Raw genomic sequence first — 870,944 nt, forward strand, 5'->3', positions numbered from 1 at the left:
ATGCATGGATTTTGGCGTGGACACGGATTTAACGATTACCAATTTGAACCTGCAGTGAATTAAATCACACTAATCATAGGGCAAAGAAAATTGATTGCTGCTCACCCACGCCGGCCAGTTAGTATTTGGTGTGTGACCAGCGAATCTTGCTTAGACGTCAGCGTCGTAAATACTCTGAGTACAATGGCTGCCGGCAATCGAAGTGGACCATGACACGGAACTCCGCACGATACCTCCACCAAAAGTCTAAATTACCATCTTGGCTTCCTTATCGGGTTTAACGTTGATATCGTACATTGTCATCCGTATATCAGTAAAGGTCCGTTCCGATCAGTCTGCTATTATGACGCGACAGCCAGGTCAGGTCGCCATGGACTGAATCCCTCGCTAGATACCTATCTACACCGCAAAGCCATAGGTCATACGAAACGCTCGAGAAATTGCATGTCATGGAAGTGCAGGAGGTGCAATTGATGACCCCGCAAACTCATTGTACATTTCTGGGGCCACATGACGAGAGCTACAGTGGCCCGTTATCGGGGTCTGTGGAAATCATCATTGCCTCGTCTAATATCGACTCTTCCGGCTACCCCAAGCTCAGTATCAAACTTACACGCACGGTTGCATTTGAACGTCGATGTGCCGCTACGGCTCCTCGGCGTAGCAATGGTTTCTTTAAATGCTTGCGACGACGAAGTGCAAACCAAGCTCAGCTTATTCCTATCCGAGGGCAAAGTGCTTCGAGCACCGAGACAATAACCCAGTGTGATCTTTGGCACACGCAACACCACGTGGAGCATCATCAGGACCGGGGGACGACGAGCTTGAAATTCAATTTCGGAATTCCTGTTCCTTTTGATATCCCCCCGACGACGGAAACGGTGCTAGGGACCGTCTCGTATATGATTACGGCGACATCCACGTCCACAATTGGGACGACAGCAACAACGACGCGACCGATTCAAATACTACGGCGTGCTATTCCAGGCCATCCTCGAACTATTCAACACGTGCGAACCTTCCGCGATGATCGAATGAGGATATTTCTAGATATTACACCCAAGGAATCCCCCGGTCCGGGCAGCAAAGCTTCATATACCGCGAGATTATGTGCCAAACAGACTATCACGGAAGGGCCACGGACTGCGCAGCATGTGGTGATTAAAGAGCTGAAGTGGCAAGTTGAAGAAACGGCGAAGGCCTTATCGAAGCCCAGCCATCATGGGACTCACGATGCGATCTACCACAAGGAGCGATGTGTACGTCAACTGTGTCATGGGAGAGTAACAGGTCGGTGGAGCGCGACTGGTGGCCGCCCCAAAACCGAAGCGACAGATGACACGATTCAGATATCCTTTGATGTCAGCATTCCAACAAGCGCAGATGCCGTGGAAGTTCTAGAGATGTCTGCGGTTGACACCAAACAGACATGTCTCCTCCATCAAGGACCATGCGAGTGCCCTGCTCGCACACATATAGATGAAGAAAAAGCTGCCATCATTGCAAGCCACCAACTGAAGCTGGACATCATCGCGGGAGAAGACGTTATCGACCAGGAAACCGGGAAGCTTGTGGATCGAAAGCCCTTATGGAAGTCGTTCGGGGCCTTCTTCCCAATGCCGGTGTATGAGTTCATGACTTCACAGGAAATCCCTAACGCTGCCTTCCCTGCCAACGATACGCCTCCGATGTATGATGATGCATCGAACCCCCCCGATTATGATGTTTTGCGATAGATTCTTCAGCGAATGCAGTTTAAAGTAACTCCATTGTGACAATAGATCATTCGGGGCCACTGGACGATGCCTTCCGGATAAATTGGCCTAATCTGTCTAAATGTATCTTCTCATCCAATATATGTAGTTAGTTCTATGTTTTCAGTATGCACAGAGGGTCGTACAATTTTGTGCGGGCGGCTGGCGAAGTGGACCTCGAGTGGGAAAAAAATTCAACACCCCACCAGAATGTATTGTTTAGTGTTCTTGGCTCGGTCCAATAACGTCCACCTCCACGAACGTCGCTTATTACTGGTGTTATGTAACTTCTTAAGAAGCCCCGCTCGTCCTGCAACGATTAGAATTCATGATCGGGTTTCTTTTTCAAGTATTTCTTTCCATCGCGCCTACCTTTTATTGTGCCCACGGCGACACATGCAGACCATCACAGTACATCTTCCGATTGCGACAACATTATTCCATGAGCAGTACAAGCCCTACCGACAGCGAAAATGGCAGAAAATAAGATGGACAAGCCCCATGCAGATTCCAATCTAGAATCCTTAGGATACCGTCCCGAATTGTCACGCAACCGATCAACATGGCAGGTGGTGTTCATGTGTTTCATCCTGGCCTCCGTACCATATGGCCTATCGACAACCATGTCATATCCGATGGCAGGAGGTGGCCCCGCTAATATGTTCTGGGGCTGGGTGATCATATCTTTCATCATACTGTGTGTAGCGGCGTCTCTGGCTGAAATCACGTCGGTCTATCCCACAGCCGGCGGAGTCTACTATCAGACATTCGTCCTGTCGCCGTCGTGGTGTAGACGTGTTACAGCCTGGATTTGTGGCTGGTCCTATATTGCTGGAAATATCACAATCACCCTTGCTGTTAACTTCGCAACGGCGCTTTTTCTGGTTGAAAGCCTGAATGTATTCAAATCCTCAGAAGGTGTCGGCATCACTGAGGACTTTCAGGCTTATCAGACGTATCTTATCTTTCTTGGAATCACCTTGATATGCCACGCTATCCCTGCATTTGGAAACCGATGGCTGACACACCTAGAGGTATGAAGGAGTTCTTTTTGCTTTGACGTTATATCGTCATCTTTCTAATATGGCCCCAATACTGTCTAGACAATGGCGATCTTCTGGACCCTGATAGGAGTCTCAGCTCTTGTGATCACGGTACTTGTCGTCGCAGCGCATGGCAGGCGATCTGCTGAATGGGCCTTCACAGGGTTTGAACCGCAGTCGGGCTGGCCGGATGGCTGGTCTTTCTGTATCGGTCTGCTACAAGCCGCCTATGGCCTCTCGGCCTCTGGCATGGTCACCTCGTGGGTTTCCTTATCCATCAGAAAAATAAGATAATATAAAAGAAAAAGTAAAAGAAAAAACAGCCTAACCCAATGATTGAAACAAACAACAGAATGTGTGAGGAAGTCCATCAACCAGCAATCCAAGTTCCAAAGGCCCTCGTTGGAGGCGTCATCGCCAACTTTTTCGCAGGGCTCTTCCTTCTCATCCCTCTCAACTTCATCCTCCCCGACATCGCCATGCTTGCAAACCTCGCCAGCGGCCAACCAGTCCCCACGATCATCAAGTCCGCCACAGGAAACTCCGCCGGGGCCTTCTGCCTTCTCATCCCCCTCCTCGCCCTCGGTATTATCTGCGGCGTAGGCTGCGTCACTGCCGCATCTCGATGCACGTGGGCGTTCGCTCGGGACGGCGCTATCCCCGGTTCAAAATGGTTTAGGCAAGTCAATACGCGGCTGGAAGTGCCGCTCAATGCGATGCTACTGGGCATGGTCATCGAGATACTTCTGGGGCTTATATACTTCGGTTCCGCGGCGGCATTTAACGCATTTTCTGGCGCGGGGGTTATATTCCTGACACTTAGCTACGCGATGCCTGTTGCAGTATCCTTGGTCCTGCGACGTCGGAAAGATGTCAAAAATGCCACTTTCAATCTTGGGGTGTTGGGTATATTTTGTAACGTGATCTGCCTTGGTGAGGAACTCCTTCCGCTTATTTGCCATGTATCCAGAGTATCCGATCGAGTCTAACGATATTTGAAATCCCAGCGTGGACCCTCCTTGCTATTCCACTCTTCTCCATGCCGACCTTCAGCGCAGTGACCCTCGAGGATATGAATTATGCGTCAGTTGTCTTTGTCGGATTTGTGGCTGTTTCGGCCGTTTGGTATTGGATATGGGGCCATAGGAACTACGCAGGACCACCGACAGAAACGGTTGAGATGGCTGCTGAGTGTCTGGATGACGTGAATGCAATGGACAAGCCCACGGAATTGCCGTGATACATTTCGTGAAGTAGTTACGCGGGATACAAGTGCCGCAGCTTTCAGATCCGCTTGGTGGTCAGAAAGCAGTACTAAAATGCAAAGTGAAATATGACAATGTCTACCTACCGGCACAATGGTAGATGAGATAGTACATAGACTCTCGACGCGCGCTGTTGCACCCCGATGACCCGAAACAATACGAGACTTAGGAGAGAACCTCAAAATTTGACCATGCAAGTCTGAGATGGGAATATCAACGCTAGAGTCAACCTCCCTGTGAACTGGTCAGTGACACCAGACTATCAGGATACTGACTCCATCACCTCACGTCACAGATGAAGTCCTTCTAGAAGCAATGAGAGGTGGATGATTTTCAAGAAACTGTTGTCTTTTTGTCACATAACTTTGGGCACCACTGGGCGTATATTCTATCTTTTAGCTCTACTCCGTCGAGACGGCGAATTACTAGAAGCGGTATAGCGTGCCTGTTTAGGCTTACTGTATTGTTGCCGCTTGGCATCGCTGTGCGTGCTCTATAAAGTCGCCCTCCATCGCTGCTTCAACGAGGAATGCCCACTCAAAACACTATTTAGTGGCCCATTGGGCTATTCATACACTGTGTTCCGCCAAGCTACCTCACTGTACGAAGAGGAAGTGGGAGATCAACAGTTATCACGGGCTCAGAATATACGCGTGGGAAGCGGGTGGATACTCGGTACTTCTGTCTCGAGCACTTCAATATTCCACCACCATTTGTCTAATTTATCTAGCTTTACTAAGTCAACTGATAAAGGACAGTCCCAAACTATGACAATGAAGGAGCGTTCTTGAAATATTCGATTTTCTATAATGGCAATTATCTGGGTCCTTTTGTTCTCCGGTGTTAGCCGCCGTTGTCTGAAACATAAACCCTCCCCTCAAACGCGGCCAGTGTGGACTGATGAAACCCTTTTGGATCAGAAGTACTCAGTGCAAGATTAGACGGCTTCAGCCCCGGGAACGACTGGGGAAACGCCCACTCTCGTGGCTGGTCGCTGAGGTTTGCGACCGTTAACGAGGTTCTACCACCCGCAGCCTCTTTGAGGAAGATCAGCAAATCTTCATGTTGTTCAATCGCCTGGAATTGTCCATAAATGGCTAGATCTTTGTACTGCTTTCTGAATCGGATCACGGCCTTCCAAAGCTCAAGGACACTTCCTTTTCTACCCAATTGGCTGGTAACATTGATTTCCCGATAGGCATCTAGCACGCGCATCCACGGGGTCACGGAGGCAGCACAGAAACCTGCATTGGCGGAGTCTTCCCATTGCATCGGCACTCGAGCATGGTCACGAGCTACCTTTTGCAGCGCGTGTAATGCTTGGTTTAACGCCACGGGGTCACCACCCGTATGCTGCCAAACTTTGTTGTAATGGTTGATAGAGCGAATACACTTGTATTCTTCTACGGGGTAGGAAGGCGGCGCACTGACCCTACCGATCTCCTGGCCCTGGTATAGGAAGAGGGTACCGGTCATCGTCGGCGTTTTCCTGGCGTAAGGTATGCTCCCGCGTTTTGGCCGCCGAACCCTTTACCTTTGGGGTCTGGCAATTTTGGCGGTGCTCTTGCTGGTGATTGGCAGCCTGGGTGTCGCCAAGTCTGAGCACCAGTCCCAGTCACTAACTCCCAGCAACGTGAGCAGTGAACTAGGTTGGGCCATTGGATCTATGTTACTCGTCTACACATTCTTTTACGACGTCACCGTCGGTCCGAATTCGCTCGTGGCTGAGATTCCTTCTGTGCAGCTGCGTTCGAAATCAATTGTGCAGCACGCATGACCTACAATATTCTCAATATTGTCAGCAACATCATCACGCCCTATATGCTGAATCCGTCAGGCACTGGGGTGCGAAAGCGGGATATTTTTACGGTGGGACATGCGTTTTATCCCTAGTGTATACCTATTTTTGTATTCCCGAACCCAGTGGTCGCACATATGCAGAACTGGGCATCTTGTTCCAGCGTAAGGTCCCAGCGCGACATTTCACCAACACACCCGTTGACCTTCCCGACATGAGGGAGCTGGACACACCCTCCCCCAAGGTCGTGTGAACTGCCGAAAGAGAAAGTCGAGAACAATGTATAGTTAACTTACAGGTTGTGAATTATGTAACTTTGTTAGCACAATTTACCTACCCAGTGGGGTTTTCTTGGTGCTTAAGATTTCTCAACTTTCTGCTCAGTGAGCAAGTTGAAATGGTTTATGGTTACCATGGTAATCTTGGGATGTAGATTTATACGTGACCAAAACATGTGTAGCCCCTGGCAATGGGCGGAGAGCAGCAACCGAGGCCCATGGTCCCTGGGACAACACCTCGCTCGACAATATCCTACCAGCGAACCCATCCGAGGGCTTTGAAAGCACGATATAGGCGACCAGTAACCAGTTCCCAGGTCGAATAGGGATGTTACCAGGTCCAGATGCCGTAGCAGCCGCACAATCGCTCTCTTCTGGACTGGCAATTTGGTCAAACGGCTCAAGATTAGAGAATGGCAGATGTGGAGCAGGAATTGAACCAGGAGGGTCCTGGAAGACCAAGGGTGTTACGACATACAGCGCAGGGTATGTCAGCCTGTCGACTAGATAGGGGAAATAGCTAGAAGGTGAGGTATATTGGATTAACGATGACAGCTGGATTGGCTACAAGACTGATCCTTGAGGAAGGAGAGCTAGATACAACATGTGCGGTCCTCTCAACCCCCTCCGGGTCCACAAGGCCCGGTGCCCTAACCAGGGGTATGCATCCGGCTATCACAACCCGTAATTCCCGTTCGGGAAAGTCTTTAGCCCTTTCGGCGGCGGGACCCGTAACAAAGGGGAGCCCATTAGGTAAGGGGTATGAGGCCTTTGACGCAGAACTTCGTGGAGTCATTCAGGCACTTCAGGTAGCATGGAAAGTGGAAGATCAGAGACCAGTCACTATCCTGCTGGACTCCCAAGCCGCCATTGCGAGGCTGCAACATACCCAGCCAGGGCCAGGTCAAGCATTAGTGATCCAAGCACATGCTATAGCCAAGAGACTACACGCCCAGCGTCGCCAACCCACCATCCAATGGGTTCCGGGACACGCAGGGATAGAAGGTAATGAGAGAGCTGACCAGGCAGCAAAGCAGGCCGCCAGTAAGCCTCCAGGAAGGGGTCCAAGAGAGATCTCTCTGGCCTTTGCCTGTAGAGCTCGAACAGAAGCTGTTACAATACAGAAGCAAAGATGGCTCACTAAGGAGCTTGGTCAGCGATCACAACAAGGTCAACGAATGTACAGGCCACAGAAGAACTGACGGCTTGACCCAACAGCTGCACTAGCTCCCAAGCACCTGGCAAGCCGCTATTTTTAACTGAAGTCAGGACATGCAGCCATTGGAACGTATTTACATCGGATTCATGCCGGGAAGATGCAACTTGTCAGGGATGTGGTTCTCCAAGGGAGACAATACATCATCTTCTCTATGAATGCCGGAAATGGCGATATCAACGAAACAAGCTCTACAGGGATCTGGAGATGGACGGGGTTATGAAACCCACTGCTGCAGAGGAGTACCCGCAATGACGGCTTTTAGGAGAGCCCAGAGCTACTAGGGCGTTGCTACAATTCTTGGCCACACTAGTGTAGCTCTATCCCGGACGCACCTACAGTGGACGGCAGAAAGGGCCCGGAGGAATGAAGAATGGGGACTGGAAGCGTTGGAGGGGGCAAGTAGAACAGGAGAAGGGTAGCAGGGAGGGTAGCCTGAGCTGAATCTCAGCCTAGGCCACCCTCACCCCGTTACGAAAACACAAGGAGAGCACTGGGCTCGGAAGCCCTGCGCATACAGGTGGTTTGGGGCGAGGAATAGGATCGGAAAGATTATAGAAGGGGGGTATTACCTCAAAAACTTATAGGGACAAGAGGCTGAGAATTAGCTACTTACCTCGAGTTCATGGAATATGGTCTGTCATAGCTTTAGGGCTCGATATGGACAATAAACTTGATTAAATGATAATATGACCTGGTAGTGCGACTAAGGCCATTGGTCCAGCGAAACAGACCAAGTGTCCCGGAACTCATTCGCCTTCTCATCTTTCAATCCCCAAGCAGATATAACCTTCTCCCCCATCTTATACTCCCACTCAGTGCTGATCTTCAATGTAGTCTTGTCTGTCGTCATATCTCTCCCGAACTCCAAATATTCGTGACTTCCCCTCTCTCCAATTTCTCCTCGGAATGAGAATTTCAATTCCCGCAAGCGTGGCATCCTTTGCACAGCGAGGCCCATTGACTCATAGAGCCGGTCGACTTCATAGCTCTTGATGACTCCTCGTTGAGCATAATATTCACTGTCGTACTGCCATGGCTCAAAAGAATCTTCTTCCAGATCCCCTTCCCAGTCTTTTTCGGGATCATTGTCGATGATCCATTTCCCTTATCAGGTTAATAACAATATCACACGATGACACCTGAAAGAACATACCATCAGCTGTATACGGAGGGGCCTCTAGAACCTTGACGACCTCCAGGTTTGGCCAATATAGAGACTTCGCGTCGACCTTCTCTTCTGCTACAGGCCAGAATAATGCACTGCTGATTCGGACACCCTCGAGATGCAGTTCCCGGAGTCTCGTGCTGAGAGTTCGAAAGGCAATAGAAAAGTCATCTAGTCCTTCTGAAGAAATATAATTGGCTGCATTGTGAGCGGGATTAATTGATAATTCACGTTGGGCTGAGATTGAATATGTGAATGTGTCTACTGATTCAGGGACCAGTGATAGATGGTCGACAACCTCTGCATCGCATAAATAGTCTGTACAATATCGATAAATGAGAATGGGAAATACCTTGTCGCTGATCAGCCAAAGCCTGTAGAGCTCCTCGTGGAACAACTCGACCCTCCCCGCTAGAAACATGTTGAACATGGGGAAAGTGACTCAGAAAGCGAAAGAAAGCTGATGGTCGAACATTGCTGTCTCTAACTTCGTGTAATCTAAAACATGTAATATACGGCAGAGTGGGCACATTCTGAATAGCATCTGCAGTCAGATGCAGAAGATTAGGGACTTTACCCTTTCTCCACAGCTGGTCGAGATTCAGAGACTCCCATTCCTCCTGCTCGATCTCTTCATCGTCACCAACATCAAGATAATTGTCATCACTCAGCCACAGCGACAATTCCATATTGGTCTGATGATCTTTCCATGCATCTAGTAGTTCAAATAGATCAATAATAGAGCTTTGGCATTGTTGAAGATACCAATCTGGAAGAAGCTGTACACGGACGTCATCATTCCCCTGAGTCTTTGCATGCAGTTCCTGCGTATTGATCTCAGGCGACCAGAGGATGTGTCGAATATAACCCGCTCTCGCGCGTCGGTAAGAGTCACCGGACGTGAGCTCCTTCAGCTGTTCAAGCGAGCCTTTCTTGCTGATGTTGATCTGTTGCCAAATCATGCGCTCCACGATTTCTTGCCATTGTCGCGAAACGATCGTGTATTGGGCGAGTTTTGCGGGCTTTGCACGATTCCCAAATGGACTGCGCGGTTTCTTTGGTGGTGGTGCATCTCTTATAAGAGTAACAATAAGCTGGATCACTTCAGCTGGAAGAGAGACCATCTTCTCCATATATGTTGGAGGGATCTGCCGGGAAGTTGTGGGTGTCGCGTGGTTTTTGAGGGCGGAAGTCGAGGATCGCAAGATGTGCGCTTGATTTTTAGTGCGGGGATCCGATGTTATGCCGAGACAAGCCATTCATTATGAAATCTTTAAAGAGGATGTTATTGATTAATGTCAATAAAGTGGAGGAAGATGGTGATAAAAAAAGGTTAATTATCAGAAGGGTTGAACTGTTTTATCCAGACTTTTGTTGAAGATGTTCTGTAATATATATGTATCGCAGCAGAATATTCCGGTGGCATATCATTGGCAAATGGCTTGGATAACCGACCATGGCAATATGAATTCAAGAAGGCATATGAAAGATAGAGAATGATCTATCCTAGCATTGCTACTTCATGTTAATGGTACCCAACTGTCCCAACATGAGGAGATCAACCTCATCGTAGTAAATGAACAGAACTGTCAGAACAGGCTGTATAACCGCCATCAACTGATTCCCTCGACTCCTTGTTCTTGTGCTCTCTGTCTTGAAGTAGCCTTTAAAGCCCACCTACAATTGTTGGAATGTGTATTACTTATCGCCATAGACTCTCGAGGGAATCGACGTCGAGAGACGTATGACGGTTTCGTGCGACAGGAGCCTATTGGTAGACCGTGTGAACGGGATTCTAACATGGGGAGAGGAAGGAAAGAGGCAGGCCTGCCAGCGAAGAGCTCCTAGTGTGTGCGAGAGGTTTAAGCGATGCTGAGTGAACATCCTACGCCAAACAGGCCACAGCTAGCGAGTGTCCTGTTCCATGACAAGACGTTCGAGACTCGAGAGCCGCGGAAAAATTCACCTTGTTTCGTCTAAGCACCTTGACTACTCGCTGGGGCCTCTTTAATCTTCATAGGTCAAGGAGAAGTTATTAGGATGGAGTTGGCAAAGAGAGTTCTGTTTGGATGGACGGGCCGACGGGGCAGATTCTGGCAGAACATGTCTAGTAAGAATCCAGTCGAAGCACCCCAAAATAAGAAGGCGTCTCGAGCATATTGATCCCTGAGGGCTTGAATATTTAGTTCTTGTCGAGGAAATCGGTCGATTGAGTGTATCCTGATCTCGACAATTTTGTCAGCCGTGTGTGACTGTGATTCGGCCTGAAGCAATCACACGTAGAATGTGATATTGACTTACTCCCATCCCCACAACATAATATTCAAAGTTTCTTCAGCTATTTGAGTGGCTTATTATTGATAATATCTGATCATATATCTTTTCCAGCCAAATGCCGTATCCTTTCTAGGAAACTGTCCCCTCGCTCTCCTTCAGCTTTTGTGATAACTGATAAAAAATATCCTGTAGCTTTTCATACACTGTATAAATCTCATAGTTCCACTATAACCCTTAGAAGCTCCACTGTGAGTATCTTGCTTCAGCTGCTTCAGCTTCTGGGCCCCTTTGTTTGCTATAAGTGGTTCAAAAACCCGCGTCAACAGCCACCGACCCACCGCGCCCCCCAGGTAGGGACTGCATGGAGCAATGGAATTAATATTCCCCATGTATCAAGGCTTGGTATAAATGTAGAGCTGTCACATTAAAATACTATTTAGAGAGTGACGGGCAAGTAAGTGCTGGTGATCCGGGTGGCTGGTAAACGAAATAGCATTTAGGTTATTACATTGCGGCTCAAGGATATGAGAATGATGAGTATTGTTAATAGAAAGATTTTCTATGTTACTGGTTATTTGAGAGAGTGATGTGGATTTCTCTGGCAGTAAGTGTAAATAGTTCTATGTTGGTACCTGAATGAACTGGGCTGAGAGAAACAACCGAGGCCGATGGTCCCTGGGACAACACCTTGCTCGACAACTAGCCAATATTCTACCAGTGGACCCATCTGGGGGCTTTGAGAGCACAACACAGACAACCAGTAGCCAGTTCCCAGGCCAAATAGAGATGCTACCAGGTCCAGAGGCCCTAGTAGCAGCGCAATCTCTCCCTCCAGAGCTAGCAATCTGGTCAGATGGATCAAGATTAGAGAATGGCAAAAGTGGGGCAGGGATTGCTTGGCGAGAACCGGGAGGAACATGGAAGACCCGGGGGTTCCCATTAGGCAAGGGATATGAGGTCTTTGATGCAGAGCTTCTGGGAGTTGTGCGAGCACTCCAGTTAGCAGAGAAAGTGGGGGATCAAAGACCAGTCACTATCCTGTTGGACTCCCAAGCAGCCATTGCAAGGATGCGACACACCCAGCCAGGGCCAGGTCAAGCATTAGTGATCCAAGCACATGCTATAGCCAAGAGACTACATGCCCGAGGTTGCCAAACCACTATCCAATGGGTGCCGGGACATGCAGGAATAGAAGGGAATGAGAGAGCTGACCAGGCAGCAAAACAGGCAGCCAGTAAGCCACCAGGAAGAGGCCCAAGAGAGATATCCCTGGCCTTCACCTGTAGAGCCCGAACAGAAGCCATTATAGCACAAAGGCAGAGATGGCTCAGCAAAGAACTTGGACAGCGATCCCAACAAGGTCAACGAACATACAGGCCACAGAGGAACTGGCGGCTCGACCCAGCAGCTGCAATAGCTCCCAAACACCTAGCAAGCCGTTATTTTCAACTGAAGTCAGGACATGCAGCCATAGGAACATACCTACATCGGATCCAGGTCCGGGAGGATGCAACCTGTGAGGGATGCGGTATATCAAGGGAGACAATACACCATCTTCTCTTTGAATGTCGGGAATGGCGACACCAACGAAACAGGCTCTACAAGGACCTGGAGACAGACGGAGTTATGAGGCCCACTACGGCAGAAGAATACCCACAAGGACGACTCCTAGGAGAGCCCAAAGCTACAAGGGCATTGCTACAACTCCTAGCCAGCGCCAGCATAGCTCTACCCCGGGCGCACCTACAGCAGACGGCAGAAAGGGCCCGAAGAGATGACGAATGGGGACTGGAAGCACTGGAAGAAGCAGTTAGAACAGGAGAGGGGTAGCAGGGAGGGTAGCCCAAGGCTGAGAGTCAGCCTAGGCCACACCCATCTTGCTCCAAAACACAAGGAGAGCACTGTGCTCAAAAGCCCTGCGCATACAGGCGGTCTGGGGCGAGGAAAAGGATCGGAAAGATTATAAAAGGGAGTGTTGTCCCGGCAACTTATAGGGACAAGAGACTGTAGAATAGCTGCTGGCCTCGAGTCCATGAATCATGGTCTATCATAGCTCTAGGGCTCGGTATGGACAATAAACTTGATTAAATAAATAAATAAATACCTGAATGAACTGGCCATAGTCATATTGAATCAGTAGATTCTGAAATTACCCCATTATTATCGCCAGTAATCCTAGATTCTCGTTTCAATGGTCGATGATTTACAACACGCCAACACAGTATGCATACCCGGGCCACAGTCCACTACAGTCGCCATCCAAAGCTGGGTTCCATTCATACAATTGATTCAGCGTGATGCCTTCTTCCGCAGCCATATCATAGCAGTAAACACCTAAAGAATGTTAGAATCAACCGTGGGGTCCAAAGGGCGATAACTCACCGTCAGCCTGCATCAAGTACTTGTTACAAGTACAGGGGATTCCAGTTTGGGTTGGACCTGGGGCTGTCACAGTTGCGCAAGACGAGGCAGCAGATGTGGTGGTCATGCTGGAAGCCGAGATTGTTGTGGTCGCAGATACCGTGGTCGGGACTGTTGTAGAAGATGCTACACCGACGCAGTACGCATAGTTCAGCCATAGACCACTGCAATCGCCGTTGAGAGCTGGATTCCATTTATAAAGTTCATCCAAAGTGATTCCATTTTCAGTCGCAATATCTTGGCAATAGACCCCTGTCACTTGTGAGTTTATCTGGGAGAAAAGAGAATAACAGAGCAAGACTTACCATCTGTGTTGTGCAGGAAATATTTGTTACAGTCGCAAGGAATACCAGTCTGGGTTTCACCAGGTGCAGTAACCGTGGCACTGACACAAGTCAAAGCGGAGGTTGATGTAGCAGTAGCTGCGGGTGTCGAAGAGGAACTGCTGATGTACCGAGAGTCATCATATCCCGTACCTTCAATGCAGTAAGACGTATTAAGCCAGAGATTTGAACAGCGGCTCCCGACACTTGGCTATGGGAGATCCCGAATTAGCTTATTATATCAGAGTAAACTTGGAAAAATCTTACATTCCAAGCGTAGAATGCGTCGATAGTGATGTCCGCGTACGCAAGAATAGTATTGCATGCAGTTCCTGCAAACATGGTATCAGTAATGAGATAGCCTGAAACTAACGTCAAACGAGGAGAACTTACCGTTTCCTGTGTCGTACCACGAATAGCAGGCTGTGGTAGCGTTGGGAGCCGCATTGGATGGAGTGTCTGCATAAGGCTTCGTTTCATTGACTGTAACCTGACCGAGATCATAACCATCTCCAAGCAAAGTACAGTACCGAGTGTTATTGGTCAGCATGCAGTTGTAAAATTCCACAGATGGGTTCCAGTTGGCAAAATCCAAAGTGGATGCGCCACTGGCAAGCCAGTTGCACGGGATTGATCCGTAAGTGTTGTCTTCATACTCCTCGCAATCCAGTCGGGTGCCATTTGCCAAGTGTGCGGTGGTGGGAATGGCAATTGGTGTCCAGGACGTGATGTCCGTGGCATCAGGCAGATCATCCCATGCAGTGGGTGTTCCTGTGATCTGTCCGGTATAACGGGAGATCGCGGTTACGGAGCCAGTAGCTGTAGCAGTTGAATACCCGGAATATGTTTCAATATTTCCTACTGGCTGTATACCTGATGATTCACGTAGATTAGCCTCGAATCTTTGATAAAAAGATATGAAGAACCCATACAGTAGCTATAGTTGAGGTAAAGGTTGCTACAGTTCTTGTTCAACTCGGGGTTGAGAAAGAGGAAATCATCAAGGTTGATTCCTTGGGCCATCGCGATGGCTTGGCAGTAATCATTATCTAACAATCAAATCAGTATGTAGGCTTCACACTCGCAGAGTGCAAAATTACCATGGGTTGAATAGTATTTTCCACAGTAGACATTCGTTCCCGCAACTACATTAGTTGGGATGGGAGCAGCAGTGGTAGCCGTCGCTCCGATGGGACTCATAGCATAAGTGTTGACTTCTGATGTTGCATTTCCAGGATAGCTGACACAAATCTCGTGGCCAACAAGAGTGTCAAAGTTGCTGCATAGTGGGTTCAACACCGGGTTCCAGGTGCGGAGCTGGGTGATCGTGATGTTATACTGTGAGGAAAGGCTCATGCATGTATCGTTCAGGGATGCCGAATGTGTCTGACAATTTCCACTCACACAGAGAGTTCCATTGCTAGGGAAGTTTGCGCAGCCACTCTCGAGGCCATTCTCAATCAATACTTTCCATGTGCTGACATTGTTTGCAGCAGCAAACGTATCGCAGGTGTCTCCTGGCTGAATCGTAGCACTTCGCTCACTGCAGACAGTTGTAGTCGGGATGGCAATTGCTGAACTGAATGCTCAATTAGATTCGTGTCATGAATATAAGACATTGGATGTAAACTTACCTTAGAACAACTGAAGTGGCAGTCGGAACACTCAAAGTCGAAACCCCACAGTTTGAAGTCAAGGAGCTGAATTGCTCTGCCAGGTCATCGTTATAGAAATAGCCGTTGCTTATCTCCGCCTGGAACATTTGCAGACCACATTCATCGCACTCATCTTGACTATCAGTGGACTTCAGGTGCAGGTAGCAGTAATTTCCTTGACTGTCCTTCAAGCACCGCTGGTCATAATTGGTGAAATAGAAGTCCGGTAGCACAATAGGATTGTAGACTCCAGAGCTACCGACATAACTGGTCGAGTTCCCCCGGTCATCGTATTCATCGCTGGCGCATGCCTTTTGAACGGCCTTTCGATAGCTGGCAATGGAGGTCTTGCACTCGTCCGTACACATGGAATCCAAAATGTCGCTTGTCAGATTGACCGTCAACTTGTACATGGTATCACCAGTCTCGATGAACGAGCATGACAAGTTCCCTGATAAAGCGGTGGCACATTCTGAAGATAGCGATGTAAACTCTTCAGGAGTATAAAGCTGCATCTGCGCAGCCGTGAGCGCTGTCCTCGAGGCCAGGATGGCCAAAACGGCGAGCGTAGATGTTGGTCCCATCGCTGTGCCGGTGAGTATGATTGAGGCAAAAGGCTGAGATGATATGACTTTTGAACATTCTCTTCTTTTGCTTTCATCAATCCACAAGGCGCCCAACTCGGACACCTTCCCCTTTCACCGAGATAGCCGACTCATCGATTTCCATATGTCTCGGATTCATTTAATAGAATTCATGCTTGAGATAGTTCCGGCCGAAATCCGCTCAACAATCCTGCATCTGCCAGGGTCTGGAAGTTTGCTCGAGGTGTAGCGTGATTGGCTTGGCAAATTTTTATCTCGGTCAGAGCAAATACGATATTTCGACAGGGACCCGGTTCGCGGTGGCAAATTGAACAGTGCTCCATATTAGCATAGATTGTGCCTGACTAGTGCGACTTCAGCCAATCGGGCGAATCGGTGCTTGTTAGCGACGGGTACTAGAGATCCTAGATTACAGACCATGCGACAAACCGGTGCTACTTGACTTTTTATCCCCCACTTAGAATTGATACTTAGACCTCCTAAAGTTGAGTTTTCTCGTATCGATATTTGAAGGCAACGCTTCCAGAAACATAGCCAATCCCCGTTCAGACCCCTGCGCTTCAAGTTCGGAGGCTCCGAGCGGCATCTTCGGCGACAGAATTATGCACGGCCCTAAGCATTATCTTTTGATAATGTTATTGAATATGAGGGACCATAGGACCCACTAAGTCTGAATATGAATGAAGGGTCTTGCTGTCGCCTAAGGTGATGATTTTGCTATGCGCCGAGTTCCGGTTTGAAGGATCGAGACTAGATTAGTATAGATGAACTGTCTCAAATATGGAGGCATAAAATTAAAAAGTATCTTGAAAATAAAGAAAAAGAAAAAGGTTAGTGAGAAAGCAATTTAGATTCCAGCAATATAATAAAAGCGAAGTCAGCGTAGATGGGAAATTTGAAGAGCGAATCAACAATTCGTGACTCACAATGAGGATATCCAACTTCTTGGGGCTGTCGTTATGGATCGCGGAGGCCACTGCTGCTCATGGAAATCTTCGCCATGCTTATCTCCATGATAAGCACCACAGCTCTTCATCGACAACATCTGTGACTACACGACCAACATTGCCAGCACCAGCAAAACATGTCCTTACGCGACGAGCGCCCGAGAATGATGATTATACCTGTGGCCCAAACAAACCATGTAAAAACAAGGCATGCTGCGGCAAAAACAATGTCTGCGGGTAGGTCGCCCTCTCGATGGATAGGAGGCGAAACTTGATGATTGACGTTCAATTGCAGATTTGGTGACCTCTACTGCGGTGATGGTATGTCTAATTTTGACCTTTTCAAGAGATAAATGAAGACGCTGACAGAGAAACAGGATGCCAGTCGCATTGTGACGCCAAAGCCGAATGTGGTCGTGATGCAGCAATACCAGGGCAAACCTGTCCATTGAACATCTGTTGCAGTGAATTCGGATTCTGCGGTATGTCTGATTGTTATCCTTGCTACTGCATTGGTTACTGACAGGAGGTAGGTACAACCTCCGAATTTTGTGGCTCTGGTAAGGTTCCCAAAGGCAACCAACCATTTTCATCCAGGCAGATTCTGATGTTGCATAGGCTGTCAGTCCAACTGCAAAGACCCAAATCGTCCAACCGGAGGAAGCAGTAGCGATGTGCGAAACAAGATCATTGGATACTATGAATCATGGAGGGCTGTCGGCCAGAAGTGTGGCATGATGACACCCGAAGAAATCCCCGTTGAATACTTGGACCAAGTCAACATGGCATTTGTCTATATTGACCCCGATGACTACCATATCATTGCTATGGATGATGAGCCCTTCGCCACTGACCTGTATAAGCGTGTGGCCAATATCAAGACCCGCAACCCCAGTGCGGAGGTTTGGGTCAGTGTCGGTGGATGGACATTCAACGATCCCGGAACTTATCAGTCGGTGTTTAGCACAATCGCGTCTGACAAAGACAAAACGAACAAATTTGCCGGACATCTCATGGAGTTCATGGACAAATACGGCTTTGACGGTGTTGATCTCGACTGGGAATATCCCGGTGCAGATGATCGCGGCGGCAAGGACGAAGACGTAAAGAACTATGTATCCATGATGAAAATCTTGAAGAAGAATCTGAAGAGCGGAAACGATTACTCTAAGAAATGGGGTATTTCCATCACGGTGCCAACTTCTTACTGGTATTTGCGCTGGTTTGACATCGAAGGTTTGGAAAGTCAGATTGACACATTTAATCTTATGGCATATGATCTTCACGGTACCTGGGATAGTGATGACCCGATTGGTCCATATGTCTATGCGCACACCAACCTGACGGAGATTGAGATGGCGCTGGACCTTTTCTGGCGTAGCAACATCAATCCCAGCAAGATTGTCCTAGGTCTCGCAGTATGTTTTTTTTTTTTTTTTGCGCTATTCCTTTCTTTGTGCCAACAGTTTTTGTTATCGTGCTTGCTAATGACCTTTCTGGTATAGTTTTATGGCCGTACATACGAGCTGTCCACTCCGCTGTGTGCTACATCCGGATGTGAATGGAAGAATCCCGGCCCCAAGGGCAAGTGTACTGGCACGGCGGGTATCCTTTCTTATAGTGAGATCAAAGACATCATGTCCGACAGCAACATTAACCCGACATACGACGAAGATGCAGGTGTGTATTACATGACGTATGGAAAAGGTGGTGCGAACTGGGCCTCCTTTGACGACGCTGTCTCCTTCCAGGCCAAGATCGAGTTAGCCAACTCTTTTGGTCTCGGTGGAGTCTTGGTCTGGGCAATTGACCAAGATGATAAGTTCTATAATGCCTTGCGTGGTGTCACGGGTAAAGATGTCGAGCCAGCGATCGATCCCCAGGAGGGATATGGCGCGTTTACCCTTGATCAGTGCTATATCACCAATTGCGGTGAATCGTGCACCAAAGGCGATGTGCTCATGACCAAGCTCAATGAGGACGAAAGTGGCCGTGGTTGCTCTGGAAAAGACCACAACGCTAGATCCTGTACGCTTGTCCACCAGAATTTGATCGAAGTCACTATGACTAACAAACAGTTTAGTCTGTTGCCCGGCAGTAAATGCACCCGATTCATCCGACTGTTACTGGACAGGTGGGCCGGTCAATTGCCATGGTCAATGTGCTGCCGGCGAAGTTACAATGGTCTTGGACGACTGGGGCAACAGTAAAAAGCGATGCACTAACGGAGGAAAGAAAGCTTGTCAGTATTATCCATTCCCTCATAGCGAAAAAGATGAGCTGCAGCTGACTGTGTACAGGGTGCTGTCCCGCAACCAACGGACAAAAAGCGATCCAGGAGTGCGAACTGGCAACCCCCAATAAAGACTGTCCCAGCGATAAGCCCCAGGAAATGACGTCTGTCTATTGGTCAGCTGACGTAGGCCTTGGATATGAGCTCAGCTATGAGCAGAAGTTCTGCTGTCCTGAAAAACCCGTAAGTAGTTAGTTTGCTTTCCTTTGGGTTATGAGTATTAGCGACCAAATCAGATTATGCAAAGATCCCACTAACATTCGATTTAGGCATATGACTCCAACAAGTGTGGATGGCATGGAGAGAATCACTACTGCAATGACAGCGAATGCCCAGTTGGTCAGGTTGAGCTGTTTAGATGGCATGGATCTCATTCGGGCCCTCCTAAGTCTGCCAAGGGGTGCAACAAAGGACGCCAACAAGCTTTCTGTTGTCCTCCCCCACTTAGCGATGGGTCTGCATTTTTGCCAGTACCTCTAGAGAATCTCTTCCCGACGGGAGATTCTTTCTCTGATAGTGTCACAACCACATTTTCAGAAGCTTTTGACGAAAATTCAGACGAGACTTCGTTTGGTGTCTCTGGGACTGATCCAAACAAAAAAGCCTTTGCTTGGACCATCATAGTCGGTGAAGAAGAGGATGTACAGAGCTTTGTGAAGCGGGACGGTTCTCACCTCGAACTCTTCGAATGCCCGGACACCCACGAGGATGATTTTGATGTGCAGAAAGCCAAAGCTGTCTGTGTGGGCGGGTCAGAAGAAAACAACAATTGCGAGGATATCCTTAAAGGAGGCGTCGAGGGCACCGTTGTTCGCCTACCCGCACACTGTGGACCAGATGACTGGGTGCGTGCAGTAAGGTTTGAACGTTCAATGAACCAGACACTACCAGGCCATTTGCAGAAGCGGCATCCTTCAGCAAGAAACGTATACGACTTCCACTACGATTACAACTTCCAACAGTTGCGTCGTGATGGTGGTGAGGTCTATTTCCGTACCGATTTTTCCACTCACCCAGGATACTGGGATGAGGTTGTTGCCGCTTCCCATGATTCTTCTCTCACGAAACGATCAGCTGAGAACTGGCGTGAATTGGATCGCCGCTTTTGGGCCGAAAATGACAAAGAAAGCTGGCTGAAGCGCTTCAACGATCTTTTAACTCAGGGAGACACGGGTTTGAAGAAGCACTATGAATTCAATCAGTGTCTGTTTCATAGTGAGGCGAAATGTGCAAACGCTCAAGCGGACACATCGGCCTTTTTGTATGGAGAGCTCAACACCACCATGGACTTTGGCACCACTCTCATTGGTAAACTGCGCAACTTCCAGTTCACTGAAGCTTTCTCTTTCTTCAATCAAGAAGGATTCTCGATGAGAGCTGGCGCGGGTATCCGGGCCCAGGCTCGCTTATATTTTGACAGTGGGTGGCACTCTATCGGTGAATTCGATGCCTTCGGAATGGATCTAAACCTCAAGGGTATCTTTTCTATCAAACCGTACTTCGCGGTGGATGCACGGGTGGAAGCGGACGCGTACTTGTCGACTCAAGCCACTGTCGAGATGAAAATATCTCATGACCGGTTCCGATATTACCTCCCGGATAGTCTTGGAAGCAATCCTACTCAGATCACTGGATCGTATAATCTCGACACAACCACAGGTCCAATTTCAGGTTTTGGAAACATCGATGCTCGAGCTGGTGGTGGTATTGTCTTCGGATTCAAGCCCAAAATCGCGATGGACATTGACCTACAATTCCGCGGCTCGCAATATGTCAACACGTCCGTCGAACTCAGCACACCAGGTTCCATCCGGATTGATGCGGCTCTGGCTTCCGGGTGTAGCAACGGAATGCAATTCGATGTCACTGGCCAAATGGACGTGGACTTTGCTGTAAAGAACGGACTCCCTGGATGGTCGAGTAAGTCGTATACCTTCAAGGACAACCCAGCGAAGAAAATCTACTCGGGTTGTGTGCCATTTAGTGTGTTGGCGAAGCGGGAGCTCGAAGCCGGTAACGGCCCAGAGTTGACATCCCGGAGTACAACCGGCTCCGACTTGACACTCCCCAAACAATCGAACAACCTGTGCGCCTTTTCAACAAACGGTATTTATTGCGCTGATCCTGAAGAAAATGATGATCCCTCTCCCAATTGTGACCTCAATGATCTGTCCTACTTGAATGACAGCGACGATGACGGGGATGCAACTCTCACTCGTCGCGGACATCTGGAGAAACGCAGCAAAAAGGAACTGGATTACTGCTATGGGAAAACGGAGGCCGAGGGACTTGGATACCAGGGCTTCGGCACTGGCGCAGCCTCTTATAGTACCATTCATTTCAGCGACTATCCTTCGTCTACTGAGCTTGTGGAGGACTATGATTCCAACGCGCCTACATATGACAATGCAGATCCCCAAGACTGCAACAATTTCGAGCTGGTCAAGCTGGATAAAACTCCTCAGAAGCCTTATCCTTCTAAGGAAGAAAAGAAAAAGGGTGCGCGGGAGTATCACAGTATGTTTCTTCTCCCCAGAATTTTCCATTACTTCAGCTAACACATCAATATAGGCGAGCATGTTTTGGAAGCTCAAACAGTAAGAGAACGATTTTGAAATTTGTATATGTGTTGTAACTCTTGTCCGGCTAATCATGTTTCTCGCAGGTACAACGCTTCTTCAATGCTCTGGGCATGGCATGGTCTAACCTCAAAAAAGGGCCCCAAAATCCAAATGCCAAGCTGTATCAAACCCCCAAGAAAGGCGACACAGAGACAATCCCCTGGTGCGCTTATATGAAACTATGGTGGAACCTGAGAAGAAATGACAATGCCAACAACATGCTGGGAAGCGTATACCCTGGCTATGATGGTCATTATACAGACGAGTTTGTCTTGTACGAAAGCGCACTGAATAGTAAAGTCAAACAAGGGGTAAGTGCCCTATGATCCCTGTTCCTCTATCTTGTTGACCGATTTCCATAGTGGTTTTCTGGAAACCAGCTCACCGGAGCAAGCAAGATTGACAAACAGATCGACAAGGGGGAATGGAGTGAAGTTGCAAAGACTTTGAAATTGCACATTGTGGCCTGGAAGTAAGTGGTCTCCAACCAGTGCAGAAGATTCAGGCTGATGATCAATTTCTCTAGGTACTATTATGTTGATGAAATCAAGAACACACTTGTGAAGCAAGCAGACCGCGTCGAGGATGCACTGTAGGTGTACTCAGGAAGCAATCTCATGATGATCATACTAACCCCGTTTGTAGGCGCGAGTTAGAAGGAACGGGAGAACATAGCATTCATGCTAAGGTAAATGACTCGGATGATGAAATTTCTGATTGTTAACTAATTTGTTTGTAAATCAGGTTGGCGACAATGACGGAGATTATGATAAAGACTACATTCCTCAGAACCTAGCAGCTCATTGGAGATCCTGGGTCCAAGAGGAACATGAGCGCGTACAACTTGAAGTTAGGAGATTTCTTAACAAATATGCGAAGAAGGCATATGATCTCAATCGACCAGAGCCGGATGATAATGATGATGCCATGATCGATCCAGGACAGGCCATCCAGAAAAACGCAGACATCGTGAAAATTTTTGAGACTGCCTGGTCAGAAGTTCAGAAACTGGAAACCTGGACTATCCCCTGGGATGGTGACTCTATGGATACCAGCGATTGAGACATTTTTACTTTTCAATGTGCTGTGTGCACCAGGTGTCTTTGCTGGCATATTACAGAGCTGCCCGGAAATTGTAACAAAATAGTATACATTATACTAGATTTTTATATATATTTCTCTCACATTCGATTACCTCGTTGACGGCATTTCAATTAGAAGTACTGCTGGATTCCAGTCTTGCTAGAAACCAGTATTTCTTTTTTTTCCAGCAGTAGTACGTGTCGCACGGTAGCTAGTAGATCTAACGAGCTGATATTCCTATCTAAACTAGTGTAGCTATCGACGAGAATATCGAACCTGAAGAACAGAAGAAGAAAAGAAAAGAGGAAGGCCTATTGACACGAAGAAGACTTGTATGGGTTGTGCGGCGTCGCTAAGCAGCCAATTGTCTTGATTTCTTCTATGGGCCATATGGCACTGTTTGCTATATTGATGCCGTTTGTCAATAGTGGCGTCAATGAGGCGCCGAGCCGAGTTGAAATTCGCCCCAGATACTGGCTCCGTCGAGGGACAGGATCATACCCGAATTGAGGGATTGAAGGCTGAGGAGTCGATTTTGTAGTCCCCGTTGAGGAGGTCGAGAGTGTTACGACATACAGCGCAGGGTATGTCAGCCTGTCGACTAGGCAAGGGAAATAGCTAGAGGGTGAGGTATATTGGATCAACGGTGACAGCTGGATTGGCTACAAGACTGATCCTTAAGGAAGGAGAGCTAGATACAACATGTGCAGTCTTTTTAACCCCCTCCGGGTCCACAAGGCCCGGTGCCCTAACCCGGGGTATGCATCCGGTTATCACAACTCGTAATTCCCGTTCGGGAAAGTCTTTAGCCCTTCCGGCGGAGGGACCCGTTACAGAGAGTGACGCGAGAAGAGAGTAGATTGTTTGTTGCCTGTTGACCATCAGCTTGAGCCATCTCCTGTATGTGCACGGGCAGTATAGCTTACCATCCTGTAATCGTTCCTAGCAGGCTCTGAAGACGGAGAATGACAATACCCTTGAGAAAAGACCTCTTCCTTCATCATCCCCTTCGAAGGCGCTCCTTCCTGATTTCCAAGTTGAAGGTTGATATTCAAATTCAGGGCCGGAGGAACCATCTCCTCATCTCCAATCTTTCTCTTTATTCCCTTTCCATATCTATCTCCCGAGGTCCTACCTGCAGTAGTGTGACGGCTCACATATGATAGCTCACATGGCGGTTCAACACTACGGCAATGGATGATACATCACAAACACCATCCAGTCATGTCGCCAACAATCCTCTTAAAACCTCTTCATGACCTAGATAGATTTCCTCTTCTTCTTTCTTCTCCAGATTCGATATTCTCGTCGATGGCTACAATAGTTTAGATAGGAATTCAGTTCATTATTATCTACTATTCCGAGCCCGTGACAAGTAGACTTCCTTGTTTCCTCTCTCCCCTTCCACTCCCTTTGCAACTCCAACTCCAATTACTTTCACATGAAGCGGCACCTCAAGCTCCTTCCGTTTCAACGCCTTGAGTAACCGCATCGCAGCCGTGCTTTTGTGATCTGTCGGCTGAAGACCATAGTGTAGAAGCTGTGCCTTGAACCAGTCGGCAGGTTGATCTAGGATGGATGCTTTGGTGCGGAAGAAGGTGCGGAGTTCGGGGGTTGTTGCGCGAGGGTGTCGAGTCTGTGGAGCTTTTATCACATCAGGTATTACTGTTCTGTTTATATCAGTAAATCAAGACAAACATCAAAATGCCTGTAAGTACAACTCAAGTATATTTACGCTTTACCTATTTAGGAAATTCACCTATGGCCACTTTAAAGCAGGACGCCAGGACGGAAATACCACGAAAATATACCTTAAAGCCACGACGTTTTTGTGGCCTTTCCGGCGTCACCCTGAGTTACTCCGTACTCTTGGGTGACGCCTAATTACTAGAAGCGGTATAGCGTGCCTATTTAGGTTTAGCGCCCCATTGTCGCTTGGCATCATGGTGCGTGCTCTATAAAGTCGCCCTCCATCGCTGCTTCAACTCACCAAATTTGTGCTGTAGCCCGGCTATCTATAACTAAAATTAGCGTACAAAAGAAGTCGCTGAAGAAGAAATGTGTACAGAGCGGCGGCCATTAACACACCAATTCATCAAGTCTGGAGACCTCTAGACTCACCTTGATCTCCCCCCCACCCTTCTTCCCTTTGCTTCCTCTTGTCTGTTTCCCCTTTCCCTTCCGCATTTCTCTCATCAAACCCAAGAATCTCAATTAGCTGTTTGACAGCCGTGAAAACCCAAGCAGCTCCCTGCGCAAGGGGCTACCTGTATTTAGATGACAGATGGTAGCTGACAGGCAGTTCTGATCTGCCCGTCATATGTCCCGCTCCGGGACCAGGGATTCCCCGCTTCCGAGGATTCCAAGGATGCGCGGAAAGACCCGACCCTCGACGTAAAATAGACACACACACACACACATACACACGCTACTACTACTACGAAGCGTGATGTGGCCATCTGCGACAGTAAGATAGAATTTAATATGCACTCATTGGGTAGTGTATATACAGTCAAGCGATAGTACGCTCCATCGCCAATTGAAAGTGATACCTATCCTCCGTTCCCTACACCTCCAAGCCTTCGTACAGTCAGCGACGTTGACTCGCGGATGACCCATGCCTGAACTGCCCCACTTCAGACCTACTAAGGTGTGCCTACCGCAGTGGGCCAATCTGCGATAGCCCTACGCCTGCAACTTCCCTCAGCGAGTTGTTGCCATTCTCGGACTGTGTACTATCGAAGTCTACCAGCATGGCTTTTTTCAGAAACATTTTTGGAGTGGCCACGCATCCTCCCGCTAGAGGTGTCCCGTCATCACGTTCTCACCCGCGGGTCATGGGTCTGCTACCTCCTGCAGTTCTCTGCCTGTCGCCTCTATGCACTGCTTGCTGACATTTGACTTTCATGTAGAGGATCCATTTCGGTGTCCACGGACTGAAACAGTCCGGGAACTGGCTCGCATACTCGATGATGAACAAGTAGTCCTCGTCAGGGGCACACCCACGTCGGGTAAGACGACACTCGCGAAGCTCCTTGACGAATACTATGAACGGCACGATGTTCCATCGGTCTTGATCCGATCTTGGCCGAAGGATGGATACAATCTTTATACCGACATCCTCATCCAGCGTGCGAGACGCAAGGGCCATACTTTCGTCACAGAGAACAATATCGACAATTGCAACATCGTCTTCATTATTGATGAAGCACAAATGTCGTACCACGACCAAACTCTCTGGCTTGAGTTTATCAAGCCTCAAATCAGTCGACTTCATGGACCTAGGATATGCCTCTTTTGCTCGTACGGTAGCCCCACCGGGGGGGCAACCAACTTCGATGCTGGCAGCCCTGTCGGGTTCATCGGTATTCAAAAGCGCGTATCTCTGACGGTGTCCAACATCCGGTATGCTCCATCAATTTGTCTATTCTACAATAGAGCCGAATTTGATGACGTCATCCATCGCCTGTGTGCCGATATTCGACGCCCTCTTCCTCTTGACGATGAGGCCCGCGACTACATCTTCGATCTTACGAACGGTCACCCGGGGGCGGTAGAGGCCGTTATTGACATTTTAAAGCGAGTTAGTCGTATCATGCATTTCTGCGTTTGCTTTCAATGTGCTGATGGAATGTCCTTCTAGGTGTATCATTCACAAATAAAACACGAAGGGATTACCGTGGGAGTCGATCATATTGCGTCGCTTCTCGATGATGAGGAATCATCATTCGACTTATTGGCACTGACCGGGTTCATGCGATGTTTTCCGCCCCGCAATGTAGACACCGCCACGGCCAATGTTCTTCGGGCTGTTCTGGCCAATCAAAATGTCCCATTGGATCGAGATGACAAAGGGACAGAAATTTGCTATAAAAACGGGTGGCTGCATGCAGAGCCTCTTGACATTGATGCGCAGACCATAGTGTGCATATTCCCAACGAAGCTGCATCTGAAGTAAGTATTTGCACCTCAGGAGGTATATATAGCTTTTCCTGATCTGAACAGGTTTGTTGAGTACTACCTAACGGGATCCTCTGCGCCCTTCCCATACCAAAAATTCCCAAGTATTGAATCTCTCGCAGAAACTGTCTTGAGGGGATTTTCCCTTCGGAATCTCGCTTCAGCGGCACGCTTGGGTACAGGTGTCGCTGTCCGGCCCGTGGAAGCATCCTATCAAGATGAATTTTACCGCTCACTACAGCAGGTCCTGGGATTTTCGGCGAAGGTGACTAGTGAATGGACCGGGGACAAAGACAATCGTATAGATTTCAGGATCGATGACCCGAGATGGGGAATCAAACTATTGCGCGACGGCAACCGCCTCGGTGAACACTGTGACAGGTTCGTGGGAAACGGGAGATATACGCCGTGGATCCAAAGTGGATTACTCCAGGATTGGCTCGTGATTGATTGTCGGACTTCCTTTCCACGCGAATACAGTAGGTTTACCCTCTTTTTCGGCTTACGGTACACATGGCTAAATTCAGTGTAGGAGTACCGGGGACGAAACTGTGGAGGGCGGTTTTTGCTAGTGATTATACTTCTGTTCGAATCTTGGACGCGAGCAACCAGATTGTTGTTGACGAATTCTCTCTTATGTCTTAGCTTTTACCCCGTAGCGAGCGCTCTCGGTTGTACCTGTTCCTAATGTCTATGCATGGTATTAGTTCAGGAGAAACAAGGGAATAGAAATAGTATGTCTTGCTAAGCTATTTTCTCCATCCTGCCAAGATCCATGAACAGCTTGGCGCGATTTGAGTTTGGAACAGGTTATCCGACACAAAGGCAAGAAACCAGGAATCAAGCCCTATCCATTTGCATAGACACGTTATTTTTCTCAAGGTGCCCTTACTTTGCACGTTACAATATTCCGACAGGGTCGTGTCTGGGATATGTATGTAGATTTAGCTCTAGTATCCCTATCCCTTCCAATAATGTTCTCTCAAGGGCGATTTCCGTGGATCTCCCCGTGCTGCAACGATTGCCTAAGCGCGTCTTTATTTAATAAACATTCCTTCCATGCTGACCTGGTCCCTGGATCGTGGCTCAGTCTCGCACGTTCGCACTATGTGGAGATTCCCTGCTGCTTCTGCTATTATCCGATGATCGACTCATCATTTGCTTCCCCTATCCGTAGCCTATCCAGATAGCAGCTGAAATAAATAATCGACTATTTCCGATAGTCTCCAATAAGCATATGGACGCGATAATGCCTTAAATAACGATCGTGCCGTGCTGAATTGGGCCCCGGCGAACTTCCACTCATCCAGGCCGCCACCGTCGATAATTTCGCAGCCACAGTACTCGTAGTCCAGACAAGCGTGAATACAATTGAGGCAACCTGACTGTGAGCCCCAATTCTTGCCCTCCAAAAAACTTCTGCAGCCCCATGACCATGGTCATGTGACATGCTTGAAAAGATGAATAGCATCAGGACTGTCTTTAGAATACACAAGGCAAAAAGAATGAAGGAAAAGGTGATGGTCAAGCGAAACAATGGCGTAATTATGGCAAATAGTTTTTTGAAAGTACTGTTTGGTTTTGCATGGCTCTGCTCACCTGCATCCAACTGGAGTATATTTTCATTCACATAAAAAGGAAAATATAGTCTCACTCCCTCGCATAGCGAGGGAGCTCTAGCAAAACAAAAACATACAACAGCCAGGATTCGCTGGTGGTCAGCCACCCAACTAGTAACCGGCCGGCGTGTGGCTTAAGTACGGTCGATAGTAGGGTGACGGCACCTAAAAGGTGCGAGGTGGTGTGAAATCTTGGCGCTCGCGCGACTAGCGTGGGTGCTCTATAGAGGGGTGCGATATTCTACGGCCACTCACATCCTGGTGCGAAATGTCACAGGCTGCGCCTGTAGAATAAATGATATGCTATTTGGAGAGATGATCGGAGGGGTTACCAGGCTACCTACCCCGCACGGCGTACATTTGTATATAAAGCTGTCCGATAGGACATCCGTTCTCCTGTTCTTCAACGAAATCTTTTGTGTGATAGCTAGTCATTAGCACTACGGGCTCAGCCCATAACATTTTGATAGTGGAGCCACAAGCATGTCAACTGGTAATAAGGATATCTTTGAGAAATTGGACCGGAAGAGCTGAGGAACTCTGACTGTTGCTGATGGAATTCAAATACCCATTGAAGGAAGAGGAATAGTCAAATTCAGCTTGCCAAATGGGTCAACAGTCTGATTGAGTAATGCCATATATGTACCAGGTTTGGCAGAGAACCTGTTGTCACTGGAAGCGCTCCATGTTGCTGGATTTGAGTCAAGGGGCTCTGTTATGGGCTGAGGAGAGCAGGTCCACAAGATTCTGAGCAGTCCATCTGTGATTGTGGCTGGTAATCGCGTTAGCTCAACGTTAGGTTGAAAGGTCAAACAGGGCTGATAGTACTGACACAAAGCTGCAGAGTCTTCTCCCACAGAGAATAATTGCCCCAAAAGACAACTTGTTGGCTGTCACAAACCATCTTTTACCTATTGATATCTGTTTCTTTAAACCTTGAAGTCGCCTTTTGCGGGTCTTGTCATCCACTGTATCCCAGTCCTCTACATACAGCTGTTGTAGAATTGAGTCACGCCCAGCAACTCTTTCAAAGCTCGCCCTGCGCTCAAAGCTACCTTGAAAGGCCTTATAGCATACATACAAGAGTAAATACGCTACACTCAGATGGACTGAACCGATTTGTTCAGTCCCAGAGAGAGTAGAGACGCACTTGACAGCTTTCACAACGCGTTGAAGATGAGAATCCTCTGTCTGTGGAAGACATAAGGTCGATTTCCAGAATCCATATTTTACCCAGGCCGGGTACTCTTCAATCAATAATGAAGTCGCGTCTTCACGGAAGACATCACATGCTTTGAACGTCACACTTCCCTGTACTAATACCTGGTAGGTTAAGCTCCTGTCCTTCGCCATCGAGGAATTTTGTGCCGATCCCAATAGAGGTAGAGGTGATACAGCCAAGTGCAAAACCAGCTTCACCGTTTCACACTCTTCTCTTAATTCTGGGCCCCACCGCCAAGACGCTAGCTTGAGAAATGGGTACATGCAAATGGACCTGTATACATTACGTCTTGAGCACTTTGCTTCACATGACCATGGATTGTCGCAGCATTCTCCGCCAGAAGCTGCTGACAACAAAACATCTTTCAACTTCCACCCCTAATTCCATGTTTGCCTACCGGTCTCTTGGCCTACAACACTGGAATGGAGAAGCTTTCCAGAGCTAATCTTGGTACAAAACAAGTCAAAAGCTTGTTGTACTCGGCAATATACAGTACATCTATTTTTATTGCTCTTCAACCTCAACGTTCGCATGTCGAAAATGACCTTCTGCACTTTCTCCTCTACCCCCCACGACATCCAAGCTCCATTCAAGGAAATCTTTGAAATCTTGACCTGCGTGTTTTTGCCAATTTCGTCTCACAAATGCTTTGAGCTCTGCAAAGAATTCTTCGATTGGGTTTAGATCAGAGGAGGTACGGTGGTAAGTACAACAACTTGACACCGGCATTTGAGCATAACTCTCTTATTCGATCAGTATGGTGGAAAGACGCGTTGTCCATAATAAGGACAGACTTTGGCTCTGGCCATCTACCACAATGATGGAGAAGCTGTTCAATAAAGTCCTCGAACATGCTAGCATCTGTCAATCCTTGGAAGACTCGCGACATCAAAATGCCATCCTGCGATACGCGGGGAGAATTTGGTACCGCTGACCCCGCTGGAAACGGGAAACCTGAATGGGTGCCACCCCGCGGGGAGACCAGCCTGTCCTCCTGAAGCCAGCCCGTTTATCACAACCTGATTCATCTATGTAGACTAGGTGATACGAGCGGAAAACTGACAGCTGATATAGATAGTAATCTCTCAGGTCCACGTTTCTTTCTTGTGCTATCCATCGAGCCACTTTCTTCGTCCACCCATACGATTGAAGGGCCCGGCTGATAGTGTACGTGGATACGAGCACGTCGAATTCATCGTACAAAAACTCTGCCATCTCAATTTAGGTATAAATCCGGTTTCTCTAGCAAGTATTCGCATAGCGCTTCCAGCATGACGGGTGTGATCACGCGGGGACGGCCGCCATGGATCAGGGGTGCTCGGACGTCGCCAAACATTTGGAAGTTGGCACGGACGGTTTGCAGCTGATGATATCGCGGATCATCACAAGCTGGGAGGGTGCAAGTCAGGGCGCCATAATAATCTTTGTCGTGCTCTCAACCAAGTAAGTTGATGAGGCGGCCAGAGAGATATGGCAGCGGGGATGGGCTGGATCGGCTCGGGCCGACAACCAGTATCCACTAGACAGATTCCGTCTGTGTTCTCTTGAGCACGATAGGATTAAGTCATGGTATTTTACCTTGAATATATGACAGTCCTGACTTCTTGTGAACTACTGTAATTGCATCTTAAGTCTTAGCATTTCACCAGGTGAACGCATAGTCACATTGACGCCTGAAATGCACTCTCGATCACAGCCTCGCCCCCGGCGCCTAACTTAACCCTCTTTATCTCGCCAAAAGAGCCCAACCTTTAATTCCAAACCTGGATTCTTACAATTGAGTCGCTATCGTACCTCCCTACATGGATAATAGGCATTTATGCCGTGTCTTTTGAAATGGATGGACTATCCTTGGCGGCGAGCATTATCGCGGTTATTCAACTGACGGGAAGCCTCGTGAAGCTTTGTGGGGGCTACATTCAAGAGGTGAAAGATGCACAAGACGAAATTGGTGGATCAGACGTACGTTTATCCAGCACGATATTATGACTCTGTTTCGACTGCATAGTTCTCTGATGGTCGCCATGGCCCAGAATCTGTACGACAGTTAAAGGCCCCCGATGCCGATCCATTGTCGCTTGAGACGCGACCCCTCCAATAAACAGATATCAAATATCAACGTATGTTGAATTATCGAGGTACTAAACTTGCTCACTCAGCATTTATTCGGGGCTAGACTAGCAAAGTTGCCAGGATCAAAAATTGGAGATCGGCATAGATCGTGGCTCAGCAGCCACTCAGTTGGCCTTTTGTCAGCCTCGCAGCATTTGAATCCAGCCTTTTCTTACATATGCAGACCCTGAAATCTCTGGGTAAGCGCCGTAGACATTTGGCCCCTAAAAAACAGCCCAAGGCACTTTTTTAGGCTGTCTAGAGGTTCTATTAGGACGGTCAACCTTTGCCAAAGAAGTAGTATGTAAACCATTGCGCGAAACAGACAATGATATGGTTCTTGACTCTAAATCAATTCAATCCATATATCCATTTACAGAATCCTTTAACCATCGAGGCTCTGCCGCACTTTCCATAGTTACATATCTACTGCACGAAAGAGGGGAGGGAGAAAAATGAAGTCCTTTTCATTCCTATTGACCATTGTGGTCAGCCTACTCTTTGGCATACAGTCGCTCGCGGCACCCATTGTCGAGCGAAGCCAATGCCCGAGCCCACAAGAAATGGCCAGATGGCTCGAGGAAAACACCTGCATCGGCGATAACACTATTTTCTACACCACGCCCGCCAATGAACGCGATGCCGAACAGTTCTCCAACCAGGTTGGCGGAACATACTACGGTGTGCTCATCGACCAGCGCATGAAGAAGGTTAACGGCGCAACGGAAGATGGAATTTTTTGGAAATGGGTGGACGCGTGTGGTGGTACCCCTGAGGAGGAGAATAAAGTGGCACATCACGTTAGCCAGGCGCTTGCAATGAAGGCGACGGGGCCGACGTATCTCATGCTGCCCAAGGGGGCAACACCAAAGCCGAGTTCATTCTGGTTAGTGGACGAGTGGCCTATGTTGAAAAAGAGGGGGATCAAAGTCACGCAGGTGCAGCCACAAACATTCGATCAGACCCCTTATAATGGTCCTTGAAGGCTGGTGCAGAGAAAGATGGAAGACTCTGGACTCTGTGTCTGATGACAGACGTGCGATATTTGAACAGATCAGTTTTTTTTTCTTTGGGTGTGTAAAAGCTTTGCACATAACTTAGAGACGCGAATATATTCAATATCATTGTTGAATCATCAGGATAACCAACCCATGCTATGCTTGTAGTCTAAGAATTTGGATATGCTGGCCACTGAGCCACTCAAATGGATGTATTGCTTGATAGATAGATGAAGAGAAAGTTAACGTACATACATGATATCAACATAGACTAGCTTTCAACAATTCAATAATTTTCGAGTGCTGCATTTTCTCGGCAACTTGCACTGTTGTTAATCCCTGATCATCCTTTACATCTACCCTTGCTCCATACTCTAAAAGAAGCTGAACCATTCTGATGTCGCCATTAGAAACCGCTATATGTAATACCGGTACTTTGCTCTGGTTGTCCATTGATTGATCATTTTCTGGTGTTACCCCATGGGCCAACAGATACCGAGCCAACTCCAGGTATCCATGACTAACAGCCCCCAAAAGAATATTCTGATGCTGAAGATTGACCCCATGGTCCATCATGGCTGCCACAGCATCCAGCCCACCATGGTAGCGAAGCACAGCAGCAGGAAATAGTGGCGCATATCGACCGTGGTGCAGAAATGGGTCTGCACCATGGGAGAGCAGATAGGAAAGAAACTCATATGATTTTCGACTTTGGACTGCGAGGACCATGGGAGTTCCACTTTCGTCATCAAAGCTGCCGGTATAGGCCTGGGGGTCTTTGGCGAGGATTGCTTCGGCAATGGGGATTGAGCCGGTATAACAGGACCAGCGGATCATGTCTTCTGAGAGGGGGAGATCAGGGAATTGTCGGTGTAGTAGTTCTGTGACTACAGACAGGTTGGCATTGGGGTAGATTGCTTTCACGATTGTCTGCTGGAGTGTTTCTGGGGGAGGGCTGTATTCTGCTAGAATACTGGAAATTGTAGAGAGATTGCCGGTAGAGGCGGCTTGGAACAACTGCTCGTCTTTTGCTTTCATGATAGCAGAAGTGTATGAAGAAGCATAAGAAAAGATAGTAACCAAAGGGTTGATTGTACTCCGTAGGGTAAAGGATATGAGAAGCGTAAGTGACGGTAAAAAAAATACTGCCCAGTGGCTGTGTCAGGTTAATTTGACAAGGCAGATTTCCAGTCAGTACAAGCACTGGCTGCACTGATGGTTATTTTGTAGCCTCATGCAAAATCACGCCCATCTGCAACATATATTTGTCGGCGAGTCAGGCTTGCAGGAAGAGCTTCCTTCGGTCATAGTCATGCTTGCCCGCATACTCGCCTGGACTCCTGGATGAGGTTCAATGGTCGGACCAACTCGGAAGAATGTCGGGCCGATTAAGCGAGAACTCCATATTGGCCACGGTGTTCGCACATTAGGTAGTTTAAGACATGAGCTCATCCAAAAGCTCGCGTGGGCTGCGTACACGTAGTTTAAGCACTCATCTATTCGTTTATGCGTACCTAAGTTCATAATCTTCAGTTCTACCTACTCGGGTAAATTTAGACCTATTGGCCTCGTGCAGTTCGAGAATTCACTGAGACAGTTAAGAAAATCTATTATAAATCATACAAAAATATGCAACTGCATAGTATAGTCAACCATATTATTTAATCACCATGAAGTTATTCTATACTCCTATGTATGAACAATTTTAACGAGGATTCAGTAGGAAATTGTACTTTCTGGACTTATTGGTGGAGATTCTCTCCAAGGCTTTATGCTCGCATATTGTGTACCAGAGCCCACTTATCCGCACTCGATTTCTGGACTAGCGTCTTCGTGGTGGGGCCCAGGATTGATGAAAGAATGCAAATTGGTGAAGCTGGTTTTGCACTTCTCTGTAACTCTTGCATGGAGCTGTTAGATTGAAGAGTTTTACCAGACGATGACGAAATTTCAATCGGAGAGACTCGTGGTGGGGAAGAATCAGTACTCTGTGTCAAACCCTTTGCCAAGAGAAAGGCGGCGCCAAGCCCCAGCAGTATCTGCTCATTCTGCTGACTGTAATCTTGTTGGATGCTAAGGGTCTGAGTTGGGTTCATATTGAGATTTTTTTTTTCAAAAAAAAAAAAAAAAAAGAAAGGAAGGAAGGAAGAAAGTGTAGCATACATATTCCTAATGCAAGAATGGACTCTAAGTAGGAACTGTGATACCACGGTTTGGATAAGGAGACAAAACCGTGGCCATTGGATAAATAACGTAGTCGGTAAGCGAGTCGGCCACGTAAGCGAGTCGGCCACCTCCGAGCTATGTTGAGAAACAGACCTACTTTAAACTCCCCAAAAATGCATTTATATATAAAAACTAATTACTGCTGCGACTAGGACAATGAGTTCTTTTATGTCCCAAAACATTGCAATCAGAACACCGTGGTGGCGCCCGTACATGTGGTTGAGATGTAGATGGTGCGGTCTCCATCTGTATAGTATCTTCAGCTTCCTGGGCCTCGTTCCTCCGCTGCATAAGGTCTATGCCTTCTTGGATAGACAGGCCACCTGTATGAGCTATCTGTCGCTTGGATCGCTTCTTTTGTTGCCGCTTTTTCTCATGTGCAGCTTGTAAATCCTGGACTTCTTTGGTGAGAAGGATTGCGATATTCATGTGGATTTCACATCCTTTGACAAGCCGGTTTATTGCATCATTTACTGGGCTCGGAGGACTCTGCGTACGCTGCCCTAGAAGCTTCTTGATTGTAGATGCCTGCTTCTCTAGTTGCTTGAGATTGTGGGGTGTTTTAGGTGCTGAGTCGGTAGATCGGCTGCCTGGTGGTGTAGGAGTCTTAAGCTGTATTATTATTATTATTATTATTATTCATACACACATCTGTCAGCCCTATAGGCCGAGTGGCGGCAGGTCCTGCGGGGCGGCCGGGTAAGCCGCCGTAGTGGTAATCGCTATGTACATCATCGCCTTTCTACATACATCCTGATATGTTATTCCGCATGTTGTATGTCCCGTGCTACTGTTTTTGTGCTGCTGTTCCCATGGCCACGAAGGTCCATGGACCTGTTGGATACTATCTCGTTTCCTTCCCTACTTCTGCAAGCGTTTAACCTCGGCTGCACTATGCTGCCAGTTGCTTCGTGTCCGTTGTTGTGACTCGGTATGTGGTTGGTAGCGTCTGAAACTGGCCTAGGAGGCCTGTGTCAAGCATAAAGCGCACTGCCTTCGGTACCAGGTCCGGCCGTGTTAGGTAGGCCCGGTAATCCAACTCCCGCCTTGACCCCTGTGTAAGATGGCGCATCCGGGGGCCTGCCTGGTTTGTACAGTGGAGGAGAACATGGCGTATATCTTGACGACCGCGTCCACAAGAGCATTCAGTCGATTCCATAACATTAAAGGTACCAAGATAACTAGCCAGCGCAATCTTCCCAGTTTGCATTTGAATGAGGACTGATGTGGCGGCTCTTCGTAGGCCTTGATATAGTTGCATTGGTACTTTTGAGGGTTCTTTCCATAAGCGACGGAGGGAGTTCCCATGGGTGGAGGCGGCCCATTCAGACTTCCATGCGCTTGCTGCTTCTATGCGGAGGGCTCTTCGAGTGCTAGCCATGAGAGTGAGCTCCTCCACACCGTTGGGGTTGGGTGCTGGCGGATTAGCAGCTTCTTTTGCAAGAGCATCAGCACACTCATTGCTGTAGATGCCTTCATGACCTGGGAGCCAATACAGCTGTATATCCCAACTGCGTTCCTGTAGTTGAGATGCAGTGCGTGTAATCTTGCTCAGGATATATTGGCCAGAAGACCTTCCTGGAGCTGAACATGCTTGAATTGCTGCCTGATTGTCTGTAAAGATGATCGCTGTATAGGCCCGATGGGAACGTTGTGATGTCGGTCCAAATGTGTTGCATATTTGGGTGAGAGCCATCTCTATGCCTCGCAATTCTGCTGCATATACAGTATGAGTAGCTGGGGAGCCAATGTGAACTGCCTGGCGCCCTAGAGGTGAAACCACTGCTGCTCCAACCCCTTGTTCTGTCAAGCTGCCATCTGTGTATGCAATGATGTCAGCGCCATTATGTAAGGCGGTTTGGTGAGCTGCTAAGGCATCTTCCCAAGTTTCTGCTATGTGGGATTCCAGAAAGACTGAAAGGTCTGGGTGGGCGCTTATATGGGTGATCAGCTTCACCTGCTGCCTACCTCTTTGGCCCAGATCTTCTGGAGTTTACGTTTAACTGATACATGAAATATCATCGACATACGTATGCTACCCCACTATTTCTAGAGCGTACAGGATACTGACTCAGTAACCTGATGCGGTGGCTCCCATTCATGTTCATATCCTAAGAGCTCATGAACACACTAACAATGATGTTAGTTGACTGGCAAATTTAGATTGCCCGCCAGTTGCCTTGGGTGTTTGCCCAAGGGTACTATATTGGTATATCCAGCGTTAGAAGCGGCCCATGCCGGTAGTGCATTGTCTTCAGTGCTCGAGCATCGCCTGCTTCTAAGTGACATGATCTTATATAAAAAAGCAAATGTTGTATTAAGGACTAGCCTTCGCCACATGAGAAGCTTCAAGATCTACCTACAAACTATAAATAACATTGCTTTGTACTATCAATGAGAGTTCAATCGTTGGGACCGACGGCAGGTCTCATTGTATTTGGTATTCGAGGCTGCGAGTAAACGTGGGTCAATCTTCCCTATTTCAATATCAACAGAGGAAGCGGGAGTCTCAGTGGCCGATTGGCTCGATCTTAATGACCTGCTGGAGCTGCTGAAAGATGGTGTTTCATCCTGAGACGGCTGTCGTCTCCTGGGAATACATCCCAGCTTGATATGGAGGTCATAGTGGTGAATATTGGCAGCATGTGCTAAAAATTCAGCGATATCAATGAAAGTAGGGAGTTCGCTGCGAGTTTCCCAGGTGCAGCGTACTCCGTCATGTGCGTTCATAAGGTGACTGATCAGATGACGACGGAGAGAATCCTCCCTTTTCAATGGAAACTTGTGTGGATGGGGATTAGAAGGTGAGCAGTGGGATATACCGCAACAGATGATGCATACATCCATGGGACACTCCAGGGATTTCTCTTCTGGCAGGAAGGCTTCTTTTTCCTCAGATTTCTCGCTCTGCTCATCGTCCCCATCCAAGGTGGCTCGTTTGCCTTGACAATTTGGTTCACAGAGGTGTGAGAGTGCGACCAGGTCCTCTGTAACTTGGATACATTTTGCAAGTAGTCTATCCTCGTCAAAACACTCTCCCTCCGGACCGTAGAATGACTCCACTAGACGAGCTCTTTCAGGAAAAACATAATCCGGGATGGGAGGCTGCCAATGTTAATTGCCTTCCTCAGTAGTGTCAGCATCACAATTTTCTGCACCAGATTTACCCAAGAGCTGCTGAATTTGTCTGTCGATCTCCAGTACAGGTGCTGTATGGAAATAATCTTTTCTGGCAGTCTGCCGAGTATTATCCCGTATGGCCTTCCTTAACTTGGTGAGCTTCCCGCTGATTTCATCATGTCTCTGATAGAGGTCAGGGAAAGGATTTCGAGCGTTCTGAATGGTGCCAGCCCGGGATCGCATTTCTTCCTTTAACTCCCTTTTCTCTCGCCTGAGTTCCAGAATTTCAGGATGTCAACGAATAGCCTGTAGCTGCTCGTCGGTAAGGTTGGAAGGGGCCAGAGGATCTCTGTTCCTAAGCATGCCCGCTGCTCTCTGAAGGAGCCCCTCCTGAGAGGGCCGAAGGAGGACCACATGTTGGAGATCTTGCTGGATAAAGTCTGCTTGGTAATGTTTTTCAAAAATAAAGTCTCCAGACTGGCCAAGAACCCTCTTCCGCTCTTGACTGGTAAAGTGGCCTGTTCCAAGCAAGTTAGGCAAATCCAACAATTCATCCAAAGCCCCCATATCCATCGGAATCACAGGGGTCCTATGAAGGACAATAGGGTTACATGCAGAGATACTTTTGGCTTCATTTGCAGTCCAACGTCAGAAGTTGTAATGACCTAGGTTGTCCTCAAATCCTCTGTCCTCTCCCAGATCTTTGAGTGCCAGCCGGCTCGAGTCATAAGTCATTGGTAGTGTTGGATGAACCCCATAGCCATATGGAGTTCGAACCACACGTCGAAGTAGCGGAAGGTTCAACTTATCCTTTTTCCACCGAAGTGGAAGAGCTCTGGTACGCTTCGGAACCTTAATCCGCCAGATCAACTCCGAGGTCAGCTCGTTTTCAAAAGCGTCATCGCGGAAGGCCAGTGACACAATTTGAGCGATTGGACAATATGCCAATTGATAATCTCCATGCATGAAGAACTTCGTCCTTCGTCCCAGCAATGTCAGTAGACATTGGAGTTTGCCAAAGAAATCAGGACAACTTACCCATCAGCACCCTCTGGCCGGCCCTTAAGATTATGAAATTCAATGATGGCACAGAGAACGTCTCGACCACCATCTGGGTCTCTGAGGTAAAAGAGCTCGATATCCCTGTAACATATAGTGTTGGGAAGGTCATCGGACGAAATCCGTTGAGGAAGATCACTCTTAAATGAATCACCCCGCTTGCGCTTTCTTGGACTGAATAAAAGCGAGCCATCTTGCGATGGATTGGGATCATTTGTAGCATCACGCTGCGGAAGTAGCACGCCTGGTCAAGTCCCTGTGATGGAGGACCAAAGCATGATCACAGCTTGCTGGATAATCATGCTCCCATGACGGAAGAAAGAAGAATGGACCCAGTGATGGTGTAAAAGGACACAGAAATCATCTATGTCCAGCGTGCTTTTCTTTTTCACGCACCAACTGATCTTGCGCTCTGCAGGGAAAACTTGTTCAAGGTACTGTTGTCTATTGAGTATCCAGGTATAAGAATGGAACAGGAAGCTTAAACATACTCGTCGCATCTGCTCATGAACATGATGATTTACAGGCTGGCGGGCAAACAAACCAAAATATTGGCACAAGCGCCGCCAATATTCATCATAGGTCTGAAGTCTTTTCTCGCGCGAGGTCCTTGACATCCAGTCAAGAAAGTTCATATAGATGGCTTTATCTTCCGAGAGTAGATATTCCACATAGTCCTCGTTTGAATGTGCACAATATCTGCAGGCTGTTAGTTTTATTGAAACATCCTCAGGTCCACTGTGAAAGTGAAGGGATGACGTGCCTTCGCCAGTACCGTTCGACAACTGCAAGACCTTCAAGTGTCTTGGGCTTGTAGTTAGGAGGAAGCCATCCCAGATTTCGGAAATGCTCAAGTCTGGTCCGAGTCTCCTCGCACAGGATAGGATCGGTCCAGTACTGGTGCTCGTCGGGGTTCGCAGGAGGAAGAGGAGGCGGCGTCATTGAGACGAACAGATATAATATGAAGATAGAAAAAGGGAGTTTTGAAGGCAGTGCTCGCAACAGTTGATGCTGGGTTGGAAAGGAGAATTCGTCGAGAGGCGTGACGAGAGACGGAGAGATGGCCAGAAAAAGGAGACCAGGGAAGGAGAGAAAGTGACATTTTATACGGTCGCCCGGGAAAGCCCGTAGGAATCAGAGAGCAGCTGTATTTGGCAGCGAGGGAAGCCATTTTCGGCGGCGATTCGATCATGAGTCGAAGAGGTTCGCAGGGTAAATTAACAGCACGGGGTGCGGTGCTATGAAATGGGCTTGGCGGGTGCAGAATAGTGGCCACATCACATGTGTGAATGGTTAAAGCAGCAACAGGTCGCTGAAACGCCGAGTGGAAATGACGCCGTAAACGGCCTCACTGGCGGTCATTTTCGGCGTCGACTTCACAGGTACTCACATTCTAGTTGTAAAAACCGAGTTTTGCTTTTTGTGATGAAGTACTCGGGCCAGTTTTTTTCCGGGCGATACGTAGCAGCGAGTACGCCGTAAAGGTCAGCGCAAAAAAAAGAGTCTAGGGCTCGCCAGGTCGCCAGGTGGAGCTCGCCAGGTCGCCATATCTAGTCGTTACCAGTGTCTACCAGTAAGGTACCAGAAAGTAGTTGGGTTCGACACGCTAAAAGCTAACGCCACGCACTAGCGTGCCAAGGCCAGTCAGGCGTGTGGAATATGGCTCGTGCACGCAAGCGCCACACGTAACTTCATTGTGTAATATTCTTACCGTTATTTAAATTTCAGAGCTTTTACCATACCTATTGCCAACTACGATGCTGGCTAATATGAGTGCTTTAAAACAGACTTGAGATTACTGCTTAAGCATTGATTATAATTTAAATTAGTTAATAAATATTTGCAAAACAATTATTAATGCTATTCAGCAGTTTGACGGCTTACGTATGTGTATGTGTATGTGTAGGGAAAGCGTACTTATAGTATATATATCTCTCCGGTTCCCGTATATAGTGATTATCTGGAAGCTCAGTTACAACTACTTAAAAAAACAGTTATTAAGTACATAAATATATGTATTAATGATTAATGCTGTCCTCCATTTTCTAACTCTAACTCACGTAGCTCACGTTCTCTTTTCTTGATTTCAATCTGCTTTGCAAGTAATTCGGCCTTTAGATTGTTTATCTTCAATTCCTCCTCCAGGTTCTGTAGCTCTGTATTTTGATATTGCTCATGTGAATTAGCTGTAGCAACTCGTTGGAGACTAACTTGGGATGAGCTAGAAAGATAAAGCAGTTAGTAAGTACTTTATAAGTAGCTGTCAAATAGTTAAGGACTATTTAAGATAGATCTTACCTTGATCTAGCTCGAGAGCTCCCTCGCCGGCTCATGCTCCCCCTTCGACTTGGAGTTCGTTGCAATGGTCTTCCGCTACTAGATGAGGGAAAGAAAATATGATCTTGATCTTGATCTTGTATATTCAACTCAGGTGAGTTAGATTCTGTTTGTCGAGCTGATTCTATAAGAGTTAATCAGTTTATATGTGCTTCTCAAGCACTTGCAATTGGGGTTTCAAGCTATAACAATAAATACATACCAGATCGTGCCATATGTCTTAGAAAGCTAGCCTCCAAAGTTTGAGTTGCATAGCGGTGTCGAAGACCATATGAATTATAGCTTCGATTCTGCTGCACGTCCTGTATATCTAGCTTCAATGATCTAGATGTATTTAATGAGTGGTTAGTAAGTGCTTTACAAGTGGTTATTAGGTACATACTCAAGAATTGCTTGAAGCAATGTCAATTGCTTTCCACGACGATTGGATTTATTATGAGTTTGTTCAACAGCATTAGTACTCTTTCGCACCATATCAAAGATATGATGTGGTATAAGAGAACAATACTTATTGAGACCTGCTGCAATTACCGCACTCTTTTTATGACGAGCCCAGTTCTGAATTGCAGGATGTTCATGTTCTATAAATAGTTAGTTATTAACTATTCAAAATTTGCATTTGAATTAGTTAGTAAGAAAGTACTTACTGATTAACAGATCACACCATTTATGATAGTCCTCTTCAGACTCACATTCTAAAAGCGCAGCCATGCGTGTCCCGATGTATGGATTAAGAGAATGAGTTTGAAGAGTTTCACGAATCCCTCGTAGGAAATGAACTCGACATAGAAGAAGAACATTCTTTAGAAGCCATATACGTGAATGGTGGTCTGGATCAATCTCCATTAGAAACTGAGCCAATCCTATTGCCAATTAGTTAGCCGCTGCTTGATAACTGATTGTGAAATGGCCAGGGAGTGCCTATTAGATACCTTCAATTTGCTTATTGTCCATATCCATTACCAGAGCATGAAGACCAGTACCATGTAGGGCACGAAAGGTAATCCTCTTGCCTGTCAACTTATACACAATATGATAGATCTTCTTGAATAAGATATAATAGCCCTCTGTAGTGTCTTCAGTTGTAAAGACACGACAAAGAGTCATAACTAATTAGCCAGCAGTTAGTAAGTGGTTAGTAAGTGGTTGAAAAGTACTCTTACTTACTCTTTTTCTGATCTGCTAAATATGTGGCAAATACCACCTCCTTCATCTCTTTTGATTGTACTCGTTTGAATGACATATCAATCTCTATAGAAGATAATGTATGAAGTAATTCAGCTTGCTCTTTCAGAATGCATATTATCATGATCTGATCATTTTGTTGATAAACTTCATGTATGTACTCCTAAATGTTAAAAATTGATAAGTTATTATGTAGTTATAGAGTACTGAACAAGCAGTTATGAAGTACTTACCTGAAGATCTTTGTTCTTTCCTAATTCGAACATTACACCATTGACATTCTGACCAGCTGGATAATGGAGAAGTCTTTGTTTTCGAATGACAGCTTGAATTGGGTCCATATTTGAGAAACTCTCATGAATTTGCTGAATTGTATGGCAATTATGCTCAGCACAGAATGATTGTAATGCTGGACTTTTAAGAAATGTACCTAAAGCCATTTATCAACACTCATTAAGTACTTATCAGGCACTTAGGAAGCACTTACCCAGTGTCAAGCTTGGGCTCCGAGCCTGATTTATCAATTGCAGAATTCCATTCATAATTTTTGCAGGTGCCTTTCGTGGAGGTGGAGGAACATGTGTATGAACACCATGAGACATAAAGACAAAATATGGATTTTGACTTAAATCAGTGGGAATTAACCAATGGAAAGTCACATTACATTTAGCATGTACTAATTTTCCAGGTCCCTGAGGATGATCATATGCTGGAGACAATAAGTACTTAGCAAGCAGTTTTTAAGTATTTTATAAGCACTTACCACAATACAGTGACTTTGACTTGATTGATTCAACAGCACCGCACTCTTCCATATCCATAATAATTTCATTATTCAACAATCCCTCAAGAAACTGAAGGTGCACTGAGCCATTCTTTGGAACTCTATAGGTATAATGACCTGCAGGGTCTGATGGTGCATTGATGCATCTAACATAGAAATCGAAACCACCTAGAGGATTCTATAATTGATTAGCAACTATAATAAGCAGTCCATAAGCACTTAGGATAATTAATTACCGGAATGGAGCTTTGGGTTAACTTAGGCTGGCAAGAATTCTGAAAGTGATAACAAGATAGTTGATTTTTAAAGAGATTTTTTGCTGATCGATAAAATCTATTGAATCATAAGTAGTTAATACTTGATAACGGAATGCTTGATAAGTACTTCTTACCTATATGCAGCATCTTTGGTTGTATCTCTTTCCATCTCATGAATGCGCTGTCGAATATCTTGCAAAATTGTCCATAAATCATCTGTAACATGAGTGTGATGCATATTTTTCAGTTGTATACCGGCATATTCACAGATCTTTATACCAGAACATCTATAAGAGGAGCTAGTATATGATGTTCCTAGGAATGAAGAATGGCTGGAAGGCCGGTTGCGATAATTTTGTCGAACACAGTACTGAATCTATAAAGTGCTTAGTATCTGCTTACCAAGTGCTTGTAAGGTACTTGTGAAATATTTACACTGTTAACCATGTCCTCTACAGTTTCCCTCTGCTGATTCGGCGGCACATTTATAACATACCCATATCCATTAGGATCAGTAGATGGATATTCCGGAAGATCACTTGTATATTCTAATTTAAGGACCTTCAATGGCTTCGTTGAGGCATCACTTAGCTGAATAAGAATATTTTCTTCCTTCTATCTAGTTAGCAATTAATGTCAAAGTAGTTAGGAACTAGTACAGATAATATACCTCCTGCTGGGGTTGACTCAAGTCGGTTTCAATTGATCTAAATAGATCATCTTGTAAGATAAAACCAGGATCTTCAGAAATGAATGTGTTCTCCATTGCAAGTAGTGGCTGAGTAGTTGCTAAGTACTTAAAGAACTAGAAATCGAGAATTCGGGAGGAAGAAGAAGAAATTAAGGAGTGAAATTCAAAGGATTTACAGGTATTTAAATATTTTACTTACTAGCGGTATAAACAAATTCCACATGGTCAGGTGACTTGCGCGTGGCGGGACCCGCTTTACGAGTCGATGCCACCTACCCTCTCGTAAGGTACCATGATTCTATAGATAATTTTGCTGATTAAGATTGTATTAGGTTCAGTAAGAAGGCTGGCCAGGTCGTAATTTTGTATTTTTTGTATTTTATCGTTTTTTATGTGTAAAAAACAAAAGGGACTGGTAATTACCAGTTGCTTCTGAATACCGCCACCTGGTGAGCACCGTGGGCTTTGCTTGTTCCCTTAACTCTCCCATTGACCCTGATGGCGCTGTGCGTTTGCTCCTAATTAACTTGGTAAATGCTGCTAGTGGCCGATGGGCGATGGCTGTTGGTAAGTATTGGTAACAGCCGACAGACACAGACTACAGAGCCTGCAGTCAGCAGCATGTTGGCGCCCGCCTGCATTCAAGCTCTAACGGCGATAACCAGTAACTACCAGATACCATCAGAACCAGATAGTACTCAAATTTCATTGTATGCCCACAAATATGTGTATATATTCATTGAACAATCTTGATATATATATCTGTATATCCATGTCAACACATTATTTTTTGCAAGGATGTTTGTAGAGTAACTATTACCACTTACCAGTAGCTACTGCTATATTACTAGGACCAAGATTTTGGTATTGTCTTGTAATCCAAGTGATGGTATGGACTTGAAATCTTGTTATTACATGTAAATTCAGTAGTTCGACAGGTCGTAATATTACTTGCGCTACCAATGTCATTCGGATATTACTAGAATCACCGGTAGCATCTGGTAGGCTCTGGTAACGCACAACGCATATAAAGCTGTCGCACCTGGCGAGCTCAAGAGCAGTCGAATCACCGACCTGGCGACCTTAATTGAACCCCGCGCTTAGTAGCCTACCATCTCAATACCAGTCATTACCAGTAATTACCTGTGATGCCACCTGGCGAGCGCTACCTGGCGACCTGGCGAGCCCTGCCCTCCAAAAAAAAATATCCTTGGTGGATACAATTCATCTAGACTTGTCTAATCCCGTTCAGTCCACAGCCCCGGAGATAACCAGTCAAAAACCACATGAAAATCAATTCCAGCCAGAGCACAGTCGGCCTTCATTTCCTGCCGCTCCTTCTCAAAATCCCCACGCTGATCCGGAAAACCACGCCATCTGGCGTATCACAACCCGTTTGAGCCTTGGCGAGTGAGATCTCAGGTCCACGAGTAATTCTTGTACACGGTCAAGCAGATTTGTCTCCCAATCCCATGTCTGCCCCATCATTTCCTGACTATCCCATTGCAAACATAACTCTTCTAGAAAACTGGGTAAGACAGTCTCGATATCGGGTGCTTCTTCAGGAAAGACACCTTATTGAACTGTTATTGGGACTTCTGCAGAGTGTATTCTGGGAAACATTTTTAGAAAGCCTTGGAACGCCTCTCTATTCCCCCAATCGTTGTAGTCTAACGCGTAGTTCCCGCAAGAGAAGGGGTAGTATTCCACGCCCATTGATAGCGCCTCAACTGTGTGGCTTAGAGACTCTAAAGCATCAAGAAGGATATATGTGTTATCCAACGCTGGTGAGGTTTTGTATGCCAAGCCCAAGTGGAGGGATTTCAGGTTGGGTGTGTGTTGCAGCAGATCATAACTTCCTGATCAGCAAGAGTTGAGCGAGCAAGCACCAACATATGTACTTGTTCGAGTTGTTTGTGGGAGGTGATAGTATCCTGGAAATTCTGTAGCCATATTGAAATAGACACAACAGATGGTAAGTGGAACCACGCCATGAATTGGCTCGGGTCGCAAGAAGGATAGCCTTCAGGATAATGTTCATACAGCGGCTCCTCCTCCTCAGAAAGAGGAACATTGCTGCCATACTCGACTGTAGCAAGATGGGCGAATTTTGACATTGTACCATTTGGGGCGGAGAACAGGGCATGTCTTAACATTAGGCCAGGGAAGCCTGACTGCCACACAAAGGTATAGTCAAGTTGAACAGATACCAAATTGTGTAGCTGGGAGAGAAGAATAGCAACTAGTGCATAGGTGTTGCCTTCCTCAATGGCACTGCTCCACTTTGGAATTGCTTCTTCAGGAAATTTGGCCTTCTTAATCACTCCTTGTGCGACTTCAATGGCATCATTGAATTTGGATATTTGTCTTTGACCTTTTCATTATTCCAATTGTGCTGTTCCACATTCTTCTGTGCAGACAAAAGGGTGACGTGTTGTATAAATTGGGGGGGGGGGCAGATTTGGATTTTGAATGACCGTCCGAAAAAGACGTAAGATGCGAGATAGGGGAACAGAATCCCACTCCCAAGAAATGTCTTTGTATAGCAAGGGTATAGTCAATGCATGAAGATCCCGCGATACTGCCGAAATCAATGCGAGATCGCAAGATCGCTCAATTCATCTAGATAGTTTAAGACGCCTAACCAACAGTCGATTGGTAATGAAGAAAATGTCCTATTTTTTTAGCATCAAAATAAAAAGCGTTAGTGAGCTAGCAGTCACTTACTTTTTTTTCTGGTTTGAGTCCATATTAGTCGTTAAACTGTTGTTAATGTGTTGAATTGTTTGTGATCGCCGACATAAATGGAACGCGCTGTGCCAAGACATTCAAGTCTGGAGCCCTATACCGGTCGAGAGTCACTATAACATTCGCATTCTGGGACATTATCATTATACCTTTCAAATAGCTGAAAAGCAATCAATTTTGGCCTATCTGGATAATTCGAAGTATAACAAGAACAATTGGTCACGCTTTGCGAGTTTGAAATTCGCCTTGCTGCGCCACAACTTAGCAGGGCTATGTTGACAATGCTGGACATGTTTACTAAATCTCTGAATCTCCCACTGCTTGAATTGCTTCGTTTTCTAACTTCTACGCATTGTTCTGTATGTGCAGGCACCATTCCATCATCCTACTCTGCTGTCATATTTCAGAAACGAACCTCATCCTCAGCTGCGGTAGGAAACGCTGTAAATAATCGGTCAGGAGTACCATTCGCAAATGCAAGCTGCGGGCAAACTATCACAGACTTGTTCGTACAGGTTATCAAAAGTACTGGACCGAATATTCTTGTCGCCTGAATCAGACACTATACATGTAAGCAGCAGTGCCACGCTGATGTGCAATGTTGAATTATTGAATAGGCAATGCCCTCGACCAGAGAACTGATGATCGACGATTTGTAGAAAGAAGCAGCAATTGTTAATAACAACACTTCTGAGTTCCCTCCTTTCCTTATTGAGATTAGACGATATTAACAGTACCACATTCTCAGCTCGGCTGCCATTGATCGTCCAACCTCGTGTATGGGTGGACTGAACTGCGGGCCGATGCAATCCACCAGCAGCAGATCAAAGACCTTCTCGCCCCGTCGCTGCAGTGGCCCCAGTTTATCAATGATAACGGCGGTCACTACGACCCCATTTCTCGGAATGTCGCCTGCAATACAACCGAAACCATGGGTGTCGGTATTGTCAGCAGTATGGAACACTTTAATAACCGTGGGTTCGCCGAGCAACACGGTCCTATCACCAAGGTCGTCGTCTGGGCCTGGGACCGCATGGATGGATTCGAGATCTGGTACGGGGGTGTGGGGATACGGAGGCTCAGAGTGTCCTTGAAGTCGGCGAAGGTGAGTCTGTGGTTTGCGTTTCTGGATATATCGACGAATATCTCGATTCAATTCAATTCTTCGTCAGCCGTGATTCCCAAGGTGATGTATGTGTATGGCTGGGGAAGCTCTGAGGGCATTGAACAGTTTTGAGCTTCTCTCACTAAGATCGAGACTGTTTAGTCTATGATTAAGCGATAATCACTTTCAGTAGATGGTTTATTTCAATACGACGACTTGGAGGTAGCCTTTTCACTCTTCAATAGAGATATACTTGTTTAAAGGTCGGTAAAAACACATATGGGGACGAGATGGCAGCTCTATCGCACGGCTAATTAACGTATTAACCTTTATTGAATAGCAGCAATGTGTCACACCCTGGGATCTCGCAATAGTGCCGAACCTGTAAACCAGTCAGTCAAGCCATAGAGTACTAAGCTACAATCCCTATCCAATGATATGAACAGTAATAGGGTGCTCTTAGAAGCTGATGGTGCTTAAGAACATGGTAAGGTAATAAGAAAAGAAGCATTCTTGCCCTTGGGTATTTTAATGGGCATGTAAAATTCTGTACAGGCTGACCCTTCATTTTGCTTATTGTACTCCCTATTATTTTCTAATCTCAATTCAAAAAGGGGGTACGGGATGAGTAGTCTGGGAAGAAGAGCTCATCAATACAATTGCTGTTCTATGGCTTCCATTTGAAATTGTGGAGCATCCACAGTTCCAGAAGTTTATACAAGTATTGCGTTGTGACGGCTCAACGCTATACAAACAGCTGATATAGACAAACAGCGTCAATATGTCAAACGAGGCCATACAAGCAATCTGAGCAAACAAGGGCTTAAGCCTTAGCGCTCAGATGTCATTAAAGACCGCCCATCGTCTAGATAGATTCCCTTTTCTCCTTTCTCCCCAGATTCGATATTCTCGTCGATGGCTACAATAGTTTACCTAGGAACATCGATTCATTATTATCTACTATTCCGAGCCCGTGACATGTCGTGTGTTTCATTTGACCATTCGAACCAGGCATGTAAGACCTTACGTACATATTCTTTCCGCCAATCATCAAGAAAACAAGCACCAAAATCATAGATAAACGTATCAAACATCATTCCATATGATTGAAGTTTCATGTATAACCTCTCAAATTCTTGCAGCATGCTGATGTAGTCACCCTATGGGGTCAAGTCCAGGAGGGCTTTGACTGTCGTAATCGGTCCTCAGCAGAGGATACGCCATAAATGAATTGCAATTGGCGCCGTGCCGCTACTGCTGGGCAATAATCATTGAGTGGAATACTGGTACGAAGGTGGTGCCTATAATTCGCTTATATAGGATTGCTTTCTGACGCTTCCATCGTGCACCGTCAATTGAATTGAATGGAACTTGATCTATTTCGAGACATAGCATGTCTCGGGCCTCAATTACATGAGCATCATCAAGAGAGTATCTCTCTACATAGGATAATCCCATCCTATAAATTGTGATGGTCCCGTTCAATATAAATCCATTAGTAGACTATCTCACGAAATTCTAGCATCAGGAAAAAAAGGAGAGAGGTAGGCTTGTCAGCGGCGAGTTATCTAGTGTGTGCGCGCGGGACTTAAACGAGACTCAGTGAATATCCTGCGTCAAACAGGCCAAAGTAATCAAACATTCTATACGGCAAGCGAGTCTTCATGTTCCATGACATGAATGTCATGTATGGGAAAATTCCACTCCCATTCACTCGTTGGAGGGATATTCTCATCTCCCATTTTTGCCGGAAAGGTCATCCCGATTTTAATGGGATACCCCATCCTAACGGTCAGTCTACATGGAAGTTGACAGAAGTCAGAGTATCCCTCATCAAATCTCTTTAGAATGGCCGATCTGAATGGGAATACGCGGAAGGTCGTCTTTGTGTCTTCCGTTTGGGAAAACAGGACCTGTGAATTGAGGGGATTCCTAATCAGTTACACTGATAGTTTAACTAATTTACATTAGACAAAAGAGTGACTAACCTTTCGTGGGATGAACAAGTAATCCTGGCTTAAACACATCCACTGCATTCTCTTTTGCCCACTGGAATAATTTATCCCAATCAACACATTCATGAGGAGAAGATTTGTTAGCTGCTGGCATGAGACCATCGGGAACCCATTTGTAGGTCAAGACTTGGATGTCTGCTCGGCACATGACACCTTGTCGAATCATGTCCAAGCAATGCGCTATAACAATCGTAGTCAGAACCAGGCCCCCATCCCAAAAAAAGGTGAAAATTAGAATTAGCTTTCTTACAAGTATGTATGCGATTCAAATCCCTCTCGTGGCTTGTAAGGTTGGGGAAATAATACTCGAAATTGAGGGTTCGATATAACCATTTCTGGACGTTTGGTTAGTGTTTCCACCAGAATAACAGGCAAGATAACTAATGATATTATATATCACACTTACCAAGCAATGTAGCTCATGGAAGACATTGAGTGTGCCGACATATCCGCTACCTGGTATCTCGACTGTTTGATCTGTTCTGCCAAGACTGTTGACCAGATCATCTGGTATCCGGATATTTTGATCTATATTAACCCTGTTAAAATAAACAAGAAAACATAAAATACTTGATCTTTCTTACACTGAAGTAGTTCATTCCATCTTTTGTCAACCTCCTCGCTAGGCTCCCCTGTGAATGCTCCATAGAAGTGACCTCCCAATTCGAACGACTTCCTCTCGTAAACTATAGCTTCTTGTGCGGGTGCTAAATATCGATTTTTTTTTTGTCAGCATTAGATTACCACTGTAGAGCTAGTTGATAAAAGGAAACAAGGGACTTGAAATCGCTGAATGATACCTACAATTTACTAGCGCTGGGCCATGTATACATTGGTCCTTTGCCTTCCGCGCCAGAATAACGGAAAGGAAGAGATAAATAGCAATTGGAGGTAGATAGAGAATTTTGAGAGTAAAGAGTTGGTGTATTTTCGGTTTCTGTCTTGATGTTGTCGTGTTTAAAAAGCCTCTTTCTCCTTGTTCATCTAGGCTCTCGGAGATTCTAGGCAGGATTTTGTTTGGATCATCGCCTAGTAACAATTCTTTGTTATCTTCAGGCATCTTTGTAAACACTGCGGATGAATGATTGAGGGCAAGAGGGTACAGCAAAGTTTTAGAAGAAGGACGTAAAAATAAAGATGTTTGCGTAAATCTGTCAAGACCTTGATTGAACGGTATATACTATCAATAAAACTGGATAGATAATACTGTCCGTATAAGAAGATCTACTGAGGGATGGCAGGTAATTGATTGATTACAGAATCTAAAGCTCATCATTACCAATACATCAACACTTGTACTTGATTATGGTGTAAGCTTTACGCTTACAATTTGGATCAATGTGATATCACAAGCTAGTTATACCATTATATCAATACTTGTACTTGATTATGGTACACGTATAGACCTCGAAATGGAGCGGCCAAGACCGGCCTAGATTTTCCAGGTATAAACAATCATAAACTATCCTAATTAGGAAATATTGTGCTTATAAACCCTTACTTATACACCTTATACCTGTTGGCGGATCTTTTAGCGGTTCTCTTGGCGGTTTGTGGTTCCAGACCTTAGAACCGGAACCGCATCATTTCGAGGTCTATACATGTATAGGCCTCGCCAGATCCTGAGGGTGACCCTCAACGGGTGACCCTCCACCCTCAATTTTGCGGGTGGAGGGTCCAAACCTCTCACCTACAAGGCGGGCCCAGGAATTGCCGACCCGCAGATGACGAAGAGTCACCCCCAGGGTGGACAAACAGGACAAACATAGGGTCTCATGACCTGCATAATTTATGCAGTATTAGACTGTATTTTCTGGTATTCACTTTACACACTAAGCGTAGAGGTAAAAACCAGGATATCAGAACATTCTATTGGAAAATGAAATTATGAAGCTGATACTTCTTCCATAGCTATCAACGACCAACCTCATATGCATCTAGAAACTCTGATCACTTCCAAATTCAGCCTGATGTCTGCAATTGAGTATCAGATAATGGAAAGTCAACATTGTCATTGCCCAGCTCATTAGAACACTGATCCTCATGCTCAGATACAACACTATTTGACGTTTACCTAGCCTACATTGACTCACCTCAGGGGCAGGCTGATATTGGGGAGAGAGTGCATAATACTTTTCATCATCACTAATTGGATCAAAATTCACCTGTGTCTGTAATACCTTCTCTTCATTTTCAGCCTGGATTTCTTGGTTTGAGAGTTTATTATTATTATTATTCATACACGCGTCTGTCAGCCCTGTAGGCCAGGTGGCAGAAGGTCCTGTGGGGCGACCAGGTAAGCCGCTGTAATGGTGATCACTATGTACATTGTCGCCTTTCTATGCATATCCTGATATCTTATTCTGCATGTTATATCCCATGCTGCTGGTTTTCATGTTGCTGTTCCCATGGCGATGAAGATCCATGGGCTTGTTGGATACTATCTCATTTCCTTCCCTACTTCTGCAAGCGTGTAACCTCAGCTGCGCTATGCTGCCAGTTGCCTCAAGTCTGTTGTTGTGACTCTGTATGTGGTTGGTGGAGTCTGAAACTGGCCTAGAAGGCCTGTCTCAAGCATGAATTGCACTGCCTTCAGTACTAAGTCTGGCTGAGTTAGGTAGGCCTGGTAATCCAGCTCCCACCTTGATACCTGAGATTCAACTGCCACTGTGTAAAAATAAAGCCATCAGTATATTTGAAGCTTCCAGTTCATAAGAAACACATGATTTGGTATTTGAAGGAACCCAGATGCAGACCAATTTCGTAAAATTTCCTCAGAACTGAGCATTTTACATGGAATTGGTAGTGGTTATTACCAAAACAAGTGTAAATAACAGTAACTTATTATACTAAGTCAGCAATTTCATGCATCCCAATTAGGAAAGATTATGCAATTGAGGGTCCTTGATGGGTGAGGAGGGCAGCCCTCACCCAACCTTCCACCTGCACCAGGTCAGGTGAGGTTGAGGAAAAAACGGGTGACCCGCTTGAGGGTCAGGTGGAGGGTCCAAAACTCTCACCCTTTTTAAGGTTTTGGCGAGGTCTATACATGTAAGCTTTACGCTTACAATTTGGATTAGACTGCGACATATCCTCATCCGCGGATACCACTTTGCTATCCACATCCAAATCCGCACGGATTTGGATATGACTCAGGTATCCAAATCCAAATCCAAATCCGCGTGGATAGGATGCGGATATCCGCATGGTATCCGCATTTGCACAATTCTCGCTAAATTAACTACATTCAGGCTGTCATGTGATGCATAACTCGCTGATTCAGATTCGTAAATAACGTAATCCACAACCGAGCGGGCCACCCAACCGAGCGGGCCACCTCCCGACGGTGGTCAAAATGTTTAAGTCAATAACACAACAAAAAATGGCATTTATTACAAAAACTAAGCTCTATTGCGATTAGGACACTGCAGTCTTCTATGCCCAATGATACGACAATCACTGCACCGTGGTGGTGCCCGTACAGGTGGTTGGTTTGCTGCCGAAGCAGCTCCGACAGGTATAGTAGTAGAGGCTTCCTGGGCATCGTTCTCACTTTGTATGATACCCTGGGCTTCCTGAATAGAAAGGCCCCCTGTATAGGCTATCTGTCTATGAGAGCGCTTTCTTTTCTGCTGCTGTTTCTCATTCGCAGCCCTCAAATCATGGTTTTCCTTTGCCAGAATTGCAACACTATTCATGGCCGTTTGACAACTGCGGAAAACTTGATCCATAGCAGCCTTTGCAGGAGTTGGGGGGCTATTGCTGTGCTGTCTCAATAGCTTTTTGACAGTGGATTCTTGCTTCTTTAGTTGCTTGAGATTATGAGGTGTTTTCGGGTCAGAGTTGGTGGATTGGCTCCCAGGGGGTGTAGGAGTCTTCAAATATATATCGAGTTGTGTCAACACCCTCTCTGGATCGTATGGAACCAGGCCAGTTGCCATGAAGCCGCTCTTGATATTATCCATCTTAAAGGCCTCCTTACGGGCCTGTGGATATGCTGAAAGGAAATCAAGCTTGTCTATATGATTGATCCTCTGCCGCATCTTCTCTTCCACCAAGCGGCCATAAGTGCGCTTCAAGACTGCAAAACAGCCAACATCAAGAGGCTGTAAAAGATGAGATGAATGTGCAGGCATGCAAATTGGCACAATATTATTCTGATTGCACATCTGATCAAATTGTGGCGTTAAGTGGCTTCCATGACCATCAAGAATAAGCAGACGATATGTTCCCTTAGTACAGCCATTTGTTGATGGAATAAAGATATTTTGAAGCCAGGAGAGACCAATTTGATCTGTTGTCCATCCATTCTCACTAAGTTCAATCCGCCAATCTGATGGTAAAGCATTGTCCTCATACCAAGCCTGTATATGAGACTTGCCCTTGAATACAATGCTGTCACAACCTGGCTTCTCTCGTATCGTACCTAGGGTTCTAGTTAGTTGTATTTCGAGACTGGACACTTACCCTAAGTGTCTTCCAAGTAATTGTATGCTCAATGCCCCTCCGGGTCCGGTTCGGTATGTCGTATGCGTTGATGGGTATGTCGCCCCCTCCAGGCTCCGTAAGATAGTCAACAAGTAGAAACGATAAAGGTAACGAATAGAGAAACAAGGCCAACCGAGTACGTATACTGGGTTGTTGGTTAAGTGCGGACGAGTCAGAAACTAGAAGGTAACCAATGCTGAATGACTTGTAAAATTGATCGCGAAGGACTAAACTAAGTACATGAGTGAGCGTCCTTATATATCCTTTCCGATCATATCAGTGATCTGTCGCTTCATATCACTGATATGGTATTTCGTAGCCCTGCTATGTTGTTTCATATCATCGCTATGCGGAAACATATCACTGATATGCCGATCACGTGACATGGCCGTCAAATATCAGTCTGATCCCTGTTCTCTCCTGCATATCCACTAATAACTGTTATCCAATGATTCCCTCCTAACCTGGTATCATCACGTGAGGCTGATACGACAAGGTCTGTAACAAATGCACGGAGGCAGAGCCCACCCCATAGCATTAACTAGACTGCGACACGATCCGCAAAATATCCAAATTATACATATCCAAATCCGCAAATTTGCGGATTTGGATAGCATTTGACATCCTCATATCCGTGCGGATATGGATTTGGATAGCATTTGCTATCCGCATGTGGATTTGGATATCCATGTGGATATGTAAACAGTGCAAATTTGACGAATCTGTGTCTACATAATTTATGCGATCCTTGGCAGTATTAAATGGTATTGTAGTTGTAAGAAAGTCTACTGGTTGAATAATTCACATTTGTTGATATTGGATCGAAGAGAACTTTTGTCATAACTCAATTTATTGTAATTCTTCTAATAGGAACTAGTATCTATCAATTTCAAAGCCAGCTGGCATCTTTGGCTGTTTCCGAACTCTTCTTGAACGTGCCTGCATACTACTCTTTTCTTCTGGTATATTAGGTAGAGGATGATCACCATCATCATCATCAAGCTCATGGTCTATCTCATCCCTTGGCTCAGAAGAAATGCTTCTGCATCGTTTCCCTAGGGCACGCTCACTAGGTGCTGCAGGCTGTGAGTTATATAGTATATCATCTTCCTCATTGTCGCTTATTGGTTCCAAATCTTCCTGGGGCTGAGAGAGGGCTTTTTCCTCCTCAATGCCTGTAATTTCACCAGCTGAGAGATACTCTTTTATCAAATCTAGCTCCTCTTGTTTAATCTCAAACTTTGATGTGCACATATACATCATCAGATCCTTGATTGTATCAGATTTGAGGTTTCCTCGACGATAATGACAGATATCACGAGCAGAGTTAAAGAGGCGCTCAACACCAGCACCACTAGCTGGGATAGAAAGGATATCCCGAGCAAGGCTTGATAGTGCTGGAAATTCAAGCTCATGCTCTTTCCAGAAGAGTCTTGGAGGAGTATAAACAAGACCTGCTATTAGTGTTAGTCATAATCATCCAAGACATAAAATAAGCACTGACCTCTCTCTAGATATTGTGTAAGCTCATCATTATTCTTTCTTGTTTGTGAATGCTGAGATCTGGGGGTTGTAGAGTTAAGTAGCATCTCAAGCTCAGAAGTAGGGCTTGTAGATGGTTGATGCATTGACAGTATGTGCTTATCAGAAAGCTGCTTTTTATACCGCTCAAGATAGTTGTCAAGGCTATTGCGGTATCGTGCACAATAGTCAATTGTATCATCCTCCCAATCCTTAGTGGAAAAGAACTGAAGCTTGTTTGATGGAGCCATAATTGTGCTAATTGCGAAGATATCACCATGGAGCTCATTATCTGTATTACCATAGTAATCAGAGAGCTTAGACCGCGCTGCTTCTAGTGCATCAAGCATTGTCTTCTTCCAGGGGACTTTCTTGCGCTGAAGCTGCTGTATAGATGCCTCAAGGTGGTCAAACAGCTTATTGTAAATGCCAAAGATCAGATGAACAGTAACATCCTTTGTCTTTGAAAGGGCAGTGGTGAATTGAAAGAAAGGCTGGGTAACCCAAAGAAGATACTCAATTTGGCGCCATTCCTCCTTATTGAGCTTGAAATGGAGATATTGATGCATCATACAGTATTCATCGAAAATAGGCTGCAGTTGTTTGGCACGGCGAAGCATCAAAAATGTAGAATTCCAGCGTGTACGAACATCTTGGTAAGGAACAAGCTTTGGCTGTTTGGTCTGAAGATCTAGGAATGCTTCCCGGCGCTGTGGACTTGCATTGATAAAGATAGCAAGGCTCCGAACCTTTCAATACTGTTAGTAGTTATTAGATATTAGGGTAGAGGATAAGAGCATATTATACCTTGTTTAATGTGTCTGCAATCTTCTTTGTCTGATATCTTGTATGAAGGGAGTGTGTACATGCATCTGACCATTCTGTCTCTGTTGTATCGTTGACTGGGTTTGCTTTCATTTTCCCAAGGAGCTGATTCAAGCTCAGCTGAATAACATGTGCAATGCATGGAACCCGGATAATAATGGTATCACTATTAAGATTTTGTGCCTGAACAGATGCTTGAATGCTTGACATCATAGTGTTATTGTTCGATGCATTATCAGTTGTGATTGATAGCACACGGTCAGTGACATTATGCTCCTGGAGAATATTGAAGAGGACTGAGCTTAGATTACTGCCAGTATGGGTTCCATAAAGCGGCTCAAAGCCAAGAAGGATCTCACAGTAGTTCCATTCCTGATCAATAAAATAGCCAGTGATTGCCATAAATGCTTGGCAAAAGGGAGATGTCCAGCAGTCAAGTGCAATTGAAAGCTTCCCTCCTGGTGGAAGCCTCTGGAGCAGCTTTTGTTGTCGTTCTTTAACCATTGTGTGTAGATGGCGTCGAATAGTTGTGGTGGAAGGGATATCTGGTCTTGATGGGGCAAGCTGTGCAAGTTCAACAAGGTCCTTAAATTCAGGATGCTCAACAATACGGAAGGGAAGCCGTGCAATAGTGATGAAATTAAGCAGCTTTTCCATCCATAGATCTGGGGTAAACACTCTCTTGGCGGATAAATGTGACTAGAAATTATTAACATTATTAGTGTTCTTAAAGTAAGAAAAAGAATTATATCAGCACTTAGCCTTACTGAGTCCTGTAGAAGCTGATCAACACCTCGCTTTCTTGGTATTAGACTGCGACAGCCAGATCCTTTGAGGTGTGCTTGCATTGGAGATGATCCTGCACGGCGATGATGTGGGTGAACAAGGATATTATGGCAGCGTTTACACATGACCTTTGGCTCGCCAGTCTTTTCATGTGCAACTTGTTCAAATTGCTCCCAGCATTTGGATGATTTTCTACCATCCCAATGTATTGTATTCCTCACCTCCCTCTTTGATCCAAAGTCTGTTTTTAACCACCATTCAACAAAGTCGGTTTTTGCCATATTGCTGTAAAGAATCCAATTCTGGCGGAATTTAGGACCAACCCGAGCAAGAGTATCAGGAGCACGAGGTCGTGGTGGTGGAAAAGTGAAGTCTGAATCAGGTGCAGAAAGGATGGTTTGCTGACTATCAGAGAATGGTTGTATAATGTCTGATTGAAGAAAGTCAGAATCATAGAAAGAATCAGTGTCACGGGCTCGGAATAGTAGATAATAACGAACTGAATTCCTATCTAAACTATTGTAGCCATCGACGAGAATATCGAATCTGGAGAAGAAAGAAGAAGAGGAAATCTATCCAGGTCATGAAGAGGTTTTAAGAGGATTGTTGGCGACATGACTGGATGGTGTTTGTGATGTATCATCCATTGCCGTAGTGTTGAACCACCATGTGAGCTATCATATGTGAGCCGTCACATAACCCCCCTTCTTAGGCAGAGTCTGTCCCCAGACTCTGTGTGGGCATGTTATCATCAGGATGGTCCTCAATCTCATCAACTCCTTCCTCCCAGGCCTTGAGCCATTCCTGCAGTCGACATGGTGGTCCTGGGCGATCAGGGTACTTCTGATGGTAGTCACGTATTCGATGTGGAGATCCTTTGAAGTTGGTGGCTGGATACCAAGTTCGGTCCTCATCAAATCCTATCCATTTCACCTGGTACTGCAACCGACGCCGACATAGGCGTGAGGCAAGCACCTCTTCCACTTCCCATTCCTGTTCATCAGCCACCACAATCGGTTCTGGAGGCTCGGTCATCTGCCCGGGCAAGGGATCATTGGCTGCCCGTCGGAGCTTGTCTGGTGAAAACACAGGGTGTATCTTCATTGAGTCAGGGAGCTCTAATCGATAGGAGTTACCCACCCGTTCGAGTATTGGGAAGGGTCCAGCCATCTGGCTATCAAGCTTCTTGTTTGGTCGGTCAGTCTGGTAATGGCGAAGGGAGAGCCACACCTTATCGCCTATGTCAAAGTCAACAGGGCGACGTCGTCGGTCTGCTTGTTTTCTCTGTTGGTCCTGTGCATGCTTAATCTGTTCCGCCACTGCAGTCCATATATTCTTCATTTTCTTGGCAGTGCCTTGAGCTCGTTGTCGACTAATCTTCTCATCTCTGGGAGGGGATCCTTCAATCGATATCCAATCAAATGAGGTCCGAGGCTCATATCCACAATCAACAAGGAATGGTGATGCTTCAGTCGTTTCAGATGGTAATGTTGCTGCAGCAAAGTCGATCATTGGCAGCAAATCAGACCAGTTATCTTGGTAGCGGTTGATGAAGGGTCTCAGTCTGTTGACAATATGCTGATTCACAATTTCTGTCTGTCCATCTGTCTGAGCATGGTAGGCTGTTGATAGCTTCAGCTGAACTCCAAGGATTCGGCAGAGTTCATCCCAGAATGCTGACACAAATTGGGGTCCACGGTCTGATACGATAGTTGATGGAGGCCCCCTATGCCGGTAAACATGTTTGATGAACATGCGTGCAACATCTTCAGAGGTGGCAGTCTTCTTGCAGGGAATGCTGATGGGTCTCTTGCTAAATCGATCCACTATCACTAGTGCAGCGTCATATCCATTCTTGTCAACTGGAAAGGAACGGAAGTCCATAGATATATGTTGCCAGGGGCGCTCAGCAATGGGTAAAGGTTGAAGAAGCCCTGGAACATGATCTCGAGGGTTCTCAGCTCTCCGACATTTTGAGCAATTCCGTACATATCTTTCAGCATCTTGTCTCCAGGTTGGCCAGTAGTATCGTGCTCTGATGAGCTGTTGGGTTTTTGTTCTCCCTGGGTGTGCAGTTGATACTTGTGCATGCACTTCATCAAGCAGTCGGGTGCGGAGTTCAGGGTCATCATCAGGAACAAACAATCGGTTTCCTTTCAGTAGCAGGCCATCTTGGAGAGTCCAGTCATCCTTTCCCTCTTGAGCTTTCTTGTGATATCCTTCTGCTGTAGCAGAGTTGCGGTTGGCCTTGAGTATCTGATCCACTACCTGTAATGCTGGCTCCAGGTCATTCACCTGAATTGGTGCTTCAACAGTCTCTGGCTTCAGCAAGATCTGGTGACGGTACTCATCCTTCTTCTGGATATCTGTCACTGGTCGACTAAGGGCATCTGCAAGGGTATTCTCTCGTCCAGGTCGGTATCGAATCAGGAAATAGAATCGGGAGAGGAACTCAGCCCATCTGGCTTGCCGTGCAGTCAACTTCTTTGTTGTCATAAAGTATTCTAGTGCTCGATGATCTGTATAGATGTTGAAGCGTTCTCGGAGTTGCAGTCCTTCAAGTTCAGCACGCCATTCTTGCAGTGCGCGGATGATAGCTAACATTTCCTTGTCATGGATCTCATAGTTGCGCTCAGCATCAGACATGTTCTTTGAATAATAAGCAACTGGGTGCCAGAGGTCTCCATGCTTCTGGGAGAGTACTCCAGCCACCACTCCATCTGATGCATCAGTCTCCAGCTTCGTCTCTAATTCAGGGTGGTAGTGTCGCAGTATCGGGGCGTCAGTCAGATATTTTTTCAATTCCTCAAAAGCTTCCTGGCATACATTAGTCCAGGTGAATGGCACATCCTTCCTCGTCAGGTGGTTCAGTGGCTTAGCAATGCGGCTGTAGTTCTTGATGAATCTTCGATAGAAGTTACAGAACCCAAGGAATGATTGCACACCTCGAACAGTGGTTGGCACTGCCCAGTTGCAGATCACAGCAGTCTTCTCTGGGTCTACTTCAATGCCATCCGTTGTTAAAATAAATCCGAGATACTTTGTCCGAGTAACATGGAACTCGCACTTCTTGATACTAGCTTGGAGTCCTGCTGCGCGTAGCCGTTCAAGCACCTTCTTCACATGAAGCTCATGTTCAATAGCATTCTTTGAATAGATGAGCAGATCATCCACAAATGCAGTAACAAAATCATCCAAATAGTCCATCAAGGTGTCATTGATGAATCGCTGGAAGGCAGCTGGTCCATTGGTGAGTCCAAAAGGAACCACATGGTATTTGTAGGTCCCATAACGTGTACGAAAGGTGGTCAAATCTTCAGATTTAGGGTCAAGTCGAATTCGGTGAAATCCTTGTCGTATATCCAGTTTTGTAAAGATTTTTGCACCACTGGTTCTCTCCATCAACTCATCAACCAATGGGATGGGGTATCGATCTTTTCGGGTAATGGCATTCAACTTTCGATAGTCAACACAAAACCGTAGTCCACCCCCTGGCTTCTGTGCCATCAAGATAGGTGAGGCAAAAGGGGCTGCACTGGGTCCAATAAATCCCTTGTGGAGGTTGTCCACAATGTAGTCTCGTGCAGCCTCCAGTTCCTCTGCAGTCTGCTTATACAGGGGGCTATATCCCACTTCTGACTCTGCAGTCTTCCCTTCCTCCAGTTCAATCCGGTAGTCATTCGTCCGTTGAGGGGGCAGCTCATCAGAGGCGGCCTTGGAGAAAACATCTGCATATTCCTGGTACTGTCTGGGCAGTAGTTGCTGTACCAATTCCTGCTCATTGTGATCTTCCTTCTGGCGTTCCTTCTCGCGTTTTTCTTCAATGATGCGGTCAATTTCAGACAGGCTGGCAATGAAGACCTCAGTGTCCTTTCTCTTCAGGTGTCTTTGGAATGGTGCTGCTCCAATTGCTGCGATATCAATTTGGATTGCTGATCGGTCTGTTGTCCTCCCTTGGGGCTTTGAATTGGTAGTGATGGTGCTAATCTCCTGACCCTGTAGGGCGCGTGACATCTTGGCCATGTCTGATCGCCGGTCTGCTTCCTCCTTCCGAGGAACTCGGTACTGTTCCTTCTGTTCTTCTTTCTCAATTCGTCGATCACGTCGCTCCATATCAGCCTGGTGGGTAGGGTCAGGCTTAGGACGCTGCAGGATCTGTTTTGGAGCCTCCAAATACTGCTTGCTCTGGATGTCATCCAAGCAGCTCCGTTGTTCTGGCCAAACCAGTTTTCTATGTTTCACATTCAACCAGACATCATGGCTGTCGAACCATTTCCGTCCAATGATCATGTCATGTTGGCCCAAGTCGGCAATCAGGAAGGGCTGGTTCAGGAATCGTCGTTTGCCCACAAGCAGGTGGCAAACAATAGCATCAGTGATGGTTGAGCCAGCTCGTCCATCATACCCTTTTGTGCCAATCGGTGTATTGAGTTGTCGGGTGGGGATTCCAAAGAATTTCACTAGTTCTGTCGCTCGTTGGGTGTCCATGAAGAGGTAACCATTTGCTCCAGTGTCGGCTAGGGTAGTCAGGGGGATACTGATTCCATTGTGAGCTACCTGACTATTCACATTGAATCCTTTCCCTCCAATAAGTTGGCTAAGATCCAATTCACCTAGGTCAACACCATCTAGCCCCAGGTTGGAGACTCTCTCCTGGGCTAGACTTTTCCCGCATCATCATTCTGTTCATTCTCAGGTGCTTTCTGCTCAAGTTCCTTCAGTTCAGGGGTTGGGGTTTTGGTGGAACAGTCGCGAGCAAGATGCCCATGTTCTTGGCAATGGAAGCAACGGCCTTCCTTCATCAATTGATCACGCTCAGCATTACCCATACGTGGGGTGGTAGAATTGGTGCTCTGAGATGGGGTCGGTTCTTTCTTGAAGGTGGTCCCAGTTCGACTAGTTCCCTTGCTCATATCCTTGTTGGGAGTGAACGTTCGATTCTTCTGAGCCCGGTGGTTGATAACTTCAAGTCGGCTTGCAGTCTGGGAGACAGCGCTAGAGAATTCCTGGAATGTTCCATCACCAATGCTACTGGAGATGCACAACTCCTGGAGCTTGGTCGTCAATTTGGTGTAAAGCTCATCCTTCCAGTCGTCTTCAGCGACGCCCGCTTCAGCTGCGAGGTAAAGGAACTCAGAGAAAAAGTCATGAAACTTGTCGCTGTTCTTCATGTATAACTGTCGAAATTGGTGCTTTGCAGTGGTAACACGGTTCGGATCATCATAGATGGTTTTCAGGTGATTGAGCATATCCTTTGAGTCGGTGTATGGGTTTATTGCATCATCTCGCATGCGTGGAGTGATGTGTTTCCGAGCTTTACCATCACATCGACTAGCCACGTATGCTATACGAAGTTGGGAAGTGTCAAAGTGGTCTGCATTAGCAGTAAGCTTCTGAGACATCAGGAGCAGCCAGTCTTCAAATCGGGGCTCCTTTCCATCAGTAAGCATTGGGGGATCTGGGATCTTGGTGGATTTGCTGTTGATGGGCATTGGAGAGGCTCGACGGCCACTGGCACTGTCCATCACCAGTCGGGCAATTTGGCTCCCAAATGCGTCACGTTCAGCAGTCACATCAGTAAGTTGCTTCTTGATATCTTGGAGTTGTCCCTTCATCTCTTCTGTTTCACGGCGCAGAAGCGCAATTTCTCCATCCTTGGTTTGTCCTCGGAGCTCTTCTTCAGCAAGCCGGACCTTATGGTCATCAAGACTGTCATCATATCGTTGATGAGTTGCTTGGAGCTTCTCATACAACCATTCTGGCTCCTCAGAGGCATATTGCAAGAACTCCTCCAAGGTCATCATGCGTTGTTCTTCATTCTCATCTCCATCAATAAGGATGGGGTTCTGTCGGTTCTCTCGTTCAGTATTGGTATTCGCTTCATTTCGGTTGGTATCATCATTGTTCGTTTCGTTTCGGTTGGCTCTGGTAGAGGCAACGGTGTTTCTTGGGCGAGGCATGCCTGCTGGGTTCGTTGTATCGGTATCGGTATCTATCGGTCGGTCGGAGGGGCACACTACTATGGCTCTACGATCTCTGGATCGAACCAATGAAGTAGATGTGTGAAAAGAAAAAGGCGAGATTCGATATTATGTCACGGGCTCGGAATAGTAGATAATAACGAACTGAATTCCTATCTAAACTATTGTAGCCATCGACGAGAATATCGAATCTGGAGAAGAAAGAAGAAGAGGAAATCTATCCAGGTCATGAAGAGGTTTTAAGAGGATTGTTGGCGACATGACTGGATGGTGTTTGTGATGTATCATCCATTGCCGTAGTGTTGAACCACCATGTGAGCTATCATATGTGAGCCGTCACAATCAGAAAACTGAGATTGTTGGTTTTGTGACATATTGAAAAATGTGTAAATAGGAAACTATCACTGAGCAAAATGTGAGGGACTCACAGAAAGATTTAAACATGGCTTCAGGGGACATTGACTATTGCAGGGAGTTACATGTAGAGTAGATAGATCTATTATTATGGAGTACCGCTCTATATTATGATAGGTTTAAATGAACACTAGTGCGGATATGATATGGATATCCTTGGATTATCCGCATGATATCCATTAGTTATCCATGTAGATCCGCAAAGTTCACGATAAAATCATCAAGTTCCCATTTTCTTGATTTTCCAACAATTACATATTGAACTATATGGACTAGGCATTGGAAATATATAAAAATCAGCTCCTGCTACTGCTTGATATCTTATTCAGGCAAATGTTCCCCTAAATCAATCTTCATGAGAGTAGTTCTCTTGGTAGAGGATACACCTGCACACTCCAGCAGTAAATATATATTTTCACCTGTAACACCCAAGGTCAGCTTTTAATATCTAAATCATTAGTAGCTACCACCACTTCGCCTGTAATTTGAGATACTAGAATTACTTCAAATGCAGAGGGTCTAATATACCTAAGCATTTTCAAAAATTTCATAAGGAGGACAATGGAAAAGTGCCAACTGATCCTATTACAATCAGAACAGGCGTAAATAACTGATATTTACGAATCTGAATCAGCGAGTTATGCATCACATGACAGCCTGAATGTAGTTAATTTAGCGAGAATTGTGCAAATGCGGATACCATGCGGATATCCGCATCCTATCCACGCGGATTTGGATTTGGATTTGGATACCTGAGTCATATCCAAATCCGTGCGGATTTGGATGTGGATAGCAAAGTGGTATCCGCGGATGAGGATATGTCGCAGTCTAGCATTAACACATTCAAGTGCAGTGACCCATTCACGATTCCCAGGCTGCAATAGGGCAGGACGACCAGCAGTTTCAGCTCTAGTCACTACTTTGGCAGTTGCAATAAGGCCCATAGCAAAACCAGTTTCATCAAAATTGTAAATGTCCTCATATGCAATCCCATACTGCATTATAGTGATTTGTACACGGTTGAACCACTCCTTGATGAGATTTGGGTCCTCACATTTGGCACGCTGATGGTTGTATTTCCTTGAGAACCGGGTCTTTAGTTCATCATGGCGTTTGATGAAGTTATATACCCAATTCTTGCCAATAGGTTGGGTTTTGGATGAACCACGATTGGAAAGAAGAATATTGGCCATATCTTGGACATGAGACGGTCGGGGAGCTGCTCCACGTTGATCCAAAGAGAGTATCCATCGGATAAGTGATTCTTCCTCTTCTTTTGTCAATTTGAGACAATTGGCCTGTTTTTCAGCACGATTTATGGTGCCATTCAATCGGCGTTGTAGTGTTGTCCGAGGTACATCATACAGGCGTGCAGCTTCACGAATATTGGAGATTTCTTTTTTCTTTAAGGATGAAATAGCAAGTAAAACCCTCCCTTCCTGCTGGATTGAATTTTGTGTCTTTTCCCGCAGTTTTGGTGGCATAGTGGCAGTTTGAATTCAATCATCAATATGGCATGCGTCGGAGAATTGAAAGGTGGCCCGCTCGGTTGGGTGGCCCGCTCGGTTGTGGATTACGTTATCAGTTATTTACGCCTGTTCTGATTGTAATAGGATCAGTTGGCACTTTTCCATTGTCCTCCTTATGAAATTTTTGAAAATGCTTAGGTATATTAGACCCTCTGCATTTGAAGTAATTCTAGTATCTCAAATTACAGGCGAAGTGGTGGTAGCTACTAATGATTTAGATATTAAAAGCTGACCTTGGGTGTTACAGGTGAAAATATATATTTACTGCTGGAGTGTGCAGGTGTATCCTCTACCAAGAGAACTACTCTCATGAAGATTGATTTAGGGGAACATTTGCCTGAATAAGATATCAAGCAGTAGCAGGAGCTGATTTTTATATATTTCCAATGCCTAGTCCATATAGTTCAATATGTAATTGTTGGAAAATCAAGAAAATGGGAACTTGATGATTTTATCGTGAACTTTGCGGATCTACATGGATAATTAATGGATATCATGCGGATAATCCAAGGATATCCATATCATATCCGCACTAGTGTTCATTTAAACCTATCATAATATAGAGCGGTACTCCATAATAATAGATCTATCTACTCTACATGTAACTCCCTGCAATAGTCAATGTCCCCTGAAGCCATGTTTAAATCTTTCTGTGAGTCCCTCACATTTTGCTCAGTGATAGTTTCCTATTTACACATTTTTCAATATGTCACAAAACCAACAATCTCAGTTTTCTGATTCTTTCTATGATTCTGACTTTCATTCAATCAGACATTATACAACCATTCTCTGATAGTCAGCAAACCATCCTTTCTGCACCTGATTCAGACTTCACTTTTCCACCACCACGACCTCGTGCTCCTGATACTCTTGCTCGGGTTGGTCCTAAATTCCGCCAGAATTGGATTCTTTACAGCAATATGGCAAAAACCGACTTTGTTGAATGGTGGTTAAAAACAGACTTTGGATCAAAGAGGGAGGTGAGGAATACAATACATTGGGATGGTAGAAAATCATCCAAATGCTGGGAGCAATTTGAACAAGTTGCACATGAAAAGACTGGTGAGCCAAAGGTCATGTGTAAACGCTGCCATAATATCCTTGTTCACCCACATCATCGCCGTGCAGGATCATCTCCAATGCAAGCACACCTCAAAGGATCTGGCTGTTGCAGTCTAATACCAAGAAAGCGAGGTGTTGATCAGCTTCTACAGGACTCAGTAAGGCTAAGTGCTGATATAATTCTTTTTCTTACTTTAAGAACACTAATAATGTTAATAATTTCTAGTCACATTTATCCGCCAAGAGAGTGTTTACCCCAGATCTATGGATGGAAAAGCTGCTTAATTTCATCACTATTGCACGGCTTCCCTTCCGTATTGTTGAGCATCCTGAATTTAAGGACCTTGTTGAACTTGCACAGCTTGCCCCATCAAGACCAGATATCCCTTCCACCACAACTATTCGACGCCATCTACACACAATGGTTAAAGAACGACAACAAAAGCTGCTCCAGAGGCTTCCACCAGGAGGGAAGCTTTCAATTGCACTTGACTGCTGGACATCTCCCTTTTGCCAAGCATTTATGGCAATCACTGGCTATTTTATTGATCAGGAATGGAACTACTGTGAGATCCTTCTTGGCTTTGAGCCGCTTTATGGAACCCATACTGGCAGTAATCTAAGCTCAGTCCTCTTCAATATTCTCCAGGAGCATAATGTCACTGACCGTGTGCTATCAATCACAACTGATAATGCATCGAACAATAACACCATGATGTCAAGCATTCAAGCATCTGTTCAGGCACAAAATCTTAATAGTGATACCATTATTATCCGGGTTCCATGCATTGCACATGTTATTCAGCTGAGCTTGAATCAGCTCCTTGGGAAAATGAAAGCAAACCCAGTCAACGATACAACAGAGACAGAATGGTCAGATGCATGTACACACTCCCTTCATACAAGATATCAGACAAAGGAGATTGCAGACACATTAAACAAGGTATAATATGCTCTTATCCTCTACCCTAATATCTAATAACTACTAACAGTATTGAAAGGTTCGGAGCCTTGCTATCTTTATCAATGCAAGTCCACAGCGCCGGGAAGCATTCCTAGATCTTCAGACCAAACAGCCAAAGCTTGTTCCTTACCAAGATGTTCATACACGCTGGAATTCTACATTTTTGATGCTTCGCTGTGCCAAACAACTGCAGCCTATTTTCGATGAATACTGTATGATGCATCAATATCTCCATTTCAAGCTCAATAAGGAGGAATGGCACCAAATTGAGTATCTTCTTTGGGTTACCCAGCCTTTCTTTCAATTCACCACTGCCCTTTCAAAGACAAAGGATGTTACTGTTCATCTGATCTTTGGCATTTACAATAAGCTGTTTGACCACCTTGAGGCATCTATACAGCAGCTTCAGCGCAAGAAAGTCCCCTGGAAGAAGACAATGCTTGATGCACTAGAAGCAGCGCGGTCTAAGCTCTCTGATTACTATGGTAATACAGATAATGAGCTCCATGGTGATATCTTCGCAATTAGCACAATTATGGCTCCATCAAACAAGCTTCAGTTCTTTTCCACTAAGGATTGGGAGGATGATACAATTGACTATTGTGCACGATACCGCAATAGCCTTGACAACTATCTTGAGCGGTATAAAAAGCAGCTTTCTGATAAGCACATACTGCCAATGCATCAACCATCTACAAGCCCTACTTCTGAGCTTGAGATGCTACTTAACTCTACAACCCCCAGATCTCAGCATTCACAAACAAGAAAGAATAATGATGAGCTTACACAATATCTAGAGAGAGGTCAGTGCTTATTTTATGTCTTGGATGATTATGACTAACACTAATAGCAGGTCTTGTTTATACTCCTCCAAGACTCTTCTGGAAAGAGCATGAGCTTGAATTTCCAGCACTATCAAGCCTTGCTCGGGATATCCTTTCTATCCCAGCTAGTGGTGCTGGTGTTGAGCGCCTCTTTAACTCTGCTTGTGATATCTGTCATTATCGTCGAGGAAACCTCAAATCTGATACAATCAAGGATCTGATGATGTATATGTGCACATCAAAGTTTGAGATTAAACAAGAGGAGCTAGATTTGATAAAAGAGTATCTCTCAGCTGGTGAAATTACAGGCATTGAGGAGGAAAAAGCCCTCTCTCAGCCCCAGGAAGATTTGGAACCAATAAGCGACAATGAGGAAGATGATATACTATATAACTCACAGCCTGCAGCACCTAGTGAGCGTGCCCTAGGGAAACGACGCAGAAGCATTTCTTCTGAGCCAAGGGATGAGATAGACCATGAGCTTGATGATGATGATGGTGATCATCCTCTACCTAATATACCAGAAGAAAAGAGTAGTATGCAGGCACGTTCAAGAAGAGTTCGGAAACAGCCAAAGATGCCAGCTGGCTTTGAAATTGATAGATACTAGTTCCTATTAGAAGAATTACAATAAATTGAGTTATGACAAAAGTTCTCTTCGATCCAATATCAACAAATGTGAATTATTCAACCAGTAGACTTTCTTACAACTACAATACCATTTAATACTGCCAAGGATCGCATAAATTATGTAGACACAGATTCGTCAAATTTGCACTGTTTACATATCCACATGGATATCCAAATCCACATGCGGATAGCAAATGCTATCCAAATCCATATCCGCACGGATATGAGGATGTCAAATGCTATCCAAATCCGCAAATTTGCGGATTTGGATATGTATAATTTGGATATTTTGCGGATCGTGTCGCAGTCTAAGTCTGGCAGATGCGCATTTCTGGTCCAGGATGATCTCCATTGGGGGAATGGCAGTTTCTCGATGGAGGGCTGGAATAGGAGTGGTCCGGTATACTGGGAGAGTACCACGGAGAGCATCTCTGAGCACCTGGTCAAGGCAAGAAAGGGATGAGTCAACTCGATTTGAAACAGAGCCCTGATTCCTGGGTCTGGGCCTGTTTCGGCCCGGCCACCAGGCCTCAGCCCCATAGCAAAGAACTGAAATGACACAGGCAACTGTAGCTTGTCGCAGTAGGTGTGCCTTAGTCCCTCTAATTGTGTTGGCTAATGATCTGACACCGGCAGTTGTCTGCTTGGCTTTTGCAGCTAAGGTTCTGCAGTGTTTGCTAAAGCTCAACCTCCGGTCAAACCAGATGCCTAGCCAACGCGTTGCGCCGCCAGGAGGGGGGGGTGTGACTGTGTGTGAGCCTTGAGAGGTGTGGATAGAGCATGTGGGGTTGGAATGGTTGGTCCCACGTGTGAAGTGCTGCAGTTCGGTTTTATTGAAGTCAAATGTGAGGCCTTCTCTAGCTCCCCATTGTCTGAGCTCCTCAGTGCAGTGCTGAAGCACAGTGCAGTTTTTCTCCAAGGAAGGGGAGGCCACAAGTTGGCATATGTCATCAGCATACCCAAAGCGGCCGCGCTGGCGCAAACTGAGCCCTGTTTGAAAATGGGCTCGATGAATAACATGAAGAGGATTGGGGAGATTGGGGAGCCTTGTGGGAGACCTGCTGGAACCTGATATGTCTGGCTTGTATGGTTCCCTAAGCGGAGGCTGGCAGTTCGTCCCTGGGTGAAGCTAGCTACCCATTGGACCACATTTGTGGGCCAACCCTGCTCTCGGAGACGCCTGATCAGTCGTCCTGATAGGATAGCGTCAAAGGCGCCTTGCACATCCAAGGTGAGCATGGAGGCCTTCAGACCTCGTGACCATGCTTCCTCGACGTCATGGATCAAAGCTGCAGCTAGGTCTGTTGCAGAGCGCAGTGGGAGAGCTCCAAATTGCTGAGGATGGAGGACTTTACATTTGATAGCAATCCATGCCATCCTGCGTGCGATCAGGCGCTCAAGTCCCTTTCCCAGAACTGACAGGAGAGCAATGAGCCTGTAGGCCCGGGGGGAGCTTCGGTCCCTCTTCCCTGGCTTTGGAATGGCTACAAGCGAAGCGTCTCGGAATGGAGTAGGATGCCAACCTTGCTCTAGGCAGTGTCGGTATAGTGTTGAGATGGCGGGGCCTAGGGCGGGCCATGCTTTCCTAAGGATAGAGGTGGTTATGCCATCTTTTCCTGGGGTGCTGTTCTTGGGCTTGGTGACTGCAGTATATATCTCTTTCTCTGTGATGGCAGGGAAAGGCAGAGTAGGGTTGCTAATAGGTTCCAGGTTGAGCTCCACATCCTCTGAGCATGAGGTTTTTTGCAGGAGTGCCCGGATCAAATAATTTGCTTTGTCATCTGTGGAGGAATGAAGCCGGTCGCCCTCTTTTAGAGGGGAGATAGGTAAAGTTCCTTCTGTTCTGTTCCACTTAACTGCGTTGTAAACATCCTTGGGTTCTTCAAATTCATCAACTTTTGAACGCCAGAAGTGGCATTTGCTGTGCCGGACAACACGGCGGAGGGCTTGTTTAGCATCCCCAATGTCCTCCAATGTGGATGTTGGGTCTCGTGTGACCCTTCGGAGTGTCTTGACTACTCTGGAGCAGTCCTGGTTCCACCATTTGTGGCCACAGGGCCGGGGATATACTCGTTTGGTTGAGGCCTCCAAAGAGGTGGAGATTGCCTGGATGATGCTGAGTGCGAACTCATCTAGTTGGGAGGGAGAGGGGCAAGGGGGAAGAGTGGAGGTTATTCCATCCAAATGCCTCTTCTCCCCTTGTAATGTCTCCTGGAATAACTTGTCATTGAGGGTAGACCAGCGGAACGGTGGAGTATCCCGAGGTAGGTTATTCATGCCCCATTTGATGGTTGTGAGGATGGGTTCACGGTCTGCAAGGGGCGGGAGGTCTGCAGCAACTTTTGAGGATATCCCAAGGCTGAGCAGAGCGCTATTGGCCCAAGATAGGTCAATCATGTTTTGTCCTCGAGTCTGTGAGTCTGGTGGGAGTGTTAGGGTGAGGTCTTGGGCTTCTGTCCAAGATAGGAAGGGTTCTGCTCTTGGAGAAGGTCGGGCAGAGGATTGCCATATAGGGTGTTGAAGATTGAAGTCTCCAGCTATTAGGCAGGGGAGAGATGGGGTTGTCTGTGTCATGAGAGACTCCACACCTTGACCCTCATCAACTGCTCCACGGGGAGCGTTATAGATGTTGACCAGGCAAGCTGTCTTCTGGGGGGTGTTGATTTGGATGGCTAGGATGTCCCTGGATGGTGGTCCAAAAGGAACTAGTTCCGCTTTCAGGTGTGGGTGTTTCTGAATGTATGTGAGGACTCAGGGTCTAGCTGACCAATCTTCAATTGGGGCAAGTTGGTGAAAGGATGGGTGGTGTTTAGATATTCAACAGGAGCGGTCTGTGAAGATCCAGGGCTCCTGAATTAGCACTGCATGACAGTTGTTTTCAAAAGCCAGTTGAAGCGCAGTTTCATGCGCTTCCCAGTTTCGGCCAACATTGAGTTGGAGGATCTGTAGATGAGATAGCCTATCTAACATGAATGAGGCTGTTCTCTTGTAGGTGAGGAGCCCAAGTTTCTGGGGGGTTCATTTGTAGCTGTCTGGTCTTGGAGCATATGTTGGCGTGCACCCGCTTTTCTGACTGCAATGAATTGTGATCTGGATAGCTGCTGGATGACTCCTTGTTGTATGGTAGGTCTGGTGGGGCAGTTAGAGTGGTCTGCTGGGAAAGGTCCACAGCAGTTGGTACAGCACGGGTCTGAGGTCTTGTCTTCATCATTGGAAGAGGAATGGGTCTCTTCAATGTGATCTCTCTTGCTGCAAATGCGGCATCTGGGAGTGCAGGTGCAGGTCTGGGGGTTATGGTAGTCCCAGCATCGCATGCACTGTTCTATACAGGTTCGGAAGGGCTTCCGCTTAATCTGTACATTCTTGCCATAGAGGTGGACCCACTTAGGGACTGTCTGGGCCTGGTTCTCTGGGACGGCCATGATAAGGGTGCCAGAGGGCGGGTTCTTGTTTGATCGGTAGAACTTCAGAGGGGAAAGGCCTGTCTGGAGCTTGAATTCCTCAAGGGCCATGTGTTCAGTTATGGGCACTTGGGTCCTGTCATAGCCAGTATACTCTTGTGGGGCATTTGGGAGGGCGAATATGGCCCAATTCTGTTCAACCTCAGCCTTGGCTCCCTGGATACAGTTCTCTAGAGCCTCTTTCCGTTCAGTGAGCAAGTGGAGGCCCAGGCCATCTCTGGGCCAGATTGCTAGGCCAGAGGGCACCTGTTGTATTTCTTTCACAACTGTGGAGCAGGTCTTGTCCAGGTGTTTCCTCAGTATATCCATAGTGGCGTGCGGGCTGGCTCGGCAGGCAGGGTGGTCCTCAGGGAGCCGTAGGAAGATGCGGGGGGGCTTCTCAGGTAGTGGTGATTTGTAAGGGGGCTTAGGTGCCTTGGGTAGTGCTTTGGGGGCACCGGGTGAGGCTCCAGCAGCTTCGGCATAGCCGTTGTGCTTAGAGGGTGGGGGTTGATGGTTCTCCGCTTTGGCTGGGTGTCCCATCGCTAGGTTCGAGCTGAAATTGAGGACGAGGGTTCTAAAATCCTTGCCCAAGGAGGCAGCTCCTTGAAGGCTCCTCTCCTCCCACTTGGCGATTTTCTGGTTAACCATAGAGACGAGCTCCATGACTTCATCTCCTGTAGTCTTTATCTCTGCCGTGCGAGAAGCCACTGCTGCTGTAATGTGGCTTTGGAGCTCCAGGTCTAGTTGGCCTTGGGGGGATCCGCGGGGAGGGGATTCGGGAGGCGTATTTTGATTGGGTTGTCCAGGCCGTAGCAGGTTCTGAGGAATAACAGGGGGCTCTATAGCTTTCTTCGGAGTCTCTGGTCTAGGTCGTTTCGGCGGTCGTTTCGGGGTGGTGGGCTCTCGGGGGGAAGCGGTCGGGGTCTCGTGGGCTCCCGGGGCTTCCCCCATATTGGCGTCGGACATAGAATTGGTGGTAGCAGTGTTTGTACTCAGTGGCTGGCTGGGAAATCGCGAGCAGTTGGTCGCGATTTTGGCGCTGTGAGGTGGGGTGCTTGCCACCGACCAATCAACCATCCATCACACACCAAAAGATATACGAGGTCACGTGTGCCAAGAGTCCCACATTGAGGGTGAGCTGAACTGCAACCTGATTGTACGTTTTCTGCTGAACTTAGACACCCATTGGGAAAGATTGACAATTCCTGCAATCAAAAATCATGGAACTGGCTGTACTCGGTATAGATCAGAGTGAGAGTGCAGCTAAGTACAGAGTAGGTAAGAGCCTTGTTCCCACACCTGTAATTTCACTTTTGCAGTCGAATGCACTAAATCACTCCGACCAGGCTAGTATTCAGTACATTTGCTTGTGTATACACTCTGTGCCCTTCTTAAAGATTCAGATAGTACATACTCCCCCCCGCTTTCGAATGACGTATCCTGATATTGAGAACGGCCCGGCCCGGCTCTGTTGTTATAACTTGTCGATCTTTGTACAGACCAGACCTGTCGCTGCTCATGTACATACTACGTAGTATGTAGAGCTCGGGCCTTTTCGCGGATCGCCTTAGGATAGGGATCGGCCCAACTCCTGGCATAACAGCCAGTAGACTAGTTGCATGAACAGGGGTTCCACCTTCAGAGTGGCTTGATATATGAGAGCTGAACCTTTCGAAAATGACTCGTATGACCACATTGCGATTGCATCGTAGCTGAGGTGTGGAGACCAAGTCAATTTGTACAGCCTTTCACTGCCGAATGCCTAGTTTCCTAAATGTTAGGACCACATTCAGCCTCGAATATATGATATTTGTATACCAACACTTCTGACCACATAATCTTCTAGACTTGGCGTAATGCATAAATGTGTGGCCCGAGAACCTAGAAATTAGTAACAAGACGTAAATTGTTTTATGTCAAGGAAACCCATTCAGCTCAATGCAATGCAATATCATGGGCCCAGATTTGGCAAGTGTCTTACAGCACGTCCGTAATGTGTCATAGAGTGGGGATGGCAGACTTCCTATCATTGTTATCCACGACTTCACCTAGGAAAGATCGACCCCTCAGCTTGTGGGTAAACTTGGAAGACAGTATGGACTTGACTGTTTGATTGGACTGTAGCAACTTGGATTAAAAAATTCTGGTGAGGCTGCGTCCTGCATAGAAAGCAAGAGAGCTGACGGGCTGCCTCACTTTATGCAATTTGCAGAGCTGCCTAACCTGGACTGATGAAGAAGGGGCCTAGCATGAAGAGGAGGCCTGGCAGACGGCATCGCCACATATAAAGGAGGGCATGTTCCCTCCTGAATAAATTTTTTTCTTAGAGCATCACACTTCAGCAATCGAGTTCCCAAACACAGACAACCAATTTATCAAATCATCCTTTCCATCCCCAAGGTCTTATTAAATATGCCTCACCCTCACAACACCCTCGGTAACGATGAGTGGTTGCTCACGGGCGACAGTCTGTGGAGTGAGAATGGCGTCTACGAGTTCAGAATGCAGGATGACGGCAAGGTTGTCGTGTATGAGAACGGCAACCCGAGGTGGCAGAACACCAAGCAGCAGCGCTCTGACGTGAAGGGTGTCCAAATGCAGGCAGATGGCAACCTGGTCATCTAGTGAGTTCGCTTCACTATATTCATCCTTTTCTTTATTGCATGCAGTGCTTTTATAGAGACCCTTGTGGCTGACAAATTTATGTGCAGCACCCATGATGGCGAAGCTGTCTGGCACTCTAACACCGCCCCCGGGAAGGATGTCATCCTTGTCATCCAGAATGATGGCAACCTCGTTCTTTACAAGGGCAACCCAGTCTGGGCCAGTTCGACCACCCCCTCCGCTTAATAAAGTCTCACTGAGAGACAGACGCTGGAAGTTGAATATAAGTGGAAGATGGCATGAGAAAGCTGGAATAAAGGCAGTGAAGATCTAGATTGACAAATTGTAGATGATTATCTACCTTGGTCACTCAGTTGTCAATAAACAAATGGATACACCTGCTGTAAATACCACCTTGCAATCCTTTGAGGGCACAGTTGCCTTGTAAGCTAAGTAGAATTAGGGTCGATAGACTGTGCCGTAAAGTGAATTTGATCTTATTTCTGGCGTTTACCATTGAGAATCCCCAAATAGAGAAGGAGAGAAAAGTAACGTAATCCACGGCCGTGTTCGTCACACGGCCGAGTGACGAATTTTCGCCTCACCCACTAACGACGCGTCGATACTCTTCATCTTTTCCTACCATATCCTTCAAAATGCCTTTATCCCAAGAAAATCGCATGCAAATGGCTATTTCTGCATATAGAGACAAAAAAATCAAATCAATATTGAAAGCTGCTGAGATATTTGGTGTATCTGAGGCTACTCTTCGCCGTCGACTTAAAGGAAGAAAACCACGCGCAGAAACACGTGCCAGTGGTCATAAATTGACAGCTCTTGAAGAGGAAGTTCTTGTAAAGAGTCTGCTCGATGCAGATAGACGAGGCTTTTCAATTCGGCCTGAATACCTATGTGGAATGGTGCATATTTTACTTCGTGATCGTACACAAGATTCAACTGCAGCCCTTGGAGTTAACTGGGCCTATTCCTTTACCAGACGCCGCCCTGAACTGCGTACAAGATATAATTGAAGAATTACATACCAGCGGGCAAAGCAGGAGGATCCAAAAGTCATCAGACAGTGGTTTGAAACTGTACACAAAGCTATTGAGGAACATGGTATCCATGAGGATGACATCTGGAACTTTGATGAAACTGGCTTTGCGATGGGACTCTGTACAACATCTAAGGTAATTACTGCAGTGGAACGCAGTGAGAGACCTCATACAGTTATTCAGGGGAATCGAGAATGGGTTACAATCATTGAATGTGTCAGTTCCAAAGGGATTGCTACACCGCCAGTGGTTATTTTAAAGGGAAAGGAACATCAGGCTGCTTGGTATCAAGAACCTGCACTCCTTCAAGATAGGAATCGAGACTGGAGGATTGCAAAGAGTGACAATGGCTGGACAACAGACGAGATAGGCCTTCACTGGCTAAAGGAGGTGTTTGAACCATATTCCAAACACCATTCAACTGGTGCAAAGCGGTTGCTTATTCTTGATGGTCATTCTAGCCATCTAAGTGCAGAATCTAATACCTTCTGCAAAAAGAACGCAATTATCTGTCTCTGCATGCCACCTCATACATATCAGCTTCTTCAACCACTTGATGTTGGAGTTTTTGGGCCGCTTAAGCGCGCATACAGCAAACTGGTTGAGTTGATGGTTGTTGGAAATAACCACATTGACAAGGAGAATTCCTGCATCTATATCATTCAGCACGAGAAAAGGTCTTTAATCAACAGAATATCGGCAGCGGATTTGCAGGAGCTGGTCTTAAGCCGCTTGATCAAGACCGGGTTCTTGAAAAGATTACTTTTCAACTTCGCACACCAACACCACCACTTGTTGAAGCTTCAATATCATCTGCTTTTCAAACACCTCAGAATCCTCGCCAGCTTGATCACAAGATCCACAGCTTGCAAAGAAGCCTTAATTCAAGAAATCGCAAGCTTTCCAGCAGCCCAATGTCTCATATCTATCATCTTGAGAAGACTGCACAGATGCAAATGAGTATGAATGTTCTTCTTCATGATCGAATCAAGGTTTTAGAGACCGAGAATGAGCGGGAAACTAGAAAGTAATTCATAAGCGAGCCGTGACAGTAAGATGATTAGATGATTCAATATTGGCGTGGCGATGATAGTAGGAATTGACAATAGAGAAAGAAAATATTTGTCTAAAGCTTTGAAAAGCAATTCTGGCTATCTCTGTCTCGTACGGCCGTGCCTCGTCCTTCTGATGACTATCAATGCCGGCAGCAGGTGCCGGACCATTCAGAACGAAGTATTTCTGTGTTGATCTCTGTCATGAGTTCTCTCAGACATTTTGCAGCAGTGCATACGGAGTACAAGTACAGAATATGATGGATGCATATGTATACAAATTTTAACTATATAGTACTTACTTTGAGTTTTTAGCTAGTGACGTGCATTACTACAATCCATATTAGGAAAGAACTCCATTCAAGCACAGATTGTGGTAGTTATAAGATACAGAAGGTGTTTCAAAACCGCGCGAATGACTCAGCAACTTAACAATAGTTATCGATGATATAACTTGCAGCATCACTGACCATTTCTTTACTGGGCTGTCATCGAATTTCTACCTCATTTGTGTCATTCCTATGAGCCAGGACTCCTTCAGAATCTCGAACTTCGCGGCCATTGATTGATCAGTCACCCCAGTAGCGCCTTTCTCGCAAAAGCAGCGGATGAAGTCATTCGCGATGCTAATTATAGTCGACTGTCGATCTCGGTTAGAAGGCCGCCTCCACTTCTTCAACCAGTGCACACTAGCTCGTTTATTCATAACGTCAACAAGAACATCGGGAAGCGTGTGGATCACAGGATCGATGCGCTCGAATGGCATCCCATAAAATCTCTTGAACACAACTTTCCACCTAGTCACACGTTCTGGTTCGAGGGATGCGAAGAGTCGGATAGTCTTCACATCTGATGGTAGTTTGCCGCCATGCACTAGAGCATTCTGTCCATCTTCAAAGTCAGGATCGCGGTCTTCCGCCCAATCATCCATAGTGGCCGCTCGAACAATAAGGAAATCAGATCCGCTTAGCTCTTCCTGATATCGACTTTGGTTCTCGTGAAGTTGATGTACTTCATCGTGGAGATTTTGCAGCTGTTGTTTTAGCGACAAGCCCAAGGCATTTGCGATTGTTCTTGTCGCTGGGTCCACTTCAGTTACAGTTTCTCGAGAAAGTTCGGCCTTCATTTTGTTGATTGTAGCAGCATCAGGATTCGGATTGACTGCAAGATCCTTAGCCAAGATACCTGACCAATTCTTTAACGGTTAGCGCCTCTGAAAATTGGAGAGGGGTGGGGTATGATATACCTCGTTAACGCCTCTAAAGACCTCTTATTGGGTGGGGGGCTCTCGGGATCTGTGGACGATTTCCGTTTTCTAGGCTTTCCATGAGCGAAATGTGATGGGGCTGCCGATGTTGACGCCATCTTGTATCCTGTCCTTGACTCCTGTTTTTTGGTCGAAATTCTTCTCTTCCTCCTTGCTTCTTCTCTTTTCCCTTATAGGTCTTTCTAAAAATTAGAACTTTTTCTACATAGTACTAATGAACCGTCCACATCTTACTATGGCCGAAAAGGACAAACGCAGACAAGAAAATCTACGCATCAGACCAGCACTTAGCATCCATCCTGCGATAAAAGGAACTTATATGTGGCTAGAAGATATGCAGAATTCCTCACCTACTCACCAATCCCAAGTCATGCCAGCCTAATTGAGTCACTACAGGAACTGCAACATATACCTGTTCGTTAAACTAGTTCTCTCCATATAGACCTCGTTAGTCCGGAATAATCGACTCCCGATTTCCCCTTTGAGCTACGATCCGAGAGACACCGCTTCACCTGGCAACGGCGGCGGTGGAAGTATATTACGTAGGCCTTACCGCCTATAATAATGCCAACCTTTCAAAAGTATTCATCTCTAATGATCATAATGATCATCTCTCATCTCACTACATCCTATTCCCTGCATATTTCTTTCCCGACTGACTGAAATAGTCCTGAATGGAAAAACACACATATCACCTGCCTGTGCGTGTGACATCTAACAAGGCCGTCAGCAACCCCTCTTACAGTATTGTTGGTCAGGCAGGTGCACATCTAATTCCTATATCTCATTGACCGCCACCATCACCAGCTGCGTGCTCAATCCATCCAATCTCTGACAATGTCTCAACGGCGTACTCGCAAATTATGGTGCACTTTATCCAATGATCTTCAGAAGTCATTTCCTATAGATGTTGCCGACCAAGATTATATCGACACTCTCAAAAAGAAGATCTGGGAAACAATCAAGGAAAAGATCAAGGATACTACACCTCACTACATCAATCTCATTCTCTTCAGCCCTATGGTGCAACTCAAGTATGAAGAGGAGTTTAGGATTGATGATGGTGAATCCTTACATCCACGCCGAAAGATTACATCCAATCCACTCTTTCCAGAAAGCAAGGATCCAAATGTTGATATTGTTGTTGTTGTTGGGAAAGGAGGTGCCACTCCACAGAAACGAAAGCGCTCTGAGCCACAAAGCAGTGAGATTTATGTTTTTCCAAAACTACTTCAGGACCATTACTGACATGTTCAATAACTAGTAACTGAAGTTGATAAACTTATATGTCCTCGAGAGCATACAGTGTCCAAGCTTGCGGCCACTTTGGATGATGTGAACATAGTCCATGTGCGCGGAACTCCAGCCAGTGGGAAAACATGTCTCTCTCACCTTCTGAGGGACTACTATCGCAGAGAGGGAAGAAAGACTTTTTTGATCACGAGATGGGAAAATCTCAATCCCATGGATCCTTGGGGCAGTTTTGTCGAGCTTGTCAATAAATGGGATGAAGAACTACAAGGTTCTCCCATCACTAGCTTTACCTCAACTTCATCAGAACCAAAACATGATCCCCTTTGGGTTGTGACATCAAACACTGTGATTCTTGTGGATGAGGCACAGACAACGTACAGCGATGCTGTGCTCTGGAACACAATCCTCAAAGCAAGACAAAAGTCTTTCTGTGCATATAAATTTCGACTATGTCTTTTCTGCTCTTATGGCAGTCCAGGCACAGGTGCAGATCAAACATCCTTCACTCCAGTCAGGCTTTCTGATGAACAACGTATCTCATTGACACCACAGAACCGGCCAGGCTCACCACCTATTGGTCTATTTTTTGACAAAGAAGAATTCAAGGATGTTGTTTCACGGCTACTTATATTTCAATATCCAGAAAGGTTCACTTTTGATGAAGGTGCCCAGGACTACATATTTGCATTATCAAATGGCCATCCAGGAGCGGTGGAATCCATAATCAACGTACTTTACCAGGTACGTGCCAGATATTATTTCAAATATTTTTTAACATTAGTTATCTGAACTTCCCCATGGCGGGGCATGTTGGGATGACTTTATTTGGGCAAAGAAGCTAACAGTTTCAGGTTTATCGCCACAGAATCAAGCATAGACAGATTAAGACCTTGACAGAAGATCATATAATCTGGTTCCTGGAGGATACCGCCACAGTTTTCCAAAAGCTAAGAAATGAGTCAGTTCATCGCTCTTTTCCAGTTATATTAAAAGCTACAAATGGGATCTCAGACACATTGAACAAAATTACAGAAGAAGGAAGTATTCCATTTGATATCAATGATGCAAGCATCAGATTCTGTTATCAGAATGGTTGGATCCACAGGGTACTCTTGGATGATAATGATGAAGTTGCAATTCTGCCATCACACTTACATGAAAAGTAATCCCTGCCACATGCTGTCAATGTTATGTTGTGCTGACCACTTTAGGTATATTCAATATTCAATTGGCAAAATGCCACAGCGCCTGCCTGCCAGATTTGACTCGCTACCAAAATTATGCAAAGAGATCCTCAAGAAATTCTCTATGATGAACCTAAGACACTCAGCTGAGACAGAAGCCCAATACCGACGTGAATTCTATACCGGATTCAGTCATGTAGCAGGACAAGGTGTACCGATAACCAGTGAATGGTCAACATCCAAGGATGGTCGAGTGGATTTCTATATTCCAGAAAGGGAATGGGCGGTTAAATTGTTGAGAGACCATGATAGAGTTGATCAACATATCTCTCAATTCAAGGAGGGCGGAAAGGATCGTCCCTGGCTGAAGGAGGAAATGGTCAAGGATTGGATCATAATCGACTGTGCAACTTCTTTGCCGACCAAAAGTATGTTTTTACTAAGTGTTTAATTTAGTGGCCATGATTTCGTTCCACTAACTATTTGATAGAGTTCTCTGAGCCTAGGCTCTGGCATGCTGTGTTCATCAATGACCATTCTGAATTGCGGCTGTATGACCATCAGCAAGCTCTTACGATGTCTGTGCATCTAAGGAATTGACAAGAAGTAGGGATAAAATGGCTATTACAGTGTTTAGTTGGATCTGTCTTTTATTGTGTTATCTTTGTTAGCTGTAGCTAATTTCCCAGGTATGAAGCAATCAGATGAATTCACCTGGCTTTCCTTTCGTGACGATCCAACGCTTCATTAATCCTACACTTCATCGATGCCCATATCAACAAACGCCGCCGTCCGAGCGAGCAAACCAAGGAGCATTGGCGCAGCCGCCCAGCTCATAAAACCTTTTCTTCTATAGATAGATTTCTCTTCTCTTTCTTCTCTGATTCGATATCTCGTCGCTGGCTACAATAGCTTAGATAGGAATTTAGATAGGAATTCAGTTCGTTAATATCTACTATTCCGAACCTGTGACAGTCATCACCTCAATCGCCTGCGCTCAACTAGTGCTCACCCAACCATCATCACCCTTAAGCGGCAAAGACGAGGGTCGAGGAGGGTCGCGCGACGCTCACCTTGGTCGCGCTGAGTGGGTGATCAGGATGATCGGCCAGAACGCCATTCATCCTTCGCGCTGAGAAGATAATTCAGAAGTTCCCATTGAGCGCCAGACCGAGGGTGTTGATTGTTAAGGCAGTCGACTGACGATTACTGGCCCCTTTGTATCAGAAAATACCGATAGAGGCTACATGCAAGTGCTAAGGAAGTGTCGGTAGTCGGCCACTCAGAGGATTGATGGTCGTCCATCCAGCTTGGTTTTGTAACTCGCCTATCAAGATTTGAATGAAGTCCGTCTTTATGAGCAATCCCCACAGATTCGTTTATTTTTTCTCACTGTTTTCGATCTACCCCTAGGCAGGTCATCAGACTCATCCGACTGTCGATTTGTTTGTATCCAACAGTTGGAGCTGTATCTGGCCCTGGACAATGTCCTGGTTAAAGTTATAATATAGGTAGCTGTAAAGGACTTTCTTGGATTATATTAGTAGGCGCTTGAGTCTCTGTAGCATTAGTACCACTTGTTATATAGATAGCTATGACTTACCTCTCGCGCACTGGGCGAATATTGCTTGTGAGTCCACGCGCGTATCTGATTCGAATCGACTCAGGAGCGACGCTGGCTCCTTCCTGTCAAAGAAGAACTGGAAGATAGTCGTTCCTCATTAAGAGTGTAATGTGTGCCTATTCAGCAAGAAGGGGAGGCGCGGCGGAATTGGCGACCTTCGATCGCTTCTTCCGTGGTGAATATATTATAACTAACTTATACATTCGCCAATTATACGTACCACCCGCATTGACAGCAATTTTTAGATTCATGACCCTGATGAAAGTGCGATTGATGTCTTGGATCCCTATTAAGGTATAATGCTATTACTTTCCGATCAAAGACAGATCAACTGACTCTATTAGATGTCATTCAAAAGACAACTACGTTACACGCTTCAACCGGTCATCTGGTGGCACCGCCGAACTGGGATCAACCACGGTTTCAAGTCATTCCGCTAGCAAACGCTCGCAGAAATCAGGCGCTTGTTTGCTTTGGTTGAAGAAAATGATGCCCCACCAGTTCGCCTGCTGTTTTTCTCGCATCTGGATGCCAGACAAGCATTTCCTTGGCGAGATCCAGAAATGCTTCCCTCTCCTCTCCCTCAAGGAAGGAATTTGTGTCGCCTAGTTTTCAGTCGGGGATCAGGTCTTCATAGAGAAAGCAACCTAGGATGTTTCGTGAGTCTGAGAATAATTCGTCCGAGATAGGAAACCCAGTTTTACCGTTATTGTCAAAGAATGGCCCACAGAAGTACTCCTCCGCAGTCTCGCATACTCTGTCGTCTTCTCGTCTGACAGGTTCCAGCCACGAGTACTCTCGCATGTATTGATACCTTTGTATGACCTCTGGAGGGGGTGGACCGAGTAAGGCTATCATTTCGGCGATGTGTAGTTTAGCATCGTAGCGACCTTGTTGATTATGGATATGCCGAAATAGCTCTTTGCCTTCGATCATATCCCACAACTGGTCTGGCATTAGCGGATGTAACAACTTTGGAGAACAACGGGACGCACCAGAACACCAAGATTCCAAATATCCACAGGCATTTGCCATCCATTACCCAGTATCACCTCTGGCGCCCGATAGTGGTCTGGCTGAATAGGCCAGACGCCCCAGTCGTCGTCTTCGTCGAGTCTGGTTGCCAAGCCAAAGTCGACAAGCTGTGGTATACTTCTCAGACCTTTGAGTGGCCCGAAGTCATTACGGGACTGATACACTGGTCGTCCCGCTGAATCAATCTTGAAAGCCATCGGTTTTTCAAGCTGAGAATCCATGAAATCAGCAAGCACGGTTGGATCCTCGAATGAGACCATGATGTTTTCAAGCTTTAGATCTAGGCAGCCGCCTGGGCTCAGTATCACCGACGGGAAGCAAGGCCGAAGATGAACTTACCCGTATGGACTATCCTGCATTCTTCGTGAAGATAAACAAGTCCCGTAAGAAGAGCACGAATGTATGTTTTAATGACGGGCAGTGGCATCTTTCTATCGTCAAAGCGCCGCTGATACATCGACAATGGCTCCCTCATAGGCCGATACACAAGACACGAATAAGAACCTTCTGGAACTTTAACTTCAAAAGAGTCTATTAATGTTCGGATAAGTGAGCGACCGCGATGTGATGGGTCTGCTGTGGAAATGTGCTCTTCAACCTCGCGCTCATGACCAGCGGAACTCGCATTGTTATTGGCGATTTTCAGTGCCACGACGCCCTCTGGCTCTTCGATATGCCTGTATGTTTGTCAGAGACAGAGAGAGCTTTGAAATTGATAGAAATTATTGAAGGCTACCCTTGCAAATCATGCGCGAGCCATACTGTTGAAGACACGCCCCAGCCAACCTTGGCCAGGGTTTGGTAACGATCGGCGAGTACCTCTCCAGGCTTCGCTGGGTAGAAGTACTTGGAATCGTATACTGGCGAGGTCTCTTCATCGACGAGTATGCCGGGCGGTAAAGGTGGCCCGGGAGAAGGCATGGGAAACGGTTTCTTGCGAAGCAAGGCGGACAAACGAGGAATGGACGACCTTATAGTGTTCATTACGGAGTTACTTGTAAGCTGACGGGAGAATGTGATATCATCAATAGTTGTCGAAGAAGAAGATCATGAAGGAGCCCAGACGGAGTCATGAGACCCACTACTGCAGAAGAATATCCACAAGGACGACTTCTACTAGGCCACACTCACCCTGCTCTGAAAAAACAAGGAGAGCACTCTGCTCGAAAGCCCTGCACATACAGGCGGCCTGGGGCGAGGAAAAGGATTAGAAAGATTAATAGAAGGGGGTGTTGCCTCAGGAACTTATAGGGACAAAAGACCGTATAATAGCTGCCGGCCTCGAGTCCATGAAACATGGTCTGTCATAGCTCTAGGGATCGGTATGGACAATAAACTTGATTGAATAATAATAATAATAATATGATGACATAAGTGTGGGATAGAAAGATCGATCTATGTATATTATATAGAATTATAGATATATAGTGAGGTATATAACGATAGGTAACTTTTAGGAACGCAATTCTGCCGGCCGGACTCAACGGGCCGGACTTAACGGGCTGAACGTGGTTTTCTCCGGGCCGAACACAACCGATCTACACTTGTGTTGTGACCTAATGACCGAGAAGGATCCGTCCTAAGATTTATTATTAACCGTCCACCATCCACCATCCACCGATGCTCTTCTATTGGTTTTGTATAACATTTATTTAGATACTATATATGGCATCAGACTTGCTTTTTCCTCTTTTCTGGCCCACCAATTGATTTGTCGACCATGGCTCCATACGGCGCTGAGACCACGGCCACTCAGCTGGTCAACGACTACGCCGACCTCATCAAAGGCAAAGTTGTTCTGACAACCGGTATCTCTCCGGGTTCTCTAGGCGGGTATTTCGTCCAGGCCATCGCCAAGGCAGGCCCATCATGCCTCATTCTCGCCGCCCGCAACCCAGACAAAGCCCAGCAGACGGCCAACGAGGTCAGCGCTGCACAACCAACCGTCAAGACTCGCATCCTCCAATTGGATCTCGGTTTATTCAAGAATGTCCGTCGGGCGGCGGATGAGGTCAACTCCTGGGATGATGTCCCCGTCATTGACGTGCTGGTCAACAATGCAGGGATCATGGCTCCAGAGTACAAGGCCACTGACGATGGCTTTGAATCCCAGCTGGCGACTAACCATCTCGGCCCTTTTCTGTTCACCAATCTCATTATGGAGAAGATTCTCGCCTCCAAGAGCCCCCGTGTGGTCATGGTGAGCAGCGACGGCCATCGCCTTAATCCCTTCCGGTTTGACGACTACAATTTCGATGTAAGACATGGAGCTTGAACTTCTTTCCAAGCATACTGATTACTAAAATCACTCAGGATGGGAAGAGTTATAACAAATGGTATGCTTATGGTCAGTCAAAAACTGCCAACATGTTGATGTCCATCTCACTCGCGGAAAAGCTTGGCATCAAACACAATCTTCTCGCCTTTAGTCTTCATCCTGGTGTGATCTGGACCAATCTCGCCAACCACTTGGATATGGAAACGGATTTTGATGGATTGCGTAAGTATCAATATACTCATCCACCAATTGAAAATATTACTTACTGGCATAGGTGTCGCCGATAGAACTTTGGGAAACCGTGAAGGCTGGGGAGAATTCAAGGTAAAGACGCTAGATCAAGGTGTGGCGACTCACGTTTATGCAGCGTTTGATCTGGGTCTGAATGGTAAAGTGGATTCCTTCAATCCCTTCTTGACAGACTGGTTAAGAAGCTAAGTATTTGAATAGCCCACAACGGTGCGTATCTGATAGATTCTCGGATCGGTAATCCTATAGCAGACACGATAAAGTCATGGGCAACCAGCAGCCTGGAAGCAAAGAGACTTTGGTCTTTGAGCGAGAAGCTTGTTGGCCAGGAGTTTCCTTACTAGCCGTCCTATGGTGGTGCAAGTCCTAGAATGAACGAAGGTCCAAATGGAGTAGGAACAAGGTTTCCGGGTTTTCAAATGACTATGAATACTTGTCACCTTCGTACCCTACTGTTCACGTACGGGTAGCTTAGTGAGATAGGAAGACATATATGTGTATCACCCATAACGAACGTATACGACCTCGGATGAACTGGCAAAAATCGGCTAGAAAAATGAGACACCGATGACTAGACGATAATTCCTCGTAATACGAAGACTACAAATATTACTCGTATTTAAAATATATAACTAACGCGTGACGGGTATATACTACATAAGTTCACGTTACATGACCAATATTTTATACAGCCAAAACAGGTAAATTATGCAAATCAGGTTCAGTAGAGCCTGATGGAACCGCGATCCGATTCAGGCTCCAGAAAATTGAACCCGAGAACCTCAGGTTCAAGTTCGAGGTTCCGACATTTGGACCCTGAATCGGACCATTTCGAGGCCTAGGGCTGACCGAAAACTGATATCTCACCCAACAACAACATACGCGGATCGGATCGGTCGATCAGTGGAGCAAACTATATAATATTACATGCACTATGTCCCATGGTAAGAAGCAGTACATGTTTAGCCGTAGCTGAAGATCCCACCGCTACTAGCTTTGTGCCATCTGCAAACAAGGAGAAAATTCAACCAATAGATTCTGTCCTCTGTATGCAAAGTCCTCTACAGCGAATGGGTCTGGATGGGACTTTTGTACCATCAAAACCGGATGGAGAGTTAATACGTGGTTTCTTAAAATTAGAGAGCGGTGTATCGAAAGGAGTATTTGGAATTGACAGTGTGCCAGAGGTATAAGAAGGGCTGCTTCATCGCGTTCAGAAGGTACAGAAAAAGCTTGTCTTAGCATTGATTGACAGAAACTCCTTTATTGCATAGATTAATTCTTGTCCAATATCACAATGAAGTTCCTCTCCGTCCTTCTCAGTGCCCTCGCCATCACCACCTCTGCCATGACAGCTCCCGGCACCGACGCCAACGAGGCTGGCCAAGCAGCCTAGGCCAATGACTGGGAGTGGTGTGCTAATGACTTTACAGTATTTCATCTATAGATACCTCGACATATCCAAACTGAATGTCGAATGCTGATTGATGTCTTGATTATAGTGCGATAACTTTTCTGAATACCACGATGGTGGATGCTACAGCCAGCCGGATTGCCGGGCTAAGACGCGAGACGTAAGATTTTTATCCAATGGTATACATTGATACTCTGGGTCTATTTGCTAATGTCAAATAACTAGTTAGTTAGCTATTAATTATTAATCAAGCTTATAAATTATTTATGACCAAGAGAAAGCACGCGAAGAGTTTTTGCTCGAGGAAACCGGGCGAAATTGAATGAGATTCTCGCTAGCTCGGAAAGCTAGCTGGAAACAGTGAAGTGAAAACTACTGTACATGGTTAAGAATGTGGGGCCGAAGTCAAGCAGGTGGACTGCCAATAGATAAAGTTTTCGGAAAACTAACCACATCTGTATTAGAGGCTTTTGGTATTGACCTTTGTTGCGGTTTATAGTAAATCATTGTTCGGTATGAATTGATTCGCTCACCCTCCTTCCTCGTCCCCCAACACCCGAATTCTCCTTGATCTTGTCGTTATTTAATGGGCTGCTTTTGATTCTTTGTCAACTTGTTCGAACAGGCCAGCGCAACACATTCCTGAGTATCCAGCCATGCGCTTCCCTCCGACCTCGGTTCCTACCTCCTTGGAGCTAATCGGCAACACACCGGTAGTACGTCTGCGTCATGTCGTTCCAGATAATTGTGCGCGTGTCTTCCTGTTAATGGAATCCTTCAACCCAACTGGCTCGTATAAGGATCGTATGGCAAAGTCAATGATCAATGAGACCGAGCGTCAGGGACATCTGAGGTCAGGTATGACGGTTGTGGAAGCTACTGGTGGAAGTACAGGTTCCTCACTCTCCTTTGTCTGTGCCGTAAAACGGTATCCATTCCATGTCGTGTCGTCGAATGCATTTTCTGTCGAGAAACTTCGAACTATGACTGCTTTCGGTGCAAATCTTGACCTGATTCACACTCCCACCGGCAAAGTCACTCCAGATCTTATACCCTCTATGATACGTCGCGCAGAAGAAGTCAGTGAGGCCAAGGATTATTACTTCACCAACCAGTTCAAAAACCGGGCAGCTCTTCTTGGATACGAGACCATTGGCCACGAATTAGTCCAGCAGTTTCCAGAGGGAATTGATCTATTCTGCGGTGCTGTTGGCACTGCTGGTATGATGATGGGAGTCGCGCGGGCCCTGAAAGAAAAGTGGCCAGAAACCCATGTTGCCGTTCTTGAACCGGCATCTTCACCTACAATAACCGAAAGCCGTCCTGGAACGCATCATGTTGAAGGTATCGGTATCGGGTACATTCCGCCGCATCTAGATCGTCAGTTATATGATGAAGCACTTCGAATATTGGAACATGACGGGCGAAGCATGTGTTGTCGCCTTGCCAAAGAAGAAGGATTGCTCGTTGGGACATCCACTGGTCTCAACGTAGTGGCCGCGATCAAACTGGCAAAGGAGATAGGACCGGATAGAACTGTCGTCACTGTAGCGGCAGACACGGGACTCAAATATCTGAATGGAAGCTTGTTCGCCAATGGATGACGATAGCACGACATTTTGGCTTTTTAGAAGCAAAAAAGAAGTCTACCTGCGTTATTTCCAATATCAGGCCGTTACATCGCTAATAATAACTGAGTTTATACACAACGCTCGTTATAGTCATCTTCTGTTAGATACAGCTGTTATCAATCTCCAAGGATGACTAGCAACACGTTTTCTAGGGAACTACTCTTTGACGCGAATTTGGATGATGCACCTGAAGCAAGACATTCATTAAATACATTAAGGGGTTTTTATGTAGGTAATTGCGGATCCATCACCATTGACTGGTGATTTTCCACCTTGGATAAGACCCTCTCTGTCTGTACTAATAAAAGGGCTGCTGTCATCTTGCAATAGTCGATAATAAGTTGTAGAATCATGTCCCATTTTTCATTCCCTTTGCTTATCTTTGTCCTGCAAAGAGTTATGTCAAAATTTCAGCCATGACCTCCCGAAATATGCCATATCAATGTAGGCAGATGTCCCCTACAGGCCTTTTAATTCCGTGTATATTTTACTAAAAATCTTCCGATGTGGTTCTTGCGTTCGTGTCATGGTGCAGCCAATAAAATCTATCAATTCTTGTTTCTGCGACACCCTCATAATCTGAAATGTCTAACGCGACGCCTCAATAATCTATATTGTCAGAGAATTCCAGAACCAGCCTCTGGCAAAATCTATTACACTGAGATTGATCATCAGAAGTGTTTTCAAATAACACAAGGCAATAAAAGTTGCTCTTTTATAAATTAGTCATTTATGCTGTAAACAACATATACATAATCGTTTAGCATCCTCACACAGTGGGGTTCGCCTTATTTCTGCTAGCGCTGTCGTAAGGTACTTGGCGTACTAAACTACGTGTAATAATGACAAGGCGGGTAAAACGTGGATTTTATAGATACATGGCTGGTGAGCAATATCAGGCCAAAGAGTAATATAACGGCACAAGTATGGAGATTCTATCGCACCCGCTCAACCTAAATCACTTGTAGTCTCGCCGTGGTCTAATTTACGTGTCTCAATTGTGCACATGGACTGTACCAGCTGACCACTTCCAAAAGGAAAACAAGCTGCATACATGACCCAGAGTTGAGTTGGTCAGGGAGGTCGCGCTGGAAAAGACAATGTGCAAATCCCAAAAGCCATGAGCATCGTGCTACGGACTCCTTAGCTGCAAGGCCGTTTGCTTCCCCCAGAAACTTCAGATGATGGATTATGATCCAGACAGCATGATACATCACTGGTGGCATTATGGAACAGAAGTGAGGCCACACCTCATCATTCGCGCTTTCCATCCCTATACTTTGGAGGGGAAAGTAATGCCAAGCCATATTCTGGGCTAAGAACATCCCCGGAGCTTCTTTTGAATACAGATTCTCACTGTATATTACATCACTGATAAGAATCTGTAAAGGCGGCTGTTGTAAAAAGACGACTGGACTATTATAGTTCGCGGTATTCTGTCTCCCCAAAAGCGGGGCAAATTTGTGAACTGCATCGAACAGAGTGTCTTCTAGCCTTTCCAGATCGAGCAAATGGAACATCACACCTGTCTGGTGAGGCAAAACACGATGCATTTTGAGTTCGAATGGACACATAGGCCTAAGTTAAAAGGAGCGCGTTTCAGTGCTTCACAATCCATGGTATGGTACGTCTGTCATCCAACGCCCAAATGACCCTCCACTCACCACTAAAAACCTTGTAGAGCAAAACAGGAGGTGGCCAGCACCGACCTGACAATTCTGTGAGCCTCTCAAGAGTAAGAGTTGAGCGATTCCTCGGGAATGTGCGGTCCAGCTGCCTATGCCAGTTGGATAAAGGAGTTGATAGTACATCAGCATCATCGATGTACAAACATCCTGCTCACTGGGGGTCTCTTGCCTGCTCGTTGGGCGCTGGAGATAACGGGTTACATTTACGCAGACCTTTATATGCTAGCTTCTTACCTTAGCAGGAGTTCTTTCTTTCTTTCTCTCCCTATCGAATCCTTCCTGTGTATAGCTAGATAATAGCTTTTGGGGACTAGCCCCTTACAAATAGATTCTCCAGTACCACACTCAAATGAGGAATCCTAACTGATTCTCAGGATCATGGATTTCGAAGATACCAATGCAAAAAACATTCAATAATGTTTATATTGAGGTTTTCAAGCCAGTAGTGTGTATTCTTAGGCTCAAGAAGTGTACAGAATCCGGTAAAATGGGTGAGTATCAAGTAATACCACCATAATATAAAATGCACTTTTCAAAATACACTTGCATGATTTTCAAGCCAGTTCTTGTCCATTCTGCAAAGTCTCTTTCTATTTCCCTAAGGGGTCCTCTAACAAGCTGGTTCCAGAATTCAGGCGACCTATTGGTCTGACGCTTGGTTTTGATATCGCGTTTGATACAGTTTCTAGGTTCGTAATAGTTATTTTGATGGTGCCAAAAAAAAGAAAAAGAAAAAAAAGAGGGAGAGAGAGAGAAGAGGAAGAACTATAGAACTTGTGTTTGAAAGGAAGAATGGAATGTACATTGAAATCGATCTTTTGGATGTTTAAATAGCTATTTGTCTGGTGTCACGGGCTCGGAATAGTAGATAATAATAACTGAATTCCTATCTAGACTATTGTAGCCATCGACGAGAATATCGAATCTGGGGAAGAAGGAGAAGAGGGAATCTATCTAGGTGATGGGCGGTCTTCATAAACATCTGTGCGATGAGGCTTAAGCCCTTGTTTGCTCAGATTGCTTGTATGGCCTCGTTTGACATGTTGGCGCTGTTTGTATAGCTTTGAGCCGTCATATCTGGTATCCAAAGCCATGATGGAAGCGCTTCCCAATATGAAACTATAGATAAATGAGGTGTAAATGTTGCTGGTGAGAGTATTTGCGCTTTACCTGTTTAGGAAATTTGCCTGTGGCTGCTTTAAAGCGGCGACGCCAGGACCGAAATGCTACGAAAATGTACCTTACAGGCCACGATGTCTTGTGGCCTTTCCGGTATCACCCCGGGTTACTCTGTACTCCATAACAATATGTCCAACAGTAATTGCTAAATGAGGCATAGCGCACCCAATCACGAAGCCTCGGCTACCATATGCTATATCGTAGCTCCAAGGGATTTGGTGCTGCCAAGTACATATTGGGATGGTGCAAAAGCCTCTGGTGTAATACTAATGCTTCAAGCAATACTCTGGTTATAGTAGGGTGGGTGACCACAAGGAAACCCCGACTGTTGTATTTTTTGTTTTTGCTTTTTGCTCTAACGAGGCGATCTTCTTGGGGGACGTCATTTATACAATTTTGGGGGTGGCTGTGTGCTGCCGAGAGCTTGGCGCACTCTCCATGTATTGACAAGAAAAAGATCTGATAAGGGCTTAAACCATGTGGGCCGACCCGGAAAGAGAGCATGCGACACAGGCCATTTAGTCACTGCTGACAGTGACTTCCAGAACGTGGGATGCCGAGACGCTTATTCTGCAGATCTTGCTGCGTTAAATGCGCCAATTCGATTTACTGGGTTGGTCGGTTCTCGGTACTCCATAGATGTTGCCGGACCTTCTCAAATGCCTGATCACAATGTGTCGGATAAAGGTACTCCGTACGGAGTACAGAGTCTGCAAGAGACAACGGATCGACAGGAACTTACCAATGCCAAGATGAATAGAAGAGAGACTCAACAAGTGGAATCTTGGCCCGGTTCATGGTTGATTGAGATGCGATGGACTAGATAAAGGGGGATATTCTCGCACATTCTCACAATTGCATCCTCATCCTCCTTCATCAGTCACTCGCAAAACCATGCGATTCCGTCAAACAAGCAGCCTCGTGGCCGCGGCCATTGGAGTCATGAGCTCCGCTGCCGCTTTCGAGAACAATGCTTACGACTACATCGTCGTCGGTGGTGGTCCATCTGGTATCATCGCGGCCGAGAGATTCGTTGAAGCCGGTCACAAGGTCTTGCTTCTTGAAAGAGGACCCGGCTCGACCGTTTCCACCGGCGCCAATAACACGCTGCGCTGGGATCACAATCTGACACCAATCGACGTCCCTGGACTGTCCGGAGACATCGCAACCTACGATCTCTGGAACGAATATTTGTGCACCGACACTGCTGGATACGCCTCCTGCGCGCTTGGCGGTGGTGTTTCAATTAACTACATGGTCTTCGTCCACCCTCCAGACCACGACTTTAACGATAAATGGCCTCAGGGATGGAAGTGGGAAGATGTGGCACCGGCGGCGGAAAGATTATACCAGCGGAACCCTGGAAGCACCTTGCCTTCTGCTGATGGCAAGTATTACGACCAGGGACTGTACAATGTCTTCTCGAATTTCTTGGACAATCTTGGCTGGAAATCCGTCGACATGATCGCCCAGCCGAACGAGAAACACCAGGTCTACAGTCACCCGGCATGGAACATCAAGGACCAAATGCGTGCTGGCCCTGTCCGCACTTATCTCCCTCTGATCCAGCACAATGACCGGTTTACCCTGAGCCTCGGCACCAAAGTCATTCGTCTAGTCCGTTCAGGAAGCCAGGTCACCGGAGTCGAAGTCGAGACTGCTTCTGGTCAAACCGAAATCATCACGCTGGCCTGTAATGGCCGTGTTGTTCTTGCTTCAGGAGCTCTCTCCACACCGCGTGTACTTTTCAACTCCGGCATCGGTCCAAAGGCGCAGATTGAAACGGCTCAGAAGTCTGGCGTCACGGTTCCTTCTCAGGAAGAATGGATCGATCTGCCCGTGGGCGTTGGCCTCAAAGATCACAACATCTTTTCCCTCACCGTCAAAACCAACGGAACCTTCGGCTTGCTCGACTCCTCAAGCGTCCTGAACGGAAGTGACGTTGCCAACATCTCTCAATACAAAAAGCACAACGGCGTTCTGACTCAAGGCAAGCATCGCTTGATCTTCCATACTTCTAACGAGGTCGACGGCCAAACCCGCTACTACCAGGGCTCCTGCGCCCCCGACGACGACAGCACCATCAGCCTCAGCGTCTATATGACCCACGGCCTAACCTCATCCGGCATTTTGGGAATCAATGAAAAAGGAAAGACTGTCACGGAGAAGTCGCCGTATATGCAGACCGCCGGAGACCGCAAAGCCGCCAGGATCTTCATCCAACAACTCGTTGACGACCTCACGGCACCTTCCACCGGCTTCAAACTAGAATCGTACACCAATGTCTCTGCAGTTGTCGAGGCGCACAGCCCTGGTGGGCACTACACTGGCACGGCCAGGTTGGGAACGGATGACGGCCGCAACGGTGGATCGGCAGTTGTTGATACTAATGCCAAGGTATATGGCATGGACAATCTGGTAGGTTTATTCCAATGTCCCCGTTTTAATACAATAGCACTAACGCGGACTACAGTACATTGTCGACGCTAGTATTCACCCTGATGTCCCTACCGGTAACACAATGGCCATTACGATGGTCGTCGCTGAGGCAGCAGTTTCTAAAATACTCGCTCAGAACTAGGGTTTTTCACTCGGTTGAACAGTAACTCGTCGTTATCATGCTGCTATGTCTGTTAGGTTGTTTTTTTCTGGATAATCTTCTTTTCAGTGCCATATTTCGATCTAGTAGTATACACTTTTCATATGACACCTTTTTGGCTTTTGTATGTAGTCATTCTTCTTGTCTAATTGAGTTTCTTTGGCGAACTTGGAGTGGGAAACAGGGCATCCCGTCTGCTTAGCCGTACTCGGACATATTGAGCGCAGTTAACAGTTATTTTTGCTTCTTTCTCATTGCCGATTCAAAGGTGGATGCGATCAAGTTTGGTGCAGGTTAGTCTACATATAAATTCCCTCTATACAACGATGCCTAGTAATGAGAACCCTTATTTTTCCTCCTTGGCATGATTGCCGAAAGACTACAAAGCCTTCAGGGACATCACCAAGAAGTACTCCTATTAGTTAGCATAAAATATATATGCTAGTCATATTCTATTCGTAAACTCTGGAGCCGCTTAGAGCGAGGCTGAGCTCCGCATTGCTCGGCCTTGTCAATCACTTCTCACTCACTTTCCTTATATTTTGTACGGAATGCATCTACTTCTGTTCCCCATTTGGGAAAGTCATGTGACGCTCCGCACTAACCTTATCTGGAACCCCCACTATGAATTTAGATCTTATCGAAAGCGGATCTCGTACACTGAATTATACCCAATCCCCAACCCTCACGCAATGGCAGACGAAATCGACGTCGGCGACATCTTTCATGACCCCGAGGGGTACTACCCCCCGGAGAAAGAACCCACCTTCGCAGAGCACCACATGCTCTCGGGCCAAACAGTGCGCGTGCGCCTAGTCGGAAGCCACCCACTCTACGTACGTGCGCCAGTTTAAATTTACACTATCCCTATTCCCATAACTGACTTCTAGAGGTCTAGGGCGATTTACTCTGGAACGCCGGCCGAACGAGCTCGCACTACCTCGAACAACACCGCGATCTGGTGGACAGGAAGAATGTGCTGGAGATCGGTGCTGCGGCAGGCGTGCCCAGCATCGTGAGTGCAATTCTGGGCGCGAAGACAACCGTTATGACGGATTATCCGGATCCGGATCTTGTGGAGAATATGCGGTATAATGCCGAGCTTGCTGCGCCGTCGATCGACTCGAGCAAATCGTCGTTGTATGTCGAGGGGTATAAATGGGGGAATACCGTTGAGCCATTGGTCGCGCACTTGCCCGATAACCAGACGACATTCGATACATTGATTATGGCAGACGTGGTATACAGCCACCGCGAACACCCGAACCTGATCAAGACGATGCAGATGACGCTGAAGAAATCGCCGGAGGCAGTCGCTTTGGTTATTTTTACGCCGTATGAGCCGTGGCTGTTGCCCAAAACGGAGAAGTTTTTCCCGCTGGCGGAGGAGAATGGGTTTACGGTGACAAAGATCTTTCAGAAGCTTATGGATGATGTGCTATTTGAGGATGATCCTGGTGATGAAACGCTGCGGAAAACGGTGTTTGGGTATGAGCTTCGGTGGGCTCCGGAGCGGTTGAATTGATGACTTATGAAACGAGAAGACGACTAAAAGTTTGGTTTATAGCATAGACATGAGTACGAGTACATAAATAGAGTAAAGAAGAGTAAAGAATCGTCTTATCTGTTTTGGGATCTGGAATGTAGATATTTATCGACTTCAGTCACATGCCCCGCGACCCCGCAAAAAAAAAAAAAAGGCCGCAGCATCATAACATAACATCAACATCAACAACACCGTCAAAATGCCGGTATGCTAACAAATCAATCCCCCCTGTCTTAAACGAGCATACTAATAACCACAGCTAATAATTCTCTCCGGCTACCCCTCCTCGGGCCTAACTCACCGAGCAACCCAACTCGCCTCCCTCCTCCAGAAAACCCAAGACGACCTCTTCGCCTCCGGCGCGATCGACCCCTCCCGCCCACGCTACAAAGTAACTGTCGTACCGACCCATGATGCCTCGCACCCACGAAGCGTCTACGACAACGCGCGGACGGAGAAGATGGCGCGCGGGGTTGCGTATGCAAGAGCGAAGAGGGCGCTGGGAAAGGATACGTTTGTAATTCTGGATGGGATGAATTATATCAAGGGGTATCGGTATCAGCTTTGGTGTGAGGCGAAGGCTGTGGGAACTACTTGTTGTGTTGTGCGTACCTTGTGCTCAAGTTTGGGATATAAAGAGGTTGCTAATGATAGTAATGATAGGTCCACGTCGGAACACCAATCGAGCAATGCCGCGCGAACAATGAAGCCAAGCTAAAACGACAAGCCGAAAAGACCCCCGAGCAGGAATCATCTGGAGACCCAAGCGAAGACGAAGGATACCCTCCCGAACTCCTCGAGAACCTCATCTTCCGCTACGAAGAACCAAGCACCCACAGCCGCTGGGACAAGCCCCTCTTCACAGTCCCGTATTTCGACGCAGAGCCCCCGATCGCAGATATCTGGACAGCACTTACTGGAATCCCACATCCATCGGCGACCGCCCCACAAACTTCAAGCATAACGCCAGCACCAACAGCATCCATCAAGACAACCTCCGACACAGACAGCATCGCAACAGGCGCCACCGGCGCACCAGGAACAGGCCTCCTAACCCGCACACGCCCGAAGATAAAACCCCACGCCGCAACCGTCCTCCCAACAGCCACCGACTCCTCCGCCCTGTACTCGCTCGAAAAACGCACCTCGGCAATAATCTCCTCCATCCGCACATTTACCCTCTCAAACCCCTTCGCAACAGCAATCCTCTCGAATCTTCCACCTAACGCACCCAACGGGATAACGATTGAAATCCCCGACGTCTCAACGCCGATATTCATACCCGCGCACGTCGCAGCGCTGGGATCTACGGATGAACTAGCAGGTGCGGGAGGCGTGTTAGCGCTGCCGAGACTACAGAGGCTGAAGAGGCAGTGGATAGGGCTGAACCGGGCATATGTGGGAAATTACTCGGGGGGGAAAGGCGGCGCGTTGAGGGAGGAGGAGGTAGGGGGTGCGTTTGTGAGGTTCTTGAATGCGGAGTTCGCCGGCGAGGGTTCTTAGTTTCTTTTCTTGGGTAGCATATTGGTTTGGTAGATTCGGAGAAAAGTTGGTTTTATGAGCTAGGTATATAAAGCATAGCGTTATCATGTTCACGATTATAATACTGATACCATGGATAGAGGAACAAGACCATTGAATTGATTAACGAAGTTCCAGTCATCAAACAAACAAATATACGGAAGGAAAGAAGTATTCAAAACAGAATAATCATTCATATCTCATTCTCATCTCATAAGTCATAAGTCATCATCACGAAAGTTGAACAGGCGTCATCTATGCAACCCTAATCAAGACGAGCAAGCACAAGCCGAAAAGAAAAGCGCATCATTCAAAAAACCGAAAAATCAAAATCAAATGAGTGAGAAGTCAATCGCTAAAAAACGCTCGAATCCAGTAACAATAATAAAGCACAGAAAACACATACAAGCAAACACGAACAACGCAGAAATACATAAAAACTTGAACAGAACAGTAATAACTAACGACAAAACAGAAAACCTCCATTCAGTCCCTTCTCATTTTTGCTTTCCCCCTTTTTTTGTTGTTTCCTTTTCCTTTTTCTTTTTTTTGTCTGGTCTGGGCTGACCTGGCTTTTGTGTATCCCTTGCCTTGTATGATTCCGGTGTGTTTTTGTCGAGGATGTCAATCTCAATGTTGGAATCGAAAGAAGAAAATAAAGATAAAACGATGGTAAAAGTGAAGTTGATCAAACAAAGGAAATGATCAAAAGAACGTGAAAATAGAGCATCGACAAAGGAAAAGTAGAAAGTAAAGAATGATAAAGACAAGCAGTACTTGTATGGTCGAATTCCAGTCGTCATGTTGGAAACATGGATGCTTCCTAGGGAGGTATGCATTAAACCTCAGAACATCATCAACTCAGACCTCTTGTTAATGAGCAAGAGCAAGTGAGCAAGTCTGCCCTCGACGACTGCAGATTGGAATCAATCCTGGAAAAAAGAAATCCGTGGTGGAAGAAAGCGAATGGCAAAGAAATCCTCGGGAAAACGGTTCACAGGAATATGAACATGGAACATGCGAATGGCAAAATCCTGGCTGGCCTGACGGGACATAAAGAGAAAAGAAAAGGAAATGCACGGGCTGGTTCCGCGACTTGCAGTATCTCTTTCGAGAAAAGACTACCCATGGCTGGATCACGAGAGTCTGGTTTTTCTCCACTAGACAACGACAACAACAACATCGTACAACAATTTTTGTTTTCTCCTGGAATCATCTCCTGGTAAATCTCCAAAGGTAAATATCCGGAAGGGACAAGGTGTGGTGCTACCATTTAAGCAAGACCACTAGCCAGCTTCGCCGCAGTCTGACTGGCCTCAATATGCCGGTAGTTCAATCCCAGGGTAATAAGCTCCTGAAGGCTGGCATTAACCTTCTCATGCATTCCGGAATCTTGCGGCATGATCTTGCTAATCTCCTCGAGCAGCCGCGAGCGGCAGTTGTAATAGTTGCGCTCTGCGTTCTGCAGGCGTTGTCCGTGGTGCGCGGTGGCCTGGTGGGCAGCCTTAATGGCGCTGGTCTGCGAGGTCGACCGGGTACGCTTCATGGTGGTTGTTCCCGAGGGACCGAGCACGCGCTTCTTGCGGCCCAGGTTCTCCTTTTTCTTGGATGCATGGCTGGAGGTGGAGGATGTGGGAGAGGTCTCGGGGGAGCTGGGGTGCTCGGAGGAAGTGTAGTCGTGGACTCTGCGCATGTGGTCATAGAGGTTCCAGCGGCGGGGGAAGCCGTAGCCTGGGACAGAACGGTCGCATCCTTCGAAGAGGCAGAGGTGGGGGTTGTCGCCGTGGCCGTGGAGGCCGTGGGCTTCGCGCTCGTGACGGAAGAGGCAGGCGTTGGAGGAGAATTGGAGCTGGGCGTCCATGCAGGCGGGGACCTTGCAGCGGTAAGGCTTGAGGTGCGAGTCAAGGTATTTACTGTTTAATATTAGCATCGTTTTGTGTCTCGAAGGAGTAGGGGAGTAGGCGACATACTGATAAGCGCACTTCTGGGTAGTAGGCGGGTGGCTGCAAGGCTTCTCGCCGTTGCCAAATGGGCAGTAGTACTTTCCATCACTGTTGGTGGGCAAAGAGTAGTAAGGGTGGTCACGGGGGTTCTTCATATCCGTGCTGTCCTTGGATCCACGGCGAGCGGGCAGAGGGTGGAAGAATTCCTCCTGCTTCATCTGCTGAGGAGGGGTCTGCAACGCGGGCCTGCGCGCCTGTTTGGAAGGCCTGATAGTTCTGTCGGATGTCAGTACCGCATGATCGCAACACACAAGAGGCAAAACAAACCTGTTCGGGTCCTGCTCATTGAGCGGCGGCGTAAGGGGAAACAACGGGTCACCAAGGTTAATTCCGTGGCTGCTCAACGACGGAGTAGCAGTAACATCCTTGAGCATGGCATCATCCTGGGTCATAAACGAAGGGTATCCAGATTGCGAACACGAAGAAGTAACAGAAAAGTCATTGCTAGCTTCAGTCAAAGGAGGAGAAACAGGGGCAGTCTGGAAAATAGAAGAAGGGAGTCCGTCAAGGGAAGTCCGGTGCAGCATGGAGTTCCATGCGTCGTTGGCCGACATTTGGCCATCATCCATGTGGGAGCTGTGTCCAACGGAAAGAGAATCATCGGTGCAAGATTGGGATCCATTGTGGACACTCGAGTCATTATCGAATGCAGAAAAGTCCAGGAACGCAGAGTATGCGTTAAAGTCTCCACGGGATTGGGAGAAGTCCATTTCATTGTCCTGGATGACTTGGAAGTCAGATCCGGGCTGGTACATCACTTCGCTTGGGCCGACAGTAGAAGGAACAAGTTGTTGCGAAAAGTTAAAGGAGAGCATCTGAACTTCGGGGGATTCCGCCTTGGAGACGGGCCCAGCCTCAACATCTGCATCACTCAAAGACCAGGGGTTTCCGTGGGCATTGGTGCTTGAGCAAAGAGAGTAGTTGTCCTGGCTGGAGAGATCATCATCCTCAACTTTGAGGGAGGCTAAGTTTGTGAACCCAATGGGAGCATGTCTGGGCTGAGAGAATTGGTCCATATTCCGAAGGGCAGTTTGGGAGAGTGCTAATCTCCTGGAGTCGGTCTGAATGTGAGACATTGTGAAAGGTCCAGGTAACTGGAAGAATCGCAAACAAAAACTATTGACGGAAAGCAAGTCAGTAAATTCACGTTACTTTGCATGGCGAAGAGAAAAGAGCAAGGAAAAAAAAAAAAAAAGCAGCAATTGCAAGGTCCGATCCAAAGCGTGCGTCGAAAGTCTGTATTCTGTTAGTCAATTGATGGACGGTTTGCAATGTTCTCGAGAGTACGAACCGAAAGTCGTCCATTGAAGTATACTATCCAGGAAGGGTCCTAAAGGCGATACTACCGCTAGTCCGTTATCCAGTTCATTACAGAGGCGTCAAATGGTTCAGTCCGAGGTCTTGTCGTCCGAGTGATAAGTGACACGAGGTGCACTACAAAGAAGCGCAGAGCTACATGCCGTCTAGAAACATTATGCTTTCTTTTCCGGGTGTCCATGGTCTGAAGTCCAAACGAAAAGACTACAGTCAGTCATTGAGGTTGTCCAGGGTATGTATCGAAAGGTCCATAAATCCAGAAACAGGTGCAAATCAAACGCCGTATAGTCGAAGACAAGCCACAACAATAATCCAGGATGAAAATGGTCCAAATCAAAAGCAGAGTAGGGTCGAAGAGCGAATAATCCAGTTTAGGTCCAGGTCAAGGTACAAAGGTCCAAGGGTCCAAAGGCATATCCATGGGTAATTCTGGGGTCGTATATAAAGTAAAGTCCAAACGGAAAGTAAAGAATCCAAACCATGACGGAATGAAGACAACATTAAGTCTTCTACTGCTCCAGGTTGGTTCGGTTCGTGTCCACGGCCAGAGAAAGCAAAAACGGTCTTTGGAAATCCATGTGGAGAGTGCAACATAAAACACTCAATACGATGCATCATAAACATCATAATTGGCAACTGTCAAGATTGACAGGGCAGAATCCGGATAGTAAAACAGAAACAAAGTCCATGGGGTCCAGTGGAAAGCTGTCGGCGTATCAGACGCATAGCGCCCGGAATTGCAATGCGTAAGGGGGAAACGAGCAAAACGAAAACAGCAGCGACAAAGAAATGAGATGAAGGGGACTACCTGTTATTTTCTGGATTGGAGTGATGCAAGTGCAGGAGCAAGTGCAGAAAGAAGACGGAAACGAGGCAAGAAAGAAAAGCAACAAAAGCAGATCCTCTCCGGGCAAAACGGACTGAAATCCAATGGACGGCTTTTTTTTTTTTTTTCTTCCCAAGATTCCGGCTGGAACTTGCAAAAGCAGACAGAAATGAAGAAACGAAGCAAAAGACACTGAAAGCCTTGCAAATGGTAGATTGTATATAGTCACTGACTGTAAGAGTACAGCTAGATAACAAGATATCCTGGAGGGGGGTATCAGGGGGATAGGGGTTCAATGACAATCCTCCGATGGCGAGATATAATCGAGATAAGATGAGACGATGAGTTTGAGAGGGAAGAAGAGGAAGGGAAACGATGCAGAGGAGGGAGGGAGTGCGCGGTTTTTAAGGGCATCACCTGAATCAGATCCCCTCCCGAAGAAGCAAAAGCCGGAGGGGCTCACAGCCGCGGTGGAGAGCCAAGAGGGGACTGTTATTGGTGCTCTGCATAACACTGGGAACGAACAGGATTGACGTGGCTTTCTCTGAGCGTGTCTGACTCTCTTGGAGTCTGTGATGGAATGCAACTTCTCGCATCGAGTCAAGCGGTGTGGCACTCTCTCTACCAGTCAATTCCTGTATCCACCGTCAGCCCTGCTATTGATTGGCAGTGGAGCCCTTTCCTGACTGGGAGAACATGGTCCGGTCTCCGATTGATTGGTTCAGATCGAATCCTTTAACCCCCCCTGATTGAATCGCTGACGGCATTACGCCTCGGCCCCGCTTTCGCTCGCGACAATCGGACGCACTATTTGCATCCGGACGTCCGTCAAGTGTCTGTCAGATACATTTGGATGGCTACGAGCGACACCACGTCAACTACGGCGCTGCTTTGCTTACAGCGTCCCAGTGGTCGGGATCAAGGTGATATGCGCGACCTACAGCCTACATCACACTGGGAAGAGATGTGTCAGCTGTGACTCTGCACGTCAACGGAGTTTCAGCCGTGCGTACGCCGTACAGCTGGATAGGGGACAGCAATGACCACTTGAATAGGGGTTCCTCAGGATACTACAGGAATCTCTCGGAAGAAACACGAGTCGTGACTGGTCAGACCGCACGGACATGTCGCAAGTCAGCGAGCCGCGTTGGGCAGCAATGCATACGGGAAAAGTTAGATCTATTGACAATGCATGTCAGTATCATCCACAATAGTAGGTTGCAGCAAAAAAGATATGGCATGAAGAAAAAGTGACAGAAGCGCATCAGACAAGGTGAAAGATGGTATAGGTTTTCGTTCAGCAATCCGAAGATCTTCAGTTGAACTATGCATTTGGTATATGGTAGTCATCATAACGAGGGATTAACCCCGTGCACTCTTAGGCGGCAATTGAAACAGGGGGAATAAATCAAAGCAAAAATAAATCAGTAGAAAATTGCTCACCTATTAAGGAGGGATGGCAATCGTCATTCCAATTATTGCACCAGCGCACCAACATGTCGAGCAAAAAAATTGACAGCAACTGAGCTGTCATTCAAAGTGCATTGCATCGCATCGATCAGTTGATGAATTAGATTTTCTCATTGTGACTCCAAAGTGGCCAGCCATTGACCAATGTCGTGGTGACATGAAGTTGTTCGGAAGAAGATGCAGCAGAGATTTTTGTAGTGCGTTCCGCTTTTGCAAGCGAGCTTCACGTGACTGTTTCCTGTTTGTTTCATTTGCATTGGTTTCGGAAAGGTTCAGTCTCGGGCCGAGCCGGATCCATTCAGTCGAAGCTACGGCTGTTCCAGAGTTTTCGAATGACGTGAATGTCTCAAACGAGGATACAGCAACCAGAGAGGGCCAAGCAGGTGGTCGTTAAGAACGCTATCCATACGGACTACGTCATTGAATCTTGTTTATCGTCATCTATTGGCATTGCAGTGACACGTAGATGAAGAATGCCGGTGCGAAATCCCAGAAAATATGAGTAGTCAATCCTGTCGCCCGTCGTAAAACCGCTGGCCTTGCCCAGCATGAGAGCTGAATCGTATCTCCCGCATCACAAAACCCTCTCAAAGGACGGTAACATAGGCTGGAAACGAACTGCATGGATCCGGAAATTACTCTGTTCAGCTACCGCTCCTCTGTATCTCATGCCCAATGGAAATCATGGGGGACGTAGGGCTTAGTGTATTCAAATCCACCATTTGCTTCGCGCGTCGAATAGACCTCTATACGTAGTAAAGATGCTTTTACCCAAAGCTCACTTACTCTGGGGTCCAATGTGTGTTTCGTGTGAATATATATTTGAGATAGAAGTCAAATCTTGATTTTTCCATAAATATCCAAAAACAAAAAAAAAAAAAATGGCCGTTAGCCCCGAGATATATAGAGGAGAAACGTGCTGTACAGAGAGCCCGTACGAGTACGTAGGCAAACATTGAGCAATTGGGCGATTTTGGATAGTTAAACAATAAATGAAGAAATCAGGCACTATGAGCTCAGATAATGGGAAATCGAGCAATTGAAGTAACGGAGGCCATTTGCAGAAATGGTCATCCAGGCGCTATGGACTTGGGCAGTTGAAGATCGATCAACTGGAGATATACCAAGCTCTTGGGCTTCTATGTAGAGTTTTCAATCAAAATAGGCAAGTTTCTTGCCTATAAGCTTTCAACTCGGGTCATGAAGTCCGTTCGCTGAAGTCAAGAGTCGGAATATACATGCTTAAACTTCATTGTATATGCTGTTGCAAAAAAGACACACATCCCGTGATCGCATATAACCCTTACGAGCTCAATTTGTACATAGAAACCGGATTTCATGCAGAAGATTTAATCATTGCCATGAACATCGGAGCAACTAATACAGGATTAACTGACATGTGTGGACATGATTGGCACTCAAAATACGAACCCACAATCTACCCGTGGAGTCGACTACATAGGAAGACCCAAACGAAGTCTGAGAAAATCTGATCCATACTTCCAACACATCACCATGTAGGAGACAGCGACAGAAAGGAAAAGAAAACGCAGAAAAGTCGGTATACAATCATTTGATTCAGGATAAGGATCGTTTCGGGTTGCGAGGGTCATTTCTTGAGCCATATTACAAGACATGAATCATGTGTGGATGAATTGATGAGTTACAACGGCGGAATACCTAGATTCCTAACAACCACCCGCGCGCACCCGTTCTCAAAGCACGTCAACCCCAAACCAGCCACCTGCGATAAACTGCGGCAGGCCATTCATACTGATTATTATTGCTGGACCCCGGGGATTCATCAGGTATATCCATACCAGTATCTTGCACCGATTCTTCCATAGAAGGCACATTTCTCCAATAGTCAAGAAGCTGAAGGAATTTGAAAGCCGGCAACGCCAATCCTGGCGAGTGAAGTGCGTGCATCACCATCCTTTCCGGGTATCCTCCCATCCAGATGAAAGAATAATCCAGATAAAGAGACTTCATGTTCGGAAGCTGAGCAATGAAGTCAGCCGCAAAAGCATATAAATCTGCTCCCTCGAGGGCCTCTTTCCTGTCCTCTGCATCATCAAATTGGGCGCACTGTATGATATCGGTTGCCTTGTCCACCATGTCTTTGAAGCGGGCTGACTCTCGACGCCAAATTATATTCCTCGTACGGCAGATCCATGATGGGGTTGATGAAGGTAGACTGAGATTTCGTACCGTAGACACCAGGTCTGGGCGCTTGAAGAAGATCCGAAATAGGAGTAGTTTGCGAACGGGAACAGTATATTCCCAGGTCCAGTTTATATTCTTGTAAAGAAGTGATTCGGCAAAGGGTGCAAATGCCTAAATACTGTTGACAGCGAGAGGATATCCCGAAATGCAAGGTCCTCAATGATCTCCAACCAACAATCATATGGAAGGAGAAAAGAGCGGGTTATATTAGCAGAACATAATTCAGCCATAATTCAGGTCATTTATAGCCTCATAGCGCTCTTCTACTAGCTCAACTAAGGCACTTTTAGCAGTTGAAGGAGGCAGAAAACCCTGTTGCGTGGTGAATCGACGCGTGAGTGGACTATTCCCTTTTTGGATGTCATGAGCTGAGGCTCTTCTCTTTAGATTCGCTAGCCATCAAACTCATTCTACACTGTCCAGATGCTTTTTATTCATATGTTTTCCCCCTTATTTGCAAGCAATAACCGATTATATTCTACGCAATAGAGTACACCGTTCTGAACCTCGAATCTGCAATGAACTGGACTGGAGGCCGTCTACAGCGACACTCGAAAGACCCAAGTACACTACAGAAACAGAGATTCGCAAAGCCCAGGTCAAGAGATGATGACGCTCAAGTACCTGAAATCTTCCAGAGCCAATTCCACGTCCCCAAGTCGCAGAAACGTACACTTAGCGGGGAACCTGATTCACGAGACCAGGTGAGTTGCTGGGGGAGTGAAATGCTTCTGGGTTTCTGCTTCCATGCTAATATATAACCAGCCCAGTAGGAACTTACACGGGCTGTCCAACCCCCCAGCATGCGCGAGCAACGAACCTCCCCAAGCCTTATCCCGCTTAGACCGCATCAAACGCCAACTACTAGGAACAAACGACTGGGCTGCAATTGGAGTCACCCGCCCAGTCAAGATGCCATTTAGGTCCATAGAGGAACTGGAGAGATTCGGGAAAAGGCGGAAGTTGACAGAGGCGGATCACAATAGACTGGTCCCTTCCGGTGGCAGGATCAGCCACCCGAGACCTCGCCAAGGGCCGCGAGAGCGTGCGTCATCTGAGTTTGGAATGATTGGAAAAGTGGATATCCGAATACATCGGCCGTGGGATAGTCCAGAATCTTCGAGTAATGGTCGCAACAAAAACAGTAACGAGTCATCCCAGCCAATGCTCCTAGATAGGGAGGATTCCGACCTCGTGGATCGGAGTCTATCAACAGATGGAGGAGCATACAGTCCAAGTAAGGGAAGAACCATTTCCAGTCAATTACTTCTATCGTCTCAGAACCTTCCCAGGAAGTCGCCATCTCTTGCGCCATCGGACATCGTTCTTCCTATCGAGTCTGTATCTCAGGAACAAGAACAGCAGTACGCCAATCTATTTGGTCCTCATCCATATCCACAACCGTCTAGATCGCTGATGAGGCTCGACAGCTATACTCCCAGCCTTCACCAGCCAGTTCCACAATTTCCCAGACGTTTTACTATTGACGACCAGATCGCTGCTGAACTGGAAGCACAGCCCTCGCGCGAAATGCGGGATAAGGCACAACTACAACTGAGCGATGCAGGCGATAGCTATGCGGCAAGCGAGTGTTCGTCCAAGAGGATGCACGATGAATATGGTCTTAGCGCCGCAGCCGGGACCCAGTTCATATCGAGCAACCAGTTCTCTGGTTGGCTTCCGGAACCAAAGCATCATGTCCAACAGTTCGTGGGCCAGGAAGATCCTTCAGCCAACACATCACATACGGTTACTGTGTCGGAGACAGTCGACCGTGGACAACCTACCTATGATGCTGAGCTAGGTTTAAGGATGAACGCATCGGGCTCATATACCTCTCCGATCAAGATATTTGATCATTCCGTCGGACTTAATGAAACCATGGAGGATATCCAAAATTCACAGCAACCGGTGTACAATACCAATCCTCGTTTTAACCCACCCCAAAGCTATATGACTCCCAGTCCTCAGCATGCTCGACCACAGGAAGAGTTTGATCCGGAGAGATACATGCTGAACGGATCCATTAAAAGAGCAATGAACCAAGCATTTAATGATCGACCCAGAAAAGATTTCGAACCCTACAGAAATACTTTATTTACCCCATTTCGCCAGAGAATCTCGAGACAGCCTGATGTTAATAATCTGAATTTTGTGAACGATGTTGTCGAACAGCAAACTGTCTATGAACAATACCTATCGACATCAACATCTTCAAAACAGGAAGCCACCGATAGTCGACAGCGATTTATTGCGACTTCGTCTCCAAATTTACTTTCAACGGAGAGAACGTACCGAAAGCCCTTCTAATTCTACGAGCGCCTTGGGTATGAACTAGCTTGACACTACCAGCCGGGAATGACATCACTACGGACAGCGTGATGGGTTACGCCAATATAAACCTCAAACTTTTTGATCAGATGGATGGATACAAGCGCGATATAGGGTTTGTGAGATAATAAATTTACCAACTTGCCTTAAGACTGCTCTGACGTTACCGAACTTAGTGCTTGCCTGTTCCACATTGCCTGAATTTACTTGTGGTCCCAATTTCCGCTCGTAAATAGCGACGAGCAACCCTCGTTTGTAAAAATCGGGCGCCTTGCCGATGTTGAGAAACTTCTATCGGAGTGCTTCGCGCAACCGGCAAGGTAGCCGACGTAGCCGTATTCCGAATATATCACAGAAACTCAGCGTCAATGGATCCAAGAGACTGAGTCTGCTTAATGTACAATTTTTCGGCTTCGGATGCCGAAACCGAAACCCATCTCCTACATACCACGATTTGAAATACGTGCATCTCTCCAATATCCTGAGTCTTCATCTTTCTAACTCTCGAAAAGAACTGTGCAAATATGTTTGAAAATGTGCAGCAAGGTCCGGTGGACCCTATGTTCGTCTTGAAGCGGGATGCGGACAGCGATGCGTCTCCGGACAAGGTGGATCTCGGTGTCGGGATTTATCGCAATACGGAGGGGAAGTATCATGAAATGGGAGTCCTGCGGGAGGTTAGTATGAGTGTGCAGTTGCAGGAGTTTGATGCTGATACAGTTGTCTCACAAATCAGGCTAAAAGAATCCTGGAGCAAAACAACCCCGGACATGATGTATAAACTCCTCGATTAACCTCAACGGCCTGGGTCCCGATACTGATAAGATATGCTGTAGTATGAATCTACCACAGGGAAGCCAGCGTTTCTGAAAGATGCAGCGGCTGTCATGTTCGGCGAGGAGTGCGAAGCATTGAATGATGGGCGTGTGAGCTCTTAAGGCTTACCCCTATATCGCTACGGCCCCTGACATATTGCTCTCAGATCACATCCGTCCAAACCATCTCAGGTACAGGCGCAAACCACCTGGCCGCTTTGTTTCTAGCGCGATGTGCCGGCTCCAAGCAGAACACGGTGTACGTGGGTACACCAACCTGGGGAAACTACGAGCCCCTCTGCTCTCTGGTAGGCTTGCAAGTGGTCAAGTATCGATACTACGACCCCGAAACCGCCACAGTCGATTTCACAACCCTACTCAACACTGTCTCCAGCGCACCACCAAACAGCATCTTCATCCTCCAAGGATGCTGCCACAACCCCACCGGAGCAGACCTAACACCATCACAGTGGGACGCGCTCGCAGAGGCAATGAAGAAAGCCAACGTCTTTCCATTTCTGGACATCGCCTACCAAGGTCTCGGCGGGTCAATGGATGAAGATGCCTACCCGATCAGGCTATTTACGGAGATGGGGTTCGAAATGGTTGTTTGCCAGTCGTTTTCTAAGAACTTGGGATTGTATGGTGAGAGATGCGGGGTGCTTCATGTCGTCAACTCAAATGCTGCGATTGCTTCGCGTGTTTATGATCAGTTGCGCTGTTTGATTCGGTGGGAATTTTCTTCGTCGCCGGCTTATGGGTCGCGTTTGGCGAGTATTGCTATGGGCCCGGACTTGAAGGGGCAATGGTAAAACAGACCAATGTCTTATGAAGGACAGCTCTGACTGATGTGCAGGTCTGACGAGCTAGTAGCCATGCGCTCTCGGCTACTCGACAATCGACAAAAGCTTTACCAGGCTTTGCAGAACGTACGTCCCACAAAACTCTTCTGGCTCTATACAGGACTAATGTCTACAGACACCGGGCAACTGGGACGTAATCTTGACGACAAAAGGTCTTTTCGCGTACGTACACCTTAATCTCCTTTCATGATCTAAATTAGCAACTAACTATTGAAAGCTGCTTGCCTCTGAATCCACTTCAATGCCAACAACTGCGCACAACGCACCACATCTATCTACCGGATAATGGCCGTATCAATGTTTCCGGACTGAACCCAACTAATGTCAACCAGGTGGCCGCTGCCATTGATTCTGTGACGCGGATTTGATCTCTTATACTGCGGGCTTGGAACATGCTATAAACTGTAAGATCGTTCGTGATGGGTTCGTCCGTTTAAAGTGCCATTTGAGTTCTTTGTACAATTGAATTACTACGAAATCTAGATAGCCTTTGTCCACTGCAATCATTATCGGCAGATCTACTACTGGGAAGCTAAGTCAGCAGAGAGGAGTTTATTCATATATAACTAGCTAAGAGTTTGTTTCGATAGAAACAATAATGTCACTCAAATGAAAGGAAACAATAGCTCTCCAGCCAAACCCTAGGCGGAATACTATCTACTTACAACACAAGGCCTACGAAGTATCCAACCGACAAAAACACGAACTATCCACTTCAATATCCGCCACCGCAAGCGCAACCTTCAACTGAGGCTCCAGCAGCTTAGCGTCATCCCCCCTACCCAACCGCACCAAGCATAATTGGGACCAAGGGCGAAGGCAATGCCCCAGTAGGCCATGGCGCACGAAGCATTACTTGACAATGCTTTCCTGAAGCAATTGATTGCCTCCATATGATTGAACGTATACAACCATGTCAGGCCACGATTGAACCAGACCTGTGTTGCTTCACTGGCGGTGGATATCTCTCGTCCAAAGGTGCTGAGATTGAAGGAGTACGCTTCGACTTGTTCGGGTTCAATCGGCATGGCCTGCGAATTTTCAGGTATCAGGTAACAGAGAAAATGAGAGGATAAACTGAATGTAGAGGTCTAAGGATATTCACAGCAGCGTACTTAGGGCTATTTATACATGATGTGGATTGCTCGGAGAAAACGGTTTCCGTAACGGGAAGGGGAGTGCACGGAGAAGTCAGGAACCTGATCAATGAGTTTCTCTTTGCGGTGCTCCATTAATACTTACGGTCTAATGACTGTGAAATCCATGATTTATCTGGTCACTGTATCCGTAGCTGGCATTTGGACCATATCGCATAATAATACTGAGTTGTAGACGATACTGCCTGAGGTGTCTTTACAGACCCACTCCCTCACCACAGCCAATCGCCGCCCGCGCAGCCGCAAGGGCACAACCAAGCCCTATCTACATAGCCAGCAGCTCAGTAATGTCACTACAGGAAACAAAAAAAAAAAAAAAAACGAACGGCCGGGCCTCGTGGGCCACTAGACGCAAAGCACCTTCCGTTGATCGTTTTCTGGATATTTAGTATAGCTATGGAGCTTTCTTGGTGCTGAGCCTGAGGCACGTATCTCATGTTTTCTGGCATAAAAGACATCTTTCTGTTTTCGCTCACCAACACTGGATTCATACAGTGGTACACATTTGTCGAGCTGCGAGCACATCGGCCGTTGTCTAAACCGTCAGTGGGATTGATGGGATGGGAGCTGTGGGATCTATGCCGGGGTTTGGTAGAAATTGTGGTGATGTTTAAAAGCATAGGCACATCAGAAATGGAATGCGCCTATTAGAAGTACAAGAAATGTCTAGCTAACTCTTTCAATGAACGTAGAATTGCTACTCAATTTACCTGCATGTATGCGTTGTAGTTGCACGGCTGCCTGAGGTGTCCGTGATCGCCGATTGCGGCCGACCGAGATCCACGTCTTCCCCAGACCGCAACCTTCATCTTATCACCTACTCTCATCTCCCATCTTTCATCTCACTTTCCAACTCCAAACCATCAATCCACGAGTACACCATCAGTCATGTACTCCCTCCCACTCCTCCTCCCCTTCTTAATAGCCCCTTCAGCGACCCTCCCACACCAACAAACCAACTCGCACCCGGAAACCAAGTCCCCCGACCTCACCCCCCTCCCCCTCGTAATCTGGCACGGCCTCGGCGATAGCTACCAAAGCAGCGGCCTCTCCGAAATCGCCTCTCTTGCCGCCTCCACAAACCCCGGCACATACATCCACATAATCCACCTCTCCGATTCCAGCACCGGCGACCGCCAAGCCTCCTTCCTCGGCAACGTAACCGAGCAAGTCGACTTCGTCTGTGAGCAGCTATCCTCCGAACCGATCGTCGGCACAGCACCCGCGATCAATGCGCTGGGATTCTCACAGGGTGGACAGTTCCTCCGCGCGTACGTGGAGCGGTGCAATGACCCGCCCGTGCGGAATCTGGTCACCGTGGGGAGCCAGCATAATGGGATTTCCGAGTTCCAGGAGTGTATGGCGCTGGATTTGATATGTAAAGGGGCGGAAGCGCTGTTGCATGCGGGTGTGTGGTCGGATTTTGTGCAGGGGAGGTTTGTGCCCGCGCAGTATTTTCGGGATCCGAGGGATGAGGAGTCACTGGGAAAGTATCTGGAGAGCAGCAATTTTCTCGCGGATATCAACAATGAGCGTGAGGGGTCGAGGAACGAGGCGTATAAGAAGAATCTGAAGAAGTTGAACAAGTTCGCGATGCTGATGTTCGAGGATGATAGCATTGCCCATCCGAAGGAGAGTGCGTGGTTTGCGGAGGTGAATGGGACGACTGGGGAGGTGACGCCGTTGAGGGAGAGGGATGTTTATAAGGAGGATTGGCTTGGGTTGAAGGAGTTGGATGAGCAGGGGAAGTTGGATTTTCTGGCACTGCCGGGGGATCATCTGCAAATGGAGGATAAGCAGTTGGTGAGGTTGTTCCAGGACTATTTTGGGCCTGTGGAGGTGGATTTGCCGGATGTGATGCCTGCGAAGGGTGCAAAGGGTGCTAAACATGCTGAGAAGGTGCTTGTTCAGCAGTATTGATATTGATTTGTTTCTCGTTTTATGAATTTGTCAAGATTGATTGCTCTAGCTTTTGATTTACTATAGCATAGCTTAATACCCACGAAGCACGATAATCAAGTACACCCACATTATTTACACTCGATCGAGTCTGACATCTACCTAAATACATGGAAACTATAAAACACAACACCCGCCATGAACAGCATCCCATCCCGCTGTTCAGCCATGACCTCAACATACAGAAAACAAGGGTACTCAAGTCAAGCCACGTCTACCAAAACTCAGCAGAAGAAAAGACATAGCAGAGACAGACAAGTCAAACAGTACAAAATCGCCAACCAAAGAACAAAAGAAACAGTCAAGTCAAATAGAAAGGCCACAAAAAGATGGCCGGTACGAATTATAAGTGCTTTTGCAAGAAAGAGGCAAGAAAATAGCATGCTAATGCGAATGCAACAAATGCAAGTCAAACTAAAACAGAGCCTGAAGAAATGTGAAAACGCAAAACGAAAGAATCAATATGGCGGCCGCCCAATACCACCAATGGCGGCAGGCCGCCTCGAAGAAATACCACCCGTTCTTCTCGTCCCCTTGGGCCTCTCCGCATCACGCGAAGATAAAAAGTCGTTCAATTGGCGTTGGCTATCGCCATGGTCATGTTCTGTGTATCCGCCGTCAACATGAGCGGCGCTTGCAAGACCAGTGCTCGAACGGCTCTTGCTCCGGTTCAAAGTGCCAGCGTTGCTCGGACGATAAGCGTGGTATGCGCCAGCGCTTCCGTTGACAGAGGCTTGTTTCCGGGGAGCCGGCGCGGTGACCGGTCGTTCACCGAGTGGCGTCGAGGCTTGGGAAGAGTCGCTCGGGAATCCACCCGGAAGCGACGGCATGGACGGAATGGAGAGCGACGGCGGGATCGGGGGGACAGGAGGGATGCCGCCGGCTTTCGACTGTCCATCGGTTAGAACAAAGGTCGATGCCCGGGGGGTTTCCACTCCATCTCCTGGCGGCGTCGATTCTCCTTCGACAACAGACTGTGGTCTGCTTGAGACTCCGTCGCCATCGAATTCGGATGCGGAATAGCCACTGACCATGCTTTCACTACTTGAGGATATGATGCTGTCGTTAGAAGCATCCAATCGTCCTCGTAACGGGCTGAGACGTCGTGCATTGGCGTCATGCTTGTTAGAAAGCACGCGCCTCAGCTCGTTGACTCGAACTGCGGATCCACGGCTAGAACTGTTTACTGGCGTTCCTGTATATTCGGGAACACTCGGACGTCTCCGATCAGGCAAGCCCGCTGCGCCTCCAGTAATAGAACCCGATCCGTCAAGAGCTGAAACTGGCGAAGCCGTAGACAACGAGCTGTCTCTAAAACCATTGCCGTGGAAATGATTGCGCATGATAAAGGTGCCTGCTTTGGAACCATTGATGGACAAAGTGCGTGCCTTGTCCTTCTGGACGGCCGCAAGGCAAGCTTCCTTATCCCATCCTGCAAGCATCTCGTCCTTGACAGACGCTGGAAGATGCTCTTTCTCAGGAATGGCAGGGGCCGTTCCGTTCGCTCCACCGCGCTCCGGGGAGCTAGGAGGGCTCTGGACAGGCGTCGGAATCGATCCGTTATACGCCTCTTCGATCCGGTCAACAAGCTCCTGAACATCATCCCCAAATGGGTTCAACAATTCAGGACTCTCCAGACCGCCTGGACTGGTTTCCTTACCAGCGATAGGTGTAATAGCGTCAAGGTCAGCAGGTGGCAGGCGGACACTGTCAAGCCAGACACCAAAATTTCTCCGCTTGTCAATTTCGTTGTTGATAGCACCGCCGACTCTGTAAGCATCTAAGTCGAACTTCTCAGTCAACTTCCAAAGATATCCAAAAATCAAGCTTCCAATGTTCACTTTAGATGCAGCAGAGTGCAGACTAGCCGCGCTCACGTCACTCTGCAACTTGAGAATCATGGGCAGCCCATATCGGACGGCATTCACACCAAGACGGTCAATCAAGTTCGTAAGAATCAAGTGAAGAAGAAGCGTCTCTGATTCTTCCGATGAACGCTCGAGCGCATTTTCGTAGATCGTCAAATGCAGTAGACGGAGAAAGTTCGACTGTGCGACTTGAACAGCCTTTGCTCTGTGGTTTCCTGAGTTCGATCCCAGCTTGCCAGAGCGCTCAGAAATCTCAGGCAGCTGCTTAGCCAACAGATTCGCTGGCCTGCCGATTGGCTCGCTGACCCTGGCGTCGGTTTCGTTTGTTTCCAGTCTCAGCCAGCACAGGAGTGCGTCAGCGTATGTGTAGTAGACTTCACGCTGGTCACGCAGGAGCCATTGCGTGTCTTCCCACACGTGAATGCCAACACGGTTGCGAGATTCGACGCCAGCTGAAGCAGCCGGCTTCTTCCCGCTCGCTACAACAAGAACGTTCTTGACGGCTTTGAGCGCGGCAATCTTGGCTGTCAGCGACGAGAAGGCTACTGCATGCTCACCAGGAGGAGTTGCCGGCTTGGCCGAGGGATCGAGTGTATCCGCTGGAGCTGTCATAGAATGCTCGTGGTTGGCGCCTGGCTTCAGGAGGCTCAAGATGGTTCTAACCATGTCCGTGATCTGATCACCGTAGTAGATGTGGGTAGCAAGGTGTCCCACGGACCCCACAAGGAGATCAAGCAGTTCCTTCCGCCGTTCCGTTAGAGGTGCCTCGTTGGTGTGCTTCTCTGATTCGCCATTTGCCACTTTTTCAGACCCAGGTGACAGCACAGAAGAGAGGTATCGCATGAGACCGAGCAAGACGTCCATAACACTAAGCCCAATCATATTCACTGATGACTTCAACAGCCAATCAACCATGTACACCATGGTAGCCGAGCGATCCAGGTTCTCTTCGGTAGGGTTCGTTTCGAGCAAGACCTCCATAGCAGCGTTCAGAATGATGAACCGCACCTGCACGGGACACCACTTGGCAACAAGCTCCATCAACGATGTAGCCCATGTATCGCCCTTAGCCTTCTCTTGAGAGGAGTTTGAGATTGGAGCCTTGGCAAGGATAAACCGCAAGATAGTGATGGTGGTGACACGGATCTGACCGCGACTGCTTCCCGAGACGATAATCTGCTCTAAGCAACGCAGCGCAAGCAGCCTCACATCCATCTCCGCCTTCCGGTCAGCATCAGCGGTAGTCTGCGAAGCCAACGCCGGATCGCCTTCGGCCGCATCCACCGTCTGCACTGTTGCAACACTGACTCTGCGACGTGGGGCGAGCTCCGGCTGGGTCTTCTCCGGCTCTTGCGATTTTAGTTGAAGCAAGACCAGCACGTCCTCCTCGCCAGTATACAGATTCTCCAGAATGACTGGCAGAATTAGCTTCAAAGAGTCCCCTCCATCCGTAGCGAGTGTCTCGTCGGAGCCAACCACTCCTCTTATAGCTCGTAGACCAGCATTTCTCCATCGAATCGACATCGGAGAAATCGAGGCGGTCTTCTGCGACGACGATTTGGTATCCGCATAGCTAGCGTACGTACGCACGACTCCCTGATACTGAGTCGACAACTCCTGCTCAGCCGCAAGCGACGCCATGTCCTGGTATTGACAGAACGTCTCAAACGTCGCGATCGAATCCTCCACCATCGAAATATCCTCGGATCGAAGGACGATATCGATGACGGAAAGAACATATCGCGCATAAATCGGCAAATCGCGGGGAACCTTTTCCATAAGCGCAGTGAGGATCTGGAGGGTAACTTGCACATTCCTAGAAGTGAAAAAGCAACCCGTTAGCAACGAACACACCGGAACACGATCCCCCACCGCTAGGCTGTAATCTCACCCAAGCTTGCGTCGCCAGACATCGCGAGCTGCCCGTTTCTCCAAGAAGGAGCAGACCTTGGTCAGCTTGCTGCGGCGAGTGCTGACATAGTAGAGCAGGTAGGAGAGTTCGCTAGCATTCGGTTTAACCTCCTGGACTCCTTTCTGGTATTGGGGGAAGCATTTCAGTATCAAGACCTGGTGCTTAGGTCGGCATGATTGACGCATGCTCTCCATTTGGCACGATTGTTATATTCCAAACGCCTGGAACCTCTAAGAAGATGTGTATTCGCGACGAGATGGGGGGAGTGACGCGTCGGGCCTAGACTGGCAAGGGGGGAGGTGACCGCGGGAGCAAATCTGGTATTGGGCGAGACCATAGAGCTGATGGGGTAAATTCAAATGAGTTTCCGGCTATTGCTATCCGTGGTAGATGGTACAGGACACTCTGGAGGTGTTGTAGAGAGGAAAAGAAAGAGACCGGAAGGCTTCCAAACAGGGGCGGGGCGATCCACTATCTGTTCTCCAAGATAAGCATGCAGATGAGGACTGTACAACAATACCAACACCACTGACGATAGGCGGAGGCCGGTGCGTCCCAGTCGCAGTGGGAGAAGTAAGGGAGTGTTGGCAGTGGTGGTGGTGGGTGGTTGGAGGTATGGTGAAGAGTGGAATCAAGATCCGTTGATTAGGAGAGCCCCGGAGTTAAGCAAGTAGTGGCTGGGCCCAATCCCCGATTTAGCAATGAATGCGATTAGTTTAGTTTAGGGGTAATTCGGCTGTCCCTATTTCGGGCATTGGTGGCTATATGAAGAAGCACACATAAACGAGGCCATTGATTTCGTGCTTTTTCTAATATTTGGATCAGGGACCAGGGACTGTAACCGTCTACATTCGACTACGCGGAAGCATGGGATTGATTTCTTCACCACCACTACTAGTATTCTTATTCTCATTTCTCCTGACCCCATTATCCTTGATTAATTTAGCGTGCAGCGGAGTCTGAATCTATCCGCTTGTGTCAATGCTTTACCGGCGATCAGACACCCTGTCATTATGCCCATCCACTAGCACATAACCATATCCTCATCCCGGAAAGTAATAAAACATGTACTCCGGATCGGCCGGTATCGTTTCCGCAGACGTTGAACTAGCATTCGCTGCGTCTCCCCGGACTTAATGTCTGTCGTTGGTTGTTCGCAAATAGCCGACAGCTGGGCCCAACCTCGGTGACACATGAACAAAGTCTGTCTGCACCATGCACAAACACAATCCCCGCCGTAAAATAAACGTCGTGTATCCGGAGGCAAAACTCAGAGAGACACCGGTAGCCGCAAAAAACCCGGAGCATCCCGATAGACCTCACGTAGACCACGAACCGCCATGATGATCAATTCAATTCTCTCCCACAGTATCCCCCAACCTATCAAATCTTCACACCCCTTCCTGTTTCTCCGTACTTTCCTGTCCTTGTTCGTCACCGCCCTCCTGCGCGCCTTCCTGTTGCTGCTGCTGCTGTTGCTGTTCACCCACAAGCCCAAGCCCAAGCCCAGCTAACCCTTCAATAACCTGAGGCCTTATAACATCCCTCCGGAACGCCTCCTCCTGCAGCAATCGAAGCGCCCGCAGCGTCGGACCCGGATGCGTCAAAAACTGCGCGTACTCCGGCGTCTTCCAGTACGAATAGAGGTATGCGAGGTACGCGGCGAACGCCTGGGCGTCCGGGTCGGCGGAGCTATCGATGGCCTCGTTTCCAGTGTCGTCGCTGGACCGGGAGATACCTAGGAGGTTCGGGTAGGTGACGGCTAGATGGGAGAGGTAGTAGGGGTTTGCGAGGGAGGAGACGAATTCGAGCTCGAGGGTAAAACGCGGGTTGGTGAGGGTTGGTGAGGGTTGTTGTTGCGGTTGTTCGGGAGGTTGAGCTTCCATGCTGGCTGGAAATTGATATTGATATCGCTTGTTGCGTAAGTGTAGAGATATTGAGGTCGGATAGTGCGAGAGGTGTAGTTAGTCCGTACTCCGACAGCTGCGGGAGAAGAAGGGTCGGCGTACTCTCCGTGCTCCGCAGAACCACAACTAAACAGTAGAAGAAGGGGAAAGAAATGAAATGAAACGAAATAAAAAGAAACTTGAAATAAGTCAGTTTTCTAATTTCGACTCAAGTCCCGATCTTATGAAGCTTAAGAGGAGAATTCCGAAAGCCGATCGTGAACACTTTCCTAGGAGACAAGACGCCATGATCATTAAAGAAATGAATGAATGAATTATGCTAACAATGATACACGAATATGAACGCATATAGTGATACGGCTCAGTGTTATTAGTCTATGGATGCTATTCAACAGAACACGATAGATAGCAGTGTTTATATGAAAAGAGATGAGAAGAAAAGGTCAGGGAGATTTGAATGCAGCTATAAGGAGCAGAGGAAGAGCCAAAATGGGAAACAATGGAATGGCAGTAACTCATCGTGACAATCTTTAGTCGGTAAGATATACAAGAACAAACAAAACAGGAAAAAGCAACGACTGAAATACGGTCAATCTTCAGTGCAGCCGTGTCTCTCAGTCAAGGAACACATCTGGACCTAAGATCCTGCACAAGCACGGTGGGAATCGGGACCTCTTCCGGGGATAGAATTTGGACTGGCGTACGTGCAATCCAATGCTTGTGGACTCCCCCGCGAACTTGGTGAGAATGTCTTTGGAGGTTTCCAGGAGGAAGCACTCGGAATCGAGAAGTCGGTCAAGCTCTGCGGCAGTCCAACGAATTGGTGGCGAAACAGCTGCTGGCCTTGTCGACTTTCATCTCGGGAGCAGGAATGCAGGCGTGATACAGTTCAAGTTGAACCAGCAAGATGGGACTAGATAAGACACGCGCACAGCACAGTCGAGTCCAGGAGAATTTTTTTTCTGATCCAAAACCAGACGGGTTCTTTAGGGCTGCCGAGCCATCGAGGGCTGTGAAGGTGTTGGGATTAGAATGCTTTTCTCCGCTGGAGAGTGTAAAACCATAATCCTGAAAGAAAATTCACTGCAAAGAGACATAAATTGAAAGGCCTGTGGCATAAATACTTACCAAGTGCATGGCCGCGACTCCCGGCAATTCGACTACACGACCAATTTGATGTCTCCCATAACTTCAACTGATTCACAACACACTCTCTAGTCGAGTATTACCTGCTCAGACATCGAGGTACGTGCCTTGTGCCAGGGACCTTTCAAGTCTGTCATACGTCCCAATATCACCACCACATCGTCTCCGGATACAAGTTGCTGGGAGATTGGAAGTGAGTAGCCGAAGAGCTGTGCCGAATCCACTCTTTCGCTGGGACGTGTATGGCGATAACCGCAAGGAAAAACGAATGAAGCCATAGCGTAGTTCATTGCTTGGGTAAGCATGTACTTAGCTTGTTCAGCTCGATTAAACTCTGACGAAAAAACGAGAAGAGAGGAGAAGAGAGCAAACGATGAGGCCGGAATTGAACAGAGATATTGAAGGGGTTTGAATGCAGGTTTATCGACAAAGAAAGAAAAGGAGAATGTAGGAGAAGCAGATAAAGGGAGCAAAAGTGTAGTTGAAGATGGAAAGGACGAATGAAGACTACAAAAGAAGGTAAACGGAAGCTCCAAAAACGGAATGAGGTACGCTGCATCAACGGAAAAATGCGACAGGCCAACCCCAGATTAGAAGAGCAGCGTATTTAAATTGATAATCTGCTGGCAGTCTTATAGCTTGGATACTCCGACATATCTGTCTGCGAATGTAGAATGTAGCAATGAGTAGGAGTCTCTTCTCGTACTTTTTGCTCGACCAGAGCAACGAAACATTCGAACTAAAGTCGACAGTTTTGGAAATACCACACAGTTCGTGTTAGCGTATCTCAAGGAATTTGCCATTCATGGTGAGGTAGATAGCCACAATCGATCAATCAATGAACTACGTGCTCCAGTATGTCCAGGTAGTCAATCTCTAGTATCCAACCAGCACCTGCTTGTCTTTTTGCTTTCTTTCCTTTATTCCTTTCCCCTTTCGTCCTTCCTCTATATCGACCCGTTAGTATCGATCCGGCATCTCCATCAGGGCTTGCACGTGTTCAATAGGCCACTTCGGCTCTACCATCATATCACCACAGAAATTGTCGGATATAGCCGATTGTCTGCCAAAGATATCCGTTCCTTCTTTGTATTAAAACCCTGCCCATCGTGCAGCTATACGGAACGTTCTGGATAGATTCTTCTCTATAGGATAGTTGCTCACGTGTACTTTGATTTTTCGTCTAATTCAATGCATCCTTTTCCATCGATTTCTTTCATATATGCCGTCCGGCATACTTGATATTTCTTTCGGATAAACCCCGCCTGTTGCCTACAGAGAAAGTGTATACCATGGCAGTCTCATTTGCTTATCGTAGAGTTATAGGGGCGAGCGTTTCGACCGGTGAATCCGATTTGCGAGCATCCATTTAACTCCTAGCTCGTAGACCCATGTAGGGATGATCGAAGACATTGGTGGTGGATAGCAACTGTGTGCATTCATATATATGAAAACATACCAAATCCTCTCCCGAAATATCACCAACCTCCTCCCCCTCACCTAAACCCAATTCAACCCCCTCATCATCGCCAAAGCACCACAGACCCTCTCCCTCCCAACCCTCGTCTGCCTCGCCGTAAACTCCAAAACCCACTACACCCTCTTCAAACCCGCCCTCCAAGCCCTAGAACTCCAATTCCCGCGTGTCCCCCTCCTTGGTCAAGCGATGGTCGCGCGCTCGTATCTCGCTACTAGCGCGTATGCGACGAGGATGGCGCTGTTGGGGCAGTTGGAGGATCGGATGTGGATGTGTTGTGCGGTTTGTATGAAGTTGCATACCGAGGGGGAAGTTTGGGTCTTGGTTTGGGGTTGGGCTGTTTGAGGTGAACGAGGAAGGTATTAGGAGGTGTTATGGGGGCGCGGGGTTTTCGATGTTTGTCCGTGTGTCTCGGTGACGGTTGGGGAGATAGGAGGCAAACTGATGATCTTGTTCTGCGGTATATTGAGACCGGGTTATTTAAAAACAAGCTTGATGGTCAAGATAGACGGTGTCTTGTGCATGAGTGTCATGCGTACTCGAAGATATGCGATTGAGGTAAGAATGAGAAAGATGAGTGACTCAACATTGTACTGCCTAGGGCCAAAGATTGGGAGCCGTGACAGCATCAAGGTAGGCACCAGCGACGAATGCGTCGGAAGATGGGATATCATAAGAGTGCATCAGGTACTCTTATATGGACGTGAATGAAATGGGTTGAGAAAGGAGTGAAGACTTCGGATGACTATCCAACAGACATACTGATACACAGTCTACCCTCACATACTCTGGCAAGCCTATTACGGGAGAACATAACTAGGCAATGAATAAATTATGCTAACATGAAGCTGCGAACTAAAACAAGCAAATAACCATACCCTATCCCATGCCCAAAGTAAACCATCACTCAACGCCTATTCTCTTAAATCCCGGGTATTGCAACTAATCAGACATAATCCATCGGCGGACTCCACATCCACATCGCATCTCATTCAATCAAAAGCCCCCGTCATAGGGCAAATGCCAATAGCTACTCCAAATCCAGGTGATAGTCGATACCCAAGGAGGTTTTATGTAAAAGAAGAGTCCAAATCAATCCCCTCAAGCAGATGCTTCCAAATGAATACCACAACACGCGGGATGGCACTCCATACACGCCCGTCTTTGATAAGATGACCCGCATCAGAACAGACGCCGGACCAATGACTCTGGCGAACTTCACAATCTGTTATCGCTAAAATACAAGAAACCAACAAAAACGATAGCGGACCGTTTAGTCATCGCTGACCCGTCGCTCCGGACGGGGCTTTCTCAAACTCTTCATACGGTTGAGCAGTCCACCACCACCGTTGTTAGGCTTGCCTTCATCAAATCCCGAGTTCGAGCGCTCGTTGGAGAAAGTGCTCTGCTTGGGGCTGCTGGAGGACCGCGCCCGGCCGGCTTCAGGGATTGGTCGCGAGTCTTCAGCGGTGTTGATCTTCGCACCCTTCTTGTCCCACTCTTCGTCATAGTCTTGGATAGATGGGTTGCGTTCAGGTACACGGGGAGGTTGGCCGCTCAAGCCGGCAGGGCCAGGATACGACGCGTCCGGGGACACGACCCGGCTACTGGGAGCTCTGTTAATTCCACGGAGGCGTTGAGCAAGACTCTTCTTTCTCTGCAATCCTCCACCACCCGGGGCACCCTGTTCATTCTCGCTCGCACGGCGCTGCATGGCAGAGCGACTTGCTGGGGCTCCGTCCAGGAATGTGCTGGTTCCCAGTCCCATACTGCTGGGTCCGTGGACTGGCTCAAGCTTAGACTTAGGGTCGAAGCTGACGCCCTCGGCTGATCGGCCCACGGTGTCAGGGGCAGTACCCGTCGTAGCAAAATCGTTCCATCCCTCCGCGGTACGGCCATGGAACAGGTCCAGGTCGATGTTCTTGTTCACGGGACCGGCACCACCCAAGGCCATGTTAGTGGAATCCTGGGGGAACGCTTGCATTGGTGCTGCGCGCACGCCCTTGCGGTTTCGGTTAGGGTTACAGGCATCGAACGGTCCGTCGTGGTGGAACACTGAAACGCATTAGTATGAGACATTTAAAACTAATAGACGAGGAAAACTCACTTCCTGTTCCGTAGATGCTGGTGACATCCAACTTATCGATAATATCCATGTGATAGTTGGCCTTCTTAGAGCGAGACGACTTGCCATCGCGGTGGCGGGCTTCACGCTCACGGCGACGTCTCTCTCTGCGACGTCGCTCTTCTTCAGGGTCCATAGCCTTGGGGCGCTCCATGATGGAGGATTCCGAGTTCCGACGAGGCCTGCGTTCCCGCTCCCGGCTTCCGAGGGTGGTGTTGGACTTGGTCAAAGTGGGCGGATCAGCGAAGATATCCAACGGATCCTTCTCACGGCGAGACGACTGCTCTTTAGGACGACGGCTGGTGGTGGGTCGCTGTTTGAGTCTATCGTCCGGACGAGGAGGGGGCGGTCGGTGGCCATTGGACTGCGGGGCCTGGTTGAGCGACAAGCTGGCCTGCATCAGTTAGAAGGGTGAACCTTTTTTGAAAGATCACATGCACCAAACGATGGAGTACGTACAAAAAGATCGCTAGTATTGCCCATGACTTCCTGCGGCACGGGTTGGACCGGCTTGACCGGTTGAAGAGGCTGCATCGGAGGCGACATCATGCTTACACCTGGAGCAGATTGAGGAGAAATGGCGTCCGAGTCGTCAAGGAAAGGGTTGGTGGAGGTTGGCCGAGGGGCAGCGTTGACTGCAGGCGACAGCGCACGGTTCCTAAAGGGATTGTTGGAAGCCAGATTGACCGGCAGTTGGGGCGAGTTTTGACCGTCTACAGAAGGAGGGGATCAAGTCAGTTATAATGCTTCAAAGAAATTTAGGCAATCCTCAGTAAGATGATAGAGGGGTCAATGCAGAAGCGCCCTAAAAGACAGGGAATTGATAAGAGGGGGTAGAACGGGCAGGCATGAAACAAACTCAGGGGCATAGGGGGGGAGGTTCTGCGTGGACATCATCCAAGATCGCGCGACAAAACAAACGACAGGAACGGACCAAGTGGGAAAGGGGAGAGATGACATTACGCACCAGAAGGACCCAGTGTTACGCCGCCGGGATAGGCGTAGGGAAGGGGTTGCTGCGGAGCGTTCATGGTTGGATAGCCTGCAACACCACTGCGCAAAGACCAGGCGGATAGATTGGGTGATTGATATACTCCCGACGCAGGAGAGGACGAGCGGTTCGAGGGTAAGATGGGCGAGGACGACAGGCAAGAGAAGCTTTTTGGTGAAACGGCGGCGCAAGCGAGCCGCGGCTGTCGGGACCAGCGAGAGGGGAAAGCGCGATACTGGAAGTAGCACGAGGGAAAGGAGATTGCGCAGGAAAAAAAAGCAAACAACAGGCGTGACGACGCACGGCGAAATGAAGGAGCACGAATGGATTAAGAGAGAGAGAGAGAGAGAGAGAGAGAGAGAGAGAGAGAGAGGGAAGAGGCCCCCCTGGAAGTGGTTGAAACGAATCGGAGGAGGTATGCAGGCGGATCGTCAGGGAGAGGGGACGCTTATCCAAGCGTTTCTTTGATGAGTGGACACGTATGAGAAGAAAAAGAGGTGAAGAAAGAACGAAAAGAAGAAAGGAAAAGAAAGAAGTGTATGATGAGATGGTAGAAAGAGAGAGAAAGAGAGAGGGGACGGAAGGAGAGGGAAAGAGAAAAGAGAAGGCAACGCAATATGGGTGGAGGAGAGCAGATCAATAGACTTTTTATTAGAACAGTCGACCAGAATAATAATAATCCTGACAGCTTCAGCCTAGACTGTGCGGTTCATTATTCTGTATGTATTCTGTATTGCTGCAATTCTCCTACAGCACTGGCATCGGAAAATTCTTTTTGATTCTTTGGCCATTCACTACCGCACCCTGTCCCTGTCTTCTAGTCATTCTGTATCCGTTCTCGCCTCCTGATCGCCACTCGGCCGTCAGGGGTTGAATGCAGCATTAGTCAGCATCCTCCACTCACCACCGAGTATGTCTACTTGTATAGTCTTTGATATACAACTGACTCTACCCTAAAACAAGCGTATACGCGGCGGATATGTTGTGATCTCATCATATCCCGACATACCTCCCATCCTCGCTCCGGAATGCCTGTCGCGTCATCGTGTGGTACAAATCCCCTTGGCGCATTCTATACACATAGTCCGGAGAACTCTTCCTTATCTCTGCTTTAATCTGGTTCCTGGTTCGTTTCCTGATGCCCTGACACATTCATTGGCCCGCCGAAAAACTGGTCTGCAGGTCAGGTCTATAAAAAGAAAACAGGTCCCGAGATTCCTGTTCCCGAGCACCCGCTCCCACCCGTCCTCTTACTCTACTGGGTTTAAAATGTCTTGATCATGTACTCGCCCACAGTCGGTTATCTGGATCATCAAAAAGATTCTCATCGTTATGTACTGTACTAAATAGTATCCTGTATGCTCCGACATGTATGTAAGAAAATCCCCGGAAACTCCGCGTCATAAAGAAAAACCATCAATAAACCAATGTAGACATGACATGACTTGCTAACCGTCTCAGCATCAACTCAAAAACAAATTGAATCACACATTCGAAACACCATGAAGATCACTGCTAAGCCACAGACTGCTCTCGCTGCTGCTGTTGTTGACGCCGTTTCAAAAGCGGGTTCTGAGTCGCAAAGCCCGCCCTGCGGTTCGATTGAGGCTTGGGTCTCGACAGTGTGTACCTGAATATGCCATTAATGTTAAGAACCATACTTTTAGGAGTGGGAAAACGTACTTCGCAAATGCACGAGAAAGAGCCTTCTTGCAGCTGACCTTCTGGCTACCGATGAACGAATCAACCGTCACCGCAATGGCACGGTCGATATCCTGTGACGAGCAGAAATCGGACAGACGCATCCTGCAGAAAGCCTCCGCAATACGCATGATGGCTTCAAGGTGACGGACCTACAAATATCTGGTTAGCGTTGCTTCTTTTTGACACCAAGTATTCGGGAACATACAGTAATGGGATAAGCACCCGTAGCCAACGACTCTCTTCTCATATCGGCAAACAGACGGGCAATCTTGTCTTGATCAATCTGGTACAGCTTGGGACGGCAGTGTTCACGGGCATAGAGAATGTATTTGCGGAGCAGTTCCTGCGGGATCTCGCCCTCCTTCTCTTCCTCTGCCTTGCGCTGTTCCTCTTCGCGGCGCTGTCTCTCATCTGGCCTCAGAGGCAGGCGAATTCCGTCCTTATCAACTCGGTAGCCCTCCTCATCAATTAGGTTACCGTCGTCATCGATCAGGCGACCCTGCTCGTTGCGACGGGGTCTGGCAGGGTTAGCACGGGAGTGCGATTCGACGACGAAGCTGGCGAGACGCTCGTCCTCTGTTGGCTCGACCGTGTCACGGACAACGCAGAGGATGTCGAAACGCGACAGGATGGGCTCAGTGAGCTCAACGTTGTGAGAGAAGGGGGCGGTGCTGTTGTAGCGGCCACCGATAGGGTTAGCGGCGGCAACGACGGCGCAACGGGCTTGGAGCGTGGTGACAATGCCAGCCTTAGATATGGAGATGGTTTGTTGTTCCATAGCTTCGTGGATGGATGTCCGATCTTGGTCGTTCATCTTGTCGAATTCATCAATGAGACAGGTACCGCGGTCTGCCAACACGAGAGCACCACCTTCGAGCGTCCATTCGCTGGTAAGGGGATCGCGGCGGACGCTGGCCGTCAAACCGACAGCACTAGCTCCTTGACCAGTCGCGAAAACTGCACGATGCGCTGTCTTCTCAGTATACTTGAGGAACTGTGACTTGGCTGTACCGGGATCACCAAGCAGCAGAACGTTGATGTCACCACGGATGGCCATCTTACCCTGAGCTTCTTTGCTGACACCACCAAAGAGCGAGAGTGCAATGGCCGTCTTGACATCCTGGTGCCCGTAGATACTGGGTGCCATGGAGCGGACGATCTTGTCGACAATATCGGGGTCCTTGGACAGGGTACGGATTTGACGCTCATCTTCTTCGGTCATGCGGAAACCAGCCAGCTGGTCATGCGACTTGACTACATGGTTGGCTTCAAGAATTGTGGCGAATACAGGGAATCCATTCTTGTTGTTAAGCTGTGCATCGTAGCTGTTGCGGTAAATACCAGTCACTTCAATCTCGTCACCAGGCTTGGCCGTGTCGATCAGGTCGGCAAGAAGAATAACTTCACGTTGACGCGGAAGTCGCCCGGCTGGGACGGAGCCAGGAGATTCCTGCAATGTCAATTTTTGATAGTTCCGGTACACTGTCTTCTCCGAGTTCACTGTGAACGGCCCCTTGGACTGACAGTTTTGACAGTAGGAGATCTTGACTTCGGCACTGGCCTCCTGCTGGAACGGGCCAAGAGTGATGTTACACTTCTGGCAGATGAACATCACGTATTTCAGCTGAGGAAACACGCCACTCCGGCGGGTGACAACACCTCCGACTCGAACAAGGCAGTTGAGATGCGACTGGCGCAGCTGCCGCAGGGTATATGTGGTCGGAACGTCTGTCATGCGCACGTGGATCTCGTTGTGAATATCGTGGTATTGAGGATAATGGAAAAGAGTAACATCAAGGGCGGCTTGGTCGAACACCTTCAAGACCTCGGTAGGCTCATTCGCGACGAAATACGAAAGAGCCGCTTTAGCCTCAGCCAAGTGGTTGTAGGACACTTCGAGCGATGCCGAGTTAACCTCACCCAGAGTCTTAATCTTGTTACCGTAGACCGATGAGCCAGCCGCATCGATGTACTCTGTCAGGAAGGCTTTGAATTCTCGGTAGATCGAGCGCAGAACCTGAGGCTGTAAAATCCAGTCTGTGAGGTTGGACGCCTTCACGTCCTGCAACTCATCCAGGGTAAGCTCTTCCATGGCCTCCTCGCCCATATCAACATCCTCTCGGTCCTCGTCATAACGGTTCCTTCGCCGACGAGGTTGGCGTGTGAGATCCAGGTCACCGTCATCATCATCCGGCATGAAAGCTGCAGGCATCCGACGGCGACGCTCTGCTTCACGATCTCTCTTGAACATTCGGGCTTCGAGTTGCCGACGCGCACCAAGGTCTATATCTTCTTGCACTTGATCATCGTCGTCGATATATTCCCCTCGGTATTGGTCATTGGCGGTCGACCGATAATCTCTCTCAAAATTATCACCAAACAGATCAATCCCATCTTCATCCTCTGCCATTTCCTCAAGGTCGTCAACATCGCCGAGGGCTTCCGCTTCTTCATCTCTGTCGCTTTCATCGTCACCAAATGGGGCCGGAGGAGACGAGGGCGGCGCTATCGAGGGGTTAGCGGGATATCAGACAAGCGTTTCTCAGAACTTACGACTCGATGGCGGAGCAGCGATCGAAGAAGTCTCATCATCGGGCTCGCGAGATCTCTTTCGGCGGTTCAGGTTGCCCAACCCGCGATTTGCTGCGGATTGGCTTGGTCGAAGTGGTGAGCTGCACACACACAACTTGGTTAGAAAACCCAGAAAAACGACACTTTGTCACAGAAATGCATTGAACGTTAAACTCGGGAGAACACACCTCATACTGTATGTGGTATTATAGGTATTCCAGCGACAAAATTTAAAGGAGTTAAACAGAAGCAATCATCGGCTGGAAAAGTGTCGTCTGGCATCCATCCACTTGAAAGGAGACCGAAGGGAGAAAGATTCTTTCTTGGCACCGCTGCGCGGTAGACGCGTCGAGGCGCGTAACGCGTCGCCGTCCATTAAACCCCGATCGGGAAAAGATGAGTTTCAGTGGGCTTTCCGTATCGGGATTAGCTTCTTATCGCAACATGCCCTCAATCGACTTTAATAAAGGTAGACTTTCTATATCATGATTTGTACACTCTGACAATTTGTGTTTACCAAATGGCTGCCATTTTCGGCCTCAGACGACGCCATTTTCGGCCGTCATTTGGTAACACGTGATCTATGCCTTTCACCACGCCCATGTGTTTGAACAGATTACAGTTGAGGCCGTTCATATACGGTGATGGTCTTCATTCCGGTCTCCAGTTGACCTGAGGTCTACGGTCGGGTGGGCTTAACTGTATTCACGTGTTGGAAGACCACGCACCCAACCCCGACTCCTTGTTTCAGCGTCCCCACTGTGGGCGTTCCCATTCTTAGGCTCACCTTTTGCTTCAGCTCACCGGTGGCTCCCTGACAGATTATTATTATTTAATCAAGTTTATTGTCCATACCGAGCCCTAGAGCTATGACAGACCGTGATTCGTGGACTCGAGGCCAGCAGCTATTCTACAGTCTCTTGTCCCAATAGGTTCCTGAGGCGCTAGCCCCCTTCTATCATCTTTCTGATCCTTTTCCTCGCCCCAGACCGCCTGTACGCGCAGGGCTTTCGAGCACAGTGCTCTCCTTGTGTTTTGGAGCAAGATGGGTGTGGCCTAGGCTGAGTCTCAGCTTAGGCTACTCCCTGCTACCCCTCTCCTGTTCTAAATGCCTCCTCCAATGCTTCCAGTCCCCATTCGTCGTCTCTTCGGGCCCTTTCGGCCATCCGCTGTAGGTGCGCCCGTGGTAGAGCTATACTGGTGCTGGCTAGGAATTTGTAGCACTGCCCTCGTAGCTTTGGGCTCTCCTAGGAGTCGTCCTTGTGGATATTCTTCTGCAGTGGTGGGTCTCATGACTCCGTCGGTCTCTAGGTCCTTGTAGAGCCTGCGTCGTTGGTGTCGCCATTTCCGGCATTCAAAGAGCAGATGGTGTGTTGTCTCCCTTGATACACCGCATCCTTTACAAGTTGCATCTTCCTGGACCTGGACTCAATGTAGGTGTGCTCCTATAGCTGCGTGTCCTGACTTCAGTTGAAAATACCGGCTTGCCAGGTGCTTGGGGGGGCCACTGCAGCTGTTGGGTTGAGCTGCCAGTTTTTCTGCGGTCTGTATACTCGTTGACCTTGTTAGGATCGCTGTCCAAGCTCCTTAGTGAGCCATCTTTGCCTTTGTGTTGTAATGGCTTCTGTTCGGGCTCTACAGGCAAAGGCCAGAGAGATCTCTCTTGGGCCTTTTTTTGGAGGCTTATTGGCCACCCGCTTTGCCGCCTGGTCAGCTCTCTCATTTCCTTCTACTCCTACGTGTCCCGGAATCCATTGGATAGTGGGTTGACGACCTCAGGCATGTAGTCTCTTGCCTATAGCATGTGCTTGGATCACTAATGCTTGGCCTGGCCCTGGCTGGGTGTGTCGCAGCCTTGCAATGGCAGCTTGGGAGTCCAGCAGGATAGTGACTGGTCTTTGATCTCCCACTTTCTCTGCTAACTGGAGTGCTCGAACAACTCCAAGAAGCTCTGCATCAAAGACCTCATATCTCTTGCCCAATGGGAACTCCTGGTTCTTGCTATGCAAGTCCTGCTCCGCACCTGCCATTCTCTAATCTTGATCCGTCTGACCAGATTGCTAGTCCAGGAGAGAGAGCTTGTGCTGCTGCTAGGGCCTCTGGACCTGGTAGTACCTATATTCTGCCTGGGAACTGGTCACTGGTCGTCTGTATCGTGCTTTCAAAGCCCTCGGATGGGTCCGCTGGTAGGATATTGGCGAGTTGTCGAGCTAGATGTTGTCCCAGGGACCATGGACCTCGATTGCTGTTGTCAGCCCATCTCCGGTTCCCTGGGGTCTGCTCCCCGGGCTGGGCGTGTTGATCCCCTTCTGTTATGGGCTAAGCCCGTAGTGCTAATGACTAGCTATCTCACAAAAGATTTCGTTGAAGAACAGGAGAACGGATGTCCGATCGGACAGCTTTATATACAAATGTACGCCGTGCGGGGTAGGTAGTCTGGTAACCCCTCCGATCATCTCTCCGAATAACATATCATTTATTCTACAGGCGCAGCCTGTGACAAGTGGCCATCTACCTCCACTTGTGCTCGTTGAATCTGATCTTTCAGTTCCCAGCCCCATTTGCGAGTAAGTAGGACTGCTTCTGTTTTCCCCGCATCGAACTGGACCACATTACCATGCCCCCACTCAATGGCCACCTTGGCAGCTTCTTGCAGCTTCTTGCAGACCTCTCTAACTGAATATCCTGGAGCGAGCAGGCCTATGTCATCTGCAAATGAGAGACACTGGATACCATTCACTCTCCTCTCAATTGCATCAAATACACCGCTGAGGTAGATAATGAAGAGAATTGGTGACACTGGCGAGCCCTGTGGCACCCCTGAGTTAATTGGGTGTGCTGGGCACTGTGTGTTGTCGATCTGTAGTTGTACCCATCTGTCAGTCAAGAAGGACTGTACCCATCGGATCAGATCCCCATCTAGGTTGAATTCAATCAGTCGGGCTATCAGTCGGCTTGGGTTCACATGGTCAAATGCTCCCTTCACGTCAAGGAATAGTGCTCCCATAAGTTGTTGGAGTTTCCAGGCTTCATGGGTGTTCTGTATTAGACATGCCACTGCGTCAATTGCACTCCGTTGCTTGCGACTTCCCATCTGTCCTGGGTGTAGTACTCCCATAGTCTCACAGTGGTGGGCAATAGCATCTGCCGCTATCTTTTCAACCACCTTCCCTAGGCAGTTTAGTAAGCTAATCACCCAGTAGGCCTTCACAGCTGTGTAGTCTGGTTTATTAGGTTTCCTTAACAGAATACCCTTCGCTACCTTCCATACTGGTGGATGTAGACCCAACTGGAAACATTGTCGGGCCAGAGCAACAATTCTAGGGCTGTCCCATTCCCACAAGAGCCGGAGGGCTCGAAAATTCAAACGATCGATTCCTGGAGCCTTCTGTACTGTCTGGTGAAACAGAGCATGTCTCACTATTTCTTCATCCACCTGACTATGCCAGGACCCTTGGGAGATCTCAACTTCCTGGCTATCTCCTGGTACCTGGGGGAAGGCTGTTTCCTGAATTAGGGCCTCCTTTTCCTCAAGGGAGCTGGCTAGCTGCCCCTGGGGTCCATGCAGGGTTGGCGTAGTTGTAGCTGTTCTGGGCTTTGTGTATTTCAGAGCTTGCCAGCATCTCACGGTGTCCACAGAGCCAGGGTGGGTAGTTGTCCCTTCCAGGAAGGTTTCCCAGCAGGTGCGTTTCGCTCGTCGGATGGCTCGATAGTAGTTATTTCAGACCTCTCTCAATTCTGTTGTAGAGATCTCTTGACCCTGCCATGCCCGTCTTGCCTGACTGTAGGTCCTACGGGCCTCTTTAATCTCCGTTCCCCACCAGCGTTTTGATAGTGGAGTCACCTGTAGCTGTTTTGCATGTTGATTTAATACTGCTGTCAGGGCCTCCTGGATCCATGTGGCTTCCCCAGCTAGGTCTTCTGATGAGCAAGAGTCCCCCAAACAGGGTCTAGATTCTGTTCTCGCTTGCCAATCCCCCTTGGCTTCTTCCAGGGCTTGTGGGTTGGCTTGAAGCGTCTGGATCTGCCACCCTGTTACATCCTGTGAGGGCATTGTGGGTATTCACTCCAGAGAGGTCCATTCCATGACTATCAGTTCATGATCTGAACCAGTTGGGTGTTCTTGGTCAATCACCCATGTTTCCAGAGGCCCCATACTAACCATGGTTAGAGCCAAGTCGATAATTGAGATCCCTGGAGTTCTTTTCGGTCGAGTGGAAACTCCTAGCTCATTGTTGATGTAGAGACCTGCTTCGTCTATCAAGTTCTCTAGCGGTCTGGCGTTCACTCGGGCTCTTGCTAGAGGGTTCCATAGTGGGCTATGGGCGTTGAAATCTCCCACAAGCAGGCATCTTCCCTCAAGGACTTGGTCCCATTGCACATCCTCTAGTGCTCTTCTCTGTCTCTCATTCCCCCATGCCAACAATGGCCGATTCCTAACCAATTGTCATAGCAGTTGATTATCCTGGTTCTTCGTGCTTTTTCTCGGGCCCGATTTAACTCCCATACATCCATTATCATGAGGTATGGGTGATCAAGGAGATCTGTTCGGGCCTCCACAATCATTTCATTCAATATATCCCGCCGGATTGCTACTGCCACTCGCCGGTCTCGAAGAGATCCTGCTTCTGGCCAATATATCTGATATCCTCCATGTCGGAACTCCATATCAATATATGGTTCCTGTAGGCATGCTAGTCCCACCCCTAGCTCCAGTCCTGCCTCCAAAGCTGCAACCGTGACTGCATAAGTCTTGCGGCAATTATGTTGGAGTAGTCGCATTAGTGGGCCATTGACTGCCCTGGGGTGTTGGTGCCCCTCATCTCAGTGTCCTCTTGGCCTGTTGTCAAGCTAGGCCCCAGATATCACTGGGTCTGGGGGCTGTTAGCAGCTGAGCTGCTCCGTGGTCGTGATCAGTGCTGGTCTCGGTTGACCACACTGAAAGCGAATCCTGGTGAGCTCGGAATAGCTGGTTCCACACTGGCCATTTGCTGAGGTCTCTCAGCCAGTTGGGATATGTCCTTAGACTCCACAGTTCTCTTTCTCAGTTCCTTCCTCACTGCTCGCTTGGCTGAGCAATTCCCTACTGTTGCGGGGTGTGGGCCTCCACAGGTGCCACATTTGGCCGGGATGTGTTTACAGGCGGTTCCTGGTTTGGCTGGGCAGTCTACTACCCGGCAGGCATGTTCAGTGCCCTCATGGGGCCCCGCGCATATAAAACAGCATGGTTGTCACGGCGCTCTACTAGGATGATGGAACGTCCAACTCATGGGTTCTACCTAGGTAGCTATCGACGAGAATAATCAACATGAGGAAGGAAGAAAGGAGGTAACGCCATATTTATCAACAAAGCAATAAAGCAAACAACCACACCTCACGTGATAATCAGCCAACGTGACCAGGCCGTCACAATGGTGGGCGGTCCCCACAGGCCTTGAAGCTGCGGTGGCCCAACTGGCAGCACCTGGGGCAGACTGTATCCACTCCTGTTTCCCAGTATTGCTCCGTCTTATATCGGGATCCCCCAAAGCGAATGCCGTTGATAAAAAGCCTTCGAGCCTCCTCTAGTGAGCCAACTGTAATAACAATAGTTGAGCACTTTTGGTTGCTGGTGTGTAGCTCTTTTGTGTCACGGCGCTCTACTAGGATGATGGAACGTCCAACTCATGGGTTCTACCTAGGTAGCTATCGACGAGAATAATCAACATGAGGAAGGAAGAAAGGAGGTAACGCCATATTTATCAACAAAGCAATAAAGCAAACAACCACACCTCACGTGATAATCAACCAACGTGACCAGGCCGTCACATTACCCCCCGGCTTCAATAGGCATTGTCCTCAATGTCATGGTCAACCCACAGGTAAGAAAACATGAGAAGGCAACAATACATGAGACACTTGAAAAAGAAAAACACATGAACATGTCCAAACATCTCCAAAAATCAATCATCGAGATCATTAAGGTCATCAAGACGGTTTGCCTCTAACCTTGCAATCATCTGCTGGTTCCATATTTTATTGGATTCCTTGTGTGCCTTCATGGAACAATCCTTCACCCAATGATCAGAGGAGCCACATCTCACACAGGATCCTTGTTGTCGTCGTCTGTTCCTTTCATCTAGGGAGGTGGACGCTGCTGACAGGGAGTTGATATTGATGACGCTGAGGTCCATAGGATCAGACTTGGTGTGAGAGCCAGATTGGTGTGATTGAGAGTGGGAAACATTGGTGGAATTTGAGCTGAAAGAATGACTTCCCAATTGTTGAACCACACGAAGGAAATCAGTGTATGATTTTGGAAGATTCAACTGCTGGTTGAGACGTCCTCGGAGAGTAGGATTGAGGCCTTTCCTGAACGCTGAAATCTTGGTGACATCAGGCCAATCTTTGCCCTTTGCCTCATAAAGAATCCTCTCAAACTTGGCGATGTAGGCTGCCACAGATTCACCACTATCCTGCTTTAGGACTAGTAGATAATCTTCAGCTTCTTGAACCTTGTTGGGGTTGTCATAAACCAGAGATAGTTGATCAAGGATGGTGTTGTAATCCCAGGTGTTGGTGTCTTCTGCATAAGATAACTGGGGAAGAACTAGAGCTTGGACTTTGCTTTCCAGATTCAGATAGACATAGTAGAACTGAGCCACTGCATCACCAATAGCTGGAGCATCAATCCTAAGCTTAGCCTTCATCGAAGCAAGCCAGGTATCAAACTTCAAAGATTGGCCATTGAATTTCTCGGGATCAGGGAGGCATGGCTTTGGTCGTTGAAGTGGTTTGGGTTCATTTTTGACGGATTCGATTTCATTCTGGAGGGCGCGGATCGTAGAAGAAAATTCGTTTCGGAGTTCTTGAAAGGGGTCCATGATCTTTAAGAAAGGGATCGTGAGCTTGAATCTTGAAAAACTTAAGTCTTGAGAACTTGAAGGGGTGCCAGCATAGTCGCAACCACTGGACTTCTTGAAAGTTGAACTTGAATATGCCAACAACAGAAGTTTCAGTCCTGAGCTCTAGAAACTTAACTGAAGCAGCGCTTGACTTGACTTGAGGATGAACTTGAGGATGGAAACTTGAATGGAGACACTGTTATAGCCTGGCCAGCTCCCGAACTGCGGCACCAGCGAATCCCTTGAAGGGAGAAGCCTTTGGTATTTCTCTCCCTAAGGTATAAAAGGAGGATGTTGATTATTATGTCACGGCGCTCTACTAGGATGATGGAACGTCCAACTCATGGGTTCTACCTAGGTAGCTATCGACGAGAATAATCAACATGAGGAAGGAAGAAAGGAGGTAACGCCATATTTATCAACAAAGCAATAAAGCAAACAACCACACCTCACGTGATAATCAACCAACGTGACCAGGCCGTCACATTTTGAGCTCCGGAGCCATGTTGGGTTTCTCTTCAGCTGGTATTCAGTCCCCAGTTCAATCTCTTCACGGGCCAGAGCCAGGCCACAAGTAAGGTAACGTCTAATTGGGACCCCATGAACCTTGACATGATACCATTGTTCTGGTAGTTCAACAGATATCACTGTTGGGTCTGCTTGTCAAGCTGCAGTGACCAGTAGGTCACTGTAGACAGGTAGTAGCATAGAGCCTAGGGTGCCTTTCTCCAGGAGAATTGTAATCGCTCCGGTGTTGGTATATCCTGCATCCACCACCCGGATGAATGCTGGGAGGTGTTCCTTTGCTACTGCTCAGTTGATGGTCAGAATGACATCCTCTTTCTCTGATTTTGGGGCGGTCTTGCCTCCCTCTCGGCGAAAGAGTAGCCTCCTGTTACAGACCTCGACGTATTAGTCTCACGTGATTATGCGGGGAGGCAAGGCAGAATCATTGGTTAACAAGCCATGATAACATGCGGGAATAACAGGGGTTGAGTTACTATTTGGGCTCACATCACGTGACCTAGTGGTATACAGATGATCGACGAGACGATATATGAATGGTATATCATATACCATTCTCCTACCAGTCAATATACCAACCCTACTACCACTCACAGGATGGAAGGATATATAAGGACGCTCATTCATGTACTTAGCTTAGTTCTTCGCGATCAATCTAGTTAATCAAGCATTGGTTACCTTCTAGTTTCTGACTCGTCCGCACTTAACCAACAACCCAGTATACATACTCGGTTGGCCTTGTTTCTCTATTCGTTACCTTTACCGTTTCTACTTGTTGATTATCTTACGGAGCCTGGAGGGGGCGATATACCCATCAACGCATACTATATACAGAACCGGACCCGGAGGGGCATTGAGCATACGATTATTTGGGAGACACTTAGGTTAAGTGTCCAGTCTCGAAATACAACTAACTAGAACCCTAGGTACGATACGAGAGAAGCCAGGTTGTGACACCTCCGTGCCTCTTTGGGGCTGTCCTTGGCTGGCTTGAGTTTGGTTGGATCAGGCTGGTTAGCAACAGCAACTGCTTGGATTTGTCTGTTCTTTGGCCTCTTTTTAGTGACCTCCTGCCATTCCTGTCCTCCTGGTCTGGTGGAGAGCAGTGCAGCTAGGTCTGCAAAACTAGGTTCCTGCCTCAATTGTTGGCTCATTTCCCTCACCTTGGGGGTTTGGTTGTTGACATGTTTGTTTACCCGGTTTGGCTGGGTATCAATTGCCGGTGTCTCTTGTCTCACCGGTGCAGGCTGCTGGATGGTGTGCCGGGCTTCTGTAAGCTCTGTGCGTAGTTTACTGACTTCCTGCTCCAGGTTTGTAATCCGCTCAAGATAGATCCCTTCATGAGTCTGTTGTTCTGCTCTCCAGTTGGACAGCTCTTCTGCCAGGTGTGCCTGTACCTGTTCCTGCACCATATGATATATCTCTTGTTGTTGTGTCTGGGCTGTTTCCAGGGCCCCCACTAACATCTGAGCCTGTTTGCTCACATCTAGCAGGGAAGTATGATGTCTTGGCCTGCCAATCAATGACTTCTGTAATATCTTTCGTTGCCTGATTCCACTTCTGGCCTCACTGGCTCGGCTAGGGGCCCTGCTGGATCCTCCGGTTTGCCAGTGTTCCTGGCCCCCATTTTCATCCATGCTTGCACTCTCCATGCTGCCTTCATTGAATTCAGGTTGCATCATGTTTCCAGATTGCCAGCGGGTTGGCGTTGGGGTGACTGGCATATCTTCTGTTTCCACGAACTGGGAGACCACGTTGCCCACTCCGGGGGGTGACGCGTGCGATATACCACCACCATGGGGTCTCAGTGCCTCCATGGTGGTTTATAGGTGCCAGGAGGCCCCTATCGGTCGATAAACGCGTAAAAAAAACGTGTTTTTTGTGGGTGCTGATTTTGATGTTCCAGGCGCCAAGTCTCTTTACCCGATCAAGAGGCTTTTTGTCAGGCATATTTGTCGCTGCTTGTCGCTGCTTGTCACTCAAGGGACAAGGAAAAATCTGCCTTGATAGTTCCCCTATCTTATAAGCAAACATCTATATCTATTGGTGGTTGAAATATTCTGGTTATAAAAAGTGCCATTTTATATGGAATACAGAGCCGCGCAGCTCGGTGGGATGCGCAGCTCGGTAGTTGGTTACGTTATCGCACTGGGTTGGAATTACTTAGAGTTTTCGGAGTGGGCTAACACAGTGAAAGCCAGAGCCGAGCATCTCAGCGAGGCTACAATTCTCATCTGGGCATTCCGACTCGTTCATTAGCAACACGGAATTAGTAGCGTTATATACGCATTCTGAAACAATCCAGGAGAAGTATGGTAATTCGTCAAAACACATTTCATTGTAACATGGTTCTAAGTAGGAGTGAATAGCCCACCTAATGTTCCATTGCCACGCTCGCCTGGTGTTTCAATAGAAGTACCCATCACGAACTTCGGATGGCCAGAAGATTGCCGAGAACGTCCTGGAGGCGAAGATGAGACTGTACCATCATTTTCTCCCCAAAGCAAAGCCGTCGCTGCCCCAAACACCGATGACAGCGTAGTGACCAGGAAAAGATCACTGAGATTTTTCCAGAGCATTGGCAACCCATTAGATAAGGACCAAATACCAATATTAATAGTGTAACAACCTTGGAATATCTGAAAACCCGAGCCATGAGGATAATGTAACCATTTTAGATAAATCACAGATTGTGCAAGTGATCCAGTATCGCTAGATTCCCACGTACTATTTCTTTATTGACTCCACACCAAAAGAAATCAATTGCATTTTATTGAGACTGTCTGTAGATTCTTAATTTTTATCGCTCACAACAAAATCATCACCCAGATCTGAAGGTTTCACATAGAAGTCTCCCCAGTTTCCATATACATCAAAGAATCGAAACCAAGCATTGCGTTGCCATGGTTCCTCGTTCTTTATAATGTTATGTAAATCGGTAAGGTCGGCGGTAACAAAGACCATGCGTGTCAGACAGAGAGCCTCAGGCTTCTGGCTGATGCGGATTTGAGCAGTGGCATCGTTATCAACGAACCAGAAGGGCTTAGCCTCTCTTTTGTGAAGACCGACATGCTTTGTATCTTCCGTAGCATAATCCCAAATGTAGTACAATCTGAGGGCATCTTTTTCCTGATATCTCAAGCAGAAGCAATTGTGTAATGTTTCTGGATCATCGCTGTAGCACTCGTGTATTTCGGCCTTTTTGAATGGATGGCGCTTTGACGTAATGAAAAAGTTCTCCTGCTTCCATTTATGGTCCTCGCGAAGCGCATGTTGAAAATTTACTTTCCAAATCCCTTCTTCAGTATACCTTTTTTCCACGGTAGCAATACTATCCATGGTATACCTGTAGGGATTTGTGGCTATGATTGTATCATGGGAATCATAGTCCGTGCCTCGTTGTGTTGAGATTGTCGTCCCATCGGGCTGTTTAATACATGCTCCAATGTCCCTGCGGTCAACCTTTTTGGCCGAAACCCAGTAGAGTTTTTCCTGGCTTGCCGGATGCTCGGTGGATTCATTCGCGATAGTCGCGGATATTGCAACTGGATCAACACTGTGGTTGAATTCGTTTTCCCGATCGGTGTAAATCAAATCAGGGCCCAGTGTTTCGCCGGTATGATAATCGATCAATTGAATTGTTTTAAGCTCCTCGGGCGTCAAATAAACTAGATTGTCGACTGAATCGACTGCTTTGATTTCGACGTAAACACGGGCTTGCATGTAACCGTTTGCATAGATTGTATTGGATGCTCCATGTAGGGCTAAGACCGATACTTTCCATTGCCGAGCCATCTCGAAGGTTGATTTGAATTGGCAATTTGGATATGCGCAGAAAGATGTCTTGAGAGGTGAGGAAGTATGTTTTGCTGATTAGCATCCCTCGGGGTATTATATATGATAGGCGAATATGTAGTCTCAGCAAGAGGTTAGTGTGTTAGGCTCCGCTAATAGCAACAATGTCTCAATAAATCTCCTCAGCTGAAAAGTACATCATTGATCGGCCAGTTTACGAGCAGCTGAACTGGAAGGAAACTATATGAAACAGTGATAAGAGAAGGCAATGTAGCCAAAAAGCCAATAAGCGCCTTGGTCAGGCATCCATCACCTTGCATAAGTAGCCTGTCACTTCAGCTGAACAATGAGTGGTTGCCGTTATACCTTCTGGATTGGGTGACGTGCGTCAATAACCTTCCTAATCCTAATCTGGCAGCTGAGCAGTCCCTGGCGTGAAGGGTCGGAGCTGAATATGCGCCCAGGTGGGTCCTGCTGCTCACAGCCCCGGCTTGAATAGGAAGTTGCTGGGCTGATCGAGTGTGAGAATGCTTGCTGGGTTTGACTACTGCTGACCTTCCTCGAGTCGATGAGCTTCGATATTCTTGGTTCTTATCACACGTATACCCCCTGAGAATCCACTTCCCAGAGGACAAGAATCATTCCGTGAAACAGATACTGGTCGTTTGAAATCATCATGTCTAGTTCCAACCCCCTCTATTCACAAGCAGTCAACTTTGGCAGTTTCATCCAGGGCGGAGTCAACCCGCGCACCGGCCAGTATACCTGTACAATCGCGATATTCAATGCGCCAACTCAGACTTGCAACTGCCCTCCTCTCCAACTGAGACTTGTAGGAAGTCATCAGCTTGAGAAACAGATATTGGGGTTTCTGGATGTCGAGGACACTGTAATTGCAAAGTCGCACCGATATTGCCATTTTGATGGAGGATCTCCACAACATTTGCCCACATATCAACATGAATAGACGTCTGCGAGTTGCCTATGATATACATCCCATGCTGTGCTCGTGATAAAAGGACATTAATCCGATTCGAAGTACGCAGAAATCCACACTGGTTCTGTGGATTACTTCACACCAGAGATACCACCACAACCTTTGCTTCTTTGCCTTGAAAATTATCAATTGTCGCTGCTCGCAGGGTTTGCAATAACGTATATTTAACGGCAGGATTGTTTGTATCACCATCCTCGAACCCCGCCTTGTCAAGTTCGTCCTGGTCTCGTTCTCCCAGTGTGATGGCGAAGGACTGGTTAAGCCTCTGGCGAAGTCGATGGAGCTGGCCGAGATACGGAGTTAGGACTGCGATATCGCCGTTTTTTGTATTTGCCTTGTTGGACGAGATGGTTAACTAGTGCTGCTGCCATCGTAATCTCGTAATCGTTCCAGTGGGAAGTTGACATGGCATTTGCGCTCGAGGCGTCATTTTCGAACATGCGATGGTCAAGCCAGAATAGTCTCTTTCTCATCCCAGCTACTTCTGAATATTGTAGGGTGGATGGAGCGTCAATGAGCTGTGGATATAATGTATCGCGGACCAGTTGTGCGATGGATGGATGCATCCGACGCTGGGTTTCCAATGTGCTGAATGGGAGGCCAGAGCTCATGGTACTCTCCGTTTCGACAAGTCGTTCGAATAAAGACACATCCAAAGAGTACTTAGCACCCCCACGATGATTCTCTCGTGACAACTCGTAGTTTTGCACCTGGGGACGAAGCTGGAGATGATCACCGATAAGAATAGCATGCTCAATTGATGGCAAGAAGGCTGTAAGGAGATGAGATTCAAGGACTTCACCAGCTTCCTCGCACAGAACAACCTTGGACTGGAGACGTTGGAGCATATTCAGGTTCTGAGCAAGTCCTGTGGTGGTAAGACCTATGATGTCCGCTTCGTTCAGACATCGCAGGCGCACTTCGTCACGGATATTATCAAGCTCAGCTTTGGCCTTAGAGTGGGACGAGGCCAAATTCATGACTTCTTGATGCATCTCTTCTTTCATGTCGGCCTTCCAATGATTAAACAAAGCTGTTTGCTCTGCTCGAGACATCTCATAAATACTGACCCCTTCAAGTTGATCCATCCGGCGAACAATTTCACTGCCTTTCAAACCAGTATGCAACCACGCCTTTATAATTATTTGGGGGTTTTTAGTAGTTTTCTCAAAATCTTCTTCATCCTTTCCAAACAGCTGATTGTAGTGGTTGGGATATTGCTGTTGAAGATGAACTGACAGTCGACTAAAAGAAACATTCTTACTCAAGCCAATAAACCCGAATTCTTCTTCATTTTCCTCAAGTTGTCGATACAAATTCCATTTTATCGACTTTTCCATCTTCGTTGCTTCGGAATTTCTGGCAATATTTTGCAGGTTGAATGACTCCAGCCTCTCGGATTTGGATTGCGATCCAATACGAACAATCTGTGATGTCACATTTTTGCCGATGAGAGAGAGCCTCAAGCAACTGGTCAAGTGCGTGATTGGTGTAGGTGACACAGACGATCGGGCCCAGTCGTGACTTTCCACGCTTTTTATTTGCTAGCAATACTTTGATGAGTGCTACTCCGGTGTAACTCTTCCCAGTGCCTGGTGGTCCTTGAACAAGCCCAATCTTCCGCTGGAGACAGTTAACCAGAGAAGCAGCCTGGGCATTGTCAAGACTCGAGTGCTGCTGAAGATATTGTAGGTCGACTGGCTGGCCGGGGAATACAGAAGCTCAATTTGGTAATTTAAGGAAGAGCTGCTGAGTGTCGAGTGACAGAATAAAGGAGCATGACGGAAAGTATACGAACCCCATATTTATCCTGAGCTTTATCTGGCCCGTTCAGACTAATAATGATGTTGAGTACTCTTGTTTTCTCATCATTGTCACTCTTAGACTAAGGCGAAAATATCTGCCAGAGAAAGACTATCGCAAGGGTCACTGATTTTCAGAAATCCACAAATGTTTTATTTGCTGTGTTCTTCTGAAGTACATGTAATCCCTAAAATCTCCCAACTTTCCGATCACTGTATTCCAGTAGTCTTTCCAGCTCCATAATCCGTTCTTCTCTTTTCTGGAGTATGTCCTGATATTTCCTTTCCATGTTGGCCTCTAAGTCCAGGATGAGGTCAGTGACCTGACGCGATCGGTCTGGCAACTCAAGGTCACTATCTTCCTCAAGCAGCATTGTGTCAACCAGACTGTCAACAAGCTGAAATTTCCTTTGGGTACAGTCAAGCTCAGCGGCCATTTCTGCCAGCTGTCTTTTTTCCAGGCCCAGCACGTGCTGAGTTGCCACATGAGCGGCTTGTGAATTGAATAGGTCTCTTCGTAGATGATGGATGGTGCTCTCCATTTCTAAATAAAGCCTCCTTGCTTCCATCAGAGCTTGTCTAGTGTAAGCATGCGTGTTCTGTTCTGCATACAGGTACTGTCTGTATGTAGCATTGGCAGCGACGAATTCATCAATGATTGAGCGTTGGCGTCCGTTGTCAGTCTGCAGTTGACTCAGGATCTCACTCCTAGCCATTGTTGATTGCTGTAAGAGGTGCTGCAGGTATGCAACATGACTTTGATAAAAAAGTTGGAAAAAATGATGGCTCTGATCTGGCGGAGAACCTTCAGGCTGATCGAATTTGAGATAGTGTGCTGAGAACGACGTTTCCTTCTCATCATCAGTGATAAACCACTCATTTATCTGTGTTTGCGCCTTACCTCTTCACGGGAATTTTGGACGGACGGTCTTGTTACTAATTCCATGGAACTTTCAGCGGACTTGGTTGCCATTGTTGACACTGCTTAGACGCGTTGCTGGCAGGGTCAGACTGGTACGATGTGTTGGTGCAACAGATATAGAAGAAGAAAAAAGAGTGTGGATTAGCCAGAGGTTTCAGGACAGCCACGATTTAAGAAGAATAACAAAAAAGAAAGGAAAAAGGAAGAGAGAAAGGAGGAGTTAAAAGGAGAAGAACATAGGATGGAAGCGCTTTTCAGGACTGAAGCCGTGGGATAATTAATGCAAATCATGGGCGTGACCCGGTCAACTTTCTGATTCTTCCCTTTATCGCGTCTGTAGACCGCTGCCGCTCCAGGGGTAGATGAGAGTTGAACAAGTTCATGAATTGCTCCCATGTGCACTGGGGATTCTGATTTTGCAACTTAATCAAGATTTGATCTTCTTCATTTAACCATTTTATTATTATTATTATTATTATTATTATTATTATTATTATTATTATTATTATTATTATTATTCATACACGCATCTGTCAGCCCTATAGGCCGAGTGGCGGCAGGTCCTGCGGGGCAGCCGGGTAAGCCGCCGTAATGGTAGTCTCTATGTACATCGTCGCCTTTATACACATATCCTGATATCTCATTCCGCTTGATGTATATCCCGTGCTGCTGGTTTTCGTGCTGCTGTTCCCATGGCCACGAAGATCCATGGGCTTGTTGGATACTGTCTCGTTTCCTTCCCTACTTCTGCAAGCGTGTAACCTCAGCTGCGCTATGCTGCCGGTTGCCCCAAGTCTGTTGTTGTGACTCGGTATGTGGTTGGTAGAGTTTGAAACTGGCCTAGGAGGCCTGTTTCAAGCATGAAGCGCACTGCTTTTGGTACCAGGTCTGGCCGTGTTAGGTAGGCCCGGTAATCCAGCTCCCGCCTTGACCCCTGTGTAAGATGGCGCATTCAGGGTCCTGCCTGATTTGTGCAGTGGAGGAGAACGTGGCGTATATCTTGAAGGCCACGTCCACAAGAGCATTCAGTTGATTCCATAGCGTTAAAGGTGCCAAGATAACTAGCCAGCGCAATCTTCCCAGTTTGCATTTGAATGAGGACTGATGTGGCGGCTCTTCGTAGGCCTTGATATAGTTTCATTGGTGCTTTTGAAGGCTCTTTCCATAGACGACGGAGGGAGTTCGCATGGGTGGAAGGGGCCCATTCAGTCTTCCATGCATTTGCTGCTTCTATGCGGAGGGTCCTTCGAATGCTAGCTTTGAGAGTGAGCTCCTCTGCACCGTTGGGGGCTGGAGAATTAGCAGCTTCTTTTGCAAGAGCGTCAGCACACTCATTGCCATGGATGCCTTCATGACCTGGGAGCCAATACAGCTGTATATTCCAGCCGCGTTCCTGTAGCTGAGATGTGGTCTGTGTGATTTTACTCAGGATATATTGGCCAGAGGACCTTCCTGGAGCTGAACACGCTTGAATTGCCGCCTGGTTGTCTGTAAAGATGGTTGCTGTATAGGCCTGATGGGAACGTTGTGATGTCGGTCTGAATGTGTTCCATATTTGGGTGAGGGCCATCTCTACACCTTGCAATTCTGCTGCGTATACAGTGTGGGTAGCCGGGGAGCCAATGCGAACTGCCTGGTGCCCCAGAGGTGAAACTACCGCTGCTCCAACTCCCTGTTCTGTCAAACTGCCATCTGTGTATGCGACAATGTCGGCGCCACTGCATAAGGCATTCTGATGAGCTGCTAGGGCTGCTTCCCGAGTTTCCGCCACATATGATTCCAGACCTGACCACCATGGTGGGGCCACATGTGGGTGTATAACCTCCAGTCTGTTCTGAGAGATTGCAATTCGTCGACCCCATCGTTCTAGTGGCGATGTCAGGGGGTCATGGTCTGGGCTAGTGATCCATCTCATGCGTCGCTCCTGTGCATTCCTTGGTGCTGGTCGTTGGCCAGCGCGGCGTATCTCAATGAGAGTGGCCATAATGGGCGAGGTGGCTATTCGGAGATATGATTCTTTGGCTGCGCATTCCAATGCGATCATTGGAGGTGGGATGTTGAGACATATTTCTAGAGCAGCTCAAGAGGTTGTTCTGAATGTGCCGGCGATCCTATAGAGGGCCTTGTGCTGGATAGATTCCAAGGCTTTCCTAGCAGCATTTTCTGCCGCCTTGAAGCCCCATCCAGCCTGTATGAACCATGTGGAACTGGCAAAAGTGATTTGCGGCCATAAGACTGCTGTGTACATTTGGCGGAGATGGGATAGGGTGATACCCCAAGTTGATCCTGCTATGGAGCAAAGGGCTGCTATCATTTCAGTTGCTTTAACTTGGGCGTGTTCAATTTGTTTCATGCCAGTGAGATGCTGGTCTAGCTGGACACCAAGGTAGCAAAGGGTAGGCACTGGCTTAACCTCTACCCCTTGCACTTTGACTGAAGCATTGGTTGAGCTCAAGGGTCTAGGAATGCCTCGGACCTTCCGCCACAGATGTATCAGACCATATTTTGCTGGGGCAAACTTGGAGGCATGTCAGGTTTCCCATTGTTCCGCTATTTTGTGTATTTGTTCAAGACGTCGGCAGTTAGCTGCTGCAGCCCGGCTCCAGACAAGTATACATATATCATCAATGTAGCCAGTGACCATAGCTTTTCCAGGGTAAGCCTCATGTATTTGGTCGATTAAGTCTGCATTGTAGAACAGGTAGAGTATTGGAGAGAGAGGTGAGCCTTGGGGTATGCCTGTATCTGTGATAAACTGGCCCGTTGCGCCCTCCATCAGTACAATATCTGTGATGCGGTGGTGTAGGAAGCTTGCTATCCAGTTGACAGCATTGATTGGAACCCTTCGTTTCTGGAGGTTGTGGATCAAGCGTCTATGTGCAGTGTTGTCAAATGCACCACTAACATCCAGGGTGAGCAGTGTGGCTACCAATGCACCAGTACGCCAGGATGCATGAACTCGTTCTAATAGGAGATGAATAGCATGTTCACATGAACGTCCTCTGCGGCCACCAATGTGGGTCTGTGGTAGGAGACTGTATGCTTCAACCATATAGCTTATGCGGGTTGCAATAACTGCTTCTAGTGCTTTTCCGATTGTGTTCAGTAGTGCTATTGGTCTGTATGCCTTTGGATCTGCATAGTCCGGTTTGCCAGGTTTTCGCAGTACCACTGTAGTTGACTTTCGGAAATGCTCTGGGCCGTATCCCAACCGCAGGCAAGCATTGAACAGGTTAGTGAGATGACTTAGGAAGGCTGGGATGGCTGTAGCGCGATGTAATGTCAGGTTTGGTATACCATCAGGACCGGGGGCCTTGTTTGGTGCAGCCTGCTGGACTGCCTGACAGACCTCTCTCTCTGTAATGGCAGGCATCTGTAGTGGTTCAGGATATTCATAGCCAGGAATGTCTGAGAGATCTGCTTCAGGAGGAGGGGGAAATAAAGTCTTCCGCAGTGCCTGTGCTTTCCTTTCTGGAGTTTCATATGTTTGGTCCCCTGCATGAAGAGTCGGTGTGTAGGTTGGTTGGGCACCTCCACGACGGCGTGCCCATCGGGCTAGTTTCCAGAAGCCTTCTATTGACTCAGTTGCCTCCTCCACGCGGCTCCGATGGCTGTTCCAGCTCAGTTTAGTGGTTTCTCGGCCCAGTTTGTGTCTGGCCTGACAGAATGCCTTGATATCTTCCTCCTGGCCAGAGGCAGCCCAGCGTCGTGTGCAGTTAACGTTGTTGCGTAGTCTCTTCAGTTCTGGAGGGTATCCTGGGCGGGTGTAGGGAGTGATCTTGGCTACAGGGACTGTACTCTCTGCTGATTGCTGGATGGTTCTAATCAGGTGGTCGACTGTGGCGTCTATCTCCTTGGTGGTAGCTAGGGGGTATGTAGGTTGCAGGTCTGCAGCCAATGTGTTAGAACCGTGCGGCTTCCGCAATGCGGAATTGCTGCACAATGCGGATTTATACATCATTATGCATTGATTATTCATTCATGTACATAGTAACAGTCATGTGACCATCATGAAGTTTTGGTGTGTGATGGATGGTTTTTTGGTTGGTTGCCTATCGGCTAAGGCTAACTATAGCTACCGGGCAGAAAGTGAGGGCGGTGAGACACGTGACCCGCTGGGTACCAACATGAAGACTCTTCACGATGCTGGTGGGCGAACTTCCGCATACCAGCGATTAGTCTGTCTCTCTTATGGAATGCCACATATTAGCCCGCGGTGCGCTCATCACGCTGTCTCAACCCTATATCTCTAACACAATGCCTTTAGGAAGGCATCCCAATCAGCTTCCTGCCACTTCATCTCCAGCCTCTCTGGAGCTTTCTGCACGGATATATCCAATTCTGTGAGAATCGGTATGTGGTCTGCTGCATGCATCCAGTCCCGTCGGTCTTGACAGCGCACTAGGAGATCTGTTACCTCAGCGGTGGCCCATGTCAGGTCAATTGTAGTCTGGTGACTACCTGTGACAGCTCACATATGATAGCTCATATGGCGGTTCAACACTACGGCAATGGATGATACATCACAAACACCATCCAGTCATGTCGCCAACAATCCTCTTAAAACCTCTTCGTGGCCTAGATAGATTTCCTCTTCTTCTTTCTTCTCCAGATTCGATATTCTCGTCGATTGCTACAATAGTCTAGATAGGAATTCAGTTCGTTATTATCTACTATTCCGACCCCGTGACACTACCTCTGCCTGTATGCTTCTCATATGTAATGGTGCCTGGTGGTGTAAGTAGTTCTAAGCCGTGGTCTTCAGCTACCCTGATGAGATCATCTGCTTCCTCATGGCGGTGGTTGTAGTCAGGTCGGGCCCACATTGGATGATGGAGGTTAAAATCGCCCACTACCATATGTTTCTGGTTGGGATATTCAGCCAGCGCATTGTGCAATGCATTGATGACACTGGATTGGCCTGTCACAGGGCTGGGATTGTATGCATTATGAATATGTATGGGACCTATTTTTGTGTGAAGTGTCAAGGTGCTCAGGTCCTTTGTATGATGCTTTATCGCCCACTTTGTTGGATCCAGTGCCTTGCTAACAAAGAAGCATACCCGTGGCATATTAGCCACGTTAGTGTCCTTGCTAGTAGGCTTGATCAGGAGGTGAAAGCGGTTTCCAAGCATTTGTGAATATGTGGTCACTTGGTCTGTGTGTCTGTTGATGTAGGGCTCCTGGATGGCCAGGATCTCTAGGTCGCGCACCTCTTTCTCACCAAAGAGGTGTATCATCACTTTCTCTCGTGATTTCCAGCAGTTGGCCTGCAGGATTCGAATTTGTTTAAGATTCATTATTGATCACAGTTCTTCCTCCACTGGGCCTTCATTGGAGTGATACTGGCTTTGTTGAGTTTGTTCATCATCAGACTCTTGACCATGGTGCTGGGTATGGCCTTTGCATCGGTTTTGAGTCTGTCTGAGTACTCTTGGAGCAATGTCAGTGTTTGGGGCACTGAGAGCTCTTGCTCTAGGCTGCCGGCGAGGGCCCTCCCTGAGCTGTAAAGTTTGGGTCTGGGTATTCATCTCCATTTCTGGTTGGGTATCTGTCATAACACTGTTTGGTTCAGGTTCATCTTCTGTGCGAGGTCTTTTATTGCTCTTTCTGGGTCGGCCTGGGCCGCGGCGTTGAGTGTGGTGCTCTGCAGCTTCTGCAGGGGTGGGGTCTTGTTCCTTCCCTGAAGGGCCTACAGAGCCAAGGGAGACTGGAGCGCTCTCATACCATCCACGTCCATTGGCTCTGTTATGACGTGCAATCTCCACCTGTTCCATACGAGCTGGGCAGCTGCGGTCAAAGGTAAAGTGATCCTCTGAGGTCTTCTCACTTCGCTTAACGTTCTGTTTCTGACAGACTGCACACTGAGCCTTGGTGCGGTCTCTTGCTGTGGGGCATTCCTGAGAGGAATGGTTTAGTGCACAGTATGCACATGAGGTAGGCCGCTTGCAGTTTCAGGCTATGTGGCCATATGCTTGGCAGTTGAAGCACTGCTGGATCCGATGAGTCTGGTCGTAGTATTCACATGGGTGGTCACGGCCATTAAGTGCCAGGCCAAGCAGTATGGCAATGTTGGCAGCTCGATCATTATCGAACTCAACAATTAGCTTGGATGTTTCTGGTTTGTGTTCTGCAATGTGCCGGGGGCCGAGAAGCCATCCAGTATATGTAATAACTGTGGGGGCAGAGGCCAGACGCCCTAAGTTATCAGCCTTTATGCAAGCTGGCGCAGCTGCTAGGTCAAGCTGGCAGTTGACGCCATTCATGACAACACGATAAGTCCTCCTTCTGATGGTTGCATTGTCTCCAAAGGCAAGGCACCAGTCTTTTGCTGCTCTAGCTAGTTGTTCCACATCTTCCAGGCTCTCTGCACGTAGGATAATGTCTCCACTGGGCAGGATGCGGCCTGTAGAGACTGATCGGTGGGCAATGATATTGTTGTTTGATTCTTTAATAGCACGGTTTGCTCGCTCCACGACCCTGGCCTCCTTCTGGTGGCGCAATGGGTCAATAATTTGGCGATCAGTGCTTCAGATATGGATCTCCAGGTCTGTTTTCAGTGGGAATGGTGTTGCTGGGCTGCTTGGGGAGGTGCTTAGTGTTCCATTTGTACTGACAGATCCGTTGGTATTGCCCTGCATCCAGCCCGAGACCAAAGAAGACTTTGCTGATGTCAGGTGACTTGCTAGAGCCGCATCCCGGAACGATTTTGCATGGCCGGAGGGACTAGATGCTGGGGGGCTGCTGGTTACTTTTGGGGGCTGCCATTGTAGAGCTTTCATCTCCTGTGTCTGCTTATCGAACATGGTTTGGATTTGTTCAAGCACCTTTTTCTGGCCGTCATGGTCTTCGCTACCATTGTTGCTGGTGCGGTCGCGCACCTTTGCTGCAAGGTCTTCAACCGAACTCATAAACCGGATGACTAGATCCCTGGGAGGCAATCCCTGGGTCCGGTCAGCAATTTGCTTCAGCTCTGCCGTTTCTGTGAGGATGGCAGCTGCATGGGCGCATTGGTCGTGGTCCTTATGGTTGTATGAGTGGTCAGGCCACGGAGACGCGGCTCCGACCACCCCTTTCTTCTTTGCACCCCCATTGCCAGCGACAACTGGGGAGAACAACGTTGAAAGTAGTGTCAATTAATTCCGCGTGAAGTTAAATATAAGATTCGAGTTTTCCGCAGTGCGGGAACTCGCTCAGAAGGTAGGGGGGGGGTTCGCCACTGAGGAGTTGTTTTTTCCAAACCACTAATATGCCACCAAAATCCTGTATAAAGTAAAGATCAAGTTGAGTGGGAATGGGGCTCTTGCTTGCAATATCAGCCATAAATGAAAAGAAAATCAGCAATATTCATGAAGATGCATACCTTTTTAATACCTAGACATGAAAGTTGTAAGTTGAATGAATAACTTTCCAGCGATTTATAAATTTGGTAAAGAGATCTCATATTATAGATAAGGTATAAATAACCTGGAGTCCTTGATTATTTTCATGCCTCAAGTGTGACACCATGTAACTTAAGCAATACCACTACATCCTGACGCCCTTCATCCACTGCAATATCTAAAGCTGCTTCTCCCCCATCTTCACGTCTCCTCTGTACGCCTTTTTCCAGCAATACTTTGACGACACTTGGTGGGGAGTACATCACTGCCTGTTCCAACAGCCTTGACTTGATCGGATGGACCGAGGCCCCTTTGTCTAGTAGCAACTCCACGGTTCGAGGGAAGCCATGAACATGTGCTGCTAGTGAAATCGGTCCCTCTTCACACCTTCGTCCGCCATCCACAGCTGCGCCCTTTTCCAACAATAATCGAATAGTGTCATTATGGCCTCTTAATGCCGCAAATCCCAATGCTGTAGTCCAACCTCTTTCAAATGGCTCTTCATGATTAATGTGCGCTCCTGCCTTCAAAAGGAAAGGTATTGTCTTGGTCCTTCCATGCCACGCTGCACCTTTAAGTGTATGGTTCCAGAGCTCCTGAGTTGTTATCTCAGAAAGGGTACTGAAATCTGCTTCCTCACTTACTAGCCCAAGGAGATCAAGATTGCCACTCATAGCAGCATATGTGATTGCTTTGAAGTAACTATAACTTGACCTCGAGACTTTGGCATCTGGTTGAAATAGTAGTCGCACTACTTGTTCATGCCCACCCAGCGCCGCAGCTTCTAGAGCAGTACCAGGCCTTGGATTCTCAAACTCAACAGTTATCTTCTCCATTGCATTCTCATCGTGGCCGTTTCGTGAATCTTGTTCAGTTTGGGGCTGTACGCCGTCCTCAGCATCCGCACCCTCGGTTAAAAGGAACTGAACAATCTTGAGATGACCTTTCCACGCAGCATTCAGCAAGGGCTTTCCAAATACATAACTGCCAATGTTCACATTCACACTCTTTGCGAGATGCTGAACAAGTGCTAGATCCCCAATATCTGCTGCAGCAGATAGAAGGTGTTCTTGTGCATCACTTCTTTGACTTATTTGTGGTTGAAGTGTTTCAGCGTTCGTTAAAGAGGAGTATATTCCAGGTGCCTTGAATTCGATTGCTGCACGCGAGATAGCCAGGGATAACTGCTGCCTTTGATTTTCATCCCCAGCAAGGTATCCCAACATCTGGTTGGTTGTATCTCGCACCGTGAGGGCAAAATAGTCATTCATTGAACCTGGAGTGAGTGCCTTGCTTTGGAGATAGTACGGGGCAAAAGGCATCCAGCATCCACTATCACGGAAATGGTGTGTAGAGCATGTAGCAACAATGACTTCTCTGGCAAAGAACTCTAAGCTTGTATTAGCATATTGTACTTAGGAAGTTGATATTTGGATGGTTTACTGTTGACTAGTTGGAGTCGGATCAGCTCCTCGCAATAGAGGGTTGAAACAGTTTTGCCCAGAATCACACGGAATATCTCAAGTGGCAAATCGAGGAGTTGCATATTGCAATTATGTTGATTTCTGATAATTTCGGATATCTTTGCGAACAGTGAAATCTTCAAAGTTCAAAGTACTAAGTCTTTGAAGGATCCCTTAACATCAGCAGACAATTGAGGAAGGTGACTGAGTCTTGTTTAGATAGAATAACACTGGCTGCAAAAATCTTCGACCTTCGTATCTCAATCATGCTACTGCGGAGTGTAAAAATAAAGCCTCAAATGGTATAATTAGCGTATGTGGTCCATTTGAAATGTCCTGTCGGAATCCATAGCTCGGAGGTGGACTATCTAAATTGCCGATTGTTTTGTATTAGTCAGCTTGCCCCTCATAAAATTGCCAGATAGGAGCTATATAGCAAGACAGACCTCTTTTGCGATTCCATTGGTTGAGCCATATGTCCACTACACCCTGGGTTCCAACAGTTATGAGCCCGGTTCGCCGCCGAAATCGTCAGTTTTGAAGCTATACACATAGGCTTGTGGTAGCGAGTGTTATAGGACGATTACCCCTGAGCAAGTTGAGCAACGAGCAACTGAACCCCTACAAAACAGAGTGGATTCATAAAACCATGGAGTCAAACAGTGTGGTCTCCGCCATGAAGGGCGATAAACTGAAGGACTCTCCTCAATGGAGAAACTGGTTTGCAAGAGTGAAGCTATTTGCTCGCCAGAAGAAGGTGTGGGACCTAGTAAACCCACAGATTGAGGAAGATTACCTCGAGCAGCCAATGCGCAAGCCGAAGAGGCCTCAATACCCAGAAGGTGGATCTGAGAGTGTTAAGCGTGAATGGAGAGATCGGCTTGACATCTATAAGCTTGATCTAGCGGAGTGGGAGCAGCAGGCAAAGGGCTTGGATGCTGTGAACGAATGGATCATCACTAACCTTGATCCAATTCACCATGCCTCCCTGCTTGACTATGAGACTCCGTATGAACGTTTGGTTTATCTCACAACTCGATTTGCCCGATCGAATGCATATGAGGAAGATATCCGTGCTCAGTGGAAGTGGTTCTCATCATCTCCGCCTAGAAAGGGCGTTGACATTAATCACTGGCTAGCCGACTGGAATACTCTGAGGGAACAAGCAGTTAGTTTAGATTTGCCTGAAGTGAAGAGTGCGAACAAGGATTTCCTTCGTGCAGTGAAAGACGTCTTGCCTACCTGGTGGCAGGCGAAGTATGAGTCAATCATAATGAACCATGAGGATTGGGAGACTCGAGATCTGATTGAAAACTTCCGAGGGTTCTACCAAGAGATGGTGCCACAGAAACCAACCAGTACTATCTCAAAAGCATCATTTTCGACATTCCAGGACTTTGAAGAGGCAGAAACAGACCAGCTGCAGAAACCACCACAGAAGCAAGGAAACAAGCCACCGATCCCTAAGCGCTGGTGCCCCTGTGGTAACCGAGGACATAAACCCTGGCTTTGCTATATAATTAATGAAGCCATACGCCCACAGGGCTGGACGGTGCAGAAGGCAAAGAAGCAAAAGGTGGATAAGGCCCTTAAGGATGATCCTCAATGGAAAGACTGGATTGAGACAAAAGTCAAGGAAAATAATGAGAGGCAGCAAAAGGAAGAGAAGCCCAATGAGTCAGCCAATAGTGCTCTGCCCTCACAGATATCCTTCTTCACGTCGACAGATATAGCAGCACTTAATAGTGCTCCAGAGAGCTTCCAGGATCTTAGATCTCGATGGATCCTTGATAATGCCTCATCGATGCACGTCTGCAATGACCGAAGCAGATTTGTCACCTATACATCAACGAGTTCGAGCCTGAAGACTGGTGACTCAACCACAAGAGTAGAAGGACTTGGTACAGTGAAGCTTCAAGGTGTGGACCCGACAACTGGTAAAGAGAAAGCTATCACACTTAGCAATGCCCTCTATTCACCTGGATTCCATACCAACCTTGTGTCATATGGAGCATTGAAGAAGAAAGGCGGCCGTTGGGATGAGGATGGGGATTGCATTCGTGACCCTAATGGTACACCAGTGGTTAGCCTTAAGCCAATCGATTCATTGAACTTGTGGGCATTTGATATACCCTATACAGCAGCAGGTCATGCACATGCAGTCCGAAAATCTGAACAGCCACTAGTGGCAGAAGCACCTGCAGAGATATGGCATCGAAGACTTGGACATGTTGCTCCACAGGTCATACAGAAAGCAGCTGATATGGTTGATGGTGTTAAAATCAAAGGTGAACTACCAGATTCGACCGCGCCAGAATCGACAGAGACAAGTATTTGTGAGGTCTGCAAGCTATCTCATGCACCAAGACAGATCTCAAGGCGTCCTATTGGACAAACATTTGGATGGTGTGGCCGAATCCATTTTGATTTGGTTCAGTTCTCACCTGGATATAATGGGCATCAGTGGATGACACACTTTTATGTTGAAGGCATCCGATTTCACTGGTTATACACTCATACATTCAAGTCTGAGTGTAGAGAAGCTGTCAGAAAATTCATTGCTTTGGTCAAGAACTGGTGGAACTTACCAATCAGAGCATTCCACTATGACAATGAGCAGTCCGCTGGAGATAATGTGGAAGCCTTTCTAAATAACTGTGGTATAATTGTTTCCCACAGTATTGTAGGGCACCCTGAACAAAATGGACCGGCTGAACGGTCAGGGGGTGTCATACTTGAAATGGCCCGACACCTGCGGATTGAGGGTGGCCAGCTACCAAAACAACTATGGCCTGAGTTTGTTAGCGCTGCAGCATGGATCCTAAACCGAATCCCCACTTATCTGAAGGATGAGAAACGATGGATAGTGCCCTGGGAAGAGGCACGCCATGAGTTTGCAGGAGATAGAATGAAGAAAACAAGCCTTGCAAACCTTCGTGTGTATGGTGCTCTATCCTACTGTCGAATCAGAAGCATTCCACGCAAAGAGAAGACCCATCCAAGAGCAGAAATCGGTTTCCTAGTTGGATATATTGCTTCAAACATATGGAAGATATGGTTCCCAGCCAGAGGGAAAGTTGAGGTCGTACGAGATGCTTTCTTTGATGAATCGAGGAAGTGGAAGCCAGATATGCAGTACTGGCAAGATGTTGACCTCCCCACGCAAGAACCAGTTATTTTAACTGAGTATCAACAACTAGATGCTATTCGACAGGACCTTAGTATGCCAGCTTCAGTACTACCACTCGAGGAGGATCAGAATAGGAACCGTACAGATGACCAGCATGAAGAACCGGTTGACAGTCAGAAGGTGCAGATTCCGAAGGAAGATGAGATAATAGCTCAGGAAAGTGCTACGCCGGAAAAGAGATATGAGGCTCAAGAAACCATGCCTCAAGCCTCGCCTCAAGACACCTTACCAGGAGCGTTTCCCACAGAAGAACAGGTCCCACTACCACCTACTCCACCGTACGAAGCGCTGCAAAACACGCTGCAGGAAACAGATTTGAGCCCTGTCACTGCTCAGGGGGTGGAAGACCAGCTTGAACATCAGACACAGGAGCTGGATAATCAGGAGCAGACACCAGAGCTCCAAGTCAATGAGGAAGAGGAACAACTCTCCGACAGTGAACAACAGCTACAACAAGAGTTACAAGCTCCACGCAGCAGAGATGATGGCATTGACATATCAAATATCATCAGCGGTGGTAGGAGAAGGAAGGCCAGGGAGGATCATGAATATGTGGCTTATGCCACTACTGAGACTGAGGACCCCCTGAGCTATTGAGGGCATTCGCAGCTGCCTTATACACAGAAAAGCCGATCCAACGTCATCGAGATGACTTGCCACCACCACCAGAGAACTGGAAGGAGATGCTTAAGCATCCACATGCAGAGGGCTTCATGGAAGCATGTGCAAGGGAGATTCATACATTAACAGAGAAGTCAACGTTCACCATCATTGAGAAGCCAAAGGATGTTTCAAAGCAAGTCCTACCCTTACGCTGGGTTTTTGCATATAAGTTCAACCAGGATGGCTACCTTGTGAAGCTAAAGGCTCGAATTTGTGCCCGTGGAGACCTTGAGATGATCAGTCCTGAAGAGAAGAGAGCAGCTACATTAGCTGCCCGTACAGCAAGGATGATCTTTGCCTTAGTGGCCGCATTTAATCTTGACCTCCGCCAGCGAGATGCTGTTGGTGCTTTTCTCAACAGCAAGCTACTGAAGGAGATATACACACAGATGCCACAAGGTTTTGAACAGCCACGGAAGTGCTGGAAGCTCAATCGCGCACTATATGGCTTACGGATCTCACCGAAGCTATGGCAACAGGAGGCATCAAAGGTGCTCACCAAGCTAGGTCTTAAAGTCGTTCCAGAAGATCCTTGTGTGTTCGTGAAGGAAGGCATCATTGTCTTCTTCTATGTGGATGATATTCTTATTGCAAACCATCCAAGCGTACGAAATCAAGCAAGACAGCTTGAGAGAGACCTCGAGGCACATTGGGAACTCACCGACCATGGTGAAGCAGAGTGGTTCCTTAATATTCGGATACTGCGAGACAGACAGCAGCATAAGCTATGGCTGTGCCAGGATACATACATTAGCAGTGTCGCTATGAGATACCACCTCACACATCGCGCACCTGTCTATACGCCATTACCTGTTGAAGAGTTGATGCCATATGAAGGAACAGCTTCAGCAGAAGATATCAAACTATACCAGCAGAAAGTAGGATCATCACAGTATGCCACCACAATCACACGACCAGATGCAGCCAAAGCAGCAGCCAAATTGTCTCAATTCCTTATGAATCCAGGCCCACAGCATCAGAACGCAGTTGACCGAGTGATATGTTATCTATACACAACGCGTTTTAGGGCCATTGAGTTCGGAATTGGCAGCAGATTAGAGTCCATTGAATTTGCCAGCGATGCGTCATATGGGGATAATCCTGACCGGAAAAGCTCAGCAGGTTATATATGCCAGGTGTACGGAGGACCAGTGGATTGGAAAGCTTCAAAACAACCCACGGTCACCACCTCTACCACTGAAGCAGAACTGCTTGGCTTGTCAGAAACAGCACGCTCTCTCCAATGGTGGAAGCGGTTCGTTTCCAGGATCCAGTTTAACCCTGATCATACAATATCGATTCGATGTGACAACAGACAGACAGTTGAGCTGTTGACCTCAGAGCAAGCCAAAATCAGTACAAAGCTTCGACATGTCGATATCCATGGACACTGGTTAAGGCAGGAGGTCAGAGAGGGTCGAATCAAGGTTATATGGGTGCCAACAGGCCAGATGGTGGCAGATGGACTCACCAAGTTACTCCCTCGTCAGAAGCATGAGCACTTCGTTAAGATGCTCAGGATGGCTGATATAAGCCATATAATTGACTAGCCCAAGCAGAAGACAGAGGCCAGTCTATAGAAGGACCAGAAATGAAGGATTCCAGGCTGTGCAGCTCTCCCTGAAACAGGTAGAGCTGAGGGGGTGTGTCGGAATCCATAGCTCGGAGGTGGACTATCTAAATTGCCGATTGTTTTGTATTAGTCAGCTTGCCCCTCATAAAATTGCCAGATAGGAGCTATATAGCAAGACAGACCTCTTTTGCGATTCCATTGGTTGAGCCATATGTCCACTACACCCTGGGTTCCAACATGTCCCCTACTAAAAACAGCCCCCACAGGGAGTAATCACGTGACTCGGTGGCAGTGATTTGAGGGGGCTGAAGCGGGGTCTCTTGGATCGCAGCTCAAAGTGGAAATCGGGAGTCGATTATTCCCGGACTAACGAGGTCTATATGGAGAGGGATAGTTTGGACGAAGGAAGTATATTGCCTAACGTATGTGTGCATATGCAGGACTCAGTTGTGAGAGGATGGCTGCCACAACATTGTCTGAGGCATCTGTCTCCAACTGAGTTGGCAGCTCTGGGCAATAGTGTATTAGGACTGGTGCAGTTGCTAAGCTTTGTTTCAATTTCTGGAAAGCTTCCTCACATCCTGGTGTCCAAAGGAATGGGACTTCCTTCTTTGTCAGTTGATTCAATGGCTTGGCGATCCGACTGTATCCATAAATGAATCGACAGTAGAAATTGCAAAAGCCTAAGAAAGACTGCACTCCCCTTATGGTGTTTGGTTGATTCCATCTGAGCACAGCAGCTACCTTATCAGGGTCCACCTCTAGCCCTTCTGTAGTGATGATAAAACCGAGATACTTGGTCCTAGTGACATGGAAGTCACACTTGTGGAGGCTAGCTTGAAGACCTGCAGCTCTCAAACGGGTAAGGACTGTTTTCACATGTAGTTCATGCTCTGCTTCATTGGCACTGTAGATGAGGAGGTCATCCACAAATGCAGTGACATACTCATCCAGCATATCAATGAAGATGTCATTCACCAATCGCTGGAATGTTGCTGGTCCATTTGTCAGTCCAAAGGGCATCACCTTGTATTTATATGAGCCATAACGGGTCCGAAATGTGGTGTATTCCTCAGAGTCAGGGTGCATGCGGATACGGTGAAATCCTTGTCTGATGTCCAACTTGGTGAACACCTTGGCATGTGAGATCCATTCTAGGACTTCATCAATTAAGGGTAGAGGATATCGGTCCTTGCGAGTTATTGAATTCAACTTCCTGTAGTCAACACAGAATCGAAGGCCTCCACCAGGCTTCTTCGCCATCAGGATAGGTGAAGCATAAGGAGACTGACTGGGCACAATGAAGCCTTTATTCAAATTGTCAATGATGTATTCTTGAGCTGCCTCCAGTTCCTCAGTAGACATCTTGTACAATGGGCTGTATCCCACAGCCTTTGAGGGATCTTCATCCAGCTCCAGTTGGTGATCAACATCTCGTGGTGGTGGTAGTGTGTCAGATGCTGTCTTGCTGAAAACATCAGCAAACTCTCTGTATTGTTCTGGCAGTTTCTGACAGATGGTTCCCAACTCCCCTTCCTGCTCAGGATTTCTTCCTTCATCCACTATCTTGTCAATCTCTGCCAGTGTGGTCACAAAGATCTCTGAGTCACCCTTGCGGAGATGCCGTTCAAAACCCACTCCACCAATCATAGCAATGTCAATTGTTGTGGGGGCTTCTTTTCCTCTCTGACATCCCTTCTGTGCTTGCTTCCTTTCTTCTTGTTGCACTACCAGATTCTCTGGAGGTCTTATGGAGAATGTAGGTTCCATTATCTGTTGTTCCATTCGTCTCAATGATCGTTCATTGTCCCGACTAAAGGCTCGAAGGTTGCACCTTTTGATGTCTTCCTGTTCTAGTAGCTTGTCCCTTCGGTCTGCATCTCTTTGGTGATTGATGCTCACTCGGTCTTTTCAATACAGTATGGTCTTTGGCAGTGTCCATACCAGTTGATTCGCCACCTCTTTCCAGGGAGGTAACTCTTCAGGCCACAACAATCGATTGTTTGTACAGTCTGGTAGGACTTGGCTTTCTGCTAACCACTTTCTTCCAATAATGATGTCATGCCTCCCCAGGTCAGCGATCAACATGGGAGTGTTGGACATTTTTCTTCCATCAATTCTCAAATCAAGCACTATGGCATGTGTAATTGGCTCTCCCATTCGACCATCATATCCCCTAACTGGGCAGTCCTGTCCTAGTGGGATAGTACCTACTCCAAAAAATTGAGCCAGTTTAATTGCTAATGGTGTGCATATGAACACATATCCATTTGCTCCAGTGTCAATCAAAGCATTGGTTGCAATTGATACTCCATTTCCAGCTACTTGAACACCTAAAGTGAAGCTATCTTGTTCCCTTCCAAGTAACTGTTGCAAATCAATACCATAAAGACTGACTGTGTGTCTGCCTAAGCAGGAGACTTCGCCTAGGCATCCCCATTTCCCAAGTTGTTGTTCAATGACTCAGGAACCGCTTCAATTTTGCGAAGTTGGGTGATGTTACTCTTCTTTCGACGGGGACAATCCCGGAACACATGGCCTATTTCCTTGCAATGGAAGCATTTACCTTGGCTCATCAGCTCCTGTCGTATATTGTCGTCAAGCTTGGTACTGCCTGAACTGTTGGAAGCTTTCAAGGGATTTGTGTTGGAGTTGTTGCGGGAGTTCTGACTCAGATTGCGGCGTTTGGCTTCTTGAGCATTGACATTCAAGGACTGGACTACCGTACCCACATAGGCTGTAAATTCATCAAAGGTCTTGTCATTACCAATGTAGGGAAGAGACAGCTCCTTAACCTTATCAGTGAGTCGCCTGTTCAGTTCAATCTTGTATCGATCATCAGGGATCCCAGCCTCACTTGCTAGCAACAGGAACTTGGCCAAGAATTCAGGAAACTTGTCACCAGGGCGCATGTACATGGTCTGTAACTCTGCATCGGCTTCCATGCGGCGATGGGGGTTTCGAAAAGCAGTGGTGAGTGTTTTGAACATCTGTTCAACGTTGGTGTATGGATCAGTAGCATCTTCATGCAATCTGACGCTCAGTTGCTGTCGTGCTAGACCTCCAGTGCGGGAGACAAGGTAGACTCTCTTCATCTGGTCATTTTCAAAACGATCTGCATTGGCCACAAACTTCCCCTTCATCTCAATCATCCAGTCCTCAAACTTAGGCTCCTTGCCATCAGTGAGAAGGGGAGGATCAGGCACTTTCTCAGATTTGTATGAGGGCTTAGTGCTCTCCACAGTGGAACCACGGGAACGCAGCTGCACCTCTGCATAGGCTGTCTTATACTCATCCCGTTCCGCCATCAATTCATCAATCTGGTTCTCTTTGTCTTTCAATCGATCCTTGTGTTCCTGAAGCTCATTTTGAAGGTTCTGAACGAGCTCATCATCCATCTGCTCCCGGTATTCGTTCTCGAGGTCGATCATACGGTTGAATGTATCAGCAACATAGTCAAATAGCTCGTTGGGGTGGTCACGGCACTGTGCTAGAAATTCTTCGTGGGTGATAATCTTTCGACCCTGCTCTTTCATGTCCAGAGTCAGGCGTCTACTCTGGGTTCGTTCAGTAGCATCTCGAGCCATCTTGGCTGGTTTCGTTCGTTCGTCCGTTCGTTCGTTCGTTGGGTTGGGTTTCCTCTATCGCAAGCGTACGGATCTCTCTAACAGAGTCCTAGCTGTATGCGTTAGGAAGGAGATTTGAAAAAGGAATAAGGATGATGCTAGTATTATGTGACGGTTCCGTTCAATATGAAGTTTATTGGTGAACTATCTGGCGAAATACTAGCATGGGGAAAGAAGAAAAGAACACTGTGCCTGCCAGCGTCGAACTATTTAATGTGCGAGGGGCTCTGGCCCTAAAACAGAACAAAGAAGTCAACACAAAGGAATCTGTCGGAATATAGAGGTTCCTTACCGAACAATACCAACTGATGCCTGGCTGATGCCTGATTTATGTATCATCTGAACAGGCTGATCATTCATTCTTTTACCCAGTTAGCTGTTCTATTCACTACTAGGGCTCACAAGATCGCTTAATTAGGTCTACTAGATGGATATTCGCCTTATATAGTGTTATAGATAGATCACAGCTAGAGAATCAGAGACCTCAACCATATAACGTACTCCACATGCGAATGTAACACACGGGCGAATGTAACACGAAATCGCTCCGCCGCGATGTTAACTCCAACATTTCCACCAATGCACTAAAATTCCATTAATACTATTCAGAATCATCTTCCTCAGACATCTCTACTACTATCTGACAGGAACGCGCATTGTGTCCGGCCTTTCCGCAATTGCCACAGCGCCGCGCGCGTGTCTCAGTCCGTGGTCGCCGACCAGCCCTAATGCGTGTTTCCTCCTTTAGTTGCACCTCAACCTCCATTTGATCCCCTAATTCCTGAGCTTCCAGTATAGAAAGCGACCCTCCTTTCCTTAGACGTGTTTTTTTAGCCCTCCGGCGTTTGCTAAGGGCCTCGTTTGCCGCCCGAAGATCATGAATCTCTGCTTCCATCAAATCCATCTTATGCATTATTCTCGTCGTGCCTTTCGCAAGGATGTCAACAGCATTCAATATTGATGTTGGAGAGCTATCTTGGTGATGAGAGATTCGGCGTTTTATAAGGTTTGTCTGGGATGATGCTTCAATTGGGTTATTTGGCGTTTTAGAGACCCAGCTATGGGAGGTACTCGGTCGTGAATTTGATGGTGTTGGCGTTTTGAATCGGACATCAAGCTTAGATATTACCCTCTCAGGGTCAAAGGGGATAAGTCCAGCCCCTCGAAAACCACCTTCAATATTTTTTCCTGTCATGGTGGCTTGGTACGCGGCGTAAAATGCAGGAAAGAAATCTTCTTTGGTGACATGGGTAATATGCGCCCGCATCAGCCCTTCAATATGCTTACCATAAGCAATCTTCAAAGGGCTAAAGTATCCGACATCAAGAGGTTGAAGGATATGGGACGAATGTGCAGGCATACAGAGTGTAATAATGTTGTTATTCTTGCAATAAAGCTCGAAGTCGGTTGAGTGGTGACTCTCATGGCCATCAAGGATCAGGAGACGATAACGACCGATTGTTCGGGCCTTTGTGTATTTGTCAAAGTGCTTGATCCATTCCAAGCCGAGTTCATTTGTTATCCAACCGCTTTCTGATGTAGCGATAACCCAATCCATTGGTAGTTGATTATTCTGATACCAAGAAAGAAGGTGATATTGACCTTTGACAATGATGTATGGCGGGATCGCCCAGCCACGAGCATTAACTCCCTGGATCACTGTGACCCATTCGCGATTGCCAGGCTGTTTTGCTTTTGCCTTGCCATGTCGTTCAGAGCTTGTGACAACCATTGTAGTCGAGATCACTCCCATCTGAAACCCAGTTTCATCAAAGTTATAGATATCTGCTTCCTGGATGCCATACTTCGCAATTGTGTTTTGAACAAGTGTAAACCAACGACCAATAACTTCTGGGTCTTCGCATAGAGCCCTCTGATAGTCATATTTCCGATTGAAACAAGTTGTGAGCTCTGGGTGCCGTTTGACAAAGGTGCTAGCCCAGTTTACCCCAACGCGTCCCGCGTCGCGCGTTGTGAGTAGTCTGTTGGCCATATCTTCCACACCAGACAACCGAGGAGGAAACCCTTTGGAATCTAGATCAAGTATGTGTTCGACAATTGTTGATTCCTCTAGATCAGTGAGCTTCCGTGAATTGGCTGATATATTGCATCGTGATCGCATGCCACCCCGGCGGCGACTAAGCTTCACATGATCCACGTGATAGATCCTGCCAGCGGCTCGAGCGCTTAGATTTTTATCATTTTGCATAGCTTGAAGGGCCAATATTACTTGGCTTTCATCATGTTTCTGAGGCATCGTTGGGTGTGGTGAAATTTGTAGTAGAAATCGGAAGTCGCGGCGGAGTGATTTCGTGTTACATTCGCCCGTGTGTTACATTCGCATGTGGAGTACGTTACGCTTGATACGTACTTTCGACCCTGACTAAGCTGTGATTCCAACAGTTATGAGCCCGGACCGCCTCTAGAAAGTCGTTGAAAGCATATAAAGCAGCTCTAGGAAGTTGCTACGCATAGAGACGCCTTCCTGCGATCGCCGTACCGCTACCCCTGAACACATTCAGAAATCGCCTATTGAACTACACAACGCTGCGTGTTGTTCAAATGCTTGGATAGCAAACCGCTTCATTGCTATCCTACCTATTCGCTGCAAAGCTCTTAGCTTATAGAGCTTTCATCCCGCTCTGAATACGCCTCAGAGGGAACGCATCCACATCTGCCTACGCTTCCACAATGTCGGAATACGCCAAGGTCTCCATCGTGCTGGCTAAGCCAGGTGATTGGTGGTTCTGGATAAAGCAAGTGGAAGATATAGCTACTGCCCGAGACATTTGGACCTATGTGAATCCAGATGGAGATACGCCTGAGCCTCAGTCTCCTACGCCACCTAGGCCCCAAGATCTAGGAGCTGAAAGCCTTCGTCAGCTTCATGATCAAGGCATAATGGATCTCTGGAGGGAACACCAACGCCAGTATGACTTCGACCTCCGACGCCATGACAAAAGCCGCAAGAACTTCTTAGCTCTTCGCACTGCTATTCTTGAATCTATCCCTAGCAACCACAGATTGGGATTGGATTCAAACCTGTCTATCCGAGAGATCATTAGGACACTACGTTCTAGTTTCCAGCAGTCCATTCAATCCCGATTCCTTGAGCTAAACCAGAAGTATGAGCTTCTCAAAACGCCGAACAAGAATAAGTCAGTTGAAAAATGTTTTCAAGAATGGAGGGACTTCCTTACAGATGCAAGGAATTGTCCAAATTACTCTGTTAACAAGATGCAAGCCTTGATCCACTTCCACAGCGCTATTCAACCAATCATGCCCATGTTCGCCGCAATTAGGAGTGCTGCAACTATCAACTGCTCTGAAGATCAGATAGATTTATCAAACGAGATCCATCAGTTCGAACAACAATACGCTATCCATAAGGCCCAATCCCCGAAACAGCACAATGCATTTGGCATCTTCCAGGGTCACACTGAAGGAAATGGATCATCGAACAGCAAGGCTCCTAAACGCGCTGATAAACGGACCAACTGCCTATGTGGCGCCAACCACCGCTTCACTGGCTGCCCATATGTGAATCCTGCCTCAAGACCTGCTGGATGGACTCCAGATCCAACCACACAAGCCAAATTCAGTCAACCTAAGCATCCAGCGCTTCAGGCTGCTTTGGACCGTGCTCATCAAGAAACTGGTAGTAATCATCCACCTGCTCCCGCGCCTGCCCCGCAAGCAGGGCCACCGCAAGGAAGAGTGCATACATTAGCTCTCCATACCTCACTTACTATTCCATCTTCACCTGTCTACGAACTCCGAGACAGCTGGATCGCAGATACAGGATCTGATGCGCATGTGTGCAACAATCTGAGTCGTTTTCAACATCTAGAGGAAGCTATGGATGGAAGTGTATTGCGATTTGGAAACAGTGTGACGCCAATTTTGGGCTTTGGGACAGTTCTGATTTATGGAACTCTTCCTGAAGGCCAAGTGACGCTGAGACTGCAGGATGTTGCCTACGTGCCTGGTCTTCATACCAATACTGTGTCCATGTACAAGGCAAAGCAAGCAGGAATCTATTTGAATGGTAGACTCAATTGTCTTGAGGATGGCCAGGGCCGAATGATCTGTCAGCTGCATTCAAAATACGCCCAGGATGTGATTGAATACAACCCACACAGCAACGCTGATGAGGCTCCTGTCACTGCTAACACCTTTGCATCCGCCAATGAAAGAAGTTATAAGAGGTCAGAACTTCCTCCGCATTCAACCGCAGATGCCGAGCTATGGCATGCACGCTTAGCACACGCAGGGACTGCTGCAGTTGATCACCTCACCACCGCTACTGAAGGGGTCTCATTACCCCCATGCCGTCATAAAAATATCTCTGCAAAGTGTGAGACTTGCAACCTCGCTAAATCACAACGCCAGATCTCAAGAAGGTCTATCCCGCCAGCAAACGCACCATGGGAGAAAGTCTATTTTGACTTCTTCAGCAACTCTCCAACTGCTTACAACGGAGATCGCTCTTGTCTGCACTTTATATGCAGCGCCACCGGTTGGCATATAGCTGTCACGATGCCAAACAAAGATCAAGTTCGCCTAATAAGAGCCTTTAAGGGATTGGTTCATTGGGCAAAGACACAACTCAACGCCATAGTCAAGGTCTTCTTCTCCGACAATGATACTTCACTAGGCCTTGCTTATACCCTCTTCGCGCAAGATGAAGGGATTCAGATTCTTCACTCAGCCCGCTATGCTGATTCGCAGCATGGCAAGCCTGAAAGGGCTGGGGGGGTGATTCTTATGAAGATGAGATCCATGATGATTGCTGCTAGATTGCCTGAAGTGCTTTGGCCGCTTGCAGCACAGGCTGCCACATATCTAATAAACCGAACGCCTGCATGGATCGCTACCACTGATGGATCACATGTTTGGACAACGCCACACGAACGCATGCTAGGCACAAAGCCGAATATAGCCAATCTTCGAGTATTTGGGTGTCGTGCCTATGTCAGAGTTGCACGAGTTCCCCAAGGTAGAAAGATGGCTCCGCGAGCCTGGATTGGCTACCTTGTTGGATTCATAGCTTCCAACATATGGCAAATATGGAGTCCACGCCATCAAGAGGTCTTCAATGAGCGAGATGTTGTGTTTGATGAATCGTTATTTTATGATCCAGATCTACCACCACCACAGGATACACCGATTAATTTGCCACCGCAGGTAGTTGAGACGATTCAGTTACCACCTGCTATCCGAGAAGCCGATGCTGAGTTGGATACCGAACCAACTTTTGGAGATTTGTATGAAGGAAATCATGAGACACGTCCTTCTATTTCGCATACTGATTCACATACCGAACCGACTTTACACGCTGAATCCAATGAGGATTCGTCTAACCACAAATTGGATCACCACAATGCCCATGACTTGGAACGAAATGATCTGCTGTCACAGCCGCTTATGACGCCAGATCATACGCCCATGCCTGAATCTCCACAAGGTGCCAGCCGAGCGGAGATAGAGCAGATTCCAGGTGCCTTTAGAGACTCATTGCCAGCCTCACCTGAACCTGCTCACATGGATTCTTTCTTCATCCCATCACCCAGCGATAGGGGTTCACCTGATGATGATGATGTCAACCCTGATGATGCAGCACAGCAACTGTCCTCTGAACTTGAAGAAAGCAGCAACCCACCAGCTGCTGCGGGGGGTGAAGTAGATCGGACAGATCAGCCTAGCCAAGGCCAGAACACTGCACCACGAGCTAATGAGATTTCTGCGGATTTCAATCCCAGATCTATCGTCACCGGAAAGCGCAAGAGGAATCCAGTGGTCCGCGATATCTTTGCCATGTGCCAGGGTTTCTCGCTAGGATGGGAGAAAACACCTAAGCCACTGAATTTGATGGATTCATCTTCAGATTCTATTCCAACAATTCGACTCCATCGCAAAGACCTGCCTGACGCTCCGAAGAATTATCGAGAAATGACAAAGAACCCGCTAAGCAAGTGGTTTGTCGATGCTATGGAACTGGAATTGAAGACACTAGAAAGCAAGGGAACCTGGACCAAAGTACAAAGACCAGATGACGCCTATGTGATCCCAACCATATGGGTATATGCATATAAATTTGATGATGAGGGGTTCCTTAAGAAAGTCAAAGCACGATTGTGCGTGCAAGGGAACAAGCAAGTGCTTACACATGCCGAGACTAGGGCTGCTACCCTAGCCGCCCGATGCTTCCGAACCTTGATGGCACTCACTGCCGCATTTGGCCTGGATATGAAGCAGTTTGACGCCATCAATGCCTTTGTTAATAGCCTATTGGACGAGGTTGTTTATGTGGAGATGCCACCTGGTAGATCACAACCTGGCTATGCTTTACGATTGCTCCGAGCTCTATACGGACTCCGTCGATCTCCACGATTATGGCAAAATGAATTGACCCAAACCTTACGCCAGATCGGACTAGAACCAGTCAATGAAGAACCATGCTTGTTTACAGGAAATGGAGTTATTTTATTGGTCTATGTTGACGATCTACTGTTTGTCTACCATCCAGACAAGACTCAGGAAGCAGAGCGGATCGCCTCTGCCTTGCAGGCACGATATGAACTCCGCTATGAAGGAGAAGGCGATGTCTTCTTAGGTGTTAGGATTATCCGCGACCGGGTCAATCAAGTGGTTCATCTAAGCAGCACCGACTATATAAAGAAAATTGTCAGTCGCTTCCATATGGAAGATAAACACGCCTCAACGCCTGCTGTCAAAGTGCTCACAACTTATGATGGCACTGCTTCTCTGAAAGATATACATCATTACCAGCAAAAGATTGGATCAATCAACTATGCTGCAATAGCTACTCGCCCTGATGTTGCAAAGATCGCATCGCATCTGGCTACATTCATGACAAACCCCGGACCAGAGCACTTTGATGCCGCTAATCAAGTCCTAGCCTATCTCAATTACACACAGAAAGTGGGACTCAGATATTCAGCTACTGCAAATAGAGATGCCACTGAGCCATCTGAATGCTTTGTTACCTCAAGCGACGCTGCTTTTGGCGATCATTCAGACCGCCATAGTTCTGAAGGCTATCTAGCTACCCTATATGGGGGCCCGATTGATTGGAGAGCATCCAAGCAAAAAACAATTACCACATCATCCACAGAAGCTGAACTCCTTGCTATTTCAGAAGCCGGCAAGACCCTGCAATGGTGGAAGCGCTTATTCAATGCCATTGGATTCGATCCTGAGCATCAGCTATCTATCAAATGCGACAACATGCAAACCATTCGAATTCTTTGCAAAGATGATCCAGTCATTCAGACAAAGCTACGCCATGTTGATATTCATCAACATTGGCTTCGTCAAGAAACCCAGTCAAAACGCGTCCTCATTGATTGGATTCCGACCACTCGCATGCCTGCTGATGGCCTGACGAAGATCATGACTGGCCAGCGATTCCACAACTTCATTCGATTGCTTGGGCTTACGGAATTCGTCTAAAAACAGACTGGCTTAGCAGCCAGCCTGGGGGGGTGTGTCGGAATATAGAGGTTCCTTACCGAACAATACCAACTGATGCCTGGCTGATGCCTGATTTATGTATCATCTGAACAGGCTGATCATTCATTCTTTTACCCAGTTAGCTGTTCTATTCACTACTAGGGCTCACAAGATCGCTTAATTAGGTCTACTAGATGGATATTCGCCTTATATAGTGTTATAGATAGATCACAGCTAGAGAATCAGAGACCTCAACCATATACGCTTGATACGTACTTTCGACCCTGACTAAGCTGTGATTCCAACAGAATCAAACATGTCATGTGACTTAGCGAGCACTCATGCTCCGTGACATAAGGGAACCCTTGTTGTGAGATTCCTCTTGTGAGGAAATCAGGCACGTGAGGATCTACTTAAAAGTAAAAGCCAGATGAGAGAGACAGCATCATGTGAAACAGCTCATCTAGAGGTATAATCTCTAGAACAGTCGTCTCATATCCAATGCGATCATAATACATGGGTTTAGGATTACTTTGACGTGAGGCAATGGCTGGAAAGCCCCTGGTTCCATAACTGGAGACTGTCTATCCTGGTACCTTGGTCCTAGAATAATAGATGTTTCTGGGTTAGACTACCATCCCGCGATCCGGATCCTAGGCAATTGATCTCAGGAACGTTGCTGCAACAGCTCACTGCGGCGCTCAAATCTTGGCACAGTGGATGGTTTAGTTGAGATGAGGAAGCAATCAGTTTTCATTGGTCACAAAATATTTTCAGCAGCTATCCTGAGAGCAAAGCTCTATAAGCCGAAAGAAAACAAACCTATCTTCTGGTCGAAGATAATGGAATACTACTTAGATTTGGTGCCAAAGCGGAACCTTAGCGCCGCAGTTGGCTCTGCTAAGTATCTAAAAATGGGGTCTCATTGGCCTGTTAAATACGATGTCGCCTGAGGACACCCTGCACTGGCCTCCCATTTGATGGTCCTTAGTTTGGACCGCTACGATTCAACACGGCTCCCACAGGCACCACTGTGCTCAAGCGCATTTGATATTATTTGAACACGGTTGGGTTGGCATTCCCCCTAATGGCGCTTTTTAATGGCTATTGCTTAACTATAAGGATTTCTGATTTTATGAAGTAGTCTCCACAATCGAAATGGTGGATCTCCACCCAAGAAGGTTCCTAGAGCTGATGTGTGGGGTCTGCGACACTGAAGAGGTCCGCTACCAAATGGTGTCGCAACTGGATGGTGAAAAAAAGAATCATGAGGGATTCTTGGGAATGATGCTACACTTTCCCATAAAGTCGCCCCTTTCCTTGGTAGAAATTTATAACTGAGACCATACTATAAGGTTACTCCCTCTTAACCCGGCACAAGACAGCCTGCTGTACCAAAAAAGTGTTTCCGTGCCACGTGAGAGATGGCAACAGAGGCGTGTACCTGAACAGGGTCGCAGGAATTGGCCTACTGCTTGACTAGCTCATTATGGCTTCAAGTTTACTTAACAGAAAACATGTATAACCCTGGTGTGTGGTTGGCAGCAGATGAAACAAAGAGAACATAGAACTGTGGTGTCCAAAAAGTGTGGCACCTTGGTAAATAAAAGTAAATCTCCTGAGGCCAGTTGATCTGCGACTGAAGGAATATAAACATACCCAAGTCTATCTAGATCCAGGCAGAATACTCATTCTTCTCTTTGCAAAATAGCAAAAATGCCCTGCAAACTTCGCGCTGCAAAGAATCCCCGTCAGTCAGGAAGTCCAAAAGCAAAGAATCAACAAAATGCAAATGCAAGCAGGGACTATTTGCAAAGGCTTATAAATACAGCATGTACTGTGATGCAGACGTCTATGTAGTTCTGTGATCACAGGATAATGGCCATATCTTCTCTTTCATGTCTGATGACGGGTGGTCACCCTTGATGCAAGAATTGGTATGCCCTCATTGTTGCTTACAGAAACCTGAAATACTTACAAAAGAACGAACACCACTATCCAGTGCCGTTGAAGTTGAGCTCAAACGACTTCATTGAATAAATTATGAGCTCTCTTGCTTTTGGTCAACTAAAACATTATCTGAAAATGCCGAAAATTGGATTGATGTTTGAGAGGATCTAGCTATGGTTAAGGATTATCCACTTCAATAAGCCACCTTCAGGCCAATTAAGGGATTTCTTAATGTTCAATATGTTCAATCTGGAATTGAATGTTGAATTTGTTGTGTCATACAGCCAATCAAGCCTACTCTCCTAGAACAAAGTCTCAATGTATGCTAGGGCGTAAGCCTGTTTAAATGTAGACAAATAAGAGTCATTCGATGGTATTTGACTTCTGGACTTTGCCTCAGAGTCCATTCCTACTCTCCAGTCCGTCCCTATTTCCTAGTCCGTCCCTACTCGTCAATCCGTGCCTACTCCCCAGTCCATGTTTACTCTCTAGTCCGTCCCTACTTCCTAGTCCGTGCCTACTCTATAGTTCGTGCCTACTCTTGTATTTTAGAGCGATGTGAATAAGTTATCATTATTTCTTTACCCCTTACAAAGCGCCACGATGAGTTTAATTATCTTCACAAACTCGGCTGCTAAACCGGAGGCTCAAAGGAAGTGCATCAAAATAATGTCGCTTTAGGCTCCATGCCCCTCCTGGTGTTGCTAGATACAGAAATTCATCCTTACAAGATAGCGCAATCTTCAAAGGAGCGACTCCTGGAATTCCAAAGCGATATAAATTACATCGCTTAGTGAGGAATTTACCAATGCGCTTCTGTTGAACAAAATCATCAGCCCATAACAATACTGGTAAAACTGTCTGGCGTTTGAAACTTCTCCCATCACCTCAAGTTGCAATTAAGTGCTCTCCACGCAGTTTGCACTTCAGAGACTGAAAGAAGAGCAAGAAAGAGACAAGAGATATGAAATGGTTCAAAATGTGTTCCAGGCTTCTTCAACAACTGATGCAAGTTTATGCAAGCCTTGAAAGCCTATACTTCTGCTATATTTTTGACTAAGAAAAATATAGAGCTGATCCTGAGCAGTTGATCAACTCTTAATGATGACATTCTCTTCCAATCGGATTTCCACAATCTTGGGTTGAACAAATAGCCGCTTCCTTTCAATGTCATAGCTCAGTGGCTCCCACGCACCTGGCAAGCCGGTATTTTCAACTGAAGTCAGGACATGCAGCTATAGGAGCACACCTACATCAGGTCCGGGTCCAGGAGGATTCAACCTGTAAAGGGTGCGGCGTATCAGGGGAGACAACACATTATCTGCTCTTTGAATGCCGAAAATGGCGACACCAACAAAACAAACTCTATAAGGATCTGGAGGTGGACGGGTTATGAGACCCTTAGCTGTAGAGGGCACCCGCAAGGATGACTTCTTGGGGAGCCCAAAGCGACTAGGGCACTGCTACAATTCTTAGCCAGCACCAGCGTAGGCCTATCTCAGGGATATCTACAACGAGCAGTGGAAAGAGCTCGAAAAGATGAGGAATGGGGCTGGAAGCATTGGAGGAGGCAGTTAGAACAGGAGAGGGGTAGCAGGGAGGGTAGCCTAAGCTGAATCCCAGCTTGGGTCACACCCATCTTGCTCCAAAACACAAGGAGAGCACTCTGCTCGAAAGCCCTGTGCATACAGGCGGCTTGGGGAGAGGAAAAGGGTCAGAAAGATTATAGAAGGGGGCTAGCGCCTAGACTGCGACACGATCCGCAAAATATCCAAATTATACATATCCAAATCCGCAAATTTGCGGATTTGGATAGCATTTGACATCCTCATATCCGTGCGGATATGGATTTGGATAGCATTTGCTATCCGCATGTGGATTTGGATATCCATGTGGATATGTAAACAGTGCAAATTTGACGAATCTGTGTCTACATAATTTATGCGATCCTTGGCAGTATTAAATGGTATTGTAGTTGTAAGAAAGTCTACTGGTTGAATAATTCACATTTGTTGATATTGGATCGAAGAGAACTTTTGTCATAACTCAATTTATTGTAATTCTTCTAATAGGAACTAGTATCTATCAATTTCAAAGCCAGCTGGCATCTTTGGCTGTTTCCGAACTCTTCTTGAACGTGCCTGCATACTACTCTTTTCTTCTGGTATATTAGGTAGAGGATGATCACCATCATCATCATCAAGCTCATGGTCTATCTCATCCCTTGGCTCAGAAGAAATGCTTCTGCGTCGTTTCCCTAGGGCACGCTCACTAGGTGCTGCAGGCTGTGAGTTATATAGTATATCATCTTCCTCATTGTCGCTTATTGGTTCCAAATCTTCCTGGGGCTGAGAGAGGGCTTTTTCCTCCTCAATGCCTGTAATTTCACCAGCTGAGAGATACTCTTTTATCAAATCTAGCTCCTCTTGTTTAATCTCAAACTTTGATGTGCACATATACATCATCAGATCCTTGATTGTATCAGATTTGAGGTTTCCTCGACGATAATGACAGATATCACAAGCAGAGTTAAAGAGGCGCTCAACACCAGCACCACTAGCTGGGATAGAAAGGATATCCCGAGCAAGGCTTGATAGTGCTGGAAATTCAAGCTCATGCTCTTTCCAGAAGAGTCTTGGAGGAGTATAAACAAGACCTGCTATTAGTGTTAGTCATAATCATCCAAGACATAAAATAAGCACTGACCTCTCTCTAGATATTGTGTAAGCTCATCATTATTCTTTCTTGTTTGTGAATGCTGAGATCTGGGGGTTGTAGAGTTAAGTAGCATCTCAAGCTCAGAAGTAGGGCTTGTAGATGGTTGATGCATTGGCAGTATGTGCTTATCAGAAAGCTGCTTTTTATACCGCTCAAGATAGTTGTCAAGGCTATTGCGGTATCGTGCACAATAGTCAATTGTATCATCCTCCCAATCCTTAGTGGAAAAGAACTGAAGCTTGTTTGATGGAGCCATAATTGTGCTAATTGCGAAGATATCACCATGGAGCTCATTATCTGTATTACCATAGTAATCAGAGAGCTTAGACCGCGCTGCTTCTAGTGCATCAAGCATTGTCTTCTTCCAGGGGACTTTCTTGCGCTGAAGCTGCTGTATAGATGCCTCAAGGTGGTCAAACAGCTTATTGTAAATGCCAAAGATCAGATGAACAGTAACATCCTTTGTCTTTGAAAGGGCAGTGGTGAATTGAAAGAAAGGCTGGGTAACCCAAAGAAGATACTCAATTTGGCGCCATTCCTCCTTATTGAGCTTGAAATGGAGATATTGATGCATCATACAGTATTCATCGAAAATAGGCTGCAGTTGTTTGGCACGGCGAAGCATCAAAAATGTAGAATTCCAGCGTGTACGAACATCTTGGTAAGGAACAAGCTTTGGCTGTTTGGTCTGAAGATCTAGGAATGCTTCCCGGCGCTGTGGACTTGCATTGATAAAGATAGCAAGGCTCCGAACCTTTCAATACTGTTAGTAGTTATTAGATATTAGGGTAGAGGATAAGAGCATATTATACCTTGTTTAATGTGTCTGCAATCTCCTTTGTCTGATATCTTGTATGAAGGGAGTGTGTACATGCATCTGACCATTCTGTCTCTGTTGTATCGTTGACTGGGTTTGCTTTCATTTTCCCAAGGAGCTGATTCAAGCTCAGCTGAATAACATGTGCAATGCATGGAACCCGGATAATAATGGTATCACTATTAAGATTTTGTGCCTGAACAGATGCTTGAATGCTTGACATCATGGTGTTATTGTTCAATGCATTATCAGTTGTGATTGATAGCACACGGTCAGTGACATTATGCTCCTGGAGAATATTGAAGAGGACTGAGCTTAGATTACTGCCAGTATGGGTTCCATAAAGCGGCTCAAAGCCAAGAAGGATCTCACAGTAGTTCCATTCCTGATCAATAAAATAGCCAGTGATTGCCATAAATGCTTGGCAAAAGGGAGATGTCCAGCAGTCAAGTGCAATTGAAAGCTTCCCTCCTGGTGGAAGCCTCTGGAGCAGCTTTTGTTGTCGTTCTTTAACCATTGTGTGTAGATGGCGTCGAATAGTTGTGGTGGAAGGGATATCTGGTCTTGATGGGGCAAGCTGTGCAAGTTCAACAAGGTCCTTAAATTCAGGATGCTCAACAATACGGAAGGGAAGCCGTGCAATAGTGATGAAATTAAGCAGCTTTTCCATCCATAGATCTGGGGTAAACACTCTCTTGGCGGATAAATGTGACTAGAAATTATTAACATTATTAGTGTTCTTAAAGTAAGAAAAAGAATTATATCAGCACTTAGCCTTACTGAGTCCTGTAGAAGCTGATCAACACCTCGCTTTCTTGGTATTAGACTGCGACAGCCAGATCCTTTGAGGTGTGCTTGCATTGGAGATGATCCTGCACGGCGATGATGTGGGTGAACAAGGATATTATGGCAGCGTTTACACATGACCTTTGGCTCGCCAGTCTTTTCATGTGCAACTTGTTCAAATTGCTCCCAGCATTTGGATGATTTTCTACCACCCCAATGTATTGTATTCCTCACCTCCCTCTTTGATCCAAAGTCTGTTTTTAACCACCATTCAACAAAGTCGGTTTTTGCCATATTGCTGTAAAGAATCCAATTCTGGCGGAATTTAGGACCAACCCGAGCAAGAGTATCAGGAGCACGAGGTCGTGGTGGTGGAAAAGTGAAGTCTGAATCAGGTGCAGAAAGGATGGTTTGCTGACTATCAGAGAATGGTTGTATAATGTCTGATTGAAGAAAGTCAGAATCATAGAAAGAATCAGAAAACTGAGATTGTTGGTTTTGTGACATATTGAAAAATGTGTAAATAGGAAACTATCACTGAGCAAAATGTGAGGGACTCACAGAAAGATTTAAACATGGCTTCAGGGGACATTGACTATTGCAGGGAGTTACATGTAGAGTAGATAGATCTATTATTATGGAGTACCGCTCTATATTATGATAGGTTTAAATGAACACTAGTGCGGATATGATATGGATATCCTTGGATTATCCGCATGATATCCATTAATTATCCATGTAGATCCGCAAAGTTCACGATAAAATCATCAAGTTCCCATTTTCTTGATTTTCCAACAATTACATATTGAACTATATGGACTAGGCATTGGAAATATATAAAAATCAGCTCCTGCTACTGCTTGATATCTTATTCAGGCAAATGTTCCCCTAAATCAATCTTCATGAGTGTAATGGGCCGAAGCCTTGCTATCTAATATATAGATATGTACAAAAGAACTCGTTGGGGAAAGGAAAGAAAGAAAGAAAGACACGCTGGCGGTGGATTTATATACTCGTGATCAGGTGATCTACGATCACCTGACTTCGGCACGCTCTTGTGAATAGCTTCAATCGAGAACCATTTATGGTTCGAGGTGCCTTTCGGGCCTAGCCCGTTACATTACCCCCCTCCTCGTCGCCTCCGCGATCGCCCCCCGGCGTGGGGTGGCTCATTTGGTATACTCAAGGCCGATTGGATAACAATCCCATTCATCGTTTTGTAGGTTTCCCAGTCATCCAATGCTATGGTATCCTCCATGTTCCTTGCATCGTTCCATTCCGGTTCCTGCCAGCCAATGTATTTGACTAAAAACTCATGTCTTTCGCCTCGTCCCCACCGTCGAAAACGCTCATCTAGTATTCGTTCGACCATATATTCTTCATTCCCATTGATCATTTCTGCAGGAGGTTGGTAGTCATCTTTCCGTTGGCTAGGGAAGGGATCCATTGCCGCTGGGCGGAGGAGCGCTGTATGAAACACGTCGTGGATTGTGCCTGGTGTGTTGAGGCGGTAGGCGTGGGATCCAATCTTTTCCAACACAGTAAATTTTGCCTGCCTGCTTCCCAGTTTCTTGCTAGGGCGTTCTGTTTGTATATTGCGCAGGTCAAGCCAGACTTTCTGCCCAACCTGGTATTCAGGGGCGACATCTCTTCGACGATTGGCATAGTCTTCTTGTTTCTGTTGGGCAACAGCAAGTTCTGTTGTGGCAATGTCAAGAGCTCCCCTTAGCTTGGCTGCAATTCGTTCACCTCGTTCACGCATGGTGCCCAGGTCTGGTGCTGAAAGGTTGATTTCAACATCCTCTTCTAACTGAAAGGGATCAACGTGGTAGCCGTGGTCAAGGAAGAATGGACTGACACCTGTGGAGGCAGCATCCCGGCTGCATATTGCAAGCTGTGCCATTGGTAGCAATGACGCCCAGTTTGATTGTGTGTGGTCACAGAATGAGCGCAAGAATAGTTCAAGAGTAGCATTCATTCGCTCAGTTTGGCCATCGGTTTCAGCATGGTAGGCAGTCGATAATTGTCGTTTGATCCCCAGTAGCTCACAAAAACGCTTCCACATCTCATTGGTGAATTGTCTTCCTCTGTCTGATACAATACTGGCTGGAATGCCATGGTAACCAATGAAACTCTGAATAAGCTTCTGTGCTACTGTGTAGGTGTTGATCTTCTCACAGGGTACAGGGATGACACCTTTTCCAAGGCGATCGACAATAACCATAATGTTTTCATAACCATTCGAAGTTGGTAACTTCTCGATGAAGTCAATCGCAATATACCTCCATTTTCGGTCTGGAATTGGTAGAGGCTTCAGTAGGCCTTGTCGGCGGTCTCTCCATACATTGTTGGCACTGCATTTGTCACAGTTCCGTACAAATCGTCTGACATCCTCAGAGATTGCAGGCCAGTAGACCCTTCGTGCCAGGATAGCATACATTGCGCTCCTCCCTGGATGGCCTGTAAGTACCGAGTCATGTGTTTCTTGTAGCAACCTTGTCCTCAAAGATTCAATGTCAGGGACCCATCGCCGGCCTCGGTAGCACAAGCGGTTGTTCAGTTCAATTGAGCATTCTGAGATTGAGGCTTTGATCCCCAGTTCACATGGGAATTGAGGTGCTCCCACTTGCACTGCTTCTCGTATACGACCGTACTTTTCATCTAGTGGCTCTACCCGAGCCCAATGCTCATCAAGAGTCATATCCAGTAGTTCTTCCAACGATGGTTGCTCACTATTGAGGTTGGTAGGTTCGTTCGCCTGTTCATATCCTTGAGGTGTGCTTGGCTCGCTGTTATAGGGCTCCGTGCCGACTGGTGCTAGAAGGATCCGGGACACATTGATAGGATGGGGTTCTTCAACTAGTCCTCTTTTGCTGCTTCCTTCAACTGGTCCGTCCTTGAGGATCTCAGGATCGAATAGTCGTTGTTCGCGATGCTTTAGCCGTTCATCACCCAATGCAGGAACATCCTGCTCTCGTCGAGACAGTGCATCAGGGCGCCCTGCGAGCTTCCCTGGTCGGTAATGAAGTGTGAAGTCATATCGGCTCAATAGATCTGCCCATCTCATCTGTCTCTCATTCAGTCGTCTCATGGTAGTAAAATAACGGAGATTGCGATGGTCTGTCAGTATCTGGAAATTTACCACTGATATGAGCTCTGATTCCCACTCTTTCAATGCGTTGATGATCGCCAAAAGTTCCTTGTCATGAATCTGGTAGTTGCACTCTGCAGGAGTGTTTTTCTTGGAAAAGTACGCACAAGGTCGTAATACACCATCATCATCATACTGTGAAAGTACGCCACCAGTGGCCCACCCTGATGAGTCAGTCTCAACGACAGTCTCGCGGTCTGGATCAAATTGCATGAGGATCGGTGCCGTTGTAAACATCCTTTTTAACTGTTGGAAGCTTTCTTCGCATTTATCATCCCACACAAAGGGTTTATCTTTTTGAGTCAACGCTGTTAGTGGAGTTGTAAGTTCAGAATAGTTTCGGATGAAACGTCTGTAGAAGTTCGCAAATCCCAAAAATGACCTGACACCTTTCACAGTGGTAGGGGCAGCCCAGTTCATGATTGCTTCAACCTTTGCTGGATCCATGCTGACACCTTTTCCTGCCTCAATAATGAATCCTAAATATTTTGTTGACTTCACTTCAAATTCGCATTTATCAATATCAATCTGTAAGCCGGCCTCTTGGAGACGGCCTAATACTTTGCGGACATGCTCTTGATGCTCTGGCAATGTCCCATCTGTAAATATCAAGATGTCATCGAGGTAAGCAGAAGCGAATTCATCTAGGAAATCTCGTAGGACCCAATTGACATAGCGTTGGAAGGTGCTCGGTGCATTGGCTAGTCCAAATGGTGTTACAAGCCATTCAAACAGCCCAAATCGAGTTCGGAATGCAGTCAACCATTCATCGCCGGCAGCGACACGAATCTTGTGAAAAGCAGCAATAACATCCAACTTGGTGAACCATTTTGCTTTCCCAATTCTTTCCAATGTTTCATTAATTAGTGGTAGGGGGTAGCGGTCCTTCTTTGTAATGGCGTTCAGTGCTCGGTAGTCAACACAAAATCGCAAGCCTCCACCAGGTTTCTTGACAAGCAATACGGGTGCTGCAGCAGGCGAATTGCTAACACGTATGAAGTTCTTTTCCAACAACTCTGTCAATGTCTTCCGTAGCACGAGCAGTTCATCCCTTGACATATTATAAAGGGGGCCCCATGGAGGTTCAGGGGTCGTTCCATCAGCATTCTTATTGAGTTCAATCTTATGGTCGATGTTTGGTCCTCGATGTGGTGGTTGCTTGTCAGCTTCCTTCCGGTCAAATACTGATAGGAATTTATGGTAATGAGGTGGTAGTTTGGTGCGGGGGTCTGTCGGCAATTTGGGTCGTAATGCTTTCTCAATATCCTTTAAACTTGCGGCGAAAATCTGTACACTGCTGTCCTTTTTCTTTTGTCGGTTCCATAGTGCAAAAGCGTTCGCCCCAATGGGCTGGATATCCATTCGTGGTTGATCTTCCATGCTGCTAACAACAATGCCATTGGTGAAGCGCAATTTCGGGCCATTCGGGTCGATAAACACTTGTTGGTCGTCTATCCATGCGAGGCCTAAAATCATGTCGAGTCCCCTACCCAGTTTAGGAACGACATACAGCCATGCAGTGTTTTGGTGGTTTCCCCCACGTTCAATGAGATTTTCGCTACTTCCTTTATACAATCATCTGTTGGGCCCTTGTAGTCATCGATAGCTCGTGGTTTGATGGTCACACGCTCCAGTTGATGTTTTCGGGTAAAATTCTCAGAAACCATACCATATGTAGTACAACCGGTGTCCACTAAAGTTCTGCTGACCTGTTCTCCATTGACTAATGCAGATACTCTGAATTCAGGTCTGTCAAACTTGACTCTTTTTCGGAAGTCGTTCCACTCCTTCTGAAGGTCTATCTGAGCTGTTGGGGCCGGTCGCCACGTAGGTAGATCCATCAACTGTTTGTGACGCTCCTGCGAGAGACTTTTCGCAGGAGCTATTCTTTTCCCAACTGTGTTTCTCTGGGGCTCCTCTCATCTTCATCATTCTCCAACTTTGGAGCAACCTGGGTCTTTGAAACGTGTGTGCGTTGGGGTGCATTGTACGGGCATTTGCTTATGAAATGGCCTGATGCCCCACAGCGAATACAGAGGTTCTGCTCCTTCCTTGCATTTATTTCCTCACTGGGGACCCATTTGGCAGTCTGTCGCGGACGGTGGCGGGAGATAGTGGGTGTCCAGTCCATTTGGTCGCCTTGTGGGGTGGTCACTGGTGGTGCCGGGTTGGTGTTGAAGCTTGATGGGTTGGGATTATTGGCCCGACGGTTAGCATTGTTATGCTGTAGGGTCCGTGATCGGCTGGCATTCTTCTCCATGCGGTCCGCAATGAGCTGGAGTTGAACAACATATTCTGAAAAGTTTTCCTTCTTTTCAACGGTGACCAATCGGTCGTTCATTTCATGATTCAATGCATTGTCAAGGTAAGACCGCTTGACCTCATTATCCCAATCGTAACCTCCAGCTTCCATGAGCAGTCGGTTGAATTCATTGAGTAAGGTGGCGAAAGGCTTGTTGGCTTGCTTTAGGTTCCCTAGGGCACGGACGGCTCGTTCACGGAGGTTACGGTCCTTAAAATTGAAGTCAAGGTGATTCAGAAAGTCTTTTAAGGTCTGTTCTGTGACAGTATCCATATCTCCAGCGTAGTGGTCCATCCAGGGGAGGACCTGGGCTGCAGCAGAGCCGGTTAGTCGACTGAAAGCATACCAGATGCGATCATAAGCACTGCCGATTGCATCCTTGTCGATGTTTAGTTTCGCACGCAATTTACTGATGAACTGTGGGTAGAGGCTTCGGTCAGAGTTGTCGTATGGTTCAGTGTCTCCAATCTTAGGCCTAGGACGCCTAAGGGAGTCAGTTGTTGAAGGTGTTGGTTCGCTTCGGGGTGGTGAGGTCCGCTGAGCTGGTCGAACATTCTGTAGCTCCCGTTCCATTTCGGCCATTCGAGTCCTCATGGACTCAACCATCGCTGCAAGATCATCTTCCATGTTGGGACTGTTCATAGTGTCGCTTTCAACGTCGTCAGGCGTGTAAGTTACCATTAGATAACAGTTGCTCGATCTCAATTTCCAATGGCTTCAATCCGTTGTGTTTTTTCGTTGTGTTCAACCGTGATGCATCCAATGTATCTAATGTCCGTCGCCAATGTATTCGATGTCCGATATGTCCAATGTATTCGATGTGTCCAATGTATTCGATGTCGCCAATGTATTCGATGTCGCCAATGTATTCGATGTGTCCAATGTATTCGATGTGTCCAATGTATTCGATGTGTCCAGTGTATCCGATGTTTCCAATGTGTTCGATGTTTCCTGTGTATCCGATGTTTCCAATGTGTTCGATGTACGATGTACGATCCGTTGTCCGTTCAATCCAATAGGTAATCCGTTGTTCGATAAATTAAGTAAATAGATGAGAAAGGAACGAGTTCTAATGTAATGGGCCGAAGCCTTGCTATCTAATATATAGATATGTACAAAAGAACTCGTTGGGGAAAGGAAAGAAAGAAAGAAAGACACGCTGGCGGTGGATTTATATACTCGTGATCAGGTGATCTACGATCACCTGACTTCGGCACGCTCTTGTGAATAGCTTCAATCGAGAACCATTTATGGTTCGAGGTGCCTTTCGGGCCTAGCCCGTTACATGAGAGTAGTTCTCTTGGTAGAGGATACACCTGCACACTCCAGCAGTAAATATATATTTTCACCTGTAACACCCAAGGTCAGCTTTTAATATCTAAATCATTAGTAGCTACCACCACTTCGCCTGTAATTTGAGATACTAGAATTACTTCAAATGCAGAGGGTCTAATATACCTAAGCATTTTCAAAAATTTCATAAGGAGGACAATGGAAAAGTGCCAACTGATCCTATTACAATCAGAACAGGCGTAAATAACTGATATTTACGAATCTGAATCAGCGAGTTATGCATCACATGACAGCCTGAATGTAGTTAATTTAGCGAGAATTGTGCAAATGCGGATACCATGCGGATATCCGCATCCTATCCACGCGGATTTGGATGTGGATAGCAAAGTGGTATCCGCGGATGAGGATATGTCGCAGTCTACTAGCGCCTCAGGAACCTATAGGGACAAGGGACTGTAGAATAGCTGCTGGCCTCGAGTCCATGGATCATGGTCTGTCATAGCTCTAGGGCTCAGTATGGACAATAAACTTGATTAAATAATAATAATAATAATGTCACAGCTCCTGGACCCATGGCACCAAATGCAGTAAGTTTCGGCCCGTGTATGCCCGGCTAACCATCATTAATTCATGATTCCCAAAAAAATTTAGTTGCATTATTATTATGATGCAATTTAAGATACTATCTGCTGAACTGTATGGTGTCGCAATCAGTCAGATCTTCTACTGCGAACCCAAACGGTTCGGCATTCGCACCGGTCTTAAGTGGAGCCGTGGGTATCAATCCATTTTCCCTATTGGTGAAGTCTTGGAATAAATATATCTATGGGAATGGTCCGGAATTTGACTCACAATGTACTTTTTTCAGGGCATTGCGGCAACTGGCCGCGTGACACGCCGTGATTCTTGGAAATATATGACTATCCTACAGAGTTCCTGATCCTGCGGCAAACTGTTCCCGGGCAGTAACATTGTCCCTGCGGCAGGCCCATGATTCTTGGAAGAAATAACGGCTGTCCTATGGGTGGTATCATGTGGTTCCATGGCAGTATCAAAACAGAGCTAGTCCAAAGAATGACAACTGGTATCTGCTACAGATCTGCAATAATGAATATATTCCTGTATCAATTAGTTGGGGAACTTACAGTAGCAGTTTGTTTGACAAAAGCATGCCGTGCGGCTGCTTGTGGAAATTATACTGAGCAGTCGGGTTGAACGTTCCCGGATCTCAGCATAGTCCATTCTTAGCACAAGGATGAGCTATGCATGAGGGAACCAGGAAAGATAGAAAGGGATTGAAATTGTCATCTAAACTGCCTTAGCGGGGTTCACCTCAGTACAGCCCTGTCAATAAGTGGAAAATCCAACAGTAGAGATAGACAATCAAACAATGCAGGATCCGCCAGGCACATCATTGCCTCTGAGAGTCAGTCCAAGTCGGGCTGCTAGCAGTACATACAAACGGCTATGAACATTGCAGAATTGCAACAGAATATCTCAGCACGATGAACCTCGAATATAACCAATCAGGCGTATCAGTTTCCCACTTGAGGCAATCAGAAAACGCGCCAAACGGCTTATCAATTCTAGGCTTTGGCTGGGTGATGCAACAGGAATTCACAAAGGCCTGCTGTCAGGAAGAGCGGCAAAAAAGCGGCATTTTTGCCATTGGTGTTCAGATCCGGCTGCTTTGCAGAGGTAAGACTTGTCGATGCTGGATGATTCAGAGCAAGCACTGCCGCCTAGCTGGACACAACCATGGGCCGGCCAACAGGACCCGTTCCTCCAGGTCATAATGCGATGACCGCATGATCATATTGTGCCATCCAATAATATCAGTGATTCGTACCATGGAGGCAGTTTATGGCTGCCTGGCGGTTTCAAAGGTGCATGTTGACGGTGAGGAGATGGAGGCGGAGCGGTCCTTGTTGTTGTGCGGTCATCTCCGATGGGTGGAGATGGTGGGAACCGGAACGGTCTGATCCAGTGCACATAATGGGGAGCCGGAGGCGGCGTTGGTGAGGGAAGTAAAGGAAATGAGAAGAAGTGGTCGTCAAGCGACGCACCAGCGGTCTTATATAGTCGGCGGACGATGTGAAGGCGGAGACAGGCGGCAATTCCCCTCAGAGTATAGTGTGTTAGGCTAAACCTAATAGGGTATACACTAAACCGCATCGGGTGCGCGAGACACCGGCGCTAAACCCAAACAGGGGAGTTGCCGAAAACGGCGACGGTCTGGTAAATGCGAATTGTACAAGACTCTGACGCATTTAGACTGCTTCGCACTGTCTTTGGCTATTTTATACTAACACACTCTTAAGTCTAATGATATTCTCGCTTTTCGAAATGGCTCGCGCGTCATTTAACGAATATCGGCGGATTCAGCTCCGGATACTTCGAGCACTACAATTAATGTTGACACCCTCTAAACCATGGTTATCCAGTATCCCCATAGAACTCCTTGAGAACATCTTCTCCCGACTACCATTTCCCAGTCAGGTCTGCTTGGTCCTAACCTGCAAGAATCTCTACAACATATTCAGTCTAATCAGTGCTCCAGGCCAGTAAATTGCAACTTCCTCGGCTGAGTCTGACACCAAAAGATCCAGTCGATCAAGCTGTTGACCATTAGTTTCGCAGGATTCTTCTCCGCCAACTTGAAAATAATAAGTGTACATGTTGTAGACTTTGTCAAAAACTACACCCACGAGAAGAGTTTTCCAGTTCCCAACAGACACAACCCACATAAGCGGCATTGCACTATATCAGCTCAACTCTACTATATATGCTCTTGCATCACATTGACACCTCGTGCTCGACTGCATATTGTGAGGCATCTTGAGAGGAGAACAAATGGCAAGCCGATTTTGGATTTGATCAGCAAGGGGCTGCTAAAAGACTCACATACTGACACGGGGTAGCATGCTCTTTTACATGCGTGTGGTGCTTACCCGATACAAGTAGAAATCAGGTTCTACATTAGAAAAGGTGATAAATTTACTGTTTGTACTCAATATCGGGTACCATCTCCCGCCCCGGATGCGAAGCCAATCTATGCCTGTCCCCGTCTTAGATTGAATGGATTGCGAGTGAACCATCTGCAAACATGCAGTATTTGCTGTGCTTGGGTCACCAAGTTATGAAACCACAGCAATATTCCAGGGTTGAAGGTGGTGCAAGCCACATGGTACCTAGGCCGAGGAAAATGGCCTTTTGCAAAGCTTGTATAGCTAGATATGAAAGGATACTTGTTCCGTAGTTTTTGTTTCTGTGCGAGAAAGAGATGTTATTATTCTTAAGTTGCTAATGCAATAGAAGGATTTGCTCAGTCCATACAAGTATATGAGCGACCATGTCATATTTTCGTATAAGACTTCGACAGGAAGTAAACTTTCACCCACACTACACTCTTGAATCCAATAACTTCTCATTCTCAAGATGGCCCCATTAAAACCAAGCGAACAGACCTTACCCATTCGGGCTTCGCGGTCAACGGCTTCATCCGTACTCTTACCACCCAGGTTCCCAACAGAACTCCTCAAACTCTCCTCTCATCTGCAATTGCCAAATCAGGATTGCTTGGCCTTGACTTGCAAAGGACTCTTCAGCATGTTCGGGATTTAGCAATCAATGAGTTGGACAAGAAAGATGCTTCTGGCAAAGATAGTTCAGACGAGGAACTCGATTCGGACGAAGAATTTGATTCTGACGAAACTCTGACGGAAAAGGTGATTCAGATTCAGATGAGGAAGAACAGAATGGAAATATGGAAGAAGAGGACCCCGAGTGGTATTCACGAATACACCTCTGCCTACTAGAAGGCAACAAATGGGCGTGCTGTGCGCATTGTCAGAACTTACACCCACGTGAAGTTTCCAGCAGGCGAACTGTCATCGACTCCTTCCAGGAGACGATATGCTATGTTACTTGCAATCTGCCCTTTCATCACATTAATACCTCGTGATCGAGCGCGTGTAGTGAGATATCTGCAGAAAACAAGTGGCGAGTAGACTTTTCATCTGGTCGACAAGGGCCTGCTCAAAGGTGCAAAAACCGACAAAGAAAGCAACTGTCTCTCTCACAAATGCGGTGCCTATCAGGGAGCCCGAGCTGAGATGAGATTCTATCTTAGAAAGAATGCTAAGTTATTCGTCCGTACTCTATTTGAGATTCCTTGCTCCGCTTCCGAAGCGGATTCGGACATGGTGTACATCTGCCCTGAAGAAGACCTCTCCGACAGCTTACTCAAAATGAAGAGTTTTGATGCTCCAGAGTCCCGAATCTGCCGCCGGTGCATAACACATATCAAATTGCTAAGCTCTAGGCGCAAGTTGAAGGCGGTGCAAACCACGCGTTGCTTAGGGAAGGGTGAATGGCCTTATGATCGTCGTGATACATATGTGTTATGCCAAATCCAAGACCCTGTAACTATCTATCTTCATTAGAAACTGTTTTCTAATTGCTGCTATTAGCTAAAGGAGATGTTCCCATTCTATGAAGTTTTATCGTAGTCGTAAGGATAGGTAGGCGGTTCGAAGGGGCAGAATCGTCCAATATGCAAACACTGCAAACAAAATGCGGCGCGCGTTGATAAGAGCCACTGTCTTTGGGCCATCTTTGCGCTGCAAAGAAATCCATCATAGGTTTCCATTGACTTCAAAGCCGATATGGATAAATCAGAAGGTACCAGGGCTTCTCGCGATCAAGAGACGCCGAAGGCCACAGATAGCATCGCAATGCGTCGAGACAGCCTGGCTTCCCATGATTCCCGCACGGTTACCTCAGAAGAGTCACACACGGCAAAAGAGTGAGTATTATTAGATATGGCTATGCGCAACTGTATCGATGAGACTCTGACAGGCTTACTTCTTGCAGGTTTATTGAGAATCAACTACAACTCGAAGCCGACGCGCGCGAAGTCCTTCCATATGTGAGTGCAGGCTTGATGGTGTTTCGGGAAGACACTCACTAACCCAGAACCTTCCCCTAGTCCTTCGACTCGTGCTCGCAAGTCCTAGGTCCCCTCCGACAAAGCCTCTTTGCCTGCATTACCTGCAACCCGGCTACAAACCCCGACGAGTCGTATACCCCCGCCGGCGTCTGCTATTCTTGCTCCATCTCCTGTCATGGCGAGCATACCCTAGTCGAGCTCTTCGGCAAGAGAGACTTTGTCTGTGATTGCGGAACCACGCGCCTTCCTCCATCTGCTCCCTGCACGCTCAGATATGACCCGAAGACTGGTCAAAAAGGCGTCCACTCTCAGGAGCCCGCGGCAAACAACAAATACAATCAGAACTTCCAAAACAAGTTCTGCGGATGTAGTGAACCCTACGATGCCGAGAAAGAGAAGGGGACTATGTTCCAGTGCCTCGGCCTGGGTACCGTTGAGACTGGAGGCTGCGGGGAGGACTGGTGGCATCCGGAGTGTATCGTTGGTTTGCCCCGGGACTGGCATAATGCGGAACAGAAGGAGGGAGAGGAACATAACGAGGACGAGGAACCGCCTTTGCCCCCGGGCTTCCCTGCAGAGGATGACTTTGAGACCTTCCTTTGCTACAAGTGCATTGAGTCGAATCCTTGGCTGAAGCGCTACGCCGGGACTCCCGGTTTTCTGCCTCCCATTCACCACCAGGGTGATCAATCCAAGGTTCCCGAGAACAGTGATGCTGGCAAAGAAGACTCGAATACAACGTCACAAGAGCACGAAGGCAATGCAAAGAAGCGCAAACTCGAAGATGAAGAGGACGAGCCAGCAGCAAAGAAGCCAAAGGCCGACCAAACCACTCCCGCAGACCCTGAGCCCAAGTCCGAACCCAAATCCAAACAATCCAAACCAGAACAACCACAACAAACCACCAACAAACACGACACCCTCCCCAAAACCGCACCCACCGGAACCTTCTCCCTGTTCCTGAAAGAAGACTTCCGCGACCACCTCTGCCGCTGCCCTGAGTGCTATCCACACCTCTCCATCCACCGCCAACTCCGCGAAGAAGAAGAAACCTATGAACCCCCACTCTCAGAAGCCGGCGACGAAGAACCCAACGGTGGCGGAAGCACGGGTACCGGATCCCTCCTCGACCGCGGCGAAGCAGCGTTCAGTAACATGGACCGCGTTCGGGCTATTGAAGGCGCTATGGTCTACAATCATCTGCGCGATAAGGTGAAGGAGTTCCTAAAGCCGTTTGCGGAGAGCGGGACAGCTGTTGGGGCGGAGGATATTAAGGAGTATTTTGCAAAGTTGAGGGGTGATGATCCTGCTGCGGCGGCGTCTGGTGATGGGAAGAGTAATGATAATGAGAGTGGTAATAGGCATGAACAGAGTGGTATGTCTTAGTCGTCATGGCTTTGCAAGTTTTATTACGGGTGCTAACGATGGAGCAGGGTACTGATCAACTGTCGTGTCGGGTTCTTTTCTTGTTTGTTATGGAGTACTGAGTGTGGTTTTCGGTATCGGATAGGGTTAGGTATGGGTATGGGTATGGGTATCGGGGATGAAGAATGATTCAACGGCGCACCGGACGGAAGAAATTCATGCGTATCAATTAATTTGCATTCGACAAGCCCTCTAATGAGAAAACCTTCAAATGAATAATGATTTATCAACGAGTAAGGTAACTTATATAAATGTAGCGCCAATTAAGAACATATGAATACCCTAACCGCTAACGCCCGCTTTCGCATACTCGGAAAGAGAAAAAGAAATGAGCACCCGGTATGAGCACGGCTACTCCTTAAGCCTCTTCGCCGCCCTCCCCAACAAACTATCATCCGGCAACCCACTCCTCTTCGTCCCCGGCAATGAACCACTTCTCATATCCCCATCATCCTGCGTAACCCTCCGATGCGGATACCGTCCCTCAAGACCCTGAAAGCAATCCGCAGAAATCGGCCCCCCTTCCTTAAAATAGGGATGCTCGAGTGCCTCCTGCGCCGTGATACGTTTCGTAGGATCGTACTCAAGAAGACGGGAGAGGAGGTCTAGTCCCTCTGCACCTGGGGTCCCGATGCTCGAGGTCGACGAGTACCCGCCGTTCTTGAGACAGTTCGTGTACCAGGACTCGAGGCTCGGTGGGCGGGAGAAGTGGTGGCCCGACGAGGCGCGTGAGAGCGCGAGGGATTGGAGCTGGGAGTACTCGGGCATGGAAACAAGGCCGGGCCAGGTTTCTTTACGAGGCATACCCATGATTTCGATGATGCGCATCATTTGGTTCCTCTGGAAAGGGACAGTCTTCTTGCTATCCATTTTGGCTTCTTCGCCTTTGAAAATGGGGCGGAGGGAAAGGAGTTCTGCGAATATGCAACCGACGGCCCACAGGTCGACGGCGGGTGTGTAATGGCGGCTTCCCATGAGGAGTTCAGGGGCGCGGTACCAAATCGTGACGACGACCTTGTCGCCTGAGAAGAGGGAGTTGAGGGGTTTATAGAAAAGGCGGGCGAGGCCCAGATCGCCGATACGAATTGCGCCGCTGGAGGTTACTAGGATATTAGCTGGTTTGAGGTCGCGGTGCAGGACCCAGTTTGTGTGCAGGTAGTAGAGGCCGTTTAGGAGTTGGAAGAGGATGGAGCGGACCATTGGGGCTGGTATGGCGTGTCTTTGCGGGGTGGTGTGGTGGTGGATGATTTGGAGGAGGTCGTGGTCTGTGTATTCGAAGACCATGAAGATGCATTTGTCTTCGAGGATGATTTCTGCTAGCTGGACCACATTGGGATGGTCTAGTTCGGAGCATAGGGACATTTCCCGGATGGCGGATTGGGAGAGGCCGGTGTATTGGATCGCCTCGCCTTCTTTTTCCGGTTTGAACCTGACAATGGTTAGTCCAGAATTCAAGAAAGAAATGATGGGATGCACGGCGCACTTCTTGATGGCGAATTCGCCCCTCCGGCCATCTTTGGCCAGGGCTTTGTATACTCGGCCATATGTACCGCTGCTGATGAAACCCACGATGTGGTACTTGTCGCGTACACGAACTTTACTGGTATATCCAGTTCCAGCCGGTCTTCTTGTATCTATGGTTTCTTCATGCTGTTAGCATCTACTCCGTACTGGCTATGTTATCGACTATCATCAACCGCAAGAAAGGAAATCAAAGCCACACTATAAGAAAGCAATGCAACCGCAAAACAGGACCAAATTGCTTAAAGAGGGGGATCATTACCACGAGGATAAAAACCGCCAAAGGAGTTGAAAAGAGGAAAATTGCGGTTAAACATGATAGAAAGAAACAATCACCATCCAAGAGATGAAAATAGAAGAAAATTATAAGGACAAATGCAAGAAATTATACAATTAAAGCAGACCCGTCAACTCCCGGACATGCTTCCGGATCAAAATTAAACCCAACGGAAAGGCAAGAAGACAGTATCAAACAGAAGTGGCAATATTACCATCGACCGCAGCCTGCAGACTCCTTTTCAATGCCAAACTCTGAGAAACAGCAGTACTAGTGGCCACGGCAGGCCTGGTGGATGATGCTGTCAATGGTCCCGAGCTGGAGGGTTGTTGGTTGGTCAGGCTCATGGAGATCAGTGTATCAGCAGTACAAATATGGAGTATAGTCACGGCGGGGTACGGGCAATGCTATGCAAGAAAGAGCCTGGGTTGATCTGATTGATGGGCTTAGGATAGGACTAGCTGTGGTGATCATATGGGAGGATTTGCTGGCGATGACTCTCGGTCGGGGTTAGTCAGCAGTGAACATGGAGTGCTAGTTATGGGTGTGTGACACCCCATAGACGGAGGACTAAAGCATAATTGTATAATTAAGGACAAGGATAGAATGGCTTGATTGATTGTGTTGATCGCTGGGATAGCTGTACAATATTAAATGTTGTTCTTGGAGGTGGTCTTTGATGCCTCGGTCTTCGTAACAGCTCGACACCCACGATTCTGCTATCTTATGCTTGTCGAATAAAATTTCTTCCATTGAGTAATTGATTCTTCGGTTAAGAAATCTAACAAGGCAGACTTGGGTTCATACTACTACGGAGTACTACTATTAATTGTGAATACGAAGCACAAGTAGGCTGTGAACGGTCACGATCTGCAACGTCATCGCGTCTCCTCGACTCCTAAAATCTCACACCTCGACAACGACACAACCCGAGATGTGCGTTTGGTCTCGAAAACAATACTATCAAGATAACTATATATAATCATTTGAACACATAGCTTATCTTTTCATAAAATATGGCTTTCAGCCAGTACAAGGTCACACCGTATCTGGTGTACCTGGTGTTTATCACCACACTCGGGCCGCTGCAATTCGGATATCATTTGGTACGACAGATACTGCACTCACCTAACTGATAGCGCTGACAAGTCTCTAGGCTGAACTCAACGCCCCCCAATCCGTAATAACATGCGAACGCCAAAGCATCCACTCCTCTGTCGCAAATCTCTCGCCGCAATGCATCCACATGAACCCCTCGCAATTCGGCCTCGTATCCTCTATTTACACACTCGGTGGTCTCCTGGGCGCCCTGCTGGCCGGTCCCGTCGCGACTAGATATGGACGATTAATCGTCCTACGAGCAACGACCATTTTTTTTATCCTGGGTCCCCTCGCGATGACAATGGCAGGTAGCATCGCCGTGATAAGCGTTGGTAGGTTGGTAGCTGGAGTCGGGGCGGGAGCTGCTATTGTGGTTGGGCCGATTTACATATCGGAGATTGCGCCTCACAGTGCCCGGGGATTCTTTGGTGCCTTTACGCAGATTATGACCAACGTTGGTATTCTCTTGACCCAGACATTGGGATTGTTTATGAGCAGAGGGAACAAGTGGAGGCAAATACTCTTTATTGCTGGTGTCATCGGATTCGCGGAACTTTTGGGTCTCTTCTTCGTACCGGAAAGTCCGATTTGGCTGGCAGAGCACCAGAAAACGACGCAGGCGCGGCAGGTACTACAGCGCATTCGAGGCAAGAACGCGGATATCGATACCGAAATTGAAGGGTGGAATGTCTCCACGGACCCTGCCGACCCATCCGCCGAAGAGGAGTCTCTTCTCGAGCACCCCTCGGGCGAGGCATCTTCCAAGCAACCTCCGGTTACCATCCTGCGTGCTATTACAGACCCTGAGTATCGTCAAGCGATTATCGCTGTGATTGGGGTCATGGTCGCCCAGCAGTTCACTGGTATCAACAGTATCGTGATGTACAGTGTTTCGCTGTTACAGACTATTCTCCCGACTACGGCCGCGTTACTCACCGTAATGATCTCCGCTATCAATCTCGTCATCACGTTGGCCTGCTCCCCGCTACCGGACAAGATAGGTCGACGAAAGTGCCTTCTCCTGAGTATCACTGGGGTAGGTATCGACTCTGTCCTGCTGGCCCTAGGAATCTACTTCAACCAGAAGGCATTGTCTTCCATCGCGGCATTACTATTCGTCGCATTTTTCGCCGTAGGCCTGGGTCCGGTCCCCTTCATCCTGTCTTCTGAACTGGTCGGACCAGAGGCCGTTGGGGCGACGCAGAGCCTGGCACTGGGGGCTAACTGGATTGCAACCTTTGTGGTGGCGCAGTTCTTCCCTGTTGTTAATGATGCTTTGGGTGGTCGCGGAAGGGTATACTGGATATTTGCCGTGTTGGCGGCTGTTATGGGGTCTTTTATTTATAGGTTTGTTCCGGAAACGAAGGACAAGGCCAATGCTGATGAGGTATGGGGACGGGAGAACCGGAGACGGGATTGAGGCTTGGAATTCATAGTTTTATTCGACTAGGTCTTTATAGCTATGCTAAATGCACTGCATCAGACATTTTCTTCCTTAGAACATGCTTATTAGACTCAATTCGCACCATTGACAAAGGCTTTTGGATACACTACTCGATTCGTGTGCGCACTAGTTCGGCAGAGCGTATTGAGCCGTGTTAGCTCAACTGGTGTCGACAATGGTAGTCAGTTTAGTCATGGACGAGAACTGGACGTCAATCAATTTTCTCCATGAGAAAAACCGTCCAGCAATTCCTCTTACCGAATGATCAGACCAATCAAGCGATAAGGTATCCGCGATTTGACGGGATAAGACAAATAAGTCGTCCTATGGCCTTTAATTTATGGTCAACGATGTCGACCTGTTCAAGGCCGTTTTTGTCAATTGTCAATCACATCAGCCTTCTCAGCGGCCAGCTGCAATTTGAATTTCTCCATTTCGTAGGCGAGAATATTCACAAGCATATTTCTAATGCCATATACTTGATTTGCATTGTGATATAACCAGTCAGTGAGACGACACCATAAAGATATCTCGTAAACGAAAGACAGAAACCGACTTCCCTTTTTCTTTACGCTTAGCTCATTAGTTCATCATCTAGGCTCACCAGAAACACGTTGATTTTCATCAATCTTCCTCTCAAATCAGAATCTTTGGCAGAGCACGATATCAATGTCTTTGGAAGCTCCATAACATTCCTTGACTTCCCTGTCCCGGGAGAAGGCTAGGGTGTTGCTCTTCTCTTATCTTTGGATCCATAAGGTATGTTTCGAAATGCACGGCACATATACTGTGCTCGGAAGAATTCGGCATTGATTTTTGCCATTTCGAGTGTGGTTTTTTCCGCGAGTAGCGCTCTCTTTTTCGGGGAAATTGTAGTGCGAGACCTTTAGTCTTTGTAGTATGTCTGGTTTTTTCGACATTTGTCCTCAAGGCTGTATACAGCACTTCGCGCTTCGCAACAATACGCACCACATTATGCGTGTGTGCCTTGACTATTTGCACGGGCTTCATCCATGTTGCAATCTGGTGGAGGCATTGATCTTAACTGGAGTGGTGTTACTCTCGAATCTCATCTTCGAGGGATTCGTGTACTGGAGTCGATTGCAAAAAGACACAAGGCTATGGTGACCTTGAAGCCCTATTGAGACGGGCATTCTCTAGGCATTGCATGTGTGACAACAAACGAGCAACGGTGCTCCAAACAGACGCATTCCAGCAACGGGACGTTCCATTCTGAGCTCAGCTTTTCCAAGGTCGCAGTATTCACTGTAGAAAAAGCTCAGGCTTTCTTGTTCAACCCATACTGCTGGTCGAGGCCCAGGAAATATGTTTGAACTCCTGCGCCTTCTTGTATTTCACTGATATCACCACAGACCATAGTGGCATTTTGTTTGACATCATCCTCGGTTGTTGCTTCATTCTAGGAATGATGAAGGTGTTGACGATTGTGATGACAAGTATGATGCAAAGGAGGTGGGTTGAATCAGGAGAAACAGTACAGGTTGATACAGAATCATTGACTCTATTCTTACTGATTTTCTTTTCGCTCATTCACTCTCGTAGAATCTTATGTCTATTTGGAGATTGATTCACTACAGTGTCTCTCTGCTTATTCTTATTGATATGTTCTTGTCTCTGTTCCTCTGTTCCACAGTGATAATACACTTCTTCGGGGCCTTGACCTATCATCGTTGAGCTACCTCAGCAGCCTGGCGTGTCCTTACTCCCATGTGAGAAGATAATCTTACATGCTTACAAACGACAGCCCCTAGATAATTGGAGGGAGTATGAAGCAGCTCACATCTTCCCATTTCCCAGTAGAGGAGCAAGACATCTTCAATGATTCCAGGAATAAATACTGTTGCTACATACGTGGTAAGTTTATTCGTACTAGCCAGTCTGACCACGAGTTAATACCTTCAGGAAGTTGCTATACTGTGCCTTCCATTTTGGATCAATATACTATTATCATGAGAATGATAGCAGCCAATGAGCTTTTGTCTTTCCTCTCAACCAACAACCATATGACCTCTTGAACATAACCTCCTTCAGTGAGAACTGAGTACGTCCATCGGTGTCATGAGTTTCACTCACCTAATATACGACCATCAGAAGAAGACTGGAGATGAAGACGACATCCTCGATCCGCTAGATAGGATCTGACTTCGTCTCAACAACGACGGCAAATGCAAATGAAGGGGGCTTGACAGATCAAACGACATCCTGAGCAGACTCGACAATGCCATCCCGGCAACCATGAACCAGATCCTATCACAATGGAGAAAAGCACTCTCAAAGAACTTAAGCGGAATGCCATTGAGAGATAGGCGATACGCCCACACAAACCATGGCCATCGCACACCTGAAGGAGATCCTGGCTGTTCTTGCAAAGCTCACGGCTTTAGATGAGAGGCAAAACCCGATGGTCAAGCAGGCAGTGCCAGAGAAGCAAGCGGCTTACTTGTATCACCAACAATCTCGCAGTGAAGCTTCGTCAACGGCAATCTATAGGTATAGGGGTCAGGCTGCAGTAACGTATTTCAGGGTTGTGGGAAACATTCTGTGGATGCTGGGAGGCTATAAATGCCAGAAGAGGCAGTAACACCAGGAAACCTAGACAGCCTATTGTCCTTACTAAAGGCCGGATCTTGTCGCCTGAATAACCAGAAGCGAAAAATCAGAAATACCTTCCAGTACATGCGACTATTGCACCTTTGCGATTCAAATTCGGAAATCACGAGCCCTATTGTCGGTTCCTAGACCCCGAGACGGCTGCTAGTTAAGATGACTCTGAACATAAGGCCGAGTCAACATTCAAAGTGGATGCCATATCTTTAGTTTAAGGGATTGCGCGAAGACGCCGTTGACGACCTTGATGATGTGGAGATATATATTTCCCTAAGGCCAGGGTTCACTCGGGATTTGCGCCAATCCTGACTTTCTTCACTACCTTCAACTATATTGCAAGTATCGAGCAATTATGCTAGCTTTATGGTCATTGCTAGTGAAATGTGTATCTATAGTGAATCGATCATCCTACTGTACTACCGTAGCTAGAGAGCTACGGAGTACATGTTACTCCACAGAGCACTGGTAATGTCTTTAGTTCCGCAACGATCCGACAGGCTATGCAAGACAAGCAATTTCGAGCTGGATGGGTCCGAGTCCATCCATTTCCGAGTCAGATCCGAGAGGCATTTTTCAGGCAGAAATCCGGGATCAATCACATGACCTGGTACGGGAGTCGGCAGTGGCACAGTGTGTAGGCAGCCACTTTCTGCCCCTCGCACATCGGCCAATCAGATATGGAAGTCGGACATGTACATATCAAGTTCAAACGGTTTTGAATGACATTCTTGGGCAAAATTATATCAGAGTGCACGGTATGCACCTGTACCCTGGTAAGATGTAACCATGGCCTGTGGCTTATGTTGTCATGGCTGAACTTCATAAATCATAATTTTGTACAGCAGCCCACTTGATATATATAGAACCCCACAGCCTTGTTTCCATGCTTTCCGGGTGTTTATCCCTCATAGTATTAGCACATCTTCCACGAGCCCAATTGACAATCTAATAAACTTCCATAACCTCCTCTTCTCTGAATAATTACGCCTGGCGGTATCGTTCCTACGGCCGAGTTGATTGGCTCTCTGATCGACCGGACGGATCGAGATCGACCCGGGAATTGGGAGAGCCCATTTATTAGCAGCCAGCGACAAACATCGGCTGTGCTCTGACCGTTGAGCCTCCATCAATCAATCCCTTTTCTTTTTCCCATCGTCTCTCTCACTCATAGCGCGACTACCTATCATCTCCCCTGCTCTTCTCCGTCCATTATACCCTCCGCCTCGTATTCTCCGGGCAGAGCAAGTCGCGATTGACGTGACGTCTACCGTCTCACAATCCCCGCATTCCTCAACATTTCACCACCACTATGGTCCGGTTACCCATACCGCAACGGCTGAGTTCGCATCTCAGCTCGAAAACCCCGACCCCGGGGCAGAGTCGCACCCCAAGCCCGTCGCGAGTATCAGAGAAGCCGCTGATTCTCAAGGTCGCCGTGCTGAAAGTGAGTAACCGAACGGTGCCTCTGTTGTTCTTTTTGTATCCAATCGTCCAGGAACTGACGCAATTTCTCAATGCTAGGGAAGAGACCTTGCGCCGAAAGATCGAGGCGGAACGAGTGATCCGGTGAGCATTGTCGCCAGAACACGGTACCAAAATCCCAAGCCAGAAAGGCTAACTGTAACGTGTCTTAGTATTTGATTGTTACGCTCGGAGATTCCCGGCAGTCGACTCCCACGATACCAAAGACTCTCAATCCAGAATGGAACGTCGCGTTCGAGATGCCCGTGGTCGGGGTTCCGCTGCTGGAATGCATTTGCTGGGATCATGACCGGTTTGGCAAGGACTACATGGGAGAGTTTGATATTCCCCTCGAGGATATTTTCCAAGAGGGCGAGATCCAGCGAGAGGTGGGTGTCGCAATATCATCTGGTATCTGCTCTGGGACCCTGAGCTGACTTCATGAAGCCGAAATGGTACACTCTCGAATCGAAACGGCGGCCGGCCCGCAAGAAGGATAGCACCGTCTCGGGAGAGATCCTTCTGCAGTTTTCCCTGGTCGATACCGCAAATCCCATGGCATCGCCCCAGGACACATACCGCAAATTCCAAAATCTCGTTTGCTTCGGCGAGGAGGAAGACTACTTTCCTCAGGAAACCTCGCAGGACTTGGAAGATGTTGACCGAGACGAAGAGACCTCTGACGATGCCGACGAACCCGAGGTCGCTGAAAAGCGCAGGAAACGCCTTCGTCTGAGACGTCTGAGAAACAAGAGCTTAGCGGCTAGGGCATATCAGTTTTCTGGCGTGGGTAATGGAGTGCAGGGCATCGTGTTCATGGAGATTGTCCGTGTCACGGACCTTCCGCCAGAAAAGAACGGTATGTCCAGCCAAATCACAACGAGTAGCTCTTCAGGTTAACTAACTGACATGTTACAGTCACTCGGACATCCTTTGATATGGACCCGTTCGTTGTCACATCACTAGGAAGGAAAACGCTTAGAACTCCCGTTATTCGCCATAACTTGAATCCAGAGTACAACGAGAAGATGGTCTTCCAGGTTATGAGGCACGAGCAATCGTTCACAATCAGCTTCGCGGTGGTCGACCGAGATAAGTTCTCTGGCAACGACTTTGTTGCGTCGGCCGGTTTCCCGCTTCAAACCCTCATTCAATCCGCGCCAGAATCGGATCCTGAAACGGGCTTGTACAAGTTCCTAGATCCAACATTGGATCCAACCGGGACTGAAGATGCAGCTTCCAAATCCAGTTTTAGAGTTGGGACCAGTCCATCCTCTTCTACTCAAAAGCTCCCAATGAGGCCGTCCCTTAAGTCTCGAAACTCAGGCACCTCAACCTCAGGCCGCTCGATCTCAGGTCACTCCCAGCATGATGTTCCACCGTCGATCCCTCCGATCATTGTACCGGAGGTTGGAGAGGAGGAGCTAGCGGCACCGGAAGAAGTGGAAGAAAGGGACGAGGAAAGCAAAGGCGCATTCAAGGCATCCGCAAACGCTACCTCTGACGGCGGAATCGCTCCTCTGGATACAGATGGCCTCAAGGTGTACAAGATTCCTCTTATCCTGAAGCACAAGGAACGATGGGAAGATAAACACTCGCCAGAGCTTGTTATCAAGGCGAAATATCTACCGTACCGTGCACTTCGCCAACAGTTCTGGAGACTCATGCTGCGGCAGTACGATGCTGATGACAGCGGCCGTATCGATAAGACAGAATTGACAACGATGCTCGATACTCTTGGTTCGACTTTGAAGGAATCTACGATTGAGAGTTTCTTCCAGCGTTTCCAGGCTGAGAATGAGCCATTGGAGACGATGGACTTGTCATTCGACCAAGTCGTCATTTGTCTGGAAGACACCTTGCAGAATTTGCAAAAGGACCCGAGAGTAGCTATGAGAGCGCACACGCACACGCCGTCATCAGGTAGCCAAGATAGCGAGGAGCCGTCCAGCAGTGACGACCTTGCCGCGGAGAACAGCACTAGCTTCCCATCCAATATGGACACACAAGGCACATCCGTTCCCACACTGCCCAGTGACGAGCAGCCTGGCCCCAATGAAGACGATCTCCAGCCAGACGATCTGGGCGATGAGCGGGGTGAAGAGCATGTTGTTGAGATCCGTGAATGTCCCTTGTGTCACCAACCACGTCTCGCGAAGCGGTCGGATGCGGACATCATCACTCATATTGCTACCTGCGCAAGCCGCGACTGGAGACAAGTCGACAACCTTGTCATGGGTGGCTTCGTTACGTCCAGCCAGGCGCAGCGTAAGTGGTACACCAAGGTGATCACAAAGATTTCTTATGGTGGTTACAAGCTGGGTGCCAACTCGGCCAACATCCTCGTTCAAGATCGGATTACTGGCCAGATTAATGAGGAGCGTATGAGTGTTTACGTGCGGTTGGGTATTCGTCTGTTGTACAAGGGATTAAAGAGTCGGGAGATGGAAAAGAAGAGAAGTATGCTTTCCAGCCCAAAACGTCCTTGATTTCGCAGAGCAGAAAGCTGACCAAATATCAAGTCCGTCGCATCCTGAAGTCTATGAGTATCAAGCAGGGCAAGAAATACGATGACCCTGACTCCGCGAGCCAGATCAAGGATTTTATCAATTTCCACCAGCTCGACATGTCGGAAGTCTTGTTGCCGATTGAGCAGTTCAAAAATTTCAACGAATTCTTCTATCGGCAGCTGAAGCCTGATGCTCGACCATGCTCTGCCCCTGAGGAGCCCCGGATTGCTGTGTCCCCTGCCGACTGCCGCACAGTGGTTTTCGACCGGATGAGCGAAGCTACCAGTATTTGGGTTAAGGGCCGCGAATTCTCCCTTGAAAGACTCCTTGGAGACGCCTACCCTGAGGATGTGAACCGGTATAAGAACGGTGCTCTCGGAATCTTCCGTCTCGCCCCTCAGGACTATCACCGTTTCCACATTCCCGTGGACGGTGTCATGGGGACGCCAAAGACCATTGAAGGCGAGTACTACACGGTGAACCCAATGGCCATTCGCTCTGCCCTGGACGTGTATGGTGAGAATGTGCGTATCTTGGTACCGATCGATTCAGTTGCCCACGGCCGCGTCATGATCATCTGTGTCGGAGCAATGATGGTCGGCAGCACAGTGATCACGCGCCAGGCCGGAGAAAAGGTGACTCGCGGGGAAGAACTTGGATACTTCAAGTTCGGCGGGAGTACTCTTCTTGTTTTATTCGAAGATGACAAGATCAACTTTGACTCCGACTTGGTGGAGAACTCAAGAGGCCCCCTGGAGACTTTGGTACGTTACTCTTCTTCCCTCCTACCAGCTAGCAACATCCACTAACACGACAATAGGTCCGCGTGGGCATGTCCATCGGCCACAGCCCTGAAATCCCTCAGTTCGAGCCGGACTTCCCCAAGAAAGAGAATGTCACCGTGGAGGAAATGCAGGCCGCTAAGCGACGGATCGAAGGCAGTCTGGCACCGCCGACTGATCCGTCTGGAATTCAGTAGTGTTTTTGTGTGTTTCTTTCATTTCTCATGATTTTCTTCCATTCATTTTGCATTTTAGCGGTGTCATCTACATTATCTATGTCATTTTGCAGCATTTAGCGTTGAGGCAAGGACAGGGGCCTTGTGCCATTATGTAGCAACATTTAGATGGTGGTGATAGAGGAAGTACGTCTCTGCATATATAATTGTTCACTACAAGGATTTATTCAAGAGAATTTGTCCAAGTACCTACAAGTGTGGTGACTCCCAAAACGGCATAGCGCGGATCTCCACGCGCCGCCGACCAAAACAACCGCGTGCTGCGGGCGGGCTCGCAAGAGCAAATCCCCGTCAAAACCGACGCCAAAGATTCGCATACCAAGCCCGCGCAAGGCCCTGGTGCCAGAGACCGCCAAACACATCTGTACTCCATTGTACTACGACTTGAAATACCGCATACCAACCGATTGCGGCTTGAACGCCGTGCGACCGGCGAGAAAAACGCGATTCCGGGCAAAATCAACATCTCCGTCATCACCACCACCACCACCACCACCTCTCCGTGACCCTGTCGGAACAAGATTACCGCCACCCGTCTTGCTGCGACGAGCGCATATTCGGGTTATTGTGGATATTGGCGGTATAACGATTGAAAAGGAGGAGACAAGGACGCGTTGGATTGAGTGCGACTGCTGCGTTGTGTGTTGCGTTGGGTTGCAAGACTGTTGTTGTTTTGGGGGGAATTTGAAATCGACCGCACCGCACGACAGACCGACCGATCGCGTGGGTTAACGGCCCCGTTCGCTGGGATATACGATTATCATTGTATTGATCAGAAGTACTGCGCTATATCATTCTATTTTACGAGGGGAGGCATTCTGAGACACCACCCCTCACCGTCACCTCCCCCGCCAGTACAACCAAAACAAAAACAACCGACCCACCTAGGCGCAGTCAGTCCTGACATGACCATCACTGTCTCCGCCACCACTACCACAACAACAACCAGAACGAAGCGTCGCGAACCGTTGGGGACTATTGATATGGCAACGACCCAGGCGCAGGCGCGTCCTGCGCCGTCCGCCGGGTCTGCCAGAGGTAGACCGAGGCGAGCCAGTGCGCGATTAAGCATGACTAACCAGGAAAGGAGTGAAGAGAATATGAACGTGAATGGGAGTAAGGCGGAGAAGAAGAGGAAGAATGGTGAGTTACTGCTCCGGAGGGTGGTTGAGGAGAATGTTGATGTGGCTAACTTGTAGTGCAAGCATCATTTGATGAGGATGTGGAGGGTTTTCAGTTTACTCGTCTTCCGTCGAAGAAGCCCAGGCCGTCTATTGAAGCAATTCCCGAAGTTCCCAGCTCAGTCCCTGAGGATGCCCCGCGGCAAGCATCGCCGCCGCGAAGGGGTCGACCGAAGAAGCAAGCGCAGCCGCAGCCGCAAGCGCAATCGCAAGAAAAATTCACAGACGTGGTGGAGGAGCGACCGAAGCGATCAACACGGGGGACAAGAGCATCAGTCGAACCAGAGCCACAACCGGAGGACACACAGCGGTCACGAAAACGCGACCAGTCCGATGCAGCGGCGGCAGAGAAGAAGCGTAGGAAAGGGAGACCTAGTAAATCGAAACCGGACGAGAGAAATGGCTTTGTCTCGCCGGAACAGCAGGGTACCAAGATTACGTTGCCTATGGCTGATACGCCGGTGATGCAGCGGAATAAGGAGATGAGGACGGCGGCGAAATCGGAGAAGGGGAATCGACGGAGTAGTTTGGGTATGCGCGGGCGAAGAGCAAGTTCGTTGATTGACTCTGGGGCATCTAATGGTGAGTCCCTTTATCGGAATGCCAAGGTGAAGTGAAGATGCTAAAGTCTACAGCATTGCCTCACAAGGAAGTTAACACGGCAGATTTCTACAAACACATTGGCCCCGATCTACCAGAACCGCGAAGAATGCGACAACTACTGATTTGGTGTGCGACTCGCGCAATGGGCGATAAGCCTTCAGGATCACGGTCCGAGGACGAGAGTGCGCGGCTAGCAGGTATGTAGCGTGGTGTTGAACTTAAGAGCAAAGCTAACATGGTATAGCACGCGTGATCCAAGAGGAATTGCTCAAAGATTTCTCGACAAATTCCGACTTGTCGAACTGGTTTGGACGGGAAGACTCAGCACCGCCTGCAGTAGTGGTTAAGAAGCCGCATCCGAAGAATGTCCAGAACGCCGAGAAGATTAAGGAGTTGGAGGAGCAAATACAACGGTGCGTCCAGTAACATTTAGACGGACTTGCAACAGGTACTAATACAGAATAGGCTTCAACGAGAACGACATTCTATGAACGCACTCCTCCGACCACCATCCATCCCCCGTATCAAACCGCCAATACCCAAGCCCGACGAACCGTCTCAACCCGGCTCAGCACAACCGCCAAGGCCATCAGAAACAAATACCAAGATCGACATATCCTTCCTCGACCCCTCCCAACAAAAGCTCCTCGCCTCTCTAGAACCAACCACGGCACGAGCCCCCGAACCCGAGCCCTCATCATCATCCACATCAAATACAACCCCGACACCCCTCCCCCCAATACCACCATCAGCAGTCGCCTCACGCCTCTCCCGCATCACCAACAACCTAGCACCAACGCTCGACTCCCTCGCCGCAGGCATCCACGACATCGAACTTTACCGCTCCATGTCAGACAGAGTATCATCGCGCGTGCTACGGATCTGCGCGGAACGGCTTGACGAGCGTGATGCACGAAACGCAATGTATCGCCTCTCTATCGAGGGTAGCAGTGATGGCGAGAGCGAAGATGGCAATGACAGCAAGAAAGAGAAGGTCGTATTACGGGAACGACCGAGGGAGGATCTGGGTGTTATTCTGGGTGCGTTGAGTCGGGTTGAGAGGCGGTAGTCTTGTCGTATTTTCTTGCTACTTTCGCTTCGTTTATTTGCTGTTAGATTACGTGGATATACGTTCGTTGATTTCACTTTCGGATTGGTTTGACTTGATTCTGGATTGGGTTGATTGATTGTTAGCATGGAAAGCAAGCAATGGAGTTATGGGCGCTTTTTTTTTTTTTTCTGTTTCGCGGTTTAGTTGCGAGTTTTGTTCTGGATGGTAGTAGGATAGGATAGGATAGGCTGGCAGGTGGGATAAATGAATATGACTGGCTGTATATCAGTGGTGACGTTCTCAATCTGACCTGGAACTATATACAGTAGCATTGCAGAGCCAGTTAGGGTACCCACCTTAAGTTGAAGCACAAAAGTGTAGGGATCCTGTCGGGTGTATAATCCATCAGAACATGGTGAAATCCACAAAGGCAAATGTACAGAACTATTCCCAATGACCGAACTTGCACAATGAGACAATCGGAGCAAACAGCCGAGCCTCGATCGCTCGACTGCATGTGTATGCGTACACAAAATCACAGAACATATAAGAAGAACAGGGCTCCGTCGTACTCTGAACTGCTTTTTGCTGTGTGGGTGAGTAAGGGCAGCCGGGAACTTCCTAGAAGGCCAACGGCTGCTGCCCTCTATAGACTTAGGCTTAGCGGCTATATGCCTACGGTTGTTTTCAGGCGCTGTCGGTTCGCATCTTATGTATAGTTCGCATGTAAGGAATTCTCAAGTAATAAGCCAAGCCCTCACTGCTTGCTCTGGCTTGAATGGACTGTTGCATGTCCATGCCATGCTATTCTGTATGGCTTGGAGGGCTGCGTTCTTCATTGATACTGAGTGGTACGAATAACCTATGGTCCAAGGCGATTTCCTCTACGCGACCCAATTTCTCATCGCGATTTCAGTTAACTGCGATACAAGTTCTGGAGCGCGCACGTTGTGTGGTGTGTTGCCAGTAAAATATGTAACTTGAAGTTGGTTGAAGTAAACGGTCGCAAACCGGTTCTCTTGTATCTTGACCAAGACGACTGGCAACTATACCCCTGTGACCATCGTTTTGATGGAAAGCTCACCCGCGCTTCACCAGCTGTGCCTCGAGACAGTGTTGACCTCGCCCAGAATTTCTCAAGGCCCTTAATCTACTTGTCCACGGGTTGGCTCGGACAAGGTGATTTCGGGCGAGATATCTAATCACCAGATGATGGCGCCAAGGCGAAACTGGAAAACGGAGATAGGGCTGCTGTCAGTGGGCAATGTGGACCATCCATGCACAGACAATTTACTGCTTGCGGTCCCAATTTTATACCGCTACCTGTCATCACATTTAAGTGTTATGTTTCTAACCACCTGGTAGTATTAATCATTCTGTATCTCTTGCTGGTGCCTGAACCAAAAACAGGAAACGATTTACAGTCCATAGAATGAAACAGTCGTTCCTTTCCAAGTTGAATGAAACAAGATTTCCAGCAGGTTCGGTACCCTATCTCGAGATAGCCATACAATCGAGTCACTCCTGTACCCTAGCTTGCCAGTATATACCTGGGTTTTGCCCGGATTCGAACAGAATGGTATGTTCCATTGACAAAATGGCCAATCCAACTCCTGTAAGATACCATTGCTGAAACCCTAGACCTATGTTTGAGTACTTACTGGCCATCAAGTATACCGCTGACGCGACGTTCATCAAAGAATACAATTCGATGGTACCTACTGACTATGAAGGCAAGGTTACTGGCGTCTGGGACGTCAATATGCAGATTATTTTCCGAAGTCCGAGGGATACGTCCACCGCTTTTAGGACTATATCGCTGGAGGCTTCGTGGATAGGTTCACCTATCAGTGAGTTCCGCAGCCCGCAAGCTTCGACCTTGAATGCCCATTTTTAGTTATCCAAACCAAGTGCATGGCCATGAATGAGACAAAGGCGTTTGAGGACAGAAGGGGCAGCTCGACCGCTACCTACGGCGGCCAGAACTGGGCTCACCCGATCTATGGTATAGTCGCTGTTGACCGCTTGGTCAAGTTCTATCAACTTGTCGGGGACCAAGTCGTATATTGGCGTGGTACAAGCCGTATGGAATCAACAATGAAGGTCACCTTGTTCACCGATGTCTCATTGAGATTAGAAACAACCACATCCAGATATTGAAAAAGAGAGGGAGGGAGGGGGAGACCAGGCTCAACAGTGCATTCTTGTAATTAATCAATGAAACATGAAAGCTGACAACCTCACAATTCCTTTTCTAGTCATTATTTAGTTCACCAACACGGGATAATGTCCTTCTGGGTAGTAACCCAGGCAGTAACCCGGGCCCTAAGTATCCTCAGTGGGGTCATACTCAGGCCATTCGGGCTCTATGTCCGATGATGTTGGGATATTGTGGCTTGCATTTATATCAATGAGAGTTTGCATATCGGTTTACAGCAACCTCTTGAGTTGATGCAACGAAGTTCGAGCAACTTCAAAGAAAGGTACTATGGGTCAAGTTGTTGACAAGCTCGTGTTCCTGAGGTTTTAGGTCTGGCCTGGATGGGCGAACAATGACAGAAAACTTTCTGTCGTAGTCTTTTGTCCAGTGATTTCAGCTGTATGGATGAGTTTTCTGAGCTGTGCTTGTACAAAATATGTTAATTGATAGGTTGAATACTCTAGATCTATGACGAAACTTGACTATTTTCAAGTTTCCAGAATGATCTCTCAAGAGAACCCGCGTCCATGAGAGACCTCAACATCCCTTCGGAAGTCTCCCCAATGTTATTTGCATCGAGGATTCGCTGCTTATCCCAATCCCAATATTCCCGTATCATCTCCTTGGACGTCATTAATGACATCTTTGAGAGCCGGGATGTACCCTTCATGGAGCATCTTGAAGAGCTTTTCTTTGATCACAGTCAAAATGCGAATTGCTCGACGACAAGTCTTGAAGATGTCAGTTGTTGCGTCTAGCTTTTCGGTTTCCAAGCACAGATGTTCCCAAGCAATCTCTTCGTTTTCAATTCGGGAAAGCTCGTCGTTTATTCCAATGAGATAGAACGCCATACGTGCGCGCCAGTAGGACTCCCCAATGTGGTATTGCACGGCACTTTTGAGGATAGGAATATCAGTGTAATCCAAGCAGTCCAATATGAGGCACCGAATTTCATAAGGTAGATACAAGGGTCTGGAGAATGGCAATGTTGGTCTCGGATTCCCTTGTGGCACTTTTTTTCTTTCTTTGTTCTGACACTTCTGAATGAGATTCCTGAACGCCAAGATTTTGAACGGTTCTGCATGTCATCAGGCGAAGAATGAATAGGAAGATTTTGATTACATGGACATACCAGTCGACCCAGTAGGATCCTCGGTATACTCATCATAGTCTGGTTTCCACTCTTTCACCTTCCGAAGCGCCAGCGCAGTGAAAATGTCCAAATGCGTCTCAACAACCGGTCCCAGGACGCATATCGCCAAGTTCCAACAACGCATATGAATGGAAACAGCTAGCTTTTTCCAATCTGTCTTCGCCTCAGCGGTAAAGAACCACCAGTGCAAGTACTCGCATTGGACCGCAATCAGGTCAGGGTCATGGGTTTGTTCGCCGGGAAATCCTATCACCGCCTTGTGCTCGGTAATAGTCTTCCTTGATGTATCGGTTATTGATACTCATGAGTGCTTGTCCAATTCCTGTCAGGCGATGTCGATTTGTTGCTGGATCATAGACGACTTGCAAACTGGTCAGTTGGAACTATCATCGTGTTGTGGTGAGGACATAAACTCACTGAGTCGATATAAAGTACTCCATTGGTTCTCGTCTTGCATGAAGTATCTTGTCTCGACTTTATCTGCATTCATCCATAGTTTCCCGGTTGTCCTGTAGGCCTCTTTCCAGTTTTCATCTTCGAGGAAGATGTTCTCGCCCCAGATACCTACTGATAGTATCGCCACATATAACACATTGCACATGCATTTTCTGCTTATCTTGGACGGATGGCATGTTGAAGTAGAATAATATGGAGCCTTTTATGATTACTTATGTCACTATGATCTGTTGACTTATTGACCTAACCGCTATCGGAATAATCAATTGGCAATCGATTGATAACTTATGTACAGCAGAGACTGACGCAATATATGGTGGCCAGCCAGCAGGATATGTAGTCCGCCTTGACGACAAGCTGTTAGACTTATATATACCTTGGTAAGGCATCAACAGCGAGAACCTCAACCTGGACAGGAAAAGATTCTCCTAAACGATTTCGGAGGATCCTTCAACCCACACGAAGCCCCTCGATACGCCTACAAGACCGTTCCTCACCTCCGCCCCCCCCAGAGTCACAGTTGTTTGTGCCACTACTCGCATGTACATATTTGAGATATACGGCGAGCGGCCGCTATTCGAGAATCCCTATTTTGATTGGCGTCACTTAGGCCGTGAAAGTGATATGACGGAAGATCAAGCTGACATCCTATGTATCCTGCCACGAAAATGGGGAGAAGTGGGATGGAAGATCAAAGCTTTGCAATAAGAAGGGCGAGCTGGATTTGGAGGCGGAGGGTTGCAAGGACGGCAGGGGCAGGCGCATTAACTTGGATTATCAGTTGAAGTGTGGCATACGGAAACCGCGAGTTAAGATGGACGTGGAACTCATGGCGAAGGGATGGTATAGGGCGTTTAAGGCGATGTTGCTGCCAATTCTGAGATTCCAGCCAGAGAAGAGGGCTACGGCGGAACAGGTGCTGCAGTCAGAATGGATGGTTGGTTGGGGACTACCGGCTCCATATGATGGTCAGAGTAGTTCTAATCTCATATCGAAAACCGAAGAAGTGTCCAAAATAGGGAAGTTATTAGCTCTAGAAAATAATTCTCGTATGTGGTGTGGGCTAACCTCAAACGAGCTATATCGTCCGCATGATCCAACCCGATCTATCCGTAGCATTTTACAGTAAAATAAACAAAGCAAAAACAATGAAAAACAAAACAGCTGGGCAGCAAGTCCGAGCTCGAGCTAGCATTAGCTCGAGTCCAAGCTTTCTTTCGTACCTGATTACCTTGACGGTGTGGTACCTCAATCTAACTGCAATGTATCATGCGCAATTAACAAAGAAACATATTACTGCGTAAATCAAACAGTACATTGTATCGTAAATAGCGTGGCGTCGGAATAAATAGAGATACAAAAAAAGTGTGCCCTGTTTTGAGGTTTGGTTACGTGCACGTGGGTGGAAATTTTGCTGAGGCGTAAGCGTTTATAGATAGTGCGGGTCTGGACGGGCCCATCGCGTACTCCGAATGTAGTTTTCGACATGTATCCATTCTAAACTTTTCTTTTTCTTTATAGCGATGGCGAATCCATTTAGGTTGTTTTGGTTTCTTTTCTCTTTCTTTTCTTTTTACGCGTGGCCTGAGCTGGATCAGTGGGATCTGAGGACGGTGCGTATGATTATGCACTGTTTGTTAGGGCTCTATGATTTGGCCAATCAGATCATCTACTGTATTCGTAGAGCATAGAAAAACTGGAATCATCTACGTACACCACTGTACTAATGCTGTACTTATATCACCAACTACGGAAACTTATCATCATCGATCTCGCACACCATCAGCAAGCCTCCGTGGAAGTACCATTCGTTCCCTGTTCAACTTTCCCATTCGTGCAACCTTGCGCTCCACACAGAGTTCTCGCCTTTCCCCTCCTCAGTCCTCTCCCAATCCCACAATTAGGTATTGGTCCTTGCGCCGGCCGAGGTTGTACTGTCAACCTCGGCCACTAATGGCTTCGGGGGAATGTACCCCGTTGCGGGTAAGAGATGTTGCACAGGAAGGACGGTAGGGCGGTAATGTATTTCTTGGATGCACTCCGGTATTTGTGCGACGGTGCTGTGTGATGCATTGTGGAGGGAATTGATTCGGTCGAGATTGCGCTGGCTGTTGTGGAGGCGGGTACAGGTGAGATGGCTATTAGGCCATTGAGTAGAGCGTGATGCGCGTAGCCGTTAGTGTTGCTTTGTGAGGAGGATGGAGTAGGTCCAGAGCACCCGTGAGTGGAGAGGAATCGTGGATTCCAGCGAGTTCCATCGTATTGTATCGATCGCGCATCATGAGTACCATCTGTAACGGTCGGTCTCAGGATGATAAGCTGCTGGTCTAGATGCAAAGATCATGCTGCATGCACCGCATATACAGGGGCCAGGGACGACGCATTTGTCAGAAAACGCTCCGGATAGGTAGACCATAAATGACAGCTATCAATCGGCCATTGGAGCAGGTCTCACTGACAGCGAAGATGCAGAACTTGAGAAACCCATCGACATCATACAAAAAGGGGTTGTAAAACTTGATGCCTCGCTTTTGTTGCACAATGGAGCGCACAGTGACGATGACTGAACAGTGCACAAGGAGTCGACGGTGGAGGCGGTAGGAAAGCCGGGAAAGCCAGGAAAAGGAGACTTGAATGCGAGTGTCGACGTGTTCATTGGAATCGCGAAATCTGAGTTGTTCTTGTTTTATATCGGCGCCAATTGTCTCAAGACCGGCGCATCGCTTGATAGTATCTGATATTCTGTTACTCACGAGTAATGATATGAGATAAAGAGATAGAAACAGTTAGTGCTATTGATAGTAAAGAATAGGTGGCCAGTGCATAGAATGACAATCCAGTCGAGTCTGTTGATCCTTCGCAGAGATATGGAAAGGGGATGGCTGAGTTGGACGTATTCGTAATATTATAGCTGCACCTGACCTGACGTGCGGCTCTCCTTCAATCACTTCACCTCCACCATAACACCACCACAACCACCACCACCACTCACATCCCTCGATGCTTCAACGTTCATCTTCATGATTTTCTTAATACTTTTTTATTATTAGTGTGACGACCATGGAATGAATCATCTCCGTGCATTCTCGATCTATCTTTGTCACATGTACCTGCACGGGAATCTTGCTGCATTATTGGCAGCGCTGCGTAATGGGCTCCATTCTTGACGGAGTACCGCCACCACCTTCTATCGGCTATCTATCTATCTCTCTGCCTGCAGCAGTGATGATCAACACCAATCCTCGCAGCAAATCGGAAGGCTTGATGGCAACATCCATCGGCTACCCGAGTCACGGCCCGGGTTATTCGCACATCCCGCGGACCCCTCGGCGACAACAGAATCCACCACAGCCAACAACACCTTGGGAGCAGCTCCTTTCAGCCCCTTATCCGGATAATCCACAAAAATTCCCCTAACTTTGGGACGATCCGCGAATCCACAGAAGTTCTGGATGACTCCTTCGGACGCTAAGAGGAACCTGAAGGTGTTTAGACCCGTTTGCCGGCTCCACCATGGCCATGTTTTCCATTATCAAGCAATCGACTGCTGTATCTGAATGGAAACCTTTTTCCCATTACTCAAATCCTTTGTTTGTTTGTTTTTTTTTTCAGCTTGGTTTTTGAACTGACTCTAAATAACTTTAGTATGTGGTTGCTTGTGTTTATCAAACTGTACACCGTTCGGCGATTCAGCACCGTGAGCTTCTGATTGGCTAGCAAGGGCATAAATATACACAAGACATCACCTTTAACGCTAGGACAGCGTCGCGCAGTTTCCCCGAATGTGACTCCTCTGGCCACTGCACGGTGGTACATACTGTACTGGACCCCGTGGAACCAGATCCGTACTATACAGGATTTACGCAGCCCACCAAGAAAAATAATAATAATAATAAAAAAACCTATTCATGTCTGAAGTTTGTCTGAGCACGTCCATCCGCTGTGGTCCGCCCTGGTTGGTTTGGGTGTCACTTCCACGGCACATCCACCGCCGACCTCTAGACCTAAGGGATGTGCTCTTTCCTTTTTCTCTTTATTTTTTTTATCTGGTGGTCTGTGTGATTTCCGTTACAGGACTCGTCGTCTCATACGTCCCCAGTTTTATCAAGTCCTTTTTGCTAGTCCGGTGATTTATCATCGTGGCAAAGCAGACAACCACGCTATAGAAATTCTCCTGCTCCCTCCTCTGTGCTCACTTCTCTCATAATAACTTTCTCTTTCGAGCTCTATTTTCCTGTCTTCGGAAAGTGGAAAATTTTTCCTATCCTTTTTTTGGTTAAAAACAAATCCTGCGACACAGGCCAAGGTGGAAAAGCGAGGCGTTTGTGAGGTGGATTGTATCTTTTTGCATATGATCCGGGTGGTGCACTGAACGCAGTGATTGGTCTCGATCCATTTCTCTGTCCTCCATTGTCCCAAAAAACCACGGCCGTTTTTACTCTGATCCTTCATCAGGCGGACCTTTCTTTTGTCAGCTGTCCCGATCTGGTCCATTCTCCGTCATATCCTCGTGCTGGTAGATTATCCTTTCTTTCTTACTTTCTCTGTGGCCTCTCTCACTTTCTCACCTTCCCCTCCTCCTTTCCCCTATATTCCTGTTTCTGCTTTTATTCTCCTATCGATTTGATCGTGGAGCTCTCCTGAAACACTACTTGCTGCGACGAACATCTTGATATGTATTCGTGACATACCATCATTCCTTGTAGTGGCACCTGCCCTCTACCCCCTTCGGTCTCCGTCAGTCCAACCGATTGACAATTCTTTGATAAGAGTGTCAAGGTACTACTGCGTCCCAAAGTTCTTTTGTCCATGTCTCATTCTTTCTGACTCATTATTCTAGCAAGGTGCGTACTCCGGGGCTGGACCTTCCTAGATCCAGTTAGACTCATATTTTGTCTTGTGATGTACCGTCTGACCACTGGCTAGGACATACCATCATTCTCAGCGTCACCCACGGAGAAGAAGGCGAAACGAAACATCCGTTGATCGGATATACGTTTTATATTCGTCTCGACATATAGAAAACGCAGGAGGAAAAGAAGAAAAGGTATATAATTCACAATGGTTGGAGGATACTTCGATCTTCCCGTCGCTGGATCGTCCCGACGTTCGAGCATGACCGACGGATCTGGGGGTGTGAGCAGATCTTCTCCATGGCCAGGTGTATCCCCCTTACCTACACCAAATGAAGAGCAGCCGTTGGATCCCACAGGAACACGCAGCAGGAATCGGAATGCAGGAATTCTAAAAAGTACGAATCGCGTCAAGTTTTCTGTGAGTGAATATGGCCTGGACCAGAGGCCCGGAAGGTCTGCGTCAGAGACTGCGACGACATTGCCCCAGAGGCCCATGCCCACAGCCAGCATTCCATCGACGGACAAGGTTTCCGCTGGCGCTCAATCATTGCCTCTTGTCGATATTAGCACAAGCTCGCCAACGCCTGTCAATGGTATCACAATCCACTCACGGGCCAGTTCCCCGGGCGATGAAACTAGTACAAGAGCCATCCACTCTGCTCAGGAACGAGCCCAGCGTCTAGCATCCCTCCTTGGTCGGTCTGGAAAATCACCCAAACCTAGCCCACGGTCGAGCGTTATATCTTCGGTTGCATCTACTCCCACTGAAGTTGCATTGCCGTCAGAAGATGGGGATGATATTCCTATGATTAGCCTGCCCGAAAAGCAATTCAAGGACTACGACGATTTCTCGGATAATGAACGCGACGCGATAGATGGAGGATCTTCATCGTCATCGCAAGCTCATCGGCTCGTTCAGCGGATGACTCGACGGGACTTCGGCTTCATGAACCGGATCCGTGCACCGTCCCCAGGACTTTGCTCGGGACAGACCACCCCCAGTAGGGAGCGCGACCCTGACGGCTATGTCGAACGCCCAAGCCATTACCGTGGTGGAATTCTCTCAGCCCTCCTCAAACTCAGCGATCAACGTGATACCAACTCCCAGTACCAACGAGGTCGATACATGCATTCGCAGCAGGGCAGCACCAGTGAGCTGAGCGCGCGAGGCCTGTCACCGGACCCGAATTGGAAGCCGCTTCCACCGCGGCCCAGGAAATGGTATGAGAAATCGCCCAATGTGTCGAGCACGTCTCTGTCCGGCTCGACAATTAAAGATTCGATTAGTTCGCCTATTGCGATGCTCAAACGCTCGCGGAGCAACAGCGGCAAGCGCATGGGTAGACCACGATTGGAGGAGGAGATCCGCATTACTGTTCACATCGCCGAATTGCTTGCACGTCAGCACTATTTGATTCGCCTCTGTCGAGCGTTGATGAAGTACGGTGCGCCGACTCACCGTTTGGAGGAATACATGAACATGACGTCCCGAGTATTGGAGATTGAGGCCCAGTTCCTGTACCTTCCGGGCTGCATGATCATCTCGTTTGATGACACCTCGACACACACCACCGAGGTCAAGGTAGTTCGGTCTACTCAAGGCGTGGAGCTGGGCAAACTGGCCGACGTGCATGTTATCTACAAGGAGGTCATCCACGATGTGATCGGTGTGGAGGAGGCTACTCAGCGGTTGGACGAAATCATGAAGCGGAAAGACCAGCACCACGTCTTGTTTCGTGTCTTCATTCACGGATGTGCCGCTGCCTTCGTGGGTCCTTTTGCGTTCAATGCGCGCCCTATCGACATGCCCGTCGCGTTTGCACTTGGATGCCTTTTGGGGGTGTTACAGCTGGTTCTGGCACCTCGATCAGAACTGTACGCGAACGTGTTTGAAGTGTCCGCTGCCATCCTGACCTCTTTCCTCGCTCGTGCTTTTGGTAGCATTCGCTACAACGGTGAACCGCTCTTCTGTTTCTCCGCCTTGGCTCAGTCTTCTATCGCCCTCATTCTTCCCGGATACATTGTGTTGTGCGCCAGTCTGGAACTGCAGTCGCGCAACATGGTTGCCGGATCTGTCCGTCTTGTCTACGCTATAATTTACTCCCTCTTCCTCGGTTTTGGTATCACCATCGGTACCGCCATCTACGGTTGTCTCGATTCTACCGCGTCTACCGACTACACCTGTCCTCCCTCTCCTATCCCCAACGAATACCTCCAACGATTCCCGTTCGTCATCCTCTTCAGCATCTGCCTGGCACTCGTCAACCAGGCGAGATGGCGTCAACTCCCTATAATGTTATTTGTTTCCTTCGCGGGCTACGTTGTCAATTACTTCGCTACGAAACGCTTCGCCACCAACACCCAGGTTGCCAACGCCGTGGGCGCTTTTGTCGTCGGGATTCTGGCGAACCTGTACAGTCGCCTCCGACACGGCCTTGCCGCCGCTGCAATGCTCCCAGCTATCTGGGTCCTCGTTCCATCTGGTTTAGCCGCAAGTGGATCTTTGATTTCCGCCATTGTAGCGGCAGAGCAGATGAATTACTCCCCATCACCATACGCTGTGGTAAACAACGGTACACAGGGTTTCATGGACGCAGCTAAAAACATGACCTCCGCTCAGACGCGTGGAGTCACGTTCGATGTTGCATACGGCATGGTTCAGGTCGCTATTGGCTTTACCGTGGGACTGTTCCTTGCGGCTTTGGTGGTTTACCCATTTGGAAAGAAGCGGAGCGCGTTGTTCGCTTTCTGATCTATCCATCGATCTACCTCTATATATCCGAAGAATTGTTTCTTTCATGTTATACCTGACGACTATACTTGGTATATCCCATTTGCCTTGTTTTATTTGATTTGGCTTGCTGTTGTCTTGCATTTATCACGGTCCTTGAGCGATTTCCTTTGTGATGATCCCTTGTTTGTCTCTGTTTTTGAGCGTGTGCTTATGTCTCTGTTGGCTATTTTGATTCGTGGTTATGTTTCTGCATTGGTCTGCTTATGTCGGGATTGGTTTATTGATGGGTTTAGCATTTGTGTCGTTCTAGGTACTGTTACTAGCGTGTTTCTCCTGGGCCTTGTCTTCGATTAGCATGTTCTTCGATTCTATTGGATGTCGACTCAAAAAGCAAAAGCGAGGTTGTCTGTTGTTCAGTTCTGTATGGTGTACAGTGTCGGTGTTGCTGGCGTTCTTTTACAATAATAATCAATAATCTACTCTATAATATGCCCTACTATACCCTCAACGTACATTTGCTCACTGCCCTCGGTTCTATATAGTAGTTTAAATTCGGGCTAACGTATCACATGATGTAGATCAATCGCCTTGTGTTCCCATTCCTGTCGATCAATACCCGTTGACTGGGTTGCTCTTGTGTCTCAGTCTGAGTCAGGCTTTTATTCACTTTGTCAGTGGGTCTTGTGACTTCACTGCTGGTGATCCTGCCGGGAGATCTCCATCTTCCTGACTCGTCTACGAACTCTCCGCAACTCTCCGCATTACTCGCTTTCTCGAATGGGGATGGGCACTTGTGAACGATGAAATACGCAGCACACTTGATAAATCAAGCTTTGAATCTCATAGTTGTGGGAGGGCTTTCTTGTCAGATCCATCTTCTGTTTAGAAGCCAAAAAGGCTCGGGAGCGGAATTAATTCTCGCAATCACAATTTGAACAACGGAGCACCTCCACCATGATTTTTAACGCACGGTATGGCAAAACATCGACCACTCTCTGACGTAGCCAAAGCGAGCTCTGACGCGAAGCAGCGCCGTCTCGCTGTCGAAGGGACCGCTATGGCGTTTTCTGCAGCTCCCGAAGAAGTCGCTCCCTTTATTCTTGGACGAGTTATGCTAACTCTGTATTCAGGCCCTCAGGAATCCTACCAGCCCGCTGATGTGCGTTATATCCATTTTACAAGAAATTTCTTTCCATCCGATAACCCGCGAGTGTTACTGTGTTATCTTCACAAGGCTTTCGGCTGTCGACGTTTTTTGCGAAGATTGCTTCGCCTGAAGGTTTTAGACGGCTAGATTGAAAATCCAAGCGCAGGGCTAAAGACCATAGAGGTATTAGCATTATACGCACAAACCGAATACCTGCTCCACCATGTGCATCGCAGATGGACTGGGCCGCACACACACTCGATCGGCGTATGTACTAGATTTACAATGCTGGAACACTTTATGGGCTTGTCCACATCACCCTCGTAACACACGGGGAGCCGAAATACTCGATCCTGTCTTGGTCTTGATATTCTTTACTTGCATTGCTTAGACATATACTACGATATTTACTGCATTATCGATGCTAATGTACAAGAGACAACAAAAAAAAAAAAAGAAAGAAAGAGTATCTGTGATATGTGTGCTACAACAATACGTCCTGAAAGCTTACAAAATCATGACAGATAATTACCTTGAATATGCCGTTAATCGAGATAAGGAACGCCACATTTACGTTGCTGAAGAAGAACGCCACCTTCTGTGCCTCCTCGCAAACTCCTGAGGGACTTTCTACTATTGGGCCTCCATCATCTAAACACGTCAATTGAAGAGTTGGCCCCGGGCCAAATTCGATACCTCTATAAAGAAACCATCAGCACCATCTGGCAGCGGACGCCAGAGACGCCAGACGGATGTTCTAGGCGAGCTCGATGACCCTAACCAAGGGGCAAACATCACCGAGAAAAGTTCCCACATCTGGCCAGGAAATCAATATGTCCCGAACCTTGAGCCGGAAGGTCGTGCACAAAATTTTGCCAAGATTAAAGTCACCCCGTTACATAGAACGCCACGCTGAAAATCAGTGTCAAAATGAAGTCCGATCACGTCGCAAGCTCCGTCACAAGCCGCAAAAAATTCCCAAGACGTACTGGCGAAGTCACAGATTCTCATACAAATGTGTATATGACATACACGGAAAATGAGAAATCTGCTACCTGGGAGAGCCTCATGGAGCCAGAGTGGAAGAAAAGCAAATACAAGCATCGCGCTTCTGTATGGTTTCTCGACTGGTTTCACCTTCAGAAACGCCATACAAACGCTCGCATACGGTCCTTTGAACAACTTTGCATAGAAAAACGTACAAACTAGACAACCATAAGGAATAAGATCCATTGTCACCATACCACAAGCACATTGGTACATTCGATGGATTCAAGCGATAAATACAGATGGTTACGGGGACTAGTTTGACATGGGTGAACCACACAAGACCTAGCGACTTCGCTTCGCAGCCATTCAAAGACACTCATAAAATCTTCGGGTTTTCTAATAGACCTCTTTACATAAATGTACGGCAGACAGGCCTTCGGGTCTCCGATGACTGGCTTGCTTTAGCGGACAAGAGAAGAGAAGGCCCGGCAACCGGGCATATGAGTGGAATCCAGCTACTGCTTCGAACCCCTCTACCTGCTGTTTGGATATCGGGTCCGCCATTTCGGTGCACGTCGGCCTCCAGATACCTACTTATCACTCTACAAATCAATGGGAAGAACAAAAGAACCAGAGCGAATACAATTCAAATCGTGGAGAACAGATGCAAAGTAGAGACGTCCTTGGCGTCAGATTCAAGTCCAGGAAGGGATGCCAAAGATACGATACAGGAAGCCATCTTAAAGGCATATCGCAGTCAAACAACTTCCCGGTGATTGCAATAAATCAACCAATGAAGATGGCACGAGACCACTCATCTCAAAATGCCAAGCTCAGACTGCGACAGACATCCCGGCAATTACGACCCAGAATACCACAGGAGGACGCAAAACAGTCAGCCAGCGGTACAGCTGGCATGATCTGCATCAAGTTACAACATGGAACGTTTTCACTTACAATAGCATCATGCAGAAGTATGGAAGGGTTTTGCAGAGTGTCAAAATAAATACCAAGAGGATGACCCCGTCGACTCTCGCTCCAATTCGGGGCGAAGAAATGTCGAAGGGCCGACATGTCTTGCTTGTACGAATGATGAGCTCTACCCGTTCTTCATTTTCTGACTAAATCTCCCAGATGGTCTTCGCAATTATGGTTCAGAATCGATGGTTGGCATACAACAGAAACCAGTCCACAAGATTCATCAACCATAACATACAACCATATCACACTGCCAAGTTTTTCTTCAACACGCCGCTCATCCTTGCAACCATTTTGCAATTCTCATCCCAAGCAAAGAACAACCGTTCCCGCTAAGGATGCGCTGAAACTAAGACCGCGTCCGATATGTCACCTCCACTATTTGTGGGAAACATGCCGAAGTTCTGAAAACATCAACAATCTCTGCATACCGCGCGCAACGGTAATGAAAATGAACAGATCATATGGTTACGCCTACTCTGTACTAAACTCACTAGCTAAAGCAATTGTCTAAAACCAACTACCAAAAACTTCCATTGGGTTAGACAAAGAAAGAGCGAGCCATACCAAGACTTCAAGGAACCTTGCTCACATCTTGTTTTATTATGCTTCATTTTTCTCCTTGGAAACTTGTGAATAGAGAGGACAACGCCAAAATGTGGCTCGGAACGAATGCCTTCATATCGTCGAAACTATCAGTTTACATGCGATAAGGTTTGCTACACGGTGAACTCAGGTTCTAGCAGCTGGTGATGACCAACTTTCAAACAAGCTCTCTTACTGTTCGTTTCCCATGGAGAGACTCTCATTCTAAAGGGCCTAGAGCGAGAGGAATCAAATCCAGGCATGATGCCTTCCACTCTGCAAACTGGGCATTCAAGTCAGTTAAGTTTGTCAAAACGCACTACAGAACCAAAGCATTACACAGGAAGAGGCATTGGTTATATGAGCAATGTTATCCTAGAACTAGGAACACCTACTTCCAACCAAACAACGGAGTTTGAGATCCGAGCTAAACCGTTGCCCGGGATATTGGCGTACAAGCCAACACATGCTGGTGGTTCCTCAACGGCTAGAGAAATGAGAGTCATTGAAATGTATTTATGCTCCCGCGGATAGCATCAACTGATCATATGCAAGAAAAGTCAATTGACAAGGCCTATCAAAATACCACCCCGTAACCATTCTCTCCGCCTTATTCCTCAAGTCTTATCCTTCGCCACAAAACAACACTCGTGCAACCATCTTGCAACTCACTCGTCTGAGAGGATAGCATGATCTCATGCCGGTACACGGGTACAATGTCACCCGCAACTGAGTTCCCAAAGGGGAGCTAATTCCGACGGCCCCTGCGTATATAAAACAGGGATGGTAAGATCTTAGTTCTACCACCTACAGCGACGCAGATATTCAAAAGACAATATTAACATCCACGGTCTTATGACCGTCCAGTGGGTTCGGCTCCTCATCATTAAACATTATTGGTTGGCTAGCCACTGTTACTGAGCGATAAAGACCCTCTCCCATTCCCTAATTTGGCATCGGACAATATCTGAGCGAAACTGAACGATTGGAGTTTCTCGAACGAAAAGAACCACACCGTCCGAAATGCTATTTTGTCAACGCTGGGGAATATAGCTACCTTACAGAAGCTGTCAACGAACTTTTTGACACAGTAGCTAGGGGAAAGTGATGAAAATAGAGACATAACTAAATCACAAAAAAGGGCAAGAAACAGTGGAAGATGACAAAGCAAATAGCAGCCAAGCTGGGAGAAAAGAATCCGAAGCATCACCCAATAATATGAAGGCTACTGACTTCATATGAAATGAAAGAAAGTCATTCGATAAGACTCTTCAAACATGCCATCTCATAACTATCCAACTACATACCACCTTCTATCCCAAGTCTCGTTCGCCACGCAGCTCATCATTGCAACCACCTGGTGGCCCGTTTAATAAGAGAAAAGAGTGATACCTAATCTCACGACTCTCCTTGAAGCTAAGTCCGTGCCAGACGATTTATCCCATCTCCTCCGCTATTTGCAGGAAGAATAAAGATAGCGAAACATTTGCGAGTCTCTGGACAGTTCCCGTTTACAGGCCATATGGTTAGGTCTACCATTAACTCATTACTTTGGCACCCTGACGAGAAAGCCCACTCGATAAGCCCCCTGGGTTAGACAAGAGGAGAAATGTCAATGGGATCCTTCTTTGCAGAGTGATGCCGGCACATATATCCAGAATGCTGAACCCACGCGCGGCCAGAGACCTCCCACCTCGCGGCTATCCATGTGCCTGGCCGCGGTGCGAAGTCTACAGGCTAAGATACTATGACATCCCATACGAAGAACTGTCCATGTAATAACACATTTACTGGTATCAAAAGACTAGCAAACAGTCAAGCTAGGAAAAGCAATTCAAATACAACCCAATTCACATTCATCAATCTGTTGGAGTAATGGAGGCAAAAAGAATGAATAGAACCTAAATAATAAAATGAGTAAAGAAAAATCATATCAAGATTTGGATGGAAACGTGCGTATGTCCAAAACACACTCGATAGAAAAGAAAATAGAAGACAATTGCCAGTGTCAACACTTGTAATTCAGTAAAGCAAAAAATAGCGAACGATGAAAACAAAATTCAAAATCATACACCAGTATGTCCGTTAAGTCTCTTTGTCACATTACAATGACGTTGTGCCATATTAAACAATCGGGGTCTTGCGCTTTTCGGCGCTGGATAACACAAGCATCGGAGTCTTGCGTCTCTCGGGACCCGGAGCTGCCGTCTTCTGTCCAGCAACGACTGCAGCAACGGAAGGCGTTCCTGTTGGAGACGAGACATGATCCGCACGGATGTCCGCGAACTTCCCGGAGGGACCGAAGAAGCTTCCACCGTCCTCACTGGTGGGAGTACCGCTGTAAGGGCTGTCCGACTTGCGTTCCCGAGAAGATCTTTCCTTCCTCTCGGAACCAATCGCGCCATTAGCCGCGGCACGCAGGCTGCCCAAGCTGGGCTTGCTGGACAGACTGCCGCTACGGACGGTAGCGTCATCGTTATCTGAGAAGGTGAATTCTTTCTCGCTCGCTGGGGTGTTGGTGCCTCCGCTGCTGTGGTATCCAAAGCTGCGGGTCTCGCCGCGTCGTTCAATTCCCGCACGAACCAGGTTGTTAACAGCGCGGCGTCGCTGACGTGTCGCGAAGTTCTTGCTACCTTCATGCTTGGACGTGGGCTTGGCTACCAGCTCCTCTATCGAGGGCGGTCCCCGAGGTTGACGAATCGGGTGCTCGCCCGCACGTCCTTGTCCGGGACCAAAGGTTCCAGTGGCCGGCGTCTGGGGCAACGCGGCGGTCTTCGGAGGCAATGCGGCGGTTTTGGGAGCAGCACTGTTCACAACAGTGTTGTTGGCCTTGGCTGTGTCAAGTGGCCTAGGCGCGAAGGACGAGCTCTTCTTGTGGCCTCTGCGGAAGGCGTTGGCAGAGGGCGGGGGCAAGGGAGTAACCTCCTGGGGAGGGGGACTGGACTTGGGAGGAGAAACAGAGCGCTGCGGCTGTCTCGACTCCGGCGGAGGGGAAACTTCAGCACGGAAAGTAGGAACATGCAGGTCTTCCTGAAAGTGGTCTCTCTGCTCTTCCTGGTAAAACGAAGAACCAGCGTCCTGCTGCTGCTCGGCGGAATTGTCATAGATGTAGTTTTGCTGACCAGTGAGAGGGTTAAAGACAGAAAAGAGACCAGGTTGGCCAAGAACCGGCTGAACGATCGGCTGCACTCCCTGTTGGAGCTGCTGCTGGTAGAAACCCATACTAGGCAGAGAAAGGGACGGAAGGGATTGCTGCGCGGCAACAGGCATTCCCAGGTTGAGACCCTGGAACTGCTGAGCAGCCGTGGTAACGCTGATCAATTGCTGTTGCAGGCGTTGCTGTTGGGCTGCCAAGAACAGGTTTGTGGACATCATTTCCGCGTACAAGTTATCGTCCATAGGCAAGTCAGCACCAACGTCGAGGGCCGGAGGTGCGAGCACCTGCTCCGGCAGGGTGTACATTGGACGACCGGTGTTCATATCCACATTCTGATTCGAGGCGAACGAGTGGCGAGGAAATCCAGTTCCCGTCGCGGTCTGCGGCACACGCTCAGCAACTCGGTCAGGACGAGCGGCATACCGACGTGTGTCCTGACCGAGGTGCTGCTGGTGCGCGGAAGGAATCGTCGCAGATTTTGGAGCAGTCCTCAATCCAGCCAGCAAATGAGAGCGGCTGGTACGAGGAGTTTGAAGCGGCGCAGACGGCTGAGATTCATCGATCGTAGAGATATGAGGCGGCGGAACACTCAAGCGTTTGATGTGAGAACCCTTGCCTCGGGAGGAAAAACTGGAACTCGGAACGCCAATGGAACCGCCATTGAAAGAAGAGTTGTAAGTCATTTGAGCAAGACCGCCAGTGTCCATACCCGTGGTCGTATATGAGAGAGATCGAAAAAGGCAGAAAAAAAAAAAAGTAACGCGAGCGAAAGTATACTCGTGAGAGAAACTAAGTCGTATCGGGTAAACGAAGTCAACCACCGAAGGGCGAATTATGATATTAAAGGGAGTGTAATGACGAGGACGAAATGCGCGAGGTTAGTCAACGTCGTTTAATTCGGCGAATTATGCAAAACAATCACTGCCAATGGCCTGGTCCGAGTTAGTTGACACGATGCGGAATTGATAACAACAAACTCCACGTACCTGTAGATTAAGAGGACGAAAGAATGAATTCGAAATCAAAGTAGGAAAAATAGCGAAGGATTAAGGAGAATTTGTACAGCGAAGTACTTTTCAAACTGATTTGTCGATAATCGGATCAAACGACCAAAATCAAATAGTGAAGGATAGACGACAGACGTAACCGAACGTCACGAAGAGAGGAGAGATAACGAGCTTTTGGGAATTCTGGAAGGTAAAATCGGAGCCTTCCGTATCAATTAAGGATCGATGGAAAGATGACGCGTGAGAGATGCTCTGCAACCCCAGGCGAAAATCGGCCGAAAAACACGCTTGACAAGGCAAGCACAGCAAGATGAGGAAGTGTCGAAAGGAGGGATTTTAGGAGAGGGGTTTGAAAATCGGGTCTATGTACGGAAGAGGTGATTCGAATTGGGTCGAGCGAGTCGTCGAAACAATCAACGATTAAAGATCGGACGAATCCAGACTGCTGACAAAGGCACGGGTATATGCGTGGCCTTGGGGAGGTATCTTGACGCGGCAATCTCTGCCAGGCGCTGTCAATTTGGAGAGGGGAATTTGATGGTGGAGCGAAAGGATGAAGGTGAGGGAAGAATGAGAAACGCGGTTTTCTCAAAAAAGGAAAAGAAAAGAAAGGGGAAAAAGATGAAAAGCAAAAAAGGAGCAGGGAGAAGAAGAAGAAGGGGGGAGAAAGATGAGAAAGAAACAACAACGATGGTGGATGGAAAGAGAAGGAGAGGAAAGAAGAGAAGATGAGGAAGAAAAAGGAACGAGATTCGCTTCGCCTTCGGGCACTCACTACGGCGGGCGGTAAGTCGGTTGTGGCAGATTGACAGGGGCTGCTTAGTCAGATACGTATTACATTACAATCTACAGCAGGCAGTTTATTCTCTGAGAATATTTAATGGAACTTGTAAATAAAGCAGAGAGCATTTACTTTGCTGTTCTTAGGTCTGTATTGACCATTCTTGCATAACATCAAAGTGCGGCTGAATGCCCGAGTACGCCAAAGTAACAACGACATTCCAAACCCAACCTCATTGCAGCTGAAAGACAGACACAATCCAAAAATAACAAGGTTTCATTAAGGGTAGAGCCGGTCTATGTGACATATACCAAGGGCAATGCAGCTATTGTCCATAGTGCGCTCTTCACGGTTTGGTCGGTTAGCTTATTTCCCGTCATTGCATGCTTGTGGACTGAACATATACAGAGGTGTCGGTAGTTGGCCTGCAGGGCGTCTAAGGGGAATTAAAGATCATACAAGTACCGTTACACTGCATGAGTGTATGGAGTACGGATTAGGGATACATATACGGAGGCAGAGCGGAGCACTGTTCATGAATTGGTCTGATAAACCCCGGACTTGGCGTGAGATGAACGCAACGCCCTACGCGTCTATTTGTACTCCCCGTGACTGTGACCACCACATCAGGTATAAGATAGAAGGATTTAAACGGTACATCTTAGCAAAGCTCGAGCTAGAGTACCATGCTCAAGGTAGCTATTCTACAGAGTACACGATTCGGCTCTGCATGTACCGTAAGTAATCCACAACCACTAGTACCCGAACTATTCCACCCCCTGACCAATGGTGAATCGCCGGGCTGAGACAACCGTCAACTATACTACTGGTCATTGGCTCGTTTCAGAAAAAGCAAGAGCGTCGTGTGGGGAAATACGTACAGGTCTTACACCAATACAATATTACAGCGCCAAATACGAGTACTTGTACATCGCTAGATGTATATCTGCCTGCATAGTAGTAGTAGTACAAGTACTTATACACGATCGCCAAAGTAAACCCCTGAGATATACGTCCAATTCTCTCAAGCCTTAATCCTCAAGCTAACATATATCACTTGTACATACTATGGAAGCCCGGGGAACATGTAGTAAAAACTGACCTGCACCAGATCCATCGCCCACTAGCCGATCATCCACTTCACCACCATGATCACAGCCGCTCTGACCAACCAGATTCCCCAGGATTCACCCTCCCTGTCTAGTGGGCGCCAACGTGGCGTTCCTCACAGCCAGCGATGTTTTATTGTCTGACCACCATGAAAGAAATCTGTCCGCCAATAGGCATTGGTATGGGGTATATTGTGTGGTGATTATTACTCAGGAATCGGTTTTGTGGCGGTTGGTTGGTTGGAGTGTTTTGGTCTTCTGTGGGTGTTGGTAGTGGTATCGGCGGTTCTTATTTTGGTGGGCTTTATTATGTATTATGAGGCTCGATGGTGAGTGACAGTGGGTAAATAGGCACGAAAAGTCAGTAGATAGGTACGAGTCATTTAATATTTCACCGATAAATGTGCAACATTATTCTATGTAGTATGTACAGCCTAGGCCATGCGGTCTAGGCCTTGTCAGATGTAATAATATGAGAAATAAAATAGACAAAAGACGGGGTATCTGCTTGGCAGGATCTTTCAACCGCAATAAGATAGACAAGATGACGAGATGCAATTATGGAAAACATATAGCAGGTATGAGAATACAAAATAGAGAAGGAAGTATCTCAAGCATCAACAGGCACCGGCCCAGCGAAAGGAAGCGATGCAGGCTCCTTACTCTGCGAAGACTGTTGCCGTTGAGGTTCGGGAGACTGCGCACCAGAGCCCTTGCCATCCATACGGTCAAATTCCAAGGTCTCGGCCAATTCAGCAGCCATCGGATCTAACTCTTCTTCTTTCAACCCGGTCGCAAGTGCAACCAGCTTGCGATGGACGTCAAACTTGGTGCTCACTCCGGCATCTGCCGTCTGTTGCGCGAGGTCTTTTACCGCGGTCCGACGCACTTTTTGTGCCGAGCAGAGCTGCCGGGATAGATAGTAAGTTGTCATGAGTTCGTTGTGATCCCTAGTCGATGGAGGCTTGTTGTCCTCCGACGTAGGCGCTCGTTCCAGGAGACGTGATTGTTGAACTTGTTCCAAGAGCGACTCGTAGTTGCGCTTTAGTTGATCGTACCGCCCAAGTTGTGCGTCAACAGAGTCGTGTTTTGCTTCCTTGGCCGCTAGCGCTGCTGATTGCCGTTGGATCTTCTGTCGATCCTGCTCCAGTTGCTCGTACAAGGTTTCAGGATTCGCGATGTCATCCGAGTCTTGCTGATTGGGCTTGGTGTTCCCGTAGCTCGTAGCAAGCTTTTTGCTAGCTTCTGCCATAATCACTCCAATCTTCGAGAGCAGGTCAGATGTCGCAGCAGACGGATCTGGTGGTGGAGCATCAACCTGTGCATCAGTGTTAACCGGCCCAGTGACTTCCCCGTCAATGTGATCATTGCCCATGGTAATTGACGACGGCGCTGGTGGAATATCGCGCTCAGCAGTTTGTGCGCGTTGGCTAATGCTCGTGGCCGTTTCGCCCTTCTCGTTCACCAAATCCGATGCACGAGGGCAATATGTCAGGAGTAGGTTCACCAGACGAAAAGCCCCATTTCGAGCTGCCACCAAGGCTGCCACATCGCCGTTCGAGTCCTGACATGATAGAAGCAGGTCCAATTCGTCTTGTGAGCATGTTTGGCGCAGCTTTTCCAACAGAATTTCGCAGTAATACCGTGAACTCTTCCACTTTCCTTTGCTCCTAGTGGTTTCGGATATGTGGTGAAAGATTGTCGCACCAAACCAGTCTCTAAAAGAAACCGTATCGAAGAGTAGATCCAAAAGAGCCGGGAACGTTCTCTTTTCGTAGTTGTTCGTAAAAAGGACAGCGCGCACCAGTGGCGTTTCCTCATGTACAGAAAGCGCCTTGACGTCAGCACCTCTATGTAGCAGATCCCTCACAATTTCCAAATCACCCATTGCACATGCCCAATGTAATGCGGTATTCCCTGAATCGTCAATAGGACGGTCCACTTGGAAATTTGCTGGTGGTTCCGGCGGAGGAATCCGAGTGGCTTCTGGGGCATCTCCAACAGTCATGAAATAATCAAGAAGCTGATCTCCATATAGAATGTGCTCCTGTTCACTGAGTGACATTGCAGCAACTTCATTCATTCCGCGCTTCCGCTTCCGCGAATATGCTCCACCATGCTGGGACATTGGCATCATCTCTTCGTCTGCCACCATTGACGAGGACTCAAGGGTAGCTTGCTCGATCGATTCATCCTCTTCCAAACCAGTGCTCATCTCGTATTGCTCATGAGGGAAGCTCGGTGGCCCCATGGGATGGTGTTGCTTAACCGCGCTGAAGACATCTTCGTTCGCGATTCTTCGGGCATTCGCGGCTCCCTTCGGAGCTCTGGGTTTCGATGCGGTCGAATGTTTCGGGGCTGGTGGAGGGCTGCGATCTCCTGGTACAAATTCAATGATGGGTCTTAATTTGTCGATTATGTTGTTGCGCTCCGCGAGCAGACGGCCTTCGGTAAGCGGAATCCATGTTCCTTAGTGGTTTCATGTTAGCACGATGAGCCAATTGAGATGCTTCGACTGAGAAAATATACCTTGGTATTTTCCATAACCACCTTGCACTTTTTCGTGGACTCCTTTTTGGACCTCCCGCTCGAGAATGCGTGTTCTTGCTGGCTTATCGAACCCGGCAGCTTTGAGTATATGCGTTGCATTTATCCAATCATCACTTCGCCTTCGCATAACACTGTCGGTTTCGAGCTTGTATTCATATACTGGAACCTAGGCAATGTCAGTTACACTGCGCTTCCAAACAAGGGACATGCGCAAGGCAAGGATAGTCGAAGTTGATGGGAGATAAGAAAAAAGCGAGGAAAAGAAAAGAAAGACTCACATTGCTATATGTAGCGGAATATATCTTAGAAAAATCCACATCCCCCATGATGGCGACTGTACAAGGCGCTTAATTGTTCAATAGGTTGCCGAACGAATAACAGGCAAGTAGGAATGTAGCGCCGACGCGGCCCTGGACCACAATCTGAACGGTCTTCCCAGCCATCATCAGCGACACAGCACAAACACACAGCAATTGGTCCTCAAGACATCACATACAGTACGGAATTCAAGGAAGGTCAATTAAATCAGCCACGGGTGGCTCGTCGTGGCATTTCGATAACGCGATGGTTTGCAGGGCGGACGGAGTGAGACGCGCCTCGAGAGCCAACCGCGTAAAGTGGCCTTGGCGGCACTAGTCCAGATACGGTGATCATATCACGTGGTGTCATATGACCTGTGCCGGAGAGCGGGAACGAACATCACCGCGGAAGCTCAAACCTCGCCGGTCCAAATACAGACGCCCCATCCGAACCCTGCTTGATCTGCACCGCTGTCCTGCTCAAGATGACTGTTACTGAGACGATCAAGAACACTGTTGGCCTCGGGGACAGCACCGGTATGGTTTCTAGCTTTTACCAATTCGAACGACGACATGGTGGTGTTCGATTATCGTCATTGGACTCGGTCTATTGACACTCTCATACAGCTGCCTCCCGGCAAGAAATGTCCGACGCCCGTCTTCCCCTCCAGTACCGTGACTCGTGTGCGAACCTCCTGATCCCATTGAACCGATGCCGACAGGCGGAATACTACCTTCCCTGGAAGTGCGAGGTACGGGCCCTTTTCGGCTATGCTCATACCACCATGAGAAAAACAGGTTGATTGATACAAATTGCGGCTTAAAACAGGACGAGCGTCACAGCTACGAAAAGTGCCAGTACGAGGAATTCAAGAAGCGTGTCGCCAAGATGGACGAACTTCGTGCGGCCAAGGATGGTGCCCGGAGCAATTGAGATAGTTGCAGGCGCAAATGGCGGAATCGTTCGAGACGATGCAAAAGCAGCGGGTTATGTACATAGCGATTGTGGAACTGCATTTCCATTCACAAACACAGAGTCTGGCGTTGGGAATCCTTTGAGACGATATGCCGATACCATCCCATTGAATTCCTGGGCCCAATTGGTTCTCAGCCTCGTCTGTAGTGTCTGATGATATATCCTGTCGGCGTGAGGCAGAGCTGCTCTGTGTTCATAGGCAGTTCAGATGGTGAGGCTCTCGTCATCGGTTAGTGAACCGAGTGGTTACATAGCATGTGTTCCTGCATCTGGTCTAGCCATTGAAAGGAAATCAATCAAAACCGTCAACGCTAGCCTCTGCCTCGTATTGCCGAATTCTTTGCAACAAATGGTGCTATTTTGTAGTGAGAGCGCCAGAAAATCTCCATAAAGATCAGACGAACCAGCTGCCATGCATTACAAAGTAATAGGAAACAAGCCAGACCGGGGAATTTTGCTCTCTTTCTCCTCTGCTTTCCTTCTCGTCTATTCTTTCCATTCGTAGATAGCTGTAGATCAAATATATATCACATGACCACCTCCCCCTTCTCCCCTCCGAATGCTTAGAAATCCAGGTCTACTCTTACGATTTTTGCGCGGTGCAAACAGCGTTATCGCCGATAAATCAGATGCAGTGCATATTAGAAATGCGCCCTTGCCCCGCTGCAGAGCGAAGGATTTATCATCTCACGGCCAAGCAGAGCAACGCTGTGAAAAAGAAGCAAAAAGAAAGTCAAATTCCACCGTAAGCCATCAATGACTCTTAATGAGCACTTCTGAGCGGAGACAAGCCCGGGCTTTAAGAGGCAAAATTATCCCCGCGGGAAAAGCCGTGACATAAAGTCGACGACAACTTCTACATACTCCCAAGATTCGAGGATCTATTTCTAATATTGCGGCGCGCTTAAACGTACGACTGTGTGTCGCTTCTTCGTCTTTCTGTATTTTTCTCCCTTGTCTTGCATTGCGATAGAGCAGGGATCTGATCCCCTCATTTTCCTCCGCGGGGTTCCCGGCATCCAAATATCGCAAAGTTTCGTCCAGTGCTTTCGCGAGATTCTGTGTACCTTCAGGACTTCCGGGCTATAAGATGGGCTTATTGTATGTTATTATTCCCAATCAAGGTGCTGAACTGGTGGACGATTGCTAATATTGCATGTTCGTTCTACAGAGCACTCGGAACGGCCCTGGAATGGCCGGAAGCGAAGCAAAGAGCGCACCAGGTTCGCGAATGGGGTATCGAGGTACGATGGATAACCACTTTGGGGTTTCGAAATAATCTTGGGCTAATGGAGTTAGCAATTGCTTGCTATTTGGAACAGAGCAAAAGGAAAGGAGAGGGATGCTCTTCTCTGGGGTGACGAGGTGAGTTTTCCCGTATGCGCTCGGGTTACGGCTCTCTTGCTAATTCTTGTCTTACCATAGGTCGAATACCTCGTCGTCGCCGTCGATGAACATGCGAAGAAAGCCCGGTTATCCTTAGCACAAGCCGATATTCTCAAATCGCTAGCCCGAGACGAGGCCTTGTGGAAGTCAGACGGCGGAGAAAATCAAGATGGAACAGGGTGCGTGACGGTCGATGGTTTGGACACTATACAAGATACTGACGGGATGTAGGGCCGGTGCTGAGCCACCGCATTTCCACCCCGAATTCGGACGATTCATGTTGGAGGCTACCCCGGCAAAGCCATGGGGAATTGATTTTAAGGACCTGCTCAAGGTTGAGGGCAACATGAAGAGGAGGTAAGCTGGGTTTTCTCACAAGGTTCCATCCAATTTCTAACATCGTGAAGACGAGAAGTTGCGAAAGCGCATATGGCATCGAACGAATACCCAATTACCATGACCACATTCCCTCGCCTTGGCACTAAGGACGACTACATTCAACCATACTATCCCCCATCTGGACCAGCACTGCGCTCGCAATTCGTCCCCGACGAGATCGCTAATCCTCATATCCGCTTCCCGACTTTAGCTGCCAACATCCGATCTAGAAGGGGTCGAAAGGTTGAATTGAACGTCCCAGTATTCAAGGACACGAACACACCCTCCCCTTTCAAAGATCCGACTGTGAACTACGACCTCCATATTTGGCCCGAGGATGATGATGTTCGAAACGGAGCTGCCAAGGATGACCATGTTTACATGGACGCCATGGCTTTTGGAATGGGTAGCTGCTGTCTTCAAATCACTTTCCAGGCGAAGAATATCAATGAGGGGAGGAAACTGTATGACCAATTGAGTCCTCTTGGTCCGATTCTCATGGCACTTACTGCCGCGACACCGATCTACAAGGGATTCCTCGTGGATACGGATTCTCGGTGGAACCAAATCAGCAGGGCTGTTGATGATAGGACCCCTGAAGAGCTTGGTGAATTAGTAAGTTTACAGACACCATGTGAATCGCATTCAGGCTGACATAGATAGCCTCTCAAAAACGACAGATGGAGGATACCTAAATCTAGATACGCCTCAAACTCAACATACATCTCTCAAGACCCGCGGTTGCGAAAGGAGTACTTGGATCCAGACCTGGTTGTCGACGAAGACATCAAGAAGCGCTTAATAGAAGGCGGCATGGACGACCTCCTGGCCACCCACTTCGCACACCTCTTTATCCGTGACCCTCTAGTCATCTTCTCCGAAGATCTCGAAGAACTAGACCTCAATAAAGCAGACCACTTCGAGAACCTGCAATCCACAAACTGGCAGCACATGCGCTTCAAACCCCCACCGCCGGAGAAGAACGATATCGGCTGGCGCGTCGAATTCCGCTCCATGGAAGTCCAGATGACAGACTTTGAGAACGCCGCGTTCAGCATCTTCATCGTCCTCGTCACCCGTGCTATCCTGAGTTTCGATTTGAACTTCTACATCCCCATCCAGCGGACAACGGAGAATATGGAAACGGCACATGCCCGTGACGGCGTTCTCGACAGCAAATTCTACTTCCGCAAAGATCCGTTCCCCCGCCGCGTGCGCAGACAGCAACACTCATCCAACGGCAGTAACATGTCATCTGCCACTTCGTCGGCCGTTAACACGCCGCCGCCATCACCACCACTCGCTCCGGTGGAGATGGAGTACGATCTCATGACAATCTCAGAGATCATCAACGGCTCTACGGACGGCTCGTTCCCTGGATTGATTACTCTTGTCGAGTCGTATCTGGACAGTGTCAATGTCGATGTTGAGACGAGATGCTCGCTTGCTAGTTACCTCGACCTGATCCGGAAACGGGCAGATGGTACGCTCTGGACTGGAGCTAGATGGATCCGGGAATACGTCGCGAAGCATCCAGCCTACAAGCAGGACAGCGTCGTTTCAGAGAGAATCTGCTACGATCTTGTCAAGGCGGTTGATGAGATGGCCGTTAAGGAAGGGAAGAATGGGAGTGTTGGATGGGAGATGCTCCGGGGGGAAAAGAAATAGATCTCCATAGACGTTATGATATCAATAGCGTGTCCGTATAGAATCAATCATGTTATCTTGCATGCATATACCCAAACCCTTTCCCCCCGCCCTCCCGTTCTCTAACCCCAAACAACCTAATTCAACGAAACCCTCTCCTCCTCCGTGGGCACCCGACAAGAATCCGCCATCCCCGTAACCTTCCACTCCCCCCCAATCTTATGTAACACAAACAACTCTACCCCCACATGATCCAGCACCCCATTAACCCTCGCCCGAAACGGCGCCCAAACAAATCCCATCCCCCCGTCCCCAGAAACAGTAACCTCGGGATCCCAAATCCTCTCATCAATCTCATCCCTAAGCTTGGAAATCTGCTCCACGAAGGAACCAATCGTGCAGAAGCGCGGGATCGCAGGGGAAGGCGGGAAGAGCGCCATGCCGCCAGCGCGGACGCAGTAGCGGTCGAAGTCTTCGCGGGATTTGGAGGAGAGGGCGGAGAGGAAGCCGGTTGTTACGGAGAGCATGGCTTGTGTTTCGGTTTGTTGGGTTAGGGATGTGGCGATGGCGGTTGCTGTGTCTGGTTTGGTTGTTCTTGTTGATTTTGGGTTGGAAGGGGGTGGGAAGGTTGTTGGAGTTCGGTAGGTGGTGAGTTTTTGGTTTGGGAAGCACATTTTGTGGTGTGTTGATGTACTAGAGTAGATGATCGATATCGGAGATTAGGAGGATTCTTTCTCTGGGTCAGGTCTTGGTTCAGTCGGATGCTGGCTGAATATGAGAATATGAGATACATATAAAAGTCATCATCTGTACCACCTAGGTTCTTAGGATCACATGCGACTTCTGTCACCTGTACTTAGTGTCATACCGTGTCTGGACATGCTTATGATTGGATTCGAGTGTCTATTTTAGTTGTTGCATAACCCTGATCAGGGCTATTAGTAGAGTCTGGGCAACAGCTTCAAAAGAAGAATTGATGTACTCGAAGCTCTTGTTGATGCCCTTGAACGCGATAGCTGAGCTTGGCCAGTGTCTATAACGATTCAGAGACTGCGAGTCAAACAAAGTCCTTGAATCTTCACTATTGTAAAAATCCAAGGGGAACTCTGTCAACGTAGAAAAGAAGCCCTACTGTGACTTGGCAAGCGAGCAACATAGCTGTAAGGGAATGCACCTCCAGCTTCCCACAATTTTTCTAATACTGCTCTTCTTTTCTTCTTTTGCCCTCCCATTTTCCCCTCTACGTTTTCTCTTCGCATGAAATACCTACCACCATAATGGCTGCCACACCTGAGCTTTAACAACAAGGCCGGCTTAAAGCGATTACAAACCTCTACCATGCGTTAGGATTCAACGAAAAAAGCACAGAAGCTTGGTTGGCCGCTTAGTTTGCTGGTGTTAAATGTCTTCGCGAGCTTTCCAAACAAGCAAGAAGCCAGAGAATACAGGAAGTCTTCGCGCCAGAGAGCACGGTGATTAGGGAAGTACTACGGATGTATAAGTTATGTTTAACCTTCGAGAGGCATTCGTTGACTTCATTTATGCTTTATGGATGGGCTATGGAAGGCAGCATGATCAGAGAGAACCACTCGTTAGTGTCTAACACATCCCGTTCCTCAATGTTCAGACGATAACTGACAAATCAATTCCAGGTCTTTACTACCGACAACGAACCCTGCGCCGCGACAGACACCAACAAAACCGACGCCTACTCCATACGTTCCCCGGGCCTCAACGATAGTCCCGATCTTGAAAAATTCTGAAGCAGTCTTGCACTCTTCTGCCCCTCCTCAAAAATCACCGCTTGGCGAAACGCATATTCGTGCGCCAACTACATCACCTTCGGACTACACATAGGGGCGTACTGGAACCACGCCGTGTTCTGTCTGAGACCGATCGCGGAGTCAGAAGATGGCACATTGTTGACTGCGGACATGTACTAAATGCCCAGTCCGTACTAGGAGGATATCATGAGCTTGTGTTCTTGGCCGTCTCTACTGAGTGACCTTGCCTCTGCGCCGAATCAGGGCAGAATCTATAATGCGAATTGTAAGAGGATTACTTCCGGGTATAGGATCACGATGATCACCCGCGATTCTGTCGAGGGGCCGCTTCCGTCTTTCGACTTGTTGGAGTTGCGGTGGGTGTTAGATCGGATTGCCCGGCTTGCCGGGACTGAAGAAGAATTTGGCCACGAGGACTGGGAGGATAAGAGTGAGGATTTCAATTCGAATACGGATGTAGAGAGGAAGGAAGCTGATGCTGCTGTAACGCCTCTACCACGAAAGATTGATAACGCGGCATAACCCTTTACATTGCAGGAGAAAACCCGACAATACTAATAATATCGACAGCAGCTCCTACACCTACACCACCTCTCCCCACGGTACCACTCCATACGCCTCAAGCCCTAGTGAGCTCGTCGATTGATCATAGCATACTGCTGGATGACTTGTTATCAAGACGCGACATTCTTCCATTCTTTGATAGATACAGGGAGGCCTGTTTGGCGTTGCCATGAGTCCGAACTACATAATATCTAGATTATACTATATTATCTTAAGGTACATTTCAATTTCGTTCAGAGTCACTCAGCATGATAGCATCTTCTGTACATAACCTGGAGGGAAAGATACGGATTATTTATGGGAAATGATTAGTTACGGAACAAGAGATCTTGTTTGTGGACATTCATTATGAAATGATGGAACTATTTATCCTCTGCTGATCCTGTCATATGTTGGCTTGCAAAAGCATGTAGTTTTACATTGCTTAACACGAACTCTCTTTAATATGTATATCCTGAGCCAGGAGTTCTGCAATCTCTCACATCAAGGTCTGAAACTGTACAGGCCATCATGGTCTGAATTGCAGCATGATGGCGTTTGGGTTTATCAGACGCATGTATCTGTCTTTTCTTCAGAAATAAGCACACTGTCCCATTTCTGTTATCTCATTAGCTGTGTTAGTTCAGCAAAGGAAGGCCATTTAGCTACATTTCAAGTCAATCATAGCACGCACATTAGTGATGTTGCCATGACAGTCTCCTCACCTTCAGGTCCCTCGTTTATGCCTTCGCTAACCTGCATCACAGAACTCTGTCTCGTATGTGAACAACTAGTGATCTGTGAGCAAACAGTGTGCTTGCGAACAAGTTGTAAATGGGATAACTACGTACTTTGTTGACTTCCTTTCTCTTGGTTTATCTTGAGAACCCAGTCCCTGAGAGATGGTCTTTCATCACCCGGTCGACTGGTAATCCGGATCAATCCGCTTCCGTTCGTCGGGTATACGGTCACCAGGCATTTACGAGTTCTGGCGATATTCCGGGCCGGCAACAAGGTTGATTTGGCTCCAGAACCTCGAGCCGAACTGTTCAGGCTCTAACCTGAGCCGGAGAAGATCAGCCGAGCTGGTTTCAGGCTGCCAGGGATGTGGCCAGAGGTGAGAGCCAGTTCCTGAGTTTTGGTGTTGACAGATAGGCGCCGCGTCTAATACATTAAAGAGCCTCCTTCAATCATGCGTCCTCTATCTCGTTTGGTCGATATACTCTGGAAATCCCTCTTGATAAGCCACGGCCACGCGTATGGCAGCCATTGGCTCCATATGGCTAGTTTACTCAAACCATAGAAACTGGTATTGTTCCCAATCAGCTTGCGTCTTGTGCCTCAATGACACGGATAATGTCTGCGACATGAAAGAATGTCTTAGTATAGAAATGGAACAAATCTGCTTTCTCGGTGGGCAATTTGCAATTCATCTAAGGATCAAAGAATTAGCTTCTTTGCTATGCCGAGAGGTCTCTTTCCGGGCTTTATCAGACTGGCGATTTCGAAGCTCGTCGTCCAAATGGCCCAATTTCGAGGCGCATGTCACTCCATTAATCAGATGGCCTATCGATCTGCTGGATTTTGACAATTTGTAGGTGATATGGTGGCCAAAGTCGTAGGTCCCGGCAATTTTGGCTTAAATCCCCATCCTGGCGGATTCTAGGGTTTTGCATCATTTCTGTTATGGGCTAAGCCCGTAGTGCTAATGACTAGCTATCACACAAAAGATTCCGTTGAAGAAGAGAAGAACAGGTGTCCGATCGGACAGTTTTTATATACAAAAGTACCTTTCGCGGGGTACGTAGTCAAATAACCACTCCCATCATTCCTCCGGATAACATATCATTTATTCTACAGGCGCAGCCTGTGACAATTTCAAAGATAACTGCACCGTTTTCGGAACGAAGGTAATGAAAATCTTTCACATGCCCATTTCAAACCAAAATTTGACGAATATAAAGCAAACCCTTTGTGAAAGTCAACGGTAATCCCCCGCCGTGGTATGGGTTTGTGGATCTCCATGGTAGAAACGGTCGATCTTCACGACGGTCATCATAGACCCTAGCGAGTACTTATATTTTATTTGATAAAGTTTCCCTTCCCCATGTACAGCGATTTTACGTTGCCATTGGCTGGCAGTGACATGTCTGGTGTCCCGCTCCCTTGGGAGGTTTTGATCATTTGCGCAGGTAATAGAAGCATTCTTCCATACTAACTTTGTTTTTCTTAGGCAAGATAGATCAGTCCCATATATGATCTGGAAAGCCGGGACCTTATATATTCGGAAAATGTCGATGAAGAATGTTTCATGTGTGCTTTGATCATGAGTCTAAGACGAAATTGCCAATTTCTGATTTCTGAGAACTTCGATAACCTGTCACAGCCAGCAACATGCTGAAGTGAACAGTCAATATAGCCTGATGGTAATTGATGGAAGTGTTCTAAGCATCTTCCCTTTAGAAGACTAGATCAGTTCTCCGTGATATTCCACTCGTATATCATTCATCAAACCTGTTGATGGCATTTGTGGATTTCGTTCAGTATGTGTCGACGAAAAAGCCTGTATCAAAATCAGGCTGATGGAGATGTGAGCTTGCCCCCCTGCTTAATGATAGGATGTGCCATATGTTTGCTTTTCTTGCTGCCCGCGGGGCTAGGATAGGATCTTTGGTTGTTGAGAACTTGAGATCTCGCTTCATCAAGCGTGACAGCAAAGGGCTGTTCCCAAGCAAGAAGTTTGCACGTCTTTATAGTATTTGCACTGCATGTCCAGTCTATTCCCTTGATATCGACGATCATGTTCTGCTCGAATATACTTACAGTTTGTCAAGGATGGGTTGACACATTGGCGACTAAGAGTAATATTATAAATTGATCGCTTGTATCAAGAATGCCATCTCTAGCTCTGTCAAAAAATATAGTCGAATTCCAGGATCGAAGCAACAACTGTCGTTGCAATCAGACAAGTATCTTGCTAGTTGATTTCCTGATAGTTATGAGTTGGGGGGGGGGGGGGTAAATACAAGGAGATGAAGTGAATGCCTTGCTGTCCTGTTTCACGTTAAGGCAGTGGACGCTTGCCTGATGTTGTTGGTGCAAGTTCTACCACCTTCTCTGGTGAATTCCCAGATGAGCTCCCCACCTTTCTCTCTTCTAAAATCCACCCTCGTTCTTCCTCTCTTTCCTCCTTTCCCCATCACCACCCACCCACTACACTTTTCGAAGTCGCCGAATTCGACCAGCTCCGACAATTCCGACACGATAACCAACCTGAGCAATGCCCTGAATCTCTAAGGCACGAACACCCCAGCCTGGCTGATTACTATCGTTGCATTTAATCTAATATGATGCCCTACTCATAACAATCCCATACTCTGTTCCGTACTTCACTTAGACACTCCCACTCAACCCTATGATACCGCATACTTCACCCCGCACTGAGAAACATACTCCTTGCAGACAGGGCATCTTACTACACATGGTACATTTTCTGCAGGACAAGCGACGGCATGTATGGACGACTGCAAGGGCTGTACCGCATACTCCAACCATAACATTCACGAAATCAAGATTGCAACCGTTAGATCTGATCTGCGATCTTTAATCTCACCTGACTCACTTTAGGCATTTACCCCATCACTCCCTACAGCGTACATACCGTTAATTTACTACTTGTACTCAAAAGCTGACTAATAATACACAATACAAGAATACAATACATACATACATACCACCGATCTGAGATCAATCTCAATCTCACTAACGCACGCCAACCCCTGTCGTTCGTTAACTAGTTACTCCTCCATAGCCAGCATCAGTTGAATACTACATCGGGGTCTCCGCAATGTACTTCCACTCTTTCAGAAGATCATCGACATCCTCCACCATCAGCAGTATTGAATTCGTACTCGTAAGTAATTAAATCCCGGTGGGAAGGTTACGGCGTACGCCGTGATACAAGTACCGCGATGCAGAGCAGGCGATTGGCCAATCGTAGACGGGTCATGTGGCGGCTATGAATTCCGACCAATAGGGGGGAAGTGCTTAGCGCGGGTGGGGGTTGGATCGGCGAACCAGAGATCGATGCCGTGTGACAGCCCGTATGTACTTGTACTTACACAGGTACTCTGCGTACGCGTAAATATATGTGTATGTGGTTGGATGGTGCAGATACGGGATAGTAATTGCACTTACGGAGATACAGGAGATACAATGATGATGTTCATCTGGTAAGAAATGCAAATAGTGAGACACAAGCTGAACCCCTCGTGTTCGATCTATGCGCGTTCCTTCACTAGTCTACCTTGTAGTCGGCCACCGGGTGAAGTTCATATCATGGATATGCATGGCAGCTGTCTCAGATGATGATCCGTACATAGTACAAAGTACTCGGTACTCGACGGTATAGGTCGGTGTGTACGGTAGCTGCATCAAGGGGGGTATCTACAACGGATCTGACATGTACCGAGTACATACATACATACATACATACATGCGTACATACTCGAAGGGTCAATGTGAGCGGTGAAATGAGATGTTACAACATACGGCAGTACCTGTATGTACCTGATGGTTCAGATCGCGGTACAAAGCAGAGTACCAGGGGAATGGTACATCGAATAAACCTTCAGCCAATCCAAACTAGCAGAATATGTGTATTCCAAGTCTGGTACGTCCAGATTATTCATATCTGTGGATCCCGCAACCAAACCCGGCCATACAAGTACACAGGACGGTATGTACAAGGACGGAGTAGAAAAAAGAACAACTCCCGAAGGTCATCTGATCAATTAACTACCGATACCCCAGTGCAGAGATCAATCCATCAATCAGATCTCCATACTCCATACACGACGTAGTAGTACAAACTCAGTCCTCCGTAAAAAAACAATTCCAAATCGGCAACACACCCCATCACCAATTACGGTCAAATCGACCTAGCTCCACCCCATTTACCAGAACAACTCCGACTAGCGAATCCCATTCCCATGATCGCGGAAACGCTAGAACCACTAGATCTTCCTTCCTGAAGTCCTAGTACATAAGGACATACGTGTACTGATATACAAAGCACAGGAACTTTGCACAGACACGCGCTAACACAATTCGGTGTGGCTGGGTATTTGTCATTGCGCTGCGCCTGCGCTGCGCTCGCCCCGTCCGTTAGCGTTGCGGGAAAATTCAAAATTCAAATCACGTCGGGTGGATTCCCATCCGATCAGATACATACGTACTTGTACGGAGTAAGTGTATGCTTGCATAGATCTTCATCCTCAGCCTCAGCCTCAGCCTCAGCCTCGTCTTGTCTCGTCTCGTCACACGACTAATGCATATGTACTAGTTTGTCTTTTGAGTTGAATGTCGAAGGATGGTAGGAGCGCTAGATCTCGGCCATCAAATCGCTTCGGCATCCTCTAGATCCAATCCAATAAATAATACAGATGCAGATATACGAACCGGGATTCCTCCTGACCTGACAGTCTGTCCCGTTCCGCGGATTGGCTCGTAGATTCATTCGAACGCGGTTCCATTTATTTTCGGTGTTCCCCCGAGACTCCCCCGAGGCCATGCCGTACGTGTCCTACTTGTATTGAGGTGTTCAATAAGGCGCATGCAATTCCTTCTTTTCCTATCTCTTGTCTTTACACATATCCTACATTAATCGAAACCGTGCGTGCCGTGTGGAATGCAATGGCGTAGGCACAATTCCAAATCGCGGTTACGATCGTATCCGCTCGATACCGATCGCCCTGATCCAACCTGTCGGGTCGGTGGAGACTGTACTACTTACAAGTAGGTATCCTACAAGTAGGAAACCCCTGGATTCACTAGTTTATGTACGGAGGAGTTTGCGATGCAGTTCGGCGAACTCACGATTGTAGGTGTATCTAGACGTAGATGTAGACGTATGCACAGTCGATCCTCTACACTCTCCTTCCCTACACTAGTTATCAGACACAGAACCACATGTCCACAATCATACGATTCCACCCCATGACTCCATCAATCTCTACCCTCCCTACAGTAGTTACCCCAACCAACCCCAATCTGACCCAACCCAATCAACCAGCGATAACCCCAACGAACCGAAACCCAAACCAGGACCAGGACCTTCAGGCTTCAACTTCAAATCCCGAGATTTGGCTGGCTTTGGTGCTAATTCCGTGCTTTTAACTCCGTATGGAATATGTCGATTGAATCATAACAGTACAGTAAATGCGAGATTTACTCGCGATGAGATCAGATCTTGGTTTGTCCCAGTCCTTGCTAGTCTAGTCCTACTATTTACTAGTCAGTCCATGCAGTTGGAAGTTACGGTATAGGACACGCTGCAATGCAGTGGTTTACTACTCTGTGCCCAAATAGGCAACGAAAACAAACCGAACCAGGCATAAGCCTACTCTACAAACCTAACTTTATAAACCACGGCAAGAGATCACTGCGCGACCGACAAACAGCAGATCTCATCTCATTTTTGCGTCTATCGCGCACCGCTGAGTCGTGCTTGCGTTTCAGGAGTTAATCTCTCGTCATCCCCGCCAGGGACGCGTATGGCGTATAAGATACGTATTCATATTCTTAGAGAGTATACTTAGTTTACAGGGTATGGTTGTTAAGTGGTGGTAGCATCGTAAATAATCAAACCCAACCGTATATCACACATTGACAAGCGAATTCTATCGGATGCCTTTCTTTCCCAACAACGCGCGAGGGTATTAAACTAAGTCCATGAGAAGCAAGCAGAAGCAGAAGCAAAAACCAACCAGACCAAATCCACATCCACATCCACATGCTGGTAACGTCATGACCCAACCTCCTGCCGTAGCCCAAAAAGTAATAATAAGAATAAAAGAACAAAAAAAGTGACTCCGTGTCGTTTCATAAGGGTAATGGGTAATGGTGCGGTGCAAAGTATTCAAAAGAAAATAAAATAAAAAAACGCCATCTAATCCCAGCCTTTTCAAACGCCGATTGAATCAAAAGAGAATGATTAGTTAGGCGATGCTGACCCCAGTGGGGTCTTGGGCTTCAGGTTCGATCCCAATGGCGCCTTGTTCGCGCCCATCTTGCGAGTCAGTTTGGCATAGTGTAGTCCGCAGGCATTGCAGAGCGTTCGGGCACCGTCAGGTCCTCGTCGCCATTCCGGGGTTTCTGCTCGGTTGCAACTGTGGCAACGTCCAGGAGGCGCAGCTTTCTAGTATCGTTAGCACTGTCCAGATGAATAGAAAATGGATGAGAAACGCACCCCCCGCCGCTTCTTGGCTTCTGCTCCAGCGAATCCCCCGCTGCCTTTGTATTCCTCCTGGTACATGGCCATCTCCTCATCAACCCCATTGGTTTTGTACGCTTTCCGTTGGGCCATTTGTTCGGCCATGGCGTGTTCTTGGGTAAGAACCGCGTTCCGTATCCGCATCAACGCTTCTTGGTTTTGACGCTGCACATTGATCATTTCCTCAACTTCGTGCAATGATGGAAGCGACCCCATCACCGGTCCCGATCGCTGTGTTTGATGGGCTCTTGTAGCGTAGTGTCTCGAAAAGTCCAAAGTCCGGGTGCTCATCTCGGAGATCTATTGAACTGAATTAGCATTGATTGACTCAATTGCATGAGAACAGATACACACCTCGTTAAGGGAAGCTTCCACGTCGTAAATCTCCAAGTGTCGCTTCATCGAGTCACCGTGGCCTGGAAGTGGCGAACGAGTATACCCATTCTTAATTTCCTCCACGCGTACAGGCTCCGGTGCACCCTGTTTCCAGCCGTAGCGAGCGTCGTAATGAGAAGGATAGGCTGGGGCGGTCGGTTGCGATTGGAACGAAAAAGACTGCGAATACGGAGGGGCATACCCATTGGGCGACGCAATACCTCCTGCGGATGGTGGTGCACTGTATTCGTATGTCGAATTGGCGGTGATGCCAGTCTTTGCACTCTGGGTTGGAGATCTGCCCGAACTAAACGAATGGAGAGACGCAGTTCTGGAATCCTGAGTGTTGATGGACGTCAGGCTCGACCGTGATGCCTCTGCCTGCAATTGTTGGTGATGCTGGTGCGAAAAGGAGAATGGGTTTGGTGGCCCCGGTGGCCCAGTCGGTGCCTCTGTCCCCGACCGCGTGAACCCCGGTGATGTCGAGTGTGGCGGCGGTGCATACGAGGGATGAACTTGTTGGGTGGGTGCGGATGTAGGCGGACCGCCATACGAGAGTGGATTGTCATTCCCTAATGCCTCATGGATGGAGGGAAGCGACTGCCGTTGCGGCTGAATCTGTCTCTCCTTCTCTTCCTCCAACGCGCGACGCGACTCTGGCGGGGAGATGTAGCCTGAGGGAAGGGAACCATTGCTAGCGGTCGGGGTGGTGTAAGGATAGGATGGCGGCTGAGACGAGTACATAATCGGTGGACTGATGAGAGGAGCAGGAGAGGAAACAGTTCCTGCGATGGCAGGATGTTTTGCGTCTTTACCGAGGAAACCAATAGCTGGCAAGTGATCCCTGGAACGGGCGAAGTCGATCGTTAGCTAATCATCCCAAATTGGATAGCCGTTGCCACGCCGCATTTAATTCGGATATGAAAGGACCGTGACCCAAAAGAAAAACACAAAAAAAGACGGTGACAAATAGAAAGAGGAAAGAGACTAATCGCGGACAGTGGGTCAGGAGAAAAGGAACACAATAAAAAAGAAAGAACCAACCTATGCCTCGGCCCAGCATCCAAAGACCCCATGACGCTCGGTTGGTAACCAAAGAAAGTCGTCTTCTAGAATTCGGATTTCCACTCTCATCCACTTTTGGTCGACGGCGACCAAAACACGTAATCCCCGAAATGATCGGAGGGGAACGATAAGGTTCGGAAGCGAAGTTGGTCAGAACCGATTCGAGTAAGTTCTCCTTTTTCTTCGCTTCGAGGTAGAAGAAGGGTCTTTCAATCAGCACACGGGAAGAGAGTATCACAGCAGTTGAAATTGCCCGAGTGGTGGCAATTGCGGAGATGGAGGCCGGGTCGCTTAACGAAGGCCGAGAGATTTCCGTATAGAATGAGAGGGTAGAAGTAGTAGTAAAGTGACCCGACTGATGGAAAATAGCGAGGTCACGGGATTAAGAAGAAAGAAAAGGAAGAAGAGAGGAAAAATGCAATAGAAGTACAGCACGCACCCGCAAGAGGGCGGCGGACAGATCAGATCTGAACGGTGTGAATGGATTGGGGGAAGAGCATCCGGTCAAGCCAGAAGAGATAGAGCGAAGAGATATCCGTACAGCACAGAGTAGAGAAAAGAAGACAAAAAAAAAAAAAAAGACTGTAAGGCGCAAAGGAGAGGCAGTGCAAGTAATGCAAGGTGCAAGGGATGGATTGCGTCGCGTGGGAAGGGATGTAGTATTCTGATAAATAGAGAGACAGAGAGACGGACACAGAGAGAGGAGAGAGGTTATTAGGGGAGAGAGAGAGAGAGAGATCGAGATGGCTGGAATGGAATGTCCGATGAGACAAGGAAATAAAATAAGATAAAATAAAAAATAAAAATAAAAAAAAGAAGTCAAGAAAACAAGAAACGGAAGCGAAGAGAAACTAGAATAATAAACCAATCTACGATACCCGCACGAGACAAGTCACTGTGCTGTAGTTACTAGTGTACTAGTGCTGGTACGGAGACCCGATCGTCAAGTGTTAAAGTTACGGCGAATTACAGTGACTTTACGGGCTGCGAACTGCGGATCTTCGACAGCCACTGGTGGGGGTTGGGATCAGAAAGTCTCGGTGGGCCAGGGGTCTGTATTACCGTATTATTTCAGTAGTTCTCTATAATTTGTCTGATTAATACTTTTGGCATTTTACTCTACACTACCACGGGAGCTCCACACAAGACAATACCGCTAGTCAAGATCCATAGATCGCAATCTACGGGCTGAATAAAATAAAATAAAATATTATTCTTGAGAAAAAAAAAAAGAAAAGATCGGACGTTTGATTTGATCTTCTCATTTTCCCAGGCAAGAACAGGGGCATTATTACTGCATTCTCTCTATTCCAGACATAAATGCTAAATACCACACACAGATAAACAGATTCAGATTATTATGAATCATCTCAGATCTTACCAGAATGTCAAATAAAGTCTAATAATTCCAATAAACATCGCTTCGACTCAGCTGAGGAGCCACCATGACTACTCGGTACTAGTCCTGAGAATAATGGAATGAACGATCAATAGGACAGCTGGCATTCCCATCCGAACGACCTGAACACGGTCAATCGTAGCAACTTGCCGAAATAAAACAAATCAGCGGCAACGGATGGGCGCTAAAGGCTAAACTAGTCAAAGTCAGTGGACGATAGGATGGATCGGAGATCTGAGGCCATGGGAAGTCAAAAAATTCAGAATCTCAATTTTCTGTACAGCGTACTTGTAAGCATAACAATGATATAGAGTACAATGTTCTCGTTCCATGGAACATCCCTTGCTCGAGATCTCGGGCATAGCCGCCATTGTTTGGCTGACATCATTGTCACTCCTCGACTGAAGAATACTTAATTGGCTTTTTCCCAATTGCCACAATATGAGTACGCTACTCCGTATCCAAGTCTGTACACGTGCGTACTGTACTTTACTGCAAACTTTGAGCTGCAGCAGTCACACAGATCTTCTGCTTTCATTGGACGCCACAACCACCACCTGCGTATGACGTAATTTATGTACTTTACAGGTACTTGTTGCGATCGGAAGATTGCCTCTTTCCCCATGTGGTGACTTGCATCTGCATCGATTTGGTTGCATCTGTCGCTGTCCATTTCGGTCCGCTGCAGATTACTGTACTTCTTTTTGTATTTCTTGTACTCTGTACTCACGTTAACGACAGAGTGCTTGTACTTGCAATAGCGTATGTACTCCAGACATGCACAGATGGATCACACGATCGATATGATCCGTCATTTCAAACGGTTGCCTCGCGAGTTTATCGGACCGATCGATACATCGACCTGTCATGGCTGCTCCGTGCAGGATCTAGACGCGAGCTGATTAATAACATACCTAGGTACGGAGTAACTGGTTAACAAACTCTTTCATATGAAGTCTTGACGCGTAGAGTAACACCTCATGTATGTCTTGGATGTAAAGCATAAAAACGAACTCAATCTCCAACGGTTGTCGTATCTCGGCCGATTAGCATTTCAGGGTTCATCGATCGTTTCGTTACTCTGTACTACTGACACTGAATCATGGGATGTGGAGATTTGACCCAATGGTCGATTTATTACGAAGTACAACTGTCCATTATTCAGGAGTGAAAACGTGATGATGGGCGATAATACCTGTCCTCTATGGAAGAAAACGCACAGACCCCATAATCATAATGGGGAGCTGAGGATGGATCGAAATCGGTGTCCTTTTTTTTTTTTTCCCCTTCCAACGGTGCAGATCAGACCAATCAAATGGACTCGTCACCAGTGCTCATCATTCTTATTTCGTCGAGATATTCTGTAGATTATTTCCCCTTCGAATTCCCGGAGACCTACGGAGGCCTACGGAGTACTCACGGAGACCTGTATGCGAGTCATGCACACCTGGTCGGAGCTTCATAGTGACCGGAGTAACTGCTTATCTTGGTTGATAGCTTAATCTCCTCATAAAGGAGACGCAGGAGACGTTGATGAGGACATACGGAGTATGGGACATAGCTTCGTCGTAATTATTACCTCTCCTCTTACAGCCACGTCTACATAATCTCCTCTGTACGGTACTCCGTACAGTAGACTACTGTATACAGGCCCACAGATCTGACAGTTAACCGCGGTTAACAACAATCACCTGACAGCCTAGCCATTTTGATTAAAAAAAATTTCCCCTCTTTCCAAAATGTCGGATATCTATGGTCGGAGATATACTCGTAACGGTCCTTGTCAGCTATGTTAGCCCATGTTAGCCCGAGTTAGCTCTCCGTGGAGCATGGAGACTTCGGCTAGGCATTCCGGTGGAATGCCGACGCATTGTACAGATTGTACAGTGTCTTTCTACTCTACAGGTACGCTGCATAAACTAAAGTAGATAGCAGAAGTACATCGGATCGGATGTAGCACTGTGTATATCTCTGCATATACCTGTTTGTGTACGATCAATCGTGGCGATCTGTCTGGATTCCGGGTATTTGCTGCTGATTAATTGCGTGTATATTGCGAGTAGATTGTCTGTTTTACAGTACTACACTCAAAGCACAGAGTAGAGTGCATCTACGCCCAGGACCTCCTATTCATAATCAGCACCCTCTTCCACGACTCAATTACGGGGCACTCCTATCCAGCAACCATCGACGACGACCGTAACATACAGAATCATACAGAACCGATCAGACCTGAACACAGGCTGGTGGAACCCGATGGTGATCGACAGCACCAGGAAACCGTTAGACGTTAAGTGCCAGTCGTCCCGTATACACCAGTAACTAAACGGACTCATCACAGCCCATTTAATTACGATGGAGCCGCTACTGGTTAGCTTAACTTTCTTCCTCGCCCTCTGTGTACCTCACCAGGCTCTGTAATAATTGTCGGTTGTAAGGTGGAAGATCGGAATGATCAAGATCAACCTTGGCTAGCGGGAAGAGAGCGGCGGCTGTGGGTTACTGGAATAGGCAAGAGTCAATGGATGGATTGAGTGCTGATCGAGAGAGTGGGTTGATGTAACTTGCGAGGATGGAGACTGATTTTTTTTTTTTTTTGGAGGGGGGGTGGATGGAGGATCCGAGCGATCATGATCCTGTGCCGTAGAGTACTCCAGAGTACTGTGTACCAGGGCGAAGGAGTGGTTGCACAGACTACAAGCTACGGTACTATAGTGTGTGCTGTCTAATATAGCGATATTAATAGAGCCATAACAGCATAACAGCATTATAGGCCAAATTATGGTACATTGTAAAAGTACATACTCCGTACAACTACATCGGTAATATCATTCCGATCTCTAGACCAAAAACAGCAGGCTGACAGGCGGGTCTCCTCGTCGGCAGAAAATGGTTTAACCCCAGTGGGTCAGCTGCAGCCCGACAGATTGGGAATTTCCTGGCCCGCGGGAACTTACTCTCCTCATCTCCCAGCCTGAAAGCCATTGATTACTGTCTGTGCATCGCTACGGCTGACTGGAGTAAGCTACGGGGTCTGGTTTACCCGTACAGTGTCAGTGCCATGCCTTTTCAAACCCCTGAATGTGGGCCTTCGATCGCTCCGGCCGCCCGTCTGAGATCTCCGGGAAATTCTCCTTCCCCAGTCAACAACATTCCGGTGCACCATTGATATGAAGAAAGAGTACGGGACATTCTTAATGGTGTACAAGTACAGTGAGCAGAGTACCCTGTACGGTGTGCGATGTATGAAATATACTGAATATACAGCACATTGTGCCACAGCTCTACTCTGCTACATAGTTACCCGGTGGCGGACAGGCGGAGTTTACTCGGGTTTCCCGAATCACACATAAGAGCATGAATCACGAATTAGGCTAATATTGATATCAGCTCTACAGAGTACTATACTCATCGTCTCTAACGGTCTCAGACCCGACAATGGCTGTGATAATAGCTCCGACCCACTCCAGCTGCAGTCGGATTATTCCCTTGAGTACTGCACGCAACAGCTACAACGTACAGTATACAGAGTACCCCGTGCGCCTGAACGCGTCGGCTCTCCAGCTATATTACCCTCGATTATAGCCCCGACAACCTGGCCAGGGGAAACTGGAAATTGAGTGATCGAGATTCAGATGCAGTGAATCGAGCGTTGCCATATATGCGGACTCCTACTCAATTCGGAGCAGAGTTATCAGTGCGGTGCACAGCATTGGTCCCTGAACGACGCTCACGAATCAGTTGTGCCTGAGTCGCCTTCCGTCACTCCGCTAAGCCTCGCGGATTCAGGTACATTCGAGTCATGACAGCTGACATGACTCGTTGCTCTCCACGGTTAACGCCTCATTTCCCGGATGGCGGCTTCTGGAAGCTGTCGTCGAATTATTCAACGGCTTTCTTACACCACATGTGATAGGGGGAGGTAATTAGAGGAACATGTTTCGAATTGCGCTATGTACTATGTACAGTAAGAATACCCGTGCATCCTCTACTTGTACGAAGTACTTTTGTGGAGAGTGCGCCACTATCCGATCTAACTGACTCTACCTATCACCGTCATCAGACTAGCCCACGGAGCATATCAAAAGAGTAACTACTACGCAGCGTGCTTAACCATACTAACGCTCCATATACTTATCCGCATGCAGACTAGGGACTTTCCATCCTTCCGGGATTCAGCCATAGCACTACTGACTCGAGTCGCGCTGGCCATTTCATGCTCCATGAAATCGACAACCGGAGCCTACGGAGTATATCCCGAAATATTCCCCGTACGCACCTCATCGATCTACTTACCTATCTGGAAACCAACTAGCCTGTGGCTGGCGCGGCGGCCCTTGCAAATTCCAACTCCCTGGTACGGGGCATGTACTTGACAGCTAACAGCCATACATGGTACTAATTAAATCCCGGATTCCCGGCCGTCAACTCACCCACTCGTCATCACGATAGCTTGCTTTTGCTCCACAGTGTTTTCTCGATATGGTATTCCCTCCGGACGACTATTACTCTATTGAGATACATACGTACGTACACCATCGTCCATCCTTTGTCCAGGACCTTGAAATACAGGATCCCACGTGCTCCGGCCGAGTCGTTACCTGGTCATGCCGGTCAATCCTAATCAAACGTTGTATTGGTCGGTACCTATCATATCTATACAAAGTACAGAGTACTGTACCCTGTTGCGACCATAACGGCGACAGGGGATATATACGCACTCCCATTTTATGTGTGGCCTTAGCTTCCTCCGGTCCGAGACATCCTTGTTGCTGTATTCTGCAGAACCATTTGAATCGATAGGTCGTAATACGTACTATACTATATACGAGCTGTATTTGGGATGTATACTATTATTATTGTATCTGTATCCTCGTATGCTGCAAAATATGTTGATACGATGCAAGGTGATGATGGTTGGGATAACTGTGCAGCGCAGCTGCTGAGTTTTATGCAGTCTGTTTATTTTTGGGGGTTTGATACGTAGACTGCAAACGACTGGGACATGATACTTCCTACTACGTACAGAGTAGCTGTTCTGTTTGTCTATATGGATTTTGCGTGATGCGTACTCCGTACTTGACTACCCTTGCCACTACAGGTGCATTGCTAACGCCTTACTTTGCGGATTTATTAGGATCTCGATATAGAACGATCACCCTGGCCTCTTCGATACCTGCAACGAATAACCCGCTCGAATCCATTGCCACTGACAATTGATCGATAAAAATGACATTCTGATCTCCAGCAATCGTCTGAAAAAAGGACAGCTATTGTGGGACCATTGACAACAGTCGAGCTGTCAATCTGCATTGTCTCACATGCCCTGCTCTGGAAAAGGAATCCAGATATGCAAGTGACTTTTTCGGGTGGTCTTGCTCAGGCAAACGGTGAGTTGGTCTTCCTTGGATTTCGCTCGAATTGCTATACACTGTCCTCTGCATTACTATACAACCCCTACCGCTCATACACATCAGCAATCGAATTAATATACTCAATCGCATCCCCCCGCCACGTATCCCCCTCCATCCGACTGGTCGTCGCATTCGCATCCGCATCAAACAAGATATCCACCTCGTTCCCATCCGCATACCCATCCCACCTCACAAAATCCCCAGAATACAACCCAACACCATTCGGATCCAACTCATAAATAAACCCCGCCCACATACTCGCCATCATCTCGCTCAACCGCACCCAACTCTCCGGCGTCTCCGCCTTAAACGGCTTCCCGTAGTGATATCCCAGTCCCGCGATGTTGTTGAAGACGAACGCGACTTCTTCGAAGTGCGCCGACCCAGAGGTATACGGCATGTCTGCGCTGCGCACGTTGAACCGGTAGCAGTAAGCGGGCGTGGATGTCTCGGCCCAGACTTCGCATTGCCGCCGGCGGTTCGCGTGCATCATGTAGTCGCCGGCGTAGGCGTTTGTGCGGCGCCATTGCAGGCCCTTTGAGGCGATGCGGGCATCGCCGAGGTACGCTGGGATGCCTTGCGACGGGTCATCGGGGTAGAGGGATAGGAGGTTTTTGGCGACGGGGGAGGGGAGGGGAGGGTCGGATTGGTTGCCTGTGCTGTTAGCATGTACATATTCAATGCTAGTTGGTAGTGGAGGGACATACCGGTCAAGTAATCGTAGAACTGGTCTGTCGTGTTAATCCCCGTCGGTCCAAACGAGGTCCCCTCATCTGAATTCGTCCCGGCGATAACAGGAACCTGCACGAACTCGTGGTCGTTCAACGACACACTCCCCCTCTTCCTTATAAAATCCCCATCAATGACCGGCGAGAACCCATACGCCGGCGAGCCACCCGTCCCATTCAGCGCCCCATTCAACTCCTCAAACGGCACCTCCCGCAAACACTGCAACGCCCCCTTCCCAGACCCCTCACACCCAATTTCCTTAACCAACGCATCAAACTCATCCTGGTACGACGTCTCGTCACCAAGTGCGCTAGCGGAAATCGATCCTCCGGACTCCATAATCCCCCCGCGAAACAAGCGATCGTCTCGTCCACCGTACGCGGTTAGATGGTAGCCCACTGACATAGCGCCGGCAGATTCGCCCCAGATGGTAACTTTGTCGGGGTCGCCTCCAAAGGAGGCGATGTTCTCACGAATCCAGTGCAGTGCGAGGCGCTGGTCGCGCAGTCCGAGGTTCGTATTGCCGCTTTCTGCGACTTCGTGTGAGCTGAGGAAACCCCAGGTGGACAGGCGGTAGTTGATTGTCACCGCGATGAAGGGTTTTCCTGGTTGCGTTAGCTCTTTGGCTCCTCGCTTTTTTTTTTTTTTCCTTTTGAAGTGACAAAGCAGGGCTAACCGATTTTATTGGCATTGGAGACGATAGCAGACATGTTGTATCGCTCGTCTGCGCCGGAGCCCTGATAGAAGCCTCCGCCGTGGATCCAGACACCAACGGGGAGTTTCGAGTTTTCATCTACTGATGAATCGCGGATGACATTGAGTGTAAGACATGCCTCAGACATAGGATACCAAATTGAATCCGTCTATCACCATCAGCATCACGTAACTTCACCAGAAGGAAAGTAACTCACTCCATATCCCACACAAATATCCGAATACGCCTTTGCATCGCGCTCCCCATCCCAAGTCTCATTCAACGACTGAGGCACCGTAAACCGCAGGTCTCCAACAGGCTGCTGCGCATAAGGAATACCCAGGAAGAAGTCTTGGTTGTACTTCGTGTTCGTGACTCCGGCATAGGATCCGTTCTTAACGCTCACGACAGGACTCGATGTATCGCGTCGTGTAGGCGCGGCTTGTACGCCTGCCCAGAGGGCAAGGAGACCAACAACACTTCGAATCATCGCTATTCTTTTCGATTGCGAGACTATACTCGGCACTGTCAACCCAGAACATACCGTGTACTCCGTACCACTTATATATATATCTCCGCAATGCGGGGAATTAAACCACACCCCACAACACAACTCCAGAATGAGGCCTTTTCCCCGGCTACAATAATCTCTCCCGATATAAGCCCCGAACAACAATAAACCGGCATCTCTTCCCAAAACGTACACAATCCGAGGACTCCGGAGAATTTAATGACGTCGCTCAGACCTCCGATTTGCGGAGTATACCTTCAGAATTACCCCTTTGGGAAACGATGGACGCGGAGGAACTGCAGCCATGTGGTTTTGTATGGGGATTGGCAGGTTAAGTTTACTTGGGGGCCGAGGATTTACCGTTTTGGCTGTTCGGGTAAATTCAGTCTGTTGAGGAAGGTAATTCAGTTGGGATAATTATGGTTTGGGCTTATTATTCATGCTGCTGGCATGCGATATACATGGGCTTTGTTTTTTCTTGGCGTAAGTCCAACACTGCAGAGCATGACTCGGTGATGTCGCTCCCATGATACGGAGGAAATAGATTGCTAGAACTTGGTGTCAATGTAACATGAGTGTCGAGAGGCTCCTGCGGGCTGACTTCGTCGTACAAGACATCGAAAATGACATATGTTCACGGACCGTTCAGATAAAGTTGAATTAACCGTAATGCTGAATAAAGCTTTCAACCTAGACTCCATTAAGTAACAGAGAACACATCAAAGCCAAGCTTCAATGGTTGCTCGGCTTCAGCCTTCAGGAGGATCAATCGTATTCGATATCGTCGTCTTCGACTTCTCCGTAAGGATCGTCATCGTCATCCCAATCGTCCTCCTCGTCTTCACTGTCTTCGTCTTTATCGTCGTCGCTCTCATGACTATTTTTCTCACTGCTCACGCTGGTCTGGCTTCCCTGACTGCGCTCACTGCCGTAGCTGTCGTAACTCGCTGCACTTCCTTCACTGCCAGCACTGCCCTCACTCTCAGCACTACCCGCCTCGCTACCTTCACCGTCTCCATTACCACCATGGCCATCAAACCAAAGATACGCAGTATTAATGCTAACCCCATAAGTCCCAGCCATACCCTCAACCGGAAAAATGTACCACTTCCCACCCCCCACCGCCAACTTCCTCACCTCCATGGTCCATGCGTCGCCCGTTGTGCTTGTGCTTTTGCGGCGGGGGCCGAGGAAGGCGTAGCCCACGACGCGTGGCTTGTTTTCTCCACTGGCGTTGGTGGTGTTTCTGGCAATAAGGATGGGGACGGAGAGGTAGGTAGGATAGGCAGCTGTGTTGTCATCTTCGTTGGGGAAGGGCATGTTGCCTTGGAGGGTTTGGAGGGTGGAGGGAATGTCGCGGGTGAGGACCGTGACGGTGTTGCGGAGGGCCTGTTTGGAGATTTTTTGGATGTCGAGCAAGTCGCTGGCTTTGGCGAGGCGAAAGTCGAATTCACCATCGACTTTGAATGGGTTATTTATACGTGGTGTAGAGTTGTAGCTATAAATCTTAAGAAGATAATTGGTGTTTCTGAAGAGTGGACAACGATAGAGGAGTAAAAGCCCTCCAGTGTAAACCCCATGGTGCAACTGTCACTGACAAGCATCGTTGAGTGCTATACTTCATGGACATCTAGGGCTTTTGTATGCATTCACGTTCTTATCAGGTAATTTACCGTACAATTACACGCGATAAGATGTGGCGTCACGTGCGGGGAAGCTCCCCACCTTGACAGCTGTGACGGCATTCGGACGCTTTCCTAATTTAATCTATCCTCAAGAGTCATCAGATTGGGAGTTTCTTTGTGTATTGTGTGACTTGTTGTTCAATAACAGAAAACGAATCAACCAAAATGGCGTCTCTCGTCCCTCTATCCGAAATCCCAACCGCGTCTCTACTATACAAACTCAAGCGCTTAGCTCCCGCTTCAAGTCAAGCCCTGAGCCCCTCGCAAACATTCAACGACAAAATCTCCCTCATCCGAAATGACATCACCAAGCTGCAAGTCGACTGCATCGTCAATGCAGCAAACGAATCTCTCCTGGGCGGCGGCGGTGTCGACGGTGCAATCCACAGAGCTGCAGGTCCATACCTGTATAACGAATGCCGTACCCTGCGCGGCTGCGAAACGGGTGATGCGAAAGTTACCTCCGCCTACAACCTCCCCTGCAAGAAAATTATTCATACCGTTGGGCCTGTGTATCGCCTTGAGGAATGGCCCGAGTACTTGTTGCGTAGCTGCTACCGACGCAGTTTGGAGTTGGCCGTGGAACATAATATGAGGAGTATCGCTTTCCCGGCGATCAGTACCGGTGTCTATGGATATCCCTCTGAGGAGGCTGCGTTAGTCGCACTTGACGAGGCGCGCCAGTTCTTGGAGCATCCGGATAACATAGGCCAGCTGGAGAGGATTGTCTTTTGCAACTTTGAGCGCAAGGATGAGAAGGCCTATGAGAAATGGTTTCCGTAAGTTTCCTCTTCATTAATGAGTGCCCCACAGACAAATTCTGAGCTAAACATCGCAGTAAATTCTTCCCACCAACAGAGCAGGACCTCCCCCACTCAAGCACCCAGCAAAACTCCCGGTCTAAAGCTGATGGTGAGTTCTCACCATCGCCTGAGATCCTCGCAGACAAGCTCCCTGATCCGCCCACCGAGGACCCTTCTCTGGACGGCCAATCAGAAGCTAAGAGACAGAAACTTGATTCAGACGACCTTGGACACAGCAGTATAACCATGATCGATGAGAGAAGCGAGGATGAATGGGAGGAGGTCAATAGATCTGAAGATGAGGGCGATAAGTTTGAGAGACTTAGGAGATCCGAGATTGAGAGATCTGAAGAAACGGATGATGAACCTGTCGAGGTTGACCGCGCTTCGTCGGCGGCTGATGTGCACAGTGTACAGTCTAGTGGTATTCTGGGTATGGACGGATCGCATGAATATCGTTCAGTGGGCAATATGCTGGAGAAAGATTGGTAGTTTATGATTTGCAACTGGATGGGATTACAGCGACTTTATGTTTTGATGAATGGCGCATGGGATTGAAATACTGGCTTGTCTTTTCTTTTTCTGTTCATGATATCTTTCTACTTTAATCTTTATTGCTGTGAAGCACTAAATAACGACTTTCGTCATGACAAATGCAAACACTGCAAACATACCGCGACACCTCCGATATCAGCGGTCTCTTCATGCGAACTAACCTATCCAATTGCTCTAAACTAAACAAATGACAATATGAATTGATTGTACAGAATCATAGCCAGCCTCTCAAGCCTCCTCAGACTGAGTCTTTCTTGTTCCTACTCCTTCCTCGAGCTCATAGTCGTCAACCCACTCCGCCGACAAGCACAACATCTCACAATGCTTCGACCTCAACCTCCCAAAGAAAACACACCATCCAAACCCCGAGTCCTCGCACCTGAAGTAGCCCAATCCCGCTCCTCAAAATCCCCCGCTCCCTCACCATCACCGTCCGAACCCGCCGCCGCCTCATCCTCCGCCGCAAACCAATCACACCCACACACTTCCAACACCACCTACAAAAGACAATCCTTCTTCTCACGCTTTCGCAAAACCTACACAACCCTCCCCTCCCAAGTCCGCACAACCGCTCGCGTCCTGCGCTTCCTCGTCCCCGCCATCCCAATCGGGATATTCTTCTCCGAGCATGTCTTCCAGGTGATGTGGGTGCGCGGGCCGTCGATGACGCCCTACCTAAACGAGGACTACGAGACGATGCATACGAAGAGCGATATGGTGCTTGTGAACATGTGGCCATGGGGCGGGAGCGGATGGCCCTGGGAGCGGAAGAGGAGGTTGGAGAGGGGGATGGTTGTTACGTTCCGGTAGGTCTGCCCCTTCAGAACCTATTGTGGTGTTGGAATGATGGGAAGATGCTAATGTTTATGGATAATGGTAAAGGTCGCCGGCAAACCCAGCCCACACCGCTATAAAACGCGTCGTCGGACTCCCCGGCGACCGCATCACGACTCGAGACCCGTGCATGAAGACCTCGCAAATCGTCCCCTTCAATCATGTCTGGTTAGAAGGTGATGCGGAGGACCCGCGGAAGTCGCTTGATAGCAATACGTATGGGCCGGTTAGTGTGTCGTTGATCACGGGACGGGTGATGGCTGTGCTGTGGCCGCGGTGGAGGTTGTTGAACTGGGCGGATTGGGAGAGAGGGGTCGTGGAGGGGGATGAGGGGGGAAGGATGGGGGGTGATTATCGGAAAGGGGTTAGGGAGAGGGTGTTGAAGGAGGCGGTTAAGATGGAGAGGCCTATGTTGGAGTAGTTAGCTCGATCTACAGATGTATAGTAGTTGTATCTATACCCTATGTATAAAAGTTTAGTATCGGGAATGGTTCTGATATTATGAGCGTGATTTGCACATGTCGAATCCCCCCTGTCTCGTATTTATATCCTGTCCTGCAGAATATGTACAGACAGAAGTGCTACCAAGTGTGTTGGATGACTCCGAAATAGATAACAAGACAACACCATTTTGTTCAGATAACATGAAATTCAAACATCTTTTGACAACGCCAACAGGTCCTCCCGGCACTACCAGAGAGCAGAGAGAACGTCGACACAGAGTAATCCAGCAGTGTCATGTCATGGCCAACAAAAAGCTCACCCAGGTTTTCAATCTAAGCCTCGTTTGTGTCTGTTCCAATCCGTTCGACCTCCTAATTCTCACAACCATACTTCTCCCCCTCGCGAGCCCAGCAATCCGGTCTAAAATCCACTTCATCTCCAACAACTCAAAAGACGGCAGCGGCAAATTGAAGGATTTGGAGTGCTAGGGTTAACCTCGTGCCTCGACACTATCTTCTTATCATCAACAGTATACAACCCTCCCTGATCCTGCGATGCTTCGAGATCACTAGGAATGAATGGACGAGAACACATATTCATGTGGGACTCTTCATGGGCACGCGACAGCCAGTAGGTATGAGCGATCGGTTTCATGGTCATTATGCCATGATCCCAATACGCACCCATGTTCCATGCAAATGTAATCCAGTTGACTCATGTTTTCGTGTCGCGTGCAGCCTCTCGCCAGGAAGCGATTTTTGAAGGGAACCAGAGATGCTGGAGGGTGCTCCAGAATTGCTCGTGCTGGGTTATCGGCGAGACTGGGGGGAAAGATGGAGTATATTTCAAGTACGGAGCGTCTCTTCTCGATGATGGCTGTTCCATCGCTTCTATAAACGACCTGGGATTGTTTGTTAATCATTGCTTGAGGATTGAGGCTTGAGTTGGTGTAAAAGTTAATGTATAGCTCTCCCCCATCGTCGTCGTGTTCCTTTCTTCCACAACCCATCCCTAAGATACAAAGTAAACGAATGCTCTTCGAAGGGTTCAGGTTACTTACACATCCTCATAGCGCCCCTCATCACTGTGCTGTCTGGAGCAACGAGTTCTTTGATTCTGTCACTACCAGCCTCCTTGGTGAGCTCTCGGACCAATTGATATTGGCGAGCCAGCGGGCCAGCCATGCTTCTGTACTTGTAGTTTCAAAGTCAAGAGCACGAGTGAGGTCTTCTACAGCTTCGAGACGGCCCTTCTCATCGAATTTCTCTGAAGCAGCCATTGTGGTAAGTGAGTGCATGTCATTGATGACACAAGCCTTTATTCAAGATGGAGGAAGCTTAACTGGTGATGAGGGACTGCAAAGATGAGAGGTGCAAGAAGAGCCATCATCAAGACCACAGTGGCCTGCATGGTGCAGTAATTGCAACAAAGAGGATCATAATAGATTAAAATGCACTCTTAGATGGTAATAGATTCAATAGATTTGGCATGCTTTATGACATGGAGAGGACACTACGTAGATGTACGGAGTAATTAGTATGCGCTGCCGTTGACCGCGCCTCTCGGTGGTAAAATTACGTTATGTCACCATTTCTAGAGATTCTCGATAAGCACTAGAGGGATAGGGAGTCACCTAGGTGCGGTATTGACAATGCCAGGGCATAATTTAGAACCGAACACGACTGAAAAAACTATACATTAACCAAGCAAGGGCCGACATATAATAGGAAGCCAAAGTGCATGCACCAGGCAGATTATAACAATGCTGAATTGTTATCATAATACGTAAAGAAGTATAAATACCTCAAAAAGAATAAAAGGTATCACCACTTTTATCCCGCCGAAACAATCCGAATATTCTCATGTTGCTCCTCCTGTATCCTATCAATCTCCGACGCAATACTCAACACCCACCGATCCTTCTCCACCCGACTCTTCGTCTTAAACACAATCGTTCTCCCATGAACACCCAGCGTCGAAACATGTTTCAGTGTCTGCTTCGTCCGTCCTCTCTTCCCGTACTCTTTCGCCCGGAAATAGTTTTTTCGTAAGGGTTGCCAGATCACAAATGTAATTGCCGTGTCGTCATCGCAGGTCGTGAAGACGTCGGGGGAAAGGTATGCACGTGGTAAGGAGTGGTGGCCTGGGTTGCTGTTGTCGAACGTTTGGTTTGCGTATAGGAGGTCGTTGTCTGTGAGGAGGCCTGAGTATATATAGCAGTCACTGAGGTCTATGGAGGTTTCTAGTTCTTGGTGTATGTGGGCGATTTCGACACCGTTGCGGCTTCGGAGTGAGCTGCGGAAAATGAGGAGTTTTCCGCCGGAGAGAATGACGTTGCAGCGTTTGAATGTCGAATGGCGGCGTGGTTTGCGGTACAGCTGTCCGGACATCTGAGATTCAGTTAGTATCAAGTCCTAGATGTACCAGAGAAGAGGCAGCATACCTTGATTGTCCGACAGTGAGATAAGGAACACATGTTATGCAAGTGTGGTGATGCCACTGCCTTCTTGACCTCCCATTTCAAGGCAAACTGCCCGATGTGCGACTCAACCTCTTCATCAATATCAAGAGCCTCGAGGTTTTTCTGTCGGACAACTTTCAGTTCAGCCCCATCGGCGGCAGTACGCGCTTTCCAGTATTTGACCAAGGCATCCACCCGCCTTATCCATTCATCTCTGGTATCCTTATTGTATGCTTGAAGGCGAATGACAAGGTTATTATCTAACAGCATCTCGAAAGTCCTGTCGTCGTCGAACTGGTCTGTTGCGCCATCATCCTGATGCGTGTCTCGAACGTCCGGGTTATACTCAACGTCCGGTCCTCTCTCGATGTTTGGATCCGCAGGGCTGCTATTTCGTTGGACTTGTCGTACTTCCTGTACCCGGCACAAATCAATATACCCGTCAGAGTGGCAAATGTTGTGAAGGTTCCTGTGCAGCTGCGCATATGCTTCTTCGTCGTGCCTTTTCAGGTACTCCTCGTTGCCACTAAAGGTCCATCTGATATCACCATCGTGTAGTGGAAACGGATCAATGTCATAACAAAGCGGTGCTTCGTTCAAGATCTGTTGTGACGACGGTATATTCGACGCATTGGTAGATGTCAGCCTCGGAGGTGGCGGAGGCAAAGACTTTGCTGGCCTGCAGAAGAAGAGATAGTGATCCTGGGTGAAGAAATAAAGACGTTTGAAAAACATCTTGTTCAACCGCTGATGAACACCCCTCTGGGATGTTAGGCGAACCAAAAAGCCTTCCAGCGGCGGTGGCTCATGGTCTTTCTCCCCCTCATGTTTGACGGTTGTAGAGTAGTGTTGCCTAGGTCGCAACTCCAGTTCATGCGTGTCCTGCATCCCGATTGATCCATACATCCTTTCCTCATTGACACCGAGTACCCACTCGAGTCGATCGTACCGTCTCCAAGCAAGACCCATTTTCTCAGACTTCGACCATTCGCGCAATACGTCTGCCCACTCTGTTCGATTTTCGAGCATCTCCATGCAGCCGCGTATTATAGCTGTGGCTACATTGCATTCTTCAGGATGTGCTTTGTTTCTGCCGTTTTGGCTATTCTTGTTTTTCGCATCGATGGCGGCTTCAATTCGTGCAAAAGGGTCTTTGAAGAGGAGAGAGACGTCGAGATCCGGAACTGTTATCTGAAGGGAAGATGGCCGATCCCGCCCTAGAGCCTGGCACATGAAGGTGTACCATTCAACCGCATGCGATGTTGATTTCGGGCGTACAATAAAGATCTTTGTTCCGTGTTTGGAAGGACGCCACATCACGATAGTCTTGTCCAATGAAGAGTAGAAATTGACCCTTGTTCTCTTGTTGTCCAGAGACACCTCATAGTATGGAGAGATTTTCGTACCTGACTTTTGTACCTCTGGCACGACACGGGTCTTGTACATCTGTAGCGTGAATGGTGCATATTCTTCATCGGCCATTCGACAAACCACCAGAAATTCTCGCCATTTGTCCACGACTCGTGTTTCCATCCGCATGCTGTCATTTTCGGTATAATCATCGGGAAGGTCTCTCTGCATTGTCTGCTCGACTCGAACAAGCATCCGTTCCGCCTTGATAATTTCGCCCTTCTGCAGCTTTCGTCGATGCGGTCGATTCGCGGAGATACTGTCATGAGTTCTGGATAACCTCGCAAGAAGCCGCTGCTGCTTATCCAAGATATTGTCGTCGAGGCTATATTTGACCATTCTTTTCTGGCCTCTTATCATCCCCTTCCCATTGAACTTTCCAGTGGGGACACTCTCATCCAAATCGGTCCCCTCACTCTGAGGCTCCTGTTGCTCAAGGGTAGGCTGTATTATCCTCTGCATTCCTTTATCTTTGGGTCCGGATTTGGGTCTTAGCAACGCGGTTGTTGACTCGGACTCGCTTGCAGATGCTATGGGACTGGATTGATCGGTCTCACCGGTACTGGGAACTCGCAACATTTGCGAGCTGGGTTGATCCACTGGTTGTTCCGGCGGTATGTCTCCCGCCTCTTGCCTGTCCAAGTTCTTATCTGTACCTGCGTTTGCGCTGGTGTTCGCATTGGTATCCGCACCCAGGTCGTCTACGCTTCCTCCAATTTCGCGGGCAGTCATATAAGACGAAGCAGCATCTTGGATATCATTAGTTGATGTGTTCCTGGAATCTATTTTCCTTGGGGAAGAGGCACCTGTTTCTGTTGTAGGCGTGGCCATGGATTTACCGGTCCGTCTTGAGGTAATGTCCACTTCTTCTGAGCGCCGGGACGGTCCTTGTCCATTGGATTCACTGTCCTGGTCTCCCTGGTCGTCCTGTGTCTCTTCATCTTCCCAGATACCGTTCTGGGTGTGCTCCTGCTCCGGCCCTGAAGACAATGGATCGTTATCGGTTTCGGGCGAGTCATCCTCGTAATGCACGACAACCGGGTCCGCGGAGAAGCTGACAGTCTTGGACGAATAGTTCTTGAACTTGATCCCTGATTTATACCAAGATTTTCGGTGGTGCTGGAGCCAGCCTTCGGGAATTGGGCCTATGAAGAATCTTCTGTTCGTCATGTGTAGGTGGTGAGGAGAAGCATGTTGCTGGTTGTCAAAGAAAAAAGAAAATGGTCAGATCCCTTGGCGCCAATGCCTATGGCAAACACATTGAAGATCACATACCAGCTTCTTGCTCGTGTAAGAACCGGGCTCCAATCCACGGCGTCGCTCATGATGCACGGTGCCAGGAACCACATCTGGTCGATCAGGGGCCTGTTGTGTGCTCATGGCATTGGACTGGAATGTATCAGCGCAGCGAGTATAGCGACACGGCACATCGACATTAACAACGGAAATTGCGTGTCTATTTCTTTCTCCTTGAGATCCTGACCAGTTGGCAGGGCGTCAGGCACCGAGATTTAGGGATCGCTCCCAGATCGAAGCGCTAATCTGCCCCTTCTTCAATTTCTAGACTATGACGTCGTGATCAGGAAGGCTTGTCTATGTTTGCATAGTTTGCTGTGGCTGAGCTGTTTGGTTTGTTTGGTTTGTTTACTCTATTTGCAACACGGGGTTGCGTCGCCCCACTCGGGCCCTGATTGGCCGCCCGCTTGCGTGTCCCGCGGCCGCAGCAGGCGGTGTGTGACAGGTGTTGATAACTGTCGATTCCCTACTCCTATTCTCTTCTCTCATCTGTACAGTTTGCTTCTCATCGTCTTGTTTATTGCTCTTTTCATCCCATATAAATCGTCATGTCTACCTGGTTCGACACTATCCAGAAGTCCTTCGCGGACGTCCCTATTGATGCCGCCAACGACAACGGCATCTCGACCACCGAGTTCCTTGAGGCCGCTGAATCGTTGACCACTTTGTTCGGTAAGCTAACGGCCATGATCATGTCGATGCGTTGATCTAACCAGTTGTCAATCGCCAGATGTCCTCGGTTCTAAGGCATTTACCCCCGTCAAGAATGACCTGCTTGGCAACATAAAGGTCCGTACCTCCACCCAGCATTGCACGACGAATAACGTCTAACCCTGGTATAGAAAGTCAAGGACAGGCAGCAGGCTGCTCCCGCCGAGTCCGCAACTCTCCAGTCCCTTGTCGTGAATGAATTGAAGGAGAAGAAGCACACTGCCACAGAAGGCTTGCTCTGGCTGGTCCGGTGAGTGTCATCGTACTCGATGCCCGTCCCCATCCTATGCGCGCAAAGCTAACAACCCGGGTCCTTGACAGTGGCCTTGACTTCACCGCCCAAGCCCTCCGTCACAACCTCGACAACGCCAGCAAGGAGCTTGCTGACTCCTTCCGCGAGGCCTACGGCAACACCCTCAAGCCCCACCACTCGTTCATCGTCAAGCCCATCTTCAGCGCCGCCATGTCTGCTACTCCGTACCGGAAGGACTTTTATGTCAAGCTCGGTGAGGACAGTGCCAAGGTGCAGTCGTCGCTGGAGACAGAGGTGGCGGCCCTTCAGCAGAGGGTTGCTATCCTCAATGAGTTCTTGGGTCGTAAGGAGGCTAAGTGGTAAACGATGATACTGGAGTAATATGTTGGCAGGAACCTCGCGTATTTGATATATAGCATAGTATTTCGAAGCGATGGTTAATGGTTCATGTAAATAGTAGTTTGTCAATTCTCTCAATGCACAGTCAGACGAATCAATCGAATCAACCCAGATAAGCGACTTACAGTTGCTCTCTCGTCCGATTTTGCGGTAAGATAGTAGTGTCCATGCTAACCTGGACAGAGAAACGTTAGTAAGTCTATTCCCGCGTGGGGAGCTGCATAGTGCGTAAGACACAGTACGAGCTCTGTATCCACCCAGGACGACCTGCCAAAACCAAAAGAGTAAAAGCCAGCATGTGACAACCTGCAAGCCACACAACACCACTTACATACAGCACAGCCACGCGTCTGTTTCACTGACTCGTTGTGCACAATCGTCCCTAGACATCTCGCGTTTATGCAGAGCGCACATAGTCCAACATCCTTGTGACTGCCCTGCATACGGAGTACTCTGCACACAAGTACAGGGGTACTCCGGAGTATGTACATCCGTAAATCAAATAAACGAACCTGCACCCCGCACTTGAACTGAAGACCCGGGTCTCGACGCTCTCTCTGGGGAAGAACGGGGAGGATGGGAAGGTAAATCCCCCGTTTGTCTCGGGACGATCTGGGGGATCCAGGAATGGGAATGCAGGGAACCCTTGTGATGCCGAGGTTCGGGGTGAACATGTGTTCTGTATGGGGTAGGGATGTGAATAGGGTGTGTGTGTAGGATTGGGGAATTCTCCTCCAATTATTGCTTTCGGATTACAGCAATTGCTCCGTATAGAGAGAGTTGCGAGGCCTCCATACTACATTGAATAGAGGATGACCTCTCATGAGAGGTCAGGATAGACTTTCGCCGAGGCAGCATTGAAAACGGCCTTGGCCTTAATGCATTGACTAAACAGAAATTCGCAACTACATACAAATCGGGTGATATAGGAACACTCGCTGCAGCGCAGGATCTCACTATTGAAGTAAGAAGAAAATTCAGGAAGAGGGATGATTTGCTCTATTGACGGAAGCAGATCGATCACATTGACATTTTAACTGTCCACTAGACCTACGGCTTCGAAGATCAAGCGCGAAAAATAGTGTCTAATTGTTCCTTTGTCCAAGGCATCGGTTACCTGTGAAGGATGCACTTTGATACTCTCTTCCACCTTCCTATTTCAGCAATAAGAAGTCGATCATGACAACGCCAGTCCTACGCATATCACTTTCAAGATAGGCGTAAATAGTCCCATTCCTCGAGCACGAAACCGAAGAAGCGGCCAAGAAGGCGCCGAGAATACAAAAAAGATCGACAGCCTTACAATTTCCGGCCAAAAAGCCCGAGCGCATCCTGTATCAATAAAATACACGTAAAAGCAAACATATGTCGGAAGTCACATCGGCAAAGGCCACACGATCCCAGCCAGGGGATTTATAAGATAGATGAGCGGGTCCAGTAATATTATGCATACCCATAGGAAGCTTTGAGGGGGCCTGCTGCGGTCTAAAGTAGGCTAGAACGCCAAGAAAGCGATGGAAGATATGCAGAGCCCAGAGCCCAGAGCCGAGAAAAGACGGGCTGGATTGAGAACTTCAGTTGTCAAAGGATGTGACGGGACCAATAATGTTAGTACTAGTGTCAATCAGCGGCCAACGATGATATTGAGGCACGAGGGAAATAGTTTAGACTTTTGGCAGATGTCAATCGCATTTCTGAGTTTCTGAGTTTCCTGAAACGTCGAGGACCCTGAGCTTTGTTATGAACAGTGTATTCCGAACATTTGAAATGTACGTGTAGTATCTTATAGTCTGTATTGGAGACTTGGAGACTAAAGGATTAAAAAAGTACTGTAGTGGCGATTTGATTTTCGATCGTACCCATAGAAGATGAGATAGATTACCAATGATCAGAGTGTGATTTTTGTAGGCTAGGCAGATGGTTAAAAAACACTAATAATAGCTGCTAACGTACTCCACATGCGAATGTAACACACGGGCGAATGTAACACGAAATCGCTCCGCCGCGATGTTAACTCCAACATTTCCACCAATGCACTAAAATTCCATTAATACTATTCAGAATCATCTTCCTCAGACATCTCTACTACTATCTGACAGGAACGCGCATTGTGTCCGGCCTTTCCGCAATTGCCACAGCGCCGCGCGCGTGTCTCAGTCCGCGGTCGCCGACCAGCCCTAATGCGTGTTTCCTCCTTTAGTTGCACCTCAACCTCCATTTGATCCCCTAATTCCTGAGCTTCCAGTATAGAAAGCGACCCTCCTTTCCTTAGACGTGTTTTTTTAGCCCTCCGGCGTTTGCTAAGGGCCTCGTTTGCCGCCCGAAGATCATGAATCTCTGCTTTCATCAAATCCATCTTATGCATTATTCTCGTCGTGCCTTTCGCAAGGATGTCAACAGCATTCAATATTGATGTTGGAGAGCTATCTTGGTGATGAGAGATTCGGCGTTTTATAAGGTTTGTCTGGGATGATGCTTCAATTGGGTTATTTGGCGTTTTAGAGACCCAGCTATGGGAGGTACTCGGTCGTGAATTTGATGGTGTTGGCGTTTTGAATCGGACATCAAGCTTAGATATTACCCTCTCAGGGTCAAAAGGGATAAGTCCAGCCCCTCGAAAACCACCTTCAATATTTTTTCCTGTCATAGTGGCTTGGTACGCGGTGTAAAATGCAGGAAAGAAATCTTCTTTGGTGACATGGGTAATATGCGCCCGCATCAGCCCTTCAATATGCTTACCATAAGCAATCTTCAAAGGGCTAAAGTATCCGACATCAAGAGGTTGAAGGATATGGGACGAATGTGCAGGCATACAGAGTGTAATAATGTTGTTATTCTTGCAATAAAGCTCGAAGTCGGTTGAGTGGTGACTCTCATGGCCATCAAGGATCAGGAGACGATAACGACCGATTGTTCGGGCCTTTGTGTATTTGTCAAAGTGCTTGATCCATTCCAAGCCGAGTTCATTTGTTATCCAACCGCTTTCTGATGTAGCGATAACCCAATCCATTGGTAGTTGATTATTCTGATACCAAGAAAGAAGGTGATATTGACCTTTGACAATGATGTATGGCGGGATCGCCCAGCCACGAGCATTAACTCCCTGGATCACTGTGACCCATTCACGATTGCCAGGCTGTTTTGCTTTTGCCTTGCCATGTCGTTCAGAGCTTGTGACAACCATTGTAGTCGAAATCACTCCCATCTGAAACCCAGTTTCATCAAAGTTATAGATATCTGCTTCCTGGATGCCATACTTCGCAATTGTGTTTTGAACAAGTGTAAACCAACGACCAATAACTTCTGGGTCTTCGCATAGAGCCCTCTGATAGTCATATTTCCGATTGAAACGAGTTGTGAGCTCTGGGTGCCGTTTGACAAAGGTGCTAGCCCAGTTTACCCCAACGCGTCCCGCGTCGCGCGTTGTGAGTAGTCAGTTGGCCATATCTTCCACACCAGACAACCGAGGAGGAAACCCTTTGGAATCTAGATCAAGTATGTGTTCGACAATTGTTGATTCCTCTAGATCAGTGAGCTTCCGTGAATTGGCTGATATATTGCATCGTGATCGCATGCCACGCCGGCGGCGACTAAGCTTCACATGATCCACGTGATAGATCCTGCCAGCGGCTCGAGCGCTTAGATTTTTATCATTTTGCATAGCTTGAAGGGCCAATATTACTTGGCTTTCATCATGTTTCTGAGGCATCGTTGGGTGTGGTGAAATTTGTAGTAGAAATCGGAAGTCGCGGCGGAGCGATTTCGTGTTACATTCGCCCGTGTGTTACATTCGCATGTGGAGTACGTTAGTCGATGGAGTGCGTGAATTATTATTGCATCCTTAACCTTTAGGGGCACCCTGTACTCCGTACTCAGTGCGAACAGTGCAATGCTTAATGCTCCATTGGTAGAAAACAACGAGTGCTTCTTCTCCGTACCTGCATATTTACGAATACAAATGGCCATAACAATAGCACGTACAAATCGAGACTCACCTCCGCGGCGAACCACGGCATCGGGCCAAATACAGTAAGCACGTTCCGCAGAACGGCGACGGGATCGAAATTAGATGAACAACCCAACCCCAAACTTCCATTGGCCATCCTGAGCCGCAACTTGGCCGAAGAAAGCAGCCATCGACGCTCGGCAATTTGAGTTTTCTCCAAGTCGAGTTAGTGTGCGGCGGGCTCCGTGGTTTCCGGGGCCGGACCAAGCGAGATCCATGCGATCCGGCGCTTGGGCAGCTGTTCTTGCTCGCCTATATGCGCCCCTTAGGTTTAGTGCTGGCGATATTTCCCATATCTGGAATAGATCGTGTGTTCGTCGATACGGCCAAAGCGCACTTTCTGAATGGGGATTAGCGTGGGCTCTATTGTTATGAGTCGGATGTCAGACAAGGTTTCCTCACGTGCGTTTCAGATGCCTGTCGCTGTCGCACGATATAGTTGGTTGGCTGGTGTGAAGGCTCGGGGGAGACTGCAGGCTCGAATCCTGCTTCTGGGGGTTGTCCGAGGTGAATATGGGATTTGAAATGTATGATGGGTTGGGAATGCTCCGGGATACTCAGTGCACGTTGGAGTACACAACTCGATCCATGTATCAGGCTGGGCCGTCCATCATGAATGCTCCAGCGTTCGTCTGAATAGTACTCTGGACGCCCGTAGTACTGAGTGCTGATCGATAACTCCTGAACAAGGCGGATTAAATAACAAAATCACATCCAGAGCTCTGGGCTCATCCCCACCTAAAATGGAACCGGTCCCGTCCGGCCTCCTGCAAAAGAAAGGTTGTTTGCTCCTAAAAGGCATCGGTGATCCTTTCCGACAGTGGGGGTGGTCTCTAATAAAACTCCTGCAGCCGCTCTTTTTTTGTCAATTTCCATTTGTTTTCTTTCCTTTCCATTTCAATCTTTACTGCTTTGATATTGTTTGGAGATCCGTCTGGCTCTCTTATGGAGTCATACTAATCAAGGCGGATTTCCATACAATGCACGCGATTCCCTCGTGCCCTTCAAGATGGTAGAATTCGCCGGCCGCAGTGAGTCCATCTTCATCGTCACCATTATCTTCCTCGTCATTTCTCTGGTCGCCGTGTGTCTGCGATGTTTTGTCCGGATAAGGCTGGTACGAGCCTTTGGGTGGGATGATGGGTTGATGGTTGCTGCGATGGTATGCGACGACTGGGACTGAGACCGCATAACAATCCGGATACTTACCGTTTCGCAGGTCGTGAATATCTTGTTTGCATTATGTGGAATTGTGGGACCGATCTATGGAATTGGGCAGACCTTTGAACAATTGGATATGGTGCACAACTTGAAGAAAGTCCAAAAGGCTATGTTTGTAGGTAGCTCCGCGCAACATCTCGGACAGATACCGCAATCTAACACAGCATGAATAGTGGTGGTGGCTCGGTCAAATGTCCTACGTCATCGTCGTTGTCCTCGCGAAAGTGTCGATTGCGCTTGCTCTCCTACGTCTCACTGTCGCAAGAGTACACGCCATTATTCTCTGGGTCATTATCGCCTTTTCCATCGTCATTGGACTCGTCTTCTGGTTCATGTTGACCCTACAATGCACGCCGGTTTCGTACTTCTGGGAGAGAACAGGGTCGGGAAGCTGTATAAAAACCGACTACCTTATCGACATTGCCTACTTGTACAGCGTGGTGGCTACGGTTTGCGATTTTACACTTGCTCTCTTGCCTATTGTGTTGGTGTGGAATCTGCAAATGACTACCAAGACAAAGGCTGCTTTGGCGGGTATCCTTAGTATGGGTTGCGTGTAAGTTGCCGTTTGCTTTGATGATTTTACAGAGTATCTAACTTGATGCAGGTCCAGCGCAGCAGTCATCGTCCGCATCCCATATCTCCACTACTACAAAGACCCTGACTTCCTCTGTAAGTCTCACGACACAGCCCAGCTGAATTGCCCAAGCTAATCCACGCAGACGCAACAACCGACATCTCTATCTGGTCCAACGTCGAAGCCGGCCTAGGCATCACAGCCGGCTCCCTCGTCACCCTCCGCCCTCTCTTCCGCTGGTTCCGCGGCGACAGCTACGCCCGCACCTACGGCGCAAAGCCCACAACCGGCAGCATCCCCCTCTCCAGCATGAACGGCAACCTAACCAACAGATCCCGCAATGACCCCAACAACAATCACTACTGGCGCTCGGACCTAGTGCCGGATAACGCGCAGGCAATGGCCATCACGACTCATGGGAGCAAGGGAAGTAGTCAGGAGTCGTTGAATCCGACGCAGGGGCAAGGGCATGGTCATGATCCGGGGTATCAAGGGAGGGGGGTTAGTGTTCAAAAGTCTTTTTATGTTTCGACTGAGGTTGTATAGTATTTATGGGTAATGCTTTGCATCTTTTGTTTGTCTCAGGTTCTCGAGATGTTCCGATTGGGCGGTTGTTTGCGGTATTTTCGATATCGATGTTTTTACTTGAAACTGTAGGGAAGCGCTAGATCTGAGATCTAGAACTGGGCGACCGCAGATAATCACGCCAGGGATAAGCTGATTGTCTAAGCTGAGAACATGAGCGACCAGCGCCAATGTCCACTTTCAACACATCAATTGCACCTTGTCATAAGCACATAGCTCTGACGGCAGCATGAATCGCACTCCGTCGATCAATCAATCATTCTCCACTGGTTCGGGGATGTTTTGGATCGGTCCGACCAGCCAACAAAAGCCGCCGATTCAAAAAGACACACCAATTGACTCATCCAGTGAAGAAATGGTGCTAGTCGGGTCCCAAGTCTATCTATAAAAAGGCTCATGACATGGTATATTTGAAACGAAGCTTGTTTCTCGAAGAAAAATCTCGACGAGTGTCTCGGCAATTGAAGCGTCGGAATGGCTACCGGTATGCGGAGCGATGAGGGCCTTATCGCACAGAGCTCGTTTCAGAATGACGGTCCGGTCTCGAGGACTCCGGGCTCTGGGCTGGATCAGCGATTGGAATACGATGATTCAGAGAATGTTGCGAGTCAGGAGGATGTTCCGCCTGATGGGGGGTATGGATGGGTGTGTACTCTGTGTGTTTTTCTGATCAATGCGCATACTTGGGGTGTTAATAGTGTAAGCTTTCGACAATGGCTTCTTATGTGTGCTTATGCTGATGATACAGGCATGGGCTGTCTTCCTCGCACACTATCTCTCCAATTCGACATTCCCCGAAGCCACGGAACTACAATACGCCTTGATCGGCGGCCTATCTATATCTCAGGCCCTCCTGGTCTCCCCCATCGTCTCACTATCCAACCGGAAACTAGAAACCAGGCCTACGCTTCTCATCGGATCAATTCTCGTGTTCGCTTCACTACTCGGGGCATCCTTTTCAACTAAAATATGGCACCTATTCCTAAGCCAGGGACTATGTTTCGGATATGGGATGGGATTCTTGTACATCACAGCTACATCCATCCTCCCAAAGTGGTTCTCCAGAAGACGCAGCCTCGTCCTTGGCATGGCCACATCCGGCGCCGGCATAGGCGGGTTAGCGTATAACCTAGGCGCCGGCGCAGGCGTTGAAAGCGTGGGTTTACCATGGACATACCGAATCCTAGCATTCTGCTCCCTCGCAATGAACCTACTCTGTTCCGCCCTCCTCAAAGACCGCAAAAGCCCAACCCCAGCCCGGTCAGAAGGCAAAGCCTTCGACTTCCGCGAATACGCCCGCATCCAAGTCATCCTAGTCGTCTCCTGGGGCTTCCTCACAGAACTCGGCTACATCACGCTCCTCTACTCGCTTCCCAACTACGCCATCTCCATCGGCCTCTCTGCCCGCCAGGGCTCCATCATCGGCGCAATGCTGAACCTCGGTCTCGGCGTCGGCAGACCCCTGGTTGGCTACTATTCCGACGTGCTCGGCCGTATAAACATGGCCTCAGTAATGACTTGCATCTGCGGCATCCTCTGCCTGGCCCTCTGGGTCCCAGCAAAAACCTTCCCGGTGCTCATCGTCTTCGCGCTTCTCAGTGGCTCCGTCACGGGGACGTTCTGGTCGTGCTTTGCGCCTGTTACCGCGGAGATTGTGGGAATGCAGAGGATGCCAGCGACGCTGGGGATGATTTGTTTCTCGTTGGTGTTGCCGACGACGTTTGCGGAGCCGATTGCGTTGCAGATTGTGGGGAGTTTTGGGTACTTGAGTTCGCAGGTTTTCGTAGGGTGTATGTTTCTGGGGGGTGCGGTTTGTACGTTTGCGTTGAGGGCGTGGAAGATTTATGAGATTGAGATGAAGGCTAGGAGTGAGATGGAGTTGGAGCTGGTGGAGGGGGCGGATTTTTGGCTTACACCTAGGAGGTTGTTTACGACGAGGAGGGTCTGACTGTTATTTTGACTTTGGCTCTTGGTCAGGTGCTCGTTCAGCAACCCAGCATCGATAGGATAGTCACCAACTAATCAATTCTGTTCTCAAGTCCATTCGCATCATGGAGTTACAGTAACACGTTGTGATCCACCCGACTCTTCTCTGCTACTCTTTGCTATTTCTGCCGTTCAATATCTGTGGACAAGCTGTACCGAGGCCGCTCAACGATAGGCAGATTGAGGGCACGGTATACATTCAAATTAAGGATCTACGCGAGCCTTTTAGAGAACACAAACCAACCCAGTCAAACTCACCCAAAACCAGCGCCGCTCTAATATCCAACATTGGCTTATGCTTGGTTCCATTCCAAACGAGTCTGACGAGGGCCACGGTGAACCACTCTCGGTAATAACAGATGCTTACAGCACCTTCGGCATGGACTCGTCCTATGGCTATGTCGGTCTTCTCCCAAAACTCTCATCCACTTCATCAGGGATAGGGTTCATTGCACGTAAGCTGAGCAAACCCGCATGTCCCAACAACAGAAGCTCGTTTTAGTAACTTGGATCATATATGTATGCTTCCCAGTTGTGCAGCATTATGGAGGTCGGTAAACGAGCTAAAAAGGGAGAAAGGCTCACTGAGGGGTCAGGTAGGCATGAATCATCATGGTTGGTGGAGGGGCGAATAAGCGGATGACAAGTGGTTAAGATTCGAAACCAACAAGGTTCCCAAATGGAGATGAGGTGGTAATATAGCCGGGATATGAGGTACCTTGACTATCTGACAGATATATTTTTTATACATAGATGTTCAGCCCTACGAACCAAATCACAAATAACATTGAGGGCTACAAAATTTTGCTACCATTTTCCTTTTCATTAAGTAAAAATTATATAATAGCTTTCAACTCTTAGCTTTCGAATTTACAGACAGTAAGCTACTTTATTATTGCATTTACTCCCAAAAACCTCTGTTTCGAGCATACAAAGATATCACGTGACTGGTTTTGCGGTGTCGGCCAATCAGCGAGCGCGCCGTCATCAAGCTCCGGGCTGGGCGGCGAAACCTCCGGCAGGAAATTATGAGGTGGCTTCTTTAAGAGAATATCATCCTAGCGACTCTTTCTTTCGGCTTTGGGAAGTTGCTGGTGACTGAATGGATATATTTTCTTCTCTTATGATTGTTTAATCTACTTTCCCCTTTCTCGCCGTCTTTCGCTTCTGTGTCGTCTGACCACATGGTCATTCGAATGTCATCATGTCAGTGCTCCCCCGTGCCCTTAATAGTTTGAGAAAAAGACCGTTGCTGATTGATTATTACGCAGGGCGAAACTCGTGGACGATCCCCAGATCAAATATGCGTCGCTTCACAACCCGCTCCCTATCCAGCTCCATACCTACGTGTGGCCGTTCCTCATAATTTGGCCCGCGTTCTTCGCGTTCTACCTCTCTCCTGAGCGCTACGATAAGTACATCCAGGGTCAGGAATGGACCTTCGTGTGGTCCGGGACGATCATTACGCTCCAGTCGCTTCTTTGGTTAATGACGAAATGGAATATCAACATCGAGACGTTGTTCACGGCCACCCGCGCCAACTCTCTGGATACCGCGCAGCTTATCAAGGTCATCCCGGACGCCAACGCTGGTTCTGCTGAGATCTGCCCTTTGGTTCACGAAGTTAAGGATGGAAAGAAGACGTTCTCGTTCTTGTTCCAGAAGCGCCGCTTCCTTTACTACGCGGAGCGTCGGTGTTTCGCCCCGTTGACCTACGTTCTCGACGACGAACCGAAGCCTGCGATCAAGTACTTCCAGCAAAACCGGGGCTTTGATACTGAGGCCGAGATCAACCGCATCCAGGAACACTATGGCGACAACAAGTTTGACATTCCGGTTCCGGGCTTTGTCGAACTTTGGAAGGAACATGCGGTGGCGCCATTTTTCGTATTCCAGATCTTTTGCGTCGGGTTGTGGATGTTGGATGAATACTGGTACTACTCGCTGTTTACCCTCTTCATGCTGGTCGCGTTCGAGAGCACCGTGGTTTGGCAGCGTCAGAGGACTCTCACTGAGTTCCGGGGCATGAACATCAAGCCTTATGACGTGTGGGTGTACCGTAACAAGAAATGGCAGGAAACCACCAGCGACAAGCTCCTCCCCGGTGATCTGATGTCCGTCAACCGAACCAAGGAAGACAGCGGTGTTGCCTGTGACATTCTCTTGATTGAGGGCAGTGCCATCGTCAACGAAGCTATGCTTTCTGGTGAAAGTACCCCTCTTCTGAAGGATTCAATCCAGCTCAGACCCGCTGATGACCTGATCGAACCGGAAGGGCTGGACAAGAATGCCTTCGTTCACGGAGGAACCAAGGTTTTGCAAATCACTCACCCCAACACCAGTGCTGAGGGTACAGAGCAGCAGAAGCCTAGTATTCCCGCTCCGCCGGACAATGGTGCCCTTGGTGTTGTGGTGAAGACCGGATTCGAGACGAGCCAGGGTAATTTGGTTCGCACCATGATCTATTCCACGGAACGTGTCTCCGCGAACAATGCCGAGGCCCTGCTTTTCATTCTGTTCCTGCTATTCTTCGCGCTTGCCGCTTCGTGGTATGTGTGGCAAGAGGGTGTGGCCAAAGACCGCAAGAGGTCCAAGCTGCTCCTTGACTGTGTCCTGATTATCACCAGCGTAGTCCCTCCTGAGCTTCCCATGGAGCTCAGTCTTGCTGTTAACACCAGCCTTGCTGCCCTGAGCAAGTTCGCAATCTTCTGCACTGAGCCTTTCCGCATTCCCTTCGCGGGTCGTGTCGACGTTGCTTGCTTTGACAAGACCGGTACTTTGACTGGTGAGGACCTCGTTGTCGACGGTATTGCTGGTCTCAAATTGGGTCAACAGGGTGCAAAGGTCGAGGCGGATGGAGCGCACACGGAACTGGCTAAGGCCGACAGCATTGACATCAACACGACTCTCGTTCTTGCTAGCGCGCATGCCCTGGTCAAATTGGACGAGGGCGAGGTTGTTGGCGATCCCATGGAAAAGGCTACCCTGGAATGGCTCGGTTGGACTCTTGGTAGAAACGACACTCTTACTCGCAAGGCTGGCCCGGCTAGCGGTTCTCCTACCAGCTTCGTTGAATCTGTCCAAGTCAAGAGACGCTTCCAGTTCTCTTCGGCCTTAAAGCGCCAGAGCACGATTGCGTCCATTACTAGTGGCGACCGGAAGACGTCCAAGCGAAGCAAATCTACCTTCGTGAGTGTCAAGGGTGCGCCTGAGACTATCCGGACTATGCTTGTTGAGACGCCCCCGCACTACGAAGAGACCTTCAAGTACTTCACGCGCAACGGGGCCCGTGTGCTTGCTCTCGCCTGCAAGACTCTTTCGCCCGAGGCTGAGCTTTCCCAAGGACGTATCAACGACTACGCCAGAGATGAAATTGAGTCCAACTTGACTTTCGCTGGTTTCCTTGTTTTGCAGTGCCCCCTGAAGGAAGACGCCATCAAGGCCGTGCGCATGTTGAATGAGAGTAGCCATCGTGTCGTTATGATTACTGGTGACAACCCTCTTACTGCCTGTCACGTTGCGCGTCAAGTCGAAATTGTTGACCGTGATGTTCTAATTCTTGATGCGCCTGAAAACGACTTCTCGGGAACCCGCCTTGTCTGGCGAAGCATTGATGACAAGTTCAACAAGGACGTTGACCCTACTCAAGATCTGGACCCAAAGATTCTCGACACCAAGGACATTTGTATTACCGGTTACGCTCTGGCCAAGTTCAAAGGCCAAAAGGCCTTTGTCAACCTTCTTCGCCACACATGGGTCTACGCTCGTGTCTCCCCGAAGCAAAAGGAAGACATTCTTCTGGGTCTCAAGGATGGCGGCTACACTACTCTGATGTGCGGTGACGGCACCAACGATGTCGGAGCCTTGAAGCAGGCCCATGTCGGTGTTGCGCTTCTAAACGGTTCTCCTGAAGACCTCGCCAAGATCGCTGAGCACTATCGGACGACGAAGATGAAGGAGATCTATGAGAAGCAGGTTGGCATGATGCAACGATTCAACCAGCCCTCGCCTCCGGTTCCCGTGCAGATCGCTCACCTCTACCCTCCTGGTCCCAGCAACCCACACTACCAGAAGGCCATGGAACGCGAAACCCAGCGCCGTGGTGCTGCCGCTCTCGCTGCAGTCAACAACGCGCAGTCCGATGTCGTTGAGACGGTCACTTCTCCGCAAGCACAGGCTCTGCAACAGTCCATGACTCCCCAGCAGCAGCGCCAGCAGCAGGCCTCCGTGGCCGCCGCTGGCTTTGCCGACAAGCTTACCTCGTCCATGATGGAACAGGAGATGGATGAGAACGAACCTCCGACTATCAAGCTGGGTGATGCCTCTGTGGCGGCGCCCTTCACTAGCAAGCTGGCCAACGTTATTGCCATTCCCAACATTCTCCGTCAGGGCCGATGTACCCTCGTTGCGACTATTCAGATGTACAAGATTCTCGCCCTGAACTGTTTGATTAGTGCATACAGTTTGAGTGTTATCTATCTCGACGGTATCAAGTTTGGTGATGGTCAGGTCACTATTAGCGGTATGCTGATGAGTGTCTGCTTCCTTTCAATTTCGCGTGCCAAGGTATGTTCTTTGTCCTCCTAATGAAATATTAGATTCTAATATGCTTTGTAGTCTGTGGAAGGTCTGTCCAAAGAACGACCGCAACCGAACATCTTCAACATCTACATCATTGGTTCCATTCTTGGGCAGTTCGCCATTCACATTGCTACTTTGATTTACCTGTCGAACTATGTCTACTCCATTGAGCCGTACGTATTTCACCTGTGGATCTCTAGTATAACATGCTAACAGTCCCACAGGAGATCAAACGACATCGACCTCGAAGGCGAATTCGAGCCCTCCCTCCTCAACAGCGCCATCTACCTCCTGCAGCTCATCCAGCAAATCTCGACCTTCTCCATCAACTACCAAGGCCGGCCCTTCCGCGAGTCCATCCGCGAGAACAAAGCCATGTACTGGGGTCTTGTCGCCGCCTCCGGTGTCGCCTTCTCCTGCGCCACGGAGTTTATCCCCGAAGTCAACGAGAAACTGCGTCTGGTTCCCTTCAGCACGGAATTTAAGCTTACCCTGACCATCCTCATGATCCTGGACTACGCAGGCTGCTGGGTTATCGAGAAGGTGCTGAAGCATTTCTTCAGTGACTTCCGGCCAAAGGACATTGCTTCGCGGAGACCGGAGCAGTTACAGAGGGAGAGGACTAGGAAGGCGATGGAGGAGTTGCAGGCTTTGGCGGAGAAGGAGAGACAGAGGAAGGTTTAGTTTAGATATCTATGGATCGTTTTGTATTTGCTAGGAGTATCTATTTTGTTGGGGTTGAATGATGATTTAGATTTCTATAGAGTGAGAGACTTGCAAAATATGATGTGGTAAACATTTTTTACACAGTAGTCCAGCTGCCATTATCTAGATGCAGTTTTAGGCGTAATTGATGGCGGGAACGTAATCTTTTGATTCTCTACGTATCAGCATCAGAAACAAGAACTTCATCAACTGATACGGGGCACAGAGCACAGGGCACACATTTGCCTTGACCATCTCAATAAAAACAGAAGAAAGAACAACCCGGAAACCCATGACGACGCTCATCGCCGGTGGTGGTGGTGGCTCTCCCTCTTATAACAACCGACTGGACTGGAACACCAGCACCAGCGCGCCCCCCGGAAAATTAAAACGCGGGGATGACCTAGAACCGGGCTGGAATACACTGGAACTATTAGGGCTGGAATCCCGGTCCAGTCAGAGTGCAGCTTTGCCGCTGGTAGACTCGCCCGCTGTGATGTCAGACAGGGTCATAGGTATCACTTCAAGCCCTAATATGGCGCCACGAGGGGGTTATAAGGAGCGTTGATGATTGCTTGTTGAGTTTGTTTTGGATAGCAGATCAAAACTGGCCAGCTTTGATTTGATAGGAAAGGCAACTTCCACAAACGTTTCTCACTTCATTTCGTTCCAAAATATAAATCAAAAAATAGCAAAAACTTGGGAAAAAGACAAAACCCCCCACCAAAAAAATACCAAAATGACCGACTACACCGACACAAACACCTACGGCACCACAGGTACCGCCTACGGCACCGCCGGCAACACCTACGACAACACGGGCACTGCCTACGGCACCACGGGCTACGGCACGACCGCCCGCGACTACGACACAACCGGCTACGGAACAACAGGCTACGGCACCACGGGCTACGGCACCACTGGCTACGGAAGCCGCTACGGGTCCAACGCGTACGACAACACCTACGGCACAACGACCTACGACAACGGCTACGGGACCACAGCGTATGACCCCAGTACTGGGGCGTACGATCAGCACATGGATTATCGGACTGATGGGAGCCAGAGACATCATCGGGAGCGGGTGAATCCGAGTGGGACGTATCGGCATCGGGATGTGGATAGACGGGATGATGGAAGTACGAGGGTGCATAGGGAGTATGATAATCCGAATACCGGGACGAGTTATCATCGGGATTTTGAGCGGTAATGGTTTCTTTTCTGTGTGCAGGGGGAATAAGATGGGTTTGGCGTTTGGGGAGGATGAGAAGGTTAGATGGGGGGAGCGGTAGGTAATGGGTGGTGGATTGTATATATGGGATATGGGATTGGATTGAAAACTAGCAAAAAGGATAAAAAGAGAAAAAAGGACAACAAAAACAGATGGAAAAGTGTCCAAAAAAACCAAAGAAAAAAAGTTGAAAAGAAAAAACTACAAAAAAAAAAGTGTCGTGTTTTGTTGTTGAGAGAAAAGTTTTGCATGTTTTGCTTGTTGCTTGTATAGATCATTTGTCTTGTTATTTAGCGAGTTGCATAGAAATATCACGATCGTTACGACCCATTTGTATCCATGCTGATAGCGGGACATGCCGAGTCTTGTCGTAAATATCCACCAATGGCTGGGTTTGTTTAGTTATGCATGGGTCACAGCATACCAGGGTGTGATGCTTGATTCCGACATAAGCGGTACCTGCATGGCTCTATGCACATAGCACGCCATATCTATGTAGTGCTTTACCAGTATGGTGGCAGTACAGAGTATGGATATCGTGGGTGCCCATGTACACGGTTAACCACAGGTAATTCTATCTTCGAGTACTTGTACTCTGCTCCTACAGTGGGTACACCCCATGTGGCTAGTGCACGTTTCCCCGACGACTGGTACCTTTTCGAAAAAGCCTCAATTAACCTTGAGGACCGCCCCGTTTCGCTCAGAGGGCAGCCATTCAAAATCTTCAACACACGCCACATTTCTAACTCCGGCCTAGCCCGCTCTCCAGAAATTCCACTGTCGCAGACTCCACTTACTGTGCTGTGGCATGGGCAGCGATTGGACGATAGAGACACGATAAAGCACTAGCCACAATGGGCTTGTTGGTTGACGGGTATCTTCGGCTTCGGGACACGCACTGCTGTGAACACGGAGTAGGTTTTAGATGCCTGCCATGGCTTCGTATATTCCGGCGTAGTACAGCGTACATAGTAGATAGTAAGTATTGTGTCAATAGAATGATCCTATGCATGCAGCTACACTATGTACAGGCACAATCCAATACCCGTTGTATCGCTGTGCACGCATCCTGAGCACCCTCTTGAAACTCCTTCGACGGTGGCTAACGCGGAACCGCGGTAACAAAACTTCGAATCTTCTGGCATCCGGCATCGAAACCAATCGAATTATGCGCCACCAGTCCAATCAGAATGCATCTCTGGCGGTAAAATTTTGCTCTAAGCGGGTCCAACTCGGAATGGCCCTTGGCCCCTCAGTAGTGCCTCATCGCATGACCCCTCTATTCATCCCACTTACGTACTATACAGAGTACCAGTATGCACTCTAACACTGTCGTATGATGGTCAATTGCTGGTCTAGGATCAATCCACCAATGCTATGTATGCTTCATCCTAAGTAAACGAATGTACATAGTAGTAATGATACTTACAACAGTCAATTTGGAACCATCAAAATCTTTTTTTTTCTTGCCATCCCGGTAATGATCCACGGGACTATGCCCAATGTGGCAAGCCTCGCTGGCCCCCGAGACATCGCAAGCCCTAATTGGTCAATGTATGCAGGAAAAGTGTGCGCGGCGAACCGAAAGCACGGCGTGGAAATAATGGGAACGCTGAAAAAGTCCCATTAGGGAAATCGATTCGTTCCACATCCCCGAAGAGGGAGGAGGGGGGGTTGTGTCTATATAAACGAGGGGTCGCTCGTCTTAGCCAATTTTCTTTTTCTTTTTCTGTTCACTATCTTTCATTCTTAACTTTTAGATACCCCCCGTACATTCAACATCTACTAGTTAATCACAATGGCTCCTCCCGCTTCCGACCCCACCGTCTACCAGGCTCACCACGATGCCTTCGCCGCTGAGGGCCTCCCTACTTCCCCCGCCGGATGGGTTGAGCGTGCCCAGAAGGTCGCTGGCATCCTCGCCCCCGACGCTGCTACCCGTAACATCGAGCAGAAGGTCCCTCACGCTGAGGTCTCTCTCTTGAAGAGCTCTGGTCTCACCAAGATCCTCGGTGACCCCAAGTACGGTGGTGGTGGCCAGACCTGGGAGGTTGCCCTCCGTGCTATCCGTGAGCTCGCTGTTGGCGATGGGTAGGTCAATTCCTATATTTCTGGGACTTTGCATTGAAGGCTAACGAAGGTAACTGTACAGTTCCATTGGTATGCTCTTGGGTTACCACTTGCAGTGGTCCTCCCTCACCCGCGTTATCGGTACCGAGGAGCAGAAGGAGCGCTGGGAGAAGACCATCCTCGAGACCAACTCTTTCGTCGGTGCTGCCGTCAACCCCCGTGACAACGATAGCCGCATCACCCCCAACGGTGACGGTCTCGTCTTCAACGGTTTCAAGAACTTCACCACCGGCGGTGCTCTCTCCGACCTCATCGTCCTCGAGGGTGTCCACATGGAAACCGGCGACCACATCTTCACCATCGTCCCCACCAAGCAGCCCGGCTTCCAGTTTGCCTACAACTGGAAGAACATGGGTATGCGTCTGACCGAGTCGGGCTCCTGCAAGATTGAGGAGATCCCCTTCGAGTGGAAGGACGCCCTTGGTTTCGACGTCGAGGCCCGGAAGCCCATCAAGGAGCTCCTCGAGTCCCCCTACGAGACCCTCCTTGGCCCCATCTTCCAGCTCGTCTTCGCCAACTTCTACAACGGTATCGCCCGCGGTGCCCTCCAGACCGCCAAGGGCTACACCACCACCACCACCCGCCCCTGGCCCTTCACCCACAACCCCCAGAAGAGCGCCCTTGACGAGCACTACATCCTCGCCAAGTACGGTCGCTACTTCGCCTCCATCCGCGCTGCCGACGCTCTCTGCGACGTCGCTGGCAAGGAGATCTCCGACCTGTTCCACGGCTACGCTGGTAACAAGCTGGACTTGACCGCCCGCCAGCGTGGTGAGGTCGCCGAGTCCGTCACCGCCTGTAAGATCACCTCCTCCCACATGGCTCTCGAGGTCACCGGCGGTGTCTTCGAGGTCACCGGTGCCCGTTCCACCTCCGAGAAGTACAGCTTCGACCGCTTCTGGAAGGACATCCGTGTCCACACCCTGCACGACCCGTTGGCCTACAAGGAGAACGAGCTGGGCCGTTACTACTTGACCAACGAGATCCCCACCCCTTCGTGGTACACTTAAGTTATGTGACATGATGGTTTGGTATGATATGATGATATATTAGCATGTAAATAATTAGTAGATTGCATAAAAAATTCATGTACAGGTTACAATTCCGCGTTCCTTGTAGACATATTCTTTTGTTTACTCCGTAGTAGCGCTCCATGGTTGTTCTGCCTCAGGCATCATTAGGCGCCCAACCCCATGATTGCCTTTCGCCGCCGCCTTCTCCTTCTTCCGTCAGCTCCCCTCTCGCGGGCACCATCTTCACCACTTTCTACCTCACAAATTGCTCATTTCTCCCCCGCCGCCAGCATCTCATGCTCCCATAATTAATCAAAAACCATGCCCCCAAGGACGCTGGGCGGTGGTCGTGTCCTGGGCAATGCGAACGCTTTCACTCCCGCCGCGGCCTCATCATCTCCGCAACAGCAGCAGCAGCCCAAGGGAGCTCGGGTTCTGTCGCCATCCGCCAGCAGCGTGTCTCTCGGCTCGCAGGCATCCGCGTCGCAGTTTTCCTCAACGGAGAGCCAGGATTTGATCTCGAGGATATCGTTGGAGAATGGTGATACTTCGATATCAGCGGCCCCGGCGGCGGCTGGGGCACAGCTTGCTTGTCCGATCTGTAGTGAGGAGATGGTATGCTCTTTTTTGTTTATACTTTCTTTTTTTTTTTTATTTAGGGTTCCATGTGCTGACTGTCGTAGGTAACGTTACTGCAATTGAATAGGTGATTGATCTCCCCTTCCTTCCCCGCGCTTGGACAGCGATTAACACGAACCTCCCCGGATCTACAGACATCTCGACGACGTCCACCAAAACCTAGAAGACGACCGCCAAGACGAAGTCAAAGACTGGTTCAAAGTCCAAATGGAAAAAGCAAAGCGCTTCCAGCCCCTCGCCGTCCTAAACCAGAAACTCAAAGGCCTGGATGTCTTCGAATCGAACGAGAACATCCAGCCATCCCTCGCAGGGCCCTCTACCCGACCCCTCGCTCCCGCTACTTCTTCTTCTGCACAAGTACCTCTTCCGGCTCCTGATAATGGTCCGAGACCGTTGGATCCGGATGATGTGATTACAAAGGAACATTGGCAGCCTCGGACGTTTAATGATGTTTGCTTGGAGCCGACGTGCGGGAAGAGGCTGAATGCGACGAATGGGTGTGTGCATTGTCGGAAGTGTGGGAAGTTGTTCTGCGAGGAGCATACTATGTATCAGATGAAGTTGTCGAGGTCTGCGCAACATGAGCCGGTCAGGGGGTTGTGGTCTAGGGTTTGTGAGACTTGTTATAAGTCACGAGAGGGGTACAATGATCATAATGGTATCCTCGGACTCATTTATGTGTGGAAAATGGTTGCTAATGCAATGCAGGCTTGGTGAGAAATCAAACCGACGCATTCCGGGCCATGAGAAAACCCGTCGTCGACAAATCCACGCTGGAAATGTCTCGGTTAGAGAAACGCTTGACGCGACTTACTCAACTACTAGCCAATTTGCCTTTAGAGCAGATCCAGTCTGGAGGGAACAAGCTCTGGTCTATTTCGTGGCAGAACGATCAACGCAAGGCCCTTGAGCAGACGATCGTCAGCTGGCAAGACGATGCGAGCGTTCCCAGGTGTCCTTTTTGTCAGCAGGACTTTTCCGCTTATACTTTTCGGAGACACCACTGCAGGACTTGCGGGCGAGTTGTTTGTGGTGATCCGGTGACGGGATGTTCTGCGGAAGTACCGTTGAGCATTGCACCTAGTAAGTATCTTTGGCCGGATGGTGGTGTTGGTGCTGACTCTTGTAGTGTCGAGGGTGCCTGCGGAGAAAGGTACTACGGGCTTGATTGATGTTGATATTAGGCTCTGCAAGGAATGCAGAGCAACCTTGTTCAATCGGCGAGATTTTGAGGCAGATATACTGCGGAAACCTCCAGACCTGAGGGCATACGAGAACTTGACACAATTTGAGAGAGGCATTCGAATATTGCTGCCAAAATTTCAGAAGCTTCTAGCAGCTTTACAGTAAGTATACCTGTCGCATGCTCGATCGCAGATTCTCTAACATCGGTTCAGAGATTCGAGACGGCCACCATCGGCCGCTCAAATAGCAGATGCCTCCAAAGTCCGCAAGCGACTTATCGATTCCTTTTCCCAATATGACGTCGCGGCCAGACGAATCCGCGACATGCCAACTGATTCCATTACGCAAAAATGCCTCCAAAAAGCCGTCTACCAACAAGCCAGCAACTTCCTGCACCTCCATATGCTTCCTCTGAAATCTCTACCTAAGATTCTCAAGCACGCCATACCTAATGCTCGCCTTCCAAGCGCCACGAGTTCTCCCACACCAAGCAGTTCGCCTGCAAATGGTCATCGACCACATGAGTCCGCTCTTGCGTCTATCAAGTACGGGAATCCGGCAGCCAACGGCAGCGCTAGCAGCGTAACCAGCGAGACGAGTAGCGCTATTTCGGCAATGGAGGCAGAAGAAAAGTCACTTCGCGATCGACTTATTGTACTGGAAGAGCAGAAATTCTTCGTGTCGGAGATGATCGCCGACGCGAACCGTCGTCGCAAATTCGACGAAGTCAGTAGTCTTGCTGTGAATAGTGAGGATCTCAGTCGGGAGATTGATCGCGTCAATGGGATGTTGGATGGGTTGGATTTTGAGGGTGTTTATACTACTACTGGCCAACCGCAGGTTTGATCATTGGTTTTTGTTCGGCTGTATAGTCGGTGGAGTTCCACTTTTTGTTCGCGGCGGATGGCCGGTGATTCTGGTGTTTTGAACGGCGTTTATTGCTATGATTGTTTGGGCCATTGCATAGCACGGCGTTTATGCTGTTCTATTTACTTTGTGGGATATTGGTTGGCGAGCTCGTTTACATATATTTACTTTGCTTGCTTGAATATATTTACTTGACATTGGCACATCATCTCAATGACACTATTGGAGCGGCCTTGTGTCTACCCAGCGAGCCAAAAAAAAAAAAAAAAAAAGGGGGGGAGGGGTTGTCCAGGAAAAAGACAAAAAAAAGTGATCAATCGTGATCGTCTTCTGTTGAAGCCGAACGCGGGGGTCGAACCCGCAACCTTGAGATTAAGAGTCTCACGCTCTACCGATTGAGCTAGCCCGGCTGGGCTTGTTGAATGGGCTAGCTCTTAGTGCATTATATGGGTAGATAATACCAAAGGGTAGATAATACCAAAGGTACACCGGGGTACAATGCCAAACTGCATAATTACTCTCCTTCTGATGCTCACTCCCTTCTCCATTTCGCAAAGTGGTCTGTGTAATTCAGGTTCGCATAGGCGCACGAAAAGGAGTTTTTTCCCTCTACAAGTCGCGAGATTCCGTGCAAACATCTTTGTTCCCTGGACATATATATATTAAGCCCTTGCATCTGATTTCCCTCTATTCAAGCTGATACCTGTGAGTTACAGCATTCAAATTAATATCCCTCCCAGCAGCCTGAGTTCCCTGAAAAATCGGCCCTCCTCCAGAGTCAGTAAGATATTGCGGATGAGGGCTCTGGAACCCTGCAGGCTCTTGCTGAGGTTCCTGAAAAGCCTGAGCCTGAACCTGTGCCTCACGTTCTCTCTGCAGTGCTTCCACCCATAAACATAGCTGGTCACTAACGACCATATAGCCCGGGTCCCTGACATTGGCAAAATTGGTCATTTTGCATGTGATCACTGTGAATACTGCAGTTGAGATGGGCGCTGAGGCCTGAGGGTAGTGGAGTGACCGGGTACGATCTAACGCCACTCAATAACATATACCTTTTTGTGCACTTTGCATTCGTTCTGTCTCCTTGAATTTCTTCCACAACGATTCCCTATAGCAGTAAGGACGACCGGGTGCACCGAACTGGAGGTGTCAGGCGAAAAATTCCCTTGATTGATCGAGATAAAACTGGCCCCGATGGGATTCATATTGGCAGGGAGTTAGTCGAATGCAACGATTACTGTGAACCAATGTATAATTATTTCCTCAGATAATATTGTGACTACCCCAAACTAAAATAGCCACTCAAATTGCCTCCACCAAGGAGGCGAGATCCGTACATGAAATATGAATCACCTGGAATCGGATCCATAGGATATAAACCTCGTATTTGCCATGTAGCTAGCCTCATATGACATTGTGGGGACAAGCGGCAGAATTGGAAAGAAAGCCCTTCATAGCTCCGACCATTTCCGTACTTGATCTTTTTTTTGCTCGCTCTAGGCATATGTGCTGGTGTTGCCTTGATATTGTTAACTTCCAACCTTTTGTAGAAATACGTGAGCTAGTCTCACCTAGGTCAAGCGAGACTGCACCTCATCGGCTGCCGCTATCCCCAATCTGTATACAATCGACACGCTATATAGATGGACAACTGACGTGACCTGAATTTGGCTTTCTTGCACTGAGGGACAAAGGCCATGGCCGTGTGAACATAAAAGGCGACGTCTCCCCTCTCATAGATGCTACTCAAGCAAGACACTCTACCCTCCTCTCTCAATATCAATTATCAATTCACCATGTCCTTGCCATTCCTGTCCGAGCTCATCTCAGCCCTTCAGGCCAAGATAGACGCCGCATGTGATCCTACCGTCAACCATCACATCCCCGGCGTGGTATCCATCGTCGTCGATAGCCATGGCGCCGAGAAATTCGCCTACGCTAGCGGCATGCGAGGTATTGGATCGGGAATCCCGATGAGTTTGGATAATATCTTCCGGATTGCTTCGTGCACTAAGCTCATCACCTCCATAGCCTGTCTGCAGCTTGTTGAAGAGAGACTCATCGACTTGGACGATGTGTCTTTTCTCGAGGCGCTTTTGCCGGAATTGAAGGACGTGGACAATTGCCCACCACATATTCGGTAATTTGTGGTCATCAACTGCCGGCCCTAAAGCCTCAGCCTGCAGTATCCTTACGCAAAGGCCAAGGGTCACAAACGCAGTCTCGGGTAAATAATGGGCATATTCGAAAAACGCATTGAGAAGTCCAGTCTGAGCAACACGCGTCGATAACTGAGAAAATGTCTGCGCTTGCGAATACATCATCTTCGTCTCCAGGTACAGCGACTTTACACCTGGAACCGATACTCGGCCTCGGGGACTCCCTTGGTAAAACTACCAAGCACATACTCAGCAAGAGATTGACAAGTCCGGCGCCTTTGAACCGTGGCTGCTAGCTAGGTCGTGCTCGAACCGACCGCGAGAAATAATGGGAATCCAACGGGTGGATAGTGTCAAAGTATCGGACGCTGATATCATGGACGGACAGGGCTGTCGCTTGTATGATTCGGTGAATCCTGCCCGTGGAGAACATTATCCGCTGTGCGTAGCTTCAACAGACGATCGATAGGCAGGGTTTGTGATGGCATCCAATCCACAATCGTGTCCATTAGTAGTATTGAAGAGCCCAGACTGGAGCAGACCGCTGGTATTATAGTCGGAGTGACTACAGAAGAATAATTGTAGTCGCATGTTAAATCCTGCCTTGTTTCAACCTCCGTCAGCTAGCTCGGAGTCTTCCATGTGTGAAGTGGTAAAATGTTACTTACTGGATGCAGTAGCCACAACCAGGAAGTTTCTTATAGCAGGCTCTCTTGCGCTTTTTATAAACGCTGCACACCTGTGGTGCCCAGTGTTCTTGGTTTATCATAGTTGTAGAAGGGGTTGGGGTGGTGTGAGAAGGATGCCGCTGAGTGGGGGCTGAACGTTCTAAACGCTGCGAGCTTTTCTTTCCTTCTTCTTCTTCTTCTTCTTCTCTTTTTTCTCTCGAATAAGGAACAGCAATTAATTAAAAACTACAATACATCTATTCTGTATACAAAGAAGGATATTTAAGAGACAAATATTAGTGTTAAAGATGATCCCGATGGTCCGGGGCCGTGGGCGCAGTGGTAAGCTGCGTGTTATGGTCATATCCTCCTTGTTCCACATCAGGATCATTCGGAGAACGCGCGTTGTTCCTATGGCGGAAGAATCGACGGTGGCTAGCAGAGGACAAGCGGCTATGTTGAGACTCGATCGAACGTCGACCTTGGCCCGCGTCGGAATGAGAAGGAAGTTGAACGGACGAACTGCGGCTCTGGCTCTGGCTCTGCCGCTCACTCAGTTCCCTTTCCTCTTGCTCTTCTTTCACAGCCGCCGCCCGGCGGAGAAGATGTTCGGTGCGGTCCGTCCGCTCATCAAACACGTCTCCCATCACGTCCGCAGAAGAAAGATTTTGCATGCCGAGTGAAAAGTCCACGTGCTTACGGGCCGGTTTGCTATCGCCCCGGGCCTGCGCGGCAGCGGTATCCATACCCTTACGGAGGATGGAGGGATGGTGTGTTGCTCCGTCGCCGCTGTCCTCGGTGTTCTTCTTGGGGATGTCATTTTCGGTGGGGGGATCCGAAGGAGGAGAGTGGCCGGCTGCTGAGCCAGACAGGAGTGACGAGAGACCCGCAAGATGGAAGGGGATGTCGAGACGGGCACCGGGCCAGTTCATGTGTGGTCCCTGGATACCGACCTCTTGCAGAACCACCATGAGCATGCAAATGAACTTGTTGCGCCGTTGCAGGCGAAGGCCTTCATTTTGCCAGCTGGATTTGTAAAAGAAGACGACATTGAGAGTCACCGAGAAGTTATTCGTCACTTCCCGCATTTCAGTGATGACGTGGGACTGGAAATCGCGGCGTTCGCTGGCTGCAAACTCTTGCAAGCGCAGGCGGAAAGTTTCAATCTGATCAATTGTTGTGCCAAACTTGATCACAATGGGAACTGCTTCCGCGAGGGCACCAGAGCGGCGGTGGTTAAGGATGAAAAGTGTGCTCAAGTAAGAATTAGGGGCTTGCACAATATGACCCTCCATCTTCTTGAACTCTGTGTACAGCAGGGAAATCTGTTTCACAAAATAATCATCCCCAAGACCAGCAGCCCCAGTATTACCATAGACTGTTATACGGTCGCCGACATCAAAGGGATGCTTGACAAACACAAAGATAACTGACTGAAGGAACTCAACTGCTGTAGTAGAGAAAAGCCAGGATAGAGCAAGAATGGTAGAGCCAGCAGAAGTAAGCACACCAGCTGCAGAGGTGGAGATCAATGACAGGAAAACCATCAGGGTGATAATGAAGACAAAGACATCCAGGACATTACCAAGCCTCGACACCACAGAGTCAAGATCTTTCAGAGAGGAAGTAATTGCCTTTCGTTCACGACCAATCTCCACCAAGACTGCTTCCAACTCATCCATGGAAAGATCCCCATTGAAATCCTTGTCAAGCATTGCAAAGACAGTCTCGGCTTCTTCATCATTCTCAAAAGTCGTCTTCAGGTCGTTAGCGACGATAGAGTCAAATCCATCCCGCTTATAGGTCCGATAGAGCCGACGAGCCAGACCCTGAGAGCCTGGGACCGTTCGTAACAAGGTGAGGACAACTTGGTGAGGATCATTACGGTTAGTGGCTTTGCGGCCAGTGAAGTCCGCAGCAACGGCGCCTGCTACATCACCAACTTTATTCAGAGCACCTTTGGCCACCTTCTGTGCTTTACCAGCATATTGCAAAGGCTTCATAAAATGCGAGCCATTGGGGCCTTGGCCCTGTTGGTCTCCAGAGTCTTCCTTCTCATCGACGAGCATTGTTCGAGAGAAGGCATACATTTTGGCCAGGGCACCAATTTGAAACTTGTTGATGTCAATCCGGTCAGAATAAGTGCGCGAATGGTAGCTCATAGCGATCAGTTGGACAAGGAACTTTTCTATGAGATTCAGAATCGTCCACACAAAGATGGAAATGATAATCTTGTTGACCGTGTTTTCCCAGCCGCGCGTCTCCTTGTTGCCGTCCACATGGTGATTCTTCATCGTGGGGAGGAAGGAAATCTCGACAGCTAGAAACCAGAAAAAGAAGGTCCCGGGGAGCTCCAACTGCTTGGCTACGTCTCGCCATTTTTTCGCGTTGTTGGTGAAGATACTGGCAAATATGCCCACGGGGAACGGAATGCACTTCGCGGCAACCTAGCAATGACGGATAGGATATCAGCTCACATGCTTTATACTTTTCAAGTGTGATTCGGAATAGAATGATCACACATACTCTTCCCGCCCAAGCAGTTAGCCAGAGGATTTCCAACCAAACGGAAAACCAGAGCAGCGAAACACCACCGACGTTGGCCTCCGGAAAAGCCAGCGCACCCACCAACAACGGGATCAACAGTATCACGACCAATGGCAAAATATAGGTGAGATAGCGGACAACAAAGCTTGATTCGTGGAGCGTTTTGACAAAACGAGCAACCTTGGTGGTAGGTTTCTCTGGTGGTTGGTAGAGCGCGGCGCGCTCGTGCAATGGATTTGTTGCCTCGTCGAACTCGTCCACCGCAGATCGGCGGGAACGAATAGAGTGGTGGTCGCGACTTTTTTTGCTCTGGCCATCATGGGTGGACTGCGACACGACGCGCTCCGCCTCCATCACAGCAAGGTCATCTGCCAGGCGCGTGTTCGTTTCCCTGGCGCTGGACCGAGAACGTAGTGACGAGGCATCATGGTCATCGGGAGTCTTGGGTTTCAGATAAGGTTCATGATTATTATCGAAACTATGGTGGATGTGGTCGTCGTCGGTCGTAGGGCAGCTCTCGTTGAAACCTTTCTGGTCCTGGAGCTTGGGGTCGTTTGTGGAACTTGACATGCTGGAAACAAGCTAAAGAATAGATAAAGGGGGTGTAAAAGATAGTAAAAAGAAAGAAAAAAAAAAGTATGAATGGATATCCCAGCGAAGAGAACCCAATAATACGAAGAATTGAGGGGACTTGCTACGGCCGCCAAAAAGAGAAGGGATAGATTTGAACAGTAACGGCGGAAAATTGGTAAGAAAAGCAAGTAAAAGAAAACGAACAGAAAGGTATGTAACGGTTGTCGGTAGGTTAAAAAGGTAAGAAGAACCAGAAAAACTACAAGGGAAATTTGCACGAGGATCGGATTGGATTAGGGTTGGAGACTCTATGCGGGGAGCGCCAATGAAATGGCGGATGGGCAATCTTCGGGGGAGTTGATAAAGCACGACCCATAGTTGGCGATTGCCACAGGTCCCTTAGTCTCCACTCGGTAAAGCTTAGAGGAACTTTTTTCACTCATAATTGGCTTCGCTTTTTACATAAGCCCGGCATCTCAGAGTCTTAAATCAGCAGCTATGTACGTAGTACGTACCTGTCACAACCATGGTTCGAATTTTAGCTAGAATGCTAAGACGGGCTGTCAGAATAGTCACCCATCAGAGCATAGGACTACTTATACTCTGGACTTTTGATTAAACGGCGGTCGGACAACACCGATCTCATCTAGCGGAATACTCCCGGGTTCCTCATGCCCCATAGTTTATGTAGCTAATCAACCAACCAGCTAACTAATGCTAGTTTAGTGGATACCCGGTAAGCGAGATGACAGGTGAGATTATTGCCACCTCGTCTAGTTGACAGAGATAGTGTGATGATCAGTGTGGGCCACAAACCCGAAATAGATAACTTGCGAATGCATCATGTGTTGTCTCCTGCTGTGCATAAAAATTTGTACAAAGCCCAATGTGCTGGGCTTTGGGGGTCTGTACTTAATCGATCTTATTACTTGTGGCATTAGAGTTAGCATGTCGTGGCATTTAACGTATGGATCATTCCTACCTTCCGCACTCGCACCCGCACGGCATCCACCAAAATGTCGGATCTCTCGGAATGTAATCTTGGATACGCAGTCCATTTATGTTCATGTCTGTCAGGTTGCCTGAGTCATGAGTGCTATCCAAAATGTTGGATCGCTGATGTATGTCTTGAGGATGACGGAAGCCAGTGAAAATTTGGGGGGGGGCAGAAGAAGGTATAAATACTATCTTTTGCCGGATGATCTCTAGAGTGATAAACCGACTCAATCAATTTCTAAACAGTGATATGTAGCGATCCTCTTTGACAAGGCTGGTACTTACCCATGGGCGCGGTTCCAATAGCTGAGATGGTCCATTAGGCTGATGCTCGACCTAAATGACGGTGCAGTTCAATCTAGGCCAGCATTGTATGTTCTGGGTACTGCGACATACGTCCCACGAATCCGCCAGGTAGGTCTCAGATGCGTCAGCAACTTATCCTTTGCGGGCTACACCGGAACGCAAAGGTCACCGCTATGTTAAAACACATACAAGAAAGTGTCTCCCATCTATTTCAGGGCCATGTCTCCAAACACCACCACAACTTCTTCCTCTGATAGTATGAAGACTTGAACAATATATGGTTGCCACGTACAAACGTGATTTAAAAATGAAGAACCAGAGAGTACTACGTTGCGGTGATATTTGCATTCCGGTATAGCCCGCCAACGATGGATAGGTTGTTGGAGGGCGAGTACATCATTATGTAATACATTGAATCCTAGATATTTGCAAGTGCCAGCTGGCCTTCTATAAGGAAGATAGGTGGGATTCCTGTGCACGTAGTCCGCCGTCCTCTCGCCCTGGACTTGGAGGTGGCGAACTATACGGGACAACTTTCCAATGCCAATATCGATCCTTTTGTTACAAATACCAAACGATCGTTGGTTTCATCAAAAAGTTTGAAAACTTGAGATTTGCAAAGCATACCAGCATTCATCTTAAAGTTTGCCTTCACCCCTCGAAGTCTTCTCCTGGGCCAGGGGCCAGTGTGGCTTATTGACTGGGCAAATACCCGTATATCCTCCAGCATTTCAACACGCAGTATCTGTATCGCAGTCAAAATTTCTTTTCTTTGATGCTATGGAGGTGTTCCCGAACCTCGATCACCTCATGTAAGTGAGACGATTGTGATTAATTTTGTGTATGGGATTATGACACCATAAGAACTGGCAGCGTGTTGGATTATTTCACCCACTCTTGGCAGGTCAGCTCTAATAAAATTGGATCTGTTGCGGCTCGCTGGGATCACTGAAAATCAAGTCGTATGTGTGACCATTCATTATTTTCTATGTTTCTATCTTTTTTTACTCAACATTATAGCTTCCGTCCGGTATGGGCTGTTGGCACGATACTTTATGTTCATCATGGTTGGAAGTGTGAAATGTAAAATTTTGTATTGGGTAAGTTATACCGGCATTTACCACTCGATACTATATGACATGCTCTAGAGACAGTGAAATACAACATTGAAATACAACATAGTTACTATTTATTGGATCTGGTACAATTACTTACGAAATTTCACCTTGTTACTTATGTACTTCAACTCCCAAGGGCGCCAGAAATTATTCGAATTATATTCACGGGAAATAGTACTAAATGCTAGCATAGTTGGGAAAGCAATCAAATAAGATGGAAGAGAAAACAGTCTAACTAGACAATTGTTAATTTTCAGAGTACTACGTAGTACTGGGGTAGTGTTTGAAGTTTGTGATTCTTCGTACATCATCTCAGCTCTGAAGTGGTCTCTCCGCACCGATATTCATAACATTATTGGGCTACATCGAGTGATTGACGTGGGACCCCGCATCATACTCTCAGCTCTCAGCGAGCATGTATTATTGTGCAGCTTAACAGACAGATTGTCACGTAAGCCCAGCCAGCCATTGTTGACGACCTTTGAGCCAATATGAAGTTATCCTATAAAATGGCCAAAAAGACTCTCCAACCCCCGGGGAAATTCAAATTCTGCCGAGATTTCCATTAAGCATCGTGAATACGAGGGAAATGACTGAACCTGTCGCACCCTCTGCTGTTTACAGCATCCGTTCCGAGCCGGTTGGTCTCCGTATAGCCACTGGCGGATCTGGTCAGTCTGGTCTATTGGAAGCGTTGGCCAAGGAGTTTGTCAAATAGTAAGTTGCCTTAGATATAATGTGGATCCTTTGAAGACTGACTTATATTGCCAACAGTTGTGTTGAAAAAGGAGTCGAGCCTTTCCTTGTCGAATGGTACAAGTCCGACACAACCTTTTCGATTGAGAATCTGCGCAAACAAATCGTGGACGTTGGTATCACGTACCATGCTGTAGCTGAACAAACTGCGTTGGACGACGGTGTCATTGATCGAGTCGAATATGCGTGGCGGGATCATTGGATGCTTGTCGGTATGTTGCTCATTAGGCCTTAAATCGGGACTTTGTTAATTGACATATAATCAGGGCCGAAGGACAATCCTGCAGGGCTTGAGAATGACCAGTCCACTGTCTACTCTCTGTTTACCAGGTTGTTTAGTGCAATGGAAGAGAGTAAGGATTCTCCGAGGCCCATCAAATTTTTATCGCGGTATGATTTCTCTTGGTTTGCTTTTCTGAAAGGAAAGAAAAAAAAAAGATTCTACTAACGCTTACCACGCAGGTATGACAAGTCCGCTGGAAACATTGTAGAGTCCTTGTTATGGGCCACTATTGGCCAGGTACCATGGGCCGATCCCCCAACCTCGTGGTATCATATGTTCCCTGGTTTCCCCTTCCAAGCTATCCGGGAGGCGGCCAACAAGGGCGAATATACTATCACAGATAAGGGAACGTTTTGGGCGGTTGAAAAAGAGACCAGAGATAAGCTCACAATCTTTGTAAAATAATTCCCAAGTTACCCTTTGACGACAACATACACTAACCAAACCTAGGCCGAAGGGAAAGATGACGAAAACGACCCTCTTCTAAACCCAGCCCATGTTTTGGTTGGCAAGCATGCAAAGAATAAGCAAAGAGCCAGCGAATTCGCTGACTGGATTGGCTGGGAACACGGTGGCCAGCAGGTCATCAAGGACTTCCAGAAGAATGGAAAGGTTCTGTACTCGACTATCCCAGTCGGCGTCGATCCCCTAGGTCGAGTAAAAGGGATTATAGGGTTTTCAAGCTCCGTCAAAGCAGCTGTCCCGGTGCCCTCACACGACGACATTTACTTTTTCAACAACAAACAGTACACTCGCGTCAATCCATACACAGACACCATCTACACATATGTGACGGACATCTTTCCTATGTGGCCTGGTCTTTACCAGATTGGCTTTGCCCCAGTCAATGCCGCCTTTACCACTCCAGAGGATCCCAATGAAGCATACTTCTTCTGTGAGACTCGATGCGCGAGAGTCAACCTCATAAGTGGCCAGCTCGCCACTGGTAGCGCCGTATTCCATTTCCACGCAAAATGGAGTGGCCTTAAAGACGCTGGTTTTGACACTGTCGATGCTACAGTATCTTTTGCATTCATAGGAAGCGGCTATGAAAACGCCGTCTGTTTCTTCCGTAAAGGCAAATACGCCCTAATCGATGTTTACCAGAACAGAACCTTCGAATCGGGCGACATTTCCTCGCGCTTCAAAGCCCTGGAAAAAGCCAAGTTTAAGAAGATTGATGCGGTCGTGTTTAAACCAGGAAAGCAAAAACGCGAGGCATACTACTTCTCTGGTACACAGTATGTTCTCGTCGATTTACCCGGTGACTATATTGCCTCCGGACCTCATGATGTGGGGAGTTCGTGGAAATCTTTGAGGGCTGCTGGCTTCTACTGAAATTAGGAAAAGTGGGCCTAGATAGCCATTTTGCCGTAAAATTTTAGTATACATTCAGATCATCAGATCGAAAAAATTGTTCTACCTAGATAGCCATGCATCCTGGGAATCCTATACATTCTCCGCACGATGTCCGAAATATGCACTTATCGGGCACCTATTGGGCACCATATCTGGGTTTACAATTGTAATTTTGGTATCATAGCTCGTAAATTATATGACGATCAGTTCGAATAAGCTGACTCACAGCATGGCTGCTCCACAAAGTGGCAAATGTACAAGGCGACCATGAAATTGTGGCTGGCTGATCATTTTCCGCCCTATTTATATCGAGTCTGCTGAAAGTATTTTCTCACTTCTACAAACATTCAAACATTCAAACATTACCTTCACCATCTGATAAGCTCAACTTCAAAATGCCTGTCTCACTACAAACCGCAGACCACCAAGCAAAAAAGTGGACGCAGACGAAACAGTCCACCACCGAAGACCTCTTCAAAGCCTCATGTCCCAACAACCACTGCGCATCAAAACAAATCATCCAGAGCGCCTTCTCCCAGCCCTTGGATGGTAATCACATCAGTTCGTCCAAGCATGGCTTTGTTTATGCTCTCTATCACGCATACAGCCACCACCATCACCTCACAATCCGCCCAGATGATGTCTGGGTTGCCATCCTAAACCAAATCAACTTCTACGTCAATGCGCATGCAGAGGAGTTGCGCTCTTTTTTTGTCGCCCATGAAGGGCAAAAGGAGCTTACTGTCGTTGAAGCCGGTACGATCCGTACCGTGGATTTGGGTGCTTTGGCGGTCAAAATGACAAATGAAATTCAGAAAAACGTTCTCGATCCGGAGCTCCAAAAGTGGATTATGCCGGAGTTCAGTACTACTACTGCTAACGACAAGGTTGTGGCTGCCATCCAGATGATGGGTACCATGCAGAAATACTTCAGCTACACGGTGTGTCTGTTGTGTGGCATCCCCAGTGTGACTTTACTCGGCGAGCGTGATGACTGGGAATTGTTGCTCAAAAAATTGGATAAAATCCCACAACTGGGAAAAGAACCCGCTCAATTTGCAGAACTTCTCACTCCCGTTCTGAAGAGATTCGTCGCCTGCTTTGACGATCCCGCATCGCCCGACCTCCGAGACTTCTGGGGTAGATGTGCTCATTACTATAGCGGTGGAAGTGGCCCTACCTATCTATCAGGCTGGGTGACGGCATTCTGCTTCTGGGATGAAGATGGTAAACCTTTAAATCATGGCCGGCCGGGTGAATGGGCCACTGGCTGCGAGCTGGATGGTGTCGCTTTCCATCGAGTCGAAACAGAGGATATCCCCGCTGGATACGCTTCGGTCCCCGTGAAGCTCAACGACAACGGTATGGAATATGATACAATGATGCTTGCTGGTATGATAGGTATCCAGGCCAGTTCCAGTGGTCAGTTACTCGAGGGTGCCTCGGAAACTGGGTTGGATTCGATTCAACCGGTGTCGGGATGGTGGATGTATGAGAAGACTAAAGAGTCTGGTTCATCGGTGCAGATAGAGGAGGTGTACGTTACCGAGGTTTAATCTCGCCAGTGACAAAGGCCAACAAACTCAAAGCAATCTACTGGCTTAGATTGCATCTTGCTACATGGATTTGCTGCAGTGGGGGACGATAGTTTATCAACATATTGCCAATATAAGGATTATATTTCTATTTCATTTTACAAAAGCTTCCTCAGCCTAGTTAATGGGCAATTGATTCGCTGTATATAATGATGATTTCTATGATATGCTGTCTACAAGCATCATCGTCATAAGACCATGAAGGTGAACACGATGCAGCAATCTGTAATAAGAAAGGCAGTGATTTGTAATATATACCATCTGGATATTTATCAAAAGCCTCATAAATACGAATTAAACATAGCCGATGATGGGTCCTCAGCCGCCTGGCCGCTCGGTGTATGATTTTATCGAGCTTTCGAACGGCCAAGACTGCATCGTTGAAAATGGATAGCATCACCCAACAGACGCATGCAAAGAACGAATAAAAATTTGTCCTTTGATGATGGGAATGAACCAAGCTATATTTAGATCATCTCTAAAACAATAAAAAGAGACACCCCTCCACACCGAACGGTTTCCGTTTCCATGCCTCATCGCTAGCTGTTAAGATTTTCTGCAACTGCACGCCATGGCTAAAAGAATCACATCAGAAGATGGCCCCATACACGAGGAACAGCTCTCTCACATGGCCGAGCACATTGACGGCCTACAGAAACAGAACCCGACTCCGACTTCAAAACTAGTTCGCAGTGGTGGGCACTCGCAGTGGTGGGCACCGAGCGTCAATCTTGGTGCTGATCTTCAGGTGGAGAAGAATCAATAATGAAATAGACGCCCTAACTGACATTTTACGCTCCTTATGAAGACTCTCGACAAAGAGACCAATGACAAGCTCAACACCTGTGTCGCAAAGGTATTTGCGGGCAAGTTCGCTCCAGACGCCACGGCTGAGGCACGCGGTGAGGTGAAGACGATTCTTGCTGGGCACGCAGACATCCTGAGACAGGTTGATGCGTGATATTTCAGAATGAACAGGCTTTGGCTCATGCATGAGTTTCCCATGTCGGAAGCAGGACAGAAATGAGCGGTTACGCTGTATATTTTTACTGAAGATGAACTCTTGCTATTCTTTTTTGCTTTACTCCATTTTGCTAGCTGGACCTAATTGTAGGTGTAGGTCAGGCAGAAATGCTGACCAAACAAGCACCGAACTCGTCCGACTGAATTCGGGTCACGATGCATCGTACAATTCCACATGCTCATTGTCATGTTTGGCTCATTCGGACTAAACATTCATCCCACCCATAGTCTACTATCACTGTAAATAAATGCCACAGAAATTATGAGCCATAAGACGGATCCGAAAAGCCCAAAAAATCATCGCCGCAAGATCATCTAACACCCCTCTTACCCCACCACGTCTTTAGCTTCCAGCCAGGCAGATCTTGGCCTCAACAAATATGAGGATTTAGGGTCCCATCTCTTGGCATTATGGAGCTAATGACGGGACTCTCAAATATTCCAGTAGCGAAGAAGCAAAAATAAGAGCGCATAATGAAAGGTACGTGCGGAAGTTCTCTGGCCGCTGCGTGGATGGGGCATCAGCTTAGGGAGGAAGTAGTCATTAGGTCACACGACCTTGTGGAGAGATGAGGAAGTGGATAACCGCGGCGAATATACGTTTGGGTTTAGATATGCCGGTCATTTTTATTCTGTACCAGTTCTATTTTCTGTTCCAGGAAGTTGGATTGGAGAATATTGTGTCATGCCACAGGCGGATTTGAAGATGTTGAGCACTTTAATCACATCCCGTTCTGGAATTGGTACAGTACCCTAACAACTGCAGTGAGTACCATGACTGGAACGCATGCTAGAATCTAAGGTCAGCATGGAGATTACAAATGCGTAAGTTCTGTTATCTCTCGAACAAGCCCAATTGATTTCATCCACTAATATCATTAAACCATTACAGCAATGCAATAAAGCATATACGTGATTGTATTTCACAACATTAAGAATCGAGACAAACCAAACACTGAGCTTTTCTTTGGTTTGCTTGGCTTAACTGGCTCCTGTAACCCCATCAACTGACGCACCACCATCTGCGCCCCCTTCACACCATAATCCATCGAGCACACCACCTCATTCGGAATCTCCACAAACTGCCCTATCACCCCCATATTTGTCATGGCCTCAGGTATAGTCTGCGGTCGATCGGAAGTCACCCGTGGCAGCAACATAGATGTCATCCGCGGCAAAATACATGGAATTGTAATTGAATCGCGGGTGATTGTTTCCAATGGGAATTTTAGATGATGGAGTAACTCGGCCATGATTTCCTCCCCCGAGCAATTGATCATGGGCTTCTTGATGAAATCGCCCGTTTTCTCTGGATGCATCGCATAACCCCAGAAAACCTGCACCTCGGGCGGTTGATCTGGGAAGAACGGTTGCTGTGGCACACTTATATTGAACAGCCAAGCGCTGTCTTTTATTGTCACGTATGGCACAGACCCCGGCTGGTCGCCCGTGAGCGCAACAAACCGGTTAAAAAATTCCGGGGATTTCAAGGTGACGGTAAATACCTCGAGGCGGGATTGCAACATGCGTGTACAAAAGTTATACGCGTTTCCAAATTTGGGATTTTTCGTGCACAATTCTAGCCATAACAGCCAGTTTTCGTCTAGGTCCTTATGAATCTCAATGAGTTCTAGATCCGGGGGCGTTGTATTAGTTCCTGTCGTGGCACCGGACATGATGTTGCCCAGGGAAACGATGGCGATATCATTCTGGGCGAGGTTGATTGCTCCCTTCTTGGGTTCATTCGCCTTCCTCCATTCAATGGTTGAAATCCGGTGGCATTCATCGCGGGGATCCATGATGATGTCGGTGACTATTGTGTGGCATTGAAAGTCGACGCCACGAGACTCGAGGAAGGCTGCGATCGGTACTGTGACGGCCTGGTGGATGTTGACGCGGCCTTCGTATAGGGGATGGAAGTCGTTCAGACCGTTGCTGTTATGCATGAAGCGGCGGACGTAGCGGCGGAATTCGGCTGCGCTGTGACATGGCTGGAAACCGAACCTATGATTCACGGAGATATGGTCATGTCGGTTCGCAGAGAAACAAAGAATGGGAGTGGCAAGGGTATAGTACTTACGTAGTAGCAATCATCAACCAGTACTCACTCTTGAAGAAGCCCCCATGGAAGTGATCAGAAATGCGCGATCGTTCCAACGACTTTTCCGTCCTCCCAGACAGTCTGGACAAATCCATGCGATCCCGGAAACCTGGGCTGACTTGTTTGGTGCTGATGCGAGAGATTCCACCCGGTTTTTCCGCTAGAAAACGCGTATACGATGTCCTGTCAGATGGTCCCACTTCATACAACTCCAGAATATCATCGAGAGCCGTCTTCCCTGACCGAGCCTGGGAGGGAATTTTACAAAGAAGATCTTCAATCCAATCACCACTGAATACAGGCACTGCGCCACCCCGATATTCATAGCCATTGACCGGGTCGCCGGCGTTCGCGGTACTTTCACTGGCCTTGCCGATGGTTTCGAGGATATGCACACGGTTGGGTGGTATTTTGGCTTCTTCGATTAAGTACACGGCAGCTGCAAGTGACTGGACGCCGCTGCCCAGAATCCAGGCGTCCATATCATTGGGTTGGCGATGGTCCATTTGTAGACGTGACGGTGGAGGATGCAAAGTACCATGATGGGGAGGAATAATTATTTCTTATTTCCAATTCTTTTTTTATCTTGGGTTATAGCAACCGACTGTGTGATGTCAAGACGTAGTGTGATCTCCGTCCCTCGGAACAGGTATGTCTTCCACCCTGGATTTTGAGGTGACAGCCACACAATTCCGGTCCAGCCCTCATGACGCCACGACTAACCAAAGTTTAATGTCGAAATATACTAATCTGGACATGGGTAGAAATTGGCCGAGGTAACATAAGGCGTAGTGGTGGCATTAAACAAAAACACAATAAAGTCATAACGCCTTATACATAGTTACCCCGAAACCGAGTTTAGAAAACACCAAACTGTAAATTCTCAATAGAATGATGCGGAATATAAGTGTCTTGGGTACGGATAATTCTTCATAGAGCAACCCGCGGTTATTATGAGAGGGATGGTCAACCCAACCGGCGTCTTAAGCTGTGTATGTGTAAGATAATGCAAACTAGGATCCAGCACGTTATGAAGCTCATCCATTAGTGAGAGGGTATATGTAGGATTGGGCACCGTTCGCAAAAATCTCAAACGTGTTTTATTTTTCAGAAGTTGGCCGAGAACGACGAGAACGGTAAAGACGAAAGCGGCTCAAGGTAACTAAGACGGTCAAAGAATCTTATATAAGATCTATATCAGATCTAGCTATCTCCCGTTCTAGTCTAATTGTACACTGCATAGAGACTCTCATGGGATGCCGGAATCAACCTTATCTACAGTAAACAATGCCATTCAATAATATTCTATACCACCCTAGCAGACCTTCACGCTTATCATCACAAAACCGCCAACATCTATGGACAGTCAGATCGGCGTTCCTCATCTACTCTGCATTACTTGGATTCGATCCCATCCTCAAATCCCTTACCAAATCCACAGCTCAAATGCATTAAAGCAGAGCATCCTTGGTTCAACCTCCTGAGCAAAGGAAAAAAGCAAACATATTCAGAACATTTATAGACTGCTTCATTCAGGCTACAAGTGCGAAAGGCAGAGAAAGGTCGTAAAGGAATCTCAAGAAGATTCCGGCGTTGTAATCGGTATATACATATTCGAAACAGCTTCCAAACGCGATCTTTGGCGCTCTCGCTACCTGGGGAGTCCTGCATATCCTCGCCAGGGCCCAACATTCATATTGCATCCATTCTCACTTATGCAATCGGACCTGTTTTTTTCTTTATTTCTCAATCATCAGAAACGCCCTACTGGGTTCTTTCAATGCTGGGAGTATCCCTGGCCACGTTTGGAGCAGCTTCTTTATCACGAACAATGTTCCGCGATCATATCAAGGTAGCACGGGTAGCTTATTGACAGTGATGCAGAATCTGTCGGCGGCTATCATGACAAGTGTGGCCGATACTATAGGAACCAAAGTCGATATGAGGCTTTCTGGTGATATTAGCCTACAAGGACTGCGAGCGATTTGGTGGTTTGGGTTTGCAAGGGGCACTAGTAGCGGCATTGATTACCATTGCTTGGGCGAGGATTCAAAAAAAAAAAAAAGAAGAGAAGGAGCACGTCACTTGAAGTCTGGGAGACATCTTATATACGTTCAATGCGAGCGATATCATCATATCGGCGTAATCAATATTGAACAAGCCTACAGTGGTTCCTGACACTCTATTCTTTCAACGGAAATCATCAGTTCTTCGATATTTACTGCAAAGAGATCTACGAATAGCATTAGATGCTGTAAAGGCTGTCACGACTTTTTTTTTTTTTTTTGCTAACCTGGAAGTTGAAAATAAGAAAAAGAAGGAAAAATCATAGGTCTCCCGCAACTCGGCAGTTTTTTTCTGCCTCCCATGTTCACATTCATCTGAAACTCAACATGTATCGACGTCTTCAAAGTAAAGGATGCAATAATATTCAGAGAGGCACGATGTAGACGGCATTCGAATTACACGATGATCCTTATTCACAGGTTGTGTCAGTATGTTGATAATCTGATGCAATGCCCTAGTTTGAATTGAAACGGGAGATGTGATCATCTTGATGTCTTAATATAATGGCTCTAACTACACTACTTAACGTCATTAATCTGGACAAGTTCCGGTCCTATATAGTAGACAGTTAAACAGGGAAAAAATCAAGATTTGAATCAATCCGAATACTATCTATCCATCAACCATGTCTACGGGAAGCGTCAAGAGCATAACCGTGCCAGAAATGGCCAATGAGTTCGATTTCATCGTCGTCGGAGGCATGTAGTACTACTAGTATTGCTTTAGGTAGATCATACATTGCTAACGCCTCACAGGTGGCACTGCTGGGAATGTAGTCGCCGGCCGGCTAGCAGAGAACCCCAAAGTCTCCGTGCTGGTAATCGAAGCAGGTCGAGGGTACGCATCCCAGCTACTTCCTACCTCCTGTGTCCATTTTTTTCTGAGTGGGCTTTAGCGATCCCGAAAATATCGCGGAGATCACCACTCCCGCTCGCGCCTTCGAGTGCCGCAATGGCCCCCATGACTGGAAGTACAAGGCCACAATGATCGACCGCGAAGACTACACCCGCGTGGAGAAGCCTAACACACGAGGAAAAGTGCTGGGTGGCAGCAGTTGCCTGAACTACTACACCTGGGTGCGCGGCAGCAAGGCGACCTTTGACGACTGGGAAGAGTTTGGTGGCAGCGGCTGGAATTGGGAGGGAGTCAAAGAATATTTTGATAAGGTGTCTTTTTCCTCACCTCATTTCTACTCTATCTTATCTAACTCAACAGCCTGTCACTTACCATGACGACCATAACAACTACCCACATGTGAGGAACATTGGCTTGGGTGGTCCCCTTCATATCGAGCACGCGAACTTAGTGCCCGAGCTGCAGCCGTTTCGAGATGCGTTGCTCAAAGCATGGCAGAGCAAGGGCCTTAAAGTCAACGATGATATTTACTCGGGCTATGTATCGGGTCTGACTCACTGTGCTACCAGTATCTACAAGGGCGTCCGCTCCTCAAGCTGGTCTTTCCTTGTGGGCAAGCCTAATATCCAAGTCCTGTCATCTTCCTATGGCAAGCGGTTAATTATTAATGGCAATTGTGTCACTGGTGTTGAAGTCCGCGGACCTAACGACGAAGATATTATCATCAAGGCACGCAAGGAAGTCATTGTCGCTGGTGGAGTGTACGAGTCGCCAAAGCTGCTGATGCTGTCAGGTATTGGCCCGGGAAAGGAATTGGCGAAGTTCTCCATCAATGTTATCGTTGATTCGCCCCATGTGGGTCAAAACTTGATTGACCATCCCATCTTGTCGCATGTCTTTCGCCTGAAAAATGGCTTGGGCCTGGATGATCATTTGCTGCGCGCCGGTCCGCAAAAGGAAGGCGCAGTCACGGCCTATAATCGGGATCACGCCGGGGCACTGGCCAGTGGTCTGCTAGAGCTAGTGGGTTTTCCTCGCATTGACGACCGACTGAACAAGATCGAGGCGTACGTAAAGGCGAAGCAGGAGAATGGAGGGAAGGATCCATTTGGACCGGCAGGGCAACCGCACTTTGAAATTGACTTCGTGGTTAGTATATAGATGTGCAAGACCGCAACTAAATAACAGCTAACTTGTGCAGCCTATGTTCGCGGACGCATTTCAGTGGCATTTCCCCATCCCTCCGGAGGGAACCTGGCTGACGACGATTGTCGACCTATTGCGTCCGATGTCAAAGCCGGGTTGGGTCAAGCTGCAATCGACTAACCCATTAGATCACCCACATATCAACGTGAACTTTTTCGAGAACCATCTGGATGTGATCGCTCTGCGGGAGGGTGTCCGTTTTGTGGATGATATTCTCATGACGGGCGAGGGAATCCGGGACATCATCGGTGAGGACTATCCTTGGCCCATGCCGCGTAACTCGGACGAGGCAATGGACAAGATGATACTGGAGCGCGCTCAGATTGGATTCCGTAAGAACCCAAAAAGAATGCCACAGTGAACTTCACATCGCTGAATGATTTTGTTAGACCCTTGCGGAACCTGTCGCCTGTCAAAGGACATCAAGCAGGGCGTGGTCGATGAACGACTCAAAGTCTACGGCCTGAAGAATGTCCGCGTAATTGATGCGTCGGTGTTCCCTGTAATTCCAGACTGTCGAATCCAAAATCCCGTCTACATGGTTGGTGAGAAGGGCGCCGATCTCATCAAGGCTGACCACAAGGATCTCTACTGAAGGAGGCTACATTACATTACTGATGAAGATGGGTTATATCTGGCCATATTTATAGTTAAAAGATTCAAACTAGCTAAAGGATGATATGGAGAGGTTGTTTTTGCGGTTTTCTGTTAGGCCATGGACAAAAACGACGCCGATGGTCACGTTCGTTAAAGTTGATGTGATGAAACTGGGTCTTGCATACTCCACAAATCTCCTCAATGGAACTTGATAGTTTATATCAAATTATGATACCAGCATGAAGGCATTACGACACACTCTGTCTGCTCACTACACCACATATTTCGCGAGCTCCTTCTCGGTCCAATCCCAAATCTTCTGCGCCAGGGCATCATCCTCTCCCAACGGCGAAACAGGTCCCCAAATCCCCACGGGCTCGTAATATTCGCCACTCTTGACATCCTTGGACACCGATGCCCAAAACTGATCATGCACTCCCTGTTCGATCGGGGTGACAGTCCATTCGGTCACCTTTCCCAGCAGCCGGATAACGAGCGGCGACCCCGTGGCGCTGTTCATGAGGTTTGTGCGCACGACGCCCGGATGGATAGTCGCGCAGGTAAATTGTGGGTATTTGCGAGCCAGGAAGCGCATCTAGAGCACCATGGTCAGCTTGCTTTGTCCGTAGCTGCCGAAGGGGCCGGGGCTGTGCAACGAGTCGAAGAGCACACTTGTTGCCGGTTCTTCTCGGCCGCGGTTTGGCCCTTTTCGATGTTGCGAGCTGCCAGCCAGATGAGTTCCGGTCGGTGACGGGCATATTCAAGGATACATTGCTTGCCCAGGCCGATGTTGCCACCTGTCACGAGAATCACGTTGCCGTTGAGCGGCGGGATATCCTGCTTCGGGTCGAAGGGGACGGATTTGCACCCGAAGAAGACCATGATGCGTGATAGTAATACAACCGATACAAAGGGGAGCTATGAGTAGTAGAAGGTGGCAGAAGAGAACGACTTAAAAGGACAAATAGAACGAGTGTCTCCCTCCGTATATAGCCATGAATCATCCGATCCTGAACATCATCCTCAGCTCTGCCAGACCGGCCCCAGAAAAAAATAGAAAGGATGGCCATTTCTTCGTCTGCCCGAACATCATCGCCCTGTCAAAGCCTCTTCGGATGCACCAGATGGAATGCGACTACCCGCAACCGATTGAGATGTTACGCTCTGATAGGAGGAATGAGGTCAGGAAAATTGACATCCCTGTCAGCACCGTTTACGGAATACGAGCAGCGGGGCTCTTTATATCCCGGAGAGACTCATGTCCCCTGCCGGATGTTCATGGCTAAATTAGGTCGTGTCCAGCCCTAACGAGATAACCTTGGATTGACTCCGTCGCGTTGTGACATAAACATCTCGTGCACTTTCCCTCTCTGTATACTAATGACATATAGAATAATAACAAGCACTGCTCACCGATTCGACATACATGGCCGCCATATAGTTATGTGGCCGTCAATTAGCAGTAAGACACATACAAGTATCCAAACAAAGAAAACACAGAAGATGCAGACGGAGACTTCTCTGAAGTGCGGAAGACAGAACGATCGGATGCTGGTGATAGCCTTGCTAGTTTCACCATATTTCCAGGGTACGGTACGCTAGCTCTGTTTCTTTGCTGCTTTTTGCAAGTTGAACCCAGGCTGTCAATTCCCATTCCATCATATGGGGATATGGGGATATGGGGATATGGGGATATGGGGACCCTGTCTCCTCCTGGTTGATGCTCGATGCTCCATAATTTCTTGCCCAATGGAATCAAAAGGTCCAGGGTGTAGGTCTATTGAAGCGGGGTAGTAAGGTACAACTTCAGCCCCTCTGGGAACAAATTAGACTGAACAAGACTCGGCGTTAATTTGATTTCGGGTTCACGATAACCGAAGGTTGCGACTAGAGTCAAATACAAAGAAAGCATTGTTAACTACTTTCCAGAAGTTTCCGGATTATGGAACACCAAGGCAAATAACACTTGAACACATCACGCTTGCATATACATTGAAGTTCCAAAGATCCAAATTGTTCGTGCACCAAATTGGAGTAATTATTAATATATCCTTAGAGATATGGACGCTTCCACTTTCCGGCGCTTCAACTTGCCTTTCTGTATCTCTGTGACCGATGTCATCATTGTGCTCTGTTATATAAATGCATCGCATATATTGACTGCAGCACACACAGCCTTTGAGCTTCTTAGCAGTATTATTTCACTTATCGACTTATCGACTTATCGGAGAATTAAGAATACAATAACTAGATGGCCAGAGACAAATCCAACACAGCCGTCATCGTCCGCGTTCCCGACGGCCAATCTCCAAAGCTCTCTAAAGAGAACATCCAAATCCCATCCCCGGAATCGAACCAGGTGCTTGTTAAGATATCGCATGTTGCACAGAATCCTACTGACGGTCTGCATTCCCCTCCTTGATATCCTGAAGAATATTATCAGAAACTGGGAAGTTGGGCAATTGATTGCTAACACCATCCAGTCCAAGCCTTTGACTCCAATGCATTTGGCGATGGAGCAGTGCTCGGATGCGATTTCGTAGGCGAAGTCGTTGAGTTAGGGAGTGGTGTTACCCGCTATGCGAAGGGTGATGTTATTGCGGGGTTGGTTTGGGGAGGTATGCATCATCTCCTCATTTATCTTTTATCATCTCACGACGAATAAGTACTTACTCGTGTCGTGCAGGCGAAACAAAAGGCCTAGGTGGATATAGCCAGTACTGTCTAGCCGACGAACGGATCTCGTTCAAAATCCCTAGCGCTCTTTCTCGCGAGCATGCGAGTACTGTTCCACTAGCGTTGGCGACGGCTTGGCTTGCTCTGTTTTCGAAGGATTGTCTTGCCATTGATTGGTCAAGTGGTTCGACAGTGCTGGTTTGGGGTGGAAGCTGTAAGACCCATTCTCTGTCCATATCTTTTACATGCAAAACATAATGCTTACACAAATCACAGCGAGCGTCGGCCTCTACACCATCCAACTTGCCACAATCTTCGGTATAAAAGTAGTAACAACATGCAGTCCCAAGCACGCCAATTTGGTCCGCTCCTACGGCGCCAAGCATGTCTTCGACTACAAGGATCCGCAGGTCGTTGAGAAGATTAAGCAGGCCGCTCCTGGTCTGAGGTATGTTTTTGATACGATTGGGAAGCCAAATTCGTCTGCGACTGCTTCAAATGCACTCGCTGGAAAAGGCAGTCTTTGCACCGTCCGGCCTGGGAAGGCAAATACGGAGAATGTTGTGGATGGGACTAAGATTACTGATGTCCTGGTTTGGACGGCTTTCTTAAAGGATCATGCGTATGGGGAGTTTAAGTGGCCTGTATGTTCTCTCTCTTCTTACCCTAGGGCCTAGTGGTATAATTAATACTGACATGATTTAGGCTTCGAAAGCGGACCACGAACTCTGCAGCGAGCTATTCAAAAAAGTTTCCGAATGGTTAGAGAAGGACGTCGTTAAGCCGAGCAACCCTAAGGTGTTTTCTGGGTTGGATAAGGTTGGCTATGGGTTCCAAGAATATCGAGATGGAAAGGTTTCAGCGTATAAGATTGTTTATAAGGTTTGAGGTCGTTTAGGATGGATATAGACGGTATTTAATTGAGATTTATGATACGGTTTTATTTGGTGCTCGTAAACGGTATCTTGTAGTTAATTTGCTTCCTACAGTCCTGTATACTGTGGATATTGTGTTATGGGTTTTTTGGTGAACACAAAGACTGCATTGAGCCCATCCACTTCTCGATTCCCATTCCAAAAATAGGCAGTGGTGGTAAACCCGTTAGGAAATGGCACTCAAGAGGAAACGGACCAGATCTGGTTGGTATGTTCTGATTGATGCCTTATCTATAGAGAATAATTATACCAACTGTGTACTGCTAGCCTGCCGTGCCGCAACCGGCGCCGGAAGTGTATAGGGCTTGTCGGTTCAGCGTCTTTCGCGTTCTTGGGCGTGTATTATCAGGCCCAATTCGAATTACTCTATCAGAGTTTTTATGATCAACCTGAAGTTACTGTAAGTTATTGCCGTGTTAAGAAATCATGAATTAGTTCAACTCGGTGCCGCCATGTTACTCAGTAAATATACACAAACTCATCATTCTCCCGATCCGTCAGGTCCAAAAACGCATTATCCCCAATCTGCTGCTCCCCGTCCTCCCCATCCTCCTGGGCCCCCTCCTCCTGATATTGATTCATCATCGACCGATCCACCATCTTCGCCGGCTTTCCATTCCTCACTCTCCGACGCTCCTGCATCCTATTCAAAACAACAAGGTTACCCCACTGTATAAACACCACAGCGACCAAAGCTACAAAGATGCCCAAGCACGCCCGGAGACCTGGATGATAGGCTGGCGCGTCTTTTTCACTGAAGAGTAAGGGACCGACGATATTACCCGCCGATGTAGCCGCGTTAAAAAGACTCATGACGATGGATTTCTTCGTGGTGCCGGCGGTGTTACCCACGATCCATGTGACGATTAACGGATTACCCCCGAACAAGAATGCAAGCAAATAATATCCTGCCAGTAAGGCACCCTGCACAGACTGATTCCGCGGAATAGCGTACAGGATAGCCAGCCCCGCAACAACAGGGAGCATAAAAGCTGCCAAAATCGCTGCCTTAAGCCGGGCTTTCTGAGCCAAGTAACTCGCGACCAAAATCACAATCAGCTGCAGCGCCCCAAACGGCATGTTGAGCAGTGTGGTTTTGTAATTGTCGAACCCAAGCCCGCTGAGGATAAGCGGGCCAAAGACATTGGTCACGCTTGCACCGATGTTCAGCAACATTGCCATTCCGATCCAGAGGTAAGTTTTCAGCTCAATACCGGCTTCCGCGACATGTTTCATGCGGAATTCGCGGTTTCCCGTACCGGTTTGGTTTGCGCGGAGACGTTCCATTGCTTGTGGTTTTTCTTCTTCTGTTAGGAAGCGCGCGGATGGGATGTCATTGTCTAGTTTCCAGTAGACGAAAGGGGCGGTTACTACTGTCACTAGGCCGACGAAGAGGAATATACTGAAATGTTCGTGAGTCTTGGGTCCAATCTTTTGAAAAGTAGATACTCACATCTGCCATGGAAATAGTACATTCGACTTAATATGGCCCAGTCCGTACGAAAGAGCTGCTGCAACGACCGTCGCGGCGCCATTGGTACTATACCAAGCAGCAATGCGCAAAGGCTGCTCAGCACGACGATACCACTGGCTAGTAATGATGCTGAAAAGCGGGAGACATCCGGCTTCGAAAAGGCCGAGGAGAAATCTACCCAACAATTAACCACTCTTTTCTTCTTCGACCTCGACGAAAACATACATACCTCGTAGCCATCAACCCCCCAAAATTATGACAAGCCGCCATCGCAGCCTGCGAAACACCCCAGCCAAAACACAACACCGGCATAAGAATCCGATGCGGCACCTTCACAATCAAAAACGACGAGAACGGCTGCCATGCGAGCTGGGCAATCGGCGCAATCGATCCAATAAGTGAATATTGGTTCCCTGTGAGATGGGCATCTTCTTGCATGCCAAATGTCGCGCCATATCCTAGGACCGTTTTATCCAGGATCTGGAGAAAATAGACCCAGATTAGGATGAGGAGGATGACGCGGTCGGTCTTGCGGCGGATGCGCTTGCTGTCTTCTTCCGTGAGGGGGATGCGTACGAGGCTTGTGGGGTCTAAATTGGGGGGTTTTATGGGAAAGCTGTTTTCGTGGTGGGTTGTTTGGGGTTTGTTTGCCATGATGCTTGATAGAATGGAATGAGGGGGTAAAGCAGCAGTGCGGATGAAAAGCCATAGTCAAGCCGGTTTATATATAAGTACAGAAAATATCAACTCCTATGAACAGACTTGAATATCTCAGGTCGAAAGCGAACCGTGCGACCCTCCCGCCAGCGTAGGGCCTACGTTAACTACTCGATTTGGCTTCCCCGCAAAGTCAACCCCCACGCCCCCGGATTCCCGGATCCGGGGAAGTTTGACAGCACCCCCACGCTTTTTATCTTTCAATGCTTTTCCACCACCGGCAAACATAGTTATTACAGCTGGATTATTCAGCGACTACACACCCCGCACGTGCTTCTTCGCTTCCAAATCAACGCCCAGCCAAAGCAGATCCGGCCGACTGTAGTGGCCACACGAGTCGACGAAACATCTAGTCTCGAGTACCTTGTCCGGGCTTACTTCGGCGATAACAAGATTCTCCTCGTCCTCAGGGAGGTCTTCCGTGAGTTGTCGGCCATCGGGGCCAAAAATTGCAGATGATCCGCCTCCTGGGATATTCATTAATGTACCTTCGCCGGTGCCCATCGCTTTGATGCCCTTTTCGGCTATGAGGGCTGTTGTATGGATTACGAAAGTTGACGACTCGATGGCATATGTCTGGGCGAGAATGCGAGTTCCTATCCGAAGAAGATCCATCAGTTAAACCAAGCATCGCTTTACTCCTCAAAAGAAAATAACCTACCTTCCAGCGACATGCTAAAAAACTCCGATCCCCCGGAATGATGATGCACCGGCGGCCACGCAGCCACATGAAACAATTCCCGCTGATGATAAGTATGATACTTCAACAACGGATTAATATGCTCCCAGCACGACAACGCGCCCACGCGTCCAACACTTGTATCAACCACATTTAACAATGAATCGCCCGTGCAATCACCAAAGACGGTACGCTCCATATGCGTGGGTTTAAGCTTGCGCCGCTTCGCCTTGATCTCTCCAGTGTCGGTTATGATACACTGGGCGATGTAGAGAGATCCATGGTAATTTTCAGAGAAACCCAAGACGACGTTGATTTTGTTTTCAAGCGCACAAGTACGGATTTTCTCCATTTCGGGGGAACCATAGCGCAGCGAGTTGCGGATGTATGCGACGGATCGTTCCATGTCGACTGGTCTGGTCCTGTATCTCCGGCTCAGTATTAGATGTTACACTGGAAGAAACAGGCGTGTTCTTACCATATCCAGGCTGGATACCCCGGTATCCAACATTCAGGGAAGGCAATCAATCTGGCACCCCGCTGAGCTGCATCTTGGATAAGGGAACATGTCTTGTTGACTCCGGCTTGTAGATCTAGCCATTCTGGCTCTGCTTGTACGGCTGAAACGAGGATTTTCTGGGTGTCTGATTCCGCCATATTGCTTTCTTTTGAGGGATCACTTCAACGATCGAGGGGGCGGCCAAACGTGAATTTAAATAAATCACAGCACTAATGTATGCGATACAGAGCCTAATTTAGTGTACTGCAGCTTCGCCCGCGGCGGAATGCATTCCGTTACTCTGTTGGGCACACTTATACCCAGATAAGATGGATAAAGAACCATTATCGCAGTGGCCGGCTCTATTTCCAAATCCCGAGCAAAACACGTTATCTTCCTGTGTTTGATGACGGATGAACGGCTTTGGACTGCTATAAGGGTGGGGTGTGCTATCATCCTGCTCCGTAGTCTGCCGAGCGGAATATATATTCAGCATGTCTCTCGACGGATGAATAATGTACAGAGCATAGTTAGTAGGGAAAAGCCCCAAATTAACATTAAGATACATTGCTGGAAAGATAGAATCAAGACCCAGCCACAAGTAGTCATCTCATCCAGGCAAAAGGTTTGTGATGTGTGGTTATCGTCCATGCAGTTATGCACCAGTCGATTATGTGGGCTAACTCTGCCATGTTTTATAAGAGGTTAATTTGTTGGTTTGTTCAACAAGCCCAGCCGGGCTAGCTCAATCGGTAGAGCGTGAGACTCTTAATCTCAAGGTTGCGGGTTCGACCCCCGCGTTCGGCTTCATAAGAAGACGATCACGATTGATCACTTTTTTTGCGTTTTTTTTCGTCTATCTGTAGTTGAAGGGATCGCAGAATTATTTTTTTCTCCCCTAAAAGGAAGCTCCGGAAGAGGGGAAACCGTGGATACCGGCCTATTCTATCACACGACTTCTATTCACATGCAGAACAGACGCAGAACAAATTTGAACATGCAGAAAGGATACATACCAAAGAAACATTCGAATCATCTTGAAATCTATTGAACGCAAAAAATCATCAAAATATGAAGCGCGGCAGAATCATCACAACATTGGAGAACCGCATCCAATGAACAAATGAAGTCCCCAATCCCTCATAAACCTTCGTGAACGCATGAATTCCACCCGTATGTACGTAGTGCCGTATATGGACCATCATCGAGGTGCTGGAGACCTTAATCGTGTGCACTTCCGCTGGAGCTAGACTCACCATTCACCCCAGACATAGTCTCGTTTTTCCTCTCATTAGTCAAAAGTCGAACAGTCTCAGTGAGTTCCTTAACCTGTTGCTGCAGCTTGATGATCTCCACAGTGCAGGTGTCGGTATTGACATTTGGTGTGGACTCGCGAACAGTCTGTCGCCAGGTATCATCAATTTCGAAATCAACTTCTTCAGCAACGTGCTCCCACTCCTGGACGTCGTCATCATCCTCTTCGCCGCGGCGACGGTTCCATCTGATCCGACGGGCCTCGCGCGTCTCGAGAGATGCGACAATAAGAAGAAGGGGAGAGTAAATGACGGCCATGATGAAATCGTTGATCTTGGCGTAGTAACGGCGAGGAAGCCACCATTCAAATGGGAGCACCAGGAATATAATCTCGAGAAGGTTGAAGGCTAGTAAAAACCTTTTGTTAGACAAGCCCTTCTTTCGATTGGAACGAGCATACTCACGTGGAATGAAAACATTTTCGTCTGGTGCTCGGATGAATTGCATCGTCTTCAGAGCAAAGATTGACATATATTCATCAACGGCGTTCCCAGAGATATCCTCATACGCACTGTTGTAAAGCGCAATCAGGATGTTCAACAGGACTACGAACATTAGCAAAGGAACCAAGAGGAACTGAGGTTAGAACTCACCAATCATGACAATAAAGTTGAAGAGGTAGTAAAGAATGATGCCAAATGGGAAAGCAAAGTCCTGGAACGTGTCAAACTCGGGGCTCTGCATGATACTATTTGCCATTCCTTGGATAATCGAGCCTGTGACAGGAACATCGGCATCGACTTGTGCCATTCCAACAAAGGCCTGGAAAAATCCCACAAGAACGACGAAAAGGAGTGCAAAGAAGATGATGCTTTCTTTCATCATAACCCGCAGGACCACGAACATGGCACCGAAGAAGCGGATTGAATCCAGGTAAAGCATCATACGCATCCAGAACATTGGGCCCGCAAGGGCTATGAAGTTGTAGCTAAGCCGATTCAGTTCCTGCCTTTGTTCGTCATCGGCCGAGGAGGAGTGTGCCAATGCAGCGATACGCAAGAAGAATGATATAGCCAGAAGGGTGTATAGTGTTGAGTTGAAGGCGTTCCAGAAATCAAAATAGTTTCTTCCGACTTTCCATAGCTTGGTGAGCTCGTCGCAAATGAAAGCCAAAGTCATAACATAGAGGACCCCCTCGGCAAAGTCCAGGTCTCCGGTCGGATTGACTGTGTTGATGACTGCCGAGTACAGCGTGAGATACACCAGCGAGAAGACGATCTGGCATACATTCTGATAAACCGGGGCTCGCATGCGGTCTGGATGGAAATGAGTCGTAAAGTGAGGATCATCCCGCTTATGATATTCAACGAAGTTGGTCGGGTTCCCTTCCTCCTGGCAATACCAGCCATTCCAGAGATATTTAATACATTTCTGATAGCCAGAGGAGCCGATGACCCTCAGAGCATGGAGGTCAACCGCACGTTCGATGACGTTGGCCGGGGTAGTTTCTTCCCCGTCCGCGAAATATGAGTAACGCTTCAGCAGGCATTCCTTGAACAGGAAGTCCTGGTTCTCTTCGGTTTCGATGCTGTGCGACATCGTTAGCATTATATAGTAGCGTAGACAACGACGGGTGGCGACATACATGCGCTTGGCAATAACCTCACTTGCAACGGCCCGACTTTCAAGCAGATCCGAGTCCCAGAGCTCAACCGTAGCTTGGTACTTGAACCATCTCAGACAAACAAGCAGCGCAATCACAACGCAGCCACGAAGTTCACCGGTCCCAGCCTGCTTAGCGGTCTGAATAACATCCTTTGTGATGATCCGGCTGTTCGGGTTGGTGAGGTCATCCTCCTGGAGCTCGCATGGTACCACCTGTTCAATCTGGTACTTCAACCGCAGTGCAACCTTGGTGATTTCTTTCGATGGATGCGGGGGAGAAGCTTCGTCGACAGTATAAGCAGGGAGCACTGTCAATTGGAAGATAAGATACCATGTTAGCCAATTTCCGACATAGAGCTTCTAGGGGATGATGCACATCGACGTTGTTCTATATGCAGACGATGGCGAGCCCGCTCGCCATTGACGCTGAAGATGTCTCTCCAGTGACCCATTCTCAACAATGTTGGGAATAGAAGCGTTACTGATGGAGGATGATGGATTGCATGATGGCTGGCGCAAGACAATCCCGGGGAACTTAGTCAGCTTCAGCTCAGCCCCCGCGTCGATCACCACCCACGTCACGAGAGATGACTGAGAAACTACAGAGTAGTTATGGCTTATACGAGACCTATGTCTTATACTCGATGCTCTGCACGAGTCGCATCTACACTGTAACCTGATATCACAATGATGGCTTTAGATCGAGCGATGAACGGACGAACTACTCTTAACAGATAGCGCCGAAGTGGATCTATACATAGGACCCGCTGGGAAAAAGAGGATGAACTTCCAAATACGCCAATCAAACCTGACCAAGGTCGGAATTGGTATGTACCCGAGCCCGAGCCCGAGGAACAAATCTCAAATATTTTCGGAACCGAATACTGGGAGCATATGGTTTAAATACCCTGATCCCCCGATGTAAAATGTAAATAGCAGCGCCTCTGATCAGAAATCCCAATTGTAAAAGAATAGAAGATGTCGTTCTTTTTCTACATCTACCTCAAGTTTGCAGCCGTTGTTATAAGGAGTCTGGCGAGATTGCAAGGGAAAATTATCTCTAACCCCGATGCCGTCCGCTACATTCCATCGAGAGATCATCAACGAACCATCAAAGCCCATTTCTATCGGTCACCATTGCACAAAGAGCTTGCCCCCGGGCCCGTTTTGATCAATTTTCACGGAAGCGGCTTTGTCATTCCAGCTCACGGCAGTGACGATGCCTTCTGTCGTCAGATCAGCGAGCGGACGAACTATTCAGTCTTGGATATTCAATACCGACTAGGACCGGAGGACCCCTTCCCGGCTGCTGTACATGACGTCGAAGACGTTGTTAAATGGGTATTGAAGCAATCTGAGGAATTTGACCCCTCTCGCGTCTCTATATCGGGGTTTAGTGCTGGTGGCAACCTCGCTCTTGTTGCATGTTCCAGCTTGTTCCCTCCAGCGACTTTCCACTCCGTTCTCGCTTTCTACCCAAGTGTCGAGGCATTCGTCGACCCCAATACTCTGGCTGCGCCTGAATCTGGTGGAACTCCCCTGCCAGCATGGCTACTCCGATTCTTCAAGCAATGCTATGTCCCATCAAATGTTGACGCTAAAGATCCGCGCATCTCCCCTTATTTCGCGGACCCAATCCACTTTCCTCGCAATGTCCTGATTATAGCGGCTGGTTATGACTCCCTGGCCCTCGAGGCGGAGAGACTGGCTGCAAGACTTGGGGAGGACGCTGATCGACATGTTGTCTACGAACGGATGGAGAAATGTGATCATGCCTGGGATAAGATTGCTAGAGAGGGGACTCGTGAATGGGAGCTTAAGTCGAGGGCATATGAACTCGCTATTGGAATGTTGGAAATGTGATGTCAGGTACTCCGCTCCTGTATATAAATGTGTTGTTTCATGAAGATTTAAACAAACTGTATCGATTTGCTAGAGTTCTCTGGTTGTCACCCACTCAACTTTTGTGGTCAGTATTGTTCTTCATATCCGGCTTTGTCAGCATTTGAACATCGGGCTGCTAAACGCCCAAGTTGCCAAACATGATGGAGAGTTCATTCTTATAGTCAATGTCATGTTATGACAAACGATAAACGTTGTCGCCCAGCACAATGACGGCCCCTGGGAAGACACCCTCTACCCACGGTTTGAGATCGCGAGGAATGTATCGAATCCAAAGCCGGATCGCTCAGGGCATGTGGCTTGCTGGGTAACCAACGTCCACTTGCTCGCTAAGGTTTCACTCGAATTCCTCTGAACCAGAGGGGAGGGCTGGACAGGGCTATCTTTTGCGTTTCCTGTGGCCGTTAAGCGCTCCATTGAGCTGTCGCGGAAAATTGAATGCTCAGCGACATCTCCTATACGAGTGTCCTCAGCAGTCTCTCTTCCCTGGGAACTTAAGTCGCAGTAAAGAAGGTGACGGCCCATTCTCTGTAAGTTGTTGGAGTCGTTCTGGGGTTGACGGCCACAGAGGTGTCGGCGATATGGTCTTCACTTGCGGCCGCGGTTCGATGAATCCGAGCTTGTTGAGACGCCAGCCAATACCAGCGGCTTCGTTCTCGCCCAATGAATTCACAGCCTGATCCTCATCCTTGTGTGAAGAGTCATTCTGTTCGGTTACCGGTATTGAACGGCTGTGTAGTAGACCGGGGCAGATATTCCGCTAACCTCTGGGATATCAAGATAGCTCAATCATCTAGAGCACAATATTTTCCAGAACCTCTAATCTATCAAGCGATTGTTCAGCGGTTTCGGGATCCAAAACGTGCACTATGTGGTCGTTATTTCAAAGCGTGTGTTCGGCTCTTAGATTATGCTTCTTCATTGGATTGTGTTGAGGTCGGTTTTCTTCCGCCCAGTGTCTCAAGCATCCTTTGACTCCGGCTTCGAATATGTGGCAGTGAGTCGTTTACGTCTGTTGGAATAGAGATGTAAATATTGGTCATTGTCAGCCCTTTTCGACCTCATAGCTTTCCGAGAATGTTAGCAAATCCCAAACCTAACAGCCCCGAGGGGAGGGTCTTCACGTCGTCCTTGTTACTGCACTTTGCTTGCATACAGATCAGGTCGTCTGTAAAATGACTGGGCAAGAACATATTGTGCTCTAGATGATTGAGCTATCTTGATATCGTCAAACTTAAAGAGATGGTAACTGTAGGGGTGCTACATATCTTCGATATCCTTGATGGTTTGTAAGTCAATCCTCGAACCAGGGATAACCTGGAAACACCTGCTGTGCTGCTTTCGTATTGTATAGAGTGAATCGGCGCTGTATTTTCGGCAAAATGACTCCTCATAATGGCTGGTGGTGAATTCCATGTCTTCCACAATATCACAGAGGATGAAGCAAGGAACATAGGAGTTGATGCCCCATCTCTCGGCTGAATAGCCACATGTTCCGGCTTCCAAACTCTGATAGCATCGCATCTATATTCAATCAGTCGGTTTGTGGTGGTGCCATGGAGCTTTTTTTTATTATTTTTTTTGTTGGACCAGCTCCGAATTCCTGACCATTTCCATGCAACATTCAAGTCCTTTCAGTGTCGTGTTGGTACCTTGATATGGCCCTGACAGCCTTTCAAATCACACTTGAATATCTCTCTTAGGCTATCGAGGCTCAGATAGACGAGTTGGTGTTGTATATAGATTTGAGAATTTTTGGATTCGTATCTTTTCTGCAGAGCCGTCTAGCAGCAAGCGGATGCTCTGTGCCACTTCCTGGAATATCTCCATATACCTGGATTTGACCGCTATGGTTGGCCACCCGCAACCTTTGCTGGTTGGTATTGGATTGTTTGGCACTAGCTCTGACTTGGTATGAGAAAAGCATGTTGCTCTGGGACAATCGCTAAGTTACCCTTGGCAACTATCTTAAGCATCCACTTGTCGTCGACTACAATACCTAAAGCCATAGTAGTCTTCTAGTGAAGATTCGATTCTCCCACATGATACGTACAGTGCTCTCTTTTGTAGATTTCCTGGTTGCAGAAGCTTTAACTAGGCCAATTGAGCGGTGAAGGTGTAGGTGTGCTCCTCACATACACCGACCTTCATACCAACACGGCGGCCACCCAAACGATGATTATTGGCGTATGCCTGTTTGTATTTTAGCAGACTTGTTACAAAGAACGGCATCTGACTCGGTTGAGGTCGAGTGGTAAACCTATGGGGTCGTAGGGCTGTTGTAGCAAGCCTGCTGGTGATCATTGTGAGAATATTTGGACATGCTGGTGGGTTTCAAGGCTTGTGCACACAATGCGATACCTTTGCTCTTGCTGTTAGGGATTTCTGTTTGGTATGAATTTTGGCAAGGTATATGTCTTCCGTAATCTCACCACTGTGTATATGAACATTGCATTTCAGTCAAAGACTACGAGGCTTTACAGTGCCTTGGGCTTTTTTTCTTTTTTTTTTTGTTTTGCAATACATTATGAGAGGGAGAAGCTGATTTATGGATCAGTATCGAGTGTTTCGTCAAGTATTCACTTCTTTGCAAGGTCTATACTCATTCACATGTTTCACATATGTTATATCAAGTCTAACTAGGCCGTATAGACTTTGAGAAACAATGTTTCGATCAGGTGAATGTGGGTAGGTGATGTTGCTTGGGTTCACATATTAACATGCTTCAGTTAGGGCATACACATCTACCAAAATTCATGAGAAAAGCAAATAAGCATTGGCTCCAGGAACCGAAGGTATACCGCTAAGTCAACTCCCAGTTCTTAAGAAACATATGTACATCAGAACGTGGAATCGATCTCCTGTTGTCCAACACGGGCGAGAGAGAGAGATAGCAATGCTTTGTCCCTCTCCCGTGAACATACTGCCCTAATTGCTGACCCCAAATCCGCTCATGAGCACATTAAACCGTCTCCCGTGTCATTAGTCGTATCATTCGCAACCTTGCATCTATCCCCTATTCTCTATTTTTTCCGTCTTCCACCTTCGCAATATACCAGTGTCTCCTTTTTATCACTATCTGATATCAGAACGCGTTAAACGAAATCAATGCTTTTATGATTTTTCTCTTTGCTTTTTGGGGGTGGCCGTTGGTATCCAAAAGCTACTGAATAGCTTACTCGGGAACACCCTCGTCGCTCTCGGACTGGCTCTCGTCTCCGCTAACTTGCATGTTCTCACGCTCACGCTTGTCCATAAGCTCCTGGAGAGCAGCGTCGTCATGCTCAGTGACGGCCTTGGGCGCCATCTTGGTGATGCAGCCACCTCCCACTTCCTTGATCTTGTTCTCGATGCGCTGGATAGCCTCCTCAAGCATCTTAATACCGATCTGCTTGTCCAAGCATTGGCTAGTCAAGACGTATAGCGGCGGGGCGACCAGCTTGACCTTGATCTGGTTCTCGGGGGTGTTCTGCTCTTCAGCCGTACGCAGAGCCTCCTTGACAGCATCGATTCCATCGTAGCCAAAGCAAGTAACTTCGATATCGGCACGGACCTTGGTGGGGTGAGGAGTAAGCTTCTTGCTGATGTAGTCCATCAGCTCCCTCCGGACAGGCTCGCTCGGGAATTCAATCTCCTTCCACACATCGGGGTTCCTAGAAAGATAGCAAATCAGAATCCTCATCAAGTATTTCCAAGTCGAAAAGAGATCCTTACGTGATGGCGATCTTGAAGGCGTCGTGGGAGTGACCGTATTTCCGGTCCAAGGGCCACCCGATCTGCGAGTAGAGGGTCTCGAGGGGAGTCTGAGTAGCCTCTGCGACGTGACGCATGATCGAGTGCACCGCCTTGCTCTTGTTGTATCTTTCCTCACATTTTGTAACATCCTCGGGCGAGACTCGACGCTTGGAAAGATCGATGTATCCTGAACACTATGAGTCACTGTCCGTTCTCTGCATACAACCTAGGTTTCCTTACCCTTCTCCTTATCGACACGGAGCACAATAACGACCTCGTTGCGTCCGATACGGATGAGCTTCTGGATTGAACGGATACGTCTCCGCGAAAGTTCGGAAAGCAAGATCATTCCGTCGATGTTGTCGTACTCGAGCAGCTTCACGTATGCGCCCATTTCGGCGATCTGCAATCCAACGCAACAACGATCAGAATTTTTCTTTCACACAGTAGCCTCTTTAGAGCATACCTGCTTCACGTTGACCATGACATAGCTGTCCACCTCGGGATACTTCTCCTCGTAGAAACGGCAATTTGTTAAAGACATTTTGGCGGGGTTTGCGCCTGATATAGGCAGGATCTCGAACACGCGAAAAGGAAGAAGAAATCAGTCCCAATAAGAATGGAACTGTCAGCGAGGTCTCAAGAGAAGAAAACTGGTAGATACGCTCCGTGGACGAATCGAGTGACAATCAACCGGAGAACGAGAGAAACTGGCGGCACAATTCGACTCGCTTTGTGGCGGCTCAAAACCCACTTTAGGAACCTGCACCACATGTACGGGAGACCGAATTTACCAGAATGGCAGAATATCACGTGCGACGAAGATCGACACCGCCCGGCAAAAGCGGCAAAAAGAGAGCGCGACGCTTATCGCCCTATCAGGCTATCATTTACTGTAAACAACAAAGAGGGGATGTGATGAGACATAAACAACACATGGATGCCCATCAGCTGCTTGATTTGTCCGTCTTTTCATGCTAATCCTACTATGGATACTAGGCTAAATCTTTTATTTTAGCCTGGACGGTTTACTCTTCCGCTAAGTGGCCACCGCCCTTCATGCCCATTAACTTGGCATTACACGACTTTCCTCCCCTGCTCCTTGTGGATAGTCCTCTTTAAATTCTTATGGGCGGTCATTTTGGGATATTCTGATTTATCTCTTGTATTTTTACCCGGCCGAATCTGTGTGTGTGAACATGGCGGATTCCGATCTCCCACGTCGTTCTATACGAGATTGGCTTTTTGACGTCGTTCGTACCTCATACCAAACCAACGCCTCAACAACTCTGGAAGATCGACCTGCCACCGATAGTATACCAAGCGATGAAGCTACGAGGCAGCCCCCTATTAGTGCGCCAGATGCCAGGACTCGTCTACTGGAGTCGTATGACCGTTCGGATCCGATCTGCGGAGAGAGAAAATGCAATCACGGCACGTTCTCCCCTCGACCGGAAGATCAAAGAGGGTTATCGTGGGACGCAAGCTCTATTCCACCACCAACCAGTACTGGTGATGGGTATCCGGGAGAGTCCAGCCGCCGGCCTGAGCTGGGCCCCAGATCGGAAACCGTACCGTCATTGGAGTCCTCAGCATCAACGTTGCCTCTGAAGAATCGCAGAACCTTGTATGCTAGGGCTAGTGGACATTTGTTTTTGGAAGCTGATCTGATGCAAAAATAGGTACATGTCATACTACATCCCATTCTTCAATTGGATCACCCAATATCGATTATCATGGATCCGAGGCGATTTGATTGCCGCTATGACCGTCGCATCAATCTATATCCCCATGGCATTATCCCTGTCCGAGAACTTAGCGCATGCTCCCCCCGTCAATGGCCTATATGCCTTTGTGTTCCACCCATTTATATACGCGATACTGGGAAGCAGTCCTTTACTGGTAGTCGGGCCAGAAGCGGCTGGTTCCTTGCTTGTCGGCCAAATCGTCAAGAACAGCGTTAGCCAAGGACACTCGGGGGAAGATGACCCAATTGCAAATGCAATGGTCGTGGGTGTGGCAACTGCCATGGCAGGTGTCATGATATTGGTTGCTGGCTTGACTCGTCTGGGGTTTCTGGATAATGTGCTGAGTCGGCCTTTTCTGAGGGGATTCATCACTGCTATTGGTTTTGTGATTTTCGTGGACCAGCTTATTCCGGAGGTTGGATTGACGGACCTGTCAAAGGATACCGGTGTAAGCCATGGAACGACAGTGGAAAAGTTGGTGTTCTTTTTCAGAAACATAAGGAACTGCCATGGCTTGACAAGTGCAGTATCACTTGGCAGCTTTGGCATCATCATGATGTTCCGGTATGTGCTTGTTCCCCGCGTTAGATTTCTCGTTAACCAGGTGGTATGAAGGACTATCAAAAAGATGCTCGAGCGCCGATTTCCCCAGGTCATCTACTTTCCGGACCGCTTGCTCGTGGTTATCCTCTCAGCCGTCCTGACATGGCGTTTCGGTTGGGATCAAAAAGGGCTAGATATTTTGGGGGAAACCAAGAACGACAGTGGTGGAATATTCGATTTCGAATGGCCATTCGACTTCGGTGATATGAGACGCGTTCGTACAGCCTTGAGCACCTCGTTCATCATTGCACTACTTGGCTTTTTCGAATCTTCTGTCGCGGCCAAGGGTCTGGGCGAAGGTACCAGTGACGGCGTCAAAGGCATGACCGTCAGTGCGAACAGAGAAATGGTAGCGTTGGGCGTTTCGAACGTTGTGGGTGGGTGTTTCATGGCGCTTCCTGCCTTTGGGGGATACGGAAGGAGTAAGGTCAATGCTTCCACCGGAGCACGATCTCCAATGAGCAGTGTTTTCCTGAGTATCATCACGCTTGTCTCTATCCTAATTTTATTGCCATATCTCTACTATCTTCCGGTATGTTGCCTTTGACGGGCTTCAAAGAATGACGCCTGTTAACTTGGGTCTAGAAAGGAGTCCTTTCCGCCATGATTTCCGTCGTCGCCTTTTCCCTCATTGAGGAGTGTCCACATGACGTCGCATTCTTCATCCGCCTACGAGGCTGGTCAGAACTGGTACTAATGCTTCTCATTTTCGTCGCGACCATGTTCTATTCGCTAGAATTGGGAATCGCTCTCGGAATCGGCCTCTCCATCTTAATTCTCATACGCCACTCCACACAACCCCGAATCCAAATTCTGGGCAAAGTCGCCGGTACACATGACCGCTTCGACAACGCCGAACTCCACCCCGACAAAGTCGAGTTGATCGAAGGCGCATTGATCGTTAAAATCCCTGAACCCCTCACGTTTGCCAACACCGGCGACTTGAAAAACCGTCTCCGCCGTCTGGAATTTTACGGCTCTACCCACGCGCATCCCTCTCTTCCCCGAATGCGTCCTCCAGAGCATAACAAGAACATCATCTTTGATGTTCACGGTGTAACCAGCATCGATGGCTCAGGAACACAAGTTCTATTTGAAATTGTCAAATCGTACGCAGATGTCGGGACGAGGGTGTTCTTCTGTCGTCTCGCCAATCGCGATGTTTTCGGGAGATTTGAGAGAAGCGGCATCGTGGAAGAGTGTGGTGGCCTGTCACATTTCTTGCCTAGGGTCGATGATGCGCTGCGGATGGCCGAGTCTGAGGAGCGGATTTTGGATTCTTGAGTGGTCCATTCGATATGGAAATGAAAATCTTGGTGTAGGGACGGATGTCGATATAAAATTATTTTTTTTCGCATATATGCATAATGATAAATGCATGTTAGAAATTGTGGCATAGCTTTGCAATGTGAGCCGGTCCTCCTTTCACATACCAATTCATAGCACCGTAGCTTGTCCCAGCAGTAGCGTAGATCTCCATTTGGCAGGAAACATAATCTCATTTCATTTCATCTGCCCCTCCCCAGCAACAGCCCTGCGCAAAACCCCCAAGAGAAACGCATAACTCGCCCTCAACTCAAGCCTCTCCTTCTCACTCAACACCTGCGAACTCTGACCATCGTCCCCATCCTTAATGTCGTCACCTTGCCATCTCAAATCAGCACTCAACTTCATCCGCCCCTCACTCCCGATAACAAACCCCCCACACGCAATCTTCGACACCCGCACGTGCTGCTTCGCCAGATCACCCCCATTACCACTCATACCCCCATTACCAAAATCCAAATTCATCGCCAAATGCCTCTCAAGATACCCCTCAAGCCTCCCCAGGAACGAGCCCCCATCATCACCACCCGCACCATTTCCACGAAGAAAACCCCCAACAGACCCCTTCGGCACAGCAACACCCAAACTCCTCAAACTAGGCGCCACGGCCCCCGAAAACGCCAACGTAAGCTGTACATCCCGCATAGCATCCTGCAGGATACCCGCCGCGTCTCGCACGCCGCTGGACAGGAATGTGTTCACGTAGGTGTCTAGGCCCGCGCACATAAAGGATGCGGGCAGGCGCAGGGGGGAGGGGTACGTGTCGAAGGTTGCAGAGAGGAAGGAGAGGAGTGTTTGGCGGAGGGGGGTGGGGGTGCGGGTTAAGAGGAGGGGGAGGGAGGTTACTCCTTTGCGGGTGTTTTGGGTCTTGATCTGGTTTTGTTGATTGTTTGGGGAGGCGAGGAGGGCGGCTTTGTATGTCGTGTTCTCGTAGGATAGGATGATTAATATCCCTGTCTGTCCTTGTCCTTCGTTTTCGGAAGTAAAGGTATCGTCAAACCGCGGTATGCCTTCCCAGGTACATGATCTCAGCGCACCCGTTTTAGATAGCGTGTCGTCTTCTGCGACGCCGCTAGCACCAAGACTGGTTTGCAGACCAGAGAGAACGTCCCCTGTTAATTGGTCTCGTAGGCGTGCTGCATATGTATTGAAGGCTGTAGGGTTGTCAAGGAGGGTTTGGAATTCCTCGTTGTGGTGCAGGGGGGAGAGGCGGTGGAGGGTCCAGGATGTGTTTAGGATGTGGTGGGGAATTTGTGACATTGTTTGTGATCGATTGGGGCTTATAGAATATTGATATTGCTATATTCTGTTTAGTTATTTTACATGTCAAGGGAAGATGTACATTGGCGATGGTCGAGACGCGACGGGGCAAACATGGCAAACAAATGCCAAGATTTCCGGATAGGGTTTAGGGCTGCTACACTAATAAGAGTATGAAGCGTCGTACGATATGTTCAGATTGTTCACATATACTGCCAATCTATAGACTGTCCAAGTGTATATACCATCGCCAAAGCAGCACCAATCGCGTAAACGCCAAACAACCAACATGCTAGTTCCATCCCGTTACTAACTCCAATCAAGAGTCAATGCAATATATACGCTACCCAACAGATGAATAGTAATAAAAGAGAAAGAAGACAATGTCATGCATACCAACCATCAGACTCATCCCGACAATGCGGACACCCCAAAAGCAGCGGAATTTGATCCCAAATCCAAATCTTCTCTGTATCATGCGGAACAGCGTTTCTCAGAGCCAATTCCTCTGTAGCAGCATCAAACCATATGTCAGCCGCTGAGTGGTGAGCATGCCAGTTAGGCGCCCGCTCAAAGACTAATGACTTCTTATCATCTTTCTCATGCATCTTTATATCATTATCGAAGTTATACATGAAATCTTTCCGTTGCATGCGTTGATTGCCGCCGTCGCCTATTTCTGCGGAGAAGTACTCGACAAGGCGTAGGAATGGTGACACGGTGAGCAGTGAGCCGATCCAGCCATCGTCTTGGAGACCCTGCTCGGGTGGGACGGTATATCGTAGGTAGGAAAGAAGGAGCTGCATGCAATGATGTGTAGCTATAAGGGTGGAACTATCGGTGAATGGAGGTGATCGAAGGATTTTGACCTGCAGTTCTCGGTACATGGATCTGCGGAGGTGCGGCGGAATAGGGACAGGGAGCCTTCCGGCTTCGAATTCGCGTAGAAGGGTATTCGTATGTTCTCTTCTAGCGAGGGAATATGATTCGAGGAAATATAACGTGTAATACCTGAGAGAATAGTATGTCAGAATATGCCAATCAACGCTTAGTGAAACACTTACATGAGCGGAGTAAGATTAAACCACAAACTTGCTATACCGCGCTGAACCAGCGCATTCTTCTCTTTCCTTGTAGGAAACATCGACTTCATAAACGCATTTTCACATTGCACAAACCGATCCATAACTCGATCTGCCAGATAATAGCATAGCCTCGAACAAAGCTTCTGCCGCCGCCGGAGGCTATGCACATATCTAAACGTATATAGATGCCCACCCTTGGCACTCTTCGCTGGCGGAAACAGATCCGATAAAAGCACTACATCGTCTTCCGGATTCCGAGTATACGTTCGTTCACTCTCGATGGGAGAAGGGAGGGTTCCGTGTCGGCGCTGGCGGAGATATTGCCGACTTATCAGTTGTTCGTGAGAGGTGAGGACTTGGTAGAATCCGCGGCAAACGAGTCGCAAGGGAAGGAGGTCTCCGACGCCGCAATACGCGAATATCTTTATTTGGAGCTCGGCGGGAAGGAAATCCCAAGGAGAGGACGTGAGCGTATTCACTTTACCGACTCTGGTGATATGCGAGTGATCTGATCAGCGACAAGTTGCAGACAATCAACCGCCAGAGCTAGAGACCAATTGACAGATAGAAACTCACACTGATGTTGACGATTTCGACTCCCCAATAACTGTGTGTCTAGACGAATTGTTCTGCTTCGTATCCGCTTTCCTGCCCCTGTCAAGCGCAGACCGGGCCTTTTTCACATGAAGCAACAAGTGGACGATGGGCTTCATCGTCGAGCTCCGCGAGAAAACAAAACGAGGAGACCAGCTCCAATGTCAATTCCACCTTCGAAGAGCTCGTCACAATGCAATCTTTCACTTCGAAGGTATCTAATAGTCGTGGATTCAGACGACTCGATGGCTGTCCTCGCCGGCGCTTCAGAGAGGGGATATGACTAAGCCAGAACTGCAAGGATCATGTGATATCACCTGATTGATAACGAAAATAGAACACCGATAACGATTCTAGATCTTTACCTGGGCCAGATACGCGCCAGACAAGTGGATGAGAAGGCTCATGAATATGGCCGGGGATGAGGGACATATAAATGGTAGTAAAGCCATGCTGGCGACTGTCCAATACAAATGGAAATCAATCATGCACTCTGTACATCGACTCTGACGTCATTAGTCTACGGTGTTGCATCAAGTTTGAGATATAAGCATCTCTCTTCTCCAGATTGATCGATTGATCGATTGATCATCTGAAGCAATTGAATGACCTATGCCATACCTCGCAAAAAAAATGAGCAACAATATCCTCATCCTCGGCGCTACCAGAGGCCTGGGCGCTTCTCTACGAAAGCTCTACGCTACCAACCCATCCACCAAAACCGTCTTCGCAACCGCACGCGGAAACTCTCCTCCAGAAAGCAACGAATCCCACACCACATGGCTCACAAACATCGACGTTTCCCAACCTGACGTCGGCCAGAAACTCACCTCGCAACTCCCATCTTCCACCGAGATCTCGACAGCCATTATCTCAGCAGGCTACTTTGGCTTCGAATCGTTCGATAACCCCGATTGGGAGAAGCAAGTGAAAATGTACACCACGTCCGCGATCGGTCCGGTATTCGTGGTGCAGAACCTCGTGAAAGCTGGCTTTTTGAGTGAAGGGAGTAAGGTGATTCTTGTGAGCAGTGAGAGTGGGAGTATTAAGCTGCGGCATGAGAAAGAAGGTGGAGGTAATTATGGGCATCATGCTAGTAAGAGTGCGCTGAACATGGTGGGGAAGCTCCTTAGTTTGGATTTGAAGGATAAGGGCATTGCGGTGGGTTTGGTGCATCCTGGGTTTATGAGGACGGAGATGACCAAGAGTGTTGGGTTTGATAAATTCTGGGATGCTGGGGGTGGTAAGTCCATCTTTGCTTTCAGATCTGGACTGGGATGATGCTTACGATGAGTGTAGCTGTGACTCCGGATCAATCAGCCGAGTCACTCGCATCGTTCATTGAGGATTTCGATATCAGCAAGACCGGACAATATTGGGCACCACGGGGTCCAGGGTGAGTATTTCCAACTTCTGTGTATGAGGACAGGGCTAATGCTTGATTCTGACAGTGACATTGGCACCGCGGACGCTGTACTTGGAAGCGACTTGCCCACGCCGTTGCAATTGCCTTGGTAATGGTGCGTGGTGTAGTATATAGACTGACTGCACATGACATAAAGTTCGTATAAATGAAATGAGCTATGAATAATTGAACTTTTTTGGATGTCGTTCAAGTCATTTACAAGCTTGTCTGCATTATATATTTCGAACGCAGGTTGATAGTATTGCTGTTGAACAAACAATCGAATTGAGCAGCACTATAGACGGAGATCTAATTCGTTGATAGTTTTGGGCCAACGTTAGAGCCTCATTGTACCCCTCTGGCCCTTCCTTCGTAGTTCGTCAGTGACTTTATAGATCGCCGCCCTTGCTTTGGCAGTTCCGGGTTGCCGGTGTAGGGCACAGACGAGTATGAGTAGAGGTTGACCATATCTTAGATGTACTGAACCTGATAAGTACTTTGCAGAGTAGGATATAAAACAAAAAGAAACACCAGAAAAGGAAAATCGGAAGCAGATTGCAAAAGCAAGAGCAAAAACAAAAGCAAAAAGAAATGCATCGTCCGTGAATCGAACACGGGCCTCGTCGATGGCAACGACGAATTCTACCACTAGACCAACGATGCTAGTAACTTGAACACCCTCAACTTAAATAAATTTATCAGCATTTATCAGCTCAATTGTGTGAAAATGCCATGTCAAGCATTGATGTCGGGATATCCCGGCATTCACTAATTGGGCGGACCATTCCGGGGCAGTGTTTTTGAGCAACGAATGACAGCAGCGACTGAAGCAACACATCCCAGGACACTTTGCTGGTCTTGGAACTAGCTCTTCTGAACTGGACAACAAAGTTGCAAGAACACTGCCCCGTTGCGCCCGGCAATGCGGTCAACCTCATATACGGAATATGGAACACTATTGAATCCTTTGTTGGTCATACGAGATGCTCGGAGTGACCGTTGAGTGTGCCTTGGGAGCTTATGCTGGGGGGAGGTAGTATGTCGATGGTACTGCTTAGGTACTCCATAATGCTGCTTCGGAGATTTGCAGTAGATGCTATGGGGCAAGTACAGAGAGTAGTATCCGTGCTCATCCAGGGTCTGCATAGGAAATGCACCCCACACTAGAACAATAGAAAACATCTGGAAATCGGCACATGGCCCCATGGAAAACGCCCAACGTCACTTACTACCCACGATGAATCCTTCTTCAAAGCTCTTGGCTCGTATCGAAACCGGAAGGCAGTGTCCGACGTGGCTGTGATTGGTGGTGGAAGAGGGGGAAACAGCAACTCAGCCTTGTGGACAAGAAACTAACCACGGTCGATCCCAATCTGTCACCGCGGAGCTACACTAAGAACCCCTACTTAAACTCCCACTATCCTCTGCTTTTATATTCCACAACTGTTCCATAAAAAAATACCTTTTACTTTTCATACTACAAACATATCTCTCAAAATGTCTGCTTCTACCGATACCGGCAAGCATGTCGCGCAGAACGAGGGCGATCGACGGACCGGTGGTCTGGTCAACGTGCAGCCTCCGCGTCCCGATGACTTGCAGCCCAGATACGCCCATCAGATCGAAGAGGATGCTCAGAATCCCGCTGCCCATGGCTGGTATGCGAGTATGATCCACGGTTTGGGCTCGCTTATCGGTTGTATGGGTGCGGTTCCTTGCTGCTTCTGCTGCCCCAACCCTTTCAAGCCGATCGAACAGGGTGAAGTTGGTCTGGTTTCCAAGTTTGGACGGTAAGTCCCCTGCCCCCACATTCTGACGAATCTACGCGATACTAATCGATGATGATAGATTCGAACGCGCCGTGGACCCCGGTCTCGTCAAGGTCAACCCTCTCAGTGAGGACCTCAAGACCGTCGACGTCAAGGTTCAGATCGTCGAAGTTCCGCGCCAGATCTGCATGACCAAGGACAACGTTTCGCTCACTCTGACCTCCGTCATCTACTACCAAGTCACCTCGCCCCACAAGGCCGCCTTTGGCATCACCAACATCAAACAGGCCCTCATCGAGCGCACCCAGACAACCCTGCGCCATGTGATTGGTGCACGCGTGTTGCAGGATGTCATCGAGCGTCGCGAGGAGATCGCCCAGTCGACTTCGGAGATTATCGAAGATGTTGCTGCTACCTGGGGTGTCTTGGTTGAGTCTATGCTGGTCAAGGACATCATTTTTAGCGATGAGTTGCAGGACTCGCTCTCCATGGCTGCTCAGTCTAAGCGGATTGGTGAGAGTAAGGTTATTGCTGCTCGGGCTGAAGTCGAGTCGGCCAAGTTGATGCGTCAGGTATGCCCCCCCCCAAACATTCGTCTCTTTTCATGTGTCATGAACTATATGCTAATAACTCATCCAGGCCGCCGACATCCTCTCGTCAGCCCCTGCCATGCAAATCCGCTACCTCGAGGCAATGCAATCCATGGCCAAGACCGCCAACAGCAAGGTTATCTTCCTGCCTGCGATCAACCAGACCGTGCAACAACAACTCAGCACCGCTGACAGCGTGGGCGAAGGACCCAGCAAATACCAAGACGACGGGTTCCAGCGTGCCATGAACGCCCGTGTTGTTGAGGACATCTAAGCCAATCGCTTGAAGTCTTCTGTCAATGAGGATACGATAATATTACCCTAACTCTAACTTAATATTTGTCTTATCTGTCTTATACCCTGCCAGGTGTTGCTCTCTTCTATCAGGTGCAGGTTCTGTGCTTATTGTTTGTTTTGCTTGTCAATCTGGATGATACCCATTTTCTTCAGGTTGTTGTTGCTACACGACCATTGCTAGCTAGCTCTTAATATGATATGATGCATTACAAGGTCATTAGCGATAATTGTATGAAGTAGTACAGTACTCCGTAACGTAGATAGATGCAAGTGGAGACCTAGGAATACTGCCAAAGGCGGTGAACCAGATTATCAGTTATCAGCCACGGAGTCCAAGTCCGCGATCCAACATTCATTAACTACTGCCTCCTTGTACAAAATCATACAGCTTCACGGAATACGAAATTGAACTGTTGGGTTTCCTCGTTTATGGTATAGCCATTCGAATTACAGGTCACTCTGCCCCGGAGCTCAACACAACAAAACAACTGCGGAATCTATACACATCCATTCTACGACCAATATACGACACATCTCAATCGAATCCATATCCATACCAACACAATGTCCTCCCGCATCTCGACACCCCCAATCCGCACACATTCCTCTCCGTCCCCCGAAAAATTCACCACCACAACAACCTTACCAAACTTCACATCCCCAACCTTCGACCCCGCCGAATACCTCAACGAAGCCCTCCCACCCTTAACTCTCGCCTCCACACAACCCAACGCCTCCCGCGCGCCAGGCTCCGTCCCGCTCACCGAGTTATCGACGCAGGTACAGGGCGTAGTGTCGAGTGTGAATGCGCAGAATGTGAAATACTCGGGACAGTTGACTACGTTGGTGGATGAGATTTTGAGGGGTGGGGGGCGACTGGCATATGAGGTTGAGGTGCTTAGGGGGGAGGTGTTGGGGTTGGTGGATGGGTTGGTTGGGGAAGGAGATGTTGTGCGTTTTGTACCGGATCGTGAACGACAAGAGAAAGAGAAAGAGAAAGAAGAGGGAGAGCGGGCGGACAACCAAACCGAACACGACCTAGAAAAACAAGACAAAAAGGAAGAAAAACAAGATCCCGATTTTATAAACAAGCTACGGACCCTCAACGCCGTCCGCTCCCGCCTCGACGAAGTCGTCCACACCTTTGGCTCCGCTATGGAATGGCCTCTCCCGCCCTCGGAACTCTCCCTTACATCCTCGTTTATTTCGGTCTCCGCGCCGGACCTCGGCCCCGAGAGTCAATCCCTCGAAGCAAAGGGACAGGAGATGATGAAGAAATTCCGCACGGAGGTTAATGAGTTGCTGGATAATGAGGGGGTTGAGGCTGCGGAGAGGCGGGTGGAGGAGATTGGGAGGTTGGCGGGGGTGTGGAGGGGGACGGCGGAGGAGAAGGCGAGGGGCAGGTTTGTGGAGGGTTTGTTGAAGATTGTGGAGGATAGGCGCAGAGCCTTGGAGGCGGTGCCGGGACAGGCGGTGCCGGGACAGCAGGGTCAACCGGAGAAGAGGAGTGATGGGAGGACGGGGCATCGGCGGCAGGAGAGTGAGGGGCCTGGGGGTGGGATATTTCGGAATCTGCAGCGGCTACGGGAGGAGATATACCTGGAGTAGTTTACTATACCCATTGTCCACACGAAGCTGCGTCCATACAACTATGTCTGTGTTCATGTTCAAAGACGATAACAGAAACGGGTATCATACCACCAACTCCAGCCCTAACCAAACAACTGTAACCAACAAAAAGACCAACCTTACAAGATAGTACACCCCCCAACACCCTCCCCGCTCTTCCCCGCCTTTGCCATAGCCCCCATCCTCGAAATATCCTCAAAGGTCTCCGCAAGCAACTCCCCCGTAACAGCCGAACACTCCGCATACCGATCACAGCGCAGTTCTTGCGCAATGCGATATGTCTGCCTACGTCAGCGCCGCCTTCACAACCGATAAGAATAAGAATAAAAGGGGGGAGGGAAGGGTTACCTCCTGCGGATAAATAACACCCTCACCCTCAACTCGCAAATCCCGCTTGAGACCTAGCATCATAACGGGGATTTTCTCGCCGTAACCGTGTTGGAAGTGTAGTGTTATTTCGTTGCGCCACTGCCTCGCCCCGGTTAGCACTTATCCACACATCACTATATCATCACATCATTGAACCTTCGATAGGGAATAGGGTACACTAACTTCCCGTAACCCCTCCAAACTCCGACGATCCGAAATATCAAACGCAAGAACCACAACATCCGGCCGTACCATCGTCCAGTGCTGATTCGGGCTCGCGGTGTCGAAGAACTCAAGTGTGAATGACTTGCGCGAGAACCGGATGTCGTAGAGGAAGGGTTGGTCTGTGTCGCGGAGGATTTCTGGTTTTGTGGTTGACACTGGGAACGGAGTATTTGTGTTTGAGGGTCTGGCGAGGGGGGTTTTTAGGGAGCTGATTGGGGTTTTTGTTAGCTTGTTGTTCTCATCTAATATTTTGGGAGGGCTTGGGGGACGGGACTCACGAAAGGAATGTCGATTTGCCGCATCCTGGGTCTCCGAGGAGGAGGATTGTGATTGCTGTGTTGTCTTGGAGCTGTTCTGAAATTGCCATTGGATAAGTCAATTGGTAGGATGATGATGGGTTGCGATTCAGGTGGTTGAAGATGAAGTAAAGTCAAGCTGATAAGATATCTGCTGATAACGTCGTAAATGACCTTACAATACACGTATTATCACAATAAGATTACCGACCCCGATTTTTTCCCACCAAGTCTTCTACTCCAACCTCGCAAACACAACCAATGCTTCACAGAAGGGAATGTGGAGATTGCAAAGACGACTCTGTCTCTCTCCAGTCCTTCTAAACGAATTCATCGCCACAGCAAACAAGCAAAATCCGCATACCTACCGTTCCTTATCCACCAAGCAAGATCCTACAGCTATGTCGAGAAGAGCCCCGCCATCCTGCGACGCAGAGGAGGAAGGGAGACCAAATTACTGGGCCTGGGACAAGGATACGCTGATTTCAAGGATCACGAGTCTCGAGCGTGAATTACATTCTCGGACGAGTCAGCATGCTACCAACACAACTACCACGACTACCACGAGACCGGCCGCTACGACACTACCCTCGGATACAAAAGTGACGGACTCCGAAGCCACACTCCCCCCGAATAAAAAACTCAAGAAAAGATGCCTCGAAGACGACATCACACAAACCCCCGCACCTACCCGTCCCGCAAAAGCGCATAGGGAAATGGATCCCTCTAAGTACCACACGCGCTTCATTGCGCTGAAATTCGCGTACCTCGGACAGCGGTATAACGGCTACGAGCATGCGAATAAGAATATGACGCCGTTGCCGACGATCGAGGAGGAGTTGTGGAAGGCGCTGCGCATGACGAAGTTGATTTTCCCGGCGAATCCGTCGCCGGCGGAACAGGAGAACGTAATGAAGGGGAATAGGGTGGCTTTGCTTGATTGGGAGGGGTGTCAATATTCGAAGGCGGGGCGGACGGATCGTGGGGTTAGTGCTTTTGGACAGGTTGTTGGGATTAGGGTGCGCAGTGCACGGCCGAAACGTGATGTGCCAGGGCCCAAGGAGGGTGAGGAGGCTAGCACGACTGATATCCAAGATGCGCCGGAGGATAACTGGGATGATGTTGCGGATGAATTGCCTTATATTAACATGTTGAACCGTGTGCTTCCTGAAGACATTCGGGTATTGGCTTGGTGTCCGCATCCGCCTGAGGATTTTGATGCCCGTTTCTCTTGTCGCGAACGCCAGTATAGATACTTCTTCACCCAGCCGGCTTTCAGTCCTACCCCAGGTCCTCTTGGACTTGCGCCTCGCGCGCCAAATGCGTCAGGGTCGAAGCACAGAGAGGGATGGTTGGATATCGAAGCCATGCGTGAAGCCGCCAAGTACTTTGAGGGCGTGCGCGATTTCCGGAATTTCTGCAAGTTGGATACAACCAAGCAGATTGAGAATTTCCAACGCATCATTTACCGCTCAGAAATTGAACTTGTCGATCCCAAGAATGTTCCGCTTGGTTTCGTGAACAGACCAGGATTCCAGCCTCTCGCTGACTCCGATACGCAAATGGACACTGACGCGCCGGACACCCAAGTATCTGAAGCAGCCAAGGTATATGTATTCAAACTTGACGGTTCCGCGTTTTTGTGGCACCAGGTCCGACACATGGTTGCTATCCTCTTCCTTGTGGCTCAAGGATTCGAGCCACCGACTGTTGTCCGTGATTTGCTAGACACAACCAAGAACCCCCGCAAGCCGCAATACGAGATGGCCTCGGATGCCCCGCTTGTTCTCTGGGACTGTATTTTCCCCGATCAGAATAGCGATAACCGGGAGGATGCGCTGGAGTGGATCTATGCTGGTGATTCCAAACAGGGTAGATCCCACAGCATCAAGGGTGATGGTAAATATGGAATGGGAGGGGTTGTCGACAGCTTGTGGTCCGTTTGGAGGCGGCGCAAGATCGACGAGATCCTGGCGGGCTCTTTGCTAGAGTTGGCTGTGAGCCAGGGTGACCAGAGCTCCGTGAGTCGGTGGGGACTTGGAGACGCGGGTTGGGAGAAGAAACACCGGGGACAAAAGGTGTTTGTTGGGTCTGAAGAGCCTAGGTTAGGGGGCAAATATGTGCCGGTTTTGCAGAAGAGGAAGATGGATACTGTGGAGGACCAGAACGCCAGATGGCTTGCGGCGAAGCAGAGAAAGAATCAAGCAACATCTCAAGAATGATATAAACAATCTGTACATACCGTCTAGAAGCTGCAATTAGATTTATATACCCTTGCTGTTGGATTAACAGTTCATTTCGCATCGTACAGACAATGCCGAGAGCCTCTCCAAACTTCCTCCAGAATTGCTCGCCTCGGTAGTAGATTCTATATGTCGTTAATATGGCACGGCATACATGTGCAGGTATACTTACCGGAAAGACAACCACAACATTCCGCTCCCCCTCCACAATAACAGCAAGATAAAACCGAACCTCAAACCCCTTAAACGCCTCATGAATCACAATATCCTGAATCTCGGCGGTAGGAATAAACCGCGTCGTGGCCTTGGACAGATACGTATTCGAAGAAGTAGACGTCTGAATCCCCAGACCCCGTATGACAAGAAGCGACTCTTCTGTAACCAGCAATCATGGTTAGCCTTTGTATCCATATTTCAACCGTCCCACCCAAGTAAAACGCACCTGTATACCCCTTCCTAAAAACCCCATACATAGCCACCACACTGACAACTGTCACTACCAGAGGACTATACGAATCCGCAATGCGACAAGCAAGTTCGCCAAACGGACTCGTCCATACGGCCGTCCACCGCACCCAAGACCCATCTTCCGCGAAAAACGAGGATCGCAATCGCGCCGCGCAGACAGCAAGGACAGTGACGAATATAAACGCGCGCAGCAGGAACTGGAGGTGGGAGAGAGCTTTGGCGGGGGTGCTCGTACATTGGGAAGCGTTAGAAACGGTGAAGGAGGCGGTCGTCGGGGATGGACGGCGGACTTTGAGGTAGCCGGGCATGGTGAGGCAGCACTCGATTGGGCCACCTGCGACCCTGAAGAGTTAAATTGCAAGTGGGTTGGAACTTTTGAAAGGTACAAGAAAGAGCTTCGAAGTTGACGGGGTCGTTCGTTCCTAAATGGCGGCCAGCGGGTCTAAACTCCTTATGGAAAGGCGCTTATCGGGGAGCTACCCGCAATACATCATCACGTGCGGTTGATTGCATGGCGTTGCTGCATCCGCGCTGTCTGACCGATTCTAACCCAACTTCAAGGTTTCTTGGCTACGAATTTTATTTTTCGCATTTACACGATGGACGACCGCAGACGAAGCAGATCCCCCGATCGCGAAAGACCTAGAAAATCCACGGGCGGGTTCCGATGGAAGGAAAAACGACGCGACGACGGTGATTCCAGAGGTGCAGGCGACGACCGCAGATTAGAGCGAGGATACAGAGGAGGGGACCGGCCACGTTCGCCGCGGAGGGATCGAGATCGCGATTCAGATCGATATGGAGACCGGTACAGGGATGGTGATCGCAGAGAGGATCGGGGTCGGGAACGGACAGAGCGTGATGAGAAGGAGGAGAAGCGGGAGAGAAAGAGGGAGAAGAGGGAGAAGAAGGCTGCTGCTGCTGCACAGTCTGCGGAGCCTATGATTGTTGTCAATGTCAATGACCGTCTGGGAACGAAGGCTGCGATCCCGTGTCTTGCGTCTGACCCGATTAGTACGCCCCTCCCTATCCTTTGCGTTGACCGACATCTCTAACTGTTCCACAGAACTGTTCAAAGCGCAGGTGGCTGCACGCATTGGACGTGAACCGCATGAGATCCTATTGAAGCGCCAGGGAGAACGACCGTTCAAGGACCATCTTACACTAGAGGACTATGGGATCAGTAATGGCGTCCAACTGGATCTGTGAGCAATGCTCCCTTCCCCCACATTCATATCTCGGGAGTTTTATGTGGACGAGTGCTAACGTATTGCCACAGGGAGGTTGGAACGGGCGACTAAAAGCATTGTCCCTGTTGAATCATACACTTCTACACGAGGCGCATACGCATGTCTGCATTTTTACCACAAAAAAGTTGTTTTGTATCATAACGACGGCCGGGTATGGAGTAATAGGAAATCATCTTCTGGGTCCTTTTTTCTTCTCTGTTTCTTTTGAGCTTTCGGCTGTGCAACTTGAAGCTGGTCCTGTATCTAGGCCAATCCAGAGCATGTGCTTAGCTTCGACGTAACCGGGGAGAAGGCAGACGCAGATCAGGTATGACACTTCTATTACCGTCAAGCACACTGGCAGCCTATACAATTCCCTGGATATTATCGAGTGCGTCCATTACTGCCTTGTCTTTTTCCTGTTTCGGACACCCGCTAGCCTAAAACGGCAGTTTATGCCTGAGGCCACCACGCATTACCCCGAGGTTCCACTAACGAGGCTTTTTTTTTCTTTTTTTCTTCCTTCGGGGGGCTGACTTCAGTTGGTTTCTGGATTTCAATGCCGACTTCTCCATCTCTAACCAGCCCTCGGTCATATCCTCATCGTTTGCTCAGTTTGCGTCTTCCGCCATGAGATAGTGGTCTTTCAATCCAATTGTCTTTGTCCAACTTGTTTGAATTTCCTTTCTACCGCCGCTACCACCTTTCACCGGTTCTGATCGCCTACTACTCCCGGAACTTTTCCTCAGCGACACCTCGTCCTTGTCTCCGGGTTCTGAGATTTCCTCCTCCTCGTCCCTCTATAAACCTCCTTACCCCCTCCGTCATCTCGCAGCCTTATTGAAACGCTCATTCGTCGACAATGGTCCGAAATATCTGCGTCATTGGGGGTACCTCCCACCCGCACTTGACTCAGCAGATTTGTAGCGTTCTGGGGATACCCCCTGCCGATGTCCTGCTCTCCAAGTTCGCTGTGGGCGAGACCAGAGTTGAAGTCAAGGAGTCGGTCCGTGGGAAAGATGTATACATTATCCAATCCGGTGGTGGAAAGGTCAACGACATGTTGCTGGAACTGCTTATTACCATTTCCGCATGCAAGACCGCATCGGCTAACCGTGTGACTGCGGTTCTCCCATTGTTTCCCTACTCCCGCCAGAGCGATATCCCCTACAACAAATCCGGAGCTCCCCTCGCCAAAGCTCCGTCTGCTGGCAAGCCAGGCTCCAGCAATGGCTTCACCTTCGAGAGTACCCCACCAACCCCGCTCCCCGGTGGCAATGGAACGAACAACGTTGAGAGCTTGCAGAAGGGTCTTGCAAAAGCTCAATTAGATGAGCTTAACAACGGTAGCCCCGTGAAGAAGCGCCCCGCGAACGGACTGCCTCGCAGCGACACTCTGGATTCGCTGAAGTCGGAGTCCAGCCGGGCTGCTGCCTTGAACGGTGTCGTCATGGATGACAACGCCAGCAACACTTCTTCGTCAAAGGTCCACGATTTCCAGCCGCGCCCCGGATACAGACAATGGGTTGCGCAGGCAGGTACCTTGGTCGCGGACCTGCTTACTTGCGCTGGAGCAGATCACATCATCACCATGGATCTGCACGATCCCCAGTACCAGGGATTCTTTGACATTCCCGTTGACAACCTGTATGGGAGACCGCTTCTCAAGAGCTACATTGCGCAAAACATTCCCAACTACAAGCAAGCCGTCATTGTCAGTCCTGATGCGGGTGGCGCCAAGCGCGCTACTGCGATCGCGGACTCCATGGGCATTGACTTCGCTTTGATTCACAAGGTGAGTCTTTTCGCGCGCTATATCAGTCAAACTATCTAACATTACTAGGAACGCCGCCCAACAAAGATCACAGACCGCCAAAACGCGACCATGATGCTTGTCGGCGACGTACGGGATCGCACAGCTATCCTCATCGACGACCTCGCAGACACCTCCAACACCATCACCCGCGCCGCCAAGCTCGTCAAGAAGGAAGGTGCCGCTCAAGTCATTGCCCTGATCACGCACGGAATCCTGAGCGGAGACGCCATTGACCGCATCAACGCCAGCGCCCTCGATAAGGTCGTCGTGACCAACAGCGTCGACCAATCAGAACACTTGCGCCGATGCCCCAAGCTGGAGGTTCTGGAAGTTGGTCATGTTTTTGCCGAGGTGAGTTATTTTCTTTCCCATGTTACATTGCCGGGTTATTGATTGAGTAATCTATAGGCTATTCGCCGTGTTCACCACGGAGAGAGTATCAGTGTGCTCTTCCAGTACGATTGATTTGATTTTATTTGTTCCGGTTTACCCGTTCTTTTGCGATGAATGATTTGGAACGATTTTTTCTCGGCAAACAAAAAGCAAAGTAACTTCCTTTTTTAATGATTTAAAGGTCATATATGAAGACAACAGGAAACAGGAAATTTTTTTTGACATAGATCAAGATCATGTTCACACTATTTCTGGCATAGCTTTCTCATCTGATCAATGCTATGAATGAACACAATTTGCTATCTAGCAAAATATTCTCTAAATCTCAGCTTAAGCCATCGAACAACATTTAAAGAAGAAAGAAAGAAAGCTGCACATTCATAAACTTATTTCCTATAGAACAGCATAAAAAAGCATTTCTCCGAACGCCTAAAAATAAAACAAAGCTCACACGAAACAAGCAGTCGATGCGCTCATTACAAGAAACTGGGTACTCGATATGAAAGGACGGAACATATAAACAAGGGAAATAGAGTACGCTACTTAGAACACGGAGATGAAGTTTCCTATTCTCTCCTTCTGGTTCTGAGCAATGCACTCCGAGATCCAGGTGACATTTCGAATTTCCTGTATCCCTGTTAGTTACACATGTCAACCAATCGAATTGAAGAAGTCACTCACCTGCTCCTTTAATCTCATCCATGCGTAGACGATAGACGGGGTGAATTGGCGAGTAAAAGCAACCTTGGACAGTTCCATCTCCTTTTGATAGAACAAATCCTCCAGACTCTTTCCGTCCGAGCCGCTGCCGGCGAATCCACCGCCGCCGCCGGTCATGCCCACGGCGTCGAAGAAGTTCTTGTAGTCTGCGTTCACGCTCACAGCAAGTGTCACGCCCTCGAGATCATCAGCCCGTGAGAGCATCAACGAGCCCTCGGGGTACAACTTTCCGAACTCCGGGTACAGCTTTCTCCGCTCCTGCTTCGACAGCTCGGTTCCAAAGGAGTTCAGGGTAATATTGATCGCGCGACGGTCTGCCTCGAACTGCAGAATCTCTGACATGACATCCTGCGTAGGCGTACCCTGGAAATCCGGATGCGTGTTGACAAAGTCATGAAAGTCCTCGAGATAGTTTTTGTACAGCATGTTCCGGACAATCTCGATATTCAACTCATCCAGATCCTGATGGCTCAGACTCTCCTTGAAGTAACCCGCCAGCGGCGTCTCAACCAGAACCGAATTATACAGCTCCTCGATGTTCGTGGCGACGCAGAGCACCGGAAGTGTCTCGAACCAGCCCAGCGGGTGGCATCGCTCCAGGAGCTCTCTAGTGTCGCGCTCGTGCAGGGTCCCCGTGATAAGCAGCGCGATGTTATCGATCATGTAGCCGTATGTGAGGAATTGAAGGAATCTAGCCGTGGAGCCGGTGGCTTGGGCGAGCAAGTACCGAAATTCAGCTACAAGCTTGTCGGTCATTTTGCCAGCGAGCGCGGAGGTCGAGGGGTTTGGGGGGAGGGAGGCGAGGAAGTCGCCGTATGCGGGAGCCAGCTGGAGCTTGACATCTGCGCGAGTTAGAGCCAGTTCCATAAACAGGTTAGATCCCAGGGGGATTAAGCAAGCTTACCATCGATGCTCTCGCATTGGGTCAGGTTGTTGTAGTGTTGGTTGCTGAGGAGGCTGTTCCGATACCCTCGAACAATGCCCTCGATGTAGCTGCGTAGGTTAGTTAGCAGAGCTCAAGCAAGCCCCCCAATGAGGGAGTACGATAGGAACATACCCGCTGTTAACGTTGAAGAACAAGCCCTCCATGATTGCTAATGACAGCCCTGAGATACACGATACTCAGATCACTGTCCGCTGCATACGTCTTGTCCATGTGTCGGGACCGTCTTACATAATCCACCAGCCACAACACCAGCCACAGTCTCGCTTTTTTTCAACTTTTTCAGTTTTACTGCAAAAATTCCCGCCAGCAGTAAAAAAAAGCAGCAGACGACACTCTCCAACACTTCCCCGTCGTTTCGCCCATCGGTCGTTGCTGCAATCCGGCCTTGTTCTTCTTTCTTTTATTCTTATCTCTCACTGTTAAATCACTGTAACAGTTGAGAGCAGTGGCCGTCCATCATGACCCTGTTCATCCTCACCGAAACCAGCGCAGGTTATGCCCTGCTCAAGGCCAAGGACAAGAAGATTCTCAAGAAGGAGGATCTGGCCACTGAGGCTTCTACTCCTGAGGGCGTGTCGAACTTGTGAGTGCAACATTTCCTCTTCTCGACTGGACGAGAAAAAAATTGCACTGGTTGCGGTGGAAAAATTTTTCAACGCGCTAACAGAGCTATAGGCTTAAACTGAAGAGCTTCAAGAAATTCGACAGCGCCGCTACTGCTCTTGAGGAAGTTGCTTCTCTCGTTGAAGGAAAGGTTTCTCCTCGTCTTGCCAGCCTGCTTGACGAGATCAAGGATGAGAAGAAGGTGTCTTTGGCCGTTGCGGACCCCAAGCTGGGTATGTGAAACGACTGTCGCGTTTTTGGCAGCGATACAGAGAACTGACTGTTATAATTGTGAAGGTAACGCCATTGGCAAGCTTCCCGACCTTTCCATTCAATTGATTGCCGACTCGTCAACCACCGACATCTACCGTGCCATCCGCGAGCACCTACCTACATTAATCCCTGGTCTCCTTCCTCAGGACATGTCTACGATGTCTCTCGGTCTGTCGCACTCTCTTGCCAGACACAAGTTGAAGTTCTCGCCCGACAAGATCGATACTATGATTGTCCAGGCCATTGCCCTCCTGGACGACTTGGACAAGGAGTTGAACACCTATGCCATGCGTGTGAAGGAATGGTACGGATGGCACTTCCCTGAATTGGCCAAGATTTTGAATGACAACCTCGCCTACGCGCGCCTTGTTCTGAAGATGGGTATGCGCGCCAACTGGGAGTCGTCTGATCTCGCCGAGATCCTGCCTGAAGAAATTGAGGGTGCCGTCAAGAACGCGGCAGACCGCTCCATGGGTACTGAGATCAGCCAGGATGACTTGGAGAATATCCAGGCTTTGGCCGAACAGGTTGTCGGCTTCTCTGAGTACCGTCAGCAGCTTGCCAGCTACCTCACTTCGCGTATGAACGCGATCGCACCCAACCTGACTGCTCTTGTTGGCGAATTGGTTGGCGCTCGTCTCATTGCCCATGCCGGTAGCCTTACCAACCTTTCCAAGAGCCCTGCCTCTACCCTCCAGATCCTTGGTGCCGAGAAGGCCCTGTTCCGTGCCTTGAAGACCAAGCACGACACCCCCAAGTACGGTCTCATCTACCACGCTTCGCTGATCGGTCAGGCCACCGGTAAGAACAAGGGTAAGATGGCAAGAGTGCTCGCCGCCAAGGCCTCGCTTGGTCTGCGTGTCGATGCTCTCGCCGAGTGGGACGACGACGCTACCGAGGAGGACAAGTCCGCCCTCGGTACCGAAGCCCGCTACAACCTCGAGCGCAAGCTCGCCGGTATGGAAGGCAAGCCCATCAAGCCCCGCGGTGTTGCCATCGCCCCCAACGGCGCCGCCGTTCAGCCCAAGAAGTTTGAGCTCAACGAAGCCCGGAAATACAACGCCGACGCCGACGCTCTTGACAGTGACGAGCCCGCCTCGGCCAAGAAGTCCAAGGGCGACAAGAAGCTCATTGAGGAAGTCCAAGATGAGGAGATGGCCGACGCTGGTGAGGAGGAGTCTGACGACTCCGACGATGAAGACTCGGGCAAGAAGAAGTCCAAGAAGAGCAAGGATCCCGAACTCGAAAAGGCAGCAGAAAAGGCCGGCCTGAGCGTGAAGCGATACCAGCGCAAGCTCGAACGAGGCGAGATCACATTCGACGCGGACGGTAACCCGACCGCAGTCAGCAAGAAGGATCTAAAGAAGGCTAAGAAGGAATCCAAGAAGTCGTCTAAGGACGACGAGAAGAAGCGCAAGAGGAAAGACGAGTCCGAGGCCGCCGACGACGGCGAGAAGAAGAAGAAGAAGAAGCGGAAGAGCGATGCTTAAAAAGTTTCCCTTTCTATAAAAGTGATTGCTGCTCAAGACCTTTCTCATTTTGTATGATATCACACGCCGTGGGTTTGTTGGACTCGCTTTTCTTTTTTCCTTTTTTCTTTCCTACGTGTTTGCCATCTGTTTCCATTTTGATTGATTTATTGTTGGGTGGTATTTACGGGATGAGATATACAGATCTATCCATGGCGCAGAGGTGCTTGTTGGTTAAGGCAGTACTGTGAATAATATTGCTTCATTCAAATTCGTTTCGTAGTCCTTTAAAGATGCAATTGCAAGATCCATAAATCATAACCAATGCAGAATATTCCGTAAAACATACGAAACAAAAACTCACGGCCCCAAAGCCTCCCGAATAACCGCCAAAACCTGCCCAACATCCTCATTCGACAATCTCTCCTCCCTCTCCTCAATAACCGTATCCAAAAGCGCCAGCGCACCATAATCCTCCGCCGGAAGTTCTCCTTCACCCTCGCCTTCCTCCCCCTGCCCTTCTTCTTCCCCTTCTACCTTACCCTCGCCCTGCCCCTGATCAACTTCCATTTGCTCCTGCCCCGCTCCATCCTCACCATGCCCCTCAGCAGAAGCCTGCTGAAACCCAACCCCCAGATTCAAAATCATAAGAACCTCCCCCTTTGTCAAACCAAACGGCTGCAACCCCTTCACCAACCCCCGCAGCCTCTCATCCATCTCTGTAGGCCCCAAATCCCTCTTCCTCGGCGCCGGCATAACCCCCGTCCCCTGTCCTCCTCCTCCCTGACTCTGCGCTTGCGCTTGAATCTGCGCCTCCACCTCCTCCAAGCGCTTCATATCCTCCTCATGCACATAGCTCGGGTACCCCAGGAGATGCGGCGAAAGGCGGGAGACGTAGTTGTGGATTTCTTTGATGACGGTGTTGTGGTCGCGCAGGTCTGGGCTGGGCACGAAGGTTCGGGGGTTTATGTTTGGGGGTGGATTGGGTGGGCGCCGGGGTGGGTGAGAGGTTATGTGGGCGAGGACTTCGATGTTGGAGAGGGTTGCGCTTTGGGGGTCGATTATCTGTTTTTCACTGTGTTAGGATTGGAATTGTGTGATTCTATGTGGTTTTGGGCTGGAAGGGAGACGGGCGTACCCTCATTTTGTTGGTTTGGGGGCATATATGGACTGGATGAGGGAAGGAAGACCTTGAGATGGTGATGGCGGAGGGATTTGAAAAAGTTGGTTTTGCCGGCAGAATTGGTTATGTATCTGGCGGTGTGGGGTCGCATTTAGTTTCATTTTCGTCTCAATCTCAAGGTCTATCATACAGCTAGTCAAATATATATATCGTACAAACAAGAAACGCCATAGCCATACTCAACCAAATAACCAGAGAAAACGGCTAACCCCCCTTAACAACATTCCCAAACTGATTATAAACCGGCCCATCCTCACTTCCATCCTCCTTCCCCCAAGCCCCGAACCCATCCTCAAACACATCCCTCTCAAACCCTTTACAAACCTCCCCATAATCCATCCACTCCCCTTGCCCAGTCCAAATACCACCTTTCCCACCGCGTAAGTCCCACCAATCCTGTCCACCTAGCAACGCAGACTGAGCAACGTCGAAGCCAAGCGGTGTACGCATGTACTTGCGCAGCAGAGCGCGGGACCAGGGTTGATACCACATTTTCAACCACCAGCCATCGCGCGTGACCCGGTTGCCGTCGAGGTGGATGAGGGCGGGGACGGAGGCGGAGGGGATGTATGTGAGGAGGGGAAGGTTGCGCCAAGAGCGGTTTTTGGGGTTGGGGAGGGCGTCGAGGGTGTCGTTGTAGGGCGGGTTGCTGACTTCATCTTTGGTGAGGTTGGGGTGGTAGAAGGGGGAGGGGAGGGTGAGGTCTTCGGGGAGGAGGAGGCGGTGTTCTCGGGGAACACCGTGTTCCATTTGTACGAGGGAGGTTTTTGTGATGTTGTTGTAGTGGAGCCATTCCATGTCGCGTTTGGAATGGGTTGTGTCGAAGAAGATGCGGGATTCGGAGTCCACGCCGATGCCGTATTCGTAGCGGGCTCCGGATTTGAGGTACGGGATTGCGGCGCCGGTGACGTTGGTGGCGTCTGAGATGCCTATTTGACGGTAAAGCCATTCCATGAGGCCGTTGGAAGTTCTTTGTCGTTCCAATTCTCGGATATACTCCTGTCGTCCGTACATTTGGGTCAATGCGACATGGTCGGCGTTTTTGATGCGCTTCTGCTTCTCCACGAATTGCAGGACTTGGCCGTAGACCAGTTTGAGATCTGCCACTTGTCCCATTGCCATACCAGGATTCAACCATCGCGGGCGGTTTAGGGCGATGTCTGAATCGATATCGGTCTTCCACCCATACACATCAGGAGGCAGCGCCGACTGCGGCACCGTGACACAACCAGGGTCCAATGACAAGTTCAACTTGTTCAAATCACACGTCTTGCTCGCGCCAAACAACACCCGCTGGGAATATTTCTGCACGATCTCTGGCGAGGCATCAGAGCCAATGCCCACCAGACCATACTTCTTGCGCAACTTCGCATTTCTTTCACGAAGGAGGTTCTGGAATCGTCCGATCATCACCTCCGGCGGCAATTGAAAGAAGAAATCCGTCTCATCGAGAAGGAGCACAAAATCCTGATCGTGCACGTGGCGACTGGCCGACAGATAATCGTAGATACCAGACACCTTCTCCACCATGGCATCATAATCCGTAGAGCCCTCCGGAAGCGACTTTCCATAGTTGATCAATGTCGGAGGAGGGTAGTTCAATATCATAGCGGACGTGATTAGCCGACAAAGCGGGGGCGCCTTCTGCCTCGCGGGAACGACCACATGAAAGGACGGACTGTTCTTGACCAGGTTGACGGGAAGGGTATCATCTCGAGTCAATGTAGAGTTATGCGGGATGAGGATCGAAGCGTCTTCGGGGGACGCGCGGAATGGATGGAGAGATGGGAATTGCGTCCAGTAGTTGATCGCCGGCTGTCATGTCAGTTAGATACTGTAACAAGCAATATGCAAGGCATATGCAACTCACCTCCCCGGATGATCGCAGGAGCCAAAGAAGCAACAAGCAGAACGAGGCGATCGCGAATAACAGTGTTCTGGTCGGACGAGGACGCGAACGACGTGGGAGGATCTGCTGTGTGAAGGTCGACAACTTGGACCATTGCTTGTCTATTGATGGCCCCGGAGCGCCTAGTGAGGCCATTATCGCTCTTTTCCCAGGTTCTCTTCTTCCTGTCTGTATTCTCTGTTCGTCTCTTCCAGGATTCTTCTATACGAGCTCACGACAGGCAATGAGCGACGGACATGCTTGCAAATGAACTGGAGGAGTCAGAATGAGGTTGACGTATAGTGTGTGTCTATGCAGGTAATTGAAGAAAGGTGGAGATTTCAAGTTGTACGCAGCGTCGCAAGGAGCACGGCTGAGGAAGCAGTACTACTGGTCACAGAACGTGGTGGCGCGGGGACGAGCACTTCAAGCGTCGTCAGTGCGTACGTCAGGAATAGAATGGAAGATGTAGATTGATACTGCAATAGAGGTAATAGAGAAGTATTGGCTGAGGATCGTTAATATTGTAGACCGGAGGCAGACGTCCGTTTCCGGCGTGGTTGCAGGTAAAGTTAAGGTATGGAGGAGAGCTTGTGTTAAGCCTCACGGGAGGACCTTAAATTAACGTGATATATGTGAGACGGACATGAATTCATACAACACCGTGTCTATACATAGGACAGATATTAAAATATATACCTCGGTATATATCTGGATACAGAAGAAGATCAAGCGCATTGTCCCAAGATCCGATCTCATTGAGCGATGCTTTGTCTGCAGAATGCACCATGCATGGACCAGTCACCTGACTTTCCAGGTATACAACAAGCGGTGGAATAAATCGGGTATAATATGCGTAAGGGAAGGCGGTGACTGTCCACTACATTGATGAACAAGTATGCGACCATTATTACTGAGGGCATCTACCATTTGGACCATACAGGCATACAGACAGCGCATTTCCATTACGACTAACAACATGCAAGGAGAAACCAAGGCAACGGTTAAGTCCACCTCGTGAATTGCCAGCACAGGGCTTTCCCCCAGAAGCTCAAACACATCATCAAAAAACAAGACAGAGTAGAGCATCTGGATATCTTTCCCTCATAAGCGCCGAACAATTGTGGTCGATATGGCTATTCCTCCTCGACGTTGACGGAAAACAAGGTAAAGAAAACACAGGCGAGATGTAACGGATGACACTGCTGATAGGGATACCAATAGAAAAATTGGGTGGGTGCGCGTTGAAGTGAGAAAAATGATTCTTTTTTTGTGAGTTTTGAAACGAAAAGAAATAGTTTTTCCAGAACAGGAACTAGGATAGACATGCCAAGGGATCTTCTTTTCCGGATGTAGGGCGATTCTTCTTTGTCGTAAATAGATCGTGGAATTATTTAAAACGAAAATAAATCCCCCCGGGATCGCCATGCCAATCAAAGCCCCTCTCAACGGCTGTCCTCGTCACCGCATTCAATTTTCTTGTTATTTTTTCAGCAGTGGAGTAATCTACCACTTGTTCTCAGCGGGCTGAGTCTCGGCCCAGCTCTCAGCAGCAGGCTGAGCAGAGCTGGCGGCCCAGTCACCGCCCTCGGCATCCCAGCTGGCGGCACCAACGGCGCTAGCAGCAGCAAAGGCAGTGCCAGGAGCACCAGCGCCAGGAGCCTGGGTGTCCCAGTTCTCACCAGCGAAGCCAGACTCGACGGCAGCGGGACCGATCTCCTCAGCACCGGGGACCTTGGTCTCGTCGGCGATCTCCTTGTTCTCCTCGGCCTCAGGGTCGCGGTAGAAGTACAGGTCAACGACGGTGTCCCACTCAGCCTCGCGGGAAGCGAGAGTGCCACGGAGACGGAGGACCTCACGGGCAAGCATCCACCAGACGAGACCGATGGAGTGACGGCCCTTGTTGTTGGTGGGGATGGCAACATCGACGAAGTCGGTGGGGGAGTCAGTGTCGCAAAGAGCGATGACGGGGATGTTGACGTAGCTGGCCTCCTTAATAGCCTGGGCGTCGGTGCGGGGGTCGGTAACGATGATCAGACGGGGCTCCTTGAAAGAGCGGGTGATGTAGTTGGTGAAGTTACCGGGGGTGAAACGACCGGCGATAGCGGTGGCACCGGTGTGGGAGGCGAACTTAAGGACAGCACGCTGACCGTAGGGACGAGCGGAGATGACACAGATGTCGGCCGGGTTGTCAATGGTAGCGATGATACGGGCAGCCAGGACAATCTTCTCCCTGTTTCGCGAATTAGATCCAAGCTCTCAAAATCTCCCCAATTCTTCACGTGGTCATTCCGTACCAGGTCTTGCCGATGTTCAGGATGTTGACACCGTCGGGGCGAAGCTTCCAGAGGTAAGGCTCCATGTGCACCTGGAGGTTCTTGGATCCCAGGTGGCACTGAGCGGCCAGGAGCATCTCAATGTCCTGGGGGGTGGGGTTGAAGATCGGGGGGAGCTGAGAGGGGGCCATGATGGGCGATTGATATTGCAGAGGACAGCGAAATTGAAGATATCAATCGTCTGGCGCTTGCCGCGGTGGTGATGGTTGAGAAAAGAGTCGACACGAGGCGGAGAGAACTTTCGCACTTTGGCGTCGGGATGGTCGACGAATTTTCGCTTGCGGCATTGTGAGCGTTAGGGCTAGGGTTCCGACAATCAATCATTCTTCACGCCTGAGGCACCGATTACTATCACGTGATGCTACTCCCGATCTGGACTAGCGCCGGATTCGCGGACTTTGAGATTTCGGAGGAACGAAGATTGGGAGCAAAGGTGTTTGCGGGCAATTGCACCTCTACAGATCAGTCACCATGCCTCCGCGTTTTATTATTCAACCTTCGTTGAAGGCCTTCACTGGTACAATCATCCTAGTGCATTTCTTGGGAATTTTGATGCTGACTGAACAGGCTCTTCTCATGTGCAGACTCCGTTCGCCGCGCTGGCTTTGAACCCCTCAAAAACCATCGTCAGAGCTGGTTCCGCAGAGACCAGAGAAAGAAAGCGACATGACCCCTTCGCTATGGCCCAGACTCGCCAGCGCAAGGCCGCAAATCTATCCCGCCAGCAGGCCCTCGAGGCGGAACGGGATGCTTCCCTTGGAGACCCCATTGAAACCGAGCCTACACCTTTCATCCAGCAGATCAAGTCCCAACTCGAATTGCAGGGCACGACAGGGGCCGAGGCCAAACCGAACCACTTTATAAAACCCGAAGAAATCCAGGAAACCATGGAGTTCTCCAAGGACCTGACATCACCCATTGCAGACGTGAACCGCAACATCGCAGACCCGCAACTTGAAAAGGAAGCAATGAAGGGACATGCTGAAGAGGCTCAGAACACCGAGGAAGCCATCAGACGAATTGTGAACCTCAACAATGGAAACACGAAAGACCGTCTCCGCGTCAACATCCAGAACTGCATTGAGACATTCGGGCGACACAACACCGATACCACGCTGCCGCCCAAGCCCACCGCCGTATCGAACCAATCGGGCACTGAGCGTCCAGAAAAGACCCCTCGCGTTGGACCGGATACGGGCTCCCCCGAAGTGCAGGTTGCCGTCCTTACCACGAAGATCCTCAACCTGTCCCGGCATCTGCAGACATCGAACAAGGATAAGCACAACAAACGCAATCTTCGCCTTCTCGTTCACAAGCGCCAGAAGCTGCTCAGATATCTACGGAGGAAGGAGCGGGGTGGACCCAGATGGCAAAATTTGATGCAGACTTTGGGCCTGACGGATGCTGCTTGGAAGGGCGAAATTAGCATGTAATGGATTGAGGCTCTCCGACTTTATTCCTCTCAAAATCGGTGTGACTTTTCAGCGTCGACGTGTACAGCCGTGAAGCTGTTGACCGGTTGTCTTGATATCCTCATGTCAAAGATGTAACTATGTATTATAAACACATTTTCTTTCCTTTAACGTCCAAAACAATACTACAAGTAGCCATTGTATAACGAGTCAAAGGAATTCCACAATGGATTGTCCGTAGGATTCAGTCTAGTGCCATCAGCTCAGATGCGGAAAGACAGTCAAGGCAGACCCTCCTCAATTCCCAACAAATACAGTATTTCTATACAATACCAGTTTCTAAATATTCTATTCGCCTAAAATGTACTTTGGATGCTCACTGCTGTACTTCTCCTGGTGAAGTGGCACTGTTCACCGCCTTCCGCATTCTGCACGTTGGCTGGACGTCACTCGACGCTCTTTTTTTCGCGATTTTTCGGCCTCCAACCTCACCTTCTCCCTCCCCCTCTGCACTTTCAGCGACTTCGCTATCTTCATCTAGGCCTATTGAGATAATTAATGATTTAATACTGGAACTGGCACACTTTTCCCCCGCCAGGTAAGTCAGTGAATGCACCTGAGTCATGTTTGCCTCCCTGCTTCGCGTTTGTTCACATTCACTACGAAGACCTGCTCACCACAACAGACCTCATTCACCCGCAATAGACGACTCTTAGCAACCATCTCCGGCTTTTTATTTATTTTCCCCACTTTATTCCGCCTCTTTCTCGACATTTTCCCTCCTCTCATCACGCACTTCTCCCAGCTTACCTTCGCACGTTCTCCCTTTTTACGACTCCCACGCCAGCGCTTCTTTGCATCTCGCATTATCTTCGTCAAATCGCATATCCCCTTGCCTACATACTTTGCTTGGACGTCAGACCTTTCAGTGAGGACGTGTTTGCGGATATCACAAGTCTCTTGTCAAGTTTGCTTCTTTTCCTCCCTCGCGTCAAGTCTCGTGCCGGTGAACAGTCAGGCCAGTTCAAAATGCGCACCCGCTCGCAACCCATGTCGCCCGGGGGCTTTCTTGCTCTCGAAAAAGAAAAGAATGCTCCTCGTCAGACAAGATCGATGAGAGCAAGAAGCGCTTCACATGCCAGTGCGCAATCCAACTCGCAATCTGAGACGGAAGAACCTCAACCACAACCCACCACGCGGTCGAGGACAAATAAGAAGACTACGACTACTACAGGTGCAAAGAAGGATACGACCACGAAAAAGACTACTACCACCAGGAAGACTGCTACGACGAAGAGAGCCGCCGCTGCCAGAAAAACAGACACTACCGCAAAACCCTCGTCGAAACCCGCAAAGGCCCCTGCAACTCGCGCCATGAAAACCAGGGCAGAGCGGAAGACGACTAGAAGGACTGCTGAACAGTCCCCTGAGGAAGAATCACAGGAAATTAACGACGCGTCCCAATCTCCTGAAGTCAAAGCCGAACCCGATACCACAGCAAACGAATCTCCTAAGATTCCCGATGAAAATAACGAGGAAAGCCAGAAGCCTACGGAGGTTACCTCTTCCGCGGTGGATGTTCTGTCGGAACCCCAGGCCAGCGATTGTGAGTCCCAACCCTCTTAACCAACCCCTACCCTTACCCAAGAGATCCCCCAAGGACCCGAGGAACCCAAGGACGAATTCAACGATTTCGACGTGGCTTTCTTGATACTAGAATTGGAGAAGTTCAGTGATCTTGGATCGCCATTGTCTGAGTTGTCTCAAACGCCCTCCATCGACGGGGACGACGGTTTTCAGGTCATTAGCCAGGAGCTCGACGCGGCAATTGCTGCAGAAGAACAAAAGCTTGGCCTCATCTCGCCTCCTGCTACCCCTGCCCGGACAATTCCCTGATTCGTCGCAAACTGGAGATCTATTAGATTCCCTGGAGCCGTTTCCTACAGGGAGCTCCCTTACAATTGGACCAGCCATTGGAGTGGAATGACGCCGTAGATGCGTTGACCCTATCGTTGGGCAACCTACGTCTGACCGATTCCATCGTCGATGTCGTGGCTACATCAATCACATCATCATATATGCCAACGAACCCCCGTTCATGTCTTCCTTGCCGGTGCTGGACTCGCTTCGGCAATCTGTGGTGGAATCCCCAGGCCGGTATGTCCCATTTTGGGCGCATCGGACCTGCCTAAACAGACGTCAATATACGACGATGGATGCGCTCCTCCCTCCATGGCCCCAATTGTAAGGCCCTCTGTGGAAGAGGCGCAGTTCCGATCGACAACTCGGTCTGCGCGCTTTCGCTTCCCCACTCCGTTGTCGCCGATTCTCGAGGACTCGGAGAGAGTGGAATCGGAACCCTCGAGCCCAGTGAAAACCCTGACTCTCTCCCCAGGGTGTATTCAGAAGGCGGATATAACGTTCTTGGAACCTCGTCGCCCCTTGTCCCCTATACCCACTGGCCCGTTATAGATGAAGTTCCCAAAGGAGAACCGACAGCTAACACCCACCATAGTGAACCGGAAGCGCCCACGTGCCGAATCCCCCGATCGTGCGAGTGAAACTCCGTCGGTAAAACGGTCCCGGACATTGCGCCCGCCGGGCAGCACGTCGTTGGCTCGTCGTCTGGCTCCGCTGTCGCGTCGTTTGTCTACGAACGGTGTACCATATGCCGAGAGACTTCGTCGGCGGCAAGCAGAGCGCCAGGGCCGCATCCATACGACCGTTTTCCGACTGCCTGAGCTCGTGGCTCAGACCGAGGCAGACCGCCGGGCATCAGAGTCAGCATCCCCGAGCCCTGCACCTCCGGCCCCTCAGAACTCTTTTGACTTTCCCGAATCTTCTGAGCCCTCTCGGAGTATGGAAGAGTCTACGCCTCAGGAGCCTCGGACGCCAGAGACGCCTAGAGGGTGGAACATCCGTGGATTGCTTAGCTCTGTGCCTCGTTTTTCTGTCTCTCGCTTCCTGCCACGTCTTGGCCGATCTTTTGGCCGGACAGAAGAAGGTATGCTTTATGACCGCGTACAATATTCTGGTGCATGTATGTTAATCTTTAATTAGGGGAAGAAATTGATCCGGAGACCGCGTCACGCCAATCTACTCCGTCGGCACCTTCTACTCCTACAAAAACCACTGCAGCTCCCACACAACCTCCCGCCACGGAGCGCGTTGTGACAACAGAACAATGGAAAGCTCCTGGTGGAAGTACCCCCAAATCTGCACCCGCCAAGAAGCCTTTGCCCAATCTGTCTTACGATCTCTTCCCGCGCCCGATCAATCGGGACTTGTACCTTCCTCGCTCTCCGGAGCCCGCCGCTGAAGCGAAAGATGCTGAGGACAGCGCAGCCAACAAGGACCAGCGGCAAAAACAAGAGAAGCAGGCTCAGGTTTCTCCTGAGACTGCTCCAGCAGAAGAACGTGGACGCGAGATTACTGACACCACGGACAAGAAGCGCAAGCGTGCTCCGTCGCCAGACGTGATTCCCAACCCGCCTGGCTGCAGTTATGGTCTTGACTTGGACTACTTCTGCTATTCTGACAGCGATGAAGAAGAGGAGCCGAGTCCATCTGTCTCCAAACCTACTCCTCTAGCCAAATCTGCAGTTCGCAGCGCACTTCGGTCCGAAACCCATCCATCGAAGAAGGTTCGCTTCGATGCTAGCCCTGAGGATACTCCTTCGAAAAAGCGTGGTCGCGCAACGGACCCCTATCAAGGACACCACTTCTTGGGGTTGGGCGATGTGTCACCAACGCCGGTCACCGATTCCGCGAAAACTACGCCAGCAACTCCGACTGTTACTGGTTCGCCTGTGCAGCGGCCTCCTGGATTCAAGTTCAACACCCAGGGTTCTTTTGGTTTTGACTACGACGATTTCTCTGATGATTCTTCCTCGAGTGGAGCATCCACTCCGGCAATTCTGTCACCTGCCGGCACTCTTCCTGAAACTCGCGCGACCCCGCGCAGCCAGGTTCAGGAAAGGTATGTTCCTCTTGCGTCATGTTCTTTGTTCAATTATACTAACGTGTTTAGCTTGCAATCGCCTCGTCCTGCTCCTCATGCTGCTCCTTCGGCTCCCCCGAGCACTCCGAAGGTTGATGCGGAAGCTCTTGCGAAGGTCCGGTCTCAGGCCGAGAAGTACAAACCGAAAACTCCCAGTGGTCTTCGTACTGCCAGCCGTTACTCTACGAGCCCGATGGTTCAGTCGCCCAATGTCGAGCCTCTAAAGAAACCCGAACCCAAGGAATCTATTCCGGAGGAGCTCCCTGAAAAAGAGAATGTTCCCGAGAAGCCAATTGAGAAGCCTGCTGAGAAGTTTGGCGATGACCAATTTGCGCGCGATGCTGAGTGGCTCTACGAGCGCTGTCCTTCTGGCGATTTCAGCAAATTCACATGGCCCGAGAAGCGCAGCCTTGTTGATAGCCTGGAGATCAACCCCGAGGCTGTGAAGATCCTGGATAATGTGTGGGATTCTTCTGACATTGAAGTCGGGCATACTGCTTTCTGTCGTGGCATGGAGGAATTTGCAGCCACATTTGTTTAGATTGTTCATATTTGTGTTTTTGCGGATTATATCTATGTTTGAGTTTTGGCGCATGTAATGGGTTTGTCTTTCTTCCTGGCGATTCCTGAGGACCTTCCATCTCTTTTATTAGATAGAGTGATGGGCCCAGGACATTGTCCAGTTTGTTTTCATTATGATTCTTCGTTTAGAAGCTCATGTTGGACCTCCCACTCATAATCGAGTGGTTGGAGGGCCCTATGAGTGTGGGAGTTCCCTTGTTTCAGTCCTCTTTAGAACCGTCCCCGTCCGCGGCCGAAGGCCTTTTGTTTCTTGGCAGACGTCTTTACGAACAGCCTTGTCCCCTTTCTGGTTATTGTCATTTATGTTTCTGTCGGAGTTTTGTTACCCCATATTCGCATAGGAGCTGGGCTATTCGCCCCTTGTCATTGTTACTGTTATTATCGTTGTTTGAGCATTCGAATTTAGAGCATCTGAGCGATTTTTGAATCGAGAATCGAGACTGGAACAATGAAGCATTATTTATATAGACATTGGTTTCTTTGTAGCTGTGAAAGCGGGTGATGCATGGTTTTGTTTGGATAAAGGGGTGATGTCTCGTCGAGCCGACGGTGTATTTCCAGCATAGAGGACAAAGAGCATAGATAGAGCTGCAACTATATAACTAAAGCTTCTACTGAGCCTGAACCAGCAATCAATTATCATTCCTTATACTGTTCTTTTCTCTATTCTGTTGAGCATCGCCAGCATTAACCGCCAGAATCATTAAAAATATCGAAATGCACTTCTACAATCCCAACAACCCTTACCCTTCTTGCAGAGAAGCAGAAGCAACACTCTACAGCTTTCCAGAGCCATCCTTGTACAAGACCGATGAAAGGGATTGTGTGACATGCCATGAGATTGAGGATATCACTGATATCACGGACATGGACATGGATGCTAGTCCTGCTTCTAGTGAGATGGAAGTGGCTAGTGATAGTGATAATGATAGTGACGAGAGTGACGATGGTGGTGACATTCCCTTCCATACTCCCCACAACTACATCACCCCCCAACAGCTTCAGAAGCAGAAGCAGAAGCAGGATCGAAAGAGAAACATGTCCATTCCCACAAATCTCAGCTCAAACTCTATCCCAGGCCCAACCACCAGTTCCGCGAACAGTCATACACCGCGCGTAATCAAACCACGAGGCTTCTTCAGGAGAGAAGCGCTGTCGGCGCCCGTCATGCGGCTGAGGGAGAAGTGGAAGGAGAATGTTGGTGTCATGGCTGAGACAGCACTGTGGTCTGGGCATGGAGACCAATTTGGGTATGGATTTGGAGGTAGATTCGGGTTTGGAGATGTGATTCAGACTGGGATTGGCTTTGGGATTGGATCTGTTGGCGCTGGAGAAGGACGAGGGCCAGGGGCCAGGAGGTTTTATCGGGGGGGGAGGGGGGAGATAGGGTTAGGACATGGGTTGTCTGATTGGGTTCCTTATTAATGTTGGTTTGTTGGATTGATGTTGGTGTGGATACAGTAGAAATGGGGTGGAGGTAGGTAGGGAATGTCTATTCGAAATCGAGGATACATATACAGGTAGAGGTATCATATACAGAGATAAATCCTTCAATATATTCAATCAAACCCCTCAAATTCCTCCTCTTCAGCACCATCCCCAGCATTACCACCTCCATTCCCAGCCTTCTTAGCCTCCCGTCTCAACCGCCTCTCTTCATCATTCTTTTGCTTAATCTCCTCAAGCATCTTCTCCGTTTCCCGAACCTTCTGCTTCTCCTCCTCTGTCATCTTCTCCCATCTATTATGATCCTGCTTCGCCTTCTTCTGCTCCCTTCTCTTGGCCTTCTTATTTCTGTTTTCTATATTATTGCTCCATGCGACGCTCTCACTCGCGCGTCGTTTGTTGGATTGTTGGTTATCTTCTGTTGTTCCGTTTTGTGCTTCAGCGAGGGCTTCTTTGCGCCGTGCTTCGCGCTGTTTATCCTTGTAGGCGTATTTGTCCCAGTCGATGTTAACGCCTAGCGTGCGGTCACCGGTGAAGTTTCGCAGTTCAGGCATCTTGGGGAGTTTGAGTAGACCCCATGCTTTGCCTAATCCCTCCCAGTCGAGGTCCGCAACGCGGAAGATGCTGCTTGCTTGATGCTTGCTGTAGCTGCGGAGCCAGCTGACGAAGGCCTTTTGGCCGCGGTCATGGTACGCGCGGTCCTTGAGGACGATCTTGCGCGCGGTCTCGGTGGCCGTCGCTGCGTCTTCGTCGGTGATGTCGATAGGGTAGGGGAATGCGGTGACGGGTGTTTTGCGGACTTCGAGGAAAGAGACGTAGTCTTCTTCGCGGCCGGGGTGGAGGAGGACGACGCTTAGGCCGCGGCGGCCGGCTCGGCCTGCACGACCGCATCTGTGGATGAATGTTTTTGGGTCTGCGGGTGGATCGAGTTGAACGACGACGTCGACGGCTGGGATATCTAGACCTCGAGATGCGACGTCGGTTGTTAGGAGGATGACTGGTGTTTGGGAGTTGACGAAGGCATTGAAGTTCTTTTGGCGGACGGTTGCTGGATGTTTTCCGTGGAGGGGGATTAGGGAGTATTCGTCGCCTAGGATTGAGGGGAGGATTGCGGAGAGGTAGTCGACGCCTGTGCAGGTTGAGACGAAGAAGATTGTTTTTTGCGGTGTTGGTTGGACGGAGGAGAGGATCTTTCTGAGGGCTGGGAATTTATGGAGGGCGGGGATGGTGAGGTAGGTCATTTGCAGACTGTTTAGATTCGATCAGCCACCAGTTTTCTTGAATCTTGCGTTAAGGAACATACCTCGCTGGAGTCCGCTTATCCAAAGCACCAGATGATCCCTTCACCTTCACCATAACCTTGACCGGATTGCGCAGACCAACGCGCACAATCTGGTCCACTGCCTCACTGACACTGGCACTAAACAGCCCCGTCCGTCTCTGTTTAGGCAAACGGCGCAGGATATTCTGAAGATCATCCTTGAACCCAAGATCCAAAAGTCTATCCGCTTCGTCCAACACCAGCATTTCAAATGACGACTGAGGACAATGGACGTGAGGCGACGAAAGCAATTCCAGTAACCGCCCAGGCGTAGATACCAACAGGTTCGGCGACCTCTTCAGGAAGTTACTCAAATCTTCGGCGGGTGATGTCGCGCCTCCGAGGAGCAGTTGCGGGACGACCTTGTAAGTAGAGGAGTGTTTCTTGGGGTGCGCATCGTCATCGTCTGAGGGATTGATGGCGGCGGCTGAGGCAGGGTGGAATTCAAGGAGTGATAGTAGTACCTTGTAGATCTGCGAAGCAAGCTCTCTGATAGCGGTCAGTTTGCGCACATCAATGGGGGCCCGTGGGGGGGGGCTACCTCGTCGGCGAAATGATAATGGCACCAACGTGATGCTTCTTGATGGGCTCCTCCAGGCGCAATAGCTTTTCCACCACCGGGATCAAGAATGAAAGCGTCTTTCCACTGCCAGTAACTGCCTCAACCACAACGTCTTTATGTGCCATAAATAGAGGAATGGCTGATGCTTGTACGGGTGTCATCCGCGTGAAGCCCATGGAAGAGACAGCTTCAAGAACCCATTCTGATAGCGGGGGGTTCACTCCATCCCAGGATCGGGCAGATGTCCCGGAGGGTGGTTTCGGGGCCATCGCAGTAGCCAGAGAGGATTGATCCTTTTACAAGTCAATATATAAAGAATTGTTCACGTCCAGATTCGGCGCATAAAAAAAAAAAAAAAGCCTTATCAAAAGATCGCCGATTAGATATTGCGGGCGGTGAGATGCACACGTGATCAGTTACTCGATTTCCTCGACCTCGTTTTTGCCTGAAAGAGACATTCTCGACATTCTCCGGACGCGCCGGCTTGCGAACCACTTGGAGAAAAAGCAATATTGTCTGATTTGTTTGAGGCAGTCTTGCGCAAACTTCTCTACTCTCCGGGTCTCTGCTCAAGGACTATGCTGACTGGTGTCTGAGAGCACATGATGCGCCGCGGTTTTCCTCCAGTCAGCTGAATCCATCTCCCTCCTTTACTTCCCCAAAACACAACCACCTAGTTGCCCATCATTGCTTCATCCGAGGGCTTCACTAGCCCCGGCATTTTTGCCTGCGATTATCTATCGCCATTACGCCGGTCTTTGTCTGGGTTGATTCGAGTACCTGCCGTCCCACCCTTGGGCATCAAGCCGGTCACTATGCCTCGATCTCAGGACGTTCCCGAGACGCCTCGGGTCATTTCTCCCACTTCCACTTCACCAGACGGATCGCGTTTGCGAGATGATTATTTCGGACCTACGACTCGCTCTGCTGCGCGACGGCAGCGGCAAACCGGCGTACCCGAAAAGAAAACAGACGAGAACGACTCGACTTCGAAGCGCACGCGAACAAGGTCCCGTAATTCAACAACACCAAACGGAACAGCGCGACAGCGCAAACCGACTCCTATCACACCTGCGAAGAAAGAGGAGGTTGAAGCTAATGGCAAGACCAATGGCTACTTGTCGCCGCTCTCCAAAGTTCAACAAGACTTGCACGATGTTTCTTCTCGATCCCCTTCGCCTCTAGGAATTATTCCTCTACACTCTCGTTATCGCAACTTCATCCACCGCCATGAGATTCCGCGCAAGCTTCTGCACGTGTCCATCGGTTTCATTACTCTTCACCTCTATAGCCGGGGCGTACAACCATTACAGATTACACCATGGCTCTTTTCGGCTCTCGTGCCCATTGCCGCCACCGACGTGATTCGACATCGCTCGGAAACCGTCAACAAACTCTACATCCGTTGCGTTGGCGCACTAATGCGCGAGACAGAGGTGTCGGGCTACAACGGTGTGATCTGGTATCTCCTGGGCGCATACGCAGTCCTGCGCTTCCTCCCCAAGGACGTCGGCGTTATGAGCATCCTACTTCTTAGCTGGTGTGACACTGCCGCCTCCACTTTTGGCCGCCTGTACGGCCGGTACACCTTCCAACTCCGTAAAGGAAAGAGCTTCGCCGGAAGCCTGGCCGCTTGGTTCGTGGGTGTTGCCGCCGCCGCCGCCTTCTGGGGCTGGTTCGTCCCGTATATCGGTGCTTTTCCCAATGACCCTGAAGGCTCCTCCATGTTCACTGGCAGTTTGAACCTTATCCCGGATTGTGTTAGGAACCTCCTTGGCTGGACTACCGAGACGTCGAAGGCTATCATCACGGGTCCCCTGGCACTCGGAGTCATGAGCTTTGTTTCCGGTATTGTAGCTGCCGGTAGCGAATTCGTGGATATCTTCGGCTGGGACGACAACATCACGATTCCCGTGCTGAGTGGATTCGGCCTCTGGGGCTTTTTGAAGGTTTTTGGGTAGGCTAGTCTTTTTGCTCAAGAAAACAGAAAAAAATCTACAACGCTCCTTATTTCATCATAGGGCTTTCTTTTGTCATCGATGGGATTTTCAACAGTGATCCCGTATCCATATCGCACCGCGATGGATCCCCTCCTTCCCACTCCAACTTTTGAACTGAGCGAAACAAGCATACGCATTGAATAACTGTTTCCATAGCATTCTTTTGACGGTTAGTGTATTATTTTATTTGTCTTTGTCAGGGGTTGTTGCTTTCTTGTTTGGTGGAAGGTGTTTTGTCTTTCTGTTCAGGTACACCGATCCCACTTCGCTTCTTATTGATATCCGATTGCACAAGCGTGCGTTTTGCATTTATACCTTCTAGCTAGATACTTCAGAATACAGATTACAAATTACGGAATATATTTCGTAGGCGAGGTGATTATATTCATATCTAGTCCTGTAAGTAGTAAGTCTCCTGTATTCCAGTCTCCTCCCAACGCCTAAACCTGAATCAAAAGAATGCAACATTAATAATTGACAGGTAGACCAAGCCCAGCTCAGTCAGGTCAAGTCCAAGATGCTAACACGCGGAATGCGCTTCTTCTTCGCCTTCGTCTCTCTGCCTTGACTCCCCAAGTCATCACCATCCTTTGCGCGGTCATTATTATTCTCAGATTCGAGGGCAGGCTCCACAGTCCAGGAACTATCGTGCCATATTACAGCGTCGACGTGCTGTGATGTTCCTTTTGTGGTACTTGACCGGTCTTCGATCGGTTTGGTCTGTTCTTTGGAGTCTTTGGCTTCGAGAGATCCAGACGGTGATGGCTCTTTATTCTCCTTCGCGCGTTGTTTCGGTGCCTGGTGTTTCTTCTCTTTTTTCTTGTCTGGTAACTCCTGCAGAAGATATTTCATAACTGACGAAGTTTTATTGTCTTTCTTGTGCTCTGGGGTGGGTTTGTCAGTACTTGGTGTTGGTGGTGTCTTCTTCCTCGGCGACCGGCGCTTTGGGGAAGCTGATTCGACGCAATCATGGGCTTCAGCTTGTCCATCAGAAACGGGGTTATGTTTTGATGATGGCTTGGACAAAAATTCGCCCAGCTTTTCGACGGTTTTCCGATCTTCAGGTACGTCCTGGATAACTCTCAGGGCGCGTCTGTTGCTCTTCTTGGTCGGAGAGGGTGATGATGGCGGCGTGGTGATCTTCGTCTTCGCCTTTGGTTTGGGTTTCTCCTCTACCTCTGGCAAGACCGGATAGTCGACGCTGATCTTGAGCCTCTGCGGACGGATTGGCGGTGGCGAGGGTTTGTTCAAGGTAAACTCATCGCCTGACGCTTCCGAATCGACTAGTTCGATGCCGTCTGAGCAGATCGCTGCGCGCCGGGATTCGAGACGGGGCCTCCCCCGGCTACGGCGCTTTGCGCTCAATTCGGGAGGTATTGCGTATGAGGGGGAGAAAATGTCAACGAGGTTGTCCAGACTGGTGGCCCAGGATGTCCCAGGACCTGGCATGTGGGGATTTGAAGATGCTGTACGTGTGTGACTTCGTGATGCCATCTTTGGGCTCTGGCTTGAGTTCGGTGTACTGGGGATTGCTGCCTCGAATAGCTGCGCTTGTTTGAACTGAGAGACCTCCGGCCGTGGCTTCGTGAGTGTACCGTATTTCAAAATACTTCCGTGCTTCATCCCCGGGTCCAGCGGTCCCTTTTTCTTAGGGCCTGTCTTTCGATTAGTTGGCTTCTTTGCCGCTAACTTCGCAGCTTGTTCTTTTTCCCATTGTTCGACCACGTCTGGGATGCCGATTCTGGCTAACGCTTCGAAAACCCACATCTTCTCTGGTGCGTAGGGGTCATAGCGCTTATTTACCCGTTTCTTGACCGGGGATTGGGGGGCAGATTCAACAGGGGCTTCGGGGTCATCATCTACTTCGTCACCGGATGCTGCCGCCTCCTCTGATGCCTGTGATGGAAGCGGAGGGTTAGGTTCCTCTGCGAAAAGGTCCAGACCAACAACGTTTATTGGAATGACATCGACTTGTAATTCCGTCAGACCATCTGTGCTATAGCTGGCGCGACTTTTGTAGACTTTCCGCAACATAGGAATATCGCTGTTCGACAATTTTGAGCCATTCAGTTGTCTCCTGAGACGGATTTTATAAGAAACCAAAGGTTCCGCAAGTAGCCGTATCACTTTTCGCGCTCCAGAGCGGTAGTTCCACTCAAAAAATCTTGCGGCAAAATGCCTAATCTCCAAAGGTTCAATGTCCTGGTCCCAAGCGTTGATCAAACGGCGTTGCAACAATGCAAGTTCTTCGGCATTGGACTCAGCAGGCGACGCATAATACTCCAAAATCGTCTGATCTGGAAAACTTTGTGGAATCCGGACAGCCTTGTGCTTGGTATTGAAGTAGCCACTTTCGTTCGCTTCCAATTCATATTGGAGTCTTTCTCTCCATTCGCTCAACTGCTCCGTCCTTTTTGTTCCTTTAGCATTGATTGCGTCCAAAAGATCCGATCCAAAGCCAGCCTTTGAGATCTCTGCTGCCAATTTGCTACCACACTTCGGAACACCAGATGGCAGGTAGTCACCTCCACTTAGCATCGCGAAGAGAACCATACCAGGACGGTCGAGATTAACATTGGACGTAGCCGCTTGACTGTCCATCCGGTAACAGGTGACATGTGACGCGGAAGTGGTACTACCACTCTCCTTGGAGAAATTCATGATAGTCATCTTCGACCCGAACATCATAGCATCAACATCATTGCTCATGACTGCATCGACGATACCCGCTCTCTGCAAATTCGCGCATTCCGCCTCTGCCTCTCCCGGGGCATCATGTCTGGGAAACCGGAACAGGTCAATCAAGCGCTTCGATATCTGGATAATAGGCGCATTTCCCTGTCCAGAAACCGCTTTCCCCCGCTTAAATGGCGGCTTGTTCTTCCCATCATAGACAAAGAGAGGATGAATGGGTAAGGCCAAAAATTTCAAAAGTCGGTAGAATAGTGTCCGGATTTCGGGGTTCCTTCCGCCTCGCCCTGCCTGCACCTGGAACAGCCATATTGAGATGTCAACTGCGATCCGAATGGGCCTTGCTGTTTGTTCCAAATGCGTTATGGCCAGTTTGGATAGTGAAACCCGTTCTCCAGGGCCGATGGCATTAATGAGTCTGTTCGGTCAGTTATTGGTCGTCCGGCCAGCACGTTGTAAACAAACGGAGATAAATATATATATTCAACAATAGCTTTACTTAAACTTACCCGGGGATTCCCATGGGGCAGCAATAAACAGGCACAAAATTGATCACATCCAATTCTTCCAACGACACCCAATACCAACCTAAACTGGAATAAGCGGTTTGCAGTAGTTCAGCTCTTCGTCGTTGTTGACGTCGCGGAAAAGCAATCGCCCCGGCCCGACATAGATCCGGCCTCAAGCCGCATGAATATGTAGTCTGGCACTTTCATAATTCGAGCTCCATTGCGAATTTCCGATATTCAGAGTCTCAATTGGGGGTTTGTGGTCACTAGCTTGAACTGCAGGCAATTGTTTATACGAAAGCTACCCTGCAGACACACAAAGCATGAATTGATCCGATTGCCCATTCCCCGCGCCGAAGTAAACAGCACCGATAGCGTGGACCGGCATCTACACGATCAAAACGACAAACATGGCAAGCGCTTCGTCCATATCTGCTGGCGACAGCAAACGCTTCTCCGGGTCACATGTCCCCTACAACCTGCGTCACAGCCAAACCGCCAGACCGTCTTCCCCCAGTACCCCCCAACACCAACTCCGCTCGAACAACTCCTCTTTCGCAAGCACCTCGTCCGGCTCTTCGTTTCGCGGCGAGGAAGATGCTATTATATTCGAATTGGGCTCGAGGTGGCTCCGTGCAGGGTTCGAGGGCGAGAGTACACCCATGTGTACTGTGAGGTTTGGGCCGGAGGAATCAAGGAGGACGGGCGATTATCGGGGATGGTTGAATTACGGGCCGTCCACTGATTCTGAACGGTTTGCTAGTCCAGAGCAATGGGCGAGTGCGTATGAACTATGGGGGATGGATTTACGAAAGGTGGACTTGGGCCTTGTCGAGGATAAGATTGAGCGGGTGGTTCGCGAGACGTACAATAAGTACCTGCTGACGGACGCGGGGACAACACGGCTGGTTCTTGTTCTGCCGTCACTTCTGCCGCATCCGTTAATGGCGTCTGTTTTGTCGACTTTGTTTAACCGCTGGCGGTTTCCAAGTATTACGCTCCTCCCGGCCGCTGCCATGTCCGCGACGGCTGCCGGAGTTCGTTCAGCCTTGGTAGTGGATCTGGGCTGGGCTGAAACTACAGTGACCAGCGTCTACGAATACAGAGAAGTCGTGCATAAACGAAGCACCAGGGCCATGAAGCACCTGCTCCAAGAGACAGGCCGATTCCTCACCCACCTTACCTCACCCAGCACCCAGGACCCAACAACAGACGAACTCTCTGTGAACTTTGAATACTGCGAAGAAGTAGTCACCCGCTTCGCATGGTGCAAACCCCACGCCCAAACCGAACCAACCGATCTCCCAAACACCACAGTCTCCATACCGTCTCCTTCAAACCCCGGCTCCGAATACATCGACATCCCATTCCCAAAACTCGCCGAGCCCGTTGAAAAAGCCCTCTTCGCCCTCGGCATCCCAGAATGCGACCTCGACGACGAGGAAAAACCACTCCCCTTACTCCTCTACAACACCCTCCTCGCCCTCCCCCCCGACGCTCGCGGGGTATGCATGTCCCGGATCATATTCGTCGGAGGAGGCTCCCACATCCCAGGGATCCGCAAACGCATCCTCAACGAAGTAAACGCGTTAATCAAAACCCACGGCTGGACACAAGTCCGAGGGAAAGCCATCGAGCGCCAACGCACCCGCCTCCAAAACCTATCCCTAACTTCAAACCCGAACCTAAACACAACCACAAACAACAACCCATCATCAACAGGTCCCTCCACGGGTACAACAACACCAATCCAAGAACACGCCGCCACCGCTTCACACACGCCCTCAATCGACGACGAAGGAGATAACGAGATTGACTTTGTCGAGCAGAAGCTCCAGCGCAATCGAGATCGGGACTTCAAGCCGCCTGTTCAGGGTATTCTAAGGGAAGTTGAGTCGCTGGGGCCTTGGGCTGGTGCGAGTCTTGTTACGAGTTTGAAGATTAGGGGGATGGTGGAGATTGAGAGGGAGAAGTATTTGCAGCATGGGCTTGCGGGGGCGAGCCGAGATTTGGAGCATGGGTATGTGCCGGACAGGAGGTCGGGGTTGAGGACTGGGGGAGATCGGTCGAGTTGGACATTGGCGGGGTGGGGTTGATTATGCGTATTGCCCACCGATTACCTGCTTTAGCGTTTGTTATAGGTTTGATATCAGATACCCGAGTGATAGATTTGGAATCGACATGTTTATCGATACGCCCATGCATTCAGCTCCATTAGTCTGGTTTATTAATGTACAGAACAGGATTAAGCAATCGTCCCAAATTTGTATGTAGCCCAATTAATTGCCGGAGCAGTATCCGGTGCATAAACCTCGTACGGCAACTGTCCCCATTCAGGGTGATTAATCCCATCAATCCAACCCTCTGGCTCAATAACCAAACACCCATACGCATTGACACTACTAGCACCCTGGCCTTCATTCCGCTTCTCCTGCGACGGCTTAATCGGAATAGACCCATTCTGGCTGGGACACGTGTAGATCTGAACGGCTTGCTGGTTGCTCTTGACTTCAAGAGAGATACCTGTAGTGCTGGAGTTTGCGTGAAGGATGGAGACAAGCGAATCTTGTGCGGCGGATTGAGGCGGACGGTCGATGATGAAGCAGTTATCGTAGCCCGTGCAGTCTGTTCCGCAGAGGCCTTCAGCGTCTTCGATATCTTCACCCACAAGTTTACCGGTGGTAAAGTCGGCGCTGCCGTTGTAGGCGCTGTGGACGTCGAGGATGGTGCCGTTGGGGATTAGGAGGCCGTCTGTGCCGACGAAGCGTTTGGACAAGGGTAATTGCAAGAAGGTGTCGTCTAGGATGTTCTCTTCTTTGAATGCGTTCAGGTTCCAGTAAATGTGGTTGGAAAGCATGATGGGCGTCTTTTCGGTCAATGCTAGCGAGACCAACTTGGTTGTCAACAGCGGCAGACCGTCGGGGTTGTCTGGCGTGCGGTTGTTGTCCACGGTGAAGGTAGCATGAGTGACAACGTCACCCGGAAAGCCTTCGAATCCCCGGTCTAGCAAGGTAAAGGTGACGGTGGACTCCGAGTACGTAGTGACAGTCCAATTGCGCTGGTCATAGCCCACATAACCTCCGTGGAGAGTGTTAAGGCCGTTCTCATTTCTCGGGATTTCGTATTCCTCCCCGTTCAGGGCGAACGTTCCGTTCCTGATCCGGTTGGCATACCGGCCCACCACGGCACCGAAGTAAGTATGGTTCGTTTCGGTATCCTTCAGGTAGTCCCTGGGGTCATCGTAGCCCAGCACAATATCCTGCTGGTTGCCGTCGCGGTCGGGCACGAGGACAGACGTCAATCGCGCACCGTAGGGAATCAAAGTAGCAGTGATGTTCTCCGCTTTGATGGTGTAGGCCTTGAAGGGATCAACAGCAGACCCAGACTCCGCAGTATTCGACGATGGCGCAGCAGACAGAGTCACAGAGCTCTGCGCCTGGGCCAACACGGGCAGCCCGTAAAGGACGGTCGAAAGATAGGACCCGACGTGCATTCTGATACCAAGAAGCACTGTAACCGTGAAAAAGATGAAGCAATATAATAACAGAACACGGGGCGAGAATCGTGCAGGGCAGAGTAAAGCACCAAGCAGCCGGGGGATGCGCGAGCGGGAAGAAGGAGGGGGGTCCAAGAGCATAATATAGTAATGTCTCGTATAGCGTGATCCGGAGAATGTCACTGCATGCTGACCAAACGCGGGGGAAGGCCGAGGGATAAAGGAAGCTTCTATAGGAAGGAGCGGTTGGTTTGTGGTTATTTCCCGAAGCTGACAGGGGAACTTTGTCGATGCAGGAGTGACGCGGGGAGAGTCCCTGATCGTGAATGGAGTACCTGAGCAGTTGCAGTTGCTTTACTCAACCGGTTCTTTCCCGTACTGGATATATGGACCACACCAGCGCTGCTGCAATGCCGATGGTTGGTGAATTCCGGGGAGCATGCCATATTAGCGCCTTGTATATAAGGCATTGACACTAATCCGGACGCTAGCCAGATGCGGAAATTGCGGGGGGCGTCGATCTCTTGCTTGGTTGTTCGTTCTTCCTTCCTCTTGAAATAGCACAAGATAATAGTAGCTGCCATAATCAAGAGCCTGTCAACGCAACATATCTTTGAGGCAGTTTATGCAGGCCAAGGGCTGTTCTTGACTGACTTGAGGCGCATAGAACTGCACTCGTCGGTCTCCCGTCTGCCGTACTACGGAATAAGGTTGATCCACCGCTTACCTAACCAACGCGTCCCCTCCTCGACTGCCCGATCGGGAGACGTGTTTTGGTGATTGCGACCGTTGTTGGCGTTTTTGATAGATGGATATGACCTGCTTTGGATGGATTTTGGTGTCTCGACAATGAACGATTTTGGCCTCTTTTTTTGATTAGCGATACCACCCTTTCTATCTGGACGCGACCGCAGTCGCCGATGACCCGCCTTGGATTCCGACATGTCCTCTCGCAGCTCTAGCTCTTCTTCGGACATTCTTGGACCTGCTGGCGACTCCGAATACCTACTTTCCTCTCCGACGAAACCTCCCGGCGGTCGGCAACACTTCATGTCTATGTCTCCGGCCCCCAATTTCAAGTTCCTGCAGACCCCAGGCTCTGTGAAGGGCAAGCGTCAGCGCACGAGTCTCAGCCCGTCGAAAAGTGCGCATTCCATCCGGTTCGACGATGTCTTGCTACCAGCTACTCCTGCGCTTGCGAAATTGGCCGGAGGACAGCCCATGTCCTTGTCTCCGGAAAAAGATCAGGGTGAGAGTGGCAATCCGTGGAGAATTCGAGTGACGCTGGAGGCGACGCAAGATGAAGAAAATGAGGGGAATAACCAAAAAAGCCCTACGCGCAGGGTGTTATATCCCTCGACTACTATGACGACCAAGGTGCCCCTGAAGGATGAGCGCGACCAACCGGAGCCAACCCCCCGACGACGCAGAGGCCGACCGAGGAAGACGGAGATTCAAGCACTACCCGATGCGACACCGACCCAAGCAAGTCCCGGACATACACCAGGTGCCAAGGGCGCCAATGGGCAAAGCAGACCACGAGGGCGACCGCGCAAAGGTACGCCTGTGCCGGTTGAGCGGCATGTGGAAGAGCAACCAACGCCGGCTCTGCCCGAACAATCTAGCCCTTTGAACCTTGAGCAACCAACTCCGGTGCCCGTGCCTGGACGACAGCGATCTAGTCAGCTGAATTTCGGTGAGGAGGAGCAACCGACTCCGGCTTCCGTACCCGATCAACAGCGATACGATCCGTTTAACCTTGAGTCGGAGGACCAGCCAACTCCAGGACCCGAATTTGAGCAACGATCTAGCCCGTTGAATTTTGAGCAACCGACTACGTCGCCCGACTCTAGACGAGAACGACACAGTCCGCTAAACCTGGGAGTGGAAGAGCAACCAAATCCAGATTCTGAACTCCACCAAGAACGATACAGTCCTTTGAATCTCGGCGCAGATGGCGATTCCGAAGACGATGAGCTACCGGATGCCCCGTTGCCCGCCTACGACTTCCAGGAAGAAGACGAGACAATGCGACCTGATCCAACGGATTGGAATCGGAGTTCTCCTCGAGTGACCTTTGCTGAGCCTGCGTACGAGACGCCGGATGTCGGTGCCATAGACCGCGATGACGATGATGGGAAGCTACACTCGACACCGTCTAAGATGCCATCTTCCATTCGCCAAGGATCAATTCAAGAACCACTTAATTCTTCCCCAGCAAACACAGTAAATGCCGGCCGTACACCTCGACCACCACCACGCCTTTATCCTACGCCTACATCTTCATCACTAGTTGATGAAGAGAATCATGAACAAGACAATCTGGACGAAGAGGTACCAAGTAGCGACCCTCATGATACCCAAGGCGAGGCCACGGATCATCCATCGGACGATTATGGTGACCCAGCAGACGAGCATCGTGACCCTACGGACGAACACCGGGAATACGATTCGATCGTAGAGAGCGAAGGGTTCAGCATGGTGTCGTTGGATACTTTGCCATCAGCCAAGCAGCATGGAATCAGCACAAACTCGGACCGCATCAAGGGGCCTCTCAGACCTTTCCTTCAGCGTGAATCAATCGGAAGAGAGAAAACAAAGCGCAAAGCATCCTCTATGGGCAGTGATCATAACGAGAATGCTCACGCGAATGCATCATCGAACCCAGAACCTATCAATGAACCCCCGCGAAAACGCCAATCTCGTTCTCCGCCAAAACGACAATCCCGTTCACCTGCTCATCGACGGAGGCCAGGGCACCCTGCGACACATGACGAGGCTTTTGAACAACGTGCGCCCCCGTCTCCTCCGGCCGAACCCACTGCGCCGACTCCGGCTGACAACCGGCTCAGACCAATCTCCCGGCTGGCCAAAATTGTGCGAGCTGGCATGGTACTTGAAGGTGCCTTCAGGCAAAACCCGGAGGTAGAGGAACGACCAGATAGAAAAATTGCGATTGAGGAACCCAAAAAGCGTCTGGAGAGCGTGTTCAGTGATTTTGACTATGATACCCAACAACAACTACGAGCTGGTCTAGGCCTTGGCCAGGAAATCGCCAAGAAGAAAATACAAGCAGAGATCGAAAGGGAAAGGGCCGAACAAGAAGAAGCTTCTAGAAATGCCGCCGCGCATGATACCTACGACCAAGACCAATATGAAGACGAGAGGCCAGAGGAAGAAGAGGAAGATACCTCAGAAACCCCGCGCCAACAAGGTCAAAGATCGGTCCAGGATACACCAGGGCCAGAAACTGCGATGAGACGGCGAATGGCTGAATGGCAACAAGAGAGAGAGTCCATCAGTCGCGAGATTGACAAAGCCAATTCGAGTCAGGTCATTGTTATTAATAGCGATGATGAGGCGTCGCGGAGTCCTGAGCGTAGTAGGGCCTATCCTGGTTTTGACGTTGGCGGGCCGGACTCGGATTCTGGGTCAGATTTCAACCAAGGGCCAGAATTGGAGCCAGGCTCAGAAGGCAACCTGCCGGAGGATGAAGCAGGTCACCCAGACGAGGAATACGAGGCAAACAAGGTAGGAGAGGAACAGGAAGATGCACAGGTAGAGGAACAAGAAGAATACGAAGGGGAGGAACTATACCCGCAGCAGCCGCATATGCAACAACCGGAAGAGGAGGAAGAGCAATATGCGCGAGAGCAAGAAGACGACGACGGATACTCAGACATTTGGCAGCAAGAAGCACAGGAGCATAGCCAAATATCGCATCAATCTTCCATGCATCAAGGCTCCATGCGTCAATCCTCCATACGTCGCGATGAAGATGATGCTCGCTACAGACAAGAGTCTAGCCCATTGAAGGATGATCGATCAGCTGCCCCAAGCGAATACGGCGCATTTTCCCCGGCTCCTTGGACTCATCAGCGGGAAAAGGTACCCTACCTGGGAGGCCAATCGCGAGTGCGACAATTACGCGAGCAAGAGGTCGACCTGTCGATGTTGCTTGGTGCATCCAACACTCCGAATCATTCTCGCTATTATTACGGGAGAAGCAGCCCGCTGAGCACGGGCAGTGCACGGCCTTCGCAGCGGGCGGCACCCCAGTTTTCCCCGCGATACGGCGAGAATGGGGTACATGGCCAAGAGCAGCCTCTATCGGAATTGGGACTCGTGTCTAGTCCTCTGAAGCACTCGGACGACGATGCGTTCCAGGTTGATCCTACCACCAGAATCGAGCATGAGAGGATGCAACATGATAGGCGGCGGGACCAAGAGGAGGAAGACTTTGAATATTCAGATGCCGCCGTAGCCGAAGAACGGTTTATTGTCGGAAATGTGGAAATGACTCCACAACATCCGCGACCTGCCAATCCCGCAAATCCCGATGTTCAGGGATCGACCTGGTTCCAAAGACTGGCCTCATTGACCCCTGGGTGGCTGAAAGCACCAATCAGCAGGTCTCCTGCGCGACCAAGTCGCGTGAGTGAAGAATATGAGGACTCAGATGATGACCCAGTGAGCGACGATGGCTCCGCGGAGGATGCGAACGCGCATCCCCATGGAGCCGACGGGGCAGACGTGGATGAACAAGATGAAATAGAGCGGACGTTCAGAAGTTCTCGACGATTCACCGAGTGGAGACAGTATGAAGAACCGCAGAGCTCCCCCGAGTCACGCGCCGCCCAACAACCCGACCGCGCATTTTCCGCTCTGGGAGAGGAGAGCCCGGTGCGATCCCGACCGCTGGCGATATCTGGGCATTTCAGCAACGAACACTATATTATCCTCCGACGTCTGTATCGGCTGGCCACTCAGTTCCCAGAACGGTTTACTTACTATCCGGCGCCCGGACGCGACCAGATTATCGGCGACTGGATTTGGACGTCTGACGGACGACATGGCGTGCCCGTTACCGAAGGGCAGTTTGCGGTGATTGACCAGTTTGTACAGGAACTGGCCACCGGCGACCTAGATAGCGGCGGGACGGGCCAGATCGGCTGGACGGAGGCAGACTTACACCGACGACTGATCAGTGTGATTATTGGCGAGAAGATCAGAGCCGAAAGAAAAGCAAAAATAAGCGGAGGCGACATGTGAGCTCTACTTTTGGCCATTGACCGACGTGGCGCCGCCGTTTCGCCGTTTGAGTTGGCCGGATTGGTCCATAATTGCTTTCCTTTTCGATATTTAGCGGCGCGCCGGTCGAAGACTATTGGAAATGGCGCATGCTTGGTGTTTTCATTTATTTTCTTTGGGGGGGGAATATCACATATTCAGGCTTTCTTACAGGTTGGACGACTTTTTGATCTTTCTGTTATCTCTTTTTGTACATGTACAGTTGTTGGCGTGGGATTGGGATGCATTTCTTATTCTTGGCCTCTTTATCTTTTACAGGTTAGCACTGGAGTTATTGCTGTATATATCTTGATTTCTGGTCTTGTCCTATGTCATTGAGCATTACATCGCGACATCGCGACATAGACACATGTCCAACTTTCCGATGGCTTCCAGCCATGCAAATATACCTGCAAATAAGCCAGAACCCTATTATACCTGCCAAGTACATAACATACCTGACAATGCCAGTGATCAAATTGATCGCCACGTTTTCCCGCCCATCGAGCCTGCATAAGTCTCGATTCGTGTTGGACCCGGCGCGACAACCTAATGATTGCCCAACTAGACTACATACTTACTCCATACAATACGGAGCACAGAGTACATGTACATACTAGGAACTAAGACTAAAGAAACTAAGACCCTGTCGGCGGGGATTATCCACGCGCTGCAGGCATTAGCCTGGGAGATCCATAGACCAAGGGAGGGGAGGGGGATCCCCCCCGGAACTAACCACGTATACACACGGAGAATGGAGTACGTACGTACCTACGTATGTACCAGTAGGTAGTAAAAGTAGAAGCGCTGAAACGCCAATGTCCCACGTTTTTCGGTCGCGTTCGTGTAAGACAAAAAGCGAGGCTCGTGATACATGTACTTATATAAACCGGTCCCTATCCATCCACCCCTTCTTCCAAGACCGACCAAGCTTTTACTAGAACCAACCAAGACCAACCAAGAAATTCCAGGCAGTCACCAAAAATGCGCGTCGGAAACAGAGTCAAGCACATCTTCAGCTTCTCGTTCACAAATCGTCGACCGAATCGGTCCATGTGGAAAGAGAAATCCCCCGCCGTTGTCACGGATGATGATACCTCCTCTTATTCGGACGATTCAGACTCCGACGATGCGATTCACATCTCTGAAGACGAAGGCTCGGATCCCTCAGATGTCGACGTCGACGATGATGACGAGTATGCGACGTCGCCGAATAAGCGCGTGCGGATAATCAGCTGGAGGCTGGATAATAATAATAATAAGATGGTGCCGGGACGGTGTCGATGGACACTAGAGCAGGAGAGACGCTTACAGGCTGCGCAGCAGCAGTTGGCGCGATGTCAGAAGGCGTGGAGCTCGGAGCAGGAGGTTTGGTTGAAGCATGTATGTTCCTATCCCTTACTACTACATACTTGGTTACTTTGTACATCATTCTGTATGCTGTATGGAAACGTGTTAACACATACATGAAAATGCAGATCGAAAAGCTGCATGAAGAAAAAGAAGCACACGAGGACTTTGTACATCTCCGCGCGAAACAACAAGAAGATGAACGGGTGCATTTCCGGAAAGCGTTGAAGCGCCGGGAGCAGGAGCAGGGGGATTCAGGTACGGCGAGTGAGGAGGATGAGGGTCTACGGAGGAATCAGAGTTTGAGTCGCTTGAGGCGGTTACGGAGGTTTTCATGATTTTTATGATATTAGAACATAGCATTGCGGATTGCATGTGTATAGTTTAGATTGTCCATATTCTTCTACTTCTATTTCGGCATCACTGAACATCGGTCTCACTAGAAACTAGGGTATACCCCATGGGGCGCACCCAGTAACCATGGAACATGTTTGATACCGGAGGATAGCCGTCTATGGCAGATGTCATGTTTCCGGGAAGTTTTAACCCGTTTGAGAAACATCACCACGCGGGGTTTCTTGGAAAGTACAAGGCTGTTTAGTATGACAGCAGCGTGCATTTTTACCTCAATATCAGCGATAATGATCTTTACCAGTTCGTAGACAATGGCATTTTGGATACTGAGTATTTAGTATTCGACTACGATGCCGCGAGACGGCTCGCGTGGGCGATTGCGATCGTATGAAGCTTGTCTTAATTGTCGGTATGCATTTCTGTCCGCTTGCTTATATTGCATAAGTCTGACAACTGGCATAGGAGAAAGAAAACCAGGTGTCCAGCAGAACGACCAGTCTGTTCGAGTTGTGCTCGTCTCAATCAGACATGTCTCTATACATCTGCTCGGAGAGCATCGCACCAATCGGTAGGACTCTCTTCGAAAGTGGAACGGGAAACGTGTGCTGATCGTTTTGAAGGAGGACCGACTGGCGTCGCTGGAAGAAAAGGTTGATTTTATCATGAAAGGGTCTAAGTAGGTATCTCGCTAGATTCAACTATCCGAATGAGGATCCTGACAACTCAAGACCGTGCGATGAAGACCCATCTCCCGCAAAGTCGTCATCAAACTCACTTCCCAGCGAGTCGAACTATGTCCTCAATAGTCTGCTTACTCCGGAGCTTGGGTTCGAAGGTCCCGAAGACTCAAGTCTGCATATCTCATCTCCCACCGTCGCCAAAACAGTAGACCTTTACTTTCAGTACTGTCATCGACAGCCTATCTGGTGTTTCAACTACGAAGACCTTGAGGAAATGGGTTTTCTGCCAAAAGAGCTTGTCTATAGTATCCTGACGCTGACGTCTCGTTTCTACGCCCACGACCACAACCAGGCTCAGTTTTACAGCAACACGGCAAGGACATTGATTATGCTCCGTGTCGCAAGTGGTACCGTGGACCTGGAGACCATAGAAAGTCTGTGTCTGCTCACATATTCGCTCTTCATGGATGGAAACGTGTCTCTCGGCCAGTTTCACCTGGGGTTTGCGTTCCAGCTATGTCTTACCGCTATGATTGATGTCGAAGCCGCTGCCCCAACTAAGAGTCCTCTAACTCAACGAAAGAAAAGAGTCTTCTGGAGTCTTCTATCGCTAGAAAGATCATATGGCCACCAAAATCGGCTCTTAAGACTCTCCGCCGAGCCATTGTGCCCCTGCTGTGTCCCAGACAAGACAGAAGGCGACGAGACCATGAGTTGCTCCGACCCCGAAATCGACATATGGAGTCTATCCTCTCACTTCGGCTGGGTCTGGAGCAGAGTGCGAACATACGTCTCCGACTGCGCCCAGAACAACCTCAAAGAGCCCTGGCGCCACGACTCAATGTACACAATGATCCTCTCCGATCTAACCTCCGCTGAGAACAAGCTTTCTCAGAACCATCGCTACGACTCTGTCAAATTCTACGAGCGCACAGCATCCGAAGTCCGTCTCAATAAAAGCTACTGGGGTCCCTGGCTGAAACTACAATTCACGTACCATTGCATCCTTACCATGCTCAACCACCCGTTTCTCTACATCGTTGCGTCACAGCATAATCCCAACCTGGCGATTCCAAACGCCTTTTGGAGAAGGTCGAGTGAGTTGGCGCTGCTGCACGCTACTTGGATTGTGAGGATCATTGATATGGTGACGGAGAAGGAGATGAGACTTACGGAGGCTTTTTTTGGACATGCAGCAGCTGTTGCTGCTACGGTGCATCTCTATTATTGTCGGGCTGCGGATCCGAGATTGAAGTTTAAGTCGAAGACAGATCTAGCTAAGTGTCGGAGGTTTCTGGAAGGGTTTGTGGAGTTTTCGCCTGCTTGTCGGGCATTAGTGAGTGCACCCATGCCGATAAGAAAGACATTCATACTGAACATTATAGGACCAAACGTTGGAAAAAATAATACATATGGCATTTGGATCCGAGAACGTCGACTATGACTGGACACCTTCCCGGATTTATCTCAGCGTTAGTCTAATGTGGGATATCCTACGAGCGAACTGCATGCCCGAGTCGCAAGAGCCATCTACAACCGGCCTTCTCCATCCATCCCTCGCACCTACAATTACACGCGAAAGCTCCGCACAAAGCTCATCAACACTAGAAATCATCGTTGCCATGTCTCCAGAAGTCACCGTAAATACCGCAGATGGGGGACAAGCGGCACATATGCCACCAAGGGTGCGAAGCATGACAGCAACAATAACGACTCCGGCACCATCCTCTCCAGACATTGACCTCGGGGGAGAGAGATTGGTCGTGCCGAATGATAATCTTATGCTGAATACGCCGTGGTTGTGGACTGATCCGAGTCAGTTTGGGGATGTGGATGGGTTGAATCGACAGGAGCTGGAGAATAGTATGGACGGGTTGTTTACGTGGTGGGATTTGGGGAATCTATAGACTTGTGGATTGTGCATAGTATTAGGTACAAAAGTCGCATGATCTCGTTCTCATAAAGTACATATTAATAAAAAGGAAGCCAATCCCATCTTCTAAAATTCTAGATCTTACTTTGCCGCGACGAAGTAGCCTTCAGCGCAGTATTAAAAGTATCCCGTTCCTGAGGGCTCAGTTCCCTTCTCTCCGGACCACCACGGCTTCCATCTCCCCGGAAGATATCATCCTGCAACTGATTCTTAAACTCGGTTGGAAACTTCCACTTCTCCAGCAAGTCCTGCGGGAGGCTCTTGTCGAAGCATCCAACGATGTACTTTCCGATGTTTGGCAGGAATTTGAATGCACTGCAGGCATCAGTTAGCCACAAATCAGATAATAAGAGGGAGGGGTATGCTTACTGTCCACTTCCACCAGTCGCAATAAACAGATTCTTGTGGTCCGGGTGATAGTCCATGATGAAATCGCCGGATGGCGTGTCATTGTACCAACACAATCCCACCTTCTCAAAGCCTCGTGGCTCCAAATCCGGGAAGATATCCCTCATACCGGCATGGAGTCGCTTGATACCATCCTCAGGAATGAAGTTGGCCCTAGCAGAGGGCGGGGCGTTCGGAGGCGCGGAGATGTTGTTTTCACCAGACTGCGTATAACCGTAGCCATGGCATGCGACTTTCAGAAATCCGGTGCCATCGTGAGGCGGGAAGCAGAAGAATCCGGTAGACAGGTTAAAGTAGATAGGAAGGTCCTTGAGCTTGACCATTTCCTCCGGGGTAAGACGCATGTAGCCAACGATCTGCGCGGCCGCGAGCATGGTATTCCACGAAGGAATGAGACTCGCTGACCAAGCACCCGTCGCAACGATAAACATGTCAGCCGCGAGACTGTTCCCGCCGCTCGTGCGGACAGCCTTGATAGACCCATCCGACCTCTTCTCGAAATCGGTGACATTCCCATTCGGTCCTGTGATAAACGAAACACCAGCATTAACACACCTCGCCGCGAGCCTCTGCGTCGCCAACCCCGCATCCGCCCACCCAGCACTCGTATTGCAAAACGCATCGAAACCAGGAGACCCCAAATTTCCTGTGAACCCGGGAAACTCCCTCTTCGCCTGCTCCGCCGACGGCACACTATGCCACGGCTCTCCCATCTTCGTCAACACATCCCTCGTCTTGCGACTATACTTCTCCGCCATCTCCTGCACGGGCTGACCTGGGGACTCCTTCTGCGTAACCCACAGACAGGGCGTCTGGTGGAAAGCTTCTTTGAATGTCGGGGTGAGCCAGAGATCGTAGGCTTCCTTGGCCATGCGGGCGTAGACTTCATCGCCGTAGTCGAAGCGGATTACGCGGGAGATGTCGTTGGAGGAGCCGTCGGGGACGGGGGGGAGGGCGCGGTCAAGGACGGTGACATTTTGGTAGCCTTGTTGTTTGAGGGTGAGGGCGCTGCCGAGGCCGAAGATGCCGGCGCCGACGATGACGATTTTTTGATTCTTGTCGCCGGCCATTGTAAAGGAATTATGGGGGATTGACCATTGGGATATGTTACTTTTGGGCGGACAGGCTTTATAGATCTACAACGTGCTCGAATCCTTCCGTCCCTTGAATCTTTACCGACTCTGCCGGGGTACTCCAGTTGAATGTGCAAGAAAGCAGCTAATTGTCAAATCAGAGCATCGGCCCAAGCTAGTAAATTGCCACATTAAAAGCAGACCCGGCTTCTCCAACACCGTTGTCTGGTCCTACCTGTACCTTACCTGGAAAACATTACCTAGAATAGTAATCAATATCTATCATGCATCCGGGCCCATAATATTCAACATCCCGGGTTCCGTGCACATGACTTGTTCGCGCAGCTATTCATGCACAAACTATACATCCAGCAGTAATTTTTGGTAGCAGGGGTGGAAAGCTCTTGGGTCCCGGGTGGCCACCGAACCGTCCAGAACGGCTCAGCCGGGCCGGGTTAGGGCTGTCATCTCCCCGCATCCGCTCACGTGAGCGGTTCCGGTACAGATGTTGAGTGGTTGTGCAGCATTTGTTCTATTTTGGTGAAATTATGTTTTTTTGGGTTTACCGATACGTAGATAGTGTATGGTTTGTATGGTTGTAGTCCGCTGTGGGCTTCCCCGCGTCCGTGTGTTGAGATAACGAGAATCTATAAATCAAGTCACTCTGATACCAAACCCAATGCTCAACCAAGAAAAGAAGGAATTCCTCAATAACCGCTTAGCCCTGACCATCATCAACACTTCAAAGTCAAAATGTCTGAAGTGCCTCCAGATGGAGACACGATTAGTCAGCGAGATAGCGATTCCGAAGGATTTGCCGAGCTGCAACCGGCGCATATTGGAACATCGCACTCTCGTTTCGACGACTCTTTCCAAAAGCTTTGATAATGCTCCTCCAACTTGTACAAAGTCTTCAAGGTCTGAATGCCGCTACGGTTCTCTATTTTGGCATTACCGCCGCACTCCTGCTAAGCCTGGGCTTCGCGGCTATCGTCCAAAATGGAAACACCTCTAAAACACGCAGGTCACTCCGAAACCTGCGCAGATTCGGCCTATCAACCGGTAACAGCAACATGACCGACCAATATAGTCCCAAATATGCCATACCAGAAGACATTCCGACCAATGGCCCAATCCGCATAAAATCAATCTACATCCACCCAGTCAAATCATGCGGGCCCATCGAGCTGAATCGGGCCTTACTTACCAAGACTGGTTTCATGTATGATAGATGTTTTGCGATTGCAGCGGAGACAGACGGTAAATGGCGGTTTATCAGCCAGAGGACTAAGCCGGGTATGGCGCTGATTGAGACGGAATTGTGGCTTCCGCACGAGGGAAGTGATTCGTCTGATGTGCTGGTGAAAGCGGCTGGGTGTGTAGTGTTGAGGTTTCGAGATCCAGATGTCCCAGACTGGACCAAACGGCTGGAAATGTTCTTGCATACGGGGGATTTCTTTGCGACGCCGGAGGTATCTATCGTTGTACCTCTTCAACCTGTGGGCGAGTTGAAACCGAAGACGTTTAATATCCACCGCCGAGACACGAACGGTCTTGACATGGGCCAGATTCCTTCTGTGGCAGTAGCGTTGCCTAAGCTAAAGAGATTTCTGGAAATTCCGGAGAAACAACCCTTCACGCTGCTGAGGTGTACACCCGAATCTCTCCTCCGTACGGATTTAAATCTCGCGCCACTTGACTACATCGGTTCGCCAGCTGTGCATGGCTACACGGACCAGCAACCAGTCAATATCAACAGCTTATCTTCGGTGCACGCTGTATCCACTCTCCTGCCCAAGGAGAACCAACCGCTTAACGCGCTTCGCTTCCGCGCGAACCTCTGGGTCACTGGTGCTCCTGCATACGCAGAAGAATCATGGAAACGCTACCGCATCTTGCCGAAATCTGGCAACACAGAACCACGGGCTGATGTAGCACCGGCATTATCCGTAGTCTGCCGCACATCACGATGCACAATGCCAAATGTCAACCCAGACACGGGCAGGTTTGACGCAGATATGCCGCCCCCAGGAAAGAAAAAGGGTAAACCACAGCCAAGCACGACGCTGGTGGAGTATCGGACTATCGAAACTGGAAATAAAGCGGCGCTGGGGTATTTGGGGATGCATTGTGTACCGGAGGATCGGGACTTTAGGGAAGCTGAGGAGCAGGGAGAGGGGTTGTATGTAGAGGTTGGCGACGAGATTGAGGTGCTTGAAACGGGAGTGCATGTCTTTGGATCGACAGGGAATGATTACTAGAGTTGTGCTACGATACTCTAGATTTGGACCGCGTATACGTTCTAGTTTGAGCCCCTGTACATATGCATGGAATTTTTTGATATCTTCCTAAAATACTAGCGATAGTATTTAACGACCTTTGAAGCGATTATTTGCCAAATTTGGATTCAGAGTCCCTATACCCACTTTGACCCCTCCACCCGCGCTCTAAGGAAATCTTAATCATTCTCGGTAAATGCTCTCCCCTTCAACCAAATCCTGCGGAGCAATCAAATGTTCCCAAAACGGCATAGAATCATGTAGAACCATCGGCAAGGCCCGTTTCTATTGGCCGGTGATGGAACTGTTATCAGATTACGGGCGGACACCCGATCACGGGGTCGGGAGAAACCCTCCTTGTATTCTATACCAGTTGGGATATCCTGGTCCAAAGACGACTATATCAAGGTCCAGCCCGCTCGCTGAAATTCAAAATAATCAATCACTGATCTCAGCTTCTAAAGCATACAATCTTCAACTGTTGAACCCTCACAATGTCCCTCTGGAAGAACTACTTCGGTCTTGGACCAGTTGCCTCGTCTGGTGCCACGCCCACAGACAAGGAGACTCCTGCCAGATCGCTCCCTGTCTCCTGGTACACTTCCCAGGAGCTCTATGAGCTCGAGCGCCGCGCCATCTTCTCCCGCAAGTGGCTACTGACCACCCACGTCCTGCGCCTCCCCAACACAGGCGATTGGATACAGTACAAGATCGCCGGTTATCCATTCGTCCTTGTCAAAGACCGCCAGGGCAATATCAATGCCTTCCACAACGTCTGCCGCCACCGCGCCTTCCCCGTCGTCACCGAGGAATCCGGCACATCCCGAATCTTCGCCTGCCAGTACCACGGCTGGTCCTACGGTCTTAACGGCAAGCTCGCCAAAGCTCCGGGCTACCAAGACATCGATGGCTTTGACAAGTCCAAGAACGGGCTCCTCCCAATCCACGTGCACGTGGACAAAAATGGGTTTATATGGGTGAACATGGATGCGGGCGAGAAGCCTGAGACTGCCTGGGAAGATGACTTCAAGGATGTTGATCTGCAGCCGCGGTTCAAGGACTTTGATTTTGCGGACTACGAGTTTGATCATACGTGGGAGATGGAAGGAGAATATAACTGGAAGATCCTGGCGGATAACTACAGTGAGCGTTATCAATGCCAGACATCGCAGCTAGATGTCCCATCGCTGGCGGATTCGAGTGCGAAGCCGGAGCAGATTGAGCAGGGGTTGAAGATTGCTAGCACATACTACTTCCCCAATGCGAGCATGACTGCGTCGTGAGTTCTCCCCCTCCCCTTAACTCAATCTGTTTATGATCTTATGCTAACTACGCAGACCCCACTTCTTCTTCATGCAACGCTTCGTTCCCACCTCTCCCACAAGCTGCGCCATGAAATATGAAGTCTACCGCAACAAGTCCTCCTCGACCGAAGACTTCGGCGTCATCAACCAAGTATACAAACGCATCATGTCTGAAGACAAGGACCTCTGCATAAACACGCAAAAGGACCTCAACAACGGCGAACTTCGCCCCGAGATGGAGAAGGAGCCTTCGTACTTTCAGACAGCAGTACAGGGGATCGTTACTGAGCATCGTGAGAAGGAAGAGAAAGACGGGAAGGAGATTTGGCCTGCTAGGCAGAGGTTGCCGGAGACGGCGGCTGCGGGGGTGAGTAAGGAGGATGAGGAGTTCTGTAGGGAATTGGACTTTACTGGAAAGAGGCAGCAGAGAGATGTTGCTGTGGAGGGGTGTGGTATGGAGGGGTGTTGCTCGGCTGGAAAGGGTGCGCCGGCTAGTGGTAGTCTTGTTTATTAGGTGTTTTATACTTTAACTATTACTAGATTTCTTGGTTTGTTTGCAGGCAAACAAATCAATATAACGACCAATGGAATTTTCTTACATCTTGAGTCATGAACATTTCTTCAGTAGCTTTAATCTCAAGGAGGATCGTTTGAAATATCTATACAGAACAGAATTACGAGGTCCCATGATAAACCGACAGCAGACCTCGAGAAGCTACAGAGATATTACGAAGATGGCAACAATAACATATTTGAAATATCTTGAGAGCGCTTTGGCATAGTGAGGTGACGTATACGGCTCTCTCAACCCTAATAAGATCGCGATAGCAAGATAGCCACGATACCGCACAACACTAAGGACTTTACTCAATAAACATGACAACCTACCTCATTCTAAGTTGTCTATCGGCAGAGACATGTTACATCGGCAGCCCGAGACCCCTCCATGCAGTAGTAGTACATCCAGCCCATGCGGGGTAACCGTACCGCGCTGTATAACCCATTCAGGTAAAAAAGACCCCATTTCCGTGCACGGTATACCCATCCGTCCCCACTGCCCTCGTAAATCTATCACCATTGGCATAGTATAATGATAGATGATTCGCCAAGAATATCAAATGACAACTACAAATAACGATACTACCAACCCCATCCACACATACTTCCAACTACAATTCCTCCTTCATCCATGAAAACACAACCATGTCACCAAAGACAGTCATAATCGGCGCCGGCATCGTCGGCACAAACCTCGCGGACGAACTCATCTCACGCGGATGGAACGACATCACCGTCATCGAACAAGGACCCCTCAACCTCCCCGGCGGCTCGACCTCGCATGCGCCCGGGCTAGTTTTTCAGACCAATGGCTCGAAAACAATGACACAGCTTGCACAATATACGGTTCAAAAACTGAGCTCGATTGAGATGGATGGTCAGAATTGCTTTAATGATGTTGGTGGGCTGGAGATTGCTACGACGCTAGAACGGGTTGAGGAGTTGAAAAGGAAGTATGGGTATGCGAAGTCGTGGGGGATTAAAGCAAGGCTTTTGAGTGCGGAGGAGTGTGTTGAGATGTATCCGTATTTGAATAAGGAGGCTGTGTTGGGAGGCTTGCACACGCCCAATGATGGTCTGGCACTTGCTGCTCGCGCGACGCAGTTACTTATCGAACGAACTCGTCAAGCCGGTGTTAAATACCTGGAGTTAACGCCTGTCACTGGTATCGAACAGACAAACAGCCATGTCACAGGCGTGACAACACCCAACGGCACCATCCCCGCGGACATCGTCATCTCCTGCGCTGGTTTCTGGGGCGTCGAGGTAGGCGCCATGGCCGGTGTCTCGATCCCGTTACTCCCACTGGCACATCAGTATGCAAAGACAACCACTGTTCCAGCACTTGCGAACAGAGAAATCAACACCCTCCCCAACGGCCGCAATGCAATCCTCCCTATCCTCCGCCACCAAGACCAGGACCTCTACTACCGCGAGCACGGCGAGCAGTACGGCATTGGGTACTACGGGCACCGTCCGATGCCGGTTCGCGCGGCGGATTTGGGCTTAACGCCAAAGCACGTTGATGAGCAGAACATGCCTTCGCGGCTGAAGTTTACGGCTGAGGATTTTGAGCCTGCGTGGAAGGCTTCTCAAGAGCTCTTGCCGGCGCTGCGCGAGACCGAAGTTGCTGATGGGTTTAATGGTATCTTCTCATTTACGCCAGATGGCGGACCGCTTATCGGGCAAGCGCCTAGTCTGGATGGTTTCTATGTCGCCGAAGCCGTGTGGGTGACCCACTCTGCGGGCGTTGCAAGGGCCATAGCGGAAATACTGACCATAGGTGCATCCCAAATCGACGTCGCAGAATGCGAATTATCCCGCTTTGAAGAAATCCAACTGAGCCGGGAGTATGTCGATGAAACATCGCAGCAGAACTTCGTTGAGATATACGACATCTTACACCCCCTACAACCAAGAGAATCGCCACGTAACCTCCGTCTCAGTCCCTTCCACACCCGACAACGGGAGCTTGGTGCATTCTTCCGGGAGGTTGGAGGCTGGGAGCAACCGTCGTGGTACGAGGCAAATGCAGAACTGCTCAAGAGCCTTCCGAATGAGTGGAAGCCCGTCGAGCGAGATGCATGGTCTGCGCGGTTCTACTCGCCCATCGCTGCAGTAGAGACATGGAAGACGCGCAATGCGGTTGCTATATATGACATGACCACGTTCCATCGGTTCGAGGTGTTCGGTCCTGGGGCTGTCAGTCTGCTCCAACGGTTAAGCACGGGCGATGTCACGGTGAGACCAGGAAGTATTACCTACACCCTCCTCCTGAACAAAGACGGCCGCATTCGCAGCGACATCTTCGCATCTCGGCTTGACACAGACCTATTTCAAATCGGCGCAAACTCTGCTACTGATCTGGTTTATCTTTCCCGCGAAGCACGCCACCAGTCCCAACGCTCTCCAAGCCAATGGACCCAAGTCCGCGACATCACCGGCAGCACCTGTTGCATCGGCCTCTGGGGGCCTCGCTCCTTTGACGTTATCAAGGCAATCACCACAGACGACTTCTCCAACAATGCCCTTCCCTACATGCATGTGAAGAAGGCAACCATCGCCGGTATCCCGGTTACAGCACTGCGCAAGTCCTACGTCGGGGAATTTGGCTGGGAGATCCAGACAAGTGCTGAATATGGTCAACGACTATGGGATGCTATTTTTCACGTAGGAAAGCCGCATGGCCTTACTGCAGCGGGTCGCAGTGCTTTCAATGCATTGAGGCTGGAGAAAGGGTATCGCACTTTCGGCACCGATATAACCACTGAACACGACCCATTCGAAGCCGGTGTGAGTTTCGCTATTGCGGATAAAAAAGAGGATTATGTCGGTAAAGCTGCCCTCGAAAGACGCAGTAAAAAGCCCATTCGACGCCTGCAGTGCCTCACCATCAATGACGGTCATTCCATGGTCCTTGGAAAGGAGCCTGTGTACTATAACAACCAGGCTGCTGGGTATGTCACCAATGCAGCGTTTGGCTTTACAATCCGCAAGCCAATTGCCTATGCTTGGCTACCCGGAACTGTGGTCGAGGGCGAGACCGTTGAGATTGAATATTTTGGGCGCAAAATCCAGGCCACTGTCACATCCGAGCCACTGTATGACGCGCAAATGAGCCGCTTACATGAAAGCACCCCCATTCTCGAGCCTCAAAAACCATTGAAGTCTCGATTGTAACCGCATATGGCAGTCCGATGCGGAGAGCATCCAAGTTCATGGAAACCGGCGCTTTCCCGTCATGCGCATTGTATCTTCGCCCACGGCTTTCTCCGCGGCATTCCGAGGAGGCCCAATTTTATGACAGCGCATTGAAAGTTCACGCTAGAGCAGACATCCTTGTCTTTTGCATTTTGACGTAGCCCGGGATGGCTATGACGCTGGGAAGTGAGGAAGTACCTTGACAAGCTGTATGAAGAGCCGAGGCAGTGCGGGAGGAGTTTCCCATGGAAAGGAATTGAAATCATGTAAACTCTGATTAGCCATGGGCATAGTTGTGTACATAAAAAGAGTATCAATCACATCGTCGTTAGTTGTCATCTTCCGGCTGACAGGTCTTATCAGGATCGTCTATCTCAAAGATAGGCGCATGGCATATTATTGGCTTTTGGGGTAGACTCGTTCGTATCTTTGATGTCGTTCTGGACACGGAGAGAAAAAGAACTGCTGGGGATATGGGGACTGGAGTGGAGGAAGGCAGAGAAGAATAGGAAAGAAGGATTTGCATGATTAAGTCACGTTGTCTGTTCCTCCCTCCCCTCATCTTCTGTCCTCTCTTTTTCCCTCTTGACTCTATCAGTTCTTGTATATCAGTCCTATATCAAGCAAGGCAACCAATAAATATGCCCAATCCCTTGCCGACTCGATAAGCGCAATTCCTTCCTGTAAGTCAAGTCAGCTTGACAGGTGCCGAGATATATCATTTGCTAACAGCCTCTGCAAGCCACCAGATATCGTCCTGCTCCGGCTCTTATACTCCCACTACGCCATTCCCCGTCGACTCGCCATGCCTGCATCATGTCCTCCACCACTTCCCTCTGGTGGCCTCCTGATCGCGTCCAAGCCACCCTGACCCCCGAATACATTGTCAGCCAGTTACCTCCCAGCTGTTTGCCCCATCTAGTCACCCCGCTGCCCTGGGGCGAGGGTTTGACCAATGAGTCTTATCTCGACTGGATTGTCACTAAAGCTGGACGATTGTTTCTTATACTCGCCGATATTGGTATCCCGGAACGGATATTTGCTCTCGTCGATGCTTCTGTGGATGATGTCGACTTGCCATTTGCCGCGCATAGCATTGACCTGCTTCACCTCTCTCCGGACGGTAATAACCCGGCCCTAGATGCGAAGTTCTTCCATGCTCAATGGCGCTTTACCGTGCGGGGGATTGCGGAAGGTGAATATGTCAAGTTCACAGCAAACGAAGGTGTACCCATTGAGGTACAGCGGACAGACAGCACGTTAGCCAAGGAGGGCGTAGAAAAGGTCATACTGGCTGGTGCCATCTGTCGAGTTTACCTCCGCACGCAAGTCACAATTGGGGCCGCGCCGCATTTCTTCGAAGAGGAAGAGGTATTGGAGGAGATTCGCTCGCTGAGACGACTGGCTCATGACCATGTCTTCTCCACCTATGCATCATACTATAGCGCGATCGACAAAACCGTCTGTATCCTTTTCAACGGACACTATGAACGCACGCTCCTATCCTTCCTCACAGACCCACCACCTAGCTTCAAACGCCTTGAAAAAGCCCGTCGTCGCCATACCCTCGTCAACTGGCCGCATTGTCTAGCCAATGGCCTGGCATGGCTACATGCGCATGGCCATCCACACCGTGGCATCCGGCCGTCAAACATCCTCATCGACGCTGGCTTCCGCATTTTCCTCGGTCAATTCGAAGAATTGGACACCCTCCTCCCCCCACTAAAAGTCGACGACGTCGAGGCATACCAATATGGTGCACCAGAACGCTGGCAACGCTCCGCTGCAGTCCAAGATACTCAACCCCATCAATCCCTCCTCCTCCCATCCGGCGGCCGCACAGCACGCAGGCCATCCACAAAATCCGCAACACTAAACCTCCCCAAAATTAGGGCTCCACCTAAGCCTGACACCACAACCGCCAGATCCGACTCAGTGGGATCCCAAGACACCGCCATCCGAATTACTTCACCCCGGGCCCGATTCTCCTTTGCCCTCTCAACATCATCGACCTCCTCTGCCTCCAGCGACGGCAGCAACAATAACACCAACTCCCACAAACGAATTCTCCCATCTATCAGACAAAGACCAATCTTCTATACCCCCTCCATCGCCTCATCATCCTCTTCCTCCGGCGCCTCCACCCGTCCTCTCTCCACAATCACCACAACAACCACCACAGACCAATCCCTAAATAATACCAACAACCACACAATAATTAAAACTTGGCATGCAGCCACAGCCACAGCAACCGCCTCAGATATCTTCTCTCTCGCCGCTATAACCCTCGACATCCTCACAGTCCTCTGCAAACGCAAACTCTCCTCTTTCACGCACCATCGCGGCGCTAAAAACCGCACCGCGGGGCGTGGTGGCGGCATCGCGGATTCATCTTTCCATCTCGATAGGAACGCAGAACAAGTATTCTCATGGGTATCCCTGCTAGAGAAAGATGCGGAGAAGAAGCGCAAATCCGACTTCGCGGTCTTCGGGGTCGGAGTTCTGGGGATGTTGAAGGTTTCTCGAGGAATGCTAAGCAGGGATCCTGCTGGGAGGCCTTCGGCGAGGGAGGTTGAGGGAATGTTCGGAGAGTTGATAAAGAGGGCGGGAATTGAGGTGCATTGCCAGCCTCCTGCACCAGATAAAGTTTCACGGGCCCAGCGTGTGCCTAAATGGGAGGAGAAGGTCGATGCTTATGCTGCTCCTGAATCATCTTCTGCTGATACCAGCGGCAGAGATAGTCCGTCTCCGCCGGATTCGATGCTTGAGTTTGTTACCACTGGTTTTGAGGATGAATATATTCACAGCAGTGACTCTGAATGAGATTCAATCCTGATAATAATGTTGCTTCTTTGGCGACGCTCAGAAGATACTGTCATTTGCCTTTGCTTTCTACTGTGCTAGTTGGCTATTGTCCGGGTTTGCAACGTAACGCTATAACGATTCTGAGGGATAATATTTTACCTTCCTGTCCTTCCCTTCTCTTTCCTAATATCTGTCAATATTTGTTCTTGATAAATACATTCTTTTAATCCCGTCTCTTTTGTTTCGTTTTGTCCTTATCATGCAAGGTGTTTCATGGAAGGGAGGTTGGGTTGATCTATCTTATTAGCGGTTAGTTAGGTCTATATATCTTATTCTTGTTCTATTTTGCAAATGAACTTCATGTAAGAAGGATTGGGTTTGGCTCAGGCAAGCAACTATGTATGAGTGCTATACACCATCATATTTCCGTGTCATATACTACACTGAAAACATTACCATCATACAACGAAAGACCTTATATCCTATATTCATACCATTCGTCCATGACAGCCCAACAGACGCCAATTATAACCTCATCCCAATGAACATACAGTACTATAACTTAAGCACCACCGAGGATATTTCTCTCATAAACAGTAGTTGTCTTCCCCGTGTTCTGGTTCTCGATCTGCACACATCCATCAGCCACATTCCCTCACCCAGACATGGAGAGGGGCATACTTCATATCTCGGTTCCTCCTCGCTAGCGTCGACGTTCCGACCAGCCTGGTTACCGGGCTCGGTGAGGATGGATTGGATGGTGCCAATGCTTTCAGAGGTACGGGAGTCGGGGCCTGCGCGTGTTAGCTACTATCCAGGTTAAAATTAGAAATGGGAGGGGATGTACCTCCGACAGGCTTGTAGTGCACAGCTTGGCCGTTGCGGTATTGGGGCATTTTGTTGGTTGTTTCGTAGTTGGGTGATTTTAATTGGGAGAAAAGATTTATTGTTGAGGTTGGTTTCATTGAACTGGTGATCATTTTTATATTGTATGAAAATGCTAGAAAACAGGATTATGTGGTTATCGAATGTTGTGGTAATTGAAGCTCAACTTCAACATGACGTGTTGGAGATCAAGATCGATCGAGATTGAGATGTTACACCAAAAACTAGTAACCTATTGAAAATCGAGTAAAACATGCTTTACGATTAAGTTAAGGTTGTGACGTACGAGTCATCACCTAATATTAGTTAACAGTTAGCACTAATGGCATAACCGGCTTATCATACAATACCCTAACCGTCCTATCCACCGCTCCATGCAGCTAGTACAGCAACTACGGTGGCTAGACATCCTCCTCCCAAGGCGCCCTCGCCCTCCGGTAACTAACTCCCCAAACAAACCGACTCACCATCGGCTCCTCATCAACCGCACAATGCATTCTCCCGTCTCTTCCTCTGAACCATCCCAGTCCGTACCGTTTACCCTTGCTGACCAGCATCTCCGTCATTTCTCGGTTATTGTATAGTTCCGTCCCTGTGAAATCCTCCAACATGCGCGATTGGTGAATGAACGCGAGGATGGAGGCGATTGTAGACGGTTGGCGGGGCATGAATGGCCGGCGACGGCGGATGAATATTAGGATTGCGGAGAAGATCATGAAGACCACGATTGCCATGGATAAGATAGAGGAGGAGTAGAAGGAGTGTCGCGTCTCTGTCTTCACGGCGAGCGAGGAGAAGGTAATTGTTAGGAGGTCGGAGAGGATAGAGCCCAAGCCGACTAGCGCGACGAGCCAGTGGCGGTTGCGCAGCGACTTGAAGAGGATGACGGCGTAGGGTGTGCCTTGGTAGTCCAAGGTGAGGGTTTGTTCGGGGCGGGCGTTCCCTTTAGTGAGGGTGTGGAAGGGTTCCATCATTTTCACGTTGAATTCCAACGTGGCCCAGAGTTGTTTGATGAGGGTTGCTACTAGCACAGGGAGCCAGGGGATGTTGCGGATGACGTGGTTTAGTCGGGGGTCGTAGGTGATTGCTGGGACAAAGGGGAGGCAGATGATCATGAAGATGATGAACGCCATTAGCCAGACGGGGCGGAGGATGATGGGTTGCGGGTTTGGTGGTTTAAGCGGTCTCTCTGTGGCTGTGCTCTGGTCTGTGCCTGTATATTCGCCCTGCCAGATGGTGGATTTGTATAGGATGTATCGGCGGTGTTGGAGTTGCTTGTGGATGTCATCATGCAGCGACTCGTCCATGCCTTGGAATTCTGCCAGGATATGCGATCTGTTCGCCATGGCTGCGACACCAGCGACCCCGAGCGGGTCACTAAGAAGACCTGACTTGCGACGTAGTTGAACTAGAAGCACGATCGCGAGGACAGCAACAAGAATCAGGCACGACGTGACCAACCGCGACCAGACCGGTTCAACGCGAAGGAAGTACTTATAGTCAGCATCGCATGGCTTATCATCACCAGGCTTTGGCATGTCATTCCCAGGACCGCACGCAGGGTTTCCGGCTGGCTTGATGCTAGGACTCTGCAGAGACGGCACAGCGGTTGTAGCCAGGATTGTCCCGATAGCAGAAACCAACACCGTCCAGTGTCGGTACTTTCCAGCTTTGAACGGGACAAAGTACGACCACATAGTCACATAGTCAAGGGCTAGACTCTTTTCTGCAGTATTCCCGGCCGGCTGCGACAGCTGGTAATACGGCTCCAAACGCTTGACCTCGTAATCAGTAACCTGCCACAGCACACCATATGCGACGGTCACAAGCGTAGGAAGGTATTTCCAGGCAAAGAATTGTGACACAGGAATTTCGGCTACATTGTTATACGGAATCAAGCCGCTGCCCTCCTTCTCCAAGATACCGGACTTTTGAGAGAGATATTCCTGCACACCGGCCAAGACAAGCGACACGACCGCCAGGATGATGATATAAGCGCTCCTCATGGAGAGCGGCCTCCAGTTCGGCTGCTCTGGATCGCGAGGATAAAAGTAGCTGAGGTTCGTCGCAGTCTTCTTTCCAAGATGTGGCGAATCCGACTCCGACGGCGTCCCCAGACCCTCGAGCACACTCAAGTCAACCGTTGCAGTGCGCTGATCAACCGAAACAATTGCATTTGTCTTGTTCGCCAGATCCTGCCCCTGCTGTCTAATGCTCTTCGATCGCAGCGCGGGGTGTATCTCGAGACTCAGCTTGCCCGAAGGCTCAGTGACAGACTCATTCGAGTTTTTATGAGCATGGCCCTTATTCTCATCCTTCAACAAAGCTTCATTCTGATATTGTCCCTGAAATCCCTCGAAAAACGAAATATCCACGCCCGGCATCTCCTCCGGGGGTACATCATGCACTTCATCTAGTTCGAGCACCGAGTATCGATCTCTCCGGGGGTCGATGGTCGCGCGAATATCGGGTTTCGGGCGTTTTACGGAGGCCAGCCGCTGCAGCAGCGATTTTTTTGGTCTCGCATTTTGCGAATCGTCCGGAGGGGTCTCGGTAGGTTCTGGCGCTGCGAATCGCACCGATCGTGTTCGCGATCGCGGGACTGGTGCCGGTGGTGGTGAAGAGGGTGAACGCTGCTCTTGCTGGACTAGAGGATTATCTTCATCCTCTGAATGGGCATAATCCGCACCAGAATAGTCGATTTCGCGGGTCCCATTTTGATATGCCTGCGAGATATCCCCTAGATCAGTGGATTCGGCGGGAGGATCTGAGTCGCGCATTTTCACAGGCATTTACATCCTGCGACTGATATGTCAGATAAGAGAAATACTCCGTAAAGAACTCAGACAAAGTGAGAAAAAAAAACAGAAACTGGGCAATGCGCCGACTGTCAACGGGCTGTCAACGCATATTAGTGAAATCAGTTCGGGAGAGACCGAGAGAAATGGAGATGAGGCTGAAGAATAATTAGAAACATTAGTCGGCAAACAGAGCAAATGAAATCAATGAGATCGGCCATTCCTCAATTCGTCGGAAAACCCGCAGCTGAGTCTGGCCTGACTAGCAGCATGCGCCGCATAAGCTGCAGGGGTGAGAGCCATGGTGGCTGGTTAATCTGCTGTGCAAGTATGCGTACGAGTACATGTACAGAGTACACAGTACATATGGTTGGCTCTTTTTTTATATAGCATTCTGAGATCATATTGTGCCATGACTGAATTGATCAAGTTCAAGTGTTGAGGAAAACTGACAAATATTCTCCAGCACAGTTGATCACGTGGTGTCACGTGCAACGCAGGCATACAACCCTACTCGCAATTCTGTTGAGATTATTTAGTTGCGTTGATTCAAGATTACTACCGCAAAATAACCAACCCATATCTCCAGACACTGCTGTGCACTCATTACCATTTGGCCAATAGACAATAGTATCACCATATCCACATCCAACACCTGAGAAGAAGTAAAAACCCAAACCTATCCCCAAGTCCTCTACCTCCCCGGCCACTTCCGAAACAAATCCCCCAAATGATCAATCGGCGCCATCATCAAGCCCACCGCACTCTCAAACGGCGGCTTACTTGGCGCCCCGGGATGACTCCTCGACGGCACGAACATCTTGGTCCGGTCGAGCGCCCTGCTCAAACCCACAGATTCCTCCTGCGAGAGTTTGCTGTCTAGGGCCGGGACGTCGGTGGTTTCTTCCTCGTGGGCGTGGGATTTGAAGTCCGAAAGCAGAGACTGAAGGGTTGGGCGGAAGCGCGGGTCGGATGGTTTGAGGTTTTGGAAGGTGTGTAGCTGGTTCTTGATCTGCTTTTATTAGCCCGGATACTACATATGTATGAAGAATTAGGGCAAGTACAGTCTGATGCTCCCTCCTATCCTTCTCCGCCAACTCCCTCCCCCTCCCACCCTCAAGATACTGTTCCATAGCCGGATACAACACCAACTCCTCTGCAACGGCGTGTCTCGCCAACTCCCAGGTAAACATGTTCTGGGCCCTCGTCTGTTCGTCCGCGTCGTTTGATTGCAGGATTTGTTCGCCGCAGGCGGATATCTCACGGTGGTCTTCTTTTATACTTTCTAGGACACGCAGGTGGTAGGTTGGGCCGGAGGCTTGTGTGGAGTAGGCGCGGAGTTGGTGGGTGTTTACGTTGCGGAGGAGGTGGGGTTCAACGATGGAGGTGTTGCTTGTTGTTGTCATTGCGGTGGTTGTACTTGGTTTCAGGGCTGCGTTTGTTATCGTGGAGATGGTTGGGCTGAGGATTGTGCGGAGCATGAGCATGCCTGTTGTTTGAGTGGACTGTTCGTAGATGAGGATGGTTTAATAGATACGGTGACATGATAATGACTGCAGATGCGATATCAAACCATTATATCAACATGACCCCACTGACCAAACAATGACAATGACGAGCCCTAACCCGGAACATCCCCCCTATCTCTAACCAAAAACCAACGCCCTCACCTCAATACTCTCCCTCGGCTTTCCTCCCTCCCCCTCCACACTCCTCGGATCCGTAAACGCACTATGCGGCGCTCTCCCAGCCACCACCCCACCATCCTCAAGAACCGTGCCCTCCGCAGAATCCGCACACTTCAACAACAACCTCTCACCCCCCTCAACACCAGAAACATACAACCACCGCTGCTCCCCCGAGTGCCGAACACCCATAATCTCCCCATTCCGATGCGGATACCGATGCTGGATATTCACAAGGTCCCGCTCGGGCACAATGCTCTTGACATCAGCAAGTGCTAGTGGTGCAGAGACAACAGTCCCGTTGATCGGGCGCCAGACGTTGATAATCCGGAACCTTCCTTTCAACAACTCCTCCGCCTCATCTTTATCATCGACATGAATGCGCACACGCTCCGCAGCAGCAGCAGCCGTCTGATCAACATGCGCGCGATTCACAGGCTGACGGGCCGCCCCGGGCCCCTGTCTCCGAATCGTATGGTCGAAAATCACAATCTTATGCGCCCCTGGTACATTCTCTAGTAACAATTTCTCGACTTCGGGGTAGTACACCCTTTCCACCTCCTTATCATCAAAGTACGTCTGGTAGTTGGTGTCTGTGTGTACGTCCTTGAGGACGGCGAAGGCGTTGGTGTCGAGGGTGTAGGTGTCTTCGGTGCCGCGGATGTCGGTTAGGTTGACTTGGAAGGGGACTTCGTCGAAGTTGTGCTTGGGTTCGCCGGCGGGGGGTTGTTCGACGTAGTTGTAGAGTTTGTCGAGGGGAGTTGTGGCCCAGGGGACGACGAAGGAGATTGTGGCTTGGACGGGGCCGCGGGGGACGGGGATGTCCTCCGTTGCTTTTGTTGTGGTTGTAGTGGTGGTGGTGGTGGTCGTCGTCGTCGTAGACATTGTGTAGGTTTGAGCTGGTAAGATGGAATGGAATGTTGATGATCATCGTGATGGTGATGATGATGATCGGTTATATACCCTAGTTACCTCGGACAATTGCATTTCTAATCACTCCGCTTGTATACATGGCGTGCTTCTGGAGGCGATGACGTCAGGGGATTTATCAATCAATCAATCTCTATTGTTGATTATACTATGTAGACTGTAGGTACATTCTTATAAATCAAGCATACTATACTAAATCCGAAAGAGGGGAACCCAACGACGCCAGCCTATCCAATGCTGATACCAACGCCTGAGCAACCAAACCAATCAAGTAATAATCACAAGCAAGCAACAAACAAGGAGAAAAGGTCATGTCTTCGTCCTCTTATTACTCGTCGTACTACCACCCAACATCTCCGCTCGATCCCGGTCATTTCTAAGCGGATACCAATGCACCCCCATCGTAGCAGGAAAGTCCGGGTGCAACATGCTGAACCTGTGCGGATCCTGTGGCACCCCGTCGACTTGTTCCGGGCCAGGCTCGAGAAGGACCTCGATTAGATTGCGGTCCACCCAGCCTGCTGGCTTGCTGTGTAGTCGTTCCAAGCGCGCCCAGTCGTCTTCCATTTCTTCGTTCATTAGTGGCGGCGGTGGTGGGGCGCTGGCGTTAACTCGGGGTTGGTGGTTTGTTAGGAGGTGGTAGGGGAGGTTTGGACGGATTGCTTGTTTATCGGAGAGCTCGGCCAGGGCGTTGAGGGCGCTGTTACCATGTGTGCGGGTGGATCGCGTCGCGTGGAAGTTCTGGCTGGCTGTCCGCACCATATCAGTGGCCGGAGTACCATTGTCTTCCTGCCCGGTGTGGTCCCCGGTGCCAGACGCATCATCCGCATCGGTATTGTTGCTCGTCCCAACACCACCCTGGTCTCCCCGCTTGGAAGTCGAGAAGAAGTGAATCGTAGCAATATGAGCGAGATTGGCATGCGAACTAAGCTCCTTATCCGTGAACAACGAGTGCAGCGAATAAGTAGGCGGCGGCTGATGCTGAGCAGCACTAGCTTTAGCCCGCTCCGCAGAACCTGCATCCCGCACCGGCGAGCCCACATCATCCTCAGGAGCCTTTCGCTTCCTCTTATTCAACACCTCCGACCCAATCCCGTTGCCCAGTTCATCCAAATCCATGCGGTGACGGGTATGTCTGGTCTTGCGATTCCCATGGACCCCACCAGGACTAGCAGGGTTGGTGATACTGAACTGGTTCGGGTGAAGAAGAAGCGAATTGGTATCCGCGATATCCAATTGCTCCTTTTCCCTCATCAATCGACCCTTCTTCCCGGTAATCGTCTGCACCAACCGCTCCCGCAGCGTCGATGACAGATTATTATACTCCTCAGCAGCGAAATGGTTCCGAAACGCATATTCCCGACGGAATCGCTCAAGATTATTTTCATGACGGTGCTACACCCATTAGCCTCATCCTCTCAAAATCAAAACCAACAATGAAAGTGAGGGGACCTACCACCAACATAGCCAACTCCCCATCCCTCTCCTCCTTCACCCCATTCACCTCCTGCACAAACCGCGAATACCACATCCCCGACAACCCCGCCATCTCCCTCCCAAAAACTCCCCCACCAACAGTCCCCTCAACCAGCCTGGCGACCTCCTCCGCCGAATCCGGCAGCGGCCCCGGCGCATAGGGGTCCGCGTTGTTGATCAGCGTCATGTCGCACTGCAGGGCATGCAGCTGCTGGCGGAACTGGGCGTCGCGGTTCTGGGAGAAGGAGGCGGTTAGGTCTTGGAGGCGCTCCTGGAGGGCGCTGCGGCGTTTGTCGCGTTTGGAGATGGGGGGGTTTGCGTTTGCGTTGGCGGCTGTGTGTGCGGGACCGGGTGCGGTGGTTGTGGGTGGAGGGCTGGGGGATTGGGCTCCTCGATGGGGATGGATTGGAGGGAAGGGGTGCATGGCTCCAGGTCCAGAGGTGGGTGATGTTGGGGCCGGTGAGTAGGCCATTGTCGGCTCCTCTCTTCAGTCCGGGTCGTCAGCGACAGGGAATAAGGCGCTAAAACAGTGAAACCAAGTAAACAGAAGAGAAGTAAGTTGAAATCGAGATCCAAAAGCTTCTTTGCAGCTATTCCCAAGCAGTAACCAGCAGAAGCAGACACACAGGCGAAGGGACGGGGAGATCACAGAAAAGCGAAGCAAAAGAAACACTCACGATGGAGACGGATTACCCCCGATGCGGAATAGACTGGGCAGTATTTGACCGCCCACATGACGTTTTTTTTTTTTTTAAAAAAAAAAATTTGTTCTACTGACATTTAATATGGTATTTGTATTTGAATGATTATGAAAAATCTCTGTTCAACTACTGCTGTATCAAGTATCAACCATAGGTAACATACAGATACAGAATATCTGACGCTGCCGTGAGTCTCCGAGAGCCGAGAGTACTCCGCGCTACAACTCCGCCAGTCTACGAACAAACAACCGCTAAGGTCAATCAAATATCTGTCATTGAATAGCAATCATACAATAGTAGTCTGTAGTAGTAGTAATCTGTAGTATCAGTATCATCAATCTTATCATACATCCATATCAGATCAATAAACCTGTCCGTAACTGTCCAGTCAAATCCGACCCGTTGTATACACCATGAAAAAGAAAACCATGCCAAACACCTGCCCGTGACACCATACAGAAACAAGAAGAAAGGGTATTCATGTCCAAAACGCAGAAGCAAAAAAGAAGAATGCGATCAATCATATCTGTTCCAGGGTCCAGCCACCAGTGGAAACTCCGATCCTCCGTGCGCCGTCATGTTTCGTACCGTGTATAAAGCATTAACAAAATCATCCAAAGAAAAGGAATTAAACCGAAATGCAAAAAAATAATGGGGGGGAAGAAATCACTGCGACCTCCGAATCACAAAAACACCAAGTTCAACCCCGTCCTGATGCTCATTCTCTTCTCCGTACGGCCGTCTGCGAATACCATCGAGAATATCACCCAGCAGCATGGCCGAAGTAACTTCCTTATCAGCCAGGAACAGGTTCGACGATGTGCTGGTCTTGTTGACAGGCAGACGACGACCGTTCTGCCAATACAGGCTCAGCACTTCCTTCATGCGGGCTTTCTCTTGGTGAATGTACCATTCGGTCCAGAGATTGCGGTCCAGGTGGGCGTTGCCCTTGCGTGCGTCAACGACACTAAAGTTTGCGGACTGCGAACTGAGATCCTCGCACAGTCGGGATAGGTTTGATTTCATTGTTTCGAAGTCGTCCATTTGCGAGACAGAGGCTAGTCGGCCTAGGGAACGGGAGACGTCGGCTGATAGCTCGTTCACTACTACGAGCTGTCGCAGGAGCGGGTCAAGTATCGGGCCCAGATACTGCGACTTGAAAGTAGAACCACCTCGCTTGGTGGGATAGATGAAAAGCAGCGAACCACCGTTCGGAGAAAGCTCACAAATCCGGTCGACCAGATACGACGGGCGGCTGGATGAGAAGAGATCTTTATGTTCTTGAGAGGATGAGGGAGGGAGATACCGCTCTAGAACAGAAAGTTGGACCGTGTGCGGCGGTACCACGGGCATGGGCCAGTGTGATGCCTGCATCCCAAGAACAGGGCCCCGGAAGTCGTGGTACGTCGACACCACGGCCGCATTAGAGAAAACCGTGGAGTTGAAGTAATCCTCGCCGGCAGATAGCGGGGTACTTGGCGGAGAAGTGGGAAGGTTGGAGAGACTGAACTGCTCCGGAACGGCATGGGTAATGTTAATGTAAGGAGATTGACCTTGTTGCATACGATTCTGGACAGCCTGCACCATAGCTGAGAACACGCTGTCATGAGTAGGAAGAGTAACCGATTTATCCGAAGCACGAGGATATGGGAGAGTCTGGGATACAATCTTGACTGCCTCCCCGCGTCCGTTCAAAAATGGGAGTTCCGAGACTAATCCATTAGCAACTTCGGTTCGATCTAAAGTAAAGAGGAAACGTACTCGCAGCATCAATGCCATTCTCCAACCACGTATGATAATCAACATCCATCTCCGTCGATCCCGGACTAGCTGCAGCACTAGACAACTGATCCGACGGACTACTCAGCCCATCAACCGTAAGCGGCGGGCGACTAGCATTCTCCATATTCATATTCATGTTCACATTCACATCCATATTCGAGCCTTGGTCCAAAGGCTGGTCCAGACCCGGCCCTCGAACCTGGTTAATCTGCGGCTCGAGCAAAAGCATCCCGGGCTTGGGATTCCACTCCGGGTGGTAATCGTGTTCGGAGGGAGGCGTCGGAGGAAGAGCGGAGGGATATTCCCCTTTCCAGATGACGGGGGAGGAATTTGGCGATGGAGGAGAGGAGGAGGGCGTTGAGGGAGTGGCGGAGAGACGGAGTTGTGAATCGACGGAGAGAGTTCGTGAACCGGGCCCGGAAGTCCGGGAGAGGAAGCGAGAGACGGAGGATGGTTTTTTGAGGATGGAGCCTTGCGAGGCGCGACGTTTGAGGTTTCTTCGGGGGGGTTGCCGTTGTGGTTGTGGTTGTGGTTGTGGTTGTGGTTGTGGTTGTGGTTGTGGTTGTGATTGTTGGGCTACAGAAGCACACGAGGAGGACGGCGACGAAGAGACGACGGGGCTTTCCGGGAGCATAGAGAAGGGTGGAAAAGGGCCATGGCACTGCAAGTGATGCATAGGCGTGGTGGAGGAGAACGATACAGGGACGAGGAGGGATTAGATAGCCATAAGTTGATTCGACTCGAATCGGATGTTTCGAGATGACACGAGACGATACGGATTGTATAGAAAAAGTGGGAAAGAGAAGGAGTGAAAGAGTGACAGAAGAGTGGGAAAGAGAGAGAATATGAGAGACAAGAAGAGATGAAAGAGAGGAATGACGCCGGGTCAGTGGCAGCCAGACTCCAGACAGCCAGACCCAAGGATCCCACAGCCTGGCTCAATCGGTCTAGACCAGTCTATACCTGGACTTATTCACTACCAGTAGGTATTATCGATCTGTTCTAACGATCTATAGTATTCTCTATTCTATTCACTACTGTTTGCTCCCTCTATTCCCTAATTCTAACAGTATTCTCTCTCCTACAATAAGTAACAACACTGTCCTCACTCTCAATCCGGCTAGTCGCATTCGCCGCGCCCAGACCCCACCGACCAGTTCTAGACCCTGGGTCTTCTGTCAATCTATTGGCTCTAGTGGCTGAATCTGCCCCACTCACGAGGCAATACAATTTTCCCAGGCCACTGGAGTTCTTTGCACATCGCAGTTACAGAGCACTATGCATAGTAGGAGAACAGGATATAGATGAGATATAGATAGGGTAGAGGACAGTCTATCTGTCCGACTATACGAATAATCGCATTTTAGCTGTGTCTCTTATCGGTATAGTAGTTCGTGTAAGCCTTGGCAGTCACGCTGACGTCGAGATCGGTCCTAGAAATCTCCGTCGGGGCCACCATCTGGCCAGACCCAGAGCCTTCCACTGGTCCGCAGTCATATCACATGACTTCCCTCCAAGGCCTTCCTTTCCATGGTTTATACATCCCAATGGCATGACTCAATTGGTGGACGACGCTGTCTCGCAGTAATTGAAAATCCCAGCGAAACCCATCCAGTTTCACGGTCCGTCTGGGATTGATGGCAATGCGTGGATCGGAAGGCAATGACTCGGTGGCGGATTTGCAGATTCTTCTGGAACCGATCGTAGACCTGCAGTAGTGTGTGTGTGTGTGTGTGTGTGTGCAATCTCGGAAATTAAGCTCGATCATTCCATGCGAGATTATCTCGTCATAAGTTCCATGCCATGCGTTCCAGCGCTTTCCATTCCCATGTTATGCTATGTAGCAGACTCTGCGTGTCACCATCGACCACCACTTTTTCCCGTAACACGGGTCCATGGCCTTGTGAAACGACACACTACTGCGGAGATATCCCCAACACGCGCAATGTCTGGCCCAATTCGGCCGGACCGGCCGAGTAACACGCGGAAACCCGGAACGGATTACATCGTGCGGCTGGTCGTGGTCCTCATCGGGCCCAGTTCGGTCGCGGTATGGTTAGACGAGTACGATTTCTCGTGTAGGACGTCCATTGGTAGTGGTTGGATTTCCGTGTTGGTGATTTTGTAAGGGAGCGGGATCCGCGTAGCCGAGTATGACTCGACGCCGACTGGGCGGGAATGGTTAACAGGGACTTTTTCTATTTTGATAATAGAAGGGGGTTAGAAGAGGATGGGATGGGCCTTACAGATTGTCCAGTAAAAGTACTTTAGTATCACTGATACCCAGATGGACACGGCAATGACCTGGCTCGAAGTTCCAGTCGCTGAAAAGGACTATGGCGCGTGTGCCTAGTATGCCCAGGCCAAGGATGATCAAAGCGTATAGAATGACCATTGTCACTAGACCGAGCTCGATGACAACACTTAGTCCTCTCAGAGCCATAGTCCATTGCCATTGCTGAGTAGGAGAGAACTTGTCCGCATGGCGTTGAAAGCAGGCCCGTCTTGCCAACAGACTAACCTGCAGCAACACAAGCAATACAGAAAAAGCAGCGAAGCCGCATGAGGAACGGTCAATTGTACCGTCGACTTCTCGAAATCAAAATTCTCCTCAAGCTCACACCAGATCAGAGACGGTGGTTGTTCACCACACTCGAACACCTTGTTCTCGGATAACGCCGGACTATCCGGTTCAACTTCCAATGACTGCTCATTGAGAAAGTGGCATTAGTTAACAACACAGGGATACTAGAGCAGAATAATGTATATTAAGACTCCATGTCGAGATTGTACAACAGCCACAGTCCAAAGGTGATGAGGGCGCTGGCTCCCAGTGACACGGATCTGGTTGTTACGATGTCCCTCACGAGTCAGAACAAATTGCCGGCATCGAACATGTCTTGGCGTCTGGACAGTGCCAGGATGGAGGCGAGTCGGATGGCTATCATGAAGTAGCATTGGGTTTCTTGGAACTCGACTAGGACGAATCGGGCAATCAAGCGATGTTTGGTGGCTTTTTCTATAAGTTGGGCACGTATCCGATTGCGATAGGGTTTTGTTGGACTCAATTTATCAACCCAGCCGGTCAAGAAATCATAAGTCGCAGGCTGATAATCAAGAACACACACAACCAGCCAAATATACAGAACCATACTCGCCTGCATAATATATGATATCAAGGCCTGCACCCCTCATTAGCCCAACCCATCCCACCAAAAATAAACACAGAAAACAACAAACCCGACCCTGCGATATCCGCATTAGGTTCAAGAGACATCCCATGCACCCCCCCCCCGACAAGCCGACGACCTGAACCCGATATTCGGAAACAGCCCATAATCGCCCTTATCATATTTACCAAGACGCGCGCAGTCAGCCGTGGCATGGCAGTACCCGAGTATATACTCGTGAATCACCTGACCAAAGGGATTATTGAATGGCAGATGCTGCAGAAGCATCGTCTGTGGCATTGCCTAGGGAGTAGAAACAGCTGGAGGTGTGGAAATTGAGGAAGGCGTATTGGGGGTCTGAGCATGTTGTTTTGTTCATGGTTATTATTTGCGGGGTGCGATTAGGGGTGATCGTGGCTTTGTATCCCTTGGTATGGCTTGATCGTGCTTTATGGCGGCGGCTGGTGATATGCGAGATGGCATAGCCACAACTGGGCAGCTTGGAGAGTCTTGCATGGGGTGCTTTTAATAGGATTTTGCGGATATGATAATGGATGGTATAGCATAGTTGAATTGAGAAGTAACAATGAACAGGAGGATTGGAGAGAAGATGAGGCTTAAAACTGTTGCTTCGTTTATCACCTGCTACTCCGTATTCGGTATAGACTAGTCTACGCCAGCTCGCGCATACAGCGGGGTATTGCTACATGGAAAGTAAAAATATTGTAGATGATTATTATTATTATTGTGAGTACAATGAGATTAGATAATTAGGTATGTAGTACATATAGAACTTTCTCTGAACTGAAAGCATTCAGATCCTCGCGACCATGGTCGCCGATACTCATGTCTCGTTAAGACTTGTCCTCCACACTTCCGATATCGTGTCGCCTGTATCAGCGTGGTGATCACAGCCTTAGCATGCTGCGTATCAACGGTGCGATCATTGAGCCTTACTTCAATGAGACGGAAGCGTGGGAGACGGATGGAGAAACGAAGTATCGATCCAGTCGATACCGTCGAGGTCTCCTGCTCGCTGCGTAGGCCTAACATAGTACCTTATGGATATAGCAGGAGCGAGTATGTTTGTGGAGCCGTGTCACTGGCGACTTTGGCTAAGGGTCGTAAGAATAGAAAGCAAGGCCAATAAGTAGGCCTCGCGCACGGATAGTTCACGTCATGTTTCTTCTCCGAGAGTCAACACTGCGGACGTGGAATCGCTGGTGACGGCGGCTTTGCATGAAGCAGTTATTTATCTTAAGACGCTTTTGGTCTTCGGCAGCAACTGGCACTTGCTTCCAGGCACAGCTGGTCTGCTTAACGGTGTGGACTTGCTGTTGCAACTGCTCAAATTCCTGTTGCTCCGCGGTAGACTGCAGTTCCAGACACTGCAATGCCAGCTGCTTAACCCCGTCGGTCAAACTGCAGGCACGGTATTCAATCTCAGGCCAGAAGTCGTCCCCCCAGAAGGTATCCTCGCGCACAGCAGTCTCCAAGGTCTCAAGCCAGAAATCGAATGACGGAAGACGTCTCTTTCCGACAGGCACGTCGTGGCCCTGAAGGTGACCGGAAAGGAGGCAAGCGACCGCGATGAATCGAATGGTGGGTTCGGAATGCATCACATGCAGCACGATGCAGGCGGGGCAACGCTCTGTCAGGTACCAATCATGTTCCTCGCTCAGGATGCAGTGCAGCCATGCATATGCACTGCGAGCTTCGCCACGGAAAGCGCGTTCAGGCTCACTAGCGCGCGAACTAGGCAGGACACCAGTTGCAATGCGCGAAGCCTGAGTGTGGAGGAGGAATAAGGGGACGAGGAGGGTGTGGATGATGTCGCGGTGGAGACGGAAAGACTCTTGGTCTTCGTGGGAGCAGGCATGGCGGTGGTGGGAGCAGAAGCTGTTATCATTAGCATCCAGGCATACATCCCGTATCAGTTGCAATGCTTACCTTGGAGCATCCATTCCCAATTCCTGGCGGCGCAGGTGTTCCCTGACCGCGGTAAAGGCATTGTTGTTTGCCAGATCCGCCAGGTGCTTCCTGGGAATCTGAAACGGCGAGACAATTCCAGTCGACATGGTGAATCCTCAATATACCGCAATAACGATTGTGTTCTTTTCAAGGCAGTTGTAGTTATAAGAAACGAATGACGGCGATGGTGACGTGCGCGACAGAAATGGAAACCGGGAGTTGACCAATTAGAGGCGAATGGGAAGATGTCGAATACCGTTGGAGACGGGGTGAACCACGGATCGCATCATCCGGAGCGCGAGTGATGAACAAACGAATGTTTCGAGAGATATAAGAACCTGCGTGAATCCGAAAGGAGTCAACAGGGAGAAAGGGACTAGAATCGCGATGGAAAAGGCGCGGGCAAAGCACTATTTAAACTAACCTCTAGTGTGTGCACAGAGACCGAAAGCGGCCCGTCAGGTGAGGCACGTCATCCACGCAAGCCTCGCTGATCATTACACGGGCGTCGTTTCACTCGGAAATGAATTTGGGTGGGTGTGACGGTGGTATTACTGGTTTTCCCCGAATTGGGTTAGCGGCCTGCCTGGATAGGAGACTGTAACGGAGGGGAAGTTCGTTTTAATTGGACAATTAAGGGGCGTAATTTTCGTGAGTGGATTCGGAACTTACGAACGCTTGTGGGGCTCCAGGGTCTGGTCGGGTCTTTTTGTGTTTGTTAAAATGATGGTATTTTATTTTTGGACCCTTAAGGGTACATACAAGTATGTATATAGTAGCAGTAGTAGTAGATACTCCTATTTGTATAGTTTCATGATCATATCTAATTTTACAGTGGCAAACATCTAGAGGTGACTACCCCATACTATTACTCGTACTTTCATTGCCTGTGCGGACATGGACACATTCCGAAAAAACAGGAATTTTGACGCCGATCGATCAAGTTTTTGCCCATGGGCAGTACTAATATTAATGGCATCACGCTTGGGCTGGGACGATCGCGATTTCAGGGGCCAGCCCAACCGCGGAGCAGAACGGGTGTGCTTTTACTATTTCGGGTTTAGCTGTAGGCCTCAGGCAGAAGTCAGGTGACTGCTTTACCGGACAACCAGATTCCATAGATGCATCCAAATGCCTCTGTCGCATTGTGTCGTCTACTCTGTATGTAATGGTATTGTAGTATCTATGAACTGCAGATGTTGCGAAAATGACCTGACTGAAACAATACTCAACAGCACTGCATGTCAGCATATCTGTATTGAGCGATATATATCAGAGCACAAGTACCACTACTTGTACACTACACTACCACTATGACTACTAAGAGAACCGTTTTGAAGAACACAATCCTAGTCTGGCATCCTGGACGATGAATGTGCGACGACTCTGTCCACTCAATTTGAAACATCCACGTTGCTTCTCCAACAGTTGCACATTACCGGGCCAAATCCTTTTGATGCTTCAGATTCCGCTTCATCTCCGACGCATTGTTATTTCCCCTCGCTGGATTGCAGCAAACACATGGCGTTGTACTATGTCTGATTGACATCATGAATATGTACAAGTTGTACCCGCCATGCACAAGTATATCATGTGCATCTGCGCTGCAACTCTCCCCAAATGCGTTGGCGATGAGACACGCGAGATTCAAATGCTTTACGATGAACGCTTTACATGTACTACAAAATGAACTACTCTATACAAATCTCGAACTATACGCAGCAAAAAATGGATGTTTGTTATCGCAATTTCCATGTTCGGTTCTGTGACAGCCCTTGCTCCTTCCTCAGTCCCTACTTCCTGCATCTTCACCTCCCTCCTGCCAGGTACGGCAATCTGCTCCTTCCTGGAATGCCATAATACCCGGGGAACTCCCTTTTTTTCTAGCATTCCTATCTTCTCCTCTCTTCTCTTCCATCCTCTCTCCATCCTCCCCGATCTACGCACGTTCTGCAGATTTATCGGCTCCACATTGTTTCTCTACATCGTATCCCTTCCACCACCGCGCTGAAGATCATCCTCTGATTATCAGATCACTTCGACATGCTCTCTTCTCTGACCTCATGGTCTGCGGCATCGCTGCTCCTCGCGGGTCTTGCCCCCACTGCTCATGCTGCCGTTGACAAGATCAACGCCGTTGGTTCCAAGTTCTTCTACGAGAATGGCACTCAGTACTACATGAAAGGTGATGGTCTTGCCAACATCTGACGTGACCCACTTGCTGACTGCTCCAGGAATCGCCTATCAGCTCGTCCCCGATGACCCGCTCATTGACACGGATCAATGCAAACGCGATATCACTCGCATGTCCGAGTTGGGCGTCAATGGCATCCGAGTCTACCATGTCGATCCCACCGCCGACCACACTGGCTGCATGAAGGCGTTTGCGGATGCGGGAATCTACTTGTTTGTCGATCTCGACACTTTTGACACTCAGATCGAGCAGGTACGCTGTCAGCCAGACAATCAGGTGATCATTAGCTAACGAACCAGACTCACCCCGAGTGGACTGAGAGACAGTTTGACCGATTCAAGTCTGTCCTCGATGAGTTCCAAAAGTTTGACAACACCGCTGGCGTCTTCGTCGGTAACGAAGTCATCACGACCAAGGAGGGTTCCGCCGCAGCTCCCTATATCTTGGCTGCGACCCGTGATATCAAGGCTTACCGTGACCACAAGGGGTACCGTCCAATTCCCGTCGGGTACTCTGCGGCGGATATCGCCGAACTCCGTCCCATGCTCCAGGAATACCTGGCTTGTCGCAAGGATTCCGTTGATCGTCTCGACTTTTTCGGTCTGAACGCCTATGAGTGGTGTGGTTCCTCGGGCTACATCCAGTCTGGTTACAACATGCTCCAGAAGAATGCCTCGACCTATCCAATCCCCATTTTCTTTTCCGAAACCGGCTGCAACACTCACCGTCCCCGCACGTTTGAGGATCAAGCGGCCATCTTTGGTCATGAAATGGGGGACACCTGGTCGGGTTCCATTGTCTACGAGTGGATCGAGGAGACCAATGACTACGGTCTGATCAGCTACGGGCCCCCTGTGAAGGGTGCCGCTCCGACCAACACTCTGATCCAGGACGGCTTCACTCGCAAGGGCACGCCGACACCGGTCCAGCCAGACTTTGACAACCTCAAGAAGCAATGGGCCACCCTGCACCCGACTGGTGTTGCCCTTACGGAGTATGCCAAGTCGACCGCGACCATCACGCCGCCCCAGTGTCCGTCGTCGACTGCTGGTGGTTGGTCCGTGGACCCCAGCGCTCCTCTTCCTACTCTGGGTCAGACGTACAGTGGAAACCTCTCAACTACCAGCCGTACCTCCGGAACTGCCCGCCAGACTGCTACGGCAATCGTTACGGTTTCAGCCACGTCGTCTGCAGCCGCAGCCACACCTACCAAGGAGAATGGCGGTCGTGCCGTGGGAGTTGATATGTCGATGTTGGGTTTGGTTGGTGCGGTAGCTTGGTGGCTGTAATGGTTTTCTTGTATGGATATGATGATGGTATGATCATGCACTTTTCCTTGTAGCATCTTTTATTGTTTGGCGTTCTGTATGCTATGTTACGAGCCGTGCGTTCTGTATGTATATGAGCCGTAATACCTGTTGGCATAATTCATTCCTTTCGTCATTTTATATCAAGTAAATGACCAGTAAGAGAAATACAGCTTCATCTAGAAGGTTCCATGAAAAGTAGCCCATACAATCTGAATAGTTGCAAAAGAAATAAAGAAAGAAAGGGAAAAGAAAACCCGGCCTGAAAGATCTAAGGATGTGCCAGAATTTGCAGCACAGGCTCAGTGGCGAGCAGATGAGAATCGATCAAAGTGGCAAAGTAGCGAAGTGGCAAGACAAATTTGGCTCGTACCATAATAATGACACGAACTGGTTTGAATCATTCAATTAGACTTCTTGCTACTAGAGACTTCATCAGGATTCTATCGGCGACAGAGAAAGTATATATCGGATAGCACGATAGCACTCCCAGACCCTCCTTTTGTAAAGGGATTAGAAATATAGACTAGATAGGAGGATACCTCAAGTGACTATGTCATAGAGACGCCTTGTTAGAGAAATCCAATATAAGAACCCGACCTGATTGACATCCAATGGCCATAGTGCTTGATGTAAGAGCAAAGCTTCTCGGGCGATATTCTGATGGCAGCCAGATCACGTTCTGACTATTGCTGGTGATCCATGTCCCATTATTGTTCAAACAGTAAGTGAGATGTTGAGGGGTCTCCCACATCTTTTGGGTGTTGGATGTTCCTCTCCATGCAATCATTCCCAGCGTACCGGCGTCAGATGTCATGGAAGATCCAACGTCTTTTAGGGTGTACAGACAGGCTCCATTGCCGGCATCCCAGATCCGGACAGTCTTATCATCAGACCCAGAGGCGATGCGAGTGCCATCCCGTGAAAAGACCACTGACTCGACCCAACCACTATGGCCTTGCAGGGTGTACAGGCAGGCGCCATTGCCGGCATCCCAGATCCGGACAGTGGTATCAACAGACCCAGAGGCGATGCGAGTGCCATCCGGTGAAAAGACCACTGAGCTGACCCAACTACTATGGCCTTGCAGGGTGTACAGACATGCTCCATTGCCGGCATCCCAGATCCGGACAGTCTTATCACGAGACCCGGAGGTGATGCGAGTGCCATCCGGTGAAAAGACCACTGACCTGACCGAATCACTATGGCCTTGCAGGGTGTACAGACAGGCGCCATTGCCGGCATCCCAGATCCGAACTGTGTTATCACGAGACCCGGAGGCGATGTGAGTGCCATCCCGTGAAAAGACCACTGACTCGACCCAACCACTATGGCCTTGCAGGGTGTACAGGCAGGCGCCATTGCCGGCATCCCAGATCTGGACAGTGGTATCAACAGACCCGGAGGCGATGCGAGTGCCATCCCGTGAAAAGACCACTGACGTGACCCAATCACTATGGCCTTCCAGGGTATACAGACAGGCGCCATTGCCGGCATCCCAGATCCGGACGGTGTTATCAAAAGACCCGGAGGCGATGCGAGTGCCATCCGGTGAAAAGACCACTGACGTGACCCAATCACTATGGCCTTGCAGGGTGTACAGACATGCTCCATTGCCGGCATCCCAGATCCGGACGGTGTTATCAACAGACCCGGAGGCGATGCGAGTGCCATCCCGTGAAAAGACCACTGAGTTGACCTCATCACTATGGCCTTCCAGGGTTTGGAGACAGGCGCCCCATGTGGAATCTATAGCTGACTTTGCGGTGGCCCACTTTGGCTCGTCATCTGAGAAAAGACCTCGTGTCAAGCTGCCGCTTGGGCTAAAGATAAGTGCAGAGTGATATACTTGCAATGGTGCATTCTCAATGACGCCTCTGTTAAACAAAATAAACCGATGGACATCATGGATCAGCTCAAAAAGTTTAGACCCTTGTGACACATTCTGAATAAGTTAGCATTTGTATAGCTCAGTTGGGGGAAGGAATGACTGACTCTGACCATGTTGGTGAGCTTAGCTATTGCAGACACACTGCTTGACATGCTTTTTATCAGACTGAGGGCTTCGATCCAGTGGAGAAGATGCTCTCTAAGAAAAGCGTCAACTAATCCATTGTCATGGAGGAATGTCCCGCTATGAGTGCCCATTTCATGGAGATGATCAATCCAATATACACACGCGTATCGAACTGGTGCAAGCGGGTCTTGCAGTGGGGAATGGACATCTGTAATGCAAAATCCAGGGTGCTGCAAGGAATAAATATCCCGTCTTAGAATCTGTGACATGAACTTGAGGGACTGTGATACTATCATATGATGTGCTTTTGCATGCCCATCAGGGAATAACTCATTCCCTGCATGCTCCACAAGGTAGTCCTTTGCCGATTGGTGAACAAAGTAAATGGCTTCATCACGAACAATCAAGAAAGAACCGCATAGGCCAACAAGCTCTTCCAATGCATTTTTATCACTGTGGAATTCGTCGGGCAGCTGAGCAATAGAGGTGAGCTCTGCCAGGTGTAATGGTCGGTATGCAAGTGTACTGGCGCCAAGAACTTGTTTACATAATATCAAGTCATCATTATCACACTGCACGTGCATTTGTTCAATCATCCGTTGGTAGAAAGGTTGTAGTCCAGGTGGAAAAGACTTGAGCACTTTGAGTGTTTTCCATTTCCAGTGCCTGGTTTTCTCCAGCTGTTTACAAACCAGAGCTACCCATAAAAATGTGCCAGATGAGTTCAAATGTAGATAGTCCCGCACTTCAGCTTCAAGATCGCTCTTATATTGTTTCAGCTGGGCCAGTTCAGAAGCCTTATGGTCAACATAGGCGCTGATAGCCCTAAACACTTGACTTTCTGCGTCTTGTTCCAGACCTAGCTGTATTATTCCCTCTCCAGGGCGCAAATTTTCTTCAATGCCGGGTTGGTTGCGGCTGGACACAAGCCACCTAACCTGACAGGCTGGGTGTGCGGAAGTTTCATTAATGAAATTCAGAAGTTGCTCCAATCCTAGCTGACATTCATCAAGGGCATCCACCACCAAACACACTTGATTGAGCTCAGGGTCGTGGAGCATGTTGTTGATGATTCAGGACATTGAAGTGAATGCATTGACACCTTCAAATAGTTTCGGTCCTGCTGTATCATATTCTTTACGAAGGTGTGAGATTAGAGAGGGTTGTTGAACAAGCATCTGGTAAGTCAAGCCTCTCAGCACTGCTGTGGCGTTGTTGAGTTTTGCATCGGTCGCCTGACAGAAGTAAAAAGACAAGGGACTGGACTTGTGAGGGCGTCTGGATAATTCCTTGATGATGCCAATCAAAAGCATTGTCTTCCCCTTGCCTGGATCACCTTTGATCCACAGGAACTGGGACCCCTTGTCATCCATCCACTCGGTAAAGCAAGGGTGGCTGAGAATCCATATGAAAGATTCATGCAGCAGCAGATCTTTGCTGTCTTCAATGCGCTTCATATCATCTTCAGGATTTGTAAGGCGCAAGTCCTTCAGACAACCACTGTTTTTCTCTTCTTCTTGAAGGTCCCTCTGTCGCGATGGCAGCTTCTGGAGGTGGCCACTGATATCCCCCAAAGTTCCTAACTTTTGCTGATCAAGACCTGTCCTTTGCTGCATGTCGTATTGAGTGACGCTTCCCTGGAATGTAGCTTCTATTTTATTTATATTATCCAGTTGTCCATTCCAGTCATGAAGCTGAACAAGGTCTTTGAGGAAGACAAACCCCCGGTTCTGGTAGTATGAGCAGACGCTTTTCATTTGATAGGAGAGGAGTGCCTTGTAAAGTTGGATCAACTGCTCTTTCAACCCAGACCGGAGCCCTGCATAGGATGTGCCATTTGGGTCACGCTCCTTGAGTATGTGGCTGGATAATTCCCAGTACCAGCTCATTCTTTCAATAACATGCTGGATACCTTTTCTGTTTGTTTCTGTTTCCTTGATAGGATTGATCATCATCTGCAAACACATTAGCATTCAGCTTGGAATTCTGCAATTAAGTGATACCACACTCACCTGTAAGGCAAAAACAACACCAGTCCATGCAAGAGCAGCTTCTGGGCATGGTTTAACAGCTGTGCCTATCATATCCTTTAATTTAAGAACAATGTCCACTGGGTCTCCCATCTCTTGTTTGACCTTGGCCTCATGCTCAGTCTTGGCCAGACCCTTGTCAACAAGCTGTTTCATCTGAGATTGTCGTGTCTCTGTATTTTCCTGCTCGATCAAGTTTTGCTGAACGTTGATGTTTAGACTGCGACATATCCTCATCCGCGGATACCACTTTGCTATCCACATCCAAATCCGCACGGATTTGGATATGACTCAGGTATCCAAATCCAAATCCAAATCCGCGTGGATAGGATGCGGATATCCGCATGGTATCCGCATTTGCACAATTCTCGCTAAATTAACTACATTCAGGCTGTCATGTGATGCATAACTCGCTGATTCAGATTCGTAAATATCAGTTATTTACGCCTGTTCTGATTGTAATAGGATCAGTTGGCACTTTTCCATTGTCCTCCTTATGAAATTTTTGAAAATGCTTAGGTATATTAGACCCTCTGCATTTGAAGTAATTCTAGTATCTCAAATTACAGGCGAAGTGGTGGTAGCTACTAATGATTTAGATATTAAAAGCTGACCTTGGGTGTTACAGGTGAAAATATATATTTACTGCTGGAGTGTGCAGGTGTATCCTCTACCAAGAGAACTACTCTCATGAAGATTGATTTAGGGGAACATTTGCCTGAATAAGATATCAAGCAGTAGCAGGAGCTGATTTTTATATATTTCCAATGCCTAGTCCATATAGTTCAATATGTAATTGTTGGAAAATCAAGAAAATGGGAACTTGATGATTTTATCGTGAACTTTGCGGATCTACATGGATAATTAATGGATATCATGCGGATAATCCAAGGATATCCATATCATATCCGCACTAGTGTTCATTTAAACCTATCATAATATAGAGCGGTACTCCATAATAATAGATCTATCTACTCTACATGTAACTCCCTGCAATAGTCAATGTCCCCTGAAGCCATGTTTAAATCTTTCTGTGAGTCCCTCACATTTTGCTCAGTGATAGTTTCCTATTTACACATTTTTCAATATGTCACAAAACCAACAATCTCAGTTTTCTGATTCTTTCTATGATTCTGACTTTCTTCAATCAGACATTATACAACCATTCTCTGATAGTCAGCAAACCATCCTTTCTGCACCTGATTCAGACTTCACTTTTCCACCACCACGACCTCGTGCTCCTGATACTCTTGCTCGGGTTGGTCCTAAATTCCGCCAGAATTGGATTCTTTACAGCAATATGGCAAAAACCGACTTTGTTGAATGGTGGTTAAAAACAGACTTTGGATCAAAGAGGGAGGTGAGGAATACAATACATTGGGGTGGTAGAAAATCATCCAAATGCTGGGAGCAATTTGAACAAGTTGCACATGAAAAGACTGGCGAGCCAAAGGTCATGTGTAAACGCTGCCATAATATCCTTGTTCACCCACATCATCGCCGTGCAGGATCATCTCCAATGCAAGCACACCTCAAAGGATCTGGCTGTCGCAGTCTAATACCAAGAAAGCGAGGTGTTGATCAGCTTCTACAGGACTCAGTAAGGCTAAGTGCTGATATAATTCTTTTTCTTACTTTAAGAACACTAATAATGTTAATAATTTCTAGTCACATTTATCCGCCAAGAGAGTGTTTACCCCAGATCTATGGATGGAAAAGCTGCTTAATTTCATCACTATTGCACGGCTTCCCTTCCGTATTGTTGAGCATCCTGAATTTAAGGACCTTGTTGAACTTGCACAGCTTGCCCCATCAAGACCAGATATCCCTTCCACCACAACTATTCGACGCCATCTACACACAATGGTTAAAGAACGACAACAAAAGCTGCTCCAGAGGCTTCCACCAGGAGGGAAGCTTTCAATTGCACTTGACTGCTGGACATCTCCCTTTTGCCAAGCATTTATGGCAATCACTGGCTATTTTATTGATCAGGAATGGAACTACTGTGAGATCCTTCTTGGCTTTGAGCCGCTTTATGGAACCCATACTGGCAGTAATCTAAGCTCAGTCCTCTTCAATATTCTCCAGGAGCATAATGTCACTGACCGTGTGCTATCAATCACAACTGATAATGCATCGAACAATAACACCATGATGTCAAGCATTCAAGCATCTGTTCAGGCACAAAATCTTAATAGTGATACCATTATTATCCGGGTTCCATGCATTGCACATGTTATTCAGCTGAGCTTGAATCAGCTCCTTGGGAAAATGAAAGCAAACCCAGTCAACGATACAACAGAGACAGAATGGTCAGATGCATGTACACACTCCCTTCATACAAGATATCAGACAAAGGAGATTGCAGACACATTAAACAAGGTATAATATGCTCTTATCCTCTACCCTAATATCTAATAACTACTAACAGTATTGAAAGGTTTGGAGCCTTGCTATCTTTATCAATGCAAGTCCACAGCGCCGGGAAGCATTCCTAGATCTTCAGACCAAACAGCCAAAGCTTGTTCCTTACCAAGATGTTCATACACGCTGGAAATCTACATTTTTGATGCTTCGCCGTGCCAAACAACTGCAGCCTATTTTCGATGAATACTGTATGATGCATCAATATCTCCATTTCAAGCTCAATAAGGAGGAATGGCGCCAAATTGAGTATCTTCTTTGGGTTACCCAGCCTTTCTTTCAATTCACCACTGCCCTTTCAAAGACAAAGGATGTTACTGTTCATCTGATCTTTGGCATTTACAATAAGCTGTTTGACCACCTTGAGGCATCTATACAGCAGCTTCAGCGCAAGAAAGTCCCCTGGAAGAAGACAATGCTTGATGCACTAGAAGCAGCGCGGTCTAAGCTCTCTGATTACTATGGTAATACAGATAATGAGCTCCATGGTGATATCTTTGCAATTAGCACAATTATGGCTCCATCAAACAAGCTTCAGTTCTTTTCCACTAAGGATTGGGAGGATGATACAATTGACTATTGTGCACGATACCGCAATAGCCTTGACAACTATCTTGAGCGGTATAAAAAGCAGCTTTCTGATAAGCACATACTGCCAATGCATCAACCATCTACAAGCCCTACTTCTGAGCTTGAGATGCTACTTAACTCTACAACCCCCAGATCTCAGCATTCACAAACAAGAAAGAATAATGATGAGCTTACACAATATCTAGAGAGAGGTCAGTGCTTATTTTATGTCTTGGATGATTATGACTAACACTAATAGCAGGTCTTGTTTATACTCCTCCAAGACTCTTCTGGAAAGAGCATGAGCTTGAATTTCCAGCACTATCAAGCCTTGCTCGGGATATCCTTTCTATCCCAGCTAGTGGTGCTGGTGTTGAGCGCCTCTTTAACTCTGCTCGTGATATCTGTCATTATCGTCGAGGAAACCTCAAATCTGATACAATCAAGGATCTGATGATGTATATGTGCACATCAAAGTTTGAGATTAAACAAGAGGAGCTAGATTTGATAAAAGAGTATCTCTCAGCTGGTGAAATTACAGGCATTGAGGAGGAAAAAGCCCTCTCTCAGCCCCAGGAAGATTTGGAACCAATAAGCGACAATGAGGAAGATGATATACTATATAACTCACAGCCTGCAGCACCTAGTGAGCATGCCCTAGGGAAATGACGCAGAAGCATTTCTTCTGAGCCAAGGGATGAGATAGACCATGAGCTTGATGATGATGATGGTGATCATCCTCTACCTAATATACCAGAAGAAAAGAGTAGTATGCAGGCACGTTCAAGAAGAGTTCGGAAACAGCCAAAGATGCCAGCTGGCTTTGAAATTGATAGATACTAGTTCCTATTAGAAGAATTACAATAAATTGAGTTATGACAAAAGTTCTCTTCGATCCAATATCAACAAATGTGAATTATTCAACCAGTAGACTTTCTTACAACTACAATACCATTTAATACTGCCAAGGATCGCATAAATTATGTAGACACAGATTCGTCAAATTTGCACTGTTTACATATCCACATGGATATCCAAATCCACATGCGGATAGCAAATGCTATCCAAATCCATATCCGCACGGATATGAGGATGTCAAATGCTATCCAAATCCGCAAATTTGCGGATTTGGATATGTATAATTTGGATATTTTGCGGATCGTGTCGCAGTCTATTGATGTTGGATGTTGGAGAAACAGTGGGTATCGCAGCAAGTTCACAAGACAGAGCCTTTTCATAAGCCTCCACCAACCTAGGCTGGTCTTCTCTGAGGCTATCATATGCTCTGTCCCAGAGTATTCTTGGCTGAATCAGGGCAGCCGATCGGTGATGAGCTGAATCCTCTTGGGTTATATCACCAGTGGAAGATGCCATTGTTTGCTCATGACCTGCTATAGACATGCTATGGGCATGTTGAGTCTGCAGTTCAGTTTGAGGGGACTGAGACAGTTCCGTCTTTGTGGGGAGCTTTTTAACAGTGTCGTCCGGAGGCACAAGATTGGCTTTCTCTCCATTGGGAAATTCTTGCTTGGGCTGTTTGTTGCGGCGAAAAATATTGAACCGTGACAAACAATTATTTCCTGCCATGATGCTTGGAATGATGGATGAAAGTGGTTGAGATGGCCAAAAGGATGAAAGCACCAAACAATTCTCAGCCCAAGCCTGTTGGCGGCTATTTTGTGAGGCAGTGCTTTGACTGATCGCCCAATTCCAACAGATGTGAGAACTCCATTGGTTGTTCAGGCCTAGCGGAAGTCAAACCTCAGCTAGGAAGACTTTCATCCTTATCATTCTCATGATGCCTACGTTGAGACAAAGCGAATCTTGACTAGCCGGCCCGGCGGCCATAGTATTTTGAATTTTTGATGGAATTTAATTCTGGTAATCATGTTCCGTCCTCTGCTGTCATTGATAGATTTCGCCAAACTCATGGGTGGGCTGCGGGATCTCCTCATTACCCATGGGCAGTAAGCATCTGGACCAATCATGTTTCATGATAGCCCAATGTTCCATTACTCCCGGAATCTCTCCCGATCCCGAAAATCTAATTGTATCATATGGAACTATAATGTTGTCCCCCCAGTTTGCACAGTACCTTCTCAAAATCCAGAGAAAAGTTGTATTGATCTTACTGGTCGCATACGCGAGTTCTGTAATATTACAAGAAGTACAATACCATGAGAGCAGGGATAATAGAGGATAATTGTATATGGAATAGCGTGTTTCATGGCAGGGTCTGGGAAACAAACCAAGAGTATTGAGGGGCCAAGCTGATTCCGGGAACTACTGTACCGTTAAGTGCGCTCTGGTTCATTTCTACATGCAATCACAGCCTTTGAGTGCGTATGTCAGCTTGACAGTGGCTACATTTCCCACTACCATAAGTAATGGGGCCGATTATCTTTTGTCGGCCTATTTGGCTTTTCCCTTGCCTGATCAAGATAGCGGCGGCCTCGCGAAGCGCGACTCTGATATGCCTACTACAGTCACAGCACGTGTGGCCGATACACCATATTCTCCCAACTCATGGCCTTTTACTCCAATAATTTTCTGTACCACGCTTCCCGATAGCAAGAAGAATCAAAGCTTCATATTATCTGGCACATATACACTCCCTTGGATAACTGTGACGCACATACAGACCCCAGCGCCCTCAAGCTCTTCTGGTGCATGTGTCATTCATTCAAATCTGAACTTCCTTTTCATTACATCTCTCCTCTTTGGCATATATTGGTGACCCTCGAAATCGGCTTGGCCAACACACATATGACACTCACTGCTCTATTTTTATGGTGATTAATCAGATAAACCCATGATCGTGTTTATTTGCTGATGAAGACAAGCCATTGGCTACCGCACGCGAAGCCTGGAGGCCATATATGTAGTCGATTCGGGACCATGGAGAACAATATTCGACGCCTGCAAGATGTCTTATTTGTTCTTGTGGTTGCTGAATTCCACGCTGATGACTTAAATTTTTGGAAAGGACCAGAGCAGTCTTATATGCCTCTGGTTTACCACATCAATTTTGGCTAGAAGCATTGATGGATACTGTTCAAAATGCCAATTATCTCCCATCATCAACTCCTTTATTCAATGACCCAACACTGAACAGCAATATCTTGAATGAGGATATCAAGAAATCACCCTTCTATATCCCTGCAGAGGTATGGGAGAACTGCCCAATGAATATCTCCTATTTATGCCCTTTTGGAGCGAGAATCTGGTACCACCGCCATGGGCCAGAGAGATGGCACAGAAACAGCATCCATGCCATTGATAAAAAAGAATTTATATATCTACCTACGCCACCATCCACGGTCGTGCATTCTCAAAGGCGAATGTATTGAGTGGATTTGCAGCTGCCTGGTCTTATTCCATTCAAACCAGAGAGGGTGCTTGCAAAACTCCGCATCAAGGTGAAGACACCAACACCGCCATCTTCTTCAAGCAGCAATCAATCCTTCTATTTAGGGAAGACATCCGCCAATCTTTGTCGGTTGAATCAACAGAAAAAACAGATTCAAGATCTTCGGAATCAATCTCTATCTTCGGTTGTTGCAGAGCAACAGGCGCAACCTGTGACACACTCCGCGGAAGCTTACAAACCATGGAGCCAATGCTAGGGTCTGGAAATAAAGTCCTCTGTGGTCATATTAGATTTTTTTGTATTTATTGGATTAATACGGCTACTAAGGTCCCTACGTTTGAAGCCTGGCGTTTTGCCGGGGGTGGAGATCCAAGAATGGACATTCAGATCCGCGGGAACTTATATGCCGTGGAGAACTACAGCTCGTCATTTTCTTTGTTTCAGTTTACGCTTTTTGGCCAATGGATCTCCTAGCGAATGTAGTCTACGGATCTTGTTGTAGCCAAGTCGTATTATGCGGGGCCCCGCAATGTCAACTCGAATTCGGGGAAGATATAAATCCCTATTGGAACGGCATTTTGAAACAAAATATCTGGTTTCAAAAAGTCCACTTCCATACAATCACAATGCTACGCGGAAGATCCATTCACCTGGCGCAGGTGCTTCTCACAGTGGCACCAGCATTTATCACCTACGGATACAATCAAGCAGGAGTTGCGCCGCTCGCTTCATTGCAGTCATGGTACCTCATGCTTGAGAAACCAAGTGGAATAAGAAGGGTAGTTGACCATTTGCAGGGTTCACACATTCCCAGAGATTGATACGATCAACACAGAAGGAACAATCAAGTCACGAAACGCGACGAGGAAAGGTGCCGTCATCGCGGCTCTCCAACTCGGGGCGCTGGTGGGGTCGCTCTCATGCACTTATTTTGGTAACTGGCTTGGCCGGCGCAAGACCATTTTCATGGCAGCCATCATCGCCGTCGTCGGGCAGCTGTTGCAGACCGCTTCGTATGGTGTCATCCAGTTCAGCCTTGGCCGGGTCATTCTCGGCATCGGGGTTGGGCAGTTGAGCGCCACTGTCCCCGTGTGGCAGGCCGAGTGTAGCTCAGCAAAGCACCGCGGGCAGCATGTGGTCGTCGACGGCATCTGTATGACCATGGGATTCATGCTGTGTAACTGGATCGATTTTGGGCTCAGCAAGGCATCAGGGTCAATCCAGTGGCGTGTTCCACTCGCAATCTCATTCTGCTTCCCGCTTGCTGTAATAGGATCTGTCTTTCTGCTTCCAGAGTCCCCGCGATGGCTCGTCATGGTAGGACGACCCGAAAAGGCCACGCGTAGTCTGGCAGCTTACAAAGGCCTTCCGGTGGATGATGAGACGGTGCAGGCGGAAATTGCGAGTATAGAATCATCTCTGGAGCTCTCTACGCAATCAAGCGGCGTCATGATCCTGGAGTTGTTAGTTGGGAACGATGAGGAACGCCTTCTGTACCGATTCGCCTTGTGCATCCTGACCCAGTTCTTCCAGCAGATGTGCGGTGGCAACCTGATATCGACCTACATATCGACCATCTTCGAAGAGAACCTCAAGCTGGGTAGTGACCTCTCACGTATCCTCGCAGCCAGCGCATTGACATGGAAGTGCGCGTGTAATTTCATTCCATTCTTCGCGATTGACCGTTTTGGGCGTCGCAAGGTCTTCATCGTCAGTGGGATTGGAATGTGTATCTGCATGACGGTATTAGCCATCACAACGAGTCTGGACACAGAACGCCAGGCTGTATCCATCACGTCTGTGGTCTTCATCTGGCTCTTCAATCTCTTCTATCCTATCGGCTTTTCAGGCGCAAACTTCCTATACTGCACAGAGGTGGCCCCCATGCGCCTGCGGGTTGCCATGTCAGCTGTATCGACCGGGAACAAGTGGTTGTGGAACTTCATCGTGGTAATGATATCCCCGATCGCTCTTGATAAACTAGGGTATCAATACTACATTGTCTATGCGGTTATTTGTGCGTGCATCCCCGTCTCAGTGTACTTTTTCTACCCCGAGACTATGAACCGCAATCTAGAAGCCTTGAATCATGTGTTCCGCGATGCCCCGTCCGCGTGGCATGTCGTGGCTATGGCCAGGAAGCTTCCCGAGGGAGATGTCGTAGATGGGGAGGGAGGGAGAGAAGAGAAGGCGAGTGTGGAACAGAAGGAGAATGCTTAACTCATGTTGGTCTATGTATTTGTGTTAGGGGCTAAGCCCGCAACGCTAATAGCTAGCCATAACACAAGAGGTTTCGTTGAAGAAGAAAAGAAATGTCCGATCAGACAACTCCACATGCATATGTGCGCCGTGTGCCGTGCGGGGTGGATACTCTAGTAGTGGTCCTCCCATCGTCTCTCCCATTAGTTTAAGCATACCGTTCATGCGACAGGCGCAGCCTGTGACAATATGACAGAGTACTCCATATACTATTTGAGATCCATGTCTGAAGTAGTGATTATCTCCATATATAGTCAATTACTGAAAGGCATGAGCGAATCATGACCTGGTATGTTTTATAGTGTTTTTACTTTCAGCAGTGTTAAAGCCATCAGAACTATCTGGCAACGAAGATACGTAGCACAATTCGACAATATCCTAGTCAAATGCATGGTACATCATGAAAATACCACGTAAAGAATACAGACCTCATGGTGGCGAGGCCCAGTAAGCGACGATGAGGAAATATCCCGTCCTTAGCCTCCCATGCAGAGCTTCCACGGATCATCAGCAACCGCTCGTACATCCGTGGAAACGGGCCCGCATCGATGCCGGTGGGAAGTAAAATGCCGCGGAAAGGCGGATTCAGGACAGCCTGCAAAGAAGGCACCAAAAGTGCGAATATGTCGATTGCACAAGGAAGCACATATATGTACATGGATGAATGATGTTGGGAATTCGTATATCATCAGAGGATAAAGCATAGAGAGGACAGCCTGTGGATGCGACTCATCCGAAATATGTGCACCGTTATGACTAAAGCATCTTCTGTATATGCTGCAGACTACATCCCCACTAAAGCGCACCGACTCCCATCTATAGAATGCAACAATCCTCCCAGAAGAGAAAGACTGCCGGCAGTCTGGATGAGGTCAGGCACTTCAAAGGGTCTCTTCCTCCACCGCCGCGACCTACCAGCATCCACCCATCTTTGGGCGCCGATTTTACTCTCCGCCATGGGATCCTCCCGAAAATCTAAATCTGCCAATCAGATTGACGGTGTGGGAGGTGCGTCGTCGACGACGTCCAAGGTGGCCGTGGTGGAACGATCGAACCGTCCCGATGTCGATGTAGAGTATACCTTTGTTCAAGTGGCCCCGGACCAGCCGCGCATTGATATGACGGGGAACTGCGGCAACATTGCTTCTGGCGTGGGACCCTTTGCTCTCGACGAGGGGATTGTGAGGGCTGCTCCGAGACAGAGCGAGGTTAGTAGACTCATGCCCTTGAGAGTCAGTGATCTAATATGCATAGATTGATATCCGGGTTTTCAACACGAACACTGGTCAGACTATCGTGGAGACCGTCCAAGTAGCCGCTGACGGGACGTTTCGGGAGGAGGGCAACTATAGTATCGCCGGGGTCGAAGGCACATCCAGCCCGGTCAGGGTCGCATTCCTGACGCCCGGAGGCAGCATGACGGGGCGCATTTTTCCTAGCGGAGTACAGCAAGAGATCCTGACTGTTCCTTCACGCACAATCGGAACAATTCATGTACGAGTCAGCCTTGTTGATGCCGCCAACCCATTCGTGCTCGTCGATGCAGCTTCCATGCCCCTGGAAGAGCATCCATCGTGGCCTGATCCGAATGATGCCAGGTTTCTCTCACTCGTGGAGGATGTCCGCCGTGAAGGTGCTGTTCGTCTTGGCTTAGCAGCGAATACACAGGCTGCAGGGCAAGTGCGTGGCACTCCTAAAATTGCAATATTGTCTCGAGCAGCGGGGGATGATGATATGGATGTGGATCTCCAGGTTCTCTCATTTACCATGGGGAAACCCCATCCGAGTCTCCAATTGACCGGTGCTGTGTGTCTTGGGGCAGCGACAGTCATCCACGGCACCATTGCTTGGGAATTGGCGCATGCGAGAGAAATCGACAGGCCGCCAAAGCACGGTATGCTGGTAGGGAGTCACCAGATTGCAGCGCCAGTGCCGGTGGGCATTCGACATCCAGCTGGGGTGATTCATGCAGAGACCTCTTTGAGAATGGACAGAAAAGGTGGCGTTCATGTTGATCGAGTTGCGGTCTTTCGGACGGCACGGAGATTGTTTGAGGGCAGTGTGCTGTATCGCGTTGAGGAGACTGAGGCTTATATGTAAAGTTGCTGGTCTATCTTTAGTATCGACAAAATTATTGTTAAATTTATAGTGGCTTTATCTTGGAGGTTTCTTCATAATATACTAAATATAGAAATACCGCACCCGTGTGGTCCAGCTATTTATACCACATCTGTCTAGCTGGTCTTGATGAACAGGTACGGAAAAATCAACTACCAAACAATCCATCTTGCGGGGATCCGTTGAATCCAAACAACATATCATCGAAAGGCATATGATCATGAAGATCCTCAGCCAATGGCAAAGTCGGGGCTAGGGTACCCTGCCAGCCGGGGTGAACGACAGCAGAACTCATGAAGGAGCTTTCGCCTTGTTCGCCAGCCGCCTGGCCTTCGGCATTCTTTGACGGCGGTCGAATGAAGCTCTGAATAATCATATCAATGTCCAACGCGGATGCTTCTATTTCTGGAGGATTTTCGTGGCTGGTGACAGGCGCCGGACCCTGTAGATTTGAATCTGGGGGGATGGCCAAACTCCCAGAAGGCTGCTCTAAAAGGCTACCAATACCATCGGTGGGGGTTACGGGCTGGTTCTCTAAACGGACGCCCATACGGTTCATCAAATGCAGAATTACATTATGAGCCCGTCGGACAGCCCAGTTCGTTTCTTGATTCTTTTCGAAGACGTCAAGACAATTCTGGAGACTGGCGTGAGCACGACTGGCACCTTCTCGCTGGGCCGCCACTCGGACAAAGATCGTTGCCGCCACATAAGTGGCGTAGGAAATGAGATATGGTGCCCGTTGGATTGAAAACGTGTTATCGTAGGCTTGTAGTAGCTGGGTAATACTAAACGCTGCTGCAGTGCAGGTGGTGAAGGAGCTCAATGCAACCGATGGATCGGCCGTGTGGAGATGTCCTTCGGAGACAAATGGTCGATGGAGGAGAATCACCTGCAGATTATATAGGGCCAGGAGTGAGAGGACGTGGGGGGGTGGCACCACCCTCGTCGCGTGGGTGTTGAATCGCAAATGGTCAGGGAGCGCATTATGCCAATCCTTCAACTGCCCATCGAGTGTGTTGAGACTGGCAATGAGATCATGGGGGGACCGGTTCGAGCTTCTCTCCGAATACACCTTGTTGAGGATCTCATTAAGCATCAGCGACAGCTTGCAGAGCTGGACGAATGTCGACACGCTGTACGCTGGCGAGCCGGAATATGACTGCGTGTCTGAATACGCAAACGGCTGCCAGGGCTCCAGTTCCTCGTAATGGTCCAGGAAAGACAGTGAGACTCGCGTATCGCAGTGCTGCAGGCTGACGGGGCGACCCTGGTACAGAGACTGGATCTTATCAACTACGAAGGCGCCCCAGAAGACACGCCGACGAATCTCCAGGTCCTCTGGAGACAGCCGGCGCATGTTGGGAAGCATCGTAGCATCGACATGCATGCCCAAATCGATTATCATTCGAAAGGCGGTACCGGCATATAACCACGCAGCACTCCGCTCATCGCCCAAGGCAAACAGCGAGCTGGTCATGACGAGAAGCGCTTGTATCGTCGTGATCTCACTGCGATCCAGAGCACTGCCCAGCAGCTCCTTGACTCTCCTCCGAAAGGTCCAGCCAGCAGTTCGGGCGTCCGTCGGATCCTGGCGCACCTCGGGACGATTACTGAATTTTGATGCTCCAAAGTAGATCGCGTTCAGAAGTAACTTGGAAAAGTAGGGTCCTTCAGTGGCCATATCCCGCATGAAGGCCGGACGATAGGTTATCAGGAAAGAATGGTGCTGCCGGTTCCAATGCAGCGACAGCAAGTGCATCCCCAGCTCCGGATCCACTCCGTCAAAGTCCAGCTTGCCCTGCTGGAAGTTCAACATCTCCATCTGCCCTATGGTATTGTTAGATTGTTCCATTTACAATCATTGGGTGAATGACGATGCGCCAAACTTACGTTGATAGACAGCCTCACCCATGAGCTGTTTCCGAATAGGCTCCACGGGCACCGAGGCATCAGCCACCTGTGTCTGGTTCTGTCTACATATCCGCGAATCATCAAACAGAGTACTCGTGAGCCCATGGTAGCTGGAATCTCCATTGGCGGATATAAAGATGCCAGATACAACCGATTGGGAATTGCCGCCTTTCCCGCTGCCGGACGGTTCGTGAAGCCCGGAAACCGATCGCCCTGGCGTCTCTTGCCGCGGTACATCATGTCCAGGCTCAAGAAGGCCATTCCGGAGTCGTTCTCGAAGTTGATCATTTTCCGCCATCAGACGAGCGACCCGGGCTTTGGACGGTCTTGCTCAGTCAGGTTATCTGTACAATATGCATAGGATAGGGAGCAAGTGACGGCATACCTTGGCCGCGGAAGATCTGTCATATACACGCATTCTTTTCCGTATCCCTGGCAGTTGGAGCATATTGGCTTCTCGTCGCAGCGCAACTAACAAAATGGTGAGTGATGTACCGAGGTATGTCCTACAATCCACTCACTTTTCTCCGCCGGCAAAAGGTACAGGCCTTGGCGGCCCTTCGTGGTCGGGACAGATATCTCTCTTCCATGGCTTGCGTAAGGGGCAGAGCGTAGAACTAGTAGGACACAAAATCAATCTATGATCTTCCGAAAGAAGAGAAAGGAACTAAGACGGCTCATTTTGTTCCGCGGCAACTTTCTATCCGCTTGAGACCCACGTAGACCCAGTATGTATAAGTGGGAATGGCGCCAAGGGGAGAGAAACTTTACCCCCCATTGCCAGACATTGTTCGGAAAATCACTACAATGGGAACCACAATCGTCCCGGCTAAAGAAAAGCAATCCATGGTTAGTCACTCATTATGGAAGGTCAATGCATAACTAAGGCATGGCTAGCACTATACCCCACAGTGGGTCTCTTTGGTTGCCGGAGGAGTTGCTGGCGGCGTAGAAGCAGCAGTGACTGTAAGTAAAGGATATATAACTTTAACCACATACATCCATTTGCTCTAGCATACTCAAAGTACTAACCGGTATAGTATCCATTCGAATATGCCAAAACCCGCGTTCAACTGCTACAGACCAGCACAGTTGCGACTCCATCAAACCCTCTCCGACTGATATTGCATGTCGCTAAACAGGAGGGAATCGGTTATTTATATACCGGATGTTCCACGCTTATCCTCGTCTGTCTATGATCCTATTATACCCTTACACTACGCCTAACGGTTTCACAGGGTACCACCGCCAAAGCGGCAGTTCGGTTCGTCTCTTACGATACCATTAAGAACACTTTAGCGGATGAGTCTGGGGCGCTGTCTCCGGGACGCGGCATTCTAGCAGGTGTCGTCGCTGGTGGCATGGAAAGCGTGTTGGCAGTGACTCCGACGGAAAGGATCAAAACGGCATTGTTTGTACCATCCCAGCCCGGTCTTGCTCCCACAGATGTCAGCAATTCGCTAATCTTAGAGGGAGGTGGTATGAAGAATCGATGATGCAAAAAATGCCAGACAGTTCAGGTCCAGCATGCACGCTGGACAGGTGTTAGTCCGAACGCACGGAGTCAGCGAACTGTACCGCGGCCTTGTTTCCACCACACTCAAGCAATCAGCCACTTCCGCAGTGCGAATGGGCACCTACAATATCCTCAAAGAAGTGGTCAGAGCTCGGGAAATCAAACCGAGTGTCTTGACTACCTTTGGAATGGGGGCCCTAGCGGGTGTCGTTACCGTATATGCGACACAGCCGCTTGACTCGATTAAAACTCGGGCACAGTCTGCCCAGGGTGCAAGTTTCGCAGAGGCAGTCTGGAGCGTGGTCCGTGATCACGGATTGCGAGGGTTCTGGAAAGGCAGCACTATGCGATTAGGGAGGCTGCTGCTAAGTGGTGGCATTGTGTTTTCAGTTTATGAGGAAATGGCATCTATTCTATGCGCTTTGGGTAGTCGATAGTTTCAATATTTGTTGCACGAAATGAGAATCACTTCAGCATGCTTTAGATTATCGGTCATGTCGGGGGCAGTCAGGACTGATGTGAAGTCCTTTGTATATATATATATATATATATATTCACAGGAATAGGCAAAAGAATCAAATCTATTTACATAGAGAATTTTTTGTATCACAGCAGATCACTACTGCTATCTCTATATTTCCCTTCTCTTGCGGAATTATGAACCTCCCAGTATGATTGGGCCTGGTTAGGATAAAGTCAATACTGATGATACAAATTTGATGTTTTGATCTACTATCTAGACAGTATAGCCAATCCCTCCGGCACCATCTCAAACCTTGGTCGTACCTGTTCCAGATATACCTTGAACTACCACGCCACAGGGCCATCCACCTTCAATTCCTCGGGGACTTCCGCCTTGGCCAGACGGGATACGTCCAGGCACGCAGGTTTCCATAGCGGGAAAGACGTCTGGTGGACGATGGCATAGCAGTTCTCGGCCAGCTGGTTGAGACCCGCCCATCCCATGACATCGTTGGCGTAGTGGTGATGGTGCATCGTGAAGACCAGTCCACCTCGAATAAAGTTGGCTTGGTAGGCTGCCACCCCGGGGCTTCTATTCGAGTGCTCTTCTGCTTTCTCGCCATAAGTCATCGGGGGACACGGTCCAGAGATTGAGATCGCCCGACGTGACGGTGCGGAAATGGGTCTGCTCGATCTCATCAAAGGACGGATGATCATTGTCGGGCAAATCCAGCTGTTGTACCACGAAGCGGACGGTGCTGTCCTTTTGCTTGACAAAGGAATGACCACTGTTTCGATCCTTCTCGATGGACCCGCACAGATGGTGTTTTTGGCTCAGCGTTCGCTCCAGACCTACCTTCAGCATTTGGATGACGTGAGTCTTGTCACCATCATCCAGCCGGAAAAAGATGACATAGTTCTTGTAGCTGCAGACGCTGAGATAGTTGAGGGTGGAGAGTTTGAACCGTTCCTCCGGGTCATTTTCCCAACCGAATGGATGAAGGTGAATATGTCTTGCTAGGGCATGAATGCGATGGAGATGATGAAGATGGGACATCGATAAGAAACTCTTCGGCTTCATCTGGCGCACCGAACTTTATCTTTATATGCTTCGGCAGCGTTTTACTCCCGTCAGCCTGGTTTACACTCTCAACGGCAATTCGTCCTCTGCAAATAGAATGGAAAAAGTGCCATCTTTTACTACAAGAGACTTATTGATTTCTTATTTTGGATGGAGGCGTTATGCACGGTGCAGCGCCGTTGGCGATTTTATATTGAGCCGAGACATTGTGGAGGCTGAAAGGGCCATAGACCCCGGATTCTGCAGTGATAAAGAAGGGGGAGATTCCATATGTCTGAAATATCAAGAATGAGTCGTTGTATATCCAGCAGTTGAGTTCTCTACGCTATTGTACGTTTTCATGTTTAAAATATCTCACGCCTGATGCATCTTTCAGGTACGTCAAATGAAGAGTGAAAAGTAGACTACAACATGGAATACAGCTCAACTATAGACATTCTAATTTTAACCTCTAACTATAATTTGTACATCCTTGAGCAACAACAGATGATCACCAATATATCAATCATCACCACGGACCAAATCCCACTTCAACGTTGTCTCGTAGAGGAAAGTCATCTTATTGAAGCCGTAGTGTGTTTTGTCCAGCACAGCCGTGATGTTGCTCAATCCCTTCCCACTGCTGAACTCACTGTGGCTGTCGATGTTGCCTGCCATGCTGTTGATAATATGCGTCGTTGACTTGCCAGCGTTGGTTCGATATGTGTGGTTGTTCACGACAGAGGCTGTGTCGATGGTACCGTTTCCGATAGGGAGCATGCGCTCGTACCAGTGGATATGACTGGATGGTTCAGTGAAAATGTCCATTATAAATGAGGTGGAAGTGAACATCATCCCAGTAGTCACAACATAATTTGGTCGCGTCCAGCCGATAAGGGCGTTCATTGGTGATCTATCGATGGCTTAGCGAGCTATTGCGAACTGTTGCGTTTTCAAACCGAGGAGATAGCACTAATGCATGCAGAGGACAACTAGGACTAAGGCTGGCTACACGCCACCACATCAATCCTTCACGCATCTGGTTTACTTGAATGAACACTTGCAATGGGTGTGTGTCAGAGCACGTGGTTAGCGGTCATGCTAGCTACTTGGCTTTTGGTTGAGAAAATTAGAGTGCTTATTGAATTTTCAGAAACATGTACGAACAAAAATGTCGATCCATTAGCACGGGTTGCGTGGCATCTGAATTCTGCATCATATTTACATTCTACGCAGACCCGCGAGGATAGATATTGGGAGCAGTTCACAGAAAATGAAAGTAAGATAATTAATGGGTTCTAAAGGCATTTTGTAGGTAATTTTCCATAGATGGTTGGTTGCTGGAAGAAAATTCTTGCTTACTCTTCGTCAGCCGTTTCGTATCTATTCGTATCCTCGCAATACGTATGTGAGCAGGGGCTTTTTTTACCAGCTTTAACGACCTGCGTGTTGTGGGGGGGCCAAACCCATCTGTTTCACCCAAGTACGCACAGAAATCTCGAACGGTATTTAGCGCCGTGGATAGACCATGGAAGCCCGCGGGCTATAGAGTGCCATGAAGAATACGTTCTAAGTGTTCTAGCTGAGGACGGTGTGAGATAGTGTATCAGATGGATTGTCATTTCTGTACTTTCTTCAATTTTCTTTTCATTTTTGTTCATTTTTGTTTCTTCTAGTGACAATCAAGATATATATAGAGGTTTATACATACCCCCTTAATAGCCAACCTATTCTCTCAAAAGAAACGGTTCGTAGGGTAGGAACAACATCTGTAACTGGCTCAATTATTCTGATTAGGATTTTATCTAGCATTGAGCAACATGAACAAATGATCGTAATGCGGACAAGTGAGCGAAGAAAGTGGCACCCAGAAATTAAGATATCATGCGCCAGTGTGTGGACTGCAAGAATTGCTGACTAGGGTTTTGCGAAGTCCCAAGAGCCGGCCAATCTCATATGGGTGAATTGGATTAAAGATGACCATGATAATGAACATCAACAAAGCATCGAAAAGATATAAATATACTTCATGATGAAGTAAGTAGCCGTTGTTGCCCTGAAGATATTCGGCCAGCCGAAAGATAGAGCGGATCATGATAAGAAAGCTCGTCAAATAAAGGACTTTGAGATGTCTGCACCAATAAATTATCTGGAGCATTGGAACGCAGGAATGGGTACTTTATCAGCTTCGACGTAGAATGGGTAGCAGTAATGATAAAAAACTCAAAGAAGAAAATTTGAATAAAAGACCAACGACGATGATACGTTCGCCGGTATTTTAATTATCGAGCTTACCGCTACTCTAGATGTCGTCTGTTACAAGGATGAGTCAGATGGTTAAGCCCAGACAACAGGGACTGGGCACGCAGAGCAATAAATGGTACAACAAACTAGAGATTTCCGTTCTAGAGAAGCTTGTCCGCGTAAATACGGCAGCTCACGCGCTCGATCTTACGACCGGAAATGGCCTAGTTGCGCGATGGCTGGCAGCACAGGGTACTGGTGTTCTCGTGACGGATGTGAGTCTAAAGAAGATCGACATAACTAGCAGCAGGCTATGAGTCAACCACCAGAAGCAGCACTCCCCCGATTATGTATCAACCATTAGATTTGTCGAGCTCTGATCCTGCTGCATGGAAGGATGTCTGGAATACCGTGGAAAAGGTATCCATTCGACCGCCAGTTGTCACTCTTCATTTGCGAGGTGGATGAAAAGTGACCAATAAGACCGCCATCTAGGTTGGCGGCTTTAAGATTTGACGACCACGCTGGAGCCGGTGGCAAGAATGTCACCGAAGCTACTTCGTCCCGGCGGAAGGTAAGCGTTCAACATGCAATTTGCTTTGCCTTCGGATTCCCATTGGTATCGGCTTATGAAAGAGGCTTTAATATACATTACTGTGGGGCTTTCTGGGTTCATGATCTCTCCAAGCTGTTGTTGTCCACTCCCTCGTAAACCGCGTCTCTGGACTTCATCTCGGCGGCATATTCCTCCCCCACCGGCTATTCATACTTAAGACGGCCTCTGATGGGAATGGAGTCAGAGCGGCCTCGTATGCCCTCTAGTCCAGGGAGCGCAATCAGATAATGCTCTAAATGGAAAGAGCCTCGCGGCCAAGGGCGAATACTGCGAATTTACTGATTCTGAAAAGCTGATATAGCTAACAAAAGGCGTTCCTCCTGCTGAATAGTTAATAATACCCGGGCTTGTATTTCTATAATCATCCTTCCCGGTATATTCCTTCAACTTGGAACAGCTATTACTCCAAGATTCAGATATGTAGCTCACATTGTCCTTCCTCTAAACAGGTTCATATGTTCTATCGATACACGAACCATTTAGCGTTTCTTACCCTTAAATTGTCCCTGGAACGTAGTAAATACACTATTTGGTTCCTTGCATCGGCCGTCCTTCAGTAACCATACCCCCTCGCTATGGCGCGCCTTGTCAATCTTCTTTCGCGTCTTAGAATGAATCGACGATTGCAGACTCTTCGCAATACCAGCGCTCGGATAAGCTAGGACACCAAACATAGCACAGCCAGATTTAGAAGCCATGTTTGCTATGCCCTTGCCAATGCCCTTAACTGCGCCTCTCGCGCTATCCTCCTGCATACCTTGGTATGGCTGGACGACAATGTCGCTGACTGCTTCTGCCATACCCCACGCGAAGCTTTTGCCAGCAACAGCAAAGCCACTCTTAATGTCAGTAACAGGGCCGTGATCCCGTGGCTCCTCACCGTAGTATCGTGGAACGTTGCGCATTCCTTCAGCGATAGCAAGCGGGAAATCGACCATCATACCTTTAAGGGCGGTTGGGCCGAAGCTGGCCAAGCTTTTAGCCGAAGCTCCTGCCATTCTACCAGCAAGCCTTATTTTATGATGATCTGACGGTTCTTTGAAGTGTGATAACGAGCTCGTTTCGAAGATTGTGGTGTCCATGGTACCAAGATTATCAAGCTCCTCCCCATGATTTGTCATCCGCGATGAGGTGTTCCCAGATGATGACCTACTTGCAGGTCTCTGTATGGGCCGATGGGAACTGCTACTCGAGGGACGATCTCTGCGGTTTTCGTGGTAGTCTTGATACTCCTTGAAAGGTTTGTAAAAAGTTCCTAGAATGGAAGCCGTGAGGGCGGTTGAAGTGCCTACCACGGCAGAAGCTCCACCCGTGATAGGATCCCACCGACGGTTTTCAATCACAATTGGTTTGATTGCATGCCTGAAGATGTGTCAGTTGTCAATCGAGAGCAGCAAAATAGAGCGTTCAGCGGTTTCAAACACTTCACATACATCACTAAACTTTTCCGATCAATCAACCTCTCGGTGACTAACATTTCTGCTGCGATTTTCGAAATCTTGATTTTCCTGCGGCCCTTGGCAAAAGACCACACTGCTGGCTGCCCCGGATATAGGTCGCACTGCAGTCGTTCGAGGGGAAGGTTTCGGTGGAACGACGAGACTGCGGCGCGCACTCCCGCTTCTGAACTCATTTTAATCGCAATGGCCGAAGCTGCTGTCGCCACTTGTTCTGTAAGGCAATATTGTATTCCTTGGCTCAGTGCTTCAACGGAAAGCTTTTTATATGGAATAGGGGCAGGACCAGCACCGGCTGCGGCGACCATAGCACCCCAGAATGGCTGACTATCTAACAGTTAGACGTCGAAGATAGAATATTTGCCGCAGCCACTCACTCTCCAAAGAAGGGAACGATAATTGTTGGCCTTGCATTTCGTAAACCACAAGCTGTCGTGCCAGCGCCCCCATGATGCACGACAGCAGCTACCTGTTGGAAAAGCCATTCATGAGGGCAGTCCCCAATGGAATAAATGTTATCGTTTTCTGTCCCGCCCAAGTTTGACCAGCCTTTGGAAATAATAGCCCGCACGCCAGCTGCATTTACTGCGCTAATAATAATTGCTGTGATCTTTTCAGGATCGTCCAGGACAATACTGCCGAAGCCAATGTAAATTGGGGGCGGACCCGATGCGAGGAAGGCCTGCAGATCTGCTGGAGGTTCGTACTGACAGAAGTCACGGAAGAAGAAGCCGCAGACGTCTAAGGAACTAGTTAGTTTTGCCTCTGTCCAATAATTTATATTCAAGGTATCACTGACCAATATAAGACGGCCAATCTGATGGCTTGGGAATGAGAGCCGGAGACCAGCAGTATGTGAACGGGACCCTCAGTATCTCAGCAAGGTAAGGGCCTTCAAACATAGCCACTTCATCTAAATCAAGCTCTTTCCGCCACTGATTAATCACATCGCCCACACTGGATGTGTTTGTTAGATCTAGGGTTCCTTATTATGGGTATACATTCTTACCCCTGCCACGTAAGCCAATTGACAACGTCATAAGAGATATAATTCTTTAAGTCTTGATCTGCATTGTCGCACCTCAGGTTTGCAAGCGGGTGTGGGAAAGCCTTTGTACTGCTCCAGGGCATAGTGAACATCAGATGTACTGGGATGCTTAATGCCTGAGCGCAGTGGACGTGCGCAAAGCTGGGTGGGTTGGCGATAATAGCATCGGCTACAAAGGGTTCATGCGTAGTCATATCCGGCTCTATACATGATTGCCAGCATCCACTCAACATCTGCCGGATCATAAGACGTTTCCGATGAATTTCACCTGCTCCTAGACTCTTCATGGTGGGAATGAGGCCGGGATTCTTGACCATATATGCCATCAACTCTGCTGGATCGCCTCCAATTGGATAAAACTCTAGCCCGGAGTCCCGGACAAAAGATTCAAATATACCATGAGTAGCCAGCCGCACACGATGTCCGTACCGCATGAGTTCGTTTCCAAGGGCAATGAAAGGTTGCACATCGCCTCGACTTCCCACCACTTGGATGACAATATTCAGTTTAACATTCCAGGCCTTTCCATTCTCCGTAACTGGCTCCGGATATTTCGGCAGGTGCCCAAGCTCTCTTGTTGTAGCATCGTCGACTTGTGGGGGCAGTTCCGAGTATTCAGGTGGTGGTGTTGAGGGTCGTCTTAGAAACTGACTAGTGTGCAACATAGAGAAACGGCGCATAAGGTTTGAGTCCAGGTCGATATCCACGCGGCCGTCATCTACAATTGTTAGCAACTTAGCAAGGAGTTAGGTTTCAATGTTCTTGGAAGGGGCTATGTTTTGTTATACCTTTCAGGTCAATACCGTTCTTGCCAATGGCCGCGGATGAAGAATAAGGAGAGATTGCCACAGGGTCTCCTGGTAGCTCAAATATTTCTTCCACATGATTGTTGCTGGTCATGGTGGCCAGACTTAACGAAGTGAAGACTCCAGAGGAATTTAGGAAAACCCAAAGAGGACGACAGAAATACAGAACTGTCACTCTGGCTTCTCAGTAAGAAAAATAAGGTCGAATTAAATTTCTGGGTCTACGTATCTGCAATAAATATTCAAGTTATAGTGGCAACATCACATCTGGCACCAATGATAAGGTCATGCACAGATACTTTGAGCCCCTTATTTAACTTTGTCTGCTAAGTGCCAACAGTGGCAACTGCTCATTCTCTTTTTAGTACTTTTCTTATATTTTTCTCTTACCGTCTTTTTTCTTTTGCTTAAGGTGGGGTGCGCTGGGGACTGAAGCTTAGAAATCCAGATCTAGATCCGGACATTGACACTATTCTGCCAGGCTATACGAATACGAACACTTTGTGACTTATACGAAAACGAGAACGGCTTATGGTTCGAGAAGCCGCAGTAGAAGAGTTTTCTTTACTCGTCAAAAGACTAGTGCATTGCTTTCTTACGATCCAGGTCAATAGCGCTACTGCCTCTACCAAAAGTGTATGATCCCCATTGTTGGCTCGAGATCATCGTCGTACTCTCTATACGAGCAGGGCAACCAACCCGGCGCCACCCATACCCCCGAAGAATGCATACCGAAATAGGGAGCTCAAAAGGGGCATGTATAACATTTCAGCTCATAAATGTTAGCGGGCTTCAAGGAATTACTGTAACAAGCACAACTGAAGAGTTGTTTGTTGGGCTTGTTCAGTGTATGCGTCATGAATTGGCAGACAGAATGGCCGCGGGGCGCCTACACTAACGATAATAATACCTTTTGAGGTCATTTTTCAGTCGCAACAGTTATCCAAAAGGACGCTTAGCAGCTTCGATTGTCTTAGGCTGTTGATCGAGAGTTCTGCAAGGAAGATAGATGCCAGTTTCATACCCATCCATCTGATGTTAGTTATACATAATCCATAAACATAACCTAACTGCTTACTTGATTGAGCCTCAATTCCACAGTTGTGACAGGGCAATTATCCTATTGTGCTTGTCACTCACTAATTCTAATCTCCTGAGATGAGTGGCGTATTTCTGCAACTTGTCTTAATCAGTTCCCTGGCTTCAACCAGGATAGGCATGGATACATCGCTTTCATTGTGCCTGTGTACTATTATTCATTTGGAAACCCTGTCACCAAATCTTCAAACATTCTGGATGAATTGCACAACACGGTGTACATTGACCTGGTTCTGACGAGGACGTGGCGAATAGTACGCCCTTTTAATACTCATATCCACGGAAGTAACGCATTGTCCGATGATGCCGCCACTGTTCGGTCACTTCTCACGGATCACAGATGGAGACTATCCAAACGAGGTACAGCGGCTCGGTTGTGTGATCTGATGTAAAAGATGCGTAAAAAAGCAGAAGAGCGCCTGCATTAACTACTTCGGCATTCGAGTTGCAGACGTACCGCACCTGTTCCCTGAGACCTGAAGCGCCTATGATGATGCTTCATGACCACCGCCGAGCTGACCATATCCCAAAACGCTTTTGCCTTCCATGGGAGAAGAAAATAATTGGGTTTGGCGAGTCTCGGCCATCCCAGGGGACTCTGTCCTCAAGTACAAATGCAAGGGACCAAAGAAAGGTCCGTTTATCATACGCATACGAGTGGAACTAGCCGCAATAGCACGTGGAGCCGTTTTGTTTTGTATCCGTCATCTCATAAATACAAGTCTTAGTTATCACGATCTCCTATTTAATTCAGGATCGCGCGTATGAGCACACGAAACGCTCAACACCCAATGCTCGCTTACCATCCGCCCGTCGTCCTGCTTTGCGCTTCTACTTGACTACTCTTCCTTGCTCGCTAGGTGAACACTACCTAGGGCCTATAGGAAGTCGAGGACCGGAAAAAAGAAAATACAGGACATCTTTCGATACTCACTTTACATGCCAAGGGCGACGATGATGTTATCAATTCGATCCCTCATGATTATGGCCCGTTTGCAGCTGGTGCGGATGTGTTCAGCCTTTTGCTTATGGCGACCAAGTTCTTCCACATCTTACAAAGCCCGGAAGAGCCCAACTGGTTTTGATTTTCCTCTGTGATATGTGGCTTCTGTGAGTAGGAAGCGCCATAAGCACATTAGATGATGTTAGACCAGTATGTATCATTCTCGATTGATATAGGATTTGACGTATGAGAGTGGCTAACCTGCAATAGTTGCACAAACAGGATGCACTCATCCTAAGCCGCTTGGCTTCGAATTAGGTCCTCGACCTATTCCTCTTACCACAGTGCTATTCCTCAAATCAGCCGCGTGTCTATATGCCCCTCAGTCGGATCAATCTTGTCCACGTGCAGGGTAACGCTCCATTTTATTTATAACTAGTTGGCCTAAAGAAAGGAGAGAATCTGTTTTCGTGATATATTTTTCATGTACTGCAAATTGTGGACTAGCGATGGTAGTGCAACACTCGAGAAGGCGTCATGTACCATTACCGATTGAAGTTGCCGTATTAGTTGAAAGAACATGCAGCAAATGGTTATCAATGGCCCAGTGACAGTATTAATAGTATTGATCTACTAAGTGTACTGTATACTCGCGGACTCTGGTTATCTCTTGCCGGAGCTGCCCCACCCGTGTTCGTATTCTCGGGTCTGGTGGCAATGCAAGTCGAACGTTCCTCATACCAGGCCCGCCATTGCCCTGTCCTCCAGAACTGACCAGATTGTTAAGTCTCTTGCGTGACTGGGCAAAACCCCTTAGAACATATTCTCATATATAGGCGGAGTTGACACGGCTTGTGCGAGAACGTCAACATATGTTTAAGAATCGGTCCAACAGTCCCAACTCAATCTGTAAGCGATATGGCCACAGGGGTATTCCATATAAGGTAGCAGTTGAACATCTCAAAAACTTGAGACTATCACCCAATACTTCGCGATATTTTCTTTATTTTGCTAGTGCGGATCCATTTTTTTTTTTTGTCAATATAATCTCCATTTAGGGCCATATAAAGTACCCAAAATTGAAGTTGACTGTCCTGCAACAAGATCCTTCTGTCTGCCCTCTCGGGAGATTCCCACTCTTTCTGCCCAGTCCTACTCCCATTCATTTTCTCATTTTCTCTCTTTCTTTCTTTTGTGGTAATTGATTTGTGTTCTCTTTCCATACCTGTCAGCATGTTGGACTCGAGAATCCCCCTAGTATCTAGATTACCTTCTGGAAGGTTTAGTCTTGTATTCAATATACTGCTTCGTGTCGGTCATCCTCACCTAATTGATAGGCGGACTGTCCTGTACAAACAAACTCATTATATCCGAATTCTTGGTATAAAGGAGTTTCTTGTCTGCTGCGAGGCAGGCATCGTTCGGGACAACGAACACCGCGAAAGTAAACTCCGTGAACCGAGACTTGGCTGATTTCGATGGTGGAGTCCTGTCGTATTCGTACCTTCGTACTGTAAAATGCGAAGAAATTGGTGAATTCTCTGGGGATGATCATTTATCATTAAAAATAGATTCTTGGGTGCATACATAGTCCTGTAATTCAAGAAATCCCTTCTTGACGAAAACTCGTCCTGAATAGTATGGAATTAAGGTATTGTATAAAGCCTTGGACTCAGCGAGTATAACATGATCTTTAATATTAAACAATTTAAAAGAAGATTTCTAAATAGTGTCAAAAGGAGGTTTGACGGTCTTGTTGCTCCCAAAATCCCCGAGATGAAGACGTGTCTCATATTGGCCCTTCTAGCGCACTCCATCGCCTGTGAAGCGTTCTATACTACTTCATCTCAGCCGACCTATCAACCGGAGACCTACACACTCGCAGCCAGCGGTCCAGTGCCTCTGAATAATGCTACAGTTTATAAATTGTCATCCGATGGAAGCAGTCCTGCCATTTTCATTCTAGACTATGGTAAAAATGTGGAAGGATACGCTACGTTTGAGGTGACCCAACAGAGTGGCAATACCTCAATTTTTGAGATGTCATATGGCGAGACACGCGAGGCTTTGGACGTGTATATGGTACGTGTATGGATCGGTTTTGCAAACCCTGAACGCTGACAGTACCGCCCCAGGCCGATGGTCCTATCCCCCTATCAGCAGCTATGGACACCTATCGTATCAATCGATACAACATCAGCCAGCCGACCGTGCAAGTTAACCGCCTAATTCAGGGAGCTCTGCGATATCAGAAACTAAACCTGTCTAGCGCAGGGGAGCTTGAAGTTACAGCTGTAGGATTCAAGCCGACCGTCGATAATACCCCCGTGTCTGATCTGCCAGGTTCTTTTGCGTGTTCAGACCCTGTGCTGAATCGCATCTGGAATGCTGGTGCTCGTACCGTCCAGCTGAATGAATTCCCTGCCAACTCACTCCCAGATTCCTGGGTAATTGCTGATGAAGGCGCATTTATTGATAGCCTGAGTCCTCACCATCTTCATATCTATCATCATGGTCTTGCTTAAATTGAGGTGCGATCCTGAAGACATCAAAGCCACCATTGCCGTCACTTTCTCCGCCTCTGACCTTTCTCTCTCCTCTGATCCTGTACTACGTCTTAAAATCCACCTCCGCATCCTTGAGTCAACGCAGGATCAACCCATCACTATATGTACTAGTCACACAATATGTGCTCTTGAAGAAGACATGATATCTCAAGGTGTATTTGGGGGCGGACTACTATCGACTTTAAATCCCAACAGATGCATCTCTTTGGGAATGCTCAGACCTCACCATCCCCGTTCCTCGGAATCACCTGTGAACCTCAGGGAATGTAACCTGGAGTGGGCTACAATTCCTGCTACTGGAGAAGCAGAAGTGACACATGAACTTTCAATTTCTAGGCTCTTTGCCCACGCTGACACGGTAGAAGGAGGCGAGCTTAAGACTGGGGAGCGTTTCAAAATGCACATGATTGACGGGTATATCGGAACATCATGGTGGTGCTGGGGTGATTTAGAAAGTGATCTCAAGGATAAACCCTTCCATGCATGGCAGAAGGGAATCAACTTTCTCGATGCTCCATTCCCTGCAGATCCGGACAACTGGGCTTTGGGTGAGGATCCATCTGAGTTGAAATTCGAGGATCGTTCGGGCTGGGTTGAGTTTGAGGTTGTTGAATGATTCTTTTAGTATCTTTAAGTCGAACACCAAAGATGGAGGCGGAGGACGAGAGTGCAGTTATTTATCTTGACAGCAACCAACCGCGTACGACATACATCGATAGTGCAGACTATCCGTCCGACAGCTCCGTTGAATACCTCCACACAAAAAAGAGAAAGCCCGAAGCGAACCTCCCATCGAAGCGAACCATGGCCACCACAAAAGCAAAGCGCCAAAACAGCATGACATCAAAGGACAACAGACCGAAAAAATTCAAGCAACACACCCCATGCCCAAGCCCACTCGAATCACGTGGGCCTTTTAAGACAGCGAACGCGAAGACATCGAGAAATTGGAACAATTGCTGCAGGAACTTGAAGAAGTGCTGTCACAGGCTGCGCCTGTAGAATAAATAATATGTTATCCGGAGGAATGATCGGAGTGGTTATCTGACTACCTACCCCGCATAACGTACTTTTGTATATAAAAGGCTGTCCGATCGGACATCTGTTCTTCTCTTCTTCAACGAAACCTCTTGTATGATAGCTAGTTATTAGCGCTGCGGACTTAGCCCATAACATTAGGTTTCGTTCCTTTCCTTTTCTATCAGCTGCTCAATCGTGCAATAGTGGGATTGATTGGGAATGGTATAATCACGTACAACGATAGTATTCACGCACAACGATAACCACGACGATAACCATGACGATAACTACAACGACAGGAACTATTGCGCTACTACACGCAGTGGTAATTGGCCAGAACTCATGCCCACATACGAGGCCCCTACCACCAGCGATCACGAAGAATCCGCACCGAGTTCCGAACCAGAAGTTACACACTCACAGGGGACCCCAAGCACTATGAGCCAAAGCAATGACAACAATAGCGCGCACCAGCGCCCCCGACAGATCCTGCCTGATCCTGAGGTGTTTAGGGGAGATATTGCTTCCTATCAGAACTGACATCTCCTAAAAGCGAAGCTCTATGTTGACAGGCAAGCTCTGGGGGGGTCCCTATGAATGCCTTTGGTACGCTTATGGACGATTGTCTGGCAATGCAGCTAGCCATATTCTCCCATGGATGATTGCCAACGCTGATTCTCCCACTACGGTAAACGATGATACAGTGACCAAACTCTTTGAACATCTCGATTTACTCAGTCTACTTCTGCTGCGTCGATTATCAAGACTAGTAATATTGCATGTAAGAACGGGAATCCTTTTTTAATAAAGAAGCAAGCCATATCAAGCAATGGAAGGTAGCACTTGGCAACAAAACGAACTTGTACCGTAGTCATAAAACTTCCGAAGCCGCCAAAGGAACTAGCGAACCATATGATCAGCCAGGACCAGTTGACAACAATGATGAGTAGGCAGTTGAGGCGGCCTTAGATGACAAAAATTCTCAAAACCAGCGTGGGTATCAGAAAGCCTGGGTGGTTATCCCAATAGGCTTCCCTATATACCACTGGGCAAATGTTTTGAAAGGATTGTGGTTTCCATGGCTGGAATCATACATCTTGGTCAGGCGCAAGACCAGTTTGTGACCCTGGAAAAAGGCTTCAATTACTCGGGCTTGTAATCCCATAAGGGAGAAAAATCAACACCTGTAACATATATCAGTTCTAGAAAGTGAGTGATTGACCAGTGACAGGAATCACACAGTAGTTACCAGTGAGACCATTTGATGAATGAATTTTCGCCTCCGAAGCTGTGTCAACAAACATAATCTGGAGGATTTGAATCAACTTGCCACAAAGGATTGTGGAATCTGTGGCAACCAAGTTATTGTACATGACTGCCTTGGCATGTGCGTAGGCAGGATCATTTAGCTCTGCGATATGATAGCACCCGAACTCGGGCTGGTCATGCTTATACAAGCCTGAGTTCTCAAAAGCTGATTCTCCAACACTAGATATATGTTAGTGAATCGCAGTCTTAAATTACAATAGTAAGTTGCTTACCATTTTGAAGTCCAAGGGGCCCTCTCTGTCAAGGGCTAAGCCCGAAAGCTATTGTTTAGCTATATACAAAAGGCGTCGGAGGCGTCCAACGGAGTTGTCACGTACTTGCGAGGACCTGTTCCGAGTGCCACTTTAGGCGTAGCCTATCACACTCTCCCCTCTGGCATTTAGATTGTAGTAGGAAATGTAAGACAAAAGGTGTATATCCATAACGTATGCGCAATCAGCGGGATAGGTCAAAGAATATTCTGTTTCATCATCTAGACCGTTGTAAGTTCCCCCAAGGTCATCATTGTTGGGTCCTGGAACTGAGTGGCCTGGTGTTAGAGATGTAGGGTTGAGACAGCGTGATGAGCGCACTGCGGGCTAATAGGTGGCATTCCATAAGAGAGACAGACTAATCGCTGGTATGCGGATGTTCGCCCACCAGCATCGTGAAGGGTCTTCATGATGGTCACATGACTGTTACTATGTACATAATGAATAATCAATGCATGATGATGTATAAATCCGCATTGTGCAGCAATTCCGCATTGCGGAGGCCGCACGGTTCTAACAGCAGCTCGGTGGGGTGCGCGGCTCGGTAGTGGATTACGTTAGTCCACCTCCGAGCTATGGACTCCGACAACTATCTTTTCTTATGCTTCTTCATACACTTCTGCTATCATGCAAGCAAAAGACGAGCAGTTGTTCCAAGCCGCCTCTACTGACAATCTCTCTACAATTTTTAGTATTCTAGCAGAATACAGCCCTCCCCCAGAGACACTCCAGCAGACAATCGTGAAAGCAATCTACCCCAATGCCAACCTATCTGTAGTTATAGAATTACTACACCGACAATTCCCTGATCTCCCCCTCTCAGAAGACATAATCCGCTGGTCCTGTTATACCGGCTCAATCCCCATTGCCGAAGCAATCCTCGCCAAAGACCCCCAGGCCTATACCGGCAGCTTTGATGACGAAAGTGGAACTCCCATGGTCCTTGCAGTCCAAAGTCGAAAATCATATGAGTTTCTTTCCTATCTGCTCTCCCATGGTGCAGACCCATTTCTGCACCACGGTCGATATGCGCCACTATTTCCTGCTGCTGTGCTTCGCTACCATGGTGCACTGGATGCTGTGACAGCCATGATGGACCATGGGGTCAATCTTCAGCATCAGAATCTTCTTCTTGGGGCTGTTAGTCATGGATACCTGGAGTTGGCTCGGTATCTGTTGGCTCATGGGATAACACCAGAAAATGATCAATCAGTGGACAACCAGAGCAAAGTACCGGTATTACATATAGCGGTTTCTGATGGCGACATCAGAATGGTTCAGCTTCTTTTAGAGTATGGAGCAAGGATAGATGTAAAGGATGATCAGGGATTAAAAAAAAATTCTGAATAATAATCTGTTTTGATCAAACATTTCCATGAATCGATTTCCGCTCCTTTGATTCCCTCCTATGAAACCAGGATGGCATGATGAGTGTTGGTGAGTGTTATGCAAATGCGAGTCCGACACTCTCCACATTTCGGACAAAGTACAAATTCCCCGTCCTTTCGGCCATATTAATAGGATCCTGCATGTTGATGCCAAACGGCTCAGCAGATGATCGCAATCTTTTTTTTTTTTTCAGCTCGCCAGTATCCCTTGTGTCTGAATCGCTGTCCAAAGGTGTCGATCAGCGATAAGCCCCACTCGTGTTGCGAACTCCCCAGCCACCATTGTTCGTGACAGGAGTTCGTGGTCCAACTACCGAGATCGTTCAGATCGCTCTTCTCCATACGGAGTTCATATTCCGTAGCGAGGATTTACGCTGTATACGAGCACCGCTGTCGACACTAGTGTAAACTGTAAACAAATAAAGCTCGCGATACTCCACCAAACTCCTGTCCATGACTCGACACAATTTGATCCATAGTATGCCTCACGCGCAGATCACTTACTATATAATTAGTTATTATTATTATTATTATTTAATCAAGTTTATTGTCTATACCGAGCCCTAGAGCTATGACAGACCATGATCCATGGACTCAAGGCCAGCAGCTATTCTACAGTCTCTTGTCCCTATAAGTCCCTGGGGCGATACCCCCTTTCTACTATCTTTCTGATCCTTTTCCTCGCCCCAAACCGCCTGTATGCGCAGGGCTTTCGAGCACAGTGCTCTCCTTGTGTTTTCAGAACAAGATGGGTGTGGCCTAGGCTGAATCTCAGCTCGGACTACCCTCCCTGCTACCCTTCTCCTGTCTTAACTGCCTCCTCCAATGCTTCCAGTCCCCATTCGTCATCTCTTCGGGTCCTTTCCGCCGTTCGCTGTAGGTGTGCTCCTATAGCTGCATGTCCTGACTTCAGTTGAAAATAGCGGCTTGCTAGGTGCTTGGGGGCCATTGCCGCTGCAGGGTCAAGCCGCCAGTTCTTCCGTGGCCTGTATATTCGTTGACCTTGTTGGGATCGCTGTCCAAGCTCCTTAGTGAGCCATTTTTGCCTTTGTGTTGTAATGGCCTCTGTTCGGGCTCTACAGGTGAAGGCCAGAGAGATCTCTCTTGGGCCTTTTCCTGGAGGCTTATTGGCTGCTTGCTTTGCCGCCTGGTCGGCTCTCTCATTCCCTTCTACTCCTGCGTGTGCCGGTACCCATTGGATAGTGGGTTGGTAACATCTGGCATGTAGTCTCTTGGCTATAGCATGTGCTTGGATTGCTAATGCTTGACCTGGTCCTGGCTGGGTATGCTGCAGCCTGGCAATGGCGGCTTGGGAATCCAGCAGGACAGTGACTGGTCTCTGGTCTCCCACTTTCTCTGCCACCTGGAGTGCTTGAACAACTCCAAGGAGCTCTGCATCAAAGACCTCATGCCCCTTGCCCAATGGGATTCCCTTGCCCAATGTGATTCCCTTGGTCTTCCAGGCTCCTCCTGGTTCTTGCCATGCAAGTCCCGCTCCACATCTGCCATTCTCTAATCTTGATCCGTCTAACCAGATTGCTAGTCCAAGAGAAAGAGATTGTGCCGCTGCTAGAGCCTCTGGACCTGGTAGCATTTCTATTCGGCCTGGGAATTGGCTACTGGTTGTCTGTATTGTGCTTTCGAAGCCCTCGGATGGATCCGCTGGTAGGATATTGGCTAACTGTCGAGCTAGGTGTTGTCCCAGGGACCATGGGCCCCGGTATAATTAGTTAAAAAGACATCGTGACAGTATGTGACGAAGTCAGACCAAAAAGTCAGCATAACCAAACGTATTATTAGGGATTAGCCTTTTAACATTTTTGGGAGGTAAGCCACCGGAAATTTTTCTCAGAAGGCCAAGTTAATAAAGTACACGAAGAGTATAAATTGACTATCCCCTCGGCTCTACCTTTTGAATAGGGGTTTGAAGACATAAATGATATAGTGGGTAGTTGATTTTGTTCTTATTGTGACGGCCACATGTAACAAGGACTCTATTATAGACTATCTCACGAAATACTAGCACGAGGAAGAAATAAAAGAGGGAGAAAGGCAGCGTCAACCAACTTCAAGCTCATTAGTGTGTGAAAAGGGGCTATAACCTACCTCAAACAGACAGAAGCATCCAAACACCTGCTACTCCTTCCTGCGCTCTAACACTGATCATACGATATCTTGTTCAAACCCTGCTCTCTCAGCATTCATTCTTCAACAGCGGCTGCACCATCTCCTTGTCTCCCCTGACAGAGGCAGTCTGTAGAGCACTGCTATATATATATATAAAGCCCACTCTGCGCATTGGCATCGGCACCATGCCCTAACTTGCCAAGGATGAGTAGTACAATGGGGATGCCATGTTTCCATGTTGATGCGGCTTTTTGTCCCAAGGCCTATCCGGCTTGAAAAGTTTATCCCAAACTTCATACGCTTGCCTTTGCTGAAAAAAGTCAAGAATATGCTCCCGCACATCCTTCTCATTCTCCACAGGCCTTGCATGGTCCATCCAATACCGCGCAGAGTACTGCGCCAGCGGAAAATCTACCCTTATTTCACTGATCCAACACTGTTCATCGAAATGCGACAAGTATGCCAGACAAACTTTTTTAATTTGCGCTTTGGCAACACCCTCATCAAAAAATCGCGCAGTATCTGTCTTGAGCCGATCTGAAGTTAGATACTCCTTCACGGAGAAATGCGCCAGCTGAAGCCCTGTCATTATGTGTTTGCGAACGCCACCGAGCTGACGCCGTGGGAATGACCCTCAAGGGTGTGACGTAGCGCACCGCTGGCTGGGTCCCAGAGCTTGACTGTCTTATCCTCCGAGGCCGACGCCAGCAATTGCCCGTCCCTTGAGAACGCCACCGAGCTGACGCAGTTGGAATGGCCTTCGAGGATCTCCAATTCCGCACTCCAATATTGTTCGACTTCTGGCGATCTGTATATCCAACCAGGGATATCTCTCTTGAATGTTTCTTGTATTGCTAATTTAATAGGAGCAAATATAAGCCCCGAAGAATACAATTGAAGAGGCGCGGTGTCAGCGATATGTCTATTTTTTAGGATAAACCTTCTTGCATCCTGGAGAAATGCACACATTTGAGAATATTCATTATCCTTCATCTGTTAACTTCGCATTTGATATTCAAGACGAAACACTATTCTAGAAGTACTTACTGGTATGAGTTGCTGCGTTGTGTCGATAATTCCCACTAATTCAGATGCCAAACCGAGGATGCTCATTGCTTCCATCCAGTAAAGGAAGTTCTCTTGGAGAAATGAAAAAACATCATTCATCCTTTCCATGGGGTCTTTGCATTGCTCTAGATGCTGTACCTAGTAGCGACATGACCTACGTACTGGACTTTCTTCATAGAGAGGTCTATGTATAAAACATCCAGAAATTTTGAATGGCCTGGGGAATACAAGGAAACCTAGGGCTATGCTAAAGGTAGAAGGATGGTGCCAGGTTGGCCTATTCCTGTACGTTTAGGCCCACAGTAGCCTATCAATAAGCGCACTTATCACAGGATGGAAAATCAGATTGTGGCTATGTGCAGATGCCAAGCGGCTCGGTGTTTTGAAGTGGAAACATAATATCCAATTACCAGCCTCATATACCTGAATGGACAATCAGTGGATCAAGAGAAGAGGATGGGTACCAAGCATCAGTGTAGTCAAAGCTGTAATCCAATTTACCAACAAGACCAGAAGACTCGACAAGGACTGATAAATCAGGGAAAAAGGAACGTCGCGTGTACATAATCGATTATGTCAGGACGGACTAGCTCAGAAGGCTACATGCAGCCTATGGCCGCGAACTACAATCGTCTGACCCTTGTGGGATAGCGAGTCCAGCATGTAGGTTTCAACGCGAGCTGCTCATAGGATATATCATTATCAGGTCATAGCAGCTACCTACGGTCACTAAAACATCTGAAGGTGACCTCCGGCCCATAATGAACTAACTAGTAACAAACCTCCTGTTCACACCCCAATCTCCGCCCCTGGCACACTGCGCTGGAATGGTATAGAATGTTGAGCCTGACAATATCCATTTATTTCTGGACTGCAAAGCCAGGATGGACCTCAAAGCTGCGCTTATGATTATCTGCAAGCTTTTCACCTAGCCCGTCGCTAGCTCCCTGTATCAACTTGTATAGCGCTTGGTCGCTGATATCATCGCATCCCCCCACGAAGACGCCGCGATCATGATTCCAAGAGAATGTCGCTCCTTGTGTGCTCTTAAGCTCCCACTGCTGCTGTACTCCCGTATCGTTATCCTCTGGCTGTAGATCTGGCGGCGTGTCGATGATAATGAATAACATATCCAAATGGTTGTACCACTCGAAAAAGTCCGCTAGTGGGTTGACCTTATGCTGGAGCAGCGCCTGGGGTACTGCAATACGCGTAATTTGGGGACCAGGACACTCAACAGCCCTGTTAAAGAGATCCGGCTCCTCTAGTCGATCATAGGGCTCGATAATGAATTCATCCCATTTCTCAAGTGGAACGTACAGCGTATCATATTTTGGGTTGAATGAGCGTGCAAAAGTAAGGCACTGTCTCTCCTTGTAGAACTGTATCTTAATACCCTGGCTGTGAATCCAGGTCAAGGTAATACCACGGGCCTCGCGGTTGACAAAAAAGGACGGTATGACAAGCTGGACATCATCTAATAATTCGTGGTGGAATTCGAATACTAAATTCAGCTCGTCATCGTGAGGATTATAGTTGGCATCGGCTTCTGTTAGGTGTCGAGGACGCCAACACCCCTTTTTGTAAAAGTATAGCGCTTGTCCGACTTTGTCGGGCAGGGCGTCACGCCATATCTGAATTCGGAGCTCTGCCGGAAGGCTTGGAAAGAGAGAGAAGACAGCTGATTCCATAGTCTTTGGGAGGTCCAACTGATGCAGGACGGGTGAGAGAAGATGGAAGAGAGACCCTGTGGGAACATGTATAATGGGGGGTAAGAGAGATGTGGACAGCTTATAAAATGAGCATCTGCTTCTCTCTGATCGACCAGGGCGGGCCACAGAAGGAATGCTCAGCCTTAGAGTTGGGGCTGGGGGCCTGATCAACAGCGGGTGTCGATTGAACACCGCCCCTTTTATAGTAGGATCGACGTTAGAACAGGATACCGTATCGCCCCTACCCGAGAGTGATACGCCTAATTATCAAAGACTATACTATGGTACAGTTCTAGAGCTGATATATTTTTAATCCTTTGACAGGTAGCAACTTTTTAATAAATCATAGTTAATAACGCTAGGGCTGTGTTGGCTATATGAAGGATTTGTACCTTGGCTATGGATTCATATTGGGTGCGGTATTCAATGAGGATAGTCGGTTGCTACTGACTTGGTGAGAGCCTGGTGATGCTATTCCAAGAACTACTGCCTTTACACTGAGCTCATTGTGAAATTAGTCCCTATACTGTCATACATACTGGTTACATGCTGTGAGTTGATTATGTCACTCGAGAAAATGTGCTCTCAACGAAGGATGAGGATGAGGTTATGAGAACCCCTACCAATGCCACCCAGAAGACCTCTAGAACACTCACAATCACACATTCCATTATAATCCACCTTATAACCACACATCTCACCAACCCTATCTTCCAATATGTACGGCTTGAAGGTTTTTTTGCGACTTTGCTGCTGGCTGGCCAGGTCTTCGCTGAAAGAGTCAATTATTCAATAAAGTACACGGAGGGCGGCCTCCAGGGTGTGACGGCCTGGTCACGTTGGTTGCTTATCACGTGAGGTCTGGTTGTTTGCTTTGTTGCTTTGTTGATAAATATGGCGTTACCTCCTTTCTTCCTTCCTCATGTTGATTATTCTCGTCGATAGCTACATAGGTAGAACCCATGAGTTGGACGTTCCATTATCCTAGTAGAGCGCCGTGACACAGGGCAAGGGCGGCGCTGAAAAGAAGGCCGGCGGCAACATCGACGACAGCAAAGATGAGCTGGTTCTCAAAAACATGAAGGAGTGGTCGCACAACAAGTTCAAGACCTCCCAGCATGCGGCGACTAAAATTATCACTGTCCAATTAGTCGACAATGTCAAGACCAAGAATGAGGCCAGTGATGCCATCACGCAGGCGCAGCAGCTCGTCAACCAGAAGACCAAATAGGCTTGCTAGCCTGTAAGTTTGTCTCAAGGGATTACTGAAAGAGTTTCTCAATGCTAATGTGGTTAGTGACTTGAGTCTGCAGGTTTCTATACCTACCCTAAGCAAGGCTTGCTGGCATGCTGCTTGGATTTGAAGCGGCACAGAATTTGCAAGACGGCAAATATCGAAGGATGTATTGTAGCTTTTAGTCGATGTATGGAGTTCTCCATTCCTGGAGTTTGTGACTGTTTGATGCCTCAGTCACTTATATATAAATAACGCCATCCCGACAGACGACAACGCCATCTGAGCTAACAGACGGAAGCACTTAGAGCGCAGCCACACATATAAACCCCTTTTTCTGTAGGTCGATTGCTTTCCTTCTTTTCTTCCCCAGATTCGATGTTCTCGTCGATGGCTACAATAGTCTAGATAGGAATTCAGTTCATTATTATCTACTATTTCGAGCCCGTGACAGAGTTTAAGCTCGGCCGACTATCAGCGGGTTCCTGTATTATTATTATTATTATTATTGTTGTTGTTGTTGTTGTTCATACACGCATCTGTCAGCCCTATAGGCCGAGTGGCGGCAGGTCCTGCAGGGCGGCCGGGTAAGCCGCTGTAGTGGTAATCGCTATGTACATCATCGCCTTTCTACATACATCATTCTGATATGTTATTCCGCATGTTGTATGTCCCGTGCTACTGTTGTTGAACTGCTGTTCCCATGGCCACGAAGGTCCATGGGCCTGTTGGATACTATCTCGTTTCCTTCCCTACTTCTGCAAGCGTTTAACCTCGGCCGCACTATGCTGCCAGTTGCTTCGTGTCTGTTGTTGTGACTCGGTATGTGGTTGGTAGAGTCTGAAACTGGCCTAGGAGGCCTGTGTCAAGCATAAAGCGCACTGCCTTCGGTACCAGGTCTGGCCGTGTCAGGTAGGCCCGGTAATCCAGCTCCCGCCTTGATCCCTGTGTAAGATGGCGCATCCGGGGTCCTGCCTGGTTTGTACAGTGGAGGAGAACGTGGCGTATATCCTGAAGGCCACGTCCACAAGAGCATTCAGTCGATTCCATAGCGTTAAAGGTACCAAGATAACTAGCCAACGCAATCTTTCCAGTTTGCATTTGAATGAGGACTGATGTAGCAGCTCTCCGTTGGCCTAGGTATAGCTGCATTGGTTATCTGCTCGTTTTGTTCATCATATAAACTGGTTTCAAAGATAGAATCCAGCGCAGTAGATGAATCAAGATTAAGATCAATAAGATCATTGATCAATGTATGATCATTCTCAAGGTAATCATAAACATTGATCGTTTCCATGATGAGAACTAGTTATACGAAAGATGTGTAAGGTATGTTACATAGTGCGGTAAGGCCAGGGTGGGCTGAGGTCTGCAGTCGGGTGGCCTCAACTGTAATCTGGACAATGGCTGGCTTTCCACCGCATTTCATACAGTGCTATTCAAAGGACCATCCTCCCGCTAGAACTATTGCCTCCCGTATCACCCGTATGAGACAATTCATGTCTAGCGACAGGTCGGTATACAACTGCCATAAATCCGAGTATTTGCTTGCAGAGATTGATATCTTCCAATTCCAGTATTTCGTATTCGAGTATTTCTTTCATCATGCGCTCTTAAAGAGGACCGAGTCCAGGTGGAAACTTCCGCAACTTGGTTAGAGGGTCCCGTGGTATCTTTTCAAGGTATTGGCAGACCAAAGCCACCCAGAGGAATGTGCCAGCTGCATTTTTAAACAGCTGCTTTTTAACAGCGTTTTGTGTTCTGGCATCGTATCTTTTCAGTTTCACCAATCTACGTACTTTATGCTGAATATATAACTCAACAGCAGTGGAGACTGACTTGGCATTCAACTCTAGAGATAATTGGCCCGTGGCATCTAGTCGCTCGTGAATGCTCGGCCAGTTGCAACTAGAAACGATCCATCTGACATGAGAGTATGAAGACCATTTCTGCATGATCCTAATTCTTATTGACTCTGCATCTATAGGACAACAGTTAGATGATGAGCTGAAAATATACAAACATACGGAGAGAGGCTCAAGAAAACATCCAGGTCACATTGTTGTCAGATCGTTAATTGACTCGTTCAATGTTGATGAACTTGAAGACAAACATCGATGTCTTGTGCATGCTCCGTTATGGGAAAGTGTAGTATTTTGACCTTTCTACGCCGCAACCCAATACAGAGGCCGCCTGTGCCAGTCCTGGCATTTATGCTCCAGCGCCTTTTTATGGCATTGGACTATCTGCATACAGAATGCAAGATCATACATGCTGGTAAGTACTCCGATTTTTATCTTACACTACTTCAATTACTTACTCGAGATTTCTATCATATATCAAGGCCGATAACATCATGTTCGGCATCGCCGATTATTCGGTTTCTAGCAGCTTGTGGAGGAGCTTCAAAACCCTTGTCCGAGAAAGAAACTAGATGGAAGAATAATCTATGTGTCCCGAGAACTCAAAATGCCCAGAAAATGAAGGCGCCCCTGTCCTATGCGACTTTGGCCCTGCCATTCTCGGTGGCAAAGACCACCTGGAAGTACATTCAACCCAATATCTATCGAGCACCGGAGGTGATTCTGAAAGCCCCATGGACGTACAGCGTCGATATATGGAATGTGGGGTGTATGGTAAGGTAAACAGACTGTTACTACTGGCGCGAGAATTTTTAACGCTTGCATCACAGATTTTGGACATTTTTGAAGGCGACTCCTTGTTCACCGGCCAAGACCCAGAATTTCAGACCTACCGAAGTCGAGCGCACATCGCTGAAATGATAAGTCTGCTTGGCCCACCACCGCCCAGGCTTCTTGCCGAAGGGAGGCTAAGCCATAATTTTTCCTCTGATAAAGGCAAGTCAAGCTTCTTTTATTATTCAGTGAATTCTTGTATCCACTAACTATATCTGACTCTCTAGGTGACTTCTGCGCTGGAATTTCATTACGGGATCGGACTCCGCTTGAGGAGAGGGAAACTTCTCTTGAGGGACAGGACAAAGTGATTTCTCTTTATGCCTAATACAGAAAATGCTGCAGTGGGAGTGGATAAGCACAGCTCTGCTAAGGTATTAGGAGAGGATAAGTCAATCCGTGAACGTTTATAGATATGCATTAAAGAATTGAATCCTACTAAAAGCGCTCTAAGGTTGGTATTCAGTCGGGTCATATGCTGTAGAGTAGTGAAGGGATCTTAAATAAGGAGAGTGTGATTTCTTTTTTTTGGGGGGGTGATGTCTTGTTTAATGATAGATTGTAGTGCGTCTAGGCTTCCTTTTCTTCTTCGCTGGTCCCCGCTGAGCTGCTTGGAACACCTTTTCTTGACCCGTTTCCCAGCTGCTTCCGTAGGTTGGCTGGGATGCCGATATAGATTGCTGCAATTCTTAAAGGGCTGAGTGTTTTTGAGGTCCAAACAACCATACTTTGTGTCATGTGATTGGGACTACCACCTGTTCTTCAAGTAGTTACGCGAGAGCCCGTAAAAAGACGGAGTCCGTAACAGGTAACTAATTCGGAATCGCTCGCAGAATAATGCTACATAACTATATATACTATTGTAGTAATAGACCCACACAGGTCGCATTATCACTCTCAACTCCTTCAACCACCTCGTTTATAACCTCCCTAACAACCGCTTCTCCTCTTATTCCGCTGTTGAATCCATTTGCCAGCATCTGGATAAACCCCTCATCATCTACTTTCGGGCTATCACTAACCCCGTCCGACACCAGTGCCAACATGTACTTTTTTCCTTGTCGAAGGTTAACGCGCGTGATATCCGGTTCAGAGGAGAGAAAGTCGCCTTGCTGCTCAGAAGGTTCCACCCCCGCACGAGCTTGCTCTCTCGTAAGCGGATTCTCCTCATTAGTCTCGGGATTCGTGACAGAGAGATTCGTAAACGGCGTTTTATACTGTAGGTCGCCGAGGGCGCGGGACATATTCAACGCTCCTGTTCGTTGCATACTGGTTAGTTGAAGGGACAGCAGTAAAATGACAACGGTGCAGGGAAACGGACCGATCCGCGGTATCTCATGCTGATCCGGGAGAACCATCCCGCCTGCATTTTCAATACGATGTTTTTCATCGGGAGAGGAGGGTTTGTGTGATTTTGTTAGACATTTCTTCACCCATTAGCCACGCACCCAAACCCCGAACTTGCTAAAATTGAGTGAAAGCACCTACCACATCTTCAACCTGATCACCATCATTACCACCGAGGGTACCCAGAAAAACCTTCGAATCCCCCAAATCCCCAACAACAAGGGTACCACTCTTTAAATCGAGTAATACAAGCGCAAGTGTCGAGCCAGCGAAGGCGTAGTCTGCCTCTCCGTTCTTGAACTCCTGGACTAGTAATTGTTCTTCGGAGGATATGGCTTGTTTTATTGCGTTTTCGTAGCTCTCGGGGGTCAAGGATGTGGATGTGGATGTGGATGTGGATGTTAAGGATTGTGAAAGGAGGGAGGGGAGGTTCTGGGAGGCGTGGTTGGAGACGATTTCTGAGCCACTTTCTTCCTGTCAGTTGTTTATGGTTGCGTTTATGGTGGTGTACCGGTTGGTGTGGTGGGAGGGGAGGGGACAAGGCGACGTACTGCCCGTCATAAACGGCGAAGAAGGCGAGATTGGGATCGGATTCGGGGAGGAATTGGTCTGGGGGGAGGAGGGTGTAGGTGTCTTGTTGGTAGGGGCGGGTTCCTTTTGCCTTTTGTTTTATGCGTGTGTTAGTGGATGTACCCCTGTAGACTATGTAGAGTAGAGTAGAGTAGGGGCTGGGGGCGAGGAGAAAGCTGTACGCTTGCTGCGCCGACGGCTTGGATTGTGACCATTCTTGCTATTTTGAGGTCAATTGGGTGGGTAATTCGGTATGGTGTTGGTGGTAAGTACGGACATTCAGTATGTAGGACTACGGGGTTCAATGGTTATATCCTAGGGAACCGTGACTGCATCATCGGAGATAAGATAAAATAAACTTGATTTTCACGATCATTGCTTGGCCAGTCAGTCAGAAGCCTAATACGTCATCGTTACATTTCTACCATTGTGGGGAATCTATGGGGAACTCTCTATACTTTGGAGTACAAGTATGTACTGTATGTCTATTGAGCATTGTCACATAAAACTATTAACAAATCATTGTACTGGGATATATAACAATCAATCACATCACAAAACAATCAGAACAACAACCCCGCAAAAACAACCCCAACAACACCCACTCCCAATCCCCTCCCAACTTCGACCTTCGAGGCTCTTCCAGTATGCGTCGAACTCGGCGTTGCAGAAGACGAGCCGTCGCTAGTAGTAGAAGTAATCCACGTCGGCGACCAGGGAGTCTGTGTTGTCGAGGAGGTCGTGCTTGTGGCAGACGAGGAGAGAGTAGTCGCGGGCGCCCCGGGGACTAGCTGTACTTGTGAACCAGAGGCAGAGGCAGCGGCGTCAGTTGTAAAGGAGACCTCTGGAACAGTGAGCGTCCGCGTTCCATATGAAACTGCCGTTGCCGATACATCCCCCGTCGCCGTCCCCGTAACCGGCGCAATACTAACACTCCCCGGGACCCCCGTGACAATCCCCGGGTTCTCACTAACATACCCCGCGCAAATCCCCACGAAATATCCTATCCCCGCGGAAACCTCCTCCTCGGACCCCGCCCATGACTGAATACAGCCGATCACGTGGTTTGTGAATGAGGACTTCGGGCAGAAGCAGGATACGTCGCTGTTGGAGGAGCATTTGGGGACAGAATCGAGCCAGGTGTTTATGCAGCGGGGGACGATTTCGGGGCAGGAGGGGGATGATGGGGAGAATGGTTGGGAGGGTGATGAGGATGTGAGGGGGTTGTAAGCGGAGAAAAGGCTGATAGTCGACGTTGAAAGTGTAGTTGGAGTAGCAGTGTCAGTAGTCTTGCATGTAGCGCAAATAGTCGACGTAGAGGTCAGGGTTAATGTAGAGGCGGAGTCATGTACTAAAGTCTTGAACATTTCCGCAGATGGCATCAGTTGAGTCACAAGGACGCTAGTCACAGACTCATAAGTAACCAGAGTAGTATCGTCGGCGGAAGATGGAGTATCTCGAGAAGATAACAGCGAAGAGCCTGGCTTCGGAGTCGGTGTCGAGGCGAACATTGCAGCCGGTACCCAAACGCGTGTTGAAACTGGCGTAGAGCTCGGCGAGAAAGCCGGGATAGCTGGGATAGATGAAGATGTCGAGACAGAAACGGAAGCCCACGGGGAAGAGGCTGTAGGAGAGGAAGTTAATGTCAGAGTGGACACAGTATTGAAGACAGAGGTAACAGAGCTTCCGCCAGATGAGTAGGTGGAAGTAATCGGACAAGTAGTGACCGTTTCATAAGTGACCAACGTGGTGGTGCCTTCTTCGGTAGATGCAACTGGCGTTGAAGAGGTTACAGATGAGACCGATGCAAACGAACTAGGCCATGGCCTCGGCGACGCCGGCACCGAAACCGACACCGAAGTAGGCGCAACGCTGCTCTTCAAACAAGCTGTACAAACAGTTGAAGTAGAAGTCAATGTCTGAGTGGACACAGTACTAAACACAGATGTGAAAGAGCTTCCTCCAGAGGAATAAGTCGACGTAATCGGGCACGTTGTCACCGTTTCATACGTGACCAGTGTAGTAGTTCCCTCTGTGGACGAGACTGGTTTTGAGGAGCTTGAAGAAGCTGGTATCGAAGGAACTGGAATGACAGAGATTTCTTCCCCTGAAGATGAAGATGGAGATGGCGGTGGTGATGAGGTAGGTGTAGCGGAGGTGGAAGCTGCAGCGGCACTGCTTTTGCATGCAGCGCAAACAGTTGAAGTTGATGTCAGGGTCTGTGTAGATAATGTAGTAAACAAAGACGTGAAAGAGCTTTCTCCCGATAAGTAAGTGGATGTAATTGGGCACGTCGTGACAGTCTCATAAGTCACCAGCGTTGTGGTGGCTTCCTCAGTTGAACCAGGAGGTATGATGCCAATCGACGAAGACGCCGGGTATGAAGAAATTGGTCCTGATGAAATTGAGACAGAAGCTCCTGCGGATGAAGATGGCCCCGCCGGCGCTGGCACTGAAACTGCAATCGAAGTAGGCGTAGCAGAAGAAGAAGCCGCAGCGACGCTGCTTTTACATGTCGTACAGACGGTTGAGGTTGATGTCAGGGTCTGTGTAGATAAAGTAGTAAACACAGATATGAAAGAGCTTTCTCCTGAAGAATAAGTCGATGTAATCGGGCATGTAGTCACAGTTTCATAAGTCACTAGCGTTGTAGTAGCTTGCTCGGACGAAGTAGGTGTAATACCAATTGATGAAAGAACCGGGTATGAAGAGACCGGTGCTGAAGAAATCAAGGCTGACGTTCCTGCTGACGATGGCCTGGGCGCTGGTACCGAAACTGCTATTGAAGTAGTCGTAGCGGAGCTAGAAGCTGTAGCCGCACTGCTCTCCAGACAAGCTGTACAAACCATAGATGTAGATGTCAGAGTCAATGTAGAAACAGTGCTAAACACAGAAGTCACAGAGCTTCCTCCTGAAGAGTAGGTAGAAGTAATTGGGCAAGTCGTAACAGTCTCATACGTAACCAACGTCGTAGTCCCTTCAGTCGTAGACACGTGATCAGAGCTAGCATGAGAAGACATGCCCCAGGATGAGAGAATTGGTGTTGACGAAGCTGATAATGAGGATGCCGGAACAGAGACTGGTACCGATGAAATCACCGAAGTAGATGTAGGTGTAGGCATAACAGAACTAGCAGCAGCAGCACTACCAGATTTGCACGCAGTGCAAACAGTAGATGTAGACGTCAACGTTAGCGTTGAGAGAGTGCTGTACACAGACGTCACTGCGCTCCCGCCAGAGTAATGGGTGGAGGTTATCGGACAGGTTGTCACAGTTTCATAGGTGACTAGTGTTGTTGTGCCTTCTTCGGTTGGAGTTACCGATGGGATTGCGCTGCTGGATTCTGGTGTGGGAATAACCGCGCGCGAGGAGGATATGACAGGGATGGAACTGCTTCGGGAGGGTATCGCGGGTCTTGTTGAGGTCAAGGGAGCTGCTGAGCTGTACACGGTGGATTTGGTCGGTCTGACTGGCGTGGACGAAACAGGGGTAGACGCAACAGGTACGGAAGATGCACCCATAGATCCAGCAGGAACAAACCCAGAAACAGTCTCAGTGAGCGTCGAGTCAGATGGCACCACAGATCCAATCGACGAAACAGCAATAGAACTTGACGTTTCAACAGATGCAGATGCAGATGCAGATGCAGACGCAGACCAGGACCAAGACCCCAATTCAATAGACGTAGATGTCGACGCAATAACCGCCGACGAAGTAACTGCCGCCGAAGAGGAAATAACCCAGCTGCTTTCAAAAGAACTCAATGTCGTCTCAACCGGACTCACACTCGAGCCCCAGCCCCCTGGCACGCTAGATTCAGCAGGAGGCGTAAAAGAACTCAAGAAACCAACACCGAGACTAGTCGACGACGCTGGACAATCCGTTACCTCTGGCCCGCAGCTGGTAACCGTGACTTCGTTGGTAGAGAACACAGTAGCATCCAAATGTGAAGGCGAGGCAGACGTAGACCAGCTAGACGCAAAAACAGAATTTGAGCTCGTTTCCGCATGAACAGGGGTAACAGGAGTGCTAGGGGCAATGCTCGATTCAGCAGCAGCAGAGCTAGGGATCCCAGCACTAACAGCTTCTGTCGAGGAAGGCAGAGCTGTAGATGATGCGGGACAATCTGGTACCTCTGGTCCACAGCTAGTAATCGTAACCTCGTTCGTAGAAAACACAGTCGAGTCCACAGGCGGAGAGGCAACCTCGCTAGGCGTAAAGGCACTCGAACTCGTCTCCACAGGAGTGACAGGTGTACTAGGTGCAACGCTCGACTCCGGAGCCGCAGAACTAGGAACACCAACACTAACACTCTCAGTCGACGGCGCACCCGGAGTCCAAGGCGCGCTTGACTCCGCAGCAGCAGAGCTAGGCATCCCAGCACCGACACTCTCAGTCGAAGGCACCGCAGTCGAAGACGCCGGACAGTCTGGCTTTTCCGGCCCGCAGCTCGTAATAGTAACCTCGTTCGTCGAAAATACAGTTGCGTCGAGCGGTGCCTCTGCACCGATCTTATCGCGCGCAGATAATCCTCGCTTCGAATTACTTCCCGATGTCAACTGCGGACAGTAAAAGTCGATGCTATAAAACGCCAACGTAATATCGCCGTCGCCCTCACTTTCAGGTACTTGAAAGCCCATAGAAATAGCACCTCCACACTGCTGATTCGCAATATCCGTCATGTTTGGCCCGGACGACGCTGTGTTCTTGCAAGTCGTGCCATCTGACATTCCGTAGATAACTTGGATTTCCGTTTCCTTCGACGTCGCGAAGTTGAGCAAGCTCACCGAGAATTCTGCACCATCTTCCATAGCGACTTGTAAGTCTGAGGCGTTGGTTGTGAGTTTGCCCTCGAGGTATTTCTGTTCATGTTAGCCGGTGTCCCGAACCAATTGATACGGGTGTTCAACATACGCCTACGTAGCCATGGAAATCAGTTGAGACCTTGAAACCGGTAAATGTGAACCCTTCATAGGTTGAAACGTCTCCTGTAGATATATCTGTCCATTTGAATTCGACGCCCTTGGACTGTGCTGATGTGCATGTATGTTTTATGGTTTGCGGTCTTGTGTAGGATTTATCGGTGTCCCAGAACTATTTTGTTAGTTTTTTTTTTTCTTCTTTCGCAACAGTCAGTAGGACTGAAGTAGAACGTACCAACGCGCTTGCCTGAGCTAAGGCAGCAAACGAGAGAAACGGGACCAACATGGCGAAGCCCACAGCAACATGAACGATTACCAGAGATGATTGAGCTCGTCGCGACTTCGATGTCGTCCAGTTTATACTTCAAGAAACGATATCCCGGCTATAATAAGAAACAAAGAAGACCGTTCAATCAATGTCTTCAATATTCGTAACCAGGAACAAGGACAAGAAACAAGGCGCGCAACAAGCAAAGCCACGGAACTACCGAGAAACAAGAACAAACGAAAAAACAAGACAATGCAGGAACACAACTCCCTTAAAACATTTCCCTCACAGAGATCCACCACAGCCTCAGCCCCAGTCAATTAAGTCCAGCCAAACCAATCCAACCCAGCCTTGTACGTTTGTACGGACTACACTGCATACCCGACGAACCGAACCACCTATCTCCAAGTCACCACCCAATGAAACAACCCAGAATCAAACTAGCCCAAGTGCAAGCAGGTACAATCACAACTGCCCGGCGGCAAGTCTATTTTTGACCTTCCGTTCGAACATTTCCATGATTCGCTGGGGGAGGGACAATGGGTGGTGATTCGTCGATAGATGTGATTTCGGGAGGGGCTCGACGATTCTTTTGCTTTTCTTTTTTGGTATTTGTTATTGTGGATGGGTTTATAATTTGGTCGGGCGCTTAGAGCAGCGTCTTTTTGTCCAGAGTAGGATTCGGGTCGTGGGTGTGCTTTTAGCGCCGGATCGACAGAGGTAGCGGTGATGCATATATGCCGCCAAGAAAATAGGTGCGGCGCTACGGCTAGAATTAATTGGATTGGCAGTTGCGACTCAAGCATTTGATAGTGAAGTATATGGGATTGTTGTTGTATGTTGGTGGTGATGGTAGAGGTGAAGATGTCTTGGTGGTTGATGTTTGAATACACTCGGGTGGCTAAGGACTTCAACACATCGCTACGCCCCGCTCTATTCTACTCAATCTCAATACGAACACACTAGCAAACTAGCCTGGCGCTTCGCAGTGAAACCTGGTTGCAGGTTCTACAAGTACGTGTATAACCTCGCGTAGACTACTGCGCTAAGCTCATCTACGCACAAATGCATAACATTTTTAAAGTTCAATTGCTATGTTCATCATGGACGTGATATCAGAAAAAATATCAAACAAGCGCCCCCCCATAAACCCCGAGGTATATCGCCTTGTTCCAGAAAACGCATAAGAAACAGCAAAACACCGACTCCAAAACGCAAGACAACTTTCGGTCATCGAATCATCTCTGTTTTCCATCACCATCAATAAATTCGGACCAAGGTATCATATCCCCGAAAGCGGAGGACCATAAATAAGTAAATATGAAAAGGATAGACCCATAAATAGCAAGAGATAGCGAAGATACAGCCAATGCAATTCTAAAATTCTTGCTTTATCAAAACACAACTCCCGACGGAGATGCAAATCATACGCGAGGTTGATTTTCCCCGAAAATCATGAAAGAAATTAGAACGGAAGCTGGTTACGACGGTGCGCGTCCATCAGCTTTCGCCGGACGGCATCACCCGTATTACCGTTCCTGCGTTTCCGTGTGGGGGTGCGTTGGTCTGCCAAACGAGCATGTCGGAACACGCTAGCCGGCCGGGCAGGCGAGTTGGCAGGCATGAATTCCCGATGTTGCGGAAGACGCAGCAATGCCTGATACCGGTTGTGGTTGCGACGGAATGCCGTCACAATACCCCGGTCGAGATGGTTCAAGAACCGCTCGGCACTGTTCGTCTGCTGCGACTCGGCCGTCCGGGTTGGCGTGGGACTCCCCGCGCCGACCATTGGGACAGGGTTGGTCATGGCAGGCGAAGTGAGCTCATCGTCGAATGGCTTCTCGTCCATCTCATCATCAGACGAGCCATCGCCGAAGTCGATAAAGTCATTGACATTCAAAGCCGATTCCGGATCTTCGTCATCGTCATCCTCGAATGACGAATCAATGGTAATGTCTTGCGAAGGATAGAAAGCCTCCGGAGGACCCATGACCTGACCACCCGGAGTGATGTCGTTACCCAGTGCGGTCATCATCAGGTTGGCACCAGAGGCCAACATGGGACTGAAATCAGCATGGTTAGGAGAGGCCAGGGCATCCGTGTCACTCTCATCGATGATCTGCATCGTGGTGGCACGGGGGCTGTTGCTTGCCGTGCCCGGCATACTGTTATTCGCCGACTCTAACCAGTCATGACGAGAGGAGGCATAAGCCGGAATGATGACGAGATGCTTGCCGGTGCAGTCCACAAGAGCCACCGGCTTGTTAGGATCTGGCACAAACGACCCCATAACAGGGCCCCTCCGGTGTGTTGTTGACTCATTCTTCTCGTCCGCGGGAGGAGCAAGGGAAGCCGATGAGTCACGGCGCAAGATAGACCGGGGATGTGTAATGGTGGCCGGTGGGGGTAAATCTTCATCTGTAGTCTCGCCATCGTCGGCTGTTGGGAAGGGAATTCAGTCAGCACAAGCAAAAAGGACGATGTGGTGTGTGCGATAGTCATACTCTCATAGCCACTGGACTCCGACTTGTCGTCGACAGCGTCAGATTCAACGTGGTAAATGTTAGAATGGCCATAGTCGGAGTCGCCAAAAATGTCGTCATTTGACATCCGACGTCGGTTTTGCTTGCGTGTGTTTTCATTGTCGTTTTCAATCATACGACGCAATTGAGGGTCTAAGCTATCCTGCTGGAGGAAGTCACCCGGGATCTCGTCCTCGGTATGCGAGTCGCTGTCGGACGAAGAATCGGAATGGGTTTCAAAGTGTACATGGCGGGGTACCTGCATTGGGGTTTCAACGGCCTCACTGGCCAGATCAGTCTCACCAAAGTTCTCCATGGCGCTGTAGAGCTGATCTTCATCGAAGAAAGAAGCTCCGGTGAGCAACATGTGATCGTCGAAGATGTTGGTGGGGCCAGCCCAGGTCTCAGCATCATCTCCTACATCTGCCGTCGACAACAGGTTACCAATACGGCTGTCGCTTTCCGACTCAAGGATCATCATCTCCTCTAGCTTCTCCATGTCTTGGTCCTCACCATCCCCGTCCGAAATGTAATCGACTGCGGCGTAGACATCATCCGAGCTGCCTTCCGATTCATTGTCATCGTCGTAAAGTTCGTCGTCAGATATCCTTGCGGCCTTCTTCTTCTTTCTCGTAGTTTGTTTCTTATTCCGATTGTTGATGGTCTTCTTTGCGGGTTTAGGGGCCGATTTCCGGCCCTTGTCCTTGTGGTAGGCGGGGGCCGGCGGATCTTCCTCATCATCTGCATCGTCCTCTGACGAATTGTCCAGAGCATCACTGAGATCCTCCACGGACGACACTGAAGATACACTGGACACTGAAGAGGAAGCCCGTCGTTTTCTATCCCCACTCAATGGTCCAACAGAAAGAGATTTACCCGCTCTCCGGGGAGGGGCTTTTGATTTATGGTGATGCATGTTGTTGTATGTATATTATTCCTTTTGTTCTTTGTAGGATTGGGGGGTCGAGATAAAGTTGGGGATCGGGGTATGAACAAAGTTTTTGTTAACCGTCAAGCTGGCGTCAATTGCGTAAGATACTCAATCGTTTGGTATATGGTTGGTCCCAAGTAAGAATAAAAGAGGTGAATGTCGTAATCGTAAGAGAGGAATTGAAGAGATAACCGGTTGAGGTCAGAGAGGAGGAGGGGCGGGTGGATAAGTGATGTACGTGGTGAATAAATTTTTTTTTCTGCTGTCGGAAAAAAGCACCTCACGGGGCCCGCAAACAACGGACAACGAAAGTGCTTCTTCAGTGAGTGTGTTCGAGGGGCAATTTCGACACTCCTATAGTGAATATAGGACAGATACGTCGAAAGAGGGAAAACAGATATCGTCAAAGTGATATGAGAATTGAGACTCGGAGCTGCTGGACTGGGGAGCGGGACCAGGCCAAGCCCCCCAGCGAGGAATCTACAGCTCGACGAAAGCCATGGCGGCACGTGAAAACGATATCTGAGTAATCAATAATAGAATGGACTGAAGATGTAGAGAAATAAAACAATAGAATAAAAGCAGCTTGTCAACGTTGAGCCTGGTGGAGGGAAAAGAGGAGGAAAACGGGGAGAGAAAGAGAAGAGAAGAAGAGCCAGCAGAGACTGACCCACTGCACTAACGGTACGCCTGTTCCGCTGGTAGCCTCTGATTGGCCGGGAGCGGACCTTTTTTGGGATTCCCATTGGCGGGAGAGTGTTCACCGCATTTTCACGGACCAATCATCTGCCAGGTATTGCCGGAATCGTACGAGACTTCAAGTTAGAAACCATCAAAGTGTAAGCAGAAAAATGCATACAATGACTCAAGATGGGGATGAGTCTTGGGCCTGTCATATGCAGCACGCTGTACGAGGAATAGAGTCATGCGTGGTTCTGCGGTATGACACAGATATCTGCCATGTACTCTGTATAGAGTATCTATGGAGTGGACGGGGTACTCCGTACAGTATCCACGGAGTAGGCTATTGCATCTCTACAGAGTACATACGGAGCATCTCCTCACTGATACAGATACATACGCATACCATTGATTGCGTGCAGCAGACTATCGGAGTACAGAATGCACCTCGCTGTGCCCGATAATTAGTCCGTTGATACCCAAGGCATCCGGTCCACTTGCCACGTCTACAGTACTCCGTACAGAGCAGCTGCAAATTTTTCCGTTTTTCAGCCATGAAGAGTACGGTTCGTCCATCTTGCCCCTTTTGAGCCTCTCCTCCACTAGTTCTCCATAGTGGCAATGGTAAGCGTCAACTGAGCCAGAAAAGTGATTGGCACATAGTGACAGATCATCTGCATGGTTCCGTTTTGGTCGGGTTATTCTGTCCTCTTATATTTGATCGGAATTGAACTGCATAAGCACTTTACCCGTTTGTAAGGCCGTACTCCGTTCAAGTAGACGGGGTTTCTACGGTGAAAAATAGAACAGACTCTTAAGCCGAGGCTTTGCTAGACCCACATCCCGAGTGGCGCTCCGTTCCCTACCGGTTTACCCTGGACCGATGACTATTCTTGAGGACAAGTATGCATTTGTCTACATACTGTAGAACGGAGCACTCTGTCCAGTATGTACTCTGTATGTATTCTGTAGTGGCTGTTCTCGTCGTATCCTAAATCCTCCGATGAGTTGTCAAAAAACTGTGTCCATGCATGCTTATGCACGCACATTCCATGATCTGCAGGTCAACGCCGATCCGATTGGACCATGCTCATCTGCACCCCGCAGTGAGGTCAGTGGTTCACTATCATCAGCAATTGGGTATCTCATAGCTAAATAACTATATACCAATAACATACATACAGTATCAAGTCCCCGGGTACGGTTCAGCCTTCGATGCCTTCTTCCCTGACCGGGAAAAGATCGAGAGCCTCGACTTGGTCCGTGTCGGGACCGGCGCGGCATTTTCATCCCCTGCCACCTCCGTCCCAGATGTCCCATGTCCAGCCACTTCTGCTTCAGTGGCCTCCGGGTTCGCAGTGCTAGTCCGGACCGTCTCCCGCGTTCGCTCGACTTCTCGAACTCCGTCGCGAATCATATCGGCTGCAGCACCCGGAGGAGCAGTCGTAGTCAACGTCTCAGTAGCCCGGATGGGCCTCTCTTCAGACGCCATCTGCTCATTCATTTTCCGTATCTCTTCCTCAGTGACGAGACGCTCGTTCTCCAGACGGACTTCACGCCCGCGTTTATGGCAGTACCAGAGGACGAATAGTAGGACTGCATGTGTTAGCTCTTACCCATGTCAAAATGCAGGGATTCTTAGTAGACGTACTGGACAACGCCAACGACCAGAGAACATTCACACCAATGACCGCCGGGAACCTTGCCTTCAAAAAGGCCACAATTGACCTCAGCATTCCAACAATTGCAGCCGGCTTCCCCACCAACTCCTTCAAACTAGGAACCTTGAGTCCCATCTTATCAGCTGCAGCTGCAGCCTTAGCCACGTTCTCCGTATTCACTCCGTTCTTTGCAGCCTTTTCACTAGCAGCAGCCAGAACCTCCGGCGCTAGAGAATCCGTCCACTTTTCAGGCAGCTTCTCGATCAGTCTCTGTAGGAAGCTAGGCATTTTCGAGTAGGTGTCTTGGAGCTGGTTGTTCCCGTTCTTAAATAGCATTTCGAGGTCATGGTAAGCGGTTGGGACACCGTTGATGAGATCCTTGAAGATGAGCTTGAACTTGCGGAGGAGTTCTTGCATTTCGTCGCTGGCGGAGAAGATGCGGTTGTTTTCTGCGGCGAGGTTGAGCTGTTCGAGGATTTCGGCCATGTCGTCGTCCGCTGGTTTATCTGCTGGTGCTGATGTCTCCGTGGCTGCTTCTGCTTGTTGCGACTGTTGCAATTGATCTTGATCCTTGGTGGCATCTTTGTCCTTCGAATCGCCGCGATCGGGAGTTTCGTTTGCATCGTCTGATTTCTCTGCCTTCTATCCCAATAGTCAGCATCGCGATGATTAACATCCTAGGATCCTTCCCAACTGTAACTCACCTTCTTCCCTTTCCCCCACGGCCAATTCAAACTCCACCGCTTTTTCTTGCCCTCCACAGTCGACTCAGCCTGCTCCTTATTTCTATCCTTATCACCACTCTTCTCCTGCTCCTCCAAATCCGTCGCCTTTCGCTGCTGCTCTCCAAGCTTCTTGCCAAATTCTTCCGCGTTCTGATTGTCTTGCGCGACCGGGCCCGGCGCGTCAGCCGTCACCGCATTACCGGTATCCAACCCCGCGGCATCGGGCCGCGACATGATCTGGCGGAAGAAGGCTTCATCGTCGGATGTGAGGACGGGATCGTGCGTTGTAGGACTTGTATTGGTGCTGATTTGAGTTGATACGGGGGTCTCTCTGTTGGATTGCATGGTGGTTGTTGGAGGAAGGTCGGTGATGATGCGGGGAGATAGCTGTTATCGCTCCAAGGTTTAAACTTAAATTGATGACTGAAATTCTACCACTATCTTAGTCGATCAGAGACATACAAAGTAACCTCCATATAGCACGAGAAAATGGCACCCATTCCCACATCCACTTTCTTCAAAAACCACCGCGCCTCAACCCTTCCCCCACCCGCCGAAATCAGAGCCCTCAACATCGCAACCGACAAACCCTCCGCCACAAGCTTCAACTGCCCACCCCCAGTCATAATCCCATCTTTGGGTTTGGTGGTTAAATATGGCGCTGATGTAACATGGATCGAAGCTGAGACTCAAATAATGATTTGCGAGAAACTGCAAGGCCGCGTACCTGTTCCTGAAGTCTACGGGTGGGAGGAAGATGGTAACCAAGGTTTTCTTTATATGGAGCTTGTTGAGGGATATACGTTGATGGAGAGGTGGAGTGGGTTGAGCAAGGATGAGATGCGGGCTATTTGTGAGGAACTTAACCAGATGGTTAAATTGATGAAGGGGTTGGAGCAGGATGATGGACCTTATATTGGTGAGTTTACTCGACATACCGCACCCGTTTACGCAGACCTAATCGTACCTTATAGGCAGTCTAAACAAACAACCCCTAAGAGACCTCTTCCTCATAGACCGCCCAAATCTAAACGGCCCATACCAAGGCCCCAACGCCATCGCCCAATTCCAAGAAACCTGCGGACTCTGGATCACCGATGATAATCCCACACCAATCGTCTTCACACACAACGACTTCCTCCCAACCAACATCCTCATATCAAACGGCCCAAACCCAAAAGTCACTGCTATCATCGACTGGGCGCAGGCTGGCTGGTACCCTGCCTACTGGGAGTACTGCAAGGCCCGGTATATTAGGGTGAATCCAAGGTATTTTAGCGATGCTGCGATAGCAGATTGGAGGACGAAGTATTTGCCGTCGATTGTAGATCCGGTGGAGGAGGAGGGGTGCTATCATCCGTGGCTTTATTTTGCTTTGTCGAAGTGCTAGGGTGCAAAGTCTTGGTAACTTGTGCACTGGTCATTAGTCGACGGTCTTTTGAATTGGGCATTTGGAGTCAATTTCCTGGCAGCCCGATAGCCATCGCAAACGGTAAGAGCCATGAAAATGATACAGATAGGTATACATCAATGAATAACCAGAGCAGAGTGCTCATTTCGAGCCAGCATATGGCTGGAGCAGATTGCCTTCTGCGTAAGAAACCTATCACGCAAAAGAATTGCTAGACGTGGATTGTCGGGATACCGACCAACTTGTCCAGGATGGTATGTGCAATGAGGAAGCTGCTGATTACCTTTTCGCGATCCAGGAGTAATTATTCGTTTATCCTCTAGCACGGATTCGGCCATAAACTCCAATTCTAACAGAGCCCTGAACATAAAGGGAGAAAGGGAAAAGCCTGTGGCCTGTGGCCATGGTATCTCATACCTATGTATATAAGCCACTCACTGCCGTGATCCTCCTGGCTGCACAGCCCTAATCCCAAAGCCTTCCAGCTCTATAGCCACTCCGCCATCCGAATCGTATAAAGATAACTGACAACATTCTCCTCGAAAACCCCACTACTAACAAGCTCCTCTGCAACCTTAATGACCCAGTCCTGCAATCCTTATTAGCATATCCTTACAAATCACATCCACCTACCCAGAAAAGATAAGACTCACCTTATCCCCCTCATCATCCAACCCCTCCCCTAACCCGGGCATCTCAACCCTCCCCACAACCCTCTCAAACGCACAAGCCGGCTCACAATCCCTCACACCCGCCCCATTATTCAACATCTTCTCCTCGTCAAGCCACCACCCATCAACCCACTGCAGCGGAATCCTATACGTAGTCGGTGGATTCTGGTTCTCAGGGAGACTCAAGTCGTAGCTTCGTTGGATTGCCAATTTGAAACCCGTTCTTGTGTCGCCGGTGACGTGGAGGAGGATGCCAAGGCTGGGGTGTGCGGGGGAGGGGATGTAGTACGCCCAGTGGTTGGGGTAGATTAGGAGGGTGACTAGAAAGGTGTTTGGGGGGCGTTCTTTGGGGACAGAGGGCGGGGGTGGGAGGAGGGGCATGGTTGTTGTTGTTGTAGATATGGTATCGCGCTTGTGTTATATAGAGAGGTTTAGGTTGGCGTTCGAGTTGTCAAAAAGAAAAATGCGGTAGTGGGGAACAAAAGCGAGCTCAGTTGTTGGTGAGAAAGAGATTCTTATGCGGTGCCTGTGAATGCTGAAAGGAATGGCAAACAACAGGCACCATGCTTCCACGACAGTTCATTAAATGAGATTATACACAGTAACCCCGGTCTGGTCATTTTCGTCAATGCTGGCTGGTCCCTGGCGGCTCTCAAACGGATGCCGGATTTTGAATGGGCTGACAGACGGACAGACAGGCTGCAGGATTGAAGAAAGTTTATTGTTTTTCTGCGATAGGTTGTGTTGACTCGGTGTTTGAATTATTCCCCTGCTTAGAATAAACAAATATGCAGAAAGGAGCAAACTTCATTGAGTCTAGTACTTTAACAAGCCAGTGCATGCTGACTGCAGCTGCCAGCGCATACTTTGAATCTTCGGTCTTTGGACTTTGTTTTCTTAATTCGAGATCAAAGATCAATTGTTGTGTTGCACAAAGGCACCCGGATCTTAACCCGGGTTCAAACGCGTGATGATGATGGACAAAACACCTGCTCATCTCAAACATCTTCAAACAATTTGTGTGCCAATGCTTCATGAGCCATGGTTCTCTTCCTCGGGTCAAAATTCATCATAGCACAGATAGGACTTCTAAGGTCATCATCAACCCCCTTCAAAAGAGAAACCAGTCTGCGCGGCTTTTCTTTGTTAAAACCATCCCGAGTTACTTAAAAACGCGAGCCCAGGGATTATCGCCAAGATGTTTCAGAAATTCATTCAGATTGTCTTTATCCGCAAAGTATGAAATCTATCCGCTCGATTACAATGGCCAGGGGGGCCACACCCTCATCCAAATCCTCTTCCCCGACGGCAAAGATGAGTCGTTTGTGCAGCGCAAAAATGCATAATATGGTCAGTAAATAACCTTTTCAAAATCAAAGAGTGGTGGCTTGGGCGAGACGGACATGGCCGGCACCACCGCATAGTTTATTATTCATGTATTTAAGATTCTCCAAATTAACCGGGTGAATATACTTTAGTATGAGTTTTTGGTCACCGGCTCTGAGAAAGTTGTAAGTAGGTGGGTGGCCATGAAAAGGAGGGAAAGAGTCAACTCATGTGGCAAGGCAAACCCATCGTGGGGGAAGTGTTTCTTCCTGAAGAACCCATTGAATTCTATAAGCACGACCGCACTGGACGATGCAATCCTCAGTTGAGACTGTGCTTGTTCTGCGATGAAGGGGGCTTGTTGGTAAAGTGGGTTTGCAGTTGAAGAGTTTAGACGCTGGGTTCAAATATGCGCCCTACCAGATCGAGCAATCCGAACAGAAAGAGAGCCTAGTGACAGCATTAGGGCAACCAATTCGGATAAATCACGCCCATCAAAAGCTGTTGATACTCCAACAATGTCGGAAGAGATTAGGCTGATGGTCTGATAGGAGTTCCGCTTTACCCCACTTGGAATAAGCAAATATGAGATCTGTACCCCGTAGGAAAGAGAGAAACACAAATAGCAGCCAATATGATAGATTATTGCATGCTGATTGTATCTGCCAGTACATATTCGGACTCTTTGGCCCTTAGATTTTATTTCCCTTGCACGAATCCATAAATCAGCGAACCCTGCCGCACAAACATGCATTCTGTGTTTCCCACTCCTTCGGCTAAACTGGATCTCAAACTCATGCAGCAGTTGCATAGAGATCCATACATACCTGCAACCAATTTGATTCAGAAGGCCATGTTCCCGGGTCAATAACTATATTGTAACAATCTCCCTTCCATATATCATATAATGTCCGGAGCCGTGGGTATCTGACGGGTAAAATTCGGAAGCCTGGTTTCAATTCGTCGACATATATTCTCAGGCATGATTGGTGCCAATGGCCTCCAGATAAAACTATGTTGCTGACTATATTAGTCGTCCAGACCATGTGGTTGCTCTTATATCAATGGGCGAGGTGGACTGCGGGGAGTATACAAGGAACGCACTGCATTCAGTAATCTCTTACTGATAGAAAGCTCTGGTCGGAGTAAGTCTATGATGTCTACCAAGTAACGAGCAATTTGAATTAAACGAAGATACTATTACTAGAGCCCGGAGTGCATACTCTGCACATGCAGTGAGAACCTCTTCCCGAGCAATTCTAAAACCAACAGAAAGTAATGATCAACTCGTCTAGCGTGAGTCTCGGTTAACCGTAGTGAAGGGATAGCGAGCACATATCCAATGTACGGAGTACAGGATTATGCCAGCGTGTCCATGGACAGCAAATACGGCGTACACGAGCGGAAGTCGGGATTCCCGAGCATCTCTCCGACACATTGGTCCCCGTATGAGCACCAATAATGGACAATATCCTCGACATATCCTACATAAACGCGCTGGACATAAACCAGATATTATGACTGGTGCTGTGGCGTCGTCAGCCAGCGGAACTGATTTCCCCGAAGATTGGAAATAGAATCAACAATCTACCCATACGGAGCAGCCCTATCTAGGCACTCCGTAGCTGCCTCCACAGCCTCGAATCACCGGTATTCTCCCGGCCACCGATGTGTACTCCAGAGTATACACACGCGTCCATCAAATAGCAAAGACCATCTTGGCAGAGCTTGGCAGGAGGAGATGAAGATAAGCGACGTTCTGATTGGTTATATTTACCGGAAAATTCCTGAATTTCCCGCTGACTAAGGCGCCAAGAGCAGTCTGCGCCAGGAGCCCTAACAGCGATATAGATTGTGAAACTGACAAACTCTACTTGTAGTCTGTGCTAGAGAATTGAACATATCTATGAGCTTTGATGGGCTATACAGTGTCCTTCATATGCCAGTAGGTTCTGTTGAGCTTCCTGAATGAATGCCAGAGGCCTCGAAATGAAGAACAGTACAGGGTAGCATCGTTGCTTAAGAAGAGACAAACAGACAGATGGGAAAGTTCCATGGTCCACACCCGTTAACATCTGTATCCTAGCATCCAGTGGAGTTGAAATATGGGGGGCCCAATCCCATCAACAATAATTCCGCTTAGCATCGAATAAGCTTGCTCCACTGCTGACGAGTTAAAGCGCCCAGAGTTTTAGTTCGCTTCAATTGTATATGCCTAAACATGGACTGGGGGAAAAAAAAGGTATATATAGCTTGAAGTGTCTGGTCATGAAGAAGAGCAACACAATCTCTCTGAACAATCCATTCATACTTTCATTTGATCCTCCATCATGCAGCTCTCCCACCTCTGGCAGCTTGCCCTACTAGGCCTTGCCGGCCTCTCAGCCGCCCACCCCGGCGCTCATGAAGAGAGCTCTATGACTCCAGCGGCAAAGAAGACTTTCCTGTACAACGCTAAGCGCAGCTTGGGCCAATGCGCTGACCGTCTCGAGCGTCGAGGCGTTAAGGCCCGCGCTGCTGCCCGCCGCGCCGCCATCTCCGAGACCTACCGCAAGCGGTCTCTCCTTGTCCGTGACACGGACCGTGTCGTCAACACCTCTCACCACTCCCCTCTTCAGGTGACCTCCAACACCCCCGAGACGGAGCTCTTCGCCCAAAACCCTGTCTGCATCCTCTCCCCCGAGGGTGAGATCGGACCCTTCTGGGTGAAGGGCGAGCTCGTCCGCTCCGACATCCGCGACGGCGAAGCAGGTATCCCACTCATCATGGATGGTCAGTTCGTGGACATCGAAACCTGTGAGCCCATCCAGAACTTGTACTGGGATGTGTGGAGCTGCAACTCCACCGGCCAGTACTCCGGTGTGCAGAGCGATATGAACGGCAACGGCAACGACGCTTCGAACCTCGACAAGACTTTCCTCCGCGGTATCCAGCAGACCGATTCCGATGGTGTTGCGCAGTTCAAGTCCATCTTCCCTGGTCACTACTCCGGTCGCGCGACGCACGTGCACGTCGTTGCGCATGTGGGCTCTCACACGCTTAAGAATAACACCATTGCTGGTGGTCATGTGTCGCATATTGGGCAGTTGTTCTTCGATCAGGATCTGATTTCCAAGGTCGAGGCTACGTATCCGTACAACACGAACACTGTTGAGATTACGCAGAACGCGGAGGACCATGTTGTGCAGGATGAGACGGAGGATAGTAACTCGGATCCAGTCTTTGAGTATGCGCTGCTTGGTGATAAGCTTCAGGATGGTATTTTTGCTTGGATTACTATGGGTATTAACGTTTCGGCTACTTATGACACTAGCAATGCGGCTACGCTGACTTCTTCGGGCGGTGTTATGAACGATGACTCCAGCCCTGGGGAGGCGGTTGACATGTAAGCCGCCCTGCATTATGTATATAGCTAGTAGACAGTTGGAATGCGCAGGGGATGGCATAAAATATTTACTATGTACGCACAATGAATACAAGCACATGTACTTCGGAGACCTCAGTTGTCCCTATGCCGATTGATAAGATCGATCTGATCCACATGGATTTTATGCTGGGTCAACCAATGCTAGCATGTTTGTGTGTATTCACATGCAATTGACTTTATTTGATTACTTGATATCCTTATCTTTCTCGATTCTTCTTCTACGTGTCTTCCCCCATCTCTGTATCATGCAATCATCAATGGGATAACATAGTCAACCATGGCTCATGGCAGACGCGATTGTTATACAGAAACTCGTTATCTACAAGGTCCATGACAGGTTTCAGTGCTCTCTGTCATTCTAATGGAACCCCTTTACTTCCAGTTCTCGACCTTGCATGTGATAATTATCACGATCGACTTGATAACAGAACATCTCCCAATTTTCTTTGGGAACCGTTCTCAGTATCTAAGGCAAGCATACAACTTGGCAATACATTTCTAAGTGACTTCCAGTCCGTATCATTTTTTTTCCGTGTCTCCTTCGCCTTCCTCGGCAGATAATAGTGGTACAAGTCATGACGCAGCAATTGGAGCGGGCGTCGGTGTTCCTCTGGGGGTGATTTCATTAGCATCTCTAGGATGGGCGTTCTTTAAACGGAAGCGGGCGCAGAATGCGTATGCAAAGATGGAGTCTATGGCTGTGGTGGCGAATGGTGGGGGTGCAACCTGTTGCTTCTGAGAATGTACAAAGTGTACGAAATGAATGGGAAGCAGCTGGAACATCCTGTGGCAGAGCTGATGGAGAGGGAACGATAAGTTGTGGCGCATGGGCTCACACATGGTTATGTTTGGATAAGGCGCTTATCTGTAGGATTATTTGTTAATGAACCGACGTTGTATATATCAACCAACTAGTACCTGACCATTCTCTTTTTTAGTGAGGCAATTTGAGTATTCGAACATGTCTAGGTTAGGCGAGGATCATTGCCATCACTTGGCTTATCAGAGCTGAGGTTTAATAGCGCAAGGCCGTATGTTTGCATCTTACCTCACCTGTCTCCGACGCAGTGACACGATCTCCCCCCCCCCGCCCCCCGGATTCTAAATTTAAGCACTAATAAAGCAAGCACAAAAATCCCAAGGATACACAGCTTTGTCACCCTCCTCTATAAACCCCCTTTCCCTGGCCAAACTGGACTATTGCTCTTGTCTTCCTTGATCTTGCCGCTGGTTGACCCAGCCATATCATCAAAAGATATTCCATCGATAGGCAACATGGCGCCAGATAATAAGATTAGTTACTTTCCCAATAGAGTCAAGGTTCAAAGAACCTGCCCTGCTCATCAGATGAAAGCCCTCACTGCTGTAATGAAGGTGACATATGCCTGTCCAATGGCTACTGCTATAACATTGGCCATCAACCATTCGTGTTGTCTCGTGGGAGTTGCATAAACCAGGACTGGAATACCGGGTGTCCTGAAAGGTGTGATATGTATTCCTTTTTCTATTAGAGCCGGTGAAGTACTTGTAAGACTATAATCCATGAAGCATAGCTGGTGAAAAAGCTAACCATGGTGGCGGCTGCTCGATCATCAACATTGAGTACAATAACGGGTGGAAGTCCAGTGTGCGACCGGGACAGCGGGCCGTTTCACACTACTTGAAGCGCATGCACTTCCCGGCTATGCATTGCTCAGCAACTTGTCTAACTTCCATACTTCAGGATCAGCACCGGATACCTTCATATCTCCCTTACCTGTTCCGAATTCAACAACATTGGACGGTGCTCCACGTCATGACTCGGCAGTTGGAGTGGGCGTTGGTGTTCCCCTGGGGTTGATAGTATTGGTGTCTCTAGCATGGGCGTTCTTTGGGCGGAGGCGAGTACACGTTACAAGTGCAAAACTTGTGGCGGTGATCAATGGCGGAATTAAACCTATCCCTCCTGAGGGTGGGTATGAGATGTATAGGGAGAACCATCATAGGCCAGTGGAATTGGGTGCAATGCATTCTACGCTAGCGGAGTTAGAACAAACGCGTTCAGTGCCAGAGCTCATGGGAAGGGCACGATAGGTTTTTGGGATATACTCGGATAGAGCGTTGCTGATGTGTAGGATTATTTCTAGGTTCTATACCACCCTTAATAACAATGAATCGATGTTGCATATAGCAACCAATCAGTATCCGCGCATTTTATAACTTCTAGCGAGGCAATCGTCTTGAAGATGTCCAGAGAGGCCAGGTTCACCGTCATCCCTCAACTTCTCGAACCTGAGACTTCATGGTGCTCTATGCGACTGAATCGTAAGCACTGATGCCGCACAAGAATGAAACTTCCGGCGCGCACTCTTGCCATTTCCTCTGCCCCATAAAGCCCATCTCCCCGGCCGGGCTATCTTGTCCCTTCCCTTTTGCATTTTTCTTTTGGGGGCTGCACAGACCAACCGGGCGTTCACTGTGACCCACAATTCATATCGACACGAAAACAACACAGCAAGCAGATCAATTACCGCGAGCTCGGAAGCTCCGATTGGGAATGTACTCACGACGGAAATGAAGAAGACGATAAAAGAAGGGCAAAAAAAGAAGAAAGGTACGCCCGAAGCAGCGACATGTGATCTGTTCTCAACACCTGCGGCAACCATACTTCTCAGCAACATCCAGTCTGCACCAGTATCCTTTGCCTTTCTCGGCAGATAAAAGTCATAACGAAGCTGTTTGTTTGGGGTGTTTGCATTGACATAGGCGAGACGAACGGACCATCTTTTCAAAAAGGAGCACCTGCACTCCACAATGGTTCACCACACTTTTCAATGCAGAGCTCACGGGAATTATTTATGAACGTTTCGTACCAATTTATCATGATACTAACTCAATATATCCATCATCCAGATATGCGCATACATACTGTTTATTCCGCAGCGAGAATCAGAATAGATACACATAACACGAAATAGACTTCCAGAGGAAGTGAGGATCAACAATTTCCTTGGCATTTGAGGCTGAGGCTGCGTAATTGCTTTTGAACTAGTCCCATATGTAGTAGAAATTGCTGCACGAGACCCTGCGGCTGTCCGGAATATCGCCCCGGTAAGCACTAATTATGCAGGACAAGAATAAGGGATCCTGGTTGACTTAGGCTACACAAGAGCCTTGTCAGTTTTTTTAAATGTTCCTGGTCAACCTGTAATCACTATTGCTGATTTTATCGTCTGCTGCACAATTGGGTGATTAGACTACACCAATAACTGGCGAATATGTCGGCAAATGATACACGACCATGTTACTTCCCTGATCGCACCGAGGCCAAAAACAACGTGCCCTGCTCACCAGATCAACACACTCATTGCTGCGGCATGGCCGATATCTGCCTAACAAATGGCTACTGCTTGAGCATCGACCATCAACCTTGGGTCTTATCACGGGGAGCTTGTACAAACCAAAACTGGGATTCTGGGTGCCCTGAACGATGCGGTATGAGCCAGATTTCTTTGCCTTAATTTTCTCGTGTGCGAAGTAAAGCTCTGACAAATGAACTACCCACAGTCGGCGACGCTGACAACAAAGGCGGCGGCTGCTCAATCGTCAACCTCCAATACGAAAACGAAGACGGCAAATCAACATATTGCTGCGGTAATCCAGTCAGTGGTAGCGGCACCACCGCGACGTGTCCAACTGAGAGCCAATTCACCCTAGACGACGGACACGCAGTACCCGGCTACGCCCTCCTAAGCAATCTATCCAATTTCTACGTCTCCGGCTCGGCGCCATCATCCTCGGCAACACCTTCAATACTTCCAGCTCCAACAATATTACCAGATAGTAGCGGTGACACATGCCACGACAAAGCGATCGGAGCCGGTGTTGGTGTTCCGCTGGGGGTGATTGCCTTGGCGGCTCTGGCATGGGGATTCTTCGAGCGCAAGCGCGTGCGGGCTATGCATAAGCAGATGTCGACAGTGGCGTTGAATAATGCAGTGCAGCAGCCGCCTGCCTATGGGATTAATCAGAAGAACCAGGTGCCAGCGGAGTTGGAACATACGACTCCTGTGCCAGAGTTAATGGGGAGGGAACAATAATTTCGACGGGTGCATGGGTTTCTGTTTACCGACGGGTGGCATTTTGTAGATAATACTTGAGTGTTTTGTACTCCATACATACATAATAATGGCAATTCTCGAGGTTCTATTTCTATGGCCTATCCTTGGGACTCCACGAAACATCCATGAAACTGGCTCGGATAAAATGTGGAGAAATCTAAATTTAAACACTTTCTTCACGTGCGTTTATTTCCCGAGGTTCCAAAAACTGAACCCTAATAATGAACATAGCGAATTTGAAACAACTCAGCTAGATGTAGGCGAATATACGAAACATGAAGACCCAAACTTGGGCAATACCCGTCACCTTGTCTTCGAAGTGTACTCTGTAGTGAGAGTAATCGTGCGTCGACCAGGATTAAACATCCGTCATCCGATTATCACGACACCGTGAACTCCACCTTCAATTATCAATCCGGCATGCTGGACTTCAGTAATGGAAATTATATTTATTGTGGGGGTTGACCCAATTCAAGCAATACATTGAGGTAGTTCCAGAAGAGCAGATCAATTCCTACTCAGGAACCGATGGCAGATATGTCAAGATGCTTCTTGGTGCAAGCTTCACCCTTTTCTGGGGGACCACCTTTATTTCCCAAGTGTCCAATGCCCCGATGCTCGAGCCCCGGCCGACCCCTGGTATTCGTTCCTCCTCCTCCCGTTGGCCATCCTCATTCTTCATGTATAGATCCCTCTATCTTTCCGGGACTTCAGCGAGCTGCGAACCTTTCGTCTGCGGCGTATACAGACTGTAATGGGACTGCTTTTGATGTCAAACTCACCAAAAAGATCAATGAGGCGTCGACGGATACTCAGGTGAGTAGCTGAACCCCGTTGTGTAATTTTAAGCTGATAATAGCAAGGGATATGTGGGATACTCTGGTCCAAGAAGAGAATATCCGTGATGATGAGGGGATCAACGACCAGTGAGTCGGCTTGGCCTATGGTTCGAGTCGGGTGATATGTTGGACTAACCGTACCAGCCGCGGATTATCTGAACGACATCGACATCCTCCTTGTAGACCCTGAACTATTTGGCGTGAACTTCCCAGATGCAAAGATCATGCTCGGGCATATCAAAGGCCTGGGGTTCTGTGCATGAGATAGTCTCAGAGGTCAAATCTCTTGTAAAGAAATACCCCGAGTATAGTCTGGAAGCCACCGGGCATTCTCTTGGCGGCTCTCCCACCTACATCTCTTATGTTGCTCTATCCCAAATCCCATTTTGCCCCTGCATTCGGTTGGTCCTTGACTTCCAAGATAGTCATTGGCGTGAGTCCCTGCTCAATGATCGAATCAGCGTTCAAATCGACCTTGAACCAATCCATATCATTATTCCCGGAAAAGAAAGTCGTTGGAAATACGATGGCCGCCTATCCTATTGGCAACCAGGCGTTTGCGGACTTTCGCAGTTCGCAGAATGGCACATTGAATCGTGAGAATAATGCCATGATGGTGTTCAGTGAGTATCCAGCTAAGTCTACTGCGAACATCGTTCAGAATCTGTGTGCGACTATTCCCGGCTTTAAGCATTATGGAATGCTGAGTTCCCTGGTTCCCTATAATAAAGGTGCGGGTCAAGCCATGGTATCGCAGGAATACTATAGTTCCGGGACCCAAGACCCCTGTGTCAAGTGTCAAGGCGAACGTGACGATTCTTGCTCAGCTGGTAATGGGAAGATCAGTATAGCCGATGGGCATCATTACAACTATGGGATTCACATGGGGGAAGTCAGATGCGGGGTATAGTTATGTTATAGTTATGTTAGCGATAAATGAAATATATATACTTGTGGTGACAGTTTTCAGATATAAACATAGCCTCTGCTGGTATTCTATAAATATATATGACTCAAGACCCAGGATGTTCCTTGCAGCTGTAAATCGACTGACCAGTTACATCGAGTCAGCTGCGAGCCATATCACATGATCCCAATCACGATAATCTCAGCCCGCCCCTCGTCCTCTTACACTTTCTTTTTCTCTCCACGCTTCCTCGAGTCGACCAATTCTTGCCTACGTGAGTCACGACACTACGTATGCAAAAGCCTGTTTCCAGGAGTTGTGTTCCTGTCCCGGGATACTTGGAACAACTGCAAAATTCACTTTTTGTGGTCTAGTAGCAAGTATTCTCGGCCATCTCCCTTGTTTTCCGTCTTCAAATAAAGACAAAAAAGGCAGGACACTGGTGCCTGGGAGAAGCTGGACATTTAATCTCTTGGGACGGCTTCCAGGCTCTCGTTCATTCACATGCAACGACGTGCGTGACTGGTTGTGTCACGTTTCCTGACAGTCAGAGGGAAACTTCCATTCATTTTATTTTTCGGTATTTGGATCTCCTTTGTCAGGGATCTGGTTATTCGCTTCCTTTGACGTTATCGAGGCCGATAGGAATTATCACCATGTCCATGTTTAGACGCTCCTTTACGGTGAAAGACGAACCGAGTAAGACGGGCCGGTGGATTAGGAAGAGACATGGGAAACACAGCAGACATGACAAGTTGAAGGCGCAGAGCAGGATGGACAGCTTGACTGAACGGTAAGTTTTGATTCTTGTGTTGGATATAGGTGGCGTAGCTGATAATCTCCTAGTCCTATTTCAAACCCCGCAGTCACTTTCGTCGTGAGCTCGGAAAGACGTCTCTTCGTCGGCCACGAACATGTCATCGCCCGTTCTCCCTACTTCCGCAGTATCCTACGAGATCTGTCCATGGTTGGAGCTTATGCAAACAAGGTGGTGGAGCTGCCAGACGAGTGCGCAACCCTGACCCTGAACAACCCGCACATACTCTGACCAAAAACAGAGACCCAGAAATATTCTCCTGTGTTCTCGAATTTCTCTACAAAGGCGACTACTACCCCCGCCTAACACACAACGAACTCGAGAATGCTCATGACAGCAAGACCTTCGACCGCATCGCAAGCAAAGCAACCATCCTCCACACCCGAACCCGCGACGAAGTCCTCAGAGACACCGTAGTGTACTGCGCAGCAGAAAAGTACGGCCTGACAGACCTCAAACAGCTGGCACTCTGCAAGCAGGGTTTTCACGTCGGGATTCCGATTCCTATTATCTTGCGCTCTGCTCGGTACGCGTATGAGAACACGCCGGATTCGGATGCGGATTTGCGTGCTCATTACTTGGTTATGGTTATAAGGGCGAGAGAGATGTTTAAGACGAGTGGGACGATGGAGATGGAGATGGAGAAGGGGCATGCGTGGTTTTTCGATCTGTTTGTTGCTATGTGCAATCATATCGATGATTTGGAGGATGTTTGGTAGGCTTTCCTATAGTTTATGGCATCGAGACTTACTGACATCCTATGTTTCAGCAAGCAGCAAACCTTCAAGTCCTCTTAAGATTACTGCCGCAACCAAACTGAACAAGAACTCACGCCCCACTCCGAACAAACGCGTTACCAGAATGCCAGTTTATCGACATCCCAACAACTCATCCGTTTACTCATTGCACATCTGTCATTGCTATTTACGGTCCTTCGTTTTAATTATACAGCTCGCAACTCTTATCCCATCATTCCTTGATACATGCACGCAATTGATTTTGATTATCGGGGGCACACGATGCCGATATGTTCGTTTCAGCCGGCTGCTATTGTCGATTTACCTTCAGGAAGGGCTCATTGACAAGTTACCTAATGTGTGCAGCGTGCTTGGTGTTGAATGGTGTCCTTCGTTACTGTTTTATTTTCAGACATTTATCTGCCTTCGTTTGAGATTGTTGTTTGTTGAATACGTTGAAGATGATATGTGAATAACTAGATTGACAATTGAGATTCATGATACATATCCAAGCCAGCTTCCCTTAAAGACTCGGTAGAGTAGATTGAATACCTAATTATGTTTGTATTGTTAAACATATGTACCAGGGGTATAGCCCAGCTCTATAACAAGATAACCCCAAGCGCCATGCCCGCCTTCCCCGATTCATCAATACAGGACGCCGAAAAGTAGTAATGTACAACAATTAAATGCATAAACATAAACGTAAACCACGACCTCCCCCCCTCCCCCAACCCTAATGCAATAAATCTCAAATCTCATCCTCAGGCGCCAAATCCCATTTCCTTGTCGCCATCTTCCTAGTCCGCTTACCCGGCGAACCCCCCGGGCCAGCCGTAACAGCAGGAGCGAACAGATTCTCACTCAACTTAAGCTGATCCATATGGCGAAGCGCAGACTCAATATCACTCTCGCGGCCAAGAAGGTTCGAGTTCCGGGATGATTTGAGGGCGTTCCTGGTCCTTGGTCTTGTTGGTTGTTTTGTCGGGGAGCGGCAGTTTAGTTCGCGCTCGAGGGCGGTGATCTTGGCGCGGAGTTGGTCGTTTTCGAATTCGAGGAATTGGTATTTTTCATCTGCGGGTGGTTCGGGGTCTTCGTTGACTGACATAACCTGTTAGTTATCAGGCAGTAGCGGTGGAATCAGGAAGGGGATGCTTACTCTGGAAGCCACGAGAGAGCAGTTCGATCTTCTTATCCATGTGCTCATCGTTGCGCCCGGTCTGGTCATCCCATGCACTCTGCCACCTCTTCCTTTCTTCTTCCATCTTTTCGTCCATCTCAGCCCAGCATTCCTCTCGCACTTCTTGCTCGATCATGAGACATCTTTCGTCGCTTGCTTTCAGATGCATCTCAAGCTCTGCACGTGCGATTTCTTCTTGTGTAAGGCGCACAGAGAGACTTTCGTTTTCAGAGGTCAATCGTGAAATTACAGCCAAGGCGTCTTCAAGCTCTCCGTTTAAGGCTGGGTCTGGTGAATTCCAGCCATGGTCTGATACCCTCGGGGAATGCAAGGTAGCAGAGAAGATACTCTCAGCTGGTGAAGGTGCACGAGCCACGGCAACGTCCTTGGCCAGAGCGGAGTAGCGGAGGATCTGCGAAGTAGCATTGTAGTCTCCTAGAGGATCGGCTGTGACTATCATGACTGCTTTTTGTGGTCCACGGCTATGAGACGAGTTTGAGGATGGGAATGAATTGGAGAATAGCAGCTCAGTTAGCTTGCACTGTCTGAATGGAACAAGAGCCGCTTTGCCGTCTTTGATTTCGCTTTGCATCTGTAAGCACTGTCCCAGATACATCAGACTTTCGTTGATCTTTCCGGCTTCAGCAAGAGTTGAGCCAGCAGTTTTGGCAGTCCTTGCTCGCTCAGATCCTATTATAGGTTAATATCGACATGACAGTGCTATGGTATGTATCGCTTACCAGCAAGATCAGCAACAGTAAGAGTATTTCCGACCCATGTCTCCTCGCCAGTGATCTTATGCCTCATCCTTCTCTTGACCTCAAGACAAAAGAATCCATGGCTCCGAGAACTGACACTGTTTGCACCGGTTCCAGTAACCTTCCGTTCCGCAAGCCCGACATCGAGAATAGCGAGGGCCTCTTCATAGGTGCTACAAGCGATTTTTCTCAATGAAGCAACAACCTTCCGATCGGGTGACCTTTCGGTGTACTTAAACATGACAGGCCGTCGTCGGTCCTTCTGGTTGTTTACCGCTTGGCGGGAACTTCCTTGCCCAGGTGTAATGGCGGGGGACAAAAGATCAAAAATTCGGTCATTATAGACTTCGTACATCGAGACGAGAACCATATACTCGGACTTCGGGTTCAAATCTGGAGCAAATTTACTAACATCAGGTACTCGGGGCAACATGCTAGGGCGCTGTGGCATCTGTCGGCGGGGGAAGATCAGGGCGGGCATCGGGTCCTTTGAAGATTGAAATCCTAATTTAGCAAGACCGTTCATGTTCATCCTTGGGTGTGTATATGATGACATAATTGGGGATCCAGGGACCAATCGTATGGAAGACTCTTTAGGCACATTGTCTGAATCTCCACGGTCTGGGCTTTGGGAAGGCCTGCGACTGAACCTGAGGGGCGAACCAGGGACCGGGGGTAGGATTGGGTAAAGCCGTCCAAAGACTGAGGTTGCTTGTAGCGACTTTGAGGGAAGAGGGCTCCTTACCACCAAAGGGGTATTGCCTCTAGACGAGCTAATCGGGGTTTGGGCTCTCGAGTTCCTGCCGCGTTCTGTATTCGGGTCGCCGTAGACTGCTTCGAGGAAAGTCTGAGCCGTAAAAATCTGGGCCTCGCCGGGATCCGATGCGGCCACGGATGCTAATAGGTTGGGGTTGATTGAGTTGTCCGGTGGCTTCATAGTGGGCTCCAACGCTTTGAAGATCACGTCCAGGGACATCTGCGTAAGTCCTCTTTGCGACTTTGAGCCGAGAATGGTGTGACTCTAGATATTGCAGTCTGGTTAGTATCGCTTTTTTTCTCCCCGCATATAAATATTTCGACCTTTCCACTCCCTGTAACACCCAGCGTAGCGATCAATCCATCTCGACCCTCAAGCAATACACCCCTAATTATGTCATCCATGCCCGTATCCTGAAAAACATCTATTTGCGATGCCGACTCGTCAAAAACCTGAGTAAATCCGAATCTCTCCACAGCTCGTTTCTTCGAATCCGCGGGAGGCTGCAGCGTGATGTGGGTAGTAGCCGGGAGCGGAGCATCCTGGTCATCTTCTGCATGCTCGATATTATGCTCCGGAGGATCAACAATCAAGCAACGATCCGGTTGGATATTGTTTTGCTGGGAAATCGGCGGCCGAAGACGGAGATAAACTTGAAACAGGGAGGTTTGCGAAGCTTTGGAAGTGGAAATCATGATTGCAGGATGCTCCACTAAATGCCGATATTCAGTTTAGAGCCCGATACTGCATACAGTGATGCTGCAAGAGGTGACGTGGTGGAGAGTCGAGGAGAAACAACAGCGAGATGCGTGGCCGAGTGGAGGTTCGCCTTTGCCCGTTTAGGAAACCCGCAGTTGACGGGGTAACCGTTCCATGGGGCAATGGTAGCGCACATCATTCTGTTGCTTATTCATCATTTGATGTCACATGACTTCACGAGCATCATAGCTTTATCTGGCAATTGATATCAAAGATGAACAAAATATCTTTATTGCATAGGATCTGTGCGCTTGTAGAAACCGATATCTTAGATTAAAAGGAAATGCTGGTGTTGTAGGTTGTATACGCATCTATTCGCCTGTCTACTCCGTAGCCCGCTGCAGTTTCCCCGAGGCCACCTCTCCAACTCATCCCAGCTCGACACCCAACAGCGACACCTCTACATCCACACGACTCGACGGAATTTAACGGGTATCACGCAAGTGCCTTGTCGCATTGGATTTGGATCACATATCCTCACATCCCCAATTTACGAACCTCCTCACATCCCGCTGATAAGACAATTAATTGCCCACCTCAACGAGGTCGCATAGCCCACCATGTTGTCCTTCCTATCGTCAAGCATGTCCAGTGCACGCCAGTCTCTGGCGCAAGTCCTCAACTTCGCGCTGGTTCTCTCAACGGCCTTTATGATGTGGAAGGGGCTCTCGGTGGCTACGGCCTCATCTTCGCCCATTGTCGTTGTCCTGTCGGGGTCTATGGAACCTGCTTTCCAGAGAGGCGACTTGCTCTTCTTGTGGAACCGGGCTCCGCGCGCTGAACTGGGAGAGGTTGTGGTTTACAATGTCAGGGGAAAAGATATCCCGATCGTGCACCGTGTTGTGAGGACATTCCCTGAGGTCGAGGGGAAGGGAAAGAATGTCAAGGAGGTTGAGGAGTATGTCTACCTTTGCCCTTGTGGCTTTAGTCTATCTGTTCGTTGCTAACGTATACTCGTTTAGTGCCTCGACGGTGCCAAACAACATGCTATTGACCAAGGGAGACAACAACGTCGCCGATGACACTGAGCTCTACGCGCGCGGCCAGGACTATTTGAACCGGGAGGAGGATATTGTGGGTAGCGTGCGAGGGTATATTCCGATGGTTGGATATGTGACTATCATGCTCAGTGAGCATCCTTGGCTCAAGACGGTGTTGCTGGGCATTATGGGGTTGACGGTGATGCTGCAACGGGAGCAATAGACAGACATGTCGGAAATAAAAAGTTATCGATAAAATGGAAACCATATTTCTGTTTCGGGGGTCTACTAAGCTGGCAGCAAATTACATTATGCAGTCATATGGGTCAAAGTTGGAGAAGGTATATTTAGATGTAAGTGGCGTATCATGAGTGTGAACCAGTGTTACCTCAATAAAAAACTTCTCTATAATCGAAGGGAATATAGAGAAAAATGGCGTTTACCCCAGGAACCTCATAAAAGCCGGCTAAGAGCCATTTATAGCACCTTGGAGACGTCACTCCCCGTTTACCGCCGCCCCGCTGCGACCTCTTTCTTCAGCATCATTCAATTAATCAGTCACGAATTCTCCTGCTTTGTCTTAAACCTGACTTGTAAAGGATTTTTTGCTTCTCTTGATCCCTACCACGTTCCCTCAAGCCAGTTATTCATCACCCTCCTCTTTATCCGTCATCTCCTTACCTCCGTCGCACCCCGTACTTGCCCCTCCACAGATCTCGACAATGGGCAGTCAAAAGCGGATAGCAAAGGTACGTGCAAGATCGCTGTTTCGCCTTGCTCTATTTGTGTCTCTTATTTGTGTCTCTTGATAGCGTTAACACAGCTCAGGAGCTAGCTGAGCTCGTCGAATCCCCTCCCGAAGGCATCAAAGTCGAGCTTGCAAACGAAGCAGACCTCTACGACTGGAAAGTCTACTTGAACGGCCCCGAAAACTCTCCTTTCCACGTAAGTCATTCCTACCTATCCTTACTTGCCTTTCCGAAAACCAATAACTCGAACTAACGAAAATAGAACGGCACGTTCCTAGTCAAACTCAAGTTCCCCAACGAATACCCCTTCAAGCCCCCCGCGGTCAACTTCGCAACGAAGATCTACCACCCGAACGTTACAAATGATGAAAAAGGAAGCATGTGTCTGGGAATGCTGAGGCCTGACGAGTGGAAGCCCAGTTCGCGAGTCGTCGCTGTACTGCAGTTCGCTCGTCAGCTGCTGGCGGAACCGATGCCGGATGATGCTGTTGAGGGACGGATTGCGGAGCAGTATAAGAATGATTGGGCGCGGTATGAGGAGGTGGCGAGGGATTGGACACGTCGGTATGCGAACGAGAAGGCATGATTGATGAGCATGTCCGGTGGACAGGATGCTTTTACTGGAGTTGGAATTGGGTTTTAGGCGGTCGCTGGATAGTTGAAGATCATGATAGCGTCCGACCGTTTCTTGCGCGATCGCTGCGCGCTTGATCTGCTCGTGGATACGTTCTTGGGTATCGCAGTATGGACATGGTGAACAGGACCAGCATCATTCTTACAGAGGCACATTTGGGAACTGGCATTGTTATCATTACGGATACGCCTTGGTTATTATGCATGAATTATACAAAGCTCATGGGTTGCACAATGTAGTCATAGTTTCACATTGATTCTGAAAATATAGCCTCTTAGGACGGCAATGATATCCGGCAATTCATTATATATCTACAATGACTGTTTATCCCATACATCATACGCCAAACATTTCCATTCCTGTACTGCATACCCACAATCACATGGCTTACAATGACATGCCACTTGTAACAACAATTCAAAGCACTGAATGTCTTTGATTGTTCTGAAAGAATCTACTCTGGTGTCTGGTTGATTGACATGGTATCTGAGAAGGACCTGTAACCAGTATTACCAGATAGATTACTCCGTACGGACAGTGAATAATCTTTGTGAAGCAATGGCCATGAATGTATGTGTGAGATACAATGGAAAATGCTGCTTTGTATTATTGAAATAAATGAGAGAATATTGATCGTCCATGTGGCCAAACTCCGTATGACACCTATGAGCACTCCGGATACTTCGTTCTCCGTACATATGTCTTCTCTGCCCTCTAGCGAAATCTTCAAAAAGGAGATACAGTTCCCTCCTCTCCCGGCCAGAACGCAGACGCAAGGAAAGCATAGACGACAAGCTACGAGCTACACTACCGGTGTACAAAGTACGAGTCCTAGAAATATGAACGGAGAAACCGGAGAATTCCCGGCGTGCCGATCGTCTAGACTAGTTAGCGATATTCCCGATGTTCCCTTGTCCAGAAGCCTTTCGGAACACGTCTGTATGAACAGATAGAGTTAGTCTAACAGCGCTGGACTATCAAGCACCCGACGGATTGGGACTCCCGATGAGCGACTCATGTCGACCGAACGATCGTGGAAGATGCTTGGAAGGAGTCGGGTGGGATCCTAGTGTAATATTAATCGGAAGGAAGAGATTGGGCCGGACCATCGCAATAATTCCAGACTTGTGCTTGGTCTGGGCTTGACCCTTTATTTACGTTAGTTATTTTCATTTTATTATTTACTCTTTACCCTCCCGGGAGCGTGCTCGATTCCCGTACAGGGCAGTTGATGTGGGCCGGCGCTAGCAGACCTTGAAACCAGCGAGCAAAAAAAGAGACAGCTCCACTCGCTAGTTAATATTCTGGCCCTGATGATAGATTGATGACGACCCGGTCGTTCGGAGAAGGATTCTGGATAGGAAACAAAGTTAATGAAATAAAAAACAGGTTACAGGACAAGACCTCGGCGCGGATGTCAAGAAGGAGCTGCTCCGGTAAGTAGGTCATGTCATGTCCACAAACGACCCAGTGAGCCATAATCTTGTTTCCTTTCGCAGAGATTTCCCTGTGCTTGACTTTTTAGCGTCGACCAGATGGCAAGAAATAAGATTATGATGGACCAGCACCAAGCCCTGCGTAATGAACTGGAAGAGAATCTCCATCCATCTCTCTTTCTGATCTGTCGTTGTATAACGTGTACCTGTAAAGATGTACAAAAAGTACGTACAGCAGTTCGCCGTAGTTCGGTTCTTTTGTGTGCTCTGTATACTCCAAGGGCCCCGAGTAGGTTATATACCAACCCTTTTTAACCCCTGTATAACGGTAGACTTTATTATCCCCGGACGGAACGGATCGCAAGCCCCGCGTTGCCTCATTTGACTGAGTCAAAAGGCAACGAGAAAGCTAAAGGGAGTCAAAGAGTAAGGCGAAAGAGTGATAGAAAGAAGCCATTGGTAGACGCATGGATGGATGCAATGCAGGGTGTGACCAGTCACGGAGGTTTGCCCCTGCAGGCGGTGCAGATATGATGGATGTAGATTGTACAAGTATATCCGGTCTCCTATGTCAGCACAAGTAGTACTCCGTAGTTATAGTACTCGAGTCGAAGCAAGAAGAGTTATATCAAGATATCCCGCATCGAACAGAAGTTGAGAAGTTGTTTCTTTGTTCATCTGAAACGCCGATACCGTTTTACCAGGTACCGGACCGTACCGTACCATACCAAACAATACCACGCTAGACCCGACGGGGACCTCAACGATTTGCTTCCTTTTTCTGTTCTCCTTTTCTACACTTCAATCCTCCTCTTTCTCTTCCTTCTTCAACTCTTCATTCTCCTTCTTTTGCCTTCTCGTCGTTCTTGTTCTCTTCCCTTGAACCTCTGGTAGGATTGTGGGACTCGTTCGGATGGACTGACTTCATTGTTGCATCGCGTTGCTGCTGGGGGCTCCCTGACGCTCGTTTGGCTGTCAATCTACGGTTGATGTCCCGGTAGCCTCGTTCCGTTTAATAATTTTGACCTTTGCATTTTTGTACTTTTTCGCATGTCAAAGGGGTTATCTCTCGGTCGTTCGCTGTTGCGGTTATCTTTATACCTGTGTCGAAAGCTGTCTCTCCCATTTCCCGGAAAGACAGTAAGCGCTCGCTACCATTGACGATTCCCACGTTTCGCATATCGACAAATGTCCAGCAGGTCCTGGGTGCTACTATCTCGTGGCCATGGTCACAGAAAATGGAGAATTTCGATATCCGCCTCGTGTGGGCGAATTTGATATCCCCAGCCGTCGCAGAGTCCCCCCTCCTCCACGCCTCGATCCGTTAAGATTCCATCCTCCTGCGCCTCCTTCGCGTCCCGCGACCTCTCATTCCCAAGGCGCTCATTCTCGTTCCAACTCCCCTCGTTTACCGCCGGCTCCGTTTAGAGCAAGAGGCCCTCTCCCCCACGGGTATTGGCCACCACCGCCGGAAGAGCTAGTGTCACCGTGTCCATCGCCTCAGTTTGGCCCGGATTATAACGTTTATTACGACTTTGACCCGCCAAGAGCGACACACCGGGCCCCAACATTTCCCGCGGTTCCTCACGAGCCCGTCCCGACATGGCGCCATATGGACGGCGAAGGCGACCGCCCGTCCCGCCGGAAGATGCCTCCTGGTCGGGCTGGCTTGCGAATTTCCATGTCTGCCTCTCGCATGAATCATCAAAAGCGTGCCAAGGGCCAACATTCCCGCGAGCGTCGTCCAACTGATACCAGTCATCCTCAGGCATTGGGCTTGCCGCGTGCTACGCCAAGTAGTTCGCTGGATGCCTATGGGGGAAATGACGCTCTTCGATCTAGTGTCAACTCAGCAATGACCTCGCGCTCCAGCATCGAACAAAACAGTGGAACGGAGCGTAGCAGTGTTTTGACGAAAAGCAGCTCCATCACCGACCTTTCACCTGATACCCCCGATGGACCGGAGAAGGATGGTGGTATGAGCGTCGAAGATGCCATTTCGATGTATTTGGATGGCTTCAGCGATGTGACGGAAGAGCCGTCGTCACCAGATCTCCATGCGGAAGACAAATCGCGCCCGTCGAGCCCAAGGCCGTCTACAACAATGACCATGGACACCTTCGATGAACAGTCACCCGACATGAACCCTATGGAAGGCCTCCCTCCTGTGCCACCACTTCCGGAAATGCAGCCCATGGGCCAAAACCCACCGCACCAGGAGCTCCTCAATGATCAATCGTCGATTCACGAAACCTCTAATGAACATTCTCATGAAACCTACCATCACGAGCCGACATCCCCCGCCAAGGACCCAGGTATTGCTAGGCAAGAATCCACAATTGTCGTTCCTGGTATCGTTCCGCCACCGCTTCTGCCAGGAACTGACTCGCGAGACCGCTATGGATTCCGAAAAGCCAGTAACCATGTCCCGATCGAGCGCTACGATGCCTGGAGTCGCTCTTATTCCTCCTTTGCGGCCAACCGGAAAGTGAAATGGGCGGAGCTTCTCAGGGAACATGGGTTGGAAACGAAGGAACCAACACGGTTTCCGCCGAAGTCCTCGCGTGTGAAGCGCTTCGTGCGTAAGGGTATCCCGTCCGAATACCGAGGTGCTGCATGGTTCTATTACGCCGGAGGCTTTGAGCTTCTGAGCCGGAATCCGGGGTTGTACGATGAATTGGTCCAGAAGGCCATGATATCACCCTCCAACGATGACAAGGAACACATTGAGCGCGACCTCCATCGAACGTTTCCCGACAACGTTCACTTCAAGCCTGAGCAGGGTGCCAGCTCTGGTAGCAGCAACCCGCAGGGTACGGTGGTCGAGACCCAAATGATCCAGTCTCTTCGGCGCGTCCTATACGCATATGCGCTTCACAACCCGAAAGTCGGCTACACCCAGTCGCTCAACTTCATCACAGGAATGCTTTTGCTGTTCCTTCCCGAGGAAAAGGCGTTCTGGATGCTGCACATCGTTACGTCTTTGTACCTTCCGGGAACACACGAAATTAGTCTGGAGGGAGCGAATATCGACCTTTGGATTCTCATGGTTCTGCTCAAGGAATCGATGCCGAATGTCTACAGCAAAATCGCGGCCACGGGTCCTGGTAGCAACAAGGCCCGCGTTCCGGCTCTCACCGTCCACTCGCGACTGCCTGATATCACTCTTGGATTGACGAATTGGCTCATGTCGATTTTCATTGGAACTTTGCCATTGGAAACGACCTTGCGTGTTTGGGACGTCTTCTTCTACGAAGGCTCCAAGACGTTCTTCCGTGTGTCCCTGGCTATATTCAAGGCATGCGAAAAGGACATTCTTGCCGTCTCTGACCCCATGGAGGTGTTCCAGGTTGTTCAAACAGTTCCCAAGAAATTACTAGATGCCAATACACTGCTGGACGATTGTTTTGTCCGACGCCATCGCGTGGGACAAGGCCGAATCGATGAATTGCGGGCGCAGCGACGGGCGGCCGTCCGACAGGATAAGATCCGACGATCCATGGCGCTGACGCAGGGCCAGCTTCAAGCGGCTACTGATGAATGGCCGACCCAGCGATCGCGCACTCCGATCCCGGGGCTTGAACGCAGTATCGCAGATTCATGGCGACACATGAGAAGACATCATCACGCAGTCCGGTGACTGTGACAAAAGAATTCGATCCTCAATTATGCTGGTATTGTTTTTTTGTTTATTTTTCTACATTGATACCCAAACGCTTCTGTCATGTTTTGAAATGCAGGGCGCTGTTCTGTTTTCCTCATCCATACCCTCCTTTTTACTATTTTTTCCTTTTCCATCCGCAGGAGCCATTGGATTTTTGATTTTCAGTGGCCAGATCGGTTACGATTGCGATCGTCCACTCCCTAATGTCTATTCTCATTTCGTTACCCAATTGTTATTGACGAAGGAGCTCGTGGAGCCGGCGTGTGTGTATTTTGATTCGGAGATGAAATACCCACCGGATGAACTATGTGTACATAGCTCGGAAGCATAACCATGGATCTACTTGAACCATGAATCATTGATCTTGCAGTAAGAACCGATCTTAACGTAGGGCTGACCTTTGGTTCGGCCGCTGTAGTCCCTCGCTTTTCGCCGCTTTCGGAAAGGGCGAACTCAGCTGAAGTTTCTTTCGTCCCTTTTTTTTTTTTTGCGCTTTCTCCCCTCTCCTCCCCTCTCCTTGTTTTCTTGCCTATAATGCAGCCATGAGTGGACAGGCGGCTAGTTATTATAATCCTTCTCAAGGCTTTGAGGAGGCTCCTCAGCAGCCTCCTCAGCCTTACCAACAGCCCTTCTACAACCTACAGCAACAACAACAGCAGCAACAACAACAACAGCAGCAACAACAACAGCAGCAGCAGCAGCAGCAGTACGCGCCCTACCCCAACCAGGGCGTTGCTGAATCAAAACCCCCCGAGAACCCGCCCACATACAACCAAGCCGTCTACGGCTTCGACGAGGCATTTAAAATCGAGAAACCCAAGCTCAACGATCTCTGGGCTGGTCTTTTGGTGCGTCCCTCCCTTCTCCCCTCACATTTACCGAAATCAACAACCGCTAACAACGATGCTATAACAGCTCATAGCAGTCTTCCTCGGCTACGTCGCTATATCTGGTCTCACTATTCACCGCTATGCTAAATACAAAGGCTTCAACGGTGGTGGTATCTACGACGCCGGTAATGAAGTCTCGCTCAACACGAACACACTAGTGCTATTCATATTCGTTCTCTGTGTCGCGATTGCGTTTTCTTGGGCTTATTTTATGGGCGCGCGATTCTTTCCGAAAACCTTCATCTGGGTGACTGGGATTTTGAATATTGTTCTTGCGCTCGCGACGGGAATTTACTATATCTGTCGCAAGCAGTATGGCGGTGGAATTGCGTTTCTGATATTCGGTATATTCGCTTTGGTTTGTTTCATCAGCTGGATACCCCGGATCCCCTTTACGGCGTTCATGTTGCAAACGAGCATGGATGTCACGAGGAAATACGGACATGTGTTTGTTGTGAGCGCAATTGGCGGAATCGTGGCCGTCGCCTTTGCAGCCTGGTTCTCCGTCACCCTAGTTGCGATTTACGTCGCCTATGAGCCGACAAGCAGCAGCAGCGGTCGCGCGGGCGCAGTCGACGGTCTCTCAGACACTAGCACCGTGAGCAATCCCTCCTGCAGCAACGGCGGCTGCAGTCGTGCACGGGTCATCGGGTTGGTCGTGTACGTGACTTTCGCAATGTACTGGTTCAGCGAGTGGATTAAGAATACTGTGCACACAACCATCGCTGGTATCTACGGCTCGTGGTACTACTTTTGCGGCGAGGGCCCAGGCGGACAGGGAGGCAAGAACATGCCCAAGGGGTCGACGCGGGGTGCGTTCAAGCGCGCAACAACCTACTCTTTCGGCAGCATCAGCTTAGGAAGTTTGTTCATTGCGATTATCAACATGATGCGGCAGGCATGTTCTATTGCGCAGCGGCATGAGGCCGCAGAGGGGAATATCGTTGGCTGCGTGTTTGCCTGGATCCTAGGATCCTGCATAAGCCTCCTCGACTGGCTCGTCACTTTATTCAACCGCTACGCCTTCTGCCACATCGCGCTCTGGGGCAAAGCCTACATCCCCGCTGCAAAGGATACATGGGCGATGATGCGCGATCGCGGCGTCGACGCCCTCGTCAACGACTGCCTCATGGGCCCCGTACTTACAATGGGAAGCGTGGGTGTGTCGTACATTTGCGCGTTACTGGCATACTTGTACCTCCAGTTTACGAATCCCGGGTATAACGCGGACGGCAATTTCACGGCGGTGATTATGGCATTTGCGTTTGTGATTGGGTTGCAGGTTGCGCAGATTCTCCTGACACCGGTGGGATCTGGCATTGAGACGATTTTTGCGGCTATGGCGTGGGATCCGGAGGTTATGATGCGGGAGCATCCAGGGTTGTATCAGGAGTTGGTGAAGGTCTATCCGAGGGTGCAGCAGGCTATTCATGCTTAGTTGTATATTTGCATGGGAATGGTATGGTATGGTATGGTGTGGTATGAACCATATGTATGTGATTGATTGCTAGTGTTTAATGTTGTAATGAATACTATTAATGCTATTGCTATGGATATCAAAACCGTTCACTAGTAACACACCTCGTCAGATTGACCAGTATCCAAGCTAACATCTTGACCATCGCCGTGAGCATTTTAACCACCAGATCTAACCCCCAGAATAATACCCTTAACACTCCCCGTGCGATAGAGGGTAGTTTCTCTCCCTCCCGTGAGGAACTAGGTCCGTAGCGGCCATATTTCTCCAGGTCGAATTCTTCGATTACGATTTGTTTGTTCTTTTGTTTCGGTTTTTGGGGTCGTGGTTTGCGAAGCCTGTTCCAGAAGGGGGGCTTGGTATCGCTATTGCTGGGTTCTTGCTTGTCGTCGTTGACAGCGCCAGTATTAGGACCCGATTCAAACCTCTCCACAAGATCACATCCCATCGCCACATCCTCCCTCTCTGCAACCGTCGTAAATAACTCCTGCCTTGTACCCTGGTTCTGACACCCAGTTCCCATCTCCATCCCCATAAGCACGCCTCGACTCCCCTCATCCACAACAGCGACAGCAAGAATCCCCGCAACCACAGAGTCAATCGCGTACAGCGATGGTATTGTTGCAATCACTGCATTCGAGGATATACATAGTGTTCTGGTAGAGAGATCCAAAGATGCTAATGGATCGTCTGTGTCCGTGAGGGGGAGCATTGAGGTACGTGGTGTTGGTGCGAGACGAGCAGATCCCGTCGATGTGGAGTTTGAGGGCGTCGGTGCTGTTGCTAGGATTGTTGATGGTTGGGATTGGGGTTGCTTTGTAGTATGGGTTGGTGATGGTGATGGTGTTGAGACGGTGATATGTACAGCACCAGGGCCCTTCGGGCGTGCAGGTGAAAGAGGGATACCAGCTGCGCTGATGAGATCTGGCGTCGCCTGTTTTGAGAATGATGGGTGCTCGAGTGTGTATAATCGGAGATCATGATTCCATGCCAAGCGACAAGATTCCTGCTCCTCTGCTCGCTTGAGTGCTTTTCTTTGTGCGTCTAGTGCTTCTGATGGGGTTAGATGTTGCTTTCTTGCGACTTCGTCGGCCTGTTCGACGGCAAGCATTGCTGCTAAACGAGAGGAGACTATTGAGACGAGGCCGTCGTTTGGGTGCTCTCGGCGGGTGCGGTCCTTGAGGGCTAGGGTCATGATTGGGATGCTGTTTGTTGGTTTGGTGGGGTTTGTTCGGGAGATTGTTAGTTCGGCGGGGGTGGTAAGTCGGAGGGTGTAGAAGGGGTGTTGGTGTTGGGGGTCGCTGAATGTGAATGTTGTTGGGTCGGTTCTGCCACAGGTTAGTGATTGCTCATTGCAAAGGGAAGGTGGGTGGAGGATTACCGTGTAAGACGTAATTTGAAGCTTGCGGTTTGGTTCTCCAGTCGTTGGCCATTGGCAGCTTCCCAGAGGCCTTGAAGGTCTATCGCAGAGGAATAATGCACCTCGACAGAGTCGAGAAGACCCGGTAGGAATTCCATCACGCTTGCCGGCACGGTCTTTGGACCTAGGGCACGGTCGATCTCCGGTTCTGGCGAAAGGACTAGACCCTTTGGTTTCTGACGAGATCTCGAGTTGCTGTCTGATATCTGAGGATAATATTCCTGCTCGCTGAGAGGCAGATTCGGATTATACCGTGGGAAGATCGATTTGATGGGAATACTCAATGCCGAAAACCGCCCCGGTGACCGATTGTCCGCAAGCGTACTTGAGCTGGACAAAGCTAACCGCTCCGGCTCTTGTCTCTCCCCATCCCTTCCATTCGCACCGCCAAATATATCAGATTTCAAAGCCGGTTTGGTAACATGCGCCTTTGGCGGTGGTTTTGGTGGCTGGATGGCTTTCGCATTCTCCCCGATTTGGCGGAGCACAGCATCCGTTTTCCGAGAGCCCCTTAGGTCCTCTAAAACTGTTGATGTAGATGGGGAGGAGCTGCCGACTAGGACTTTTCTGCCTCTGCCGCCTCGAGAGGGGAGGTTGTCTTTGGTTGTTGATGTTGGGGTGAGAGGGGGGAAGAGGCGGAATTGGCTCATTTCATGTATATTCTGTTGATGAGTTAGCTGACATCTCTAGCTAGTTAATCAGCAAGCATACTTCACTGTCGAGTATTCAGACGGACAAGAAACGCTAGGTGAAGAAGGTTCATAGTATATTTGCTTAGTGAGATGCGAGCAAGCAAGGTATGTTCTCAGCGGGAAGGGGGACATATATCACCAAATCCGCTCCCGGCCTGAAGAATTGCACAGAAAAGCATCGAGGCGTCAAGCTTGCACCAATATGGAGGAAGGCCGTTGTGCTGCATGAGATGCGCTGCACTGTTTATCGCCGGCGCTTAAGTTGGTGAGCCGGTGATTGGCTGCTCTTCGACTTTGTTGATAGCATGACTTTGATCGGGGCGCTTCGGCGAGGACAATCAGCTTGATTCTGGTTTATATGACGTTGAAGGTCTTTCAGCTTAGAATGGATAGGATGGGAGTTGTTGGTGTGATTTGTGTGTTCAGATCTGAGTATCACATGGATTTTTGAGAAATATTTACAGTACGATATAATAATACATCAATTTTCCATGGCTTCTTCGTGTACCGAGTACGTCAGAGCTTCAGCCATCGAAATAGCTCCCTCCATGTTATCCTTATTATATAAAAACAAGCCCTGTAGAGCAGCTGCGCTGGTGGTTCTCGACCGATCGGCCTGCTGACCATTCTCGTCCTCGATTAGTCCGAGTTCCTCCAATTTCGTGAGGAATGTGTGTCGATAAGCGCCAGTTGTATCGAGTTCCCCGTAGAACCGATCCCAGAGACAGCCAACTTGGTAGCGAGTCACGGCGCCCAGGCGGACAGTCATGTCTACCCGGCCGGGTCGGACAAGAGCCGGATCGAGACGGTCGACGTGATTTGTAGTCAAGAATAGGACACGCTCCTCGGCGCTAGCAACGCCATCCAAAGCATTGAGGAGACCGGAGAAGGTCACGTTAGCGCCGCGGTAGCCATCTACGTCTGTTTGTCGACGGTTGGCGAAGGCTGCATCCACATCTTCCAGTAATACTAGTGTCCGATTGGGGACGATGGTGAGGAGATGATTCAGGCGGTCGTCGGTCAGTCCACGCTCACTAAGATTCAGGATTGCAATGTCGTAGTCCAACTCGCCGGCCAGGGCCTGGATAAACGAACTTTTCCCTGTTCCCGGTGGCCCATAAAGTAGATACCCACGACGATAGGGAATCCCACGATCGTGATACCACGAGCCGCTGTCCAGGAAATCCTTAACATCCGTAACGATGCGCTCCTTGACGCCTTCGTCAAGAACGACTGATTCCAACGGACGCTTCCGCCGTGGTTGTCCAAATGGCCTCCATTCCGTACCCCAACTGTTATAAATGGTTGTCTTTCCTTCATGTGCCTTAGCAGCATATGCGTGTGCCTCCGTAAAGAGCTCTTCAAAAACATGTCGATGAGAATAAAGCGTAGTCAATGTAATAGTCTCCCACGGCCGACCCGTCTGCAAATCTACAGACTTGGCCTCGCGCATTCGATTGACGAAAATGAACGCATTCTTATAACGCAACACGTGCTTCCCAGGTCCCGGAACTAGCGCGAAATGTGTGTGAATCGCTCCGTTCGAATGTTCTACCTTTTGCGTTTGGATAGAGAGATGGCGCATCCCGGGCGTTAGCCGTTGCAGTAACGAGTCCATGAAGCTGGACTTGGCAGCCGTTGTCCGAGCAGAATTGTGAGATTGTTGGTATAGTGTCATCCAGTGCAGAAACCACGGGTAGGAATCGTCCTTGATGCTGATTTCGACATCCACGAGCATCCGTCTTCGGAGGAGTGCGGCGCCATGTCGAAGGCCTTTTTGGGCGAAACTCAGACCAGCTCCAAGACCTGCGAGACCAAAGCCCTATCCAGAACAGAGTTAGCAGTTTTCATATAACTCATCTCATGTAGTATCTTACCGCCGTGAAGAAAGGATTGTTGGTGAGCTGGGACAGGTAGCTTCCGTCTCTGGGGGACTGCGCCGCCGCCTGGACGGCATCTTTCCTTTGCTGGATCAGATCGCCAGACGAGGACAGCCCCGGAGCATTGGGCGGTCCATTTGGCTCCATCCCTCTGCGATTGGGTCGATAGCTGGTTGTTCGTGGAATTCATCCATCTTCATCAGATAACGATAAAGAGTCATCGGAGTTAAGATGGTCCGAATACCGTCCGGGTCAGAGAAACAGAAGAGTCTCTAAGGTCGAATTGGTGAAAGCTATCAAGATTTCAGGGACACCTGAGGCTGGGTCAAAGGCTGGATGAGACAGGTGTCTGTCTAGTCAAGTTCACTCGACTTGGTGGATGGTGATGGTATCCCCCTCCTCGTGGAGAGACTGAAATGACCGAATCCGGCAATGCGGAGATAACGGATTTAACATGTTAACATCCATTAATTTTCTCCCCTATCGATGACATGGCTTTTTTTTATTTTTTGAGGCTGACCGGATGACATGATACTGCAGCTTCGTGGCTAAAAAACACTGGGCTACTATAAGGATCAGCGATAATCCTGGCGTTGTACTGTCTGACTACCTATATATCGGCTTCGACCTTACGACTACTACGGACATTCGCAAATGCGTTCATACCAGCGCTGGTTCTTCTTCTTTCGTAAACAGACTAGAAGTACACCTTGCTCCAATTTACTCCTCGCGAGACGCAATATGAGTTCGTCAACAGCGGCTGTCCTCTATGCCCTCACGGTCACTACTTCTCCAACCTCTCCAGGGCCGGAGGATGCAACAAAGAAGAGTCATCACCTCCAGGAAGGGTTCAAGAACCCATGGGAGTAAGTACAGCTTGGAAGTGAACAAGTACCCGACAACTAACCAACTATACAGTTCGTGGTACCAGCATGACTTCTTTGGAATCCTTGGACACATGGTGCAGTAAGATAAACCAATAACTGTTCCTTAACCAGAATAGATATCTGACCTGCTTGTGTTTGATGTTCAAGCCGCCGCATATCTGGCAAAGGTAACGTTCCCGACACGAAACCTCCAACAGTATCGGTCCAAAAACCCGAGTTCCTCCCCTCTCGAGAAACATCGAATCTACGAGCAACATGGCTAGGTCATGCATGCTACTACGTCGAATTCCCCAGCGGCCTACGAGTTCTTTTCGATCCGGTCTTTGAGGACCGCTGTTCCCCTTGCTCTTTCATGGGCCCAAAGCGCTACACGAAAATGCCGTGTGAAATCAAAGACATACCCGTTATCGACGCAGTCGTGATCTCGCATAACCACTACGATCACTTGTCCTATCCAACAGTGAAGGAGATCTTTGAGCGGCATCCGAATTGTCATTTCTTCGCTCCGCTAGGGAATAAGGCGTGGTTCAGTAGCTGTGGAATTAACAACATGACTGAGTTGGACTGGTGGGATGAGCGCGATATCATTCTTTCGCCGTCGCAAAGGCCAGCGCCAGCTGCGGGAGTGGAAATGCCAGATGGTGCTTCTGAAGCGAAGAATGCGGATATCAAAGCTCGCATTGGCTGTTTGCCGTGTCAGCACACGAGCGCACGGGGTCTTTTCGATAGGTCCAAGACATTATGGTCTTCATGGTCCATCGAATCGGGGGGACGTAAGGTCTATTTTGCTGGGTATGCGGTCTCGCCATTTCTTTTATGAGCTACAATACACTAACTACATCGTAGCGACACCGGCTACAGAGCCGTTCCCGAACTCCCCGACGATGTTGACGACCACGCCCCGGAATACAACTTCCCCGCCTGTCCTGCCTTCAAACAAATCGGCCAATACCGCGGCCCCTTCGACCTAGGTCTAATCCCAATCGGCGCATACCAGCCTCGATATATCATGAGTCCCATGCACGCTGACCCACACGACTCTGTACAAATCTTCAAAGATACCAAGTGTCAGCGAGCGCTGGGTATGCACTGGGGTACGTGGGTGCTTACTGAGGAGGACGTTTTGGAGCCGCCGAGGAAGTTGAGGGAGTATTTGAGGAAGGAGCATATTGCTGAAGAGGGAGTTTTTGATATTTGTGATATTGGGGAGAGTCGGGAGTTTTAGCTGCTGGGTGTGGGTAGGGCTCGTACTCATTTGTATAGTATCTCGACTGGTTTGTATTATTACTAGCTGTATAGCTTTCAAAGCTACTATTATCATCAAGTCTCTTCTTACATTTGGCATTCACTGCTTTAGGAGTTAAATTAAAGTGAGTCAGAGGTTTGTGAGTGAATGCTGTACAAAGGATGGATTTGAAGTAACGGCATGTAGCCACACCACCACCGTGAAGCTATGTAAATGCTTATTAGGCTCGTTGTTGTCCATTTAGATTATAAGACTGGATATTGAGGATCTCTGCATATCTAGAAATCACTACAATGAATTATAAATAACCACACCAGCTTAGAGTACTAAAGAATGCACCAGTAATACACATCTCACAAGTTACAACCTGTGAGTCCATTCAACGATGGAAACCATAAAAGTAAATGTTGCCTAGGAAAGCAGATAAAGTTGAAAGAAACTCGAGTTCCCCTCTCACAACCCCCACAATTCCCTTCTCAGAGACAGGGGTAAGGAAAAAGACAATCTCCAGCTTCACTCAGTTTACTCTCTATTCTATCAAGCAAGTCCTGAAATCCGCCCAACCCTACGTCCACCATGTCCAGACCCCCCGACCCCGACCCCGACATGATCGAAATCAGTCGCTGGAGCACCAGCAGCAGCGAGGAAGAAGAGGAGGAGAGCGGCGAAGGACACGAGGCCGGCAGTCGCGGATCCAAGACTAGCCAGGGCAAAAATTCCGCCCACGACAGAAACGCTGGCAAGAGAGATGACAACCCACAGAACGAGGAAGAAGTTATCTACGAGCTCGACGAAGACGCCATGTCCCAGCTCCCCGACCACCTCCAAATCAACATGCGCGAAATCCAACAGGAACGCATGGAGCGTATTCATTGCGAAAATTCCAACGTTCAGATCCGCAAGATTAGCGACCAGAAGGAGGTTCGCGCAGATAACTGGTTCAGGAACATGTTGTCTCGCTTTCCTTCCCGGCCCAATATGGGCTTTCATGCGAATCGCGACACCGTGCGTCGCAGGCATAGCCCTAGTTTGGATGATTTGGAAGCGCATGAGCGTGCTCGTCTTGCGCCCGGCTCTCCGATGCCTCTGACCAAGGATAATCTCGAGTATTTGACGGAGTGCACTGGTGGTGAGACTAATGTCATGTTGGCGGCTGCGACCAGACGCAGGGTTGAAAAGAAGGCTTCGATCAAGGATCGTATCTATAGTCGCCTGAGCGGCAAGCGTCGTCGCGAGGAGGAGGCTGCTCTAAGGCATTTGAAAAACATTGAAAGCCAGGTCCATGTTGGAATTCCGCAGTGTTACAGAGATCTCGTGAAAGAGGAAGAGGAACAAAATAGACAGCTTTCTGCCCAGATTGCAGAGGGAAGACACTCATTGCGCGGCCGTGTCAAGGAGAGTATGCAGAAGATGAGCATGGCCTTCAAGAAAGACTAAGTGGTCTCATGCATTGTACGGTGTCTCATTTGTTTTTTTTTTGCTCGACTTGGACTGTCTGAGCAGTTGCCATTGGGAAGGGTTAGGAAACTGGTCTTAGTATTACAAGCGTGGTCAACATGTATGCTGAAAATGGGTATTGTGGACTGTAAGGATATCCACTGCAGCAGATAGTCGATAATAATGAGGCCAAGGTCAATGCCGGAAGTGAAGTTAACTATCCAAAATAATCTGTAGATGTGTTTGTCTTGTTTGTTCCAAAGGAGACGCGCTAACCCAATGGGGTTTAAGGCGGTGAGCTTCTGGCCGCAATCCCACTTCTGGAGTTCGCTGGAAATTTGACGGGAATGCGGGCATTGAGCAGCAGCACAACTCCCTGATTGTCGTTTTTTAATTGTTTTGACGAGGTTGGATATCTTTGCTCTCATCTATCCGGTCTCATATCTTTTCTTTTCCCGAAGCAAACCGAGTGACAACCACCGCCAAGATGCAAGCACCAGTGGTGGTAATGAGTGAGTGGCTTCTTTGCTTGATGCTACTTGTTATCCTCAACACTTTGCTAACCGGCTCCAGACACCAATGCTGGTGACAGACAGGTTGGTCGTAAAGCACAGCTCTCGAATATTGCCGCTGCTAAGACGTACGTGGAACTCGAACATCTATATCTGTCCGATTGCCATCTAACAATTTCAACCCCTCAGTGTCGCCGATATCATTCGATCATGCCTTGGCCCCAAGGCCATGTTGAAGATGCTGCTGGATCCGATGGGTGGTATCGTCTTGACCAATGATGGGCATGCTATTCTGCGAGAAATTGAAGTGTCGCACCCGGCCGCGAAGAGTATGATCGAGCTTAGCCGTACTCAGGATGAGGAAGTTGGAGATGGAACCACAACTGTTATTATTCTGGGTAGGATTTCCATATTGTCTATCTCGGAGTCTGGAGGATGTGCTGACTGGGATAGCCGGTGAAATGCTTGCCCAGGCCCTCCCTCAACTCGAACGCAACATCCACCCGGTCGTCATCATCTCGGCTTTCAAGCGTGCTTTGGCAGACGCCCTTGCTATTGTGGAGGAGGTTTCGACGCCCGTCGACATCGACAACGATGACGAGATGTATAAGCTGATCCAGTCGTCTATCGGGACGAAGTTCGTGTCGAGGTGGTCGAAACTCATGTGCGACTTGGCTCTCAAGGCCGTCCGGACAGTCTCCTTCGATGCTGGTGGTGGAAAGCAAGAGGTCGACATCAAGCGCTACGCCCGTATTGAAAAGATTCCCGGTGGTCAGATTGAGGACAGCGAGGTCATTGATGGTGTGATGGTCAACAAGGATATCACGCATCCCAAGATGCGGAGAAGAATAGAGAACCCCCGGATCGTCCTTCTGGACTGCCCGCTGGAGTATAAGAAGGGAGAGTCTCAAACAAACATTGAGCTTACGAAGGAGGATGACTGGAACCGGATTTTGCAAATCGAGGAAGAACAGGTTAAGCACATGTGCGATGCTGTCTTGGCTCTGAAGCCCGACGTTGTCATCACCGAGAAGGGTGTCTCTGGTAGGTTCATCTTACCCTTCTGTATGAGACAACTATCTAACATTATACTAGACCTCGCCCAGCACTTCTTCGCCAGGGCCAATGTCACAGCCCTCCGCCGTGTGAGAAAGACCGACAACAACCGTATTGCCAGAGCCACTGGCGCAACAATTGTGAACCGTGTGGACGATCTCCAGGAATCCGACGTCGGTACCCAGTGCGGTCTGTTCGAGATCGAGAAGATCGGTGACGAATACTTCACTTTCATGAGAAAATGCCAAACACCCAAGGCATGCACTATCCTTCTGCGGGGTCCCTCCAAGGACATCCTTAACGAGGTCGAGCGTAACCTGCAGGACGCCATGTCCGTTGCCAGGAACGTTATCTTCCACCCCCGCCTGTCCCCTGGTGGTGGTGCTTTGGAGATGGCGGTTTCCGTTAAGCTGGGCCAGTTGGCCAAGTCGATTGAGGGTGTCCAGCAATGGCCGTACAAGGCCGTGGCTGACGCCATGGAGGTTATTCCCCGGACATTGGCCCAGAATGCTGGTGCCAGCCCCATCCGTGTCCTGACCCGCATGAGGGCCAAGCACGTCGAGGGCCAGGTGAACTGGGGTCTTGACGGCGACACGGGTAACTTGGTCGACATGCAGGAATACGGTGTCTGGGAGCCTGAGGCTGTTAAGATGCAGAGTATCAAGACAGCTGTCGAGGTAAGACCGCTCCCGAGGAATTCAATATCACGCTTTGCTAACCAGTACTAGTCCGCATGCCTACTCCTCCGTGTTGATGACATTTGCAGTGGCAAGTCCGCACAGCAGGCGGGTGTTGGTGTTGGCGGTGGTGATGATTAAAAGCATTAGAAGTTTGGAAGGGAAATGCGTACATAATAATCAACGACGATTTGAGTTGTATGAACATCCTAGACTAAAAGAATTTTACATGGGTATCTCCATCGTACTCTTCATTACTAGATAGTAATCAATCCTCATGGATAATAACACCCGGCGTCTCCTCCACAACACCTGCACCATGAGCACCAGCATGAGCATCCACCCCAGTGTCATCAACAGCCATCCTCTCACCACCATTATCCCCATTCCCATTCCCATTGGCACCAGCACCAGCACCACCTCCCTTCTTCCCATTACTCTTCTTCTTCGTCGCATTTCTCTTCTCCCTCCTCTTCCGATTCTTCTCCGTCTTCTCCTCATCCCTCCTCCTCGTCTCCTCCCTCTCCTTCTCCCATTCCTCATCCCCCTTCTCCCGGTCAACCTCACTTTGCATCAACCTCAACCTCTCATACTCCCTCCTCCGACTCGCCTTGTACACATGAAATTCTCCAGATCCCGCACCAGCCGACGACCCCTGAACATTCGCGACGATTTCGGGCGGCGGGGGTAAGTTGGACGCGGTCTTTTGGCGCGAGGCTTCGGGGAGTTTGAGTTCTTTGGAGGGGTCGCGGAAGAGGGAGGAGATTTGGGAGGCTTGTTCAGAGTGCGGGGTGTTGAGGGCGCGGCGTTTTAAAGGGCGATTGCTGCGGCGGTCGGCGCTTGTGGGGATGGATTCGGGGCCTGGTTCGGACATTCTGGTCTTTGTAGAGGGAGGAGGTTTTGGTTGGGTAGGTGTGGTTGATGTTGCGGCGGGAAAAAGTGCGCGAAGTTGGTTCTGACGTAACTCGTGCGCACTTGTGAGGAGAGATACAAGAAGATGGCGCTGGTTATTCTGTTCTTGAACTTCGCATTAATAATGGGCTCATGTGTTCAATGGCAGTTGATAATTAAAATGAGAGAGTGAAGGTACCTAGCTTGATCTGCTGCTGTGCTCCGTAGAGAATGCGCGCGCAAAGATTGACCTTGCAGTTCCTCGGATGGATTTGGGTGTGAGTATTGAAATAGTGTCTCTGATCCGGGTGATCCAAGGGCAGAAAAAAATCAAGTGGAAGAGATTGAAGTTGCAGTCAAAAGAGTGTCTGGGTTGTCGAATGTTGGAAAAGGTAAAGTGGTTCACATGACTTGGAGCTATCCCAAAACAACCAGGGCGGTCTTTTTCTATTCAAGTATACATTCTGCTAATTAACGGTAGTACTATGTAATTCTCCTGGCGAGTCTATCTTGAAGCGCGTTAGTCAATTGAGTTATCTATTTGGTATCTTTCTTTCAATTGCGACTGTATCAGAGGTATATTCCAACTATATCGGCGGTCTATAGTAACTCGTAAAACAGGCGTATTCAACCCAGCTACAACGCCGACAAACCAAGAAGTCTATATAACTATAGAAAGCGAATAACAAGAATACAAGAACCTCCATGAATACCCATACCTTGACTAGATACCATCGCAAGGCACACAGGCACCAGCACTGCGGCATTGATTTTCAGCGCAGTGCGTGGGTCTCAATCTCTCTTTCGACCTCACCTCATCTCTCCAACTCCTGTCTTCCTTCCTTACAGCCTCTGTTGTCTATTCCATCTTCTCAGAAGATAGAAGTACAACTGATACCTTCAGTCATAGAAGAGGTATCTTGTGATTTTCAATTACACATCTCCTTCGTTCCGCACTGCGTGTCCCGTCGCGAAGCTGAATTGCGGTGTCGCGTTATTCGTCCAAGGATGGGTTCTTATCGCTTAGGTACGTTCATCTGCTTTATTTCTCTCTCCGTGGCTTCTATATTGTTCATTCTTCTCGTTTTCGATAAATTGGGTCTCTGGCTGTAACTAGTGAGCGGTGACGTCTTTTCGTTTTACTCCCAGCATTGCTTCATTCCCACTCTTATACTAATTACGCATAGAGGAAGCCTCCACCGGCCGGGCCGGCTGTCAGAACAAAGAATGCAAAGACTCCAAAACCAAGATCGCCAAGGGCGAGCTCCGTTTCGGTACCTGGGTCGATACTGAACGTATCCAGGCTTTTATGTGGAGACACTGGTGAGAGCATCCTCCCCTGCTCCCATAGAGGAAAACCAAGCTGATAATGTATCTGTAAAGGGGCTGCGTCACCCCCAAACTCATTGGCAACCTAAACGAGACTATTGACGAGGAAGGTGGCGGTGGTGATGAGAAGGATTACACTGCCATCGACGGCTACGAGGATCTCCCCGACGAACTGCAGGAGAAGGTCCGTGGTGCGTTGGAGCAGGGCCATGTTGATGATGAGGATTGGAAGGGTGTATGCATTTTTGCATTCTTATGATATATTGAGGGAGGATATGTGATGCTAACTGCAGCAGGACGTCGAAATGAACCGTCCCGGCAAGACGGGCTTCCGTGTTCGCAAGAAGGCTGGTGCTACAGCGGTATGTTTACAGTGCAAAATCAAGTAAAAGTGTATACATGTACCCTGACGTGTACCACAGAAGAAAGATGACGAAGAAAAAGAACCCCCTAAAACCAAGAAACGCGGCAAAGCCCAAGACGACGAACACGAAGAAGGAACTGAAAAACCAGCCAAGAAGACCAAAAAGGATGCCCGCGGTACCAAGAAAGCCGCAAAGGAAGAGCCTGAATCTGAAAACGCTGAAGAGGGATCTGAGAATGAGGAAGAGAAACCTGCGAGGAAGAGTCGCAGCCGTGCTACTAAGACTACCAGTGCTAACAGGAAGAAGCAGGATGACGCTGCTGAGGAAGATAAGGACGAGCAGATGGCTGATGCTGAGGTACCTGCTGAGGAGAAGCCGAAGCGGGGAGGACGGAAGAAGAGGGCAACCTAATCTGCCTCTGTTGTACGGAATAGTTGTTTGTCCATTGCTTGCATGTTGCATGGGGAAAGGCGAATGTGGGAGTATCTACTGGTTTGAAGTTATGCTGAGTTGTTCATCTGTCTATCTGGGGGTGTTTGTGGGCGTGTGTCCTGTTCTGTACTCTAATGATCTTCGCTCGATACACGGTCCTTATTAGGATACAGGATTGCTTACAAAAGGCTACACCGTAACTATATTTCATTACCAATTGATACTATCTTGCATAATCGTACAAAATCTTCGGAAGATTCTGTCTATCCGTACCATAACGCCTGTTACCCCGATAGACGAAAAATATCGACCGTAAAATGCAAGAGAAACAATATACAATCACTAAAAGAAGATAAAAACAAAAGAAAGAAGCAAGACAAGACACCGGCTTGACCGGCCTACAGCCAGTTAAGTTTCCATCGCCTCCGGTTCGTCACCAGTAGCCTGGAACTGCTCCTGCCCGCCCTCACCCTCAGCACCATCTTCAGTATCCTTGAGAATCTCCGTCTCCCCCTCGCCTTCATTTTCATTATCATCTTCACCCTCGTCATCTCCGTCCTCACCGTCTGCTACATCGCCGCCCTCTTCAACGCCTTCATCGCCTTCTCCCTCCTCTTCGTCAATGACCTCAGTTTCATCACCGGGAGCAGCGCTGATGAAGCTTTCTTCAACCGTGGTATCGCCCTCACCCTCGCCTTCACCTTCATTGGCGGTTTCGCCTCCATCGCCTTCAGCGTCACCATCAGGAACAGACATCTCAGAACCAGGTTCCTGCGGAGACGACGGTTTAAGATTCGGAAAGACCCTACTATGCTGACGCTCAGCATCAAGTTTGGTCATTTTCTCCTCGTCGGTTTCGGAAAGTTCACTTTCATCTCCGCTTTCGCGGGTCGAGCCTGGTTTCTTGTCCTTTGTTCCTGGTTCTGATTTTGGCGCTTTTGTTGATGCGGTGGTGGTAGCGCCTGTCTCGTTTGCATTTTGGGTTTCTGTTTCGGTGGTTGTTGTGCTTGGGCCGGTGGTAGTTGTGAGTTTTGTGGGAGGGCGCGTAGTGAGTTTGCTGGCTACGATTGCTTCGGCGCGTTTCTGAATGTCTCTTCTTGCGATGCCCTTTGTGCGGCCGCGGGGAACGGAGGCTGGTGCTTCGGTGGATGTTGTTGTCGTTGGTTGTGCCTGCCCGGGGGCTGAGATTGCGGTTGCCGTTGTGCCTGGAGGGTGAACGGTGGGGCCACCAGGGCCAGTGGGATGGGCGTCAGCAGCGCCGTCCATAGTCATGAGGAGATGGTCGACTTTCATTTTCTCTTTGTTTTCTTCGCTGGCCTGTTCAATTACGTGGGGGAGGTTGAGTTCATAGAGACGGGAGTAGAGGTCTGCGATGAGGTCTTCGAGGAGGGATACTTTCATGAGATTGTTGTTGAGTTTCTTCAATTCGATGGAGTCACGGAGGAGTTCGAGGAGGGATGCGCTTTCGGGTGCTACTAGTTCAGGCAGGTTCTCCAGACGACCCGTGTTCGCGACAAATTCTTCCCAGCCGATCGGTTTGAATATGCCTTCTTCGTGGCCTTCGTTGATTTTACCAGCCCGACGAATAACTCGCCCGTAAGTGAGGCAGATATCCTCCCAAAGCTTGGGGTGATTGATGAAATCACCCTGCCTCTTCCGTACGCGGCGAAGGAGTTGGTCAAGACCCGCTCTGTCGTCGAGTTGGTCGAGGAGGTGGACGAAGAAGTAGACATATCGGGTTGTGTAGACAAAGTGTCGACCGGGACGCTCGTTTTCGGGACGCCAGACTTGGATGGCCATTGTCTTTGTGAAGATTTGTTGGGTAAGTTCGTTTTTTGCGGCTACTGCGGCGGCGGAGGCGTCTTCTTGGTCATCGTAGACGATACGTGCGGCCTAGTATGGTAAGTAAGACGGCGAGTTTTAGCAATGAAGGATCTGTACTTACTCTCATGGCCATCCGGTGGTGCCAGTTGGACTTGTCTGCGTGCTTCAGGTTCCGGAGCACTTCTAATATGTACGACTGCCATCCTGCCTTGTCTTCTGGGGCCTTGACCTTCCGAGCCCAAGGTGTTGCAAGAAGCGTTTTGCTTCCCTCAGCGGGCTTGTTGACATTAGTAAGATAGCGAACAAGGAGGGGGAAGAAGCGACATACGATCAGGACATCCCCGTGAACAAGTTTGTGTATAATGGACACGAGCTTGTAATGAGGTTCGAAAATGGGCTCTGAGCGCGAATCCTTGCGTTGAGGAAGAGTGTCGATAGCATCAAGCAGAGAGTCTAGAACATCGTCAAGGCTCACACGCTTGAAGTTGCCCCTCACCGAGTCATCGCTCCTATACATCTTCCACAGACATTTGGCCAACATGTAGTGATTCACCCAGTTCTTGGGCTTATCGACAATCGCCCGCTTCAAAAGATAACTCGTAAAATTCCAGACAGAATATGGTTTCATCTCCCTAAAAGGCTCGCCCTTGTACATCTGCTGGTTCTCCTCGTTGCTGTAATGGCGAGCATAGTCGGAGAGACTGAAAGGTCCCATCGAGAGCGGTTCTCGAGAAGAAGAGTACATGCGGATGGCGAAATCAGTGTACAGCTCAGACAACGTATTCCGGGTCTCTGGTGTCGGCTCTGCTGTCCTGCTTGCTGTTGCGAGAGCCATGGCGTAGCAATGTATGGCGTTTCGTTGCAAAGTTGCCAGTTCATTGCGGTTGTTGTTGATCTTTTCCGCTGACCATGTGATGTCTTCTTCCAGTTTCGAGTCGTAAGTTTGCGCAAGTCGATACCAAGTCTCCCATCTGCCCGATCTATTCTCGATGTCCTGCCTGAAGAAGCCGATCGCGTCGTCAAGTTCACCTGTCCCAGTTGGTGCCAGCCGCTTCTGAGATCGGAATTTAGTCAAAGCGGAATATCCGAGAAGGAAATACCATCCTTTCTGAGCAATGGTCGCACTCTCAGTTGTCACGGGAATGAGTGGTAGATCTTCCACTCCTCGAGCAGCACGGTAAAGTTCAATTGGGTTGATTGCGGACTTCAGATAGGAGGAGAAGATGCGCTTGTTGTACGCCAACGGAGGCGAAGACTTGGCTGAACCAATCGCCTGCTGCATCTTATCGATTGTGGATTTCAAGTCTGATTTCGCGAAGTCCTTGATATTCACCTTCATTGCCTGCCTCAAAACGAAATCGATCATCATAATGGCTGTAGCGCGGTCAATCCTTTCCGTGGGACAACCATGATCCGTGATAAGGTCGTGATTGATCAACCGGTAACCATGAAGATCGTAGAAGACTTGACAGATCTCGAGATCGAGGTCCTCGTTGATCTTCACGTCGTGCAGCTCTGATTTCATTAGCCTGAGGAATTCTTTGCCGGAGCGCCTGCACATCTTGCGAAGTCCAAGTGCATAATGCACAGTGCGTAGATACTCAATGCGGTCCGCATCTGGTGCATCGAAAAGCTCCTTATTCTGCGCAATGACTTCCTTGAACAAAATGTACTGCAATATCCAACAGCGGACTTCCATTTCACGAAGGCGGTCCCTGAATCCTTCAAGCGATTTTGCCAACGAGCTGCGGAATTCGGGAGCTAAGATTTGACCAACGCGAACTGAGTCTTCGTAGAGCGTGAAACTGTGAAGGAGCTTCAATAGTCGAACTAGTGCAGACATCGAGGACCGTAAATGATCCATGTCGATACAATCAAAGGCCTTGTCTTGCTCTTGCAAAGCTTGAGTGACCAGCTTGCTCAGAATGCTATCAAGTGACTTAAGCCAGCGAAGAAGCGTATGTTGACGGTGTTCGATGAGTTCCTCAGCATATGCCGAGCTGCAGAGCTCCTTGACAATTGTTTCGATACCCCTGAGATAGCAAGAAATGACCTTTGGTGGATAATCGATCGTTTTGTATGCCTCCTGGAGCCTTCGCCACAGGAATAGTCGCAGGGTAGCGTCTCCTCGATCCAAGAAAGACCCCATTTCGTGAAAATCTGATGCTGGGTTGTCATTATCATCCGACTCTGATTCTGACACCCCGTTCTGACATTCGATAGAAGACGGTTCGAGGAGCGGCTCAATCGTTTCAATGATGTCCACCGGATCTTCCGATTCGGGGCTGAAGATCTTCAAGAAGAAGCCCATGGATTTCAACTTCGAGACTTCCCGATCAATGGCCTCTGATGATAATTCCGGCATTACGGCATTGTTAACCAAGGTAATGTCTGGGTTTCCGAGTCGATCAAGGATCTGCTTGAGATCCTGGAGGCAAAGTAGGATATGTTCTCGTTGAACATCCGGAGCCATATTAGAATGAAATGTCGTTGCCCATAGATGACGGAGAATGATCTCGTTCCCGCTCTGGCCAGAGATCGAATGATCTACAAAGTAACTCAATGAATTTTGAGCCAGCATGCTCCACCTGCATAAACGATCCCACTGTAGAAGTCTTGTTTCTTGGTCGACTTCACTGTTAGGATTGTTAATTTGGGCATAGACATCAAGATGAAGCTCGAAGATAGCTTGGATCATTTCCAATTCCGAGCGATGTTTTAAGTCATATGCGAATGAAGCATCAGGGCTCAGATCAAGGACTTGACGCTCGAGATTGGCTATCTGTCCCGATAACCTATTGTAGATATATTCGTCTTCACGTTGTAAGATCTGCACAACTGTGTCTTTCAGGGTCTCCGGCCACTGGAGCGAAATATATGTCGATTCCGTGGCGGGGAAATTCTCTTCTTTGGAGACACCATCCGAGTACTCCCCGTATTCTGGCATGAGAAGGCCTTTGAGCCAGTCAAAGGCCACTTCACCAAGACGACTCCATCCCTCGTTGATTGGTTTGAGGCACTCGGGTAATTTCTCGCCGCCAGAAAGGACTTCGTTTATCCCCGACTTCCTGGTTGACTTCTTCGAGTGCTCGAGGAAAATAGCAAGCCCAGACTTGCTCATACTCTGTATGTCATGCAGATTGGAAAAGTTGTCGCTCTCAGAAAATGCCCTGGCCTTCTTATCGTCCCAGTTATTGATAATGCTTCCGAGGTCCTGCGATAGCAAAGATTCAAAGTTTCCTGCCGAATCCACTGGACCATTTGCATCGCCAACGAGAGACATTCGCTTCCGCATGTAGTCCAAATCCCCTAGGTTTTCGGCGCCAGCTTTGGACAGGAAGGAGTCTGTCGTCTCAAACAACCACTGATCAGCATAGACGTACATCTCCAAACGATCCTCGTAGTACTTTGATTGGTCGAATGCAATTTCGTCAGCCTGCGAAGGATCAATGTTCGACTCTCGAGCACGAGTTCTTCTACTTTTCGCCCTTAAGTTCTCAGCTTGTTCATCATTCACCGCTGATGCAGATGATCTCTTGCGATAACCATTAGCTGACTTGGAATCTGGTTCGTCCGCAGCCGGTTGCTCTTGAATAGAGTCTTCAGGGTGTTGAGCCGCCTGATCATCTTGCGGTTCAGTTGACGGTTTCGCGGGCTGCTGGTCTGCTGATATCATTTGGTCTTCGGTCGGTTCAGCGGGTATATCGTTTGGTTCGTTTTCTTGGGCATTGCTGGTGGATGGCTGGTTGTCCCCCATAGCAATATCTTGTTGCTCGATAGACTGGACTTGCTCGTCTTCCATCTTCGGTGATTCATCGGCATGTTGCATCTCCTTGGGCGTCGTGTCCTGCGGCTCTGGGCTAGTGGTCGGCAACTGAACATCGACAGATGCACCAGGGCCAATGTTTAGTGTATGCTTTTCCTCATCCAGAAGCGCCTGAAGGATTTCTTTGCCAACTGCATCCCAGGTTGCACTGCTGGGCTTCAGAACATGGCGAGTCGCCTTTAGTGGAAGTGGGTTCTTAGATGAATCCGCATCCTCAAGATTTTCAGGTAAAGTCGGGAGATACGGATAAGGGTCGGCTTGCCGCTGAAGGAATTTGATCAGAGCTTTCTTCGGCCTTTTTACAGGAACTTGAGCTACCGCTAGCCTGTCATTCAGCGATTGCAGCGTGTTACGGAGACGCTCTTCTGCAATAGTCTCTTCCAAGCCTAGTTGCTCAGTTCGCACCTCGAGACGGTTCTCATCATCAGCAAGAACACTTTCCAGACAGTATCGGGACAGCCTATAGCTCTGCAAGGCACTGCTCAGTCGGGCGCTCTGTCGCCAGAGGTTAAGATCCGTGTCATCACGTTCCAGGGCCTCAGCGAAGGATGTAAGGGCAGCGCGAGAACGCTCTAGCCTCTCCGTAGCAGATTCGCGAGCAGCATCTGGAGACTCAGAGACGCCTTGCAAGAAAGATTGTAGAGAATCCAATAGAAATTGGCCATGGTTCTTATAAGACAGATAGATTGTTTGCAATAAAGTGCTCGAGGTGGAATCGTTAATATCTGATTCTCCAATATCATCCGCAGAATCTGTTGTTGCGAGATATTCTAACAAATCATTTGGTTGGGGTTCAGGTTCAGAATCCTGCAGCGCAATCCTCTTATAGTCGGAGAAGGACTCAGGATATTTGAAGATATCCGAATTGAAAAGCGCATCATATGCCTCTGCGGTTTGCGGATAGAACTGCGATCCTTGAGAGTGAAGCTTCAGGGCATTCTGATATAATTTGAGCGCTTCCTCAATCTGGATTTCCTTGGTGTCATCAACCTCCTCTTCCACAGCCTCATCGGGCTCGATATTTAATGCCACCCAGCTGGACATGTTGCAGTTATTCCGATGGCCGATAAGGTGCTAAAGATAATTAATTATGCAGCATTGCAGAGAGTCAAAACCGAGCCCCAGGGTTCATGGCGAGGACAGTCGAGTAAATGGAGGATTATGATAGAAAGACTCGCGAGGGAGACGCATCACGCGTTCCGGGGGATCGAATTTCCCGAAGCGGCAAGGTTCCGATGCCTGAAGTTCCGATGCCTTGGTGCCTCACGCGGGCCAGGCACAGGATCGCCCGCCGTTGACGACGACCCCGAAATACGAAATGCACGTCTTGCTGCCCGCTGCATTACACTCTCGATTACTGCTATTTCTCCGGAGACTTTTTTGTTCTTAATCGCAGTCGCTGCTGTACAGATTCGTTTGAGCATTTGGTTTCTCAGTCCTTTCTGCGCACCGTTCAGCGCCATGGTTGCGCCAGCTGTCCCCGAGTATGCCGTTTCCTCCTTCCCCGTTTACGTGTCCCCACGATCCCCCTTGATAGGGACTGACATCTGCTTTGCGATAGGATTTATGAGGAAGATGACATCTACGCCGCTGTCGATGCGCGTACAGAGACGCTACAGAACCTGCGAGAATTAGGGCCCCCAGACCTAGTTTACTTGGTGAAGCAGCCGAAGGCCAGCGGGAGTCGCCAGACGGAAGTATGCCATGCCTGACCCTACAAGTACCCTTGCTCGGTTGCTTTAGCTCGGGAATTGGTTTGAATGAAGGAAACCTACCGGCTGACAAAATTGCGATCATAGCAAACCGGCGTTTACCACCATGTGACCGGAATCGATGCCTCGTCCTCCGCCAGCTTAGCGGCCTATGTAAATACGTTGACCTTCTCTCCCCTCGACAAGACGCACAAGGTGGTTTCTGGGATCTACTGGTTAGGATCTCGCGCGCGGAATATTTGGGTTCCTTTCATTGACGAGATATAGTTGTTATAATGCCTTCTCCCACCTGGACATGCGAGTCGAAGTCAAGATCCCCGGAAGTCTCGAGAGCTACTGCATCGATGAACGCGGAGACAAACGTGTTGCTACGGACGCACTTTGGTTAGAGACTTTCTTGTGTGGTGTCCTGAGGGCATATGCTTATGCGGACGATGGAGGTGGAGATGCGATTCGGAGGATTGTTGGTGTCCGTCGATTCAACCCAGTCACGAATACGGAGATGGAACACAAATTCTTGGATGCTGCGGAGAGACTCTTCTTCATGGGTGCGTTTCAAAACGCAGGGAACTGTAGCAGGGCGCTAACAATGATACAGGGAGGCAGTTGAGTTCCGATCCCGAAACGCAGGTCCCCAATACCGTCAGCAACCACCTTACGACGGGTCTCTTGAAATATATTCAAACCACCGGTCGCTACACATCAGGTATTAATCTGTTTGAAAAACTCCGCACACGGGACGTAGAAGTTTCGTCGCTGCTGTCCCGGGTTTTGTTAATGGCAGACGAGGAAGTCCGGGCAGTACGTTTAATGTACGATGCTCTGCAAGATGTCCCCATGGACTATTCCCTTCTCGATTGCCAGGCTTCATTCTGTCAGAAAAAGGGAGAAGGGGAGATGGCTTTGGAATGCGCCAAGCGCGCCGTGACAGCTGCTCCTAGCGAATTCAGCACCTGGGCTCAGCTGGCAGAGGTCTACGTGAATCTCGAACAATGGGACCTGGCGCTCTTGACCTTGAACTCCTGTCCCATGTTCACGTACCAAGACCGTGATACACCTCGGATGCCGCAACCAAGTCGCATCATGCTTCCAATCCTCGCCGAGAGCATTTTGGACGAAATCGATGAAGGCCAACCAAGACAAGGTGACCCTCACGACTATGTCCATCCATCGCTTCGCAAACTCCACGCCGCTGCTTATCAGGGAACGTTCTTGAAGGCTTACAATCTTTTGACCAAGATTGCGGCCGCAATCGGCTGGGACCAGTTGCTTAAAACCCGGAGTGAGGTCTTCGTCATGGAAGAGGAGTATCGGGTTGAGCGCCAGCATTCGACATCAAAGCCTCCGGGCAGCGTCAAATCCAATTCTGGGGATGTGGAAATGAATGGCAACGGCGGGCATGCAGAAAACTCTGCAAACGAAGAAAATGGCGAACATGAGGGAAATCAAATCGAGAGACCAGAGCACACAATGGCGTCGGAGGTCGTCAAGTCTGGCAATGAAGACGTGAGTTCCGCTACTACTTATTGAATATATACCCATACTAACAGTAATGCTTAGCACGACCCATCCCACTCAAGCTACACTCAATTCAAAAACAAACGCCTATGCGAGCGCTGGCTCGACAATCTCTTCATGGTTCTTTACGAAGACCTCCGCATCTACACCATCTGGCGCACCGAGATGGCCCAGTACCGTCAACAATCAATGGAGTATAAAAAATCCGCTACCGAATGGGAAATCCTCGGTGAACTGGCTGAACGTCTGCACCACTTTGAGGAGGGAATCGAGGCATACCAGCACTGTCTTGCTATTCGATTTTCTCCCAAGGCCATGCGGGGTGCTCTGAAATTGCACGAGGCGAAGAACAACACGAGGGGAATGCTGAATTCGCTGATTAGGCTTATTGCCTGGCAGTATCGGTGGTATTCAGAGGTATATCCACCCGTTTTGAGATGGTTTAATGAATGAAATACTGACATACTTGACAGTTCTCCCCCGAACTTCTCTACCTAATCCGCAAACTCATCGAAGACGAAGGCGCCGTCAAAGTACGCAGTATCGTCCAGGCCACGAACCTGCCCCAGCCAGTCCTCGACCTCACACATCAATACTGTCAGCTCTGCGCTACTTTCCGGAGCAGCGGGAGTGACTTCTAAGGACTTTCAGAGAGAACCGTTCAAATTCACACGATGCTATTGAATAGGTTTGTTAATTTAAGATGGGATATGACAATAAGAATGGGGTTATGCGGAGGTTGATCCTGATTAATATCATATACACTGGCGGGCTATCAGGAAAAGTGGAAGGGGCATGATACCAATCAGTCCTGCTTGTGGTTTGTATTAATGCTGTTAGCTTTGTCGGTTGCTAGGGTGGCTTGTAGGTACTACGATTCCAATATAGACTAGTTTCATGGCTATTGACTTCTCAAATATGTGATATTCAGACTATAATAAGCAATACCAAACCCAGTCGCATAATAACCATGACACCAACAACGATTAAACATGAGTATAGAGTATCCTCATTATCACATTACTCCTTCTCTTCCCCCTCCCCCTCAGGCTCTGCTTCTGGTAAATCCGACTCCTTAGGAACCTTATCACCCTTAGCCTTAGCCGCAGATGCAGCAGGCCCGCTGTTCTCAGCCGTCTCCTCGGGTTTCTCCTCGCCTTCGTCCTCAGCTTCCTCCTCTTCTTCTCCGGTTGGGGCTTCTTTCTCTCCGGTATCCTCATCGCCCTTTTGCTTCTTGGCAGCTGGAGGACTAGTCTTGCGTTTCTTGGGAGTAGGACCTATATCGGAATCTAACCGTTAGCTATCCAATTCTATATTACCCCTGTCATAACAAGGACAATCCTCAATAGGAAAGAACGTACCTTTCTCCTCCTTAGGCTTAGCTCTATCTTTACCCTTCCCCTTTCCTTCTTTCTCTTCGGACTCGCCGTCCCCTTCCTCTACATATTCCTCACTCTCTGCCTCGCTAGGCTCTTCCTCCGACTCTTCTTCTCCGCCGGATCCTTCTTCGTCGGAGGATTGATACCTATCATTCGTATTGTCAGCACATTGATTCCTCTAGTAGAAGTACTGCTAAGATATCAGTGCAGGGATTGCGCGCGGATTGCGCAACAATGCCTTGCAAAAATCAAATGGATATGGAAAGTTAAGCACTCACTCCTCTTCTTCCTCGCTCTCATCACTAGGCAGCGCCTGCAATTCCTCCTCCTCGACAGCTTCTTGCTTTCGCTTGCGCGTAACCATTTTTATTAGTTTAGTAGACGGAGGATCGATGCGTAAAAGCGTGGTGTATATTAAATTCCCAAGAAAAATAGGCGCGGAAAATTGAAAAAAGAAAGCCACCCGAAAAATTTAAGAAAGAAAGGGATGGATGGGTCGAAAAGGGTGAGTAAGACTGCGAGGAGAAGGCAGTAGAAAACTGAGCAAAGGGGTATATGTGTGTATGTGTATGGAATCCAGGACACGGCGATATAACCACTACCACCACTACCTACTGATAGTTACGAACAAAAGAGCAGAATCTGCTCGGAAGACGTAGCAGTAGCAGCGACGCCATACATCATAGCTATCGCGTCGTTCTGGTTTGGGAGGTTCGAGGACGTCGGCATATGGTCACTGGCTGTGGTCAATGTAGACATGTTCCCGTGGATTGACCGGTGCGTGTAAATTGTGCGCAGTAGTTTGATTTTCTTGTTACTCCAAGATCGAGCTTTGGTTCGACGACGGATAGGTTGATTTGAGCTTCTGATTCCTTAACAGGCATTGCGGGGAGAAACTGGGGGATGGGAAAGAGGTTGTATTGTAATAAAATTACGGTATCCATCCAACATTTAGCTATAAAATCAGGTAATATCACAATAATACAAATACCAGGAGCTTCCCCTGGGCTGTACCCTTAAGAAATCAGATGTGTTCATACGAGAGACCAGAGAAGAGAGTAATATGACGCCGGACACTGTCTAATCCATAATCATTATAAACGTGACATCAATACATACCACCATGAACCGTGGCACCGACTGATAGCGTAGCAGCGGCACTATAAATACAACACAATCAACACAACCCTATACCAAACAATTACCCAGGGTATATGGCATGAAAATCACAAAAGAGAGAAAAAAAAAATCACTGCGCCAGAAACTCGAAACTCGCCATGCTCGGATCAAGCAGATTCTCATCCAACCCAAACCCATACGTCCCCACCATATCATAGATCAAATCCGGCGGCGGAAACCCTTGTGCCATTGCATTCGCGCCTCCAGGGACCTCCACGGGTGTCCCGCTGGTGACAATTCCGCATGTGCTTACTGGCACGCTGTGGCGGCTGCCATGTCCGTTGGGTATACGGCCGGCCTGCCAGGCCATTTCCCAGGAGTCGAAACGTTCGAGCATCTTGCCTAGTCCGCGGGCGATATGGCGGGTTAGGTGCTTTTCGCCTGCGGAGACGCAGTTCAGTAATTCGATAACGCGCTCGACCAAATTGCGCACCTGGCGGCCGTCAAGGCTGAGGTAGGCTGAGTTCCAGTTCACGGCTACTTTGAGGAGGAAAACGGCGGAGAATGTGACCATGGTGTGGGTGAAGATTGGGACACCAACTATCGCATCTCGGATGTCAGGTTCTTCAAGCACCATGTTCAAACATGCCATCGCTGACGAAATGGCAATGTTGGCGGACTCTTTGCGGTCCATGGAGAACACCGGGGTGTTGGATGGTGATAGAGCCCGGAGGGAGAGAGAATTGAGCTGGAATTTAGCGAAATGATAGTGGAGTACCACTCCTTTTGAGGGATACGTCCGTACATAAGGACTGTCGGCTAACGATGATGTCAATTCGCAAGGAGTTCCACCATAAAACTGGGAATACCTACAGGAACGCGGTTGCCAGAGTAGTCGCCATTGGTCTACTGCCACATTAAAGACCCGCAACTGACCAAAGTCTTCTTCTGTTAAGGCTTGTTCAGTATCTGATCCAAACGTCCGGTATGCCTCCGTTAATATCATGAACAGAGCTAGTTGTGCTATAAGTCGGATATCCCCAGGAACCACCATTGGGGACTGGAGGAAAGTTTCATAATTCTTGATTGCATTGTCCTCGTGCATGACAGGCGGTCGGCCGTATGCGATGCTAAAGTGGTGGTCACATACGTAGAGTAGATACCAAAGCTGCGCGCGTTCATACTGGTCGGTATGGCCGCGGATGAACTTTTGATAGCTCTGATGGAGTCCCAACTCGGTAGCAATTCGAACAGCATGACCTGAGAGCTTCCAGCTCAACTCCGAAAGCCAAAAAGCCCCGACGCAAAGTGCGCGAATGTCATCCAATGTATGCGCTCGTGACAGAGACATATTGGACACGAGCGATACATACTCGCCATAGCATCGATTCAATGTATCCGTACGATTGGGGATATGAAGCGCGGCAACAGTCAACACAGCCGCAGACAGCAAGGTTGATGCACGACGCACGGAGGTAAGATCGCGATGTACGAGGATAATCCCACCCCACAGAAGCTGGTTCATGGTCCGACTAAAATATGCGAACAGCTCTTCAGCTTCATGAACCGAAATCAATCCTCGCGAGATAAAGTCTTCCTCGAGCATGGTCACCTTGGGCTTTTCCACAGGGTTGTTCCGAAAATTGCGCAATTTGGTCACCTCGTAGAGACTGCGCATCGGCGCCGGAACCAGTTCTGGGTCCTGAAGATCCGGCTCCTGCGATGGCTCCCGTGTCACATCCATCACCGGCTCCGGCCCATTGTGGCTCGTGTTTGATTGTGCGTCATCGTGTAAAGAAGGAGGGTGTCCATTGATGGATGCGACGGGACTGGGATTGTTGCGACTGTCACCTGCTGGGTATGCGGAGAGCTCTGGTAGACCATTTTGGCGGAGGATATGCGAGACGGCCGCTTGAAGTTGTTGAAGGGAGGCTGCGGCTTGCGATTTCCATCTACAACCATCAGGACACATTAGCAGTCAACACTGGATATAGAGGTACGTATTCATTCAAGAGCCACTCACACCCCGTCGTCGTCGACGAACTTCTGCGAAAAATCGTTGACCACGCACTTGATCCCGCTCCGGAGACATTTCGAGCAGCTCGATGCGCCTGGTTTGATTTCGCAGCGGATTTTATGTCGTTTGCATTCTGCACCTGGAGCAGTTTAGTTTAGTACCTGTCTTGCATATCCATTGCTCTTTTTTTTTTTTTCTTCCTCTATTCCATTCCTCCCCGCATGATTTATGCCAAGGCAAAAACACTCACAGGCACGAGCTTTAGAGATTCTCGGAAGAGGCCGTCCGTCGGGGAGATTAGAAGCGTGTTTGTCGTCTTTTTGCGCCGACTCAAAGCCAGCATCGTAGGAAGACCGCTTCCTAGGCGTGGAGGCCATGATGAATGGTGGGGAGCTGGTCGGGGATACTCCGGTACCACGCAGCAGGCATGGAATGCGTCAGGAACAGTTCCTTTGGCCCGTGTTTAGCTTTTCCTGTTGGTCAAATCGAAAAGCAGCTCGGCTAAGGATTGACTGGGAGCTCGGGAAAAAAAGACAAAAAAGAGAGAGGAGAAAGAGGGAGTTTTGACGGGGGGTAAGATGGGGTCCAAAATAACCCCGCCTCGCGATCGGACAATATCACTTGCTCCGAACAAGTGGCGAGATTATAAAGGAATACAACGGTGTATGTAGTGAGTTAATCTGGAAATATGCGAGTTAATTGCATAATTCAACATCAGCATGGTTTGTAGAAGCCCCAAGAACATAAGGCACAAACTCTGACAGCAGGTACTCTGGGGTATATCCGGGGTACGTCTGGGGAATATCCACCGCAAATTCTCCGCTCCCACACCAGAGCTGTATTTATTGAATGGATGCAAATTCACCCTACTATGCTGTACTGTGTCAAAGACTCTATAGGAATGAAAAGTCGTTGAATGATCATGGTGTGACTACTATGGTATGGAAGAGTCAAATACAGAGGGAGAAGCGGTCATCATGACAGCAATAACAAATAGATCTTAAAACGCAATTCTCTCCAAGTAATTTCCTCTAATCAACAGCTACCATTCTGTTCTCAATGAAGTACCCTGCATAATCTCTGGTTGTTCAATTCTGAATTACGACGACGTTGAGTCTAATACGGTAACTTGGCTGAAAGAATTTCGTGCTGGTGAGTCTCCGACATTCCAATCGAGCACTTGCAAAGGTCTCATTTATTATTTGTATGGCTACTACACATCACCATCCTTATCCGAGGTCCGTCTTTCTGGCGTCGGATTGCAAATGGCGACGGGCAATTGGAACTACTTTAGGGCTCCTGTCGATGAGATCACACGATGGGATGACAAGGATAATTCCTGGGGTGACGTTCCAATACTAGAATCACAAGATGACCAATATGAATTAGTCTTTCATAATGCTTACTGGCTTCTTCTTCAAGAGAGATTTCAGGGAAGGCCAGTCCCATTGGACCGACTGATCGAAGTCCTAAACTCTGTCCCATTGATCGAGGTCAGCCCATGGGATTTTATTCCATTTGAGAACAGGGATAGTGACTTTGACAACAATTTCTACATTAATTTGCTTGAGCAGCTCTACATGTGGGAAAATGGATATAATGGTTTGGTTCATGTTGACAGAGGGCCATTATCCATGGGAAAGTCAAAGTTGGCAGCACATTCAATTTTATCAATGGCACAGACTTTCATCTTTAATCCTTACACTGTGAAGAGCATGCAGGAATCATTTGACAGAGCTTCTCTTTTGCCTCCAGCCTTCAGTGTCTTCATTAGAAACAGGCGAAAACGGCCATATAAACAACTGTCAAAATCCATTCAAAAAGACAAATCCTTGCAAAACGTGAAATACAATGGCTGTTTTTCCCAATTCTCCTATGAGATTGTAGAAGAGATAGCGTCACACTTACCAATGCACAGTGCACTCAACCTCTGGCTGGCCTCATGAGTATTTAGTCCTCTGTTTTCCAGCCAAAGATTCTGGGCCACCAGGTTTCAAACTGGCAGTGATCAAGAGTTGCTCATTGAAGCTCAGTGGTATCCAAGAAACGCGATTGGCATTCCCTGTATCATTTGACAAATGACACCGAAATGTCCCCTGCATTGCAGAATAGGAAATGGGTCTGGGGTCTGATTGAGACTCCTGAGGTGGTTTATATGGGCGCTTTGGAGGCAGGCAATGTCAGCCAGAATAGGATGTTCCTCCCGTAGTAGTCGGTATTGATCGAATGCCGCTGCGGCCACCGATCGCCAGCTGAAGCTGAGTAAAGCCTCTGGGACAAAAGCCTCCGCCTGCTCATGGTCCAGCTGGGCATCTTGTTCGCCGGCTGTGTTGAGTAGATCCAATAATGTGTCGGTGAAGATCCTCCTTTGTTCCAACAAGGCCAAAGCTTGTTCCCTAGCATCTTTTGAGACCAGCAATTCCGGGCGAAAAAGGGTGGTGAAGACACGAAAGGGATTCCAGTCTAGACTTGCAGTATGTTTTGGGCGGAAACAAGTCGCGTGAATTGGTAGGCCTGATGCAGACAAATCATAGTAGCCAATAGGATACATGCCAAGGACTGCGAATATTCGTTTCACGATCTGGAGTTCGTAAGGGATCCCCAGACGGTTTGCGCCGTGCCTCTCAAGTGTGAGCCACTCTGCACTTGCGCGTAAGGCCACAGTATCAGCGGCAGACGTCTTGCTGATGGCATCCTCAAGTGTTACGGCATTGATATTGTGCACTATCTTGACCAAGTCGCCGTAGAGAGGAACTTCCTCTCTGTACATTCTGGACTTGGCCACGGCGAACTTTGTCCGTAGCTCGTTGACGTCGACGAAAGAAGGGCGGTCTTTGCTAGAAACTTGAACCACCTCGAAAAGCCTTGTCGTTGGTGATTTATTTGGAGAAGGCTTTGGACATCCGGTGTCGATTTGTGGCTGACTCTACATGGGTTTTACATCCACCACTTGCGGATTTATACCCATGATCAGCATTTTTCATAGTTCGGATATCAGGGCAGAGTTCTACTTTCCTGGGACTGAGAGCCATTTCCATACCGCTGGCTAAAAGGAGCCGTATTTTTATTTCTACAGTAGAAAGTAGCCTCGCCGGCGTAGGCAATCTGGTATGATCAGGGAGCCCCTGACTGGCAAGGAATGTGTTGTACCTATTGAGGACCGCTGTTTGGGGTCTGCTCACCTCAGAGACTGGTTCTTATCATCCAGCATACCCTCTCGTTACCGCGTGGTGCGCTGTCGTCGCATATCCGACAAACCAATGCTCCTGGAATCTGCGCGGTTCAGGAGATGATGGATGTCTTGGGAAAGATTGGAGGGAAAGACAAATTGGGGCTTATTCAGGAGAAGGAGGATGCGGAGCTAAAGGCGATTCTGCTCTTGTGGCCTACGAGGTTTGATAAACTCACAGGCGTTCTCGCTGGGATTCAAGCCGGGTGGATCGTTTGAGCAGGCTGTGAAGGATTACTATGAGACTGAAGTGGCGTAACAATAGATCTTTGTTATGTGCATTATGATAGATTATGTACTGTATAGGCTTGCATATACATCTTGCAGTGGTCATAATACCAATAATAAATAAGACGCATCCCATCAAGCAACTCCGCGTAGATCCTACTTTACTTCCAAACCTGAAATCACTTAGCCACACATACAAAAACGACGTTCAATAGCTCTGCCAAACCTGTCCATCAATAGCAATCAACCGATCAAACAGCTGATTCCGTGTGGTCATAGCCGTAAGCTGATACCTCTGTCCCGGTTCTCTCCCAATGAGCAACAACCCATCCACAACCTCTTTACTCCCCACAGCCCATCCAACAACCAACTTACCCTTCCACCCAAGACCACCTGTCTTTCTCATCTCCCTGATATCAGAAACAGGAAGCGAGAATAGTACTGTGCCGTCCTGTCTGCTCTCGATTTCCATGTTGTCGAAGTGCAGTGCAGACTCGGTGGTGAAATAAAGTAAGGGAGGGTCTTTGGAGGAGTCGATAATGGCTGCTCCACGTTTGCCTTTGTATCGTGCATCGAACTCGACAGGGCCGGAGGGGAGAGCTCGCTTGCCTTTGCTGCGGAGGATTCCGACGCGAGCTTTGGCGTGACGGGAGCCGGCGACGGCGCGGGCTCTATCGACGGCGAGTTTGCTTTTGATGCTTGTTGCAGTCGTGCCGCGGAAGAAGGAGACAATATAAGAAAGGATACCTTGCTTCTGCTTATGAGGTTCTGCTATATGTTGTGGTGATGGGGAGCCGGGGCGCGAGTTTTCGCTTTCCGAGGTTGGGGCTGATGTGTTGTTGCCATAGGAAGGGTTTTTTGCTCGTGAGCCTGGGGGAGGAGGGAGAGGTGCAAGATTTGTTTCCCCAATGCGTAGGAGGGTCAGTGTGAGTTGAGCATTTGTGGGAATGCCCTGGAGAAGTGTACTATGTGTTTGCAATTAGCAAATGTCCGTTAAATGGTTAATCGGGCTTGGTCATACTTCCGCAGTTCCAAGAGACGTTTCCAGTTCGAGTATCTGCGATCCAAGAATTTCACAGCACGCTGAACAACAGGGTCGCCAAAGAAGACGAAGCCAGAAAGGAATGTGCTGATCTTAACGAAGGCGTAGCTCGAGATGATAAAAGAGGTAAACAGGGCGAACATTAGGACCCCCACAAATCGTAAATATGGAGTCACCATGGGAAAAGGTGGAGTTGGAGAGAGAGCACTATATTGAAAAAAAGTTAATACTGTTAACTTTGTATAGCCCTCGATACTCACTTCTCAAACCGTTCGCACGTATCTGTGATATCGCTCAACACTCGCATGGATTGATTCGCCAAATTAACAACAGTCTCCTTTATCGGCTGCCTCGTCTTATCATGCGACTCTTCCGGCTTCTCTCCATGCACAGCAGTTCTTGCATCTGCCGCCTTCGTCGCAATTTCCGCCGGATTAGGTGTCTTATCTATCTTCGCGTCTTGGGGTGCATTTTCCGGTTCAACTTCAGGCATTTCTTGCTCATGTTTACCTGCCGCGCTCTCCACAGTGAGACCGGCAACACTAGCTAGAATATTGCTGGCTTCCTTCTCGGCTGCTTCACCCTTGTACCTTTCTGGTGCACCGGTGGCACTGTCGTCCGAGCCCAGATGACCAGCTTTAGGCTTTTTCGTGCCACCTGTAGCCGTATCAACTAGGGCGATGGGTGCGGGTGGAAAGAGCAACGTTCGAGATGGAGGGTGTACAACGAGAGTTATGAGAACGATAAAGAAAGTAGGCGCGAGAAGATCTAGGAGCCATGCAGCGAAATATACCTATAGAGCGTTAGCTATACTGGTTAAAGAACAGTCACACCAGGCCCGCATACAATACAAAACCCCAATGTACGTTCATATTCCCTCCATGAACGCAACCGAGCAATATGTTTCGCAGCACTAATCAATCTCAAAGCCACGGTTGTATAAAATCGTTCAAGCGTCGCCCGCAACTTATCAGGGGAGAAATTCTCGTCCTCGGCTCGAACAAGGTCAAGTCTCTGCATTGGCGTATCCGGCAAAGCTTTGACATAGTACAGTTGCTGTGCTTGTCAGCAGAGTCCAATCAATAGATCATCCAGAGTGGAATACTTTGTCAAATCGTCTAAGTAGCATCCAAAGATCATCGTTTGCTAAACCTGGGACTATCTGTTCCCCAATCTCACCAGGCCCATGCTCCCATCCAATATCCGAAACTTCCTGAGATGCGCCAGCTTTCTGAACTAAACCCTCCTCATCTGACACAGCTTGGGAGATTGCATGACTGTTTGTAGGTCCCTGGTTCTCGATTCTTGATGTTGCATTTATGTGGTGGACGAGGTTATGGCCCATGTGTCTGCCCTCGCCGTCGTCGGATTTGACCACAGAAGACAATGGATTAGAGACCATATTGCTATTGCTCGGAGTGGTAATTTGCTATATATTCCTCGGGGTAAGAGATAAGACAATTGCGATATTTAATGATCAAATGGTCCTCCATTATTCATCAGTGAATCCAGTAACTGACGTTGATGTCATTCCGACTCAACCAGGAAGTGGTTAATCTTGGTTGACCCAGTTCAGACGGCATCCGTCATTGTTGTTACTCACAACACTGCCACTCCTAAGGGCTCCTTTGAATTCCCTCTATGCTGATATACAAAGTAGAAATCCTCAGGGGGAGCAAAAGAATGTCGAACAGCGTCGTTCTATACTATGACACCATTTCAGCCAATAATCATGTAGATAGTCTTTAGTCATCATGAATCCGCGCCACACTGTGGCCTATCAAAGCCACACTATCGCCCAAAGAGGAAATACGCGTCCAAGTCGCGGAAGCCACTTTGGTTTAACAGACAACGCTCTTCAGGAACTGCTATGGCAGCACAATAGGCCCCTTGGACGCATTTTGGAGACAATAAGACACGTATTTCTGGATCATCGCGTTGGCGCACCATGAGCGAAGAGACCTGCGCGAATCCCCTGCTGCTGGGATGGATCAAGGAATGGTTGGATCAGGCGAGAGAGCGGAATAGCAAAGGATTTACGGTGTTCGTCTCCTTATAACTTGATTCTGAGGTATATATGGCTAATTGGGTATTCTCAGGTACAAAAAGGCTTATGAATCGATGAAAGCATGCCCGTTGGTTTTCCAACATCCGTCTGAAGCTCAGCAGTTGAACGGACTCGGGCCGAAGCTCTGTGACCGATTGACGGATAAATTGAAAGAGTACTGTGCGCAGAATGGACTTCCCGAGCCTGAGCCGCCTCATAAAAGTATGTACCTTGTCCTGACAATCATCTGTTACCTGGTACTAAGAACAGCAGAAAGCAAAAGACCCTCTGGCGAAGGCCTCCCAGAAGACCAACCCGCAAAGAAATTACGCAAAAAAAAAGCCTACGTCCCAGCTTTACGCTCAGGCCCATACGCCTTACTGCTAGGACTGGGGACTCTTAACGAGAATGCATCTCAGAGCATGACGAAAGCGCAGTTGATCGAAGCAGCGCAGCCATATTGTGATAGCTCGTTCACGGTCCCGCCCGATCCTACCAAATTCTACACGGCTTGGAACTCGATGAAGACGTTGGTTCAGAAGGATTTGGTTTATGAGCATGGACGACCGTTGAGGAAGTATGCGCTTACGGAAGAGGGGTGGGAGGTTGCGAAGAGGGTTCAGAAGACTTTGCCAGGGACAGGGCAATCGACGTTGCCTTTTGGAGTATGCTACACTGCATTCTCGGGTCGAGCGATCGCTGACATTTGCAGGGAACTGATGAACAAGCAAGTGCAAACCCCAGACTCCAACGAACCCCATCAATATTTACCGACAACGACAACGACATCCAAGCCTCGACATCCCAACGCCCCGGCGCCGTCCCCGAAACTCTAGACGAAGACCAAGAAGACCTAAACCCCTACACCCTAGGGACAGGCGCCGCAGATGGCTCTAACATAACCCCCATCCCCCTCGCTCCCAAATCCTTTACAATCCAACTCATCCTTGACACCCGCGAAGTCCGCTCCTCCAAAGACCGCGACTACATCTCCAACGAGCTGACCAAGCGAGGCGTTACCCCTGAAGTCCGCGCCCTGGAACTCGGTGATGCGATGTGGGTGGCCAGAGTGCACGACCAGAGCATACTATCTCGGCACGGTGAAGAAAACGCGAACGACGAGATCATGCTGGATTGGATCGTGGAACGGAAGCGCCTCGATGATCTCGTCGGCTCGATAAAGGACGGTCGCTTCCACGAGCAGAAATTCCGACTCCGTCGCTCGGGAATCAGAAACGTTATCTACCTAATCGAAGAATTCACAGTCACGCAGGATAGCGCAATGGCATCAAAATACCACGAGATGGTCGCCTCAGCAATCGCAACAACACAAGTCGTCAACGGGTACTTCGTCAAGAAAACGCGTAATCTAGACGATACAATCCGCTACCTAACACGCATGACTTTCCTTTTACAGAAAATGTACGACGACTCAACAAACACCCTCTCCTTCCTGCCTACTTCTCAGATCTCCTCGTCGCAGGCATACCTCTCCGCGCTGGAGCGGTTACGGCCCCAGAGTCCAGCGATGACATACGGCGTGACATTCTCCACATTCTCAGCGCTGAGTTCGAAATCCGACGTCCTCGCTCTCCGTGACGTGTTTCTCAAGATGCTCATGTGTATCCGTGGCGTAACGGGTGACAAGGCGCTTGAAATCCAGAGACGGTGGCGCACGCCTAGGGAGTTAGTTGAGGCGTTTCAGGCACTGGATCCGAGGGACCGGGAGGATATGGTTGCGGAGAGGATGAAGGGGATGGTGGGGAGGAAGAAGATCATGAAGGCGTTGAGTAAGAAGATTGCGGAGGTGTGGGGGAGTTAGGTTGATGGGGTATTGTTTGGTGTTGGTGGTATTTGGTTTTTTGTGGGTTGGGTGGGTTATTTTTGGGCTATATGGATATGTGTAATTGGTATTCTGCATAATAATCTTGAAGTTGTTACTGCATAACACTATAGATGGTATCATGAAAACCGAACTCATAAAAGAATCCATAACCTTTCAAATCAATCTCCCTCAACCCATCTCACAGATGCCGATGAAATGAAGAGCCAGCTCCTCATAGCATTTAAATGTCACTTTTGCCCAAAAACCTCCTCACCCGATCCTCAACCCCCAACGCCAAACTACTACACACAACCGATACACTACTCAATGCCATCGCCAATGCAGCCCACACGGGACTCAGTCTCCAATGCGTATCAACCATCCCGATCACCTCTCCATTACTACCCATGACATCGCGATGGCCACTGACGATAGGATAGAAGACGCCCGCGGCAATGGGGATAAGACAGAGATTGTACACCAAAGCCCATCCGAAATTCATCTTGACGCGGTTGAACACACGGCGGCTGAGGAGGACGAGGTGGAGGATTGTAGTCAAAGAAGAGTTGAGGAGGATGAAACTAGCAGAGGATAAGGCGACGTCAGACCCCGTAGAAAGCGCGATAGATACATCTGCGGCAGCCAGCGCGGGAGAGTCATTCACGCCATCGCCAATGAAAGCCACTAACGAGCGAGTCTTCTTCTGGTTATCACTTGGAGAGGATTCTTGGATCTGGCGGACGAAATCGGCTTTACCAGCTGGTAGGACATTGGCCATGACGTTTGAGCGCGGGATGCCAACCATGTCTGCGACGGCGGTTGCAGTGGTGTGGTTATCGCCTGTGCACATGTAGACGTTGACGCGGCGCTTTTGGAGGTCGGAGATTACTTGTGCGGCTTCGGGGCGGATGAGGTCGGAGACCGCGAAGACGAGGACGGGGATGAATGGGGTCTTTTCAAAGGAGTTGGGTTTGGTTTTGCGGATGGAGAGGATAGCGGTTGATTTTCCGGCGGATTGGTATTTGGAGAGGAGGGTTGAGATGTAGTATGTGTCTGTGACTGGGGAGGCTAGTTCGTGGAGGAGACGCTCGTTGCCGATTGCTGCTTCGTATTGGATGGGGTCTTTGGTTTCGAGAGTCGACACTGTGAAGACGCCTTTCATTCCCTTTCCGGAGAGTTCCTGGATTTCAGAAGACTGCACGAAGACAGCTGGCTTGCCATTGCAGAATTCCATGATCGCACGCGCAATCGGATGGTTGCTGCTTTCCTCCAGCTTCTTTGCGAGCGTCCAGGCAACTTGCATTTCCGCTGAATCGTTGGTGTTCGAAAGGACCTCGTGTTCAGATACTTTTAAACTACCTCCCTCAGTAAGAGTTCCAGTCTTGTCAAAGACAATGGCATCGAGACGACTTGCTTCCTGAAACGCCTCGCCTCCACCTTTGACCAGGATACCATGCCTAGCAGCGAGACCTCCACCAACAAAAAGTGCCGTAGGAGCGGCAAGCGCCAGACCACAAGGACAAGCAACAACAAACACTGCAATCGCAAACTCCAAGCTCCAAAAGGTCCATCCACCGCGAGAAACGTCCAGATAATCATCGGGCAAAGCACCAGAAAGTCCAAGTGAGAGCCAGATGAGGAAAGTCAAAATAGCAATGAGCGTGATAATCGGCACGAAATGGGAGGTAAGCAAGTCCGCAACTCTTTCCAACGGTGCACGTCGACTCTGGCCCTCGCGTACCACGGAGATAATCTGGTCAAGCATCGACGAGCCTCCGATGGCAGAGACCTGGATCTGCACTGGCTGGCCTACGTTGACTGATCCTGTATAAACTTGGTCACCTGCAGCCTTCTTGACAGGCTTTGATTCGCCGGTGAGGGAGCTTTCGTCGAATTGGTAAGTTCCTGTCGTGTTTGCGACGGTGCCATCAGCTGGCGGGGAAGCGCCATGAGGAATGCTGACAATGTCACCGATATCAAGCAAGTCGACGTTGATATGTCGGATGACCTCGGTTTTTTCATCGTCTGGTGTTACTGAACGCTCGACAAGTAGCGCTTCTGGCGGTCTCAGCTTGCCCAAAGATGCAACTGCGTCTCCCGTTTTCGCTTTGCTGTAAGCTTCCATGAAGCGACCAGCAAGGATAAACAGGGTAAGGAATACAACCGTGTCGAAATATGTCGAACTATGCGTTTGAGATGACTTGTTGGTGCCCACCGCAGCATCAACAATGAGAACAGCCAAAGAAGCAAGATAAGCAACCGTGGTTCCTGCGGAAATCAACAAGTTCATGCTACCAAAGCGGCAGAAACGGCGTAGAAAAGGAACCCGGCTACCAGGACGCCATAGGGCATGAATCTCCTTCATCGCTCGAACGTGGAATATGTCCGTGCCGTAGAACATGACCGGTGTTGTCATGATGAAAAGCGACCATTCCATGCGAGATGCGCTACCTGCCCAGATTGGTTGCTCCAGGTACATTCGAGTAGGGTTGTTGGAAGATACGAGGCTCATGAACACCACCCCAATCAAAAAAGTCGGGATTGTGACGGTGAATACAAACAGAAGGCGGCATAGCAGTCGACGTCGCTCGTGTAGCTGGATTGCGCGCGAACGGTCTTCAACGCTTGGCGGGTGGTGGACACTCGCCTTGAAAGCATCGTGTGCGGAGTCGATGGTCGAAAGCAGTTCCCGAACGGTGAAGGACGATGGACTAGGAGTGTAGGTAAGTTTCAGAATGGGGTTTCTGATGGACAACGGTTCCTCAATCACAACGTCCGTAAGCCTGTCCAAAGAGCCAAGGACTCTTTCCGGACAGTGGTGACAAAACATGCCGTCCACATGAATAGAGACCGTTCTCGGTTTGCTCTCGTCGTTGTCGTCTTTCTGTGCAGCCAGAGGGTGGACACTGGTCAATGAAGCATCGAAGCCAATGTCTTCAACCTTCTCCACGATGGAATTGGCCTTGTCTTCTCCTTCAAACTCAACCACGCCACTGTGTGACAAGAGATTCACAGAAACATGAGTGACAAAGGGAAGCTCCTCGATCGCACCAGTGACTGTTCCCACACAGGATCCGCAAGTCATGCCGGTGATAGCAATCTCTGCAACGAAGGCATTCGGTGCACGACTAGACTGGATAACTGCATTGACTTCATCAAGAGACGCTTCGAAGCCAATGTCCTCAATCTGATCGATGACTTTGTCAATGTTCGACTTTGGGCCGGTGTAGACCAGCATGGCGCTGTTGGTGAGTAGGTTGACGACGACATCCTTGATGAATTCAAGTTGCTTGACCTCGTTCGTGACTGTGTTGACGCATGACGCACAGCTCATGCCTCCAATGCTGATGCGGGCATTGAATTCCTCGTCCATATGCTGAGGCGCCGACAGCGATGCAGGGTCCAGTGGCTGCACGGGCTCCATGGCCACCGGGGAAGCTCCTGGGACGAGACTCTCAACGTCGGAGCCTTCCCTTTTGTAGTCAGGGCAAAACGAGTTGCGGTTACTAGCAGCCAGCGGAGAAATACAACTGCTTTCACGCCGAAACAAGCCATTCTTTTCTGGACGGGGCGACCAAGAAAGGCGATCCTGATTCTCCTTTCTGCACGCATCACAATTGGCGATGTGTTGCTTGTTCTTCAGAGGCAGTTTGGGATACGAAGCCCGCACCGACGAGAATAGAATCGAATCGCGGGGGAGCAACAAAGTGGTGTCGATTTCCGAAACGACGGAGCCTTCAATGTCGTCGTAGGTCGTGACATAGTGGACTTCAAAAGCGGCCTGAATCAACGCCGTGGCCAACCTGGACGCACCTACTTCCACGCCGTGTCGCACGTGTACCTCGTGGGTAAGGATGTTGACCTCCACGCCCCTCACGGCGGGTATGTCAGAAAGGATGTCGTTGATGTAGGCGACACAGGAGGAGCAGTGGACGTTGCTGACGAAAAAGGTGCTACGGAGACATCTGGGTTCGTGTACGGGGAAGTGAGGCCCGAAAGCTCCAAGCACCCCGTTGTTTTTGTCCTCCATGGTTGTACAACCTGCCCTTGAGACTTGGGATGCTGCTGTTCCGGGGAATGGTCCGGGATTTGGTTGTCTTGACCAGCAAGACTAACCGACGACGACGATGCGTCGTGATTGTTTTGATAAGGATCGATGAGCGATAGATGAAGGACTGAATAATGAGATAGAACCAATATTGGTCCAGAAGTTGTGGTTGTAACGTAGTAGGAAGGGCTAACTATGACCTTACGTCCTTGCCGTAGAAACCACAGTGGGAAAATTGCACTAAAAAGAGGGAAGGAGAATAAGAAAAATTCTTAAGCAGAGGAAAAGAAAGAAAGTAAAGAAAGTAAAGGAGTGGAATGGAAAAGAAAGCGAGTTTAACGATGGACCAGCATCTATGAGAGATTTGTGCGTGAAAAGATCCAGAATGCCAGACTTTCCACGCACAAATATCGCATTCCTTATGACTGTCCACCATGACGCCCAAAGCAGGTCAGATTCCACAGGGCTGATGATCGTTGCTCAATGTCCAATAAGCAATTTATTTCGAATAGCTAAGGGACTCCTGTTGATCCGGACGAATGCTGTGGGATGTTGTTAGTAGTATTGGTGGCCGACCAGCGATTCGCCTACGAGGAGCACCACTCAACGCTGGACTTGTCAGTGATGAATGGCGCTGACAAGTCCAGCAGGCCCATTCATTTTCCTTGATGCGTTTGATAGACATCTTCAGGGGTTACTTCGCAGCTACAGAAAGGCGCCCGGAATTGGACTCTTCGCCGTGATTTGCCATCCGCCGTCAATCCTGAAACCAATGTGGATTGGACACTGCAGTCTGCTGCCACTCAGAATATCCCTTCACGAACCAAGCTTTTTTTCGAAACGCCTCCGGAGCGCTCGGGTTTGTACTTTTTTTTTTTTTTTCCTTACACTTTTCTTCGCTGGTCGAGATGCAGACTGAAATTCGGAAATTCAGTCAAAAAAGAAAAGGACTGCCGGATTCGAACTCGCGGCCTCCCCGCTACACGTGACAAATCCGCTAGGCCACAGGACCAAACCCGGCAGAATCTGCAGCCGACAACATCCTCCGCTCGCCTTCCCTCACTTTTGCCTCTTTTTTTCTGTGCTCTCCTCCAGTTGCTCGTCGCGTGCTGTGTATCACATCCTATGGTTGCTTTACGATTGCCAGAAGAAGCAGTCTAAATCCACGAAAATAGAAAGTCCTCGCCATCTGTTCTCAATGACTGCGCGAGAGTGACGCACATCTCACTCATTGGCCGTCAGTTACTCGTTCGGGAAACACGGGCATGTACGGATCTATGCTCGTCATTGTTTGTTAGCTTTGCATTCATATCTGCGACTATATTATTTCTATCTGCACGCGCTTTGACATCGACTTCACACCATGTCAGCCAGACCAGGCATGCGGGCACCCATGCCCTCCCGCGCCGGGTCCAGGGCTCCTGTCGGCCGTCTGGCCAGTCTCAAACCTACCAATCCAACGCCTATCAGACGTCCGCAGCCAATAGCACGTCCGCAGCCGACCAAACCAACAACTCACCCCAAGACATCAACTTGTCCTAATCCCGGCTGTCCTGCACCTCATATCGTCGAGGATGACGGACAGAAAGTTTGCTCCGGATGTGGTACTGTTATCAGCGATGCAAACATCGTCTCCGAAGTCACCTTCGGAGAGACTTCGTCTGGTGCAGCAATGGTCCAGGGTACCTTCGTCGGAGAGGACCAGTCCCATGTCCGTAGTTATGGGCCCGGATTCCAGCGTGGGGGTAATATGGAAAGTCGAGAAATCACGGAACAGAACGGCAATCGATATATCAACCAATTGTCTCGTGCACTGATTATTCCTGAGAGTGCCGCCAAGGCCGCTGGCCAGGTCTTCAAGCTTGCCGTCGGGTTGAATTTTATTCAGGGTCGACGGACGAAAACCGTGGCAGCAGTGTGTCTGTACATTGCCTGTCGTCGACAGGATGGGAATACCACTATGTTGATCGATTTCGCTGACGTACTGATGATTAACGTCTTCAAACTCGGTAGAACTTACAAAGCTCTGTTGGAAGAGCTGCGAATCGGGGGTAATGTTTTCCTAATGAATCCGATCGATCCGGAGAGTTTGATCTATCGATTTGCCAAACAACTCGAATTCGGATCTGCCACGATGCAAGTGGCTAGTGAAGCAATCCGCATTGTGCAGCGTATGAACCGTGATTGGATGACTACCGGTCGACGACCGGCTGGTGTCTGCGGTGCAGCTTTAATCCTGGCCGCCAGAATGAACAACTTCCGCCGGACGGTCCGTGAAGTTGTCTATGTGGTGAAAGTTACTGAAATCACCATTAGTCAACGGTTGAACGAGTTCAGTTCTACCGAGAGTGGAGAGCTGACAGTCGATCAATTCCGGTCGGTGCAGCTGGAGAACGCACATGATCCGCCATCCTTTACGAGAGCAAGAGAGGGCAGGAAACCAGGTCGGAGAATTAAGCGCAAAGCCCCAGAAACAGCAGCGGAGATTGAGGATGATGAATACGAGGAGCCGCCGGAAAGACGCGTCGATGCTGATGGCTTTGCCATTCCTAGCCTTCCTATTGATCCTGCCCTGAGAAATGCGGCTACCGGCCGGCGACAATCAGCCTCATCTGCTGTCAGCGACGTTTCTGAGGCTGGAGAAGAGTCATTGACTTCCAAGCCCGGTCAAACGAAAGGCTCAAAGCCGAAAAGCGTTCCCTTTCAGCCCAGTGCAGAACAGGTTGCATCGGAAAATGCCCTCGAAAACGAAATGACCGCCTTCCTAGCCAAGGGCTCCAGCATGGTCGAAACAGCATCACACCCCGCCCAAGGTCAAGACACAAACAGAAGATTCATCTCAGACAGCACTGAAATCGACGCCAGCGAATTCGAATCCGACCCAGAAGTGGCAAACTGCCTCCTCGCCCCCTTAGAAGTCGAAATCAAAGAACGCATCTGGGTCCACGAAAACAAAGACTACCTCCGAACCCAACAAGCCAAGGCCCTGAAACGAGCCCTGATCGAAGCCGACTCAGGCCCAGGGGTGCACAAACCTCGCAAACGCCGCCGCGGCCGGATGGGTGATGTCACGTACCTCGAAGGCGAGGGCGAAGATGGAGATGGACGGAGCACACGCGCTTCAACGCCAGCAGAGGCAACACGTCGGATGCTCGAGCGCAGAGGGTTCAGTAAGAAGATCAATTACCGTCTCTTGGATTCTCTCTACGGCGAAGAGGGAACTGAAACAAAGCCCGACGGCGCAAGTCGCAGCCAGAGTGTCGTGTCCGGTCGTAATGTCAGCGTCGAACCTGAACCTGCACCACCACGAACCGGAGTTTTTACTCCGTCCGCTACAGCCAAACCTACTGCTTCTCCAGCTCCTCGCCCTGGCCCTGCTCCTGCCCGCGCCACCGCTCCACAAGCATCAAAGCAACCCAACGAAGAAGTTCTCGGCCCTGCCAGCGGACCAAACAATAACGAAGAAGTCGTTGGCGAAGCGCCGGGGAATGAGGACGACTACGACGAGGAAGACGATGAGGAGGAAGATGGGGATGATGGTGTCGACGCGGCGTTCGCAGGGAACTATGGGGATTACTACGATGACAATAGTGATGGTTATGATAGTGATTGATCAGCGGGTTTTCGCTTTGAGGATTTGGTTGGAAATTGGGTTCCGGCTTAGTGGTATATCCTGATTTATATATAGAAGAGTTCGTGAGTGAAGAAGGATGTTTAGTTTATTCAACTGCCTTTTATTACACTCCAACATCACTCTACATGCTCAAGTCTCTCATCTTACACTTAAGGTGTCATCTACTCCTCATCCTTACAATTCCTTTCATTCCCTTGCGACATGATACCATGGCGCAGGTATGGACATGTCCATGACCGGAACTGATCCCGTTATGTTAGTCTCTTATGGTCTCTGGTCAGTTCGAGTTGGGCCAGTGGCTAAGGTAACAGCCCCGCATTGAAGCTATACCAAGCTAACTGAAGTTTCAGAATCACGTACGAGTCTGTATATCTTAGTGCTATCGAAGCGCAAATCCCCCTTGACCGGCTCAGCCTCCCTTATATCCTAGGGCTACGTCAGTAAAGCCAGGGAGACACTGGCATTCGCTCTGAACCCTCAAAGAAAGCTTCTCACAAGCCAGATCACCTGCTGTCCGTTACGTTGCTATGAGTCCAAGGGCACGGCTAAGCTCGCAGTCACAATGTCCTTCGAAGGTATCTCTTACGTGAAGCCCCATGTAAATGGAGCCTTGTCCCTCCGACCTCCAGACTGTTCAAACACTGGTCTAAGTGACTACAAGGTCCGACAATATCGGACGAGTGTTCTAAAACTTGTCCAAGACCCCAGATCTAACTATCCGCTCTGATGGGATGACTGCACGCTCATCACAGTCGATTGCCCCCGACACACGGTGTCCGAATCGCAAGCGAAACCGATTGGACTGGACAACGGATTTGGATGGAAGGAACGTTCCCCTATGTGAAATTGTTTTTAACACCGCACCTCCCAATTCTGGAATGAAGTTGATGGGTTGATTTAAACTTGCTAGCTTATGGTTGTTTCAGTTATAAGATCAGCCCATACCCCCAGTAATATCCTAAGAGAGGGCCTGGGGAGGAGGTCGCGGTATGGATTGAAAAGAGGACAGAAATTGCGACGATAAGTTTTGGCCGATACAAACACCTTGTTTGCCAAAGGTTCAACATAATGATGATTATGATGCGGTACAAAGATATCATCCATAAAGGTCTAAGAGTACATGGCTATGACAGGAGCCGCAGAACCTTAAGTGTTTAACCATTCCAGAACTTGGGTCTTAATGTGGGCACTCGACCGAAGCGAAGATCGGTCAGGACAAGCATTATTCCACTGAGCTCGTTGAGGTTTTCTGTTCTGTATTGCACATGTCTATCCAATGGACTGGTTGGGTTTAAAAAAAAAATCCTAACAAGGATTTCGGTCAATGAAACTTGGGCCACAGTCAAGAGCTCAGCGGGGTATCATCTTTGGGTAAGCAAGTCGAGGGCATTTTGCTGGGAAGATAATTGAAAGATACACATAATGTGTACTCCTTGCGAAAGCGCAAGTTGAATTGAAAAGCAACAGCTCCACCTGGGCAGAGCTGACCTGGATAGGTATGTCTTCAACTTCTACCACTTGGTTGAGCATCTAGGTATTAAATGCGCACAACTGTCACTGTCTTTGTACGTGCTAATGTCGGGAGTAGCTTATGGTTCCCCTGATCAGACATTGGTCTGTCACTATCGTTTTCAGCGTTCAGATATATGGAACAACTCTCGAGGCCGCATATCAATGCCCGCATTGTCAAGCGACTACAAATGATACGGAGAAGCTCAATGTCCATGTATAGCTACACCCAACCCAGGAGCAATCCCCGGTTCTATGTGTGGGAAAGACTTCAGACGGTACAAGCTACCGTAATACCTAGGACCGAGAAGTAATATGACAGGATATTAAGCGTCTCGATAGAAGATCTACCTGGATCATCCGGTGTGCCGTCTCTGAAGCTGTAGCAGTGAATCAACGCAGAAAGTGAACCAAGTCCGCAAGATCTACAACCTCGTCACTTGTGGTGGCAGAGTTCCGATAGAACATTACAGAACACATGCGGAGAGATTGGAAGGTCGTCGGGCCGGAATACTCCAAAGTCCGCTGATTGGTTGAAAGGAAAAGAGAACTCTGGAATGCTCAAATCACAGAATGAACATCCTCGGCCAGAATATTTTCAACGAGCTTGGGACCTTCTCTAGTTGATTTGAGATCCATGTCTGGAAATAGAAAAGAAACAGTGAAGGCAGCAACATGGGTCGAAAAGGCAAATTATTCCTTTGTTATGGACTCTCAGTGAGTCCCAGATTTCAAGTCCTTGTTACTGTTCTGCAATTGAACTGAAATGACAATAGCATACCAAGCAGACACAATAAGAACTGCCCGTTCCAGCTGATAAATGAGATAAACTACAGTACTGGCAGTATACGACTTCTATTTTGATTCTCCATGGATTCAATCCGCTGCGACGAGAAGGTCGTTTATTCATTTCTGAAAAACTGCCGATAAAGTCCCTGCAAGAGCTGAACCTGGAACCACGGTTATTACTTTGGTATTAGTTGGCTTCGCACCAATGACGCTATGGAACAGTGCACACTCCTTCAGCTGAGCTGAAGACGTCTATGTTGATCTCTGGAGTAGATCGATGCTGATTTACTGCTTGATTGTACCAATACACACCTGTAGGCTCGTATAGTGCTGTACTGTGTTCGATCTCGGGAAAAACTCCGTGTACAGAGTAATAGAAGTAGGTAGCACTCAATGGCTTTCAGCTGGATTTGTCAAAAGCCGAACATATTAATGCCGGCTGTTCCCTCTTTTCCATTACCCTCAACACACAACATTGATTCATTATTATTCCGAATATCTACAACTTCACTCACCGTGGCTGACTTCGACAAATGTTTTATATTGAACTTCGCGGGCCCCGGCTATGTCGTCCAGCCTACTTCATTCCCTAAAGTCTCAACGATGGCTCCAAAGCCATTTTAACCGTTATTTACTCCAAAACGGACTTCAAGTTGGTCCTTTGTTTGCGATCAATAATACTACCACGGGAGTACTGGAGTTTAGTCCGTACCCAAATTTTGCTTGTTCGGTCAAGTTTCTCCCTCAAGAGAGCGAACCCGAAATTTATATTTTACAAGTTCAAGACGGTATGCTTCCCCTCCACCCTCGCCTCGCGCCTTTTGCCCTAAGACTGACATGGAACAGAAAAATTTGCGACTGGAAAACGGTATTCTGGTCTTGACTGGTGACTGATCATAAGATATGAATTTATGAAAGAATTCACTCTGACATTGATACCAGACAATCAGAGTGAGGCTACCAAGGGCAAGGTTGAAAATGTCAGTTAAGGGTCTTAAAGGGTCTGAATGATTTCATGCATAGAAAATATACAGCTGTATGGACTATGGAATAATACTTGTCGTTCGATCACGATTTTTCAAATCATTTGTATGTTCAGGAATATACTGTAAACGTGTCACTTTTCCAAAAGACCTGGCGTTTGTCGTTCGCTTTTTCTTGAGGATTTGTGCCAATTCGTTTCTGTTATCAGTCACCCCAACTGCTTGATACTGAGTTGTATCGAGCAGATATACCGGGGCTATTCCTGATGACAAGGCAAGAGCTTCATGGGTCATTTTATCTACAATAGTAGTGGTATACAGTTCCTACTGATCCCAAGGACTCGCAGATATGAGCATCTTATTCAAGTTCCTGGTAGCTTTTCAAGCTCCAAAGCCGCTGATATCGTGGTCTGGGATTAGGATTAGCCATACCACCGTCTCACTAATTTGATCCAACTATAGTTACATATTCTACTAATCCTGTGACGGTCTCGTTCAACATAAATATATTGGTAGACTATCTCATGGAATACTAGCGTGAGGGGGAAAAGAAGAAAGAACGCTGTGCCTGCCAGCGCTGAACTATTTAATGTGCGAGGGGCCTGGCCCTAAAACAGAACAAAGAAATCAACACAAAGGAATCAAACATGTCATGTGACTAAGCGAGCACTCATGCTCCGTGACAAATCCTTCTAATCTATAAAATTTGGTGTTATTCAAAATCTGCAACCACAAGATCCAAAGTAACAATCAATCCAATATCCCCACTTCGAATCAGCTTCATCCTCTCCATACCATTCCCTCGATAACATATCATAAATATACAATATCGCAAAACACGTCTTGAGATATTGTCGTAAATCCCGTCTGACTTCCTCATTTACATCTCCCAATGGGTCGATTGTACCCATATCCCGCTCTTCACTACCAACACATTGCCTAGACTTCTGTTGGTAGGCCCAAGTATCCGTAACACCCAGTTTATTCCAAAAAGCACGATGAGGAATGTTTTGCGTCGGGTAATCATAGTCTGGGAGGGCTTTTGAGATGAAAAATTGGAAGGAGTACATTTCCAGGAGTGATACCTCCGCCATAGATGTACCGGAATTTAATCTCTTGTGAAAAAGAACCCCATAAACCAAATTAATCAACAGGTACGCCTCCAACGCAAAGTCCGCAACCAACTCCACTCCAAATCCATGACCCCAATGGATATTAGCCAAAGTATGGACAGGAATCTGAGGATGGCGAGATAGAGCGAGTAAAGAAGAAATCGCCTCTCTTGATCTCTCTTTCGCCTCAATATCTTCACTGTTTGCATCTGCGGCGATGATGATCAGCATCTTCACCGCATCGGAAAGATCTCCATCGCCACTGGTATAAACTGGCTCGGCGCGGCTAATCCAATATTGAATATCTTGGTGTTTTGCAGAGAGAGGATTATACAATGCAGAGTTTGTTTCATGTGGTCCGAGGCCATATTTTCGTTCAGGATAAGACAGTAAAGAGTCAGAGATGAGTTTGTCTGGGGACGTTGGCGATAATGGTTTGGATTGTTCGGTTGTCGAGAATTCCCGGATAGCTGCGATAAACACGCGACGGAAATGGCTTAGATCTGTTGACTCGGACGCTTTGTTGCGTGAAAAAAGATCTGAGCGATGGGGAGTGAATCTTCGGTTGCATCGTATTAGATTTAAATGGGCGGATGCCGTATTCCACGGGATTTTGTGATCGAGATGCATACTTGATGTTGACCGTTGGATATGAGTTAAGATTTGGATCGAAGTTCTGATATCAAATTGTGGTGGGACACTGACGCCGATGTGGAGTTTGTGTGGAGGCTCCGAATTGCTAACTACTAATTCTCCAGGGCAGCATCTCTCAACATCTTCCAATACTTCCCAGTTGTACGTCCCTTCTTGGCTCTTTAGTTGTGCTTGTGATGCCTGCCACTATCGTCAGGGCAACTAAAACCAGACATAATCAAAGACCTGGTGCTCCATTTATTTTCATCAAAGTTCGAGCTTAAAGCAAGCTAGAGATGATCAAGGAGCATTTGTCCAGTGGAGACGCTGCTATTCTCGATCAGATATGGAGACCTGTGCCACCTCTCAATGAGGTCGAGCCGATCAGCGATAATGAAGAAGGGGGCCACGAAGGCGATGATCTATCTGATGATTTAGATGGTTCAGATGATGATCATTTAGAGGAGTTGACTCTCACACAAATTACAACTCAGAGAAAGCAAGCACGATGCAAACAGCCTCGAAATAAGACCTCTGAGCCTCAAGATGATGGAGATGATGGCCTCCTACTTCCTGAAATGGCAACCGAAGAGAGCACGCAGGTGCGGTCAGGCAGGATTCAGAAAAAGCCAAAACTGCCAGATGGATTTGAGATTGATAAACTGTAATAGTAGCCAGAACTCTTTCTGCAAAAAAAAAAAATCAAAGAAACTGCATTTTGCCCAAAAACAATTTAACAAAGAATTCATTTCCAGCTTCATTTTCTTGGAAATCATTGAATAAAGAAACTGCTTGGCCATCATTTCAACCGAAATATATTAAATAAAAAAATATTTTCCATACTGATTTCCTGAGTTGTTACGAGGAAGTCAGTTGTTACACACTGAATACTCTAGAATACTGCGAAGAAATGCATAATCTATGCAGTCTCCTTTAGGTTACGAGTTTTGGCATATTTGTAATGTTTGATATACTGTTTGATATCTGTTGGATGCTGCCGCAGTCTAAGGACTAGTCGACCTCTCCCCGTCCGCGGTACTCGTTCGTGCTTCTTATTAGTATTCGGGTGAGCTCATGAAATTGGATCCATGTTACATGACTTCAGCCTCAAACTCTCAAAGCTGGAGTAAGATGAAGAACACGAGTTCAAGGATACCAATATGCATGCATCATCATATTGCGTTAAATGAGGGCAAACAGATTACTATGGTTGATCGTACACAACCAGGACAGCATGCTATTCGAGATTCAAGACGTCGAATACAAGGCATCCCATCTGGGCACTGTCCTTTCTTGCAGATACATGCTATGACCCGTCCATGGCTTTATGGATCGGTCGACAAACGTAGGTTGATATCGCGAGGCTGAATCAAAGGCCTTGATTGTGTTTATGAGGTCCTGCCTGCGCATTTAGATACCCAAAGGCGCTAAGGTAAGGTATTAGCTCACATCAAACATACGCCGGGGATATTGCCAAGAGACAAAAGGAAATTGTTGGCAAAAGAGAATAGAACAGAATAAATAGAACAGAATGCATATTCCTCGCGTTATTGTTGGTGACCACGTCCGAGTGCCGGGGAACCTACAGCCGAGACCTGCTTGCAAAAAGCCGACCAATTGTCAAATGGTCTAGATGTATGTAAAGGCTCAACCTCCGTACACTGGTATTGAAAAATAAAAAAAAAAGGCTTTGCAGATACTGGGCCTTCAACTGAGAACTCTGGCCATAAAGAAGCCTTCATGCTTTGAAAAAAGATAGAATATCCGTCTGGAAACTCAAGACAAAACCAACGCAATGCGGCTTTGACCTCGACGATGAAATCTGTTTGTTTGAAGATGGGATCCAGAGATCTGCTTTTGCTTCTTTTTTGGTGGTTCTATATTATTATTTAATCAAGTTGTCCATATCGAGCCCTAAAGCTATGACAGACCATATTCCATGAGCTCGAGGCTCGTAGCTGCTTTCGGCCTCTTGTCCCTATGAGTTCCCGAGGTGGCACCCCTTTCTATACTCTTTCTGGTCCTTTTCCTCGCCCCAAACAGCCTGTATGCGCAGGGCTTTCGAGCACAGTGCTCTCCTTGTGTTTCGGACCAAGATGGGTGTGGCCTAGGCTGACTCTCAGCTTAGGCTACCCTCCCTGCTACCCTTCTCCTGTTCTAATTGCCTTCTCCAATGCTTCCAGTCCCCATTCATCATCTCTCCGGGCCCTTTCCGCCGTTCGCTGTAGGTGTGCTCGGGGTAGAGCTACACTGGTACTGGCTAGGAATTGTAGGAGCGCCCTGGTAGCTCTGGGTTCTCCTAAAAGTCGTCCTTGCGAGTGCTCCTCTGCAGCAGTGGGTCTCACAACCCCATCCATCTCCATATCTCTGTAGAGCTTGTTTCGTTGGTTGAAGAATTTCATAGCGACTTCTCTGGTGGGAAACGTCTCATTGACTGGGGGGGTCTGATTGTGCAGTTCACTGGGCGCAATAGACATGGATGATGATAGCTCTTGATGGCCATCACCATCAGAGCTCTCATAGCCAACCAGATTGAGCGACATTATGACTAGTTATGCGTGTCTGGGAGTTTGAGCATAGCTCTCATCTGGCGCCTTTGTTTGCCTGGATATCAAACCCTATGTTCTAGCCCTGGTGCTAGTATATATAAGGTTGCTTCTATGTCACGTGATAGTCTAATTGACGTGGAAATCGTCAAGGGTGTGGCATTAGCGGGCACGATGGTGTGGTACTGGCAAAAGGGGGTGTGGTAGGAGTGGTTCCCTAAATATATATTTTTTATTTCAATTCATATTTTGTTCTCATTTCTCATTTCTTTCTCTTTTTGTTTCGCTTTTTTTTTTAAAAAAAAATGGCAAATGCACAAATATTTGACAGATGACTCATCACGAGAAAATAAGAAAACGAATAAGACAGACCATACTCATACACAACAAGCGCAAAACACAAACAAAGCAAATCAAAGCAAAAGTGAAGGCGAAGTCGAGAGAAAAGAAGACCGAATGTCGAGTCGAGTCGGTGTCGAACGAGAAGGGAAATGGAGACGCGAATCACTGGGAAATATAGCAACAGCAGAGAAAATAAACAGCAGATAGAAGAGAAAGGACAAGATTGTAAGAACTCCGAGTAGCACGATTACTGGTAAATGTTAACAAAATCCGCAAAGGCTGGCACTGGCGGAAAGATTATAAGAGCAAGAGAAAAGCGAGAAAACGACGGAGGATGTCGAGGAAACGGCGTCGGTTGGTCGCTAGGGGTAAAACGCGGAGCTTTACGAATCGATCTCCATCCCCGTTCCCACACCACCGTTCAATCCCCCAACCCCAGCATTACCGGCTGGCTGTGGCTGAGCGGAAAGAGACTGAAGAAGAGGCACTCCAGCTTCCATGGTGTTCGTCCCGAGGGGTGCTTGCATGGACCCGTTGTCCGAACGCTTGTCCTTTGCTTGGAGCGTCTCAGCTCCTTCAAAGAGTATGGGTGATGATTGGAGATTCTGAACACAGGCTTCCCAGGTCGAGCCAACGAGACGGGCTTGGTCGAGGTCGTCGCTGAAGAGGAAGTAGGCAGGCGAGTTGGTGACGGTGCCGAACGCTGGGGCCACCGGCTGCGCCGCGACGAGGAACGCGTTCAGAGCGCGACTCTTCATCAAGATCTGACAGTTTTGGAGGTAATTCGAGTATTGGTTGTTGATGTACTTCTTCCAACCGCGCACGGCAGGGGCCATATCGTCGTCGTCACTAACGTTAATCCGTTGCCAACTGATACCGAGAAGGCGAGTCGCGTCGTCAACCAGGGGTTCTTGGTGCGAAGGGCTTGAGCGGCTGTCGTCAGTCGTGTTTTGCAGGCGTTTTTGCATCGAAGAAAGCGCGATATCGTCTAATCCGGGCGCGGTAGGATCCAGGCGCTGAGACTTGCGACCCTGGACACCAGAAGACATACCAGTCTGGAATCTCGAGAAAACCGGCGGTGCAGCGGCGGCTGATTGTTCAACTTTCTCTTCATACCAAGTACCCGTCTGACTCTCCGCGGACACAGCCATTCCGGTACGAGGGTTCAGCAGCACCATACCCTCGCCATAAATGGGCTCTTCTACGGGTTTGGGAGCGGGAACAGGCGCAGGAGGCTCGAAGGCAGCGGCATTCATCGCCTCTTCAAAACCGGCATCGTCACGCGACCTCTTGCGCGAGGGCTTCGAGGGAACTGGATTGGGAAGGGTAGTGTTTGCGGCAAAAGGCAAAGCTGAAGGGAATTGACCGAAGGCATGGTCCTGAGGAGGAGAGAGGACCATTGCGGGTCCGTCGGATATCATGGGAGACATTGCGTGCGCGATAATATCGTAAGGCGGTTATGAAAGGGTTCGACCTGTCCTGTGTGTTCTGTGAGGTGAGCTCTAAAACAACAAGGTGTGGCAACCTGTAAGACACGAGATTCGAGCTCTATAAAAGAAATTAAAGAAGACGGGTATATATATCGGATTGCGACGAATTGGGTCGTAAGAATGTCTGAGGTGTTCAAGGAGGTAGAGTGAAGGAGATGACGGTATATAGGAAGGTCACGCGAGAGGAATCGAGAGGATGATGTATAGAAAGAGAAGTATAGTAGGGCAAAAGTGAAGGAGAGTTCAATGGGATGAGAAAGGAAGAAGGAAGAGTAAATAAGAAGAAAGGAAGAAGAGGAGAAGCGAGAAGATCAGACTAGGGCACAAAACAGCGGGAGCCACGGGAGAAACGCGTGATGCGAAAGTAAGAAAGAAAGAGAGAAGCGAAAATGACGGCGTTGCGATGCGCTGCGATGCGGAGAGAAAGAAGCATTACGTCCGTTACGGCGTGTTACACTGCCAAGACCATATGGAGCCCAATCCCGGCGCCCGTTGCGCTGCTGTCCGGTATTGAATTACCATACGATACCGCCTGCTGAATCGGGATCCACACGATCCGAGGTGCGCTGCAAGGAATCTCGCTTGATTGGTTCTTATGCATTGAATTGCGTCTTCTGATTGGCCTTGACTCAGGACCCAGTCCGCGCGTCGGCCCTCCCAGGCTTCCCTGCCAACGCCACTGCGCTCTCTGATTGGTTTACTGCGCCAGACCTTCTATCGGCCAATGACGAGCAGCCTCAGCCGGGTTGCTGCGGCCGACAATCAGGCACTCCAAAGAAACCAAGTGCGCAGGTGTAGATGCCTCAGGCCTATTAGTGGCAACACGGTGAACTTTTAACAGAGAAGACATCACTAAAACCAAGTCTATTTTTGGAAAATCCCTATAAAACAGGAGAAAGAAAAGCAAAAAGGACGTTGCCCAGAAATTAAAAAGAAAAAAAGGGGGGGGTAAAGACTCGAAGGGGAAGCAAACAATATCCGACACCAGAGCTCGTGCTAGTCTAACATGCCACGAAAATGACTTCGTAGGGTAATCAAATCAATCACAACAATACACCAGTCCATCATGTCCCCAGAAAAGCATTTTGAAAACTGTTCAAAAGTGAAAAAGTGAAAAGTGAAAAGAAAGTAAATGAGTTGGAAGACTCCGGCTGCATTCCCTGCATGTCGCCGGGCCCAGTTGAAAAGAAGTCAAAATGAAAAAAGCAACCTCCCTTCAAGCTCTTCCCTGTATATCCTTTATAACAGGGGTCGTTATCGCGGCATGACAATTCGAAAATCAGGGCATTAAGTATGAATTCGGATATTCTCAGACCGTTCCTTGTGTAAGATACATCTGTTATACAATCAAGGAACGCCTGTCCGATTTCTGGGGTTTATAAAAGTGCCATCCAAAAACAAGGCGCCTCTGGACCATCCCAGGCTTGTCCAGGACAGACGGGAGCAACCCGAATGGCATTTCGCGGCAGTTAAGCTGTTTATGCGTTTCCGGCGCTGGCACCGCCAAGCATGCCCTTAACCCGGTCAACCGACTCGGGAGCGTAGCTGGGGCCCATGGTGCCCATGAACAGGAAAAAGATGAGGGCAACAGCACCAATGATGACGAACTTGCGCTGAGCGGGGTGGGTGGCACCGTACTCAGCCCAGGCGCGACCAGCCTGGCCAGTGTATTCGCGGATCTTGTCACCACCGAGCTTGTAGTAGACGAGACCGATGAGGGCAATCGAGTAACCGAAGAACTGGGTGCCAGTGACGGGGGTCTGCCAGATCATCATCGAAGCAGCGACCAGGAGGATATCCTTGAGGACACCGCAGAGGGTCATGACGAGCGAAGAAGTCTTGCCGATCAAGAATACGACGGAAACGTTGAGCAAGAAAGCAACAACGGCGTTGGCCAAGAGAGTCCAGACACCAACGTTGTAGATGTGACCCATGGTGAGGTTGGGAACCTCAAGGAAGAGAGCGGTGATACCGTTCATGACAGCGCAAACGGGGGCAAAATAGTACAGAGAGACCAGAGGGTCCATCTTGTACTCGGCAGAACTGAGGAGACGCTGGACCATGACAAGACGGGTGGCCTCGAAGATGATACCACCAATCTGGAACATGAAACCAATGAAGACGAACTTGATCTCACCGAACGAGGCGATGACAACACCAAGAACAATGAGGGCGACGTTCATCAGGACCTTCAGGTTGACCGGAGCCATACCCATACCCCAGGTAGCGAACAAGACAGCGACGGGAGTAGTGGCCTAGTTTTGTTAGGTTCGTGACTCTCAACAATTCGGACAAATTGACGTACCTTGAGCATCTGAATGAAAGCAACACTCAGGTACAGATAAGTGACGTTGCCGCAAATCAAACTCAGACTGAAGAAGAGACCGATGGGGACAATAGCGCGCAGGTAGACACGACCAGTCATCTTGACCGTCTTACGGCCATCGAGCAGAGTGGTAGTACGAGCCAGAAGCTGGGTCATGAAAGTCGCGAACGCCAAGTGCCATGTTGTGAGAATGATGGGGAAACCTGGTAGCGATCCATGTTAGGACACTGTTGCTAAAATCTTCCACCTGGCCAGTCGCGGAGGACTTACGGAACTGAGCATAATCGAGGATGTGCTTGTTGAACAGGATAACACTGGAACTCAGAGTAATCCAGACGCTGATTCTCTGTCAGTATATCATTGATCCATCCGATATTTCGTATGGGTTGTCCTCACGTAACGTAGACGGCCGGGTGGAAGGTCGGGCTGGGAGGCTCCGGCTTGTCAACCGCGGGGTTGACGGTGGGCAAGGTGGGCTCAGGGCGCGAGATTTCGCCAGATTGTCTGGCCTTTTCACCTTCGGCGCTCATTGCGGATGTGAAGGAAGTGCGAATTTGCTTCTGTTGTTGGTCGAGGAACTGTTGGAAGTCGAAAGGGCGCGGCCGTAGAAGGCTGCTTTGACTGAACTTTGCGGAGGCCACGGGCGACGATTAGAAAGATAAAGAATGAACGAGCGAGTCGAGAGTTGGCAGGATTAGAAAATAATAAAGTGATAAGAAAGCTGTTCTAAAGCAGACGAAGAATTATGGACATGGAAGAAGAGAAGAAAAAGAAGGGATGGCTGGAATGGAAGGACAGTTGTAAAAGAGAGGTGTGGTAGTAGCGCGGAGGTTTAGAGGGGAAGACACCAAGTTTTGTTCAAGAGAGGCTGAACGCGGCACGGGATTTTACAGGCACAGGTTTAGGGTGTTTAAAAAAATCTAGTAAAAAATAGCACTCCGTAGCAATGACAAGCAACAAAAAGTCAAAAGTTTACATACGTACCTGTTTTTTATTTTATTACTATTTTATATTTTACCGCAGGGATTGGACCCCGAGTTGGCTTCAGATCCGTCGATGGAGATGCGAAAAGGTGTACGTAGTCCCGGTATGGTTACCGTATGTTACCACGGGTCCAACCTTTGGCGCGACTGCTGTTTATGGCTTAGTGTGTCCGCACGCAGCAGACTCGATACTGAGAACTACGCTAGAGTTACTGTTTCATCTGATGTACTTACCACGGTATACATACGTTTTCTACTATGTAACGGTGCTCTAACACAATGGCTGGTCAGGGTGCACGAAAGTACAGCTAGAAACAGCATACTGTAGAATAATACAATTACGGTAACGTCCTGGCAAGTCTTATCAGCTGGGCGATTCGCAGCTCGTGGCAAACGAATAAAAAAAAGTCCTTCTGTCAATCTTAAGGGGGCTCCACTCATCCGATGGACACTTCTTCGACCCCTTTTCGGCGGGCAGTTCTTTATCCCAATGCGGTTGGTGTCAGGTGATCATACGCTGTAGTTACTCTATTCTCTGCTTTACTTCATCTCGATTTTGTACTCTTATCGTTGGGTCTTTACGGTTCACGGCAGTACAGTGCACACAGAGTACACAACTCGTCCTCCGATCTGTAACTGTTTCACCTCAATATTTCAATTCTGTAACATGAGGGCTCATATTCTCCGTATATGCACAGTATACTCATGGTCAGGGACTCTGTTGATCCAAATTAACACCGACCACCTGCATTACGCAAGCAGCGGCGCCTCCCCCAGCCCCATTGCCCCCCATGGGCTCCATGGACTCAATCCCGGCCACTTGTCCAGAGCGTCTTTTCCTGCTGACTGGTCCCTTACCGAGTGGAGAATGCCCGGCGATCGAATTTTGCCCTGCCTTGACGCCATCCGCCCGGTTCACTGTTTCTGACTGGTTGCTTTGGAACTGTGAATTCAGGGACTGATACTCCATAATACTCCACTATGTTACTACTCCTAGTAATCCTTTTTTATCTTCTTTTGGTACTGGTTGGATGTGTACAGCCAGCCCTGCATGTGGCAGGACAAACAGTAACGCGAAGTCCACGTACCCTGAGACTAACAGCCGGAGAATTGCAAAAAAAATAAAAAAATCGCCTCTTCCCACATGTGCACTCCCATTGGCGACGGTCAAAGCTCATTATCATCCCAAGATTGGTCAAGCGCCAACAACGTCTTTCGGTTTCTGGAAAAAGATCTGCCCCTGCTTGCCGTTGTGGGCGAACGATAATCCTTTTGGTGGGACTGCTGGGAATACATCCTCGGAGTCCCGGCAGGTCTCTATCACACTGAGTAGGAGTACAAGGCACTCCCGTATGCTGTATGTTTACAGAGTACTGAAATCGCTACGAAGCACTACTAAGTGCTAATCGCCCGATACTAATATGTACCCTGAACTTCGTAATTAAACAAAGCCCACTTCATACGAAGCCCTCTGGATCGTTCCTCGGAAGAGTTGATCATTCGCAGGTGTCATCTCAACCACAGTTTGATCCCAAAAGCAGTAAAGCCAGGGTCCAGACAGCATCGATCAATCTGAAGGCAACGCGTGCAACTGGCTCGCCGGTACGGAGTAGCACACTATGGACAACCTGGAACGGCTTGGACAATGCTGAACTTGCGTACTACTCCGGAGTACACCACTCGTGCGCCCGAACTTGAACCGGTTCGGCTTGGACCCTGCCATGTTTCTATACAGGATGCTATTTTCTGTACTTCCGTCCGGTACGGGACGTTTATCAGACTTAGATAGCTTAATCGGAGGACACGCATTCCCCTGGTACCTGCCAAGAGTTCCTAAATGGGGAATAATGGCTGTTTGCGGCATCACAGAGAGTACAGAGTAGAGTTCCCGGTAGAACACAGAGTGAAATGCTACTCTGTGATAAGAACATAACAATTGTGTCAATGGCATTGATTATGAGGTTACTTTCGTTTATTGTACACTGGATGCATTCTATCGATAGAAGCATACCACCGGACACGGTGTTATCTATAGAGTACCTGAACAACTGTAGAGATCGTATATGTTGCCCATCCCCGACCAACAGCTGCTGGAAATCTGCATGTTTTTTTTTTTCGCACATTCGTCATCCTCTGAATATTATCCCATATTGCCATCCCCTTTCCCAGGGCTCGATCCTCTTTTTGCCAATTCTAATCAAATAGGAGGTCCGCCCTAAACCTGAAACAGATATATTTCTCCACAAATAACTGTGGCTGTCTGTCGCTCTTTCTATCACGTTTCGTGTTTCCCGACCGCCCGGCGAAACCTAATCTGTCCACCTCACCGTCTTCTCTCGTCCTTTTCTCTTCCCTCCTTCCTTCTTCCTATCTGTCAACTTCACCTCATTTCTTAAATTCTCTGCAGTTTCTTCCTGCAGTTTTCTCTGTTATCGTTCATGCTGAGCCTCGCTCGCAAGACTTTAAATCGCGTCCCCAGCTTTCAGGATATTCTACAAGGCAGGATGACCCACCCCGACGTGTATGTGATACCCCTCCTAAGCACTGAATACTACCTGCTCTCCCAAGCCTCTCGGGCAATTGCTCCGTGGGAGTCTGATGGATGCCATTGATCGAATATGTGAGCAGAATGACTGACGAATGCCTCTGTCTACAGTTCCGTTGACGTTCTCGTCATTGGTGCAGGCCCAACTGGTTTGGGTGCTGCTAAGCGGTTGAACCAGATCGTACGAATCAAATCCGTCAGTATTCGAGGATATACTAGGAAATACTGACAATTGACTTAGAACGGCCCTTCATGGTTGATCGTTGACTCCAATGAGACCCCCGGTGGTCTTGCTTCCACCGATGTGACCCCCGAAGGCTTCGTACGTTCGCTCCTGATAAATGAGACGGAAGAAAAAAGAAACTGACTGGATTAAAGCTTTACGATGTCGGTGGTCACGTCATCTTCTCTCACTACAAGTACTTCGATGACTGTATCAACGAGGCTCTTCCCAACGACGATGACTGGTACAGCCACCAGCGTATCTCCTACGTCCGCTGCGAGGGTCAATGGGTTCCCTACCCCTTCCAGAACAACATCTCCATGCTTTCCAAGGAGCAGCAGGTCAAGTGCATTGATGGCATGATCGACGCTGCCCTGGAGCACCGTGTCGCCAACACCAAGCCCCAGAACTTCGATGAGTGGATTATCCGCATGATGGGTACTGGTGTCGCCGACGTCTTCATGCGTCCTTACAACTACAAGGTCTGGGCTGTGCCCACTACTAAGGTATATCAATCTCAACATTTCAGTGAAACTGCCAGAGGCTAACCAAAGTAGATGCAATGCGCTTGGCTCGGTGAGCGTGTCGCTGCCCCCAACGTCAAGGCCGTTACCACCAACGTTATCCTGAACAAAACCGCCGGTAACTGGGGTCCTAACGCTACTTTCCGTTTCCCCGCTCGTGGCGGTACTGGTGGCATCTGGATTGCCGTCGCCAACACCATCCCCAAGGAGAACACTCGCTTCGGTGAGAAGGGCCGCGTTGTCAAGGTCAACGCCAACAACAAGACTGTCCAGATGGCCGATGGCACCACCATTGGTTACGAGAGACTCGTTTCCACCATGTCCGTCGACTTCCTTGCCGGCGCCATGGCTGACCAGGAATTGATCAGCCACACCAAGGAGCTCTTCTACTCCTCCACCCACGTCATTGGTGTTGGTATCCGTGGCTCTCGCCCCGAGCGCATTGGTGATAAGTGCTGGCTCTACTTCCCCGAGGACAACTGCCCCTTTTACCGTGCCACCATCTTCTCCAACTACTCTCCCCACAATCAGCCCGAAGCTTCCAAGAAGCTCCCCACCATCCAGCTGGCCGACGGCTCCAAGCCTCAGAACACCGAGGCACAGGAGGGACCTTACTGGTCGATCATGTTGGAAGTTTCCGAGTCTTCCATGAAGCCCGTCAACCACGACACTCTCCTCGCTGAGTCGATCCAGGGTCTCGTCAACACTGAGATGCTCCGTCCTGGCGACGAGATCGTCTCCACCTATCACCGCCGCTTTGACCACGGTTACCCCACTCCCTCGTTGGAGCGTGAGGGTGCTCTGACCAAGATCCTGCCCAAGCTCCAGGAGAAGGGCATCTGGTCGCGTGGCCGTTTCGGTAGCTGGCGCTACGAGGTCGGTAACCAGGACCACTCGTTCATGCTGGGTGTCGAAGCCGTCGACAACATCGTCAACGGTGCCGTTGAGTTGACTCTGAACTACCCCGACTTTGTCAACGGCCGCCAGAACAATGAGCGTCGCCTGGTGGATGGTGCTCAGATTTTCGCCAAGAACAAGCAGTAATCTCTTTATTATAATATTATTATATGACATGTCTTTAATAATTAAATGAGGATGGAATAAAAGATTTAGCATGAAATACAGATGTTCGATGTTTCAATGATATCTTACCCGTAAGAAACTAATACCTAAGGCAGTCAATCAATCCACCACCGCATATCCCACTGTCCATTTTCCCAATCTAGTATGCAGGGAGTTTGCCCTGCCCATCATTATCTCCAGCAAACTCCATTCTCGATATTAAACCCATCGCACGATTGGCGCTGGAAAGGTACTGGAAAAATATCCACAGATCCATCGCGATCCGAGGCTCGCGGCGGGTGCCTCCGCTGGACGCGTCATGTTATTTTACTGTGAAATGAAGTGCCATAAAAATTATCCTTTGATCTGGTTTTTCGGTTTGGTTTCAGGTTGATATTTTTAGATCTATGACATAGTTTGGATATATGGATATGGATGGGGATGTGGGAGGGTTTTTATCTATCTGCGTAGCCACCAATGGACGCGGAATAAATATGTATCAATGTACGAAACATCGACAAAATACAAGTACAGTGGCAATAAACCCTCCACACTTCGTACAGTAGAACTATGGAGATAATCAATCCAACACGCCCAGCTGATCGATGTGCTTACGCTGAAATATACGTCATTGAAGAACGAAGGAATCATCAAATGACTATAATTGATGGCCATACGAGATGAAACTGAAACGCTCTGCCTGTCAGTTTATTTATGGAATATATACTACGTATATACTACATGTCCGCTATGGATACAATCTTTGTAAGAAAGTATGAAACGTTAGTGGTTAGATTTGAGGAGAGGAGGCGAGATGAGAGGCATACGCAATGGCAATATTTAAATATATTGGTTGTTTATAGTTAGCGATGGTTACCGAGTACGGAGTTGGGGGGTCACATCCAATCGAACAGCAATGCAGTGCGGCCCCGGTTAGTCGATACTCCACTTTTACGTAGGATTATATCGTATAAGTGCGAATATCGTCTTACTGAGGATATTCTATATGGAAAAAAGAGAATCGGTGCTGGAGATTGCTATCGTTTAAACGCGAAATTGCACAAAGTGGGGCATCATCTACACGGGGTTTGACTGTATATCCAAATGCCCTAGCTTCTTCTTCTTCTCCTTCCCAGATAGATTCAAAACTAGTCAACACGAATTGCATACCCAGCAACTCAAGACTAGAACGAGGCAACTCCGCATGCGGAGCATTGAAAACACGATGGGCACTTTTCAGCAGCGACATAACTTCTGCATCTGTTCGAATTAAGTTCGTAGACTCCATCAAGGCCGCGCGATATAGTCGGGATAATTGTGAGGTGTATTTTATCATCCATAGTCAGAGGTGTTGCCGGCTGCCAGAGGAATTCAATGCTTAGCATATCCCATAACGGAGGATGGGTGTTGTAAAATCTAATAGAGAAATTTGTTCTGTTTGCTTCGGTGAGAAGAGCTTGTAGCCAGACCTGTGCTACCCAGGTTTTAGCCCATTGCTCCATACATTCAACGTGCCTTTTCTGGGGATTCCTGAGGGGTCTTGGGGATGAACCCTCAGAGTGTCAAAGTCATAGCCAATCTCCTCTGACTCTAAGTACTGGATCTGACCCCATTGGTCCCATCCATTTGTGCTGTTTCCAGAGAAGGGGGGATCGCTGCGTATGCATGCATGCAAAACCCGAGCATGTAAGTAGATTTGGCGGCTTCTTTAACGAACCTTTCTTACATAGGATTGCCGATCTTCGTCATCCCGTACAGGCTCCGTATGAGAACCGGTTGATGATTTGATTTCATATCGATATTTTGTTGATTGAACACTAGGAGTTGTCTGATTGATATTATGGCATCTGAAAAGGGAACTCCCGTTTACTTGTTCTTGTAGCCTGAATTGTACAAGGTTTCTTATGTAGAAAACTACGCCATTGAAACTTTGAAAAATGAAAAAAAAAATACATAACCATTATCGCCATTAACCCTGCCTGTCAGTCTATTCTTAGATAACGTACCCTTCGAATGCCCAGAACACACGAAACATCAAACAGAAAGCCCGATCAGACCAGAAGACGGGCATGCGTTGCCATTCCAAAGAAGCTTGCTCATTTCACTATCCCATAAAAATATCAGTAACACCGAAAGTGAAACCCAAACGCGAAAATCAATCAAGCATATCACCCAACGGCCTCCGACGCAACTCACCCAATCCAAATCCATTCGCATTATCGTCGTCCTTTTCCATCTCCGTTATCATATGGTTGACATGTTCCCGGTATACCTGAGAGGCCTCCATCATATGCTTCCATTTTTCGGGGCTGAGGGCCGTCTGGGGCGGCATGTTGATTCCTGCAGGAGCAGGCGCAGTTGCAGTTAGGGTGGGCTGCGCGGTGGAGGGCCGGGCCTGAGTAGCTGGAGTGGCGTGGGGGCTCGTAGCCGGACGTTGAACATTGTCCGAGAGTAAAGGCGCTGAACCTTGGGTACTAGTGGGACGTAAGCTGGACGTGTCGGTCTGGGCGGTTTTTGCCGTGCGAGTTGTGCCTTGACCTATCGAGTTGGTTCGGCCCTTGTTTGCCGGTTGTCGCCTTCCCCTCTGGCCCTAAAAATGAATGTATTAGCACACGGTTCAACAGCCCTGATAGTAATTTATGGACAAACCTGAGGCGCGTTGACGGGGTGCCAACTGGTACGTCTGGTAACTGGACGAGATAGCTCTGTCCACTGAGACACCGTTCTTCCCGTTTGAATGCTGGCGGCTCCGGTGGTATGTGCGCCTCTATTGCTGATAGAGCTCGAAGTTTCACCCTCAGAGGGTACCTGGCTGCTGTGTCTCTTTGGCATTGATTAGCATCAATCAAACTTTGTACCTGGAAGATATCTGACTCGATTGCAGTGTCTTACTTTAGACTTGGTGTCGCTTGAAACTGCAGACATACGGGAGCCTGCAGACGTGCGGGTTCTTTTGCCCCTGTTCTGAGAGACCGTGCTTGAGACGCACGAGGTGTTGTTACTTCCGCTCTCAGTGATATCATGCTCGGGGGCATCGCTCATATGGATATCAGTCTGGGACATATTTCGTTCGTCTTGAATTGATCCAGGCATCTTGTTGACTCGAGGATTGGGAAAAGCTTGATGGATTGAAGGGGCGAGTTGTACTAATCGAGTCTTTGCTTCATTGAAAGAAACGAGCTTTGAGTCTAAATCACGATCGAGTTTCGAGGTCGTTTCTTTGTCTGAAGGCTGAGGTGATTGGTTCTCTATACAAAACGTTAGCGTTGTTTAATGACACCCGCTGATATAAAAAACCTTTTTCCTTTGCTCCCAAACAAAATTGATCGAGGCCTGGCAAATTATTCAAGGAAAGGCTTTCAAATAAAGATCTCAGAGACAACACGTCCTGCTGTTTCGAGTCAGCGAGAGAAACGATATATGAAAGAGTGAAGAAAGAAAAACAACCTGTATTTCAGGAAACTGGGTTGAGTATTCAGGAAAAGCAAACAAAAGCCTAGTATTGATTTGGCGAATCGGGAACAGTGAATGCATGCTTTCATGATGCTGATAAGTTCCTGATGCCACACGTCTTCCGAACGATCGACGATAACCCTCTGGTGAATGAGGAGCCCTGGTCAACTCTCCATAGTTCATGCGACTAGACGGCAAATCCAAGCCCATACCATCCTCCTGCATACCAACGCCCGAATCTATCGCCGTTTCATACGAGCCATTTCCATACGAGCCCTCGTCTGTCGTGTTAGAGATCTCGCTTCTAGGATACTGTCGAGGATGAGGATGCTCGATTACCCTAGAATCCGACAGAGGAATCCCATCGTCTATCCCATAGTCTTCGAGCTGTGAAGATGGATAGCGTTTGTACTCGTAGTCCAGATCGAATGCAGAGCTCGCTTCCGAGTCATAGTCCTCGTCAGCAGCTGGACTTGACCGGAACGACGAGATGTCTGCATCGATGAGGGATCCAAGGTCGTCACCAAAATCGTCATCGTAGCATTCTGGCTCAAATGCACGGAGCCGTTCGTATAGGCGATCGAAGATCTGCTCGATGTGGTAATGGATGTCGTCGCGGTTTGGGACGATTCGGGTTGGGCGAAGACGGATCATGGTCATGTTGTATACTCAAGAGTTTGAGTATAGATGGAGTTATGGGCGAAAAGAGAAGAAAAAGAATTTGACAATACTACTATTGTTTACTCTCCATTTTACTCTGTATCTTAGAAGGGAGGTGCAACGGGCGAGTGTGGATAGCATCACTATTACTGAAAATGGAAAGTGCCTATCCATTGCCAGTTGAGTATGAGTATTTATACAAATACCGTCGAATCTATAGCCTCAATATTGCGGATTATGGCATGTGTATTTATAGATCGAGTCGCCTCCATATAAATAGTTGCTTATGCAATGGCAATGCACAGTCAATGTGTTGGTGGTTTGGCTGCAGAGCGCAGATACTCACCACCAGTAGAAAACCATACAGTTTTACCCAACCAAATCAGAGTGGAATAAAGCCAGAGATCAGATATCAAGTAGAATTAATAGTAATTCTGTCATTCTGATGGTGATGGATAGGCATCTCCCCCTATAAAAAAAATAAAAAAACACTGCACTAAAAGTATTATTTGGCTTGACCTCCATCTCTGTCTCTTCTCCCTCTCTCTATCATTCTCTTCATCTCTCTCTCTCTTTTTCTCCTTCGATTTTCTCTCTCTTTTTATCCTCCAATCACTCTCCTCGCTTTCCATCCTTCAACTTGCCTTATATCCCTCTCTTCCTTCTCCGTCTGCCTTTCCCGCACTTCTCCTTTCCTCCCTCTTCCTCTGCCGTCTATTCCCCCCAATCCGACACTTTCTCTCATCTCTACGCTCTCCTCCCCTCCCTCCGTCCCTCCCTTCCTCCCTCTCTCGCTCGCACGGATCTGGCCGTACCATGCCTCCGCTGCACTTACGACCGCCGCCATAATCCGTCGGCCACCCCTCTCGACTCGCTCGCTCGCTCGCTTTTTTCGATCTCGATCGCTACGTTGGCGGCTCTTTCTCCGTCCTGTCGTTCATAACCGTCGTTTTATTGTCGACTCCTTCCTCTTCAAACCTCCTTTTCTGACGGATACTTTCTCCTCTATCACTCCGTCTACTGTCCGTCCTTCTGTCCTAAGTGCCAGGGTGGTTGGGTGATTTCTCCCCTCACCGTCTCTCTCCGCCTTCGGTCCCGAACCGGTTCCCTTTCGATAATTCCCATTCTGCTAAGCTCTCCATAACCCCCTCTATCCTCCTACACGTACCCGGTTACGGTGTTCTCCCACTATGGATGGGGATCTCAGTCTCTCCCAATCCTTGGGGGGTCTCCGGATCGCGAATCCAGATGATTCTTCCCTGAATTCTTCCGAGGAACCAGCAGTTTCGGCCCCCGAGGTTGCTGCCTCAATAGCCCCCGACGAGAAAACGGATGACCCCGAACCACCAACCAGCTTCGTACCAGAACTTCCTCCCTCCTCTCAGTCGTCGATACCCCCTTCCATTGCCGAAGAATCCTCGCGATATGCTCCGGATGCCGCCTCCCTCAGATCTTATTCCAGACGAACTGAAAATCGAACATCCATCTATTCCATCTCCGACCCGCAATCACAACCACCGCAACAACCAACACAATCACAATATGCTCCTTACCATCCTCAACAGCATTCACAATCCCCAACTTCCTCCAGACCTCTCTCCGCTTTCTACTCCAACGGCTCATCGCCCGCATTGGTTGCCCGCGAAGGCTCCTACCGCATCCGTACCGACTCGGCCGCATCATCCGCGTCGGAAAGCCAAGCGCGGGTTGACTCTCGTGGTGGCTCTTCAGCGCTACATGCTGGTGTCCCCGCACGCGATAACACGCACAGTGACCGATCTTACAGACCAGCTCCTCATAACGGGCCCATGGTGATGCGTCAGCCTTCTAGGGCCCATGCTCGCCCTGCAGCCGCCACTCCACTTAGCGGAACTCCATATGGAATGGAAAACGGCCCCAGTCCAAGCAGTGAAGAATGGCAGCATCGTGGTGCGGCAGTCGCGGTGCGACAGGAGATCGATCCAAACGGAAAGCCGGTCGCTCGATACATCAAAAAGGGAGTCCGTGACTTTTCATTCGGACACACCCTCGGAGAAGGCTCTTACAGTACCGTTGTGCTGGCGACAGATCGCCAGACGTTGAAAGAGTACGCCATCAAGATTCTGGATAAGCGGCATATCATCAAGGAGAAAAAGGTCAAATACGTCAACATCGAGAAGGATACTCTCAATCGACTTACGGAACATCCTGGTATCGTCCGTCTTTATTATACGTTCCAAGACGAGCGATCGCTTTATTTCGTGCTCGACCTTTGCAAAGGGGGTGAACTGTTGGGAGTGCTTAAACGGATGACTTCATTTGATGAGGAGTGCACACGGTTCTATGGTGGTCAGATCCTGGACACCATCGATTATATGCATAAACGCGGTGTTATCCATCGTGATCTCAAGCCAGAGAATGTTCTTCTTGATCACCAAATGTACGTCAAGATCACCGATTTCGGGACAGCCAAGATCCTCAAGGGCCAACGGCGCCCAGATCCCAATTCGAGCGGGATGCCTCCGCTCGATTCGAACGAAATACCCGAGGAGGAACGGGCGAGCTCCTTTGTCGGAACGGCTGAGTACGTTAGTCCGGAGCTACTGACGGATAAGAACGCTTGCAAGGCAAGCGATCTGTGGGCCTTTGGTTGCATCATCTTCCAGCTCCTGGCCGGTCGGCCACCGTTCAAGGCTGGAAATGAATATCAAACATTCCAAAAGATCGTTGCGCTTGACTACGAGTTTCCCCCCGGATTCCCTGCGGTCGCTCGTGACCTCGTGGAACGCCTTCTCGTTCTGGACCCGGCCCGCCGTTTACCGATTGAGCACATCAAAAACCATCCTTTCTTTGAGGGTACAGTGTGGGGACCCGAATTGTGGAAGCGCAAAGCCCCGCGGCTCAAGGCGTACGTCCCGCCACCGCGCGAGCCGATAAAGTTGAATGGGGGTGGTGAAGGAGACAGTTTCCCTCCTAACATTACGGCAGCACCCTCAACCACTACCAATGCCAGCTCGCGAGTGGTTCCCCGGCTAGTTACTGAGCTCCCGCCCCCTAGCCAACTCGATGTTGAATGGTCACCAGTTCTGACTAAAACCAATGAGAGGATTCTCAAAATGGGAAATCAGGTGGTGTTATCTTCTCCAGCCTCCCATAGTCCGGTTTCGAAAAATGGAGGTGAATCTGAAACGACAAAAAAATTCTCTCGATTCTTTGCAGGGAGTACAACCAAGAAGCGGCAACGGTTGGTCATGGTTACTTCGTGCGCGCGTATAATCATGGCGGCATCCGGAGGAGACGAAAAGAAGGCGAAGATGGAGATTTCCCTTTTAGCAAATGGGACTCAATATCGAACCACAACAGATTCGAAGGGGCTTTCGTCGTGGGTTGTGGATACGGTATGTTCAACTCCTCGATTCCCTTATTACAGGCCAGTCTGACTTTTCGTCGTTATAGCGAGACAAGCGGTTTTCTTTCGAAGACCCCAAACCGTCCTCTAGCAACCTTGGAGTCACGGCGCTATCCGCGCAGGAATGGTTAGATGCACTAGACCGTGCAAAGGAGATGGCTTTGACTCAGCACAACAATGGTGCATACTCGGGCGATGAAACGTTCCGTGATCTTTCATCGGGCATGTCCAGCCATTCGAACACCCTCGACCGCAGTTCCGAAATTCACGCGGAAGCCGCACCACCACCTGGACGAGCAACTCTAATCAAAAACCAAGCCACAGATTCAGAATCAGTCAAGGGAAGGAAGAGATTTAGTCGGCGTCATTCCAAAAACGGTCTCGCGGCCGTTTTCTAGATCAACCGCCTTCCCCATTCCCCCCTCTGTGACCTAGGTCTGAAGATGATTTCTGGGCTGTACTCTTTTTCTGGTTTGGTTTTGTCTCTGATCTTCTTTCAAAGGTTGTCTTTGGGTCAGAACAGCCGTTGTGCCGGAACACATCTTCGATTCTGTCTATGGACGCCTTGGCTATTCATCTCTTTGCTTCTCACTCTTGTTCTCTCACCTCTATCGACATTCTTGATGGATCTGCCTTGAAATGACGCCCTCTCACGCATCCTACATTGGCAGATATCTTTTGGGTTGTTATACCCGTTGGATTTTGGCTGTGACCCTTAGCCGATTGTTCTCTCATTTTTTTTTTTTTTTGCATTTGTAAGAATTGTTTTCTTTATGGCATGTTTGAATTCTCGTCTTTGCTTCTTGCATTTCGCAATGATGAGCGTGTGTTTTTGCATTTAGATTGGTTGGAAGGAGCATGCATTGTCCTTCGTCTTTTCTTTTTACACATCTCTTTTCTCCTCTTTCCCCCTTTCCTTTGTCTTTTTTCTTCTTTTACCTTCCTCCCACTCGGCTGGTATATACATCTTGGTTGAAATCATGGCAAGAGCACAGTTTGACTCTATTTGGCATGTCTTGGTCAACCTTGTCTTCATCATTTTCTTGAGCGGTTTTGGAAGTTAATTTGATTCCCTTTTTCATTTTCCTTCTCCTCGTTTCTTCCTCTCTTTTGTCTTTCTCTTCTCTGCTCAATTGCTTGATACACAATTATGTTCTTGTCATATAGTTTTTTCCTTTGCTTCAATGCCACTCCATACAACCAAGTCATTTCCCAGAATGTATCATTTTTCCTTGGATATCCTGGCTGGGTCGTTTGCTTATATTTCTATTCCCCTCTTTTGTCGAAAGCTTTATTATATTGCTTCTCTTCTGTTATTTAACTTGTTAGGGATTGGAAGTTGGATTAAGCCTTTGGATTACAGGTACAGAATTTGTTGGATAGATTCAGGATCAATCAGATTGATATTGAGGTCATTCGTTTTCTTGTTCCAGTTGTAGATTAGTGTACATACTCTATGTACATACATTCCATTAAGCGTGTATTTAACTTCTATCTAATTATTATTCTCCTAGTACAAAAGCAGAGAGAGAGGATAGAGAGAGTAGAGTATAAAAAGCACCATTAAATAAACAACCAATCAATCCGTGACTCATCAAGTTCTTGAATCCAATCGAAATCATCATTATCGTAATCATCGCCATCAGAAGCACTCGCCTGTTCCCTCCTGAGATCCTGTTTCCGCCACATAAGACTCAATACCCACGCCGCATTCCGCACATTCACAGTCGCAATCGCATAATACAGCGCCGACAACCTATCTAGAATAAACGGCCTATGGCTTGGATCCCGACACTCCGCACCCGCGATGAACGTAGGCCAGATAAGGCACTTGAAGTGCGGGTCCTGCGGCGGGATCACGGCGAGTTGGTCGATGAGGATGTGTGCGACGGCTGTGTGGTCGTGCGGGAGGCCGAACCATTCGTCTGTGTTTGTGGGGGGGAAGGAGGAGCCAGTGCGCGGGCGGGAGAGGACGCGGCTTGTGTAGAGGTAAACGGCTGCTTTGTAGGTTGTTGCGAGGGCGATGCGCATTGTTAGGTCTGGGAGGTAGAGGTAGGATTGCAGGTCGATAGCCCAGGCGATGGGGTCGAAAGCTTGGATGTGCTTTAGGAGGGCTTGGGGGGATTGCAGGGGTTTCGAGTTCGAGGGGAGGAAGGAGGAGGAGAAGAGCATTGTTGGTTGCTGTTCTTGGTCTTGCTGTTCGTGGGTGGTGGTGTCCGCGTGGCAGAAGCGGGCGTGGACGAAGAAGATGACTTCGAGGAGGTAGGCGGGGCAGCCGACCCAGGAGGTCTTTTCGAGGCGGCGGAGGGCTGTTGGGCCCATGGAGGGGGAGTAGAAAGGTTTGGAAAGGACGCCCGGTCGGGCGAGTGTTGAGCCCATGAGTTCGATGATGAGGCACCCGTCGACAGTCAATGTGTCCAGCCAGCCGAGGATCTCTTGGGAACGGCTGGCGTCGAACCCATGCTGACGACTGTTTAGCAAGTTCTTTGCTCCTTCCAAGTGGTATTTCCATGCTTCGTCACCGGATTCAATGGCATCCATGAGTGCGAGGACCATTATGGCTGCCGCTGTCTTATCGTCGTTCCGTTTGACCGGATCGCAGATGTCTTGGGACAGCTGACGGAGGGCACGCTGTTTGAGTCCCAAGAAATGCTCGTATACTTTTGAGGACGGACGACGGGACATGGAACTTGTCACCTCCCTTTCCACTTCCTTGGGAGTCAAGAGTGTCCCATTGGCAGTCGGCTCGCCCGTGGACCACGGCATTGGCGAGAAATCACCATCTGCCAGAAGCGCATAATGCAAGGCCCCCGTAGCAGAAAGAGCGTTGGCAAGAAGGGGAGATTCTCCGACTAGGGAGATAAGATCACGGTATGGATTCTGAGTGTTTGAATAGAGAACAAGATCGCCTGCTGTTTTCTTGTTGACTATATAATTACGTGTCAGCACGTTCCCAAAAAACAGAATTGAATAGCAAAGTGGCATACAATGATATATGTAGAATCTCGCCAACCCATTGATATCTTTGAGAATAGGGTCGACCAAGCCCGGCAAAATATGGGTACCATCTGTAGTAGAGGTGTTCCGGGATGCGGAAACCTGACAATTATTCTTTCCCCGCTGCTGAGCAGCCCCAGAAGAACCTAAAGGCAATATATCTGAACCATTAGGGACGGCGATTTGATTTGATGTATTGGGGACAGACTGGTTGAGGACTTCGACTGTAGACGGAGGATTCGTGTTCTCGGTTGGTGCTGGTACTGATAATTCATGGGATTCCCCAACGCGACGGGGACTCTTCTTTGTAACCTCTTCAAAACTGCGGCCCATCATCTTTCCACGACTAGCCACACCTCCCTTAACCCAAACGAGAGGCTTCTGATATCCCAAGCATTCCTTTCCGGCATCTCGACACTTTTGACAGGTGGGCTGGGCATTGTCGCAAATGATGCGCCGACGGCGACAAGTATAGCAACCTCTTGCAACCATGACTTTGACGGGATTCTCTGCGGTCTGCTGATAAGTCTTGTAAATCCGTAAACCGGGTCAGCAGAGAATCGTGTATTTCGAGTTGACGGCCATACTCGACGACAGTCAAGCGTAATCGGGTGGCGGTAGAGCCTGATAGTACTGCGACAACATCTCTGAATATAGCCAACGGTGATGGAATAGAAAACGATAATCTCCTAGAGCAAAGGAGAGAACGATCATGAGCAAAAGCCAAGTTCGCTATAAAGAGAGGATGGTGTCAAAGAAATTGACTCGAAGACCTCGAAAAGAACAGCGGGGCCATCTGCTGAGTCATCACTGGTAAGGCTAACTAACTACTGTAACTACCAGATTGGTTAACGATTTTAGACTGTCTGGCTCATAGCTTATTTTGACCAGCTTATTGTAAGTTATCTTGAAGATTGTGCAATTGGTGAGTATATACTGTTTTCGGGCTATCGTATAGTGCAAATGACGCGGATGAAATGTACACAGCAGATAACACAATCAGAGTCTCCATAGTCCTTTTGACAACCCAAGCTTCTGGAAGCCAAGACGGGGGACTCGATCCCACAATTAATCCATACAATCGCCCTAGCAACTACGAAGTACAGCAGCTGCAAGTCATGGCCAAGAGGATGACGAGGTGGAATGTTTTGCGTCTTTCATCTGCAGACACTCCCCCTTGCAGGCACAACTACTTGTACCTCGATACAAGCCGCGCGGACAGAGATGTCATATGCGATTCGGCCAGTATGTACGATAGGTACTCTTACGCTGTAAGAAAGAGAGGGCTCAATAAGCTTGCTTCCGACTTGAGGAGATATCTGCATCTCTTACAGCCCTCGGAAGATGTCCAATTGGATCCGGGGTCTCAATTGCCCATCATACAGTATACAGGTACATAGTGCGAGTGCACGGACTCAAGGCAAGCCTGACAGATCAAAGTTCTATGATAGTTCCTGTCAGGGCGAGTGTGCTCTGAGTCCAAGTGTTATGTCCCTATCCCGATAATGAGGCGGTCACCAGCGGCAATTCCGGATTGGTCGGTCACGCTAACCTTGTCAGACGCCAATCTGGATACGGCATCCACTATATCGAATGCGGAATAATCTACTAATTACTATACCTAAAAAGGAATAGTACCTGTACATGCCAGCTGAAAGGAGGAAATGTTACCCGATTAGGCGAACTGCTTCCAGGATAGATTGGTGGTATATCATCTTCACACACCCTCCACCGGCCCAGTTGCCAATTCTTTTGCTTTTTGCATTGTGTTTTATTGTCCTGCAGCCCTCCTTGTACACTGTGTATGTGTGTCAGTTCTCCTTTTTTTTGCAGCATCCCAGCAGAGTCTCCCATGGTGATCCGGCTGTTTATTTATATTCATTGCATCAAGTGGGACCTTTTTCCACAATACGATTCAGATCTTTTTTTGCTAGAGGCCAGAAACTAATTCCACTTTCTGCTAGCTACTAGTCTAGCTTCTTCCCCGAAAAGATATTCCTGTGCGCCGCAACTCGACTCCATAAACAACTGCTCCGTCCGCCGTTTCAAATCATCGTTGCGGGGAACACAAAAACACTGGCGACGCCTTCGTCCAAATCTTCTTCCTCCTTCCTCTTCGATTTTTCAAGACCAATACAGACTAGCACCTTTCTTGCCTTTCATTTTGCATGGGAGATTCCACTTGCAGCGCGCGCCCGGGGTGTCTGGTAATGCACTACTGACCGACCCTTCTCCGCGAGCCTACGCCTATACGCGCCGCCTTAAAAACCGGCCATGACAAACAGGAGGTCGTCTGCCTCCGTTAGCGAAATGGTTTCCCAGGCCCATGTCCTCGATCGCCCTGTGCCTCCGCGACATGCGACTTCCTCTGTGGTGTCGCGTCACAGCCGTCGACGCTCTGGCCACTCTCACCACGGCGGCACCTCTCGACAACCGCAGAACGATTTTCCTATTTTCACGCATACGGGGGACGTCGAGATTGTTATACGTGCGGGAGGACAGGAGAAACGATACTTGCTACATCGGTTGATATTGGCGCAGTGTTCGGGGTTCTTTGCGGCTAGTACCAGCGAGGAATGGTCAAGGCAGCCTGTATCAGGGCCGCCAAAGCCAGATGATAGTGCTATGTCGCGGATGACCGAGGATGATACATTGTCTACTGGATCAACACTTGCGCAATCGGATGTTGGAGGGATATCTCGCCCGATCGAAAAGAGAAGATGGAGGTTTGAGCTGGATTGGCAAAATAAAGCAGAGGACGAGGAGCCGATTCTGGTCCAGAAGGTTGGTCCCTTCACTATGAAGAAGCAAGCATGTCTAACGTTTGTCAGCCACCGAGCTTCTCAGCAGCTTTTGCGAACGCGGTTCAACCTCCTCCGGCAGTGACCAAACCATCAGGATCCCAAGCGGGTTTCTTCCGTTCAATGGCAAATCTGACAGGAATGCAATCGACGACCAATTTGCCCCATAACACAACAGACGAACCTCCGCACCCGCTCATTCGCGATTACGATAACCTCTTCCGTCTATTCTACAACCATTTCCCGACCCTGAACAGCGTCAATATCGCGACTGCGTATGCGGAATGCAAGTGTCTCCTCGGACTGGCCGACATGTACGATGCTCTACCAGTCACAGGCCCCCGGGTTGACCATCATCTCCTGGGCTTCGGAACACGACTATTCAAGCAGATCGCCAAATACCCACCCAGTTACCTGAAACTAGGCTACATGGCACGCAGCCGGGTCGTCTTCTCAGAAGCACTAATCCACGTCGTCGGCCAATGGCCAACCGGCCTATCCCACCTACGCAACGGCTATCCCTCCCTCCCAGACTCCGTCCTCGACATAATCGAAGATAAGGTCGAAGACTTAGAAGACATGAAAGCTCGCGTCGACTCGAAACTCTTCCGCCTAACCCTCACCACCTCGCGCGGCGAACGTGTAAACCCCAACAACGCATACCTAGACTGGCTCGCCGTCTCTCTCTTCCGCCAATGGCTCGTGGAAAGCACAACACCACCTCCAGCCCCAATCCTCAAGAACTCACCCACCCCGCACCAAACACACCATCGACACACTGAATCCTCCGCATCATCATCCCACAGACCTTCATCTGCCAGACCACCATCCGCCAGCCATTCTTCCGTATCACCATCACCAGCGAAGGTATACCGCCTCATCGGCTCGTCATCCTCACAGGCCTATCTGGTTCATGACGAACTCAAGCGCTTCCTCAAGCTCCATCCAACGCCGTCGTCGGACTCGCTCTATACGCGGGACGTGCTTAAGCGTTTCGAGCGCAAAATGGATGAGATTAAGCGGCTTGCTAGGGAGATTGTCAAGCCGTTGATGCGGAATTTTCTCGAGCTTGATCTTAAAGGCATTGCGAGTGGTACTGCGAGTGCTGAGCAGGGGAGCAGAACTGTGGAGCTGCCTTACTTGACTTGTACGAAGGTTGAGGATGCAGATATTCCGTGGTGACCGAGCCCTATTTCCCGACTCGCCAAACGGTTATATCCTACGCTACGCTGCCCGTCTTTTATATCGACGCCCTTCTCTCTCTCTCTCTCTCTCTCCCTCTCTCTCTCGTCACACATGATACTTATATTCGATCTTTCCCGGTACACAGTCCCCTCGTTTGACTGCGCCTTGTCACTCGTTATGGCCCTAATTATTATTCTCACATCCTCACATATTATCAAACCAATGACCGCGATGACGTCCTTATAAACGTGTCTATGAGTTATGACCAGACAAGCTATTAACATCTGATTCGATTTACCCTGTTTGAAACTTTGAAGTGATGTTGTACCAATCTTAATCACATCTGTCTTTTTATTGTATGTTTGTGGTGGCACGTGTCCTATCTATCTATATCCCATCTTCTAGATCTGAGATGAAAAATGAATGTATTGGCTCACGCCTGAGTACTTTTCTTATCATTTATGTCAGTCACATCGTAAATCCTATCCTATCGTACAAGCAAGTCACTCTTATGATATGACTTATTGATTCCCAATAACCTCCAACCCACCCATATACCCCCTCAACACCTCCGGCACAACGACAACCCCCCTCTTCTCATCCCACCCATTTTCCAAAATCGCCGCCAACACCCTAGGAACAGCCATCGCCGTCCCATTAACCGTATGCGGGAATCTCGACTCTTTCGCAGACCCGCCGCGAACACGGGTCCCCAGTCTTCGACTCTGATAGTCTGTGCAGATGGACGCGGAGGTGACTTCGCCCCAGGCGGGTTCGAGGTCGGAGGTATTGCGCAGGCGGGAGGGGAAAAGGGCCTCGATATCGCGTTTTCGGGAGGCGGAGGCACCGAGGTCTGTGGTTGGCATTTCGAGGATGCGGCAGGGGAGGTTGAGGGAGGTGAGGATTTCGGTTTGGATGGTGAGGAGGTCATTGAAGAGGGTTGTCGAGGGGTGGTCGATTTCGGGTTGAGTGGGGTTGTTGTTGTCGGCCCAGCCCAATAGCTCGACCTTGGTGAATTCGTGGACTCGGTATAAACCCTTGGTGTCGACGCCTCGAGATCCTGCTTCGGCACGGTAGCACCGGCTAGAGCCTACCAGTTTGACGGGCAGTTGGGAAGCCTCGATGTCGCGGCCGGCGTACATAGCTGCGAGGGGGATCTCGGCTGTGCCGGTAAGTGAGCGCGGGGGTTTCGAGTTCTTATCCTTCTCGCTCTGCTCGACAGTCCAGATCTGCTGCTCATTGTGCTGGTCGCGGGGCTGGAACCCGCATGCTTCTGCGATGTACGAGTAGACGAGTGAAGGAGGAGACACGATCTTCCAACCGTGACGGCGGGCGACTGTCAATGAATACTGGACTAGTGCGTGTTCGAGAAGTGCGCCTTCGTTCGTAAGGAAATACCATCCCCAGCCAGTCGTGGTGGCGGAGCTAGTGAAATCGATCAGGCCCAGAGAGGTGCCGATAACGACGTGGGAGCGGGAGGGGTCTGGTGAGGATCGCGTGGCCCATTCGGGGGGGAATTGAGGGTCGAAATTGATATAACCAATTAGTTTGGGGTCGCGTCCGACAGGCGTTTCGGAGGAGGAGAGGTTGGGGAGGGCGAGAGCGAGACGTTGGATTTCGTCCGCGCAGCTTGTTTTCCGGGTGTTCATCGCGTGCGATTCATCTTTCAACCGCTGTGCTTCAGATCGCAGAGCTGTCAGATCCTCCTGTCCCATATTTTCCTGCTGCTCCCGAGCCACTTTCGCAATCATCTTCTCTAACTGCTTTATGCGGGACCGCGGAGCTTGGAGATCATGATCGAGCTGCCGACTCTCCTCGGACAATTGCTGAATCCGGAGCGGGTATTCGGAATGAGTGACATAATTGCGATCCAAACAGTTTTTCGCGTAGATTTCTGCGTTTTGGCGAATATGTTTGACATCCGGGGTGGGTTTTGGTGCTGTTGCTGGTCGGACCACGTCTGACAGGCGGCGGAGGGACGAGGTGAAATTGCGGCGGATGGAGGGTGTGAATCTGGTGAATCTGCGGGATACCCTGCAATTGAGACAAACATATGGTGCCTTCGAGGCCGTCGAGGAGGCCATTAAAGAGGCCATTGGGGGGATATGTGTTGGAGGGTTGTATGCTTTGGTATGGATTGAAGATCTGCGGCGCTGAAGTTTTGGATTCCGCCGCTTTCCCGATTGGGCTAAATACATTTGGTATTTTCATTCAAAGTATGTCAAAGATAAAAAAATAAATAAATGCACCATCGTAGCTCATCGGACTATAAACAGACATGGCACTTTCACTCTGGTCACTAAAGTCCCAACTTATGCTTCTTAATCCTCGCGCCAATGCCAGCAACAACCAAAACCGATGTCACCACAATCCCCCACAAGGGAATATGCAAAGCATTCAGATTAAACGTCGTTTGAGTAGCCGCAGTAACAGTCCCTAGCTCTAACATTAACAGAGCATATCCCGACGCACGGTGATATTTGTAGATCTTCTTTCCCGTATCAACACTCCCCAGAACCTGAACGGACAAGAAATACTGCACCACGCCCACAGACGCCTGCAGAATGATAACAATATAGGTAATCAAACCAAGCACACCATGAGGAGACGTGAAGCGCTCATGGTCACCCTTGTTTATTTCGATGACGAGAAAGGCCGCGATGAAGGCGAGCAGACTGAGGCCTTGGATGATATAGTGGAAGCGGGTTCCGATGAGCTTCTGACGCGCTGTGCTGGTTGGTTGGAGGATGAGGGTGCCTTGAACTTGAAGGAGGAGAGCTATGGTGTTAAGAAGCTGTATCGAGTTAGCCATGCTTCATGGGATTGGGGTTGGATAGGGATCGTAGGGACGCACCGGATGACCAGTGAAGAGCATCAGAGGTTGAGATAGGACGCCTGACCAGACGAGAATCGTCAACTGAGGGTAATTGATTAATATCAATTCATCTGTATATAGACCCGTATAAATCTGCAAGAAACGTGGCACTCACCACCAATATTCCAGCCTGGGCGATCGCAGCCGTGCCTATAGCAACCAGGTCAGTATAAATTACTTAGCGACCGTCATCGGGATAGTTAATCTCACCAGTAAACACATTATACGGCATGGCATCCTCCTCTCTCTGGGTCGCGGCACCTGGTCCGCCCAGCAAAGGCTGCTCGGCCTCGGCCTCGATAGTTCGAGGATGTTCCTGCGGGATTCCAGTAGCAGACGCCATTGTTGAGTCGATTTATGATTGAGATGATTACAGAGGAAGGATATATAGAAGCATTGCATTTTTATATAAACGGTGAGATGTTCAATTGCCAATCACAGTCAGCTGATTACAATGACGCAGTTGGAGGCGTCGATTGCTAATCAGCTGAACTTCTGCAGTACAACCATAAGCTGAACAAAAGTACAAAAGCAGAGCGAAATACCGAAGGAAAAAAAAAGCAAGAGCATAAATCAAGAGGCAACAGCAAAACCCAGTGGAAGCAAAGCAGAAACCGAAACAGCAAATGTCTATCCAGTCTATCCAATTATTCCAACACAGCAACATCAGGAACAATAGCGGAAATAAAACATACTATCAAAGCAGAAAGCATGGACGAAAGCAATAACAAAGAAACAGCAACTGTCGATCTCTTACTATAGTAGCAACAGCAACAGCAACAGCAGCTACTGGCCTCCGTTGCAGACACACACAGCACTCAACTCATGCTCGCGACAGAATCCGAATTGGTGGCAGTCACGTCTAACGCACATGCGCTCTTGTAAGTGGTCATTGACGCATTCCTCACCCTCGCTGTCGCTCTCGTATTCGTCATCATCGCCATCCTCGCTATCGCTATAAAATTTCCAGATGTAAGCAGGGTCCAGTCCTTCAGGGAGTAGGTAATCATTTTCATCGAAATCATCGGTATCGGTGCCCTGGTAGCTGCAATTCGGGAAAGGGCTCTGCGCTTGCCCAGGAGGAGTAAGGTAGGTAGCAATCGCCTGTCGCTGTATCTCTCGCGCTCGCTCGATGTCTTCCTGGTCGAGCTGCTCGAGTTGCTCGAGTTGTTTAACGACGTCCTCATAACGCTCGATGAAAATTTTTAGACCGGTATAGATGTAACATTCCTGCCTGCGGACCGCTTCAATGATGGCTTCTCGTTCGTTGACGGGGATGCATTGATGGACGACCATCTTGATGCTTCTGCTCGTTGGTACTGTTATATATTGGAAATTCGAATCTGGCAATGATGGAAGGGAAAGGGATTGATAAAATGGCTTTGATGCAGAGAAGATACTTACAGGCGAGATACAGTCCTTTAATAGCTTAGAATTTGTCCTGAGCAGTCCATAATATTTCCCAGTCTGAATCTATCCCGTCGTCTGAAAGGAAATAACCTCATTGACACCCCTGCAATGCGCCAATGCCCTTGTCGATGTCGCGACGGAATGATCTATCCCATTGTTCGAACACGCTGTGTCCCATGGAATATTAATGGAAGATTCCATAATTCTTTCCGCAATTATAGATGATGTGAGGCCATGTGTGAGACATGTATGTGTTCAAGGGGGAGTGAACCTGTAAAGCCGTGGTGTATGAGGGGAATCATTCAGATTCGAGACACTGGTAATGCCAAAGAGGAACCACCCAAAGGCAAGATCTAGGAATCACAAATGGAATGACTATTTTATCCAAATGAGCTTTTGGGAAAAAAAAAAAAAAAAAAAAAAAAAAAACCGGGGGGTCAGCGATTTTTCATCCATTCACTTCATCTTTTAGCGGCGTTTACCCTGCTGCAAATACTGCAAAGAAAGCCCTAACCATCCTATAAAAATTAACGCACCAAAACAATCCCTTTTACTATTTATTCCTCCTTCAACTCTCCTGCTCCAAGACAACCGTCTTTGTGGAATACTTCATCATCCTTCCTCCATCCATTGGCCCTAAGACATTTGTTTCTCTGCTATCGCAATGGGCAGAACCGAAATCGAGATTGGAGCCATCCTCTCCACCCTCGCCATTATCTACTGGCGCTACACCGATCCCTCTACCGGCATTAGCAACAAACCCCACGGCTTAGACTGGATCTGCGTCGAGCGCAGCATCTACCGTCTCCTCGTTCTGCGCGGAACCATCAAATTGGGCGATAAATTTTATGAGAATCCTTGGCACTTGTATTTGAACGAGTACGCGCCGGCTGGTATGCGTCGTTCGATATCTTTGGGTCAGGGTCAGAGTCATATTTTTCAGAGTTCGACCTTGATGGCTTCTACTACTTCTGTTCCTACTTCAACCGTGTCTTCCGGAGACCAGGGTCGGGGTCGTCAGCCTGCGAATTGTGATGGGCAGCAGCAGCAGCCACAGCGCCGAGTTTGTTTCCTCGATACTCCTAGCCCTGCTCGTGGAAGAGCTCCCCGTCGCCTTCCGTTGAGCCCTGCTCCCAACGCGCGATTCCATTGAGTCGTCAATGATCACTTCAACATGCGATATTGGGTCAGTTTGGATTGTCCTTTGCTATTGCTTTATTTCTGGTAAGCTTTATCTTGAAAGGAAGACTTGAACTATACTTACTCCTTGCAACAGGACTGTACAGATACTCGTTGGCATATCATAATGCTTGGATAATGGCGGAGGACGAATATGTGTCGGATTTAGATATGGATACGAACTTGTCATGGCTTATGTTTGTTCTCGATGTATCTATCTTGTCAACAATAAGAACACCATGGCGTCTCTTGAATAAACTCGTGATAGGTAGAGCCAACTTGCACTGTAACACTCTATATCTATCCTCCTATTCCATAACATAGCCCTATATACACCGCAAACAGCCTGTAAGCAAACAACCCAATCACAGTGATGATCCCAATCCCATTTTTATTGTCTCCAATCTACTAGGGTATTCCTCAGATCTTAAATTTCCATTATCTGGAATATGAACCCGGCTGGTGGTGACAGACCTTTCCTATAGTGCTGACAGAAGAATACTTCATCCAATCGTTTTGAATAACTAAGACTTCAATAGCGAGAAAGTTACCCAACTTGGTGACCATTTCCGATCTTGATTCCCTTTAAGTTCCGCCCCCTGCATGTGTGATAGAGCGCTTGGTGGCGAAGTGGCCGACCTACGATGCATTCGGGCATTTGCTTCGTACAGTGCCATTGCTTCCTCTTCAGATAACCTTAATTCCGCCTCCTCTACTCCTGGCCGCATCATGGTTCACAACAAGAGTGCTTATTGACAGATCGGAGTCCCCAGATACGGACCGCCTAGCAATAGCCCGTTATCAAGAACCCTCCACGGTTCTCATCAGGATTACCTGCTATGAATTTACGCTACCAATGACCCGTTTCCGGTGTTCTTCAAGTACGTAACTACAAACAGAGTGCTCTCATTTACACGGTAGGAGAGTTTGTCCTACTATCTCCAGGTGATAGACACGATATTGTCGATATTATCCGTGATGACTTGATCAGATCAACTGCGCGGACATAACTGGATATCCATGTCGTCGCCCTCCAAAATCTGTTGGATCTGAATCTAAATCGACAGGTCCACATATTAATAAGTTCCTATTAGCCGGTGATGAAATGAACGACATCAGTGCGTAAATGGCTCCACTATTCTGAAGGAATTATCGCTTGTCTATACAACTCTGGCCAGTCATGTCAATCTTACACATCTTCTGGCAGCAAGTATTGTCAGAGTCTGCCTGTACTCAATGCGATTCTGTCCAAAGGAACCATGAAACCGAGATAGTTGTGTCTTGTCGGTGTGGAGTGGGCAAGGTTTCCCTCAAGAAGTGGACTGAAGCAAGCCCACAGTTCAAGATGGTCGTTCTCGAATAAGCGTGGTTTACTTGTTGGAATCATCCGGGACCTGCTGCACCCTCCTGACAAATACCCTAGGACAACAATGAGAACAACAAGAAGGCAAAAGAAGCAATAATACCCTTCAGCCACACCGCTTATTTTCCCCGTGATTACGTCCAGATCCTCAGCCCAAACTCCGAAACAGCTTACATTTCTGAAACCAGGCTTCTTCAGAAATTGGGCTTGCACAACATAAACGTACAGCATGTAAGGAGCCCGTTGACGGTTCTCTGTATTCCTGACACTGTTCTAGAATATGATAACATAATAATAACAGCATGGACATGTGTACTCCGTCGTACAGAGCACATGATCTGGACTTATTAGCTTCTCGGGCAAATGCAGAATAACGTGCATCTCTGATCTCTTTCCGCTTTGGGTTCCTGCTGGGAGGTAGGTAGGTGACAAGTATGCAGGTCATTTATGGTACGGAAGCTATGTTATAGGGAGGGAGGAAAGAGGAGAGTTCTGTGCATGACCTGCATGTATATGTACAAGTACCCAGTGTTTGCCAGGGGTTTGTAGGAGCAGGTTTGTCAGTGTCAGCGTCAGATTGAGTTGGCGTTCATGATGCTGATTCTGATCGCATAAGATGTACTCTGAATGGTCATTGGAGATTGTAAGTAGACGTACCTGAAAATCATTCTAATCGCCAGCGTGCTATGTAGCAGTCCAAGTAGGCGATACCGCTGCGACACAAAACAACGGTTACATGCAGCCGACCAGGCAATCATCCATACAGACACGCGCTCTGGTCTCTCACCATTCCATTTCGATCCATTTCTACCGCTGTTCTATTCCAGGATCGTCAGGAGATCCCCCAAACTTCCCCGTAATATGGCGTGGCAATCTGACAATCAATATATCTAACAAAAAGGGAAGTTGAAGAATGCAATTACCGATGGCTGAATGACGCACGGCCGCGGCATCTTCAAGACACTTCCGGGTTACACTGAAGTTCGTTTCTTTGTAGATCGGCTTGTTTCTTCTTTCTTTTGTTGTTTATTTCTCGAGATCGGCGCGAATCAGGTCTCAGCGCGCGATTGAACTCAGGGAACTCTTCTTCCCCCTCCTTGTCCCATGTGGCCAGCCAATCGATCGCTGTATGTAGACGGACCCCAGCATGTTTGCAGCCCATCGGGAGCAAACATGACCGGCGGCTTTGCTCCTATGTGTTGTTTGTAAGAAGGAAGTTACATCATAGAACCGTGGAAATTTCCAAAACACGATCCGGTTCTGGAAAGCCCGTTGCCAATAATTTCGTCTACACCGACTCGCCACCAGTTATACGGTCAAGAGGAGGGGGGGGGTATCGTGGCTCGTAGCAACGAGGCCAGACAGTTTCTGTCTGGTTCGGTTGCGCGGTGGTATTTGGGTGGTTTCACAATTGTCCCAATGGGGAACAACGGAAGTTGCTCATACTGAGACCTCCACAGGGCAGCCAAATACAACCAGGCCGACAATGGGAGGATTTTCTTCCAAAGGAGTTCCATTTTCTTTTTTTTGATCATCTGTTGTTTCTGCCGTTCAGCTGCATCATTTCGGGTTGAAGTGCAGTGGTGCAGTCGGTGACAGCCCTGGTATCACCTTGGCGCCTGTCACCAAAGAACAATGAAAGATCATTAAACATTGCCAAGACTGGGGTTTATATATATATGGAGTTGGTAACAGGCCTTCATTGTTGTGCATCAAAGCGACTCTTCCTTCTCTCCAGCTTCAGAGACCTCTTTGTCAGAAGATATATCTCTTCAGTCTCGAATAATCCAGTCGTCTTGAATCCTCTTAAGCTCTCCTCCAAGCAACCAAGCAGATTTCAAGCCTTCCGCCCTCCGAAAATAAACACAGAACGACTGCCACTATTGCAAAATCGCAACCGAAAATGCCGTCCATGCAGATCTACGAACATGGTTCTTTCCCCGAAGCACGAGGCCTCATCTACGATGAATCCGAAATGGCGCTCTTCCGCGCAAAGCTCTCCTACCAATCAACCATTGACGCCCGCATGGCATCGAAAGACCCCAACCTGGCAGCGATCGCGGAGACCCAAGCCCGTATCCTCAAGCGCTGGGAAATGCTGAAACACATGGATAAGGAGGCGACGGACAACGGGACACTGGATCCGACAATCAAGACACAAATGGCACAGCATGCATGGAGATATAAACAGCTGGAAGAAGTAGCGACGAAGACAGGGGCTTGAAGATGGAGACATGTATACTAGGAGTTGGTCTATTCTTTTTTTTTTTTTTTTTTTTCTCTCATCATTTCTGGCGTTCAAAGATTCAGCAACCTGCGAAGCATACCATCATGGCACACGGAGTTTAGACATAATAATACTAATTGCCTTCTTTCACTTGCCTTTGCCTCTTCTACGCTGTATTCTCTCCTTATCCCATCTGAAGATGCAAGAAGGGCCCCTGCATTATCACAGGTCACAACAAAACACAGGAATCGACTCCCGAATCCCCCTTGGTAGAACGTCACACATGTCAACGAGTGCTGTAACAGTAGCACGCATGACACGTACACCATGTGTACCGTCCAACCGTCACATAATAACAGAGAATCTTCCAATGCTCCAAATCGGCACCGGGGAGGCATTGTGGCACTTTGCACGAAACGACCAGCGCCAGCCTCCAGACCACCCCCTGAGCTGAATGGAAAGAAAAGAGCCGACTGAGAACACCAAGAACGATGAATGATTCCAAGTGATGGCTTCTCTAACGAGGATTGGTTGGCTGCTCTCAACACGTGGTTTGCTAGGGGTCTTCCTTTTCATGGAGATTCGTGGCAGGTGTTTCAGTGCGCAACCATCCGGAGGATTGCGGTTGTGTGTCGGAGAGTTCCGGTGCTGGGGCAGTTTGTGCTTTGTGTTGTTATACAGCTGTAACTATGATGGGGTTAGTTAATGGTTATTTGAATGGTTGTTATAGAGCAAAATATCAAAAGATAGCCTTCACGGAACGAAGAACAGGAGGCGGAAAGCATTTCTCGATCACATCGAGTAATAATACGGCCCTATCTACCACTATTTCCGTTATCTTATCGATAACGTCAACCCCACCTTGAATGAGCTACCATGTTCGGAGTATATAAACAGCCCATATCCCAACTCTTCCCCTTCGTAAACCAAGTCAATCTCATTCCTCTACTACCATTCCTTGACTAAATTCATCACTCTTCTTCTGTCTCAACTGACATGGAATCCAACGCGTTCCCCCCGTCCGCCGCCGAACCCACCACCACGGCCACCGATTTCATCCCCTCCAACGAGATCGACACCACCTTCGCTCACACCACCAACCTCGCCTCCGCAGCCCTAAACACCAAAGTCCTCTCCCGCTCAGACGACTATTTCGCCTCCGCAACAAACCTCCTCACCCCAACGCCCCCCATCAACCGCCCCGGCGTCTTCGTCCACACAGGCGCCTGGTACGACGGGTGGGAGACAAGACGCCACAACCCAGAGCCCTACGACTGGGTCGTGATCAAGCTGGGCGTTGCAAGCGCGGTTATCAAGGGCATCGAGGTGGACACGGGGTTCTTTGTGGGGAACTTTGGCGAGAAGGCCGAGGTGCAGGCGACGAATGCTGAAGGCGGGGGTGGGGTAGACGATGAAGAGATCGCCGAGGCTGGGTATGGCAAGTGGGAGACGATTTTGCCGGCGAAGGCGTGTGGGCCTTCACAGAGGCGTGCGTGGCGGGTTAATGAGCCGTTTGCCTCGAAGCCCTACACGCATGTGCGTTTGTTGATGTATCCCGATGGCGGGTTTGGAAGGTTGAGGTTGTATGGGCATGCTATTCCGCCTGCGTTGCCGGCGCAGGTTATTGCGAGCACGGACCGCGCGGTGTTGCCTGTTGAGGAGCTTTCGTCGGCGTTGGTGGGTGGATTGGCCCTGGGTGCGTCGGATCAGCATTTCACGCCGTGCTCGAATCTGTTGCTTCCTGGTCGTGGGGAAAATATGGGTGATGGATGGGAGACGGCTCGTTCGCGGGCTCCTGGGCATGTCGATTGGGCGATTGTCAAGCTTGGGTTGCCGGGGTCTGTGGCCAGGATTGTGGTGGATACGAAGGATTTCCGGGGAAATTTCCCTCGGACGGTGAGGGTGCATGGGTTGGTGGGGAAGAAGGATAAGGAGGGGCAGGTCCCTGCGCATGATGATCCGGAATGGATTGAATTGCTTAAGGGGGAGAGGGCTTGTAAGGCGGATACGGAGCATGTGTTTGAGGGCGATGACCTTGCTGCTGAGGGTGAGGATACCCGGGTCTTCTCTCATGTCAAGTTGACTCTCGTGCCGGATGGAGGAGTGAAGCGACTTCGCATCCTTGGTAGACGAGGAGTCATTGATTAAACAGCATCTTAGACTATGCATGTACATACTGAAAGTAAAAGAATACTAGAAGCACCTATGCATATTGTATTGATTACCACAAGCAAACTCCAACCCATCTCCAGACCGTCTTTAAAAGGAACATAATAATGGAATAACAGCAGGTATCTCAAGTATTAGAAGAAAGAAAGAGATAGAACTTCCATCACGAAAAAACAACCACATCATGATTCATATCCATCGTCATCATTCATTGGAAAGAAAAAGAAACAATTAAACACCAATAATGAATATCACGCTCTCGAATGAAAAGGGGATATAGAACAGTAGAAACACAAGAAAAAAGAAATTGGCCCTGAACTCCAGCGAGAAACCCCAATGTCTATGAGATGTATTTCCCGTTCCCGTCTGGTTTTCTGGTCTGCAATATCAGAAAAATAAGAAATAAATAAAAGTCTAAGCAGAAGGAAAGCATCAATCCGCTTCCGACGGCGACTTTTCCAACTGTTTCTCCTCATCCGGCGAAAGAACAACATTCTCCGACCCCAATGATGTAAAACTATTCGGACTCGGAACTCCAACATCAGACGAAGAACCAGTAACAGCAGCACTAACACTCGCCCGATTCTTGTCGCGAATCGCCAGTCTGGTCTTCGTATATGTCGGCACAGGAGCGAGGTACTTGTCCAGCATATCGGAGAGAATGGTCGAACGCACGGGCTTGGGAAGGTAATTGTTCATACCCGCCTCAATGCATTTCTCGCGGTCACCCTCGATGGCGGACGCGGTCATGGCGATGACAAGGACTTCATTGACGTTGGGGTCTGGGTCGCGGCGGATCTCGCGGGTAGCGTTATAGCCGTCAAGGGTTGGCATTTGCACGTCCATTAGGACGACATGGAAGGGATTTCCTTCCTGGGAGCGTGTGCGCAGGGCTTCGACTGCTTGACGGCCGTCGCTATAAGCTTCGCATTGGAGGTTGAGGCCGACGACGAATTTGACAGCGATTTTTTGGTTGATGGGGTTGTCTTCGGCGATGCAAACGCGGATATGCTCGCGAGGGACCATGGAGAGATCGCGCGCGATTGGCTTCGCAGGCGCCTTTTTCTCGACATGGTTGTTTTTCTGGGAATAAGTGGTTTTGGCGAACGTTTCCTTGGGTGCCTTATTGAACGACAGGTGGAACGTCACTGTTGTGCCCTGACCAGGAGCTGAATCGAGCCATATCGCTCCGCCCAGGACATCCTCAATGATAGCCTTGCAGATACTAAGTCCCAGTCCACTACCACCATAGGATCTTGCGGTCGAGCTGTCGGCCTGCGAAAACGGTCTGAACAATCGCGACTTCTGTTCATCGGGAATTCCAATTCCAGTATCTGTCACGGAACACTCGAGACGTACACGACCCTTACCCTCACGTGAAACCTTCGCTCTCACAGCCACGGATCCCTTTGGCGTGAACTTGTAGCTATTGCTGAGCAGGTTCATAAAGATTTGGTGTAGACGAACGGGATCACCAAGCACAACAAGCTCCGATGGAACTTTCTCCAGGTCTTCGATTGTCTCCAACCCTCTATCCCGATGCGTGTACCGCAGTGCACGGACAACCTCCGAGATTGTCTCCTTGATATTCAACGGAACCGTAGAGATTTTCATCTTGCCTGCCTCCAACTTCGAGAAATCCAGTATGTCATTAATAAGCGTCAGTAACGTATCAGCGCAGACACGGATCGATTCGACATATTCATCCTGCTCTTTGTCAAGATGAGTGCCCTTGAGCAACTCCGAAAGACCAATAACTCCGTTCATCGGCGTCCGCAGATCGTGCGAGATATTCGCGAGGAAGATGGACTTAGCTCTGGCCGCATCTTCCTTGAGCTTCACGTTATGATTGGCTTCCGCTTCCGCAGCCTTGGCTTTCTGCTCTGCTTCGCGAGCCTGTGCGAGAGCGCGCTTTTGCGCCTCGACCATCGACGCATTAGTCGCGCTGACCTTGCGGACTTCCCGGAAGAGCAACGCATTGGACAACGAGATACCAATCTGGTTGCAGAGCAGATGGAGGACCATCACATTTCGTTGCGTAAAGGAATTCGGTTTCCCTTCGATATGGATGACTCCGAGGAGATGCTCTGCTTGCACAATTGGCAGCGCAATCACAGATCGACCAAACGGGAATCGTGTCTGGTAGGCTTCGCTGACATTGGAGAAGCGCTCGTCCTCGAGGACGTTGTGGACGAGGACCCTCTCCTTAGTACGCATTACGTAGTGCGAGATTTGCTGGGCCATCTTATCGTCGACTTCAGAGAATGGGAGGCCATCGACGAACGACTTCTGTCCCCTTTCAAGGTCACCTGCTGCGGCAACGGCAAAGCCATTGTCGTCGAAATCTGTAGCAATGACTGCAAAGTCCGAACCGTTACATGACTCAAGCACAATCTCGATCATTTTGGTGAAGAGCTTATCGATCTGAAGCTCAGATGACATGACTTGACTGGATTCGAGAATGCTCGACAGATCAATGATGTCAATCCCGAAAGCAGAAATACTATCAAGCGACCGCTCTCCGGTAGTAACTTCATTTTGCTCGATCCAGCGATGTTTTCTATCATCCTCCATATTCTGAGTCATTACCATATGATCCTGCCCAACCGCCGTATGTTCAATCTCGAGCGAGTCGACAGTTTGACATCCGACATCAATACTCCTCGACGAAGTAGCCGTCTTGAGCAACCATTCATGCTTTTCAGAAAGCTGTGCTGCCTTTCCGGCCGCGCTGATAGCAGCCCATGCTGCTATAGCGTCTTGCATCACAGAACGAGCGGCTCTCTTAGCACCGCGTCGGATCAGGAACTCGCCATGCAACTCGAGTGCAAGGGCTTCTTCCAACGGCCACCCATGGATTTGGCAGTGGTCGATCGCAGCTTCGAAAGTCTGGATTGCTGAGGTGTGATCATTGCGTACCTCGTAGATCAACGCCTCTAGGATCAACGACCACATGCCGTAGTTTGCATCACAAGCGCTCCGTGCGAAATCAACTTCGGCCTTGTACTGCAGGACGACCTTCAGATTTCCGTCCAAGTACCCGCGCGCTGGATAGTCATTGTGAAGAGTGAGAAGGGAGAGTGCGAGGTAGAAGTAGACAACGTAAGCAACACGGGCAGACCACAATCGCGGCATTGTCTCCATCATCTGGATACCCAGTTCGATGGCTTTGGTGTGGTGTCCATAGACGAACAGAGGGATCATGGCGAGACCCCAGTAGATATCGCGGGGCCGATCGGCGTTGCTTGCATTGGCATCTAAATAGGTCATGAAGAGTGCAGTGTTGTGGTTTTCATCCTCCATGATTGTTTCGGGGCATTGGTTAGCCGTCTTGCCTTGTAGGGCGCGTGCAACTTGCCTGACAGCAACAAGACTAGCACCTCCGCGGGTATCATTCAGCCATTCCGGGATGTCCTCTGGGCTTTCATTACAGAACGCTTCCAACTGCGTCATATCATGGCCCAAGAACAGCCTCGTCATCGCCATAGATGACAAACTGATCAACGTGATGTACGGGTCTCCCATTGAGAACGAAACTTCCAATGAGTCCTCCAATGCTGGGAGTGTCGAAGCCATGGGGACCCGCAAGTGACTGACGTAGAGGTTGTGGACGATGGAGCCACGGCTTTGTGTCCATGGCTCAGGACAGCGATCCAGGTGCATCAGCGCCAAGTCACTGAGTCTAGTGGCAAGGTCGAGGTCCCTAAACCGACTGAAGGAGATCATGGCGAGATGGGAGCATCCGATTGAGATCTGCACAAATCCACCACGGAAAATATGGAGGTTCATCATTTCGATTGCAGTTCGGTAGAAGGTCAGCGCATCATCCCAATAAGTAACTGCCATAGCTTCGGCCATGACAGCGCCAATTGTGATCATGTTAATGTCCTTGCTGACCGGTTTACGGACAATGGCTTCCAGGCTCGCTTTCTCGACGACCGCCTTCAGGTTGTTGTACGCAGCATCGCACTCTTCGTATGTCGTTGGTTCGCGAATGTGTACTCCAAGTTCCTCCAGGCAGGTGAGAAGGGAATCCATGGATTGAAGATGATTTCCCATTTGAGCATAGATCTTTGCCTTGACGATCCATGCCCGCGACTTGCACACGGCAGTTTTTCCATAAAGGAAAACCATGTCAAGTAATGCCAGAGCATCTGTGTTTTGACCCTGGGACCACGACATCTCCGCAGTGGCGATGTGTAGGCGCAGCGTTTCATCATAGTAAACATCAGTAAGATTGTCATCCCACGGGCTGTCTTGAAGGAGAGCCATGCAGTGACGGAAGTACCACAGCGCGGTTGGTCGAGCGCCAGACTGGGCTGCAGTTTGCGCAGCATCCCAAAGGATTTTTCGGTAGTCGAGTCGCTGGACGACACGCGATCCGATTATGCGCGATGCGAGAGCGACGTGGCGAGCCATGGCGTAACGACTACGGCCATCATGGTAGTACTTTTTCATGGCTTGCGAGATGATGAAATGCATTTTCTCGGTATTTCGACCTTCGGTCAACGAAGCAGCGGCCTGCGCCAGTCGATCATTGGCAAATCTGCACACTGTTAGAGCTATCCATAAGACTAGATAAGAGTATACGAACCTGAACTCATCATCCGTCCTCCCGGGAATAACCAGATTAGCCTGAACAAGATATTGCAATCCAACAACAATGTCCGCCTCCGACTGCCGGATCAAGTTCGCATTGTCCGGACACGTCAAGTCCTGCCCATCATCATCGTCACTGGAGTACAGAAACTCACTCGTAAGCAGCTTCTGGACGAGAGAAAACGAAAACGGGCTCCCCAATAATGCACTCCATGCGAGAATCAATTGGGCCGACGACGGGATTTCCAGAAGACGCCTCTTCATGAACCCAAGACCTAGCCCCTCGCCATACGTAGGTGCCACAAACTCGGTAAATATTCGATCCAGGTCAAATTCCCACACAGAGTTCTTCCATGAGTACCATATACATGTTTTGATGTAGCATGTTTCAAGCATCAACCGTACGTAGAAAGGGTTTCCTAAGCTCTTTTCCTGGATGACAGCTGCTAGGGGAGTCAACATGGTATTTGGTTCTTGGTGCATTGTCGCCGCGACGAGTTCCATAATCTCCTGTTCGCCAAGTGGGCTGAGAGCAAGTCTGGTGATGTTGGGGTTTTCAGCCTCAAAAAGTGACTTTATGGCGTCGGATTCAAGTTCGGCTGGACGGCTTGTTAGGATGAGCACACATGGAATCTTTGCTTTCATGACATTCATGATCAACTCGAGGGTTTCGTCGTCCGCATAATGGAGATCATCAACGCACACGCAGATCAACTTGAATTGCGATAGCGTCTTCAGGATTTCCAAGAAAGTCTCCATCAATCGCATATTCTTCAGAGCTGCATTCGACAGGAAGAACTCCACAGAACTCTGGCCGCGGTCAAGTCGGGGAAGCATGACCCGCTTTGACGGTTCCCCTTTGGTTGACGCATCTTTCAAGATGTATTGCGCTGCGGAAAGCTTTGGCGAAATGTCGTTCCCTTTCCCACCAGGCGACATCAGTTGCTCAGGAAGTTCCAGGACTTGATGCAAAGTAGACCACATTGGGCGCAATGCTGTCCGTACACTGTTATGATAATCCGTTGTGACATCGCGCTCAGAGAAAATCTGACGCAAGAGACTAGCAAGAATTTTCGCGAAAGGCTCAAAGGGAATCCGTCTCGCACGGTCAAGACGAGCAATTCCAATGTAACCAAGCTTGCGAATGGCCGGCTGCACCCGGTTCAAAATGTCCGTCTTCCCTATCCCCGCCGCGCCGCTAATGGTGATCACCTCGCAACGCGCAGAGCGACGGAGCTTGTGTGTTGTCTTGTGTCTGTTGTGAATACCCAGAGAATTATCCCCATGACTCGGTGTGTTTGTGCTCGTGGACGGTTGGCTATCGCGATCGGTTGTCTCCCACGAGGAACGGGTCGAATCGACGGGGCTCTTGGCTTTACTTCCGGGTTTCGGAGTAGATAGCGATGATTCGGTGCTATGGAACGATTCATGTGTCGAAACGCGTCCAAGAGGGTTGGGCCCGCCGTTCGAGTTGGGTTTAGGTGCAGCCAGATGGAATGAACCCGAGTCACTGGAAGCTGACGTGATCTCGAAGCTATCGACGCGGCTATCTGAAATAGAGGAACCAGATCCTAGCCCACTAGAGTTCTGGGCTGCTGCTCTTGCCAGAGCCGACTGTTGGCGCCTGTGAACCTTTTCCACCACGCCGATAATCTTGTCGTACTCTTGCCGTCGTCCGAACATGCGAGATGGGAGGGTGAAGAATGAAGACACATCACGCTGAGCAATCTGGAAATCCTTCAGGGCTTCGCTGTTACCGTCACCCAGCAGTTGGGAGATCTGCGCTAGGTCTCTCTTCACCGACGAAATCGTATGGTAGCGATCGGTCACCGTCTTCTGGGTCATCTTCTGGATCACAGCTGAGACGGCATCGGGGATATCCATACGTTTGGCAGAGACTGGGGGCATCCTCTTTCCGAGCACATTCTGCACCACCTCAACCGGGTCCTCACCGGTGAACGCCGGTTTCCCGACTAGCATTGTCCAGAAGAGCACACCCAAAGCATAGATGTCCGTCCGACTATCGGGTTCTGTAGGCATACGGCCTGTCTGCTCAGGCGCAATGAACTGCAGCTTATTCTTCACGCCCAGCTCCCGCGATAACGATGACCAACCCTCGCTCAGAATGTTATCGAAAGACCTCGCACCATTTCCTGTATTTGTCAATTTCACAGAAGCGGTGTCGCGGTTGAAGTGAAATGCATCCCCGCGAATTTCACCGTGGACCGTTTTCAAGCCGTAATGTAGGAGTTCCAAGCAGTCGCACGCGCCAATCGCGAAATCGAGGAAAGTCGCGAGAGAAACCTGCTCTCCGGGAGTCGAATCGTTGCTGTCACTCTTGACACCAACGGCAAACCACGCCGGCCCAAAAGCAACCAGCTCGCGTAGCATATTGGGACCAGGCGACTCGAAGGTAGCCACCAACAGAGGTCCTACATCACCCGGGTCTGGTGGTAGGCGGATCAGATCGAGGGGCCGTATTGTATGATTGCAGTCGGGGTCAGAGGTCTGGACGATGGATCGGATCATATGAAACTCGCGCTCGAGCCTCACGATATGGGAGGAGACGCGGGCTATCACGGGGATCCATGCTGGTTCCTGATCGAGTCTGGACAGGGAGATCTCGCTGCTGGATTCGCTTAAGCTGTTTCTCCAGTGATGGCGGAATGCAGGACGGGGCTCAGCACGGGGTGAATGGCGAGCAAGGCTGGACGGTCCCGACGAGGTTGCGGCGGGCGTGGAGGCATCGGATTCCGGCGACAGACGGTGTCCAAAAACATGCCAGTGACTGTAGGTCGAATGGAACGGCTCGCTTGACTGGTCCCACGTGTAACCCGGTAGTTCGGAGAGTCGTTCGAAAAGGCGTGCGGGTGGGAGCGGTAGGTCCTCTCCGAGAATATGATCCTCCATCTCAACTGGTGCTTTTGTCTTCCTTTGAAAATACTCAGAATCCAACCCCTCAACTGACGGCCATAGGTGATATAATTTCGAAGAAAAGAACGGACTTTACAGGTCGGGATGTCAGGAAACACGCTGGAGTGAATGGCGAGATGTCATAAGGACGAAAACGGCCGGACAGTGGTGATTATGAAGAGGGGGCTTTTTTTCTTCTCTTTCCTCTTCAGCTCTAAATCGAACGAAATGAGGCTAGGCGGGGGTGTGAAGGAGATAGAGAACGAAATTAAAGGGAGTGAAAAAAAAAATTAAAAAGAAAAAGCAAAAAGGAGCAATTCGCCTCTTTCACAGTCACAGCATCAAAATCAACAGATCCAGCGAAGAAAAGAGAGGGACAACGGTCGGAGTTATCCTCGTGCCAGCAGAGGCCGCCTGGTGCCTAAGGCAAGAGATAATAAATGAGTCAGCTGATGTCACGAGACTTGCCCTATACAGTAGTCATTCGCCAGGTACCACTAGCTCTGGCCATGCACCAGATACTGGCTGCGGGATTGCTACTCTGTGCCACAGTGAATCAATTTTTTCTGTGCACGGTATACCTTGACGAGCTCAGGGAGCTACGTCATTCCCGCACTCATTACTGTAGTCCAGAGAAAATACTCCGGGATGATCACCATAACTTCATAAGGACAGTGCGCAGTACCCATACTCTATCGAGTGATATTCGCAACCGTTGCGAAAGAATCGAGAAACCGCCCCGTTAATAGCACATTGTTCCTGGACTATGCTGTACATCGTCCGGTAGCTTGTCAAGTGGGTATACAAATGCAATAGTGCGATGGCAAGTCTACATACTCTTGCTATTTTGCGCATTGTCCCCCTGAAATTCTGCTTTATTTAAACTGTACTATATGGAGCTTGACGCGTCCTTGGGGTAGCATTTGGAGTGTCTCAGGGTAAACATAGTAGGGAAGAAAGTGATGTATGAGCTCTTCTTTTGTTAGGATCATGCCCCCGGATATATCTCCGTTCAGAACTTTTTCCTACCCATTTGCTATCAATTATATTTTTAATTGACCAAGAAGATAGGTTTTCATGTAGCAGCCGATACTGACTTGATATCATAACAATGATTACATATAACGTCTGATCATATGCTACCCCGTACTCTGTAAATAGAAAGCACAAACATACCCGTCCACCAACTTATCCTCCGAATATAGCGTCCCCCAAATAGCTTACGCACAAGCATCTACCAAGCGGAAAGACATCCGATCTGATTGACTCCTGGGAGATCAACAGCGACTCATGGTTACTATCATCGGAGAGTTCCTGATCAGGGAAAAACTGTGTTGAGTCATGGGACATGCACAACGTCATCTGCCATAGCACTATTGCTCCGTAGCATAGAGAGGACGTTATAAAAAGAAATGAAAAGGGCAATCGTAATTATATGTATGGAGTCTTTGGGACATGGTGCACGAATGGTTATATAGTCTACCAATATCCTGGGACGGCGTATATTAATAGCCACGAGTAAGACCCAGGGGTAATTAATATAAGCCGTGTGATAATATCAGTCTGCCGCCTACAGCTACTCTACTCCGTAGAATGGATATGCATTCTACGGAGTAATCAGAAAGAACCAGCATCCTAGTGATCAATAGTAGTACCGAGAGAATATTGTGCTCCATTGAATAGCTCTAAAAACCGTTGGTAGCCCCTATCCGTCAATCCGATGACGGCAACAGCATTCTATCATAAAGTATATTTTTGTTAGTGCCGGGAATGGAACGGTTCCTGTCGATTATTGATTACCATTAATAGCTATCATATCAGTTTACACTGTGCAGCCACTCCTCTTTCCTCATTCTCTCAGAGTAATTGTATACGAAAAGCGTACTATGGACGGATCGATGGACCCGATTCCTTGGACTCAACGGCATGACGTCGTTTGCCGACCGCCGATAATACATGTATTTACCACACTACAAAAGACGACGATTGAATGCGCGTATGCAGAGTAATGCTGTTTTATACACGGTGACAAGTTTCTAAGGACTGAAAATTGGTACAGAACGATGTTCAGCATCCTGGAAGATGATGTGGTGTGACGGCCTATGTGATACAGATCCTCACTTAGCCTTCGCAATTGAGTTTTCATCATATGCAGCGGGTTCTGTAGAAAATTCTGTGAAGTGCATGGGTTTCCCTGAAGATTTCTGTGTACGTGATTTGTATTCCATATCTTCATATAGGTCAGAAAGGTAAAGATTGATAATAGTGGTTCCTGAAGAAAGCAGAGTTCAAATTCCAGAGGTCAATGCCCTTCTTTCCGTATTGCATGCATATTAGACGGTGGCACGGCCATTCCCTTGACTCAGACATTGGATTGATAGCTCCAGGATCCAGAGTCCTGAAGCAAAATCGATACTCGTTTAATAAATATAGTTAAAAAAAAACCTGCTTACCGAGCTTTCCATCTCATCTACTCCGTACTTGTGTGCGGTAAAACTTTGCACAGGAAGAGTACATCCGCCGATGGCCGAGCGGCCGAATACATTACAGTAGTCAGAATAAAGAAGGATACTGTATTTAGCGACGTACATAGAAAGACAATAGCTTATCTCAAATCTATTAGTTTAACTCAAGACTACTGGAAATACCCCCAGGATATTATCCAGAATTACTAGCAACCAATATCTTCAAGAAAGACCCCCATATTCTACCGAGACAAGCGCAGGCAAATACGGTATGTAACACACATGCACGGCGGTTGGTAAGAAATCCATGGAACGACCCCAGCTCTGACGTCGTCAGCTCCACTCGTCCATTGTCTGATTCTGGAGAATTTCCAGAGATCGATTCAGCCATGTTGGGATACATGCTCTGTACTGAGTACTGTACGGGGTGTTTTGCACGCCACTGAAAAGTATTCCTCCATAATCAAATCAGAAATGGTAATTCATCATCGAAAACTCGGTCTAGGAAGGAAACAAAGATGGATGGGTGCTATGACGAGCCGTTGGTACCTAATGATGTATTTTGGTACTTGGCATACCTCATGCTGTACACAATCCCTTGTCCTTAATACGGGGTGCATGGAGGACCTACAAGAAAATCGGAATAAGGATTGGTACTCACTCTTAATTTTTTCTTATTCTCTTAGCATAATTGATTCTTCCACTTTACCAATCCAGCCGCGCCACACTCTGATATGGAATACCCAGCGTACTCCCACTGTACACGAAGCCCCCTCGAATTAAGTCATAAGTGATGTATGTATTCGAGAAACTATTCATGTCAGACGAGCACATTGTGTTGCTTTGACTGGTTCTCTATGCTGGTAATAATACTACTGACTATGATTATTACAGCCTCAAGTCCAATAACCCACTTTTCCTTTCTTTTTCCTTTTCCATTCCGACTCTTTTTCTTCATCTTAGCTATCCATATCCCGTGTGTTCTCCATAATGAGCCTGAGCCTCTCGAATATCCCACATTATGACCAGCCTATGAGAGATATACTACAGCTACTATTACATAGTGCTACTTTGGTATGAAAAGGAAAATAGGAAAAAGAAAAAAAGATATCACAATACCGATCCATACCGACTCGTACATACTCCGTACAGCGTTTTGAACCCCCCTCGTAGCGGACTATCCTACTTCCCTTCCGGCGACTCTCGTCTCTGTCACCTTACTCTGTATCTCTTCTTTTCTTCCCTTCTCTTTTGTTGGTTGTTTTTCACTTTTCCCTCGTCTATTCCTTTTGAGAGTGATCACTTTCTTCTTCGGGTATCTCTCAGATCACCCTCTATCGTGGTGTCGTCCTTGCCCATCATCTCCATCCCGACGCACACACGCACACGCGAACCCACAACTACTTGTACACTCTTTCCCCTCCATTACCCTTTTCATCTCATTTTTTTTTTCTCGTTTCCATATTACCAGAGAAATCTCCGAACGTTGCCGCGGTACAGGTAAACCCAGCCCTGAAAGAACAGTGGATGGAGAGCCCGTAGTCCTTCGTCCCCCAGTAAATGCCTTTTGGATCCCCCCAGGGCTCGCCTACGTCATAGGTCGACCCTCTCTCACTTCTACTCACCCATAGGCTCTGTCTATCCTACGGTGTTTTCCCTTTTCACTTCTCCCCGGCCTATCCTTTCTTTTGGTCGTCCTCAACTACCGGAAACCGGTCGATCTCACTGGGTCAGAGCAGGTCTCAGTATCCTTCATACTTTCTCTCCCCTCGGACACCCTCGGACACAATACTCTTAATCCTCCTTCTGTGAAACTGAAAGAAGAGACAGAAAAAAGGTCAGAATAACCATAGAACCCTTTTCCTTTTCCAGTCTTCGCAGTCGTTGTCTTCACGTCTCGTGCCCTCCATCAGATTAACCATTACCCGCTATACACCGCTTTAGTCATTTTCGTCTTTTCTCCCCCATCCTAAGAAACTTTTTTCTTTTTTTTTTCCCTCCCTTTTTTTTTTTCTTTCTCGAATTACTGTTTATTATGTCGCCTTAACCCTCGTTCTTTTTCTTTTCTAGAAGGACCAGAAAAAGAAGCGAAAGGAAAAATTACATACCTGCCACATTGGGTGAAGACACCTTACACTCAACACACTCTTACTGTTTTCTCTCCACCACGCCCCTTTTTTTTTCTTCTCTCTTTTCGAACGCCTTTTTTTTTTTTTTTTTTTTTTTTTTTTTTTTTGGTGTATATTCATTCCTTCTATTACTGCTCATTGCTAGCACACTTTACCCTTTTTTACTCCTCTCATCTTATTCCCTCTCCGTTTCTTACCGTTTCTGCCTTCCCTCTTTTTCCTCGAATCTGATCCTCGCCTATTCCGGTTTCCCCTCTCCCCTCCCCCTCCACACATTATTACTCTCTTTCCTCTCTCTTCCCTCCCACCACATCATCACAATCATCACCACCACCGCCACCATTTCTCACCCTCACTCCTCTGCATTTGACCACGGACCGGTTTGTCCGAGAGATGAGTGTCTCATTTGGCTCCTGTGCTACTGGACTCGCCCAGGAGAACTGATTTTCTGACCGGCGGTGGAGGAATTGTGATGATGGGGGAAGTTCGCAGCATGAGGACGCCTCCGCTTCCATCGCCGGCCGAGGCTCCTTCGCCTGTCGCCGCGTCCCAGTCCTATCCTCACCCTCCTCATGAACCTCGTGGTCCTACTGCTTCTGTCTCTACTCCCTCCTCTTTTCTCCCAATAGACAACGATGATGGCGGAAGTGCTATGCTGGACGATACCCTGCGGATAGCTAACACTCATGCTGCATCTTTGCAGCATCAACAGACTCCGGACGTGTCCTGTATATCGCCGAATAATATTCCTTCCGAGAACAAGAGCTCCGACTCGGGAAAAGGGTCTCAAGAGGATCACGGTCGAAGCCTGCAGACCCTGAGAGAGCTACGGAGACAGATGGAAGAATTGCTGGCCTACCAACAGATGCAACAACAATCCCAGGATCAAGACGCCACTGCTGCCGCTGCCGCTCCGCCCAGTCGAGAAGTTTTTGCTTCTCCTGCTCTTCCCCCCCCTGCCCCTCCTTCTGCCACGCGAGACGATCCGTTGCCTTGTTCCTCGAGTCCCCACGAATCCTCCAAGAAACGGCGCATCTCCAATGACGAATCTCCGCAACTTCCTGCTTCCTCGTCCTCCGATGCCATGCCATCTGCAGCCACATACTCCGATTCCACCAGTTCTGCTGGTACCATCCGCCCCCCAGATTCCAGTAATAACCCCATGCTCGCTGGGCAGACTCCATCCTATCCGTTCCCCAGGATGTATCCCTCGCCATCCACCGCCGCCGCCAGATCGGCGCAGGAGTCATCACCAATGCTCAACCACAGTCATTTCAAATTGACTCTCCCCGCAGAAAAGTTGAAATTCAACAAGGGTCCCTCCTCGCAGCCGTCGGATGAGCGACCGCCCCCGGTGATGAAGACGCCAACACCTCACAGCGTCTTCCTGCCGCCACAACACAAACCCGTCATGGAAGATCCGATATACCCCAGTCCAACCCTGTACGATATTACCCTTCAACTCAATGCGGACCCGGGCCTCGAAGCTTGGTGGTCCAACGTTGTCAACATCTTACAGACATCTTATGGCGCGGAGCGGGCTTCATTGGCGGTTCCCGGGGACGCGACGGACTTGGAGAACGTGCCATGGGGACAAAAAGCGGTGTTTGACCAAAGCCTCTACGAAGATCCAGACAGCATCCACCATCTCTACAGCGAGACGACTCGGGCAGGGCCTAGCGGAGCGGACTCGCAGAACAGTGGGACAATGGCGAATAACACTACCACCAACAACGTCAACACTGCCAATAACACCATGGAGAGCCACTCGCGGTCGGGGTCGGCATCTGCCCTCAAACGGCCATCACTTCTGTCGCGGCATTCATTTGCTGGTTTTGGGAAGGACCGCAAGCATGCCACTGATTCGGATCCGTCGCAACTACTGCATAAGATGAAAGCCGAGAATGCGCAGTCAACTATCGCCACCAATGCTATGGACGTGGATTTTGGCCTCTCGCGAAGTATTCCGACAGACAATCGCGACAAGGCGAACGTGACGACGCCCCAGGCGCAGTCACTTGATGACACCTTAATCACAACACCGCAGCACGGCTACCGACAAGCGGTCTTCCCAATTCCCCGGCCATTGGAAGTCGAGTCGGATCCACTCATCAAAAGAACGGGTGTCGTCAAGCTGTTTGGCCGCACCAAGCCAGTTGTCCTGACCCGGGAATATTCGAAGGGATCGACAAACGTCTGCTCAGAGCAACATGGTGGAACGGCTCGGTCCCCCGCGGACGACAAGGTCCAGGTCACTCCGACGGCTGAACCAATCCGCCCCGGTGTCCCCCAAACCCCTTCTCGACCTGGTGGCTCGACCCTCCAGGCTCCGGCACTTGTTCCTGGGTTGCCACCGTCAATGGAAGTTTCGGACGAGTATGAGCAAGTTCCTCCATCGCCCTGGTCACAGTCACCTGCGCCATCGCCGGCTCCGCGAGCACAGGCTGAACAAAATCCGTTCTTCGTCAGTTATTCGGTCGACGAGTCGGCATTTGCGAAAAACCCCCCTCCACACGATTATTCCAACCTTGAGCCCTTGCAAGCGATCGGGGTCGATCTCGCGAAGTCCGTTGTGCACATTCCTCTCCTGCATGCTGGCAGCTCCAAGCAGCCCTCCTCATCCACTTTGCGGTTCCCCGTTGCTGTTATTTCCATTCTATCGCCCATAATCCCTTACCCGTCGAATCTGCGACAGTCGCTTGCGTATCTGATGCCACATTTAACAACGTCATTCTGTTTGGCGCAGCAATACAGTCAGCTGGAACGACAATTTGTTTCTCGTCTCGAAACGCCACGGTACGGACATCTGTTGGGTCTGGGTGGGACATTTTCAGATGAGAGCAGCGAACTGGAGCTTGTGGCTGGCTTGAGCGGACACGTCAACTACAGAGTGGCGGAAGATGGAACTATTTCAGCACATGCCAGCCTATCGAGTCCCGATGAGAAGTCCAATTCGACCAAACTCAGTCCTCCCATTCCCGGAGGGCCTGGTGGCACACCTGGGTTCGAGCTGGGCACTCTAGGGGCTGCGACTGCCAATAACACCGACCAGAACGACGTTTCTGGAGCATCTACCAAACTGAGCGGCGATGCGGCAGATAGCTATTTCAATGTTCCGCAGCAGCAACACAAGAGCTTCCGTGAAGCCCTTATGTACCAACAACGACATAGACTCTCAAAGACAAAACATGTGACGGTGCCGGACCCTGCGTCGCCAGGAAAGTCTTTAGTCAAGGCCTCGACTGAAGAGGATTCGTCTTTGCAAGACCCAAATGCTGTGGCCCCGTCCTCTCAGCAGGGGTCCCAGGCGGCCGTTTCGCCCACCCAACCGTCGAATTCACGTCACCCGTCAGCGAACTCGTTATATGCGCAGTTGCAACGCGAAATCCCCCGTCCGTTTTCTGATACTGTTGCGCAGTTGATGCTCAACTCGGTGCCGCTCCATTTGTTTCTGGCCAAACCACAGAGTGGTGAAGTGATTTGGACCAATTCCAAATTCGATGCTTACCGGAGGAGTCAACCCCAAGAACAGAAAATGCGGGACCCGTGGCAAAACATTCACAGCAGCGAGCGCGAGCATGTCTCGCAAGAATGGGCTAATGCGTTACGGACCGGTTCTCAATTTACTGAACGAGTGCGGGTTAAACGCTTCAATGACGAAGCTGCCTACCGTTGGTTCATTTTCAGGGCCAATCCATTGCTCTCGTCAACAGGGGAGGTCTTGTATTGGATCGGGTCTTTCCTCGATATTCACGAACAGCATATCGCCGAGTTAAAGGCCGCGCAAGAACGAGAGAAGTTCGCGACCGACGCCAAATACCGAGCATTTTCCAATTCGATTCCGCAAGTGGTCTTCGAAGCCGCAGAATACCGTGGCCTGATTTTCGCGAACGAGCAATGGCATCTGTATACGGGCCAGAAACTCGAGGAGGCGCTCAATTTCGGCTTCGCAAAACACATTCATTCCGACGATCTCGAAAAGTGCGGCCTGCTCTCCCACCACCTTATCGGCAAGACCGACTCGAAAGACCCAGCATCCTCAGAACTTCCCAAGGGAAAAAATGCACCTCCTGAGCGGCACTTTGGCCATGGATTCACCCCGGCCCTAGACGAACTCGTGAAGCGTGGTGTTGCCTCCGTGCAACAGGACGAAAATGGACGGGTGTTCTATTCGACTGAGATTCGTCTTCGCTCCAAGGGGGGCGACTTCCGTTGGCACCTAGTCCGCTTGGTTCGAGTCGAAACAAGCAGTTTTGGCAATGGCGAAGCATCGTGGTACGGGACGTGTACCGACATCAACGACCGGAAGAACCTGGAGCGGGAGCTGAACAAGGCCATGCAACAACTGAACAACCAAATGGAATCCAAGACCAAGTTCTTCAGCAACATGTCCCACGAGATCCGAACCCCGCTCAACGGAATCCTTGGCACTATCCCGTTCATCCTCGACACCCAGTTGGACACGGACCAACGGCGAATGCTGGACACCATCCAAAACAGCTCTACCAACTTACGTGAACTGGTCGACAACATTCTCGATGTCTCCCGCGTGGAGGCCGGTAAGATGTCGTTGGTGAATTCCTGGTTCCACGTCCGGTCCGTGATTGAAGACGTGATCGATACCGTGGCGTCGAGAGCTATCGACAAGAGCCTGGAGATCAACTACCTGATGGACGTCGACGTGCCGCCAACGGTCATTGGTGATCGATTCCGTATCCGTCAAGTGCTCATCAACCTTGTGGGTAACGCAGTCAAGTTCACATCGCAGGGAGAGATCCACATCTGCTGCTCGATCCACCATGACTCATCCGCCTTGGCGAAGGACACGGAGTTGTTGTTGAACTTTGACGTCGTCGATACCGGCAAAGGCTTCAGCGCCAGAGATGCAGAGCGTTTGATGCAGCGATTCAGTCAACTTGGACAAAACGGGTCACAGCAGCATGCAGGCAGCGGATTGGGATTATTCCTTTCCAAACAGCTGGTAGAGATGCACGGTGGTAAATTAACACCCAGCAGCAAAGAAGGCCAAGGTGCGAAGTTCTCGTTTTACGTCAAAGTCGATGCACCTCCTCCAACAACGCCGGAGGAGCAGTCTAAGGCCCGTCAGCAAAAGGAATCAGATACGCAGACAAAGCCAAGCCAAGAATCAGCTAAAGGTCCAGAGGCTCCTGCGTCCGAGATCCCGGCTTCTCATCCATCTACCAGCACCGAATCTTCGGCACAACCTGTGCCACCGATTCCTTCCGAAAACCCGTCTGTCGCGACACCAGACGCCAGCGTTGCCAAAACGGATGCTCCCAAACAGACCGGCCCTGATCAACCAGCACCGGCACCAGTGACAGAATCTGGTCCGCGAGCGAGCAAGGCTGCACCAGCTGCAGAACCAAAGCCATCACCTCAACAAGCCAATCCTTGTTCGATTCTGATTCTCTGTCCGCTTGAAAACACGCGCAAGGCCATCCAGCAGCATATTCAACAGGTGGTACCTCATGAAGTTCCATTCACGATCAAAGCGTATCCTGATATCGACGATTGGAGGGATATGGTAAACGAGGGCACTGGCTCCAGCATGACTCACTTGGTTCTCAATCTGCCTAATGTCGACGACGTTATGGATGTGATTCAATACGTTTCCGAGTGCGAACCGACTGCTGCGCCGACGCTGGTTCTTATTTCTGATCTTTATCAGAAGCGTCAAGTCAACCCGAAGATCAAAGAGTTGTCTGCAAGTGGGAGGAAGATCTACACGGTACCAAAGCCGGTCAAACCTTCGGCGTTCTCGGCCATCTTCGACCCTGACAACAGGCGCGACCTCAGCAAAGATCGGAACCAAGATATGGCAAGGGAGATCAACAACAATTTCAAGACCATGTCTAAGATGGTCAAAGAAGTCATTGGCAACAAAGGCTATCGGGTATTGCTTGTCGAGGATGATGAAACGAATCGCATGGTATGTCTCCTTTCCTTTCAAATCGTTTTCAGTCGTCTGACATGTAACAGGTCATGTTGAAATACCTTGACAAGATTAAAGTCATGGCCGAAACCGCATCTAATGGCCAGGAGTGCACGGAAATGGTCTTCTCCAAAGAGCCAGGCTACTACTCCCTCATTATTGTAAGTGTACCAGAGGGTGCAAGCAAACTGGGAATAGTGTGACTAACATTTCCGTACAGTGCGACATTCAAATGCCAGTCAAGAACGGTTACGACACTTGTCGAGAGGTCCGTGGCTGGGAACTCAAGAACCATTACCCTCAAATCCCAATCATGGCCTTGTCGGCGAATGCAATGACAGATCAGATCAAAGACGCAGCGCGTGCCGGTTTCAACGACTACGTGACCAAGCCCATCAAGCATAACGAACTTGGAAAGATGATGATGGGACTACTCGATCCCAATCGACCTCTGCTTTTGCTTCGTGATAGACTCCGAGAAGACAATGACAACGACGACAGTCATCGCGAAGAATAAACGGCAGAACGCAACCAAAAAAGAAATCTTTTCCGTCTTGTTTCTTGTTTTCGAGGATAACGGCTTCATCACGCACGATCAACGACCAATACCCACTCTCTTTCTGCCTTCTTTCGCCTTCTCGTTCTCCTTTGCCTCTTCGGTATTTGTCGATGCAATATACCCTTACAAGTCTTCCTTTCGCAATATTTCCGCCATGCTGGAGTACTGTTTGTTCTCTTCGTTTCGTGGACTTTCCACCCACTTTTTCTTTTCTTTTTTCTTTTCTTTTTATATCCTATATTATGGACTGGGGTTAGGATTGGCAAGAGCCATTGGAAGGGAAGGCGCCTTTGGATGTCTTTATTATTATTTGTTTTTGTCTCGACCTGGTTCATGACCTTTGTCATTGTCATCCGCATATTTGATTATTGCGGATTTCAGCCTTGCATCTGCATTCGGGCATTGTTTTTCGAAGTTTGATTGATACCTTTACTCTCTGCATCTACTTACGGGGCCGGAATTTGAGGCTTATGTTGTTTTTTTTTTCCCCCTCTTTGTTTCCTTGGACCTTTTGATACTTCCGGTGTGGCGTCAGTTGTTGGATTTCTTTTCTCCTGAACAAATTCCTTCCATCATTGTCATTTTTCTTTCCTCTACTCCGGTCATTTTTTTTTTTTTTTTGTGTGGCTGCTTTTATTTTATTACTGATACCATACCAAGCTTATGAGCACGACCTTGTTTCTTTTTTTTTCCGCCTCTTTTACCTTCTGGGATTGTATTTGCAAATAACCCGAGATTCTTTATGTTCCTTGTCGAGATCTTCTTTTTCGTGCATTTAGATAATTTTATATAGTGATACTCCAGAGAGCAAGAAATTTGCATTTTCAGGACTCGTTTCACTGTTGGCCTTTTGCTTTTTGTGGGTACCAGTGTAAATACTTTTGTATACTAGCGACTTGTGTATAGTAGCCGACCGATTAGATCTAATACAATTATTTTGCTATACGTCTTTTCTTGCTCTGGGACCTGATGTATGAACGGCTACTATCGGGGACTGTCTATCAAGAGAACGGCTAGCTAGCTCATAGCTAGCAATAAATGTAAGCCAGTCCTTCTGCAATGCAATCAAAAGACACTCCTCCAATAGTACGATGCTGCATTCAGTTAGGTCAGTCTAGCGGTGAAGAGTGAGCAAAGCCGCAGCTGATCAAAACGAATGCATCAATCCCCGCTTATCAGGCAGGCAGGCTCGTTTCTTCATCCTCATCACGGTGCATATGTACGTTATGTATGGACGGGGCGTGGGTACATACATGCGTACACACATAAAGAACATACATACATGGTACATGGTACCCGTACATGCGAGGCATATACCGACAGTACTGTAGAGCGAGAGGAGAGAAAGAGGAGGATTGTTCTCGACTCGACTCGACTCGATGGTTGGAAATGAGGCACAAGAAAGAGTCCTGCCCAAGGCTAGGCTATAGTGGAAAGCGAAAATGATCTCATCATCTGGGGGTTGGGCATACCTGTACGGAGTACCTTCCTGGAAGTTTAATGCATTGGACGTTCTTGTCGATGCCAGGTTCTGGGGTGGTGATCCTGCGGGGCGAGAATGTAGCCTAAAGTAGGTGGTAAATCGGAGAGAGGCCAGTAATTTCATGATAATCTACCAATGTAGACGGGATATGTACTCCAGTCATAAGAGGCAACAGATGACGCTCTTTTTGTACGCCGTGTACGCCGTACGCCATACGATGACTTTCCGTAATACATACAGGAAACCCGGAAAATTGGTCGGCCTAGCGCGGAACTGCATCTTTTGCGTTCGGTGCGGTGCGGTGCTCGGGCATGGTCTGCAACTCTGCAGTTAATCGAGATTTCGAGATTTATCGTAATGGCCTTAAGGCAGCAAACCTCAGGGCTGTAAAGGCAATGGGAAAGGTAAAAAAAAAAGAAAAAAAAACGAGGCAGCGATGGCGTATATTCTCAGAGGTGTGATTACCTGCATTCGCATTACTATATTCTGGTAAAGGTCGTTTTCTTTCTTATCCTATTTTGCCTAAGCAATAAAGTGAGTGGTTTTCATTATTCTCGAATCGACCAGGTTGTCCAGCTGCCCCGAATACGTAGTAGTCGGATATTGTAGGTGAGGAGAAGGGCAAGGCATTGTGCGCCAAGCGCATCGAATCATCGTCGATATTATTGCAGTCAGCTAGTCAATCAGGCTAATCCGTACTCCGTGCTCCGTGGTAGGGTTCTTTGTCGTTCGTGGACAATAAAAATGACCTGATTAAGTTTTGTCCCCATGTCTTGGGCATTGCATTGCAATCGCGAGTCATATCCTTGCCGGGGCCCAATGCTCTCTTTCCCCTCAATTGATACTCCGTAGTCTTGTGCTCTCTGCAAGAACAACCAGGATGGGGATAGAGGAAAATTCCATGCGCAGCATTGGTCCACTTGGTTTCCATCCAGTGGCGTCTGAAGCGCTTGTACCGTTGTTCGTTGCGGCGGTCGAATTTTCTGGTGTTCTTGCTCTGGAGCAGCGGTGACGGCAAAACAGCACAGCCATGTGTGAGAGCGGAGCAGGCCATTTCTGGGATCTTCAAGCGCATATACTCCCGTAGGAGAGCAAAAAGTGACTTGTTGCACAATAGCTCATCTCGACTCGATTCATAAGCTGTCTCGTGTGCAGTAGCAATTGCATTGATTGTTCCCGTGCCCATTCAATTTTCATTTGACCGATCTTTTCGTTTGGTTTTCTCCGGTCAGATTTCAGATTGGCGGTGGTCTGTCCAGTCCAGCCGTCGTCCGGAAAAAATAATTGTAATCTTCCTTTGGCCCATGCACAGATGTCCAACGCTTTTTTTTTTTTTTTTTTTTTTTTTTTTTTTGCGGTTTTTCGGACTCAAAAACATGATCTTCATAATACCTGAGACCAGTCTCGGAAAGGAAACTGCAGTTGCTTTCTTTTTTCGTCAGCCCCTCTTCGCTTTGACTGTTCAAGCTCCTTTCGATTGGGACTTGCTGCAGCAAAGACATTAAGAATAAATTAAAAAAAAAAAGTTGGATACTTCGGGTCGAATTGAGGCCGCGAATCCCAACACATGACTCGGGCAGGAATATCAAGGCAGAGGGGAAGAATACAGCGTTCTTTCATGTCTTTCTGCCGTATTCAATCCAAAAGGAACCCAATCAGGCCAAGTTAGGCACCGGCAAGGATGTATAGCAAGGCGATGTTTTTTGAAGCATCGAAGCATCCGGAGTGGACAACATTTAATCCATTGGACATCACGCAACCGTGTATCCGTATTCTTTTCTCTTTTGGTCATAGGAACCATCGTCAATGATTTCCCAGCCACCCAGTTTCATAAGCAGAAGGTAAATCGTGGTGACTGAGGAGGACGGGTGATGAGGGCTAAGAGTAGAGTCCACCGGGGAGAAAGAGTGATAAGAGGTAACACAATAACCACAGCAAAGACGAAAAAAAAAAAGATAAAAAAAAAACCACAGAGCACGAGAAAAACCTGCTCCCTTTTATCTCTCCCAGGTCAACTCCCCCCTCCCATCTCATGATTTCGAATTTCCTCTTCCTAAGCTCCCGAGAGGCAAAAATGCGTAACGGGGATGACGGAAGACCCTCCGAGTGGACGACTCGGGAAATCAGGCCCAGCCCAAGACCTGTGTCTCCTGAGGCCAATGTTTCTCTGGAATTGCCAAGCGGGGTCAAAAATGGGTCCAGAAACATGTTGATGAGCGGTAATCGGAAGAGGATTAGATTTGAGGATTGGGATTGGAGAAAGTATCCAGAAAAGGGGACCGGGTAAGGTAATGGATCGGAGGGAGTGAGGGTGGCTGGACGATGAACGATGGAAAAGAGAGAAAATTGAGGAGATGAGAGGATAATAGAGGTAAAGCAGTCCGTCTGGCGGAGACGAGTCAAAAAAAAAAAAAAAAGTGCTTCGCCATCCCGGATCCCGGAGCGGCCACTCAATGCCCAACCGGGAGGTATGGGAGGAGGAGAAGGACCGGGAAGCCCGCTCCAGCAATCACAGCGCCTCCCCTCCCTCCAATTTCTCTTTCCGGATGGTCTCTGATCCTGCTATGAGCGTGTTAATCTCTTTTCAGCTCATTCCGCCGGACTGAAAACCCTCCGAGCAGGGCTATATAAACCCTCTCCTTTCCCTCTCTCGTCCTCTTCCCTTCTTCTTCCTTTCCCTATTCTCTTAATCAGTCAGTCCTGCTTCGATTTAGTCTTCCTCTACTGTCCGCAAGTCGTACACTTTCCTGCCTTACCTTATATATCTCTCCTTTATCCTTCATTCTCTTTCATATACCATCCTATCCATCCATCACAATGGCTGCCACCCAGCGTTACCAACCACCCACCCTCCCCATCAATGTCCCTTCCAAGGCTCCCGCCCCGGCTGGCCTCTACCCCATTGGCCGGGTCGCTGGCTCTCCACCTGATGTCGAAAATACCAGCATGACGGCTGGTAGCCGGACATCGGGAGGCTTTGGCTATAGCTCCGGGAGCGACTATGAATCCAGTAACGGATCATACTCGGGTGTCGACGTTGTCGATGTCCTGAACGACCGCATGCAGGAGACGTTTGATCCCACTCCATTGGACAAAGGATTGGTGAAGCAAGCGCAAACGTGAGTATCCTAACCTTGCTCTCGTTTGCTGTTCAGAGTCGCCAGCATTGCTGTTCTCGGAATGGGAAGAGCTGTTTTATTGCAATTGGCGAAGTTGACGACTAACCGACATGAAAAACAGCTCCGGCCACCTTAACGCCAAACAAAGAGAACTCATGGAACTGCAAGCTCTCGCCCAGCGTCGTCTAAAAGGCGCTCGTTCGAACTTCTCGGAGGGCATCAAAGTCGCCCGCGAGACCAAGCGTGACCTCGAATGGACCCAGAAGCGCGTCAAGTCAGTCTTAAGCAACTTGAATCCCTCCCATTCTCCTCACCTCCCATTTTCAATCATCTCTCCCAGCCGTACAACATGATCGTCACTGGATTCCGCTCCGCCGGTGGTATTCCGCCGCGCTCCGCTGTTGATGCCATTCTTGGCAGGCAGGCATTGTTCCACACGATCAAACGGCTGCCATGTTTAGAGTTGATGTTTGCTGACTGTATTTTGTTTTGCAGTGCTCTGAAGACGAAAGCCGAAGCCGCACACCCCGAAGAATACCGACGGGCGTCGAAGAAATACGCCTTCCAAGATGACGACTACTAAGACTGCATTCGTTTCAACTTGAATTTCCTTTGTACTTTTTTTTTCTCTTCTGTTTGTTTCATGATGGCGACGATTTTTCTTTTTCTTTTCTGCGTTTCTCAGCACAAAATCTTGGTTTTGGGGGGATGAATCGGGTTCGGATTGGGCTGGACTGGGATTGCATTTTCTTTCACGTGCTCCTTCTTGGTTATAATTTTTGTCAGGATTCTTGAATATAGCGCTTTTTGTTTTCCAATCGGAATATTCATCTTTCACCATATTCAACAGTGTACGTTGTCATCTTGGTCGTGCAAAAGAAACGAACGACGTCCGGTTTAACTCGAGCCAAATGTCTGGTTCGACCCACGCAGGAACCAGACACTCGCGCTATGACTTTAACTGAAAGAGGGGTGATCTTCTATCAAAATGTATATGATCTTTAAAACGTAGACCAGTATAGATATCCCACACGTCAGAGTAATCGAGCACCTGCCCAACTCCCTGAAACAAAGACGCTCCGATCCTCCCTTTTCAGGTTTGATTACTGTCGTTATTATTAGGACATCGCCCCACGCAGCCTAGTATTACGTACGTGTTCTTGAAATTTGAACAAACGCCTGAACAATGCGGGATTTAATGGTCTCCAGAGTACTGTGCTCCGGAATACTTCGCACATGACAGGACGACTGCCTGTGGAGTTGAATGCAAATTAAATGAAAATTATTGGCGATGCAGCGTAGCCCTAAGCGCCGAAATGAAATGACAAGGATCGTTGACAGCTTCAGATATACATCCTCTGGTCCGGTACTCGGATACGACCCATAACTTCGAGAATGGCGTTATGGCCGAATAATTACAGAGAGGCTACTGGATTGTGCCATTTCCATTAAATATTAAATAAAGTACTGGGTGTTTTGAGGTTTCTGCGGTTAATAAAGATCTAATTAGATTTTCAGGGGGGCTACATCGGACTATCATCTCGAAGCACATACCCGCATCGAACTATTGCGAACTATTCCATATTGAGTAAATACTAGAGTGCTATCACTATGGTAACAATCTAAATGTGCATAGACATTAGAGAGGAGTATTCTCAAATTATGGTGTTTTCCCTATTCCTTTTCTTTTTTTTTTCTTTTTTTCTTCGTAACTCAAGTCGATCTGCCGGTTGTCTCAGGCACCTAACAGCAAATACCATCGGAAATTGTATTGAAATACATCATGCAGCACCGACCTATCTGAGAAAGCACATCCATGAGTTGAGCCATTCATCAAACTGTACTGGTGACCAGACCAGACACTTACCAATAACGAGGAGAACATGGAATTAACACCGGCTTCATTCCCGCCCAAGGATCCTCAATAAAGCTAGGCTGAAAATAAACAGTGTCCTTGTGTGGAGACTTCATACCTTCCGCATATCTCGCTAGTTGGTTCTTGTTGAGGCACTCGCCGTTCGGAGCCGTATACCCTTCCTGCTCATGCTGACGAGAAACAGCTCGTTTGTCCAACTTCGTGTTGACGGTGGTCGAGGCACGGCGGTTAGTGTCAGCTTCGGGGCCTTTGGGAATGGGCTGGCTTGGTTTGTTCTCCGGAGCTTGGGCTGGATAGAATATAATTGGTTGTTGCGCTTCTTTCTGTCTTATTGGCGCTTTGGGCTCACCAGCGGAAGCAGATTCAGATGAACGCGGAATATCCTTTCCTTTCTTTCCCTGCAGTGCATCATTCTTGGCCTCACCAGAACCAGCGGTAACGGTAGGCTTGTTTTCAGGCTGACTGGCAGAGGAACCAACAGAAGCGCTTAAATGACTAGCAAGCATTTCTGCACTAGTACCGCCGTTGCTACTTTTAGTTTTCTTTGGTTCACTTCCGGTAGACGCGTGTCCAGCTTCCTGGCAAGCACAAGGACGCTCCGTGGCTGCTTCAGATTGCTGATGGGAACTGGCATCAGCAGGCTGGATTTTAGATGGACCAGCAATTGAAGTAACAGGGATACTCGAAGATTTGACCAGTGATTCCTCAGAGCTAGTAGCAGCTGCCTTGAAACTCACTGCTTCCTTTGACTCCTCGGCAGAATCAACAGACGCCTGGCAATCATGGAAGTCCTCTTCACTCGTTTCATGCTGTGTGAGAGGACCCACGATGACGCTTTGACCTTCAAGTGAGCCAGTAGTCGAGATAACAGGAACGCCTGGAGTCTTGGCAGGAGACCCCTCGTAGACAGCAGTACTCTCCTTCCATTCCTCGACGAAAGCATAAACAGATGCCTGACGAGTACGAAAACTCTCCTCGCCCATTGCAGACCGCAGGTGAGAACCAATATGATTGGTTTTGCCTCCAGATGCAACAGCAACTGAAGCAGTCTTTTCACTCGAAGATCTGGCAGCTAGCTCCTTCGACTTAGCAGAGCTATCCTTGTCCTTTAATTCTCCAGTAGAGTTAGAAACAGAAACCCCACGAGCCTGAGAGCTCTTCGCGTCCGCTTTAGGTGCGCGGTAGCTAACAGCAGTCTTGTTTTGGCCAGCTGTCAGAGCAACAGGGGCGCTCGAATGCTTTGCAGATGGCCCCTTACTCTCCTTGTTATCCACGATCTTTCCGGAGTCTCTGGTAGAAACAGATGCAGACTTCTTACGACCATGACGGCTCTTTTTACCCTTCCCGGTCTGGGGCTGAGAAACGTCTGCAGTAACTGGCTGTTTTGCTGCTCCATCGGCAATGGAACCAATGAGAGAAGAGTCAGCGGGTGCAGCAGATGAGCTTGAAATGTTTTTCAATTCACTCTCAGTGGGGGCTGATCCAGATTTCCCGCGACGATGCGAACCTTTCTTTCCTCCGCGACGAGAACGAGAGCCAGAAATGGTAGCAAATTTGTCATTAGCAACTGAGCTAGCAGGTGCTTTTGAAGAATTGACGGATGGTTCAGCAGGAGCAGTAGTGCTGTCCTTGCTTGCTTTGCTCGCTTCGGCTTTAGTGGAGCTAGGTCCGGATTCTCTATGAGCATGAGAATCTTTTCCGCCCTTGCCTGACGGCGAGCGGCACTTTGACCGTTCGCTTTTGGTGGTAATTGTACCCTGACCGGCAGAAGCAGTCGTGTCAGTCGCTCCAGAAGAGTCAGCAGACGGGCCCACATGAACAGCAGTGCTGTCTTCAATAACCACCTTGCTCGATTCACCTTTGGTAGTGTTATGCTGGCCTTCAGAAAAATTGATGATCGAGTCAATGGGGCGAGAGTCAGAAGCGGGGTTTGTCGAAACAATAGGATTCTTCTGGCGCTCAGATCTTTGACGAGACATCGAATCCTCCGATGGCGAACTGCCATTTGCCATCTCAGTAGAAGAAGCATTGGCAGTAGAAGTGGCATGCTGGGCTTCAGCAACTGAGGCACCAGGATGACTACCAGAAACAACAGCAGACTCCCTCCCAGAAACAGTACCCTGCTTGGCACTCGCAACCTTTTGTCCGTCTTCAGTGGTACTGGGTTCTTGACGAACAAGAGAATCGTTCCTAGCTCTTCCACGGTATGAGCGACCCTTTGTTCCCGTAGCACTGGGACCAACGGTAGCAGAAGTAGGTTTACTAGCAGCAGTAACAGTAGCACTGCCGCTGACAGTAGTAGCACCAGCACCAGTAGAGTCGCTCACCATCTTCTGACCGTCATCTCCATCACCTTTATGTCCAACATCCACCGACGCCTGAGCCTTCCATTCCTCAAAGATCGAAGACGTACGATTACGGCCCTTGCCGCGTCCCCGTCTTTTGTTCGTAGTTTGAGCCGCCCGTCTTAGGCCGGTGGGAACGTTATCGTAATTGAAGTTGGCGTTAGCGTGAGAGCTAAGATTTCCGTGGGCGTTGGTATTGTTGACTGTACCCTGGCCTCGACTCTGGCCTCGACCAAGACCCTGACCCTGGCCGTGGCGCTGAGGTTGGGACTGGGCTTGAGCTCTTAGATAGCCAGATGCACGAGTTTTGAGAGTCTCTGCTGGAACCCATTCCTCGAGGGCACGGAACTCGCGCTCAGACATGGTTCCGGGGGAGGGTAGAGGGGAGGGTAACGGTTGGACATTGGGATTGGTTTGGGTCATGGTGGTTGGTTTGTGGGTTGGTCTGAATATGGTTGATAGATTGGAGATGGAACACGAGATGATCAGGGATGAGAAATGAGTAGAAGGTACAGTCATGGATGAAGGTAGAGTTGAAAGAAGTTTGTAGGAGGGCGGAGAAGGGGATTGATTGGTAGTGGAGAGAGCAGTGAATGGAGAGAGTGGCAGGTGAACTAGTTACTCACCAACAAATTAATTACCTTTTCTTTTGATCTCGTAGACAATGGAATTAATGCTGCCAATAACACTCTTTGTTTTGATTATACCAAACTAGGCTACGGATATAGCAAGCCCTAATGCCACACGTTGCTCATGTCCATGGATCAAGTGGTATATTATATCTCGTAGAGATCTAAAAGCAATTATCTAAACAACCAAATTCATGCAGCCAAAGTTTCACTCAAAAATCCGCTCCTCCTCAATTGCCCGATTGATTACACGCACAAAACGCCCGACCTTATCAACATCCTGCTTAGCCGTCTCAATACCCAAGAGCACCTTCTTAACGCCGACTCCAATCTTCCCATCATCGATGATACCACCGATTTCTTCCAGAGCCTGCGCAATCTCCTGGGCATCGAATGCCTCGGACTGTTCCATAATATACCGCAATTCATTGTATGTGTTGACGTTCGGAACCATAATGTCAGCGTTGAACGAGTTGTACACGTCGAGATTCTTCAGCACCGCGCGCTGTGTGGTGGTGGCCAGCACCAAAAGGCGCCTGTCCTTGCTTGGCTGCTTCCTGAGGAATACCATCAGGGTCTGAAGAACGGTGTTGCTGAAACGGGGACCGATCGGGACCCAGTCGATAATTCGCTCGATGTTGTCAACGACAACGACGCTCGTGCGACTTTTGTAGGCGTCTTCGAAGACCTTGCTGATGTGATGGACCTTGGCCATTTCATTGTATCCTACCATGTCCTCGGGACTAATGAGTTTGATAAAGGGGAAGCCAGAGTCAATGGCGATCCGAGCTGCTAATGCTGTCTTTCCACTTGCCGTGGGTCCGTGCAACAAGACGGAGAATAGCGGAGTAGATTGCCCGACTTGCTTCACGAATAGATCTCCTTCCCGCAGGATCTCGTTTATAATAGGAGAGTAGTGGATGATCCCGTACTGTATGCGGCTGGAGAGTTCCTCTTCCGACACACCGAATGCCGGTTTGACTTCATCAAGCGCGTGATGGAAGTCAGAACGGTTGACTTTCATGTTAACAACATCGTCACCGATGCTGGCCATCGTGCCAACCTTGACATGTCGCGAGAACGCAAACGAAGATGCTGACTTCACGAGGCCAGCAATTTCGGCACCCGAGAAGTTCTTGGTCATAAGCGCAAGCTCTTCCAAGTCGACGTCTTGGTCCATGACGCTGTTGTCCCGCATCTTCTGGGTATGGATCTTCAGAATCTGGCCACGTCCATGCTCGTCCGGGAGGGAGATCTCCATGTGCACTTCCAAACGACCAGGACGCAGCAAAGCTTCATCAATCATATCCATTCGGTTCGTCATACCAATGAGCAGAATGTTGTTGAGCTGGTCTACACCGTCAAGCTTGGAGAGAAGCTGGTTGACCACACTATCTCCCACGCCGGTGCCACCACCTCCTCCGCTGCCACGCTGCTTGCATACAGCATCCAATTCATCAAAGATGATAATGTGAAGTCCACTTTCCTCTCCTTTCTCTTTGTATTCCTTCTCCGCGTCGGCGAAGAGCTTCCGGATGTTCTCTTCTGACTGACCGACGAATTTGTTCAACACCTCAGGACCGTTGATGATTTTGGGTTCTCTGGCGTTCAACATTTTACCAATCTGCCGCGCAATCAAAGTTTTACCCGTCCCTGGAGGCCCATAAAGCAGCATACCCTTAACGTGTTGGATACCCAGCTTGTCGACAAGGCCTGGAGGGAAGATACGGGAAGCGAATGCACGACGGAAGATTGTGCTAAACTCCGCGTCGAGGCCTCCAATACCCATGTTCTCGAACTTGAAGTCCGGCTGGATGATGGAGTTGGATGCGGGCCGGCGAGCGGACGGCTTCATGTTGATACCGGTCCGTGCATCCTTGAAGAAGTTGAACTGAGTATGTCTGGTCAGAATACCCCTCGCAGTGGGATCTGTCTCAACTGCTCCGCCGGAAAGGTCTGCCTTCTCTGAACTCAGGTCAACCCGCTGGACCGTCTTGACGGTCAACAAAAGCGGAATACTCCGGTGATCCATCAAAATTTTTTGACCAGGAGCAAATATTTGGTTTTCAAAGTTCTTGGCCACCGCATTTCCCAGGTCATCTTGGTCGTATGGCGTCTCAACTCTCTTCTTGCCGGCGAATCCTACTTCGATATCTGTAGAGCCAAGGTAGGCCTGCCCGCCTTGACTAAAAGGATCGTAGATTTGTACGTTGACAGAATCTGTGAACGCAACCCCAGCCCACGTCCGCTGCGGATCCGACATACTGATGTTTCCCGGTGGGAAGTTGGGGTATGGCCGTGCGGAGAAGACGAAAAGGCCGTTAACGAGGAGGAGAAGATCAAGTCCGTCGCGCGTCGGAGGAAAATCAGAGGGTGATACTGCAACTCTGCGCATTGTTAGATTTTGATCATTGCAGTAATAAAGAACAACTTCTGAGGTGAACTTACAGGTTCCCAAATGTGTAATTGTTATCCGGGCTCTTTGCAGGCCGCAGTACCCAGTTACCACCTCCGGCCGGAGGCTTCGCTCCAACCGGCGGCCTGGATGGCATTGGCATCTGACCTGGTCGTCCCCTAAAATCACCATGTACGTCAGTCATCTCGGCTTCGGCATAGCTCAGAGGGGCAACAACATACCCTGCGCCAGGCATTGGCTGACCATAAGATGGAGGGGGCCCTTGACCAGGTACCGAATAGCCCTCTCGTGAAGGAGGCCCTCCGCTCCTGGAGCTGCTGAAGGGATTTGAGTAATTGGTGCGGTTAAACATCTTGCGTCATGAGATTTGGAGTTCAGGCGCAATGATGTGATCAATGAGATCTGCAGATGGAGAGTATATATGTATGCCGTTATCGAAGATAGTTATCGAAAAGAATGGTATAAATGACGTTCAAGTCGTCAATGTGATTAGGCTGAAGCCACGCTGTCGCAATCGAGCTGTTTCAGGGAACAGTAACCAGAAGACGCACGTTGGCAGTTTAATAAGTATAACCGGCTCTAGCGACGTTCCTGGAAAGTAATCAAACGATTTGCAAATGAGCCAGAAAATTAGGATAGTTTCAAAAAGTGGCGAAGAGAGAGCGTTGTTGGAGAGATGGCTGCATATATGCTCTCCGCACTCCGGTCCGCCACATGGAGCGCCGTTTCCGCCGATCGGATAATCGGAATAGGAATGATCCGTCTTACCAATGCTGGACCATTGACGTCGATAAAGCTGCTGTCCTAAGAAACCCATAACGTTCAGAATGCCTCTGTGAGCATCTCTCATTTCTGATTTATGATAAAATTTGTGCTAACATATATATAGACACCTCCTGGGAAAGAAATCATGGAACGTCTACAACCCGGAGAACGTCGCCCGCGTCCGGCGCGACGAAGCGCAAGCCAAAGCACGAGAAGAGGAGGAAGAGCGCCGCATGCAAGAAGTAGATGCTGAGCATCGAATCCAAATTCTACGAGGAGAGCGCCCATCTACTCCTCCCCTACCACCAGCCTCACCGCCGTCAGCTGCGCAACATGAGAAGAGAAGCCGCAGGGACGGAGAAACAGGGCGATACAATAAAAAACGGAGACGCCTGGCTGGCGAAGATGATACGGATCGCGAGATCAGATTGGCAAGGGAAGATGCGCAACTCGCGGACGGTAAAAGGGCGGAGCTGACTCGCTCGGAAACGAGTGACGCACCGCTTGAAGATGGTGCTGGCCATATCAACCTCTTCCCCTCTGAGACAGCGCGCGCGCCTGTAGAGAAAAATGCCGAGGCGGAAGCGGAGGCAACTGAGAAGAAGCGCAGGTATGAAGATCAGTACACGATGCGTTTCTCCAATGCTGCTGGATTCAGTCAGTCTGTTGGCAGGACACCATGGTATTCGGTTTCAGGAAGAGAAGCTGCTGCGCCAGAATTTATGTCTGGAAAAGACGTTTGGGGAAATGAAGATCCTATGCGGAAGCAAAGAGACATGGTTCGGATGGATGCAAATGATCCTCTAGTGGCGATGAGGAAGGGTGTCAAACAGTTAAAAACGGTAGAGCAAGAACGCAAGAGATGGAACGATGAAAGAAGTCGAGAACTGGAAGCTTTGAAAGCGGAAGACAGAGAAGGGTCATGCCGCCACAGACGGGGACAATCACCATCCAGAGGATCTATTTCAGAGAATAGTTTGGAGGGGTTCAAACTCGACGCATCTTCAGACAGACAGCGGGATGACAAAGGTCGGGAAAGGAATTCGCATAGGCATCATCACCGGAATCGGCATCAGCGTAATAGGAGTCGTGATCGCTCACGGAGGCATCATTCGCATTCGCATTCTCGTTCTCGTTCACATCGTCATCACCGCGATCACCATGAGAGCAGGCATGATAATCGCAGGTCGTCTCGCAGACCATAGAACAAACGGCGTGATCATATTACGGATTTTTGCACTTTTGGGCCATGATAGGTCATCTAACTTCTGATTCCTACTATTCCAAGGGTGTATATGGGGTAACATGAAAAGAGAAGAGCCAAACTTTCAAAAACCTCCATAAATCATTACAAACTCCATTTCTGGGATCCCTTACCGCCCTCCTGCGCATCCCAGTCGACGGTAATGTTCAGCGTGCGCGCATTTGGCTCTTTCTTCTGATAACCAACCTTTCCGCTGATGGTCTGGCCCTTCTTCAATGGCACGCCACCCTTCCGGCCGTGGTCGATGAGCAGAACACCCTGTTGCCAGTGCGTCTCGGTTCCATATGGTCCTGTAGTAAAAGCAACGTAGCCTTTCTTCTGCATTTCCGAAGGAACAGCATCGTCTGGAACCGTAGCGTTTCTTGAAGGCATGAAGAAGATATCGAACCAAATGGACCAGCCATCGAGTGTGTCAATATCTTCCTTAAGGGTGACCTGAAATTCTTTCAAGAATGATAGCTCCTCAACGGTGATGGTATGCAATGGGAGCTTTAGGAAGACTGATGAGTCTCCAGGAAGTGCAGACGGTTGGATGCTGCGGACGTTTGCCTCGTCGTAGATGCCGGTGAGCATGCTCTTCATATTGAAGCCGTACACCGAGTGCCAGAAGGAGATATGCGAGGCTATGAAATCCGAGTCAGCGAACGGAGCAATGCGGAGAGTAGCGTCGGATGGGACCATGAGTCCATCGGGTGCGAGATAGCGGTCTCTGGCGTAGATGACGGAATCAAACATGGCTTCGAAAAGCAGGCAGTATCCCATCCATTCGGACACGATAATGTCAACCTGCTGCACGGGGAGAGTAACTTCTTCGATTTTGCCGCGGATGCATCTGAAGATCAAAGGGTCAGTGAGATGACGGGATAGTAGCTGCCCTAGAGACATACGTGATCACATCACCAAAGCCATTCTCATAAACGATTTCTTTGGCCCGGTCGATGATGTCTGAGTTGTCGACAGCAATGACCTTTTTGGCACCGGCCTTGGCGCAGAACATGGAGAGAATGCCCGTGCCACATCCGACATCCAGCACAACCTTGTCCTGGAAAAGGCGCTTGTTGTCGTAAATGAAATCACGATAGGAATCAGTACGGACTGTATCTTTGAGCATGGACTCGTGGATGCCTATAGGCTTTGTTAGTCAAAGGGATCCCAGCGATATGCACACTCCGGTAATGTAGGGCAATAAATCACCATTATACTGGTAGGACACGAAGTAATCCGAATCGGCCTCCTCAATTTTGTTCTTGTTCCTCATTGATGGGCCAGCGGATGACAATTTATTATCCTCCTGAGTCAATTGTTCCTCCATCGACCGTTGGACAGCCAATCGGTATTCGGTGAATTGAGTCTGGAGACGCTCAAGATCTTCCTGCAACTCGACCACACGGCGCTCAGCATCGTTTCCGCCGGACGCCTCAGGCTCATCCTCCTCCGCAATGTCGCCCAAGCTGTATAAGAGAGCATCGTCTTCCAACACGGGCTTCATGTAGGCTTCGTCGTCGAACTTGTCCGTGGAAGATACATCGGGGGCCGTATTTCCGGCTTTGACCTCGGATCGAATATAGTTGACAAGTTTGATCAGACCAATAAAATCCAAATCTAGCAGAGCAGACGCAAAAAGTCAGCTGGGTCGCATCTTCCGCTATGGGTCGAAGTAATGCAAAGGCACAGAGTAGTTCAAGCGTCAATTCCCCGGTACTAAGTAGAGCACGGATGACAATGAATGATCAAACTCCCCAAGGAACAAATATCAATTGCGAGTCGAGTACACACCAAACTCCTTCTGAATCTTCCGCAGATCAAAATCATGCTTGTCCTTGCTCTCCTGCAGCATCGCATTCACATCGGGGTAGATCTTGTCGGAGAATAAGCCCACAATGGGCTCAAATTCTTCCTGATCGGGCTCAAGATCCTCCCAGCCTTCTTCGTCGGTTACGTCGGAGTCCTCTGCTGAGGTTGTAGAGCGGGTATCTTCGTCCTTCGGAGGACACTCGGAGGTTGGAAAGGTGGACATTGCGCAGGCAATCTCGTTTCTTTTCTTGCTAGCTTTCGTTTATGTGTTTCGCGCTATCCAAGCAATTAAACAATGATTAGATCAATTGAAACGAAGGGATATGCAGGGAAGGAGAAAGACAAATTCTTCGTCTATCAACCGGGGGTAAAAAGTGGGCGTGGAGGGGCAGTGATAAGGGAAAAAAATAGTTTATTGCCTTAATAGTGCCTCAATATGCCTGAGGCAGAAAGACCCTGTTGCCCCGCTGTTTGTTTATTCACATGACACTGATCCAGAACTTGAAGCGATAACAGCATATCATTATCGTCCAGGTTCATACTTATCACCGGCACTCAATCTGTGGTTGTCTACAATCAAAGCGAAAGGAGAGGTTCGAATTGTTCCCTGACCTTGAGTTGGACACTTCAAAGCACCGAGAATCGAATGGGATCAATCACTACTATCTCAATTACCCTAGATCCCTACTGACCGGGTTCCCCCTTCGTCTTCATTTCTCCATCCTTGTTCCCTCTCGGTCATCTCTTCTTGCGATATACTCCGGTCAAAGTCTAGCAGAAATGGCTTTCTTATTCAACCGTGGCCGACGTCAGCCGCTAGAAGTAGTGCGGTCCATCAAGGACCTACTAGAGAAGCTGCGCGAAACCCCCAACACTCCAAAGGTCTGCGAGACCCGGCATTCTCGAAGCTGGCTCTCTTGAGAAAATTGCTAACTTCTGTAGATTGAAGAGGAGTTGGCGAGGCAGTTGTCCCAGATGAAACTGATGATTCAAGGCACTCAAGGTCCGTTGCTGTCCCTGGCATTCCGCAATATAATCTGTTCACACACTAAAGCAATCTTGCGTTATAGAGATCGATACATCCCCCGAGCAGGTGCAGGCATTAGTCGGAGCTATGGTACACGAAGACTTACTCCACGAGCTAGCCCATAACATCCACATCCTTCCCTTCGAAGCTCGAAAAGATACTCAGACCATATTTTCCCACGTCCTCCGCTTCAGACCGGCCCATGCCGCACACGGCGACCCTCCTGTTATTTCATACATCGTTCACCACCGACCAGAGATTATAGTGGAGCTTTGTCGCGGATACAACCACAGCCAGAGTGCAATGCCATGTGGTACCATCTTAAGAGAGGCGCTCAAGTTCGACGTCATTGCTGCGATTATCCTTTACGACCAGTCGACAGGTGACGAACCCGCGATCCGGCTCACGAATGTACGGCCGGGTAACCCTCAAAATGGAGATGGTGTGTTCTGGCAATTCTTCGGATGGATCGACCGGGGGAGCTTCGAAGTCAGCGCAGACGCGTTCACGACATTCAGGGTAAGGATGTCATTTCAGTCAATTTCCAGGGAATCCAGGATTCTTGACTAACGCAAAATTTTAGGAGACTTTGACTCGACACAAGTCGGTGGTGACCGGATACCTGGCGGCCAACTTCGACCTATTCTTTTCGAGATTCAACAATATCCTTATACAGTCCGAGTCATATGTGACCAAGCGACAGAGTATCAAGCTCCTGGGGGAGCTTTTACTAGACCGCGCCAACTACAATGTGATGATGGCGTATGTTGAGAGCGGGGAGAACCTCAAACTGTGCATGAAACTGCTGCGCGACGACCGAAAGATGGTTCAGTACGAAGGATTCCACGTGTTCAAGGTATGTATCTGAGATTCCTTTGCTTCTTTCCATGAGGCGCGATTGCTGGTATGCGCTAACCAAGGAATGTGACTTGGTAGGTCTTCGTCGCAAACCCGAACAAATCAGTGGCCGTGCAGCGGATTCTGATCAACAACCGGGATCGCCTATTGAAATTCCTCCCCAAATTCCTTGAGGATCGTACCGATGACGACCAATTTACCGATGAGAAGAGCTTCTTGGTGCGCCAGATTGAGCTGCTGCCCAAGGAGCCCATCGAACCGGCGCAATCGGCCTACGACGGCGTACGAACGACTACCGCCGTAGCCTAAACTTTCCCTCTCATTTCTATTATATCTTTTTTTGTTCTTCTCATTCTTCTATATTTTCCTTGGCACAGCTGGTTGGTTAAACTGTGCCGTTTCTTGCATTGCAGGCGTGCTGGCATACAGCCTACGGAGTTATAAGCGGGAATGTGTGTGTATATTGGAGGGACTTACGGTGGATACGGACCAGGCAAAGAAGTCTAAAAAAGAAAAAATATCTTCAACAGCCAACAGTTTCTGTGATACACGAATAATGCTAGTCTTCATTGGCAATCAAGTCATTTGGTTCCTGGCAGTAATACCAGGGGTAAATCTCCGTGACGGGACAACAACGCTCAACGGACCCCATTCTAAAGTCCCGTTTTATGGTTCAGTAGCAGGTTTTTGTTCTCCCGCTGGTCTGGACCCAGGGAAATTCTGGTTCTGGTGGGTTTTATGATAATAGAACGTGCTAAGAAAATACATTGTGGGCAGCCCTGTTATTATTATTGCCATTGTTATTGCCCGCTCGTTTCATGCCGTTGTGTTGACTTTACAGGAGAGCCTCAACCGACTGAAAAAAAGACAAGTCGCATCTGTTTTTTTCTCTCTTAATTATATTGTTTAATATTCTATTATCTGCTTTGTATTCAGTATAGCAGTAGATATTGCATAGAAATCATAGTTCTATTTATATAAGGTCCACAGACCCCGTGTGAACACAACGCCCCTTTGCGATCCCTGCGTGGGAAACAGAAGAGGCAATACAATTGAAATCATAAAAGGCAAAAAAAAAAAAAAAAGCAAGAGGGACATATGAAGTCCTCTGCCTTCTTTCCATCCCATCTGTTCACATGTGTTTCTTGTCCTGTTTGATCATCTGGCATAATAGTCATCTTCATACTAGTTACATACACTAGTCCATACAACTACCAACCTCCGTGATGCCCATTTCTCGACCTTACCAACTCCTCTCATTCTACCGCGGCTCGCTCTAATTGATCGATTCCTGTTATATTATCCTATATTATACGTATTAATTGTCCTTTCTTCCGTCCCTCTCGCGTGGTTCCCTTGCGCCGACTCCTGCTCTCGAAATTCCTGACTCTGTTCTATCCCCGCCTCCCTATAACGTCGCCCCCCCCCTTCGATCTCCCAGTCGCCTTCTCTCCCAGCCACTAATTCCAGTGAAAGGAAAAAGGGCGAGAAGAAGGTAAAAGAAATATCACAAGTCATGCCAAAAGATTATGGATGAGAGACCTACTTCATTCCCTGCGGACGTGATGCCATCTACCACTACGACGGCTACTACTGCTAGCACGGGCTCGACTCTCCACGCCATCCCCTACGAAGATAGCACGACCAGATCCGACTCCTTATCGACCCCCGGCGCCTCCTCCGTCGACTCCGAATCCAGATCCCGATCCATCAGCACCACCGGTTCGTCATCTGCAGGCGGTGCTACTGGTCCTGGCGGCGCAGGCGACCAGCCACGGGCCTCCCCGACCTCGTCGCATGGAAATAAGTTCCCGGAGACAGGGCTGGCAGGAAAGGATAGCAGGACGATCCGGTCGGAGGGGGATAATTCGGGCCTCAGCCTGCGCAGTATCCCTAGCATTATTGTGAACGATGCTGCCAGTCTCCGCCCCAGTTCGCGTCCTGGCTCTCGCCCCGGGTCTCGCCCCGGCTCGCGCTGGTCGGAGCGCAAATGGGGCGGTTTAAGGACTAGGAGGTCCGCGGAGCTCGACAGACCGACGTGTTCTGTTTGTCCTCCTTCACCTCCGCCTCCTGTACCTCAGATGGATCCCCAATTCAGCGGTATCTCGCTCGATATTCCCACTGGGTCATTGGATGGCCTTGGGCCACAGTCGATGAAGTTCTCCAAGCGCGGAAGCCTTATCAAGCATCCGTCGCAACAAAAATCAGGAGAAGCGCAGTCGCAGTCGCAACCCGAACTGCAACCGCAACCACAACAACAACAACAACCGCCACCAAAGCAGCCAGAACAGTCTCAGTATGAGGGACAACAAGGAGCTAAAGAGCCCCAACAGGAGCCGCCACAAGATGATTCACAAAGCGAGCAGAAATTAGTAGAACAGCCAGAAGAACCTAAACAACCTGAATCGCAAGAGCAACAAGATAAACAATTGGAAGCCACACCAATTTCGCCTGCCTCCTCTGCGGATGACCAAAGTGACGTACAACAGCCGCAATTCCATGGCGCCCAGCCAAGATTTCTGAAGCCATCGGCTTCGCTTCGTGTTAGGCGCCAAATAAGCATCCCGTCCCGAGCGATTTCTGCGGACGAGGACATGCTGTCGCGGCGCGTCAGACTGATGTACGAAAAGGGGGAGGAAAATGTGAGTGACTCTGAAGTGGCCGACTCAATGGCCATGGAGAATGGTGTTCTGTGGGAGGAAGCAGCAGAGACGCCTGCTTCTGATGCTCCGAGTGATGCTGGGACCAAACGGCTGTCGACAGTGAAGCCCGAACGAAAGTCCATGCTCAAAAAGGAAACCAATGAGCTGGCAGGTGGTATCGAGTACTGGCAGAACATTGGAGCAGGCGACGTCGATAGATACGGTTTCATCCGTCATCCTCAAACGAGCTCTGGCGACACTACAGATCAACCCAACCCGATCCAGCGAGTTGCTACGAGTCTGCTTCTTTCTTCTGAGACACCTCGGCGGAAACACTCGATTCGCCCTCCATCGGCCCTGGCAAGTAACCGCTCCTTCACCGGACGTTCACCCACACGCAAGTTCTCTGAACCTTCGATCCGTCCATCCTCTTCTCAAAGTACATATAGCTCGCCAATGCGGCGGTCAACGTCGCGATTTCGCCACGCTGCGAACCATCTTCCGCACAATCGCGATCGCCGGTTTACAGACGAGGCAGCCGACATGCTCACACTACCTGTTAATGCAGTTGACTCTGCCAATGGGCTCGATTCCGCCGCGGCGCGCGCCATGAAAAGGAAAGAGTGGGAGCGAGAAGACAAGTGGGCCAAGATGGCTCGACCATCCAAGAAGAACAAAGATGGCGGTGGCATGAAGTTCGAGTTCGACACGCAGAGTTCAAAACTCATCGAACGCACCTGGAAGGGCATCCCTGATCGATGGCGCTCGACAGCATGGTACTCGTTCCTCGAAGCAAGTGCCAGAAAGCGTAGCGACAGTCCTAGTGAAACAGAGTTGGTGGAAGCATATCATGAGTTCCAGTACGTCTCGTCGCCGGATGATGTGCAGATCGATATCGATGTGCCACGAACCATCACCAGCCACATCATGTTCCGGAGACGTTATCGCGGTGGACAACGGTTGCTGTTCCGTGTTCTGCACGCCATGTCGTTGTACTTTCCGGACACCGGTTACGTTCAAGGCATGGCAGCGTTGGCCGCGACACTATTGGCTTATTACGATGAAGAGCATACATTTATCATGCTCGTTCGTCTTTGGCAGCTACGAGGCCTGGAACGTCTGTACGAACATGGCTTCGCTGGTTTGATGGAGGCTCTCGGTGACTTTGAACGAGAATGGTTGGAGGGTGGTGAAGTCGCCGCCAAGTTGAATGAAAATGGCATCCCACCAACGGCCTATGGCACCCGCTGGTATCTAACATTGTTCAACTACTCGATTCCATTTCCGGCCCAACTGCGGGTCTGGGACGTCTTCATGCTCCTTGGCGATGCAGACCCAACACCGTCGCATTCGGTCCTCCCGCTTAAAGGGTCCAAGCAACTTCAGACAAGCGGCTTTGGCAAAGGACTGGATGTCCTTCATGCTACTTCTGCAGCCCTAATAGACGGAATGCGGGAGATTATCCTCGAATCTGACTTTGAGAACTCCATGAAAGTTCTCACCAGTTGGGTGCCGATCAAAGATATCGAGTTGTTCATGCGAGTTGCCAAAGCGGAATGGAAAGTCCATCACCGGAAAAAGTTTTCATGATTTATCAAACAGTGTTTTCGTTTCCCTCTGTTGTTATTCGTTGCTGGTGCGGCGAGACAACCCCTTTATGCCTAATAATCACTCTTCTTTTTCCTCTTGCGCAGAGGATATACGCACGCAACCGAATGATATCTCTGATGATTTCGATTTCAACCGAAAAGGAAAGGAGATCTTAATCCTAATTCTCATGAATACCCCGATTTATATATACCTCTTGTTTATGCTTTTCATATTATGATTTCTTGGTATCGGTTCTGGTCCGGAAGGGCACTTGCCAGCTTCCTCCCTATAGGAAATACGATTTTAATACCGGGCTTTGGCCTCTGATTCTATCTTCTTTTGACCCCGTTCGAATTAGCTGAGAAAGGAGTCTGAAACGATTTTTGAGGAGCACGACTGCTTCCGGACCGGACTTTAAATGGATGAAAATCCTTTTATAATTTCCTCTCCTTGGAAAAAGGAGGAGTGATTAATTTACATCTGATGCCTCGTCATTCATACTCATCCACTTGTTTATTTAGCTGCGTACCAAAACTGTGCTTAACGTCCACTCTCTACTGTCTGTCTTTGTACGCTTACTCTCCTTTGTTACCGCTTTATTTAAACAATCTCTATTCCTTTCCTAGATTGTCATCCACTCCCTTGTCCTGCTTATTCCCATTTCTCGTTCCATCATCATGTCTTGTTTACTGGTTGGTATACCACGATATACTGTTCCTTCCTTACTGCGTATATCTAATCTTGCGTCTTGTTTCTTACATGTTTTCCCTGTTGTTTACCCTAAACACATGATTTACTACTCACTACATTACTATTACATGTGTTGCCTATGTGGCATTCAATAAAAGATCTGAACCTGTTTATTCTGAGGAATCCTTCCTCATCACTGTGACTGTAATATATCGTATCAATAAGCCAGTGCTCCCTAGGCACTCTAGTGAGTCACGCCTAATTCCATCTAAAAACGCCTCTCAATACGCCGCCTCCTTAACCACCATCCTACCTTTCGCCTCACACATCAATACTCGCCCCCTTATCAACCAAGAACGCCACAACCCACTGATTAGAACTGTACATTAGGGCGTATGTGTATTTGCATGGGTGTCTATATACACTTATTATATGATATAATCCTACTCCGAAAACGAAAACCGCAACATATCCCACTGTCCAGCAGCACTCATCCCCCGTTTATATCCCGGCACTTCATTCCCTCCCATGTCTCTCCATAAAACATCCGCCCATCCATCCCACAGTTCCCGTCAGTAACACGCCTCCGCAGCGGGGGTTGGGTATCGCTCACAGAATGTTTTGATTTTGTCATTAGCGAACTTTTCTGCCTTGTTGGGTTTTGTAGAAGATGTTCCATTGCTTCTGGGGGGTCTGAGAAGTCCCGTTAGATCTCTACGTAGTTCTGGTGCGACCCTGAGGGGGCAAGGAGGTAGTGATGGTGCTGTATGTATTGGAGTTTGTAGGCGATGTGACGGAGCGGCATGCGTGGCGGTATTTGAGGGATGCTCAGTATGCGCGGCCTGTATATCAATCAATACTTACTATCCAAAGAAAAAGGAGGAATGGAAAATAGCACACCCTCAACATGCGCAATAAACATATACCGACAATGGTCCTCAATAGAAAGTAAATTCGCCTTTCGGCTCCAATCCAATTCCTTCACATCACCCCATTTCTTGCCCCGTGCAGTATCCAGCAAGCAATGCACGGCGCAACTTGGGCGCAAAGCTTACTTTACCCCACCAGACTAGCTTTTTCTCTTTTTCGGAAAAAGACAGCTCAGACTCAGTAGCAAGCACTCTATCCATAGCCTGTGTATGATAAGGCCCGATATCATTGCTCAAGTGGCCCCATGACCAGAATCCGAATTCCGCTATGAGCCATACAGATTCCTCGGTTGCTTTTCTGGAGTACACCCATACTGGATGCCCATTGGTATTCACATCGTCTACCCGGTCCTCGACGGAAAAAAAGAACTCGATATTTGGAATGGTGGAGTGGTTTAGCGTGGCGGATAGAACACGAGACATGACCGATAGAGTCGCGATGATTTTGCGCGTGTGGTCTTCGCCTTTGGGGTAGCGATGACATAGAGTTCTCCGTTGTAGATACTGGCTCGGGCCATGTCATTTTCTAGAGGTGTGTCGTTCAGGCCTTTGGTAGTTATGCCTGCTCGTTTCGTCCAATGTGCAACGCCCTGGCGGATATTCTCGTACATATCTGGGAAAAAGGCGTTACATTGGTCTTTGTTTAAAGTTGAGATTGTGGGCGTCGCGACATTGGAATGAGGTGGATGTTTGGCAGGTACAATGGCCCGCGGGAATCAATTGAATTAGTAGCGGGTGTTCATTATTGCCGTCTGCATTTATTCCAAACCACATCAATTATACACAGCAAAGACAACCGGACTAGCGCCAGCCATACCCGCTGTTGAGACCATGGACTGTTTGATCCCATATCGGGGGAAGAGTACCAAACAGTCCCAACTGTGGGGTGGGATATAGGAGAAACAAAAACACAGGACCCCCAGCCTTATCTACCCAATTCCTTGACCCTTTATTGACCCATACTATAGTGCCGCAGTGATTCCTAGCCGCCAACCAAGCGGACTCGCTTAGGGTTTTACGGAAATGATCGACCGCTAAGTCTTCCCGTGTTGCATCTTGGCATCTTTTATTGGTGCTTGGCGAATCTTGATTGCCAGCGGAGGAACCCGAGGTATCCACTGGGCCCACGCGGTGTTCGTTTCTTTGAGCTGACTCGTCAATCACATGCAGTGAATGGGGTCGTCGATTCTTATTCTTTTTAGTGCAGTTTCCTAGTTGGGCATGTTCACTGCCAGGTCAAGCAGGCTGCGGTATTCCAGTCCTCGTAGTAGAAGCTACCGTCTGTATTATGGCATGATCTAGAGTATATCTCTTTTGTCCTCTCAGCAGAACGTAACGATGCTATTACAATCTCCCTCTCTTCTGATTTTGGCCGTTCTATAGCACTTCTCGGTTTCTGTGTCTATATCTTGTGGTGCTATAAGCTGGCTTTACTTCTTTTCGAAGTCACGGGGGATTGGGTTTTGCAGAAATGACCCCCCAACAAACGTAGGCGTATATTTGACGTGCCATTAATGGCGAGGCAGTAACGTGGAACCAAAAAGTAGACACTATTCTATACATTAAACTAGTCGATCAAGATAGTACTCATGACGCCACGGATTGAATCTCGTAAGCATGCCACGAGAAAGACATTCCTAGGCCTATCATTGGTACAGACTCAGAGTGTTGATGGAGCCCGGAGAGCTCAGCTCGCAGTCATTCTTTCAAATCCCTCGACTAATTTGTCCCTCTGGATATTCGATCCCTTAGGCATTTAAATGTCAACTACGTCACATATATTTTTTATAACCTCAAATTAACAGAATGGAATCCCTTCTTACGTTCATACAAATTTTCAAATCACTTCTCAGTATGTCTATACTTTTATCCTCCAGACCATACCGGAAGATCCTTTATCGAATACCGGATTTTTCCCTTCGAAAGTTACAATGTGATATATCCAATCTCTCGATGGAAATCGTCCTCGACATAACTTCCTATCTACCACCAGCCAGCCAAGTCTGCTTAGCCTTGACCTGAAAGGGTCTGTATCGATACTTTGGAACAATTTATGCAACTGACGATATGTATTATTAATGGCGACCGCCAGCGAGAAAGGTTCTAAAAAATTATCGAAGAATGAAGTTACTTGTCCAACTTGAGGACAGCCAATGGGCATGGTGCGCCGGTTGCGAGAAGCTGCGTTTCTACAACAGGTAGAACCACAGGAACAGGGTTTCAAAGCGAGCGCCAATAAACGTAGATGTAAGGTCTATATGTATGGAATCAATGTAATATGATAGGCTTTGCGATACTGTATACTACGCTAGTCGACCAAAGAAGGTACCTTTGCAGGAAAGGACGCTCTATATAATACAGGAAGAAATGCCATTACCTTCTAAGCGGTATAAAAAGCAGCACACTAACCAAGGGAACAGCATCGTTAATAATGGGGTAAAAAGGCAATCGAATTAGAATTTTTTCAAGCCTAGAGGAGAGAAACGAAATACAGGAGAGGAGTAATGAAGAGACTTGATCTAGATGTAGACATCAGATATTCACACTCGTGCTCGACGCTGGTGTAGACTGGCGCAGAGCGTATGGACAGGGAGATTGGCTTGTCTCAGATAAAGCGCAAGGGCATTGGAGGAAACTATCGGATGGCAATTGGGAGGAGCCAAATGAGGAAAGGACGGGCAACTTCCAGGAAAGACCAAAAATGCAAGGACAACGGAAGCGTAGTTGAGTGGAGTTGGGGTAGGTAAATTGCTTCATGGAGCCTGGGGAGCTCGAGAAGGACAGCTGGTGTTTGCGATGAAACCCAGAAAATTCGACATCGTCGAGAGTAGAGGCAAGGATTTCAACCAGCACCTCTCGGTGCAGGCTGCCTCCAGCTTCTTCTCAAATTCGTTGTTCCTGTTTCGGATGGCATCGAGCTCTTTGGTCAACCGATCTTTTCTGGTGCACGTCATCTCCAGCTGTGCGATGGCCGCAGAACCAGGCTGTGGTGTGTCTCAGTTCTTTCGTTCCAGGCCTCCGCCTGTTTTCCTATAATAATTGTAACTGTCAATCGCTTGCTGTGACGACGTCGTTAAATTTGTCGACGATTTTGTCTGGCGACAGCAATGGGTATGTCGCCTTTAGCCATTCCCAAATATACGACCCAAATATCACAAAAAGGTGACCCAATGGCCTTGGAGACACAGCTTGGTATCTCTTTCGGGGCAACTTCGTTGCATCCCGGGCATATATATGGACAAAAGCCACGAAGTCCCAACCTGGCTGGAGGCCACGGGCTAGATGAACGGAGAAACTGGTCATTGAATTCGACAACTTTGAAGAAAGCGTCGCAACTTTATTCATAGATTGATACCAATCGTTTGCTCCAGGGAGTTTTTGGATGCTGACCGTTCCGTAAATTCATGTTTCCCAGATCATGGTTGCAGGTGATAGTGTCTGAATCTTCTCAATGGGTTGGACTGGAAGAAAGAGGAATGAGACATTAAGGTAAAGCAGTGAATGGATATGGGAGGAATAAAGTACTAAAAGGAAAGAGGGGAAAACTGCGGAACTGAAAGGGCCTGAATTAGGAAGGAACAAGGATGTGGCAACCTCCGGGAAAGAGCTAAATCAGGAAGGACGACAATCTCAAGGAAGGAACCAGGTGCAGAGGAAACGGGCAATCAAGTGTATACAGTTAAGTGTTAAGCAGTCTCATTAAAAAGAATAATCAAAATAATCTACATCATCTACTGAGCCTGATTTCGACGTGTTTATCTACCAGTAATCGCAACTGTCCGCCATGGTGTTCCTACGGCTTTTATCGTAAAAAAAAAAAAAAAAGAAAGAAAATTAGCGACTATGGCGCTGAACTCAGGCCAACTTGCGAAGTAAGGATCAAAAGTTTGAGTGTAGCAACTATACAGGCCACTATATTCTCACTTAAAGACACGAATCGATAATTAGTATACACGAGTCGTGGACCAAATCCCTTTCCCAGGTCTCATGTATGCATTACTATCCAGACAGACCACAATGCACAGCAAACGGGAAAATCTGAATACCTGAGACTAATTTGAGAGGTATCCCGGTACCAATCATGCATATGACAGTGAGACAATTAGAGGCCACCGCTACCGGCTGATGGGCCTCATAGGTATCATATGAGATACGTACCTGTCATTATCAATATCTAGCTGGTAAACGCAAGCTCATGAAGCAGTAGCCAGTTCTTTCCGTGGATATATCATCACGTGACGGGCGTTGCCCTCTCCAGCGCTCTTCGCGCCAAAAGCATTGATCGTTGTAGCCTGCCAAGGTAATAAGGAAAGTAAAAATACAGACAAAGGTATATATGCAGCATATATTGAGAAACATCCCGTTAATCTCATTGCACGCTATCACGTGCAATCGAACTCTGCCTCGAGCGAGACGACGGTACCGGTGCCGGCTGATGCGTGCCTCGGGCCTTTCGTTTCCGACTGGGAGAGCTGTGGTCCTCTGAAACACTCCGTGAGTGGGCGCCTGATGATGCCGGCGTAGGCTCCTTTTCTCTTTCTGACGGTTTCCCTGCAGAAGGCTCCTGGCTTGCTTTTCCACCTGGCGTGGACTCTTGCGACTTTCCAGACGGTGGCTGTTGCCCTGGCGGGACCCAATGATGGAAATATATAGAGGTCGATTGACGTGGTCGGTACTGATATTCGTTGTTCGCAGCGGATTGAGGTGTAGAGGCGGATGATGTTTGTGTGTATTGTTGTGTACTATTGCTGGGAGGGATCGAAGGCTGAGGCAACGATGAAGACGAAGGGGGACCACTAGGAGGGAACGGAGATTGCCCGAGTGATTGTCTAACAGGCGAAGAACCCCGGGATATGTTAGGTGGTTGTGATGGCAAAATCTCCCCAGGAGTCGGAACTGACGGTTGTGGATTGTATAGTGCGTTTGGCGGAACGGGATGAGAATGACGCAAGTCTATGGACCCTGAATGCGAATGTCGGTGCGTAAACGGCGCAGGTGGACGCGGAAACGTAGATGATGGCATATCCGATCCTGACGATTGGTGGTAATGGTGATGCGGGTGATGCTGCGGAGGCGGTGGTGCAGGAGGAGCCGGTGGAGGAGGCATCGAAGCCACTGCAGGCCCCGGCCCCTGGCACTGTGCCTGTGCCACCGAATGTGACACATACTGCTGTGCCAAATCAATTGCAGCCTGCGGAAGCCCACCACCACTAATCCCAGCAAAAATCAGAGGAATCATATGCGGCGGCACTCCAGCCTGCAAAGCATCACGCAGCATACTATGCTCAACCACGCGCTGTTCCAACCTCAGCGTCTCCTGTCGCGCCTTTTCCTCCTCCTGTTTCCTCCGATCTTCCTCTGCTCTTGCCTGAAGCCATAAATGCATCGATGGGTCTTTGTCCCCGCAGTGCCATTGCGACGACGGCGGGGGAGGAGGGAGTTGTGGCGGCGTATGTGCAGCTGTCAGCTGCGGGGGTGGTAAGGTTCTAGAGGGCGGTGGTGGTAGGCTTCTGCGCGAGGAGGGGTCCATGTTTGCGGAGGAAGGGGTCGTGTTCGTAGTTGTGTTTGTATGTGTATTCGGGGAAGGAGGCACTGAGGGCTGACGAAACGGGACGGACGAGTCGCGAAACGAGGGGATGGATTGGCGGATAACGGAGTATTCATGGGAGGGGCCTTTGATCCCATTCTGCGCCATACGAGCCGGAGTAGGAGGTTTCAAGGTGAGCAGCATGATAGAGACGGGTGTAAGCTCCAATGATGTGCTATCAAGTGCTGTCCATGATCAACAAGAACGAACATCAATGAATTGTCATCAATATCATATGCGGCCAGTCGTCATTGCTATCATCATATCATTACAAGAAGAAAGAGAAAGAAAACAACGCTGGATGCAAAAATGAGAGAAGCCAAAAAGGACAAAAATAAGAAAATCGAAGCCTAGAAAGACGAGACGGAGAGGGGATTTCCCGATCGGGCAAAGTCCCAAACAGGAAGGGGTTAAGCGCCGCTTACCACATCGGGACAGTCTCCACTCCCCGCTAACCGCATCAGGAAGCCCACTAAGCGCAGAGGGGAAGCCAGGAACGACTTCCCACACAGCATAAATTCAAGGCTGCACTGCATATTAAGATAACACATCGCACTCTATATCCTCACCAAGCCTCCAGGAAAGGAGAAGAAACGAAAAAGGAAATACCGAGGTTCCCCGACAGCCAGAAACATCGGTGGACCGGCCCCAAAACGCCCATTGCGTGGACCGATGCCTGGAGCTGACGACGAGAGTGGATTAACCTCGCTAATAAGATAAGAATTCCCCCGACCCAAAGTCTATGCACTGTAAGCAATCCTAATTTCTTCGGCTCGGACCGATTGTTCAGTGAAAGTACGAAAAGCACGGAGAAGAATGGACAATGCGGCTAGTTCTCCGTGGTTGCTTGTGCTGGATGGCCCCACGGCTGCGCGTCCTGGAAATCGTCCGGATTAGGAACGGGACAGATCCCTAAAACAAGGGCGAGTCACGCATGTGCTCAATACGGACGGATTGAGGTCTATCATGATTCATTGAGATTTTCCTACCTTAACAGTAGATAAATACATCCAAAAAGAAGCAAGGTCAAGCAAGATATGCCTTTTGTCGTCCCAAAGTACATACGACAAAATACTCCCAAAGCAAACCCTTCTACATGCACATACATACAAATCTCCTTCCCGGGTATCACTTGCTTAGATATCACTTGCACAGTTAACTCCCACTCTACCAGAAAGAAATCAGGCTTCCCGATCAAACCGACTCAGCACTTCCGGCGGAACAGTAGGAATATACTTCCTTGCGCGCTCACGATTCGTCCCGCCCCATCCAGCACCATAACTTATCAACATATCCGTGCTGGTAGGCAAGGAGAAGGGAAGCGTCATGGACGGGTCCAAAAACAGCTCGGTGGTGCTGCGGTCGTCGAATCGTGCCGCCGTCCCTGATCGTATCGAGCCTGGCGAAGCCATGCTTCTTGCTGCAGGTGAGCCGTGCCCTTGCGGCGTATCTTTTGGTGGAGGTGTTTGAGGACGCGATTGTCCGTCCGTTGTTGTGGGAGCCGACTGTGTAGCAGCGCCTTCAGCAGCCTTAGCTTTGTTCTCTTGGATCTTTTCCTGTTCCCGGAATAGCAGGTCATAGTCCCGTTGGAGATCGATGAGGAATCGCATTGCCGGCTTGGTAAGGCCCTTCTCGCCCACTTCAGGTCGATACGATTTGACCGTATGAAGAAGCTGCGCTGGTGTCAGCTGTTGCAGTTGCAGCAAAGTCGTCACGAGCGATTCGAAGTCGTCGCCCAGCGACGAGAAACACTGCAGCCACTGCAGGAGCTGAATCACAGGAGCCAGATGCCGCCGCGCTGCGTCCATGGTGCTTTCGCCAGTACACGTTGTCGACCCATTCTCATAATGTTCCGGTTGGCGGTTGTTAGCCCTCGCCCAGTCCTCCAGTGCTGAGATGTTCATCCGAATCTGCATCGCTTTCGTCCGTGCCAGGTATCGCTTCGTGGTCATGATACGGTTGAAGATCTCCGCACTGACCCAGTAAAGCAGCTGCGACAGAATCTGCGTCGTAATAACCGAATGCACATCATATAAGTCAAGCACAAACAGCGTCGACGACAGCAGCGACGTAATATTGCGCGGGGAGATTTGGGCTCGCCGCCGCGGTGACGGGGGTCGAAAGCGCTTTTCCGCCGGTTCTGGCGGTTTAGCCTTGGACTTGCCCCGGAAGAGCTTCCACTCATTTTGAAAATGTACGTCTTCGAGACCGGGAATCGTCTCATGGTCCAGCATGGCAGGTTCCAGCACCTTGTTCATCCGACGCTCAGCGTCCCGGATAATCAGGATGAAGATCTCATTGATCAATTCCGCCAGGTGCTGCTGGAAATCCACGGTAGCTTCCATCAACCCAGTATCTTTCTTCAGGTAATGCAGCAGCAGCGTCGCGTTCGACATCCAAAATGCCAGTATCGTCATATCCCATTGATGGCGCTCCACCACGTCGTTAATCTTTTCAGTAGCCGACACCAACAGTTGCTCCAGTAGTTCCTCGCTAGCGTGGTAATGGGCATATCGCGCACTGAGGAAGAGTAGGTTGGCTGGGACGGGTTTCTGAGAGGGTGATCGTTGGGGCGTCATGTTGGTGATGATGATATCCAATATCCATTCCAACTCGTTATCCTGGAACACAAACATTTGATCGTGTAAACACTTGTCCCATACAAATTCTTGTTGATCCTCTTCGAGATCCGCGTCGTCGGCAGACTATGAAGAACATATAAGTTAGACTAGCATATCCATAGTCGAATGAGAACAACTCACATCAAGCTTCTCGTCAAGCCCAAGACTAGACAGATCAACCTCCAAGTTAATAGCACTCTCTTCCATCATCATGCGCCGTTTCATCCCAATTTCCGCAATTTCCTCTTCAAACCGGCTATGCCCAAATCCAGAATCGTAGAAATCGTCGTCAACCGCGCTTCCAAAATGGTATCCATTTTCATTCAGATACTCAGAAATCTCGCTTCCCGGCTGCGCGAAATCGAAAGCCGTCCCACCAGATGACGACTTGATATCCGGCGACGCTCCATGATCCAAAAGAATCTTCGCGATGGTTTTATGTCGGTTCGTCATTGCCCACATCAACGCGCTCCACTGATTGCGATCCTGCTGGTCGACATGCGCGCCGGCGTCCAAAAGCTCCGAAACAACGTCTTGGTGTCCCTGTCACACAATTAGCCAAAAGAACCAAAACACTCAGGAAGGAGATGGGGGTGGGGGTTGTATACAAAACAACTAGCATAAATCAACGGCACTGTTCCCTCCTCATCCGGCATATTCACATCCACAAACTCCCTCGCCTTCCCATTCAACAACTTCCTCACCCGCTCTACATCCCCATTACTCGCCGCCATGTTCAAACCCCGCTGTAGGATATCCTTCTTCTCCGAATCTTTCAGCTTCTCATCGTCCGCGATGCTATCCTCGTCCGCGCCTAAAGAATCCACTTCGCGGTGCGCGGCCTGCGCCGCAAGCATCTCCATTAACCGGGCGTCGCTGTCTTCGAGACGCGCGGTGTCTTCGACATCCTTGTCAACATCGAGCATGCCGCGGCCGTATTGCGCTTGGAGGTTATGTTCGTCGTCGTGCGAGTGGTCGTCCAGGGCGAGGTTGAAGGTTAGGGGTTTTGCGGCCACGGGGGTAGTTAGGAATTGGGATTGACCTGTTCACACACATTGGTTAGCATACTCACTTTGATACTGGGATAAGATGAGAGATACCCATCCAAGCATCATATATTTCAGTCTCCTGCGGGAACACCGGGACCGAGCGACGGTCGTCCAACGACTTGGGCAAATCATCGGGTAATGTGGTGGTGAGGGTATGTCTTTTATTCGGGACGCCCAGGTCGTCGTTATTATCATCATCGGTATTAAGATTATTCTCGTCGCGACCAAAGTCTAGCGATGACGAGGCCGCGCGAGTCTCGTTGTCCATCGTGGGCAGTGGGTAGGCCGTAGCGGTGTCGACGCCGGTGGTGGTGGGAGTTATGCAGGAGGGCGGGCACATGCAACTGAACTGTGTTCAACTTTCCGGGGGAATCGCAAAAGGTGTAAAGAAATAGTCCTCCATGAAGGAAAAATAGGAGGGAAAATAGTGAGAAAGGAGTGAATGACTGAGTAAATGAAAGAGCCGGGAGGCAACGAACAGGAGAAGGCAGAAGGCAGAGTGGAGGGCGGCCTGACACTACGTAGGTCAAGAGTGGCAGTTGATGCATTTTTGTATGGGGGAGACTCCACTACAAATGAACCTCGAACACGCTCCTGTCAGAGGTACGACTTCTTCTGAAATTATAAGGTTAGTTGTACACTTTTTATAGAGTGGCACATGTACACCATTATCCATTATTCTGTTGTAGATACATAGCTATGCTGTTTATTCCCCAGTCCATCCCAATCAAGTAATGCAACCCGGATAGCCCCCAAGTATAGCAAGAAAATGCAGGAAAAATTTACATAGAGTACAGAAAACCACACCATATGCGACAAAAGAAACCCCATACTCGATGCATATGCATGAATCCATCCGAATTCATCCCATCCATCCAATCATCCCAATCCCATATCGTCAACAAGCACCGGAAATGCACATTAGTCAATCAGAGCCGAGACAAAAGAGAAGAAAAAGCACAATAAAAATAGAAAACAAGAACGAGTGCTGCGCTGAGATGCAATACAATAATCCAACAAAAGACCGAAACGAATACGAGAAATGCGACACGAAATAGACATACAATGAACAGACGGTAATAGAGCATCAAGAGAACAAACGAAAGGAAGAGAAAGGGAGGAATAAGGTAAGAATAAAGAATGAAAGCGAAGATCAATCAAGATCCCGACTCCGCGTCTGGATTCCCTCCTCATCCAACGATGCAATCCAAAGACACCGTTCAATAACCCCTTGTACAGGCTCAAATGCATATTTCGTACTCGCATCAATCAACCGCAGCAGATTCTTCACAATCCTCGCGGTTGTGCGATGTCTCTCAAAGTTAATCAATGGCTCCCCAGCCTGCGTAGTAACCTGCGCCGGCTTCTGCGAGTTGTAATTAAGGTCGTGGATATAGAGACCAACGAAAGGAATGCAGCCCTCCTGCAGATTCGCAGTCTCCATCTCAACACGAAGATCGTGGAAGTTGCGAACAGGCTGGATGAGCGCCTCCATATCTTTCAATAATCGCTTGTCCTCAGGCGAGACAAGTGACCAGGTCTTTTCCAATCGGGCACAGTTAATTGACGAGAGCGCGATAGCGATCTGAAGCATAGTGGCGTAATTGCACATCCGCTTCGCGTGCACCGCAACATGAATGAACTTGCTGATCGTTTGAACGCGCTCATGGATATCCTGTGTTAGGACAATTTCCGAAAGTACCCATTTAACCATCAGATTGAAACGGCCTACCACCAGGTCGATGCCACGGTGGTCTTCAGAAGTGAGGAATTGAACCCAGCTCAGGGTTGTCGGGGAGCCGCTGCTCCAGCGCATTTCGACCAGGTCGCGCCAGTCGATCTCGCTCAGGGCTGCCATCTCCACCAGTGTTAACTGCTGGGCGAGGAGCTGCGACTCACAAGCGAGGATGAAAGGCACGTGGTCCACGTCAGGCGCAGCAACAGGGCTTGGTTGCTGCTGGCCATTCTCGGATCTCGAAAGCACGTCCTGCTGCATGTCGATGAAACGAGAAGGGTCCGGTTGTGCATTCCTGCGGCTTGGAGATGGATCGGGTGTAAGCGGCTGAGCCTGGACAATGACAGGGTTCAACGGCGTAGCGCAAGAGGTGATAGAGCGCGGGTTCTGAATAGTCATCGGAGGAGACGGAGGTTGAGCAAGAGGATGAGGTGGTATCCTATACGACGACCTACTCAGTCTAGCGGAATCTGTTGAGGGACGTCCATCCAATATCTCACGGCGATCAATGACATCAAGGGACAATTCAGAAAGACGAGTCCGATCCCGCGGCGCAAGAGGTCTAGGCACAGGCACTGTCGAGCCTCGAGGAATACGGCTGATACTTTCCGTCTTGTTAATGACATGCGTCGACGGCCGCGATGAGTCCCAGTCAGAGGTATCAGTACGGCTGGCACGTGGTGTCGCCGCGGGGTTGGTAGCGACGCGACTCAGCGCGGGAGGCTTCTTCATCGATTCATCGCTCAGTCCACGCTCGAGCAAGGGTATAGAGGAGAACGACTCTTCCGATTCTGCAACAGAGTCCGAATAAGGGCGCACAGGCCGCATCCTTTCCCGAACCTGCGAATACGTCAATGGATCACCGAGAAAAGTAGGCCGTCTCTGGAATCCATCATCATTGCAGTTCTGCCGTAGCACGACAGGCATATTGCGGTGATGAGGCGCAGACGAGGATCCCTCCCCGTCAGCTCTCGGAGTCTCGGGGCCATCCCACTTGCCCTCCAACTTAAGCAACGTTGACTCCACACCTCCATCATCATCATCAGGAATCTGCGCAAATTTGGCAATAGCAGCCTCAAACGAACGCCTTACGTCCTGGCTCGAGTTCGTCTGGATAAGAGAGTACCGCGGATTAGGCGGAATAAGACTAGTCTGCCGTCTCGATTGCACGTCTCTAGTAGAAGCAGTGAGTTCGCTCTCAGCAACGGAAATAGTTGATCTTGACCTTAGGTAAGACAATCGGTTTTTGCCATTCTGCATCTTGCGCAAATCACCACCAGGGCGTCTACGTAGAATTGGTCCCGTAGGTGTCTCCGGTTCATCCTGGAGAACGTTCAAGTCGGCGACGAGTGGCACTGGCTCCCCGTTGGCACTCGTGGCCGGACGACGCCTCGAGATGATACTTTGGAAGGACGCGTACTTCCGGAGGCGGAGCGAGGGCGATGTCCTCTTGCGGAATGGCAATGCGTGTCCAATGGAAATCGACCTTCGCGAGGCAGATGAATCGGAATTATTGTAGAATGTCTTGGAGGGCTGGTGTGATGATCCCGCGGGAGCGCTGTCGTCGTAGAAGATTCGCAGAGAGTATTTATCATCCCCGCGAGTAGATGGGACGCGCAAAGAGTCCGTCTTCGGAGTTGCTGTACCATTTCCCGCATTCAGAAAACCTGGGGAACGCTCAAAATCGACAATTGGTTCTCCATTCGCTCCCGAGACCATCGGTATGTCCAAGCCCGTATCATCCACAATGACAATCGATTCACTCCCCATCGTCAACCCACTTTGTGACCTGACCTGCGAACCAATCCTCGACGGGGGCACCTGCAGACGAGGCATGGAGGCCTCTTGTTGCGGCGGATCTTGTTTCGTTTCTTCCCGATCCGCAATAACTTGACGGTACTGCCTCAAGACTTCATCGCAGAGGGTGTCTATTCGTGTTGGTTTCTTGGACCGCGCGGTCGTCTTGCGATCCCGATAGTAGTCTGATCCGAAAGCCACATTATTCGGGAGGGTAGAGGTCTTCCCCCGAAACGGTGACCCTGAATATCCCCGGGTATGTCGTGAGATATTCTGGTTACCATGTTTCGCCCCGTTTATTGCTCTGCGAATTGATCCAATGATGGTCTTGACGCCCGAGCCTGAAGTTGTTGGCTTGGATGTCCCATCGGCCGTGCTTTGACGCTCCAAACCAGGGACAGAGCCCAACGGAAGTGGCGGTGAGAGGGGTGCCATCATGGTCATGTAGGATTCAGCGGGAGGATACAAGGTTCCCCGAATCAAGCTTGCAGGGTCGAGAATTTCTTGAGAACTGATGCCCCACTGGTCAAGTTTGAGCAATGGTAACGGAGCGCGATCATCTCGAACCGAATCAGAGAAGCTCCCACTGCGCTTGTGGGCATGGGTATAAAATGGGCGGCGTTTTGTAGAGGCCGCAGTTGACGACTTGGGTGGCGGAGGAACATGGGCGTACTTTGCTGGCGACAGGGGCACAGGATGCGGTGCCGTCTTGGGAGGAGGGTTCGAGGGACGTCTGTGGGATTTGGGTGGGAATGAGCAGGATGCCGCAAGGCAATGGTCATCGCTCTGGACGGTCACCGGGATGCTTTGGTTCGTGGCTCCGGAATGGGTTCGATAATGCTGGGCCAAAGTGGGTTCTTGACCAGCATCTACGTTGACACTGTCGTCACCTATGCTCAATGGCAACCCAGGTTGCACGAAGTGCTGAGCGCGTTCCCCCTGGTCGCCGTCTATGGTCTCAATGAGACCACCTGGAACGACAGGGCTATCCTGGTGATAATATGCTGATGACAGTTCCGGCGCATCCCAAATCATGGCGCACTTGCCATGCCAGCAACGCTTGAGGTCGATGAGGATCTTCAAGTCACTTGTCCCACCATTTTCCCGAGACTTAACATCATTATACAGCAAGTTTATGATATCGCAAAAGTAAACCCGGAGCTCGTAGTCCTCGGCGAAATCATCGGTGAAATAGTTCAAAATCCAATGGCGAAGCGCCGCAAACGTGCGGATACGGATGATCCGTCCGTCATCTTGCCAGCGGTTAATTGCCCACTGTAGTCGAGCAAGTAGGAGGCGGAGGAGGTGACTAGGAGAAAGGTAAGAACGATAGGTGAGGAAAAAGTCAGAGACGAGCTCATAGTCCATAAAAGACTCTGATGAGATTTGCGCAACGATGCGCGCGGGGGTTGCAGCGCTGAGTTCCTTAGTGCCAGGAATATACCGAACCACTGATTCGTCGTCCATGTCTGAAACTAGGGTTTCGAAGACAGAAGGCTCGATTGGCTCCTTCATCTCGTAGAAAATAGGGACTTCCGTCGCCGTAGGATCTGGACCCAGCTCTACACCAGTATCGGACAGGATGGAGGAAACGAAGGACGGCCTCTCTGGTATCACGGAGTCACTCAAGACATTGGACAACGGATGACTATTTAGATTCTCGCCAAGAAGGGGTGATGTGCGAAAGTAGCCTTGGGTCGACCCACGCGAGCTCTGCAGGGCTGGGCTTTCAGTTTTATTGAACTGTGGAATCCCCAATCGGTAATGTGGGATAGAAACCTCCAATGTCGGGAAGGCAGAAGGCTCCTCTGCTATGTCGCTTCTCCGCCGATCATCCGATCTGTCAATGACGATGCGCTGATATTCCCCACGAGGTCTAATGCTCGAGGTAGACTGATGTTCCGAGATTGTAGAAAAGGAATGTGGCCGTTGGCGGTTCTGCTGACGGTATTCAGATCGTGCTGATTCCGTGGTGACCGACTCGCCATCATCAACGACGTTCTCTTCTCGAGTCACGTCCGGCTGCAATTCGGACAACTGCGAATTCGACCAACGAGGATCATTGGCACCTTGGCCATGGCTATGTGCAGTATTCGGATGTAGACGCTCGCTTTGCGACGGGTCTGTCGAGGACGAGAGGGGTTGTTGTTGTTGCGCACGAGGTTCTTTTATGGACAGGTTTCGAATCGGCCTAATCCGGTGTAAAATAGTCATGTCAGCTCTTTGCTTTCTCGCACTGCCTCTTATTTCCTCTCTGCTATACAGAGCCACCCCGGTCGAGACAAACAATACCTAAGAAATATTTTCCCGTTCTGACCGACGCTACCCACGGTGAAATGCGATCCTCCCCTGCCATTCACCAGCGCATCCCGCGGACCACGCTGCGTGAGTGACCGCTTGAGCGACAAAGGTTTCTGAAGAAGCTCATGGCTGTCCCTGGTACGCAGCTGCGAGACCTCTGCGGGTTTCTCCTTGTCCACCGCCGATGATTCCAAATTGTTCTTCGAGATGTTCCCTCCCCCTTGTGCTACTGTGTTCGCACGTCGTAGATTAGATGTCGCAAATGTCGACTCTGTTGCGCTACCGAAGGGTTTCACACTGGAACGGAATCCGGCGGGTTGAGCGGAGGACGACGCATGGGTATCTGTCGGGGGATCGCGAACTTGGCGCTCCTCCATCGCGGAAAGTGTCGTATTCAAGCCTCAACAAAGAATTGCCTGTACAAAAATAAAATGAAAGATGAAAATCAAAGAGCGTCGAAACCAGTGACGGAATAGTCCTCTTTTCCTTTTTTTTTTTTTTTTTTTGGTCCTCTCTTTTTGCTTTTTATTTCACCAAGACCTCGGTCTCACACACGCGGCGGACCAAAGTCCCAGAGCAAAAAGAAAAAGGAAGAAACCAATTCGCGAGGGAAAAGGAAAACCTAGCGCATAGACAGCGCAAGCCAGAACCCGAAGCTGTACCCGTGACACGACATGACCGACCAGACCTGGAAGGAGGGGAGTAGCGGTAGCAGCAGTTCGTATATGATGTATGCTAGCCGAACCAAGCGAAGTAGGCTAAACTCGCTAAGAGAGCACGACGGTGCAGATCTCCATCTGAAGATTAATTAACGGCAGATTGTCGGGGCAAGAAAAGAGCGAGAGACGGCGATCGACGAACGAAAAGGGAATGACGAACTGAACATTGAATCTCTCGGATTGGATCTGTTTAATGATTGACGCTGAAGAGAGAAGAGTGAAAAAGAGTGACCAAGGAGGAAATGAAAGAAACGGCGCGGTGGAGAGAGAAAGTCACGCGATTCGTTTACCTTTTTGGGGGTTTAACGGTGGGCAGAGGATATATATGGACAATATGGACAATCTGAACGGAGTATACAGGGGCACATTCATACGTAGGTAGGAAAATAAAGGAGTCAATATGTATGAACAGTGATGTAGTGCTACTACTGTACTATGTAGCATGGAATGCAGGTGTATCATCAAAAAGTATGCTGGCTGCAAAAATCTCAACCATCCAAAATATCCTGAATTGAAACTGGGGCTGATCGGTGCTGATTTTTGAAGCGTTCTCCAGTCATATCATATTAAAATCACCAGCATCATTTATTCTTAGCAGCAAAAGCGTTCCTCCGGCGCATCTCAATGGAGCCCGACTGACTATTGAAGATCCGGCCGGACTATTAGGGGAATATCCTCCCTTTTCCCCTTTTTGTCGGCCGTTAACTGCCATTGCTCCAGGCAAAAATAGAAGAATCCTTATGGAGTCATAATAATAAATATGAAGTCTCGGAAAATAACAGTCGTCATATTACTTCGAACCACTGATCAAAAAGGAGAACTACTCCGTACAGATGTAACAGGTGCATGATTCAGGTTTCCCCCCTCCACTGCATAACATCATACAAGTTCTGTATGTAACCCGTAACTCGTTCCAACAATAATCTCGTGAAGCCAATGCAAAATTACCAGAGCTTGCAGACAGGGTCGTGACTCGCGCATTGAAACGCTTCTTTAAATTCCCGAGAATTCGCCATGGTTCCCTATGGTCCCGTTAGCCCCATATCCTTTCCGAAAACGAAAACGTTGGAGGGACTTACAATAATCCGAGCAGGTTTGGGCGCATGTGGGTCATTGTAAATAGCTGACTGGGCCGCCTCTCTTGTCGTCTTACTACACCACCAATTGGCATACGAGACGAAAAACAGCTGCTCCTTGCTAAACGTCGACAGGCCAGGCAGGAGAGGGTCGGGCTTCGACTCGTCGCGCTTCTTCCATGCATGGAACGCCGCTGCAAGACCTCCCGCGTCGGCAATGTTCTCGCCTAGGGTCAGGCGACCATTGACGTGCAATGGCTTCGAATCCGGTCCGGTGACTGTGAATTCGGAGTATTGATCGACAAAGCACTGTGCACGTTCTTCGAATCCAGCCACTGTCTTTTCATCCCACCAATCGGTATAATTGCCAGTTTCATCATAATGGCGACCGCTTGAATCGAAAGCTGAAAGTGGATCTGTCAACGATCTCATCTTCGGCCTGAAGTAATGGTCGCACTTACCGTGTGAAAGCTCATGTCCACTGACCGCTCCAAAAGCACCATAAGTCAAGTACAAAGGCGCGGACGGTCCATAAAATACAGGAGACTGCATGATTCCGGCCGGGAAAGCAATCTCATTGCCAGGTGGGTTGTAATATGCGTTGACGGTCGGGGCACTCATGTCCCACTCATTCCGATCAGTGGGCTTGCCCAATTTGGACCATAATCGTTGGATCAAGAATTCGGCGATGGCGAGTTGGTTCTCAAAGAAAGTCTCGTCGGACAGTTTCAGGTCCCGATAATACTCTTCGACATCGGATGGGTCCATTACGTCCGGGCTCTTGGTGGGATATCCAATCTTCTGAACAATGTTACCAACCTTTTGGATTCCCAGCTTCTTTACCTCAGGCGACATCCAGGAAGTTTGGTCCAGCGTGAATACGAAACGCTCCTTGATGTCGGAGATGACCTGATCGCCAAGTTCCTTGGACGCACGGGAGAAGGAGTCAAGGATATAGAATCGACTCAAGCTCCAAGGAAGGCCCCCATCGAGCACATTGATACATTTACGCCACCTCTCTTCCGTGGCTTGGGGATCCTTGCCACTTAGTTTGTTGTTGAATTCCCGGAGCGGCCGAATCTTGGGATCCTCAATACTGTCCGCAAATGATTGGATTATCTTCCACTTGAAGAAAAGTTGGACAGTCTCGCGGGATGTCTCGCTGAGGATACTCGACAGAGATTCGATGTATGATGGAGAACCCACAATCAAGCGGTCATTTTTGTAGCCAGATGGGGCCAGAGCCGAGATAATGTCAGACAACGAGATCTCCGGCAAGAGACTTTCGGTTTCCTTGATGGTCCTCGGGTTGTAAGACTTTGTGATGTCCTCGCGAGTCTGTGTATCAGGCGTGGCATTGGCAAGCTTTGCCTCAAACGTCATGACATCCTTGATACTGTCTTTACTGGAAACAAAGCTTCCTAGTACTTTCTCGGCAACCTTGGTATATTCCGCCACGGTATCCGTGTTATTATAGTACTCCCTAGCAGGGAGTCCGATTTCATCTACGGGGACAACGAAGATGGCAACAGAATCCGGATCACGGTCGTCGGGCTTTACATGTCAGTGACGCAAGGAGGTTTGAATAGTCACATAGGGTTCCTTACTGAAACAGATGGAACAACCAGTGCCTCAACGTCAAACTTTATTAGTTGCAGCACCGCATCGGTCAAATTCTTCTGGACATCCCGGTTGGAAACTCCCTTCATGGAGTAAATATCCTCCAGCTGAGCCAGCACATGCTCCAGCGGTTTGCTGCCGCGCTTGTTGATAGTGGACTCATCCAAACACGCTTGATATGCCGCCTTCAATTTGCCAAAGTTCTCTTTATCTTCCGATGATGGTGCATCTGGGGCCTCCAGAATGTGACGAAGTCGCATCTGAGCATTCTCTGCCATTGCAGTGCCCGCAAAAATCGACCCTTGGTCTGGACGCATGTCATGACGAGCTCGCCAACCTCCGCAGACATATTGGTCGAAGTCGGTGCAGGGGTCGACATTGGCGACGTTGGGGTCTAGGTTATAGAGTATTTCAGATGCCGCGTGGACACATTCGGGGGATTCACAAAGCATAGGGGCATCAGGCCGTGATGAGCTCTCGCAACTGCGTTCTATCTCTATATATGATCACATCAGCGATAAGAGCGACACTCGGGCAAGGTGAGAGTCGGTACCAAAGTAGTTCCAGAAGAAGTAACCACCAAATACCAAAAGCAAAACTCCACTCAATCGAAGCAACGTAGACAATCGCTTTCGATGTTTATCAGGTATAGCTCTAATGGGATGGCGGAAGAAGTCATCGACGGTGAATTGACCAACTCGCGCCGATCCATGGGGATGTGGGTGCTCCTCATCCACAGTATGTGATCCTTCTTCTATGAGATGGGCCGCTTCGAACTCGTCCGAGCTCCTAGTAGAATTAGTATGTGGGAAAAGATGAAATGAAGGATAAAGGCTGTGTGTTTCACGCACTTAGAATTGGACATGGTGTACTTCCAGGTGGGAATGCGAGACTCCTAACCCCCTTGGCACGAGGGAAGTCAAAGTATATACGGAATTTGGTCAAAACAGCATTGAAATTGGCTTCATTTAGTTCACCAACTCACTCAATGCGTTGAAATCACCACGACTCAACCGTGAAGTTATCAATAAGGGTGACGAAGCCGATTGTAATAGCGGCGGTGATGGCGATGCAGAGTCACATGTCCAGCCTCGGATGAGTCAGCCAATAGGCGGTCGAGAATTGAATTCAGGATCGAGAACATCATCATCGAAACCCCCAATGTTGAGGAGATGAAAGTCCTGGGGATGTTTGGAGTTTCGGGGAAAGTAACCGCAGTTCGACTGTTTTGAAACCCCGGGCCCACAACCTTGATAACCTTAATCCAATGAGTGGTGACAGTTGATGGTTCATGATTAGAAACGGATATGGGGTAGGACCCATAAAGAGATATTATCAACGCCGAAGTATTATTCCTACAGACTCCAAATTGAACCACATGAGATTCAAGAACCGCATGGTCATGTGCCTGGATACCGATCGGGGACGAATTGTCCGTACATCCTACACATTATCGATTGTACGGCCCTTCCCGCTGTCATTGCTGCTTACGGAGCACAAGACTCGCCTCTTCTCTTTACCGAAGTACTAGCGTATCTGCCTATCGTTGCATGCTTGGTCCTGTAATGGTGATCTTCTTGTACCCTGCAAGGAGGATGGCTCCTGATCGAGATAGCACTGCGATTGATATACTGGGCCTCGATTTGAGGTCCTTAGAAGTCCGGAAAACTGCGCACGCACTTACAGGATCGCTCCCTGCCCTCTTCAGTTCACTGAATACTTGCACATGTACGGACAGTATCCGCCAAAAAGACCCGGACTTCTCTCGGCAGGCGCCGCAAGGTTCAACTCATTGGGCAAAGATCAGCACGGGTAGGTTGTAGGCTGAGAAATGCCGACGAATATAGGTCAATAATGCATCTATTTTCATCTCCGACTCCTTTTACCGGTCTGCGGCCAATGTAATTTATTATTTTGCAGGATTAACGGGAAAAAGGAACCCCTGTCCATGGAGAATGCTTAATTTTGACCAAGTCCTTCCCTTTTCAACGTCTTTCCAGGCTCTGCAGTGGAGCTTAGGGAAATAGCACCCCCTGTCACGGAGATTAGGGGACATACTTTTTACTACAGTACTATGGTAGATGATAAGACGGTGGTAACACTGATAACCTGGTAGGATGGAAGAATAATACCGGGCCCGAGATTGACACATGACAGGAGTGGAGTGCCAAGACGAGCTTCTGGTGGTGAAAAGCCACCGGGGAGCAGCGACCGGGAACGCGCCCGCCAAACACGTGGTGCGGAGAACTGCATACATTCTTCTTCTATCCGAGTCAGGCGGTCATGTGTGCCGGGAGCACCCATGTACGGAACATTCTGGATCAATTACTGAACGTTGATGTTGAGGAAAGAGAGTACTATCACCGTTGTACCCGACCACGCACAGCGTACTTTGGCATCCTAGCACAGAGTGGATATAAACATAGATCGAGTCAGGTACGATAGACTACGGAGCGCGCTTGTCTATCGAAATATCGGCAAGATGTCTGATCCGGCCAAGAAACGAAAGAGTACAAATGTCCGGGTTGACCTTCCGTGGCGCGGCAGTCTTGACTTCTGCAGAGTTGATCTTGATGAAAACGACCCCGTTCACTGAGAACTGATTGGTCGCGCCACATGGACGACCTGATGGCGCAACATACACGATGGCCCGCGGTAATGTACGTCTGTACGAGGGCATACTTGTACGAGGAGGAGTTCAAGTATAGTAGAAGCGCTATACATCCTATCTGGGTGCACACCTGCAGGTAATTCCTGCATGAAATTAGATCGAGTGGTACCTACAATCCCTGGTATATATCACATCTGCGCTATTGAACTTCTGTTGTGACATGTACAATGTACAAGTACTGTAATAATACGGTAATATCCTTGTTTAGCGCGCGCGACGGATGCAGAACTTGAAACCGGAACGCCGGATAGCCCGAGTCCGAGGCCCCCACGCGGCTTCCAGAAACCTGCAGATGTACAGGTACATGTATCAGATTACTGTAAAGTACGGAGTATGTATGCGAATAACTCATGGCGAATATCAAGTACAAAGGTACAATATGCAAAAGAATAGATACATCTCATTGTCGAACAAAGAATAACAACTGTCAGAAAGTAAGGTTTGGCCCATGTCTGGGTGAATTCCTGATCTTCTCTGTAAGGTTACCTGTCCACGCCGAATGATTGGATGCCGGCGAACAATGGAATTTGTCAGGTGTGTAGAACCAGAAATATCTCCCTGCCCTACTGTTGTACTAGTATCGGTAAGAAAATAGAGTATGCTGGTAGCAGAAGATTATCCGATTCCTGCAATCCACAGCTGAACAAAGATTCCCGCCAACAGAGTTCGTGGGCCGCAATGGAGAATGGGATTATTGAAGACAATTTCCTACCTAGAACGGCCGATCACTGCACGCCAATTGGGGATTGTCAGCATGAGTGGGCAGCAATTCAGGCCAGAATGAGAAAAAGAATGCCATTATTACCCAATGGCTGTCAGGGCTGCGCTTGTATTTTGGGCTGAGATTGTACCATCATACCCGAGTACGAGTCAATCATCCGTGAAGATGTCACCGATTTTGGTAGCCTACTTGTGTACAATGGAAAAAGAAAAGAAAGAAAATAAGAAAATAATCTCTCAATTCAAGAAGACAAAAAAATACAGAGTACGATAACATATAATACCACATCTCGCCTCGATCGCATCTTTTCTCCCCCCCGCCGGTGGACTTGGGTGGGACGACTCCGAGAGATGTACGACTCTCTCACTTCCCCGTCGGGCTACTGCTCTTCTCGGCCTTCTTCACTCCTCCACTTATTCTCTTCTTCTCTTTTCTTTTTTTTTTTTATTCCTACTCCATGGTGACCTACTTCACCTTCTCTATTCTTCTTCTTCTTCTTCTTCTTCTTCGTTTTCTTCACCTTCTCGCTATAATTATATCTTGACATATCCCTGTCGTATCGACTACTGCTTCAGGGTATCCGCTTCGACAGCGGTAGTGCAATCGTCCTCTTCCTCCAATCCGCGCCCCATCCTTGGCTGCAAATACCCTCGATTTGCGCTGCAGTCAACCACACAGGTGTCACCGGCTAAAAAAAATACCTTGCGCTCGCCCGAAGACGTCGATTATCTGTGAGGGAACCGAAAAGAGTATCCCCCCTTCTTCCGCTCGTCGTTGATCACAACCCGCGCCTCTCCTTCTCCGTTCTCCAGGCCAGTGTCGATTTACTTCGCGTCGCATCGCCTCGATCCGGTATCGAAAACTCTTTATACCATACCTACTCAGCTGTGCTGTCTTGTATAAAAAGAAAGAAAGTGTTGAATATATTCCTGGGAGTTGATCGTCCCCGGAAGTCGTCGGAGCTATTCGCGACTCAACCAAAGGCAGGAGCGTGTTCACCTTTCGATTGTTGAATCGCTTGATCCAAGTATCCTTAAGTCTCGCCTGTATGTTGCCTGCTACACTCTGTATATACTTTCGGGAAATGATAGGTCCCGTCAATGGCATGTCTAAGCTGACACACTGCTTGCGAAACAGAGTTCATACCAACCCAACCTTGTCCCAATTAGGTCAGTATGTGAAACAGCCGTTGATAAATGTTTTGAGCCTTTCTTTTAGGTGGTCACTGGCATTCGTCAAGATCACCTGATTCATCCACTCAAGCATCAGTGCCATTTTCTCGAATTCGACATCCCACCCTTGCGCAGCGATATCAATTGCTAACGTTTCCTCAGATCTGGCCAACGCGGTTATCAGCTCACAATGGGTTGTATGAGCTCCAAGACTGCTGATCCTGTGGAGAAGGAAGCGGTGCAGCGAAATGCTAGGATAGAAAGGGTTCTGAAGGGTGATAAGAAAACCATGGACCGGACAATCAAGATCCTTCTACTTGGTACATTTCATCAAAATATGCCATTATGTCCTCGTACTAATTGACCATGATAGGTGCGGGAGAATCTGGAAAGTCCACGATCATCAAGCAGATGCGCATCATTCATTCGGGTGGCTTCCCGGACGATGAAAGACATCAAACACGCGCTGTCATTTATGCCAATCTAATCATCGCCTTCAAGGTCCTGTTGGATATCATGGATGCAGAGCATATCAGCTTCGAGCATGACTCGACAAAGGTCAGTAGGACAGAACATCAGAAATTCGTTCGCTCTGGCTGACTTCTTCCTAGCCGTTGGCCCAGCTCGTCGACAACACAGATCCTGATGTGGGATCGGAAGAAGCGTTCTCAGACATGGCAATCCGTGACGCCATGAAATCTATGTGGGATGATGCTGGAGTCCAAAAAGCAGTTGCACGAGGACATGAGTTTGCTTTGCATGACAATCTGCATTAGTAAGTTCCGGGCGACCACTTTTTCCTGGAAGCATATTGCTGACCTTCGTTTTTAGCTACTTCGATTCAATTGACCGTCTTTTCACGCCAGGGTGGTTACCCGACAACCAAGATATGCTGCAGGCCCGTCTGCGGTCTACTGGTATCACGGAAACCCTCTTTGAATTGGGCCAAATGAACTTCCGCATGATGGACGTTGGTGGACAACGTTCTGAGCGAAAGAAGTGGATTCATTGCTTTGAAGGTGTTCAATGTCTTCTTTTTATGGTCGCATTGTCTGGATACGACCAATGTCTGGTGGAAGACCAGAGTGCTGTGAGTACTGCCCTTTTCCAAAATCATCTGATGATGTTTCTAACTGGGCATAGAATCAAATGCATGAGGCTATGATGCTTTTCGAGTCGCTTGCCAATGGCGAGTGGTTCAAACGAAAACCCATCATCCTCTTCTTGAACAAGATTGACTTGTTCAAGGGGAAACTGGAAATGTCGCCAGTAGCCAAGCATTTCCCTGATTTTACCGGCTCGAACAGCGATTTTGATGCGGCCGCAAGGTACTTTGCCGATCGATTCCGTGGTATCAACCGGATACCTGACCGTGAAATCTACATCCATTACACCAATGCCACCGACACGACATTGCTCAAGGCGACTATGGACTCAGTTCAAGATATGATTATCCAGAAGAATCTTCATACCCTGATACTCTAAGCCTTTGCTCTCTATCTTTTCTCAGGGCGACTGGCGTTTATTTTATGAGGCTTTCCGCTGGCATGAGAACCAGGATTTCGTTTTCTTCCCAAGTCTGTCACTTCGCATTGCATTTCAGCGTCTTATACTTCTTTCTCTTCTTTCTTCACCCTTTGCATTTTGATTGATATCATTCTTCTTTGATTCTTTTTCTTCAGAAGCGCTTGATAGCGGCGTCCGTGTGGACTACTTGATTCTCGTTACTACCATTTTTGCATTAAGGCCTATGCCTATGCCTGGGTATATACTCTGACTTGGTGATAATCTTTCTTTCTTTGGGATACAGGCGATACCTTTCTTTCCTTCTTTCCTTTTTTTTTTTTTCTTTACTACTGCCTTTCAGGCCTAACGACTCTTATCCATTGCTCGTTTGCCTATGTCACTGTCTCTTTGCTACTGTCTCGATACCTGTATACCATTTTTCTTTTGGGGTGTATTTCTTTTCCGTCCTCCGCTCAGGTAGTGTCTAATATGTGATATTTATTGGTTTCTCAGCATTTGTTAGTGTAGTATTGGTCTTGAACGTTGAGATAATTAGCATCCATAGTCTTGCTGTCCAAATATATGTTTCCGCATCTAAAAGTGTCTGGAGGTGGCGGTATCAGCTGCTCTGAACAACCATGAGTATACAACTCAATTGCCATGAGACGACAATTCCCACCAATAACCATTTATCTATATCAAAAATCCCTAGCACATCTCCGTTTCTTTATGTAGGATGATGTGACGCTCATCGTGACCCGCTTACATAATACCCGCATGATCATGACCCCGATTCCGGTCCGCCTCGAATTCGCCTCTTCCGACCCGAATCTGACTTCTTCCAACCACACCACCTGGTTGTTTCTCCCAGCAATCCTGGGCGCAACTCCAACACAAAATGCTGTCGTCCTCATTACGTCGGGCGGCATGGACACCCATCGTGCCAATCTCCGGCATTGCCCGCACAGCAGCCGGCGCAGCCGGTGCAGCGGCCGGTGCTAGCGCTGCTGCAAGCACCACCTCGAACAACATGACCACCAACAATAGCAACGGCGGATTGATGCCACAGTATGTCCGTCAGCGTCGATATTCATCTTCGTCGTCGAAACCTAGTGATGGGTTTGATGCGTCGGGTCCTTCGTCGGGGCAGACGCCTGCGAAGGGCGTGAATGGTGGTACTGGGGAGAGTAAGCGGGAGGGGAGGAGGAGTCGGAGGGCAGGGAAGGAGCAGCGGTCTGCTCAGCAGCAGCAGCACGATGCGGCGTTTTCGAAGTTGCCAAGTGTGCCGTCGACGCAGTATCAGCAGCCGCATGGTGAGTGATTTGCGATGCAAAAGAAAAAGAGACAAAGAAAAACCTGCTAACGAGCGCATAGACGTGCATGTAGCGTCGTTCTTCTCGATCCACCGTCCCATCTCCGTTTCTACGACAGTTCCGCCGTCCTCGAACCAGGAGGCCTTCGACGCGATCTTTTCCTCGAAGAAATCGGCCAAGGCTGAGCAGGAAGATGTGATGCTCACACTGTCCTCCGCCGTCCAGTCGATGGAGAATACCGCGGCCGAGCACGACGACCTTGGCAGACACCTAGAGGTTGACGTGCAGCCGTACGACTCCATGAATATGTCCGACATCAAGCTCTCCGTCGACGAGCTCGCCAAGCGCCTCCGCGCATTCCACCCTCCCCCGCCGCCAATGCCCTTCGACGAGGCCAAGGAAGTCGCCAACGCGCGCCAATTGGAATCGTCTCAGGAAAACTCCTACTCGACTGTCCTGACCATCCACGAGTCCACGGACGCCACCGGCCGCAAGACCTACGAGGCTCACACCACCCCGTTCGTCCGAACGCAGGACATGGACGCCCCCGGCGCCACGGAGCATGAGGAATTCATCGACGTTCCTCAAAGCAAGGGGACGACCTACATCGAGCGTCTGCGCAACAACCGCACGATGCACGCCATCAGCACTAAGAGACGACGAAAGGCCAAGATGAAGAAGCACAAATACAAGAAGCTTCTGCGGAACACAAGAACCCTGAGACGGAAGCTTGACAAGGCTTAAACTTCTCGTTTCTCTTTGGCTCTTCTCTTTGGCTCTTCTCTTTGTACCTTATACATCCGTTTTTCTCAGTTCTTATTTTAACGTCTCGGATGTTTTTGTTGACATCTAGATATCCCATGGTGGTACGAAATCACAATTGTTGACCATTTCCTTTGCTTTTCTTGTTCATGGTTGTTTTATCACTTTTTTTTTCATCTCATAACTCAAGCATCTATCATCTCTTCTTCCTGTCTATCTAGATAAATCCTCTGCTACAAACTATCATTATGAATGAAGAACATTGCATTAGATATTTTCGGAGATTTATGCTGCTGTGGTGATGATCCTTGAGTCGAGTATCTCCAATGTTGAGTTTAAGAGTAAACAGGCTATCAATTCAATGACTAAAAGGCGATGTTCAAAGCAAAAACCGAAACAGACAATAACCCGTAAAGTACATTTCGACGTTGAAACAGGGCATGCAATGATGTATCTAGCAGCAAACAAGTCAAAAGACAAAGGACAGAAGACAAACCACAACACATCCTAATCTACAGCGAGTTACTTTCAGTCCCAAGCATTCGCACATTCAAATTATAAGAGAGAAAACCTTGTCCATTTTATAGGAAGGGTTTAAAACAGTGGGCAAGCAAAACGAGAAAGCACCTTTATCCAAACTCCTTTCAGTCCTAGTGCTCAGGGGCCCAATCCTCTCCAGAGGAAATGCGGGGAACAGCAAAGGACTACATTGGTGGTAACGATGTCGTATAACCGGGGAACTAGTGAGTCTCTGGACATCAAGGATGGATGTCTAGAGTTTTGCTTGACGCTGTTCGTTCACCGGGGAGGAGACCGTGAGTCTGTTTAGCAGGTGGCATCGATTCTCGATCGGGAGTTCATCAGAAGGGCGACAATCAGACCGTACAGACCTGTCACGAGTGTCAGTTGGAACATTTTGAAGATGACGTAAACTTGGTAACTAACCCAAGACTTCAGCGAAAATGAGAATCAGAATCATTCCGACATAGAGTCTGGGCTGCTGAGCTGTTCCGCGGACACCTGCATCACCGACAATACCAATGGCAAAACTGCACAACAATTAGTACGGAGTCACAGCAAAATTTCCGAATGTAGAATCACTTACCCAGCTGCCATACCAGCGAGACCGACAGCGAGACCAGCTCCGAGCTGAATGAATCCAGTGTACAACGGAATCTTCTGACCCAAATCGTTGGCAATCAAGACCGAAACGACCAACCCGTAGATACCAATGATACCAGCCATGACAATGGGGACGATGTCTATTAAATTAGCTGACAAAATCACCACCGCCACATTTATTCTAGCAGTTCGACGTACTCTTGACAATCAGGTCAGGTCTGAGGACAGCCATTCCACAAACACCGACACCAGCCTTGGCGGTACCATAGGCGGCTCCGAAGCAGGTGAAGATGATAGCGGAGGAGCAACCCAGCGCACCGAAGAAGGGCTAGATTCGTCAAGTATTAGCGACAACATGTTTTATTTGAGGAGGAATGATGCCATTCGATGCGTTGGGGATGGGAATCGATGGAGCCGATGTCCGTGTCATAACGATAAGAGCTCCGGGCGTAGGTAGAAAACCGGGGGAAATAGTAACTACTCACCGCATAGACAGGGCTATTGAAAGAGAAGAAATTAGCATCGGGTTATTCACGCGCCAGAGCGAATAAACATGGTCTCACGGGCTAGGATGCCAGAGGTAAAGGAGTTAATCCAAGGTTACGTACCAGAGTTCTGTGGCCATTTTGACGCTAAATTGACGCGATAAACGTCGATGAATATAGAAAAAGCTTGGAAGAGTAGAGTAATATCTTAATTCAGAGGAGAAAGGCCTCAAGGACTAGCGTTGCGATGGATGCGAAGGCTGCTTGCAGTGCGAAACGGAGGTGAGGTTGAAGGCGAACACGCTGGTGGCTTCGGGACGGCTCAACCACCGCCTGCGCAACCACGTGATTCGAGCTTGGCGTCGTCAGCTATCAGCTCCAGCCGCAAATGAAAACTACAATAGTCTAGTAAGAAGAATGATTCATTGAAACAGGCTACTTGTACATTTATCGTAGAACATCGTACTCGCACAAAATGCATCATTTCGCGCTCATGCTCACGCAAGAGTCAACTCCACCCGGCACCCAGGTACATTGAGCTTAGTGCCTGATTCGAAAACTTGTTCGTTTGCTTGGACGTCCAAGATGGGCTGCTGATAGGTAATCGCTTTTTCAGACAGTGCTCCAAAGTAATTGGGGAGAACAACCAAGTCCTTCTGCTGTCCGTCAATCGTTTGTACTTCGGGAATTCCGGTCACGATCCCGAACTGGCATGAAATGGACCCTTCCTGGGGCTTCGCAATGTCAGGGCGCTTATCATGGACGTCACTTGGCTGTACTGCCACGAAGAACTGGACGTAGTCACCTGGCTTGGCCGTTTGAGAAAGGGTCGACAGGTCATCCCCAAAACCCTTGCTCAAAAATGGCGGCAAACCAAGGATAGGGTCTGCACTTTCCGCGCGAGGCTCGAACAGTTGGTCGATCGTCAAAAGCTCCTCGCGGATTGTTGCTTCTAAAAAGCTGATTTCTGGGTCGAGTGATAAGAGGCCTTGTTTCTTTCCCCAGCCACCTCCACCACTCATGACATGGTGTAGTTTACCACCTGCCCGAAGAGAATGCGATAAACGATCCTGCAAAAAGCTGGTTTCAATCGGCACATTCATGTCAGGTGTTTCAACTAGAGCCCAAACAGAGACTCTCTGATCGATAATGCCATGCTCCTCAATGTAACGGGGCAGTTCCCTCTCCAACTCGGACGAAGCAGGCATTGGAACATTCGATTGGTCGTCATCAGCGGATTTCGCTACCTGGCGCAAAATGTTGCCCATGCCGGAAATGACCTTTCTTCTGCGGCTAACCGGATATAATGGGAATCGGAAGGCATTGTGAACGGAGTTCGCGGGAGATGTAATGACACAGTTGGAAAAATCAAGATACTGATCCAATGCAAATCGACTGGATGTGGCATTATAAGACCATCGCATACCGAAGAGCGTGTTTTCGTTGCCATTGATAAATATTGTGTTAGCGAGACGTAATCCGACCTCATGAGCCGGCCTGTCCGGCGCATTAGTATTGACCGAGAATAGAAGAGCTGGCTCCTCAGTTCCCGAGCTCCTGATACGACGACTCTCGGCTGCCTTCCCTTGGACGTTTTCCGCTTTCACGAATAACAGGGAGACGCCCTCAGAGTCAGACTGAGCTTGACCATTGCTGCTAATCAACGCATCCCCGGGTTGTCCACGGACATCCGGCAGTTTATCAATAATAGCCGCAATCGCATGGAGTGGGTTGAGAGAGCGAACGTTCGGAGTATTACTGAGGAATTTGTTCACACACTGTTCCAGGAAAGGGCTTGCGGGGTCAATCCATGGAGCAAAACTGGGGGTGACGAGGAGAATTGGAATATGGCCTGACTCAGCGACCGAGGCTGGAATTGGGGGAATAGTCGCGAGCACATCATCTGGGACCTTTTGAAATCGATATGGTCAGCGTACCGCAGCCGAGTGGGTAAGAAAGAAAAAAAGCCTTACAATCTCGTCTGGCGTCTTCGTAAGCCACGTGTAGGCAAATGATCGAGCCTCACGAGTAGACGTCGCCTGCGCTGTATACCATCTTTGTGCTGGCAGAGGACTTCGGGGGCAAAGCCAGCTCGTTTTTCTGAACGACAGTCGAAGCGGCTTCGACTGGAAGGTCAGACGTGCTGGCATTGAGATCGGGACGCACCCGGGTATCATGGACATGAAAGCATGGAGGACAGCAATTGCGCTGGAAAGCTGGCCGGTCCTGAGCGAAATTGTCCTGAGTACTGAAAAATGCCGTATGCATCACGATGATGTTGCTTGTTGATGTCCATTTTTCGCTCCTAATCGGGAAGGCGGTGAGGTCAGATTATCTACGAAGTACATATATCGAAGAATGACACTACTGTGGCTTAGCGTATGGCATGACTCTCACCTGGTCTTGAAGAATAAATGAGTTTTTTTTAAGGCATATCGAGTACATTGAGTACTCTGTCGGAACAATGCCACAGGTTGAGAATGCTGAGGCCAGAGAAGAGATATCCCGGTTTCCAAATATGATCTAGACGTTGGAAGAATGATCCAAGATTGAGAACATCTAACTTGTAGCAAAACAGGCATGCTGTCAGGCGGATTCGCAAAATTAGAAACATGCAGCCTCTTTGAAGCCACTCGTAAGGCTGGATGGAGCTATGCACAATTATGTGACGCTAGTTCCATTCACCGTGCCAAGCATTTCCAGGCAACCAGAAAAATAGAACTCTGTATGAGCTTCCAAGGCAGTCAAATACCATTTAATTCACTGCCACAAGCTCTCTACAGGGCAAACCCTGTAAACTAAGATCAACTGAACTACTCATGGACTCAAGATGACGCAACGGGCAAGAAATGAAGAACAGCGACCTCGTGCGTACACAGTACACAGAGAGGGTCCGAGTCAATGAAGATCTCTTCTAGGCAGGCGGAAAATCTAACGTTACCCCAGCAGGGACCCAGCCAATCAGCTTTCCCTACAGCCACAGCTGGCGGGTGACCCTATGACGTACGGGGTCCGCTAGGGACGCGATGAATAAGCCTTGCGACTCTCCGCCTGCCCAATGTAGTAGGTATCGTGCCGTGGCCCTACGCCAGCATGACCGGCCACTCCCTTTCTGCCCCCCTCTCCAAGAGTCGCACGGCCGGTCTCCATATTTAAGAAGTCCGTCGCTGCTCTCCCGTCCATCTCTCCTGATTCTTTCTCTTACTCTCTATTTTCGCTTGGCGCACTGTCTTTCGTCTCAAAGCCTCCTTGATTTACTCAATAACATACCAAATCTTCTTGATTCTCATCTGATCTCTTTACATTCATCGCCAAAATGCCTTTCACTGCTTCGTAAGTCGTCTCTTTTTATCCCTGCTCTATCAGCTCATCCGCCGTCGCTGGATAATTGGAGCTGAGTTCCTCGTTTATGCAACCGATTTTTTTTATAAGTCTGCATGCTAATGTAACGCTTGTACAGTGACATCTGCAAGATCATCTTCGCCATCATCCTGCCCCCTCTGGGTGTCTTCCTGGAGAAAGGATGCGGCGCGGACTTCTTGATCAACATCTGTTTGACCATCCTGGGTTGGATCCCTGGTATCATCCACGCGATGTACGTGTTATTCCCTCTCCGAAAATCTTTGCTCCAGCATCGCTAACGCGACTTAACAGTTACATCATCTTTAAATACTAGAGAATGCCTAGCTCTCCCCGCCGCCTCGTGTGATTCCGTTCGGCGCAACCGCGATATCACCATCGGGTTTCACAAACCATCTACTCCTACCGCCTAATAATTATCTCATGGTGTTTTGGATGGGAATGGTGTTGTCAGCGAGGTTCCGAGAAGATCCGACCGAGACCGTGGCAGCCTAATATGCGGCCCCCGCTTACTTCGAAGCCCGATCTAAACGGCGGCGGAATCTTCTTATTTCCTTTCTCTTCTGGTTTATGATTTGGCTCGGATTTGTTTTCATGTCTTTAGGATCTTTTCTGTTTTTCTCGTTACGGATGATACCAGCCCGTTTGTTGCGATACTGGGCCTTTTATTACCCTGTTTATCGTTGTCAATGCTTAGTTTAATGATTGATGGCAATGGCAAGGCTTTAATTCCTGCAAAAAATTGCAATATATCTATCTACATGCGGTTTTCAGACGGTGTGCATCGATATGGCGGCGATGTCAACCCATCGCAAATAGACTTTGCCCAGTCCAATAGTAGAGTCCATAGCACACGCACATACATATTTCCCGTGTCCGCGTCTAGAACCAGCGAGGTTTTCAAGCCACAAGCCTTATGCGTTTCGAAACACATCACCTGATCTGACATCATCATCTGCAGCCTCGGCGCCAACATGGCGCGTATTTGCTTTTGACAGCATCACCGTCTCCAGGTCTATTATTATCATGCTGTCAATCATTCCCTACTGGTTCTACCGCAGCGCTAACGGAGGCAGTATTTTAGCTCGTTGACTCGGTTATGGAGCAGATACTATTCTTTCTTTTTTGGCGCTGCGATGATCCCAGTGTTATTTGTTCTGCTATATATTAGGCGCCTGGATTCAATTCGATATCTATAACACGTTAAGATTGCAAACTACGTCTGAGATGCTTACAATGTTTACTTTGAACTGGAACGAACGCCACAAATCATCGTGGTCGCTTTTCTTGAGGGATCTGGATCACAGACGTTGCGACAATGATTTGAAAAATGCTGATCAGCAAAATTGCAGCTGAGTCTGGCATGAGATTATTTCTTCTAGTGTCTTCCGTTGGTGACTGGAATAACCGCATTGGTTTCCGAGCTTTTCCATGTTTGCTGGTCCAAATTTGATATAGTCGGATGAGCGGTCTGGATTCTATCAAGTCATGCGACTGCTGCGACAATGGTTACAAGACATGTTTGTTTGAGTATAGAAAATGGGATTATAAAGCAAATGTTTGGAAGGGTTGCTGCAAACTATAGAATATTCGAAGCTGTTTCAGTGTGGAAGCTTGCGTAGATCAATCTTTCATCCCCACGTTGAAGCTAGACATGTCTCTCCGAGTCCTTTTATAGCCCACTTTAAAACCTTTATTCCAAAAAAGTTAATAATAACAATCCTTCAACCAACAACATACAAACAAAGCCAACAGCCCTGAACCAATGACCCAAACACCGCGACTTAAGCGCCCTCTCCAGAGTCCAGCGTAGCGCCCTACCTACCCTGCATCTAAGGCTGAGCCAACCACTCAAAGACAGTCTACAGACTATTTTAAGGATGTTCTACTACATCTGATAAAAAATGGTTGATATCTTAATTCGATCCGGGCTCACATGGAGAGAGCACTCTCTTCTCTCTTTCTCTCTGTGTTCTTTCTCTTCCAATTTGAACTATGGGCTCTAAAGATATCGGCTCAATATGTTACTCTGCTTGACACAGATTCGAATATCTACGACCGTTCTTATCCTCGTACTATTTCTTTTACTAGATTTCGTCTCCAGCGCGCCTAACTTTTCTCTCGCGAGGACTGTTCCTGATTGTGCTTTCTCCTGCGCCGAACGCTTCTTAGAATCGCAATTCCCGACGAGCGAATGTCCAAACCGATCCAACACAGACTGTTTTTGCAAAATGAAGACAGATAACGGGTATACATTAGGCGAAGGCATTTTACAATGCATTCTGAGCTATTGCTCGGACGATGTGGTGGCTGAATCCGGAAACGATGTTTATAAAATCTGCGACGGGGTAAAGGGCGCTGTCTCTAAGACACATGCTTCTATTATTGCTACGCTGGTGCCAGGGGTGACGTCTAGTGCGGTGTCTGGTGATACGACGACACCGACAATATCGGCCTCGGGGACGACGGCTTCGGGGTTCGAGACGTCTGTGACTTCACCTGTTCTTACGACGTTCCAGAGTCCGGTGTCGACGACTGGGTTGGAGGGGGTTGCTTCTGCTACGAGTGGTGCTACGGAGTCGCAGTCTCAGTCTCCAAGTACCACACCAGAGGCCAACGGAGATGAAGATCAAGATTCCAATTCGCTCAGCGCGGGGGGAGTGGTGGGTGTGTCACTTGCCTCAGGGCTATCGGGATCTTTCCTCATCGGAATCGCTATATTCTTCTGGTGGCGGAAAATGCGACGCAAGCGCAAAGAAGCAGACGATGCGCATTACTTCGAAATTGGGGGGAGAATGACAGAACCTCCAGATTTCGACACTCCACGTCCTCGACTGCCGACTCCCGGCCCTAACAGCTACCGTCCGCGACCTCCGCCAAAGTCCCCGGATCAGATCCCGACTACGGAGACTTCGAGGTTGATGTCGCCGTTTTTGCCGGGGCCAAGACCTGCAAATTCGAATTCGAATCCGGCCGTTGTTGTGACGGATGTGGACGATGATTATCATCATGATGGGGGAGGTGGGCTTGGTGAGGACCCAGACCGGACTGCACATGCGTTCCCTCCATTTGTGTTTGATGAAGTAGACACGCCGCGGAATGTTCCTGCGACTCAACGAACACGATCTGATCAGTTGTTACCGGAGAAACCTGAGCTGTTGCCCGAGCCCTTGAATTGGGATCGTCCAAGACCCTCGAGAGCGAACAGCGATGCGATTACCATGTTCGAAGAAGATGTGCCACGGCCCAAGGATCATCCGTTCAATGGGTACCCTAACTTTTCTGGCCCGCTGGGGCCCAGGCCAATGAATAGTAAACGGCCAATCGCTGGATTACCAGCCAACCCCCGAGCCATGATGTATGGCTTCGGATCGCAGGATCACCTACCACCCAAACGGACTCAAGATAGTCTGTTGAAGCCGACTTACCTCCAGCCTGAAGCCAGACCATCTTCTTTCATAGCAGCAACACCAGGGCGTTGCTCACAGTCATCGATGTCGGATGACGACTACGATGATTACTATTCCAACTGGCAAGACTACGATACCAACCAACCCCGACCGCCAGCCCGCATTGCAAACCGTCGTTCATACCCCAGCCCATCAACCGAAAGCTGGAGCAACACCGGCTTCGACTTTCGCAGTCTTGAATCACCCCGAATATTCCGCCACTCAGGTATCTTCAAACCACTCACCCCCGTACGCGAAGAAAGCAGAACCCCAGCACGCAGCCTCTCCAACCCTAGTCCGCAGGACCGGATAGGGTACTCCACGGGGAGTCCGCAACAGCGCTTCTACCATCCTTCTCCCCAAACCCCCAATCTCGACCCAACATGTGAAGTCGTCTCCAGACCACGCATCGTCCGCCAGCATGATATCAAGCGCGTTGAAATCCGCCGCGGCAAGTCCCGTGAGGTCAACACTCCCGTTATGAGTTCTCCTTATTCGCCCGACGATTATTGGAATGAACCTAGTCGGAATTCCCTAACGCAAGTCACTACTGCGGGTAGTAGTGCTATGACTACTCCAACGTCATTGTCGGTTGGTACTTCCATGCCTCCCGTTGAAAAGACGATCACTCGTAAACCCGCCAAGAGGCAGTCGCTGTTGGAGCGTAATTTGACGCCGTCGAGGGAGGGTGCGGATTTGATATTACGGGTGGAATAAATGAAGTTACAAGATATAAGAGTTATGACATTTACGGCTTCTTGTATATTATTATTATTATTGTTTTATTTCCGGTTTGGTTGAATGATTAGGGACACTGATATAATGTGATCGCCGATAGTCCCTGGGTGACATCAGAAACCGGATTGCAGGTGGGCTATCATGGTACACCCAGAATCTTATTCTTGCCACCCAATTCTTCTGCATACACTTCTGTCCTCCATGGTGCTTCAGTATATCCATAGAAGAATATATTCACTACAAGTGACAGTCTGTCTACACCTTCAATCACATACCCCTCAGCCAGCACTGACATTGAATACGAGCACTGCATGCATACTGACTAAAAATGGAACGCCAATGCACTAAACCGTTACCGAGGCAGATCCACCTGCCGTCATCCCATTGGTGCGGAGACCCATTCTAGCTCAAAGTTTGTGGAACATTCCGACCAATCAGAGGGATACGATTTGGGCATGATCGCATGGGGGTTATCGATAACAAGTCTTCTACATCAGTAATCGCGTTCAGAGTAGAGCATTCTCGCAGAGCAATGATGCTATCTACCAGTTTTGAATAGATATCTATCATTCAATACTACTGCAGATCACTAACCTGATATCATACCAAGCATTGTATTTGGTAATCTCCAATTGCAGGCCGAGCCAGCTCTTTGGGCCCGCTTTTTCAGACCCACATCAAGACTCCAACTTTTGCGTGATTTGTCAGTTCCAAGAAAAAGACAAGAAGAAAAGAATGAACTGGCCACCCGCCGACGTTTCGGGGCTGTACGAAAAGCGCCGGCCCGACTTTTCGGCGAGCCTTCCCCCCCATCTTCTCTCTTTTCCCCAGAAAATTGAACTAGACAAGTTTGGCGACTCGTTTTCTTTTTCTCTTCACACCTCTTTAGACACCCAGACATATACATATACACATATACAACATGGTGGGACACATGGCGCAACAATACGTCGAGAACCACGAGAATGCAGATCGCGTCTCGCTCGTCTCAGATAGACCTGCTACGGTCTCTGATAACTTCGCTTTCGCTTTCGATATCGACGGAGTGCTTCTGAGAGGAGGCCAGGCCATCCCGGAGGCCATTGATGCATTGAGATACATTAACGGGGACAACCCGTATTCGATCAAGGTGTTGTGACGGCCTGGTCACGTTGGTTGATTATCACGTGAGGTGTGGTTGTTTGCTTTATTGCTTTGTTGATAAATATGGCGTTACCTCCTTTCTTCCTTCCTCATGTTGATTATTCTCGTCGATAGCTACCTAGGTAGAACCCATGAGTTGGACGTTCCATCATCCTAGTAGAGCGCCGTGACATAATAATCAACATCCTCCTTTTATACCTTAGGGAGAGAAATACCAAAGGCTTCTCCCTTCAAGGGATTCGCTGGTGCCGCAGTTCGGGAGCTGGCCAGGCTATAACAGTGTCTCCATTCAAGTTTCCATCCTCAAGTTCATCCTCAAGTCAAGTCAAGCGCTGCTTCAGTTAAGTTTCTAGAGCTCAGGACTGAAACTTCTGTTGTTGGCATATTCAAGTTCAACTTTCAAGAAGTCCAGTGGTTGCGACTATGCTGGCACCCCTTCAAGTTCTCAAGACTTAAGTTTTTCAAGATTCAAGCTCACGATCCCTTTCTTAAAGATCATGGACCCCTTTCAAGAACTCCGAAACGAATTTTCTTCTACGATCCGCGCCCTCCAGAATGAAATCGAATCCGTCAAAAATGAACCCAAACCACTTCAACGACCAAAGCCATGCCTCCCTGATCCCGAGAAATTCAATGGCCAATCTTTGAAGTTTGATACCTGGCTTGCTTCGATGAAGGCTAAGCTTAGGATTGATGCTCCAGCTATTGGTGATGCAGTGGCTCAGTTCTACTATGTCTATCTGAATCTGGAAAGCAAAGTCCAAGCTCTAGTTCTTCCCCAGTTATCTTATGCAGAAGACACCAACACCTGGGATTACAACACCATCCTTGATCAACTATCTCTGGTTTATGACAACCCCAACAAGGTTCAAGAAGCTGAAGATTATCTACTAGTCCTAAAGCAGGATAGTGGTGAATCTGTGGCAGCCTACATCGCCAAGTTTGAGAGGATTCTTTATGAGGCAAAGGGCAAAGATTGGCCTGATGTCACCAAGATTTCAGCGTTCAGGAAAGGCCTCAATCCTACTCTCCGAGGACGTCTCAACCAGCAGTTGAATCTTCCAAAATCATACACTGATTTCCTTCGTGTGGTTCAACAATTGGGAAGTCATTCTTTCAGCTCAAATTCCACCAATGTTTCCCACTCTCAATCACACCAATCTGGCTCTCACACCAAGTCTGATCCTATGGACCTCAGCGTCATCAATATCAACTCCCTGTCAGCAGCGTCCACCTCCCTAGATGAAAGGAACAGACGACGACAACAAGGATCCTGTGTGAGATGTGGCTCCTCTGATCATTGGGTGAAGGATTGTTCCATGAAGGCACACAAGGAATCCAATAAAATATGGAACCAGCAGATGATTGCAAGGTTAGAGGCAAACCGTCTTGATGACCTTAATGATCTCGATGATTGATTTTTGGAGATGTTTGGACATGTTCATGTGTTTTTCTTTTTCAAGTGTCTCATGTATTGTTGCCTTCTCATGTTTTCTTACCTGTGGGTTGACCATGACATTGAGGACAATGCCTATTGAAGCCGGGGGGTAATGTGACGGCCTGGTCACGTTGGTTGATTATCACGTGAGGTGTGGTTGTTTGCTTTATTGCTTTGTTGATAAATATGGCGTTACCTCCTTTCTTCCTTCCTCATGTTGATTATTCTCGTCGATAGCTACCTAGGTAGAACCCATGAGTTGGACGTTCCATCATCCTAGTAGAGCGCCGTGACAGGTGTATGTTCTTGCTGCCTTGCCATTCAAGTTGATTCGTGCTGATTTTCTATAGACCGTATATCTTCGTGACCAACGGCGGTGGCAAGACCGAAGAAGAACGATGCCTCGATCTCAGCAAACAACTGCAATTGGATATCTCCCCTGGCCAATTCATCTGTGGCCACACCCCAATGCGTGAGATGGCCGATAAATACCACACCGTGCTGGTCGTCGGTGGCGAGGGAGAAAAGTGTCGAGTGGTTGCAGAGGGATACGGGTTCAAGGACGTGATCACCCCCGGGGATATCATCAAGACTAAAGACGACACTACACCATTCCGCCGGTTAACCGATGACGAGTACAAAAACTCACGGTTTCGAGACTTGAAAAACACCAGGATCGAGGCTGTCTTTGTTTTCGCTGATAGCCGGGATTGGGCTGGTGACCAACAGATTATTCTTGACTGTCTGATGAGTGTAAATGGCCACTTAGGCACTCGCTCGGAAACCGGCAACGAGGGCCCCCCTGTGTTCTTCTCCCACACCGACGTCGTCTGGGCTACCTCGCACGAACACTGCCGTCTCGGGATGGGTGCCCTCCGGGCATCTCTCGAGGCTGTTTACAAGGCCATCACGGGACGGGAATTGTCGACCATTGCGTTTGGAAAACCGCAACTAGGCACGTACCACTTCGCCATGCGTCTGCTGCAACAGTGGCGAAAGGATACCCACGACATTAACAAGCCCCCGCGCACCGTTTACTTCGTCGGGGATACACCCGAGTCGGATGTGCGTGGTACCAACGAATTCAACGACGTCAGCGAGGCCGAGTGGGTATCGCTTCTTGTGAAGACGGGTGTCTTCCAGGATGGTGCTACGCCGAAATATCAGCCCGGGCATACTTGTGAGAATGTTCTCGAGGCGGTTAAGTATGCCGTGGAGCGGGAGCAGGCTAGGAGTAAGGGTGAGATTGATGATGTGGATTCCGGTATTGACTCGGAGTCGGCTTGTCTTCGCAACTAAGCTCTTGCTCCTTTTTACCTTCTTTCCTTCCCTTTTTTTTTTCCGGTTAATTATACACATACATATACAATTTTGGTATATACGATTGCACGAGATTCCCCGATTGAGGCGCATTTGGCACCCGGACTGTCCGATAAATACCATGCCATTTCTTTATGATATATGACATTGCTTTCTTGATTCGTTCTTTTTGCTTATGAGTGCTTGGAGTGATGTACCAAGATAATCCATAGAGTAGTGACAATAAATCCATACATATACTTAATTAAATACCAACCAATCGGTATATACTCCTGCCTTAGACACCTGCCCCTTGTATACAGTTGTACCTGACGAATCACTCCGCAGTGGGGTTCCAAGGCCCAGGATCAGCAGTAAATCCTTGCGTCTTATTCAGCATCTTATAAAATCGTGACTTTGCGTCACGAATGGTAATGATTGAAAAGCTCATGCCTCTTATGGTAGATGTCGGTTGAACCCCCGGTGTGCGATGTACCCCGTACATAGGCCGATTTATTCGCGAACCATGCGGATGGACGAAGTCTCTTCATTTTCCACTACAGTTCAACCTACATCGTCATCCCACTAACTTCAATTTCCACCAATCTTCTGCTTACATATCTCGAAGCAAGAAGTTTTCTCACGACGCTCCTCTCCCCCAACAACAACATCAACGACATCAACACCCTCGCCTGGACAACAACCATTAGCGCCACAATCTCAACAGGGATAGTCTGGTCCCTTGCGAAATGGATTCATCCGGTATCCAGCGTGAGCGTGGCGGTTTGGTTTCTGGCACATTATGTGAGCTGCTGGGATGGATGGGGGTGGGAGCTTGGATGTGGATTTGGAGAGGGTGGGTGTTGTGATGGAGGTTACTTGTTTGCTGGGTGGTTGGGAGTTGTTTATTGGAGTAGACGTGGGAGGGGATATGATTCCTCATCATAATGTATGCCAGATGCGTGTTCTTGGTACAAAATAGCATATCATGTATCTTGCAAACAATAGGAGCACATTCTAAAGAGATTATGGGTGCTTTTATGAAGATCCCCAGAAGATCTGTCATACCTGGTCGTTAATGAGTCTCTCAGATTCCATGGGCACCGCATACTTGGACTATGGTGCTGAACTACAGGTCAACTATGAGCTTAGATATACCAAAATCTAACTCGCTATAGCCTTATTTGTGCTACATATCGAATCGAAAGATAAACCCAATTTCCAACGGTCTTTTTTTTTTTTTTCTCTCTCTTATTTCTGTATCTGGCATACAACACGTTGAGTCTGAGGGTTGCGTATTATTCAGCACATACACCCTTCACTGCACGCCAACAACCAAACCAATTCCTGCAAACGCCCTTTTATCTCTTCCCAAACACGCACGCTCTCTTCCCCTTATTCTCTCCCTCTCCCTCTAAACTATCACCACAGTACAATACCACAACATACTGAAATGTTCCTCTGGAACCACTTAGTCTCCCTCTACATCCTCCTAGTCGACGCCGCCATCCAAAATGCCATATTCTGGGCCTTTACAAATGTACCCGTCCCATATTTGCCATAATGGCAGTTCTCTGGCTCCTGGGCGAGTATACCCTGGATTGCGTTGATGCCTACGATATTTGTCGATGTGTTCTACATTTGTGGCTAGTCATTAATGAGAATGTGGCTTTTTCCCCTATGCTGTGGCTCTATTCCTAGAAATGACAGTACCTCTAACTCTCTGATGTGATCCACATAGAGTCGTAATAGCCATATGTCTTTCCATCTACAGTGGCGCAGAATTCAAATATCACCAGCCCCAACCCTGTATTATTCAGCATATACATCTTCGAGTATCTCTTCTCAACTTCTTTCTATCACAAACTATCTTTCTTCATCTTCGCAAATCTCTCATCTTCAACCACAACTAACTCATCAACTCCATCAACACCAACCTTCCATACCATCAATCATCATCAAACCAAACCTCCTACCATCATCATCACCATCATGCCCCTCCCATCCAACGAAGATCTCGCTCTATCCACGGCATCAGACGTCGTTCTCGCAAGCATTATCGTCTGGTTCTTTGCGAGACTCATCCCCCCAGACCCGCCTTGGTCATGGCTCTCTGGGTCCTGGTATTAGATGCTTTGGATCTTGTCGAGGTCTACAACGGTGCCACAGAGTTCGGTTGGGCGACTGCGCATAAGAAGCTCGTGGTATGCACTGCTATTCAGACTTTTTCGTTTTTGTTTGCTGTGTGGATTATCTTTCGGAGGGAGATGGGAAGAATTTGAACATGCGAGTTGTTCATATGGATTGAGGTGCTTTTGGGGTTGCTCGTGCTGACGGAGTATAATAGGTGCTTTGGCTACGACGATCACAATTGGTTCACGAGACGGACGGAACCATTGGGCGACTTTGAATAGGTGACGGCGGCTTTTTCTTGGGAGGATATTCTGATGCGTCAAGCAGAGAAGTAGGAGGGTTGTGGACTGTCATCAAGGGGTCGAAATTGTGGTGAAATCATCAAAAGAGCAATCGGTGATGGACTGCGTTTGTAGCAATGATAATGTTATTTCTCTGATATTCACTCTGCTTGAGATTAAGACTTCATTTGCCACATATCTTGTCTCTGCAAGGTCCCTTAGAAAAAGGGTTTTCCGTATTAGTCCCTTGTATTCCCAATCAATTGATAGGCTTACAGAGAGACTCTGTACAGCACTTGAGCTTCCTAAGCGCGAGAGATCGCCAACGCTCTTATACAGAATGTAATTGTAGCCCTACAGTTTCTACATACCAATTAAAAAGACCAAGTATCCCATTTCTCGATCAAAGCTGCTTCATCGTATTTTGCGTTCTATACTCGCAGAATACATACCTGGTTCTCCTGTGCTGCAAGCAGCCCTGTATGTATTATTCAGCACTTACAGTACGTTATAAATGACACCGGAGTTCCTTCCTCTTTCTGTCAACCATCTCCTCCATATTCTCTCCTTTCTTTAATCCGTCGAGCTCCATCTTAATCTTCATCCTGGATCTTCATTTTCTCAAGCTCAATTACTTCACGATGATGAACCCTCTCTCGCCAAATAGCACCATCGCGTTGCTCTCTATCCTAAACGTGTTTACCTACTCCACCATCGTGTTCCTATTCGCCACTTTTGCGCCCCCCAAGATTTATTGGGTGCTTGTTATGGGTGTCTTTCTTAGCTACGCCCTGGAAATTCAAGAAGTCTACCACGTCGGCGTCGCTTGCAAGTGGCCCCTTCAATGTCAGCAGAGGGTGTTGTGCCTTGTTGCGGAGATCGCTTATTTCTCTCTTGCCGTCAACCTTATTTATCTTACGGCGATAAACATCTGGGAGCGCGTAAGTTGTACCCTGAAGCTTGACAGATAAAGGCTTTGGCTGATGATGACCTGCAGCAATATCATTGTCACGAAGACAGCAAACATTCGCGAAGCTTGTGTCGTGTAGTAGCAAGAGATACTGTGAGGGAAAGGGCCTGTTGTTGTTGAGCCAGAGTCAGCTGGAGTGGTTGTTAGAATCAATCGGGGTCAGTCTGCATTACTAGTCATGAAAGTCCAGCTTGATTCATTTCAGTCCAATTCTGTTGGCCTTCAACAACTGTAGACTCTTTGACCCCGGTCACCGCGTACGTCTCTAAGCAGTGAGAGATCCCGGCTCTTGCGGTGCAGCGGTGTGGGAAATAATGTGAGGAAGGAATCGGATTGTCGTTGTGTTATTACATGATAATGAAAGTACAGCTTCATTCTCTTGACTTGGTTTTGTCCTAAATTGTAAGATCTTGACTCTGCTCGCCACGTATTCTATCTCTACACAGTCCTTCTTGACATGGTGTTTTATTCCAGTTACTCACCACTGCTGAAAAAGGCTGTGTTTTAGGTCACTGGACACCTTTCCACCCAGCAGTTTTCCCTCAATTAACTATCTACTGGCTCACTTCAACCAAACAGATGCCACGTGAGGCATGGGATGCTTACTGAGGATGAGAATAGAAAGTCTAGAAGTTGACTGACGCAGATAGATAGAGCTGGTGCTTTTGGTCTACGACGCCACCGATATACACGACCGTTGGAGGTGACTCTCGATAAAATACCTTCCTTCAAGGGCCCTGCTTGGAACGAGCTCTCCCTCTTCCATTCACTTCTAATATGCTACTGATGGCATTGGTCAACCATCAATTCTTCGATCTTTAGAGCATCCAAGCTCCTTTACACTCCATACAACGAAACGCCCACCCTCAACACCTGCGATCCACGCCCAACGACTCTCGAAAGCTACGGGAAAGAGGATTGACACCAATCCTCGAGACGCGCTACGCCGGGGATACGGGACGATGCTACTACACATCCGAGCTACCAACGCTATCGCACACAACCTAGATGGAAATGAAGAGGATTGCGACTTTGGACCCTCCGCATCACTAGGGTATAAGTGGAGGACGGCTGGTCGTCCGATAAAAAGACTTGGGTACTTCCTTGTTGTTGCTGAGCAACATCATGACCGGGCGTTGGGGTATCCTTTCCTCGAAGTTGGAAGAGCTCTTCTTATCTCCACGATTCCACGGCTTCATAAGACTTTCTCGGTTCGCACCAAGGACACTTCGCAAACCACTATCGCTCTACTTCGTTGCCATAGAATCTATGGAGAAACATATTGAGCATTTGCATTGTTGATATGTACAGGAGAGGAAAGAGAATGATCAATATACAAAGTGTTTTATCGTCTGTCTTGGTTAATCAGACCACAAACTCATTGTCGAGCCAATGCTTGATGACAACCCTACCCTCTTCAAATCCTTTCTTTGGCATTCGTACAATGATCGCTGCGTGGCTGTGCCGGTGCTTGTGGATGTAGACGGGGTATCTACGGAATCCGACGGCATTGAGCGAGTCGATGATGGCGAATTGGGCGGATGTGAGGGCCAGGACGGGGTATCTTAGTCCATTGTATACAATTTCTGGTGCTTGGGATGATGATGGTGGGAGTGCGCGCTCGTCTTTGGGGAGCTCAATGTCCCGTTCGTTAGTTGGGGAGAGATATTCAGGGTCTTGGCTAGAATTGACGTTCTCGAAGACATCTTCGACGGCATTCTGGACGTCCTGAACTAGTAGTGGAACACGGTAGCTTCCGAAGAAGACTCCTGTTTTCCCTTGCTCATGGAGACGGATGCGTTGGCGGCTGCGGACAGTTTGTACGACGGCGTTCAGGAGGAAAATGAACGAGCCTACGGGGACAAAGAAGAGAAGGAAAAACCAGAATGGGAGGTTGGCGATGATTCTCATCATTTTGCGCCATGCGTGGGAATCAAGAGGGTTCGGTTCTTTGACCTCCAGAGGAAGGGTGTATACGTTTGAATCAACGACGACCGGCTCATAGCCTTTGGCGTAGTTGAAATTGGTAGTCTCCACGTCAGGGAACGGGTCGAACTTGGAGATTCCCGTCGTGTAGAATACAGCAGACCGGTCATTGACGATATTTGCGTAGACAGAGCGATGCTTGAATCTCGCGAGCGCTTTGATGAAGATACTCTCAGGGTCAGCCAGAATGCTGAGCAAGGGCTTACCCGTCTCCCGGAACGAATCGATCATAAACAGCTGTCTTCCAGACATAGAGACAGTGCGCGCCCCCAGCACATTCCAGATATGGTTCTGTATGCCCTTCAACGGAGTGCGCACGCCGACGTGCGGCGTCACGAACGTCGTGAAATTGACAGGTTCCAGCTTATCCAGCCATCCGCGTGCATGGAGCAGTCCTAACGCATATCGGGCCACCAAACCTCCCAGCGAATAACCCACGACACTCAGCTTCTTGATCGTATGTCCTTGTCCTGCCAGCGCCTCCAATGTATCCTCGACCTCGTGCGCTAATCGCTCACCACCCAGCTCGATACCGTCGTAGGTAAAGTTTCCGGCATTCCGCTCAGCAGCAAGAATATGCAAACGATCACCGTATCTTTCCCTCAGCGATGCAGCCACGTAGTCGAGATGCATTGGATTCCCCCATAGCCTTTTCATCTCATTCCAGAACGTCAATCACCCCGTATTCTTAGTCATCAGGGGCGGGAAGCTTGGCGGACATACCCGTGGACGAGCACGCAAAGATGGTCGGCGGAAGACGCATTCGTTGAGGCCATTCCAGAATAGATCGGTTGCAGGGACTTTTTTGCTTTGCAGGAAAGTGAATAAAAATTTCAATTGAGCCCCTCGTTGCATCTTTATGAGCCTGAGGCTAGTGTGCCCTTATCTTGCTCTATTGCTGCAACCTAAAGATAAGCTGCTTGGCGTGTTTGTCTTAAGATAAGGCATGAGGCATTATTTGCAGTGAATCTGGGGGGCTTTCCCGATTTAGATGTAGTCGCTCTCGTTCTCTTCTTTTCTCTTTGATCATACAACCGCCAACACGAATAACGCTGGCCCTGAGCGAGTGTCGCTACAGAAAAGGAAGCAATATGTTTCGTCCTTATCCCGATTACCAAAAAGAAATATGGCACGACATGCAACATCGTAATCCTAAGGCGTCAAAGCTACTCCACAACCTGAACCAAACCGGGCGGATGGTTTGCTTTCTTTAGTCTTATATTTTATGTGGTTGTGTCATTTGTTTTGCTCAGGTGATTAAAGACTTTATCTTATAGGACTGACATAGCATATGGCAGCCGAATGAAGCTTCCTGACGTTGTGGCCTAATATGCAAAGTGTTATAACTAACCTGATTATCAATTTACTATTAATTACGCTGTATTTTATGATACAATGTGTATTTTTTAGGAATCCTGCTAACCAACTCCCGTCTTTGCATTAGGTGAGCATATTCTCATGGCCATAATCTTTCCCCGTAACTCTTGACCGCCTGACATCAGTTGAGGACCAAACAGGTAAGCCTGACCGGCCGGGCCAGTGGCTTAGTGGTATAGGTATTGAGCCTGGCTAGTCTGCTGATGCGCACATCACCAAGCAGATTGTGGGTTTGAATCCTACTTGACCCTGCACCCACAAATCTTGTCTATTACCAAGTACCTATCTCTCGCAGGTTTTCCCCAATCCTGGGCGGGGTTTTTCGCCCTACGAAACAACAGGTAAACGCCGGATAGATCCCCTATAACTTCCACATCCAAAGGCGGTGACGATTGAGCCCTTTCCACGCAGCAAGTGTCATTCCAGTGGACGTGAAGAAAGAAGAGAGTCTTCAAGACGGCAATGAAAGAGATGTGAGTGAAGTGAGGAATCGTAGACGTTGACGAAATGGTGAGGAAGGTCTGGGGACTAATCCTTACACTTGCAATACAAGGTTTCGTACATGATCGGCTATGACGCTCTAGGGTGTCGTCCAGCAGGTTAGGGAGGAACTGAGGAATTTCAGTGTTGGCGATGTGGTTGGCCTACACCAAATTACCAGAAGCCGATCGAGGTGAGCTATTCGAAAAAAACAATGAACTGTTTGGGAAAGCCAATATTCATGAGATCTCCAATGGGCAAAACAGACAACCATTTTCATAGCACTACCCCAAGACCTTGATTCACCGACTCAACTCGTTGATAGAGGCTATGTACCTGCCTGAGGCTGAAAACTTAATTACTTATACGCAAGGAGATGCAGGTAAATCATATCATGGCACCGCGTTTCGAGCTTCAATGACGACCCCAGCAGCTCGCAATTGAGACACATAGTGATCCCCTAGGGTGGCTGGCGTCAGCACCCCACCACCAAACTTGTGTGCCCATGTATCCTGCTGCCAAAGAACAATCCGCGCTGCCTCTCCCAGGGCGACGGCGGTAAATATGTACGGGTCACTGTCATAGCGCATCCGCACTAATGCCCTGGACTTCGGCTGGACCGAGGTGTTTGTCTCGGCGACACCCCGATACTCAAACCAGTTGTTCGTGATTGTGCCTTCCCCTGCACCACTTCCCGGTTCGTACCAGAGCTTCGGAAGAAGCTTTCTAACCGGACGTAGGAGGATCCACGGTGCTAGCAGCAGTCCGGAAAAATGCCACAATATGGCAAGGACAGGTCCCCAGATTTTGAACCAAGTGTGCCAATCAAAGTCATGGCCATATGAAGCGGTCGTAGGCTCTAGCAAACCCCAGGACCGATGGACTATTGTCCGGTCGACTGCTGCCTGTGGCTGGTAGGCCATCCAACCAAGCTGTTTGATCCAGAGCAGTCCGAAGAGCTTGGTCCAGAGACTGGTTCGTTTTGGGGACACTTTCGGGGTGGGCCGCTTTGGGGATAGAGAAAACGGGGCGTGGACATGGTAGAGATGACGAAGGCTGTGTAGCTCAAATGCTTGGAGAACCGAGGCCAGCGTTCCCCCACTTATTCCGCCCTGGACGCTGTGAATGCAAAGATCTACACGCCCCGTCTGTGCGCCGAAATGACGGCGGTTGTAGCTGGCGGCAACCCAGGTCAAAAGGTCGGACGGCACACAGTCAAAGCCACAGCATGGGATCATCTGGTCCAAATTAGCTCAAAGCACCTCTCGAATTCATCAATCGCGTGGAATTTGTACAATGCTGCCGTTTGTCTTGGCGATTATATCGTACTGCTCTATCATGTCTTTTAACCAGGGAGCTTCTCCAGTACTGCAAAGGTGAGTGTAATGCGTCAGGTAGGTGCACTGGTGGCTCACCAGTCGAGATAGTGCGTGCTATTTCTTGCACACGCAGCAAATGTATCCGAGCCATAAAGTTGGAACGGGCCCACGGTCGATATGACTAGTCGTGTCCTCTTTGCCAAAGAGTCAAGCTCCTTTTCGTTCAGGCTCACAACGAGGGTATCTAAGCAAGATATCAGGCATTGCAGGGATGGATGGAAGGCTGGTGTCCACAACCTACCAACTGCTTGTCTTGATAGATGGAGTGGTCCCAGTGACTCGGCAACCTCCTGGAGCTTCTGTTTGTTTCTGCCCGCGATTGCCCACTTCAGGTCAAGCGGTAGCGATTTGAAGATATACTGCGCCGTCAGCTTACCGGTGTAGCCAGTCGCGCCTAGCAAAATCACGTCGTATTCGCGTTCAGTAGACATGGCAGAATGAATATAAATATCCAGGATACTTTTAAAAGCAATGCTAGCCCAGGAAAATCGAACGGAAACAGCCTCTTTTAAGTCGATTGCCATGGTCGAACAGAAAGGTGCTGAACAGAACTCTGACTGGCATCGAGGCATGTGAGGCAGACGGAGGGAAGTTTCTCCAGGTGCTGTTTGACAATCACGGCCTGAGCATCATCACCGACAGCTTGACTGGTAAAGCTATCGACGTGATATTTCGAGTCGAGGACTCTCGGTTCCTCGTTGACTTCTGCCTCGGCTGGGTTCCTTGATACTCCTGCCAACATGATATCCTGTCAGGCCATTTGATACGCAGCGTACTGGGATTGCCCGAATGCTTCCAACCAGTTTCAACGATGTTGGCCATAGTTCAGAACCTAAATTGGTGGATCCCCTGTGGGACTGGCTACGGCCGTCCGCGGGACAACTAACTATCCGACCTGCTGTTGGCCCTGCTGTACAGTATCTCTTGTCCCAGTTGACCGAATAACGAGATGAATTAATACACGAAAAAGGAGACTTGCAGATTGGAGACTTACCTTGTCAGCCAATTGGCAACCGAGGTACATTGTAAGATTATGTTCACCCCGGCGGTGAGATGCATTAAGGGGCTAGCTCCCGAGGCCAGCTACGTTGGAAGCAACTGGAGCGAGCAGCGAAGGGTGCGTCTTGTATATCAAAATGTTTATACAGCTTGTTCATTGAAACTACGAATCCCGGATAAACCAACTTTCTCAAGGAAATCATCTGGCTTGGTGGTGGTTGAAAGAACCCGTTTCTGGGCCAGGGACCAATCCTCATACCTGAGATGGCTTACCCCTTATAAGATTGGCACCTTCCTTGTTAAATATAGCCTATCAAGTGATGCTCTCATTTTTCGACAATTAGGGCATACGTATTCACGCATTATCTAGAGATATATCTGGCGAAATTAGGCTGAGGTATCTTGACGCAAGCAGGGGAACCGCTTTTTCATGTGCCTTCACTTTTCTTTTACCAGAAAAATGACGGGCTTTTCAATACTCCGGAGCAGTCTCATCCATCTTTCTAGTCCAGCACGATGACAGATTTTCCAATTCCCCCCTTTCCTGTCGTATACAAGCTGACAAGCATTGAGGACCTCCTTGGCATCCTTGAAGTAGGCCTGCCGACTAACCACCGTCCGTAGCAGTCTCTCTTCCGTCAACCAAAGGATGAAATCCAAATCCTTCTCAGACGGTCCTGTAAAAGGGACCAAGTAACTGACATCCCAGTACCAAGTGCAGATCCTGCGCAGGTAGTCTATCGAGCTCAAACATTATCGCCGAGAGCCACTGTGGGAACAGTACAGTTCGCACTCATCCGTTGCCGATGACCACAACTCTCTTGCCCTCCAGGTTGACACTGTGATCCCATTGTGCGGAATAAAACATCGCACCTTCAAAATATGAGGCTCCTGGGATTTGACATGGCCGAGGCTCAGCAAAGTGCCCTGTGGCGAAGAACAGGACCTGACATTCGTGCGCCCATTCCTCTCCTGTATCGACATTACGGAGCAAAAGAAGCCATTTTCGCCGGCGACTGCCACCTTGTTGATACCTCCCCTGGAATGCAGACTGCAGGTGCTACGGTATATGGCTTCCAATTGCCCGTCGGCTACTAACCCTGTTTCTCATCTTCAATTAGCATGCTGATGCCCCTTGGAAAGTTCTCATTGATAGTACGCGATTAAGTTTGGTTTATTCATTATTGGCGTAGCCGTCCCTTGTTACCTAGAGCTTTCCTGAACGTTTCCTGCGTGTGCATCCATACTTGATCACTGACTCCATGTGTATAGTAGTCATCGAGAAGTCCTCGATTGCCCGCCTCAGACACGTCCCAATTCAGTAAATAAGCACCACCTGTGATTCCTCCTACCGCAGCCTTTGTACCCGGAGAAAACTGTCTGCTAGTTGCTGCGAATAGGTGCCGTTCTCCGCTCTCTTGTTTCGATACCATCCACAGCCTACCGAGAAACATTGCGGCCCTAATCACGCGGCTCACGACAGGACCGGCTTCCCGAGCAATCCCCGACTTCACAATCCCGGGATACGTATGAATAAAGGTTGTGGACGGATATCGCAATGCAAACTCTTTTACCATCAACGAGGTCATCGTCGTGGCATGGACATCGCAAGCTTCGACACCGTAACGTTCCCGCAGGTCGAGATCATCCAAGTGAAGCTTTGTTTCGTGGCCTGCGCCTAGCACGGATACGACCCGGGAGAGCCCATGTTCATTACGGCCGGCGCAGGTCAATTGAGGGATTAAGTTGTGGATGAAGCGCATGCGGGTGTAGTAATGGAGACTGAACCTTCTGTCGAGGCCTTCGGTGGTTTCTGGATGGCGGTTAAATAGATATCTGCTGGAGTGCTAGAAGGGCATTCAGACCTACCCTCTCTCCGATTTAGTGTAAAGATGCCGCAGCTCAGAAACAGCACGTTGACATGGCTAACCTGGCGTTGTATCACATCACATGCAGAATCCACCTCCATCAAGAGTGATGCATCGGCCTTGATAAAGTAAATCTGGGCCCCCTCGTTCAGTAACTTCAAGCCAGCAATAATGTCACCCGCTCGAGTCTCGTTGCGACCAACAAGGTAGATGGTGGGAGATAAAGTGCGGCGAACGAATTCACGCGCAGTGTAGAGACCGATCCCACTCGTACCACCCACTTGAAAGATCAGCTAGATTGTCCCAGTAACGAGGCATCGCGAAGACAGGGATGGGAGTGCTTTCGGGGGTTGAACGGACCGAATACAGCTACAAGCCCAGAACCCAGGTCTTTTAACGATGTATTGTGAGTGCGCACAGCCTGGAGTGAAACCATCTTGTTTCACAGTGTCTGATATATGGAGATGCCTATTGAGGTGACAGATACTCTCCAATGCGGTGTTATCAGCCGCTGTAAAGTAGGCTTAGTTGGATGATGTTGCTGGTGGACTGGAACCATTGATGTGGCAAGTTGTTAGTCTCTACGGTAGTGTTACTGTCAGATATTGCAGTGCATTAAACTACCTTCAGTTCTAGCGAAACCAGGTGGATGCACATCTGCATCTTGGGGGTGTGGGACCGAATAGATTGTTGGCCCGACTGTCCTAATGAGATTTTTGGTGGACCCATAACCCTGCCAGATGCATCTAGAAGCCCGCCCTTTTTAGGTTATGACATAAGAAAGCTTCCCTGTGACAGTCCTTCGGGGCAAAGGATGTCCTAAGCACAGGTATAGCATGCCCTGATGATAAATCCATCAACAACGGTCGCAATTATTCGAGTCGGACATGCCCCAGAGTACTTCTACACCGAGGCATATGGATAACCCCTGTCTGACTGCAACCTCGGAAGCGCTTGCCAAGTTTCCACCTTCCGTGGGGTGCAGGCGTTCTTTATTTGTTCCGTAAGATCCAACTTGGATAAATCAGTAGTCACAATAAAGTCATATATCTCAATTATCGGACTAGAATTTAGACGGAAAAGCAACAAATAGGCCCGGTCTGATGAAGGTTCAATTTCGATGATGGGATCAGATATCAAAGAACCACTCCGACTACCATGCGGTTTAGTTCTGCCCAATCGTTTAGTGAAGGTAAGGCAAAATGCTACCATACTCTACCTTGTCGATACCAGCTGATGGCCTTTGCCTAGGCTGCTATGGCCGAAGGGCTGGCAGACAAGGGGCATTTACCAGGCACGCGGATTTCTCGAGTTTACGGTGAATGGGCCAAGGGCGGATGGGGTGCCCTTCTCACGGGTATGAGGATACTGAATGGCTCCCCGAGTTGATTTCGGCTTTGGATCTGATGATGTGAAAAGGGAACATACAGGTCGATGTTCGTCATCTAGGAGGCTACGGTGATCTGACTACACGTGAATATCAAAGATGAACGCCAGTCATTGGAACTTTGGAAAAAATATGCAGATACCTGCCAACAACATGGTACGCCCGCGATCGCTCAGATATGCCACCCTGGCCGCCAGTCCCCGAGAGGTGCAGGGGAACGGGGTCTTTTCGGTAAAGCCATTGCGCCGAGTGAAGTGCCCCTTCATATCGGAAATGGGTTGGCTCCGACTATCGTCAGGAATATCGTTTTCGGGATGCCAAAAGCCATGTCCCATGCCGATATTGATCATGTCATCGCCCAGTTTGTAAATTGTGCCCGTGTTTTGGCGCAGTGCGGCTTTGGCGGTATTGAAATACACGCGGCGCACGGTTATCTTCTGTGTACGTTCTGCATCTCTTGATCTCCAGTCAAGAGTCTTCAGCGGGTTACATTGTCTAACTGAAACGTGGATCTAGCGCAATTCCTCTCTTCACGAGTAAGCAACACCATTGTACCAGCCATGAAACCACAGTTTAACTAATATGCGAAAACAAATCCGCAGAGCAACATTCGTCAAGACGACTATGGTGGTGACGCTGAACGGCGAGCCCGTATTGTTCTCGAAATCATCCACCAGATTCGAAAGGCAGTTCCTGCGGCCTTCTGCGTCGGGATCAAGCTGAACTCTGCCGATCATAACGCATCGAGCTTTGAAGACACCATGACTCAAATTCAGCTCTTTTCTGATGCTGGTGTGGACTTTCTTGAAATCTCTGGCGGAACTTATGAAGACCCAACGGTACGTATAGTATATGATATTTCTCTGCCCTCGACATTCAAGTACAGAAGCACAAACTAGTATTGACTGGGTCGCATATTTCCCCCTTACACATATAGGCTACCGGCAGATCCCAGATAGTGGAGCTTTACATCAATGCGCTGACAATGGTTATCACATCCAGATGATGGGCCGTGGGCTGCGAGGTGGAACTAGCAATACCAAGAGTCAAAATCCAGAATCTGGGGAGGCCTTCTTCTTGGATTTTGCGACACAAGCAAGGAAGCGGTTCCCGAACCTGATTCTTCTACTCACCGGAGGATTTCGAACCCGCAAGGGAATCGAGGCCGCGTTGAAGGATGGCGTTTGCGACCTTGTCGGCATCGGCCGCCCAGCAGTTCTCCGCCCCGACTTCCCGCGATTCATAATGGATGACATATACTCCGATCAAGAAGCTAGGGTGGTGTTTCCCAAAGTTCCCATCCCATTCTTGGCGAGGCTGCTCCAAATCAGGATGTTGGGTGGAGGCGCAGAAACAGTAGGTTACATATTGATTATACCTCGTCTTCCACGCATCGTTCTGACAGAACCTAGCAATACTTCCGTGGTCAAATTCACCGCATAGCCGCTGGACTTGTCGCATATGCGCCGTAGGCGTTGGCCTTGGGTTAAGAAGCTAACAAGAAACGATGGATGATGGCGACATAATGAGCAACTTCCTTAATCCCACGCTTTGGTTATTTGGTTCACATGGAGGCTGAAACGTCTTTTTGAAACGTTGGTCCTATGATGTAACTTCAATCAGAACTCATCTAGCAGATTTGTATCAGTAATGTGTAGTGTCTAACTGTCAGACAAGAGTGACTCCTTCAGGGAGTAGAGAGTACAGTACAGTAGAATACACAGTATGCCCTAAGCATACGCCCCCATCGGGCGCCTGGAACATTAAAATCAGCACCAGGAAAAACACGTCTTCTTCACGCGTTTATCGACAGGTAGGGGCCTTCTGGCACCTATAAACCACCATGGAGGCACTGAGACCCCATGGTGGTGGTATATCGCACGCGTCACCCCCCGGAGTGGGCAACGTGGCCTCCGAGTTTGCAGAAACACAAGATATGCCAGTCACCCCAACACCAGCCCGCTGGCGATCTGGGTACACGATGCAACCGGTACTTAACGATAGCAGCATGGAGAGTGCTAGCATGGATGAAAATGAAGACCAGGAGCGCTGGCAACCTCAGGGACCCAGCAGGACCCCCAGTCGGGCCAGTGAGGCCAGAAGCGGAATCAGACGACGAAAGATTCTACAAAAGTCATTGATCAGCAGACCAAAGCATCAAACTTCCCTGCTAGATGCAAGCAAACAAGCCCAGGTACTGGTGGGAGCTCTGGAAGCAGCCCAGACACAGCAACAAGAAATGTACCAGGTGGTCCAGGAACAAATACAGGCGCACCTGGCAGAGGAGCTGTCCAACTGGAGAGCAGAGCGACAAGTCTGTGAAGGAATATATATGGAGCGGATTACAAAGCTGGAGTTGGAAGTCAGCAAGCTTCGCACAGAGCTTACAGAAGCCAAGTGCACCATCCAGCAGCGCGAGCCAGTGAGGCAGAATACACTGGCAGTTGATACCCAATCAAACCGGGCAAACAAACAAGACAACAACCAGACCCCCAAGGTGAGGGAAATGAGCCAACAACCAAGGCAAGAACCAAGGTTTGCAGACCTCGCTGCACTACTCTCCACTAAACCTGGAGGACAGGAATGGCAGGAGGTTACCAGAAAGAAGCAGAAGAACCGGCAAATCCAAGCAACAGCTGTGGCTACCCAGCCCAATCCAATCACACTGAAGCCAGCCAAAGACAGCCCCAAGGAAGCACGGAGACTACTATTTCGTCGTGAGGGAGGAAAGGCCGCCCCAAGAACAGAGAAAGAGGATGTCATTCTGGCCATCAACCGAGCAGTAGCAAAGGAACACTTCCCAGCATTCATCCGAGTGGTGGATGCAGGATATACCAATACAGGAGCGATCACAGTTCTTCTGGAAAAAGGCACCCTGGGCTCTATGCTGCTACCCAATCATAAAGACCTCTTAGTCACTGCAGCTCGACAAGCAGACCCAGCAGTGATATCTGTGGAGCTACCAGAACAATGGTACCGGGTTAAGGTCCATGGGGTCCCAATTAGACGCTACCTCACCTGTGGCCTGACTCTGGCTCGTGAAGAGATTGAACTGGGCACTGAATACCAACTGAAGAGGAACCCAACATGGCTCCGGAGCTCCAAGGAACTGCAGAACAGCAACCAGAAGGGATCAACTATTGTTGTCACAGTGGGTTCACTAGAAGAGGCTCGGAGGCTTCTTATCAATGGCATTCGCTTTGGAGGATCCCGGTACAAGACAGAGCAGTACTGGGAAACAGGAGTTGACACAGTCTGCCCCAGATGCTGCCAACTAGGCCACCGCAGCTTCAAGGCCTGTGGGGACCACCCACCATGCTGCTTTATATGTGCAGGTCCCCATGAAGGCACTGAACATGTCTGCCGGGTGGTAGACTGCCCAGCCAAACCAGGAACCGCCTGTAAACACATCCCGGCCAAATGTGGCACCTGTGGAGGACCACACCCTGCAACAGTAGGGAATTGCCCGGCCAAGCGAGCAGTGAGGAAGGAACTGAGAAAGAGAACTGTGGAGTCCAAGGACGTATCCCAACCGACTGAGAGACCTCAGCAAATGACCAGTGTGGAACCAGCCATTCTGAGCTCACCAGGATTCGCTTTCAGTGTGGTCAACCGAGACCAGCACCAATCACGACCACGGAGCAGCTCAGCTCCTAACAGCCCCCAGACCCAGCGGTATCTGGGACCTAGCTTGACAACTGGCCAAGAGGAGGACACAGAGATGAGGGGCATTAGCACCCCAGGGCGTTCAATAGCCCACTAATGCGACTACTCCAACACAATTGCCGCAAGACCTATGCGGTCACTGTTGCGGCTCTGGAGGCGGGGCTGGAGCTAGGGGTGAGACTAGCATGCCTACAGGAACCTTATATTGATATGGAGTTCCGACATGGAGGATATCAGATATATTGGCCAGAAGCAGGATCTCTTCAAGACCGGCGAGTGGCGGTAGCAATCCGGCGGGATATATTAAATGAAATAATTGTGGAGGCCCGAACAGATCTCCTTGATCACCCATATCTCATGGTAATGGATGTATGGGAGCTGAATCGGGCCCGAGAAAAAACACGAAGAACCAGAATAATCAACTGCTATGACAATTGGCTGGGAATTGGCCATTGTTGGCATGGGGGGAATGAGAGACAGAGAAGAGCACTAGAGGATGTGCAATGGGACCAGGTTCTTGAGGGAAGATGCCTGCTTGTGGGAGATTTCAACGCCCATTGTTATGATCTACGGGGCAGTGTAGATCAGCCTGTCAACCAGGTAAGGATAACGATATTGGAAAGGAAGCAGTATAGTGAGATTGTTACAAGACTGAATCTTGTCGGATGAAGCTACATACAGTGCACGCCTTTTAACTCCTGTTCCTCTGGACAACCCCGCTGCGGGGTATCTGATCTATCACATATGCCTCTCGAGAGTCTCGATAGGGGACCTCGATAGGGCCCCATGGTCCCAATATCCTAACAATTATCCCCCTCCTAATGGCGGCCGTCCTCGGGCGCCGTAAGATAGGCCGGCGTTTCTGGCCAGTCTACATTGCCTGGTGTTCTCGGAAGATCTGACAGTACTCTGGTGTCCCTCGTTCTATCTTCTCTTGATTGTCTTTCGGAACTTTCTGATCGCTTCAGGCGCATTCGCCATATTGTCGTGGGGAACCCATTGGTTATATTCAGATGGCCAATCCTTCCATTTAACTAAGAAGTAGAGGTCGCCGTCGAACCGCCTTTCTCCTTTTACCTCTTCGACTTCCCATTCACCATCATCTTCCAGCTGCGGCATAGGCATCTGTTCCACACTGTTTTGATCGCGATTCGTCCAGGGCTCTAGAAGTGAGACATGGAAAACATTATGGATACGGGCATATTGATTCGGGAGGGCAAGGCGATAGGCTTGTTGTCCAATTCGATCTAGCACCCGGAAGGGCCCAATAAATCGTGGGGCTAGTTTTCGTGCAGGCTTTTTCAACTTCAGGTTCTTTGTTGAGAGGAGAACCAAGTCTCCGCGCTGGAATTCCATTGGCTTATGTCGACTGTTATAGTATTTCGCCTGGGCTTCAGTGGTGTTTTGCCAGTGTTTCTCCAGTTTCTGTCGCAATTCCCCTAATTTTTGTATTCGTGCAGTGGCTGCTGGCACCTCTCCTGAAGGCGCATCGTCCTCGATGCGTATGTGAAAGTCCGGTGAATACCCCAATAGGGCTTGGAAAGGCGACATACCGGTTGTTGCATTTTTGCGTTGTTGCAGGCAAATTCAGCTGTTCGGAGGAGTGATGGCCAATTTAGCTGTTCAGTATCCACAAAACAGCGAAGGTAGTGCTCAAGTGTCTGGTTCATCCGTTCTGTTTGGCCATCTGTTTGGGGGTGAAACGCTGTTGACAGCCTCAATTTGACATGGGACAGGTAGCAGAGGCTGGACCAGAAGCTGCTGGTAAAGATTGGTCCTCGGTCAGAGACAATCCCGTCCGGCGGCCCATATTTTAGCTCCACATGTGTGTGAAACAATTCAGCAAGCATAGCTGCATTGATTGTTGATGGCACAGCGAACAGAAGGCACATTTTCGAATATCGGTCAACAATCACCAGAATTGCATCAACCATTTGATCGCCCACTAATACCGGTGGTAAGCCTGTTATAAAGTCCATTGACAATTCAGCAAAAGGTCGATGAGGGATTGGCAGTGATTCGATTTTGCCGTAGGGTCGATGCCTTGGTGCTGTGGTGCCTTGACACACAGCACAACTCATGACATATTCTTTCACATCTTCATGCAATCGGAGCCAGTGAAATTTGCGTTTTAGCAGGTCAGTTGTTCGTGTTTGGCCAAAATGGCCTGCCAGGGGATCATCGTGGTATAACTCCAAAAGTTTTTGACGCAGGTTCTCTGCTGCAGGAATGTACAATCGACCCCGAAACACAACTAGACCATCAGTGTTTATATGCCAGTCATTGAATCCTCGTTGACCCTCTTCAATACCAGCCTTCAGGCGTTGGGTCTCTGGATCTTCGGCCTGGGTCCGTTGGATTTCCAATAACAAATTGTCACTTACTTTTAACTCATATATATGTGCCCTCTCTGAGGCGCTCACATTATCTAACCCATACTGAGAGATTGGCCTGTTGCGGCGCAAATCATCCCAGACAGCCCAGTCAGCTGATTCTGCAGCGATCCATTCACCTCGTGGGTGCCCGGGATCATCTCCACCATGGGAGTGCTGAGGTGGGTGTTCCCCCGGGCAGTTCCGTCGCCCCTGGCCTCAAACTGGGATTTCAGACTGATCAGGTCTGACACACACAAAGATTGTACCATGGTGCTCCGCTGGCCAGGCGGGCCCAATTCACTAGCAAGTCGCTGCTGTAATGGAGATAACACATCTGGATCTAGGGCGTCCCCTATCTCCTTGGAACAACCTTTTCGAGAAAGACCATCTGCAGGGTTCATTTTCCCTGGGCGATGTTTGATCACAAAGTCAAAAGGTGTTAAGAATAGGCACCACCGAGCTTGTCGCCCGTTGAGCTTCCGTTGACGCATAAATGCCTGCAGATTAGAATGATCTGAAAGAACCTCAATAGGATGCATACTCCCTTCTAGGTAGTGGCGCCAGTGTTTGAAAGAGTGGACAATTGCAAATAACTCCTGGTCAGGTGTACCATAATTTATCTCTGTCTCAGTGAATTTCCGGGACCAACATGCAACTGGGTGATAAACATTGTTGTTGTCTGGTTGTGAGAGAATTCCGCCCATTCCATATTTCGACGCGTCGGGTTCTAGGCGAATCGGTTTCTGAGGATCAAAATATCGAAGCAGAGGTGCTGTTTGGAAGGCAGCAAGTAGACGGCGGAATGCTAGTCTTTCAGCAAGGGATAAGCAGACTGCTCCAGGTTTCCGGCCATTCTTGCTTCCTTTCAGGAGGGAGGTTAGAGGTAAAGCAAGAAGGGAGAAATTTCGGATGAAACGACGATAGAAGTTGCAGAATCCAAGGAAAACCTGAATATCATGATAGCTTCCAGGGAGTTCCCAGGATGTAATAGCTTCAATACGCCGAAGGTCCATTGAGATGCCTTTTTGAGAGATGATATATCCCAGGAATTCAACCTCCTCTTGGAAGAAGCTGCACTTGCTAGGTTTTGCAAACAGTTCTGCTTGGCGCATGCGCTCAAGGACCTGGTACAGGTGCTGTGTATGTGATTCTCGGTCTGCTGAAAAAACCAGGATATCGTCTAGATATGCCACGCAAAAGACATCAAGAAGGCCACGAAGCGCTATGTGGATGTAGTTTTGGAAGGTAGCTGGTGCATTGGTCAATCCAAACGGCATAACAGTATATTCAAAATGGCCATAACGAGTCCGGAATGCTGTTTTCCATTCATCCCCTTCCTTGATTCGGATTCGGTAATAGGCATCTTGAACATCAATCTTGCTAAAGTATTTGGAACCAGATAATCGGTCAAGGATTTCTGAAATGAGAGGTAGAGGGTATCGGTTTTTGACTGAAACTTTATTAAGGCCCCGGTAGTCCACACAGAGACGCAGGCTACCATCTTTCTTGGGGACAAAAAGGATAGGGGCCCCTGCAGGGCTCTTTGATGGGCGAATTCGCCCGTTGGCAATGTTTTCATCGAGATACCGCCGGAGTTCAGCTAACTCAGTCTGTGAGAGAGGGTAAATGGGCCCATATGGTGGGGTTTCACCGTCTTTTAAATCGATTGCATGGTCGGTGGATTTCTGAGAGGGTAGGATCTTCGAACGTTCTGCAGAGAAAACATCATGGAACTTCTCTAATTCTGCTGGTAATTTGTCGAGGTTCGGTGAGGATTCATTTGTGTCTGTGGGTAGCCAGATGTCTTCAGGCATTTTTACCACAGCGAATACATGTGTGAGATTTCGGCATGTTTTAACGAACTTGTGAGGTTTCTGGTGTGAGATGGTTGATACTTCAAACCACCACTGTCGATTCCATGCTGAGAGGTAAATGTGATGGTCCTCAAGTGTCGTCATTGATAGAAGGACTGGGCTCCCACTTGACCGTGGGTCTCGATCGATAGCAACACAATGCCTTTCAAATGCGCGTGTAGTCCCCCGCGAATCAGTAGCAGTAATAGGGACTTTCCAGACACCATAGGTTGGCACCTTAGATCGGTTAACAGCGTCAAGAATAGGCGCAGTGAGTTTAGCTGGCTGTAGCCGATGTTGGAGTACAAATTGGTGGCTAATGATGTCGACTTCGGCGCAGCTATCTAGATCTGCATGTGTTTCGATGGTGTTTTGAATAGTAACTGGGATGTGGAAGCGAACAGTTGTCCCTACTTGAGAGTGATGAGCCGAAGGCGTAGGGTCTACTTCGACTCTTCCCCGTTTCCCATTTCTGACTGAATATTCTGGTTATTCAGGACTGATTGAATCTTTGTCTTCTTGGGGCACCTGGATGCAAGGTGATCGGTGGCGTCACAAATATAGCAGTGGTAAGGCTTGCCGTCTGGGCCAGTAGGTTGTTTCCACTTAGTTTTGAGATAAGGAGCTGAATATTTGTATCTGCGACGTTTGGGGTCATCTTGCTCTTGGCCACTAGTTGTGGTAGATTCGGTCCAGTTTCGTTTGCGACTTGGTTTTAGGAGGTTCCAATAGTGGGTGGCAAGGGAGACCATCTCCTCTCGTCCTTCAGGCAGCTTAATGTGATGTTCTCGAATATATTTCTTGAGGTTGCCCTGGAGTTTAGCGAAAAAGGAGAGTGCACGTTCCTTTTCTGCTTGTCGAGGGAAATGTTGTTCTAGGGTGTCAAGGTAGGCATGGAACTCTCTAGGGTCCTGATTGGGGAGCTGGCAGGTCCTTTCGATTTGGTCCATTATATCAGCCTGGAGGGTGGTTGTATTCCGAATGAGGCTAAGTGTCCATTCTTCGAAGTATGCCCATGAATCTTCAATGTTTTGGCGCTCCTCAATAGATTTCTCTTCCACATGTCGATACCATCTATGCCGACAGGTGTGATCAAGGAAGTTGAGGGCGGCTAGGATTTTCTTCCCATCTGTTCGGTATTTTCGGGGGGCACCCCGAAAGGTGTAGCGGAGGTCGAGGAGCCAATCCTGGCGTCTTTGTAGGTTGAAATTCAGCGTGAAGGTTGAGATATTCTTGATCTTTAGCTCTTCAGTGTGACTCTCTGGTGGGTGGTTGCCTGGGTGGTCCCGGTTCACTACTGAACCTATTTCGGAAGGGTTGATAACCTCTGCTTCTAGGCGGGCAAGGTTTTCGCGGGCGACGCGGAGCTCCTCAAGCTTGGCGATTCGGTTGTGTATTGCTTGCAGGTCGGTGTCGATTTGCTCAGGTGTTATAGTGTCTTGTGAGGACAGTGTTGTTTCCTCAGCGATAGTTCTTGGGCGACCTCTCGGCATCGTCTTCCCTTAGGTGGTTGAAAAGAGAAGATTCAGAATTGTTATGATCTACGGGGCAGTGTAGATCAGCCTGTCAACCAGGTAAGGATAACGATATTGGAAAGGAAGCAGTATAGTGAGATTGTTACAAGACTGAATCTTGTCGGATGAAGCTACATACAGTGCACGCCTTTTAACTCCTGTTCCTCTGGACAACCCCGCTGCGGGGTATCTGATCTATCACATATGCCTCTCGAGAGTCTCGATAGGGGACCTCGATAGGGCCCCATGGTCCCAATATCCTAACACCCATAGCCCACTATGGAACCCTCTAGCAAGAGCCCGAGTGAATGCCAGACCGCTAGAGAATTTGGTAGATGAAGCAGGTCTCTACATCAACAATGAGCTAGGAGTCCCCACTCGACCAAAAAGGACACCAGGGATTTCAATCATTGACTTGGCTCTAACCACAGTTAGTATGGGGCCTCTGGAGATGTGGACTGTTGACCAAGAGCACCCAACCGGCTCAGACCATGAACTGATAATCATGGAATGGACCTCTCTGGAACGAATATCTACAATACCCTCACAATATGTAACAGGGTGGCAGATTCAGACGCTTCAAGCCAACCCACAAGCCCTGGAGGAAGCCAAGGGGGATTGGCAAGCGAGAACAGAATCCAGACCCTGTTTGGGGAACTCTTGCTCGTCAGAAGACCTAGCTGGGGAAGCCATATGGATCCAGGAGGCCCTGACAGCAGTATTAAATCGGCATGCAAAACAGCTACGGGTGACTCCACTATCAAAACGCTGGTGGGGGACAGAGATTAAAGAGGCCCGTAGGACCTACAGTCAGGCAAGACGGGCATGGCAGGGTCAAGAGATCTCTACAACAGAACTGAGAGAGGTCCGGAATAGCTACTATCGAGCCATCCGACGAGCGAAACGCACCTGCTGGGAAACCTTTCTGGAAGGAGCAACAGATCAGCCAGGCCTAGGGGATACTGCTAGATGCTGGCGGGCTCTGAACTACACAAAGCCCAGGACTATGGCAACAACCCCAACGCTACGTGGGCCCCAGGGTCAACTTGCCAGCTCCATTGACGAGAAGGAAGCCCTGATTCGGGAAACAGCCTTCCCTCAGACACCAGGGAATAGCCAAGAAGTTGAGGTCCCCCAAGGATCCTGGCATGGCCAGGTGGATGAAGGAATAGTTAAACACGCTCTGTTTCACCAGGCAGTCCAAAAGGCCCCAGGAATTGATCGACTAAACTTCCGGGCTCTCCGGCTTTTATGGGAATGGGACAGCCCCAGAATTGTTGCTCTAACCCGACAATGCTTCCGACTAGGCCTACACCCACCAGTGTGGAAGGTGGCAAAGGGTATTCTGCTGAGGAAACCCAATAAGCCAGACTACACAGCTGTGAAGGCCTACCGGGTGATTAGCCTACTAAACTGCTTAGGGAAAGTGGTTGAGAAGGTAGCGGCAGACGCGATTGCCCACCACTGTGAGACTATGGGGGTACTACACCCAGGACAGATGGGAGGTCGCAAGCAACGGAGTGCAATTGACGCAGTGGCATGTCTAATACAGAGCACCCATGAAGCATGGAAACTCCAACAACTTATGGGAGCGCTATTCCTTGACGTGAAGGGAGCATTTGACCATGTGAACCCAAGCCGACTGATAGCCCGACTGATCGAATTCAACCTAGATGGGGATCTGATCCGATGGGTACAGTCCTTCTTGACTGACAGATGGGTACAGCTACAGATTGACAACACACAGTGCCCAGCACACCCAGTTAACTCAGGGGTGCCACAGGGCTCGCCAGTGTCACCAATTCTCTTCATTATCTACCTCAGCGGTGTATTTGATGCAATTGAGAGGAGAGTGAATGGTATCCAGTGTCTCTCATTTGCAGACGACATAGGCCTGCTCGCTCCAGGATATTCGGTTAGAGAGGTCTGCAAGAAGCTGCAAGAAGCTGCCAAGGTGGCCATTGAGTGGGGGCATGGTAATGTGGTCCAGTTTGATGCAGGGAAAACAGAAGCAGTCCTACTTACTCGCAAACGGGGCCGGGAACTGAAAGATCAGATTCAACGAGCACGAGTGGAGGTAGATGGCCACTGTGTGCCCTTCAACTTAGAGGCAACGCGATGGCTTGGTGTCTGGCTTGATTCTGGGCTGAATCTCAAAGCCCACTATCAGACCTGTATGCGCAAGGCACGGGCTGCAGAAAACCGGGTACAACGCCTATGCCAGAGTCATGGACTTGCTCCAGGACTGGCTCGCCAGGTCCAAGTTGCAGCGATACAGTCAGTAGCCCTGTATGGAGCAGAGCTCTGGTGGCAAGGCCAGAAGGATCGACGAGTGGGTATACAGCTCATGATCAACCGACAGGCCCGTGCAATTACCGGCATGTTGAAATCCACTCCTGTAGGGCCACTAGTCCGCGAAGCGGGCCTGGCACCAGCAGAGGCCCTATTGGAGGCCCGACAATTGAAATACACTACCCGGCTGCTCAGCTTACCGGAGAACCACCCAGCTAAGGAGGTCCTCCCAGTGAGCTTCCGGGAAGGGGATCAGCACGCCCAACCTGGGGAACAGACCCCAGGGAACCGACAATGGGCTGAGAGAAACAACCGAGGCCGATGGTCCCTGGGACAACACCTTGCTCGACAACTAGCCAATATTCTACCAGTGGACCCATCTGGGGGCTTTGAGAGCACAACACAGACAACCAGTAGCCAGTTCCCAGGCCAAATAGAGATGCTACCAGGTCCAGAGGCCCTAGCAGCAGCGCAATCTCTCCCTCCAGAGCTAGCAATCTGGTCAGATGGATCAAGATTAGAGAATGGCAAAAGCGGGGCAGGGATTGCTTGGCAAGAGCCGGGAGGAACATGGAAGACCCGGGGGTTCCCATTAGGCAAGGGATATGAGGTCTTTGATGCAGAGCTTCTGGGAGTTGTGCAAGCACTCCAGTTAGCAGAGAAAGTGGGGGACCAAAGACCAATCACTATCCTGTTGGACTCCCAAGCAGCCATTGCAAGGATGCAACACACCCAGCCAGGGCCAGGCCAAGCATTAGTGACCCAAGCACATGCTATAGCCAAGAGACTACATGCCCGAGGTTGCCAAACTACTATCCAATGGGTGCCGGGACATGCAGGAATAGAAGGGAATGAGAGAGCTGACCAGGCAGCAAAACAGGCAGCCAGTAAGCCACCAGGAAGAGGCCCAAGAGAGATATCCCTGGCCTTCACCTGTAGAGCCCGAACAGAAGCCATTATAGCACAAAGGCAGAGATGGCTCAGCAAAGAACTTGGACAGCGATCTCAACAAGGTCAACGAACATACAGGCCACAGAGGAACTGGCGGCTCGACCCAGCAGCTGCAATAGCTCCCAAACACCTAGCAAGCCGTTATTTTCAACTGAAGTCAGGACATGCCGCTATAGGAACATACCTACATCGGATCCAGGTCCGGGAGGATGCAACCTGTGAAGGATGCGGTATATCAAGGGAGACAATACACCATCTTCTCTTTGAATGTCGGGAATGGCGACACCAACGAAACAGGCTCTACAAGGACCTAGAGACTGACGGAGTCTTGAGACCCACCACTGCAGAAGAATATCCACAAGGACGACTCCTAGGAGAGCCCAAAGCTACCAGGGCATTGCTACAATTCCTAGCCAGCACCAGCATAGCTCTACCCCGGGCGCACCTACAGCAGACGGCAGAAAGGGCCCGAAGAGACGACGAATGGGGACTGGAAGCATTGGAGGAAGCAGTTAGAACAGGAGAGGGGTAGCAGGGAGGGTAGCCCAAGGCTGAGAGTCAGCCTAGGCCACACCCATCTTGCTCCAAAACACAAGGAGAGCACGATGCTCAAAAGCCCTGCGCATACAGGCGGTCTGGGGCGAGGAAAAGGATCGGAAAGATGATAGAAGGGGGCTAACGCCTCAGGAACCTATGGGGACAAGAGACTGTAGAATAGCCACTGACCTCGAGTCCACGAATCATGGTCTATCATAGCTCTAGGGCTCGGTATGGACAATAAACTTGATTAAATAATAATAATAATAATACACCTCGTACTCGAGCGATCTCGGTATTGACGGGTAGCGCCAACACGTATCCGTAGAAGGTCCGGTTCCATATGGAGCTGAGCAGTTGGGTCGTGCTGTAACTATCTTTACCCGGTTGACGGACGATGACGGCAATGGAGACCTCGTTGTAAGGATCGTTGTCACAGACGAGGTACGAGTAAAATGTCAACGCCACCAAGCCGTAACCGGGAAACGCTGCGATAGGCTCCAAGGGTGACGGGAGCTTAGACTGCAAGCGGTCGAGAGGCGCGAGGAAGAGGAGTTGGATGCTCCTGGTGCGATAATAGAAGTTTGGAGCGTATACCTGGCCGACCCTTGAATTGACCAGCTTCTTTGGTATCTTCCAGAAGAAGTCGATGTCCGGTCCGACGGCCGGATCGCGGGCTACCTCGTCCAGGTTTGGGTTCATGCGGTAACGGTCGTAGTAACCGCCTTTGGGTACATCGACCTTCTGACCTCCAAACTCGACCTGGGCAGTTGGACACTGTGAGCATCTAGATGTTCATAAAAGGGTTAGGACCGCGTCAAGGCGAGGTAAGAGCCACATACGGTGCGGAGGCCTTTGATGATGCCGCTGACGAGCGACCTGCGGTCGAAGACATGATGCTGGCGGTATCCTAGACACAAAAATCAGGATCTGATGGTCCCGCTTCCCAGAAGATGCTCAGTAAGTGGTGATGGGGGCTGATATTGATCTCAGGATAGATGCCGACACTCTTCGACCAGCTCGGAAGATGGTTACTGAGGGTGTTGTGACTGGACTTGTGATGATGGTGTCAAGAAGAAGATGGCGAAGGAAATTAATTGATCTACGGAAAGATATATGATCAGCGTCTCCTACCGAGGCAAACGCCCGACACTTTGAAAGGAAAGTAGGGTACATCCAGACGTGGAGAATATTGAGTTTGGCGTGCGGTTGCATTCGGACGAGTCGGACAGTTTGTTGGCCCGATGCGTCGCCACAGCTGGTCCTGCCACTAGACCTCGCCAGATCCTGAGGTCCCTCAACGGGTGACCCTCCACCCTCGATTTTGCGGGTGGAGGGTCCAGAAACCTCACCCACAAGGCGGGTTCAGGCATCACTCACCCACAGACGGTGACCGTCAGGGTGGACAAATATGACAAGCATAGGGACCTCATGACCTGCATAATTTATGCAGTATTGAGACTGTATTTTTTGGTATTTACTTTACATACTAAGGGTAGAGGTAAAAGGTCAAGATATCGGAACATTCTATTGGAAAATGAAATTATGAAGCTGATACTATTTACATAACTACCCACGACCAATTTCATATCTATCGAGAAACCTTGATCGCTTCCGAATACGACCTGACGTCCGTAATTGAGTATCGGGTAATGGAAGGTCAGCACATGATTGTCCAGCTCATTAGATCCCTGGTCCTCATGCTCGGAAACAACATTGTTTCGACGTTTTCCTAGCCTATGTTGACTAGGCACCTCAGGGCCAGGCTGATATTGGGCAGACAACGCGCAATCCTTCTCATCATCACTAATTGGATCAGACTATCTGATGAAGTTCTAACATGAGGAGAGAAAAGAAGAGGCCAGCCTGTCGGCACCTAGCTTTCTAGTGTGTGCAAGGGATTTAAGCGAGGCTCAGTGGATGTCCTACACCAAACAAGGGACAGAAGTGAGTAGGATCAGACTGGGGAGTAGGGACGGGCTGGAAGGTAGGAACAGACTAGAGGATCTGGACAGATTATGGAGCAGGGACAGACTAGGGAGTAAAGATGGATTTTGAGTGGGAGTCACCAAAAGGGTTCACACACCTCAATGGACAGATAAGATTATTCACGGAATAAAAACTCACCAAAAAAGCATGGAGTTTTGCTAGCAACCCACTTGGCCAAAGGGCCAATCTATTAGCACAAAAAAAGACTGCAATTCTATTATGGACATGCTATCATTGAAATACACCCACCTTGAATTTAAGAGTGATTGTGATGGCTTAACACCTCCATGGCTGATATCAACAAACGCCGCCATCTGAGCAAACCAAGAAAGTACCTAGCACGGCCACACATCATGTAGATAAAAGCGCCCTTTCCTGTAGATAGATTTTCTCTTCTTTCCTTCTCCAAATTCGATATTCTCGTCGATGGCTACAGTAGTCTAGATAGGAAAATCAATCCATTATTATCTTCTATTCCGAGGCCGTGGCAACAGTATTCATGGAAGCTTCTAAATTGTGACCTCTAACACAAACAAAGAAAAGCCTGGAGTATGAGATAAAGAAGGTGAGAATAGCAGCAGCTCTGCAGATGAGAACAGATTTCAAAGGGACAGGAAGTGCTGCAAGAGATGCTCATGGGACGAAGGATGGAAGCAGAGAAGGACACAGTCAGTACAATGGGACTTATAACTGGAGAGAACATGATAGATTAGGGGAGGACCCCCTCCGCAGCGACCACAGCAAGAGCATCTAGGTAGGTGATGTCGAACAAAAGAATAACAAAAGGTGCCTTTGAGGGACATGAAACCCGTGGCCTGGCATGGAGGGAAAGCCCGTGGCCGTGGGAATACGCTCACCTGATGGCAAGACGGGAGTTGGTTAGCATTACTCCTAAAACTGTCGCCGAAGTAGCCCTTTTCGGCCGCCTGCTAACCGTCACATCGTTAAATGGAGTTTCCAACTATCTCACATTTCGTTTATTTTGATATGGTATGATTTGTAATTCTCCTTGACTTCGTGGTAGTCATCGAGTTTCTCCAGATCTCACCTCAGCATATCCACAGTATCCTCCAGAGGAAAGAAGATTTTGGGCTGGATGAAGCCTCCCTTTTGAGGACGGTGGTCTGGTGAGTCTGTACGACAGCCTGAGCCTACACAGCCTCGGGTTGTAGAACCAACTCAGCCTACACGACAATCTCAGTATACACGGCAACCAGTGCCTACACAACAACCTGAGCCCGTACGGCAACCCGAGTCTGTATAGCAACCCGAATCTGTACGCTTCCCCTTTCTTTAACTCTCTATAATAATAACAATCTCGAGGTAATTCGATTTGAAGGCTGAAAGTAATACTGTCGGGCATGCGCTGTCTGTGTGTGCGATCTAATAAGAATCAAAAATTTTTATCGAAATTCTCACAGGAGCACATTGACCTTGGTAGTTGTCCCTCTTGGTTGACATTCTCTTCCACCTTTCCATCGCCTCCGTTCACCGTACCAATTCATCAATCCATTCCACCTTACCCATCTCTTCTGCCGCTCAGCAATACGTCAGTATAAGCCATTGCCAGTACAGCCTGCCACAATGGCTGTGCCTGACTGGCTACAATACGCCAGTATCGTCTTGGGCATCCTTGCCTATACATCCCTCTCGGCTGGTGCAGCACTTCACGCATTGCTTGTTCCCAGAGCCGCAGCTCTCAGGAAAGATCACCACGTCCCTCAACTCCTTCAAACACAATCTCGAATGAGACAAAGGAAGGAAACGGAAGACGAAGCCAGAATCATGGAGCTTGAGCAGTGTCGTCCGAAGATTTGATACGATATACAGTAGCGCGTGGAAATCGAAGCCCTGAAGAAGATCAAGGAGCGGAACAATACAATTCAAGATCTGCAGGGAGTGAGTAATCGACACCAAACGCGATGCAATGCTCAAGATGGAAAGGGTCACTTAAACACCATCGCAAAGCTGACGAATATCCATGCTACCGACAAGGAGAATTACACCATGGATAAGGAGGGGATACTGGCAAACAAGTAGGCGAGACTGGAGGTGGCTATTGAGGCGGAGAAATCTTTGCACAAACCATTCGATGATGCGGTTGCTCGCTATGAGCAAGTCCTGGCATCCAAACGACATGATGCCTCATGCGCCAAGTCGACTACGCCGAGGAACTGCCTAAGAGCAGTCGCTCTAAGCTTTCTTCTCCATCCGGAGGTGTTGAGGCTTGTCCTAAAGAGTCTGACTCTACCGATTAACAACTTCGCTATAAAGCCTATAACCACAGAAACACCAGTGTGGGAGCAAAAATTTCTGTCGGTGGTATGGGGTACTGTGTGTCTTGTGTGTATTGTAATCTATATTAGTTATGGCAGATGTTGGTTTTTTTTTTTTTTTTTCCCTTAAAGACAAGGCATCCCGTATACTGTTTGTCTTGTTTGCACATCTCCTTAGCTATCCTCAACTTCGCCAGTCGATAGATACTCTTCGTGCTTTTTTTCTCAAGTTACTCTTTGTTTTTACTCCATTAATCGTCTTGTATTCTTACAGTACTAAATATACTGAATCAAAGATATTCACTTGTGAAGATCACGGCTGGCGTGTCACCTGAACTTCCGTCCAATATCTCCATATGGCAACCTGAATACTGAACTTGAAGTGAGGTTTTGAACAGCAGAAATGATACAATCGTCTTATATTTAATTTGAATATTTTTTTTGGTCATTCTTATTCATACGCGACTATCATTGTCATAATGTTCCCTCCACTTGGGCTATTCAAGGACGTACCTTGTCCCCAGGCTCAGGATTGCTCGCTTCTGGTCTGTTTATTTTCGCACAAGGATTCCAAGTCTTCTCTTGATAAAGAAAAGAGTACACAGCTGGCACCGGCAAAAGATGCGGCCCCAGCAAGCACGCCGATTCCCAAGAGGAGGAAGATAGAGCCGACTACGGATGATAAGGTCCGAACGGATGCCTCGCCAGCACCAGCAAGAGAAATACAGAAACCAACAGACAAACCCGCCAAACCTGCTCCCCAAGATCCGGCAAAATTACAGTCGACGTCAAGAAAGATATCGCCACCGCCTCCACGTGCGGTATCAGCACCAGGGAAGAATTCAACACCCTCCGCAACTACAAAGGCGACGACACCGTCCCAACTACCACCGAGAAAAGCGCGCAAAGAAAGCTTGAATCCTCGAATGCTCACCAAGGCACCTGCATCACACGGTGTGCGGCTATCTATCTTGACCAAGCTACATTCCGCCATGTCGACGCTCAATGCCAAATTGGCGGAAGACCAGGAGAACGGGAATAAGTACCTGGTCTTGTCTCCTAATGAACTCGTGACAATGGCGCTTGATGAAGAAGAGAAGGCTGCGAAAGATAATCCGAGTGTTTATTCGAATATCATTAAGTTGCGGATCGTTAGGCTGTCGAAGATGAGCAAGGAGGACTGGGCGAATGAGGTCAAGGACCATTTGAATGCTCGGTACTATAAATTCGAACCGATTCAGGAGCCGCCGAAGCCAAGGGTTTTCACGACTGGCTTGAGTGCCAAGGAGGAAGTCGCCATTGTCGGGAAACTGGTCACGCCATTAGAAGGTCTCGAAGGATTTGGCTACGTCACCCGGGCGCCGTCAAAGGAGGAAATCGAAAGTGCCAGGAAGGGCGTCGAAGGGTCCAAAGGCTGGGAACAGTGTGCTCGGTGTGCTGGGCGATTTCAGGTCTGGCCGGGTCGCCGGCCTGATGGTTCATTGACGAGTGGAGGGCAATGTACCCATCATCCTGGGAAACCGTTGTACCCTCCAAAATCGCAAACACAGCATATCACCGGACCCAAGGAGGCATATTACTCTTGTTGCAATGAATCGCTGGGCGCATCGTCTGGCTGTACAAAAGGCGACACGCACGTTTTCAAAGTATCAGAAACGAAACGCCTTGCATCGATTCTACAGTTCGAGAAGACGCCATGGCAGCCGGATAAGAGGGCACGGCCGCCCGTATGCTTTGACTGCGAAATGGGATACACAACGCTGGGAATGGAACTAATCCGCCTCACAGCCGTCAGCTGGCCTGACGGTAAACCCCTACTCGACATCCTAGTCCGACCAATGGGTGAAGTCCTAGATCTCAATTCACGTTTCTCTGGCGTCTTCCCGGGACATTACGCAAACGCCATACCCTACGACCCATCCACACAAACACCAGAATTCAACGAAACCGAAAACCAACCCCTCCAAGTCGTCGACTCCCCGGCCGCTGCCCGCTCCCTCCTCTTCACCCACCTTCAACCCACAACCCCCATAATCGGCCATGCAATCGACAACGACCTCAACGCCTGCCGTATTATCCATCCCACCGTCATCGACACGGTGATCCTCTACCCAGCCCCGCGCGGTGGTCTGCCCAACCGAATGAGTCTGAAGACGCTGTGCAGAAAGTTTCTCGAGCGGGAGATCCAGACGGGTGGTGAGAGGGGCCATGATTCGAAGGAGGATGCGGTTGCGACGGGGGAGTTGGTGAGGGTTAAGGTTGGGGAGACGTGGAAGGTGTTGAAGTCTAAAGGGTGGAGGATTGATGTTGCGGGTGGGAAGCTTGTGCCGCCGGAGAGGATGGGGGAAGGTGACGCTGCTAAGGAGAGGTCTTTGGGGGTTGGGGCTGGGGTTAAGAGGAAAGGTTTGTCGTGAGTGCTGGTACATACATGGCACCGCTCTACAAGGTCTAGAATTATGGATACGGGTGTAATAACTGTCTGGGTAATAGACTGCTCCATTATATCTACCATTCGTAACGTCATGAGTAGAAACACCACACTGACCGATCCAACAATGCCTTTTCACAGGCAACATGCGAATCGTCCAACGCAGCGCAGGAAAAACATTCCTCACAAGAGCTCATCTATACCCCAACCAAGACCCAGCCTTGCTCCCGTCTGTTCATTGAATCCCTTCAAATGGACCGAGCACAGATCATGATCGTCAATTATCGTTCGTCTCGAGCGGAGTAATTTACTCCTCGTCCTCCTCAGCCTCGTCGTTGACGACGTTGTAGAAGCGGAGCTCGTAGACACCCTTGGAGGTGGAGACGACGCGCAGCCAGTCACGGAGCTGCTGCTTCTTGAGGAACTTCTTGGTCCTGTTTTTCATTAGCCTCCGTCATTGTCTTGTCGTATGGTATTGTTTAGACGTACAGGTACTTGAGGTAGCGACCAGAGAAGGGAATGTGAGCAACAACCTCGACCTTGCCGTCACCGGTCTGGGAGATGACGACCTTGTCACCGAGGTTGCCGACACGGCCCTCGACCTTGATGCGGTCGTGGAGGAACTTTTCGAAGGCAGAGACGTCGAAGATCTTGTCGCTCGCGGGCTGCGAAGCGTTGATGACGTACTGTTTTTCATTAGTATCTTCAATTGTGATTCCATGGTAGTAAACGAGTGCGTACCTTCTGGGTGACCTTCTGGGCCTTGCGACCACGAGCCTATGTACAGGGAAATCGGAATTAGCCTACTGCTCCCAATGTCGGATCCCAGAATTTCTCCTGGGGGAACAGCAAAGCGGTTCATGAATTTGGAGGACATACAGTAGCGACGGGGGCCATTGTGACTGGTATGGGGTTGGTTTGGTGTTTCTGAAAAGAAAAATGAACGCGCAAAGAAGTGAGTATCCTGCGCTTGGTGGATGATCGAGAAAGAAATCTTTGTGGTGGAGCTCGCCTTGTCGATAACCAACCCTCGTCGGCGGTGCGAGCAGCTAGTCCGGATTGGGTTATAGGGCTATTCTTTTGGGAGTAGGGTACGAGTTAGTCACATGCAGAAGTCAACCAATCATGACTGCTTAGATGAGTCAGTCTCTCCTTCGCTTACCACTAGCGTGCACGGACCATCTGGTCTCGGGTATAAAAACTCCTCCTCCCCCGCCGCTCTTTCAAACTTTTTTTTTCTTTTCTTCTCCAGCTCTCTTTGCCTTTTGGCTTAGATCAAGTGTAGTATCTGTTCTTTTCAGTTTAATCTCTGAAAGTGTTCTAAGGAACACAACATTGATTAATCTTATTTTTGGTCTCCGTGGCTGGGCCTCTGTGCTTGCGCATGTCCGGCCGCACAGTGTCATCGGGCTTACACTATCCCCGATAGACGCGAACACCTTTTTCATCAATACGGTCGGCTTGCTGACTGGTTGGAGAAGAGGGCTGTGTTTATACTATCTGTAGTTTGTAGCTTTTGTGTTAATATATGCTTGGTTCTACGTGTATTCGATCTGGACGTTCGGTCCGTGTCTGGTAGAGTGTTCCGTCTTGTTAGCATGATAGTTGCAAGCTGTGCCATATCTTATTCGCCCAGTAATCCAATACGAATAGATTAAGCTGTGATATCGAGCTGTATTGAGCTCTATTAACCGCTTCCATTCCTAGTACGACGTACAAACGGGTGAATATAAAAGAACATCTCCGTTGGCAACCTCTTCACCGTTGACATATTTTCTTGACGTCAATCCGCAACACACCAACCGAACCACCACACCTCAAGCTCTGCAGAGGCAAGATGATCGACCATCGCATTTTCGAGGATCTCCAGACCAAGATCGACGAGGAGACTCACGTTCGTGATGTATGTTTACTTGCAGAAGCTGGTCTGACTTTGGCTCAGCGCGAAGCTGGAAAGAATGAAAGCTAATTTGCACAGGAACTCCAAGAAATCGTTCAGACACTCGCGAGACGGGGTATATACCATTGTCCACGGAATAATCATTAAGTTGGCGAACTACCGCTGACTACGTATAGGACGCTCGACGCAGGCTATCATCTCTCGCGCTCATTCCACACCCTCTGACCAGCGTACGTCCTTCCACCTTCTTGCCTGGTTGACTGCGAAGCTAAAAGCAAAAACAGTAAAGCCCGTCCTCGACACCGCAACCAAAGAGATCATCGCTCAGAAAGCAGAAGTCACCCGCCTCAAGGCCGTGGCCGACCAGCACCCGTTCTACAAATACAACGGGCTGTGGACGCGCGAATTGCAGAATCTTGTACGCACCGTACCCCCTGTCGTTATTAACCTGTGGTTGCTGATGAGAGGAAGGTGACGGCCATCGAACTCTGCGCGTGGTTGGGCGGATTTGAAGAGTACAAAAGCGCGGACTCGAGCGAGTTTTTGACAATTGAGGAGGTTGGGAAGTTCTTGGATGGTATGCTCTTCTTTTAATTTCTTTGGGCTGCGAATGGAGATGCTAACTATCTGGGAAGTCCCCGTGAACCTGAAAGAGGAGGATGCGTTCCACCTGACTATTGAAGAGTATCTGCTTTCTCTCATTGCCATGGCCGAGGAATTGGTTCGTCCCTGTCCCCTATACTGACTTTGGGCTTATGCTAACTAACGTAGGCTCGTCTGGCTGTCAACTCCGTGACTCTTGGTGACTATACGCGTCCGGTGCAGATTGGCAGGTTCATCAAAGATTTATTTGCGGGATTCCAGTTGCTGAATTTGAAGAATGACGTGTTGCGGAAGAGGGGAGATGGAATGAAGTACAGCGTAAGTCCTTTTCAGATATGAGATGCTGTGACAGGGTACTAACGATAAACAGGTCAAAAAGGTCGAGGACGTTGTTTATGACCTTTCGCTGCGCAATTTGATTCCCAAGGGAAGTGCTGCAGCTTGATTGACAGAAAAGTAAAGATAGATTATCGCGAGGTATCAATACTAGTTTACAGAATCAACTGAATCGAGACACCATAATAAATCATAAAACTAAAAAAGCTCCTAAGACAACTTAGCCTGTTCCCCGGACGCACCAGCTAACGTCCCCTCCTTCCTCGCCTTCTCAATCTCCTCCACAATCCTTCCCTCCAACGCCTCGGGCTTCGTCGTACTAGCCCACCTCCCGACAACCTTCCCATCCGCCGAAATCAAAAACTTCTCGAAATTCCACTTCACCCTCCTCAACCCCATAATCCCGGGCATCTCCTCCTTCATCCAGTTGTACACGGGAGCCGCCTGCTCCCCGTTCACATCCAACTTGCCCAGCACGGGGAAACTAACACCGTAGTTCACCTGGCAGAAGGACTGGATATCGTCGTTGGAACCGGGGTCTTGGGATCCGAATTGGTTGCAGGGGAAGCCGAGGATTGTGAAGGTGTCGGGGTATTTTTCAGTGAGGGATTTGTAGAGGGTTTCGAGGGAGGCGAATTGCGGGGTGAAGCCGCATTTGGAGGCTGTGTTGACGACGAGGATGACTTTGCCTTTTAGGGAGGAGAGGGGGAAGGGCTTGCCGGTTTCTGTTTTTTGCCCGTTAGTTATTGGGGATTTTGGTAGGGAGGGGTAGAGGGGAGGGGAGGCGTACTGTCGACCGGTTCAAAGTCGTAGAATGTGGTCGCGGACGACATGGTTCTGGTGTTTGGAGGTTGGATTTGCGCGCGTCGAAGTGGGCTTGTGTATGATGTTGATAGAAGGGGTGTTTTTGGAACAGCAATAAATCTAAAGGTTGATGAAGTGGCAAGCGATGCAGGACGCATTTTATAGGGGAAGCCGAGGTTGGACCGTTGAGGTGGTTGAGTCCGTTAACGGCGCTGATGTCATCGCCCGTGTCATATGCCGAATAATGCAGATTATGCCGCCATATGAAGAGGAATTACAAATTCGGGATTCTAGAATTTACAAACGGCTGCCAGATTCGAAATACTTGTAGTTACTTGGATGTGATCAATAATCAGTTAGGCGGCTGTGTTTGTTCCGACAGGTAGAGAAATACATCCAGTACGGATGTGCACAGATCCGTGTTCCGTAGAAGTAGAGAACATTGATTTCGATGTCATGCCATAATTGTCCCTGCTAGAGTGTCCTTGCACAATACCACCGGACTATGTCTGTAGTTAAAATCCTTCCTGCATCATATTCTTGTTGGCCCAAGCACACGTCAACCCATGAAGTAAGATATATATCCAGCGCCGCGACTTGTATCACACTTCTGTCCTCCACCGTCTGAAACTGGCTTATTTCCCGGTACTATAAATTTCGTCGCGGCAATTTCGGGGCGTAGTTTCCTCCGGAATATACCCCGTAATAAGTAAGATAGCACCTGTGATATAGTTCAACCCGGCCACCGCGACCGGCGGGAGTCATGGGCCGCGACGAACCCGCACCAGTCTCATCCAGCAAAACGCATACATAGCCAATGTCCTTCTTATCTTTCTCTCCCATCATATGACTGAGTAGCAGTGTAGCTCACTCGTCCTCCTTCACACCATCCATCTCCAAAACATCCACATCCAACTCCTGCATAACCCCAAGCACAACCCCCAAACTCTCCATAAACCCATTAACCGCAACGCGTAGCATCCGATTTGTCGTCGCGCGATAGGTAGTCTTCAGCACCGATTTCTCCCCCTCCTCGATTTCCATCTTTCCAGCTTCGGGGGCTGGGGTCGATGCGGACGGAGCGACGAGTTCGAGGTCCCGCTGGACAAAGGGGGATAGTTCGGTGTCGACTTCGAGGGTGCGGAGGGCGGAGGAGGAGAGGTGTGAGGAGGGAAGGGGAAGGGTTATTGTTCTGTTGTTGTTAGTTTATCGTTTTATTCTGGAAGAATGTAAAATTTGGGCTGCGGGGTGGTGGATGCGTGAGGGAGGGACGGACAGTGAGTAGGGGAATTCTGTCGCGTTGGCTGCCATTGTGGTCTTTTCCAATGTTGGTAGTGTATAGAGAGTCGCGCTTGTGATGTGGTGCTTGTTCTGTTTGGAGGGGTCGAGGTGGAAATGTTTGTTGGAGGGTTCGTTTGCGGTGGTAAGTGGTAACCGAGGTGGCTCAGGATACGGCGATGTATGCCTCAGCATCAACGTTCTATGTTATTGGACGATAAGTTTGATGGTAAAGTAAGTGTTCAAAAACCAATGGGTCGACTGAGTCGACATGATACATATATTTAGTGCTTCGTTGCTGAATGGTCCATAGTAACCTCAGCACATTTGGTGCGAAGACCAGGCTTCTACGGAACGTGGCTAAAATTGAGTATATCGGATCGAACTCTCGTACGGAACTGTAAGGAATGGTTTAACTGGAGAAAATCTAACGCAGCCTTCGTATATAAGTGCAAGTACGCAGAATTTCTAGACAACATACTGCTGATATATATCCCTCTACGGTCTACGGACGACCGATAGTCAATCTACGCCGCAAACCAGTACATAGAATGCAATAAATTAAAAAGAAAAAAGTACTGTACACAAGTAATCATCTGTAGATCGTTGAAGAATAAACAAACCAAAGTCACATGAAGATTATAGAAACAAAGAGGATATCCGCTTAATACTCCCACATGGGCATAGGCATGGCCTTAGTAGTGTCCAGCAGCCAACAAAACAGGGTAACCTTGACATAACGCGTTGCTCAAAAAGAAAGATCTTTCAAAGATTATATTCAGGGCCCGTGAGACGAACATTGGCGAAAAAAAATGTAAAGCAAAAAAGTATAATATTAGAAGATAAGTATGTCCTGCTCAAAAGACCTTAACAATCCTTTTCACATGCGCGAAAATCTTCCTATTTACAGAAGGTCACCGGTGAGACCCTTGAGGAGACCACCACCGAGCAGGTTCTGGACGAGGCTCTCGACGCCAGTCAGGAGGTTGTTGACGTTGAGAATGTTGAGGAGACCAGTGAGCTGCTCAACGCTAAGGTCCTGGGGGAGGATACCACCCTGGGTGAGCTTAGGAAGGAGCTGGCTGGCGAGGCTGGAGATGGCGTCGTCACGCTTGAGGATACCACCGAGGAGATTACCAGTGAGGCCCTTGAGGAGACCACCGCCGAGGAGGTTGCTGAGGACGGACTCGACGTTGGTGAGGAGGCCGTTGACGTTGAGGATGTTCAGGAGACCAGTGATCTGCTGGACGTTGAGACCCTGAACGACCTGGGTGACCTGGGGAGTGATCTGCTCGGCGAGGCTGGAGATGGCGTCGTCACGCTTGAGGTCACCAACAAGGGGGAGGTCGCCAAGGAGGCCCTCGTCACGCTTGAGGTCACCAACAAGGGGGAGGTCGCCAAGGAGGCCCTCGTCACGCTTGAGGCCAAGGGTCTTGGTGAGGTCGCCAAGGACGTCGTCACGCTTGAGGACGTCGACGTCGGCGCCGACACCAACGTTGAGGAGGTCACGCTTCTGCTCACTGCCGGTGAGGCCCTCGAGGGCCTTCTGAACATTCTCGAGCTCTACAATACCGTTTATTAGCCTTTTGTTTTGCGTAGGGAAGAGAACGTAGATCGGTGAAACATACGAGAGACGAGCTTGTTGACTTGAGCCTCGTCCTTGGTGCCAAGAACGTTGGAGAGGAGACCCTTGACATCACCAGTGACCTGGTGAACCTCGGCGAGAGCACCGTTGACGTTGGGGATGGCAGCGCCGGTCACAGCGGTGACAACGGCGAGCATAGCGGCGATTCCAGTGAACTTCATTGTGACTGATTTGGTTTATTTGGGTTTGAAAGAAAGAATGTTGTAAAAGTTGGGTTTGTAAAAAAGAATGAATGACTGCGTAAAGCAGGTGGGTTGAGAAAGGAACGACTGGAATGAAAGACTGGCCTTGACTGGTGTGAAGAGGAAAGAAAAGAACACGAGGAAGTGCTGAACGAGCCCGGCTTATATAGACCGTGAACGCGGGTCCTCTATGGCTCTCCTTATCGGCGGGATCCCCCGTTCCTCTTTCCTTGGATGGAGGTGCGCAGATCAGGGGGGGGAGGGAAGGAAATTGGCAGAGGGAAAAGGAGACAAGTCTGCCCTAATTGCTTACCACACGGGCGAATTCAACGACTAGCACAACAAAGCAATATGAGATCGTCAACAGACAGAGGAATTAGCGCACATGGCGCCTTCAGTGGGTCATTACACGGTCCAAGTTTATGCCAGGTAAGCTTTACCGCGGCCCAGGGGGTTATTCCAATTGGTGAGTCGCTTTACCCGATTAGGCGATAAGCCTGATATATTTCCCCTTTAAGTCATATTGTGGATAGATGACGTCGATTATTTGCCCATTCGGCAATTGAAAATCCACTCTTGGTGTGCTGAGAGTTGTCATTGGCTATAACCATCCCCGGTAGTTTAGCCCCGTTACTTTTCATTGGGCCAGAGACAGTGCCGTTTGCATCTGACTGGCTGTTGAACCCCAGTAGTCGAAGCCAAAAGCCGTTTGCCGTCTCCACACTTTCCTGTTTGGGCACGGTATTGTTACGTGTGACTATTCTCGTTGTTATCGTTTCTACATAGTACACAAACATTCGATATTCTCGCGATATTCCAGGATATTTTTCTCATCCCCATTGTCCGTTGCATTATTTGAAAGAACTCTGTAATATGCTATCGCTGTACTCCGTTACTATCATCGTCAGTGTTTGTTGCCAAGTGACCAGCATTACCATACTGTACTCATGTACTCATCCCTGTCGATCTCACTCCACCACCAAAGTGCCACTGCCAATCCTCATCACAGCTCCAACTTTCGCCTCTCCATCAAAATCACGCAACATTCTAAATGGCTCGTGTCCAAGGGAAATGGCAAAATAAACTCTCCAGATCACTCCGGAGTAATATGAACCTGTGGAAAGGAGAGCTAGGAACATAATTTTGAGACTACGCTATTGTTCTTCGTTGACCATCTTCCGAACAACTATTTATTTGCTATGACCCTCCTCTCCCCGAAAGAAACTAGCGGCTGTAGAAAACGAAATGAACAATCACTCGGACCACCTTGTCGCAATGGAAACTGGATCGAACGAGAGATGGACTTTCCCAACTCGGCAAGAGAATTCTTCCCTCTACACCGAGTACGAGTTGTTGTCCAGACGCACTGGTCATTTCACATAATATTCGGTCACACAAGAGAGCACAGATTACCAGGAGGATTCCGAACCCGGCTGCTCCGAGCAGAGGTCTCCATCACAGTGGAAACATCTCCCAGCCGGTGCATTATTGAGATCGCTGGAATCCAGCAGGAGAACTGACACTATCCAGAAACCTTGGGTAACACAAGGCGCAGTTTGCTTTGTTCTCCCGTCTTTCATGATTGAGTTCTGTAGGATTTCTCCGTGCAGGGCTCCAGAACTCTGCTAGTTCGGGATCCCATGCTCCTTATGGTTCGGATGAGTAGATCCTCTGCAGCTGCCAAATGCCGTAGCTTTGCTGTCGAGGATTAAGTTTACCTCTTCTTCTCCCTGTTCCATCCCTCAATGAGAGCCCGCAGAGCATGCTGCTTCTGGTGTCCCTGTCGGTCTGTTCCTGACTATCACAATATTTCTACATGTCATTGGCCAAGACCGTTCTAGAAATTATCCATAGCACGGAAAAAGCCGTACGATACGGTGTGCGAGTTCTTCTTGCAAATACGCAGTGCTAACGGAGAATCATCGGTGTTTGCAGCCTTCAAGAACTCGATCAGGTGTTCTTATGCAACCCCCCTAAACAATCGCTTGATAAAAAGATACCTCATCTTTCATCCATTCGTGGTAACGTGGTACGTGCCAGTGGGAATAGGGGACTAAGGAATTGGACTTAAATCTCGATCATCGATCTTGAGAAAACAGGACCCCTTGCCGGTCTACCGGAATTGTATCCATTGCCCTGGAACCCCTCCCCGTTGACCAGTGCACGGAGTACTCTGTACGGAGTACATTGTCTTATGGCCTCGCCCAAATCCATACTGATAATGAATACTTTACCACGCGCGGAACTGACTTGGTGAAGCCTCTGCAGAGTGCTATAGACCTCTTGACTCTGTACTTGGCAAAGTATGCCTTCACAGAGCATGTGTACTCCCTACTGTGTACTTCTTCGGGGTATTGCCCCGGATGCTGATGTGCTCCAGGAACCGTAATCATGACAGCCACAGTGGCTTGATTGTGGCATAATGCCTGCACCTGACATGTCACGTGCTGTTGATAGAGCTGAAGCGGGTTTCGGATCGTAGTTCAAAGGGAAAATCGGGAGTCGATTATTCCGGACTAAACGAGTTCTATGGAGATGACTAGTTTAACGAAGAGGCATATTGCCTAACGAATGTATGTGCGCATACCCAGCTGATTGAGTGCTTAATCTACAATATGTGTGCGCACGTCGACTATAAAAATCTCCTGACCTCGCTACTCGGGCTAACCATTTATCCGTCGATTCTTATCAAGACCGTTGTTTTGTCACGTGAGGTGGTTGACAGACCGGCGGCGGTTGTCGTGCCAACTCTAGGAGCTAGTCCGTATTGGGATGACCACAACATAACAGCGCCAGGCGTGCGTCGCAGTTGCCCAATCGGTCATCACCCACCACCTCAACCGCCAACAACAACAACAACAACAACAACAACAACACTACTTCACCTTTTCCTCTCTTCTCTTCCTCACATCCCCCAGAGCTTCTCCTCCTCGTGCTCTCTAACTTCCCTTCTCTCCTTGGCCATTGTCGCCTTGGTCTCGTTTATCTTTATACCTCCTCCAAAACAGTCAACCCCCGTTGCGTCCCCTCCGCGGCGTCGATTTTCGATAGCTGAGATAGCAAAGCAACAAAAAGTCAATTCTTTTGTTTTTGGATTATAAGCATCAGATCATGACTGTTTAGCTTTGGAACGGGTATACGATTTAGTGTTGTCTTTGCGATCCTATTCTTTCGAGCGCCTTTGTTGTCGGTCCGGTTGTTTATTCTTCAACTCTCCTTCTCTTTTATTTACAATATCATAAGCGACATTTCCAATTATCATGGCTGGAAACACTACTGGCTGCGGCCAGATCATTGAATACATTCAAGGTTCGTTTGCTATTGTTTGCTTGCCCATTCGTGATTGGCGCGATGGCAACCCGGTGTTTTCGTTTTGGATCGAGCTGATAGAAAGTCAACCATCATAGATCGTCTCTATCTTGCCTCCTACGATTCCACGCCGGATTCGAGAACTCCCTTCCCCTTCCCGTTGGAGCAAACCAAGTCTCCCAGCAAGCGTCGAGCCCAGCCCAGCACTCCCAGCAGCAAGAGACGCAGCCCGGTCTATTTCACAGTGGAGGATAGCCTGTTCTACAATGCTTTCCATGCGGATTTTGGCCCGTACCACATTGGTCATCTCTATCGCTTTGCGGTTCACTTCCACGAGATTCTCGGGGACCCCGCAAACAGTGACCGGGCGGTTGTGTTCTACAGCAAGACCGACTCGAAGAGCCGTGCGAATGCCGCATGCTTGGTTGCTTGCTACATGGTTCTGATCCAATCGTGGCCCCCGCATCTGGCTTTGGCGCCTATCGCGCAGGCGGACCCACCATACATGCCCTTCCGTGACGCTGGATACAGCCAGGCGGATTTCATCCTGACCATTCAGGATGTCGTTTACGGTGTCTGGAAGGCCAAGGAACAGTCTTTGTGTGGGTTGCGTGAGTTTAACCTCGAAGAGTATGTATCGCGTCCTCCAAGCTTGACAACTGAGATCCTAACGATTATCAACTCAGGTACGAGAAATATGAACGAGTTGACATGGGCGATTTCAACTGGGTTACACCGCACTTCATCGCCTTTGCCTCTCCACAACACCACCCAATTACCCCGATTCCTCCTACTTCGAAGGAATACGCGGCCTTGCCTTCCACCGTCTCCGAAGTCCTTGCTTCCAAGTTGCCTCTTTCTTTCAAGAATGTCCTGGCCCACTTTGCCTCGCGAGACGTCGGGTTGGTCGTTCGACTGAACTCTGAACTCTACTCTCCCTCGTACTTCACAGCTCTCGGCATTACCCATATTGACATGATTTTCGAAGACGGAACATGTCCCCCGTTGCCGTTAGTTCGGAAGTTCATCAAGATGGCACATGAGATGATTGCCAAGAAGAAGGGCATCGCTGTCCACTGCAAAGCTGGACTTGGTCGCACTGGATGTCTGATTGGTGCATACTTGATCTACCGGTATGGCTTCACCGCCACTGAGATCATTGCCTTCATGCGATTTATGCGTCCTGGTATGGTGGTCGGACCGCAACAACACTGGCTGCACCTGAACCAGAATGCTTTCCGTGAGTGGTGGTACGAGGATTCGATGAAGGAGAAGCTGGCTCAAATGGCCGCGCCGGTCACACCGGGCAGACAGTCTACCAAGCAACGGGTTCACCATGTCCCCGTTGCAACGCCGCCCTCGAAGCGTGCAGCTTTGGGAGAGATTGATCACAACGAAGTGGGGTCCCACCAGGCTGAAGAGAACCTTCCCGCACCAACTCCCGGGCAACCACGCAAGTCCCACCGGAAGGACTCGCGGCATCATCCATACGCCCGTACCGCATCTGGTGGTATCGCGATGGACAAGGATGCGCGCAGGACCGGGGAGCACTCCAGTCACCGGAACCAGCGACTGAGTAACGACAGCAGCGAGAGTGAAGAAGAGATCCAACTCCGCCGGCTTGCGAAGCGCTCTTCCAAGTCTCCCGTGGCATCTCCAAGTCACCGTTCTGTCAGCTACTCGGCTACGATCACTTTGGCCGATGACATCCACGAGGATCAGGAGAACTGGGGCGAGACAGCGTACGGGGCACCCAAGACTCCTAAGACACCTAAGACCCCAGTTGGCACCAAGACCACCAGCGCCCCTATCTCTGTGAGCAAGGTCCGCTCCAGTCCTCGCCGGGTAACCGACAGCAAGAGCGAATCCCGGGGGGTCCGCAAGCCCAGTGGACGCATCGGGAGCGCTGGGAGTCCTGTCCGGGTGAAGTGAATCTGACGTGGTCTTTCTTATCTTGAAGACACTTACGACCTTTCCTTTCTCGTAATAATTTTTTCACCTTTACTTTTTTCATCTCCATGTTCCATTTTTCCGCGTTTGCGGGCGTTGGGCGATGGATTTTATTGCATACCCATACTTTTGCATCATGACGTTTCCTCTTCTTGTTGATTTGATTTTGTTTCCGTTGTCATGGGCGTCCAGTGGTCATTTGGTGTTTGGGGTCTTTGATGTTTGAGTTAGTTTCGCGGATTTTAACAGATTGACGATATTACTTCGTGCCTTGTCTCCGAGTTACGCGCAATGTCTAGAGCATCTCACGACAGTAAGATTTGAATAATTCTAGATGAATTTTCTGCATATACCCCTTGGGCTCCTTGTACATTGATGTTAAATATTCAGTCGAGCCATCTGTGATAATTGTGGCCTGTAGATGCCGTGATGTATTCCATATCATTTCTTCGTACTCTGATATCTGCCCAAGGAAAACTCTGTTCCCACCCTCCTATATTCAACCGCTTTTCTCCTACTAAGTCTCCCACCGTCAATGTCAGCTATCACCATGTTCCGGTTCTTATTCGGAAAACCAACGGTGGAAGACTGGTGTGACCGTCTTCGCCGGGATCCTACTCCAGAGAAGATGATGAGATATCTCTTTTCAGAAGGGGTATTTAAAAATGACAGAGTCGAACAAATCGAAGGAGACGAAAGAGAATGAAGAGAGGAAAGAGTCGAGAAGCCACAATATGCTATGCCTCGAATCCAAACTGCAGGACGGCGGAAACGCTGAGGTTGCCCAGTTTATATGCTTTTGTATCTCTGCGCATGTGGCGTTCGACGAGGAAGAGGAGGAACAGAAAGAAAAGAAGAGAGAAATGATAAGGAATAAAAGGAAGAGGACGAGGAGGACAAAGAGCTAAAATGGACTCATCTAGTCATCAAAGCAAATATCAAAGCCCACTGGATCGTCCAGAGAGATATATGTTAGAGGAGATCAAAGCCCTACGCAAATCCCTAGTCCCCACCGATGAAGAAGAGAACGCAGCAAGCGAATGCAAAATCACAACTCAACGAGGAGCAAGAACTCGCACGTTTGAATGATGATTACTGGTTCCATAAGCAGCACACCTGGCTCTTGAAGGTAGGCTATTCATTGCCTGCCCTTGCAAGAGCCTTTGAGGCACACCAGAAACCGGACCATTTCGTTTCGTTTTCCATCGTAGTTTACGGTTGGGTGAAGAACAGTGTGAAGCGATAAGTTGGGCGAGGTTGGCTTTTTGGGGGGTTCCTAATTTGGGTTTCGAGCCATCGGAGAGTATCTTTTGACTTCTTTGACTTCTTGAATATCTTCAAGCCCTTTGATTTGTTTGGGTTCCTGGGGGAATTCTTTGGTTCGCTTGCTGCGAGATATCTGTCGAGGACTATGGATTTGTCGACTAGGGGCATGTTGGAGAGGAGGCATTTCAGTAGGTTGTCGCGATGGGGATCGCGGGTTAGACGGTCGCACCAGTCGTCTACTGTGGGTGTCTTCTCTTTTTTTCTTTTTTTCTTTTGAGGAATCGGAGTGTGGTTATGGGTGACATTGGAGCAAGGCCAGTGGACAGCTGTCCTCGGTCACCGAAAGGGATGCTTGAGATCTTGAATGAACAGATCAAACCCGAGGGCCTTTCGTCTCTTGTGGCAGTAACCTTGATGTCATATTATCAAGGGTAGGGCTGAGGAGATACTGAGTACTTCCTTTTACGGAATATTGAGATTTCATAGACTAAATCATTCGATTCCTTTCAATGGAATGTTACTATTTTGCCTTGACGAGTCTGGTATAGGAAGCTGATGAAAAAGCGAAGAAACAAAGTGATATCATAGTCTCATAAAACCCAACAAAGAACGCTGACCCAATCCAACCTTACCAGCCCAAAACCAACTAATTAACCATAATAACATTCGACCTTGCCCCCTCCACCCCCCTCGTACTCAACACAACCCTAAACGGCCCCTCTCTATCCCCCTCCTCCGCCTCCGGCGACGGATCAACTGGCTCATCAATCGCCCTGATCGCCACAAACGCCTGCCCATTCCCCCGTCCCTGACCATTGCCCTGCTCATCCATCATCTTAATCAACCTCAGTGTACGCGATACATCCCAAATTCCCTCCCTAATCGTCCGGAATCCCATAAGCCAGTTCTTCGCCCACGCGCGGAGACCGTGGTTGCTGGACCAGCGGTAAGCGCCGACGACGGAAGGGAGCATGCCATAGCTGTAGGTAAAGGAGTCGGCAAAGTGGGAGGGTGATTTGGATGCTGCGATGCGGCAGATTGTGAGGGCTGTTTGCTCGGTTTCGGGGGGCAGGATGCGGTCTAGGAAGTTGGGGGGATGGTGCGGGTTGTGTAGGTAGCGGGTGCGGGCGCGCATGCGGGTGCAGAGGTAGGAGGCGTAGTTCACGGCAGCAATACAGGGGTCTGGGGAATTGGGGAAGTAGAGAGCGGGGATGCGGATCAGGGTTGATGAGTTGGCGGTGGTGGAGGAGGATATAGTTAGGAAGGCGCCGGTGTGGTCGTCGACGGGGATTTCGGATGGGGGGAGGTCGGCTCGCCATTGTTCAAGTCGGTGGAGAAGGTCTGCACTTTTGACGGCCCAGGCGGTTTCGAGGGCTGGGTGTTGGCGCTTTTGTATCTCAAGGGCTGTGACTTCTTCGACGAAGAGGAGGATTCGGTCGTGCAAGTTGGATGACTCGCGGAGGAGTTTGTTCAGCCAGTTTGAGAGATGCTCCGGCATGAAAGCTGGCGTCGTCACGGAATACTCCTCATTATACAAACGGAGTAAGAGCGCCATCCGTGAAAATGCACGGATCAGCAACATCCCCGTATTTTTCTTCATCAGCTCCGTATATGTAGCACTGAGACACAATGCGGCGCCTCGCATTTGCGAGTACCAGTGCAAGACGGAGTTCCGCTGGAGCTCGAAATTGGCCGCTAACATGGTCGTGGCGAAGAGCGAGAGCGCTGCATCTGCACGGAGAACATTTGATGACGTCGATGTCCCCAGCTTGCCAGTTTGTGTCAAATCATTCTGCATGCTCTGTATAGCCTTTACGCTGTGATGGAACGCGTGCCGGCGTATAGATCTGGCGTTGGCAGGCTGTGACTTGGAGTTGGATAGAGTAAGTGCAGCTAGAGCTATCGCTGCATCATACACATGGGACGACATGGGTTCTGATTGGAATAGTTCTGCTAATGGTAGAATTTTTGAGATGCTGGAGAAGCTGCCTCCAGCGGAATATTGAAAATATGTATAGTCCTCCGGAAACTCAAATGCTCCCGCGAGACTGAGCGTCGCGTTGGAGACAACCTGAGTGGGAGAAGCGAGGAAGTCGATCGAGGCTGGCGAGGTGGGTGTCATGTAGCCAGTATTCGAAGAGATCATAGCAGGCGACGATAGCAAATCATCCAATGTCGACATAGGTGGAGTTGCAAGAAGGCTGTCCTGGAACACGAGCCCATCCTGCGAATCGAAGCTGTCATTCAGTACAGTCTCAGGCGACGTGAGACCAACAAAGCAATCCACAAACTGAGCTGGCGGAAATGACGCTTGTTGCTGTGTGACTTTGGCCGTAGAAGGCACCTCCTCAGCACTGAATGTCGATGTATCGTCGCTGCTAGTATCTTCCTTAGCGGTATTCGACGCCTGTGCCTTCTTCCTAGCAGCCTTTTTGACTTTTTCGACAGTCAAGTTCGTCTGGTCTTTGAAGGTGATCTTCTGGTTGTAGCCTTCACACACAGCCTTGATACGCCTGCACTATAAAGCGAAGAATCATGTTAGCTTCGGGTTATACGTATCTTGGACAGCGGTATTACATTATTGCACCCGGGCTTATTCTCATCACACTTCAATCTCCTCTTCCGACAAGTCAAACAACCCGTCCTCCCGCGTGTAATCACATTGCGCTTCCTCGGCGGTTTGTTGGCCGTGGTGTCGACCGGAACAATCGGCTGAGACATAATAGAGGTAGTAGTAGCAGTAGTGGTAATAGTAGGTGCGGATCTCTCGGTAGTTGTAGTAGAGGTAAGTATGTAGTTCATATAAAGCCTTCCCGGAAAAAAACAATAAGAGGGGAAGAAAGAAGCAACTTCAGCCTAACAGCGATAATAATCATCGCAGTGAAACAGCATCAGGCTCGGCGTTAAGTGTTCTGTCGTTATTGACCATTGCATTCCCATCCTGCTCCTGCCATCCATCACGGGATAACTTCGGAAATCCCGATCTCCAGCTGAGGCGCAAGGGATCGGCCAACTACAGATCTTCCCCCCTGCAAGCCCTAACAAACCGGATGCACGGAATCGAGGGAAACTGGAGATAAAACTGTAAGAGAAAAATATGTAAAAAGAGGAGGAAGGCAGAGGGAATCGGCGAAAAGTAAAACAAACAAAAAGAGTAGGGGGTGCAAGCGATGGGCACATGTGACACGTACAAAAAAATGCGAGGTTTTTCTTTGTCTTTCTTTGTTTGCGCAGCGCCGAGGCACCTACAGTTACATAGTACTCCGTACACCGATAATTATTATCACCATCGAGAATGTTGCACCGAAAAGTTTGTTGTCAAGGGATTATGCCTGGCATTTGGTCTCGCTTAGAAGAGCCGAAGTCCCCATATTAAGAGAAAAAGAAATAACGTATTCAACGGGCGAGCGGCGAATACGGCCGAAGTGCGAATTTTCCCCGCAACCACCAAAATATTCAACACAACCATTTTTAACACATCATTTCTTCTACTTTTTATACACAAAAATGCCTTTATCTAAGGAAGCCCGTATGCAAATGGCTATTACTGCATGGAAAGAGAAAAAAGTTCAATCAAAATTGAAAGCCGCCCAGATATATGGTGTCTCTGAATCCTCCCTCCGCAAGCGGCTTAATGGAATCAAACCACGTACAGAAACACGTGCAAATGGCCATAAATTACAGAATATGAAGAAGAAGTGCTTGTCAAGAGTCTACTAGATGCAGACAAGCGAGGATTCTCAATTCAGTCAGAATTCCTGCGTGGAATGGCACAAATTTTACTTCGTGAGCGTACACAAGATCCAACTGCAATTCTTGGAATCAACTGGGCCTATTCCTTTACCAAACGTCGTCCTGAACTACGTACAAGATACAATCGAAGAATCACATACCAGCGGGCAAAACAAGAGGATCCAAAGGTTCTTAAAGAGTGGTTTGAGATTGTACGCAAGGTTATCCAAGAACATGGTATACATGAAGATGATATCTGGAATTTTGACGAAACTGGCTTTGCAATGGGACTCTGCACAACATCCAAGGTTATTACTGCAGCAGAACGCAGTGAGAGACCTTGTACAGTTATCCAGGGAAATCGTGAATGGGTCACAATCATTGAATGTGTGAGCTCTAAGGGCATTCTTATTCCAGCGGCAATTATCTTGAAGGGGAAAGAACACCAGGCTGCTTGGTATGAAGAGGATAATCTTCCCCTGGATTGGAAGCTTACCAACAGTCCAAATGGCTGGACAACTGATGCAATTGGTCTCAAGTGGTTAAAGCAAATTTTTGATCCTTTTTCAAAGCTGCATTCAACTGGCGCGAAGCGGTTGCTTATCCTTGATGGTCATTCAAGTCACCAAACTGCTGAATTTGATGATTTCTGCAAGAACAATTCAATTATCTGTCTTTGTATGCCTCCACATACATCTCATCTTCTTCAGCCCCTGGATGTCGGGGTTTTTGGGCCGCTCAAACGCGCATATGGAAAACTAGTGGAAGGTATGATGGTGGCTGGAAACAACCACATTGACAAGGAAGATTTTCTACATTTATACCCTCCTGCACGCAAAGCAGCATTTACCAAAGGGAATATATGCAGTGGCTTTGCAGGTGCAGGTCTTAAACCATTGAATCAGGGTCGGGTTCTTGAGAAAATCACCTTTCAACTTTGTACACCAACACCACCGCCAAATCTAACTGAAGGCTCAATCTCGTCTGCTTTTCAAACACCTCAAAATCCTCGCCAGTTAGACCATAAGGTTCGCAGCCTACAAAGAAGTCTTCGGAAAAAAAGGACACTTTCTAGCAGCCCAATCTCTCATATTCAACATCTTGAGAAGGCTGCACAGATGGCGATGAATATGAACCTCATTCTACAAGAAGACATCAAGGTTCTACGGGCTGAAAATGAGCGGAAAATGAAGAAGAAGGCAAGGAAACACACTTCTCTAGGGGATGACCTCTTTATCTCTGTACAGGAAGGCCGTGAGCATATTCAGCAGCTTGATACTATTCAGCAGCTTGATGCACAGCTTAATGAGCAACTTAATGATGCTACACCTCGCCAGCGAGCTCCACCACGCTGTAGTGGTTGTGGGATTATTGGGCACACTATAAGGAGATGTTCTAGTAAATAGACATGTATTTAACTAGGAGATAGTCTCATTCAGTCAGATTGAATGGTGTTGGTGGTTGAAAAGCTTCGAAAAGTAATGGTTGCGGGGAAAATTCGCACTTCGGCCGTATTCGCCGCTCGCCCGTTGAATACGTTATGTAGATCCAGATCTCGACCGGCTTCGCTTATTAGAAATGGTCACGCCAGACGAAATAGAAACCGAAAGATAAAAAAGAAAAAAAAGAAATAGAGACAAGAATTCCAAAACCTCATTCCAAATACTCCGTACTCCGCAGTTTAACGTCAGTCATAGTCAATCAGTACGCGGATGAGGCCGCGGATGAGGACCATGTTGCTGCATATACAGCGACTGGAACCACCCCTTCCCTGCTGCACTCAATAGATCTCGTGGATTCCCTTGCTCGGCTACTCGGCCTTGGTCCAAGACAAGAACCCGGTCAAAGTCGACGATGTTGTGTAACTGATGTGTAATGGCGATGACGGTGCAGTCGCGGAATCGTTCTCGCAGGACAATGTGGATGCGCGCTTCGCTGTCTTTGTCAAGGCTCGCTGTCCCTTCGTCTAGGATGACTATCCGATTCCGGCTCACCATTGCCCGAGCAAGAGCGATAAGCTGTCGTTCGCCATGGGAGAAGTTCTTCCCGTTTCCTTCGACTGGGTCATCCAGCCTCCATTTGTTCGGTGCGCCCGCCACGTCATCCAGGATGGTCTGTAGGTGCTCGTCGGGCAGTCGGCTACTTGGGTCTAAATTGAATCGAATGGTTCCGTCAAACAGGGTAGGGTCCTGTGGGATGAGGCTTATGCGTTGTCGCAATTTCTCCACGTCAAGGGAGTCTATTTCGACACCGTCAATGGTAATAGACCCGCGGAGCTTGGTGGCAAGTCGAAGCAAACTCAACGCGAGCGAACTCTTCCCGCTTCCTGTCCGGCCTACAATAGCGACTCGCTCTCTAGCCAGCGCACTGAAGTTAACGTCTTTCAGCACTTCATTTTCATCCCAAGAATAACCAGCTGTCAGATTCCGAATGTGGACCACCCCCTGCGTTGGCCATTCCTCGGGCTCGGTCACGTTAGATCCATCACACGGACCAAGCTCCTGTGGGAGATCCTTGATATAGTTCTCAATCCTGTAATAGCTAGTCATCTCCACTTCCAGGAGACTTGAAAGATACACAAGATCTAACAATGTTAGCGCCCTTCTCTATCTTCGAGTGTTACGCAGAGTGGACCAAACTCACAAAGAAGGGATGTGCACAGCCCCGTTGTCAGTGTCAAGCTGAGACCAACCGTTGATGCATTCGCATGCCTTTGTGTAACAGCTAGAACCGCCACAGAGAAAGAGATGAGTCCAACGCAAAGGTCCATTCTCACCGCTAGCCATCGCTGGAGGTCACTGACTCCGTTCCAAGCTCGGACGTGATGGTCGACAGCGGCGTTGAATCTATCCTGTAGAACCTTCTCCGCCCTGTACGCATGCACGGTCATCAGACCCGATGCGGTTTCGGAGATACTGTGATGGAGAGGTGTCAGGCTGCCAGCGTACATATGCTTCACCGCTGTTGATGCAAATCGATAGCGATAACCAATGTAGAGCGCAAGACCTGTGAGCACAATAGACGGTAGCAGGAAGAGTGGAACCAAGGAGGACACGGTCAGAATGCGGAAGGCGATGGAAAGATAGGTTTCGAGAACTGGTCGCAGGGTCTTGAATAGTGTGTCATCAAGGCTGGCCATATCGGAAGAAAACCGGTTAATGGCTTGTCCAGCTGGTGTACGCCAAATCCAAGCATATGTGGCACCAAAAACTACAACTAGCATTTCCATGTGCTTGTCACGACTTGCTCTCCAGGCGCCTGAATATAAAAGGATGAGTGAGATGGTTAGCAGCAGTATACGCGCAACTCCGAGGCCTATGACTCAAGTTAGTTAGGATTTCCCTGACGAATCGCATCCTGCGCGTATATACCTGTGAATATGCCAATAAAGAAGCCGGGGTGAGTGCTAGAGCCCCCAGAATAAGCCCGACTCCAGACAGAGAGCCACGTGGGCAATACAATATCCATAGCCTGGGCTGAGATGGTGAACAGGGCCATGGTAGCAATGAAGGTGCGACATCCAAAAGACCGTATGTATTTGCTAACTGAAAGCGAGTCAGCAGATGAAACTATTGGGGAAGTGAAGGCGCTTACTGTATTTGAAACCAATGCGCCCTCGAAGGTTGTCAAAGTCGTTTGATTTCTCGTTGTTGTCCTCGCATGGTTTATTGTTTCCCTCAGAACAGTCGCTTTCTGAGACAACACCAACGGCAGATACCGGAGAGAAATGAACAACACCACCATCGTCGATGACCGCAATTTCACTCATTTTCGGGCGTGCAGTTCGAGAAACTGTGCCGTTTCTCATATACACGATCATACCGGCCCTTCTTAGTAACTTATCATTGTTCGAGACAAGAATCACTGTGCGATTCCTCATCTGCGGTCCCAGAATGCAATTGTTAACAATCCACTCGAAGGTCTTCGGATCCAATCCCAACAAAACATCGTCCAGAAGCACGGTCTCAGCATTGGAGTAAACTGCTCGAGCAAGAGCAACTCGTTGGCGTTGGCCTCCGGAGAGCCTGCTGCCTCCTTCCCCGACATCCTTCAGGTCGTGGTCTTTGAAGGTTGCGAGATCTGGTTCTAGCGCGCAGCATTTGATGACGCTCCTGTATCGTTCTTGATTGAATGAAGTCCCAAAAAGGATGTTGTCCCTGATGGTGCCTCTGAACAACCAGGGATTCTGGGGCGCATAAGCGATCGGCTCGAATTGTGTTTTATGGACCTTTTCCCTATCAAAGAGCAGCGACTGCAATAACAAAGATTTGCCGGATCTGAAAAACGTCAGCTAGTGAAGACGACGGTGATAGAAGGTAGCTTATTATGACTTACCCTACATCGCCGGTTACAACATTTAACCCGGGCGCAATAAATTCTAGATCCGCTTGGATTGGCGCTTTGCACGGTTCAGGCTGGACGGTGATGAATGTGTCCTGGGAAGCAGTTTCACACGTATTTGCTTCCTCATACCTGGAGCAAGCTACTTTTTCTGGCTGGTCGAGGAACTTGCCCAGACGGTCGAGACTGACCGTTGCTTGAGCATACTGACCTGCCCCGAGAACGCTTAGGCTGAACATACTATTCACGATGTTGAAGACAACCACCACCGTAAAGACAACGCCCGGCTCCAAAGGCATCTTACCCACGATGGTGTACAATAGCAAACAAAAGAGGAGTGCAAGGAACGTAAGAGCTGAGGAGACACTCTCGGAAGCAACAATAACTTGCATCTTGCGCCAAATAGCATCCAATTCTCGGTCTCTCGCCCCAAGGATCCTCTGGATAAAGGGCTGTACATGTCCAAGTATTTTGATAGCTGCCATTGCCCGGATGCTCTCACTTGTTTTAGTAATCCGCTCATCTGTGCCTTGCAGAACCCCTGACTGAGCTTTCGTTTGAGCCGATACAATAAACTTATTGAGCGGGTATCTCGTCACAAGGACGAAAATCAGGCTGGGTATGTAGTACCATCCCACGATTTTATAGAGAATGATGGAGGACAGAATTATCTCGACGGGCGCCATAAATACTGTCAACACCGTATATCGTAGAGTGCCTAGCCTGTCGATATCTGCCGAGATGTTGCTTTGCAGCTGCCCAGCATCTACAACAGCATCCGCTTGCAGCAACATCAGCTTCCGATACACAGCGGTGGTAATGCAAGCTTTTGCATCTCCTATGGCGTGAGTGGCATAGTACTCGAAGGTTTGCATGCACAAACCACGCAATATTGGACAGCCCGCGAACAAGATGACCGAAAACCATGGATGGAACTTCGTATCGGGCGATTCTTGGAGCGAAAGTAGGAGATGGTAAAGTCCGACAGTCCCAATAAGCTCGAAAGCGCCGCACAGCACCGCCCAGAACGCTGTCACTGCCAATCTGTATCGAAAGAGTCGCCATAAGGTTGCCCTAAAGGAGAGTGTCTGATAGTCCGAGTATCTCTGCAGCCAGGCCTCTCCTGAGCATCCTTTCCGGTTAGGTAGAAGGTCATCTGAGCTCATAACCCCGTTGCTGTCCCATCCTCTGTTGATGACAGGACTAACCCAAGTGTATAACCACCATCTCTGGATAGGCGAACAAGACTTCTCTGGATGGCACCCATATTCTGGAGGGGTTTCGTGGCCAGGCGTCAACAAGGGCAAAACAATGGCACTTGCAAAGGCAGCTGCCAGCTGAACGAAATTTCGACCAGAAAGACTCTCAAAGTGTTGTGCTTGGCACCATATCAACGGATACACTTGCTCTGATAGGCTCGTCGTCAGAAAGAGGAAAAGTGCAAGGATATTAGCGTGCACAAAATAAAAACAGCGGTTTACTGGGACTGTGAGGTAGCACAGTCGAAGAGCAAAGACCATGATCTACCATGCTTTCCGTCAGTGAAACTAGGGTTCCAAAACAAACTTGGCTCAGTGCGACTTACCCAAAGCGACCCAACTAGAACAGATGACCAATGATTTCGGGGGTCTTTCCACCCAGAAAGCAGGGTACTGAATGCGCAAACAAGCGAGCAGGACAGATTCAGCAACCCCAGTAGCACATGTTGGAGATTTAATGCCAGATCGGCTGGCTGCTTTCGACGGCAGAGGAAAAGGCCATCCGCAACGCAAATCAGCAGGCATAGCCCTGCAAGGACTACCATGTTTGGCCTGACCACAACGTCGAACGACATATTGTGCTGAACTCAGATCTCCCCAATCAAAACGGACGAAGTCAGCATTCGGGGGGGGAAAAGTTGGTCTCTCAAACGAAGCGTCAGCCAGCGGTTCCTGGTCAGTCTTATAGTAATCTCACCTCGCGCTGTCCCGTCAAAAGTATCCCGATTCAACAAGAAAAGAAAAGAAGATGCGCATGCTCCGTCCGGATACTGACACATCGCCTTCCCACAGACCACAGTCCCATTATTTACTTGCCACTTCTTCATATAGCCCACGCCAAGACAGAGGTGTACGTAGACGTATTCTTGAAATTTCCCTTATAGGTAGGTCAATAATGGTGGACAGATGTGAAGGAGCAGTCTGAGCGCCTGCTTCGTCTCCAGCGGGGCTCCGTCTGCCACGACGTGGGCTGCGAATAAGAAAGCCGGAGAATATCACTTAAGCTTTTTTTCACTCGGAAGCCAGTAGCAGACGCATCAAAATCGTAAGAGATCGACAGTATGAGTTGTATGAATAAGTAATAAGAACTACAGAGGCACCCGGCGCTGCAGGGACCGGCCTCGTTCTGGGTTACCGCTTTAGGTAAAGCGCGTCAGTCATCTTCCACAAATACCATATAAAAACATATAATACTACTATATACGGAGACCTATAACGATGAATGATTTTGTTTGATTCTCGGGCAAGATGAGGTTGTGGCTTTCAATTGCTTTAGCCAGTCTAGTCGCTGTTGGACGGGCAGCCCTGGTAAATGGGCACCAATTTTACCTGGCGAATGGCGACAACAACAAATTCGATACCTTCAAACACCATGAATATCCGTCGCATTCTATCAGAATAAGAGAACAACATGATGATCTCTGCGATGCAGGCTCCAGGCAGTATACAGGATGGTTGGATTTCAATGGAAAACACATGTTTTTCTGTGAGCTCGCAATGGATACCCAAATAGGAAGGACAGCGTAGCCAGAAAAAATACTGACTTGCATAACTTAGGGTATTTCGACAGTCTCAACGATCCTTTTACGGATCCTCTCACGTTGTGGTTGACAGGAGGCCCCGGTGTAAGTAGCATGGTTGGTAAGCTGTGGCGCAACACGATGGCACGATTCAAAAGCTAATATTAACCAGGGATGCTACTCGAACTGGGACCATGTCATATCAATAACGGCGGCCAAGGGACGCATAGGAATCCCTATTCGTGGACACGGAATTCCTCCATGATCTTCGTTGATCAACCTGTGGGTACAGGGCTGTCATACACGGACCCTGGGGTAAATATTCCGACAACGTCTTCAATAGCGGCTGAGGACATGTACATTTTCCTCCAGATATTCTTGAAGATCTTTCCGGAGCGACGGCGTGTTCCTTTTCATATAGCGGGGGAGAGCTTTGCAGTATGTCCTTGGAACATGACACCTCGATTTGAGCTGATGAGTGTAGGGACACTATATTCCAACGTTGTCTGCGGAGATCATACGACAAAATAACCTACATAGTGACAGATTGGTTATTCCTTTGAACACGACACTGATAGGAAACGGTTATATCTCACCGTTGGATACAACCTACGGCTACTACGAAACCCTCTGCACAACAAAACCCGGGGTTGCCGAACCTGTCTTTAACCAAACTCGATGTCAGATAATAGCCGACACTCTACCCCGCTGTCTTTATGTATACGAGGCTTGTTATCGATATCCTGATAAAGACCTGTGCAAAGCCACTGACCAAGTATGTGGAACGATCAAAGAGCTCTTTCACAATGAGTCGCATGCGGGCGGAAGAGACCCATTCGACAGTAAGGTGCCTTGCCGGGACAGATGCTATCACCCCTGACTAATTCAACCAGTTACTCGAACCTGTGAGGTAGAGCACCTCTGTTACGCAGCGACTCTTGACATTCAAAAATACATTAACAAACCGACTACCTGGCGGGCCCTACAAGTACCACAAGAGATCGGCGGCTTTTCCATTGAATCAATGCGAGTAGCATCCGCTTTTGCATCCGGCAACGATCTTTACTCGCCCGTTATGGACGAAGTACGATTTACGTTAGATAGTGGTGTTGATGTGTTGATCTATAACGGAAATCTGGATCTGGCTTGTAATACAGCCGGAAACCTTCGCTGGGCCAATTCTCTCCGTTGGAACGGTCAGGCCGACTTCGCCTCAAAGGACCTGAAGCCATGGTACTCGGTTAATAATAGGGGAATGAGAAAGGCAGGAAGTTACAAGGAAGTTTTTGCGCAAACTGGAAGCACAGAACGGCGGTTTGCATTCGTTACGGTTGATCATTCTGGACACATGGTAAGCTTATCGACTTAGAAACATTGCTTGATCTACGGAACTTTGTGTTGACTCGATCTAGGTTCCCTTGGATCAACCCGAGGTGGCTCTCGATCTTTATACGAAATGGCTCTTTAAGGAACCATTCTAGAAGGCACGGACTATTATTACAATTCATTATCCGCATAGCATATTAGATAGGCAATGGTACGATCAAATTTCCATTCTATTCATAGCTCGCCAAAACATCGGCAAAACGCATTGTACAAGTACAGTAGACCGGCAGCCCGTACGTACCTCGTATCTGCATTCCACCAAAAGAGTGACTGGTCATATTTGTAGATCACACGCTAATGTATGTATGCATGCAGCTATTATTATACAGCACAGTGGGAATCCCCCTTTCTGCCTCTTCCCGGATTCCGAAAAGAAGCCATGCCTGCTCGCCGTAGATCCTTGCTTTAGCCATTATTTTTCGATCGCCTACAGACAAAGAGGACAAAGCAACTGCAAACTCAAATCCTGATTTCCCTCCCCCTTCAAACGGGCTCTTTTACTCGATTGCCCCTCATCTCGCATTTTGTAGTCGCGTTTGAACATGTCTTTTTCTCAGTTGTTGTGTAAGGGTGATGCCCACCAAAATAGAGTCACCTGTCACGGCTCCGATGCCAACAGTTACACTGCAACATAACACCGCACCAAGTAGTTGATACAGCTATATCTCAGTCATACGTTAGCGCTGGCAGTGGGAGAAGGATATTTACTGTTTGCTATCATGGCAGAAAAGCACGGGGCAGACATTTTAGTTATGCAGGAGCCTACCCTATCCTTGAGGGATGAGGGTATTGACCTCTCCGGACGGTCGAAAGAACTTCCAGAAAGCAGATCTGATACTGGAGACGAAAGCATTGGTGAAGATGATCTGTGTGTTGCCCGGTGCTGGTATACTTTGCTTGCTTCACTGACAGTCACAGTCATAGTCCCTATCCAGATGTCCAAGCGAGCGTATCCGACACGGACGAGGATTTGCCCGTCAATACATTTCGAGCATGGCTTCTGGGAGTTGTAGGGACGATTGTTTTGACGGCATTGAATCAATTCTTCCAGCTTCATAATCCGCCTTGTAAGTCACGCCTGATGCGCACAGGGGATACATGCTGATGTTTGAAATAGTGTTTCTTTCCGCATACATTGCGATATTCGCGACTCTACCATGTGGGAAGCTAATGGCCGCTACGCTACCGACAAAGGTGTGGGATGTATTTGGATTCGAGTTCACTCTCAACCCAGGCCCGTTCAACCAGAAAGAACACTCAATCGTAGCCATCATGGCATCCCTAGTGACGGCATTCGATAACGGCTCCCTAGCCTCAGATGTCTACGTCGCCTTTGACAAGTTCCTTAACATCCCTATCTCTGCGGGCTACCGATTCATGTTTCTCCTCAGCACACAGGCTCTGAGTTTCGGCATCGCAGGACTCTTTCATCGATTTCTGGTAGAACCCGCTTTTTGCGTATGGCCAGCAACGCTCCCGATCTGCTCGTTACTCTACACGTTTCACGAAAAGCGGACCCAGAAGCAAGAAATCAACGGATGGAAAATAAGCCGGATGGGATTTTTCTCTATCATCGTTGTCTGTGGAGCAGCTTATCAATTCGTTCCTGGGTTCCTGTTCGCAGGACTCACTACCTTCGCGTGGATTACTTGGATTGTGCCGAAGAATGTGACGGTTAATCAGGTCTTCGGGGCTACGTCGGGCATGGATCTTCTGCCGCTTACTCTTGATTGGAATCAGATAACGGGGTATTTGGGATCGCCGTTATTAGTTCCGTCGTGGGCGTTGGTGAATGTGTTCTGTGGGAGTGTCTTTTTCCTATGGATTGTTTCGCCTGCGCTGCATTGGAGTAATGTGTGGCAGGGGTTGTATATGCCATTCTCATCATCTGGGAATTTCGATAACACAGGTAAGTTCATGGACATCGCTCAGAAGACCTAGGTTGACAAACATAGGAAAATTATATAATACAACTAGGGTGATGAACCCGGATTATTCTCTCAACGAAGCGGCTTATTATGATTATTCCCCGGTCTATCTAGCAACAACCTCGGCCCTTTCATACGGACTTGGCTTCGCAGCCGTGGCATCCATCATCGTCCACACTATCCTCTACCACCGTCAAGCTGTCTGGCAAGGTCTCCTCGCAACATTCGGCCTCTTTTCCCAACCCCAGAAGCCTGACATCCACGCCAAGGTACCATCCCTTCCCCACACTCGTTGACTGCATACTAACCCTAACAGCACATGCAAAAATACAAACAAGTCCCCATGTGGTGGTACCTAACAATCTTCCTCTCCATCTTCGGCATCAGCATCGCCTTTCTCTACGTCTACAACACAAGCCTCCCATGGTACGGCCTGATACTTGCCATTGCGGTCAACGTGATCCTCCTCGTACCGACCGGTATTATGAAAGCGATTTGCAACATCCAGCTGTCGACGGCGGTAATATCGGCGTTTATCGCGGGGTATATATGGCCAGGGCAGATGATGAATAATGTTGTGTTTAAGATCTTTACGCTGGTTTCGTCAGCGCAGGGGTTGGGCTATATTCAGGATATGAAAATTGGGCATTATATGGTTGGCTCCCTTTTCCTGATTGCGTTATCGGGATGGTGATACTAATGAGAGTAGAAAATACCGCCCAGAGTCACTTTCGCTGCACAGTGTACCGGGATCTTGGTATCATGGTTGACCCAAACAGCGGTCAATCTCTGGGCCATGGGGAATATCGAAGGAATCTGTACTCCGAATGCAAGCAACAACGTATGCCCTCCCATCTACTTCATCTGTACTCTAGCATAGAAACTAATTGGCGGAGTTCACCTGCCCTCTAGCACAAGGCTACGCAACAAACGCCGTCTTCTGGGGCCTCATCGGACCCAAGCGCCTCTTCTCAGAAGGCTCCATGTACCGCCCCATGCTATGGTTCTTCCTCATCGGCGCCATACTCCCCATAATTTTCTTCTTCCTCGACCGATACTTTCCGAAACTTAGACTGCGAAAGGTATCCTCCACCACACCCAACCAACTCAACCGCAATTCAATGCTGATAGAAGAATAGATTCACCTCCCCGCCGTCTTTGCCTCCACAGCGAGTATCCCCCCCGCCACAGCCGCAAACTATATGGCCTGGGGACTCGTGGGTCTGTTGTTTAACGGGTATATCAAGCGCAAGTACTACGCGTGGTGGATGCGGTATAACTACATCTTGTCTGCGGGATTGGATGCAGCGTTGGCGATTGGGAGTTTTCTGATATTTTTTTGTCTGATTTATCCCGGGGTTAATGTGGAGTGGTTTGGGAATAGTATTGCGACGCAGACGGCGGATGGAGCGGGGACCCCTTTGAGGAGGGTTAGTGAGGGTGAGACTTTTGGAGTGAAGACTTGGAAGTAGCTCGTTTAAGTCTATACTGATTTCTTGCGGTGGAATTGTGAGCTTTATAACGTTTCTTATGCGCTATTCGCCCTCTTGGACAAGCTCCCGGACAAGAGGAATGATAAGAAGGTTGATTGAATATTCAAAATCATACAAATCATACCCATATCTCTTCTAAAATTTCCTACCTATGCAAAACCTTCACACCCCCAAATATACGCAACCATCATCCGAGTGACATACCTCTGCTGACAATCCTCACTAAGCCCACAATTATCCGGCAACTCATACATATCGTCGTCCAGATCAATCACCATTTTCCTAAATCCCTTTGTACGCATACAGCACCCACAGGCACCCGTACAATGACCATACTTCCATTCCCGGTCCTTATGGCTTCGCGCCTTTTCACAGCACCCGCAACCCCGTCCACAGCACCCCCCACGGCCAACACAGTCGCGGCGCAGCCATTCGGATAGATACCAATCTGGGATGTTCTTCCAGCGCGCTTCATAGGCTCGTCCAGCTGCTGATACAGGGATACCGGCTTCAAGGAGCCAGATGTGTTTCTTGTGGGCCCGTAGGCGTTGTCTAGGAGTCGGAGTTCTTTTTCGTACATCTTGAGTTTGAATTCCGCTTGGGTAGCAGCGGCAGCACAAACAGCTTCATCGGCGTTAAGAGGAAGAAGGGATAGTGACTTGTGCAGTGCCTGAACCTCTTCGATGAGATAAGCCTCCCTTTGGACGAGCCATCGGGCCTTGACATCTGCTCTGATAATCCGTGAACACCAGTCCATATCGCTTTCGTTATCTTCCTCGTTATAGAGTGCGAAGCGGATGAATTGGGCCATTTTGATGTGGCCGGCTTCGTCGAGTTTAGACTCGAGCCATAGAAGTTTGGACTGTTTTTTGTATGCTAGCTTTTTGGGATCTTGCGGGAGTTTCCATTTTTGCCTATTTTCGACGCATGCTTGTAAGAACACATTCAGGATCGTGCGTTTATCGCTAAATGATATGTCTGAGAGAAGACATTTTAGCATCTTTTGACGGTTGGGGTTTCGACGAAGATGGGCGTGCCAGTCTTCTGCTGCTTTGGGGTTTCGGAATAAGAATCGAAACATGATAGCTGCAAACTGCTAGAAAAATGAGAAAACTGGAGATTTGCAAATGTTGGAAGTTTCAAAGGGCAAAAAGTTGCCTAGATGACTCCCTAAGCGAACCTCAGCATAACTGCCTAAAGTCGTCATGTAATGATTCGGAAGCCATGATGCTGCCCGCTTCAACCTACAAAGAAGTCAAACTCATCCCCGCCCCAATCTCCATACGATCTTCTTCAGATCCAACCACTAGCACCATGACTCCCAGAGAGCTCACACCAGAAGAATGGCGCGGGCGTCTCCACCAAAACCCCAAACCGCCCGAGCTCCTAGAGCCCCTCCACTCCCTCGACGCCAAGGACAAAAATATCGCTGAATTCCTAGAGATATCACAAGACAAGACAAATAACGAGAGCACGGACAAAGACAACGAAGCCAAGGAAATCGCCGATTTAGAATATCTCGCGCGCGCACTAGCTAATACCGGCGATGGCGTGTACGCGCAGGAAATCCGTCTCCTGCTGTTTAAGAGGCAATTGGTAGCTGAGATTGAGCAAAATCTGCTCTGGGCGCAGAATATCATTGAGGCGGATATTAAGGGCCGGTATCGTGTAGAGGGAAAGTTTTGTTGGGGCGGAGCTTCAGGATCTTTGTGTGGAGCTTACGCTGTTTGGTGTAGATAAGCTCGGAGAATTTGGATTTGAAGTAAAGGATAAGGAGGAGAAAGAGACTCAACTTGCTGTGTACAAGGCTGAACTCCAGCTTCTGAATGATGAGTATTGGCAAGACAACGAACATGTCTGGCGTCTGGAGGCGAATACAACCCTGGGACCCATGAGACGAGCCTATAAAGCGTGCAGACGGAAGCCAGATTGGCATCTTTCTGAATGGCTGCGCCGTGATTGCGCTGGAAGAGGTGGGTGCTATGGACGGAAGTGTCGGTGCTGCGAGAAAGCCCGGGAAACTAGGGGGAAGGGAATTTTGGGCACTGCACTAGTGCATGCCGGTGCTGTATTGCGAGTAAAGGGTGCTCTTCTAAGGGGAAGACGACAGTGGAAGAGGATCTGAAGGCGGTGCCATTTGATTTTGTTGCTTACGAAACCCCGTATGACGAGCTGAGGGTATTCTGGGTATGGGTTGATGTGAGGCTGTTTTGGAAGGGAGAGGCATTGCTTTTGCTGTTTCTCGTTCGGTATCTAATGGTTAGCTCCGACTTGCTGTGGAACTTGTAGTATCTCCTGTTCAAGATAGGCAAAATATGGCAGATTGAATAACGAGGGGTATCGTTCAAGGGTATCAACACAAAATCAAAAACATGGTCATAAATCATAAGTCGTCCACCGCGAAAAGTCACCATCAGTCACTAGCCAACGCCAATCGATAAATAGCAAGCCAACCCAAGCGCAACAACATAAATCACTAAACCAACCCATATCAACAAAAGATGTCAACCAATATAAATCAAGTAATATCATACCATCCACACAAACTCATTCGTCGGCTGAAACTGCTGCTTAAAGTACGCCCGATGACACAACGGACAATGGAACTGGTCCTGCAGATACCATTTGTCCAAACACTCGCGATGGAACACATGTAGGCATTTCAAGTCGCGGATCTCGTGGCTTCGCAGGACGGAGTCGAGACATATTGCACTGCCCTATTAGCTTCTTACCTTGGGTGTTGTGGAGGGGCGTGGCACACCATGTAAACTGATCGCATTCATCATCCGACGGGAGAGGAGGGATCTTGGCTCGGGACCACCATTCCTCGAGGGTGCAGATTGGAGACTCGGCGTCGAGTTTGCGCAGGCGTCGTTCGCTGGGTGATTTCTTGGGTTTTTTGGAGCGAGAGGGACGAAAGCGCCGATGTTCGCTGTTGTCGGAGTTGCTGTGGCGGTTGTTGACGAAGATGGAGAGACTCCACCGATCAGCACTTGTACTCTTGTACTCTGTACGGAGTACTATGTAGGAGAATGATAGGGGGGCGTACAGCAAGCACATGATGATCAAGGTGACCACACTCAAACCAACAGCCAACGCAATGATCAGATGTTGTTTGTTCAATCCGGCATTATTATTCTTATTATGGTCTGTCTGCGGTGTCGGTGACGATGACGACATCCCCCATTTCTTTCCCTGGTCGAGGATGATTAGATACGCGAGGCGGGGACGGAGTAAATGAGACGGGCATTTGCCCTTTGAGGAAGAAGAGAGAAAAGAAAAGGAGAAGAGGAGAAGGCAAGGAAAGGAAAGGTTTTAACGATGAGCAAAGCCAAGCAGTCGATCTGGCGGGGTTTTGAGTTGAGTGACAGCTTCACCTTCCAGCCGCACTCACACTGGTCGGATGATCAGGTCACTTGGACGTGATTTGGATTGGAACTTCGTTATTTGAGTATAAATTGTTTACAATTTGTGAGCTATGGGTACTGGAGCCGCGAGTTTTATATGGGCATAAGTAGTGGCATGATATGGCATGATTGCAGTCTCCAGATGTCGTTATGCCATAACCCGTGCTAACAAACAATGCTATGGTTAAGCCACCCTCTCCAGCTCTCGATAAACACCACTGGCAATTTGAGTCCTTCGTTCCGTCCCGCTTGACACGTTGCACATCCACGGCCATTTCCCAGGAGTTGGACAAGAAAACAAGCTAGCTAACATAATGCAGACGATTCTGTGAGACAACCTCATACCTTGCAGAGCCCCAGCATAGCACAATAGTAACCGTGTACAGGTTAGGAGAAGCAGTGGCCCATTTCATTGATCCGTGGCATCCCCGTCAATAGCCAACCAAGTAATCCGGGGTAGGCAGGAATGTGTCAACCGTGTGGTGCGGAGAATGCAGATCGATGATATATCATATTCACCGTTATTCCTCTGTTTCTGCTGCATCAGACATTAATATATTCCAATGCAGAATCCCAGTGAGATCGATCTCTGGACGTGTAATAAAGTGCGTATGTATGCAACCCCACGTGACATCGCGTTTGGCGCGTCTTTCTGTCCGAATCGGGAAACCACGCGAGCTGCAAATTTCCGTAACGAACGAGAACGATTCCACCGTAAGCGTACTATACGGAGTACGGTATGGAGTGCAGCAAGCACGAGCTTATTGTTTGTAGTCTAGACAATTGTCTCGTCCTTGCTTGGTCAATTGGCCTGGTGCTGGTTTCTCGTACATGGCATATGAACCAGCTCAGTCACCGTGCCTTAGACAATTGCGTAGAATGCTATGCTCCGAGTAGCCTGGGTACCTCGGTACTGCATGTACAGAGTGGAATAGCTTAATACCGACAATCCAGCAGTAAGGAAGTCGCATCGTCATAGACCAATGCGTACAGAATAGAGATCAGAATTGCAAATGAGCAATTGATTCAATTGAACCATAGTAAAATGAAAATACATAGTAAAAAGTCAATATACCAGCGGAACGTGGGACGATTTTCCGGTAAGCTTACTTTACTTACTGTCAAGTCACGCCCGCTCCGCCGCGTCCTCCACTTGTCGCGACGCGATCTTTAATACTAGTCGAGGCGTTTTCTTCACCACGGCTCCTCTTCATTTTCGGGGCGTGTTCAACCAATTCTTTTTTCACTTCTTCGTCTTTTTTTATTCTGTTGTTCTGTTGCCTTGTTGTTCAGGTTTCTTCTTTTCTGCTATTTGGCTGGTTCATAGTTCTTCTGCTTGATACTGCTACCTACTGTTCGACTACTATTTCACGACCATTCCTACTCCTCTTACCACGGCTACTCCTGTCTCACCCAATGCTCCCTTGATCAATCCCTATCTCATTTCTCTCTCTCACTATGTCTGAGCCGAATGCCACCGTCACTACATGCTCCTCTCCCCCATCCGTCCCGCCCTCTGACGCCACGGCCGCAGCTCTCAACTACGCCTTTCTCGTCCATTCCCAAAAGACATTGACCCAGAATCTGCCTCCTAGAGTGGATAACAAGCTGCTGGCTCGTCAGAAACGTCGTCGGACTAGGTACATGCACTCTATGTGAGCGATTCATGCACGCGTGGCTAACTGTGGGTCTCGATAGTCCGGAGGACCATGCTATTCTAGAGGCCGAGTATCAGCGGAATTCGAAGCCGGACAAGACTGCGAGAGCGGATATTGTCAATCGGGTTTCGCTAGGGGAGAAGGAGGTGCAGGTTTGTTAACCAGATACGATTGCATGGTTGGGACGTTCTAACGCGACTTTAGATTTGGTTCCAGAACCGCCGCCAGAACGATCGTCGGAAGTCAAAACCGCTTCAACCTCATGAACTTCTCGCGCCGCGTGCTATTGCAGACCATTTGAGAAACGATGATAATGTATCGGCGGAACGCAGCACAGTGGAGCAGGGTGACCTTGACAATGCACCGTCGTCGGACGTGTTGCAGTCATCTTTCGAGTCGGACCCTGTATCTGGTGCTGAGGACAAGGATGAACAAGAACGGTCTATTCAAAGCTCTCAGACGAGTTTGGATTCAGAGACATCCGAAGCTCCCCAGCAGCTAAACGAGGAGGCAGCAGCAGCAGAACCAGAACCAGAACCAGTGGAGAACCCCGAAATACCGGCAGATGCATCACAGTTGAACATCACCAAGCGAAAGCGATCGGTGACTGACCTGCGTGGCGATGCATCTGAATCACAGCCAGCAGAGAAAGATGCGTCAAAGGATTTCAAGTCACCACCCTCGCTGCGGATTTCACTATCTTTTGACGGCGAGGCAATGGTACGGAAAGAAGGCGAAATGACCCCGTCCCCGCCAAAGGGACGAAACGCTCTTCGCATCTCCATGTCTTCGGATGGGAAGGCGGTCATTCGAACGGATGATGAACCCTCTCCATCCAAGAACCGTATATCCATGTTCTCTACTCGGAAGTCCCGCTTCGCAGGTCTCCGACGGAGCAACAGTGCCATCCTTCCCGCAACGCCGCGAGTGGCCTCGAGTGAGAAAGAGAGAATGTTCGGTCGATCTCGTGATCCCCGTAACTGGGAGTCCGTTTTCGACACGGACGCCAGGAGTGCTCTGTCAACTCCTGGCAGCGCTCAGAGTGCGCCACATAGCACCCCAGGACTCTTACGTTCGCAGGGCCAGCGATCATTGACCCGAAGCCTTTCCTCAAGGCAGAATGCCTTTGCCAACAACTCTCCCAGTCACCCCGACACTCCCGTGCCTCTGCAGACGGGAGACAAGAGGCGGAAACTTTCTCGCACGGTCTCGTCTCTCGGACGACTAGAGTCGAACAGAGCAAATGCATTAGGTCAGGTATCGGGTAATTCTCTCAAGATGCCCAAACTCTTTGGCAACTCCAAGAAGAACAATGAAGACTTTGAATTCCACAACGGTGATTCAGATAAAGAGAACTGGATCCCGGGCACTCGGATATCCAACGTCCGTCGACGCACAATGAGCTCCAACATGCAACGCCCAGCACTCAAAGACACGAACAGCAAAAGCCGCCGCTCCCGGCTTTCCCAAGCTCATCAGCAACGAAAGGCCGCCCCCGAGGTTGATCCAGAAGTCTCCGCATTCATGACAAACGGCAGCAGTGCCAGCCAGGAAGAAGATCTCGACTGCATCCAAGGCTTATTATCACTGAGCCAAGGTGCATGGAGGTAGAAAATAACCTCCGTCCTGTGACATGACTCATCGTTTCCTTTGTGATTTCTTTTGTTTTACTGATTGATTCCCTTTACTTCTTTTTTTGTATTATCCATGCTGAAAGATGCAATCTAGCAAGCGGTGGTTGCATATGATGTGTGAATGATTGGTCCGGTCTTGGGACTTTCTGGACATAGTTCTTCCAGGACAGAGTGAAACATTTTGATGATAAGCTGGCTTGTGTCGGCGGTATTAGACATCCGGATATAATTAGGCATCAATAAAAGGATAAAATACATGATATACGGATTTTGTAGTATTCTGTACTCCGTAGAAAGAGGGGCAGTTGTAGAGATACCGAGTCTGGCCGGCACGTGGCCGTCCGATATATATCGCTGGGCTTGGCATTTGCTTCTTCACCACCATCATTTTTTTATGTCCAGTCCATCGATATTGCGCCGGATAGTAAAACGATTCAGTCTTTTTGTAAGTATTTGAGTCCGAAGGCTTGTTAAGTCTTACAAAACACCCACAGAATACCTGTGATCATATCTCACTACTAACTCTACACCAGAACCCTCCAAAATCACCCCTGAAGAGGTATACTACCGCCTCCCAATTACTACCACAACAACGCATCATTTTCCCAAAAGGACATCTTTCTACCATGGGCAAAACCCCGCGCGTGGCAATTATCGGAGCTGGCGTCTCCGGGCTACGATGCGCAGACATCCTCGGCCAGAACGGCGCTCAAGTAACGATTTTTGAGGCTAGAGATCGAGTTGGGGGGAGAGTAGGTCCATCAAGCACATTCCCTCTGATGGAAGAAATGGCTGGCTAACGGTGAAATAGGTCGCCCAGAGCAAGGTTGGAGATCATTTAGTTGATCTGTAAGGTTTCCTGCCTCTGCGTCTGTGCTGCTGAGAACTGCGTGCTGATGTATAGCAGCGGACCGAACTGGATCCATGGCGGGCAGGACAATCCAATCTCAGTCATCGCCGAGTCAACAAAGACAGAACTAGAAGACTTTGACGAGTATCAAATCGTCTTCTCGAAGGACGGAAAACCACTCGATGACAAACTCGCTGCCAAAGTCTCTGATTTCGTGTGGACGACTATCGGAGAGGCGTTTGAGTATAGCAATACGTACAAAGATAGTATCCCGTCGGGTCGGAGCTTGTTCGATTTCTTCCAAGAGAGGGTTGAGAAGAAAGGGTTCAATGAGGAGGAGAAAGAGGCTTGTCTTGAGAGTTGTAGGTTGTGGGGATCTTATGTTGGGGATCCGGTTGAAAGGCAGAGTTTGAAATTTTTTTGTTTGGAGGAGTGCATTGATTCGAGTAGGTTCGATCCGTTCTTCATTGGGGGTTGGGGTGATGGCTGACGTCGCAGGTAATTGTTTTGTGTCTTCTACGTATCAGAAGATCCTCGAGTTTGTATCCAAGGCTGCGCTAAAGTATGCGAATGTTCGGTTCAAACAGCCTGTTGTGGGGATTGAAGCAGAACCTCGCGGGAACAAGGCAGATCACCAGGTTATACTGTCCACTGCAGATGGACAGAAATATGAATTCGACGAGGTTGTTGTAACATGTCCTTTGGGATGGCTGAAACGAAACAAATCTGCATTCGCACCCGACCTCCCTCCTCGTCTTATCCGGGCCATTAATAACATTTCTTATGGCCGACTTGAAAAGGTCTATGTGACATTTCCGCAGGCATTTTGGCATACCGAGAGAGCAGACCATAAACCCCCGAATTTCGCGATGTTCCTCGACCCAAAATATTCAAACCATCCAAAAGATATCATTTGGAATCAAGAATGTGTCTCTCTTGCAACCCTCGGCCCGCAGGCCCACTCAACCCTGCTCTTTTACATCCATGGACCGTGTGCAAGCCATGTCGTTTCCAACATCTCAAATTTGTCACCTTCGTCACCTGAATACTACGACTATCTCAACGACTTCCTCCATCCATTCTACTCCCGTCTGCACGGCTATTCCGCTGCATCCCCCGACTGCAAACCGCTCGCCTTCCTCGCAACACAATGGCAAACAGACCCATACGCAGGCAACGGCTCGTACAGCAACTTCCAGGTCGGTTTGGAACAAGGCGACAAGGACATCGAAGTTCTCCGCGACGGTGCTGGAATTGGAGAAGAACGCGGGGTTTGGTTTGCCGGCGAACATACAGCCCCGTTCGTAGCGCTCGGAACAACAACGGGAGCATACTGGAGCGGAGAAAGAGTAGCCGGAAGAGTATGCCAAATCTACGGACTTGATGGGATTGGGATTGGAACCGAGAGGGATGATTCTCTCCCTTCACAGATTCCGATTACCTAGTTAGGCAGTGTACATAGTGTGCACAGGATAGCGCCAGGGTTAGTATAGTTAGAGAACATCTTACTGGCATTGGTGCAGTGCGGAAGCTGACAGTATCTGCATTGATGCCAAATCCATAATGTCTTGCATGCCCTGGGTTTCTTGACAGGGGGTTGTCATGTCCAATGATCTGCTACCCATGCAATCCGACGTCAGCCGTCAGATTTCAATGTAGACTGCACCAAATGCGCTTGGTCCTTTGCGCAAACATTTAGGGGCTTGTTTTAGTTTAATATACGATGATATGACAATTGTCAAGGATCCCTCGTATATTGTCCAGATAAATCTGATAAATAGTCCCATACCCTCAATAAAACAGACCCCTCCACATAGCTGTCTACCACACCGTAAAAATGGACAACTCCACCCAAAACCAACCCTTTTTCCCCATCCCCCGCGACCAAGTCCCCTGGCTCCTCTTCCGCGTCGAACACCGCCTAAGCTCCAGCTACGGAACCCTAAGCGCCCAAGCCCGCATCGCCCGCATAGTCACTCCCCCAAGCCCCGACGACTTTGACCGCCACCTCCTCAACTCAAAAGATTTCCTCACTCCATTCCTCTCCTACTTCAGCAACTTCCGGCGCGCCTTGTCCCTCTACCGCGCATTCCGCCTCGAGGGACGCCATGAAGTTACCATCACCGCGCTGTGGGCCCGTGACATGGCTAACATCTACAACGCCGAATCCATCGCCCAATCACTGGGCTTCCGCGACGGCGACGGCGCAAACCCCCGCCGCATGCTTCGCGACCACATCGGCGAGTTCCTAATCCACGGTGGCATCGTGGATACATGCCGCATCTTGACTGTCTTCCGGGGCATGAATGCACCACAGACACCAACGCCGACGCCCGTCACGCCAGGACCAATAACCATCCGTGAAGTTGACGTTGTCTTTGAGTGCGATGCGTATCAGGCTGTTGCGACGCTGCCGGAGGGGTTTCTGCCGTCGTCGTTGCAGGATAATGCGCTGCGGGCGCTGGATGAGGAGATCTACCGGCGGACGGGGGTGTTGAATGATTTCTGGAGGGATATGGTTGTTAGTGCAGTTATGGGGAGGCCGGTCAATTGGGCGGGGAGGTTTATGGGGGCTGAGCAGATGGGGTTTCTTTTTGGGGATACGGGGCAGAGGAAGGGGGAGGGGATCTAATGGCTTTGGGGGGTCAGTGGGAGTTGTATTCACTGGGTTGTCATTTTGTATGGGTAGAAATTTCTTTGATTTGGATCCTTCCTGTCACTGCCAACTTACATATGTTACTTATTTAACGAGGTGTTACAGACATGCTGTGCTCGAATTTAAAGCATGTTAGAGACCTTCTACTATATGTACACTCCATATGACATGATATCTATCCCAGAAAACATGCCATATGTCTATGCCAGTCTATACCAGTGTCAAGCATGAGGGTGAGTACAAAACCTTTGGACATACTGAATCAGATCCTCCTTAATCAGTTCCCTGCGCAGGATCTACCAGAAAGTTAGACGGTTCAAGCGCAGACGTGGACGAAACCAGAACCGCCTTAGAGAGAACAAATTGCGTGTTTGCAAGGCTCGCACTCCTAGTTTGTTGTTCTGATACTACTGTTGGCCCTCGTCCCTCATTAATGACAATAAGTCAGCTGGGCCCCTCTGTCAGACACGTCATGAAGAGGGTGACTTGAATGCCAGAAGATCAAGACTATATGTGCCAGTGTCATTTACATGTGGGAGGCGTCGCCACCCCAGACTTCGGAAGATGACAAGCAACTTGAAGATGCGACGATAAGGACACGGATAAAGGCAAGGGCTAGGAGATGGTAAACACCGGAAACTCAGATAAGACAAATAAACGTATGGAGTTCACAGATTATAAACCAATGCATAAGCCAGCAGATGTTTTTCGCATTCGAGTAAGCCAGAGCAGGGCCCCCACAATTGTGTTCGAAGTAGGATGGGTCGAGCATATCCAATGGCGCACGACATCGACGCCACTGTACTGGTCTCTTTAAGCGGTGTTGGCTGGCTTATTCCTCTAAATGCATTTTCATAAATTGGAATGCCTATGATCCAAGCGATGGCGATAGCGATTTCAAGCGAACTATTTTACCGTTGTCCTGAACGCGACAAGCGACTTTTTTGTCTGAATACCTGATAGTAAAGCCATTAAAAAAGACTCGTGTATGTACAGATTTATACTACCCCGGAAAAGATGTTGGTGGAGGGAATATCCCAATCGTCACAGCATATCAGCCCAAGCCCTCATTTACAGTTTCGATACAGTAACTGTATTCCTGGCCAGGGATGTTCTCCTTCCAATAGACCTTCGGAAATATTCAGTGCTGCTGGAGCGAGCGTAGTATCCCTGTATTCTCATATGAGCGGATTCGGATGATACTGTGTTCTCCATCTGTAATGCAGGGAGCCGGTTGGTCTGGTCTCTTATTCGGCAGAGGCTCATCAAGAGTATAAATGGTACGGCCCCAAGAAGCCCTAACCAAGTAGAACGTGGGCAGCATAGATCCACCTGGATCGTGCTGAGTTCATGGTCTTCTCGTCTGTCAGTGCACTATCCATATCCGAGAACGCACCCGCACTTACCCAGGCCATGTGTAATCAGTCGACCTAAGCCAATCACCTCCCAACTAAGCGATACCTCTCCCTCGCCAAACCCCCATCCGCCCCCTCAACTCCATACCCCTCCCCAACCTCCCCTACAATCCTCGCCGGCCTCCCACCAACAACACACCAACTCGGCACAACCATTCCCGCCGGAACAACCGTCCCATCCAACACAACCGCAAAATCTTTCAATATCGCCATCCCCCCAATCACAGCCTCCTTCCCGATATGCACATGGTTCCCGACGCTAGCCGCCTCGACGACCGCGCGCTCACCCACAAACACATGATCGCCAATCTTCAACGGATAGTATGAGTGCACACCACGGTGCAGACGCGAAGGCGGGCGGAGAATCGCTTGTTTAGAGATATAACTATAGCGACCAACAGTTATAGCGACGGAGGGAGACGGTGCGGCGGAGGCTGGATCATCTGTAGAGGCGTGGGAGGAAGAAGAGCGGTAGAGGTCACCGCGGATAACGGCATCTGTTTGAATGACTGTTTTTCCGCCGAGGATGATACGTTGGGTTCCGTGGATTTGCGCGCGGCGGGAGATTTTGTTGCCCGTGTCCTGAGTTGGTTAGCTGGTGGGTTCTTGGGCGTGTAGGTAATGGTATGGTTGGTATACCGTCTCAATGTAATCGCCCTTGAAAGCTTTGGGAGGCATTGTGGCAATTGTGTGTATGGAAAGAGATTATTGATTGATTGATGCGAATTGGAGACCTCCGTATGATGTCGCGATAGCGGTAATAAAGGCGGTCAACTATAAATTGGCAGTGTGCTCGGTGTTCAAGGCGGTGTGTCGGCTTGACGGTATACCACTTTGGCACCTGCTATATCGAACTGATGCTGTCTAGAACTGATACCCTTCTCAGTCTTGCAGAGTCCATACAACAAGGATCGAAAATGCCCCTGCTGGCTCTCCCAGCCGAACTAACCTCCAGATTGCTTCCTACCAGAACGGTCACGTTCTCACAAAAGATATCGCGACATCAATTTTCTCACTCAAACATGCCGTGATCTTGACATCATTTGGATCCCTTGCTGTATAGTCTGGAAGCGAATTCGGATCCTAGACGCTACAGTCATTGCCGTACTGCACTGTGTCATGCAGCGCAAACTGGCCTGGTAGGGTCTCTCTAGACAGCCTTCCGGGGAGGCGCAAAGCCTTGTACTAAATGCCTTGTCCTCGCGATAATACACGAACAACCAGAAATGTTCACTATGCTACTTGATGGAGAGTGTGATCTGAAAAAAGACTTGTTGAGCCACGTAGGATCTGCCGTCATGGATGGAGAAGCTGAAATAGTGAAGGAATTGCTCTTACGTGGCGCCGATCCATCACTACCTCTATATGAAGACCTGGAACCGCCTCTCTTGAAAGCTATTCTCAGGGGCCACAACGCCGTTGTTGATGTCCTACTGGCAGACCCTCGGGCCGACCATGACGTCCGGTTTAACGATAGGATTGATATCCAAGGAACCCAGACCGCCCTTCAAGAAGCAGCAAAGAAGGGAAACGCGCACGTGGTCCGATGTCCGCTCGAGAAAGGCGCCTGCGCACGACCTAATGTGGAGACCACTATGCACAGCGCAGTTATTACCGCAGCCCGGAGATAGTGCTACTCCTCAACCGAGACGATGTTGGCCCTAATGCACTATTCAATGGCAGAACATCATTGCACCACGCTGTGAGCACGGATCATGACGGCCTGGTGAAGTTGTTGCTCGTAGATAAACGAGTTGATGCAAACCTCACTGATCTGTCCAATGGCGCCGTACCCCTTTGCATGACGCTATGATACTCAATATTGACAGGGCAGTTGAGTATCTTCTTGCGGCTGGTGCGGATGCTCAGATAATGGAGTGCTCTGCTCAAGCGAGAGATGACCTAGTGAAGCAGTATCACAGAAAGCCTCCTCGGTTCTCAGATCTTTCGGATGAGGAAAGAAAGGGACCGAGGCTGAGCACTAGCCTAATGTGAAGTTGAATCATCCAAGAGATCTTACAACGAATCTACCTTGCTTAACATACTCCGAACTAACGTTAGATTGTAGATAGGGCAAGATCTCAATCAATGACTAGTATTTACTAATCCTAGCATAACAATTATCATATTACCGGCAGACAGACAAACCAAACACAAAAAACCAAAAAATCAAAAACAAAGGATATCTCGAGATAAACAAGAGCATTCTGCCTTGAAAAGAAAAAGAGCCAACGATTATATAGACCATTACCTTCGTAGAAATTAATCGTAACGGACTTGCTTAACGATGCTTAGGACCAGGAATCTCCCCATCAAAGTGCACTTTGAACGTCATCGGGAACGGGAAGTATCCACTGTTATCCTCGCGCATGTACGCAGTGTATCCCTCTTCAGCCTGCACCTTCTTCAACTGGCCCTGGGGCCCAGGAGCGCGGCGCAGGTTCGGCAAGCCACCGACAACACGCAGCATAGTGGTAAGAGCAATAAGGCTGGTGTCCTTGCCCAGCGAGGCGTGCGGGCCAACGCCGAAGGGGATGTAAGCCTCCAGGGGCCGGTCGAGGCGCACCTGGTTGGGTTCGGGGAAAGCCTCGGCGTCGTGGTTCGCGCCGGAGAAGCCGACGAAGACCTTGTCGCCGGGGTTGATGGAGATCTCGCGGCCGTTGTCGTTGAGGATGGCGGAGGTTTGAGCCTCGCGGTAGGCGCCGAAAGCGCCGTTGATGCGGATGGCTTCGAGGACATAGCGACGGAGCTTCTCCTCCGATCCGGGGGTGTTTTCGTTGGCGAGGCGGTTGATTTCGGGAAGGTGTTGGGCGCCGTCGGCGGAGAGGAAGTAGTCAATGATGCGGGTGAAGGCTTGGCCTTGGTTGGGGACCATGCCGACGGCAGCGGGGATGATCTGGGCCCAAGTCACTTCAGAGGCGCCAACGCCGCTGTCGAGGAGTTGCTTGATAATCTTGGCGCCGAATTCGGCGAGGGCATTGGTGGCTTTGCGGGAGCCGCCGAGGAAGCCGCCGAGGAAGCCGCTGGAGCCCTTGAGGGAGGACTCGACGGCTTGGCCGAGCTGCTGGACGACGGCATGGGAGGCGTGGCGAAGAGGGAAGGACTTGGCAGGGTCCACGTCGAAGTAGATGCTGGTGAAGATGGCGGCCAGGGCCATGTACAGCTCGTGCTCGGTGAAGATGCCCTTGGGGTTGTCCGCGGTCTTCAGAGGCAACGAGAAGACGTTGGCGGCGAAGTGGGTGTGGGCGAGGTTACCGAGGTCGCGAGTGATGTCGATCTGGTTTCTGCCAGCGAGGCGGCCGGACTTCTCACGGAGCAGCTGCAGGGTTATGTCCTCGTAGAAGGTCTTGACCTGCTTGTTCCATTCCTCAGACGACAAGGCCTGGGAGATGGCCTCCTTCTGCTGGGTTCCGAACGAAGAGTCACCAGCCAGCAATTGCTCGTAGCCAGTTTTGCCGAAGACGAAGGCGGGAACCTCACCCCAGAGGGCACGGAAGTCGGTGGGCTGTTCGACAACGCGCTTGACGTTGGTGTAGGAAGACAGGTTGACCTTGGGTGGAGTGTACGTGGGGCGATCGTACGAGTAGTGCGATTCTCTGCCGAGGTTCTTCATGATGTTGCGGTTCTCGCTGGGGATGGTCATGGGGTAGTGGGCGTAGATGGAGTCGGGCTTGAAGTGGTTGGGGAAGGCACGGAGGCAGAGCTTGTAGAAGACGCAGCCCTGATTGACGCTGAGGTCGTAGCGGGACTCAGAGTAACCCCAGTTGGTCAGGTTTCTCGGGTTCTGGTCGACGGTGTAGAACCGGTCACCACGAACAAGGGCCACGGCATCGGACAGGACCGCACGCGAGATGGTGTAGGTAGGGGCAATGCCGACACCAGGAATCATGGGCTCCTTGGCCTCTTCGGAGACGATACCGGGGTAGAGCTCGACAAAGTCGGGGTGCTCATACAGATGACGAAGAGAGTTGGCAACATCGGGGTCGCTGTTGATCTCCTCGAACGACTCGTAAGCCTTCAACCCGAAGAACTTACGGAACTCGTTGAGGGAGCCAACGTTCCAGCGACGAGCCTGGTTGATACCCAGGATCTCGATGGCTCTCAGAGCCTTGGGAACGTTGCGAGCACCGAAAGAGCTGGCCACATCCTCAACAGCGTCCGACAAGATGTTGACAAGGTCGTCATCACGGAAAGTACCGTCTTCCTGACGCTCCAGGTGGGCGAATGTGCGCTTGGCCGGGTCACGGTCCAAGTTTGCTTCATACTTGCCCAGACCGATGAGAAGCTCTGGGATGGAAACCTCTTCTGCAGGCTTGCCCATAAGCTCCCGGTAGATCTGCTCGGTGTACTTTTCGTCGTTGGCACTGATGGCGGAGTGCCAGCGGTAGGCCAAGTTGAACTCAACAGAGCACTGGTTACCCATACCCTGAGGGGTAGAGCCCTCCTTCTCCATATGAGAACGGGGATCCTGTGCGAGGTTAGTTCTGCCCCTGTACGATAAATGTGAATAATACTCACCAAGCACCAGGTAGTGTTGCTGCGGTTCAAGTTAACGATCGTACGAAGATAATCGTACAGGGTGATGTTGATGAAAAGACCGCAGGTAATCAGACGACCGGTCTGGAAGAGGTCGTTGTCATATTTAGCCCAGGCCTTCTTGGCCTCCTCCTCAGGGAGTTTAGGAGAGGGCTTGGTGAAGCGGCCGTTCTCGTTAATGAGAGCAAGCTGCTCGACGACGTAGTTGTGGAAACTGTTTGGATTAGCCAAATTCCGCAGTTATCGCATTAACAAGAAACGTACCGGTTCAGCATGACCAGCAACACACAGCAAGCCGCGGGGAAGGCCTGAAGACGAGGCTCGGAGAACGCATCGGGCTTCAGTTTACCATCCTTGTGGGTACGGATCAGGTCCTGCTCCTCCTGGACGTCACCGTACAGGATGGCAAGATCAAGGTAGGCGGAGGTCTTGTTGATATTAGGATTACGGTAGTCGGTTTGGAAGATATCTGTCGCAAATCAGCACCACGCCATCACTGTTAGGCGCAAGTTAAAGCATACCGTGGATAACCAAAGAAGCCCAGTCGAAGAACAAACTCGAAACCTTGTTAGGGTGAGGGTTGAACTTCTCACGGGCCATGAGACTGTCGAAGACCAGACCCGCATCGGGCAGGCCACTGGGCTGAACGGTCAATGGGGGAATAGAACGCGAGTATGCCGTGTTAGCGGCACCCAACCATGGGAGAGTCGGGTTGTTGTTCGAGCCATCTGCGGAACGGTATTGGTAGTCATCTCCCATATACGACAGCGGCGGGTGTGGCAGCGAGTTCCAGAGCTCATCGAGGAAAAGGTTGGTGAGTTCGACACGGTTCTTGGAGCCGGCGGGAAGACCACTGACGAGCTACATCATGACCAAATTAGCGACTGAAGCATAACGTCAAGGAAAGTGCGAGCATATACCTGAATAATCCGCTCCATAAGCATGGTCTTATCATCGACCAGCTCACCAGAGGCCTTGCTCTTGATGAGATCCTTCAAGGTATTGACATCGCGGAACCCCAGCGCCTTGATGTCACCGAAAAGTCCCTGGGTGGTATCCTGCTCGAGGAAGGTGGCATCGCCAGTCTGGCGGGGCAGCGGAGTCTGCGAAGCGTGGATGACCTGCGAGAACTTCTCAAAGGAAGACTGGACACCATTGCGTGTTGCGCCTTGGGGCGTCTCCTCCTCCTCGGTGGATGGCGGCGAGGAATTCGATTTGCGAATAGGCGCAACTAGCGAGTGACGCTTTCCGTTGACCTGGCCATTCTCCTTTGCCTCGCGACGTTCCTCCTTGTCGCCCTTGGACTTCTTGAAGTTCGTTGAGAATCGGCGTAGCATAATGTGCAATATCAACAGGGCCGTGTATACACCAACAGAAGGAACAAGAGACAAGAAGAAAGAGCGGGAAGAGAAAATATTATCATATGGAGAATTTCCCAAAAGTTTAATACCTCGGAGATATGGGGCTAATAAAAATAAAAAACAAGGGGAGAGTCAAAGTGAGGTAGGACGCTGCACTTGAATCAGACGGTGGACCACCAGCCGCCCATCAGGTCCGACTGATAATAAATAGTCTAGTTTTGGTAGGAGTCAAATCGCTATTTTAGATTTAGACCGTGTGGATAATCCCAATTGTCTCTCATGCTCTGGCCGGGGTTGTTTGTCCTTAAAGCACGGCCATGAAAATACAACGCAATCACACATCTCGACGATACATCTTTTAGAAATCAAGTCGAATAACCTGCAATGAGTGGATCGCTCGAATGGGAAGCCACGGTGATAGCTATTTTTCTTTTTTCCTCATAGGTTGGGATTTCAGCTGGGCGACGCCGGATGCGCTGGTTGAATGATGCTGTGGGGTACAATTCAGGTTACTCGAATAACGACGCCATGCATTGACGAGAATTATTCAGCTAATTAGCTGGCCAAGTCACCTCAATGATGTGAATTATGATTCCTGCACCCGGCATCGGCAAATCCTGGTGTAGCGTTTTCGTATTCAGAGCTGACAACGATGGCCGATGAGCAATCCCAAAACGGGCGATGAGATTGGGATGCATATTGCAGATCCAATTACAAACCAAGGATTTGGGAGCCGATCTTAGGTTCGTCTCCGGGATCATCGTCCAGCCATCGAAACCACAAATTAATACGGGAGGCTTCGTACTCCGTAAAAGTGTCCACACAAATCGAAGATGATAAAATGATAAACATTCAGCTGAACCAGAGCAGAAATGCTATCTCCACTTGTGGGTCCGGCTATGTCCTAAGTAGCGGTTCAAGACCCTCTCATATCCATCACGGCATATTTCGCCAGAGCCTCGGTATCGTACTCTGCCGCACACCCTGCCAGCATTTTCACGGAGCACAAATCAACGGACTCCGGACTTTGTGCTGTCGTAACATGGCACCTACAATCCATCAATAAGAAAGCCTCCAGAAACGCATCTCGACGTTGCAAGACCTGGGCATGCATCCTCCGGGCTCCGGAAAGAGGGGCAGACAGCTTCGCTTCACCGACATCCCAGCCGATTGTATTCCGTAATATAACCATCAAAAACGTAAGGATTGTCAGCTCAGTTTTTTCTAGCTTATCCCCTAGCGGAGCGGAGAGAGCTGGAAAACAACGTGGAGATGTGAATTTAATTAGCTGACGGAATTGGGGTTTGACGGGATAAGAACCACGAAGTAGCCCCTTCGAATCCAATCGGCACTGGTCCATTGCTAAACTCATGATTCAGATCGACAAGCAGTCCGTGTGCTCGGTTGGCTGAAGAAAAAGCCCCTTACGAATGTTCAGCCAGCCACAACAGATGATCGTGTCTGGGTAAACTCCTCGACGGGCTTGTCCACTTTTGCGTATTTGGCAACCCGTCTCGACCGAGTACGAGCGTGATGTACAAGTACAGGTACTTGTACTCGTACATATGTCAGTGTAATCCGTCACACCGTCATCGTCGCCTGTATCTCCCACCATCTTGTACTCAAGCTGGATCGAGACTGATGGAACGATCTCCGACCGGGGTCTGGTTGTGTGGTAGGACCATTTCGCGTGCAAGGACCGTATTCCAGTACTGAATCAGAACAAGAACGGCTGCACAAGCCGGTTACGCAGGTGGGTTGGCAATCACCGCGAGAGGTTGGCTAATGTTCATCCAGCGGTGGAGAAGAGTCAGAAATGGTGATATGAAGACGCCCGGAAAGGTTCATGGCGAACGAGCGGGTGTTCCCGAGATGTATGGTATTGTATTGTATTTACGGTACATATATTACGCTCTTCTAGTAAGGATTCCATGCAACTGGTAAATCGGGATAAAATAGAAGCAATGCATTCTCTCTGTAAATACTCCTAGAGCATTGCACACGATTATTTCTAGAATACCCTTACGACGGTCGACGAATATACAAGACTTCCATAGCAATCTGCATGCAAGCACGTACCGCCATGTGCCTGTACTCCATCTCACTAAAAACACTAGTGCTAGCCAAGTAGCAACCCACTTTCCCTTTTGCGAGGGCTGCAGAAGACTGAACTCAGTTTGATTCTCACTGTTTAGAGTCCAAGTAGGCTTCACATAGCAAATAAACACACAAACATAGATAAAAAAAAAAGACTGGAATTCAGTCAATCCCTTGCTTTTCAGCCCTGAACACGAGAAAATATGAGAGCTCACATGCAAGAGCTGCATTGTATGCATAGTTACTCGTATGTATCCGTATGTATCGATACATATGGATACCGGCACCCGCACAAACCAGCCATCAACTCCGAGAACCATAGTATTACCCTAATACAGTAAGTCCTCTCTGCTAGTGTGAAGAAAAAGAGAGAGAAACGATTGACGGCTTCGTGGATATGGATGACGGGCATTTTCACATAGAGTCTTATGCGCTGAGACAATAGGGAAGTATATTATCGGGGTTTAGCGAGGTCAGCTGTATGAAGCCATGATATTGTCATCTGTTGCTTCTTCCGGTATACGATGATATTGACTTGTAGATGCTTGCTCCATGAGAGCAGTCCATAAGAACGGTGATCACACCCGAGATCGTCCGGCGAACAGGACACCGTGCGATCTGCTGTCATCAACTAACCGAGCTAGGCTGGAGCTGGCGTATCCCCGCTGGACAGGAACAGAATAGACGCTTTCTTTGTCCAGGGAGGGCTCTGCGCCGTATTCCAGGCAAAATAGACAGTCCCACTAAAACTCCCCTAGGAATTCAAATCCTACCAAATAGCCGGCTTGTTAGTCACATCCCCGTCCAGATATGCTGTATGTCAATCCCAGAGTGGAATTAGCACTAAACACGCAAGGCAAGGGAATGTGCCAATCTGTTTTGTCCATGGATTGTGATTCCCAGCCGCCCGCTCTCTTTCCTTTCCTCTTTGGTATCCTTATTCCTCCCTCCTTTTCGCAATCCCCACTGCTTCGGGTGAAGTCTGACGTTTTGGCTCGTCGAATTAAACGCCCGCTGTCGTGCACGAAGTTAGTTTCTCTTTTTGATTATTTTTTACAATCCTCGGAGGTTGAGTAAAAAAAAAAGCCGGACATTCCAATTCTGCAGGGTCATGAACGTCGCAGAGCCTGTCTTCTTTTTCTGACTCGCTTGACTCGGACTCGCCTGCTCATCTTTTTTGTCGGCTTTTGCATATTATATTAAATCCCCTGATTCGTAGTCAAACTCGGCCCAGGACCCGTCAACCTGCATTCCCATCTCCCCTGCCTGTGGTTTTGTGTATAACAACAAACCTATATCTGTTCTCCACGACGGTAAGGTGTCCGAGTTTTTCGGTTCTCTTCCCCCCTGTGTGTGTCACTTCCTTCCGTGTTTTCTCTTGTTCTCAATAATAACCTTCTTCAGGTTTTCTTTCTTCCTTTTCACTTGGGCCAAGAGCGTAGACGCAATGGAGACTGCACCGTTGGGACCTGCTCCGATCCCGAAGCAGTTTGTGCTCTGCTTTGATGGGACGGGGAACAAGTTTGCTGGTGATGAGTCGGACAGTAATGTCCTCAAGATTTTCCGGGTGAGTTGATATAAGGGACCAACATATATGGAGAAAAAGGCGTTACTGACGTCGATAGATGCTTGACCGCAGCAAGAGTCACCAATTTCACTACTACCAACCGGGTATTGGAACTTATGTCACCTCCAAGTCGTTCTCCCACACCGGGAGATTCCAGCGCATCAAGTCTGCCTACCTGAAAGCCAAGGACTCCGCCGTAGGGTCCTCGTTCGCAGAGCATGTCATGGGCGGATACAAGTTCCTCATGCGTTACTACTCACCTGGCGACGAGATCTACTTTATTGGCTTCAGTCGCGGTTCTTACATTGCCCGTTTCCTCTCTGAAATGCTGGACTGCATCGGCCTGCTCGAAGCCGGAAACGAAGAGCTGACGCGCTTCGCGTGGAAGACCTTTGCCAAGTGGCAGCAGCGGCGAGGCGATACCGAGGAGGACCGCAAGGAGAAGGAGAAGCTGTTCTTGTTCATGAAGGCCTTTCGCGAAACTTTCTCTCGGCCCGTGACCCGCATCAAGTTCATGGGTCTGTTTGACACCGTCAACAGTGTGCCGAGTTTCGAGTCCGCCTGGATGCAACGGAGTAAATTCCCTTACACTGCGCGCAGTTCTGCCAGGGTCATTCGACACGCTGTTGGTATTGACGAGCGTCGCGCCAAGTTCCGCCAGGATTTGATCTCTGGCGCGAAGCCCCAGGCCAAGAAATCAAAATCTAGACACGCTTGGGGAAACTTGCAGCACCATTTGCACCTTGAAAAAAGTCATGAGGACCTGCCGGCCATTGTCGTGAATGATGGCACCAACGGAGCAAGCCAAGCAACGCCTGACCAGCGCAACCACAACGGATCCACATCGATGCGTCGTTCATCATACAACTCGCATGCGGCGAGTAGCCCGAACAACAACGCAGACCATCGGTACCGTGCGCCCGCTACGTATCTCAAGCCCAGGCCCAACCTCGCCATCCCAACGGTGGCGTCCGCAGAGGATCTCGCGTCGGTCAAGAGTGGGCAGTCGGGGTTGTCGTTGCAAATACCCATCGAAGATGATCAAGAGCAGGATATTCAGGAAGTGTGGTTCCCGGGTTGTCACGCCGATATTGGCGGTGGTTGGAAACTGGAAAAAGACGAGAAGTGGCCTCTGAGTCACCCACCACTGGTCTGGATGGTACAAGAGGCCTGGCGCGCAGGGCTCCAGCTCGACCCCCGCAAGGTTAAGCAATTTGAATGCATGGAAGAGTTTGATGGGGAGTTCTCGCCCATACGCGAGAACGGTTGGAACGAGGACACCGAAAACGGTGACGCAGGAGTCAAATTGGCCGGGCCATGCGGCGATGAGAAGGAACGCTCGCCCTCGAGTCGGGATTTTCACGCCGCGCTGCACCTGGGCAGCACCAAGGGTTGGATACATGACTGTCTGTCGTTTGGCAATGGTTTACCCGCTGCCTCTGTTATAATCTGGCGATTGATGGAATATCTCCCCTTCCGACGAATGGACCTGCAACCGGATGGATCTTGGAAGCCCATCAGATGGCCTCTCCCCTGTGGTGAAGTGCGAGATATCCCCTTGGATGCGCAGGTTCATGTCTCTGTCATTCGTCGTATGGAGGCCAATCCCGACTACCGGCCTGGTAATTTGATTGTCGGAGGTGGAGGTCGTGGTGTTAGGAAGGCACCAGAAGAATATGGAATGGGAGACTGGGTTGTCAAGGACCATGAAGGCGATCCAGTCCGACAAGTGTATGTCCGAAAAAGCGTGTCCAAGTGCCAGGAGAATCACCAGTGATGGCCACATTCTTTTTTTTTTTTTCCGTTTTCTTTACTCTTTAATTTCTGTTTTTGGAGTGATCCTGGTTTCCTTTTGTTTTGGTTATATATCCCCGATTCCGAGTTTCCTGGATAGTACCAGTGATAATGTATGTAGGCTCACAATATAATGGATTTTGATGCATGTCAGCAGTCGCTTACTTCCAACCTGATATCCCCAAATGAAGGATTCCAATCCCGGCTCTACCGAGTCTGTATAGTTTAGTCTGCGCGCTGTACTCGTAGAACAAGCTGAACGGTATGCAAGCGACGTGCAGCGCAGCCATTGATCCACTGAGGTAGACGATGGATATTTAGCGAGTATATAAACAGCCATGGTGCCATATTGCTTGCCCAGTCGCCATCATGTGTCTGTCCATAGTGCGAAGTACGTGCTCCGGATTGCATGCATCTGCCGGCCATTCAGCGCAGGATTCACGATGCGACGACAATCTCTCAATGTCTGGCCCGATCCAGACAGGCTCTAACAGCTCCTAACAGCTCCTGACATGAATCATGCATTCTCGCCTCTTCTTTTTTGAAGTCTTGTTGCTGCTGCGCAGTTGGGCGTCGAGCCGTTTCAGCTTCAGCTGGTGGTTCTCTTCTCTCCCACACAGATCGCGGACGGGCGCTCCTTCATCGCCTCCTTTATTTCTCTTGGATTGTTAGTGTTCCTTCGTTTTCTGTGGACTTCTTTTTTATATTCTTGCTTTTTCCCTTTTTCGCCTCTTTATTTCTCGCACATTCGAGAATTTACTCAGGAAGCCCAGAAGAGTCACGCTCTCCGATTCTCGGTTTCGCCGGCCCGTGACTTTCCAGGCAGCGTCGCTTCCAGGACTACTTCCGTCTTTCCTCCTCAAAACAGACTTCTCTGGTCTGCTCACTCAGACCTACCGTTGAGAGTTTCCGGGGGTTCAGGGGAAAAGGGGACTGAAAAGAAGGGGTAAAGCTTTATTTGTGACTATTTTTCTTTCTACGCACTTGCCTCTTTTCGGGATCGTGAAGAAGGGGACAAACACCAAAAAGAAGACTCTGGAATTCTCCTCTGCCCAAGCAATGCAGCCGATCTGAGTTCGAGAAGATCCTCGCGTGGTTCATCCGGAGTTTTTTACTCGCTTCAAAAAACCAAAAAGAATGTCGTCAGAACGATTCATGTCTCCTCCAAGTCCCGTGGAATCCGTCGATTCCTTCGACTCAGGACCAGCAGCCACGACAGCAAACCGAGATACTGCTACGGAGTCGACGGGAAAGACGAAACGGTCCGACGATGTCATGGTAACCTTGTCGCTACCACCCCAGCCAGCGATGACGCCTCGAAGCCGCTCCCCTTTGGCCCGGTCGCATTTCCGTTCTCGTTCGCTGGCCGAGGTTCCGAATATGCCTCCCATGACGCGCGCTTACTCCTCTCCGGGGCTGGATTCCCGGGGTCGATATATTTTTGTGAATGGTCGCGGAGCCCCGATTTCCAACCCACTCGAGAATGGTAAACGGCATCCGTTCTTGCAAGTCGCTACGGGGGATGCTCTTGAGTCTAGGATGGCACCGTTGAAGATATCAGAACCTATTGCAGAGCATGCGGAACTAGATACCGCCATGAATCCATCTTCGCAGACAGACGCAGAGTCGGCTCATGCTGTGTCGCCTGCGATATCCACCCACCATACCTTTCCCCGGATGGGTCGCCGACGGCCTTCGTCCCCGCTTCACTTTCACCCGGGCAATGCTAGTAGCCCCGGTCCTTTTCCTGTCTACTCCTCTTCGCCGGTGATGCTCGGTTCGAAATACAACGAAGCCTTCCCGTCCTATTCCAGTTCGTCCGCGTCGTCCATGCCTTCAACTCCTACGAGCTTGCGTTCTCGCAGCCCCAGTATATCTTCGTTAGAGACGATCCCTGACATTCCGGATGCGGAGGCTGCGGCCAGTGAGGCAGATCAGGTCGCGGCTTTGAAAGCGGCTGCTGACAGGATCGATGACGGAGAGGCGTCGGGCGCAGGAAATAGACGGCGTGGAACATCTGATGCCATGGGGCCTGCTGGTTCATTGATGGGCATGCGGGGAGGTTATGGTGTCAGGGCAGACAAGAGGAAACGGTGGAGTGTCTGTGGTGCTGAACGTCGTCAGGACCTGGATTTGGAAACCATCTGGGAAGATTGAACGATCTACACACTACTGTCTGAAACCTTATGTTGGCAGACCGGTCGAAGAGCACATAGGCAACGACCTGACTCTCACAGACTACGGTGCTGACCACACCACATCGGGGTCTAAACCGGCCCGACCTACTGATACGGAGTGTTTACTACGTGCTCACGGATATGCACTTATCACTTATGCCTTACTTCACCCCGGAGTCAATGCGCATTTGTATCATATGTATTTTGCGTTTGGACTTTCTTGATCTGGCGCTTCAGTTCGGAATTTGCTGATACCCCATATCACTGTCTTATAGACATGTGGATGTCCTGCTGCTGTCCTTTCTTGTCAATTGTTCGATTTTTGTATTTCGACGGCACCGGAGTTTATTTGAGGTTCGCTTGGGGGGGCGCTTGTCGTTTTCTTTTCTTTTTTCTTTTTTATGGATTGGGTATCGATCAAGGCGCATGAGATAGCTCTTGGTTTTGATATAGGCGGGTTCTCCATTCAGCTGCTGATATGGCTTTATCGTGTGTGAAAGTGGATAGCTGTTAGCTTCATTGGCAATGATATTATCATATCTATTACATTTGGCCGGAAACCCTAGACCTGATATCACAGGATATATACTATTAAGAAGGGATTAAGACATTCTATTCTACTCTACTACCTACCCAGCCTCAGGATGACTAGTCGGCCCCTGCTGTTTATTCTGCTGTTTATTCTGCTGTTTATTCCGCTGCGTCACCAACTCGCCCCCAAACATATCATCAGCCTTCGTCCCACTACTTCCACCGCCCTCCAACTTCCTCTTCTTCGCCAACCGTTCCATCTCACTTTCCGACGCACCACTCTCCCCACTCCCACCACCAGCAGCCGGCGTCCCAGCCGCGGTAGCAGCGCCAGACGACGTCGCAGCAGCAGGGATCCGCTTCTGGCCCGCGATATTCGCTTTCTCCGGATTCTGGCAGTGGTATAGTTTCTTTGCGATGCGGCGGAGGGTCTTCATTTGTTCGGGGTCAGTGGAGAGGGGTTTGTATGCGCTTAAGAGGTTTGAGCAGTTGGTTAGGATGGTGAGGAGTTTTGTTCGAAGAGTGGAGAGGGGACTATCGGGATCGGTTGCGGGGGGGCCGCCGATTTTGGTGTCGAGGTAAAATTCAGCGAGGGGTTTGTCGGCGAGGAAGAAGGCGGATAGCCAGATTTGGGACGGGGTGTAGAGGAAGTAAGTGTCTGTCATTTGGGCGGCGGATTTGAGTATCTCGCGGGTTGTGTGGTGCGCGCGGGCGAGGCGGTCGTTGAGGGATTGGGAGGATGAGGCGTTGGGTGCTGGGGGGATTGAGGAGAGGCCTCGTCTGAGGTCTTCTGGTGTTTGTTGCGGTTGGAGGGGGGATGGTTGGCCTAGGCCTTGAGATATGGCTTGGAGTTCCATGATGCCTCCTTCAAGGCCGCGGAAGGGGTGTCGTACATCGAAGGTGAAGCGGAGGCTTTGCATGATGAGAAACTCGGGGGCGATTACGTCTTCCTGTGTCGTGTCGCCGGGGATTCCGGCTGCGAATTGGCGCAGGGACATGTAGTAATTGTCTGTTTTTGTGGCGAGGAAGAGCGCGCAGGCCATGATGGATTTGGGGTGGTAGGTCATGGGGGAGTTGGTGAGGTAGAAGCGGCGTAGGTATTGAATTGCCGTTGCCTGTCGTATGAGTTGTCAGTATCCATTTCTCTAGAGTCCAATTCCCTTGTCCCCTTGTTCTCTCAGATGCGCTTACCCGCACGATTGTTGGCATTGGCGGTTTATACGTCTCCCCCAGCTCCACAGTCTTCTCGCAATAATACCGCACCAATTCCTGCTCCTCCTCCGGTGTCAAGCACTCAATAATCCTCTCCTCCGCTCCCTTGCCATCCGCCTCGCTTCCGGACTGGTTTGCCGTCGGTGTCCCTACCGCGGACGGGGCGGCCGACTGTCGCGCCTCTCGTGCCCTCCGTAGTGCAGCTCGTACTCTCTCGCTGGCAATGGTATTAGTTGTGGCTCGTAGTTGTTTTAGGGAGTCCTCTGTGAAGGACCAGATTCGGAACTGCGATGAGGTACGGTAGATGTCGTCTTCGATCATGATGAGTATGCGATTTGGCTATTGACTCGGGTCTGGCTGTTGATAGGACTCAGTGAAAGTTAATTTTCAGCTAGAGCAAAGCTTCTCAGCAAGCATATAGCGACGAAGGTCAATTATTTCATCTAGTCATGAGAAAGAAAGAGTGGTGGTGGTTGAAAGAGCAAAAATGAAGTCAAGGCCACGTGCTCCGCTCTTATCAGCCTTATCGAAACCAGCTGAAGATCAAGGAAGAGAACTATGTATAGACATTTATATCCTGAATAAAGCCGTAGATAGAACAGCAAAAAGCATCGCCATGCACCATGTATCCCAGTTTGAAGACAAAACAAAAGAAATTCGAGATCATTCATCACGCATCAATCATGACTCTCCCAGAAGCCTTGCAGTGATATCGCCCATTTCCTCTTCGCCCAGCTCATAATCCTCCCCATCAGACCGGTCAATTCCAACGTACTTGAAAGCACCAACGACTCGCTCGACGTCGAATCCCATACTGCAGAACCGGTCAATTAGGTCTTTGTTGTATCCATCATATCTGCAAGGTAATAGATAAGTAAGCATCGCGTCGCAAGAGAAACAGAGACAAGACAGCTCACTTTGCCAGATCGTCCTTTTGTTGTCCCTGCTCCTGTCCCCGAAGAGATTCGCCCGCGCTACCCTCAGCTGCGTTATTTTGCGGAGCTCCTGCATACATCACTGCCCACTGTTGGGCAACGCGCTCAAACTCTTTCGGGTTGTGGAGAAGCATTTTGGCGACTTCTGCGTCTTGAGGGTCCTTGGGCTCGGGTGTGTTGAGCAAGGACTGTAGCGACAAAAGGGAAGATTTAACGGTCAAGACTGGTGACCACGCGCTTGATAGGGTGTCGAGGCAAATCGCGCCCTAGTAGAGGCACCTGTTAGGCATTCCCTCTTGCGATAACTCCAAGGAACCGTGGCACTCACTGTTTGACTGCTAACATTGGGATGCCAGATCTTGGTCTCGAATTTCATAACTGGCGGCTTAAATGGGTATTCAAGAGGGATCCTGATATCAATGTAGTATGTGCCTCCTTCATATGGAGTACCTGGGGGACCAGGGAATGAACCGCGAAGATGGGTGATATCTTCATCACCACCCACAGGTTCCGCCCCGATTTGCGACTGGCTATCCGCGTGGATATCCGCGAGCTCCTTCGTAATGCGACGAGATCTGTGGGAAGCCATTGGGCTAGCTGCGTGCGACTAAGTCGTGAGGTATGTAAGCTTGAGAGGGTGGCGGTTTTAGGGCAGTTCGACTGAGATAGGAATGTTCGATCCGTCGCCGTTGAGATCTCGTCTTCTGATATGGCTATGCGTCAGCATTCCTTGTCCGCAGAGAAGGTGAGATTCCCCAGCATCTAGTGTTCAAAGAATATCCCACTTACTAGTTTAGAACTCGAGATGAGGGGAACGACCACTGTAAGATCGGCGATATTGGAATTTAAGGATAGCGTGGGCTTTGCGAATGATTGCCTATTAGCAAGCACTAGTATTAATAGCTTGTAAACCAGAGCTCAACTTTCAGTAAAATCATATATAAATCAACAGTCCTCGAAAAAGTGACGCAGCAGCAGACCCAAGACATATAGTGAATGCCTGAGGTGTCTATATGACAAAGGCGGTACATCACGTGCAACATACGCTGGACACGGATGGCGACAACAGCTCCAGCTCTCTTCCATCACATCACCTCCTTCGAACACCATCGCTCCATTTCCCAGCAGTGCTGCCTGGAAGTGCGATATAACTGCGCCTAGGGGAGCTCTCTTGTATATCAAACCATTTCCTCAATAATTATTGCAGCTGCATCTTAACGATGGTGTGTGCCCAAGCGTTGCTTTATCGCCTTGTTTTCTCAATGACCTTGCTCTAACATGTTCTGAAAATAGGGTAATCAACAATCGAACATTGGCGGAGGCCCCGGTGGGGACGGAAGAGACGAGAAGGACAAGAAGGTAGGTTCTCTCTAAATCTTTCCGGCAACCTTGATGGTCATGGACAAAGCTGACGCAGCGTCTTGATAGAAGGACAAGCCTAGATACGAGCCCCCTCCTCCCCCGACCACTCGCATCGGACGTAAGAAGAGAAAGGCCGCGGGCCCGAGTACCGCAGCCAAACTTCCCGATATCTACCCAACGTCGCGATGTAAACTACGTTACCTACGGATGCAACGGGTTCATGACCACTTATTGCTCGAGGAAGAATACGTGGAAAACATGGAACGTATGCGCAAAGCCAAGGCGCAAGCAACGCAGGGTCCCGTCAGCCAGGGCGACTTGGATATTATGGATCGGAATGCCGATGAGAGAAGCCGGGTCGATGACATGAGAGGGAGTCCGATGGGTGTCGGTAACCTGGAAGAATTGATTGACGATGACCACGCGATTGTATCGAGCGCAACAGGGCCCGAGTACTACGTGTCTATTATGTCTTTCGTCGACAAGGATCTCCTGGAGCCCGGTGCGAGTATTCTGTTGCATCACAAGACCGTCTCGGTGGTCGGTGTGTTGACCGAGGAATCCGATCCTCTTGTCTCAGTGATGAAGCTCGATAAGGCGCCGACTGAGTCCTACGCAGACATTGGTGGTCTTGAGTCACAGGTACAAGAGGTACGAGAGTCGGTCGAGCTTCCATTGCTTCACCCCGAGTTGTACGAAGAGATGGGTATCAAGCCTCCGAAGGGTGTCATTCTCTACGGTGCTCCGGGTACCGGTAAGACATTGCTGGCCAAGGCAGTGGCCAACCAAACCAGTGCTACTTTCCTTCGTATTGTCGGCAGTGAACTTATCCAGAAGTACCTGGGTGATGGTCCTCGTCTTGTTCGCCAGATTTTCTCGGTCGCTGCTGAGCATTCGCCTTCGATTGTGTTCATTGACGAAATTGATGCGATTGGTACCAAGCGTTACGACTCCAGCTCTGGCGGAGAGCGTGAAATCCAGCGTACTATGCTTGAGCTTCTCAACCAGCTCGATGGTTTCGATGACCGCGGAGACGTCAAGGTCGTTATGGCAACAAACAAGATCGAAACCTTGGATCCTGCATTGATTCGGCCAGGTCGTATTGACCGGAAGATTCTCTTCGAGAACCCCGATCGTAAGTATCCTTGATCACACCTCAGTGAATAGTCTCACTAACAATTCGCAGAAAACACCAAGAAGAAGATCTTCACCCTGCACACTTCGAAGATGTCCCTCGGTGACGACGTCGACCTCGATGAGTTCATCAACCAGAAGGACGATCTCTCCGGTGCCGATATCCGCGCCATTTGCACGGAAGCTGGTCTGATGGCGCTGAGAGAACGCCGGATGAGGGTGCAAATGGACGACTTCCGTGCAGCCAAGGAACGGATTATGAAGACGAAGCAGGATGGCGGTCCTATCGAAGGGTTATACCTGTAGATACGCTCTACACAGGGGCCGTGGTCTAATGGTTGTATTCTAATAACGAAACGAGCCAAACTTATGAATTATCATCTCTCTCGTACTCCGTAGTCGTAGGATGTCTACAGAGTAGCGTTTCCCGATTGAGCAGAATCAAAACCATGTCGTCATCGGCCGAAGATTTTATGCAAACAATGCAAACAATGCAAATATGACGAGCAAAACCAACATCGACCGTCGATGGTTCCTCATCAATTCTAGAACTACAGATTAATGACCATGGATGGCTTTGACGAGGAAACATTCAAACAATTCTTCCCGACCAGCTTCGGGAAGCAAACACGAACTACCAATATAAACGCGCAGATTGACCGCACCAAGCGGTCGGAAGTCTCTGTCAAGCCCGATGGCGATGATACTAAGAAAGAGTTAACTGACAGCGCAGGCGCTGATACTCGAGGAGAATTCGAGACAAGGCCCGAAGAGCAGGAGGCCCGTGATGACGATGACGATGATTCCGACGATAATGACTCGGATGAAGACGACGAGGACGAGTTTCCGATTTCGCATGAGCTTCTTATCAAAACACACGAACGCGCCGTGACAACCATGACCGTAGACCCGTCGGGGTCACGATTGATTACCGGGTCTAATGATTGTTCGATTAAGTTACATGATTTTGCCTCTATGACGCCGACGACCATACGCGCATTCAAGTCTGTCGACCCGTCCGTGAAGAAGCAGTCCGCCGCGCAGGAAACACATGCCGTTCACTACGCAGCGTTTAATCCCATCACCCCGAGTCATGTCATGGTTGTGCCCGCGACGCCGCAGCCGCGAATCCTGGATCGAGATGGCGAGACACTCGTCGAGTTTGTCAAGGGAGATATGTACCTGAGGGATCTTCACAATACAAAGGGTCATATATCGGAGGTGACTAGTGGAGCTTGGAATCCGACAGATTACAATCTCTGTGTTACTGCTGGGACTGACAGCACGGTACGCATATGGGATGCCAACGTTGGGCGATCACAGAAGGAAGTTATCGTGCATAAGTCGAGGGTGGCGGGTTCTGCTGGTCGAAGCAAAATGACTGCTGTCGCATGGGGCTCCCCGAAGCAAGGTGGAAGCAATATCCTTGTCGCTGCGGCTCTTGATGGGAGCTTGTTGATGTGGGGTGGCAATGGGCCATTTAATAGACCCAGTGGGGAAATTAGGGATGCGCACACTCGGGATACATGGACCAGCGGGTTGGATGTCAGCTCAGATGGGCGACTTGTGATCTCCAAGGGCGGCGATGATACCATCAAGCTCTGGGATACCAGGAAGTTCAAGCAACCGGTCACTACCGCCCATCACCCATCCAGCTCTACCCGCTACCCAACATCGAACATCATCTTCTCCCCTACGTCCGCAAATGTACTCACAGGCTCCGAAACGGGCCACCTACACATTCTAAACCCAGCAACTCTAAAACCGGAGCTCGTCACCCCAGTCACTCCAGGCTCACCCTTAATCACCGTCCTCTGGCACGAAAAACTCAACCAAATCCTCACTGGCTCCGCCAACGCCGAAACCCACGTCCTCTACAACCCCAAAACCTCCACAAAGGGCGCCGCAATGGTCATGTCCAAAGCCCCCAAACGCCGGCATGTCGATGACGACCCCAATCTCACCATGGACCTTTCCCAGGGTCTCTCTGGCGAAAACGTTGTCGTCGGATCCAACGGAATCCCGCATTACAGTTCTTCGACTTGGTCCGCTCGACACCCTACTATCGGTCTTACTGCATCGGGAAGACCGAAGGATCCCCGACGGCCGCATTTACCCCTGCAGACGCCGTTTGCCAAGTCGCAGCCTGATGAGAGGCATATCCGGGAGAATATCCCGCTTAGCTCGATGCGGGATGAGGATCCAAGAGAGGCGTTGTTGAAGTATGCGGAGAAGGCTGAGAAGGATCCGATTTTCACGAAGGCGTGGAAGGAGACCCAGCCGAAGACGATTTATCGGGAGGTTAGTGATGATGAGGAGGAGCAGCAGCCTGATAAGAAGAAGGCTAGGCGGTGATATTGTGCGATTGTACAGAGTATTTTCATCTTGGTTTAATGCAAATACTGGATTTTCCAGGCAGGCTTCCGCATTTTGCTCACTGAGCAGATCTGTGAGCGACCTGAGAGGCATTATAAATGGGACAGGGAATTCTGCTCCACTTGCGATTGTATACTAGCTCTCTATCTCTAATTTATCATCACCCTTCACTATTGTCTATCTACATATCATTTTGCCTCTGGCATAGTCTCTTCGTACATCCCCTCTTTCTTCTACAAAGTCAGTGTTTTCTTACAGTAAGTATAGGGACCAACATCCGCGGAGTGGAGGATCATGGGATCCAAATCAGATTGTCCTGATCTGTATTCCCGAGGGTTCCAAGACCATAGTAAGCAGAAATGCAGCGATCGTCGGCAGTGTACGGGGGTATCAAGCCATTGATGAACTGTCAGCAGTCAGTTCAGCCGTACAAGTCAAATGGCGCAGCTACACCAATAATATTAACTATGATTTTGAACGCCGGGAGTGGGGTTAAGCTATGCTGCACGAACGGATGCAGCCGTACAGAACGGCCATTTGCCAATAATAGACTTTTCTGGTACTTAGGGTACGACTGCAGGATGCTATCCTTCCACCGTTCTCCACACTTCATCAGGGTGCGTAGTGAGTATTTTCGGATGCTTAAAATAGCAGTAATTACCTCATGGTCTAAATTAAGGGAAGAGGACCGGGTTGATGCTGGGAAGGGCGTTAAGGGAGGCCATGAGTGCTGCATTTTGCTACGGAATAAGTCAAGACACTATTCTGCTTGAACAGTAACATAATCTGCAGCGACGAAATTTGTAGATGGCTGACTGTGATGATCTATGGCTGCAGAACTGTCAGGGATGTACTTTTGACTAGCGACTTGTCTGGCGTACAGTGGTGTATACAGTGCGACATTGCTACATTCAGCCTGTGACTTCCACTCCGAAACAAACTCAGGATTGAGTCATCACAGGCTTTGGGCTAAGCTGAGGGGCGTGGACCCCAGGCTGAAAAATGGGAAGCATCTCATTCACCTTCGAAACCAGAGCGCATTCGTCACCTGTAAGGTGTATACCTCGGGACGAGTGTGATGCCAGACGGTAAGCCACAGCGCAAGGTTGCGTTATAAAAAGCCCGTTGTGCAAGGCTGAAGAACGAGCAGGCCTGGTTTGTTAAAGCATTATGAGGTCTTCTATTTCTTCAACATCGAAGATGCCTCCAAGTTCAAGCCTCAGCTGGAGGAAATGGCCAACAAAGTCATCACACCCCGCCAGTAGTGCCCAAGACATGCGAACAGAGACTTTTTTCTACAATAGTGCGCGGCGCCAGGGCAAGATTACAGGCCCGCCGGTGCTGCAAATTGCTGGTGTCAACACCACATTCAGTTACGGCGGTCTGGCAAAGGTGAGTCTCCTGGAACTTCTCCCCATATGGCTGGCCTCTCTCGACAAATTTCGTTTTCTCTTTTGGATCTTCATCTCCAGAATACAGGGCAGCAGGAGAACATTGCTGACATCTCTATAGCTGGGGAAGGAAGGTTTGCAGGGCTTAGCCTTCCGTGACGGTCAATTCCACAGCATGGTGAATGAGCCAACGGGCTGAAACCGAGAGGAGCTTTGGCTGGACTCGTTTCGAAAGGGGGTCGATGGGGTAATGCTGATTTGTGGTGAGGACAGGGTGCATACGCGATTTGAGCAGATGGAAGAACCCTACCTGAAGGATTCTGTGTAAAAAAGGTCGAAATAATTCATGGAGAGGACTTGAAAACGCGAGGCAATGAACAGTGAGTATGGGCCGCTATTGCTGTGAGTTCATCTGGCTAATTTGCACTCAGCTTTGGATTCAAGGATGGTATCGCGCAGCCTCAACTGGAGGGTCTTAATGACCCAAGGGCCAACACGCGCAAGAAATCTTTCAGAAGCACGCCGCCAGGGTAAGGTACCAAAACAGACGGCCACTATGACTAGGCTGACAACTCCAGGGTCATTATTACCGGACGCGGCCGGGGGCACAATGAACCCGACTGGGCTAAGGATGGTAGTTACATGGCCTCTAGGAAGTTGAGACATTTTTTCCTGGAATTCAAAGAGTATGCTATCCATTGTTTAATATAGTGTTCTTGTCCCTGGGCTGACTGGCTTCCTGCAGCTTTTTACAGCGAGAGACTTCCCGTCTGGGATATGCTCCAGAACAATTAGGCACGCGCCTGGTTGGACGCTGGGAGAGTGGTGAGTCTCCAGATCAATCATCATCACTTCTCCCGTCAAGATGGATTATTCCTGACAGGTATTTGCAAGTGCCTCCCAATGGAAACGAATCGCGATGCCGATAATCCGCAGGCGCTGAGAAGGACGACTTCCACTTCACCAAAAATGACCAATCAGAGTGCCCCTTTGCAGCCCATATCCGCAAGGCGAGGCCTTGAGGGGACGTTCAGAGTGCCTTTGGCAATAATATTGCCGAGGTAAAGTTCGACATTATGCGCCGCGGCATCCCGTACGGGGCCGAAGCAACAGATGAAGAGCTGGCTCAGAAGAAGACAATTATGGACCGTGGCCTTCTATTCGCCTGTTACCAGATTAGCCTCAGAGCTGGGTTCGAGTTTATTACCAACGGTATGTTTCTCGCCCTTGGTCTGGAGAATCAGTGATAAGCTGACTGCATCTCTTCCTAAATAGGTTCAATAACGATTATTTCCCACCCAGGACTCCTGTGCAACCTGGAGCCGATTCCATAATGACGAACAGCGTCAAGAATGCCACTAACGAGGATAAGAAACTCTTCATGAACATTGTCGACAGCAAGCAGCAGGCAAAGAAAATCGAATTCGACCCATTTGTGGAATCCCACGGCGGCGCATACCTCTTCATGCCGTCCTTGGACCTATTGCGGGAAATGGCTCACTAGTCTTCCTGTCGGTCTGTCAGAGAGATTTTGATTGTTTTGTTTTGGTTTTAGTTCGGTGGCCTGTACGCTGCACAAGCCTTACCGCGATAGCAATATCAGGAAAGCTTCTTGTCTATATGAACGCAGTTCAAAGTCATAAAGCCATATCTGTAGATTGATCGTAAACAGAACGTGTTGAATCATCGACCTCCAACGAATGCCAGAGTACTATCTATGAATACGTAGGGGAACGAGAAAAGATAAAATAGATATAGTTCGTATACCCAAAAGAAAAATGACGTTGGATGTGAAGGCGGTGAGGCTTATTATCCAGCTGAGTACATCTTTCAGTCTTTCTCTTCTCCTCTTTCCCTCTTTTCTTCTTGCTTGTGTCTCTTTCCTCTCCTTTTCTTCATCATTGCCATCGAGAGAGGGTTTTGTTGGTGCTTGGGTGTTCTATACATTCTGCTGTTGCTCGATATCACTTCTTCCGCGGTCCCTTCGATCCCCGGTTCTTCCGATATCTCCGTTCATCTACAAGTTACCCCTAGTACAGTACGCGATAGTTCTACAGCCGTTCTTGTTATATTTAGCGATACGCAGAAAGCGTTCCCCTGATTCCGCGATAGATCTCTCTTATCGCGCGCACGGGCTTATTCAGGGGATTCAACATCGATCCAGACCAGAATGCGGGCACCTTCAGCGACGTGATCCGATGTCCACAGCGTTGACGCGAAGAAATCCATCTCTTTCGGGATCAGAGTGCCAGTCGAAGAGGGAGGGGTACATGCGATCCTCTTGTTGTGAACCTCTATTGGTGATCTTCGCGGCGGTTTGACACGATAGTCGATCCTTCGAAGCTCGCGATCGCCTGATTATTAGCCTACAGCGACTCCCTCCTTCGTACAGGGCCAGTGCCCAGTCGACTTTTCTTTTTTATTTTCTTCTTTTCTTCCCACGGCTTTTCGCCAGCAATGGGCCACACCCAAGAGCCGTTAGCAGCAGGTCTGCTCGCTGGGTTCGTTTCGACTATCGTTCCGTCATCCGTTCCTTCGAATCAGACACTCTCAGATGGCCATGGAAGTGGGGGTGCTGGGAGAATGCACGAATGGTCATCCTTAATCGGTATCATTACAGCCCTGGCCGGGAATGTGTTGATCTCTCTCGCCCTCAATATCCAGCGTTACGCTCATATTCGAATTGATAAAGAATGGATGCGTGATAGGATACAACGGGAGTCGAATTGGAAAAGGTCGCACCCAGGCAGAGATGCAGCGGGCGCTAACGGTACTGCTGAGGAATACCATGACGAGCCAAGAGGAAGACACCACGAGCCAACTTTCGAGCCTTATCGGGACGAATCCCCAGACCTGCAACATGCGCGCGAGGGCAGCTCCCGTGCTCGGAATCAACAAGGCGAGCAGTCTGCTTCGCATGGTGGCTTACAGGAATCTATCTTCTCCGACCAAACAATCCAACCCGAGGATAAGACCCATCGCAAATCGTACCTCCGTTCTCCGTACTGGTGGGTTGGCATTGTGCTCATGGTCCTTGGGGAGACAGGCAATTTCATGGCCTACGGTTTTGCGCCAGCATCTATTGTCTCGCCTTTGGGCGTCGTCGCCTTAATTTCCAACTGTGTCATTGCGCCATTTATGTTGAAGGAGCAGTTTCGCAAACGGGATCTATTAGGTGTGTTTGTCTCGATCGCTGGAGCTGTGGTGGTCGTGATTAGTGCGAAATCGTCCGAGGAAAAAATCGGCCCCCACGATATCTGGGTAATGATAACTCAGTGGGAGTTTGAACTATACTTGGGTCTGACCGCGGGTTTAATCGTCGCTCTCATGTGGACGAGCGCGAAGCATGGTTCGCAGACTATTCTCATCGACGTTGGGCTTGTTGCTCTCTTTGGTATGCCGCCCTTCTGTATTATGCGCTATTTACCGCATGTTACTAATTCTATATACAGGTGGATATACTGCTTTATCAACGAAAGGCGTATCTTCATTGTTGTCGTACACTCTATGGCATGTGATCACTTTCCCTATCACCTATCTTTTGGTGTTTGTCCTTGTTTTCAGTGCTTTAATGCAAATCCGTTACATCAACCGAGCGCTTCAGCGATTTGACTCGACCCAAGTGATCCCGACTCAGTTTGTCCTCTTTACGCTCTCTGTGATTATCGGCAGTGCCATTCTTTACCGTGATTTCGAGTCCTTCGGTGCCCAGCGCGCAGGGAAATTCGTGGGTGGCTGTCTCATGACATTCCTTGGTGTATATTTCATCACAAGCGGTAGAGTCCGTGCGGATGATGAGTCGACCTACTCTGCGGACGATGAGGAGCAGGCAATCGGTCTGTTAGCCGGGGAGCGTTATCATGATAACGTTGATGTATCACCGCCAGGACCAGAATCGAGGATACATAAGTCGTTACAACGTGTCCCCGAGGCTCATGACGAGGAGCCGTCATCACCCAGAGGATCACTACTCAGCCAAGGCATTGATGGTTTCGAAGACGACCACCCTACACCCAGGGGCATTCTGTCGGCTGCCCCCTCTTTAGAAGATTCACTGACCACTGGATCACTTCGTGCACCATCACCCGAACCTCCTCATTCGCTTATCACGAATCCCTGGGCTGATTCTCAGGAACGCCTTGTCGACTCCCCGGCATCAGAACCCCAGATTCGCCCGGTTACTCCTCCAGAGCAGACTCCCGACCAAACCATGGGATCGACGGTTCTTCTCCGCTTTCCACCTGCACCAGGTGCGGAGAGCAATGCCCCACAAAATGACGACAGCGAGGCGCCAGAGGCCGATCCCGCCCAGCCTGCCGCTCCGGAAACGCCTCCAGCCCGTAGGATGCGCAATTCCATCTCGATGCGTTTCTCGCCTGGTCCGCTTCTTCCCGCTCTTTCCGGCGGATTCAGTGCAGTAGTAGCCGAGTCTCTCCGCCGCGGCGAGTCTAGCCCGGTGAAAGAGCGAAAGGGCAGGAGAAGGACAGACAGGAGGAAGCAATTAAGCACGACTGTCTTGGACGGCGCACTTCGCAGAGCAGGTGAATCCCGAGAGGCAGAATATGACTCTGACGGCGCTGTCGACGAAAACCAGGACTCTCCATTTAATGTGTCTACTGGTCGACTCAACTCGACAGGAGGGATACCCACTGGTCCTTCGACCCCGGCTCCCCCACGGGGCATCAACCGCGGACATCAAGACAACAACGAAGATGTCTCTAGCCTCAACCGCCTTCGAAGCCTCAGTGATTCCTGGAGCGGCGGACCAACATGGTTAGGAGGTCTCCTCCGTAGAGGCAGCAAACAACACCAACAACCACCAATCAACGAATCCGCCATCTACGGCGATGAAAGCGAACAACAATCCACTGCATCAGGGAACACGCATCAGCAATGAAATACAAGCGCATACATGACAGCTTCTCAAGGAGTGGGCCGGCTCACTTCGGCGGGTTATTGGTACATACATGTTCTTTTTCTATTTTTTGCATCTTCGTTTTTCATGTGGAATATTAGTGGTTCGGCATTGTCTTTATTCTTCTTGTGCAGTGTTTGTTAGGTATCATTTTAATAGATTTGTGAATAGTATGAAGCATAGATGCTTATGTTGTTGGTTTGTGGGGATATATATCGTGGACATATGGGACTCGAATTCGACCTAGTAGTTATATTTATCTTCACCGAGTATATATCAACTTCCATGCAAGATATTATTGCTTCTGTTATGTAGTTTCTGGTACTCAATTCGTAATTGCAATGTACCAGCATCCGACTTTACCTAGACATAGCAGCTCTTCCAGTAACCACATTCCGCTGCAAATGCATTTGGCCACGAAATAAACCATATCATCCATTGCAAATAGCACAATAAAATAACTTTTTGCATGCAACATACTCATAACAAAACCTATATGCTTTGATACAATTTTGAACACCCTACCCTCGCTTACTTTTGATATGTAAAACCAGATCGTCCAGCATATTATGAAACTGGCTAATCTTCAGAGACGTCTTTGGATTGATGTTCCTGCTCCGCACTGTCATCGGCGTTCTCATTTGGCCTCGATGAAGTCTCGTGATCCTCTTGCGCCCCGAGATGGGTCGTTTTGTCGTCGTCGACAGGAGCGACGGCGGCGGCAGGAGTAGACGTAGTAGGCGCAGCAGCAGCATTCTCATCCCTGCTTTGCTGTGCAGCCTGAGCCTGAGTCTCCCGTCTAGTCTTCGCGCCCTCTTTCAACTTCTCCCACCGTTCTCTGTATCGACCAAGCACATTTCGTAATTTCTCGTTTTCACGGCCCGCCTGACCGAGTTCTTTCTCGCTGGTACGGACTAGTTCTTCGAGTTCCTTTATGCGTTGCTCGTGGTCTGTCGTTGATGGACCAGCGGTGAGCGGTGCAATGGGTGATGTAGCGGCTGATCCTCCGGACGGTGCCGGTAGGGGGTGGTGTTCTGGGGAGGGAAGGTGGTGCATTGCTCGTATGGATTGTTGCAGAGCCATTGAGGAAGACTGCGCGTTGACTTCCCACATGTGTAGACGTTTCGAGAGTGTGTCTGATAGGTGTTTTAGGGCTTGATTCTCCATTTGCAACTCTTCCAGTGTTTTGGGGTTTTGTAGGCTTGTGAGTTTATCTGCACCGCGGGCTACCCTGGATTTGGCTCCTGTCATGCTGTGGCGCATTTCTGGGGATGGGGTTTCTCGGGCATCGACAAAGTCTTCATCGACTTCTTCAAAGCTATTTCTTCGCGCTTCCTTTTCAGCTCTGCTTAGTATTCCAGCGTATGAGACAGTTCCGCCAGTCGTCGGGACGACGTAGAATGATTCCGCGGTAGTGTTCGGGGCCCCATTCGTTCCGTCGCGGACGGCTCGCAAGGCAGCCTTGGAGAATATTTTGCTGACGTCTGGCTCTGTAGATGTGCTGGGGCGGTCAGAGATGGCCTGTTGACGATCCAGTCTCGTTTCCGCGGAGGATTTGCCTTTCGTGGATTCTGCCTGGTTTGCATCTGTTCCCAGCGGGAGACCTGCGAATGCCAGGGGTGCAGATATCTTGGAGATCAAGCCTTCAAAAGTGGAATAAAAGCGCTGGAAAGGCTCTTCCGTAATCCGCTTCTGTCGCGGGGAGTCGACTGCATCTACAGGGACAACCTGTTGGGACGTGATATCCGTAGGGCTGATGCTTGGCGGGGACCATGGTTGTTTTGGTGCTGATACACGACCTGTGCGGTCCTTAGTTGGATAATATTGCGTGCCTCGTAGTTTCGATTCACCCGTCCTGGCCCTGGGCGGGCTGTCTGTCATCTTGGCCCCGGCCTGCTGCGAGGAAAGCGTAGGCGATGCAGGGGAGGCCCGACGAGGATGCGATGGAATCCCCCGTGCGGAGGCCAGATTACTCGCGATTGAAGATGAGGCCTCTCTTGTTGACAGCCTTTTATTCCCGGAAAGTCTTGGAGGCTGCTGAGCAACCGGTTGCTGGGCATTCAACCCCGGTGTAGTGGCAGGCGAAGATGTAGTCTCTGCCGCTGAAGCACTCGAAGGATTTTCATGCTGAAAACGAAGAATCTCTGCGAGTTTTTTGTGATGTCTTTCTAGTAGCTGAAGAGTCCTCAGGGCCTGCGAATCATGTCAGTTTCTCATGCCACGCGGGGTTCTAGGGATGGAATCCGAGTCCGGTACGTACCTCGCGGTCAGAGCTGGTATTAGCGGCAGTCGAAAACTCGCCAGCGGCGAGGTCGTGCTCCTCGCTCGCTGCTACGGGATTTGCTTTGCGAGTCTCGAGGACTGCATTGCGCGCATGGGTATGGGCCTAATATTGTCAGATCTAGCCAGGTGTAACGGAGATCGTCCAGCGGGAAAGGATCCTACCAAGGTGAGCGGAGCGGTCTCCATGGCCACAGCAAGTGATATATTCAGGTCACATATAAGAGAAGGTATACATGAGTGCTTGAAGAGAGAGAAAACTAGAAAGGATATGGTGAAGCCCAATTGTGACGCCATCACGAGACAGCGGTAAGGTGTAACCGTATTATTACGGCTTACTATGCGGACAGGCCAATTAGAGTGAACGATGGGAGATACCTGACGATACGAGACATTGCATATCTGACATGCCTTGCAGAAACAGCATAGAGCAGTATTATACAAGTACAAGTACATCTGTAGAGGAGTGCAATATACTACCAGTACAAATGATAACCTGTCATATCATGATTGTCAACCACCATACTAAAATAGAATCCCCCCTTATATGGCTGTCCCGCCGTTTCGTCCTTCCTTACCTAATCGGGTAAGTCGACGTGCGTGTCTCCTCTTCTCGACTTCTTCTCTCTAACTTCTCTCCTTCTTCAGCACACCTTCTCTCTATTCTACACCTCTCCTTCCTTATATTCTCTCTTTTCTTGCGTGTTGCAGCTTCCTCAGCAGTTGATTGTCTTCCTGTCAGGGCCTCCGTGCTGGTCACAGCTTCTCCGACGGACAGCTGCAACTGCTTTCTCCCGAGTTGTATATCCCGAATACATATCATGCCCTCTGCCGCAATACACTCCTACTTATCTGTTTCTCTCTTTCCTTGAATATCGAATTTCTTTGTCTCCCGGCCCTGCTTTTTGTCTAGTTCAAATTCGTCCCCTTTTCGTCTTGGCTGCTACTACTATTACTACTACTACCACTCTCCCCGCCGTTACACTCAATCCAGCCTCTCCAATACGCCATGGAGAACCCGCCAACGGCCAAAGAGCTTCCTCCAGCTCCCCTCCTCTCCGAACCCTTGAACATCAGCAAAATCAGTCGCACCCGGACCACTCCGGTTGACCTGGATACCATGGACAGTTCTGGACGGAGCAATGGACGTTCGTCGATCGACTCCACCTCCGAAAGGCCCAAGTCGCAGTCCGGGGAGGCGGCTGACACCGCCAGGGCTGGTCCCAGCGGTTTTTCGAAGCTACTCCGGAGGAAGAAGAACAAGAAGAATCAAAAGCAAACCGATGAACAGTCGACCGATAATGATAGGGATATCCCGGGTTCGCGTGACGGGGATTATGCTGCTTCTTTGTTCGCGAATGACAATAATCCTCTGCCTGAAAATGAGGCTGGGACACTCTTGGCGGATGATTCTGAATTGGACCGGTGGGTTTCTTTCTGCTAGTTCGAAACGGTGTTTTGCTTTTTTTTTCGTTGGGCTGACTCTTGCTTTTCTTTTTTCTTTTTTTTTTCCTATAAAGGTCCCTGCAAAACTCTTCCTCGAACAACGGCATTAATACCACGTCATCGCCTTTGATTCAGACAACCTCCATCGATGCTACTGATACCGAGGGCGTACAAGCGGATGTAGAATCCGCCGTGAGTGGTCCCAGTGCTACTGCATCCGATTCCAATCCCGACGCAGATCCGTCGAAATCTGCGACACAAAATCCATCGACTTTGGAAATCCCTGAAAGTCGTACTGGTGGGAAACGGAGGGGCACATCGCCTGGACGGCGATTCAAGAATGCGTTTAGCAGCTCTGCCCAAGACAAGAAGGATACCGAGGGTGGTCGCGAACGTTCATCTTCTACTTCGAGCAAGCGGAGTATGACGCTCTTTGGAGGCAACGGTAGAAGAGGAAGCTTGTCCGCGAAGAGAGCACAAACATCCCATGGTATCGTCGCCGAGCCACCTCCACCACTCCCCCCTATTCGTACGGACCTCACAGAGGACAAGCCTTCCGAACTGTCAGAGCGCCCAAGAACACCGCCTCATACAGCGTTACCGGTGCCAGCGCCGCATACCACCGTGACACCACCTACGCCGTCAGAGCATCGACTTGAGTTCCCCAAACTGATCGATTCTCCGGAAGTTACCAGCTCCCCCGAATCGATTACACCAGGCGAGGGTATTGTCGTGAGTCCGTCAGGGAACATGATTTCCCACCGCCGAGTTCGTTCAGCGTCGTCCGCCCACCGGCCTAGCAAACTATCGAATTCCATTTCCGTGAGCCCCACCATCGAAGAAGTCAAATCCAGCTCGAGGAACCCTTCTGCTGCCCAGCAGGCTGGCTTCTTTTCATCAATGTTTTCTGCAGCCCAAAACGCTGCCTCCACGCTCAGCAGCAGCCTGAATAATCAACCCCGTAATCCATCACAGCTGGACAGCACAACAAACGCATCGCAGACCAATAGCGGAGCGGAGGATGCAAAAGGGGACAGCAACAATAGCAACGGAGAAGAAAAGAGATCACTGGCAATTGAGACCCTCGGATCTGGCGATTTGGACTTCAGTCACCTGGAAGTAAATGTACCTCCGGGTGGTTCAGTGTCGACCCCGGACGGGATCGTTATCACGAAGCCGGATCTACCACCTGAGAAGCGCAAAAACATGGCTGTCTACCAACGGGATGAGGAGGCAGCAATGCTGGAAGGCAAGAACGCTGCTCATGCTGTTCACATGGCCTATGGGAAGCCCTCTGACGTGTTTGTAGTTCCCCCTACCGATGAACCTCTGGAGCTTGGGTCCACAACTTCTCTCCCCAAAGACTTTGGCGGTGATCAGCCTCCTCCGAGTGGTGATATCCTGGACGCAGATCTTGGCACTAGGTCAAGACGAAGTCCCAGTTTACGGGGCCGTCTGATCGGGCGGCATCGGGGTTCTTCTGCGGCTACAACATCATCCACTGTTGGTGCGCTTGCCGGTGCTGGTGCTGTTGCTTTGGCTGCCCCGGGTGCCACCCCGAGTGTTCCGCGATCGACAGGGTTCGCCGTTGCTGGCAAGAAGCGTAACAGGGACTTTCATCAGCTGTTCAGGAGTGTTCCTGAAGATGATTACTTGATTGAAGATTACAGCTGTGCGTTGCAGCGAGAGATCATTCTCGCTGGTCGTATCTACGTTTCCGAAGGCCATATCTGTTTTTCCAGTAACATCCTGGGATGGGTCACCACCCTCGTGATCAGCTTCGATGAAGTGGTAGCAATAGAAAAAGAGTCTACGGCGATGGTCTTCCCCAATGCTATAGCGATCCAGACACTGCATGCTCGTCATACTTTCCGCAGTCTGCTTAGTCGAGAGTCAACCTATGATCTGATGGTGAACATCTGGAAGATTAACCACCCGGCTTTGAAGAGTTCTATCAATGGGACACGGGTTTCTCATGGCACCGGCGACAAGACCGAGAAGGCCGGAGAAAGCGATGTGGAAAGCGATGAAGACAACGAGGAAGACGAAATCTACGATGAGGACGAAGACGGGGACACGGTGGACAGCTTTGTTGAGGCCGCAAGCGTCAATGGAAGCGAACCAACAAATCCAAGAAAGGCCCTGAGCCGTCAAGCCTCTGGTAATATTCCCAAAGCTAGTGCCAACGGACCTGACGCTGGTGATAACGGCAACTCTGCCTCTGGGGATACGGACTTCCCGGGGCCTGCCACACACGCGCCAACCGAATACACTGACCCGAATGGCCAGTATGATAAAGTCGTCAAGGATGAAGTTATCCCCGCTCCTCTGGGCAAGGTCTACTCTCTGGTTTTTGGACCGGCGTCTGGGGCATTCGTTCCAAAATTCCTCGTTGACAACCAGAAGTCAGGAGAGCTCCAGTTCTCGAGCGAGAAGCAAGGCCTTACTAATGACAGTCGGAATCGAGAATATTCCTACATCAAGCCATTGAACGGTTCGATCGGCCCTAAGCAGACCAAATGTATCAGTACCGAGTACTTGGATTTTCTGGATTTGGAGAAAGCGGTACTCGTCACCTTGACCACTCAGACCCCTGATGTACCCAGTGGAAACGTGTTCAGCGTGAAGACGAAATACCTGTTCACGTGGGCGGCGGGCAACCAAACGCGCTTCCTCATGACTTGTACCATTGAGTGGACGGGGAAAAGTTGGCTGAAGGGCCCGATCGAAAAGGGTGCTATCGATGGTCAAAGCGGGTTTGGAGGCGATTTGATCCAGGCTATCAAAGGTGCGATTGCTCCTCGTGCTCGCCCAGGCACGGCCAAACCTGGCAAAGGTAAGGGCAAACGCAAGAAGGGAGATGCCGCTGGTCAAGAACCGGCGCCTGCCATCGCGGCGACTGATGCTACCGCGAGCAAAGCCGATTCCTGGGGAATATTGGAACCCCTTCAAGGAGTACTCGAGCCTGTTATGGAAATCATGAAGCCCTTGGTGAGTGGCAATGTTGCCATTGCGATTATTGGCATTCTTCTTTTCCTCCTATTTTTCCGAACACCCTTCCGGTCGACGGTGCCGTCGTCGCATGACATAGGGTGTCCGGGGTACACCCTTCCTCAGCGTCTTGCCGCTTATGAGGAGATGTGGCGGAGAGAAGAAAGTGAACTTTGGAGTTGGTTGGAGGACAGAGTTGGTCTTGAAGGGGCCCTATTCCCAATGGTCAGACCATCTGTGTCACCATTACGCCAGAAGGCTCAGCAGCTGCGAGCTGAACGAGAACTGTCGGCAAAGATGAGCGATGACAAGATGACTGATCGGGAGATGGATGCTGCCATACGGACCACGCGCGAGAGACTCGATGCTCTCGAAGACATTTTAAACAAGCGCAAAGCGCACTCGATTGTTGAAGAAGTGCAATCACGCCATGAGCTGTAGCAGCTTGTGCTTCATTGTTGCTTCTTTGAAGCATAAAAGCCTATGTCTGCTCCCTTGTCTTTGGGTTGCAACATGCCATTCATTCATCATTTTTCCCTTGCTTTTCCTTTTTCATCTTCTTTTGGTCTTTTGGCTACTCTTGTTCTACCTTTATTCCATTGTCAGCGTGGTCGTTGGGGGTATTCTTTGATTCTTTTCATATTTTCTATATCTTCTGTTTCTCAACCCTTGCCTTTGTCTATCGAGCATGGTTGATCTTATTTTGCATAGTGCATACCTGCCTTGTCTGTTTTTTCTTTGTACATGAGCGCCAACTACTTGTCTATACCAGTCTCAGGTTTTCCTTTTCCTTGCCCGTTTGTTTACCGTTTTGTACAAACATCGCACTCTCTTTGACATTGCTTTTTCTTTTCCTTATGGCTTCTTTTTGGTTGAGTTTCATGTGTTTGGGATATTCACCAGGATAGCTTGATTTGATATATTCTATTTTTATTTCGAGTTAATAGAGTTATCGCCTCAAGGCGAAAAAGTGATTACTCTTCTGTTAATTCAATGCGATTGCTTTGGATAGTTGATTTGGTTTTATTAGCAATGGACCGCCGTGTATATGGTCCTGTTGATTCATGTACACCCGTTTTAGTTGTAGTTGTGGTTGTATCCAATAACGCCGTATCCATAAGCTATGATGTACCCTGAATATCGAGGGTATCCCAAGAAGTCAAGTAGTAAATACAAGCAAATCCTGACCAACAGAGTATAGCAAGCAAGGCCAGGTCGGCTAAGAAGAAAATGAAAAGAATAGCAAGTATTACAACAGTATAGACATAAAAGTACATCCAGAGATCCCACGTATATCGGACATAGAAAGCAAGTCAAGTCAAGTCAGTCGATCTCGTTATCAGGGTCGTAAAGTCGTATATCAGTAAATAAAAGATATATAAGAAAAAAGATGATCAAGAAGAAGAATAGAAGAATGCAACCCCAAAAGAAGCGCACGGCTAGGTCCCCTCATACGGCGAAACCTGCGGCGCGAGGACCGAATTCGATGGCCCCGAAGACGTATGACTGAGCGATGCATTCCTCTTCTCTTCCTTGCGCCTGCGCTTCTGCATGATCTTCATGGCCTCGGAGGTAAGTTTCTGGCGGAACATACGTTCCACGACGTCCTTTTTGCGGGTCATCCTATCGCCGATCATGATCATTACGCCGCCGGAGATGTTGCATGCGATGGAGCAGCAGAGGATAACTGTTGTCAATGCGAAGGGGCGCACGTGGTAGTCTATACTCCAGGTGCAAGTACCCAGGGCGATCTGCAGCATGGAGTGGCAGTCGAGCACGACGACGATGGCGATGAGCAGACGGAGGGGAAAGGCGTAGTGGGTGACTGTCTCGTGTGGCTTGTAGAAGGTGTGTGATTTGGCGAATTTCTTCTGGTGGTGGATGAGGCGAGCTTGTTGGATGCGGTCTAGGACGGAGAACTCGTAGGCTTCGTCCTTTGGGGTGTCGCCCCATTCGACGTCAATGTCGATTTCGCGGCGGACGGGGAGGTCGTTTTTGTTTTTGAGGGAGGGGAGGGCGCGCTGTTTGCGGATTTTCCAGGTGAGGAAGGTGTAGCGCGCGATGAAGATCATGTGGTAGGTGTCTATGGCGCGGAAGGGGACGAGGCCGTCGCCCATGATGGCGAAGAGGGCGACGAGGATGTTGTCAATGATGTTAATTACGTAGAGTTGTTTACCGCCGACGTTGATCCAGCCTGTCTTGTCAGTTTGGTCATGGATAATGGTGCAAGGGGGTGCTTACCGATAAGGAAGAGAACCCAGGCTAGACCGAAGAGAGTGATCAGGGTTGCATAGAGTGTAACCAGAAATCCCAAGGCTGTAGCCGTTAGCTTTATACACAGAGGACTAAGTGAAAGGAAAACTCACGTTTAGAAACGTATTGTCCGAATCCCTTCATCGCACGCTTGAACTTGTTACGACGAGAATGCAGCATGTGTCGGACATGATCGTTCAATTCCTCTATATCTTCCTTGGTCCAGCCGTCGAGATTGGTCTCGTCGGGCAAGACGGCAAAGCGCGTTTCTCCTGCGTCCAAAACAGAGGATATACTAGACAGATGCCGTAGGTTCTTCATGTCTGGACGCAGCTCTTGGAGGTTGTCACCAGCATCGTCAGTTGTGGTGCCTTCTTCCTCTGTGACGGCCTCATGGTGAGGAGGGGAGAGGGTGTAGGTGGGCTCGCGGTTGACAAAGCCAAACAGGTCGGGGACGAAGAGGGAGTTTTGGACGTTGGTCAGGGTTGATAGAGCGGACACTTCGGGATCTACATTGCATGTTAGCATAGAGCTTGAATGCATAAGGCTGCACGTGCTTACCAATAACGTCCAAAACGTTTACAATATCCGGATCATATTCATGTGAACGATCATAATCCTCATCCCGGTAGTGATTCCAATCAATTACTTTAGGGACGGGTCCGTTCACAGTTGAAGCGCGATTCCGAGAGAACCGGTTCAAAGCCGCCTGACTGGTTCGCCGCAAGCGACTGTCGGCCCTTGGTCGCACGACCGGGGGAGGCCTAACGGCCAACTTCTCAGAATCCTCATGATTATCATTCTGAGGGTTCTCAGGGTTGCTCTCAAGATTGTTATCCTGTCTCTCTGAAGGCGAACGAGGACCACGACTCTGATTAGTCCTCACCTCAGCCAACGGCAGCATGGGCGTTGCGATGCGCGACAACGCAACCGGCGACGGCGACGACCATCGCCCCGGACGCGGCTCAGAGCTACTGCGACGACGACTCCCTTGCCACGACTCATCCTCCTCTTCGATCTGTGTATGTTCTCTCCCAGGCCCGGGACTCCTGTTCCTGGTCAGAAACGCCGTGGCGCTATCATCGGCGGCCGTTCGGCGGTTCGAGTTCTGGGGGTTCTGGTTCGGGTCGTCGCCACTGCTACCCAATGAGGAAACGGAGGAAAGGCGCGAAAGACGAATACTTGGGCGACGGGATCGCGACAGAGCTCGAGGTCTGGGGGTATGCGCGGTGGGCGTTAGGGAGTTGTTATCGAACGCCGGAAACGGAGCACCGTTAGGACGGTCGTCTGGACCACCGACCGGCTCAATGCGATCCATTGAGAAGCCGGGGTCGGGAGGTATGGATTGTAAGGGAGGGTGTGTTTCGTGAGTGAAAGAATGACAGTCGAGGAATAACGATAGTGTATATATAGTCGAGTTCAAGGCATGATCAATGGGTCTTTGTTGAGAGAAAGGTGGAGAGAAAAGGAAATGGAAAATAAAGTGAGGAGAAAGTGATTGACTAAGCACCTACCAGAAAGATAGCAGCAAAGATCAGCGAAAATGATTTAATTCAAGCATGGACTAAGGAATAAAGGCGGCAATCACAATCAGCTGCATTAAACCTGTATTTAGCAGGTTCTGTCAAAGTCTCTGCTATGTATGCCTATGTATAGCGGAGTGATATAACAGTGCATAAAGAATGAAGCAAAGATCTTTCAACTATTTCAAGACTATTGACGCTGCAACAAAGAGAAAAAGGAATAAGGATAGCATAATGCCAGGAACAGGACAAGTGACTCTCCGCGGAAACTACTACTATGGAGTATGGTGGACCATGAGAGGCCAAACCAGAGAATTACCAAACAAGGCAAGTCGTCACCGTTGGATGCGATCCACAGAGTACTCCGTACTTGCAGCCCGTCACAGCGCCGGACATCGTGGCAGCCATTCCAGCCAACCAGAATCTGGTGGCCTTGTATGTATTAGGTAGGCGCGCGGCAACCAGTCAGATGCGCTATGGGGGTGAACAGCCCATCAGAGTCGCTGGTCTCAGGCTCGCATGAAGCGGTCGTGCAGGGAGACGCCAAGAGGCGAGATCGGATCTCCGTCCACGCATGGTGGATTCGACAGGCTGGATTATTCAACACTTTCGGTGGATGCCTCCAGAGTACAGAGTAGACTGGAGGTACTCTTCCTCTCTTATCCCTGTAGTGGCTAGTAGGATACCCCAGTAAATATATGTATAGGATGGCACATTGAGTGGTGCCTGTCAGTACATAGTACAGTACATATTATTATAGTACATAGCATCCGTACTGTGTGTTGTGCGGATGGACGCTGCCCAAACAGGAAATGCATAGACGGGACGGCAGAGCAGCGATCCATGACGTCGGTGGGGAGAGAGCAGGAGAAGAACATGGTATAGATCAGAATCATAGAATTGAGTAGGACTGTTATATGGAAGAAAGTATAAAGAACAAACATCAGGCGTAAAAAGATACATAACACGATAATATAGAATAGTGAACACTAGAGAAAACAAAATTGTGGTGATGTCAGCTGCTGCCTTGGTGCCTTGGTGCCTTCCTGCCTGACCGCCCTTTTCTCTCACCTTCTTCAGAGCTCCTTTTCACCTCTTCGACTTCATTCCTTCCTCTCTCAGGCAACTCAACTCTCCTGCTTCTTTTGTCCCCCAGTTTCCTCTTTTTTTCACGAATCTAGGGCACCAAGCTACCCTGTTCTCCTCCCCCCTCTTCAATCTGTCAATTTTCTACTCTTCCCAAAGGCAGCCTTAAACGCCGTGACACATACTCTCAAGACCACCTCTCCTCATCCATCTACTGTGTCCTCAACCCTCAAGATGTCTACTGCCGTCGAGAACGTCGCCGACAAAGTCGCCTCCAACACCACCAACGAGGCCCCCAACGGCACTGCTCCTGCCCAGGAACAGCAGCCGCAGCCCACCGACGCTGCTGCTGCCAGTGCCGATGAGGGACGTCGGCTGTACATTGGGAACCTCGCATATGCGACCACTGAGGGGGAGCTCAAGGAGTTCTTCAAGAACTACAAGATGTAAGTCTTTTTTTTTTTTTTTTCTCTTTCTCTCCCGCTGCCTTTTCAGTGTTTCCTGTCTATTTGTTCTTGAGTCACCGTTTCCCCTCCCGCTTGCCAATACTGCCACGTGTGAGACGTCGTCTCAACCACTATCAGCTTGCAGCTGTCACTACATCCTTACTTGATCTTATCCTCCGATTTCATTGCTTCGTTGCGTTCTTATTGTTTGTTCTCTGGAAAATATCTAACTCCCGCAGTGAAAGCACCTCCATCCCCGTGAACCCCCGCACCAACCGCCCCGTTGGCTACGCCTTCGTGGACCTCGCCACCGCACACGAGGCCAGCGCTGCCATCCAAGAGCTCTCTGGCCAGGAGATTCTCCAGCGTAAGGTTTCGGTCCAGTTGGCCCGCAAGCCTGAGCCTGCAGAGGCCAAGGAGGGTGCTGCAAGTGGCGGTGAGGGCGAAGGCCGCAAGAGGACCGGCGGTCGGGGCCGTGGCCGTGGCCGTGGCCGCGGTCGTGGAGGTCGCGTCGGACGTGGTGGCCGCTCTGTACGTTTCCTTCCCCTGAAATTAGAAATACGAAAGTATGCTAACACGAGTAGGACCAGGCCCAAAAGACTGAGGCCCCCACCAACGTCCCTGCCCAGGCTGATCCTTTGACCGACAACCAGGCCAACAACGCTGCTACCACCGAGCAGGGCAAGCCTCGTGGCCGTGTCCAGCAGAAGCAGCGTGGTCCTCCTGAGGATGGTATTCCGTCCAAGACCAAGGTCATGGTGGCTAACCTGCCGTATGATCTGACCGAGGACAAGGTACGTAACATTCTCTCTGACAGAAGAGTCCAGCTACTAATTCCTCACAGCTCAAGGAGCTCTTCAGCGCCTACCAGCCGGTCTCCGCCAAGATCGCCTTGCGTCCCATTCCTCGTTTCATGATCAAGAAGCTCCAGGCTCGCAACGAGCGCCGTAAGGGCCGTGGTTTCGGTTTCGTCACTCTCAGCTCGGAGGAGCAACAGGAGAAGGCCGTCAAGGAGATGAACGGCAAGGAGATTGAGGGTCGGGAGATCGCTGTCAAGGTTGCCATCGACAGCCCCGGCAAGGAGGATGACGCCCCCGAGGCTGAGAAGTCTGAGGAGGTCGTCCCTGCTGCGGGTCAGGAGAACGCCCCGGCTGCTGCTTAAGCAGCTTGTTTTTCTTTGATTGACAACGCCGTTCCTATCCAGAACGAGTCTGTCCAAGTGCAAGGTATGTTGAAGTAGGGCAGACGGAAGTGTAAGAGATGACCATTGTATGGAGGTTATCTTCGTGGTTCTCACGAAGACACCGTGGAAGTCTACTTTTGAAGGAGAATATGCGATTAACGTGTTTGACGTACGATGATTTGTTATATTGAAGGAGGTGGCATTGTCGAAGATGCACTCACCACCACTGCTACTGAGAGATGATGAGAATTCATCTCTTGCTTCACCGACCTTATATCTTACACACCATATCCTGTTGACGATTTTGTCTCTTCTGCTGTGTCCTATATCTTAGCTACTGTTTAACTTATGATGCCGCAAGCTGGCCTTGAAATGACGCTGTGCTATCCGTATAGACTACATGTAGTATAGATTTCGGCCTGAATAAACATGGCAATGCGCCTTGGCACGGAGATCATTAGAGCCGCAACTTCACATTCCTAGTACCACTCCGTACTCTGTACATACACTACGCTAACGAGACTTTTTTATTTACTGTCACCTTCTTATTTTTTACTTACTATTCGACCTGTGCATTCGATCTGCACATTCTGCGGCGAACGGCAACAACTCGCCGCAACGAGGCGCACTCCAAATCGCCCCACACCGCACTCCCTGGCATTCGACCCAGAGCACCTTCACGATCCTTAACGAAGAGGGACTCTAGAAACTCGTCTTGAAGTCCCTCCTAATTGATACTTTTCTTGCTTCCAATCTCCAACGCGTCATGTCTCGAATGTGGGAGGTCGACCCGGAGACAAGAGCCAAGGTACAGACTACGGAGTCTACGTTGCGGTTCGATGGCACTGGATAGCTAACTGATCCTGGTGCTGTTTTCTAGCTCCTCCAAATCTCCAAGACCAACGGAAATGACAGATGTTGCGATTGCAACGCACCATCGCCCCAATGGGTTTGTCCACTCCCCCCTTGCGGACCTTCTACACACCTCCCAGAACACATTATCACTAACAGTCATGGTGCAATGCAATACAGGCCTCCCCCAAATTCGGAATCTTCATCTGCCTAAACTGCGCCGGCACCCACCGCGGCCTGGGCGTACACATCTCTTTCGTCCGCTCAATCACCATGGACGCCTTTAAGACGGGCGAAATCCACCGCATGGAACAAGGCGGTAACGAACCTTGGAAGTCGTTCTTCGATAACCACGCGATTACACAGTCTGAGGGACGGACCTTTGAGGATTCTACGATTAAGGAAAGATATGAAGGAGAAGTCGGGGAGGAGTGGAAGGAGAGGCTGGCGGCGAAGGTGGAGGGGAGGGAGTATGTTCCTGGGCAGCGGGAGGTTAAGAAGAAGGAAACACCAGCGGCGAGTCAGGGACCAAGTTCGATATCCAACACCGGGCCGAGAGGATCCTCGCCTGCTCTTAGTGAGGGCGGGGGAGTAGGAGGAGGAAAGAAAGAGCGCAACGAGGCGTATTTCGCAAAACTGGGGACCGCAAACGCCACGCGTTCTGAATCCCTGCCCCCATCGCAAGGTGGGAAGTTTACTGGGTTTGGAGGCGGATTGCCGCCAAGTTCGCCGGCGGGATCGAGGAGTTCGTTTATGGGCGGTGCTGGCGGGGCGCCTGCATTGGATGACTTTCAGAAGGATCCCATGGGCACGTTGACGAAGGGGTTTGGGTGGTTTACATCGGCTGTGGGGAAGAGTGCGAAGACGGTGCATGATTCGTATATCCAGCCTACGGCGAAGCAGGTGCGCCCCCCCTCCTTCTCCCTTTTCCCCTTTTCCCCCATTCACCTCATTCAAAACATCTGACTGATAAAATGTAAAGCTCGCCGAATCCGACTTCGCGGCCCAAGCCCGCCTGCAAGCCGTGCACCTCGGCCAGAACATCCAAGTCGGCGCGCGCGGCGCCGCAGACCAATTCAACCGCTTTGTCGAGGGCCAGGACGAACATACCGCGTCTTTAGCTAGACGCCGCGGGGAACCTGAGCGGAAGGACTTTTGGGATGATTTTGCGGCGTTGGGGGCGGAGGGGCAGGGGCAGCATCGGAGGAGTGCGAGTCGGCCTAATGCTATTGGAACGGCAGCTATGAAGCCGGGGGCTACGGGGGCGGGGACTGGAACTGGGGCGACGGGTAGTACTGGTGCTGCTGGTAGTGGGAGTGGGAGTGGTGCTACTGGGACTGCAAAGGGGCAGGGGCAGCAGCATGAGGAGGGGTGGGATGAGGATTGGTAGATTATACTCTTGTTTTGTGGTTATTGGTGTTGTTTTTTAGTACATTGTTTTGAAGTTTATTCCCACTGTTGTATACAGAGTTGGACTTGGATAGTGACATGGAGGAGTATATGTGACCTTCATACATACAGCAACTTATAGAGTACATATACATGATGCGAGACGTAGATGGGGTAATCTCCAAATGCATCCCTCCTCATCACGAACAAATAACTGGTTAAACGTAGCCCTCAGATCGAACCACGCCCTCGGCTCTGGAGTACAGTGATCATCCGTGGATAAACCAAGAAAACTCTCGCTCTTAAGCCTTTCCTCAGTCCCCTTCTCAGTCTCCCTGTCTGAGTCCAGGTCTGTGGTGTGGTAATACGTGACACCGCACTGGAGACTAACGCCGTTGTGGATGAGCTTGAGCAGTCTGCCCAGCATTCCTTTGTTCTCTCCAGCCCTATCGCTGATCGACATACCTAGTGGCTGCCGAATCCCGCTAGAACAGATGTCGCCGTGTCGATCTATGCCGCTTAGATAGGTGTGCTCGTTAGGGTTTGCTGAGGAGTTGATGTCGCCCGGGATTTTTACAACATAACATCGATATCTATTGAGACTTGGATTGTGATGCATGATGAGCATCCGGATGAGGCAATGGTGGAAGCTACCAAAAAGGAAAAAAGAGACATTGTGGATAATATGAACATAGTAGATTCAAGTATCTAAGACTAAATGTAGAGTCCACACTAGGCAAACATCTTGGTCCACCTCTCTCTCAACCTATGAGCCGCCGTCTTTGGCTTCCGATCCCTGGTAAACACACCCTTCTTATTCCCATCAACCCGCGTGATCCCCAGTGCAGTCTGGAAATCCGCAAAATTCCAGACATGCTCACCCACAACTGACTCCATCTTGTCAAACACCCGATGATACATATCGAGCATCGTCACCTGGAACTCCTCGCTCCAGGGAACATCGAGAACAGAGTGCAGGCCTGCAATAGTATCCGCACCGTACTCAGTCATGACGATGGGCTTCTCAGGGAACTTCTCTTGCCAGCCGTAGAGCTCCTTCTCAAGCTCAGCTTCTGCCTCGTCGATCTGACCGGTCTCCGAGTACCAACCGAAATATCGATTGAGACAAAGGACATCGAATAAGTCGGAGATGGTGTCTACTTTGTATGTGGCTGAGCCGAGGTTGGCGTAGGTGATGGGACGGGTTGAGTCGAGCGAGCGGGTTAGCTTGGCGAGGGGCTCGAAATACTCGCGGGCCCCGTCTTCGTTGGAGGCGGGTTCGTTGGCAATTGACCACATGACGACGCTGGCGTGGTTCTTATCTCTCGCGATGAGCTCGCGGATGGCCTGTGCGTGCGCCTCACGGGTCTTGTTGTTGATTCCATCGGGTGTAAATGTCGCAGGGGCGTCACCACCATCAAGACCAGCGTCGAGGGAAAATGCCAGACCAACGGCGGGTGTCTCGTCGATGACAACGATACCGTGCCTATCTGCGAAATCCATGACCTCCTCGGCGTAGGGGTAGTGCGAAGTGCGGAACGAGTTGGCTCCTATCCAATTCAGGAGCTGGAAGTCGTGGATCATATATGCTTGGTCGTGGCCCTTGCCGCGGACAGCGGTGTCTTCGTGCTTTCCGAAACCGGTGAAGTAGAAGGGCTTGTCGTTTATGAGGAACTGGGCCCCGCTGACTTTGATGGTGCGGACGCCTGTGGCAACGCTGTAGGTGTCGAGGACTTTGCCGGAGGAGTCCACGAGGTCAGCGCGGAATTGGTAGAGGTAGGCGGCGCCGGGTTGCCAGAGCTTGACGGAGTCGATGCGGACGGTGCCCTTGGGCCCGGAGGCCTCAGAGATTCTCTTTCCTTCTTCGTCAAGGACGGAGATTTTGATGTTGCTCCCAGTTGTCGCGTTGCCGGACACCTTAATGGCATAGTTGATGAGGCCGGTTTCACCATCAACGTCAGTGACAACGGTGATATCCTGGATGTGCTGCTTCGGAACAGAGTAAAGCCAAACAGACCGCGCAAGACCAGCATAGTTAAAGAAATCATGCTGATAATCCTGCACCTTCCTCCCGGTATTCTCCAACACCTGAACCTTGCCCGGGGGAATCGTCTGGTAAGTTAACTCATTATTCACCGCAATCGTCAACCGAAACTCCTCTCCTGCAGCCACAAGATCCGTAATATCCGCCTCAAACGGCGTATACCCGCCCACATGCTCCGCAACCAGACAATCATTAACGTAGATACGACCATGATGCGTGGCAGCTTCAGCGCGGACTAGATACTGCTCACCAGACCAGCCTCGCGGCACGATCACCGAGCGCTGGTAGTACACCCAGCCAACGTGGTCGTGGATCTCGTGGGAGACGAAGATGTCGTTGTAAGAGGCTGGGACGGGGCATTCGAGGCCCTTGGGCAGTGGTCCGGTCCAGGGCTGAGCAGTGGAATTGTCATCGGACGCGAGGGCGAAATTCCATAAGCCGTCGAGAGAGACGAGGTCTCGGGAAGTGGTTCGTTGTGGCTTGAGGTTCAACAGGTGTGGCTGGCCATCTTGAACTGAGCTGCGTAGGTGATGGCTGTTGCCCGTGGGAACGGACAACGCATGGGGGATGAGAGATAGAAGCGATAATGCGCTTAGGAGCTTCATCTTGCCAACGTAGTCACTCGAGTGCTCGTTCTGAAGGGCTTGGCTGTGATAGTTCCCATGGTTGTGATGGCCGATATATATACTGCCCTAAAGCGGAATCGGTAATTGACCTATGCCTCTGCCATCAACCGACTTACTTACTTTATTGACTAGGAGCATCGTAGACAATGTCAATAGTCCAGTTGCATCTGTCATTTACTCGTTAGGGTTATTGCCAAGATAGGCTCTCAGATATTTTTGCGGGGGCGGACCCGACATCTACAGGTGCAGCCAAGCCCCAGGATGCGGAGACGACGGCAACTTATTAAGAAAAATCTGGGGTTGAATTGCCGCCGCCGGCAATTAATGCGTTGGATCTTGTGTGTTGTTCAGTAGTCATAAAAACAGGATGTAGACCTTGATGCCGCGGCAGAAATTCCGCGTTATATCAGCGGGCTTTGCTGCCGAGGGTTGATTTGTAAGATGTTGAGAGTACTCGAGAGGTCTGTTCACAGGGAATGCTTGTTAAAGTGGGATTTTGGTTGGTAATGCTAGCAATGGGGAATACTAGGAAGGATGTCTGTGAAGGTAACAGCACCGGTGCGAAGGTTATAGTGCTTCTGGGATATCAGTTCTATATAATGACATACATACATCCTATAATACAGACATAACATCATGCAATTCTTGACCCGGAATTAATCATAGCCCACCTCTTAACTCTATCAAAACCGCCTTCTGCCTCGGCGCACTCATCCGCTCAAACCGATCCACACTCATGACAAACGTGCCACGACCCGCTGTCAAACTTCTCAAATGCTTTAGATACCCGACCATTTCCTTCAACGGTACCTTTGCGGCTATAGTCCGCGGGCGATTTGCCGATCCAGACACAGGGTCCGTGTTCCCTAGAGACCCGCCGCCGATGGAGGTTGTCTCGAAGGGATCACGGGGTGCGTAGACCTTGCTAGTGTCGATAGGAGGTAGGTCCTCGGGTGGTTGTTGAGGAGGGGAGTATGATGATGTAGGGGAAGAGGCGAGGTCGGTTGTGGGAAGGGTGAGGTCTTCGTCTAGAGAGATAATTTGGCCGCCGCGGGAAGAGGAAATGTCGTGGACGACAGCGCCAAGAGAGGCTTCGTCGACAGAGATAATTACATTCATGAGGGGTTCCATGAGGGCAGTACCCGGCGTGGGAGATGTTCCTGGCGCTGACTGAGGAGAAGAAGGTGGAGGGAGGAGGGTGCGTAGAGCGGCCGTTGTGGAGAGCCGAGCGGCGGAAGAGACGGCGGACGCGGTAGTGTCCGTGCCATAGAGGTGTTCGGTTGCGTTGAAGGTAAGGGTGACTCGTGTGCTGTGCATGGGGAAGGTGAATTGGGGACCGCGGGCGAGGGCGGCGAAAACACCATTTTGGAGAGCTGCGCGGAAAGTTGGAATGTCCAGGCCAGCTGGGAGGAGAGGGCTCTCCTCGATGCCTTTTTTGTTAGTTTCGACCTGGAGGTTTGGTGTAGTGATGATGATTTGGTTGTTTTCGTGTGTGATGATAGAGAGGATGTCGTTGCCTTCGGAATTGGTGGAATCCATGTATGGATCCCAGGGCTCGACCACCGCAGTGCAACCAGCCTTGCCCTTACGGCCGGCAATTTCTTTGTCAAAGATTCTGGTCACAGGGGTAGAAGCTCCCAACGGTGCTTCACGGTACCCAATCTCAATCCGACCCATGCTGGCCTTAGCCTTGAGGTCGTTGAGAAGCCGATCCCGAGCAATCTCAAGATGTAGCTCGCCCATCCCACTCAAAAGCGTCTGCCCTGAGTCTTCATCGACTGTCACATGCAAACTGGGGTCTTCTCGTAAGAGAAGCGCCAGCGATTCTTCGAGCTTCTTTTCCTCGCTCAGACTGTGCGGCTCTACACCAGCGAAAAACACCGGCGGAGGGACACCAATAGGACGGAGCTGTAGCGTGTTTAATGGCTCTGGAGGTGTTGACTTGTGTCCGGCATACGAGACCAGGGTATCTCCCGTCCGCGCATGCTTCAGACCAACCACGACACCAATATGGCCCGCGGGGATCGAGTCCACCTCGACAGCGTCGTTGGCGTACATCTTCAAAAGACGGGGCACACGTTCTGAGATATTGAGGTTGGTGTTGAACAGAGTGCTGTTTCGATCTAGTGATCCTGAGTAAACTCGCACGTACACCAGAACTCCCCGCTTGGCGTCATTAACCACCTTGAAGGCTAGACCACAGCCCTGGAGTCTCTCGATGGAGCTCTGTGATTCTGCCTGCAGGTTCTTCTTACTCTTCTGCTTCTTGCCGCCAGACGCGGCTTGCTTCTCATTCTGTTCCACTAGGAGGTCCCCTGAAAGCAGTCTTCGAAGGCCACCCTTGACATTTCCGATGCTGACCTCCGGGTCTGCAGTCTCGAGCGGACTAGGAAGAAGGTTGATCACAGAGTCTAGTAGAGGCTGCACCCCAATGTTGCGGAAACTGGCGCCTGCGAACACGGGAATAACCCTACTCGATTTGTTTTCAATAAGACAACGGCGGAGACTGTTGAGGATGTCTTGGGGCGGAACCGCTAAGTGATCCTCGTCGCATTCAAAGAACTTCTCGACCAACTCGTCGTCATGCTCGCTCAGAAGCTCGACCAAAGCAGCCCGTGCACGCCGAAGCTCCGCCGCCAATTGGCTTTCTTCCTGGTCCAATTGCTGGAGATCCAACATCTTTACAGACTTGCCGTCGCCTTCGCTCCATCGTAGACCATGAATGTTGACCACGTCCGCGACTCCCACAAAGCGGCCATCTCCGCCTTCAAACCACGGTATCTGACAGACAGCCGGCCAGCCTCCAAGTCTCGATCCTACTTCTTTTACCGTCCGTCCGAAGGCCGCTCCATCACGATCGAGTTTGTTGACATACACTAGTCTTGGAATCCGGTATGTGCTAGCTTGATGCCAGACCTGCTCCGTCTGAGCTTCGACACCCGCAACGCCATCCAGAATACAGACGGCCCCGTCCAGGATGCGCAAAGATCGCATGACCTCGAATGTAAAGTCTGCATGTCCGGGAGTGTCAATGAGATTGATCGTATGAGGAACCGCAGATCTGGGTTGTGATTCCTGCAGTGTTACCGTGTTCTTGTCCCCAGGCGATCCCGGAGGCCAATGGAATGTAATCGCTGCAGACTGAATGGTGATACCCCGAGCTCGTTCCGCGGGAAGGAAGTCCGTCACTGTAGAACCCTCATCCACGTCTCCGATTCTGCGCGTAAACCCACTGTAGTAGAGCATCCGTTCCGTCGTGGTGGTCTTCCCCGCATCGATATGGGCGATGATTCCGATATTCCTAGTCCGCTCAAGCGCCTCCGCCCACTTTGCTGATGATGTTGAGAACAGTTTCCGATTAGATACTGGCAATGATTTGAGAGTCCCCAGGCGTCGAGCCGCAATGGAGCCTGGCTTCAGAGCCATTGCCTGGGGAGAGATGCGCAATAACGGAGTCGCAACCATAGCAATTGAAAGGTACTTTATGAATGCGCACAGAAAGCTTCCTTTATATCAAATAAGGCATCTCGATGTAAAATACAAGAAAATAATACCGGTTTGTCTGGAGATGGCCGTTGAGGTCATAAGCGGATTCATATCGCCGGCAGAAAATGTATATGCCTGGAATATAAGGTGTCGACATCCCTAACGACGTAACCTCCCGCCTACGCTTCCTCTCTTCTTCTTCCTTTGCTTCTTGTTCACACCACTCTTATTTCCCGGTCTGCTGATTTTAATTCCGTCGGTAATTCTGAATTGGAGAGACTGACGGGTGCGCGGCATCTTTGAATTATCAGCGCGGTCTGTTCGTATTCGCTGACGGTCTTCAAGGCAGAACGTGGCCGGTCCCATACATACATTCAAACCGATACAGACAACCCGACAAACAATGGACTATTCAGCTATATCTGATCATCCTACTGGTTCCTCTCCTTGGGCGTCTCCAGCACCCGAGAGGACTACCTTTTCGGAATCCAACGATAGCGATATCCCCCCGTCCGCGTTACCCCCTCAGCAACAGTCGCCGTACGATGCGGACCGAGATCTGTCCCAAGCTGCCGGTGCTGGGCCTTGGTCGGCTTCGAGAGAGGAAGACCCTGATGCTGATTTGTCGGAGCGGTTACAGAGCGCGCAATTAGGTGATCCAGACTATGCAGTTGAGCAACCTCCGTACGCTACGCAACAACCACCGCTCCCGCCGCAGCAACCGCAGTATGCACCGCAGTATGCACCGCAACAGCAAGTACAGCCTGCTGCCCAGCCGCATTTTGCACCAGCAGGGCAGGAGAATAAGCGACCGGCTCCGCTATACAAAATCCAGGCGAGAATTACAGGACTGGAGAGGACGGGCAAGAAGGATCCTATTCTTCGGTTTGATGTCCACGTGGGTAACTTGTACAATTATTTTGGAGATGTTCATCTGACCTGAGATTTAGACAAATATCCCCAAATTCCGAACTACGCAATACCGAGATGTTCGTCGTACACATGCGGAATTCGTCCGACTTGCGGAGCATTTGATGTCGGCCAACCCTGAAGCTCTCGTCCCCGCTGTGCCCCCGCCATTGACGCCTGCCGGTGCAGGAACGGAGGAGGATGAGGTGCGCGTTAAAGCGGGAATGCAACGATGGCTCAACATTGTTATGAGCAATGAGATCCTCACGCAAGATGACGAAGTGGTTCTGTTCGTCGAAAGCGATTTTGGTTACAGCCCGGTTGTCCGGATGAAACAGCCAGCGACAGGAATGCGAAGGAAGGTCTTGAAGCAGTTTGCGCCGCCCCCGGATGATACCCCTGAGCTGCAGAGCGCACGCCCTGCTGTGAAGATGTTTTACTTGGGTGCCATGGACGCAAGTCACAAAGTGGATCGCGTAGTTAAAGGTCGACGGGGTATGTTGACACCCTGTCTTATGGTTACCATTTTCGGAAAGTTAACAATGTCCAGGGCTTGGCTTGGCGGAAACTGACTTTGGTATCAAGCTTGGGCAAATGCATGTACAGGAGACCCATCCAGGACTGGCCAACGCCTACAAGAAACTGGGAAAAGTCATTTCGAACGTGGGTGATTACCATGCAGTGCAGGCAACAGCCGAGGCAACGACGCTGGGCGACCCGCTGAATTACCATTCCTCCGATGCCTTTGTCGTGAAGGAAACATTGACAAATCGTCACATTCTTCTCCGAGACCTCCTTCAGGCCCAGCAGACCGCCCGCAGCAAGCGCGCTGCCGCCGACCGATTGAGAGTCAGCTCGTCGGTCCGTCCCGACAAGGTGGACGAGGCTCTCAGTGCCTTGGAAGAGGCGGAGAGCCATGAAGCTTACCTGTCGAAGCGAACCCACCGAGTCACCTCCAACCTGGTTCAAGAGAAACGACGGTGGTTCGACCAAACATCTAACGACGTCATTTCTCACCTACGCGAGTACACCTTACGCCAGATCGAGGCAGAGCGCAGAACCTTGGCGACTCTAGAGAGTGTCCGACCAGACATCCGCGCCATCGACTCCTCTGGAGGTCTCAGTCGTCTGGGCCGTGAGGCGCATCCAACGGCACGACGACCGAACCTTGGGTCGAGCCAAGGACCCAAGGGTGACGCTTGGAGTGGTGTTCCCCGTCGGGGTGACAGTCTTGGGCGTAGCTTGAGTGGCAGCTATATGGCGCCGAATCTGGAGAACGACGAGGAAACAGAAGCTGGGCCCGGAAGAGTGCGCTCCTCCAGCGGCGTTGGGTCCATCGCCGAAGAAGACGATGATGACCGGCTCGATGCTCGGAATGCGGCGAGTCGGTTGGCGGCCAGCACGTTCTAAGCTAGGCATTGTCGGCATCCCTTGTATGTAAAAAGTATGGGTCATGATCTGTTGTGTGATTCCCCTTGACTGTCAATTTGTTATTTTAGTCAGTTCTGTATGTGATTATCATCATGATTATTTCGCATGGATCTGTGTATATTGTGTGATATTTCGCAAGCCCCATTAATGAGTGAGTGCGTAATACAACAGGAACAAATGCTACTGTTGACTGTCGCGCCATATATACCCCCATCTTTGAGCTCGGAGATAACCTGACTCCTCGGAGACTCCCCCACTTCGGTTCACTGTCTTTCGGTGCGGTTCCACTTTTGATTTGAAAGCAGCCATGATATAATACCCTCTTCTCTCTCCTGTGACTTGAACTGCTCTCTCATTCTTGTACAATTGTATACAATTCATACTTACTGCATACCACTCAAAATGGCCCCCAAGGTCTTCTTGTATGTGCCCCATATCCCGCTTTGTATACTTCGCTGACATCCCGAAGGACAGGAACAACTGGATACATTGGCGGTGACGGCTTCTACTCCGTTCACCAAGCCCATCCTGACTGGCAGCTGTCGGTCCTTATTCGCAACAAAGACAAGGCTGCGAAGCTTGCCAGTGAATACCCCCAGGTCCGGATTGTGCAAGGTGATCTGGACTCGGCCGACATCATCGAGGAAGAAGTTAAGAATGCGGACATTGTTTACCGTACGTTTGCCCCCTGATCATTTAGTTAAGTATGTGCAGCTAACAACCACAGACTTCGCGGACTGCGACCACGTCGCTTCAGCCGAAGCAATTGCCAAAGGCGCCAGTCACCACACCCCTCAGAACCCCGTCTGGTGGATTCACACCTCCGGCACTGGTATCCTAACCGTCGAAGACTTCCGCACCAACACCTGGGGTATCGAGCGCTCCAAGGAGTACAACGACTGGGACGGCGTCTCCGAACTCCTCAACCTCCCCGACGACGCCCTCCACCGCAACGTCGACAAAATCGTCATCGAAGCCAGCAAGAACAACCCGGAAAGCATCAAGACGGCTATCGTTTGCCCTCCCACAATCTACGGACCCGGTCGCGGACCCGGTAACCAGAAGAGTGTGCAGGCTTACTGGCTGGCTGCTGCTGTGTTGCAGCGCAAGAAGGGTCTGCTTGTTGGACAGGGTACGAATATCTGGCACCAGGTTCATGTTCAGGATTTGAGCAAGGTTTATCTTTCTCTGGGTGAGGCCGCGGCTGCTGGTGGTGCGCCGGCGACCTGGAACGACGGGGGTTACTACTTTGCTGAGAATGGGTCGTTCGTTTGGGGTGATATCCAGCGGGAGGTTGCCAAGGTTGCGCATGAGAAGGGACTGATTTCGTCTCCGGATGTGGAGCCGATTCCTGATGCCCAGGTTACCGAATTGAACCAGTTTGGTCTGTATGCTTGGGGTAGTACCTCGAGGGGACATGCTATTCGGGCTCGGAAGCTGTTGGGATGGACTCCTGAGAAGCCAAAGTTGATTGAATTGATTCCGCATATTGTTGATGTGGAGGCTAAGGGTCTAGGTTTGCGGTGATGCAATTATGCAGCCAGATGGTGATCTTTTATGAATGACCTGACATGCATATAGTACAATTGAACAAATCTATCATGTACCCCACATTCGAGCATAAAACCTCATTAGCCATGAACATTGACCTCAGCTGAACCCAGAGAATAGAGATCGTCCATTTTGCGGAGCACTCTGCCAAATTAGCCATGTATACATGGCGCACTCCCCCTCAGCTGAAAATGAGGTCATGCATCTACCCTTAAGTGAGTATATAATGAGTGAAGTATTGGACACTCTGGACTTCTTCCTATTTTCTAGTTTTTAACATAATACTCAAGAAAATCCAATCGATTGCGAGTGGGAAGCAGATAATCCTTACTATTATGCTCGGTAAGAGTGGCATCCTCAGCATTGGCTTCTGTATCTAGGTATTGACAATAACTTCAGCTTCAGGACCCATGACAATGTCTCCCTAGGCCAACTGCGAAGTTTAGAGCTGGAGGATGGCAATGAGCTATATTTTTCGATAGCCTAGACAGTGCACCAGGGAATCACTATTTATTAGGGCTATGGCAGAACAACCATGAATTGACTACGTATACATAGACATACATAGGGCCTCAATAATAGAGACTGTCTGTCTCGACTGAACAGAGGGTACTAATTATCCATTGTGGATCAATTTACGGGGTAGCCAGTTCAAATGATATCTCAGGCACAATGCCCCGCTGTGTTAACCCCGCTATGGAGATCCCTGAATCTCAGGTGAACTCGCTATGCTTCCATGGATCCTCAAGAATATTACGGCAAAGTCGAGGAATGGTTCAAACAAGGCCATTTCAGTCGTGATGCGCTCCTGCACACTCTTAGCAGCAGAACCAAGAATTTCGGCATTTTGGAGGACGACGAAGAGCAACGACTACACGAAACGTTTGATTCTCTCTGCGCCGATAATAATGGCTCACGATATCTCTCCCAACCGGCGTTTGTTTCATTCCTACAGAGATTGGGGTTTCTTCCGTCGTCCATGAATGAAGCGGGTGCGGTTCTCTACCGCAGTCTTATCAACATCTCGCAAGCCCCGTTCGATGAACATTCCGCTAGACAATTGACTTTGAATGATCTGCTCCGATCGCTGGTATTGACGGATTACGATCGATCCAGGCGTGTCTATGAAGAGAGTGAGGATTCCCGGACTAGAACACCGGCTGATACACGGAGAATCATCTTCCAAAGCTTAGCAACAGCTCGCAATGACAAGAAAGCGCTGTCTTGACCATGCTAGAAAGTAATCTGAACAGAGGAGCACTGACTTCACTTCGTTTTACGCACATCGTCGCGAATACGCCATTGGTATTAAATAGAGACTTGAGACGGGCAGTTATATCTCATAATTCTTTTGGGCCGAAGGGAGAATCAGCATAGAGGGGAACTTCTTGGAGAGGGGTTTGGCCGGACAAGGTCAAGGTCGAAGAAATTGAGATATGGGTTGAAGATTGATTTATGAGCGATTCATTGGAGTAACTGCATCAAGTGATGATTAATACCACAACCCATCATCATGTAAATAAAAGCTCGTAGATTTATGTGACCTCATACATAAACATTTTGACGCGCGACAAGATATAGACGCGCTAGCCGCCGCTGGCGCTTTCATAGCAAGCTGCGGCGGCCGTTCTTTCATGCTTTCCCTGCAACAAGTGAATAGTCCGACGCTGCGCAGTCGTCGTTTCGCTCCTTTCTTTTCTTATAGAGTAATCGACAGCAGGTATTCTCCTTCTCCTTTTCCGCAAACTCGTCTGGCCCTTTTATCTATCAAGTTTACATCAAAACGTGTTGCCCGCCAGTACTGACCAATTCCCCAGTCTCAAAGCGACTCACACCCGATGAGCTGCGATCTGTCGACAACTCACCATTTCTCTACCTGAGACGACCAGCTCTGACCTAAGCTGTCATGGCTCCAGGTGCCGGAGGTAAAAGAAAGAGAGGTGATCGATCGTGGTCTGGCGATTCCGGGAACGAGTCCAAGAGACCCTCCCCCCATCGTCCGAGCAATCTCAACATGGCGCAACACCAACCTCGCGACTTCCCCGAATCACGCGGGCGCTTACGACGACAACCCAGTCGAGGAGGTCGTAATGGTCCCAGTCGGAGGCCGAGCGCTGATGGCCAGCATAGTATGACCCCCAACGCGACTCCCACTCCCGCCAGAGAGGTTTCAGAACCGATGCAGACAAACGGGGCCACGGCAGGCGCTGGAAACCAGCAACCTCAGCCGTCACCGTCGCCTGCACCACCGGCTCCTGCTCAGCAGGAGCAAACCCAAGCGGCGCCGCAGCCAGAGCCTGCTCCCGTCGCTCGACCTCCTTCTAATCCACCCACACTTTACGATTACGAATATGTCACCGATAATGTCATTGAGGAATGGATGTCAACGGGGCGACAAAGGCTGGCTGATGAAGGCATACAGACAAAAAATCAACAAGACGTTGGGAAACTGGCGTCCATTTACCAGGAGCTTATCAGATCTGCTATTCACGGCCGTTTACCACCGACAGATGCAGGGGCTGCAGTGAAAGATATAATCGGGGAGGAGGCTGCGGCTCAGGATGTCGATATGGAGAATGGACAAGACGCGACACCGTTGCTCGACACGCGCGCCCTGTTTCTCGACACACTGTCTATCGTTACCGATTCTGATACGACCAATGGTGCCCTGAAGCCGTTGGTATTCTCGACTGGTATCAATGCAGCGCTCATGCGTCTCCAGCTCGATACACCCCTCCTTCAATCGCTCGGGCTTGTTCGCGAGACCTTTGCCCGTATGGGTATTCGGAAACAGACCAACCTCCTTTACCGGCAATCGAACTATAACCTCTTGCGGGAAGAATCCGAAGGTTATTCGAAGTTACTAACTGAGCTCTTTACGACGAGTAACAACGAACCGCCGTCTAGTGAGGTTGTCGAGGATACGTTTGAACGGGTAAAGGCGATGATCGGTGCTTTCGACATGGACGTTGGTCGCGTCTTAGACGTTACTCTTGACGTTTTCGCCGCTGTTCTAGTGAAACAATATCGCTTTTTTGTGAAGCTGCTGCGCGTCAGTTCATGGTGGCCTAAGGAGGATACTTTCCGTACCCTTGAGGGTAGCAATCGTGATTCTGGGTTGCCAAACTGGGCCCTGCCAGGCTCGTCTGGCTGGGCCACGACTGATGAAGAACGAGCAGAGATCATGAAATCTAATGAACAACGAGACCGTGAGTTCTGGAGTCGAGTGAGAGAGATTGGAATTCGCGCTTTCTTCGAAATCGGGCGCAGACCGGTCTCCGAGGAGGAAAAGAGACAAGTACTACCTGAATCAAACGCCTTGTCGGAAGAGGAAGTCGAGACTCGCAAGTGGATTGAGGAGACCGGCACATTGCCTCCCAAAGGTAGCCGTGTCGCCGCACAACTTCTCGGGTTCAAGTTACGCTTCTACTCATCGAGAGCTCGCTCAAAGTCAGATATTCTTCCAGATAATCTCATCTATCTGGCAGCCTTGCTTATCAAAGTGGGCTTCATCTCTCTTCGCGACCTGTACCCTCATCTCTGGAGGCCTGATGATTCGATGGATGAACTGAAAGAGGAGAAGTTGAAAGAGAAAGCGGAGCGAGAACGAGCAGCACGACCTGGCGGCGGTGTCAATGCCCTAATGATGGCCGGCGCTCTGGCAGACGATACTGTTCCTATGCCACGGATACGTGAATCAGAAGCTCGAGCCACTCCGAGTAAGGAGCAAGAGGCAGACAAGGCTGCAGCCAAAGCGGAGGAAAATGAACTACCGGAACCTTCAGATCAAAAGGTTCTGCTGCTCAAGAGTCTGCTAGCTATTGGCGCCCTTCCTGAAGCCCTTTTGATCCTGAGCAAGTTCCCTTGGCTGATGGACGTCTACACCGAACTTCCTGAATTCATTCACCGTATCTTACATCACTCTTTGAGTAAGGTCTACGCTTCGCTACGTCCTCTACCTTCTGTCGACGGACTTCGGGATCAGCAACAGATCCCCAGCCTGGACCAGTCCAGTGTACCTAAGGGACAGGTTCGTCTGAATCAGGCGCCTCCGAGGAGGGTCCTTCGATGGGCCCAACTTGACGTGGAGGATGAACATGATGGGACGGATTACCGTTTCTATTGGGACGACTGGGCGGACAATGTTCCTATCTGCCAGTCTGTCGACGACGTGTTCGCTCTCTGTTCTTCGTTCCTCAACCTGTCTGGCCACAAGATTGGACAGGATGCGGCTTTGCTCTCGAAATTGGCACGGATCGGAAGAGACAGTTTAAGTAAGGACGGCTCTCAAGAGAACCGAGCCCGTTGGCAGGATTTGTGCAAGCGTCTTTTGGTTCCCGCTATCAGTTTGACCAAGGCCAACCCCGGTGTTGTCAATGAAGTTTTCGATCTCATCAGTTTCTTTTCCCGTGAGGTCCGATACAATATGTACGCGGAATGGTACTTTGGGCAAACTTCGCGACTTCCCGACATCAAATCAGCATTCGACCAAGCTAGGGCCGAAACCAAGGACACGCTCAAGAGACTGAGCAAAACGAATATCCGTCCCATGGCTCGTGCGCTGGCGAAGATTGCATACGCAAATCCAGGTATTGTCATCAACGTCGCCATCAGCCAGATCGAATCCTACGAGAACCTCATCGAGGTTGTTGTGGAGTGTGCCCGTTATTTCACATACCTCGGATATGATATTTTGACATGGTCTCTGATCAACTCCCTTGGTCAGAAAGGGCGGAGTCGTGTCCAAGAAGGAGGTTTACTAACCAGTCGGTGGCTGAATGCGCTGGCTACCTTCGCTGGCAGGACTTTCAAGCGATACTCTGTCATGGACCCTACTCCAGTGCTGCAGTATGTGGTAGAGCAGCTGCGGCACAATAACTCCACTGACCTTATTGTCTTAGAGCAGATGATCAGCTCCATGGCAGGTATTATTACGGACAGCAGTTTCAACGAGTCACAAATCCAAGCCATGGCAGGTGGCGATACCCTCCAATCACAGACGATTCTGCAGCTGTTAGACAAGCGACACGAGTCCAAGACGACTTCGAAGCGGCTAATGAAATCCCTTACCGTTTCAAAGCTTGCCGGCCAGTTGCTCGTTGCTATTGCACAAGAGCGGTGGACCTGTATCTTCCAGGATGAGAGTTCTTCCGAGTTGAAGCTCTCGGGTAACATATTCGACGAAATCCACCGTATTCTTACACAGTATCTCGATTTGCTGCGCAGCAATATGTCGGTCGAGGAGTTCGATTCGTTTGTTCCTGATCTGCCTACTCTCATCAAAGGATTCGGTGTGCAGCCTGAACTCGCTTTCTGGATTCAACGACCGAGCATCGGAAAGAAAATCGCCGAGGTAGAACGTGCGGCCCAGGAGGACGAAGCTGCGGCGAAAACTCGTGAAAGTGAGGAAGCATCATCAGCAACGAAGGCTGAGGATGGTCAGGAGATGGCAGTTGATGGTGAGCCAACAGCCAAGGCGGAGGAAGCAACAGCCGAAGGGGCCATGGATGTGGACAAGCCGCAGCCTCAAAGCTTAAACGAATCGGATGGCACTCTTGCTCCTGAGCAAACCGCTGCGAACGACAATGGTAATTCCGAACCCCCTGCGTCGAATGCTGTCATCCAAGATCTCGAAGGACAGATCCAGTCTGTCTTGCCGGTCGAAACGTACGGCATCGTTGGTTTGCGTTTCTACGTTATTTTCTGGCAATTATCGCTTTACGACGTGCATGTCCCTCAGAAAGCGTATGAAGATGAAATTGACCGCCAGAAGAGGAAGGTGGTTACAATTAACAACGATCGATCCGACATCAGCATGGCCGGTACTCAGAGGAAGGAACGAGAAAAAAAGCAGCTCACTCAGCTTCAGGAACGGATATTGGAGGAAAACAAAACTCATCTCAAGGCGTACGGCCAGACCAGGATAAGATTGCAGAAAGAAAAGGACCGGTGGTTTGCTGGCATGCGAGGAAACTACGACACTTTGAATGTTTCCTTGTTGGAGCAGTGCTTTGTGCCTCGTTTGCTTCTGTCGCCTATCGAGGCTTTCTACTGTTTTAAGATGCTTAAGTTCTTGCATACCTCCGGGACACCGAATTTCCGGACTGTCGGATTGTTGGATCAACTGTTCCGTGAGCAAAGGGTTACGGCCCTCATCTTCCAATGTACCTCAAAGGAAGCTGACAATCTCGGGCACTTCCTCAACGAAACCCTACGGGATCTCGGTCGCTGGCATGCGGACAAGGCAGTCTACGAGAAGGAGGCATTCGGAACGAAGAAGGACCTCACCGGATTCGCCACGTCCGTTGGCTCTGACGGCAAGCCAACAATGTTCTTAGACTATGAGGACTTCCGTCGACTTCTGTATAAATGGCACCGTATCCTGGCCTCAGCACTCAAGATCTGTCTGAACGGGGGCGAATACATGCACATTCGAAACGCTATCAGTGTACTCAAGGCAATTGTCCAACAATTCCCCGCAGTAAACTGGATCGGTCGTGACATCTTGAAGAGCGTCAACAACCTGAGCCAGAACGACGAACGCGATGATGTGAAGACACCCGCTGCTTCGCTGATCGGTGACCTCAACCGGAGAGAGAAGAAATGGATGCTTCCTCAGGCGTTTAATGAGATTAAGGGACCGATCCCCGCGCAGCAACAGCAACAGAAGACTGAGCAAGCTCTGTCTGATAAGGCTACGGCTGAGAAGGCTGGCGCTTCGGGAACGGTGACACCAACACCGTTGAATGCGGCTGCGCCTTCGTTCAAGCCCCCAGGTGGCCAAGAGTAAGTTGACGAACTATTTGTCCCATTTTTTTTACAGGTTTCTAATTGTTTCCCCCCATATACAGAGCCGAAGGTGCCCCCAAGCCTGAACCGTCAAAACAGGAAGTTGAGGATGGAGAGATTGAGGACGCCAAAATGACCGATGTTGCAATGAAGGGAACGGAAGGAGCTAAACAAGAACCTTCTGGGAAACCTGAGACGACACCACAGCAAGCTGAGCAACCTGTTACTGGTGGTCCGGAGGTGGCACCAACCGACAAGCCAGCCGAACCAGCAGCCAAACAACCACGCGCTTCATCCGCTTCCGCTGTTTCTCAACCAGAGCCTCAGGCTCTAGAGAGACAAGCAGATATCCCCAAGCGTCCTGAAATCGAGCGATCTTCATCCAGTGCATCGAACATTCGTGGATTGCCTAACCGGCCAATTCGCCATGGGGATGGAAGACTACCGCCCCGACCTGAACGACAACGACACCCGGGCCGCTATGATGGGGAGCATGACCCCCATAGCCATGGTCTACTCGAGAGAGATTTACCGACAAGGTTGCCTCCAGATGAGCCATTCCGTGGCCCTGCGTATCGCGACGGTCGACTTCCTCGAGAACCTGAATGGTTGGACCGATCTGGACGGTTGCGCCCCGCACCTGATGGCTTTGATGGACGTTCTGACGGGGCACGCTTACCCCTTGAAGCGCCAAATGGTCCACGACCAGGCCCACAGACGCATCCTGACCGTGCCGGATTAATCCATGAGCGTCCAGACCGGGATCGACGCGGGCCTCCTCCGAGAGGCCTGTCACCACCGAGATCGTCAGATCTCCCTGGCCGCCTTGAACGCTTCCCTGGCGATGATCGACGTTTCGCCAATTACCCTCCAGGTTCGCGACTTGATGATTTGCCTACGGGGCCGCGCAGCGAACGTCCAGGGCGAGAGATTCATGACCCAAGAGAAACCCCATCTGGTCCGGACATGAGCCACGGGCGATTGCGCCAGCCGGAACCTGCAGAGATTCCTTCTGGGCCACGCTCAAGAAACCGTGGTGGTCGCGGAGCATCTGGACCTCAACCCCCGCCTCCGCCTCCGGCGGGAGGCAATGAGCGCCAACCGCCAATGGGACCGAAACAGCAACCGCCAGGAGCACCAGCATCACCTGCCGGTGATCGGTTGGACAATAGCGGAATTCACCCAGACCGTCTCAAGGCATTACAGCAGCAAGGCAATGAGTATGGCGGCGGACGATCTCAGCAACCACCTTCACCAGGGATTGCCCCTCCATCTGGGCCCCGTAGTTCATTTGCCCCGCCATCAGGCCCAGCACCTATGCCTCGTGGAGCACAGCCTTCAGGATCTGGTGGTGGTGGTGGTGGCGGCGGTGACAGAGGACGAGGAGACAAACGATTCGCTGGAATCAACAATATGCTTCAGCAATCGGCGGGCCCCGCAGATCGCAGTGGACCTGGTACATCGATCCGAGGCCGAGGCGCGAACCGCTCCGCCGCTGCGATGAACGCGCCATCTCCGCAGTCTACCCCATCCGGCGGTACACCTGATGATGGAAGTCGCACTGTCTCATCTTCTTCTCAACAGGGTCGACCTGACCTTCTGGCGGATCGGATCACCAGCGCTTCCCGAGGAGATGAAGGGCATTCGCGTAGGAGTCTTGGTGGTCGAGGTGATTTGATCGATGAACCTGGCTCTGAGTCACGGCGTTCTTCGCAGCGATACTCAGAACGAGATCGTGACCGTGACCGCGAGCGAGAAAGGGATCGTGAACGGGACAGAGATCGTGAGCGTGATCGTGGTGACCGCGAGCGTGGTGAGCGCAGCGATAGAGATCGTGAACGCGAACGGGATCGTGAGCGCGAGCGCGAGCGAGAACGAGAACGTCGTGCAGGAGATGAAGAAGGAACACGCAGCAGCAGCCGACGGGAAGAACGCGAACGCGCTCGCGAATATGAACGAGAACGCAGCCGTCGGAGCGACGCTGGCGCGGCTGCCAGTCGGGACGACGCCCGCTACGAACCACCCCGAGAAGTACTACGACGGGGAGGCGGCAACCGTGACCGCAGAGAACGTCGCGAACGAGACGAAGGAGCTGCAGGAGACTTGGCTTCTCACGAACATGAAGGCCGTCTACGACCTCCATCCTCTATGGGAGTACCACCTCCCCCGCCTCCTCCGCCCCCGCCCCTCCCAGGAAGTGCCGAGGATGAAAGACGATGGGGAGGTGGTGGTCGTGAGCGTGACCGCGAGCGCAACCGGGACCGTGCGCGAGACCGTGACTATGGCGGCGGTAGCAGCGGCGGCGGTGGAGGCCATCGCAAGCGTGGACGAGGCGGAGATGACGGACATGGTGAAGGAGGAGGCCGTGGAGGAATGCGGATGGGCAACGAGAACAAGCGGCCTCGTCGGGGGATGTAAACATATTTTGGTATTTCTCTGGTGTTTTATTTGATACTGTCTCTCATTGATCTATTTTGTTTCTTTTTCTCATATGTATGCATGATCGGGTGTTGGAATGGCTTTTTTCTTTTGCTAGCGATTGATATGTATTAGCATAAACGGTGAAACATTTTGTTGATACTAGAGTATAATCTCAGTTGCTCTGATATACTATATACTTGATATACACCCAGATAGGCAACTGCTCCCCCATCCGGCCCGACAATGGTCCGCCGGCTAATCTTCGGTATGATACCTTCGTCTACTTTCGTCAAGCTTCGGCCATACAGTACTCCGTAGTCAACTTCGGCACTGGCAAATCTTCGGCCCATTTGACAGGACAGGGTCCACGCCCACTGGGGGCTCATTGGATCGTCCTTTTACCCTGTAGGGTAACTCCTGCATTCCGGTTTGCGTGTTTCAAAGCCAAAAATGTATGGCAGAATCTCGGCTGACGATCCGTCCACAGGTTTACCGTCCGGTCCCTGATTGATCTTCCCGGGTGATATTCGTTTCGCTTCGTTTCGTGTCCTCAGGGATAACAAAATGTGAGCATTGGATGGGACTACTATCACAGTAATGTGACAAGAGCGACAACTGCCGGGTCGAGTTGAGTCGAGGTCGGATGCACGAACTAAAAACACTGCTCGGAAACAGGAATTGATCGATCTGATTGATTGATGGATCGTGCATGAAGGACTTGTTTTATGGGCTTTATCTATTACGACATTCTCCTGGATTCTTGTGTCCAGCTTTTGCTCCGTTCTCCCTCATATATTTACTCTTGTTCTTCTTTTCACTTTCCTTGATCACATCGTTGTATTCGCTTTCCTCTCTGGCTCTAACGGCAGACCCGCTATTGCATCATGGTTCGCTTGGACGTAGAACAGACCATTTCGGAGTTAACTCTTGGCGAGAAGATCGCTTTGACAGCTGGTAATATCTTTTACCTCGGATACTTGTGGCTTGCTTTGCACATATCTAACTCTGCCTAGGCGTTGATTTCTGGCACACCGCAGCTGTTCACCGTCTGAACATCCCATCCCTGCGTCTGTCCGATGGCCCTAACGGCGTGCGAGGGACACGTTTCTTCAACGGTATCCCAGCTGCATGCTTCCCCTGTGCCACTGCACTGGGTGCTTCCTGGGATACCAAGCTCTTGAACGATGTCGGCCGATTAATGGCCGACGAAGCCATCGCCAAAGGCTGTCATGTTGTCCTGGGCCCTACCATAAACATCCAGCGCTCACCGCTTGGCGGACGGGGTTTCGAGTCCTTTTCCGAGGATGGGATATTATCCGGTACTTTAGCCGGCTACTACAGCAAGGGAATGCAAGAGAAGGGTGTCGGAGCGACGCTGAAGCACTTTGTGTGTAATGACCAGGAGCATGAACGTTTGGCTGTCGATAGTATCGTCACGCAGCGGGCTCTGCGGGAAATCTATCTGCTTCCATTCCAGGTGGCTTTGAGGATTTGCCAAAGTGCGTGTATCATGACGGCTTATAACAAGGTGAACGGGACGCATGTTAGTGAGAATAAGAAGATTATTGGGGATATCCTTCGCAAGGAGTGGGGATGGGATGGGCTAGTTATGAGTGATTGGTTTGGTACATACAGTACTTCTGAGGCGATCAATGCTGGTCTGGATCTGGAGATGCCGGGCAAGACCCGGTGGCGAGGAGACGTGTTGGCTCATGCTGTGTCTTCGAATAAGGTCGCTGAGTTTGTCCTGGATGAACGTGTGCGGAATGTCCTTAACTTGATCAACTATCTGGATCCATTGGGTATTACCGAGGGAGCGCCAGAGAAGGGATTGAATCGAGAACAGGATCACGCTCTGCTGCGCCGGGCCGCCGCAGAGTCTGTTGTTCTTCTGAAGAACCAGGATAGCATTCTGCCACTGAAGAAGGACAAGCCGATTCTGGTCATTGGTCCTAATGCCAAGATCGCTGCATACTGCGGAGGAGGCTCTGCTTCACTTCTTCCTTACTACACGGTGACGCCGTTTCAAGGCGTCTCGGCCAAGAGTCAGGCTTCCGTCGAGTTTTCTCAAGGTGTCTACTCGCACAAGGATCTTCCTTTGTTGGGACCTCTGCTCAAGACCGTGGACGGCAAACAAGGCTTCGCGTTCCGAGTGTTCAATGAACCTCCTACCGAAGCCAACCGGGAAGTTGTCGATGAGCTGCATCTCGTCGCATCGACTGGTTTCCTTATGGACTACGTCAACCCTAAGATCAAGTCCATGACTTTCTATGTCGATATGGAGGGCTACTTCACCCCTGAAGAAGACGGTTTCTACGACTTTGGAGTCACCGTCGTCGGTACTGGCAAGCTCCTCGTCGACGACGAAGTCGTAGTCGACAACACAAAGAACCAGCAACGCGGCTCCGCCTTCTTTGGCAACGGTACCATCGAAGAAAAGGGCGCTAAGCACCTCCAAGCCGGCCGCACATACAAGGTCGTCCTCCAATTCGGCACCGCCCCAACCTCCGACCTCGACAACCGCGGCATCGTCGCCTTTGGCCCCGGCGGTTTCCGCTTCGGTGCTGCTCGCCGGGTCAATCAAGAAGACCTCATCTCGCACGCAGTCGAACAAGCGTGTCGCGCAGAACAAGTCGTCCTCTTCGCTGGGCTCACCATGGAATGGGAAACAGAAGGTTACGACCGCGACCACATGGACCTGCCCCCGGGAAGCGACGAGCTTATCACGCGCGTGCTGGCTGCAAACCCCAACACCGTCATCGTCAACCAGAGCGGTACACCTGTTACCATGCCCTGGGCACACAACGCCAAGGCTATCCTGCAGGCCTGGTTCGGTGGTAACGAGTGCGGCAATGGTATCGCGGACGTGCTGTACGGCGACGTCAACCCTTCCGCCAAGTTACCCCTCACATTCCCTGTGCGCCTGCAGGATAACCCGAGCTACGTGAACTTCCGCTCGGAGCGGGGGCGCGTGCTCTACGGCGAGGACGTGTACGTGGGGTACAGATTCTACGAGAAGATCGAGCGAGACCCGCTCTTCAGTTTCGGATACGGTCTTTCGTACACAACCTTCACTCGCTCAAACCTTTCCATCAACACCGTTCCGGAGAACCCTACCCTCCCACACCAACCCGAGGGCACCATCACAGAACCGATCACCGCGACCCTGACCGTCACAAACACCGGCCCCGTGGCAGGATCTGAAGTCGCACAATTATGGATTCGCCCTCCACCAACGAGCAGCGTTAACCGCCCCGTGCGCGAACTCAAGGGCTTCAATAAGGTATTCCTGCAGCCTGGCAAGAGCAAGGAGGTACAGATCGTTGTGGACAAGAAAGTTGCGACGAGCTGGTGGGATGAGCAGCGTGGTGCTTGGGCTTCTGAGAAGGGAATTTATAGAGTTGAGGTTACGGGGACTGGGGAGGGGGTGTTACAGGGGGAGTTTGAGGTGGAGAAGACAAGGTATTGGGTTGGGTTGTAATGTCATACATGTGGTATAATTAAAGTTTAGGGAAGCGCATTATGGATGTCAAAATAAATATAAGTGGTAGTTATAACAAATCAATCAGACAGTTACTAATTGAAGCATCAAGGCCGAGCAGCGATATCCAGTATAGAAAAACCCACGCTTTGCAGTAACAAGAAGTCTGGCAAGAACACAATCACTAGAACAAATTAAGCAGACCGCTGATTGTCCCTCGGCAGTTCATGGCTGCCGACCTCTTCTTGGCACATAATAACCTGGGAACAAAGACATGAAAATCTTCCATTGTAGGCAGTGTCGCACATTACTTCCTCACCATGCCAAGGAAGATCTTCCTTCCGGTGATCCAGCTCGACCGAACTGTAAATTTTCGCACGGGAATTGTGTCCCTGACGGCCGTGTTGGCTTGTAGATAGAGATCCGATAGCCTTTCGGTAGGGTCTCATCATAACGACAGTTTTCCGAGGGCGAAGTCTGGTTTCCCATTGGAAGTTATAAAGTGTTCTTATAGGGTTTGCCGGAGAATTCGCAGGTGTTCGTTCCCGTCCGTTGTAACAGCAGCATAAAGATGGACGCGCTCATCGTGAAGGTGGCATTTGGTCGGTCACTAAGTGACTACTGCCAGGGAATGGCTTGACGGTCATTCGTGGTGGTGTGCTGGGTTTGTGTTAGGCCGTCAATCAGTTTTCCATACCCGGTTTGTCGGATAGACGGGATATTCGTGCATTCACTATCGAGGGCTTGATAAATGTGGTTTTGTTCTGTCGGATGGAACATAAATCTGTAAAACGAAAAATAAGTTGGTAGATTAGCAACCGCACAATTCATGGTACCTGTAGATAACCATTGTCGAGCTACCCTAGTCATAGCATTATGTGGTTTCCAATGCAATTTGAATGCCGCCGTGGGTCACTGGGGCGTGCATCTGAACTAGAACCTGGTACCGAGTGTCAGTATTCACACAATGTGTTGTATAGATATCATTGTCTACTATGTAGAGACATGTAGGGTGCTTGTGTAATTTAAAGGTAAGAAATATTCTTTGTCAACCCAACGTCTCATTCCAACATGTTGGCTTGCGTACCTGATGTTCGTTTCATGGCGGGATACTCCCATATAGAGGGTTATCGAGGATCCAGTGATTGCAGGCAATGCGTAATTGGAGAGCTATCTGCTTGGGTTGTCTTTCTAGATGGAAGCCATATCAAATCGTTGATATCGTCGGGAGTACGAGAGGAACTAGGTGGGACGTACCCGAAAAATTCATGATAAGAAAATCGATGAAATTTATGTCGAAAACCGTCCGATCAGTGTCTCCCATAGGCGTGCGGGGGAAAAGAGAAGGCCTAGGGTATGGAATTAACCCAAAGTCGAGCATCTTGGAACCTTGAGATTATCCTGCATTTGAAGAAATTTGATCGACTTCCCTCTGTTCGTCTGCCTTTATCTCCACAAAGACATGTATTACTCCAGTCTCACGATCTTCAATTCTACCGTCTGTTATGGCCTTCTAAGATGGAGGTGTTTCTTCGTGCCAAAATTAGCCGTCGAACGGCGTCTGTCTCCGTTGAAGACCCTGTCCAGGTCAAAATGACTCGATTGTATTGGAACGTATGTCTGCGCTCATAAATGACTATCCAACGATGGTATCCCAATTCTCAAATACGAGGATGAAAAGCCAAAAGGTAATCCATCTTCAATCTCTTCAATCACGGATGGTCAGATGTCAGATCCTCGTATTTTGACACCCAATCACTTGCAATGACGATTGGATAGTTTGCGAAGATGAGAGAAGAAGTTATTAAAGCGATAGAATGCGATTAATAGCAATTACTAACGAGATATAGAGTAAACTAGTGAAGGATGTACAGCGATGCAACAGTGAATATACATGAAATGCGAAGACATTACAATGCAAAGCCGAAGGAAGACGCAAAGACAAAACGTGGAGAGGTAAGAAAGCTAGACAACATCTACAATCCGACTAAACCCAACCGCCTCCCTCGTCCGCGGCATACCATTCTTCAGCTTCACAAAGCTAAAGAACGAGAACTTCTGAAGAATCGACCTTCGTCGCGAGAGTTGCTCACCGGTCTCATTTACATTAGTGATACCGGCAGATTTTGTTGTGTTTGAACAATTCGCGCAAGGTTGAGTATGTATGTCGGATACCGGTCTGGGTCTGATGGTCCCTGTATTCATCTTCTCCCTCACTGCCTGCTGCAAATCCTTCTGGCGTTGTTGTTCTGCCTCAGGGCTCATGACTTGCCGTTGACCCTTACTGTCGATGATAACGGGAGGTGATACACCCAGTCCCAGCTCCATTGCGCTGACAGGTCTGGCAGTGGCTGTAGCGGTTTGAGGAAGCCAGCTGTATCTGTACTTCGGGCGAGGGCCTGTTGCTTTATCTGAGGTCACGGTTTCAGTTTCGGTTTCTGTATCCGTGTTGGTCTGGCTTTGGCTTTCGCTCTCCTCCTGTAGATTCTCGACGCGCTTCTTGCGGACTAATCGCGCCGGCATCGTAGCTGGGCCAGGAGGTCGGGATAGGCTAGGGACTATATGAGGCATGGAGTCGAGGTCTCTGATAAGGTCTAGCGGGACTTGGGGATATGGTCCGTTCGCGATGTCCATGCTGTACCGTTGATCGTGTGAGAGCCTGCTATCGTTCGCTCCTACCAGCGTTTCTCCAGAGGAATGTGGCTGCTCGCCATCAGCGTGTGCTGCGTCGTGTGTAGCGGATGATGGGATCCGGGATGTGTTGAAGTCAGATCGTGCAGTGTAGGTGCTTTCTGCACGGGCAATATGGGCTGTTCTATCATAGAGCTCTGAAATATCGTCCTTCTTTTGCTCGCTCTGCTGGACTTCGAACTCTAACCCGGAGTAATATCTGTTTCTTGGTGATCTGAGAGTCGCTGGTAGCGATTGTGCTCGAGGTGCTGTATTTATTTGCGGTACCGTCATGGTTTGTCTCCTCTCGCCCGATATTTCTGGCACTCCGTAGTTGTCATACGAAGGAATGCCTCGTTCGATTCTCCGCTGCAGTCGGTGGCAGGCATATCGGAGTTCCCTCTCCACGTCGCGTGGGATGCAGGGTGGTTCTGTTATATCGCTTGATGGTCGTTTAGCGTTAGAGTTTGTGTTTGGCTTGACGGAGAAGAGTGTGATGGGCTGGTTTCGTTAGATCGGACAGCAAGGTTGTGTGTTATTTGATGGACGTACCTGTGAGAACGAAATGAGCGAGGATCTCGTCCGCCGAAGTCTGTCTCTCAGCGAAGCCTTGAACTCCATGATGTATGACAATAGCCAATGTGCAACAATTGTAAACAATTATGGATAGAGAAGCAGGGCAGAATAGGGATACAAAGGAATCAAACGAGTGTCGATATAAAAACAAAAAGGCCTTATCGGCTTGCCGACTGACGACTGGAATGATAAAATAAACAATGGTCTCAGGCCATGCGCCACAGTCATAGAAGAGCAATAGCAGTAGTAGTGCTGGGATCCGTATTGATCGGACACAAAATGCGGCGGTTGTCGGCGCAATGACTGGAATGCGGGCAATAAACCAGCCCAAAGAATGAATAATTTAACGGCAATGGGTCCGGGAGATGAGCAGTTGATCGACCGCTAATGTCTTATCCTTGAATGATAGTGGGGAAGCAAGAGTAGCTCTGGCGTAGCGTCAGTGGTGAGTGGCGATGAAGTTGAACGATAGTCGACTGGTCAAGTCCTGCTCAACCGAATCCAGAAGGTAAAGAGGGATGATGCAGGTACTGAGAAAGAAGAGATCGGGGAACAAATACGAGTAAAATGCTATCGAAACACAAAAGCCCGTGGTCGAATCCCAAAACAGTTAGTCGTGTCACATTCGCCCAAATAGGAAGACTTGAGGCTTCGCAGGTCCTTCTAATCGCTGATTGGCTGAGAGTGCCGCTGTAGGCCCCAAAAGGGGTTAGCGTAGGGTTATCCAACTTCATCTACTGTCGGAATCTCAATTCTACAGCATCTATTTTGTGCAAGACTGCTGGAAAATGTTTCTGAGTGAGTCAAAAGCTGGTGAGGCGTAATACGCTTTGCGCAATGATGGCAGTCTGAAGAGCGATTTTAAACGTGATACTTGTAGTGTCACAGCATGGCCAGCATGGCGGACAGCATCCAAACAGAGGATGCCCGCTCAATACATATTGACTGCACACATAGTCGTTAAACGTGACAGTGCATACCTCTTCGCTGGTATTGTTGATGTCTACTTCTATGGATTTGCCCTTGAGCATCCCGGTTATCCGCAAGGGATGGGTGCGGACGGTTCGAACATTCCTCGATCAAACAAAAGCATCATTGACTCGAGAAAGAAATGGTAGTCACAGTGGAATGCGGAGTTGTCTGAGGGATGCACAAGTGAGGAACAAGATGTTTGTTGTTTTTTAAGGTCGTTACCCCAGGGGTACAGAGTACTTACTCCTCACGTACCTGTTGGAATCCGACAGTCGAATCAGTGTTAAGGGCTGCAGAAAATATATATCGAGTGCTGTGTATTAAGCTGCTGCGGCTAATCCACTCAGGCGGAATAAAACATAACAATGCATGCAGTTCGAACTGTACCCTGCATGATATATCCTAGCAACACGTGCATACAAAGCTGACTGCTGGGTGCAACTTCCCGAACCGCATACAGCCTCGAGTTGCTTGCTTCTAGAATTCTAAAGGCGACACTACATATGGCCCAGTCTTATAGCATAGAGTACAATATGCATATTTATTGTTTCCCAATATATCACTACCCCTATACTATCTACATGACCCACCACCCTCGGTGAATCCAAGTATAGATACACCCACTGAGGGCTTATGATGGAGAGCAGTTGGATGCTTCTTTACAGTCTTACCTGGTAGGTAACCACGAGAGAGGCAGTTGGATGCTCATCCCTCTTGACTGGTTGCATAAATCACATGAAAAGAACCGCACTGCAACTTCCCCGTATGTATCTCATGCCCGTCGGTGCACCGCCCGACTCTCACGGCGCGTTTCTCTTTCACCGTGAGAACCCGGGATGCATCCGTAGAGCATGGCAAAGCAAAGGCTGCAATTACTGCGCCAATATTGATCAAGGCTTGGTCTTTGCGGGAGCTTACCATGCAGTGATATCCTCGACTTCAGCTTCGCCGAAGGTGCTGCTCTTGGTTAGCTTGTTGACACCGTCGACAATTGTGCCGCCTTCAGTCGTCTGCTTGGACATGATCTCAGGCATGACCTCGCGGAAGAATTCGAGGATATAATGGTTGACCTGCTCGAACTGGAGCAGGAAGGCATCGTGTCCTTCGGGGCTCTCAATGCGCTTCAGTCTCGAGTCTGGAATGCCAGCTGCGATCTCCTTCTGCTCTTCAAATGTAAACAGACCGTCGCTTTCAATCCCCAGAACCAACGCAGGCTGCTCGATTTGGCTCAACGCCTCTTTAACCGGGTCCTCCGACGTCGGACTGGCGCGGTAACGGGAGACATCGTGCGTGTCAAGCTTGCGGGTGATGGCGATATAGCAGTTGGGGTCAAACCGCTTGACAAATTTCTCTCCCTGGTAACGCAGGTAAGATTGGGCTGAGAAGTAGGTTGGGGGCCTCTTCCGTCCCTCGACACTGGGCTTCACAGGAGCGCTGAAAGTTTTGGTACCCGAAAACTGTGGGTCCATATACTCAACGGCCGGCGACTCGGCCTGCAGCTGCGGAGTGGGTGAGCTCCGCGACTGTCCACCCTTGTGTCCATCGTTGTGAACTGCCCAATGTTCATTAGGAGGGGTAGGCAGCTTCTGGGTGTCCTTGATGTTCTGCTGCTTCGAGGGGTCGGGGACATTTCTGCCGAATCGCGACTCGAACGAGTTACGACTGCGATAGGTGAGGAGTGCGGACATGCGTGCAGCTCCCAGCCCAGTCACCGGAGGATCGTCGAAGCTGTAGTAGCCGTCATCGTATTTCGGATCGCTGTAGATGCTTTGTCTTTGAGCCTCTCCCCAGCTGATGCACCATGCGGAATGGCGGGCAGAGGTGGCAATCGGAACAACTGCTCGCACGTAGTCCTTGCCGAAATACGCATATTCCAGAGCGAGCATACCACCCATGGAGCCTCCAATCACCGCTGCAATCTGTTTGACACCCATGTCATCCAAGACCATCTTGTGAATTCTATTTACTCAGTCAGTCACTCGCCTCGGAACTCGTAGCACGAGATGAAACCTTACCTCACATCATCACGGACAGTAGTAAGCGGGAACTCAGGCCCGTAAATTCCCTTCTCCGGGTCGCCGTCCTTGTATGTCACGGCACTGGCACTTCCGTACGGACTACCCAAACTGTTCAAGCAGACAACGTAGAATCGAGACACATCAAAGGCCTGACCAGGTCCACCCAACAGCGGGCCCCACCAATCTGCCACGTCTGCACTACCACTCAATGCATGGCAAATGACCAAAACATTGTCACGGTTGGGAGACAACTCGCCCCGCGCAGTGTAGGCAATAGGGACATTGTGTAGCGTAACACCAGACTCGAGGGTGAACGACGGAACGATAACAGTGGTTTGGTCCGTAATAAGATGTGAATAGGGATTCTCAGGTTGCGAGTCGATTCTCTCTACGGGATTTAGCAGCTGTCCATCGGCATCGCGGGGGTTCATGGAGGAGATGGGGGAGTACTGACGGAATTGCCCAGTGTGGGCGTTTCTTTCAGCCATTGCGGTTGATATTCGCAATGAATGGAATAGATATAAGACAATAAACAAGAAAATGCGACAGATGTCTCTATGTTCGTTCTTGAAAGGTCGAAGGGAGTGAAGAGCTGAAAATCGAAGAACTGGGGTCGGCAACCCTCCACTCCTCCAGTAGCCAATCACAGTGGCCGGTTATGATGGTGATTCATTGGGCGGTGAGAAAATTTCTGCTGATTATTTCAGACCGCCTTCTGTGACTCAACAATGTATAATGTGCATAAACTATTTATGCCCTTATGCACATACATTCCAGAACGGGAAACCCTCACCGTCATCATTTCATCGTCTTCCAAAGAAAACGCTGTCGCCTATAATGAATTCTAAATGTTTGCTATACCCATAGAAACTACGACTTCGAGCAATCTCAAAATACCAGTCCATCCCCGCGAGCCTGTTTTCCCAGAAGGAGAGCTTTGGGACTCCTGGGATGTGAAAGAAGGAGATGGCATGGTATTATATTATTCAGGATACGAATCAAGGAATTGACGTCCCAATAGAAAATATGCACATAACATCATTGTCCTAGAAAACAGATTGGGTAAGCAAGATTCTGATTTCTTCTTCCTACAGTGATCCAGCAAGCGGGTAACCTACACTTCAAGCCCGAGCCCGTAAACCCCAAATGGCCCGTCACGCATTTAGACAGAATCGCTGAGCTAGAGCCCTGCTTTGATCACCGCCGATATGGAATACACAAGAGGAACATCCAGGGAGCGATACGATACCATACAAAATACAGAGCCACAACTTAAGAGCACTAGGCATACGAAGTCCAGATGGTACCGCAAACTGTTCAAATTTTTGCAGTGAGGTCAGCTTTTTCGAAAGTGAAATGTACACCCGGCCTGTCGAGTCTGTTTCTCGTAGATCCATCTAGAGCACGCCTGGGCTTTCCAAAATGCGTCAATGTGCTAACACCAGCAATTAAAAGCTAGTCCCACAGCACGACGATTGTATTGTGTCAACCAACGAAGACATGCTTCCGGAACTGTATATGCAAGGAAATGGCTTTGCCACGGATTGCATTAGAGCAGTGCCTTTTGGCATTTTATTTCAAACACTCGTGGCTGGTCTTCTTTCAGAAACAGTGATGGATTGTTCTTTAATCTCTCTTCGTAGCATGCTTACGCCGTAATTCTCTAGGAAACGGGACGCTATTCTGTGTAAATGTGAGATGAGAACCAAAAGTGAGTGAAATGACTACGTGAAAATGTTTCCCTTGAGCCCACGTGTTTCTAGGCAGTATCTTGACTCTGGACACAACCATTCGCTTCAACATAATCCCAATATTTCAAAAAATCTCGCACGTTATAGTGCTCCATACCCAATAATTTGGGCAACCATTCTCTATAAAGTGTGTTGAAGACCAAGACAATATTGAGTCGCTGAAGAAAAAGATCTGGGATTATTTACCAGCACGTATCAAATACTCCCTAGCAAGCTATAAAAGTCCTTACGAGTAATGCCAACAGCCTGGCATCGCTCAGCCTGGCATCCCTCCATGAGCTCTGCTAAAAATTGACTGGCTGCGACGTTGTGATCGGTCTTGACGAACTTTATAAGCAGTCTGTTGCTTGAAGCATCATGGTATAGTCTCATGTTGGGCAGTCTGCTACGATTCTTGTCTATCTGTTCAAGGACTGAAATGGTGACTCCATCGACGGCAACATATTGAGGCCCTCCGCCTTCAAATTTGCGAACGCTTTGTTGTATCCAGGAGTGGAGGTTCTGATAGCCCACGAGGACATCGCAGTCTGAGAGAGTCACATTGTAGGTGTCGAAGATGTTTTCGGTCATTGTGGTAGCTTGCTGTCCAAAAACAGAGTTAGTTTTTTTTTTTTTTTTTTTTTTACCCCGGAGACACATAATGTTGGCGCGAGCCCCTTGTAACCTGATGACGAGATAGCACGGAATTTATGTGGATGGAAGGAAGAAAGAATTTTACTGAATTTGCTCAGTACAGAGTATAGCTATGTCTTCATGGTGAGGCAGGTCACATCTGAGTGACATGACGGTACATTTCACCAAATCTATGGATTCTAATGAAAGGAACCTTGACCTCGCTGGCCTTAACATGCTCTGGTACTTGGTCGAACAGAAGATCGACAGGAATCAACCAAATCCACCATTTTTGGTCTGACATCCACAACAAGGGAGAGGTCACAATCAACAGGGTAGATCCTGAACTCCTGAACCTTGGCTGGTTAGTCTTGGTGCATTTGCCACTTTTCAACAAGTAACCTCTGACTGTCTCGCCCAATAGCTAGCAGAAACACCAATTTAACCTCATTGTTATACTGGCTCAGCCAGTGGCATGCTTCACAATGCAGTTGATCCAGGTTTTCTAAGAATCCAACCTCAATAACCATAGTAGGTTTATGTGCCAAGTAATGTCGAGTATCTTTCGGCCTGATTGCATCAATTGGCTTCTTAGCTCGACCATTGCTCTCATGCAAACAGGACCCAGTTGAACCCAGGTCGAAGCGAGTAATGTCAATATCCCGGCAAGTGTCTAGGAATTCGCCATAGAACTCACTTGCTGCAATAATATGACATCTGCTGATAAACTTGATGATAAGCCTTTCGCTGGGAATATCATGGAGAATTATCATGAAAAGCAATCCAAGGCGGTGCTTTTTGATATTCTTAATGACTTGTTGAGTTACACTTTGGACTGCGACCTATTGTAATCCGTCTCCCTTATGCTATTTTGTGGCGGACAGTTCCAGGAAGACTCGGAGTTTTGTGTAACCCACAAAGAAGTTCAAAGATACTCTGCCGTCTTGATAGGGTTGAGTCTGTGATTGTGGAAGCGGTCGTGGTATTGACGGTCTTATATATTTTGAAGAGCTCTGTGTACAAAATGGGCAGTTCTGACGTTGACAAGCGTGTTAGAATTAAGACAGTGCCAAAGTGAGTCACATCAATTTATTTCTAAGGAGCCAATATGGTGGGTTCCAAATACACCACCGATAGTTGACAGGATGTAGGCATAGTCATGGCAGAATGATGTATGATGATATTCACTTCGCCCTCCCGAGAAGCCAATTAGGGCTTCAACAGGGTAGCTCCAAGACAAAAAGGATAAGGTTAAGCGAAGCTGTGAATAAGTGGAGCAACAAAGCAAGTTCTTTCCTTCCAGAACCCATCTCTATAATCTTGTTGCTGCCCAACGATCAGAGGTTATCACTCTATATATTCCTGATTGTCTACATACGCCCTTATATTGCGCGCAAAAATGCCTCAACAAAGGGTATATGGGCCCAGTTCCGGGGAATTTCATGAATGATTGCTGACTGGTTACTTATTGTGCTTAGTCTTGTGACGGTTCTGTTCAATATGAAGTTTATTGGTGGACTATCTGGCGAAATACTAGCATGAGGAGGAAAAGAAGAAAGAACGCTGTGCCTGCCGGCGCTGAACTATTTAATGTGCGAGGGGCCCTGGCCCTAAAACAGAACAAAGAAATCAACACAAAGGAATCAAACATGTCATGTGACTTAGCGAGCACTCATGCTCCGTGACAAGTCTTGCACCAAGTGTTGACATAAGAAAAGGCGATGTGACCATGGGACACCATGTTCAGGTTGGATGCCGGCCTTCAAAAGCCTGACTCCATTATACATCCCAAGATAACATCGGGAGAAGGCTCCAAAAAGTTTGAAGACGACCGCAATGAACCAGCTAAATGTTTGGCATGATTCTCTAATGGCCTTCATGCGCCGGGCACTTGCAATACTCGGTAGAATGCACATTCTCGAATCAGCAATGAAGTAGTCGAGTATCTATGATTACTTCAAGATTTGTGTATTCAAAATATTTAAGGCAGTAACCGATCTCTTCTCATACAAGCATGGTCAGGCACTGTGGACACAGCCTTTGGCAAGGACAGATTACGTCGGTACGGTAACTAAGCTCAGAAAGGCGTCATTGCGTGCGCCACAGCTAGAGCCTCGAACAACAGATCAGATGTTATATAGTTCTTTGGACAAGAAAACCCGCAACTTAAGGACCTAAATCATTGGTTCAAGTGGCAGAAGAAGTGTTTCTCGGAGTCATAGCACGGTATCTATACTTTCACTATCGCTGCAAGTTCTTGCGGGCATTAGATCCGATACTTAAGTATATTACTAGAGTACGACAACTCGACCAAATTCGCTAGGACCTCATTGGAAAATGAAATACAGCAAAACCTGACCCTGCTAGGAGTTTTGGCAAGAATATGGCTTCTTGATCGTCTGTGGCACCTCTGCCATCTATCTGGATTACGAACGATCGCATTCTAAGCATTCACGACGCGCTTCTCATCGAAAAGACTTTGAACAAGATTCGAAGCAGTGCTTTAGCGGGCACCAACACTGCGTAACCGTTGGTATAAGGCATTCATAAACATCGTTAATCATATCATTCAACTGAATACATAACTAGGACTTGGCTCTGGTTTTCTTCCTGTTTGTCGTAGTTGTCGTTGCATTCAGTGGCATATTCCGAACTTAAACACATGATCAGTTTGGTCAGTTTGTGCGAACATAGTGAAGGGAGAGCTGATGATTGTGCGAAGCCGCCAGATTTATGCTCCTAGAGTTCATTGAACATATAGGACACAAATTGATGGGCTAGGGCTCTCACAGATTCGGCAAGACGATGATAGCGGGAATACAGATATTATATCTGATAATCAATGCTGGAATAAGGAAGGATGGAACTCGATGAAGTAGGTCTAGACCAAGATACATATCTAGGCTATCGAAAAGACCTCAATGTGGAGAACAGCATAATGGATGCCATCCGCAAACCTGTCAACCTATCAAATAGTACGCCTAAACCCCAAAACAACCACCCATTGATACCCAGAAAGAATCCAAAATAGACAAACACCAGAGTACATGTACATGTACACCCTCGCTAAAACGCCCCGATTGCCTCCTCTTTCGCTTTCCGACTTGCTTCTTTGCGCTTGAGACGTGCTTGGGCCGCGATCTTCCGGTCTATTGGCATCGCATCGCGTTGGGATTCTGATAAACCGAGTCGTTGTTGTTTTGTATTGCCAGATAAAGCTTCAAGGCCGTATTTGGTGGGTGAACGGCGGCGACGCTGCTGAGCGCGGGCCTGCTTTTCCTCCTCGAGATCAGCTAGATAACGGCCGCGAGACATCGTACGCTGATCATCTAGACCGTGATCTAGTCTTGTCGATGATTTTCGGTTATAGGAGGGTTTGATAGATGAGAGATCTGGAGGCGAAGAGGGCGGGATCACCACGTCGCCTTCATCATCGGGTACGTGGTTGAACCGGCGGGACTGTCTTTGAGAGCCTTCCTCTTCTTCTGCATATATTGATGGACTGTTATCGTCGCCGTCTATGTCGATCCCCATGGCCTGTGCAGCTCGTCTCAGGTCAAGAGGGTCGTCGGTTGCACTTTGTAATTGGCGATAGCGCCGTTCCTTCGAGCGGGGACTCGGACTTGGAGGGTCGCCAAATTCCTCTGTCTCGTCATTTTCATGGCCCCTCTGGGGGCTCCTTTGTCCGAAATCGTACACGTTGACTCCTGTATAGTCTTTGCGTGGACTGAGGGTAAGGCGACCAGATTCGAAATCCGGAAGACGATCAAGAGTGCCGAGGGTCAATTTCAAACGCTCGATCTGTTCGAGCAGGCTGTAACGTTCTTCTTCGAAGGACTCCTTGAGGGACTCTTGTGACTCTCGGTGTCGCTGGGTCACGGTTCTCAAGCGTTCTCTGTATTCTCGGATTCGTAATTCCAATTTGGCTTCTCTCTGCTTCAGCTTTGCTTCCTTTTCTTTGCGCCGCCCCTCATATTTGGTCATCTCTGACTTGAATCGTGCCAAGGTGTGTTTGAGTGTAGTGTTTTCTTTCTCTAAATCTGAAGCCTTTTGCTCTGAGCTTTCCGAGAGATCGTGGAGTTTGCTGAGGTCTGACCGCTGATTCTGCATCGACTTAATCTTTGCATTTGCCTGCTCCAGTGCCTGCTGGGTTTTGCGCAATTCCTCAGAAGTTTTATCGTTACCATCCGGTTGCTCTTTGATATCTTCCATCTCGTTGCTAACCACTCCATGTTGCTCCAGGGCTTTGCGCAGCATGGTAACACGGTGCTTATATTGCAAGGCCAAAGCTGTCTGCTTGGTGAGATCCTGAATCAGTTTCTCTTTGTCATGCTTATCTCCCTCAGTGACCATCGTCGATGCCAACTGCGATACATGACGTTCCATTTCCGCGACCTTTTCCTCCTCTTGTTTCAGCTTCCCAGCTAAACGCACGGCCTCCTCATCTTTCTTCCGGGCGTAGGCTTTCGCAACAGAGCGGTATTGGACAAGTCGTTTGATTTCCCAATCAGTCTTCGTCCTGTATTTATCAAACTCGGTTTTCCAATATTTCCCTGACTGGGAACGCGGTTCGTTCATATTGAGGGTTTCATCATTGTCGTCGTTCCCTGCCGACGGCGGGGCCATTTTCGATGTAATTCCACCTGATCGATTTTCGCTAGGTTTGGACGTCTGTGTAAGTTGAAAATCTTTCGAGGAGCGTTTCTCGCGTGAATCCAGCAAAGCCTGCGTTAGCTTGCTGCGCGGTTTCCCGTCCGACGAACCAGATGCCCATTGGCTACTAGGACTGGTGGATAAATTCGTGGGTGTCGTTAATGAAGGAGTTTTGCTGGGTGATTCTTGTTTCCGTTCATTATCCACGACGCCATCGCCGAATGACACGGTTTTGCGCCGGTTCGAGATGGTACCGGGTGTAACAAGGATGCTTTTTGTCGGGGAAGCCATCGTGTTCCCAGTCGGAGCAGTGTCGGGCTTCAACGTTGGTATGTTATCATTCTTTAAGCTCCCTGTCGAATGATCTTTCCTCGAATCGACCTGCTCTCGCGTGCGGCTAGCAGGTTGTTGTTCCTTCGTGCGGGACACCCTATCACGGTCCTCCTCTTCCGGTGCTGGCGTACCAAACAGCGCACTCTTAAACGCACGAAGCGCAAACACAGGCGCAGGGGTCTCGGGCGGATCGAGGACTTTTGAGTTGTCTATGGAACAGTAAACAAGTCAGTACATGGACTTTCTGTATGTGGATCATGTCATCCACAATCCTCCGGGATCCTATTCGTCCTTGCATAACTGGGGCCACTTATTTCGCCCACAACACAAGCATAGCTCCCCGGAAACCATAGAACAACTATGAGAGTAAACGTACCGGCGGAATACGCGAACTGCTCGTTCTGATTCTGCCCCGTCATCCAACCCAACATCTCGACAATGCCGCGGGAAAGTAAATTCCAATTGTTCAGATTGTCACAATATTAAGACACAAGACGCATCACGCCCGCGATGCCATTGGGTATCGACCAGCCTGCGAACTGGAATGCGCGATTGACGTGGAGCGCTGTGCTTTGTTTACGGGCAGCGCTTCCAAAGGCGGTGAACAACGGAAAAACACCGGCTCCGCTATCGATACCAATCTGCTTTTCTCTTGCTCTCTTTCTTCTTATCAGCATCACATACACAGCTTTACAGCATTACCCTCGTTTATTCACCTTGGTTTATTTTTTGGGTAGAGATGACCCCCCTTGAGCTATAGAGGGCTGCAGCTTCGGCTGCATCTTTGTCACTTCCTCCTTCCGTGGCAAAGACCGACTCAATCTGGGTGCAACTCTTTCCACACCGCCCACGCCCCGCTATGCCTCACAAGCAGAAGAAGGCTTCTAATCATGCCCTAAGAATCGGCTCTCCCCGGGCGGAGAAAAAGCAGCAACAGCATCAATCGGTTCCGAATACCCCTCCGCCGATCGTAGCTCCTACGAATTACCGCGAGATTCATCAGAATGAGGTGGAAGCTCTCCGCTCTATCTACGGAGATGACTTTGAAGAGGTCGAGAACAGGCGCTCGGCCTGGCATGTAAGTTAGCCGGAGTGTGAATTAATTGGGGGTACAGAGTAGCTGACAGGTGTGTCACATAGCAATCCTCCGATGTTTGCTTCAGGCTCCATTTGCGAGCTTCGTCCAACCCAGAAGTCCGCATTCAATTGCTGGTCGAGCTGCCGGCAACCTATCCCAAAACCTATCCGAACTTGTCGTTAGAGAACCTGGCCGAATTTCGCGAAGGAGCGCAGTCACGGATTCTGGATATCGTCGAAAATAAACCAAAGTTGCTCGTTGGGACAGAGATGATATACGAGCTTGGTGTATCGATCCAGGATGTCCTTGAAGATGTGGCTCAAGCCAAGGAGCAAGATAAAGATCTTCCCAGTCTAGAAGAAGAGCGCATGAAGCAAGAAGCCGCAGCGATGCACCAGGCAGAGTTGGAAAGACAAGAAGAAATTCGGAAACAGGAGGCTGCTACGGCTGAGGAGGAACGAGCTCTTCAGCAATTGATTGAGAACAAAATTAGAGAAAGATCTAGGGCCCGGTTATCTCGACGAAAAAGTCGAACAGCTGGGATGGATTCGAACGGATTCACGGATGACATTGAGCATGTTCCAGGCGCGATTGCCTTCGATCCTCCGCTGGTTATGAATGATTCCGATGAGCAATTGCTGAAGTTCCGGGCTGTTTTTGGAAAGACTCTGCTCAAAAGTATCCATGGGAAGGAAACCTTTACTGTACGACCAGTTGTTTCTGAAAATCGCCCCCATGCGCCCCTTTTAGTCTTGAAGGAGTACTCGCTTGAGAAGGGACTTGGAACTTTGGCATTTCGAGAGCGGATGCGGACTAGTGAAGATAAACTGGAATCAATCAAGAAACTACGCCATCCCAATCTCATCGACTTTGTTGGTTTCAAGATCAATAGTCCTGACATATATGACGGCTCGCATGATAATGCCTGGAAAGTATATGCTCTTGTGGAGTACGCGAACAAGGGCTCTTTGGTGGAATTCCTGGATCTCGTGGGTACTGTCCCTGTAGAGATGCTCCGCAGCTGGATGCTCCAATTGCTCGAAGGCTTGGAGTTCTATCACCGCAGTGGGTTTGTCCATGGGGAGATTCACAGTGGGCGGGTTATGTTATTCAGGAGTCCGACAGGAGGAACCACCGTGAAATTGCAACCAAGCATTGAGGGAGCTTTGCCAAGTCCCGCAGGTGGCAGGAGTCGGTCAATGGCGACCTCCAAATCTCCGTTCTGGACGCCTCCGGAGTTGACTCAGGAGGATGTGCCGCTATCTATGAAGACCGATGTCTGGGATTTAGGCATAGTTCTTTTGCAGATGGGATTCGGCAAGGATGTCATGCTGCGCTACACTTCTGCGAATGCGCTGATGGGAGCACTCGATCTTTCATCCCCTTTGCAGGACCTGCTCGAAGAATTCTTCCGTCCGGACCCCAAGAAGCGACCTACAGCGTTCCAGCTTCAACCTTCCGAATTCTTCCGTGTTGATACGCCTCTGATAATGCAGACTAGTACAGCCAATTCTATGTCGCTTCCAAGACGGCCACGCATGGACTCCTTTGGTGGTATTTCTGCGCTTTCACGTTACAACCAGGATTTTGACGAAGCCGGTCGTCTAGGCAAAGGCGGCTTCGGTCAGGTCGTGAAGGCTCGAAACAAACTTGATGGTCGGTTTTACGCTGTCAAGAAGATCTCTCAGAAGTCAGCTGCTGCGTTGAAGGATACATTGTCGGAGATCATGTTACTATCCCGGTTGAATCACCCGTACGTGGTGCGCTACTACACAGCTTGGCTTGAAGAGGACTTCGACCTTGGTGACGAGGACGCTGTCTCCTCCACTGACGGCGATCCGTTTGTGAGTCGAGACCCCGGTAGTGTTGGTTTTAGTACAGGTGGACTTGACTTTATCAGTTCCAGCGGTTACTCGGGAATCCAGTTTGGCTTGGACAGCGACGATGAAGACGCTGGATCAGTCTCCGAACAAGATAGAAAGGAGACACTTGATGGTTATGACGACTCTGAAAGCGAGAGCGGAACTGAACCAAGCCGGATGAAGACCAGTTCGCAAGGGCGACCTGTGTTTACCACACTGTACATTCAGATGGAATATTGCGAGAAACATACTCTTCGTGATCTTATCAGGAACGGCCTTTATGATGATGTTGACAGATCCTGGCGCCTCTTTCGCCAAATCCTAGACGGGTTGAGCCATATCCATGGCCATGGTATTATACACCGAGATCTGAAACCGGATAATATCTTCATTGATGTGGCGAACAACCCGCGTATCGGAGATTTCGGACTAGCGACCAGTGGGCAGTTCATGACTGCAGTTCGTTCGTCTGCAACAGCGGATCTTGGAGGCAACTTAACTCGTAGCCTGGGTACGACTTACTATGTCGCGCCTGAGATGAAATCTGGATTCACGGGAAACTACAATGAGAAGGTTGATGTAAGTATCTCTCCATTCCTCTTATCCTCCCAAGCTTATGGCTAATCGCGAAATAGATGTATTCCCTGGGAGTGATCTTCTTTGAAATGTGTCATCCCTTAGCTACCGGCATGGAACGTGATCAGACACTGCGAGAAATTAGGGAGAAGAACCATACTCTCCCTGCTACATTCCAGCACTCGGATAAAGTGGTACAGGGCAAGATCATTGAATCACTGCTGAACCATACACCGAATGAGCGTCCATCAGCCGAAGAGCTTCTTCATAATGGGAACATCCCTTTGCAGGTCGAGGAAGAAACATTCAGAAGGGCTATCGTCCACTTGCTCTCCGACCCAAATTCTCCAGACTACAAGAAAATTCTTTCAGCCATTTTCTCCCAATCTCCCAAGCGATTCGAGGATATTGCCTGGGACATGGACTCGCGCGTATCGCCGGCAGCGAATGAGCTATTGGTTCAAGGTTTGGTCAAAGACAAGCTGATATCCATCTTTCGCCGGCATGGAGCGGTGGAGAGCGCGAGACAAATGCTTTTCCCGCGATCTCAGCATTACAATCATGGCGCTGTGCGGCTGCTTGGGTCGTCTGGCAATTTGCTCCAGTTGCCTTTTGACTTGACTTTGCCGAATGCGCGCGCCATCCCTCGACAAGACCCTTCGCTGGAGAAAACATTTGCCTTTGGCACGGTCTACAGAGAAACGCCCCACGGTGGTGAGCCGCGAACTCACAAGGAAGTGGACTTCGACATCGTGTCGCACAACACGTTAGATTTGGCGTTGAAGGAAGCCGAAGTCATCAAGGTACTGGACGAAATCATCGAGGAATTTCCGCCGCTTAGATCAGCGCAGATGTGTTTCATGGTCAACCACTCTGATTTGCTTCAATTGATCATGGAATTCTGTCGTATTACTCCTTCCCAGATCCCGTTGGTCAAAGAGATCATCAGCAAGTTGAACGTCGGAAAATGGTCAATGCAAAAGATTAGGAGTGAGCTTCGTTCGCCTGCTGTTGGTGTTGCCTCTACATCGTTGGACAATCTTGCGAGGTTTGACTTCAGAGGTTTGTATACCCCCTTTATCAATACGAACTTTGACTGACGAACTATCAGACTCTCCGAAACAGGCCCATAAGAAATTGCGGGCTATCATGGAGGGCACGCCATTTGCCGAACGACTGACTCCAATTTTTGCTCGCCTGAACTTGATAGTCAATTACCTGCAGGAGTTCGACGTGAAGCGGAAAGTCTATGTTAACCCGCTTTCCAGTCTGAACGACAAGTTTTTCAGAGGTAGCATTCTTTTCCAGTGCGTCTTTGACAACAAGCGGCGCGATGTGTTTGCAGCAGGTGGTCGATATGACCGGCTGGTACAAGAGTTCTCCCCAAAGGCTTCTAGTCGCATTCAAACTCATGCCGTGGGTTTCAATTTGAGCTGGGATAGGCTTAGTTCGTCGATGCTTGGACATCTCAAGGAGCCGACCAAGCCGTCTTTGAAGCATTCAGAAGCTGAAGCTGGGGCTGGGACATTCTGGAAGACTCGGAGGGTAAGTCAATATTCCCATAAGGTGCCCCTTGGATAAGTAGCTAATTCAGTAGTGCGATGTACTTGTCGCCAGCTTTGACGCAACTGTCTTGCGCACAGTAGGCATCAAGGTCGTTCAAGATTTGTGGTCTAGCGACATCAGTGCGGAGTTGGCAGTCGATGCCTCTTCCCTTGAAGAACTTCTCAGCAAATACAGAGATCACAACCACAGCTGGATCGTCATTGCCAAGCAAGACAGCAAAGAACGAGGGTTCAAGGTCCGAAGCCTGGCCCCAAGGGAAGAATACGACTTGAGAGCCTCAGAACTCGTTCCTTGGCTTCGAAATGAGATCCGTGCGCGCAACCTGCGCGAGGGCACAACTGATCATTCGAAACAGCATCGGCTGCCCAGTCAGCCGGACGTGTCGTTTCCTGGCAATGAAAGAACCAATGATATACGTATCTTGGTTTCTCAGCACCGGAGTAAGAAGAGCAATAGGCGGAATATCGTTGATTCGGGTATGTTCTGCCCCTACATTAACCTCACTCCTGACAAATTGCTAACGGAATGCAGCTCTTCAACGTTCGCGCGAAGTCGTCGAACAAGCCCTCAATGGCCCCATCGCTGCTATCGATACTCGGGATGATGTCCTGGAGTCTATCCGCGACACGCGTTTATCAGACCCTGACAGCTGGCGCACAGTGATACAGAATGCACCGCCGAGTGAACGGAAATACCTCAGTCAAGTACATGAGCTCCTCTGCGATCTTGCCAATGAAAGCATTATGGGTGATGGCACCGAGAGCTACACGAATGCCTTTATATACAACTATCGCACAGGATCTTGCTTGTATTATGATCTTGGACGGATGAGTGAGAGATAGGGGTTATCTCATGAGGTTGACGTATGATGTGTTATAACTATGTTTGCAATATTGGCGTTTTTATTTTGCTGTTTCCAATCGCCTCTCCGTTATTTAGCGAATTATACCCAAATGAGAATTACATGCAGATAGAAAGTCATGTGCTGAAAACAAGGTATCTTGCAAATTATTGTACAACCTAAGTGCGCCGAACCACGAGATTAATCGCTCTCATCATCGCTTCCGTATGCTACCAGAGGCCCCGAAGACGGAGCAGCCTTTTGTGTCGTGACGTTCCCACCTGCTAATCCTTGTAGTGCAGCCACCGTAGAGTTGGAGAAGATACCACCGCTCTGTTGCTGCTCCTGTTGGAAAGGTGCAGCAGCAGCAGGAGGCGCAGATTCGATCATAAGATGCTGCTCCGGCGCCTCCAATTGAGGTGCAGTCCCAGCATCCTCCAACTCCTTTGTCCTGGTATACCAAACCTCATCCGGGGGCTCGTAGCCATCCAGTCCAAAACTACCCTCAATCTTCTTCCTCTTCCTCGCCTCAGGGTCCCTACCCTCAATCTCCGCAACGAACTCAGCAGGAAGGGCCCTCCTAACCGCCTCAGCAGCCTGCTCCTCCAACCTCCGCGCCTCACGCTTCTGCGCCAACGGATTCGGATCAACCGTCGCCCACCGCACATTCAGAATCTCACTATGATCCAAACTCTGATGCGCCATAGCCTCCTTGGCGAACTGCGCATTCGCCTCGTTCGTATACGTAACGAATGCAACACCCCGATTCGTCAAAACTCGCGTCCGCTCAACCTGTCCCCATTCCGCAAAATGACGCGCAACAACCTCCTCAATATCATCCGTAACATGGATCCGTCCAACATATAGCGTGCGATTTTGTCTCATAAACGATCCCACGCCGCCCATATCATCACGGTAATCACTAAACTTGTCGCGGCCGAAACAATCCACATTCGGATTAAACAGATCATGCAGCGTTGGCAGTCGATGCAAATACTCGCACTCATGCCCCTTCGGACAAAGACCCCTCGCAAAGAATAAACAGAAATACGACCCGGCCACTTTATCCGCGCGCGTGTATCCGCTATCCTTCGCCACATTGCACCGCGACGACGCGGCCTGTTTCGAGAGATACTTGTCCTCGCGGTCACCGCCGGACCATTTGTTGTACCAGATGTTGAAGACTGTTCCGGTTTGGGGAGGGGGTTCTGATTTGATGGTTGCTGGGTCGACTTGAGGGCGGGCTGGGCGACGCTTTCGGCGGATTATCTTCTTTTTCTTCTGGGTGCCGTCTGCTTCGGTAGTAGTAGTGATTGCGGTTTCTGTTGGTTGTGTTGTGAGGGCATTTCCATCGTTGGGGGTAGGTTCTGTGCCGGATGGGGGTGGGCTGGGGATTGTGGTTTGGGGTGGATCGACCACTTCTGTGTCTGCCATGGTTGCAGTATTTAAAGACTGTTAGGATAGAGGAGGATGGAGAGTGTTGTCTTAAGGCAAAGTCGGTCCACAGACACACAGGCAGGCAGGCAGGTTAAGTTAACGGGGCGATAGCGCTTAGTCAGCTGATCTTGGCACTTGAGAATTTGATATCGCTGCAACTGTAGAGCAACATCGCAGGTATACTACTGTGGTCTCTGTCGTTCATTTCTATTGACCAGAAGAGTCCAGAGTACCGGGGCTTCTCATTTCTTAACAAATCTCTTTGCACCTGTCTAGATTGTAATTGATACCTAGAGTCTGCGGGACTACAACCGGCAATATGGTGAATATCACGGAGAAGATCAAAGAGTAGGTCTTGAATTACCTGCTTGATGGATAGATGGGCTAAATGCCGGTGCTTCGCTTTACAGAATCGAAGATGAGATGCGCAGGACGCAGAGTAAGCACATCCCATTTCACTGATAGCTAGGGAACCCCGCGCTAACTAGACCACAGAGAACAAGGCCACAGGTGGGCAACACTTTATATACAACTTTTTAAGATTGATCAATTTCTGATAACCATTCAGAATACCATTTGGGTCTTCTCAAGGGGTGAGTACGCCACCCGCATTCAAATCAAGCAACCGCTGACGATATCAGAAAACTTGCCCGTCTAAGGGCCCAACTCCTCGAACCCACCGGCGGCAGCGGTGGAGGCGGCTCCGGCTTCGACGTAAGCAAGAGTGGTGATGCACGAGTAGCCCTTGTCGGTTTCCCCTCTGTCGGTAAATCCACTTTCCTGTCCAAGATCACCAAGACCAAGAGTGAAGCCGCGGCGTACTCGTTCACTACGCTCACGGCTATCCCGGGTGTGCTGGAGTATGGGGGCGCTGAGATCCAGATTCTGGATTTGCCGGGTATTATTGAGGGTGCTGCTGAGGGAAAGGGGCGTGGGAGGCAGGTGATTTCTGCTGCTAAGGTTGATTTTAATTCTGCGTTGATTGCATTGGGATCGTTGGCTGACGATGGTAGACGAGTGATTTGATTCTGATGGTCCTTGACGCTACGAAACGTGCCGAGCAGCGAGCTCTGCTCGAGGCTGAATTGGATGCTGTTGGCATTCGGCTCAACAGGGACCCTCCGTAAGACCCCCAACATCAACAGTAATGTTATAGTTACTGACAAGCAAAGCAATATCTACCTCAAACAAAAGAACGCCGGCGGCATGAAAATCACCTTTCAAACACCGCCCAAATCCCTCGACGAAAAGATGATCTACAACGTCCTCCGCGACTACAAGATCCTCAACTGTGAAGTCCTAGTCCGCGACGAAAACGCCACAATCGACGACTTTATCGACGTAATCATGAAAGACCACCGCAAATACATCCGCTGCCTCTACGTGTACAACAAGATCGACGGCGTCAGCCTGGACTTCCTCAACGAGCTCGCTCACGAACCCCACACCGCAGTGATGAGTTGTGAGCTTGATCTCGGTGTTCAAGACGTCGTTGACAGGATCTGGAAAGAGCTTAGATTAATCCGTCTGTATACGAAGAGAAAGGGCGAGGAGCCGGATTTCTCGGAGGCGCTAATTGTGAGACATAACTCGAGTATTGAGGATGTGTGTGATCAGATTCACCGGACGCTGAAGGAGACGTTTAAGTATGCGTTAGTTTGGGGGGCTAGTGCGAGGCATATTCCGCAGAGAGTGGGATTGGGGCATGTTGTTGCTGATGAGGATGTTGTTTCGATTGTTGCCAAGTAAGGCATATAACATTAGAATCAGATCAAGTAAATGTGCAATGACTTCAATTGATGACCTGGTTTTAAAACATTTATACTATCCTTAGTGCGACTACACTACGGCATAGCTACGCTTCGACATTACTCAAAAGAATCTTAAATAGCAAATTAAACCAGATTCATATTGGCTTATAATGAAAAATGAGCTAAGCTATATCCAACCAAAACTCCAGTGCTCCAAGAAACCCAGACGAATTTAAGCAGATCCAGCAGCAGCAGCGGACGCGGCAGCAACGTTCTGCATACCAATGGTAGGTTGCACACCGACACGCTCCTTGGCCAGAATGTCAACCAGGAGAGGGTTGGGGCGGCTGTCCCGCTGGGGGTGGAACTGCGCCTGGTTGTTCTTGTAGCTCAGCACGCTGTCGAGGTAAATGTCGAAGAGGTACGAGGAGTCGAGCGGACCTCCCTTGGCCTCGGGGTGGAACTGGGTGCTGAAGATGGGTCGGGACTTGTGGATCATGCCCTCATTGCTCGAGTCGTTCAGGTTGGTGAAGTACGGCTTCCAGTCAGAAGGCAGGGTCGTTGGGTCAACCGCGTAACCGTGGTTCTGACTGGTGATGTGGCAGCGACCAGTGCTCATGTCCAGAGCGGGGATGTTGTGAGCACGGTTACCGTACTTGAGTTTGACAGTGCGGGCACCAGTAGCCAAGGCCAAGAGTTGGTGACCCAAGCAGATACCGAAGATGGGAACCTGGGAGGACTCCATCAAGCGGCCCAGGTGGTAGATGGTGTCCTGGCAGTGAGTCGGGTCACCGGGTCCGTTGGAGATGAAGACACCGTCGAAGTGGTGGGCGACCTTGTGGATGGGAAAGTCGTAGGGGAACACGGTGACACTGGCGCCACGGCTAACCAAGCTACGCAGAATGTTCTCCTTCACACCACAGTCGATTACAGCCACGTGGCACTGAGGATCCGCAGCGCTAACGTGGAAGGGAGCCTTGGTGCTGACCTGGCGGACGAGGTGGATCTGCTCAGGGTCGGTAAAGGCCTCATCCTGGTCGGCATCGTACTCCTCACCCACGGTGATACGGGCCAGAGACGAACCCTGCTCACGCAAGTAGGTGACAATTTCACGAGTGTCGACACCGGAGATGGCCGGAACGCCCTCACGAGCACACCATTCTCCGAGACTCTCGACAGCCGTCCAGTGGCTGTAGCGCTCCGCAACATCGGCAACGACGACACCGGCGGCCTGGAGGTTGGGGGACTCGAAGTACTTGAGCAGACCGTGGTTGTCCTTCTGAAAGGAAGGAACACCGTAGTTGCCAATGAGCGGCTGGGTGAAGACCAGGATCTGGCCCCGGTAGGACGGATCGGTCAAGGACTCGGGGTAACCGACCAGCGAGGTAGTGAAGACGGCCTCACCGGAAATGTTGGAGCGGGCTCCAAAGGACTTTCCGTGGAAAATAGGACCATCTCGGATCGTGAAAGTGGCGCGTTCTGAAGTAGGCTTCTGACGAACTGTAGCCATGAAGCGGGACTGGATGCCAGCATTGACAGATGGGAAGGCGGGGGCCCTGGCGGGCATGGCTTTGAAGATTCGAGCGAACATTATATGGATAGTTTTTTTACGAGTATGCGGGAGACGAAAGACACGAGACGATGGGAGTTTGTTCAAAAACTTCCGGAAGCTTTCCAGAGGTGATCTATAGAAACAGTGTTAGTGATGTGACTTCTAATCGGGTCATGTCGTGTGCACATACCCGAGATGTAGTCCTGAGAAGTGAAGATAGAGTGCAAACGCATAAGCGCGACTGAAGAGCTACTAGTTGTTAAACAAGTAGTGAAAAGTTGAAAAAAAGAAGAGTTTAGCGGGACATTGAACCTCAATGGGTGTGCGTTGTTGGGTTGGAAGTAGAGTATTCTCTGGGGAAGAAGAGAGAAAAGAGAGGAAGAAAAGTTTGAGCGGGAGGAAAAGAGAAGGAAAGGCGGGATGGAATCGGGCCGGTCGAAGCACGTGCCATGAACTCACCGAGTTTTGTGCGAGTCGCCATCCAATCAGACTGCGGGGATTGGCAGCGCCGCTATCGGAGGTGTCTCGATACCGTATGTGACGGGGTATTACTTACGATACGATGCTTGACACATCCAATTTGATACTTCAAATGTACTCAAGCATCACATTGATGTTGTTGATCATGAAAATTTGTAGAGGCAACAACAGGCTGCGTGTCGGAGATGATATAATGTGAATATCATTCCCATGTGGTATTGCTAACCGGAATGACTCAAACACACCTGATGTCATTTGGCCACTGTCCAAGAGCAGCCAAGATCGAGTTATTGCAATGGTGATCGTTAGGGCTACTACTCTGGCCACTATTGGATCAATCAGATGCAAGTGCATTGTTCATAATACACGGGCCAAGAAAGAACATCAAGGGCTAAAGCAACTGTAGGATGGCCCTGTCTCAATTCAATTGTGAGATTCGTACAACGTCCGGGTATTTGTCTCGAATCGCACCGCGTTGCAATGGGTAGAATCGGTGCATTGTACCCTGTAGTTCCGGGCCCTGTCTCGCATCGTCTTGTCGTCTCGCATTTCCCAATGGATAAGACGAGGATCAGTGTTCCACAGAGACTCAACGAAACCATGTCGGCTTATTTGTCGATACCCCTCATTCGGTGATTTTGGGGAGGCTATAAACGGAGCTGACAGAGGGAACGAAAAAATGGTAAGCAATTCATTGCTCAATCTAGATCACTAGATCACTAGATCGCCATGGTCGCCATTCGATATCTCCTTCAAGCCCTAGTGGCCTCGATACTAGACACCACCGCCCTCAGTAGGGCAATCAAACCACACCACCACGGTCAGCTATCAGAAATTCAGCACCCTCTCGGACAGTATCCCCAAGATAAGCCAGGATGTGATGGTTCTGGCATCATCGCGCCCGGTAACGGCGATTGCAACGGCGATGGCCTCATCGACAACCCCAATCCCCGACACAGAGACCGAGAGGGGTTCCACTTTGAAAATCCTTCGACAGATTGTGCCTATGTCACGCAGATGCACATCTGGGACTCATTCAAGGATTTGGAAAAGGACATGAACAAATTGTTCACGCTGATCCACAAGGATGTGAACTTCACGGTTGTCGGACACCATCCCATCGCGGGTCATTACAATGACCTGATGCATTTTTATGTCAATGCTCTTCGTCGGGTTAGTGTCTTGTTTATGGATCATGCGGACAAGTTCGAGATCCATCCTCAAGCCATCCACGGGGGTTGCAATGAGCGGTGGTCGGTGCAGGAGGTTCAATTCAAAGGGATCATGAATTCCGGTAAGCACCCTTTCCTACTCTCATAGTCTTAGTTGAAATCGAAACTGACGACGCAGGCGATCCTTTCGATATCGTCAATGTCTGGGTAACTCGCTGGCACAAGGGCCAGATGGTTGAGATTCGAACATACATCGACGCAGCCCGAATCATGGAAGCCCTGCACAAGAATGAGATCTGGTGGAATGGCACCACTTTCCGGGACAATGTGAATTATATGCCTGGACCAGCGGGCATGCCGGATATCAAGGCATTGGAGGATCTAATGCATTATCCGGATGGAAGTCCTTATGAGGATTGATCTAGTTAAAGGAAACATTTATTGCTTCCTGGCCATAGTGACAGCACTGCATATGTAACAGAACCACTTGCTATAGTTTAATAGTATGATCCTTCATGCTCGTATTACATCTGGTCGAAGTGAATGTTCGGCAAATACCGGGGGTATAGTCACATGAATTTAAGCTCAACCCAACCGCGTTTATTCCTCCACTATGGAGTACCCCAGCTTAACTTCTTCAATTCCACAAACAAATGATTGAAAATGCTCATTCATTTCCTAACCTGCTAGTGACAACACCATGTCAGACTCCGCCATACGAAAACGCTCCCGCGTCGCCTGCACGTCCTGCCAGTCACGCAAGCGCAAATGCTCTGGAGGCCAACCATGCACTATCTGCGCCCAATTCGGCACTGAATGTCATTACGATTACTTCTCCCGCAAGAAGAAAGACGTCAAACCGAATCCGTACGCTACTGTGTTTCATACCGCACCGACAGCGCCAACGGCGGCCACCTCGACGACCAATTCGAGCGATCTAACCTCCACCGCGGACGAGAAGAGGAGCCGCAGCCCCGTTGAGCCGGACCACATCCATCCCACCTCCCTCGAGGTCAATTCGGGCGCTGCGTTCGTGAGACGGTTGGGCCTGAAGCTTGAGACAGCACATGCACCGCGATTGCATTTGTTTGCTTGGAATGTCGGGGCCCGTACACCGTCCGCTGAGTCGATGGTATCATCGTCCGCGGGGTCGACCATAGTCGATATTATCTCGCAGGACGAGATGCGCTCGTTTATAGCAGTTTGGTTTGAGAAAATTGACCCCTGCTACGGTTTCATCGACCGCGATTATCTCCTCCGCCAGGTCAGTCGGCGATGGCTACCGCCTTCGTCCGAATCAGCACTGGGCCCCGGCCCCTATGACGCGGTACTCTGCGGTCTCGCGGCGATGGGGATGCTCTTCTCACGACGAAAGGGGTCGGTCGCCGAAGCTCGAGTTGCGGATTGCGGACGGCAAATCCTCGAGAAACACGTCACCTCCGATTCCCCCTCTGCCGCCATCATCACCGGCTGGGTCCTACGAGTCTCCTACCTCCGCATGACGGCGTCCCCCCATGCAGCTTGGATGGCTAGCTGCACGACAATGCACCTCGTCGAGGCCGCCGGAATGCATCTCGAGAATCCTTCGGATAATGGCTTCCTCCGCCCGGACGACGAGAGCTATTGCAGCCGCGAACTCCGTCGCAGACTCTTCTGCATGGCTCGCCATCTCAATGTCTGGGTCTCCTTCGAGCTAGGCCGCTCGCGAGTCGTCCTGCACGGCGCAAACTCGCTCGCCCCGGCGCGCAGGGTAGACGTCAACACAACCCAATTCTACACCGAGATCTTCGAGTTGCTCCCTGTCTCCGAGAGCTTGGATCCAGTTCGATCGTCGGACTCGACTGATCTCGAAGCCGCGCTCTCCGATGTCCTGGACGGGGAGTACGTCCCGTACATCCTCATCCTGGTACAATGCAACCTCGTCCTCTGTATCTACCGCCGTCTCCGCGCGCTCAACCACTCCATCTCCGCAAAACTACTCGATCGCGTCGTCGCCCTCGCCGCAAAGGCCCTCCACGCCACCCGCGAACTAACCGCCTCCGTCTGTCCATGGCAGTACATCGCCATCGTGCCCTTCCAGGTCGTCTGTACACTGCTGGCAATGGATAACCGCAAGTCATTGGCCTTGCTCGGAGACGCAATGCACACGCTCGGCGAAGTCGCCGCTGCATACGACACAGATGTCATGCGGGAGGCATACAGTACAGCATACTTGCTTATCCTGCTACATCAGCGACGGAAAGAAGAAGATACAAGGGTTATCGGCAATGTGCTGCAGGTTAATAGCGTTGCGTCGTTATTAACGCCGCATAACGCTTCTTCTGCTCCTGCTCGTATCCATCAGCAGGCTGTCGCTGTGCCCGATGATGCGACTGTGAACAGCAATAACGCTATCCCTCCTGATACTGCTTCTACTTCGACTGCCGCCGACAGCAATCATGCGGGCCATGCACATGCGCACGCCTACGGTGTGTCACCACCAACGCACTCTGAGTTCTCGTGGTTGGGCGATTTGATGATCGATATGCCGAGCTTGCAGAATTTTGATCTAGATCAGTTTCTTACTACTGATGTACCATGGCCGTTACCGGAGATGGGGATTTAATCCTTCGATTATCTGAACTATGTTCATGGTATATAAGGTTGGGTATACAGGGAAGGGACATAAACTCATTCAGTCTTCCCCTGCTTACCCTTCTTCCCCGAAGATGAAGACGAAGACACCACCACCCCAAGCTTCCACAACACCCACACAAAACCGAGCACAATAACCACCACCGTACTGAGCTCGATGGTCTTACTCCGGAACAGACCCTGTTTCTCATCCAACTGCAAAACAGGCACGGTTATCTTCTCAACAAGACGGGCATCATCATTATCACCAGGATGCACCTGGTAAAACATCGTCCGCGAGCCAAACAACCCCTCCCAACCCAGATTCACCCGGTCAAACGGGTTGATCCCCATCTTCGTTCCTCCTTCAGCCGTGCACGCCCAGAAGACTACCGGCCATGGGACTTGTATAGTACGGTATCCAGACTTGGAGGGGGGCAAGTAGCGCAGGTGTAGTGGGATAGTCACGTTCCATTCACCTGTGACCTCTTCGGGGTTCTCTGGAGTAGCGAGTTCGAGTAACCAGTTCGATCCCCAGCGGTCAACGCCCCAATCTGGTGCCTCAAGGTCTGTTTCGCCGAAGACGGCGCGGAGGGCAGCTAGATTGTGCGATTTGAGGAAGAGCGGATCCGTCGTGGAGAGTTGGTATTTGTCACCAAAGATCGACGATGGGAGGGTAAGATATGTATGCAGCGCACAGGTTGCGTCTGCCGGAGCGGAGGGTGCTTTCAGCGCTGACGGAGAGAGGGAAAGAGTCATTGTCGGATGGAGACCTCTCGGATGGGGGAAGGAAGTCAAATACGTCGCGTCATCCGGTAGAGCATGGTGCCGCGATGGGAAGGAAAACATCGTCGGCTCTGCAACTCATTAGCTTCCGTCCAAATTCAAAATAGAGGAAAAAATGAACATACTCATCTTCTCATCCCTCCCCACAACACTTAGCAACCCACCCATCTTGATATCCTCCTCATCTGCCGCCTTCTCCGTCGTCAACAATCCAACCTCCACCTGATCAATCCCCTCCCTTCCATCATTACTATTCTCGTCCGGCTTCGTAATCCTCTCCGTCCACCCCTGCCCCCCATGTGTTCTACTCGACACCGCCGACACAGTCAGGGCATGCGAGATGCTATCGTAGCTGATGTCAATTGAGTCTGCGTATAGCGACCGAGCGAGTTTTAAGCAGTTATCCGACGCTTTATCTGACGCTTTGGCACAGATGTTGTCTTCGATATACCTGACCAGCGGACTTGAAAAGGGGAGGAGGGACCAGTAGTACGAGTCAGCGGTGGAGGAGAAACGCTTCGAGAGGATGGGAGGCTCTATGAACGATTTCTATACCAGTTAGCTTCTCTCTTTAACCAATCGTGTGATCCAGTGTGCAAACCTCAGTACTCAAGCATTCCACCTCCTCCCAAAACACCCTCTTCAGCAATGGACATAGTACATCTTCCCTACACACCAACCAGCAATTAGCAAGACACTACCCCAACTCAAGTGAATTAGAACTCACCCCTCGGTACGCTTCTTTCCCGAAACAAAAACATGCAACCCCGGCGAAATCCTACTCGCAAACGGCGCGGCAGCGGTATACGGGTCTTCCGTGGCCCAGCGGATATGAACTGCCTGGTATTGATCTAGGACGGCTCGTACCTATCCTCAATCAGCTTTATCCAGGCGTTTATGATCGTATTGTGATGGACAAATACATCGTCTGGCAACTCATCATAGCTAACGGTGAGCCGTTCTTCGCGGACAGCGTCGAGGTTGGTGATCGTGAGGGCGTCAGGGGTGAGGACGGCTTGGTCGGGGGAGAAGGGGGCATTGGGGGGTTGGATGAAGGTGATTCTTCGTCTCATTTTGTTGCGTCTCTGGATTAAGGTGTAGTGTAGTGTAGAGTGGTGAGTGTGAGTGAGCTGTTCGGATGCTTCTCCACACCCGATCGGGCTAGTTACTGATAAGATAAGCTGGCTTGGGTTCATCATTTCATCATAATAATAAACTACTTGTGTCAAACACGGGTTGTCTTCGCTATTATACATGATATATATAAAACACAATAGAATCCATTTCATTCAAACACTGGGCAGGAACAAAAGTATGAAATCAATCCAAGAATCGCCATATCATCGCTCGCACACCGTAACGCCATAGGAATGCTAAACCATATCACAAGATAAGGAAGAAGGAGGAAATTATGATGGAAGAACATCCCTCAGAACGTCCTTCTGGGATGGGGTCAGGCTGGTCGGGAAACGCACGTTGACCCGGACAACCAGGTCGCCGCGTTCAGTCGGCTTCTTGGATATCGTCATACCCAAACCGGGGAATCGTTCTTCGTGGCCAGGCTGTGTAGGACCTGGTTTCGAGACGCGGATGGATTTGCCGTCGATTGTGCGCACGATGCGCTCCCAGCCGGTTAGGGCTTCTTTGAGGCTGATTTCGACCGTTGTGACCAGGTGGTCGTTGTGGCGCTTAAAGTTGGGGTGTTCTTTCTACGGATTTGTTAGTAGAGATTCTTGAAAAGCCTTAGTTAATGGTGACTTACCTCCGTCACAATAAGGTGGACATCCTGTCGACCACCCTCCTCCTGATCTCCAACACCCTTATACTTGATCTTGGATCCCGTCCGCAGACCCGCTTTGATGTTCGCCTCTAGTGTCACATCCTGCACAGTCCGCTTCCCACTAGGATCAAACGCCTTACTCTTCGTAGTAACTTTCTTAGTCGTCCCCCGGAACAGCTCCTCCAGCGTCAACGGCAACTCCTTCTCCACAACAGTCGGCTCCGGCGTAGGCGCGCGCCGGGATTGCTGGAACCCTGGCCCGCGACCGCTAGTTCCCGACCTAAAGCCACGACCAGCGCCGCCGCCGCCGCCAAAACCACCACCCAGCATCGAGAAGATATCATCATCGTCCATTCCACCCATTCCACCACCACTAGCCTTGGCGAAGTTCCTGAAAATGTCGTCCGCGGAGCTGAAGCGGAAACCGCTGCCGCCGCCGGGGCCGCTCGAGAAGTGGAATGACCGCGCACCCCCGCCGGGCATACCTCCACCGAAGCCGAAGCCACCGGGCATTCCACCCTCGAAGGGCGATGCACCAGCACCGCCGCCTGGCGATGGCGCAGGGCCGCCGCGGAGGAGATATTCGAGACCGAACTGGTCATAGACCTTGCGCTTTTCGGGATCGGAGAGGACTTCGTAGGCTTGGGAAACCTCTACACGTTGTTAGCAAGATATACAGTCTAGTTAGAAGAATGTAAGTGACATACCCTTGAATTTGTCTGCTGCACCGGCGTCGTCCTTGTTCTTGTCCGGATGATACTTCAGCGCGGCTTTCCGGTATGCCTTTTTGATATCATCCTGCGACGCATCGGGCTTGATGCTTAACGCATCGTACAATTTCGTTTCCGCAACCATGGTGCAGGTTCAATTGCAGTAAGACTTGCAGTTACCGGGTTCAGTTCAGGTCACGAGCAGCTGTTAAAATCACGAGTTCGCAGAGTCGAAGTACGGTCTGGGACGATCTCGAATGACGTCGAAGATTCGAGGCGGACGTGATTGAATTGAATGCAATCCTGTGACTCCTCGGTATACAGGGGTAGTTGTTCTCGCTTTGAATCGAACAAGTACAGAGAACAGTACAGAAGATAGTAATATAGTAAGAATGAAGAGCGAAAACAAGTTAAGACGAACAAGCGACAGTCCCCGGCCAGCGGTGACGTGTGACGTGACCTGAAAACGCTCGGCCAACCGAACGTTCGCGAAGATTCTGCCGTTCCAGACACACCCAGTTACTTTCCTACTAAGTACACCATACGGAGTAAATACAACAGATTCAGTATCAAGATAGCCTCTGCCCTGCCAATATGCACGATGCAAAAAACAGCAATGAGGGGCCCGACTGTTAGCATCACTTTGTGCACTTGCCTAATGCGGGGTAGTCCGTGCGCATCACGTGGTTTATGCTTTCTTATATAAGCTATACGTGCATATCTCGATAAAATGCATCCTAAATACAATTCTCAATTACCACTCTAACTCAGCCTGATCCCCCTTCGGTCTGCGATTTCCTGGGATGGCTGCGTAATATTCTCATCGATCCATTCGACTGCTTCTAAATGACCAATGTCCTCATTGTTGATATCCTCAGGTCTGTAGCCCGATTTTATCCAGTCGCCGCGCAATTTCTCGGCAATGTATTTGGCATATCAGCGTAATGTACATCAAGGTATCAAGATGGAACGTAAGGACATACTCGTGACCCTTGTTGAACGCCTGATTCAAATGCTGTCGAAGCGTTGGGTCATTGTTTGTGTTGGTTTGGAAAACGGTGGAATACTCCGGTCTTTTACATAGATAAGGTGGTCACCACGCAGCTGAAGCCCTTAGCGGAAATACTTCCTCAATCTCAGGCACATTAGTATCTAACTAGCTGAATTTATGATTGAAGATGCCATTCTGTATGATATCTATTGTTATATTGCCTACCCTGGGGTGCCTAGTATATATCATCTTTGAGCTGGATACTTTTTCCGTGATGCACAGTTTTAGTAGGGCGAGTACTCATCAAGAGTACTCTGTGCCATCACCATTATAGTGGCATTGTCCAGAAGAAGAGCTATGCGTATATACAGCTATGTACGGTGTATCATAAAACCGGTCAAACCAGCTCAAACCGCTTGCTTGCGTGCTCATGCTCAGCCTCAGCCCCCTCAACGACAATATAGTCCCGAACCAATGCAGATCCATTCAACACAGCCTTCGCCTGCTCCTTCGTGCAAGAAGATGCCAACGAGAGAATATAGCACGTTGGCGCCGGACTATCAGGCACCTCGTTCTTGACCGACCACGACGAAGACGGACCTTGGGTGGAATATGTGTCGTTATTCGCGGTAGGGACCTTTCCCGTCGAGATGTCGCGGTTGAACATGGCACGGTGGAAGATCTCATATGCTGTCTGTGGCTGATAAGCGGGCACTTCGTGGCCAGCCTCGAAAACCCGGCTGAAGGAGAAGTTGCCGTGCTGCCGTACTAGTCCCCCGACGTAAGACGCGTTGGTGTGCAGAGGAGCGTACCCCGCTGAGCGGAACTGGTGGGCTTCTGCGTGATCCACACGCAGACTGACTGCTTCTCCGCCATTCCAGGGACAGGCATAGTCGCGGTCGCCGTAGACGAGGGCTACTTTCACGCCAGTGTCGAGCAGGTACGCAATATCGTCGAGATAGCCGTGGACGTCGGAGCGGGCATAGTCGCCGGTAGCGCCAAAAGCACTGTACACGCTGTTGACGGACTCGGTGAAGTTAACGGGGACGCCTAGCGCGCCTTGAACCCAGTGCTGACTGAGGAAGCCGTTGTGGTACGGCGGCGGGAACGGGTCGGGGTCGAAGTGGGAGATGTCGTAGTAGCCTCGGCCGGAGGTGTTGATGTACGGGCCTTCGACTTCGTTGCTGCAGAAGTCGCTGGCCTTGGAACAGAACTTGTTAACTGTGGCATTGCGGCCGGTCATTTTGGGGTCGCCCTCTGCGGCCAGACGACGGCACTTGAGAATGCCATCTTTGCAACCACCGGGCCTACTCCAAGCGCGCATCGCATTCTCATACTGGGTCTTGTTGATCGCCTCAATGCCATAGGTGTTGTTGTAGGCCATCTGCGGATAGTGCGGCGCCTGCGTCAAGAGGTCTACACACCCATTGAGGATTCCCAGCGTATCCATATGAATATAATGATAGTCCGCCTTATTCTTGACAATCTTCTCATTCTGCACCTGGAAGAATGCCGCAAACGAAGGCCCATATCGTCCACCATACGACTCGGTCCAGATACTCACACGATCATCATGCGGCTTATACTCGGGGAACTCAGTAAACCACGTCTGCGCGAAATGCCACAGCGCCTTGGCCGAGTTCTCCGTACTGTTTGCCGTGGTATAGTTCTTCTGGCTCGGGAATGTGCCCACATAGAATGTGTTGTTTTGCTCCGGGACAACGCCGTGGGGAAAAGGAGATACGTCCCAGTTGCCAGATACCTGGTCCCAGGTCCCGTTCGTGGGCACGTCGTAACTGAAACCGACTTGGTTCGGCTGGTCGATGTACAGCATGTTGACTTCATTGTTCCACGACCACGGATTCAGGACGGTGGAGTTCGAGTCCTTGTTGACTCGACAGGGGCCGTTCTCTTGTAGCAGGCCGATCATTGAGGAACTGCCAGGGCCACCGTTCATCCAGATGGATAGTGGGGCATTTTTGGGGTCTTTGCGCGATTCAAAGAACCAGAAGAACGTGTTTATAGGGTACTTTTGTTGCACGTTTACATCGGCGAGTGCGCCGGGAGGGAGATGGATGTAGCCAGCGTAGCTTTTGACATTGGGGGTTGTTTCGCATATGCCGGGCTGCGCGTTATCAGTAACATGTTTCTTAAGCATCAGTAATTTGGAAGGGTGCGTACCTCCCTGTAAGAGATCTTCACACCCTCCTGATGCTTCGATTCAACAACCGTCAACCCTTCCGGCGATGGAGGGAAATAGCTGCGGTCTTGACCAGCCGCAGCTACGCTCGCCAGACCGGCGACTGCAGTGATTGCAAGTGAATGCAGAGAAGGCATTTTCACTTAGCAGTATCTGGAGTATACTCTGGAGGCGATGGAAATGGAATGGGCGAGGGAATCCCCGAGCTTATATGGAGAAGCAAAGCGGAGATTGCCGATCATGCAACTGATAAGGAATGGATCGTGTTAGGGTCCAGGGTCCTTGTCATCGGCTCTAACCGATCGAGGTAGCATCGACTTTATAACGAGAATCTGCCGGTAAAAACATCGCGTCACTCGGGTCTGTGTTGGAAACATCAGCATATAAGCACTTCAGTATTCTTTGCTGATATACTGGGGTACTGCAGAGCCAATAATGCCGTCGGGAATTGGACCTGGACCATGGTTGGCTGCGGAGTAAAATTTACTACTTATTCATTTACCATGTTTATATAGAACTTGGCATTTGTGCTTGGCTTGCTATGTTCAATTCATAGTTGTCAATTGATGTTTTGCTATTCTATCAATTTTCTTAACTAGGCGTCAATTATAGCCTTTATAACCAATCCGCTGCATTCTTTTCGAGAAATTTCCAATAAATATGTTGTCCATCTTCGATTCCATGATATGCAAGGTTGTCCTTTCAATCAGTTGCGCACCAGGCCGTCAAGAAGGTGGTTTTCGGCGCGCTGTCTGTACCAGGAAAGTGGGGGATTGTTCAGTGTGAGGGGGTTTTGTGGCAAGGACTAACAGTAATGACTCTACGAAAGATATGAGTGTCCCATGGGATCTAAAGTCTGTGCATGTATTCTCTGGCCAATTGAATGATGGGAAAGTTATCGTCTCAGACTATTCTTCGGCTCTATTTCACCATCATCCATTGACTATGTTGACTTACCAGTTTTCTGCCAGCTCCGCCATCACGCTCTTCCCACGCCTCATCTGCTCAAAATAGCTTGAATCCTCCTGGAACACGCTTCTGAAACAAGCCATTCGGGTCGTACTTTTGCCCACATCCTGAAGACGCTTCTTGTTCTCCTGACCGTAACAACCAATTGAGTCCTCAGACTTGTATGCGCAGTTGAGATACTCAAAGCGAAGGAGAGAACCTTCTTGTTGCAGGACACTCTCCTGTTTATCGACGATCGGCTTGATTTGTTTCATGACAGCATCGTCGTCAGCGGAGTCTTTGTACGCGGCTGTAAGTACTGCCATCACCACATCTCGTTCTCCGGGTACAAGGCCCAGTAAGTTTGTTCCGTTTGTGATGGGCTGCGGCTGGATCAGATACTGGATCTGGAGGCCCTCTATGCTAGCAGACGCTTCGGTGCGTCTTCCCATATCTGAAAGAGCTTGGAGTAGAGGGCTGCGTCAGAGCTTTTCAAAGGAATAAACCAGCTCAGTGCAGCTGGTATTCGTCAGTTTGATTAATGTACATCGGGTCGGAGGGCCATCGTACCGGTCTACAGTGGCAAACCATTCGAAACCTTCGCGCCTAACAGGCTAGGAGTGCCGGTAGCATAATTTGGAGGTCCGTACTCCACTCTGAGGCTAAGCATTGGATTTCCGCGGCATCTTCCAGTGCACGATCAATGACTTGCGCCATTCCGGATGCATGTAGAATTCGGGCGACAGCATGAGTGCTGAGAAGAGTACGACTAGATATCGAGGGTCCAATCCAAACCTAGTCATTAACCACCATTGTACAAAATGATTCCGAAACTACTCCATATCAGGACCGGAATTAAAGAGGATCCAGAATTTTCGGAAGTGAGCCCTGACCCGCGTTAACATGTAGGGGCAAGAGATATTTGCGGAGGGTGTGTGAATGGGAGGTAGAGAATGAGGTCACAGTCAGCTGACTACTCTGTATATCAGGGAGGTCGTCTGATTGAAGATCAAGATTGATAAAAGATTCAGTGTAGAAGGATGCTTGGGATTGAGACATCTTGGGCGATTTCAGATTAGAAACTCAAACCTATATAGAGGTTTAATATTAGAGATAGGGATTTACAGACATGTCCACTTATTTCTTTGTTATCATAAAGGTAAACAGTCGCGACGATGTCCTGAAGTATGTAAAGACTATACTCCACCTTGCCTGGATACCTAGTGATAGTAGTGCGGTTAGTTTGCGCGGTTTAGAAGCTAACCACAAAGTAACCGCGGGTAACCGCAAAATAACCGCAAGACAACCACCTACTATAGAAAATATCTAAGCGTCACGGTGCTGATCTGGTCAATCCCTGAATGCCCGTATATGACCTGTGTGCATGTATTTTTGTGTCTGAAGGGGATTCTGTTTCGTAGCTCGTTGAGCTACGTCTTGTTTATGACCCTGTAGATAGCCTGACTGTAGCAATCCACGTCGATTCCGAGTACCTGAACCTGCCTTGGCACTAAGTCAATGAAGTTGAAAACAGTGTACTATTATCAAGCTTCCTTAGGATATACACTGGCTTCTTGATGTGTGAAATGTAGATTTCTGATATGACACCACAGCGTCACCAACAATCTTGAAATTACAGATTACCACCATCTAGTGGCGGTTAGCAAAGTAGTGACCGCAAATGCGGTTTTGCCGCAGTCTACCCTGCCTGTTGAAATTATCATGCGGAAACTGGTCAAGCAGGTAGCCATCTAGTCATTGGCAGCTATCAATGTGTTAGACGGAACCGTCCACCTCACCTTTGGATGCCCATTACTTGACAAAGCGATGGCGGTTGTTCCAGTTAGAGCTGATAATGATGAAATGGTGCCGGGAAATGTAATTATTGCACACACTAACCATGGGTGTAATATGTAGGATTCTACTGTTGTTATGTACCTGGAATTACAATGTCTACTACGGTCCTGGCAAAGAGCCATCAAACAGCATGTGTCCAATTGGGATTTGTCATTATATACTAGAGAAGTAAGTCAAAGTCTTGACAAATATCTAATGTTCTAATGTTTTGTTAGTACTCGGTCCCGGACAAATTCAGATGAAGAGGTATGTAGAAGGTGTTCAAGGCTATTTAAGATGGCATTGAAGGATCAGGACAGAAACCTCTCCACCAATAGTCATGTTGGGCTCAGCTATAGGATGATATTGTAATCAAACTTGAGCACTGGGACTAGGTATCTGGAATTGAACAGCGCCTTGATAGAAATCGTCATAACCTGGCTTCTCTTGTATCGTTCCTAGGGTTCTAGTCAACTAAGTCTCGAAATGGATACACTTACCTGTGTGTTCCCCAACGGCCGTATGCTGTCAATGACCCGTCAAGTCCTTAATGGTAAACAATGTGCTGCTGTGTATATCGTTCTTTCCTGAGGTCGCTGTGGGAGAATACTAGCCCTCCATCTCCAGTCCCAAGTTCAGCAGGTTTATGAGAAACGACCGTAGAAACCTAGTATATGTGCCACTCCCACGATGCTTCACAGAAAACCTAACCTCATTAAACCACTCAACCGTACTCACATACCTTTTTTTAAGATCTTTAAACCCCCCCCCCTCCCCGCAACCCTGCCCAAACACCCATCCCCATCGTCCTTCCTAATCCGCCTCAGCCTCCCAAAAATCCCCCCTCCACCGCGACCTTCTCCACATGCCGCAGCCCCGGCCACGCAGCCGTCAACGTATCCCCCATATAACTCATAAAAATAACAGCACACTGCCCTAACCTAATTAACTCATGCGGTCTCGGGACCGGGATGTCAGGCACATGCTCAGCAAGATATTGCATACTTATGTATTCCGTGTAGTCACGCGAGAATGATCAATCGAGGTGATGATTTTGGCGGCGATGGAGGTGCTGCATTTTAGGACTATGTCTCGGATGGGGCATTCCCATAGCTTTTTGGAGAACCAGAGGAGCTTGTAAAGTGAGCTGGTTAGCGGGTCTGTGGTGTCGAACCAGGACCACTTTGACTCTGAGTCTGGGTCTGGGAATGGGACTGGACATGGTGGGTTCGGGCGGTGTCGCACCAATAAGCCCTCTACTTCCTCGGATAACGGGTGCACAATCCTCACCGTATTCTTGATACTAAGACTCTTCCTGAAATCCTTAAACTCGGAAAGCGGCTTCACTTCCACAGCCTCTTTTCTATTGCTTTTTGCTGTACAGCCGTAATCGCCGCTTGTAGTTCGCCAGAATAGCTGCGAGTAAGTCGGCCTCTTCATCATCTTGGAGAGCCATGTGGAGCTCATATATTGTTTCATAGTTGATTCCTGCTGCATCTGCGCCTTAGTTGAGGCTGTCGAGGTGTGTGCTCTTTGGTGGTTCGTTGTGGTAGGCATGGGGGGTCAGGGAGAGGAGGTCGACGGCTGGGTTTTCGCGGAGGACGCGTCTGAAGGCGCGCTTAAAGTCTTGATTCTATTGTTTGGCGAAGGGGGAGAGGAGAGTTGGTGTACTCATGGCGAATGGTATAGTTGTGGAATCAAAAGAGCACTGGTAGTGTTGTTTACATCGTGGAGTGACGTGCTCATTGTGCCATAAAAGATCTAAGAGATTACAAGAACTATTACATTATTCGTTGAGCTATCATACATATGGTATATGAAATCATCAGCCATATCCAACCCAAGAGTCTATTCCAGAACGCCAACGCGCTGTCAAACAAAAGCAACAGGAAGAGGCTAGCGCATTTTGACATGGAACAGATACCGCTGTCGAATTTGTGCCACATCATAAACAATGTACTCGTTGTAGTACAACGAACACCTATTCTGTTCATTCATTGATCCCACGCTCACATCCGGCATCGTGACTCCCTTAAGATTCTCATGCACACACTTAGCATCCTTCCAACCTGCCGGAATACTGCTTCCACGCCCAAGTGTTGCAAGTTTGCCTTCCTTCTTCGAGTCCTCGGCAGCGTTGCAGTTAGCGTAGTCCTGCTCGTACATGGGATCACCCAGTTCCACATCGCACAGCATCAGCAGACCCATGTTACCGGAGTTGTAAGGGCAGCAGTAATTGGCGGACTTCGATGACATATCGGCAAAGTAGACACCCTTGCCGAACATGTAACCGTTGACGGGGGCTTCTGGGGGTGCAATACGCAGACCTTGACTGAGGATACCACCAAAGTTGGTACTGCGGGAGCCGTGCCAGAGGAGACGGCGGTTGGAGTTTTTGATGGCGCCGTAGGACTTTGAGAATCGGTCGGTTTCGCCGGGCCGTTCGATGCGGAAGATGTTGATTACCTTGTAGCTCAGGTTATGGGTTGCTCCGCGTGAGTGGTTGAGGTATTGCTCGAGCTCAATGAACTCGGTCGTATTGGGTTCGACTGAAATTGTTAGTTTCTGTGCATTCAAATGCAAGGGAAAGAAATACCTGGAGTCATCTCCTCCATTCCCAAGCTGTTAAACTGAAGATCCAGCTGGTGAACCCTCTCCCTCTCAACATCCTTGGATTCCTTCATAATTGCATTCGTAACGCCCATGTCCGTCAACGCCTCCAGCAGCTCAACCTCCTTCTTGATCAATTTGTCGTGAAACAAGACCGGAGGTCGATTACGACCAAAAACATGAGGAATTGTCGTAAAGTACCGATTGCTAAGCTCCTCCGCGGCAGCTGGAACAGTAGTTCCGTATCTCGCATTGGCGAGACCAGGGTTGGCCAGAAGATCCGACAGATCTTTCAAAATCCGGTATCCCTCGTGGAGTGTCCGCTTGCTCAGCTTTCCCAGAGGCATTTTCTTGACGTCGTAGGATAAGGCTTCCATGGCAGAGAGGAAGTGCTGCTGGTTGAAGATGAAGGTCATGAGGTTTTGAATCGACTCGGGTAGAGCACTTTCCACGGGGGTCTCTTCCCTCTCTTCCCTTTTGACAACCTGGTCCTCATCGTCTTCCTCATCGTCCGAGTCTTCGTAGTTGCGTTCAAGGAAGGTGTACTTTTTGTTCCTGGGAGTGTCCAGTCGATTCTCCCAGGTAAGACCAGTCTTGTCCTTGAATTTTTTCTCGAACTCTACCATAGCTTGATCAAAAGCACCATTTCCCAGAACAGTCGATTGACCTGACTCTCCGACGCGACCCCATCGAGTCCACGTTCTGTAGTCGGAGCTGCGGCTCACGAGGAGCTGGATGCGATAGAACTTGTTGTTATTATGGCCGGCATTGGTCTGGTTCAGAGTCGCGTCCCAAATCAGACCTGAATCATCGATGTAAACAGAGTAACCTATCATCGTCAGCGTCACCCAACAAACAGGCATCGCCCGACTCACCTCCCAAGGTACAACCCTCATCAAGAGGAACAACAAGCTTCTTGGACGACGCCTTTTGTGAATGCTTCGTTTTCTTCGATTCTTCTTCGTCTCCATTAACAGCCCCGTTTGCACCCATCGCATCCTCATGAGTGCGCTTTTTCGCGCCGCCCTTTTCTTTCTTAACCTCTTTATTCTCCTTCTTATCGGCCTTGGCGTCCCCATTAGCCAGCGGAGCCGGAGAACTCAAATCATTCGTAAACAAATAGCTCTTCACAGGAAGAGGCTTCTTCGCCTCAACCGACTCCAACAGCCAATCCAGATTCACAACCTCGCAAGTACTAATCCCACAAGCAGTCCTGTCTGTTCCGTCAATCAGCACCCCAATCCATCACCATCACCAACCACAGGACAACATACTCTTAGCACTCCCCTTCTCGACATCCTTCTCCGTAGTAACAAGATGCGTACAGTCCTGAGAAACACTGCTACTAAACGTCGCGCCCTGGCCTTCCACCAGGGCCTTCAGGTCGGCTGCATGTATACAAGGATCAGTCATTGTTCTCGGGGATTGGAATGTTGAGTGTGAGAGGAATCGCACCCTGCTTATAGCCGGGGAAGGTGCCGCTCACGGCGACGATGGCTTTTTTGAAGGTTCGCGGTGCCATTGTGGCTGTTTGGTGTGGTGGTGGCTGTCGGTGATATCTATATATTGGGATGTCGTAACGATCGGCTCAATTAATTGGCATGAGCAAAGACAAATTTTGAAATAGAGAAGATAACATAGAATCAAGAAAATTGAAGGGAAAAATGAAGATGAATTCAATTGAAGATGGATATCAAAGGAAGGAAATACGAGCCTTTTAAGCTCTCGAGTTTCACCAGGCAGGTCCCTGGATGCCCGTCTATTAAGGCATCGACGCCGCTGCTGCCTGCTGGCCTCCAGGCAGACACAGGGTCTATGCCTATTCGGGTAATGTAGCTGTGAATTAGAAACTATGTTTACACTTTGCAGTGAAAGAATCTGACTACGTCAGAATATAGGTGTGATAGAATCAATTACGCTCATGTGGCTTCTATAGAACGATTGGGGGAATATAATATAAATCCAAGAAAGAAAAGAAAAAGACGCCCAGTCATGCCACACATGATTTAATAACCATCCAGATCCCCAATCCATCACGCGCCATGCTGTATAAAAAGCGAGAAAACAGGTATATATAAATAATTGCGACGGACATGGCAGTCATGTAAAGAAAAAAAAACAAAAGGACAATAACTATACACATCGAAGAAGGGAAACGAGTTGGGAATCATAAAACAATCAAAACCAAAGAAGTCTATGTAGTCTGCGCATGCACAACATTGTTGTAGGACGACATCTCGATCTTCGAGTCGTGGGTGATAGCATGAGGCTCCTCATGGAAGTCGTTGGTGGTATTCGACTCGTGCGACTGGTTGTCCGACTCGCGATCCGATGACTCGCTGGAGATCGAGTGGAATTCATCCTTTTCCTGGAGCGTCTGGGAGATGCTCGAGGAGTTGCTCGACATGTAGTGAAGAGGAAGCTCAGAGAACCCGTTCAGGAGACCGGCCGATGCCACAGACCGGTTGTCGTCTGCAATTGGCGACACCGGCGACACTGGAGTCGAGGAAGAGGTAGATCGCTGGGGATGGCGAGGAGGAAGAGGCGGAGGGATGCGCTTGGGGATAGTGACCAAACGGGCACGGGTGAAGGTGGGGGAGTGACGACGGGATCCGGTGGGAGAGGCTAATGGCGGCTGGTTGAAGTAGTCCTCCATAGTGCTGCCTCGCTTGGAAACGGTAGCGCTGCTGACTTCGTGGACCTCGAGATCATCCTCTATGACAGATGCACGGTCGATGTCCCGGTCCGTCGAAATCGTGAGCTGACGATGCTCGGGAATGATGGCATCCTTGTCGACCGGTGAGAACCGACTCCGGGAAGATGCGCGACTGGCTGATGTCGGGGCAGTTGGAAGATCATCAGTCTGGACACCACGGTCGACACTAGCATAGCTCTGCACACTGGCACGCCAGCTATTCCGGGGCGAACTTTCTAGACTGCCACGGGTCGCTGCAGCGAAGGTGCTGTAGACAGGGCTATTCGGGTTTGGTTTGAACTCAAAAACATCTTGACTAGGTCGATTTTTGGTGCCGGCCTCGCGGATAAACAGACCCTGTTCCTCTAAGGCTTTGACACCAAAAGGATCCGGGTCGTCGATGGCAGGGACGCCAAACATCCCACCGGGCTGTAGAACCGCATCACCTGGTGTCTCACCTTCCGGCAACACGCTCTCATCGGTTATATCGCCCTGCGCCGCCTGGATCGTCTTTATGAGGCCATTGATTTCCCATGGCGGATGGCGGACCTTGCCGGCAAGGATCTCGGTAACAGAGAGACGCTCCCCGTAAAAGCGCTCGTTTTCGTCCGTTCGCTCTATGATGACTGTCCCATCGACTTGTACACCAGCATAGAACCCCCGACTCTTCATGTAGTTGTAGATGGGTGTCTGTCGCTTGTGCACCTCGGACTCGAGAATACCACCCACACCAACGGGGCCGGCGGAAGCACTAATCTCGCCTCCCAGGGTACACCGGAAAGTCTTGAAGGCCTCAAGCGCTTCGGGGGTATTAATAACCACGACGCAATCGTAAATGTCGACACCAGCCAGAAACCCAACACCAGCTGTATGCAGCATGATGCCCGACGGCGGGCTCCATTCACCAGTCTCGGGAATACGGCCGAGAAGCACACCAGCGCCACCGGAACCACTCATCCAAAGCCCAGAGCGCATAGTAGTGAAAATAGCAAGACCCTGCGCACGCTGGATGACCTGGGTCGGAATCCTCTGTATCACGCGCTGCTTGCCCTTGGGCTTATCGATTTTGCCGTCGAAAGTCGTATCGGGTGTTTCATCTTCGGCGTAGAAACCATCTTTACAGAATGAACGAAGAATGCGAGCGGCCTTGTCGCACTCTTTGTCGAGCGACATGGGCCAGAAGGCTTCTGCGCCCAATCGGTAGGATAGACGATTGACGGGATCGCCCAGTTTATCGAGGGTGGACCATGTTTTGTCGAAGCCTTTTTTGGAGGTTCCTTTTGTTTTCTCCCACCAGGAGGATGTTCGCGGCATTTTGTCTACAGTGTGTAGTAGACTGAGAGGGGTGGATGAGAAGAGCAGAAAAGAGGGAAAGCTGCCCAATCTATAAGCCCAGTGGAAGGACCTGAAACGAGGGCCACTCGACGGGAACAGGAAGCATAAGCCGGAGATTTCCCAAAGCGGCCAATGTTTTCGGAGAAAGAATGCAGGTATACAGGTATATATACAGAGGGATGGAGGGATGGATATAGGGATGAATATAACGAAAAGACTCGAAGGGAGGAATAGAATATAAAGATGACGGATAAAATAGAGAACAGTAGAAACAGCCTATAAGATCACAATTCACAGCCGACTCGTCAGCAGCTTGACATCACGACCGGAGGTGGCGATGAGGACTTTCGGAAACCATGGAAATGTATAGGGACTTGTTGCCCGAACGGGAGACGGTTACGAAGAAATGAAAAGATTTCGAAACGAGACAAGGACTTCCCTATATAAATCAAGGGCGGTTTATTTATGATATGGTTCACGCATGGAATATGAGCCATCATAAAGCTATTGTTCGGGCATCCGACTCAAGTGGAGGGTCCATGGTCGATCCGCTAGACGGGTTCTGGAATGTGTCGATGGGGAAAGTGAAACGTTTTCACCCGTCCTTATTATTAGATTCCCGCCAATATATATTGATATTCTTATTATATATTTGTAGTCCGGAGTAGCTATTGCGATTGTTATTCGTGTTGTTCTTCTTGTAGAGTCAGTATCTGGAGTATACTCTACATATCACCTCTCCATTATACAGGTAGTCCCGATCGATACCCATAATTCTGACTTCTCGCATGCAGGCGATTTTTCTGCATCCCGGACCGATCGGATGACGAGTCAGATACACTAGTCTGAAATTCACTAGTATCCTATACCGTTGAGTTACTGCTTGTATTCAGGCGATGTAACTGCGAATGTCCGGGCATTCATCTGTCAACGAGGATAATACTTCCTACCTGTCAACATGGTCGTCTTTCCCATCCACCAAAAGTGTCATGATGTTAATCTGGCGCGATCGAATCTGATATGAAAACTGATGATTAAGTTCAAAAATGGCAGAACTCCCGCGATAGGGATAATCGCCCGTTATTGCATATCGAACCGGGCCGCAGACAGGTGATCCTGAAAACATTCCTTGCCAGCAAGGACTCCTAGATCTTCGGTCCCACCTCCAGAGACTCGCTTCTATGGCAGCGGCGGCATGTTCCTGCTGCTACAAAAGTCGAGCCTAAATGCAAACTCCCCGGGCACACAGTACCGGTCTACAATCAGGCCACTGCGGAATTCACTCAGTGAGCAGCGAAAGTGCTAGACGCATTGGCCAGCGTGTTTGTCTCGGAAGTTGTGTCCCTGATGTCCGAGAAAGTGACAAGCATCGCAACCAACACCATTGTTAAAAAAGGCCTGGCAATATGGTCACAACTGCAGTCCTGGCATGTTCCGCAGCAACTTCCAGCACATTAAAGACAGCTCGTGGCCTAATAGATGATAAAACGGTGTTTTCTCCCATAATGAAAGGGGGGGATGCCATCTTGTTTATAAGAGAAGCCTCTGGTCATCGTTCTTGAATATCTGACATACGCAAGTTCCTAAGGCTTCTGAAAGAATAAAGAGGAGGGAAATCTCAACCTGGTTCGCTTGTGATTGCGCAGGAGACTCCAAATATCATTGTAAACGTCGCGCAATGCCTTGAGGCGTTCAATATGCTCTAGGTAAAGAGCAAGCTTCCCTCAAGGGTTAACAAGGGGCCCATTAACCAGAGACTGCGTAGGAGAACCATCCGAACCCTGTCAAAAAGATAGAATCACTAAATTTGCAGTCCCGTCTTGGGTTTGTCTTTGGCAATCGTCCATAGTTCACCGGATTCTTTGTATTACATTCATACTTCAGTAAGATAACTATACTTATGTAGTTCAGGTCATGGTTTCTCGACATCTGACTGTAAATTCTCGGCAGCAGCGGGAATAACGGCGGACTCAGTGATAGTTGGGGCTGTTCTCGATGAAGAGATAGTCAACGTCCTCGAGTGTAAGCCCAGTATTCTCGGGGAAAAGGAAATAAACCACCGGCACAAAAACAGAAGTCTACAAACGTCAGCAAATATCCCTCTCATGGTGGCTAAGTGGACTCCTAACCATTGACATGACAAGTAAATGTGTCTTCTACGCGAGCCCCTAAATCATGGTCGGTGTCAACATCACGATGGCAAATACCTAAAGCGGGTTAGCTAGGATAATTCCAGAACTATTTGACAGTCTTGAAGACTTAACGTACTCCACATGCGAATGTAACACACGGGCGAATGTAACACGAAATCGCTCCGCCGCGACTTCCGATTTCTACTACAAATTTCACCACACCCAACGATGCCTCAGAAACATGATGAAAGCCAAGTAATATTGGCCCTTCAAGCTATGCAAAATGATAAAAATCTAAGCGCTCGAGCCGCTGGCAGGATCTATCACGTGGATCATGTGAAGCTTAGTCGCCGCCGGGGTGGCATGCGATCACGATGCAATATATCAGCCAATTCACGGAAGCTCACTGATCTAGAGGAATCAACAATTGTCGAACACATACTTGATCTAGATTCCAAAGGGTTTCCTCCTCGGTTGTCTGGTGTGGAAGATATGGCCAGCAGACTACTCACAACGCGCGACGCGGGACGCGTTGGGGTAAACTGGGCTAGCACCTTTGTCAAACGGCACCCAGAGCTCACAACTCGTTTCAATCGGAAATATGACTATCAGAGGGCTCTATGCGAAGACCCAGAAGTTATTGGTCGTTGGTTTACACTTGTTCAAAACACAATTGCGAAGTATGGCATCCAGGAAGCAGATATCTATAACTTTGATGAAACTGGGTTTCAGATGGGAGTGATCTCGACTACAATGGTTGTCACAAGCTCTGAACGACATGGCAAGGCAAAAGCAAAACAGCCTGGCAATCGCGAATGGGTCACAGTGATCCAGGGAGTTAATGCTCGTGGCTGGGCGATCCCGCCATACATCATTGTCAAAGGTCAATATCACCTTCTTTCTTGGTATCAGAATAATCAACTACCAATGGATTGGGTTATCGCTACATCAGAAAGCGGTTGGATAACAAATGAACTCGGCTTGGAATGGATCAAGCACTTTGACAAATACACAAAGGCCCGAACAATCGGTCGTTATCGTCTCCTGATCCTTGATGGCCATGAGAGTCACCACTCAACCGACTTCGAGCTTTATTGCAAGAATAACAACATTATTACACTCTGTATGCCTGCACATTCGTCCCATATCCTTCAACCTCTTGATGTCGGATACTTTAGCCCTTTGAAGATTGCTTATGGTAAGCATATTGAAGGGCTGATGCGGGCGCATATTACCCATGTCACCAAAGAAGATTTCTTTCCTGCATTTTACGCCGCGTACCAAGCCACCATGACAGGAAAAAATATTGAAGGTGGTTTTCGAGGGGCTGGACTTATCCCTTTTGACCCTGAGAGGGTAATATCTAAGCTTGATGTCCGATTCAAAACGCCAACACCATCAAATTCACGACCGAGTACCTCCCATAGCTGGGTCTCTAAAACGCCAAATAACCCAATTGAAGCATCATCCCAGACAAACCTTATAAAACGCCGAATCTCTCATCACCAAGATAGCTCTCCAACATCAATATTGAATGCTGTTGACATCCTTGCGAAAGGAACGACGAGAATAATGCATAAGATGGATTTGATGAAAGCAGAGATTCATGATCTTCGGGCAGCAAACGAGGCCCTTAGCAAACGCCGGAGGGCTAAAAAAACACGTCTAAGGAAAGGAGGGTCGCTTTCTATACTGGAAGCTCAGGAATTAGGGGATCAAATGGAGGTTGAGGTGCAACTAAAGGAGGAAACACGCATTAGGGCTGGTCGGCGACCGCGGACTGAGACACGCGCGCGGCGCTGTGGCAATTGCGGAAAGGCCGGACACAATGCGCGTTCCTGTCAGATAGTAGTAGAGATGTCTGAGGAAGATGATTCTAAATAGTATTAATGGAATTTTAGTGCATTGGTGGAAATGTTGGAGTTAACATCGCGGCGGAGCGATTTCGTGTTACATTCGCCCGTGTGTTACATTCGCATGTGGAGTACGTTAACCAGAGCCAGTTATTCATTACAGCAAGACTAGTTCCTTGAGCGCGCACTCTTAACGGGGGAATTTCAGCACTGTAGCACCAGGGAATTGGGCTGAGACTGGCACTAAAGCAAAGTATAAACTGCCCCCTTGGTCAGTTGACGGAAGGAAAATGGAGCTAATGGGATTTATGAGAAATGCAGTGGAAGCCTGTGATGTTTGCAGCTGCTTTTCTGTACCATGAAATGAGAGCAAAATGGCGATCATCATCATGGATATCCCCATTCAAAATAACCCAAGCATCATAAGTTTTTTGCGTCCAAATTTGTCAAGGCCAATGCAGGGACAATAGAGCCAACAACGAAGCAAAATTGGATGTATCCACTGAGACCAATGCCACGGTCCTGTCCAGGCCAACATTCTGCTCAAGTACTGTCGGTGCATAGGAGACAACCACGTCAATTCTTATCCACTCTTTAGCAGACTGCCGTCAGCCACTTCACAAGCATTGGGGACGGCTGCAACCCACCTGGTTCATGAAAAGTACTACGAACTCTAGTAGAACCCGATATTTTGTCTTAATAGCATCTTTGATGAACAGCACTTCCCAGTGGAAACGGCCTGCATGCATTCTCAAGTAAAATGGCATTAAGAATAGCGTCGCGTTTGCCAGCGATATAGCGGATCCACTGGGAGGTTGAAACATATGATAGAGTGCTGGTAGCTTGGTCATACCGTCCTTTCTGAGCTAGCCATCGAGGGCTTTCGGGGACACCCAACATGATAACACTGATAGCTAGTGCTGGGACAATCTGCGTTGCGATCGACAAGCGCCACGAGAAGGAACCTTCTGTAAAGCTGAGTCCAAAGATGTAAAAATATGCGGCTGCTATTCCGATCCTGATAAAGAGCGTCTGGAGAAGATTAGTAACTGCTCTTGCAGAGTTCTGACTGGCTATATCATCTTCTTCTAGGAATATTATCTCCGGTTCCTGAACGGGGGTTGAAACTCCGTGGAGGAGTCAATGCCGACATCTTTATGTCTGTCAGCATGCTATGTTAAAAATTCTCCTCCCAAGTTGACCACAAACCCATCCCAGTAATGACATGTCTAATTGTCAGCTGTACAGTCTACTATGCTACAGAAAGTTAGTTTTTAACAATTACAAATTCACAAGGATACCAAAAACATACATGGAAAGCCACATAGCTCTCTTTCGACCAATCCTTTCTCCAATGGGAAAGTTGACAATGCATCCGAACAAGCAGCAAATATTGTATATGGATATTGGACGGAGTGTCTTGTCGTCTATTATTGACTCATCGCTGAATACGTGATATCTTATCATGTCGACCAAAATACCGACTATCGACTTTGAATCCTTTTTCAACACGGTGAGCGGAGACCGGCGCAGCTGTCACCACGGTGTACAGTATTGACCCCTCTACTGAGGCCAGACTCTGGGATGTGCCAGTGATTACCAAGGAAGATATTGACGATGCTATTACGGCCGCAATCGATGCCTTCCTCTCCTGGTGAACCCCTACCGCACAGCGGGCCGGACTGATTGAGAAATACACAAGCGCTTACTCTTTCATTCAACGATCTACTCATGAAAGATAATAGAAAGCCACGTGCCTTGGCCACCGGAGAAGTGAAGGAAATACTTGCTATCTTTGATCATCATCTTCAGCTTGAGCTCCCCGAGGAGAGAATAGAAGATGAGGAAAGAGTTATCACTATCCGGTATGTTCCTGTGGGTATGCTTGCTGCTATCTGTCCATGGAACTTCCCTATCGCTTGTCTATTGGGAAAATTTCGCCCGCTCTCCTGGCTGGGTATTGCATTATCGTTAAGCCGTCCTTATTTACACCATACACTGCACTAAAGATTGTCGAACTGGCTCAGTACATCTTCCCACCGGGTGTGGTTCAGGTCTTAGCTGGTGACAACTCCATCGGCCCGGCGTTGGTGAACAATCCCAGAATTCACAAAATATCCTTCACGGGTTCCATGGCTACTGGAAAGAAAATCATGGTATCGTCTGCAGGAATCTCGAACGTGTAACACTGGAGCTGTTAGTATAAGCTAATTCTCCCTAATGCAATCTTTGCTTCCACAATAATGTGCGGGAGTGTTATATTATTCAGTGGCAGTAATAACCCTTGTATTATTCTCCTGGATGTTGATATTGCAAAGGTAGCCCCAGAAGTAGCCATGGATTGTTTCGGCTTCACTGGACAAGTCTGTGTTGCCACAAAAAGGATCTATGTTCATGAAAGCATCTTTGAACCCTTTCTCAAGGCGTTAGTGGAGACGACAGACAAGACGACGGTGGGCAGCGCCCTTGATAAAGACACCGTGCTGGGACCACTCCAGAACAAGATGCAGTATGATCCTGTCAAAGGCCTATTAAACGACACTAGTAGCTGAGGATATCGATTTGCACTTAGTCGAGACTGGCGGCTACTTGATGCATCCCCGGACCATGGAAACCTCACCCGAGGATTCAAGGATTGTGGTCGAGGAACAGTTTGGTAAGAACCTACATGTTTCCATGAAACCGGTGGAAACCCCGTTAACTTCTTGTACCTTATATAGGCCCATTGTACCTATTGTGAAATATACAGATAAGCCGTGGTCGAAATGGAGCCAAGACTCGCCGCTTCAGTTTGGGGCTCCGATGCCGAGAAAGTTGGTCGATAAATCGAGGCTGGTAGCGTTTTCGTCAATTCATTTGCGAAAATGACAGTCCGTACGTTGTTTTCTGGTCATAAGGAGAGTGAAATTGGCGATGAGTGCGGCTCAACTGGAGTGGTGTATTATTGTAATGTGTAAGTTATGTATGTATTTAAATAGATGGATATGACTTTGTTCCTTTAATCAGATAGTGTTCCCCGGCAGTGTTCGTTACTTTCAATATGCGTGATATAACTCGTTACACCGGGGCCATACCTCTGTCTTGAAATGTTAAAAGGTGCTTCTAGCTTTATTTCAAAGACGTCAAAGCTCAAGCACATAATTGAAATAGGAAGGCCTTGCAAACGTCTTTGGGGAACAGCTTGAAACGCCTAGAAGGACTATTCAAAATGCTACAGGGAAAGCATCCCTCAAGTCAAGATAAATGTCGCTTCCAGGAATTTAGCGATACTGCCGATTGAATAGCGATGCATGTCCATCACCTGTTTGACATTGCTGTAGAATGGGCTTGAAAACGTCATTGAAGCACGTTGTGGACGGTGTAAAAAGAACAACAAGCGGTTTTACTCAAGATTGCACACGGACCTCAAACCCGCAAAGAATTCTTCAGTTACCTCTAAGATTGAGACGGTGGCAATTATCAACAACAAGGGAAAGATTCGACGGCCACAGTCATTGAAAGACTTACGAGCCATTTCCCAGCTTGCTTGCCGCTCATGTCATAGCTGGATCCTGTTGCTTCGAGAGTTTGGGTTCAACTTTCCAGTAAAAAGTAGCCACTCGAGATGGTGGTTCCTTTGGAAGTGAACGTTTGCTATGTTGATTGTATCCCTTCAACCCGGTTTGAAACCCAGACTCAGAGTACTGCTGGTTTTCGTGAACATTTGCCTCCAATTAGCGGTGACCATCAGGAATTCGCTAGAAAGTTGATTGCATCGCTAACCCACATAGTCCCTCTCCCAGAGTTCTCATACAGTCTGGATACGTGGGCCAGAGCTGGATGTTGTTGAACCACCAGAAGGATTTAGTTTAGATCAAGCACCACCCCTGTCGCCATGTCATCTGGAGTTCTCATATTACAATTTGCTTCTTCTGCACCATCTCCACTAACCTGCATATCGTCTATCATGTATGCCATCCGGTCGATATATCACATACTCCATACTCCATACACACGCATCTGATCTATCAACTGTTCGTTTGCTCGATTTGCTTTTCGAATCAGCAGCGCCCTCTCGTCCACGAGAATCCGTCTGCAGCTGAACCACGAGTTGCACTACGACCTGTCATTTGCGCCGGCCCGAAGATCTTAATTAACTATGAACCGTGATCATCTGGCATTGATATATCACACTAGTAACCGGTAGATCGTTTACAGCGCGCTCATTTCCTTCGGCTTGGAGCTATCAGGAAAATCGACGCGAATGGAGACCTGGTTCTGCGAAAGATGGCATTATCGGACGAAAAGCGCCTTGTCCGTCAAAATGAATCAATGAAAAAAAAGAAAAAAACAAATTTTCAAACTGTGGCTCACGCAGATCTTTGGCTTCAGCTCTGGCAACACCAGCACATTGTCATTGGGAGCTTTGCCAAGTTGAGTGCAGTGCTACTGTGAATGCCGTCTACTTTGGTTGCTGAGCTGACTTGAACCAGGTTTGGATCTGAATCCTTGAAGAACTCGGTCCCTTGTCATGCTGGGCAACCATTTTCCCGCTCAACAGGTTCATCAAGTGATAACGCTGCTTTTCGATTCACCATCATACCACTTCAAAAGTTCCAGAAGCCTTCACTTCTGCCGGCCAGACAAGCATGCGTCGCCCGCAATCTCTGGCAAATTTTCCAGACAGCAATACTGCGATACGACGGGTTGGCAAGCCAGATCTCCTTCTCGCCCATACAAATACTTTACTGGGTTGAACTTGTTCGTTTCGAAGTCTGAAGTCCCGTTCTCTCCATTTTCGGGTCACGCTTTTTCGATCAAACATCTGATCAAGTCAGAATGGCTAGATACCTCATACATATCTTGACATTCACACCACTTGCTCATTGAACTACGGAGTACTGTACTCCACATCATCAGCAGAAAGGACAGTCACCACCCGGTGAAGACGACAGCTTACTCGCCAAGCGAATCAAGCTGAGACACAAGATTAAAGCCGATGTCAATTGAGCGAAAGAAACGCTGCAATAAGCTCTTGACGAGGAACCCATCTCGATTGATGCTATGAATCCTATATGAATTGCAAATGGTCTCGGAATCCAGGCAGCACAAAATACCGACTAGGCAGGTAGCTAATGGCCTGTTACTTAGTATTATGGTGGACAGTCCAATCCATTCAATCCTTTTCAGCAGGAATCATAGCACGAGTTGCTTCTAAGGAACATCATCATATTTCATACACAGATCACTAGATCGTTTACAGAGCGCCGAGTTCCTTCAGCTTGGAGACCAAGCCGCCCACGTCTTCGACCTTGCCGCCTCCCTGGCGCGGCGGGGGTTCTGTAGTCATCAGTACCTGAGTAGATGCAATGTGAAGTATAGGGAAACATACCAGTAACCTTCAGCGTCTTCAATCTCCGCTGATCCTCAACCCCAAAGTCGGCCAGCGTCTTCTTCTCCAACGGCTTCTTCTTAGCCTTCATGATATTCGGCAAGCTCGCATACCGCGGCTCATTCAATCTCAAATCCGTAGTAATAACCATCGGCAACTTCGCCTTCAGCGTCTCCGTACCCCCATCAACCTCATGGACGACCTCCACCGTCCCCTCCCCATCCTTCACATCAACCTTGCTTGCCTGCGTCGCCTGTGGCCACCCCAGCAACCCCGCAAGCATCTGCCCCGTCTGTCCCTGGTCCCCATCAATCGCCTGCTTCCCCAGCAGCACCAGGTTAATGTTCTCCTTCTCGACAACACCCTTGAGCATCTTGGCGACGGTCAGCGGCTCCGGGCCGTCGTTGCCCTCAGCGACGTCGATGTGGAAGGCGCGGTCGGCGCCCATGGCCATCGCGGTGCGCAGAGTGTCGGCGCATTTGGGGCCGCCGGCGGAGAGGGCGAGGATGTTGTCAACGGAGAGGGGGCCTTTGCGTTCGCGCAGGCGGACGGCTTCTTCGATGGAGAGCTCGTCGAAGGGGTTGAGGGAATGTTTGACGCCGGCGGTTTCAACGCCGGTTTGGGCTTTGTTAATGCGGGGTTTGATCTGTACATTTTCCTTTATTAGCATTGATGTACCTGATACAGTATCATACTAGCTTCAATTCATCTTCCAGTATAGGATCCCCTCAATGTGTGTACTTATGTGAGCGGCGCCGACAACGGAGCAAAACTTACCGCGTAGTCAATCACCCGCTTGACGGGCACGAGAATCCGCAATGCGCTCATGATGAATATCTATATTTGGTCACCGTCTCAATTTGTGTGTTCCCTAATTGTCCAGAGTAGAAGTGTCCAAACAGCGGAGGTACTTGTAAGAGAGACCGCAGGCGGGACAGGTGATCTCGGCGGAGAAATCGACGTGACGCCGGCCCGAGCTTTTCCTCCGCTTCCAGCCGAGGTAGACTACAACTACGCCTATGATTTTCTCACTACAGTACGACGTATACAAATGCTAAAGAGGGATTTTGATGTTATTTGTACACGGAATTACCACGTCTCCTGCTTATACCGCCCACTCCTCTCCATCCCCAACAAATACTCCTCTGCCGCCTGTCGATTCCACTCTCGGGTTTCTTTCCCATGCTCGAACGCCTCAATCAATGCCTCTCGTATCGCCTGCGGCATGCGTCCCGACGAGCCACAGATATACACAGATCCGTTCCGCTTCCGCAATAGATCATAAAACAGTCCAAAGTCCTCCCGGACAAGATCCTGCACGTAGATCTTGTGCCGCTGATCTCGGGAGAACGCGGTAAGTACCGTTAGGTCGATCTCGTCTTTTAGTTCCTCCCAGTCCTCTTCGAAGAAGTAATCTGCTGTGCGGTTGCGGCCGCCGTAGAGCAGGATTGTTGGGCCAATGGGGGGTTGAACGCCTGGGTGTTTTTGGCGGAAGGCCTGCACGAGGCCGGCTTTTTCCCAGATCATGGAGCGGAGGGGGGCAATGCCAGTTCCGGGGCCGATAAGGACGGTTGGACCGGTGAGTTGGGGGATGGATGAGTGGAGGCCGCCGCGTTGGAGTTGGACGCGGAGTGTGCTACCGGGGCGGAGGACGGAGAGGTAGCGTGTGCAGACGCCTTCGCGGATCCGTTTGATTACTGTTTGATATTTGACGATGGCGATTAGGAGTTCAAATTGTGTGCTGCCGTCAGGAAGTCGTTTTAATGGCCCGCCGCTGGCGATACTGAATTGGCGGCCGCGGAATATGGGGAAGACGGAGAGTGCATGCTGCCATGGTACTCTGACCGAGTGGAACTCCTGCAGTACTTCCAGGATACTGCGTCTTGGTCGTGAAGTGTAGTCCCAGAATTCATCTAGGTATTCTGGGACGATAAACTCGAGAAGTCGTTCCTTATGCGTCTCATCCGGTGTGTAGTGGGCTATTGCCGAGAAGAATGACCGGCGCGGGATTGCACGAACGTCCAGATAGTCCGTAACGAGTGCACGCAGGGTCAATTGGGGATAGTTTTCCATGTTGACAATTGGTGGTGACGGTAGAATGTCTAATGCTTGTAGACTTTCTCCCGGAATCAATGTGACCAGCTTATCCGCCTGCTCCTCCCAGCCCATCATCTCAATCAAGTGCTGGACATCGCTATCAAAGTTCTTGGGCGTAACACAAATCATATCCCCAGGACTATACGACAACGATTCCGGTACTGTCAACGCGATATGCCGTACATCCTGCCAATGCTTCTGCGGCGTAACCCGTTTATTCTTGGTGAGCGTCGCCTTCAGTGTATCCGGAAGTGGCCGCACATCGTGATCCAACCGAAGTAGTCCGGGCTGCTCGTTAGGCGCTGTCTGGGGCTCTTTCTTTCCTAGTATACTAGGTTCCGCTGGTATGCCTGCTGCTCCCTCGGATTGCAGGAGCCATTTTGGTGGTAGTTTCACGTCGTCCGGTATCGGATCCTTGCCTTCTGGGAGGGGGTATTTGTCTAGCAAGTGTTTGCGGAAACTCAATACCCATGGGATAAATGTGCCTTCGAGTCTGCTCAAGTTAGTACCTAGACCATGAGATACAGTAGAAAGACAAACCCTTCAGGATGTCGCTGATCAGCCTCTCCGCAGGGGTAGATCTCGTTTGCCCCGAGTTGAATCAACCGCTTATGCAACTTGCGCGAAGCCCAATTGAACCTATCCCGTCAGACCATTATTCAATGAGCCTATGGAGGCGACTCACTTCGGATATGAACTATCCCCCAGTCCAAACGACGCGAAGTTCACCCCTTCAAGAAACGTCGACGTGAGCCGCTTCAACAGCAACGACTTCCAAAACAACCCTCCATTCCCCGGAATGTCACCTTGCCCTGTAGTCGATGCGACGAAGATCGTAAACGTATGCGATGCGAGTATTTCCTATAATCTCTTCCATCAGTCTATATTTGCTTGAGAAGGGGAGGGGGGAGGGCTACCGGCTTAAAATTGTTCATCTCAGATACCTGGGTCACGAAATGCAGCCGTTCGGCGAGATCGCCCAGCTCCTCGGCCACGTCCTGCGCATTGCCTGTTTCCGAGGCATAGAGCACGAGAACGGACCGTTTCTGCGATCCGGGTGCCGGGTCTGCGCTCATTCTGCCTTTTGAATTGAAATTGTTGCTGTCGGCTTCTCAGCGATAAAGATTTGACTGCCCCGCGGTTTCGCAGCGGAGCGGGATGATGTCATCTCCGAGATCGCTCTTATCAGATCAGATACTACTGGATACTCAGGAACGTGGTAGATTTAGAGTGATGGAGATGATTCAATTGCAATTGACAAGCCCTATATATACCAAAACATCCTGAAGAAAATTGCCCATCTGACACGCTGTAGAATAAAAAAAGTATGCAAAGGGTATCTCGCTAAAAAGTATCCTCCTCACCACCTCCTCCTCCCCCATCCCCAAACCCATCATCCCCATATTCATCGTCTCCGCCATCAAAATACTGCTCTGCATTATAATCACCGCCCATATCATCGTCATCGTCCTCGAAATCATCATCCACAATCTCCTCTTCCTGCTCTTCATCGGGGTCCAGAATGTCCCCTTCGCCCTCACCACCTTCTTCATCATCTTCACCAGCTTTCCGTCGCTTCATATCTTCCTCCTCTTCCTCGTCGTCCTCGAAGCCACGCTTGGCGCCTGTACGTGCAACTTGTGGAACGTAGCCATCCATCGAGGTTTCCGGCTTGAAACTAGGCTGGATTGTCTGCCACAGTTCTCGGGGGAAGAATTTCATAACTAGCAAACACAAACAATTAGCCATCATCCTCTAATATCACCACCATGTATCCTTGTCAAGAAAAAAGAAATTACTCACTATACGGCCTCCCCTGCAACTTCGGCAACGTCCTCTTCTTCTTTTGATACTTCCCCGAATACGACGGCATGCCGTGAAACGGATCAAAGTTGGCACGCGCAGCACTTCCTCTCTTCGCAGAGGATGACGCGGCATCGAGAACGGAGTAATACGGGCCTTCGTGGAAGCGTTCGCGCAGGTCGCGGTAGTAGTCGACTTGGAGCTGCTCGCGTGGGCTGAGGAGCATCGCGCGAGTGACATTGTATTTCTAGAAAGCGTTATCTTCCAATCAAATCCATATGGACGAGATGACCGCAACGTACAGGATAAAGAGGCGTAGGTGCTGTGTCTGGCTCCCCGCCGGCGTCGGTCTCCCAGGAGAACTCGGCTCCGGGCAGTTTTCTGCCCTTCTTTGCTCCAAATCGCGACATTGTAGGCAAAGGAATCAGATCCGAATCCGCTGAAAATCAATGCAAATATTCCCTCCCAAATGCAGATCGAACCACCAGAGGAAAACGGAGATCACGATGACCGCAGAAAAAAAAGCTCCGGCGGAGCATGACTCACCGCTTTCCGTCTATGAAATGGCTTGGCGTCTTTAGCCCTACGGGCCTACGGCACCCACAAACTGCTACTGCTACTCTATTTGTACTTTGAGTGGAGCAGCAAAAACAAAAAATGACCGACGCAGGGGTCGAACCTGCAATCTCTTGATTCGTAGTCAAGCGCCTTACCATTGGGCCAGCCGGCCTTGTTGGAGCTTTTGGAGTTGGATATTTATATATTCCGAACATATTTTTTAGGAGAATGGTACATGCAAATCTCATTATCATTATGGCATTTTACAGATATTCTCATAAGAGTAAATACCTCACAGCCCTATAGTTCCAACATTTTGCACAGTCCGCGTGATAGGCCCCAATGGTCCATCTCTAACTCGTTGCTGCAGAGTCCGCATGATGTCTTCAAACTCCGGTGTCTTGTTGTCCAACTCCTTCATCCGATCATGCAAGGTTACGAGCACATCATACTTCGCAGTAGCAATCTTCCAAACCGCATTCTCCGCATCACCAGCTCCGCCTCCAACGAATTCCGCGTAGGACCGTGGCGGCTTGAACAAATAGGGCAGTAGCGTCAACAAAGCTGGTGGTGTAAGGACTGCCCAAGAGCCCGAAGTTGGCAGTGATCCCTGCTTAGATGGAGACACACTACCCAGGCTTTGCTCGGATGGAAGCTGGAATCGGGAGCCCATACCAGGGACTGGCGCGATGACCTGATCGGTCAAAGTCTGCCAATTCGCAGTTACAATGGCTTGCATAAATGACATCGATGCCAAGCAGACGTCTTTCATAGCCAGAATGTCAGCTGACGCGACAATATCCTTCCAGAGATTGGGGTGGTCGTTCAGATAAACAAAATACAAGTAACGAGCTGCCGCTGCCTCTTTTTGCCAGTCTGTTGGGGTCTGGCCAGAAGAATTGAGCTCCGTTGAATTGGGAGTGCTCGACCTCTGTGGGCCGTGGAGTATTCTAGCAAGGGCATTCAATGCTTCCTTGCTGGGTGGGTTGGTAGGAAGCGCAAGCACAGGATTTAGACCTTGCTTACTGGCCTCCACTAACAGCACGCGGGGAAGGGAAGAGAGAACATTGAGTTGGCCGCTTGGGATCCGACCATGTGCCCATTGTGTAGACGATATCCTAAGAGACTCGGTAACTCGTTCCAAGACGCGATCCAACAAACTCTGCTGGTTTTGAAGAAAGTGGTTGGGATAGAGTTCTGTATATTGCGCGACGTAAGTCATAATCGGACCATGAAGAAAGCTGAAATCCACGGGGTCGAGCTTGGATTCATCCAAATAGCATTCAAGCACTGTCGGGTGCACATTGTGGGTAATAAGAAAGTCCAGAGCAGGAGAAGAAAACGTAGATGCGGACTGCACGTAGCTCCTCGCCACAAGACCCGGAGCATCGATTTCTAGAAGGTCACGGAAGAAGTTCAATAGTGTCATATGCATCAGTACATCACTCTTGTCGACCATCTGGCAAGCCGCGAAATGCAGTAAGCTGTTACTCTGGTATTTGGATTCAACTTCGGGAACTTGCGAAGTCGAGATGATGTCCCAGCGTAGTCTACCCGCTCTCACAAGAAGTCCCATCAGCCTGCCTTGAGCCACTGTTTTATCGCGCTTTGGAAGGCTCCCCGGTCTGTCGTCGTTGAGACTGCATATGGAGAAGAGGGTTCCATAGACATCCTTGTCGGTAAACATCCTCCTCCACACGAGGCCCTGTCCTCCGACCTTCACATCCGCACCATTCTCCCGAGAATTCTCATTATCAATTTCCAAAAGCGCCCAAATCGTATCCAATGCAGCCTGAGCCACCTCGGTCGAAGACGTCGAAAGCCAGAGTTCCACAAGGGAAGCAACCAGCTCCGAATCGCCAGCCACCATCGCAGCATCACTGGGCACTTGCCCTGCCTTCTCTAATAATGAAAGAGCCAACAGATTGATCGGTGGCGACGGTGCCTTGAAGCCTGCGACGAAGTTGACCGGCGGTTCGACGGATCGGAGATCAGCGAAGGAGAAATATGCGGTAGCTCGGGTACCCAGCACGGTGAGGGGAGTTGGGTCTTCCTGGAGGACTGGTAGAAGCTGCGGAATCTGCGTCAGAAGCGTTGCAGGAACTGTAGGATCGACGTTCTCCGTGAATTCTATTTTCAACTTGTCAAGAAGCGTGGTGTCTAAGCCGATGGAGGGGTCGCTTAGGACCTGGTCCAGGTGGGCTTTCACCGCGGGAAATGATGATGGCACCACCATATTGGCTGTATTCTGTGCAGCTTCACTCTTTAATGTGTCAAGATTATGAAGGAAAGCTTCTGTAGGTCGAAGTGGTTGAAGAGAGAGTCCGGAGGAGCAGCGGGGAAGAGCAGCTATGTGCAAACATAACAAACACCGCAGCTCCGCCTTTGGTCTCATAGTACTATGATCCATGCAACAAACTTACTCTTTGACTCTTTGATAAACCAGTTATCGACTTCCTAACAGCGGCAATGGCAGACCAAGCGAAGTCGTTAGTTTCCCAGAAATCTTCGGATTCGGGCCTTCATATCCAACTCCATCCTCTCATCCTCCTCTCGATCTCCGACCACATCACTCGCCATGCCGCACGACAACAGCGGGGACCTATCATCGGAGCGCTATTGGGCCAGCAGGATGGCCGCGAGATTACATTGGAGCATACGTTCGAGTGCTTAGTTGCTCCTGGTGAAAATGGAGAAGTTCAGTTGCCGCATGACTGGTTCGTTGAGCGGGTGAAGCAGTGTAAGTGAACTACCACATCATGGAGATAGTCAGACTCCTGACTCTAACATGAAATAAACAGTCAAGGACGTCCACAAAGTCCCAGCTCTCGACCTTGTTGGATGGTGGTCAACCGCACCACCTTCAGGCCCCAACACCTCCCACCTCCCCATTCATCGCCAGATCCTCCAAAACTACAATGAATCCGCCGTATTCCTTACATTCCATCCTTCCCAAATCCAAATAGGAGCTTCGAATGGATCCAAGCTTCCGTTGACAGTCTACGAAAGTGTCTATGAGGGAGACAATGCTGCAGAGGGCGATAAGGCCATGCAGGTGGATAATGAGGAGCAGTCACTGAACATCCGATTCCGGGAGCTGCCGTATTCTATTGAAACTGGCGAGGCGGAGATGATTGGCGTTGATACTGTTGCCAGGAGCGCGAGAAATGCGGCATCAGACACCAGTGCGGCGCCGCAGCAAGAGATGCAAACCAAGGGAAAGAAAGAACAGAAAGATGCGATGCTTTCGCCGGAAGAGGAAGAACGTACGGCTATGTCTTCATCATTTTACTATATACTTTCATTTCAGTCTGCTAACCCTGAACAATATAGTGGTCGCCAGCCTCAACACCCGCCTCAACGCCGTTCGAACCCTTGAATCTCGAGTCTCTCTAATCAAATCCTACATCTCCGCTCTATCTACCACCGAAGAAACCCCCGACCAAAACCAAAAAGCATCCAAACCCTCCTCCGAACTCCTCTCCCACCCTCACCTCCGCAATATCAACTCCCTCCTCTCAAACCTCTCCCTCCTCACACCCCCTGAACAAAGCGCCTTCTCCGCCGAGTCCCTCGCGCAGACCAACGATGTCCTCCTGGTCTCCCTGCTCGGACAGCTGGGTCAAAGCGTCAAGGATATGCGCGAACTGGGCCGGAAGGCGGCTATCGTGAACAACGTGAGACAGAGCATGGGCATGGCGTCGCGCAAGGGCGGGAAAGCGGCTCGGTTGGAGAGTGAGTTTCTTAGTGGTAGGGAGGGGCCGGCTGGGATGTTCGCGTAGGCACATGTTTTGTGTGTCTTGGGGTTTGCTTTATCGCTCTTTTCGGTTTGCTGGGCGCTGGGCGTTAGTAGCAAAATGATCTCATGATGAATGAAGATGTTACGAAGAAATAAACATACAAATTTTTCACTCGATCAATATTGTATGGTATATACTCCCATTGCATCAGACTTCTACCTGTTCAGGGATATCTGCATTAATAGAAGGCCCAAGCCAATTATCGACAAAAAAAAAAAAAAAAAAGGTGGTGGGTAGGTATGCAAAGAGACAAAAGATCAACATCTATACACAGAACTAACAATTGGTATATCCAACAAGACAAGCATATACGTAAAAAAGAAATAGTCTATATGAAATGACAAAACAACAAAGAAAGAAGAGTGCCATAGTGGCGGGTATTCTCAGAAACGAATGCAAACAAAAGTCATTGACGCCGTAGATAAATTCATGCCATTTGACGATAGAACAGCACAGTTTAATACCTGCTACGCCCGCGTTCGTAGTCGTCATGGAGCGGCGGCGGTTGGTAAGCATCAGGCATGGGAATGGGGTCATGCTGGTGCAGGTTGTCATTTGGATGGTAGAGACGGGTCGTGACACCTGACTCTTGTCCACTGCTGTTCGAGGAAGGATGACGGTAGTGACGGTGTGCGTCGAGTTCGCTGTCAGAGGGCACCATGTAGGGGTTGTTGAAGGAATCGTGCTCGTAGGGTGAGTAGGGTTGGTGTGCGGGTGCCATGGGATCCAGCATGGAAGAATCGCTAAGTCTGTCTTGGCTGGTAGAGTAGAATCGACTGCTGTGTGGGTCTTCGTAGGGAGAGGGTGATAGTCCGGACGAAAGTCGGTTGAGAGTCGGGTTGGGTTGTGCGTGAGATAGCAGGTCTTCTCCTTCTTCCCCTGGGGGAGAGTTTCCTCTTCCACCGGCCATGAAGGGACCGGCGCCTTCGTAGGCGGTTACGATGGTGGTAGGGACATTGTCTGCTTGGTCGAGACCGATCTGCTCAGATGGAACTTGGTAGCTGGGGTCGAGAGTTCGCTTCTTGCGGCCCACGAATAGCCAGCGGAAGCTGCGGCCAATGGCCTTGAGCAGGTCAAGCGGGTTCAGAGCATCGAGCAGCGCCTTCATGCCCCAGGGTCCGCCTTGGTAGCTGACCTTTCCATTTCCGTAGAAGTCGGTCACTTCATCATCATGAACTTGAGCGTGGTCAAGAGAATACTCCTTCCATGCGAAGGCCCACAGGTGCAAGACGGAGAATATAGCCATTTCAATGGTGATGAGTAGATTGGGAAGGCCGACCTTCCAGTCGGTCGCTTCAATTTTCTCGGAATCCTTGATGACCCCAGCAGAGTAGAGGAAAGAGATCAGAGTCTGCAAAGTTAGCGCTCTGTTTCAGACTGGTTTGAATGTAATAGCACTCACCGATTGCCAGAAGCAAAGGAAGATAACCAGCTTGATGGAGAGAATCTTGAGAAATGGCCGATGTTGCTTGATGTCATCCTTGATCTGGACATAGAATTGAATCAGGCAGTACATGGCGATGGTGACCGCAGCGGATTCAATGACGAGAACCTGGACTAGTTAGCTATGATTAATTTACCCAGTAGCAGCAATACATACCCAAATATGTGAGAATGCCGGACTCAAGGAGGATTCGCAGTACAAGTTAAAGTGCTGCGTCACAACCGCGACGATAGTCATAAGCACCCGGAGAACACAATATTGGAAGATGCCAACCCAGATGACCTATCAAAGTCAGCCTTGTCTATCCCATACATTTGCTCAGTTGTAGACCTACATTAAACCAGGTCAACCCACTCCGTGGAACTCTCCAGATCCCATGTTCCCCTCCGCAGCACTTTTGCATCCAGTTCAACGGCCAGACCCATTGTTTCGGTTTGATTCCACGGAAGTAATTCTTTTGGCTATGCAGATCTGGCGCGAGGTAATGACACATAAGGGCGAAGAATGCGGAGATCGTAAACGCTTCGTAGCAATCGCCGATGACACTGTAATAGACTGCCTGTTTATGGAAGTAGATACTGAGCCACGCGACGAGGGAGTAGATTGGGACCATCAACAGGATTCGAATTATGCTGCATAAGACGAATAAAATGGTCAGTCCCAGGTTTTGGAAAAGCGAAACCAAAGCAGAGAAAGGCTTACTGTCGCTGTTCCAACGGCTTGCTGTAATGTGTCGCATGACCCATGATAATGTAAAACGACACAATACCAGCAACAATGGCAAAAGCACCCCCGACTATCAGAGCCATCTGATGAAAAGTAATTCCGCCATCCCATAATGGAACCTCGTTGACTATAATTATGATTCCAGTCAGTTGCGCATTCGGAGATAAATCAGGGGGGGTCGATGGAAACGCACTGGATTGTTCCTCCGTCGTCGAATTGCACACCGGCCAACCCATGGCGCCTTGAGAACGTCTATGATAATATGAAGCAAGAAACGATTCGAGGAAAGCCGTCAGTCGAGTATGTCAGATCGAGAGAACAAGATTTGAAGACGAATAAAGGAATGAGGGCGGATGATCGCTGGTGATCAGCGGTGGATTGTTGGAGACTCAGGCTGCGACACTCTGTATGCGACACTCTGTACTCTGCGCAGTATAAGGAAAGTTCCTGGGCGCACTCCGGTGTATTTAAAGCTATGAATAGTATGCAGATGAAGAATTAAAGATATGAAGCCCGAAGTTGGGTTGGAGAAGCGCGCTGTTCAAGAGCCGCAAGCGCCGTGTCTAACAGGCAGCAGAAAATAGCCGCTCCACAGAGTATAAAAAGAATAAAAGAATAAGATCTACAAGGAAGGAAAAAAGAGCGATTGAATGAATGAAGAAACAGAATGAAGAATCTATAAATAAGAAATAGCCCTGCGAGGCGTTGTTCCGTGGTTCTTTGCTGCGCCTCCGGAAGAAAAATAAAAAAGGGCCAAGATTTGGTCAAGCTTTGATGGCCTCACTTTATCCTGTTTGGGTAATCTTCGGATATTTTATACGAGCCTCTTACTGTACAGTCATAGAAGATAATAATGAAATATAGTACATGCCAAAGCCACGTTCAATCCAACCATGTACTCCAAAATGCAACTAAAATATTACGCAATGTCTTATCCTCTCCACGAATCCCTAAAGCCACCACCGTGCCCGCGGCCCCGTCGACGTCGGTTGTTCCGACCTCCTCCTGCGAATTCCGGCCCATTGTCCACGAACAGATCTCCATCCTCGAATGAGATGCGTCTGGTCTCATCACCTCCACGACGGGGATAGTCTCCCTTTCGCAATAGATCATCGAACCGGTCCAGTCGTCGATCTGCCGTTTCTCGTGATACCGGGAGGTAGTAGAGTTTGGGTTTGACAGTTGTGGACTTAAACAATTCGTCGAGTGGTTTGAAGCCCTGCCCAGGTCGTGATGGCCGAGGTTCTGCCGGTGGCGGTGCTCGTGAAGGACCCGATGGGAATCGCTCTCTTTCAGCACGCGGACCCGATGGAGGCACGCGGAGGCCGTCAGTCATGGATTCCTGGCGGCTTCGTGGAGGTGGGTTTCCGGCAGCGCTCTTGGGATCGATTTCTTCCAGGACGGCTTCGACGCCATCTTCAGTGCGATCGTACCTAACCTCCCAACGGGGCTGAGGACCACCACGTCCTCGTGATTCTTCCTCCATGTCAATCCATTGTTGAAGCTTTTGCTCCGGAATGAAATCAACAAAGAGATTCTTGCGGTTCCGTTCGTTTGGCCAGATATTACCATGTAGTGCAGAGCGAACTCGTGATGCTGCTGAGACGTTTGCAAAGCTGACGAAGCAATGTGTCTTGATATGATCCAGATGGAAGTCGACAATTACGTCTTCACTAGGCGAAGATCCTGGAGCAGACGCCAAATTGACTAGATGATTTCGCAGCATTCCTGGCTGGAGCGGACGCATCAGTCCGCCAATATAGAGAGCTGCGGTAGCAACATGAAGAGCAGGCTCAACCTCTGCGTCTCTCATTTCCGTGTCCGCCGGAGGCGAAGCAGGGCGGACCTGTTCCCGCTCTGCGCCAGCAAAGAGACCCTTAAACCGGGCATCTTGCTTAGGTGGTGCTTCCTTCCTAGGACGCGGCTCCTCGGGAGTAGGTGCAGGTGCGCCATGCTCCTCTCTGGCTTCCTCTTGCTGCACCTGCTCTTTGCCTAATTGTTGTTCTGTAGCGAGACCTTCCCGGTCCTCTGGCAACACCACACGCGGTGTCTCATCCTGCGCTTTAGCCTTCTTACTGGCAAGCGCTTCGGGCGTTGCAATCGGGCTTTGGCTGCGTCGCTTCCGTTTAAGCCTGTCCTCGGCCACTTCTTCGGTAGGGAGGGCAGGGGGCAATTCGTTGTCCGCTTCCGGGGCTTTGGCTGATGGTGCATCCTTATCGGTAGGAGCTGCAGGTTCCGTTCCTGTGGGTTCGCGCTGTTCAGATGGAGCTTCCTGGGCCACTGCGTCACCGGGAGCCTGCTCAACCGGTTGAGCGGGAGCCTCATCGGGCTGGGCCTGAAGGGTCGGCGCATCTTCTGGAGGTTTCTCGGTTTCCTTTCCTGCATCCGTCTGTTCCTCTTCTTGTGGTTTCTCCTCTTGTTGCTCTTGTTCAACCGTGTCGGTCATTGGCTGGTCTACCTCGGCCTCATCCCTTGGTGTTTTCTCCGCCGTCGGCTCCGCAGGTTTAGGTTCATCGCGCTTTTCGACATCGCCATTTTGAGCCAATGGTTCCTGTGCTTGTTCCAGCTTCGGTTCTTCCGTCTTCTGTTCTTCGGGCTTCACGTCTTGCGGCACGTCGGGGGTCGGCTGTTCCGCGGGTTGTTCAGCTTCAGCGGGTTGCTGCTCAGCTGTACCCTGCGCATTGGTGGTTTCCGGTCCAGCGGAAGCTCCCTCTGTCGATTCTCCAGCTTGGTCGCCAGCTTCAGCCTCGAGAAGTTTATCGATAAACTGTTGTTTAACTCGCAGGCCGGTCTGCGCAATACCGCGCCGTTTCAGCTCAGCCTTCAGGTCGGTCACTTTCCATTTGGAATAGTCGGTCATATTAACGGATAGGGATCGCGAATTCAAGTAATCATGGGGAATTCGAGCCGAATCCAATTCACATGCGTGGAGTGTCGGCGTGGTCAAGTCAGTGATATCGGCTTGGTGAAGGAGCTCAATGATGCGCTTTAAGAGTGATGTCGTCGCGCTAGACCGTATATGGTCTAGTGGGTTATTGATGTATTCTATATTAGGTATAGCGTGGTTTGTCTGTATATGCTGAATAAGCGCGTATGCAATGCCAAATACGAAGGCGTAGTCCGGGCTTGAGATATCTCTAGTTCAACCCTGTCCAAGACGAAGAGGATAGTCGAGAAAGAGATGATAGAGTTAGACAGTCCATTTATCGCTGAATGTGATGACATTCTTTACGGCTTCCTCAGCCTGTTCCGAAGAGAGGACTACAAGTATTCACCTACCATCAGCACCACAATATTAAACCCCAATAGTCGTCGAGAAGGTTGGGATTACCCTGTTCATTGTTGAGCAAGCTGTACGAATATATCAAGTCATATGAGCAAGATGATAGCAGTATGGCGCATCAAGACAACAAGGTGACAAAAGTGGGGTTCTATATGTATATAACCTGTACGGAGATGGATCTTATCTGTTTAGATGCGAGTATCCCAGTTTGTTGATGAGGGGAAGGAGACCGACTGGACAATCTGCTACTTTATGACAAGAAGATAAGCGACTTGGCAAGTGGAACGATATTTAAACATCAAAATCCGAGGAATGCTCCGATAATAAGAACAGCGTCATCCCCGCAACAAGTCCTACTATTCAGTATATACTGCTAGTTATACTCTTTTCTTTAGACAATGGGCTCTACAGACTCCCTACCTGCCGGCCTCCCGGTCGGAAACCCCACGACTCCCTTCTGGAGAACCGAATTACATCCCCTCGATGACCTGCGAGCTACTCCGGAATTGCCCCAGCAGAGCGACATCGTCATAATTGGCGCTGGGTATGCCGGGGTCAGCATCGCATATCATCTATTGAAGCAACAGGATCAGAAAGGCCAACCCCACCCGTCGATAACTATTCTGGAAGCGAGACAGATCTGTTCGGGTGCTACCGGCCGTAATGGTGGCCACATACGACCTGATTTGTATGGTCATATTCCGACATACATTGAACGACATGGAACCGAGGCCGGTGTAGAGCTGGCCAATTTTGAGCTTTCACATGTTAAAGCCCTGAAAGACGTCATTGTCAAGGAAGAGATTGATTGCGATCTCAACATTACTCGGAATATGAATGTATATCTCAATGAAGCCCATGGAGAGAAGGCGAAACGGACATATGAGGCACTGGCATCCCAGGCGCATTCGTTTGTCGAGGACATACATTATACACCCCAGAAACATGCTGAAGGAGTAGGTTTTTGGTCCCCATTGCGATGTTAAAATATGACTGACCTCTAGAGTAGATTTCTGGCGTCAAAGGTGCCAAGGCTTGCATGTCCTATACTGCAGGCACGTTGTGGCCTTACAAGTTCGTTCTCGGATTACTTTCGAAGATCGTGGACTATAGTGCTCTGAATGTACAGGCGAATACCCCAGTCACATCCGTGTCATCTGAATCTGACTCCAGTCACCTGGTCAACACTCCCCGCGGATCAATTCATGCTTCCAAAGTCATCTATGCTACAAATGCCTACACACCCGGCTTACTCCCGGAATACTCCTCACATATCGTGCCTGTTCGTGGAATATGCTGTCACATCACTATCCCCGAGGGCAAAAATGCCCCTTTCCTACCATACTCTTACATCCTCAACACAGAGAATGGAGACGGATGCAGCTACCTGATCACCCGACCTGACGGGAGCATAATCACCGGCGGCGCCCAATACACATTCAAAGAAGCTAAGGAGCAGTGGTATGGTGTGGTAGATGACAGTACACTGATTGAGCCTGCAAAGGACTATTACAATGACTACATGCAGCGCACGTTTCAGGGCTGGGAGGACAGCGGTGCATATGTCAAGGAGATTTGGACTGGAAGTAAGCTCTCTTCTCTAACGAAACCCATGCCTTCAATCTTTGAAAGGGATGAGTTCACTAACGTTCTCTAGTTATGGGTTATTCGTACGATTCCAACCCTCACGTTGGTGAAATCCCAGACAAACCCGGACAGTATATTTGTGCGGGATTCAATGGGCACGGAATGCCAGTAATCTTCTTAACTGCCAAAGGGCTCGCCGAAATTATCCAGACGGGCAAAAGTTTTGAAGAGGCTAAATTACCGCGCATCTTCAAGTCCACAATGAAGAGACTGCAGGCGGCTCAGGAAGCGTCGGATGGAGGTGATGTTCTGGCTTGAATGGGTGCAGTATAGATACGAGTCAAGACAACCAACCAATTAATTCGTTCATTAAATGCTTGTTCAGTGAAAGTTGAGATGCACTAAAGATCATTCTATACATGGAAATCGCCGTTGCCCATAGCCACCCGATTTTCTCTTTTAAAGCGGCAGGTGTTCCAACGAACAACGTTGGCTTTTATTCGGCACTGATATCACTTGCGCTATACATATAATGTAGAGCTAAGCTCAGTGGTCCCATTTAGGCGACATAGTTTGGCGAACCTGTATGTGTTGTATCATCACATAACCTGCAGCCTTGTTCAGCTCCAACGGCGCCCATCACACTTTCTTCTTCGCAAGGGCCGATATATCGAGCATTCAAGGTTCAGACATCCCTCAGCATGGCCTTTTGGATCTTCCCAACGACATTCTACTTTCCATTGCACAGTACTTGGATTACCATTGGAACATCAACGCATTATCTCAAGCCAACCGTAGCCTTTACTTATTACTGAACGACTATGTTTACCAATTTTGCCGGGAACACTACAGTCGCTCACTAGTGAGTGGATTGGAATGGGCAGTGGAACAAGGCTCTGAAAGTCTCAGTTGTAAAATGCTGGATGCAGGTGCGGATGCACTGAGATATATCCCCACCTCGTCCCTCACAGCCATGACACGAGCCGTATAAAATGACACGCTGGATTGTACAGTTCTTTATGGAGCGCGGGTTTGCTATGCCTGCATGGGTTACCATCAGTGGCCACTCCCATCCTTTTCTGAAAATGGCGGCGGATAGCGGGCATCTTCCTGTCGTCCAGTTGATCATCGGAAACGGAGACGGAGCACTTCCGTCATCTAGCCACTGGGGAAATTTCATTGGCAGTGCCGCAGAACGGGACCATTTCAGTGTGGTTAAAGTAATTGTGGAAGAATTTGCTGACTCTGAATTGGAGAAAAGGTGTTGGGCAGAGGCATTGTGCTTGGCACCAGGCGCGAACCAAATGGAGATTGTTCAACATTTTGTCCAACATTTTGTTCAGCTTGGAGTCGGCCTGGATACAAATGATTACTCTTTTGCTACTCCATTAAGTGCAGCGGCCAGTAAGGGTCATCTTGATATGCTCCGTTACATGCTTACACATGAGGGCGATGTGAATTGCATATCTTGGCGTTCCCCCGCTCATTTCTATAAAGCCATTGAGAAGGCCAAGTAGCGGCTGTGAAGCTCATGTTGAAACATTTTGATCCTGCTTTCTAAGCATCAAGAGATGAAAATAAGCGAGTGTTGCTGTTATTTTCCACTGTCACTGCCGACTCTCAAGTAGACGTCGAGAAATTTATACGAAGAACTGGCCCAAACATAGCGGAATAGTAGTCCAAGATCCATATACTACCCCGCATATACCTACCCCCAATCGTATGGCGCTCACGAGCCTCGCCGTGAGGGTGGGAAACGAAAGGATTGCCACTCTACTTCTGAATGAGTTGGCTCGTCGTGAGATCCAAGACCTCTATGCATATCTACGTGACCCACTAGGTCTAGCAATCTCGAAAGAAAGGAGTTCATGGTCAATCTATTGCTGGACTACGGCGCTGACCCGGATTGTCTGAGATCAAGAGGGGCCATTCTACCGCTCACGCTAGCCATTGAAGATGAATCCATTTTCAGATTGCCACTGAGAGAGGGGAAGATCCCAAGGTCAAATTCATAAACTCTAGATGGGATGACAGTGTGTTGCGAGCGGCGATCAAGACTGGACGGGTGATTTCAGTTCAGAAATTATTAGATTGTGCTGTGCCAATCAACAGAGACACTCTCATTTGGGATGTATTAGAAGGAGGGGAGCAGATGGGGGAACTGTTCCTCACAAACGGCATGCTGGAGCTTCCATCGAACAGGAAGAAAGGGAGGAACGAACGAATGTCTATTCTCTAGAAGCAGCTCGCCAGGGACAGCTACGCCTAGTTAAATGCCTGGTGGGCGACACTTCAAAATTCCTGTACGAAATGTCCCTGAATTACTTTTTGCACTGGCATCTATTGCATGTGAACCCGGGCCCAGAGATGACTATGGCTGACGAGATATTCAACGCACTGTTGAACCACGGCGTGAATGTCAATTCCAGCGACAGTAGTGTGTATCGCACAGCTTTGGCATGTTGTATTTCGAAGGCATGGAGCAGAATGCGTGAGGTACATTCTAAAGAATGGAGAGGATTCACTGTGCGGAACTGGCCTCAACCATTTCCTACATGCAGCGCATTCATCGTTGGAGATGCTTGAGACCTTGTTACAGGCAATTGACATTCACGAAGCGTCGCCCCAGGAGCTCCGCGAACGGATCATCAGATGGCAACATAAATTAGTTGAGGATCATAGGATGGGTGCTATGAAAATGTTGGGGCGTTTTCTGATGAGGATGGCTGAGCTTGGTAGTGTTTGAATCATGTTTGATGGTGGATTTGCGTACCATTTAAGTTACATACTGAGATGTTATCTTAAGCTATCTTGCACACTCTATCCGAATGTATGAACTTGCAGGTGCTTGCTATATAGTCGCAAGCTAGATATGCCCCAAACAGAGTGATTCAAGCTATCTTATTTAGACCATGTGACCGGAATTCAATCCAACATTCATGTTCCTAGATTACAATGAGTATCGGGCAGTTTACGTATGGAATACAGTAGGATCATGCTTACCCGCCTTTCAGAACAAGTCTCGTCCCAGAAAACTTCATAACGTCCACTAATTCCCGGAGAAGCCTTATCGAAGCCGTTAATGGTCGTTGTGCTATACTTGCGATAAATCGCAGCTATCATGGTTGTCATTTCGGCCATGGCGAGACTAAAGCCATCAGTTTCCTGTGCATACTCAAGATAAAGGAAGCTTACTGAATCCCGATACACATTCTTCCTCCGCTAGAAAATGCCCAGAATAACTTTTTCATCTCTGCTTGGTCTTGGGACTCGTCAAGCCAGCGATCTGGGTTGAATCTTGACGGCTCCGGGAAGATCTCCGGGTTCCGATGTAGAATGTATGGTGACATGGAAACGACAGTCCTCGGGGGGATTGCATATCCATCGATTGTAGTGTTTGTAGGAAGGGACCGGGGTTCTGATCCTGGAAGCGGTGCGAATAGTCGAAGTGTTTCTTTAATGACTGCATTTACATACGGGAGCTTGTCGCTTGCCTCAACTCGTGGAATGCCATCTGCGTTGATACCGTTTTCTGAGAGTGCGCAAACCTCCTCGATAACCTCCTTTTGGAAGTGCCGATGTTCAGGGCGCGAAAGGGACCAGACCGCAAACATCAAAGTATCGCTGGTGGTCTCGATGCCTGCCATGAGATGGTCCGCACATTCCGATGCAATGTCCAAATCATCCATTCCACCCTCTTTTCTAGAGCGATGGTGCTGCCACAACCGTGCGATTAGGGCTGATGATCCTTCCATATTCTTTTCATCGTTTGTCACAGCAGAAAAGGACTGACAAGCTTTCAGCGCATGATTCCGGATACCCATGTACGTAGTAGGTGCTTGCATGGGATAAAACTGTCGCGCAAGGCAGCCCAGGGCCCCGTCCCTCGTGTAAAGCCATTCCGTGAAGCGAAGAAAATGCACACTAAACCATGTCAACTTGCGACGCTCCGGATTCCCCATCGCCCTTGTTAGAGCACGGTCTGCCTTGACGCCCTGTAGACATGCTGTTCTCCCGAATCGTCCGTAAAGGAACTCGGTTATAACATCAAGCGAAAAGTAATGCAGACTGTTAAATATATTGCTCGTCGGACCCTCCCGCTCAATAAGCTCCTGATATATCCGGACCTTCTTCTCAATCAATGCTGCGGTATCGCCTTTCAGCATCCTCGATTTGGCATACGCATGCGCTAGAATTCTCTTGCGGTCCCCGTGCGCTTTTCCAGACGCAAATGAGAACAAATTTGGACGCCCGGCTACATCGAACATCCTGTAAAAACCTGTTCGTTCGAATCTGCTACCAGCGCCATAGATCACTCGCAGCGCGGACGTGCTGTTGAACGATACCTCGTCAGGGCCCACGCGGATGACGGGGCCATATTTGCTATGCAGTTTGTGGAGGGTACGCGAGCGATCGCCTTTGTAGTCCTCATATGCGAGCCGCCATCCTGTCAATGCGTATATCAGAGGTCCTTGGATTCGTGCGAGAGGGCTGAAGAACAGTTGGTAACAGTAGTGCCAGAGAAAGAAAGCTGTGATTATGGCTATGGGGCCAGCGATAATCAAGGACATTTTGATATGATCCGGTGCAAATGTCGCATCATGGAGGATAGCTCCGCTTTTATACCCGATGTATTGATATCAAGCCGTCAAAGCGCAAAAGGAAGCGGTTAACGGAACCGGGTTCCGCATTAATATGCAGCTGATAATACCCCGAGTGGTGCAGTTCAGATACGACAACCGCCAGCAAGACAGATGCCGACGATAATGCAGCACGAATGATTGGGTACAGATTGGGATCTTTTACTAATCACTCTAATACTCCAAAGTTACTATGTACCAATGACCATGAGACAACTCATCTCTTCATCATACATCCAAGCCAAGCATCGTGACTTTGCCGATGGCCGTGATTGCCGAAGTTTGTAACTTCTTGTCTTGATATAAATGCCTAATTGACTTCACTCATATAAAGATCTGTAGTGAATATTTACTCTCAATTATTGATGATGTTTGGATGATGGCAGTTATCCAGGTGCCTGGCGGTCACGACTGCCTGATATGGCGCCCTTCTCTACAACCTCTACTGACACTGATATCAGAGTGATTTACGGTCAATATGCTGACAGATCGCCTTCGTCCAGACCATATTGTCAGCCAAATGAACAGTCTTAGAACAACTGCCCAAAGCGTATTCGCTAAGTTGAGGGCGAACGATGACGACGGTAACCAATGGATTGTCATCCACAATTTAACACCCACAGCATTTGACGAGCTCTACAATGACAATAACATCCTGGGATCCCCTTCCACTCCCAGTTGGACGGGACCACTGGACTTATCAGAATAATCCCGTCCAACTCCCATAGAGCGATCTACACTGGCCTCTGCGTGACGATTAACGGCAATTCAGAGGACATGGGCGTCTCGAAATATGACAAATTTTGGCTAGGTACACTACAACCAGGTCTACTGATCGCACTCAGTTCATGCATGGAGATCAGATTCTTTACCCAATTCAACGTTCAACAGAAAGGGGACGGTGTATCAGCTGGCCTAGCTTTGCTGTCATTATTGGGGTAACAGAATCAAAAACAAAGCTTGAAAAAGACGCAAAATAGTGGTTTATTAATTCAAGAGTTGCAGTACGGATTGTTTTAATTATACTGGTCAGGAGAAACAAGGTAATATTTGAAAAGTGGGAACATTTGCCAAAGTTTCCCGCGCACATTGCCAAGGGCGAGCGCTACTAATGTGCCCAGGAAGTCATCATTACATCCAGTGGAGTGGTGGGGGCTCCAATGACCATCCCATTCATTGTTCCTCTTGATAGGGGCCCTCAAGATAAGGAGACTGACATCGTCTCAGCCGATGAAGATTTTTAGTTCATGACGCGTGCTCTTTTTGATCCCGGGATAGACGATGTGCTTCCGAGGTAATCGAATCAGAATGGCTTGTCTCATTGTTCTGTTTCACGACCGAAAAAGTTGGAGCAAGCTTACGATCTTTACTAGTGACTAGTATCGTATAGGTTCGAATTGAACACGGCGCTCTCCACATTCAAATTCACCGCTGTACTGTTAGCTCGCGCCGGTCATAGCCGCTCAGTAAACCAAGCTCCGGCTACCAGAAAATGGCATGAGTATCTCAAAAGGTGAGCATGGGTAGTAGCCGGCCAAAGAAAAGCATTACCACACTTTGCCGGATTGCCATAGTTCCACTGTATCCCGTAATTCTACATTTATGTGAAGCAAGAGGGATAGAAGAAAAGCGGGTCCTGTTAAAATCTGATAATAACCCACATAGACTCTGGCTCTTTTATCTGATCGGAACCTACGGAGTCATATGTCGGACAGTGCACTCCATGCTGCATCATGAAGTCCCTTGGTTCGTTAATGGCATACCACTGTTGCTTGGGGATGTACCTGTCGATCCCAACAGCCAGCGCCTTGGTTATGCCATTATTCGATTTACCGGTTTGTTTTCCGATGGTATGGCATTGACTGTTTCTCCCCGGAAGCCGAGGTAGACAATTGTTGGAGGCTTCCTTGGTAGGGCTACGATTGTG

At 49.0% G+C, this 870,944-nt stretch overlaps 275 protein-coding genes and 3 non-coding genes across 278 annotated transcripts; 138 read left to right on the forward strand and 140 right to left on the reverse strand.

Moving 5' to 3' along the window:
• Positions 1-449: 449 nt before the first annotated feature.
• ACHE_20092S (uncharacterized protein) lies at positions 450-1,736 on the forward strand (the record flags this gene model as incomplete). The annotated part of the gene is made up of 1 exon (XM_043284356.1): positions 450-1,736. One exon carries the CDS (start codon positions 450-452, stop codon positions 1,734-1,736), a length of 1,287 nt encoding a protein of 428 aa, XP_043133156.1.
• Positions 1,737-2,227: 491 nt separating this feature from the next.
• ACHE_20093S (uncharacterized protein) lies at positions 2,228-4,037 on the forward strand (the record flags this gene model as incomplete). Its single annotated transcript, XM_043284357.1, has 4 exons — positions 2,228-2,788; positions 2,858-3,057; positions 3,150-3,730; positions 3,805-4,037. 4 exons carry the CDS (start codon positions 2,228-2,230, stop codon positions 4,035-4,037), a joined length of 1,575 nt encoding a protein of 524 aa, XP_043133157.1.
• An 868-nt stretch (positions 4,038-4,905) lies between these two features.
• ACHE_20094A (uncharacterized protein) lies at positions 4,906-5,538 on the reverse strand (the record flags this gene model as incomplete). The annotated part of the gene is made up of 1 exon (XM_043284358.1): positions 4,906-5,538. One exon carries the CDS (start codon positions 5,536-5,538, stop codon positions 4,906-4,908), a length of 633 nt encoding a protein of 210 aa, XP_043133158.1.
• A 2,522-nt stretch (positions 5,539-8,060) lies between these two features.
• On the reverse strand, positions 8,061-9,781 carry ACHE_20095A (uncharacterized protein; the record flags this gene model as incomplete). The annotated part of the gene is made up of 3 exons (XM_043284359.1): positions 8,061-8,461; positions 8,511-8,822; positions 8,875-9,781. 3 exons carry the CDS (start codon positions 9,779-9,781, stop codon positions 8,061-8,063), a joined length of 1,620 nt encoding a protein of 539 aa, XP_043133159.1.
• Positions 9,782-13,002: 3,221 nt separating this feature from the next.
• On the reverse strand, positions 13,003-15,782 carry ACHE_20096A (LysM peptidoglycan-binding domain-containing protein; the record flags this gene model as incomplete). Its single annotated transcript, XM_043284360.1, has 8 exons — positions 13,003-13,133; positions 13,182-13,472; positions 13,526-13,754; positions 13,811-13,875; positions 13,937-14,416; positions 14,476-14,592; positions 14,644-15,122; positions 15,178-15,782. The coding sequence occupies 8 exons, from the start codon at positions 15,780-15,782 to the stop codon at positions 13,003-13,005; spliced, it is 2,397 nt and encodes a 798-aa protein (XP_043133160.1).
• A 948-nt stretch (positions 15,783-16,730) lies between these two features.
• ACHE_20097S (uncharacterized protein) lies at positions 16,731-22,726 on the forward strand (the record flags this gene model as incomplete). Its single annotated transcript, XM_043284361.1, has 15 exons — positions 16,731-16,987; positions 17,046-17,071; positions 17,128-17,232; positions 17,284-17,310; positions 17,369-18,168; positions 18,256-18,778; positions 18,834-18,992; positions 19,051-19,226; positions 19,313-21,560; positions 21,615-21,640; positions 21,709-21,975; positions 22,027-22,136; positions 22,191-22,256; positions 22,310-22,352; positions 22,409-22,726. The coding sequence occupies 15 exons, from the start codon at positions 16,731-16,733 to the stop codon at positions 22,724-22,726; spliced, it is 5,151 nt and encodes a 1,716-aa protein (XP_043133161.1).
• A 2,774-nt stretch (positions 22,727-25,500) lies between these two features.
• Positions 25,501-27,352, forward strand: ACHE_20098S (uncharacterized protein; the record flags this gene model as incomplete). The annotated part of the gene is made up of 5 exons (XM_043284362.1): positions 25,501-25,588; positions 25,660-26,330; positions 26,391-26,701; positions 26,753-27,186; positions 27,240-27,352. The coding sequence occupies 5 exons, from the start codon at positions 25,501-25,503 to the stop codon at positions 27,350-27,352; spliced, it is 1,617 nt and encodes a 538-aa protein (XP_043133162.1).
• A 4,871-nt stretch (positions 27,353-32,223) lies between these two features.
• ACHE_20099S (uncharacterized protein) lies at positions 32,224-32,643 on the forward strand (the record flags this gene model as incomplete). The annotated part of the gene is made up of 1 exon (XM_043284364.1): positions 32,224-32,643. The coding sequence occupies one exon, from the start codon at positions 32,224-32,226 to the stop codon at positions 32,641-32,643; it is 420 nt and encodes a 139-aa protein (XP_043133163.1).
• Positions 32,644-32,919: 276 nt separating this feature from the next.
• Positions 32,920-33,696, reverse strand: ACHE_20100A (ankyrin repeat domain-containing protein; the record flags this gene model as incomplete). Its single annotated transcript, XM_043284365.1, has 1 exon — positions 32,920-33,696. The coding sequence occupies one exon, from the start codon at positions 33,694-33,696 to the stop codon at positions 32,920-32,922; it is 777 nt and encodes a 258-aa protein (XP_043133164.1).
• Positions 33,697-38,652: 4,956 nt separating this feature from the next.
• Positions 38,653-40,005, reverse strand: ACHE_20101A (uncharacterized protein; the record flags this gene model as incomplete). Its single annotated transcript, XM_043284366.1, has 5 exons — positions 38,653-38,983; positions 39,043-39,237; positions 39,460-39,500; positions 39,555-39,762; positions 39,827-40,005. 5 exons carry the CDS (start codon positions 40,003-40,005, stop codon positions 38,653-38,655), a joined length of 954 nt encoding a protein of 317 aa, XP_043133165.1.
• Positions 40,006-41,088: 1,083 nt separating this feature from the next.
• Positions 41,089-41,396, reverse strand: ACHE_20102A (uncharacterized protein; the record flags this gene model as incomplete). Its single annotated transcript, XM_043284367.1, has 2 exons — positions 41,089-41,284; positions 41,362-41,396. 2 exons carry the CDS (start codon positions 41,394-41,396, stop codon positions 41,089-41,091), a joined length of 231 nt encoding a protein of 76 aa, XP_043133166.1.
• Positions 41,397-47,996: 6,600 nt separating this feature from the next.
• Positions 47,997-48,302, forward strand: ACHE_20103S (uncharacterized protein; the record flags this gene model as incomplete). Its single annotated transcript, XM_043284368.1, has 1 exon — positions 47,997-48,302. One exon carries the CDS (start codon positions 47,997-47,999, stop codon positions 48,300-48,302), a length of 306 nt encoding a protein of 101 aa, XP_043133167.1.
• A 7,244-nt stretch (positions 48,303-55,546) lies between these two features.
• ACHE_20104A (uncharacterized protein) lies at positions 55,547-56,301 on the reverse strand (the record flags this gene model as incomplete). Its single annotated transcript, XM_043284369.1, has 2 exons — positions 55,547-56,127; positions 56,178-56,301. 2 exons carry the CDS (start codon positions 56,299-56,301, stop codon positions 55,547-55,549), a joined length of 705 nt encoding a protein of 234 aa, XP_043133168.1.
• Positions 56,302-58,513: 2,212 nt separating this feature from the next.
• On the reverse strand, positions 58,514-62,293 carry ACHE_20105A (uncharacterized protein; the record flags this gene model as incomplete). Its single annotated transcript, XM_043284370.1, has 1 exon — positions 58,514-62,293. One exon carries the CDS (start codon positions 62,291-62,293, stop codon positions 58,514-58,516), a length of 3,780 nt encoding a protein of 1,259 aa, XP_043133169.1.
• A 6,141-nt stretch (positions 62,294-68,434) lies between these two features.
• ACHE_20106S (uncharacterized protein) lies at positions 68,435-69,189 on the forward strand (the record flags this gene model as incomplete). The annotated part of the gene is made up of 2 exons (XM_043284371.1): positions 68,435-68,558; positions 68,609-69,189. 2 exons carry the CDS (start codon positions 68,435-68,437, stop codon positions 69,187-69,189), a joined length of 705 nt encoding a protein of 234 aa, XP_043133170.1.
• A 5,875-nt stretch (positions 69,190-75,064) lies between these two features.
• On the forward strand, positions 75,065-75,502 carry ACHE_20107S (uncharacterized protein; the record flags this gene model as incomplete). The annotated part of the gene is made up of 2 exons (XM_043284372.1): positions 75,065-75,276; positions 75,364-75,502. The coding sequence occupies 2 exons, from the start codon at positions 75,065-75,067 to the stop codon at positions 75,500-75,502; spliced, it is 351 nt and encodes a 116-aa protein (XP_043133171.1).
• A 2,360-nt stretch (positions 75,503-77,862) lies between these two features.
• On the reverse strand, positions 77,863-78,294 carry ACHE_20108A (uncharacterized protein; the record flags this gene model as incomplete). The annotated part of the gene is made up of 1 exon (XM_043284373.1): positions 77,863-78,294. The coding sequence occupies one exon, from the start codon at positions 78,292-78,294 to the stop codon at positions 77,863-77,865; it is 432 nt and encodes a 143-aa protein (XP_043133172.1).
• A 2,826-nt stretch (positions 78,295-81,120) lies between these two features.
• Positions 81,121-81,668, forward strand: ACHE_20109S (uncharacterized protein; the record flags this gene model as incomplete). The annotated part of the gene is made up of 2 exons (XM_043284375.1): positions 81,121-81,496; positions 81,559-81,668. 2 exons carry the CDS (start codon positions 81,121-81,123, stop codon positions 81,666-81,668), a joined length of 486 nt encoding a protein of 161 aa, XP_043133173.1.
• Positions 81,669-83,304: 1,636 nt separating this feature from the next.
• Positions 83,305-84,648, reverse strand: ACHE_20110A (uncharacterized protein; the record flags this gene model as incomplete). The annotated part of the gene is made up of 5 exons (XM_043284376.1): positions 83,305-83,339; positions 83,397-83,637; positions 83,688-84,007; positions 84,067-84,404; positions 84,464-84,648. 5 exons carry the CDS (start codon positions 84,646-84,648, stop codon positions 83,305-83,307), a joined length of 1,119 nt encoding a protein of 372 aa, XP_043133174.1.
• A 799-nt stretch (positions 84,649-85,447) lies between these two features.
• ACHE_20111S (putative short-chain dehydrogenase) lies at positions 85,448-86,598 on the forward strand (the record flags this gene model as incomplete). The annotated part of the gene is made up of 4 exons (XM_043284377.1): positions 85,448-85,984; positions 86,041-86,227; positions 86,280-86,393; positions 86,456-86,598. The coding sequence occupies 4 exons, from the start codon at positions 85,448-85,450 to the stop codon at positions 86,596-86,598; spliced, it is 981 nt and encodes a 326-aa protein (XP_043133175.1).
• A 1,726-nt stretch (positions 86,599-88,324) lies between these two features.
• On the forward strand, positions 88,325-89,272 carry ACHE_20112S (PLP-dependent cysteine synthase family protein; the record flags this gene model as incomplete). The annotated part of the gene is made up of 1 exon (XM_043284378.1): positions 88,325-89,272. The coding sequence occupies one exon, from the start codon at positions 88,325-88,327 to the stop codon at positions 89,270-89,272; it is 948 nt and encodes a 315-aa protein (XP_043133176.1).
• A 3,788-nt stretch (positions 89,273-93,060) lies between these two features.
• ACHE_20113S (uncharacterized protein) lies at positions 93,061-94,747 on the forward strand (the record flags this gene model as incomplete). Its single annotated transcript, XM_043284379.1, has 2 exons — positions 93,061-94,584; positions 94,640-94,747. 2 exons carry the CDS (start codon positions 93,061-93,063, stop codon positions 94,745-94,747), a joined length of 1,632 nt encoding a protein of 543 aa, XP_043133177.1.
• Positions 94,748-95,457: 710 nt separating this feature from the next.
• On the forward strand, positions 95,458-96,290 carry efm7 (putative nicotinamide N-methyltransferase Nnt1; the record flags this gene model as incomplete). Its single annotated transcript, XM_043284380.1, has 2 exons — positions 95,458-95,601; positions 95,664-96,290. The coding sequence occupies 2 exons, from the start codon at positions 95,458-95,460 to the stop codon at positions 96,288-96,290; spliced, it is 771 nt and encodes a 256-aa protein (XP_043133178.1).
• Positions 96,291-96,510: 220 nt separating this feature from the next.
• On the forward strand, positions 96,511-97,814 carry ACHE_20115S (putative RNA polymerase II Elongator complex associated protein Kti12; the record flags this gene model as incomplete). The annotated part of the gene is made up of 3 exons (XM_043284381.1): positions 96,511-96,516; positions 96,571-96,915; positions 96,975-97,814. The coding sequence occupies 3 exons, from the start codon at positions 96,511-96,513 to the stop codon at positions 97,812-97,814; spliced, it is 1,191 nt and encodes a 396-aa protein (XP_043133179.1).
• Positions 97,815-98,329: 515 nt separating this feature from the next.
• On the reverse strand, positions 98,330-98,671 carry ACHE_20116A (uncharacterized protein; the record flags this gene model as incomplete). Its single annotated transcript, XM_043284382.1, has 1 exon — positions 98,330-98,671. The coding sequence occupies one exon, from the start codon at positions 98,669-98,671 to the stop codon at positions 98,330-98,332; it is 342 nt and encodes a 113-aa protein (XP_043133180.1).
• Positions 98,672-99,105: 434 nt separating this feature from the next.
• ACHE_20117A (putative C2H2 finger domain protein) lies at positions 99,106-100,911 on the reverse strand (the record flags this gene model as incomplete). Its single annotated transcript, XM_043284383.1, has 3 exons — positions 99,106-99,745; positions 99,803-100,051; positions 100,103-100,911. The coding sequence occupies 3 exons, from the start codon at positions 100,909-100,911 to the stop codon at positions 99,106-99,108; spliced, it is 1,698 nt and encodes a 565-aa protein (XP_043133181.1).
• A 5,281-nt stretch (positions 100,912-106,192) lies between these two features.
• ACHE_20118S (uncharacterized protein) lies at positions 106,193-107,984 on the forward strand (the record flags this gene model as incomplete). Its single annotated transcript, XM_043284384.1, has 2 exons — positions 106,193-106,378; positions 106,440-107,984. The coding sequence occupies 2 exons, from the start codon at positions 106,193-106,195 to the stop codon at positions 107,982-107,984; spliced, it is 1,731 nt and encodes a 576-aa protein (XP_043133182.1).
• A 545-nt stretch (positions 107,985-108,529) lies between these two features.
• On the forward strand, positions 108,530-110,051 carry ACHE_20119S (uncharacterized protein; the record flags this gene model as incomplete). The annotated part of the gene is made up of 7 exons (XM_043284386.1): positions 108,530-108,682; positions 108,742-108,780; positions 108,842-108,931; positions 108,988-109,628; positions 109,677-109,749; positions 109,799-109,845; positions 109,901-110,051. The coding sequence occupies 7 exons, from the start codon at positions 108,530-108,532 to the stop codon at positions 110,049-110,051; spliced, it is 1,194 nt and encodes a 397-aa protein (XP_043133183.1).
• A 1,677-nt stretch (positions 110,052-111,728) lies between these two features.
• On the forward strand, positions 111,729-112,760 carry ACHE_20121S (palmitoyl-protein thioesterase family protein; the record flags this gene model as incomplete). Its single annotated transcript, XM_043284387.1, has 1 exon — positions 111,729-112,760. The coding sequence occupies one exon, from the start codon at positions 111,729-111,731 to the stop codon at positions 112,758-112,760; it is 1,032 nt and encodes a 343-aa protein (XP_043133184.1).
• Positions 112,761-113,257: 497 nt separating this feature from the next.
• Positions 113,258-116,773, reverse strand: EFR3 (uncharacterized protein; the record flags this gene model as incomplete). The annotated part of the gene is made up of 2 exons (XM_043284388.1): positions 113,258-116,483; positions 116,559-116,773. 2 exons carry the CDS (start codon positions 116,771-116,773, stop codon positions 113,258-113,260), a joined length of 3,441 nt encoding a protein of 1,146 aa, XP_043133185.1.
• Positions 116,774-117,970: 1,197 nt separating this feature from the next.
• SOH1 (mediator of RNA polymerase II transcription subunit 31) lies at positions 117,971-118,465 on the reverse strand (the record flags this gene model as incomplete). Its single annotated transcript, XM_043284389.1, has 1 exon — positions 117,971-118,465. One exon carries the CDS (start codon positions 118,463-118,465, stop codon positions 117,971-117,973), a length of 495 nt encoding a protein of 164 aa, XP_043133186.1.
• A 3,917-nt stretch (positions 118,466-122,382) lies between these two features.
• On the reverse strand, positions 122,383-124,265 carry ACHE_20123A (Pal1 family protein; the record flags this gene model as incomplete). The annotated part of the gene is made up of 4 exons (XM_043284390.1): positions 122,383-123,164; positions 123,217-123,628; positions 123,694-123,947; positions 124,202-124,265. The coding sequence occupies 4 exons, from the start codon at positions 124,263-124,265 to the stop codon at positions 122,383-122,385; spliced, it is 1,512 nt and encodes a 503-aa protein (XP_043133187.1).
• A 1,475-nt stretch (positions 124,266-125,740) lies between these two features.
• Positions 125,741-128,693, reverse strand: MCM2 (MCM DNA helicase complex subunit MCM2; the record flags this gene model as incomplete). The annotated part of the gene is made up of 5 exons (XM_043284391.1): positions 125,741-125,855; positions 125,909-126,078; positions 126,135-128,434; positions 128,483-128,601; positions 128,689-128,693. The coding sequence occupies 5 exons, from the start codon at positions 128,691-128,693 to the stop codon at positions 125,741-125,743; spliced, it is 2,709 nt and encodes a 902-aa protein (XP_043133188.1).
• Positions 128,694-136,823: 8,130 nt separating this feature from the next.
• Positions 136,824-137,726, reverse strand: ACHE_20125A (uncharacterized protein; the record flags this gene model as incomplete). The annotated part of the gene is made up of 1 exon (XM_043284392.1): positions 136,824-137,726. One exon carries the CDS (start codon positions 137,724-137,726, stop codon positions 136,824-136,826), a length of 903 nt encoding a protein of 300 aa, XP_043133189.1.
• Positions 137,727-138,702: 976 nt separating this feature from the next.
• On the reverse strand, positions 138,703-139,704 carry ACHE_20126A (uncharacterized protein; the record flags this gene model as incomplete). Its single annotated transcript, XM_043284393.1, has 1 exon — positions 138,703-139,704. One exon carries the CDS (start codon positions 139,702-139,704, stop codon positions 138,703-138,705), a length of 1,002 nt encoding a protein of 333 aa, XP_043133190.1.
• Positions 139,705-140,958: 1,254 nt separating this feature from the next.
• ACHE_20127A (uncharacterized protein) lies at positions 140,959-141,708 on the reverse strand (the record flags this gene model as incomplete). The annotated part of the gene is made up of 1 exon (XM_043284394.1): positions 140,959-141,708. The coding sequence occupies one exon, from the start codon at positions 141,706-141,708 to the stop codon at positions 140,959-140,961; it is 750 nt and encodes a 249-aa protein (XP_043133191.1).
• Positions 141,709-149,379: 7,671 nt separating this feature from the next.
• ACHE_20128A (ankyrin repeat domain-containing protein) lies at positions 149,380-152,353 on the reverse strand (the record flags this gene model as incomplete). Its single annotated transcript, XM_043284395.1, has 4 exons — positions 149,380-149,916; positions 150,043-150,530; positions 150,965-152,197; positions 152,251-152,353. 4 exons carry the CDS (start codon positions 152,351-152,353, stop codon positions 149,380-149,382), a joined length of 2,361 nt encoding a protein of 786 aa, XP_043133192.1.
• A 23,836-nt stretch (positions 152,354-176,189) lies between these two features.
• On the reverse strand, positions 176,190-179,696 carry ACHE_20129A (uncharacterized protein; the record flags this gene model as incomplete). Its single annotated transcript, XM_043284397.1, has 1 exon — positions 176,190-179,696. One exon carries the CDS (start codon positions 179,694-179,696, stop codon positions 176,190-176,192), a length of 3,507 nt encoding a protein of 1,168 aa, XP_043133193.1.
• A 6,786-nt stretch (positions 179,697-186,482) lies between these two features.
• Positions 186,483-188,207, forward strand: ACHE_20130S (putative metaphase-anaphase transition protein (Mlo2); the record flags this gene model as incomplete). The annotated part of the gene is made up of 4 exons (XM_043284398.1): positions 186,483-186,622; positions 186,691-186,745; positions 186,806-188,141; positions 188,200-188,207. 4 exons carry the CDS (start codon positions 186,483-186,485, stop codon positions 188,205-188,207), a joined length of 1,539 nt encoding a protein of 512 aa, XP_043133194.1.
• Positions 188,208-188,542: 335 nt separating this feature from the next.
• Positions 188,543-190,336, reverse strand: ssn3 (cyclin-dependent serine/threonine protein kinase SSN3; the record flags this gene model as incomplete). The annotated part of the gene is made up of 3 exons (XM_043284399.1): positions 188,543-189,620; positions 189,675-189,834; positions 190,204-190,336. The coding sequence occupies 3 exons, from the start codon at positions 190,334-190,336 to the stop codon at positions 188,543-188,545; spliced, it is 1,371 nt and encodes a 456-aa protein (XP_043133195.1).
• A 669-nt stretch (positions 190,337-191,005) lies between these two features.
• On the forward strand, positions 191,006-192,510 carry ACHE_20132S (putative MFS glucose transporter; the record flags this gene model as incomplete). Its single annotated transcript, XM_043284400.1, has 2 exons — positions 191,006-191,095; positions 191,146-192,510. 2 exons carry the CDS (start codon positions 191,006-191,008, stop codon positions 192,508-192,510), a joined length of 1,455 nt encoding a protein of 484 aa, XP_043133196.1.
• Positions 192,511-196,471: 3,961 nt separating this feature from the next.
• ACHE_20133S (putative phosphatidylserine decarboxylase Psd2) lies at positions 196,472-200,112 on the forward strand (the record flags this gene model as incomplete). The annotated part of the gene is made up of 7 exons (XM_043284401.1): positions 196,472-196,606; positions 196,684-196,728; positions 196,797-197,012; positions 197,071-197,482; positions 197,542-199,083; positions 199,146-199,897; positions 199,954-200,112. 7 exons carry the CDS (start codon positions 196,472-196,474, stop codon positions 200,110-200,112), a joined length of 3,261 nt encoding a protein of 1,086 aa, XP_043133197.1.
• A 944-nt stretch (positions 200,113-201,056) lies between these two features.
• On the forward strand, positions 201,057-203,004 carry ACHE_20134S (Mis12-Mtw1 family protein; the record flags this gene model as incomplete). The annotated part of the gene is made up of 5 exons (XM_043284402.1): positions 201,057-201,294; positions 201,357-201,914; positions 201,968-202,132; positions 202,180-202,348; positions 202,401-203,004. The coding sequence occupies 5 exons, from the start codon at positions 201,057-201,059 to the stop codon at positions 203,002-203,004; spliced, it is 1,734 nt and encodes a 577-aa protein (XP_043133198.1).
• A 2,772-nt stretch (positions 203,005-205,776) lies between these two features.
• Positions 205,777-206,463, reverse strand: ACHE_20135A (uncharacterized protein; the record flags this gene model as incomplete). Its single annotated transcript, XM_043284403.1, has 2 exons — positions 205,777-206,264; positions 206,319-206,463. 2 exons carry the CDS (start codon positions 206,461-206,463, stop codon positions 205,777-205,779), a joined length of 633 nt encoding a protein of 210 aa, XP_043133199.1.
• A 5,393-nt stretch (positions 206,464-211,856) lies between these two features.
• On the forward strand, positions 211,857-214,403 carry ACHE_20136S (uncharacterized protein; the record flags this gene model as incomplete). Its single annotated transcript, XM_043284404.1, has 1 exon — positions 211,857-214,403. One exon carries the CDS (start codon positions 211,857-211,859, stop codon positions 214,401-214,403), a length of 2,547 nt encoding a protein of 848 aa, XP_043133200.1.
• Positions 214,404-220,209: 5,806 nt separating this feature from the next.
• On the reverse strand, positions 220,210-221,949 carry ACHE_20137A (uncharacterized protein; the record flags this gene model as incomplete). The annotated part of the gene is made up of 1 exon (XM_043284405.1): positions 220,210-221,949. One exon carries the CDS (start codon positions 221,947-221,949, stop codon positions 220,210-220,212), a length of 1,740 nt encoding a protein of 579 aa, XP_043133201.1.
• A 2,800-nt stretch (positions 221,950-224,749) lies between these two features.
• Positions 224,750-227,015, reverse strand: ACHE_20138A (putative APSES transcription factor; the record flags this gene model as incomplete). Its single annotated transcript, XM_043284406.1, has 3 exons — positions 224,750-226,608; positions 226,669-226,855; positions 226,968-227,015. The coding sequence occupies 3 exons, from the start codon at positions 227,013-227,015 to the stop codon at positions 224,750-224,752; spliced, it is 2,094 nt and encodes a 697-aa protein (XP_043133202.1).
• A 458-nt stretch (positions 227,016-227,473) lies between these two features.
• ACHE_20139S (NADH dehydrogenase [ubiquinone] 1 beta subcomplex subunit 7) lies at positions 227,474-227,922 on the forward strand (the record flags this gene model as incomplete). The annotated part of the gene is made up of 3 exons (XM_043284410.1): positions 227,474-227,525; positions 227,616-227,740; positions 227,818-227,922. The coding sequence occupies 3 exons, from the start codon at positions 227,474-227,476 to the stop codon at positions 227,920-227,922; spliced, it is 282 nt and encodes a 93-aa protein (XP_043133203.1).
• A 1,132-nt stretch (positions 227,923-229,054) lies between these two features.
• GCS1_1 (glutamate--cysteine ligase) lies at positions 229,055-231,396 on the forward strand (the record flags this gene model as incomplete). Its single annotated transcript, XM_043284411.1, has 7 exons — positions 229,055-229,065; positions 229,136-229,208; positions 229,264-229,329; positions 229,390-229,529; positions 229,582-229,707; positions 229,758-230,343; positions 230,392-231,396. The coding sequence occupies 7 exons, from the start codon at positions 229,055-229,057 to the stop codon at positions 231,394-231,396; spliced, it is 2,007 nt and encodes a 668-aa protein (XP_043133204.1).
• Positions 231,397-231,512: 116 nt separating this feature from the next.
• Positions 231,513-232,049, reverse strand: ACHE_20141A (uncharacterized protein; the record flags this gene model as incomplete). Its single annotated transcript, XM_043284412.1, has 1 exon — positions 231,513-232,049. One exon carries the CDS (start codon positions 232,047-232,049, stop codon positions 231,513-231,515), a length of 537 nt encoding a protein of 178 aa, XP_043133205.1.
• Positions 232,050-233,456: 1,407 nt separating this feature from the next.
• On the forward strand, positions 233,457-233,681 carry ACHE_20142S (uncharacterized protein; the record flags this gene model as incomplete). The annotated part of the gene is made up of 1 exon (XM_043284413.1): positions 233,457-233,681. One exon carries the CDS (start codon positions 233,457-233,459, stop codon positions 233,679-233,681), a length of 225 nt encoding a protein of 74 aa, XP_043133206.1.
• Positions 233,682-240,696: 7,015 nt separating this feature from the next.
• On the reverse strand, positions 240,697-242,426 carry nsdD (GATA-type sexual development transcription factor NsdD; the record flags this gene model as incomplete). The annotated part of the gene is made up of 4 exons (XM_043284414.1): positions 240,697-240,900; positions 240,952-241,275; positions 241,330-242,194; positions 242,395-242,426. 4 exons carry the CDS (start codon positions 242,424-242,426, stop codon positions 240,697-240,699), a joined length of 1,425 nt encoding a protein of 474 aa, XP_043133207.1.
• A 6,845-nt stretch (positions 242,427-249,271) lies between these two features.
• ACHE_20144A (uncharacterized protein) lies at positions 249,272-251,141 on the reverse strand (the record flags this gene model as incomplete). The annotated part of the gene is made up of 4 exons (XM_043284415.1): positions 249,272-249,882; positions 249,936-250,562; positions 250,634-250,820; positions 250,869-251,141. 4 exons carry the CDS (start codon positions 251,139-251,141, stop codon positions 249,272-249,274), a joined length of 1,698 nt encoding a protein of 565 aa, XP_043133208.1.
• Positions 251,142-251,927: 786 nt separating this feature from the next.
• Positions 251,928-252,792, reverse strand: ACHE_20145A (uncharacterized protein; the record flags this gene model as incomplete). The annotated part of the gene is made up of 2 exons (XM_043284416.1): positions 251,928-252,660; positions 252,782-252,792. 2 exons carry the CDS (start codon positions 252,790-252,792, stop codon positions 251,928-251,930), a joined length of 744 nt encoding a protein of 247 aa, XP_043133209.1.
• A 220-nt stretch (positions 252,793-253,012) lies between these two features.
• Positions 253,013-254,142, forward strand: ACHE_20146S (macro domain-containing protein; the record flags this gene model as incomplete). The annotated part of the gene is made up of 2 exons (XM_043284417.1): positions 253,013-253,626; positions 253,686-254,142. The coding sequence occupies 2 exons, from the start codon at positions 253,013-253,015 to the stop codon at positions 254,140-254,142; spliced, it is 1,071 nt and encodes a 356-aa protein (XP_043133210.1).
• Positions 254,143-254,526: 384 nt separating this feature from the next.
• On the forward strand, positions 254,527-255,460 carry ACHE_20147S (putative mitochondrial inner membrane protease subunit Imp2; the record flags this gene model as incomplete). The annotated part of the gene is made up of 2 exons (XM_043284418.1): positions 254,527-255,011; positions 255,088-255,460. The coding sequence occupies 2 exons, from the start codon at positions 254,527-254,529 to the stop codon at positions 255,458-255,460; spliced, it is 858 nt and encodes a 285-aa protein (XP_043133211.1).
• A 1,104-nt stretch (positions 255,461-256,564) lies between these two features.
• On the reverse strand, positions 256,565-256,762 carry ACHE_20148A (uncharacterized protein; the record flags this gene model as incomplete). Its single annotated transcript, XM_043284419.1, has 1 exon — positions 256,565-256,762. The coding sequence occupies one exon, from the start codon at positions 256,760-256,762 to the stop codon at positions 256,565-256,567; it is 198 nt and encodes a 65-aa protein (XP_043133212.1).
• Positions 256,763-257,315: 553 nt separating this feature from the next.
• Positions 257,316-260,734, reverse strand: ACHE_20149A (sporulation-specific 71 family protein; the record flags this gene model as incomplete). Its single annotated transcript, XM_043284421.1, has 4 exons — positions 257,316-257,873; positions 257,927-260,103; positions 260,161-260,551; positions 260,630-260,734. 4 exons carry the CDS (start codon positions 260,732-260,734, stop codon positions 257,316-257,318), a joined length of 3,231 nt encoding a protein of 1,076 aa, XP_043133213.1.
• A 464-nt stretch (positions 260,735-261,198) lies between these two features.
• ACHE_20150S (GLTP domain-containing protein) lies at positions 261,199-261,977 on the forward strand (the record flags this gene model as incomplete). The annotated part of the gene is made up of 4 exons (XM_043284422.1): positions 261,199-261,322; positions 261,381-261,439; positions 261,493-261,611; positions 261,683-261,977. 4 exons carry the CDS (start codon positions 261,199-261,201, stop codon positions 261,975-261,977), a joined length of 597 nt encoding a protein of 198 aa, XP_043133214.1.
• A 5,051-nt stretch (positions 261,978-267,028) lies between these two features.
• ACHE_20151S (putative integral membrane protein) lies at positions 267,029-268,363 on the forward strand (the record flags this gene model as incomplete). The annotated part of the gene is made up of 5 exons (XM_043284423.1): positions 267,029-267,181; positions 267,239-267,355; positions 267,414-267,796; positions 267,848-267,912; positions 267,963-268,363. The coding sequence occupies 5 exons, from the start codon at positions 267,029-267,031 to the stop codon at positions 268,361-268,363; spliced, it is 1,119 nt and encodes a 372-aa protein (XP_043133215.1).
• Positions 268,364-268,876: 513 nt separating this feature from the next.
• On the forward strand, positions 268,877-270,350 carry ACHE_20152S (uncharacterized protein; the record flags this gene model as incomplete). Its single annotated transcript, XM_043284424.1, has 2 exons — positions 268,877-269,101; positions 269,151-270,350. The coding sequence occupies 2 exons, from the start codon at positions 268,877-268,879 to the stop codon at positions 270,348-270,350; spliced, it is 1,425 nt and encodes a 474-aa protein (XP_043133216.1).
• A 1,242-nt stretch (positions 270,351-271,592) lies between these two features.
• On the forward strand, positions 271,593-275,653 carry ACHE_20153S (ion-transporting P-type ATPase SPF1; the record flags this gene model as incomplete). The annotated part of the gene is made up of 4 exons (XM_043284425.1): positions 271,593-271,594; positions 271,660-274,954; positions 275,006-275,142; positions 275,194-275,653. Coding segments are annotated over 4 exons (3,894 nt in total).
• Positions 275,654-276,413: 760 nt separating this feature from the next.
• On the forward strand, positions 276,414-276,884 carry ACHE_20154S (uncharacterized protein; the record flags this gene model as incomplete). Its single annotated transcript, XM_043284426.1, has 1 exon — positions 276,414-276,884. The coding sequence occupies one exon, from the start codon at positions 276,414-276,416 to the stop codon at positions 276,882-276,884; it is 471 nt and encodes a 156-aa protein (XP_043133218.1).
• Positions 276,885-278,703: 1,819 nt separating this feature from the next.
• On the forward strand, positions 278,704-280,045 carry ACHE_20155S (uncharacterized protein; the record flags this gene model as incomplete). Its single annotated transcript, XM_043284427.1, has 2 exons — positions 278,704-278,996; positions 279,058-280,045. 2 exons carry the CDS (start codon positions 278,704-278,706, stop codon positions 280,043-280,045), a joined length of 1,281 nt encoding a protein of 426 aa, XP_043133219.1.
• Positions 280,046-280,369: 324 nt separating this feature from the next.
• Positions 280,370-282,718, forward strand: PEP7 (putative vacuolar segregation protein (Pep7); the record flags this gene model as incomplete). The annotated part of the gene is made up of 6 exons (XM_043284428.1): positions 280,370-280,663; positions 280,732-280,754; positions 280,822-281,345; positions 281,396-281,770; positions 281,817-282,033; positions 282,085-282,718. 6 exons carry the CDS (start codon positions 280,370-280,372, stop codon positions 282,716-282,718), a joined length of 2,067 nt encoding a protein of 688 aa, XP_043133220.1.
• Positions 282,719-283,076: 358 nt separating this feature from the next.
• ACHE_t20004A lies at positions 283,077-283,149 on the reverse strand. Its single transcript has one exon. It is a non-coding gene; the product is annotated as a tRNA-Lys (tRNA).
• A 1,389-nt stretch (positions 283,150-284,538) lies between these two features.
• ACHE_20157S (uncharacterized protein) lies at positions 284,539-284,886 on the forward strand (the record flags this gene model as incomplete). Its single annotated transcript, XM_043284429.1, has 1 exon — positions 284,539-284,886. One exon carries the CDS (start codon positions 284,539-284,541, stop codon positions 284,884-284,886), a length of 348 nt encoding a protein of 115 aa, XP_043133221.1.
• A 985-nt stretch (positions 284,887-285,871) lies between these two features.
• Positions 285,872-288,686, reverse strand: ACHE_20158A (uncharacterized protein; the record flags this gene model as incomplete). Its single annotated transcript, XM_043284430.1, has 2 exons — positions 285,872-288,016; positions 288,096-288,686. 2 exons carry the CDS (start codon positions 288,684-288,686, stop codon positions 285,872-285,874), a joined length of 2,736 nt encoding a protein of 911 aa, XP_043133222.1.
• Positions 288,687-291,698: 3,012 nt separating this feature from the next.
• Positions 291,699-293,486, forward strand: ACHE_20159S (uncharacterized protein; the record flags this gene model as incomplete). The annotated part of the gene is made up of 5 exons (XM_043284432.1): positions 291,699-291,826; positions 291,884-292,077; positions 292,132-292,255; positions 292,328-292,544; positions 292,599-293,486. 5 exons carry the CDS (start codon positions 291,699-291,701, stop codon positions 293,484-293,486), a joined length of 1,551 nt encoding a protein of 516 aa, XP_043133223.1.
• A 416-nt stretch (positions 293,487-293,902) lies between these two features.
• On the forward strand, positions 293,903-295,063 carry ACHE_20160S (DUF4419 domain-containing protein; the record flags this gene model as incomplete). Its single annotated transcript, XM_043284433.1, has 1 exon — positions 293,903-295,063. The coding sequence occupies one exon, from the start codon at positions 293,903-293,905 to the stop codon at positions 295,061-295,063; it is 1,161 nt and encodes a 386-aa protein (XP_043133224.1).
• An 841-nt stretch (positions 295,064-295,904) lies between these two features.
• ACHE_20161S (uncharacterized protein) lies at positions 295,905-296,063 on the forward strand (the record flags this gene model as incomplete). Its single annotated transcript, XM_043284434.1, has 1 exon — positions 295,905-296,063. One exon carries the CDS (start codon positions 295,905-295,907, stop codon positions 296,061-296,063), a length of 159 nt encoding a protein of 52 aa, XP_043133225.1.
• A 985-nt stretch (positions 296,064-297,048) lies between these two features.
• On the reverse strand, positions 297,049-298,732 carry ACHE_20162A (oleate hydratase; the record flags this gene model as incomplete). Its single annotated transcript, XM_043284435.1, has 2 exons — positions 297,049-298,105; positions 298,206-298,732. 2 exons carry the CDS (start codon positions 298,730-298,732, stop codon positions 297,049-297,051), a joined length of 1,584 nt encoding a protein of 527 aa, XP_043133226.1.
• A 2,232-nt stretch (positions 298,733-300,964) lies between these two features.
• ACHE_20163S (GMC family oxidoreductase) lies at positions 300,965-302,949 on the forward strand (the record flags this gene model as incomplete). The annotated part of the gene is made up of 6 exons (XM_043284436.1): positions 300,965-300,995; positions 301,049-301,130; positions 301,189-301,459; positions 301,509-302,297; positions 302,350-302,686; positions 302,744-302,949. 6 exons carry the CDS (start codon positions 300,965-300,967, stop codon positions 302,947-302,949), a joined length of 1,716 nt encoding a protein of 571 aa, XP_043133227.1.
• A 273-nt stretch (positions 302,950-303,222) lies between these two features.
• ACHE_20164A (uncharacterized protein) lies at positions 303,223-303,833 on the reverse strand (the record flags this gene model as incomplete). The annotated part of the gene is made up of 2 exons (XM_043284437.1): positions 303,223-303,546; positions 303,624-303,833. 2 exons carry the CDS (start codon positions 303,831-303,833, stop codon positions 303,223-303,225), a joined length of 534 nt encoding a protein of 177 aa, XP_043133228.1.
• A 1,369-nt stretch (positions 303,834-305,202) lies between these two features.
• On the forward strand, positions 305,203-306,515 carry ACHE_20165S (zinc-binding alcohol dehydrogenase family protein; the record flags this gene model as incomplete). Its single annotated transcript, XM_043284438.1, has 5 exons — positions 305,203-305,353; positions 305,435-305,569; positions 305,638-305,841; positions 305,904-306,271; positions 306,333-306,515. 5 exons carry the CDS (start codon positions 305,203-305,205, stop codon positions 306,513-306,515), a joined length of 1,041 nt encoding a protein of 346 aa, XP_043133229.1.
• A 506-nt stretch (positions 306,516-307,021) lies between these two features.
• ACHE_20166A (putative MFS transporter) lies at positions 307,022-308,690 on the reverse strand (the record flags this gene model as incomplete). Its single annotated transcript, XM_043284439.1, has 3 exons — positions 307,022-307,964; positions 308,016-308,210; positions 308,266-308,690. The coding sequence occupies 3 exons, from the start codon at positions 308,688-308,690 to the stop codon at positions 307,022-307,024; spliced, it is 1,563 nt and encodes a 520-aa protein (XP_043133230.1).
• Positions 308,691-309,008: 318 nt separating this feature from the next.
• Positions 309,009-309,838, reverse strand: NIT2_3 (carbon-nitrogen hydrolase family protein; the record flags this gene model as incomplete). The annotated part of the gene is made up of 2 exons (XM_043284440.1): positions 309,009-309,349; positions 309,415-309,838. The coding sequence occupies 2 exons, from the start codon at positions 309,836-309,838 to the stop codon at positions 309,009-309,011; spliced, it is 765 nt and encodes a 254-aa protein (XP_043133231.1).
• Positions 309,839-310,665: 827 nt separating this feature from the next.
• Positions 310,666-310,738, forward strand: ACHE_t20005S. Its single transcript has one exon. It is a non-coding gene; the product is annotated as a tRNA-Lys (tRNA).
• A 414-nt stretch (positions 310,739-311,152) lies between these two features.
• Positions 311,153-313,302, reverse strand: yvc1 (putative potassium ion channel Yvc1; the record flags this gene model as incomplete). Its single annotated transcript, XM_043284441.1, has 5 exons — positions 311,153-311,592; positions 311,650-311,790; positions 311,839-312,773; positions 312,831-313,158; positions 313,227-313,302. The coding sequence occupies 5 exons, from the start codon at positions 313,300-313,302 to the stop codon at positions 311,153-311,155; spliced, it is 1,920 nt and encodes a 639-aa protein (XP_043133232.1).
• Positions 313,303-313,828: 526 nt separating this feature from the next.
• On the forward strand, positions 313,829-314,713 carry ACHE_20169S (uncharacterized protein; the record flags this gene model as incomplete). The annotated part of the gene is made up of 1 exon (XM_043284443.1): positions 313,829-314,713. The coding sequence occupies one exon, from the start codon at positions 313,829-313,831 to the stop codon at positions 314,711-314,713; it is 885 nt and encodes a 294-aa protein (XP_043133233.1).
• Positions 314,714-317,927: 3,214 nt separating this feature from the next.
• ACHE_20170A (translation initiation factor eIF2 subunit alpha) lies at positions 317,928-319,031 on the reverse strand (the record flags this gene model as incomplete). The annotated part of the gene is made up of 4 exons (XM_043284444.1): positions 317,928-318,405; positions 318,467-318,674; positions 318,728-318,890; positions 318,954-319,031. The coding sequence occupies 4 exons, from the start codon at positions 319,029-319,031 to the stop codon at positions 317,928-317,930; spliced, it is 927 nt and encodes a 308-aa protein (XP_043133234.1).
• A 655-nt stretch (positions 319,032-319,686) lies between these two features.
• On the forward strand, positions 319,687-322,122 carry ACHE_20171S (SulP family inorganic anion transporter; the record flags this gene model as incomplete). The annotated part of the gene is made up of 4 exons (XM_043284445.1): positions 319,687-320,114; positions 320,170-320,799; positions 320,851-321,370; positions 321,424-322,122. The coding sequence occupies 4 exons, from the start codon at positions 319,687-319,689 to the stop codon at positions 322,120-322,122; spliced, it is 2,277 nt and encodes a 758-aa protein (XP_043133235.1).
• A 219-nt stretch (positions 322,123-322,341) lies between these two features.
• ACHE_20172A (uncharacterized protein) lies at positions 322,342-323,424 on the reverse strand (the record flags this gene model as incomplete). The annotated part of the gene is made up of 1 exon (XM_043284446.1): positions 322,342-323,424. The coding sequence occupies one exon, from the start codon at positions 323,422-323,424 to the stop codon at positions 322,342-322,344; it is 1,083 nt and encodes a 360-aa protein (XP_043133236.1).
• A 386-nt stretch (positions 323,425-323,810) lies between these two features.
• On the reverse strand, positions 323,811-325,222 carry ACHE_20173A (F-box protein; the record flags this gene model as incomplete). The annotated part of the gene is made up of 3 exons (XM_043284447.1): positions 323,811-324,435; positions 324,489-324,998; positions 325,086-325,222. 3 exons carry the CDS (start codon positions 325,220-325,222, stop codon positions 323,811-323,813), a joined length of 1,272 nt encoding a protein of 423 aa, XP_043133237.1.
• Positions 325,223-325,715: 493 nt separating this feature from the next.
• On the forward strand, positions 325,716-326,621 carry ACHE_20174S (oxidoreductase, short chain dehydrogenase/reductase family superfamily; the record flags this gene model as incomplete). Its single annotated transcript, XM_043284448.1, has 3 exons — positions 325,716-326,346; positions 326,403-326,499; positions 326,555-326,621. 3 exons carry the CDS (start codon positions 325,716-325,718, stop codon positions 326,619-326,621), a joined length of 795 nt encoding a protein of 264 aa, XP_043133238.1.
• Positions 326,622-327,100: 479 nt separating this feature from the next.
• Positions 327,101-327,171, reverse strand: ACHE_t20006A. The gene has a single exon. It is a non-coding gene; the product is annotated as a tRNA-Gly (tRNA).
• An 834-nt stretch (positions 327,172-328,005) lies between these two features.
• Positions 328,006-329,141, forward strand: ACHE_20175S (slipin family protein; the record flags this gene model as incomplete). The annotated part of the gene is made up of 3 exons (XM_043284449.1): positions 328,006-328,298; positions 328,357-328,849; positions 328,917-329,141. The coding sequence occupies 3 exons, from the start codon at positions 328,006-328,008 to the stop codon at positions 329,139-329,141; spliced, it is 1,011 nt and encodes a 336-aa protein (XP_043133239.1).
• A 587-nt stretch (positions 329,142-329,728) lies between these two features.
• ACHE_20176S (uncharacterized protein) lies at positions 329,729-330,772 on the forward strand (the record flags this gene model as incomplete). Its single annotated transcript, XM_043284450.1, has 1 exon — positions 329,729-330,772. The coding sequence occupies one exon, from the start codon at positions 329,729-329,731 to the stop codon at positions 330,770-330,772; it is 1,044 nt and encodes a 347-aa protein (XP_043133240.1).
• Positions 330,773-330,912: 140 nt separating this feature from the next.
• On the reverse strand, positions 330,913-331,754 carry ACHE_20177A (putative Rho-like small GTPase; the record flags this gene model as incomplete). The annotated part of the gene is made up of 4 exons (XM_043284451.1): positions 330,913-331,074; positions 331,142-331,261; positions 331,346-331,595; positions 331,666-331,754. The coding sequence occupies 4 exons, from the start codon at positions 331,752-331,754 to the stop codon at positions 330,913-330,915; spliced, it is 621 nt and encodes a 206-aa protein (XP_043133241.1).
• A 207-nt stretch (positions 331,755-331,961) lies between these two features.
• On the forward strand, positions 331,962-333,905 carry ACHE_20178S (pseudouridine synthase DEG1; the record flags this gene model as incomplete). The annotated part of the gene is made up of 1 exon (XM_043284452.1): positions 331,962-333,905. One exon carries the CDS (start codon positions 331,962-331,964, stop codon positions 333,903-333,905), a length of 1,944 nt encoding a protein of 647 aa, XP_043133242.1.
• Positions 333,906-333,976: 71 nt separating this feature from the next.
• Positions 333,977-334,702, reverse strand: ACHE_20179A (PIG-H family GPI synthesis protein; the record flags this gene model as incomplete). The annotated part of the gene is made up of 3 exons (XM_043284454.1): positions 333,977-334,051; positions 334,099-334,301; positions 334,369-334,702. The coding sequence occupies 3 exons, from the start codon at positions 334,700-334,702 to the stop codon at positions 333,977-333,979; spliced, it is 612 nt and encodes a 203-aa protein (XP_043133243.1).
• Positions 334,703-334,993: 291 nt separating this feature from the next.
• On the forward strand, positions 334,994-335,695 carry ACHE_20180S (ubiquitin-like protein HUB1; the record flags this gene model as incomplete). The annotated part of the gene is made up of 3 exons (XM_043284455.1): positions 334,994-335,408; positions 335,461-335,599; positions 335,674-335,695. 3 exons carry the CDS (start codon positions 334,994-334,996, stop codon positions 335,693-335,695), a joined length of 576 nt encoding a protein of 191 aa, XP_043133244.1.
• Positions 335,696-336,485: 790 nt separating this feature from the next.
• Positions 336,486-337,904, forward strand: PRS5 (ribose phosphate diphosphokinase subunit PRS5; the record flags this gene model as incomplete). The annotated part of the gene is made up of 3 exons (XM_043284456.1): positions 336,486-337,418; positions 337,467-337,790; positions 337,848-337,904. 3 exons carry the CDS (start codon positions 336,486-336,488, stop codon positions 337,902-337,904), a joined length of 1,314 nt encoding a protein of 437 aa, XP_043133245.1.
• A 471-nt stretch (positions 337,905-338,375) lies between these two features.
• Positions 338,376-339,641, reverse strand: VMA6 (H(+)-transporting V0 sector ATPase subunit d; the record flags this gene model as incomplete). Its single annotated transcript, XM_043284457.1, has 4 exons — positions 338,376-338,459; positions 338,514-339,394; positions 339,457-339,545; positions 339,610-339,641. 4 exons carry the CDS (start codon positions 339,639-339,641, stop codon positions 338,376-338,378), a joined length of 1,086 nt encoding a protein of 361 aa, XP_043133246.1.
• Positions 339,642-339,956: 315 nt separating this feature from the next.
• On the forward strand, positions 339,957-341,864 carry nop58 (RNA-processing protein NOP58; the record flags this gene model as incomplete). The annotated part of the gene is made up of 3 exons (XM_043284458.1): positions 339,957-340,081; positions 340,174-340,334; positions 340,399-341,864. The coding sequence occupies 3 exons, from the start codon at positions 339,957-339,959 to the stop codon at positions 341,862-341,864; spliced, it is 1,752 nt and encodes a 583-aa protein (XP_043133247.1).
• Positions 341,865-342,203: 339 nt separating this feature from the next.
• On the reverse strand, positions 342,204-342,987 carry ACHE_20184A (uncharacterized protein; the record flags this gene model as incomplete). The annotated part of the gene is made up of 2 exons (XM_043284459.1): positions 342,204-342,908; positions 342,982-342,987. The coding sequence occupies 2 exons, from the start codon at positions 342,985-342,987 to the stop codon at positions 342,204-342,206; spliced, it is 711 nt and encodes a 236-aa protein (XP_043133248.1).
• Positions 342,988-343,230: 243 nt separating this feature from the next.
• On the reverse strand, positions 343,231-345,070 carry ACHE_20185A (glycosyltransferase domain-containing protein; the record flags this gene model as incomplete). Its single annotated transcript, XM_043284460.1, has 2 exons — positions 343,231-344,841; positions 344,897-345,070. The coding sequence occupies 2 exons, from the start codon at positions 345,068-345,070 to the stop codon at positions 343,231-343,233; spliced, it is 1,785 nt and encodes a 594-aa protein (XP_043133249.1).
• Positions 345,071-346,420: 1,350 nt separating this feature from the next.
• rps0 (40S ribosomal protein uS2) lies at positions 346,421-347,381 on the reverse strand (the record flags this gene model as incomplete). Its single annotated transcript, XM_043284461.1, has 2 exons — positions 346,421-347,147; positions 347,212-347,381. The coding sequence occupies 2 exons, from the start codon at positions 347,379-347,381 to the stop codon at positions 346,421-346,423; spliced, it is 897 nt and encodes a 298-aa protein (XP_043133250.1).
• A 340-nt stretch (positions 347,382-347,721) lies between these two features.
• Positions 347,722-348,683, forward strand: ACHE_20187S (mitochondrial 37S ribosomal protein uS15m; the record flags this gene model as incomplete). Its single annotated transcript, XM_043284462.1, has 2 exons — positions 347,722-347,767; positions 347,818-348,683. 2 exons carry the CDS (start codon positions 347,722-347,724, stop codon positions 348,681-348,683), a joined length of 912 nt encoding a protein of 303 aa, XP_043133251.1.
• A 1,008-nt stretch (positions 348,684-349,691) lies between these two features.
• Positions 349,692-353,203, forward strand: ACHE_20188S (uncharacterized protein; the record flags this gene model as incomplete). Its single annotated transcript, XM_043284463.1, has 4 exons — positions 349,692-350,268; positions 351,178-351,666; positions 351,723-352,641; positions 352,693-353,203. 4 exons carry the CDS (start codon positions 349,692-349,694, stop codon positions 353,201-353,203), a joined length of 2,496 nt encoding a protein of 831 aa, XP_043133252.1.
• A 758-nt stretch (positions 353,204-353,961) lies between these two features.
• Positions 353,962-354,669, forward strand: ACHE_20189S (uncharacterized protein; the record flags this gene model as incomplete). Its single annotated transcript, XM_043284465.1, has 1 exon — positions 353,962-354,669. The coding sequence occupies one exon, from the start codon at positions 353,962-353,964 to the stop codon at positions 354,667-354,669; it is 708 nt and encodes a 235-aa protein (XP_043133253.1).
• Positions 354,670-354,803: 134 nt separating this feature from the next.
• spb4 (ATP-dependent RNA helicase SPB4) lies at positions 354,804-356,842 on the reverse strand (the record flags this gene model as incomplete). The annotated part of the gene is made up of 3 exons (XM_043284466.1): positions 354,804-355,938; positions 355,994-356,500; positions 356,553-356,842. The coding sequence occupies 3 exons, from the start codon at positions 356,840-356,842 to the stop codon at positions 354,804-354,806; spliced, it is 1,932 nt and encodes a 643-aa protein (XP_043133254.1).
• A 546-nt stretch (positions 356,843-357,388) lies between these two features.
• Positions 357,389-358,534, forward strand: ACHE_20191S (diacylglycerol/polyprenol kinase family protein; the record flags this gene model as incomplete). Its single annotated transcript, XM_043284467.1, has 1 exon — positions 357,389-358,534. One exon carries the CDS (start codon positions 357,389-357,391, stop codon positions 358,532-358,534), a length of 1,146 nt encoding a protein of 381 aa, XP_043133255.1.
• Positions 358,535-359,074: 540 nt separating this feature from the next.
• ACHE_20192A (crossover junction endodeoxyribonuclease) lies at positions 359,075-361,787 on the reverse strand (the record flags this gene model as incomplete). Its single annotated transcript, XM_043284468.1, has 2 exons — positions 359,075-361,682; positions 361,774-361,787. 2 exons carry the CDS (start codon positions 361,785-361,787, stop codon positions 359,075-359,077), a joined length of 2,622 nt encoding a protein of 873 aa, XP_043133256.1.
• Positions 361,788-362,183: 396 nt separating this feature from the next.
• On the forward strand, positions 362,184-363,869 carry ACHE_20193S (putative actin-related protein RO7; the record flags this gene model as incomplete). The annotated part of the gene is made up of 1 exon (XM_043284469.1): positions 362,184-363,869. One exon carries the CDS (start codon positions 362,184-362,186, stop codon positions 363,867-363,869), a length of 1,686 nt encoding a protein of 561 aa, XP_043133257.1.
• Positions 363,870-364,018: 149 nt separating this feature from the next.
• Positions 364,019-365,410, reverse strand: ACHE_20194A (aldose epimerase family protein; the record flags this gene model as incomplete). The annotated part of the gene is made up of 1 exon (XM_043284470.1): positions 364,019-365,410. The coding sequence occupies one exon, from the start codon at positions 365,408-365,410 to the stop codon at positions 364,019-364,021; it is 1,392 nt and encodes a 463-aa protein (XP_043133258.1).
• Positions 365,411-366,211: 801 nt separating this feature from the next.
• On the forward strand, positions 366,212-370,321 carry ACHE_20195S (putative AT DNA binding protein; the record flags this gene model as incomplete). The annotated part of the gene is made up of 1 exon (XM_043284471.1): positions 366,212-370,321. The coding sequence occupies one exon, from the start codon at positions 366,212-366,214 to the stop codon at positions 370,319-370,321; it is 4,110 nt and encodes a 1,369-aa protein (XP_043133259.1).
• Positions 370,322-371,323: 1,002 nt separating this feature from the next.
• On the forward strand, positions 371,324-372,027 carry ACHE_20196S (uncharacterized protein; the record flags this gene model as incomplete). The annotated part of the gene is made up of 2 exons (XM_043284472.1): positions 371,324-371,722; positions 371,818-372,027. 2 exons carry the CDS (start codon positions 371,324-371,326, stop codon positions 372,025-372,027), a joined length of 609 nt encoding a protein of 202 aa, XP_043133260.1.
• Positions 372,028-372,393: 366 nt separating this feature from the next.
• On the forward strand, positions 372,394-374,630 carry ACHE_20197S (putative C6 transcription factor; the record flags this gene model as incomplete). Its single annotated transcript, XM_043284473.1, has 5 exons — positions 372,394-372,452; positions 372,506-372,611; positions 372,664-372,719; positions 372,772-374,059; positions 374,109-374,630. The coding sequence occupies 5 exons, from the start codon at positions 372,394-372,396 to the stop codon at positions 374,628-374,630; spliced, it is 2,031 nt and encodes a 676-aa protein (XP_043133261.1).
• A 100-nt stretch (positions 374,631-374,730) lies between these two features.
• On the reverse strand, positions 374,731-376,134 carry ACHE_20198A (NAD(P)/FAD-dependent oxidoreductase; the record flags this gene model as incomplete). The annotated part of the gene is made up of 2 exons (XM_043284474.1): positions 374,731-374,971; positions 375,026-376,134. 2 exons carry the CDS (start codon positions 376,132-376,134, stop codon positions 374,731-374,733), a joined length of 1,350 nt encoding a protein of 449 aa, XP_043133262.1.
• An 890-nt stretch (positions 376,135-377,024) lies between these two features.
• ACHE_20199S (MOSC domain-containing protein) lies at positions 377,025-378,398 on the forward strand (the record flags this gene model as incomplete). The annotated part of the gene is made up of 1 exon (XM_043284476.1): positions 377,025-378,398. One exon carries the CDS (start codon positions 377,025-377,027, stop codon positions 378,396-378,398), a length of 1,374 nt encoding a protein of 457 aa, XP_043133263.1.
• A 512-nt stretch (positions 378,399-378,910) lies between these two features.
• On the forward strand, positions 378,911-380,234 carry ACHE_20200S (aromatic ring-hydroxylating oxygenase subunit alpha; the record flags this gene model as incomplete). The annotated part of the gene is made up of 2 exons (XM_043284477.1): positions 378,911-379,695; positions 379,754-380,234. 2 exons carry the CDS (start codon positions 378,911-378,913, stop codon positions 380,232-380,234), a joined length of 1,266 nt encoding a protein of 421 aa, XP_043133264.1.
• Positions 380,235-380,923: 689 nt separating this feature from the next.
• ACHE_20201S (GcvT family protein) lies at positions 380,924-383,458 on the forward strand (the record flags this gene model as incomplete). The annotated part of the gene is made up of 1 exon (XM_043284478.1): positions 380,924-383,458. One exon carries the CDS (start codon positions 380,924-380,926, stop codon positions 383,456-383,458), a length of 2,535 nt encoding a protein of 844 aa, XP_043133265.1.
• Positions 383,459-384,295: 837 nt separating this feature from the next.
• Positions 384,296-386,302, forward strand: ACHE_20202S (protein kinase domain-containing protein; the record flags this gene model as incomplete). The annotated part of the gene is made up of 1 exon (XM_043284479.1): positions 384,296-386,302. The coding sequence occupies one exon, from the start codon at positions 384,296-384,298 to the stop codon at positions 386,300-386,302; it is 2,007 nt and encodes a 668-aa protein (XP_043133266.1).
• Positions 386,303-386,846: 544 nt separating this feature from the next.
• Positions 386,847-387,180, reverse strand: ACHE_20203A (DUF2945 domain-containing protein; the record flags this gene model as incomplete). Its single annotated transcript, XM_043284480.1, has 3 exons — positions 386,847-386,912; positions 386,966-387,078; positions 387,132-387,180. 3 exons carry the CDS (start codon positions 387,178-387,180, stop codon positions 386,847-386,849), a joined length of 228 nt encoding a protein of 75 aa, XP_043133267.1.
• A 390-nt stretch (positions 387,181-387,570) lies between these two features.
• Positions 387,571-389,961, reverse strand: ACHE_20204A (DUF3433 domain-containing protein; the record flags this gene model as incomplete). Its single annotated transcript, XM_043284481.1, has 1 exon — positions 387,571-389,961. One exon carries the CDS (start codon positions 389,959-389,961, stop codon positions 387,571-387,573), a length of 2,391 nt encoding a protein of 796 aa, XP_043133268.1.
• Positions 389,962-390,661: 700 nt separating this feature from the next.
• ACHE_20205A (HHE domain protein) lies at positions 390,662-391,373 on the reverse strand (the record flags this gene model as incomplete). The annotated part of the gene is made up of 2 exons (XM_043284482.1): positions 390,662-390,979; positions 391,032-391,373. The coding sequence occupies 2 exons, from the start codon at positions 391,371-391,373 to the stop codon at positions 390,662-390,664; spliced, it is 660 nt and encodes a 219-aa protein (XP_043133269.1).
• A 240-nt stretch (positions 391,374-391,613) lies between these two features.
• Positions 391,614-392,537, reverse strand: ACHE_20206A (putative methyltransferase; the record flags this gene model as incomplete). The annotated part of the gene is made up of 1 exon (XM_043284483.1): positions 391,614-392,537. One exon carries the CDS (start codon positions 392,535-392,537, stop codon positions 391,614-391,616), a length of 924 nt encoding a protein of 307 aa, XP_043133270.1.
• Positions 392,538-392,891: 354 nt separating this feature from the next.
• On the reverse strand, positions 392,892-394,530 carry ACHE_20207A (Sds3 domain-containing protein; the record flags this gene model as incomplete). Its single annotated transcript, XM_043284484.1, has 2 exons — positions 392,892-393,977; positions 394,039-394,530. 2 exons carry the CDS (start codon positions 394,528-394,530, stop codon positions 392,892-392,894), a joined length of 1,578 nt encoding a protein of 525 aa, XP_043133271.1.
• Positions 394,531-395,425: 895 nt separating this feature from the next.
• ACHE_20208A (uncharacterized protein) lies at positions 395,426-397,217 on the reverse strand (the record flags this gene model as incomplete). The annotated part of the gene is made up of 2 exons (XM_043284485.1): positions 395,426-396,471; positions 396,521-397,217. 2 exons carry the CDS (start codon positions 397,215-397,217, stop codon positions 395,426-395,428), a joined length of 1,743 nt encoding a protein of 580 aa, XP_043133272.1.
• A 3,666-nt stretch (positions 397,218-400,883) lies between these two features.
• ACHE_20209A (uncharacterized protein) lies at positions 400,884-401,789 on the reverse strand (the record flags this gene model as incomplete). The annotated part of the gene is made up of 2 exons (XM_043284487.1): positions 400,884-401,610; positions 401,662-401,789. The coding sequence occupies 2 exons, from the start codon at positions 401,787-401,789 to the stop codon at positions 400,884-400,886; spliced, it is 855 nt and encodes a 284-aa protein (XP_043133273.1).
• Positions 401,790-403,725: 1,936 nt separating this feature from the next.
• Positions 403,726-405,165, forward strand: gel6 (putative 1,3-beta-glucanosyltransferase; the record flags this gene model as incomplete). The annotated part of the gene is made up of 3 exons (XM_043284488.1): positions 403,726-403,867; positions 403,917-404,128; positions 404,176-405,165. 3 exons carry the CDS (start codon positions 403,726-403,728, stop codon positions 405,163-405,165), a joined length of 1,344 nt encoding a protein of 447 aa, XP_043133274.1.
• Positions 405,166-405,739: 574 nt separating this feature from the next.
• On the reverse strand, positions 405,740-407,331 carry ACHE_20211A (WD40 repeat domain-containing protein; the record flags this gene model as incomplete). Its single annotated transcript, XM_043284489.1, has 2 exons — positions 405,740-407,128; positions 407,179-407,331. 2 exons carry the CDS (start codon positions 407,329-407,331, stop codon positions 405,740-405,742), a joined length of 1,542 nt encoding a protein of 513 aa, XP_043133275.1.
• Positions 407,332-408,273: 942 nt separating this feature from the next.
• On the reverse strand, positions 408,274-409,386 carry ACHE_20212A (uncharacterized protein; the record flags this gene model as incomplete). The annotated part of the gene is made up of 2 exons (XM_043284490.1): positions 408,274-409,155; positions 409,213-409,386. The coding sequence occupies 2 exons, from the start codon at positions 409,384-409,386 to the stop codon at positions 408,274-408,276; spliced, it is 1,056 nt and encodes a 351-aa protein (XP_043133276.1).
• Positions 409,387-416,223: 6,837 nt separating this feature from the next.
• Positions 416,224-417,817, forward strand: ACHE_20213S (sugar porter family MFS transporter; the record flags this gene model as incomplete). Its single annotated transcript, XM_043284491.1, has 2 exons — positions 416,224-416,339; positions 416,395-417,817. The coding sequence occupies 2 exons, from the start codon at positions 416,224-416,226 to the stop codon at positions 417,815-417,817; spliced, it is 1,539 nt and encodes a 512-aa protein (XP_043133277.1).
• Positions 417,818-418,812: 995 nt separating this feature from the next.
• Positions 418,813-419,956, forward strand: ACHE_20214S (uncharacterized protein; the record flags this gene model as incomplete). Its single annotated transcript, XM_043284492.1, has 2 exons — positions 418,813-419,064; positions 419,111-419,956. 2 exons carry the CDS (start codon positions 418,813-418,815, stop codon positions 419,954-419,956), a joined length of 1,098 nt encoding a protein of 365 aa, XP_043133278.1.
• A 166-nt stretch (positions 419,957-420,122) lies between these two features.
• Positions 420,123-422,176, reverse strand: ACHE_20215A (fungal specific transcription factor domain-containing protein; the record flags this gene model as incomplete). The annotated part of the gene is made up of 3 exons (XM_043284493.1): positions 420,123-421,804; positions 421,868-421,950; positions 422,037-422,176. The coding sequence occupies 3 exons, from the start codon at positions 422,174-422,176 to the stop codon at positions 420,123-420,125; spliced, it is 1,905 nt and encodes a 634-aa protein (XP_043133279.1).
• A 519-nt stretch (positions 422,177-422,695) lies between these two features.
• On the forward strand, positions 422,696-423,841 carry ACHE_20216S (uncharacterized protein; the record flags this gene model as incomplete). Its single annotated transcript, XM_043284494.1, has 5 exons — positions 422,696-422,737; positions 422,801-422,854; positions 422,929-423,075; positions 423,127-423,299; positions 423,376-423,841. 5 exons carry the CDS (start codon positions 422,696-422,698, stop codon positions 423,839-423,841), a joined length of 882 nt encoding a protein of 293 aa, XP_043133280.1.
• Positions 423,842-424,211: 370 nt separating this feature from the next.
• On the reverse strand, positions 424,212-424,496 carry ACHE_20217A (uncharacterized protein; the record flags this gene model as incomplete). The annotated part of the gene is made up of 1 exon (XM_043284495.1): positions 424,212-424,496. The coding sequence occupies one exon, from the start codon at positions 424,494-424,496 to the stop codon at positions 424,212-424,214; it is 285 nt and encodes a 94-aa protein (XP_043133281.1).
• Positions 424,497-424,545: 49 nt separating this feature from the next.
• ACHE_20218S (uncharacterized protein) lies at positions 424,546-424,887 on the forward strand (the record flags this gene model as incomplete). The annotated part of the gene is made up of 1 exon (XM_043284496.1): positions 424,546-424,887. The coding sequence occupies one exon, from the start codon at positions 424,546-424,548 to the stop codon at positions 424,885-424,887; it is 342 nt and encodes a 113-aa protein (XP_043133282.1).
• A 561-nt stretch (positions 424,888-425,448) lies between these two features.
• ACHE_20219A (uncharacterized protein) lies at positions 425,449-425,754 on the reverse strand (the record flags this gene model as incomplete). Its single annotated transcript, XM_043284498.1, has 1 exon — positions 425,449-425,754. One exon carries the CDS (start codon positions 425,752-425,754, stop codon positions 425,449-425,451), a length of 306 nt encoding a protein of 101 aa, XP_043133283.1.
• Positions 425,755-427,250: 1,496 nt separating this feature from the next.
• ACHE_20220S (uncharacterized protein) lies at positions 427,251-427,487 on the forward strand (the record flags this gene model as incomplete). Its single annotated transcript, XM_043284499.1, has 1 exon — positions 427,251-427,487. The coding sequence occupies one exon, from the start codon at positions 427,251-427,253 to the stop codon at positions 427,485-427,487; it is 237 nt and encodes a 78-aa protein (XP_043133284.1).
• Positions 427,488-428,265: 778 nt separating this feature from the next.
• ACHE_20221A (uncharacterized protein) lies at positions 428,266-431,191 on the reverse strand (the record flags this gene model as incomplete). The annotated part of the gene is made up of 6 exons (XM_043284500.1): positions 428,266-429,148; positions 429,220-429,570; positions 429,621-429,984; positions 430,043-430,200; positions 430,253-431,009; positions 431,080-431,191. The coding sequence occupies 6 exons, from the start codon at positions 431,189-431,191 to the stop codon at positions 428,266-428,268; spliced, it is 2,625 nt and encodes an 874-aa protein (XP_043133285.1).
• Positions 431,192-434,914: 3,723 nt separating this feature from the next.
• ACHE_20222S (uncharacterized protein) lies at positions 434,915-435,663 on the forward strand (the record flags this gene model as incomplete). The annotated part of the gene is made up of 2 exons (XM_043284501.1): positions 434,915-435,220; positions 435,274-435,663. The coding sequence occupies 2 exons, from the start codon at positions 434,915-434,917 to the stop codon at positions 435,661-435,663; spliced, it is 696 nt and encodes a 231-aa protein (XP_043133286.1).
• Positions 435,664-436,102: 439 nt separating this feature from the next.
• On the forward strand, positions 436,103-436,321 carry ACHE_20223S (uncharacterized protein; the record flags this gene model as incomplete). Its single annotated transcript, XM_043284502.1, has 1 exon — positions 436,103-436,321. One exon carries the CDS (start codon positions 436,103-436,105, stop codon positions 436,319-436,321), a length of 219 nt encoding a protein of 72 aa, XP_043133287.1.
• A 7,427-nt stretch (positions 436,322-443,748) lies between these two features.
• Positions 443,749-444,579, reverse strand: ACHE_20224A (2EXR domain-containing protein; the record flags this gene model as incomplete). Its single annotated transcript, XM_043284503.1, has 1 exon — positions 443,749-444,579. The coding sequence occupies one exon, from the start codon at positions 444,577-444,579 to the stop codon at positions 443,749-443,751; it is 831 nt and encodes a 276-aa protein (XP_043133288.1).
• A 739-nt stretch (positions 444,580-445,318) lies between these two features.
• On the forward strand, positions 445,319-445,831 carry ACHE_20225S (uncharacterized protein; the record flags this gene model as incomplete). Its single annotated transcript, XM_043284504.1, has 2 exons — positions 445,319-445,333; positions 445,607-445,831. 2 exons carry the CDS (start codon positions 445,319-445,321, stop codon positions 445,829-445,831), a joined length of 240 nt encoding a protein of 79 aa, XP_043133289.1.
• Positions 445,832-449,387: 3,556 nt separating this feature from the next.
• On the reverse strand, positions 449,388-450,662 carry ACHE_20226A (PP2C family serine/threonine-protein phosphatase; the record flags this gene model as incomplete). The annotated part of the gene is made up of 5 exons (XM_043284505.1): positions 449,388-449,785; positions 449,852-449,957; positions 450,019-450,343; positions 450,429-450,538; positions 450,630-450,662. The coding sequence occupies 5 exons, from the start codon at positions 450,660-450,662 to the stop codon at positions 449,388-449,390; spliced, it is 972 nt and encodes a 323-aa protein (XP_043133290.1).
• A 348-nt stretch (positions 450,663-451,010) lies between these two features.
• Positions 451,011-451,958, reverse strand: ACHE_20227A (CFEM domain-containing protein; the record flags this gene model as incomplete). Its single annotated transcript, XM_043284506.1, has 1 exon — positions 451,011-451,958. The coding sequence occupies one exon, from the start codon at positions 451,956-451,958 to the stop codon at positions 451,011-451,013; it is 948 nt and encodes a 315-aa protein (XP_043133291.1).
• Positions 451,959-452,535: 577 nt separating this feature from the next.
• On the forward strand, positions 452,536-453,048 carry ACHE_20228S (uncharacterized protein; the record flags this gene model as incomplete). Its single annotated transcript, XM_043284507.1, has 2 exons — positions 452,536-452,717; positions 452,766-453,048. The coding sequence occupies 2 exons, from the start codon at positions 452,536-452,538 to the stop codon at positions 453,046-453,048; spliced, it is 465 nt and encodes a 154-aa protein (XP_043133292.1).
• A 201-nt stretch (positions 453,049-453,249) lies between these two features.
• Positions 453,250-455,655, reverse strand: ACHE_20229A (uncharacterized protein; the record flags this gene model as incomplete). Its single annotated transcript, XM_043284509.1, has 4 exons — positions 453,250-453,283; positions 453,406-455,309; positions 455,362-455,541; positions 455,605-455,655. The coding sequence occupies 4 exons, from the start codon at positions 455,653-455,655 to the stop codon at positions 453,250-453,252; spliced, it is 2,169 nt and encodes a 722-aa protein (XP_043133293.1).
• Positions 455,656-457,102: 1,447 nt separating this feature from the next.
• ACHE_20230A (uncharacterized protein) lies at positions 457,103-459,075 on the reverse strand (the record flags this gene model as incomplete). Its single annotated transcript, XM_043284510.1, has 2 exons — positions 457,103-458,076; positions 458,142-459,075. 2 exons carry the CDS (start codon positions 459,073-459,075, stop codon positions 457,103-457,105), a joined length of 1,908 nt encoding a protein of 635 aa, XP_043133294.1.
• A 1,882-nt stretch (positions 459,076-460,957) lies between these two features.
• On the reverse strand, positions 460,958-462,502 carry ACHE_20231A (uncharacterized protein; the record flags this gene model as incomplete). The annotated part of the gene is made up of 3 exons (XM_043284511.1): positions 460,958-461,367; positions 461,423-462,074; positions 462,137-462,502. The coding sequence occupies 3 exons, from the start codon at positions 462,500-462,502 to the stop codon at positions 460,958-460,960; spliced, it is 1,428 nt and encodes a 475-aa protein (XP_043133295.1).
• A 144-nt stretch (positions 462,503-462,646) lies between these two features.
• On the forward strand, positions 462,647-463,547 carry ACHE_20232S (aminoglycoside phosphotransferase family protein; the record flags this gene model as incomplete). The annotated part of the gene is made up of 2 exons (XM_043284512.1): positions 462,647-463,076; positions 463,132-463,547. 2 exons carry the CDS (start codon positions 462,647-462,649, stop codon positions 463,545-463,547), a joined length of 846 nt encoding a protein of 281 aa, XP_043133296.1.
• Positions 463,548-464,055: 508 nt separating this feature from the next.
• On the reverse strand, positions 464,056-464,620 carry ACHE_20233A (uncharacterized protein; the record flags this gene model as incomplete). The annotated part of the gene is made up of 2 exons (XM_043284513.1): positions 464,056-464,157; positions 464,222-464,620. 2 exons carry the CDS (start codon positions 464,618-464,620, stop codon positions 464,056-464,058), a joined length of 501 nt encoding a protein of 166 aa, XP_043133297.1.
• Positions 464,621-467,895: 3,275 nt separating this feature from the next.
• Positions 467,896-468,954, forward strand: ACHE_20234S (intradiol ring-cleavage dioxygenase; the record flags this gene model as incomplete). Its single annotated transcript, XM_043284514.1, has 1 exon — positions 467,896-468,954. One exon carries the CDS (start codon positions 467,896-467,898, stop codon positions 468,952-468,954), a length of 1,059 nt encoding a protein of 352 aa, XP_043133298.1.
• A 3,295-nt stretch (positions 468,955-472,249) lies between these two features.
• Positions 472,250-473,071, forward strand: ACHE_20235S (uncharacterized protein; the record flags this gene model as incomplete). The annotated part of the gene is made up of 2 exons (XM_043284515.1): positions 472,250-472,466; positions 472,539-473,071. 2 exons carry the CDS (start codon positions 472,250-472,252, stop codon positions 473,069-473,071), a joined length of 750 nt encoding a protein of 249 aa, XP_043133299.1.
• Positions 473,072-475,494: 2,423 nt separating this feature from the next.
• On the forward strand, positions 475,495-476,452 carry ACHE_20236S (uncharacterized protein; the record flags this gene model as incomplete). Its single annotated transcript, XM_043284516.1, has 4 exons — positions 475,495-475,631; positions 475,685-475,846; positions 475,897-476,370; positions 476,425-476,452. The coding sequence occupies 4 exons, from the start codon at positions 475,495-475,497 to the stop codon at positions 476,450-476,452; spliced, it is 801 nt and encodes a 266-aa protein (XP_043133300.1).
• A 691-nt stretch (positions 476,453-477,143) lies between these two features.
• Positions 477,144-479,782, reverse strand: ACHE_20237A (kinesin family protein; the record flags this gene model as incomplete). Its single annotated transcript, XM_043284517.1, has 5 exons — positions 477,144-477,493; positions 477,552-478,262; positions 478,313-478,817; positions 479,076-479,351; positions 479,411-479,782. 5 exons carry the CDS (start codon positions 479,780-479,782, stop codon positions 477,144-477,146), a joined length of 2,214 nt encoding a protein of 737 aa, XP_043133301.1.
• A 624-nt stretch (positions 479,783-480,406) lies between these two features.
• Positions 480,407-481,049, forward strand: sec11 (signal peptidase complex catalytic subunit SEC11; the record flags this gene model as incomplete). Its single annotated transcript, XM_043284518.1, has 2 exons — positions 480,407-480,744; positions 480,809-481,049. The coding sequence occupies 2 exons, from the start codon at positions 480,407-480,409 to the stop codon at positions 481,047-481,049; spliced, it is 579 nt and encodes a 192-aa protein (XP_043133302.1).
• A 499-nt stretch (positions 481,050-481,548) lies between these two features.
• ACHE_20239S (putative ubiquitin conjugating enzyme (UbcB)) lies at positions 481,549-482,161 on the forward strand (the record flags this gene model as incomplete). Its single annotated transcript, XM_043284521.1, has 3 exons — positions 481,549-481,575; positions 481,655-481,771; positions 481,838-482,161. The coding sequence occupies 3 exons, from the start codon at positions 481,549-481,551 to the stop codon at positions 482,159-482,161; spliced, it is 468 nt and encodes a 155-aa protein (XP_043133303.1).
• Positions 482,162-484,870: 2,709 nt separating this feature from the next.
• On the forward strand, positions 484,871-487,285 carry ACHE_20240S (putative GTPase activating protein (Gyp3); the record flags this gene model as incomplete). The annotated part of the gene is made up of 1 exon (XM_043284522.1): positions 484,871-487,285. The coding sequence occupies one exon, from the start codon at positions 484,871-484,873 to the stop codon at positions 487,283-487,285; it is 2,415 nt and encodes an 804-aa protein (XP_043133304.1).
• Positions 487,286-487,851: 566 nt separating this feature from the next.
• On the forward strand, positions 487,852-489,637 carry PNS1 (choline transporter-like family protein; the record flags this gene model as incomplete). The annotated part of the gene is made up of 2 exons (XM_043284523.1): positions 487,852-488,157; positions 488,225-489,637. The coding sequence occupies 2 exons, from the start codon at positions 487,852-487,854 to the stop codon at positions 489,635-489,637; spliced, it is 1,719 nt and encodes a 572-aa protein (XP_043133305.1).
• Positions 489,638-489,755: 118 nt separating this feature from the next.
• Positions 489,756-491,746, reverse strand: ACHE_20242A (uncharacterized protein; the record flags this gene model as incomplete). Its single annotated transcript, XM_043284524.1, has 2 exons — positions 489,756-491,004; positions 491,058-491,746. 2 exons carry the CDS (start codon positions 491,744-491,746, stop codon positions 489,756-489,758), a joined length of 1,938 nt encoding a protein of 645 aa, XP_043133306.1.
• Positions 491,747-492,269: 523 nt separating this feature from the next.
• ACHE_20243A (bifunctional AAA family ATPase chaperone/translocase BCS1) lies at positions 492,270-493,815 on the reverse strand (the record flags this gene model as incomplete). The annotated part of the gene is made up of 2 exons (XM_043284525.1): positions 492,270-493,610; positions 493,666-493,815. The coding sequence occupies 2 exons, from the start codon at positions 493,813-493,815 to the stop codon at positions 492,270-492,272; spliced, it is 1,491 nt and encodes a 496-aa protein (XP_043133307.1).
• Positions 493,816-494,322: 507 nt separating this feature from the next.
• ACHE_20244S (putative Zn-dependent hydrolase/oxidoreductase family protein) lies at positions 494,323-495,780 on the forward strand (the record flags this gene model as incomplete). Its single annotated transcript, XM_043284526.1, has 4 exons — positions 494,323-494,534; positions 494,587-494,634; positions 494,703-495,347; positions 495,402-495,780. 4 exons carry the CDS (start codon positions 494,323-494,325, stop codon positions 495,778-495,780), a joined length of 1,284 nt encoding a protein of 427 aa, XP_043133308.1.
• A 597-nt stretch (positions 495,781-496,377) lies between these two features.
• ACHE_20245S (uncharacterized protein) lies at positions 496,378-497,238 on the forward strand (the record flags this gene model as incomplete). The annotated part of the gene is made up of 1 exon (XM_043284527.1): positions 496,378-497,238. The coding sequence occupies one exon, from the start codon at positions 496,378-496,380 to the stop codon at positions 497,236-497,238; it is 861 nt and encodes a 286-aa protein (XP_043133309.1).
• A 487-nt stretch (positions 497,239-497,725) lies between these two features.
• On the forward strand, positions 497,726-499,624 carry CCT3 (chaperonin-containing T-complex subunit CCT3; the record flags this gene model as incomplete). The annotated part of the gene is made up of 6 exons (XM_043284528.1): positions 497,726-497,750; positions 497,812-497,878; positions 497,940-498,148; positions 498,204-498,794; positions 498,846-499,483; positions 499,535-499,624. The coding sequence occupies 6 exons, from the start codon at positions 497,726-497,728 to the stop codon at positions 499,622-499,624; spliced, it is 1,620 nt and encodes a 539-aa protein (XP_043133310.1).
• A 127-nt stretch (positions 499,625-499,751) lies between these two features.
• Positions 499,752-500,357, reverse strand: ACHE_20247A (uncharacterized protein; the record flags this gene model as incomplete). Its single annotated transcript, XM_043284529.1, has 1 exon — positions 499,752-500,357. The coding sequence occupies one exon, from the start codon at positions 500,355-500,357 to the stop codon at positions 499,752-499,754; it is 606 nt and encodes a 201-aa protein (XP_043133311.1).
• Positions 500,358-501,079: 722 nt separating this feature from the next.
• ACHE_20248S (uncharacterized protein) lies at positions 501,080-502,479 on the forward strand (the record flags this gene model as incomplete). Its single annotated transcript, XM_043284530.1, has 5 exons — positions 501,080-501,401; positions 501,562-501,697; positions 501,758-501,938; positions 502,000-502,065; positions 502,126-502,479. The coding sequence occupies 5 exons, from the start codon at positions 501,080-501,082 to the stop codon at positions 502,477-502,479; spliced, it is 1,059 nt and encodes a 352-aa protein (XP_043133312.1).
• A 429-nt stretch (positions 502,480-502,908) lies between these two features.
• Positions 502,909-509,194, reverse strand: hir3 (putative transcriptional corepressor of histone genes (Hir3); the record flags this gene model as incomplete). The annotated part of the gene is made up of 3 exons (XM_043284532.1): positions 502,909-504,393; positions 504,446-504,601; positions 504,653-509,194. 3 exons carry the CDS (start codon positions 509,192-509,194, stop codon positions 502,909-502,911), a joined length of 6,183 nt encoding a protein of 2,060 aa, XP_043133313.1.
• Positions 509,195-509,611: 417 nt separating this feature from the next.
• Positions 509,612-512,021, forward strand: ACHE_20250S (ChAPs family protein; the record flags this gene model as incomplete). The annotated part of the gene is made up of 7 exons (XM_043284533.1): positions 509,612-509,634; positions 509,712-509,847; positions 509,950-510,077; positions 510,130-510,410; positions 510,461-511,368; positions 511,423-511,797; positions 511,854-512,021. The coding sequence occupies 7 exons, from the start codon at positions 509,612-509,614 to the stop codon at positions 512,019-512,021; spliced, it is 2,019 nt and encodes a 672-aa protein (XP_043133314.1).
• Positions 512,022-512,400: 379 nt separating this feature from the next.
• On the reverse strand, positions 512,401-513,123 carry ACHE_20251A (uncharacterized protein; the record flags this gene model as incomplete). Its single annotated transcript, XM_043284534.1, has 3 exons — positions 512,401-512,657; positions 512,742-512,905; positions 513,038-513,123. 3 exons carry the CDS (start codon positions 513,121-513,123, stop codon positions 512,401-512,403), a joined length of 507 nt encoding a protein of 168 aa, XP_043133315.1.
• Positions 513,124-514,008: 885 nt separating this feature from the next.
• ACHE_20252A (putative C6 transcription factor) lies at positions 514,009-516,272 on the reverse strand (the record flags this gene model as incomplete). Its single annotated transcript, XM_043284535.1, has 3 exons — positions 514,009-515,830; positions 515,902-516,034; positions 516,146-516,272. The coding sequence occupies 3 exons, from the start codon at positions 516,270-516,272 to the stop codon at positions 514,009-514,011; spliced, it is 2,082 nt and encodes a 693-aa protein (XP_043133316.1).
• A 1,652-nt stretch (positions 516,273-517,924) lies between these two features.
• Positions 517,925-518,665, reverse strand: ACHE_20253A (uncharacterized protein; the record flags this gene model as incomplete). Its single annotated transcript, XM_043284536.1, has 1 exon — positions 517,925-518,665. One exon carries the CDS (start codon positions 518,663-518,665, stop codon positions 517,925-517,927), a length of 741 nt encoding a protein of 246 aa, XP_043133317.1.
• Positions 518,666-519,560: 895 nt separating this feature from the next.
• ACHE_20254A (DUF3292 domain-containing protein) lies at positions 519,561-521,796 on the reverse strand (the record flags this gene model as incomplete). The annotated part of the gene is made up of 5 exons (XM_043284537.1): positions 519,561-520,317; positions 520,374-520,601; positions 520,655-521,187; positions 521,241-521,450; positions 521,500-521,796. 5 exons carry the CDS (start codon positions 521,794-521,796, stop codon positions 519,561-519,563), a joined length of 2,025 nt encoding a protein of 674 aa, XP_043133318.1.
• Positions 521,797-522,342: 546 nt separating this feature from the next.
• Positions 522,343-524,263, forward strand: MUS81 (crossover junction endonuclease MUS81; the record flags this gene model as incomplete). The annotated part of the gene is made up of 4 exons (XM_043284538.1): positions 522,343-522,437; positions 522,494-522,663; positions 522,715-523,106; positions 523,154-524,263. The coding sequence occupies 4 exons, from the start codon at positions 522,343-522,345 to the stop codon at positions 524,261-524,263; spliced, it is 1,767 nt and encodes a 588-aa protein (XP_043133319.1).
• Positions 524,264-524,507: 244 nt separating this feature from the next.
• Positions 524,508-528,296, reverse strand: ACHE_20256A (putative copper resistance-associated P-type ATPase; the record flags this gene model as incomplete). The annotated part of the gene is made up of 1 exon (XM_043284539.1): positions 524,508-528,296. The coding sequence occupies one exon, from the start codon at positions 528,294-528,296 to the stop codon at positions 524,508-524,510; it is 3,789 nt and encodes a 1,262-aa protein (XP_043133320.1).
• A 1,381-nt stretch (positions 528,297-529,677) lies between these two features.
• Positions 529,678-531,927, forward strand: BRF1 (transcription factor TFIIIB subunit BRF1; the record flags this gene model as incomplete). Its single annotated transcript, XM_043284540.1, has 1 exon — positions 529,678-531,927. The coding sequence occupies one exon, from the start codon at positions 529,678-529,680 to the stop codon at positions 531,925-531,927; it is 2,250 nt and encodes a 749-aa protein (XP_043133321.1).
• Positions 531,928-537,270: 5,343 nt separating this feature from the next.
• Positions 537,271-537,642, forward strand: ACHE_20258S (uncharacterized protein; the record flags this gene model as incomplete). Its single annotated transcript, XM_043284541.1, has 1 exon — positions 537,271-537,642. The coding sequence occupies one exon, from the start codon at positions 537,271-537,273 to the stop codon at positions 537,640-537,642; it is 372 nt and encodes a 123-aa protein (XP_043133322.1).
• A 1,473-nt stretch (positions 537,643-539,115) lies between these two features.
• Positions 539,116-539,517, reverse strand: ACHE_20259A (uncharacterized protein; the record flags this gene model as incomplete). The annotated part of the gene is made up of 1 exon (XM_043284543.1): positions 539,116-539,517. The coding sequence occupies one exon, from the start codon at positions 539,515-539,517 to the stop codon at positions 539,116-539,118; it is 402 nt and encodes a 133-aa protein (XP_043133323.1).
• A 728-nt stretch (positions 539,518-540,245) lies between these two features.
• ACHE_20260A (uncharacterized protein) lies at positions 540,246-541,292 on the reverse strand (the record flags this gene model as incomplete). The annotated part of the gene is made up of 1 exon (XM_043284544.1): positions 540,246-541,292. One exon carries the CDS (start codon positions 541,290-541,292, stop codon positions 540,246-540,248), a length of 1,047 nt encoding a protein of 348 aa, XP_043133324.1.
• Positions 541,293-542,830: 1,538 nt separating this feature from the next.
• Positions 542,831-544,208, reverse strand: glfB (UDP-galactofuranose transporter; the record flags this gene model as incomplete). The annotated part of the gene is made up of 4 exons (XM_043284545.1): positions 542,831-543,607; positions 543,658-543,881; positions 543,949-544,016; positions 544,075-544,208. The coding sequence occupies 4 exons, from the start codon at positions 544,206-544,208 to the stop codon at positions 542,831-542,833; spliced, it is 1,203 nt and encodes a 400-aa protein (XP_043133325.1).
• Positions 544,209-547,099: 2,891 nt separating this feature from the next.
• ACHE_20262S (protoporphyrinogen/coproporphyrinogen oxidase) lies at positions 547,100-548,997 on the forward strand (the record flags this gene model as incomplete). The annotated part of the gene is made up of 5 exons (XM_043284546.1): positions 547,100-547,182; positions 547,318-547,387; positions 547,448-547,528; positions 547,585-547,935; positions 547,987-548,997. The coding sequence occupies 5 exons, from the start codon at positions 547,100-547,102 to the stop codon at positions 548,995-548,997; spliced, it is 1,596 nt and encodes a 531-aa protein (XP_043133326.1).
• A 2,173-nt stretch (positions 548,998-551,170) lies between these two features.
• ACHE_20263A (uncharacterized protein) lies at positions 551,171-553,128 on the reverse strand (the record flags this gene model as incomplete). The annotated part of the gene is made up of 4 exons (XM_043284547.1): positions 551,171-551,605; positions 551,665-551,838; positions 551,908-552,263; positions 552,609-553,128. The coding sequence occupies 4 exons, from the start codon at positions 553,126-553,128 to the stop codon at positions 551,171-551,173; spliced, it is 1,485 nt and encodes a 494-aa protein (XP_043133327.1).
• Positions 553,129-554,318: 1,190 nt separating this feature from the next.
• Positions 554,319-556,914, forward strand: PKH3 (PDPK1 family serine/threonine-protein kinase; the record flags this gene model as incomplete). Its single annotated transcript, XM_043284548.1, has 2 exons — positions 554,319-556,505; positions 556,564-556,914. The coding sequence occupies 2 exons, from the start codon at positions 554,319-554,321 to the stop codon at positions 556,912-556,914; spliced, it is 2,538 nt and encodes an 845-aa protein (XP_043133328.1).
• A 1,165-nt stretch (positions 556,915-558,079) lies between these two features.
• Positions 558,080-560,005, reverse strand: ACHE_20265A (Zn(II)2Cys6 transcription factor; the record flags this gene model as incomplete). The annotated part of the gene is made up of 2 exons (XM_043284549.1): positions 558,080-559,443; positions 559,504-560,005. The coding sequence occupies 2 exons, from the start codon at positions 560,003-560,005 to the stop codon at positions 558,080-558,082; spliced, it is 1,866 nt and encodes a 621-aa protein (XP_043133329.1).
• A 1,782-nt stretch (positions 560,006-561,787) lies between these two features.
• On the forward strand, positions 561,788-563,496 carry ACHE_20266S (uncharacterized protein; the record flags this gene model as incomplete). Its single annotated transcript, XM_043284550.1, has 2 exons — positions 561,788-562,297; positions 562,345-563,496. The coding sequence occupies 2 exons, from the start codon at positions 561,788-561,790 to the stop codon at positions 563,494-563,496; spliced, it is 1,662 nt and encodes a 553-aa protein (XP_043133330.1).
• Positions 563,497-564,020: 524 nt separating this feature from the next.
• On the reverse strand, positions 564,021-565,595 carry DIA4 (putative serine--tRNA ligase DIA4; the record flags this gene model as incomplete). The annotated part of the gene is made up of 1 exon (XM_043284551.1): positions 564,021-565,595. One exon carries the CDS (start codon positions 565,593-565,595, stop codon positions 564,021-564,023), a length of 1,575 nt encoding a protein of 524 aa, XP_043133331.1.
• A 203-nt stretch (positions 565,596-565,798) lies between these two features.
• ACHE_20268A (cytochrome b561 domain-containing protein) lies at positions 565,799-566,374 on the reverse strand (the record flags this gene model as incomplete). Its single annotated transcript, XM_043284552.1, has 2 exons — positions 565,799-566,293; positions 566,354-566,374. 2 exons carry the CDS (start codon positions 566,372-566,374, stop codon positions 565,799-565,801), a joined length of 516 nt encoding a protein of 171 aa, XP_043133332.1.
• Positions 566,375-567,160: 786 nt separating this feature from the next.
• Positions 567,161-567,670, reverse strand: ACHE_20269A (uncharacterized protein; the record flags this gene model as incomplete). The annotated part of the gene is made up of 1 exon (XM_043284554.1): positions 567,161-567,670. The coding sequence occupies one exon, from the start codon at positions 567,668-567,670 to the stop codon at positions 567,161-567,163; it is 510 nt and encodes a 169-aa protein (XP_043133333.1).
• A 778-nt stretch (positions 567,671-568,448) lies between these two features.
• On the forward strand, positions 568,449-568,937 carry ACHE_20270S (uncharacterized protein; the record flags this gene model as incomplete). The annotated part of the gene is made up of 1 exon (XM_043284555.1): positions 568,449-568,937. The coding sequence occupies one exon, from the start codon at positions 568,449-568,451 to the stop codon at positions 568,935-568,937; it is 489 nt and encodes a 162-aa protein (XP_043133334.1).
• A 3,292-nt stretch (positions 568,938-572,229) lies between these two features.
• On the forward strand, positions 572,230-572,675 carry ACHE_20271S (uncharacterized protein; the record flags this gene model as incomplete). Its single annotated transcript, XM_043284556.1, has 2 exons — positions 572,230-572,526; positions 572,631-572,675. 2 exons carry the CDS (start codon positions 572,230-572,232, stop codon positions 572,673-572,675), a joined length of 342 nt encoding a protein of 113 aa, XP_043133335.1.
• Positions 572,676-573,549: 874 nt separating this feature from the next.
• DAL2 (allantoicase) lies at positions 573,550-574,701 on the forward strand (the record flags this gene model as incomplete). The annotated part of the gene is made up of 1 exon (XM_043284557.1): positions 573,550-574,701. One exon carries the CDS (start codon positions 573,550-573,552, stop codon positions 574,699-574,701), a length of 1,152 nt encoding a protein of 383 aa, XP_043133336.1.
• A 453-nt stretch (positions 574,702-575,154) lies between these two features.
• Positions 575,155-582,231, reverse strand: ACHE_20273A (putative sensor histidine kinase/response regulator; the record flags this gene model as incomplete). The annotated part of the gene is made up of 2 exons (XM_043284558.1): positions 575,155-579,268; positions 579,317-582,231. 2 exons carry the CDS (start codon positions 582,229-582,231, stop codon positions 575,155-575,157), a joined length of 7,029 nt encoding a protein of 2,342 aa, XP_043133337.1.
• Positions 582,232-587,300: 5,069 nt separating this feature from the next.
• pkhB (putative sensor histidine kinase/response regulator) lies at positions 587,301-593,298 on the forward strand (the record flags this gene model as incomplete). Its single annotated transcript, XM_043284559.1, has 3 exons — positions 587,301-592,778; positions 592,829-592,942; positions 593,002-593,298. 3 exons carry the CDS (start codon positions 587,301-587,303, stop codon positions 593,296-593,298), a joined length of 5,889 nt encoding a protein of 1,962 aa, XP_043133338.1.
• A 2,213-nt stretch (positions 593,299-595,511) lies between these two features.
• Positions 595,512-596,009, reverse strand: ACHE_20275A (uncharacterized protein; the record flags this gene model as incomplete). The annotated part of the gene is made up of 1 exon (XM_043284560.1): positions 595,512-596,009. The coding sequence occupies one exon, from the start codon at positions 596,007-596,009 to the stop codon at positions 595,512-595,514; it is 498 nt and encodes a 165-aa protein (XP_043133339.1).
• A 1,631-nt stretch (positions 596,010-597,640) lies between these two features.
• On the forward strand, positions 597,641-598,525 carry ACHE_20276S (KxDL motif-containing protein; the record flags this gene model as incomplete). Its single annotated transcript, XM_043284561.1, has 3 exons — positions 597,641-597,942; positions 598,064-598,216; positions 598,438-598,525. The coding sequence occupies 3 exons, from the start codon at positions 597,641-597,643 to the stop codon at positions 598,523-598,525; spliced, it is 543 nt and encodes a 180-aa protein (XP_043133340.1).
• A 1,280-nt stretch (positions 598,526-599,805) lies between these two features.
• Positions 599,806-602,586, reverse strand: ACHE_20277A (uncharacterized protein; the record flags this gene model as incomplete). Its single annotated transcript, XM_043284562.1, has 1 exon — positions 599,806-602,586. The coding sequence occupies one exon, from the start codon at positions 602,584-602,586 to the stop codon at positions 599,806-599,808; it is 2,781 nt and encodes a 926-aa protein (XP_043133341.1).
• Positions 602,587-603,000: 414 nt separating this feature from the next.
• Positions 603,001-605,560, reverse strand: SEC18 (AAA family ATPase SEC18; the record flags this gene model as incomplete). Its single annotated transcript, XM_043284563.1, has 3 exons — positions 603,001-605,179; positions 605,241-605,366; positions 605,430-605,560. 3 exons carry the CDS (start codon positions 605,558-605,560, stop codon positions 603,001-603,003), a joined length of 2,436 nt encoding a protein of 811 aa, XP_043133342.1.
• Positions 605,561-606,035: 475 nt separating this feature from the next.
• Positions 606,036-607,178, forward strand: ACHE_20279S (uncharacterized protein; the record flags this gene model as incomplete). The annotated part of the gene is made up of 2 exons (XM_043284565.1): positions 606,036-606,043; positions 606,098-607,178. 2 exons carry the CDS (start codon positions 606,036-606,038, stop codon positions 607,176-607,178), a joined length of 1,089 nt encoding a protein of 362 aa, XP_043133343.1.
• A 143-nt stretch (positions 607,179-607,321) lies between these two features.
• ACHE_20280A (protein arginine methyltransferase RmtB) lies at positions 607,322-609,254 on the reverse strand (the record flags this gene model as incomplete). Its single annotated transcript, XM_043284566.1, has 4 exons — positions 607,322-608,069; positions 608,125-608,362; positions 608,432-608,839; positions 609,014-609,254. 4 exons carry the CDS (start codon positions 609,252-609,254, stop codon positions 607,322-607,324), a joined length of 1,635 nt encoding a protein of 544 aa, XP_043133344.1.
• Positions 609,255-609,811: 557 nt separating this feature from the next.
• ACHE_20281S (Mo25 family protein) lies at positions 609,812-611,225 on the forward strand (the record flags this gene model as incomplete). The annotated part of the gene is made up of 5 exons (XM_043284567.1): positions 609,812-609,913; positions 609,974-610,034; positions 610,102-610,577; positions 610,642-610,914; positions 610,995-611,225. The coding sequence occupies 5 exons, from the start codon at positions 609,812-609,814 to the stop codon at positions 611,223-611,225; spliced, it is 1,143 nt and encodes a 380-aa protein (XP_043133345.1).
• A 1,220-nt stretch (positions 611,226-612,445) lies between these two features.
• Positions 612,446-615,148, forward strand: ACHE_20282S (putative TBC domain protein; the record flags this gene model as incomplete). The annotated part of the gene is made up of 1 exon (XM_043284568.1): positions 612,446-615,148. One exon carries the CDS (start codon positions 612,446-612,448, stop codon positions 615,146-615,148), a length of 2,703 nt encoding a protein of 900 aa, XP_043133346.1.
• Positions 615,149-621,136: 5,988 nt separating this feature from the next.
• Positions 621,137-622,498, reverse strand: ACHE_20283A (uncharacterized protein; the record flags this gene model as incomplete). Its single annotated transcript, XM_043284569.1, has 1 exon — positions 621,137-622,498. The coding sequence occupies one exon, from the start codon at positions 622,496-622,498 to the stop codon at positions 621,137-621,139; it is 1,362 nt and encodes a 453-aa protein (XP_043133347.1).
• A 1,037-nt stretch (positions 622,499-623,535) lies between these two features.
• ACHE_20284A (DIL and Ankyrin domain protein) lies at positions 623,536-626,364 on the reverse strand (the record flags this gene model as incomplete). Its single annotated transcript, XM_043284570.1, has 4 exons — positions 623,536-625,059; positions 625,117-625,518; positions 625,584-626,017; positions 626,076-626,364. The coding sequence occupies 4 exons, from the start codon at positions 626,362-626,364 to the stop codon at positions 623,536-623,538; spliced, it is 2,649 nt and encodes an 882-aa protein (XP_043133348.1).
• Positions 626,365-627,177: 813 nt separating this feature from the next.
• LTE1 (mitotic regulator LTE1) lies at positions 627,178-632,234 on the reverse strand (the record flags this gene model as incomplete). The annotated part of the gene is made up of 2 exons (XM_043284571.1): positions 627,178-631,747; positions 631,849-632,234. 2 exons carry the CDS (start codon positions 632,232-632,234, stop codon positions 627,178-627,180), a joined length of 4,956 nt encoding a protein of 1,651 aa, XP_043133349.1.
• Positions 632,235-633,520: 1,286 nt separating this feature from the next.
• ACHE_20286A (M13 family metallopeptidase) lies at positions 633,521-636,137 on the reverse strand (the record flags this gene model as incomplete). The annotated part of the gene is made up of 5 exons (XM_043284572.1): positions 633,521-633,598; positions 633,656-635,206; positions 635,260-635,768; positions 635,826-636,061; positions 636,124-636,137. The coding sequence occupies 5 exons, from the start codon at positions 636,135-636,137 to the stop codon at positions 633,521-633,523; spliced, it is 2,388 nt and encodes a 795-aa protein (XP_043133350.1).
• A 3,889-nt stretch (positions 636,138-640,026) lies between these two features.
• Positions 640,027-641,321, forward strand: ACHE_20287S (guanine nucleotide-binding protein subunit alpha; the record flags this gene model as incomplete). The annotated part of the gene is made up of 5 exons (XM_043284573.1): positions 640,027-640,156; positions 640,210-640,394; positions 640,448-640,611; positions 640,668-640,926; positions 640,980-641,321. The coding sequence occupies 5 exons, from the start codon at positions 640,027-640,029 to the stop codon at positions 641,319-641,321; spliced, it is 1,080 nt and encodes a 359-aa protein (XP_043133351.1).
• Positions 641,322-642,240: 919 nt separating this feature from the next.
• On the forward strand, positions 642,241-643,399 carry ACHE_20288S (mitochondrial 37S ribosomal protein mS38; the record flags this gene model as incomplete). The annotated part of the gene is made up of 2 exons (XM_043284574.1): positions 642,241-642,655; positions 642,717-643,399. The coding sequence occupies 2 exons, from the start codon at positions 642,241-642,243 to the stop codon at positions 643,397-643,399; spliced, it is 1,098 nt and encodes a 365-aa protein (XP_043133352.1).
• Positions 643,400-644,242: 843 nt separating this feature from the next.
• On the reverse strand, positions 644,243-645,164 carry VMA3 (H(+)-transporting V0 sector ATPase subunit c; the record flags this gene model as incomplete). The annotated part of the gene is made up of 6 exons (XM_043284576.1): positions 644,243-644,307; positions 644,363-644,466; positions 644,523-644,679; positions 644,738-644,867; positions 645,025-645,037; positions 645,148-645,164. The coding sequence occupies 6 exons, from the start codon at positions 645,162-645,164 to the stop codon at positions 644,243-644,245; spliced, it is 486 nt and encodes a 161-aa protein (XP_043133353.1).
• Positions 645,165-645,521: 357 nt separating this feature from the next.
• Positions 645,522-647,207, reverse strand: ACHE_20290A (uncharacterized protein; the record flags this gene model as incomplete). Its single annotated transcript, XM_043284577.1, has 2 exons — positions 645,522-646,934; positions 646,998-647,207. The coding sequence occupies 2 exons, from the start codon at positions 647,205-647,207 to the stop codon at positions 645,522-645,524; spliced, it is 1,623 nt and encodes a 540-aa protein (XP_043133354.1).
• Positions 647,208-648,340: 1,133 nt separating this feature from the next.
• PMP3 (YqaE/Pmp3 family membrane protein) lies at positions 648,341-648,665 on the forward strand (the record flags this gene model as incomplete). Its single annotated transcript, XM_043284578.1, has 2 exons — positions 648,341-648,357; positions 648,485-648,665. 2 exons carry the CDS (start codon positions 648,341-648,343, stop codon positions 648,663-648,665), a joined length of 198 nt encoding a protein of 65 aa, XP_043133355.1.
• A 1,950-nt stretch (positions 648,666-650,615) lies between these two features.
• ACHE_20292S (uncharacterized protein) lies at positions 650,616-652,550 on the forward strand (the record flags this gene model as incomplete). Its single annotated transcript, XM_043284579.1, has 1 exon — positions 650,616-652,550. The coding sequence occupies one exon, from the start codon at positions 650,616-650,618 to the stop codon at positions 652,548-652,550; it is 1,935 nt and encodes a 644-aa protein (XP_043133356.1).
• Positions 652,551-653,493: 943 nt separating this feature from the next.
• Positions 653,494-653,709, forward strand: ACHE_20293S (uncharacterized protein; the record flags this gene model as incomplete). Its single annotated transcript, XM_043284580.1, has 1 exon — positions 653,494-653,709. The coding sequence occupies one exon, from the start codon at positions 653,494-653,496 to the stop codon at positions 653,707-653,709; it is 216 nt and encodes a 71-aa protein (XP_043133357.1).
• A 1,911-nt stretch (positions 653,710-655,620) lies between these two features.
• On the forward strand, positions 655,621-656,451 carry ACHE_20294S (uncharacterized protein; the record flags this gene model as incomplete). The annotated part of the gene is made up of 1 exon (XM_043284581.1): positions 655,621-656,451. One exon carries the CDS (start codon positions 655,621-655,623, stop codon positions 656,449-656,451), a length of 831 nt encoding a protein of 276 aa, XP_043133358.1.
• Positions 656,452-661,200: 4,749 nt separating this feature from the next.
• On the reverse strand, positions 661,201-662,597 carry ACHE_20295A (lipase ROG1 family protein; the record flags this gene model as incomplete). The annotated part of the gene is made up of 2 exons (XM_043284582.1): positions 661,201-662,470; positions 662,545-662,597. 2 exons carry the CDS (start codon positions 662,595-662,597, stop codon positions 661,201-661,203), a joined length of 1,323 nt encoding a protein of 440 aa, XP_043133359.1.
• Positions 662,598-664,070: 1,473 nt separating this feature from the next.
• ACHE_20296A (saccharopine dehydrogenase family protein) lies at positions 664,071-665,488 on the reverse strand (the record flags this gene model as incomplete). The annotated part of the gene is made up of 4 exons (XM_043284583.1): positions 664,071-664,916; positions 664,974-665,046; positions 665,094-665,241; positions 665,299-665,488. The coding sequence occupies 4 exons, from the start codon at positions 665,486-665,488 to the stop codon at positions 664,071-664,073; spliced, it is 1,257 nt and encodes a 418-aa protein (XP_043133360.1).
• Positions 665,489-667,237: 1,749 nt separating this feature from the next.
• ACHE_20297A (uncharacterized protein) lies at positions 667,238-668,360 on the reverse strand (the record flags this gene model as incomplete). The annotated part of the gene is made up of 3 exons (XM_043284584.1): positions 667,238-667,869; positions 667,926-668,204; positions 668,285-668,360. The coding sequence occupies 3 exons, from the start codon at positions 668,358-668,360 to the stop codon at positions 667,238-667,240; spliced, it is 987 nt and encodes a 328-aa protein (XP_043133361.1).
• Positions 668,361-669,181: 821 nt separating this feature from the next.
• ACHE_20298S (uncharacterized protein) lies at positions 669,182-670,783 on the forward strand (the record flags this gene model as incomplete). The annotated part of the gene is made up of 6 exons (XM_043284585.1): positions 669,182-669,281; positions 669,411-669,752; positions 669,828-669,847; positions 669,914-670,150; positions 670,314-670,667; positions 670,724-670,783. The coding sequence occupies 6 exons, from the start codon at positions 669,182-669,184 to the stop codon at positions 670,781-670,783; spliced, it is 1,113 nt and encodes a 370-aa protein (XP_043133362.1).
• Positions 670,784-677,648: 6,865 nt separating this feature from the next.
• ACHE_20299A (uncharacterized protein) lies at positions 677,649-678,698 on the reverse strand (the record flags this gene model as incomplete). Its single annotated transcript, XM_043284587.1, has 1 exon — positions 677,649-678,698. One exon carries the CDS (start codon positions 678,696-678,698, stop codon positions 677,649-677,651), a length of 1,050 nt encoding a protein of 349 aa, XP_043133363.1.
• A 4,014-nt stretch (positions 678,699-682,712) lies between these two features.
• ACHE_20300A (uncharacterized protein) lies at positions 682,713-683,394 on the reverse strand (the record flags this gene model as incomplete). The annotated part of the gene is made up of 2 exons (XM_043284588.1): positions 682,713-683,286; positions 683,342-683,394. The coding sequence occupies 2 exons, from the start codon at positions 683,392-683,394 to the stop codon at positions 682,713-682,715; spliced, it is 627 nt and encodes a 208-aa protein (XP_043133364.1).
• Positions 683,395-686,072: 2,678 nt separating this feature from the next.
• On the forward strand, positions 686,073-686,306 carry ACHE_20301S (uncharacterized protein; the record flags this gene model as incomplete). Its single annotated transcript, XM_043284589.1, has 1 exon — positions 686,073-686,306. One exon carries the CDS (start codon positions 686,073-686,075, stop codon positions 686,304-686,306), a length of 234 nt encoding a protein of 77 aa, XP_043133365.1.
• Positions 686,307-687,690: 1,384 nt separating this feature from the next.
• Positions 687,691-689,178, forward strand: rex3 (putative RNA exonuclease Rex3; the record flags this gene model as incomplete). Its single annotated transcript, XM_043284590.1, has 1 exon — positions 687,691-689,178. The coding sequence occupies one exon, from the start codon at positions 687,691-687,693 to the stop codon at positions 689,176-689,178; it is 1,488 nt and encodes a 495-aa protein (XP_043133366.1).
• Positions 689,179-689,499: 321 nt separating this feature from the next.
• RPL22 (60S ribosomal protein eL22) lies at positions 689,500-690,089 on the reverse strand (the record flags this gene model as incomplete). The annotated part of the gene is made up of 4 exons (XM_043284591.1): positions 689,500-689,626; positions 689,682-689,878; positions 689,934-689,969; positions 690,072-690,089. 4 exons carry the CDS (start codon positions 690,087-690,089, stop codon positions 689,500-689,502), a joined length of 378 nt encoding a protein of 125 aa, XP_043133367.1.
• A 940-nt stretch (positions 690,090-691,029) lies between these two features.
• ACHE_20304S (translin) lies at positions 691,030-692,140 on the forward strand (the record flags this gene model as incomplete). The annotated part of the gene is made up of 8 exons (XM_043284592.1): positions 691,030-691,095; positions 691,171-691,207; positions 691,269-691,322; positions 691,377-691,510; positions 691,564-691,669; positions 691,728-691,813; positions 691,864-692,013; positions 692,066-692,140. 8 exons carry the CDS (start codon positions 691,030-691,032, stop codon positions 692,138-692,140), a joined length of 708 nt encoding a protein of 235 aa, XP_043133368.1.
• Positions 692,141-692,241: 101 nt separating this feature from the next.
• Positions 692,242-692,993, reverse strand: ACHE_20305A (glutathione peroxidase; the record flags this gene model as incomplete). Its single annotated transcript, XM_043284593.1, has 2 exons — positions 692,242-692,756; positions 692,822-692,993. 2 exons carry the CDS (start codon positions 692,991-692,993, stop codon positions 692,242-692,244), a joined length of 687 nt encoding a protein of 228 aa, XP_043133369.1.
• A 709-nt stretch (positions 692,994-693,702) lies between these two features.
• On the reverse strand, positions 693,703-694,308 carry ACHE_20306A (CTAG/PCC1 family protein; the record flags this gene model as incomplete). The annotated part of the gene is made up of 2 exons (XM_043284594.1): positions 693,703-694,027; positions 694,112-694,308. The coding sequence occupies 2 exons, from the start codon at positions 694,306-694,308 to the stop codon at positions 693,703-693,705; spliced, it is 522 nt and encodes a 173-aa protein (XP_043133370.1).
• A 709-nt stretch (positions 694,309-695,017) lies between these two features.
• On the reverse strand, positions 695,018-695,919 carry ACHE_20307A (uncharacterized protein; the record flags this gene model as incomplete). The annotated part of the gene is made up of 2 exons (XM_043284595.1): positions 695,018-695,676; positions 695,742-695,919. The coding sequence occupies 2 exons, from the start codon at positions 695,917-695,919 to the stop codon at positions 695,018-695,020; spliced, it is 837 nt and encodes a 278-aa protein (XP_043133371.1).
• A 3,281-nt stretch (positions 695,920-699,200) lies between these two features.
• On the forward strand, positions 699,201-701,181 carry cdcA (phosphoprotein phosphatase CDC14; the record flags this gene model as incomplete). Its single annotated transcript, XM_043284596.1, has 3 exons — positions 699,201-699,249; positions 699,348-699,879; positions 699,936-701,181. 3 exons carry the CDS (start codon positions 699,201-699,203, stop codon positions 701,179-701,181), a joined length of 1,827 nt encoding a protein of 608 aa, XP_043133372.1.
• A 1,930-nt stretch (positions 701,182-703,111) lies between these two features.
• Positions 703,112-705,267, reverse strand: ACHE_20309A (uncharacterized protein; the record flags this gene model as incomplete). The annotated part of the gene is made up of 2 exons (XM_043284598.1): positions 703,112-704,983; positions 705,043-705,267. The coding sequence occupies 2 exons, from the start codon at positions 705,265-705,267 to the stop codon at positions 703,112-703,114; spliced, it is 2,097 nt and encodes a 698-aa protein (XP_043133373.1).
• A 2,627-nt stretch (positions 705,268-707,894) lies between these two features.
• Positions 707,895-710,930, reverse strand: ACHE_20310A (putative ABC transporter; the record flags this gene model as incomplete). The annotated part of the gene is made up of 5 exons (XM_043284599.1): positions 707,895-708,781; positions 708,841-709,512; positions 709,569-709,742; positions 709,792-710,474; positions 710,533-710,930. The coding sequence occupies 5 exons, from the start codon at positions 710,928-710,930 to the stop codon at positions 707,895-707,897; spliced, it is 2,814 nt and encodes a 937-aa protein (XP_043133374.1).
• A 2,501-nt stretch (positions 710,931-713,431) lies between these two features.
• On the forward strand, positions 713,432-714,798 carry cp7 (putative carboxypeptidase Y; the record flags this gene model as incomplete). Its single annotated transcript, XM_043284600.1, has 5 exons — positions 713,432-713,438; positions 713,490-713,755; positions 713,802-714,159; positions 714,211-714,668; positions 714,730-714,798. The coding sequence occupies 5 exons, from the start codon at positions 713,432-713,434 to the stop codon at positions 714,796-714,798; spliced, it is 1,158 nt and encodes a 385-aa protein (XP_043133375.1).
• Positions 714,799-715,422: 624 nt separating this feature from the next.
• On the forward strand, positions 715,423-718,103 carry optC (small oligopeptide transporter, OPT family; the record flags this gene model as incomplete). Its single annotated transcript, XM_043284601.1, has 8 exons — positions 715,423-715,571; positions 715,622-715,770; positions 715,821-716,612; positions 716,659-716,900; positions 716,948-717,286; positions 717,341-717,472; positions 717,528-717,713; positions 717,771-718,103. 8 exons carry the CDS (start codon positions 715,423-715,425, stop codon positions 718,101-718,103), a joined length of 2,322 nt encoding a protein of 773 aa, XP_043133376.1.
• Positions 718,104-718,395: 292 nt separating this feature from the next.
• ACHE_20313A (uncharacterized protein) lies at positions 718,396-719,205 on the reverse strand (the record flags this gene model as incomplete). The annotated part of the gene is made up of 1 exon (XM_043284602.1): positions 718,396-719,205. The coding sequence occupies one exon, from the start codon at positions 719,203-719,205 to the stop codon at positions 718,396-718,398; it is 810 nt and encodes a 269-aa protein (XP_043133377.1).
• Positions 719,206-719,438: 233 nt separating this feature from the next.
• On the forward strand, positions 719,439-720,249 carry ACHE_20314S (uncharacterized protein; the record flags this gene model as incomplete). Its single annotated transcript, XM_043284603.1, has 2 exons — positions 719,439-719,808; positions 719,861-720,249. 2 exons carry the CDS (start codon positions 719,439-719,441, stop codon positions 720,247-720,249), a joined length of 759 nt encoding a protein of 252 aa, XP_043133378.1.
• A 403-nt stretch (positions 720,250-720,652) lies between these two features.
• ACHE_20315A (putative RING finger domain protein) lies at positions 720,653-721,304 on the reverse strand (the record flags this gene model as incomplete). Its single annotated transcript, XM_043284604.1, has 3 exons — positions 720,653-720,836; positions 720,886-721,101; positions 721,174-721,304. 3 exons carry the CDS (start codon positions 721,302-721,304, stop codon positions 720,653-720,655), a joined length of 531 nt encoding a protein of 176 aa, XP_043133379.1.
• Positions 721,305-722,989: 1,685 nt separating this feature from the next.
• Positions 722,990-724,800, forward strand: ACHE_20316S (homeobox domain-containing protein; the record flags this gene model as incomplete). The annotated part of the gene is made up of 3 exons (XM_043284605.1): positions 722,990-723,171; positions 723,230-723,341; positions 723,394-724,800. The coding sequence occupies 3 exons, from the start codon at positions 722,990-722,992 to the stop codon at positions 724,798-724,800; spliced, it is 1,701 nt and encodes a 566-aa protein (XP_043133380.1).
• A 649-nt stretch (positions 724,801-725,449) lies between these two features.
• ACHE_20317S (flavin monoamine oxidase family protein) lies at positions 725,450-727,118 on the forward strand (the record flags this gene model as incomplete). Its single annotated transcript, XM_043284606.1, has 4 exons — positions 725,450-725,575; positions 725,635-725,672; positions 725,731-726,119; positions 726,172-727,118. The coding sequence occupies 4 exons, from the start codon at positions 725,450-725,452 to the stop codon at positions 727,116-727,118; spliced, it is 1,500 nt and encodes a 499-aa protein (XP_043133381.1).
• Positions 727,119-727,510: 392 nt separating this feature from the next.
• Positions 727,511-728,305, forward strand: ACHE_20318S (uncharacterized protein; the record flags this gene model as incomplete). Its single annotated transcript, XM_043284607.1, has 1 exon — positions 727,511-728,305. One exon carries the CDS (start codon positions 727,511-727,513, stop codon positions 728,303-728,305), a length of 795 nt encoding a protein of 264 aa, XP_043133382.1.
• Positions 728,306-729,768: 1,463 nt separating this feature from the next.
• Positions 729,769-730,422, reverse strand: ACHE_20319A (dynactin subunit 5; the record flags this gene model as incomplete). Its single annotated transcript, XM_043284609.1, has 2 exons — positions 729,769-730,326; positions 730,384-730,422. 2 exons carry the CDS (start codon positions 730,420-730,422, stop codon positions 729,769-729,771), a joined length of 597 nt encoding a protein of 198 aa, XP_043133383.1.
• A 620-nt stretch (positions 730,423-731,042) lies between these two features.
• Positions 731,043-731,375, forward strand: ACHE_20320S (uncharacterized protein; the record flags this gene model as incomplete). The annotated part of the gene is made up of 1 exon (XM_043284610.1): positions 731,043-731,375. One exon carries the CDS (start codon positions 731,043-731,045, stop codon positions 731,373-731,375), a length of 333 nt encoding a protein of 110 aa, XP_043133384.1.
• A 650-nt stretch (positions 731,376-732,025) lies between these two features.
• On the reverse strand, positions 732,026-735,617 carry ACHE_20321A (peroxidase/cytochrome P450 family protein; the record flags this gene model as incomplete). The annotated part of the gene is made up of 5 exons (XM_043284611.1): positions 732,026-734,212; positions 734,263-734,494; positions 734,545-734,749; positions 734,802-735,141; positions 735,201-735,617. 5 exons carry the CDS (start codon positions 735,615-735,617, stop codon positions 732,026-732,028), a joined length of 3,381 nt encoding a protein of 1,126 aa, XP_043133385.1.
• Positions 735,618-739,185: 3,568 nt separating this feature from the next.
• ACHE_20322S (T6SS phospholipase effector Tle1-like catalytic domain-containing protein) lies at positions 739,186-741,082 on the forward strand (the record flags this gene model as incomplete). Its single annotated transcript, XM_043284612.1, has 2 exons — positions 739,186-739,305; positions 739,364-741,082. 2 exons carry the CDS (start codon positions 739,186-739,188, stop codon positions 741,080-741,082), a joined length of 1,839 nt encoding a protein of 612 aa, XP_043133386.1.
• A 1,154-nt stretch (positions 741,083-742,236) lies between these two features.
• ACHE_20323S (uncharacterized protein) lies at positions 742,237-743,256 on the forward strand (the record flags this gene model as incomplete). The annotated part of the gene is made up of 1 exon (XM_043284613.1): positions 742,237-743,256. The coding sequence occupies one exon, from the start codon at positions 742,237-742,239 to the stop codon at positions 743,254-743,256; it is 1,020 nt and encodes a 339-aa protein (XP_043133387.1).
• Positions 743,257-743,905: 649 nt separating this feature from the next.
• On the reverse strand, positions 743,906-745,340 carry ACHE_20324A (TFIIH complex kinase subunit CCL1; the record flags this gene model as incomplete). Its single annotated transcript, XM_043284614.1, has 2 exons — positions 743,906-744,922; positions 744,999-745,340. 2 exons carry the CDS (start codon positions 745,338-745,340, stop codon positions 743,906-743,908), a joined length of 1,359 nt encoding a protein of 452 aa, XP_043133388.1.
• Positions 745,341-745,700: 360 nt separating this feature from the next.
• On the reverse strand, positions 745,701-746,543 carry ACHE_20325A (E2 ubiquitin-conjugating protein UBC1; the record flags this gene model as incomplete). Its single annotated transcript, XM_043284615.1, has 3 exons — positions 745,701-745,875; positions 745,937-746,220; positions 746,283-746,543. 3 exons carry the CDS (start codon positions 746,541-746,543, stop codon positions 745,701-745,703), a joined length of 720 nt encoding a protein of 239 aa, XP_043133389.1.
• Positions 746,544-747,174: 631 nt separating this feature from the next.
• RPT2 (proteasome regulatory particle base subunit RPT2) lies at positions 747,175-748,756 on the forward strand (the record flags this gene model as incomplete). The annotated part of the gene is made up of 4 exons (XM_043284616.1): positions 747,175-747,177; positions 747,248-747,313; positions 747,383-748,451; positions 748,503-748,756. The coding sequence occupies 4 exons, from the start codon at positions 747,175-747,177 to the stop codon at positions 748,754-748,756; spliced, it is 1,392 nt and encodes a 463-aa protein (XP_043133390.1).
• Positions 748,757-749,011: 255 nt separating this feature from the next.
• Positions 749,012-750,805, forward strand: ACHE_20327S (WD40 repeat domain-containing protein; the record flags this gene model as incomplete). Its single annotated transcript, XM_043284617.1, has 1 exon — positions 749,012-750,805. One exon carries the CDS (start codon positions 749,012-749,014, stop codon positions 750,803-750,805), a length of 1,794 nt encoding a protein of 597 aa, XP_043133391.1.
• Positions 750,806-752,026: 1,221 nt separating this feature from the next.
• Positions 752,027-753,239, forward strand: ACHE_20328S (uncharacterized protein; the record flags this gene model as incomplete). The annotated part of the gene is made up of 7 exons (XM_043284618.1): positions 752,027-752,218; positions 752,339-752,395; positions 752,551-752,597; positions 752,649-752,747; positions 752,796-752,903; positions 752,963-753,042; positions 753,154-753,239. 7 exons carry the CDS (start codon positions 752,027-752,029, stop codon positions 753,237-753,239), a joined length of 669 nt encoding a protein of 222 aa, XP_043133392.1.
• Positions 753,240-753,293: 54 nt separating this feature from the next.
• Positions 753,294-753,721, forward strand: ACHE_20329S (uncharacterized protein; the record flags this gene model as incomplete). Its single annotated transcript, XM_043284620.1, has 2 exons — positions 753,294-753,433; positions 753,493-753,721. 2 exons carry the CDS (start codon positions 753,294-753,296, stop codon positions 753,719-753,721), a joined length of 369 nt encoding a protein of 122 aa, XP_043133393.1.
• Positions 753,722-754,674: 953 nt separating this feature from the next.
• ACHE_20330S (DUF803 domain membrane protein) lies at positions 754,675-757,114 on the forward strand (the record flags this gene model as incomplete). The annotated part of the gene is made up of 2 exons (XM_043284621.1): positions 754,675-755,611; positions 755,670-757,114. The coding sequence occupies 2 exons, from the start codon at positions 754,675-754,677 to the stop codon at positions 757,112-757,114; spliced, it is 2,382 nt and encodes a 793-aa protein (XP_043133394.1).
• A 597-nt stretch (positions 757,115-757,711) lies between these two features.
• Positions 757,712-759,709, reverse strand: ACHE_20331A (uncharacterized protein; the record flags this gene model as incomplete). The annotated part of the gene is made up of 3 exons (XM_043284622.1): positions 757,712-759,325; positions 759,393-759,518; positions 759,578-759,709. The coding sequence occupies 3 exons, from the start codon at positions 759,707-759,709 to the stop codon at positions 757,712-757,714; spliced, it is 1,872 nt and encodes a 623-aa protein (XP_043133395.1).
• Positions 759,710-760,421: 712 nt separating this feature from the next.
• On the forward strand, positions 760,422-764,290 carry ACHE_20332S (GRAM and VASt domain-containing protein; the record flags this gene model as incomplete). The annotated part of the gene is made up of 3 exons (XM_043284623.1): positions 760,422-760,837; positions 760,933-762,107; positions 762,168-764,290. The coding sequence occupies 3 exons, from the start codon at positions 760,422-760,424 to the stop codon at positions 764,288-764,290; spliced, it is 3,714 nt and encodes a 1,237-aa protein (XP_043133396.1).
• A 998-nt stretch (positions 764,291-765,288) lies between these two features.
• Positions 765,289-767,420, reverse strand: ACHE_20333A (DUF2985 domain-containing protein; the record flags this gene model as incomplete). The annotated part of the gene is made up of 4 exons (XM_043284624.1): positions 765,289-766,043; positions 766,091-766,165; positions 766,216-766,611; positions 766,664-767,420. The coding sequence occupies 4 exons, from the start codon at positions 767,418-767,420 to the stop codon at positions 765,289-765,291; spliced, it is 1,983 nt and encodes a 660-aa protein (XP_043133397.1).
• Positions 767,421-768,945: 1,525 nt separating this feature from the next.
• On the forward strand, positions 768,946-770,319 carry ACHE_20334S (RNA-binding protein; the record flags this gene model as incomplete). Its single annotated transcript, XM_043284625.1, has 4 exons — positions 768,946-769,157; positions 769,397-769,688; positions 769,742-769,951; positions 770,002-770,319. The coding sequence occupies 4 exons, from the start codon at positions 768,946-768,948 to the stop codon at positions 770,317-770,319; spliced, it is 1,032 nt and encodes a 343-aa protein (XP_043133398.1).
• Positions 770,320-771,106: 787 nt separating this feature from the next.
• Positions 771,107-772,582, forward strand: GCS1_2 (GTPase-activating protein GCS1; the record flags this gene model as incomplete). Its single annotated transcript, XM_043284626.1, has 4 exons — positions 771,107-771,148; positions 771,221-771,289; positions 771,373-772,095; positions 772,175-772,582. The coding sequence occupies 4 exons, from the start codon at positions 771,107-771,109 to the stop codon at positions 772,580-772,582; spliced, it is 1,242 nt and encodes a 413-aa protein (XP_043133399.1).
• Positions 772,583-773,313: 731 nt separating this feature from the next.
• Positions 773,314-775,230, reverse strand: ACHE_20336A (uncharacterized protein; the record flags this gene model as incomplete). The annotated part of the gene is made up of 1 exon (XM_043284627.1): positions 773,314-775,230. One exon carries the CDS (start codon positions 775,228-775,230, stop codon positions 773,314-773,316), a length of 1,917 nt encoding a protein of 638 aa, XP_043133400.1.
• A 681-nt stretch (positions 775,231-775,911) lies between these two features.
• On the reverse strand, positions 775,912-778,716 carry MEF2 (mitochondrial elongation factor MEF2; the record flags this gene model as incomplete). Its single annotated transcript, XM_043284628.1, has 1 exon — positions 775,912-778,716. The coding sequence occupies one exon, from the start codon at positions 778,714-778,716 to the stop codon at positions 775,912-775,914; it is 2,805 nt and encodes a 934-aa protein (XP_043133401.1).
• A 424-nt stretch (positions 778,717-779,140) lies between these two features.
• On the forward strand, positions 779,141-781,056 carry VPS17 (retromer subunit VPS17; the record flags this gene model as incomplete). The annotated part of the gene is made up of 3 exons (XM_043284629.1): positions 779,141-779,635; positions 779,688-780,141; positions 780,197-781,056. The coding sequence occupies 3 exons, from the start codon at positions 779,141-779,143 to the stop codon at positions 781,054-781,056; spliced, it is 1,809 nt and encodes a 602-aa protein (XP_043133402.1).
• A 423-nt stretch (positions 781,057-781,479) lies between these two features.
• ACHE_20339S (putative nucleoside-diphosphate-sugar epimerase) lies at positions 781,480-782,604 on the forward strand (the record flags this gene model as incomplete). The annotated part of the gene is made up of 3 exons (XM_043284632.1): positions 781,480-781,499; positions 781,547-781,752; positions 781,805-782,604. 3 exons carry the CDS (start codon positions 781,480-781,482, stop codon positions 782,602-782,604), a joined length of 1,026 nt encoding a protein of 341 aa, XP_043133403.1.
• A 760-nt stretch (positions 782,605-783,364) lies between these two features.
• On the forward strand, positions 783,365-783,856 carry ACHE_20340S (uncharacterized protein; the record flags this gene model as incomplete). Its single annotated transcript, XM_043284633.1, has 1 exon — positions 783,365-783,856. One exon carries the CDS (start codon positions 783,365-783,367, stop codon positions 783,854-783,856), a length of 492 nt encoding a protein of 163 aa, XP_043133404.1.
• Positions 783,857-786,187: 2,331 nt separating this feature from the next.
• Positions 786,188-791,835, forward strand: ACHE_20341S (putative THO complex component (Rlr1); the record flags this gene model as incomplete). Its single annotated transcript, XM_043284634.1, has 2 exons — positions 786,188-789,414; positions 789,480-791,835. 2 exons carry the CDS (start codon positions 786,188-786,190, stop codon positions 791,833-791,835), a joined length of 5,583 nt encoding a protein of 1,860 aa, XP_043133405.1.
• An 887-nt stretch (positions 791,836-792,722) lies between these two features.
• ACHE_20342S (beta-glucosidase H) lies at positions 792,723-795,319 on the forward strand (the record flags this gene model as incomplete). The annotated part of the gene is made up of 2 exons (XM_043284635.1): positions 792,723-792,792; positions 792,852-795,319. 2 exons carry the CDS (start codon positions 792,723-792,725, stop codon positions 795,317-795,319), a joined length of 2,538 nt encoding a protein of 845 aa, XP_043133406.1.
• A 1,965-nt stretch (positions 795,320-797,284) lies between these two features.
• ACHE_20343A (uncharacterized protein) lies at positions 797,285-798,610 on the reverse strand (the record flags this gene model as incomplete). The annotated part of the gene is made up of 2 exons (XM_043284636.1): positions 797,285-798,490; positions 798,542-798,610. The coding sequence occupies 2 exons, from the start codon at positions 798,608-798,610 to the stop codon at positions 797,285-797,287; spliced, it is 1,275 nt and encodes a 424-aa protein (XP_043133407.1).
• Positions 798,611-800,451: 1,841 nt separating this feature from the next.
• On the reverse strand, positions 800,452-802,043 carry met2 (homoserine O-acetyltransferase; the record flags this gene model as incomplete). Its single annotated transcript, XM_043284637.1, has 2 exons — positions 800,452-801,496; positions 801,553-802,043. 2 exons carry the CDS (start codon positions 802,041-802,043, stop codon positions 800,452-800,454), a joined length of 1,536 nt encoding a protein of 511 aa, XP_043133408.1.
• A 1,458-nt stretch (positions 802,044-803,501) lies between these two features.
• Positions 803,502-804,222, reverse strand: ACHE_20345A (uncharacterized protein; the record flags this gene model as incomplete). The annotated part of the gene is made up of 2 exons (XM_043284638.1): positions 803,502-803,888; positions 804,133-804,222. 2 exons carry the CDS (start codon positions 804,220-804,222, stop codon positions 803,502-803,504), a joined length of 477 nt encoding a protein of 158 aa, XP_043133409.1.
• Positions 804,223-806,984: 2,762 nt separating this feature from the next.
• On the reverse strand, positions 806,985-809,335 carry ACHE_20346A (uncharacterized protein; the record flags this gene model as incomplete). The annotated part of the gene is made up of 2 exons (XM_043284639.1): positions 806,985-809,113; positions 809,281-809,335. 2 exons carry the CDS (start codon positions 809,333-809,335, stop codon positions 806,985-806,987), a joined length of 2,184 nt encoding a protein of 727 aa, XP_043133410.1.
• A 428-nt stretch (positions 809,336-809,763) lies between these two features.
• Positions 809,764-814,828, forward strand: cpcC (putative protein kinase (Gcn2); the record flags this gene model as incomplete). Its single annotated transcript, XM_043284640.1, has 6 exons — positions 809,764-809,982; positions 810,045-812,423; positions 812,480-813,482; positions 813,532-813,965; positions 814,018-814,462; positions 814,518-814,828. The coding sequence occupies 6 exons, from the start codon at positions 809,764-809,766 to the stop codon at positions 814,826-814,828; spliced, it is 4,791 nt and encodes a 1,596-aa protein (XP_043133411.1).
• Positions 814,829-815,028: 200 nt separating this feature from the next.
• Positions 815,029-816,261, reverse strand: cwc2 (active spliceosome conformation promoter CWC2; the record flags this gene model as incomplete). Its single annotated transcript, XM_043284641.1, has 1 exon — positions 815,029-816,261. The coding sequence occupies one exon, from the start codon at positions 816,259-816,261 to the stop codon at positions 815,029-815,031; it is 1,233 nt and encodes a 410-aa protein (XP_043133412.1).
• A 322-nt stretch (positions 816,262-816,583) lies between these two features.
• On the forward strand, positions 816,584-818,013 carry RBG2 (putative GTP binding protein (Gtp1); the record flags this gene model as incomplete). Its single annotated transcript, XM_043284643.1, has 7 exons — positions 816,584-816,612; positions 816,675-816,703; positions 816,760-816,774; positions 816,833-816,857; positions 816,906-817,224; positions 817,278-817,387; positions 817,437-818,013. 7 exons carry the CDS (start codon positions 816,584-816,586, stop codon positions 818,011-818,013), a joined length of 1,104 nt encoding a protein of 367 aa, XP_043133413.1.
• A 234-nt stretch (positions 818,014-818,247) lies between these two features.
• On the reverse strand, positions 818,248-819,606 carry cpa1 (carbamoyl-phosphate synthase (glutamine-hydrolyzing) CPA1; the record flags this gene model as incomplete). Its single annotated transcript, XM_043284644.1, has 1 exon — positions 818,248-819,606. The coding sequence occupies one exon, from the start codon at positions 819,604-819,606 to the stop codon at positions 818,248-818,250; it is 1,359 nt and encodes a 452-aa protein (XP_043133414.1).
• A 1,170-nt stretch (positions 819,607-820,776) lies between these two features.
• ACHE_20351S (nuclear transport factor 2 family protein) lies at positions 820,777-821,639 on the forward strand (the record flags this gene model as incomplete). Its single annotated transcript, XM_043284645.1, has 2 exons — positions 820,777-821,341; positions 821,398-821,639. The coding sequence occupies 2 exons, from the start codon at positions 820,777-820,779 to the stop codon at positions 821,637-821,639; spliced, it is 807 nt and encodes a 268-aa protein (XP_043133415.1).
• Positions 821,640-821,919: 280 nt separating this feature from the next.
• Positions 821,920-823,824, forward strand: ACHE_20353S (putative C6 transcription factor; the record flags this gene model as incomplete). Its single annotated transcript, XM_043284646.1, has 1 exon — positions 821,920-823,824. One exon carries the CDS (start codon positions 821,920-821,922, stop codon positions 823,822-823,824), a length of 1,905 nt encoding a protein of 634 aa, XP_043133416.1.
• A 65-nt stretch (positions 823,825-823,889) lies between these two features.
• Positions 823,890-825,691, reverse strand: PBN1 (uncharacterized protein; the record flags this gene model as incomplete). Its single annotated transcript, XM_043284647.1, has 5 exons — positions 823,890-824,689; positions 824,744-825,167; positions 825,220-825,286; positions 825,346-825,485; positions 825,542-825,691. The coding sequence occupies 5 exons, from the start codon at positions 825,689-825,691 to the stop codon at positions 823,890-823,892; spliced, it is 1,581 nt and encodes a 526-aa protein (XP_043133417.1).
• Positions 825,692-826,027: 336 nt separating this feature from the next.
• ACHE_20354A (putative DnaJ domain protein Psi) lies at positions 826,028-827,253 on the reverse strand (the record flags this gene model as incomplete). The annotated part of the gene is made up of 3 exons (XM_043284648.1): positions 826,028-826,327; positions 826,381-827,051; positions 827,106-827,253. The coding sequence occupies 3 exons, from the start codon at positions 827,251-827,253 to the stop codon at positions 826,028-826,030; spliced, it is 1,119 nt and encodes a 372-aa protein (XP_043133418.1).
• Positions 827,254-828,496: 1,243 nt separating this feature from the next.
• cp1 (putative carboxypeptidase S1) lies at positions 828,497-830,436 on the reverse strand (the record flags this gene model as incomplete). The annotated part of the gene is made up of 2 exons (XM_043284649.1): positions 828,497-830,224; positions 830,281-830,436. The coding sequence occupies 2 exons, from the start codon at positions 830,434-830,436 to the stop codon at positions 828,497-828,499; spliced, it is 1,884 nt and encodes a 627-aa protein (XP_043133419.1).
• Positions 830,437-831,252: 816 nt separating this feature from the next.
• ACHE_20356A (uncharacterized protein) lies at positions 831,253-831,699 on the reverse strand (the record flags this gene model as incomplete). Its single annotated transcript, XM_043284650.1, has 1 exon — positions 831,253-831,699. The coding sequence occupies one exon, from the start codon at positions 831,697-831,699 to the stop codon at positions 831,253-831,255; it is 447 nt and encodes a 148-aa protein (XP_043133420.1).
• Positions 831,700-834,979: 3,280 nt separating this feature from the next.
• On the reverse strand, positions 834,980-837,215 carry ACHE_20357A (putative poly(ADP)-ribose polymerase PARP; the record flags this gene model as incomplete). The annotated part of the gene is made up of 5 exons (XM_043284651.1): positions 834,980-835,632; positions 835,680-836,522; positions 836,569-836,910; positions 836,968-837,081; positions 837,149-837,215. The coding sequence occupies 5 exons, from the start codon at positions 837,213-837,215 to the stop codon at positions 834,980-834,982; spliced, it is 2,019 nt and encodes a 672-aa protein (XP_043133421.1).
• Positions 837,216-837,887: 672 nt separating this feature from the next.
• Positions 837,888-839,702, reverse strand: ACHE_20358A (lipid-binding SYLF domain-containing protein; the record flags this gene model as incomplete). The annotated part of the gene is made up of 1 exon (XM_043284652.1): positions 837,888-839,702. One exon carries the CDS (start codon positions 839,700-839,702, stop codon positions 837,888-837,890), a length of 1,815 nt encoding a protein of 604 aa, XP_043133422.1.
• Positions 839,703-848,944: 9,242 nt separating this feature from the next.
• On the reverse strand, positions 848,945-849,749 carry ACHE_20359A (electron transfer flavoprotein subunit beta/FixA family protein; the record flags this gene model as incomplete). Its single annotated transcript, XM_043284654.1, has 2 exons — positions 848,945-849,027; positions 849,080-849,749. 2 exons carry the CDS (start codon positions 849,747-849,749, stop codon positions 848,945-848,947), a joined length of 753 nt encoding a protein of 250 aa, XP_043133423.1.
• A 2,771-nt stretch (positions 849,750-852,520) lies between these two features.
• ACHE_20360A (DNA-directed RNA polymerase III subunit C31) lies at positions 852,521-853,389 on the reverse strand (the record flags this gene model as incomplete). Its single annotated transcript, XM_043284655.1, has 3 exons — positions 852,521-852,900; positions 852,980-853,226; positions 853,282-853,389. The coding sequence occupies 3 exons, from the start codon at positions 853,387-853,389 to the stop codon at positions 852,521-852,523; spliced, it is 735 nt and encodes a 244-aa protein (XP_043133424.1).
• Positions 853,390-853,829: 440 nt separating this feature from the next.
• Positions 853,830-855,773, reverse strand: ACHE_20361A (uncharacterized protein; the record flags this gene model as incomplete). Its single annotated transcript, XM_043284656.1, has 1 exon — positions 853,830-855,773. One exon carries the CDS (start codon positions 855,771-855,773, stop codon positions 853,830-853,832), a length of 1,944 nt encoding a protein of 647 aa, XP_043133425.1.
• Positions 855,774-856,006: 233 nt separating this feature from the next.
• Positions 856,007-857,319, forward strand: ACHE_20362S (COP9 signalosome complex subunit 6; the record flags this gene model as incomplete). Its single annotated transcript, XM_043284657.1, has 3 exons — positions 856,007-856,277; positions 856,339-856,803; positions 856,871-857,319. The coding sequence occupies 3 exons, from the start codon at positions 856,007-856,009 to the stop codon at positions 857,317-857,319; spliced, it is 1,185 nt and encodes a 394-aa protein (XP_043133426.1).
• A 475-nt stretch (positions 857,320-857,794) lies between these two features.
• Positions 857,795-859,743, reverse strand: ACHE_20363A (OSTA/TMEM184 family protein; the record flags this gene model as incomplete). Its single annotated transcript, XM_043284658.1, has 6 exons — positions 857,795-858,688; positions 858,740-858,889; positions 858,938-859,063; positions 859,116-859,413; positions 859,484-859,634; positions 859,701-859,743. 6 exons carry the CDS (start codon positions 859,741-859,743, stop codon positions 857,795-857,797), a joined length of 1,662 nt encoding a protein of 553 aa, XP_043133427.1.
• Positions 859,744-860,438: 695 nt separating this feature from the next.
• ACHE_20364A (SAP domain protein) lies at positions 860,439-862,367 on the reverse strand (the record flags this gene model as incomplete). Its single annotated transcript, XM_043284659.1, has 1 exon — positions 860,439-862,367. The coding sequence occupies one exon, from the start codon at positions 862,365-862,367 to the stop codon at positions 860,439-860,441; it is 1,929 nt and encodes a 642-aa protein (XP_043133428.1).
• An 821-nt stretch (positions 862,368-863,188) lies between these two features.
• ACHE_20365S (NAD(P)/FAD-dependent oxidoreductase) lies at positions 863,189-864,695 on the forward strand (the record flags this gene model as incomplete). The annotated part of the gene is made up of 3 exons (XM_043284660.1): positions 863,189-863,746; positions 863,800-864,376; positions 864,448-864,695. 3 exons carry the CDS (start codon positions 863,189-863,191, stop codon positions 864,693-864,695), a joined length of 1,383 nt encoding a protein of 460 aa, XP_043133429.1.
• A 2,873-nt stretch (positions 864,696-867,568) lies between these two features.
• On the reverse strand, positions 867,569-868,948 carry ACHE_20366A (uncharacterized protein; the record flags this gene model as incomplete). The annotated part of the gene is made up of 1 exon (XM_043284661.1): positions 867,569-868,948. One exon carries the CDS (start codon positions 868,946-868,948, stop codon positions 867,569-867,571), a length of 1,380 nt encoding a protein of 459 aa, XP_043133430.1.
• Positions 868,949-870,944: the final 1,996 nt, after the last annotated feature.

The sequence above is a fragment of the Aspergillus chevalieri genome, chromosome 2 (genome assembly GCF_016861735.1).
Source record: "Aspergillus chevalieri M1 DNA, chromosome 2, nearly complete sequence".
Classification (NCBI taxonomy): Eukaryota; Fungi; Ascomycota; class Eurotiomycetes; order Eurotiales; family Aspergillaceae; genus Aspergillus; species Aspergillus chevalieri.